The 1153433-nt window shown below is 42.2% G+C and overlaps 7 protein-coding genes and 4 long non-coding RNA genes across 34 annotated transcripts; 8 read left to right on the top strand and 3 right to left on the bottom strand.

The window, feature by feature from the left end:
• Window positions 1-92020: 92020 nt before the first annotated feature.
• RPS6KA3 (ribosomal protein S6 kinase A3) lies at window positions 92021-228935 on the top strand. Of its 2 annotated transcripts, none has more exons than XM_039540503.1 (22): window positions 92021-92324; window positions 106140-106196; window positions 143594-143710; window positions 148859-148940; window positions 153960-154040; window positions 155120-155199; window positions 163615-163721; window positions 173025-173062; window positions 173386-173528; window positions 183400-183470; window positions 192472-192560; window positions 192653-192717; window positions 192808-192910; window positions 193285-193409; window positions 196569-196691; window positions 203717-203806; window positions 213477-213635; window positions 215378-215539; window positions 215764-215840; window positions 219668-219785; window positions 221707-221847; window positions 223535-228935. In XM_039540503.1, the coding sequence occupies exons 1-22, from the start codon at window positions 92253-92255 to the stop codon at window positions 223655-223657; spliced, it is 2223 nt and encodes a 740-aa protein (XP_039396437.1). In that variant the 5' UTR covers window positions 92021-92252; the 3' UTR covers window positions 223658-228935. The 2 variants fall into 2 exon arrangements, with proteins under 2 accessions (XP_039396437.1, XP_039396428.1); XM_039540494.1 differs by having other exon boundaries at window positions 196566-196691.
• A 4077-nt stretch (window positions 228936-233012) lies between these two features.
• On the top strand, window positions 233013-254885 carry EIF1AX (eukaryotic translation initiation factor 1A X-linked). Its single transcript, XM_039531939.1, has 7 exons — window positions 233013-233272; window positions 235312-235395; window positions 238269-238372; window positions 250049-250099; window positions 251920-252001; window positions 252118-252209; window positions 253730-254885. Exons 1-7 carry the CDS (start codon window positions 233257-233259, stop codon window positions 253733-253735), a joined length of 435 nt encoding a protein of 144 aa, XP_039387873.1. The 5' UTR covers window positions 233013-233256; the 3' UTR covers window positions 253736-254885.
• An 18539-nt stretch (window positions 254886-273424) lies between these two features.
• MAP7D2 (MAP7 domain containing 2) lies at window positions 273425-418035 on the top strand. 8 transcript variants are annotated; one of them, XM_039531881.1, is made up of 18 exons: window positions 273425-273561; window positions 352098-352175; window positions 354746-354909; window positions 366221-366335; window positions 367151-367249; window positions 369180-369290; window positions 370784-370906; window positions 373503-373627; window positions 374650-374777; window positions 395449-395684; window positions 396725-396851; window positions 399193-399397; window positions 399856-399960; window positions 401733-401786; window positions 409928-410006; window positions 410766-410952; window positions 412774-413051; window positions 416341-418035. In XM_039531881.1, exons 1-17 carry the CDS (start codon window positions 273510-273512, stop codon window positions 413021-413023), a joined length of 2238 nt encoding a protein of 745 aa, XP_039387815.1. In that variant the 5' UTR covers window positions 273425-273509; the 3' UTR covers window positions 413024-413051; window positions 416341-418035. The 8 variants fall into 8 exon arrangements, with proteins under 8 accessions (XP_039387815.1, XP_039387810.1, XP_039387839.1 ...); XM_039531876.1 differs by having other exon boundaries at window positions 373479-373627; XM_039531905.1 differs by lacking the exon at window positions 370784-370906.
• Window positions 278370-308489, top strand: LOC120401745. Its single transcript, XR_005596697.1, has 3 exons — window positions 278370-278441; window positions 305053-305126; window positions 306238-308489. It is a non-coding gene; the product is annotated as an uncharacterized LOC120401745 (long non-coding RNA).
• A 10695-nt stretch (window positions 418036-428730) lies between the features above and the next one.
• Window positions 428731-480930, top strand: BCLAF3 (BCLAF1 and THRAP3 family member 3). 3 transcript variants are annotated; one of them, XM_039529068.1, is made up of 12 exons: window positions 428731-428905; window positions 444963-445042; window positions 448497-449075; window positions 449431-450096; window positions 452206-452384; window positions 453719-453833; window positions 454105-454168; window positions 457344-457462; window positions 461004-461118; window positions 468483-468578; window positions 472301-472370; window positions 474139-474255. In XM_039529068.1, the coding sequence occupies exons 2-11, from the start codon at window positions 444996-444998 to the stop codon at window positions 472340-472342; spliced, it is 2022 nt and encodes a 673-aa protein (XP_039385002.1). In that variant the 5' UTR covers window positions 428731-428905; window positions 444963-444995; the 3' UTR covers window positions 472343-472370; window positions 474139-474255. The 3 variants fall into 3 exon arrangements, with proteins under 3 accessions (XP_039385002.1, XP_039384997.1, XP_039384999.1); XM_039529063.1 differs by lacking the exon at window positions 472301-472370 and adding an exon at window positions 477932-480930 and having other exon boundaries at window positions 428738-428905; window positions 474139-474294; XM_039529065.1 differs by lacking the exons at window positions 428731-428905; window positions 472301-472370 and adding exons at window positions 439186-439210; window positions 477932-480930 and having other exon boundaries at window positions 474139-474294.
• Window positions 480931-488528: 7598 nt separating this feature from the next.
• SH3KBP1 (SH3 domain containing kinase binding protein 1) lies at window positions 488529-815468 on the top strand. Of its 12 annotated transcripts, XM_039529074.1 has the most exons (19): window positions 488529-488917; window positions 525796-525953; window positions 598296-598416; window positions 652256-652362; window positions 667245-667374; window positions 673199-673273; window positions 684391-684587; window positions 720342-720417; window positions 738074-738168; window positions 767760-767861; window positions 771153-771204; window positions 777298-777378; window positions 780554-780716; window positions 784984-785069; window positions 798114-798223; window positions 802341-802466; window positions 804260-804531; window positions 813632-813695; window positions 815303-815468. In XM_039529074.1, the coding sequence occupies exons 1-19, from the start codon at window positions 488914-488916 to the stop codon at window positions 815342-815344; spliced, it is 2061 nt and encodes a 686-aa protein (XP_039385008.1). In that variant the 5' UTR covers window positions 488529-488913; the 3' UTR covers window positions 815345-815468. The 12 variants fall into 12 exon arrangements, with proteins under 12 accessions (XP_039385008.1, XP_039385041.1, XP_039385066.1 ...); XM_039529107.1 differs by lacking the exon at window positions 525796-525953; XM_039529083.1 differs by lacking the exon at window positions 673199-673273 and having other exon boundaries at window positions 488676-488917.
• LOC120400533 lies at window positions 667713-673227 on the bottom strand. The gene is made up of 2 exons (XR_005595887.1): window positions 673123-673227; window positions 667713-668178 (listed from the first exon to the last, which is right to left on the bottom strand). It is a non-coding gene; the product is annotated as an uncharacterized LOC120400533 (long non-coding RNA).
• A 15393-nt stretch (window positions 815469-830861) lies between the features above and the next one.
• On the top strand, window positions 830862-991071 carry MAP3K15 (mitogen-activated protein kinase kinase kinase 15). Its single transcript, XM_039529058.1, is given in 31 exon segments — window positions 830862-831010; window positions 880280-880419; window positions 885260-885283; window positions 903207-903285; window positions 903288-903399; window positions 905698-905866; window positions 910696-910802; window positions 923065-923084; window positions 923087-923234; window positions 929740-929852; window positions 930956-931115; window positions 931813-931963; window positions 932309-932416; window positions 934066-934115; window positions 939509-939604; window positions 943098-943185; window positions 948120-948253; window positions 949213-949340; window positions 954553-954683; window positions 954977-955082; window positions 967106-967263; window positions 969138-969321; window positions 971657-971831; window positions 972567-972741; window positions 975391-975576; window positions 977585-977690; window positions 982280-982493; window positions 989080-989192; window positions 989487-989584; window positions 989681-989757; window positions 990427-991071. Coding segments are annotated over 30 exon segments (3615 nt in total). The 5' UTR covers window positions 830862-831010; window positions 880280-880296; the 3' UTR covers window positions 990509-991071.
• On the bottom strand, window positions 972214-978092 carry LOC120400531. The gene is made up of 3 exons (XR_005595885.1): window positions 978000-978092; window positions 972971-973116; window positions 972214-972411 (listed from the first exon to the last, which is right to left on the bottom strand). It is a non-coding gene; the product is annotated as an uncharacterized LOC120400531 (long non-coding RNA).
• Window positions 991072-991285: 214 nt separating the features above from the next.
• Window positions 991286-1016488, bottom strand: PDHA1 (pyruvate dehydrogenase E1 subunit alpha 1). Of its 2 annotated transcripts, XM_039529177.1 has the most exons (12): window positions 1016350-1016421; window positions 1010257-1010271; window positions 1007334-1007402; window positions 1003023-1003196; window positions 1001886-1002012; window positions 1000476-1000567; window positions 999968-1000060; window positions 997180-997335; window positions 996956-997027; window positions 995817-995884; window positions 993778-993886; window positions 991286-991792 (listed from the first exon to the last, which is right to left on the bottom strand). In XM_039529177.1, exons 1-12 carry the CDS (start codon window positions 1016419-1016421, stop codon window positions 991628-991630), a joined length of 1212 nt encoding a protein of 403 aa, XP_039385111.1. In that variant the 3' UTR covers window positions 991286-991627. The 2 variants fall into 2 exon arrangements, with proteins under 2 accessions (XP_039385111.1, XP_039385123.1); XM_039529189.1 differs by lacking the exon at window positions 1010257-1010271 and having other exon boundaries at window positions 1016350-1016488.
• A 36295-nt stretch (window positions 1016489-1052783) lies between these two features.
• On the top strand, window positions 1052784-1058598 carry LOC120396006. Of its 2 annotated transcripts, none has more exons than XR_005592919.1 (3): window positions 1052784-1053000; window positions 1056043-1056132; window positions 1058275-1058598. It is a non-coding gene; the product is annotated as an uncharacterized LOC120396006 (long non-coding RNA). The 2 variants fall into 2 exon arrangements; XR_005592920.1 differs by lacking the exon at window positions 1052784-1053000 and adding an exon at window positions 1053656-1053679.
• Window positions 1058599-1153433: the final 94835 nt, after the last annotated feature.

Raw genomic sequence — 1153433 nt, 5'->3', positions numbered from 1 at the left:
AAACCACTGAATCCAGGAAATCCAATCAGGAATAGCACAGTCATTCAATCTGCCAAAGAAATCAATTCTCTCCAGAAAGCAATTAGTTTTATAAAAATATTTCTGAATCATATATAAACTATATGCCATAACATTAAACATAGAAAGCCCTCTAACATTACATTTATGACCCAAAAAAACTGACTAAAGAAAATATATTAAATTAAAATATATCTTAACCTGGAATTTAAACCCAAACAAATCAACTAACTGGGTGAAGCAGAGAGGTAACTACTGAAAAGCTGGTGCTAGTTATGCTTTTATATAAAAATCTTACTTTTATGGTGAAAAACTGCAGATAAAACAGAACACAGAAGAGGATCCTTGTAAAAATATCCCTTGCAACAGAAAATGAGCTGATGCTTGCTTGGACCTTTCTTTGATACAACATTCATAAGGTAAATCCTGTTTGCTTGGGAGCACGCATTCACACTGGCTCACTCCTTCCATAATTCACATAGGAACTGATTTTTAAAGGTATTTAGGTGACAATAGGTGCTTAGTAACTCTCTGAGCATATCAACAAAATAATGGATATACAATAATCATGATATAATATATTTGGACTTTCCAAAGCCTTTAGCAGACTCCCTCATAAGAGGCTATTAATTAAGGCTGGTCCAAAAAAAATTAAAATTGTATGAAAAAAGTTTGACATTTCTAAGCTGTTTCGCAGGGTTTGGAACAGAATCATTTTTTGGATTTTCAAATATTTTTCCCAACTTTTTAAAATAAAAAATATTGTTGAAATGTTTCCATTATGGAAAACTGAGTTTTGGCTAAATGAAAATTTCAGTAACTATTGTGATAACAGTTTTGATAGCACCTTCGATAAAAATGTTAATGCAAAATTTCACCAGGGTTTTGGTTTTGTGGAAAATTGGTCCACCTTCTATGGGGAGAGGAGGCTGTACTGTTTGGATGTCCTCCACCTCAGTAGAAGGGGGATCAATTTCCTTGGGGACAGGCTGGATAGACTACTTAGGAGGGGGTGAAACTAATAACAAAAGAGGAGGGTAGAAAGAGGGAAGATATGAGCACTCAGCAGAAAATTGAGATTTGAGAACAAAATTAATCAAGGGAACAAAGGATATGAAGAGAAGCAATTCCTGAGTTGCCTATAAACCAGTGCTAGAACCCTGGGTAACAATCAAAAGGAAATGGAATTGGTTCATTTCTGAGCATAAATTCTATCTAGTTGGTATTACTGAAACCTGGTGGATGATTCACACAAATGGAGTGTTAAAATCAATGGTTATAATCTATTTAGGAAGGATAGAACAGGCAAAAAGGGAGGGGGAGTGGCACTGTGTGTCAACAATGGAATTTCCTATTTCCAAGTCACTTATAACTCAAAAGAAAATGATCTTAAATGTTTATGGACCAATGTCCTAACAAATAAAGCAAAAGATGAGTACTAGTTGGTATCTGCTACAGACCATCAAATCACACTAGGAAACAGGATAACCCCCTCCTTTAGCACCTATGTAACATGTAGCAAAAACACCTGTGCGATCATGGAAGACTTCAGTTTGAGTGACATATTCTGGAGGTCTTACGCTGCCTGTACTAAAACATCCTTAGAATTTCTAAATATTATAGATGACAATATCCTAACTGAAGAAGTGTGCAGCCAACACAGGGGAGCTCTTTATTAAACCTTGTCCTAAAGATAAAGAGGAATTGACCACAGATCTAAAAAACAATGGTAGCTTAGGTACAAGTGATCATGACTTGACCACATTTATAATATGCAACCGGAAGAAAGCCCAGACCAGTAATATATGTACTTGGTGCTTTAACAGGGTCAATTTCACAAAGCTGAAAACAATTATTAACCACATCAGTGGAGTAGAGGAATTGAATCAGAAAAATGTGAATGATAATTGGGAATCATTTAAGAACACCTTACTACATTCCCAAAAAGCCACAATTCCAGAACTGAAGAAGAAGGCTGTGCTGGTTAAAAAACTGACCTGGTTTAGAGGCAAAGTGAAGGTGTGTAAAAATATATATATATATATGTGTATATGTGTGTGTGTGTGTGTATATATAAAACAAATGGAGATATATATATATATATATGGAAGAAAGGGGAAGTGAATAGTAATGAATATAAATCAGAAGTAAGGAATTGTAGAAAATTGATAGGGAAAGCAAAGGGACAAAAGGCAAAATCTATGATCCAGCAGAGTTAATGACAATAAGAAGAAGGTTTTTTAATACATTAGGAACAAAAAGAATCCTGACAGTGGTAGAATTATCAATAATAATGCAGAAAAGACAGAAGTGTTCAATAAATATTTCTGTTCTGTATTTGGAAATAAAAACCAAAAGATATAGCCTCATCATATGTTGATGATAACACATGTTCCAATCCATTAGTATGTCTGGAGGCTGTTAAACAAAAGCTATGAAAGTTAGACACTTTTAAATCAGCAGGTCCAGATAACTTGCATCCAGGAATTTTTAAAGAGCTGGCTGAGAAGCTCACTACCATTAAAGTTGAGCAATGTGGAAGCTCCAGAAAACTGGAAGAAAGCTAATGTTGTACCAATTTCTAAAAAGGATAAATGGGATGTCATCCTGATATTGATCCCAGGCAAGATAATGGAGTAGCTGATACAGGATTCAATAAACAAAGAAATAAAGGAGAGTAATGTAATTAATGCAAATCAACATGTGTTCATGGAAAATGGAGTCCGTCAAATTAACTTGATTTTTTTTATGAGATTACAAGTTTGGTTGATAAAAGTAATAGTGTTGACTTGACATACTTAGACTTCTGTAAGTCATTTAACTTGGTACTGCACAACATTTTGATTTAAAAAACTAGCATGATATAAAAGTAATATGGCAGACATTAAATGAATTAAAAATTGGCTAACTGATATGTAACTGCAAAACAATGTAACTGTAAACAATGAATCATCATTGAGTGAGTGGGTTTAAAGTGTGGTCCTTAAGGGTCGGTTCTTGGCCCTATATCATTTAACATTTTTATCAATGACCTGGAAGAAAACATAAAATCATCACTGATAAAGTTTGAAGATGACACAAAAATTGGGGGAGTGTAAATAATGAAGAGGATAGGTCACTGATTCAGAGTGATCTGAATTGCTTGGTAAACTGGGAGCAAGCAGACAATATGCATTTTAATACATCTAAATGCAAAAGTTTATATCTAAGAAATCACAACATTGGGTATATTTACAGAATGGGGCACTCTATTGTGGGAAGCACTGACACTGAAAAATTATTTGGGGGTCATGGTGGACAATGGCAGATGCAATTCACTGTTGATGCATGCAAAGAAGCATAGGTTGCAAGGAATAATTTGTGCCACTCAGCCACCTTACTGGATTCTAAATTAATTGTAACCACTCAGAAAAAAACCTGGGTATTAATGTGAACAGCTCAATAAAACAATCTGTAGCATTGTTCAATACAGAAAATGTATGGATGTATAAGGAATGGAAAATAAATATGTATAATGGCATTATAATATTTTCACATCAATGGCATTTCCTCACCTTTTGTTCTGTGTTCAGATTTGATCACCCTAATTCAGAGATATAGCAAAGAGAGGAAGGGCCCAGAGATTACAAAAATGATTAGAGGCAAGGAAAAAGTTCCACATTAGGAGATATTGAAAAGATTGCGACTGCTTACTTTGCACAAGAGCTAAAGACGAGGGGACATAACAGAGGTATATGAAGTAAAGAATGGTATAAAAAGGGTAAATGGGCACTCCTCTGTTCACTTTTACATAATATAATTTTTCAACTTTTCAGTACAAAACAATTGTAACTTTTACCCACTCTATCTCTGGCCCTTTCACAAGCTTCTGTTCACAGCCCTTCCCATGCTCTTTCACCAGCTCCTTCTCAGCTGGGAACACCACCTCAGGTCTTGCCCAGTATACTCCTACTTCTTTCCCAGCAAGCCTCACTATCAGACCTATTGTTCCTTTCAGCCCTGAGAACTAAAATTTCCAGAATTCCTTTGTTCTGGGGTGGACCAGGAACAGGACCAGACTAGGCCAATAGCCTGCCTTGAATAGCCCAGTGACAAAAGACATTACAAACGTTGCATTCTTCTGATCTGACCACCACCTCATGCAGCTGAAGATCCCAGCTTTGCTTCTCTCCCATCTAATGAAGCAGCCAAGCTGCTTTCCAACAAAGATTTCCTAATCCTTTTTGGTTTTAGTTTGTTCCAGGAGAGCAAGCCGCCACCCAGCTGCAGGGCCCAGATGTCAATGAGTTGGTAAAACAACAGTGTGAGCAGTGGTGCATGGAAACTGGTTAAAGTCAGTAGCCATGACCACCTCACCACAAATGAGGAGGCAAGTGATGTAGGTGCTCCAACTATTAGAATCCCATACTTGTCTAACACCCAGTAGCTCACCCAAAAAGGACACACACACACACGCAAGGGTCACAAAATAAATAAAGAGCTTTACTCCCCATTTAGGTGGGATAATATAGAGGAATTCAATAAAGTAACAACAAACAACCAAATAATGCCTGATTCATAAGAGAGAACCTTTTATATTGGCAAGAATCCCAATGGGCCCCTGTGCACCTCTGCAGAATACTCAGTCCAAGACAAACTCCTTCACAGCCCTCTAGGGCTGAGGCCTCCCGCCAGTCCATTGAAAGCCCAAACCTCTTCAACTACTGCCAGGGGTGGCTCTAGACATTTTGCCGCCCCAAGCACGGAGGGTCCGCTGGTCCTGCGGCTTCAGCCTGTGGGAGGTCCGCCGAAGCCGCGGGACCAGCGGACCCTCCGCAGGCACGCCGCCGAAGGCACCCTGCCTGCCGCCCTCGTGACGACCGGCAGAGCGCCCCCCCGCGGCTTGCCGCCCCAGGCACACACTTGGAGCTCTGGTGCCTGGAGCCGCCCCTGACTATTGCTCAGCTTCCAGCCTTCCATTGCCAGGCAAAAGCAAGGAGCAAATAAAGACAACCAAGTTCCAGCAACCATTATCCTCTGCCAACATCCTCTTCCAAATTATTTGAAAGGCTGAGAAAACATTGTAGCAAGATATTTGATTCCTGCGATCACACTTACACACATAGCACTTGATGCATTGGATCCTACCAACATCCAACATATCCAATAAACCCTTATGCTTCAAGATGTATATCCCTTTAAAATTTCCTAGCCTATGTATAAATAGTGCTCACTCATATTCCCAGCTCCCTCCTCTTCGCCCTTCCTATCTCCAGCCTTCCTAGCATGTCAAATTCTTAGCAAGTTTCTGGGAGAAAGACAAAAATGTGTCTATATTTTAAAAAACGGGTTGATGAACCACACTCATGAATATTAGGAGCAGCAGTGACAGAAAGATGAGTTTGTCATGCTCGTAGGAGACTAATCAAACACAGTGAAGGTCTCTGATGAGCTGTAGAAAATGTCCCTACTATACAGTTACCAGCTGAGGACCTGTCACATTACAGGATGTAATCAATAAATCAAATGCCACTTGTGATTATCCTGCATGTCAAATCATAGTTCCCTTTCCAATGTCCAGAATGTTACAAAGTGCTTGTATGGGTTTTTGTTATTGTTGTTGTACCTTTCCATCTCCACAGATGCTATTTCAGAGGAGCTATTTTTCACCTATAGCAATTGTAAGAGAATTACAAATTAGCATTGTCTCCACCAAAAGAAGAGAATGGCATAAGGAAATCTCTCTTTTGTGTCTTAGAGACAGAACCTGTGCTGGCCTAGCTATCCTGCTATCCCTATGCCATCATAGCCCCCTAGTGTAGACACAGCGTAAGTCAACAGTTTTCTGTTCGTGCAGAAACACCACCTCCCCATACGATGTTAGCTGCATCAACAAAAACACTCTTCTATAAACACTGCTGCATCTACACTGGGGGTTTCATCAGCATAGCCATGCCAGCCAGGAGTGTTATTAAGAATTACGTGCCATATGCATGTCTAATATAATACCAGTTACACCAGGGATTAATTTGGCCCAATAATCATACTGATATGTAGTAGCTTCTTTTCTGGTTCAGTATAATGTCTGACAGCCTGTATAATGAGTTGCACAAAGTACTCAAGAGTCAGGATGGTTGCGAAGAAGACACTACAGTTTTGGAGCATGCATCCGACGTATTCACCCACGAAAGCTCATGCTCCAAAATGTCTGTTAGTCTATAAGGTGCCACAGGATTCTTTGCTGCTACTACAGTTTTATTAACTTGATGAGAACACATCTGAGCCAGACTGTCTCAGAGTTCTGGAAACATCAGTGATGAAATCTTGGCCCTCACTGAAGTCAATGGCAACACTCTTCCTTCAATGGAGCTAGGATTTTAACCCAGGTTTAGGCTGGTCATGTTCAGAGTCTTAAAAGAGATATCACCATAGCCACATCCACACTAGCATGGCATCATCTCATTACCACAGTCACGCCCTTACTAACATGATACTTGCTTGTTTATATTCATGAGATTTTTGAGGGGGTTGAGGGTTTTTTGTTCTTTTTAGATCTGATAAGAAATATTGCAGGCACAGTTTTTAACAAGACTTAGTACCTCTATCTCTGTGGTGTAAAATAATTCCAATCCCACAAGAAAGTGTGTTTTCTCTTTCAGCTCCCATCTCTCATTTAATGGCTTCACAAGGTAAATGGTTCGTGTATCTCAGAAGAGTGTTTCAGATGGCCTTTCAGTTTATTCTAGAGCTTTGTGCATCACAGTTATTACTCAGCCAATTCATTGTTAATGCTGAAGTGGAGACAAGGCTATAAAAGTAAAACATGCTTTGCAAATTGTATTTGATTATTGTTTTTGTACGTGAAACTGCTTGGATTGTGGGAACATTGACGGCCTCTAAAAGGGTAATTTAATTTCTGTAAGCTCAGCTGAAACGGCTGCTGTTTTTAGGCAGTTGCCAACTTCATTTTCCTGTAGCATACAGAAAACAAATTCTGTTCTCAATAATGAGCCAATTCCAATTAGGGTAATTACCATGGGATAATTGTAGAATATCTATGGGTAATTAGGGCTCCATTGTTTGTTTTTAACATACCAGGAGAGTAAATATTTTATGATAAAATAATGCATGAATCTGCAGTTACCACTTCATTTAATATTGTTACATCATTGTGTTCCTTTGCTGCTCTGAGTATATTTAAGATAAAATTAATAAATATTATCTCTGGTGCCACACTGGACTCTTTTCCCTGGCAGTAAATTGAGGTAAACAGATACTTCCAATGTTGTCATTTTCCTGGCGGACTCCCCTCTCATGGCAAATTTAAGTGCATTCATCAGGAAAAATGAGTCCAAAGAATACATCCGAATTTGAGCCTCTGAGCTTGATGATGAATCTAAATGCAAGGGTGAATGCAGTAGAGATACTAAAAATAGGCCTTTGGGCCAAGTTCTGCCTTTGCTGTGCAACTGCATTGGGATTGCACAGGTGTAACAGAGCACAGTATTTTGGCCCTTCATGTTCAGCATGAGATCACTTTTGGTGCTTTTCTCCAGACCATGGGTTTTGTCCCTGGCGTTGATGAGGTAGGAGCTGAACTTAGGGTGACCTGTCTTGTATTTTGTAGACTGTCCCTTATTTGGTGTCTAATATCCTACGATAAAGACTTGCTAAGAAGCAATGGATCAAAAAGGATATTGTCAAGCAACAATGTATAAATAATCATGAAAGCCTATGATTTGTACTAGGAATAAAGTGTTGTAGGATAGTATCCTTGGAAATAAGTTTGGTTCTGTATTTTGCATACAGTTGTCTTATATTTCCTAGCTGAACTGGAGCTGATTTAGTGACATCATGGAGAGAGAGAAAGAGAGAGAGAGAGAGAGAGAGAGAGAGAGAGAGAGAGTGTTGTTGGAGGGGATGCACAGACCTAGTTCAGAACTGTAAGGAGCAGTTTAGAAGATAAGGCAGGTCAGGAAGTCAGTAGAGGTGGTATGAAGTAAAAGAAAAATATGCAAATAAAAACTGTCTCCACGGTATTGACTTTAGACACAACACAAATAGGTAACCTAATATGCAAGAAAAAAACGATACCTAATTAATAGGGCCCAAACTGGTATTTAAGGGTACAAAATGAGTCAATATGTCCTAAAGCATATTCAAATGTGAGATTTGCACAAGCAATTTAATTAGGCACTTCTGAATTTTAGCTCTTATAGTCTCACTATACCAGACCAAAAAAAAACATCCTTTCAGCCCTCTCTCCAGGCAGAAAAGCCCAAAACCTCCTCTTCTCTCCGTCTCTTTTTCCACTGTGGTTTCTTTCACTGAAACCTCTTTCTTTCACTATACAAAGAGGAAACAAACCCACAAAATCCTCAATATCTAGTTTTATGTCAACATCCACCATTTTTTATCAACATTTGTTGGTAAAATGATCCCATTCCTCTCAACTGTGGACTAAACAAGTCAAGTTCTTCCAGTCTCCTCTCATAAGATAGGATCTCTATTTCTCTGATCATCCTAGTAGCTCTTCTCTGCACCTGTTCAAGAAAGATGAATTTAAACTGGAACATGGTGACCAGAATTGTACATAGTATTCCAAATTAGGTCTTACCAGTGCCTTTTGCAAAGGCATTAATAATTCTCTCTCTCTACTGGTAGTGCCTCTCCTGATACATTCTAAGATCACATTTGCTTTTTTCAAAGCCATGTGACATGGTCAATCAAGGGACGACTTAGTCCACCAAAATGAAGGCTTGGAGATGATATGATTGCGCTCTATAAATACATTAAAGGGGTAAATACCCTGGCTGGAAATTAGAAGGTTTCTAACCCTCAGAGGGTGAGGTTTTGGAACAGCCTCTCAACAGAAGTTATAGGGGCTTATGAAAGTGCTGAACAAATTTATGAGAGGGATTGCATGTTGTGAATGTGCTGGCAGTGGGCAGGACTGAGCAGCCTGGGGGATCTCTTCCAGTTCATGTCTTATGTTTCTAAAATTTCATACTTCAGGGCTTCAGCTGGTAACCTGCAGGCATCAGAAAAGGATTTTTCCCCCGATGTATTTTGGGGGAAGGGGTGTCTTCAGTCTCTGATGCATCAAAAGGTGGGACAGAGTAGGCCAGTGTTCTGAGGTAATATGAACATTCTCTCTCTCAGGTGAGTGGGTGGCTAGTTCTTGCTCACATGCTCACATGCTAACTGACTGCCATAATTGGGCCAGGAAAGAATTGGGGGCCAGGAAAGAATTTTCCCACAGGTCAGATTGGCAGTGACTTTGGTTGGGGTTTCCTCTGTACATGGAGTGTGGTTCACTTGCTGGGATCAGCTAGGTATATCTCACCTAATTCTCTACCACTCCAGCAGCCTCAAGCATTGGTGTTCACCAGTCCTTCCTATTATCTGCCTGTAGCACACAATAATCTTATCTCTTGGGGGCTGTAATACTTTGGTCTAATTTCAGTTGTTGGGTTTAGGTGTGCAGGTGGCTGAGTGGCGCTGGTAGCCTGTGATGTACTGGAGGTCAAACCAGATGACCTGGTGGTCCTTCTGGCTTTAAACTCTGATTTTCATTATGAAGTATCTACATACACTCCCCTTCAAGAAAGGGTCAAAGCTTCAGTGGACGTTTCAACCTATTATAATGGTGCTCTCCATCTAAGTTGGAGTCCAGACTTTACCTTCCTGGTATTTCTAAGTGGGATGGGGACAGGGGTGGGTGGAGAAATCCATGTTTGGAAATTAAACTTTGAAGCCATCTTTATACATCACACCAGATCAGTAAAGGTCACAAGCAAAGAAAACATTTCTCTTGCTGATCTTCCTTCATTTTCTTTTAGTCAGAGCAATACATAAGACATACTATTCTATTAGTTAAGTCCATAAGACATAAGTCAGCACTTAAATGTATAAGGGCTTTATAAAGCCGCGCACAAGCGACCAGGGGCTGCTAACAGGGAGTTTCGCAAGGGAGTTCTCCAGGTGAAGGAGGAGCTAATACAGCATCTGTGGGGTAAGTGACTGTCTGTAGTGTGTGTTTGTTTGTGTTTGGGGGTTACTTGCTGTGTGCTGAGCTTGTGTTTGTCAGTCTGTTTGTTTGTTTGGTTGGTTGTTTGAGGGACCGTGTGCTCTGGCTGGCAGTTGGAGGCAGGTTTGAAAGCTCGAAGCCTCTGGTAATTGGCTGAGCCTTAATCAGTGGGCGGGGCATTCACTCAGGCCAGGCCAGGGCTTTATAAAGCCGCGCACAAGCGACCAGGGAGCTTTGCGAACAGGGGCTGCTAACAGGGAGTTTCGCAAGGGAGTTCTCCAGGTGAAGGAGGAGCTAATACAGCATCTGTGGGGTAAGTGACTGTCTGTAGTGTGTGTTTGTTTGTGTTTGGGGGTTACTTGCTGTGTGCTGAGCTTGTGTTTGTCAGTCTGTTTGTTTGTTTGTTTGGTTGTTTGAGGGACCGTGTGCTCTGGCTGGCAGTTGGAGGCAGGTTTGAAAGCTCGAAGCCTCTGGTAATTGGCTGAGCCTTAATCAGTGGGCGGGGCATTCACTCAGGCCAGGCCAGGGCTTTATAAAGCCGCGCACAAGCGACCAGGGGCTGCTAACAGGGAGTTTCGCAAGGGAGTTTAGAAGGGGAGTGGGAAGGGAGTGGGAACCCCTCGCCGGCCATAACCCCTTCCCTGTAGCCCCCCCTAAAATCCTAAAACCTATAAACCAAACTACATTCCAAAACTACTTTCTGTAAACCAGCCTTTCACTAACTAGGAGACAATGCAGGCAGAAGCCCAGCAGCAGAGTGGGGGCTATCCAGTTTATTGCACTGAGTGTAGCATGTATGATTACCTGCCCTGTGGGCGGGTTGCGTATGTGTGCAGTCGGTGCAAGGAGCTCCTGGCCCTCAGAGACCATGTACAGACTTTGGAGGCCAGGGTGGCGGAACTGGAGGAGCTGAGAGAGGCAGAAAGGTATGTTGATGAGGCTTTCCGGGACACTGTAGAATTGTCCCACCTCCGCTTAGACAGCACCTGTGCTGTTGAGGAGGAAGAAGGGCCCAGGGAAGTAGAGCAGTCAATGGGAGCAGAGGGAAACCTTCCCGTAGTTGGGACCCTCCTTCCAGATGGTGCTGGGGTTGCCTCTCGCACTGAGGTTGCCTCTCCGGGGGAGGGAACTCCAGTTTCTAGGAAAAGGCAGGTGTTAGTAATGGGAGATGTGATTATTAGAAATGTAGATATCTGGGTCTGTGATGACTGGGAGAACCGTAGGGTGACATGCCTGCCTGGTGCGAAGGTTGCGGATCTCTCGAGGCATCTAGATAGACTTATGTGTAGTGCTGGGGGGAGCCGGTGGTCGTGGTACATGTAGGTACCAATGACATAGGGAAGGGTAGGAGAGATGTCCTGGAAGCCAAATTTAGGCTGCTAGGGAAGAGACTGAAATCCAGGACCTCTATGGTGGCATTTTCAGAAATGCTCCCAGTTCCACGCGCAGGGCCAGGTAGGCAGGCAGAGCTTCAGAGTCTCAATGCGTGGATGAGACGATGGTGTAGAGAGGAGGGGTTCACGTTCATTAGGAACTGGGGAAACTTCTGGGATGGGAGGAGCCTATACAGGAGAGATGGGCTCCACCTAAACCAAAGTGGAACCAGACTGCTGGCGCTAAACATTAAAAAGGTTGTAGAGCAGTTTTTAAACTAGGTGATGGGGGAAAGCCGACTGCTGCAGAGAAGCGTGTGGATCGGACACAGACTTCTCTTAGGGGAGAGTCTGATGATAGAGAATCTCCAGGTTATAGTCAGGAGCAGAGGAATGAGAAATATAATGTAAGGGCCGGATCAGATGATGAACAGTCACATAAAAAAGAATCTGGCACATCAGAAAAAGGCAGGCTAATAAACAGGGACAAGTTTTTAAAGTGCTTGTACACAAATGCCAGAAGTCTAAATAATAAGATGGGTGAACTAGAGTGCCTTGTGATAAAGGAGGATATTGATATAATAGGCATCACAGAAACCTGGTGGACTGAGAGCAATCAATGGGACACAATCATTCGGGTACAAAATATATCGGAAGGACAGAACAGGCCGTGCAGGGGGAGGAGTGGCACTATATGTTAAAGAAAGTGTAGATTCAAATGAAGTAAAAATCTTAAACGAATCCACAGGTTCCATAGAGTCTCTATGGATAGAAATTTCATGCTCTAGTAAAAATATAACATTAGGGATCTATTATCGACCACCTGACCAGGACAGTAATAGTGATGATGAAATGCTAAGGGAAATTAGAGAGGCTATCAAAATTAAGAACCCAATAATAGTGGGGGATTTCAATTATCCCCATATTGACTGGGAACATTTCACTTCAGGACGAAATGCAGAGATAAAATTTCTCGATACTTTAAATGACTGCTTCATGGAGCAGCTGGTACGGGAACCCACAAGGGCGGCGACTCTAGATTTAATCCTGAGCGGAGCGCAGGAGCTGGTCCAAGAGGTAACTATAGCAGGACCGCTTGGAAATAGTGACCATAATACAATAGCATTCAACATCCCTGTGGTGGGAAGAACATCCCAACTGCCCACCACTGTGGCCTTTAATTTCAAAAGGGGGAACTATACAAAAATGAGGGGTTAGTTAGACAAAAGTTAAAAGGTACATTGACTAAAGTGAAATCCCTGCAAGTTGCGTGGGCCCTTTTAAAGACACCATAATAGAGGCCCAACTTCAATGTATACCCCAAATTAAGAAAAACTGTAAAAGAACTAAAAAAGAGCCACCATGGCTTAACCACCATGTAAAAGAAGCAGTGAAAGATAAAAAGACTTCCTTTAAAAAGTGGAAGTCAAATCCTAGTGAGGCAAATAGAAAGGAGCACAAACGCTGCCAACTTAAGTGCAAGAGTGTAATAAGAAAAGCCAAAGAGGAGTTTGAAGAACGGCTAGCCAAAAACTCCAAAGGTAATAACAAAATGTTTTTTAAGTACATCAGAAGCAGGAAGCCTGCTAAACAACCAGTGGGGCCCCTTGATGATGAAAATACAAAAGGAGCGCTTAAAGATGATAAAGTCATTGCGGAGAAACTAAATGGATTCTTTGCCTCAGTCTTCACGGCTGAGGATGTTAGGGAGATTCCCAAACCTGAGCTGGCGTTTGTAGGTGACAAATCTGAGGAACTGTCACAGATTGAAGTATCAGTAGAGGAGGTTTTGGAATTAATTGATAAACTTAACATTAACAAGTCACGGGACCAGATGGCATTCACCCAAGAGTTCTGAAAGAACTCAAATGTGAAGTTATGGAACTATTAACTAAGGTTTGTAACCTGTCCTTTAAATCGGCTTCGTACCCAATGACTGGAAGTTAGCTAATGTAACGCCAATATTTAAAAAGGGCTCTAGGGGTGATCCCGGCAATTACAGACCGGTAAGTCTAACGTCGGTACCGGGCAAATTAGTTGAAACAATAGTAAAGAATAAAATTGTCAGACACATAGAAAAACATAAACTCTTGAGCAATAGTCAACATGGTTTCTGTAAAGGGAAATCGTGTCTTACTAATCTATTAGAGTTCTTTGAAGGGGTCAACAAACATGTGGACAAGGGGGATCCGTGGACATAGTGTACTTAGATTTCCAGAAAGCCTTTGACAAGGTCCTCACCAAAGGCTCTTACGTAAATTAAGCTGTCATGGGATAAAAGGAAAGGTCCTTTCATGGATTGAGAACTGGTTAAAGGACAGGGAACAAAGGGTAGGAATTAATGGTAAATTCTCAGAATGGAGAGGGGTAACTAGTGGTGTTCCCCAAGGGTCAGTCCTAGGACCAATCCTATTCAATTTATTCATAAATGATCTGGAGAAAGGGGTAAACAGTGAGGTGGCAAAGTTTGCAGATGATACTAAACTGCTCAAGATAGTTAAGACCAAAGCAGATTGTGAAGAACTTCAAAAAGATCTCACAAAACTAAGTGATTGGGCAACAAAATGGCAAATGAAATTTAATGTGGATAAATGTAAAGTAATGCACGTTGGAAAAAATAACCCCAACTATACATACAACATGATGGGGCTAATTTAGCTACAACGAGTCAGGAAAAGATCTTGGAGTTATCGTGATAGTTCTCTGAAGATGTCCACGCAGTGTGCAGAGGCGGTCAAAAAGCAAACAGGATGTTAGGAATCATTAAAAGGGGATAGAGAATAAGACTGAGAATATATTATTGCCCTTATATAAATCCATGGTACGCCCACATCTCGAATACTGTGTACAGATGTGGTCTCCTCACCTCAAAAAAAGATATTCTAGCACTAGAAAAGGTTCAGAAAAGAGCAACTAAAATGATTAGGGGTTTAGAGAAGGTCCCATATGAGGAAAGATTAAAGAGGCTAGGACTCTTCAGTTTGGAAAAGAGAAGACTAAGGGGGGACATGATAGAGGTATATAAAATCATGAGTGATGTTGAGAAAGTGGATAAGGAAAAGTTATTTACTTATTCACATAATATAAGAACTAGGGGTCACCAAATGAAATTAATAGGCAGCAGGTTTAAAACAAATAAAAGGAAGTTCTTCTTCACGCAGCGCACAGTCAACTTGTGGAACTCCTTACCTGAGGAGGTTGTGAAGGCTAGGACTATAACAATGTTTAAAAGGGGACTGGATAAATTCATGGTGGCTAAGTCCATAAATGGCTATTAGCCAGGATGGGTAAGAATGGTGTCCCTAGCCTCTGTTCGTCAGAGGATGGAGATGGATGGCAGGAGAGAGATCATTTGATCATTGCCTGTTAGGTTCACTCCCTCAGGGGCACCTGGCATTGGCCACTGTCGGTAGACAGATACTGGGCTAGATGGACCTTTGGTCTGACCCGGTACGGCCTTTCTTATGTTCTTATGTTCTTATGTTAATGATGCACTGTGGTCAGATGTTTGGCTGCATGTGTGTTCTTTCAGCGTGCTGTCCCAGCTCTGCGCAGATAGCGGAGATAGCAGACTTTGATTGAACTGACCAATAAATCCACAGACTCCATTTTCAGCAAAGGAACTTGGTCAGATTTATTGCCAACGAAGCACGGTATTGGTGCTCTATACTTGCTACAAGTACACTCAATGCATGCATGCCTGTGGCAATGGACCGGCTCAGTGAATGGTGGGACTTTCCATTCTCCCCTCAGCCAGACAAAGACTCTCCCTCTGAGATACATCTTTATACCCCAATACAAACAAGTTACATGCTTCCCCCGGACGTAGTTAGGTGCCACCCTCTGATATAGTTAGTTACTGCCCCCTCTGACGTAGCTAACCACCACCCATTACCTTGTACCTGTTGGTTCGATCAAAACATTTCAATCATGCTCTCATCCTGACCTCATCTTTAGGATGGGTAAGTGTGTTCCTTCTCTGGGGAATGTGCCTAGCACTACTTGGGAATGTGTGTTTCTGCAGTATCAACTCTGTTCTTACCAGATTCTGTGAGCAGGGCCTGCATCTAGCTCACAGCCTGATTTTGTTTTATATCAGCAAAGTTTTGACACTACTTTAGCCCAGGCCTCTAATACAAGAGCTTATGTTTCAGGCCCCCTGCCTACTACAGACACTATATGCAAAAGAAAACCCCTAAGAATTATATGGCCTTATTTTCAGAAGATTAGATAGTCTACAACACCCTTTGATTTCAGTGTGTTGCTTAGTGCCTGTTGAAATAACACCACACTCAGAGTATATCCTACACCAGAGGTTATTGTCACTCATAGCATTGGCTGTATTTATGCAAAGGATTTTCTTGTTTCCTTCCTCCCTCACTCCATTCCACTTTTGAGACCATCACAAGCATAAGTAATTCTTCTCTGTTGGTGGTATGGAAGCAGGGCCACATGTATTCCATGATTTTGTGCCCATGGAACTTGTCCCTTGTCACAGAATTTTTGAAGACAATGTTTCTAGCCCCTTTGGTTATGAAGAAATCTTCAAAAAAAATTTGAACCTGTTTAAATGATCCAATACTGTCTGCCTGAGTCTGCAGACATCCTGAAACAATAGCTCTGAAATGTGTGAACGGCCCCATTCATCTCAGTGGGCTGAGAATTCTGAAACCTCAAGGCAACAGTTTAGATGCCGACATTGTTAAATATTTCATAACTATTCATTTTAGCAGAAACTTCCTGCAAGTGTGTATATTGTACAATCCCAAACTGCCGCCTATGCTTCCCCTGGTGCCAAAAATCTCAAATGACTCACACCCAGCTGCCAAAACCTTCCTCCTGGGGACTTAAATTATTCAGTTAGGCCCTGTCAATGCAAACATCTAAAGCATATTGAAAAATGAAAATGTAGGGACATCAGGAATAAATTAAATCAAGATTTTTTTAGTATTATTTATAAGAGCGATGTGCTGTGGAGAGATGGGGACCAAGTCTGGCAATAAGCGTCAAGAATGATGCATCTCTAGGAACAAGGCTGGAGCAGAGAACAGAGTCACAGAGAATGCATGCCTCTTCCTCTCCAAAATGTAACTGAGGCCAATCACACTAGGCAGGACCAGCTCTAGGCACCAGCAATGCAAGCATGTGCTTGGGGCGGCACATTTCCAGGGGCGGCATTCCAGCCATCCTTTTTTGAGGGGGCAGCTGCACTCTCGGAGCTGCACCACTTAAATGGGGCGAGGATGCCGTGCCCCCAGCCGCAGCAGGAAGGGGAAGTCCCAGCCCCGGGATACTGAGCTGCCAGGGCCCAGCTGCTACCTGGGGAGGAGAGGGCATGTCCTGCCGGGAAGCCAGGGCTGCGCCGCTTCATCTGCACAGTGGCTGCTGCGCTGCCTTGTGCCACCCCTTATATCGGGGCTTCTCTGTGTGGCCAGGCGGGGGAGGGGGTAAAGCCCCTGCAAGCGCTGGGAGAAGGTGACATCACTCCCTCCGCTTCCAGCGTCGCCTGCGAGCCCCACCTGAGCTTGGGGTCAGGGCAGGCTCCAGGCACCAGCGAGGGAAGCAGGTGCCTGAGGCAGCCAATAGAAAGGGGCAGCACATCTGGGTCAGTGGCGGCAGCGCTTCAGCAGCAGCTCAATCAGCCTCCTTGAATCTTCGGCGGCAATTCCTTCACTCCCTGGCTTCCTCTTCAGCTGCAGCTCGATTGGGTTTTTTTCTTTTTTTTCGCCGCTTGGGGCAGCAAAAAAGCTGTAGCCAGCCCTGCTTGGGGCAGCAAATGTTTTGTTGGGGCAGCAAAAAACTTAGAGCTGGCCCTGACACTAGGACATATAAGCATAAGGAACTCAAAAGGCATTAGATGCAGTCTCTATTTGTTTCCTCATTAATTCCCACATCTTGAAGGAAACATGGTTATCTTGGACATCTAAAGCTATTTTCGAAATCAGCATTTCTTGTCTGTAAAGTGTAGCAAGTAATCTAGCTGTGTTGCGTTTTATTTTCAATGACAAGACAATTGAATAGAGGCATTAAATGCTTACAGCTTCATTTTGGAGAGTAAGATTAAGCAGAGTTACCTGGCATCCAATCTGTCCTTCATTTCCACTCCTCATTAAAATTTCAGCATTAGTTCACTTCCAAAAGTAAAGTCCTGCTTAAATATGCAAGAGATAAAACTAATAATCCTTAAAAGAAAATTTTAAACATGCTACCTGGAAGCCTATTCAATAAAGATAAATCCATCCAATCTAATCACATTTCACTTTCTTGAACTTGTCCTAATCTTCAACTGCCTAAATCAGCTCAGGAGAAAACCAGATCAATCCATGCAGTATCAGAGCAAACGAGAGTTATTTTTAGTTTGCACTTTGTGGCTAGAAGTCTAAGACCGCAGTTCACTCCAAGAAAGCACTTTGTTATATGGCATTGTGGAATCTCATCTCAATTGGGTTGTGACTTTAATCCGTCAATAGATCATATTTGATCAAGAATAGGAATAATAATGATAAAATTAAACTTCTGAAAAATACAAGCCATGCCTCTTTAAAACAATTGGTCTTAGAGTAACTCCTTAAATCCTTACACTAGACATGTAAAAGGAGGTTAATAGTAACCTAAAAAGAGATCTTCAAAACACAGGCAATCACCTTGCAGGTGGGGGAATAAGAAGGAAGGGGGTAAAGGAATAACAATTATATGGATACACTTTCAAAAGAACTTTAAGAAATAAATTGCACAAGGAATACAGGGGAAAGAGAACCCCAAATATTTATCCAAAGCAATGTAATCCTGAATCGATTTAGGAAACAGACTATAACCATTACATTAGAGATGGGCTGTTATAGCCCCTCAGAGGACATACCTGTAATAATACCTTTGGGGAAGAGGATCAAAATAACCTGAAATGTATAACATAGCAGTTGAGACATGGATACCAAAGAGAATTACATCTACCTGGAGACTGCAGTTTGTGGGCCTGATTGTTTCTTATTCCATCTCTGCACTCAGAGCAAGACTAGAGTAGGGATGAAGGGAGCAAAGATGGCTTTAAGGTGGATTTTCTTTAGTTTTAAAAGGTGGCTTAAAAAAAAAGAAAAAAGGATAAAAATAGCAAAAACAGAGCATGCAAAAAAAAACAAAAAAACACAACCCCACAACCAAAAGCAAATACCAAGCCCTACCTTCTGATTTAGTTTAAGTTTTATACCTTTCCAGTCCATGGAAAGCTAAGCAATCTGTTACAACAGTGCATTCTCATGTTTTCCTGCAGTTATATTACTCAAAGCAAACTTTGAGCTTAAGAATGCTGCAGTCACGATGCAGCTTCAGGATATGCCAACAAGAGTCCAGGTCTCCAAACTAAGTTCTCTTTTGCAACAAGTCCTCTTTAGCATGACTTTAGGCCTTGTTTTAGAGTCCAAGAATTACCATTCTTTATTCTACAGGTCTTAAACTTCATCCAACTTCTTTCCTTTGGAGAAGCCAGGTCTATCAGTCTAATTGTGACAACAGACAGTTGAGAGAGAACTGAATGAACGAGATATTGAGGCTGGCATATTTGGCAGAGTGATGCAGTAACAGAGGAGGACTTTATGCAAAAGGAGGTGAGAAATCCACTTTTCACACACACAATCTCTCTCTCTCATACACAAATTTCTGTATATATAGATATATCAGATACAGGGGTGGCTCCAGTCCCCAGCATGCCAATCGTGCTTATGCCGGCCACCGGGAGGGCGGCAGGCGGCTCTGGTGGACCTCCCGCAGGCGTCCCAGTGGACCGCAGGACCAGCGGATCCTCCGCAGGCACGCCTGCGGGAGGTCCACCAGAGCCGCCTGCCGCCCACCCGGCGACCGCCATAGCGCCCCCCGCGGCATGCCGCCGTGCTTGGGGCGGCGAAATGTCTAGAGCCGCCCCTGATTCAGATACTTGAGGAATAGCGTATTTTCTACACTTTCAATCGTTTGCACTGCTCCACTTGACTTACACATTCACATCTATTGTTTCTCAGAGGATTCTGGCTCAAATTCATAGCTGAGTTTGCCCAAACTGAAAGATAACTTTCCCTGGCTCTCCCAGCCCTCAAGTTTAATGCTCTGACTAGCTCATCAGTTTAAGTGAAACAGTTTCTGCTCCTTTAAACTACATCCTTTTAGCACCTGCCTATTTACTTAATCTTCTGGATTAAGAGCGTCACTTCATTAATTCACAATTACACATAAGAGGTTTCTGAAAGTGTTTGGGTAACTATTATAAGCATCATTTTAAAAATGGCTGTATTTGTCGAATTATATACTGTGCTGTCATAGACAACAGCACGATAAAGTCTTTTGCCTCCTCTCAAGGCAAATTTATAATAAAGCTAATTTCACAGGAGGTTACATATCTCTTGTGCTGTCTAGGGGAAACAACACAACCTGCAAGTAACTCCCTGCTTCAATTTGTTTACAACTCCAAGAGTCCTTTCAGATTTGCTCACAGAGTCAAGAATTTTGCTGCATCCCCTCTCCTCTTTTCTTACTCCTGCTCATTCTTGCCTTCTTGCCTGGCTGGTGAGAGAGCTACTCAGCAAAAACCTTGTCCTCCTATAACTTTCCCTCCCCGCAGTCAGGTGACCTCCCTGGCCATCCTCAAACTCCTATCAGGTGATTAGAGTTCCCACCAGGTGATTTGTTCCTTCATTTCCAGCCTAGCTGGGAGAACAGGTTTCCCCAGGCAATAGCCCACTGTTTGTCCAACAGTGCTTCCGCATGAATGGAAAGTCATCAAGGTTTAATGACCCTCCATTATTAGGTCTTGGCTTGCTACAAGCGTTTTTCCTGACACAACATGAGCTCAAATACGGAGGCCGTAGAGCCAATGTGAAGGCACAGGATCATTTTACTATCAAAATGGCCTTCACAAAACAATGTGGTGTTTACAGATTGATACAGATGCATGCAGACATCTACTAATCTGTCATACCATTGAAGTCAATGGAAAGACTCCCATTGATTTTAAAGAGGCCTTGGATCAAACTCTTCATGGGCAGGGTGGAGAGGGATGATAATATCTACACAATTTTACACTTCTCTAGTAGCTTCCATCAGAGGATCTCAATGTGATTTACAAGCATTTGTCCTTACAATTTGCCACTGTGAGGTAGGCAATTGCCCTCATTTTACAGATGAGGAAACTGAGAAATAGTAAAGATGTGGTCAAAACTTTCAAATGTAGGTGCCTAAAGTTAGGTATCCAAATCTAACTGTCCTGATTTTTCAGTTGTGTTGAGTGAGCATGCACAGCTTCCATTGACTATAATCAGCATTTTTGAGAATTAGGTTATTTAATATTTAAGGTTCCTTAATAAAGAGCCTAACTTTAGGCACTCGGGCCAAAATTTTCCAACTGAAGTGACCTGCCCAGGTTGCATAAATTCCATGGCAAAGCAAGGAGTGCACTGTCCTATGCTGTAACCACTGGGCCATCCTGCCCCTCGACTAGACTTCTGCAACTGTGGATTGAAGAGGATAAGCAGGAAGGAGAATGGGGGCAAAATAAATGAGGGCCTGAAGGAAGAAAATGTAATATGGAAAGTTCTCTTTGGAAAAGGGCAGCAGTAGCAGCAACATTTCTGAGGTTCATTATGCAAAAATCAGGGGCAGCTCCAGGCACCAGCGCAGCAAGCGAGTGCCTGGGGCGGCAAGCCACAGGAGGCAGCCTGCCGGTCACTGTGAGGGCGGCAGTCAGCAGCGGCACACCTGCGGGAGGTCTGCCGGTCCCATGGCTTCGGCAGCAATTCAGCGGCAGGTATGTCTAAGGCGCGGGACCGGCAGATCACCAGCAGAACCGCTGCCAAATCTGCGTGACTGGCGGACCTCCCGCAGAAACACCGCCGAAGGCCACCTGACTGCCATGTTTGGGGCGGCAAAAAACATAGAGCCGCCCCTGGCAAAAACTATTGGGGCAATAATACAATTATTGGTATCATGATTGCTTCTGCTACTGACATTAAATTGTCACATGTTCAATACTTCTCAGTGCTGCATCTAGAGTACTTTTGTTGTTCCAGGCTACTGTGAGACCCTATCTTTGCATTTCTGAACACGTCACAATGATCATTTTGATGGGGCCATCAATTTGAGAAGCAGTATCTATAATGAAGGTAAAGTGGTGATATAAAACATCCATCTGGTTTTTTAAATCTTCCACCTGCCAGGCTTTAAAACATCAGTTGTTGCAATTAAAGTACAAAATAGTCATCTGCTATTATAAAGGCCAGGTCAGGATGTGCCACCTGTTTAAATGGCACTGATACCTAGTACTGGATAGCTGACAGCACAGGGAGGGAAGAAGGAGACAGATATTGCTGTGTTTTTAATCTTCTTTTTGCATTAATTCCAAATTCATTTTGCACTCACTTCAGCTGTTCTTCCCCAATTCCCTGTATATGATTAAAGTAACCAGAGTCTGGCTGAAAAATTGATAATATTCACAGACAAAGACATTAATGTTTGAATTGAGAAACCTGATGGATTAAGCAAACGCTACCCAATTAAATGTTAAGGTTAACACTCAGTTCTCAACTCAAAGGCAAAAAAGGAACCACGGGGTTCTACAGTTGCCAGGACCTAGTGTTTTAACATATCATGCAAATGGTGCAGAGGCACTGGAAATAGCTCATTTTTATCCATTGATCTCAAATCATTGATCACTGCTTGTGTCGATTATGCATGCTGTCTTTTCGATATTAGCATGAATACCGAAGAGCTTAAATGGCAATTACTGTCAGATGAAAAGCATGTATCCCAGATGGTACGGAGCATTTCTTTTTCAATAGTAGAGCGCACACATAAATTTCTGCAAAATGTAGTTTGTCACATTTATGGCTTTCATATGAGTATTAAAAGCCCAGAGCAAAAAGGCACACAGACAATATTGGGCTGTGCACCAATCAGCTAATTGGTCTAGTCATTTGTCTTGGAAATATTATTTGTCGCTTGATGTCAGGCTCTTACAAAATATGAAAACCATACCATAGTGTGCTATAAAAAAATACAGTACTCTAGAGACATTTAATAGAACCTGAGAAATTAGCGATGAGCAAGACCTATTACCTCATCCTGTTCACCTCCCTATCAGTGAAAGATTGCTCCATACATTATTCATTTTAGATTACTGTCCAGTCTAGTTCAATATATCTTAAACAACAGGCTTTTGGAAAATGATTGCATAGACAAACAGATCTCTTTGTTAGGAAGTTTTCCCTGATATTTAGTTTAAATTTTCCTTTTCTTAATAGAATACTGTCATTCCTAGCTATACTCTATGTACTATCCAAAATAATGACTTTCCTTCTTTGGTATTTATACCTTTCAGGTATTTGTACACCCTCACAATGCTTCTCTTTACTTTACTTTTCTTTTATTTAGTATATATTTAGCCTTTTTAATCTCTTCATAATTAAATCTGTTCATCTCCCTGGTCATTTTAGTTGTACTTCCCTGAAATCCCTCTAATTTATATATCTTTCTAGCAATGACGTGCCCCAGCCCACAGCTCTGGCGGCCAGGCTGGGGCCGGCATTTAAAGGGCTCCTCCAGGTTCCCCGCCACGGCAGGAAGCCTGGAGGAGCCCTTTAAATTCCGCCTGCAGCTTTGGCATCCGGGTTGGGGCCGACATTTAAAGGGCCCAGAGCTCCACGGCAGCTGGAGCCTCGGGCCCTTTAGTTTGCCTCGGGGGCTACCAGCCACCTCTGCAGCTGGGAGTCCCCTGGGTAATTTAAAGGCCCTGGGACTCCCAGCCACAGCTAGTTCCCCAGGGCCTTTAAATCTTGAGGCCCCACCTCTTCCGGATGAGGCCACACACACACACACACACACCCTGCCAGGACTCCGGCCATACCGGTAAGTCCTGTGAGTTATTTTCACCCCTGACAAAAGGAGTGCAAAAGGCTACCATTTGTGTCAGAGTAGGCTACTTGAGGCACCATCAACCTACCAGAGCTTAGCTTTATAATGGGACTCTCATGTGAGGTACACAAGCAGGGTGGGAGATCTGCATTTGAGCTTGGCTACAAAAAAGTCACAGCAGGAGCAGGAACAGGGTACCTCCTTGCCTCATGCTGATCCTAATGGGAACCTTTGTCTTTTACTTTATCTCACGGACTATGACACGGCTGTTCACTTTTGCCATTACTTTTTATATTGGCCCTAGCAGCGGAGCTACTCTAAGCAAAACTGAGGTAAAATTATAAAATAAGGTCAAATAGCACATGCTTGCGAGTGATGCCATATTACGTTGTGCTAAGTTTTCTAATCTATCATTTAGTCAACAGAATACCTCAATTTCAAAAGTATAATTGTCACGCTGTCTAGAGTGGCTCACGACTGTGAGTGCGTACCTCCAGGCACACTGTCAAAAGCGGGGAAAACACCCCAAACTGGTGGTGTGGTCTATAATTAGATTTCACCAAGCCAGTAACAAATGTGAACACCTGGATCACGATAGCAGTCTTACCATGGAGTCACAGACAGTTCCATTAGACCAGCGGTGGGCAACCTGAGGCCCATCAGGATAATCCACTGGCAGGCTGCAGGCCAGTTTGTTTACATTGACCATCTGCAGGCATGGCCACCCACAGCTCCCAGTGGCCGTGGTTTGCTGTTCCCAGCCAATGGGAGCTGCGGGAAAGCAGCGTGGGCCACAGGGACATGCTGGCCGCCACGTCCCACAGCTCCCATTGGCCGAGAATGGTGAACCACGGCCACTGGGAGCTGCAGGCAGCCGTGTCTGCGGACAGTCAATGTAAACAGTCTTGCAGCCCGCCAGCAGCTTACCCTGACAGGCCTCGTGCAGCCCGCAGGCTGTAGGTTTCCCACCACTGCCTTAGACTCTCCAGCATATCTTGCCACCCACACAAACTGGATTTAGTGATAAATGGTCACTTCCATCAAAAATCACATGACATGCAGGTCACAAGAGACCAGTCACTTACCCCGGATCAACTAGTACCCTAGATCTTACACCTGTAGCCAGGGCCAGCTCCAGCTTTTTTGCTGCCTCAAGCAGCAAAGCAAAAAAAAAAAAAAAAGATAAAGCCACGATCGGTGGCACTTCGGCGGGAGCTCTACCGCGTTGCTTCATTCTTCAGTGGCAATTCGGCAGCAGGTCCTTCACTCTGAGAGGGACTGAGGGACCCACTGCTGAATTGCTGCCGAAGACCCAGCCGTGTGGCCCCCTTCCCAATGGCCGCCCGAAGCACCTGCTTCCTTCGCTGGTGCCTGGAGCCAGCACTGCATGCCAATCCTATAATAAATTAGCTAAAGATTTATTACTAGGAAAAAGGAATAAGAGAGTTATTTATAGGTTAAAGCAAACAAACCTATACACTCAAATGAGTTACCATCTAAATCCTAAAGAGTGACAAAGTTGTGGTGATCTGTCAATTCAAAGGGTCTTTCAGGGCAGACTTAGGAGGCAGCCCCTGGGGAATCTCTGGCTTCACTTTTGAGTCTCTGGCCCTTCAGAGTTCAAACAGCCAAAAAGATGGAAAATTTTCCTGTGTCTTTGTTTTGTTTCTTTCATTCAGTTTACAAGTCCACATGAGGAGCTTCCTTGCATGTAGCATTTCCCAGGTGCAATAAGGCTATTAACCAATGCTTTGTATTGCTGTGTTCCTTGATAGCCCATCTGATTTTGATAGTCCTTCTGGATGGGCGGAGGGGGGTGGAATAATTCCCAGGTCTGAGTTCACAAGTTCAAAGCAGGTTTCAGAGTAGCAGCCATGTTAGTCTGTATCTGCAAAAAGAACAGGAGTACTTGTGGCACCTTAGAGACTAACAAATGTATTTCAGCATGAGCTTTCGTGAGCTACAGCTCACTTCTTCGGATGAATAGAATGGAACACACAGACAGGAGATATTTATACAGACAGAGAACATGAAAAGGTGGAAGTATGCATACCAACAGGAAGAGTTGGTATGCATACCGCTGATTAGACTCTTCCTGTTGGTATGCATACTTCCACCTTTTCATGTTCTCTGTCTGTATAAATAGCTCCTGTCTGTGTGTTCCATTCTATGCATCCGAAGAAGTGAGCTGTAGCTCACGAAAGCTCATGCTGAAATAAACTTGTTAGTCTCTAAAGTTCAAAGCAAACATTTTCAAAGTTATAAAGTAAAACTTACGAATTTTCTTATAGCACAGAATACAGACATAATAAGTGAGATTAATGCATGTAGCAACTTACAAGCATTTCATAGATTCTAAATACTAAATATATTCTTATAGACTAATGCCTATTTTGATCAAAACTAACATACAGGTGAACTGCTCTGGTCCCTACCTATAAGTTTGTCAGTTCTTAGCTAATGCCTGCAGTGTGGGCAAGAGCTGACACCTGCCCTGCTAGCATCACAATCCCTCCTTCAATGACTGCTACTCAGGCAGTGCATCTAACTTCTTATGTGTCTCGCTCCTAAGAGCAATGACTGCGCTCAGAATTTTATCACATCACGCGGTAACAGATGTCTGCCTTATTGTAGTGAACAAGCCTATAAAACCATGCTTGAAACCTGAAATAACTGGCTCAGAGGCATCCTGCTTTGCCTTTGGTAGTATGAAACATCCACCTGACAATCACCCAGGGGAGATGTTGGAATAAGAAAACCATCAGTTAAATAAACCCAATCCATGACTTGCTCATCATTCCCTTTTGAACAGTCCATGTTTATGAACTGTTCAGATTATTAAACTGGGCAAGCTGGCAATCAAAAGCCTTAATACAGAGAGAGTTTATAACAAGCTGATTAGTCTGGGAACCTTTTCAGGGTAATTATGTGATATGTACAAAACCTTCAGGATTATCAGAGGGGAAGTACAATAAAATGAGGTTATTTTTGTCTAACATACTTTTGCTGGTTTCCTCAGTGACTTCACTACTTTCTAAAATCACGATTGCCTCATATGAGACACCTAAAACTTGTAGGATAGTATTTTTCCAAAATCTAGTTTAAACCATTTAAAAAGTAAATGGGAAGTGGTCAATATTTTCAGTTAAACCACGGAAAAGACGACCAATATTCCCTTGTGAATCCTTCAGCCAAACTCAGATTAGTACAGTTTTCAACACAACGGGTGAAACCCTGGCTGTGTTAACAGCAAAGCTCCCATTGACTTCAATAGAGCCAGCCTTTCACTCCCCTTGTTTTTATTTATAGCCAAGTTATTAAAAAGAGAATGGACTGGAGTTCTCAGATACTTCTGAGATGGGGTCCATAAAAAATCCTAAACAGGTAGACAAATAGGTGTAGTAATCAGTTGTAACAGTGAAAATATCTTAAAGTCATATCTGAGGACTCTGTCTTTGTAGAGGCTAACTAGTGAAATGATAAATGCTTTGGGGTTTATAGTACCTCCTTCTCCAAGATCTGTTTTATTACCCAAGTTATGGGGAAAAAATTCTCAAAGGAATGGATCGTTGGAGTGGATAAGGCTCAAAAGGTATAGACTGCTGTTGCTGAAGTGTGTTTAATAAGCACATTCTGATTGGAAAATGGCAGAATCCTTTACCACCAGCTCCTCAGAACTGGTTTTCAGGCATGAATGAATGAAATTGTTTCATTGAGAAAGTTATTCATATGCTCTTCTTAAATCTATGGAAGTATGATAATTGAATAATAGCTACATGATTTAGCCACTAAAAGCCCTTATCCAGTGAAGCACCTCAACCCATGTATAACTTTAAATGTTTGAATAGTCCCTTTGACTATACACAACCTATCAGAAAAAGTATGAGATGTGGGTAGCCAGTTTAAGTCTTATCCAAAAATTGTATTGCTTATCTTTACCAGGTTTTGGGAGACCAGTGGCTTTTAAGATGCGCCAGATTTTTGGCAGTCTTCCTTCATTGGTGACCCTTGTGAAGAATTGAGCCAGCCAAGAATGATAGCGTTGGCTGAGATGTTTCAGGAACTCTGGAAGGATGTTGTCATAGCCAGTAGTGGTGCCAGATTTGATGTTATACAGCACTCTGTCCAGCTCTGGGATTGTGAAAGGCTCAGGGCAAGCTCTGAATTTGTGCAGCCTGTGGAACACCCTCCACTTGCTCTGGACTCAACTCTTCACTTCTTTTTCCAGAAGTATCTTTCCCATGTGAAGTAGGTGAACTGGCTACTTGGTTAGCACTCACAGATGATTGGCTTGGTGTTGGTGGTTGCTTGGCTTCTCCAAGGCAACAAAGTAAGCTCCAGCATTTCCAGCTGGAATGAGTGAAGTCCAGGTTCTTGGTCTTTTCCTCCCATCTGGCTCAACAAGCCCAGTTCAAAGCTTTGATTAAGTGGTCGGCCATGTCCAGGTCACCAGTTGACTCATACTCATGCTGCAGACTACACACTCTGACATTCTCTGAGCTGGAGAAGACCCTGAGTGATAATGTTGCAAAGCTGGCCAACTACTGCAAGACATGGTGCCTTCAGCCTAGCACCAGCAACACAGTGTCTAGCACATTCCCCCTCCACCATGCCAATGCTAAGAGGGAATTAAACATCCTAATGAATGGCCAGAGACTGAAGCATGAAACATACCCAGTTTACTTAGGTGTGACCCTCAACAGAGCACTGACAAACAAAAGCCCCCTGAGCAAGATAGCACCGAAGGTCAAGACATGCAACTACCTTCTCAGCACACTGGAAAGTTCCTCATGGTGAGTGGATGCTTCCTCAGCCCTTCTCATCTCATACTCAGCAGCAGACTACTGTGCGCCAGTATGGAGTCAATTGGCACACACCAAATGTGTTGACATGCAACTCAACTCAACAAAGCACATCATCCAGGCTGACATCTTCCATGGCTTCCAGTTCTGAGCCACATTGCTTCCCCTTATAGCAGGAGGGAGATTGCAGCTGGCAAGCTGCTTGAGAAGGTACATGCCAACCCAAGCTTGACCTTGTTCAACAATCTTTTTAGCCCACTGTGGTCAGGGCTGGCACACCAGAATGTGACTGCAGATTCTCTGTGGCAGGTAAACTGATGCTTAACATCAACCACCAATCAGTTCCTTATCACAGACCCTACTGCTCGCCTGCCCAGCTTCAATCTGCTATGTCATCAGTGGGCCCTTCTTAACCGATTCCGGATTGGACAAGGCCTCTGTGCAGCCAAATAGCACCATTGGGGTCTTCAAGTCAATTCAAACTGCTGCTGCAGCACAGATCCAACAAAGATACACGTTGTCAGAGAGTGCCCGCTAACCAAATTCAGCAGTGGGCTCTGAGAACTCCACTTGGCTATTAAGACCACACTATTGCTTGGCTTGGCGAATATGCAAATACTAAATAAATAAACTGTTCATCTGCAACTGGTGTGCTCTTATTTGATTCTGTTTAAATTCCAGCTAGCTCTCTGCAATTCCAATGAAAAATATTTCCAATCTAACAGAGCACTTAAGCATGTGTGTAACTTTAAGCATGCGTAGCCTATTGACTTTTATGCAAAGCCAAACAAAATACTGGTAGATAACATTTCTCCTTCCAAACGAAATTTCCTGTTAACTTGATTGTTAGAAAAATAGGATAAAACTACCCTGAACTCTGGCAGAGCCTGGCAATTACTCTGTCCCGAGACAAAGCCATTGCCAGTAATAACTACTGCATAAATTCAGCTGATTAGGCAATCTCCTGACTCTCATTGAATGAGATCTGTGTTATGATGACCTAGAGAATGTGAAACAGACGTCAGGACAGAATCATTTAGTGGGAAAAGAAGCTGCCACATGGTCATTTACTGACATAAGTAACTGGGGACTCCATAGTGGAAAAGGTGCTTCATTCATCATGTTCCAGACCTGAGACTCTTGAACATACAGCTGATTCCTCTAAAGATGCTGTGGCACTGGCTAAAAGCTGAACGTCATGTTTCTGCTACATTACTCATCTTGGAGCAGAGTAAGTCCAAATAACTTGCACAATCTCTGTATATGTTTCAGAGTAGCAGCTGTGTTAGTCTGTATCCGCAAAAAGAACAGGAATATTTGTGGCACCTTAGAGACTAACAAATTTATTTCAGCATGAGCTTTCGTGAGCTGCAGCTCACTTCTTCGGATGCATAGAATGGAACACACAGACAGGAGATATTTATACATACAGAGAACATGAAAAGGTGGAAGTATGCATACCAACAGGAAGAGTCTAATCAATTGAGATGAGCTATCATCAGCAGGAGAAAAAAAACTTTTGAAGTGATAATTAAGATGACCCATAGAAGGTGTGAGGAGAACTTAACATAGGGAAATAGATTCAATTAGTGTAATGACCCAACCATTCCCAGTCTCTGTTTAGGCCTGAGTTAATTGTGTCTAATTTGCATATTAATTCAAGTTCAGCAGTCTCTCTTTGGAGTCTGTTTTTGAAGTTTTTTTGCTGCAAAATTGCCACCTTCAAGTCTGTCACTGAGGGGTTAGATAGGTTGAAGTGTTCTCCCACTGGTTTTTGAATGTTATGATTCCTGATGGCAGATTTGTGTCCATTTATTCTTTTGCGTAGTGACTGTCCGGTTTGGCCAATGTATATATTTTCTTGCTGGCTGCATCATACTATGTCATAGGGTGAAAACTTATTTAATCACCTCCCATTATCTTCCAGTATAGCATTTGCAGCCGACAACGTCCAGTTTCAGAGCTCAGCTGCTCCACATTCTGATCAAAATGACCCAAAACTCCTGATATAACAAATTTTTTTTTATAATCCATAACTTCCACAATTCTGTAGTTGCACTTGCACAGTGCCAACAATCCCTCTGATCTTCCTGCCGTACTCAAATGAAGTTTTCTTGCACCCTGTTACTGACAACTTTCCCTCTTATAGTTTGCAGTTTTGTTTTGCATTTTTAAACTCCTGCCATATTTCCCTAACACTTTGTGGCTCCCCACCCCCACCCTTGCTTTATGTGGATACATTTCTTTTCACTCCAGGGAGCTTCTCTCTCTCTTATTCCAGGGCCTGGGAGGCTTTGGAAATACACAGACTCCAGCAAAATAGATTGGTTTCACCAACCAGTTCCTCTTGCAACTAGAAAATTGGATCATTACACTGCAGTTTATTCTCTCTCTCTCTTTCTAAGCTGCACAATCTTTCTTTGGTTCTTTTCTCCCTTATGGCAGTGTCACGGTGGAGTGGTTGTCCCCATTACCACTGTATAAAGGTTCAGCCTTAACTATTGAAAAATACATGAGCTTTAAACCAACAACAACTCTTCTTTATTATGTTTCACTGCAGAGAAAACAGACCGAAATGGCTACTGTCATCCTATAACGTTTAAGATGGACTACTTATTCCCACACAAACTATCAATATGCAATAGAAGTGACATTGCATTTTTCTTGTTTTCCCTTTTCCCTTAATGTCTATGTCTGAATGAAGTGGTTCTAACACAACTCAACTTGATCATATATTACAGGAGACTGAGTGACATCTTCTGATTCTGAGATCTTTCTTTGAGAAAAAGCTCCATTTCCAGTAGGTTTTTTTTATTAAAACATATTTATTGTATAAGCAGTGCATTAAGTTAGTGCTGACAATCTCGTCTATCTTTGCTCTGGGTAGAGCACCATGCACCAGAATATCTTAGGGTATGTCTACACTACAAAATTAGGTTGATTTTATAGAAGTCAATTTTTAGAAATCGATTTTATACAGTCGATTGCATATGTCCACACTAAGCGCATTAAGTTGGCGGAGTGCATCCTCACTACCGTGGCTAGCATTGACTTACGGAGCAGTGCACAGTGGATAGCTATCCCACAGTCCCCTAAGTCTCCGCCGCCCACTGAAATTCTGGGTTAAGCTCCCAATACCTGATGGGGCAAAAACATTATTGCAGGTGATTTTGGGTACATGTTGTCAGTTGCCCCTCCCTCTGTGAAAGCAACAGCAGACAATTGTTTTGCACCAGAGTGATTAGAAGAGCACAGCAAGGTGTGCTGCACATCAGAGAGGCTTTGAAAACCAGTTTTATGACTGGCCAGGCTTTGATATGACAGTTGTGTGTGTTTCTCCTTGATGCAAACCCACCCCCCTGGTTGATTTTAATTCCTTGTAAGTCAACCACCCTCCCTCTTTGAAATCCCCAGACAGATTTTTGCCCCAGATCCTTAGGTGGCCCCTTTAATGATTGAACTCACAATGCTGGGTTTAGCAGGCCACTGCTCAAACCACTGAGCTATCCCTCTCCCCCACCCAAGGTTTCACAGTAGCAGCCATATTAGTCTGTATCCACAAAAAGAACAGGAGTACTTGTGGCACCTTAGAGACTAACAAATTTATTTGGGCATAAGCTTTTGTGGACTACAGCTCAGTTCTTCGAATGCATAGATGGAACACACAGAAATAAAGTAACTATTGTTTTGAAACCATGCATTCTTTCTTTATTAATTAAAAAAAAAAAGATAATGGACAAGGTAGCCCGGGTGGGGTGGGCGAGGAGGGAAGGACAAGTCCACATTGCCTATTGTAGCCCCCACTAAAAATCAAACTATTTGAATGACAGCCTTCTGTTGCTTGGGCCATCCTCTGCAGTGGAGTGGTTGGGTGCCCGGAGCTTCCCCCTCCTGCATTCTTGGGTGTCTGGGTGAGGAGGCTATGGAACTTGGGGAGGAGGGTAGGTGGTTATACAGTGGATGCGGCGGGAGTCTGTGCTCTTGTTGGCTTTCCTGCCGCTCCAACAGACGCTTCATCATGTCCGTTTGCTCTCCTATTAGCCTCAGCATCACATCCTGCCTCCGCTCTTCGCGCTAACTTAATTCTTTCCTGGCCTCTGCCACTGGATGCCTCCAAGCATTAAGCTGTGCCCTATCAGTGCAGGAGGACTGCATGAGCTCAGAAAACATGTCATTGCGAGTGCGGTTTTTTCGCCTTCTAATCTGTGATAACCTCAGGGACGGAGATGATAGGGGGAGCGTAGAAACATTCTATGCTCTATGATTCTGGGGGGACTGCATGGTCACCTGTGCTGCTGAGCTCGCCACGCTGACCAAACAGGAAATGAAATTCAAAAGTTCCCAGGGCTTTTTCTGTGTACCTGGCTAGTGCATTGGAGTTCAAAGTGCTGTCCAGAGCGGTCACAATGGAGCACTCTGGGATAGCTCCCGGAGGCCAATACCCTTGATTTGTGTCCGCACTACCCTAAATTCGACCCAGCAAAGTCAATTTTAGCTCTACTCCCCTCACCAGGGAGTTGTACAGAAGTCGATTTTAAGAGCCCTTTAGGTTGACAGAACAGGGTTGGTTGTGTGGACAAATTCATTTTTAAATCGATCTAACGCGGCTAAATTCGACCTAACCCTGTAGTGTAGACCAGACCTGAGAACCACAATTGTGTAGGATCTAACTGATCACCAGATGTCGGGTTGGGAAGGAAGTTTCCTCCAGCTCAGATTGGCAGGGACCTTGGGAGTTTTTCACCTTCCTCTGCAGTATGGGGCGTGGCTTGGCATAGCTGGGCATCTCTCACCTAATCATTTCCCTGCCATTGCAGGGAATTAGTGGCCATATGTGCTGGAACTAGGGGTGCTGCTGCACCTCCTAGCTTGAAGTGGTTTCCAACATATACAGAGTTTACAGTTTGGTTCAATGTCTCTCAGCACCCCCACTATAAAAATTGTTCCAGTGGCAGCTTGGTCTCTCCCATTCTTTCCCTGCAATACTCCATCTCATCTCCTGAGGACTAAACTGCTTTAATTCAACTGAAATATTTGGGCTTCAGATGAAAGTATCTGGGAGAAAATTAATGTCCAGTTGTGACAGGGTTGGGGGAAACCCTGTCCTGTGCGGGGCGTGTGCACCTGCCTTTTTTAGGGAAAAGGGGGGGGGGTGTACGTATCTTACGTCTACATCCCTCCCAGCCTGAGTCCATACACTCACCCTTTTCAGGAGGGCAGTATGGTCTAGTGGCTGGAGTCCATAAATTCACCCTTGTCACTGGGCAGGAAGGCCTAGGGGCCAGTGTCCATCAATCAGCCCCTTTTTGCAGGGCAGTAAGTCCTCTTGGCCCAAGTCAGTAATCTAGTCCCTCCTTGCAGAGCAGTAAGGCCCAGTGGCCAGAGTCAGGAAATCTGCCCCTTTTCGCAGGACAGTAAGGTCTGGCGGCCAATGTTGGACACAGGGGGAGAGGTTATGCCCCCCAGCAGGGGGGTCCGGGCCCTCCCTCTCCACCGGACCTCAGCCCAGAGCCCTGGTAATGGCCGTCGCGCAGGCCACTGAGTCAGTGGGGAAAGGCTCCTACCGAAACACACTGACTCAAGCCTTCGGCTCACTCACCAGTCCGCCGTTTGAGTCCCTTGGGCTGCTTCCTGCCATCGTCCCTGCTGCTGTGGTCTGGGCCTCCCTGTTACCTCTAGGTTCTCTGGTCTGCCCTTCCTCCGAACCCTGCGAGGCCTCCTGGGTTGCCTTAACATCCGCCTCGGCTGCAACATCTCCAGCTCCTAAGGTCGCGGACTTCTGCTGAGGCTTGGCTGGAGCAGGCAGCATATGTTCTTCCTCTATGGCAGTCAGCTCCAACTGAGCCAAGTTACTCCCCTTTATACTGGTACACCTGGAGCATGCTCGGTAGGGTAAAGGGGGTTCCTCAGCCCACCATGTAGGATTAACCCATTCCCATCCAGTGCAGGGCAAGTGCGCCCTGTTACACACCCTCCCCTTTAAGAGAGGAATGGGTGGGGGCTTGGTGTCTTTTTCCTCACCCTCCGGCCAAGAAAAGAAATCAGCACTGGTGTGCACCTTTCCTGGGCAGTGCATCACTTGGAAATCATAAGGCTATAGAGATAAGTACCATCGCATTATTCAGGGGTTGGTTTCTTTCATGTGGTGCAACCTGCGCAGGGGTGTATGTTCAGTAACCAGCCAGAATGTGTTCCCTAACAGGTAATACCTTAGAGAGTCTATGGCCCACTTGACAGCTAAGGCCTCTTTCTCTACTGTCAAGTACCAGGTTTCTCTAGGGAACAGTTTGACTCAAGTACAATATAGGATGTTTCCCTCTGGCATCTCCCTGAGACAGTATCTCCCTGATTCCTACCTCAGATGCATTGGTCTGCAGAATGAAGGGTTTCTGGAAGTTGAGATGGACCAAGACCAGCTCTTGGGTCATCTGTTCTTTTAAGGTCTGGAAGGCTGCCTCACATTCCCTAGACCACTGGACTTTCTAAGGTTGTGACTTCCTCATTAAGCCAGTCGAGGGGGCTGCCAAAGTCGCAAAATCTTTTACAAAACACCGGTAATATCCAGCTAGGCAGAGGAATTGCCATACCTGTCTCTTCGTTTATGGTGTGGGCCTGTCCTGTAGTGCCTGTACCTTGCCAACTAAGGGTCGTAGCTCTTTGCCCCCGACAATATAACCAAGGTAGGTTACTTTCTTTTGCCCAGAATGACATTTTATTGGACTGTCTGTGAGTCCCGCCTCCTTCAATGCATGGAGGATCTTAGAGAGATGTTGAAGGTGGTCTTCCCATCTGGTGCTGTACACAACAATGTCGTCAATGTAAGCACCAGCGTACCATCCATGCGATTGCAATATCCGGTCTATATATGGTGACCAGACAGCAAATGTGAAAAATCGGGACAGGGGGTGGGGAGTAATAGGAGTCTATATGAGAAAAAGACCCCAAAATCGGGACTGTCCCTATAAAATCAGGACATCTGGTCACCCTGGATCCATAAGTTGCTGGAAGGTGGCCGCTGCTCCATGTAACCCAAATGGCATGGTCACAAATTGGTATAGGCCAAAGGGGTTGGGAAGTCCATCTTCGGGCATAAGGTCGAGGTCAGAGGGGTCTGCCAATACCCCTTGGTGAGATCCAGAGTCAACAGGAACTTGGCCCCCCCAACCTCTCAAGGAGTTCATCAAACTATGGCATTGGGTATGCATCGAATTGAGATATATCATTCACTTTTCTAAAGTCGATACAAAACTGGATGAAGCCATTTAGTTTCGGAACTAGGACAATCGGGCTTTGCCACTCGCTATGGGATTCTTCTATCATGCTCATGTCTAACATGACCTCCAGTTCCTTCCGAATGGCCTCCCACATCTTCTTGGGCAGGGGCCAGTGGGGGGTTGCATACCTTCTGCCCTGGTACAGTGGCAATATGATGATTCATGATGGTCGTCCGTCCTGGCTGGGCTGACAAGACCTTTGGGTAAGACTGCAGGAGTCCTTGGAGTTGCTCTCTCTGGGTCAGGCTGAGTCCTATTCCTATCGCTACAGGCCCATCCTCAAAGGGTTCATCAGCCAGGGGTCCTAATTCTGGTTTGGGGGAGTAGGGAGTGATCAGTAACGTCTCCCTGCTCCTCCAGGCTTTTAGCAAATTGATGTGGTATGTGCATGTCTCACGGCACCGGCCTGGTAGCCTAATCTCATAATCAACTGGCCCGATCTGTCTTGTGACTTCAAAGGGGCCTTGCCACTTAGCCAATAGTTTGGATTCCGTTGAGGCCGCAGGGACGTGCTGGCCACGGTTTCCCGTAGCTCCCATTGGCCAGGAATGGCAAACCATGGCCACTGGGAGCTGTGGGGGGGGCTGTGGCTACAGACATTCAACCTAAACAAAATGTCTCGCGTCCCACCAGTGGATTACCCTGATGGGCCACATGCAAAAGGTTGCTGATCCCTGCTGTAGACAATGCTATGCTATACTTGCAGCCTTCAACCCTGGCATGCAATATCAAGGCTATATTACCTTCTTCTTAGTCTATTGTGAAACAGAACAAAACTGCTGTCCTTCCTCCCACTGTGAAAAGTCTGTTGGGATGCATCAGTTTAAAGGAAGCCAGCTAGAATGGACAATCATAAGGCATTTTTAGTAATTAAGCAGGATTAGAAAGTTTTTCATATTTTGGGAGACTGCAGCTGGCTTTATGTTAGAATGCAGATACTACATATATAACCAGGCAAGAGAGAATTTCTGGCATTTGCAAGTGCAACCTTTGGCAGCTATTATACATTCACAGTTCAATTCCCTATGTAAGTGTGTTAATTAAGTATGTCCGGGTATTGTTGGTGACTGAGTCAACAAGTCACTGTTCTTTAAGTTTTACAATAGCAACCATGAATGAAGAATGCACAGCTAAATGAAGGCATCATGAACCTGGGGTCTCAAACTCGGGGCTGTAGGTCTATAGAAGCAGCCACACTCAAATCCTTCATATAATAGCCTGCTGATGCTTGCTTACCTGGGACCCACAAAGCCCAGACACAATTTGAGGGTCTGCCCCTGAAGTCCTATTGGTGGAGTCCTGGAGAAGCTGATTGGCCCACTACCCTACTTAAGCCAGCAGCAGGAGTAAGAAGCTATGTGAATGACTGGTCTCTATCCTGTTCTTGAGTGTGTGCCTCGTGCTTCTGCTCCCCTGGTTTGATTTCCTAGTACCCTGACCTCGTGAGACTCCTGGCACCTGATTTGAGGTTCTGCTCTCCAATTTGTCCCTTGATTCTGACCCAGTTGACTCCTGTCTTGCAACCATGGACTCTGGCTCTGACTGCTAGGTCTGTCCACCCACCACCTAGCTGTAATAACTTGTTCTGACCAAAATTACCCTGAAGGGCTGAGCCTGCCAGAAGACGAATGAACCCAGATGCATCACTGCAGCCACTAGAAGCACTGGACTCACCCAAAGAGGGACTCCGGCAGGGGCAAGGCAGGGGCAAGGCAAGGCAAGGCACAGTGGCCTCCTATGCAGTGCACTTTCGCCACCTCACAGCAGATACAGAGTGGAACTACAGTTCCGATGGGGCTTATGGGAAATCAAAGACAAACTGGCCCACATAGAGACGCCAACGGGCCTAGACAATCTTGTGGACTCCACCATCTGCATAGATAGTCAGCTGCAAGAACAAAGACAGGAGAAAGGAAGTTGCCTGAAGGCTCACTTACCATGAACCATGACTCCAGCTTCTTTATTACCTGCTGAACCTAAGCAAGGCAATCTGGGTCATCAGTGACTGACACCTGAAGAAAAGAAACAATGCTATTAGTGCCACTTGTGCTTCTACTGTGGTGAACCTGGCCATGCCATCTTGACCTCCCAGTACTAAAGCTGAAGAGCTCAGGGAAACAAGCTGACCAAGGCCCATGGGGGGAACCACTCTGGACCTTGAAAGAAGATAGTTTCCTCATACTCTAGTCCTCACTGAGATGCACCCTCAGCCCCATCCCTGGGCTTCTCATTTACAGGTGTCTATGCAGCCGTTCATCCCAGGGGACCGCATACAGATTCCCCATCAATGGGCCCTTGTCAATTCAGGAGCAGTGGACAATTAATTGATGCAGCTATAGTTTGAGCCCTATAGATTCCCCTGCTATGCAAAACCATACATGACATGATCAAAAAATATTGATGGCTCCCCGCTGCCTTCAGGTCCTGTTGTGGAGGAGACTGCCCTCCAGGAGGCCAGGACACAGAGAAATAATACAATTAACTGTGATCCATTCCCTGCATTCTCTCCTGATCCTAGGCATCTCCTGGCTGACCCTGCTTGACATCCCTGTTCCCTGGCAAGAACAGAAAGTCATTTTTCCCATCAGAAGTCTCCTGACAGCATCATCAGGGACCAGTGAACATGCACCCAGAGACCGAAGAAGGCTCAAATAGGTGTAGTTGCCCGCATTGAAACACCCACTGGGGTAACTATAGAACTTTCCCCCAAGTACAGTGACTGCACTTATGTCGTCAAGAAGAATGGAGAAAATGTCCCCTCACATCGGCACTATGCCTGCCCCATAGAACTTCAGCTGGGGCAAAGATACCATTTGGATGGATATACGCAGTGTCAGAGTCTGAACTGGTGGCATTGCAAGAACATCTCCAAGAGCTCCTGGTGTGGGGGTTCATCCACAAATCAACTTCACCAGCTGGTGTGTGGGTCCTTTTCTTAAGAAAAAAGGAGGGCAGCCTCTGCCTCTGTGTCAATTACCAAGCCCTAAATCAGATAACAATCCGGAACCGTTACTGATCCCTGAGTTGGACCACATGGGGCTGCTTGCAGAGTAACAAAACTGGTTCTCTGGGGAGCTTACAATCTCATTTGTATCAGAGAGGGGGACGAATGGAAGATCACCTTTCAGACCTGTTACGGCCACTTCGAATATTTAGTTATGCCTTTTGGACTGACTAATGCCACAGAAATGTTCCAGCAGTTCATTAACAATGTGCTATGAAACGTACTGGACCAGTTTGTGGTAGCATCCTTAGATATTGTATTGATCTTCTCAGATGAACTGGACCAACACACCATTCACATCTGCACAGTCCTGGAAAGACTACAAGAATGCAGTCTCCATACTGAACTAGATGAGTGCGCATTTGATCAGACCTCAACTGAGTTTCTAGGTTTTATCCTGTCCCCAGAAGAAGTTAAGATGGATCTATTCAAGGTCCAGGCTGTCCATGTTTGGGCAACCCCGCACAATGTACGTAACCTACATTTTTTTAGGCTTTGAAAAATTCTACTGGAAATTCATTTCATATTTTTTTTAAACAAGTCAAGCCCTCACTGCCTTGTTCTGGAAAAACATCCAGTTCCATTGGTTGCCTGAGACTCAGCATGCATTTGATCAATCGATGCGTGCCTTCACCACTGCTCTATTATTTGCCCACCCCAACATGGCACAAGCTTTCATTGTAGAAACTGATGTCTCTAGCATGGTGATCAGGGCTGTCCTCTCCCAAAGACATAGACCAGTGCAAATACTGCCTCCCATTGCCTGCTACTCAAGGAAGCTTACACCTGCTGAGCAAAACTATGAGATCTTGGACAAGATTGATTATGAAGAGTGGTGACTATTTTGAAGGGCCTCAACATCCACTCCAAGTGTTTACAGATCACAAGAACCTGGAGTACCTCCACAGGGCTGAAGCCCTGAACCAAGAATAGCTCCAATAGGCCCTATTCTCCTCCCAGTTCAACTTTATCTTGACCTACCACCTGAGAACCAGGAACAGCCAGGCTGATGCCTTCTCCCAAAGATATGGCTCTGACCCAGGAGGCCGCAGTCTGGAACAAGCCCATATTCTCAAGTCCCATAATTTTCTTAATGTAACTTGCCCCCAAACCTGCTCACACTCATGCGCTCTGCCTCTGTATTTGGAATTCCGCCCTACAGCTGACAATGGTCAACTCGAGAACTGCACAACTCCCCTGGGGGGGTCATGGTTGTGAGGGACTGAATCTATGTTCCCCCAGGGCCTGCAAGGGTGGAATTTCTTCAACTGTGCCATGACTCCACCTTGGCAGGACATTTAAATCAAAATGAAACCCCATGATTAATGTCTTGTTTCCTCTGGTGGCCCTAAATGCATCCCATGATAAAAGAGCTTTGTAGCTTCCTGCCAGGTGGGTGCCCAAACCAAGCTCTCTCACCAGAAACCCTGTGGTCTCCTCCAGCTTCTGAACACCCCATCTCGGCCCCAGGAGGTCATTTCCTTGGCCTTTGCGGTGGAACTAACCGAAATCCAGTAGTTTCACAGCCATCCTGACAGTGGTAGATTGCTTTTCTATGATGGAGCTCATTTTATCACCTGCATAAGTTTATCCTCTGCTGAGGAAATTGCCCAGTTCTGGATAAACAAAGTATTCTGTCCTCATGATCTCATGAATGATATCACTTCTGACTGGGGACCACAGTTTACTACGCACTTCTGGCACGAGGTCCTACATTTATTAGAAGTCCATGTGCACATCTTCTCTGCCTACCATCCTCAGTCAGACGGCCAAATGGAAAGAATCAACCAGATCCTTGATCAATACTTACAGTGCTACATCAACCATCACCAGGATGATTGGTCTTCACTATTACCATATGCAGAGTTCTCATATAATAATGAAGACCATGCATCCATAGACCACAGCTCCTTCTTTACCACCCCTGATTTCACCTACATCTACCCACATTCTCCCTAACCCTTCTGCCTTTGACCTAGTACAACACATCCACCAGGCAAATCATGGTACCTGACTGATGGGGAAGAACATGGCTCAGAAGAATGCACTTGGGAGCTAATGGATAACATTCATGCTCTTGCCCTGGTTTGAGCCTTCCATGGTAACCACCCTGGACTCACATTGGCTAGAGAACACTTCTAGGAGAGGGGGACCTCATGAACCACAGGTCTTGAACCTGGGGCTGCAGGGTTTATAGGAATAGCCACACTCCAATCCTCCATCTGGCTGATGCTTGCTTCCCTGGGACCCACAAAGCTCAGCCCCAGTTTGAGGTGCCACCCCTGCAGTCCTATTGGAGTCCCGGAACAAGTGATTGGCCTGTTGGCCCTACTTAAGCCAGCAGGAACAGGAAGCTGTGCTAACAACTGGGCTCCATCCTATTCTGGACTTTGTGCCTTGTGCTTCCTGCTTCTCCGGCTTGATTTCCTGGCATGCTGATCCGCTGTGACTCCTGGTACCTGACTTGTGGCTCCTGACCTCCAATTTGTCTTCTACTTCTGACCTCCTGACTCCTGTCTTGAGACTGCAGATTGTGACTCTTACTACTAGGTCTGGCTGCCCACAACCCAGCCATGACAGGCAATTTGTTTTTAAATGGCCAAATTCATCCATGTTGTAACTTCACTGACATCAGAGGATGTAAAACAGGCATGACTTTGGCTCATTATGCCCAAGTATTTTCCATTATATTATGGGAACAGAGTGGAGAGGAAAGTTAAGTAGAACAATAAAAGGTCATGTTTAAAAATTAATATACCACATAATATGCTAAGACAAATGCTACAGGAAGAGGAAGGAGAGAGAGCTGAAATCTTAAAATAGTGTGTTTGACCACACTTCTCTGACATGTTTGCTGTAAACCAAATCTATCTAAAGAAGTCATCAGCAGCAAAGAGCATCTTCCAGCGGAAATGAGTTTAGCACAGCCTCTGAGGGCTTAGCCAAGAGTAATTTGTCTACTGGCTCAACTTATAGAGAACCTGGCTATGGACCCCCAACTTTCATTTGAGTCTCAGGTCAGTAATGTGTAGTAATGCATATACAGGTGTATTTTACTCCCATCTCCATAGGCACTGTGAGCCCTGGAGCCAGTGGAACTAGTACAGATCCTCTGGACATGTGAAGGGATACGATACCAGAACCCAATGAGTACAAATTGCTTATTCCAAGGGATTCCAATCACCTTCTTATATAGTACTAGAGTGAGTCATCTGCAATTTTGTGCATGAGAGCTATAATCCCAGCAATGGGAGTTTGCAAAAGGTATTTTAGCAAAATAGCAATAGCATTTTTCAAAATAGGAATGCACTGCTAACATCTGCACGCATGCGCATGCACACGCACACACACACACACAGGAGCACTTTAATCTCTGGAAGCAAAAAAGAGTCACATTCATAAATGCACTAATAATAAAGGGCTTTCCTGTCACGGGGAAGCTAAAGCACATTGCTTTAGAGATTAATTTTTTGTCTGAAAATCATTTAATAAATTATGTATGCAAAATCATTTGTTACCAAGGTGCCAGGGCCAGTTCAGACATTTGTTTATATAATGACCTGAGAACACAGTGATTTAGTATTGCAAACTGCACTCTGCCTTCCATGATTTCTTTTATAATTTCAAAAATAGCATGGCCTCAAGGATAAGGGATGCATCTAACATTGCATTAGGGCTTTTCACACAAAGCTGCAGTAAAACGTCATCATGTTTCCTTCAGCATTGGATGGACTCAATTGCTGCCCTGAAGCAAATATAAAATATTCTCCTGTATATTCCCCCCACTTGAGTTTCAAGTCATTTGGATTTTGAGAATGAGAAAAAAAATCACTGTCAAGGTATCTCGAAGAAAATGTTTTACCACCTCCACTTAACACATTGCTGGAGGCTCTATAGTTTTCATGGTGAACACAATTTAATGTCACCTCTTAGTCACATTTTGCAGTTTTAGAGTACAGAGTCAGAAATCTTTTGGGGTTAGAAGGTTGTGAGTTTGGGACATCAGTCCACATATCATGGAGACCATTGTTAAAATATTAGCCTCATAAATTAAGAACATACAGAAAAGCATTCCTTGGAAAAACAAAACTTTTCAGCCTCTGTTGCCAGTACAGTATTAACCAATGTAAGCAGAAACCTAAGTAATTTTGTAATGCTATTGTAGTTCCATCAGATTTTCTAGCTTTAGCCAAACCAAGGACGTAGGTACAGTTGGTTTAATTCACACCTGTAGGCACACTATGCATCCTCTTGCTCCCACAGAAGCATCCGTGGCAGCAGATAAGATGGCAGTAACACCACCCCTCTTCCTGTTTTGTTTGAGGAAGGCAGCTTTAAAAAGATTCTTGACACAGCTCTGGAGTATCCTGGCACTGCCTCCTGCCCATTTAGCCCTGCATACTTTTTAGGCTACCTCAGCCAGTTCCAAGGTCCAAGCTGCAGCCAGAGTTGCAGGTAGCTTCTACACTTTATTCCAGGGGCAGGCAAACTTTTTGTTCTGAGGGCCACATCGGGTTTCCAAAATTGTATGGAGGGCTGGTTAGGGGAGGCTGTGCCTTCCCAAACAGCCAGGCGTAGCCCGGCCCCCACCCCCTATCTGACCCCCCCTGCTTCTTGCTCTCTGACGGCCCCCCCAGGACTCCTTCCCCATCCAACCCCCCTGTTCCCTGTCCCTTGACGGCCCCCCCAGGACTCCTGCCCCATCCATCCCTCCCTGTCCCCTGATTGCCCCCGGACCTCCCACCCCTGACTGTCCCCCGCCATCCAATCCAACCCCTTCTCTCCTTCCTGACTTCCCCCAGGACCACTGCCCCCATTCAACCCCCTGTTCCCCACCCTCTGACCACCCCAACCCCTATCCACACCACCATGCCCTGACTACCACCCCAAACTCCCCTGCCCTCTATCCAACCCCCCCTGCTCCCTGCCCCCTTACCGCACTGCCTGGAGCACCAGTGGCTGGCGGCGCTACAGCCGCGCTGCCCAGAGCACCAGGACAAGCAGCCATGCCACCTGGCTGGAGCCAGCCACACCACCACGCAGCTCAGAGCCCCGGGTCAGGACCCGGTTCTGCAGCTGCGCTGCCCAGCAAGAGCTTGCAGCCCCGCCGCCCAGAGCATTGTGCCGGCGGCGCAGTGAGCTGAGGCTGCAGGGAAGGGGGAACAGTGGGGGAGATGCCAGGGGCTAGCCTCCCAGTCCAGGAGCTCAGAGGCCAGGAAGGAAGGTCCCGCAGGCTGTAGTTTGCCCACCTCTGCTTTATTCCCAATCTGGGAAGACCATCCACCACCAGATTGACTGGGTTTCACCGATGGGAATCAGGCTTATTGTGTGGTAGGTGAAACCATATTATCTTCTGGTGGTGCTTTGGAAAAGGCTGGAGGCTGTAGTGGAAAATCTAATAGACAATTAAGATCCTTCAGATGGCCTCTACTGGTTTCTATGGGAGGATCATCAGCACCAAGAACTAAATTTGCTGTTTTTTCTTTGTTACAAAACCTAGTTGCCATTTAAAATCAGAAAGAAACACTTTGAAAATGTTCAAAGGTTTCACCTGTGCAGAGGGAATGGGGAGTAGAGGATTGCACTTATGCACTCTGCACTGGAATTTAAAGGATTTATATATGCATTCTTCACTTTTTTCCCTCTTTTATCCCTTGTAATTATGATCATGCTACATAAAACCTCTGTCCAATGGAGGAATAAACAGCTTTCTTTGTAGCCATTTAATGTTAGTATATACAGGGCAGCCAGCAGAGGATGTTTTGACACCCAGTTCTTCCAGTATGAACTAGAGTCTGCTCCTAAACTCTGATCTTTAGCCTGACTACACGCCGCATTGCTTTAGGCTATCAATTATTGAACCAGTTTTAGTTTATTAATTTTTTTAAGGCTGCTGCCAGGGTTTTGCACTAATTGTCACCAGCTGTAGTTTAATAACTTCATATTTGGATCTGCGTGAACTTGGAAGCGGAGCAGGAGAAAAAACCCAGGATGAGCGAAGGGAAGCTCAATTATTTTTAAACTTGCTAAGGACTTGGCTACACAGGAGGTAGGGGGAGGGGAGTGTACTTTGCTCTAACTTGGGTTACTGTGCATTGAAGACCAGCCGGTGTACACCCAGCACCAACCACAAACCTTAAAGTGTTCTAACTGCCCATTTGCTGTGCAGTCTGTGTTTCACATAGTAAGTTTGCTGGGAATTGAGTTAGTGCGTCATTAGCGTGCATGCAATGCTGCCCGGCTCTACTTTGGCCGTCATCCAGCAGCTGTCCCTCACCGCCTTGCAGCCAGCTTTGACCAGTTTGTCTGTTTACCTAAGGGCCCTCATCTGTTCTGGGGTCAAGTTGCCCAGATGTCCCCTCCCCTGTTTATACAGTGGTGAGGCGCAGGATCGGTCCCTTTACCCCTAGATTTGAAGAGATGAGCATTACGGCGCTATTATTCCACAGCAGTACACCAGGCCTCATGCAGCGACTTGAACCCGTGCAGAGAGCTTTCACCTCCTCCCCCACTGGGGACAAGTGACAGCACAGCAAGCTCTTGCAGCCAGCCACCACAAATGACTGAGGACATCACTAAGTAGATGACCACAAAGGGGCACAGCCAGGAAGCTGCTCATTCTGCATCAAGAGCAAATAGCTCATGAAATATAGAGGGAGGCCAAGGAGAGTAAAAACACCTCTGGCAGTGCCCCATGACCTGTGCGTTTCATGAGGAGCTGGGCAGAATTTTGTCCAGGCACATAACTACAGAGCCCAGCACCCTTGTGTACAGAGGTCCCACTGTCACCACCGAGGAGACAGTGCCGCCCCTCCCAAAATGACTAGGATTCATTGAGGGAGGACAACAGTAACCACAATGAAGGTAGCTCCCTAAACAGCCAGGATCTCTTTGGGACTTAAAACTCTGAAGGTGGCCATGTAGGAAAGTGGCCCGATTCCCAGCCTGGGACACAGGATGAAGATTTTCTCCAGGGGAGCCCAGCACAGACATATCTTTACAGTTTACTGTCATTATGCTTTACCGCTGTGGTCAATTCTGTTTCAGCTGCCCAATGCCACTGCCATTTTGGGTGGATGTGAGCTAGGAGTCTTTGAGTCTCTAGCCCCACCTCCCTCATTCTACACTGTCCTCCCCTTCTTTCCTTCCCCCCACCCTCCTCACACACACAATTTTCAAAGTGGCAGATGGGTTCAGTTCAATTTCTAACTTGTGCCGCTGCCACCAATCATCAATGGTTTAGAAGCCCATGTCATGGAGGGTACATACCCATTTACTTATTTCTTTCCCCCTGCCTGCATATCTCCTCCCCAAAGAATGCCACCCCCTGAACCCTAGCTCCATGCTGAAAACAGCTCCCACGTGGTATACCCACAATCTCCCTCTCACCTCGAGCAGCAGGTTCAACTAATGAAACCTTGTAGTTGTGCAAAATTCAAAAGGTCACTGAAATAGTGGTTACCAAAAACAAAGGTCTGGATAGTTTTCACAGTTTACATTATGTATATGTAGAAACAGGCATTGCATACCCGTAACGATAAGCATAGGCGGCAGGTTTGTATAATTTTTGGTGGAGCCCAAAATGGTGGTGCCCCCCCGCTCCCGCCCTGTAAGCCGATATAAAATGAAGCTACAACGCGTCAGTGCCACAAGATTACAAGGGTCAATTAAAAGTGGAAAGTCAGAAGCAGCACTTGCCTACTTCAATATACAGTATTATATTTTGTTGCATCTGTTGTGATGAAGTGGGAATGTTCTTAATATTTTCTCTGAATACTGTGTGGGTGCCTCAGTTTCCCCTGCAAGATGCCAACTGAAGGTGTTGGGGACAAAGAGATCAGGTGGCCTCCTTGTCCAGAAGAGACACAGAGGCCAGAGGAGGGAGTGTCAGTTTGGAGCTGGCTGGGGAAATTGGGAGAGACCCAGAACTTGGTTCTGGGCTCCCCACCCCCCAAGATGGACCTGACAGAGGGGTTCTGTTTTCTGTACCAACAAGCTCTGTTTAAACTGTGTTCCCGTCATCTAATAAACCTTCTGTTTTACTGTCTGGCTGAGAGTCACATCTGACTGCAGAGTTGGGGTGCAGCGACCTCTGGTTGCCCCAGGACCAGCCTGGGCAGACTCACTTTGGAAAGTGCATGACGTGGAAGGGCATGCTGAATGCTCCGAGGTCAGACCCAGGAAGGTGTAAGCTTCTTGCCCTGGAGACAGTATGCTCCAAGAGGAGGCTCCCCAGAGTCCTGACTGGCTTTGTATGGAGATGTTCCAAAGCATCACAGCATCCCCTTCCACCGTGCACTTCCCAGAAGTCCGCACAGGCACTGACACTCCCTCCTCCGGCCTTTGTCTCTTTTCCAGGCATTAGGAGGCCACCTGATCTCTCTGTTCTCCAACACCTTCAGTTGGCACCATGCAGAAACTGATTTGGGAGAAATGAAGTAAAAGCTGCCCAAACCGAGCTTGAGCACTCCTCAATTTTGAGGTGTTCAAAACTGGAAGGCAGGTGCTGGGGTGGGAGAGGGCTGTGGGCTCCATGGGGGAGCATGGCAGCAACTGTCTGGAGCTGCATGGAGCCAGATACGCTGGTCTGAGTGGCACAGTGAGCGGTTTGGGGGTTGGAGAAGAGGTAGGGAGTTCCGGGGGGCAGTCAAGGGACAAGGAGCAGGGGGAGTTGGATGGGGCAGAGGTTCGAAGGGGCAGTCAGGGGACAGGCAGCAATTGGATAGGCATGGGAGTCTAAGAGGTTTATCAGGGGACAGGTAGGGGGTGCGGTCCTGGGGGGGGAAGTTGGGTGGGGTCTCAGGAGGGGGCAGTTGGGGACAAGGAGAAGGGAGGCTTAGATAGGGGCTGAGGTCCCAAGGGGCAGTTAGGGGCAGGGGTCTCGGGAGGGGGTACTTGGGGACCAGGGACCCGTGGGGCTTAGATAGGGGTGGAGGTTCTGGGGGCAGTTGGGGCAGGGGTCTGGGAGGGGGCAATCAGCGGACAGAGGCTGGGATTCAAAGGGCTCTGGGCTGCTGGCAGCCACGGGGAGCCCAGAGCCCTTTAAATCTCAGCCGCGGCTGGGAGTCAGAGGATTCTGGGCTGCCTGCACCCGCGGGGAGCACAGAGCTTTTAAAATCCCAGCCGCGGCCGGGAATCAGAGGGCTCTGGGCTTCCCGCTGCAGCAGGCAGCCCAGAGCCCTCTGATTCCGGCGGCTGGGATTTAAAGGCTCTGGGCTGCCTGCAACATGAGAGCCCAGAGCCTTTTAAATCGAGCGCGGCCGGGAATCAGAGGGCTCTGGGCTCCCGCGCGGGCAGCCCAGACCTTTTTAAATCCCAGCGCGGCCGGGAATCAGAGGGCTCTGGGCTTCCCGCTGCAGCAGGCAGCCCCGAGCCCTCCGATTCCCGGCCGCGGCTGGGCTTTAAAGGGCTCTGGGCTGCCTGCAACCGAGGAGCGCAGAGCCTTTTAAATCCCAGCCGCAGCCGGGAATCAGAGGGCTCTGGGCTTCCCGCTGCAGCGGGCAGCCCAGAGCCCTCTGATTCCCGGCCGCGGCTGGGATTTAAAGGGCTCTGGGCAGCCCTGGCGGCGGCGGCGGGGGGGCGCTCCAAGCAGGGGAGAAAAAACATTGGTGGGGCAGAGCCCCTGCTTGGGATTTATTCATGGGGCTAAAGCCCCAGAGCCCCATATAAGTCGGCGCCTATGACGATAAGGCTAGTGCACCTTGCTCTTGTATATAAACCCTTATTAGCATTGCATACATGGTTTCATACGGGAAAAGAAGTTTAGGTTAGTTTACCCCAACTCACACTAGGGATACATAGATAGAAGGATTACATTGCTGTACAGCTCTTAAGGCACATGGCTGAGGTATATGGACTTTTTGATAGAAAAAGACTGGAACCATTAAAGTTACAAAATCCAATCTATTTTTCTCTGCACTTTCTACTCGTCTGCAGCAGAGATCAAGCAGAATCTAAGGCTAAGAAACTGTTTGATTTTTAGTACAGAAATGCAGCAATACAGCAGCACAATCATTGCCCCCCACCCTCCACTGGGTTTATGACTCTCCGGCACTCATGCAGCACTTTTAGGGGCAAATAATCTCCGTGAATAACATCACAGCTTCTTTCTCTGTCGGCTTTTTGCCTGTTTGAATAAGCCCCTTCTCTGCCTCTTAGTCACCCGCCTCAGTGCATCATCATCAAGAGTTTAGACAGCCTATAGGGGACTACTATCCAGCTTGCACAATGCAGCTTGCATTGGCAAGACCCCCAAGGACAGAACCTCTGTCAACGGCTGAGCAACTGGACAATCTGAGGGGGAAGATGTTTGAAGTTTTCCTGACAGAACCAAACTAACCTCAAGCTGTGGAGACAGTTTTGCCGACAGACAAGGAGAAAGACAGCGTGGACCTGGCTTAGGAGAGTATTGCCGTGACCAGAGACATTGTGGAGAAAGACAGGGACATTCAAAGGTAGCTCCTAGAAGCAGCAAATAGCCAGAACACTGTGCTGGAGAGTATGCTGCTGCTAGGACAACAGGTGATGCAGCACCCCATTGGGACCCAGCCAAGTTCTGCAGTCCCTGGATAATACAGGTTACTGGGAAACCTGACAGATGTTCCCTGCTGTTGTCCCACAACCAAGGTCTCACAGGCCATTCCCACTCTCAGAAGCCCAGGGCAGTGAGAACAGCATTGCATGGGTCCCAAGCACTCCAAAAACAGTTTGTAGGGCTGGCAACCCTACCTGTATTCCCCGTCTATGGTCCAGCAACAGCACCCTCAGGTTTCCGAGTCCCCAGCCATCACCTCTTGTGGTCAGAGACACGTGTCTCTCCCTCCTGACCAAGGTTTTTCCAGGCTGGAGAGCTTCCTGCCTACACTGTGAATTCCCCAGCAACACAGACTGCCTCAGCAGGCCTGCTTTACTTTTCTCCTTAGATATGATAAATGGTGTAATTGCCACATTTAAGTTACCACACTGCTCTTTCTAAGCAAGCAAACCTATGGTAAAAGCATTACAGAGGAAACATTAAAACAATAAAAGAACCTACCTGCATGCTAATAAACTTACCAGCAATCACTCTAACTCCACTAAGAGCTCTGGCCAGTGAACAATCCTTCAGACCCCAGCAAGAGGGCCTTCTGTGGTTAAAAGTTCATAATCCCTTTTGTTCAGAACATAGAGGAGGTCCTGTCCACATGTTGGATCAGAAAGAAGGCCCTGAGTCATTTTAACTCAGGCTATTTAAGCAAAAGTCTTTTCTTTGACTGTTGGTCCCTGGATAATCCAGTTTGAACCAGTATATGACAGCCTCTCTCCAGGTGGTGGAATGTATCTGAAGGTGTTGCAACCTGAGTGAATTTGCCTAACCACAGTCCACTGCTCTTCTTTCCTGGAGGGTTGAGGTCTCCTTGCCTCATGGAATTACATATTATCCCTGGCCCACAATGATACATAAGCTTAATTCTGTAAGGTTTGTCCAGGATAATGCCATCAGTTAGAGGTGCTACTCCACACATGATGACAGGAACCATGGGACTGAGGGAGCAGAATCTCAGGACTTTTGGTGTTTGATCCCAAGTCCCAGAATTCCACTGGCTTCTACTAGGTATCCCGCAATGCACATCTAGAAGCATTCCAGCATGTACACATCTCAGCAGCTAAGCAAAGCACTACAGGATACTCACCAATAATAATGCCTCACACTTACTGCACACCAAGCCCCTGTCATGGGTATACAATGATGCAGATTGAAAAAGGAAATAGTTGTCCATATCACATGGGTGTCCGTGTCACTGAGGCTTACGTACTGTCCCCTCAGCCCCATTGTTTTCAACCTAGCCATGGAGACGCTCATTTGAATGATCTCCAACGGTCTAGGCGATTTTGACCTGTATGGCAACAGGGTGAATATCTTGGCCTATGCAGACGATCTGGTCTTGATTGCTGACAACCCTGAGAGACTCCAAAAAATGCTCAATGTCACCAGCCAAAATTGATCATTTTGGGAAAGCAGGTCTGCCACGTAGGCAGGGTTGGTGTGTCTATGCAAATATGGGCTGCTCCTGAAGTATTTTCATAATACTTTTATAATAGGCCCTAATAGAAATTGTTCAGAACTATTCCATTTTCCAGTTCATCACTAGATGTCAGGGGAGAGTTCATTCAGACCCTACTTAAAGTTCTGCTCTTGCTAACATTACCAGATTGAACTCCAGACAGAAAGGAATAGGTTCTTATTCTGCAAATAAGACAGAGTAGCATTTGATTTTGCTGGAAATAGATTACAAAATGGGTTAATCAGAAATCAAGGTCTGGGTCCACCAACATAGTTGTTGTTCAGTCAAAGCTGTGTCTCCAACATTGTGAAATACAAAATAGTCTTCATCCTTCAGTCACACTTCCTGGATCCACTTCCACAATATACTGCTCCAGCAGGTGCTGTCTAATTATCCCAAAGATACTGATACTTATATATATATGTGGATTTACTGCATCCATTTTTAAATAAATTCAGAAAACTGACAGCTGTAGCTGCAAACATTTTTCATATTTAAAATATTAGCAAGCTTGGACTGCAGAAGTTCACAATACACCTTGTTTTGTAATTACTTTTAAAAGCAATCTGTAAATTTTAGCTTTTATAATAGGCCCTAATAGAAATTGTTCAGAACTATTCCATTTTTCTGACCAGGTAAATCAATATCTTGGAGACTATTTCAAATCTTTTTGTATTTGCAGTGTTTAGGTATCATAGGTTTGTGAAAAACTAATTTTGTTCTTCCTGTTTTAAGTTATATCTTCTAACTCAAAAGATTACTCAAAAGTTATATCTTAACTGGAAATACTACTCTACAGCAAGAGGTTTCTAATTTGGTAACAAGGGGCAACTTGATTATCATTAAACAACTGCAAGTGAGTATTTTCAGTAAAACTAATGTACACTTTGATATATAAATGCAAACTGGATTGTTCTAGGATACTGCCAAACAGCCATAAACCCATATCTCCATCAGGGGAAATAATGCTAAGAGGGAAGAAAGCTAGAATTTCAGGCCATCTTGGATACTTCCACTCATATTACCATAGGGAGATCTACTCATACAAAAACCACATCACTTTTATAATAACAAATAACTTCACAAAACATTGAGAGCAATGTTTGCAACAGCTAATCATGCTTTCATGCTACAAGTATGTTTATGTGTGTTTCTTAAAAAATGCTATCAAATTATCATTATCTGTATCAATATTCAATTAAGGCTAGTGTGCAAGGGAAGAGAAATTTTGGAAATGACAAACTAAATGGGACTGGGAAATATTTTTTTACCGCTTCATACTTGGCTCTGTATTTGTCACAAATATGTCTTTTCACACCCTTAAAAGTAAAACTAGTGACCTGACATGAGCATGCTGTTAAACAAGAAAAGCAAGCTGCTTTTTTAAGATAAAGTAACTGTCAGTCTGAGGGTTTAGTGGCTATTGCATCACACTGCACTGGAAAAGTGTGGGTCAAGATTTTCACAGTAGTTAGACCCCAGACCCCCAAATTTACTTTGTCCAGGCATAGAATAAAAAAGAAGTACTTTCAATCTCTCACCAATGCTTGTTTCAGTACTTCCCCTTCTCCCTATAAAATCTGCTCTCTCCCTCAGGGCATCACACAATGATGGAGAATTCTGAAGAATACCAGTGAACTATGGCTTGATAGAAGGAAGAGCATGGTGAGGACAGGAGAATTCTACTATATCACTCCATAGTGATCCTCTTTAGAGCCCTGCAGACTACCAGTAATTGACCGTGAATGGGTTGACACCCTCCCCATCCTTTACCAGAGTGCACAGATTTTGAATTAGGGCTTGGCTACACTTGCAGATGTAGAGCGCTTTGAGTTAAACCAGCCTTCATAGAGCGCAGTAGAGAAAGCACTGCAATCTGTCCACACTGACAGCTGCAAGCACGCTAGCGTGGCCACATTAGCAGCTCTTGCAACGGCCACAGAGAGCAATGCATTGTGGTAGCTATCCCAGCATGCAAGTGGCTGCAATGTGCTTTTCAAATGGGGGGAGTGGAGTGTGACAGGGAGTGTATTGTGTGTATGTTGCGGGAAAGAGAGTGGGTTTTGGGGGGGGGCTGAGAGCATGTCAGCATGCTGTCTTTTAAGTTCAGACAGCAACAGACCTCCTCCCCCTGCCACTCTCTCTCACACACAGAATTCCACAGTAATGGTTGCTTTGTCTTGGAGCAGATAAGCATGCCGGCTGTCAGAAATGGAGCTTTCAAAGGGCATATAGGCCTGCAGTGATTCTAAAACAATGACAAGAGTGGCCACTTGACTTAAGGGGATTATGGGACGTTTCCAGAGGCTGATCAGAGCGCAGTAATGCAACACCTCATTCAAACTGATGCCCGGGCGTTTCAGCCAATGCGCACCAAGTGTTAATCTTCTCGCCAAGGTGGAATACCAGGAGCACTCTAGCCCTGGAGTCAGAGCACTCTACATGCCTTGCCAGTGTGGATGGGTAGTGAGCTAGGGCGCCATGGTCTGCTTTAATGCGCTCTAACTCGCAAGTGTAGCCAAGCCCTTAGTGTCCAAACTCACCTTCTTAGGCTTTATTGATAATTCAATAAACACAAAAGCCTAACGTTCCATCACTAGGGTTTCCTTCTTGGACTGCCTCTGTATTAGCTTCCTCTCCATTGAAAGCTACTCTCATTCCTTCATACCCAGAGCAGAGTTAGGCCATATCTACACTACAAACTTATGTCAACTCAAGTTATGTTGGCATACAGCCACCGCAGTGAGTACATCACTTGTTCACATGCATGCTTGGCTCCTTGTGTTAGCAGTGCATGTACTCACTAGGAGTGCTTATACCGACACAGAACACAGAGCACCCTGGGTAGGCACCCCACTGTGCAACTCACCACTGTCTTCTGGGAAATTTTGGCAATGCATGGTGGTGCTGAAATGAGTCGCACAATGGTGACTGGGAACATGGGGTCAACATCCCAGTTTGCAACTGTCTCCATCCAATAATGTTATCTGTATCTCATAATTTTTGCACCTTTTTTTCAAAATTCCACAAACCCTCCTCGCTGTCTGCCATTTCTGACAGAAGCATGGAACCTGCACAGCTCTGCACTGTTGCCATGAGTCTTGCAAGTATGGGATGCATGATCCTGGAGTATCTGTAGAGCCGCAAGAAGAGTCAGATGATCAGGGAATACAATGATTTCTTGGAGGACAGATTGCTGTGGGACATAGCGAGAACCAGTTTAAGGCTGTTGGCAGCAGTCATGGAGCAGCTGCAGACAGCTTCGCTTTGTTTCTGGGCCAGAGAAACAAGCACTGACTGATGGGCTTGCATAATAATACAGGTTTGGGATGACGAGCAGCAGCTGCAGAACTTTGAGATTCACAAGGCCACATTTCTGGATCTGTGTGCTGAACGTGCCCCAGCCCTCTAGCTCAGGGACACCAGGATGGGAGCTGCACTAAGAGTGGAGAAATAAGTGGCAATTGCATTGTGGAAACTTGTGACACCAGATTGCTACCAGTCAGTCAGAAATCAATTCAGAGTCAGGAAATCCACCATAGGGGCTGTTGTGATGCAAGTGTGGAGGACCATTAGTTGCCTTCTGCTACACAGGACTGTGACTCTTGGCGATGTGGAAGACACAGTGGATGGATTTGCAACAATGAGGTTTCCAAACTGTAGTGGAGTGATAGACAGCACACACATCCCTATTTTGTACCAGACTACCTTGCCACTGAGTACATCACCATAAAGAGCTACTTTTCTATAGTTGTGCAAGCATTGGTGGATCACCAGGGACGCTGCACCAACATCAATGTGGGCTGGTCCAGGAAAGTGCATGTCCCTCATATCTTTAAGAACACTGGACTGTTCAGAAATCTACAGCCTGGGACGTTCTTTCCCAGCCAGCAGATTACCACTGGGAATGCTGAAATGCCAAGAGTGATTTAGGGGGACCCAGCCTATTCCTGGCTCATGAAGCTGTACACTGGCCAACTCAACAGCACCAAGGAACAATTCAGCTACAAGCTCAGCAGGTGCAGAATGACAGTTGAATGTGCTTTTGGTCATTTGAAGGGTTGCTGATGTTGTTTACTTACATAATTGGATCTCAGTGAGGAAAATATCCCAGTGGTTTATAGCTGCCTGCTGTGTCCTGCATAATATCTGTGAAGTAAAAGGGGGAAAGTTTCCACCGGGGTGGAGGTGAAGCAGCTGTCTGATGAATTTGAACAGCCAAATACAAGGGCTATTGGAAGAGGTCAACACAGAGCTTTATGGCTCAGAGAGGCTTTAAAGACCATTTTAACAGTGAGCCAGAGCAGTGTGTGGTGGTGTAGTGGCTTTAACTGGCCCTCCTCTTTTGTGGCCTGATAGTAAACACGTGGCAATTGCTGTACAGTAGGAGTATAACACTGTCAATGCACCCATTCATTTTATTTGTGAATGATATTATGAGTTATGAGACACTATTTAGTAACAGGTCATTGGATGCTTTCAGAACTGCTGAGTGCTCAGCAGCATATGTTGTGTACTAATGTAATAGGGTGTGGTCCCCACACTAGGGCAGGATTCTGTAACAAAATCACTGTAAAAAATTGGCGATTTTAAAACAAATACATTAAACAACATAAAGCTTATGTTAAGAGAACAGAATATTTGAAGAGGAAAGAACATTCATGTCCATTTCAGCTACACATACACCAGCTGTGTCTTTCATAGGTCAGTGTATGTGAAGCTGTGATTGCTTTTAATGTCCCTGGGGTGGAGTGGTCGGGGTAGTGCAGCAACCCCTGATGCCACATGGAATATTGAGGAGGGGTGTAGGGCGGTCTCAGTATTGAGTTCTCAATGGGCTGCAGAGGGAGGCAAGCCTGGGACTGTTGAACCTGTAGGTCCATCTGAGTCTGCAGCATCTGTGTTTGCTGCATGAGAAGCCCCATTATGTCCCTCTCCTTTTCCTGCTGGGACTTCTAGGCCTCTCTCCTCTTCGTACTTTCCTTCTCCAGGCTGCTGCAGTGTTCATCCTCCAGGCTCACGGTCCAGTCCAGCACTGGCTTGCAGGATGTCTTGGAACACATCATCCCAAGTCCTCTTCTTTCCTCCTTATCTGGCTCAGGTATTCAGCAGGTGTAGGGGGGGACCCTGAAGGCTGCAGTGGCAACAGCTGAAGATAACGCACACAGAGGTACCATTGTTAGCTTATTCACTGCAGAATGAGAAACTGAAGATGCTGAACTCACTCCCGTTGCTCCCCACAAGTTTTAAGCACGACCTTCTCACTTCTGCTTGGGATTGCTTGTGCACGGCACCAGTCACAGCACCAGCCATGGTGAGTATTGAGTATGGCCCCCCCAGGGGGGAGGGGAAATGAGAAAGGAATTGCTCAGTTGTATGATTCTAGTAGTATAGGGCAAGTATAGGAATACTGGCACCGTTTTCCACGGGCGGTGGTGATTTTAGCTGATGTCTCATTCCTGAAGGTCACAAAGGCACAGACAGCACAGCTGCTGTTGGCATTGTGAAGCCACACAGGTCTGTATGCTGCTAGCCTGTGTACTGCAATGGGGCCTGCTGAAGTTATGGCTGAGTGGTGTGGGAAAATGTCCTACTATGGAGAAGAAATAAGGCAGCCCTCCCTAGGGACCAGGGGCAGAGAACTGCAGAGTGCCTCCATGAAAGTTTCATCAAGATCTCTCAGGAGGATTCAAGGGACATCCCTGTGTGTCCATAAACAAACTGCTCCACATAGGTTCCCCTGCCTAACTCGAGAGGGGAATGAAAAGCAGAGAGCAACTCTACCTCTCTTGGCTGTGCCACTGCCTCTTCTAGCACAAGTAAATTAATGAAAAGTCAAAAGGTGTGCCCTGATACTTTGGGGGGCCATCCCTGTAATTGAAAATTTATCCACACGCTTACCTGAGGTTCCTTCCCCTGTACTGGGCTTGCCTTTGTTCTACTGGTGGGACTGGCTAGACTGTGGTGGAGTCAAAAATAGGTCCTTGCTCACTGCGCAGATGGATCACCCATTTGCATCTCCCCCAGATTCCTCCTCCTCCACTGCCTCGTCCACCATCTCCTTTTCCTCGCTGTTCACTGCCGGGGGCTGTGACCTGGGCACCTCAGAGGTATCCACAGTGGTGTGGTGTGTCATGGCAGGGTCTCTGCCAAGTATGGCATGCAGCTCTTTGTAAAATCAGCAGGTCTGCAGCTTGTCACTGGATCAATTGTTGGCCTCCCGGTCATTCTGGTATGCCTGCCGCAGCTCGTTGGCTTTCACACAGCACTGCTGCTGGTCCCTTTCCTACCTCTTCTCCTGCAAGCAATCTGCTCACAGATGTTGACATTTCAACAGCTAGATCAGAGCTGTGCCTGCACAGCCTCTTTTCCTCACAGGCCCAGGAGGTCCAATCTCTCCTGTCTACTCCAGGCAGAAGCATGTCTGGAGTGTGTATCTGGCAACTGGGCAGTTGCACTCAACAATAGAGAGCTGCTAGGTGTGCTCACCAAGCTGGCCAATCAGGAAAAGGAATTTCAAAAATTCACAGGGCTTTAAAAGGGACAGCAGGGAGGGCTTCAGGCCTCCGGGACCCTGGGCAGTGGAGTTCACAGCAGTGACAACAGGGATGAGTGTGTGGCATTGTGCGACAGCTGCTGGAGGACAGTTAGAATCAACATAAGTAATGTAATGTTTACACACTCACTGTATCCACCTAAGTACATTGACTATGGCTCTACGCACTCGGGGAGCTGTTATTACTATGTCAGGGAATCGCTAACTGTCAGTAGTCCTTGCAAAGGGGCTTTGTTAGTACATCCTTTAGAACACATATGTAACCAGGAATTGATCTGGTACCTGTATTTAGGCACTGACTGTGTAACAGGAAGAAAGTCAACTCATGAAGAGTGTAGTGGGAGAAAGGAAGTGAATCTATGGCCAGACTCCAACAGCAAGATACTGCTGGAAGAATTCCCCCCTCCTACCCACTTTCTCTCTGCATTGCACTCTCTCTGTCTCTCTTATTTACACACACACACACACACACACACATATGGAGGAGCCAATTGATAAGTAAGGAGGTCTGGGGGCTTGCATGATGACAAATTATTCTCCAAAGCTGCGATATCATAGACAGAATAGCCACAGGTAACTAGTTTCATACTGCAAAGAATTTCCCAGCTGTGTAAAAGGGGTAAATATAATTTACTTATTAACCTATAATTAAGTTGTAGCCAATCTCCAGTTTTCAATAACTAAACATTGTGTACAGAGAGACAAGGTGGGTAAAGTAATACCTTTTACTGGACCAACTTCTTTCAGAAGAAGAGCTCTGTGTAAGCTGTCTCTCTCAGCAACAGAAGTTGGTCCAATAAAGCTATTACCTCACCCACGTTGTGTCTCTAATATTCTGGGACCAACAGTGCTACAACTACATGGCATAAACACAGGGTACTCATCTGGTTTCATCCTCTGCAAAAAATCAAAACCCAGTTTTTAGAATAAATAGTATAAAAAAAACCTGTAAAGTCTTTGGGATTTCATAGAGATTACACACTCTGCTTCCAAATATGTGCCATTCCCATTTTGATCACTTCACAGAAACTGGCTGAGTCACTGATGTGGCAATCTGGAGGGAAACTGAACCCTCTAGGCCATTGGGTCTGACACATCTGTGTGAATATGATGTATGGGCTTTGAGGGCTCTCAAAAGGGAGGAGTGCTAGGTTAGTGTTCCAGCAAAATAGGGAGCCTGCAGTCTGTCTTAACTGCTTGTAGTATGTGCAGAGAAGCAAAGTATTTTACAAGCCCTGATCAATAAAAATGTTGAGTAAGAGACAGATAATCTAGAATTTATAACAGGAAAGCTATGAAGACAATTAATACCCTTTGTTAGATTAAAAACTGACCCTGACAGCAGTACTCTGACAATACCCAGAAATTCTGTGATTAAGGCACTGATTGTTGGGCTTGATGTCTACAGGCACCAGCCCCCATTCTGAGTTGTCTGTTGGAAAACTGAAAATACGTTAAACTCGCTCCAAAAATCTAAGCTGCAAAACCATTTCCATTTTCCTCCTAAGGATATTTTTTATTTCTAACAATTGTATTGTGAGAGATAAGACAGACCTCTCAGATAATGATTTCACGCAATATATGTTATTTGCTATACAGATACTAACTCATAAGATCAAGACGACTATACACAGTTTATAACATGAAATCAGTCATTCTTGAAATTGCACGTCAGTCATTTCTCTGGATTCTTTGTGAGTCTTTACTAGTGAAAATGAAAAAAAAACATAGATCCTTGCAGAACAATTGTTAATTACTGCACCAAGTATCTGGTAAGATGAGTATTGTCAAATTGAAAGAAAATCCCTGTTCTTGAGAAGTTATATTGTATATTGAATACATAATACAAAACCACTGGCTCTGCACCGCTAGTCTGATATTCATTCTTTATCACACATGCAGACAAGAAGAGAAAGTTGTGAATCAGCAAGGAGAGAGAACAGGACAATGAAAATACCCATTAAAATACCACTCTCCAAGGGTATTCATTTGAAATCTCTTCAAACAACCTTTTCTACAATTCCTTGGAATAGGAGGATGAGAAAACAAAAGTAAGTGCTCCTTTCAGTTTTTCTTAATCAGTCCTACTTTTTTTCTCTCTCTGTCTACCATCCCTTAATCAAGAGGGATGAATGATAATAATACATAGACAGGGGTTTAAATAGGATGAGACTTCATGGAAAATATATCTGTAATAAAGGCTTTTTAATACTCTGGGGCCCTGTTCTTTAACAAAAATTGCTCATTGTGATCTAGTAATGACGAGTTATTAATATACCTGGGCATTTGTGGACCCAAGATAGCTGAGGCATAGCCTGACATGAGTAATTAAGGAGGAAGGCCTCATTTCTTGGTGGATAGAATTAGGGAGATAATCCAATCATTTGGCTAAAAAGACAGAATGTCTGAGTCAGCTACGATAAGAGGGAGAACACCCAGGGAACAATTTACTAACAATGGACAAGATAAGTTAGGAACTTAGAGATGAAGTAAAGAGTAGGTCAAGCGTGGACAATGAATGGACTGAGCACACTTCACAGGGAGTGGTACCTGCAAAGTAACCAAGCTAGTTCCAAAACGTGTGATGCAATGTAATGTGTAAATGTATATAAAGAAAAACAAGGTGAGCAAGATAATATCTTTTATTGAGCCAACCTCTGGTGGTGAGAGACACAAGCTTTTGAGCTACGCATACCTGAAGAAGAACTCTGTGTAGCTCGAAAGCTTGCCTCTCTCACCACCAGAAGCTGGCCAATAAAAGATATTACCTCAACTACCTTATCTCTCTAATATCCTGGTACTGACACAGCTACAATACTGCATATAAAGAAAAGGTTTTCTGTGTAACTTTGGATGTGTGGTATGCCCTATACTCACCCCATATGTTTGAGTCAGATCAACTGAGTGTAGCTTTGCTGTATGCCAAATAAAGGAACCTGACTGACAAAATCTGGAGTTGAACCGAGTGTTTTGGATCCCAAAGAACTGGATTAAGTGTTCTTCCAGAACTGGAAAATGATTAATGATCTGGAGGATGGCGTGGACTGCACCCTCAGCAAGTTTGCAGATGACACTAAACTGGGAGGAGACGTAGATACACTGGAGGGTAGGGATAGGATACAGAGGGACCTAGACAAATTGGATGATTGGGCCAAAAAAAAATCTGATAAGGTTCAACAAAGACAAGTGCAGAGTTCTGCACTTAAGACAGAAGAATCCCATACACTGCTACAGACAAGGGACCGAGTGGCTAGGCAGCAGTTCTGCAGAAAAGGACCTAAGGGTTACAGTGGACGAGAAGCTGGAAATGAGTCAACAGTGTGCTCTTGTTGCCAAGAAGGCTAATGGCATTTTAGGCTGTATAAGTAGGGGCATTGCCAGAAGATCAAGGGACGTGATCATTCCCTTCTATTTGGCATTGGTGAGGCCTCATCTGGAGTACTGTGTCCAGAAGGATGTGGAAAAATTGGAAAGAGTCCAGCAGAGGGCAATGAAAATGATTAGGGGGCTAGAGCACATGACTTATGAGGAGAGGCTGAGGGAGCTGGGATTTTTTAGTCTGCAGAAGAGAAGAATGAGGGTGGATTTGTTAGCTGCTTTCAACTACCTGAAAGGGGGTTCCAAAGAGGATGGATCTAGACTGTTATCAGTGGTACCAGATGACAGAACAAGGAGTAATGGTCTCAAGTTGCAGTGTGGGAGGTTTAGGTTGGATATTAGGAAAAACTTTTTCACTAGGAGGGTGATGAAGCACTGGAATGGGTTACCTAGGGAGGTGGTGGAATCTCCTTCCTTAGAGGTTTTTAAGGTCAGGCTTGACAAAGCCCTGGCTGGGAGATTTAGTTGGAGATTGATTCTGCTTTGAGCAGGGTGTTGGACTAGTTGATCTCCTGAGGGCCCTTCCAACCCTGATATTCTATGATTCTATGAATGTATTCTTGATAAACTAGGTGGAAAAGGTCTTGGAGGGAATCCCAACACACAGTTATCCATTACGGCAACTGATGGCACAAACAGGAATTATGCAGGCAAATATTCATGTACCTTGCATGCATGATTTTAAACGTCTGGGTTTATACATGCAAGCCCACGTCATGGCAGGGACACTCCATTTTAGTCACTGTCAGTATTGCTCTGTCAGGTAAGTCTGAGCACATTTAATGGGGAAAATCTGTTTGATTTCACTGAGTGCAGTACAATGCTCACCCTAGAGTTAATAAAGGATCTCAGCTTATCAAGAACATCTCTCACCTTTCAGAGAATATTGGAATTAAGTCATTCCGACAAATATTTCTAGATTCTCTAGTATCAGACATTTCATTTGAAATATGATAGTTCTAATGCTTCTTACCAGCTCCAGTATTCATAATGTGTATGCAGCTAAAAAACTCGAAACAATATTACAAAGTGAACCGTGAACTATCCCATTCATCTTAGAGTTAATGGGAGAGATGGGCCCTCATCAAAGTGTGGATCTAGGTCTAACTTCTACCAATGTTCAGGAACATCCATATTGCCATCCCTCTGCCAAATGGTACCAGTTGTTGGTGACTTGCAAGTTGATTTCCTGTTGGAGGAGAAATCAGTGGTGCAAATGTTGGGTATACTCATAGTTCTGCATGCTTATTTTATGCCACACATACCAGCTCTTGAGCAAAGGTTATCAGAACAGGATGCAGGCAGTCTCCTCTTCCAGGGATCTCAGCCCAAACACCAGTGCCCAATTCCCAAAAAGCAACTCTGCCTCAAGAACTGACTGGAGTTAGAGAGATTAAGGCAGAGAACAAAATCCCTAGCTGTTTGTCACAGCTCCCCGCCACAAAACTGTGACAGAGCATGACATTGCTTCCAAAACTCAGAACTCTCAGATTGAGAAAAACACTGCACAAGTTCTAACAGTGGCCTCTGATGACCACTCCACTACCATAATAATATACAAGGTTTGGCTTGAGCCTATTTTTTGTTCACTTGTGAGGTGTAAGCATCAGGGACAGCAATCCTCCACGTGCATTAAACACAGCTGGAATTCAGTTGACCGTTGGAAAGGTGGAATTCTTGCTTGGTGCCTATACTTCTGCACTCTAGATCTGACATGAAGAGAGGCATGTGTACTCTAGTCATGTCCTTCTTTCCCCTAACTCACAGGTGGATAAACGCCAGCAATAAAAATCCAATTTTTTAATTTAAATTCAATACAGGTTTATTTAGAATTTAATTTCAAACTGACAACTACATTAAGGCCTAAGCTTAGTCTATTAAAATGATTTAGATTGAACACAAATATTAAGCAGTACATGTTTGCTGCAAATTTTAAAAAAGTCAGTCCACTGAACTGTTGGAATTCACTGGCTAAGCACCTGAAATCAGAGTCTGTTAAATGGTAACCCACTCAACAGCAATAACTTCTTCTGCAGGTACTGAGAATATTTTCTGAAATTTCAGTTTATTTAACTTGTTCAGTTCACTGACTAGTTCATTCAGAATTAAGAAACTAACTGGAAGTTGAAAAATCAGGAAAGCTTGTTTTCTTTTTCCAATCCATAAAATAAAAACTAGGTGTGAGAGGATGAGATCTACTAGTTCTAAAATCTTGAAGGACCTAGTGACTGGAAACAATCAGTTCAATATAGATAACATTTCCTTTAATAAATCATTTAGGTTTAAAATATTAAACAAAACATTTTTGATAAAACTGCCTTAAATCTGCTGGATATGTAAAACCTTTATTTAGTACAAAAAATAAAATGCTGTTTGTGCATTTTTAATGATTGTATTTTCTATCCAAAGAGCTTGACACAACTCACATGTAAAAAGTTAATCTATTAAGAACATAATTCAACATTTTCTAACATGTAAAAGTTGAGTACGAATAAATGTATAGTAAGCTACATAATTGCTTTTATGTGTATAGATATAGTGTATCCTCTTGGTTTGCAAAAAAGCACCAAATTTAGTGTAAAGGCTATATTTAGTTACATCTTAACATGTTTTAATGATTATTAAACAATGAGAATCAACCTGACTTTAGAAAAATAGCTAAAAGCTACCAATGCAGAAGGAGATTAAAGTCAATTACTGAAATAAAGGTTTCCTGCTTGTTAATTTAAATTATTAACATTGGCAATTTAAAATCAAAGCATCATGCCCAATACTGAGGTAGAAGATGAAGCAGATTTATTTTATGCAGTTTCCAGGGCTGGTTCTGAGCAGGAACAATGGATTTAAATAGTTACAGTTAAAGGTACAGATCAAAAATTCAGGTCCAGGGATGAAGGAGAAAAGGACAAAACTGTACATCATATAGACACAAATATAAGTAGCATTTTACTCCCCCCCCCCCGCTCCATTCAGGCTCATGTGTCTTCTCTTAAACCTAACTGGGAGGCAGTTGATGAGTGACAAGTGCACTAGGACCTGCTCCCTCTTAAAAGGGCTAAGATCTTTCTGAAAACTACTTCATAGGGTGCAATGAGGTTACAATAACTGATGTTTGAAAAGCACTCTGATAGAAGATACTTTATAGGTGCAAAGTATGTATTATTGCTTCTGCTTACTATTATACTTCCCCTGGAATTTTAGTTTTTCTCCTATTCACTGTCTTTTCAAGGTACACAATTCTTTCTTACCTTTCAAACCTAAAACAGTAAGCCCCAAACTCTTTTACAGAGGGGTGTGTGTATAACATTACATACTACCAATAAAATAATAACATTAATTTTAAATTAGAACCACACATGGCTTTGGTTTTGCAAGACTGTGTCAGTAAGACTTGTTTTGTGAAATTAAACTAAACCAAGCCTAGAGATTCAGATCCCAAAATTTGGATAAGCAGGTCAACTTTTCGCCTATCCTTGGTTTTGTAAAATCTTTCTTCCAAAACAAACTCCAGAACCAAAACAATGGCTGTTTGGGATCTAGGATCTCAAATTCTCACTTTTCAGTTCAATGCCGCTGAAACCAAAGAAACCTCTAGGCTTCAAAATGATGGAATAGACTAAATTATCAGGAATACATACTTAAGATTTATTAAATGTTACCACTTCCCCAGCATATTTGTTTTCAACACTGTTATATTTACAGTCTGTTTGGCTGTAATATTATTAGAAACACCAACAAAGTATTACTTTTGAAAGTGAAACAAAATAACACTACAAATTGTAAGCCGGAAATTTCTAACTCCTGCTGAATGTTAATTGTTAAATAAGAAAAGCTTTTAGAAATCTACAAAAAGGGTTCTCTGGCTGATCATATACTATGTCAAATATGACACAAGGAATTACAAGGAATTAAAATGTTAAATCAGTAACACAGTCAATGACAGACTACACACTTATAACTAGCTTTAAAGATATGCATGTTAGAAAGACTGCAGTACTTTATCCTAAGGATTTGAAGAGGAAAATTAAAAATTACCTTTCCATAATTTATGTGAATCTAGATTTCCCACCATACCTATGGAGCTAAATCATAAGTTCCATATTTGGCTAGAGAAATCTTCTATACATTTTTCAAGAGCTTTATGCCCTTGCATTATTGAATAAATGTAGGTAAATGTGACAGGTTGTACACATTCTCCTGAGCCCCAAAGGAAACCCCAATAGACATGGTTCTTTCTATGTTAAGGCTATGTCTACATAACAAACCTTACAGCAGCACAGCTGTACCACCAGCATAATTAAACCACCCCCAACAAGCAGTGGCACTTATGTCAGAGGAAGAGCGTCTCCTGCTGACATAGTGCTGTCTGTCGTGTAACTTGTCAGTCAGAGGGGTGGGGGGGTTTCAGACCCCTGACCAACAAAAGTGCGAGTGCAGACATAGCCTAGTTTCACTGTGAAGAGAAAGTGTCACCAAATCTGACTATAGAGGTAAAGGCTTTCAGGGAACTGAGATGACCACTCGCTGTAAAGGAAGTTTAAACCCAATATGCAGATCTCTCCTTAGTCTAGGAAAGCTAAAAGAGAACAGCTATATCCTACTGAGACCTCAGTCAATTACTACAGATGCTGTAGTACTTACAAAGACAGGGGCAAGACTGTGGGACACTTATAAAGACAGGGCAAGTTTTCTCTCAAAATGGGGGTGGGATTCAGAACAGAGACACACACAAGTTCTCACCAGGAATATGGGTACCAGGAATACCAAATTAGGCAGCTCAGAAATTAAGCCACAAGATGTGTTTGTTCTGTTTAATTTTGATTAGTTGTGTAGTCAATGCACAGCCTTCTTGAGAAAAGAAGACTCAGGGGAGACCTAATAACAGTCTTCAAATATGTTAAGGGCTGTTACAAGGAGGACAGTAATCAGCTGTTCTCCATGTCAACTGAAGGTAGCACAAGAAGTAATTGGCTTTATCTGCAGCAAGGAAGATTTAGCTTAGGTATTAAGAAAAAAAACATTCTTATTATAAGGATAGTTGTGTACTGAAATAAGTTAATAAGGGAAGTTATAGAATCTCCACACTGGAGGTTTTTAAGAACAGGTTGGACAAACACCTGTCAGGGATTGTCTAGATTTACTTGGTCCTGCCTCAGCACTGGGGGATGGACTAGATGACCTCTCAAGGTCTCTTCCATCCCTACATTTCTGATTCTACACCTTCCCTTTTCCTATGACTGTGGCCTATAAACTTGAACATTTTAACTGTATAATATGTGCCTCACGGGATGTGGACATGGAGCAGAAGTTATTATTTCAAGGAGTATTAACTTCTGCATAAATATCTGCCTGATATTCTCTAGTTCCCCAAGGAAGTAAGCTTCAGTGATCAGCTACTTCCCAAATTTTCCCCAAGGACCCGAAAGGAGCCCCACCCCCACAGTGGGTATTTAGAGCCTTCCACAAGCTCCTGGGGGGAGCAGCATACCTCCAAAGTACTACCCTCCCTTCTTCAATTTTCGCCATATCTCTCTTTGTTTTGGCTCCCGTCTGCCTGAATAAGAGTGTATGTTGGGGAAGTGTGTGTGTTGGGGGAGAGTGAGTATGTCAGCAGGCTGTCTCTAAGTTCAGACAGCTCCTGGAAGCAATCAGTCCTAATGCAGGGGGACGGGGAGGTACACCCTGACATCAGCCCCCACCTCCTTCCCTGGCTCTGCACAGCACAGCAGTCACTTCCACCCCACCTGCCTCTGTGTTCTAGTGCAGAAGAGAGAAGCATTACACATTAATGATTTGCTTCTTGCTGCCAGAGCAGAGTAGCATGCTCAGCTGTCAAAACTTCCCAGAGCTTTGAAAGGGGAGGGGTGCATGCCTGCAGGGCAGCTGAGTTCAAAACCGTGAGCATGTTACATCGTCATGGCAGGCATTGTGGGATACTAGGGGAGGCCACTTATGGCAATATAATGAACAGCAGTGTCTACACTGACACTTTGTCGCTTTAAGTTTTCCACAAAAAGCTTTATGCCTCTCACTGAGGAGGTTTTATTTTCTCACTGAAACTGAAGAGTTTTGTCAGCAAAAGTGGCATTGCAGCATGTACACCTCCACTGTTTCATTGCCAAAAGCTGCCTTTTGGTAACAAAACTCTGCATTGTAGACAAGGCCTCAGTATTGCCATCTTATTCCTCCCTTCTTACATTATTCTTCTTGTTCCTTGCTGGTCCATGGCCCAAACCTTGCAAAACTTCACTGTTAGGACTATCAGACTATCTCTAATCTCCTAGCTGAGGCATTCAGGAAGCTATCATGACAGAATCACGTATTAAGGATAAAGAATATTTCTGAGGTAAGCATGCTGTAGAATTGTCAAGAGATTATCAGAAACAATGGCCATGAAAACATAGAAATTATCATACTGGATCAGACTTGGGGTCCATCTAGTCTGGTATCCTGTCTCTGACATTGGCCAGCACCTGATGCTTTAGAGGGAAGTGTTGGCAGATATGGGATAATCCGTCTCCTGTAATGTCTCATTCTGATCTCAAATAATAAGAGATTGATTTCACTTCTGAAGCATGATGTTTAATATGCTTCCAAAATGTTACTATTTAATTCTGGATTTATTGAATTTATATTTTACTTGGGTTTGTTTGTCTGTTTGTTTTTTTGTTTGTTTGTTTTTTCCAGAAAATAAGGTGTGAACAAAAAAAACTCAAAAAAACAGAAAAGTAAAGAGATGGGAAGTGAAGGAAAGAAAGGGAGCAGGGAGGGGAAAGGAGAGCAACATCTTGGTTGCATCTGAAGAAGTGGTTTTTTTACCCATGAAAGCTTACGCCCAAATAAATCTGTTAGTCTTTAAGGTGCCACCGGACACCTCGTTGTTTTTGTGGATACAGACTAACAAGGCTACCCCTCTGATATCTTGGTTTCCATCCACTAAGAATTAATCAAATATTTCTAAAAAGTCGACCAAATCTTTTCAAATTTGTCTGAGATCTCTCTTCTCCAAAACATTACCTGTTCTTTAGCTGCAGGTCAGCCATGTTGCTGTGCCAAGTGATAACTGGATATTTTTTATATCCATAGCTAATTCCAGTTCCTTTTTGAATTGTGATATAAACAAAACAAAGGCTGGGAGGAGTTATGTGTTCCTGTGACAAGTTAATAGCATATTTCCTGTACTGAAGAACTGTGGAGGGTTTTTGAAGTGTAACATTATGGTGCACAATAGTTAAAGTCGCATTTCTGTGTTCAGTTTTAACTTGAGCTTTATTTTGTAAAAATCTCCTTGAAATGGCAAAAGCCAAAAGATAAAACATAAACGTAAAACATTAAATGCTACTTGAATTTTGTGCTCTAATACAAACCCTTAACAGTGACCTCAACAGTTTAAGTCAAAATAAGTTCCCGAATGTGTGACATCAGATTTGCTGCTCTGTTGACATAAAAGCACATGAGGTCATTGTTAAGGTTTTGTGTTAGAGTGCAAGTTTGATGAAGTTGGGATCTGTAAAGTTTTTGGATATCTGTTGGAAATGAAAGTGAAAGCATTATGGTGTGCTGGAGAATGCTATCAACAGTGCTATAGACAATATGAAGGTGGAAAGAAATGCACAAGTCCCCTTCATTTCTTATTTTCCCACTTTTAAGATTTGGGGTGGATGGGGTTTGTCCTGATGCAGCTTTTACACTCACTAAACATAATTTTTGTTTGCTAATAAATGCTAGGTACTACTTAGTATTTCTATCTTTTCAGAACAGGTGGTTCCATCTAGCCAGGTTCTTACATTGAAACCCATGCCTTGTTTCTGAGCACAGCCAGAAGGAATATGGTTCTGATATCTACTGTGGCATATTATCTTCTAAATAGATTGACCCACTCATTCCAGCCTATAAAATTTCAAAGCCACACTTACATCAGTCAGTGAAACTCTAAATATCCTCGCCCAGCAGCAAAGGCATAGGATTAATTGAGCAATCTGAGTCAAGAATGGGGAGGGTGACAGAGGAGTCAAGTTCTTTAAAGAACTTCAGTGTTTTCCACTTCCTACCAGCATCACCTCAGTCTTGTCTAATGAGGTGAATGAGAGTTGCAGGTGCTCAGCATTTGTCCAGATTTGCCACTAAGTGAATGATGTAATATATTATAATAATGAAATTATTCTGTGTGTACAATGGTGAAGAAAAATTACATGATGCTGTGTATTTATCTGAAATTGAAGAAAAATTATATATTTGAAAGCTGGTATGTGATCACAGAGGTAGGCTGGTCATATGATTAAGACCCTGGATTAGCACTAAGGAGATCTACATTCAATTCCCATATGCCACAGATTTCCTCTGTGACTAAGTCATTTGATCTCCATGTGCCTCCATTCCTTATCTGTAAAATGGAGACAATAATCCATCCTTTCTCTGACCCTTTTCATCCATCTTGTAAGCTCCTTGTGGTAGGCACTATCTCTTACTATGTACAATTACAACACCTAGCACTTTGGACCCCAATCTCAGTTGGGGATTTTGGAACTAATGTAATACAAATAAAAATACTAATATGTAAGCAGTACAGTAAGGCATACCCACAAGGACAAGCAAGATTGCACGAGCAATTTAACTGTTTCCTGATTTAAGCACTTAACTATGTAGTTGCAGTGTTCTAGTAATCTAGGGTTTTTTTTTGTTTTTAATACAAAAGATAGGGATGGAGATGGGGTCTCCAGGATTTATCACCACCGCCAGCAACAAAAAAAAAAAACCCAAAAAAACAACAACCCATAACTGGAAATAGTATATTCCACAATTTGGAACTAAACCGCTACCCCGATATAATGCTGTCCTTGGGAGCCAAAACATCTTACTGCATTATAGGTGAAACCGCGTTATATCAAACTTGCTTTGATCCACCGGAGTGCGCAGCCCCTCCCCCCCGAGCACTGCTTTACCGCGTTATCCAAATTTGTGTTATATCGGGTCGCGTTATATCGGGATAGAGGTGTATTTGCTTAGCTGCCTCCAAACACTGCTGTCCTTGACCAAGTCTTCTCAGCTAACTCTGCAGACCCTTCTCCTCTTCCTTCAAGTTTTCCTAAAGCTCTCTAACTTACCCTGCCCCAGTGTAACTCTACTGGAGCATCTACGAAGAATGCAAAGGCGTTTCCTTCTAATTATATTAGAGATCAGACAGAGTCGAGCTAGATTGGGAGCTATGTCAGGTGTGCTATGCATATTTTGTTCTTGCAGAGCTGCTCTGCTCCTGTAAAATTCCCTGGTAATGGAAAGTAGCTCTGTTCCAGCACAAGGGACTCCACAGGAGATTACCTCAATGCATGGGAGGATCTTATTTTCCTTGAAATCTTGGATTCACAAGGGTAGATTGCAGCTATTCCATAGACTATGAAATTCACTCTACAGCTGAATTATTTTGGTACACATATGCAGTGTATTACTGTTTAGGGAAACATCTAGAGTAAGATCTTAGCATAATATATGCTGCACAGGCTCAGCAAATTATTTTAATAGGACTGTCAAACAATTTAAAAAATTAATCGTGATATTAAAAATATAGTGATTAATTGCAGTTTTAATGCACTGTTAAACAATACTAGAATGCCAGTTAGTGTGTGTGTGTGTGTGTGTGTGTGTGTGTGTGTGTGTGTGTGTGTGTGTGTGTGTGTGTGTGTGTGTGTGTGTGTGTGTGTGTGTGTGTGTGTGTGTGTGTGTGTGTGTGTGTGTGTGTGTGTGTGTGTGTGTGTGTGTGTGTTGGGAGGGGTACTCAGGAGTCTCAATGCTTTTTCAACCAGTGTGGGGAGGGATAGCTCAGTGGTTTGAGTATTAGCCTGTTAAACACAGGGGTGTGAGTTCAATCCTTGAAGGAGCCACTTAGGGATCTGGGGCAAAAATTGGTCCTGCTAGTGAAGGCAGGGGGCTGGACTTGATGACCTTTCAAAGTCCCTTCCAATTCTAGGAGATTGGTATATCTATTATTATTATAGTACCTGCTGTGGGCAGCACTCACTCCTGAGGCAGCAGCAGACAGGTTCCTGCTGTTCCTCAACCCCAGCTCTGCAATGGGTACACGGGCAGGGGAAAAGGAACACCCCAACATCAGTCCCCGGTGCCCCCGCTCTGTGCAGCTGACAGGAGGCAGGCTCCCAGTCCAGAGCAGGAAAGGAGGAGATGGGAGCAACAGAGGAGCATAGCGGTGGCAGGAGGGACACCCCTGTTCCAGAGGCATGCAGTAGCACACCCCTGAGCACAGAGCCATGGTGTGTGATTAATGCTCATTAAAAAATATAACATGTTAATTTGTTTTGAGTTAATCGTGTGTGTTAACTGCAATTAATAGATAGCCCTAATTATTATTTTTGGTTACAAATATTTGCACTGTAAAAAAGAAAAGTCGAAGCATGAAGGGGCATTCAAATGTGTTGCATATAAATACCTTGCAACACTGGCTACAATAGTGCCATGTGAACACCTGTTCTCACTTTCAGGAGACATTGTAAATAAGAAGCGGGCAGCATTAGCTCCCGTAAATGTAAACAAACTTGTTTATCTTGGTGATTGGCTGAACAAGATGCAGAACTGAGTGGACTTGTAGGCTCTAAAGTTTTACATTATTTTATTTTTGAGTGCAGTTATTGTAACAAAAAAATCTACATTTGTAAGTTGCACTTTCACAATAAAGAGATTGCACTACAGTACTTGTATGAGGTGAATTGAAAATTACTATTTCTTTTGTTTATCTTTTTTACAGTGCAAATATTGGTAAGAAAAAATAATATAAAGTGAGCACTGTACACTTTGTATCCTGTGTTGTAACTGAAATCAGTATATTTGAAAATGTGCAAAAACATCCAAAAATATTTATAACAAATTTAAATTGGAATTCTATTATTGTTTAGCAGTGCAATTAAAACTGTGATTAATTGTGACTAATTTTTTAATCTAGTTAATTTATTTTGCATTAATCACTTCAGTTAACTGCAATTAATTGACAGCCCTAATTTTCAAACATTCATAACTTGATCAAATCCACCAAGTTCTTTTGGAACAAGGCTTTTCACTGCTTCTTAGTGAAACCTATTTCCAAATGAAATGCAATTTTTTAAACCTCAACTGTTTAATCAGGAAACCTGTTTTTTAAAAAGTCATAGGAAAAACTGAAGTGGCAAAATATACTATTTTCCACTTTCCTTGGTCTCAAATACTGAACAACTTTTGCTCAAACTATATAAAAAAATTCACCTTCACGCAGAGATCCAACCTGTGCATATACCACTCTCTACTAGTTATTCTTGTCTGCATATTTAAAGGACTATAAAAAATACACTAGGAATCTCAGAACAGTAGCTTTGCCAATGGTGATGATTGCTGTATTTTTCTAACTTTACAGTTTGATGGTAATCTTTAGTTACTGCTGGAAATGCAGTAAAGACTTGCTGTCTTTCTTTCAACCTGGATTAAACCATCACTTTCCATTTTAATTAAAAAGTCTCTTTAAATATTATGTTGTCTCAGTCCTTTTGAGAAGAGGATATTAGATACCTTTTTTGCAAACAGCATCAGCTCATAAAATCAAAACAGCTCTGTAATTTTTATTCTATCATGGCCCATGTATCCATCTGGAGCAATTATGAGGATTATGATACTTGCAACATATTTAATTTTGGCGAGTCCTTGATTACATCCTTTGGCATGAATTCAGTCTCTGCTGAGACTTGGGGCCACACATTGTGAAAGACATTAAAATGAACTGATTCTGAGTTAAAAACAATAGCTATAATGCAGTCTCACATTTTTAGAGGAATGCAATTAGCACCAGTATTGATACATTGTCTTGAGGAGGAAGTTGAGTCCAGCTCCCTTTTGCTGCCTCTCATATCTTCTGCATTGTCAACAGGTAGAAAGCCCTTGAACTACAAGCTGCCCACCAAAACTTCCAAACTGGTGGCCTCCCGAATGGTCAGACACAGAAATGTGGAACACTGGAACTCTGATCACAGTCATTGTGCATTGGGAGAGCTCAGCATTTCTGGACAAATCACATCACTCATTTAATGGCCTGACTTGAGGTATCCATATATGAAAACTTTGCCTAGTGTCTTTTATTTCAGATACTATTTGGTTAGCAATGCAGGCACTACATCTCCTATGGATACTTCTCACGTAATCATACATACTTGCAGGAAAAAGATAATATTATTGTAAAGTATTTTGACAGTATGCATGTTTGTCCAATATGCGGTATTAAAAGTGGATATTATTATTTAGCTATTCCATCTGCTCCTCCAACCTTTATATATGGAGAGTCTAATGAGTGTGAATAATATACCTTTATAAAGATATGATATACTTACTCCAGTTGACAATCTAATCATCTGAACATTGCTAAATACAGTATTTTATAATATAATTGTAGACAACTTATTAAATCAAAATCTGGTTTTGATGTATTTGAAACATATCCATCTGTATAGGTGGCTGAAAAGATATTTCTTGCATATTGTTTAGTTTTTCTGTGTCATTCTGGTTTCTTTTGGGTACATTTCCTTTTTAGGTGAAATCTTCTTCAGTTTGCTTACTGACTTTGGTATCTGCCAGCAGTAGGAGTGAAGAGTGGTTTCTTTATTCCTTTTTATTTTTTTTTCCTTTGGGCCAAATCATGAAGTTATTAGTCAGTATTTGTTCAGTTCTCACTCAGGCGAAACTCCCATGGGCTTCAATAGGAGTTTTGCCTATGTAAAGCCCTCAGACTGGGCCCTTTGTTGGCATGCAGTACAAAATTGTCTATAAAAGTTACACCAAAGAGCCTTGTGAAGTTACCAGGAAACTTCATAGTGAATCACTGAAATGATTGAACTCTCTCCTAGCTTTATTCATCAGACCTGGCCTTTCAGCCTTTGGACTATGGATGTTATGCTTGTCTTTTCTATCCATCAGATTTAGCAAGCTCTAAAATAAAGTTTGTATTAATCCACACATAAAAGCAAGTATTTAATTCCCAATATTTACAAATGTGAAGAGTTGTTGTAGCCATCTTGGTCCCAAGATATGAGAGAAACAAGGTAGGTGAGGTAATATCTTTTATTGCACCAATTTCTGTTGGTGAAAGAGACAAGCTTTCCAGCTACACAGAGTTCTTCTACACAGGGACAGACCTGAAAAAAGAGCTCTGTATATCTCAAAAGCTCGTCTCTTTCACCAACCAAAGTTGGTCCAATAAAAGATATTACCTCACCCACCTTGTCAACCTGGAAAAGAAACATTTAAGTTTCAGACATTATTTTTTCCCTTTTGTTAGGCTCAATTTGTCCTCAATTACTGGAAATACAAATAAATGGTAAGTCTATTTCAAACACTGTTATCTCTACAAAATAGTGTATTTCTTGAAGAAAGATCATTTATACAGAGCATTTTACAGACAGGATTCCTGTGGAAAACTAGAAAATTTCTGTAATTTTATGAAAATTGTGTGACTCGGTTTACCCACTTACTCTTGTATTGCTACCTACTTTCACGGGTTTCTTTACCATTTTAACTCACTGTCCCAGACCGCTGTATTCTTGCATTTAACCTTCTTCAATGCAACATCAACCCTGATGACGCTTGGAAAGCCAAACTGAGTTCATAGGAAGTCACAAATAAACACCTTGTGAAAGACCCAATACGGAAGATCCCTGGCTTCGATCTCCCACGAAGCTCATGGGCAACCTTGAGCCACATGTGCACAAACCATGGCACATGAGGATACTTGCCACAAATGGAAAATTAAAGACTCTCCAGGGTGCAGCTGTGGTCACCCAGTACAGACCATGAAACATATAACAACTCAATGGCCGATTCACAAATACAAAGAAGGCATCACAGCAATACACTCTGCTACTCCAGATGCAATTATCTGGCTTTATCATCTGAATGTAAAATTATAATTGTTGCTCTACATTTACATCAGCCACATGAAGAAGAAGAGCTTAAAAATTGCAGGGGGCTGTGCACTGACCCTCCACATTTGGATGAACATCACCCTATGTGAACAGGAAATTAAAATTTTGGATTCAGTCCTGTTTCCATTGATATTTATTGGAGTTTTGCCAGTGGCTTCAACAGAAATAATATTGGGCCCATTGTTTAAAATAATTCATGCAGAATCTTCCTATATACCGTTTTTTTAAATGAAATGTTCTCGTTAATATTAGCAGTTTGTTTATCATAAGTTAGTCTACAATCAAAACTGATCTCACAAGGAGGAAGGGGCAATAAAAGAGCTAGTTAATATTGTAGTTACATCTATTTCCAGAATTTGTTGTTGTTTTTTCCTACATCAATACATAATCCTATCATTAGAAAAAGTGCCAAAGTCTGTCTAGAAAGGTTGAGAAAGAAAACAGTAATTCATTGAGGTCAATGGGAAGCTAGAAACATGTCAATAAGAATTTTTTCTGCATTGTCCTGCATCCAAACAAAAAAAGGTGAAAAAATAGTAACAGATGGCTCCCAATATAAATATTGGGGGGGAGAGCTTGTATTAAAAAAAACAAACAAGCTAAAGGCAGAAAATAAGATTAGATCTGTTACTTAATAACTTCTAAGGGTTGTGGGAAAATAAACTGAAACTAAAGCATTTGCTAATACTTAAACATCCTCAGGAAGACAACACAGCTGAAACAATTTGTACCATCTTTTATTTAACTTATTTATTTATTGTGTATATTTTTTCTTAGCTATAAATATTTAGAATTATTCACCTGCTTCATGTTTTCATCCCCTTTACATTTGGACTTTATGTGCAAAGCCACTTTGCTCATGAGAACTGATGGCCAATACATGGACAGATCCTTACTGGATGTATATTGGGATAAAACAGTGGACCCATGCTGATTTACCACCAGCTGAGGATCCAGCCCCAAGTATTTAAATAAGGAATGATAATGAAAAAGATTAGGTGTAATGAGGCATGTTTAAGAACTGCTTTTTATTAATCCAGTGTAAATTGGGATATTTATTTTTTAAGAATGGTATAAAATCTGTAATATAAATACCAAAAAAGTTATGTTTTCAGGGGAAATCCTGCCCCACCTTCATGGGCACACAGCACCCAAAAGGTGGTAAAACCAACATAGTTCTATGGAATAGGGAAGGGCAGGATGAAAAGGGCCTACATACTGGGGGTCAGCACACCCTCACCAGTACAGCTGTGCTCTGCAAGGCACCATCCACTGCAGCATGGAGGGGCGTAAGAGGGCAGGCCAGGGAAAAGAAAAGGTGGAACCAGGACATGGACAGTGGATCCACAGTAATATGATCTACCTAACACGCTGGCTGGCATGGCATGCCAGCTATAGCCCCTGCACAGGTGCTTATTATTTGTCTAGTGTAGGAGGGGGATATGCTGTTACCACAGAGCAATCCTGCAAGAAGCCCATATATTCAGTCTTTGTATAAGGGAGAGGATATGTCTCCAAGTATAGAGTTAATTCAAAGATCACTCGCTTGTTTTTTCCATAGTGAATATTGGCACCAATTAATAGTATGGATAAGTTAGATATTTAAAACAACCCCCGTATTCTGGTTAAATATATAAAATAAACATATTACTTTATTTTAAACCTAACAAGTAAGTCTGCAGTCAGATTCTGTTTCCTCAGCTGAAGAGAGAAAATGAATTAAGCGGACAGTACCCCTCTAATGGTGATGACATCACTGAAAATGAAATTATTTTCAGTCTCCGCCCTGGTGAGATCCTATTAGTATGCGACCAGCATGAAAGAGAGAACTCAACTATTTCTGATCTTTATCCGTTGATGCATTACTATGTCATACTGCTGCATTATTTCTTTGTATTTCATTGTAATGTTATGCATAAATATAACTCTTTAAAAGCTGGCTAGCTGAAGTAAGCACCTTCTGATTTTAAAAGGCAACAAAACACTGAGATGTAAAAATTGGACCAATTTCAGCTTTGGCATAAAGCAAATCCACTAAAGTCAATGGAGTTGCACCTGCTTGCAACAGGGAAGAATATCACCTGCTGGCCAAAATTTACAAAAGTAGCCTCTGATTAGGGGCCTTTCAGCCTTTGAGTGCCTCATTTTAGAGATCCAGGGTGCAGTACAGAATCTCATTTTATGTCTTTATGTCTGTAAAGAACCTCCCACACTCTTGGGAGGAAATGGAACTTAACAAAACACATAATGCTAAAATCCATGTCTTGAAGAGTTTACTGTCTGACTCCAGAAAAATACAATACCTGGGCAATAGTTAATGTGCAGAGACATTCTTAATGCAGATACAAGAAGTGTACATGAAATCCCTAGAGGGACTTGAAGGAGGAGCAGGTGTACTTGGAAAGTGGAAGGCTATGTCAAGTATAGGGGTGGCATGAAAGAAGACATGAAACTAGGAGAGGTAGAAGGAGACCAAGGGCGTAGTTCAGGAACAAGATGCACAAGGATATGGAGAACAAGAAAAGGTGAAGGATGAGATGGGAACAATAAAGTAGGCGTGGGTGCAGTTCTGCTGAGCCATGACAATGAACTTGAATAAAAAGCAGAAAGGAATGAAGGAGACATAGTCAGCAGAGAGAGGGGGGAGAGCTTAGCAGCTTTATTTTGGAAATGCTAAAGGTGTGATGAGAGAGAAGATACTGCTGTAGTCACAGCAAAGAATGAGTACAGCACGGACTACAGTTTAGCACAGGTAATTGCTGGAATTCTAGAGATGAAACCTAGGATGTTATATGATTTAAGAGACGTGGGTGGTTTCTTCAGCAGGAATAGAGAAGAGGGGAAAGAAGAGCGTTTAGGTAGAAGGAGAAAGAGCTACTTTTTGGACATGTGTTTGAAATGTGAGACAAACACGAGGTGATAATGGAAGACAGATGGAAATAAAGGAGATGGGGACACTATCATAGTTCAGGGCAACTGCACCTATATTCCCCGTCTGTGGTCCAGCAAGGGCATGCCCTGTAGGCTGCCAGCTCCCCAGTCATCACTTCTCTTGGGAGGAAACACGTCTCTCTCTCTCGTGACCAGGGTATTTCCAGGCTGCACAGCTCCCCGCCTACACTGTGAATTCCCCAGCAAAGTCAGGCTGCCTAAACAAACCCCTTTACTTTTCTCTCAGATATGGCAAACAGTGTAATTGCCTCAGCTGAATTAGCAAACAGCACTTTCTACACAAGCACATTTATTCTTAAGGTGAAAGCAATAAAGAGAAAAAATATTAAAGCAATAGAAGAACCTATACGCATGCTAATAAACTTACCAGAGATCACCATAGCTCCAACAAGGGCTCTGCCCAGTGAGCAGTCCTTCAAACGCCACCAAGGGGTTTTTCAGTGGTCACTAATTAATAATAGCTGTTAGCTCAGAACAAGCACATAAACTAGATCAAGTCCTTCTAAACCTTCCTCTTGAACAGAAGGTCCTGTCCATGTGTTGGATCAGAAAGAAGGCACTGAGTCAGGCTTAACTCAGGCTATTTAACCAAAAGTCCTTTTTTATCTTTTGGTTCCTGGACAATCCAGCTTGAATCTGTGTATGTGAGCCTCTCTCCAAGGGGTGGTAGCTCTATGGAGGTGTTACATCCTCAGTGAATTTGCTGAATCACCTCCTTCTTAGTTCCTGAAGGGCTGAGGTCCCCCTGCCCCATGGAATAGATGCAATCCCTGTCCCACAGTGTTACATAAACTGAATGTAATACGTTTTAACTTAATTCAATAAGGTTTGTCCAGGATATTGCAGGAAATTTCCCTATCTGACATAGGCATCATCTGCAAAGATGAGATAGGTGAACGCTTGGGGTCAAATGAGATTATGCAAGGACAGCATGTAGAGGGAGACCATGGAAGAGAAGAGTGCTAAGGAGAGAAACCTGGGAGACTCTGACAAAAGATAGAGAAACCCTGAAAAAATGTTGAAGTAATCAATGAGGTAAAAGGAGAATCAGGCCTATACAAAGCCATCAAAATGCCCACAGAGGAACAAATGTGGAGAAGGTAGTGATCATGTGTGTCAAAGACAGCAGATATATCATGCTTAATGAGGGTGCTAGCCTTGGCTTAAAAGAGATCATTAATGATTGGTTTCTCTCCTACTCATCTCCAATGTGGAATAGCCCATTGCAGAAGTCAACCCTTTATTTAAACACCTGGAAGTACAAGATACCCTCTTGGTCTTTGGCATATTTAAAATGGGGAGAAGTATCCTAAATTGGCCAGCCTTTGCAATATAGACATAAATCAGTGTTAAGAGAGGGGCCATGGACCACCTCTTTGTCCTGAAAAGCTATAAAAAAATTGAGCTGTAGTAATTAAAGAACCATTGCAAAAGACCTATTCAGCACCTGCAGGAGAGGGCCATGCTCGTGCAACATCTACACTCATTCGCCTGAGAGATGGCAGGTCCCTGTCTAAATTCCTTCTCTTCACCTGGCTGTAGGAACACTTGAACTGTGGTGTCCTGTATTCTGGATGAGTAAGCGAATCACTGGACTAAAGGCGGGTGCACTTTGAAGGGCTGTGGAAATCCTGCCCCAAGAGCAGGAGTTTGCCCAGGACTAAGCCCATCAGGAGAACTGGAGAGAGGCTGCACTTAGAGAGGCCCAGGGGATGAAGCAAGATTTGTAGACATTATCTGTTTGAAGGGCGCTGAGGAAACCAAGAGAGAGCTGGAGCCTGAACCCCTACATTCAGTAAAGATGGATTTGAGTCTGGAAGGGATGGAAGAGTTGTTGATTTTGTGAAGACTTAATAAATGAAACCATGGGGATAGGGCAAGAATGATTAAAACATCTGGGCATGTATGAATGGACTGCAGAACCAAGAAGAGGAGCTCAGGGGAATGATTTTAGTGTCATGGTATGGAGTGGCACACTCTGGGACTGCACTTGCAACAGTAATTAATTAAACTGGCCAGTCCATTACCATACTAATTTTCTTGTATATTATATCCCCAACCTGTTGTCTGTCTTTGTCTTTTATATCACAAGCTATCTAGTGCAAAGAATGTTTGTACGGTACCTAACATAATCGGGTCCCAATTCTGAATGGGACCTTTGAGTGCTATTATAATTCTTTTTAATAATAGGAAAAGAAACAATATGAAATTTTACAGTACTATGGTGCAGAATGTTAATACACTTCTCAATGTTTCTTCTTTTACTAAATTTGTGTGATAACTTGTGCTCAGTGTCTTTCTGCAGGCTTCCACATAACAAAATTGCCAAGAGGCTTCTTAAACTCTTTTTGGAAAAGAGAAAATATGATCAAGCTCCATCCCAAGGAAGCAAATTTCAACTATTCACATGTACAAAAAGAATAAAATGGGGGTATCTGTTGGAAACAGGTGTGCTCTAATGGACCTACATTTTATTGAGCTCCATATTTCCATTCAGGATAAAGAAACCACAGGCAGGATGTTTCTTGCTAGTTGTTTAACAGCAGATGAAATTTCAAATCAATAAATACCATATGGCTAGATCCATCATTGCATTACTCCAATTCTGTGCTTGTGTAATTCCATTTAAATGAATGGATTTACACTAATATAAAACAAAGTAATTCTCTGTTGAGTCTGGCACCATATTTTTTATTATGGTATGATGCTTTAGGAGTATTCTTAAGACTAACATTGCATTCTTCATACATTAATAGGGTCAGAACTGCAAAGAAAAGCCTACCATAAGAAATTATAGCAAAATAAATGTTTGTACAGCCTATTCTAGCTAGGTCTGTCCACATACCAGTTCAATTCTGTCACCCAGCTGTTTATAACTGTAGACAAACTCTTCAGCAAATGTCTATAGAGACTTTAATCTTATTTTGTAAATTACAGTTGTTTCACTTTTAGTGTAGTTATATAAATTATAACCCTACTTTTCAAAGCTGATACAAAACTTGCAGGAGCAGATCATCAGCAGGTATAAACTGTCATAGCTCTATTGATTTCAATGGAGCTACGATTGTTGACAACTGCTGAGGATCTGCCCCTCAACTCCAGTTTCTATTTATGTCCTTCATTTCAATAGTATCCGACAGCTTTCCAAACATTAATTTATTTATCCTTGCATCATCGCAATGAGGTCAGGATCTATTATTCCCATTTCATACATGCAAAACTGAGGCATGGAGAGCCTCATTCTCATTAACACTAAGGTCTCTTTTCTCTAGCAGCATAAATTTATGACCACTCTAAGGCCCCTCTATTTTACTCTCACTTTAAGGACTCTGTACACTGTTAGAGCAGTGTAAAGGGGGCTTTAGTGTAAATAAAAATCAAGCCAAGAGAGAATAAGTGACTTGTCCAAGATCAGAGAAAAATTATTCAGAGTCAGGAATTGAACCCAGGTGTCCTGATTTCCATGGAGGAGTACAGTCTCTGCCCCCAAACAATAAATCTAATAGCTTCTATTGTCTGTTTTCACTTCAGCTCTCTTGGCATTTTCTCACAGAACCAAATTTATGTCTGGGTTTCGTCCATATGCTGGTGAAAAATAATTTCTGTACACTTAAATTCTAGCAAGAGTTTCTTGACTGAGATAATGAAAATCATCAAGAGGTATCTAATTTGAATTCACCACAGAGCATTGCAGTTGCAATAGTTGAGTAACTAAAAAATCCATTTAGCATTGTTATAATTTATTTTACTTTCACGTTTTTTACTTATTAAGCAATAAGACTTGATGGAGTGTGAATTATGGTGCAATAATTCACACTAAGTGCAGTACTGTATGCCTTCTATGCAACTAGTGTGAGTTCCCATTTTGACGGTGCCCCTCATAAGGCTTTATGGAATATGCTTATGATTGTATATGTGATATAACTGGAATATACTTTAGGCTATATATGCCATGTAACATACCTATGTAAAGGTTATGATCTACTGAATGTATTCATCCTATTTCTATGCATGTATCATTTTTTGTATTCGAAGTTATGAATATTGGCTGTGTACTGGCTTGATTTTAACTAAACTAGCAGAGCATTTGGTCAGCTTTTTGAGAAAAGTGCAAATTAAGTGCCCAATCAAAAACCACTTAAGCCAACAATGAACTTGAAGATGCCAATCGACATCTGAGCCTTTCCAGGAATGTGGCTTGGCTGATAAAAATGGAGTCATGCATGGACATGTGTCTTGCCCATGTGACTCCAAAACTCCATCTTGGAGCTGGACTTTGCATAGGAGAGAGGAGGGGTCTCCACCTACCAGAGAAAGTCTATTTATGCCTGTCGGAGACCCCTCCATTTAGTCTTCCACCCCCAAGGATACTTGAAAGGAACTGGAACAAAGGACAGCAACTACAAGGGGTGGGAGTGATTGCTGGACCCAGACTAGCAGGAGACTAGTCTGTAAAAGGAAGCTTACTGGAACTGGTGAGGTTTTATTTGTATTCAGTTTGATAGACATAGATTTGCGTGTTCTATTTTATTTTACTTGGTAATTCACTTTGTTCTGTCTGTTACTACTTGGAACCACTTAAAGTAGTGGGAGGGAAGGATAGCTCAGTGGTTTGAGCATTGGCCTGCTAAACCTGGGGTTGTACATTCAGTCCTTAGGGGGCCATTTAGGGAACTGGGATAAAAAATCTGGGGATTGGTCCTACTTTGTGCAGGGAGTTGGACTAAATGACTTCCTGAGGTCCCTAATATTCTATGATTCTAAATCCTACTTTCTGTGTTTAATAAAATCACTTTTTACTTATTAATTAACCCAGAGTATGTATTAATATTGGGGGGGGCAAACAGCTGTGCATATCTCTTTATCAGGGCAAACAATTTATGAGTTTATCCCGTATAAGCTTTATACAGGGTAAAATGGATTTATTTAGGGTTTGGACCCCATTGGGAGTTGGGCATCTGAATGTTAAAGGCAGGAACACTTCTGTAAGTTGCTTTCAGTTAAGCCTGCAGCTGTTAGAGGACGTGGTTCAGACCCTGGGTCTGGATTTGCAGCAGGCTAGCAGGTCTGGCTCCAACCAGGCAGAGCACTGAAGTCCTAAGATACCAGGGCAGGAAAGCAGGGGCAGAAGTAGTCTTGGTGCATCAGTTGGCAGCCCCAAGGGGGTTTCTGTGATCCAACCCGTCACACCCATAATAAACATTGGAGAAGCTTGTTGTATTTTTTCTTTGTTTGTATTTAAAAATGTAGTATTTTTTAATACCATCCCAATAACCCAAAAATGTACCTATTGTACTAGCTTTCAGAGAGAAGTCAGCAGGGGTTTATAAATGCAGTAGTATGATCAGTGAGGCCAGGATTTCATCCTTGGTGAAGTCAACAGGAGTTTTGCCATTGACTTTAATGGGACTAGAATTTCACACCAGTCTCTGCTGCACCTCCAAAAAGGTGATGTTGGAACAACTCTAGCCAAGTCTCAATCTTGCAGGCATCCTTTTTATGCCTATAGGTATGCTTTTAAATGTTAAATTGTGTTATCTATGGTTGGTCTTCTAGCATTGGACACCACTAAAGTGTCAGTGCTGACTTAGATCCATTTGATACCACTGACCTCAAGATGTTTTTTATTTTTCTTATTCATCTGCAGGATTTCGTGGGAAAAGACAGGTGAGGCATCTAGTAGGTTAATTCCTTCCTGTTCAGAATCCCTGTCTTTTTGATAGGATGGCATTGTACAGACAAAGTGGTAAGTCAGCTTTATTATGGCTATGGTGCAGAACGGGCAACCTGCATAGTATTGCAATTAATGTCTCTCTTGCATGTAGTTAACCCTTCCAGAGTATTGCTGAATCAGTGCCACATACTATTTTCTGTTGAACACTTGTGAATGCTTCTGCATCAAAATAAAGTGTATGGGAGAGGAAGAAACAAGGTTGATAGCCACTTCAACCTAAATGATTGGTACTGATTGTTGTTGTTTCTGATAACTTGAGAAATCTTTTACAGTTGTAAGAAATAGCTGGGGAGAGGTGTGTGCAGATGAAACATATAATGCTATTGTGGAGTATGGAACCAGAGGACCAGCTCGACCACATGATGTAAGGTGACAGAGTCTAAAGTACAAGTACTGCACTTGTTCTGAGAGTGGTGGTGAGTAGTTTTCAACTGTTTATTGCTCTTGTACATGTTTTGTACATTAAATTCTTACTCTTTCCTTTTCTCTCTGGATTTACAGGTAATAGACAGAGGTGAGCAAGGTAATCATCTAGTTTTCCAGGACACAACTACCTGAAAATGCTACTATCTCTTCCTCTGCTTCACAAATTCTGAACAAAGTCCTTGTGGGCTAAGACCAGGTTAGGCTAGTCATTGTGGGTTAAGTCCTATGGAAGAGTGGGAATTCCCAGATATGTAGGGAAGGGAGGAAAGAGTGCAGTTCCTATGTAGCAGGAGAAAGTCTCTGTTCACCTGATCAACCAGAAAGAGGGATTATTTGGATATGAGTTAAGGTAAGGTTTTGCCAAGTTGAAAGGTGTCTGACAATCCTATTCCTGCCCGATTTCACCCTCACCCAATGGGAATTCTCCACATTGTGTATCTGACTTAGCTGTCATTTACACAAGTATAAATAAAGTATTCACATAAAGAAAAATGAATTACCCTGGGGTAAGTGAGAATAGACTGTAGCCCTAACAGGTATATATTTGAAGGGACTGGGGGAGGGAACATTTTTTCCCTTTGTGGGTTACCTGTGCTATATGCCTTGGAGATGGGGAGGGATTCTGCTGTGTGTTTTAGACATTTAAAGTCAGTGTGTATGTGAACTCTCTACTTATTCACAGCATCCCACCAGCTAGCCTGAAAAATCTTGAGACTGTAAAGTGATCTGGTTCTGGTCAGTTTACTAGGAAACATTCCTGATTACAAACCTAAGCCTAATGGCTGTCAAGAGCTACTGAATTATTTCTCTTTTTCCATTACCTTAGCCTGAGCTTGACAGCAATAGCTGTCCAGAGTAAATCTCTTCATAATGTAAATCTAGGGCTCTAGTCAGCCTCTGGTAGGGATTTAGTTGTGGACATTTGAGTCAAATTCTGATTCATTAACCAAAAAATAACCTGATTCTCCACTGCCTTACACCTTGTGCAGTCACTTGTGCAAAATATAATACAATATGGGTGAAAAATGCTATCAAATATGAATAAAAGCATTTTATACTCGCTCTTCCAAGGTGTAAATGGCCCCAGAATCTGTTACAAAAACAAAGATTATCTTTAGCACCCAAAGTGGTGGGGGTGGTAGGAATTGAGGCAGCGTGTGACATCCCCTCTTTTCTTACTACAAAAAGCTGGGAACACTTTCAGGTAACCTTTACTTGCTAGAAACAGTCAAACCACTAGTTAAATTATAATATACATGCAAAAGGTTGTTTAAAACAAACTTTTTATTTAAAAATAAAACTTACTGAATCTCATTTCTTTGGCTACTCTCCTTATTTTCCTTCTATATATTTTCTTCATTGTCCTTGCATTCCTCTAACTTTTCTCTACACTCCTCCCCTATTTGCCTCTCTTAGGGTATGTCTACACTACAACATTAGGTCAATTTTATTTAAGTCAACAATGAGCCTCCAATTTACGCAAGTCAATTTTGCATGTCCCCACTATGCTCATTGTGTCAGCGGTGTGCAATCCTCGCTAGCAGGGATTGCATCGACTCACAGAACGCTGCATTGTGGGTAGCTTTCTGTCAGTGCATGGGCCGAGTGGAATGTTGGGTTGGGCTTGCAATGCCTCATGAGACCAAAACATCTGGGAACATGGCATTAGCCTCCTCTGATGCACTTCCCTCCTTCCCTCCCTGAAATCAATGGCAAACAAACCAAGCCTTTTTTGCTGGAGATGCGGGCTCTGGGGTGGGCCCAGGGATGAAGGGTTTGGGGTGCAGGAGTGGGCTGTGAGCTAGGGGTGGAGCAGAGCGGTTCAGAGTATGGAGCGGGGCTCCAGGCTGAGGTAGGAGGTTGGGGTGTGAGAGGGGATACGAGCTCTGGGCAGGTTCCAAGGTGAGGCCAGAAAGGAGGGGTTCAGGGTGTGTGATGGGGCTCTGGGCTGGGGCAGGGATTGGGGGGGTAAGAGCTCCAGATTGGGGTGCGGGCTCTGGGGTAGGGCTGGAGATGGGGTGCAGGAGGGTGCTCCAGGCTGGGACTGAGGTGTTCAGAGGGGATGAGGGGGATTAGGGCTGGGGCAGGAGGTTGGGGAGCAGGAGGAGGTCAGGGGTGCAGGCTCTAGGCAGCGCTTACCTCAAGCAGCTCCTGGAAGCAGTGGCATGTCCCTGCTCCAGCTCCTACATGGAAGCATGGCCAGGTAGCTTTGCGTGCTGCCCTACCTGCAGACGCCAGCCCCGCAGCTCCCGGAAGCAGCAGTATGTCCCTCCCTCTGTCTCCTATGTGGAGGCGCAGCACTGGCCAGGCAACTCTGTGCGCTGTCCTGTCCTCAGGCACCGCCCCTGCAGCTCCCATTGGCTGCGGTTCCCAGCCAATGGGAGCTGCAGAGCTGGCGCTTGGGGTGGGGTCAGTGTGCATAGGCACCAGAGGGGGGACATGCCACTGTTTCTGGGAGCCGCACAGCACCATGGCACCCATGGAGCGAGGCAAGCCTGCAACCCCACTCCCCAGCAGGAGCTCAAGGATGCTATGGGATGACGAGCAGTGGCTGCAGAACTTTCAAATGCGCAAGGCCACTTTCATGGAACTGTGCAAAGAGCTTTCCCCAGCCCTGAAGTGCAGAAATACTAATATGACAGCTGTGGTGACAGCTGAGCAGTGAGGGGTGATAGCTCTGTGGAAGCTTGCAGTGCCAGACTGATACCGGTCAGTGGGGAATCAATTCGGACTGGGTAAATCTACCGTGGGATCTGCTGAGATCCAAGTTGCCAGGGCAATCAATAGACTTCTGCTAAGAAAAGCAGTGACTTGGGGCAACATGCAGTACATAGTGGATGGTTTTGCTGCGATGGGGTTCTCTAACTGCGGTGGGGCAATAGACAGGATGCATAACCCTATCTTGGCACCAGACCACCTTGCCAAAGAGTACATAAACCAAAAGGCATATTTCTCGATGGTGTTGCAAGCACTGGTGGATCACAGGGGCCGTTTTACCAACATCAACATGGGATGGTCGGGAAAGGTGCATGACTGCTCAGAAAGCTGCAAGTAGGAACTTTCTTTCCAGACTGCAAAATAACCATTAGTGATGTTGAAATGCAAATCGTGATCCTGGGAGACCCAGCCTACCCCTTGCTCCCATCGCTCAGAAGCCATACACAGGCAGCCTGGTCAGCAGTAAGGAGCAGTTCAACCATAGGCTGAGCAAGTGCAGAATGGTGGTGGAATGTGCCTTTGGACACTTAAAAGCCCGCTGGCATAGTTTGCTTACTAAGTTAGACCTCAGTGAAAGCAATATCCCCATTGTTGTTGCTGCATGCTGTGTGCTCCATAATACCTGTGAAACAAAGGAAGAAAAGTTTCTGATGGGGTGGGGGTTTGAGGCAAAGCACCTGGCAGCTAATTTTGAGCAGCCAGACACCAGGGCAATAAGAAGAGTACATCGAAGTGCACTGCATCTATGTGAGGCTTTGAAAACTAGTTTAATCAATGACCCACAGTAATATGACATTTATGTGTATTGTTCCTTACCAAACTGTCTCCTTCATTGCATGTACTCCCCTGTAAACTACACCCTCGCTAACCACAGTGTGCTGAATGAATAAAGAGCCTTTTCTCCTCAATCCACTTATTTTTATTATGCTCACAAACACTGAGAGACAGCAAAGAAAAGTAAGATAACCTGGGGCAAAAGGGCTGATAAAATGGGGGGGGGGGGAGGCAAGAGAGAAACAGTTGCACTCCAATAACAATCAAAGATGTGAGAATGGGCACTTTCTGGTCCTTGTACTCTCCTCTGGAGTTGAGTGCAAGGGATACTGGACTTCCCTCAGCTGATTCCCCCCACCCTTTCTGGTGGGGGGAATCAGCTGAGGGAAGTCCAGTATCCCTTGCACTGGATACTGCTTCAGTGCAGTATCCCTTTCTGCCTCTGTTACCCTCAGGAAAGTGATATCGCATATGGTTACCTAGGGGAAACAGGGACAGTTTTAAATGCTAGCCCTTAAACCGCAAGCAATTTGATAAGTAATCCGCCCCTGTTTGATGAATTCTGGGTCACAAAACTATGCTTTCCCGAGAGTGCCCTGGTTGTGGTTGGAAGGGATCACCCCGTATTGCAACCAGCATTTAAAGGAGTGAGGCAACGCTTCCTCTTCATCTCCCTTCCACCCCAACATGGTGCCGCTTTTGTACAATCAAACTATTTGCGGGGCTTTACGCTGGTGCCTGCCCTCAAGCACCATCCAGGTTGCTATAGGAAAGAGAACATAAGAACATAAGAACATAAGAAAGGCCGTACCGGGTCAGACCAAAGGTCCATCTAGCCCAGTATCTGTCTACCGACAGTGGCCAATGCCAGGTGCCCCTGAGGGAGTGAACCTAACAGGCAATGATCAAGTGATCTCTCTCCTGCCATCCATCTCCATCCTCTGACGAACAGAGGCTAGGGACACTATGAGGGCTATGCTGAGCGAGGTTGGAACCATTGATCCCAAAGATGTCTAACAAAAGTTGCATCACAAGACTTCTCACCTATGCCTCGTAGCCTTACTCACCATGGCTGTAGCAGCAAACCCACTCTTGCAGTAGACAGTGGTTCTGCTTACGTTGTGGCTTACAGGGAAGTGCATTGTTTCTTTTATGAAAAGATTTAACCTTGCACCAGACTGTCAATGCTACCCTTATGCTTTGTATTCTTTGCAGCTCAAACCTTGTCCGTAGGCACATCCTCCACACTGGGACAGAGACTTTCCCAGATTAGAAGGCGGAAAAAGAAGACTCAGGAGGACATATTCAGTGAGTTAATGCGTGCCTCTGAGAGTGACAAGACGGAGCTCAGCGCATGGAGGATTGCACAATAACCGCAAGGACAAAAGAGCATGCAGGGAGCATGAGCATGACATGCAGGATGAGATGGTGCAGATTCTGAGGGAGCAAACAGACATGTTGAGGCATCTGGTTGAGTTTCAAGAAAGGCAACTGGATGCTGGAGTCCTGCTGCAGCCTATGCTGAACCTGCTGCCATTGTCGCTAAGTTCCACATCCTCCTCTCCCAGATGTCATAGGATGCTGGACGGGGTGGGGGGAATCAGCTGAGGGAAGTCCGGTATCCCTTGCACTCAACTCCAGAGGAGAGTACAAGGACCAGAAAGTGCCCATTCTCACATCTTTGATTGTTATTGGAGTGCAACTGTTTCTCTCTTGCCTCTCCCCCCCCATTTTATCAGCCCTTTTGCCCCAGGTTATCTTACTTTTCTTTGCTGTCTCTCAGTGTTTGTGAGCATAATAAAAATAAGTGGATTGAGGAGAAAAGGCTCTTTATTCATTCAGCACACTGTGGTTATGCTGCAAGTGTCTGGGTACAGACCTGGTCCTTATGCTGCAATTCTGTGTGCCACAATGATGCCAGAAGAGTTAATACTGGAGTGGCACAGGAAAGTGTCCTACCGTGGTGGATGAAATAAGGCAGTCCTTCCCAGAAACCTCCTGCAAAAGATTGCAGAGTACCTCCAGGAGAGCTTCCTAGAGAGCTCCATGGAGGATTCCCAGGCCATCCCTAGGCACATAGACAGTCTTTTTCGGAGAGCACACTCTGTGTAGCTGGAGTGGCCACTGATAACCACTATCCCAATTTTCTTATTCAGATTTAACATTAAAAATAATAGCATGTAACCCCTACAGTTTGATTGAAAATGTGTACTCACCAGAGGTGCCTTCCCTGGCATCACGCTATGCCACCAACTGGTCCTGTGAGTGGATGGGCTCCAGAGTCAAAAAAAGTTCTTGGCTGTCAGGGAGAATGTATCATCTGCTTGCCTGCCATGCATTCTCCTCCTCCTCGTCAACAATGTCCTCCTTGTTGTTGCCTGAGGTCACCCAGGGTTCCTGGGAGGTATCCACAGAGCGTTTTGGGGCAGTGGTGGGGTCACCACCCAGAATCGCATGCAGTTCCTTATAGAAGCAGCTTGTCTGCGGCTCAGAACCAGAGTGACTGTTCACCTCCCTTGTCTTCTGGTACGCTTGCCGAAGCTCCTTTATTTTCAGGCGGCACTGCTGTGGGTCCCTGGTATAGCCCTTCTCCCCCATGCCCTGCACAATTTGGCATAGATGTTAGTGTTTCTTTTGCTGGTTGGGAGCTCTGCCTGAACAGACTCTTCTCCCCACACAGCAATAAGATCCACCACCTCCTGTGTGCTCCATGCTTGAACGCATTTGCGGCCTTGAACATCCATGATCAGCTGTGCTGATGAGCTCTCCACACCGATCAAACAGGAAATGAACATTCAAACGTTCCTGGGGTTTTAACAGGTGGGCGGCTGTTTCCTGTGTACCTGGCTGAAATACAGTGGAGTTGAAAGTCCTCGCCAGAGCAGTCACAGTGGGACACCTTCTGGAGGCTAATTCATTCAAATTATACAATGCAGTGTCTATACTATCCCAGAGTCGATGCGTGGATGTCGACTGAAGCACTATGCCTCTCACGGGGGTGGAGTGCAGAAGTCGACTTTATAAGCCCTTTACGTCAGTGGAAGGGACTCGATAGTGTAGATTCATACGTTATTAACTCGACTTAACATGGTATATGCTGCCCTAACTTTGTAGTGTAGTGTAGACCAGGCCTTAGTTTGTATCGTCTAAACCTCCAAGCTGTCTAAGGAGAGTTTAGAGAGACAAGGTGGGTCAGATAATATCTTTTATTGGACCAACTTCTGTTGGTGAGAGAGACAAGCTTTTGAGCCACACAGATGTGTTCTTTAGGAGAATTTGACGGTATAGATTTTCTATAATAGGACTTCTTGCACTATTTGCATAGCAACATTGAAAGTAGTGGTATAGAGCAGTGGTCCCCAAACTTTTTTGCTTGTGCTCCCTGCCCCTTATCTGGTCTGTGCTCCTCCAGGAGCTGTGGTGAGGAGCCAGGGCCAGGAGCAAGGAGTGGGATGTGGCCAGGAACTGGGAGTGGGGCCACGGTGGTGCCAGGAGCCGGAGCCGCAATCAGGAGTCCAAGGCCATGGTCAGGAGCAGAGCCGTGGCTGGTAGCGGGGCCACAGTCGGGACTGGGGCCAGAGCTGCAGCTGGGGCCGTGGCCAGAAGCGGGGCTGTAGATGGGCCCAGGGCCAGGAGAGGAGCTAGAGGCAAAGTGAGGCTGAGTGGCACTCCCACCCTGCCCCCTGTGGGGGCTGGCCTGGGCCATGCTGTACCCCCCCAAAACATTCCTCCATGTCCCCCTAGAGGGGTGCACCCCACAGTTTGGGGACCACTGGTGTAGAGCAAATGTAGCTGTCTTTACCACGAGGATATGTAAGCCACCAATGCTACTTCACCACAGGTGTTTTTGCCATGCCATCCAACCTAGGGTTAATAAAAATAGTGGTGACTGCTGTATGCTAGCACTTTCATTTTGCTAGCACCAGTGCTGGAGAAATTGTGCAAAGAGTCCAAGTGTAGACAAGGGGCACTACAGATGGTGGTGGACTTAACTTTGTTGTGAGAACCTTAACTCCACTTGTTGATCTAAAGACCTGACATCCAGGACAAATATTGACAGAAAAGCCTCAGTGCAGCTAGTAAGTTGATAAAAGCCTGACAAAAGCTTATAATGCCAGTGGTAAGAATATACAGATGCTTGCACATTGTCTGGTTTCTAAACTTTTGGCATACTACACTAGCCCAGATGGATATACTTTCTGTTACATATAATATTTAGGGTTAAAAATACAACATTAAGGTGGACAAGAAGAAAATCAGGAGATGAAAATACTTGGTTATGCTTAATTTAGTTCAGTTAATGTTGCTGTGACAGCCTTAACGTTTTGCATGTCCTCACTCTGAGTATTTTAATTTTGGACATTTATGCTGTATTAGCCCTCCTCTCTGCATTTCCCCTCCTAGGCTAAAATAACAGTATTAATAAATAACCCGCCTTGCAAGATCCTGTCCTTTTCCAGACCTCTCAATCCTGCCTCTGCCATTGGCTTCAGGAATGTCACAAGATGGAAGGCATTGGAGAATCAGGCTGAAGAGTTAAGATAAAATATCACCATAAAGACAGGATGGAGCATTACATTTTTTAATAAAGTATTAATAAAGACTCTTTCCCTAACCACCTTTTATATAAATCCCCCTGTGAGGCAGTGTTGTCTAGTGGCCAAGGCTCTGAACTGTAACCCAAAAGACCGTCCTTCTAATCTTGGCTCTGCTGTATGACTTCAGTCAAATCATTTCACCTCTCTGTGCCTCAGTTTCCCCTTCAATCTAAATGCCCAGCTGCTTTGTTCTCAAAGATTCCCAAAACCAGTGGCGGTGCTCAGCCCTCAGGCGGGAGCCGGGGCTGTGTAATTGGGAACTGTGGCCCCCCAATTCCCGTGGGTGAGGGCACCGAGTATTGCATGGAGCTAGGAACCGAACCTGAGGACGCGCTCGCCGCAGCGCCCCTGCTCGGCTACTGCCCCCACGCCGGCCCGGCCACACAACCTCCTGCACGCGCGCCCGGCTCCCCCGCCCCCAGCTACCTGCGGCTGCCGGGGATTGGCTGGCTCGGCCCCGCCCCCAGTTGCTGACGCGCGCCGCCTCGGTTTGACGGGCAGGTATGGCCCGGGCGCCATGTTGCGAGCGGAAGCGGGGAGTGAACGGCGCTGAGGCAGGGTAGCTCCGCCGGGCGGGAGACTGAGAGGAGACGGCGGCGGCGGCGGCGGCCAGAGCCGGGCAGGGCCCTTCGCTGGCCGGGGCGCCGCACCGCTACGCTCCCGCACTAGGGCTCCGCGCCCTGCCCTGGTCCTGGTCCCTCGCCCCGCGGGGGCGCCTGAAAGCGGAGCGCGGCGGCGGCGGCGCCGAGCCGGGACGATGCCGCTAGCGCAGCTGGCGGACCCCTGGCAGAAGATGGCTGTGGAGAGCGCGGCCGACAGCAGCACCGAGGTACGGGGGTCCCGCCGGGGGGGAGCGGAGCGGGGCAGGGAGACCCCCCCCGCCTCCTTCCACCGCGCTCCGGCAGCCCCAGCCCACGTTCCCCGGGGGGCGCCCTGCCCTTGAGAGGGGCCCCGGGGGGCAGCGAGCGCCAGGCGAGCCGAGGGGAAGCGGGGCTCGCGCGGCCCCCTGCCCCGCACTCCTGGGCCCGTGGGGAAGGGGCTGTAAGTAACCCCCGGCCTGCAGGACTACGGGCCGCCCCGGGCTGGGACGTGCTGTCCCGGGAGCCCCGCGTGGCCCCCCTCCCCCCACCAGGGTGGCTCTGTAACGATGGGCAGCGCGCTGGTCCCGGGGCTGGGCGAGCGAGGTGTCACGCAGCCCCCAAGTTTACGGGAAACTTCCCCTTGCGGTGTGCGCGGGTCGCTCGGCCGCGGGGGCTGCGGCGTGGGGAGCTGCCCGGTGACAATAGGTCAGGCGGAGGCCGGAGGGTGAGGGAGCCGCACGGGACTTTCCTCTCTCCCAGCAGCAACTGCTGCTGCTGCTGCTCGGGGCTATGCCCTGGTGTCTCGCTCCCTCCCTGGCCCGAGTGAGTCTCGGCTGCCTTGTCTGTAGTGACCGACCCCTACGCAGGGGGATCGGCCGGGACCCCACCACTTCCGGAGGAGGAGGGGGGTGTTGGCCTGCACCCTCTGGGAGGAGAATAACCTGCTTCTGCGCCGCTGAACGACTTGGCTGGTTTTGTTCCGTTCCGGTATCTGGTTACTGTCACCGCGAGTTCCCTCTTGCCGGAGTAGCCCAGCCTCCTCCAGACGCACTTCCCAGCCAGCGGACACAGAGTTGAGGGAAACTAGCTCCTAATAGGGCATCTCTGTAGAGCCGCATGACCCTGTGGCAGGCCAGGCAGGCGTATAAGAAGCCTGGCTTCACCTTACTTAATGTGTGTCCCCCACAACCTTGTTTTTTCCCCTCTCTTACTACTTTGCTGTTGGAAAAGGACCCTCACCCCTCCCATCCCAAAACGTCTTTATCTAAGCAGAGCTGGGTTGTGCCTGCAGTTCTTGCTGTTTCGCAAGCAGTTAGGATACCCGGGCTGCCTCATGTTGGTAACACTTGCTGTTGGGCCAGTTTTGGGGAACATCCATGCAATGCTGTGCAGTGTGGTTTCCTGCTGTTTGCAGTGAAGGGACAGTAGGATGTTGGTGTGGTATGACATCAGTGTCACAGTTCCATACGCATTTTTAGTTACTAGACTGAGTTGTTCCAAGTGCTGGTGAGGAGATTCAGATCCCTTTGTGTGGGGGTAGGGAAGATGATTGATTAGAGCTGTAGTCACTTCTAGTCACTTCCAGTTTTCATTAAATAAAGAACTGTGTGCTAATGTGGTTTGGACACCAGGTAATAAAGGCTTTCAAAGTTGTAATAACTTGAGAAACTTGCTTCCTGACCACCTGCCACTTAAAAGGAGACTGCAGATTAATTTGACCTCCAGTGAAGCAGTTCTGATATCGCAATCATTTAAAAATACCTACCATTCTTACAGTAGTTTTCTCACTAATCTTCAGAGTGGTAGTTCTAGGTGAAATAATTTTGGAAAGGAGAATAATTACTAAGAAGAGCAATTTAACACTTGTTCTAGGAGGACAAATATTTTTCCTTCCTGAGACTTATCCAGCATGACTGAATTTTTAACATCATGTGAACAGTATCACTTTAATTTCCTCTTCATGCTATGGATATTCTTTGTAATTAGGAAACATAGCAGCTAAATGCTCTGAATACTTTATAAGGAAGTCACCATACTAAATTCAAAAGGTGTTGCGTTGATGCATGTGTGTTACTAAATATGTAAGTTTCCATTATTCACTTGATTTCTCATTCTTCAAAATACTGTGTTTTGAGACTTTTAAAAAAAAATTTCAAAATGTATGCAGTCACTTCATAAAGAAAAGTTACGCACATAAACAAGGCTGTTCTGTGCTTACGTTATCATATGACATTTAAGTTATGTAGAAACACTACAAAAATATATAACTAAACCTACCTGAAGGGTTTACAGTGTAAAGTCCAATCCTAACAAATACTTATGCCCATGCTGTGCTTCACATATGGGTATAATCCCAAATTATTTCAGGTTTGCTTCTTAGATAGGACACAGATAATCATTGCTGCTTTGTTAGTGAATGTTCATACTGTACAGGTACCTCTGTTTTTTGGTTTATTTTAGTAAACATTTGTTTTGGAACAGACTTAGACTACTAAGTTACTACAGTAGAACCTCAGAGTTACAAACGGTTTGGGAATGGAGATTGTTCGTAACTCTGAACAAAGCGTTATGGTTCTTTCAAAAGTTTACAAGTGAACATTGACTTAATACAGCTTTGAAACTTTACTATGCAGAAGAAAAATGCTGTTTTTGACCATCTTAATTTAAATGTAACAAAGCATAGAAACAGTGTTTGTACCTTGTCAAATCTTTTTTTAAACTTTCCCTTTTTAGTAATAGTTTACGTTTAACACAGTACAGTACTGTATTTCTTTTTCTTTCTTTCTTTTTTTTTTGTGTCTCTGCTGCTGCCTGAATGCATACTTCCGGTTTCAAATGAAGTCTGTGGTTGGCGGGTCAGTTCATAACTCTGGTGGCTCTAACTCTGAGGTTCTACTGTATGAAGAAAAAATATAAATATTTGATTATTGAATTTATATTTTTAAAAAGAACCTAAGTGATGTAGGTGCCCAAAGCCTGTCAAAATTCGGTGGCAGTTAGGTGTCCAGCTTCCGTAAATTACTTTGGCCGGATCACAAAAGAAGAAAATAGAGTTGAATATAAAGGTTGTTTGCCTGAAAGCTGTCTCTTTCAAAATAGTCAGTTTTTAGATCAAGTACCTAAACAAATCGCTTAAATACTTAACCATATATTTAATTTACACGAGTTAGCCTTATTAGCAGCACTGCAATCTCTTGACTACAGTCACATCCCTATGGGAGGTCTCTGTGTCTTCATGGAGTCCTTTTATGACTTCTTCTCCATAGCTATACGTTGGCTGTCATCTGCAGCTTTTGTAAATCATGTACATTTACTATGTTTGCCATAGGTATTCACTAAGGACTTGTCCACACTGTGATGCTGCAGTGCAGACCATGAAGGTATGAACTGCAGAGTGCACCACAGTTTTACCATGTAACAGCCCCATGTGGATGCAACTGGTGTGAACTGAAAGGTATATAGTTTGCATTAACATAGTCCTCTTTCAAACAGTTAGATCGCAACACTTTGTGTTCTGCATTTCGTACATCTGTACTCCACACTGTGAGGCAGTATAGACGTAGCCTTACTACTTAATGCAGCCCTAAGGAAATCATAAGTTGTTGTAGCAAACCTTGTTTTTACTTCAAGTTATACCAATGTTGGGGGTTGATAGATATTTTTTCTGTGAGGGAAATGAAGTGCCAAGCAAACTGGTAAAAACATAAATCCATACAATTATTAAAGTTGAACAAGAGGGCATTTGATTCACTGTATGTTTCTACAGTACCCAAAAAAACAGAGAAATCCTGAATGAGCTCTTGGGGCATTAGTGTAATGTAAAGCATTTTGGACTAGTTTGTGTTAATGATGTTACATAAAAGAAAGTTATATTATATATAGTGCTTGAGGGAATATCCAAAGTGTAAATCAAGCTCTAGTAAAGCCAGTGGAACTATACTGATTTACATCAGCTTAGGTTCTTGCCCTACATCCTTAATCAGCATCTATGTCCCATGCTGAGCATATACTGTATGTTATGTAACCATGCACAAGACATGTTGGCTAAGAGTTTCAAATATTGGAGTCTTAATGTTAGGCTCCTAAATTTATATTTAAGCACCTGAACAAGCAGCCTGTTTTTTCAAAAGTGTTGCACTTCCATGGACTCCCATTAACATTGGGCAATGGGTTTGGGAGCCTAACTTTCAGCACTTAGTTTTGAAAGTCTTGCCCATCACTTTAGAGATTGTTTAAAAGCAAGATATTTTATACTCATTTTTTCACTTACCTGCTGAATCCAGGATTATCTTGTTCTTGTGGCAGTCAATGGGACATTACTACTATTTAAATGACTGGGATGAAGAGGAATGTCAGTGAATGATGTTGATGCATAAAAACATATCTAACAAGGGGCGGCATTGATACTTATGACCCCATTCTTGCTAATACTTACACACATGCATAACTTTTAAGTACATGAATAGTTGACCCAAAGTCGAAAGTTAAGTGAATGCATAAGTGTTGGCAAGATTGCACCTGTTCTTTGCCACCTGCAGTCATAATGTTCCAGTTGTGATTACTTCTGTACTTATTTTGTATATCAGCCCTTGGAATATGACATACTTCTGGGGAATAAGCCACAAGAACAAATAACACATTTGCAACAATCCTTTACATAATAAAAACAGTGAAGGAAGTACTGAAAACATAAGCAGGGTTGTCTAAACAGAATGTATCAATGGATATTGAAAGTTACTCAACTCTTTACCACCACTCCATTGTACGGAAGAATTTCATCACAAAAGAGTTCTTTATCACTTCTTCTAAAGTATTTATCTATTCTAATGCAATATTGCTTGGAGTTTGCTTACTTTTGTAATTTTATGACACATGAAATTTTTAGTGTAGTTTTATTATAATAAAGCATTCTCAACTGATTCTTATCCATAATATGTAATACACCTTGTATTTCAAAGACTGCTGTACAGGAGAGGCTCATGGATTTTCATGATTACATCAGTAAAACATGTCACATCCATGTGAATGACACATACGAAACCTGCCGTCCTTTTAGTACTTACTGCCAGTGATTTCATATTGGTAGCTCTAAACTTGTGAATGTTTTGCTGCCCTAGGGCGCAAGTAACATTTCTCATCACAGCTACGTACCTAAGAGACTAGAACTGGGATTCCATGCGGGAGTGGAAGGCAGATTGAATGGGGAACTGGGACTGGCTGGAAAAGGAGACTGTAACTGACTAAATGAGAAAGGAAATGGGATGAGGAGCTTTGGGTGGTGAAGAGACAGGAGGGGGGACAGAGACTAGTGAGAAGGGGTTGGGGGGGAAAACAGGCAGAATAATCTGTACCCACTATAGAACACTTCTCTCCAGAGCCGGGAATGGGACCCAGGACTCCTGAGTCTCACCATTCCCTCTACTGTCAGCACTTGTGTGAAGCCCACTGGCTTCCCTGCCACCACCCTCACCACACTGGATTGCATTTCTTAGTTCTTGTTTCAGTGTCCGAGATGAAAAATTATAGTCCTGAGATTTGCTGTATCCCTGGGCTAGTGACAAAATTATAATGTTCAACTGAGGAGTTAGTGACATATTTGCATACTGTGTAAAACTACAAACAATATACTACTGAAGTCTGAGAGTCTCTGCTTTCCAATAGTGTGCAGCATTATTTTTTGTTCTTAGTGGACTATAAAGCTACATTATTCTGATTGTTATCTCATATGGGCTAGGATGAATACATAGCTTTCCTAACAGTAGCTCTAGCAACAGTATCAATTACTGATATAATAAAAAGGATCGTTTCATTCTGCTCTTCCAGCTGCAGTAGAATGTACAGGGACAACAGTAGAGGTGCAATCCTCCTTTGCCAAGAATCTTACTCAGCAGCTTTTAAACGTGAAAAATTCTAAATACGCCACAGGCACCTTAAATGTCTCTTGAATAGAGCTTTTCTGAAGGATGATTCTTCATATCCTTCAAGCAGAGGATGAAAACCCTATGCCATTGAAACAAAAATATAGACACCAGTATTGATGGTTAGCACAGCAACGTGAATTCTCTGTTCATAAGGCTTTCAACATCTCAATATTCCATAGGTTCCAAGACCAGAGAGGACCAAAGTGATCACATTGTTTGTCTTCCTGTATAACACAAGCCTTAGAACTTCCCCAGAATAATTCCTAGGGTATATCTTTAAGAAAAACATCCAGTTTTGATTTAAACATTATCAGTGATGGGGAAGTTATTCCAGTGATTAGTTACCCTCACTGTTAAAAAATCTATCCCTTATTTCCGGTCTGAAGTTGTCTAGCTTCAGCTTCTAGCCATTGGATTGTTAAACCTTTCTCTGTTGGACTGAAGAGCTCATTATTACATATTTATTCCTCCTGTGTATGTACTTGTAGACTAAAACGACGCGGAGTCCTTGTGGCACCTTAGAGACTAACAAATTTATTTGGGCATAAGCTTTCGTGGGCTAAAACCCACTTCATCAGAGTGGAAAATACATTAGGCAGGTATAAATACACAGCACATTAAAAAATGGGAGTTGCCTTACCAAGTAAGGGGTCAGTGTTAACGAGCCAATTTAATTAAGGTGGAAGTGGCCGATTCTCAACAGTTGACAAGAAGGGGTGAATACCGAGGGAGGGAAAAATCACTTTTGTAGTGCTAATGAGGCCAATGCAATCAAGTTGGCCCATTTCAAACAGTTGACAAAGAAGGTCTGAGTATCAGCAGAGGGAAATTACTGTTTGTAGTGACCATCCACTCCCAGTCTTTATTCAGGCCTAATTTGATTGTGTCCAGTTTGCAAATTAATTCCAGTTCTGCAATTTCTCGTTGGAGTCTGTTTTTGATTTTTTGTTGTTGTTGTTGAAGAATTGCCACTTTTAAGTCTGTTACTGAGTGTCCAGGGAGATTGACGTGTTCTCAGACTGGTTTTTTAATGTTGTAATTCTTGATGTCTGATTTGTGTCCATTTATTTATTATTTTGCGTAGAGACTGTCCAGTTTGCCAATGTACATGGCAGAGGGGTATTGCTGGCACACAATGGCATAGACACCTCTACCCCAATATAACACTGTCCTCAGGAGCCAAAAAATCTTACCACGTTATAGGTGAAACAGCGTTATATCGAACTTGCTTTGATCAACTGGAGCGCACAGCCCCTCCCCCCCACTCCCAGAGCGCTGCTTTACTGCGTTATATCCGAATTCGTGCAGGTGAACGAGCCCCTGATGGTGTGGCTGATGTGGTTAGGTCCTATGATTTTGTCCCTCGAATAGATATGCGGACAGATTGGCAACAGGGTTTGTTGCAGGGATTGGTTCCTGGGTTAGTATTTTTGTTGTGTGGTGTGTAGTTGCTGGTGAGTATTTGCTTCAGGTTGAGGGGCTGTCCGTAAGCGAGGACTGGCCTGTCTCCCAAGGCCTGTGAGAGTGAGGGATCGTCCTTCAGGATAGGTTGTAGATCCTTGATCATGCGCTGGAGAGGTTTTAGTTGGGGGCTATAGGTGACGGCTAGGGACATTCCGTTACTTTCTTTGTTGAGCCCGTCCTGTAGTAGATGACTTCTGGGTACTCTTCTGGCTCTGTCAATCTGTTTCTTCACTTCACCAGGTGGGTATTGTAGTTTAAAGACTGTAATAAAGTCACTCCTTAAGCTTTTCTTTAAGATCAATAGATTGAGCTCCTTTAGTCGATCTCTATAAGGCATGTTTTCTAATCTTTTAATCATTCTCATGGTTCTTCTGTGAACACTGTCCAGTTTATCAGCATCCTTCTTAAATTATGGCTACAGAACTGGACACAGTATTCCAGCAGCAGTCGCACCAGTGCCAAATACAGAGATGAAATAACCTCTCTGCTCCTACTCAAGATTTCCCTATTTGTGGATCCCAGGATCACATTAGCTCTTCTGGCCTCAGTGTCGCACTGAGAGCTCATGTTCAGCTAATTATTCACTCCCCTCTGCCCCGCAATTCTTTTTCAGAGTCACTGCTGACTTAGTGACCTGTCCTCTTCATTATTTACCTTTCCCCCAATTTTTGTGTCATCTGCCAGCTTTATCAGTGATGTTATATTTTCTCTCGGGTAATTGATAAAAATATTAACTACGGCCAAGAACCAACCTCTGCAGGACCCCACTAAAAACACAGCCACTCGGTGACTCCCTGGTTACAGTTACATTTTTAGGCCAGTTAGCCAGCTTTTAGTCTCTTTAGTGTGTGCTGTTAATTTTATATTTTAGTTTTTTAAATCAAAATAAGGTAATAAAAAGACCATGCATTTCAGTCATTCTGTGTCCTAGCAGGTCAGCAAGGAGACCAACCTCTTCTTTGACCTATGTTCTCTTTCTCTAGGCGCTTGCACCAGATAGGCTTTGTGGAAACTGCAAACAAAGGTACAATATTTCCCATCAAGCCTGGTGTGAGGGATGAGCCTTACCTAGAAGTTCTTATTAACAAAAAGGCAATATGGTAATCCCTGCCCCTGAACATTTTTCTCTCTAGGTCAAACCTGTCTCTTGGCATCTTAATCTAGGCTGGCAGCATATACCATGGCTTGCTCATGCTCTGGCCAGGGAATGGAAGGAGGGAGAACATAGTTTAAAGGACTGAATTAGCAAATGACTATAATTATAATGAGAACATGACTAAAAGAGCCCCCCACTCATCTTGATTTTTAGGAGCTCTCCTTCTCAAGAACTGTAAATGATCAGCTTTTCAAAATCCATGCGATGGGCTGATCTTCTCAGGGGTGTCCTTTTATTCCTCACCCTTTTTCAGCTCTTCTGAGACACACTATTTTGATTTCCTGAGAAGAGAGCATCCCCAAAAAACTTTAAAGATCATGCTTGCCTCCTAGCACTTAATCCTTCACCTCTTCATACAAACAGTAAAAACCTCAGCAAAGAATGTCATTGAGTTTTAATCGGTTATTTAAACAGGTCAAGTTTTGCAGTATATGGGAAGCAGACACAGTCTCAGCAGTTTGTCCACAGAGGTTAATCAGATAATTCTGAAGATGCTCATTTCCTATGTTGGATACCCACCGTTGTAAGCCGTGTGCTTTGTCAGTTTACTTACTGCTGTTAATGTTTTTAAAAGCTTTACAATTGTGTGTGTTACTTTGCAATAATATGGTCCATAGAGACAACCCCCCCACACACACACACACAATTATTCATACTGCCTTTAAGTTTCTGTTTTCTAATAGATTATTGAATTGAATTGGGACAAAATACAACATGGTTTTACAAAAGGTAGATCGTGCCAAACCAACCCGATCTCCTTCTTTGAGAGGGTAACAGATTTTTTAGACAAAGGAAATGCAGTGGATCTAATTTACTTCGATTTCAGTAAGGCATTTGATACGGTTCCACATGGGGAATTATTAGCTAAATTGGAAAAGATGGGGCTCAATATGAAAATTGAAAGGTGGATAAGGAACTGGTTAAAGGGGAGACTACGATGGGTCGTACTGAAAGGTGAACTGTGAGGCTGGAGGGAGGTTACTAGTGGAGTTCCTCAGGGATCGGTTTTGAGACCAGTCTTACCGTATTTATCGGCGTATAACACGCACAGGCGTATAACACGCACCTTCATTTTTTTTTTAAAAAAAAAAAAAAAAAAAAAAAATTTCAAATAAAAAAAGACTTAAAGCAAAAATAGGGTAGCTCAGTTTTATTAAATATTTTTACAAAAGTTTACTCAGAAATCGCTACTATCTGGAAAACCAAGAAACTCTCATTCTTCTTCTTCCCCATCCAAAGCATTATATGCCATTTTTTTTTAAAGATTTGATAATAATATCTTCTTTAACTTTGGGAGGGGGGGCGGGCGGGCCGCGCCGGCGCGGAGGGGGGGGGGGCCGGGCCGGGGGGGGGGGGGGGGGGGGGGGGCGCGCCGGCCGCGCCCGGGAGGGGGGGGGGGGGGGCCGCCGGGAGGGGGGGGAGGGATCTCGGGGGGGGGGGGGGGAGGGGGGGGGGCCGGGCCGCGGGGCCGCTGGCGAGGGTGGGGCGGGGGGGGGGGGGGCGGGGGGGGGGCGGAGGGGCGGGGGGGGGGGGGGGGGGGGGGCGGGCCGGGGGGGGGGGGGGCGGGGCGCGGGGGGCCGGGCGGCGGGGGGGGGGGGGGGGGGCTGCGTCGGGGGGGGTGGGGTCCGGGACCGGGGGGGGGGGGGGCGGGCGGGGGCCGGGGGGGGGGGGGGGGGGGGCGGGGGGGGGGGGCCGGGGGGCCGGGGGGGGGGGGGGGGGCGGCTGTTGGGGGGGGGGGGCTCGGGGGGGGGGGCCCCGGGGGGGGGGGCCGGGGGGGGGGGGGGGGCCGGGGGCCGGGGGGGCGGGGCGGGCCGCGCGGCGGAGGGGGCGGGGGCGGGCCCGGCGGGCTCGGGCCGGCCGGGGGGAGGGCGGGGGGGCGGGGGGGGGGCAGGGGCGGCGGCCTGCGGGGGGGGGGGGCTCGCGGGGGGGGGGAGGGGGCGGGGGGGGGGCGGGGGGGGGGGGGGGGCTGGGGCGGGGGGGTGGGGGGCAGGGGCGCCCGCTGAGAGCGCGCGGACGCGCGCCCATTTTCTTTTTGGGCTATTTGAAGGGGAGAATAGCCTAATATAGATAATACGTATATATCATTTTACATCATTTGCCCCTATTTTCAGGGAAAATTCTATTTAATCTTTTTATTACTGACCTTGGCACAAAAAGTGGGAATGTGCTAATAAAGTTTGCGGATGATACGAAGCTGGGAGGTATTGCCAATACAAAGAAGGACCGGGGTATCATACAGGAAGATCTGGATGACCCTGTAAACTGGAGTAATAGGATGAAATTTTATAGTGAAAAGTGCAAGATTATGCATTTAGGGATTAATAACAAGAATTTTTGTTATAAACTGGGGAGACATCAGTTGGAAGTAACAGAGGAGGAGAAGGAACTCAGAGTATTGGTTGATCACAGGATGACTATGAGCCGCCAATGTGATATGGCTGTGAAAAAAGTTAATGCAGTCTTGGGGTGCATCAGGTGAGGTATTTCCTGTAGAGATAAGGCGGTGTTAGTACCATTATACAAGGCACTGGTGAGACCTCATCTGGAATATTGTGTGCAGTTCTGGTCTCCCATGTTTAAGAAGGATGAATTCAAACTGGAACAGGTACAGAGAAGGGCTACTAGGATGCTACGAGTTTTAAAACCTGTCTTATGAAAGGAGACTCAAAAAGCTTGGCTTGTTTAGCCTAACCAAAAGAAGGCTGAAGGGAGATATGATTGCTCTCTACAAATATATCAGAGGAATAAATACCAAGGAGGGAAAGAAATTATTTAAGCTCAGTACCAATGTGGACACAAGAACAAATGGATATAAACTGGCCATCAGGACGTTTAGACTTGAAATTAGACAAAGGTTTCTAACCATCAGAGGAATGAAGTTCTGGAACAGCCTTCCAAGGGGAGTAGTGGGGGCAAAAGACATATCAAGCGTTGTCTTGGAGCTAGATAAGTTTATGAAGGGGATGGTATGGTGGGATAGCCTAATTTTGGCAATTAATTGGTCTTTGACTATTAGCGGTAAATATGCCCAATGGTCTGTGATGGGATGTTAGATGTGGTGGGATCTGAGTTACTATAGAGAATTCTTTCCTGGGTATCTGTCTGGTGACTCTTGCCCACATGCTCAGGGTTTAGCTGATCACCATATTTGAGGTCGGGAAGGAATTTTCCTCCAGGGCAGATTGGCAGAGGCCCTGGGGTTTTTTTGCCTTCCTCTGCAGCATTGGGCATGGGTCACTTGCTGGAGGATTCTCTGCACCTTGAGGTCTTTAAACCATGATTTGAGGACTTCAGTAACTCAGACATAGGTTAGGGGTTTGATACAGGAGTGGGTGGGTGAGAGTCTGTGGGCTGCGTTATGCAGGAGGTCAGACTAGACTATCATAATGGTCCCTTCTGACCTTAAAGTCTGTGATTCTATGACTTGTAGATAATTATCAAGCAGTTTGATCAAATGAATATTAATTTAGCAGCAGAGTATCTCAGATAATTACCCCATATCATCTTGGTCAGATAATTGCTTAACATAACTGGAGAAGGGCTCCTAGGAAACAACAAATACACTGACATTCTCTGAATACATTGATGAAATCTGTGGGTATCTACCAGGTCTGCTGTACCCATTTCATAGAGTCCACACAGCTTCATGTTCTGACATTCCACATCCTTGCTGAGAACGGCATAAATCTAATCTGTTGTGTCTGTCTTTGAGCCAAAGTCATGTAGTGGGAAACTTAAGAGAATAGAGGGTCATCTGAGACTCAAAGACCCGTTATGTTTGGCATAATCAAATACTAGAATCCAGAAGGGAAACTTCATAAGAGGCAGATTGTCCTCACAACACACATTTCATCCAGAGTAATGCTTGAAAGAACTACTAAACAACTTGCTAGTTGAGGGAACATACGAATGGTCAGACCAAAGGTCCATCAAGCCCAATATCTTCTCTTCCGACCGTGGCCCATGCCATGTGGTTCAGAGGGAATGAACAAAACAGGTAATCATCAAGTGATCCATCCGCTGTTGCCCATTCCTAGCTTCTGGCAAACAGAGGCTAGGGACACAATTCCTGCCCATCCTGGCTAATAGCCATTGAAGGACCTATCCTGCATGAATTTATCTAGTTCTTTTTGGAACCCTGTTATAGTCTTGGCCTTCTGTTATAGCCTTTGCCTTCACAATATCCTTTGGCAAGGAGTACCCACAAATTGACACTGCATTGTGTGAAGAAATACTTCCTTTTGTTTGTTTTAAACCTACTGCCTATTAATTTTGTTTGGTGACCCCTAGTTCTTTTGTTATGAATAAAGGACTATATCTAATGGCCAGAAAAAGTTCTAGACAAATAAGGCAAAGGATCCATCAGTAAGTTTGGCATCATAATCCTAATGGTAAACTTAGCCCTGAAAAACAGAACAGTGAGAGCTGGAATTTCTAGTAGATGGCAGTCGGTGGATCCTGCTTGATAGCTTGTATCTTCTGCCTTTGAGTGGCATAGATGTCTGTCAAAGTTTGAAGCATTTCTCTAGCCCCGCTGTCATTTTCCCTTTTCAGAACCTTCTGGCAGCAGTGAAAGGAAAGGTCTCCTCAATTCCTTAACCCCCTCCAAAGTATCCTGGCAGCTGTGTGGCATTGGGGAAAGGAAGGGGATCTGCCACTTCATTCTTCACCTGTTTTTTTGTCTTTTGTTTTTGTTTTTTTTTTGCAGGGGGTATATTAGTTAGAAGGAAGAGGAGTTATCACACTTTAACTCCAATACCTGCTTCTGCTTTGGGCTTTCTCCAGCAGCATAAAATAACATGTTTTTGATGGTTTTGCAGCTGGTCAGAGAGTTCTGAACAACAGAATCATTTTTAGTTTCAATCTATTGCTGCTTCATAAGTAACAGAGACACTAGAGCTGTCTACAAGAGAACTGAAAATAATGAATCAACCCCTTTCTAACTATGTCCAGTGACCAAGATGAGCAGCAGTATAATGAAAACTGTGTTGCACTTAATATAAAGAGATAAATTGGTTGCATATGCTCTTGAAAGTGTGAAGTGTTAATAAGCAGGACCATGACCTTCAAGCCTGACCATAATTGTCCCATTAAAAAAAAAACACACATGAATTTATCCATTCCTGCTTGTGGCTTTTTATTACTACAATCTAAACTGCAACAATAATTGTTATTTTGTGGAATCTTTGACAGTGATGATAATGGTTTGATACATGTGGTTGGTCTTGGGAAAAGGAGTTTTATTTCTGCTGAATAACTCCCATTGTGGGACTCATTTGGACTAGTGGTATACTATATGAGGACTGAAGTTTGGGTGTTGCTCTGTGCTATCCACAATATGCTTACCTTTTGCAAGGGGGATCACCTTGTATCACACAGTTGAACTTTTCTGTGTTTTAGGGACTAACATACTCATAATGCTATAGTGATGGGAGTCATGTAAGCACCCAAACAAATGTTTTTCTACTTTTTAACTGAATTCAACCAGTTTAATAACTTGCTATTTGCTATGTTTATTGTAGAATGGGCAGCAAATTATGGATGAACCTATGGGAGAAGAAGAGATTAATCAGCAAAATGTAAGTAAAAGATTTCAAATGTAAGCATGTATAGCTTTATTTTGTGGTACATTGTTATAGGTCACTCAAAGACTAAGGGCTGGCTATAACTCTCATAGGTTAAGCCCTGTATTCATTAGACCTAAATTGTTTGTCATGGATCTATATTTTTGAGGAAAAGCTCTCTTCCTCGCTGACCCACTGGTTCAGTACAGTATCCCTTGTGTTTATTTCAGTACTTAATTCAGCTTTTTGTACAGTGCTCACAATATTTTTAGCGTGATGCAGGTTTCTCTGTGAAAGGCACAAAGTTGTATCTTGTAAAAGTCAGGGGAAAACCAGTTGCTCTGACAACTGGGAAGGGCACAGATGTGTCATTTGGTACTAGGTGGCTTTTGGTAATAGGGAAGGGATGCATTTCTTTCCCCCCCCTTTTTGGACAGAGGCAAAGGTGATGTTGACTTTAGAAAGGGAGATAGAATCCAGGAATTCACCTGTCACCCGAGAAATTCTGAAAACTATCCACCATACATTACTCATTATACCCAGCGTCAGTGAATCAAGCACAACAGCTGTTTTCTGCTAAAATGATTATCAGTGCAGTAGTTAAGAATGTTGATGGTGTCAGTAGGTTGCAGAGATTGACATTGAGCTAGTCGGCGCAGATTACAGCATCAGTTAATATCCAGATTGCGAACAAAAAATTCAAGTGATGGTCCACACAAATTCCACTGTTGATGTACATGTGCATGTGAGATCAGATTCTTTTTGGCTAGAAGTGACTATCAGGCCTTGTCTGCATTCTAAGTGCATTTGCAGCCCCACCTGGGGGCATAAAAGATAGAGCAGGCCCAGCCAACCCTCAGTTCTTACTGCCTTGGCTGTGAGATCAAACCATTGGCCATGTTCCCTTACCGTGTGCACCATGCCAATTAGGTTATCTTGGTTATTAGTTGTATTGGTATTAGTTAACATAATTAAGTTTCCTTTTGCCCATTGGCCTGTACAACCTTTTTATTTATTTAGCATATGTGCCCTTGTTGCCAAGAAGGCTAATGGCATTTTGGGTTGTATAAGTAGGGGCATTTCCAGCAGATCAAGGGATGTGATCATTCCCCTCTACTCAGCACTGGTGAGGCCTCATTTGGAGTACTGTGTCCAGTTTTGGGCCCCACACTACAAGAAGGATGTGGATAAATTGGAGAGAGTCCAGCGGAGGGCAACAAAAATGATTAGGGGGCTGGAGCACATGACTTATGAGGAAAGGCTGAGGGAACTGGGATTGTTTAGTCTGCAGAAGAGAAGAATGAGGGGGGATTTGATAGCTGCTTTCAACTACCTGAAAGGGGGTTCCAAAGAGGATGGATCTAGACTGTTCTCAGTGGTAGAAGATGACAGAACAAGGAGTAATGGTCTCAAGTTGCAGAGGGGGAGGTTTAGGTTGGATATTAGGAAAAACTTTTTCACTAGTAGGGTGGTGAAGAACTGGAATGGGTTACCTAGGGAGGTAGTGGAATCTCCTTCCTTAGAGGTTTTTAAGGTCAGGCTTGACAAAGCCCTGGCTGGGATGATTTAGTTGGGTTTGGTCCTGGTTTGAGCAGGGGGTTGGACTAGATGACCTCCTGAGGTCCCTTCCAACCCTGAGATTCTATGATTCTATGATTTAGACAATAAGTTTCTGTTAGCCTAGCCACCCTCTCCCTCCGTCATTCAGGGGCACTGGGATCATGGCAGAAGCCAAGAAACCAGGATTTAAGACATCTCTGATGTGACATTTCCTTACGCATCAAAAATGGTCACTCTTAATGCCTGATATGTTGTGGGGAAAGACACATTCTTGGATATTGTTCTGTGTGGTGGTCTTTCTCCAAGCCCACCCAGAGAACAAGGGCAATGAGGCTGAAACTTTTCCTCCTGGAGAAGTCAATGCAAGCTGCAAAGTAATGGAGATTTTTGGAGAGCCTCAACATGCAAGTTAGTTGGTCTGTCTGTGACCTGGTGAGCTGTGACACTCCCAAGCTTCTGGCCTGCTTCGTCTCAGAGGCCTCATTCATTTACCACTATGTCGGTATCAACATTTGTCAGAGGCAGAAAGGAGCACTGCTCCAAAGGCATGCTTATACTTAGGTTGCCTTCCATGGCATTTAGCAAGAGGCAGAAGAGTCACCTTGACTTGTGCAAACTCAGTGAAAGGTCTTAAGATTGAGAAGCCCCGTACATATACTCTGTTACTGACATTTAAAGTAGCTCACTCAGTACCCTCTTCATCTAAGGACAGTGCTGCCCCTGGTATCAGCCCCTCAGCACCAACCCCAGCACCAATGACCTTGGTACCTGGTGCCTTTGCACCAACTGCATCCTCAGCGTTAACTAACCTTGGTACTAACTAGCTTTACGGTACAGTAACTCCTCACTTAAAGTCATCCCAATTAACGTTGTTTTGTTCCTGATCAATTAGAGAACATGCTTGTTTAAAGTTGTGCAATGCTCCCTTATAAGGTTGTTTGGCAGCCACCTACTTTGTCCGCTGCTTGCAGAAAGAGCATCCCGTTGGAGCTAGCTGGTGGGGGTTTGGAACCAGGGTGGACTGGCAGCCCCCCATCACCTCTCCGTTCCCCTAAGTTCTCTATGTGGCAGTTGCCCAGCAGGCTATCAGTTGCCTGGCACTTCAGCTGTCCCTCTCCCCACTGCCATGAGCTTCTCCTGGGATCTTCCTGCTTGCTGTGCAAGGGATGGGAGGGGCAGGGAAGAGGGGTGCTAATGTCAGGGTGTCCCCCCCGCCCCTGAGCCCCACTCCTGCACCCCATCTCCACAGAGCGGGGGAGTGGGCCAGAACAGGACTCGGGACAGAGGGAGTTTGGTGACAGCAGCTGCTGGCTCAACTTGCTTATCTAATTAAAAAGGCAATGTACTTAGAGTGGGGTCAGTGTACTTAAAGGTCTCTCTCACACAAGGTGTGTGTCTCTGTCTCTCTCCGCCATGCTGTCTTGCCTTCCTCCATTCGTGCTGCCTTGTAGAGTGTGAGACTACATTAAGAACAATGTGTTAACCCTTGAGGGTTCAGCTGAGTGCTAGTTTATCATTTAGCAGTAAAGCATTTCCTGGTAAATATCCCACCCTCTGACTTCACCACCTCAACCAAGCTTCACAATCATTTCTGTGTACAGTATTAAATTGTTTAAAACTTATACTCTGTGTGTGTGTGTGTGTGTGTGTGTGTGTGTGTGTGTGTATGTATATATATATATATATATATATATATATATACATACACACGTTATCAGGGAGCATTTCGCCAGAGAAAATAACCTAACCCCCCAAATTACATTAATGCTTATGGGGAAATTGGATTTGCTTAATATGGTTTCACTTAAAGTAGCATTTTTCAGGAACGCAACTGCAATGTTAAACAAGGAGTTACTGTACCCAACGCATTTGTACCGACCACCTTGACACCAAAACAATATGCAGTACTGGGTGACGTCTCAGTAGACCTGGGCCTGACATCCCCTCTACTGGAGAGACTTAAATAAGTCAATAGTAAGCATCCTGCTGATTCAGATACCTATTCCTGAATTTTTTCCTTCCAACCATGGAAATAAATTAAACAAACAAGCTAAGACAAACAAGTTTGTTTACATTTATGGAAGATAACACTACCCGCTTCTTATTTACAATGTCACCTGAAAGTGAGAACAGGCGTTCACATGGCTTGGTGTAGCTGACGTTGCAAGGTATTTACATGCCAGCTATGCTAAACATTTGTATGTCCCTTCATGCATCAGCCACCATTCCAGAGCTTCCACGCTGATGACACTTGTTAAACAATGGGTTAATTAAATTTGTGACTGTACTCCTTGGGGAAGAATTGTATGTCTCCTGCTCTATGGTTTTACCCACATTCTGCCATATATTTCATGATAAAGAAATTGCACTTATATGAGGTGAATTGAAAAATACTATTTCTTTAGTTTATCTTTTTTACAGTGCAAATATTTGTAATAAAAAATAATATAAAGTGAGCACTGTACATTTTGTATTCTGTTTATAATTAAAATCAATATATTTGAAAATGTAGAAAACATCCAAAAATATTTCTAAAATGGTATTCTGTTATTGTCTAACAGCGCGATTAAAACTGAGATTAATCACAATTATTTTTTTAGTCTCATGATTAATTATGATTAATTTTTTTAATCATTTGACAACTTAAAATTAAGGCCATCTTTAGGTTTCATCTGAGAAATGGGGCAGTGTGACATATTCTTCATAGAGATATTGTTGTGATTTGAATATTGCATAACTAAGATGTTTTATGCAAGATGGGTCATGTGAGATCATTGGAAAGGTTACGATTTACTGAATGTGTCCCACTGAGCCTGCCCATTCCACCAGCCTGGGCTGCCTCACCATGTCCTGCTGTGCCAGGCCTTCAAGCCTCCTCTAGAGCACTCCGGTAGGGCCACACCTAGCTGCAAAAAGACACACACTAAGCAGGGCCGCCCAGAGGGGGGGGCAAAGGGGGCAATTTGCCCTGGGCTCCGCAGGGGCCCCCAAGAGAAGAGCGGAGGCTCCCGCCTCCGCCCCTCTCCTGGAGCCTCAGCGCATCAAGCGCCGAGACTCCGGCCGAGCCCCTGAGCCGCCCGATCCACGTGGTGAGCGGGCGGGGCTGGGAGCTCACGGGCCTGAGCCCCGTCCCGCTCAGAGCGCCGTGGGGAGGCGGGTAGCTGCCTCCGCTCGGCGTGAGCTCCCAGCCCCGCCCCTCACCACGCGGCTCTGAGCGGGACGGCGCTCAGGCCCTGCCGGCGACGCGCTCGGTAAGAGGCGAGGCCGAGAAGCCGGGCCGGGAGAAGCGGGACCCGCCGCCGCGTCGGCGCAGCCCGGTCTTGGTGGCGGGGGCCCCTTCTGTTCCGGGACCCGCCGCCGAAGTGCCCTGAAGGCCCGCGGCGGGGACCCCCCCCCGCCACCGAATTACCGCCGAAGACCGGGCGGGGTCCCGCTTCGGCGGTAATTCGGCGGCGGGGGGCTCCCGCCACGGGTCTTCGGGGCACTTTGGCGGCGGGTCCCGGAACGGAAGGGCCCCCCGCCGCAGAAGACCCCGGGCCCCCGGAATCCTCTGGGCGGCCCTGACACTAAGATGAGCTTGTGTGGGAAGACTCAGCTCAGGGATTTCCCAGCACTCAAGTGCACACTCCTTCTGGACTGCAAACTGAAAATTGCGTTGTCTTGTGCTACACAGAAAACTGTATAGCATAAGCTCAAGAAATTTGCTTCCTCCCTCAATGTGGAGGAAAATATGCACAGCTTTTTGCCCCCTCCCTCCCTTATGAATTGCACAAACTGGGTTTTAGAAAACCAAAAAGTTTTATTAACTACAAAGGATAGATTTTTAAGTGATTATAAGAGATAGAAAACAGATCAAAGTAGATTACTGAGCAAATAAAGCAAACACCCAAACTAAGCTTGATACACTAATGAAACTCTCCACAAGTAGTAATTTCTCACCCTAAATGTTGTTTTAAGTAGGTTGCAGAGATTCTTGAAGACAAACTTCTTTTGCTTGCAGTTTATAATTCTAAATATTCCTTTCACAGGCCAGGCACCTTCTAGCCTGGGTCCAGTTTTTCCCCAGTTCAGTCTTAGGTGTTTTTAACAGTCATCTTGGGCGGGGAATCAGTGAAGAACCAATCCTGATTAAATAACTCCCCAGCCTTAAATAGGATTTACATATGGCGGAAATCCGTTCTTTCCCAGTTTGATCCCCACCCACTACTAGTGGAAAAATACTAGCAGTCCAAGATGTTGTCAAGTATCAGGTGACATGATCTCATGACCCTGCAGTGTCAAAGCAGCATCCCAGGAAGCTTCTCAGGAAGGTGGGAGATTAGCATCTTCAAAGATCTATTTTTGTCCCTAATGGGTTATTGACAAACCAGCCAGACTGATTGCATTTTGTCTGGTGGATGTTCCCCAGGTGCAAACATTTTTGCAATTGATACATAGTCAATATTCCTAACTTCAGATAAAGAAATGATACATGCATACAAATAGGATAATCACTTTCAGTAAATTGTAACCTTTCCAAAAATATCTCATATGACCCATCTTGTATAAAATATACCTTAGTTTTGCCATATTCATATCATAACAATATCTCTATGAAGAATATGGGGTGTAGTGTCACAGGCAGTTCACACCTGTTATTATTTCAGGGTATCTGCAAACTCAGACATCACTACACCTTTTTACATTCTATTCCTATTTAGATTTTTTTTGTTTTGTTTTTTTTACCATTACCATAGATGAGTGGTTCTCAACCAGGGGTACACAGAGGTCTTCCAGCGGGTACATTAACTCACCTAGATATTTGCCTAGTTTTACAACAGGCCACATAAAAAGCACTAGAGAAGTCAGTACAAACTAAAATTTCATATAGACAAAATGAGAAGGTAAGCAATTTTTCAGTAATAATATGCTTGTGACACTTGTATTTTTATGTCTGATATTGTAAGTAGGAGCATATAAGTGAGGTGAAACTTGTGGTATACAAGAGAAATCAGATTCCTGAAAAGGATACAATAATCTGGAAAGGTTGAGAACCACTGCCATAGGTAACATAGCCAGTCCAAACTCATGATACTAAAACCTTTATACCATGCCATACCATACCTATCATATCTAGTTATATTTTTTTTACCATATGTCAGCAAATAATTTGGCTATTTAATTGAAGCATGGCATAATATAAAACAAATAGGTTGAAGTAAAAATTTTGAGGTATAAATACCAAACTAAGATCTTAGGTTTGCCCTAAAATGTTGTGTTATATAGTTTGTATATTGCTTAACAAAATAGATAAGAAAAAACAAGACTACTCAGCAAATATGGTGGTTCATACATGTTAAGAGCCCGGTACTATTTTGAGGGCAAATTCTTTACAATTTAAATCTAGTAAAAATCAAGATTTTTTTTCCAAAGGGTAGTTTTTTAAGAGGTAGTACACCTTGTTAGTCCTCTATAATATGGTAAATTTGGACGACAAATGTAGTTCAAGGCAACACACCTTTAGCATAACCAGGATGAATTGTGTTGATTTTTTTTACACTAAGGTTTATTTATCTTGTTCTTACAAAAATACAGTTGGTGGTACACCATGACATTGATCTAATTTCCTATTAGGAAGAATAGGAAAAGTTAGTTCTTCGACTTCTTGCCCCTAAAAGGGCTCCACTGTAGGATGTGAATGCATCCATGCACTCCTGATTGGAGATTTTAGTCATCAGTGTATGCAGGTCCATGCCTGCTTCCTGCACACCCTCATGCTCTGCCACCACTCCAATTCCTTCTCAACTGCCCTCTGCTCAAGAGTGGTGTCCAAGGCTAGCTTCTTGGCTGCTACCTTTTTTTTCTAGTATTTTATGTATTTTTGTCTTTATTGTTTTAGTTTCAAACCCTGCCAGACTTGCCACTGGCCTTTCTCCCTCAGCAAAGGGCATTCCAGTTGCCTTGAAGAGCCCTCCATCCCATCTAAGTGCAAGATATGTGCCAGCTTTAAGAGCAGATCTCACAAGATGAGGGAAGATAAGTTGAAGGAGTTTCCCCACCAATACATCTGTGAGCAAAATTCATGGAGCAGCTTTGAAAGGGAAGCACTCTAAAAGGGAAAAAGCCAATTTGCCAGATAGAGACGTGAAAAGAAAAAATCATCTCTGAGGCCAGGAAAAAAGGAGACCTTTGCATCCTAGTATGGGTACTGCTGAGGCTTCTGCAGGCCCTGGTACTGAGATGCTGGTATCCATCAGGAAGACTTCCAGTATACCCCACAATGAGAAGTCTTTTAGCAAATCAACCTGATCAGCCCCATCGTTGGTACCGGAAGCGAAGACCTCCAGACATAAGGACTCCTCTGGGAACAGGGACTTCTCTAAGAAGCCTTCTTCAGCCCATGCTCCGGAATTGCCTTCTTTAGGTTACAGGCACAAAAATGCCCTTGACCATGCTTCTGCACTGTCTTGGTACCGTCCTCAGCTTGAATACACATGGAGGGTACAGACCATACTTCCCCATCATCCTTGGTGCATTCCCAGATTCCCATGGACCTCTGTTTAGGTCCCCTGGTACAATCCACATTCCTCTCCCATGGGACACTCATGGCTGACTTCCCTCACATGACTTTCTACTGTGGGTGACCTGGTGCCCCCATTCTTGCTTCCTATCTAAGGTCTCCTCAGAAATCCATATAAATCAGGACATTTGATGACCAGTATTTTACCCCAAGCCTCATCCTTTGAGGGAAGAGCCTAGGCTCCATTCCCTGGTCTTAAGAAGGACCCTTGCATTCTGTTTCAAGAGAACTGGGCCTTTCAGGGCTTCCCCCAGACTCTTCATCTCCTTCACTGAGAGAATGACAAGACAGCTGACTTCTACTCAGACTTTCTAAGTGCATTTCAGTGTGTATTCAAGCTTGCTAAAAAGATTTTGAGGTGCATCTCCTTCCTAGAGTGACTGCACGTTACACCAGGGGCCAATCCATCTTGATAGTCCTACTTAAAGATGTATACATTATGGACATTTGCAGGGTTGTGACCTGGTACTCTGTTCACATATTCTTCAGTCACTGCTTCCAGGAGGCATATGGCCTTTGGTGACACTGTTCTCAGTTCTCTGCTGGATCTGCCTCCTCAGTACCTGCATCCAAATGAAGTTACTGCTTGGGGTTTTCTATGGTGGGGTGCCCAGAGGAACCATAACTCAAAGAAGTAAGAGAGGTTACTTACATGTATAGTAACTGAAGTTCTAGATGTTAGAGATGTTCTTAGAGATCTTTTGTCCATGTGGGTGCTCCAGCACCTACTCTCCTTCCCTTCTGCTGCGGAGTCTCTTTGGACTTCATAGTTGAGAAGGACCTGGAGAAATGGCTGGTCCTCCTCTTCCAGTATACCCTCGCACCAGAGCACAAGAGGGTGTAGGGTGCAGCCACGGACCTGTGGACACTACTGGCTAAAATCTCCAATCAAGAGTGCCTCAGCAACAGGCATTAGCACGTCCTATAGTGGAGCAGCCATAGGGTTTAAAACATCTAAAAACTCCAGTTACTGGACAGGTAAGTAATCCTTCTTTTTGGGGAAGACCAAGTATAGTTCTAGAATAGATGAGATCTGTAATAGCTCTCTAGGTGTACATATGTGTCAGACATATTAATGACAGGTATGAAAGTGAAGAAGTATTGCAGCAAATTTCATCTCACTGATGCATCCTAATATAATACTCCTATGAAAGGTAGCATCACTGGTTCTTTTTGTGCTTTTATTATCTTTTTAAGATGTGCAAACAGCTCCTCAGATTCTGGTAATAAATTTAGACTTTGAGCACAGCATGAAAAGTCAAATACTTGTATTAAAAAGCCTGTAAACCAGCAGATGGAAATCCTTACACCTCTGCTTAATTGTATCTTGCAGCTTTGGCTGTGTTCACCATACTTCATTGTAGGGACAGCTGTTGCACTGTCTCTTTCTGGCTAAACTAGGGCATTCATAAGGCCAGACTATCTCCTCACAAAGACTCTCAAAATCTGTGACGAAGTGGGAATGTTCTTAATGCTTTGTCTGAATACTATGTGTGTACCTCAGTTTCCCCTACGTTTATGGTGGGATACGAGAGTGTGATCATTGCAGAGACCCCTAGAGGGCAGGCGTGACTGATGATTGCCTGGGCACAGAGAATGGCCGACACTGTATCCTGGCAACTGATGGTGGGGCCCCCTCCTCTGCAAGAATTAGCCAGAAGTGTTGGAGAACAAAATGAGAGGTGCAGGCCAGGTGACTTGTTTGCCCGGAAAAGAGACGACGGAGGCGGGGCAGCAGGTCCTGATTGAGGCTGGCTGCGGGAAGCTAAGCAGTCTCCTGGTTTGGGACTCAGGGAGAGCTCTAGGGTCTGGTTTCCCCTCAAGGTGGACTTTGCTGAATGTTCCTGATTTCTGTGCTAACAAACTCTGTTCTACGCTATGATCCTGTTGACTAATAAACTCTCCTGTTGACTAATAAACTCTTCTGTATTACAACGCTGGCTGAGAGTCACTGCTGACTGCAAAGTTGGAGTTGATGGCCTCTTTGGTGTGTGTAAGTCTTTCCTAGGTGTCCCTTCCAGGTGGACTCACTGTGGGAAGCTCATGGTGTGAACTGGGTGCTGCTGAATGATCTGAGGTCAGATACAGGAAGCACTGAAGCCAAGGAGGCTTTTTGCCCTAGTGAGAGTGTGTCCTCAGGGCGGAGACACTACACTAGAGTCCTACTTGACTTCATTCAGAGCGGTTTCAGAGCATCGAGACTGTGACTCTGAGAGAAGATCATGCAATGCATCTTTGTGTTGTTAGTTGGTTGGTACTGAACATCAATGCTTGCTCCACCAGAACTCAAGCAACTTCTTCAGTCTGATTCGGATGTGCCAAATATTGGAGACCTGCAAGGCAACCATGTGGAGTAACTTACTGGCTTTTATAAAGCACTATTCCTTAGACATAGCTGTTAGGCCAGATTTCGGGAGAGTAGTTTTAAAAAAGTATTTTAAACCAGTTAAATAGGTAAACACTGCAAAATATTCTCTTTAAAGGATAAAGTTTGTGCATAAGTCAGCCAATTGCATTGGGTCATTAGATTCAAATAAATGAATACATGCAGCCCTATCCGTGGCCAGACCCCAGTGTTGTCTTCTGGATAGTGGTGGTACACAGACCTTTTCTGCAACATGTAGAGAGTGGACAGGGTCCAGTGCATGGCTGTGCAGCCCCTACGCAGCACTTACATGGTGCAGAGGGTCTTGCACATGGCCCTCCTCACCTGGGTGGATTTCCTTGTCCAACCCTTTGCATGCATAAGTGAATGAATATAAATAGTATAAGCACACTGCATTTCCTTGGAAAGGAAGCTAAAATATTGATTTACTATACCTTTAAAATACTCCTTAGTTGTCTGTTCAGACACAAACTCATATAAAATACAAATATCACATGATAAATTTAAATTAGTATTCCTGTTTGGCTTAACGGTTAGTATGTTGTTTAGCAACTTTATTTTTTGAGACAGATGCTCATGTTTTTTTGTGAGGGGGGAACCAGGAATAAATAACATCTTTACTTCTGCAACATCATTTTGCTATCAGTTTGCTTAGTAGGCTTCCTGTGCTGATCTCCACACTATTAGCTACATGAATACTATTGCCTTCCATTTTTTTCTTACTTTACCACCGGGGGTGGGGAGGGAAGGGGAAATCAGGCCTCGTTTTTCTAACAGTATCTGACTCGCCTGACAGGAAATTTTCTAATTGCCGGAACAGCTAGTAGCAGCAAGAACATTAGGGTTTGGTCTTCCCTGTTAAATTTACGATCACTCAGTCAGAAAATTTAAACATCATGGTTTCCTAGCCATGTTTAAGTTTCTGGCTCTACGTATTCGCTCTATTCGGGTAAGTTTGGTTTCTAATTTAAAAGAATTAAACAAAGGTTTTGCATTGTGCAAACTGTAATTAAACTGATAATTTTTAAGGTGGATTGTGATATTTACTGCTCTGTGAACTACATCTATGAATGAACTAACTCATAAACTTCTGATGTATTTAAATTCATTATTTTTGTATTCAGTTCATATATTTTTTAAAATGAAGTGGAAACATTTTCTGTTGAACTTATGTTCGGAGTAGCATTTCTTCGGGAATATTTTTGACTGTTAACTACATATTTTAAAATTTTCTGGATCAAATTCCAGATTTGTTTTAAACTTGATACTTAGTAGTTAGTTTTTTGTATTTGCAAAGTACTGTACAAATGCAGTTTAACATATCTTGAAATATAACTCAAAGAATTTTAGTTTATAAATTACATTAAATATCTGCCTTTTAAATATTAAGAAGCTAGTAGCCGATCGCTTATTAGGAAAAGTGACACTTTTTTGCTTGCATTATAGCTAAGATTTTAATAGATTATATGCCTAGCTCAACTTAAATGGTACCAATAACAGCAATTTTTAACTTTAACAAATTATACAATTTTGATATTCCTCTTTTTTACATGGTTTAAAGGAACCTTCTAGGCACACAATTGTTCCGTCCTACACAAAATTTTCTAGTCGTACAGAGATATGCAATATTCATATGTAAATACATACAGTAACATGGTGTTTATAATTTTATCATCTCTGAAGCTCAAAAATGAATTCATGTTCCTCCAATGAGTTAAGCATTTTTCAGTTTGAAGAATTGCTTGTGTGTCTTAGGATGCTGGTATTACTTTTTAAAATATGTTTTTAAAAATTAAAATGCAAAATTTCATAGAATTGATAAGCAGAAATTGGCCAAGATTGACTTGCTATTTTTTTTAGCAGCATTGCTATATATTTGAAGTTGAGGGTTTTGAAATGTTCCACAGAGGAATTTGTAATATGATTCATATGATTCATTTGACCAAGCCACTGTATATATACTGTTGCTCAGGCAGGATACATTTTAGTATACCTCTAAAATAGTTTTTTGTCAAATTAATAAAAATAGAAATTGTTTGTGTGTGGTGTCAGCAGCAGTAGACTCTAAATAAAATATTATTGCTCTGTCATTGGGTTGATATTCCCTCCCCTTTTTCTCTAAATTGATAGTTTTTATAGGTGGAAAACTTGGGGTACTGCACATGTTCAAGAATTTTTTTCTAACCGCACTGGCAGCTGAATTTCTCTCTTTGTAATAGAAAAATTGTTTAATGGCTTTCACTGAAAGTGCTCACAAAGAATGGGATCAAAATTTGTGAACTTTGCATTGAAATCACTAGGAAATGCAAGTTACACCCCGAGTGTTTTTTTCCCCCATGCTGACATCCACAGTCTAGTTAATGAGATAATTTCGTACTGTTTGATCAAAAGAAAAATATGTAGTTTTAAAATGTAATGTGGATTTTTTTATGAATAATACCTAGATTAACTAGATGATCATAGGAATTGTACAGTTTTACAACTGCTCCTGCAATTCTACTTCACCCTGAGCAGTGGGATTTCACCCTGCTGCTGTACCTGGGGAGCCTAGTTACCTCCTCCTTCTCCCTGCCCCAATCCCTGCCCCTGCACCTCAGTCAGAAAGTCTGGAGACCAAAGGAACTTTGAGGGAAGAAACATCTTTAGAGTTCATCTCTCCCAGTACTGCTGGAGCCAGATATGTTGACAAGCCAGATATGTTGACCAGAGGGCCTTATCTATATCCTCACCATTAAGCTGACATGGGTCAGGAGGAACTCTTGAGACTCTGCCACCTTCTCTGGCCTACAGCAATGTGAAAGGAGTGGGCAGAGTTCAGCCTAATAAGAAGGGTCCTCAATTTCTACTCTGCATAGGCCATTGAAACAGTAGCTAGGGCATGGAGCAAAGCGCCATGCTGGCTGGCGTAATATAAACACATAGACATAGCAGCCTGAAAGCCCAGCTTCTTCACTGATTTCAAATCAAAGCCAGAATAATGATTGTGAGAGGCTGGGAGGGGAAAGGAAACAGGATACCCAGAGAGAAGAATAAGAATATAAATAGAATTTGTTTCTTTGGCTACCAAATACACTGGTAGGTAAAAAAAAATTTTTTTTTAAAGCCCTCTGTTTGAAAGTGCGGAAAACTTTTCTTCTCTAAGGCAAAAATATAAAACCCTACCTGTGGTGTCATTTGGCATTGACTATACCTAATATTTTAAAAGCTTTACCTCCCTTTCTTTCCATATTTTTAAAGGGGATCAAACGTAGGATGTATTATTTAAACAAATATCTTCACTTATTGATTATTAAAGTTGAAGTAAATGTACACTCCTTTTTTTGATTCTCTTGGATACATGGGTGAAGGGGGGGGGCTATATAATACCTTTGACAGAACTGATATTCTGTCTGTTTTACTTCCATTTATGGTAAATTTCACTTTCAGCTTTTAAGGTCTACAGTGTTTACTGTGTTGGCATTTCAAACATGGTTTACTTCAGAAGCAGCTGTTTTTAATGAATTTATAGAAAAATTGTATGAACAGTTTGTAATTGTCAGTTTTATAAACTTTTTTTGTTCAGAATTCAAATTTTGGGCCAAAGTTCAGTTGACGATATCATTTTAAACTAGACAGACATTTTATACCATACTGTACCTCACTAACATTTTTCTAAAGCCTCAAGAAGCTGTGAAATGTTCTTAGGTTATTAAAATATTCTGAAAGGCAATATTTTTATATAAAGAAGTTTAGAGGGTTGTATGTAGTCTGAGTGCTATTTTAAAAACACACGTAACAGTGTTATCACATTATACACTATTTAATTTTGTTTTTAATGCGAAAAACATTTCTTAAACCCTGGCGCATCAGATACAAGATGACTGGTTTGCATTTTGTATATCTTTTTTGCTTTTATAAAGTTGTTTATGGGGATATTTTAGTTTTCTAGATAACACTGAAGTGATTTGTCCTGACATTCATAACAAGTTACAGAAAGTAAATGCATCTAGGAGACTTCCTGACTTAAGGGAGGGGAGGAAAGGGAAATTATGTATGAGTCAGGAGCTGTGCCAACATTGAGTCATCCTTTTAAAATCGCTTGATATCATCCTGTAGGATTACTGTCCTTAACAGTGGGGTACCAGAACATTATTATTCTTATGTAACTTCATTAACAGAAACTTTAAATGTACTGAATGATGTTTAAATTATTCCCTATATTATTACTTTTCTACTAGAAATTTCATATAGTATATTTTCAATATAGGTCACAGAACTTTGCTAGATGTAGTAATATTCAACTGAACTGTAATTGGTAAACACATTCAGGGGTTAAGATAAATAGGCAGAGGAAACTTCCAGCAGTGCTTGCAACAGGCTCAGGTAACTTCCCACAGTGCTTTCCTTTTCATTCATATCTTTTCTGTTGATGAATACTCAAAATCCATTTGCCCAGAGTGAGTAAAACTTTTCTCTATTACTTTTCACAGAATCTAAGCTTTCCTGTACAAAAACAGTTTCTATCCTTTATGACTGCCCAGATAACACTTCCAAACACAGACTCTAACCCTTCATGCTTGACTAACTGTAGCAATGTTACTTTAATAAAAAGAGAACGCTGACTGGGCGTGTCCAATAAGTACAGTGTACATTACAATCACAAACTGTTGCTCTCAGTGGCAGGAACTGTTAATAAGTGCTATGGGGGGGAAGGTAAGTTTTCAACTCTGTGGAAATAGTTTAACTCATATTTAGTTATGAAATAACTAGATTTTCATTTTAGAGCTGGTCATTTTATCTTTTGTTCTTATAGAAAGTTGACCGTTCTTATCAAATAATTTAATAGATGTTTGTAGATCTGACATCTTTTTGTTTTTGTTGGAAACCAAACCAGCAGAGGAGCTCAGTCTCAGTGTCTGGTTTCTGGTTCCTGTTTACATAGAAATGGATATTGGATCTGCAAAAATAAGGCAAGGATTCCCTAATTGTGATCCTGACACTTTAATTTAAAAACTAGCACTCTACAAAATAAATGTAGCCTGTATTAATTGGATTTAAAAAACCGTCTTTACTAACAGATTTCAGAATTCAGTATAATTTTAAATGGGGAATCATGCAATGGAAGAGATTCTAGTAAGAATTTAAGGCCAGAAGGGACCACCAGATCTTCTAGTCTGATCTCCTGCGTTTCACAGGCCACCAACATCACCCGTATAGTAAACCCACAGGGATCTATACTTGCCTCATTGATATTCAATATATTTATCAATGATCTGGAAGAAAACAATATTGTTGGTAACATTTGCAGATGACACAAATTAGTGGAGTGATAGCTGTCTTCAGTTTTAGAGAGCCATCTGATTCACACTGTAAGCTAGTTTTACTTTACTTTACTTTAACCTGAATTTTAATAGTTAAATACAAGGTTGTACATCTAGAAACAAAGAATGTAGGTCACACTGACAAGATGGGAGACTGTGTTTTGGAAAGCAGTGACTCAGAAAAGGACTTTTAGGTCGTGGTGGATAAGCCATCTAAACATGAGCACAGGGTGCAGTGGTTTAGAGAGCAAATGTGATTCTTGTATGCGTAAACAGGAAAATATTGGTTAGAAGTAGATTGGTGGTATTACTACTGTATACAGTATTAGTGAACCATTACTGGAATACTGTGTCTAGTTCTACTGTCAGCACTTCAAAAAAGATGCTGAAAATTGGAAAGGATTCAGAAAAGAGACACAAGAATAATTTAAAGTCTGGAAAACCTGCCTTACAATGAGACTAATGAGCAAAATCTATTTAGCTTATCAAAGAAACATTTAAGAAGTGATTGGATTCAAGTTTATAAGTACCTGCACGTGGAAAACATTTCAGATCGTAGATGGCACTTTAATGTAGCAGAAAGGGGCATAACAAGATCAGTTGAGGGAAGCAGAAGCTGGACAAATTTATACTAGAATTCAAGTGCCAGTTTTTAAGTGAGGATAAATAATGTTTGGAAAAACTTACCAAGGGGTGTGGTGGATTTGTCATCACTTTAATGTTTATATCAAGATTGGGTGTCTTTCTTAAATACATGCTTTAGCTTAACCAGAAGTAATGGGCTTGATTCAGGTATCACTTGGTGAAAATCTTTAGTCTGTTGCCAAAGATCAGACTAATTGATCACAAATGCCCTTTCTGGCATTACAATATTAATCTAATAGCTTTTTAAATGTCTGTTACCAACACCAGCTCACATCTCCAGCTTGGTCTTTCAACTTGTCCTTTGCGTTTGCCTATTGAGGTCTGATAGCAATATAACTCACTGGGATTGGCCACTTCTGTCTATTCACCTTGACCAAAAGTGGATTGGAGGGGAATATGTTCCAAAAACTCTTTAACATTCAACACCTTCCTTTAGCGGCTAGGGGGATCTCTCTTCTCCAGAGAGACCTGTGTGAAATTACAATAGTAATCACCTGTAATCTCAACAAAAACAAGTTGTATTTAAAACAGAGAAAGTAAAATTTAAAACAAAAGATAGTTTAACAGTTGATTTACACTTCTCTTAAGCTAAACTAGATAAAGGAATTTCTTCTGAGGTGCAGAGAGAAAAAGAATAGTGAATAACATCTCATTAAAACAGTTCTCTCCTCTGACCATTCTTTGGCCAGCCTGTCAGCAATATTTGCTGTTCACATACAAACTCTAGGGTATAATCCTGTGTTCAGAACTGGGTCAGCATGCAGGTTCAGATGTGCCTGTTATGGCCATCCATATCTCTCTTCTCTCGCCATAAAATATAAATTATTGACAGAATCTAGATCTTTTGTCATGGTCCCATATGATGCTTTTGAGGAAATAGGGTTAGCAGTCTAACAGTTGTTAGTAAGTATTCGGAGAGCAAAAACTGTCAGATCACTTTGTCTCCCAATTCAGACTTAACAGATTTTCCAGTAATGTGATACAACGTCTAAAGAATGCCCAGCCGCCAGTGAGTGCTGGGGGACGGTTCCCCATTGCCACCCAAGGCTGGGAGCCAGAGGAGCAGAGCGTAGTGGGCTGGGGCCAGGAGGTTCCCCCTCCCCCCGCAGAGGCCTGGGGCTCCATATAGCCCCCTGCGGGGATTGGGGGGGCTGCATAGGGCATCAAAATAGCTAGGGATGGCCCTGCACTAAACTCCACTAGAACCACCTATTCCTGGAATTCTTGAGAGTTCACTTCCATATCTGTGCAGGTGACAGACCAAGGGTGTCTCTCTCTTCTGGATTTTGAGGATTCTTTTAAAACTTTTTTAAATGGTAGTTTCTCTTATTAGAAATAAAATATTCAAAATATATTCCTAAATTGCATATCCTCAGGAATGTTGTCAACTCTGCTAGGATCCACTCTCCTCAATGGGAATTATGGTACTTGCGGTGCAGAGTACCTCATGTGCAGATGCTTCTCAGGCACAGTGGAGGGTATTCCTGAAAAGGGCTAGGTCCTTCCCTCACCTCTGAGGGAAAGGGTAGTAGCATTCCTAGATGCTGTGAGGGGAAAAGGTCCATGCTGAGCCCCTGGATTGGGCCCAAACTCCTTTTTACACTGGAGGCAGCAAGAGCAGTGATGTTTTTTCTACAAAGATGGTGTTGGAACCACCAGGAGCAGTGACAGTGGCCAGACCCACAAGAGCAGCAGGAGTTGCAGTGGTCAAGCTGCCAGGAGCCATGGCAACTATGATTAGAGCTCAGAACCAGCAGCTCCCACAGCACCTACCTCAGAGCCCAGGCCAGCAGTGCCAGATCAGCTGAATCTAGGTTTGGGGGGAGTGACCAGTCACCCCCCCTAACATTGCCAGTAGCCAGGGACACTCTCCCCTCTGTCATCGGAAGAACCCCCAGAGGTCCTGAAATAGCTGTACTTCAGCCTGGCCAATCAGGCTACTTATGTACCCATGGATATTCCCATTTCTCCCTAGCTGGCAGGAATCAGACATCCAGAATGGGTAGCAATAGGTTCCAGACTTCTCTATCCCTGAGAGGTTAGCTAAGAATATCTCCTGTTGGAGAGTTCTAATCATGATTCCCCTTAGCTTTCCAAGAAAAAATTGATTTGAAGGCGATAAGTTCAACTAAGAAGGCTCAAAGTGAAGGTGTAAAGTGTCTGAACATAAACCTGCCCCAGGTTGTTTTGCAGTTTAGATTATAATCTGATGGAATCTCTGCTGAGTGAAAAGAATTCTTCATCAAGGAAAAAATCCCAGGAAGAAAGGGAAAAGCAAAGCAAGTCTTTTGACTCTTCTCCTCTTTCCTCACCTGACTCCTTTCACAAAATAGTTCAAAAGTGCAAATAGGAGCCTAAATATAATAATGAAAAAGACATTCCTCTCTGGAGAATGATCAGACTTGCATCATGCACACTTAGAAGAAACTCTGGCTCCTCTCCCCCTCTTCCCCCCACACCTTTTTGAACGTTTGTTAGATAGTCGTGTCTGCTATAGAATGGTTCAGCAAGCTCAGAAAGCAGTGGATCAAGAAAAGTCTAAAAAAAGCCTCTTGGGAGTATTTCCCAGCTCAACACAAAATTCTGTTATCTTACTATCCTACCTTTTGAAGATGTGTTTAGGCCTGTATGAGTTTCCAAGTAAACCTACATTTCTCGACATACAGATCCAGAGATTCTACTCCATTCCTGGAAACCAAAAGAAACTTATCACCCTGCCAAAGGTGGCCATTCTTCTGTATCAAAGATGCAACGATTCCTTCTGATAGAATTTTTACCAAAAGTACAATAATTTGAATAATCTTTAGAAAGGATTTTTGGGCCTCTACCTCAGCCTTAAAGGTCCTCTGATGCTCTTTCCTGTTTGGACAAGTTATGGGCAGATTAACTGAAGCAGTCTGAAATCCACTCTGGACAAGATTTCTCTGGCAGCCTCTTTTTCATAGCAGACGTTTCTCTGGATACCCTCATTATGCAGCACAATCCATAGTCTTTAGTGTGGCTACAAAAATACATCTTTGTCTTGCTCTGTGGAAGGGGAACTTGCAGCCAAAGCATGTTATGATCTCTTCCAGATACTGAAGAGATAAATGCCTCAGACATGAATATTGTAGTAGCACAGTCGAAAGAGAAGGGAAAGAAGTTTCTTCCTTCAGATCAGTTCAACAAGAGCTAAATCCTCATTTCAGAAACATGAACTATACATGGTATGTCCCCACTGCAATGGTAAGCCCAAGGTTTATGGGACTTGAGGGAGATGACGCATGTTAGAGAAACCAGGGCTTGAGTGTCTACACTGATTGCTAACCCTATTTTAAGAATTCTCTAATCCAGGTGCGAACCTGGGACTCTGGTGTCTACACGCAGACCCGAGTCAAGCCAACCATATCCCACACTCCTTAGTGCCCTCCCAAAATGTGGCACCACTGTCAAAGGGCTAGAGTGGCCACATTTGGGGAGGGCACTAAGGAGTGTGGGATATGGTTGGCTTGACTTGGGTCTGTCTGCCGCAGTGTGGAAGCGAGAGCCCCAGGTTTGACCTGGGCTAGAAATTTCTTAACATAGGGTTAGCAATCAGTGTAGACACTCAAGCCCTGGGTTCTCTAACATGCATCAGCTGCCTCAAGTCCCACTAACCCTAGGCTTACATTGCTGTGTAGACGTACCCACAGAGGACGACATAGACTTCAGATAAGAAAACTGAAGTAGATTTTCTAATTCCAACAAATCCACAAACTCCAGCCTGGGTTCTTCTGGAAGGCCTATTGGCCAGAGGCCCACTGCTTGATGTTGGACTGTACCATATCCAAGAAGATTTATTTCCAGGGGAGGCTTGCGATATTTGCTCATTTGTGGGAGACAGTCTCCTCAAGCAAGTGAAAAGTGGAGACAACAAGAGAGGGTTATGCTATCAAGTTACTCAGAAACCCCAGGGACAAGTTTGTAATTTCAGCCAGGTCAAAACTCTGTCAGGCACCAGAAAGTGAAGGATGTAATGAATCATCTGCTTGATATTAGGGCTAAAGGGTTGGTGCTATCAAGGAGAGATTTTGCGTGTTTACTTTATATTCTTTGTAGTATAAGAGAATGAGGACTCAAAGCTTTTTTCCAAGCAATTAATGGATCAGGCCCCAACTTCATCCAAGACAAATTTTGATCATGAAGCACCACAATTGCCATTTTCATGACAATGGTAACCACAAAGCACAGGATGAAGCATTCTCTGTCAAGGGGATCCTGCTATGTCACAGTCTTCCAGAGGACATCAGGCAAATCCAGTGTCTGATCCACTGCAAAATCTTCCTCTTTGGGAAAGTCTGTCCACCATAAGTGACACTACATACAAACAGGGGCTTGGGACCAGAAAGACTATCAAACATCCCCTCCTTGCTTCAAAACACGCCCCCCCCCCCAAGAAAGAAAAAAACTATCCTATGCAAAGTTTTGATCCTGAAAAGGGAGAAGTACCAGAGTCTCTGGATTTTATTGTGGAAGACACTTACGCTATGGGATGGGCAGCAGTATTAAACCATAAGACGAGGGCAATTAACAAACCCCAGTAATACTAGTTGCCCCTTGCTATCCCTGAAGGCCATGATTCACAGGTTTGAGTCTTGCCATGATTCTCTTTGGTCAGGTAATGGTAAAACTGCAGCAGTAATTCCTCCTCAGGCAGCCAGTTTATAAAGAGATTTTTGAGCCAGAGCCTGATCCTTTACCCAAACCCAGAACTATTAAAATCAGTTAGCATGGAGGAAGGGACTGAGATACCCACATTGCTCAGAGATGGTGCTAGGCACTTTGGTAGCATAATGGAAACTCTCAGCCTACATGGAGTAACTTGGGCAAAATTCTGATTTTTGTGCTATGAGAGGCGATGATGAAAGAAGCCAAAATGACAGAAGCATTATAGTTAAATTATAGGGGGAAAAGTTCCCTGGCCTCTGCAAGTAGTCTCTCTTCAGAGGTGGTTGCTAAGGCAAGTTTTACTGTAATTCTAGTCTTCTGTTCTAATCCAAAATACCCAAAGGAGGTGGAATGGCACAGCCTGGATGTTAGGCAAGCAATTAAGATCTCCCTTCAGCTGACAATATTCTAGAACACTTTTTGTTGTGGTGGTAGGTTTTTTTTGGTTGGTTTGTTCAGTGAAAGGTCAGAAAGCATTGGTCTTCATAGCAAGGTGGATAAAAGCATGCAACACAGAGATGTATAAACAATCAGGTGTAGATCCACTACGCATTGTTACAGTCCACTCAGAGGATCAGCAGCTTGTTGGGTGGAGAAATTTTAAGGATCTCTTCATAGGAGCTCAAGGTATTTATGTGAGCCTCAGTCCATGCTTTCAAAAAGCACAGAGGATTGATATCAATATCCTTTTGTCCTCAGACATGGCTTTAGGGAGTAGGATATTGCAAAACACATTGCCTCCCCAATAATTAGGATTAGTTATATTTTTATTTAGTAGGTATCTTCCTCCCTCCCTCCCAAGGGATGCATACTGCTTTGTACGTTCCACAGTTCAGTACACAAAGAAGACATAAGAAGGGGAAACTGGGTCCGGCCTGTGTTTGTGTTACCCGCTATGTCCAGCAGTCAAAATCTGCATTCTGCATTCAGTAATCTTGACTCCCAAAGTTGAGTTGGCAAATTTCTTGAGTCCCAAAGGTTCTGTTTCAGTGACAAGCATTTCTTAAGCTAATAGTTTTATGCTCAGAATTCTAGTTAATTTTCAGAGCCAAAAAGTACTGATGGAGAATTCCGGGAAGGGATGGACAGTCCTAATCCCATCATACCGCCAAGTCTGTTGGTCAGGGAGAAGATGAATGCCCTAGATTTCAGACTGAGACATGGAGGATAAGAGAACATTCACAGGGAAGATCTAACTCCCCCTTTCCATACAGGGACTAGGACATTAAAAGATCTTTTTTGAAGCATCAGTTAAATGCTGCTCTTAATCAAAGTATGAAGCATCCTCCAGAGCACTGTTCAGCAATTCATTCTTTTTGCTACAGAACCACAAAAATTATAATTGGAAAACTTCTATTAGAAGTCTAGCCTAGCCATCTTTCCTCTCCTCCACCCCTTCCCTCCCCCCGGCAAATGTTGGGCTTGTTCTAACAGAAAGTTTTCAGATTAAGAAGAAAAGGCAGCGCAAATATTGTTCCTAGTGGGGTTAAGGGAGAAACTAACTTCTCTACAGATTTTTCTGTAATTTTCTGGAAGATAAATATCACAAATATGCTCACCACAACTGAATGTGATAGGTTCCTACTATTGGGGGTGGGGGAAGAGGGAGATTTCACCTAGGCGGAGCCAAGGAGGCAACAGAAAGTGTCTGGCCCAAGTGCGGACTCTAGCCTGTCATTTGCACTGGAGGAATGGATGGGTATTTATACTCTGTGCATACTGAAATGATCTCTTAGTCACCCATCAGCAGTGCCCACCCATGGGGTCAGAGTAGGAATGGGTTTTATGATCTGATGTGCGCTTGTGCTGGTTGCCTTTTTTCTTTTGGGCCTGGGAAGGAATTTTTCCCTCATTGGCAGATTAGCTGAGGCTGGGTGGGGTTTTTCACTTTCCTCACAGCAGGCCAGGGACATGGTAAGGAGGTTATGTCAAGATGCTGCAATTTATTAGATAGAAAGTTTGGCAGATGTCCGTTACAGAGGGTATAAGGAGTTAGAAATGGGTATAAGGAGAGGCTTCCCCTCCCTTCCCCCCCCCCCAAAAAGGAAAAAGCAGGGAGAGGGGCTCCTAATGTCTGGTGCAGCAAGGAGGCAGTTCCCCCTGACTTTACCAGTCCCCCTTAACTATCATATGAGGGGATAGTTGTGGGGTTCAAGTAGCAGGCTGTTTGGGACCAGGTTGGGAAGGGTGAGGACTGACAGCAGCCCTCCCAGTAGGTGGAAACACTTAAAGAGTGATGACCTGCACTGTACAATTTATTGTCAGGTATCCCCAGATTCATTAGGTGAATAAAGTTGTGGCTTTATTGAACCACGTTCTTTGCATCTTGTGTTCCTGTGTGGCCAGGACAAAAAGTAGTAGTAACTTTTTTAGAAAATATTTTTCAACCAGGAAAACCTCGTATAATGTGTAAATCTCTGAATAGTCTTCAAGAAATTGTTTTCCTAAACTCAGTAAAAATTGGAAAAATTATCAATTAAGAAAGTTTATTCTAAGTTCTTCAAGTGAATGCATGTGTGCATTCCACTCTTGGTGTGCACATGCCTCATGCACAGTCAGTGGAAATTTTTTCCTTGGTGTGGTACCTGTCGAGACAGCCTAAGTGTCCTCGGCTGCCATGTGCCACTGGCGTTGGTATAAAGAGCCCAGCTAAACCCAAGCCCCCTCAGTTCCTTCTTACTGCCAGTTACTGTCACTGGAACTGCTCACCTTGCTTTTGCAAGTACTCGCAGTGGAGTGTTTTTTATTGTAAATAATTTAGTGCTTATAATGTTATTAATGATGAGTTAGGTTTTACCCTGTCTGAGAGTTTCATTCAATTTCAGTTCCAAGGAATGCCTTGATCACTGGGATTCGAGCCCGGTGTTTCCTGCAATAAGGTTATGTCCATGAGCGACCTGCTCTCGAGTAACTTAAAGTCCCTTGGGGAAGCTCATATTTGAGAGCATTGCAAAATTTGCAGGGACTTTAAGCCTTGCACAAGGCTAAAGTTTTTCTACTCCTGGAGGTGGCATTAAGTCTTCCATTTGAGCCAGTTTGGTCAGACTCAGCACCAAGTGCCTGAGCATCAGGAAGGAGTGCGTTTCCTACCGTGCCGGAGTCCCAGTACCATTCACCTAAGAAAAGGCCTAAGAAGCAGACTGCCGAAAAGGCAAGATCCCTGGCACTGAAGTCTGGTAGGCATAGGATTAAGAATAGAGTGTGGTCTAAGTCTAAGCACTCCTCCGCTTTGGTACTACAGAAAATGGCATCATTGACTCTGCGTGTACGCAGGTTTTGATGAGTCCAGAGCCAAAAGGAGCTCCTCCCACATCCACCGACATTGTCTTGATACTCATCACACCAGAGGTACTTGCGGCTGCCAGGGAACTCTTGACCCTGTTGGTGCTGGTATCTCTGGCAGTACGAGAATGATGCTATTGGTGCCGGCAGGCACAGGACAACCAACAACCAGGACAAACGCTACAGCACTCAGTACTGTGCCAGCCTCGTGTACACCTGATGGCTGGCCTTTCAGTACTGTCAAAGGGAAAACCCATGGTGCTCGCTCTTCTGCGGGCCTCTGCAGCGCGGCACTGATCACTAGCACTGTCTGGAACTGTGCCTCCGTGGTAAGGAGGAGTCGTCATCTTCCTAATTGGAGGTCGGGTCCAACATTTCCCATCCTCGGAGACGTTCTCGCTTTTCCCTTTTTTCTCAGTGCTTGATCCTGTATTTACCACAGACTGTTGGGTGTTGAGCACTGGAGAAGTGAGATACACCCTTCAGATTATTTCTACCTCCCCTTCCCTCTCCAGGGACCCCTCTCATGAAGAACTTCTGGTGCAGGAGGTTCAAACTCTCCTTCACCTGGGTGCTAAAGAAGAGGTTCCACAGAATTTAAGAGGGAAGGGTTTCTGCTTCTGTTATTTTCTAACCCCAGAAGCAAAGGGAGGTCTCAGACCTATTCTAGACCTGCATCATCTTAACTATCTCAAAGAGATAAAGTTCTGTATGGTCAACCTGGCATCCAGCATTCCCTGTCTGGAGACTGGTATACTGCCCTTGATTTAAGAGACGCCTACCTTCATGTGTCAATATACCAAGGGCACAGAAACGTCTTTAGGTTTGTAGCGAAGCACTCACATTTCCAGTTAGTGGTGCTTCCTTTCAACTTCCCTGCAGCTCCTTGAATGTTTGCAAAATGTATAGCTAAGCAGATTTCCTGAGGAAACTAGGAGTGTAGGTCTACCCTTATCTGGATGACTGGCTAGTCAGGGGTCAATCCAAAGCCCAGGTTATATCCACCATTCGACTCATTCAGTCAGCATTCAAGGCCATAAGCTATAGATCAATGCAGGCTATCCTTTGCCCAGTATAGAGTTTATAGGGATTGTGTTGGACTCTGCCCAGGCCAGCGCATCCTTTCCAGTCAAGATTCCAATCTCTAATGACACACCTGAAGGTTCATCCAGTCAAAACAGCCCCAAACTGCATAAAGCTCCTAGGGCACATGGCTTCATGCACATATGTAGTACAACATGAGACTGCACTTGCTAAGCCATCTTCAGCTGGATGCTGTGCCCACGGTTCCTCCACGAGTTCTCATTTCCCTGAATTGGTAGTTGGACCCTCTCAATGTTTCATAGATTCTAGGACTGGAAGGGACCTCGAGACATCATCGGGTCCAGTTCCCTGCCCTCATGGCAGGACCAAATACTGTCTAGACCATCCCTGTTTGTGTAGTGTCCCCTTCATCTGCCCTCAGTGACTCTCGGCTATAGGGTGGGGACCTCATGCCTGTGAACTCAGGGTCTTTGGTTCTTTGAAGAAGCTCTCTTCATATCTACATCAGAATTTGGGACTATTCGTCTTGCCTGTCATGCTTTTCTTCCTCGTATGAGAGTGAGAAACCTGTTTGTTCTTACAGACAACATTGCAGCTATGTTTTACTTCAGTAGACAGGGAGGAGCTCACTCATACCTCCTTTGTTAGGAAGCAGCTGTGGGAATTTTGCATAGCCCATTCAATCAACCTTGAGGCCTCTCACCTTCCAGGGATGCAGAACAAGCCAGCAGACTGCCTGAGCAGGTCATTTTCGAGTCATCATGAGTAGTCTCTTCGCCCAGAGGTAGCCAGATGCATTTTCCAGCAGTGGAAGACTCCCCAAATAGACCCATTTGTAAATAAGTCAAACAGAAAATGTCACCAGTTCTGCCCACTTCAAGACCAGGGTCTGGAATCAATCACAGATGTCTTGTGCGACCCTGGGCAGAAAAGCTTTGCTACTCTTTTCCCTCAATCCCACTCCTACCCAGAGTGCTACTAAAAGTCAAGTGCCAGCCATGCTCAGGCTATATTAATAGCCCCAGCGTGGCCCTGCCAACACTGGTTCTCCACTGTACTAGACCTCTCAGTGGCATCTCCAATCTCATTCCTGCTGCAGCTGAATCTAGTCTCCCAAAACCAGAGTTGGCTGCTCCACCCGAACCTGTAGTCTCTTCATCTAATGGCCTGGAAGCTCCATGGCTAAATCTCAGAAAACAGGCTTACTTGGAAGAAGTAGTAAAAAGCTCTCCATCAGGGCTGCCTACCTGTCAAAATGGAAGCTGTTCTCTGTCTGAGCTTGTCAAACTGGAGTCTGTCTGCTGCACCCGAAACAACAGGGCTTAGCAATTTCCTCTATCAGGCTTCACTTGGCAACAATACCAGCTTTCCACCCTGACATGGATAACTAGTTTTTCTAATGACATGACAATCAGATTGTTTAAAGGCTTGGAAAGGTGGTACCCTCAACTAAGGGAACCCATTTGCCCTTGGGACCTGAACTTGGTCATATCCAAGCTTTAATGGGACCAACATTTGAGCCTTTAACAATGTGCTCCTTACTATGCATTTCCTGGAAGGTGGTTTTCCTAATTGCTATTACTTCTGCCAGAAGGGCCTCTGAACTGCGGGCCCTCACATCCGAACCACCATATACAATCTTCTTTAAAGATAAGATTTACTTAAAACCCAGATGAGGGTGTATCTCTATAGTAGTTTTCAAATTTTCATAACAATTGGTCAATTTACTTGTTTTTTGTTTTTTTTCCCCAAAACCACATGCAAATGTGGACAAGCAGTGGCTATACACATTGAATGTTAGGCTTTCTCATTCTACTTAGAACCAAACCATTTTGTTGGTCTGTCAGACTGATCGTGGCTCTAGCAAACAGTCTCCTCACAAAGAATTTTGTCTTGGATAATTTCTTGATCTGCGCTGGTTATGATCTGGCAGGCATTTCACCACAAGTCAAACTGACTGCTGACTCCACAAGATGGCAAGCATCCTCAACAGTATTACTAGTTCAGATCCCTATTCAGGATGTTTGTAAAGCAGCAACCCAGACATCAGTGCACACTTTCTCCTCCAATTACACCATCACCCAGTACTCTAAAGATGATGCCAAATTTGGTTGAGCTGTTCTACAGTCCATGTGCACAGGAACATCAGTTAATTAATTAACAATAGCTACATAAATCTGTAATTTAACCACCACACAATTTCTGGCAAGTCAAAACACAGGAAATGTACCTTTATGAAAAAAAGATGTTAAAGTCCTCATTTTTTCCAGTGCATTCAAGATCAATTCACAACGATTAAGCAAGTTTTTTTCCCCCTAAACAGCAAGATGTCAAATAAAACCATCAACAAGCTTGTAATTAATTAACTGATGTTCTAGTAAATTTTCTTGTGCCATCATTGTTCTAATTACATATGGAATATAAAAAAAAAATCAATGTCTACTCTTTTGCTTTGGTCTTACTAAGAATGTCACCAAATCAGGCAAGTTACTTTAACCAACAGAGATGCTTTCACTTACAAGACAGTTATATAAACATTAGAAATGCATGCAGCAGTTAATGTAGAAACTTAAAGCTTTACAGAATTCTTGAGAGGCAGCTTAGGATAAAATGGCAAGCTTTTACATAGGACATGTAGAATGGAAGAGTTCCAAAAAACCCATCTAGGTCTATTTTCAGTCCACCCATTTGCAGTGCTGTAATAAAACATGCAGTACAGTAAAAGTAATACGTCAGTCTGATTAATGATGCCTACACCCCACTATGATGTTACTGAATGTCTTGTGTTATGAATATACATTGTTCATCCTGATTTATTCATTAAATGTCACTTCAAAACAGCAGCACAGAAGGGCTGTTGAAAGGTTCATCAGAAAATCTTCAGGAGCCTTTTTTCTTTTTTTAAATTAGGGCAAATGAGCAGTTGAGTGCTTTGTTAGATTAATCTCTAGAATACGAAAAAAGGGTATTCAAACTGTTTACACATATACACTCAAATATTAATACCAAATTATATTATTGTTTTTCATCAACATAAACAAAATTACAATTTCATTGACTGATAAACTTATTGCATTTTCTGCAAACCTTTAATGCTTTGCCTAACAGAGAAGAGAAATTGTGAGTAACATTACTATTCTGTTGTACAGGTTGAACCTCTCTAGTCTGGCACTCTCTGGTCCGGCAACATTTGTGGTCTGGCATGATTTTATTTCATGTTTTTTATGCGTTATCAACTTATTTCCTTGTGTCAATACAGTAAAATTGGGTAGCAACGCTAACACTTTATTTTGAAGAGAGCCAGTAAGCCTTGGCTAGGCAGCATTGCAAGCATTGTTCTGTTTATTCGCCTTGGTGAGATTAAAATTAAAAAGAGACTCACTTGCTACAATATTGACCTCCCGAGGCAAAATCTGTGATTCAGCACCGGTCAAGTCCCAAGGGTGCTGGACTAGAGAGGTTCAACCTGTAATACGTATTGCTACAGTAGTTCATAGTTCAGGGGGAAAGTATACAAGCAAGCATCAAACAGTAACTAAGGTTAAGCCACCAGCTACTTTCCATATTCATTTAAGATATTAAATGAACAGAACTTCTAACTTCATTGCCATGCTATGTGACCCAAACCACGAATTAAAAGTAGGTAAATAAATCAAAATAGAAAAGAATATTCCTTAAAATCCAAAAATTACGCTGGAGGCAGGACTAGGATGTGGTTAATGGTTATTCTTGTTAATGTGAAATGTTGAACATCGTTAACTTCTTTTGAGCTCTTTTTCCCTTCCTTTCCTCCCCCACCTAGAATTTATGTAAAATTTCCATGATTGGTTTTTATAAACTTGTCATCAAAATATCTTTTTAAAAACGCTTATTTTGATAGAGCCTGAGGAATATTGTGACCACTTGTTTGTGTGCACAAGTGATTGTTAAAATGACATCAGATGGAATATCTAGCATTGTGGAAAGAGGAGGGATTACAGTATATTAAATTTGTTGCCACTCAAGGGCAACTATGTATCTTGCTTACTGTTGGTATTAAACTGTTCTGTTAGACAACATCAGCTTTACTGGGCTGATATTTTGAATGTTATAATAAAGCATGATGGACTCCAATGCATTTCCTTTAGTTTTATTTGTTCTCTCCAAGAAAACTAACATCTGAAATGTATGTACTGATCCTGTGACAAGATGATTACTGTCTAAATTACTAAAAATGTCTTAGGCAATGTGTGTCTCAGAGTTCCTCTAGGAAGACTAACTATGAATTTAGGCATATTAAAACGTTTTCAGTAACAGCATTCACAAAACCAAATTATTTTTAAACAAAACTGCTTCCTTATTAATCTGTTACATTAAGAGTCAGTAATTATCTAATTAGTTGTTTATCATAGATCCCGTTAATAAGGAATCCATAGAAAGAGACTATGTTGTGGATGTACATCTTTGTCACAAAGATTCCTTAAAATCTCAACCTGGGAAAATAAGTTTTGTACATAGAGTTGGCTTCTGTTTGCCAGAGCAAACTGTTCCTGATTTGAATTGGTGGCTTTAATTTGATTAGTTAGATAATACCTAAAATTCCCTGCTTGTTTATCTTAAAATCTAGTTGGAACGACCCTTCTGATGATGGAAAATTAGTTAAATTTGAGAAATTAATTTTATCAGTGCAAATTAATAATATAGCTACAGAAATATTGTATATTAACTGTAAGGAGATCATTAATACATTGACATAAAGATTGTACATGCCTACTAAGTCTTTACTGTAAACTACATCACAGGTGCCATGACTGAAAATTTTCTAGGGGGAGTTCATATGCGATGGTTCGTAAATTCAAAATGTCCAAATGATACAACTGCATAACTACTATAGTTACAGCTGGTTATAGGGTATTTTAGATGGATTGGTTGAAATAATGTACAGAAAGTTCTAGTGAACAAGGTTTTTCTAAATGATTTGAAACGTGGTCGAATTATGGGAAACTTCAATAAAAATGTACATGAAAACTGCTATTTTGAAGAACACTGAGAATTAAAAATGAGAATTAGGAAGAACCCGTGAGTCTGTATAAGCTACTCAAAACAAATACCTTCTCTGATCTTTCATTGTAAATTCAGATAATGTATATGAATAATGTATAATATAATACCAAACCTCAAGGCTCCTGCTTCTCTGGGATTTTTTCAGCCATATGAAAAGTGCTCAGACAGTTTGCTCTTCTCTTTCCATCTTCTAAAGGTCTGAAGTCAGTTCTCCCCGTTAATGGATTACCCAAGAGGTATGCCCAAAATAATACTATACGCATCTAAGTCTAGATATCTTAAAGCAATGCTTATTTGGCCTCAAATGTAAAATAAGCCCAAAATATATGTAAGAATGTATATAGTTTAACACTAGAATAGAAATACTACTAGATGCACACAATTTAGAATATTTCCAGCACTACAGCTGAATAAGGTATTTATTCTACAGCCTAAAAGCTGTGAGCTGGTATTCCCTTACCTCTTTCCAGTATGTTTTTGGCCCAGTTTGTGACCAGTTGCTCAAAAGAAAAATTAATCAGTCTTTTATTGGTGAATTTTGCATGTTTAATCATGTTTTTAAAAACATTTCCCCAGTCAATTTCACCCTTGTGAATCAATAAACAGTAAAATAAAAATGTTCCTCCTCTTGAACAAATTAACTTCCAGTATACCAGGTGTTTCATTCTTTGTTAGCTTTTTGTTTCTGTGCCACTGTTCTTGTTTAAGCACCGTGTTGTATTTGATACTGTGAAATATGAACACAGACGGAGTTGCTGCCCTGAGGAGTTTACAATCTTAAATTCTGATCCTGCAGAGACTTAAGCATGTTCTTGCTTTTCTGCTGCCTCTCAGATGTGACTCATGTTACAATAAACTCATTAGTGTTTCCATCACGCATTTGCTTTTAGTATACAAACTACTTCAAATTCTAGGATAATTGTGATAGCACACCATTTAAAAAAAAAAAGTATTGAATTCCCCTAGAGTTGTATAGTAAGGGAAATTTATATTTGGAAGCAGATTAAGCTAAATGGTCAGGAGTGTGGGGGGACCATGCTTAATCCCGGATAAGTATGTTCACAGAAGGAGTTAGTCCAGAAAAACTTTAGTGCTTTAAATTCACACCCTACCTTATTCTGGAATAATTTCCCAATGTAAATAAGCCCTAACCATCACACTGTGATACTGTTAAAGAAATTAATATTAATTCATTGTGTCATATTTTGTTTCCTTGTAAACTTTATTTAGTAACTGTGAATCTCGCTGTAGGGGGAGCTGGTAGCAACCACTATGTTTAAGTTGCCTAATGCCATTACAAAAAAAAAATGACCTTGTTTATGAAATCTTTAACACATCCATTGTTTGCAGCAGGCCTTTTGAGTTCAACATGGAGAAAGCACTGGGGGTAGGGCAGTGCCTGTTCTTTGTCTTGTGACATTAAGGCTTCGTTGAAATAAACTGTTGAAAATCTGTTCCTACTGTCCTTTTTAGGACTCCAGAAAACTTGTGCCAAAATGACTGAATCTGAATATTCTAAGGCTGGGCCGATGCCACTATTGCAGCAGAAGACGCTAGGAACAGTGGGAGCTGCCAGAGCAGCCATAGTGGGAGTGGAAAAAGTTGGGGGAGAGTTACAGGCTAGGCGTCCTCAAGACTTTGTGAAGAACTACTTCCTTGTATTTGTTTTAAATCTGCTGCCAATTAATTTCATTTGGTGGCCCCTAGTTCTTATATTATGGGAATAAGTAAATAACTTTTTCTTATCATCTTTCTCCACTCATGATTTTATATACCTCTATCATATCCCCCCTTAGTCTCCTCTTTTCCAAGCTGAAAAGTCCTTGCCTCTTTAATCTCTCCTCAGATGGGACCCGTTCCAAACCCCTAATCATTTTAGTTGCCCTTCTCTGAACCTTTTCTAATGCCAGTATATCTTTTTTGAGATGAGGAGACCACATCTGTATGCAGTATTCAAGATGTGGGCATACCATGGATTTATATAAGGGCAATAAGATATTCTCTATCTTATTCTCTATCCCTTTTTAAATTATTCCTAACATCCTGTTTGCTTATTTGACTGCCGCTGCACACTGCGTGGACATCTTCAGAGAACTGTCCATGATGACTCCAAGATCTTTTTCCGATTAATTGTAGCTAAATTAGCCCCCATCATATTGTATGTATAGTTGGGGTTATTTTTTTCCAATGTGCATTACTTTACATTTATCCACATTACATTTTATTTGCCATTTTGTTGCCCAGTCACTTAGTTTTGAGAGATCTTTTTGAAGTTCTTCACAATCTGCTTTGGTCTTAACGCAGGTTAGTCTCATCTGCAAACTTTGCCACCTAATTGTTTACCCGTTTCTCCAGATCATGTATGAATAAGTTGAATAGGATTGGTCCTAGGACTGCCCTGTGGGGAAAACCACTAGTTACCCCTCTGCATTCTGAAAATTTACCATTCATTCCTACCTTTGTTCCCTATCTTTTAACCAGTTCTCAATCCATGAAAGGATCTTTCCTCTTATCCCATGACAACTTAATTTACATAAGAGCCTTTGGTGAGGGACCTTGTCAAAGGCTTTCTGGAAATCTAAGTACACTGTGTCCACTGGATCCCCTTTGTCCACATGTTTGTTGACCCCCTTCAAAGAACTCTAATAGATTAGTAAAACATGATTTCCCTTTACAGAAACTGTTGACTTTTGCCCAACAATTTGTGTCTAACAATTTTATTCTTTACGATTGTTTCAACTAATTTGCCCGGTGCTGACATTAGACTTACTGGTCTGTAATTGCTGGGATCACCTTTAGAGCCCTTTTTAAATATTGGCGTTACATTAGCTATCTTCCAATCATTGGGCACAGAAGCTGATTTAAAGGACAGGTTACAAATCCTAGTTAATAGTTCCACAATTTCACATTTGAGTTCTTTCAGAACTCTTGGGTGAATGCCATCTGATCGCGGTGACTTGTTAATGTTAATTTTATCAATTAATTCCAAAAATCCTCCCATAGTGACACTTCAGTCTGTGACAGTTCCTCAGATTTGTCACCTACAAAAGCCTGCTCAGGTTTGGGAATCTCCCTAACATCCTTAACTGTGAAGACTGAAGCAAAGAATTCATTCAGTTTCTCCGCAATGACTTTATCGTCTTTAAGTGCTCCTTTTGTATCTTGATCGTCCAGGGGCCCCACTGGTTGTTTAGCAGGCTTCCTTCTTCTGATGTACTTAAAAACATTTTATTACCTTTTGAGTTTTTGGCTAGCCGTTCTTCAAACTCCTTTTTGGCTTTTCTTATTACATTTTTACACTTAATTTGTCAATGTTTATGCTCCTTTCTATAGGCATTTGAACTAGGATTTGACTTCCACTTTTTAAAAGATGCCTTTTTATCTCTCGCTGCTTCTTTTACATGATTGTTAAGCCACCGTGGCTCTTTTTTAGTTCTTTTACTGTGTTTTTTAATTTGGGGTATACATTTAAGTTGGGCCTCTATTATGGTGCTTTTGAAAAGTGTCCATGCAGCTTGCAGGGATTTCATTTTAGTCACTGAACCTTTAATTTCTGTTTAACTAACCCCCTCATTTTTGCATAGTTCCCCTTTTTTAAATTAAATGCCACAGTATTGGGCTGTTGAGATGTTCTTCCCACCACAGGGATGTTAAATGTTATTATATTATGATCACTATTTCCAAGTGGTCCTGTTATAGTTACCTCTTGGACCAGCTCCTGCGCTCCTCTCAGGACTAAATCAAGAGTTGCCTCTCCTCTTGCTGGTTCCTGTACCAGCTGCTCCAAGAAGCAGTCATTTAAAGTACAGAGAAAATTTGTCTCTGCATTTCATCCTGAGGTGACATGTACCCAGTCAATATGGGGATAATTGAAATCCCCCACTATTATTGAGTTCTTTATTTTGATAGCCTCTCTAATCTCCCTTAGCATTTCATCGTCACTATCACTGTCCTGGTCAGGTGGTGGTATATTCTTATTAGAGCATGGAATTACTATCTATAGAGATTCTGTGGAACATGTGGATTCATTTAAGATTTTTACTTCATTTCATTCTACATTTCCTTTCACATATAGCGCCACGTTTCTTCCTTCCACCACCACCCCCTCCGTCACGACCTGTTCTGTCCTTCCGATATATTTTGTACCCCGGAATGATTGTCCCCAATTGATTGTCCCCACTCCACCAGGTTTCTGTGATGCCTGTTGTATCAATATTCTCCTTTAACACGGGGCACTCTAGTTCACCCATCTTATTATTTAGACTTCTAGCTTTTATGTACAAGCACTTTAAAAACTTGTCACTGTTTATCTGCCCTTTTGTGATTTGTCAGATTCTTTATGTGAATGTTTCTAGTCTGATCTGGCCCATACTTTATCCTGTTCCATCCTTTCTTCCTGAGTAAAGCCTAGAGAATCCCTATCAATAGACTCTTCTCTAAGAGAAGTCTCCGTCCGATCCCCGTGCTCCGCTGCAGCGATTGGCTTTCCCCCATCTCTTATTGCTGAGCAAACTTTTTAATTTAAGTGCCAGCAGTCTGGATCCACTTTTGTTTAGGTGGAACACATCCTTCCTGTAGAGGCTCCCCCTATCCCAAATATTTCCCCAGTTCCTATGGTCTTCCCTCAGAGTTCCCCAGTGCCCAAACTATTTACTTGAGGTAAATGCAGAAGAGAAGATTTGCCTATAACGAAGATCAAATTCTAATTTGGAAAATATAAGATAGCATTGTGAATCAACAGAGGTCTTATCAGAAACGTGAAATATGTGATTTTCAAAAAAGGGGTTGATAGGGTTTTTTATTTTAATTACCATCAGTTGCAAGTAATCAATAAGAAATTGTTATAACTGATGAGCTTCCTTATTTAGGTCATTGTAATGTACTTCTGAAAGAAGGTTTAAAAAGACTTCAGATTTCCATCTTTAATAGTGTGATTATGTAAAATCCCTTTCAGGTTAATTATTTTAAAATAAAAATGTATGCAAGAGTAGTGCTGTTCTGGAAAGAGTACTACACTACTAGTGTATTTCAGGTATACAGCATACAACATTTTTGTAAGAGTATATCACACTGAAATACTGACTTAATTTTTTGATGATATTCCTGATGTGCAGGGGCATACTTGTTTATTTGGAAAGATGAGTTCAGCTTGATCGCATTTCTTAGTCTCTAGAAACATTCAAACTGGGCGCACTTTTAGACCTTATTTGCACAAGTTTATATATGCATATTTATAGCAGTTAAGTCTTGAACTAAGCTCTTTGGATTCTCCTCTGGCTATTGGATTTATTCTATGACTAGTAGGCAAAGTGGATAGACTTTGAAATCAAGATGATTTTTAAATCTCTGCACTTAATTGTGATTTAAATAAATAGCTAAAACTTTTATTTAAATTTAATATTTTAGTACTTTATTTCTTAGTGTCCTAATGAACAGTGTATTTTTGTTTGGTAGTTGAGCCAAAGCATGTTTATCTATTTGAAGCATTAAAAGTGTAATGCTAGACATCTACTGAGGTAATACTGCTATTTTAGAACATGCTTGCTTGACTTTGTTACCATGATAGAAATGAAGACCGTAAAAAATAGTTTAACATGGTTCCAGCAAAATTACTTTTTAACCCAGTGTTTAAAAGGCCATTGTCAGTGTGGTGATATGTTAAACCATATTTTACAATATCTTAGACATGAAAATGAGCAGCAGCTTCTGAGCAACAAGAAGATTGGGGGTTGTCATTAAATCTTTGTGCTCCTGACAAGAGCATCCTTGGATGTCTCCTGGTCCTGTGGGTGAATTTTTGGGCTGATCACACTATAGGGACGTTTGGAACAGAAAAGGCACTGGAAGCTATAAAAGAATGAGAAGCAGAAGAAAAAATGATAGATAAAAATGGGAGAGAATTTAAAAGCACCAAAAAAAAAATTTCAAAAGGAGGAGGACAGAATATATATACACACACAAACAGGAAAGGAACAATAAGTATGGTAACATTTAGACAGGAAAAGGAGGACAATTAGAAATAAAAAGTAGCAAAGTCTTCTACCAAATGACTTAAAATATTAAGTGTAAGTACATTGAAAGGAGGACCCTTTTCTCCTCTCTGTTCTCTCTAACTCCAAGCCCATTTTTGGCATTTAATTTTGTTAATCATGTAGGACCGAAGCCTGCAGTGTCAGCCATTTTGACTGAAATGGGTCATAGGATTGGGCCCCGTTGAAAAACTTGGATTGGGAGAAAGCAGCAACACACAGTAGTTAAATCCTCAACACATTTGTGCAAGATGAGGAAATACAGACATCCTGTGTGAGGACTATAAACTGTTATACAAACATTGTTTGGATTAAAAACTTACTCAAGGTTTTTTCCACTGCTTCTACTGCAGTGGTGATTGATGGAGGGAGGAGGTTACAAATCTATAGCTAAAATAGATATGTGCCAGCAAGCAGCAACCAAAGCTGCATATTTTGAGGAAAAAATGCATTTATAAAGTATCTGTGCATTGAAAACTGACCTCCAGTAATAACCTAACTTTGTGTTCATGTAATAATTCCTCAGTGTACCATCCTGCAATTCAAAAACTGGATGGCTGTTTACTTTTCATAAGTTTCTTAACTTTGGGGGAAAATTTGCACATTCTCTGCTTTTACAGATGACGCATTCTGTTCATTGTCCTGATTTCTATTATTTCTGCCCTTTTCATATACAAACTTAGAATTGCCCATAGAATTATGTAACATTACTGTTTCTACCAAAATCCACGAGGATTGGATTTAATTCTAGACTATTAATTGTTTTACCTGGTCAGTTTCAGTATCTCTGATATTTGTGAATAGATTTGTGATGTTTACAAAATATTTTGGAAGGCATGACATTAACCTACAGTTATTTCTTATGTTTTCCTTGCCAGGAAGAAGGCAATATCAAAGAGATTGCAATAACACATCATGTTAAGGAAGGACATGAGAAAGCAGACCCATCACAGTTTGAACTTCTTAAGGTTCTAGGACAGGGTTCTTTTGGAAAGGTATGTTGTACAGTTTTTTGTGGATGGGTTTTCAAAAGGGCAGTAAGAAGCCCTAGGATTGGACAGTAATAAGGGTGAAATATTTAGAGCAGTCAGATTTTTATATTCAAGCCGTAGTCCAGGTCAAGATTATGTTCTAAATTGGGCTTTACTAACAAAGCATTCAGGCTCTGGCAGACCCTTTTGAAACCAGTAAATCTGTTCCAAATTAAGTTATTCTGTAAACCTCATAAAGATTCCTTAATTCTCTCCTTGTGCAACTCTGGTATAAAAGTTTTCTGAAGTAATATATTCAGTATTAAGATGAAAGTTATTCATCCTGAATAGATCCATTCCATGTATGTTTACCACACTGTCATACCTGAAAGAAAGAACAGGTGGTAGGCAGAATGGCCATCAGTAAGGGAAAAAGTATTTCGCAATGTAGAATGGCTCTAGTTTTGTTCATGTGTTACAGAAAATAGGCTTTGGTTCTATACTATTGAATTAATAACACTGATATTTAGAGCTGTCAAGCAATAAAAAAATTAATCGCATGATTAATCAGTGTTAAACAATAATAGAATACCATTTATTTAAATATTTGGGGATGTTTTCTACATTTGAAAATATATTAATTTAATTTACAACACAGAATACAAAGTGTACAGTGCTCACTTTGTATTTATTTTTGATGACAAGTATTTGCACTGTAAAAAAAAGTTTTTCAATTCACCTAATACAAGTACTGTAGTGCAGTCTCTTTATCATGAAAGTTGAACTTACAAATGTAGAATTATGTACCAAAAAACCTGCATTCAAAAATAACAGTGTAAAATTGTAGAGCCTGCAAGTCCACTCAGTCCTACTGCTTGATCAGCCAATCGCTCAGCCAGAAAAGTTTGTTTCCATATGGAGGAGATAATGCCGCCTGCTTGTTTACAATGTCACCTGAAAGTAGGGTTTCCAGGTGTCCAGTTTCTGACCAGAATGCCTGGTCGAAAAGGGATCCTGGCAACTCCGGTCGGCACTGCTGGCCGGGCCATTAAAAGTATGGTCGCCGGTACTGTGGGGCTAAGGCAGGCTAGTCCCCACCTGTCTTGGCACTGTGCTGCGCCCCGGAAGTGGCCAGCAGGTCTGGCTCCTAGGTGGGGGGGGGCACTGTCTCCGCAAGCTGCCCCTGCCCTGAACAGTGGCTTTGCACTCCCGTTGGCCGGGTACTGCAGCCAATGGGAGCTGGGGTGGTGGTCCCTGCTGGTGAAAGCAGCATGTGGAGCCTCCTGGCTCCCCCCCCAGCCTAACAGCCGGACCTGCTGCTGGCCGCTTCCGAGGCGCAGCATGGTACCAGGACAGGCAGGAAGCCTGCCTTAGCCCCGCTGCACTGCTGACCAGGAGCCACCTGAGGTACGCCCACGGCCCAACCCTGAGCCCCAGCCCTGTACCCGTACCCCTGCCTCAACCCACAGCCCCCTCCCACACTCCAAATCCCTTGGTCCCACCGTCAAGCCTGGAGCCCTCTCCTGCTCCCCAAACCCTTCATCCCCAGCCCCACTGAAGAGCCCTCACCCTCACCCCAGAGTCCATGCCTCCTACCTCAACCTGCAGCCCCTTCCCACACTCAGAATCACTCATTTCTGGCCCCACCCCGGAGCCTGCACCCCCAGTTAGAGCGCTCACCCCCTCCTGCACCCCAACCCCCAGCCCAGTGAAAATGAGTGCAGGTAGGGGAGAGTGAGCCACCAAGGGAGGGGGACTGTAGCGAGTAGGGGTGGGGTGTCAGGGAAGGGACGGGGCTAGGGATGTTCTGTTTTGTGCTATTAGAAAGTTGGCAGTCCTATCTGAAAGTGAGAACAGACATTCTCATGGCACTGTGGTAGCCGGCATCACAATATATTTGTGTGCCAGATGTGCTAAAGATTCATATGTCCCTTCATGCTTCAACCACCATTCCAGGGAACATGCATCCATGCTCATGACAGGTTCTGCTTGATAACAGTCCAAAGCAGTGCAGATCAACGCATGTTCATGTTCATTATGTGAGTCAGATGCCAATAGTAGAAAGTTGATTTTCTTTTTTGGTGTTTTGGGTTCTGTAGTTTCCTCATTGGAGTGTTGCTCTTTTAAGACTTCTGAAAGCATGCTTCAGAAACCTCATTTTTCTCAGATTTCGGAAATTGGTACTTCAGGTTCTTAAACTTTGGGTCAAGTGCTGTAGCTATCTTTAGAAATCTCACACTGGTATCTTCTTTGCATTTTGTCAAATCTGCAGTGAAAGTGTTCTTAAAATAAACCATGTGCTGGGTCATCATCCAAGACTGCTATAACATGAAATATATGGCAGAATGTGGGTAAAACAGAGCAGGGGACATACTATTCTCCCCCAAGGAGTGCAGTCTCAAATTTAATTAACGCATTTTTTTGAAAAAGAATCATCAGCATGGAAGCATGTCCTCTGGAACAGTGGCCAAAGCATGAAGAGGCATACAAACATTTAGCATATCTGGAACGCAAGTACCTTGTAATGCTGACTACAGAAGTGCCATGCAAATGCCTGTTCTCACTTTCTGGTGATGTAAATAAGAGGGCAGCATTATCTCCTGTAAATGTAAGCAAACCTGTTTGTCTTAGCGATTGGCTGAACAAGAAGTAGGACTGAGTGGACTTGCAGGCACTGAAGATTTACATTTTCGTTTTTGAGTGCAGTTATGTAACAAAAAAAATCTACACTTATAAGTTTCACTTTCACAACAAAAAGATTGCATTACGGTACTTGTATGAGGTGAATTGGAAAATACTGTTTCGTTTATCATTTTTATGGTGCAGATATCTGTAATCATAAATAATATACACTTTGATTTCAATTACAACACAGAATACAATATATATGAAAATGTAGAAAAAATCCAAAATATTTAATACATTTCAATTGCATTCTGTTGCTTAACAGTGCGATTAAAACTGCGATTAATTGCAGGTTTTTTTAATCGTGATTAATTTTTTTAATCATGTGAGTTAACTGTGATTAATCGACAGCCCTGATGATATTCAGTAACCACACAGGGTTGTTTCTACCAAACAACCTCCATCAAAATTTGGACAAGACAGAACTGTTCCTTATCTTCAATTTACCTTGTAATTTTGATAGAACCACTTGCAATCTTATTCAATAATAATCTTAATGTTTGGGGCATTAAAACAGTTACCATCATAAGCAAGATCGCCTTGCTTGCAGATAACCTTTTCATGTACTTATTTCAGTGAGTGTGAAAGTGAATATTTAAAACTTTAACTGCATTAGGGAGATATGCAAGGCTCACAATCAAGTGAAAGAAGATTGAAATATATCATATGAGCCAACAGTACTTTCCAGTTCCTCCTTAGTATTAGAATCCAGATTAGGTACTGATCATAAACATAAACCAAGATTTTTTAACACCCTATTACACTTTAATTCTATACCAGTCCTGGATAAAATTCCTCATTGGAGAGAGATGAGGACATCTATCTATGCCTAACTGTCAAGTAAGGTGCAATACCTGTTCTTTCTAAGTATTTTTTTCCCATCTGTTCTCTAATTATTTAAGAAACACCACCAAAAAAAGTTAATTTATTTGAATAAATAGAAATGTTTTTGGCAATTTTGGCAGTAGCATTGCCATTCATCTGAATATGTAATTCCTTGGCTTAACAAGAAACAAACCCCAAAGGTACTTTCTGTCTGTAACCTGTTCCTTTGTTAAGGAATCCTACCCAAATTGTCATATGAAAATCTCTAAATTCGGGTACAGATGAGTAATCCAGGATAAAAAAAACAGTCTCAGAACCATTAACAGTTACCTTTAAGAACTCATGAAGGACGTGATTATGATATCTATCATTTCTAAAAGGCCTTGATGCCTGGGCAATTCTTAAATAGTAATAACTCATAATTTTGGGGCAATAACAACTACAAGAATCCGATTCTCATTAACACTAAGCCCTGTTTGTATTTCTCTGGCATCCACTGGCATCAAAAGAGGTCTTGGTGTACATGAGAGCTTGGCCCAAAATTATTACATATAATGTACTGTACTAAACAATAAAACTTGATTCACATAACAATTGTGTCACCTCTAACTGTCTCTAGTATCGTACCTCTATCAGGTCACTAGCACAAGCATGTGGGAGCACCCTCTGTTTTCAGATTTACCCTGAGTGGTACATAGCAAATACTAAATTATCACTTGGAAAATGACCTGTCTGCTATGTCTTTTCATAAGTGAACCAAAACACAAATATAAAACGGCTTGTGTATTTGGCTTTCCTTCTTACTAAACATAGAATTTGTCTACAGTGGAAATCAATACATCCCCTTCCATATCTGAATGGTTTAAGGATATTAAAAAGATAATCCCTCTCAAGAAATCCTATTATACTGCAAAAGGAAATGAGAAACACTTTAGTTGGGTCTGGAACTACTTTACTAATACATGTGACATTCAATCACAGTAAACTATAACGAGGTAGATGGGCACAATTGTCTTCTCACAATTTTCTGGTATATTTTTTAAAGCCCTTTACTATGGTTAATATATTGATTGCCTTTAATTACTTATGAACAGTTATTTGACTTGCTGTCATTATATATTTTTCCTCTCTGAATTAACTCTTCCACTCATCCCAACTCTATATAATGTCTGCAGCTTGTTTATAACCATTTTTGTTATGTCCCTGTTAATTCCTGTAAAATGTGACACTGCTTGAAGAGAAATATTTAAAAAAAAATTAACTGAAGAGAATGGTCAGAATGGTTAATTTGCTGTTTCATTTAACTGTTTTTTTAAATGCTTATTGGCTCTACTTTTCAGACACAACTAAATTCATCAATTAAGTTAAACCAGGATAAATTTGGCCCAAAATATTCTTTGTTTTTTAAATTCAAGTAAAATTGGGGGGAGGGGAAATGTGATAGGTAAACAGGGACATTTGTAATTAGGTACACAAGCTGTATAAACATGAACAAGCAAAGATAACTGTAAGTGGTTAGTACTAGAGTTGGGGAAGCCATTTGTTACAAATAAGAATTTTATTGAAAAAACTGTGAATCTATTAATAGAATTAGATACCAAAGTTTACTGATCTGATTTATATTTATCTCCTTTAAGAACGTTTTTAATATATTGAATACAGGTATTTCTTGTCAAAAAAATCTCAGGATCAGATGCAAGACAGCTTTATGCAATGAAGGTATTAAAAAAAGCCACACTGAAAGGTAAGTGATACTTTCCATAAACGGTTACTTTAATTAATGTACATATGTACCAAATCTTAATCTTTTGCAAACAAAAATATAAATACAGATACTGTTAAGTGTTCAACACAGATCTTTTAAGTACATGCTTAACTTCGATTCTAAACCATCAAATAGGACAAAAAGTAATGTTGTTGTATTATAAACACAAAACGATTAATGAATGAAAGCATCACGTTTGTAGAATTTAATTAGAACAGTTTTCTTTCTGTGATAGCTTCTGATCGACTTGTTTGTTGTCATCCTGTCAGAAACCCATGTCCACTAGATATGAAATTTCTAAACCTTTTACTACAAACTTCATTATAATGTAGTTCAGTAATCCTTGAAATACTTAGTATTAAAATCCATGTCCCTTATTGAAGCACTGCATAGGCATAATACATGTTTCATGAAGATAGCTGTGCTTTATCATTCCTTCTGGTTAGTTGATTTGATCCTGGGCATGTTAGTAGATACTTATTAAATGGCATATTTCTGTTCTCCAAAATGCTGTGTAACTTTGTGGATAAAGTTTCTTGCCTTTTGTTGAGAAGGTTAAGAGATCAAATTATGTTTAGTTTGTGATGTTGAAAAATCCATTGTTAAGACCTCTTTTATTATGATAGTCACAAAAACTGTACAACAACGAAATCCCCCAACTTTATAAAAAGCAAAGTTCAGGAATATAAATACATAATGAGGTTGTGCTTATATGTTTTGTAGAAAAGAGGAAGCTAATTGTATTCCCTCTTCCCTAATCACTCTCCATATACACACATAGTGACCCCTGGAAAAGGATAGGAGTCTTAACATTCTGTAGTCTTCCAGATACCATATTTTGTATTATTGAATCTCTACTTGCCACAGACCCACAGGATAGACTCCTATTCAGAGATCTTTTCCTTCTTCAAGAATCAATACACCTCAACAAGTATTTGCAGTGATACCAGGCAGCCTTTTCAGAACAGAATAGGGTTCCATAGTGGACTGGAATATAGCATCAGGAAATCCTTAAGTTAACATAAAGAAGCAGACATCAAGATACAGTTCATAGTGGCCAATGCCAGGGCTCCCTTGAACCAGGCCGCTGTAGGAACTATCTTGGTTTCCTGTCTCTGTCTCTTTGTCTTCATTCCAGGAGCGCGCTTTGTGTGTATCCCTGAGCCCAGTTCTTATCGATTCCTGTCACCTCCCTCCATTGCCTTCCTCCTGAGTTCATATGTGCTCCACCCACCCAAGCTGGGAGCCTCTCATTGATATGTCAGTTGTTCAGTCCTTGGGATTTCCCTTGTCTCTGTAGGGCCTTCCATTGATATGGGTTGGTCTCAGCCAGTAATAAATGACCTGGTCATATCACCCAAGAGAGTTACGTGACAAAACATCTCATGGCTCCTACTCTTTACAGTCACAGCATAGCAATACTAAGTACAGAGTGAAATTGAGGCACATATTGGAATCATAAATATATTATCAAAATTCCCACATCTGGTTCCATAGTTTGAGCTTAAAGCAGGAATTTAACTACTTTTTTTAATGTATGACGAATACAGCAAATCCTCTCCAAAAATATAGGACTTGCTCCAAAATAGAATGAATTTTCTGAGAATTTATAAGTACAGTATATACTCTATCTTAAGCCGGTTCGTTTATAAGTCGACCCCCCAAGATGGATAAGTTAAAAATGGAAATTTTTTATAACCCATTCATAAGCCGACACTATAATTCAGGGGTCAGCAAACTTTGGCTCCTGGGCCATCAGGTTAAGATGCTGGTGGGTCAAGATGGTTTGTTTACCTTGAGCGTCCGCAGGCAGAGGTAAACCTAAGTAAACAAAGTGTCCCGGTGCGCCAGCTGCTTACCCTGACGGGCCGGGACAGCAAATGGTGGGGAAATTTTTTGGTGAGGAGAAGCTGGGAGTCAGGAGAGTAACTCTGGTGATCACCACCCACATAACCCCACCCCTAGCCCAGGACCCCCACACTCTTCCCTTCCCTTCCCATCCCTTCCCACCTTATCTGCAGAGGGCCAGGGGAGGATGTCTCTGACCTGGCTGGAGCTGCTCCAACAGGCCGGGCAGTGCAGCCACAGCCTGCTTTGTGGGGTGGAGCTGAGCGGCACAGCTGCAGCCTGCCATCCCTGGAGCTGCATCTGCTTCGGAGGCTGCGGGGAGAGCAGCATGGCCCAAAGCGGAGAGACTCTGGCCCCACCTCCTCCCTTCTGTCTCTGCTGGCTGTATTGCCTCTCCTTGCTGGCTGTGTTTTGGGGGGGAGGGGCTGTGTCCCACCTCTCCCTCTCTATACCCGTTCATAAGCCAACCCTCTTCTCTGGTGCTTCCCTTTTTGACTAAAAAAAATTAGGCTTATGAACGAATATATATGTTAAATTATCTAATTAGCTTGCATTAAAATTATTTTTAAATGGTTCCTTTTTAAAAAAAAAAAAAATTAGGAGCCCAAATCACTAAATTTTTTCCTTAAATATCAGTAATGAAATGACAGACTAAGGCACCTGAACTGTCTTAAGTCTATCCTGTGGACACCATGAGGAAGAAAAATGAAAAAATCTAATGTTCCTAAAAATCAGAGTATCTTTTCTAACTGCAAGTACAATCTCTCCTCAGCTATCGTGGGGTAAACTGTCACTTTTCTATGGGAGCATGAACAAAACTTTGGTTAAAACAGTGAATTTAGGGTTTTTATCAAGAAAACTTCATGTTGAATAGTTATATCACCAATGGCCCAGATTTGGTGGTATTATTTATCTGGTCCCAAAGAAGAGAAAATGCCAAGGAAGAATTTGTTCTCCTTTTTGTTTTGAAGAGGAGCAGGTTACCTTCATCCCAGGCCAAAAGCATCTGAAACAGTTTGTTCCCAGAAAAAAATTAGAATGGCATATAACTACCGTTTAACAGCAGTCCATGACTGAGATATAAATTAAAGATTTGCTCTCTTGGGTCTTAAGCTTCAAGTGCAAGACTTTCAGATGTCTTAGGCAAACCAAAGATGAAGAATTTTTGAGAATGTTAACACCCTGTCCAGTGCATTTCTCCCCTGGTTGTGCCTCACCTGATACTGCATTTTCAGCTATGGCTGTCAGAGGAGTTCTCAACTGACTGCTCCTCTTTCAAGAGTTTGGCCATTAAAATTGATGTATTTGGGTGTTCCTAAATGATTATCTATATTTTGAATTTTTTATTTTATTTTTTGAGGGGATTGACAGGTTTTTTTGTGGTGTACAAGATGCTTTGCCTCCAGCAGCTTTGTCCTATTCTTTACATCCTTTTTTAGACATTGGTTTCCTCTCATTAAAAAGCACTTCCGTGATTTTTTTAAACTCCTGACTGGCTGTGGCCCTGAGTGGGGTAGTAAGTTGTATTCAGATGCTATATCACTGGGTCTTTTGGGATGTGAGCAATGAGTAACAGCCTTATCTCCATCAGTAGAACAGATGTTATGTCAAAAGCAGGAATTTTAATTGCAGCAGCACTGCAAAAATCATCAGGAAAAGGATCCAGTAGATTCTAGAGTGTGTTTTAAGACACTAGAAAGCACTGCCTGTGAGTAATAGGCATAGGCTAAAAACACTGCATTGTCCTCTGGGAAGTGAGGGGGATGCACATTGGGAGAGATCTTGTAGATCTCTTTAGGAGTTAAGATTCAGACCTTCATATATCTTGTAATTGCAGTGCCTCACAAGCATGAAGCATTGACACAGATGGGTCCTTGGCCTTCAGACATTGCCCAGAACTGACAGGAAAACCAAGATACTACACAAATGGGTTGCATTGATTTAACTAAACTCCCTTCCTAGACTGATTTAGTTAATCCAGTGCAATTTTGTATATAAACGAGACCTTTGATGCACCTTTAAACTTATGCTTTAAAGTACCAATAAAACAGTGTCTTCTGACCAAAGATGTTGCCTTGTTTTTGCCTCTCTCAACGTCTGAGGCTCTGAGGATTCCATGACCCAAAGAGCAAGGACTTGCTATAGAAGATGCCACAATACTCAGAATGTTGTGCTTGAACCTTAAGACTCAAGAATGTGATTCTGTTACAATTTATGTCTTAGGATAAGTAGTCACATGTAAATAAATTATTCTCTTCTGTGAAATTAATCCATTTTGAATACTAATTACAACAACTCAGTAATAACTTGTGTGTTTTGAGATTTAATGTCCCCTGCATTTAAACAAACGGTTGGTTTGCCTAAGACATATTAGATCGTTTCCATCTTGATTTCTTTCAGTACACTATTTTCTTAATCCAGAGTCAGAGGCAATAGTACCCTTTAAAGACTGCTTTCTACTTGCAGGCAGTTTACATGCTTTATCACCTCCTATCTATAGGAGAGAACCTTCAGGGAAATGCAGCTACAGTAGCCAGAATGCATTGTTATGCTACATTCCAACCTTTTAGTGTTTGGAGCATATTCAGGAGTAAACTGATAGCCTAGATTGATTGACATATGTGTTTTTAAGAGACTCAATGGTGCCATAGCATTGGATGGATATCTTTTGATTGTAGTTTGTAAAAATCCAAATAAAAATATTTTTGTTCAGCTTATATTGGTTTAAAGCTACTGCTATCGATATAGTTAAGTTTATTATAAGGTACACTTTGTACAGTAAACCTGCATTCACACCAGTGGGTTGTACCACTTTAACTCTGTTTCTAAACTGATATAGTACAAAAATATGTGCATATCAGAGTATAGTGCCGTTGGAGTTCTTGGTTACAGATTTTTAATTTTTTTTCTAGGTTTCAAGTAGCAACAGCTTGAGACTTGAGCAAGTGCCAGTTTTTAGTGAGATTTTCAGGAAACAATGTATTGTGAAGTAGGTTCTCCACACAGTCTCACAAATTTTTTTTTGCATGGATGTTATTGAATGGCATAGAGTTGTAATATTTAAAAATATACAAGGAGAAGTAAATTAGGGAAATGTAAGAGGGAATAGTCTGTTCTCAATATGAATTATAGTTTGTGTTCATGTTGTAGTTCGAGATCGGGTTCGGACAAAAATGGAACGTGACATCTTAGTGGAAGTTAATCATCCTTTTATTGTCAAGTTACATTATGGTGAGTTATAAAAGATGAAATATTATTTGCCTGTCACTGTGGTGGTGACAATTCAATTACCTTTGCAAAGAATCATAGAAATTAGAGTTGGTCATCTAAATCCCAATCCTGCAAAAATTTATTGCACATACTTAGCTTTACACACTTTGAATAGACACCCTAAAATCAGTTTTACTATTCTCAGTGCATAAAGTTAAGCACATGTTTAAGTCTTTGCAGAAACGGGGACTTCAGTCCATCCCTTTATAAAAGGAACGTATGTCAATTTAAATCTAGCTAGTATTTTTTTTAAAAAGATTTCAGTTTCTACACCTATCACACTTATGTCTTTTTAAAATATTTTCCATCCCTGATTGAGCTATAAAGACTAACGTGTACAGAAGTGTCTAGTCCCATTCCCATCAAAGTCAGTAGAAATACTCTTATTGATTTCACTGGCAACTCAGTTATTTAGAGGAAAGACTGAAAATGACTCTATTCAATATTCTTTTAACTGCACAGAGTAAACAAACTGCAAAAATAGAGAAAAATATATTTTCTGATCTTTCAGTTATAGCAATTTAAAGTTTTATTTGTAACAATAGTTGCTACAAAATGTTCAGACAGAAGTGATTTTTTTTGTTCTTAAGTTGATAGTGCCCCTTTAATATCATTCCCTACAGTGTATTCTTCAGTGTTTTGTCCAGTCCTGTTTCCATGTGATTACTGTACAATATAATATATCTCCATATTAGGTTGAATATCTCATAACACTAACATACATGATGTACGTTAAATGTATTAGCGTGCTCACTTAAATCTAACTGTTTTATTATCAAGATTTGAAAAAACCAAGTTATGTTTTCAGTGGCATAAAGTTTATTAGTGATCTGCCTTTATTTTTTTCTTCTGACATGACACTGATTTGTTTAAAGGTAGAATTTATTTAATTTTTTTAAGTGACTGTGTTTCAATCTAGGAGAGAGAGTGTCATTGTTTTGGTAATGGGAACAATGGTAAATTCTGGTTAACTTATTCTTCTGGTCGGTAAAAGTACGAATTAGCTGCTTATTGAAATTGTTTTTAATGGGTCTTTTCAGCTTTTCAAACAGAAGGAAAGCTATACCTTATTTTGGATTTTCTCAGGGGAGGAGACTTGTTTACACGCTTATCCAAAGAGGTAAACAATTTTTTCACATTAAACATATGGTTAAACATGGTCTTTCACTGTTCTGTGTTGGGCAGGTATATCAGGAGCGTTTACCTTCATGTCCTTAATTATTAAAAATGTGGTTTTCATTAAACAGATCTTAGAAATAAAAATATATTTCTATCTATGCTCTTCAGGAGGTTTTTGGTTTTTTTTTAAATTTTTGTTTGTTTAGCTTTGAAAGAGTACTGTCATAAGAATGTTGTTAATTTGTTACTCCCGAGATACACTCCAGCAATTAGATTTCCCATATTGCTCTTGTGCTTTCTCATATACCCCCACCAACCTGTTTAAATAACTTGCCTCAAAAGTATATAGAGCTATAGAAATATGCTTATACAGGGAGAATATCTATTAGTTGCAGTAGTTTGAGTGTATTTATTGACATCTATATTTATGCTAAATGGATCTGTATTATTATTAGCCCCCCTCCTGAAAGTGCTGAGCATTTTATAAAGTTGAGGTGAGCAAGATTTGTAATCCTTATCTTAAGCTTAAAAAAAAAAAAGCACACATTTTTAGCCCTTATAGTCATGAAGATAACTTTCCAAACATGCGCCAAATGTAACTGATGCAGTGGTGTCTGTCTGACTACACTGCAATCAAGAGGTGTGATTGCAGCTTGTATAGGTAACCTTCAGCAACGCAACTTCAACACTGATGAAGTTTGGAAAGCCAAATGGAGTTCACAGAAAGTCACAAATAAACACCTTATGAAATATCCAACACAGAAGATCCCTGGCTTTGATCTCTCATGAAGCTCATGGGCAACCCTAAATCGTATCTGCACAAACCATGGTAGATGCGGCTACTTGCTGCACAAATGGAAAATGCAGCTGTGGCCACCCAGAACACCATGGAACATATGACAAATTGATGCCCGATTCACAAATACGAAGGAGGCATCACAGCAGTACACTCAGCTACTCCAGACTCAATTATCTGGCTTAACCATCTAAATGTAAAATTATAATTGTTGCTCTACATTTACATCAGCCATATGAAGAATAATCTAGCTTTGATCTAGCTAGATCAGGGGTCGGCAACCTCTGGCACACGGCTCGCCAAGGGAAGCACCCTGGCAGGCCGGGCCAGTTTGTTTACCTGCCGCGTTGGCAGGTTCGGCAGACCACAGCTCCCATTGGCTGTGGTTTGCTGTCCCAGACCAATGCAGGAGGTGGGAAGCCATGGCCAGCACATCCCTCGCCTGCGCCGCTTCCCGCCACCGCCATTGGCCTGGGACAGCGAACCGCGGCCAGTGGGAGCCGCAATTGGCCGAACCTGTGGACACAGCAGGTAAACAAACTGGCCTGGCCCGCCAGAGGTTGCTGACCCCTGAGCTAGATCAATCTACGGGCTATCAACAACTATGCCCAGTACCCAGGATATATACTCAGGAGGCTAGCCCTTACTGCTTCCCATGCTGCCACAGCTACACAGCTGTTGCCAATTGTGTGCAGAAACATTGTTATATTTATACCACAATCCCAAATCATATTTCATGCCTTTCTGGTGGCCAAAAGTCCCAGTTGTACCTACCATCTGCCAAACGCTTCATCTATGAAAGAATCTACGACAGTGGTTCTCAACCAGAGGTCCAGGGCCCCCTGCGGGGCCGTGAGCAAGTTTCAGGGGGTCCGCCAAGCAGGGCCAGTGTTCAGCTTTCTGCCCTGGGCCCCAGAAAGCTTAAGTTACACTCCATGGGGCTGAAGCCTGGGGCCCTGAGCCTTGCCACTTGGGGCTGAAGCAGAAGCCTGAGCAACTTAGCTTCGTGGTGTCCCCTATGGCATGTGGCCCTGGGCAATTGCCCGGCTTGCTACCTCCTAATACTGGCCCTGGCTTTTATATGCAGAAAATGAGTTACTATGGCACAGGTGGGCCGTGAAGTTTTCATAGCGTGTTTGGGGGGCTTCAGAAAGAAAAAGTATTGTATTGGTCTACAATATAGCTCCTGCAAAGCTACACTCTGTTCAGCTTGCTCCACTTACTTGGGCCCTTGGCTATACACCTCTACCCCGATATAATGATGTCCTCGGGAGCCAAAAAAATCTTACGGCGTTATAGGTGAAACCGCGTTGTATCGAACTTGCTTTGATCTGCCGGAGTGCGCGGCCCCGCCCTCCCGGAGCACTGCTTTACCGCGTTATATCCAAATTCATGTTATATCAGGTCACGTTATATCGGGGGAGAGGTGTATTTGAAAACTTTGAGCCTCTCTTTTTCCTCAATTTACATGCTTCTTGCTGGCATCTCAGTATATCACCTTCCTGCTAGTGACTTTTCCATCTTCAGCCACTCCACAGATACGGAAATTCTAAGGGACTTGGTTAGTGTTTTCACTAGTATGGGAGCTGGCCCATTTGGGATTTAAATCTGTTTCCCACAAATGTGTTGTGTGTCAAGTGGATCAAGTTATTCATTGAGATGTCCCAGAGAGACTTAAGGCTAATTCCTGTAAGTTATTGATGTATCTGCCTAACTTAATTTGTAGTACTGCAACATGAAATTTTACTCGTGCTTTCATACAGCATTGTTCTTTTGATTTGCTATCTACCCCTTATATTGGGGAGTAGTTCTGTGATTATGTTTTATTAGATCTCAGTGTGCCTCTTTAGGATTGTATTGACTGTTAACAAACAGCATGAGCTTCTTGACATCCTGCATGCATCGTTACCCACCAGGGTTGCTTTGCCAGTCAATGACACCATTCTTCAACCTGTTTGACGTGTCTGGCACACCCCAGCCACTTGTGCACCCACTCTCAAGGGGACAGAGAAGAGGTATTGCGTGCAAGCTAAGGGGGTCTGAATTTCTGTTCTCTCTCATGCACCCCACCCAATTCTCTAGTGATACAAACAGCAACGGCATGAGTCAGGTAGCAGCACCCATGCTTCACCCCAACAGACAAGGAGGGCAAACAACCAGACCTTCTGGTGCACGAGGTGGTCTTGTCCATTAGCCTTCAATTTCGAATTTCCAATTACCAAGCGTTTTTAGCTAAATATGACTTTATCAACTACGGCAAGTTGGCGGACTTTGCAGACGAGCTTTCTCAGCAGGACTATGCCCGCTTCCAGGCTATCTTGGAGAAGGTTAAGTTTGTCATGAGGACTTTGCTCCAGTCCACGGTGGAAGCAGCAGATGCTGCTTCACACACAATGACCATGGGGGATCATCATGAGTAGGGACTCATGGGTGTATTCATCTGGTTTCCCCAGGGAAGTTCATAATGCTATAGAGGAACTTCCTTTCGATGAGTTTCATCTCTTCAATTAGAAGACCAACAATTCCCTCCAGTCCCTTAAGGATTCTAGAACCACTCTATGATCCGTAGGCATCTACATGCCAGCACCCAAGTGGAAGTTCTTCCATCCACCACCTGCACAGTAGTTCAGAGCTCCTCAGTTCTTCCATCAACAGCCTTACAAACCTCCTCACCAGCGGCAGAAGAATCAAAGATCCCATCCTTCAGGTCCATTGTCACAGTTTTCAACAGCACATGCATCACAGGTGATATTTCTATGCATCTAGAGAGCCATCAACCACCTTGCCTCTTATCATACACCCAATCCACCCCCTTTGGGGAGGTGTCTAGCACTCTCTTTACCAGCTTGGAGCATGATAAGTGGACAAGTGGGTCCTGGATGTCATTAGACATGGCTATACAGTCAATTTCACAACACTTCCTCATCCCCGCCCAATCCTGCCTCAGGGACCACTCTCACGACAGTATCCTCATCCTAGAGGTGGATTACCTACTGCAAGTGGAGTGATAATACCCATTACTCTGACCTATCAGGGTGCAGGATTTTACTCTACTTATTTCCTGATACCCAAGAAGAAAGGTGGATGGAGACCAGTCTTTGACCTCTGTCATCTCAGTTGGTTCATATGCGAACCGAAGTTTTGTATGGTCACCTGAGCAGCCATCATCCCTTCACTAGAAAAAAGCATGTAGTTTATGGCTCTCAATATGCAGGACACCTGTTTTCACATAGACATCCATCCAACCCACAGAAGGTTCTTAAGGTTTACGGTTGGCCTTCAGTGCTTCCAATAGAGGGTCTTACCGTTTGGATAAACCACTGCTCCACTGGTCTTTACCAAGGTTTTTTCTGTAGTAGCGGCCCACGTCAGGGGTCGTTATATTCCAATATCTCAACAACTGGCTCTTAGCAGCATGATCCAGGAAGAAGGCTTGATCCTCGACCTCCATGCTGCTCATACTCCTATTCTCCCAAGGGATGAGTGTAAACATCAAAAAATTGACTTTAGACCCCTAGAATTCATTGGGGCATTCATCTATGCGGTTTCAGCATGCACCTACCTACCAAGGGACGATTGCCAAAGTGGAACCAATTGCCACAGTGGTCACCAGTCCTCCTGTCTCAGTCAGGATTTGCCTTTTCCTCCTGAGCCACATGGCAACCTGAATGTATATCACCACCTTCAGTCGTCTACACCAGCTGTGGCTCCAGAAGGTCTGTTCTCCTGCACAAACCATGGTCGTCGTCCTGCTGACAGTTCCTTCCAATGTACTCTCCTCCCTCTGATGGTGGACAGATCTGGGTCAGGTCTGCACCTGGATACCCTTCCTTCCATTCCCCCCAGAAACGACAATCATCACAGATGCATCACTCGCCGGATGGGTGCCCACATGGGCGAGCACATGACACAGGAACTTGGACCAGTTGGGAATCCAAAATGCAGATCAACATTCTGGAGCTTTGAGCAGTATGGAGGGCGGGTCATGCATTTCTCCCATCATGTTCTCATTATGTCAGACAACACCACGACAATTTATTACATCAATAAACGGGGAGTATGCAGTCATGCAGAAGTGCTCCAGGTGTGGGATTGGTGCAGTGCCCACAAGGATCCTGTTATTGGCAGCCTGTCTTTCAGGGGCTCAAAATGTGATTGCAGATTCTCTCAGCAGGAAATTCATGACCAGCAATGAATGGGAGCTCCACACCATAGCCAGTGACTTTTTCAGTCTACAAGGGACAGGGATCTCTTTGCCACCCTCGCCAACAGCAAATACATCACGTACTGCTCCAAGGGAGTCTCAGCGCAATGCCCTTGTTACCTGCTGATCAGACCAGATCAGTTACACCTTTTCCCCAACTATCACTGCTGCTGCGTGTCCTCCACAAGATCCAGCAGGGAAGTGTCATGGTTATTCTGATAGTCTCATTCTGGCCTGGCCAGTTCTGGTTTCCCCACTTCTCTGCATGTCAGTGAATCCCCCACTTCTGCTGCCAGCTTTCCCAGAAGTGCACACGCAACATGACAGCAGGATCAGGCATCCCCATACGCAAACATTTCACCTCCCTAGTTTGTTTTTTGTATGGGCATTTTCACTAGATTGGGATTGTTTGTTGGTAGTTTGAGACATCCTCTCAAGTAGCAGAAAAGATTCCATGAGGTGTTCCTATTAGGCCAAGTGGAAGCTTTCCACCACCTGGGCCAGGCAGAGGGGTCTCGCCCCAGAGGACATACGTTCCCTTTCTGTTAGGCTACTTTCTGTCCCTGAAGACATCAGGGCTTGCACTCAATTCCAAGAAAGTTAACTCGTCTGTGGAAGGACGTTCTGTGTTTACTCTCCCATTGACTACCAGGTTTTGGAAAGGCCTCTTTAGAACTTATCCGCCCATTCAACCTATCACTCACCAATGGGACCTCAACTTCATCCTCTTGACATTAATGAAATCGCCCTTCGAATTTCTGGCTTCATGTTCCCTGTCTTTCCAGGCAGGTCACCTTCTTGGTAGCTATTACTTCCACAAGAAGGGTAGGAGAATTGGAGGCCATAATGGCTGACCCCCTTTTACCGTGTTCCCTAAGGACAAAGTTTCCCTGCCTCTGCACCCCAAGCGTCTATTAAAGGTGGTATCCCATTTTCATTTCAGTCAACCTATACGCTTATCTGCTTTCTTTCAAAAGCCTCAGGCCTTGGTAGAGGAGTGGCACTTTCACTCCCTCAATGTCCGCAGACCCTTGGCCTTCCACCTACAGAAGACAAGACCATTTAGGAAGTCCCCTAAACTGTTTATTGCTATAACTGAATGGATTAAAGGGCAGGCGATTTCCACACAGAGGATCTCGGAGTGTAATGCAACCTGAAACCCACTTAATCAGTTAGTCCTTGCAGTGAGGGCTCATTCCACAAGAGCACATGTATCAAAAACGGCTGCCCTGCATATGATGTACCACTTCTAGACATATGTAGGACAGCTACATTGAGTTCGGTACATACCTTCGCCTCCTTTTACACCTATTGCAAGACTCTGCAATGGGTGCTTCATTTGGCGCAGCTATCCATTCAACCATTCCATCATCTTTCATCATCTTCCTCGTATCCTCCACCTGCTTAGGTGGTACTTGTTAATCACCCTCTGTGGAATCCAATACGAACCATCACTCAAAGAAGGGGAGGTTACTTGCCTGTAATTGGAGGTTCTTCAAGATGTGTGGTCCCTATCTGCTTTCTAATCCCATCCACCTTCCCCTCTGCTGAGGATTTGTTCAGTTTGCGGTGGCAAAGGAACTGAGGGTACACTCTTTCTAGCCTTGAACGAAACTAGGAAGCAGAGCAAGTGCGCGTGCTCAGATGAATGGACACTACTGCTTTCAGATTCTTTGGCTCTTGTTGCAAAATGGCTGATGTTGGTATGGTGAGTCCTGCGCTTTTCTTGGCAGGGGGTCTAAGATGCCACCCTTTGCCTCTGCTCTTGGGGTGCTGAGGGCCCTGCTAGTGGCCCAGGAAGGTGGTAGAGGAGGGAAGCAGGGAAGGGGTCTGGGTTTGCTCCTCACTCTGAGCCCCAGCCCCTGTCAACCCCTCTGGATTTCTTAACTCTATCCAAGAGGGAAGACGATATCCTTGATCCTTGACGCTGGGGAAGGGAGTCTCCCTGCCCTGCTGAGGCAGGGTCTCCCTTCGGTTCTCTGGTCTTTTGGTTGTCAGCAACACACCTCCAAACTCCAGTCCTCTCTCCTTCCTTGCACCATCCTGTCTGCCTGAAGCAGGTTTTTTTTAATTAGGTTTGCATAAAGTGGGTCATAGGCGTGATCCCGCGTGGGTCAATCTGGCCTGATTCTATAGGATCGGTCTTCCCTTGGGGTACTTCCGCTCATACTGGTGGCCGTCTTTGGGTCTCCCTTTCTCTGGTCTTTCAGTTGTCAGCAACATGCCTCCAAATTCCAGTCCTCTCTCCTTCTTAGCAGTAGACATGATTATCCTACACATTTTGAGAACGGTTTGCTGCTGAAAGCATCCTGTGTCAACACAGGAGAGAGGTCATCATTTTATATAATCCAGTTTCTATTGTGCCCTCTACAGAAGATATTTATGAAGGCCCTGAATCAGCAAGTTACTTAAGCACATGCTTAACTTTGAGCAAGAGTAATTCCACAGCTGTCATTTAGATTAGTCACATGCTTAAAGCTAGCCAAGTGTTTTAGTGTGTTGAATTGTGGCCTTAGGATGTGGCTCAACTCTCATTAAATTAAAAAGAAAGACTCCATTGACATCAGAGGGAGTTAGATTGGACCATTATTAGACTTTTTTTTAAACACGATGTCCTTTAATTCTTCAGAAAATTGGTCAAACACTGCTGTCAGTCATCCATGTAAACCCATGGCCTGTTGCTTTTAGGGTAATGGCTGGGAGGCAGGGCTCAAAAGTGGACTTTGTAATTCCTCCTCCTAGGGCCAGTAGAGATGAGTGCACAGCTGATATGATGCCAGTAGTGTAGGGAAGGAATACACGTTGCACCTGCCTTCTGCTCCATTACATAATGTATGGGCATGTAATTTGGAGAGCCTATATCAGAGTTAGTCACATACTATTTATTGCATTAACTATTCTAAAAAGTTGCCATTTTTACATGAATAATTTATTTGACAGACCAGTTTCTCTGGTAACTGACCAGCTGTAGTCCACAGCACAAGCTATTAGAAAAGTGGAAAAAAATAGAGTACATAAATCCAAGAGTTCATACCCACTCCACATGCATATGCCAGCAATGTAAAAAAGACAACCCTTAAGAGACGTGATTGATTATACAGGAGACTTAGTCGCAGGGTGGGTGAGGTAATATCTTTAATTAGATCAACTTGTGTTGGTGAGAGAGACAAACAGTCGAGCTTACACAGAGCTTTTCTTCGGGTCACAGAGCTGTGTGTAAGTTCAAAAGCTTCCCTCTCACCAACAGAAGTTGGTCCAATGAAAGAGATTATCTCACCCACTTTGTCTCTAATATCCTGGGACCAGCATGGCTGCAACAACAATGCATATATACAAATGGCTCATTCAGTTGATGTTCTTGTGGTTTTCCACTAGCATGGAGGATTTTAAAAAAATCTCTTATTTTGCTTTTTCAGGTGATGTTCACAGAAGAAGATGTCAAATTCTACTTGGCTGAATTAGCACTTGCTTTAGACCATCTACATAGTCTTGGAATAATATACAGGGACCTAAAACCAGAGAAGTAAGAATCCACTGTAGTAAATGCAATGTATGAATTAGTTAATATTTTATATAGCAGTTCAACAGTGTAAAGCATTTCATAAATGCTAAGCATTATTATCATCTTTATAACTATTAGCCATTTAAAATTAGTGACTCTATAAGTTTACCAGTGAAAGTTGCTTTTAAAAAAAGTGTGATAGTGTTTCCAGTAGGAAAAAAAGCAACTGCCACAAGGTTAGTATGCCAGATATTGGACATATGTTGCCTTGTTGGGCACTCCCTGACAGCTGCACTTCTGTGAGAAGAGAAATATTGAAATATACATAACCCATGATTTCCAGGTACTTTAAAAAGCAGAATGGAGCATAGCATACTCTTGATCACACCGGCAATATGCAGAGGAACAGTGTCCTTGATTTGTTGTTGTGTGTCCATCAGATGTTTGTTTGATCGATATTGCAACCTTTATCGTATGAAACAGATTTTTTCAAAGAAGGGCTGAAGCTTAAAAAAAATGCATAGTACAAGATTTAAGGTTACATTTGAGCCTATATATTTTTACAAAACCCATTTGAAAACTAACTGTGGAAAAAATTGTCCATGTCTAGTTTTCAGTGTAAATTGCAGTGAGATGGAAAATGGAGTTCATGATTTAAAGCAATATTGTGAAGTCCAGTAGTTTAAAATAGAAATTTTGACCTATCTTAAACTGATTGAGTGACTCAATCCACAACTTAATGGGTTTCTGTTTGTCATCCTGAACCAGCATGAGTGACCACTGAAATTGTAAGGTTTTGGGATGCCAATTCAGATTTCCATCTCAATAACCCAGTCATCCTTGCCTCACTCAAAGATGAACACAAGTGACTCAATTCCTTCTCCTGTTTCCATATCTTTCGGGGGAGAGAGTGTGTTTGTGTGGTGGAGGTTAATACTAAAATAAAATGGAGGCAGCAAAGAGGAAAACGGTTGTTCCCCTTGGGAACTGCAGTCTGGATTCTCTGAGTCTTTTTGCTCTCAATGCTAGATTTTTGAGCTATCATCTGGAGAGGTGTCTAAATGGGAATAAAACTCTCATCAGTGCTTCATCTGACAGAAGGTTAATTCTGCCTCAAGGGCTTTAGGCCAGATAAGACGCAATTATGTTAAAAGTGTTACTACCTTGGGTGATCTTACCCTTATTCCTTGAGCTCTCTGTCTGATTTGCAAATGATTTTGTAACAGCCAGATCCCAGAATAATGTGCCTGCCCCTGTTTCTGTAAAGTGCAAGAAACCAGTTGCAGTTAAAATGTGTGTGGGGGGGGGCCATGGTTAAGACTCCTTCTCTTCAGTCATAAACCTACAGCTCCCACCTATAAGGTGGCTTTAGTTGTTAAAAGCCATATCGTCAGACCAAATCTAGAAACACGGTGCTGTATGTACCCATTCTCTGTGCTTTAAATCTTATCCCTCTAATTCTAGTGGGCTTGGATACAAATGACAGATTTCTCATGATGGGATGTGACTGCTTTATGAAGAGGTCCCAGATCAGACCCACTAATTTACGTTAGAAGACTAATCTGTTCTCTGTAGGAATAGTACAGAATTGCTGCACCTTATCCTCCTACCAAAGGAATGTCCTCCATATTAACTTTGAGAAAAGTGAGCTGGATAACATTATCCCACTTCATTCAGTGGTGTAAACATTGATTTATACCTGTTCTGTCCCAATATTCACTTTATCTTGCTAATACTTGCCAGCAGTATAAGCTCTCAACAGACAAAGCTTAATTCTGGGCCATTGTTCCCAAAGTTGATCTAGCATTTGTTTATTGTTCAGGAAGTAATTTTTTTCCTATCCTGAAAGATTCCTTGCAAAACCAAAGAGATGTATTTTTTTATTTTTTCTATCCACATCTGACTATTCCTTCTGCTTAGCTAGAGTCCTGGTTTCTATATCTTACTGAACGTAATACTCTTCCAGAGAACCCTCCCTTCAGAGTTCTTAGGATATGTCTGCACTACGGGATTATTCCGATTTTACAGAAACCGGTTTTTAAAAACAGATTGTATAAAGTCGAGTGCACGTGGCCAGACTAAGCACATTAATTCGGTGGTGTGCATCCATGTACTGAGGCTAGCGTCGATTTCCAGAGCATTGCACTGTGGGTAGTTATCCTGTAACTATCCCATAGTTCCCGCAGTCTCCCCCGCCCATTGGAATTCTGGGTTGAGATCCCAATGCATGATGGTGCAAAAACAGTGTCGCGGGTCATTCTGGGTAAACGTCGTCACTCAAGCCTTCCTCTGTGAAAGCAACGGCAGACAATCATTTCGCGCCCTTTTTCCCCTGGATTGCCCTTGCAGATACCATAGCATGGCAACCATGGAGCCTGTTTTGCCTTTTGTCACTGTCACTGTATGTGTACTGGATGCTGCTGATAGAGGCGGTACTGCACTGCTACACAGCAGCATTCATTTGCCTTTGCAAGGTAGCAGAGACGGTTACCATCCCTATTGCACCGTCTGCCATTGTAAATTGGCGATGAGATGATGGTTATCAGTCATTTTGCACCGTTTACATTTGGAAATTGGCGATGACGGTTATCAATCCTTTTGTACCGTCTACTGCTGTCATGGGTGCTCCTGGCTGGCCTCGCTGAGGTTGGCCAGGGGCACATGGACAAAAATGGGAATGAGTCCCCGGGTCATTCCCTTCTTTATGTTTTGTCTAAAAATAGTCAGTCCTGCCTAGAATATGGGGCAAGTATACTAGAGAACCAGAGAGCACAGCCGCTCCGTTTCAGAGCCCCAGAGATCCCGCAGAAATGATGAGCTGCATGCCATTCTAGGGAGTGCCCCTGCAACAACCCCACCTGTTGCTTCCCTCCTCCCCCAACCGTCCTGGGCTACTGTGGCAGTGTCTCCCCATTTGTGTGATGAAGTAATAAAGAATGCAGGAATAAAACACTGACTTTTTAGCGAGATAAAATGAGGGGGAGGCAGCCTCCAGCTGCTATGATAGTCCAGGCAGGACATTAAAGGGTGGGGGGGAGAGGAGCGCCGCCTCCCGCTGCTATGATGAGGACGGTTACCAAGCCTTTTGTACCATCTGCCGGGAATGACCAGGAGTCATTCCCATTTTTACCCAGGCGCTCCCGGCCGACCTCACCAAGGCCAGCCAGGAGCACTCACGGGATGATGACGGTTTTCCACCATTTCGTACCGTCTGCCATCAGGAAAGGAAGGGGAGGGGATGCTGCTGTTTAGCGCCGCAGCACCAGGTCTACCAGCAGCATGCAGTAGACATACGGTGACACTGAAAAAAGGCGAGAAACGATTTTTTTTCCCTTTTCTTTCACGGAGGGGAGGGGTAGTAAATTGACGAGATATACCCTGAACCACCCCAGACAATGTTTTTGACCCTTCAGGCATTGGGAGCTCAGCCAAGAATGGAAATGCTTTTCGGAGACTGCGGGGACTGTGGGATAGCTGGAGTCCTCAGTCCCCCCTCCATGAGCGTCCATTTGATTCTTTGGCTTTCCGTTACGCTTGTCACGCAGCACTGTGCTGAGTCCTTGCTGTGGCCTCTGTCTATCATAGCCTGGAGATTCTTTCAAATGCTTTGTCATTTCGTCTTCTGTAACGGAGCTCTGATAGAACAGTTTTGTCTCCCCATACAGCGATCAGATCCAGTATCTCCTGTATGGTCCATGCTGGAGCTCTTTTTGGATTTGGGACTGCACTGCCACCCATGCTGATCAGAGCTCCATGCTGGGCAAACAGGAAATGAAATTCAAAAGTTCGCGGGGCTTTTCCTGTCAACCTGGCCAGTGCATCTGAGTTCAGATCGCTTTCCAGAGCGGTCACAATGGTGCACTGTGGGATACCGCCCAGAGGCCAATACCGTCAAATTGCGGCCACACTAACCCTGATCTGACATGGCAATACCGATTTCAGCGCTACTCCCCTCGTCGGGGAGGAGTACAGAAATCGGTTTAAAGAGCCCTTTATATCGATATAAAGGGCTTCGTTGTGTGGACGGGTGCAGGGTTAATTCGGTTTAACGCTGCTAAATTCAGTTTAAACGCGTAGTGTAGACCAGGCCTTAGAATCATGTCCTACAAGTCTTGATATCTTCTAAATAATTCTGATACCTAAGAGGATTCCATCCATTTTCCCACCATAGCTGTTGGTGTCCTCATACTGGCTTCCTGAGCCTTCTAGCTAAGTCCTAGAGAAGGAGGGAACAATTCTGCTAAATATAGTTTTATGGCTCTTTCTTACTTCAGGGACAGACTTTCTGGGGAGTTTTTTAATCAGGTTCTTAAGGACTAAAAAAGAATAAGAACCATGTGCTTTCCGCTTAATAAAATTCTGAAGTCTCCATCTCTGACATAACTTCAGATTATGCTCTGTTTTCTATAAACTGATCAGAAGATAAAATTAATAATCCTGTAGCAGAAGAGGCATGACAGCAAGAGGTAGGGGACAGGAAGCCCAGTTCCCATTTCTCCAAGACCTATGACTGTGTGGAAAACCTGAAAACTCTACAGATTAGGAGTCACCCTTTTTATGTAAAGCACATATGGACAAGTGTCACAAGTGGTTAAGATAGCCATCTTCTTTGTGGATTACATGGGTATCCCTTCTCAGCATCTGTTACTTTGTTACACTTTTTCACTCCTGCTGGCAAGAGAGTCAGTAGTTCTAAAGACTGTTCAGCACCTTCTGGCAACAGGTGCCAAGACTTGTGCACTCACATAAGCAATGCTGGGTTAGTTATTCCATTTTTCACTGTGAGCAATGATTCCAAGGAAGGGTGGCATATTCTTAACCTCATATATAGTTCAAGATGGAATCCCACCCAGTCAGTGATCCTTACCATAGCCCTGAAAAACGCTCTGACTTCTATTGACATGCAGAATGTCTAGCTGTATATCTCCATTTCTTGAGACTTAATGGTACTTTAACTCTTCTGAAGTAAAAATGAATCTCCCATATTTTGCTCTCCACATCAGTCTTTCCTCTGTGCCGTAAGTCTTTAAGAAGCCATTGGTTGTAATGACAGCACACCTGTGGAAGCATAGACTAGCAGTTCATATCTACACAGATTTTGTCTAGACCAGGACATTTAAAGAATAAATATTTTCCTGCTTTTATTGAAAAGGTTAGCCTGCCTCCAGGTCCAATATCTGGACACATCTTGATAGAATCATCCTGTTAGAGGAAAGTCAAGCAAACTACCTGGGTTCAAATTTCCAATATTGTCTGCTTCTCCTGGGAATAGCTTGAGCTAGTTGGACCCTGTCTTGAAGTGATACTTTAGCCTCACTTCCACTTCTGGACTCTCAAGATTAAATCAGGAACAGCTGCAGTCAATCATACTTGGTCCCAGCCTAATTAGTAAGTACTCATCTTAAGGTCAGAGTTTAACGCTCCCATCTCCCTAAAAGGAACTTGCCTAGGCAAAAATTCTGGTGAGTGGTTTTGACCAGAGATGTGAATCTTTCCAGTTAGGAACATGTGGCTGGGGGGAGGGCAAGATAGAGGATGGTAGTCTTATTTTGGGGCCTCTAGTAAAATAACAAAATAATAAGTTGGTCTAATGGAAGTGGTCTCACTTAGAATCCAGCTCCATTAAATGTTTAAAAGATTAGAGCTTAGCGAAGTCTTTGTTTCCCCTCTGGGGAATTCTGCCAGGAAAGATCTCCTAGTCTAGACAGACAACTTCATTGTTGTAGTTTATTTGAATTAACAAACCAAGTGTTCCTGGAGTCCCTCCTGCTGTTTTACTGTACATAAAGAAATCCGGTGGCACTCGAAACCCATTGCTTTGCAGGAAATGTAAATCAGTTTGCAAGTGGCCTAAGCCAGGTATGATGTCCTTTTGAAGAGTATGGAATCTCTTCCTTTATATGTTCCAGGACATAGAGACTACATGGTGACTCCCATCCTTGTTCACATTCTTCAGGTTCGTTTAGACTTTCAGGTTGGACTTTCCATACATTTCATGAGGCAGCAAATCTTGGCCTTCACAGAATACCCATTTATTATGGGTTTGCAGCTCCTTACAAAAACTTCTTTCAGGTACAGCTATGGATTAAACCTCCCATTAGACCCTTTATTTTTAGCTGTCAGTTTAATCAGGGCTGGCAAACTCTCTGTAGTTGGCCACTCCAGCATATCAAATTCTATAAACTATGTTTCCTAAAGACAAGGTGGCTCTTCACTCTCTGCCCTTTTTTGTTTATAGGTGTCCTACCACTTTTCATCAAAATCAATTGGTGGTTCCCCCTCTTTTTCTGCCATTGTTATGGAGAATTGCCTTCATTCCCTGGATGTCAGGAGGGCCTTGAATTTCCATATCAGTAGGACCCAGGATTTGAGGGTCAGTGAATGCTTTTGTTTTTTGTGTAGGTTCTAAGAAGGGTCACAATGCTCATAGAAATGATTAGTCAGATGGATCAGAACGTGTTTCTGATGCATATATTTTACAAGAGCCCACCTGCAGACACATTCATTTAGAATGAATTCCTTATGGGATGCGTTCCCTTAGACACATTCAGGCAATGAGAGGGCAAAATTTGCATATGACACTCAATTATTGAAACAAATCCAAAGAAAACACTGCAGAACTTCAGAAGCTATGTGAATGGTCAACATGATGGCAAATTGAAATCAGTGTCAATAAATGCAAAATTAATGCACATAGCATGGAAAGCTTAGCACTACTTATATAACTTACTGGGTTCTAAATTAACAGTATCAATTGAAGAAAAAGTATCTGGTCATCTTTGCGGACAGCTCAGTGAAAACCTCTGCTCAATGAGGGTAATAAAACTGATAATTTTTCACACATGTAATTAGACTGTGGAACTTACTGCTTCAAGGTTAATTATGCAAGATTCAGAGGGATTGGATATTTATATGGATAACAAGAATATCCAGGGTTACAGTTAACGAAAAAAATTGAAGTAATTTAAAATTTCATGCTTCCTAGCACAAGCCAGTCTGTAACTATTAGGGGTTCAGATGAGACTTTGATAAGCACCAGTTTATCTCATATGTGTCTGCTGCAGGGCTTCTTGCACCTTCATGTGAGGCATCTGGTGCTGGCTACTGTCAGAGACAGTATACTAGCTTAGATGGCCAACGGGTCTGATTCAGTATGGTAGTTCCTATGCCTCTTAATGAAGAGAGAAAGTGTTGCTTTGGAAGAGGACTTCAAACTGGCAGTTTGGTTTCACATGTATGCCCTTACTATGCATTATAGAATTAGATATCTATCTACTCCGAGTGCTCCTTTTGGTAGCATTGTCTTTGACTTTGTTCTTGAAAAGTAATTCCTCCATGTGGAGATGGGATTGCTATAGACTAAGCTGGTTTACTCAAAGAATAGATACTTTTTCTTACCCAGAAATGGTTGTATTCTTATGAAACCAGCTCAGTCCACAATGACCAAACTTTCAGTGGAATTGTTTGTGTTCATTCTAAAACTAGTACCTGCCCCTTTTCTGAAAGGTATTGTGTTTAGGACAGTGTTATTTGCAGAATGCCACCTCATTTTGGCCTTTTTTGGTTTTACATACATGTTCCTTGTTGATTCTAATGGAGCTCTTCTTTAACCTGATAACTTGTGCTTTCACCAAGGCACGTGTCTTCTGTCCTATTTGTAACTACTCTAATTAGTGCTATGGCAGTGACTAGTAGTATGCTCAGGAGGAACTTGGGGACACATTATGTTCTAAATTCCTGCACTTTCCGTTGGTTGCTTATGTCTATACAACTATGATGTGAGTGAAAACTCGTTAAATTGTAAACTGAGCTGGTTTCATCAAACAAATACCATTTACTGGTAAGAACATTTTTCTAAGCTGGTGAGGAATGTCTTCCAGATACTTAAAAAATACCACACCCAGTCTGAGAAATAAATCACTTTTCAAAACCACCTTTTCTGTGGGATCTGTGATGGTTCCTACGTAGTTGGAGCATGTGCAAACAGGAAAGTGAATGAATTTTAAATGTTGTTAGTTTGTGATCCTTTTAAAATACAGAAGTGGGGAAAACTTGTTTGCCAAAAGTAAAAGGATAAAAAATATCAAGGAAGGGGAACTTTAGAGCTTTTAGGATAATAAAACTGTTTTTAAAAATTACTCCGTTCAATCTTGTTACCGTTTCCTTTTTAATAAATGTTTTAATAATTATAGCTAAAATATAAAAAATGAAATCAAACACTATACTTTCTAGAAATTGTTCATTGAATAAATGATATGTCCTTCGTAGATTTCCTGTTCTTGGGCTTCAGCCTTGGGCGTGTCTGTCTCAGAGTTAACTAGCAAAGGTCAAAATTATTTAGGAGTTTTGGTTGAGGTCCTCATTCCCACTCTATGAATTATTCTTTTAAATGTATACGGTCTCTTAATTCTGAGAGAGAGCCTGATCCTATAGCATGCTGAGCACTCTAAACTCTTTCTTTCAGTGGAGTTGAGGATGCTTAGCATCTGAAGGGAGGCACTCAGAAGAACATTACAAGATCAAGTCCAAAGAAAGCATAAAAGTAAATGGCAACACAGCACAGCTTTAAGTATAGGATTAAAAGGAACTTGACAGCATCCATTTAAAGTTGTTAGCACTTCCATTGAAACTCCAAAGATAGATAATACACCTGAAAAGCACTATATAAGAGCTATTTGTTATGTTAAAAATGCTTCAAAGAAACAGTGTTGGTCCTTAGAATATTCTATGTTGTGTATAAGTTTCCCTGCTCAGTGAGTATTGTGGATAGAAAATTCAGGATTAAAGAGCTGCCATGTGGGCTACTAGCAAATACCTTTCAATTACGTGGAATTCTTAAGAGACAGATTCTGTGTTCATTCACGTTCTTTACTAAGAAAGAATCAGAGGAGAAAAAAGTTGTCCACAGAAATCTTTAGCTATTTTATTATTGTGACTTTGTCTTTACAGATATATTTTTGTTAAGGGTTGAGACACAACTTCTAAATTTCTTGGCTTTTGTTAGGTTCTGATCCTGCAAACTGCCCAGCACAGACCCAAGAGTCTATCTGAGAAGAGCAGCTTGTAGAAATGGGGCCTTAGAAAACAACACACTGAATGCATGTTTTTTGTAACTTTATTAAAATAGATCCTTTTTCTATAACTGTAAATTCCGAAATTATTCTTCTAACCAGTAGTTTTATTAGATTTTCATTGTTACATGTCTCTATTTGTTGATGTTACTCTTTAAAGTTCTATTCTTATTTAAAGTTCTTTTGATTGTCAATACACTTTCTAAAACAAGGTTAAAAGATACTTTAAACTGCCCCTCCCCCTTTTTTTTAGTATACTTCTTGACGAAGAAGGACATATCAAATTGACAGGTAAGTAAAAAATAAATTCCAGTTTATTAAAAGTTTTTAATTCATAAGTTGTCTGAATGTTTGGTTTTTTTTAAAGGAATATAGTAAAATCTGAATTTTTTTTTCTTTTGCATTGCAAGTAATTTTGCAGAACAAATGGGGGTATTTAACATGGACTAAATGAAGTGGTATTATTTAAATAAGAAATCTGGTTTTAAAAAAAAAAAGTGATATGACCACTGTGACTTTTTTCATAGTTTTATAGCTTTTGTGTTAGTTATATTTGCATGCTTAGAAATTCTTAGCCAGTAGGAACATTTCATTTCAGATTGTATTTTTTCCAGATTTTGGCTTAAGCAAAGAGTCCATTGATCACGAAAAGAAAGCATATTCCTTCTGTGGGACAGTAGAATATATGGCACCAGAGGTAGTTAATCGACGAGGTCACACACAGAGTGCAGACTGGTGGTCTTTTGGTGTTTTAATGGTAGGTTTCTGGTGAATGGAAATCATAGCAAAAGGTGGGTTATGACTGGCTTAACCCAGTCACATGAAGTTATTAGTAATTAGCACTACTGTTCAGTTTGGATCAATGGCATGGACCAGATCTCATCACATCACAGATATCATTCCACCTCTTTTCTTTTGCTTGAATGGAATATTGTGTTCCTATGACTGTTCTTAACTGAGACTGATAGAAAAATGAAAGTGTTCAGAAAAGCTTGCTTCTTCTTCGAGTGATTGTTCGTATCCATTCCAGTTAGGTGTGCGCGCGCCGCATGCACGTTCGTCAGAAGACTTTTACCCTAGCAACGCTCAGTGGGTCGGCAGGGCGCCCCCTGGAGTGGCACCACCATGGCCCCGGATATATACCCCAGCCGACCCACCCACCCCTCAGTTCCTTCTTACCGCCCGTGTCGGTCGTTGGAACAGTGGAGCGCGGCATAGCTGACCTCCACTTCTCTAGCATTCTCAGTTTTTTCGTTCAGTATTGTGTATATAGTTGTAGATATATTTAGATAAGTGTAGTTAGTTGTTAGTAGTTCAGTTAGTTAGTGAGTTTAGTCGGGTTCGGGGCTTAGCCCCCTCCCCGCACCAGGACCGGAGCACATGCCCGGCTCCCCGGGTTTCAAGCCATGCTCGGCTTGCCACAGGCCGATGTCCACAGGAGATCCACACGACTCCTGTCTGAAGTGCCTCTACGAGTCGCACTTGACAGCTAAGTGCCCAATTTGCAAGTCGTTTAAGCCACGCACTAAAAAGGAGCGGGACATCAGACTTAAACAGCTCCTTATAGAGGCAGCTCTCACCCCTCCATCCTCGGCACTGAGTGCGGCTCAATCTGATTCCAGAAGCTCCTCCTCGGCACCGGGCCGCACCGGTATTCCTAAGCCCTCTCGGCACCGGACGTCGCCTGCTCTGAAGCCAGGCCTGAGGCGCTCGCTCTCGCCAAGAGCAAAGAAGGCTAAAGCCCCTGCCGCTCCGGCACCGCCCGATGCGCGGCACAAGGGCATGGCTCAGCTGCACCGCCCGGCGCCCGCTCCCGCCGCGGCACCTACTAAGCCGGCGCCGTCGACTCCGGTCCAGCAAGGGCTGTCAAGTCCGGCACCTGTGACCTCCCCGGCACCTGTCGTGGTTGAGCTCATCATACCCTCCACTCCGGAGGTATGCTCAGTGGCGAAGGACCTGATTGCGATGACAGAACCGGCACCGCCACCACCCCCAGCACCGCCGGTGAGGGTGATCCAGTCAATCGGAAAGCCGGCCCTGATTCGCCCAGCTTCTATCAGCGCCCCTGACCGGCACCGCTCCAGATCGCGGTCCCGCAGATGATCCAGGTCCTGGCACCGCTCTCGCTCTTCGCGCCGCTCGCAGTCCCGGCACCGCTCCGCTGCACGGCACCGGTCAGACTCGCGGCACCACTCCATATCCCGGTCGCCGATCTACTATTCTCGGCACCGTTCCAGGTCCCAGCACCACTCCCGTCACCGTTCACCTCAGAGCTGCTCACGGCGCCGCTATTCCAGATCCCGGTCAACCTCCCGGCACTGCTCTGGTCGAAGGTCCTGGTCTCGATCTCGGCACCGGGATGCTCCACAGCACTGATCCCCCGTACACAGGGGTACCAGATCTGTCGGGACTTCCACCCAGGGCTTCTCTGCTCCTCCATGGCCATCCAGGCATCCGTCGGCGGCATCCCACGCAGACAGCTATTACTCCCAGGACCGCGATGCGGATGTGCCCGAAGGTCTGTTTCAAGAAGCCCATCCCCAAGCGCAGGGTACTCAACAGTGGCCCTTTTGGACACCTTGGGCGTATCACCAGGCCCAGGGTGCTCCTTTAGTCCCCTCATGTGCTGCCTCATCGGAGCACCGGGCACCAGAGGCCACAGTTAGTCGCCCTCCACCAGTGGGCACAGACAACCAGTTGGCCCAACCGTCCGCGTCACCGACGCCACTTGAGCAGGAACCACCACAAGACCAGGAGGTGGTACAGGACCCCCTTGTTCCCGGTGTCTCGTCTTCTTCCTCGCCGGATGAGGCAGTGGCAGGCACTTCTTCCTTGAGCCTGCCTCCGATAGACCTAAAGGCTCACCAGGACCTCCTCAGGAGGGTCGCCCTGAATATAAATCTCCAGGTGGAGGAGGTTCCTGAGGTCGAGGATCCCGTTGTCAGCATTCTTTCAGCTGATGTACCCACTAGGGTGGCTTTGCCTTTTATTAAAACTATACAAGCCGATGCAGACACCTTGTGGCAGTCGCCGACCTCCATTCCGCCAACAGCAAAGAGGGTCGAGCGTAAGTACATCCCAGGGGTACGAGTACCTGTATATACATCCTCCTCCTTCCTCCCTGGTGGTCCAGTCCATTAATGAAAGGGAGCCCCATGGACAGCAAGCCCCGGCTACAAAATCCAAGGAGGCCAGGACGATGGACCTTCTGGGCTGAAAGGTGTACTCGGCGGGTGCCTTGCAGCTTCAGGTAGCGAATCAGCAAGCTTTGCTGAGTCGCTACAACTACAACACCTGGGCGGAGATGAGCAAGTTCCAGGAGTTGCTTCCCCAAGATTCCCGCCAGGAATTCGCAGCCTTCCTGGAGGAAGGGAAAAAGGTGGCCAGGACCTCCCTGCAGGCCTCCCTAGACACGGCGGACTCCGCAGCCAGAACCTTAGCGTCCGATATCACCATGGGGCGCATTTCCTGGCTGCAGGCTTCCAACCTTCCTCCGGAACTCCAATACACCATCCAGGACTTACCCTTTGATGGTAAAGGATTGTTCTCGGAGAAGACTGACCCTAGACTCCAGAGTTTAAAGGACAACAGGGTTATCATGCGAAATCTGGGCATGCATACCCCCGTGACCCAGCGTCGCACTTTCCACCCCCAGCCCTTCCGTCCTTACTCTGTGCCTAGGCAGAGACAGGATTTTGGCAGATGCCTAGGGCCCGGTGGACGTAGATGCTACTCAGGTCCACAAACGAGTCAAAGCCACGGCCCCTCCAAGCCACCGGCGGGTCCAAAGTCGTCCTTTTGAAGGTATGCCCGAGGACAGCATACCACTTCCCGTTCAGGATCCTTTCTCTCCCTTCTCCAACCGCCTCTCCTACTTTTTCCCTGTGTGGTCCCACCTGACTTTGGACATCTGGGTCCTGCGCATCGTGAGGCAAGGATACCACCTCCAATTTGCTTCAACCCCGCCTTACCACCCTCTCTCCCAGTCCCTCTTCAGGGACCCCTCTCATGAGCAATTCCTCTTACAAGAGGTCCATACGCTTCTCACCATCGGAGCGATAGAGGAGGTGCCAAAGGAGGAATGGGGCAAAGGATTTTACTCCCATTACTTCCTGATCCCCAAGTCAAAAGGCGGTCTCAGGCCTATCCTAGACCTACGGGGCCTCAACAAATTCCTGATAAAGTTGAAGTTCCGCATGGTCTCCCTGGGGACCATTATCCCGTCCTTGGATCCCGGAGACTGGTATGCTGCCCTCTACATGAAGGACGCTTACTTTCACATAGCCATTTTTCCTCCGCACAGGAGATACCTCCGCTTTGTAGCCGACCATCGGCATTTCCAATTTGCAGTCCTCCCCTTCAGCCTATCCACAGCCCCTCGCGTGTTCACAAAATGTATGGCAGTGGTCGCCGCCCACCTCCGTCGTCAAGGGCTTCACATGTACCCATACCTGGACGATTGGCTCATCAGGGGAGCCTCAGAGGAGCAAGTCAGACTGCATGTACGCTTGGCACGCAACCTATTTACACGTCTCGGCCTACTGCTCAACGTGGACAAATCCACCTTGGTCCCCACTCAGAGATTGGACTTTATAGGAGCTACCTTGGACTCCACTCTAGCCAAGGCCTGTCTGCCTCAGCCAAGATTCCTGGCGATGGCCGAGATCATTCGCAGTCTGCAGACCTTTCCCACGACCTCGGTCTGCACTTGCCTTGGTCTCCTAGGCCACATGGCGGCTTGTACGTATGTCACCAAATTCCCCAGGCTCCGCCTCCTCCCTCTTCAGACATGGCTCAATTCGGTGTACCGCCCGGGCAGGGACTTGATGGACACTTTAGTCCCCATCCCGCCGAGTACACTGTGCTCCCTCGACTGGTGGCTGAACCCCTCCATGGTGTGTGCGGGGTTGTTGTTCCACCCACCGCAGCCCACCCTGTCTCAGACGACAGATGCGTCATCCCTCGGCTGGGGAGCCCACCTCGGTCACCTTCGCACCCAAGGGCTGTGGTCATCAGAGGAGCTGTCCCTCCATATAAATGTCCAAGAGCTCAGAGCGGTTCGCCTCGCGTGCCATGCATTCCACAAACTACTCCACGGCCGTTGTGTCTCCGTGTTTACGGACAACACAACGGCCATGTATTACATAAACAAGCAGGGAGGGACCCGATCTTCCCCTCTTTGCCACGAGGCCATCAAACTATGGGAGTTTTGCATAGTCCATGCAATAGACCTAGTGGCGTCCTTTCTCCCGGGCATTTGGAACACTCTGGCGGATCGACTGAGCAGATCCTTCCTGTGTCACGAGTGGTCCATAAGACCGGACATTATCCATTCGATCTTCCGCAAGTGGGGCTTTCCCCAGGTGGACCTATTCGCGTCTCGCGCAAACAGGAAGTGCCAGGTGTTCTGCTCGTTCCAGGGTCATTCACCAGGTTCGATCTCGGACACATTTCTCATCCCGTGGAAGCACCAGCTGCTCTATGCCTTCTCTCTGTTTCCACTAGTGCACAGGGTCCTGTTAAAACTCTGACAGGACAGAGCTCATCTTATACTGATTGCTCCAGCGTGGCCCAGGCAACACTGGTACACCAGACTGCTCAGCCTCTCCGTAGCCACCCCAATCACCCTCCTGCTCTGCCCGGACCTTATAACGCAGGAGCACGGCAGTCTCCGTCACCCGGACCTTCCAGCCCTCCACCTCACGGCATGGCTCCTGCATGGTTAGACACCTCAGAGTTGTGCTGCTCCGCCCCTGTGCAGCATATTCTGCTCAGTAGTAGGAAACCTTCCACTTGGTCCACGTACTTGGCCAAATGGAAACGTTTCTCAGCCTGGTGTGCATCACAGACTCTTACTCCCTCGGAGGCCCCCATTGTAGTCATTCTGGACTACCTCTGGCACCTTAAACAGCAGGGCTTTGCCATATCTTCCCTGAGGGTTCACTTGGCTGCCATATCAGCTTTCCATCCTGGAGAGGGTGGTCACTCCGTGTTTTCTCACCCGATGGTCGCTAGATTTTGAAAAGGGCTGGAGCACCTCTACCCTCAAATTCGTCGCCCTGCCCCCACCTGGGACCTCAACCTAGTACTAAACAAGCTTATGGGTCCGCCCTTTGAGCCGCTGGCAACCTGCTCTCTGTTATATCTATCATGGAAGACAGTTTTTCTGGTGGCCATTACTTCGGCCCGGAGGGTCTTCGAGCTTCGAGCACTCACTGTAGACCCTCCTTACACTGTCTTTCATAAGGACAAAGTTCAATTGCGGCCACATCCCGCTTTTCTCCCTAAGGTGGTTTCGGCCTTCCATACTAATCAGGACATCTTCCTCCCGGTCTTCTTCCCCAAACCTCATTCTTCTCCATGGGAGCAGCGGTTACACTCCCTAGATGTCCGCAGGGCGCTTGCATTCTATATTGATCGCACAAGGCCCTTCCGTAAATCCCCCCCCAGCTTTTTGTGGCAGTGGCGGACCGTATGAAAGGCCTCCCCATCTCCACGCAGAGGATCTCCTCTTGGCTAACAGCGTGCATACGCACATGCTATGACTTAGCCCATGTCCCAGCGGGCCACCTCACTGCCCATTCTACCAGGGCTCAGGCTTCGTCAGCCACCTTCCTGGCCCACGTACCAATCCAGGAGATATGCCGTGCAGCGACCTGGTCATCGGTCCACACGTTTGCTTCGCGCTATGCTCTAGTCCAGCAATCTAGAGATGATGCGGCCTTTGGCTCGGCGGTTTTGCACTCCGCCACATCTCGCTCCGACCCCACCGCCTAGGTAAGGCTTGGGAATCACCTAACTGGAATGGATATGAGCAATCACTAGAAGAAGAAAAGACGGTTACTCGCCGTTGTAACTGTTCTTCGAGATGTGTTGCTCATATCCATTCCAAACCCACCCTCCTTCCTCACTGCCGGAGTAGCCGGCAAGAAGGAACTGAGGGGTGGGTGGGTCGGCTAGGGTATATATCCGGGGCCATGGTGGCGCCATTCCAGGGGGCGCTCAGCCGACCCACTGAGTGTTGCTAGGGTAAAAGTCTTCAGACGAACGTGGACGCGGCGCGCGCACACCTAACTGGAATGGATATGAGCAACACATCTCGAAGAACAACAGTTGCAACGGTGAGTAACCGTCTTTTTTCAAAAGGGAAAAATATTTTCCATATGGTTTCAAATTTTAAAACTTCAAAATTGAATCCAATCACAGAAAAAGTAGTTTTTAGAAGTAAAATTTTCTGATCACTTTTGACATCTCAGTTTCAAACTAACAGGGAATAATGGGCGCTGCTTTATTTGCAAGGAGACAGAATTTACAATTGCACTGAGTTGATTAGACTTTCATCTGTAAAAAAGTAAGTTCCATTAAAATGAAAATTTTTTACCAGACTGGGATTTTTTAAAATATTTATAACACATGCATGTATTTTTGAAAAGGAAAAAGGGATTATGTTTGAAATTTTAGGAATGCCAAATACAATGATTTTTAAAGTATAGAATTGTATGATTTTTTTAACATTAAGATCAAATGATGTTTTTAAAAATGAAAGATGTTTTATCTTTTGATGCTTCTGCAAGGAGACTCTTTATTATTTGATCTGAAAACACAACCTATTACCTTTTGAATGTGTAAAATGCTGTTGTGGTATGGAAAATGAATGTAAAAAAGGCACCTGATCACTGAAGAGATCTTACATTTGTGTTTTGTCAGAGTCATCTCGGCAGACTTGACTAACAAGAATACATTTTTACTACTACTTCTAGCACTGTGCAGCCCATACGCAGTGAGGGTGATCTGTATTCTTTTCTGGCTTTGGCATCAGAAAAATACTAAGATTCTGCAATCAGATTGTAGTTTAGTATTGATGGAAAATGAGCTAGAAAGAACATAACTGGGGTTTTAGATCCCAGATTGAGTTTGCAGAGCTGGTAACTAAAATAATAATAATAAAAAAAATCTTTTATGCTTGAACTGAATGTGTTAAAATTGGAAACCCTGAGCTGTCAATAAACATGACTGAATGTCATTTTTAGAGTCCAATTGTACTTTTCTTATAAATACTTTGTTGATTTGCAGGAGGGTGAATTTAGAAGTCTAACACTTAAAAAATTGACAAACTTCCATAGTATTTGAAATAAAGTGTATCTTTCCATAAAATATTTGTTTTTGTAGCCTGTATCTCTGAGGCCTTAGGTTAATTTATCTCAGAACATGAGCTATCCAAATGGATGTTCAGTTAATCTTACTTTGCTTATTTTGAGGAACTCAGTGCAAGAAGTCTTCATGGTTATTTCAGCCTCTGCCCAGTATAGTTAAAACTTGTTTGTTCAGTAGCTTCTTGTGATAAAACAGTTCTTACTAACCGGTTAATAAAACAAATTGCCCCTTAGTTCCTGCAGTCCCTTATGAAGATGGTAGGCCAGGCGTGCAGTACTTGGAATTCTACTTAAAACTATAGAGGAGACTGATGATCTCACCAATAACAGTAATTTTTCCCATCATGTCATTTCCTTCACCAGTGTGTGCTTGCCCACCCACACATCATGTTTATTTTTACTTTGCATCAGTTACAAGAAGCAGTGTGTGTGTGCATGCACTTGCATGTACATACCTACCAAACATAGTGTGTATGTGTGCTAGACACTGTAATTATCAAAATTTAACAGTTTAGGGTGGGATTTAACTGCTATGTTAAGTTGGCAGCATCTCATATCCCTGTATGTTTTATGAAATAATTTTTATAAAAAGCTAGCTATTTAGGCATGGGTTTTAAGAACGGCATGAGTGCTATTGTACTTGCATATTTTGTATCTGAGACTACTGCAATTGCATATGTAGTCAGGTTATTGTTCACTCAGAATTCCTGATTACAATTTCAAACTTTTGGGCCATAATGACAAATCAGGAATAGAAGATACTGTGTGTGCAATATGACTACATTAACATAGGTGTTCAAACCTGAACTTTATCATTTCATGACTTGGTGATTTTAAGTGACCAACCATAAAACATCATTAACATATTTTTAAATTAAATTCTCTAGGTTTTATGAAGCAAAAAACCTTGAAGGCATAAGCACTTGAACTGTCTTACAGTTACGTAAGCACCTAACACAACCTCACAACATCTGAAAGATTTAACCTTTTAAACTACCTTGAATATATAGGATGACTTAAACTGCCATACAGTGGAATAAGTGCTAAAACTGATGATTACATAATTTGACAAGTGTGCATTTACGAAAGTACTTAAGATACTTCAACTGCTTAAAGTGTACTTTTACTGTACTCTTAAAGGTGACAGTAAAAATGGCATTATGTGATACCATATTGTGTTGCAGGTCATATTTGTTCAGATTACAAATAAAAAGATATTTTTCTGACTGTTAACATCACAAGCTATATTCTTTTTATCTCATGAATCATCCACAGTAATAGAATGTCTGCCCTCAGTTATACCATGCAACTTTATTGCGTCCAATGAGTCTGCACAGGAGATGAAATTGGCCTGGCAATTGGAGATTAATAAACAATTATTTAAACAATTTATGAACCTGAATAGCAGGACACAGTTGGCTCTATAGTGCTTGCAAGAGTAAAAGGTAGTTAACTTTTTTTTTCAAAGCAGGTATGAACCTGAATACAGAGAGACCAGGTTTGTAGACTAAGAATGTGCCTCATTTATACAGACAAGGTGGGTGAGGCATTTTCTGTTATTGGACCAACTTCTGATGGTGAAAGAGACAAGCTCCACAGAGCTCTTCCTATCTTGTCTCTCTAATATCCTGGGACCAACACAGCTCCAATACTTCAAAGCTCTTTTATACAGTCACTTTCAGAATAGAACAGTATTTTAAAAGTGGTGGTTGCCCATTAAAAGGCATTGTAAAATGTGTGTGCATGTACAATACAGGTCTTCTAAGTGCAAGTCCTCATACATTCCCCCATACATATGCAATAACCACTTTTTAATTGTGAATAACTTCATTATCCAACTACTTTTTTTTTTCCCTAGTAAAGACAATTTACATTGTTTCACCATTATTTAGACATCTGGCAATATTTTTTTACCTGGGAAAACTGTATTTTTTGTCTCCTTGAAAAACTCCGATAACTTAAAAAAAACAGCGAGGAGTCCTTGTGGCACCTTAAAGACTAACAAATTTATTTGGGCATAAGCTTTCGTGGGCAAGCTTATGCCCAAATAAATTTGTTAGTCTCTAAGGTGCCACAAGGACTCCTTGTTGTTTTTGCTGATACAGACTAACACGGCTACCACTCTGAAACCTGTCAGATAACTAAAGTTATTTTACTCAAGCTCCCAAAGAAAGTTGTATTTAGGGGAAAAAACAAGCATAGAGAATTACAGCTGATGAAAAGGTGAATTTTTCATAAAGTTAGAAGTGTGTGAACACAGAGTCATATGATGGGAACTGTTTTGCAACCTGAAGTTCAGTAAGTGCTTCCAGATGTTTGCAATAATTAAAACTTGTAGCACAAGCAGTTGCTTTGCAAAGTCTTAATTGTTGATATTCATGACTTTTAAAAGATTATTCTGTTAACCTAATTTTTTATAAAACTACTTTTGTCCAAGTCTTTTAATGTAATTGATGCAAATTTTACTCTGTACAGTTTGAAATGCTCACGGGTACTCTACCTTTCCAAGGGAAAGACAGAAAAGAAACCATGACTATGATTCTCAAGTGAGTACACTCTTACTTATGTTTTCTACAGGGATGCCCTGTAGGCTGCAAATCTAATTTCTTCTCCCTCATTTTCCAAGGTATTGGTAAATCCTCACTCCCTATACCTATTCCACTTTATAAATTCCCTTTTCCACCCACCTAATTTGCCTGTTCCTCCAATCCTTTCCCTTACCAGTTGCAAATAATTTCATATCATCCTTTTAATCTAATATTTCCCTAATTTATAACAATATCTTCTTGAACTCCACCTTCTCCCCAATTTTGTGCCCATGATATTTCATTATCCTTTTCTGCCTTCCTCTTTATTGCACCCTACGCATTTCTGACATAACTCCATCTTTTAAAATAGTCTCCCTTATCTTTTCCTGTTTGTTCCCTTCTCCTCCCCCTGCTCCTTACACTACCTCCTTTGCCAACTTTGCTCTCCCCTGGTACCTTTCCCCCAGCTTTCCAAAATCTGCATCCACCTTTGACCCTCATGAACTTGCGCGATCTCTAACCTTTTGAGTCATCTTGCTGACAGTATCCTTGACTGTTTTCAATATGGGCTTTGGGTTTGCTTTAGCTATAGCATGGAAATTGCTTACCGTTGTGTAGTTAATCTTATTTCTGCTAACAAAGACTTGCTGTCTCTCCTTGATCTCAGTACAATCTTTGATATTGTGGAACTCTTCCCCTTCCAGACTCTGTCTTTACTTGTGAAGGAATCTCTAGTTTCTTCTTATCAGGGTTGCATTCCTACCTATCAAACTACTATTTCTGTTTCTCTTTAACTGTTCCGTGCTAAGACCCTTCCACTGGGAAGTCTCACAAGGCTCAGCTCTCGATCCCTCACTCTGTTTTCCCCCTTTTGTCATTTTATCTCTAACCTCAGTCTTAGCTACTTATCAGGGGTTGGCAGCCTTCTGCATGTGGCCCATTAGGGTTATCTGCTGACCCATGCCGCTTCACACAGCTCCCATTGGCCGGGAACGACAAACCACGGCCACTGGCAGCTGCGGGAAGCCATGCCTGCGGGCGGTCAACGTAAACAAAATGTCTCATGGCCCATCAGCGGATTACCCTGAAGGGCCACATGCCAAATGTTGCCAACCCCTGACTTACAAATTGATTCCAAATTGTATCATTAGAGAGCTTTAATGACTCCTCCCTGTCCATTGACAGGCTGTTTTGAAAAATTAAATTTATGGTTTCCTCTCAGATTCCTTCTGCTAAATATCTTTCAGACAAAGAGGTGCATCAGTAAACATAATCTATCTCTTTTCTTTCCCTGTCTGGCTCAGCTCTCCCATTTGCTTATTTTCTACATGCCATCCTTGGCCTTGAAGTTTCCTTTTCCTTCTGCATCTTACATTTGTAAATCTATTTATCAATTCCAGTTTATGCCATTGGCTGAAATCCCATGGGTGAAATCCTCATTCGTGTCATCTTCTGTTAATCTTAATTATTGCTAAATTCTAATGCTCCGAACTCCAGCAGTGCTGCCCACCTCATGTTACTCATGGGGGAATTCTGCACCACTGTGCAATGCAGAATTTGCACCGAAATTAATGTTTTTTGTGCAGAATTTCCTCCCCCTCCTGCCACCACAGAAATGGGCTGCAGAGCTGCTGGATACCGCAGAGCCCAGCTTGCAGGTAGATGCTGCTGCTGGGGGCAGGGAAGGGAGCTGGAGGCTACCAGGCAGCTGCAGTTCCCCGCACACCTTAAAGGAAGGAGGCGGTGTGCATGAAACTCCATATAAGCCCGGGACCCAACATCAGGCTGTTTCTCCCTCTGTATCCCTGAGCTCTGGGAGGGAGGGAGTGTGTGTGTCTGGGCTGGGGAGGGGTACCACAGCTGGATTCTGGGAGGTAGGGGGTGTGGGTATCTGGCTGGTGGGCCTGTAGCTGGGCTCTGGTGGGGAGGAGGTGCGTGCAAGTTGCCCTGCAGCTAGGCTCTGGGTGGAGAGGTGTGGATGTCTGGCCTGGCCCACCTGCTGGGCTCTGGGGGGTGGGGAGAGAGAAACAGGAACTGAGTTGTCTTAAGGGTTTCCTTAACTCTACTCCTCAAGGAATTTTTTGTCTGTATTGTTACAGACATCAGGCTGGTCTACACTAACGCTGTAGGTCAATCTAAGTCACACTAGTTCAGTTGCATAAGTTACGTAACAGAAGTTGACGTAACTTGGGTCGACTTATAGCGGTGTCTAAACCATGCTATTTTGATGGGAGACACTCTCCCGTCGACATAGGTTCCATCTTTTGGGGAGGTGGAGTGCAGACATCGTCAAGAAAGCACTCTCCCATTGACTTAGCACGTCTTTGCAGCAGTGTCAATTAAGTGGATCTGGCATCCATTGCAGTGGTGCCGACTTAGCTGGCAGTGTAGACTGACCATATATAGTTGCTGCTAGGTATTTTGAAATAAATTACCAAAATAACTGAAACTGGTGTGATTGTATAGTATTATTTTGACAAATAAAATATGCAGAATTTTGCAGAATTGTAAAATATTGTGCGCAGAGTTTTTAATTTTTTTATGAGAATTCCCCCAGGAGTATCGTGTACGAGAAGCACAAAACCATACATCAAGGCCAGCCTGAGACAGTTGCTTCCCCCATAAATCTCAGGAGTCAATTCAAATCTCCCACCTCATTTTTTAAAACTGGGTTTGTTTCTGCCTACCTCTCATACACCACATCTTTACATCCCTTACTCTGCTTATCCACATAGGATTTCTCTCTATCCTTCAGTGCTGCCTTTTTTCAGTTGGTGCAAGAGTCTTCTCTATACTCTGCCTGCCTATGTCTTTCTGGCTAATTGACTCTCCAACTATTTTCATATCTCATCTGAGCACACATCGTTTCTCCCTTGCCTATACTCTTATTCTTTTCATCTTCTAGATTTTAATTTCAACTTTGAAACTATATTGTTTAATTGAGATTATTGTACAAAAATGTGATTATAAAATAAAGAAATGTAGTACTGAACTGTCTCATGTCTCTCCTCCCAAATACTCTTAGAACCATTTACAATTGTGGGACTGGTGTACGAAACACATGTTCCACTGTGCACTGTTTGAGGCACATTACTTCACTACTACTCCTCTTCCCCTTAAATTCACACACAATGCACTCTTCCTACAGTGCACTTACATTTGCTTGGGTACTTTGCTTTCAAGACAGGACCAAGAAAGTTTTTTGTTTGTTTAAAATTGAGAAGTTTTGTCATTTGAAGGAATCATAGTTTGCAGTAATGAGATTAATTTTGTATGCAACTCTTTTCCTATCCAGTGCTTTTGTATAGGATTTGTCTCCACCTATTAGCAACTGGAGACAAGATTGCTGTCTCTCATGCAGCTGTATAACCTAGAAACTCTCCATTAACAGTAGTCATTTTTGCTTTCTGCTGTGTGCAGTGGCCAATTGAGGATTTACAGAAGGGTCCTGTGCCATAACAGAAAACAAGCAATGACAGTCCTAGTCGCTGCAATTTAAGGAAAGGGAGTTATGTCCTGCAACTACAGGCCCCTTAGTACAGTCGGATCCACTACTTCATCTGGTAGATGCAAAAACTCTGGAGTTTCAACTGGATTCTCTCTCTTTGTCCATTGAGCTACTTCTCCAGAAGGTCAGTGACACTTCTGCTTTTAGGCACAGATTTGGTTCTCTCAAAGCAGTCAGTCTCCCATCTTGACTTGCCATAGTTAGGGCTGGTCTACACTACTTAATTTAGGTCAACCTCCAGCCACCACAGTACTTCAGTTGGCTATTGCTGTCCACACTACCCTGCTTCTGTCGGTGGTGTGCTTGCACTGACTGAAGGAGGGGTGCTGACAGCCAAACAGGGTTCACAGCAGGAGCCCCACACCCACCCCAAGGTGACAGCTTGAGCTGTGAGCCTGGCATGGGCTCAAGGAGCCTACCAGCAGTGAAATTGAAATTCTTGTAAATTTCACAGCTGCCTGCACCTCAGAGCAGCAACCCAGGCTCACAGCTGGAGCCCTGAAATTGACAAGAATATCAATTTCACTGCATAGGCTCTGTGCTGTAAAATTGAGCCCCATGCCAGGCTCATAACTTGGGCTGCCACCCCAGGGTAGGGGGTTGGGGCTCCAGCTGTGAGCCCAGCACCAGGATCAGTTTCACAGCAGGGAGCCTACCAGCAGTGAAATTGACATTTTTGTCAATTTCACATCACCAGCTGCAAGCCCTGCTGCTGCTCTGAGCCAGACAGTTGTGAAATTGACAAGAATGACAGCCAACAGCTGAAGCAAGTAATGCAGCATCTATATAGACACTGCATTGCCCTAACTACACCAATGTAGGTGCTATGCCTCTCATGGAGATGGAGTCATGTTGATGTAGCAGACCACTTACTTCGGTGAAAGCAGCATTCTAGTGTAGACACTAACATAATTATGTTGACGTAAGCTGCCTTACGTTGACGTAATTCTGTAGTGTAGACCAAGCCTCACGTTCTAGTTTGAGGAGCTCTCTTGGATGATGATCTATTTAAAAAGTAATTTTTAATCTTTCAATATAATCCCAACACATCAGGTCTCCTGGTCTGTGGCCTGCAATAGCTCTCTTGTGCTACAAGTCCACATGGTTGTCCTTCAGCAGCCGTCAGGCAGCAGCACCCTGCTCTTTACTGTCTATCGCTCAACTGCTGTTCAGCCATGAATGGAAATATCTTGTAGGATGAGTGCAGTAAAAGGCACTGCATAGAAAATGCACATGCGAGGATGTTAACTACTAAAGGTTCATGATCACCAAAGGAGTAGCTGATGATCAAGCACCATCATCACCAGTTAACTGATCTTTTTCATAATGTGTACTACAATACTGAAGAGCCAATAGAGAAAGAAGAGATTTTCTCCAACTTCTCCTGTGCAGGAGGAGATGGGAAATTTGGTAACTTACTAAGGACCTGATTAATAGTGTGATATGAGGTAGTGGGGAGGTGGCACTCTCCTGCAAGTAGCTTGGCTGATGGCACCTCTCCCTCAGAATAGAGGGAAGTTGGATACCCTCTTGTAGTCTGTGTTGTGGATCCTTGTGGAAGTGTAGAGGAATGGAAGAAACTTTGGGATGTGATGGGGAGACAGGTTAAGGGGGGCGGGGAAGGAAATTGCATCTTTCTTCGTATAGACGCAGACGTGTATTTCAAGTAGGTGTTTGTGCACCCCGCCCGCCAGAGCCTTTTACCTAGTAGTATCCATAGAGGGGTGGCCCTCATTCCTTTAGCCCCTCCATTGGCTATATGAGACAGCACTGCCTCAAGCCCCCATTTCTCCCCCACCCCCCCCAGTTCCTTCTCACTGGCTGTCACCTAGAATCAGAGCTCTGTGTGGCTATCATTTCATAGCTTTGCACTTCGTCCTCTTAGCCTAGTTTTATTGTATATAGTCTAGTTAGTTAGTGTTAGAGTAAAAGTTTTAGACTATAGCGTAGCGGTAGTGCTCCCTGGTGACGCCCTCACCAGCGTTCAAGCATTGCCCTTCATATGAAGTGGCAATTCCTAACAGTGACCCTACAGGAGGTGCTTGCTCTGCCTTGGCAAAGTCCACCTTCAAGTGTGCTGTTCAATCTGTAGATTATTTAAAAAGATGACTCAGATGGCATGAGACCTTCCCCTCAAGCAGCACCTGCTTGAACAAGCCTGAAGCCTGACTCAGTACCAAGTCCTTTCTCAGGCCACAGATCGCCCTTCAGTTCGGAAAGTGCTACTGCCTTCCACTGCGGGTCAGGGGCCTTCAGCGTGCTGGAGTTTAAGGTCATCCACAATGCACGTCATGCCTTCCGGGACCGCAGCAGGCATTCAGTGGTTCACATACTCACCGACAATACCGCCATGGTGTACTATGTGAACAAACAAGGGAGAGCCCACTCCAGATCATTCTGCCTATAGGCAATCAACCTGTGCAATTCTGCATCAAAGAGGACATCACCCTGGTTGCTGTCCACTTACCAGGAGTCCAGAATCGCCTCACAGATCATGTCAGGTTTTTCTCCCCAAGCCACAAATGGTCCCTGAAGTTAGAGACCCCACATTGTGAAAATCATCCAAAGGACAGCTCCACAGTCAACCTCTTTGCGATGAGGGAAAATAGGAAGTGTCATCTATTCTGCTCTCGGAAGGGGCTCAGCTCAGGCTCCCTCTCTGACGCTTTCCTCTGCAACTGGCAGTTGACTCTGCTGTACGCATTCTCTCCTATCCTGATCATTCCCCATGTCATCACCAAGCTCAAGGCAGATTGAACCAGGCTTATCCTGATTGCCCTGACATGGCCAAAGCAGTGCTGGTTCTCGCCCTTTCAGTTCAGCCTCCCATGCTGCTGCTACTTCTCCTTCCTGACCTCACACATGACTGCGGCTGCACTCTGCATCCGGCGATCAGGTCCCTTCACCTTACGGAGTGGCTGCTGCATGACTGATCAAGGAGGAAGAGCACTGCTCCAGGCTGTCCAACAGGTCCTATTTAACAGTAAGAAGCCTTCCGCTAGAACGACCTACTTGGCAAATTAGAAGAGATTTTCTATGTGGTCCTTGGCCCGTGGGACCCATCCAGTGGAGACTTCTATCCAGGATATCTTGGATTACCTGCTACACCTTCAGGAATTTGACTTAGCACTCAGTTCTCTTAGAGTACACTTGGCAGCAATATTGGCATTTCATCCACCTATCCAAAGGAAATCAGCTTTCTCCAATGCAGTGGTGATGAGATTTCTGAAAGGAGTGCTCTCCCTGCATCCTCCAGTCCAAGAGCCAGTCCCCTTGTGGGACCTGAACACGGTCTTAGCAGCTCTAATGGGGACTCCATTCGAGCCCCTTGCTTCCTGACCACTGCCCTTCTTGTCTCATAAAACAGCATCCTTGATAGCCAGTACCTGTGCAAGGAGGGGGTGTGAGTTACAGGCCCTGATGGCTGGGCCTCCTTACAGTTCTCCAAGGACAAAGTTACACTCCGGCCACATCTGAAGCTTGTATCCAAGGTGGTCTCTCAGTTTCATTTGAACCAACGTGTGTACTTGCCTGTATTTTTCCCTAAGCCGCATTCCTCCCTGGAGGAACAACACCTCCATACGTTAGATGATAGACGCTGTCTAGCCCAGTGGTTCTCAACCTTTTTACCATTGTGGGACGCATCCAATGCTACCTGTATGGCCCTGAGAATGTCACATTGGCCGCAGCTCTGTGCTGATTGGGCCACAGGTTGAGAACCACTGGTCTAGCTTTTTTTGAACAGGACTGAACAGTTTCATGCTTCGTGTCGCCTGTTCCTATCATATGCGGACCTCATGAAGGGTCAAGCAGTCTCTGTGCAGACTATCTCTAGATGGATAACGTCTTGTATCAAGACTGCGTATGAGACAGTGTCGGCTACACCACTTCAGCAGATATGGGCACATTCAGTGAGAGCACAGGCAACGTTGGTGACATTCCTCAATGACATTTCCATATTGGACATTTGTAGGGTAGCCACATAGTCATCCGTACATACATTTACAGACAATTACGTGATCTCTGCTTCTTCCAGAGCAGATGTTAATGTCGGAAGAGCAGTCCTTACTCAGGTAACCTCCGAAACCCACCTACAGATGGAAGTACTGCTCGCTAGTCACCTACTTGGAATATACATCTGCATCTACTCAAAGAAAAGAAACTGTTACTTACTGTATCTGTGGTTCTTTGAGATGTGACGTAGACATGTATTCCATGACCCATCCTCAATCCCTTCTGTATCAGTCTTCCCCTGGATATTTGGTACAAAGGAACTGAGTGGGGTCTGGCAGCACTGCTTCATATAGCCAGGGGATGGGCTAAAGGCATGAGGTCCAAGCATGCCCCCTTACAGGTACTACTAGGCAAAAGTCTCTGGTGAGCAGGGCGCATACTCCCATATTTGGAATACACATCTGCATCACATCTCGAAGAACCATAGTTACAGTAGGTAACGGATCCCAGTCTCTTATACCATGCCCATCACCACAGTATCTAATGAAAAAGGAGGGTACAGATTGAGATATGATAGATGTGTGTGCACCATTAGATGGGGAGAAGAAAGGTAGTGTGAGGAGCTTGGGATACTGTGAGAAAATAGAAGTACAGAAAAGGCAAAACTAAAAACTCAGAAGGAGAACAAGAGATGCAAGAAATAAGTTGACTTGAAAAGGGGTAATAAATCCCCCCCACCCCCCAAAAAAATTCCCAGGTCTGTGTTGTGTCAGGAAAATTACTATAAGAGGTCTTGGGGGCAGTAAGGATGACTCTAAAATAGAGGGCTAAATACTATTTGTCTTCACATCTTTCCCTTTACTGTCACGTATTCTAGTTTTTCATTTTGAAAATAAGGCAGGACTTGACAAACTGGTGAAATGAGGGAAAAAGAATTAGACACGTACATGACAAAATGGTCTCTTTCCAAACTCTGATCATTGCGGGTATCAGGACATCCACTATTATACCAGATACTGCTTTTTCTTGCCACCTACTTGTTTGCCTCTTTGCCGGGAGGGGAGCATTCAGTGTTTTTCTAATGGTCTCAGGATATGTCCTACTTGTGTCTTCTAACTCAGCAGTTCCTGCCTGCAGTATTACATGGATATTTAAATTGCATCCCAAATTTTGGCCATTTTCTTAGATCAGAGTTCCTCCCAGGACTTCTTTTTCTTTTTGTCAAGGAGACTGGCTTACTTGCCACAGACTGGTAACAGTTAATTATAAAAAACAACTAATTGTAAGCCTTTTCATCAACACCTATTTTCCTTCCTACTACCTCGGCCTCTTATGTTCCTGGTCCAGTACTTGAAATATTACACTGCTGGAATAGGGAAGTTTGAGGTTATATGTCTACATGATTGACAGCACTTTATTTTGGTTCTGATGTCTGAAGCCAAATTATCAATGGTGTTAACTTGCCTGATGTGGTTAGAGTGAAGGACTAGAAAAAAGTAAATAGTTGATTCTTGCTTAAAAACATGTGTATGCTATTAATGTGTTTTTGTTGTATAGAGCCAAACTTGGAATGCCCCAATTTTTAAGTCCTGAAGCACAGAGTCTTCTCCGAATGCTCTTCAAACGAAACCCTGCAAACAGATTAGGTAAAATACTCAGACAAAAATAATTATTTCCGCTAGTAGTTCTTCACAGTAAATAAACTATTCACAGCGTTTTTCCCCTTTTTTAATAATAGGGGCAGGTCCAGATGGAGTTGAAGAAATTAAGAGGCATTTATTTTTCTCCACAATAGACTGGAATGTGAGTACTTTAGTAAAAGAGCTTCTTTATAAGGAAATTATAATTGTTATAATAATTTTTAATTCACTTTCACCACTGCCTTCTCTTTAGAAATTATACAGAAGAGAAATTCATCCACCGTTTAAACCTGCAACTGGCAGGCCAGAGGATACATTTTATTTTGATCCTGAATTTACAGCAAAAACACCGAAAGGTGAGAGAATAATTAACTGTAATTTAAGTATTCAAAAGTAGAAGAAACTTTCAGCCATTTTAATTTTCATAAATTGTCTTCTATCTGGTTAGCTTTGACTGACTACATTATATGAAAGATTTTATATAAGCCTGTAGGTGATATGAATGGCACTTCATTACTTGTGCATTTGTATATTGAGGATGCAAAAATACTTTATGTAATTAACAATCTCCAAACCGGTTTATAGTGTGAAATTATTTTCCAGTGTTAAAACTATGATTTTATGCTCATTTTATTCAGTGCATATTAGGAATACTGATTACTTACTGCTTTGGGATTTTTTGAATAAATTGGAAAGAAGTCTTCTTGAAGACATCTGTTCTGTTTTTCAGATTCACCTGGTATTCCACCTAGTGCTAATGCACATCAGCTTTTTCGGGGATTCAGTTTTGTTGCTATTGCATCAGATGATGAAAGCCAGGCAATGCAGACTGTTGGGGTTCATTCAATTGTTCAGGTGAGTGCAATTACTGAAGAATAAACATAATGAATGAAAACAAATTATTTAAAAATGAGTTGTCCTTTGCATAAAATAAGATGTAGCTTTATGTCATGCCTTTCATAAATGAGATACCAGAAAACATTTTATAATAATTAGACTGATATTAATAGTACTGTAAGACTGGGGTTTATCCTCTGTTGTTCTTTGTAAAGCGTCATGAAAACTTCATCAACTAAAGACAAGAAAAATACACCTCAAATTATTTTATCCAAAGAACAGCACCTCTGACAGTGCCGAACCTACTGCTTCTATACATTGAGTGTGATCAGGCATGGGTTTTGACCCCTGAAAAGCAAGCAATTTAGCATCTGAGCCATAATGACTGCTCAAATATCTGAATAATCCAGGCTTAACATTTTGAAAACGTTTTACATTTTCTTTATAAAGTCAATCTTTTTTTTTTTTTAAATTGCATGTAGATCATTTTCTTCTGTGTTATAGGATAAACGTTGGGTTCATACTATGCAGCAAAACCCTTCTGAAATATGACTTGAAACTAGAATGTAGAGATGGTTTGGATTGCCATTTATTTTAAATCCTGTCAATTATGAGTATAGAGATGATCCCTGCCCTTCCTCCCTCTGCGCGCGTGCGCGCACACACTCTCTTTAAAAAAAAAAAATAAAGAATTATGCCAGTCTAAAATACTTCTTGAACACTTTACATGTTGTCTGACAACTACCCTAGTGTGTCAGGGTGCACAGGAACTTTTGGTTTCCTAATAGAATTGGGAGAACAGATTAAACACAGACTCTCTCACATTAATGATTGTGACGTTTTTACTTCTGAAAGTAGTTAACTTGGCCTGTTAGCTGAAAAATGCTGTTTCTATATGCTCTGTTGTTGCTACGGCACATTTTTGAATAATTAAACTCTGGTTAGAGACATCATTCCATGATCTGGGGAAGGACGACATGAAGCTGGAGTTAGGGGAGAAGTATGCATCATGCTCCTTTTCTAAAATTTAGAATTTATAAGGTTAACGTGGGACTGTTATTTCATTGTTGGAGAGTGTGTGGAAAAAGGAGAGATATGAAGCAGTATGAGGTCCTGCGGCCAATAGTTATGGGGCCAACAGCATGGGAGAAATAGCAGATGTGTTTGTAGGAAAAGAAGACTAAGTGGGTATAAAAGAAAGTGACAGGCCCAAGTAGGATTTTTAAGTAAAAATTTTATTTCTACCACCTACTTCCATTAATTTTTTCTTCACATACGTTTGGAAAATATATTTAATTGCTGAAAACTTTTCATTTGTTTGTATAGAAAGTTAACATACTTCTGATACAAGATGATATCATGTATGCTGCTTTCATAGACAATTTGCAACCATCTGAGAGTTCTTTAAAGTGATTGATCAAAATGTGGACACTTCTTGTGTTCTCTGTCTAACTATATCTTTTTTACAACATCTAGAATGCTCATAAGTTTATTTGCGCACACTATATACTTCTGGTGTTTAGTGGAGAGGATTTGTGGATATTCATGTACCCATCGAATCATATTCATAGATTGCGGGGCCAGATCATCTAGTCTTACCTGCAAGGTTATATAATTTCCCCAAATAATTCCTAGTGCATACCTTTTTGAAAAACATCCAATCTTGATTTAAAAGTTGTCAGTGATGGAGAATCCACCATGACTGTTGGTAAATTGTTCCAATTTAGACAACGATTTGTTTATAACATGAATTTTAAACTGATAATGTCCCTTTAATTTATCAGTCTCAAGGGATTTGGATACAAGTATGAAAATCACCACATAAACTATAGCTACATTTGGTATTTGTGGTTGGCTCATACGTGGACAATGACTTGATTTTCATAAACCATCATTTCCTCAATTTGCTTCAGAAAAAACTTGTGGAATTTGCCCATATAAAGGGTGTACACTGTCAAGAAACTTAAACTGAAGAGAGTGGAATATGGATTGGAAGAGATTTTCTTCAAAGGGAAACTAAAGAGGGTTGAGGGGAGGAAAGAGAAGAAAACATTGATTATTTTCAGTAGCTGCAAATGTAATTTGTAAAGTTTAAAATCATTTTTAATTGGGATAAATTCAGAGGGGGCTGAGCAAATAGGAGCAGGCACTATACAAATTGTCATTGACTAGCTCCTGTGTATCCTCAACTGCTGTTGATTTTAGATGTGTTGTAACCACTTGCCAAATCCATTTGAGTCAGTTTTCTGGCAAATGCCAGCTTCACAGAAAACTTTATTTTTAAAGTCAATCTTAAAACCAGTTTGCTATCTTGGTGGGGTGAGGAGTTTAATAGAGTTGTGGCCATGTAGTCTCTTGGAGTTTATGCTGCTTATTGCCCTTCAGTCCTGAATCTCCGCCTACAGTTTTTCTGCAACTTTTGCTGTGCTCTCTTTTCTTTGCACAAACTTGCAGATGGAGTTCTCGGTACTGCTTCCTCTTCTTGTAAACATTTCTCAAAACTTCTCTGCTCCCTTTCCTCTGTACCCCTTCAACCACTTCCTCATTCTTATTTCCCTTTTGCATGTGTGCAGGATACCCAGATGGCTTCCTGCTAAAGTCAGGCATCCTTTGTATAAACTCTCCTATTGCTTCCCTGTATCAAAGTGCCATTTCCTTACCATGCAAAACAGGCTGACAGTCATTCTGCCTTTTATTCCCATACTCAGATGACACTTCTACTTCCATTCCTATTGATGCCTGCAATTCCCAGTGAATTTGATTGCATTCACTGTGTCTAAATTTCTCATACTGAGCACTGCATTTGGGAAAAAAAAATTACTTTATTTTACCATTCATATTTTGGCAAATGAGACCAGAAAAAATGGTATTTATTAAGATTAATGGGAAGACTTCTGATCTGTTGTCTGTTTCATATTATTTGTTTAAATTAATAGAGCAGGAATCCCAAATGTAGACTTGTCATAGAATGATATGCTATAAATGGATGGGATTTATATGATTTATAATATATTATTCAAACAGATGGTTATGGGATTTTGAAAAGATTTTGACCTAACAAGATTATCAATTAAAAATACTATAGGGAACAAATGTTTCTAGTTCCAATTGATTGTAGATGATGATGATGTATATTTTTAAAGTAATCATCAATTAATAATATTATTTTGGTAGCAGTTGCACAGGAACAGCATTCAGTTTACTGATGGATATGAAGTAAAAGAAGACATTGGGGTTGGTTCTTATTCTATCTGCAAGAGATGTATACATAAAGCTACAAATATGGAATATGCAGTTAAGGTAACCACTGTTAAAAAAAAACCCTCTTAATTGCTAACAAAATCATATTTTCAGAATTTACAGTCTCATAGGTCAATGTTTCCTTAAATGTAACTACCATAAACAAAATAGCAAATTGTTTTCTTCTTAAATGAATAGAAAAAATTGTGAATGCAAATGTCACATATTCATTAAATGTCATGTTTTGTTGCTATTTTATTTTTTTAAGTGTTCCCCATGAAACACCTATCTAACTCTATTATATGCATGCTTCTGGAAGAGAATATACGCCAAAGAGACTGCATTACTAAGCATTATTACTAAGCATTATATACAAAAATGACAATGATTAGATTAACTTAAATGTAATTGTTCCTTTTAGTTCCAAAGTAGATATATAGATGATCCCATAAATCCCTGTTCCTAGCTGTGCTGGTTGTGTAGATTAGTACCCTTGCCATTTTTTTTTTCTAGAGGGAACCTTAACTCTGGAAAACCTCAACTCTGCATTTCCTTGCTTTTTGTTAGCTTAACTCATTAATATTTTAACGTATATTTAAAAGCACTAAGGGAAGCTAAGTGAATCGGATCTAAATTTCAAAAATGTTACAATAATGAATAAAGGGCAATAAAATTTGCCTTGCCGATGAGGAAATCTGTGTAAATGGCAAAGCAGGAACAGAGTTTGGCAAATTTTTTAAAACTTTTTAAAAATCTCCGTTATATTTTGACGCAATTTACCTTTTAGAATTATAGAACCATTCAGACATATGGACAGAATTGTTCAGTTTGGTTTCACACTCATATAGTCTGATATACAGGCTACTCACAAGGAATCCTTGAATTCCAATGGAGGTATTTGTTTACTTGCCAGCAGTCTGGTTTTAGTCATAAACTAGATACATTTTCTGTAAAATATGACACAAGATGCATTTGTGGGGGGAAGTACGTAAACAAATTATCTTTCATAATTTGAATGCACTGAATCTGAAATAAATGATTACCAAGCTGAATTTTGAATATTTCACTTTCTAAATTAAGTTCAAAATTTAAGTAAAATTTGGGGAAAAAAATGTATTTTGTCTGTCGTTTTTATTCCAGTAAAAACAGCTACTATATTTCCAACTCATTGTTTAAAAAAACATAATTTAACAGTTCCTACGTGTGCTGACAGACTCCTTGCATTTAAAGGCCCCAGTGCAGCATTTCTGCTACAACAGCATTGTGATATGCACCCTTTGAAACATCCACTGGTAGCAATTTCTGCACAGCTGTCAAGGATTCGCTCCAGTGACATTAGCCTGAGTACCAGTTCTCCATTGTGTTTGGTCCAACCCATATTCTCTGGTGAGAGTAGTGGGATTGTTGCAGTTCGCCTGACTCCACTTGAAAGTGAGCTCTTTGGATGTTGCAGCGCAATGCATTGCTTGTTAGGGTCTATGCCTCTAGTGATTGACACTTGGAGAACAATATCACTGTGCCTTGTTGCAGCTCTCCCCATCAGATAAATTGTACATGTTGCAGATCAATTTTTCTGCTGAAATGATTGATTCATTTTGGGGATCGTCCTTCTCTCAGTTTCTTTGAAGTCCATGTTTTTCCATAGATACTGTCCAAGCAGTTTTCTTGCTGTGGCCAGCAATATGTCAGAACATGGAAGGAGAATATTGTTTCTATATCTGCTTGAGGAAACACAGGCAAAAGCTTCTCTTAAATAGTATGCACAGGAATGGTTTTTGAGTTTTTTTTGGTGTTCCAGCCTTCATCCACAACTTGCTGCAAAGCGTTTTGTCATCGTGTGCCACTAACAGACGTGTGGTTAGTGTTGTGTTGACGTGTGGTTGGAACCTTCCACAACCCAGTTACCTCTGTAGAACTCTTCAAGTACTTCCAGAGGGGGCTGGTTCATTTCTGCTAAGTACATAGATCCCCATCAATCATAATTTGTGTATTCATATTGGTGAAAGAATAGAAGCATTCTTTTGAAGGCATACAGATGAAGCTCCCAAATTCCATCTCATTGAGCTCTGGGGCAGAGTAGGAGGATACACACATACTACCACCCGTACTGCAAATTGGGATGGTTGTCCATGTTGCTCAGCACAAATGATAGCGTCTTGTCACAGAAACTTGCAGATGACAGAATAGACAGTAGGTTATTGTAATCTTCCTTAGCGTCCAATTTTGCAACATCCAGGAGCTTCTCTTTGAGTTTTTTATTGTGTTGCTATAGATAGCTCAGAAGTTGTGGTAATAAGAGTTGCCACACTGCCGTGTAGAGTGATGCAAAAGCCACTCATCTTGTAAGCATGAGTGGCTTTTGCATAATTTTTACCAGAAATTACATGCTCTGTCATTTGTCTACCTGAAATTCCATTTTCAGTCTACATGCTCAACAGTCCAGAATCCTGTGTATGCTGCCCCAACATTTTTAGGAAGTTCACTGATATATGTAGACGACCTAAGCATGTAATCAGGATATCTTTACATTCTGGTAAAGTCCATTTTAGGTCCATCAGAGCAGGGAAGAGTGCTTGATCAACATGTTTCTGTTGAAAATAATTAGGGCTGTCGATTAATCGCAATTAATTCACACAATTAACTAAAAAAAATTAATTGTGATTAATCGCACTGTTAAACAATATGCCAACTGAAATTTATTAAATATTTTGGATGTTTTTCTACATTTTCAAATATATCTATTTCAATTACAACACAGAATACAAAGTGTACAGTGCTCTCACTTTGTTGTTTTTATTAGAAATATTTGCACTGTAAAAATGATAAAAAATCATTTTTTTCAATTCACCTCATACAAGTACTGTAGTGCAATCTCTTTATCATGAAAGTGCAACTTACAGTTATAGGTTTTTTGTTACATAACTGCACTCAAAAACAAAACAATGTAAAACTTTAGAGCCTACAAGTCCACTCAGTCCTACTTCTTGTTCAGCCATTTGCTAAGAGAAATGTCTATTTACCTTCATGGGAGATAACACTGCCCACTTCTAATTACATCGTCACCTGAAAGTGAGAACAGGCATTCGCATGACACTGTTGTAGCAGGCATCACAAGAGATTTATGTGCCAGATACGCTTAAGATTCATATGCCTCTTCATTCTTCAGCCATCGTTCCAGAGGACATGCTTCCATGCCAATGACACTTGTTAAAAAACAATGCATTAATTAAATTTGTGACTGAACTCCTTGGGGGAGAATTGTATGTCTCCTGCTCTGTTTTACTTGCATTCTGCCATATATTTCATGTGCTGGGTCATCATCCGAGACTGCTATAACATGTTGTTTTAAGAACACTTTCACTGCAAATTTGACAAAATGCAAAGAAGATACCAATGTGAAATTTCTAAAGATAGCTACAGCACTCTACCCAAGGTTTAAGAATCTGAAGTGCCAAGTTCCAAAATCTGAGAGGGATGAGGTGTGGAGCATGCTTTCAGAAGTCTTAAAAGAGCAACACTCCAATGCAGAAACTACAGAACCCAAACCACCAAAAAAAAAAAATCAACTTTCTGCCGTTGGCATCTGACTCACAATGATGAAAATGAACATCCATTGGTCTACACTGCTTTGGATAGTTATCAAGTAGAACTCATCATTAACATGGACGCATGTCTCCTGGAATGGTGGTTGAAGCATGAAGGACATATGAATCCTACATTTGTAAGTTCACCTTTCATGATAGAGATTTCACTACAATACTTGTATTAGGTGAATTGAAAAATACGATTTCTTTTTTTACAGTAAAAATATTTGTAATCAAATAAAGTGAGCACTGTACACTTTGTATTCTGTGTTGTAATTGAAATCAATATATTTGAAAATGTAGAAAACATCCAAAATTATTTAATTAAATGGTATTCTATTATTGTGTAACAGCGCGATTAATCACAATTCATTTTTTTAATCGCTTGACAGCACTAAAAATATGTTACTTGTGCAGATTTTTTTTATCACAGTATTCAGTGTATCACCTTCATGAGCAGGGGACCAAATGATAGGCATGTAGCTGTATTCAGTTAATGGTGAGTTGTTGTTGTTGTGCTTTTCATTAAGACTTGGCCAGTCAGATTTTGTATTTTCAAATTGACATTTGTGGGAAAGTGCCATATCCCGCACTTGTGTTTTCAAATCTGACTGGCAGTCATTAAACCATCTGCCAGGACATCTTCATTGAATTTTGGTTCTGCTGTACCTTCTGTGATATTAGTAGGAAAGATATTTAATATCTCTCCTGTACTTTCTGTTTATTTTTTTAAGTTAACAATGGTAGCCATGTTCTTTTTTGTTTTTACTTATCTTAGAGTACAAAATTCAGCTTGGTAAACATCATTTTCAGATTCAGAACATTCAGATTATGAAAGAGAACATTTTACCAACTTTTCCCCAGAAATGCTTTGTTTCATTAATATCAATTTACCTGGGAATTTGGTCTACTCTATCAGGAGTAGATCTGACTTTTTGTGCTTGGGTTACCAGGTAGCTTTCCCTCTCCTGAATAGCTGGGACAGAGCAATGTTTGCACTACTGTTCCTTCTCCAAGCCCTTAGGGACTGTTGTTCAGACTGCCTCATCTCCTTCTCTGTTGATATTACTATCTGCTGCCTCTGTTGGAGCTCCTCTTCTCCAAGAAGTAGAGAGAAAGCATGAGGAAGGAAGGCAGCGGAGTGTGCAGGGGGAAAGAAGGATTCAGCTAGAAGCAATAACTTCAAAACCTCATGCAGGAAAGGGATAAGAGATAAAAAGGAGGAGGAGACATTGGGGTAAACCTCACAACTCAGGTGGAAGGGAGGAAAGGAAGTAGTGCATCATGAGGAGGAGCAGGCTTATCTTCTTCAGTGGCAAATGGCAAAACTGAACCCACCAGACATTCTCAATTATACCAAATGTGAGTAGCAAGTCATTAGGCTTCCCCCCCAAGAAGAAAAAAAGTAGGGGAAAACAGTGCTTGTTAAAGGAGGGATGGTTGGTGTAAGGCAATGTCATAGGTTTTGATAGATTCAAATAAGCATCTGATACTTAACTGAAAACACCAGGGGATTTCCCTTTTCTGGTTTCACATGTCTTGTATCTTCTTGTGCTGCACCTGGGGCTAGATCCACAAAAGAGTTTAGGTGCCTAAGTCCAACATGAAGGCATCACTGAGATCCTCAAAACTCCCACTCAGCTGCTGCCTAACTCTGTAGACACTTAGAGTCCCTAGGTGCCTAAATTTCCACTATTAAAGTCCCCTAGGTACTTAAATAACAGTGTAGATGGTGAGGAGCTGCTTAGGTGAATAGAGTACAGACACACCAGAACGCTAGGGTATATACCCTACACTCTCTCTACATCCCCCAGCAGTGCTTCCTATGTCTACTGGGTTTTTTTAGCAGTATAGTGTCCCTCTGCCTCCCTTTGGCAGAGCTTTTCCCTGTTGCAGCAAAAGTCTCTGATCATGGGGAGGCAGTAGAAAAAGGCTTTGGGAGCTCCCTGCTGCTGGAGTCTTTCCCTGCTGCAGCAAAAGGCTCTGGCAGCAGGGAGCTGTCAGAGTTTTCTCTGCTGCCTCCCCACAGCCAGAGTCTGTCTTTGCTGCAGTGAAAGGTTCCAGCAGTGGGGAGCTGCCGGAACCTTTCCTTACTGCAGCCTGCTGCTTCCCCCTGTTGGAACCTTTCACTGTTGCATGTAGTTATGCAATGCAATGTGGACACAGCCTGCTTTTCACTATCACATGTAGCTTCACATACCTTATGTGGTGCCACCACTGTAAACAAGGCCTACGTTTCTGCCAGGGTGCATGCACCAAGTCCTAGTATGATCCTCAAACTAGATGCTGCCCTTCTTTCTTACGTGTGGGGTTTAATCCAGTAGGCATGCTCAGATCAGGTTTAAACGCACAAAAAACAGGAGGTAGTGGTTGTGGTGGTGCCATCCTTATAACTTATAGCCCAGTGGTTAGGATGATACTCTGGAATGTGGGAGACATGGACACAAATCCGGCCTCTGCCTGAGATGGAGCAGGGATATGAACATGGGTCTCTCCCCTCCCATGAGAGTGCTCTAACCACTGAGCTATAGAACAACCCACTCACGTTTGGCTCAGTGTATATTCAGTTATTTGTATACAGTGGAAACTTAAAGCTTCAATAGAGAGACTGAGAGACCCCCTGCACCCCAAAATTCCCTAGAGCCCAGTGGATAGACTACTCTTGTAGGAGGGCGAAAACCCGAGTTCAGATCCCTTCTGTACATCAGGCAGAGAAATTTAACCTGGGTCTCCCACATCCTAGGTGAATGCCCTAACCACAGATCTAAAACTTATCAGGGGATAGGTGGGGCAGTACTACCACCTTCGCTGGTGTTTGTTGCAAGGAACAGCTTGGACACCTAACTAGGAGAAGGTGCATGGCTGAGAATCCCCCAACAGAGATAGGCACCTCCCTGCAGCCTGGAGTTAGGTGCCTAACTCACTTTGAGGGGTGAGCTTAGGACCTACCCTTCTCCTCAGCATTTTTATTGACTAACTTAGGTGGTTGCATACTCAACGTCCTGGCTTATGTGGATCCCGTTCTTAGGTGCCTGTCTTTCCTCATGAATTGTATAGGTAGTGTAGGTAGCTAACTCAGGGCTGTGGATCCCACTGGGTGACAGGGTGCCTAAAATTAAGTCCCTTTGTAGATCTAGCCCCAAGTGCCTAGTTGGAGACAACCATACTAAATCAGTCCAGGAATGTCCTCCATCCAGGATTCAGTAACACGTGCAAAGTCAGGGGCTTTATGCTTTATTAAGTGGATGGTTAAAGTATTATTTACTGCCATCTTCACATTAATGAGTGTGACCTGAAGAATCACCAGCATCCTATCCACCTGAAGAATTTTCCACATTCTTCCAAAAGATTTTTTCCTCTCTCAAGGAACCAAGTCTTGATTGTAGCCAACATCCCTGTAAACATTGGTGAGGAAGGTTGTGTATTTGTACAAATGAAAACATCTGTCTATCTTCAGTGTTTAGAAAATATTTATTCTTACAAACTTGCTTGGTCTTCTAGATTATTGACAAGAGCAAAAGAGATCCAACAGAGGAAATTGAAATCCTACTGCGCTATGGACAGCATCCAAATATTATTACCCTTAAAGATGTAAGTAGACACCAAAAGATTCATTCTTTGATTGGATATTATAAAAAATGTTTTCACTCTTCATTTTGTATCTATGTCAAAGAACAACATGCATGTTTTAGATGTATCTAAAAATAATCCTTTGTCTAATATAAAGAGTAAAATGGTACAATTTCAAATGTCTTAATATGCTTTTGCCAATATCCAATTTTAAACTAAAATAGGTAATTGTTAAAAATAGTCATTTTTATTTGAGGCACTCAACATAGTAGATAGTTTATTAATATACAATAAAATATTAATCACAATCTGAAATTGCTAGTTAAAAGAAAAATGTCACTGTATAATGTAAAAGAGACAAGATGAAGGGAAGGGATAGGAGGGAAAGTTAATAAAAGTCCAGTGGTCATTCAAAAACACTTCAGGGGTGTAGAAGTAATTAGGTGTTCTTCAAAGTGGGAAGAGATGAACTAGTATGGATTTATGCGGGAGTAGGTTCTGTTCCATCTAGGTTCTTATACCATGCCAGAGTATAGTGGCACACACATGGCCCAGTCCAACAGAGACATGACTGTCTGCCAACCTAAGGCACGATGGTGCGATCCCTAGATGATATTTAGTATTCGGTGTAAAGAATGTAGAGTGGGTATAATATCTTCACAGTTGCTTAAACCAGTGAACAGATTTGCTGTTATGGTCTGAACAATCTGCAAGCGATAAAGAAACCTTGCTGTAAGCCCATTGAAGAGGGAACTACAATAAGTGAGCCATGTGGTGACAAGGAAATGTACACAGGTGAACGGTAATTGGGATAAAATGCAACATGGTTTTACACAAGGTAGATCATGCAGGACCAACCAGATCTCCTTCTTTGAGAAGATAACTGATATTTTAGATGAAGGAAATGTAGTAGATCTAATCTACCTGGATTTCAGTAAGGCCTTTGTTCCAGTTCAGCACAGAGGAAAGTGGTTTTATTCAAGTATTTTCAGGGTCCAGGAAAGAATGGGGGATGTAGACAGCTATTAGATCTTAGATGTCTGAACAACTATGTGAAACAGCAGAAATTCAGCATGATGATCCTCACAGCTATAATCCCCCCTCATTTCTGCGGATTGGTTTGTGACTGTCAAGATGCCAATTTTCATGTTGCAGTTCACTGAGGTTTCTTCATTTTTGTAGTCAGCCACGGCCAGAAGGATATTCTCAGAGATCATGGTAGTCGTAGCTGACCACCGTCATTTAGAGATAATTGTCTTCCGTTACCTCAACGTTCGGTTGTTCAGGTCTTACCCGGGGTTCTTTCAACCCAAAGATCTTGGTAACTTTTACTCTGTGCGAGGTGATGTCAGGAAATAAATCAGGGGAGACATGGCCATCTGACCGATAGATGGCTGGCACAAACAGGACAACACGAGTGCTTTCACTTAAAGCTAAACTTTAGAGTCTCAAGCACTTACACACGTCCACAACAAGATTCGTAAAACACCCCCAACCCTTGATAATTACTAAAGCTGAGTGTGGTTTCGAGTGACACAGTGGCAGGCTTACGGTGGCCAAATCTTACATCTTGCAGTCCCCTCCGGCAGACTGATACAGAGGGAGAGTCCAAAAGAGTCCCCAAACGAGTCCAACTATCTCAAGCTTTTCCCTTTATTTATACATTAGTAATAGAATGACATGTCCCTTAAAGAAACCTTGTTAAGTAATGCATCCGACGAAGTGGGTATTCACCCATGAAAGCTCATGCTCCAATACGTCTGTTCGTCTAATAGGTGCCACAGGACTCTTTGCTGCTTTTACAGATCCAGACTAACACGGCTACCTCTCTACTTGTTAAGTAAGCAATTTCAAGGATCCAGCAAGAGGTTCCTTCTGATTGATTAACTAGGTGTGGGTTTTTCCAGAGTCTGCGGCCTTGAGACCCCAATAGACATTCCTGAGGGTACATCCTGCTCTTTTAAAATTCATGTATCAGCAACTTCAACACAATCCTTATCAGGAAGGGTGCGGGGTCAAGCTGCCCTTGCTGTGGCACCCAGAACCCCCTCCCCTCCTGCCTTGGTCAAGCTGAGATTGCTGAATGGCCAATTTACAGCTTGCTGACTAGGCCACCTTTAACAATAAGCCATAGTGGTTTTAGGCACTTTACTGGTTTGCCAAAGTCTCCCCCTACACAGGGGCCAATCTTATCCAGAGCTATGGTCAGCAATAGAAAGAATAATCTTGTTATTCCACAGACTAGCCCTCCAACTAAATCTTGAGAAGTGTGCTTTGACACCAGTGCTGCAGATAGATTTCATAGCAGCTTCTCTGGATGTGGTGACAGGCAGTGCTTACCTAACTACCAACAGATTTCTCACTCAAAAGACACTCATCTAAGGGATTCAGCTCAGCCCTGAAACCTCAGTAAGGAATGGTCTTCAGCTATTGGGGCATGTGTCATCATGTGTTGTAATTCAAAATGCCAGGTTACATCTTCAGTACCTTCAGTGATGACTCAGGATAGTCTATATATCAAATAAGCACAGTCTGAACAAACAGGTGTCTACCCAAGTGGCTTCTGCAGTCACTCAGCTGGTGAAAGGACCCTTCCAAGGACTGCAGGAGTCCAGTTTATTGAGAAGTCTCTTACCATCATGACAACATCAGATGCTTCCCCTTTCCGTTGGGGGGCACATTTGGGGCCTCAGTTCAGGCAAATGGTCATCCCAAGAACAGTTTCTCCATGTCAAACTTCTAGAAATGAGAGCAGCCAGCAATGCTTGCCTTCACTTCCTTTCTCTGAGCAGATCCGGTTCAGTCAAGATCATGACAGACAATATAGCCTGCATGTTTTATATCAGTTGTCAGGGAGGGGCATGTTTTTCCTTCACTCTGTGCCAAAATGATAAAACTCTGGAATTGGTGCATAGCCAGACAGGTAGTCTCTCAGCTTCTTACCTTCTAGTTGTTCAAAACACCATGTCCAACAACCTGCGCAGGCACTTCTCCCAAAATTACAAATGGGATCCAGACTCAGAAGCTCTCAACAACATATTCTTAACTTGGGGATTTCAGAGGTAGACCTTTTTGCAGCTACCGTTGACATAAAAGTGCAAGAAATTTTGCTCAAGCATGACCCTCAGTCACTGGGCGTGCCTTCCTCCTCTTGTGGACAAGAGGCCTTCTTTATGCATATCCACCAACACCATTACTTTTGAAAGTACTGAACAAAATCAAACAAGACAAGTCCCATGGTCATTTTAATTGCACCAAGATGAGTTTGGTATCCTTACCTCATTTGACTTGCTTCTCATCTACCAATGAGACTTCCAACCCATTACTGTCTGTTGTCTCAGCATGCTGGTCAGATGCTTCACCCCAATCTAGAAATTCTGAGACTTTAGGTGTGGTACACCACTTGTATACCCATCAGCAAGTGTCTCCCATTCACTCTCCTCTTTCCACCATCCTTGACTAACTGTTGGAATTAAAGACATCAGCTCTCACTATGAGTTCTGTCAAGGTTCACTTGGCGGCTATTACAGCCTTTCATTTGTCCAAGAAAGATTTTCAGTGTTTGCTCATCCCACAACCTCCAGTTTCTAAGGGGACTGATTAATCTTTTTCCACAGACTAGAGAATCTACTCCAATAAGAGACTTGTACTTGGTTCTTAATTGCTTTATGAAACACCCCTTTGAGCCATTAACTACATGTCCATTGCTTCATTTATCCATGAAAACAGCTTTCTTGGTGGCCATCACTTCCACCCACAGGGTTGGAGAACTGTGTGCTTTGATGGGAGACCTTCCTTTTACAGTGTTTCTCAAGGAAAAGGCATTGTTCTGACCACATCCCAAGTTTCTCCCTCAGGTGTCTTCTGAATTTCATATTAAGCAGACTATTCATCTTCCATTTTTTTCCCCCCCAAACAACATCAGAGTAGACAAGAAGCTGCCTTTTGTACCCTGTATGTCAGAAGGGCATTAGCTTTCAAACTGGACAAAACCAAACTGTTCTGAAAGTCTTCTAGACTCTTTTCAGTTGAGGACAGGTACAAAGGATGTGCATTCTCCACCCAAAGAGACTCAAGATGGATCTCGGGAATTATTATTGTATGTTATAACTTTGTTGACATTCAGCCTCCTTCTAGAGTAATAGTTCATTCTGCAATGGCACAGTTTACATCTATTGCATTAATCAAAGACATTCCAGTTACTGAAATTTGCAGCACTGCAACCTGGATCTCTGTATGTACTTCCTCCAACCATTATGTTCTGGTTCATGCCTATAAATCAGATGCTGCAATTGGCAATGCAATATGTGGATACTACTCGGGAATCACCTGAAGTGGAGCACCCACAGGGATATAGATGTGCATGTGCCCTGTGCCTTTGATGGGCGATTTTAGATATCATTCTGTTTGGCCCACAAATGCATGCTACACATCTTCGTTCTCTGTTCGGAGGACGTACAGGGCTGCGCAAGCAAACCGCTCTCAGTTCCTTCTCTACCACAAAGTCCCACAAAGGAAATTCTGAAGCAAGGGGGAAGGAGGACAGGTAGAAGAGCACACACAGGAACACATCTTGAACAACTTAAGTTACTGCACTAGGTCAATAACCTCTCTTCAAGTAGAGTGGGTGCTCCACTTCAGATCTCAAAGAACTCTGGTTACTGCACAATGTGAGTACTACTTCTCCCCATGAGGACCCTTAGGCACATTCAGCTTAACATTGAATTGACTCAAAATGAAATGTTTCAATGTATTACAACAAAACATTTCAGTTTTGGAATGCCAGAACAAAACATTTCAACATTTTCAAAAAAAAATTTCACATTTCTACTTTCAATCCAAATTTAGGATGAAAACAAATGTAGAAATATTAGAATTTCTGACAGGATGGAAATTCCAATTTTCACTCAGCCCTAGTTATGTTTCATCTTAAAGGTTGCTGCATTGGAATGATGGATAGTCAAGACACAGTTTTCCTTGCAATGCAGCTTCCTCAGATTTTGGGGGGGACCGTCTTCATTTTACAACACAATATACCCCTAACTCTGGGGAAAAAACCTTTCCAGCATTTTTCAGTGCAAACTACTTTCTGGAAATGGACCAAACTGTAAAGACGCTTGTGAATAATTCACAGCCAAATGTTGAAGGTTCATACCCAGTATTTGAAACACTGGTTACTTTTACCCTTCTCTACTGTTCACCAAACAAGAGCCTTTGAGACCCTGAAGGCCACTATCAGTATAGCCGAAGGAGGACATCCAAGCTAAGATTTGAAATACTGGTTACTCTTGCCATAAAATGTCCCCTTTTACCTGAACTAGTATGTGCCTACGCTGGAAGAAATCAGCATCAGTTTTAGATCTGTAAAATTTTATCATTTTAGTGTCCAGAATTATTTAATTTCTCTGATTTTACATTTTGTATAACATTAAATGTCTTAACCCAAAAGATGTTAAGATTAGTGTTTTTAGGTACTTTAATTAATTCATTCAGGAATTTACATTGAATTTTTTTTTTAACAATCCTTGCTCTCTCGGAGGAACTCAAATTTTGTAATTTGTGTTTTCAAAAAATCATGAGCCTTTTAAAAACTGGGCAATTAATGGCTAAATTAACCCTTATAGCTTTTTCTTCTGCATTTGGAAGCAACCTTATTGAAAAGCATGCTTTCTACAATATGAATTTTGTAAAATTGTATTATTGATAAAGCAGATAAGTGGGGGAAAAAACCAAAACTCCCTACCTAACTTTAACTACCCTGAAAGGTATAGAAATGTCACTTTTAAACGTTTGAGTAACTAAACTTCCTTCACTTTGAAAACCAAAATTTGCTATGTTTATTAGCCTATACTATAAAATATAATAAAGTGTAAAATATAATTGCCTTAGAGATTTTGAGAGGGGAAAAAAATAAAAATGACAAGAGTTCCTCTTGATTCATTCATTAGTTAAATACACAATTTTATTTTATTTTAGGACCAAGGGTACCTCTTCTAATTTAAAAGTGAAACAAAAGTAATTTCATCATTTTTGGCAGATACTATGGGGCAGATAATGCTAACATTTTGGAAATTTTATATTGAATCATAGGACTGGAAGGGACCTCAAGAGATCATCTAGTCCAATCACCTGCACTCATGGCAGGACTAAGTATTATCTAAACCAGTGGCGGGCAACCTGCGGCCCATCAGGGTAATCCATTGGTGGGCCACAAGACAGTTTATTTACACTGACTGTCCACAGGCACGGTCGCCTGCAGCTACCAGTGGCCGCGGGCCAGAGGTTGCCCACCACTGATTGAAACCATCCCTGACAAGCATTGGTCTAACCTGCTCTTAAAAACCTCCAATGATGGAGATTCCCTAGGCAATTTATTCCAGTGCTAAACCACCCTTACAGTTAGGAAGTTTTTACTAACGTTCAACCTAAACCTCCCTTGCTGCAATTTAAGGCCATTGCTTCTTGTTCTGTCCTCAGAGGTTAACAAGAACAATTTTTCTCCCTCCTCCTTGTAACAACCTTTTATGTACATGAAAACAATTATCATGCCCCTCCTCCCCACAGTCTTCTCTTTTCCAGACTTAAAAACCCCAATTTTTTCAATCTTCCCTCATAAGTCATGTTTTCTAGACCTTTAATAATTTTTGTTGCCCTTCTCTGGACTTTCTCCCATTTGTCCACATCTTTCTTGAAATGTGGGGCCCAGAACTGAACACAATACTCCAGTTAAGGCCTAATCAGCATGGAGTAGAGTGGAAGAATTTGTGATAAAGTTCCTCCTCTACCTTGGTGGGTCTTGCGCTTATTGGCAGATTTTGCTAGCCTCAGAGATCTTCCTGTGTTGGATCAGGAGTTGGGAGGTTTTGGGGGGAACCCAGGCCCGCCCTCTACCCCGGGTTCCAGCCCAGGGCCCTGTGGACTGCAGCTGTCTAGAGTGCCTTCTGGAACAGCTACACGACAGCTACAATTGCCTGGGCTACTTCCCCATGGCCTCCTCCCAACACCTTCTTTGTCCTCACCACAGGACCTTCCTCCTGATGTCTGTTAACGCTTGTACTTCTCAGTGCTCCAGCAGCATGTTCTCTCACTCCCAGCTCCTTATGCACACACCACTAACTGGAGTGAGAGCCTTTTTATACCAGGTGTCCTGATTAGCCTTAATTAATTCTAGTAACTTCCCAATTGGCTATAGGTGTCCTAATTAGCCTGCCTGCCTTAATTCTAGAAAGTTCCTAAGTGTTCTGGAATAGTCCTTGTTATCTTACCCAGGGAAAAGGGACCTGCTTAACCTGGAGCTAATGTATCTACCTTCGACCACTCTTTTGTAGCCATCTGGCCTGACCCTGTCACAAATTACATTGCGTGTCTTGAATACAACACTCCTGCTAATACATCCCGGAATGATGTTCACTTTTTTTGCAACAGTGTTACACTGTTGACTTATATTTAGCATGTGGTCCTCTGTGCCCTAGATCCCTTTCTGCAGTACTCCTTCCTAGACAGTCATTTCCCATTTTGTGTGTGTCCAAGTGAATGTTCCTTCCTAAGTGGAGTACTTTGCATTTGTCCTTATTGAATTTCATCCTATTTACTTAACACCATTTCTCCAGTTTTTCCAGATCATTTTGAATTATAATCCTATCTTCCAAAGCACTTGCAACCCCTCCCAGATTAGTATCCTCCGCAAACTTTACAAGTGTACTCAATGCCATTATCTAAATCATTGATGAAGATATTGAACCAAAACTGAACTGATCTCTGTGGGACCCCACTTGTTATGTCCTTCCAGCATGACTGTGAACCACTGATAACTACTCTCTAGGAACAGTTTTCCAACCAGTTATGCACTCACCTTAAAGTAGCTCCATCTAGGTTGTAATTCCCTATTTTGTTTGCGAAGGTCATGCAAGACAGTCATGCAAGACAGCTTTACTAAAGTCAAGATATACCATGTCCCCCCATCCACAAGGCTTGTTACCCTGTCAAAGAAAGCTATCAGGTTGGTTTGACACAATTTGTTCTTGACAAATCCATGCTGACTGTTACTTATCACCTTATTATCTTCTAGATGTTTGCAAATTGATTGTTTAATTATTTGCTCCATTATCTTTCCGGGTACAGAAGTTAAGCTGACTGGTCTGTAATTCCCTGGGTTGTTCTTATTTCCCTTTTTATAGATGGGCACTGTATTTGCCCTTTTCCAGTCTTCCATGACTTTGCAAAGATAATCGCTAATGGTTCAGATATCTCCTCAGTCAGCTCCTTGAGTATTCTAGGATGCATTTCATCAGGCCCTGCTGACTTGAAGACATCTAACTTGCCTAAGTAATGTTTAATTTGTTCTTTCCCTATTTTAGCCTCTGATCCTACCTCATTTTCACTGGCATTCACTATGTTAGTTGTCCAATCACCACCAACCTGCTTGGTGAAAACTGAAATAAAGAAGTCATTAAGCACCTCTGCCATTTCCACATTTTCTGTTACTGTTTTCCCCCACCTCACTGAGGGAATAATGAGGGAATGATTTCTCTAAAAGTACATTTCTGTATAAGAGCAGGAGGATCATTTAATGAAGGTTTCTTTAAAACAAAAGCCAAATTTTGAAGGAGATTGAAGTTAAAAGCCCAACGAAGTGCAATAAAAATGAAATGTGGTATTCAGATATTAATGCTTTCAAGGTGCTTCTATGCAGTTTATAAGCTGCAGTACCCCCAGCTGCTAAGATGGATAACTGGTCTGCTGTTTCACCAGAATAGAATGTAGATGTAGCCAAGCCGTCCCAGGATATTAGAGAGACGTGGTGGGTGAGGTAATATATTTTTATTGCACCAATGTCTGTTGGTGAAAGACACGAGCTAAAAGCCACACAGACTCAAGAGCTTGTCTTTCTCACAAACAGAAGATCCAATAAAAGATAATCACCCACCTTATCTCACCAAAATAGAAGCAGACCAAATGGACATAAGCAAAAACACTTAAACAATTTTTCATAGTGAAAAATACAGGATGTTGTCTTAATGGACTTCAATAAGCTTTTTAGAATAGTACATGTGTGCACAGTATCAAATTTTCCAAGAAATGGGATAGGAATTTATAAATGGACTTTGACACAATTAGCATTGTAACATTTAGAAATCAATAAAACCTAAGATTGTTTCATGCACTAACTGCAGTGTCCCCAAATTATTATATAAGATGAATTTTGAAAAGTTGTTCTACAGTGCCCTAAAACTGATGCTGAAATGGCTAATTTCTAACCATTGCTGAACTTTTTTTGTGGAATAGTTACTTCATTATGAAATTAGCTCTAATTCAGCCTTGACAATAGCAGTGTTAGCTTATTATCCCTACTTTACTGCATCCAGATCTGATAGTCATTTAGATATCAAAGTAGTAATCTGAGCACTCCTAAATTTTACTCACCTGTTCTTTGTTTTCAGACTTTTGCCTAGCAATTTATTGCATGTTATTCAGTTACTGTACTTATTGTTTAATGGATAAAGTTTTGTGCTCATTTTGCATTTTAAAATATTGTTCAAATAGGTTGGTTGGGGAGTGGCAGTAATTCCACAGGTTTTGTAATAAAAAGAATCCTTTTGGGTTATCTGCACTATATTGACATCCTTAGAGAAGGGTAATAGAAAAAACTTTTTTAAAGAAGTTTACATGCTAATTTATTTCATTTTTGTAGGTGTATGATGATGGAAAGTACGTATATGTGGTAACAGAACTTATGAAAGGAGGAGAACTGCTGGACAAAATTCTTAGGCAAAAGTTTTTCTCAGAACGAGAAGCTAGTGCTGTCCTGCTCACAATAACAAGAACTGTTGAGTACCTCCATGCACAAGGGGTAAGTATTCTACTTGAAGAAAACATTTAGAAATGCATTATCTAATATATACTGAAACACAATTTGAAAGGACAAACCCACAACTGATGCATTCTTCCATTGTGTAAAAATTAAACAAATGTTTCCTAGAAAATAACTATGCTGCACCAAACCTTTTCTCCAAAACTCTCAAACTCCGCATAGTTTCTGTAGCGGAAAGCTCATTTTGACAGACAAAGTAATTTAGAGGTGGGTAAGGTTGATGTGGTGATAGTCAAGAGTGAAAAATCTTTGTATTATAAAAGAAAGGAACCTGATGATTAAGGACAAAGATGGAGAGTGACATTGGGTGCCAGGGAGGCCATAAGACAGGAGGTAGTGATGTCACCAAAATGAGTGGAGGTATTGGATGAGGAAAACAGATGACACATCTGTATCTGTGATAGGGAGGAGGAGGAGGGGAAAAATAAGCTTTATAATTAACAACTCATTAATACATTCATTTGCTTGTCTGCCATGGCATCCCATTATGTATGATAACAGCCTTTGTGACAAATGTTGAAGTCATATTCCTAAATTTATATCTCAAGAAACAGTTGTCAATAATTCAGCCTACACAATCTTTATTTCTCCAAACACTATCGTTCTAGGAAATTTGGAGATTAATTTACTTGATGTTTATAAAGGAGTTGCACTCACCTCTCACAAGTGCCCCCCGGCCAAGCACGTGTGCCTGCACTCTTTCTCTACCTGTCTACGATGGCTCTTCGCTGACTCAGCCCTCCGGCCAAGTCACGCACTGTCTGTCTGTGAGATCAGAACAAAACAAACCCCTTTCAGGGTACAAGTCCAACAGGGGCCCCTCTCAGTGCCCTCTGTAATGTGTGTCTCAGTTTGTTCCTGCTCAGAACAGAGCAGTGCCCTAGGACTTCTTCCCTGGAGGCAATGTCTTCACCCTCTCAGGGCCTTTCTGGCCCCAGCTCTTCAGCTGGGCCACTATGGTTCAGTCCCCCTTCTGGGGTGCCTCAAACTCCAGGCCACTTTCCCAGTGGCTGGTGGGGTCGGGGAATCCCAGCCCAGGGACCCTATAGATAGCAGCTGTTCGCAATGTCCTTTAAATAAACTGCGTTGTTACTATAATTCCCTGGGCCACTTCCCCATGGCTCCCGCACATTCTTCACCCTTACCTCAAGGCCTTGTCCTTGTGCAGTCCCAGTAGCCAGCCTGGAGGACCATCCGCTTTCCTCCAGCTCTAGCAAAGACTGAACTCGCTTTGGCCCTGCAGCTCTTCTTATGCTGACTTGCTGGGCCTTAATTGTCTGTTTCCCACACAGCTGCTCTAGGCAACTTGGAGGACCTTTCTACCACCCTTTTCTGGGGTGGGGTGTGGCAGGGCCACAAGGCCTCCAGCAGGGGCCTCAGGGCCTAGTCCAATCCATCACAGTGTTCATCATCATCATCATCAACTCGTGTCAAACATCACTTTCATGCTCAGAGTGTCCAAATTTGAAAACTGGACCTATTGCATTGTTCTCAAAATTAACTCCTGTATTTCACCATTCTGACATTCTGGGTAGCCAAAAACAATGCATTATAGTGTACTGGAGTTGATATTAGAAATGTCACCTTCTTTTAATGGCCATTGCTAACTGCAAATTAAAAAGCAGTGAAGTAAGTGCTTATAATAAAGAACACTATCTTTTATATATATATATAATATATATATATATATTTTCTTTTTTTGTATTTGTGTTTTTATTTAGGTTGTTCATAGAGATCTGAAACCTAGCAACATTCTTTATGTTGATGAATCTGGTAACCCAGAATCAATTCGAATTTGTGATTTTGGCTTTGCAAAACAACTAAGAGCAGAAAATGGTCTTTTGATGACTCCATGTTACACAGCAAATTTTGTTGCTCCAGAGGTAAATATCAAGTTGTGGTTTACATGCCTTCAGATTATTTTAATAGGGTTTTTTTTTTCATTATTTAAACATTGTTTCTCCATTATTGCATAATTGTAAAATTATCAATGAATTTAGCTTTTGAAACGATAAACAGTTGAGATCTTTGAAGCAATATAACATTGGCACCAAAATCATAATAAAGTGTACTGTTTTCTGTAGAAATTTATATTTGCCTTTCACAGGTTTTAAAAAGGCAAGGCTATGATGCTGCTTGTGATATATGGAGTCTTGGTGTCCTGCTTTATACTATGCTCACTGGGTAAGTTTGCAGAAATTAAGTGGGGGTTTTTCTTTGCTTATATAAGTTTACTGTTCTCAAACAAAGTACTGATTGTGCTTAATCCTGCAAGATGCTAATATTCCTGGGAGCTGCTGGGTGCTGGTTTCAGTGGGAGTTGAGGGTACTCTGCACATAGTAGGATCAAGCTCTTAAGAGTCTGATATCTTAAATAAACTTCCTTATGAGTTTGCTTAACTGTTGTTAAATCTAGTCAAAGATTATATCAAATGTATGTTTTGTAGCCTTATGATTATTTAAGAATAGGAATAGACTCACATACACTGTTACTTTACATGAAGTGGAAACTTGTTCCTACCAAAAAAAGCTAGAAAGTACTATGCATATTGAAGAGAATATATGTGGTTAAAATTTACCAGTTGTGACCCAGTGTGCCTAGATCAGCCCTCACTGGAAATGCCAAGGTCAGGGCAGGCTGCAAAAGGGAGAGCAGATACTCCCAAGACTGGTGGGTAATACTCAAGTTAAATTCCCCAACCAGTCACAAATTGTGCTTCTGATCTCCCACAGTGGTTTTCAAGAAGCAAAAGAAGAAATCACACAGTCCCCTTTATTGTATTCCAGTTCTCTGGCTCCCAATCAGCACAGAGGTCCAGTACAGTGATAAGTTATTTTAAAAACTCTGCTCACATATACAAAGTGTTCTTCTGACCCCAAAGGGCCAGCCACGTTACCAGGTCAGAATAGGTTTGGATCTTACCCAAAATACCACACTGCCAGTCAATCCTTTAGTGTCTAAAACTAAAGGTTTATTAAAAAAGAAAGAACAAGAAGAGAGACGTTAAATGGTAAAGCAGTCACATACATACAAATATTCAAAGTTCATGTATTAGGTTCTTAGCAGTATTGCTGAGTTTGCTGGCTTAAGTCCCTTTGGAATACATCCACAGCTTGAATGGGTAATTCAGGCCTTTGTTCAGAACTTCAGTTTGTAGCAAAGTTCTTCCAGGATAAGAAGCAGGACTGAAGACAAAGTGGAGATGATGCATCTGCCCTTTATAGTCCTTTTGCCACATGCTGGGTACTTCCTTTGTTTCAAACACAAACTCATAGCAGATAGCACATGGCATTGAAAGGCCTTAGAGTTCTCTCCATAGGCATGCCCCTGCATGCCTTGCTGAGTCATAAGGTATAGTCCTTGGCCCTTTCAATGGATTCATTGTACAGTTGATGTCCCTTGATGGCCATCATGCAGGCCTAGCGCTGATGCCAGTCTGTCTGGGGGTGTCACCCAGAAACACAGCACAAGTTTTGAAATACATATATACCCTACATATTTATAACTCATAATACAAAGTGATACAAACATATGAACAAAATCATCATACTTGGCAAAGTATAACATTTTCGCAGATACCTCACACAGCATATCTGGCATGATTCATTGCAATTTTATAATATTGGTATCAACAATATCATAAAATGTCACCCATATTTCCTACAGCGTCACACCAGTGATGCTTTCAAGTTTACTCCTGGGAGAATTCGACATCACTGCGCATGTGCAGTTTTTTCCCCTGCAGATTTCTTTTCTTCCTCGCAGAAAAATGACTCTCTGACAGGGAAGCAAAGGGGAGCCACAAGAGCAGTCATGCGACCTTCCACAGCAGTATGTTTCGGGTGCCCAGGGCAGCCAGCAAAGAAGTAGATCACTGTGGGGCAGGGGCCGGGACTGGGGAAGCCCTGGCTGGTGGCTCCTACCTTGCGCCGGGATCAGGGACTAGTCCCAGCTCAGCTGGGGAGGACAGGACTTCCTCTTCCCCTACACGGCATCCAGGGTCAGGTCAGACCAACCCCTGGATTTCTACCCCAGCTGCAGGAAGCACCGCAAACTCTCCCACACACACTCGCTTCCTGCACCCATCGCTCCTCAGCTGCAGCGGCAAGGATCCCTGTACAGGGAGCTGCTCTCCAATCCACCCAACCCCTGTGCATCCAGACTCATCATAGCTTACCACGCCTCACTCTCACAGACTCAGAACCCCCACGTTGAGCCCTACTCCCCCTTCACCTGGACCACCCTGACGAGCCACCCAGATCCCCACCCCAACCAGCCGCACCTGGTTCCCTACCCCCACTGAGCCCCTCTCCCCCAGCATCTGGACCCCCATTAAGCTCCCCACACCCAGACCCCGTGCCAAGCTCTATTCCCCCCCATACCCAGATCCCCCTTGCTGAGGCCCAACCACCTTCACCTGAACCCCCCTGCAGAGTCCCATTACTGTTGCACCCAAAAAATCCCAGTAAGCCCCTGTGCATCCAGATCTCTTCCCCTCCCAATCCCCTGCCCCCAGATTGCCTCACATACAACCCTCTCAGCTCACACCTGGACGCCCCCCCTACATTGAACCCCTCCACACTTGGCTCCGGCCTTGCTGAGCCTGTCTGTCCACACCTGGTGCATATGGCATGGAGGGGCAGGGCCCTGGAGTGTTTCTGGGGCAGGCCCAATCCTTGCACTGTGTCAGGGTTAGGTGCAGCCTCACCGCTGAGTCAGTGTCCCAATGAGGTGGGGGCTGCACAGTGATCTCCCACCTCTGTTCAGCCAGTGCCCTGTGCTCCCCAATGCCATGATGGAGCCTCCACATTTATTTGACAAACACAATTTGCAGAATTTTTCAGAATTTGAAAATATGCACAGAATTTTTAATTTTTGGCGCAAAATGTCCTCAGGAGTAGAAGTTTGATTACTCAGAAGAATGAATCAGATCACTTCAAACAATAGTCAGAATGATATATGCAATACAAGTGATCTGCATAAAAGAATACATTAAGTACAAGTTCATCAAGCAATAATTCCAAATCTCAGCTTTGAAAAATACCACTTTAAACAGCCAACTTAACCTCTTACACCTGGCTTACAAGTTAGCCTCAAGATGCTTATAAAACTATTTATTTGGTTATTTACTGCCACAATTTTACAGTATTCCTGTTCATCTTAACCGCTTAACTAAGGCAAAGAAATCCACATGTATGAAAATTAGTTGTTATTCTCATTCTCAGTTATGTTTAGTGTACTTTGTTAGTTCAATAGCAAGGATGTGAATTGTTGAACAAGGTAAATCCTCTAGGGTTTAGTGACTTCTTTCTCAGCTAGCGTCAGGCAGCGGCAGCTCCAGGCACCAGCGCTCCAAGCATGTGCCTGGGGCGGCGCTGTGCCGGTCCCTGCGAGGGTGGCAGTCAGGCAGTCTTCGGCGGCATGCCTATGGGAGGTCCGCCAGTCCCGTGGATTCAGCGGCGGGTATGCTGAAGCCACGGGACCAGTAGACCTCCCGCAGGCAAGCCGCTGAAGCCGCGGGACCGGGGACCTCCTGCAAGCAAGCCGCCAAAGGCTGCCTGACTGCCATGCTTGGGGCGGCAAAAAAGCTAGAGCCGCCCCTGGCATCAGGCTGGGTATTTGTTCTTTCCAGGTCAGAGTCATCAAGTCCTCCGTTTTCAGAGTTCTTATACACAGATAGTCCTTTCATTCCACCAGCATGTACTGACTTTTGGACATAATAAGGATAGTCTGTGGAGCTGTGACTCAGAATTAGCCAACACTTAGACACTCTCTGTTACAGAAGGAATATAGTAAGAGAAGCAGGCCCTTCATCTCATTCTACATGTAGTTAATCTATAATTTATTATTTTGGGTGCTTTTGAAATCAGTTTTACTATAATTTTTGATGTTGGAGAGGGGTTGTTAATTATTATTTTGAAACCACTGGCAGCTGTGGTCAGACTTGAAATAAGGATTGGAGTCCAGCACGGAAAAGCTATTAATACTCTGAACTTGTTTGTTTGATTAGCTACACTCCTTTTGCAAATGGTCCTGATGATACCCCAGAGGAGATATTGGCACGAATAGGTAGTGGAAAGTTCTCTCTCACTGGTGGTTACTGGAATTCAGTTTCAGTTACAGCTAAGGCAAGTATATTTAATATTTTGTCTTTGTGCATGAGATGGATTTTAACAGATTCTGTAAAGGATTTTTTGTCCCAATAAAAATTGCTTATAATATTAGAGAACATGATTTTAATGAAGGTTGCAGATTTTTTAAAATTTACTGAGCCAATCCTTTGTATGAGTAGATATTCATTTGATAATTATGAACCCTTCATGTTTAAACAGTCAGTCATGTGTAGGAAGAAAAATAACCACGTTTAATACCACCACTTTTAATTCTGTGGGGCGTTGGAAAACCAAATCAGGATGCAGTAGTTATGGCCACATGTTCTTGGACGCCTCTCTTATGGGTCCATGAAGTGTCTGTGAAGGGAAGCCATAACTTGGCACTTATATATAATGTCCAAAAGCATTCGATAGCCTTTATCACCCTCTATCTAGTTATAATAAAGCTCTAATATGCTCAAAGAATTCAGATTATTTAAGCATTTTCCCCCTTCTTTGGCTAATGTCTTTAATTTGCTTTGTGCTTCCATATTTCTAAATACTCATAAGTATTTTCCCATGTTTTATGTTAAACAGCCTGACTGACACGTCTACCTTTTGTCCTGGACAAGATATAGAATCACATATCTCTTTATTCAGTGCCATCCCAACCAATTATACTGGGAGTCCCAAATGTGTCTAAAATCATTCAACTTTTAAGAAGTCTTTTTATTGTGGTCTTTATTTCAAACTCCACAACAGAGAGTTTGTTTTATAAGAAAATGTTTGCATGCTATTAAGTACTTTTGAATGTTTTTAGGCAGTTTAAGATTACGGTACTAAATGCATTTTTTCTCATAAGCAGTTGTCCCAGAATTAGAAGCTTTATAACTCTCCTTACACTTTATATGGGCCCTGGTCTACAGTACAGAGTCAAGTCGACATAAGGCAGCTTATGTCTACCTAATTATGTAAGTGTACACCCCAGCCAATGTAAGTGCCCTACTACACCGACATAATAACTCAAGCCTTATGCCTCTGATGGAGGTGATGCCTGTGTAGTTAGGGCAACACAGTGTCCGTGTTGACACTGAGGGTTACTTATGTTGGCTGTTGGTTGTCATTCTTATCAATTTCATGGCTCCTAATTGATAAGAAAGTTGTTCATAGCTTGTGCTGTCACCCCGGGGAAGGAGGGGGGGGCTCCAGCTAGAGCCCAGCTGGCCCCGTTCCCAGCTGGGCTGCTGCCTGGACTCCCCATTAAGAGTTGGGCTGCCCCAAGGTCCCAGCTCCCAGCAGGGCTGCTGTCCAGACTCCCCACACATAGCTGGGCTGCAGACCAGGCTCCTCGCTCCGAACCAAACTGCTCCCAGGGTCTCAGGTTCCATCCTGGTGGCTGCCCGGGGTCCCTGCTCCCAGCTAGCAGGGAGCCAAAGGCCTGGGAGGCAGCTGGGCTACCAGCAGGGAGCTGTGTGGAGCTAAGAGCCTGGGCTTTCTACCCCCACACTGCCTCTCTTATGTTGGTGGACGTACTCCTGATGTGGACACAGAAGCAGTGTGACAGAAGCAGGGCAGTGTGGAAATGAACCACCACAGTAATTACTGTGGTGGCTGTAAGTTGACCTAACATAGGTTGGCTTAAGTTTGTAGTGTAGACATGCCCTTAGAGTAAGATACTTCAGAATTGATCTATATAATTTCACTTGCATACTGCTCTTCACATGACTAGTTACTTTGTAAACTCTCCAATAGATCTTGGCATTTGTGGGCACAGAGTAATACTTCAACCACTTCCAGAGGATGGCCTGGAGATTTGTTTAAACTACTGATCACAACAAAATAATTCTTCAAATCTTGAATTTTAATCATGTTTAACATTATTAATGCTCTAAAAATAATCTGTACTGCCTTAAATGTTACTGTTCATCAGAATTAACTGTTTCTGTATTGTTGACAGGATCTGGTTTCAAAGATGCTTCATGTCGACCCACATCAAAGACTGACTGCTGCCCAGGTTCTTAGACACCCTTGGATAGTTGACAGTGACCAGTTGCCTCAGTACCAGCTAAACCGACAGGATGCTCCACATTTGGTGAAGGTAAATAAATGTGTGTGTTCAGCTCGTATGAATTGTAAACAAAAACAGTTACTTTGCATTTGCTCTAAGTACTAATCACAAACTTTTATGATTGTGTGTGAGTTCAGTAAACACAGTGCATTAAGCCATGTGAACTTTTGATTTACCTAATGTATAGGACTTCAAGTGAGTCCATCTGTGGAGAATAAATCTGCTCTGTTCACAAAGAGCAGTACACTGTAATCCCCATACTGTTTTACTTTTTGTGTTGAGACAGATTACAAGATAAAATGAGTTTATAAATAATGTTTTCTCTGGTGATTTAGACTGTTGACTCCTAGATTTTGAACTCTGATTTTAAAAAATAGTTCATCTGAGACTGTAAGTGATCTAGATGTTTACAATGGAGGAATCGTAATTATGGTTGCTAGTGTGATTTTAGTGGAGGGATTGTAAGTATAAAAATTGATAGTTTGGAGGTGAAATTGATTCTTTTTTACAAAATTTTCATTAAAAATAAAAAATGAAATGGAAACCTTATAGTAAAGGTTATATTGAATGGTGTATTATGTAACGATCAACACTTGATAGTCTCAAACACAAACCACTTTTGATACCAACTGATCTTTTTATTTTAATTTTAACCTGGATGGGTGAGATTGAAGATCCCCACACTCATTACCCCCACACACATACAAAGTCCCTCAAAGGCCTTTTCATGGTGAACCTCCCAACCACAGAAGAGGGCTCTTATATCTTAAGAGTTAATCAAATGACCCTTAGTCAACTATAAGAGACAGAGCTTCCAGCACTAAATGGCTTAGAAGCAAGGAACCAAGTTCAGATCCTAGCAATAGATTAGAATTTTCTAGCAATCTGTAAACTTAGTTTAGATGTATACACTTCATATTTATATAGACTAGTAGTGAAACATTTTTAAAGCAATTTTTAGTGAAAACAGAAATGGTTAGACAAACCATAAACAAGGACAATCCTCTAGTGCAGTGATTCTTAACCTGGGGTGCACGCACCCCCTGGGAGTGCAAGATGCCTTTTCTGGGGGTGCAAGACATGCCAGATTTTTTTAGAAGGTAAATCATCAAAAACATAAATTAAGCACAGGCACGTAAGTACAGCTACTTTGTTTGTTTAATCAAACCTATGTGTTTATTAATATTATACATTTTTTAACGATTACTGTAATATACAAACAAAAAATATATCTAGGTTTAAAGAAGTGACCTACTTCAACAATTTTTTATAAGGGGTGCGAGAACATATTTTGATTTTTGATAAGGGGTGCGAGGACATATTTTGAGAACCAAAGGAATGCAGGCTGCAGTAAAGGTTAAGAACCACTGCTCTAGTGGGATTTTACTCTCTGCACTTTGGGGATCTAGTTAAAGCACAACTTAATTTTGCAATATAACTGGCACCTGCTGATTTTTAAAAGTCATGTCAGTTGCCTTAAACAATTTTAACATAGTTGAGTTCTTCCTGTGCTGCAAAAAAAGAAACATGTAATCATGCTTTAAATAGCCAGAATAATACACTGGTAAATCAAGCCCATTGTTTTTAACCTACAGAAAACAGTTTGATTAGTAAAATCTCTAAATCATGTAATATTGTTATGATCTCTAGAATGTAGTAAAGTCACAATGTGTGGGTTTTTTTTGTTTTGTTTTACCTCTGCTTTCTAACTCTTTAGGGTGCCATGGCAGCCACATACTCTGCTTTGAACCGCAATCAGTCACCAGTTTTGGAGCCAGTAGGCCGTTCTACTCTTGCTCAGAGGAGAGGTATAAAAAAAATTACCTCAACAGCCCTGTGAAGTGACCTCAACCAGATACTTGGTACCATGGTATATAAGATGATAGCACAAATCATGGCGACAAGTAGCACATATCTGACAGATTCCTGCAAGCACACTCTGTCCCAGCTGGTACCCATAATGCTGCTGCTCTTATTGTTGCTACTGCTTTCATCTATTCTCCCTTTAAACTGTTGACGGCAAGTTTCTGACCTTTCTGGAGCTTTGGATGGAGTGAAAAGTGGAAACACAATGAAAATGAACATGTTCACTGATTGAATAAACTAGAAGAATTATGAATGCCAACTCTATCATAAAAATACACTGAATAAAGCACTCTGCACCATATAGCATTATTTTTATAAGAAATATTTCTCGTCCCCTAAAATATTCTTTGTTACATGTTGGGATGGACAGTTTATGTTAAGCACTTAGCTTAAACAATCTGTTTATATTAGCACTGTATACTTTGTGCCATCCAACATTTTGTATGTTTTTGTAAACAATTCATAAGCAGTACTTTTCTGTGCTGTTTTCTTTAATGTATACATGCCTTGGTTTATTTAGATTTTATTAATCATTTTGACAATTAACTCTGGTTAAACAGTTCACCTGGATTAATCAGTATTGTTGGACAGCTCTAAAACAGCCTTGACTGTTAAACAGCTATTGAATGTAATATTATGAATGTGTATTTTTCCTTGTTTGTCTTTTCTACATTTCCATGTTTTTGAAGTTGCATGTCTGTTATGAAAACCGGAGAGATGTTGTAGTATTAAAAATTTAAACAGTGGGTTTCTCACACATGTAATAGGTAACGCATCCATAACAAAAAGTAACTTGTTCCACATCACCCCCATCTCTTTTCCCTCACCAATTACAGGACTCAGGAATCGTTGCTAAATAGTTTTCCCTTTCAGGACAGTTGTTTCTTGCTTTTTCTCATAATTCATTTAATATTTTTACTTATTTTATTACTTTAGTTAAGAGCTGACAAATATTTTGTTCGGCCAGTGCTGGCATTAGAGAGTTAGAGAAGAAATGTAATGCTGACTCTAAAGCAAAAGACCATGTCCATTGATAAACAGACGCTTAACAAAAATGGATGTAAACTTTGTCTCTTGTGGTTAGAATATACTGGACTGATCAATTTCAATTTGTTCGTTCTTGTGACGCTCTCAGTTTACAGTCCAAAGCAGAGTCAGAATAGAACCATCCAGTACTTTTAACTGACATCTGAGGTTCTAACACCATAATTGGTCTCCTTGGGCCTTTCATCACCAGTCCAGGCACCTTTAAAATTGTACTGTCCAAGTCAAGTAAAACAAAATCACCCTTTTCATGTTCCTTGATGGCAATGGTCTTCCCACTTTTTCTTTTAATGTGAGTGTAAAAGGCTCTTGGTTTACTTTCTGAGGACACAAATCATAAAACGTGCTTGCTTTTATGTAGTCTGTGAGATTCACTGCAGATAGCTGATCTTGAGTGTGCACTGGAGCACATTAAAGTTTGGCTGATATCCCATTCTGCCAAAGAAAATGGTACATCAACTGACTACCTGTATCAAATACCCTTTACAGAAATATCCAAAGCTACTAAATATGGAGTTTAGGGCACATTTTCTGTGAACAATATTGTTTAAAAATCAAGAGATCAGCACAAATGGCAGTGTGATTCTTGGTTAATTAGTCTGTTCAGTTATTTTTCCAATAACTAATTTGTTAGTTTTTCTACAGTGAGAAGTTTTCAAAGAAATTTGTGGAAAGAGAGAGTGAAGTCCTTCATTAATGTCACACCACAGATTTCCTCCATCTGATTCATTGATCCATATGAACATGGAACGAAGACTCTCAGAAGTTTTTAGGTATTCCTTGGCAAACAGGAAAGCTTAGGTTTTTACAAGCTGCCTGGAACTTGACAGTTGAGCAATTAGCCACTGTTTTAAGTGTGAGGTAGGGATAAACATCATAGCTTTTCTGTTTAATGCTCTAAACTGAAGGAGGGAAGACATTCTGGTCTCCGTATACTCTTGTGGGGATCTCTGAAAGGAGAGTAGAAATAGAGGATTGGAAAAGGGAAGGGATTTTAATTGGAGAACAAACCGTTTAGCTTCCAGAATCAACTTGATCACTGGTGTTAAAATGCCAAACAGAGAATCACGCTGTCACATAGTCTCCTAATCAAAAGGTAGGACGGTGAGGGAATTATGTAGACTCCATGCTCCCTTTTAAAAAAAAAAAAAAAAAAAAGAGCAATTAGAGCTGAAAAGCTAGAGGCTTTGTATGTAGTTTGATGCTGTCTATGCTGATGTCCCTCAAAGGGTCTACAGAACAAGAAAGGCCCTTTACAAGTAAATAGTAATAATAACGGTTCCTTTATTAAACGTGCAAAGCAATCTGTCTTACTGCCCTCTGTGGAAGCTGATGTGTCTTATTTCTTAATACCTTGCCGTGGTGCTGATCTAAATTTGGCAAGGATGATGAAGAGTTAGGAACTTTCCAAGGCAAGATGCAGAACTCTAGCAGGGGCCTCAAGATTTACCCTTGGTCTCAGTGGGGCATGGTAATCCAAAGGAAATAGAGATTTTTTTAATGTTGCTTTGTATTATTAAAGAATAACTTTTTAACTAGAGGGTTCTTATTGATCACAAAAAGTCAAACAAGTGTCTTGAACATATTTGTCTCACTGCTACTATCCTCAACGTAATTAGCCATTTCCTCCTTACCTAATGTTCTACAATTGAGTGGTGGCTCTTTCATTCTGTTGAGAATTCTTCCTTTAGACAAGAAAAAATCTTTAATGCTGAAGAGGGGAAAAGCCATTTGCAGTATAGTCTTTCCTTTGAGACTGGCTGCAGCACCAGTGGTGTTAGCCTAACAACTGTTTGGTAATCTCACCCTTCAGCATGTCTCTCTTCAGGTCCATCAGTAACTATAAGTCAGGCTTGACAAAAATTAAGAAACCATGTCTCCTGGAAACTGTTTTTAATTTCTTCTTTTGAAGATTAAGGTTAAACATTAAGTCAAATCTAGCTGATAGATTTCATTTTAGAACAGTACTGCTGGAAAAATTACACGGTCTTTCAGTTCTTTTGCTTCAAGTCATAAAATGATCAGCAACTGAATTCAGGAAGGAATATCCCATATATACTTAATAAATAGGAGTGCTGGGGGGTTTTATGTCTTCCTCTGAAACATCTGGTGTTATAGTCAGTATAACAGAGCAGAAAGTCAATAGCTACTCAAATATGTTAATTTCTGTATTCCTGAAGTCTTTAATTTTACAGTTGCTTCATTTATTCTGCCTCTGTGTTCCCTCCCAAACTCAACCTAAAGATCAGAAACCTCATATCCAGCATGCGTCATATACGTTTCCATTATGGGCTACAAACACACTACCTTCATCATCACCCCAGACAGTGTCAGAAACTAACCTCAATCCATCAGTTTCACTGTACCCTCCTTGCCTTGTAAGAGGATGTATCTGTCTTGTGAGAGTATCTGTGTGCCTAATCCACCAAAGTTATGGCAATATCAAGACAAATTACGGTGGCAAAATTTGTTAGTCTTTTGGCAGTGCATGTACATTTTTAACAATTAGGTTTCAGAGGTTAGGTTTTGTATGGCAGTCTCTGTTTAAGCTAGAAATACTCCTCTACCTGGTTCTGTCTGAAAGTGGGACTCTGTGGAGGCATATTAACGAAAGCACAAACTGATGCTTCAATGTTTTTAAGGTACAAACTCACCTTTGTTCCTCCGTGCTTACTGGTCTTTGTAGTCAATATATCCAAGCAGAGACTATTAGGAAATGTGAATGTGATCAGTATGTTTCCTTTATACAGAGACTGCTCCCACATCTTACTGTGTATATGCACAAGCAAGCAAACCATACTGGGCTTTTAATTTCTTAAATAGCCCATCTCTCAGGCTTGATCTAGAGTAAGTTTTTAAGGTGTGCTATTAGATGGAGTTGTATAAAACAACCTAATTAACACCATAAAGACTAGTCAAGACAAAGTGATTGTATTTTAACACATCCTAAACTGGTCAACTCTAAAGTCTAGATCAAATATAGCTTTAAATCCTAGTTTAGACCAACTGTGTTTCTGTGGAGGAAATAAATTTTACAGGCAAATTAACCTAGTTTTATACATCTCTTTCTGGGATCCACATTTTTCTCCCCATTCATCTTTGGCATGTTTTTGTAACTGCAGTTACTTAGGAACTAAGGATGGGAAATTAACATAGAGACTGCAACTAAGCAGCAGAACTCCTTACTGCACAAGCTTGAAGGGTGTATGACCCACTGTGTAAATTTTCACTACTGCTTCTTTGTCTGCAAAGCATAGCAATTGACTCTAGAATACAGATTTATGGAAGAGGAAAAATGGAGAAGTGCAGATACAGGTGAATAGCCTATTTTTCAAATCAAAATTGCCAGTGGTGTGAGAGTACGTGAGAGCAGAGGGAGGGAGTAGCTACACTACTCAATTGGATCTATATCTAGCAACAGTGAAGATCTTTATTCATAATCACTACTAGTACTGAACAAAACTTGTAATGAATTTTTCAAATGAAGTATTTAAAACAATTTTTTAAGAGAAAAAGGCATAAGGAAATAGAATTTTGTTTTGTTTTTGTAAATGTAGTATACCAACTAAAGCTCTGCTTTTCTATTATTGGAAACAGGCTTCTAGATATGTCATTCCTTGGAAAGCATCAATGGTTAATGGATGAGTTTTCACTCATGAAAATAATGTAAATGATTAGCTTTATCTTGATACTCTTGACCTAATCAAAGGGAAGGTGTACTCATAAGGGATGTAATTATTTTGCAATCTAATGGGGTGGGGGGAATCTACTTAAAACAGTTTTTAAAAATGATGAAATCACAGATAATATTTTTCTACAATTCTATACAATCATACTTTATACTAGTTTCCTCCGCATGGCATGTAAGTGAGTCTAAGGTACAGTAGCAGGAATTCAACTGTATTGTACCTTTTGGCAGACAATTAAAATAGCATCTTTGAGATGCTTGGCACTGCTGTCATAGAATTGAATTGCTAGTAAAAGGGTTAAATAGTACTGAATACTTAAATGATTGTTTTATTCAGAGTATGATCTAGGAAATTTTCTAATCATACTATTAATGTGTAATCTAAACTGTTCCAGATGTAACCATGAACAGTCCTGGAAAGATATCATTGCTTGCATCCCTGTCAAGTGGCAGGTTTTGTAGTCTTCAAAGGAAATTGAAATTTATACAATGAATAAATTTTCAAACATATGAAAACAAATGTCTGTTTTATTGGGTTTGATTTTTCCAATCACGCTGCTAAAAAAAAACCAAAAAAAAAACACCTGCCGTGTGGTTCGTACCTCAAATGTAATTAACTTTGCTCCATAGAAAATATGCATTCCCAGCCAGAAATGACTTATTAAATTAATTTCTAAGCTAATGAGGAGTTTGTTTTTTCTGAGCTTAATATGCAGGTGGTGTTTTGTCAGTAAGACATTAAAGCTTTACGCCATTACTTTGTTGCATGTTTAATCATCTTGACCTTTATTACTATAGTCAACGGAGACCTGTTGAAAAAAATTAGGCCTACTATAAGTTCTCAATCACATTTAATTCTATTCAAAACTCTCTATATTTGTGAGGTGTCCAGACCAAAAGATGCTAATAATACTAAAATTTGGTGTCACTTAGTCTGTAATCCTGCAACTTCTTGCATGTGGACAAACTGCTGCAAATGTATAGAGCTCTATTGAACTATCTGGGGCTCTGTGCAGATGGATAGGAGTCATAAACTGTAGACTCCAAAGGGGCACGGACCTTGTCTTTTCATCTGCTATAAAGTGTCATATGTATATGTGGTGCTAAATAAATAATTAGGATTGCTGCATAAGTAAAAAAAAAAACAAACAAACAAACAAAAAACCCTATTTTGTCACACATTGAAATTAGATACGTTTGATAAACAAATACCGAGTCTTATTTATTTGCAATGAGCCTCTTGAAATTTGGAAAGCAAGACAAGTTTTGAAAATTAAAATATACATATTAGTGAGAAATGTAATAGGAAACATTCCACTGATCCAGTCAAATTCACTGTTTGCAAGTCAAATGGCATTGCAAACTGAAGTTGTGATTCTGAAATAATTGCATCATAATCTTCTTCAGGCTTGCAACACAGAAAAACAAGAATTGTTAGTCAACACAAGATATTAAATGTTTATATATTTTAGATAAAATAGCAGGAATAGCAATTATGATGAGTGATACATCTCTGAACAAAAGTATATTCCTCAATAGTCTTGTTAAATTCACCAAGAGGAGAATCCGAATAGGGCATCAAGATATTTCACCAAGCTACCAGAATCAACAGGAAGACAGTTTGCCTTTGCAACAGCTGGGAAAAATAGTGATTTCAGAGGGTAGGGGAATATTGTCTGTAAAATTTAAAATAAGTTATCTTGTGTGCATATGAACCCAGCCTGCACTTAACCAACATGAAAAATATAAATTGAATTTTAATTCTCTTTAATTTTCATATTTCTTTAAAACAACATAAAGGCTTAACATTCCTGACCAAAAATCTGTCATAACCTTCACTATGGCATTGTTACTATTCAATAGCCTGTAATTTTCTAAAAAGATAAGGTTTGTGAAAGATCCTGTATATATCACAAAATGACTTACATTTAGGGCAAGATTGAGACTTTCCTCAGCATGAGAAAGGAGTGGTGTGTAGTTTCACTGTCCCAGGAGTAGCCCAGGGACGGAACTGTAATTTTGAAAGGTACAATGATGTAAACTGCTTTAGCTTTTAATAACTTTATCTGTATATGCCTTTTAAAATACTCTATGCCAGTGTTCTCCTGCAGCCTCTTGCGACCCTGAGGATGGGGCCCTTTCTTTCCAGGTGTGAGGGCCACTTATGACTCACCTGGCTTGCTTAAATTCCCGAGAAGAGGAAGGGAAGAAAGATTGTAGAACAAATACAGAAGGAACTATAAAAAGAAATGAAAATACCTGAATTCCTGTGCTAAAGCTGGTCACAGATATTAAAGAATACTACAGGCTATTGTTCATGTGCATTATATAATCAGTGTGGTTTACAATTTTCAAAAATCTTAGATTCCCATGTGTAGCAGCCTTTTATTTATTTGTATCATTCTTATTTATTCATTTATCACGCAGCTCCATTACAATATTAAATTTCTTGAGACATAGAAAGTGATTGCTTAATTACAGTGTGTAATGTAACAGTAACATGCAAAAAGGGCAGTCAAAGGTAACCATTCAACCTGATCTTCCACATTTTCTTATTTTTTAATGTAACCATGCATCTTTAATATTCTTAATATAATTCTTTAAATGGTTAGATTATTTAGATTTTAGTGATGGTTTTTGCCACCAGAGAGAGACAGAAAAGATGATCCTAGAAGCAGTTAGTCAAAGATGATAAATCACATATCAAGAAATAGAGGAAGCAGGATGGGGAGAATGCAGATTAAATCCTGGTTGTAAGATTTCTCTGTGGGAGTGTCCTGGTGTTTAATAAAGGCTCTAACACCAAAGCTGTGTCAAAGGAAAAGCAAGGGAATCAGAAACAATTCTCAAAGGTTCCCATAGGACAGAAAGCATTTGATCTTGGGGAAGCAATTATCTTGGTCTTTGATTAGCTATGTATCTTCTGGGCATTTATTACAATGATTTGTATCAGGAAGGAGCAAATAAGGCCTTGGTATCTCTAACATGCCATAAATGTTTCTCACCAGATGCTTTTAAACCAATATCCAAGAAAATGAAATGACCCATTTAGTAGACCAAATGACCTGAATTCTAACTTATATTAAGATCTCTTTATACCACACTAGCAGTGTAAAGGAGCCTTTTCCTGACAATGTATCTAGTCTATCAATCAACTATCAATCTACTAGCTAAATGGAATGTAATAAATTAGGCCCCAATCCTTCAAAGACTTAAAACTTGTATGTAACTTAACTCATAGAAATCAAGGGGATTACACATTTGAAAAAAAGTTACCTGTAGGATCATGGATTTATATTTTAAACAGAAGTTTTGGTGATCCTAGCCTGAGAAAGATTTGATAGCAAGATTTTTAATATCTAATTCCCTATAGAAATACTATCCCTGCTTTCCCTCAGAGAGCCCCCCCCAAACTCCATACAGAGATCCCAATTATACAAGACAGTATTGGACCCCTCATCCCACATTCATAGAATATCAGGGTTGGAAGGGACCACAGAAGACCATCTAGTCCAATCCCCTGCTCAAAGCAGGACAAATCCCCAGTTTTTTTAACCCCCCCATTCCCTAAATGGTCCTCTCAAGGATTGAGCTCACAAACCCTGGGTTTAGCAGGCCAATGCTCAAACAACTGAGCTATCCCTCCAAGTGCTATATAGGGAAGGCCACAGTTTAGAGCTGAGTGCTAGGAGGCAGGAGCATATCTGTTTCATTGGGTGGATGGCCTGGATCTGCTGTCCTTTTTTCCATTTGCCACCCAGGGCCCTTTCCATTTTAGCATTGGATACTGCAGCTCACATAATTTTACTTGAAATATGAATTTTGGTCGTGCTGGGCAGTCATGATTACTGATCACAATGTGGTTAGCCCCCCAGGTATTTAAAAAGTATGTCAGGTTAGGGTTACCATACGTCCGGGTTTTCACATACATGACCTCATTTTTGGTCCACCAATCTCCATCTGGGCAAATTTTTAAAATATTAGGAACTGTCTGGGATTTTTCCTCTGTGGGGAGCTTACAGCTGGAGTCGCAGCCTCTCCATGCAGGGGATGACAACTGGAGTTGCAGCCTCCCTGCCACATACCCCCCCAGCTCCCCATCCTGCTCCTCTAACAGTGTCCTCTTTTGGGGAACCTGAAATATGGTTACTCTATGTCAGCACCCTCCCAAAAATAAGATTAGCTAAAAATCATGAGATGGTAACAAAATAATAAGTGGTAGATCGTTTGCCTTCTGGGTTTTGACTCTTTTAGGTACGTTGCTGGCTTCACACTTTCTAGCTTTCCACCCCAACCAGGAGGGCCAGACCCTTTTCTTTAAGGACAGGGCAGAAACTCACATTACAGTGGGACATTAAGAAAAACAGCAAATATCGGGACTCGCACAAGAAAATCCTGAGCGCCGGTGGACCCTGCGCAGCAGGCTGGGAACGGGGCTGTCACGTGCAAACACGCGCAGCTCGCCCCCTGCGCTCGTGTCTGGCTCTGCGTTCGGACCCTCTCTCAAGCTTCCATTCCCACACAAGTCGCCCCCACGCATGCGCATTTGGGACCGGGCGGGGCTTTGAGCAATGAAAGCCGCCGGCGGCCAGGGGGCGCTAGAGCGCGAGTCGGGACACACGCCGCCGACGCCGACGAGCGCTGCAGTCTCGGTTGTCTGTTGCGGTCGCTGTCGCAGCCGCGTAAGGACCTGCCTGTCGCGTGACTCTCCAATCCCAACGGCCGCCACGAGAGACGAGTCGCTGCCCGCGCGCCGCACGCAGGAACCCTCCGCCCGACCGGCAGCAGCAGCAGCGCGCGGACACCCGCCCCTCCCCCCGCAGTGAGGAGCGGCCGGCGCCATGCCCAAGAATAAAGGTGAGGCCTCCCCTCGCGCGCGGGCCCGGGGCCGCCGCCGCCGCTTCCCCTCCCTCAGGCCGGGCCTGGGCCGGAGCGGCCTGTGCTCGGGGCGGCGCCGGGAGCCTCTCCTCGCAGGGCAGGCCGGGAGCGGGGCCGGAGCTCCCTGGGCGGGGGGCGGCGGGCTCCCCTCGCCGCCTCACGCGGGGGATCCGGGCAGGGCGGTCACAGCCGCTGCGGCCTGGCCTGGCCTCCTGCCGCGTAGCCCCGGGTTACCGAGCCCGGCCTGAAGCACCGGCCCCGGGTCGCCGGCACCTTCCCCGCCGCACGCGCACCGGCCGGGACCCGGGTTCACTGGCCCGCGGCGACCTCGCTGGCTGACGCGGGGTCCCTCCCGCCGGGCTCCTGGCGGGCCCGTGGCCCGGTGTGCGTGACTGGGGCTGAATGAGCGACGGGTCTGGCAGGAAGGGCCCCGGGGGGTGCGGGGCGGGGGGATCCAGCTGAGTAGCGAAGAAAAAGACTCGTGTCGAGAGAGCGAGCCTCGGACTCCGGGAGTAAGTTTGTTCCACCCTCCCGTGTATGGCAAAACTCAGCCAGCATTTAAGCGTCAACTGTTGCTATGCCCCGGTCCCTAACAGTAGCAGATCTTCACAGGGGCACCACCAGCCACCGCTGTTCCCATATGTTAGAAACCTTAACAGGTCTTGTTAACATGTTTCCCTGTGCTGATGTGAAAGAGGAAAGGAGAGAGAGGAAGCAGTTTTTTGGAGGCAGGACTTACAAAAACTGCAAGCTGTTCTTGCTGATTTTTCAACAAGAAAAGGAATCCTGTTGCCAGAAGCTGGTTGAAATGCTGCTGTTTAAAAGGAAAGCATCAATTTGAAAATCACATGTCCATCTGGATATTTGCACCTCCTATTGCTACAGGAAAATCCCTAAAATTATTTTTCTTTAGTTTTTCAGTTGTCTGTTTGTTGAACTTTATCTTTTGTATACTGTAGTCACTTTCATGTTTTTGTTGAGAGTAGGTTACACTTTTCTGTCTTGTTTATTTGCATAATGACATCACTCACTGATTTGGGTTGGGGCGCTCACATGGATGCTTCCCCAGTCCCTGCAAGAACGTGTTCACCAGTAGCAGCACAACTGAAACTGAAGATTCATCGCACAGCCCCTTTGTAGTTTCTCTCTTTCCTGGACAGTCATGAAGGTTGATTAACTGAGGTCCACCAGAATGCAATCAATTGCATGTTCAGGGGTGATGGTGGTAAATGTTCTTTTGAAGGCTGCTGTTACCTAAATTTCAAAGTGAGTTTAAATAGTCGATAGTTAGCACTATATGATCTTTTAATTGATCCCTTGTTTGACAATGGTAAAATAAGAACAAAGATGAGGTAATTTGATAGTAAATATTGCTGAAATTGATCCAAAGAAACACAAAACACCTCCAGACTTTAAATAAAATAACAAGATGGCTTTAGCATACTATCATTGAGGTGAGATTGAGGGGTGGGTGGTGCTCTTGAGATGTGATTCAGTTTCTCCTACATGTTCTTTTGTGGTGTGTGGCTGAGGAATTTATACGCACATGAATTTCTTCTGTGTCTGTTTCATGTGGAATTTTTTTCTTGTATCCTAGCCCTGCCACTTCAGCTCAGAATTAGAAAGGGTTAAAGCAGAGATGAGATGATCAAACTGTCACTGAAGAGAATAGGTTTTTAAGTCTTTCTTGTAGCTTATGCTGGACTTCTAAGAGTCCAAAGGAATACTATTTTTCTCATCACATTTATTAGGAACATGAAAATTAAAATTTGTCTCTTGCAGTTTTGACTTTAGTCAGCCTCTTCATCCTTTTTGAAAGAAACTTGAAATCATCATGGTGTAGTGCTCTAAGAAGCAAGATCAGTTTTATCACTCACCTAGATATAGTGCTTTAAAGCTGCAGCAGTGAACTTAGATTTCCTTAGGTCTAACAAATTATTGCTATTTTATCTTTCCAGTACATGATTTTATATAGGTTTCTAAATTGCATATAGTGATTTATTTTATTTTCAATTTAGGTAAGGGAGGTAAAAACAGACGACGAGGTAAGAATGAGAATGAATCGGAGAAGAGAGAATTAGTGTTCAAGGAGGATGGACAAGGTGAGATTTTGAATTGTAATTCAGTCAAATATGGTAGCTACAATACTTTGAAGGTTCCTACACAAGGGATAATTGGGCTGTGTATAGGTTTAATTTGGATGTTTGAAAACTACAAAAGTACTTGATGTGATGGAATGGAGCATCTTCATCTTGGGAATATATTTAGCAAAAGGCAAATTGAATGGGAGTGAAGATCTAGCCACTTCACTTCCCATTTATTAATGTATGTAAGAAATAAGCTCAGTTCTTTGCTCCTCAAGCAGTTTGTGCTGCTGTGTGATAAAAAAGGTTATGTTAGTTCCTATGTGTAAATTGTTCCTAGTTTCTTTCTAGAGATCACCTCTGGCTCACTCAGTAATATCACTGTGCTATAGGGAGCAACATTCAACCATCTTCTGCCAGAGGCACCATGATGAATGACTGATAGGGAAACCCATGAGATCATGACTCGGTAGAGGAGAAGTGTAGTAAATTTTAAAATAGTGAGTATATCTGAGTGTTCACGTAGCAGTCAGATAGTTGGCTTGGTAACCAAATGAAATTAAGGCAATAGCTTGATGGCTAAAACACAAATTGACTTAAGAGTCTTGTGGCTCTTGTGATGCGCCTCCTTAATTTGCAACACTCATACGCTGTGATCTGTTCCATTGTCCCTGCTATTCTTTGTAGCTTTAAGAAGCAGTGGAATTAAACTGGTTTGTTTACTGGTGGATGGGAAACTTGGAAAACAAATGCTAGTGGGCCACTGTGAATCATGTCATTTTCATGCAGCTGCTTATGTAAACTATGAGCAGCGGCAGATGTAGGTCCTGAAGCTACACACAGGAGAAGAGGACCCAACTGCAGTCTGAGGGGAAGTAGTTGCAACCAGCTTTTAGCATTGTCCAAGAGACTGGAAGTGTAGTCAAGTAGCAGAGGACCTTCCTGCCCCCACCTCTCCATGGAGAAAGGAGTTAGCATAAGATCCTTCTCCCTTCCAACAAGCAGAGGTCCTGGGGGCTTTGCATTTCTCAGTTGAAGGCTAATATGTATGAAAGAAGAGCTTTTCAGTGTGATCTAGGGACAGCATCCTTTTAAGGACAGTAGGACCCCCTGAAGATGGGATTCAGAATACACCAAAAGAGGGGAGAAAATAAAATAATGCTGTGCTCTCCTGTCCCCAAATGATCTGCTTGTTTTTGTAATCTATCTGTAAAGGTGGAGGGGAGTGGTGATGGATCCACAAATTGTTATCATGTGTAAAATGAGCACACTTGATCAGGAAGTCAGAGATAATAAATGTAGGCACTTGTATATCTTTTAAAAATATTCTGGGGAAAAAATAAAGCATACATAAATGTAAGAGGGGTTCAGTATAGAAAACATGTAGTCACTTTAAATACCAACAGTAACATAAATTAGCCATAACCATGCTTTAAAAAGTCTTTAAGTGCATATCAATTCAAATTTGCATTTTTTCCAACAATAAAACTTTAACATTTATAATATCCATAACGTTGCAGTGATGAAAACAAAAAATCTTTGTAACGTTGTGATTTTTGGAGTATATCCACACTGAAAATATTGGTCAATGTGACAGGCAGTGGTCTCTCCACACTAGCAAGCTAACTGTTGCTTACAAAAAAAAATTGACATCACAGCAAAGGAATTTTGAGAAGGGATCTGAAAATGGAAAATGAGGCAGCTTTGTGGATGTTTATGTGGAACATCTCCCAAGCATGTGTGGCTACACAGGCTAAAGCATGAAGGTGCTTCTTTGAAAGGTGAACAAGTGGCAGTGAAGGCTAGCATAATGGACCAATCAGAAGTGAACATCAACAGCTTGATAATGAATCAGAGGTGTGAGGCAGAGTGGGGATTGACTGTGAAGAGCCTTGAAAGTGAATACTAGCTGCTCTTGCATTTGTCAAGACCCGAGAAAGCTATTAAAGTAATCAAGATTTTGCCAGAGCTACATTGTTTATAGCCCCATTGGCTGGGTGGGCTGCCGAACCTGTCTGTCGGCATTACACCCCGCTGTTTCCTTCCATATTCAGTGGAAGTGGGGCTGGGCTTGGCACAAGAGACCTCTTTTTAGTGGCAAGAATTTCTTCAGCACCCCTGCTGTTAGTGCCACCTGTGTTACCAGGGTGGCAATCATTGCCCTCCACTTGGGTACCATCAATCATCCTGGTACCGCTGCTGACTTTGGGGTCAGCACTGCTTCCAGCACAGGAAATGATAGAGGCATATTTGGCACTGCTAATATAGTTTCCACTGTCAGTGCCAGTTCCAAAATTCGTTCTGCGCTATGAATGAGTCAGACCAGTTGCTACCACCCTCAAGGCTGGCTCCACTTTCATCCCCTGAAGCCCAGGACTCCTTGGTATCCAGGTTAGGATCTTTTTCCTCTTGCTTTCCATCACCTGACCCACATTGAGGAGGTCGTTCAGGGGGCGCTGTGGGTATCAGGATTGGCACTCGTCTTGCAGTCAGGACCGGGGTGCCCCTGGCTGAAGCCTACTCACCCCAGTGTCCTACGAATACCAGTGGCCTCCATAGAATCCCTGAGATGCTTCTTGGTCACAGAGGTCCTACTCCTCATCCCATTCTAAGGCAAGATCACCCAGCAGGTCTGTGGCGGAGACTATCAGTCTGCCACAGGCCCAGGCACCATTGAACCTTCCCCTCGCAGAGCCTCCAGAGTATGCTTCTTGGGGCAAGGACTATCTTTTTGTTCTGTTTATAGCGTGCCTCGCAAAATGGGATCCTGGTACATGACTAGGGCTCTTGGTTCAACAGTAAAATAAATGCATCATTTTTTTTCTTGTAAAAATTCCTGTTGTCTGTTTTAAATTATGTAATTCATCAACATTTTGGACTCTCTCTTCCAGAATATGCTCAAGTGATCAAGATGTTGGGCAATGGAAGATTGGAGGCATTGTGTTTTGATGGTGTGAAGAGGTTATGTCATATCAGAGGGAAGCTAAGAAAAAAGGTGAGTCTAAATCGCTTACATGGAAAATAAATGAATACATACCAAGCAGTACAGGCAATCTTCTGAAAATTGGCATAGCTACATATATTCTAAAATAAAGGGACACTTTAAAAATTTCCTTAATTATGGTACTAGCAACTTTATTAAAACTGAAAGAATTTTAAAACTCATATTTAAGTTTTGTTCAGATAATTAGCTACGTGTACCTCTCTTGGCAAGGGCAATGAAGGAAGTTTAAATCTTGCCCACTAACTTTCAGGTTCTTGGGGATGCAGATGCAGATGTTTCAGGGGAAGTTTTGCTTGTTTAAAAACTGTCAGTTTTTTATTTTATGGAAACATTTCTGTTGGACTTGAGTTTTATAAAACCCTATACAAACTCTAAATTTTGGCTTGAATTTAAGGTTACAGGGTCAGAGTAAACTGATGGATAGCATGATGGTAATTAAAATTGAGGCTAGCTTACTGTAAAATCTTCATGCTTGCTTGGATAGACTTGCAAATTGCTGTTCCTCAAGGGGATAGGTTTAGTGGTCCAAATCTGAGGTAATTTAACAAGGGTTTGCAAGATACAGTCCCCCAGAAATCACATGTGCAACAGGACAAAGGCTCTGTTGCATACCTGATTGTTTTACAGGTAGCCTGGCGTCAGAATAACAGGAGTCGCTCAACCTGACATGCTGTGGCCACTTAAGCCAAGCAAACAGCATTGTCAGCTTTCTGACAACCTATGTTGTGCACATTAGTTGCTCTTTGTTTACATTCTGCAGGTACTCCATCTGGCAGGTTTGGCCTGAAACTTCTTGTTTAAATTGATATTTCCAAATACTCTAAAATCACATGCATACTCTGATTTTACTTCAGAAATATTGTCAAGTAAAATAGCTTTAATTAAATGAGGGGCAACTATCAACTCTAGTAAGCAGAAACATTAGTGATAGAATCATGCTCCTCATTCTTTCCTGAGCAGTGGAGCTGAGTGTGATCAAAGAATAGCAAGTAGCTACTATTCTCATCAGTGTCAGCATGGTCAACAGTGTTGCTGAATTTCAAGAAATGCACCCATAATAGACACACCCTATTCTGTGGCATATGGTCCACATTGACTAATGGGGAGCCAGGATGTTCTCATCAGAAAACACTATTTTAGGTTTATCATGAAAAATAAACCTAGAAAACCTCTCAATTTTCTACCATAATTCTTCCAGTCTAGACAAACCAAAGGTTCACACATACACCATTTTTAGCCTATTAACAATACAGAAAAAAAGGAAAAACAGTTAAAGTATTTGAAATGTAAAATATTGAGTAAGACTTTCATTTTAACACCATCCCTTGTTTGTTTTCTCTTTAGCTGTAGAGCCTTTAAAAGGAAAAACCCCACTTGTCAGTCTCTTAGATGGTCTCAAAGATAGTAATAACTATCCTTTTGGGGATAGATTTATGTGTAGTGCTGGGGAGGAGCTGGTGGTCGTGATACATGTAGGTACCAATGACATAGGGAAGGGTAGGAGAGATGTCCTAGAGGCCAAATTTAGGCTGCTAGGGAAGAGACTGAAATCCAGGACCTCTATGGTGGCATTCTCAGAAATGCTCCTAGTTCCATGCGCAGGGCCAGGTAGGCAGGCAGAGCTTCAGAGTCTCAATGTGTGGATGAGACGATGATGTAGAGAGGAGGGGTTTAGATTCATTAGGAACTGGGGAAACTTTTGGGATAGAGGGAGCCTATGCAGGAGAGATGGGCTCCACCTAAACCAAAGTGGAACCAGACTGCTGGCACTTAACATTAAAAAGGTTGCAGAGACGTTTTTAAACCTAGGAGATGGGAGAAAGCCGAATGCTGCAGAGGAGCATGTGGGTTGGACAGAGACTTCTCTTAGAGGAGAGTCTGTTGATAGAGAATCTCTAGGTTATAGTCAGGAGCGGAGGATGGAAGAGGATAATGTAAGGGCCAGATCAGACAAGAAACATTCACATAAAGAATCAAACATATCAGAAAAGGGCAGACAAACAAACAGTGACAAATGTTTAAAGTGCTTGTACCCAAATGCTAGAAGTCTCAATAATAAGATGGGTGAACTAGAGTGCCTCGCAATAAAGGAGGATATTGATATAATAGGCATCACAGAAACCTGGTGGACTGAGGACAATCTGTGGGACACAATCATTCCGGGGTACAAAATATATCGGAAGGATAGAACAGGTCGTGGGCGGGGAGTGGCTCTATATGTGAAAGAAAATGTAGAATCAAATGAAGTAAAAATCTTAAGTGAATCCACATGTTCCATAGAATCTCTATGGGTAGTAATTTCATGCTCTAATAAGAATATAACATTAGGGATCTATTATCGACCACCTGACCAGGACAGTGATAGTGATGATGAAATGCTAAGGGAAATTAGAGAGGCTATCAAAATTAAGAACTCAATGATAGTGGGGGATTTCAATTATCCTCATATTGACTGGGTATATGTCACCTCAGGACAAAATGCAGAGACAATATTTCTCAATACTTTAAATGACTGCTTCTTGGAGCAGCTGGTATGGGAACCCACAAGGGGAGAGGCAACTCTTGATTTAGTCCTGAGAGGAGCGCAGGAGCTGGTCCAAGAGGTAACTATTACAGGACCACTTGGAAATAGTGACCATAATATAACAACATTTAACATCCTTGTGGTGGGAGGAACATCTCAACAGCACAACACTGTGGCATTTAATTTAAAAAAGGGGAACTATGCAAAAATGAGGGGGTTAGTTAAACAGAAATTAAAAGATTCAGTGACTAAAGTGAAATCCCTGCAAGCTGCATGGACGCTTTTTAAAGACACCATAATAGAGGCCTAACTTAAATGTATACCCCAAATTAAGAAACACAGTAAAAGAACTAAAAAAGAGCCACCATGGCTTAACAGCCATGTAAAAGAAGCAGTGAGAGATAAAAAGGCATCTTTTAAAAAGCGGAAGTCGAATCCTAATGAGGTAAATAGAAAGGAGCATAAACACTGCCAAATTAAATGTAAAAATGTAATAAGAAAAGCTAAAGAGGAGTTTGAAGAACGGTTAGCCAAAAACTCAAAAGATAATAACAACATGTTTAAGTGCATCAGAAGCAGGAAGCTTGCTAAACAACCAGTGGGGCCCCTGGACGATCGAGATACAAAAGGAGCACTTAAAGACGATAAAGTCATTGCGGAGAAATTAAATGGATTCTTTGCTTCAGTCTTCACGGCTGAGGATGTTAGGGAGATTCCCAAACCTGAGCCGGCTTTTGTAGGTGATTTGAGGAACTGTCACAGATTGAAGGTGTCACTAGAGGAGGTTTTGGAATTAACTGATAAAATTAACATTGACAAGTCATCGGGACCGGATGGCATTCACCCAAGAGTTCTGAAATAATTCAAATGTGAAATTGCGGAACTGTTAACTGTGGTTTATAACCTGTCCTTTAAATTGGCTTCTGTACCCAATGACTGGAAGATAGCTAATGTAATGCCAATATTTAAAAAGGGCTCTAGAGATGATCCCGGCAATAACAGACCAATAAGTCTAACGTCAGTAGCGGGCAAATTAGTTGAAACAATAGTAAAGAATAAATTGTCAAGCACATAGAAGAACATAAATTGTTGGGCAAAAGTCAACATAGTTTCTGTAAAGGGAAATCGTGTCTTACTAATCTATTAGAGTTCTTTGAAGGGGTCAACAAACATGTGGACAAGGGGGATCCAGTGAATGTAGTGTACTTAGATTTCCAGAAAGTCTTTGATAAGGTCACTCACCAAAGGCTCTTATGTAAATTAAGTTGTCATGATATAAAAAGGAAGGTCCTTTCATGGATTGAGGACTGGTTAAAATACAGGGAACAAAGGGTAGGAATAAATGGTAAATTCTCAGAATGGAGAGGGGTAACTAGTGGTGTTCCCCAAGGGTCAGTCCTAGGACCAGTCCTATCCAACTTATTCATACATGATCTGGAGAAAGGGGTAAGCAGTGAGGTGGAAAAGTTTGCAGATGCTACTAAACTGCTCAAGATGGTTAAGACCAAAGCAGACTGTGAAGAACTTCAAAAAGATCTCACAAAATTAAGTGATTGGGCAACAAAATGGCAAATGAAATGTAATGAGGATAAATGTAAAGTAATGCACATTGGGGGAAGAATAACCCCAACTATACATACAATATGATGGGGAGCCAATTTAGCTACAACGAATCAGGAAAAAGATCTTGGAGTCGTCGTGGATAGTTCTCTGAAGATGTCCATGCAGTGTGCAGAGGCGGTCAAAAAAGCAAACAGGATGTTAGGCATCATTAAAAAGGGGATAGAGAATAAGACGGAGAATATCTTATTGCCCATATATAAATCCATGGTACGCCCACATCTTGAATACTGCATACAGATGTGGTCGTCTCATCTCAAAAAAGATATACTGGCATTAGAAAAGGTTCAGAGAAGGGCAACTAAAATGATTAGGGGTTTGGAACGGGTCCCATCTGAGGAGAGATTGCGAGGACTTTTCAGCTTGGAAAATAGGAGACTAAGGGGGGATGTGATAGAGGTATATAAAATTATGAGTGATGTAGAGAAAGTAGATAAGGAAAAGCTATTTACTTATTCCCATAATACAAGAACTAGGGGCCACCAAATGAAATTAATGGGTAGCAGGTTTAAAACAAATAAGGGGAAGTTCTTCACAGTTCTTCACACAGCGCACAGTCAACTTGTGGACAGGGCCGGCTCCAGACCCCAGCGCGACAAGCATGCGCGTGGGGCAGCCGTTGTCGGCAGAGGCGGCAGATTGGGCCAGCGGACCTGCCGCAGTCATGCCTGCGGGAGGTCCACTGGAGCCCCGGGACGACCGGACCTGCCGCAGGCATGACTGCGGATGGTTCGCTGGTCGCGCGGCTTGGCTGGACCTCCCGCAGACATGACTGCGGCAGCTCAACCGGAGCCGCCGAACCAGCCAACCGTCCACAGCTGCGGGAAGTCCAGCCGAGCTGCGCGACTAGCGGACCCTCACCAGTCAAGCCAGCGGGAGGTCCGCTGCTCCCGGGGCTCCGGGGCGTTTCCCGCACATGACTGCTTGGGGCAGCCGAATATGTAGAGCTGGCCCTGCTTGTGGAACTCCTTGCCTGAGGAGGTTGTGAAGGCTAGGACTATAACAGTGTTTAAAAGCGAACTGAATAAATTCATGGAGGTTAAGTCCATTAAGGGCTATTAGCCAGGATGGGTAAGGAATGGTGTCCCTAGCCTCTGTTTGTCAGAGGATGGAGATGGATGGCAGGAGAGAGATCACTTGATCATTACCTGTTAGTTTCACTCCCTCTGGGGCACCTGGCATTGGCCACTGTCGGCAGACAGGATACTGGGTAGATGGACCTTTGGTCTGACCGAGTACGGCCGTTCTTATGGAAAAAAGGATAAGTCAGTTAAGATGGGATAGAGATGCTGATGCTGCTGTTGAAGTTTAATCTCAGAAAGAAAAGTCCCCTAGTTCACAATCTTTGATGCTATCAAAGATGGTAGTAACTGTCATCCCAGGCAGTGCTTGGGATTCATCTGGAGCCTGTAGATATGGCAATATCATCTGGGTCCCTGCCCTTTTCCACCCCCCACCCCCCGCCTGTTCTAGTTAAGACACCTCTCAGGTTCAAGATGATGAAGGCCTGAGGTCCAATGAAACAGTGGGGATTGGCATCTGATTGGTGAAGCTTTCTCGAGTAGCCTTTATCTGTTCTTTGCGTCTGTTCTTTTGTTCCTTCATACTTTCCCAACAAATTTTTTTCTTTAAAGGACCCAAGAAGGGAGTGATGGGTATAATAGTGTAACCCAGGGATCAGCAACCTTTCAGAAGTGGTGTGCCAAGTTTTCATTTATTTACTCTAATTTAAGGTTTCGCATGCCCGTAATACATTTTGACGTTTTTAGACGGTCTACTTCTATAAGTCTATAATATATAACTAAACTATTGTATGTAAAGTAAATAAGGATTTTAAAATGTTTAAGAAGCTTCATTTAAAATTAAATTAAAATGCAGGGCCTCCCGGATGAGTGGCGAGGACCTGGGCAGTGTGAGTGCCACTGAAAATCACCTCGTGTGCCACAGGTTGCCTACACCTGTCTAACCTGTCACTATTTTGTCCACCAACTAGGCCTAATATTTGACATACCACCTTTGGCTCATTATCCTCTGGTATCATATCTCCTGTTTTTTAACAAGCATAACTTCAACACAGTCCTTGAATCCTATCAACATGGCCTTTTTGTTTAGACTAATTCAGCTATTCTGTTTCCCTTTCATACCTTTTCCCATCGTTTGTTGTTATAAATTATTGTAACCTCTTATAACCTTTTACATGCTACTTACAATTCAAGTAAATTTTTAGGCCCAACAGTACACACTGCCCTGTAATCTGAACTCTGAGTGATGCTCCAGCTTGACCCCACTAGCCATTATGGCACTGTGCTTCCAGATGATATGGAGCGATGTGGGTCCCCCAGTTTTGGGGTTAACTGCACTTTTGCCCTATCCTTGGTCTGCTTAAGGGACGTCCCTTTAGGACTCAGGCCTCTGTCACCTCTATAGGCAGGGACCTGCATTCCTCTCCCTCCCACCCAGGCTGGAATTCTTCTTTCCCTTCACTGTGTGTATCCCAGCAGGTCTAAACTTAGCTTAGCACCTGTAGTTTCTCTCTCTCTCTCTCTCCCTCAAGTGCTACAACAGTGAAGACGAGTCAGCCTTTACAAAGCAAAATACACTTATTTTTAAGACAAAAGTGTTAGAGAAAATATATCATAAAACATCTATACATGTGCTGGGTTTACCAGAAGTTACCCGTCTTCCACATGGTAAACCTGATAGGTTTCAACGTCTTTCAAATACTTTCAGCAGGGTTTACCCTCTTGGTTACAATCTATCAGTTGTCAGATAAAAAATGAGGGCTCCTCAGCCAGTTCAGGCTGGCCTTTGATACTTTTGGCTCATTCTTTGTCTCCAGGACTTCTTGAACCTGTTCTGAACCAGTATATGCTATTCACCCAAGGGGTGGTACTTCTCTGCAGTTTTCCTGTTCCAGGTCTACAGTAATTACCTCCCTCCCTCCCCATTTTAATTCTTAGAGGGAGCTGGATAACCTGTCAGTGTACAATTTCTGTCTCACAAAGATACAGTTAACATTTATAATGTTGGAACAATAGTCTCAAAGATATTGTATATATCAGTAACACCTGTCACAGTATGTATACAGTGTGCATGGGTACACTAGGATGAACTGTCAGACCATGTCCTCACTAAGGCCAAAGTTGTGTTCAGGTTGACCTTAGTGAACAGAAGCAGACTATGCCTGGCTTATACTCGACCACATCACCATCTCTTCACAATCCACCAGATGCACCTCTTCTCATAATCTAATCTGTGCCAGCTGCAAGTAATCCCTGAATCAGTCACTACAACTGTCACTAACATAGTGAAGAATAGTCGGAGTTCATGCTGGCAACTGAGAGTATAGTTAATAAAATGGCACACTCACCAGTCTTTCCTCTTGCCTGTTTATTATAGGGTCACATGGACTGTGAAACATACTTACAGTATATCCACAATGGTCCTAGTCATCTCTGGGTGGGGCATCTCTGTGTACCTTAACTCTGTATTTCCGGGTTTCTGAGGTTAAAGTTTAGGACCATGAAACATTCTGGGCAGGTCTAAGACACTTCTGGTCAACGCTGTCTCTGCATTAACAAAGAATTTGGCAGTGAATACAGCAGAGTTTTAGTGTTGATCAAATGAGAATGTTGTTTTGTAGTCTGAAACAAGGCCAGTTTAGTAAAATGCTGATTACCAACCAAGATGCTTATAAATAAAAGGCTTGAATCTCAGTTTAGCTCCATGTACACCCACTTTAAGGCCCCTTTTCACTGACAATGTGTGTGCAGTCTCCATAGCGTAACTGAGACCCAAGCCCAAAATCTCTGAAATTTTTCTTCATATAATTTGACAATCATATGAAGAAAGTAGTGCCACTTTCAGGCTGCTGATTTAAAGAAAACTTCTGTGGATTTTTTTTTAACAGTAGGTGAATTAGTAAAAATCCATACTGCATTTTAAATCAAGATATTTCTAGGCTAGGAAACACAATCAGAACTTCAGGTTATGTTCTCAATCAGGAGGGCGGGGGAAGGCTTGGAGTTGTGGTAACTTTCAGTTATGGAAAAAGGCATCCCAGCACAATCCACTCAGTTCATTGACACATTCTAGATATTAAAGTGTCTGTTTACTGACTGCTTTTGTAACTCCACTAATCTTAATCGTAGGACTGGAAGGGACCTCGAGAGGTCATTTAGTCCAGTCTCCTGCCCTCACGGCAGAACTAAATATTACTTAGACCATCTCTGACAGGTGTTTATCTAACCTGCTCTTAAAAATCTCCAATGATGGAGATTCCACAGCCTCCCTCGGCAATTTATTCCAGTGTTTAACCACCCTGGTAGTTATGTTGGATATTGGGGAAAACTTAAACTGCCCTTGCTGCAATTTAAACCTATTGCTTCTTATCCTATCCTCAGAGGTTAACGAGAACAATTTTTCTCTCTCTTCCTTGTAACAACCTTTTTATGTACTTGAAAACTGTTATCATGTCCCCTCTGTCTTTTCTTTTCCAGACTAAACAAACCCAATTTTTTCAGTCTTCCCTCATAGGTCATGTTTTCTAGACCTTAGAGCAATAAAAATAATTATTCTCAAATTTGTCCACATCTTTCCTGAAATGTGGCACCCAGAACAATACTCCAGTTGAGGCCTAATCAACGTGGCACAAGAATTACTTCTCATGTCTTGCTTACAACACTCCTGCTAATACATCCCCGAATGATGTTTGCCTTTTTTTGCAATGCTTTTACACTGTTGACTGACATTTAGCTTGTGATCCACTTTAACCCCTAGATCCCTTTCTGCGGTACTCCTTCGTGGGCAGTCATTTCCAATTATGTGTGTGCAACTGATTGTTCTGTTTTAAGTGGAATACTTTGCATTTGTCCTTGTTGAATTTCACCCTGTTTACTTCAGATCATTTCTCCAGTTTGTCCAGATCACTTTGAATTTTATTCCTATCCTCCAAAGCACTTGCAACCCCTCCCAGCTTTGTATGGTCCACAAACTTTATAAGTGTACTCTCAGTGCCATTATCTAAATCATTGATTAATATATTGAACAGAACTGATCCCTGCAGGACCTCACTTGTTATGCCCTTCCAGCTTGATTGTGAACCACTGATTACTCTTTAAGAATGGTTTTCCAACCAGTTATGCACTTACAGTAATGGTAACTTACGGATCCCCTGGTTGCCAGCCAGGCTTGCAGAGGAAAGTTAAGTACAGTAACCCCCCCTCCCCAAAAAGACTTTACACTAACAGGCAGGACATGTGATCAGTTGACTAAATTGTGTCTTTCATTTCATTCACACATCTAGATAAAGACATAAAATCCAGTTCCCTGAGTCTTTTTTATGGTGTATGCTCTGTTTGGGAAAAATCCATTTGAGCAAGGAGCCTAACAAGTCCTACCACACAGTGAAGTCTGTGTCTAATATCTGCCTCTGCAATAGATCTTATGAAGCTACCGTATTTTTCCATGTATAAGACGCCCCCATGTATAAGACTATACTTTTCTAACCTTAGCCTAAAAATTCAGGTTTTTGTTTTTCTCCCCTGCTTTGCTGCTCCGGCCATCCACCCCCAGGTTTTTGTTTGGTTTTCTTTTCCCTCCAGCGCTGCCTGCAGTGGCTGGTGTCCCTAATCCATCCGTGGCTGGAGCCCAGGAAGCGAGGCCGGGCAGTGGAGGAGGGCCGTGCATCCGGTAGGTGGGCTCCGGCGGCAGCCCTGCCCGGCTCCTGGCGGCCCGGCTCCCGCCTCCCGGTCGCCGCGACTCCTGCCGCCTCCCGGCTCCCCGCCCGGCCGCCCGGCTCCCCGGGCCCCCCGCGACCGCAGCTGGGAGGCCGAGCTGGGAGCCCGGAGCCGGGAGGCGGGAGCCGGAGGCCGCAGGCCCCGGCAGCCGGGGAGCCGGGCAGGCCGCCGCGAGACCAGCCGGGCGCACGGCCTCCTCCTTCCCGGCCCCCTACCTCCGCCCTCCTTCCTGGATTGTAAGCCTGAGCAGCAAAGTCGGGGGACAACTGCAGTGCGGCTGGAGGAAAAGAAAACCAAACAAAAACCTGGGGCATGGGGTCAGAGCAGCAAAGCAGGAGAAAAAAACAAAACCTCAATTTGGGGTTAGGCTAAGGATTTTATACATAGGGGCGTCTTATACATGGAAAAATATGGTAGTCTGCATCCCTGTCTGTGTAAGTGATAGGAGATGCACCTTTTTCACTGAGGGTTCTCTCCTTGTTATGGTACAAAAAAGCCTCCCATTCACACCATGAATTATAGCAGTGGTTCTCAACCATGTGTCCAAGGCCCCCAGGGGGGCTGTGAGCAGGTTTCGGGGGGCTGCCAAGCAGGGCCAGCATTAGACTCTCTGGGGCCCAGGGCAGAAAGCCAGCACCTTGCCACAAGGGGCTGAAGCCCAGGCCCTGAGCGCCGCCTTCTGAGGCTAAAGCCAAAGTCTGAGCAATATAGCTCTGCAGGGGCCCCTGCGGCATGAGGCCCTAGGCAATTGCCCTGCTTGGTACCCTGTAATGCCAGCCCTGGCTTTTATATGCAGAAAACCAATTGTTGTGATACAGGTGGGCTGTGGAGTTTTTATAGCATGTTGGGACAGGCCTCAGAAAGAAAAAGGTTGAGAACCTCTGCATTACAGGATGTCAGTAAATATTTAGGATTCCAATAAACTTAATTTCTAAATATTTATTTAATGCAATATCATATTTATACCAGTTACTACATTATTTATTTGAATTGCAGTAGTGCTTAGGGATCCCTGACTTGAAGCAGCTTACCATGCTAGGCATTGTACAAATGCTTAATGAATGGTCTCTGCCTCAAAGAGTTTAAATTTAAATCTAAATCTAAGTATAAGGAAAGACTCTATTTTTCTTTATTGCAGATCTCCAAAACAATGTAAACCATTGGACTAATGCACAGTGAATAATTCAACATATTTTTAACCTTCATTTATTTTAATGTGAATTCATGTTATCTTTGAAAAATGACCCGTTCATAGTATCTCTTTAATGAATAAAATAGTCCAACTTTGAGAAAACCACTTTAACATAGTCACTCAACAGAAACAGTCCAGGTTAGATTTCTTGCATTTTCTCTTCTGCTTGGCTTCTTCCTCTCATTCACTTCAGTGTGAAGTTTTACTTTTCTGCACACAGACCCTTTGTGGAACTTGGTCAATAAAATGGTTAGACTTCCTTTGGCCTACCCAAATTTAATGGCTTCGTAGCCATCCATAAGGCTGGAGACCTCTAAATCACTTGATTTGCTGCGGTGATGGAGTTCTGTAAATATGCTTGGTCAACTGTTACCCCCACCAACAGTAAGTTATGTAATGTAATATTGAAACCAAGTGTTAGGAAGTGGGGATGTCTTCTGTTTTCTTTTTTAGGAAAAATAGTGTCTGCAGTTTGTTTTAATATTTTAGTAGATCCAAGTATAGTGTTTGAACTTATTGTTGTTAAATTGCAGATGGACAAATGTGGATTTGTAGAGGTTTTTTAATAAATATTCCTTGTTTCTGACTTTCAGGTTTGGATAAATACATCGGATATTATATTGGTTGGCTTAAGAGACTACCAGGTAAATATTCTTCTTGATTTAGCACTTGTATGTGTTATAGTACATAGCATGGATTATGGCTTAAATGTCACTAAAAGTCTGCTAGAAAGCATTGTGCAAATAATTTGCTGTTTAACTGGCACTTACTATATGTTTAACTGTATCGTGTTAAATATGCTTCATATTTGATTATTTTTATATTTGTAATACGAGGCAAATATGGGTAAATGGATCAGTTTTCATCCAAATTGCCCCTTTAGACCATGTGTGTGCGGAAAATGCCCTATGGCATCAGAATGCCTCTGACTTTTACAGAAATGGCTGCTTGGTGAGCTGCTCCTGTGCATTTCACTGGCAAATGGAGCAAAGTAGGATGGTAGAATGCTAGCCGTCACAGTTCAGTGTAACTGCACCTGTATTTCTCCCTTTGTGGTCCAGCAAGGGCTGCCACTGTTAGGCTTCTGGCTGCTTTCCCTCACTCTCTTGGGTGGAGATCTGGCCCTCACTCCCCTGACTACAGTGTGATATTTCCAGCAAGCCAGACTGCCTAAACAGGCCCCAGAGTTTTGTTTTAAGTTCATAATAGCTTTAGCTCAAAACAAGTGCACACATGGATAGTCTTTCCTTTACACATCTTGAGCCTTTACTCTTCAGATTCTGGGAACAAGAACTCAGTAGACAACGGTCCCCTCAGGGTGTAGCTTCAAGAGGCTGGGCTTTTTCATAACCGGAGATGAGAACTTGCTTTCGCTTCCCCATGGAGATTCCCCAGGCAAACCACTGGACATTCTTTGGCCAAAAGTCCATTCTTGTGTGGCCAATTGTTCAATATAGTTCTTTGAAGTTCATAACACTTCCAGGGCTCACAATACAGGTCTGTCACATCTTACGCACATATTTCAGCTTTACGCGGTCAGCAAAAAAACAAAAACAATTTTAATACCGTACCTGTAGTGTGGGCGATTCTGCCTGCCATTACACTCAATGTAATTTTGACTATACATGATTTTCGCTTTGTGCTGATTGCAGAACATAACCCCAGCGTAAGATGCAACAGACCTATAATACATAACCTTTGCATTTGATACAAAGATGCTTAAATTTAATTCATTAAGGTTTGTCAAGGATATTGCAGAAAATTGCCATGTCTGTCACACCAGCCATTTCATTCAGATAAATGTATTCTTTGAGCCCTTTGCTGTTCGAAGAATCCTGCCTTAATCTGTCACTGAATCCAGAAACTACATTAGTTTTTTCTTTAAAATGTGTGGTTCTAATAGTTTCCTATAGTAACTATATGTTGAATTCAGTGAATGGCAATTATCAGATTTTTAATGGGCTGTTTTCATAATAAATATACATTCAGTGAGTGCAGTATGATACCGTCAATTATTGGAATGTGAATTTTGTTGCTAATGGAATTAGGAAGATAATTATATTTCTTCAAAATAGACTTTCAACAAATTAACAACCCATTAAGAAATATTTTATTACATAGCTTCATAGATAAAATTTAGACTGCTAATGCTAGCTAAAGCTTTAGCTTTGTGATATGACAGATGTAGATGTACCTTGAAAAAGACTAGTTTAGAATGATTAACAAAAATTGGACTTCAGGGAGGGAAAACTTATAATATTCTGTATAATAGGTTTACCTCTTTCACTTGTAGTGGCAAATTGAAGAATAGTTGAGAACTAAGGTTTTGTGGGTGATTTCAGGACATAAGAATTGAAAAAGATTCAACTGTCCATCTAGCAAACATCTTGCTAACCTATCATTTTTAGGAAGTGGAAACCTTTCTACAATGCTGACTAATGCTGTCAAATGTTCTCTTACTTAGGATAACAAGGCTGATGTCATTCTAAAATACAATGCAGATGAAGCCAGAAGTCTGAAGGCATATGGGGAACTTCCAGAACATGGTAAGAATCTTTCAAGATCAGATTGGAAGTCAGTAGACATGAATGTGGTCAGTAGCCCACAGTGAATTGTCAGTTTTTAATGTGTGCATTAACTTTTTTTTTAACTCTCTATTTAGCTAAAATCAATGAAACAGACACATTTGGTCCTGGTGATGATGATGAAATCCAGTTTGATGATATTGGAGATGATGATGAGGACATTGATGATGTAAGTAATAAGAATACTACATTTGGTTTCATATATTTGAAGCATCAACTCTTGATAATGTAGTAATGTATTTAGGTAGCATAATGTATTAAAGTTTTGAAGTCTTCAGCTGGGCTAGATATTATTTCTGAAAGGCTGTCCAGTGACTAAGTGAAATTGGTCAAAAATCCTGTTCTTTGGAGTTATGGCACTTCTTGCAGACCTCTGCATAGTCATAGATCAAAGATTAGTAGGATGTCATACAGTGAATATTGCTTCAGATTTTAATAACAGAATTTCATACCTGTCAAAGTTTGATCTTTAACATTGTTTATGGGAGCTAGAAATAAAGTATCACATTATGGTTGCAGGAATGTAGTCAACCTGAGCAGTCACTGTAGATTAATCAAGTTAATGTGACAATTTTAGAGCTCTAGTGCAGTGGTTCTCAAACTTTTTTCATTTGCGAAACCCTAAAATATTTCAAATGGAGATGGGGGACGCCTTTGGCAATCTTAGACGTAGTCAGCGGACCCCAGGATGAAAACCACTGCTCTAATGGACAAGTCACCCTCAAAATGAACAGTGTCTCAAAATCCCATCCTCTGATTCCTCGGGCGAATTCTGAAAACAGCGTGCCATATCTTATGAATGGGGGGAGGGATAGCTCAGTGGTTTGAGCATTGGCCTGCTAAACCCAGGGTTGTGAGTTCAATCCTTGAGGGGGCCACTTAGGGATCTGGGGCAAAAATTGGTCCTGCTAGTGAAGGCAGGGGGCTGGACTCAATGACCTTTCAAGGTCCCTTCCAGTTCTAGGAGATAGGTATATCTCCAATTATAAATAAATGAACATGGAATTTTAAGTGGGGGAAAATGTATTCTAACGTGCAGCGGAGACTGTTTATTAATCATTTATATAGTATAAGATGGGCACAATACTGTAAATTAGGTGTAGCAGGCAGAGAGCAAGATTTCTGCCCAAAGGATAAGAGGGCAGAATAAAACAGCATGAAGAAACACTGAAGTGTTAGCGTGCTTGCAGTTTCTTTTTAATCCAGTTAGACTCTGAGTAAAATGATCTCAAATTCAGTGTGAAAAAGTTCTGATTTGTATGCTGAAGCATCTTTGTAGTAGGGAGATTTAAACAGGAACCAGTTCATTTTGCCAGTGACTTCTTAAACTATATTTGTGTTTTGATTTGGATCTTTACCTCACAGCTCGGATTATTTTTCTTTTTACTTCTTCAGGAAAATCATAGCCCTGCCTTTTTGTATTTTACTGTTTACTCCTTGGGATGATTTTACATTGATCATTAACTTCCCTAGAGCAGATGAGTTGGGAGGGAGGGGGCAAATGATTACGTACTCATTAACAAAAAATGGAAACTGGGGGCAAAAAAAAAAATTGATTGTGAAATGAGTTGTGAATCTTCCGTTCTCTAAGATAAGAAGTTATTAAAATACATCTTAAAGATAGAATTGTTTGCTCACATGGTCAAAATTATCTTTCTCACTATGCTGTCTTTTTTTCCCCACTTACAGATCTAAATTGAGCTAAGAGGTTTACATTCCAACTTTTTTCCTCCAAGGATTATTCTACATTGATACATTGGGTAAAATCCCTTTCTTTTAAGAAGACTGAAACATCAGTAATGAGTGTAGCTTGTTACATGAAATGAGAATTTATTTTCAGTGTTTGTTTTAAAGTATTTATATTTCTTTAGAAACAGATAATGCTGGATTATCTTAAAGGCTAAATGAAATGCCACAACTATTTTGTCTTTTCACAAATTAAAGCTCTTACATCTGGATGGAAGTGAGACAGAGTAATATCTGCTGTAAAAGTCTGCATTTTTGCCTCTTATGCATTCATCACTACATTTCGAGTTAAACCTGTATTTTGAAATAAAATCGTTTACCCTGTAATTATCATGGATTTTGATTAAATACTCAGTTCAGATTAGTGTCCAATCATACTATGCAGTGTCTTTCTGTATACCCTTGCCTTGAAGTTAACTTGAAAAGATTTTGATAATCTAAAAGGAAGGCGGAAATCTGCATTCAGACTCCTAATGCATGGGTCTGCTTTTCATGTTTTAGTAGAATGCTGCTATTTTTATAATAGCTTTGATTATTAAGCACTCATTCTTTCAAAGATGTAAAGTTGCCACAATGGGAGAAAAGTAAATGTAAAAAGTAAGCAGCATCTCAAATTTGCAGTTGTTTAAAACTGTTACATATGTTTGAATAGCTTTTCCGTATTTGTAAATGCAGTATTATACTGTAGTTGCAGAAATTAAACACTGGGTGGCACCCAATTTAACAGACACATTGGTACCAAACATTTACAGTTTTTTATACTGAAACATGTATAAAATAGTTTTCCCTCAACAAAATAAATGACTAGCATTCTTGATGTGTTAAACATACGTAGAATATTTTTACATTATAGAAAGGTTATGTTAAAAGTAGAGTTTTATTTTAATCTTAAATTCCATACATTGTAAGGTATAACTTTGAAAAAGTTATGTAAACTTTGAATAACCGAATATAAATGAAAAATTAAATTGTCAAATTCTGCAAAATCTCTTTATCCAGAATTAACCAGTAAGACAAACTAATGGAAAGATTCTCCAGCTTCTGAATGGAAGAGTCATAGCTAAAAAGTTGAATAAAGACTAACATATTCCTGGAAATATTTTCATGTGCTAGCATTAGTTTGCGTGTCTTTTTAATGATGTATTTTGAGTTTAACAGTTGAAAGCAGAATGGGGCTCTGGAGAATTTAATTTTCATTCTGTGCTGTGTAAAATTTGGTTTTTGACATTTTGTATTCATTATATGGTCTGATAGGCGTGAAGTGACTATAGCTTTAAAAATGCGGATTGGTCTCATTGCTTTAAATAAGATTTTTTGGACACTGTTGAATATTCAAACTCCCTTAGAGCATGTAGCAAAAATGTAACTTTCTACCTTTTCTCCCCAGTGTACAGTAGGTTTCCATTTCCCTTGTGTGGAGTTGGGAGTCACTACAGGGACTGAACAATTTTCTTCAATATTCAGTATATTTGCAAAACTTATTTTATATATTTTGAATAATTTATAAAGCATTTTACAATCCTGCTGACTTTTGAGAAAAGAAAATATATTTGCATTACCCATGCACCCTTCCTGCTCTTTGTTTGCATTGGGTGTATTGACTTTTTTGTAGTCCTTTTATGCCTGAATTTCCAGCAATTCAGGATCTGATTTTTATTTTTTTCATAGAGCCTGTAGTGAGCAGGAATTCATAAACCATTTCCACCCCCTTCTCCTTTATCTTTTCCCATGAGTGCCCAAATGTTACCTTGAACACCTCCTAACATGGTTGAGCTCTTAAAATTTAGCTAGAGGCATGGCACAGAAAGCTTTTACATCATCGGTCCTGTCTTTGCTTGTGCTGTTTTTTCCTAATACCAACTACCTATGAATTGGCTGGGTGTCACAACAGATCAAATGTGGGCATTAACTTTAGAATGCTAGAACTATCCATTGGAGAAGATTCAGTGGTGATGACTAAATCATCTTGCCTGCCCACTTACTGAAGGGACTGCTGTTAGGGAACCTGTATGTTTTGTTCAGATTTGAATTTATCGTAATATATTGTGACTGGGAGGAACGAGCCAAATTCTATCTATACTGATTATCTTCATTTGTTGCTGGGAACTTCATTCATCATACAAAAGTCCACCAATCTATTACCATCTGTATTTCAGCTTGGGAGCAGAACTGGACCTGTCAGTCACTGGTAGCTGGTGAATGCCCTGCTCCCTGAAGTTCTACCTGTTCTTATGTGCACCCACAGTGGCAGATGGCATAGCCAGACCTCCCTGCTGCAGAGCTTTTCTGAGGGAAAATTCCCGACTTCCCTTCAAATTTTTGAGTAATGTTTTGGCTCAGCAAATTGGCTGTGTGATTCCTGTCCCTGTTTAGGGCTTCATTTTCATTTTAGGGAGATTATCCCCTCAGTTTTGTCTCTCCGTCTTATGCATTTGCAGTGTTTTGGTGCATTTTCAGAGACTGAGCAAGGCTGAGAAAAGGAGCATTGACAGTCTTAGGGCTGAGAAGTCATGACTCCTGTTTTGAGGTCTGTTAAGCCAAGTTGCAATAGTTGTCTTGTCTCATTAGAAGCTCATAAGGCATTCAGGCAAAAAGAAACAATTGCAAAGTTTTTCTATCTACACCAGGCAGTAAAATGTCTCTTCCACTCACCATGTCTGAGGCCTGTCCCTGCTACTGCTTTTAGGCACTATTAACTAAGAGAAGCAAATGCTTTTAACTTTACTGACATATGTCGTTACAGGTCCCGTCTATTAAAGAAATTAGTGTTTGTGCACAGTTGTTAAAAATCTGTTACAACCACATGAGTTCTTACGCACTTGCACTGGCCAGTAGAACCAGGACAACCGCATTAGTCATGCTTTCTGGTGCTTTTATCTCAAAGAGTGAGTTTATTTGTTAGCCGCATCTGCACCAATTAGCCAACTTGCATTAAAACCTCATTGTTTCTCAACAGAACTTCTTGCTGCAGTGAAGACAGTTAGGAAATCACAAGTTAGTCATTTCATTTTTGTCTAATGCATTGGAGTGTGATCCTGCTGCAGAACAGCAATTGAGTTCTTCACACTTATTGTCATGCCACATATCCAGCCATGAGAAACTCAGAAATTTCTGGGTGCACATTACATTGTTCATAGTGTTATAACTCTGTGCTGAGGGACAATTTTTCTGTCCACTGGGGATTGTGGCCTGAGAGATTCATGTTGTGGCAGGACACATGGGTGTGCTGTAAAGTATGAATCCTGCTTGCCCTCAGAACAGAACCAACAGCTGCTGGTGGTGGCTATGTTACTTTTAGTATGCTTCAGCTGTCAGTAAGAGATGGTGGCATGTGTTTCAGAGTTGGCTTTTTACCACAAGAAGACAGTGATGACTTGCTGTTAGAAGGAAGAGAAAAGGTCAGTGCCATTCAGAGATGGAGGCATGGACCAAGCTGATGCTGTCTTTCATGGCAGACTCTCCCCTATTCAGACTGCCACTTCTGGACCAGTACCACAAGCGTAGAGTGGTGGGACTATATCATAATGGAAATGTGGGGTGACCAGCAGTTGGCCCAGAACTTTTTTATGATTAAAGTAATGTTTATGGAGTAGTGAGAGAAGCTCACTCCTTGAATGCCACCATAACTTGCAGTTGAAAAAGGCAGTAACTGTCCAGAAATATGTTGCTATCACCTTGTGGAAACTGGCAGCCCTGGATTGTTACAGATCTGTGGTAATCTGTTCAGGGTTGGCAAATCAAAAGTTATCACAGTGGCCATGGAGATTTGCAAGACAATTATTGCTTTACTGCAACCCAGAGAGATTGAATTAGGAAGTGTCTCCAAAATAACTGGAGTTTAATTGAAGTGAGTATAGTATCTGGAAAGGATATTGCTATGCCATTTTGCAACCCTTGTGGTTCACCATGGCAGATTTGTAGACACCTACATACAATGAATGCCTGATGCCAGGGTATTTCAGTGGTATGAGCTATTTCAGCAGGCAAGTTTTATTCCATCCTTGTGACAGGCATCAAGGGGTTATCCATGCCAGCTGTGATTTTGGGCAAACCAGCCTACCCTCTGTTGCAATAGATGACTGTGATGACTTCTGATTTCCACCAAAGTGGCAGAAGACAATATAACTACACACTGAGCAAGTGCAGGATGGTGGTGAAATGTACTTTCAGCCAACTGATGCTGCTTACAGACTTGTTTGGACTGTAGCATGTATAATCCCATGTGATTATGATGTGCTTTACCATATATGGGGGGGGGATAGTTTGGGACAGAATGTTTGGGATGCTTACAAACATTCACTGTATGCTGATGGAGGGTCCATTATAGCAAAGGTGATATGGGGTGCTCTGTGGGGATAACAGGTTAATGCCACACCTTGGTCCAGAGGGTGAAATGAAATATTATCTTGTATTAAATAAATATAGTGGACTTGTCATTTGTGGGTGTGTACTGTTAGCCATTGTAATTCCAGACCTCAGTATGTGACCATAAAAAGCTTTATAGAAGGTAAACATATTTGGGCAGCTCAACTCTCATTACAACATTGAAAAGGTGTGCAAAACAAAACCAGACAAATCCACACCAGCAACAATTACCTGCAAAGATACCACAGTACAAAATATTCTAAGCATCAAAGAGCAAAATAAACTGAAAATGTCAATGTGCAGTGTAATATGTCATTAGGATATCTTTCTTTTCCCATATTGGAATAGGGGTGCTGTGCAGCAGATACCGTTGATGGAGCATGTTCCTGTAGCTTTTTGACTGATTTCCTCCCTATCCCTGCCCTCAGCTAGAGTTGGCCATAGGTTGGATGATGGTACCATAGAGATGAAGTGACAGGACTGGTCATAGGTGGTCTGGGGGGTTAGGCAGGAGAACTTGAGGCCAACTGGCTCATCCCTAAACGTCTCTGAGATATCCCTCTGAAACGTCATGTCTCACTCCCTCATCTCCCAGTCATAACAAAGATACTCCACCATCATATCCCTTTCATCTCTGGATTGCTTCTTCAATGCCAGGTCCTCCCTTTGCTTTGCCGCCTGCTCTAGGTCCACCTGCCAGTTCCTGAGCTTCATTTTATAGTGCTGGTCTGACAGCAGTCATTCCGCATCTCCAGCAGCAGGTCATCCCTTGGCCTTTGTCACTTGGCCCTCAGATTCTGCAGACAGGCTCACAGGCTTTGGCATCCTCCCTTCCCTCCTACATTTGAGACTGACTCAGAGGTTCCTGACAAAGAAAAGTCTGTGAGTGTCCTTGAGTCCTACTATAATTTTATACACTTTCTATGTAGCTGGAAATAACAAAAACAAACAAAAAAAATGCAACTTTTTATCTCTGCCATTTCTTTTGCTGCCTCGTGTGCCTGTTTAAAGCATGTTCTCAGGAAAAGAATAGTGTGCTTCCAAAAATTTCCACTTTAATAGGGAGGTGTTTTAAGAGGGAGGGGGGCAGCCAGACTTCGTGAAACAACAACATGGGTGATTATTTCAAACTTATTCCAGGCTGATGTGGTCATATTGGAGATGCCAGACTGGAGGAGAGAGCAGTTATTTCAGGCCTCAGAGCAGAGACCTTGTTATTCAAGGGAAATATTTCTGCACTTTTATACCAGATGAACTGAAAAACAATGATTTTTCAGTTCATTTGTGAATTACAGAGAAGGCAGAGGGAAGCTTACCTTGTCCAGAAATCTAGTAGCCCACTTGGAATTTTTATTGTGTGAAAAATTCTACTTTACTGTTTCTTACAAATGGACCAAAATAAGATCTGCAATTAACTGGCTGCTACACCAGTTGGAGGGTGATACCACATGCTGCCTTTAAGGACTGCTCAAGCAAGCTATATTTTTTTCAGGGCTATGGCTGCAATGCTTTTAGTCTTTTGAACACTTGCAATGCATTTCTATTAATAAATTGGTAATGTTATCAGCCACCGTAAACTCCTTTACAATTTTTTTTTTATTTCTAGCTTATTGAACAGTGTGGTGTGTTAGGAGGAAAGAAGAGAGAGTGGGAGATGGAGGTATGCAGGTAATGACACTGCATCCATCTGATGCAAGATTGGGATTAAAGGCTAAAACCCACTCCGATATTTCATAATATCCTTTATAACAATACATCTGTGTCCCTGTCTTACCCAGCTGAAATGCTGTGTTCTCTTCTGGTTTGTTAGCTGATTTAATTGACCTAGTAATAAAAACACTCAAAGCCACCGGAGCTTTGTCTATGCTAGGTTCTCCCACTGCTGGTAACATTGGATGATCTGATTGATGGAAACATGAACAGATTATTATTAATTAAATTATTTGTAGAGTGGGTGGGGACACCCCAATCTCCCTCTTTTCCTTCTTACTCGCCGTGGCCAGTCAGAGCTCCCTTGCATTCTTTTCAGAATACTTAGTTCTCTATCTTCCTTGTAGACAGCTGTTGTTTAGTACTCAATAGATAGGGTTTATTTTCTTTTTTTCTTTCAATTTTTAGTCAGTTCAGTGCTAGGCACCAGTGACATGCAGTGCTTGACAGACTTTAAGCACTGCCTATTGCCTGGGGTATCTGTCCCCTCCCCCCCCCCCACACACACACATACCCTGCCTTTTGTTCCTCAGCAAGGGTCGCATCAAGGAGAAATGCAGCATCTACCCTCCATCTCCCACAAGCTCTCTTCTTTCCTCTTAACAGATCACAATGTTCAATAAGCTAGAAAGAAAAAAAAATTGTAAAGGAGCTGATAAATTGTACAGTGGCTGATAACATTACCAATTTATTAATAGAAATAGAAAAAAAAGCAGATTACTAAAGACCACCATCTCAAAATAGTACCTCATGGAGCAGACAATGAGGCCCACCTCAGACCCAGAACCTTATGGCAAGTGCCCTGTCTCCTATGATTAGTATGTTAAAGTGGCTCCTGTTGTCTCTGACAGACCCCCAGATTCAGACTTCTTCACAGAGAAAGAGGGGTTGATCTTCCTCTCTGGGCCCTCCTAGGAAAAGGACCTGTAAAAGCCATTCAAAGTCGAAGAAGGACTCCTCTTCAAGAAAGGACATGGAACATCATCAGGACTCTTCAGGTACTCATGGTAGAGCTGGGTCATCAACCCATATTACCCCTGTACTGTGATGAAAAACTCCAGTACTGTCTGCTGGCACCAGTGGACACTATCTTGGCACCAGCTTTATCAGTACTGATGATCCTGCAAGTTTTTGAGGCAGCAAAGGATTTGCTGTGCCTTTCAGTCCTGGACTCTCCTGTGGTGCAGGAATCCATTTTGCTGATGGTGCCTCCCACTGGTCCAGGCCTGTTGCAGTCCTGGGCTTCTGCTCAGGGACTGTTAGTGGTAACAATACCCAGAACCGACTAAGAAATCTGGCAGAGATTTGGCCCTGGTACCACCATCGGCACCACTGTACACCATGCCAACTTCAGCTCAGTCCCCAGCCTCGGTACCAGTTGTATTACCTCTTGGCTCCTGCCGTCTTTATACTATGACATTCATTGGAAGGTTCCCTTTCTATGGGCTATTCTTCAGCACCAGCTGAGGGTTTTCTCAACACCGATGTATGATGACTGACCATCAATGTCTCGGGATGCTTCTGTAGTACCAACAAATTTGTACTGACCTCAGTATCTGTTCAATGGGCTATGGATAAGTTCAGTCACCCAATGACTCCAGCCTTGGCACCTCTGATGCCCACTATTTGGATGATTTCTTGCAATCCAGTTCAGAGTCCTCCATTACTTCACTGTCCCCTCCTAAGCACAGACGGTCTAGCAACTCCTCTAGGCTACCTCCAGAGGGAGAGCATTGGTACCCAGACTGGAGCCGACCAGATGGTAGAGACAGGTCATTGTAGCCTGGTACTTACCGGCTGCCCAGGCTTTATGCTCTTCCCCAGTGGCCTTTTTGGAATCCCTGGGTTGTTTCTCGATTTCCCCCAGGCACCACTCACAGACCCAGTTAAGTGGAAGGTCATTAGACTGTTTGGCAAAACAGCTTTTAGAGCCTCTTACATTGGAAACACATGGAGATACTGTTCCTCTTGAGCAGCCGGTGCTTCAAAAGCCTATTGTGAGAGAAGCCAGTTCTCCATCAGGAGGATCCTGTGGCTCCTGTGCAGTTGTCCTCCCCGACAACCTGACAACCAGACTCCCTGACAACCTGATACCAGACTCCTCTTCTCCAGTCCTAGAGAACTTTAAGTCTTATCAAGACCTGCTGAGGAGAATGGTGGTGGCTTTAGGCATACAAGTTGAGCTTGCTCAAGAGAATACTGACAAACATTTGGACAGTCTGCAGGCAGCTACCCTGGGACGGTGGCCCTCTTGATTAATTATTCTCTTCTACAGCCATCAGAGGCACTCTTTAAGTGCTAGGCTTTAAGGCACATGCCAGCCTCCTTAGCTCCTCCAGCTAAGTGCACAGACAAATGTTACATGCCAAAGCAGGGAGTTCAGTGCTTTTCATAGACGTAGCATCGTAGAACTGGAGGCAACCTCGAGAAGTCATCTAGACCAGCCTCCTGCACTCATGGCAGGACTAAGTATTATTTAGACCATCCCTGACAGGTGTTTGTCTAACCTGTTCTTAAAAATCTCCAATGACAGAGATTCCACAACCTCGCTAGGCAATTTATTCCACTGCTTAACCACCCTCACAGTTAGGAAGCTTTTCCTAATGTCCAACCTAAACCGCCCTTGCTGCAATTTAAGTCCATTGCTTCTTGTCCTATTTTATTCACATCCTGCCCCTAAATTCCCTGGTGGTTACCGTTGCTAAGGAAAGGTCACATCAAGGGAGATTTAAATCAGCCCCCAAAGAAAAAGAACCCAAGAGATTTGATCTGTTTGGGAGAAAGATTCATTCCACCTTCTCTTTCCAGATGCATATAGCTAACCAGCAGGCCCTGTTAGCCAAATATGATTTTGTAAACTGGGATGCAATGTCCACATTTACTGATAAACTTCCAGAAGATGCAAGGGATGAGTTCAAGACTTTCCTGATGGAAAGTCACATTGTAGCCAAGACATTTCTCCAGTCTGCGCTTGATGTGGTGGACGTTTCTTCTAGGGAGATGGCTTCTACAATAACAATGAGAGCCTCCTGGTTACAGAACTTCTATAGATCATCTGACATCCAGCAAACCATAGAGGACTTTACCTTTGATGGCCTGTTTTTGTTTTCCAACAAAACTGATGAGACTTTAAATTCATTAAAGACTCCTTCATTCATTAGTGGTCCCCCAGCTCCCAATAAGCATCAACTTAAAGCCCTACAACAACACTACTCTTAGTAGTATTACAGGCAGCCAGGACACTCATCTAAGCAGCATGCCTTTTCTAGGAGGAAGCATAAGCCACAAAGAAGGAGGTCCTCCAGTTCCAACTCAAATCAGCCACCTTGTCCCTAGTCAGCTATGGGGAAGCAGAATATTTGACGACTTTCTGGAGGTCAGTAATACAGTCATTAGCAGTCATCAGATTATCTTGCCACACACCATTTGGGGACAGATTGTCCCGCTTTCTCAATGCTTGGGAAGCCATACAACAGACAAATGGGTCCTAAGCACTGTGAGTCTGGGATATTCTATCCAATTCCTCTCCATCCCCTTTTCCCACCAACTTACTCGCATCCCTTTTCATAGACACAATCTTACATGTCAGTGTTCCTTAAAAAAGTTCAGACTCTACTCTCACTGCGAGCCATAGAACAAGTTCCCCTTCAACACCAGGGAAAGGGGTTTTACTCATGCTACTTTTCTGATCCCCAAGTCCAAAAAGGGTCTGAGACCTGTACTCAGTCTCCGAAATCTCAACAAGTTCATCAAGTATATAAGATTCTGCATGGTTTCCGTAGCTTCAATCCTTCCCTCTCTGGATTGTGACAACTGGTTTGCTATCCTCAATCTCCAGGACACCTACTTCCACGTGGTGCTGCCAAGTCGCAAGAAGTTTCTGAGATTCCTGGTGGCAGGTCAACCTTATCAGTACACATCCTCAGGTCTTTCAGTTCCCCGAGAGTCCAGCTGGCTGTGATCTTGGCTATCCACCCTCCCATTCAAGGACGATTGTTGTTGTTTTTTTTCTAACCTCACGCTTGCCTGATTTTTAGAAGTTATTGTCCAGCTTTCTTCTCCTGTAATGGACACGGTTCCACTCTATGTCCTTAATATGATATTGGCAGCCTTGACGGGTCTTCCAAGTTCCTTTGGCAACTTGTCCTTTGCCTCACTTGTTACAAAAGGAGATTTAGGTTAGATATTAGAAAAAAACTTAACTATCACAATAGTTAGTTAGATACTAGAATAGCTAATGAGAGGTTGTGAAATCCTTATCATTAGAGATTTATAAGAACAGATTAGACAAACAAATGTCAGATGATCTAGGTTTACGTGGTCCTGCCTCAGTCCAAGGTGGACTAGATGGCCTCTTTAGGTCCCTTCCAGACTTACATTGCCATGCTTCTATGAGAAGTTCCCCCCCACACCCCCTTCCTCCCCAATAAATGCTTTGGTTTGAAACTAACCACATTCCCCCCTCCCCAAATTTGGCCAATTGATTGAAATCAATTATTCACTCATCTCTAGTAACTATTGAAGTCAACTGGTTTGGCAGTTTACATCAGCTACAGATCTGTCCTTAAGTTAAATTCTGGCCCTACTGAAGTCAATGGCAAAACTAAAAATAATATTTAAAAAATGATCAGTTTAACATTTTTATAGCTATTCATTTGAGGCTTATCTACCATAGTTCAAGCATTATGCGCTGTGGAAACTATTGGTCTTATTTTACCTATCAGTATAGTCTGAAGCCCTTATTTACAAATTGGGCACAACAGGCTAGCTGCTACCTTGCTCTATCAGAGCTTTAATGACCGATATACATGTTTTTAGTTTGTATATGCTCAGTCACACATGATTCGTTAATTTGTTCAAGCTTATAAAAATGAAAGAATAAGGAAAACTGGAAAAGAAACTGATTACAAAGCAAATAAAATCATTTGCTATTTCAAATATTCTCTTTAAAAAAATGCAATTTCTATCCAGATGTTAGTGATGCTGTGACCTTTTAAAGAAATAAACAAGCAAACAAAAAATCAACTCAACAATGAAGATAATGTAACTGTTCAAGGATTTTTCACGTGTAAACAGAGACAATTTTTGAAATCCCTATTTCAAAGGGGAAAATACAAGTTTTGTGCTTTGTGCATGCAAACTTTAAAAATCATTAATCGTCACCTAACGGGGTACAGCTCCCTGAACAAATACTTACAGACCTATGATAACTGCATCTGCACAGAGCTACTAAATTGAATCAGGCCCTTGCCTGGTAATGACAATGTCCATTGAAGTCAGTAAGTCTTTTAATTGATTTTAGTGGAAGTTAGATCGAGTCAGTGATGTGAGCCTACAGAATATCACCATACAGAATATACACCATAGGTTAGAACTGAAACATCTAGTTCAACTGGTTGGATTAAGAAGTGACACTATGGGCCCAGTAATACAAAGGCTTAAACAAATGCTTAGATCTTTTCAGAATCAGGACCAAAGTACCTTCTATGTGCTTATCTAACCTTTCCTTTAATTCCCCTGGTTCTGTCATAGCTTCCTTATAATATAAATTGAGAAGCATTATTAAAGCAGATTTGTATGGCTGTGGCTGCACCCCACGCAGCCCATCTATCGTATATGCTCCAGGGGTTTGGACCAATGCAGGAATCCCTAATGTAGCCATGCCCTTTCTTCTTTATTTTTTAATGAAAGCTTAGATTCTTGAGCACAAGATGGCAGTTTAACAAGTCAAAACAAAATAAAACACCTGGCTCACTGAGCTACCCTGAGTCAGCCCAGTTTGCCATTTTTATGCATTCAGGAGTAACTCTTAACGCGTCAGGATATGGTGTTCAAAATCACAGAGAAATTCATATTTATTTATGTTGATGCAACTCATACCCAGGCATCTATCATACATGAACATAAGAATAGCCATACTGGGTCAAACCACTGGTCCATCTAGCTCAGTAACCTGTCTTCCAACAGTGCCAGAAGGTGCAGAGGGAACAGGGCAATTATTGAGCAACTGATCCCCTAACATCCAGTCCCAGCTTTTGGCAGTCAGAGATTTAAGGACATCCAGAGCATGGTGTTGCATCCCTAACCATCTTTGCTAATAGCCATTGATGGAACTATCCTCCATGAACTTACCTAATTTTGTTCTGAACCTAGTTATACTTATGACCTTCACAACATCCCCTGGCAACAAATTCCATAGATTGACTGTGTTGTATGAAGAAGTGCTTCCTTGTGTATGTATAAGTGGGAGAATGGTCCTGCTACTATGGGGAGCTTTCCTGGCTCATAAATTACCCAGTGAAATGGGCTAGCGAAAGGATCTGACCTCAAGGGCTCCCCTTCTGCTCCTCGTAACCCCAACAAGGCTGGGGCCAGGATTCCTGGGGGGGCTTGACCCCCAGCCTTGTCATGGACAGGGGGTATAGTTTATCCCCACTCCGGAGTACTCTCTTCACACCAGACACGTCCCTGGCCCACTGAACATTACATATAGTTCAAGCAAATACAATTTATTAAACAGCAATCAATTTTAAAAAATAAGGAAAAAATTGGAAAGGTTAAAGGAAAACACATAACCCCGCCCTGTGGCATGGGGCAGCCGTCTCTGGAATGTAAGGGAAGTTTGGTCTGTTCCTCACACGTCCCAGGCCTTGGCTGTGCTGCAGGGATGCTGCCGGTTACACACTTACTCTGGTGGTGGCCACATGCCTTCAGGCTCTATGTGGCAGGACCCCTCTTCCCAGCATCAGCCCACCCTCCTCCAGTTGGGGTTACAGTAAGTCTGGCCTGCAAGGCCTCTTGGCTGAGGGTGTCTCCCTGCACTGGGCCAGCTGCCCAGTGTCCCCCTTTGCTCTCCCCAGCTGCTCACACACCTGGCTCCGGACTGCTCCAGCTCCACTCTGCCTCAGCACTGATGCTGCTCTGCCTCCAGCCCCCTGGGCTGCTTCTCTGGCCTCTCTGGCTCAGGTTGCTGTAGTTCTCCTCCCAGCACAGGTCTGCTCTCTGGGCTGCTTCTCCGGTTCTCTCTGGCCAGCATGGCTCTGCTCCCCAGCTCAGCTCGGGCTCCTCCCTCCTTATCTCATCCCCACTCTGTTCCAGGCAATTCCAGCATCCAGGAAAGATGGGACCCTCCTCCTCTGGACTCCTGATCCCTCATTAGCCTGCCCGCCCTGTCAATCAGGCTGACCTGGAGCATTGACCTCTCACCCTTGCTCCAGGGACTGTCAGTATTAGGGTCCTGATTTCCCATCGACCCTTCCCCTTTCTTTCGGTACTGGGAGCTAGCTAATCAAAACACCCCTACTAAGTTTTAGTAAAGGGTCAACAGTCCCCTTACATATGTTTTAAATCTACTGCCTATTAATTTAATTGGGTGACCCCCCTGCTTGTGTTATATGATGGCATAAATAACACTTCTTTAATCACTTTCTCCATACCATTCATAATTGTATAGACCTCTATCGAAACCCTCCTTATTAATCTCGTCTAACCTCTAACTCAGTCTTTTTAATCTCTCCTCCATATATAATAATTTTATTGCCCTTCTCTGTATCTTTTCCAATGGTAATATCTTTTTTGAGATGGTACAACCAAGACTGCATGCAGTTTTCAAGGTGAGGGTTGTTCTGTGGATTTCTATAGTGCATTATGAGTTTCTTATTATCTATCCCTTTCCTAATGGTTGTTAGATTTTTGTCTGCTACTGCACATTAAGATGATTTCAGAGAACTATCCACGATGACTCCAAGATCTTTCCTCAGTGGTAACAGCTAATTTAGAATAGCTAATTTTGTATGTATGGTCGGGATTATGGGATTATGTTTTCCAAACTTTGCATTTATCAACATTACATTTCATCTGTCAGTTTGCTGCCCAGCCATCCAATTTAGTGAGATCACTTTAACTCTTCACAGTCAGTTTTGGACTTGACTATTGAATAATTCTGTATCACCTGTAAACTTTGCCACCTCACTATTGACCTCCTTTTCCAGGTCATCTCTGCATGTTGAACACCACAGATCCTTGGGGGTCCCCACTATTTACCTCTCCCCATTGTGAAAACTGACCTTTTATTCCTACCTTTTGTTTCCTAACTTTTAACCAGTTACTGATCCTCGAGGACCTTCCTCCTTATCTGGGACTGCTTAAATCCCTACCAATGCAGAAATCCCATGGATATTACATAATCAAAAAGGTGTGTCTCTGAATTTTTGATATAGATAAATACATTTTCTGATCTGGCCAATAAGATTAGGCAGTAAGAATGGATTTTTTTAACAAACATTAGGGAAAAACCTAGGTCAGGTGTAAGTCCACTGCTAGATGCAAATGGTAAAATTGTAAATAGTGATGTAGAAAAGGCAGAAATTTTCAAGAGATATTTCTGGTCTGTATTTGGAACACAGGAGGCTGTATCCATCCTATATGAAGTTGTGAATGGAGCAGAAAGATTAATATCTGTAACAAAGAAGAATGCAAGCCAGCATCTATTAAAATTAAATATTTTCAAACCAAAATAGGGCTGGGTAACTTATACTCAAGAGTGTAGAGATGAAGAACTCTTACCCACTAATGTTAATTTTTAACAAATCTTAGAAATCTGTGGAAATTCCCTGGGCTCCCAGCAGCAATTGACCTACTCTGCCCTGCACGTGGGTGGCACATGAATGCCCCCTTTGGGGAAGCTACCCCCCCTGCCCTTACCCCACATCTTCTCACCTGCCAGAGCCCCAAGTCCCCCCACCCCCTCACTGTGACCAGAGGAGCCCCAGCCAAACCATACCAACCCCTGGGCTGCCTGCTAGCCAGCCTTGAGCACCAGCCCAAGTGCCACCAGCCCAGCCCCCAGATCACTGGCCCAGCCCCAAAGCCACCAGCCAGCCACCCCCAAGCCACCTCCTGGCCTGAACCACCCCAGGCTGCCCCTGGCCCACCAGCTGGCCAAAGCAGCCAGCCAGCTGAGCCACAGTTTCAGGCTGCCAGCCTGAGCTGAGCCCATGGCAAGGCCACAGCCTGGGTTAGTGAAGATTTAGTCTCTCCTAACCTATGATATCGACTGCCCTGGCCCTGCAGCTCCTTTTTATTTGAGCCTGCTGGGCCCAGATTGGTTAATCCCTGCACCTCCTCCCTGATTGGCTGTGCTTCAGGCAGCCTCTCTGGGACATTCAGAGGACACACCTCCATTGCTCCTTCTAAGGCAGAGCATGATGAAGCCCTTCTGTGCCTGTGTGGGGCAGCCACCCCATAGCACGGCCAAAAGTCATTGGGCTAAATATAGGGATATCTAGATGAAACGTAATGACCTGTGTTACACAGGAGCTCAGACTAGATGATCTAATGGTCCCTTCCAGCCTTGAACTCTATGAAATCTATTAAACATACTGTTTGGTGAAAAGGTGCTCTTTTGTCTCTCAGGCATTCCCAGTGCACTAGTACAATTACCCAGAAACACTACAAACAACTCAATTTCCTTAAAGCAAGTATCAATGATTTCAGCAGTTGATGATGAGAAACCTAAAAAAAATGTTTCTGTGACTTGAGGGCAAACATTCCATGCTTCCTAGGGAGGATTTTTCTTTTTTACCTCTCCCAGCAAATGCTGAGGCTGTGTCACAGCCTGTTAAAGCATGAAAAACTAGGAGTGCTTTTGCCATTTCTTTGTCTAACCTCGTAGCAAAGAATCTTGAGTTTAATCCCAGAATCAAAAGTAATCCAAAACTCATTAAAATTCAATTTATGCACAACAATCACTGAAGCAAGACCTTGATCCTGCAGTGTGAGCCACAAAGGTATATCCTGTTATGCCTAAGATTGTTTATAATTTGAGTTATTTAATATAAGGGTTTGGGAGGGGTACATATATAGTAGAAAATAAGAAGGGGGGACAGGAGATGGAAGAGAAAGAAAGGTGATGTGTGTGGGAGAATTAGATGAATGTATAAAAAAGCTATTCACCATTAAAATATTAGTATGTGATAATGTAATCAAAGACTATCATAATACATACAAACAATGAGGCAAATTAAGGTTTCATAGGCAAACAATTCTGGCATTTCCTTACTTTTGAGTGCTTCTCTTTGCAGCCTTACTACTCTTGTAATTTAGGGAGTTTTGTTTCTTTTTAAAAACTTAGGGAATTACATTAAAAAACAAATATTGGAAAAACAAAAATTTCACCCCATGAAACCATGTTGTTGCTCAACTTGGTTATCACCAGGACTGGGATCTTTAGATCCAGAGCACAGCCCTCTACTGCCTTGAGTTAGCGGTGTAACTGGCAGTATTAGAGATCTCTTATCTTTTATGTAACCTGCCCAGGGGGGGAGGGCAGGAGGATGGCATGCATACTTTGCCAGTGGGTTTGACCGCTATTTGCTAGAATGAAAGGGAATATTGAGACTCGGCAATGATGGGATCAAGTCCAGGTTCTGTAAGAGAGCATTTTCTAGTGGTTACAAAACTTTCTGCTCCTGACCCCTTCATTTCTCCCCTCTTCTCAGCTCCTGTCCTTGTCATTCCACTGCTGATATTCTTCCCCAATTCCTGCCTGTCCCCTCCCTCAGCTCATGCCCAGTCCCTCCCTCCCCAACTCCTATCTTCCCTCTGACTCCTGTCTATGTTTTCCCCCACTCCTATCCTCCCTCTTCTCTGGCTCCTGCTCCGCCCTCTTTTCCTGTCCCCGTTTCCCACCTCTGAGCTCCTATTTCTAACTCTCTACATCACCAGGCTCCTATCCCCTGTGCTCTTGGCTCTGTTCCTTCTGCACCCAATCTCGCCCCTTCCCCACATTCCTTACACCTCAGGATCTGCATCATCTGTTTCTTCCTTCTGCACATTCTCTGCGCATCAGCAAGGAAAGCACTGAGGGCAAGTTCTGCTCAGCCCCTGAAGTGGTGGTCTAGGGCATGTTCAATGAGTCTGTACCTCATCCAGTGGGCAGGAAGGAGCCACGTGAGGGAATGAAGTATACCCAGTACAGATAGAATCTTTGGTGTATTTAGCTGCCAAACTCTAAAAAGTCTCTACTGAGTATGTGTGAACCATGATTATTTTTTTCCAGAAAGTTATAACTTGCAGTAGAGCTCCTTAGTGAAATGGTTGTAAGAATTTTGTTAACATGGGCAAAAATGCATTTTACCCTAAGCTCGTTCTTAGAACAGGATGAACCATTTTAGATGAAACATTCCAGAATAATTCAGGCTGAGGGAGATGCCCAGCATGGAAATTTTCAGCCCAAATGGTTTAACTTTGGCACAATTATCAGCAACTGAAAACAGCGTCCTTATAAGGGAAAGTGTTGGGCAACTTTAACTTATAGGCATTACTTCATGCACCATCTATAATTACTTGATAGGAAATCATAGTTCTATCTAGTAAAATTATTTTAATGATACATGTAAATCAAAACCCATTTGAATGTACTGACTTGAAAGAAAAATAGTTCACAAGCAAGTTCCAACAAAACAATTCACATGTAGCAAGAAACTGTAATTTATTTGAAGTAGCATTAATACTGAAATACGGAAAAAATTATGTTCCATATTGCCTTTTATTATCATGGGGTCAACTATATACTGGGAGGATAACTGCTGAGTACAAGTATAGTAGGACAGAGCAGGTGTAGGACTAAATTGTTAAAACTTCATTGCTTCTATGCAAAGAAAGATTTGCTCAATCCATCTGAAGAGTGCATGCCTTCCCATCACACAAATGGAGATATCTTACACTCTGTTAGTACTAAAGCAGTCAGAGTTTTTGCAGGAATTAGTTGAAACAGAGATATCAGAAGCAATGCAGATGTACCACCTGAGCTGTATAGCTTTCAGTCCTGTCCCTTGATCACAAACATACAGATACCCATGAGAGAATAGAAGTAGATTTCAGAAATCCAGAAAGCAATTTCCATAATTCTTTTTGGAGCCTGTCATTAGATGTATGAAGAAAACAATCATACTGTCCCAGCAGAGTAAACGTATTTGAGTAACCTTCTTCTCAACCCAAACAACAGAAAGAACCGTGTATTTAGAATATTGAGAAACATAACTATAGGATGACATGTTGTATCTTTTTCAAGATGTATTCCACACCGGAAAGCAGACAGCATGTCTAGGAGTTTAGGAAGGAGCTAATAATGAGAATTTGCCACTGGTTTATTCAAGGCACTGTGACCTCCAACAAGTCACTTAACCTTCTTTTGTTTCAATCTGCTCAGCTGGAAAAATGAGTTAAACCAGGACCTCCCTGAAAGCCAGATGCTACAGATAGTTTAGCTTCCCTCCCTGGATAAACTAATTACAAGAGCCTAATTATCAATGTATGAAATAATGTTACTCCACAAAACATACCTTTGCATGCAAAGCTATGACACAATGTGTGTCTTTATAATATATGAAAAAAATCAACAGGTTTGAAGCTTGATATCTCACATGTAGTGTTATTGTCTTTCCTTTTTAAATGCCAATGAGGTTTTTTTCATCATGCGTGTTTTAAATGACCACTGCCTGGTATTAGAATTCCTTTTTTGTGGAACTGCAATGGGTCTAAACTTTGAAACAAAAATTATATACAGAGAGTAACAAAGAATCAGTGAAAAGGGGAAGAAGATATAAACGTTTTCGTGCTACTTAAAACACTTTCGGGAGTCTCACTTGTTTTCTGGTCCTTTAAAACCTGCTTTTATCCGATATTTGTTTTATGTATTGATTTTGTATATAATTAGGGAACAAATTTTCACATTAACAGATCCACGCACATGGATCCAAATTCCAGGTGACACCTTTTCCAAGGAGCCTGTGCGAAGCAGTCAGAATGCACCTGAAACTTGACAATCATGATCTACCTCTCACTAATTGTCCATGGCACTAATGATTTCTTAAATAATCGTGTACCTGGATCCCCATGTTTTCTCCTCACTTGTCCCTAAATGTATCAGGCTCCAGCTGTTTTGTAAAGGGGGGGATCGTCCTCCGCGCCCCCGGAAGGATTATGCCTGAGGCGCTGAATCTGTACTGGTGAAGAAAGTTTTCCCGCTGCTCGGTTCAAGAATATTCGTGGAGTTAAACTTTGTACTACAATCTGTCAAGCCAGGGAAAGATCCGTTCAACCCCCCCGGGAACCAGAATACTTGAGAACAATGGGGAGGCCAAGGGTGTGAAGGCCGAGGTGACGGCGGGGGCTGCAGCAAAAGAGACTGGACTCCAGCAGCCCCGCCCGCCGCTTTGCACTTGCCCTTCACCCCCCCCCCCCGCCTAGGGGTGGCGGCTGGAGCTCGGGTGGCGGCGCAGCAGGCAGCGGCGGGGCCCGGCTAGCGCCCACCCGCCAGTCCAGTCGCTCCCCGGCGCTGGTGCCCGGGGCAGGGGGCGGGGGCGGGACGGGCCGCCACACGCCGGGAAGGAGGGAAACACCTGGAGGCGCCGGAGCCTCCGCCCCACCCGCTCTGCGCGCACCGGAGCAGCCGCCGCCGCCTCCCGCCCCGCTGGCAGCCCGCGCCGCCGCCGCCGCCGCCGCCGCCTCCGCCTCCCCTCCCCGCAGCGCGGCGTCAGGTGCCGCGGAGCGCCCAGCGCGCCTGTGCGGCGGCCACCCGGAGCGCAGCGGGGCCGCAGCCGGGAGCGGGAGCCGGAGCCGCGCTCGCCGCTGGCCGAGGCAGCCGATGGCGGAGCCGGGGGCTGCGCGTACCTCCCCCCCGCAGCCGCGGGCGCCAGGTGAGGGACAGGCCGGGGCGGGCCCGCCAGGTGCAGGGGCAGCGGGGCTGGCGGGACCCCCCTTCCCGCGGGGTAGCGGGACCCCCGCGGAGGCAGGAGCGGCCCCTCCAGCGGTGCCGGAGCAGCCCCGGGCACTGGGGGCCCAGCGGAGCCTCCTTCGCTAGCATGAAAGTGGGGCAGGTGCCCCAGTAACTCACGGGGGAGGGTTGCAAATAACCAGGCGGGGGGGGGGGGCTGTGTGTGAGCGGGTGCGGAGGCGGGGGCGCGCCAGGCCGCAGCAAAGGACCCCCCAGCTCCGGGGCGGGGGGCCCGGTGCTGGGGAGCGGCGCACGCTGGTGGGCAGTATCGCTTGCGGAGGGGAAGGGCGCGTAGTGCTCATCCCGGGGGTGATGGCTGGATGTGGGGAGCCTTCCGCCTCCAGGCACCGGGAAGAGAATTTGGAGAGGTCCCTCAATCCGAGGAGCACGAGGCCGGCTGTAAATAATGCCAGGGAAGGATTAGAAGGACCTGGGAATCCCTGCGTCTGTGGGAGAGAGGATCAGTAATAGCTACAGAAGAAAGCTGTTAATGCTGAATGGTTTGCTGTTCTCTGGGGATGTCAAACATGATTTGGTTCAACACTATCAGAAAGGGAGTATGTGTTGTATGAGAGTAAATCTGCACAGAGCTCTGCTACTATTAGGCTGGTATAGTGCAGATTCACATCCCTTTCCATGCTTATTTTCATTTTAAAACTATGTTTTCTTTGTGGTATAGTAAATATTTGCCATGAGGCAGTTTTTAGGTGGCTTTAAACCTGTTGGGTTGGTCTTGCATGACAGATGCATGTTAATTTCTTAACCACTAAATGTGTTGCCAGCGATGGAATGAGCTTTATTTTAGCCTAAAGTAGGGATCGAGGACAGAACATCTAAACACAATTCCTGCAGTGTCTGGGCCTGTCTATACTGGTAGGCCCAACCATAGAATAAACTGGTTATGCTGGTATTGAGCTTGAACAATTACTTTGGTTCTCAGTCCTATATAGGCACAACTTCTAAAGGGCTCTCCTTTCCTGCTTCATTCTAAATAACCATATTGTAAGCTTCTTGGGGCAAGGACTTTTTTTTTTGCTCTGTTTGTACAGCACCCAACACAATGGAGCTCTGATTCTAGTTGGGATCTCTGGGTGCTACCAAAATATAAATAATAATTACATTAGGACATATTAAAATGAAGTTATTTAGTTGGTAGAGTCAAGCATTTGAACATTAGGAAATACTAGAACTAAGGTTGCCTGTGAAACCTTATTCTTTCCCCTGCTTGTATGAGTGTGTGCATCATGATAGACACCTTAATGACCTGATTGCATGCTATTTTTTCCACATGACCTCTGCTTCAGTCAGTGCACAGGAGGGATAGTGCTCAGGGATTGAAGGAGCTATTCAATATATTTTTATCTACATTATCTAATATGTGACCCTTGTGCACCATATAAAACCATGTATTGAATACAGAATTATTAATTTATTCATGGTGCTCATCAACTGTAGTATGTGAGTACTTCACAAACACTAATAAGTTTATTTTCACAACTTCTTGGAGAGAGAGAGAGTATTGTTATCCCTGTTTTACAGATGAGGAAACTGAGACACAGAGAGTGACTTGCTTGAGGCTACACAGTGGCAGAATTAGAACCTGCAACATCAATTCCTGACTACTCCAGGTCACACTGCCTTACTGTGCTGAGCAGCCACAGCTCAGTTGCTCTTCACAGTGTTTAGCATTGCTGATCATCCAGCCCTTGGTATCTCAAGTTGGGCCCCTAGAAAATGAGAGAGAAACTAATAGTGACCATGTACCAAAATTCCACTTCAAGTAACTTGCCCAGCATCATGTAGGAAGTAGAGGGAGGGACGGAATTGATGTCTGTGTAAGTCACCTTTCTTAACCACAAGACCATGTTTTATCTTTTTTGTATTCCCTACTTTATTCTCTATGCTCCTACCAACTGCTAGAAAAACGAGGCAGTGCCCTATAGATAAATCTCATTGATCCAGTCTCTGTCCTGTCCTGTGGAAAAGATAGTATGTTACCGTGTGATCAGACTGTGTCACAATGAATCTGCACAAGAATGAAGGTTTCATGGGCAATTGTAATAACTGCTGATCATGCACTGTCAGGGTTTGAAACCTGAATTTTAAGCACTGCAACAGAGAGTGCTATTTCTTCAACTACAGGACTAAATATATTAATTGGTAGCAGAAGACTGTTACCCTATTTGAACCTTCCATTAAAAGAAGTTGCATAATACACTGAAAAATAGTGAGTTACATATGCATGAGTAGCCCCATTCTACAGACAGAATAGAAAGTAGAGATATGCAGTGTGACTGATTGGATGAGATTTGGGTCTGCTGTAGTGGAGAGCTGGGATATATTGCTAGTCCCAGTTTAATAATAATTGTGAAGAGTACACAATTACTAAAGCACTCAGCAACAGGGTTTAGAACTCATGCTCTTCTGGTACACATTATTATTATTTTAATTTATCTTCTCCTGGGGTTCTCATCCCACTGTGGGAGGTCTGTGGGTGGGGAGAATAATATCTGCCCATCTGTGATACCCCTAGAAGTGGGCAATAGGCCAATGGGACCATGTGTTCGGCCCAGGTGATCGTTGCAGCCCAGCCTGTATCTTCCCATCCCTTCCTCCGGTACTATAGCTGCTCTGTCAGCAACTCAGCAGAGTTTCTGTTCACAGAGATTTCCAGTGCAGTGTATGCTGCTATGGCAGTAGCTGTGGGATCCAAGCCTTAGAATGTTCATGGTGTTCTTGCATGCTGGCAAAATCACGTAGTAACAACACATGCCATGGTAGGGAAATAGGTATTTTCAACAGTTTGTATTCATCCACATCTGAGCAGAATTTCATGGTACTAATAAACCGTGCTTTCCTTCTGCAAATAATAAAGGTGATAGAGCTCAAGAAAGATGGCAATAATCTTTTATAATGGAAGGTGTTAGGTAAACTAAATATTGGGGTCACTGCCAGTTCTCCATCAAATAATAATTAATAATGATGAATAAATACCAAATGTCAAGCTTTTGAGTTCCAGATCTCTCATCTTCTGTTTCACTGCTCTGTGACGTGTACTTAGATCTGCCCTGGAAACCTAAGCAGAGCTCAGTATTTCTGGTTATTTTTCAGGGAAGTGGTTTTTAATTTCCTTGCAAAAAAGCTTGGTCAAAACTAAGAGGATTTAAGGAAAAGGTACAAATGGTGCCTAGTTAGTTAGAAAATATAAACATAGTGAAAATATAAGGAGCAAATTCTTACATATTTCTTCAGAATTTTTTTTGCTGCTGTGATGACAGCATTCACTCAGCTGACTTCTATAATATTTTTCAGTGTATAGCAAAGTATACTAATGTTGTTTTGTAATCTTTATTTTCTTTTATGTGAGACATTAATATTGTTTTCCCAAGGTGTTAATTTGTGTACCTGCTTTTATATGGTATAATTATTTCATAACCGTCAATTTTATTTCAGAATAATGTAATGCATTCTGTAGTTACATAAGAAATGTCTCAGAGGCTTTACTAGTTAAAATTATTTTTGTACTTTGATTATGATGAAGTGAGGAACAGTATCTTGCCTCTTTGAACTGCAAAAATGGAGGGAAAAAAGAAGAGTTGTTTCTTGAATGTAATAAGCTATAAAAATGTAGCAGCAACAAATCTGAACTTTAGGGTGTTAGAAAGCAGTCTTGATACCATATATAATATACATATTTCAGTCTGCATTATTGGGCTCTCATGTATGTATGTGGGAAATACATGAGGTTTAACTTAGATATTTGATATTCTCTTTTTTATGTTGACTGAAGGGGTTTACATGTATATCATGTAAATAAAACTATGTATACTGCCTGTTGAAATCTTAAGATTTTTATAGTAAACACTTTTTATTATGTATTAAAACAATTATAATTTTCTTAGTATTTTTTTTAACTTTAGGTTTATTTATAGCTTAACCTAGTAAAAGAGAAGTTTTGAATATCCTGTTCATACTCTTCAGTCAAGTACTAGCACCATATATCCAGTGCACTGAAAAGTAAGAATTTGAGTTTGGTGGCCAGATTATTCTTATTGACTGTTCATGTAATAAAGTATGTCTTTTTTTCCCTTATTCCTACCTGTGAATTCCTCCATTGTCAATATATTACATGGTTGGCAGTACTAGTTGGTTCTTTTGCTTTTGTCCACTATGGGTATATTGGCAGTCTCAGCGGCTATTAGCCAGTATTTTAATAGATTAGCAATTTTTAAATTAGTGCCTTTTTATTTTGATGAATATAGTAGCTATACTGGCTACACTCAAATCATTGGATCTCCCCATGTACAAGCTGGCTTCCATTAACTTCATTGCAGCACTGTCTGTGGAAGGAAAATCACAATCTCCTTCTGCTAGGACCAGACGCACAAGCTGTTACTAAACTTTCTGGCTCAAGCTGCTCTAAATTTAGGGGCATTCTCTGTAAGATTCTCAATGTCAGTCAGTCTTAATTGGAATATCCATACTCAATTTCTGTGCTTAAATAAAATAAAAAAAAATTGTCATGTATAAAAGTTTTAACTAAATGCATCTATTCAGGCACTATAAAAAAAAGACTAAGCAGACAAACACTATGTTTTGAAGTGTGAAAATATTACCTATGTCTTGGTACAACCATCTCTTGATCCACTCTGCCTTTTCCACCTTCCATCTCTAACTGGCTGTCACAATTTTTTCCAGACTATCAAATTAGAATTTCAGCAAATCTTTGGAATTCTCTGTTTGATCCAGGTTCTCCTTGATACAATTATATTTCACTTGATGTGAACAACACATTTTACCTAGGTCAGTACACCACGTTACTGTGATTTGAGTAGTACACATTAATACAGTGTGTTCCTTTGTTACACACCCAAGTTTAACTTTCATACAGCATGTTTCTCTCATATTGGCCCAAGCAAACTTCTAGTTTATTGTTTAATTGTTTACAGGAATACTAGTGTACATTAACAAAAGTTTCACTAATAAAACACCAATGTTCCTCTAGTACTGTTGTGAACTTGATCTAGTTATTATTTAACCCTTCTTATTCATTACCATTTACATTATTTTGTAATAATTTGATTTTCCCATAAGTGACCTGCATTTGAATCACAGATGACTAGATATTTACAGACTGTGTGAGGATTTTACCATTCAATGTATGTGTATATATGCATATATTTAGATATATGGCCCACAGTCTCTGTTTTTTCCATGCTCTAACTTCATAAACTACATGATTTTAAATTTGGAGCTATTATAGTATACTAGATAGTCTGCCACATTGTATGTGTTCAGTACCTGTTTTAGGGTCATTTAATGGGTTACTCACTAATTTAGTGACCTGTAATCTTAGCTGGAAAAACATTTACTTTACAGCAGAATAATATACCGTACTGAGTTTTTAGAGATACCTGTTATTGTAATTGATCTCCCTGATCAATGATGCTTGGGGGTGTGTGTGTGTGCCTGCACACCTGCCTCAGTGGGAGCTGATGTCAGATTGATCTTCCTACTAGGAAGTGGCTTATGACAGAGGAAATGCAGTTCACTGTTAGAATGAAATAGGCAGAGGCTTTCAAGGTTCTTATTGTTCTTTTACTTAAAATCTTATGTCTGACAGTTTCTGCCTCTCTCATTCAGATAATGAATTTCATTTTCTTTGTCTTGATTTCTGCCAATGGGCTGTCAAGATAGCAGTGTTCCCTGCTTGACAGACTTTTCAAATTAATATTGTAAAGATCTTAGTGTTGTATTTTGTGTGTAATTAGATAATGATTAAAATATTTCATATTAAATGGCAGGTTTGCTTTAAAATTGTTTTCTATTTGGTGTTCGTAGAGTATTTTTTGTTAAAGTGTATAAAATAAGATGTTCAGATCCTCGACTGTTCCATCTTTTTTTCCTCTTCATTCCCTCCCATTATTCATTATTTAAATTATTATTTAAATGATTTGTGTAATTATACTTTCATTCAACTCTTAATATTTTTCTCCCTTGGCTTGTCTGAATTCTTGTTAAATGTGAGAGCAAATAGACCACATCAAATTGCTGTATCTCAACTCTTGCTTACTGTGTGCCTAATTAGCATATGTTTCTGTGAATCTTAGTGCAACAATTCTCTTTGCCCAATTTAACGTCTAAAAAGTATTAGTTGTCATCATATATATCTGTTGTTCTTTGTTCAGCCTGCTATTGACCATGCTTGTAATAGCCATTTCAGAATAGTAACAACCAAACCTCTGCTTTCTCTAGATTTTCTATAGACCAGTGGTGTGCAAACTGGGGGGGCACCCCCTAGTGGGGAGTGCAAGAGGTTCTCTGGGGTGCTGTGAAGAAACTTCTGCCTTTTGCCCTTTAAAAAAACAAACATACAAATATCAGTGTTGCCAACCTTACTTCTGTGCTGCTGCTGGCAGCAGTGCTGCCTTCAGAGCTGGGCAGATGTAGAGCAGCGGCTGCTGGCTGGAGCGTTCATGTTATTTGCAGCACAAGACAATTCTTTTTTTAATCCCGCACCAGTCCCACCCTGCAATTCCCACTCCCACCTGCTCCCACATTGTCTATTGAATTTTTATTCCGCTCCCACTGTTATGGCAGCAGGCCCTCTTTGTTTCTATTGTGCTTTGTAACTCTAGTTTCTGACAAGGGATCCCAAATTGATAATGACTGGAAAAGATGTTCATTTTTAAAGGCTCTCATTTTCCAATGAGCAGTGTTTGGGGGAAGTGAGTAATATTTTTGGTAGCCTCTCTGCATGTGAAGGTGAATGAACTTTTAAATGTTTTAAGTCGCCCCATGGCTTCTCAGTATGCAAAGTTGTTTCTTCGGTTGCAAGTTATTTTCCTTGGTCTATCTTTTTCTCTGCCTGCTGTTTCTTTTGTATTGGTTTTGGTAATACTCTTAACCTTTCTGTTATAATATCAATCTACACAGCGAAAACTCACATATGTCTGATGAATGAACCCCTGTTACAAACTTCATTTCTTAATGTTTCTTTAATATTAAATTATTTTCCTCAATTCATGGATGAGTCAGCTTTATTGCCTTCCATTGTCAGAATTTAGGCATTCCAGTCTTTTGTAGGATTTAATTTCCCTGAAGATTTCTTTATCCCATAATGAGCTGAAATAGATTTTATCATATATTCAGTTCCAGATTTTTGTCATACCAGAAAATCCAGGAGATATTTTTCTCTCCCTGTACCAGAAATATTTTAATTTTGCCATTCATTTGTTCTCTCTGTTGTCATTTAATGAAAGTTCATTTTTATAGTTTATATCTAATGTCAAATCACTCCTGTCTGTGTTGTGGAGTGGACCAGTCCCCTTCTAACTTAATTGCATATGTTTCAGTTCTCTGTTGTAAAGTTGGCTTATCCGGCTACAGTGTCTTTCTAAGTGGGCTCTTCACTTCAGTAATGTTTGCCTTTACGTTCACTTTAGTGCTTCTGCTGCATTTCTCATATCCATTGACAGAAAGGTGATGTGGCACATAAAACATTCTTTAAGCAGCCATCTGAGACTCATAATGCTACTTGTCCCCTTTCTTGCTGTTTTAATACGTCTTCTCTTAATTGTTTTGTTTTTCCAAATTGTTAACATTAACTCCTTCCATTAGAGAAATAGGCAGTGTTAAAAAATGAATTATTTGAAGGGGTCAACAAACATGTAGACAAAGGGGATCCAGTGGACATGGTGTTCTTAGATTTCCAGAAAGCCTTTGACAAGGTCCGCCACCAAAGGCTCTTATGTAATTAAGTTGTCATGGGGTAAGAGGGAAGGGTCCTTTCATGGACTGAGAACTGGTTAAAAGATAGGGAACAAAGGGTAGGAATAAATGGTAAATTCTCAGAATGGAGAGGGGTAACAAGTGGTGTCCCCCAAGGGTCAGTCCTAGGACCAATCCTATTCAACTTATTCATAAATGATCTGGAGAAAGGGGTAAAAAGTGAGGTGGCAAAGTTTGCAAATGATATAACTTAGATAATTTTTTCACATCTAACTGCTCAAGATAGTTAAGAGCAAAGCAGGCTGTGAAGAACTTCAAAAAGATCTCGCAAAACTAAGTGATTGGGCAACAAAATAGCAAATGAAATTTAATGTGGATAACTGTAAAGTAATGCATATTGGGAAAAATAACCCCAACTTTACGTACAATACGATGAGGGCTAATTTAGCTACAACTAATCAGGAAAGAGCTCTTGGAGTCGTCATAAATAGTTCTCTGAAGACGTCCATGCAGTGTGCGGCGGCAGTCAAAAAAGCAAACAGAATGTTAGGCATCATTAAAAAGGGGATAGAGAATAAGACAGAGAATATCTTATTGCCCTTATATAAATCCATGGTACGTCCACATCTTGAATACTACATACAGGTGTGTGCTCCTCATCTCAAAAAAGATATACTGGCAATAGAGAAGGTTCATAGAAGGGCAACTAAAATGATTACGGGTTTGGAACGGGTCCCATAGGAGGAGAGATTAGAGGCGAGGACTTCTCAGCTTGGAAAAGAGGAGATGAAGGGAGGATATGATAGAGGTATATAAAATCATGAGTGATGTGAAGAAAGTGAATAAGGAAAAGTTATTTACTTGTTCCCACAATATAAGAACTAGGGGCCACCAAATGAAAGTAATAGGCAGCAGGTTTAAAACAAATAAAAGGAAGTAGTTCTTCACAGAGGGCACAGTCAACTTGTGGAACTCCTTGCCTGACGAGGTTCTGAAGGCTAGGACTATAACAGGATTTAAAAGAGAATTGGATAAATTCATAGCGATTAAGTCCATTAATGGCTATTAGCCAGGACGGGTAAGGAATGATGTCCCTAGCCTCTGTTTGTCAGAGGGTGGTGACGGACGGCAGGAGAGAGATCACTTGATCGTTACCTGTTAGGTTCACTCCCTCTGGGGCACCTGACATTGGCCACTGTTGGTAGACAAGCTACTGGGCTGGATGGACCTGTGGTCTGACCCAGTATGGCCATTCTTATGTTCTTATGTTATGTTCCTGCTTGGTTCAGCATGTGTGAGTGGTCAATTACTTGTCACACATTAAACAGAAACCAGAATGACTGTTCTTTATTTTAATAAAATGCTCTTTCTAGTATCTGTGGTTTGTAATTAATTCAGTTTATGTATGTCATAGAATGCTGGAATTTTTAATTGATCTTTGATCCACGAAGAAAGATACAGACTTATCATAAGGCTAAGCCAGCGTGCTCCAGGGTATTGACTAGAGAAAGAACTTTGAAGTGATCTTTCTTTTCAGTCAGTGAATGTGCTGCTCTTCTTTTTTAAGAGTAAATTGGGTTATAGTTTGAGGAAAGCTATAATCTAAGTAAACAGTCCTTGCTTATCTATCTAGAATTAAATGTTTTAAATGTAAGTTTATTTTATTGTAAGTAAAATAAGCCCTTAATTTGAAAAACCTTAATCACAGAAACAAAGATGCGTTCTTTATGTAGTTAAGCAGGCCATAGGGCACATCAGAAGATGGATCTTGCTCTTTGTCCCAAAAGAAAATAAATATAATCATCCATTAAATATCTTATCAGGGCATAAATAAACACTGCATTAATAGCATTTTTAATGCTTGATGTAATGATGCTTTTATTTTTGCAATACTTTCTGCATGGTACCATGACTGGATTTTAATAACAATAGTAATGCTTTCCATGTGTATATTTCTTTTGATGAAAGCACTACACAAACAAAAAAATTAAGCCTCTGTGAGGGAGGCAGGTATTCTGATTTCCCTGATGGAAGAAGCTGAATATTGCAATTGAGACTTAGTCAAGGTCACAAAGGAAATCTGAGGCAGAGCCTGAGTTTTATTCTCAGTCTCCTGATTCCCAGTCCTGTGTTTAAGCCACAAGACATCTTTCCCTGTATTCAAAACACTTTATCTCCTGTTAATATGTGCAAGCGTTTATGTTGTTCAACTTCAAACATTTTTTTAGTAAGAAACACAGCTAACTGCTGTGGCTATGATTAGGAATGGCAGTTATGGAACTGTCTAAAAGCCTGGTCCGAAGCACATTGAAATCTAAGGGCTTCCAAGGTAACGTTCCAGAATGTGGTTCTGTAATTTTTTTGAGGCTAGATTCTAGAACAAAGTCTGAGAAGGAATGAAGCAGTGGGAGATGGGACACAGATAGTGCATAATATAGGTTGTTTAGAGAGAGTGTTCTGTGGAGAGAGCAGAGTTGGAGAAATCACTGAATCCTACAGTCAGTGAATCCTTCTACAGTGTTGAGAAGCTGAAGACCTAGAAGAAAAGTCTGAGGCCTGGTCTGCATGGGGAATATGGATCGATCCAAGCTATGCAACTTCAGCTACGTGAATAACGTAGCTGAAGTCAACGTACTTAGACCTACCGTCCGCGGTGTCTTCACTGCGGTAAGTCGACTGCTGCCGCTCCCCCGTCAACTCCGCCTGCACCTCTCGCAGTGGTGGAGTACAGGAGTTGATGGGAGAGTGCTCAGGGATCGATTTATCGTGTCTAGACTAGACATGATAAATTGACCCCCCCACTGGATCAATCACAGCCTGCCAATACGGTGGGTAGTGTGGACATACCCTGAGAGAGACACCTGCATCGAGGCTCAAATAAACTGAGGTGCACTCATTTTTATAAGGTAGTGGGAACAGATCTTATTGTGTGCAGTTATTTTGACAGAATTAAGGTAAGTGCATTTTGGTATATCTGTTTGTTTTTCCAGTATATTGTTCCTGATCTGTTTTATGTAGTGTTCCTGAGTTTTACATATTATTCCTTATTTGGATACCACTGGTACTGAATGTACCTTGATTTTCCTGTAAGTTACATATTGATAAAAGGGTGTATAGAAGAAAATAAGTAGGCTGCCCCTGAATCATAGTGCATTTAAGCAAGCATAAGAGGGACCAGGGAGCAAGTGAAAAGGTGACTGACTTAAAATTACAAAAAAATTTGAAAAACATTTTTTTATTACTGTATTCAGCACTTCTGGAACAAATCCATGATGGGTAAATATTTTTCTTACACAGGAATTTGGTGTTCCCTTTTCTGTGCAGAGATTATTACTGTCCATAATTTTACATATTATTTTCCTTGTGTGGAGCTTATGGACAAAGTTGTTTAATCCTGACTTGAAATTTTTCTTGCTGCAGATACCATGTTTGTCATCCATGCGCAGATCAGGTGTTCAGGGCTTGAAAGTTTTACCTGACTTCTTTTTGCAAGGGTACTAATCCTACTGGTTTAAGTAAAGAACACCTATGCTGCCATGACCCCACAACCATGTATGTGCAACTTTCTTTGATCTACTGGGGAGCATGAAGATTTGTTGATTATGTAACCAACCTAAATAAATCAGTTCTTGGTCTGGCTGCTGCTCCTTCTCCTGTCTTCTTGAGCATGCAGGAGGCTCTAGCTCAGGGGTAGGCAACCTATGGCACACATGCCGAAGGCGGCACGCGAGCTGATTTTCATTGGCACTCACACTGCCCAGGTCCTGACCACCAGTCTGGGGGGCTCTGCATTTTAATTTAATTTGTAAATGAAGCTTCTTAAACATTTTTAAAAACCTTATTTACTTTACATACAACAACAGTTTAGTCATATATTATAGACTTATAAAAAGAGACCCTCTAAAAACGTTAAAATTTATCACTGGCACATGAAACCTTAAATCTGAGTGAATAAATGAAGATTTGGCACACCATTTCTGAAAGGTTGCCGACCTCTGCTCTAGCTTCTCATCTCCACATAGGTTTGCTGTTCCTTACTGCTACCTTCCCTCTGAAAGGAGCAACCCCTGGGAGACCACTTTGCTCCCTGGCCGCTCCTTCCTTCTGAGAAATGTATTGGCTTCAGTTACTCAGGCCAGCTCAACCCAACCACTTATCTGGTTGTCTTAGTTTGCCTCAAGACACACCTCACTTCATATCTAAGCACAAAACAAAATTGTGCAAAAGCAGGGGAGTCTAGGGCAACAGCTATCTTTTTTTTCTTCTGTTGCCTCAGAAGATAGGGGCATTTCTTACAAAGATTGCCTTTTAAAAGTAGTAAACTAACATGTAGGTTAACAGTATTGTTATAGTATTTGGGACAGCAAACAGAAGCCATAAACAGTAAAGCTATGTAAAGTTTTCATGTGTACTAGGTATTTGTAATGGAAGGTAAGTTGTGTTAATTTTAATGGACATGGTAAGTTAGTGAGCAGTTGGAAGACACTGGAAGTTTCCCCTAGCGCTTTCAAATAGAGTCAGCTTTGTTATCTTTAGAAATTTCCTAGAAGGGATAAAGTTAAGCAGTTTTGTTTAGTGAACAGTAATAGAAGAAAATTTGACTACAAAAATACATTTAAACCACTCGCTTCCCTTGTGGGAAGCAAGGGGTGACTGATGGGGAGAGATGTTGCGGAAGCAATGAATATCGCTCTCAGGGAGCGGGTAATGGATGTTAAGATGTGTGTTTGGTTGGCAAGAGTTATTACCAGTTTGAGAATTTCACTGACAAGCTCTGAAAAGACACTCCAGCCGGAGGAGAGTTGTGCTGCCGCAAGGCCTGTCAACAGCGGAGGAGGATTATACAAGAATAAATCGTGCCTTTAATAAAAGCACAACTTGGGCTTGATGAGAAGAGAGGGAGGAGGAGGAGTGCCTGCAGCCAAGAGCTTAGATGGTGAGTTCCTGAGTGAATTACTCAAATGGAAGAACCTGGCTTTTGGAGATTGAGTGAAAGCATGGCAGTTATGTGGAGCTGCAAGGCAAGGGGGTGTTATCCCCAAACCTTTAAAATCATGAGAACAGAGGCTTTTCAAAACATTAAATATATTTACAGTAATTTCTGCAAAATGTTAGGTAACTGCTGTCCTTATGATCACCGTATATTAGTCCTCAGGGAAACTTAAGTCAAGATTGACACAAACCATGAATCAAATAAACCAGAGAATGTAGTGAACTTTAAAAAAAAAAAATCAAATAACTGGAGCCTTCTTTCTTTTGACTTAGGAATTTTTAGATTAGTCTGTAAGAATGTGCTTCAGGTATACACAGACAAGAAGTTGGAATTTTCTCCAAGTATTTCTCTCTGCAACTGCCCATTCTCTTTGAGGAACTGCAAAGAGAATCGTGATAATTCTGTGGGGGCTACATAAATTGAAATATTAATCTGTACATGATGTTTCTTGTGCATCAGACATGCAATCTGAAAGGACACACAGATGCTGGTTTTGTTATTTAGAGATAGTCACCGATATCCAGGGTATTTGTTTTTCCTCCCTAAACCTCAGGTAATGTTTATTTTTAAATTTTGTTTTTTGTCCGACTAAGAGTAGAAGCTATCTGCCATTTACATATACTAGATTATGATTCTCCTGAGTAGCTTTCAGCTACTTTCATCAGATCTTAAGGGAAAGCAGGAGAGTCGAGATGGACTCTCTAACACTGAATGGTTCCTTTTTCTGCTAGACTCATAATGAGTCAGTTAAGAGTAACAGATTGGAGAATCCAAGATGCAGTTATTCTTACAGATAAATGTACAGGTAAAAATTTTTAACTTCTGGGCAAGTGGTATACGTCTGAAATGATATAGAGCAGATTCTCATAATCTGCTGTGATTTTTTTTTATATATGCAGCTACTGTGTCCTGCACTAAAAAAGGTACCACTCATCAGGGTGCAACAGCAGTGTGTCATCAATGTGTGGGAATGAACTGGATGAGCTGCACTACCCAGTGTGTGAATAAGAACTCTGCCTTCTTGGTCTCACAAGCATCCCAGTAGCAGTCATTTGTCGGTTGCCCCGTGAAGTCAGTAGCTTCAGCAACCTGTGAAAAATCTCAGAACAAAGAAGCACTCACTTCCTACGGAGTTTTGAACTCTTCCCCAATCATGTTTATCTGTGGCAGCTGAAGTTGGAGCTGAACTTTAAGTTCCCACAGAATTGTAGATGTAGGAGAGACTGTGTAGCTATCTCCATGCCACAGGTTTGCATTGGTCAGCACAGAGGGGAGCAGAGAGCCAAGACATGTAAACCAGTCCGGGGCCCCCGGGGGGGGGGCAGTGAGCAAGTTTCAGAAGGTCCACCAAGCAGGGCTGCCATTAGACTCGCTTGGGCGCTCGGCAGAAAGCTGAGGCCCCACCGCATGGGGCTGAAGCCTGAGGCCCTGATCCCCACCACCCAGGGCAGAAGCCAAAGCCTGAACAACTTAGCTTCATGGGGGCTCCTGTAGCATGGGGCCCCGGGCAATTGCCTGGCTTGCTATCCCCAATGCCGCCCCTGCCTTTTATATGCAGAAAACAGTTGTTGTGGCACAGCTGAGCCATGGAGTTTTTATAGCATGTTGTGGGGGCCTCAGCAAGAAAAAGGTTGAGAATCCCTGATGTGAACTAAGTCAAGTTCAAGTTTTAGAGTATGAATTTCACCTCTAACAGTGGCTTGTTTTCAGTACTTGCATGTCCAGTATCATATTGGAACAAATGACACACTCTTTAACACAAATAATGAAACCAAAATGTCTTTATTTGCTTTTATATGAACTTTTATATGAAAATGTCAAAACCCATTGTTTCCCAGGTAGCAGTGGTGCTCCATAGTGCTGCTTCCAATCTCTGGTTGATCAAGATTGTTTCCCTCCAATGCTCGCCATGTCATGGTTATCCTTCACTGGGTTATCTGGAATCTGACAGTTAAAATCAGTGGAGATGCTTCAGCTATGTGTTAGGCTAGAACTGTGTAGTAAATGGCATTGTGAGTAGAAGTCATCAGCTTATGGAACTTGCTTCCAAATAGGTGGCTTTCTGAGAAGGATGCTGTGCTTTGGGCTAAGGAGGCTTACATGTGAGATTTGGGTTTCACAAGGAAAATACGTCTGTCAGTCAGTAATTATGGGCAGTAATAGCAATGATGATTTGACCATGTTGTGTGAGTTGTAGAGCTTTTCAAATAACTTAAAACTACACTGATGTGCACTTTTTTGGAGGGGAGATAAGAAGGCGGGTCTGTGGTTGTGTATGTGGTGTGTTTTGTTTTTTAACAAGTACCTGTATGAATAAAGTAAAGGGAAATTAGGTCAAATTTGATCCAAAATGTAGGTTTTTAAAATATACTCTTTTTACCAAACCAACAAAATGTTTTCATGAAATTAAAAAAACAACAACTTTTAATTGAAAGAGCATCTGAAAGTGAGACTGACTAGAAAGCCAATGTGAAAATGATTAGGCTGCTTTCATTATCAAAGTTCAGTGGAATGTGAAGGAGTAAACACACAGCATGAATACTAAAAATAGTATTTTTTAAAAAAAAATATTAATTTAGAGCCCTTCTTGTAATAGGGTTAAGGATTGCTTACTTACATTTTTTTAAATAAACCAGTGTGGTGTAGTGCAGTGGTTCTCAAACTTTTTTTTTTTTTTTGCGGACCACTTGAAAATTGCTGAGAGTCTTGGCGGACCACTTAATGATCTTTCCAAATATTGTTTGTACCATTAGCTACCTACTGTAAAGCACTTTGGACAAAAGCACTATATATAAAAGCCTTAATAATAATTGGGTTTTTTTCTACAAATAAAATCTCACAACTCATATTTTAATATCAGTAGTCTTACCTTTTTAATTTGATGGATATGCCCTCTCTCCAGGCACCACTCAGGTGTGCACTTTAGAGGGAACTATCCACGGACCACCTGAATGGAGCTCTCGGACCACTGGAGGTCCACGGTCCACAGTTTGAGAACCTCGGTGTAGTGGACTGAGCATGATCCTGGAACTTCTGGGTTTTAGTCACAGCTCTGCTGTGGACTTACCATATATCCCTGAGTACTCTCCTGTTCTCCTCCACGTCTTCCCTATCCCAGTAGGGATGATATCTAACAAAGGTGTTTTGAAAAGTAGTATTTGTACAGTGTTTTGAAAATGTAAAGTGCAAAGTGTTAACTAAATCAGACTTTTAAAAATAGCTCATTTGGTGAAATTAACACACAGCTTGCCCACCTCAAAAGTTACCTTCTTGGGGCCAGGAGGAACATGGGCATCTGAATGGTGCTGGTGGAGTAGAGTGGGGAAAAATCTTGAGGGAAATAGTTTAATTCAGTACATCTTGTTACTGTTCTTTATAGGTGCAGGAGGAGCACTAATAGAGGTCTGTGACAAATTGGCAAAGAAGAAAACAAGGATATCTTGACATTGAATTTGTCAGTGAAAAATGATCTAGGGTCAAATTATGGCCCGACTTGATGACCAAACTTCCACCGACTTCACTCAGGACAGGATCTCACCCCTAGTATTTAGTTTATACCAAAATGGAGAAGTTTTCTGAGACATAGGTATTTCTTTAAGGTGTCTAGTTGTCATGTTTATGGTAACACGGAGAATATCATACTAGAACAGGGGTCGGCAACCTTTCAGAAGTGGTGTACCGAATCTTCATCTATTCACTCTAATTTAAGGTTTTGCGGGCCAGGAATACATTTTAACATTTTTAGAAGGTCTCTTTCTATAAGTATATAATATATAACTAAACTATTGTTGTATGTAAAGTAAATAAGGTTTTTTAAATGTTTAAGAGGCTTCATTTAAAATTAAATAAAATGCAGAGCCCCCTGGACCAGTGTGCAGGACTCAGGCAGTGTGAGTGACACTGAAAATCAGCTCGCGTGCTGCCTTTGGCACCCGTGCCATAGGTTGCCTACCCCTGTACTAGAAGCATCCAAATCTAAACTCTGCTGGGTTAACAATTCAGGATGTAGGAAGATGGTGTTTTGGGTGAAGCTGGTGTGGTGTGAATGTGGAACAAACAGCTGAGATAGGCTTGTCATTAGAATTTATCAACTGCAGAATTGGTATTCATACCCCTAAATCTGCTGTTGTACAAAATCAGGATCCACATGTTGGGAACAGAAGTAAAATTAAGCACATCCTTTAAACAAAACTTAAGAGACTTGGTTGTACATAATAGATGAAATTGAAAAAAGAGATCAGAATTGTTCGCCTTCACAGAATGATAGAAGTAAACATCACTGGGTTTAGAGAGCGATAGACAAATAGTGTATCAATTACAGATTGATATGTAAATATGGAACCAGAAATCCATGTTGTTCGTTTTTCTTTAATCACCTGGATAAATATTCTAGTGAATGTGGTTTTAAAAAAAAGAGGTGGTGGCTTGCTCCTGGTTAATGATCTTGGAAATAAATACTTTCTCTCTACGTAGTTCTATACTGTGTGGGGATGCATGCCTGAACTTCTACCATGGGTGTTGGTTAGAAATGATTTCATCCTACATGTAAATGGTGGCAGGTGTGTGTGTGGGAGAGGAATGCAGTTCAGTAAGGTTATTTTTGTACAGTCTCTGATCACGGTATATCCTTTGGTGTATGAAGTCCCCACTTTTAATCTCAGTGTAACTACCAGGATGCTTGGAGGGTAGTGGTGGGTTGGTCGAGATGCCTCAGCCTTTGACACTCTTGGTAGGGGAACACAGGCCTTCCCACTATATCCCAGCCCAAGGCCCTGTGTGAGTCAACCCCTGAACAGGGCAATTCCAAGCAGGAAGTCCAAAGCCACTGTCCTGGGCTACTTCCTACCAGATTCCCTTCATCTTGGGGCGTGGCCCCTGTAGTCCAATTTGCTGAGGTGGCTTGCCTCCCGTGGTGCCCTGTTGTGGATCTTGGATGGTGTCTGCTGCAGTCCCAGGCTCCTTCGCTGGGGCAGCTGTAAATTTGGTGACGCCAAACCCCACAATGTCTCTGGGCCACAGTCATCCAGTTATCTCAATTGCCAGAGGCTCTGAGGTCTCTTTCACAGTCTCCCTTGGCTGGGAGACAGAACATGCTGCCTGTTGGCTGCCTTATTTGGTAGACTAGCAATCCTTCCGGTCAGGTAGGGCAGTAGCTAACTCCTGCCTCTGCCAGTCAGCCCTGATCTGGGCCTGGCCCTCTCCCTTCTCCAGGCCTGGCATTGGCTGCAGGTATAACAGGGTGGGGATAGCTGGGCCCAAAGGTTCTCCTTAACCCCTGCAGTGCTGGTGGGTTGTTTCTCTGCTTCATTACAATCAGATAAATATTTTTAAAGGTATAACAGATAACACAAGGTCCAGTAAACATTGGTACATAGTGCATTTGTTGTTATAAGAGGTGTTCTGTATTTACTTACTCTAAAATGATTCTCAGTAAAGTGTAAGTTAAGGGTGAGTTGAAGCAAAAAGAATGGTTAGTGGGAGGCATCTACATTTTGTTGGAAGAGATTATAGGTGTGGTGGGAAATCTGGAAAATGGGATTAAGATTAAACAAAGGTCAGGTGTGTTGCACTAGCTTTGTTTCACTTGTTCTGTTTTCTTAACCATAGTCATTCTTCCTCTCTTTTCATTAAACTATGAAAACTTTGAGGCCTTCTTAGGTTTACTGTTTATCTTTTAAGGCTAACATACTACAAATCGGATCAGTTCAGCACTGCTTTGAACATTCAGCATGATCTTGAGAGTATGACACTTGGAAAACAAAGCTGGTGTGGTGTCGCTAGTGCGGCGTCATTGAGGTTGAGTGAACAGTTAAATGCTTTAATTAGAACGTCTTCTTGGCTGATAGAGAATCTTTTTTAAAATCAACCTTTACGTAATTTTATGTACTGAGAATGCACTAGCAGAAAATTTTGGTTTTGCAAAAAACATTTTTTTGTTGGAAATCATATTTTTAATCAGCCCCAGTTTGTATAAGGTCTGGCTTTGCTTGGCCAATTATCCTTGCCTCTCCTCTCTTATGTTCCATATCCCAATGTATGTCTTGTCACTATTAAGATTGTGAGCCATTTGAGGCTGGGGCTCTCTTTTTTATTTTGTTGTGCATCACTCAGCACAATGTTATCCTAAGCCTGATAGGAGTCTCCGGGTGTTTCTGCAATAAAAATAATAAGGCTCTGACACTGCATCCCATATTCTTCACAGTGATAATATTATGATATGATTATGACATAATCATAATGTATTTTATGGAAGATAATTCATCTGAGGTGTCATTGGATAGGTTATGGTTTGCTGAATATGATTATCCTAGTTGTATGCATGCATCATTTTTGTATTCAAAGTTATGAGCATTGACTATGTATCTGTATTTCAAAATGTAGTTACACCTGGGGAATTCCCACTAGACAAGATGCTTTCAGCCTAGATAGTGAGTGGTGAAGAGCCATTAGAGAGAACAATAAGCCTTAGGAGACGCTTATCTCCCACCTGGGGAGCCTTCCTGAGGATGCTGCAGACAGCCTCCGAGTAATGGCTGCTGTGACACTACAAGGACATGTAATCAGGTCACCTAGTTCTGGATTCCATCTTGGGATATCAGTATTTTTCCACTGACTCGCGTGGGAACCAAGCTTTGAAACAAAGGGTTCCTGCCATATGCAAAAAGCTATATAAGGCAGGGGAGTGACATCATCTGGGGTCTTCACTGACTCCCCACCCAAGAAGACTCATGGAAACAGCTAAGGAACAAAGACTGAACTAGGGGAAGTGATGGTCCCAGGCTAAAGGGATTTTTAGCCTGTGAATGGAACACCTGGGGATTCCAAGCTGTAAGCAAGTGCAGCTTGCACCTTATGAATCTGCAGCCTGCTTGTATCATCACTTAGGGTGAGAATTTGCTATTTATATCCAATCTGTTTTGTATATTAAGGTTAATTTGTGTTTTTGTGTACTTGCTAGGTAATTTGCTTTGCTCTGTATCCCTTATCACTTAAAATCTATCTTTTGTAGTTAATAAACTTGTTTTGCTTTATCTGAAACCAGTGTGTGGGAATCATAACTCAGGGGGAGAAAGCTGTGACATATTACTCTCCTCATTGAGGGAGGGGGCGAATTTTATGAGCTTACGCTGTACAGTTCCCTGTGCAGCACAAGATAATATAATTTTGCGTTTATACTCCAGAGGGGGTGTGTGCCTTAAGGACTGGGAGGTGCCCTAGCTGAAGCCTTCCCATGCAGAGAAGAGCTTGCCTGCGTGTACTGCAGCTGGATGTGTCTCTACCTGTATGTATGCTGGTGAAGGTGCAGGCTGAAGCCTGGAGGGCTTGGCATCTTGTCACATCAGTATAGTGTAAGAGCCCAGGCTGATGGTCAGGGGCCTCGGTACCCCAGGTCCAGGTGGCACCCTGGGGGTGGGGAAACCCATCATAAATGTACATTACTATTTTTGTCTTCTCTGTGTCCTTTGGAAAAAAGCACAATATAAAAAATAACATTTATCGTCCATGGGATTCCTATAAAACAATTAAAATTCCTAGCAACCATTCAGAGAATTACTCAGCTCTCTGTGCTGAGTCTGAACCAAGTATACCTAGACAGTCCCTGACAGATGTTTGTCCAACCTGTTCCTAAACACCTCCAGAGACTGAGATTCCACAATCTCCCTTGGATGCCTAATCCAATGCTTAAATATCCTTCTAGTTAGGTTTTCCTAATATCTAACCTAAACAGGGCCGCCTGGGGGGGAGGCAAGTGGGGCAATTTGCCCCAGGCCCCACAGGGGCCTCACGAGCCCTGGCCCGGCGGCGGTCCGGGTCTTCGGCGGCATTTCGGTGGCAGGGGGCCCTTCAGTGCTGCCGAAGACGCGGAGCGACTGAAGGGCCCCCCGCCGCTGAAATGCCGCCAAAGACCTGGACCACCGCCGGGTGAGTACAAGCGCTACAGCTCTCCTGCTTTGCCCCAGGCCCCCTGAATCCTCTGGGTGGCCCTGAACCTAAATCTCCCTTGCTGCAGATGAAGCCCATTACTTCTTGTCCTACCTTCAGTGGACATAGATCACAGTTGATCACAGTGCTCTTTATAACAACCCTCAACATATCTGAAGACTGTTATCAAGTGTCCCCCCCGCCCCCCCAGTCATCTTTTCTCAAGACTAAACATGTTCAATTTTTTTATCCTTTCCTCATAGTCAGGTTTTCTAAATCATTTCATTTTTGTTGCTTTCTTCTGAAACTCTCCAGTTTGTCCACATCTTTCTTAAAGTGTGGTGCCCGAAAATGGACACAGTGCTCCAGGTGAGGCCTCACCAGTGCCAAGTAGAGTGGGACAATTACCTCCTGTGTCTTACATACAACATTGCTGTTAATACACCCCAGAATTATATTAGCCTTTTTTTGGCAACTGTATCACATTGTTGCTCATATTCAATTTGTGATCCACTATAGCCCCCAGATCCTTTTCTGCAGTACTACTGCCTAGCCAGTTATTCCCCATCTTGTATTTGTGCATTTGATTTTTAACTTCTGAAGTGAAGTACTTTGCACTTGTCATTATTGAATTTCATCTTGTTGAATTCACACCAGTTCTCCAATTTGTCAGTCATTTTGAATTCTAATCCAGCCCTCTAAACTTTGATAGCAGCCCTTCCCAGCATGGTGTCACCTGCATATTTTATAAGCATACACTCCACTCCATTGTTCAGGTCATTAATGAAAATATTGAATAGTACTGGACCCAGGACACACTCTTGTGGGAACAAGTTAGATATGTCCTCCCAGTTTGACAGTGAACCATTTATAACGGCTCTTTGAGTACCCTCTTTCAACCAGCTATGCACCCACCTTGTAGTGATTTAATCTAGATCACATTTCCCTAGTTTGCTTATGAGAATGTCATGTGTGACCATGTCAAGAGCTTTACTGAAATCAAGATATATCCTGTCTATAGCTGTCTCCACCCCCCAATTCACTAGGCCAGAACCTATGAAAGAAGGGAGTTTGGCATGATTATTCTTGACCAATCCATGCTGGCTATTCGTTATTTTCTAGGTGCTTACAAACTGATTGTTTAATAATTTGGTCCAGTATCTTTCCAGGTATTGAAGCTAAGCAGACTGGTCTATAAATCCCCGGATCCTCTTTCTTTCCCTTTTTAAAGATAGGTATTATATTTGCCCTTCTGCAATCCTTTCGAATCTCACCTGTCTTCCATGAGGTCTCAAAGAGTTCTGAGATTTCTTCAGCTCGTTCCTTAAGTGCCCTAGGATGAATTTAATCAGGCCCTACTGACTTGAATACATCCAACTTCTCTAAATATTCTTTAAGCTGTTCTTTCCCTATTTTAGCTTGCATTCCTTCCTCCTTATTAATATTGATTGTGTTAAGTAACTGGTCACAATCAACCTTTTTAGTGAAGACTTAATCAATCTCTGTGCACATAAACTTTTTCTTTTTAGCAGACGCTAAAGTTTCATTGTTTGCATTTGGATGGTTTTGTACTCACTAATAAATTAACTCAAATAGTTACTTTGTTCCTATTTTTAAAATGTTTTTGTGGATTCATACTGACTAGCAGAGAAGCTTTCAGTTTGTCCTCTAGCCTGTGAGCTTGTTACATTGTGTGAGGTTATAGAACAATGCCAAGCACACAACAAAATGTCTGCTCCAAAGAGAAATACATAAAGTTCAAAATATCTATTGTTAATTTAGAAAACCGCCTATTCTCAATACGGAGGCACAGTAAATCAACTAAGGCAAACACTGGTTGAAATGAGCTTATTATCTCAGTGTTTATGTAGAATTGCATACAGGTCACTTTTCTGAGACTGTTAAGTCAACTACATGGTCTTCATTAAAGTATGAAATCTTTTAATAATAAATAAATAAAAATTCAACTCAGTAGTTTCTTTTTCTAGCTCAGACTTTCCTGTTTAGATCCACTGTATATAACTTTGTCATCCTTGACCCCAAATATTTTCTCTCTACATGTCTGCAAATCTGTAAGTTACCACTTCACAATGTTGAACCATCTCCTCTCACATTAACTTGTAGCAGGGCCGGTGCAACCATTTAGGCGACCTAGGCGGTCGCCTAGGGCACTAGGATTTTGGGGGCGCCATTTTCTTCGGCACCCCTGAAATTTGGCAGCAACCGCGGCGGCCGGATCTTCGGCCACCCCAGTCGCCACCGGCATTTAGGCGGAGGGAGCTGGGGCAGAGGAGCGCGGGGAGGGCCGCCTGAAGCAAGTAAGGGGGGGGCGGCATGCAGGGGAACTCCCCGCCCCAGCTCACCCGTGCTCCACCTCCACCCCGAGCACACCGTCACTGCTTCACTTCTCCCGCCTCCCAGGCTTGCGGCGCCAATCAGCGTAGGCGCCGCAAGCCTGGGAGGCGGGAGAAGTGAAGCAGCGACGGTGTGCTCGGGGTGGAGGTGGAGCAGGGGTGAGCTGGGCTGGGGAGGGTGCCTCAGGGCGGAGGGTGGGGGGTGGAGAGCTGCCGCAAGGGAGGCACCTCAGGGCGGAGGGGGGAGCTGCCGTGTGTGGGGGGGTGCACCTCAGGGCGGGGCTGTGGGGGGGGTGCAAGGTGGAAGTTTCGCCTAGGGCGCAAAACATCCTTGCAACCGCCCTGACTTGCAGTACCCTTCCCTGTAGTCTCACTGTGTCCCAGCTCTCTGAACATAGACAAATGCAACCAAATCACTCCCATCCTCAATTCCATTAGTTCCCTGTTCACTTCAAGAATCTGTAGATGTTTTCAGTGCTTCATCTACTCTGTGGTAAGCCTGACTTCAGATTTTCACAAGGCCCCCTTCTACTGTGAAGCAGTTTATTCATGAAGTCTCATGCTTATCCATCTGCTAGGTGGACTTGTTGGTTCACTTGCTTCAGATTTCTCTGTGATAGGTGAATTTAGCTTTAATATTTTTGGGGGGGCCGCAGGTCTGTTGGGTGGGAGAATGTGATCCTAGTCCAGTAACAGTTCTGTGAATGTTCATTTCTTACTTTGTGAGCACTTACCAAGAACAATACAGGAAAAGGGGGTTTCTCTCCTGTTTTGTCGCATGTTAGAAAGCAATCCTCTGCCCCTTCAGTAGAGAGGCACATTTTTACCTATTCTCCTAATGCACCCCTCCACCTTTTATGGACTACATTGGGATAGGCAAACTTTTTGGCCTGAGGGCCGCATCTGGGTATAGAAATTGTATGGCGGGCCATGATTGCTCATGAAATTGGGGGTTGGGGTGCGGAAGGGGGAGAGGACTCTGGCTGGGGATGCTGGCTCTGGGGTGAGGCCAGAAATGAGGAGTTCAGGGTGTGAGAGAGGGCTCTGGGCTGGGGCAGGGAGTTGGGGTGCAGGGGGGGTGAGGGCTCAAACTGGGGGTGCGGGCTCTGGGGTGGGGCTGGGGATGAGGGGATTGGGGTGCTGGAGGGTGTGCCAGGCTGGGGATGGGGTATTCGGAGGGCAGGAGTGGCATCGGGGCAAGGGCCTGGGGCACAGGGAGGTTGAGGGCTCCAGCTGGGGGTGCAGGCTCTGGGGTGGCTCTTGGGGTGTGGGCAGCATGTGGAGCCCCCTGGCTGCCCCTATACATAGGAGCCAAAGGTGGGACATGCTGCTGCTTCTGGGAGCCACGTGGAAAGCCCCCGACCCCATTCCCCGGTGGGAGCTCGAGGGCCAGATTAAAAGGTGTGATGGGCCAGATGTGGCCCGCGGGTCATAGTTTGCCCACCCCTGGGTTACACCATATTCCATATCAGTCGTTCTCAAACTTATTTGATCGTGTCCCCACCCTTCTTTGTGTCTGTAGTAGTTTATGCCACCCTCCCACCACACAAGTACATAAAAAAAATCAACATGCAACTCACTAAATATTAAGAACAGTAAGGCACTGATTCAAACACAGTCAATGATCCATTGTAATAAGAGCAATAACAAAACTGCAATTGTTTATGCTTATGATTAAATGATCATACGGCGTCTTACAAACGGATTAACGTACAGATGGCAATGACTTTGTGTAATGCTATGCAAGCTTACCAGAAATCCGTCAAAATGCACAGCGCCATCTGACGACTAGGTATGTCTGGAAGAATCAGTTTTGCTAGTTATTCATGGCAGTGCATAAAATGAGCACAGTAAGTAGTTTTTCCTAACACTTCTCATGTCCCCTTCCTCCCAAATACATTCTGTTTCCTCCTCTACCCCCAGTTTGAGAACCTCTGTTATATGTCATCACTGGGTGGTGAGAACTCCTCTTCCAATCCCTACTTTTGTGGGCTTTGTCTATACTGGGAAAATGCATCACATTAGAAAACATTAATACTGTGTTAAATGCAATTTTTCCCTTAATGTGGATAAGGTCATTAGCATTTAAAAACACATCGGCTTGTCATGGTTATCCTTAGTCCAGAGATGTATCCTTTAAAAGTCGGGCTTAATTTGTTCAAGTGTTGTAGTCGACTATTTCATAAGCCTAAGCATGCCCCTTTTTTTGGGTCTTTCAAATGATTTCTACTAACTACAAATGAAGAACGTGACAGCATCAAAGAGGTTGAATTTTCACCGTTAAGCAGTAGCACAGTGCTCAGAATACTTGTTCATCTTAAGGGACTTCATGCTTCCTAATGCATTACATTTTTAAAATGTTGTTGGCGTTCTCTCCTAACTTTTGTTCTAAAAAATAGAGAATTCAGAATTGCGTGCAAAACGACAAACTACTTTTAAGATATCCTACGTCCATTTGTGTGGCAAATAATTTGAAAAAGTCTGCTCCTTGTAAGCTGTTGGGTGAGGAGAGCCCAGTGTTTCAGGAGTACAAAAACAGAATAGAAGGTGCTTATTCTATTTTAGTAATTCTTTTACTGCAGCCAAATTTATTTATAAATACATGTATATTTCACACTATTTTGCTGCAGTGTGGGGGATGAAAATCTTCTGGATCCAGTCTTTTTTGTTTTAAACAGTTGTATTTTAAAGTATACATATGATACAGTGAAGAACCTGTTGAGTAAATAGCTAATCTGTATAAGGTGAATATATAGAGAGTACCCATTAGCTTGGCACCTGAGCATCAAATTGTCTCTTTAGAGTCACATACCTTTGTCCATAGAGCATACAGTAATAGATCCTGCTTTTCACCTCTCCCGTGGTTCTGGGAAGGGGCATGTGTGTGAGTGGTGTCAGTGATATAGAACAGGTTTTGAAGCATTAACACAGCTTTCATTATAGTGGTGGGCACTGTACTGGTAAACTGCAGTGTTACTTGGGGCAGGGCCTGTCTGCTCTACATCCTGACCCTGCAAGAGGTTCCGCATGGATGCACCTCTGCATCTGTGCAGAGCATCACTGACTACAATGTATATACAATGTATAGATCATTTGCAGGATTAGGGCATATGATTATATAGTGCCTACCACAAAGAAACATCAATCCTGAGTGGGGTCTCTGGATGCTCATGTGATATTAATAAAAGGCTCTTTTGCTACAATACTCTGGTATCTTGAATCCCAACTACATTTAAAGGCAGTTGGATTTATTATAATAATGTTTTACATAATTATTTTAAAATAAGTTTGACTCCCCAAGGAATGCTGCTATATTAGGTGGGGCTTGTTTTCTTTTCATAGGCGCTTGAGACAATGAAATAACATTGGATTCACTCTTTCTTGTCTGGATCTACATATTCCTAATGGAATAATTGGACAAGTCTCCACAATACAATTATCCTTCTTTTTGTTCTTGTGTACTTCAAGCAGCATTGCAGTAGTTAATAGTATTAATGGTTAACCACCATAATTAGGTTTATGAGTTAACATCCAGTAAAATAAATAGGTGTAGTTCACATCCTCTCAAACCTATTGTTTTGCACTGTCCGCAGACTCAGGGACTGAACATTTGAAGGTTTGCATCAAACATAAGGGCTGAAGAATTTTTAAAAGTGAGTTTATATTGTGAATAGCAAGAAAGCAACTATCAAAAGAAGTACCAGCTTGCTGAGTTACAGTGAGCTGGCCCAGCTCAACCCCTGCTTGGATCCTCAAGAAGTGATAGCAGCACTATTACCTGCCCCACCATAAAACTAACTGGATCTTTAGCTCGATTGATTACTTTAATTTCAGTTGCCTTAGGCATGAATTTTTCTTGTTACTATAATAAGGGACCCTAAATACTTGTTGTTAGGCAACCATTGTGTCACTGACTAAACGAGTTGCTTTCATGCAGAAGCACATGCAGCCAAATGATATGATTTTTCTACTGTAATTACTTATGAGGGATAAGACCATAATAATGCTTGCAGCAAAACTGACACGGTGCAAAAATTAGCACTGTCTCTATTAGCTCTGTGAAAACAAAATACCTATTATGCCTATCCTGCATGTAATTAATTGTCTACATGCCTACTCCATGCTGGGCACATTAAAAGACCAGCAGCTTCACTGAAGAAAAGAGATGCTGTATTCTGTATAAGAACAAAGGAATGGCCATACTGGCTCAGACCAATGGTCCATCCAGTATCCTGGCTTTCGACAGTGGCCAATGTCAGATGCTTCAAAGGGAATGAACAGAACAGGGCAATTAAGTGACCCATCTCCCGTCGTCCAGTCCCAGCATCTGGCAGTCAGAGGCTTAGGGACACCCAGAGCATACACACTGAGCGGATGTTTTCAGAGAGCTATCCACAGTGACTCCAAGATCTTTTTCTTGAGTGGTAACAGCTAATTTAGACCCCATCATTTTGTATGTATAGTTAGGATTATGTTTTCTAATGTGCATTACTTTGCATTTATCAGCATTGAATTTCATCTGCCATTTTGTTGCATTTTGTTGCAAGTTTTGTGACATCCCTTTGTAATGCTTTGCAGTCTGCTTTGGACTTAATCAAGATAATTAATTTAGTATCATCTTCAAATGGTACCACTGAACCTCTTTTTCCAGAACTTTTTATGAATAGGTTGAATAGCACTGCTCCCATGACAGATCCCTGGGGGAACACCACTATTTACCTCTCTCCAAACTGACCATTTATTCCTACTCTTTGTCCTGGTCTACACTGGGGAGGCGGGGAATCGATCTAAGATATGCAACTTCAGCTACGAGAATAGCGTAGCTGAAGTCGATGTATCTTAGATTGACTTAGAATCACTTACTTCGCATCCTTGCAGTGCAGGATCGATGGCCGCCGCTCCCATGTCAACTTTGCTTCTGCTTCTCACCAAGCTGGAGTTCAGCAGTCAGTGGGAGAGCAATCGGGGATCAATTTATCATGTTTACACTACATGTGATAAATCGATCCCCGATAGATCGATCGCTACCCACCAATCCGGCAGGTAAGTGTAGACGTGCCCTTTGTTTCCTATCTTGTAACCAGTTACTGATCCTATGAGAGGACCTTCCCATTTATCCACATGACTGTTTAGTTTGCTTAAGAGCCTTTGCTGAGGGACCATTTCAAAAGCTTTCTGAAAGTCCGAGTATGCTTTATCTACTGGATCACCCTTTTCCAGCTGTTTGACCCTCTCAAATAATTCTAACATACTGGTGATGCATGATTTCCTTTTACGAAAGCCTTGTTCACTCTTCCCCAACAAATTGGGTTAATCTGTGTGTCTGATAATTCTGTTCTTTACTATAGTTTCAACCAGTTTGCCCGGTACTGAAGGTAGACTTACTGGCCTGTAATTGCCAGGGTTGCCTCTGGAGCCTTTTTAAAAAATTGGTGTCACATTAGCTATCCTCCAGTCATCTGGTACAGAAGGTGATTTAAGTGATAGTTTACATACCTCTGTTAGTAGTTCTGCAATTTCATGAGAGTTCCTTCAGAACTCTTGGGTGGTGAATACCATCTGGTGACTTTTTATTGTTTAATTTATCAGTTTGTTCCAAAACCATCCCTACTGACACCTCAATCTGAGTCAGTTCCTCAGATTTGTCACGTAAAAAGAATGGCTTAGTGGTGGGAATCTCCTTCCACATCCTCTGCAGTGAAGATGGATGCAAAGAATTCACTTAGCTTCTCCGCAATGGCCTTATCTTCTTCGAGTGTTCCTTTTTCACCCTGAGTATAACTTTTCAGAGGGGTGCACTTTTACTATTGCAGAAAGAAGGAAACAGTAGTGAATGCATGTAGTCTTGTCCCTGAGTTGGACCCCTGTTGTTGTTGTGGTTTTTTTGTTCTTTTTTTTGGTTTGGGTGTTAACTTGGTTGTGGAGAAGCATCAAGTGTATAAAGCTGACCATTCTCCTTCTCATCACTTTCAAAGAGGCAGTCTAATAATATAAGGATTTTACTAGGAGCAACAGTGGCCACAGACTCAGATCTCTGAACTACTGATGTAATCTTCTTTCAGTCACTGAACCAGTAATAACACTTGGTCTGCTCATTGAATTCTCATTACTGACTGGGTAGGTTGTCGTGCCTAAGGCCTGGCTGTGGGGACTCTAACTGCTTGGCCCCTTCCTTTCCTGTTTCAATGGAAAGTTTTCTGAATCCTAAGCAAACCACCATCCACAAATCCCCAGTGTGGTTCTGAGGAGGATGTAGGGCACAAGTCTTATCATTTTAAAAAGTGAGGTATTGAAAAAATTAAGTACTTACTTGTGTTTTGTCTCTATAGCAGGGTGGCTACTTAATAGGTGGCAAACAGGTCTTTAAATTTTCCGAAACTGGGAGAGACTTAGGGCTCAAGAACAAGAACTCTGGGAAAGTAAAAATGACTTGTATGACAACTTGAGGGAAATAAGCTGTGTTTGAATCATGTAGATGTCCTGATGCTGCTAGGTTTTCCCAAAGCAGCTTTAACCCAGAAAGAAAAAATCCAAATTAACCTCTCTCAGTTATGTACATCTCACATTGGCAATAACTAGTCATGTGTTCATTATATGTTTTTTCAGTTTAATGAATTGTTTGAGATTCTTTCCTCAAGGATTTGTGAATCTTGCTATAAAAAGATACTGTACTTTTGTATAGGTTACAGTAGTGACTAATGTTCAAGGTATCCAGGGTGTTTGTGCATTTTCGTTAAGAGCAGCATGCTTAATCCAGGATAAATGTGCTATTAATATTGGATTGTATAAGTACAACAATTTAAGAGATTTTCTCTTCAGTGGATCTCTCTGGCAAAGCTTGGATGGGCAACCATCAGTTCCGTTAGTATAGCTGAAAAGCAGGCTCTAGTTCACATAGCTTAAAAATGTCACTATGGCAAATAAATGAATAATCAGTTTTTATCTTTCTGGCTATTACCACAAGATATGAATAGATTTAGTCATAATAAAAACAACACACAACACATCTCCTATGTATATAAACATTCTGGAACTGTGCAGAAAGACTAGATACTCATGTACTTCAATCCAGTACAGATAAAAATTCACACATATTAGTATAACTAGGGACTTGCCAACTTTCAAGGTCTCTTCTGTATAGACAAAGATTTCTTCACAGAAATCTCTTCCATTGGTATCTATTTCTTGTTAGCTATTGTCTGTATTAAGTCTAAGGACCATCCAAAGCATGTCTGACTATTTTTGGAATGGGCAATGTTTAAAGTTTGCTTTAATAAGGTTTTCATGCACTGGCATTGCTTTTTGAGTTTCCGGAGTTCAGACTTTTTTTGTTTAACTTTCACTTTGTTTTGGCGTGTCTCTTAAACTTTAACCAGCATTACACCAATATTGACATAACTTTGTAAAGTAATCATTTAATCAACATTTTCTTACTAAAAATCTTTCAGGTATCTCCATCTGCATATCATACTTAAGACAATATAACTTTTTTTTTGTTTTTAAATTTTAGTGTAATTTAGACAAACACACCGAGATGTTGGTTTCCAGCAGTGTAATATCAAGATATCATTGTATGTTCTTAGGTGCAGGAAACTGCCCTGGCATTTTAATCAATCTTGGATAAAGACCTAAAATATTCCTTAAAACTTTTATATGCTAAAGTTCCTCATAAAATAAATCAGTTAACTTCCATAGAACTTAGGAACAGTGTCAGTCTCTATTTCCGTAACTGAATAATAAACAAATATTGAAACTATTAGTGTTTGAGGAAGGACAGGGTGGCGCAAATAGAGAGTCATGCCATGCCTGTCTTCTTCACTACGTCTATTCAAAACAAGCAGAAAAATTGGGAGAGAGAAAAGGAGAGGAGTTAAGGAGAAAGTTGGGGCACTTGTCTATTTTTTTTTTTAAACCATCAAAGGTGGGGAGAACAAGATACGCCATAATGGCCTATATTCCACCCCCAATTTAAACACTGAATTTTGCATCAGTTTTTCATTTTGAATACAGAAAATATCACAATGCATGTATTTACATTTTTGGTACTGATTAAAATGTCAAAACTGTCCTTACTGCTTTCAAATGGTTCAAATAATCATTTTGTGTTAGACTGACTAACTTTGGGGCAAGAGATAATAGGCATGTTTTCCACAATGAAAGGAACAAAAAATGTATTTCAGAATGTAGTCCTAGTAGGCTTAAATTGAGATTTGTAAAGTAGATTACCATAATTTTTAAAGTTTAATTATAACACAATATACAAATTAATTTATTTGCACTGACTTGTTTCTGTTTCTGCAAGGAAAACTGCTTGTAGAGTAACAGTTAGCTGAGATCTTAGTTAATGTGCAGTTACCCTAGATGTGCTTGTTCTGAGTTCAAACAGAAGGAATAATTTTTAATAACCTTTCAGATAAAAGATTTCCAATTAACCAAAATGCCTGATGAATATTCTGGGTAACATGTCAGAAGATGCTGTCTTAAAAAGTAAGAAGTTATATTTTAATGAAAGGAATACGGTTATCTACTGCCCTAGCTTATTGATAAAAATAATTACCAGTGTATTTCAAGAGTATGTTTCTGGTAGTTTCCACACTGTGGAAACACACAAGAAGGCACAGATCTTGTCCCAAAGACCTTACTCTAAAAATTGGGTTCACTAAATCCATTAGGACCCAGGAAGAATGTTCTCCTTATATGGGATAGGATAAGAACATAACTGGAGACAGGACACACAGTATAGTTAAAAAGATTGATTGATTTATTTTGAATGAATGTGTTAATTACAGCTTTTTAAAATAGTGTCTCTGTTTATACTGTATGATGTCCAGGACAGTTAAAATGCTATGGGTTTTAATTTTATAAATCACAACTTTGCCCCTCAGTACTAGATTCACTTCCTTAGGCCAGGTGTACACTACAGATTTCTTTGAGCATAGCTCTGACAGTTAGGGGTATGGAGAAGGTGTGATCCCCAACAGAAATAGCTATGAGGGCAAAAGTCTCTAGTGTGGACGGAGTTAGACTGCAAAAGGGAGTAGGGGAGGGGTTTACTATGCCAGTGCAAAGCGCAGCTCTGCTGGTATAGCTTCAGCACGCTAGCAGCATTTTGCCAGATTGGTATACTGGTATTCTTATACTGACGAGGTGCTCCTAGTGTAGACCTAGCCTAAATTTTCTAGCTAGTAATCAGGATGTTTGGACTTACTTATTACAGCACCAAATTGTGATATCTACATATGTGTTATAAACAGGCTTGGCAGAATTATATTTTAATTTTTTAAATAGTTTTAATTTGATAATATCCAGGTTTATTTTGAAGCATTTTTTATTTTATTTAAATGTTCCTAGCTGTACAAATCTGTGGATTTTAAGCTCCCCCCCCCATTTTTATCAATTTAAATAGTCACTGTTGTGGGAAATTATGAGGGAGGAGTCTGACAATAATTGTTTAATGAGAGCACACATTGAGATTAAAAAATTTTAAGCTTTATAGCTGTTAAAACATAAATTGTCAACATCACATGTCCAAATATACAAATTAAATAGCCTTAGATCAAATTCTGAGTTTTCAATCAGCATTTTTCTTTCTTTGCAGATCTGTAAATTTCTGTTATCAATGGAAATATGTTTTTGCTAGTTTGTGTGTGTGGTGCAATCATCACTTATTGATCATCTAATCCTTCCAAATCTAGTTATACATAGTGGATAAGCACAGCTGTGTTTTACATTGTCTGAATCCATGCTGCAGCGCTGTCTTAACCTGAATGGTGGTTACATCTCTCAAGCAGGGAAAAGGAATTGGTACCCCATCTCTGAAGGGAAGAGGAGTGGGATGAGAATTCTCCACTTGACCATCACTCTTCTCTTCTCTACTTTCCCAATGTAAAGCATCATTCTCTATGGGTGAGGAACAGTGGCCTTTATTTTCCTTTCATGTCTTTGGGGGACCAGCTGTCCAGCCCCCAGCTGTCACCTGATCTCTTCAGTGGGCCATCTTTTCCAAGCCACAGAAAAAGCGTCTTTCCACAACAGCAAAACTTCAAATTTGGGATAAACTCTCTTGCCACTGCAGACTTGTGTGGGCTCCAAAGTAAAATCAACCTACCATCATCTCCCCATGGTGTATGGAGCTACCCTACAGCCAACAGCAAACTCTACACAAGGGAGTGGAATTGACACATGGAATTTCCCTAAGGAGAACCTTTGTAAAATACTACACTGTGTGTATGTGTGTGTGTCTTCTTTACACCATTCATTTTTTAAATAAAGAGGACAAATTATATAACCCTGGGAGAAAAGATTGAACAGAGGTATGTGGAAGCAGACAGTGCCAAATACACTGAAGCCCTATCCCAGGCAGAGATAGCTACTTCTGGTAAATACCAGTGGGTTCTCTCTCTTCCTTTACTGGTGTGAAACACTTTGGCAATGCTTAACTTATGATTGTATTAAAATTTAACTTTTACACTGGTTTTTATATGGCTGTTATGTAGTTCTGTACCATGGTTATAACCCTGCTTGGTGTCTCCGCAGGCAAGAACAAATCTTGTGATGACATTGTTGTGGCATTATTGTGTTGTAATGTGAGGCCCTGATATGGTCACTTTGGCTGCTTAGTCTCTAGATGTTAAGATGATGGACCCTGTAGAAAAACTTCAGATAACCTGATGACTGATGGTTTGGAATAGTGTTAGGTGTGGACACAATATTCAAAGTACTGTGCTGGAACTGTTCAGAATGAGTTCCAAACCAGTCCCAATGTATACAGTGGATTTACCCTGTTTATAGGGAACAAATTTGTGTAGGGCGGGAATAGATGATCATGGTATGTTCCATTTATCACTCTTGCTGGGGTTTGAGGAAACTGAAGCACATCATTACTCTTCACTGTGGCTTTTTGCCTTTCATCACGACACACTCACCATCTTGACTTGACCTGCATGTTTATTTAACTGTTGAATTAAAGCATCCATGATCAACAGAAAGTAGCCATGCTACATGTGCTAAATTGGACCATCTTTCTTGCCGCTTATTTTCTTGGCTGGAAGTCTACATCATTTTGTATATATCACACTCCTCAGGATTTATGTTGGCTTTGACAAAGATTGCTTTTGGCAACTAACTGGATAAGAAAATGCTGTTGATACAGAAAACCTGAAATCTGTTAAATGTCTCTGTGCTATCTTAGTAACTGATACACTGGTTGCTATCAGCATAAATGCACTCCTTCGCAATACATTTCCAAAGCAAAGTCGGATGTGTGCTTTTTCTTTTTTTTTTTCTTTTTTTTTTTTTGGGAGGGAGGCAGGGGGATTGTTCAGTGCTACTTTGTAGGCAAGACTTACTGCTCTTGTCAGTGGTCCAATGTTAAGTCCTTACTTTAAGTACCCGGAGAGGTTGTGTGCCCATGTGTGTATGCCAAAACACACCCTCTAAAACCAGTCATTCAGTGTTGGGAATAAGGGGTGGGAGATGTAGGGGGAAATATTTTTAAAGGGTCTGAAATGGTATATAACCTTGTTTTACACTAGCATCCCAAAAAGGGAAGGAAGGCAGAGTATATAAGAACACAATGGTACAATATCAGTTATACTAATTGATAGTGCTGTAAAATTTTAAAGTTCAATACTTGCATTTTTACTACCTGTCTTTCTCTTAGACAGGTTTATATACCGTAAACACTTTTTTCAATCTTAATAGACTTCTAATATACAAATCAATAAATCTTATTGTAAAAGAGCAGTGTCTAATTTATCATGCATCGTTGTGCATTTGAGGCATTAATGGACCACTAAAACGCAAACCTTCATGTCTTAATGTTACATTGATCTACCAAATTAAAATGAAGAGAGCTGAGCCAATCAATAAAATGTGATGTCTAATCAAATTTCTTACATTTGCTGTTCTGATGGCGGTTAGCATCTTCTCAACTGAATTCTCATTGCTCAGCAAGAAAAATAGGTTGTTACTATTTCAAGGCTAACTTTCAATGGCTAATATCTTTCCCTAAAAAGGCACATTTAGAGAAGTATCAGCTTAGTGTCCTTTTTTTTTTCAGCAGTTATTTTAGTATAACTCACTGTAGTGATAGTTCTATAAATGGCTGAGAGACCTCAGCTCTTTCTTCTTTAGGCTTCTGAGTTAAAAAGTTAATGGAAAAAGTGGATCTTTTACCAGTCAGTGACAGTTGGATGGCTTGATGAGGGTAGGGTGGCCAGTTGTAGAACAGTAGTGTAAACAACAAAAGTATGTGCCAACTGTCCTACTGCTCACACTGTGGCAGCTATATTTTATTGTTACCGCTCTAGCGCAGTTAGAAGTAGCATGGGAATGTGTCCTCAAGCTGGGAATCGCACTCTCTGCTTGAAATATGAATATACTCTCACAAAGGTTAAGGTAGTGTCTCCACAGATGATTGTCTAACACAATTCTGGGAGCAACACACTAGAAAAATGGTTAGGGTGATCATATTTCCCTATGCTGAATACGGGGCACCTGGTAAAATTACTCGTGTTCAAGCGAGTTTAACGGCAGTCAATCAGAACTATGCAGTACAAACGTTCAAATTAATATCAAGTTGACTGAGCCCCTGTTAAAAAGAAATACTACGTAGTTGGATTCATTTATTTACTTTCTTATGGCTTTAGGGTTCATACGGGGAGAGGTGACACACCCCCACACCCACACACCCCCACCCCTCCCACACACCGACCGACTGACCCTCTCTTCGTGGCACTCTCCGCCCTCTTTGCCTGGCTGGGCCCCTGGGAAGGACCCAGGAGTGGCGCCAGGGTTTTTGGCGCCATAGGCGCAGGGCCGGCTCTACCCATTTCACCGCCGGTCCCGTGGCTCCGGTGGACCTCCCGCAGGCGTGCCTGCGGAGGGTCCACCGGTCCCGCGGCTCCGGTGGACCTGCCGCAGGCACGCCTGCGGGAGGTCCACCGGAGCAGCCTGCCGCCCTCCCGGCAAAATGCTGCCCCCCCCCCCCCAAATCCTGGCGCCCTAGGCGACTGCCTAGGTCACCTAAATGGAAGCTCCGGCCCTGGAAGGACCCCACCACTCCTAGTACCTGGCACCGTGTCTTCCTGAGGCAACACATGGGGTGGGGGTATGCAGGGTCACATGCCCCCCCCCCCGCCCCAGATTTCTGCCAGGGTTCACACCAGAATGTGGCCAGCAGCAGCCTTTTGGCACTGTGTGAGAGGGACGGGACGGGAGCCCTTTCCAGCCACAAGGGAGGAAGGCGGGGGGAGGGGGAGGGATGACCTGGCCCATTTCTTTGCAGAGTTCATCTCTCCCCCTGCCCCCCTTGTGGCTGGAAGCAGCTTGTCTCTTCCTGCCTGCACAGTGTCGAAAGGCAACTAACACCTCCAGGCTGCTGCTGGCCACTGACGTAACCCAGCCGCCTCATGTCCCTCCCCCTCGCCCCCCCGGCTACAGAGCGGGCAGGAAGGGGTTAAGCCCTAAGATGCATTGTGCACCAGGGCCCAGGGAACCTGACTGTCGGGGTTCAGCAAACCCCGCCAGAGAGGTGGCTCAGCAGGGGAGGGTGCCTAGGGGACAGAGCATCCCTGGACTCTCTGGGGGCAAGACGTGTGGGTGGGTGTGTGAGAGAAGAGGGTGCTAAGTCCCTGCCCTTGGGGCTGCTGTGGAGCCTGCAGGTTTGGAGAGGCTTCCCCGTACGAGCACTGTGTGGGGTTTTGGCACACGCAGGGCTCGGCTCCTCCTGGCCAGCACCCCAGGCCAGAGGGTCCTGGGATTTCCTGGGGCACCAGCCTGACCAGAGTCAGTGGAAGAAGGAAGGAGCCTGCTGGCCAGGCTGTTGGCGAGCTGAGCGCTCCAACCAGGGGCTGGTTCTCCACACAGCACTGGGAGAAGGATGCACCCCGCTGTGGGAGTAGATGGAGGAGCAGCTGGGATGCGGGGGCGAAGGGGCAAAGCAGTGAGAGGACAGCGAGAGGGTGAGCATATAAAGGGCTGATGGGTGGGCAGCAGAGGCGACACATAGCCGGCTGCCATCTGGCACCTTCCCGCACTCACCAGCCACTGCAGCTCACAGTGTGCAGCCAGTATCAGCTAGAAATGGGATAGGTGGCGGGGCCCTGCTCGTCGAGAGCCCCCACGCAGTGTGGGCTGTGCTGACAGATCAGCAGGGGGAGCAGCCCAGCCCCTCATGCTGCATCTTTACCCCACAACGAGCCTTACACACTCACCCCCGTTATTGGCCACTGGACCCCCTCCACTCACGGCTAGCGAGCAGGGATCTGGCCCACAGAGGACCTGCCAGTACTGATTGGGGGGATTGAATCTCTACTACACATTTTGCATGGAAGCTCTCTTATTACCTCAACTGCACTATAGCATAATTTTGTATTTTGTTTGGGTAGGTCTGACTAGCATTGTAACTAGAGCTGTTAGAAAAACAGAAATTAGTTTTTCATTTAAAAAAATTGCCCATTTTCAGCTAAACATTTTGAAATCTGAAACTTTCCCAGCCAGTTCTAGTTACAACTGTGTTTCAGAACTCTGCTATGGTTGCCTTTTTTGAAACAGACTCCATCCTTGGTGTTGCCACAATGCTAGAGTTGTGCTAATACATTTTTGAGGGAAGGTTTCTCAGGTCTACAGTGGAATGTTTGGTCGGGAGGGGGTGTTGGGAAGGAGCAGAACACCCCCAGAATAGCCAATAGCCCAGTGGCTAGGGCACACACCTAGGAGGTGAGAGGCTCAGGTTAAAGTCTCTGGTGTGTATCAAGCAGAGCACTGGTACTCCTTGGTCCTTCCTATTCCCTGCCTGTGTTTAGTCTTCTGTGGGCTGTAATACTTCACTATCATTTTGGTTGTTGGATTTACTGTGCAGGTGTTGCTGGCCTGTGATATGCAGGAGATCAGACTAGATGATCTAGCGGGCTTCCTGGCCTTAAATTCTATGACTCTGTGGCCGGGCTGTTGGCTATTCTGGGGTGTGCACATGCACTCTTGAAACTTTTCACACACAACAAAGTTAGAAATATAGTGTTTTTGTTCCACATCAGAATGAAAACAAATGTCAAAACCTCTAAATTTTTTGTGAACTGGAATTTGTATTTTCCAGCCAGTCTTAGTCCAGAGATCTGTCTGGTGCAAAAATATCCTTTTATTTGCTAATATAAAAATCAAACGTCAAGAGATGTTTCAATTGCATTTTTTAAACTATCTGAAATTAGTGTGCCACTTTTTCTCCAAAGTAGCTGCCATTTGATTAAATCAAAATCAGCTACTGAACAGATTAATAGGACAATGTTCTGCACTGCTCAGTTCCTTTTTGATGTTTTCCTGTTTTGTCATTTTTTCTTTTTACCTTTTACTACCAAGGAATAAAGGTTTTGTTTTGTTTTGTTGCTTTATATCAATGACCTATTAATTATTCCTAAAGCCGTAAGTGTAAATGAGAGTGTAGATTGGGTTTTTTACTTTTACTGTGATTAAACAGAGTTCACTCGAAAGACTTTCTTACTGATCCTCCTCTGCCAGAATGCCATATTTAGCACTTAATTATAAGGTAGATTCTAAGCCTTATACAACTACACTAGTTCATAGATTACAAGGTAAAAGTGACTTAATCAGTGGAAAACTGTTCATTTCTGTGTGTAGAACAAATGAATACTTTTGATTTGTCTTGGAAATAATTCAATTAATCACAGTGGTTTTTTTTCTTTAGCAGTTTGCTACTGGGCAATATGTCTACAGAAATGCCAGAATGTGGCACATGGGGGTACTACTGAAGAATTTGCCAATATTGAGAAATATAACAGACCTGCTGTGATAAGCAATAATTTAAAAAAAAAGTTATTTGCAAAGCTCAGTTTATACAAAAGGAGACTTGTATGGCGTTAATCATTTTGTCAGATACATCCTTTGCAGGAGAATGTGGTATACTACTTGTCTTAGTAAGTGAATACCCTTGTAAAATATAAAGAACAGATATATGTAATTCTGTATCCTAAGGCGTTTGGATAGGACATAGTAAAGTGCATCTGTTATAATATGTGTGTTTGTAATACTGAAAATAATTAGTTTTACTGCTTGATTATTGGGAGGCCATTCAAGTATTTCGGTATTGCCAAAATATCCTTGTTAAAACAATTCCTTATAGTTTCATAACTGGGTTTGTATCACACCATTCATGTGAGTGTTATAAAGCAGTTAATAAGTTATCTATGCCTAAGTCATTTAACCATCACTGGATTACTGATCACCTCTGGATGGAATATGGTTACTGTTTAATAATGCACAGAATCAGTACATGGCAGTTTAGGACAGTGGTTTTCAACCTGTGGTCCACAGACCCTGGGGGTTGGCAGACTTTGTCTAAGGGGTCCACGAAAGGTGACTATGAAAATAAAGTTTCAGACCCCAGAAAAGACATTCAATTTTTCTGATCAATCAATAGTATGTGAAAATCCCCCCCTACAGGTCAAAACCCAGAAGTGTCGTCATTACCTGAGAAGCCCACAGTTAGTGCCCTTTCTGACGCTGCATCAAATGTCTTGCCGAGCACATGCAACGTTTATAGTTGAATTTTGTTCAGTCAGTTTTCAGTCTCTCAGACTTCTATGGTAGGGGTCCGCGGACCACAGGTTGAATTTCCGAAGGGGTCTGCACCACCATTTGAAATTTTGTAGGGGTCCGCAAATGAAAAAAGATTGATAACCAGTGGTCTAGGGAATACTGTATTCAGTTGAAACTTCAGTGGGAGTGATCTAGAGAGGCAAAATATAACTACCCAAACTGGAATTTGTCCAGGACACTGAGTCTAACCTCATCCCTCATGCAAAATATGCCATGGAATCTTTAATAACTAAAAGTAGTCGTGACCTATATTTTATGTCCCATTTCATAAACATTCCCTCCAGTAGAATAGCGAGTCTTAGCACAATACTTAAGGAGTCACCTTGATTAAATTGAGTGAATGTTATATGGGGCCAAGATAGTGTAACAGTGGGTGTAACACAAGTCCCTTTGACAGAGATCATCCATAACTTAGATGCTATTGCAAACCTATGTGGGTAAAAATACCATCTGATTTTAACATTTTTATTTAATATGATTTTATCATACTGCTGCAAACATAATGAAGGGGTTTTGGGGAAGGGCAGGGGTGATGTTCCCCTTTTGGCTACAGAGCAATTTCTAGAGCTGTACTCATCAGGCTAGTGATTTGAGCTTAGGCCTGGGAGATAGGTACTCTTGAGCACAGCTGCTGGGATTTGTTTGACTTTCCTTGGAAAATGCCAATTCATCAAAAACAAAACTTTTTGCAAGGAAAAGATTAATTTTGATGATTTTCTTATTTCGAAAACTTTTTAGAAAAAAGTTGCAAAATTATACATTTTTTAAAATTAATTGTTTTGATTTTCACCATTATTTAAAAAAACATGTTTCAGTTAACCTGAATTTTTTTTTTCTGTTGTTCACAAACATTTCGAGATTCCATCTTTTTTTGTAGAAGCAGCAAAGAATCCTGTGGCACCTTATAGACTAACATCTGTTAGTCTATAAGGTGCCACAGGATTCTTTGCTGCTTCTACAGAACCAGACTAACACGGCTACCCCTCTGATACTTGACATCTTTTTTTGGCCATTTGGGACATGGACATTTTTTGAAAATTTCAAAATTTTCACAAGATGAGAAAACAGTTTCCAGCCTAGCTCTGCTCCTGAGCTGTAATCCAAGTTCTGACCAGCTCCCTCTCGAAAATGCATAAAATCTGGTTTAATTTCTTTCTGAAAAATGGGAGATATCTACCTCAATGGAGTAGTGCAGATTTGGATACAAAAAAGATGAGTCCAAAGTATGTATTAATATTGTGGTTCAAGAACATTTTTCCGCATGAATATCATGACCATCTGAAGTATTTGATATAACTGCGTTATGTCAGCCTCCATCAGAACACACGTTTGTTGGAGTGGGAAGAAGAATAATTGCCAAGTGGAAATGGACACGATTTCTAGTAAAGGATTTGCCCTTTAAGAGGATATTACAGTGTAAAAAAGAAGACAAAATTATTTGAATATTACAGGGGTTGATTTTTGCATCTTTTTGTACATTGGTTTTTAAAATATAATTACCAACCAGCTTTTGACATTCAAAACCCACATTGTGTGCATATGGTAGCCAAATAAGGCTCTTTTTATTTATTTGCAGAATTGGCAGAGTTAACATTCCTACAAAGAAATTGCTGCAGTAAAAGCACAATTATGACAAGCCAGAAGGGAAAGAGGAAATGAAGAATGTGGGGGAAATTATTTTTTAGTTTTCATTTTAATAAGGAAATATACAATTAAAAATTGCATGTGTCACTTAAATCACCAAACCCTTTAGAGGCATATTATAGACACAAATTGAACTGATTACAAAGCTTGCTCAGTCATAAGCCTCCCAATATTATTGTGCAATATACAGTGTAGTTGTAGCCCTGTCAGTCCTAGGATGTCAGAGACACAAGGTGGGTGAGGTAATATCAAAGCGATCACTCTGTATTTGACCCATCAGTCCTCATCCTCAAAGGAAACCTGCATAAAGCTTTCAAAAGACAAGCCTGGGAGCTAAAATTCATTACTCTGCTAGACACTAAAAATCATGGACTGAACAGAGAGACTGGATTTATGGCTTGTTGCAACAAACTGTAAACCACTAACCCCCTCTTTTGGTCCTATGACTGTAGAGATGTTAATGGGCCACTCTACCTCAAATGCTCCCTTACAATATATGCTAATTACTTATGCTAAATGATCTGTTCCACCTTGCATTTTGTTGAGACCCTGGGAGTATCTTTCTTAGACCTGTTTCAGAGTGGTAGCCATGTTAGTCTGTATCAGCGAAAAGAACGAGGAGTACTTGTGGCACCTTAGAGACTAACACATTTATTAGAGACAGCTCTCCAACCTGAAGCAAATACTCACCAGCAACTACACTCCACACAACAAAAACATTAACCTAGGAACCTATCCTTGCAACAAAGCCTGTTGCCAACTCTGTGCACATATCTATTCAAGGGACACCATTATAGGACCTAATCACATCAGCCACACTATCAGAGGCTCGTTCACCTGCACATCTACCAATGTGATATATGCCATCATGTGCCAGCAATGCCCCTCTGCCATGTACATTGGCCAAACCGGACAGTCTGTATGCAAAAGAATAAATGGACACATCAGATGTCAAGAATTCAAAAACCAGTCGGGGAATACTTCAACCTCCCTGGTCACTCAATTACAGATCTAAAAGTCGCAATTCTCCAACAAAAAAAACTTCAAAAACAGACTCCAATGAGAAACTGCAAAATTGGAATTAATTTGCAAACTAGACACCATTAAATTAGGGTTGAATAAAGACTGGGAGTGGATGGGTCATTACACAAAGTAAAAACTATTTCTCCATGCTGTTTTTCCCCTAACGTTACTCACACCTTCTTGTCAACTGTTGGAAATGGGCCATCCTGATTATCACTACAAAAGTTTTTTTTTCTCCTGCTGATAATAGCCCACCTTAATTAATTACCCTTGTTACAGTTGATATGGCAACACCCATTTTTTTCATGCTCTGTGTGTGTGTGTGTGTGTGTGTGTGTGTATATATATATCTCTATATATTTTCCTACTGTATTTTCCACCGCATTCATCCGATGAATTGGGTTTTAGCCCACGAAAGCTTATGCCCAAATAAATTTGTTAGGCCTGGTCTACACTGGGCGGGGGGGGGGGCGGGGGGTCGAACTAAGGTACACAAGTTCAGCTACGCGAATAGCGTAGCTGAACTCGAACTACCTTAGTTCGAACTATTCACCCGTCCAGACGCTGTGGGATCGAAGTCCGCGGCTCCCCCGTCGACTCCGTCACCGCCGTTCACGGTGGTGGAGTTCCGGAGTCGACGGGAGCGCATTCGGAGTTCGATATATTGCGTCTAGATGAGACACGATATATCGAACTCCGAGAAGTCGAACGCTACCCGCCGACCCGGGCGGGTAAGTATAGACGTAGCCTTAGTCTCTAAGGTGCCACAAGTACTCGTTCTTTTTCCTAGACCTGAGGAAGAGCTCTTTGTAGCTTGAAAGTTTCTCTCTCTCTCTCACCAACAGAGGAAGGTCCAATAAAAGATATTACCTCACCCACTTTGTCGCTCTCACATTATTCTTTATGTTAGTTAATTGATAAATGACCATTTTTAGATTTGTTAAAGCGGTTAAACCAAAGTATCATTTTACTAACCAGAGATAAATGTAGTAGACTACTGACTTTTGATTCCTTTGCATTGATTTTTGTTGCCTTGTGATGGGATGGATTCCCCCTTCTGGGGTGCCACCTGATGTACTGGGATTTCATGAGCACCTCTTGCTCAACCAGCCGGGGTTCCCTCTCCCTGCTTTGCTGAATTAGGCTCTCTGGCGTCTGGCCTCTTGCAGCACACACAAACAGGGCCACACCCTGCTGCAGTCACAGACTGAAGCCAGCTCTGTGTGAGAGAACTCCCTCAGCACTCATGTGCACACCCCTTCTGGTGTGTACCATCTTGCATTGTATAGAAAAACCTGCACAGCACAAGCTCATAAAAATCCACCCTCGTCCTCAATATGAAGAGAGATATGCACGACTTCTTGCCCACCTCCCCGTTAGAAATTACATAAACTGGGTTTTATTATAAACAAGAAGTAAGTTTATTAACTACAAAAGATGAATTTAAGTGGTTCAAGGGATAGCAAACAGAACCCAGCAGATTACCTTAGTAAATAAATAAAAGCCGCAGACTGAGTTTTACACACTAGATAGGTAGGATACAAATTAAATTCTCACCCTGAGTGATAAACAGGCTGGCAGATTCTTACAGCACAAGTTGCCTTGGCTTTCCCAGGTTTTCTTATATAGGCCAAAGATCTTAGCCTGGGACTATCACTTCTCGCAGTTCAGTCTTTGTTCCTCAGGTGTTTTCAGGTGTGTTCTAGGGAGAGTGAGGCCCCCTCATGTTGTCATTGTCCCTCTTTTATATCTTCCCCCCCACTTTCTGGAAAGCGTTGGGTTTTTTTTTCTGAGACTTGTGTCAAACAGTTCCCATTGTGTAGAGCTATCTCTGAGAGGTATCTATTGCACACAGTTCCTGAGGGTAATCCTTATGCTTTTGTGCATTTCTTCAATAAGCCACTAACATTGTTTGGCCTCATCCAGTGTAGCACATCTGAAATATAGAGACACGGTCAATATTCACAGCTTCAGCTACAAAAATGATAGATGCATGCAAACTGGATAAACACATTCAGGAAATTATAACCTTTCCAATTATATTTTACAAGACCAATCTTGCATAAAGTCTATCATAGTTATACCGTATTCATATCATGAGCATATTTCCATAAAGAATATGTGGTGTAACATCACATGCCTTTTGCAGGATTATTTTATGAACTTCATATATAACTAGCATTACATACATGTTCTAATACTGTAAAACTGAAATACAGAGGAAGGTTTGGGTGCATGATTAAATTGGCTTCCCACAGGGAATGACTAAGGGGCAATTCTCTCTCTCGCTCGCTCATGCGCTCTCTCTCTCTGTAAGTGCCTTCTGTCAAAGCTGTATTATGTTCTATGCAAATAATTTTTGTTGTCGACTAATCTGCCATCTTCAGTTTCTGGTTGACCCGGCAATATTTTGATAGACTGTAGCCTCCATTCATTTCTCATCCTGCTTTCCACAGATAATAAAAAAAATATTTTATGATGAAATCTATCGCCTCCAACACTACAATTCCATTTCATATTGGCATTAACTCTAGTGTCATGGTACCAGGCAACTAAATTACTTTAGAAACTGTGGTTTGGGGCGTGGTCACTGCCTCTCTCTAAGCCTGAGAAGGTGGGTGGGTATTATCAGAAGTTGATCTAATAAATAGGGGTGGCTAAACTTACTGACGCTCTGAGCCGCATACAACATCCTTCAGAAGTTCGAGAGACTGGGCACACCAGCTGGAGCAGGGCTTCAGCCCTGTGGTGGGGCTATGGGCTTCTGCCCTGTGGGAAGGTGGACCTCAGGGCTTCAGCCCTGCAGGGTGCACTTGTTGGAGCTCCAGGAATGCAGGGCCGGGGGCTTGGGACTTCAGCCTGGCAGGGCATGCTTTCTGGGGCTTGGAGCTGCAGCCTGGCAGGGCATGCTTTCTGGGGCTTGGAGCTGCAGCCTGGCAGGGAACACCTGATGGGGCTTCAGCCCTACACCTGCTGATGCCCTGATCCTTGGCAGGCGTACCCTGTGGGGCTGAAGCCCCAAGATCCTCCGACCCTGCTGGGCAGAAGCCCCAAGCTCCCTCCCGGGCCTCCCCCCCCACCCCCAATTTGATAGATGGAGAATGGAGGAGATGTGAGTGGCTTTGCAAGCTGCACTTTAATTGTAAAAGAGCTGCAGTTTGGCCGCCCCTGAACCTCACTCACCTTGTGTCTCTAATATCCTGGGACTGACAAGGCTACGACATCATATCTCTAAGCTTCTCAGTTCTAATATTAGCTGTTTTATATTACATGCTGTGAAAACTGACACTAGTGTGATGTGGTGGTTATATCCCTTAACATGTTTAAACAGGACATTTTCATGTAACAATACAACTTAAACTGTCTTTTTTGCTAATCCGTATATCACCTCATTCAATAAATTTACCTTTGTCTCATTCAAATTGCTCGGAAGTTAATATGTACAAGAGTGGTTCCACTCTGAAAAGTGACACTAAAAATGCGATCATGGGGTTTTGCAACTGTTGTGCCTAGGGACTTCTAGATCGAACTTTCTCAATTTGACTATAATGGATGGATGTTTGTTTTTCTAATTGCCAGCCATGCTGTGAATGAGTCGAGTTCTCCTCTGGGACTTAACACAGCAAACACTCACTGGAATAGTATCCAAACTCTCAGAATTGATTGCTCTTAGGACATACAGGTGAATGAAACAGTAGAATGGATTTTAAGTGACAAGTTGCAACTTTGTTAATTTAGCAGTGGGTGGAGGTGGTGTACACACCTATCCATCTCCTGTATTTGGTCTGCAGAGACTTCAGGCTTCCCCTTCTCTGCCTACAATGGTATATAGCAGATCTGCGCCTGCTAGCTGCAAAGATCTCCAATGGCCAGTGATGGGACACTAGATGGGGAGGGCTCTGAGTTACTACAGAGAATTCTTTTCCAGTTGTCTGGCTGGTGGGTCTTCCCCACATGCTCAGGGTCTAACTGATGGGCGTATTTGGGGTTGCAAAGGAATTTCCCCCCGCCAGGTCAGATTGGTAGACACCTCCCCACCACTGGGGTTTTTTGCCTTCCTCTGCAGTATGGGGCATGGGTCACTTGCCGGTTTAAACTCACAGACGCCGGCTTCCTCCAGGCCCGGAGTGTGTGTGTGTGTGATCAACCCCCCTGCTCCACCCCAGCCCCTTCCCCCAAGCCTCCACCCCTGTTTCTTCCCTCCCAGGCCCAGGGGCGGCTCTAGACATTTCGCCGCCCCAAGCACGGTGGCATGCTGCGGGGGGCGCTCTGCCGGTCGCCGGTCCCGCGGCTCCGGTGGACCTCCCGCAGGCGTACCTGTGGAGGGGCCGCTGATCCTGCAGCTCCACCGAAGCCGCGAGACCAGCAGACCCTCCGCAGGCACTCCTGCGGGAGGTCCACCAGAGCCGCGGGACCAGCGGACCCTCCGCAGGCACGCCGCCGAAGCCTGCCTGCCTGCCTGCCGCCCTCCCGGCGACCGGCAGAGCGCCGCCCCAAGCACGCGCTTGGCGTGCTGGGGCCTGGAGCCGCCCTTGCCCAGGCCCCACCCCTGCCCTACCTCTTCCCGCCCCACTCCACCTCCATCCCGCCTCTTCCTGCCCAGTTCTGCCCCCTCTTCCGAGCGTGCCCTGTCCCCGCTCCTCCCACTCCCTCCTAGCACTTCCTGCATGCTGTGGAACAGCTGATCACTGTGGGCAGGAGGCTCTGGGAGGGAGAGGGAGAGCTGGCTGCCGATGGGTGCTATGCACCCACTAATTTTTTTCCATGGGTGTTCCAGCGGACGCCTATGTTTAAACGAATGTAAATAGTGTATTCTCTGTAACTTTAAATCATGGTTTGAGGACTACAGTAACTCAGCCAGAGGTTATGGGTCTATTACAGGAGGGGTGGGTGGGGCTCTGTGGCAATGTGCACAGGGGCGGCTCTAGGCACCAGCAAAACAAGCTGGTGCCTAGGGCGGCAAAATCTAGGGGGCGGCAAAAGGCTGGGGCCCCAGCTCATCCTGCCGCTGCGAGCCGAGGAGCGGCCCGTCCCCTGCTCCTCGGAGGGGGGGGAGGGGCCGCAGGCTGGGCCGGTGGACCTGCCGCAGTCATGCCTGCGGGAGGTCCACCGGAGCCCCGGGACGACTGGACCTGCCGCAGGCATGACTGCGGAGGGGGCGCTCGTCCCGCGGCTCGGCTGGACCTCCCGCAGGCATGACTGCGGCAGCTCAAGCGGAGCCGCCGGACCCGCGAACCGTCCGCAGCCGCAGGAGGTCCAGCCGAGCCACGCGGGACCAGCGGTCCCTCTGCAGTCATGCCCGCGGGAGGTCCGCTGCTCCCGCGGCTCCGGGGCGCCTCCCGCGCATGACTGCTTGGGGCGGCCAAAAAGGTAGAGCCGCCCCTGAATGTGCAGGAGGTTAAATTAGATGATCATGATGGTCCCTTCTGGCCTTAAAGTCTGAGTCTCAGAGGTGCACCCTGAGGTGGAATCTCCTAGCAGGAGATACACCTAGAAGGGGCCATGCCCTCTTCCCTTATGCCCCATAATAATTGGCCTATTGGAAACACATGGTCTCTTATGGTGACCAGTTCTCCATGGTCCCATTTCATAAGAGGGCATGCCAGGAGCACCAGCCACTGCCTTAGGGCCTGCTCCAGAGGATGCTCTCACAAAAGACTAAGTGCCTGCTGATGAGGAAGAAACAACACCTTCCCACAAATTCTCCTCATTACGAGAGGAGGCTGTTAAGCTGCCCCACCATTTTACACTGATGGTTTCAAGGCCTTTCAGGACCTTATGAAATGATTAGTGGAGGCCTTACTAATTCCATTGGAGGAGATACAGGAATCCCAACATTTCCTGATAGAAATCTGGCATACGTTTCCTCAGGGCAAAATCGCCTTGCCCAGCAACGATGTTCTGCTGGCCCAAGCCTGTACTGTATGGGAAACTCCAGATACTGTACCACTTATGTGTAAGTAGACTGATAAAAAAACCTATATCCCACCCAGATGCTCAGGAGTATTATTTTTTTTCCCCATTCTACACCCAACTCCCTAGTTGTCAAGGCTATTAATGAACAAAACAAGCAACATTGGTCTTGCTTAACACCATCTGACAAGGAACTGAAATGACTGCACCTTCTAGGCTGCAAGAGCTACTCCTCTGTGTCTTTGCAGTTCACAGTAGCTAATTAACAAGCCCTGATGGCAAAATATGATTTTACAAATTATTCAAATTGTTCATCTTTTATTGAACACCTGCCACAGGATCAGAAGGAATGATTTGAAGCCCTCATAACAGAAAGCCAAACAATTGCCAACATGTCTCTCCGGGCTTTGCTCGATGCTGCCAATGCAGCTCCATGTTCCATGGCTATGGCAGTAGTCATGCACCGAGCTTCTTGGTTTCAGTCTTCCAGCCTCCCCTGGGAGGTCCAATATATTGTCAAGGGCCTTCCTTTTGGTGGGCCCAAGTTGTTCAATGACGCTACAGCCAGGTCTCTTCCCTCTCTTAAAAACTCCCGGGAGCTGGTACAATCTCTGGGCACCTATACACCTGCAACAAGGAGAAAATACAGTAGATCATAGATAGCTTAATGGTCTCACCTAGTCCACTAGCAGCACATGAGACTGACTACACCCCCCTCCACCTCCCGGAAAAATCTCAGGTTCTCTAGGAGGGCCTTCCTCTAAAGCCCCAGCAGTCTTTACCAAAGGCCTCTGCGCTGTTGCAGCCCACCTTCGCCAGATGGGAATAATTGACTTTCCCTAGCTGGGAGATTGGTTCCTGAAAGGTTGCCGATTTCTCAAGGTACAGACAGAAACTACTGAGGTCCTATCTCTGTCCAGTCACTGGGACTCTTTCTTGACACAGAAGATCCTACCCTTCCACCTACTCCACACATGGACTTAATTGAGGCCACTCTGGACTCCTCCACTGCCAGACCATACTTGCTCAAGGATGGATTTTCTACAATGTCCAGCCTCATTTCAACAATACAACAGAATCTGCAAGCCACAACAATGATTCGCCTGCAAGTTCCGGGCCATATGGGAGCCTGTACATTTGTGACACCCTTAGCAAGACTACAGTCTTGGTGTCTTCAAGCCTGGCTGAGAACTATACCAACAAGCACAGTCTATCCAAGTGAGTGTCCATACCTCGGAGGGTCCTTGTTTCTCTAAATTGGTTGAAGGCTCCACAGAAGGTGTGCCTGGGGAAAGGCCAATGGTGCTGGGGAGCTCCGGCCTAGGAAAGCCCCAGGCTGCAGGCCTGGTAAGGCCTATTAGGTACTGGGTTGCAGGGGCAGCCCACGGGTAGCCAGAGGCAGCAGGTCCAAACCCCTTTGCCTGTGATGAGTGGCTGATGCTGCAGTCTGCCCCAGTGAACAGGGGCTAGATGGAGACGGGGAGTAGCCAAGACTGAGGCGAAGTGGGGATAGTGGGTGGGAGTTCCCCTGGGAGGGGGAGACCCAAAACTGTGGGGGTACTGCCAGGGGGCAGCACCTAGTTAAAGGGGCACTGGGGTCCTGGGAGGGACACGGAGGCCAGCAGTGGTAGCGGATCACCGGCCGACAGAGGGCGCTCCAGAGGGCTGGTGAGCTAATTCCCACGGACAATCAGCAGAAAGTGCCGCCGAGTGAGTCTGCGCCCGTTTACACGGATCATCACTACAGATGTCTCCCTGCTAGACTGGGGCACACACTTCCAGAACTTCACAGCTCAGGGCAAATGGATGTCTTGGAAGGCGATCCTCTATATCAATGTATTAGCTCAGAGTGGTTCATTATGCTTGCCAGCACTTCCTACTGCACATTGGAGCCACCCAATCAGAATGATGCCGGACAGAGGAGCAAAATCCCAAACCTTATGTACCGAATCCGTAAAAGTATGGACCTGGTGCATATCGTACTGCATACAGATCTCAGAGGTTTATCTACCAGGACTGAAGAACACAGTGGCAACTGCCTTAGCAGGCATTTCCTCATTGACCACTAATGGCAGCTGAATGATGTATGCTGAGGGTATATCTACACTATGAAATTAGATGGATTTAATATGTCGATTTTTAGAAATCGATTTGATACAGTCGATTGTGTGTGTCCCCACTTAAAACCATTAAGACCATTAAGTCGGCGAACTTTGTCCTCAGTACCGAGACTAGTGTTGACTTTTGGAGCATTGCACTGTGAGTAGCTATCACATGGTTCCTGCAGTCTCTGCTGCCCATTGGACTTCTGGGTTGAGCTCCCAATGCCTGATTGGGCAAAAACATTGTTGCGGGTGGTTCTGGGTACATGTCGTTAACCCCCTTCCCCCCCCCCGCCCCCGTGAAAGCAATGGGAAAAAATCATTTCTTGCCTTTTTTCCTGGGTTATCCGTGCAGACGACATACCACGGCAAGCATGGTTAGCCTGCTCAGCTCACTGTCACCGTACGTCTCCTGGATGCTGCTGGCAGACATGGTACCGCAGTGCTACGCAGCAGCAGCTCCTTGCCTTTGCAAGTTAGCAAAACCAGTTAGCAGCCGTATTGTACCGTCTGCTGCTGTCTCCTGGTTCCTCCTGGCCGGCCTCGGTGAGGTCGGTCGGGGGCGCCTGGGCTGACATGGGTGCTCCTGGCTGGCCTCGGTGTGGTCGATCGGGGGCGCCTGGACATAAATGGGAGTGATTCCAGGTCATTCCCTTCTTTAAGTTTCGTCTAATGGAATATCAGGCAAGCCTACCAAAGAACCAGAGAGGCAAACAGCCGCTCTGGGTCAGAGCCCCAGACATCCCGCTTCTATGATGAGCTGCATGCCATTCTAGGGGGTGCCCCTACAACTACCCCACCCCTGTGCTTCCCTCCTCCCCCACCCCTCCCGGGCTACCTTGGCAGTTATCCCCCCATTCGTGTGATAAATTCACGCATTCTTTATTAATTCGAAACAATGACTTTATTGCCTCTGCAAGCGGAGATCAAAGCAGGGAGGGGAGGGCGGTTGGCTTACAGGAAGTAGAGTGAACCAAGGGGGCGGGTTTTCATCAAGGAGAAACAAACAGAACTTTCACACCATAGCCTGGCCAGTCATGAAACTGGTTTTCAAAGCTTCTCTGATGGGCAGCGCTGCCTGCTGCGCTCTTCTAACTGCCCTGGTGTCTGGCTGTGCTTAATCGTTTCGTCTTTTAAAACGGAGTTCTGATAGTACAGATTCGTCTTCCCCATATAGCGATCAGATCCAGTACCTCCCATTCGGTCCATGCTGGACTCCATGGTCACCAGCGCTGATGAGTTCTGCATGGTCACCTGTGCTGATCAGCTCGCTACGCTGGCCAAACAGGAAATGAAATTCAAAAGTTTTGACAGGCTTTTCCTGTCTATCTGGCCAGTGCATCTGAGTTGAGAGTGCTGTCTGGAGCGGTCACAATGGAGCACTCTGGGATAGCTCCCGGAGGCCAATATTGTCTAATTGCATCCACACTATCCCAAATTCAACCCAGCAGGGTCGATTTCAGCACTAATCCCCTCATCGGAGAGGAGTACAGAAATTGATTTTAAGAGCCCTTTAAGACGACAAAAATGGCTTCATCGTGTGGACGGGTGCAGGGTTAAATCGATCTAACACTGCTAAATTCGACCTAAACTCATAGTGTAGACCAGGGCTCAGTGGAATTAGGGATATGGGGATTGGTCCGTCTTTGAGCAGGGGGTTGGACTAGATGACCTCCTGAGGTCCCTTCCATTCCTGATTTTCTAAGAGTCTATGACTTCTCTTGAATAAAGTCTGCTAGTAGGGCTAAATTAGGGTGACCAGATGTCCCAATTTTATAGGGACAGTCCTGTTTTTCGGTCTTTTTCTTATATAGGTTCCTATTACTCCCCCACTCCCACCCCCGGTCCCAATTTTTCACATTTGCTGTCTGGTCACCCTAGGCTAAATATTTTTAGTGTCTTGGTGATATAGACAAATGACAAATAATGATTGGGGTAAGATTGCCAACCTCAATTTCACTTCTGACCTCAGCAAGATGTTTATAATACAATTTGACTATTTTCAAGTGGTGACTTGGCTGAGTTGTATAACAATTAAAAAGACTAGTGGACCGCATTCTTGACCAAAATTAGTACTTTAAAGCATAGTGGAGTTCTGCTGATGAAAAGAGAGAGAACTCCTACAAGTATGTTCAGGGGCTGCGCATTTCCTAAAAAAACCTAAGCAATTGTAATGAAAGTTCTACATTCATCCTCAAGGCGTCTTGTTACGCCTCATTGCACTTTTTATTGACCTTGAGGTTTTGATGTATTTTGACAGAATACTTACTACGGTGCCTTAACTTTGTGGTAAACATAACTTAAACTGAAAGCTTAGTGACCTGCTGTACTCTAATTAGTTCTTTGATTTTTCTCTTGGAATGAGTATGGCAAAACTCTGAAAATAATGTGCATGTGTGCGCATATGTATACATACAGTTTAATCTGGGTCCCCTCCCCTTGCCTTCACGTTTGCTTTATCCTGTAGCTTAGAGAAATTTCTGTAAATGCACCAAAATCTTACCTGCAGGTAGAGTTTTCTTTTTTTGAGACATGAAAATAAGTGTTAGAGAGACAGTTCTCTCACGTACTATCTCTTGGGCTAGACAAATTTAACTTTGTTAATACTTAGTTGGTCTATAGATCAAGTGCTCATTATTAGATTGTCACCCTGCTTCTGCTAGTATTTTTGTAAATAAATGTGAAGGTTTGCAACAGAAACTCATGAAGAAGCCTTGAATAGGTTACAGGTTAACAAAGATTTAACTTTATTTTGCAATACATATAAGAACAGACTTTTTTTTTTATGAAAGCATCTCACGATCACATTCTTTTTCTTCAAATTCAGAATAGCCAGGGAAATACACAGAAATACATCAATTTAACAATTAAGTTATTTATTCAGAACACTGACCTGTATACTTCCAAAGTGTATCCAGATTATAGAATCATAGAAGATTAGGTTTGGAAGAGACCTCAAGAGGTCATTTAGCCCAGCCCCCTGCTCAAAGCAGGACCAACCCCAACTAAATCATCCCAGCCAGGGCTTTGTCAAGCTGGGCCTTAAAAACCTCTAAGGATGGAGAGTCCACCACCTCCCTAGGTAACCCATTCCAGTGTTTCACCACCCTCCTCGTGAAATAGTTTTTCCTAATAATCAACCTGAATGTTTTTATGCATCAACTCATTTGGATGTCGTTAGTTGTACTTAAAAGTAGCCTTTTCCAGGAATCACACTGGGCTCCCAGAAAGATAGTCACTTTGGTGTATCCTCTCACCTTGATTAAAAACGTTCTCTTTTAATTGGAGAGCAGCAGGACTTAAACACTATGGGTGAGATTCTGTGATGCATCTCTAAGAAGTGCAGCACAGAACGCACAGCCATTGGAGGGGCTAGGGCTGTTTATGGTGGCTTTGAGCCACCTTTGTCCCCCTCCCAATCTTGAGCTGCTCTGGGGACTGAAGTGGATTCCAGCATAATGGAGACAGCTATCTAAATTATGGCAACCTCCCTGTGCTGCTCCGTGTGCCCTGTTAAGCCTGCAGAAAAGACAAAGCAGGGGTGAGGAACTCGTCCTAGGAAGTCTATGTCTGACTTTACACACACAGATGCATACATCCTCTACATGACTGATTACAGCCACTGTGTTGTTCACATTAAAATATTAAACCAGAGAATAATATGACTATTAAAAGGAACCAATATGAAGATGGCATAAAATAAAAACAAAATATTGTACACCTTACATTTAGATCCGCCTCAGAGCTATCAAGAGAGTATAAAACATGGCTACAGACACAATTTGATTCTTATATCCTCACCTCTCAGCAGCTGGGTTCCCAGCACTTGCTGGAATCTCAGCAAGTCCTTGCAGGTGGAATTGCAGCCAGTGATGCTCTTTTCACTCAACGTTCCCTCAGAGTCAAGAGGTGGAATTCTCTCTTGCTTTCTCAACAAGGCTGTAAAACACTATTCACTTTGTTCCAGGCAAGATGGGTTGGATCCCATCATGTGTGTGTTTCAGAATACCTCTTTCTGGCTAGCTGATCATGCCAATACCAATTGTATTGTCTTTGAGATTTGTTCCATGAGAACCTACTAGAAATACCTTACCAAAGAGCCCCCTTTACAATACTAAAATTCAGTAGTCTAGTTCAAAACTTTCTATTTCTGTCTAATGTAATATATAGCTTATGACTTTGTGTGGAAAAAATGAAGTGGAACATATAAAAATTAATTGTTGCCCTAAGGGTTGTGAAGCAAGAAGTTTTCATTTGTGGAATGTGGTTTTGGTGCCTGTTGTAACTGTGGAGCGCAAGGCAGGAGTGCATTCACTCTTTTCTTGCCTCTTCCCCCTTCACTCTCTTTCTGTAGTATGTCACCTGGGAGAAGGATAAAATGGTCTCAGGTTTGACAGGATACTGACATCTTTCCATGTGCAGAACGCAACATCAAAGGATAAAGACAAAAGATGACTTATAGTCAGTATTTCTTTAACTTCGTGTCTGAAAGGTTGTATTGAAAAGAAAAATCAGTTTGATTCAGACTTTCTCTATATGTTTAATCAACCATGGTGGCTCTCTTACACTCACATACCTGAGTTCTCAAAGAATGTATAACCTAGGACACTTAACACTGAAAGCACTAGTCCTCCACTAGCTGAGCTGAAGGATAACTACTCCAGCTGTGGAAAAGGGGCAGGCTGAATAGTCTTTGGGGCATCTCCTAAAGAGACAGGGAGAAAAACACATGATCCCATGTGCTGGGCCAATGTAATTATTATTGTTTTATTTAAGTGCTCTTTAGATATGCAAGATTGGAAGGCCCCTGCTCTGTCTAAGGACAGATAGGAAAGTAGACACAGGTATGGGGAAGGGGAATGACAAATACTAGTTAACTAAAGTCACTGTAGACATCACAACAGAAGTGGGTCTTTAAAGTGGATCTAGAAAGGGTAGAGTCTTCAATGAGCTCATGGAGGTCCTTTTTGCAGAGGGGGCACGTGGAAGAAAGCACTGAGGCAATTATTGATGTGGACTTAAAAGTCAAGCTTTGAGAAGTGGCCTCTAATTGTGGGCAGCTAAAATTGTATTCCCAGAATTAGAGGTGGGGTTGAATTCATTTTGAATTGGCCAAAAAGATAATTAAGGAACTACAGTTGGCACTGGTGCTATTGTTGCTATACTTATAACATATGCTGTTTATAATATATGTAGTAGTGTAGCTTTCAAGAAAAACGGGGTGAACAAACTGAAGGCATTAATGGAGAAACATCCCTAACAATGAAAGGGGCTGACGTGCACAGCCCTAGAAAAATTTGTATCCTTTTTTTCCACTGGTCTACAAACATCTCTTGCTTTCCCTTAGTAAGTCAGTGGGAAATACTGTTTGTTCAAATAAGGTACAGTAAAAAGAACAAGTTAAACCTGTCTCCTAGTCACAGTTGGATTCACAGCTGGATAAATTTTGCTTTTTTCTGGATCTGTCAGATTTGCTTTTATCCTCCAGTCATTGCTTATGGGAACAGCTGATGAGGAGAAAAGACTTTCCACATCTGGCAACCAACAGATGCTTCTGTCTGAAGTCATGAGCTATTCCACTGATGTAGCAGATGAGAGCAGAGCAAACTGGAACTTGTTTCAGCTTGCCATTGACAGGAGCATGCCATGCCAGTTAAGGTCAGTCAGTATCTGACTGCTTATTTGTAGACCATTAGGTTACATCAAGAGAAGCTTGCAGTAGAGACTAGTCTGTATTCCTGTGACTTACATTAAACAATCCACATGCACCTGGATTGCATACAGAAGAGAAAATAAAACCCCTGACATCCTCCCTCCCAAAAAAGTTAAATACTTCAGTCACCACTGACTTAAGTCAATTTATAATTAGGCTTGGCAGAATTTTTTTAATTGATTTTTATCTGTCGCAATTATAAAAAAAAGTTTATTTTTAAGATTTTTTTTTTAAGATTTGTATTTGTTTTAAATGTTCACAGTTGCGCAAAATTATGAGGGGTAGACAATAAATTAATTACCTCGAAATTGTGATTCAAAAAGTTAAAGCTTTATAAAACTGTTAAAGCAGAAGTTGTCAATATCACACATAAAAATATACAAAGTAGATATCCTTAAATCAACTAGAAGCAGCAAAGAATCCTGTGGCACCTTATAGACTAACAGATGTTTTGCAGCATGAGCTTTCGTGGGTGAATACCCACTTCTTCGGATGCAAGCCGAAGAAGTGGGTATTCACCCACGAAAGCTCATGCTGCAAAACATCTGTTAGTCTATAAGGTGCCACAGGATTCTTTGCTGCTTCTACAGAACCAGACTAACACGGCTACCCCTCTGATACTTAAATCAACTAATCATTTAATATTCATTCACTACTCCATTTGTAACCAGCCTAATTCAAAATTCTAAATCACTGGATTTTGACTCTAATAAGTTCTCAAACAATATTTTTCTTTCTTTTCCTTTCTTTAGATTTTGATTATTATAGATGGAAATATATTTTTGTCAGTTTTGAGTGGAAGGAAATCAAATGTTTATAGACATTTGCTGATAAAAATATAATCCTTCCCAGCCAATTTATAATGATGATGGAGAGTGAGGGTTGGAGAGTGAAGAGGCTATTGAAAAATAAGCTACCTCAATTGTCATCTGTTGTTATCTAGGAAGGACTAAAACAAAGGACAGGAGTATCATGCCCTAGGAACTGTAGATCTATTGGAAGGAGTGGGAATTTTTGGAGGAGTTCTTGGAGCCCAAACTCATTATCCTGGTTCTCCAACTTCAGTTTCTGCCCCATTATTATTCATAATCCAGAGCAAGTTGCTGTTTTGACTCAAGAGCACAAGTAAAGCGATTTAAAAATATATATATAATTGTATTAAACTGAGCACAAAACAAAAAATGTAAGAGGTTTTACAGCAATATCCCTGCATGTATGTGCAGTAATTTGTTCAAGGTCAGTGTTGCATTTTAAGAAATGCCACCGGTGATCTGCTCATTCACCATGTCAACACGTTTCCCAGAAAGAGTCATTTTGTTATAGATACAGACTGTTTTAAACATTTTTTGGGTTTTGGAGTGCAAAAACTGGAGCTTCATGTTTTAAAAAAGTAATGTTTAATGACTGAGAAACTAGATAGAAAAACCTGGAGTTGCATTTTTACTAAAGGTCCAGAATGTAGCATTCTGCAGAAGATGGTTTCCAATCAAGCAGTAGTTTTTGTGAAATAAATCTTCTCTATATTTGTGAACTAGTGTTAAAAGGACAATGTCAACTTGAAATTGAGTAATTTTTTTTAAAAATGAGTTGAAAGGAGTTCCCCAGGCAACTTTTGTAGTCTTACAGTCACACTTTCTTATTTTTTTAAAATTAGTTTTCTGTCTCAGATGCTCTGTGAAAGAACCATGCAAACAAATGAGGAAACTCTGGAACTTACGCCTTCTTTCCCCAGCTGTCCAAAGGTGCTGTCAAAATGCATAAATAAATAATGACAGTGGTAGTGGAAATATTTTTCTACGTCCTTCAGTTATAATAATCTTATGTGCTCTATGAAATAAAAGGTTTTAAAACAGAAACTTCACAACATAATTGTTTTTAAGTACATCATGTCCCTTTGAACTGTATCATGGGTATCATCAGTTTGCTATAACATGAAATAAAATTAACTTTGACTTCCACAGCCGGTCACCTCTTTGTGAAGAAATCCAGAAATTCTAAAAGTCACAAGGTTACACAGAAATTGTAGGTCACAGCACTACTGGAATAAGGAGGGACCCAGTCCTGTAGTTAACTCTATGTGACCAGTTTCCCATTTGACTTCAGTGGGGTTTTGCAAGGTGTGGAACAAGTTGCAGGATCAGGGTGTAACCTTTATCTGTTAAGCATAGACGATTAATACTTCAGATGCAGTTTTTACTGTGCAGTCTACTCTAAATACATGTACAAGTCTAAAAAAAAATTGTGTTGGGTTTTTTGTTTGCATTTCAAATCTCATATCTCAATAGTTTAAACTAGTAGGCCAAGTTAATACTTTAATGTTGTCAGTCAGTCTCCTAGACCAACTTTTAAAATAAATAAGTATACTCTTGGTGTTGTGCTAATAGAGAGATGGTGTATTAAAACAAACAAAAAACAAACAAACAAAAAAACCCCACCCTATTCTTTTCCATCTCACTGAGTACAGATTCTGTCAGTGTGCACAAAATGAGCTGAAAGTGGAGTGGGGATTTAAACTTGACATCTACGTTTAATGTAGCTTTGTGAGAGAAGAAAGTTCTAGATTGGAAGCTCTTTGAGTCTGGGACCGTCTCTTTGTTACGTTTGTACAGGGCCTAGCTCAATGGGGCCCTAATCCATGACTGGTGCTCCTAGGCACTACCAGAATACAAGTAAGATACAATAATAAAAATATTGCAGATCTTTTCCTGTTCTTCCCCCGCTTTCCTCAGAAAATATCCAAAGAAACAAAAGACCTATCATCTTATAAATTGTGAAAAAGCACTTCTAAGCTTGGGTGTTAGAGAACAGTAAAGAGCACTCTTGTTTTAATTAACGGAGATATGTTATGTAGTTCTGTTATCATTTTCATGAGGAAATAACATGCAAATTTTTCAGTGCCAACCTCTATTCAGTATAATGGAATAAATGCAGCCAGATACCCCCTTAATGTTTTTTGGTTATGGTTTGCTAGAAAGCTGGATGGGAGTTGTTTTTTTAAGGCCTCTATGCAACAGGGTACCTACGAATGTGCTTAGTCCCATTGACTTCAGTGAGGTTAGTCCACAGTAGCGTTTAATTTCTGAATGGGGGTGAGGGACTACACACAAATGAGAAAGTTAGTTAAACAGAAATAAAAGATATAGCGCCAAAAGTGAAATGGCTGCAAGCTGCATGGAAACCTTTTAAAGACACCATAATAGAGGCTCAATTTAAATTTATACCCCAAATTAAAAAACATAGTAAGAGGACCAAAAAAGAGCCCCCGGGGCTAAACAACAAAGTAAAAGAAGCAGTGAGAGGCAAAACGGCATCCTTTAAAAAATGGAAGTTAAATCCTATTGAGGAAAATAGAAAGGAGCATAAACTCTGGCAAGTGAAGTGTAAAAATATAATTAAGAAAGCCAAAAAAGAATATGAAGAACAGCTAGTTAAAGACTCAAAAAGTAACAGCAATTTTTTAAAAGTACATCAGAAGCATTTTTAAAATACCACTCATGGTTCCAATTTAGACAATCCGTAGGGCTTGTCTACACATTAACTAGAACAGGATGAACTAAACTGGTTTTAATTCTCACCTTTAAGTATTTAAAGGTAAATCGGTGTGTGAACACTTTTATTTTGGGTTGCGTCCCTCTTAATCTGAAATAAGTGTCCACATACAGACTAACCCAGAAATAACTAAAACTGTGAATTACAATTGAATTAGTTCATTTTATTCCAGTTTGTGTGTAAACAAACACTTAGACTTTAAGAAATCTGGGTATATTTTCCCCAGGATTTTTTTAAAAAGTGTGTGTGTGTGTGTGTGTACATGTACAGAAATTATCACCTTGTGGTGTGTCCAGAAAATTAAGAATGAAATCATTTTATAAGCTTTCTCTGTAAGGGATGATTCAGTAATATCTAGAGTGAGTGTAGACTGCTTTTGCCACCAGCAGAAAATCATCCTAACTTTTCCTTTAATGTGATGGCAAAATTTTAAAAAGGGCTCCAGCGTACTGAAATCTTAGACCATAGCTTGTCAATCTAGTGGTGGCATGAAAACTCTCTAGGTGGAGGAGAAACATTCAGATTAAGAGGCTGCCAGTACTTTAGAGGCATCATGCTAAGCCCTTGATTACAAAGAAACCTAGTTCTTTAGTCAAAAAAAAAAAGACAGAACATTTGACTTTCTGAGTAGCCCTCTGAATAAGTATAGGCCCTGGTCAGTTTGTTAAATTACAATATCAAAAGCAATTATGTAAGGAAAATAGACAAGTATGTTGTTGGTTTTTTGTAAAGTAGTATAAATAAAATGAAGTATTCTGCACATCCAGTTGCATATCAATACTGTGTCCACATGGGGGCTGCAAAAGACTGCAGAATTCACTGGCATTAGAGATTCTACTAAGGCTGTTGTTAGTTGGACCATAAGAGCAGCTGTGTGATTTCCTTGACCTTCCCTGCCTCCCACATATTTTAGCTACCTCCCTAGGAGTATGTTGTAGTAAAGAATATGGTAGAACAAGTGAAGAGGACTCTTATTCCCCTTTCTCCTTCTTCCCTTCCCAGAATGTGGATGCAAGGTGCTTGCACTGTGTTCAGCACTACATGCTGGCAGAGCCAATTAATCCTGATAGCAAGCAGTTTTTGACACCTAACTGTGGAGTTACAGTTTCTAGCATAAAGGTCAAAACTCAGAAGTCTCAGTAAATGGGGCACCAATGCTTGGGACCTCTACATGCTACTGTAATATTAATAAACAACAGTAAAATGTAATAGATGGTTTGATTTTTATAAAACCTGACTATTTTAAATCCAAATATATTTAGAGTACGTTTAATATGAAGAAATTAACTCTAAGTTATATAGTAAAACTGTGCTGCTGCTGCTTGTTTCAAATAATAATGAACGTAAGTCCAGATATAAAAATAAATTGATCTTCACTGCAGATATCAAATCCCTACTATATTCAAGTGCATGTTCTAAGAGGGCTTTTAGTGAGACCCAGGCTGAAGTCAAGAGATGGAGAAGCAAATCAGTGTGATTATAGGTACTCCACCAGGTTGCCTGGACAAAGTAACTATATTTACAGATTTTTTTTTTATGAAGTTGACCTTCTGTGAGACTTTTTCTTCATAGGCCATGGCACAAGGCAAACTGGAGCAGACTAAACAGAAGGTCTGCTGCATGCCTTCCTTCACATCCTTCAAATGTGTTGTTCTGTTTGTATTGTGGTAGGGACCACAGGGTTGGGGTTCCTCTGTGCTAAGTACTGCTTGGCCACATAAAAGAGCTTCCAATCTAAGGCCCCAGTTCTGCAGAGATTTACATACTTGATTAACTTATGTGGGGCGAGAAGCCCAACTGAAGTAAATGGAATTACACACAGTCCATAAAATTAAGAAGGTGCATATATCTTTGCAGGATCAGTGTCTAATTCAAGACAAGTGCAACGAGTGAGTGTAACAGACAATAAGAGGGAGTTTTAAGTGGAGGAGGGACAAGGATAGCAATAACACGTGGTTCTATAGACTGTGTGCTCTGCTTGATGGTTCTGAGTAATTTTTAAAGTTTTTTTATTTTAAAATAGGTATATCTCCATATGTTATATATATCTCATAGAACTGGAAGGGACCTTGAAGGTCATCCAGTCTGCTCCCCTGCCTTCACTAGCAGGACCAAGTACTGTTTTTGCCTCAGATCCCTAAATGGCCCCCTCAAGGATTGAACTCACAACCCTGGGTTTAGCAGGCCAATGCTCAAACTACTGAGCTCTCCGTAGGGTGACCAGATGTCCTGATTTTATAGGGACAGTCCCGATTTTTGGGTCTTTTTCTTATATAGGCTTCTATTACCCCCCCATCCCCGTCCCGATTTTTCACACTTGCTGTCTGGTCACCCTAGCTATCCCCCCCCCCATAATAAAAAAAATTAATAAATATAAAAAAGATTAATAAATATAAATCAGCAGTCCTGTATCCTAGCAATCCCAGCTGGCCTTTAGCTAAATTGGCTGCTTATTTTAGAAAAGTAAAGCATTACTTAGAAGCAGTGATTATTCTAGTCCTCTGAAGCAATTGATTTTTTTCCCCCTTCCTGAAAGATGTTGACTTGGGCTGACCTCCATTCATCTTGTTTTAAAAGATGGATGTGCCCCAAGAGACTGTATGAGCAAGTAGAAATCATGCACTTAACTTTTTTGGTATTTCATTTGCTTAGGGAGAATATGAAGGTGCAACTTTCCTGAGTTGAGGGAGCAATACTCTATTCTCAAAATACTGTCTGTGCACAACTTTCTCCCACTGGCCTGGAGCAGCGATCCGCGGCCAGTGGGAGCCGCGATCGGCCGGACCTGCGGACGGGACAGGTAAACACACCGTCCCGGCCCACCAGGGGCTTTCCCTACACAAGTGGCGACCCCTGTTTGAGAAACCCTGATCTAATTTCAAGACTAAACTGGCTGGTGGCCAATTTGTATCCATTTGTTCTTGTGCCAGTGTTGATCCTTAACTTAAATAACTGTCTCTCTCCCTGGTGTTTATCCCTCTGATGTATTTATTGAGAGCAATCATATCTCCCTCAGCCTTCATTTTGTTAGACTAAACAAGTGAAGCTTTTGTAAGTCTCCTCTTATCATCCTAGAAGCCTTTCTTTGCACTTATTCCAGTTTGAATTCATCTTTCTTAAACAATGGAGACCAGAATTGCACACAGTATTCCAAATGAGGTCTTACTGTATCTTGCATAATGGTAATAACACTTCCCTATCTCTATTGGAAATATCTTGCCTGATGCATCCTGGGATTGCATTAGCCTTTTTCATAGTCACATCATATTGGTGGATCATAGTCCTCCTGTAATAGACCAGTACATGTAAGCTTTTCTCTTCTGTCTCCTCCAATTGATAAGTCCCAGCTTATAGCAAAAATTCTTGTCATTAGTACCTAAGTGTATGACCATACACTTTGCACTATTAAATTTCATCCCATTTCTATTAGTCCAGTTTTCCAGGTCATCCATTTTGTATGATATTTTGCTCCTCCTCCATATTAGCAATACCTCCCAACTTTGTGACATCTGCAGTTTTATTAGCACATGCCCACACTTTGTGTCAAGGTTATTAATGAAAATGTTAAATAAAATTGGTCCCAAAATCTTGAGAAATTCCACTAGTAATCTCCCTCCAGCCTGACAATTCACCTTTCAGTATGAGCTGTTGTGGTTTCCCCTTTCCTTCTGTTGTCTGTAGAGTTCTTCTTAGTATTTTTATCTTCAGGAAAGCTCTTTCTTTCCTAAGGCTTCATGTCATAGCACCCTGAGAAACAAGGAACTACTGAAACCAAAGGAATTTATAGTCTTTTCTGTTAATTTTTAAGATGACAATTCTGAATTCCTTTCTTATAAGAAAACCTAATATTTGTCTTATTATATAGCTAAGTTTGTTATCTTTGCAAGTAAATATTTTGACCAGTTTGGCAATAGTACTGAGGTATTCGTATAAGAGTTAATGGTGAAAATGTGTGTTCACATATTACTGATTGTAGGAATGTTGTATAAAATTGCTAACTTTAAATTGTTAATTTGATATTTGATAATACAAGCTTTTTTATTTTTTTGCTCATTTTATTAATGTTTTGAAGTTATTTAGGACAGGTTAGAATAGCCAGAATATTTTAATTATTGTGAATTAGGATTATGCTTTTATAATGAGCCTGGAAGTTGTTTAAAAGTAGAATAAAATTGGGGGAAATCTTCATCTCTTCTCATTGTAAGAAGAAAGAAGACGAAAGCTTTAACTTCAAAATTAAGTAGAATTCTGGAAGATAATCACCAAATTACCTCATCCTGTTGTTGAATGGTTCAAGAAGAAGTAGTCACAGAAAATTGAGCCAAAAGACTTTTAAAACAATTCGGTTAGAATATATTTTAATTAACAGTGCTAAAAAAGTAATTAAAGAAGTCCAAAATAAAAGAGTTTGAAACTGTTGAAGAGGTGAACTTATCTAAAGCTTGGTTGCCATCTGTTGGATGAATAGAAAACATGAAATGACATTTTGACTTGTTCAGTTGATGAATTTATTAACTGCAGACAAATCTGAGTATGTCCCAAAATTTTAAACTGCCCAATGGGATGATGTTAGAATGAGCGATTGATCCCTTTTCAGAATTGGGCCAACTCTTCCATACAGCTGAATGGAAGGATGTTGCATAAAAAGTTTTGCAAAATCCAAGTTAGTTGTTCTCTCCACCTAAGAGAGTCCACTGATTCTCTTCATTGAGAGATCTAGTCCAAAGGTCCAGAAGTCCTGAATACAGAAGTATCCTGATCTCAACTCAGATGAGCGTATCCTATTTATGCAAGAAGTATGCAGTGATTCTGCTCTCCCAAGAGATAGTTTCTTTTAATTGCAAGTTTTTTACAGACAAGAACCTGAGTTTTGGAACTTCAAAAGTCCAAAGTTCTAAATATAATTAGGACATACAATTTTAGTCTCAAAATCTGGGAACTTTGGTAAATATTTCTAAGTTAATTTACTTCATAGAATCATAGAATTCAAGATCAGAAGGGACCATTATGATCATCTAGTCTGACCTCCTGCAAGATGCAGGCCACATAAGCCGATCCACCCACTCCTTAGCAAGCGACCCCTGCCCCATGCTTCGGAGGAAGACGAAAAACCTCCAGGGCCAGTGCCAATCTTCCCTGGAGGAAAATTCCTTCCCGACCCCAAATATGGTGGTCAGCTGAACCCCGAGCATGCGGGCAAGACTCTCCAGCCAAACCCTCTGGAAAAGGTTATATCATACCATTGACCCATTGTACTATTTACCAGTGTGGCACTTAATTGACCTATTGACTAAGCCCGTTATCCTATCATACCATCCCCTCCATAAACTTATCTAGCTTAATCTTAAAGTCATGGAGGTCCTTCGCCCCCACTGTTTCCCTCGGTAGGCTGTTCCAGTATTGCACTCCCCTGATGGTTAGAAACCTTCATCTAATTTCAAGCCTGAATTTCCTGACTGACAATTTATATCCGTTTGTCCTCGTGTCCACATTAGCACTGAGCTGAAATAATTCCTCTCCTTCCCTGGTATTTATCCCTCTGATATATTTAAAGAGTGTAATCATATCTCCTCTTATCCTTCTTTTGGTTAAGGAAAACAAACCGAGCTCCTCAAGTCTCCTTTCATACGAAAGGCCTTCCATTCCTCGGATCATTCTAGTGGCCCTTCTTTGTACCCGTTCCAGTTTGAATTCATCCTTCTTAAACATGGGAGACCAAAACTGCACACAATACTCCAAATGAGGTCTCACCAACGCCTTATATAACGGGACTAGCACCTCCTTATCCCTACTAGAAATACCTCGCCTAATGCAACCCAAGACCGCATTAGCTTTTTTAACGGCCACATCACATTGCCTACTCATAGTCATCCTACGATCAACCAGGACTCCTAGGTCCTTCTCCTCCTCCGTTACTTCCAACTGGTGCGTCCCCAGCTTATAACTAAAGTTCTTGTTAGACATCCCTAAATGCATAACCTTACACTTCTCACTATTGAATTTCATCCTGTTACTAATACTCCAGTTTACAAGGTCATCTAAATCTCCCTGGAGAATATCCCGATCCTCTTCCGAATTGGCAATACCCCCCAACTTGGTGTCATCCGCAAACTTTATCAGCCCACTCCTACTCTTGGTTCCCAGATCAGCAATAAATAGATTGAATAAAATCGGACCCAAAACCGAGCCTTGAGGAACTCCACTGGTAACCCCCCTCCAACCAGACAGTTCCCCTTCAATACTACCCTCTGCAGTCTATCCTTTAACCAGCTCCTTATCCACCTCTGGATTTTCATTTCGATCCCCATCTTTTCCAATTTAACCAGTAATTCTTCATGCGGTACCGTATCAAACGCCTTACTGAAATCCAGATATATTAGATCCACCGCATTTCCCTTGTCTAAAAATCTGTTACTTTCTCAAAGAAGGAGATCAGGTTGGTTTGGCACGATCTACCTTCGTAAATCCATGCTGTAATCTATCCCAGTTGCCATCGGCCTCATGCTCGGAACCACTCTCTTTTAAGATTTTTCCATGACTTTGCATACTACAGATGTTAGACTAACAGGCCTATAGTTCCCGGGTCACTTTTTTCCCCTTCTTGAATATAGGAACTACATTAGCTAATCTCCAGTCAGTCGGTACAATCCCGAATTTAGTGATTTATTAAAGATTATCGCTAACTGGCTAGCACAAAACCTCGCCAATTCACTGAATATTCTAGGATGAAGATTATCCGGGCCCCCCGATTTACTTCCGTTAAGCTGTTCAAGTTTGGCTTCTACCTCAGATACCGTAATGTCTACCCCCATATCTTCATTCCCATCAGTCCCTCTATCACTATTCCTTAGCCCTTCATTAGCCTCATTAAAGACCTAGGCAAAGTATTCGTTCAGATATTGTGCCATTCCAAGATTATCCCTAATCTCCACTCCGTTTAAAGTTTTAAGCGGTCCCACTTCTTCTTTCTTGGTTTTCTTCCTATTTATATGGCTAAAAAACCGTTTGCTATTGGTTTTAATCCCCTTCGCTAGGTCCATCTCCACTCGTCGCTTTGCCTTTCTCACAGCTTCCCTGCACCCTCTGACCTCAATAAGGTAGGTTTCCTTGCTGATCCCTCCTATTTTCCACTCCTGGTACACTTTCTGCTTTTTCTTAATGACCCCTCTAAGACGCTTGCTCATCCAGCTCGGTCTAAAACTGCTACCTATGAGCCGTTTCCCCCTTCTCGGGATACATGCCTCTGACAACGCCTGCAACTTCAACCTGAAGTAACCCCAGGCGTCATCTGCCCTTAGATCCCTAAATATGTTAGCCCAGTCCACTTCCCTAACTAGTCGCCTTAATTTAGTAAAGTTAGCCCTTTTGAAATCGTACACCCTAGTCTCAGATGCTCTATTGATTATCCTCCCATTTATTTGGAAACGAATTAGCTCATGATCACTCGAGCCAAGGTTGTCCCCTACAACAATTTCCTCAACAAGGTCCTTGTTACTCACCAAAATCAAATCTAAAATGGCATCCCCCCTCGTCGGTTCAGCAACCACTTGATGAAGGAATTCATTAGCTATCACGTCTAGGAAAAGCTGAGCCCTATTATTATTACTAGCATTTGTTTCCCAATCTATATCCGGGAAGTTAAAGTCCCCCATGATCAAGCAGTTCCTATTAGTGTTTACCTCCTTAAAAACATTAAAGAGCTCTCTATCCGTCTCCAAGCTAGATCCTGGCGGTCTATAGCACACCCCAATCACTATCCCGGGTGAGGCTCTGGTAGTTTTCTTCCCCAATGTGACCATTGCCCAAACAGACTCTGTATTATCCATTGCATTGCTAGTTATCTCATTACATTTCACCTCATTATTGATATACAGTGCTACTCCCCCACCTTTACCTTTGCATCGGTCTTTCCTAAACAGCACATACCCTTCCATACCTGTACTCCAGTCATGGCTACCGTTCCACCATGTTTCGGTTATTCCTACGATATCCGGTTTCAATTCCCGGACCAGGAGCTCCAGTTCCTCCATTTTGTTACCTAAGCTTCTCACATTGGTGAACAAACATCCTAATTTTTCCTGTTGGGCTCCTCTCACTCTTTTCACCCAACTCGGTAGGGACATGGTACTTCCAGTATGACTTATAGATCTAGTATCCGTCCCCCCCTCTTCCTTACATATAACTGCCCCCCTCTGGCTATATCTGTTGTTATCTTGTTGTCCTCACTCCCAATGTATACATTTGGCGTGGAGAGCACCAGGACCTCTCCCGACCGTCTCCCCCCATATACTTCCTTGCATATGTCTAAGATGTGTTTAATTACAGAGATGGCACCCTAAATTCTGGTTTAAATTAGAGGTAAGGGCTCTTCCCAAGATAAATGTGGGAGGGTTGTTTACCTTCAAATGCTCCTAACATTTAGGACCTCATTTCTCCTGGATAAGCATCCCTTTTATGGCCTATTCATAGCTAATAGGGTTCTGTTTAACACAACATAAGAGCCTTCTTTTGTGAATTTCTGTGCAGCTTGTTAAGAGATGGATTAACATTTCTTTTAGGATTAAACATAATTGGAGACCTTTGTGGGGTTACATTTTATTTCCAGTTAAGTTCACGTATTGGCTAAGAATCAGAGCTTCATTGTGGGAATTAAGCAGAGAGAGAGAGAGGGACGGCGTGGACTGCCCTTTTAGATATTGGAATATGGTGAGGTGTCAAAAGGGAACCATTTTATACTTATTAAGTTTGCTGATCACCAAACTCCTAGTGCATTGCAAATGCCCTGAAAATCTTTTTGATAAAGGACATTTGGCCAGTGGTTCAGGATGTCTCATATGTAAAGCTTAAGTAAATATAACTTGAATTTAAAAAAAAAAATCAGTACAATAACATTATGTAAATATGGCATGCTATCAAAATGGATGCTGAAATATAGTCACCACTTCTTGACTATCCACATTAACATAATCCTCTTTATGACAAATAAAATACTGTGATTCTTATGTGTTTGGAACTACAGCTGTCTGAAACTTATTCAAAATATTTTTTACAAAAACTTTTTTTTGGTCAAAATAGTATTTTTTGTGGAAAATATTGATGAAATTTTTGAATTATTTATTTTGAAAAAAATTTTTTTTTCAGCCATTCAAGTAAAGACTGGACTGGACAATTTTTTAAATTGTTTGAAAGCCCAAAATGTTTCTGATCTTGGGTTTTCAGTTTAATGAAAAACCTGGGAAAGAAGTATAGGAAAAAGTTTAACAGTTATTTTGTCAATATTTTTCATGGAAAATTTAGGGGGGGGAAATCATGACCATCTCTACTTGACACATTGTTACTTAACTCTTGCAAGATTTTCGGCAATATACCAGAGTTTGAAAAACTATTTTCTTTTAGCTGACCCGGGACTATGGTCAGTGTTGTACCAAAATACAAAATTCACAGATACTTTCCTTATGACAGTCTATAGTATGTCTTTTATTCCTAACCCGTCTGTTTCTGAAGTGTTGAATCTTGTGAATATAAATTTGTATGTCATGGTTTCTTGGCACATCTTGTAAGATGCTGAGTATTGTTATGGCGGGAGTCACCGCTTGGCAAAGTTATGCATAATCCTACAAGTTCTTTTTCTTAGATTGCAATACAGTTTTTCGTCTTTGAAGAAATGGTGTATTATTATTTTTACTGTGCAGTACTACTTGGACAGAAGCTATGGAAGAGAGCAGAGAGTTTGCTCTCTGCTTTATTCTCTATATTTGGAGACAATTCTTGGGACAGAGTAACTTCCTGGAACTGGACTTTGATGTGTGGGCTGAGATTTCTGGAAGAGTGGATTGCTTGTGTGTTGTGGGTAACTACCTGTCTACCATCACTTGTGTATGTGCGTGTAAATAAAGCAAATTATGTTTAGGATATGCACTGAGTCCACATCCCAGATTTTCTCTTACATTGGGAAGCCAATCTACAAGGGCCCAGATATCTACTGTCTCCTGACAGAGGGACAGTACTTGTGTCAGAAACAGAAGGCTAGTGTCAGAAGAAGTGGCAACATTATGTTAAGTTTAGAAACTTACTCTACATATCAGTTGACGTGGTTTAATTTCTACTTATTGAACAGCATTGCCCAATAAATGGTAGTTTATCCTCCCAAAAACTACAAAAAGCAGGCAGAGAATGTGTTCTGACATTCAGTTTTATCATACAATAATTTATGTTGAAAGGACCTCCAGAGCCATCTAGTCCATCAAACTGAATTGTAGCCATGATTAAGATAAGTGTGCATGTGCTCTTGTGAATATTTATCTCAAATGAATGTAAAAGTATTGAAAAAAGTATTCAATATTTGTTGATGTATTACTGCTGCTGGAGTACTGACATTTTAACTGATTTCTAGAGTCCTAGTACGACCCTTTTCTGCAGAGGTGGTTGTGTCCTGGAATTTTATACAAGGCCTTCTCCACTTCAGATCCCTTGTTGAGGGACCAGTGGTTTGGCAATAAAAATCCTTTTGGACTGAAGCTTAGTATACAAGTTTTCAGTCCTGGAGTGCAGTTTTTCGTGCTTCAAATTGTGCAAAACTATTGCTCTGTCATCTGCTGGTATTTCATTATGTGAAATAAATAGATGCCATTTTTTAAAATGGGAGATTAATGATGTTGTGATTCATAAACATGCACTTAATTTATCTGACGCACATCATTTGCAATCTGCTTTTTAGAATATTTAAATTTGTACTATTGATCATATTCTTAGTAAATTAACTGTAAACCTCCATGGCTACTACTACCTTTACACTGTATTCTATATTCTGTGTCCTTGCTCTGTATGCTTATTTTGACCTGCAATAAAAAATCATTACCAAATAATCAGTTATTACACAAGAGAAATAGCTAGATCAGCTTTGGAAAAAAAATTTGCCTACTCAATTAGGGCAAGAAACTTCTGACAGACAAGTTAAATATTAATTGCACACAAAAAACCCCATGTTAAAATACTGTTGTTAGGGTTGCAAAGTCAGGCACTCAAATGTTAGGGCATTTCCCCTCAAAGGAGGGCAAATTAAGGTTGACTGTGCAACCTTAATTTGCCCTCCTTGTGTGTATGCATTATGATAGTCTTTACATGATCACATATTATTTTTTCCATAGGACCTCTGGCTTATTGAGTGCACAGAAAGGATCTGCTCTAGGGATGAATCTGGGTTGTGTAATGCAGGAGGCTGTTGTCCATAGGATTCCTGCCTCATTTGTTGCAGAGGTTGGAATGTGTGTAGTGAATGAGGCAGGGGATTGCAGAAAGAGAAAGGAGGAGCTCATAGTTCAAGCAGTGGAATGCCACCGTGGAGAACTGGATTCTATCCCTGCCTCTGCCACCGAGTTCCTATGTAATGCATCATGCTGGGCAAGTCACTGAAACCAGCATTTTCACAGGTGGCCATTGTGTGTTCCTCATTTTCTGGTTGTCCATCTTGAGATACTTAGCACTTCTGCAGTTCAGAGCCCAAGGAGACTCAGTTGCAACAGAGGTCAACAAGAACTCTACTCTGACTATATAAAGTGCTGTAAAATGCTAAGTATTCTGAACAATGAGGCCGTATATAGAACACTCAAAATCAATAGACAGTTTTGACCTTAATCTTTGTGTTTTAGTTCCCCATTTGTAAAATACCACCTCCTCACTTCACAAGTATTCACAAGAGTATTTTAATAATAAATTAATGTTTGTGCATCACTTAGAAACTATTGTGATGAGCACCCTGTAATTTTTTATTTATATGTTCCCAATTAGTATCTTAAAACTAAGGAATAAAACCAATCTGAATTCTTTTAACGTTTGAGCTTCCAGGGCGGTTGCAGATAATTTAATTTAGTGGAGGACTGTGACTGGCACAAGGAATGTTAAAATTAAAGACTTTATTTAATATAAAATAGTGAAGCAAACAGGCATTACATTATAACCATACACTGCATTCATACTCACTTCCTAATATGAAATGGTGCATTTAGAGGTGATCAGTTCCTTAATGGGTATAATTCTTCCTCTGCCTTGATGGTGGATGGCCATACCTAATCTAAAATTAGTGTGCTACCATTTTATAATCTACTATAATAATGCCCCTTAATTAAAATTAAATCCACCTTTTACCATAAATACATATCCACTGCCATAATTAAATATTTTCTACTTTCTCATTGGCTATTTAACATTAAACATCATCTTAATTAACATTGACATAAATGCCATACCAATCACTATCAATATAGGTAAGATTTTCCAAAACATTAACATTTTATGTGGAATACTTGTGAAAACCAGTTAGGACCAAAACATGTTTACAGCATAACCTGGGGTTATGCCCTAACTAATCTCCAACTTGCTTCTGAATTGTCTTACTTCACTTTACTCATATTTTACGAGGCCTCACTTGGGTATTGTCCAGCCTATTTTTAGAAAATAGATTTTTGGGCCTACTAACATTTCAACACATTTCTATATAAATATGAGCAAGCATCATTTCCATAGGCCCATGAGGAAATTAATAATTTTCTCTTCAGAGCAGGTTTTGAACTATGTGTAGTAGTTAAGGCCTGGGGCCACTCATTGGACAATTAGGGAAAAAGAAAATACTGAACAGCTGCTTAGCAAGTGAGCACCATCTATTCTGTGTATTGAGTAAGGCAGGAGTTCTGTGGAAAAATAGTATGTTATAATGTGGAAAAAATAGTCTGTTATAACTGTCTCATAATTCATATGCACACAAGTGCCAATTTAAGGTTGAAGAGGCAACCTTAATTTTGGCGATTCCTAACTTTTGAGCTCCACAGCCTTCGTAATGTTCTTTGAACATAATTTTTTGTGGGTAATTTCCTAATTTTATAAAAATTAAACCGAAAAAATAGAAATTCCATCATGTGACACCATACTGACATCCATATGGGTCATCAGCAGGGCTGGAAACTTTAGATCCATCCCACAGACCTCTGCTACTTGAGCTAATGAAGTAACTGATAACAGTTACTTTATGTGGACCAGCACAGCAGGGAGATGAGATACTTTTTGCCAGAAGGTTTCATAGATATTTGCTGATAGCAGAGGAATTGAGAGACTCTGGAATCTTGGGTTCCATTCCAGGGTGTGGAGGGAAACAGTCTATAATGGCCACAGAGTCTTCTGCCCCTCCCCCTCCATCTTGTCCCTGTCCCAATCCCAGTCTCCACTCCTTAGGCTTCTTATCCCCATCTCGTTTAGCCAGTTTGAGTCTCCCTTTCCAGTTACCGACTTGCAGCTCCTCATCTGATTTCTCTCCCACCCATTGGCCTCCAGTGCACACACCCCTTCCAGCTCCCCACCCAGGGCCGGCTCCAGGCACCAGCGCAGCAAACTGGTGCTTGGGGTGGCCCATGGAAGGGGGCGGCAATTCAGCGGCTGGTCTCTCAGTCCCTCTCGGAGGGAAGGACCGGCCACCGCCAAATTGCCGATGAAGAATGAAGCAGCGTGGTAGAGCAGCCGATGAAGTGCTGTCGATCGCGGCTTTTTTTTTTTCTCTTCGCCACTTGGGGCGGCAAAAAAGCTGGAGCCGGCCCTGTCCCCATCCCCATGGGTTCCTCATTCCCGTGGTCTCATCCAGTCTGTTTCATATCCCCATAACCACCTTCCTGCTCCTTGTCTTAATCTCTTTGCCAGCAACTCCTTGTTCTCTCCTTGCACCCTTGAAAGTGGGGAAGAAACATGGGGCAGCAGTAACAACCAGATATTTTAGTGTAGACTAGCTGCACAAACCCTAAATGTCATAAGCCACTCAGTAGCAGTAATTTCAACTAGCTCGCTGCATGGCTGTTTACAGATTTTCACTTGGAGAATTTTGGTAAATTTTCTTGATGGCCTTGCCAGGCTGATTTTTAAACTTCCATAGTGCATATTATACATTCTTGTATGCCACCATCTAGGCAGGACTCTCACTCCTGGTCACCACCTGCTTTTCTCAGAGGAGCTGAGTCCCAGGAGTGAGACCCCAGCAAGCTACCACTTCCAGAGAAGCAGAATTACAAGCTAATTCTCCCTTTTTAATATTTGAATGAAACTCATACTTCTGTTCCCTTATATACCTTGCTCTGTTCCGTTGTCCTTTGCTCTTTAGACAACATATGTGATATGAGGAAACCACACTGGCACAACAGGGGGTCCAAATAAACTAATCACTAACTATAAATACAACATGTAAGATCTAGCTACCTGTATACACTGCTGCTCTGGCAGGGTTGTGGTGGCTTCTGAAAACCTAGAAGAAAGTGAAGGCCATTACCTTGGAATAAGAAGCAAATATGCGTTGAGTCAATGTCTGAAGGCTACCTAAGAACATGAGTCAGAAGGAGCCTTTTAACAGTCTGTTTGATCAAAGGGCCTCTGGTTAATTGTTGGTGTGTAAATGGAGAGAATGTAGTTACACCTCAGATGGATGATTTACATTGTATTTTGTATTGTTTTGTGAAAGGTCTGTCTGTTAATTGACACTTTCTAGGGGACTTGGTCCTGTAGCAGTTTTACTACGCTGGCTGGCTCTGTGCATGGCATATCCATAGACAGCCTCTAAAGGGTGTCAGAGTAGCAGCCGGGTTAGTCTGTATCAGCAAAAAGAACATTGGGAGTGAGAACAACAAGATAACAACAGATATAGCCAGAGGGGGACGGTTAGGTGTAAGAAAGAGGGGGGGGACGGATACTAGATCTACAGGTCATACTGGTAGTACTGTGTCCCTACTGAGTTGGGTGAAAAGAGTGAGAGGAGCCCAACAGCAAAAATTAGGATGTTTGTTCACCAATGCGAGAAGCTTAGCTCCTGGTCTGAGAATTGAAACCGGATATCGTGGAATAATAACAACAATGGGGGTGGAGTAGCCATGACTGAGTACTTGGTATGGAAGGGTATGTGCTGTTTAATATCAATAATGAGGTGAAATGTAATGAAATAACTAGCAATGCAATGGATAATACGGAGTCTGTCTGGGCAATGGTCACATTGGGGAAGAAAACTACCAGAGCCTCACCCGGGATAGTGATTGGGGTGTGCTATAGACCACCGGGATCTAGCTTGGAGACAGATAGAGAGCTCTTTAATGTTTTTAAGGAGGTAAATACTAATAGGAACTGCTTGATCATGGGGGACTTTAACTTCCCGGATATAGATTGGGAAACAAATGCTAGTAATAATAATAGGGCTCAGCTTTTCCTAGACGTGATAGCTGATGAATTCCTTCATCAAGTGGTTGCTGAACCGACGAGGGGGGATGCCATTTTAGATCTGGTTTTGGTGAGTAACGAGGACCTTGTTGAGGAAATAGTTGTAGGGGACAACCTTGGCTCGAATGATCATGAGCTAATTCATATCAAAATAAATGAGAGGATAATCAATATTGCATCTGAGACTAGGGTTTACGATTTCAAAAGGGCTAACTTTACTAAATTAAGGCGACTAGTTAGGGAAGTGGACTGGACTAACATATTTAGGGATCTAAAGGCAGATGACGCCTGGGGTTACTTCAGGTTGAAGTTGCAGGAGTTGTCAGAGGCATGTATCCCGAGAAAGGGAAAACGGCTCGTAGGTAGCAGTTTTAGACCGAGCTGGATGAGCAAGCGTCTTAGAGGGTCATAAAAAACAGAAAGCGGATCAGCAAAGAAACCTACCTTATTGAGGTCAGAGGGTGTAGGGAAGCAGTGAGAAAGGCAAAGCGATGGTGGAGATGGACCTAGCGAAGGGATTAAAACCAATAGCAAAAGGTTTTTAGCCATATAAATAGGAAGAAAACCAAGAAGGAAGAAGTGGGACCGCTTAAACTTTGAAGCAGTGGAGATTAGGATAATCTTGGAATGGCACAATATCTGAACGAATATTTTGCCTCGGTCTTTAATGAGGCTAATGAAGGGCTAAGGACTAGTGATAGAGGGACTGATGGGAATGAAGATATGGGGGTAGACATTACGGTATCTGAGGTAGAAGCCAAACTTGAACAGCTTAACGAGTAAAAATCGGGTCGGATAATCTTCATCCTAGAATATTAAGGGAATTGGCGAGGATATTGCTAGCCCGTTTAGCGATGATTTTTAATAAATCTCTAAATTCGGGGATTACCCGTTGGAGATTAGCTAATGTAGTTCCTATATTCAAGAAGGGGAAAAAAAGTGACCCGGGTAACTACAGGCCTGTTAGTTTAACATCTGTAGTATGGAAAATCATGGAAAAAATTTTAAAAGAGAGAGTGGTTACGGAGCATGAGGCCGATGGCAACTGAGATTACAGCATGGATTTACGAAGGTAGATCGTTGCAAACCAACCTGATCTCCTTCTTTGAGAAAGTAACAGATTTTTAGACAAGGGAAAAGCGTGGATCTAATATATCTGGATTTCAGTAAGGCGTTTGATACGGTTGCCGCAGAGGAATTACTGGTTAAATTGGAAAAGATGGGGATCGAAATGAAAATCCAGAGGTGGATAAGGAGCTGGTTAAAGGAGACTGCAGAGGGTAGTATTGAAGGGGAACTGTCGGGTTGGAGGTTACCAGTGGAGTTCCTCAAGGTTCGGTTTTTGGTCCGATTTTATTCAATCTATTTATTGCTGACCTGGGAACCAAGAGTAGGAGTGGGCTGATAAAGTTTGCGGATGACACCAAGTTGGGAGGTATTGCCAATTCGGAAAAGGATCGATATCCTCCAGGGAGATTTGGATGACCTTGTAAACTGGAGTATTAGTAACAGGATGAAATTCAATAGTGAGAAGTGTAAGGTTATGCATTTAGGGATGACTAACAAGAATTTTAGTTATAAGCTAGGGGCGCACAGTGTTGAAAGTAACGAGGAGGAGAAGGACCTAGGAGTCCTGGTTGATCGTAGGATGACTATGAGTAGGCAATGTGATGTGGCCGTTAAAAGCTAATGCGGTCTTGGGATGCATTAGGCGAGGTATTTCTAGTAGGGATAAGGAGGTGCTAGTCCCGTTATATAAGGCATTGGTGAGACCTCATTTGGAGTATTGTGTGCAGTTTTGGTCTCCCATGTTTAAGAAGGATGAATTCAAACTGGAACGGGTACAAAGAAGGGCCACTAGAATGATCCGAGGAATGGAAGGCCTGTCGTATGAAAGGAGACTTGAGGAGCTCAGTTTGTTTTCCTTAACCAAAAGAAGGATAAGAGGAGATATGATTGCACTCTTTAAATATATCAGAGGGATAAATACCAGGGAAGGAGAGGAATTATTTCAGCTCAGTGCTAATGTGGACACGAGGACAAACGGATATAAATTGTCAGTCAGGAAATTTAGGCTTGAAATTAGACGAAGGTTTCTAACCATCAGGGGAGTGCAATACTGGAACAGCCTACCGAGGGAAACAGTGGGGACGAAGGACCTCCATGACTTTAAGATTAAGCTAGATAAGTTTATGGAGGAGATGGTATGATAGGATAATGGGCTTAGTCAATAGGTCAATTAAGTGCCACACTGGTAAATAGTACAATGGGTCAATGATATGATATTCTTAACCTTTTTCCAGAGGGTATGGCTGGAGAGTCTTGCCCGCATGCTCGGGGTTCAGCTGACCGCCATATTTGGGGTCGGGAAGGAATTTTCCTCCAGGGTAGATTGGCAGTGGCCCTGGAGGTGTTTCGCCTTCCGCCGCAGCATGGGGGGGGGGGGTCAAAGGAGGAAGGTGGATGGATCGCGGTGTGGCCTGCATCTTGCAGGAGGTCAGACTAGATGATCATAATGGTCCCTTCTGATCTTGAATTCTATGATTCTATGAACAGGAGTACTTGTGGCACCTTAGATACTAATAAATTTATTTGAGCGTAAGAAGTGGGCTGTAGCCCACGAAAGCTTATGCTCAAATAAATTTGTTAGTCTCTAAGGTGCCACAAGTACTCTTGTTCGTTTTTCTAAAGGATGTGGCTTCTTACAGATGGAAAGTTCAGAAGCCAACTGAGAGGAAGATGAAAAGTGTGTTTCCTGACTGAGGGGTTAGAGGGGGCATGTTTCAGAGGTGGGGAGAGAAATTGTTTGTACCAGTTGCAGGAAGGGAGCTGCCTCTGTAGCCTCCTGCAGTAATAATTGCATATGGTTCTGTTGTGCAAATGTTATTCCAGGGATTTGGTATGGCTGTGCTTAACCTGCTAATAAGGAGACCACAGGATCACGTAACAGCTTTTTTTGCCTTCTAGTATAACTGTCTTTGATGCTGGCTCCCTTTAATGTCCACAACATTACTAAAACATTGAAAGTCTCACATACGATCACGTGTGTCTTGTGAGGAATGGCAACTTATTGTGCCTTATTGTTATACTGAAATACCCCAACCCTAGCCAAGGATTTGAAAACAAGCTTGTTAATGATATTGAATATTTAGCAATAAAAACGTTTGGGTATTTTTAAAGTAAACTAAAAGTACGCACAGAAGAGAAGCGCCAAAAAAAGGATAGGTATTTAGAAATTTGGTGACCCTTCCTAGTGTAATCAGCAGAGAAAGGATTCCCAACCAGCAAGTCAGAATTTGTAGCCAGGTTCTTTGAATATTAACCTTATCCTGAACAAGTGATGTACAACGGGTAGTGTATTAATGTTTTATTGTAACTTTGCCTTCACAAAGGTTTTAAAAAACCACCGCCTACAAAAGCCTGATCTTTCACTTTTCTGCAGTGTAAAGGATGCAGGCTTGGGTATTTACAGTGATTAACTTTACCTTGAATTCCACAGTACATAGCAAGGAATTATTTAAAAAAAAAAATCCCTGATACAATGCAATAACCCATGAGAGTATGGTGTAATTTTTAAAAAAAGAAATGCACTAGTTCTTTGGCTCTTTTGGACTCTTCTTGACTTTTATCATTTAAAATTCCTTTTTTCCCATCTGGTTTTAGTGGTGGATGGATTTCTGAAAACTGATGAAAGGCAAAGATTAGCAAAAGAAAGAAGAGAAGAAAGAGAAAAATACCTAGGTAAGTTGACCTCTTCATTTTTTTGAAAGCTATATGTGAGTTTTAGTGGGGCTTAAATTATTGAAAAGAAAATAATCATGTTGTTCCTCTTCTGAATTTTAAAAGTTATATTTCAGTCTACTTTTGTTTTTCTGTCATCTTGAAATGGTTTAAATTGCTGAAGAATTTTAGCAGAATCTAATTCACTTTCAAACAGAGAACCTAATCTTCTAGGACTCTTTCAATTGATTTCAGTGTACAGCACTTCACATTCTACAATTAATCATCAGTTATCTTCAATAAATGTGCTATTGAATATTATGACATGAATATATGTGTGAAATGCTGACTTTTTGGAAGCTGATGTATATGATTCTGTCAAAAAGTCAAGCCTTGAACGATATTTACAATGAAAGATTGATTGGCTGCGGCATTGTGATTTTAGCCTCTGAGAGTTAACAACTTTAAAATTAAAGTGGAGTTAGTGAGAGTGGCATAAACTAGTTATTTCCTTTGCCTTGCTGTCACATGAATTAAAGTTTACAAATTCATTTTTAGTCATGGGTGGCAAAAATTATTTTCAGACTCATTGGTGTTGTTTCTGATGCTTTAAAGAACAACTTAAACAACTTTCCACTGCTTGCATCCGAAGAAGTGGGTATTCACCCACGAAAGCTCATGCTGCAAAACATCTGTTAGTCTATAAGGTGCCACAGGATTCTTTGCTGCTTCTACAGAACCAGACTAACACGGCTACCCCTCTGATACTTAAACCTCATGGGAAATGTTGAGTGTGTGCACACATGTGTGTAGAATATTTCTGAATAATTCTTTCTACCTCATTATTATAGGCAGGGCAGGTTGCCCAACACTTCCCATTAAGACATCCTGCTTTCAGTTGCTTATAACTTTCCCAAACTTTAAACATTTGGACTGAAATTTGCCATGACAGGTATTTTTGGAAGATTTCACCAAAATGATTCAGTTGTTTCCAAGAACGAGACTAGAGAAAATGTTGTTTTGCTCATGTCAAAAATCTCTGGCTACCTTTCCTTTGAAAAGCTGCAGTGCCCCCATTTTTTGGAGTAGAGACTTGAAATTTGGCAGGGGTGTGGCCTTTATGTGACTTTTATACTGCAATTAGACACCCGCAGCTGACCCTTGCCAGCTGACTCAGGCTCACTGGGGGCTCAAGCTAAAAGGACTGTTTAATTACAATGTAGAGGTTCCAGCTCAGGCTGAAGCCTGAACTCTGGGACCCTCCCACCTTGCAGGGTCCAAAAGCCTGCGCCCCAGCCTGAGCCAGAACATTTACACTGCAATTAAAAAGCCCCTTAGCTAGAGCCCCTTAGCCCAAGTCAGCTGGCATGGGCCAGCCAGGCATGTCTAATTGCAGTGTAGACATGGCTATTGTCATGGATGTGCCCTTTCCTGTCCTTGTGAAAAGGTGCCAGAATCTGGCCAAGTTCTAAGCCTTTGAAGAATCGCAGTTTGAATGTGCTCAATAGAGACATCTTAGGTTTTTAGTTGGTGAATTCCCCAAAGATTCTGTATGCACTGAGCAAACTGCAGCCTGGGTCTCAACAGGGCGTTCTCTGCAATAGTAGCACTGGGCTGCTAGAGGCCGTGCCACTGCCAGATGTGGGCACCTGAAATAAGAAGAGGGAGACTCTCTCTACAATGGGCACTTGAAGCCTGGGATCAGTGTGGGAGAGAAAGCGGCCTGATTTGAGTGCAGAGAGAATGAGAACCAGGATTGGGGGGCAGGAAGGGGGAAGTAGATTGGAATAAGGAGTCTGTGAGGGGAGGGGAGACTACAACTATGGGCTGACAGGGGTGAGAGAGGAGACTGGGAGCAAGAGCCAGATGAGACTGGGAATGGGATCTGGAGAGGTAAATGGGGAGGGGATGGGCAGATTGAGGAGCCAAGTGTGGAGACTGGGACTAGTGGGTAGGGAGATTGGGAATGAGAACCAATGGGGCGGGGAAAGGAGGGGAGACATATCAGATAAGGGTGCAGGGGGGGAGCTGAGATTACTGGGGCCAAGAAACTAGAGAAGGAGCCGGAACAGGAGGGTTTTGCAGCTATTTAAATTCTTTCTTTAAAGAAGATCCCACCAAAGAAGAGAAAATGGAACAATCAGCCTTTGTAGTTCTAAAACCCACATTTGGCCCTCTTCATCTACATGCGACTCCCTTTAAAAGCCACAGGAGGCATGTTTGTGCAGGGAAAGAATTTAGCCATAAAGCTATGAAGCAACTCGTAATGTACACAGATACAGATCGCTTGTTAGTCGGATTATGTTGTTTATGGAAGAAAAGGAGCATCTGCCAGTTTGCAAAAAAAAAAAAAAAAGGGTCTCCTCATTACTTATTATACTAATTAGATTATTGCTTTTTTTTTCTTTTTTCTTTTACCTGCATAGTGTATTTTTATGCATTGTGCTGTTGATTTTGTTTTACCAATGTGTCCTGTATATTTGCATTTGGTATACTTTTGCTCTTTGCTTCCCATTTTGTCATACTGGTAAATGACTTTATAGATGGGGAAAAATCAAATCAAGTTAAGTGAGTATTTTTATTTATTTAAGCTGCCAGAGAGCGGCAGATTTTGGAGAAGGAGAGAAGAGCAAAACTTCAGTATGAAAAGCAAATTGAAGAACGATGGAGAAAACTGGAGGAACAGAGACAGAGAGAGGAGCAAAAGAGAGCAGCCGTTGAAGAGAAGAGGAAACAGAAGCTCAGAGAAGAAGAGGTGAGGTATACTGCTATGGCATATATAGTACAGCCATCACAGGTAGTGTGACTGTTGTGTAGGGATGGTTATGCTTTGCCGTGAGCTATCCAATGATTATGGCACTGGGGCTCAACCTTTGTGGCAGTAAGGACCATGTGCCTAAACTTTTACATAGGATTTCAGAGAGCTGCACAAAGTTTGTTTTTATATGTATCTGTGTGTGTTGTGTATGTTTTATTGAGCACTTTGAATGGTATACAGGACTTCGCAAACTGCACAGAGACAAAATGCTCTGTGGCCTGCAGGGGAGGGAATACCTGTGGGGAAATTGTACTGCATCTCTGAAACTTGATCATTTATGACACCATTAATATCTCCTGTTTTTTTTTTGTTGTTGTTGTTATTTTTGGGGGGGGGGATTAGTAAACAACTCATCTGCAAATTGTGCATATATTACTCCTGGGGGATTTCTGTGCCAAAAAATTTAAATTCTGCACACACTATTTTAAAATTCTTTAAAATTCTGCATATTTTGTCAAAATAACACAGTATAATCACACCAGTTTCAATTACTTTGGTAATTTATTTCAAAATACCTGTCAGCAAATATGTCTGTAACAATACAGATAACAAAAAAGATTCAGGAAATATTTTTTAACAAATAGATTAGTTACTAGGCACATTAATACAGAACTCTGAGTAATAATTCATTTAAATTACAATATAGAACCATATTTCCCACTCCCCTCAGAAGCCATGCAAAGGTTTTGGGGAGTCTTGGGTAATGGAGGACCTTAGGCAGAGAGAAGTAATTGCTGGGAAGGAGCCTGGGTGTGAACTTGGTGGGTTGTTGGGTGTGGGTGGGAGAAGTATGGAACATTTATTGTATGGGATTGTTAGGGAGCTTCCACTTGCAGACCCTGGCTGACCTCTAGCCTCTCTCATTCTGTTATGTACATCTGCCCCTGTCCCCATGTGTCCCTGTACCCCCACTTCCATTCAGCCCCTGCCCCAGTCTATCCCTCTCAACTAGCCCTTCTGAACCCCAGTCTGTGACCCCCCCCCCCAGCAGCCCTATGTGCCCCACGCTATCCCTCCCCCCATATCCCATGCCTCCTGACCTGGCCCCGAGGGCAGGGTGGTGTGAGGTGAGCAGGGTGCTGTGAGGAAAGCAGCTTCTTTTCTTCCCTTTCTGCGGCTGGGGATGCTGCCACCCGGGAGCAGCTGCCACCCGGGAGCAGCTGCTCTTTGTTCTGGTGCCACGGCAGCCACTGGTGGGTGAAAGGCATAACTGCAGGACTTTTCCAGCAGAATGTATTTTCTGCAGAGAAAAAAAAATCTTCATGGCACATGAAGTCTGTGGATGCGCAGTGACACAGAATTTCCCCAAGAATAATTATTGTAATATGAATATTATGTATTGATGTCCTACTTTATCCTTGAAGTGGCGCCACACATTATGCAGGGCAGACTGGAGTCTGGCCGCTTCCAGAGACTGGATACTAGATGAGATGGAACTTGGATCTAATCCCATTCCTGTGGGCATGTCTAAACTACAGACTTAAGTCAAAATTTGTGAAGTCGACTTACAGCCACCACAATAATTACTGCAGTGGCTGATATCCACACTACCCTCCTTCTGTCAGTGGTGCTCATCCTCACCAGGAGCACTTCCAGTGGTGGAAGAGGAGCTGTGGGAGGGGTTGAGAGCCAGGGCTCTCAGCTCCGCTCACCTTCCCATTGCCTTCCGGGAATGGGTGCCAGCCGCCTGTGCTTCTCGCCTCTCCATTCACCACTGAGAGTGGGGGCAGCTGCCCAGGCTTCTCGCCTCCCTGAGTGGGGAGACGGGCGGACATGAACAGCCCAGTGGGGAGCCTGGAAGGTGTAGTCCGGCAGGAAGCCCGGGGCAACTGGGCTTTAGTTGCCTGGCTTTCTTGTCAATTTCAGGGCTGAAATTTACAAGACAGTCAACAGCCAGTGCAATTAAAGCAGGGTCTGCACAGACATTGCATCGCCATAACTACACTGACATAAGCCCTACGCCTCCTGTGGCGATGAAGTTATGATGTCGGTGTAGTAAGGCACTTATGTCAGTGTGACAAAACTGTAGTGTGTACTGACATAATTGGGTCGACATAAGTTGCCTTACGTCAACCTAACTCTGTACTGTAGACCAGGCCTATGTTTGGTCACTGCAGTGTTTTGATATATTCAGTTTCATAGTAGAAAGTCTGTTTATAAATACAAATACTTCCAAAGAAAATAGCACAAATAGAAGCTTTCTTACATAACTCTGGATATACACCTCTACCTTGATATAACGCTGTCCTTGGGAGCCAAAAAAATCTTACCGTGTTATAGGTGAAACCATGTTATATTGAACTTGTTTTGATCCACCGGAGTGCGTAGCCCTGCCCCCCCCCGGAGCACTGCTTTACCACATTATATCCAAATTCGTGTTATATCGGGTGGCATTATATCGAGGTAGCGGTGTATGTCACTTGTTCTCAGACATTTATAGAACTTCAGTAAATTTTCTTTGTGGAGGTTTGCTCTCTTTGTGTTCAGGTGAACATGGCTCTGCAAACCACTGGAACATTTCTTTTCCTAAATCTCTGTGCCACTGATTTAATTTAATCTTGAACCTGCTTGATCCATTTGCCCTTTAGGATAATTCATACATATTTTTGAGCATTTCTTGGAAATCTGGAAAGCAATGGAATGCCCTTTCCCAAACCTTCCTATGTAAATCTTTCAGAGGCAGACAAATGCCTCCTTTCCTCCCTGATCCCCTGCCACCTGCAAGAAAAGTCACCTGTTGTTCCATTCCTCTGGCAGCTGCAGACATGTCCCTTTGCTTCCCACTGAAATGTAATATTTTTAAGCACTTCAAAAATATTTTTGCAGCCATTCACTCAATCAGCAGAATACAGGCAAAGATTTTCATAGCCTGTTTGCTGGATTTTTAGATACACAGCTCACCATAAAATTAATCAGTGTTGTGTGTCTACATCACCTAGTTGACCTTGAAAATCTGAACCACAGTCTTTACTGACCCATGCAACACAGTCGCAGCCATGCAGTGTTAGCTGCAGAATGATCTTTCCACAAGCTTCCTTGTAGTTTACTGCTATCCACATAAGTTTTCTACTTATCCTACCCATCCCACATGCATCTTGCTCCTCCATAGAGAGAGACTAGCTGGGAAGCGTGGGTTTCTCTATCTCGTAATTTCAGTCAAAACCCAAATGTTAGCTGGATGTTTCTGCTGAAATAACTAGGGCTTTCAATAATGCATGAGTTAATGTAGCATTCCAAGAGTCATTTTTTTAAAAATAGCCAGGACGAGAGGGAAGAGTCAGAAAATGCAAGGTTCTTTTTTCATTTCCTCTTTACATTGTCCACTGAAAGATAGAGGATTTTATACATATAAATACATATTACCTTTTCCTAGCATATCCCAAAACAAAACCAGAAAGTCTCAATGGAACATATGTAAATAATCTAGGCCAACTGAAAATACCAATCTTTAGAATAAAAGGGATAAAGTATTCTAAAAGGCTTGTGTGTGCACTTGCATATGCACGCTCTCTGCCAGGGTCAATTAGTACTCAGTTTGTTTTTCTGTTGTGGTGGACAGTGGCCTAATTTCTGATGTAGCTCTCTAAATGCAGTGTGTACATGTGTGTATCTGTGCACTTATGGACAGGCCGGCGACATAGGAGACAAGCATGAAAGGAGACTGCTTTAAAACTCTTAATTTGATTTGTGTTTTTTTCATTGCTAAAGAAGCAACAGATTTCTGATAAATTATGTAGTAACAATTCAGGCAAACCTATAAAATAATATTTTATGCAGTGTCAGTGCACTCAAGTATCAAAAAGATGAACATAGAAATGAGTAAAAACAGAAACTGGAAACCAGAGTCCCTTAAAATAGGGACTTGCATAATGGCAACAATCAAAAAGTTTCAGAGTTAGCACTCCATCACAATAAAATGGGGTATATTCACTTCTCGGAAGAACCTTTGCAGTGGACCACTGCAGTTCCGCCCTATGAGGAAGGTTTTAACAAACCATAAAGGGATAGAGACTTAAAATACAGTGTGAAAGTTCCAATTCTGCTGAAAACAAATGGCCACAAGCTTGTCCTGCACTTCCAGGATTTCACTTTAACACTTAAGTTCACTGCTATTATCATGCTGCTGTTAATCACAGTAAGGTTCCTCTTACTATTATTATGTGTTCACACGTGAGTAAAGGTTTGACAGCTTGGGCCTTAGTATACACTAGCACTGCTACTGCATCTTAAGATTAAGAATTAAAAGTTTTTTGAAAAGACAGAGGGGATGAAAAAAGATGTCATGGGAAGATGATGACTTTGCTAGAATAGTTGACTTCTAGAGAGCCTTGATAACCTTCCCTATGACCAAAACACCTTTGCAAAAGAGAGAAAATATCATCTTGTATCAAAATGATTTACTCCCATTTCTCTTCTTTCAGTCTATGTACATTTTGCCCCAACTTTAACTTTAAAAGAGAAAACAAAATCTGGTCTCTCCTACTTTAACTGTGACATCTTGTTTCTATGATCTGGTTCTCTGTGTGCTTTACTGTCCGTGGAAATGATTTGCTTCATTTAAAAAAAAAATTATGGTCTTATACTATAGTTGTTTTGTCGGCCCGAGCGGAAAATGTTTTTGGTTCACTCCTGCCCCGCCTGAGTGGCAGAACAAAAAAATACAGAACATTTGGCTAGCTAATCAGCGGAGCAAAAAGTAAACAAAACTGAGTGGCACAGCAGTCTGGCACCCTCTGGAAGTTGGAATCCAGGGCAGCCATCCTGCTTGCCTGCCAATGTGTCATATGACTCATCTTAAGAATTACTCCTGTTTTACCTTTATAATGAGCAGCAACAGACCTCTATCTCCTTATGAAATTACTTCATTGGCATAACAATACTTTCCCCAAAGATGTGTTAAACTAATTGGACACAGCTGGAAATGCATATCAGTGATCCATCTGAAAAAAAAACAAAACAGGCAAGTATAAGAACATAAGAATGGCTATACTGGGTCAGACCAATGGTCCATCTAGCCCAGTAACTTGTCTTCTGATGGTGGCCAGTGCCAGATGCTTCAGAGGGAATTAACAGAAAAGGGCATTTAGCAGTGATCCATCCTCTGTCCAGTTCCAGCACCTGGCAGTCAGAGGCTTAGGGACACTCAGAGCATAGGGTTACATCCCTGACCATCTAATAGCCATAGTTGGACATATCCTCCATGAACTTATCTAATTCTTTTCTGAGCCCAGTTATACTTTCATTCTTCAGAACATGCCCTGGCAATGAGATCCACAGGGTGACTGTGCATTGTGTGAAGTACTTCCTTATGTTTGTTTTAAACCTGCTGTCTGTTAATTTAAATGGGTGACCCTTGGTTCTTGTGTTATGTGAGTTTTTGTGTTTTGTTAAGTGTCTGCACCATCACAGACCTTTCTGTAACCATCCTCTCATGATGTTCAAAGAGAGAAGTGGTTCCACATGCATGCCACTTGTAAATGTGTGCGCGCACGCGCACACACACACACAAAACATCTTCAGAAAATATACTGGGAAGAGTGCTGCATACTGTGATGGAATAAGCCATGAGAATCTGGGCAGAAAATATTTGTTGTTGTTGAATCTGTAGAACTTTATTTTTATTTTTATTTTGTTTTTAAAGAAGAATGGCTCTCCACAATCTGTATTAGGCTTATTCCTTTCATAGAGCTGAGAATCCTTTGCTCAGCTATTTTGTACTTACATGTACTTTTGAAGATGAGTAGATGGTGAAAGTACCACATATTCTGATTTCTCTTCTTCCTTGTTCCCTGTGCAAAGGCAGATAGGGTGGTTTGTGTATTTTTAAGGGAATCGATAGTAAAAGTGGAGTGGCTACAGCAAGGCCCTCTCTGAGGTGATGATTAGCCACATTGCAGAATGGAGTGAAAGTGGGTGTGTTTCCACTTTTTATCATTATTTAGGAGCATTTCCTCAGATAAGAACTGTGTGAATGTGACAAGTAGAAACTGAATTTTTACTTTAACATAACCCTCTCCTTATTAGCTATTCCTTTTTTCCTAGAGGTTCCAGATGGCACCATTTTTATCTCCATATTTATTTTAAAATTGTCCAATAGCATTGGATTAAAAACCTCTGTCATTTCAAGGAAGAATGCACTCTCTTGTCCAGAAAAGTTTAAAGTGCGGTTTTTATTAGTGTATAGCCAGTGGTTTTGGGAAGTTTGTTCCTCATACTTTACTATAATGCAGGTCTGTCTCCACTCCTACCCCAAAGCACTTCTGAGATTGGAGTGCTTTAGTAGGTCTTTTAACATATTCTAAATGTATCTATTTTTAGATGTAATATCTTCTGCTCCTCTCACATTTTTGTTAATAAAGGAATGTGAACACCTGTCAAAATGTCTGACGTTGGATTACATTCTAACTTGGATTGACTGTGTCAAGCATATTTGGTGCTCTTTCTCATATTTTTCTACACTGCCCATTCATACATCATTTTGGGATTAAAATGTCAGATTATATTTTTAAAAAAGACAAAATTAACATTGAATCTACCACTGTATTCAGGTTTAAAAAAACAAGTACTGCAAAATAGGTACATACACAAAACCCAGCTCCCAGCTTCAAGACATCTTGGTAATAGCTGTTGTAAAAATCATTCTGCATCATTGGAAGGATTTCTGTCAGTTAAATATTCATTATGGGGTAAATTTCATACTTTTGAAATTTACATTTGGGAAGGGTATGTGTTTAAAAAAAATAGATTGGAAATATTCATGAATGTTTGGGGACTCCAGTTAATTACTTTTTGATAATAAGCGTTGTAATTCATTTGTGTGTAACTTAATCCAATATATAAACACACACAAAAAGTTATTGTCAAGCAGTTAAATTATTACACATGCAACTTACCTGAAACAAACTCACAAAAGTAAGGAAATAAAGTTAAGCAACTGATCAGTTCATACCCTCTTCTCCTCCAACTGCAAACATGCCCATTATCATTGCTATAACTATCATATACCACAGACCATGCACTGCAACCTTAACTCTGCCCTTCCTGTGCCCTTCTGCACACCTGTTCACCAGATATTTTTCCCTATCAGTACGAATGTCTGGAGTACAAATTGGTTGTATTAAACAAGGATAGTTTGGTAAAGGGTTGTGTGCAGAAGGGCAGTTAGAAGGATTGGTGAAGGCCAGCATCAAAATTTTTGTGATTTTTTTACAATGCACATTTTTTCCCTTTAAAAGAAAAAAAAATCTTTCCCTCATTGCTGTGCAAAAGACCCACACAAATAAAAGTTGAAAGTGACTGGGTGGTGGTATTTAGAAATAGTGCAACTAACTATATACACGGTTTTGATTTTTTTTAAATCCTTTTTTCATTTTGTTTACTATAGAAGAACAGAATTAGTTAGCTAGTTGTTTGTAACAGTAGGTACAAAAATTTCAGACTGGAGCATGACTTTTTAAAGCTGTCCTTTTAACAAATTCCTTTTTGTTTATACCCATGATATTTGTAAAATAACCTCCAGTTTGAATGAGAAAAGAAATTGGATTCTTTTGCCTTTTGTGTGTATTATATTTTGTATAGATGAAAGGGAAGTTCATGATCAACTTACTTGCGTTCTCAGTGCTAATGCTTTTTTAAAAAGAGGTAATTTTGTGTGGTCCAAATGGTTCTTTTTTTTAGACTGAAGAAACATGGGTTGATGGCTATAAGGGTTTTTGGAAAGCAGAAATAAATGTTATATTTTTTTTGTATGAACAGTAGGTGGCTCTTTTCAGGTTTTCATAGTTTGCTTATTCTTGATTTAACCTTCATGTGAAGTTCATGGAATACTATACGATTGTTTTTGATGGCTCAACATATCAGTAGTACAGCAGTTACCTTCACAATAGCTATTACAGATTCCAGATGGGAAGCTGGCACAGTGTATGAAATGTCTTTCAAGGAGTTAGGGTCTGTGTAACAAAGGCAGCAAATTTTGTGTTGCTGATGGAGAAATGCATTTGTATCCTACTGTTTAGCTATTCCTGGGCAAATAATTTGGTTGTAGCAGTACTAAATCCAAATGTTGTTTTTGCTAACCCTGAATTTTTATAGGCTAACAGCTGGGTTTTTTTGGTTTTTGCTTTAAGTATGTGATATTTTGCTAGTTTAAAATGTTAATGTATATGTTTGTTAATTTTGTGAGGGTTTAATATTCAAGTGTTCTGTGATTCTTTGACGAAAGGCACTACATAAATGAAAATATGTATTTCCAAAGAAAATATACAGAAAATCCTTTTCTCTTTGTAGTTTCATACTATACAATTTAAGATATCAAATTCTAAATGTGGGTAACGTGAGTTTTCAAATACCTATGAAAAAACCCACAATTTTTCCTTTAGACTATTTCATTTTGTGCTTTATTTTGTTCATATAACAGTGTTTTTAGTTATTTTAAATGCCATCATTGTGTTATCTGACCTACAAAACAGAGGATGACATGATCTTTGCCCCATGGAATATTAAAGTTATAAACAGACAAAACAAATACACATTGCCTCTTATAACCAGTTGACATTTTAATATATAGTATCACTTTTTTTTTAAATAAGTGTGTTATAATACTTATTAGCTATGATAAGGTTGGTAGGTTTTGCGGAAGTGTGTTTAAAGAGGGATATGAGAGAAAAGAGTGTTTTGCATAACACTGGTGGGATGACATTTCAGAGGCAAGGAGGATAACTGGAATGAGTGGGAGGAGACTATAAAGAGATGGGTGAGGAAAGAGGGAGAGGAGAAACTAAAGGAGTAGTTGGAGAGGGAGAGGAAGAGGAAGAACCTATAGATCAGAATCCAGGAGTAGGAAGTGGCCTGCTGCTGAAATCAGTGGATAGATCATGGAGGAGGATGGGGTGGAGACGTTTACACTTGACCAGAAATAGGACATGCTCTTTATCTTAATACGCAGCACTGAGATGGTTTATAGTAAAACTAAGCATACGTTTATTGATAAAGAATGTAGACTTAAGTGATACTAAGCAAGAGTAATAGAGACAAATGGTTACAAATAAAACAGAAACATGTTTCCTAGTGACTAAAACTTAATTTTAACAAGTTACAATCTTTGCCTAAGCTTTCTCAAACTCAAACTACCAGCATCTCTCACCCTTCAGGCCAGAGGATCCAGCGTTCACAGAATCAGAGGGTGCTGTTCCCTTTGTCCCCTAAGTGACGGATAGCCAGGATGTTTGCTCCCATTTTATTCCCCAAAGACCATTGACTTTGCCTCAAGAGCCATGAAGACCTTCTGAGGGTTCAGACTCTGGGGAGTCCCCTAGTATGCTCACCATGCTCTTGCATCACCTGTTAACTTGATTACTTTGTTTACCTTATATGTAAATGTACTTTCATTGTCCTTTGCCTGTAATCAAGCTAGGCAGACTGTTAAATCCACATTCCTTTGTCTAGGGCAGGCTTGTTATCCACTCTACTTAGTATGCTTGATCTAAACATATTTCCAGCACACCTAGCTAACTCTTCACATGCTAAATCACACAATAATATTAATATCTAGTGTGTTACCAGTTTACGTATGATACCTTACAAGATGCCATTTGGGTAAGTATTATGAGAAGTCCTTGTGAACATGCTCAGTAGAAGCCAAACAGCAAATTGGGGGGTGGAGGGAAAGGGAGGACATGACCCTGTATGCCCCTTATGCATTGCCTCTGGAGACCAGTGTTCTCTGCCAAAGTGAAAGAGGTTAATGATAAAAGGATGTTTAGTAGATTGGAGGTAACACAAGGATTTTGAGATTGGGTTGGATTTTAACTGGGATGAATAAGGAAGATAATGTGGTGATCAGGGACAGAAAATGTAAAGCATAAGAATCCAGTGTCTCGTGAAAAATAGAGTGACTGATGAGGTGAGTAGAGGAACTGAGGTAAAAAACGAATGAATGAATGTTGGGTAAGAAAGTGAGAGGCTGCACAGCTGGACTGATCTTCAGCATGGAGGCTGAAGTGGCCAAGGATGATGGAGGGCAGTTTGGAGGAGAGGAAGAAGGACCAGGAATGTGGGAGGCAATAGATGCAAAAAATAAGCAGAGGGCAAAGAACAAGATGATGCCCATTTTGAAGGAAAAAAAAGAGTAAGAAAGTAAAAGGCCAGTGTCAACATCTTGACCAATAAAGCACAAAGAGAGTGTGCACTGCACGGGGAAGATGGTAACAGGCATGGATGGAGGAGTCAGGTTTCAGTTAGGGCCAGGAGGTGGAGGTAATGGAAAGATCATGCATAAACAGTTGAAAGTTTAAAGGTGGGGCAAGATTTCCAGAGGGACCAAAGGGAAAAAAAAATAAAAAAAATACACCAGGCAGAGGGAAAGGGGCGGGGGGGGGGGGTATGTGGGCGTAAGGGACGGGGAAGCAAGTTGTTCAGAGCAAGAAGTAGTAAATATGTGTTTAAAAAGTAAAAGCAGCAAAGAGTCCAGTGGCACCTTATAGACTAACAGACGTTTTGGAGCATGAGCTTTCGTGGGTGCTTGCATCCGAAGAAGTGGGTATTCACCCACGAAAGCTCATGCTTCAAAACGTCTGTTAGTCTATAAGATGCCACAGGACTCTTTGCTCCTTTTACAGATCCAGACTAACACGGCTACCCCTCTGGTGTTTAAAAAGGTGTATCTAAATTGAATGGTCTATGCAACTCAGATTAGGATAAAGACAATCTTAAATGTCTAATCTGTAGAAGGTGTTTTGGGGGAAGAAGGGATTTAAAAAATAAATAAATGTTATCCTGCAAATGCAGCCTGCTTCAGGTTTGAAATGATCATTTATCTGTGCAGCTAGGAGGAGCCACTGGCATTGCAGCAATCTAGCTTTAATATACTGAAGGAGAAAAGCCTGATGCCTGCTTAGACAAGAAGGAGTTAATGCTTGTCAAGCATTATTCTTATACAAATTAAGTCCAGAGCACAGCAGCAGACTCACCAGCAGGAACAGATGCTAGGCAGTGATGCAACCTGTGGTGTTTACTTAGGCCTCTGTAGTGACCTCAGTGGATTGCAAACAAAAGATACTCCTCTCTGGAGGTAGGTAGACATACTGGTACCTTCTGTATTCAGTCGTTTTTCTTTTGTTGATAGCATGATTACAGGAACCTATTATGTGTGGTGACAAATGACGTTTATTTTTTAGTTTTGATCAGAAAGCCCAGGTGAACTGAATTAGATTTTATTTCTCTCTCTTCATTTTTGCAACAATTTAACCAGGAACGTTTAGAAGCCATGATGCGTCGTTCACTAGAACGTAGTCAGCAGCTGGAACAGAAACAGAAGCGATGGTCATGGGGAGGAGCACTGGCTGCAGGCTCAGGAGGGAGAGATGGTGAGTGAAACAAACTGCCTGCATTGCAGATCCTGAAGTGCAAAATGCATGAGATTAAAGATAGGAAGAAGGTACCTGTTTATAGTTACTGTGATGTTGTGAGGGCTGTTGATATGTAGCATGAATAAATGCTTTGTAATAGTTTATCAGGTTTCCTGTCTATGGTATCTCCTGGGAAGAAAGGTCACTCCTAAGTTTGTGAAAGCAGATTATTTAATAGAGTAATCAGAAACTGTTTTGGGGATCACAGCAAATGCTAAAATGCAATTTTAACCCCCCCCCAACACATTTAGCTTGCTACGTATTCACAAAGGAACTGAGTGCTGCCCAAACCTTTGTGGAAAACAATCTATTTTTGTCACTTCTAAAAGCTCACAGGGATTTCTAGATGATTATGCAGCATTCACAGTTGAAAATGGATTTTTCCACATACTTTTTTGTTGTTGTTGCTCTTTTTGATTTGGTTTCATAATCGACATGAATTGCTTTTATGTTTCAAGAAGGTATTCATCTCTCTTCTGTTTATATCATTTAAATTCACTGGGTTTCCAAATGGACTGGTTTATTAAAAAACAAAAATAAAAAAACCCTCTGCTCAGATGATGAAATATGACTGCTGCTCTCTTCTGAACTAAATGTAAATATATTTTTCTGTCCATGTTAAAGCAAAAAACATTGAGCTTTATTTCACAATACAAGCATCACTTATGCTTCTAGAAAGCAACCTCTTTAATTTTCTAGTATAGCTTATACATTTTTTTTAACCTATTCGGTAATTTTTCACCTCTCTTTGCTCTGATTTTTCTGCTGTATAGGTGAATCAGAAAATACCCCACCCCCTCTCCTAGGTTTAGCTGCCAACACCCTTCCTCCAGACCCTGTGACCTCTACTGCTGCTGCTGATTCCTACAATGGTATTTCAGAGAATCACAGTACCATAGTGTCTCGTTTATAACTGTTCTAATCACTTTAAACCATCCACTGATCTTGTCCTTCCTAACCACTGTTTTTCTTATTATTTCAGTCTGCTACTCTACACTGTTACCATTAAAGATATGGAACAAATGTCTTTTTTCTTTTTCTTTTGTCATAGTGAAGCAATGCATGCCTAGCATTCCAGCACAATGGAGACATTTCATAATTTTTTCACTAACTGTGGCCTTGAATAACTCAATAAATTCATGTCTTTGTCAAATTTGTGGGCACAGATATGTTTTTGTAGTTTTGTGTGTGATATCATTTGAGTAGCTTGTTCAAGAGAGACTTGATGGGGCAGAGGTTCTATTTTAAAAACATTTCAATTATACAATAAGAGTAAATATGTTATGGAGATAGCATGTCACCCCTCATGTATCTATTCCTTCCAGCCCCACCCTCTACATCCACAATATGTTAAAAATTAGTAAGCATCGTTGTTTTAGTATGCTGAAGTCTTTTGAACATTGTAATAATGATTACAAATTCTGATTCTGAGTTTGTCCTTTGACAACTTTATTGAATTTTATATTATATGTTAGATGAGAATATTAATTTCAGAGGACTTTGAAATAGATCTTGCATGTCTATACCAGGGATGAATCGTACATTGTGGGGTTTTGGGGTTTTTTTGGTGGTGTTTGTTTTTTCCTTCAGCTGCAAATATATATGACATATTTTGGAAATCTAGCACAGCCAATCTACTCAAGAGCTTTTTTTTCAAAGGTGGGCACAATGGTTATGCCTGCAAAATGCATGAGTAACTGATGTACTGCAAACACATGTATGTAAACTGCAAGACTCTTACTTTTGTGCAGACATGGGTAAATGTTCACACAAAACAGTATTAATGTACAAATAAGTGATTTGCAGGTTTGCATGCATTTTCTGGAAGCAATCATTGTACCTACCTTTTAAAAATGTGAACATAAGGAATTTTATTGCTTGCTATAGCAGATAGGGCTGAATCTTGCAGTTGTCACTTAGGCAAGACTTCCACTGATGTAAGTGGGAGTCATAGTTGAGCAAGGACTGTAGAATTTATAACATGAATGTGAGTTACTAGCTGAAACTTCTTTGTTGTTGTAGGAAGAAACAAAATTTAAAACATAAACAACCCCCCTGAAGCCATCCAGTATGCTTGTAGGTTCTGACCATTACATAACGAACAACACGTCGTAGTTCACCACTACAATAATTGGGCATAAGTGATTCCATCATCATATTGAACTTATGAGTACATAGGAATAGTTATCAAGTCAAAATTTACTTTATCAAACAGTATTGTAACAGAAATAAAAACAAATGTAAACAGTTGGGCCAAAACCAAGTTATTGTTTTGAAAGTTCTCATGCGCAAGATGGTGAAGAGGTAAATGATGCTATCATACATCCTATAAATGCAAAAATTAGTGTTGAATATCTTGAATTTTGCATTAGAATAGTATTTTGGAGGAGCTGATATACATCTCACCTCCGCCAGACTGAAGCTGAGAGATGTCAGGGAAGAGTTCAAATTTGTTATGTTCGTGAGGCCTATGTATTTTCTTCTTGCACAAGTATTGCATTTCTTTCCTTGATACAATTTCATTCATTTGGATTTAGGATGAAGTCACTTGCTCCTGGCATTGTATTACACAGGGTATTGTAAAATTGAAATGTTAAGATCACAAGTAGAAAAATTGTATCGCAAACTGTATCTTATAAAATGCTGGTATCTACAGCAGTTGGAATAGGATTATCTGGTCTACATTATTCATTGCCCCCAGATGAATGACAAAGGTCCATGAGTAAAAAATGAGAGGTTTAGTTTTGGAAGCGTTCAACACTGTAGTATGAATATAAATATCTTTAATGCGTCTCTCTGCAGCATGTGACAAACTATCAGCTTCTACAATGAATCTGCCAAAGCAAATGGAGTCACCAATCAGTAAGCGTCTCTCCTCCTCCACAGCGGCAATAACATATTCCCCTGACAGAGGCAAGTGAATATGCTGCTCATTGTCTCTTATCAGCATAAACTCTCCTATGTTTAAAGCACACCCTCTTGTCCATAGATCTGTTTGTAACTCGAGTTCTTTACAATAACCAATTCTAACATTATTGGGGTGGTGAGTTAAATATATTAGTAAAAGATCTTAAATACATGAAATAGCTTTATAGCCAACCCAGGATAATGCTGCCATGTTAGAGACCCCAGGATGTATGTGACTAAATGTTGCACGGTAGATATAAGTCTTTGCCATAGAGGACAAAGTATACCTTCATGTAACCATTTTGGGTGGCCAGTTATCTGCATTACTGTGGTTGAATATTGGTGAGGAATGGCAGGGCAGTGAAAACGCTGGATGAATTAAAGAAAGGATGCAAATTAGGGGTTTTTTTGAGATGTGATCGTTCACACTGTGATGTATTATGCTTCTGCACCTTAAGTAAATACGAGGTTTATTTAAACAGTAAAACACAGCAAGAATTCATACTGGTTGTATTTCATCTTGTGATGCACTAAGAAACAGGGCAGAGCACAAAATGTAATTGCAGTAATCCTCCAGAAATGCATTGAATGTGATGCTTTAGCCATATTAAGAAACTATAATTAAAAAATGAACGCAGGTGTGTATTTACTGGGTGTTATTGACAAAAGTTTGTCATTGTTGTGAGCCAGCTGGAAGTTGTCACTTGTGTCAAGATTTCTAGAGTCCTTTTTAATTTGACTTAAAGGCCTGATTCATGAGAGGCGCTGCAGATGATGAGCACTCTGCAAGATTAGGCCCATTAGAAGATTATAACTGTACAGTAAATACTGGAGGATTTGTCCCTCTGTGAATTGTTTCTTTTAGAACAAATGACAAATATTTTGACAGAAACAAGAAGCAACAGTAAACATACTTCATTTTAAATTCATTTTAGAGTTGCTTAATAAATATAAATGTAGAACTTGGAGGTTATGGTAATGGGTGACTTTATAAATGCAGGTAATAGGAATTTGTTTATAAGCATATGTAGTCATATCTCATATTTATGAGGAGGAAAGGCGTAAGGATGTATTGTATAAATAAGGTTTGTACCACAGAGAGACTGTGCATTTTAAATGACTCCCAGTGTACTTAGCACACAAACCAGAAACTGCTCTGTCATTGGGGAAAAAAGCAAACCCTTTTCATGCTGAGTCATGAAAGCAACCATTTTGCAGAACCGCAGTTTCTTCTGTATAAAAAACAAGTTTAATCTACTGTATTTATTATACAGGTTGGAAGATAATTTTAGGTGGCTTAAATTGATGAAGAAACCAGAAACCTCCTTCAGAGGAGCATTAACTTCTTTAATAGCATTTTTAAATCACAGACATAACAGGTTTTCTCTTGTTCATTTCATTTGATCATTTCACTGGTTTTATTTAAGTTATTTAAAACAAATTTTTTTTTTAGTTTTTGCTTTTAAAATTTATTTGTTTTATTTGCTCCCATCCTTCAGCTCACCGCATGCACCTTAGTCCAGTGGAAAACTTTATTGTTTCTCGACTGCTGACTCCCACACAGTCTTCTTTAGCCAGAAGCAGAAGTACATTAATGCTTTCTGAGCAATACAATGATTCAGGTAAAAATGAAAATTGTGCCCTTTGAAAATGTTAAGGTCTGTGTTTAGCTGCACTTGAAAAATTGCGTAGAGCTATTATCTGTTATTTTTTAATATAATTTTACTTCCATTTTGGGTAGTAACGTCTCAAAAGCATGGAAATATTTACATGTCTACTATTTTGTCCTTTTCAGTTCTTACCTTTATTGATAAGGCAATTTGGTGACAGGGTCTTGAATGAGCTAACTGAATAAAATCAACAGGAAATTCCAAACCAGCGTAGAATAATTATGAGGTAGCTCAACTTTTGGACCTTTCCTACAAGGTGACCCATGTATTAGAGCAAAAGAGTGTACATTAATGTAGTGCTCTTTATCCTCAACACCCAAATCATTTCCAAAATACAAGTTAGCATTTTAAACATGTAATTTCATCCATAATTGCTTTATTGGGGCTGCACTTATTTATTATGGAATCATTTTTGTCTTTTTAAAGGAACAGATCATAAAAGTGGTAAGTTCTTGGATATACTTAGAAATAAACTAGAAGCACAGAGTGGAGAATATCAGTTTTTCTAGTGATAAAAATATATATTATTATATATATTATTTTTATAGACATTTTAAGAGAGTGATGGTAATTAGTGCTTCTTTTCTGTATATTATAGATTATAATAGATTTATAATCTCTGCCAACACAAAACCAAATTTAGCAGCAGCCTTACTGACTTTATACACATGAGTAATCTGACTGACTTCATTGGGGCTACTCACATGAGTACATATTTGCAGAATCAGGACCAAAAGTAGGAAAAGTTTTTTTGTGCACTTTTTTTTAAATAGACTTTCTGCAAAGGAAAATATTCACTTTTCAGGACAAAATTGTGATAAGGTACAGCATCTATGTCATCTGTTATCCCCATATTACGTGACTCAAATCTACTCATGTTCTATATGTTACCTCCTTAATAAAAGGATGCCCAAAGGTATATTACAAAGCAAAAAGATGTTCTCTTTTTCCCCTCCACTTTTTCTTTATTCTATATAAAGGTAGACTCATTAAAAGATTCTCAGTTTTTTGTTTCTACATGAAAAATATTGTACTTTAGAAGTTATGATATAGAACACTTTAGCCATGAGAGAATTCCTGATTTACTGTTCACAAAGCAGCTGTCTAAAGGAAAGCCGACTCAGAATGTCAGTGTACTCTGCTCTAAATTAAAGGAGAGCTACTAAGACAAAATAAAAGTATGTTGCTTTTACTTCACACAACCACAGAAGGTAGGACTGGAAGGGACCTAAGCAGGTCATCTAGTCCAGTTCCCTGCACTGAGGCAAGACTAAATCTTGAATGGGCTCTTCATGATTTATATAGAGGACATCAAACGTAGGGAAAAATTGTTCTTTGTTTTGCTTTTTCTCACATTCTTCCAGTTAATATTGTTTTTTTCACATGTGTGAAAGATGCCCAACATACTGCCAAAGCAATATGAGCAAAACGTAGACTATCCTCTTTTCACAAACCTTTGTTCAAATTGCAAGTTTAAAAAAAAAAAAAGACAACGGGGGCGGGGAGGAAGCGCTATGATTCTGGTCATTATGCACATAACCAGTGAACTTTTAAATTCAAGGTTATGTGTAGTAACAATAACTTTGCATTTAATATGTGCACAGTAACAATAATTGTGCACTTAGTAATAATAACCATGCACTTAATATGTCTCAGACAAGCTTTTTTTTAGGACATATGGGTACAGCTTTTAAAAGCACCTATTTGATCTCGGTTACTGAGGTCTTGTCTGTGCTTGAAGCACTACAGCCGCACAGCTACTGCACTGCTGTAGTGCTTCAGTATAGACACTCACTACTGCGATGGGAGGGGTTCTCCCATTGGCGTAGCTAACCCACCTCCCAGAGAGCAGTAGTTAGGTTGACAGATAGAGACCTAGCACTGTCTACACCAGAGGTTCTCAGACTTTTGTATTGGTGACCCCTTTCACAAAGCAAGCCTCTGAGGGTGACCCCCCCTTATATATTAAAAACACCTTTTTATATATTTAACACCATTATAAATGCTGGAGGTGAAGCGGGGTTTGGGGTGGAGGCTGACAGCTCACGACCCCCCCATGTAATAACCTCGTGACCACCTTAGGGGTCCTGACCCCCAGTTTGAGACCCCCTGGTCTACACTGACACAACTATGGCTATCCTATTATTCTTTTTTTATGCGTGTTTAATAAAGGAGTTCAGCACTCTTCAGAAGAGGGGGGAAATCACAAAATCTGTATTTATAAAGTTATTCATAATTTGTCTGGGTAAAAGAGATACTGTAGTGCTCAGCTATTTGATAGTCTTTTTAAAAATGCACTTGGTTTTATGTTAATGCTTTTAGTGAAGCATTTTTGGTAAATGAGACAATTCTGCACGTATGCAAAAGGCATGGATTTAATGTGATTTAAATATCCATTTAAATAAACCTTTAAAAATGTTGTTTGCCATGTTTAATGTTATAACATAGTTGTGCTGTTTTTTCCTCTCCCCTGCTTCCTCTGTCTGTTCCCCTTTGCTCTTGCTATTGTACTATAACTCTTTAGTATTCCATATCTGTCCTCGTGTAGCACCAGCTAGTCCTCTTAAATCTCCCTACAAGCCTTCCCCCACCCGAAGTGCAGAAAGGAAGAAGGCAGCATCACCTTCCACTTCTGATGCCATGAAAGGGGCAACTGCAGCTGAAGTTACACAGGTGGGTTTGGAGCACGTTTTGATTGCGTTCCTGGACAAAGTTATGTTGCTTTAGTTGCTGTGTTTCATTATTGTATAATATACCTTTTTTTTTTTTAAAGAACAGAAAGCAGAAAAACGTTCACATCCATTTGTTGGTTCTATTCACCTGCCAATCAGCAGGTTTTTAATATCTTCCTGGAAGGCAGTGTAGCCTCTATTAACCAGCATTAGTGGAAATGACACTTCTGTATTCAGGGAATCTACATTTCTGGCAGTGAAACATGTTTTCTGGACGTGCTACGTCTTGTGAAACCAATACTTCTGGGAATGGGTTTACAGCTGCATGGCAAATGGGATGTCACCACAGTTGAGAGTGTTTGACTAGAAATAAAGCCACCCTACTAGTGAATTGTCAAATTTTCCTCATGCTCTGGTAGCTTGTCTAATGCATTGGCAGCATCACTAATTTATACCTGTCAAGTTTCACTTCTTTCTGTATATATAATTTTAAGTGAAATTTATTCAAGATTTTTACTATTGACAACTGTACATTTTCTATAGAGGCATGGAAACTTAACTTAGCCTGCATGTGCCTAGTCACTGCCTAGCATCTGAGAACAAAAGCTCAAATTTTCTGCCAAATCCCTTGACAGTGCCATATCTCTTGTAATAATTGATAGAAAGAACATATCTGTGGAGTTGTGGAAGTCAGTAGGATTTAGATGCTTTTGAAAATTCTACTCAATGCTTTCCGGGCTCCAACGGGGCAGTGCCCTTCTGTACCACTCCATTAATATTTGTTTATGGCCTGAAAGGTATTTTTGCAGCAGCATATACTGTGTGTGCAAGACATAAAAATGTATATTCAGTATTGAAAAAGATCTTGCAGTCCAATTGTATGCTGGGATTTAGAAAACTTCCATTTTATGTGAATGTTATGCAAATCTGTTTATATGTCCTTCTGTTAATACAGATAGTTTATCATCGAAGCATTGCTTTTAATTACAAGCTAAACAAAAACACACACATTTCTTTTTCTAGACTGAAAAGATAAAGAGAGAGAAGCGACCCACAACACCTGTTTCATCATCTGGCCTGGGATCCCCTCTGAGAAGATCTGATTCTCCTGCAAGCATGTCTAAAAGATCTGCATCACCTGCACCACCGAAGTATGAATATTTTCTCATTGCTTCAGTACTTTTTGAGAATGTCCCTATTGTTATAGGAAAACCATTAACTGCTCAGGGGCTTCCTTAGAAATTTTGATTAAAATCCAGATTAATTTAAGTTCTAATTTTTTATATTATTGTGTTAATGGCTCTCTGATAATATTTCTCTTCATCTGTCTTAGTCCCACTCATGAACTGATTGGTGTTAGCCTTTCATTTGGTAGCTTATATTAAATCTGGTTGTGTTAGCCTGGCTTTAGTTATGTAGCATAGAAATGTTTGTTTGTTTGTTTGGGGGAGCAGGGGAGGTTAAAGCCATCCTTCTCTATCTAAGAAGAAAGAAATTGGCAAGAGTCAGGGCTGCCCAGAGGGGGGGCAAGTGGGGCAATTTGTCCCAGGTCCCGGGCCCCACAGGGGCCTCCATGAGAGTTTTTTGGGCCCCCTGGAGCGGGGTCCTTCACTTGCTCCGGGGGCCCCGGAAAACTTTCGAAGGGCCTGGGCCCCCAGAGCTTCTTCCGCTCCGGGTCTTTGGTGGCAATTCGGTGGCGGGGGGTCCTTCCCTCCGGGACCCGCCACCAAAGTGCCCTAAAGACCCGCGGCAGGGGGTCCTTCTGCAATGGGACCCACCGCCGAAGTACCCTAAAGACTCGCGGCGGGGGGTCCTTCTGCTCCGGGACCCGCCGCCGAAGTGCCCCGAAGACCCGCGACGGGGGGTCCTTCCATCCCGGGACCCGCCGCCGAAGTGCCAGGTCTTCAGTGGCCATTCAGCAGCGGGGGCCCCCTGCCGCCGAAGACCCCAGGCTCCCTGAATCCTCTGGGTGGCCCTGGCAAGAGTACAAACACTAAATATTAGTCTAACTCCTTTTTTAATACATTTAAAGTTGCAGTTTCTATTGCTGACCATGGTAGTCCAGTCCACAAACAAATGTATTACCCTCCATCTAAAGAAATTTATCTTTAACATCCTTATAGCTTCATCCTTTCTTTCTTTAGTTCAGTGTACTATTGGGTTTGAGCTGATTACTGCCTATAACAGTTTTGTGTTATGCATTTTCTCTGTGCCCCTTGGAACATTCATATCTCAGTCTCATCCATCTATGATGTGATCTCCTTTTTCTAATTAGCACAAAGGTTTTTAACCTTGCCACATGCTGATGCCCCATGAGTCCAGTTTGACACATTCCCATCATCTTTAACAACAACAACAAACAACCCAACCCTACCCTCCCTCTCTTTCAAACTTTTTGTGTGTGGCCTCTTGACAGAAGAGAGTTTTGTGCATGTAAGTTTCGTGTTAGTCAGACAAAATAGTGTAGGGATTTCATGGAGACGTTTCGAAAAGCAGTCTAGCCTTTGACACTATGGCTGTGTCTCTGCTACGAGCTGGGGTGGAATTACACCTGCTCGTGTACACACATTCGTGCTAACTCTCATGGAGCTAACAGACGTGTAACCAGGGTAGCACCAATAGCAGGAGCGGAGGCACAGTTGAACCAGGCCGAGTACAAATCCTCCTGAGACTCATACTCAGTATGGCTCAGTTCTGCCTCCACTTCCGCGACTGATGCTACCATGTACCATGGCTGCCTTGCTGTTTACACTCATGAGTTAGTGCAAGTATGTATACATAAGCAAAGGAATCACACCCCTGCCTTGTAGTGTCGACATAGCCTGAATTGAGACACATCTTCTGTCTTCCAGAAGACCCCTCATACTCAGCCACAACACATTCCTAATTCATGTTTCCATCCTGGGTCACAATCAAATGTCATATATTAAGTATACAGTAAAGACTTGTATGTTCCAAATGTTGGAGTTACATGAATTTGGACTGAGACAAATTCATGTAACATTGAAGAATGAAATGGCAGCTCTGCAGAGCCCAATTTTTTAAGCATCATTTTATACCGTTCAGGGAAAATTTCTGCTCAGTGTGTGATGGCAGTCAAAAATGTAAACAAAAATTAGTTGATTGGATATAAAATAAGTCCAAAATATTATTAAAATGATGGCATTTCTTAAATGTGATGGTATTCCTTAACAGTTCAATCATCCTATCTCAAAGATATACAAGAAATAGAGGAGGTTCAGGAATGGGAGAGTAGCGACATGGAAACAGTTCTGGATGAGTAGACAATGAAAATGTTTAGTTTAGAGAGATGATAAATAAGAAGGGACATGATGGAGAGATACAAACTAATGAATGGTACAGAGCAGGAGAACAGTAGTACCTGATTTACCTTTTCTCATATCATGGAACAAGGGGCCATTCAATGAAATTGAAAGACAACCAACTTATAACTGATAAAGGAAATGCTTTATTTTTCAATGCCTTTAACCTATTAAACTAGTTTGCATAAAAGATTGAGGCCAAGAACTTAGAATTTTTAAAAAATAGACACTTTTATATAAATAATGAGAACATCCACAATTACATTTGGACAAAGATCTAGTGAAATGATTAAAAGAAAGGAGCTTGTTCCACTAAAAGGGCCAAGAATATTCCTGGGGGCATTCTGCGCCAAAAAACTAAAAAGTCTGCACACAATATTGTAAAATAACACCACATAATCATGCCAGTTTCAATAATTTGGTAATTTATTTCAAAATACCTGTCATCAAGTATGTCTGTAACAATACAGAGAGAGACACAAATTCCCCCAGGAGTAGAGAGTTAAAGAAACCCCTATGACAGGGGTAGGCAACCTATGGCACGCATGCTGAAGGTGGCAAGCGAGGTGATTTTCAGTGGCTCCGGGTCCTGGCCACCGGTCCAGGGGGCTCTGCATTTTAATTTAATTTTAAATGAAGCTTCTTAAACATTTTAAAAACCTTATTTACTTTCCATACAACGCTAGTTTAGTTATATATTATAGACTTATAGAAAGAGACCTTCTAAAAACGTTAAAATATATTACTTGCACGCGAAACTAGAGTGAACAAAAGGAAGACTTGGCAAACCACTTCTGAAAGGTTGCTGACCCCTGCCCTATAACAACCCAGTTCCTGTTTCTCCGCGCGCGCGCACACACACACAGCCCAGCTAGGAGGCCAGACACCCACAACCCCTCCCCCCCCAGAGCCCATCCATAATCCCCCTTACCCCCAGTAATATTCATAGATTCATATTGATAGATTCATAGACATAAGGTCAGAAGGGACCATTATGGTCATCTAGTCTGACCTCCTGCACAATGCAGACCACAGAATCTCACCCATCCACTCCTGTAACAAACCCCTAACCTATGTCTGAGTTATTGAAGTCCTCAAATCGTGGTTTAAAGACCTCAAGGTGCAGAGAATCCTCCAGCAAGTGACCCATGCCTCATACTGCAGAGGAAGGCGAAAAACTTCCAGGGCCTCTGCCAATCTTCCCTGGAGGAGAATTCCTTCCCAACCCCAAATATGGCGATCAGTTAAACCCTGAGCATGTGGGCAAGACTCACCAGCCAGCACCCTGGAAAGAATTCTCTGTAGTAACTCAGATCCCACCCCATCTAACATCCCATCACAGACCATTGGGCATATTTACCTGCTAATAATCAAAGATCAATTAATTGCCAAAATTAGGCTATTCCATTATACCATCCCCTCCATAAACTTATCAGCCTTAGTCTTGAAGCCAGATATGTCTTTTGCTCCCACTACTCCCCTTGGAAGGCTGTTCCAGAACTTCACTCCTCTAATAGTTAGAAACCTTCGTTTAATTTCAAGTTTAAACTTCCTAGTGTCCAGTTTATATCCATTTGTTCTTGTGTCCACATTGGTACTAAGCTTAAATAATTCCTCTCCCTCCCTGATATTTATCCCTCTGATATATTTATAAAGAGCCATCATATCCTCCCTCAGCCTTCTTTTGGTTAGGCTAAACAAGCCAAGCACTTTGAGTCTCCTTTCATAAGATAGGTTTTCCATTCCTCGGATCATCCTAGTAGCCCTTCTTTGTACCTGTTCCAGTTTGAATTCATCCTTCTTAAACATGGGAGATCAGAACTGCACAAATATTCCAGATGAGGTCTCATCAGTGCTGTGTATAACGATACTAACACCTACTTATCTTTACTGGAAATACCTCGCCTGATGCATCCTAAAACCGCGTTAGCTTTTTTAATGGCCATATCACATTGGCGGCTTATAGTCATCCTGTGATCAATCAATACTCCAAGGTCCTTCTCCTCCTCTGTTACTTCCAACTGATGTGTCCCCAATTTATAACCAAAATTCTTGTTATTAATCCCTAAATGCATGATCTTGCACTTTTCACTATTAAATTTCATCCTGTTACTATTACTCCAGTTTACAAAGTGATCCAGATCTTCCTGTATGGTATCCTGGTCCTTCTCTGTGTTAGCAATACCTCCCAGCTTTGTGTCATCCGCAAACTTTATTAGCACATTCCCACTTTTTGTGCCAAGGTCAGTAATAAAAAGATTAAATAAGATTGGTCCCAAAACTGATCCCTGAGGAACTCCTCTAACTTCCAGCCTAACAGTTCACCTTTCAGTATGACCTGTTGTAGTCTCCCCTTTAACCAGTTCCTTATCCACCTTTCAATTTCCATATTGATCCTCATCTTTTCCAATTTAACTAATAATTCCCCATGTGGAACCGTATCAAATGCCTTACTGAAATCGAGGTAAATTAGATCCACTGGGTTTCGTTTGTCTAAAAAAATCTGTTACCTTCTCAAAGAAGGAGATCAGGTTGGTTTGGCACGATCTATCTTTTGTAAAAATATGTTGTATTTTGTCCCAATTATCATTGACCTCAATGTCCTTAACTACTTTCTCCTTCAAATTTTTTTCCAAGACCACTTTTTTTTCCCCTTTCTTAAAAATAGGAGCTATGTTAGCAATTCTCCAGTCATAAGGTACAACCCCTGAGTTTACCGATTCATTAAAAATTCTTGCTAATGGGCTTGCAATTTCATGTGCCAGTTCCTTTAATATTCTTGGATGAAGAATATTCTGGGCCCTCCGATTTCGTCCCACTAAGATGTTTGAGTTTGGCTTCTACCTCGGATGTGGTAATATCTACCTCCATATCCTCATTCCCATTTGTCACCCTACCATTATCCCTAAGCTCTTCATTAAAGACTGAGGCAAAGTATTTGTTTAGATATTGGGCCATGCCTAGATTATCCTTAATCTCCAGTCCATCCTCAGTGTTTAGCGGTCCCACTTCTTCTTTCTTTGTTTTCTTCTTATTTATATGACTATAGAACCTTTTACTATTGGTTTTAATTCCCTTTGCAAGGTCCAACTCTACGTGGCTTTTGGCCTTTCTCACTTTATCCCTACATGTTCTGACCTCAATAAGGTAGCTTTCCTTGCTAATCCCTCCCATCTTCCACTTCTTGTAGGCTTTCTGCTTTTTTCTAATCACCTCTCTGAGATGCTTGTTCATCCAGCTTGGTCTACAACTCCTGCCTATGAATTTTTTCCCCTTTCTTGGGATGCAGGCTTCTGATAGTTTCTGCAACTTTGACTTGAAGTAATTCCAGGCCTCCTCTGCCTTTGGATCCCCAAGTTCTTCAGTCCAATCCACTTCCCTAACTAATTTCCTTAATTCTTTAAAGTTAGCCCTTTTGAAATAAAAAATGCTAGTCCCAGATCCATTTTTGTTGATCCTTCCATTTAGTTTGAACTGAATTAGCTCATGATCACTTGAACCAAGATTGTCCCCTACAACCATTTCTTCTATGAGGTCCTCACTACTTACCAAAACCAAATCTAAAATGGCATCCCCTCTTGTTGGTTCTTCAACTACTTGGTGAAGGAATCCATCAGCTATCGCATCCAGAAAAATCTGAGCCCTATTATTACTAGCACTTGTTCTCCAGTCTATATCTGGGAAGTTAAAGTCTCCCATGATCACACAATTCCTATTAGTGTTTACTTCATTAAAAACATTAAAGAGGTCTCTATCCATATCCAAATCAGATCCCGGCGGTCTGTAGCACACTCAGGGGAGGATCTAGTAGCTTTCTTTCCCAATGTGATTTTTGCCCAGACAGACTCTGTCTTATCCATTCCATCACTTCTTATTTCTTTACAGTTTACCTCATCATTGATATACAGTGCTACTCCACCACCTTTGCCTTTATTTCTGTCTTTCCTAACAGCACATAGTCTTCAATACCTGTACTCCAGTCATGACTACTATTCCACCATGTTTCTGTTATCCCTATAATATCTGGTTTCACTTCCTGCACCAGTAGCTCTAGTTCCTCCATTTTGTTACCTAGGCTCCTCGCATTAGTGTACAAACATTTTAATTTTTGCCGTTTGGCTTCACTGACATTCTTTACCCTGCACCACCACCCCCAGAGCCCAGCCACGGGGCCCTCCCTTGCCCAGATACCCGCATCCCCTCCCCAGAGCCCAGCCGTGCCCCCACTCATCCCAGACACCTTCCCCTGCTCCAGAGCCCAGGGCAGGGCTGGCTTTACCATGAGGCGAACTGAGGCAGCTGCGTCAGGTGCCAGACTGGGGGGGGGGGGGCACCACTAGGACCCAGAGCGTCTGCTGCTGGTGCATATGTATTCTCTCTGCTCTAGATGCACAGAGATGGTGGAGTGCTGTGCTGGAGGAAGGAGGGCACAAGAGACATAACAGGCAGGCATAGGGTGTACAGACAGCAAATGTGAAAAATTGGGATGGAGGTGAAGGGTAATAGGAGCCGACATAAGAGAGAGAGACCCAAAAATCGGGACTGTCCGTATAAAATTGGAACATCTGGTCACCCTAGGCAGGCAAGAGAAAAGGTGAGAGGGAATAACAGAAAGCAGCAGGAGCTTCAGGGAGAGAGAGGAGCCTCTTATGTACCTCTCTAGCACCTCCGGGAGCCTGGACTGATTAACACCAGCTTCTCAGGGAGCTTTCTGTTTCCTGCTTCTTCCCTGAACCCACTTGAGGAGAACTGGCAGTCAACTGAAGTAGTAGGAGCCAGTTAGGCCCTTAAGACGCTGATATCTTCCCTCACTCAGGCCCTGCTACCTGCCTGCTTATTTGTCCCCTTCAATTGAGTGTTGAGAGACACGAAAGCTGTCACAGAACAGCAGTCACGAGTGAAAGAAGAAAACGCCCCTTTGGGGCAGCATTCAAAAAAAGCAAGCAAGCAAAGGAAGCTTTTCTATCTAAGCAGGAAAAAGGTCTCCTGAGATACATAGACACAAATGTTCATGATGAGCCTTCCAGCCCCAATGAGGATGTGAGTGGTGAGGAGATGCCTGATCTTCCAGTTAGTCAGAGTGCAGGTGACCTGGCAGCTACTGCAGCATCCAGATCTCCATCTCAGATGGATGTAACCATGCACATTTCTGAAGAAAAGTGTAGGTCAGAGAAGAGTGTGGTGGAAGTGCAAGAATCAGCTGCTGCTGAGTTTTGTTCCTTAAGTCTAGATGCTCCAGGACTGTGGACTCACTTGAGCAGTAGCCTGAGGGACTTCCTGTACTTCATGGGCCACAGCAAGTGAAAAACTTCATATTCCCCAAAGACAATGAAAATAGAAGTTTCCATCCAACACATTACTGGCATGAAATCCCCAATGGTGACAAAGTGGAGAGGCCATGGCTTATGTACTCAAAAACTCAGAATGCTGCAGTCTAATGTTCCAGTCTAATGTTCCAGCCACATTGGGTTCTACAGGAACAAAGGACTGGAAAAATCTGGCTAGAAATCTAGCATGCCACGAGAAGGCAGCATATCACCAGAGACCATTCCATAGGTGGAAAGAGCTTGAGATGAGACTAAGGTTAAAAGCCACCATAGATGATCAGCATCAAGAGAAGATTGCATCAGAGTCTCTTTACTGGCAAAATGTTCTGAAAAGCCTCATTGCCATTGTGAGAATGCTTGCTACCCAAAACCTAGCACTGTGTGTCACTTCAGATCAGCTGTATGTGCCAAACAATGGAAACTTCCTTTAAATTGTGGAGCTGATGGCTGAGTTTGATGCTGTATTCCAGAAGCATCTAAGAAGAGTCACCATCCAAGAAATGTACACACACCACTACCTTGTAAAACAATTCAAAATGAGATCATACAGTTACTGGCAACAAAAGTCAGAAGATTGTGGCAGATCTGAAGTCAGCAAGATATTACTCTGTTATTCTGGACTGCACACCTGACATCAGCCATACGGAAAAAATGACTTTAATGGTGCATTTTGTAACAACAACAGAACCTAGTGAAAATGTCCCTGCAATGGTGACTGTCAAGGAGCATTTTCTAGAATTTATTGACATTGATGATACTACAGGAGCTGGTATGACAAATGTGCTTCTTAAAAAGCTGGAAGATACGGGAATTGCGATATGACATGAGAGGTCGGGGCTACAATAATGGTGCCAACATGAGAGGAAAGAACAGAGGAGTGCAGACACGGATCCGAGAGTTAAACCCTCAAGTTCTTTTTGTCCCATGTAGTTCTCATTGAACTGGGTGGTCAGTGATGCAGCATCAGCTTCTAGTGAGGCTGCTGAATTTTTTAATGTAATGCAAAGCATCTATGTATTTTTCTCCGCGTCAACTCATCGATGGCAAATTTTGAAGCAACATCAGGGAACATCCTCTCTGACACTGAAACCACTGAGTGCTACACGATGGGAAAGTCAAGTGGCGGCGATAAAGCCTATCAAACACCAAATTGGGAAGATAGGTGATGCCATAGTTGCCATTATGGAGGATAATGCTATGACAGGAACTGTTCGTGAGAGAACAGTGGCAGAGGGAAATGGAATCACCAGAAACATACATAACTTCAAATTTCTGTGTGGCTTAGTGTTGTGGCATGACATACAGTTTGAAATAAATGTTGCAAGCAAGAGACTCCAAGGTGTTGACTTTGATATATCTGGAGCAATGGAACAACTGGACAAAGCAAAGTCATACCTACAGTCTTAGTGGTCAGTTGAGGGATTTCAAAACTTTCTGAAGAGTGCACAGAAGTTGGCAGAGGAACTTCACACTGAAGCTATTTTCCCACCCATTCAAGAATACAAGAGTCACCAAAGAAGATGACATTTTGATTACAAGGCATGGGATAATCCCATAAGAGACCCCAAACAACAATTCAAAGTTGAATTCTTTAACCAGGTGCTAGATTGTGTAATACAGTCAGTTGAAGAACGTTTCATGCAGCTCAAGGAACACAGCAGTATATTTGGGATGTTGTACGATATTCCAAAACTCCTCACTATACCTGAAGAAGCCCTACACCAGCAATTACACATGATGATATGTGCGATATTGATGCAAATGATTTAGGTGATGAACTGAAAGCCCTTTCAAGATGCATTTCAGCAGGATCAACTCCAAAGGCTGTTCTGGAATAAGATGACCACCCTCTTTCCAAATGCTTTTGTTACTCTGTGCATACTTCTGACACTTCCTGTAACAGTTGCCAGTGAAGAACGCAGCTTCTCCAAGCTGAAGTAAATAAAAACACATCTACGCTCCACAATGACACAGGAGAGGCTGGTCGGCCTTGCAACCATCTCAGTAGAGCATGAGCTGGCCCAGACTGTGGACCTTCAGGAAGCAGTTTAAATCTTTGCAACCAAGGCGGCATGAAAAGCACCACTTTGATTATTCAAACAGATAAAAATGCCAGTGTTTACTATGCAGACAAAAAAAGTTACATTTCCTGTTCAGGTGTTTGAAAGTTAAGTGTTACTTAAAATTTTTGAACAAGGCATTTTAAGTTGTTCTCCTTTATTGGGGTAGGTAGCAGAAAAGTACCATGAGAGGAGTAGAACAGGAAGAATGCAGAATTGAGACCTTTCAAAGTTTTGGCTCAAATGAGGGGGCATGGGGACATCATTTGAGCTCCCTGCCCCAGGTGCCAAAATGTTGTGGGCTGGCCCTGGCCTAGGAATCCAGAGGAAGAAACAGCTTGATGCTGAGTCCTAGGCTTGCATGGAGTTTCCTGCGCACCACTCTTTCCTTCCATCAGGGTATCCGGGGAACTGCAGCTGCCGGGAACCCTCTCGCTCCCTCTCCTGCCCCCAGCAATGCCTTTTATGTAAGAGCTGGACTCTGCAGCCCATTTCTGTGGGGGAAAGGAAATTCTGTGTGCATGTTAATTTCTTCAAAATTCTGCATTGCACAGTGGCACAGAATTCCCCCAGGAGTACAAGAAGGATGGAAAGAGTGATAATATGATGAGGCAAAATGGGGAATAAAGGAGATACCAAAAGAACACTAATTAGAAGACAAGAGGAAGTATACAAAGTTGTGTGAAATTACAGATGAGTCAGGAAGTGGCATGAAGCACAGAAAAGTTTAGAACGATAAAAGATAATCTTAACTTAATATGGAAGTCTGTTAATGGGCAGGGAAGTTGACAGAGTAGAATAGCTGGGCAAAAACAAGGAATTCTTTTTAATTTCTCACTTGCCAGTGGATATTGATTATTTTAAGTGTTTATCACCTTCAAGATACTTCTCCAATAGGGAAAAATTGCATCCAGGCTTTTGAGAAAATATTACAAATTATGAACCGTGAAAAGCAGACATGTTAATGCTAAAGAATAGTATGTCTGACAGCATCCTTTCAAAAAGAAAACCTGAAAGTGTGGCAGTCTCTTGGGTTTGAACTAAAGCGGATGTAAAACAAACAGGATGTCTGAGCTGTTCATTTCTGATTTAATATCAGCCTTCTAATCTACAGCATGGTCTTCCAATTCATGAGCTATTGTGAATCAGGCTTTTAAAGCAACACATCGTTCTCTTCCCTACTCCCTTTAGATAAAATTGGATGTGACCGCTGACTGGCACACACTGAGAGATCTAGATTTTTTTTTATTTTTTTGTTCTTGTGTATTTTGAAGCCTTATGAATCTTCTGGTGCAGCAGGACATATGTCTCACCTGTCCTTGCTTCAGCTAAAAAAAATCCTCAGAACTCCTCCTGTGGAGTTTCCTACACATTCTTCTGCCATACGGGGGTCATCTTTTCCCCCTCAGAAGTGGCAGGTGTTGACCCACAAAATCCAGTGAAACCTCAGAACCTTTGGAGGGCTCGTGCCCCTGTGTTGGTGTTTGCCCTTGCTCTGCTTCTTCTGGTGCCATGTCAGTACAGCGACAGCAAGAGTTATGCTGACAGGGGCTCTCCGCCAGCTGCCCCCAGAACACTGCCAAAGGAAGGTTTGTCAGAGCAGGGAGGAAAGGTGAGTATGTTAATTAGTCTATCAGAAAAATTCCATGCTGTAGATGGGAGGAGAATGCCTCTTCCACAGCTATCCCTGCTTCATATATTTACATTCAGGTAACTTACTGTGTTACCAATTCCTCCTGGGGTTTATTTGTCATTGATAAAGAATCCTTTTCTGTATCATTTTCTTGTCTCTCTCAGACTGATTCTGTGAGTCATAGAGTACCTTAAGCTTCCATCTTCTTTCTAGGATTGCATTCCCTGTTTCTAGTTCACACAACCCCTCCCCCCCAAAAAAAACCCACTACCACCACCAAACCATCAGGAAAGAAAGTGTATGGACCACACCAACGATTCCTTTATATATATAATATATATATATATATATATATATATATATATATATATCTATATATCTATATATATTTCTAATAGTCCTATTTTTTATCCACACATTTGTAGAGCCCTGCAAATCCACAGATATCTGGTTTGTATCCGCAGAGCATTTTTGCGGATCGCGGCTCAGATGCAGATACAAATTTTGTATCTGTGTAAGACTCTGCATCACACGCTCACCTGAATGGAGCAGCTGTCACCCAGCCCTCAGGCTCCAGCTTGGCTCTCTGAATCACAGAGCAGCCAGCTGCAATATGTGGCAGTGTGGGAGGAGTTGTCCAAGAAGGGAATGAGCGAAATGCCTTTTTGGAAGAGGTGTGGTTGTACTTTAAATTAGTGGGCAGCAACTGCAGGCCTTGTGAGGAGAGTAGTTGTTGCCACTGTCTATCCCAGCCTGGTCTGCGTGCGTTAGAGCCACTGCAGCTGCATAGGGGTGTCCGAGCCTCCCACGAGAGGGCGGTGCTGCATATGAGTGCCCAGGATTGTAGCTTTCCCGCCCAGAGTGGGGAAGGAGGTACAACGTGGGCGGCAGGGCAGGAGGTCTCTCAGGAGAAGTGGAGGGCAGTTGGGGAGTGGATGCTTGGCATACCCCTGCATAGTGACCTGTGAAGCTATTAGTAGATCCCTGCAAATCTGCAGTGATCCGCAGACAATTTTTGCAGATCAGATGCGGATACAAATTTTTGTATCCACTCAGGGCTCTACACATTTGGGTTCAGCCTTTCAGTAAAGAGCAAAAAGAAGAGGAGAAACTTGCTTCAAATAATGACCCCTGCTGGCATCTTGGAATAGAGGAATGCTAGAAGTGTCAATTTATGATGTTCTTAAATGCAAAGAGAAAACCATCGAATCAAAGCAATGTTCCTTTTTATATATTTCTGACTGGCACCTAATGTGGGATTTGAAAACTTCAGAATACAGATTCTTATTGCTGATACACATTTTGTTTAACAGCTGTTCCTCTGTCACTGTGCAATATTGTCATTTTTACAGTGAAGTTATAGGTTTTATTTCTGGCTTTTAGCAAATATCAAAACAAGTAAACCACTGTTCTCTTTTCCTCTCATCAGACAACCACAAAATAAAATGTAGAGAGATTTATTACTCAAGTTACCGTTTTAACTCATGTTTTGGCTCCAGTGTAGTATGGCTGTGCAGTTCTTCTGTCATAGTCCTCAAAGTAGATCAAGAGATTTAATTGCTCATTACTAAGTTCCTTCTTTAATATAAACCTGTCGTCATCCCTTAATCAGAATATAATTACTGTTTTGGTAATGCTAAAAGTGATGACTCAACCTTAGTTATATGACTGTTTCTTCTCCTGTCACAACAACTAAAACAGATTTGCCAGAAATGTGTTGTGAAATGGAAAAGGCGATCCAAGAAACTGAGGTAGAAGGTGAATGCAATCTGACTGGGGAATAATGTCCTCTGTGCAAAGGAAAAGTATAGACTCAGGCATGGCTATCAGTTTTTATTTACAAATTTTATTTTATTAAATAAAAAATAGAGGGATGGTTTTAGCTTTAACATTGAACATTAACACACACGCACACATACATATGAAAGCTAAAAGGGTTTCTCTATGTAGCTGTTATACTTTATTTATTTTGTGCCATAGGTGTGCATGATATTTTACATGTGACTAAAACAAGGTCATTTCTCCAAGTAGTTTACATTCTAACTGAAATGAAATTTGGACACACACAGATAGAAGGGGAGTGCAGAGACACAGCAAAGAACAAAAAGGGAAAGTTCTGTCAGTAGACTCTGCTTGGAGAGTGGACTGTGAAAGAAGTTGTTTGGATACACAATTTCCCCCCACACCAGCCCTGTCTAGAATAGGGGCATATCTTTTAAAGAAACCTAAGTCCCATTTTGAAAAATGACTTTCCATGAAAATTAGGCTCCGAAGTTCCTACATCACTACTGAAAATAGAACTTGGATACTGTTATAAAGTTCCTCCGCTACCTTGGTGGGTCCTGCGCTTATTGGCAGATTTGCACACCTCAGTGATCTTCCCCTCTGGTGGAACCCACAGTCTGGGTCAACGCCTCCTGTGTCTGATCAGGAGTTGGGAGGTTTGGGGGGAACCCGGGCCCGCCCTCTACTCCGGGTTCCAGCCCATGGCCCTGTGGATTTCAGCTGTCTATAGTGCCTCCTGTAACAGCTGCATGACAGCTACAACTCCCTGGGCTACTTCCCCATGGCCTCCTCCAAACACCTTCTTTATCCTCATCACAGGACCTTCCTCCTGGTACTCCTTAGTCCTCCAGCAGCACACCCTCTCATTCTCAGCTCCTTGCGCCTCTTGCTCCCAGCTCCTCCCCCCCCCCCCCCCCACAAACTGAAGTGAACTCCTTTTTAAACCCAGGTTCCATGATTAGCCTTCCTTGATTGGCTGCAGGTGATCTAATCAGCCTGTCTGCCTTAATTGGTTCTAGCAGGTTCCTGATTACTCTAGTGCAGCCTCTGCTCTGGTCACTCAGGGAACAGAAAACTACTCATCCAGTGACCAGTATATTTGCCCTCTACCAGACTCCTGTACCCCACTGATCTGGGTCTGTCACAATACCTAGATTACGTAAAAAGAATGAGGAGTACTTGTGGCACCTTAGAGACTAACAAATGTATTTGAACATAAGCTTTCGTGGGCTAAAACCCACTTCATCGGATGCATGCAGTGGAAGATACAGTAGGAAAATATATATACACAGAAAACATGAAAAAATGAGTGTTGCCATACCAACTGTAACACGGGTAATTAATTAAGGTGAGCTATTATCAGCAGAAGAAAAAAAAACCTTTTGTAGTGATAATCAGGATGGCCCATTTCCAACCGTTGACAAGAAGGTGTGAGTAACAGTAGGGGGGAAAAATTAGCATAGGAAAACAGTTTTACTTTGTGTAATGACCCATCCACTCCCAGTCTTTATTCAAGCCTAATTTAATGGTGTCTAGTTTGCAAATTAATTCCAATTCTGCAGTTTCTCATTGGAGACTTTGTAAATGTTACCCTGAGAAAATAGGTCATGTCTGAAAACGTTAGATAACCTGGTTTTAAACAAGGACTTTGCACCTAGTATAAACACAGTTTAAAAGTGTGTTAGCTGGTTGTGGTCGAGCATGGGCTCCTCACTAGGGTCAACCATGATCAGCTGACACATTTTTAAACTATGTCTATGCTAGGTGCAAAGTTCAGGTTTAAAAAAAGTTAGCTCACATGTTACTAAATGTGAATTATTTTCCTATTGTAGACATACCCTTAGAACAGTGGTTCCCAAACTTTAACAACTCGCGAACCCCTTTCACTAAAATGTCAAGTCTCGTGAACCCCCTCCTAAAAATGAATATTTCCATGGATTTTCTCCCTTGCCTCAGCATAAATTAAAAGCATTGATCTTGGACATATAAAATTTGTTTTTATGACATGCTTATTACACACTATTTATTAATTATTATTTATCATTACAGTATTTTTATTACGTTATGAAAAGGGCAACACTCTTCCAGGATGTCACTTCTGTAGCTTGTATCACTTTTGATTAAGCCTGTTATAAGACAAGACTCCTATCAGAGGTGCTAATAGAAAAAAGAGGTGCGGGGGCAAAGCCCCCATGCACCCCAGGGTCTGGGGGGGCACTGCCAGAAAAGTGGGGAGCCTACGGGGGCCACCAGAAAAAAAAGGGCAGGGACCCACGGGGAGGCGCACTGACGTGGCGGCGGCACGTGACCCTCATCGCCCCCCCATACTGGCACCTCTGGCTCCTATGTTTCATCAAGGAGTATCTGATGTGAAACAGCATGAAGGTATTTAAGAAACCAACTCAAAGAGTTCCTCCTACACAAGCTTTCAGGTCTTGAGCAGTCCAAGCAAACAATGCACGTTACAACAAAGCTTAAACTTGTTCTTCATAATAATTTAAAAAAACCAGTAGCAGACGATTTACTTTTAAAAGCAGCAAAACACATCCATCTCCCTTTCTATTTCGTAAAAGGAGTCTTGAAGTTTAAATCTCCTCAGTGTGATAGATATGCTTGCTTTGATCTGCTTAGCTCTTCGAAGTCCCCAAAGCTCCAGGCTGCTGGCCCGTGCTGCCCGGGGTCTCTATAGACAGTTCTGTCCGCCATTAGGGAATTTTTTCCTGAGAACCCCCTGTAACATTTCATGAACCCCCAGGGATTCACGAACCCCAGTTTGGGAACCACTGCCTTAGAACAATTGAATTCCTGTTGTGTGCTATTCTGAAACATCTCACAGAAGCTGTGTTTGAAGAAGAGATTCAAATGATAGGCAGGAGTAGGGTTATACAGCACCATAAAGAAGTTAGGAGGTGGAAGGGAAGCTGAAGGAAAGCCAGTGCAGGAATTCCAAAAGGCACATGACACTGCTAAAGTAGCAGAACCCATGACTTTTTCAGCGTTTGGATAGGCTGGAGCAGAATGCCATGAAGGGGAGGTTGTAGTAGTCAAAGTGGTAGATGACCTTGTCTATGCTTGGCTTTCTTTTGTCACTGCTAAAGGAGTACTTAGTTTACTTAACAGCCTTTTCAATTAGAATGAAGAGGAGCATTTTATAGGTATTAAAATCATTATTTTATAGGTATTATAAATCAAACTGCAGGATTAATTATCAGGCAATATGTGGAGGGGGAAGAGATTGGAGTCGCATGACACCAAGATTGCAATACTGGAGAGTGTGGCGAAAATAGTACAATTATTTACAGTGGAAAAGGAAGAGTCTGGGAGGGGAAGTCCAATTGCATTCATATATAATTACTCACTGAGAAATAAATTTTCAAAGAGACTTCAATGTGTGTGCAGTCACTTGTGCGTGCAAAAGACAAATTTGTTCATAAAAAATTGGGTAGGTTCTGGTTTTGCATGCAAAAATTTGGGCCCAGGGTTTTAAATGCAAATTTGTATGAACAGAACCATAGTACTTAGAAACTTTGTCATTTCATTCTGTTTGTATGTAGTAGATTGCAGATTTTGCAAGACTGCATAGCCCTGCACACCATTCTGCAATGCCAAGTTCTTGTGCACATTTCCTTTGTTTGTCAAATGAATGGCTCGGTAGGATAGGTCGGAAGGAGAGATGGCAACGTGCATATCTTTTAATTGCTGCTTCTTATGGTGGGGTTCACTTAGGGTTAACTGTAAATTCCTCACCTATTTCTGGATGCATTTTCTAAATATAGTAATTGTAAATATACAATAGTAATCCAACAGAGAGTCTTGAAGGTAAAATTGCCTAATTTCAAATTTACTTTGTATTTATGGAGTTGATCAGGAGAACCTTAAAGGTTGAGTCAGGCAAAAATTTATATGGAGTGTTTATTTCTCTTCATTAGATAATAAGTAGAGTCTTCAAAGATGTTTGATAGTTTACTTCTAAAGTAAAGCAAAGGTTACAAAAAAGGACTTTGCTCTTTGTAACTTTCTATCAACTTGCCAAGTCTTTCAATAAGACAATCCTTCCTTGACTAATTAAACTAAGAGACTTGAGAGGGAACAGAATTGAGAAGTAGAAAAGCACAAGCTAATGCTCCCATGCTCACCTGTTCCAAGAACAGGAGACTGTGCCCACAGATCCTAGCAGTGGATGTGCACGAGGAGGCACTGTCTGCACAGGCTTCCCATTTCCTCTGATCCCCGGAGAATCCTCCCCATGCCTTCGGCCTTCTGACTCCATGAGTTTGTAGGAGAGGAGGGGCCAATAAGTCTCTTCTAGATTCTCTTTCTTACTCCATCCTTCCCCAGACATGTTTCTACAGACAGACTAGAGGAGATGCCATGCTTTGACCAGCAGAAAATTTTTCCTATATACTAACGGGCTAGTTGAGAAGATAGAGAAATCTGTCCCTCCTCATATTGAAAAGTTAGTCTAACCTAGTGATGTCTGTTGAATTCTTTGCTATGTTCAAGATGATGATGCAAAATCTGGACTGTAATTTGTATAGGAGGGGTAGGCGTGGTATTCCGAAACTGCATTGTACTGATCTTCCCAGAGCTTTAACTAGTTAAGCAAGTTATTTCCACGTATCAATGTTGCCTGCCTCTCTCTCTCTCAAAAAGAAAAACAACTCTTGTATTCTGAGGGTCCAGTATTCCCTTAAGTATGAGTAATCCATACAGGGGAATAGAAACTCAGTGAGAACAGTTTCCTTCTGAGCCTTTCTTTGGGGGCTCAGGGCTGTCCATCCCCAAATGCATGGATCTTGGGGAATCTGAGACACCCCTGGGGCATTGGCATAATGGCTTTTTGTCTCCACACTGCTGTATTGCCTCAGCACTGCTGTCCAGTCTCCCTGCAGCTCCTCTCCTTCCCTGGATCGCACAGCTCCAGACTAGCTAATTTGGGTCTGAGAGTGGCCTGTTCAAAATGACAATAACGCAACTAATTGTGCAAAACAATGTGAGGGAAAGAAACTTTTCCTGGTGATCAGTTTATGACCTGAAACATGAAGATGATAACCCCTAAAACCTTCTATCTTGGCTAGTGCAGTTCAAGATCCTATTCTTATAGTAGTGTCTGCCGGTCACCTCAAGCTGCAGATACATTTGCATAAAGGTTTCCATTTAACCCATTTATTTTCAGTCATTCATAACTCGTTGAAATTTGCTATGTGTGGTAGCGCCCTGAGGTTTCTAAGGTTATAGAAAACATTATACTATGGTACAGAAAATTGTATATTATATTACGTTATGTGAAAAATTTGATTATGTAATTAAAATTTTATCATAATTGCATAGCCTCAAGGGTTCAAAGTTAAGATTATATATATATAATCTTAACTTTGAACCCTTGAGGCTATGCAATTATGATAAAATTTTAATTACATAATCAAATTTTATGTATTTATATATAAAATGCAAATATATATAAAATGCTCTCTTAATATAGATATTTTTAATATTTTTAATATGGAGTTAATGTAATTCATATTTTTTAAAGATAAACCATTTGCGTCAGTATTCTAAGGCAGAAAATTGCACAGGAATTTTGCATCCGAAGAAGTGGGTATTCACCCACGAAAGCTCATGCTGCAAAACGTCTGTTAGTCTATAAGGTGCCACAGGATTCTTTGTTGCTTTTACAGATCCAGACTACACGGCTACCCCTCTGATACTTGACAGGAATTTTTGTCAACTTTACAAGTATTTAAAGTATTGAAGCTATATAAATAACAAATAGTTTCCTCTTACCCATTTCTGTTTCCTCTGTTAATCTCTGTTCTTTAATATGTGCATATTTTAAGGACATAGCATAAAAAGCACACCTTGGACAGAGTGTTATGATGATAAGCTATCTATGGATCTACAGCATGCGCTTACCCAAAATACTTTATCAGCACCATTGCTACTGCTTACACAGTGCAACAAAAAAAGTTTGAATACCTGAGTTTTCAGTGTCCAGTTTATCATAGGTATGATGCTGATCAAAGCACTTAATGAGTGATCTGGATCAAACCTGGTCTACTCCATGTAAATCTTTAGACATGCAATAAGTGGTCTTGCTTTACCTTAATGTACAGTTATTTTTTCAAAAAATAAGATACTATTGAAAAGATACAATGGGTGTTGAGGCAGACATCTAATCATATTAGCGCATATAATTTAGCCAAAACTTTGCTCTTGAATTTTCTGGAAAATTATTGTTTTCTGGCTTTGTAAACACTAAGATGGACCATTATGTGCACTCAGGTTATATATGGGCAAATACCCAGATTTGATATGAAATTGCAATTGAGGAAAAGTCAGTATTTTGGCTAGGGCATGACACTATGTGACTTTCCTACTGTGTACTAGGTGTGTTCTTAGCCCTGTAAATCAGAACTTTCTGCAAGCAAACTTGAATACTCACAGAGAGTCCTCTAGTACCTCTGTGTTTGAGCGGTTCCAGTGTATTTGTAGCAAAGGAAGGATTCCATTACTTCAGCCTATGGGCAGGGCCGGATTAACTTCTTGTGGGCCCGGCGCCAAATGTATTTGTGGGCCCCTCTGGGGAATGATTGTAAAAGGGGTTGGGGGCAAAAGCACAGTGGGGCAGGAGCTAGAGTTGGTCCCTGGAGCAAGGGAGGGGTCAGGGGTAAACTGCAAGTATAGCAGGGTTGGGGAGGGGGTAAACAGGATCCCCCGCCCACACATAGCAGGTACCTACCTGGTTCTAGCCCATTCTTTTCATCTCTCTCTGCACTGAGCTGCCCCTCCTCCCGCAGCAGCAGGACAGGTTCTCTTCCAGCTAGGGTGACCAGACAGCAAGTGTGAAAAATCGGGACGGGGTGGGGGGTAATAGGTGCCTATATAAGAAAAAACCCCAAATATCGGGACTGTCCCCTGCCAGCAAACAGCTAATCGGCGGCAGGGAGAGGGGTAGCAAGCTGGGGAAAGAGGCGGGGAAGGAGCTTGGCTGCCGGCAGAGCCTGCCCTGCTTCAGCAGGAGCCCTAGGAGCCGGCAGCATCAAGCTTCTGCCCCCGCGGGGGTGGGGGGGAGAAGAGCGGTCGGGCCAGGCCGGGGCCCCTTTGGACCATGGGCCCCATGGTAAATGGCGCCAAGGTAAATCCGGTACTGCCTTAGGGGCAAAGCTCCATAAGTACACCGCTTCCCTGTCTATACCATGGAAGTTGACATACAGACATAGTAGTTGTCTTAACGTCATACAAGTGGCATCAGCACTTAAATGCTATGGCAACAGCTGACTTAATAATGGGATGGATGGATAAAAACAAAATAATGCATTTCGCTTAAACACAGGCCTCTGCTACATGATTTAAACAAGGAGCTCCACTGGTTCAGCCAGTAGAGGAGCTGATAACCACACAACCCAGGTCTGACATTCCATCTCCTAAAGGGTAGTGATGTGGGTGGGGTGGGGGATGTACATATGTATATATAATAAATTCAAGCCAGTAAGTTAATACTCTTCTAGATATATAAACACACTCTCCCTATCACTAGCATTTCATTTCTTTGATAGTCTGAGATACTGTGTCAAAACCTACAAGAAAGGAGTAGCAAATATCTGTTAAGATAGAACTTCATACTAAATCACATACAATTTATGGTGTGTGTGACTTTTCTCTCCCTCTCTTCCACCCCCCGACCCCAACCCCAGGACAGTTACAAAGACGTATCCACAGTCTCCTAAAAATGTTAAACAATATCCTGCATCTCCTGTGAAGCACCGTGTCACCTCTAATCTCAGCCAGGAGACTCCTAAAAAGAAAGCAGACAAGGAGAAAGAGAACACCACTAGCCCCAAACCCCAGCTATCTTCCACTGAGGAGATTGTGGGCCAAGCAGTTGCTGAGAAACATGTGCCTTCTGCAGGAAAGACTGAAAGCAGTGAAGGTGAGTTTTGCGGCAAGGATATATCTAAAGCCGCTGCAGGTACACAATGCTTTTAAACAAGGGCATTTCTTTCTTTTCCTAAAGCTACTTGTAAATCTGAAGTTTGCAGTATCTATTGAAATCACTAGTTATATAATTTCCATTGTGGTGATGTGGATAAATTCTTAATTAAAAAAATGCAACATGAGGTAGCCAAACTGAGGATTCCCATCAATGCATCTCATGGACCAAGGTTTTCAAAAATAAGAGCCTGAAGTTCTGAAGTTAGTCATTTTCATCAATGGAAGCAGAAGGATGCATGGTTTTGAAAATCAAGTCACTTATTTAGATGCCTAACTGTGGACTTAGGAGCCTAGGCATAGGCTTCTTTTTTTTAAATCTTGCCAGTTTTGGATTAAAACTTTTTTTTCTTTGCTATCCTCTTTGTATCAAAATGATCAGTTAAAAACCCCTTATTTTTTCCATTTTTGTTTTTCATTCTAACAAGGTGCTTCAGCTTTAGCTGTACTAATCATTTGAAGTCAACAGTCCTTAGAAAAATGAGCTCCTTGAATACTCCTTACACTTAAGCCGAGTTTTCAGAACTTAAGGTTATTCTGTCTGGTACTTTCCTGAAGTGCTGGGCTCTGTCTGAGCAGGATCAGGGTCCATTTAGCTAGACAGTAGATGCCACTTGAAAATATTGTCTACTTCTTTCTTTTAAGATGCAGCTAAATCTCTACAGCAGTTGTGATCTAAAATACTTCATCACACAATGACGTTATTTTTATATTAATCTTATTTCTATGGCTGTGTCAGCTGCTTTAAAGTGCTTGGTACTTTATAGACAGACACAAAATAAAGACCCTGCCCTAAGAAGTTTCCAGTGCATGAGGGATGTAAAAAAGTACTGGTGAGGTGGATAAGGGGGATGGGAAACAGTAGGCTACTGTGAAAAGATAACGTGCTTATTGAATACATGTTACAAAGTATATATATGTATGTGCTGTGCTTCCTTTTTTCATTTCCTGACTAATATTCTAATCACAATGCTCCACCAGGGAAGCTCACAGCAGGAACTACTGATGCAGAAGAAGCTACAAAAATTCTGGCAGAGAAAAGACGGCAGGCTCGTCTGCAGAAAGAACAAGAAGAACAGGAGAGACAGGAGAGAGAAGAGCAGGAAAGGTACTTGCTGTCATTAAAAAAACCAAAAAGAAAATAGTGGTGGTAGTCATTAGCACCCAGAAATCTAAGGTCAGTGGTCCATTATAAAAAAAGTACTGTACAAATGTAATGCTGACAGACCCTGGTCATCAGTGGACGAGATCGAACCTGGGACCCTTGGAGCTTAGTGCATGAGCCTCTACTTAATGAGCTGGAAGCCAGCTGTCTCAGAGCTAAGGCTATAGAGCAGAGTCAGTCTCTCTCTCTTCTCCTCCTCCCCGCAAGATGGCACAGAACATCACACCCAGGAGGTGTGTGGGTTACACAAACACATAATAATAGAGAGAATCCCTAAGAGTAGATTTATTATGGGAGCTCAGAACTTTTGAAAATCAAGCCAGCTACTCAGGAGCCTAAGCTTAGACCCTCATGTTTTTAAAAATTTAACTCAAATAACTAATTACTCAAGTATTTTTATATCGAGTGTAATAGAAATGTGTGTTTTTATTCCTGTAGAAGGCCGGAGGCTTCTCACTCTTTCCCCACTTTGCGCTCCCACACATCTAAAGTGTCTATCTTTCTGTCCCTGGAGGACTGAATGGAATTTAATTCAGAGCTTGTCATTGCTCCTTTACAGTTGATAGAAGGAGTCACTGTCACATATCACAGTGCAGTACTAGATCCTTTCCCTCACCTTGCTTTCCCTGTGGCTAAGGGAATATGAAGATACTGCAGTGCTCTCAGCTCATTCTAGCCTGAATTGATTTATTTATTTACAGATCAACTACCATGCAGTCTGCTCCTACCTCCTGCTTCCTTACTGAGCTGTTAAGCACCCCGTGGTCCCTAGGCTGCCAGGCTAAAATTGCACTGGGGACAGAAAGCTCCATGGACAGCCAGGTAGCCCAAGGACCATGAGAGGCTTAGCACTGCATGGAAGGGTTAGCTCCCAACTGTCCTGACCTCCTTAAGGTCTTAGGCGTACAGATGCAAAGTAGTGTGCAGTCTCTCCTGTTAAGTGTGTCAAGCTTTATGTGTGTAAAATTTGAAATGCTGAGGCTCTAAACTTGGCTGTTGTTTTTTTTAAGTATGAAACTTTAAGCAATTCAAAAGATAGGAGTTTTACCCTTACTTCCACGTGCTCTGTGGAGCTAATAGACATGAGTTTCTGTACTCTTGACCCCCTTAACTCTCTGTGTCATGAGGTATTGTTTCTGGACACATGCACTCATGAATTGAGCAGGGCACACAAGTGAATTAAAACAGAGACAGGGGTGGGTTTAAGCAGCAGGCCACAACTTTATTGACTTAACACTGGGGAAGGGCATTATGTGTGTCCCACCCACCTGGTCTCTCTCATACCACACATTTAGTTGCAGGTCTCACATCATGTAATCAATAACTGAGGAGAGAACCTGCTCAGCCTACCCCTACGACATAGCCCACTTCTGAATCTCACCCTCTGCCCCCCGAGGGGATTAGACGATACCAAAGGTTTGGTCTGCAAAGATTTTAGGTCTCCCCCTTTCCCAGAGATACAAGGGCCACCAGCAAAATCCCAGTTTTCTCTTACTTCAGGAAGCCGGCTCTTTTAGACTTTTGCCACACTGGACACCAGCAGCAAATTGTGACAAACTACCAGTTCCTATAAATTGCTAATATTAAAATTCCAAACCCTATTTCTTTTAATCTAACTCCATGATGCTGTGAGGAGGGTGAAAAGATTGAACCACTGGGCCTCAGTCAGTTTGGCCCAATGGGAAAAATTCTTTCCTGATCCCAAAATGGGACCTGTCAGACCCACAGCTTTGTAAACACAGAGCTTAACAAGCTTATGAAGGAGGCATTATCAGATATGTGCTTTCCCTTCCTTCTGGGACTGTCTCTCACTATTTTCACCCAGGGAGGGCATTTGCATGTTCAAAAATAACTTCATTCCTCAGATGGACTGGAGTGAGGTGAAATTATCATAAGGCAAAAGTGGGAATAAGGGTCCTTTTTAACTACTCAAAGCTTGAAAAATGTTAGTTCTACATACTGTAGTTGAAGTTACAAACACATTTCTTGTTCTGTCCCACTTTAGTCACATCAGTGTTCAAAGGGAAATGTTATTCCTGCAAAACATTAGATGGGGTGAAAATAAAGCTTAGAATGGAAGCCTGGTTGCAACTTGAATTATGGAGTTGTGGCCAATCCCTCCATTGTGTCAAAGCCCATTCCATACAAATGTATGCAGAAGCATATATTCGCAGCCAAAATACATTCTGTACATCAGTGCATGCACTCTGTGCGCCTTTGAGTTCTGTGTTAAACAAAGTGCAACATGTGCTGCATTTTTAAATGTGCTGCTGTGTTTTTGAAGGCTAGAGAGAGAGGAGCTGAAAAGAAAGGCAGAAGAAGAAAGAATTCGCCTAGAAGAAGAAGCTCATAAGAGAGAGGAGGAAAGAAGGCGTGAAGAGGAAGAGGCTAGGAGAAAAGCAGAAGAGGATGCCAGAAGGAGAGCTGAGGAAGAAAAAATGCTAAAGGAAAAGCAAGAAAAAGAACTGCAGGCCAAGCTTGAAAAACAGGTATAGTACAAGATATCTCTTGCAAGAACTCCTGTTAAAAGAGCAGAAATCTAAAATACAATCTGCCTACAGGCAATGGACCTGATTTTCAGATGTTGAATCACTGGAAACTTGGTGTGCTTTATTTATGAACGTTATAAAAAACTACGAGTGTGGAAAAGTTGTTGAAGAGCACTTAACTTAGAGTCCATTGCTTCTTAGATCAAGTGGAAAGCAGAGGGACACTGCAGTGAAGATAAAATGTAATCTAGATAAAATGTAATCTTCAGTGATCCCTTTTAAAATGGGACATGCAGTCTAATGAAATTGAAAACTCTTACTCTTTCTCTTTTGTAAGATGCTTGCTGACAGAGTTAGGCCAATAATACATACCTGGCAGGCTATGCAAGATTTTATAGAATCTGATAATTTGTCTAAAATAAATAACAGCTCTACCTTAGCTTACACATTTTAATTAGAGAGAAGAAGCTGAAGCAAAGGCCCGAGAGGCAGCTGAACACATGCGGCTGGAAAGGGAACAAATCATGCAGCAGATTGAGCAAGAAAGACTGGAGAGAAAGAAGGTAGGTGTTCATCTCCAATTTAAAAGAACTAATACCTTTGTTATTTTAAATACATAAATCCAGAAACCTGCCCAAAAATATCCAAAACAAATATTCAGTTGAGTAGGCAGAGTTCAAGGGTGGTTTTTTTTTTTTTTGTTTTTTTTTGGTAAACCTAATCCATATTAGCTAGTTTCTAACCTGGAGAAACATGTACTTCAGAGTTTGTAACAAACTTATTCGTTGTTTTATTATTATTTTTAATTCATAATTATTAAGGCGGTTCCTAGGGTCCCACTGAGAATGTGGCCCCATGTTCTAGGCACTGTACAAACACCGTATTGAACTGTCCCTGCCCTGAGGAGCTTACAATTTAAATGGACAAGACAAAGAGTAGGAGAAGAGGGTATAACATACAAGCAGAGTGATGGTTCCCACTTAAACTTATAAGACACAAAAAATTAAAAACAATAATAGGGGTGTGTTTACTTTAAATAAATATGCAGTTTTTAATTGAGAAAGTGTATTCTGCAGAAAAAAATAGTATGTTATCTAGTTGGAAAAAGCATTCTCCTCCCACCCTACTCTGAGGGGATGGAGAAGCAACAGCAGAGCCACTCTATGGCCACTACTGCAGTTGTTTCCCTCAAGAAGGGAAATGGCTGGTGGTTCTATGTAACTCCATACCCGCACCCTGCAAAGCATCCACTTAGTGCGTAGTCACACTGCATGCCTGTAGGTGGCGGGACAGAATTTCCCCCAGATTTGTAGAAATCTTTGTCTTTAGCTTAGTTAAGAGATGCCTGGAAAGTTGTTATAAAAGCCTTCCCTTTTGTGTGTTTTCTTCCAGTTTCATTCCACATTATTAGTCTTGGAGGGTGGAGGGGTTTAACTTTAGTAGGGTCAACCACTTGTACATTGGAACACAAGAACTAGAAGTGATGTCTTTAAATCTAAAATAGTTTACTTTAAGTATATAACTCATAATGCATTTGATGAATTAACAAGCAGAAAAGAAGGATTTTACAGCTGTATCTGACACATTTCTAACAGGAGTAACTTCACATGTTTTATTCCCCTCCGCCCATCCCTCAATAAACAAAATTGGTACAACTATATAAAAGTGTTTAATTTTAAATAGCAAATGGATTGCAATTCTAGAGGACTGCTGCTGACTTTGTGGTCTGAAGATGCAGTAGTTGGTGACTTGAGCAATTAGTGTTCAGCTGACAAACTTTCTGTTCAGGAAGTTGGCACAGGGGGCTCATAATCACAAACCTTTTTATTTATTTTTTATCTACTAATTTGCACCTGGTGAGAAATTCAGTTTGTTGGAATTGTGATTGCAAAGAGAGCTCCCTTCTCCTCTTCCCCTCTTCTTCTCTGGGTACATCTACACTGCAATTAAAAACCCACGGCACCAAGTCTCAGAACCTGGATGAATTGACTTGGGCTCACAGGGCTTGAGCTGCAGGTTGGAGCTCATCCTCTGAGACCCACCCCACTGGGCTCCTGCCTGAGCTCAAACATCTACACTGCCATTTTTAGCCCTGTAAATCCAATTCAGCTGACCCAACCAGCCACAGCCATGCTGCGGGTCTTTTATTGCAGTGTAGATGTACCTTCCGTCTTCTTCCTTTCTAGTGAGGGCAGAGGCAAAGATAAGTTTGTGACACCCGAGTTAAATCAACCTTCCCTGCTGCCCATTACCAATCCCATGAGCCCTCTATCCCAAATTCATAGTATGTCTGCCTTGTAACCTTCTGATGTGATTGATTTACATTGCTTTCTAGCGAATAGATGAAATAATGAAGAGAACAAGAAAGAGTGAAACACCAGAAGTAAAGGTATGGAACAGAGTGCCTCCCACACACACATACACACCCTGCTCCCAGGATATTTCCCCAGTGGGTGTGGGTGGCAGGGAGGGGGAGGGACACTGTAGGATTGCTCCCTGGAGAATAAATGCTTTGACTAGAAATGCTCTATTCTTATTTTTCTGTTAGATTTTAAGAATTAAGAGTGACTATAGTTGTGGCAGCACCATGAGGTCAGTACTACTCTCCTAGGCAGTGGAGGGGGTGAGCCATATATATTGTTCATAACTGTAGTGCTGAGAACTGGTATCTTTAGGCAAAAGTCACATGCAATGCACCGCCTACATTTTGATGATGTTGAATTAATCGGTCATAGAGCTCTTGTGCGCCTCCATGTTAATTCTGATCACGGGGCGGGATTAACAGCAGAGCAGAGGTGCCTGATGATGCACCAAAACTCAATGGACAGAGGTAAAGTGTTTGACTCTCACTTCAGACTTTTACTTCATAACATTTTCTTTTAGGGAAGCTGTTTCTTTATTTAGCCTAGGAGGCTCTAGTTTTCTTTAAAAAGACAAACCCAAAAAAATCCTCTCTCCCTTCTACATTTCTCTAAAAGCTACCAGACATTAGGCATATCAGGGGAGGCTTTGTCTGGCCAGGGGGAAGAAATGGGGGTTGTGCCTCCTTTAAAGGGTCCCCTCCTTTGGGTTGAGGGGGCAGAAGGGGGACCTCACTTGAGCCAGGGAAGGACTGGAAATGGCACAGGTGGGCCACTAATCCATGGATGCCTTGGGGAGGGAGGTTTTTTAGTGAAATCCCTCACCAGTAAGGAGTTGTGCCACGATCTGCCCAGGGACCCTGTGTACCTGCCAGCATGCCCTGACTATCTGTGGTAAGCAGCCCTGGTTTAGCAACTCTGACTCCAACTGCCTGCTTGTTTCACCACAGCCACACACTGGTTTCCAGCAGCCTTGGTTATTGCTAGCCAAGTGACCCCAACACACCCCCAGACCCCAATTTCTCCAAAACTGTCTGCCCTGAAGTGTCCTGCCGTCTCCTGGAACACTCAGAGAAATAATTTAGTTCATTCGCTCCTTCAAAGTGACAAAAGCAAATTAGTGCTTTTTATCTTAATTTGGGTAAATACACCCTTCCCTTCAAACATACCACTGAGTTGTTGGGGTTTTTTTGTAAAAATAAAACATGTGTATTAACAAAAGGGTGTAGGTTAAATGATACCAAGTAGAAGGAATAAAGATAGAAAGGGTTACAGACAAAAGTAAAAATACACTTTCTAGTGGCTAAGACTTAACTCAAAATCTACAGCCTTTGTTTGTTGTAGATTTCTTACCAATCTTTATTTCCGGCCATGCCTGACTTTCTCTCTGTCAGGACCTTCCACGGAAGTACAAGGGGCTGGTTTCCCTTGTCTTCCTAGGTGACAGATCTTTGCCTAAGCAGGTTTCTCACTTATATTCAGTTCCCAGAAACTTCAACCCCCTTGGTTAAAGGACCCATCTTTGTCATCTTGCAAAAGTTCTAGCCCCTTGTGTCTGCCTAGTGATGGATGCCATGATGGCTTCTTCCTCTTGCCTTCTATTATCTTCCCAAACTCACTCTTTTGTCCCCAGACCCAGGATTACGTCATGCTGTTCTTCTCTTCCTGTGGACTTCCCGTCCCCCTGCTGATTCGTATGTAAATGGAGCTTCCATTATTTTTGGTCACACCTCGCTTAATGTCATTGGAGACAGATAGATAGCTGACTTCTCTCCTGTCTGGGAGAAACCTGTTTTTTCCTGCTTTTGGTTACAGACTTTAAAGCATAATGTCCTTAAGTATCCATATTTTCTAATAGAGTGTTAATACATACATTTCACAATGATCTTAATTACCAGGGTGTCATGAGCTTTCAGAAAAGACAACTTCCTCTGTACACTTTGCTAATACAGTAATATTGTGTACAATCAGTTGATTCTGTTACTTACCATTTGAAGTTCAGATCCATCCAGGGGCTATCTCCCCCACATGCTTTGTTGGTGCCTTTTTTTAATCTTTTATGTAAATGTGCCTTCATTGTCTCTGCCTGATTACCAGGTGGGTCAGACAAACAAATGCACATTCTTTTGTCTACAGCAATCAGTGCCTATGCATTGCTTGCCAAACACATTTTTGAGAACATAATTCTAGCACATATCCATAACTCTTTTACACACTCCCAGGGCCACCCAGAGGGGGGAGCAAGTGGGGCAATTTGCCCCATGCCCCGGGCTCCGCAGGGGTCCCCACGAGAATGGCCGAGGCTCCCGCCCCGGCCTGACCCCGGCTCCCCCCTCACCCGGAGCCTCAGTGCATCCAGGAGCGTCCCTGAACGGCTGCGCAGTGGGGCTCCGGCGGGGCTCCTGAGCTCCTCCCTGCTCAGAGCCACGTGGTAAGGGGGCGGGGCAGTGAGCTCCAGCGGGGCCTGAGTTTGCAGCCCCGCCCCCTTACCACGCGGCTCAGGCCCCGCCGGAGCCCTGTTGCACCGCTGTTCAGGGACACTCCTGGATACAGTGCGCTGAGGCTCCGGGTGAGGGGGGAGCCAGGGGTAAGGGGTCAGGGGGGGTTGGATAAGTGGCAGGGAGTCCTGGAGACAGTTCAGGGGACAGGGAGGGGCAGAGGTTGGGGTGGTGGTCAGGGGACAGGGAATGGGGGGGTTGGATTGTGGGCATTCTGGGGATCTGTCAGGACTCAGCGGGGGGGGGGTGGATAGGGTCGGGGCAGTCAGGGGACAGGGAGCAGGAGTGGGGTCCCAGGGTGGTGGTTAGGGGATGGGGTCTCTGGAGGACGGTGAGGGGACAAGGAGCAGGATGGGTCAGGGATTCTGAAGGGGGCGGGCAGTCGGGGGGCAGGAAGTGGGTGGGGGTCGGATAGGGGGCAGGGCCAGGCTGTTTGGGAGGCACAGCCTTCCCTACCCTAAAGCTCATTCAGCAGTTTGAGGTTTGCAGAAGAGCCAAGCTGTTAGCTTTTCCATTAGGGACACCATCCCTTTCACTTCTCAAATGCCAAGTTATAGTCTATATTTAATTTCAGTGCCATACGGAGATTCATGTCAGGGGAGGGTAGCTTCATTTAAAATTAGCCACTGGGGGAGGATCAAATGAGAAGAGCAATATTCTACACCACCTACCTCCTTCCCAACCCTACTAAGGGAGACCCCCCCCCCTGCATTCCCTGAGGCTTCAGAGGGGTTAATTCAGTGGTTCTCAAACTTTTGTACTGGTGACCCCTTTCACATAGCAAACCTCTGAGTGCGACCCCCCCCCCTTATAAATTGAAAACACTTTTTTTATATTTAACACTATTATAAATGCTGGAGGCAAAGCGGGGTTTGAGGTGGAGGCTGACAGCTCATGACCCCCAGTAATAACCTCGTGACCCCCTGACAGGTCCCGACCCCCTTTTGAGAATCCCTAGGTTAATTTAATTTTAGCACCCTGTGTCCATTCACATGCATGTGCTATTTTGAGCATTTCAATTTTCACAACATAGGCTCATCCCAGATTCTGGAACAAGCTCAAATGCTCAGTTTGTGAAGTATGTACATAAGCTATACCAGGGGTAGGTAACCTATGGCACACATGCCAAAGGTGGCACGCAAGCTGATTTTCAGTGGCACTCACACTGCCCGGGTCCTGGCCACTGGTCCGGGGGGCTCTGCATTTTAATTTAATTTTAAATGAAGCTTCTTAAACATTTTAAAAACCTTATTTACTTTACATACAATAATAGTTTAGTTATATATTATAGACATATAGAAAGAGACCTTCTAAAAACTTTAAAATGTATTACTGGCATGCGGAACCTTAAATTAGAGTGAATAAATTAAGACTTGGCACACCACTTCTGAAAGGTTGCCGACCCCTGAGCTATACTAAAGACAAACCCACAGTAACCATCTCCAGTTTGTGAGGGACCCCATGGAGCCAGTCTCTAGGAAACAGATAAATGCATGGAGGTTAAGTCAATTAATGACTATTAGCCAGGATGGGTAAGGAATGGTGTCCCTAGCCTCTGTTTGTCAGAGGGTGGAGATGGATGGCAGGAGAGAGATCACTTGATCATTACCTGTTAGGTTCACTCCCTCTGGGGCACTTGGCATTGGCCACTGTCAGTAGACAGGATTCTGGGCTGGATGGACCTTTGGTCTGACCCAGTATGGCCATTCTTATGTTCTAAGCTAAATGAGCCCAAAGTTATGGAGACAGATATGAGTCAAGGAAGCCAGCAGAGTATCAGAAACCTGGAAAAATCTCTGACTGGATGGGCTCAGGCATTTGGTCACAAGCTGAGGTGGTTCAAAAGTTTTGGATTTTTTAAGCGGAATTTTTTTCTTGTTTCTTTAAACAATCAAACACAGCAAGCAGCAAATATTTGGCCACACACTTCTGAAACCCCAAACCATATTCAGGTTTTGGCAGACTAATTTCAGCTTTTCAATTAAAAAAAACACAACAAATTTTGAAGGAAAGCAGACGTTCATGATTTTTTTTCTGCTTTTTAAAAACCCCTAGATTTCGATCCAAAAAAAGTTTTGACGGAAAATATTTGTCCAACCCTTTTAATGTGCTTTAGTGCCTTTTAGCACTAGCTGATGCTGAGAACCAGTGATACCTTGTCAAGAAGTTTTCTCAAAACTGGGTTTGTGCCGAGATGCGGAAGGTTTATTTTTCCCAGGGTCGCCTGTGGTGGGGGAGCAAGTGGGGCAATTTGCCCTGGGCCCCGCAGGGGCCCCCACGAGAATATAGTATTGTATAGTATTGCAATTTTTTTTATGGAAGGGGCCCCTGAAATTGCTTTGCCCCAGGCCCCCTGAATCCTCTGGGTGGCCCTGCACACTCCATGCATACATCATGCAAGAATATTAATGAGTTACCAGTGACTAGTTTTCAAATGATCTATTACATGCCACTTTTTGGGTATATGTCATGACAACAGTGTATGAAGTGTAGTGAGTATGTCAGGCCTGACGAGTTGCTGACACAGAGTAGTGAACCACCAGTGGGCCTCTGTGTCACAAAGGTATTTATTAGGGCTGTCGATTAATCACAGTTAACCCATGTGATTAACTCAAAAAATTAATAGTGATTAACAAATTAATTGTGATTAATTGCCGTTATAATTGCACTGTTAAACAATAGAATACCAACTGAAATTTATTAAATATTTTGGATGTTTTTCTGCATTTTCAAATATATTGATTTCAGTTACAACAAAGGATGCAAAATATACAGTGCTCACTTTATATTATTTTTCTTACAAATATTTGCACTGTAAAAATGATAAAAGAAATAGTATTTTTCACTTCACCTACTACAAGTACCATAGTGCAATCTTTTTATCGTGAAAGTGCAACTTACACATGTAGATTTTTTTTTAGCTACATAACTGCAATAAAAAAAAAAAACAATGTAAAACTTTAGAGCCTACAAGTCCACTTAGGCCTGCTTCTTGGTCAGCGAATTGCTAAGAGAAACAAGTTTGTTTACATCTATGGAAGATAGTGCTGCCCACTTCTTATTTGCAATGTCACCAGAAAGTGAGAACAAACATTTGTGTGGCACTTTTGTAGCTTGTATGCCCCTTCATGCTTTGTCCACCATTCCAGAGGACATGCTTCCATGCTGATGATGCTCGTTAAAAAAAAATGCATTAATTAAATTAGTGACTAAACTCCTTGGGAGAGAATTGTATGTCTCCTGTTCCTGCTCTGTAGCTGATGCTGAGAACCAGTGATACCTTGTAAAGAAGTTTTCTCAAAACTGGGTTTGTGCCGAGATGCGGAAGGTTTATTTTTCCCAGGGCCGCCTGTGGTGGGGGAGCAAGTGGGGCAATTTGCCCTGGGCCCCGCAGGGGCCCCCACGAGAATATAGTATTGTATAGTATTGCAATTTTTTTTATGGAAGGGGCCCCTGAAATTGCTTTGCCCCAGGCCCCCTGAATCCTCTGGGTGGCCCTGCACACTCCATGCATACATCATGCAAGAATATTAATGAGTTACCAGTGACTAGTTTTCAAATGATCTATTACATGCCACTTTTTGGGTATATGTCATGACAACAGTGTATGAAGTGTAGTGAGTATGTCAGGCCTGACGAGTTGCTGACACAGAGTAGTGAACCACCAGTGGGCCTCTGTGTCACAAAGGTATTTGTCATATACCTGCATTCTGTCATATATTTCATGTTATAGCAGTCTTGGATGATGACCCAGCATGTTGTTCATTTTAAGAACACTTTCACTGCAGATATGACAAAACACAGGGAAGGTACCAGAGAAATCCATAGAGATTTTTAAGGATAGCTACAGCACTTGACCCAAGGTTTAAGAGTCTGAAGTGCCTTCCAAAATCTGAGAGGGATGAGCTGTGGAGCATGCTTTCAGAAGTCTTAAAAGAGCAACACTCCGATGCAGAAACTACAAAACCTGAACCACCAAAAAAGAAAATCAACCTTCTGCTGGTGGCATCTTACTCACATGATGAAAATAAACATGCATTGGTCTGCATTGCTTTGGATTGGATGATTGGATTGGATGATGAGCAGAACCCATCATCAGCATGGACGCATGATCCTCTGGAATGATGGTTGAAACATGAAAGGACATGTGAATCTTTAGCACATCTGGCACGTAAATATCTTGCAACGCTAGCTACAACAGTGAACACCTGTTCTCACTTTCAGACGACATTGTAAACAAGAAGTGGGCAGCTTTATTTTCTGCAAATGTAAACAAACTTGTTTGTCTGAGCGATTGGCTGAACAGGAAGTAGGACTGAGTGGACTTGTAGGCTCTTAAGTTTTACATTGTTTTGTTTCTGAGTGCAGTTATGTAACACAAAATCCTCTTTCACGATAGAGATTGCACTACCGTACATGTATTAAGTGAATTGAAAAATATGAGTTCTTTTATTTTTACAGTGCAAATATTTATAATAAAAAATAAATATGAAGTGAGCACTGTACACTTTGTATTCTCTGTTGTAATTGAAATCAATATATTTGAAAATGTGGGAAACATTCAAAAATATTTATATAAATTATTATTATTGTTTAACAGTGCGATTAATTGCGATTAATTTTTTTAATCACTTGACAGCCCTAGTATTTATATTTCATTCCCAAGGACAGTAGCTCCCACCCATGGATCATAGTAAGACTGGGTTTTATTGTCTGTGGTGGACACTACACCAGCTGCTTTGCTGGGGCCTGGGAAGGAATTTCTCTCACTGCCAGAGTGACTGAGATGGAGTGGGGGTTTTCTGCAGCTCAGGGACCTGGTGGGGCAGGTCAGGAACAAAGGTTCATGTTGTCTCAGCTTAGTAGGTATCCAGTGGAGTTACTGATTGCATGGAGGATCTGGTTCCCTGATGAACCAATTGGAAGTGGATATATGGGAAAGGCATCTCCTGGGGAAATGGGACTCCTACCATCTGGCATAGCAGGGAGACAACCTCATACCCCCACCCATTCTTAACCTTCATATGAGAGGAGGGCAGTGAGGACCCAGCAATGAGCTGGGGCCAGGCAGGAAGTCCAGAGGGCTGTTGGCAGCCCTCACAAATAGGGGGAATTATTAAGGAAAGAATGACCAGCACCATACAATCCTTGCCAGGTATTTCCAAAATGCGTTAATAAAATTGTGGCCTAATTTAAAGTACATCTCTTGCATCTTGTCTTTCTTCAGCCTCCATTCTCCCAGCCATGCAGGATTTCCCCATCCATCTCAGTCAACTTTCTGACCCCCTTCTGGCACTGTCCTATCCCGTCCACTCCCCTACCACCATTCACTTGAGCCTCTGCTCTTCCCTTTATGTCTTCCTTGCACACCTCGTGCCTCTGCATCCCAAAGAGGGAAATGAGGATAATTTCACAAGACCATGTGTACTCTGAGTAACTACTCTGGCAGTGTAGGGAATACTTCTACAATAGATGCATCCTAACGATAAAATTCTGTGTTTTGTAGTTTTTGCTTTATGTGCTTGAATGTACTGTAACTGAGAAAAAGCATTCTAGGAACAATTGTTTATTAACCAGCAGAGTTTTTTTTTTTTTAAAGGTTCTGAGTCCAGTCAGTTCCCTGAATCTTAGGGCCTTGCATCTAATGCAGTTAAAACATTATTTGGTTACAGAAGGAAGAACCCAAACTGGAGATACCATCACCTTTGACTGTGGAAAAGCAACCAAAAACTCTTGTTCTCAGTCAAACAGGTAAAAGCCCTTCATTTTTGTTTAGAGCAATATTCAGTCTTGATAACTTGAAAACAAAAATCCATAACCTCAGATAGTGCTGTATGATCACAGATGCTGTGTTTTCATTCAGAAAAGGGACAAATACATTTAAGTGTAAATATGTTAAACATAAGAAAATAGAACATCTTTGGTTTACCAAAGCATGGTAAATGTAGAAGCAGGAGGCAGCTATCCTGATGGGCAATATTCTACTCCACAGCATGTCCCAGGTAGCATTTATATAAAGTTATTCTAGCCTGCAGATTTCTGTTTGTTCATTGTAATCTAGTTCCTGTTTTGTAGCTTCTCTAGAAATATTCTCCCCTACAGCCAAGCTTGACATGCTTTTTAAACATTGTTTTAAAATACAGTCCCTTTTGCATTTAATTTGGTTTGCTAACAGCATATATATATATATATATATATATATATATATATATATATATATATATATATATATATATATATATATATAGATATATAAAAATGATGAATGAAAAATGGGTATATAGTGAAGTGTGACTATTCCGTATTTTTTCCCCTTCTCTAGGGCTTCTCTGTGCATGTTGTAAAAGATAATATATTATCTTGTTTCTTTTTCAAACTGTCCTACAATAGCAGGGTGATTGACAAGATAATATGATGGGTCACTTTCATCTCTAATTTCTGTGACTCAAATAATTTTATGATTTTTAAATATAAACACTGCTATTGCTTCCTAATGAGGTTCTTTTATAGAAATCAATGGACTGACAGCCTGCCAGGAGAGTAAAGGCTTAGGATGTGTTGCTGATGAAACACTTTCTCGAGATATATTTTCTAATGGACTTAAGTCAGTTACGGGGCTTATTCAGCTGGATGCCATTGATGGGAAATCTAACAGCATGGATGATTCAACAGATGAGGTTCAGTCTATGGATGTGAGGTACACGTCACATGAAACACATAACTTTTAAGTAACTGTTCAGAAAACCAAAACCAACCCACCAAGACATATGCAGTTCTCTCATTTCATTTGTTAATCTATCTCTCTGCACAGCCCAACCCCAAATATGGACTCCTATGTAACTACTCTTTGTATGTTCTGACTAGTAGTGTGCTCTCAAGAAGTAAATGCACTTTCAGATTGAAGGATAATTACAATCTCTTATCTCACTCTCATATCCTGCAAAATAATTAAGCTCTTCCATAGTTCTCACTTGCTAAGTGCACACAAACGTGCCCAAACATTTTGGATTGTCCATAGAGTTCACATGCTGTATTGCTGTGAAAATGGGTATTCAAATATCAGATTGTGTTTTGTACCAGAACAATAAAGCAGTAGCATATAAGTCATTGTGTTGTACAAATAATGCTGCAGGTTACAGTTTCAACATTCACATTTTCAATTATTTTAATCTTAAGTCTTTTAATTCATGTCAATATAACAAATATTTGGCAACAAGTAAACAATATGAAGTAAGCAAGTAAACAAGCATTATGGGATCTTGGGTGAAAGACTCTTATTGTACAGTGTGTGCAACAAGGAAATTGAAATTTTAAGATTGCTCAGAACCATAGTTCTGAATTCCTTGATTTTAGTAAAATCTCATATGTAATATTGCATTAATGTAGGTTTTTTTAATCAATGGGCCAGATTAAGCCCTGATGCAACTCTAATTACTTCAGTAATTATACAGTGGATCCATTTATCACAATGTTCATTTAATTTTTAGTTATAACGTTATGGGGGAATGAACACTATATTTAAGGTTATAAATATATTATATATCTATGCCAAACATTGATATATAAATGTCTACAATCTTTGCTTACTTTCTCCAGTTTCTTTAACAAATAGTCAAAAGGGCATGGGTAGATTTCAAATGCAATTTTAATAAAAGATGGTTCTTGTTAAAATCTTGGTATAATCTTTAGACATAACATAACATGAAAAAGCTGAAAATTAAATGAACCTAACGTCATCACAAATGGATGCATTGCATAACTATTGAAGTAATTAGAGTTGCAATAGGGCCAAATTTGACCCATTGATTAAAAAACCTACATTAATGCCATATTAAATATGAGATTTTACTAAAATAAAGGAATTCAGAACTGTAGTTCCCAGCAACCGTAGAATTTAAATTCCCTTGTTGTGCTGCATTTAGTTTGTTCTGTAAAAGTTAGCTTTTTAAATTTCACATGGTTTCACAATTTTCACATGGTCTAATATATCTTTGAAATCTGTACTGTGCAAAATTAACAATTTGAGACCATGATCCTGCAAAGATTTATCCACAAGCTTAACTGAAATTTATGCATTGAAGCCAGTGTGACTACTTGCTGTTCATGGAGTATGTGTGTAAACCTTTGCAGAATTAGTAAGATGCAATTAAAAATGGTAAATATAAGGTACCTGAGGGCGCAGGGAGTGGAATATTCAGCCTTTTTTAACCTCTGGGTCACCAGTTGGAATCCAGCCTCTCTGAAATGAGTTTGTAATCTCAGTCCAGTTCCTACTGGACTGTGTCGATGCCATGCAGCCACCATCAAGGCCAACGTTTAAGGAGTATGAAGACAGAATTACTTTCTCTCCTCTATAAGTTGGCTCCCTTGTGTATGAGTTGGGCACATAATGCTGAGGCATGTTGTATCTGTTCTGAGGATAAATAGAACAGCTTTCAGGGCTGTCATAAACCTTTTCATGAACACTAAGAGCTTACAAGACTTTTATTCTGCTTTTTCCTTTCTGTCTTTCATACAGCCCTGTTTCAAAAGAAGAACTTATATCTATCCCAGAATTTTCACCCATGAATGAACTCATTCCCGGTGTTTCTATGGACCAAAATGGAACAAGTAATTCCAAGGCTCTTGAAGATCTCTTGGATTTCACAGGACAGGCCACTTACTCCAAGATATCCAGTGAAAACATTAGTCTGGATGATTGTAACAAAAACTTGATTGATGGATTTAACAGTCCTGGGCAGGAGAATACACTTAACTCCATCTGTTGACAACCCCACGACTGTTGTACAGATGAAGGTACAATATTGTGAGAAATATCTAAGATCTGACAAGTTATTGGGAGTGTAGATAGCACACTTTTTAGATTAATATGCTGCTCGCACTACTGGATGTTGAGAGTTAGGCTCCTGGACATTTAAATTTGGCATAATCTTCCGATAGTAGACTAAATAGGAATGTAAGAATTGGCATCGTGGAAAAGAGGAATGGTCCACTTAGTCCTGAATCCTGTCTTAGTGTGCAGTCTGTGTTAAACAGTGTACCTCAGAGCAAGGTATAAACCTTCAGAGTGCTCCGATGTATAACAAAGCAGAACTCTCCAGATCTTAACTGTAACTCTAAGGTATGAGAAGTGATGGTCCTTGTAATTTTACCCTAGCTAGTATACTAGGGTAACAGATGCTATTCTTACTCTTCTTTTAAAACAATATTCTGATCCTTTTCTGATATGTGCTAAACTTTTTGTCTGAATACCCTGCAGCCAACACTTTCACAGATTAATTAAATGTAACATAAAAAGCTTTTACTGTTATCAGTTCTAAATTCTCTTCTAATTTCCTCTTATTCTTGTATTATGGGGAAGGGTAAATAGGAGTAAATGTTCAGCCTTCTCTACATTTTTAGTCTTTTTTTATACCCCTATCATACTACTTACTCTTCCCCTTTCAAATGAAATAATCCTAGTCTTCCTGAAATCTACTAAAATATAATTCCCCAATCACTTAAGTGTTCCTTTATCTGAACACTTCTACTCCATTTTTTGAGATCAAGTGACACAAGAGAAACCTTGTGAACCCTTGGAATATAGGTTAATCTCCAGCTGTTGAACATCTTGGGGAAAGAGCATTTTCCTAGGTTTTAGAGCAACTTGTTCGCCACCTGTGTCAAATTCAAACTACTTTTCCTATCCTTCAAGGACTTGCAGAACTTCACTCCCTTTTACCTTTCAATTCACCATTCCTTTCATCATCTCTTCTTGCTCCCTCTGCTGTGCCCAAGCAGAACAGCTAACTGTTTGCTTCATGTTGTGCTCCTCCCTCCTAATTTTGTCGTCTTCTTTTCATATAGCCTCCATTGTATGCTTGGGAGCCTCTGTCCTTACCCATTTTGTCATACATCCCCCCTCTCTACCTTCAAGGTTTCCTTACGACACAGCCTGTTCCAAAAGGCCTATTAACTTTAGAGCTCTCTGCAGTTTAATTATTAACTAGTCAGATGAATGAGAATCCTCAGTACAAAGTACAAAAATGTGAAAGGAAAAGATGTAAAAATATAACAAAGGAAAATAAACCCCAAATAGATAATCGGAAAAGTGTGGAACTTGCAAGATTTGTCTCATCCTCAACGTTTGCTCACCTTGCTCTTTGAGTTTCCCCATTCATCTTCCTGCAGTTTCCTTTCAGTCACTGCTTGGATTGCAACTTTCTTGGTGTAGGTTTTTTGTCTTCATACTAGTCTGTAAAGCACCTTGCACATTCTTGGTACTCTATAGATCATAAATAGGTAAGGACGGCATCACGGAGGAAAGGGGAAGCTTGTTCGGCTGTTGGAAAGATGGATCACACCAGTATGCTTTCCTATCGTAAGTTTTTACTGGCCCCACTTTGTCCCTGATGGGAACCCCTGTCATGCCCTACCTCTCCCTGCTCCTGGTTTCCAACCACAGCCAGGAGGAGTGGGGAGCTAGCTCATGTCCAGCTAGGAGTGGAATCCAGATTGGTTCCATGCTGGCAGTTGAGCCATCAATGCAGGAACTCATTGCATAGTTCAGAACTAAAGATGTAAATTGTGTGTCTGGCAGAGGACAGTATCTTTATTTTGTGAATTATACAGACAGTAGTCAGTATTTGATGTTAGGGGGCTTATTCCTTCACCCTCTCACTTCCCTGGTCCTTCTCACATGAACAGAGAGCAACAATACCCGAAGTCCAAAGGCACAAACAATTGGATGTTTATTGGGGTGAACTTCCAGCAAGCATGATTCCAGTTTTCTTCCTCAGTGTCCCCCTTCCCTGCTCTGACACCACAGAGCCTTGCCTGTGTCCCTGTTCCTGTTCCCATCCCCTGTTCTCATTCCCCCTTTAGCAAAACATGATCCCAATTCCCCCATCCCCAGTCCCTGTTCCCATTTTCCCCCCACCCTTCCTGATTGCAGACTATATAGTAAAACCTGAGTTTTGCTTAGCTATACCTTAACCAATCATCTTACTGAAATTTAACTAACCAATCCTAACATACTGTAACATGGTTATTTAACCAATTATACCCCACCACCTTAATTGGCTTACACCCAACAAAATTAATTATACAGCAGACAGAAACAATCAGAGAACCAGACAGAGACCATGCAAATAAACATACAAAACAATACAGAAGTGAGGATTTCACAACTACATCTATACAGACATAAGGGTTTTCCAGCTGTGTCTATTGATAAGTGAGTTCTTGCCAGACAGGATGCTATCAAACTAAGTTTCCTTTTACATCTTCTAGGCTCTTCTCTTTCTCTGGAGGTGATAGGAATATCAGGACAGGATTGTATTCCTAACAGCCCAATAGCACCTTATTTCAATGTGACTAGTTTGGAATGTGAGGATGTGACCATACACTTCCCAGCTTATGGCTGCCTTTGCTGCTTAGCCGAAGAACCAGGCCTCAGATAGTCACAGTAAAAGAAGGCCATTACAGAGACAGTGATTTTGATTCTCTCTTTTATACCTCTATAACTAGCTAAGTGATAAAAATACACCTAAATTCTTAAAGTATAGGCCTTTGCAGACAGGCCTGAATATCTATATCCTAACACTTAATACAATGTTTAAGACTTTTTGTTGATCTGCACTGGTACCCAAATCAGTTACATTAATGCAATTGAAGCTACCTGTTTAACTTAAACATTTTAATGAAACTCAGGGTATAATGAAAAATATAGATGTGTATTCTCTTTTCTTTAAAGAGCTATGCAACCTTCCCTATTAGTTATGATAGTCCTTAATTATATCTCATTTCAATTTAATCACAAAGAACAGTTAAAAGCAGGACCAGTTAAGTATGCAGCAATGTGGAATGTGGTAGTGATTGCCATTTATTATGGTTGAGTACTGTAGCTGTACGCAGCATTGTACAGACAGTTAAGTAACAGGCCTTTTCCTGGAAAGTCTGCAAGCTAAGTGACATACAGTATGATATACTGATAGTCTTAACATTACGTGTAGCATTGTACTTTATTGCAAGAGAATCAGTTCAGTTATAAAAATTGGAGCTATTTTACTTACATAAACTGTTTGGGTGTGTTTTTAATTGACAGAGGAAGTATTTATGGAGGATATACGTCCTGTCATGCTGCGGGCAGTAAAATATGAGCTTGTCATCTGAAAGAGCTTCTGCAGTCTTTGAACACTGGATTTCACATAATCAGAGCTGAATATAACTTTGTCTTCCCAAGTGGTATGTTGAATAACTGGCTGTTCTTGGTAGACGCCAGGAATCTATAGCCTTGATTGGTTTCAGGGAAGATTCATTGTGCTTTAGAATTTTGGCTTCAGCTGCTAATAAAGGTCTTACTACTTTTTTTTTTTTAATTTAAATTTCATCTGAATACTTCACTGTGATTTTTACCCTGTGCATTTTATTTTAAAATCATTCTTCCTTCGGTTTTATCATACAAGTACTCGATGTCATTTTCTTGTAAATACTATGAGGTTTGCCCACAGTGCGTTGAAATTAAATAATGTACTGTACTTTAGCTCTGTGCCTATTTTTTTAAATGGGGAACAATACTGAAGAGTTCTCGGCAACTCTTTTTTGCAGGTGTATAATTGCAAAACTAGAATTGAGGAAGCATGAAAACAAATAATTATTCAACTGCTGGAATCAAAGGAGCCTCCGTACAGACTATGGAGGGTTAGATTTATCCCCCTGCTACAATGCATCACACATGACTATTTTGTCTTTTTTTTTTTAAGTCAATAGTGACAAAGCAGTTTGTTAATACAGTACTAATAAAGCCTTGGGTTGACTCTCGCTGAAATCTTTAAAACTCCCTTGATATAACACTTGTAAACAATGTAGGCATAATACCCATTACAGTTCTTTAATATGTATTCCATAACTGCAGTAGTTCTAAGCAAGTATGTCATGGGGTTCAGATAAATGTTGAGTTAACTATTTGAGATCAATTATTAATACCAGCAGGCTTTCATTCATGTAGACAACTATTTTGTGTCTATTTTGTGACAGACTCAACAAAAAATATAATCAGCGGTAAAACAATATACAGATATTGCAACGGAAATACTAAGTCTATGAGACACTGTCTCTCTCTCACATAATATTTTCACCTATATAACAATATACTCCTTAGTACTCAACAAACATCTATATGGGAAAATTCATATCAAGAATGTAAAATGTAGACATTATGTGCCATACGATGTATTTGGTTAGTTTTATTTCTTTTGGTGAACTATGGTAACTTTTATCCTATATTCTGTGCTGCCTGGAGGACATTTTTGTCCAAATCTTTTAAAAACGTCACTACAATTCTGTTTGGAGACTAACAAAAAAGTAGAAACTTTTATATGTAGAGAAGTTTACAGTGTAGCTTGGTCTCAATTGTAACCATGTTCTTCTGCTTTTAAAGCCAGCAACTGTTTAAAGGTTGAAGTAGCCAATGAACCTGTGTGTGAGTATATAAAGAAAACATGCCTATAACAATCGTTCTTTTTATGTTGGTGTATTTCAGAAAAATACCTTTCTAGTGACTGTTCAGTAAGCTGTAGCATGGTATCGTGTCTTCCAAATTAGTCCTACAGTTGTTTCCTAAATAATAAAGAACCAAAACAAACTAATCATGTTTGTTTTGCTTGATATATTGTGTTTGGCAGATGTCACCTGAGATGTTATATTTTATTATGGTGTCGTTGTATAACCTGTAGATTACCTCACTTGCATGACATGTATAGCATGTATAAGAGTGAAATACATTTTCATTTGAGTCTGACTTGTTTCCTAGCTTTTTTTCCCCCTCCAAATAATCATGGCAAAACTACTTAAAAATGGGGGGGGGGGCAGTTTGATTTGTGGTGGTTTTCTCAGCAAGGCTTAATACTAAATTAAGGGATAGTCCCTTAGCTTCTCAAAATACTTATCTTTTTACCTTTTGTTTTCAATCTGATGTGGTGATTTGCTTCTATAGGCTGCTCTGTTCTCTTACTAGTCTTCTCTCAGGTGCATGAACTGTGAATTAGCCACATTACAAAGCAGCCTAAAATATAAACTGCTCCTTAGACTAAAGCCAAAGATCTTTTTAGAAAGAGATCAGCTTGTTCAATGTAATGACTAACAGTCCATTGAACTCTTGGGGAGGAGCAGTCTGCAAACATTTGTTTTAAATAAAAGTAAAATAAAACAAAATAATTTTAATGCAAAATATCAAATATATGTCTGATACATTTTAGAATGTACTAATACGTTACCTCTGTCATCCAAGATATTTCTTTCTATCATAGTGTTTCAACACATGCTCATTTGAGTTCTATGGTACACTGGGTCCTGTATGTGATTTCTCAATACAGTTGCATCCTAAGATGATAGGAGGAGACACAGATAGGTGTACATATAAATAACTTCAGATCCTTTTCTTACTGACTTCCAAAGATTTTCTCAGCAGGATTTGGCTGAATATCTGGGGTTACTGATCTTGTAGAAAATAGAATGTGTCGGGGATGGGGCCTTAATTCATGTTCTTACTCTTTGTACTGGTATTCATATTTGCTGCTGTGGTTCAGAACTATGCAATGGACTTTCTTTGTATAGGACAGTGGTCCTGGAACTACAGTCTGTGCACCACAGGTGGTCCTCCAAGTTCTTTCTAGAGTTCTACAGAATTAAACCATTTGAGAACCATTCAGTAGAGAAGTGGATGAAAGTGATCTTTGTTATGAAGTGATCCACAGAATGGAATTGTTGGAGAACCACTGAAATAAGCCTGTTTCTTTGTGTTAGATGAAATCATACACTACATTGCTAAGGTGAAACTATAGAAAAGTATTTACACTACTGGACTAGAGCAAAATTACTATAAGGTGGGTACACAACTAGTTGAAAGATGGTACTCAGAGTAGTTGTCAGTGGTTCACTATCAAATTGGGAGGGCATAGATAGTGGGGTCCCCCAGGGGTCAGTCCTGGGTGTGGTACTATTTAACTTTCATTAATGACCTGAATTACCAAGTGGAGAGTGTGCTTACACAATTTGCAGATGACACCAAACTGGGAGGGATTACAAGCACTTTGGAGGACAGGGTTAGAATTCAAAATGACCTTGATGAATTGGAGAACTGGTCTGAATTCAGTAAAGACAAATGCAAAGTACTTCACTTGGGAAGGACAAATGCACAACTACAAAAGGGGAATAACTAGCTAGGTGGTAGTACTGCTGAAAAGGATCTGAGGGTTATAATGGATCACAAATTTAGTTTGAGTCAACAATGCGATGCAGCTGATTTTCATTAGTACACAGTCCTTTATCATCTGTATAAGCTCTCGTGTCTGAAAATTAGAGAGTACTACTGCTCACTCTGCTAATCATCAATTATCTATTTTGTCTATTAAGAAAGTATTTTATGGGAAAGAATTTAAATTTGAAAGCAGGGAGTAAAGAGGGAAAGGGTTTTAAGCTTTTTTTTAAAAAAATCTAAAATGCAAGCTAACAATGTCTTGTCCTTCAGAAGAGTTTTATTACACTTGTTTTCCACTCTGTTTCCTCATTTTGCACAGACGGAAGTACTGAAATATGGTGAGAAGTTCTTACAGTATATTTGATCATTGAAAACCAAGTAAATAGTGTAAACTTGTTTCCCAACCAATGGTTTGGATGAGTATCTGAACCCTGCAACATGCAGGATCAAAATGACCTAGAAGCCAGGGTCTCATGGTTCACAATTAGACATGCAGCCTGTCTGAAATCCAGCCTGAGTGTGTGTTAGAGAGATGCTAGCTCAGCCTGAGAGGAAATTAGAAAAGTAGAAGACTGCAGTAATGAGTGACATGATTTACATAGTCCTTGAACTGAGAATGTTTTATTTCTTTATTTTGGCAAGCAATCACATGAGCTGTATATTTCAGCCATACGTGCGCAGGTTAAGAAGAGTCACTGAAGTTAATGGGAGTTGAGAGTGCTCAGCACTTCACAGGATTGGACCCCCAAATATCCAGAAATATCTAATTATAGAAGAATTTTCATGGGTGTGAGATGAGATCATAAACTGGAAAATTATTCTCATACTATTATTTCCTGTATTTTTCTGAGAATGACAGCCACATATTTACCAAATACTACATATGAGCAGTACTTGTTAATCCCATGGAAAGACAGAGTGCAGGCCAGTGGCTGGCAATGTTAGGGCAATGCAGGCATAATACAATACTGAACTTTCAAAAATTCAGGTGTCCCTTATGTCATCACAATAACTTTTCTCTTAAAATAAAGGCAAAACTATTCTATTGTGGTCTAAAACCTCTTTTTTTACCTAACATGGCAACATCCCCAAAAAGAAAATTATTAGCATCTTTCATAAATATGGAGAATTATGAACATAACTGACCATCCTCAATTCCCTGGAGAAGTGGATTGACCAGGGGATTAGAAATGACATCCAGTGTTACAGGGTTTAACTCTAGTGACTTCTCTAAGGTCACTCCTAATTTACACTGGTGTGAGTTCAGAATCAAGACCAGAGTTTTCACCTCTACATTACCATTCCCAAGACAGTCAGCCCTCATGACTAAAAATCCTCACGGATGTCTTGTGAAATTAGGTTGCTCTTAGTCCAATTTTTAGTTGAAGGCAATTTGTACCACAGCTGTCAAATCAAAAATTGAATGCGCACAGAGACTGAATAATCCTCTCACCTCTAGAGATGGTGCATCCAGATCAGAATTGCTATGGCCATATGGAGAAGTTTGCTCTGCTGTGGTCCATGCTTTTCTCACTCTGTTAATAAATAGAGGACTTCTAGGGTGTATCAAAGCACTAAACATTCCCACACAATTTAGGAAATAAGTAATAGCTTATTTGCCTGTTTCATCTTCCTTGACCCAAACCTCCAATTTTTCTTTACTAACCATAATCCTGGTGATATCCTGAACACTGAACTTCTTCTCTTTCTCAGTGTCCTAGATCAGTAAGTCTACCTATTGCCATCTCAGATATACTATTGCATCACCTCTACTTAATTATTTGTATTATGGTAACACTCAGTGCCTCCAATCAAAATCAGGTCTCTGTTTTGCTAGTTGCTATACAAACACACAAGATCCTGCATTGAGGATTTTTATAATTTAATGTAAAACAAGATACAACAAATGGGTTTAACAAATAATTGGAAGAAATGGAGGACGGGGTAACAATGTCACTAAGGTGGTTCATAGACTGTGCAAACTTAATATTGAGTCATTAATATTAAAAATCATAATATATACATAAATATCGGTAATCCCTTCTAACCATCTACCTATCAATGTCTTTTGAAATCCAAAGTCATACTTTCATTTTCTCATGCCACCACTTCATTACAACTTCTTTCACTGTAGAATATTGTTATACCAATATAATAAAAACCAGCAGGATCTTATTAAGAGGGATAAGGCAAAGATGCCACATTTATTGTAAATATAATAGTAAAGCAAAAGATAAAAGCAAACAACGTTGTTTTACTACTTATTTCTATCACTACTTATTCCTTATACACACACACACACACACACACATATATATATAAATATATATATATATATAAATATATATATATATTCATTCACACAATCATTCATTCAGGTTCTGTATAGGTGTTATAGTTACCAGCCTAGACATTGCTCATGCCAAGTTACTGGCCAGGTATCTTGGTCATGAGGATGGAGCCGAGTCTGTGTCAGATGCACCTGATGCTCCTGGAGGCTGGCAGCAGAACCATAGACTCAAAGTCCTTAGTCTTCAGAGTCCAGTTTTATAGGAATTTATTCCTATGTCAATCCATGAGAGTTGATTCATTCTGCTGTTGCTAAATCAATCAGCAGGTGGCTGGCTCCATGTTGTCAGATGTTTGTTTTTCCTTCCTTTGAGGTGGTGGGGTGGATTCCAGTTTGCCCTCCGGGGGTCATCTGGTTGATCCCACTTGATACCTTCTTCAGCCAACACTGAATTCCTCAGGCTGGTAACTCCCTAACCATTCATTCATTATTTTAAACTAGGTACTCATTCACATACATTCTCTATCTTAATCACATCTATTTCACTGTCTCTTTACCTTTTGGGGTGTTACCAATTTATGTGAGACTCCCTGTCTTTTAACATTCAAAAATAAAGTGAGATGAAAACTTACAGAGGGTGGGGGGTCTCTATCTATATACTATAACAGCTACTGTTTTGGCTTACTTAGAGTTAATTAATGTTTAACAAGTTTTATACAAAGTATTTCTTTGAGCAGGCTTCACACAGACACAGCTGGTGGCTTGCAGGTTAGAGGCTAAATCTTGAGAATCACATTTACTTCTAATATAAACCTTCAGTTATAAAGTATCAATTAACAATAAATCATTTCTAACAATAAATCATTTTTCATATAAACCATGTGTAATATAAACCTTTTTTAATATCCCTACAATATCCAAATTCTAGTTCTTCCTGCTTGCATATGCAAGGAAATGCAAACACATCACTCCATCATTAAATAACCTCACTGGCATCCTATTTATTACTTCTTCAAAATTGCTTGTTTAAAAAAAAATTTTTTTAATTCTCTTTTGGTGATCAAGTTTGTACTCCATACCTATTCATACACTAAGTACCTCCACTAGTTTACAGCTAAAGTTATTAAGCTACATCTTACAAATTATACACCAGTCAGTACAGCTAGAGGCAATGGATTTGTTTTATGTGTTGCTACAGGGAAGTCATGATGACCTTATAAATATCCAGGCATCATTATGTCATAAAAAGGAGGCTTGAATCCTATTTTATTTGACCAACCAGGAGAATTAGATGAGTTGTTAGATTCAGAATAAGACTCTCTTTAAAGAATAATTTGCTGATGCTAAGTGAGCTGAGTAATGCAGTCAGTCATCCTGTTCAGGTTTAATTGTTAAATCCCATTTCTTTTTCCATATTTATATGTTACTAATTTGACCAGAGTTTCACTCAAATATCAAAGCTACACAATGTGATTTTAATAAGGAGGATCCTAATTACCTCAATTAACTGAGGAAATGTTGGCTACTGCTTGGAGCACATAATCAGGAGAGGATCACAGGTATGCAAACTGATTATTGAGCTAGTTACTTAACCTTTTTCTGGGCCAAAGTCATCCCTGGTCTGGGTGAGGTGTAACTCACCTGAAGTCAATGTAGATGTAACAAGTTACCCTGAGGTCTGATCGAGCTTCAGGCCTAAGTTTCTGTAAATTGGGGGAAAATAGCTGACCTACATCTTGTAGGTGTTTGTGATGCTTAGCTAATTTGTTTCCACAGCACTATATAAATACTCTATATTACTATAGACTATCTATAAATGCTTTCTGTACAGTATGTATACAGCACTCTCCTTTAATAAAGGGAAACAAAACTTGTGGTTTATTTGGTTAAAGTATTTCTGTATAAAAGGGAGAAAAATACTTGGATCTCTGAAGAGGGGCGTGTGTGAGGGAGAAATGATGATCGAAGTTCAGGCTATTACTGAAAGCAGAGTCCAAAATTGTTACTATAAAAGCATATTTAAAATCAGGCTAAAAAAAAGGTAAAGCACCCACTAAACATTTCTCTTGAAGTTTGCCTCATCCACTTCTTTATGGTTCCTTTGACAGCTCTCTTAGACTTTCTCCTCCCTTGCAGACTCTCTCTCCAGAGGGTCTCCTGCAGCAGGTTTGAAGGCAGCATTCTTTTTCCTCTGAAACATCTCTTGCACTAGGGCTGGGTCAAGACTAGTAAAAATCAGGGGCAGCTCTATGTTTTTTGCCACCCCAAGCACGGCAGGCAGGCGTCCTTCGGTGGCGCACCTGCGGGAGGTCCGCTGGTGCTGCGCCATCGGTGTCCCCACCGCCGAATTGCTGCTGAAGCCATGGGGCCGGCAGACCTCCTGCAGGCACGCTGCTGAAAGCTGCCTGCCTGCCACCCTCACAGCGACCAGCAGGCCCCCCACGGCTTGCCACCCCAGGCACGCACTTGCTGTGCTGGTGCCTGGAGCCGCCTCGGGTAAAAACGAATTGTATATGATAACAAAACTAGCAGTCTTGTTACAATAGGCTTGGAACTTGGTTAACCAGGACCACCTCAGTACTCAAAATAGCAGTACTCAAAACCAGGTGTTTTGATCTGTGTTGTCAAAAAAAAAAAAAAAAACCAGTCAAACCAGTTAACTTTCACTAGTGCAGAGTAAGCCTGTGGTGCTCAGCTTGCCTCTACCTAGTCCTGAAAGGGGTTGAGCAGCTTCCACTGAAATATTTTGTCCACTGTTCTACAATTAGCTTGGCATGGCCTTTGGCACAACTTTTTGTGTGTAAAAGCGATTTATATGGACAGTTACGTTGCCATATGTTTACTTGTGTGATCTTTTATTTTTGAATTCCAGTTTACTTGCATTTGTAATCTATAAGTGTTTAGCCACATAGACACAGTTAATGGGTCCACAAAACAAATTTTTCATTCAAGTGGAATATGAAAGCTACACTAACTACTTTTAATTGGAAAGACAAATCACTTAAAAATAATAAATTGTCCTAAATATAATGTGTAATCATCAAATGAGCCATGTCCAATAAGGCCCATAGAGAAACCAGTCACAGTTCACAGGTATGGAGATAATGACCAGTGAGATTATTGATAAAAGCTGTTTTGAAATATAAATATAATTTTACTAAGTAAATATTTAGTTTTCCTTTAAAAAACTATGGTCCCAATTCTGGAAACACTTATGCACATGCTTAATATTAACCACATATATAATAACTGTTTGCAGACTGAAACCTGTATTGCTAGAGGAGGATTCAGAAGTAAAGAAGTTTATATTGCTACATTATTTCAGGTTATGTAATATCAAAGCTTATGTACAAAATGGGTTTTCTGTATTCATTCTGAAGCAATTTGCAATTTAAAGTGGGACGCTCTATCTGCCCATTTTCAAGTATCAGAATGTTGTCAGCCACACTATTGGTCTGAATATCCCTGTGTGCTTTATAAAGCCCTTGTTTTGTCATGGTAAATATATGAACCTGCCAACTGGAGAAATGAATAACAGAAAAAGTGAGATGTTTTCTTACTCTACCAGGTCGACCTTCCTTTTCTTGATTATGAAGATACTCCTCTTCGTGCAGTGATAGTGACTGTTCTATGTGGTTTAAAAGCGTAGTAAATTTTAAATATATATCATCAGGTTGAGCCCTTTGGAGTTCAGGACTTTCCACTAGTTCACCTTTCCTGGTAAAGATGTGTGGATTAATATGGCTGGCTCTGGGAGAGTTGTTGCCCCATCAGGGGAATTGGAGGGAGTGAGCTAATGCCTTGCCAGATTGGGGGAGGAGGATTGTTGCCCAACAGGGTGGGGGGGTTGGGGACATTATTGCCCAGCCAGTAGGGGGTACCTCCTCTTCCTGGAGGGCGGACAGGGGAGAGGAGGGTTGACTGGTTGTTCATTCCTGCCCCTTCACTTCCCAGGCACAGGGCCCAGCATGGCCCACCCACAGGGAGAAGCTTGCTGCTCTGGGGCCAGTATAATGTTACAAACAGCTACAATCACAAATTTATACATCAGTTGCTGACTTCCATGGGTATGCTTTTTTGTTGCAATGTCACAATTTGCTGTCTTTGCCTTTCACCATTCTCTTGGTCTGAGGGTAGCATGTTGTAATGGTTGGGTGCACTCCCCTCACAATTTGCTACCATTGTGAAATTTCTATTTTAAATTTGGACACAACTAAATAAAATATTTTTGTAATTTAGAGAAGCATTTTACAGAGTTAAACCACAGGGCTATTGTATGTAAAACCCTGCAGGAAGGTATTGTTTTTTTTTTTATTAAGCTCTTCCCATTATAGATCAGAAACTGTATGGCCTATAGGAAGGTTTAATGTACACAAAACACTGATACTTGTGTAAAGCATTGTAAACAGCATTTGAAATACTTATGAATACATTTTAAACACAACTCATTAGGCAGAAAATTTACCATTGTTCCTTATACAGACTCCCCACCCCCTTCATTGTCACTATTACACTTATTGATCAAGTTTTCAAAACAAGATTTACACAATATGCTTTGGCACAAACATATGAGCATATTGCCTTCTGCTCTTAGTGCAGAGACATTTTCTCAGGTCTCCTCACTGCTAAAACCGAAGTGCCTCGTCCTCAGTGTGCGTGTGTGTCGGGGGGGGAGGTTAACCTCAGAGTAGCTCTTGCACCTTAGGTATCCGAAGAAACAACAAAAATAATCTTTTTTTAGCCATGAGAAAAAGGCCTAAGGGCTAGATTCACAAAGGGGCGTAGGGCTTGTCTATGCTTAAAACAGTGCAGCTGTAGCACTTCAGTGAAGACAGTACCTACACCAGTGGGAGGGGTTCACCCATCAATGTAGGATCAGTGGTGCTAAACCAGGAGTACGCATACCCCTGGGGGTACGCAGACGTCTTCCAGGGACTACCTCAGCTCATCTAGATATTTCCCTAGTTGTACAACAGGCCACATAAAAAGCACTAGTGAAGTCAGTACAAACTAAAATTTCATACAATGCCTTTATACTGCTCTATGTGCTGTACACTGAAATACAAGTACAATATTTATACTCCAATTGATTTATAATTATATGGTAAAAATGAGAAAGTAAGCATTTTTTCAATAATAGTGTGCTGTGACACTTTTGTATTTTTATGTCTGATTTTGTAAGCAAATAGTTTTTAAGTGAGGTGAACGTTGGGGTATGCAAGACAAATCAGACTTCTGAAAGGTGTACAGTCGTCAGGAAAGGTTGAGAGCCCCTGATTGTAGGTAATCCACTTCCCTGAGAGGAAGAAGTTAGGTGGATGGGAGAGACATTTGTTTTGTGGACACATTGAGAAGCAGAGGTTACTCGCTCTGTGCAGTATTGGTATTTCTTTGAGATCTGTGTCCTTGTGGATGCTATGCTACCCACCCTCCTTCCCCTCATCTTCGGGGTTTCTTCTGATACAGTCAGAGTCGTCCCTAGGGGACAGCGAATTGGGGCAACCACTTTGGGGCGGGTTCGTGCCGCATGGGTGGTAGATGAACTGCTGTCTAGGGGAGGCTACCCCCAGCCCTGCCCCTTCTACCTAAGGAAGAACATGTGCTCTGCAGCACCAGGAGAGCGCATGGTGGTGCCGCTACAGTCTCCCCAGCCCTGGGAAGGTGGGCGGTGTGGCCCCCTGGAATCCACTGGCCTGGCTGAAGTGGGGTCTTGGGGTGGGGGCAGAGTGTGGGTGGGGCCACACCTGGCAGTTTGGGGGGGTACTACCTCTCCTATCCACCTCCGCTGTGGTCAGTCCAGGAAGTGACATCACTTCCACCCTGGGCTCCACACACCCCCTAGGGACAACCCTGTATATAGTAATAAGTGACACAGTACACAAGTATGCCAGTGGGGGGGGGGGGGGGTGTGCGCTGAACAGACACTGCTAATGAAAATCTCCAACTAAGGGCACCCAGAATGGAGTACCCAGAGGGGGATACACCTTGAAGAGCTACAGTTATTGAATAGGGTAAGTAGCCTCTTCTTTGAGTAGTGTCCTTCTGGGTGCTCTACGCTGGGTGAGGAGGGGGCTTTGGAATAGAGTCTGGCACAGAAGAGAGAACGGCATTGCCGACTGCACCATCAGACCTGGTGGCATCAACCAAGGCACAGGCTCTAGAAAGTAGGAACTGAAGACCAGGTAGCAGCCCTGCAGCTTTAGACCAGAATTTTAAACACATTTAAACATATTTAGGCAATTATTGGGATTTTCAAAAGCATCGAGGTGCTTTCGCCCTTTACAAATCTGGACTGGGGTGAATATTTGGGAACCACGTTCTACACACCCGTGGTGACGTGCAATAGCACTGTGGTGTTGGATGGGGGGGACAGACAAACAATCACAAACCCTTGACAAGGCAATCCCCGTTGGTGGAGCAAAGGAACTGAACAAGTTTTAACACCAAACCAGGACAACAGGCAGCCTGAAAGCCACATGATCCCAACGACTAAACTGGGGTATTGAAAAAGAACAAAACTGTAGAATTAGAAGCAAATGTTGCCATACGCCAAGGGCTCCCCGGGGCCGGGGCAGGCGCTGAGAGGAGCCGCTGCAGACACGGGACCGGGAGTCTCTATACTCGCGTCTGGCCATTAGCGAGCCCTGGGGGTAGAGGAGCCGGGTCTGGGCGCTGGGACCGGCCTGGGAAGCGGGGTCTGAGATGGGACAAAAAGCCCCCCCGCCCTGTTTTTGCAGCCGCTGCAGCCCCCCCGCGCTCTGGGGTCCCCATTACCCCCCGCTCCCGGCCGGCCCAGCCGCGCCCAGACCCCGCCCCCAACCGCGGCTCCTTTCCCCGCCCCCCCAGTATTGCCCCTGGGCCCCGCCCCCTGTGCGGTCAGGCCCCGCCCCCTGCACAGACTCCGCCCACCCCCGCCAGCCCGGCGCGCGGGCAGGGGCCTGGCAGCGGCTTCAGCGGGCGGCACGGAGCCTGCTCGGTCCCTAGGCGCATGCGCCCCGCCAGCCGAGCCGAGCCGAGCCGCCGCCGCCGCCGCCTGTTGGAAGGGGGCCGCGGTTTGTCACGTTACGCCGGGGCCCAGCTCTCTGCGCGGCGGGCCCCGAAGCGGCGCTGGGGCGGCCCAGGGTGAGTGTCCCCGCGCGCCGGGCCGGGCCGGGCCGGGCCGGGCCTCCCGCTGGCGGGGCAGGAGGTGGGTGTGTCCCCGCCGGGCCTCGCTCCCCATGGCGGGGCGGGGGCACCTGCTGCGGCCGGGCCCGGGGCTCGCTGGGGGCGGGGCCCGGCGTGACTCGGGGCGGGCGCGGGGCCTGCTCGGCTGCCTGCAGCCCGGGGGCGAGCTCCGAGCGCAGCCTCAGCTGGGGGCAGCGCCGGGGGGCAAACCAGAGCCTCCCCCCCCGGCAGTGCCCCGCGCGGCCTGGGGCCTGGGCTGGCTGCGCCTCCAGTTCTCCCACTGCCGCCCGCTCCCCTCCCCTCCCCCGGCGGGCACAAAACTCATCCGACCGACCGACACAGGTGCCTGATCGCTGCTAACCCCTTCCCGTCTGCGGCCCCTTCCCCACCAGCCAGGCTGCTAGCCTGCCTTCAGGTCACGGGCCAGCGCTAGGGACAGACAAATGCTTCCCGCTTGATACTTCATGTGCAACCTTGTCCGCTCGTCGTGTAGTAAAACCAAATAAAATATTTATTGGTATGGCAAACTGCATGAGATTAAAATACCAATCAAGCCAACAGCCTCCTCCCCCCCCACCCAAAACAAAAAAAAAACCCGTCCCTCTATTCTAAACTGCTCTGTAAATCTGGAGAGGAGCGGAGTTGTAGACTCTGCGAAGGGTCAATAGAGATTTGGGCTGTGCTAATCTGGAGAAACTCATACTATGGTGATAGGTGCAAGTCCCCCTAAAATAGATGATCTCCTGTATACAGTATGATTTGACCAGGTTTGTTAGGGTTAAGGCGCGTGCAGGACAATAATTATGAGGTTACTCATATTTCTTGATCGTTTCATTACATTCATTTTTTTCTATGAACTCTGCTGCATCACCTATACAGAACTGAGTTTATTGCTATTATTTTGCTTTGAACTGAACAAGATATGTCAAGACCCTCCCTGCTCCAAGAAATTTAAGATTTTTGAACACACAAACTTGCACAGCTTAACTGAAGGTGTGTATTAGAGCTGCCAAGTGGTTAAACAAATTCATTGGGTGATTAAACAATAGAATACCATTTATTTTAAATATTTTTGGATGTTTACTACATTTTCAAATATGTTAATTTCAGTTACAACACAGAATACAAAGTGTACAGTGCTCACTTTATATTTATGTTTTAGCAAATATTTGCACAGTAAAAAACAAAGTATTTTTCAATTCACCTCATACAAGTACTGTAGTTCAATCTCTATCATGAAAGTTGAACTTACAGATATAGAATTATGTTTTAAAAAAAACTGCATTAAAAATAAAATGTACAATTTTAGAGCCTACAAGTTCACTCAGTCCCATTTCTTGGTCAGCCAATCACTCAGATAAACAAGATTGGTCACAATTTGCAGGAGATAATGCAGCCTGCTTCACGTTTACAGAGTCACCTGAAAGCGAGAACAGGCGTTCTCATGGCACTGTTGTTGCTGGCATTGCAAGATATTTACGTGCCAGATGCGCTAAAGATTCATATGTCCCTTCATGCTTCAACCATCATTCCAGAAGACATGCTTCCATGCTGATGATGGGTTCTGCTTGATAACAGTCCAAAGCAGTGTGGACTGACGCATATTCATTTTCATCATCTGAGTCAGATGCCACCAGCAGAAGATTGATATTCTTTTTTGGTGGTTCGGGTACTGTAGTTTCTGCATCAGAGCGTTGCTCTTTTAAGGCGTCTGAAAGCATGCTCCACACCTCGTCCCTCTCAGATTTTGGAAGGCACTTCAGATTCTTAAACTTTGTGTTGAGTGCTGTAGCTATTTTTAGAACTCTCACATTGGTACCTTCTTTGTGTTTTGTCAAATCTGCAGTGAAAGTGTTCTTAAAATGAACCTGTGCTTGGTCATCATCCAAGACTGCAGTAACATGAAATATATGCAGAATGGGGGTAAAACAGAGCAGGAGACACACAATTTTCCCCCCCAAGGAGTACAGTCACAAATTTTAATTAACGCGTTATTTTTTTTGACAAGCATCATCAGAATGGAAGCATGTCCTCTGGAATGGTGGCCAAAGCATGGAAGGGGCATACAAATGTTTAGCATATCTGGCATGTAAATACCTTGCAACGTGGGCAACAAATGTGCCATGTGAATGCATGTTCTCACTTTCTGGTGACATAAATAAGAAGCAGGCAACAGTATCTCCCCTCAATGTAAACAAACTTGTTTGTCTTAGCAATTGGCAGAATAAGACATAGGGCTGAGTGGACTTGTATGATCTAAAGTTTTACACTTTTATTTTTGAGTGCAGTTATGTAACCAAAAAAAATCTGCATTTGTAAGTTACATTTTCACGATAAAGAGATTGCACTTCGGTACTTGTATGAGGTGAATTGAAGAATACTATTTATTTTGTTTATAATTTTTACAGTGCATGTATCTGTAATAAAAAATATAAAGTGAGCGTGTGCACTTTGTATTCTGTGTTGTAATTGAAATCAATATTGAAAATGTAGGAAAAACATCGAAAATATTTAATAAATTTCAATTGGTGTTCTATTAAGTGTAATTGCTCCTCCACATCTGCCTCCAGCAAAATAACTCTGGTATTATTGCCACTACTTTAGTGTGTATAATTAATTTTTAAATTGCGATTAATTTTTTTGAGTTAATTGCGTGAGTTAACTGCGATTAATTGACAGCCCTAATTTATATTCATTTCATTAAACAGGTGCAAGTTTTGTGTGTAGGGACTGGTATTTTGGCTTCAGAGTTTTGTTTCTGTTTAGGGTCATTTTACAGGATTAAACGAAATCAGTACAGACATCTACACAAACTTGCACCAGTTTAAACTGAAAGTAAATATACAAAAAATAGTTGAAGTGGTACAAGCTTTTGTGTAGACAAGCCCTTACACCTAAGTCCTTTTATAGAATAGCATAGCTTTATCTAGACGAACATCTTTTTGCCTAGCATAGGTAAGGGGTAACACTTCTAAAAGCACCAAAGTAAGTTAGGAGGCTAAGCGCCATTTTCAAAAGTGACTTAGGCCATGTCCACACTACAGAATTCTGTCTATGTAACTTACGTTGGCATACAGCCACCACAGTTATTAACTGGCTTGTGTATGTGCACATGGCTCCTTGTGTTGGTGGTGCACGTCCTCACCAGGAGTGTTTGTATTGATTCTATTGTCAGTAATCAACTTAGTGTCTACACCGGCGGTGCATCAACCTAATTATATCGATTGTGACTCTAGGCAGCTCAGGGAGGTGCTGTCACTAAATTGGTGTGAAGAGGCACTTATGTTGGTGGGAGCCAAAAGCGAAGACACTTCCACAGCTAGGTTGACACAAGGCAGCTTATGTCAACCTAACCCTGTAGTGTAGACCAGGCCTTAGGCTCCTGAAAATCACTGAGAAAATGGGGTGTGTGCTCCTTAGTCACATTGGAGCTCTTGGAAAATTTGACCCAAGTCCTAAAAAGAGAGAGAAGTGAGACAAGAAGTGATGGGAGAACTAGAGAAGGGAGTCCCTATCATAATTAGTTATTTTATTTATTTCTTACCTTTGTAGGTCTCTGTTCTTTCTTGAGTCTTGTGGGAGGAGGTTTGCGTAGTGCATTGGGAATGGAAGGCTGTTCCATACATAAGGGACAGCATAGAAGAAGAGGAAAAATGTCAGTGGGAAAAGCATACAGAGGAGATCAGAGGCTGGGGCAAAGTTGAGGAGTGGGGATGCTGGTAGGCAAGGATCAGAAGTTTAATTTTGATATTCAGTTGTTGCTGAACAATACATTTTTGACATCTTAAAAGTTCTAATTGGATTTTCTAGAATAGTTTTAAAATATTTTCTTTTGCAAGTGCTAGTATGGGAAGAGATCAGTCAAAAGTAATTCATTTAGTTTGAGACACAACCTCGTAGTCCTGATAAACAACTCTTTCCTAAATAGTGTCTGTGCTATACTGTGTCTCCTCCACATCTGCCTCCAGCAAAATAACTCTGGTATTATTGCCACTACTTTAGTGTGTATAATCAAGTCAACTTTCTTCATGCCTGTGATAAACTGAAGCAGGATTCATTTTGGTCCAGACTTTGCTAGAAAAAAAACAACGGTCAACCGACATGCATTTTGAATGGGGACCACCCCCCACGTAGCTCTGTCTTGCAATATGAAGGAGATCTTTGTCCTTGGATTATTCTAAAGCAAGGTGGTGACATAGTTAAAACAGGTTGGATCCTATCTATATTACAGATGGAACCATATTTTAATCATCTCAGGGGAAGGGGAAAGTATAGTAAATAAATTCTCCAGGATGACTGATTTTGTATTGTAGATGGGCAACATAGTTAAAATGGCTGGAAGGGACCTCGAAATAATCTACTCCAGCCTCCTGGGCTGAGACAAGACCAAATAAACCTAGACCATCCCTGGCAAGTGTTTGTCTAACCTAAAAATCTCCATGAACTGGGATTTCGTAACTTACCTTGGAAGCCTGTTCCAGTACTTAGTTATCTTTATAGTTAGAAAGTTTTTTCTCGTATCTAATCTAAATCTCCTTTGCTTCAGATTAAGCTAATTGCTACTTGTCCTGCTGTCAGTGGACATGGATAATAATTGGTCACCTTCCTCTTTATAATAGCCCTAGAAGCCTTTGAAGACTGTTATAAGGCCCCCGCTCTTAGTCTTTTCACAAAATTAAACATGTCCAATTGTTTTAACCTTTCCTCATAGGATAGTTTTCTAAATCTTTTATCATTTTTGTTGCTCTCCTCTGGACTCTGTCCAATTTGTTCATCTCTTTCTTAAACCAGGGTGCCTAAAACTGGATAACAGTACTCCAGCTGAGGTCTTACCAGTGCAGTAATTTAACAGTGGGTTTGATATTTCTTCTTTATGATAAATAAATTGGAACAATTACCTCCTGTGTCTTGCATACATATGACACTCCTGTTAATACACCCTGGAATATTTGCCTTTTTCGCAACTACATGACATTGTTGAATCATTCACTTTGTTATTCACTCTAACCCCCCATATCTCTTTAGCAGTACTGTTGTCTAGCCAGTTATTCCCCATTTTGTAGTTGTGCATTTGATTTTCTCTTGCTATGTGTAGTACTTTTCACTTGTCTTTATTGAATTTCATCTTGTTGAATTCAGATGCGTTCTCCTATTTGTCAGAATGGTTTGAATTCTAATCCTGTCCTCCAAAGTGATAGAAATCCCTTCCAACTTGATGTAATCTGCAAATTTTATAAGCATACATTTCACTCATTGGGTCATTAATGAAAATATTAACTTGTACCAGACCCAGGACAGACCCCATTAGCTAGCCCTCCCAGTTTGACAGTGAACCATTTATAACTACTCTGTGAATACAGCCTTTCAACCAGTTTTGCATCCACCTCATAGTAACTTCCTCTAGAGCAGTGGTTTTCAAACTAGGGCTGCCACTTGTTCAGGAAAAGCTCCTGGCGGGCCAGGCCAGTTTGTTTATCTGCAATGTCCGCAGGTTCGGCCAATTGCGTCTCCCAGTGGCTGCGGTTCGCTGCTTCAGGCCAATGGGGGCTGCAGGAAGGGCGGCCAGCAAGTTCCTTGGCCCATGCCGTTTCCTGCAGCCCCTGTTGGCCTGGAACGGCAAACCACGGCCAGTGGGAGCCACAATCAGTCGAACCTGTGGATGTGGCAGGTAAACAAACCTTTCCCTGAACAAGCGGCGGCTCTAGTTTGAGAACCACTGCTCTAGAGCACATTTCCCTAGTTTGCCTATGATGATGTCATGTGGGACTGTGTCAGAAGTCTTATTTAAATCAAGATGTATTCCATCTACTACTCTCCCCCTCAACCAGTAGGCTGTAACCCTCTTAAAGAAGGAAATTAGGTTGGTTTGGCATGATTTGTCTTTGGGAAATCCATGCTGTCTATTCCTTATAACCCTGTTATCCTATAGGTGCTTACAAATTGATTGTTTAATAATTTGTTCCAGTATCTTTCCAGGTATCAAAGTTAGGCTGACTGGTCTATAATTCCTGGGATCCTCTTCCCCCTTTTAAAAGATTGGCAAAGGACAAACATAAGTACCCATCCTCCATGAGTTCTTGAAGGTAATTCCTAATGATTCAGAGATTGTTTTAGCTAGTTCCTTGGGTGAACTTCATTAGGTCCTGCTGACTTGAATACATTTAAATTAACTAAATATTCCTTAACTTGTTTCTTCTCTATTCTGGCTTGAGTTCCTTCCCCCTTGTTGTTAGTATTAATTGTGTTAAGCATCTGGTCACAATCTTTTTAATGAAGGCTGAAGCAAAATAGGTGTTAAACAGCTCAGCCTTCTTAGTCTTCTGTTATTAGCTATCCTTCCCTGTTAGGTACTGGACCTACACTTTCCTTCATCTTTTTCTTGCTCCTCAAATACTTACAGAATCTCTTCTTATTGCCTTTTTTAATCCCTTGTTGGGTGTAACTCGTTTTATGCCTTAGACTTTCTCCTTTTTTGTCCCTACATGCTTGTGCAATTTTTTGTACTTGTCCTTAGCATTTTGTCCATGTTTCTACACTTTGTAGGATTCCGTTAGATTTTCAGGTTATTAAAAGAGCTCTTGGTGCAGTTCACTGGCAGCATTCACATACAACATCACTGAAAGTCCTTTTTAGTGTTTTTTGAAAATGATCTGAAGAAAATTTAGTTTCCTGTCATTTTTTGTTGATTAAAAACAGTTATCTATGTTAGGTTTTATATTGTGTTGTGTAGCATTCAGGTGTTACAGAACTCTGGAGAAGATTGTGTTGAGATTGTACCCATGACTTTTTTCTTGTCCATGACACTAACCTGCAAAACGGGGAGACAGGGTAGAAGAGGAGCTTTAACTCAGTTTTGTTTCTCTGAGATGAAGGGGTAGTATCTTTCTCTAGTTTGTTTGAAATTCATGTTTTATCTCCCCTGGAAGATACTCTAGGAGACTGGGGAGCTATTGAAATCAGGAAATTGCGAGACACTGAATGAAAGATGAGTATTTGACAGTCTGAGGGCTTAATGTGGCTTGGGAATGGCTCTCAATTCCCACAAAGTTCAAGCTTTCATTATGTGGCCACATGGTCCGTTATGGCATGGTGCAATGTAGCAGTGGATCTGTCTCTGTTTCCCTCCTGGCTTTTTGCTGCTCCACTCAGCGTCCAACACCTTCTAGGTTGAGGTGATTTTAGCCCTCTGGCTCTGTCACACAAAAGTTTCTCCCCTTTTAGGGTACTCAAAGTCCAAAATCAACATAAAGAAATGTAAGTTTCCCCTTACCTCAAGGAGAGCCTGGTAGCAGTAGTCTTCCTCAGTTCTTGGCCCCAGCCAGTCTTCTCTCCCACAGTGAGCGCTCAAGGTGTGCTCTCTCACACTCAGGGAACCAATCAGTTGTCTCTCTCTCCCCTTTTAGCTCTTTCCTCAAGGCCTGACATCTGCTTTAGATGTCTTGAAGTGGGGTTGATTGGGCCTCCAGTAGCCCATTAACTCTTACCTGACTTGTGTGATGGGTTGTATGAACTTCACACATGATTTAAAAAAAAAAAAAAGTCATTACAGTAGTGAGAAAAACCTCCTGAATATGAACTGACGATACATTGTTGTCCTCCTGAGTTTGCGGACTGCCTAGAATTTTAAGAGATAACTGCCTCACATCATCTTTGAAGTGTACTTACTAGGATTTCTCTGGTGCTCCTCATGGAAATGTCTAGATAATGTTTGTGGTTGATATTATAAAGGGTAGACTTGGAAAAGGCCTTCTAGATCTGTGGTGTATAACCTATGGTCTTAGTGCTTCCTCCACAAAAAACTCCATTTATCTTGGGTTTAACATATATAATCATTATGTACGTTATTTTTCACCCATTGGTTCTTATAAGTTTCCACTGCATTCTTTTTTGCTGCAAACATGATGCTCCACTGGCCTAGGTGATGTCACTAACTGGGTGAGTTTTCATGGAAGTCTGCTAAAATTGTAGCAGATGCCCAGTAAACTAACTCAGATAAGACATTTCTGCTGCTTATATTTACTAAAGATCATCATGATCATGTTCCCATTATACCTCTGTTGTTTAGGGCAACAACGAAGCTCGTCCACTCCTGTCTGTTCCTGGAAAGTCTTTTAATGGTTCACCAGCTATGCCCCAGGTTTTTCGGCTCGGCTTTCACAGCTCTTTGCCATGTTGTTTTTGGGCGGTTCATTTTCACTTGCCTTCGGGTGTCCATCTTATTGCCACTCTCGTGATGGAATCAGTTTCCATCCGAAGCACATGGCCAATCCATCTCCAACGCCTCCTGGCAATGATGGTGCTCATGTCCTCTTGGCAGCACTGTGTAAACAGGTCTTGGTTTGAGATTGTCCTGGGCCAAAAGATGGGGAGGATTTTTCTGAGGCAGATTGTATGGAATGAAGATAGTTTGAACATGTCATCCTTTCTCATTCCCCAGCATTCTGCACTGTAATGCTGAAAGTACGCTGCTCTGATAAATCTTGAGTTTGGTTTTGGTTTTGTATGTTGATGATTTCCAGACTCTATTTGAGCTCCTGAGGGTGGTCCTGACTTTATTGATTTTGTTCTGGATGTCCTGGCTTGTTCCACTGTCCTGGCTGATGGTGCTGCCCACGTATGTCAATGTTTCTACATTAATGAGAACATAATCCTCTATACCTACTGGTGATGATGAGGCAATATTAAAGGTCATGATATCTGTCTTATTGTGGTTGATTTTCAGTCCAATTTGCAGTTGATTTTCAGTCCAATTTGCTGGCTGAATGCGTAGAGTTCAGTTGTTTTTTCTTGTACACTTCTACCCCAATATAACTCTGTCCTCAGGAGCCAAAAAATCTTACCGCGTTGTAGGTGAAACCGTGTTATATTGAACTTGCTTTGATCCGCCGGAATGCACAGCCCTACCCCACTCGGGTCACTGCTTTACCACGTTATATCCAAATTCATGTTGTATCAGGTCGCGTTATATCGGGGTAGAGGTGTATATGGTGTTGGGTATCTGATAGGAGAGCGAGGTCATCTGCAAAGTACAGGTCTTCAAGGGATGGGAAGGGTGTCCATTTAATGCCTGTTGGCATGCCTTCTGTTGTACGCTGCATTACTAAAGATGTTCCCACAAATTCAAACATTGTAGAAAATTCTTTTAAATTTGTTGTAACAAACCCATTGATGCTCTTCACTTTTTTTTCTTCAGCATGGTAAAGTTTATAAATCCTATAGTAGGTCTTCATCCTGCTTCCATCTTTGGGTGGAACTCGGGCATGTGGGACAGTTTGTGTGCAATTTATGATTTCTGTATGATATTATGAACTCTGTATGTTTATGCCTGGGTGGTGATCGTTACTGTTTGCATCATACTGCTTGTGGCAAGAAAAGCTGATTAGGCCTTGTCCTAGGCTAGAGGGAACCTTGTGACTGTCAGACCACCAGAAGCCAAAGGAAGCTGGTTGCAGGAGTCAAAGCAGACTCCATGATTCAGAAGAGAAGCTTGAGCTGGAGGAGTGAGGTCCAGGAGAGAGGGCCTGGAAGCCTGAAATGTTATATACCAAATGACAAAGAATGCTCAAGAGTGGTGAGGAAACTGAGGCAGGGAATTGTATACAGATGTTTCTTATTTTGCACCAATCAGGGCATCTCATGTTTTCTAAAATAAAGCAGCGTTGATAAAAATTTGTGACTTTTTGAAAAACTTAAACAACAAATAAAAAAATCAGTTAAATTATATTTTTTTCTTTTTAAAAAATAAATCCGTTTAACATTAATCTGAATTTAATGCAAAATACATTAAGGCCTACATTTACTGTAATCTCTGAAAGCATTTAAATAAATATTTTGAATGCATGAGCCTCTATGAAAAACGAAGTTAAAGGCTGCTGTTCTGTATAAAGAAAAAAAATTGGGAAAAATATCTAACTTTTGAAGTCAAGCATTATGAATATGGACCAATATATCAGCCTAAGTAATTTAAGAAACTGTTTCATTTTTGAGAGACTTAGGTGAGATTAGGAATTTAAGATCCAGTTACTTTTGTTTGGCATATTTAAAATTTTCCCAGGCTGACCTGAAATCAGTCTGTTTAACTGACTACAGTTAACCCCCCTGTTTAATAAAATGTTTAGTTGTGTAAGTGTGAAACATGTTTTGTTAAGAGAGATTTATGTATCTAAAACAATTAAGGGTGTTTCGTTTAGTAAAAACAAACTTTATATGCTGTTTTGTGTGTTTAAATTCCAGTTGCCATCCCAATACAGCTTTCCACAAACCGTGAGCGAAAAGTTAATTATCTAGTAAATAAGCAATATATCATTCATCATTTTCTAACAAACTAAAAATGTATAATAAATAAGAATCTGAAAATATTAAGCTATATTATTGCTTAAATAAATGTATATAGGGTACCCTTCTAGATAGCAAAAGATGTACCAAATCTAGTGTAAAGGCTCTGTTTAGTTGTAAATCAACATGTTTTAATGGTTATATTAACTGATGAAAATGCACCTTCTTTAGAAAATTAACTGAAGTACAAATTGAAAAGTTGATTAAAATCAGTTATGTAAATCAAGGCTTTCCCCATGGTGATTTAAATCAGTGGTTTTCAAACTGTGGGTTGCGACCCAGCACTGGGTCGTGGAATGGAAGGCACTGGGTCACAGTGGCTCTGGTCAGCACCGCCGACTGGGTCATAACAAGTCCCGTTGGTGGTGCTGCCCAGCTAAGGCAGGCTAGTCCCTACTTGTTTTGACACCGTGCTGCGCCCCAGAAGCAGCCAGGAGCAGGTCCGGCTCCTAGGTGGGTGGCCCACGGGGCTCCGCACACTTCCCCCCCTCCCTGAGCACCGGGGTTCCTGGCCAGTGGGAGCGGAGGGGGTGGGGCAGTGCCTGGGAGAGAGAGAGACACATGGAGGTGCTTTTGCGCCTCCACCTAGGAGCTGGACATGCTCCTGGCCACTTCTGGGGCACTGTGTGGTCCGCGGTGCCAGGACAGGCAGGAAGCCTACCTTAGCACTCCCGCTGCCTGAAGTAAGCCTGCGCCCTAATCCCTAGCCCTGAGCCCCCCCAAACCCAGAGCCCCTTCCTGCGCCCCAAACCCCTCATCCCCAGCCCCATCCCAGAGCCTGCGCTCCCAGCCCACAGCCCTGACGCACTCCTGCACCCCAATCCCAGGCCCCAGCCCTGGTTCCCCCCTAAACCTGGAGCCCCCTCCTGCACCCCAAATGCCTCATCCCCCCCCCCATTCCACAGCCCTCACCCTCTGCCCCAGCCCTGAGCCCCAACCCCTCATCCTCAGCGCCGTTGTGTCGTGGGCATCAACAATTTATTTCAACTGGGTTGCCAGAAAAAAAGTTTGAAAACCACTGAATTTTAAATCATTCCACCCTGCTGTAAACTGATTGGTTTAGAAATTCTTCTGCAAATTCTTGTTTATCTGCTTCAACTATCACGTCACTGAAGAATTAAACTATACACCTGAGTACCCATTAGGTACTCCCATTAGCGTGGAGTTCTGGAAAGTGTGTACTTAAGTGGCGGGGCGTGCGTGTTCTGCACTGGTCTTGGGGTTAGGGCAGCTGGACCAAGAAGGGGTACCAGACAAGAGTCTGTTCCCCGGGGAGTGAGCCTAGAGGCCAAAGAAAGAGCTCCCTCAGAGCCAGAGGAGCTTAAAAGCATATGGATTCAATCTCAGCAGCCTGGTGAGCCTCCAAAAAGGGGCAGCTACACCAGGTCTGTGAAAGCTTGTTAATCCCTGGCTCATGGATATACCTCATCTGTTGAAAAGTCTGCCAGTTTTGTCCTGCCACCTCGTTTATGAGTAGGACAGGACAGATGTCTGTGCTGCAAGTCTTAGGATCTAAAACTTTTCTACTAAAAATGAATTTGGGGGCAGTTGAGCTTTAATGTGTCTGGATCTGTGTCAAATGGTTTGCCTGTCTTCTGGGGTTGAGCCTCTGAATTCTTGGCTTCTCTCTCTTGCTGAGTACCCCTCTGATACTCTCTTGCTGAGGCACTGCAGTAGTGCATGCTCTGGTATGCCCCTCGTAGCCTGCTAGATATTTGTTTGGCAGGTGGTCAAATGAGAAACCTTCAATTCCTAAACCTCTTTCCAGGTAATGCATGGATTGTGAGCTCTACTGGTTTTATGGCTGGGGAAATGCCCCTTCCTTTCTTTCTCCCCATCTCCTGCCTAGCCCACAAACGAATCATTCAGACTGCCTTGTTAACAAGGCTAGACAAAAGCCAGGCTGGAGAGGCTATCAAGATGGCAATAAGGGACCATTGTGCCCGTCTCCACAGAATACCCAATAGTCCACATATTTCATGGCCTGTTTACAAAGGCCTTAACTAGCTGCTGTTTTTCTAGTTAGACTTATCTATGTAAGTTTTTTCCATTCAAGGTATATAAGGGTGAAGGTTGCTTTTCCTGGGGGCAGCTCCAGTTCCCTCTTCCATCAGCCAGATGACCACAGTTCCTATTGGTTATTCCTGAGTCTGGCCATGCTGGACAAAAATTCCCATAAAGGAGTCAGGAATCTGTGAACATACCCTCCTCCCAAGACTTGGGGATCAAGACAAGGGGATCAAAGAAGCAGCAGCCCTTTGGAGCAGACAAAAGGATTAAAATAATTGGTCAACCAAAGCTGGTCCAATAAAACAGTGGTCTCCAAAGTGGGGTGCGTGCACCCCACAGGGTTCGCAAGAGGATCCTTTGGGGGTGCGCGGCAGGAGGAGCGCCACCGGAGCAGCGCTGCTTTGGCAGTTCAGGGGGATTTTTTTTTTTTTTTTTTGCTTCGGCAGTTTGGGCAGGAGTCTGAGCGGCTTTTTTGTTTGTTTGTTTTTGCTTGGCGTGCAAAAATGGTAGAGCCGTCCCTGCGGCGCGGCAGGGGGTGCATGCGCAAAATTTTTTTACTGATAGGGGTGCGCAATCAAAAAAGTTTGGAGACCACTGCAATAAAAGATAGTACCTCACCCACCCTTTCTCTCTCAAATCCAGACACCCATCCCATTAGCTCTGCAGGAATTTCCTTAGCTCTGTGTTGTATATTGGAATCTCTGTCTGATTCAGACAGGGTAAAAGTGCAGGAGCCCAATCCTTGCTGCCTCCCCCAAAGAATGCACATGGGAGGAGGGGAGGGAAATCAAAATAACACTGACCATTTTAAGCTCAGTCAGAAGAGTCTGAAAGGGCAGTTGCTGAGAAAAGCTGCCAAGGGGGCTCAGACTCCTCTTCCTGAGAGGAAGGTCAGTTCTTGGAATTGAAACTCGAGGGACAAGAAAAAGGAAATATAGGATGGGTTCCATCAGGAATACTGCAAGACTATTCTAAGGAGGTTTATTTCTGCATAAGACCCTTGCTTATGGCAAGTCTTCCATTTTGTAAACAAAAAACAACAACCCACTCCCTCCCAAAAAACAAAGAAACAGACAGCAAAATGTCCAGAAGATATTTTTCCTCAGCTTCAAAATTAGTTCCTTATATCCCATTAAATGGTGTCCAGATTATGTCAGAACAGGAGGGCCCTGCAATACCCTAAGCTCTGTGGTACAATGGACCTCATTGGATCTCTAATTCAAAGCTTGTGGATTTGTAACCCACTATAGTTGCCAGTAGACAGGCAAGTGAATTAATCTGTAAGGAAGATCTATGAGGCAGATTCAGCAACTCAAAAGGCCTCCGCAGAATCCACCTGCTTGGCTCAAATAATCCTGACATAGACAGAATTGCTGTCTAGTTTCCTCCCAAAACTAATCAGTCTCATGTTTGCTTGGCATTCTCCGCCAGACCACTGCCCCCCCCCAACTTTAGTACCCAAAGAAAATAGATGTGTTGAATAAGCACAAATAAATATTATTCTTGCTTTCCATATTATAATTTAATTTTAATGCTTTTTTAGCAGGGAGGGAGCTAGATGACTTAGTAATTTTTTCATATATTTCCATGTTTTTAGGTAACTAGTACTCTGGGTCATTGTCCACATACCCTTGGAAAATAAGCTATGAGAAATTCTTTAATAAATTATCAATTTTTTTAACCATAATTTTCTGAATCTCACAGTCAGGAACTCAGATTACTTGACTTGGGTAAGTTTTAATGTCCTATAATAAGCCATTTCTTTCCATGAGGCAAAAGGAGTGTCTGAGCTGGAAATTATAATAGTACCATTTATCCCTGGGCAAAAACAAGTACATGCTATCAGTCTTTCCCACGCTTCCAACATGACTGCATTGCTGATCTGGCTGAGAAGGCTTTTTCTTAGGTTTGACTTAACCACGTACATTCCACTTTTAGTTTGATTGTATTGTAATATCATGGAGTTCTGCCAGGCTTTGAGATGGCTAGGGATGAACATTATTGTCTCTTTAGCATTACTACTTATTTTCAGTGGAGAGTAATTCGAGATGCTGCTTCTTTAGATGATGCACTTTTTAAAATTAAGAATGAAATACAGGTTTTTGGTGAAGTACACAAACTATTGTGCTTTTTCTGGATGGGCAGAGTTGGTGATTGGGAAGGAAAACAACTGAATCCTTGCAAAGATAATTGAACTTTCTCTTCTTTGAAAGTATGGATCAGTTAAGGAAGCACCATTTCCAACATGTTCACTAGCCAAGATTTTAAAGATTTTCATTGCATTGCATCAAGTGGGAAATTACTTATGGCCCTATTGTGATACCATTGATGTCAGCAGGATTGTTTTTGGAATAAGATGCTACTCAGTGTGAGTGAAAATGTTGCAATCTGGCCTATAATTTTCAAATAAACATTGAATGTAACCATTTGTCTATAATAAGTATCTGCAATTTTAATAGTGTGGCTCTCATGCACGTGATTTCAGCATTGATGATCAAAATTACTTTAAATCTGGAGCTCTTATGAAGCACTCAGTACAAATGCCTTTGGGTGTGTGTTACCATCTCTGCTCCATTACAAGGTTTTTGCCAGCTTTTTGCCTTTTGGCAGCACTCCTTCATTTTACGCCACATGGAAGGATTCACCAAAGGTTAATACTCAGATATTTGATTTTTACAGAAAATAACACATATAAAGTAGTAAAGCATAGTTCTAGTAAGAACTTCAGTTTATTGCAAACTGGTGTATGGATAGGTTATGGCCCATCTCAATGAGAAAACACTGGTTTTGATAAACAGAGAACTGAATCCAGGTATTAGGGGTGGTTCTCTGGAGGTCCTCTCCAGTTGCAGCAACTCACCACTACTACTACTACTACAGGTCTCCTTCTCCATCACCACCATGTTTTATTGTATTCTTCCAGCAGGCCATAGCTTGTAGCGTTGTTCACATATATTTACAGTCCTTAGCCAGTTTCCCCACTTGCTTCTAGGGAAGGGAACAGTACTAGCAGCATCTAGTCCTGTGTACTTCAGGATCCCTCGCCCCTGGACTTTCTTCCTGTCAGTTTATATAATCCCACCTCCTGGGGTTGCTTCCTCTTCAATTAGCCCTTGAGCTGAAGGTCTACTCAGTTAATTGACTCCCTCTATCAACTACCTGTCTTCCAGTGAGGTCCCAATTAATATATACTGATGGGTGCTAAAGTGACAGGGTGCTGAGTTAGCTCCTGACTTATCACACCCTGTTGCTCTAGGTTTTTAAAAGGTTACCCACTATCATAATATCTGAATGCTTGTGGTCTTCATAAGGGCTATTCAGTATGTCCTATTTCTCAGTTGCAATTAATAGAATGATTTGTTAAGATCTAATAGCTATTCCTGCAGTTGAAATTGTATTTATCATCATCTGTGTGTTTTTAAATATATGTCTTAAATCAAGTTATAAAAACCTGAATATAGAAATAGCAAGTCACCACTGGGAAAGGCTCTGTCACAAATGGATTAAAAGTGAATATAAGGGAATTTAATCACTTTTTACCTTTTAAAAAAAAACCTGAACAACATTTTAAATACAAATCTTGTAAAATAAATAAAAACTGTCTAGGCCTCCTATTGATAGCTGTATTACAGCTCTCTAAACAGACTAATAATTCATATTTTTATTATAGCTTCAAGAAACTAATTGACACACACATCAAAAGATGGCTAGATCTAGATCTAGATCAAGATCACCAAGGTGGAAACACAGGTAAATGCTTAACTTTTATTATAGTTTATATAAAGCTGTCAAGCAATTAAAAAAATTAATAGCGATTAATCGCACTGTTAATAATAGAATACTATTTATTTAAATATTTTTGGAAGTTTTCTACATTTTAAAATATATTAATTTAAATACAATACAGAATACAAAGTGTACAGTGCTCACTTTATATTTATTTTTGATTACAAGTATTTGCACTGTAAAAAAACAAAAGAAATAGTATTTTTCGATTCACCTAATACAAGTACTGAAGTGCAATCTCTCTATCATGTAAGTTGAACTTACAAATGTAGAATTATATACATAAAATCCCTGCATTCAAAAATAAAACAATATAAAAATTTAGAGCTTGCAAGTCCACTCAGTCCTACTTCTTGTTCAGCCAGTTGCTCAGACAAACAAGTTTGTTTACATTTGCAGGAGATAATTCTGCCTGCTTCTTGTTTACTATGTCACCTGAAAGTGAGAACAGGCATTTGCATGACACTTTTGTAGCTGGCATTGCAAGGTATTTACGTGCCAGATGCGCTAAAGATTCATATATCCATTCATGCTTCAAACACCATTCCAGGGGACATGCTTCCATGCTGATGACGGGTTCTGCTCAATAACAATCCAAAGCAGTGCAGACTGACGCATGTTTATTTTCATTATCTGAGTTAGATGCCACCAGCAGAAGGTTGATTTTCTTTTTTGGTGGTTCGGATTCTGTAGTTTCTGCATCAGAGTGTCACTCTTTTAACACTTCTGAAAGTATGCTCGACACCTTGTCCCTCTCAGATTTTGGAAGGCACTTCAGATTCTTAAATCTTGTGTTGAGTGCTGTAGCTGTCATTAGCAATCTCACATTGGTAACTTCTTTGCGATTTGTCAAATCTGCAGTGAAAGTGTTCTTAAAATGCCAACATGTGCTTCGTCATCATCTGAGATTGCTATGACGTGAAATATATGGCAGAATGCAAGTAAAACAGAGCAGGGGACATACAATTCTCTCCCAAGGAGTTCAGTCACAAATTTAATTCATGCATTATTTTTTTAACGAGTGTCATCAGCATGTCCTCTGGAATGGTGGCCGAAGCATGAAGGGGCATACAAATGTTTAGCATATCTGGCACATAAATACCTTGCAATGCCGGCTACAAAAGTGCCATGCAAATGCCTGTTCTCACTTTCTGGTGACATTGTAAACAAGAAGTGGGCAGAATTATCTCCTGAAAATGTAAACAAACTTGTTTGTCTTAGCGATTCGCTGAACAAGAAGTAGGACTGAGTGTACTTTGTTTTGTTTTTAAGTGCAGTTATGTAACAATAAAAGAATCTACGTTTGTAAGTTGCACTTTCACGACATTGAGATTGCGCTACAGTACTTGTATGAGGTGAACTGAGAAATACTATTTCTTTTATTACTTTTACAGTCCATATAGTTGCAATAAAAAATAATATACACTTTGATTTCAATTACAACACAGAATACAATATATGAAAATGTAGAAAAACTTCCAAAATATTTAATAAATTTCAGTTGGTATTCTATTGTTTAACAGTGCAATTAAAAACTGTGATTAATTGCGATTAATTTTTTGAGTTACTCGCATGAGTTAACTGTGATTAATCGACAGCTTTAGTTTATATTTGTTTTCAGGACATAGCTTTATATACGAGTTTATAAAACAGCCTGTATCTTCTAGGATAGAAGAACAAAAAGATATTAAGACTAAAATATATTTCAAAGAAAACATATTTATTTTATAAAATACTAATTTTATGTATTGCAAGTTTTGTATTTATGTATTGCAAGTTTTCAAAAGTAAATTGTTTCTGTGAGTTCTTACTTGCATGAAATTTGAGCCAGATAGAAAGTGGTAATCGGTTTTAAGTATCATTAAGCCTGCAAGAAGGAGTTCGTGCATGAATGGCACCAGTTTAATTTGAGACAGCTTTTAAATTCCACTTCCATTTTTAAAAAAAGTAAAACAAACTGGTTAACAATTAAGTGAAGTGGTTTGTTGGGTAGGCTGGATGAAGCCTTTCCCTGCTGAGTAGAGGGAGAGGGGTGCCTGCTATCAATTTTGGCAGAGTGTCAAAACAGCCACTACCTTTCTATTTGGCCCCAATAGGTGTGAACATACTTTTCAAAGGTGATGGTGGTGTCCTGAGTCTGCAGACAGCTTTTTTAGAATTGAGCTAGCAATCTGCAATGAATTTTGCATTTGCTAAGGAAAAATCCACAAGAAGATACTGATTTTTCTTGGAATTTACTGAAGGTTTTTTAAGGGTTCTCTAAATCTGTGGATTGATTGCAGAATTTGTTGTAAATATTCAGGAACTGATTAGTTTAAATACAAGATGCTTTGGTCTGGGATTGCCTCCTGATTCTCACTGGTGGTTCCTACTGTGTTGTTCTTTTGGAATGGCCTCTGACTAGTAGGTGTCTGGCAGTTTAAAAAAAAACAAAACAAAAAAAACTGCATAGCTGGCCTCCAGCATTTTTGAAAATCAGATGAGCATATTTTATCCCACATGCTTTCATCACAGATTGAGGTACACATGGAGGAGTATTTATTTTAATGTGGACGTGTCACTTGAATTTGTGATGGGACACTGTTCATTTGAATAATTAGTTTTGCATATGAAAGTGCAATCAAACTTGTTTTTGTTTTTTTAAAAATGAACATGTGGAAGCACCATTTAACATATTCGGGTATATACTTACTAGCAAAAACATTAATATTTATATGCAAGAAGACAGAGATTAGAACTGGTTTATATTTCTTGACTTATAAAAACTTGTCCTAGTGGCAAATGTGGTTTTGACAGAATCAGAATTTTCTGCAGGAAAAGGCTAATTTCAATAACATTTTTTATTTTGTTCAAAAGGAAATTTTGAAATTAAACATAGTGCTTCAAAGTGACATTTCTAAAAACAATTTTTTTCCCAGTTTTTGGAAACTGACATTTTGTCTCCATTTTTTTGGTTTTTGAATGTTTGGGGTTCACCCATTCTCCACTGCTTACTACCCTCCAGGCCTTTTTGTTTCCACTGGAAAAAATTGTGAAATGGTAAACAAGTGTGAAAGTGCTTTCTACATTTGCTTACTGTTTTCCAACATTTTCCAGTATAATCAAAATGAAAAAAAAATTGTTTTGAAATGAAAATTCTTGTGGAAAACCTGAAATTTTTCAGTTAAAAAAAACTGGGTATTTTCCCGTGTAATTTTTCATTAAGGGAAAAATCAGGTTTTTATATCAGCTCTAGCTGAGATACAATTGCTTTGGACTTTATAATGTTGAATACTTTGGCTTGTTTAAATTATGAACCATAACATTGCAGCAATACTGCGTAAGTTATTTTTGCACTGAATATATTTTTGTTTTAACAACAAATTTGTATGTGTTTTTTTTGTAACACTTAAAATGGAATAATTTTTTTCTTATGTAGGTCCTTATCACCTGCATTTAGGAGCCCAGAACACCAGAGACAAAGACATGCTCATATTAATTATGACTGTGAATATAAGGGATTTAGGAAGGACCTAAAGAAACCTATGTCTTGGAGAGTGGAAGATGGGAAATACGGACAAAGCAATTCTAGATTTGCACCACATGGGAATCTCCACCACAGAATTTATGAACATAGATCATCTTCGCCAAATGTAAAAAGAACTCCTTTAGAGGATACATATAGTCATAAACCCTATAGAACACATTCATCAGAAAGGGGTGAAGGCAACAGGAGATATCAATTTCCACCCAAATACTCAGAAGTATCCTACAAAGAACACGATCAGCCTTTTTACTCACACAAAATGCAAGAAAGATATATGCCTGAGGACTTCAGAGTCACCGGAGATGAAAAAGGAATGAAACCTTTTCATAGACCATTAGGGGCTTCATGTAAATTTGAAAGAAAATGGCATGAAGATGAAATGAGGCACCAGAAGTTTCAGGAAGACAAATATGGTCAATCGCTCCGAAGAGCTTCTGAAGAATTTACGACAAGGAGCTCTTTGCAGAAGAGGTATAGGAATAAAATAATTAAACCTGGGTAATGTGGTGTAAAGCCTCAAGTGAAAGTCTATTTTCGTTATAGTTGAAGATTTCCACCTTGAAAGGCATTTATCAATTTGTAGTTTAATTGTGGGCAACTGGTGGTAGAGAAGTATTTATCTTTTTAAGTAAATCATGTACATAGCTAGAGTATAAAAGGATAATATTTTCCTTTTAAGTGCCCCTGCACTTCTGTACTCTGGCTTGAGGGATTTTGGGTTAACTTGCCACGCATTCTGCATATAAGGCCGTGCTATCCAACATTCTGCACATAAATTCTCACTTTCTTCTCTAGTGCAAGTGTAAATTGCTTTATGTCAACACAGGTATCCTGAAGATCGTGATTACAGAGAACATGGGCACACATCTAAAAGGGCTAAAGAAATTGAGAGATATGACGATGGAGAAATAGCAAGAAATCACAAATGGAAGCAAGATCGTTCTTTTCCACCCTACCAAAAAAAGGAGGAGCAAAGAAACATTGGTCCCCAAGCTCATCGGTCTGCTGAAAGGGAGTACACAAAGAGTTCTGTTACGAAGATAGCATATGACTATAATTACAAACATCATAGACACCTAGATGGGACAAAATCTTTTTCTGATGATAGAGCTCAGAAGTATGTAAAGCAGGAAGACCAAAAATATAATTCTCCTAAGGGTGCTCTGAATAGCAAAGAGTTAGATTATTGTAGTGGTGGAAGAGTAAGACAGACTGAAGAAGGGCATAATGAAGTGCCCATTAAATATAGTTCAGAGAAGGGCTGCAATGCATGTGCCAACTCTTACAAAAATGATGTTGATCTGAGACCCTTTAATAACACAAAGAAGGAAAGAGTAAGGAATGAAGGGGATTTCAGAAAAAAAATAGATTCTTCTAATAGCCATCATGACACAAGTCATACAGTTTCAGATGTGAAAATGTCAGATGTCACTCCTAGGAAGGAGCTGCTCACAATCAAAGTGGATATGAAGAAAATGATGAACAAGTACAGGTATTTTTTTTCTTACCTGTTCATGCTTCCTTTCTTGTTTAGTTGTGACTATTAGAGAAACCAAAGATTCTTAAGGTGGTAACTAGGGCAAAATAAGGTGGATCCTTAGTATAAAAATGCTAACTTGCTAACTCTGATGAGTTACTGTTTGTTTCTCTGAAAAGAAAATAGTACCTGATTATAAGGATGTGGCAGGGAGAAAAAAAATATGCTTTTTTTTCCTTTCCTCTCACTGAGATGCATTTATCTACCTAGGATTTTTTTTAACCAGGTAGAAATCTGGTTTTGTCCTTTCTTCTGGAATGACCATTTAGGATGGGATTTTAATTGACTTCCACTGGTACTTGGGTATCTAACTCCATCAGGCTCCTTTGAAAATTACTGCCTTAAAATGTATATAATCTCAAACACCTGAGATCTCAAATCCAGTAAAACTATAGAACAAAATGGTACATTCATGGGCTGTACAATTCAAGTATGTTGAAAGAGGTGTTGCTGGAACAAACTAAATTAAACAGCAGCATGTTACCTGGGCCTGATGGTATTTCTGCAACAGTTCTGCATGAGCTTGAGAGTGAAGTCACTAGCAGCTAACAAAAATATGGCATTATCGTAATCAACCATTATGCCAGAGGACTGGAAATGGCAAATGTTGTACCTATGTTAAATAGGTGTTTGATTGTAATTTCTATGATCATCCCTATCAGACCTACTTAAGTACCAGTAAATTAGTAGAAATTGCAATATAAATACCTAGATGAAAATTACATGGACGGACAAGCCAGTATGACTTCTTGAGAAGAAATCATGCTTCAGTATACTAGAATTATTCTAACATATTAACATGATGGTGAATAAAGGAGAGATGGTTTATATAATTTTGGGCTGGAAAACCTTGACAGTCCTTTACAAGAAGCTATTTTGAGGGGGTGGGATAGGGGAACTAGGTAGTTACCGTCCGAGAGGTAAAGTACTATGCTGAATTATAACTTGCCTGAGAGACAGAAAACTATCCATTTGCAGCATGGCAAAAGATTAGCAACTGCGTGTCATAAGATTCTCTACTAAGACTAGTGTTTATTATTATATTAATAAACTGTAGAAGAGGCTGAACAGTTAAGTGGCAAAATCTTGGGGATGACCAGATTTAATCAAGAAAGAGTTAGTGGGATTAAAAAAAGAATTGGATAACTTCATAAGGTAGGAGAAAGATTTTTTATAAGGGAGGCAAACAGTCATACCTCATGGCAGAAGCCAACTTCTGACAAATGTTAGGAAGAAACTTCCCTTGCGGAGACTGCACTGGATGAGCCATGGGTCTTATCTGGTATAGCAGTTCTTATGTTCGTGATGTATTTTCTGAAAGTGAACAATAAACCAATGTTCTAGATGTCTGAGTGGTATTTCATTACATTGATAAACTACCTCAGTCTAAGAAATAGCAAAACAATACAGTCAATTAGAAACTCCTTATATATCAAGGGAACTACTCCCACAGTATTTTTCCCTCCCAATCAAAGTTTCTTTTGTATATTTTTCTGCCTGAAATCAGTAATAAAATGTGGAGTTAGGGAGACTAGAGAGAACACTGTACTAACTGAAGAGAGGCCAATATGAAAGACTATAGAGTGCTGTACCACTAGGGAGGCTGAGAGACAGTGGCACCTGTGCTTGGGCTGCTGTTCCTGTTTTCTTGAGTGGCAATATACATGACGTGATTCTTCTCCATTTCACTGATTCCCACAACGATCCGAAAAACAGTACTGAAGAACCTGGCCATGTCTGGCTAATTTCACTCTGTTTATGTTTGGAAAAGCCACCCACAGCAGAGATGGAAATTTATTTCAGTATACTAGAATACTGAATCCTAGTATCCTAACTCATGTATAGTCGCTGTGCTAGCCTCTCCTTCATCCCTCATTCAGTCTTCTCCTTCATGATCTGTGTTCCTTGTGTAGTGTTTGATTTAAAATGTGAAAAGGGCTTTAGTTTGTTTCCACCTTTCCCTAAGATGAAATTGTCTCTTGATCTACTCCTTTATTTTAATTTTTTGTTAATATTTCAGTATCTCTTAAAGTTACTAAATAAATTTATGCAAATGTATTCTAGGACTGGTTCTAGCCATACTATGGAGCGGCAGATGTCACATGATCTGGTTGCTGTTGGCAGGAAAAATGAAAATTTTCATCCAGTGTTTGAACACATGGAATCTGTAACACAAAATGTCGAGAACAATCCATCAAAAGAATTTACTCAGGAAATCATAACAATTATCCATCAAGTTAAAGGTGATTATAATTTATGCTTGAACATATAAACTAGGGATGTGGTTAATTAAAATGTTTTGGTATCTACCAAAATACTCTCTATTTGAATACAAATAGAACAAGACAAGTAAAGCCTTGTGCAGATTTCTGAGCAGTATGTGCGGTGGCTGTGGCCTTGTGCATGTTTGACAAGGAATGCTGATGTGAAGTCTAGAGTAGAGGAAGTCTGGTGTGCTGCTAAGGGTTCAGGAAGGGTTTGCTAGAGGAGCAATCAAATTAAGCTGCTTGTCAAGGAAGAGTTGAGGTTCTCTCCTGAGTGAATGTGGATAAGGGATACACAGAGGGCTTGGCAGCCTGGAGAAGGTGGTAGGATATTGGGGCTCTTGATTGTTAAAGGTGGGGCTAGAAATTGACTGCTGGGACAAAAATAGTCTCTTAATTGATGGCCTCACTTGGTTACATAGTTTTTATATTAAGTAAAAATGGTCTTGATTTGCATTTCATTTACATCCAAAACAAATACAAAGCTAGGGCCTCAATTCTATGTGGTAATCCATATGCATAAACTATTGCACCAAGGTAGAGTGCTGTTGACCTCAGTGGGACACCCATATGCATCCCATCTTGCAGTACCAGGGCTTATGTGTTGCAGTGGAAAGATACTGGTGCCTCTTATATAACTTTTCTTGGGAGGAAAGGAGTGAGATAAGATAAACTTTGTTTTATTCAAAATTTACTATAAGCAATTTACATTTGCTGCTCCTTATTAATTTGTTGTAGTGCTACTTCTATGAAATGCTGATTGACAGCCCATAGGTACCAGTATTTAAAATACTATATTAACAGAGATGTTAAACCCTTACATCTCTTTATGTTGAGATTAATTTCATTGAAAAATGAAATGATTAAATACATTGTTGCTAATATATGGGGGGGAGGGATAGCTCAGCGGTTTGAGCATTGGCCTGCTAAACCCAGGTTGTGAGTTCAGCCCTAGAGGGGGCCACTTAGGGATCTGGGGCAAAATCAGTACTTGGTCCTGCTAGTGAAGGCAGGGGGCTGGACTTGACCTTTCAGAGTCTCTTCCAGTTCTATCAGATAGGTATATCTCCATATATAGAGATATATTTTTTATAAATATTAAAGTACTAGGATGTCTGCTTTAATAAGTATGCAGTTTGTTAAAGTACTAATCTTTCAGTAGTGAGAGTTAGCATTGGATTTCAAGTGGAATTTATTTTGATTTAATGTCAGCGTTCAGCGTTATTTTGTACAGTTAATATTTTAATAGTATGGTTGTGCAATTGCAATTCAAATGATAAAGTAATATTTTTGCATTTAATATATCTTCACAGCAAATTATTTTACTTCTTCTGACCTAACTCTAAATGAACGCTTCTCAAAAATTCAAGATAAACCAGTTGTAAATTTAAATGAAGTTAAAATATATTCAGATCCAGAAATTCACAGGTAAAGCATCAACTTTATGCTATTATTTATATTGATTAAGCTATTCAATTGTTTCCATTATATTATACGTGCAGCTAAATGTGAAATATGAAATGAATGGAATATTTCTTTCAACATCTTTTAGTGGACTATAAATTGCATAGCATGCAACTGTGTAGTATAATTGTTTTTAAAATGGCCATAACAATCACATTTAGTTTAAAGTGATCATTCTCTTCCATGTTTAAATGTGGCATACTCATTCTTATATCATTTCGGCTTATTACTTCAGGAGAATTGATATATCTTTGGCAGAACTTCAGAATAAACTAGCTATGCCATGTGAATCTGGACAGGTATGTTAATTTTTTGTTTTTTTATGGGGGGAGAATAAGTTACAATGACAATCTGTTAGCACTTCTGTTATCCTTTTTTCATGCTCTTGTAACTCGTCCATAACATTCCCGTTAGTATACAAATCCTGAACCACCAAGCAATTTTAAGATCATTTTAATTTTTTTTCCACATTTTGTTTGCACATAGATTTAGAAACTGAATCTTGACAGTCCAGGTGTCGTGTATTTCCCTGCCCATTCAATAAGCAGGCAAATGTGTTCTGTGCTAACTGAAGTTTTTGAGTACTCATGCTATGCTTTGTGAACCCAGAACCATTTGGAAGCAGTTTAAATATTGAGCTGATGCCAGTTAACCCATGGATCCAGTGTTCAACCTGGGGTTATAAAAGGTGTTAACCTCCTTCCCCTCCTGCTAAACTAAATAGTTGTCCTGAGTACTTCTCTTTTTGTAGGCACAAGCAGCCTCAGCACTATTTACCTCAAACCAACAGAATTGTCAATGTACTTTAATTTAATGATTAGAGTTGTATTTACATATTGTTTAAAAAATGTTAGGATCTAGTTAATGTGGATCCAGAAAAGCACCCAGGCTTCAAGCACTGCATTTCACACTAGGTGCTTAAAGTGTTTGGGAAAAGGGCACCTACTTGAGGATACTTGGCTGGTGTTCTCTGATATCAGAACAAGATGCAAATAAGAAAAGTGGGACTAGGCCTTTCCATGTGGCACGCTATCTGAGGCTTTGGATCAACCAGTCAAAAGTACTTCAGTCTTTCTCCAAAGAGGAAAGACAAATAATTGGTTATAGCAGCCTGTTCAGAGTCCCATTGTCCTCTATTCTCTGTTAAGAAACAACATGCTGAGATATCAAGACAATTTTGATGTAGTTGTTTCAAAGAAACGTTCAAGAGGTATGCCCTTTTTGCCACGCTCAGGACTGTATGGAGAAGCATTGCCTTTAAAGGTCTAATCCCCCAGTTCACCAGCATGTTAACTTCTGTATGTTGAGCTAGGTTCTTAGTAGGCTTATGGTTGCTCCTTTTGAATGTTGGGGAACTTCTCTACCTTTTCTTTCCAGAAAAGTTGTCTTCCTGGTGGCTGAATAAAATCCAGACTTTAATGATGGACCCTTCTTGTTTAGTATTTTCCAAAGAGAAAGCAGTGCAGCATCCTTAGTTAATATTTCTGGGTAAAGTGTAGTATCTGAGCATCATCTAAAACGGGTAGGCAACCTATGGCGCGCATGCTGAAGGCGGCATGCAAGCTGATTTTCAGCGGCACTCACACTGCCTGGGTCCTGGCCATTGGTTCGGGCAACTCTGCATTTTAATTTAATTTTAAATGAAGCTTCTTAAGCATTTTAAAAACCTTATTTACTTTACATACAACAATAGTTTAGTTATATATTATAGACTTATAGAAAAAGACCTTCTAAAAACGTTAAAATGTATTACTGGAACACGAAACCTTAAATTAGAGTGAATAAATGAAGACTCGGCACACCACTTCTGAAAGGTTGCCGACCCCGATCTAAAATAAAACATATATATCTATATATTCTGCTCAGAGCTTCATACCATGCTGAGGAAGGCTAGCTGAATAAATTAGATATGAAAACAGACCTTTGAAAATTAAGGAATTTTAGAAGTAATCTTATTTGAGGACTTTGGTAACAAGACCAAAGGAGACGAGATCTCCATCTAGAGCAGTGGTTCTCAAACTTTTGTACTGGTGACCCCTTTCACATAGCAAGCCTCTGAGTGCGACCTCCCCCCCCCATAAATTAAAAACACTTTTTTATATATTTAACCCCATTATAAATGCTGGATGCAAAGTGGGGTTTGGAGTGGAAGCTGACAGCTTGCGACCCTCCATGTAATAACCTTGTGGCCCCCTGGGGAGTCCCGACCCCCAGTTTGAGAACCCCTGATCTAGAGATTATCCAGATGGTTAAAGTAATGTATCTGGGTGTCACAGTTACTGGGTGAAGTTTAAGCCCCTTTAGTCCTTCTCAAGTACCCCCTAGGTGGCAGACCTGTCTTCTTGCACCTCACTCTGTGTGGAACCATGTACTTCAACTACTCTGGAACTGGGTCTATGGCTGTCAGCTCCCCTGTTTCCCACCTGTGTTAATGTGGCAGGCCCAGCTTGGTTTGGCACCTGTCACCACTTTCACTCAGGGGTCCTTTGACCACTGAGGTAGCTATAGTGACTCCAAAACAGCTTTTTTCAAAACACAGCCCCCATTTTTTATTCATTCAGTAATGGTACAGAGCAAAGGATAAACATAATAAAAATCTACACGCATATTTCTCTTTACCTAACCCCTAACTGCAGTCTTTCACATGTTTCAGCCAGCCCATTTATCTCCATTTCTGGGTTATGAGAAGCCAACTGCCACTACTTCAGTTTCTGCATTTCTGACTCTCCTTGCTAGCTTGTCAGCTCTCATTGGCTCCTGGGGCAGACCCTCTTGGCCATTGTAAATGCCATTGTAAATGCAGAGTCTCATGTGCCATATTAATTCAACACAGATATTTCCCACTTCATTACACCAGGCCTGAAAGAGTTCCAGCACCAAGAGGGACTCGGAGCCCTTTCTAACAGAGGAGCCACCTTCCCAGTCTGTCATTAATGTACCTTTCTTTGTAAGGATTCCACTTGGAATTCCACTCATAGCTTAGTTTATTCAGTACTTTTTTTCTCCACTCCATAGCCAAATAGGATGCTCATTTCAAGAGGTCTTTTAATTAAGTATTCTGCCCTCTTCCTGCTTGCTAATCTACTACAATGCAAATTTACAGAGGTAACTACATGAAGGAGAATGGCAGCCTAAGTATCAGTAACTGAGTTCTGTGAATATTTTGCCTCTTCAGCTGTACACTGACCCTTCTTCCCTGTTACTTTGAGATCTTGTAATTAGTAAAATGAAGCAGAGAGGATCAGCAGATAGCTGCAGAGCTGAGTTCTTTATAACCAAGGTTTGGACTTTGTATCCATGGGACAGTGTGCATGCCAGCCTCCTACACGCCCTCAGATGGTTACACTTCTTTAAAATGGTTTTGCAAGCACAAGACAAGCCACATCACCTACTGTGTGGATCAAGTTACCTGCCTTTAAATTGATTTTATATATCCAATATTATTTCAGTAAAATTTCCCTTCCTATTACTTAGACTGTTGTGAGAGTTCTAGAAGATCCAAATGATCTACGGCATGATATAGAGAGGAGGAGAAAAGAGAGGCTGCAGAATGAAGATGAGAGAGTGTTTCACATAGACAGTGTAATTCAAAGGTAATCTACTGTTAGTGAATACATCTGTATACCTGAGTCTGTAGGGTCATCAGAAATTTTTTGCATCTGTTTTTAAGGTTGGTCCTTGAATTTTGAGTCTCAAAATCAAATTCCATTGAAATCCACTATAAACACACCCAGACTTTATTCTATAGTAACAAAGAACAGCCTTGAAAGAGAGAATCCTTTAACTTTTATAAAGGTGAACTGCAATGTGAAAATCAAAATTAAGCTTTAAGTGTCAAATGTTCCACTGGCCAGGCTGTGGGAAGGAGGAAGGAATTAATTGTTCTGTGCAACCATTGCTATTTGTGATGTCCCTGTCTGGGATACCTTCAGTGAAGCAGGAAGTTCCAAGAGTATTTTAGAGATTTCTTTTTCAAAAGATTTAGTTACAGTTTATTATTGCACAGAGTGCCTCCCACTGCTTGATTAGTGGGGACATTCAGCACAGAAATGTCTGCTTAACTCAATTTTACTGCTGTATATACTCGATTATAAGTCAGTTTATTTATAAGCCGATCCCCCCCGCCCCCCAAGATGAATAAGTAAAAATGAAAATTTTTTTATAACCCATTCATAATCTGACCCTATAATTCAGGGGTCAGCAAACTTTGGTTCCCAGGCCATCAAGATAAGCCGCTGGTGGGCCGAGATGGTTTGTTTACCTCAAGCGTCCGAAGGCACGGCTGTAAACCTAAGTAAACAAAGTGTCCCGGTGCGCCAGCTGCTTACCCTGATGGGCCGGGACAGCAACTGGTAGGGAAGTGTTTTTTGGGGGGAGAATCTGGGGGTCAGGGAAGAAACCCCTGTGACCACCCTCCACATGACCCCACCCCTAGCCTGGGACCCCTACGCTCTCCCCATCTCATCCCTTCCCACCTTATCTGGGGAGGGCCAGGGGAGAATGTCTCTGGCCTGGTTGGAGCTGCTCCGGCAGGCTGGGCGGAGTGGCCGGAGCATGTTCCAGTGGGCTGGGCTGGGCAGCACAGCCACAGCATGCTCAGGCAGGCCAGGTGGTGCAGCCACAGCCTGCTCTGGGGGGCGGGGCTGAGCGGCACAGCTGCAGCCTAGCAGCCCTGGAGCTGCAGCTGCTTCTGAGGCTGTGGGGAGAGCAGCATGGCCAGAAGGGGAGAGACTCTGGCCCCGCCTCTTCCCTTCTGCCTCTGCTGGCTGTGTTGCCTCTCCTTGCTCCCTGTGTTGGGGGGAGGGGCTGTGTCCCACCTCTCCCTCTCTATACCCGTTCATAAGCCGACCCCCTTCTCTGGTGCTTCCCTTTTTTACTAAAAACAATTCAGCTTATGAATGAGTATATGGTTACTGGTTAACCTTAAAAGATTAATCGGAATATACAGAGATGACTTCTTTGTACAGAAAAGAATAATTGTGGAGGAAACTGTCAAATTGTAATGAAATATGGCTTGATTTGATGATATCTCATAACATGCCAGTGCATATTTATTTTAAATACAAAGTCTATTACATAGTAAGTTGCAATACCTGCTGATTAGAAAACTAATTTGTGGCTTGGACTGGGTGCAGACTTAAGAAGGGGAGAAGGAACTAATTTCCTTTCCTTTGTCAGTTTGTAACATCGTCATCATGTTTTCCTTTAAAAAAAAAAAAGTGACGAGAACTTTCATGGAAGATCATACAGAATATATTATGTAAGTGACTAGCTTGATTCACTGCTATTCAACTCTCATCCAGTATACCTCAGAGTGTCCTTGGAATTCATTTTATAACTATATATTTTCAAACAATAGAGATTTACATTTAAATGCTTTTAGACCATACTATAAATTCTTATTTAAAAGTAGATGCTAAGCAACTTGAACAGACAAATGGAAGTGGTCAGTTGTATAGTCCCAAAGCTAAATCTTGACTTGTAGTGGCTGCTTCTTTTTATGGTGAATCTTTTCTTAGGTAGATGTTGACACTACTGTATTTGTGGTATACTAAATAAGAGAGAGTGAGTGGTATGGCCTGTTCAGGAAGGAGACCTAAGGGTATATCAGTAAGCATTCTTTTGTGTACTGCATAATGTCTGTTTTAATTTAGAGCTTTAAAAATTACAAATTTTGTATGGTTTTATTTAGAAGACTGGGTGCTTACACGAATGAACTATTTTCTTTCTGTCAGGAGAGAATATAAAAGGCATATTAAAGCAGCATTCCAGGTTTTATGCATTTGAAACTGCTAACCATAAACCCCAGTCTTACGTTTCAGGCAGTTATTCTTCAGCTTTATATTTAAACCTTATATAAGACACCAATGTACAATTGTGAAATATTCAAAAGTTGTAGGAAAAAATAAAATTTTGTGCGAGACCTAGAGAAGAAATGTAGTTTTTCTTCTTGTTCTTTGCAGCTTTGCTGCTATTGGTGCCATGTAACGCCAAGGATTCTTCATCATTCGTGCAGTTTTTCTTCATATCCTGCACTTTCATAGGTTAATAGTTCTTTAGCCTAGAAGGAATCATTTGATTGTCTAATCTGACATGCATAACATTGGTCAAAACCAGATTTTTAAAATTCCACCTTCAAAATTTGTTCTTGTCTCTTCATCCAGGGTGCTAAGAGTATGTTGTATTCAGCAATGGTTTTTAGCCACGGGTATGGGGCCCAGTGGGGGGCCACAAACAGATTTCAGGGGGTCCGCCAAAATAAACCAGAGAGCAGGGCCGGTGTTAGACTCACTGGGGCCTGGGGCTAAAGCCCGAGCCGCACAGTCCTGGGCTGAAGCCAAAGCTTGAGCAACTTAGCTTTGCGGGCCCCCTGTGGCGTGGGGCCCCAGGCAGTTGCCCTGCTTGCTACCCCCTAATGCCAGCTGGGGCTTTTAATCTACTGGATATGCAGAAAAAGAGTTGTTGTAGAACAGGCGGGAGAGCTCTCTCCCATTGGCATCGAGCATCTTCACCAGATGTGCTGCAGCAGCACAGCTGCATCAGTGCTGTACTGTGTGGGCAGGCCCTTACATGCTTTTGAAAATCCTATCAGTGGTACATAAATAGAGGCTGGATGTCACACTGTGTACTGAATGTGGTATGAGGAATAGAACTTGTGATCTTTAGCTCCAAAAATGCAGACTTCTGCCATTTAAAATAATAGAACTCTCCATTTTATAAGAACACTAAGACATAGAGCTTTGTTGGACAGCCACACTAGGCTGAGACAAGTTCAAGCTGTAAAATAATTAAAAGTAGGTCTAACATATTCCAGCCAGCAGAGGGCAGGGATAGTCAAGCACATGCATCATTGAATCATTTGTACAAAGATTTTCAGTTGTATGATGAGGATTTAAAGAAAGCACTGAGAATCACTAGCTTGTCTGTTTATTAATCTGTGTACCAGAATGCAATGATAATTTCATTTAACTTTTGTTTCGACAGTGAAAATGGACCACTAGTAATTTGTCAATTAATGTGCCAGTTTAAATTATGTACAAGTATTAAAAAATATGTTAAACTTTTAAAATAGCTTATTTTTAAAATATTGCTGGCTTAGTTTTCATTCCTTTTTCATTTTCTGTATCCAATCAGGAATGAGCACAATGGTAGCTTTTCAAAATTACAGAACTCTCAAATTGATGGATTCCAAAAACCTATAAGATTCCTAAAACCACCTTTCAGGAAATTTATTAGGAAACCTCACATGGTAAGTTGAAGTGAAATAGATCCCTTTCTGTGTCTTTCTCTTCTGTTTCCTTTATACTCAGATTTAAAATTGTGCTGTGTTGGCTGGGCTGACGTGAATTTTAAGTCTCCTGATCCCTTGTCACGTTAAGATTCAAAAGATGATTTGTTACATCATAAGATTTACCTGTGTTAAATTACATCTGAATAGTACTAAAGTTTACTGGTCATGGGTAAACTCTGCTGCATATGAACTTTTTCAAATGTTACAACTGTTACATAGTATACAAAAAGGTATTGGCTTGCATGAATCTTGACATTCTGATTTAAAATCTTGATTTTTCTGCCTCTTGATACCTATTACCACTCCTAAGCAACTTGTATGGGCTTTTTATTTCCCTAGCATGGAGATGGTTATTGGGAATCGGAACACTGTTTGATTTAGACTTGGAACTATTTACAGTGGAGTCAGAACGTTTTTAGGATAGTCAGGAAATGGGGAGATGAGTTTCTAACACAGGATAATGAGAGCAGGTCATTGTAATTCTGGGTGCTGAATGACTTTGCAATTTCAATAGATCATGGGGAGCTATTAAATTAAAACTTGTATTGATTGCAGCCTGTATTCAAGACATTTGGTGATGCACTATATGTTCCCTTACTTCATAAAATACTCCCACCTAAAGCACAGATCAAAGGGTTTATTACTGAATGACTCATCTGAAGTTTTGGATGAAAAACACAGGAACAGAGAGCCAGCCCACACACTCCAGTGGCTGACCAAAGGACAAAGTGCACATCTTGCTTAAATTAAGTACCCTCCTCTGCAGAGAGATTACATTTTAGTTACTAGAAATATTCTAGGAAATGCATAAGAAAAAAATTCAGAGAATAGAAATAATTGGACAGACTTAAAATTCATGTAGTGAAAAAGCTCATGTTACTCTAGATTTTTAATTCACCAAATTTAGATGGGGCCTTTACTAACACCGCCATGAGTCTTTTTTAAATAAAATGTGTATATTAAACTGGGCAAAATGATTACCGCGAGTCCAATGCTGACCTGCAATAATTAGAAATAAATGCATGTTCCCTCTGGACAGTTTCTCTACAAATAAATTTAGTCTGTTTTCAAGTGTTTACTAAGGACTGGTCTACACTGGGAACTTGCATCAGTATAGCTATGTCTCTTAGGGGTGTGAAAGATCCAAACCCCTGAGTTATCCCTGGTGTAGATTACACTAGGTATATAGAAGAATTCTTCTGTCAGCCTAGCTACCTCCTCTCAGAGAGGTGGATTAACTATACCAGTGGGAGAACTTCTCCTGTCAGCATAAGTAGTGTCTACATTGAAGTGCCCCAGGGGTGCAGCTGCAGCCGTGCCACTATAACTGTTTGAGTATTGAAATACCCTCAGATAAATGAGTGACTGTAAGTTAACAGAGTTAGAGCAGCAAAGGCATGCAGAGAAACTTTTGTTGAAATAAGTACAGTGTAAATTAGAACTAAAGCCTCAACTTCTGAGTTTTCAAGGGACTGTTTTGGTGCATACAGAATAAATAAAAGAAACTAGATAGGAGACATGTAATTTGTGGTCTTTCTTATTTAATGTCTTGACACATCTAGTCAATATTTTAATGTCAAACTTCCATGGGTTTATCAAACTTTTCCTTAGTCTACCAAAGTTTGTTTTTATTATCCACAATTAGTTCACCAACACTGAAATGCAGTTGCTTTGGGGATGTAATGTGGCAACTCTCTAACAGCTCTGACAATGCTACAGAACAGTTTAGGACAGGACATGAATAATACTTCATTCAGAACTAAAATTGAAATTATGCATTTGAAACTGTGAGAGCCCAGCTTAGCGGTTAACAGACTCAATGCAAATCAGAAGGGAGTTGGTTCAAAGTGGGAACTGAGTTAATGCATTGTGTCTACCAAGGGTGCAGTGAAAACTTTAGCCTGACATTTAACAGGAAACTGCAAACAAGGGAGTTCTTGGACAGCAGAAAATGCCTTTGCCTTGACACTTACAAGTTCCAGTAATGAAGAGTTGCTGAGTAAGAAGCAAGAGCAGCTCTGAAAGAACAGCTACTGAATAATGCAGGGCATCCTGAAGGAGAGAGAGCCAGCCATGTGCTAGGCAGTTTGAAGACAGGATTCTTGCCTCAGAGTTGACAATGAATATATCAGCAAAAATTAGAATGAGTTAGTGCTGGCCAAATGTTTTAAAGAGATTAAAAGGGCTTTTAGGGATAGCACTAGAACATTTTTTATCAGTCTTTATTAGTCAGAGCTCCCAGTTCTGACAGATTAGCAGATGAGCATCCTTTTTAGTCCTTGTCTTGCCCTGGCACACTTGTGCTTCCTTTCTCCATCCATCTTCTCTCTTCTTCTATATGTTTTTTTGCCTTTTTAAAAATGTTTCTTTTCATTTTGCTCCCTCTTACTATTTCCCCACTCACTGTATACTGCTAAGATAGCCATTCATGGGGTGTATCAGTGTGGCTGGGTGGCAGATATTCTTGTAGCTGAGCCGAGTGCCAGGGGAGAAGAACTTTGCCTGATAAGCTGTAGCTTAAGCCTTATCTCTGTAAAAGTGAGCATCAATCACAGAATTACAGGCTGCAGCAGGAGCAGGGAGGCAAGATTGTTTTCAAGGAGCCACCTGTAGCTTTAGCTTAAGAGTAATTTTGCAGTGTGCTTTAAGGTAGATCCAGAGCCATATAACTTTCTCAGCATCCACTGCTCTTTGGCCTTGATCCCCTAGAGTAGTTTGGCATCTCTTGGGTTGGAAAGCACTGCAGTAGAGAAGAGTGAAAGCAGCTATTTAAAGAACTTGAATGAAAATAAAGATCCAAAATAGCTATAATATTAAACTTCTTTTCAAAAAGATCTGCCTTCAAGAAAACCTGAGAAGCTTACACAAATAGAAAGTGAGACAATGTTATACAAGTTCTTGACAAAAAGCAAGTAAGGAAATAAAGTACATTAAATATGAATACAAAGATCATCCAGTCTGCATAATATACATTCTGTGCTCTTAAGGGAATTTGTAAAACTCATGAATGATATATTTCTGAAATGTCATGAAAACTGGATATGTGCCAGATCATTAGAAAAAAAGCAAAGGTAGTATTGGTCTTCAAAATGAATAGTGATCCTAGCAATTAATTTACTATCAATTCTATCTCTAGTAAAATATAGAGGAAATGTTAAGAAAAAATCACTAAGTATCAAGAGAACAACAAAATCATGGGCAGTAACCAGCATAGAAATGGATCCACTATCCACTGCATTGCTAATTTATCAAGTCATTCAAAAAGTATGCAAAGGGAATTTGGAAGATTAATATTTGAATCTTAGTAAAGCATTAGTAACTCACAGAATCCTGCTACCAGAACAAATTCATGTGGTCTTGGATATGAATATTGTTGCATGGATTCAAAATTGGGGGCAGGACCATTTTAAAAAAAAAGACAATATTAAATAGCGTGTCAGATTTGAAGGAGATATTTTGTGGAATCCCACAAATGTTGATTCAGTTCAGGTCCAGTCTAACCAAATATCTTCATAAATGATCTAGAACTGAGCATATGTTAATGACACTAATAAAAAGTTGTGCTTGGTGAATGGGCAGTTGCAAATAGCCACAAGGGAAGAAGAGATAATAGGTAAATAATATGATAATGAAGTGACCTAGAGAGATTAAAAAGAGAGAAAATAATTCAGTGAGATTCAGCTTGGAAAAATGCATGTAGATATATAGACAGGAAATACAGATATGGGAGGGAGAAACATGAAATGTTGAGAGTTTGTGAGAGTTTGTGAAAAGTAAATTAAACATGATATATTGCACTATGGGAGTAAAATAGGCCCGTATCTTTGAGCTGTGTAACTTGAGATCATGTTATGGAATAATAAGTTCCCACCAAAGGTCATAGTGGAGGTGTATGTGTGCTGGGTGCAGTGATTGTATTTTACTCCTGCTCTGCCCACAGTCATAAAATGGGTTTATAGCCTGAATTTAATCTAAAAATGTAAAAGGTGCTAAAAATTTGTGAAAACAAATTAATCCTAAAATTGTGTCATGTGTCCCATGTAATAAGAAACTAAACCTTTAAATAAATAAATCCCAAACTGCAACAGATAAATTACATCCAGATTAATCTTTGTAGTTGGCTCAATTTTGGTGCTGATTAAGGAATTCATCCTGGATTCTGTGGAAGAACTGTAGCAGTTTAGCATAATATCAGCAAAATCATAAAATTTAGGGGAACAAGTGGAATGAACGTCTGGCTAACCTTTATGTTTGGTGTGTCCCAACATGCAGTCATAAGGCGCATGCTTTTTAAATGACAAAACGCAATCGTAACCACTCTCCTTTTAAGTGTATTCATTTTTGTTGACATGTAACTATACAGTGAGAAGATTGTACCAGAGGGGCAGGTTTCCAAGGGCAAGCATGACTAGTAGGCAAGGCTCTATGAATAGCACTTTTAAAAGAATATTTAAATAAGGACAGAAATAAATCCTTGAAATTATTTAAAATTATATTTTAAATTAGATTGGACATCCAGTTTTTATGGTGTTGTGTGGATATTTCTGCTTAATTTTTGTTTATTTGGTATTTAAAATACTCTATGGTTAAATCATGCTTGTCTGGCTCTATGATTAAATGGTTGGTTCAGGTGCATCGTATACAGACATTAAAGAAGCAACTGATATTTGAAAGATTTAAATCTGAGTGGCAGGTCATACCGGATATTAAGATCCTGCATGACATGAAACCTGACAGTATGTTGTGTTTTTATATATAAAAATAATAAAATGATTGTCCTTGATACAACTGAAATACTACTAGAAAGTTGATGTAAACTCAATTTTGTTGCCATAATTTGACTATTGTTGTTAAATGGACAATATCTGGTAGTTTGGGTCCAAAATTTAACATAGTTGCCATACTAGATCAGATATGTGGACCATTTAGTCCAGTATAGTGTCTCATGACAGTAGCCCCACACTGTAGTTTCAGAGGAAGGTGCAAGAAACCTTATAGGAGGTAGGTGCAAGGTAATCTTTCCTCCATGAAGGTTTCATGCTAATACCTAATAGTTACAGGTTGGTTTAAACCATGAAACATAATGTTTTATCTCCCTTCCAATACTCTTTTTGTTAGCATTAATAACGAGAACTCTAGATATTCTAGTTATCCAAGTAAATGTCCAGACTCTCTTTGAATCTTTGTAAGTCTTGGCTTCAATGAGTTCCACGCTCAAATTACGTATTTTGGTACAAACAAACAAAATGCTGACACCTTTTGATTTCATTAAATACCCCTATATTCTTGTATTATGAGACAGGAAGAACAGAAGCTCCTGATGTATCTTCTCTATGCCACTCATTATTTTATATACTATTATCATGTTGCCTTTTATTAATCTCCTTTCTAAGGAAAACAGTCCCATTCTCTTCAGTCTCTCTCCATAAGATTTTTTCCATGCCCTCAATCATTTTTGTCGTCTTCTGAGCCCCTTCTAATTCTGTAATAATATCTTTTGAGATGGGGTAACCAGTGAACACAATATTGCAGATGAGGCTGTACCATTCTAATATTTTCCAAAGTATTCCCTATCCCATTCCTTATGCATCCTTGTTTGCTCAATATGCAGCTGCAGGGTCATCACAGGGATGTCCAGGTCCCTTTCCTGAGTTGGCACAGTTAATTTAGAAACCTATCAGGTGTAGGAGTAGCTTAAATTTACCCCTTCAGTGTCGGGGAAGGGGTTTGAATGGGGGCAGGGAAGGGGTGGGAAGAGGTGGGGCAGAGGCGAGGCTTCATGGAAGGGGTGGAGTAGGGGCGGGGCCGAGGTCAGCAGGAGGGAGGTGTCAGTAGTGCGGCCCTCGGGCCAATGTACTAGTCCTCATGTGGCCCTCGTGATCATTTGAGTTTGAGACCCCTTGGCTAGATGGACCTTAGGTCTGACCCAGTATGGCCATTCTTATATCATAGCACACTATTACTGAAAAATTGCTTGCTTTTCCATTTTAACCATATAATTATAAAATAAATCAATTGGCATATAAATATTGTATTTATCGTTCAGTGTGCAGTATTAACAAGTCATTGTTTTTATGAAATTTTAGTTTGTACTGACTTTGCCAGTGCTTTTTATCTAACCGGTTGTAAAACTAGACAAATATATACATATGTTGATGTATTCCTAGGAGGACCTCTGTATACCCCCTATAACTGTTTCAAAGATCAAAAAAATATTTCTCTTTGAAGAAAATAGTAGTCCCAACAAATTCAAAACTTTTTAAAGTATTAATGATTTATCATTAAAAGAAGTATTATAAAAAAAGTTGAATTTTCAGTTGATAAAAGAAGAACTTAGCATCATTTAAGCTCTGCCTACATGAAACAATTTCTATAACACTTTTATATTTGTATTTATATTTTACATGCATCTGGAAGATAGATTTATATATGAAAATGACATAATACATGTCATATATGTTAAAAAATGCACCAGCTCCTGGCAGCTGTGCTTGAAACTATGGGAAAAGGGTCACAACGCACAGGTAAAGCAGCGGTGGGAAGGAGTGCTGCGTATGGAGGCACTGCACTGTTTTACATAACTAAGGCTGCTTAATGCACACACACTCAACAGTTGTAGTTACAAACAGTTCCAACAACACTTAGTTGTGTCACTTGCTTCTGAAATGGTGCATGTTTCTAGGGTAGATGAGCCTCTCATATTGATACATGCCACACTCAAGAAAGGATGAAGAGTAGTCATCCTTATGAACAAATCTAACACAGTTCTTAAGGTGCTGTTCAGTGCGTGGGTATTACAGTAATGAGTATGCTAGAAATACATATGGCTGCTCTAGTGTCCTAATGTCTGACTGGTAATGAGTCTGAAAAAAAAATAGTAGTCTCATTTGCCAGCCAGGGATCACCAAAGATCTGGTTGCGTCACTCCTGTTCCTCTTCTCTCCCCCGCCCCCACATGTTCCCCCTCAAAGAGGGGTTGGTATAGGAGGCTGCTATTCTGGGTCTGTTCCAGCTGATGGCTCTCTGCCCCACACCAAGGTAATCCTCGGTTGCAAAGATCTGGCTGCTTTACAGTCCACAGGGGCCATACTCTGGAGTGGTGCCCTATGTCTTTTCAGCTGTGGGAACTGAAATAAGTATCTGTAACTTGGACTCCAGTTTAATGGGGAACACACTGCTGCAATTTCACTGACTTAATCCATCACAGTTATAATCTTAGGCCAAAAAAGTACAGTACAAATTCGCTTCATGTAAAAATTGTACGTTTCATTGCAATGATTGTTTTTAACATTGTTAAACTACTATCTGTGCCATTTTTCTAGAATACTTATTATGCTGCAAAAACAAATGACATCTTTACTCACAGACCATTTGGAGGACACCTGGAAAATCCAAGACCCTTCAGAAGACCCTTTAAGGTATTGTTTGACTCTTGCCAAGTGTATGTGTTGCATAAGGTTTCATTTCAGGCTGTGGTGTTGTGATTTAGGCATGTTGCCCTAAACAGACATGTTAGTGGTGAGTTTTTCAAAAATGGTCAGCATTGGCTGAACTTTGTTCCCATTGAAACAGTGGGGGGTTGCCTTGACTTCAGTAGGAAGGGAGTTGTATCAGAACTGAATGTTTGAAAATTCCACTCCTTTCCCTCCCCCTTCCCCTCCCCCCAGACCCTCCTGTAACAGCTGGAGTACTATCATATTTTGAAAGACTAAGTTACTAGAATTTGGACTCTCCCAGGTAGGTAAGAGAGCTGACTTTCTCAGGGTGTAATTTTAAATAACATTAAGGGAGAGGGCAAACAGAATTGCAAAACAGTAAGGTTGAAAGGAGAATTGGGCAAGGAAGGAGGGAGTGGCAAGATCATGGGACTAGTGTTGGACAATAGAAGAGAAAAAATCTTAAAGCAAATTTTAGAATCAAAATTGCAGAAAAAATGGGAGATTACTAAAACATCTGGCCAATAGATAGACTTGGAAAGACATTAGGGTTTTAATCAGTAAATGTTGGTAAACATTGATTTCACCATATGCACACAAACCACCAAAAATATTTCTATCCATAATAATAGACATTCACAGATAGGCAAAGTAAGACACATGCTGCTTCAGAACTTGATTTAAGGATACTTACTTTGTATTTTTTGACATATGATGTTGACAATTTTGTGTTTCAACAGTTATAAAGCTTTAACTTTTTGAATCACCATCTACTGTCATTAAATATCTGTTTCCTGACCTGCTCCATAACTTCCCACAACTGTGAAAATTTAAATATCTAATTGGGGGGGGGGGGAAAGCTTAAATAAACATTACTATCAGTCAACATTTATTTAAAAAAAAAACAACAAATCAAATTCTGTCAAATCTGCCTATGAGGAAACACCTTACATGAATATATTCATTCTTAATTTCATTATTTTGTTTATATACTGTTCCAGTAAATTTTTTTGAAATTAATCCTGGTGGAATGTTGTAGTTGTCATAATGCTACATGAGAAATTCAGAGTATTTTCCATGTTTAAGAGAAAACATCCTTTTTAGTTGCACTTCTACTGCATTTTTTTGCATTTTTCATGTAAAATTACCTTAAATCTATATGAAGACTCCCAAACAGTAATCCTTTTATGTTTTATATTTTCTCATTATTCTATCTGATAAGTATTGCTTTTAGGTTTTGTTTACAGGAACTAGGGTAGCCAGAGGGCAAGTGTGAAAAATCGGGATGGGGGTAGAGGGTAATAGGTGCCTATATTAAAAAAAAAGCCCCCAAAATCGGGACATCTGGTCACCCTAACAGAAACCCTAAGATGTAAGAGCGTCAGCAAAATCACCCAATTCTGGGGTACTGCAGAGGCTTCCCAATGTGTCTTGACTGTAAAAGGCACCCTGGGGTCAAAATCAATTAAATGTAAAACAAAGATTACTTGTATCTCTTCCTTCCTGTTGTGAGTGGCATGCTGTGCATGGCACCAATTAAGTCCATTCAAAATGGGGAAACGCTGATCAAATCTGGGTCAACCTCTTCTAGTTTTTCATTTAAAAGTGGCCTTGGTATAAGGCAGTTAGGTCACTGACTCATAGTCCAGAATATCCCTTTTTTCCATGAGCCACATGAATGGTGGAGATGTGATCACTGTTAATCCACCTCTTCCACAAAACACATTTCAGATAAGCCACCGAATAATGCTTGATATTTTACAAGGTTGCTGCGAGGATTTTTTAAAAAAAAAAAAACTTGTGTAAGGTAGGTATGCATTATCCTCATTTTACAGCTAGGGAAATTGAGATAGAATTATTATGACCAAGTATATACAGGTAGTTGGCATCAAAGCCTAAATTCAAATTTCAGACTTCCCGATTCTTAACTATACTTAAAATAATGGAGCCCTTAGATAGAACTGACTTTCAGGCTCTCCCATCCTGGCTAGTGGTGTCTTGCTCTGTAGCCTATTACTAAATGCACTTAGCCAACCAGTCCCCCCAGATTAAAAGAAAAACAAACTTTCATCAAGATAAAGTTCATAGTGTTATAACATTAGTCTTTTTTTTTAGGTATTACTTTAGTTAACAGGTTAAAGTCATCTTACACTAAAATTACATTACATAGAATATTGTTTTGGGATCCTTTGGTGTACACCTTACCATAATGGCACCTGTGTCAGCACCTCCCGTCTATTATCAGCACAGGGGAAGTAGATAGTTCTGTTATATCAGGCTGATCCCTGTCTGCCATATCAACCCTTTGGTCTGTTGGCACTTGATGTAACTTAAAGCAGCCTGAAGTCTGGCTTAATTCATGTCAACTTGGAATTCTGTGTAGGATTGGGGGAATGTAAAGGTGAGATTTAAGCCACTGTTGCATTCATGCACGCAACTTGTGCTGTCCACCCCTGTGCTCCAGCCAATAATATCTTCTCTTGTGCTTCAGTATAACTACGGGTAAACAGCATATGCAGCAGCACTATGTTTTGCATGTGTGAAAAGCAAATGGATTATGGCTGGTATGGGAAAAATGATATTGATTTATTGACTTAAAATTCCTAATCTAAAATTCAACTTGTTTTTTGCATTGAATTTTCTCTTGTATTGCATATAATTTTTTTCTTATGTTGTTGAAAGTGGATTGCATTCAGTATACCTGAGATGGTAGTTTGACTGCTTTCTAATGTTATATCTTTATCAACCAAAAGACTTTGGCAAATCTCTTTCCCTTGTGTATGAAACAAGTTCTGTTGAGTCACTAAACAGAAGTATTTTGTTCAGAATACTTCAAAACTGGTTGTCTGTGGTGTGTTAACTTCTATATGAAAAGAACAACACACTCTAGAGGAGCCGTTTTATAAAGGGACACCCAACGTTTTTAGGTTTAAAAAGCTCTTCCTTTTACTCAGTGATTCACAATGCACCCAAGGGATGAGGGCAATCAGTAAACCCACTTGGTATGTTTATCATTTAAATAAAATATTATCCTGGAATTCTGATGATTTCATTAACTATTCATGTTCTACAGTCATGGTTGTAGGGTGGGATAGCTTAGATGTTTATATTTTGTATATAGTCTCTGCTTTTAAAAATAAAATATTTTGACAAGCAATGTTACTTCATTTTTAAGTGATGGTTTCGGAAACAAACAATGTTAGCAATCCTTGTAAAATAGTTTTACATTGATTATTAAATGAAATTCAGAACCTTAGATTGTTTCATGTTTCAAACTGAAACATTTTAAGATTTTCCAAATAACTTGGAGCAATGGAGTAATTTTGTAGCAGAATCTGTTTAAATTGCATAAATTTGTCTTTGAAGAATATTAGTAATTTGGAGTAAACTACACTTTAGTTTTGTGGAATTTGATACTGAACATAGCGGTAGGTAGGATCTAAACACATTACTATCTATCTTCGGTATTTCTAATGTGTCTACCATCACAGTGCCTTGTTGCCAAATATATAATTACGCTTCTGGTTAGGTTTATCTACAATTGATTATAATCTTCATCAGTGTTGTCGTCTTGGGTTTTTTTTCTCCACTTTTGTTTGGGTCAAATGATTGCCTTAGTTCAAACGTAGAACCTATGACAGCAGCAGCTCCACTCCCATTCCTTCCTCTTACTCTGTCTATCCATTATTTGCTTATTTCCATAGAGAGAGACATGCAGGGGGATAGCCTTGGAACCATCTTCCTAACCACTCCTGCTAGGATGAAGACCAGAAGGTGTGGAAGGAGAGGGAAGCTCAGTAGCTTTCTCCCAAGCTGGAAACAGTAGTGATGGCTGCTGGAAAGCCTTGGGGCCTCCTCTCATGGTAGGAGGCAGATGCCTCCTGGTGGAAGAACTCCCCTGCTCAATGCAAGATGCCTGCCAATTGGGGCACAGGCTGCCCATTCACATAGTTTAGGGGGAATCTTGGTTTTTACCTTGCCAAGGTTCACAGGCTTAATTTAGAATTTTAAAAACATTTCAGTTTCCCCTATTGTGGCAATATCTTTGCATAAAGGATGGTGTATTGTATTGTATCCTGAGAACAGTCAGGTTTGGACTCACTCTGATCTCCTGTGAGAAGTTGAGCATTTGGCAGCTGTCTGCCAAGAATTCCGTGCCTCCAACTCCAGTAAGCTTCACCATGGTCACTGACGTGTTCATCTTTCCTGGTAAATGCAGCTTTCTCAGTATATCATGGATGGCTACAGTGTCTTTGAAATAGAAAAAGGCTTCTAGGAGTTGGTATAAATGAGCTGCTCCCTTGTGTAAGCCTTTTTTAGCTGCACATTGCAAGTTTACTGAAAAACTGGTACAAAATATATTGCATATGTGAAGCACGTGATTCCCCACCCCCCAACTCTGTCAGATTGATACCAAATGTTACCAGAACACTCAAAAGCACTTTTCAGTGAGGGCTATTTTCATGACAAATTTCAGCTTTTTTCTTCTAGCAGTTAAAGTTGTTCATGAAAGGTTACAAGACTTCTACATGGGGAAGGTGTCTGCTCTCCGTCTTGCATTTCCCTTGTATTCAAAAGCAGATTTAACAATTTTTTATTAAAACTCCTTAAAAAAACCCAACCTTCTGGCAAGACCAAGTTTGAAAACTTCAAACAAAATGTTCAAAAACAATCTGAGAAACTATAATAAATGAGGTTGGAATTTTTTATATTAATAATCTTATACTGCACCCTTTTGTGTGGTATCTGAGTGCCTGAGAATGGAAAACTTAACACAAACTTAATTATAGTGGACATTGCTGCTCCCACTACATATGTTGTCTGTCCACTCTAGTATTTATAGTGCCATTGACTTCATCTTCACCACCACCTTCATTGGCTTTCACCCTCAGTTCTACTTCAGGTGAGTTTACAGTAGCCCAATATAGAGGTGAAGGAAGCATAGCTCTGTGGCTAGGTGTTCTTCCGATGGTTTTAAAGACTGAAGTAATTCTAGGTAAATTTGATATCTTACATTCAACATATGAACCAGAGACAGCTCTTGGATGCAATCCTGCCTCCTGTGAAGTCAGTGGGTTGCCACTGAGTTAATCAGGCCAGGATTTTACTCTTAAAGTTTACTTATTAGCACAGCTATTTATATAGAGAGATACTCACACACAACCCAAAAAGGAGCTTGTATCTCCCCTTCCACTTCATTTATTGCCCAAATTATACAACCTCTTCAGTGCTCATAATTTTGATATCAGAACCTGTTCTATGAAGATTACTTGAGCTACTTTGGACTGTTGCCCAATATGTGCCACACTGCAGTTCTGTGATATGAACAGTGAGTAGGGGTCTGGGAAGAATTAAATAGGAGGCAAAGAAGAGGCATATGCATTTATAAATGAATAACACTTCAGTACTGTAAGTTTTTGTGTGTGTATAATTGTGTAATTGTAACTTTAAAATAGTTGAATACAATAAAATACAAAAGGCCTTTTTGACCAGAGTTCCGAAATTCGATCATTTTGTCCATTTTTTCTTTTTCCCTCTACAGAACAACTTTACAGATGGTCGATTGCAACACAGTTATAAATCAGGCTTAGTACAGAAGGGTTTATATATTCAGGCTAAGTACCAGCGGCTACGTTCTGCTGGTGTAAGGGGATTTACCACTTATAAATTCAGAGAAGGATTTTTGAGGAAAGAAAAGGTGAGTTGGATTAAAATTAATTTTCCCTAAACTTTTTTTGATTATATAAAATGTGAGTATCCAAATGATTCACTCCTATTTCAGAATCCACTTGGAGTTGTTTGTCTAGATTGTATGGATATTCTTTGGAGTACTAAATTGACATTCTTTTCCTCCTCCCCCTACTCCAAGAAACTTGGTGTAACTGAGGGCAGGTCTACATTATGGGGGTAAGTTGACCTAAGTTACGCAACTCCAGCCACGTGAATGACGTAGCTGGAGTCTACATATCTCTTAGGTCGACTTATTGCAGTGTCTACACCATACTGGGTCGATGGGAGAAGCTCTCCTGTTGACTTACCCTATGCTTCTCATTCTGGTGAAGTACTGGAGTTGATGGGAGAGCGATCTGCGATCGATTATAGCGGGCCTTCACTAGACCCGCTAAATCGACCCCCCCGGTGGATTGATCACTCCAGCATCGATCCACGGTAAGTGTAGACATACCCTGAGACTTTTGTCAGCTATGGCCTCTGACATTACCTCTCTTCTGAAGTTTCAGTTTGGGCAATCCTTTCTGCAGCTTAACTAAGCTGATTTTCTATCTATAAGTGGGGAAACTGGTCAAAGACTGTTTTGTGTGTCCTTTCAAACAATTGGTTAACTAAATTCTGTTGTCTGAATATGTGCTCTTTTTCAGTACATTACCTAAGGATCCAAGCCAGATATTCACCTTATAAACCATCTAATTCATACATGTTGGAGTGCTATATTTACAATGCATGTTCACGTTTACATCCATAGTTGCACTGAGATATATTACAGGCAATCCTTGTGCATAAAAGGCAGACTGAACCCCCACCCCCACTGCTAGAAGCTGGGACTGGATGATGTGGTGAATCACTCAAAAAATTGCCCTGTTCTGTTCACTATCTCTGATGCATCTGGCACCAGCCACTGTTGGAAGACAGGATACAGGGCTAGATGGACCATTGGTCTGACCCAGTATGGCCGTTCTTATGTCCTTAAATTGGGTATCTAAAATATTTTCCTGATTGTTTATAAGCTTGCTTAATTGTGCAACTTCTGTTTTTAAAATACTCTGCAAAGTCGTGCTACAGCAGTAGTAATTCATGAAGAATTTTTGGGGTACCCTGAACTGGTAGGATCTCCCATCAGTATTAGTGTAACATTGACAGGGCACAGTCTAACACAGTTAGGAGTATCCATGTTGTAATAACTTCGTAGGGTGCGCAGGACAACACTGTTTAAGCACCTGATGAAGTATCATGTTACAGTTTATAGAATCATGTCAGGAGTCATGAGTATTGTAAGGCTCAGTAACAAATAGGGTACCTCAATATTATTATAGCATCCTAAAGTCCTTATTTGAATTGTCTCAGCATAATCTAAAATTTATCTTCCTTTCTTGTTTTATAACCATGGTGTCTAATCCATATTACAAATTGTTAAACATGCCAGACATGTTTTTGGCATGGTTAGACTAGTGATGTAGATAAAGTCTGAGAACGCTGTAAAGGCCGTATACTATTACTCTGAGGGAACAGGGCGTGCTTCTCACATCACTAAACAATGACAGTCCTGACCATTCCTTTCTAAGACCTCTGATAAATACCCATGCTTGCTAGATGGAAAAAGAAAATGACTGAAAGATCAATTTTCAGACTACAGAATCATTTGGAATTATAAACTTGTATTATAATACAAATGTACAATTGCTTCACTATAATCAGCAAACAGATGTCACTGCCATGTAAATTTCCTATTGCTATTTTATAATTCGATACTAGAAATTCTTGTTTAAAATTCATTAAAATAATCTTAAAATCTGGCTGCCAAAGATTACAGCATGAATTGTTGATCAGTATAATTAGGCTTTGTTAAAATATTAATTTTATAACCAATAAAGAAATCTAATACCTCCTAGTTAAAGTAAAATAAATCCTGTATTAAAATGTATGATGCAGCCTTTTTTCCAGTGTGCAACTAGCAGTTTAGAAAGCCTCATCATGGCAACATGTTCTTACATTTCAGTAATTCATGTATTTCTGCCCATGTAGTAAACTTGTTAAATAGTTGATATTTGTTAAAATGGGTTACAACTGGTATGATTTATATGGATTCTTTAAAAAGCGCTAATCTGTCGTGTTTCTTGCTGAAAGTTGATTTTTTTCAAAAGAATTGAATGCCCCCACTTAAATTATACTTTGATGTTCAAAGTAAGCAATTTAATTTTTTTAATCTAAACTATTTTTCCAAAATTTTCTATGTGAAACAGAATTCCCAGTCACATTTTATAATAAATAACTTTAATAAACAGTTTGTTTTCAAGTTAAGAAGTTACTTAAAAGATAAGCACATTAGAGATTGTTATAAACATGTATGAACCCTTTATAAACTACAATTGTGCTATTAATATAAAGGATAATCAAATTCTGTGTCAGCAAAAACTCATTTTAAATATTAATCTACACATTCAAAATTATAAAATGACTGTTTATTCACCATGCTAGTCACAAAGTATTTTCAGTACATAGTGTGTTAACAAACTTTGATTTGCTAGAATAGGTTCTTTGCAGGTTTTAAGAGTGCTTCTTTCTAATTAGTGTATTAAAACTGCTGCTGTTGCATGACCCATGTGCCTTCTAAGGTGTAAACTGCAAACTCCCTCCCTGCACTGGTATGCAGTTATTCACATAAGTGGTCCAACTGATATTAATGGAGTTTCTTGAGTAACTTCTCATCAATATGATGAAGGGGTTCACAACACAGTTGCCAACTTTCACGCGATAAATAAGCACCTGACTTTCACAATAAGCCAAAAATCAAGCTAATCCCATTTCAAAACAAGCCAATCGCCAATCCCTAAGAACTCCAAAACTCTGTGACTAGATCCCCCTGGCGTGCAGTCTGGGACTGTGGTGGGCCCGCTCTGCACCCGTCTCTCCCCCCCCCCCCCCCGCCCCTGCATGCCGGGAGCCAATAAAAAAAAAAGTAACAAGCAACAAGCCAAAAACTACCCAACAATCAACTCACAAGCCAATTAAGCCAAAAACAAGCCCAATTTCTGTTTTTTTGTTTTGTTCCCCACCCCCCCCCCATGGGATTAGCATGTCTGCTTCACAACCTAGCTATGCGTGAATAAAAGAACAGATTTAAGTGTTTGTACTCTAATGTACTAGTATTTTTTCTGCTCCCAAAGTTTGACTGTTTAGTATATATTTACATTATTTGGCAAGAATTTTCAAACTTGGTAAGCACTTAAAGGTAAATAAGTTCCCTGCTTTTCAGAGATGCTGAGCTTCTGCTGACTTTGGAAAAGTTGGCATACATTGTATGATTTACTTTAGCCTTGCAAAATTGACATGAAAATATACCAGTCCAGGCACAATTCATACTCACCTACTCTTTGCTATAATACTAAATGACTAAAAAACCCTACAGTATTACTTGTTTAAAATATTTTGTCCTTGGCAAGTAAAATTTTGCAAAGCTGATTACTTATTCTTTATAGCAGCATGGCTGCTTTAGTAAGAAGTCTTGTGCATTATTGCATACCATATAGTGAAAATTAAAATAATAAAAATATGAGCCAATAGAGGTTGTTCTAGAAGTAACAATTTTTTCCTCTTAATAGGAACAGTCAGGCATTGCCACAGAAACCTGAACTGTGATAAGTGGAGACATACAATAACACGGCAAGGGAGCATCGGTTTGTTTTTTGACAACTTTGTCAGGAATTAAAATGGGAGAAATGAACTAACACTGTAACTGTCTCGATAAAATAACTGTTTTTTCAGTAGTAGCATGCTGCAGAACTTTTTTACGGTTTTAATAATTGCTTTTAAATTACAGTATTCAATTGAAAAGTTTAATATGGTACCTTTGGTTCTTTTTGCAAACAAGTCCCAAAAAAGAAAAATTGAAGGGAGTCTTATTTATTGAATACTTTTTCTCTAAGCATGATTTTTATGAATAGAACTTGAGTTGTTATACACAAAGGTTTATATGTTGAAAAGTTTATTGCTTACATAATAAAAAAAAAAGGGAAAAAAGTGCCTGAATTGTTCAGTGATAGAATATTAGCTCAGGACTCTCCAAACAATGATTTCTTAGGTTGTGCAATAGAGTTTACAGCTCTTTTGAGTCATTTCCCTAGAACAATCTTTTGTATTTATTTTTGCCTTATATTTAGTTGGGTTTTTGACTTAAATATATATATAAATTTGTAAATAAATTGTTAGAAAAATTGTAACAATTTCCAACATTTTCTAAAAATGTGTAATAATGGGTAGGTATGTCATCTGTTACATAGCAGTAACTTATAACTGCACTGAGATGCTTGGGTTAGTTAGAGGACTGGTTGACCTGTATGCAGAACTATTTTGGCTCATCACTTTTTTCCATATATATCATTTCTTGATTAAGCAACACATTGTCTTATCTTCTGCTACAAGTAACTTAGGGACTTACTTGATTCTAAAAGTGGGCTTAAAGATATGTAAAAAATTAGATAAGAGGAGCATATTCTCTAACAAAACTGTTTATAACAAACTATTTAAGGCAAAAAGCTTGTAATTTTTTTATTAAAATCCCAATCATTCTCCATAGTTTATCACCCCTCAATATCGTTATGCTTTATGAAAAAATCAAGCAGGCTGATGTACATAATATAATGCTCAGGCCTAAGCAATACTGTATTGTGTTCATTTCCCATTTATAGTTTGAGCCTTAATGTAGATATGATGGGGTTGTTTGTGTTAAAGATTTGTTTCAGACTTCTTAATACAAGTACGCTAAAGGTATATAACAAGTAACTTTTCCAGGGAAAACTTTCTAATTAATTTTAAGAAGAAAGTTATTGTCATCCAATCTTGCGCATTTTAGTAATCTCCAACGTGATAGTAGCCATAAAAGTACACATTAGAATCTCATTTATGGAATGTATTCAGAAAACTGGCACATTCAATAGGCATGTGAAAATACAAAGGAAAACACTCAATTTTCGGGAAGATCAAGCTGTAAACAATATATACTGCATGATTTTCCAGAGTACCGTTAATAATAGGAGTATTTGACTTATTGAAACTCCTAAGCCGTGGTTCAAGGGACTATAAAATTTTAATACACTAAAATCTGCCTAAAAGCTTTGACATACACTTTGATACACAGTTTAGTCCTCGTGTAGGATAATATTCAGTACTTACTAGTATAACTGTGATTCAACCACAGAGAGACATGTTGTCGTCTGTGAATGTTTCCAAAAGCTAAGTACAGGACTTAGGTGGTAATGTAAATACACTGCTCTGTTCAAAAATTAAACTAGTTTTTTCAGGAACTTACGGTGTGCATAAGCCAAACAGAAAGCTGTGTTAGAAGAAAGGTTTTCTTTTTCAAACCAATACAACTAACAATGTACAGGTAGCAGTAAATATTTTAAATATTAGACTGCATAAAGTGACCCTGTCCAAATCTAGGCCCAATTTGTGCTCAAACTGTCCAACAGGAATGCTGCTTCTGAATGTGGAGAAATATCTTTAAACAACCATACACACAATAGAACGTAAACTGTTGAAGCTGCATTGCTTTATGGGGCAATACACTGTTGTACTATTTCTGAAACATTTTCATTGTTTTCACAAAAGTCCTGCAGAAGAATTACATTTTGAGCCAAGTAGGAAAAAATGGGTACATGAGACAACTCCTCCATATCTGATAAGGGAATTTGATACCATTGTGTGGGACTATATAGTATTGGTGTAGTCAGAGATCAAAGTTAATAATTTTATGCAAAAATTCCAACATTAGAAGTATAAATGACTTCCCCAACTGACTAGTATGTTTTGCTGATTCTACATATGACACTGGGTAGCTTTAATTTCTTTTGTACTTCAGTTATATCTTGTTCTGTGCACGGTTTTAAGACTGATGACCACTGATGGTAACACATTGCAAATGGCACATATTTTAGACTGTAGCCATTGTAATTTTATAAACTTTTCTAATGGGGGGTGTCAAACACTACTCATTCAGTCATTTGTACTTTGACATGCTTTTCTTAAGAGCTCACCACTTGAACAAATTATTTTTTACTAATAATTTAGCAATGCTAATTCAAGATTCCTCGACTGCATTAATTTAATAAATTGGGTGTATAGCTATTTTAGCTTACAGGAATTTACTTGAATTTGAGGTCTTTTTAAAACAGCCTGAGTTACTACTACATGCTGTTATCCAGCATGATATCTACATTGAAGAGCAGCTGCTGTCCTGCTAATTGGGGGAATGTTGTAGAGATGACTCCCTCCACATTGTGCAAAGACTTCATTACATATTGTGTGATAGCGTATCTTTATACACAAATGTACACACACACAATTGGCTCACTTAGCACTGCACACTTAACTGATTTCTGTGTTAGATGAATACTATACAGTGATGTACCTGCTGAGAATAATAGACTGAAATACCAAAAGGCAGCCCAGAAATAGAGGAAGGTGGAAGGAGGAAGTTAGTGAGAGTTATAAGAAAAATGAGATCATAACATTATTCTGTGCCTTTCTGTAATGTACTGCATTAAGGAAAATAACCTCTTGCTGTACAAAAACAAAATGTCATTTTCAAAATCAGTTTGATGGAAATGTGGGCAGGAGACATTTGTGGATTACAATAGCCACTTTGTTTCACTATGCAAGTAATTCTCAGCCTCCATATTGTAGCTTAACTAAAAGGAGGCATAGGTATGTCCTTTTATTGGCAAAGCCAATTGACACTAGTATTGTGAAGTGTTAGCTGTTGAATATGTAATTATGTCTGACAGCCATTCTTTTTAGTTTTCTTTTTAAAATTTGTCTAGATCTTTATTGTTAAATTGCTTTCAGTCATCTCGAAATGACTGTACTAGAATGATGCTTGTCATATTCCCAATAGCATTTTATAAATTTTATAAATTGAAATGTTTAAATTATTCTTCACCACTATCCAAAAATGCAGTGGTTTAATACGATCAAAGTTCCATTTTTAAGTGTGTAATTGCTTTGACATATACATCTGACATTGCATGGCTAGAACTCTAATTTAATCTTTTGGGGGTTTTTTGCTTTGATGATCAGACTCAAAGTTAAGAAAATTGTGGGAGTTACTGGAAAACTAGAGAGCTAACACACTAGTAGAGCTCTGCCTTACCCTCTTTGGTTTGCTTAATTTTTAACAACTTTTTCAAAATTCAACAATTTACCTTAGGACTTGGTTATATCCAGGTTTTGAGACAAGAAGACTACCTCAGTGCAGATGACTGATTTCTTTGGGGATTCACCTGAAGGCCCAGTCTGGACACTAACTCACTATACCTAGGTGCCATCCTCTCTTCCACGGCATCTGGATGAAACACATTCAGCTTCCGGTGTCTGAGCTTAGAGTTGCACAGATAATCAAAAGGTTGAAGGTCTGTGAAACTTGATAGAAAAGGAAGGCTTTTCAGTCCATGGAAAAATGCATCTCCATCTTGACTCAGACATGATGGACAGAGTGAGAGGGGCTTCAGTGAAGTGATTAAGATACTGGTGGTAAGTGATAAGGAAGACTTGGAAAATACACTTGTCTTTTCCGTATTCACCTCAGAGGACGGAAAGAGCATACAATCCTTACTAAACTTTGCTTTACCTGCTGGAAGAATCTGCTTTCCCAAGGTCTTTAGAAACAGGACACACAGTTTGCCTCTGTTTAAACTGTTGTTAGTGCCACCCTTGCCAAGTTGTCTATATTTCTTGGTTAAAGGGAAAATCTTAAAATTTGTACACCACCTAGTGCAGCAAAAATCTGCAAAAACTTAGTGCCTAGATATATGCACAGATCTCTTGCCTATGACATGACTTTATTCCACTGGTGCAGGTTAGGAAGATACTTGGTGCTTCAGCATCCCTGCAAAGAAAAGTACCATAAATATAATTTTAAAATAGCAACTGCAAGAACTATGAATGCTTACCTACACCCCTCTAACTCTTCATTAGACTTCCAGGAGTCAGTTAAATGTTGACCACTGTCCTATCTCAGTCTTGGCTAAGAGAAAAATTCAGTGATAAGGAGTTGACATAACTACTCTTATAACAAAGTCCTTAGCCTGTTTCTTGAGTAAATACTTAGGCATGTGATTTAGCACAGCCTTGTGCCTTCCTACGGCTCCCTTCTTATGACCCTTTGACCGCACTCCTGTCCCTGTTCTTTTATTAGTTGTCCCCCGCAATTAGTGGGTTTCTGAGGCCCTGTGGAACCTCCCCTTAGGCTGGGGGGGGGGATCCGTTAGCATGGGGCAGGCTTCGCCCGCCCCGTTTCCCGGAAACCCAATAGATACTTTCTTCATATACTTCCCCCCCACACACACACTATACTAGCTGTTGCTCTGAATCTTGTCTGAGTCATTTAAATCTCATAGTCTTGAAATGTTGGTGTAATATTCTGTAAATAATTTAGTTGCTAATCTTATTTTGTGACTGGTTTCTTTTTCTCGTGACTGTTTTTATTCTAGTTAATGAGTTTGATGAAGGGCCCTCCCAGTGAGTTGCTGATTAAGTAAACAGTCCTTGGAACAACAAAAGCTTCTTTCCTTTGTTTAGATATTATCAACAATTTTCCATCCAGCAGGGATGTGGCTAGCTGTACATTGTTAAGAAATACATTTAAAGTAGATCCCATCTATACTGCAGCTCCTCTCCATTAAACCTTTTAAAGTGTTTTTTTTAAGTTTAACATGATTGTTTCTGCTGGTGTGGATGGGGAATAGTATTTTTTTTAAATCTTCACTATTAAGAGTAAAACTGTCTTAAGTGTGACTTAGTCTCCCAATTCACTATAATTACCCTATGTTTAATAGTTTCCTGATCAACAACCTATATATTGACATTCAAGTATGCTTATGTTTGACTATGTACAGATACAATGTTCCTACAAACTCTAAATAGATGTTTTAACAAATTTAATTTTTTAGAGTTGCAAATTGTTTTAATGAGTTGTTTTAGCAGGAGGAATTGATATCATGTGTAGTTATTGAAGTAGTGTCCAGTTTTCCTTAGAAAAAATTCTGCTAGATTCTTTCTGCAAAAATGTAGTCCATAAAAATATTTGTGTACTACATTGCTTTTTTCACCTCAAGGCTTCATCCATTGCTCTTTTGTGAATGTAAAGCTTTAATCTATTTATAATTTTGGGTATGTTTCCTTTCTGGCGAATAGAATCAATACTACCCCCTATTTAACATTTCTTGTCTTTATAGTGCCCATAAATGTTCTTGAATTCTTAGAATGATAATGTTTGTGTATTATGATGATGGATACAGTAGAAAACTCTAGGATAGGTTCTGAATATATCACTTATTCCATTCAAAAGATGTAGTTCCGTATCCTTTGTGTAGAAAATCCTTATTTGTACACCACATATGGGGAGGGCGTGCATTTGCCATGCGTGTGTGTGTGTGTACATTTCTGCTGAATGTTTAAAACTGCTGTAACAAACTCAAGCCCATCTATGCTAGTTTACACAAGTCACTACAGTTTTTAAAACCTCGATTTTTAACAAAATGGAAAGTAGTGTAATAAGTGACCTTAGAATCTAGGGATAGGGCTGAAGGCTAGACTATTTTCAATTGCAGTCAGAAAGTCACTAACTTTCTATATTACTTTTGTCCTCTATAGCATCTTTAGGCTTAACAGAATCCTATATAAGTTCAGATTTGCAGCGTTCCAATTTCTAAAATGTAAGAAATCATCTTGAGAAATGTGAGTACTCTGCATTCCAGTAGTCTGACAAGGGTGTGTGTGTGTGTGTGTGTGTGTGTTTTGAGACACCATCCTTCTACATAACACTAAAATGTAAAAAAGTAACACTGCCCAGAGTTTAGGCTCTGAAAGGCCCTTAAGAGGCATGTCTATTCTCTCTCTTGAAACTCAGAAGTCAAAAATTTAATGTTTGCCTTTTTCTAACCAGTTGCCAAGAAAGTTCATTCTTTCCCTAAAATTGCAAAGATCCAAATTAATATTTGTGAATCACAGTCTTCTATTTATGATCCCCATTAGACTCTAATAATCATCCTTGAAGGGATGGAACAGTGAAGCAAAGCTCGGATCTGGAGTAGACTTTTTTAATGATGCGTTTAGTGTAATAGAGGCAAATAGATCGCTTCCATTCCTCAGGCCCAATTTTAGATCTGAAAGTTGTCTGGGATTTTCAAAAATGCCTAAGTGACTGAAGAGTACAAGTCACCCTAAAAATCAACAAGAACAATTGTGCTTTTGAAAATTGCATCCTACATATGGCTGAGCTTTTGTTTCCTGAGAAATACATCAGTCAAAAAATCATTTTCATCTAAAATAATCACATTCCATACATCAGGGAAATTTTGTGCATTTTAACAAATACTTTCATTTTTCTAAGCAAACACTGTAGTTGTGAAGATTAATTTTCTTTTCCAAATACTTTTTTATTTTTTAAACATATCTTTATCTCTAATTTATTATTCAAGAATATATTTATTAAGTGTATCATTCTTTTGGCAAAATAAAGGGCTATTTTGGGATATTATGATACCATCTTGAGGCCTTAACCATATCGGGTCCTTCTTGTAATAGGCACTGCATGAACATACAAGTAATGATGCTTCCTGCCACAAAGAGCTTACATTATAGAAAAATGAGGTTTTTTCACCTTCCATAATGGGAGTGTATTATCTTCATGCTTTAATTCTTGGGAAACTGGCTAATTCAAATTCAGTAATTATTTTAGAGTGATTTTCTTCGAGTAGGACAGAAGTTGCTAGTGTGTGCTGTGACAGAAGGCAAGAGGTTTTCTGATTCTGAGAGCCTAGTTGGGAATTGTACACAGGAGTAAGCCAGTTTGTGAAAACTGGAAGACACTGTGGCATCTATCTCCCTGCCAGCCCTCATCTACACTACAGCCAGGATCGATGCTCTCATATCGATCCACCAGCGGTCGATTTAGCAGGTTTAGTGAAGACCCGCCAAATCAACAGCAGATTGCTCTCCAGTCGACGACCCCTGTACTCTACCCTTGACGAAAAGAGTAATGTAAGTCGACGGGAGAGTTTCTCCTGTTGACCCCCCCCCACACACACACAGTGTAGACCCCGTGGTAACGCGACCTAAGGTATGTCGACTCCAGCTATGTGAATAACGTAGCTGGAGTTGCGTAGCATAGGTTGACTCACCGCGGTAGTGTAGACATAGCCGAATAAATCAGGTATATCAATTACTCCAGTACACCTTAAGCTCCTTAGAACCACAACCGGAGCAATTAACATTCTACAATGGAATCATCCTCATTCTTATCAAAACTAGTTCCATCGATTCTACATATAGATTGGCACATTATTTACTTATGATCTTGGACTCTTCTTAAATGGAGGCAGATGTATCAGAATAGACAATTGCTGAAATTGTAGTGCTGGAAAGGTATTTCCACACTTTCTGGTAATCCCACAGATTTAAAGAATATAGGAAAGCCATTATAAAAGGAGTGTTTGGTTATTTTAAAAAGACCTTAAACCTCAATTCATATTGTGGAAATGTGATGAATTTAGTACATGAGACAGATGTAAACTGGACCTTGTGCAGACTTTGTATGGTTGCATTTGTAAGTAAAGAGCCAGGCTGTGATGTGTTAGAGAATCGTCCACTTCCTGACTGTGGAAGAATGGCTACAAGAAATTTTCCAGTGCCATTGCCTGGGGTGAACAGTGAAACAATAGAATATGTTTGTTTGCATCTCTACTCTGCTTTTGATGGAACTACGTTAATGGACAAGTTTGGCTTGATTCTTCTTTTCAGTACATTTCTATTCTGTCCCTATTGAGTGTTGGATTTGTTTTACTCTTTTCCTTACAGATACGTTTAATAAAAACAAAGAAATCATTTAACATTATAAGCCATTCTGTGCACTTTTTTCTTTTTCTGGACATGTAATTTTTTTTTTCAAAAATAAAATTCCAGTACTTTAAACTAGAGAAGAAATACAGTCAAGTCTAAGCTGGTTCAGTTTAAACTGTTTGAGCATATGGAATCACTCTCCTACAAACATTGCTTTATAGCCGAACAAAAGCTAGTTCTAATAGACATACTGTATTACTAAAAAAAAATAAACCTAGGTACACCTCTACCTCGATATAACGCTGTCCTTGGGAGCCAAAAAGCTTACCGTGTTATAGGTGAAACCATGTTATATTGAACTTGCTTTGATCCACCGAAGTGTGCAGCTCTCTCTCCCGCCCCCCGAGCACTGCTTTACAGTGTTATATCCAAATTAATGTTATATCGGGTGGCGTTATATCGAAGTAGCGGTGTATTTATAAAGCACACTGTGTGCATGGCATCGACAGCTGAAATCATGCCTCTTGCCCTGTGGAGTTTACGTTCTGAGATCATCTAATTTTCTACAATAAAAAACTTTATCCAAGTCCTGATTTCAAAAATATAGATTCTGATGGCCAAATAAATTGCATCAAAGCATTTTTTCTACTTATAAGCAATTCTGCCTCCACTGAGGAGTTTTTATAATTTCTGCTTTTTCAGTACCTGAGAGCTATTTTTCAAACAGGAAAGAATATGCTCCACATGTTAAATCCATATCATTGTGGCTGCTAGCATTTTTCCATCTTCAGAGCTAAATTAATGCTACGGAGAGTTAAAGAAATAGTCTACAGCAGCCTTGGGCAGTTAAAGCTGCTCCGTGGTACAAATCTCTCTTTAGATTACATTTCCTACACCTTATCTTTTAAAGTTGATTATGTAGTTCGTAGTTGTTTTCCCTCTCAGTGGGAGTCTACTTCAGTTGATATGTATAGCTCTTCCAAAGACCCTTGAACTTCCACATACACACCAACTGCAGAAAAACACCAGTTACCAAATAGGTAGTGAAGCTCAGACGGGCCACTTGGCCTCTTTCTGTCCAAACATGTTACTGTTCTTGAAATAGCACAATAAATCATTTTGATATTGTTTCATTGTGTCAATGTCATAAGTGTTCATTGTCTTAAAATGTAGACTTCAAATCCTTATACATTAGTTGAAAGTAGGAACAATCAATCACTCTACATGAAAGGTTTTTTTAATTTAAATCTCTCATTTCTGGTATCACCTACCCTTCTCTACTCTGTCAGTTACAGCAGCTTTGATGCCTTGTCTTCTCATTAATGTCTGTCTCTTTTTTTCCATAGCAACAAGATGGGTGAGGTAGTATCTTTTATTGGACTAACTTATATTGGTGAGAGAGACAAGCTTTTGAGCTCTACAGCGCTCAGGTCTTTTTTTTCTTTTCTTTTTCTTCCATGCCACTTTACTCCAGGTGGAATAGCCTTACTTAGGTGGTCTATACAGCCATTCTCATTTAAATCTGTATTGAAGACCTGTTTCTACCTGGTCACCAAGAATAGAGTGCATAGACCCCCTAACAACTCCTGGACCATACAGGGCTACAATTAGCCCCTCTCCTAAGAGCCTTTGGAAGTACTCACCTAGAGCAACAACTCTAGAAGAGATGCAGCAGGCCTCAGCGAGCCAGCGGTGGGGCGGCGTTGGCCATGAAATGTAGAACTGGCAAGTGGGTTTCATTACAAACAAAAGTCAGACCAGGCTTCTCAAAAGAGGTGCTGGGGCTGGGCTGCTCCGCCACGTTGTACTGATGGACTGGAGGTTTCAGCTGAACATAGAGCTTTGAGGGCGGGGGAGGTGTTTGAACTTCAGGTGTCAGAAGTTGTTCGGGGTGGGTGGGTGGCACCTCCACTCCCCCACGGGGTTGTGCGTGTTGTTTACAGCCCACCCGGCCGTTTTCGCTGCCACCCCCGAAACTCTCAGCCCTGTGGTGGTGGGTTTGTTAGCAACAGAGTCGATCTGCCACTATTCACAGGGCCGAAAGCTGCTCCCTCCTCCCGTCCTTCCAGATGCCCCTACGGGGGGGGAGGAGCATCCCTAGGCGGACCCCGGGAGCTGAGGTTCCCCCACGCCTGCGCCTCTCGCCTCTGCCTCCGTAGGTCCACCAGCCCCTCCTCGCCTGCCCCCTCCGCCGCTGCGGCGGGCGGGCAGCGCGGGGCGGGCCGGGCCGGGCCGGGGCGGTGCAGCCGGGCTGCGGCGCGCTCTCGCGACACTTCCCGCCGAGCGGAGCCGCTGATTGCGGCGGCGGCGGCAGCGCCCAGCGTGGCGGCGCCTGGGGCGGGGGGATCCAGCTCCGGCTTCACACTTGCCCCGCTGCACACGCGGAGCCCAAGGCGGGGAGTCGCCGCCCATCAGCAACCGCCCGCCGAGCCTGGCTGGCCCCGGTGCAGGCAGCAGCGGGGACCTGGGTCCTTTGCAGAAGCTGCGCCTCCCCCCACCCCCCCGTCCTGTTTCTGCGGTTTGGATGCGGATGAGAGCGGAGGAGCCGCTAGCGAGCAGCAGCACCACGCAGCCCGGCTGCAGCGGGCGCTGAGAGGGCGGGCGCCTGCCTCAGTCAGCAGCCGCCGCTTCGCTCGGCTCCCACCCCGGACCAGTGGCTCTAACTCGCTCCCGTCCCCGCGGCTTGTCCACCCGTCTCAAACTTTCAGCCTGTCCCCGCTGCCGGGCAGAGCCCGGCTCCACATCCATGGGTGAGTGTGAGCTCGGCGTGCTGCGCGGGGAGCTCGGGGTGCGTCCCCTTGTCGCAGGACGAGCCCGGGGCTGGGTGGTTGGCCAGCGTGGGGCAGAGATCGGGAGGCTGCTGTCCCCCCCCCCCCCCCCCCCGTGGCTCCCGGGCTCGCTGATTGTTTCCCCGGTGAGGCGGAGTGAAAGGGTGACGGTGGCTGTGCAGCCCAGGGGCTGGGGCGGCGAGGAGAGGGGAAGGGAAGGGGGGACCCATCCCCTTGGGGCGGATGGGGATTGCAAGCTGGGTTGACACGTTTGCGATTTCCCCTGCTAATCAGCTGGCTTGTGTTTGCTGCGGGAGCCGCTGTTGTGCTGCCGGCGAGGCGGTGAAATGCAGGCTCGAGAGGCTGAAGTGTGAGGGAGAGCAGACCCGGGGGGCCTTAGACGCGCAGGCTGCACTTTTCCTGCCGAGGTGCTCGAGCTGATGAGCGCAGCGGCTGCTGCCTTCTTGCGAGACAGGAAATCTGAGAGGCCTGCTCCAGGTTTGACATGTCTCGGGTGGGGGCCGCTCCGGCGGGTGCCAGGCGCTGCTTTCGCTGCCCCACGTTGCAGCCCCGGAGCGGAGAGCCGCGCAGCCCCGTCAGGCTGTTACCAGGGTCGGTTCTGCAGCCCGCTGCGCGCTCGCCCTCCGCAGCCTGCCTCGTTAACCCTCCGGGCAGCTCGCGCTGCAGGGGCGGCTCGCCTGGATTTTGGGAAGAGGCGGCGTCTGGTTTGCGAGTCCTAGTGCATCCAGCCAGGCGCACATTGTCTGGGAAGGAGACAGGCGCACGGCTGGCGTGGGGTGGGCTCAGTCCCTGGGTAGGGTGACCAGATGTCCCATTTTTATAGGAACAGTCTGGGATTTTTGGGTCTTTTTCTTATATAGGCTCCTATTACCCCCCACCCCGTCCCGATTTTTCACACTTGCTGTCTGGTCACCCAATCCCTGGGGCTAGCGAGGAGCGCGGCAGCTGGTGGAAGGCGAGACTTATTCATGCTGCTCAGATTGTAGGTGTTAGGAAGAGCCTCCCCCGGGTGGGGGTTGTTTGGAGGTTCCCTTGCTGTGCCTGTAGAGCCTGGGGGTGAATTGTCCTATTATGCTGAGCATGGAGCTGAAGAGGCGGGGATGACAGCAGTGCCAGGCTCTGGCTGGCTTAGAGGCGCACGCATGGGCCAAGCCTTCTCGCTCCTGTTGCATCCATCCAGTCTGTTTAGCGCTCTGTGTATGAGAGTGTCACACACAGACATGTTTGTAGATTGGGAGGAATACCTGAAAGAAGGCAACAAAGGAGAACTCGTGCTATGGTGTTTTATAAAAGCAGCAAAGAGTCCTGTGGCACCTTATAGACTAACAGACGTTTTGGAGCCTGAGCTTTCGTGGGTGAATACCCACTTCTTCACATGCATCCGACAAAGTGGGTATTCACCCACAAAAGCTCATGCTCCAAAATATCTGTTAGTCTATGAGGTGCCACAGGACTCTTTGCTGCTTTTACAGATCCAGACTAACACGGCTACCCCTCTGATACATGGTGTTTTATAGACTCTCCGTGTGTGCGCACAAACTCTTGCATGTGTGGGTGGGCTAGGATCAGCGGTTTTAACTAGGCTTGGGGAAGTGGCTAAGTGTACTTTAAAAGCTAGTTTTTAAGTTTTCTCTCATATACTGCCACCCCATTTTGTGGACAGTGAAGGCAAAGAGCAGATAGGATGGTGTCAACATCGGCTCTCCTTTTGAGGTGTCTGTATCCTGTCAAAAAAAAAAAAACAGGAGTACTTGTGGCACCTTAAAGACTAACAAATTATTTTAGCATGAGCTTTCGTGAGCTGCAGCTCACTTCTTCGGATGCATAGAATGGAACACACAGACAGGGGATATTTATACATACAGAGAACATGAAAAGGTGGAAGTATGCATACCAACAGGCAGAGTCTAATCAATTGAGATGAGCTATCGTTAGCAGGAGGAAAAAAACTTTTTGAAGTGATAATTAAGATGGCCCATAGAAGGTGTGAGGAGAACTTAACATAGGGAAATAGATTCAATTGGTGTAATGACCCAACCATTCCCAGTCTTTGTTTAAGCCACAGTTAATAGTATCTAGTTTGCATATTAATTCAAGTTCAGCAGTTTCTCTTTGGAGTCTGTTTTTGAAGTTTTTTGTTGCAAAATTGCCACCTTCAAGTCTGTCACTGAGTGGTTAGAGAGGTTGAAGTGTTCTCCCACTGGTTTTTGAATGTTATGATTCCTGATGTCAGATTTGTGTCCATTTATTCTTTTGCGTAGAGACTGTCCGGTTTGGCCAATGTACATGGCAGAGGGGCATTGCTGGCACATGATGGCATATATCACATTGGTAACTATGTTAAGTTCTCCTCACACCTTCTATGGGCCATCTTAATTATCACTTCAAAAAGTTTTTTTTCCTCCTGCTAACGATAGCTCATCTCAATTGATTAGACTCTGCCTGTTGGTATGCATACTTCCACCTTTTCATGTTCTCTGTATGTATAAATATCCCCTGTCTGTGTGTTCCATTCTATGCATCCGAAGAAGTGAGCTGCAGCTCACGAAAGCTCATGCTAAAATAATTTGTTAGTCTTTAAGGTGCCACAAGTACTCCTGTTTTTTTTGCGGATACAGACTAACATGGCTGCTACTCTGAAACCTGTATCCTGTCAATTACAGTAAGTAGATATAGTGGCTTACATGTGCAGGCATAACCCAGTTTTCTGTATCTATAGTGACATTTGGTAATTTGTTTGAAAATCAACAAATCGCAACTGCTACTTGATACTTATGTAAGTATATGCTACATATACTTATGTATACGAAAATATACGTAACTACTATAATGCACAAAGATACGCAAGATTAAGCACCATCTTTTTGCTGTTGAACTTTAGTTAGTCCTACAGTCCAAAATGAAGTGCATTCAGTCGTGGGAACAGATTCAGTTGCTTTGATCTGAGTTCAGTTGCTGGTTGACAGTAGGCCAACATCCCAGAACACCTCACTTCATTGGTGCATTTTAGAAGACTATGTAAGATTAGATCATTGCTGTTAATGTTCACAGAGTGATCATCTCCATTTCTGTATTCAGCGGTAAAGAGTTGCACTCCCCAATCTGCAATATGACTTTAATATGGTGCTGTAATTGAGATTTTTTTTTTTTTAAAGAATGGATAAGCAGAGCTGCATCTTGGGTGTAATGTCAATCCCTGCAATGTAACAAATGAATCTGGATAAATATAATGTAACAAGAAATTAAGCACACTTAAAAAAAATTAGATGGCTGTAATCAAATCCCATCCTTCAGGGCTTCAGCCAGCCATATGCAGGGGCCAGGGAGAGTTTCCATCCCTATCCCCCATGTAGAATTGATGTATTCCTCTGAAGCATTAGAGACTGGCCAGGGAGGAAGCCAGGACACCCAATGGGGTTGATCAGTGCTCTGAGGAGATACACCAGCCAGGCATCGATAAGAGGATTCTCTGTATCTTGCTCACATGCTCAGGGTCTTACTGATTTCCCATCCCCAAATCTGGCAGGAATTTTTCTCCAGGTCAGATGGGCAGAAAGGTTTGGGTTTTTTGGCCTTCCTCTGCAATATGGGATGTGGCTCGCCTGCTGGGCTCATCTGGGAATATCTTGGAAACCTTTGTTTTCTTTCTGTTCTTATTCAGTTTTTCAGTATAGTCTTTGCCATGTCTCTATTATGACAAAAAGTTAACTGCCACCGGACACTACTATCACTGTTGCTTAGACCCCAGTGTTTTACTCAGCCACTTGTCAAAAAAGGTATGTGTCGCTCATATCTGAGTCTGAGACCAAGCTGCGATGAATAAGGATAAGCTCTTTCTCTGATGTAAGGTACAAAGGTTCAAATATTTGGCCTTCCCTTTTTGTGCATGCCCACGCAGGAGGTTAAAAGAAGTGATAAGGCAACATGAAGTAACTTTCCTTTAAGCCATAGATTGTGATCTACAAGCCAGTCTGAAATTAAGGGAAACTGTTTTTCTGATGAGTTTTCTGCCCCTCCATGATGGTTTGTTCATACATTTGTTTCTACCTGTGCGTGCTCTCTCATATCTCATTTTGGTCATTCATATTACTAATAGTTCCTTTCTGAAGTCACAACTCATTCAGACTTTTCTTTTTGGCCAGGGGGAAGAGGGTTGGAGGTATTTTGCAGTTCTGTTAATATCTTTACTTTTAATTTTGAGTACCACTTAAAAAACAAAAACAGAAACAAACTATATAGGGAAGCACAGATATTGACAGATAGAATGAAGGTGAATTTTTTATGTATTTGTCACAGATTCAAGATGAAAATGTGAGTTTTAAAAATGAACTTGACAATTTAAAGATTTTCTACATATACAAAAGAATAGGTTAGCTCCATCCTTCAGAAGATGGCTTTGCACTTAGTGAAAATGTAGATATGGTAGAACCGCAGAGTTACGAACATCTCGGGAATGGACGTTGTTCGTAACTCTGAAATGTTGATAACTGAACAAAATGCTATGGTGGTTCTTTCAAAAGTTTATGACTGAACATTGACTTAATACACCTTTAAAACTTTACTATGCAGAAGAAAAATGCTGCTTTTAATCATCTTCATTTAAATAAGACAATTACAGAAACAGTTTCCTTACCTTGTCAAATCTTATTTTTAAACTTCCCTTTATTTTTTCAGTAGTTTACATTTAACACAGTACTGTACTATATTTTCTTTTTTTTTTTTTTGGTCTCTGCTGTTGCCTGATTGTGTACTTCCGGTTCCAAACGAGGTGTGTGGTTGACTGGTCAGTTTGTAACTCTGTTTGTAACTCTGAAGTTCTACTGTATCTATATATGAATACATTAAATCCTAGGCTGTGACTCTTGTCTGTCAGTTATTAAAAACAAACCTGAGTCTGACACTTTTTTCTGTGTTTTGAAAATCTGTGTATGTTAGACATCATCTTACATCCGTCTCTAATCTGTCCCAGGCTGGGCTCCTTATTGTATGTATATGCTCCATTAAAGAAAACAACCCCCCCCAACACTTCCCTTGCACACATTAAAAGAATGTTACGGTCATGAAGTGAAGTGCTGAAAAGTTAGGAAATGACACAATTAAGGTTCTTCAAGTGATAGTATATGTCCATTCCACTTTAGGTATTTGCTCACTCACTGCACCGAAGCTATGGAAAAAAAATCTCTGTCAGTACCCCTCCGGGTGGTGTATGCACTCTCCACATGATCATGCTGATAGCCAATAGTATGAGGGAGTGGGGCTGCCCTCAACCCTCCCTCAGTTCCTTCTCCCCACCTGTGGTAGGTAGATAGAGCCTTTATCTAAAAAAAATGTAAATAATTAGATTAGTAGTTAGTGTTAGTTTACATGTATTGTTTTTATATTTGTTTATTTTTGCATATTTGGATTTAATAGTGTCATCGACACCAAGTATTGGGGCATGCCCAAGTTCCGAAGGTTTAAGTATTGTCTGGCTGTAATAAGTCTGTGCCAGTCAGGGACCCTCAAGCCTGTTGTTTAAAGTGTTTGGAAGGGGGCACGTTTGAGAGAAGTGTCTGATCTCCAGGGGGTTCAAGACTAGGACCAAGAAATCTTGAGAGGTGAGGCTTTGACACCTGTTGATGGAAGCAGCTTTACGTCCTTCCTCAGAACCCAGCCACTCAGTATAGGGAGCTATGGACTTAACTTCATCTAAGAGTACTCCTCTGGAAATTGTGCTCGTGTGCTCTCTTTCCCCCTCCCTCCCCCCATTGGAGGGAGTCAGAAAGGAGGCATCATTCTTCGAGTGTTTGCTCACGTCCATTCCATATTAGGTGTGTGTGCTCGCCACATGCACCAGTGCTGGAAGCTTTTCCCCTCAGTGGTAGCTGCAGGGCAGGGGTGGGCAAACTATGGCCCGTGGGCTGGATCCGGGCTGTGAGCCGTTTTAAGCTAGCCAGGGCGCTGGGTCAAGGGCTGGACCACGCGGCTTGGCCCCGCTCCAGCCGCGGCGCAGGGTCAGGGCCACACCACACAGCTCCCGGAAGCCGCGGCATGGTCCTGCTCTGGCTCTTACGCGCTATAATGGCCCCCTCTGGTGCTCCAATGGGAGCTGCAGCAGGATGCCTGCGGATGGGGCAGTGTGCAGAGCCACCTGGCCACGCCTCCGCATAGGAGCCAGAGAAGGGACATGCCTGCGCCCCCAGAGCCTCTCCCCAGGCCCTAACCCCCTGCCCCAGCCTTGATCCCCCTCACTCTCCAAACCCCTCGATCCCAGCCCAGTCCACCCTCCTGTACCCCAAACCTCTCATCCCCAGCCCCACTCCAGAGCCCGCAGCCCCAACCAGAACCTGCACACTTCCCGCGCCCCTGCCCCAGCCCTGATCCCCCTCCCACTCTCTGAACCCCTCGGTCTCAGCCCAGAGCACCCTGCTAAACCCCAAACTCCCCAGCCCCACCTCAGAGCTTGCATCCCCAACCAGAGCCCTCACCCCCTCAACACACCCCAACCCCAATTTTATGAGCATGCCCCGGTCCCCGGACTTTAAGCCCTGCGATTGCTGCAAAAAAACCCAGTGTCCATCAGCGAGCCGCATAACAGTTGTCTAAGGTGTCTGGGAGAGTCGCATATAAGCGACAAGTGCTGTATGTACAAGTCCTTCAAACCTCAGACTAAGAAGGAGAGACACCTCCATCTCAAAGTGCTCCTAATGGAGCCAGCTCTAACTCTGGCACCAGAGCAATTGAGGTCCGACTCTGCCCTGAGCACCACAGCATTGGTGCGAAGTGCCCCACCGGCACCGTCGACGGACCGGCACTGACCCCCCATCCCCAGCACCTGCCAAGTGGTGCAAAAGAAGACCGGGGGAGGATGATCTTTTACATCCTGCAAGGGGAAGGAGAGTGCAGGAGGGGAGCCAAGGCCTGAAGAGGGTGGCTCGGTACCTCCAACCGGGAGTACCCTGCGTCTGAGGCATTGGTGAACACCATAAAACATTTGTCAAAGTCTGGGTTTACCAGCACCAGGCCCTTGACCGGATCTTCCTTCAGCGTGCAGAGAGCCCTCTGGCACTGCCTGGTCCAGATCACCTTGTCTGGCCTACCCTTATCATATAGCTCAGTGATGGGGGCTGACAGGGAGCTAAAGTGGGGCAGAAACCTCCGGTAGTGCCCAACCATCCCAATAAAGGCCTGGATCTGTTTCTTAGTCTGGGGAGTTGGCCAATTTCTGATTACCTCCACCTTGGCTGGTTCTGGCTTTAAGCAACCGCTCCCCACCTTGTGGCCCAAGTACTGCACCTCTGCCATCCCCACCTTGCACTTCCCAGCATTTATAGTCTAGTCTTGCCTCCCAGAGGTGACCCTGCCCCCTCTTCACCTGGGACACATGTTCCTCCAGAGTCTGGCTAAAGAGACACACATCATCAATATATGCTAGGGGTAAAATTCTCCATACCCCCTCAGTAACTGATTCACCAAATGCTGGCGGGTGACCGGTGCCTCCTTGGGGCTGAAAGGTAGGACCAGGAATTCATATAGCCCCAAAGGGGTGACAAAAGCAAGTTTTAACCTGACATCTGGATCCACAGGCATGTGCCAGTAGCCTTTGGTGAGATCCTTGGTAGTGAAGTATCAAGTCCCCCTCCCTCCAACTTGTCTAGGATCTCATCAGGCCTAGGCATGGGGCAGGCACCAGACATGATGATGGCATTGAGCTTCCGATAGTCCACACAGAATCGGATCCACCCATCTTTCTTGGGGACCAGCACCACGGGTGAGGCTCAGTGGCTGGTGGATGGCTGGATCACCCGTAAAGCCAGCATATCTCTGACCTCTCTCTCCAGGGCCTGGGCTGTTTTCCCACTGACTCTGAATGGGGGATACCTAATAAGATGGGTGGCTCCTGTCCCCACGCAGTGAACAGACAAAGTAGTGAGCCCAGGCCACCTGGAGAACAGCTGCTGGTAGGAACGCAGCACTGCTTTGATCCCTGCCTGTTGGGCAGGGATTAGCTGGGCAGAGAAGAGAATTGATTCCAGCCAGAGGCCAGCTCCTGTCTCAGGGAAGAGATCCACTAGAGGATCATCCCTCTTCTCCTCCCACTGCCCACACTCAGCCAGTACCAGCCTCTCCCTGTCCCAGTACGGATTTATCATGTTGACATGGTACTCTCGGTGGCTCAGGTTGGACAGTTCCACCACATATTTCACCCCATTTAGCTGTGTGATGACCTTAAAGGCTCCTCTGATGTGCAGATGTCTCAAGACTGCTTTCCCTTTGTCCCGGGCCTTCCCCACTGTCTGGCAGGGGTCCCAGGACCTGCAGTACTGCTGGATGTTATCAAAGACTGGGCCAGTAGAAGTTTTGTAGCAGCTTCTGCCTGGGACACAGGATTCCCTGGTGTCCCGAGAAAGGCACATCACAGGCCAGGTACAGTAGCCTGCGGCAGTACTTCTTGGGGACCACTAGCTATCTTCTGATCCTCCATAGTTCCACTTCCCCTGGGGAAGCCCATTCCCAGTACAGGAATCTCTTCTCCCACAGGAATCTTTCCCAGAAACCTTCCCCAAGGTGGCCAGCAAGTTCCCTCATCTTCTGTAAGGAGGGGTCCTTCTGCAGCTTGGTCTGGAATTCAGCGACTGGAGAGGGGAATGAAACCAGTTCCCTCTCGCTGCCTGTGGTCACAGCCCCCCAGACTAGAATGCTGGGATATGGGCTCTTTTGATGAAAAGCCACCATCTTCATCTTGGTCACCCTCTGACCAGGCATCTCTGTCACCAGCAGCGCTCTTTTAGCTGCTTCTCCCTTCCCTGCTGCCTCCTGCACCTCTGGACAAGGCAGCCCCACACTCAGCCGGAGTCTCCGATCCCCCACTGGCTCAGCTTCGCCCCTGTTGTCCCAGTGAGGGCAAGCAGTGAGCCTACTGCTTTGGTCACATCATCTTCAGAGCCAGTGTGAGCCACCCCCGCCTCCCCCCCCCCCCCCCCGGTGAGCAGGGGGCAAGGAGCATCTCTCTGTCCCACTCAGCTCCAGGGGTCTAGATACAGTCAGTCAGTCAGGACAACTGAGCTTAGCAACTCCTCCTCCCTGTCAACCAGGACATTTGCATTTACACTGACCACTTCAGTCTTAGCCGATTGGTTCCCTGGATTCAAACTTGAATCCTTGGCTGTTACAGGAGCAGGGCCTGGATCCTGTCCCAAAGAGACACAGTCGTCCCCCCATCATCCACGTCAAAGCTGATATCTTGGAGAGCCCCAACTACTAACCAGCCCGACCCCATCTGCACAGGGATCTGAGCCATAGGCAGGGCAAGTGACTTCATCCCTCGGACCTTCACCCAGGTCTCTCAGCCCTGCAGCATCTGGTGAGGCTGCACCACCCGGAGCCTGACAACAGTTCTCTCTTTCCCAGGATCTCACCACCCCAGGAATGTATCTGCATTGTCCACCACCTTCATTCCCACTAGAGGTCCGAGGAGCCTGAGCCCAGGAGAGTACACACAGACATATATGCTGGGGCCAGGAGTGGGAGCCAGTCTGCCACCCCGCCCATCTGGCTAAACAGCTCTGGCCTTGGGACCCAGAAAGGGGGCTAGACACCGGAGCCTTTCTGCAGGGTCAGCCAGGTTCCAATTGCCCTTCTTCCAAAAGGCCGTGAGATAGGTATCTACATCTCCTCCCTCCTTAACCTGGGGCAGTAATTTAGTGTCGAAGTTCCCTGCAGAATTGGCAACCCATGGTCCATCTCCATTCAGCCCTGGACGGGTCCCCAGCCTCTTAGCCATCCCAGTTCATGCTGCCACTGTCCCTCCTGCTGTTCTGCCTCATGCCTTCCTTGTCTCTCATGGTCCTCTGACTCCTTCAATCTCAGTTCCAGTTCCATCCGTCTCAGATCAGATCCACTGGTGGGGAACCTAGTAGAGACCCCTTGCTGGTTGGGAACGCTGGTCTCGGGGATGCCCGCCTGCTCCCAGACTCATGGCCCCAAGTGGGTCAGGAACCAGTTCTTTAGAGCAATTGTCCTCTTCCAACTGAGAAATTAGCTGCGCCTCAGTGAGCTTTCCAGTGAGCAGCCCTTTCCCTTTTCATAGCTCCACAATGTGCTTCTTAAGGAGATGGTTATAGGTAAGGCTTAGTTTTAGTCACTGGTATTTTTACTAAAAAGTCACAGACAGATCACAGCCCACAAACAAAAATTCACGGGTGTGTGACCTGTCCATGACTTTTACTAAAAATACCTACTGTGACTAAAACTTGGGTGGGGGTGTTCTGGGGGGGGGCAGTCTGGGCACCCCGCGGGTATGGGGGGAGGGGGTCGAAGTGACCCGGGACCCCTTCTGGTGCTGAGGGAGAGCTGGTGCTGAGGGTGTGCAGCTGGGACTCCAGCTAATGCTGGGGGAGAAGGGGGCCAGGCCGCAGCATGTGGCTGGGACTCCTGCTGATGCTGGGGTAGAGGGGGGTTGGCAGGGCTCCCTACCCAGCTCTGCATCCCTGCAGCTCCTAGGCCACAAGTGCTGACTGCTACAGCGCCCATTGGCCGGGAACCACAGCCAATGGGAACTGCCGGGGCGGGGCCTATGGGCACTGGCAGTGCGGAGACCCTCTCTGCTGCCTAGGAGCTGCAGGGGGGCTGCCCCCCCAGCTGCTGCCCCTAGCCCATAGCCCCCTCCTGTACACCCAAACTGCTGCTGCTGCGGAGGTCACGGAAAGTCACGGAATCCATGACAGACTCACAGCCTTAGTTATAGGCCATCTCTTCGCTGTTCCCAAGTTGTCACAGACTCACAGGCCTGTAGTCTCTCAGCTCCCCAAAGTCCCTGGGAGGAATTCCCTTCAGTGTGGCAGCCCTTCTCGGGGGTCACAATCTCTCCCAGGCTTTAAGCTGTAGGCTGCTCTGTGTCCTGGAACTGCACCTCACTCAGCCTTCAGCACACCTGGCTCTCGCTAATCCCCCTTTGTTTTACTGCTCCCCAGTCACTTACTGCAGGACAGTCACTCTGTCCACAGGGTGCAGTTGGTACCACCCCTGCCACCAGTTGTCATGGAGTCACAGGGCTAATGCTCATAGGCGCCAACTCCATGGGTGCTCCGGGTCTGGAGCACCCATGGGGAAAAATTAGTGGGTGCTCTGTACCCACCAGCAGCCAAGTTTCCCACCTGCCCCCCGCCTCACCTCCTTCTCCGCTTCCTCCCAGCACACTGTGTCTCCGCTCCTCCAAACAGCTGTAGCAAGCTCTGGGAGGGAAGGGGGAGGAACTGGAACGTGGCACGCTCAGGGGAGGAGGCAGGGGAAGAGGCAGGGCCGGGGCAGGAATTTGGGGAAGGAGTCGAATGGGGCAAGGAGGGGATGGAGTTGGGGTGGGGTCTTTGGGGAAGGGGGTGGAATAGGGGCGGGAGGGGGTTGGGTAGGGGTGGAGTTGGGGTGGGGCCGGGGCAGAGGGGGGGGGTCAAGCACCCACCAGCGCCAGAAGAAATTGGCGCCTATGGTAATACTCTGGAAATGCTCCGAGTGAAGCCAATCAGGACTCTGGTTTAACCTCCTCTCTTGGAGCTGTTGCCTTGGCAAGAAGCCTACATGACTTTGGTCTTCCTGGGTCTGACCTCGGAGCATTCAGCACCCTTGTTCTCACCGTGCACTTCCCGCAACAAGTCTGCCTGGATGGGATGAAATCAAAGAGCCATGCCTCTCAGCCAGCGTGTGAAACAGAAGTGTTTATTATTTGACAGGAACACAGAGTAGAACACAGCTTGCTAGCACAGAAATTAGGAACATTCAGTAAAGTCCATCTTTGGGGGAGGGGAGCCCAGATCCAGAGCTTTGGGCTTCCCCCTGGGCCTCAAGGCAGCTGAGACTGGCTTGCTTCTAGCTCCCTGTCCTGCCCTGTCCTGTTGCTCCTCCTCTGGTCTTCTGTCTCGCTTCCTAGGCAAAGTGTCACCTGGTTGCATCCCCCTCCTGGTTCTCAGGTTATGAAGGGCATCATTGCTTATGTGCAGGCAGCTGGAGCTGCCTCACTTGCCCTTGAGGTTCTCAGAAAAAGTCACACATCCTTATTCCCACCACCTAAGCACTGATGTAATGCAGGAAACTGTGGTACACAGAGTATTCATGCAAAACAGTAAGACCCACATAGGCTCACATACAACATAAGGAGGAAGACCGGACTTTGTCACAGTCCTATTAATGGGAAGTGTGAGCAACCTTAACTACCTCCCCCACCTATAATATTTTTATATTAAAATCTCCCATAACATTTTTTACTGCTTTGTCCGCTTCCTAATTTCTAGTACTGTTTTCTTCTTATCTAGAGCCCTGTCTTGCTTCCATTGAAGTCATTGTGAGATTAGCTGTTGGTAAGTCCAGGTGAACTAGAGCTGTTCAAAAACATATTTCTAGTTGTTTGGTACATTGCATTTGGTACACCACTCGTGAACTCTTTTCACTGCATGTGACATTTTCATAAATTATTTTAAGCATGGTGATGTATTAAAGGTTAAGTTCATAGAAGTATTACACAAAAGCTGCAAAATAACTCACTTCTCTTTCCTCCCAGAAGTCAGGAAATTACAAACCTCCTCACAAAAACCTGTTCCAGGTTGTGTGCCATCAGATTATATTTTAAACTATACAAGACATACCTAGGAATTCTGAAATTAAGATATATAATTGTGCATTTTTAGCTAATCGTTTGGGACCACATACTTATTATTTTGAGAATGATTTCTAATTGCACAACTTTTTTTAATGTCAGGATATACCCTCCATGAGTATCGCTTCGCTTCTCCCTTTCTGCCTCCCTCCCTCACTGTTACCATAGGGTTGTGTATTAACTGTTGTTTCAAAGTCAGTAAGTGAGAAAGAAGAGGGTAATTTGCAGATGTGCTGGGGTAAAACAACTGCATTCTTACTGGTCTATATGCTTGACAAAGATGCATAGCTGTGAAATCATGGTGTGGTGGTTACTGTTCCATTTAGACCTTCCAGACATCATGAGGTGTCCTTCTCTTTTCAGAATGGGAAGAAAAATTATGCCATAATTAAAATGGTTTTTCCCCTTTTTGCCAGCAATAAACAGCCTTCTCTTACTACCTCTTATTACCAGTGGTGAGCATATACTTCTTCCTATACTGTTCATGAAGTGTAAGATTTCTGATAACAATTATTGTTTTAGAAGGCATTTAAACATTGTTCAAATTACTTATTTTGTAATAGTTATTTCCTGATTATTATGAAGAAGCTTTTTGACAAATATCTGAGTTAAGCAAGGTAGCATTTCTAACAGGTGTGTGCCAGAATTCATATAGCAGATCATCATTGACCTTGTGGCTAATACATTGACTCTGACTGCCACTACTTAATGGGGGCCATGTGTAGGGAGGGGAAAGGAGGAGTTACAGTTGTATATAATAAGCAGCAGAACTTTCATTTCTCAGATGTTAAGGTGCATTTGTGTCCTGTTGGGTGTGGGGAGGGAGGGAGAAATTAGAGATAATTTCTATTGTTCTTATGGCAGTTTTTAGATCACTGTTTACTATATCATGGGTTTTTATAGAGATCCTATCACTGTGTCTAAAATTAGAGTACAAAAGTCTGAACCAAGAAAAGGTATTTTGGGGGGAACATGAAAGCAGGCTTTGTGCATTCCGTACTGTGAATGTTCTATTAAAAAACCCAAAATGTCCTAGTTAAAAAAAAAAAAAAGGCAGTACTGTGGGGGGAATCAGATAATTGCTTCAACTTGTGTGAAAGTAATTGGTGAATGTCTGCTTCATATCCAGTGAGAAAAAGTTAAAGGCTTTAAATCTGTGAATGTGTGAGAGAGAATATACAATATTGCAGTTTGGTAGTCATGAATTTTATTAATAAATACAGTTTGTGTTCTCTTTCCTCCCTGTGAATGATAACAGATGGGGATCTGTAAAAATTGAAGTCTTGGGGAATTCAAGTAGCAGTAGCTACATAAAGTCTGTAAGGCAAAAAAAAAAATTGGTGTGTCAACTTTTCTTCCCTTCAAATCTGAGTTTGACTAGGTAAAAAAAATGCCCATGATGATGAAATAAGATGACTGTGTATTTCTGACAAATAGTTTGTAAAGCAGTTCCTTTTCCACTGTGTCACTTAGAATTGTACTTCTGTTAATATCTGTTTTATGATGAGGAAATATCTAGGACTATTGATCAGAAATCACTGCTGTGCTAAAATTCCTTTCTCTATGTACAGGGAAGACATAAAATAGAAAACTGCTATTTCATTTGAGAAATTATTCCTGGTCTCCACTTATCTAGAATCTCAGTGTAGAAAACTGCATTTTGAGCTCTTCCCTTGAATTTTACTAGAAACATTTCAAATAAGAGAGCAAATGTTGGCATTCTTTTCTTTCTCTTTTTTTGTTGTCTCCTTCTCATGCTGTCCTCCAGTGTGCACCAAATTTACTTCTGGTGGAGTGGTTTCAACGTTAGTTGCAATGTAGCTGCGTCCAATTAGATTAGTCCTAGTATGTGTTGGATAAGCGACTCCTTTGGAGCTGGTTCCTTTATTATTCCATGTAGAGAGATGTCAGTGGGAACTGGTTGCATGGTTTGCAAGTCAGGGCAGAATTAGGACCGTAGATATATAATCAGCTTGTAGAGGTGACAAAATTCATGTCTAGTTACTGTGGTGGTTCGCTATGATAGATGGAGCTTACACTTAGTGGTTTTTTTGTTTGTTTGTTTGTCCTCTTTTTACTTAGAGTTCAGGAAATCTTGTTTACTAGTTTGTATGATGTTTCTTAGCCACCAATGAAATAGTAGTATCTCAAAAGAATAAACCTGTACTTTTATTCACTGAAGGCGTTTGTAGTGAGCAGTGCATAGGACTTGTATTTTATTTACCGTAAAAAAAATCCAAATGAAAACTTCTACTGAACTTTTCATTCTAGTAATTCTTTATTTTATACTGTATCCAGTTGCTAATGGCAGCATTATTCATTTTGCATGCTTTACTCTATTTCCATATAGACAAACTTGTAAAATATTCAGCTGAGGTTAACAAAAGAATTAGACTATAAATACACACACAGTTCAAAATCTTCTCCTCTTTTTGAACTAAATATACAGTGCAAAACCAACTTCCTGTGATTGCATAAACCTTCAACTCCAGTTTGAGTCTAATGTGTAATCTAGTATGCAATTGCTGCTTCTGCTTTGCCACTGGCTAGGATCATTTAACACACTGATAACTTGACTGGATTTTTATCCATTAGGGACTTCTACAGTGGGGATTATTATTTATACTCCGGGCCTTGGAAAGAATTAAACCACTGGCTCGTGGTAAACCCTTTGTCTTTTCATTTAATTTCTGTAAGTATTTTCCTTCTCATTTCCATTAGTCCTTTCTGTGGTGTTCATATTAGCTCTTAGTGAGTTGCTGGGACTTTAGCCCCTGTGGATGAAACAGCATAATGGAAATAGACTTTATAGAAATCTTAATTATTATTTATTAAATGGGTTTCATCCTGAGGTTTTAAAGTAACTTTATCAAGATGAAAACTTTAAAAGATAGGCTGTTTGACTTGTGCCCTAGTTTCTAAATATAAAAATTACTAAATTGTTATGCAGGGAGAATGGTGACATCTGGTCATAAGATATTCACATTTATGTTTAATTTTGCTGGTGGATGAATGTTAAGTGGGTGGTTGTTGCTATGGTCTTTTCAATCAGTTGTTTTATAGGATTTTTTTTGCCAAACTTTCTGTAAATTGGTGACATAATCTCAAGATAAGGCTGACAAGGCCATGCCAGCTTCCTCAAAAGTGCTCTGGTATTCTCTCTTTTTAATTTATTTGTGAGGGAAGAAATAGTCTCTGTGGTATGCAAACACCGAATATTTTAAAAGCTGTTGGCATAAGCAGGACTTTTCCAAATGGACATAAGCTAAGGATGATCTAATCTTAACCTGATCGGATCAAGTTGCATGGCTCCAAGGTAAACCTCACACCTGATTTGTCTGAATGCCTTGGAGGGAGGCGAAGCTTGCAAACCATAAGAAGCCTCCCTGTTTGGTCTATAAGCTACCAGGGGAGGGGTGGAGGACCATTTGAGAACCTCTGACACTCCTCATGGTGGGGAGAGAAAGTCATGATATCAACAACCAGCCCACTTCAGCCTTTGACTAGTCTCTCCCTGCACCCAAAGGAGGCCTTCTAGTGAGAAGCTCTGAACCAACAGTATCACTGTCTGGCGCCTTGAATGCAGTTCTAGCTTGTACTCCATGAGAGTCCAGAAGACAATGAGAGTTGAAGAGTTTGTGAACCTGTTATCTTAATTTTTTTCCCCCTTGTCTGTTTGTCTTTTGTTTTTATTATCTGGGAGGTGTCTCAGCCCCTTTTATTCCCTAATTGTAAGGTATGAAAACATGGCTGTCAAGAGTACCTGTACAGACTGCACGGGAAAGAAAGTTTCCCCAGGTTTAAGCAGCCCTACACATAGTCTCTGAAATGTACTCATTAAAATGTGTTTGTTTAAGAGTCCTAAGAAACTGAAAGCTGTGTTAGCTGTAAACTGCCAAACAAAAGTTATTAAGCTTATCGTTGTTCCTTTAAAAAAAAAAAAAAAAAAAGCCTTAATCTGTTTCCCTCTCTGAGGGGAGGGAAGGGACATGGAGTGAGGAAAGGATTAACCACCACACAAGAATTTATTGAAATATGTGGAAGAAGCTTTATAATTAGCTCTGAGTTTGTGGTTATGATATTAGATAATAATTTGGATTCAGTATCAAACCAGCCAACTTATAGATTCGATTGACTTGAGTAGAGTTCTTTAGCTGGAATTCATCACCAAATGGACAGCCATCTTCTTAGATCCCGTCTTAGAATTTATAAAGATCAGTTATTTGTTGCATTGATTTTACAGGGTTTAACTCATTTTATGATGTAATTCTAATAGATTAACCTGTTGATTTGACTTTGATTTCATAGTTGTATTGCTTTCATTCTGAGTTCAGTATTACAAGCAGTAGCGGTGATATGTTTCTCGATTTTATTTTTGTTTAATGGATTTAATAAAATGTATTCAAAATAAAGTGTCACATTTCTTTCATTAAGCAATGTGGGTCCAGAGTCCTTGAGAACTTGGGTGGATATTAGCTGGTCAATGTAAGTCTCACTAGCTTTCCCCAATTAGTCTCTGATTCTCATACCCTTCCATTCAGCTATAGAAGAGATTTAATCTGGTGTTTGTATTATGATCTGATATATATGTCCAACTGAAGGTCTAATATGGGAGAGAACTACCCTTCACTTCCTCTTCCTTGTTTGTGTTTGATGAGGTTGCAGGGTTGACACATTATGGCCTTTGCATGATGAAAGAGCATACCTTGGACATAGCTTTCTATATTGCAGGTGAGGGAATAGTTCTTATTTGTGCAACAGAAAGCCAATGAATCAAAAATCAGGATGAGAGAAACACAGTTGCTGCTGCCTCTTGTGTTAAAGCCCTTTAAGTTTAGTCTGCTTACAGTAGACTGCAGTGGTTTGCTTCCTCTCCTGCTTTGAAGAAAGATCTGCTATCAAACAGGAGAAGTCTTCAGTACCATGAAATAGCAGGGATCACACTCTTGCACCTACAGTTGACTATATTAAACTATTGTAAATAGTTAGGGTTGACATACTTTTGTCGGTTTTACTTTGCCTGGCCACTTAGATCAACTTGAAAATTCTTTGTTCTCTTGTTGTCTCATGCATGTCAGAATTGTTCAGATGGATTCATTGTTAACATGCCATATATTTTTGTAAAGACTGCAAGTTTTTAATGTGAAGTAGCCATAAACAGGACTTCCTGTTAATCTGATAATTGAGATTTTGGCTAAAGTCCATGGAAAATTGGGATAAATGGCTTGCAGAGATGCCAGCTAGAGAATCGTGGACTGCCATCTGGTACTTTCTGAGGCTGCTGATTCCAGGCAGTTCCTAGGCAGAGGTGAGACTTTTAGCATTTTGTTCTTCAGCATATTATAGCTTTGCTACTTTATGGAGGGAATAAAGCTTTACTAAAACAAGCTTGGATAGACGGTTCTCCTTGTTACCATGGCCTGTTCCCCTGACACAAGCAACAGTTTTTCACCCTTGGCTTCCTGTATGAATGTCTGCACACCTTCTTCCCTTGGGGAGTCACTCCTCGTTTTCCCCCTCTCTTCCTTAAACACACAGATGCCTTCCTTCCTCTCCTGGGTAGCCAATCCTCACTTTCTCCTTCTCAGACACCTCTGAGTGTGCTCCCTTAGTCCTTCTCCATATCCTCTGTCTCTTTAAGCTCACCCTTCCTTCCATCCCCCTTTCATCTTTCTCCATCATTCCATCTCTCCTATTTTAGCCTCAGAAGTCTCCCTCCGATAGCACCTGTACGATCCAATTGTGACTCCCTAGTATTGGGTGCACAGGAACCTGCTCTAGAGGAGTTATCAGCCTGTTTTCCAGGTCTCTGAAGACACATGGTACAGGATTCAGCAACTGTATGGGTATGTCTTCACTACGGGATTATTCCGATTTTATATAAACCGGTTTTGTAAAACAGATTGTTTAAAATCGAGTGCACGCAGCCACACTAAGCACATTAATTCGGTGGTGTGCGTCCATGTACCAAGGCTAGTGTTGATTTCCGGAGCGTTGCACTGTGGGTAGCTATCCCGTAGCTATCCCATAGTTCCCGCAGTCTCCTCTGCCCATTGGAATTCTGGGTTGAGATCCCAATGCAAAAACAGTGTCGCGGGTGATTCTGGGTAAATGTCGTCACTCAATCCTTCCTCCGGGAAAGCAACGGCAGACAATCATTTTGCGCCCTTTTTCCCTGGATTGCTGTGGCAGACGCCATAGCATGGCAATCATGGAGCCCGTTTTGCCTTTTGTCACTGTCACCGTATGTGTACTGGATGCTGCTGACAGACGTGGTACTGCACTGCTACACAGCAGCATTCATTTGCCTTTGCAAGATAGCAGAGATGGTTACCAGTCATATTGTACCATCTACCATGCCATTGTAAATTGGCGATGAGATGACGGTTATCAGTCGTTCTGTACCATCTGCTGCTATCATGGGTGCTCCTGGCTGGCCTCGCTGAGGTTGGCCGGGGGCGCATAGGCAAAAAGGGGAATGACCCCCTGGGTCATTCCCTTCCTATGTTTTGTCTAAAAATAGTCAGTCCTGCCTAGAATATGGGGCAAGTGTACTAGAGAACCAGAGAGCACAGCCGCTCTGTGTCAGAGACCCTGAGATCCCGCAGAAATGATGAGCTGCATGCCATTCTAGGGGGTGCCCCTGCAACAACCCCACCTGTTGCTTCCCTGTCGCCAACCCTCCTGGGCTACTGTGGCAGTGTCCCCCCATTTGTGTGATGAAGTAATAAAGAATGCAGGAATAAGAAACACTGACTTTTTAGTGAGATAAAATGAGGGGGAGGAAGCCTCCAGCTGGTATGATCGTTCAGGCAGGACATTAAAGGGTAGGGGGGGAGAGGAGACCATCCTTCCGCTGCTATGATAGTTCAGCCAGTACAGAATCTTTTCTTTAGACATGACGGGGGTGGGGGCGACTGATAGAGCTCAGCCCCCAGTTGCTATGATGAGGACAGTTACCAGCCATTCTGTACCATCTGCTGGGAATGACCAGGAGTCATTCCTATTTTTACCCAGGTGCCCCCGGCCGACCTCACCGAGGCCAGCCAGGAGCACTCATGGGCTGATGACGAGGACGGATACCAGTCCTACTGCACTGTACCGTCTGCCACCAAGGAGAGGAGAGGAAAGGATGCTGCTGTTTAACGCTCCAGCACCCCATCTACCAGCAGCATGCAGTAGACATAGGGTGACATTGAAAAAAGGAGAGAAACGATTTTTTTCCCTTTTGGGGGTGGGGGGAAGGGTGTAAATTGACGACATACACCCTGAAACACCCGGGAAAATGTTTTTGACCCTTCAGGCACTTGGAGCCCAGCCAAGAATGCAAATGCTTTTCGGAGACTGCAGGGACTGTGGGATAGCTGGAGTCCTCAGTACCCCCTCCCTCCCTCCATGAGCGTCCATTTGATTCTTTGGCTTTCCGTTACGCTTCTCACACAGCACTGTGCTGAGTCCCTGCTGTGGCCTCTGTCTGGAGATTTTTTCAAATGCTTTGGCATTTCGTCTTCTGTAACGGAACTGTGATAGAACAGATTTGCCTCCCCATACAGCGATCAGATCCAGTATCTCCCATACGGTCCATGCTGGAGCTCTTTTTGGATTTGGGACTGCGTCGCCACCCGTGCTGATCACAGCTCTCCACGCTGGGCAAACAGGAAACGAAATTCAAAAGTTCGCGGGGCTTTTCCTGTCTACCTGGCCAGTGCATCCGAGTTCAGATTGCTGTCCAGAGCGGTCACAATGGTGCACTGTGGGATACCGCCCGGAGGCCAATACTGTCGATTTGCGGCCACACTAACCCTAATCCGATATGGTAATACGGATTTCAGCGCTACTCCTCTTGTCGGGGAGGAGTACAGAAACCGGTTTAAAGAGCCCTTTATATCGATATAAAGGGCCTCGTTGTGTGGACGGGTGCAGCGTTAAATCGGTTTAACGCTGCTAAAATCGGTTTAAACGCGTAGTGTAGACCAGGCCTATATGTCTGAACCACTATTGCTATGCAATCAGAGATTGTGAGAGGAGTACTTTGTAGCCTCAGTTGGCTTGTTCCTTGGCATTATTCTGATAGTTTCTGCAACTTAAAATTAAAGTAATTCCAAGCCTCCTCCACATTCAGATCCTTCAATTCTTCAGTCCAGTCCACTTTCCTAACTAATTCCCTTTAATTTTTTTAAAGTTTGCTCATTTGAAATCAAGTACCCTAATTGCAGATCTGTTTTTGTTTATCCTTCCATTTAGTTTAAACTGAATTGGCTCATGATCACTCAAACCAAAGTTGTCCTCTACAACTCTCTCTCATATGAGGTCCGTGGTATTCACCAATACTAAATCTAAAATCTCTTGTTGGTTCAATGACTGTCTGGTGAAGAAATCTGTCAGCTATCACATCCAGGAATAGCTAGGCCCAACCGTTATTAGTAGTACTTGTCCTCCAATCTATATCTGGGAAATTGACATCTTCCATAATCACACAATTCCAAGTAGTATTTATTTCATTAACAATATAAAACAAGTCTCTCCATACCCAGGTGGGGTCCAGGGGGTCTGTAACATATCCCAAGCACTAACCCAGTGGAGCATCTGCTAACTTTCTTCCCCAAAGAGATTTTGACCTAACAGATTCTGTTGTATCCATTCTGTCACTTCTAATTTCTTTACAGTCTACCACACCTTTACCTTTATTTCTGTTTTTCCTGAACAGCACATACCTTTCAATACCTGTACTCCAGTCATCACTACTATGCCACCATGTTTCTGGTATCACTGTAATATCTGGTTTCACTTCCTGGATTAATAGGTCTAGTTCTTCCATTTTATTAACTAGGCTTTTGATATTGGTTGTTACTTAGTTGTTTCTACTTGGCTTTGCCCAGTTTCCTTGCTCAATTGGTATAGTCATTCTACTGCCAGTGTTGCCTGCCTGTTAATGCCATTGGTATGGGCATTATCTTTTTCCTCTTGATGTTCATTCTCCTACCCTCGGTTGTTCCTTTCTCTATTCCTGTAGCTTCTTCCTTGATTTTCCTCATGCTCCATATTAGAATTGGGTTTGGAGATTATGTGAGCATCTTCTGACTGGCTCTCTGGAGTTCCTAGTTTAAAGTTTTTTGTTTTTTTTTTTAAATCAGTTGTACCAATCTCCATCCCAGAAGTTTTTCTCTCTCTATTCATGTGGAGTCCTCCCATGAGAACAGTTCTCTATCCATGAATGCCTCCCAAGGGTCGAACATCCCAAAGCCCTCCTTATAGCACCACTGCCTGAGCCATCTATTGATCATCATAATCTTGTCTCATCTTTCGGTCTCTACCTGTCACTACTGGAGGAATCCCACTGAAGATCCTCTGAGCCTCCCGCAGCTTCCACATCCATTCATCTTTATTGTCTCCTCTGTTCCTTGGGTTGCTGCAACTGCTGCCTTTGTAACTGTCATAGCCTTCTTACCTAAGCTCCTATCAAGGATGGATGGACGGGGGGAGACACACACACTCTCTCTCCCCTCTTTTTCAACTGTTTTTTTTTGTCTCCTGTGCCATTGCTTTTGTTGTTCAAAGGATAATTTTTCCTAGCTTTGCAGTAAGGTCTTTAGATTTGACATCTGACCTCAATGCTAGGGGGAATCGATCTCCATCCACACAAATTTTTGTTATAATATTGAAAGTACAGTTCACACAAAGTGCTAAAAAAAGACACTAAAATTAGAACCATTGGATAGTTACAATAGACTAATATTGCTAAACAGTGTCTACTTTCAAGGTATAAACTTTCTTAATTTGGGGTTGGTTTTTTTTTGTTTTCTTCTCTTCATGAGCTGGTGTATTTCTGCTTTTAGCAAAAAATTATGATGATGATGCCTTGAATAACACTGCAACTCTCTTGCTCCTCAAAAAATCTATCTAAAGGAAAAGCAAATTTTTTGTGTGTAGCTTATGTCCTTCAATAACTTCAGGTTGTCAGGGTGGGAGTTGGACAGCACATATGTAGTGTTCCTAGCAGGTTATATATGAATACATCTATTTCAGGTTACATTAGAGTTATTTAGTTTAATCTTTGCACTTAAGGGTTAGTTATGAACTATTTCATGTTCAGAATTGTTTTCAGTTCTAGCTATGCAGATATTCCTCTTCAGGTGCTAGCAAAATTTTAAAACTCCAGCATTGGAATCCTGGTTCTATTGAAGTCAATGAGAGAACTATTGACTTCACTGGGGCCATGATTTTACCCTTAGGTGAATATTTCCTTTTGCAACTGGTCTGTCTTCTCCTGCTTCCTCTGCGCAATTAGTTGAATGTGGTAATACATCTGAGGAAAAATGATGTTTAAAAGAAAAAAACTTTATAAAGGTTCTTGAAGGCTTGGAGAGGTTCAGAATAAGTGGCTATATAACTCACTGCAGAGTTACAGGTTAATGCACACTGGGTCAACTGAAATATTTCTCATATAAAATATGAATTACGAAGTATGGCAAGCTGGCTTATGGAGGCAGTAAAGCTTGAAGCACCTGCTGTATTTGGAAGATGCACTTCAATTTGTTTTGCTGATGAATCAAAAATCAAGCTCTGTCACCGGCAGCAGCCTGGTCCTAGATGTCGGTGCACTAGACAGAAGGGCCACTTACTGGAGCAGCTGTTTTCCCCCGGGGGAAAGGATGAATTAACTCATGGAACGCAGGCATTGTTCAGACTGCCAGCCAGATGAATGTTAGAGTGAGGGTGTGTGTCTCTAAAGAGTTAAGGGATTTGGCATGGCAAATCTGGCAAATGCTGTTAGATCTAATGTGGACTAAAAAGAAGCCTATAGCAATATGGTTCTAACTGCTACAGGTTAGAACTACTGTGACTTTCTCCTGTTTCCTAGCTTATTCTTAAAATTTTGCATTGACCAGTCTGGTGGTCACATGCTATTGCACATATTGTCTTTAATTTTGTATTGATATGTCTGTGAGAAATGCAATGGTCTGATGGTGAAAAAAACTACTGTGATAAACAATGTTATCTTGTTGAATGGACTTTTTAATAAATGTTAAGTGCATGTGTCTGAAACTTTGTTTACTGTGGGAGCCTCGAGAGATACTTCACAGTCACAGCACATGGAGTTTCCTGTATGTTTAAACTAATTTGCATAATCTTCCTTATTTGCATAATTGGAAATCCTAGACCTGTATGATGGATTATGATTGTAATATATCTGAGTACAATCCTGGAATCGTAAAATATTCTACCTATCCTGCAAGGAATTTCTTGCTCTGCAGGGCCAATTCCACTAAGTAATGTTGTGTTCCTGTTTAAAAAAATGAAAACAACAATACCTAACACTCTCCAAAACAAAAAACATCCCTCTCCCTACCCCAAGAAAACCAAAACCATCTCTATTCCTTTCCTATTAGAAAGGTAGAATTGTATACATTCAGACAGTCTTCAGCTAGGGCTCATATATAATATGAGGGACACACTCTAGGCATTCTGTATACAAAAGCACAGGAGCATTTATTGCTTCAGTAAAAGCTGAACTTGGTTATCTGTCAGAGCCATTTGGGCCAAAATTATCTTTCTGGGCCAGTCACTGGGAAGGGGGGACAATTACAAGCACTTGAGCAACTCTGATTGAAGACAGTAGGAGGCAGTGTGCATGCACACCACCCGCTTCCTACAGTTCTCCTTTTGGTGGTGCATGCTTTCACTGCGGAGGGTGGTGTGTGCGAGAGAGAGAGAGAGAATACTACACAAAATCCTTCTGACGTATCTTGGATATACAAAGAGTAAAGATTATAGGAACGGCCACACTGGGTCTGACTTATGGTCCATCTAGCCCAGTATTCTGTCTCTGACAGTGGACAGTGCCTGATGCTTCTTGCAGTCATTCCCTGCTTAGGGACACCCAGAGCAGGGGGTTGCCTCTCTGACCGTCTTCGCTAATAGCTGTTGATGGATCTGTCCTCTAGGAACTCCTCATTCTTTTTTGAACCCAGTTATACTTTTGGCCTTCACAACATCCCCTGACAGCGAGTTCCAAAGGTTGGAAGAACTACTTCCTTGTGTTGTTTTAAACCTACTGTCTATTTATTTCATCGAGTGATCTTTAGTTCTAGTGTTATGTGAAGGGTAAATAAGTGCTTATTCACTTTATCCACACAGTTCATGATTTTGTAGATCTCTACCATATCCCCCCTTACTCATCTCTTTTCCAAGATGAACGGTCCCAGTCTTCTAAATCTCTCATATGTAAGATGTTCCATACCCCTAATCATTTTTATTGCCTTTTTCTGTACTTTTTCCAATTCTAATATGTCTTGTTTGAGATAGGACGACCAGAACTGCACTCAGTATTCCAGGTGTTGGGCATGCCATGGATTTATATAGTGACATTATGATATTTTCTGTTTTAATGTCTGTCCTTTTCCTAATGATTCCTAACATTGTTAGCTTTTTTTAAATTGCTGCTGCACATCGAGCTGATGATTTCAGAGAACTATCCACCATGACTCCAAGATCTTGAGTGGTAACAGCTAATTTAGGCCCCATCATTTTTTATGTCTAGTTGGAATTATATCTTCCACTGTGCATTACTTTCCATTTATTAGCATTGAATTTCATCTGTCATTTTGTTGCCCAGCCACCCAGTTTTGTGAGATCCCTTTGTAACTCTTCACAATTTGCTTAGGACTTCACTGTCTTGAGTAATTTTGTATTGTCTGCACGTTTTGCCACCTCACTGCTCACCCCCTTTTCCAGATCATTCATAAGTTTGTTGAACAGCACAGGTCCCAGTAGAGATCCTTGAGGGACCCCACTATTTACTTCTTTCCATAGTGAACACTGACCATTTAATTACTAATCCTGTTTCCTATCTTTTAACCACTTACTGACCCATGACTGCTTAAGAGCCCTTTGGTGAGGGACCTAATCAAAAGCTTTCTGAAAGTCAAAGTACACTGTATTGACTGGATCATCCAAGTCCACATGCTTGTTGACTCCTGGAGAGAATTCTCATAGATTGGTGAAATATGATTTTCTTTTACAAAAGCCATGTTGGCTCTTCCTCAACATATCATGTTCTTCTATGTGTCTGTCAGTTGTTTTCTTTACTATAGTTTTAATAATTTGCCTGGTATGAACTTAGGTTTACAGGTGTTTAATTGCCAGGATCGCCTCTGGAGTCTCTCTTAAAAATCAGTGTGTGATGGAATCCCTTGTGTACAACTTGGGACTTCTGTGCCTCCTTAACTCTCCAGCCTGGGCGCTCTCTCACAATGCTATGCCAGTGACAAACAGCAACATCCCTCCAGGCCCAGTGATCATTCATCTATCAGCATGTGGAGACTAACTCAGCTAATCTGCATGAATGCTCTCTAAGCCACTCATGAATACAGAGAGGCAATAGCAAATCAACCCAGCCTTACACCCCAGAAATATACCGTCTGACACTGCTCAAGACTCCTTTGGATAGTGCAAGCTCATTAATTAATTCACCACTCCAACAAAGGTTGGTGGACGTGCAGCAGCCCTTGTTATCCTGAGCTAGGATTCCCCAAGAATTTCAGCCGAAACCACACTGTTTTAGGTAAAATTTATCAATAAAGCTTTAAAATTCAGACATGTGGTGTGCCTCGTCATCTCCTCCCCAAAAAGATCCTGTGGTCCCAGCCTGATCAACTGTGAGCCCAGGCAGATTGATAATGAAAATCTGTCACACGGCTCCCTGTATAGGGATCCCTCCCCCTGCAGCTGAGGAGTGATGGGTGCAGTAAATAGGGTGGGAGTTTGCAGAGATTCCTGCAGCTAAGGGAGAAATCTGGGGGTGGGTCTGACCCGGCCCCAGATGCCATGCATGGAAAGAAGTCGTCCCATCCTCCCCAGCCCAGCTGGGATTAGCAGCTGAGCCTGGTGCGGGGTAGGAGCCACCAGCCGGGTCTTCCCCAGTCCTGCCCCTAGCCTCACAGTGATTTATCTCTCTGCCAGCTGCCCTAGGCACCCGAAACATGCTGCTGGGGAGAGTCGAATGACCTCCCTTGTGGCTTCCCTGTCAGAAAGTCAGTTTTCTGCGAGGGAGCAAAGAAATCTGCGGGGGAAATATTTTCTGCACATGCGCAGTGGTGCAGAATTTCCCCATGAGTAATGGTAGTAAGCACTGCGTGCCTGGTAGTAAGAGTTTGTATGACTGGGCCTTATTTATATTTATTTCCAGTCCTTTGATTTTTTTTTTTTTTAAGCTCACTGAAATGTTCCTTTTGCACACTCTAAAACAGTGGCTCTCAACCTTTCCACACTACTGTACCCCTTTCAGGAGTCTGATTTGTCACAGTACCCCCAAGTTTCACCTCACTTAAAAGCTACTTGTTTACAAAAATCTCTCTCTCACACACACACACACACACACACACACACAAAAAGGGTCACAGCACATTATTACTGAAAAATTGTTTTTCTCATTTTTACCATATAATTTATAAAATAAATTAATTGGAATATAAATATTGTACTGGCATTTCAGTGTATAATATATAGAGCAATATAAACAAGTCATTGTCTGTATGAAATTTTAGTTTGTACTGACTTTGCTAGTGCTTTTTACATAGTTGCCTAGTTTTACAACAGGCTATCTAGATGACTTGAGGTACCCCCGGAAGACCCCTGCATACCCCCAGGGGTATGTGTACCCCTGGTTGAGAACCACTGCTCTAGAACTACCATGTGGCAAAAGGCCTTTCCATTGGTGCCACATAAGATCTAAAAAAATACAGCATTCCAAGATGCTGAGTTTAGAACCCATCATATTTAAAAAAAAAAAAAAGTGGGCTTTTTATTTTTCTAAGACTGGTGCAAAGCTCAACTCTTTTTGTTCTGTATTCACCCCATCCCATCACCCTCCTTCACACATCATTCTCTCCTTCCCTATTGCCCATTACCATTTAATCATTATTCATCTTCACTACAATTATTTGGTAAGAGTTCTGCTGTAGCCTGTTGGGTACTGTAGTCCATGGGTGGGAGTGGCTCCTCCTTCTCCGGGTTTGTGGGCGGCCAATCTGCCTCACTACGTCTCTGGCGGTCGCCTGACATGGGGAATCAGCGGGGTGACAGGAGATGTGGGCTCAGGCCTATGAACAGGGTTGAACAATAAACACAGTTACAGAGCCCCAGCCCTGGTTAGGCTGGGCAGCAAACCCAGTTAGCCCAGGCCCTGGATCAGGGCAGGGCAGTAGAGGGTCTGAGGGCTCAGGCCTGCACTCAGGCTGAGCAGCAAACAGTCGGGCCTCCTTGCTCTGGTGGAGGGCTGACAAGCACAGGCTTCTTGCCTAAGCGAGGGGGAGACTGCCACCCACAGATTGGGGTGGTGGGGATGCAGGCCCACCTACTCCACTGCATCCCAGCCCAGGTCCCTAGCACTGGTGGAGTGGTCTGCCACTGGGTCAGCGGGGATCCTGAATGCAACATGCGGACTTGCTCTGTAGAGGGTCGTCAGGGAAGAAGGCCTCTGTCAGGGCTTGCAGCTTCTCTGTGCTTGGGTCCGTAAATGGCCCTGGCAGTCCTGGCCAGTCCTCAGCTCCCTCGGGGTCTGCAGCAGTCTCCCAGCTTGGGAACTAACAGGAGGTGTCTGGCTCCTCTGGTGGCTGCCTCCTCACTGAGTTCTCCGGCATGCCTTTTATACTTTCAGTCCCGCCCACTGACTTCTGGCAGGAGGGTTGAGCGTGGCATGGCTCTGCCCATCAGGGTTCAATTAAGGTCTCCTCCCCCTCTGGGTCTGTGGGCAGCCAATCCGCCTCCCTACAGGTACTATAAATAATTATTTAGAGTTGTTGTCTGTCTTGTTGCTTTCCTATTTGTGGTCAGTGACTTCTATAGCCATCTTCCAAAACTCATGATTTAGGCTGTCATGCAGGTTGATCTCTCTGAAGTCTGCCAATATCCATCCACGTACCAAGTCTTGTGTAGGTTTCCCTCATAGTCATCTTTCGTCATAGGTGCGGGAACTGCAGCTCCTGCCACAACTCCTGACTTGAAGTGCTTTCCATTATATACAGCGTTTAAACTTTGGTTCAGTGGCTCTCAGCAACCCCACCATACAAATTGTTCCAGCACCCCTGTCTTCTGTCCACAGTCATTGCAAGAGCCATCCTACTGACAAAGCTCTCTGATCTCCACTGAATGTGTCCACACCAGCATAGCTTAGCTTCTTTCAACTTGTCTTGAATTGGAGCAACGCACACTAGCCCCCTTATAATCTCATTTTATTTCCTGTCATGGAATCCAACCATTTGACCATCTCAACATGTTTATTTCCATTATGGAGAGCATGCTGATCTCCTTTTTGTGGATGGTCATGCCTGCGTTCAGTATGTTAAGATGGATCGAATTACATCTTTATACACTCTACCTTTAAACTTTATTGGCATTTTTTGTAATAGAGAAATGGGGTCAGCTTTTGCCATTGAGACCATGCAGCTTTAGTACAATGCCAGGCATCACTCAGGAGTGTACCATTGTCAGCAACCATTGATCCTGGGTATTTAAATTCTTTCACTCTTACAAGCAGAGAGCTTAGGACATCCTTTATGGTGAGTCCTCCTCCCTCAATTATCAGAGCCTCAGTTTTACCAATATTCACTCTAAGCCCAGCCCACCCAAAACTATCTTGTCACTGTTTAAAGTTGGTTTCCAGGGGCTCACAATATTCTGCATAGATCTCTAAGTCATCAGCAAACAGCAGTTCCAAGGCATCTCCCTTCATATACTCTCACTTATCATATGTATGAGCACTGTAAACAAAAAGGGGGCTCAATGCTGACCTCTGGCACAGGCCAATGTTTATTGGAAGTTCTCTATTGTAGCCCCATTTAGTTTTGACTGTGATAGTGATTCTGTCATACATATCCTGGATAAGATGGGCATAACCTTCTGTCACACTTCTCTGTTGCAAACTCCACCAACTAGTTCTCTTGGTACGTGATCATATGCTGTCTTCTCCAGGTCCATAATAACCATAAGCAGTTGCTGTTTTCTCTTAACTTCTTTTCCATGAAGATTTGTAGTACAACTATAACATCAGCTGTGCTCCTTCCCTGCATGAAGCCATACTGACCCTTCCAAACTTTAACCATTCCAGGCAAATGCTTTTCAGTAATCTTCTTCCATACCACCACGTGACATCAGCTTAACTGGGTGATCATTAGCATGCAGTGTAATATCCCCTTTATGTTTAAAATATTTATTTACAGTATTTTTTTTTTAAATTCATGTTCATAAACCACTAAAAATTGCTGAAAGCAAGTTCTATTTTTTTTTTAAATTCACCTCTGGATTAGGACCTTATCAACAAGTTTCAATGCAGATTGAATTTTTATGGCCAGATTGAAAACCACGTATAAATTGTATTTATTATAAAGTGTTGACAGACTTTTAACTACTGTGCAACTGCATAAATAAAGTTTCTGTTTATAACCATGCTATAATAGAAATATTGTGTACCAAAAATACATATTCAAGGACATTGATTTTTAAATAATTGAGCAGTCCATGATAACTAGTAAAAATTACTTAATATTTTAAAAATACTAATCCTGTAAGAATCATTGTGTCCTCTTACTGAGATTTATAGATAATGTTACATGAGAAGCAGAATGGTGAAAATTGCAATTATTTCTGCTCCAAATTTTTAGTTCCATGCTAATAATTTCACTGTTGTGATTAGTTACAAAAATACAAATTACAGCTAATTGTTTTTTCCTGCATTTATGTAACCCAAATGTTATTTTTAAGTTTTAGTTTGAGATTTTGAAAGCCATTATTGTCCCTCTTCTGATTTTCTGGTTATATTGTACAGCATATGTGTTTATCAATTTACATGATACCTACGTGATGCACAAATTGAACTTTAAATTTCCTGCTTGTCATAAGGAAACTCCTAAACCTTTCGATTGCCACATTAACTGTACGCTCTAGTTTCAGGTGACAATAATTGTGGTGTGAGAAATCATGTTGGAACAGAAGGTTGTATGACCATATGGCTTCTGTTACTTCAGTGGAATACTGCCAAAGACTTTAATAACACTTCCCTTGTGCCTAGACACTTCAGATGTCTCCAGAAAGTTGGTGATCTTAATTAACATAGTTCTTGCTACATAGTAACAATCTGATCTTCTTGATAAGACACAGTGGTGTGGGTTAAGATAGCATTAACTCTGATTGTCATCGCTTCTCTGAATTTTTGTCATGTTGTTAAAGTACCTTTTACTCTAACTAGGTCTTTTGAGGGGGGATTTGTTTCTGTTCAATAATGGCAATAAATAGTGACAGGAACTGTAAGTAGCCATAACCAATGAGGGAAAATTGTTGTGTAATTATCAACAAAAGTCTGTTTTCTCAAGTTCCTGTAAATATCTGTAGGGGTGTGTGTGTGTGTGTGTGTGTGTGTGATGGCAATAATTTAATCAACCCCGTCTTCTTCTGTCACTCCACATTCTTCAGCTAACTGTATCTTAAATTTATGTGAAAGACTCCTGGTGTATATAATAGGCATTTAAAATTTTTTGTTTCATAAACCCAAAGTAGTAAATAAAAAAACAAAAACAAAAACCTCTGTCCTTGACAGGGTAGAAATAAATAGTAATTTCCTCTCTGCTGAAACTCACACCTTCTTGTCAACTGTTGGAATTGGACAACTCCACCTTGATTGCATTGGCCTCGTTAGCACTCCAAAAGTAATCAGCTGTTGAGAATAGGCCATTTCCACTTTAATTGAATTGGCCTCATTAGCACTGACCCCCTACTTGGTAAGGCAACTCCCATCTTTTCATATATATACTGCTTACTGAATTTTTCACTCCATGCATCTGATGAAGTGGGTTTTAGCCCACGAAAGCTTATGCCCAAATAAATTTGTTAGTCTCTAAGGTGCCACAAGGACTCCTCGTTGTTTTTGCTGATACAGACCAACATGGCTACCATTCTGAAACCTGAATTCACTGTGTCAGTCTCTAACAGGGATGTTGATAATTGGTTTTGATTCTGTCTCATGGGATTTTTGTTACAATTTGGATTGACGGTTTTATAATGTCATGCATAGCTGATCATGTTGGCATAGGAACGAACATTCAGTTTTCAGATCAAAATAGCTTGAATTGCTTTGGTGCTGGATTTCGTCTCCTCGCGTCAGTGAAGGAATGCTAAGGAGAGTGTGCATTGCATCTTGGAGAAAAAAAATGGTTATAACTTGTCAGGGTTAGAGATACCTGTTTGACATTATTGGGGCATCACGTACGTTGTTTTGAAGTAAAAGTTGCTGAAAAGTTAAGTAGTCCAGGGATCTAGGGCCAGATCCTGTACTCCCTGTGTCACTGAGAGTTTTCCTCTTGCCTTCAGTGGGAGCAGGTGTAGGCCATTTAATACGTAAGCAGAGTTTACAAGTGAAATTATTTTGATCTCATTGTCCATGAGATGCTTTTCTCCTCTCCTAAACCACAGTGCAATTTAGGATGCAAGCTTCTGTTCCAGAGAGATCTAGCATAGGAGATCTCCACTTGAAATCAATGAAAGTTAGGCACCTAAATACCTGTGAAGATCTAGGCCAAAATTCATTTCTCTCCCCCCCCCCCCCCCAAATTGGCAGAATGTATTATTCAAAACATGTTTTGAAATATGGATGTGCAAACCCTTTAGTATGCTTTTAAAAATGAATTTGATTTAATAACTGAAACTCAGTCCTATAAATTATAAAGAACCGTTAGGCTTTTATGTGCTATTTTTGATACATGGGGGCCTTGGGTGTCTTTTTTTCAAAATTGTATTTTTCATTAGTTTGTCACAATGATTTTCACATTCCTTAGATTTACCCTATTCGCCACCCGCCCCCCACCCCCGGAGCTATGGATATCTTAGCTTTTTTTGAAAAATGCATAGAATTATCCAGCTTCTGTGAAATTTCTCCCTTGCTGTGCCAGCTGCTGTTTTGTATACCATCATCAGGTCACACACGTTTAGGAAATAATTTTGGAGTTTCCTGATAGGATGCAGAATTTAAGAAGTATCAGTGAGTGAGAAGTTTCCTGGGGAAAGAGCACATACATCTGTGTTTAATTTAACTTCCGTTTCAAAGAATTGTTCCTAGCACTTACGGTTGCAAAGATATATGTAGCAGTTCCAGTTCCTCTGCAGCAGCAGCTTATAGCTTCCCCAAGCAGCTGCAAAGTCCAATTAACAGCAGTATGGTCAATTTTACTGGTGCTATTCAGAATAAAATGAAGTCATATCAATTTTACTCCTGCCTTCAAAGAGGAAAATGCATTGCCTGGACCGAAGTCTGAAAAAATTATTTAAGGCCTACAATAATGACTTGCCTCAGTGCTTAAACCCTGAAGCTGCCTGAGTTCTAGCGATCTCGCCAGGGCTGCAGCATGGATATGCTTCCCAACTAACCGACCACTCAGCCCACTACAAGGGGATATGTGCATCTATGAACAATATGGAAAATTAATAGGGTCCTTAGTTAGGTGTCTGATTCAAGCTCTGACTGAAAGTAAATTTCTTATAAGAAGTGGTATTGGACTTCATCTCACATATGCTACAGGTCTTGCTATTCGTTTTACAGGCAGTGGGCCCCTTGTGGCCTCAGCTGTGTATTGTTGGTCTCTGTTTGTACATGTTTCTTCTGTTTTGTGGTCCCCATACAAGGGCCAGAGGTTCTCACCAGCAGATCTTTCTTTCCGGATCCCTGAAAAGGTGCCCTGACTGATAAATTGCCTATCTTAATGGTTCTCCTGGAAGGCTAGCAATGGCATTCTCATAATCTGTGGTCTCACGGGTGGACCAAAGCTAGCAACCAAATGTAAACTATCCATTGAACAGAACTGTCCTTTAGACTTTAGCTTCCAATGCAGAATGAACATTATTTGTGTTTGACAAATTCACCATTATGCATTAAAATGGTTTCTTCCATCTCTAGCTTCTTTAAGATGCCCATGATCTCACTTGCGGGTATTTTGGATTCATTATGATTAAGGCTGTTTTAGTCGTGAGTATTTTTTGGTAAAAGTCATGGACAGGTAACAGGCAGTAAACAAAAATTCAGGGCCTGTGACCTGTCCATGACTTTTACTAAAAATACCAGTGAATAAAACTTGAGGGGGGGAGCTGCCTGGAGGAGGGGTGTGTGTGGCAGCACACACTCCGCTGGTGCTGATGGAGAGGGTTGGGACTGGCAGGCTCCCTAGCTGGCTCCGCCTGCCCCCCCCCCCCCGCAGCAGAATTTGGTTGTGGGAGGGGCCAGGATGTTGGGGCACCTGATGGGGTGAGGTGGGCTCTGAGCGGCGGGCTCTGAGCGGCGCTTACCTGGGGGCTGCCTGAAAGCACTGACATCCCCCTGGCTAAGGTCCTAGGCAGAGGAGTGGCCTCCGCCTGCAGGCACTGCCCCCGCAGGTCCCATTTGCCGTTGTTCTCAGAGCCCGCTTCACCTCGTCTGGTGCCCCAACCCCCTTTCCTCTCACACAGCCAAACTCTGCGGGGCAGGGTCCTGAGACTGCCCTGCGCCTGGCACAGGGGCCGCCTGAGCCAGGCGCAACGGCTGCCGCAGAAGTCACTAAGGTCAGGAAAGTCACAGAATCTGTGACCTCTGTGACAAACTCGCAGCCTTAATTATGATGCCAAATGGTGGTTGTGATGTCTAAGTCTTGGTAGGACTAGAAATCTTTAATTATCTAATGTGAGATGAGACTGTAGTATGTTTTGATGAAAGGTCACCAGTCCATTCAGAAGTTCAAGATGTGTTGTGGCCTTTAGCCCTTGGCCAAAAGCAATCATGCTCTTCTAGCTATAGCTAAGTGATATCTCTGTCTGCGTTGCCCAAGAAACAAGAAAATATGTGTATACATATGTGTGTGTGACTTCTTTGTGATGGGAGGAATAACAATACTCTGACCAACCTAGTTCAATATAATGTACTATCCCTTTATAGGTTAGGTGGAATGTTATTGGGATTGTCTTACTATCTGTGGTGGTGTCACGGTCTTGTGTGGGCCAGTGGGGTTTCGCTTGCCTTCATTTTACTACTGTACATTGATATTTAACTCAAGATGTCCACTTGGGCTTTAAATTTCATAATCTAACACTTCTTCGCTGGTCCAGTTACAATAAAGTGTGATCAGAGTGTGGCCTCTGACCAAGGTGGGTTTCTTGGGTTAAGACTGGAGACATTCTTCATCCCCGTTCCAACTTCACCCAGAACTGGCTCCTGGAAGAAGCAGCCAGTAACAGGGTGGTGGTGCCCCCTGCTGGGTCTTGATTGAATTCTGCCTGCTCATCACCCATCTTGATGGTGGAGGACAGTTCTTGTTGGTTCTGCCAGCAGCTGATCCTGAATGGTCTCTCTAAGCAGCTCCTGAAAGAATGAACACACTCCTCTTTTTCTCCAAAAGGCCATCTGAGGGTGATGGTGTCAAGGTGGCAGGGCCTCCAGCAGGGGGCAACAACACCCTGTCCCAGGTTTAATAGTATATGCTCCTTTAGCTGTGCCAGCTGCCGTGATTCCCTGAGAGTGCACTCTCATGATGTCTTACGTGACACATCTGCACAGAAAGGAGATGAATGTGGGTATTTCAACCTCTTAAAGGGTAAATGTTCTACAGAATGTCTTTAGGGCATGATTTCCCATCACAGGAGATGGGGCTTTCTAAATGTGGCTATTCTGGAGATTTTGGCATCCACTCTTCTTTTGGTAGCTGCTGGGAGAGCTTCTAGAGATAAGAATACAGTAATGTTGGTTAGGAGGGTTGTTTCAGGGGTGAAAATAAGTGAGAACAGCACCTGGGGGAAAATGTTCTACTGCGCCGCAAACAAACTAACAAAAATTTTGCTTTACCATTGAGCATCATCTTCATAGTAGCAGAAAAGTTATTAATTCCTTCTGCACAGCTTGCCTCTGATATTGGCTTCTTTTTAAAAAAAAATTTTTTTTGCCACAGTAAGTAAAATACAAAGTATTTAGAAAAAAGATTTTCCATTCCCTACTAGAGAAATGTATCGGAGTGATGCAAGGGGCTATAACAAGAAGTAATGGAACGAAATAAACAAAAGTAAAACTGAGGCCAATAATCAGAGAAACTTCCTGATGGTGATATCTGTTAGATTTAGATTTCTCTCTTGAGGGAAGTGATGAAAGCTCTATGGCTGAGATTTTTAAAATTTGACTTGACAGAGCACCAGGAAATTTACTGAGGATCTCAATTCCACACTGACAGAGGAAGAGCTCGGTGATATGGTACAGGGGTGGGGGGAGAAACTTTACCCATTTCTAATAGAGCTTATTCCTGCCATTATGAATTCCCTAGGTCCTTCCAGTGAGAGATCTAGATATACACAATATTGATACAGATATTTATAATATTATATGAGGGAATCTGAGGGGTTTGGTTTATGGGGCTTTTATTCTTCTGGGAAGAGAATAAGGCATACTACCTGGCATGATGAAATACTGGTAGAGGAGCAGCAACAAGTTTGTGTTTGATAGTTGACATTTGGAGCAATAGTAATATTTGAATTTCACATCCTCTGATGCATAATCATTTTGCAAGTGAACATCAATTTTTCCTCCTCAGTGAAATCCTAAGAGAGTATATGTATATAGCAAAGCTTTTCCAGGCTGAGCTCTGCATTTCTGAATACATCATGCTTATAGAAAGATTGTTATAGTGAAATTTAGCATCGTGCAGAAATTTTAATAAATGATTCTGGGGGTAGCAATGATGTGTCTGGCAAACTGAGTAAGTGGCTATGGTTTTGAATGGTATGGATTTGAATACCATTTCAGAATGGTACTGAAATAAAGCAAGTATTTGTAAAGTAACAAGGAGAAAAACCATAATCTTTTCCCAGAAGTAGATGCCAGTTTGTAATGTTTACATCTGAATGGATACTGCTGCAGCGACACAAATGGAGTTTTTTTTTTAATTAAAAGATAAATAAATATAAAATAAACAGAAACAAATTGCTGTCTGTCAACCAGTTATAAAGGGCTTCTCAAAGGATCTCCCCCCACCAGCCCTTGTCCCTAATATGTTGCTGTTGTATGAAGTCTTCAAGGTTAATCTGATGCTATTCCTGTTGCTGAGCAGCTGTTACCGGGTTGGTTGGTTTTTCTTTTTATCTCTGAAGCCATGAAAACTTTAATCAGCCTGACTGAAAATAAATAACTCTCTGTAACATGTGGCTGTTTCTTTTTTAGTGGAGGCGATAGTGGAATTTGACTACAAGGCTCAACATGATGATGAGCTGACAATCACAGTAGGTGACATAATCACCAATATCAAGAAAGAGACTGGAGGCTGGTGGGAAGGACAGCTCAAAGGCAGAAGAGGTTTGTTCCCTGACAACTTTGTAAGAGTGAGTACAAAGTGAAACAGTTCTTGTGTATTGTACTTACTAGCTTGTACTGTTGTTTGATGGAAAAGCAGTCTTTTTAAATCATGCTGCGATTTGTATTTTTTTGAATCATGTTGCTTTACAAAGTAGAGAATGCATTTCTGTGGATATCTAGTGTAGTTATGATATCATTAAAATTAAAGATAAATAGACACACTTTTTCCCTGCTCTGCAGCGGTTATTGCAACCCCGTGGTCTGAAAACAAAATTAACATTTAGGACAAAGCTGTCCTCCAAAACTCAGTTCCTTGTATGACTCATGCTGTTTGTAATATCTTCTCTCTCATATACAGTGTATCTATTTATAGATAGCTAGAGTGCATTATGGTGTGATGTAAAGGCTTTATCACAGGGGAGGACAAACTACGACCCGTGGGCCGGATCCCGCCCATCAGGGCTTTCAATCCGGCCTGCGGGATTGCCAGCCACGGGGCTAAAGTAGGCGTAACTTGTTATTGGGAGCTGTGTTCAAAATGATCACTACTTTTGTTTGGTGCTAGTTATGGAAGGTTTTCATAGTTTAGCTATGGGAGGAGTAGTAGCATGGGCATTGAGTCTGTGATTACATGGATTGGGTGGCCACGAAACCTATGACAGGATTGCTGGTGGCCGCTCTGACAATTTTTCCTAAAATACTTAATTAACTTTAGGAAAAACAAATAAATATGCACATATATATGTCCAAATCATTGTAATTTATTTACATAGGATTTTTTTTCCAGACTCAATAATAAAATAATGTACAGTTGTGTCTATTCTTTACTGGACCTAAACAGACTAGAAACACACATAAGGTGCTTTGCATGTTCTTGTCTTGTTCTTCTTTTTTTTTTTTCTTGTCTTTTTTTGCTTTTTTTGGTTGCTTTTTTTAAAAGACATGCTAGTTACTAAGTCTGCTGTGGAAAAATGATGTTAACAAACATACAAATATCACTTTTCACAGCAGACTTACTCAACCCTGGCAAGACCTGGATGGGGAGATGGATATGGAGGCAGCAGGGGCCAGGGGCATTGGAGGGTGACTTGGGGCAGAGCCTGCCACTGTACAGCAGGGGAACGGAGCCTGAAGCCGGAGTCTGCTACCCATAATAATAGTTGGAGATATACCTATCTCCTAGAACTGGAAGGGACACTGAAAGGTCATTGAGTCCAGCCCCCTGCCTTCACTAGCAGGACCAGTTTTTGCCCCAGATCCCTAAGTGGCCCCCTCAAGGATTGAACTCACAACCCTGGGTTTAGCAGGCTAATGCCCAAACCACTGAGTTATCCCTCCCCCCTGACCCCACCAGCTCTGTGAAGGTGGGGAACTCACTGGCTGCCTGCTCCTCCAGCTTTTGTGTCTCCAGAGGTGGGCAGAGTCCAACCACTGCTGGTGGCCCTACGGGAGGGAGCTGCAGCTTTGCCACCCCCCATGACCACGCAGGAGGCTGTGGCCGCATGCAGCCAGCATGCTGCATATGAGAAATGCTGGTCTAGGGCAAGAGGAGGATGAGCAGTTCTGGTTATTACATTTTAGACAAGTCCTGAGGTAGATAAACGTGTAGATTGGGTTGGAGGGATAAAATATGGATTATGGTGGAAAATGTGCACTTCCTATAATTGGTTTGCTGCTTAATAAGGTTACAAGAGCATCCCAGGCTCATCAGGAACTTGCCTAAGCCCCCAAGTTTTAGATGTATGTAATCAAAGTTGCTTAATTCATAAAAATTAACTAGTAATTGTGGATTCCAGAAGTGCCATTGGAAGAGAGAAGGATGATTCGGGGTGTAAAGAGAATGAAATATATTAAATCATTGTTTGGGAGAGAGTGGTGAAGGAAATTAAAAACTGAATATGGGGTAAAGCCAGTGGCAGTGGGAGAGAGTAAGAGTCAGTGGCACTGGAAGTACTTTTTGAAGTACCTGTAACCAGAATGAAGTTTTCATCTCCACAGAGTGAGAGACAAGAAAAGACTAAAAATGCAGATTACAAGAGAATATTCTAATGAAGAGACGGAGAATAGAAAGATAGATGTGAGAAAGAAAGGGGAAAGGAAAGCGGGTGACAGTGTGTATATTTACAGCTTCAGTAGCCTTAATCAAGAGACTTTCACTGTGAAGCTACAGGAAGGGTACTTCCTGCTCTTGAATCTGCAAACCAAATGTACTTAAAACATGCAAAACAGCTATCAAAAACAAATGCTATAAGTTTTATAGGGAGAGTAGAGGCGCATATTTGTCATAAATGACCTTCTGTTCAATGGAGCAACTATACAGGTACTTAAGATATTGTTTTCCCTCTTCTATGTTTCTTTGTCTATTGTCAAGATGTATATCTGGTCTACTGAAAGATGATGTGGGAAAAGTTTGTCTAAATATGTGAAAATACATTAGCTGTTCCTCATTCAAGACCTAATTTCAGATTCTGCTGTCAACTCACTTCTGTTACTATAAACAATGATTCATTAAACTGATTTTTAAATCATAGTTAAGAAATATCTCTTATCCTTTTATGATTCTTGCCTCTCAAATTTGGCAGGTAGAGAGGTATAAATCGAAATAAGGAGAGTTTTCCCCTCTCTATATCTGCCCTTAGCACCCCATATCCTTCAGATACAGATTTTTTTTTTAAGGAGGTACAGGAAAAGAAGAGGATGAGAATTCTGTGGCAAGGGAAGTTGATTTAACTTCTGTTTTTAATCTGTAAAATGTTCGTTGTTGTATGTTTGTGCTGAGTCTGCAAAAGGTGAAATGTGTGTGGACACTGATCTTCTGGGTAATACAGGCAATGTGTGCTACATTTGTTCCTCTTTTTCTTTTGGTGTTGAGAAATGTCATTCGGAAGCAGAAAAACATTGAATTCCTAGTCAAACCAGGCTTTCAATGTAACAAACTGTACTTAAAAATACAGGGGCAGCTGAGACAGTTAGATTTTGCTGATAGCAAGTGGAGATGCAGAAAGCAGGAAACTGTGGTGAAAACCCATGCTTGCTGGTTTTAATTTACAAAGGCAACTATGTGTGTGATCTAGTGGTGCAGCACTGGTAAATTGTATGCTACACTAGACTTGACTTGCAAGTACTGTTAGCAGACTTGTATCTGGTTTGCAAATAAAGGGTCTACAAGTGCAACTGGAGTTGTGTAAAGTTGCTGTATAAAGCCAGGTTTTTAGAATCAGTGAAACAGAGGGCAGAAACTATGCATAACTGTACTGTTGCCTGAGGTCAGAAGAGCTGCCAAGCTCCATTGACTCCCTCTTTGTATTAAAGCAGAAAATAAGCCTCCTAAATACTGCAAATCAGTTGAATTTCAAAGATGATGTTGTGTATGCTAAATAGCAGATGTGAAATGGAACCTTAAAGTACTTAGGTTCAAGTGCCAGGAGACCAGAAGAGGTTACTTGGACACCTGTGTCTGCTTGTTTGTTAGCCACCAAATTTTCTCTTCCCTTTTTCTGCCTTTTATTAAACTTTTTACAAATCTTAAACAAACAGCCAGAGACTTATAGGGGTTCACTGGAGAGGTGCTGGGCATGTCGGTGTCGCTTATAACTATAAAGCTCCCACAGACCCTATCAGCTGGAGAGGAGAGAGAATGTATTATTTTCTTCCCGCATAACCCCAGAGCATCCCAATAGTTTGTACTCACTCTGTTATCTTTGCCCCAGTCTTCTGGCTGCTGCTCAGTGGTGGACAGGTTCCTTTTCACTCCTCCAGCGTCCCCTCTCCCAACCCCGCAGCCTCCCATAAAGTTTCTCGTATCTGCCTCTGATATTGTGCTCTTGACTTTACTTGATTCTTGTTGATTTTATTGCTGCCCACAAAGTTCTGAATAAGGGTAGTGAAACTGACTGTGACCTTGTTAATTTTGCTCAGTAATTGCTTCTGAAAGCTATGGCATCTCCAGAGGGGCGGAAGTTATCTGCAGACTGAGGAATACAACAGTGTCCACACTTGGAAGGTTGTCTGCTTAATTGGCCAGTGGAGCCCTTCAAGTCCTTTTGTATATTTGGTGGAGTGTTACCATTAAATTGCTGTATTCTGATAAGATTTCTAAGATTAAAAAAAAACCCTCATTAAATATAGATTCATTCTTGAGAGGCAGTGGGCTACAATGCCTCTTAATTGCCACTTAGTTCCTGGAAATAAAAGTCAATAGCCCTGCTCCTTGATGTCTCGAGGAAAAATCATTAAGCTCGTTACCTTAGGGCAATGGTTCCCAAACTGTGGAGCATGCCCCCTCCCCGTGGGGTACAGAGGAACGTTTGTGGGGGGGGGGCTGGGCCAACCCCCATGGGCGGTGGGGAGGGAGCTCCGCTCTGCTCTGCCCCCAGCTCCACTCGGCCCCCAGCCCACATGCAGCCCCACAGCTCCACTCCATTCCCTGCTCCTGTTCCAACCCAGCTCTGCCCTCTCTGCCCCCAGCCCCACCTCCCTAAGAGGAGGTGCAACAGGAAAAAGTTTGGGCACCACTGCCTTAGGGTCAAGTGCAAAAGAACTAAATGGGCAAAAATGCTTCAATTTTTGACATAAAATATGAAAATATCTGTCTTGTATTTCCCTCCCACCCCCTTCTTAATAGCAAGGCGGACATCATAAAAGGAAAGCTTTAATACTTTGTTGGCTTATAAGTGCAGTTTTTTTAAATGTATGCTTAAATTATAAAAGGGATATATGTACAATGTCATATCTACAGTTCAGTACATCTATTGTAGTTTGTTTCATAGTTTTGCATATTGTGATAAGTTATTTGTAAAGATTAGTATTTTGAAGAAGTGGCTTATTAGTTTGTCAGTGACTTATTGGCAGCATCACAACAGAATACTAACTTAATTTACGGATGATACTTAAATGTATTCATTTTTAATGTTTCCTATTGGTTCCTAAGTATCTTTATCACATATGTTATACATTAAATAATTGATTATACAGTACTAATACCATCACTACATTGGTTTGTTGAGGAGACAGTTCAATGTATAAAATGGAAATTAGTCTACCAAGCAGTCTTTTTTTTTAATTATCCTTTGCTTTCTCTTGTTTTGTTTTGTTTTTCCTGAAGAAAACAAGTTCCATTTTGAAGCATATAGTTGATTATATAAAGGAATAAAACTACATTTGTTGTTAGAATTTGCAATAGAGGATTCTAAACATATTTTTTTATCCAGTAAGAGTGAAACTAAGAATTTGTTTTGTGTTTCACTGCTTGAGGCTCTAAGCCAGAGGCAGAGGAAAGGAGAGGAAGAACTCAATTAGCAGGAAATTAGAGCAGAATTCACCATTTTGGGGTAAGTTTTCAATATAGTGGTATCTTATTCTCATGCTCCTGTGCCAGAAGGCCTTTGTCACAACTTCCTTTGGACAGTGTCTTCTATCTGAACTGTGCATTGTGCAAGTGGATTGAATTTGTGTGACCAATGTATTTGGAGGATACTCTCTTGTGCTAGTATTCATCACAGCATGAGCTACTGATTGGCAGGAGTATAGGTGGTGACTCTCTCCTAATGCAATCTTGAAAGGTTGGGAGGCGGTGCCTTTATCACTGTGGAGCTGTGACTTCGTAATTCTCTTCCTTTCGATATATATGTCTGAGTACATTTCTGGCTTCCTTCCAGGCTCCAAATATTTCCACTTTAACTTGTTTATGTGTGGGTGGATAGGTTGATTATTTATGTGTTTTGAGTTAGGGATCTTTTATACTAGGTCCTGCATTTGTTTTACTATTAAACCATGTTGCCATGAGAAATTCTTGTTCTTCAGGTAAATTATTTAAGGTGCTTGGAAGCATTCAGGTACAAATGCCTTATTTAAAAAAAAAAAAAAAAAAAAAAAAAAACCAAACTTTTTTTTTTTTGGGAGAGAGGTAGTACAGCAGACCAGTGTCTGTCTGTCTCTCTCTCTCTTTTTTTTCTTTTTTTTTTTTTTTTTTTTTTTTGTAACTCTAACTCTCTGAGAATTGAGTAAGTATAAAAAGTAAAAAAACTAGTAAAAATGGAACTAGGAAAGGAAAAAAAGTGTTTCTTGACATCACATTCACTCCCTGACTTTGCTCCTTTGGATTGTAATTTTTATTAGTTTTTTTTTGTTTTTTTTAAGTTTAAGGTAAGTGAGTAAGTGAAGGAATGGGTGGAACCATGGAACCACTACATCTGTAAGGCTCTAACTGATATTCTTTTTTGATGTTAAAAAAAATTAGATATATTTTATAGTCTTTTTCCCGCTTTGTTTTGCCCCCATTTGTTGAGAGTGGAATATGATTGCATATGATATGATATATATGTATAAAGTATAAACTCAAAACAGTTACTTTACTACACCTACAAACTCAACTCCAAGTACACTGTCCATCACCATAGTGTGCCACTTCAGTGCATCTATAATCTAATCTAATTATAATAATTAATAATTCTCTCTCATATCACATAACAACACACAGTACAATAGGAAATTTTAGACCAATAGACAACAACAGAAAAGACATAAAAAAGAAAATAGGAACATTGAATTTTAATAATTTATGCAAATAATTGCCTATACTCTGAGTAGCTGTTGTTGCATCTGATTTTGTGGTGATGAATAGACAATGGCATAAATTGCATAGGGAGATCGTTAACATGTATGTATGAAAATTGAGGTTTGTTTTTTAAGTCTTCTTTCCTGTGAACCCAAATAACAATGTTGTGTCAAGACATAAGACCCAGAAAGAAAGACTAGCGACAAATCTTGTAGTCAAAGGAAAAGCATCCAATCCACTTTAATTGTTCAAGATGAATGAAATGCAGAAATAAGCAAACAGTATAAGTGGTGAAAAATAACTAGCAGTTTTAGAATGTTTAGTTTCAAATTAAATAAAAATTAAAAGTGAAGGTCACTTTTTAAAAACGTGGGGTTAAAATTTAGGTCACCTAAAGGCGTTTGCGATAATATTTTATAGAGTCATAGACTTTAAGGTCAGAAGGGACCAATATGATCGTCTAGTCTGACCTCCTGCACAACGCATGCTGCAAAATGTTGTTCGTTCTAGTTTGGGGGTGAGAGAATCCTTAAATTTAATATTGAGAATTGCATTTGACTAACTTGTCTTCATGTAAATACGTATTTTAAGTGTTGTATTGCCTGTCTAGAATCTAGTGGGAAGCAGTTGAGAAGTATGTGTTGGAGACTGTATTGTTTACAGGGTCCCCCCCCCCATCTCTCCTTTTCACCCTGCTGATGGCTGACTACATACATATACTAGAGCTTCACGGGTATCTTTGTAGCATAATTATTATAAGGCAGGGCGTATTAGAGCTATTTAGATTCATGATCCACATATGTCATTCTCTTGGGAGGTGAAGGGGAGAAGGGAAAGTACATTTCTCTTGAAGTCCTCATAATTTGGGCTTTTATAGTTAAGCAAAATACATAATATTTTACTGCTACATAATACCAATCCTTTGAGGCCTTCAATATCTTTTTTTTTTCTTTTAAACTTTCAAGTGAATTTGGTGCTTTTGAAAGACACTGGATTAACATCCCTGGAGACAAGTGCTCTAGTAATCCCCAGAAAAGACAAGGAATGCTGCCACAGTATTCCAACTGGATGTTGGCTGGTCGTCATGGCTATTCATTTTTTTTTTAAGGGGCTGCCAGTTGGAGTGCCAATTACTGCCATTTGTTATGATAGTGGTTGGTTTTTTCCCCTTTTTAAATAACATGGACACCTCCCACCAGGAGCTGGACTGAGACCAAACTTTCACATTGAGAACAAATGGTAATGAATTTCTGCTACCACTGACTTGAACTGGGGATGTAGTGGTAGAGTCAAGGCTATCCCTAAGCATGTATCAAGCATGTGAATCCGTGATCCCATTCTTTACAGTGACCTGATTCTCAGCTACCTGGCTCAGCATGCAATTGTGACCCAGTGCACCTTGAAAGACTAACTTGGGAATCCAGTTCTCCATGACCGTACAACAGAGGTAGTCAGTAGGCAGACCACAAGTCAAATCGGGACCGCCAGATGCTTTTTAATGGACCCTGAAATCTTTAATCTTTTTTTTTTTTACTTACTGTTATCATCTTTTTTAAAACATTTTCTCTGGAGTCTGGACCTTGACTATACCTTGATGAAGAAATTTGGACCTTGATAAAAAATAATTGATTATCCCCGCTGTACAACAAGAGATTTGATCAAAACCCCCTACTAGCAGAACCTTTCCCCTTTGAACCTACAGTGACAAATGCCATCATTCCCTAGTGTTGCAGAGTGTGGGTCAGCATGAGCCATCCCACTGCATGGCAACATAACTACCCCAGCCTCTGTTTCCTTCCTGAGCCAAACTTACTTGCACTCAGGTATTTAAAATAACATTCTCCCTCTGGTAGTCTGATTATCATACAGTAACCCAAAGTAAACATAAAGTTTCGTTGGCCTTCCCAGGCTCCAACTATTCCTCCCTCTTTCTAGGGATAGTAGCACTTATACCCTTGGTGCAGGGTTCTCCATAGCCTTCCTTCTAGGGGGTGCATGTACTAGCCTCATGATTATTTTGAAGTCCTGCCCTTGATGGGATCAGCCTATTCCCTGCACGTCTATCCCACTGTGTGAACAGGCAGCCCATCCTGTAGAAGCCTCATCTTTGGGCTACCGTCATGTGACCTGCAGTCATCTGATTCAGTCTCAGGCCAGAGCTTAGGGCTTTAACCTCTTGGGATGTGTCTACACTGCAATTAAACACCTATGGTTGGCCCATGCCAGCTGACTTGGTCTCGCGGGACTTGGGCTATGGGGCTGTTTAACTGTGGTGTAGATGTTCAGTCTTGGGCTGCAGCAGGAGCAAGGAAGCAGACATTACCAAATATACAGCACAGAGTAATTGTATTGTCTCAAACCTGTGTTTTACCAAAAGAAGTTTTAAAATGTACTGTATGTAACATCCATGTAATATGATATTGCAGTTTATGGTTGTACAAATAGGGAAAATGTCAATCCAGAACATATGCAAATTGCATTTTAGGCATTTGTCAATGTATATTTTGTAGAATAAATCCCTTTAAACATTGTAAAATAAGCACAAGAAAGATTGTTAAAGAACTCTATTTGTGTGTCTGCTTGTAACTGTGATGTTGGATTCATTGGCAGTCATGTTTACTCAAACTGTGTCACTGTAGGTGAGAAGTGGTGATGCTTTAAACTTATTCCCTGCTTATCTGTCAAGTAGGCTAATAGAGGGACAAGACATCTACACGGAGCACATCACCGGCCACCACCAATACCAGGAGTGAGCGGGCGTGGCTTCGTGCACCCACAGGGGGGAGGAGACTTGTGAACCCCCCCTGCTGGACTCTATTCCCTGAGCCCTAAACCCACCGAACCGAACTCCACCATGTGAGGGTCGTCCCATCCCCATTATCCAGCCCGCTTATTCATGCCCACGACTGTCTGTAACCTGTTTGTATGAGTGATGTACCCCCACTGCCTCCTGACTGTATCTTGATCCCACCCACTGTACACCCCACATTGGGGACATGACAGACTGTATATGGTATATGCTGTCCAATACCAAAACGCTAATATCCCCCTACAACCTGTATGTTACCCCCAATGAGACAATAATTGACGCTTCAAACACTTTGTATCGTTTATCTTAAAATATTCTCTAATAATCTTTTTTGGACCAGCTTCTATTGGTAAGAGAGACAAGCTTTTGAGGTACACAGAGCTCTTCTTCAGGTCTGGGAAAGGTACTCAGTGCCACAGCTAAATAAAAGGACCTAGAACAGATTGTTTAGCATAAGTAGTTAACACACATTGTAAGAGACCATTCAGAGTGAAGTGGCCTGTTAGCATCTCTGCAGTAGTAGGATAAAAAAAGACCAAAATCTGAGTGTATTTAGTTTAGCAAGCTAATGGCAAAACTTGTAACCTATTATTTTATAAAGGCATTTCTAAAACCAGCATTACCATAAAAAGAGCTAAAATGCTCTCTTTAATAGATAGCTTTGGTGAAATCTAGATGGAAAAAATGATTACGTGTAGTAAAAAACCACTGTGCTAATAATAATCTTGCAACAGGAATGTCTAAAGTTCAACCACACAAAACCAGTGTGTATGTCTCCATGTAAATTTATTCATCAGCATAATTTTTCCTGTTTCACTTTTTCTTTGCTTTTTGCGGGTTTTAGTTTTGAAACTTTAGCTGAATTCCATTGTTGTTCTATTTATGCTTATGTCTGGCAATTTAAGAAGATTGAGGCATAACAAATGTGCAGCCATAAGATCATTTAAATGTAGAGAGTGTTTTCTGCATTTTCTCTTAGTATTGCAGATATGTATTTAAGTAAAAGCTCTTTGTGGCCCACCCATCTTTTTTTATGCGATTATGCGATAAAATCAGAGCTCTCTTATACCTCTTTCTTTTGTGTGTGGATCTTTGACTCCATGGAAGTTGCACTCATGGAGTGAGAGTATGTTAAGGTCTGTAATCCTGTATTTGACATCATAATAAATTCTCATGAAATGATTGTCACAAATTCAGGATTAAGTAGAGAAAAAGAAAATTTTGTACATTTACAAATATTTTTGTAATGAAACAATAACAAGGAAAACTATGACAAATACATCTCTATCCTGATATAACGCGACCCGATATAACATGAATTCTGATATAATGCAGTAAAGCAGTGCTCCAGGGGGGCGGGGCTGCGCACTCCGGTGGATCAAAGCAAGTTCAATATAATGTGGTTTCACCTATAATGCGGTAAGATTTGTTGGCTCCTGAGGACAGCATTATATCGAGGTAGAGGTGTACTTGAAAGGCGATAGGATTTGTTTTGTTCTGATGTAAATGAAAGTTATTTCCTTTGTGAAGTTGTTCTTTATGGAGCAAAAGTATTCATATTAAATGTATTTAAAACCTCCCTAGCTGCATGTTTAGGGCCTGCTCCTGTAAACACTTCTGCAGAAGAATGACTTCCCCGTTCAGATAGTCCCAGTGAAGTCATTGGGATAATTATGTGAGTAAAGTTACTGACATGCATAAGTGCTGGCAAGGTTGAGGCTGTCTTTAACCACTCTACTGAAGATATTAGAGTCTAATTATTATGAGAGACAGGATAGGTGAGGTAATCTTTTATTGGACCAGCTTCTGTTGGTGGATGGTACAAGCTTTCAAGCTACACAGAGCTTTTCTTCAGAACTGGGAAGGGTAATCAAAGAGTCTGAGCTAAATACAAGTTGGGACAGATAATTAGGCATAAGGGATAATGCTTGGTGTAGGTAGCCACTTGAAATGGAGGGGAGTGAAGGTTATGCAAAAGGAGCTTGAAGTGGGCCACTATGGGTATGTCTATACAGCAAAATAAATCTTGCAGCTGGCTTGTGCCAGCCAACTCCACTCACAGGGATCAGGCTGCAGGACTATTTCATTACAGTGTAAACATCCAGACATCCCAGAACTCAGCTCCAGTCCCAGACTGGATGTCTACACAGCAATGAAACAGCCTTGTGAGACCGAATCAGCTGGCACGGGCCAACTGTGGGTGTCTAGTTGCTGTGTAGATATATCCTAAGGGTTAGCAGGCTGGGGTGTGTGTGTGTGTGTGTGACACCAAGTGCTGTTGTGAGTCATGAAATCAGTGTCCCTGTTGAGTCCATTATTTTTGGTGTCTAGCAGCATTATGAATCTGAGTTGACATTATTATTATTATGATTGCATGTGTGTGTAATTATATATATAAAAATCATATTCATTTTTAGTTTTTCCAAATGACTTTTCTTTACTTCATAGTTCTTGCTGTTTTGGGGTTTTTTGTTGTTTTTGTCCGCTATTGTTTCTGTCCGCTGTTTGTCATTCAAATCAAGAGAGAGTTTTTTGTTTTGCAGATCACTTAACCAGGAGATTCTAGTGACTCCCTGGAGCTACTGCAGTCCATCAGATTATTTAAGTTACGTGAGAATGCATGCATGCACACATGCATGTGTTTCTCTGAGAAGTAACAAGAGATTTTGCAGAAATTCAGGGGAAGGAATGGATTGCAAATAAACACAAAATAAAAGACTTTTAAAAAAAATAAGAAATTTAATCTACATTTTGAACAATATATTTGTGTCACTTTTTAAAATGGCTAATGCAAGTTAAGATATCCACTTTTTAACTTAAACTGGCCTGATTTTTCTTTTCAGAATCCTTAGAGGGGAAAAATACATTCCCTGACTCAATTTTTGAATGCAGACTTTTTGCCTGAAGCATATATTTACAGCTGAGCTTTAAAAATCCCAGAAACTAGAGATTTATAATAGAGCAGCCAGTAAGACCGACACCATCCCAATCTTGGTGACACTTGCAGTGGAACTTCAAAATGTAGACATCCCTTTCACTGCTTCTGGGATTTTTTCTTTTTACTACCACAGTACTGTGCATTCAGATATTTAAAAATCTTAAATTGTTGCTCATTCTTTTAGAGTGGGGTGCACTAGCTCTCCTGTAGTTATGGTTCAGTTGTTTACATTAGAGAGCCTTTACTTTTTTTCAGTGTTTTTTACTTTCATATCAAGCAAACTAGACACACAAACTGTTATCTTGGATGCAGAACTGTTTTTGTGATTAATTTTTTATTAGGGTTTGAAATTGTTTGTTTGTTAGTAACCTTTCCTCCTTCTCCCAATACGATGTTTTCTGTTGCAGCATTTCCGCTCTCCTGTGTTGAGCTCTGTGTAAAAATCAATGATATTTAGACTAGTTATGTTAGGGAAGTTTTATTTAATGCATCTAGTGGAGACTTCTGAGTCTCCCTTTGGAGCCTGTCCTCCTTTAAACATGAATGATCACTCCAGCCAATGAATGATGCAAGCTGTCATGGTTCCTGTATTTGGAGAGCTGAAAATTGAGATGGAAATTGAAAGCTTCAAGCTTTGCGATGCAGCACTGAAACCACTGTTTTGTACTGAATGCTGACAAACATACTCTTGTTTTGTGACGCATATATAGCAATAATAGCTCACTATAGATCATTCATTCACTATATAGATCATTCACCATCAGTAACCTCCCTCCCGCAACCCTACTGATACTATAACATTGGCACTGCATAATATAGCAATCCATCTTTCTACTTCTTGTGTGTCATGGGTCTGATCTTGCCTTCTTTGAAGGCAATGGAAAGACTTCCATGGGCCTGGGAGCAGGCTGTGTAAGTCTAGGTCTATCTTTTTCATACTTTAACATCTGTTGCATGTATTTATTTATTTTTATTTTATTTTATTTTATTTATTTTTGAACAATGTTAGGTGCAGCTTTTTCACAATAACTGTAATTTATAAACTAGTAACTGATGTTTTGGCAGGACGTGCAATTACCGGTGCTGTGAAAGGAGTGTACCCAAAGTATCTAGAGTAAAGAAGCTGTTAGAAGCCTATATTCTCAGAGTGCTGTGCTGTTTAATGCTGATCTCAGTTGTACATAAGTAATATCTGCAGGAACGTTCAGTACATAATACCTAGAAAAACCTTCACAGTTTTGATATCCTTACAGCATACATAAACGGAGTTAGGGATAGAGTAGCAGGTTTAACTCTGAAATCGGAATCTTGCATGTGTATAAGTTACAACATCAAAACATGATTTAATCATACTTTGGGCATTATGAATGAACAGTCTAGGATTGCCTAATCTCCCGGAGGCTACTGAAACCAATCCGGGAGATTTTAGGCCGCTAAAATTCTAGCGGCACAGCGGGGCTAAGGCAGGCTCCGTGCGGCTCTCAGAAGCGACCAGTATGTCCAGCTCATAGGCACAGGGGTGGCCAAGGGGTATCTGCGCACTGTCCCTGTCTGGATGCTGACTCCGCAGCTCCCATTGGCTGGGAACCGCGGCCAGTGGGAGCTGTGTGGGTGGTGCCTGCATGCAGGGGCACTGTGCAAAGCTGCCTGACCGTCCCTGAGCCTAGGAGCTGGACATGCGGTTGCTTCTGGGAGCCACCCCAGGTAAGCGTTGACCAGCGGGAGCCTGCACCTCTATCCCCATCCTGCACCCAAACTCTCTTCCAGAGCCCACACCCCTCTGCACCTCAACCCCCAGGCTCAGCCTGGAGCCCCTTTCCACACTCTGAACCCCTCGGCCCCACCTCCCAGTCCAGAGCCTGCACCTCCTCCCACACCCCAACTCCCTGCCCCAGTCTTGAGAAAGTGAGTGAGGGTGAGGGAGAGCGAGTGATGGGGAGGGGGGAATGGAGTGAATGGGGGCATGGTCTTGGAGAAGGGGTGGGGCAGGGGTGTGGCCTCGGGCAGGGACAGGATGAAGGTGTTTGGGTTTGTGCGATTAGATAGTTGGCAACCCTAGAACAGTCAGCACTGGGCTCCCCTGGAATGTACCATATGTAATTCAAAATATAACTGTCCTTAATGTTACAATAAAGGTCTTTAAGCAACAAATCGTAGAGGTTAGTAATTTCAACTAATTGAGTTTATATGGTTTTTGGAATTAAATTCAAGTGAATTTATCAAAAAAGTGAGCTTTTCCCTTTTTGTGTTAATTATTTGGAGATCATCAATACCCTGTGATTTAAACATATATGTTTCTCAGGTATTCACTAGTATAATAAACCAGTGAGATTTACTGCAAAAATATCATGTAGGATGTTACAACAACATATTTGGGAGGGGGGCGTTTATGGGCATTATGGATGCAAGGAACAAAACTGTCAGTAACAATACATTCTCCCTTCATCTCTCTCAGAATTTCATCTAAAAATAATAATTTGAACTCATCTAGCATCCTTGGAAAGTGGATTCTTCTTTTTTTTTCCTTCCCTCTCTCCAAAGAACCTGCAGTTATAGAGAGCATACTGTGTGTGCCTTTTAAAGATCTAAGTTAGGCTTAACTGGACTTGGAAATAGTTCCATGCCTACTTTCCTTCTGTCTGATGTAAATTCTACACCTTTTGAAGATGGGATAGAGGTTCAAGATTTGTTTTGTGTGTGTGGAAACAAGATAAGAATCGATATCCAGGAGATTACATTTTCAAATATAAGGGTAGAGGTACTTTGACTGTGACAGATATCCAAGATACTTGTGACATGGTGTCCAGATCTGGACATAATTGTGTGCTATAGAGCAGTGGTTCTCAACCAGGGGTTCACAGTTCCCTAGGGGGCTGAGAGCAGATTTCTGGGGGGGTGGGAAGGGTGCCAAAATAAACCAGGCTTCAGCCCTGGGTGGCGGGGATGGGGAGGGAGTGCTACCTCCAACCTCTGACTCACCTCAGCGGGCCACCCAACCTGTGGGTCAGCACCAGCAACAAGTTTCATACTGAGCAAGTAAAAAAAAATATTATCCAGTTTTTTATTTTTGTACCTATATTATCCTTTTTTAATATTATATATGTGTGTGTGCATATTTAGCTGTATAACTATCAATTTAATGCAGCTTGTAATGTATTGGATATGCAGAAAAACAGTTGTGGCACAGGTGGGCCATGGAGTTTTTATAGCATGTGAAGGGAGGGGAGGATCAGAAAGAAGAAGGTTGAGAACCCCTGCCATAGTGCTAACTCTGTTTTTAAATTCAGCCATCAACAGGCGTGATAAGATGGAAGGGAACTGATTTAGTTTCTTATGTTTGGGGGGGTTTTTTTTGTTTTTTTGGGGTTTTTTTTTTTATGTGAAATGGCTACAAAGAATGTGAGGCCATAGTAAATAATAGGGAAAGCTGTATAAAAATGAACCTACTTTAAGATAGCTCAGTTGTATGGGCTTTCACAGGAAATGTAGCTAGAGCACCAAATGGCAAAGTTTTTAAAATATCAGCAAAACAGTTTGTTGCATTGCAGAAACCGTAGCTGTGCTAGCACTAGCAGAGGTTATGTACAAGGGTGCACTTGGCCCGTTGCTCCTCTCTGCTAAGTGCAGTTTTGTACACCATAAAGGAAAAACTGAGTATACGCTCCATCTTGAATTATGGTAGACTCCTCTGTGTAAGGGTAAGGATCAGACCAAGACTTGGAACTAGGGATAGGAGGGTAGGGGACAGAGGAAGGGAACAGGAAGCAAGTAGGAGAGGACAGATGAAGTAAAGGGGTGCAGGAGATTAACAAGAGTGTAATGTAGTAAACAGTTATTTTAGTCAGTAAAGTGAGCAGATGAAACTGTGAATATATGAAACAAACATAATTTGTTTAGTTTCTTTCTGATCATAACCACATATAAGTTTGGCTTGTTTTTTTTTTTCTGGCTTTTTTCAGTAGTTTGCATACCTGGCTTCCAACTCAAAGCATAATGTTGTGTCCCCCTTTGCGATTCCCCCCCACCCACCCCCCGCAAAAAAAACACCCCCAAAAAACCCAACAACAACAAAAAAAACCCAACACATTTTTATAACCAATAAGGGAAGGGATAGGGTTGGATAGTATTGTGAGGCTATATGACTTGTTGAAACATTTGTATGGACCCAATAAAATTACAGGTTTTCACCCATCTTTTTGTTGTACTCTTCTCTGTATCTCATATTGTGGCTTATGAGAAGATAAATAGTTTCCTCTATATAAAACTCAGTGGCTGGCCACTACACTGTTAGCTTCTAAGGCAGTGATAATGAGACCTCAGTGGTTCGGGAGCCAAATTAACGATCAACATTACCCAAAAGAGCCACAGAAGTATGAATTCATTGTTTCATTCATTTACTATAGTACTATATATAGATAGATAGAAGCATGACAGGGGAAATATTTAGTTTTAATACACTAGAACCTCAGAGTTACGAACACCAGAGTTACGAACTGACCGGTCAACCACACACCTCATTTGGAACTGGAAGTACACAAGCAGGCAGCAGCAGAGACCAGAAAAGAGGGGGAGGAGGGGAAGAGAAGAGGCAAGTACAGTACTGTGTTAAATGTGAACTACTAACAAACAAACAAAAAAAGGGGGGGGGGGTTAAAAAAATTTGACAGGGTAGGGAAACTGTTCCTGTGTTTGTTTCATTTAAATTAAGATGGTTAAAAGCGGCATTTTTCTTCTGCAAAGTAAAATTTCAAAGCAGTATTAAGTCAATGTTCAGTTATAAACTTTTGAAAGAACAACCATAACGTTTTGTTCAGAGTTATGAATAACCTCCATTTCCAAGCTGTTCGTAACTGAGGTTCGTGTGTGTGTGTGTGTGTGAGAGAGAGAGAGAGAGAGAAAATAAAATATAATTCTCACAGCAAAATGACTGACCAAGTATTATTTAATCAACTACAGTTGGATAATAACATTTAAAAAGCATCCTCGTTTGTTAATAAGTTAGATTGGTTAATAATTAAATCGCAGTGTTTTAATATCGTGCTGCAAATAGCCATGAGAGACGCATTAAAGAGCCACTTGTGGCTCGCAAGCCTCATTCTGAGTATCACTGCTGTAAGGGTACAGATCGCGTCCTTTTCCTTCTTATTTCCAAAGGTAGTGTTACCTCTGCAGCTTTTGTAATCTTTCCAATGATCATGTCTCAGGAGTAGTCTTAGAACCTCAGTAATGGTAGTATAAATGGCCTCAGATCTCTTTCCTTTTGTTTTTTTTAACTTTTTATTGTAAATATTACAAGAACATATCTGCTTTCCTTTTATTTTCAGCAACAGCTAAATCTAAATGAGGATGGCACTATACCTATATAATAATAAAACTGATATCAAACCATATGCTAGAGGTATGTCTGTGTTATTTATTTTGAAATACGGTTGTTGTTTCCCATTTCTTTTCAAACTGGTCTGAGTTCTGTGTTTATCTTGCTGAGATTTGCTCCATTATAAGGTTTACACTGATCAAGCTGAGCCAGGCGGTCCTTTATGGTCCTCCTGGATATTTCCCTGCCATCAGGATTGCTTGTTTGTTATTAGTTACTAGATTAATATTTTATTCTTTTCTCCAAAACAACTTGTATACATCAATGTATATGTTTCTATTTGTGGGGCTGGATCTGTCAGCATGTATATCATCTGCATACTGCAGCATGAACAGGATGCAGGCTGCCATGAGTTTTATTAATTAAAAACACATACGGAAATGAGCAAGTGCTGAGCCCCCTATTTTATTTAACTATATACATTCTGTTTGCTGCTTCTCCTGGGGCTTGTGTAGAACATTTCAGTTCCTTTAAATAGCATCCCTTTACAGTCACCGCAGAGCCATCTTTTCTCCACAGCCTTCTCTCTTCTGCTGCTAAATATAGCCTCCTCTTATGAGACCCTTTTTCCTTGCAGCCAGAAAATTCCCAAACTGTAACCACAGGAGAAAAGGTTTAATAATTCAAAGAAAAATGTCTGAGTGAAAGGAGAAAAAAAATATAGGCATAAAAATTGCAATAGGTGTAGGGTTTTAAATGCCTTTGTAGAGTGATTGGAATAATTTGGCTGCCAAATTAATCAGACACAGGCTCCTCTTTTGTCATTTACTTAGAGCTGTGCTAAGATACATCCCTTTTGTGAACAGGGCCTTTCCAGATTAGAACATGTGAGCAGTTTACTCTACATTCAAGTAAAATTATTTTTCAGTAACCAAAATCTAATGCCTCCCCACCCTCTGAAATTGTAGGAAGTAAAAATGCAGGTACATTAGGTTGGATCACAATGTATTATTTTTTAAACTACTTTTTAAAGTTCCCTAAAATCAATCTTGTATGTGTTCAAACATTTACCAGCCAAATTCTTCCCTTTTGATATCCAGCCCTTATTGATTATCATGGGAGCCACACATGCACATGTGAGAGTACAAATGGACCTTAAATTGAGTGAGGTTTGGCAGAGAAGGGAGTCGAGGTACTGTTGGTGTCATGTTGGAAATGAAAGGTTGATTTGAGGACTTTGGAGTCAGATGAGTTTGTGGTCACATCAGAAACCTAGGGTGCTGTCACAAGGAATGAATGAAAGTTTTTGAGTCAGGAAGGATCAGAGTTAGGGCAATGTGGGCCAGGAGGAAGACTAATTAGTAGCAAGTAGATCAGTTCTGGATAGGTACAACTGCAGGCAGCCGTTGAAGCAGGCAGAAACTGAGGAAGAGGTTGAAACAGTCAACAGCACGTGCTGTTAGAATTGTACTGTGGTGATACTGAAGGCTGAATTTGAGAAGACGGAGGTTGAAAGGTAATAGAAAGAAGAGACTGGAGATCCAGGACAGAATCCTGCGGGGCAACATGGTAGAGAGATCTGTTAGCCAGGGATTGTGTATTGCCAATCCCCAAAAAAGGAGTGGTGTAACGAAGACAGCAATGTGGGGAAATAAAGTTCGGCTATAGTGCACCTCTTCTGTGCTTCCGACTTATGTTTAATCACTGCCCAGTTATCACCCTGGTTAACTTGAAAGGCTGCAGTGGCTTTCTTCTTGGACCCCAAAACTGTAGCTTTAAACCATCACTACTCCATCTGTGTTACAAATGATAGGAGTTAAACCAGGATAGCAAGGTGACTGAAACTTCAGGAAACTGTGTCAGGAGATGAAGTGTGAAGTCAAGGAGCAGAACACTGAGGTCAGGAACGATGACTGCGTCCTCGTCAGACACAGTCCAGTAGGAGCCTGTTGTATATTGTTCATATGAAGGCTGACATGGGTAGAAGAGAGAGAGTGGATTTGAGGGGAAAAAATTGGGACAAATTCATCCCTCTGTGAGAAGAGAGAGTGTAATTTTTTTTTAAATATGCCATTGATTTATCCTGATTTTTCTCTTCACAGGTTGCAGTCGATGGCAGAACTGTAACCAATTCCTGTCTGACTTTGTTTGAATTTATTTACTTAGCTTTCATAGTCTTACTACTTGCAAAGATGGAATAATTAATGTTTGTTCCGTAGCTTCTTTTATTACTTGTGCTTTGTAATATCAGCATTATGGATCTAATCCAAAGTTCCTTGAAGCAAAGGGAATGAGTCCCATTGGATTGTGCCCTAGAGTACCAATAATAAGATGTAATTTCCTCATTCTGTGTTTTCTATTTTTGAAATTTTTAGTGACATTTGTTTGTTCCTCCTTCTCCCCTCCCCCCTTCTCTAAATTGTGTCTCATGCTCTGCTGCTGCAGGCAGCATAACAAACTGGACCAGTGTTCTGAATCAGTGTAACATACCTGTTTCTGTGAGCTTGCATTTGAATAAAATGGCATTCCTGCACAAATTATCATTGTTTAGGGACACACATACTTCAGACCTCTGGATCAAAGTTGTTTGTAACATTATGGACCAACATTGTTCTTGTGCTGTATTAAAATCAAGAATGGAAACCTTGTTTTTGGCTTTTGTTTAGCTAGGGAAAGCTGAGCATCTCTCGTCATCCAGATTCCCCATGGTTGGCACCAATGTTTTGCTTTTCACCCTTCCCCCTCCATATACACCCATAAAGCCTAGTGTTCATAATAATAATAATAATTTTGGATAAGGAGTGCTGGAAATGGCTCCCTCTAAAGCCCATTAGTGCTGCTTGTCATTCAAACTGATGCATCTCTGCTGAACCACACGCAATACACTGCCTCCTTGCCATAGGCTAACTGTGCTGCTTCTTCAGAGCTCTGCAGGTCTAGGAGCAAAGGACTGAGCTACAGTGTACTAACTGCGTTTTAACAATGTCCTCTAACTCTTCTTCTGGTGGAAAACCTTACTCTGTCATTTTGTTATAAAGTGAATGCATGACTTTTTAGATGGTTAATGGTTTAATGTACTTCCCTTCTGAAAAGGATAATGCAGTCCTCTCAGCAAAATAGATTTGAACATGCAAGAGGGGTGTGTGTGCGCACGTATACATGTGCGTGCAAGTGATTGCTGAAATGGCTGCTGTATTCATCTCTATGCCACCAGTATTTAAGTGCTGTTTTGTAAAGTGTTTTGGGATACATTGAGTATAAAAGATGCTGTTTAAAAAGAAATATTATTCTGGAGTGTAACATTTCTAGTGCAGATGGCAGGAAGCAGTTTCATTCTCTGTGAACTTGGAACATTTGAACACTATTCGCATAAACTCAGGCTTGACATGGCGCATGGAAAAATAAAAGCTAGTTGCCTGATCTGAGAATAACACGTTTAGCAGAAGCAGAAATGCATGTAAGGACTGAATATGATGCTGGTTGGGTTTGAGAATATTTTTACCGTAAGAGATAAACAAGCTATTGCATGCTGTCATTCATGTGTGACTATTACATGGTTCAGCCATGTTTTAAAATCCTTTGCATGCTCATGTGTACGTTATGTGCAGAGGACTTACTGTATCGTCCCTTGGAGTTTATAGGGGGCCGGCCAGAGCTCTGTAAATGATAAGCAAAATTTATTTTACTCTCTGTAAAGAAATTACAGCAGTTTGTGTTGTTGCTAGTTAGGAAGAGATTCTCTTGGTGGAAATCTTTGTCACTGGTTGAAGGGAACATGTATTTGTTTCTGCATTGTGACTGCAGAAATAGTGGAAGGAAATGTAGACCACCTTTGCCTTCCTGCCAGCCCTTCAGCAGCAGGTGCGGAAAGAAAATCTGACTGCTGAACTCTTTAGTGAGAAGATGGCTGCTAAAAATATGCAAAACTGATGGGAGTGAAGTAGGGAGGGAAGAGTGAGACATGGCTGTAGTTTCAGTCAAATATGCCCTAGTTTAATTATTTTTGTATTTAGTCCACTGAAATGGGAAGTAGAGATAATAGACCAGATGACTTCTCCATTTAGAAGACCTCAGTATAAAGTGATGAAAGACAGTAATTCAGGCAATGGTAAAACTCACAGAATATAGAATTTGCTGTACAGAATTATCATGAAGACACGTTCAGCAGGGGATCCTTACCAAGTACCTCAGAAGAAGTTAAATCTCCCATCCCATAAGACACGTCAGCAATTGGTGTAAATATATAAATCGTGTATAAAAAGAAGGAGGAATTCCTTTCTGCTCACTGTGATGATGATAGCTTACTTGCTGGAACTTGAGTTACCTTTATCTTTTTATCTAAGAAACTGTCTGGTGTGGATTAATTTTAAACATTTGGTCTGTGGTTCCTTTCTCTCTCTCTCTCTCTCGTGATTATTTTAGCTTAAGTAGCCAGATGTACTGTTTTTTGTTTTTTTTTTAATTTAAGATAAATTTGGTCAGTCAGTCATTCCAGAAGATTAGAAACCACTGCCTGAAGACACTGGGTGAGGTAGTGGGTCATATTGTTGTCAAAGGAGAGAACAGATGTTTGAGGGGAGAGGAGGCGGAGAAGATGCCCTGCTGCGTTTCACTTCCTTCCCAGAAAACAACTTACTATGAGTAGAGGGAACAAGGGCCTGTTGGGGGAATGTGAGCGTAGGAATGCTTGTAGGGTCTTTTGCTGGAGGAGGAGTTGGTAAGGAGGGTCAAATGACTTGTGTGGAAGGATCTTTTCCAAATGGTTCAGTTGTAACTTGTTGATGCTTATTCAGATCTGATGTATTAGCCTTTTGCGGTTTGCCTATCATCATTAATAGCTGTATGTACTGTCTAGCCCTGTGGTGTCCAACGTTTTCCCCATGACAGTCGTATCTATTTACTAAGGGGCACTGGGTGTTGGGGTGCATATGTGGACCCCAGTATGCCTATTATGGCCACGGGCACTTTAAAACTGAGAACTGTAGTTGCAGGGCATCTGACAAGTCGCCAGCATATGATCTAATGGAAACCAGGTATGAAGTTTCCTACCCTTAGGGCAAGGGCAGCAGACCAGAGAGACTGTGTTTCTGTTCAGAGTAGATACTTAGTTTAAAAGTCACTGACCACAACTCGGGGAGTGCATTTTCAATCCATAATTAGACACACATTTTCTCTTCAATACAATTGCCTTTGAGAGCCACATGTTAGAGCTTTAAAGGACTGGGAGACAACTGGCGTCTAGCTTTTCACTGAATTCCTTGGATAAAGCTTGCATGGGATTGGCAATGGGACGTAGGATTGACGAAGATGGAGCCCTCCCTCACTTAATCAAACTGCTTGCAGACTGCTCTGTTTTGTTTTTTTTCAAGATGGAAGTATGGGGAATTATTTAATATTATGGCAGCATTTTGAGATCCCAGTGAGGATCAGAACCTCATTGTATCTTACCCTATACAAACATGAGCAAACACACATTTCCTGCCCTAAAAGCTTATGATCTAAGATGGTCCGGAATATTCTGACTCTCTTCCCCTACTTCACCCTTTTGTTAGGAGAAACAGAAACATTTTTTACTTCTTTTCTCCCAAAATGTAAATCAAACATGAATAAGCATATTTCAATTTATAAAAAAAGAAAATCAGTAAAAAGATGCTAAAAGATTTTTGGGGTGTGAAGAGGCAAAGGTAGGTAAGGAAAACACAGAAACAAACACAGTGCTTTATACCTGTTGGCCTGTTTGGACTGCCAGTACCATACCATAACTTAATTGTTTAATGACAAGAGGAGAGAGGAAATAAAGCAGGAAGATATAGAAGAGTGATCTGGCAGTTGTATGTAAAACAGGCTCCTAAAAGTACTCAATCTGATATCTAAGCTTATTATGTATCTATATTTGGGACGGTTTCTCTTCATGTGGGATAAAATTCATTTTAAGAAATGCATTTTCAGTGTTTTGTGGCCTAATCACTTCATACAGCAAAGGCAAACATAACAATTTAAGATTCCCAAGTACCTTATCAAAATGGTCATATGCATCGATGATTGGTATGCATGACTTACCTCAGCAAGCCCTCTGGAACCACTATGATTTTCAGCTAATTAATATAGTTCCTTCAAGAGAGAGGTCTTCCACTCTTAGCTATTTTGACAATCACTGGAAAATATACTTTGCCCTCTGTTTTACCTTAAGGAAATGGTGCAAAACTTAGGCCTGGATCCTGCAACTGACTTTGTGTGGGCGGATCTGAGAGATATGGGGGCTCCGGGTGGAGATGTATAGAGTTAATTACAGGCTTGTGGCTGGGCTGATCAGAACTGTGAATTTGTAGAGGCTTTGTGCTCCTATGCATGAGAGAAGATTACATCAGTAACAGTGAACATCCCTTTCCCCCTTCACTTCTTTTATTACTAAAGTATTGGTGGTTTTTAAAATGTAAAGTCATCATGGCCTTTTAAAAACTTTTACACCAAGTTCAAGAGTAAACATCTTTTTAGATACTGTAAAAGCAGCAGAGAGTCTTGTGGCACCTTATAGACTAACAGATGTTTTGGAGCATGAGCTTTCGTGGGTGAATACCCACTTTGTCGGATGCATGACATCATTGACATGCATCCGACGAAGTGGGTATTCACCCACGAAAGCTCATGCTCCAAAATGTCTGTTAGTCTATAAGGTGCCACAAGAGACTCTGCTGCTTTTACAGATTCAGACTAACACGGCTACCCCTCTGATACTTTTTAGATACTGTAGTTAGTATGAAAACACAATAATTTTTACTGTATTTTATTTAGTGTCCTTAGATCTTTAAGGCTAGACTGTTAGCCTTACTCCTTGAGTAATCCCACTGATTTCTCTACCTGTATAAGGTTCTACCCCACTTTTTTTTTTAATAAAAGCTGAAGAATGAGTTTGTCTGTGCAGTGAAGGCTAACCTGTTTGTTTTCCCAGAAGGTCCAAAGAGATCTGTTTTGATCATTTTGATTTATAGGAATTGTAACTTTGGGTCAGCACACCTGAAACCAGGTCTAAGGGCTCACTCTATGCTGGCATGGCCCTTTTCTATCATCTCTATGGATTGAGACTACAGTCCCTCCCAAGCTTCTTTCTTATAACCTTGGGAATTTCTGAACTAATTAACCTAATCTGGGCAAATTAGTTGAAACAATAGTAAAGAATAAAATTGTCAGACACATAGAAGAACATAAATTGTTGGGCAAGAGTCAACATGGTTTCTGTAAGGGGAAATCATGTCTTATTAATCTATTAGAGTTCTTTGAAGGAGTCAACAAACATGTGGACAAGGGGGATCCAGTGGATATAGTGTACTTAGATTTCCAGAAAGCCTTTGACAAGGTCCCTATCCAAAGGCTCTTATGTAAATTAAGTTGTCATGGAATAAGAGGGAAGATCCTCATGGATTGAGAACTGGTTAAAAGACAGGGAACAAAGGGTAGGAATAAATGGTAAATTCTCAGACTGGAGAGCGGTACCTAGTGGTGTTCCCCAAGGGTCAGTCCTAGGACCAATCCTATTAACTTATTCATAAATGATCTGGAAAAAGGGGTATACAGTGAGGTGGCAAAGTTTGCAGAGGATAATAAACTGCTCAAGATAGTTAAGACCAAAGCAGACTGTGAAGAACTTAAAAAAGATCTCACAAAACTAAATGATTGGGCAAAAAAATGGCAAAGGAAATGTAATGTGGATAAATGTAAAGTAATGCACATTGGAAATAATAATCCCAACTATACATGCAATATGATGGCGGGGCTAATTTAACTACAACTAATCAGGAAAGAGATCTTGGAGTCATCGTGGATAGTTCTCTGAAGACATCGACACAGTGTGCAGCTGCAGTCAAAAAAGCAAACAGGATGTTAGGAATCATTAAAAAAGGGATAGAGAATAAGACAGAGAATATCTTATTCCCCTTATATAAATCCATGGTACACATCTTGAATACTGCATACAGATGTGGTCTCCTCATCTTAAAAAAGATATACTGGCATTAGAAAAAGTTCAGAGAAGGGCGACTAAAATTATTAGGGGTTTGGAACGGGTCCCATATGAGGAGAGATTAGAGGCGAGGACTTTTCAGCTTGCAAAAGAGGAGACTAAGGGGGGATATGATAGAGGTATATAAAATCATGAGTGATGTGGAGAAAGTGAACAAGGAAAAGTTATTTACTTGTTCCCATAACAGAAGAACTAGGGTCCACCAAATGAAAGTAATGGGCAGCAGATTTAAAAGAAATAAAAAAGTTCTTCACACAGCTCAGTCAACCTGTGGAACTCGTTGCCTGAGGAGGTTGTGAAGGCTAGGACTATAACAGGGTTTAAAAGAGAACTGGATAAATTCATAGAGGTTAAGTCCATTAATGGCCATTAGCCAGGATGGGTAAGGAATGGTGTCCCTAGCCTTTGTTTGTCAGGGGGTGGAGATGGATGGCCGGAGAGAGATCACTTGATCATTACCTGTTAGGTTCACTCCCTCTGGGACACCTGGCATTGGTCACTGTCAGTAGACAGGATACTGGCCTGGATGGACCTTTGGTGTGACGCAGTATGGCCATTCTTATGTTCTTATGTTTTTAATTCCTTCCATGAAAGGAAAGATTCCCAGGATGTTCAGTCAATCTTCCAGGTAATTATCAGAGGAAATTTAACCAACGTGATTTAACATATAGGGTGCTAAATGGCATACTCTTGTCTTCCTCAGACACTGCCTCTCTTCTCTTGTCATGATTCAAAGCAATTACGATTAACTAAGGCTTTGGCTACACTTGCACTTCAAAGCGCTGCCGTGGCAGCGCTTTGAAGCGCTGCGTGTAGTCAAAACGCCAGCGCTGGGAGAGAGCTCTCCCAGCGCTGTCCGTACTCCACCTCCCTGTGGGGAATAACGTACAGCGCTGGGAGCCGCGCTCCCAGTGCTGGGGCTTTGACCACACTGGTGCTTTGCAGCGCCGCAATTTGCAGCGCTGGAGAGGGTGTGTTTTCACACCCTGCTGCAGCGCTGCAAATTTGCAAGTGTAGCCAAGGCCTTAGGTTACTCAGGTTGGCCCAACCCTGAGTATAAAAGAGAGGGAGATGCTTGTGGAATATGAGAGTTCCTTGGCTCTATAACTGCCTTTCCTTGGTCTGCCAGAGGCTAAAGTTGATGACATTGAAAACGTTCTGCAAGACCAGAAAGTGGCGGTAGTGATTGTGGTATTGACAGTGTTGTGGAGTTGATGATGGCTCGGTGTGACCTTTGTTAGTGGTATGCTATTTTTATAGATGTTGCTGTTCACAAAGGTTTTTAAGTCTGGTTAGAATTAAAAATAATCAAAATATTATTGACTGTTTCTTGTGACCCATGATTATTCAATGTTGCTCAGTCTTTTCATTTCCTCCTCCTCTTCTGCTCTAGAGAAACTGCTCCGCAGAGTAACTGAAACTTTGGGGACTGTTTACAGTTAGTTTACTCAGTCTGGGTCATAGTCACCTTTAAACACAGTACAGATTTGAGTCAAACGTTATTGTAAGAAAATTAAAACTTGATCTTACATTTACCACAGAAACGGTGGAATGACCTTTGACTGTTAAGGCAAAAAGTCATGTGCATTCGTTATAACACATGAAATAATTGTATCAAGGCATAACATCTGCAGTCAAAATTACGGTATTTTTGCATGTTTTTTTAACTTTACTATAAAAAGTTTGCATCTTAAACTGAACACTGCAATAGGGTTAGTGAGATCTGATAATTAATCTAGTGTAAGTACCTGATACAAGCTTACTTTCAAGTGAAGCATGAGTTGAGTGCAGGAATCAGTGGATGGTTCTGGTGCTGACAGGAAAAACATTTTCTGAAAATGGGTACACGGTTCTCAAACTCGTGTTTTTCTGCTGAACCTAAGCTTTTTAAAAGGGAGAAAACAACCATGGATTTAATATATTCTTTTTCTTCTATATTTTGGATGCAGCACATATGAATGAATTAATTTCACTATGTGGTAGTGCTGACTATCTCATAATACATACTTGCACTTCCTCTCTCTGTCTTTTCAGAGGGACTCTGTTTTAAATATCTGAATGCCAGAGTGGAGCTGGCTTTGTTATGGTTGTAATAAAACTTCTTTTCTTGAAAACTGAACCAAAAATGCAAAGACACAGCTGAGAAGTATTGACCTGAAAAAAAATATTGAGGATGTTTCAGTCAAACTCTAACATTTTAGAGCAGACCATTTTAGAGAAAAGAGAGGGAACAACTAACAAATCCTATCTCCGTTGCCTTGGAGCTGTTAGTAACTGGGTTTCGTGGTGCATTTTGAAGGATCTCTTCATATTCTCATTGTATTTTGGCTAGATTTTAGGCAATCTGAGATGCTAAATACATCATGACACTGAGGTCCCTGTGGCACCTCTGACCGTACCCCCAGCTGTCCCCAAAAGGCACAGGGCCAGCAGCAGCAGGGAGGGCCCGCCAGTACATAACCTGGCTAAAGAGGTGTATCTGTGTGGGTGGGGCAGGCCTACTGCACTGTTCTCCTGCCACATTCAAATCCTCTGTTGGTAGGGTTTTGGCAGGCTCTCCAGAGCAGGGAGTCTTGACATTAATACCTCACTGAGATGGATGGGCTAAATCCCACCTCTTGGAGCTATTGTTTCAGAGTGACTGCAGGCGCAGGCAGACATGGCTGCATTGAAAATGTGACCCCCATTTAACCAAACTTTTCAACCATGAGTAGGGTGACCAGACAGCAAGTATGAAAAATCGGGACAGAGGGTGGGGGGTAATAGGGGCCTGTATAAGAAAAAGCCCCAAATATTGGGACTGTCCCTATAAAATTGGGACATCTGGTCACCTTAACCATGAGGACTAGAATCTTTCTTTTTATTTTTTTTCAATGAAAGCTGAGTTTGGGACCCTAGGCATAGGCCCAGAGTGTCTGTGCTTTAATCCAGTCCTGACTTGAACAACTGGTTGGTTTAGCAGAAATAGATTTTCAAAACTTTGATTTTGTGCTTTACAGAAGATATATATGCTTGTCTAGAACAATCTAAGTCAAGGATGGGCCAAGGAGATCAGGCAGGAGGAATGGATTGGAATTTTTACTCTTGTTAAATTAATACAATAAATACTTAATTTGTGGGTGGGGAGGTCCTTTTTGGACAAGAATCCTTTAAATTAACTTCATTATGATACCTCCATTCATAAAACAAACTGCCACATGAACTTAATTAAGGAATGGCCTTGTGCATTTTAACAAGAAGTTTGCCAACAGCTATTGCATAGACCTTTGCTTGGAACCATGTGATTTAACCATTTGTATGTATTTGTTCTGCACAAAACAACATGTTAATTCATCTCAAAGCAGACAGTTCAGAAATCAGTGAAACATTTATTCATGGCTAATTTCTTCACCATTTCACTTTAAGATGGAGTCTCTTAACTCTGGAGCTACGTTGCTGAACACGTCCAGTCATGGTGCATTGCACCAACTTGGCTCCAGAGAGAGAAGATTAATGGTAGATACATCACACATCAGTTCTGGGATGAAACCGGGGACCCACTGAAGTCAATGACAAAACTCCCACTGACTTCACTGGGATTAGGATTTCAGCCCTGATGTTTGAGTCGATCTACAGAAAATGTGAATAGAATGGTGATTAAACTGCAGTATAAAGAAAATACATAGGAGATTTAAGTTTGGGTCTCAGGATAAATTTGGGGTTTTTAACATTTTAGTCTACAGCAAACATTGTTTAAAATAAATATATTTATTGCTGGAGTCATATAGGTAATACTGCTTTTCTTCATAAATGATATAGTTATTTCTCTCTCTCACCCACCCACCCACCCCACTGCGTTAAAAGAAGTGCGAAGTCAAGTACTCTGAAGTTAGGAAATGGCCTAATTAAGGTTGCCTATGCATTATGATACAATCTTTAATTACACGATGACTCTCTCTTTTTTCCACAGGAGCCCTGCCTCAGTCAGTGCATGGAATGGACAGTTAATGAACAGCTATTCAATATTTTGTTTTCCCCTTGTTGTTCCGTATGTGGCCTCATTCCTTTTGTACCGCACACTAGTCAAACCCCACTCTCTGAATATAGAATTATTAATTGCCTCATAGACTTTTCTGTGGTGCTCATCACTATTGTATCTGAGTGCCTCACAAACAATTAATTTATTTTCATAACTGCTCTGTGGTGAGAGGATTATCTCCAATTTACAGAGGGGAACTGAGGTACGGTGCAGTTAAGGTAGAAAATATTCACTAATTTTGGGTGTCTAGTATGAGACACCTAGAATCTGATGCACTGATGCAGTTTTTACTTGTGTGGTTGTAACACCGACAGACCCTGGTTGTTGGTGGGCAGAATCAAACCTGGGACCTGCATGAACCTCTACTGCATGAGCTAAAAGCCATCTGGTTGTTAGCTAAGGCTGTAGAGTAGACTCATTTTATCTCTCTCTCTCTCTAAGTGGTCTCGGTGTCACTAGATGGGACAGAACACCACACCCAGAAGGTGTGTGGGTTACATGGTCACATACTAGGTTTCACACAGGACCCCTGCCTCATTCCTGCCTTATCTCCCTTGCTAGACTCCTCATCCAATCACAGTCTGTCTCTTCCCTCCTCTCTCACCCCTTCTGCCAAATCCCTTCCCCAGCCCTTTGTGCCAGTGCTTCTTGCCCAGCCAGTCCCAGTTCTGCCCCTGCAACCAGCTCCTTGTCAGACTTGTCTCCCTTCCCTTGTCCCCTTCTTCCTCACTCACTGGTTCATAGTCCCAGACCTAGTCTTTGTCCAGCCAGTCCAAGTCTCCTTGCTCCTTGTACTCTTTGTCGGATCTCAGTATACTGTGCCACCCAGCCAGCTGACTCCGAGCACCAACTATCCCCATCACTGGTTCCCAGTCCCATTCTCCAAGTCCAATAGTCCCAATTTGCTCTTCCCTCCTCTCCAGTCCCAGTCTTCCCAGATTCCTTCTCCAAATCTACTCTTCTCTATCCCCCAGTCTGACTTTTGTTCCCTCTGTATTAAAATCAGATGGCATCCTTAGCACACTTCCTGATCACCAGTAGTGGGGCATTCAGAGTACAGGAGAGCCAGGCTTCCTGCTCTCTCCTTCAGTGCCTGGCTGGAAGCAGCCATTAAAGAGAGAGTCTGGGTAAGGCCATAGCTTGGGGCTGGAGGAAGCATATACATTTGCTCTGTGGGGATGGTGTATGCATCATGTAGGAGCTGTGAGAGGCTTGAGATTGCTTAGTGAGGATGGACTTTTCAGAGACTTTAACTGCTATATTCTAAGGGTATGTCTACACTACAAAATTAGGTTGATTTTTATAGAAATTGATCTTTAGAAATCGATTTTATACAGTCAATTGTGTACGTTCCCCACTAAGTGCATTAAGTCGGCGGAGTGTGTCCTCAGTACTGTGGCTAGCGGTGCACTGTGGTACCTATCCCACAGTTCCTGCAGTCTCCGCTGCCCATTGGAATTCTGGGTTAAGCTCCCAGTGCCCGATGGGGCAAAAACATAGTTGCAAGTGGTTTTGGGTACATGTTGTCAATCTGCCCTCTCTCCATGAAAGCAATGGCAGACAATTGTTTCGCACCTTTTTTCCTGGGTTACCCGTGCAGACGCCGTAGCACGGCAAGCATGGAGCCCGCTCAGCTCACTGCTGCTGTTGTGAGCATTGTAAACACCTCGCACATTATCCTGCAGTATGTGCAGAACCTGGCTAAGAGACACCAGCAGGAGGACGATTGTGAGGAGGACATGGACACACACGTTCCTGAAAGCACAGGCTGTTGCAATTGGGACATCATGGCGGCAGTGGGGCTGGTTGATACAGTAGAACGCTGATTCTGGGCCTGGCAAACAAGCACAGACTAGTGGGACTGCAGAGTGTTGCAAGTATGGGATGATTCCCAGTGGCTGTGAAACTTTCGCATGCGTAAGGCCACTTTCCTTGAACTTTGTGAGTTGCTTTCCCCCGCCCTGAAGAGCAGGAATACCAAGAAGAGAGCTACCCTGACAGCTGAGAAGCAAATGGCGATAGCCCTGTGGAAGCTTGCAATGCCTGACTGCTACTGGTCAGTCGGGAATCAATTTGGAGTGGGGACTGCTGTGATCCAAGTAGCCAATGCAATCACTGAAGTTCTGTAGTGACTCTGGGAACTCTGGGCTGTTCGCGCAACTGCAAGAAGGGACTTACTTCCCAGACCGGAAAATTACCATTGGGGGTGTTGAAATGCAAATAGTTATCCTTGGGGACCCAGCCTACCCCTTACTCCCATGGCTCATGAAGCCATACACAGGCAGCTTCACTAGCTTGAACAGTAGTAAGGAGTAGTTAAACTATAGGTGGAGCAAGTGCAGAATGGTGGTAGAATGTGCCTTTGGAAGTTTAAAAGCTTGCTGGCGCTATTTGCTGACTAGGTTAGACCTCAGTGCAACCAACATTCCCATTGTTATTGCTGCTTGCTGTGTGCTCCATAATATCTGTGAGAGTAAAGGGGAGACGTTTATGGTTAAGGTCGCATTTGGCCTTTTATACTGAATGCCTGCCGGTATGGTGACACATCACACATGGCTGGGCAACAGAATTTGGTTTCCAGGCAGCCATGGTAAGCCAAAGGTTACGCAGGTTTGGTTTCTAACGCCTTCATAACATGTGGGAATGGTTTCAATCTGCAGTGCCCTCCTCTCCCACAGCAATCAATGCTGGTTGGGTTTCACGTTTAAAGGGAGGGGCTGTGGTTTTCAGGGTCCTTTTACTGTTCCCTTACAAAAATTCCCCTATTTCAACCAGGTGACCATGAAAGATATCACTCTCCGAGGCTAACACAGGAAGATATAGATTGAATGTTGCTTGAATGCTACCAAAACCCCGGACCATTCGCTGCCATGCTTTGTGCTGCCATGATTCCAGACTACTTGCTAGTGGCTTGGCGTGGTAAAGTGTCCCACCATGGAGGATGAAATAAGGCAGCCCTCCCCAGAAACCTTCTGCAAAGGCTTTCAGAGTACCTCCAGGAGAGCTCCATGGAGATGTCCCTGGAGGATTCCCACTCCATCCCCAGACACGTTAACAGACTTTTCCAGTAGCTGTACTGGCCGCGAATGCATCCCAAGTCTTCAGGGCAAATCAAACATTAAACACCATTGCTTTTAAACCCTGTAATGTAGTTACAGATGTGCACTCACCCGAGGTGCCTTCTCCAGCTTCAGGGTCGGGGATCCTGCCGTGTGGGGAGCCCCAAACCCTTTAAATCCCCCCGCAGCTCTGGCAGCCAGGCTGGAGCCGGGATTTAAAGGGCACGGAGCTCCCGCCGCTGCCGGGAGCCACAGCCCTTTAAATCACCGCCCGAGCCCGGCTGCCGGAGCTGTGGCGGGGATTTAAAGGGCACGGAGCTCCACAGTGGCTGGAGCCCTGGGCCCTTTAATTTGCCCCTGAACCCTGGGGGCTCCCAGCCATCTCTGCAGCTGGGAGCCCTGGGGTGATTTAAAGGCCCTGGGGCTCCCAGCTGGTGCCCCAGGGCCTTTAAATCTTGAGAGGTCCCGCCTCTTTTGGATGAGGCCACACCCCCTCAGGACTCCGGCAGTACTGGTAAGTCCTGTAAGTTATTTCACCACTGCTCCAGGGTGATGAAAAGGTCCTGGCTGCCAGGGAGAACTGATTCACCGCTTGCCTGCTGCGCATTCGCTGCCTCCTCCTTCTTCTCCTCTTCCTCATCCACATGAGACTCCCCCACCCTTGGAGGTGTCCACAGACAGTGGTGGGGTCCCCTCCCCCAGAATGCCATGCAGCTGATCATAGAAGCAGCATGTATGGAGCTCTGACCCGGAGTGACCATTTACCTCCTTTGTCTTTTGGTAGGCTTGCCTGACCTCCTTAACTTACATGCGGCACTGCTGTGTGTCCTTGTTGTAGCCTCTGTCCACCATGCCCTGTGCAATTTTGGCATCTATATTAGCATTTCTTCTTTTTGATCGGAGTTCAGCCTGCACAGATTCTTCTCTCATACAGCAATCAGATCCAGTGTCTCCCTTTCGGTCCATGCTGGAGCTCGTTTGCGATTCTGGGGGGACTGCATGGTCACCTGTGCTGCTGAGCTCACCACGCTGACCAAACAGGAAATGAAATTCGAAATTTCCCTGGGGCTTTTCCTGTGTACCTGGCTAGTGCATCGGAGTTCAAAGCGCAGTCCAGACTGGTCACATTGTAGCACTCTGGGATAGCTCCTAGAGGCCAATACCATCGAATTGCATCTGCCCTACCCCAAAGTTGATCGAGCAAGGTCGATTTTAGCACTACTCCCCTTGCTGGGGAGGAGTACAGAAGTTGATTTTAAGAGCCCTTTAGGTCGACGGAACGGGGTTGGTTGTGTAGATGCATTCATTTTAAAATCGACCTAACATGGCTAAATTCAACCTAACCCTGTAGTGTAGACCAGGGCTAAGAAGTGTCTACTTGTGAGCATGTGAGAACTGTGATTTTTTTTTCCCCCCAAAAGGCTTGTAACTTGACCATATTTGGGAAGATTTTATGGGTATGGCAAAAGGCACATTCCTGACATAAAGTCCCACCCCCTGCCAAATTTCAGGTTGCTGCTCTCATTCATGGGAGAACTAGAGCTGTTCAGAGAAAAGTTCACCAGATTTTTTTAACATGGACAAAACATACTTTTCCTTACCTTTTGTTCCTAGACACAGTATAATTCTTTTGACTGAAGTTTTCCAAAATAATTCAGTCTGAAGCCGACGCTCTGCATATAGGTTTTCAGCCCAAACAATTAAAGTTTGTCAAAGTTAAGCAACTGAATTCTGGGTCTTTATAAGAAGTGATGTCAGGCAAACTTAATAGCAGCGTTACCAGCCTCACCTATTATAAACTGATCAAAAAGTTGCCTCTAAAGGAACAAAAAGAGGTCAAATTTGTCCTGACGTTTAGGTTTTATAAAATACAAGTTTTTGCAAAATCTAATTAAGACCAATGGAAATGTAAGACAAGTATTAATTGATAAGAATATTTCCATGATATATGTTTAATTCTGAGTTTTCTTGTTTTATTTAAAACATCCCCCCCCATGTTTGTGAGCCAAAAACTGCTGCTTTGTGTTACTGCATGACCAATAAAGTGAAATAATATGAACGGAAGTAAAAGTGAGTAATTGTCATTGTCTGACAAAAGTGCAAAATATAAATAGTGAAAAGTAAATTAGTTTTTGAAGTGTTTTAGCAATCTAATTCCCTGTCCATACAACAAATTTATCTGAGTTTGTAACCAGTTATAAAATCTAAATATGAATGATTTTGTGTTCAAGTTCAACATGGCTTATATTCAGTTAGTAACCAGTGGCAGTGATCTTGGCAGTCTGGGCTGACATATGGTGGTTTTCCTGTAATCAGTTCAGAGCACTGTTTTACTGGAGCATGGAAAGAACCCACAGATTTGCATAAGCAGTTGGGTTGGCCCTCCTGCCTCATAGTTCTCTGTACAATAAGACATCCCCATGTGCTTTGCCACATATGTGTCAGGTGCTGTTCTATGTGAATGTGTGTCCTGTTGAGGCACTGTGGGATAACTACCCAAAATTTGCTAGAATGCACTGAACCAAACATGGTTGGGTAGCAGAAGAGATATGGACATGTAAATACAGTTGTGATTGCAGATCAGCTGATGTGTGGAAACAAACTGAACAGTGTTACTTGTAACTGGTAAAGGAGGGAATGCTTCTAATCACTTACAAAATCACTGTGGACACAATCTAAAGGGCTGTTTGTAACACATACATATATTTAACATGAAAAAGTCCTTTTGATATCTTATGTTCATGTTTACATTGCTCATTTTGTTCCCCTGAATTTGGTGAAACATCATTATCTAAAAATGTTGTACTGCTTTGACACTGATCCCTGTTTATGCTGTATTTTAGCAGGCTTTCCCCCATTTGTAGAGGATCATTTGTATATTACATCAATGGGTCTTGTTTGGATTTAGCAATCCAGCACAGTACGGGACAGACTTTAAGTACTGGATTACATTGTGCAAGAAGAAAAGGGAATTGTGAAATAGCAAAATATCTTTTCTAATTAAAACTAGTGCAAAGAATCTCTTGATGTTTCAAATTGGTTTAATATTGACTTAGAAATATTATATTTTAGATAGCTCAGTGCTGGCCAGAGATAAAGCATATCTACCTTTTTAAAAATCTCTGAATCTTAGTGGTCTAGGAATCACTGGAAAATATGTTACTAACATGATTACCATAACTGCAATACTAAGATGATTGGTATTTATTTCTTAGTGCAAATATTTTTAAATTGATATATGTTTCTGTGATACTGTGTGTAATCTCCATATTTGTTGTATGGACAGCAGTAGAAGGGGAGAAAATGAAACAAAAGTTTTTCTGGGTTTTTAAAGTACGGTATCCTTATTAAATTAGATGAATCAAGTCAGTTCTCAAAAGTAATTGTGTTGTATTAACACTTTAAAAAAATCTGCAATGACATAGTGCTGAAAAATCTATTTCCATCACCACTCATCACCATTTCCCCTTGGAGCAGAAGTAGATGCACACACAGACATTTGGGCATCACATAAGAACGGCCATACTGGGTCAGACCAATGGTCCATTTAGCCCAATATCCTGTCTTCTGACAGTAGTCAGTTCCAGATGCTTCAGAGGGAATGAACAGAATAGGGCAATGATCAGTAGGTCCATCCTCTATCATCCACTCTCAGCTTCTGGTAGTCAGAAGCGTAGACACCCAGACCGTATGGTTGCATCCCTGACCATTTTGGCTAATAGCCATTGATGGACCTCTCCTACATAACTTATCTACTTCTTTTTTGAACTCAGTTACACTTTTATATGGTCGTAATGAGTGCAGGAGACATCACTTAGAAGACATCATGGCCAGCCCTCAGTGTGACCCTAAACCTTGAGGGATGGAAAAAAGGGATGTGTGGATCATTTTCATTTTCCTCTGAAAGCATATTTTGACCACCCACTTTAACCGATCTGCTACCTTGCATAACAATAGAGAGGTCTTGAATTGTTTCTTAATTCAAGCGATGGCTGGCACCTTTGATTAGACTGTAAGCTCCTGATGAAAGGCAATGTGGGTCCATTAAAATGGAGTGTGAAATTTGATTTAAAAGCTAAAAAGCAGTCAGTTTGGTCTGCTTTGTGTGTGTGTGGAGAGGAGACTTCAGTGTCCCATGTGACTGAAAAATCACCATGAATCACCATAATAAATTGCTTTATGTTAGTTTCATAACCTGTGGTTTCTCTGTCATTGCATATGGTTGTTAGACATTATTATTTCTATGCTTTTACAGAGAATACGTTTGTCACCTTTGCATAGGCGTGTGTGGAGGTGGGCTGATGATGTAAGCATACAAGGTACCACAAAAGCCCATGAGCTAGAAAAACACAATTCAAAGAATGCTAGTGTGGAGAGGTTACTTTAGGTGCCAGACCACATGGGTATTATCTATAAAACATCAAGTAACAAACAAGGGTGAAAATAGAAACACTTTGATTCTATAGGAGATCTTGTGTTACTTTTTTAACTTGCAGGAAAACTAAAGCAGATGTATGTGTCTTCAATGCTGTACAGAACATGCTTAAACTGATCTGAGCTAGGATGGGCATGTTTTGTACACAATGCTGTTTTGTAGTGGCTCATACAGTATTTCCCCCCTCCTCCCCTGAGCCAAGCAGGGGGCCCAGCCACCCACACCCCTCCCCCCCCGGCCAGATATTTGCGTGCACCCCCTACCTCCCACTCCCCCCCCCCCAGAGCCCAGCTGCTGGGCACCCATCCAGCCCAGACACTCACACCCCCTTCCTGCCAGAGCCCAGGATCCAGATGGAGAAACCGCCTGATGCTGGATCCCAGGCTTGTAGGAAGTTTCCAGCAGGCTGCCTCCTTCCTTCCTTCAGGGCTTGTTCTGATGAGGTGTGAGGAGGACTGTACTACCATACCATACTACAGAGCCGTGCAGAGTGCAAGGCTGTGCTGTACATGATTGTCACCTGTGTTTGTGTGTATTTTATTATAATGAAACACCGGGTTCAGACTCTAAATGTTTTTAGCATAGATATGGAAGCACATAAATGATGCAGGAAAAACAATTATCAGTACCCAAAGGCAGTGCCCTAACAAGGGTGAGGCGAGTGAGGCACTTGCCTCGGGCGCGCAAAGCGGAGGGGCGCAGCTCTATCACGACTGGCAACGCTTTGGCGGCAGCTCTACCGCCGCCGTTTCTTCAGCAGCAGTTTGGCGGCAGGTCCCTGAGTCTCTCTCGGAGGGAAGGACCTGCCGCCGAATTGCCGCTGCTGCTTCGTTCATTGTTTGGCGGCAATTCGGCGGCGGGTCCTGAGAGGGACTCAGGGACCCGCCGCCGAAGAATGGAAGAAGCGGCTACGGCAATTCGGCGGCAGGTCCTTCCCTCTGACAGGGACTCAGGGATCTGCTGCCAAGTTGTTGCCGAAGAGCCTGGAGCCGGCCCTTGCTTCAGACGCAAAATTTCCTTGTTACGGCTCTGCCGAGAGGAGTGAGTAGTGATTTCAAGGAGATATGACAGGGTTTTTTTGAATGCTCCTAAGCTCCTAACACTTGACCTCTCATTTCTTCTTGTAACCATAACAGAGCATTGGGGAAGATTTTTGAGCCACTTTTGGAGATGTCTTGTGATTTCATGATCAGATCAGCTTGTAGCCCACTGTCACACTATCTTGCGTGTTTTCAGGATCTGGCTTTTAGATTGAATCAACAGTTGGAGGAAGAAGGTGGAGTAGTAAAGGCTTTGAATTTATGTAGCAAAAGTAAATGAGCATTAATGTTGGCCCATATGAAGAAAGGCCATGACTCCACATGCTGAGACCCCCTAGTGTTCCTTCTGGGGCAAAAATAATGTGTGAGAGCGACTTGGCGCAAGGAACATATATACACTACAATGCATGAACCACACTCACTAATCGCAGGCATTGGAATGCCTTCTCCATGGCTCCGACTGCGGAGGACCAACAGTGTGTGAATGCCCCATGTTTTGAGAGACAGAGGGTGTAAATGTTGTATCCTGTAGTTATCCCTTCTGTTTTACTATGGACTTCTGGTTACAGGGATATGCGACGGTCCATGTGTAGGGACAACCTATTGAACTGAACAGTTGTATACTCCTGGAGAAGGGATGAGATGGTAGTGGAGTAGTAATGGGGAATATCTTCCCAGGATATCAAGTTATCCAAAACAAAGTGCTTTAAAAATATTTATAGAAAAGAATCTGAGTTCTCAACATGTTACTGAGGCATTGAATTTCCCCCAAGGTAATGCATCTTAAATTGTCTAATTCTGAAATAGTGTAGAAATGCATCAATGATTTTGGAGTCTGCTAGTCTCTGTATAGTATTTCTGAAAATAATTAAAAAGAAGGGGAGGCCTGACTGAGAGAGCCCAGTGTTACCATGAAACTCCGACAAGCCTCATGATGGATGAAAAGTGAGCAGACCTGTCAAAGCATTGACAAGATGATAATGAACAGCAGCTGTGCTGAAGTGCATTATTCTTTATGCCCTTTTAATTAATCAATATTCTTTAGATTGTCACTAGGTATTTCTAAATGATCATGCCTTGAAAATGACAGAAGCATCTTGAACTGTTTCCTTTATTTCTCTCCCTTTCACCCGTACTTAGTTTGACCTATCTCTTCCTGTCTAAAGCATTTTTTTTAGAGAAATGCTGTCTGGATTATGAAACTCAAGTAATTACCAGACACTGCCCTCGGTGGCTCACTTATTCCAAATGAAGCCTCTTAATCCTATTATATTTTTGGGAAGCAACTGGAGGCTAAATACTGGAATGTATCTTAAAAAAATCCTGAAAAGAAACGTTGGACCAGACCCTTGGCCTCATTTTGGCCCCCTTTGCCATGATCTGGTGATATAAAGGGACTGCAAAGTTAGTACATAATGGGGTTGTATCTGGGTGGTGTAAAATTGGCATAGCCAGCTTTCTGTTCCACCCTCTCCTGGCCCTGTCTGACATAAAGCATGCCTGGGTAGGGGTGGCTGGATCACTGCTCCTCTCTGGCTGCTCCTAGCCAGTGTAATGGCTCCTTGGACTGAACTGACCCTAAGCAGCCTTAGGTGATATAAAGCTATTTTTGCCCACCTGCCTTCTCAGGGCCTCTCTGAGTGCAGCTCAGCTGATTTGATCCCTTTATACAGTAAAGTGCTGTGCTAACCAGCACTTTGCCAACCAGCAAGCTCTAGAAATTGGCATTTCTGATTTCCATTAAAAGTCTGGTTGGTGCAGGGCCGACAGGCTCCCTACCTGGCTCCGTGCGCCTCCATGGAATGGCGACATGTCCCTGCTGCTCCTAGGTAGAGGAATGGCCAGGGGGACTCCGTGTGCTGCCCCCACCCTGAGCACTGCTCCGCGGCTCTCATTGGCCAGGGGCGACACCTGTGGGCAGAGGCAGTGCCCAGAGCCGCCTGGCCGCACCTCCGCCTAGGAACAGCAGGGACATGTTGCCGCCCGGGGAGCCACCCGAGGTGAGTGCCACCCGGATCTGGCACAGTGAAACCCCTCCTGCGCCCCAACGGCCTGCCCAGAGCCCCCTCCTGCACCCAAACTCCCTCCTCCATTAGTAAGTACAACTCCTAGTTAACTGGAATTTTTGACTAACCGGCATCCCCCATTCTCCCAACATGCCAGATAACAAAGCTTTTACTGTATTTTGTGTCCTCGTAAACAAATATGAGCCCTTCTTGTGCTGATCTTTTTGAAGAAAAACAAGCATGCCTGTGATGGAGACTAATAGAGTTTTGTCTCTTCTGGGTGAATTATGAGGAAAATTCTTCATTGTTTGGTATACGATACACAGCTATTTCTTCCTGGTTAGTCGGTGGGTATTTAGAACACTGGTGGAGTAACCCTGGTTCATCAGTCACTACATCTCAGCATCCAGGCCACCAAAGACTGATTCTGCACTCACTACAACTTTTCACTGTCTTTGTAACCAGTTAGCTGCATGGTTGGTTCTAAATGTAGTTTATGTTCGCACACCATGGGGTTAAAACTTTTAATAACTATGGCACTTAGAAGTGTTTGACCCCTGGCCTGTTACCAATTCAGCGTTCTGTTTAAGTTGTATGGTTGGATCCCATAATTGAGTCTGTGTAGCAATTTGATTGGCTTTTCTTCCTCCCAGCTCTCTGTGCAGTAGGACAGCCTAAAGTTCATTTCCCCATGTGCCCTGGTGATTCTGTGTTCATGTTTTACAGGCACTCTGTTCCCTAATGAGGCCTGATGGAATAGCTACACAGGAATTCTCGACATTCACAGATATCAACATGGCATGGATGTATACATGGTTGTAAAGTTAGAAAAGCTGTTGCATGGACACAGCCTGGCCTTCAATACTCATAACAATACTCATAACAATGGAGGCGGGATAGCTCAGTGGTCTGAGCATTGGCCTGCTAAACACAGGGTTGAGAGTTCAATCCTTGAGGGGGCCATTTAGGAATTTGAGCCAAAAATCTGGGGATTGGTCCTGTTTTGATCAGGGGGTTGGACTACATGACCTCCTGAGGTCCCTTCCAACCCTATGATTCTATGAACTTGACTTTGATGGGTGGTACAGACCCATCAGGATTAAGAGATAGTCTCTTGGGGGATGGTTTCTTCAGACCAACAGTTTCACAGATAATGTGAGGTGGCATCTGCCATGAGAAGGGAGATGGGTAAGCTTGGACCTGGAGGAATCCCCTCAGGATCTCAATTTTGCTAGAACTGTGACTGCTAGTTTTGGACTTGATGCTATTCTGACTATGGAAGCACTTCAGATCTCTGCTTCTGGTGCCTCTGCTGTTCTTCAGGAGAGGGTGTGGTAGAATTGGTAACTCTGCTCCCTTAATTTAGATGAAAATTAAGTTATAAATTAACCTTCTGTACTGCCTTGCCTTTTTTGCTTACTAACAGCCTTCATTAAAGTTTAACAAATCTTAAAAGAGAAAAAACCCTCTGTTCTGCTTCCTTCTGCTTCGTTAAATTGGGATTCTCAGATGAATTGGCTGCTACAGGTCACTCAAAAGTCTCTGCTTCCAAAATTGCCAGTTAAAAGTGGTTGGGAGAGGGTAAATTTCTTGTCTAAGGAGGTGTATTTTTAAAACCTGAGCAACTGTAGTACAAACCAAAATCACAGTACAAGTTGAGTATCAGAGGGGTAGCCGTGTTAGTCTGGATCTGTAAAAGCAGCAAAGAGTCCTGTGGCACCTTATAGACTAACAGATGTTTTAGAGCATGAGCATGTCGACATGCATCCGACGAAGTGGGTATTCACCCATGAAAGCTCATGCTCCAAAACGTCTGTTAGTCTATAAGGTGCCACAGGACTCTTTGCTGCTAGTACAAGTTGACTGATGCAACCGATGTAGCTGTGAGGAAAGAAGCATGTAATGTTGTGTGTGCATTTGACTACATTATGCATTCATCAGTGAGTTAATAGGTAGACTGTATCAGACAATATTAACAACATGAACATCTATAATCCTTCCATTTTTACATTTCATTCCAATAGCTGATGACAAACACTAATTATAATCAGAGGGGTAGCCGTGTTAGTCTGGATCTGTAAAAAGCAACAAAGAGTCCTGTGACACCTTATAGACTAACAGAAGTCTGATTGAGGGCTTGGCTACACTGGAGAGTTGCAGCGCTGGTGGAGGCTTTACAGCGCTGCAACTTAGTCACCGTCCACACTTGCAAGGCACATACAGCGCTGCATCTGCCTGGCTGCAGCGCTGGCTGTACTCCTGCTCTGCCTGGGATATAAGGATTGCAGCGCTGGTGATGCAGTGCTGCTCCGCAAGTGTGGCCACCAAAAGCGCTGTGGCCTCCGAGGTATTGGCCTCCGAGGTATTCGGAGGTATCCCAGAATGCCTGTTCAGCCACTCTGCTGTTTTGTTGTAAACTCCGGGCTCCTGGAGCTGCTTATCTAAAAAAACAAACACAGCTCTTGTTTGCTCCAGCAGAGGCAGGCAGGGGGTTTCTTTTGGAATGTTCACAGCTAGTGTTTGCTTGAGGAGAGAAGCAACACGGTGGGGGGGGGGAGAGGGGAGTCCGTTTTGGAGCAGCTGCTTATCTGGTCTGAAGGCTATTTGCATTTAGTGAATGAGAGAGGGGTGGGGGAAGGGGTCCAAACTTTAAAAATGATTGAAGGTTGGTGCTGTGTATCTTTCAGTCCTTAGAACTTGCAAGGCAGGGAGCTCACACGGTGTCAGCTCCAAAAATCCACTCTCTCTGTCTCCCCCACGCTCCCTGTCACACTCCACCCCACCCCCCTCTTTTGAAAAGCACATTGCAGCCACTTGAATGCTGGGATAGCTGCCCATAATGCACCACTCCCAACAGCGCTGCAAATGCTGCAAATGTGGTCACACTGCAGCGCTGGTAGCTGTCAGTGTGGCCACACTCCAGCGCTTTCCCTACACAGCTGTACGAAGACAGCTGTAACTCCCAGCGCTGCACATCTGCAAGTGTAGCCAAGCCCGAAGTGGGTATTCACCCACAGAAGCTTATGCTCCAGTACTTGGTGCCACAGGACTCTTTGTCGCTTTTTACTAACTATAATTAGTAGGTACTGTATTTCAAATCTGTTGAAAACAGTGACATTACTTTCATTGAAGGGGAAGATGCTATAAAAACTTGTTAATTTAATCATACAACTTAGAAATTTGAAAATATAGAATGTACTGGTTTGCTTGCAACAATCTAACTAGATGGGCTTTGTGTGGCTGTCACATACTTCGCAAATTACATGCTGAAGTAAACAATGCATGAAAATAGGTATAATAAAATTGATATAGGCGGGGGGGGAGGGAAATAGTACAATTACAGAATTTTTATGGCTTAGAGCAACAAATGAGTCATGTAGTAACAGTGGCTAGGTAAGCCCAGTTCTCCGTCTCTAGGTCACAGGAGAGATGTGGTTAGTGGACGTAGCCATAATGAATAGAGGGGAAAATTTGATAGCACTAGGATATATATGGCCAGTTCACTGGTGGTCTGTGGTTCTCACTGTACTAATTCATTGAATTTTTGCACACTCAGTTGTGGAGTGTCATTTATAGAAATTTACTTTGCATCACACACAGGTTAAGCTTTGTGTATCTTACTAATAGTATAACATTTTGCTTATGCTAATACTGCATACTGCTAACATAATGGAAAAGTGTAATTTTTCTCTCACTTATCCATCATACCATTCAGAGGTTACTCTTAAGAATTGTATGTCCATGTCTGCATGGTCTTTGAAGCTGATTATTTTTACCAGATAATGTAGACACCAACATTAATTAGCTAGTTATCTGAGTTCTTGGTTTTGTAATCTTTGATGAAGATGGACTTCCTGCGATTTCCATATATTTCATTATAGAGAGTGCATACTGAGGCAGAGACAGAACAGCTCCCAAATTAATTTCTTTAGTGAACACCCTGTCAAACAAAAAATGTTTATAATACAGTTGTAACCTCTTTTAGGTGTTCTGCTACTGTTGCTCCCAGACCCAGTCTCTTCCTAGAGCTTCACTGCATTCACACTTCCTGTGTGTCTAGATACCCAGACTAAAGCTTCCAGTAGCCTTTTAAATGGCAGGTATTTTGGTCCCCAAATGTGCCAATTTAATGAGATTGCAAATCCTGCATAAAGTCATGGGTTTCTGGAAAAATTCTGTGGTGTCTACCTAACCCTAGGACAACTCAATTTGTTCTGACAGCCTGTGCTGTTAGTGACACAGAATTCCTAAACTTGCTTTCCCCAGCAATGGTAACCATAGTACTCTTCACTCTAGTCTCTATTGACAGTATTAGGGTGTGGCTTCAAGTTCCTTCCAAATGCTGCAATGCCAAAATGCATCAGACTGAGTCGTCCTTATCCAGTGCTTTTGTGCTGCTTCTATGCAGTCTTGGTCTTCACCATTATGGAATATGTGTAACAGGCTATGGTGCTCTGACAGTTTAGACTGCCGCTTGGTAGGCTTTCTGACTTGTCTTTTGGTCCCCTCTCATCTCATAACAGGACTTGGAACTGGACTGATGTTGGTCTGATTATTCATTGCCACCCTCTCTCAGGTCCAGTTAATGATTTACTATGTCAGAATAATATTTTTTTCCCGGCCCTCATCTGAGATACTATTTGTTATGGAACTGGCAGATGTCTGTGGCAGACTGTTTCCCTTTTTCTTTTGGGCATACCACATATAACTTGAAGGTGTGCTTGTTTATGGATTGAGCTGGCACAGGTATGTCTACTCAAGGAGGGGGTGTAATTCCCATCTAGAAGTGTAGACATGCCAATGCTTGAGGCTAGCCCATGCCGTAGGCTGTGCTGCCACGGCTATGCTATTGTTACTCAAGCAAGCTTTGATCTAAAATAAATCAAAGCTACCTTGGGTACGCTCACAGGTGCTGCAATCACACCTCTTGTTTGCAGTGTAGACATAACCTAAGTGTACAAAATAGCTATCAAAATATTGTCCTAAAAAAACCAGTATTTGAACTTTATTATAGCATCTATAGAGCAAATACAGGCAGCTTCTTGAATACTTGCAGAGAGTTCCTCTAAAGAGCCTGGAGTAGAGCTGTCTCACATCACCATTCATTTACAGATTTATATAATTCCACCCTGTTTTCTTTGTTATTTAATTCAGTTTATAAGACACTTAATTGCAAACTGCAATACTAAATAAAAACCCACTTTGTGTCTTTCAAGAACCACCCATGCCCTACATTAACTTGTCTTTGTTTTCCTCAGATACACATGGGCATTCTAATCCAGCATAATATACATTTCCATACATATTTGTTTAGAATTTCTACTTCTATTCCTGTGTGGAAAGATGCTTGTGTGTGTACAGAATTGATATTTGCTTTCATTTAGTTATTCAGGCTTCCTGATGGATAAGCTAAACCTCAAGATATTTTATTTTGAGATCAAGATCCTAGTCCCAAATCCCTGCATTGTCCAAGAAATACTGGGCCTAAATACTACTCCTTTGAAGAGTATAAGCATGGTTTTTCATATGACCGTAGCTCTACACTTGTTCTGGTGGCTATTTTCAAGCATACATGGATGTGAAGTTTCTGTGATATTTAATCACAAAATACCACTTTCAATGATAAACTGTTTAAACTTGGTTTTAGCAAGATTGCAGTCACATACTTTTACTCACCCACTGCATTTCCTTCATATTTTAATGCATTTGCACTAAAGTTGTCTATTTTTCCTTTCCCTGTGGAATGGTCCATAATTTACAAAACTGTTTGGCTTGATTTCCCACATAACACGTATACATAAGCTTATATGCAGTATAGCTGCAGCCATGTTCCCATGTCTCAGGATATTAGTGACGAGGCAGGTGAGGTAATCTCTTTGTTGAAGAGCTGTGTGTGACTCGAAAGGTTATCTCTCACCAGCAGAAATTGGTCCAGTAAAACACATTACCTCACATTACCTTGTGTCTCTATACATACGTTTGGCAGAATTAAATATTTTTATAACAGATATTGATTTATTTTTATGCAATTCTTAGATTTTTTTTTAATTAATAGATTCCACGGCCAGCAGGGTCCATTGTGATAATTTAGTCTGACCTTCTGTATAACATAGGCCACAGACCTTCCCCAAGATAATTCCTAAAACAAATTTTTGGTTGCATGAAATCATGGGTGGTAAGCACTCTTTAAAGATATTTATCTATTTAAATGTTAACAACTGTGGGAAATTAATAGGGGGTGTCATACAATAACTGTTTAATGACAGTAGATGTTGCATATCAAAAAGTTAAAGCTTTATAAGTGATAAAACACAAATTGTCAACATCGCATGTCAAAATATACAAAATAATTTTCCTCAAATCAAACTCTAAGTTCTTAAGCAGCATTTTCTTACTTTACCTATTTGTAAATTTCAACTATAATTGATGGAAGTATTTCTTCATTGGGGGGTGTGTGTGTGTGTGGGTGTGTGTGCACGTGCATATGGTGAAATCAATGTTTACTGACATTTGCTGATAAAAATCTAATTCTTCCAAGCTAACTTATAACTATTGAGGAGAGTGAGTGTTGGAGAGTGAAAAGGCTATTAAAAAGTATGATATATCAACTGTTGCTATCTAGGAAGGACTTAGAACAGCAATACCATGCTTTTTATAGACTATGCCGAACAGTGATTTATACTCAGCAATTATCAGAGGGACTAGCCAAAACTTTTTTTTTTTTTAAATCAAGTATGCAGTTCAATATATTAAAAAAAAAAATTTGAAATCTGTCACTGTGTAATACACCTCTACCCCGATATAACGCTGTCCTCGGGAGCCAAAAAATCTTACCGCGTTATAGGTGAAACCGCGTTATATCGAACTTGCAGAGTGCTGCTTTACCGTGTTATGTCCGAATTCATGTTATATCGGGTCACGTTATGTCGGGGTAGAGGTGTAATTAAGTTATTTAAACAGCCTTATGTGAGGCTTTTCAATCCTGTCCCTCAGTATGCCTGCTGGATGTGTATCTTTGGATGTGTAAATTACTATTGTATCTGAAAATGATCCTGAGACCAAGCTAAAGTAAGTTTATCTGAGTCATGGAACCCTAATTTCAGAATTCATTCCATTTGCCCAGAGTTTTTCCTTGGGATAGTTACACTGCTCTTATACCCATTACTGTTCTGAAACAATAGGTAAATATTCAAGTCTTTCTCTATACAGTGAGCTGTGCTCACATACTCCAGTGCAAATCAGGAATAATGCTACTGAAATCAGTGGCGTTATTCCTAATTTACAACAGTGTAAATTAGACCAAAAATTGACTCACTACGTCTAAAGAATATGTACATACCAGAATTACACACTATTTCAAGAATTCTTTCTATTTATGAGTTAAATAGTTAGTGACCATCAATTTGACAACTATCATGAAATTGACTTTGAAGGACCTTCTTAGTAACTTCTAGGAAAGCACATTTTCATCTGTGATACCAACAATGATATCCAGTGGCTAGGTAAACCAGTTCTTGACAAGAACACCCCATGGATAGTCCATAATAATAAACTAGTTATGGGCTTGTAGGGGTTGTTTTGTTTTGTAGTGAAAGGAGCTGCACAGGTTGAGTAGCTCCTTAATTCCAAGTGAGCACTGCATATGTTCCTTAGGTCTTTCATAGGAAAAACACACTGAATCTGCTCTGCTGGACAAATGAGAATATCCTGTTTACTTCAAAGAAACAAACCTAGAAGTGTATTTATGTGATTCTTAGGATAAACCCCCCAAATACTAGGAAAGGTCAGTTTTGCCGCTATGCATGCCAGCACCTTTTACTAGTATAGTACTGTGTTGTCGCCATCTTTATAACCATTGGTGCTGGGATATGTATTTAGTGGTGGAACCCAGGAATGGATGTATTAAAACCACATCACCAAAGAAATCAAACCACTCCTTCTTTCCATCAACACAGTGTACTGAGTGTCAATAGAAAATAAACTCCATGTGTTTGTGATTTAGGTTAGAAATCTATGTATTGAAGATATTTCTACAAAATGTGTAGGTGGTTGATCTTTTTACTGAAGGTTTCTGGTCACAAATAGATTGAAATTAAAAACTACATTGGAGCCAGCTCAGCAGTTCATGTTCAATCAACAAATTGGAATCAGATGTAAAAGTTTGCTTGCTTCTCCATAACAGGGATAGGTGCCCTTTATATTGTTTAATAGGAACTCCTCTGCTGGTGCTGGATGCCCGGCCTCGAGAGAGCTACATCAGCTCTGCTAGGTTTGATGGCTAACCATCGCAGTGAGGAAGGTTTGGTAAAAGTGAAAAGAAAGGGAGAAGATTCTGAAGTGCTTAGTGGTGTGCTGACCAAGCAAGAAATACATTATACTGAGATGTGTCACTAGTCACTGTCAAATACAGTATGTGACCATTTATTTACACAGTCTGATATGACAATTCCACACTGACTTCACAGTTCAGTGTGGCATTTCAAAGAAGTGTCCTCTTGCAGTTATGAAAACTCCTAGGGAGCAAAAGAGTTGGACTTCTTTTTTTTTTAACCAGTTCCAAGGAAACATATATGCACTGAAGTTCTTCCACCCCGATGGATAGGTTATAGACCGGATGAGGTGGTAGATTGGAATGAGCCTGTAAAAACTGTGACCCCCATTTAATGTTTGTACCCACCTTAAAGCCACAGAGCACACTTCATTTTTCCCTTGTTTTTAGGGACACCTAATAAGCTAATGTTTGGAACAGCCAGTGGAAGGAAACATCTAAAGGAGAAAGCTACGCCCTGCAGCTCCTGAAAGGCAACAGGTGGCTTACACAGTGGCCTCAGACTTCTCTCAAGCCATGGAATAGTAAAAGCAACATTATAACACAGCCTTCCTACACAATAAACTATATATTTATAGCCAGTAAAAGGTGAAAGGAAAAGAAAAAAATTAATGGGATGGGAGGGAAAGCACTTCCCACATGGAGTGTAGCTGCAGGAGGGGCTAGCCACTGTGAGTACGTGCCTAGCATCTCGGCTCAGTGCATACTCGGGGCAGGTAGCTCCTCCTGCCACTCTCACTGCCATGGCTACACTCTCTGGTTTTTAGTGGGCTAACTTGATTAGAGCTAGTGTACTGCTATGACTGTGCTGCCATTGCTACTCTATCTAGCTTTGATATATCTACATGTGCTTCAGTCACACCTCCTGATGGTAGCAGGCACACTTAGTTTAGGGGTCTGGCTAGAACACAACAGTGAGATAAGGTTTATTTAGCCTAGGAAAGTGAATGGTGCTTTAAAATGTGTTAGGTAATGAGTTAATCAACATAAACACCACTTAGCACAGAGTCATTTCCAAAAAGGAGCTAGCTGCTCCTTCTCAAGCATGGAAAAGAGTTGTAGGTCTAGAAAATTGACCCCAATCAGTAACATATTTGAACGAGCTACTCATTTTCCCAATCTAGATCAGCTCCTAGTGGACATCGGTGCTGTAGCAGAGGGGTTCATATGCTCTAGCAGCGTCCTCTTGAGTCTGACCATACCATTAGTCTGTTCACTCCCTGGTCTGTCTTCCAACAGCAATGGATGATAAACCAGCTTTTTCCCTGTTCTCTCTGAGGTCATTGGCTCTCCACAGTGGGCTAGTGTTGAAAGCTATGTCTATAGCAGAAAGTTGTACTGCTTTAACTGTACCATCTAGTTAAAGTGGCACAGACCCCCTAGTGTGGAGTCTGTATAACGATGCTTATACTGTTTCAGCCATTCCCACATGGCAATGGGAATATCAGTATTGATATGTCACCTTTTTACAGGTATAACCAACTCCACCCTAGAGGGTTGTGCCACATTTTACAAGACTGGTAGATGGAGGGAACAGAACGGTATATGTTGTTGGTGTCCAGAAGAAAAGAGACTGGACATTCAAGTCTTAACAAAACGGGGTGTGTAAATTGCTAGCCTGAATTGGGACAGAGCAGAGCTTGTGGCACGCAGAGCAGAGCGCTTTTGTTGCCAGCAGCTGGGGAGGGTTTCTTCTGGTGGGCACAGACAAGGCTCCTTTCTGCTGTGAGAAGGTGGTAGCAAACCCCAGTGAACCCTGAAAAGTGTCACACCATATCCACCACTTCCAAGGCCAAATTCAACGATTGAGTAAGCGGGTACAACTCACATCAATGTAACTAGGTCTTGCACTCATTCAAGATATGGTTGAGTTTGTTCCCCAGTGAATATGAATGTTACAGTCATTTGCAAATCTATTGAATGCCTAATTGGTGTAAATTACACCACTTATACCTATGTCTCAAGTTGCAGAGGGAGAGGTTTAGGTTGGACATTAGGAAAAACTTTTTCACTAGTAGGGTGGTGAAGAACTGGAATGGGTTACCTAGGGAGGTGGTGGAATCTCCTTCCTTAGAGGTTTTTAAGGTCAGGCTTGACAAAGCCCTGGCTGGGATGATTTAGTTGAGTTTGGTCCTGCTCTGAGCAGGGGGTTGGACTAGATGACCTCCTGAGGTCCCTTCCAACCCTGAGATCCTGAGATTCTATGATTCTATGATCCTGTGACCAAATTTATAAGAATGGTTTCTGTCCGTATTGAATCTGACCTCTATTTCTTAAAGAATGTTCCCTTAGCTCTCTGATATCATCAGCTGACTATATTCATGTAGTTAGTTCCTCCAAGCTTGACAATTTTTCTTTCTCCTCCCCACCATTCTACACGTGTGGGAATGACTTGTAATCTCTCTGAGAAGTAGTCCATTTGGAATGGCTGTGTTGAGTAAGTGGTAATGTCTGGCTGATAACTGTCCTTGCAGAAGGGTAAGAAACAATATCCCAAGCAGAAGAGAGAGTCTTGTGGACTGTAGCAGCCAGTGGCTTAGCTTTCTGTAAGATTCAGGTGCAGCTGTAGTTTCTCCTCCTTGCGGGTTGGGTAGTAATTAGAAAAACTCCACCCCTTCTAGGAAAGCAAAAGTTCAAGGGAAGCGCAAAGCTAAAGCCAAAAAGTCTCCTCTCTCTTCCCCTGCCCCCAGCCCCAAGTCTTCCCTGGATCCCAAGGCTTCTCACTGTGTGCCCAACTGCCACATTGATATGGTAGAGAGGTGAAAGGAGCATGTGTCCTCCCTCTCTCAGAAGCTCAGGGCCTTGGATCCCTGAGGAAGCAGGTGCCCAATTCAGTCCTCACATCAACTCTGCTGCTCTGCTCAAAGTCCCTTTTTTTCATCCCTCTTCAAATTTCTTGTCAATCCCATGGATTCAACTCCTCCTCAAACTGCCTGCCATCTAGGTCCATCCATCAAGAGACCACAGCAGCTGCGCTCTGCATTCATGCTTTCTCTCATCTGTGCTTGGGTGTGTCTCTTACCGAGAAAAAGGATCTGTTGTTTGTCTTCACCATTTCCCAGTATATTGAGGGCAAGCGCCTATCAGTCCTGAGAACAACAGGCCTTGTCAATACCAGTGTTTAAAGTTTAGCATGTGTTAGCTGACACACAACATGTTTAAAAGCCTAAGGTAGACAAGGTGCGTGTGAAGCTGCTTAAGTCAAAACCAACACCATGGATCGCAAATGGTAGGAACTCTGTTGGAGTGCTAGCCAGCTTTTGTTGAAAGAAACACAATTTTTAAACTGAGAACACTAGGAAATACTGTTAGCATTCTTTTAGTAGGTTTGTAGATATGGCACATTCAGGTGTTTTAAACCCCAGCATCTATACCACTTCAGTTTTTATAACTGCTGATGTGCTCTTAAGTGCCCATCTTTACAAGCACGAGATTTTTTTTTTTAATTTACATGTACTGTAGCGACAGCTGGCAGCTTGAAGTTCAGACTTCAAAGCAATACCAAGCATGAGTTGTAGATCAAAGTGGCCGTTACAGACAGAGATTTAGTGGCTTATTTTAACTTTCTGCATTCCGGTAGCCATTTTGGACTCCTACTTTGATTTGATTAGAATTGATCAAATCAAGAAAAACTGTAATCGGATATTCAAATAATTTAGCCAGACAATTCTGGCTAACACTGGAGAGAGAGGGGAGATAGTTTTGTACTATGTATTGATTACATAGTAAAGAGTCAGTCACAGGTATATGTTGCAGTTTGCTTGTATGATGTGATTTAGTGGCCTTTATTATTGTTTGTCAATAGCAACCCTTTCTTTTCTCCATTATTCCTCAGTTATCTCAGGATGACTGTTTGTGGCTAATTTCCAAGGTCCAAATATATCCTTCCTTCCAATTAATATTAATTTAGTACATGACTAGACCTATTGAATTCAGTGGGACAACCTATGGATATGGGTTAGAGAACCGCTGTGCTGTGCTTCCAAGTTCTCCTACACTTGATCCATACCACAAAGGAGAGGATACTTCCTTCTGTTATGAGAGAGATTGCCCCCTACCCTCAGAGATGCATGTATTTATATAAATCATTCCAGCCTTTTTTGTAGCGTGACTACTCTCTGTATTCTTGTTACTTTTAATATATATTTTAAGTAGACAACTGTACTTTTAGGATAGAATGTTCTAGCAGGAGGAAAACTGATCTCGACATGCAGAAGTTAGTCCAATAAAAGATATTACCTCACGTACCCATTCATTTTTCCTGTTGTTCTGAGAGCTTCACAAATTGACATTTAGCAGAATGAAGGCCCAGTTCTTCAGCTACTTCACATACAATTATTCGAGGCTCCGTACTTAAGGTTGCATTTAAATTTTCACTATAAGCTTTTATTGACCTACATTCAGACGAATGGATGAGCTTTTCTTCTGATTCTGGATAGCCCAGCTAGTTTTTGTTAAATGTGCAGCTTTACCTACTATTCATTAAAAGCCCATAACGAAACTTCAGGCTGAGTAATGCAGGCAACTTTGTGGCTCCAGGAACCTTGATTTTTCTACTTACTAACACTGAGCCAGTAGAATCAGTCAATGAGTACTGTATTAAAGCAATTTCAACAGGGCAGTACAGTAACTCCAGGAGTTCCCTTATCCTTATTAAAGGACTTGGACTCTGTATGATCAAACAGCACCGTTGCACCATCCCTTCTGCCTATTTTCCATCCTCAACCCCTATCCTTAAATCCTCCCCTCTGTTCCGTCTGTACAAGGTTGTGGCAAGGTGCTATCCCAGAGCACGTCCCCCTCATGATACGGCATGGCCCTGTAGGCACACTGCCCTCAGTTCCCTCTTGCTTCTCCAAAATCACTTGTTCACAGCCCAGAGCACATAAAGTAATATTTCACCTTGCTGGGCTCCAGTTTATTAAGTCTTCATAAAAATCCAGTCTGCTTTGGCCCATCAGACCCAAACCTTGCCCCCTGATTAAGAGATTCCATAGCCTGCCTTCCTGAGGCTGTGCACTGCTTCCCCGTGGGTTAAGGGATTCCACAGACCCCTTTTGTGGGGCAATGTAGTGGTTCAAACTGGCTTCCCTCAGGCCAGGTTCCAGCCCTGTTTTACAGAGACTCTCTCCCAGAGTCCACTAACTGCTGGGTTTTTATCCTATTCGGGAGATAGTTCCCTGATTAATACCTACCTCCCATTCCTCAGCTTGTCTGCTGCTCTCTTAAGGGGCATGTTATGGAACAGGGTTGGCTGGTCCCGAGACCCACTACTCCTTAAAGGGGCCGGACCATCTTGTTACGAAGAGGTTACTGACATTGTCAAAGAAGCAATTAACAAGATTCTCCATGATCTTGTACTTCCCCCTCCCTAAATGCACTCTTGTGGTTCTAATGCCAGTGATTTCCATTCAGACTGGCATTGCACCAGTAGACAATGTCACACTGGAGGACCTACAGAGTTTAGCCTTTCTTGAAACAAGTCTTATCCAAATGGCGGTGGTTATGCATGTGCAACATTGACAGCACTTCTTGTGTGTGGATATGAGATCTGTGCTGGTGGACCATGTAATGGTTAGCACACTACATTTCTCTAGCGCAGGCAAGGCTTAAGTAGGTCCTCTTGTTTGAAGTTTAAAACAAAACACTTTTTTTGAGGGTGGGGGGGAGACACAACTTGTCTCAGAAGACTTTTAAAAACAAGAAATTTACCTTGCTGTGATATCCTTCGATGTTTATGCCAAGTTTCATACTGGTGTTGTAAGAGAGAGTGCTGAATAAGTATAGGATTGCGAAACTGGGGTGAGAAATTTCCATGTGACACATTACTTCAAAGGTAACATGCCAGTCTCATTTGTAAACATTGAATAATTCTGGATCTTGACCTCCTTCTCCTCCTCCTCAGTCTGAGATGTGTGGGTTTCTTCCTACAAATACTGAAGGCAGATCTGACAGGCTCTGGGGCATGGCCACACCCCTTCTAGTCTTATGCCTCATTCTCTGCAAGTTTGCAGCAGGAGTGAGCAAGATCTTTCTTCCCACTCACTCTTCTCCCTTCAGAGACTATAAAACATAAAGGGTGTGCTTCTGAACAGATCAACCCACTGGTCTTCTATCTGCCTGGTCCCCTTTCCCCAACCATGGCAGAGTGGAGCAAGCTTAAGGACACAAGACGCTCCATCTGTGACTAAACCTCAGAAAGGACAGGGAGTTCAGCCATCTCTCTTCCTGGAGAGAGGGACTCAGAGGCTGGAAGGATTATTGTTGCATTACTGCATTACTCCATGTCTGTCAAGACTTCTCTGAGACGCCTCCTTGAAGGGTAAGTGTTTTCTACTCTTGGGACTCGTCATTGATCAAGAGCTCTTCAGGGTTAAGTCCAAGACTTCCTATGAATCCCCCGGCCTACATCCAAAGAGAAATGCTCCATGATCCCACACCAGTTCCTTATGTGGATAATTAGAAACCTTGCCAGTGACTCAGAAGCTTTTCTGACTACTTTATTTCCAAAGAAGATGAGCTCTTTTCCGGGATGTATTCTCGAATGTCAGTTATATATGGGATGATGAGCATTAGGGGTTAGGGACTTCAGCTATAGGCTGAGACCCAAAAGGGCATATTAGATTCGATTTATAAAAAAAAAAAAAAAAAAGTACGCAAACAAACATTCCTCTAAAAAAAAAAAAAGTACGTTTCCTTGCATCTGGTATGTGCAGAAAGAGGTGCAGATGAAATGTCTTGGATTGGAAGAGAGAGGAAGTGGGAAACAAATTTTCTGTTATGACATAAAAAAGAACTTTATTGTTTGTGGAACCGGATTTTTCCGAGGTGCTTGAGCACCTGCAACTTCTATTAACTTCCTGCTGGGGTTGTGGGTGCTCAGCACTTCTGAAAATCAGGGCTGTAACATCAATTTCTATGAAATTGGCGGGTGGTTGCCAGCAATATTTATGAAAAGACCTTTAGGACTAGACTGTCAGACTGCAGAAGGAATAGTGTTAAATTCTAATCTCTGATTTACAAGTCTGGCAGCACACCCTGCTCACATGGAGTGTGATTTGAATAATGATGTGCCTACTCCTAATCTCATTAACCCTGATTTAATCCAGGATCTTATTGCATTAATGCTTGCTAACTTTAATAGGGCTGGTGATGCAAACAAACATTCCTCTAATTATCTTTCTAGGAAGATATTTTCATGACACTTTTTTTTTTCTTTTTCTTTTCTTTTTTTTTTTTGAGGGTAAAAATGCAACTTTTCTGAGAAGACTCCTTAAAACACAGGGAACTGGATTTTGCCCTTATCTGCATCTTGCAATCAATGGGATTTCAGTTTGTTTTATGTTTTGGTAGATACAGTGGACTTTCCTTTGTTGTCTTCATAATCAAAGGCTGTAAAGGCTTGGATTATTGGGTTAATAGAGTGACGTACATTTGAAGGCAGCTCTGTCAAGGAACAATAAGCTTTTACCAATATATGTAATTTGTGGCATAAAAAGGCTTAGGCAAGGCTTTGTGCTCTGATATAAAAAAGAATCATGTGAGTAGAGATTGGGAATTTGTGTATATTTTTCTGGACTGGAGAGGGAAATGAATGTTTGGGCTGTCACTGTGGCATTTTTTAAAACAGTGGCTGAAATAAAAACTTCAGTATTTCAAAGTTGAAGTGTTTTTGTTTTGCATAGGGATTTTACTTTTTTTCCCCCCTCACCAAAGATCATTTGGAGAAGAAAAATCCTTTCACCAATAAATAAATAAATTTAAAAAATCTTTCTCATGATTCTAAACTGACGACTCAAGGCACTGGATGACTCCATTAATGCTCTCATTAGAAAATCCTGCTGTAAAATCCTGGTGTGTGTGAGGATTCTGCACAGAGAATTTGTGCTTCTTGTTGCTCGCTGAACCTGCATGTGTCATAGGCAATGCTGTATGCTTTAATACATTACACTTTACCATAATATCTGCAATTTCTTATTTCTAAGAATGTTATTTTTCTAGATCAGTTTACCTACTTCAGATTGTGTGATTGTGAAAAGAGGGAGGAAGAACAATGCAGCCTTTTAAATTAATGATTTCAAGAAGCATCTTGCATATCAGCAAGAGAGCATTTGCTATGCTCTCAGCAGAAATATTTATACTAGACTAAATATAAGAACTGACTCTTTTGGCTGATCTTTTATTCATGTCTCAAAAAAGCAATATCTTGTGTGTGAACGAAGCACAATTATACACCTATTCTTATAAACTCATAATTCAGTTTTTCTCTGTATAAAGAACAGTCTTGTACTTTCTAATTAGGTACTGCTGATTTAACTCTTCTGAAGGAAAATGGGGCCTCCAGTGCACAATTGTTTCTATGCAGGAGCTTGAATAGAGATGCAGAAATAGCACAAATGGGGTCTGTTTCCTTTCTTTCTGCTATGATAGGGCAGAGAGCTGGCTGGTCCAGGATGGAACTTTCAGTGCCCCTCCACAGCTGTCACAATCAGGGCAGGGTGTATGTGGGGGTGTGGTTGTTGTCAGACCCAATGGGTCACTGAAACTGTATAGAGCCTTCTCTGTGTTGCTGTGATCACGGTGAGAGAGTGAGTACTTCGACTCAGTGGCAGTTGAAAGCCTCACAATCTCTCCAGTGCCATGAAGGTTATGGGAGGGGGAGAGGCAGGGGCTTCTCTACTGCTGTTAAGCTATTTGGTGACAGGAGAGCTGGTTGCAATCAGCCTCCCCAAGATAATTCTTGCTGCAGCAAAGCTTGGTGCCATTCCACTGTCTGTGTGTTAAATGGAACAAATCCTTGGCTGAGGATTAAAAACTAGGAATGAGTACTGGAGGGAATATTGCTGGGCACTAGCAGGCCACTCTGCTGTAGTGCAAAGTACATCACTCATTTTAGTTTCTACTTCATCTCCAGCCTACTCAAACCCTTTGCAATCTCACTGTTTGTGCCTTTGTAAGATACTAGTTTCAGTCTCATGACTTTGCATTTCTGAAATTTTTCTATAAATCTACATCAAGACCAAACTTGTCTTCATTTTTAGTGCCTTTCATGGTCTATCCTTTTGCTACCGGTCATCTGTAATGCACTATGAGACGTTGACTCCCAGCTCTACTCTGCCAACAATGTCCACCTTCATCGCCTATTTGTTAAATTGACAAAGAAGCACCTTTCTGCTTTTTCCCATGTTGCCTCTTACACAAGGGAGGCTTTTCCTGTAAACATCCACAAACGTGGGTGGCAGGTATAATAGGCCGGGGAATGCTGTGCCTCCCCAAACAGCCTGGTGTGGCCCCGCCCACGCTCTGCCCTCAGTCTCCCTCCTGCGATTCCAGGCGCTCTTCCGTGGCCCAGGCTGGGGCTGGGGCTGGGGCAGGGGCAGGCCAGCCTGCCACCAGGACTCGAGGTGGCTGGCGCCAGGGCCACATTGCCCACCCAGCACTCAGGGGCTGGGGGCGCTACTGCCACGCCACCCGGTGCTCCAGGTCTGGGGGTTGCCCAGGCGGCCTAGGGCTGGGGCCACGGCGGGGGTGCTTTGGGCTCCTGAGGGGGAGGAGGGCAGAAGGGAAGGGGAGGGGCTGGGGGCTAGACTCCCCCAAAGGCTGGTTCACCAGCCTCCCATGTCCACAGTATCCTCTGTCACATCCCTCCTTAAAACTCGCCTTTTCCATGATGCCTAGAAAAACTTCACAAGGGTTAGGCAGCTGGTATTTTGTGACCACTGCTTTCATCCTGACCAGTTTTGTGTCATTGTTTTGCTGTGTTTCCCCTGTTTATCTGTATTCATCTGTTGTGATTTTTTTCTTACATCTAGATTGTAAGGTCCTCAGGGCAGGATGTGTCATTTTATGTGTTATACAGTGCCTAGCACTGTGGGACCCTGCTGTATGACTGGGACCCCTAGGCACTATCATAATGGAAATAAAGAATAATAATAAATAAAGGGACCTGCAACAGAATAGCAGAGCTGAACTTGCCCACTCCTTTGAATTGGGTGAGGATTGGCTCCAGAACTGCACCTTGTGACTTGGACTCATCTCTTTAGTTAAATACATACATTACACATTGTTTCTGTTTTTTTTCCCATTTGTTGTTGTACTTCTCATTTTGAGTCTTGACAGGGCACACATTTTAAAGATCTTTAGCATGTATTTGAATGTCGTAATCTATCTGTCTTGTAAAGTGGCTCATCAACGTCATATCCAAGCTCCCTCCAGAGAACCTAAATCTCAACAGGTAAATGGTCTGGGTGTGTTTTGTTTTTTTTCCCACCCTACTTCCTCTAAGGCAGTTGGAGATGTTTGTTTGTTTATTTCCTTCCTCTCTGTCTCTGTTGCTCGCCTCTTCCCCTTCTCTCTCTCCCCCTCCCCCCCTTCACCTTTCTTCTCTTCTTGGCTGTTTTTAGTTGCAGCTAATGATCTAAATTGAAGAAGTTCATTGAGTAGTTTTCTCTGAACTGAAGCGTTGAGAGCTATTTTTATTTCCTGGAGCAGGAACCACTACTGAAAAGCAACACGCGGGTTGGGGGGAGTCTATCATGCTTCTTTAAAATAGAGTTGAAGGGTTACTTAGGATCTATGGAGTTCATTATTATATCTATGAAGTTTATTATTATATTGTAAATATCTACAGTAATTTAGCTTTCTAAATATACAAGGCACTTTACGTACATAGAAACAAAGTTCCTATTCTGAAGAGCTTTATGATGAGACCAGCGTATACAAGATGCAACACAACACAGCTGTTTCAGAAAAGGGGAAATTGGGGCTTATTGATTAGGAGGGATTGCTTGAAGATGTGAGATTTAAGGAGACGTAAAACATTCGATAGGTGCAAAGCCGAGAGTGGGAAATCAAGAGAGCAAGAAAAAGAAATTGAGAGGTAGGCAGAGTAAGATTTATGTAGGGCCTTGGAGAGGAAGGTGAGGTGCTTGAATTTGATGTAGAAACCGCCATTGGGGTTCAAACCTCGGCAGTATGTGATGTAGTCAGAGTTCTTCAGTACCTGGGTCCATGGGAAGGTTTGAGTAGGGAATGTTTAATACATGCAGGAGTCTACAGCAATGGTTCAGCAACCTTTATTCACTATAAAATATGCCAGCTATTGGAGTTTATTTCCTCTTATTCTTTCATGCCAGCTGCCATTTTATTCAATATGTAATCACTTTGACAGGAAGATACAATACAGAAATGTCCTATACTTGCACTAAATCTAAATAGTTTATATTAATGTCTGACATGGATTTGTTCCAGAGGCCTATGCATTTCCACACAACTCATTACTGCTTCTCAAGTACTTAAGAAGTATGTACCTGTTTATTAAATAAAGAACTACAGTAAATTTCTTACTTAATGTTATTTTAATTTGACAAAAAACAAGGTAGCTCAGGGTTAATCAGTTGTTTTACCATTTACATAAGCAAACTCATTTATGCCAAGATATTGCAGTGATTTTAGGTCAACACATGATAGGTTATAAAATATCTATTAGGAGTAATGGAGTAAGTTATAGATGACAAACCTTCCAACTTTACCAAGGCCATCAGTCGAACAACAGTTGTAGAGCTTCACACACATCTGTGCAACCAAGAAGACAGTGCTGTCAACAAATGATGGATGGGGTCCAGTATTTTCTTGAGTTCAAGCAGAAAGAGAGTTCCCTGTAAAAAGAAGCATCCTAGGGCCCTGATCCTGTGCATGTTTAACTTTAAATGTTGTGAGCGTTCCCATTGAAAACAATGGAGCTACTCTCAGAAGGGAAGGTTCAGCGTGTGCATAATTCTTTGCAGGATTAGGGCCTCCATTAGGTGGAGATCATGTGAGCCGCTGAAATAGTCTGTGTGCTGGACTCTGAAAGCAACATGCACACATCAGAGAGGTCAGTGAGATGTTTAGAAGGTTGTGGTTTAGAAATAAGTCAATAGCCAAAAAGGACTGCTGGAGTCTGGAGTTACCTGCTGAAGTTTTGACTACTAGAAGTCCTAGCCTAGAGGAAACCAGGAGGCTGATAAGTTGTTGTATCCCCCTCTAGTGACTGGTGTACATAAAAGCCTACTGCTATTAGGACTAGCTAATGGAGTTCCTCCTTTATCTTTGTGCTTTTGGTGGCTGGTCCCTAGTTCTGTCCCTTCTGACAATGCCTTGTGATTGGTTGTTATATGTATGTTTAATAATGTAGAATAAATATAAAATTAGATAATTAAAGTTAGCTTATGTTTGGTTGAAGAAATATGTTGTAAAGAAAGGCCCTAACTAGCAAATAAAAGATAGGACTTGAGAATAATGAGTTATAAGGCCAGAAGGAATGGAGTAGGGAGAATGTCGGGTTCAAGGAATAACTAATGAAATAAGGTATAGTTTCTAAAAAGAAGGCTTCTGACTGATAGGGGTGATTGCAGATGGTTTTAAATAAGGCAAAGTGAATTTGAATTAGAAGGCGCCACCCCACATACCAGTTCTATATTAAAAATTAGGGCCCATGTGAACCCCAGTGCAGTGGGAAAACTGTTTGATCAGCAAGAAGTAGGGGAGAAGATAGGGTTTATTGCTAAGGCTGCGAGTTTCTCATGAAAGTCACGGATTCTGTGACTTTCTGTAACTTCTGCAGCGGCCAGTGTGCCTGGCTCAGGGGCAGCTCAGGCAGCCCCTGTGGCAGTTGCACCGGCTGTTGCCCGCTGCTGGGGCAGTCCCGGGCCATCGCCCACCAACCCCATCATTAGCAGAGTTTGGGTATGGGAGGGGACAGGGGTTGGGGCATGGGACGGGGTGAGGCGCTATGTGCGGCGCTTACCTTGGGGGGCTCCCTGGAAGCTGCAACATCCCCCTCCCTCAGCTCCTAGGCAGAGGCATGGCCAGGCAGCTCTGCATGCTGCCTCCGCTTGCAGGCACCGCTCCCGCAGCTCCCATTTGCCAGGGTTCCCAGCCAATGGGAGCTGCAAAGCCAGTGCTCTGGGCGGAGGCAGCCCGCAGAGCTGTCTGGCCACACTTCCCCCTAGGAGCTGAGTGAGGGGGATGTTGCCACTTCTGGGGAGTCCCCCAGGTAAGTGCTGCCCAGCGCCCACCTCACCCTGTCCCATGCCCCAACCCCTGCCCTCTCCCACACCCAAACTCTGCTGCTGTTGCTGCTGGGGTGGGGGAGAGGGGCATCGTGGAGCCAGATAGGGAGCCTGCCAGCCCTGCCCACGCCCCTCCAGCACCAGCGGGGGTCCTGGGCTGCCCCCCCTCCAGGCACCAGCATGGGTCCTGGGCCACGCACCGCCTGCCCCCTCCTCAAGCACGCGTGGCATCCCCAGGCAGCCGCTCCCAAGTTTTAGTCAGGGGTATATAGTACAAGTCATGGACAGGTCCTGGGCCGTGAATTTTTGTTTACTGCCTGTGACTTTTACTAAAAATACCCATGACGAAAACGGGGCCTTATTTATTGCTAATACTAATTTATTGCCTGACTGAGTTGGAGCTGATCAATATGGTTCCAAGCACCCATGGGTTTGACCCTTTTGTAAGTATCTTGATGAAATGTTTATAAATGTTTTGTTGTTGTTGTTTGTATGTAGAAAATTGTATAATATTTAGGCTTCTAGGGGTGTTTAGAGCAATTGTATAAGTACCATTCGGCCTTTGGATTTAATAAAGAAATTTATGGTTAAATTAGTGTTGTGATAATACCGTAAATAATAATAATCTCAACACATAAAGGAGAAACAAAGTCCAGTTAATCTTGAATGATTTTGTGGAGCGTGGACAGCAGAGGCCAATGGGTTTCTGTATATCCCTGATTTACTTCACCTTTATATCCTTGCCCTTGAGCCCTGCATGTCCCTTTTAAATGCAGCCATCATCTTTCTAACTGGTTAACGTGCTCATTGGTGCTAAAGGTGCTAAAGGTCTTCAGTTGACAGGGGTGTTGACGTTGACTAGTACAAGAGACTTGCAGCAGAAATACTGTGAAGTTTGATGTAAAAAGATGTTTTAAATCATGCTTTGTTTTAAATTGTAGATAACAGTTGGCGGAAATAATGATAGAAGTTGTCTCTTTTAAAATATACACTATAGGTTTAGGAGTAAGAGAGACAGCAGAAGCGTTGTAGAAGCCTCGTAGTTACATTCTTCATATCAGAGGGGTTAAGATGTTTCCATTATCCTATTCTGATAATTAGAATGTGTTGTATGCAATCCTCTAGGCTTCTGATTCTGTATTCTTATTACTATTACCATATTTGGCTTCAAGCAATGTGCAGGCAGGCAGTAGGTTTTTGAGTTGTAAAATGTCTCATTACTTAAGTTGCCTCTCTTTTTTACTGTTTGGGGTTTTTTGTTTGTTTGTTTGTTTTCAAAAGCTTTGTGACTGCATATAGACTAATTCGATTAACTCCCTTCCTCACAGAATATAAAGCATCAGTTTTCCTTTTTCAAGCCTTGGATACATTATCTTGTTCTGTGACAATAATTTGCACATACATTTGCATAGCTTCCTACAGCTTTGAGAAATGAAAATGACCTACAGTCTGGAACCTTTCATCTTCTAATTAGCACAGAACAGCTTTTTGTATTGCAATGGTTGCTGTGGAAACCTTGCAGCAATTTACTCAATTGTTTTTAGTCCGTTTACACAGTGAGGATTGTAAATGCATTGTTGGAAGAATCCGTTGAGTAAGTTCTTGAAATGTTCATTTAATAAAAATGGCAGAAGTTCCCTCTAGTGAGGGTAAAATGGTAAACTAATAAAGTGAAGTAGTATTATGAGTAATCACAAAAATAGTACTGAGACCCCTCGCCCATTAGTGCTAGACTTTTTAAACATGCAATTTAAAAAATAATTAATACCGCTGGGGTGACTTTAGAATTTTGTGTCTAATACCTCTGAGCAGATTTTCTCAAGGTCTTGATGGTGATGTACTTCTTTCCCCCCCGACTAGTATTAGCTGTAACTATGGTGACAGAACTGATCTGAGCACTTCCTTTGCATTAGAGGAAATATTTTGATAGCGGGACTATATGGAGACACAGTAGTTAGACTGTTGCCTTCAAGGGCAGTGAATGAGCAGATTCTGAAAGCAAAGCCATATATATACACACACATACAAATAGAAAAAAAATAGGTTTGCCAAAGGCTTTTTTTTCTTTGCAAATTAGCAACCCCACTATTTAATACTGCTTGCAGAATTTGCTAATTATAGGCAGACTGGGTAAATGTTATCAGTATCCAGGAGAACCTCAGAGTTAGGAACTGACCAGTCAACCACACACCTCATTTAGAACTGGAAGCAGCAAGAAACCAAAAAAAAAAAAATACAATACCATGTACAGCAAATACAGTACCATGTTAAATATAAACTACTAAGAAAAGGGAACGTTAAAAAAAAAAAGATTTGATGAGGTAAGGAAACTGTTTCTGTACTTGTTTCATTTAAATTAAGATGATTAAAAGCAGCATTTTTCTTTTGCATAATAAAGTTTCAAAGCTGTATTAAGTCAATGTTCAGTTGTAAACTCTTGAAAGAACAACCATAACATTTTGTTCAGAGTTACAAACATTTCAGGGTTACGAACAACCTCCATTCCCCAGATGTTTGTAACTCTGAGATTCTACTGTAATTAATCATTCTTACAAGATTAAGAAAAGATGAAAGACTGCATTCAAGAAGGGTTGGTTTGGTTGGTTGGTTGGTTTTTTTGCTTAAATCCTCTTACATGTTGACACACCTGTCAAATAGGATAGTCTTGAAGCTTTATATACTAACTTTTGGTTTTTTTATATGGGTAGGGTGACCATACAGCCCGTTTTGGCCAAGACAGTCCCTTTTTTAAGCCCTGACCCAGCTGTCCTGACTTTTTGGAAAAAGGGCATTTGTCATGTGACAAATGTCCACTTTTGTCAAAAAAGTTGGGTGTGGTGCAGAGGAACTTGCAGGGGGTGAGCAGAGATGCCAGCCCTGTGCAGGGGGGAAGTTGGGCTGAGGGGGGTGGGGGGGGATGGGGAAAGAAGGGTTCCAGGGCGTGGGGGGCTGGCAGGGTTTCAGTGACCAGCAACAGCCTCGAGCAGGGGGCTGGCAGGGTTTGAGTGATCAGTGACAGTCGGGGGGGAGCGCTCAGGCGAGCAGCTGGGGCCAGCCCTGCATAGAGGGGGCCTCGGGCCAGCCCTGCGTGGTGTCCTGTTTTCCCTTTGGGAAATATAGTCACCCTATGGGAATGGTAGCCCACTATAATGAAGGTGGAGATTAACTTGCTGTTTAACAGCCAATTTTTCAGTGTTCTAAAATCCACGGGCTTACTGGTGGTGTCTTGAAAATTGCTTTGACTCATGGAGGTCTGGGATAGGATTAAGGGTTCAAATTTGGGAGTCATTCAGGCAAGGGATTTCTTAGCTACAGACCCCTTAAAATTGTCATCAAAAAGTGATCATTCATGTAATTATTTTAGCACATACCTGCAGTTCAAACTATGGCTCGGATTTGCCCCATACCAATATCACCCTCTAAGTTTTTATCCTGAATCCACTGCCTCTTTGGTGAAGCAATATTTTAAAAGTTATTTAGGATAAAAATGAATCTCCGGTGTGACTTGATCCAAACTGATGAACCAGAGAAAGTCATTTGTACATGCTCAGTTTGACTGGAGCTTTGTTGTAAGCCAGGGTGTTTGCAGCCAGCCTGGCATCAGAGTAACTGGGTGACTCAGGATAATATGGTGAGGTAATTGAATCCAAGCAGTACTCAGGTACTGTGAGTATGAGTCCTGCTCTCCATAGCTTGCTGAGAATGTGTGTTGTGGACATTACTCCCTGCTGACTTTCTAAAAGGGCTTCTTTTGGAAGCTTTGCCCTGAGATTAAGCTGCTGATTTAAGAGCTGATAGTTCAAGTGCTCTAAACCCCACATGCATACGCCAGGTTGTTTTGAAAAGTGCTGTGTCTCATCGGTGCCTAGGGCAGAGTTTTGTGGTGCTAGTTTGGGGTCATTTGGTTCATGTGTTCCTTAGATCAGCGAATCTCAAACTGTGGGTTGGGACCCTAAAGTAGTTCGTGACCCTGTTTTAATGGGGTCACCAGGCCTGGCTTAGACTTGCTGGAGCCCAGGGCCGAAGCCTGAGCCCCACCATGCAGGGCCGATGCCTGAGGGCCCACTGCCTGGGGCTGAAGCCCTTGGTCCCCCACCGCCACCTGGGGTGATGCGGCTTGGGCGGGCTCAGGCTTCGGTCCTCCCTCCTGGGGTCATGTAGTAATTTTGCTGTCAAAAGGGGGTTGCGGTGCAAGGAAGTTTGAGAACCACTGCCTTAGATAAAGCTGCCCACCAATACAGACTGTTTCTAATGTTCAAATTGCTCTAAATCCTACATGCATAGGGAGATTGTCTTGAAAATTATGTCCCAGTGGGGTCTGAGTTAGAGTTTTTGGTGGAAGTATGGAGTCATTTGGTTAAAGGGATCCAAAGATACAGCCCCACTATAATGAGCTGCTCATGACATTTTCAAATTTTAGATATTTTCCTAGCTCTGCCCCCCAAAATTTGTAACACTGACTCTTATGAAATGTATAGCATGGGACTGCCCTTGTGATTAGCTATTGAGTGGTACCAACGACTGGTTTAGAAATACTACAAAAGCTATTTCACTCTGAAAGCTTTTGCACCTCTACTTACAGACAACTGACATCTGAGATTTCATTTCTTCAGAAACTCCTTGGTGATGAACATTCATTGAGTAATGTACTTACATAATAGCTTAAAGGAACAAGTGGTGTCCTTTCTACACAAGGGCTATGAGTTTGAAGCCTCTCCTTTTGAGAGTTCTACATTCTGTGCATGTTAGTTCTCCCAGCATGGCTTTTCCTCATTATCTGGGGCACTGTGGGGCTCCTTGCGAAAGTGTGAGTGGGGTGTGCACTTTTGAAAAAAGTTCAGGACTCCACAAATGCAGCTCAGTGGCATCTACCCATCTTCCCCAGTCCTGCCGAGGGACAGTTTGATGGGCAGCACTATGTCGGCCTGGATGCTGGTGTAGACCCGGGATAGTATGGAAAGGGCTAGTTGCCATGTTGAAAATGGTACTAGGTAGCCAGTGCAAGAGACCCAGACAGGAGAAATTGGTTCTCTTGGAATAGGCTCGCTGAACTCCTGTGGGGTGTTCCCAAGCATGATGGACCAGGTCTGCATCCTAACATTTAATGCATGGTCCAGTATTTTGAAGTTATAATATGGTAAAGTATCTGGTCTTTTCCAGCTCTTCCTCCTCCCACCAGAAAACCTCACTATGAAGGGTCCTTCCTCAAGAAACCGTACTTTCTGGATTACAATGGATTTCTTGGTTTCTATGCCTCCCACATCTTAAACTCTTCTGTTCCTGAAGTTTACAAGGTGCACACAGGGAGCTCTTCAAAGACAGCAAGGGAGTTAGGCACCTGGCTGCCATTGACTTTCATTGAGAGGTCGTGTCTAACTCCCCTTGCTGTCTTTGAAAACCTCTTCTCAGGCCACAGTGATGGGTACCAGTATACATTTAAGATAGCTAGGAATGCCAGAAATGGTCCCTTGCGCTCCACTAGGAAAGATATGTTAAAAGTGGGGTTTAATGTTTTAAAAACTGAAGATTTCTCCATTCCCAGACCTGCCATTCCTTCTCATGCACAGGCTCGTGCTCTATGCCTATGCTGAAGAGTGATCTCTGGGATGAGCGTGTGGTGTACAGATATGATTCTAAATGTTATGGTTTGAGCAATGGTGTAGCTAGTTCCTGCTTTTGGAACAGTTGCAATTGTCTCATAGCTCAATGATCCAGGACAGACATTTTCAATGCGCTCTTCATTATGAGCCAGAGTAGACTATGATAACCATGCAAACTAGAACTTCTTGGCCAGAGTTTGATGCCTCTGTCTGCATTATTTTATCACAAGCATCAATGCAATTATTTGAGACAGACTGCCAAGTTGTAGGGTAAGAGCCTCATCCCCACTCCAGCCCTCTTACACCAGGTAAAAGGGCTGGAGCGGATACAGGGGGTCCTACAACCCTGGTTCCAGCAGGGGGAGAATTTCCTTAGTATTGACATTGTGGAGGACAGCTGTAAGGCTGCTCTCTGAGGACTCCCATAAGCCCTGACAAAGGGACAGGACTGAGGGAAGAAGCAGCATGTTAGGGGTGAAGCAGGAGTGCTGCATAGATTTCGGGAAGCAATGCAGCCCATTAAGGCTGTCATAATTTACAAAGGCCCTTAGGTCTGTCTGTTATGCCAAGAACTAATCCAACCCCTGGATGCAGCAGTCCAGGATAAAGAGGGTGCATAGGTGGCTCAAAGTCACCATCGCCTCCCCTCCTCCTAGGCTGCATGTTCTGTGCTGAGTCTCTTAGATGTGCAGCAGAGAATCTCAGCCCAGTGTATTTCTGAATTTTGGGTCTTACTTTTAAGCCTTTTTGGAAAGTTTTTAGAAATAATTGTCTTGTACCTTCACTGTTCTCCAGTTCCATTTTAGAGATTTTCCTACATTTTCTATGTTCAGTCTCTGGGTAATCTGCAACTCCATCCAAGCAGGACTGGGACTCTAATTTCATGTTGTTGTTTGCATATAGTATGTAAAAAAGGCTTGAGGAGCAGAAGTAACATGGGATGCTGAACCAAGTCCAGTGAGGTGAGGAGGAGAGAAAGCAAACTAGAAAGCCAGTGTGGGTCTCTTGTCTAGGTTAATGAAAAAGAATAGAGTGAAAGAAAGAGTGGGCTGATACACTATAGTTAGGGGAAGAATTAAGAAACATTTAATTACACCAAGGTCTGTAAGGTTAGATCTGGTATGGCCAGTGTTGACCATTCGAGATGGATTTGATAGAAATAGAGAGACTGGACAGTTGGCACGACTACCAGGAGCAATGCAGAGAGGTGAGGTTGCAAACTGTGGCCTCAATTCTGCAGATTTATGTGCATAACTTTGAGTTCGGTAGCATTGATCATGTGCTTAAAGGTTAAGCATCTGCATCGGTTTCTCAAGATCAAGGCCTTAGGCCGGGGGAAATTCAAGGGTTATTTTATGACACTCAAGGCCATAAAGCAGATTGCCAGACAGCAAGAAGGATCACTAGTCTGATGAAATTTGGAGTGCAAGCTGGCAGGTTGGTATGGTAGTTGATAAGGGAAAAGCCTCTTAGGAGGGTTAATGAGAGATTTGCTCTAGGAAGCTGGAGAATGATTGATTTTCTTCTGGAAAGTGTCTGAAATAGATGTAATCTGGAAGCATTCAACTTTCAGAATAAGAGACTTCTTTCTCTTACGTTCTGGACATCGTTGCTGGAGTCCTTAGAATCACAGACTCAAGAAGTAGTGAATATATTATTGGTATGAGACATGAAAATGCCATTTTTATTCATGTGATGCCAAGAAAACAGTTTTAAAAAATATATGTATAGTGTGTGAGAGAATGCCATTCATCTCTTCCATAGTCCCTTTTCCATTAGTTTGACTCAATAAAACTTTATGGAAGACGCCCTATCAGCTATGATATCTGTTGTCTCCTGGAGATCTCCACAAGCATTTCAAGGATTCGGAGCCAGCTGTGGCTTGCCCTAACCAGGGCCGGCTCTACATATTCGGCCGCCCCAAGCAGTCATGCGCAGGAGATGCCCCGGAGCCCCGGGAGCAGTGGACCTTCCGCTGGCTTGACTGGTGAGGGTCCGCTAGTCGCGCGGCTCGGCTGGACCTCCCGCAGCTGCGGACGGTTGGCTGGTCCGGCGGCTCCGGTTAAGCTGCCGCAGTCATGCCTGCGGCAGGTCCAGCCGAGCCGCGGGACCAGCGAACCGTCTGCAGTCATGCCTGCGGGACGTCCGGTCGTCCCGGGGCTCCGGTGGACCTCCCACAGGCGTGACTGCGGCAGGTCCGCCGGCCCAATCTGCCGCCCCTGAGGACAACTGCCGCCCCACGCGCGTGCTTGCCGCGCTGGGGTCTGGAGCCGGCCCTGGCCCTAACGTGGTTAATCAAGACCAGCCTCTTGTGGTACAGGACCCTGCATAAATCAGAATTTGGTGCCCCCTGACATCAGTAGGAGTTTGGGGGAGAGACAACCACCCCCAATCTTAATTAGCTGTGGGGTGATAGCTATTAAAATCTACAGATAGTGGAGTGGGATGGGGTGGAGTCTTAGACAAAGGCTAATATGAACAATGAAAGGGAGAAGAGCCCGGCCCATGAGGTCCAGGGGAAATGCTGGTGAGAGTTCCAGCCCCCACTCCAACCTACAGGTGATGGGCATGAGGATGCCGCCATCCTTGTTCTCTGGAAGTGGGATGGGGCTGCATCTTTGTCAGCCTCTGAGTAGGAGACGTTTGATAAGTTTATTGCCTCCCCAGACTTTTTTGGAAAGCTCCTAACTCCTTCCACCTGGATCTGATAGTTGGCCCAGCCCATCAAGATCAGCTGGGTGTGTGTTTGAGGGGTAGGTAGCTAATCCCTCACTGGTGAGGTAGAGCCGAATTCCCTTTAAAATCCAGCTTGTGGCACACTCTTTCCTCCGGCTCCCCGTGTTTGGTAAATTGAACAGTGGTGCTTTTGGGAAAAGCTGTAAACTGGAGCAGAAGCACTAGAGTTGTGTCTACAGACTCTGGAAGGCTGCACTTCGCTCATTCACATCAGAAGGCTTGCTTTTTAGAGCTGTGAATTTAATTTTTTGTATTGAAAATCATATTCTGCAGAAATTGCTGGCTTATTACTTTTCCCATGAGACATATTCAACAAGGAAAAAGTGTCCTATTTGCCACTGGTAACTGTAGAAGTTAATTTTCTGGCTCTTGTTAGTTGAACGTTGAGTTTCATATTGACATGAGGTTTTGAAAAATCCACTTGGCAATGTGCATAGGAAACTACCTCTGGCAATAAGGCAGGATCTCTGAGGTAATGCTTGAAGAAGACTAAAGTTTTGACATACCAGCTCCTTCCACTTAAATTGTCAGTATCCATTTGATATTCTGGCAAACAGTCTGTCACTTAGAGTAGCAAACTGAGTTTGGGAACTCCAGACTTTTTAGAATGAACAAGTTCATTCTTTCCTTCCATTTTAAGATATTAAAAATATACTCTTGTAACAATCCATGTACTGGACTAGTCTATTTTTAAAAACTATTGTTACCTTTTTAAATGCATGCATCATTTTTGGCGTATACTTTCTGGATCATGCATACTAAGCATAGGGATATGATGCTATGCACTGCTTGGGAAGCTCAATCACAGACATGTTCACTCCTTAAAGGTGCAGCATTATACAACTTCCAATTTCTGACATCTGTGCATTAATTGCATCCTACGTGAATGCATTTTGGAGAAGTGGCAGACAGCTCAGGTTCATACAAATAATAACACAATGCTTGGTTAAGCAGTACTGTTTGGGTGGCTACCTTTAATAAAAACCTTTAGAAAAATATCAAGAGGATTCACAATATTACTGCTGAGACATTTCAGGGTCTGAAATTGTAGAAATAAAATGTAAGTTTAGATGTTTGTTAGAATTTAGAACAAAAAAGTTAAAGATGAGTGAGTCAGAGGGTGGGGCTCTAGCCTGGAATTTAGGAGACCCAGGTTCAATTTTCTCCTCCATTACAGACTTCCTGTGCGATTTCAGACGGATGTAGTGAAGATTGTTAAAGATTATGTGGTGTTCAGATATTACAGTGATGAGGCCAAATAAGAACTGAGAGTAGGTTGTATTTTAAGGTCTGCATGAAAGGTTTGTGAAATGGTGCTCCTGCATATGTTCTGTAAATATTTGTTTAATGAGAATTAACTGTGAACTATTGGGAAAACCTTTCCCTTTGGCTCAGTGATGAGGGAGGGAGTGAGCGGTATGATGAAAGTTCACTCCACTGTTTTTCCCCCATCCACTGCTAAAGAGACGGTCTTCTTAAAAGGTAGTCAGTTGCAAAATATGTTATCAGTAGTAGCTGATACATGCCCTGGGTGCCCCTTACAATATTTATAGTGCTAGTCAGATTTTCCTATTTAAAAAAAATGTTTTCATATCCCCTTCTTGTGTTGAAATGCCTACAGAAACAACACGACAAACTGACTTGACTTAACTGTCTTTACAAGGGTAACCAGTCACCATGTAGCTGACTCTGTGCTACGTTGTCAAATGCACAAGTATTCATGTTAGAACAATGGTGAAAAATATTTTTCAGTAATCGTTCTGCTATAGTAATTTTAGGTGTTGCTGGTAAAATAGAAGGCAGACATTTTACAGACAAAAATGTGATTAAATTGGTGAGATTAACCCTTTTAAAACACTGATTGGGGAAAATTTTGATAATCTATTAGCCTGAATATTGCTTGGTTTTCATTATGGCATTATCACGTATAAATATGTCTAGGAGTTGGGGAAGAAATATTATTTATTACATTGTGGCTGTACACACATTGGGTATATACTATAGCAGTTTGAATTGAAATATTCTTCTTGTGAGAAGGGAGAGGCAGTTTAAAGATTTTATCTGACACAATCTTGAGTTCCCCACTGGGTGGTTTTTTTTAAATTAACTTCAATTAAACAAAAGTGTTTGGAAGCCATTTAAATATGATAGATAGATATTAAATATGATAGTTCAAAAATGTGTCAAGTTGTTCCATGTACTGGAGTGCCAATAGCCTGTCACTGCCATAACTGTACAATGGTAAAAGTGTAACACTCTGCTTTCTGCAGAGAAGAGTAAGAATAACCCAAATTATTGTGAAATATAAAAACACATGGGTGAGTCTAGCTGTCAGACTTTGAGCCTTTGGGACTTATCACAGTTCACATCTATGACTTTTTCCGGTACTGGACACTTGAGACTTAAGAGTATTCTGTGAGACATCTTTTAAGCTGTCTTTCCGTTTTCCTCCCATACAGGAAATAAAGAAGGACATGAAGAAAGAAAGTATTGCCAACAAACCACCAGAGAAGCCGATGGATGAAGTTTCCAATGGAAGCCCTTTACTGTTTTCTGAGACAATTAGAACCACCAGAAAAGGTACAGTATATCAAAGTATAGACTTTGGTTAAACTGGTGTGCTTTGTTCACAAAAAATTAAAATAACGGAATGTAAGCTTTCATTGTTTTTAGTGTTAAAGCACAGCATGTATACAGTTGTGAAAGGCTACCAATAATGTTGGGAAGATAACAAAAATCTTTCCTTGATTGGCATACAGATGTATTCAGTATGTCAATTTCCATTTTCGTTTCCATTTACAAAAGCACAGCTGCTTTCCTTCTAAAGAGATCTTGTCTAGATTTATTTTAATTAAGAAAAGCTACATGGGTGGATTACTAAAGCTTATCAGACTGACAGCTAGAAGCATATCTAGTGCTCCCGTGCAATGCTGTTAGCAAACTTCAGTCCTGAATGTATCTTTTTTCCCCCCATTCTTTCCCAAACAGAAGCTGTTTTGAGACAGTGTGATTTTTTAAATTTTTTTTAAGGATACTAAAAAGGATGCTAGGAGATGGGTAGAGTAGCAGAGATCACTCTTCTCTCGCCCCCCACTCCAGCACCCCAGAAGCTTTGGTGGAAAGAGAAGAAAATAGAAAGTTGTTTTCTCTCTTCCAGTAGCTAGAAGGATATAGCTTCAAATTAATGAAACACTGCCTAAACCAAATCTAATATGAAAGATGTAGCTATCAAATGGTGTGAAAGATAGCATCTTCCTCCTCCTCCCAAGATCTGGGGATGGCAGCAGGGCTTCTTAACAGGGTGGTGGTGTCCCACTTTATATCCAACTCTGTATAGCAGAAGGCTGATGAATTTTTCAAATGCTGCCTCCTTCCCACAGCTATCCCCTCTGCTCCTGGACAGACAGGGTCCTTGTCTACTATGCAGCTCTTCTAACTCATGCTCTCACTCTGTTTCAGTACAAAGTTGAGGGTTTAGAGGAGGAACTGGGTGGAGACAGCTCAGACGTAACTAAGAGAATGTTGCTGCCACTGCCAATCTCCTCTTTCTCTGGGCAGCAGATTACCAAGAGAATCTTGTTAGAGGGAGGGGAGCTAAGCAGACAGTTGTTGCAACACGCAAATGTGAAGAAGAGCCCACTAAGAAATGCATGAGGAGGGTTACATTGATTTGGGATGGGGAAAGAACGGAAATATTTTATTAGAAAAGGTGGGTGAGGTGATATCTTATATTGGACCAACTTCTGTTGGTGAAAAGGACAAGCTTTTGAGCTTACACGGAGCACTTCTTCAGGTCTTGGTGGTGTGGCATTAGATATATATTACAGGCGTTTTTTACTAGTTTAATTTATTTTGTCTTTGAGCAACTAGGTGCCAGGGATGTTTTTTAAGCCCTGCTCTATGCTGCCACAGGCCTGTAGCCCTTAAAAGGCAAGCCCCCCTGTTGCAGTCTACATATTTGAGAGAGAATACATTTCTAAGTGAAAAAGAGTTTTTTTTCTTTTTTTGGCTACAGTATTATGCCTTATGGTTTCTTCAGAGCCCCGCATTGTAATGGAGGGGGTGTTTTTTGTAATGAAACAATGAAGTGCCTCTTATAAAGGTTTGTACTTAATTAAATAATCAGTTAGTCTAACTCAGTGGTTCTCAACCAGGGGTATGCATATCCCTGTGGGTACGCAGAGTTCTTCTGGGGGGGTACATCAACTCATCTAGATACTTGCCTAGTTTTACAACAGGCTACATGAAAAGCACTCATGAAGTCAGTACAAATTAAAATTTCATACAATTACTTGTTTATACTGCTCTATATATTATACAGTGAAATGTATGTACAATATTTCTATTCCAGTTGATTTATTTTATAATTATATGGTAGTAATGAGAAAGTAAGCAGTTTTTCAGTAATAGTGTGCTGTGACACTTCTGTATTTTTATGTTTGATTTTGTAAGCAAGTAGTTTTTAAGTGAAGTGAAACTTGGGGGTATGCAAGACAAATCAGACTCCTGAATGGGGTACGGTAGTCTGGAAACGTTGAGAGCCACTGGTCTAACTCCTTCAGATTGCAGTCGTGATCTAGGAATGCTTCAGGTCTGCCAAATGCCTCCCAATAGTAGCCTGCCCATATTACTAATTGTCTTTAGCTGCTTAAAGGGGGTAGCCGTTTTGTTACAGGATTGTTTGTTGGAAATCACCTCTAGTGATTTGTTTGGCTCACAACTGAATAGAACAAGAAGAATGAGAGGGCCTGGTTGCAGGGACTGCAGTCCTGATTTTTTTTTTTTACTTCATTTTGCTTTTCCGGCTGAATATTCTTGATAGCTTTAATATGTTTCCTTCTGGCTACCATAGATAGCCCACAGAGACACTGTACTAGAACTGATTGGTTTGATGGAAGTAATTTAGGGAAACATGTCGGGTGTAATTTTAAGTATATCCTTTAGGGGTGAATTAGTAATTCTAGGGATTTCCTTTTCTGCATGATTTACAGAGTATGATCTAGGGCTTGGTGCTCCTAAATAAGGAGTAATAGGATCTGTTCTCAAGTCAGCTACAGAAATGCTATGTGACTTTGTTCAAATTACTGAAAAATTTGGGCCTAAGAGTTTGAAAGTGATTAGTGATTTTGAGTGCCCAATTCTAAGCACTGTAATGTGCGTTGATTTCCAACAGGTCTGAGTGCCTTCAACGCACTTTAATTTGCCTCAAGTTGGACATCAAAAATCACAAATCACTTTTGAAAATTTAGGCCTCTGTGTCTCAGTTTTCACATCTGCAAAATAGGAGTCGTACCTGCCAAATAAAGGTGTTGAAGCATCGTAATCATATACTGCAAGTAAATACATTTGTTCACCTAAATTACAAGTAATACTGTAACATATTTTTATTTAGTTAAAAAAATACAAAACTACTTTATTTTTTTAAGTTCTCTTGAAAGGATCAGAATTTAAATATTGGCCTAATGCACAGAACTGCTTTAATCTTTTAGATAAAAGTTCTGTGATGGAGTCCAAAATTTTCTGCACCTCCACATATGATGAATAACGTCTAAAGCCATGTAATGAAAGAATGTTAAGATCCGAGGGAGAGATTCTGTGCTGTACCTGTGAGAGGCTCAGTACAGAATTCTAAGCTCAGTGACTGGGGGGCAGGGAACAGGGCTAAGTCAGCTCTGTGCCTTCTCAGACCTGGGCTGCTCCGAGGGCTGTAGCATTCCCTGGTGTAACACAGGCAGTTTTGGGCCTCTGTCTACGTTGTTTCAGAGTAGCAGCCGTGTTAGTCTGTATCCGCAAAAAGAACAGGAGTACTTGTGGCACCTTAGAGACTAACAAATTTATTTGAGCATAAGCTTTCGTGGGCTACAGCCCACTTCATCGGATGCATGCAGTGGAAAATACAGTAGGAAGATATATACAATGGATTGTTTCATGTTCTCTGTTTATATATATCTTCCTACTGTATTTTCCACTGCATGCATCCGATGAAGTGGGCTGAGGCCCACGAAAGCTTATGCTCAAATAAATTTGTTAGTCTCTAAGGTGCCACAAGTTCGCCTGTTCTTTTTGTCTAAGTTGTGGCCACAGCACTGCCTGGCGTATATTAAGACCCCTGAGCTATATTAAAAGCTACAGCACTGCCAGGAACCACTGCAGCCAGAGGCAGTGTTTTTTGTTTGTTTGTTTTGTTTTCTTTGTTTTTTTGGAGGGGGGGAGGAGGGACGCGGGGTCATGTGTTCCCCTCCTAGATTTCTGCCTTCCATTTGGCAACAGCTTTGGCTCGGGCCAGCTGTCTGGCATTGCTGGCTCGAGCCACCTGGGGTCACCATTTCCCCCCCCCCCCAATGTTTCTCCGCACCCCCCTGGGGGCATGCCCCACAGTTTGAAAACCTCTGTTCTCAATCTAGAGGTGACGCATGGGGCAGTTACGTGCCCCCACCCCCGAACCTTTAAATTGTGCCCCCCCCAATTATCAACAGTTACACGTTGCCTCTGCAGCAGTATGTGCTGCAGCCGTGGCCCTGGTGCACATGCTACCCCAGACCTTGAGAAGGCAGTCAGGCAGTCAGGGGACAGGGAGCGGGGCGAGTTGGGTAGGGGGTGGGGTCCTGGGGGTGGCAGTTAGGGTGGAGGGTCTCGGGAGGGAGTTGTCAGGGGACATTTGGGTTGCGGGTTCTGAGGGGGGCAGTTGGGGGCAGGACATGGGTGGGGGTCGGATGGGGGGGGACAGGCTGTTTTGGGAGGCACAGCCTTCCCTACCCAGCCCCCGATACAATTTTGCAACCCCGATGTGCAGGGCCGGCTTTAGGAAGTGCGGTGCCCGATTCGAACAGTTTCGACGGGGCCCCGGCAGGGATGACTTTAAAAAAAAAAACCACTTAAAAAAACATGCGGGGCTTGTACTCACCAGGCGGCGCTCCGAGTCTTCAGCGGCACTTCGGTGGCAGGTCCTTCACTTGCTCTGGGTCAGTGCCGCCGAAGACCCGGAGCGAGTGAAGGACCCGCCGCCGAAGTGCCGCTGAAGACCAGTTAAAGAACTGGTTGTTAAGATTTTGGCAGCTCATTACTGCATGTGTCAGTATCTTTATGCCTGCATCTGTAACTTTCACTCCATGCATCTGAAGAAGTGAGTTTTTTACCCATGAAAACTTATGTCCAAATAAATCTGTTAGTCTTAACTTGCCACCAGACTCCTTGTTTTTTTAAACTAGCACTCGTGCTTCTTCCAATTAAGATTTATTTTTTTCAGTTACATTCCTGTCACATTAAAATTTACTTCAAAAAGCCCACCAGTGCACTTGTTTTTTAAGAATGTATGTTATTTTTTTTAATGGGTGCTTTGCTGTAGCATTACATAGCTAATGACATGTAATGAGCTATTTTGGCTGTATGTGAGATGCATTGTTCTTATGGTGTTCATTGTGTGGTTTGACTTGAGTCAATCCATCCTGTAATATGGTGGAGGAAATTATTTAGACTTGTCCTAATAGATCAGAAGGAAATTGAGTTCAGTGTCTGTGAGCTTTACTCCTCAAAGGAATGACATTTAGAAGTTGAAATGGGAATAAACATAAGAGGAAGTGACATGTTGGACTAGCATTTTGAGAACACAAGACCATGAAGTGTAGAATAGCATTGTAGATAATGCTTTTGTTCCTTTGTGTTGTCAATCTCTTGATGCTCCTAGGTAGCATAACATAAAATTAAACTTGAAAGTATGCTGTATTACCTAGTTCTCATATAGTTGTATGTTTTGATCAAGGGAGAACTTGATTGCATTGTGAATCTGCTTTTTGAATGGTTTTTACTACAACTGTACTCTCTCTCTCTCTCTCTCCAAACTGTTCTAAACAAAACGTAATAATTAACTTCAAATCATGAAAGGCTAACTGTTTGGAAGCAGTGTCCAATGCTGTTGTTATAATGCCACATATTTTGTGCTGTTGTATGATCTGTCACCATTTCCACTAAAACACCTTATTTTCAGAAACTGATATAGGCTTTAAAAACATTCTTCCAGCTGAAGTATGACATCCATGGCATGAGCCTGTCAGTGCATTTATTATGATTATTTTTCTTACACAACTCAAAACATTTTAATTCCTCTGGTTAAAACCTATTGAAGACACAAAGAATAAAAAGTTAAATTAATGGTGGTTGGTGGGGGCGTTTTCACTCCTGTAACTTATTTTTGATATTATATAAACTAGCTGACTGTCGATAATGTGTAAGCTAGAGAATTCTGGGGAGGATAGAATTACTGGGTATATAGACTCTCATTGTTCTGATTCTGGTAATTCATAGGCACAGTGACTTGAGTAAGAGTGACCCCAAATGTTTATTCCTCTTGTGCACTGACATGACGCCCTATTGGTTCCTTTTATTATTTAAATTTTTCATTGTTTTATCAATCATCTTTCAAAAAATTCATTCCTCCTGTGACACACTTCTGTGTATGCCCTTTCATTGGCACGATACCCAGGGCCTGGAAAGGTGTGTAGTTTTTGCTAAATTGTACAGTTATGAGTGAAGACCTTTTTTAAAGACCTGTTCCATGTATCTTATGGAAATCTCGTTGCTTTCTACTAGTACTATAATGGTAATGATATTGGAGTGAAGATTTAGATAGGGCTTCCGTTAAACCTCTCTCTGCAGTGCCTTCTGGTTTTTGTTGAACATTTTTTGCTTGTTGCATTGGGTGTGATGGTGTCCATACAAGAGTCTCGAAGGCACTAATTTATTTAGCTTCACAGCGCACCGATAGGATAGCTAAGTGTGATAAAGGAATGACACACAGAATAATGGTAATTATTTTTTATTTCCTGGCTCCAGACACTTGACATAGGTCAGGGTTCCAAAAGATGATTATACGCTGTCATATCACAGGGGTGGTTATTCACTGACTCCAGTGGCGACTTTATTTTTTACATATGTGGAAAGTGAAATGGAGAGATTAAGTGACTTGACCAAGGTCTGCTGAAAGTCTGTCAAAGTCAGCAATAGGACCCAAATCTCTTGATTCCACGGCCCTTGCTTTAACTACTTTATCATCTTTTTCTCTCTTAAAAAAAATCCATTAAAATGTTGTAGAGTTTGTGCAGACCAGGACATGTTCACTTAAAGCTGTTAACTTTTGAGGAAGCAACTTCACATTGGTGTAGCACTTATAATGAAAAGTTAAGAGGAACTTGACAGCTATTTTGCAGAAGAGAAAGTGGCTCTCTCAGGAGTAGCAGAAAAAGTAAAGGGACGACATAAACTTTGTCTAGTCAGTTTTAAACAAAAAGTTTATTAATTGCCCCAAATTGCCCTGAAAATTTTTTCTACAGTTACATTTTCATACTGTTGTAAATGAATTTTCTCCAATTTCATTATATGAAAAACTCACAGAAACAGAAATGGAAAAAACCCTGACTCTGTAGAGGAAATAGTGAAACTGACTATACAAAGTGTTGTCAAATGCACAAAGGAAGCAAAACAGGAAAAAAAAAAAAAAACAACCCAAGAACTGTTACTGCATTTTTGTCTAATTTCTTCGTTATGATCTTAAGTAGTAGGTAAACAATTTTCAGACAAGTTTTATTTTTTAAACTTTACTGTGTTCCTTCAGAGAAAATAAACTACAGGATTATTAAATCAAGAGAGAGAGATGGATGTCATGTATTATAGATAAGGCTAAGATTTGTCACGATTATTTTTAGTAAATGGAGCCTGTGACTTTTACTAAAAATAACTGTACAAGCTGGGGCCGAGGCTCACAGCCCCAGCTGCATCCCCCACCACAGGGCAGGGGCGCATGGCCCCAGCGGCGGCCCCCACTGTGGGGCTATGTGGGGAGCATAGCCCCGGCTCCAGCCCCTGCCACGGCTCCAGCTGCTGACAGCTGAAGCTGAAGAAGTCATGGAGGTCCGGTAAAGTCACAGAATCCATGACTGCCGTGACCTCTGTGACGAAATCGTAGCCTTAATTATAGAGAATCTTCATAATGACTACAGGTAACCAGATTGATATGAAAGACCATTTGTGAATCGAAAGAAGAGAGGGGAGCAGAAACACAGGCAGAGGTCGATGACCTGCACCAATAAGTCAGTGGTTCAACCTCAATCCCCTTAACATCTGATATCTGGGAGAAGAGCCAGCAAACAGGTTGGATCAACCCCACTGATATACTGTAGTCTAGCACTGGCAGCAGGTTTCAGAAAACTGAGTTTTGTCTGAGGATTCAGGTGTGTTTTGTAGCTGCTGTGGCAGGAGACCAGAACAGTGAAAGCCATCAGTGCATGCAGGCATGAAAGCAACAGTGCATGCAGGCATGAAAGCAGCAGTGCATGCTGTTTTGGGGCAGCTGTACAGCCATGCAGAGCAGAGGAAGCAGACCTGAAAGCAATCACCTGTGAGATAAGCAGCTCAGCAGTTGCATGGAGGAAAAGGGGACAAGGAAAAGAGAAGAGGAGGAGCCAGTAGGCCAGATGAGGTTGCCACAGTCCCATGCATGGAGATGAGAGGGAAGGCCGAGAGCATTGTGAAAGCTCCAGGCAGGGTCATGGGGAAAGCTAGCAAAAGCAACCCAGAAGCCTGGGGTGGAAGAAGTAATGCTCTGGCTGCTGGGGAAGGACTAAAAGGAGGGCTAGTAAGAACAGGTTAATTAAGGGACCTCAGGGTAGAGAAGTGGCCAGGTGGTGAACAAGAGGGAGCTGTGCAACAGGAATTCAGGAGCTGGGTTGATCTGATGGGAGGCCTGCCCCTCTTCTTCAAATAGGGCAGCACTGGCCAGATACTTGGTATGTCTATACTCCAATCACACGGGTGTGATTGCAGTTGATCTAGCTTTAATCTAGCTATCGCAGGTACCAGTGCAGTGAATCTGTGCCAACGTGGGTACTTACTCAGACGGTTAGACCATGCTGAACTCCCGTGCTCCCACTGGCCTTTGATACTCTCACTAGCTAGATTAAAGCTAATTCAGCTGCAGTCCCACCATGTGATTGCAGTGTAGACATGAGAGCAGTGAAGGAGCAGCCACCAGCTGCAGCACACAGTCTAGCATCACATAGTCTAGCATGAAAACAGAAATGAGCCTGGGGCCAGGGGCAACGGGAATTAGGCTGTGGGAGGAGTCACACAAAAGTGCTGGCTGTGACATGCCCAAGCAGAAATACTGTGAGGAAGGTGGGTAACTTGTCTGTTACTCCTAGGTAAAAAGAGATACGGTGGGGTGAGGTAATATCTTTTATTGGACGAACTTCAGGTCACCAGAAGAAGAGCTCTGTGTAAGCTCCAAAGCTTGTGTCTCTCACCAACAGAAGTTGGTCCAATAAAAGATATTGTCCCTCACCCACCTTGTCTCTCTGATATCCTGGAACCGGCACGGCTTCAACAACGCTGCAAACAACCCATAGGTAGAGCAGTGAAGTGACAGACTTGGGACTACCAGTGCTGGGGCAAATGTAGGGAGGACCTCTCAATGAGACCAGTGGCAGCTCCAACGCTTGAACAAGGAAGCTGGTGAACAGGAGTTCTGTGAGGAGTTCTCCAGGGGAAGGAGAGGAGACTTAAGTGATGCTTGGGGTGACTTTCTGTTAGTTTGTTTGTGCTTGCTTGCCTGAAGATTATAGCATGGTCTGTTTTTGGGGCTGTGTGCTAAGCCAATTGGCCAGCTAGGGTAGACTGGGCTAGGCTGAGTGCTTATTGATGAGCTTCTAGCTTGCTATTCCTTGATCCATAACTCTTTTAGGATCCCTTGACAAGGGGATGGGGCTGTCTCAGGGGAACAGGGGTTTAAGAAGCCAGCTCTGTAAGATACCAGAGGAGCTAACGAACAGGGGAGTTTAGTGAGGGAGTGAGAGAGGCATTCCTTCCAGGGCAGCTCAGGAGCACAGGGAGCCTCATGAAAGATTGAACTACCAAGATAAAGGGAGTTTGGGTGCAGTGAGATTTCAGCTGCAGGGGGAGGAGGTCGTGGGACTGTAACCTAAGTATTAGAAGGGTTCCAGAGAAGCCCCCTAGAAAATAAAGTGATGGGGGAGGGGAGATAGAGAGGGGGAAAAAGCCCTGATACACCTAACAAACATACTCTAAACTTAGGCCAACAACATGTGCCACCTTCCCCCATCCCCTCAAAAAACCAACCCTACAAAAGTAAAAAGAATGCAGGCAGGGTGGGGGCTGTCCAGTTTCTTGCCCTGAGTGCAGCATGTCAGATTACCTGCCTTGTGGGGAGGTGGCATGTGTGCGCATGCCCCTCAGCAACACAGAATGGGCTCTTGAGGCCAGAGTGGCTGAACTGGAGGAGCTAAGGGAGACACAGAGGGTCACAGAGTGATACCACCCCCAGTTTGACAATCTCTGTGCTGTAGAAGATGATAAAAGTCTTGGGGAAGGAGAACATCAAGCTGGAGCAGAGGGAAACAGTTCCATAGTTAGGACCTTCCTTCCATACGATGTCATGGTGTCCTCTCACACTGAGGATACTCCTCCAGGGGAGGAAACCCAGTTACTAGAAGGATCCAGATAATAGTAATGGGTAATTCAATTATTAGAAATACAGATAGTTGGGTTTGTGATGAGAGAACAACATGCTAAATTGCCTGCCATGTGCGAAGATTGCAGATCTCATGAGATAGCTAGACGGACTTAAGTGCAGTGCTGGGGAGAAGCTGGGGGTTGTGGTACATGTAGGTACCAATGACAGAGAAAAGTAGGACAACGGTCCTGGAGGCCAAATTTAGGCTGCTGGATAAGAGAGTAAAGTCCAGGACTTCGATGGTAGCATTCTCTGCAATGTTCCAGGCAGAGCTGCGGGATCTCACCTCGTGGATGAGATGATGGTGTAGGCAGGAAAGTTTTTGGTTTATTAAGAACTGGGGCACCTTTTGGGAGAGAAGGAGGCTTTACAGGAAGGATGGACTGCACCTAAACCAAAATGGAACTAGATTGCTGGCATGTAAAATTTAAGAGGTTGTAGATTTTTTTCAAGCTAAGGGCTGGGAGAAAGCTGACCGGTGCGGAGGTGCACAAAGTTCGGGTGGAGACATCTCTTAGGGATGAATTTCTTAAAGGGAGAACTCTATATCGTAATAAAGAGGATAGGAAAGAAGTTGGTAAAGTACAGGTAGGAGCTGGTGAGGGAACAGTCAAATGTAAAAGAGTCCCATTGCAATATAATATTTGAAGGCAAGCAACTGAATATTGACAAAATGTAAGTGCTTTTATACAAATGCTAAAAGTCCAAATACTAAGATGGGTGAACTTGAGTGGCTGGTATTAAATGAGACACTAAAATATAATTGGCATTGTGGAAACTTCGTAGAATGAGGCTATTCAATGGGACACGGTAATACCAGGGCAGGAGCGGCGCCAGGGTTTGGCATCCTAGGCAGAATTCAGGGGGGGGCGGCATTTTGTGCGCTCCCCATGGGGTGCGCAGGAGCTTCTGGTTCTGCACCTGTTGCGCCGCCGAAGAAGAACCCTCCGCCAAAATGCCGCAGGCGACAGCGGCAGTCATTGAGCTGCTCAATTGCCTGCTGCTGTTTTCCGTGGCATGTAGGCAGAAAGTCCTTCTTCGGCAGCACGACGGGAGCGGAACCGGAAGCTCCCGTGTGCCCCATGGGGAGCGCACGAAATGCCGCTCCCCAAATCCTGGTGCCCTAGGCGACCGCCTAAGGTCGCCTAATGGAAGCACCGGCCCTGGACCAGGGTACAAAATAGATAGGAGTGACACAGTAGCTTGCGCTGGTGCGGGAGTGGCACTATATGTGAAAGAAATCAGAGTCAAATGAAGTAAAAATCTTAAATGAATCAAACTGTACCATAGAATCTCTATAGATAGAAATTCCATGCTTGAACAATAAGAGTATAATGGTAGGAATATACTGCCAATCACCTGACCAGGATGATGACGGTGATTGTGAAATGCTCAGAGAGATTAGTGAGTCTATAAAGGCAGAAAGTGCAATAATGATGGGGGAGTTCAACTATCTTCATATTAAGAACATAAGAACGGCCATACTGGGTCAGACCAAAGGTCCATCTAGCCCAATATCCTGTCTTCTGACAGTGGCCAATGCCAGATATTGACTGGGAACATGTCACCTCACAAAGGGATGGAGAGAGATACCATTTCTAGATACCATAAATTACTGCTTCTTGAAGCAGCTTTTCCTGGAACCCACAAAAGGGAGCACACAATCTTATCCAAGAGGTGAATATAACTCAACTACTAGGTAATAGCAACCATAACATAATTAAATTTAACATCCATGTAGAGGGAGAAATACAAAAGAAATTCACCTCAGTGGCATTTACTTCAAAAAGGAGAACTATACAAAAATGAGGAAGCTAGCTAAATGGAAATTAAAAGGAACAGTCACAAGGTGAAATGCCTGCAACCTGCATGTAAACACTAATAGAGGCTCAAAGTAAATGTATACCCCAAATAAAAAGGCAGTAAGAGGACAAAAATATGTCGTCATAGTAAAACAGCAGAGTGAAAAAGGTGATTAGAGGCAAAAAGACATCTTTTAAAAATTTGAAGTCACATCTTAGTGAGGAAAATAGAAAGGAACGTAAACTCTGACAAGACAAGTGTAAAGGTATAAAAAGGCAGGCCAAGAAATAATTTGAAGAGCAGCTAGATAAAGACACAAAAACTAACAGCAAACATTTATTAAGTACATCAGAAGCAGAAAGCCTGCCAAATAGTTGGTGTGGCCAATGGATGATCAAGGTGCTAAAAGAGCACTCAAGAAAGACAAAATTATTGTGGAGAAGCTAAATGAATTCTTTGCATGAGTCTTCACTGCAGAAGACCTGGGCTGGAGCTGTTCTTTTTAGATGACAAATCTGAGGATCTGCCTCAGATTGAAGTGTCAACAGAGAGGTTTTGGAACAAATTCATAAATTAAACAATAATAAGTCACCAGGACCATATGGTATTCACCCAAGAGTTCTGAAGGAACGCAAATATGAAATTGAAGAGCTACTAACTGTGGTATGTAACCTATCACTTAAATCAACCTCTGTACCAGATGACTGGAGGGCGGCTTATGAAATGCTGATTTTTAAAAAAGGATTCAAGAGGCGATCCTGGCAATTACAGCAAGCCCAACTATACATACAAAATGATGAGGTTTAAATTAGCTGTTACCAATCCTTCTTGAATAACACACAACTCCTATGGTCTTGGATAGTTCTCTGAAAACATCTGCTCAATGTGGAAAGGCCGTCAAAAAAGCTAACGATATTAGGAACCTTTAGGAAAGGGATAGATAATAAAACAGAAAATATCTTAATGCCACTATATAAATCCATGGTACACCTACACCTCAATTACTGCATGCAGTCCTCATTCCCGCAGTTTAAAAAAAAAAAAGGTACAGAGAGAGGCAACAAAAATTATTAGGGGTCTGGAACAGCTTCCATACAAGGAGAGATTAAAAGGCCTGGGACTGTTCAGCTTAGAAAAGAGATGACTAATGGGGGATTTGATAGAGATCTATAAAATCTTGAATGGTATGGAGAAAGTGAATAGGTAAGTGTTGTTTATCCCTATATATAGCACAGGAACTAGGGGTCACCTGGTGAAATTAATAGGCATCAGGTTTAAAACAAACATATGGAATCACTCAACATATGGAAACCACTCAACACACAGTGGAACTCATTGCCAGGATATGTTGTGGAGAACAAAAGTATAACTGGATTGAAAAAAGAATTAGCTACATTCCTGGAGGACGGGTCAAGCTAAGATGATCAGGAATGCAACCCTATGCTCCTTGTGTCCCTAAACCTCCAAATGCCAGAAACTCGGACTGGATGATAAGGGATGGCTCACTTGAAATTGCCCCGTTTTGTTCATTCTTTCTGAATCATGTGGCACTGGTCGCTGTTAGAGACAGGATACTGGGCTAGATGGACCATTGGTCTGACCCAGTATGTTCGTTCTTATGACCTAAACACTTGGTCTGTGGGACCTATTGACCTAAAACTTCTTATATTTGATGCATGTAAAACTTTAAGGGCCTGATCCAAACCCATTGAGGTAAATGAAAGACTCCTGCTGACTTCATTGTGCTCTGGATCAGGCCCTGAGTATTTAATTTTCCATACTGGTAAAAGCTTTTTGTCCCTTTCCCTCCCTTATCCCCATATCCCACCCTGCTGTAGTTCACTCTACACCACACACACCACCTTTGGTTTAGCGAAGAATGTAGGAGGGAAGCACCACCTTAGTGGTGTTCATAAGATTTGTTGGCGCAGGGCTCCAATTCTGTGGTCCTTCTATATCAATCCCATTAAACTTCTGACATTCATTTAAAAAAAAATCTGGGAAATTCATAAACAAAACAGTTAATTAAAAAGAGTTGAGGCTAAAAGTGTGTTTTCATTGAAGTCCATCTAACACCAACAAAAAACTACACTTTTTCACAAATATTTTACAACTTATAAACACACTAATGTTTAAAAAGTCTGGAAATAAAAAAAGGGGAATTTAGCTATTTGCCCAACTGCTAGTGCTTTTTTTTTTAAATTCTACCCAATTTACACTGCACAACTAACTATCTTTGCCTCTAAAAATCTGTCCAAGCTGTATGGAAAAACAAGGTGAAGATAACATTCCTGGGAAATTATTGGCAATAGATCCCTTGAGTAGGAAACCGGATTTTCATTATCTCTTAGTCATTTACTATTTTGACCTTAACTACTTTGCATAGAAATTATTTATGACAAATGTGGAAAATAGATTTATGGAATTTAGTAGAATTTTAAGTATCAGAGGGGTAGCCATGTTAGTCTGGATCTGTAAAATTAGCAAAGAGTCCCGTGGCACCTTTATAGACTAACAGACGTATTGGAGCATGAGCTTTCATGGGTGAATACCCACTTCGTTGGATGCATGTAGTGGAAATTTCCAGGGGCAGGTATATATATGTGCAAGCCAGAAGCAGGCGAGAGAGAACGAGGTTAGTTCAATCAGGGAGGATGAGGCCCTCTTCTAGCAGTTGAGGTGTGAAAACCGAGGGAGGAGAAACTGCTTTTGTAGTTGGCAAGCCATTCAGAGTCTTTGTTTAATCCTGAGCTGAAGGTGTCAAATTTGCAGATGAACTGAAGCTCAGCAGTTTCTCTTTGAAGTCTGGTCCTGAAGTTTTTTTGCTGCATTTAGAATTTTAAAAGATGATATTTTAAAAGACAGTGACTGGCTGTTTTGAAGGCATGAAAACCCGTAGAGCAGGGGTCGGCAACCTGTGGCACAAATGCCAAAGGCAGCACGCGAGCCAATTTTTACTGGCATGCTACTGCCAGCCAAAGTCCCAGCTGCCGGCCCCGCCCAGCCCACTGCCAGCATGGTGAATGGAACCCCTGGCCGGTAGCAGGCTGAGCAGGGCCGGCGGCCAGGAGCCGGCGGATGGAACCCTAGACCAGCTGCCGGGCTGAGCCGCTCAGCCCAATGCTGTGCTGGGGTTCTGTCCTCCGGCCCCGCTCAGCCTGCTGACGGTCTGGGATACCAGTTGCTGGCCCCACTCACCTCGCTCTGGTCTGGTGTTCCAGCCACCCGGCCCCCTGCCAGCCGGGGTCCGGGCCTCTGGCCCTGCTCAGCCCTCCTGCTAGCCTGGGGTACCGGCAGACAGCCCAGGGCTCTGCTCCTGGCCTGGTCCCAGCGCTCTGCAGCCCTTATAAAAAATTACACTACAATTAGCTTAAAAACTTGAAAACGTAAAAACGTTGTCTATTACAGTAATCATTAAAACATGTATAATGTTAATAAATACATAGGTTTGATTAAACAAAGTAGTTCTACTTATGTGCCTGTGCTTAATTTGTGTTTTTGATGATTTACCTTCTAAAAAAATCTCGCATGCGTGCACCCCAGGTTAAGAACCTGATAAGATCTGCATTTTAATTAAATTTTAAATGAAGCTTCTTAAGCATTTAAAAAACCTTGTTTACTTTACATACAACAGTAGTTTAGTTATATAATATAGACTTAGAGAGAGAGACCTTCTAACAACGTTGGAATGTATTAAATTAGAGTGATTAAATGAAGACTCGGCACAGCACTTCTGAAAGTTTGCCGACCCCTGCAGTAGAGGCTGGTGTGCTTTATTTTTACGGCTCTGAGCTATGCTGGGAGAGGTGCAGAAACTTAAACATTGTGATGCAACTGTGGAACTGATCAGGGAACTAGAGATGAGGCAAATATTTAAAATCAATATTTGACTGATTGTGTAGAACACTATATTGCCGTGCTCTGGGGTTGTGCCACTATGGTGCACCAGAATGCATTGTTCTTGGGAACAAATGCAAAACTCTCCAGAGTTTTCAGAAGCTTGATCCAGTCTGGAATATCATTATTGCTTGAGGGTTTAGAGGAGTTTGGTATAGCAGTGACCACTTCTTATTTCCCTTGCTGTCCTCATTGTGAAGGTGTTATTTGGTAGTGTTCACTTCTCAGGTATTCAGTAGTCTTCTTTATCTGTTTTAGTACTTGACAAAGTAGCAGTAGTTCAAATATTGGTCTGAAGAATTGCATGTGTAAATGGTGAGGTCAGCTTTGGGCCCTCTTGCAATGAGAAGATGCAATTATTGTCATCTTGGCCTTGTGGCCTTTTGGAGTTCCTAAATCAGAGTATTATGGTAGATAAAACCCCTTTTGGTGTTGGATTTAAACCAGTCTTTGGGGGGATGAGGGGGAAGACAAATTTGGCTTCTTAGGTTGATATGTGCCATATACTTTTATGAACTGATAATTGTTCAGGAAAAACTTTTTTTTCTTTCCAGACTCTTCCAGAAAAACCTACTGTAAAATTCATTTCACAATGAGAAAGCTTTCATTTCATTTTCCAAATCAAACATATTTAAAGTATAAAGCCTGGTCCTGCCTACATCTGCAGAGTCTTAGTGGAGTAGTTATTTGTCCTACATAACCACAGAGGGGAATAAGAGGGCATGAGGTAACTCCATACTCCCTTGTGTAGGCCACCCACATTGTGATTCAAAGTGCAAGACGGAAGTGCAGCCTTTGCATGACTGCTACTAGGCAGGCAGGGGCAGGAAATGGGAAGAGCTTTGACTCTGTCATCCCTGATATGTTGGCCAGCACAGCTGAGTGGCCCCAAGGTGGAGAGTAATCAACTCTTAGTAAAAGCTGGCATGGATTAAGATTATTCTCTTCTCCTTCTTCCCCTCTCCAGCAAGGGATGAACCAGGATTAAAGTGTGGTCTATTTGCTGTCCCGTGCTTGGCGCAAATTACAAAGTGACAATCCAGCTGTATATTTGGACTTGAGTGCTTATAGGGGTATGTCTACACAGTGAAGAAAAACACATGGTTGGCCTATGCCAACCAACTCGGATTCGCAGGGCTCAGGCTGCAGGGCTGTTTCATTGCTATGTAGACTTGTGGGTTTAAGTTGGAGCCAGGGCTCTGCAATCCTGTGGGATGGGAAGGTCCCAGAGCTTTGGCTCCAATCTGACTCCAGAAGTCTACATAGCAATGAAACAGGCCTGCACTCGGAACCACGTGAGCCCAGGTCGGCTGGCACAGGCCAGCTGCAGGTTTTTCTTCTCTGTGTAGACACACCCAATGTGTAGACATGCCCAAAGCATACCCTAGTTGCTTTTTCCTACATGTGCCTTTGCAACGGCATTCTTTGATGACTTCTCTTTGCCTCTTGTAGAACCATAATTGCACAGTAATGTGCAGATCTAAGTAAAAGTTTCACCTGCTTGTACAGTGACACCAATTATTTAATTTAAAATCTCTGAGCATTTATAATTCCTCTTCTGCCAATCCTTTCTTAGTCCATCTTTGTCAAAATACAAGTAAGAACAGAAACAGGGAAGCTAAACTTCATGAGCTTCTCTCTGCTGATGTCAAGAATGAAAATCAGTGAAGAGCAACTCTATATCTGGGGAATTTTTGTTTGATATTGAAGGCACTTTTTTTTCCCTCCAGTTGGTTCAGTTACTTCAAATAGAAATCTTATCCGTTAACAAATGAGAGGGGGCTCAGAGTGCTGAGGAAGGGGTGTTTTCAGCTTTCAGGAAATGCCAATCCTTACATTGTTCAACTGAGATATTTGCTGGCTGATTACGTGATGTTTACTACAAAGGGAGCTCAGTTCAGCCTTTCTAGATGGAGGATGGTTGTGCTATCATAAGATCTGTGAACAAGTAAGGGTGACAAAAGTTTGAGTGGAAGCAGAGTTTCTACCCAGGCTCTGTGCTATCGAGGTCTTGGATTCAGCTCATTCTCAGCTCCTCGTTCTGTTAGGTTGCATCAGAGCAAGCTGTATGGTATTTTAGAAATCTAGCACTAATTAGAAAAAATGCATTGTGTTTAAGAGTTGTCATCAAAGTTTTTCTTTATTTATTTCTATTCCATTAACTCCTTAAGACCCCAATCAGATAGAATCCCTATTTTCCTACAGGCTGTACAAAGATATGAACAGACAATTCCTGTCTTGAAGAGTTTACAGTCTAATTTTGGACAAGGCACAAGAACTGAGCTAATCAACAATAGGAGGATGAGGAGTAATTGTAATATGATTATGCAGTAATGCAGTCTAACAATATCCCAAATGAATTTTTTGGATTTAAAACAGCCATTGCTCATTACTTTTTTTAAATGCATTTTATGTGCTTTTGTTAGAGGGTGTGCTCTGGGGAACGGAAAGAAGAAAAAAAGGAGGAAAAGGGTGTAGACAGGAAGGAGAGGAGGGAGTTGGGAGAGGATGGAGGGTACAGGGTCAACAGGATGAGGGCACAGTGAAAAAGAAGTAGTAGATACCAGTAAATGTCAGCAATAGAGTCCATTAACTGAAGCTGAAGGAGTGAAAAGGTCAAAGAAGATCTATTATACTGTGTTGTCAGAATTTCTGAAAGGTGCCTTCCCCTCTTGCTGCTGCTGTTCTTCTGGAGCCTCGGGGGTGCGGGTGTTGGAGGATCTGTTGAGAGCCTGGCAGTGGGACAGAGACCATTGGGGGGGGGGGGTCACCAACATCAAGTGTTGAAATTTTCAGCATGGGTTTAAGAAAAATAAAAGCTCATTGTTTTTGTTTCTCCTCATGTCACTGCTGAAATTAATTTTTAGTACTTAATATTCCATGTAACCACTCAGCTGTTAGCATGTGATACAGCATTTCTCTTTAGTGTCAACATTCCAGTGGAACTTTGACACTTCCACAGGGTATTTCAGATTCATTAAGCAGGTGCATGTTGCATGCTAGTTAACACTGACGCAATTGAATTTTTAAACACCCATCACGATGATATAAAATGTATTCCTCTGATACATCTGCTCATCGTGAGGTACTCATATGCACACACCCTCTCTTCATTTCTCTCTTCCTTCTATGTTAAATATGACCCATGGAAAAAATAGTACTTTTTTATAATTTGATATGTAAACAGAGAAAAAACTGTGAATTTCAATAAATAGTCTTTCATTGAGTAGTTTGTGGGATGCCTTTAAAATACAAAAGAGGATAGTGTGAAGATACACCTGGAGAGCTATTCAGTAATGCTAGATAGATAACAGAAACCAATATTTTTGCTGGAAGTACTTAAGCAAAACTGAAAGAAAGCGGCTACTAAATGAATTACCTCAACCACTAATGACAAAACAAAAGGCTAGAAAGGAATTTGTAGAAAGGAAGAAGAAGAGGGGATAAATACAAGCCCACAAATTGGGAGAGATGAGCACAAGTAAAAGAACGCCTTTAGCTAATGTATATGCAAAACCATACAAGATTGATGACACCTTTTCTAACTTGATAATTCCTGTATCAATCAGATTCAACAGCTACATGGTCAAGGGGAAAGAGGACAGATAATAAATGATTCATTCAATGTTTTTCTCCTGTCAACATGAGATAATGACAGTTACTGAAGGCCTGAATTAACAGAAAATACTGAGAGAAGATGTAGCGATATTTTATAGAGTTCTGTTGAGTGCTAAAATAAAAAAGTTAACAGAACATTTAACCTATCTGCTCTCAAACGCTAAAAGAGATACTTGCACAGAGGAATGGCTTTTCCTCTCTGAGCAAACTGCCTAGTATCTCACTTTTGTTTTATGAAGGAAGGCAGCTCTTCTCTATGTATTCACACTATAAGCGGGTTTTGTTTGTCATGACTCAGCTGCTACTTAGTCTGGATTTCAGGCAAGTTAGCTCTTCACTGGAAACACCATATGCAAAAGTACAGCTGGTCATCTAGTCGTGCTCTACAGTAAATATGGTGCTGTTCACAGTTTTTTGTTTTTTTAATTTGGGATGAGGAGAGAGAATATTAAAGAACATTTGTCTTTTTAACTATGAGAGCTTTCAGAGCTAATTCAAAACAACTCCTGGGCCAGATCCTTGGCTTCTGTGAATATATGTCACTCCATTGAGCTATAATGGAGCTATCACAGTTTACAGCAGCCCAAGAGCTGGTCCAATATATAGGGCAGCCCCAAGTTTTTTGCCACCCCAAGTAAAAAAAGTTATGTGCCCCCGCCCTGGGGGGAGAAGCGGAGCGGCGGCGCGCTCGAGGGAGAAGGCGGAGTTGAGCTGAGGGGGGGAGTGGTTCCTCTGCCGCCCCCCCCGGTTACTTCCTGCGGCACCCCCACCGCCGCAGCTCATCTCCGCTCCGCCTGCTTCCCTGAGCACGCCGCTGCCGCTCTGCTTCTCCCTCCTCCCTCCCAGGCTTGCCGCAAAACAGCTGATTCGTGTGGCAAGTCTGGGAGGGAGGGGGGAGAAGCAGAGCGGTGGCGCACTCGGGGGAGCAGGCGGCAGTAGAGCGGGGGGGGGTTCCTCTTCTCCCCCCCCCCGGGTTATTTCCTGCGGCCCTCCCCGCGCCCCCCACCGCTGCAGCTCAGCTCTGCTCAGGGCTGGCTCCCGGCTTTTTGTGTCCCAAGCAAAAAAAAAACAAAAGGAGCTGGAGGTGCCGCCCCTTGGAAAGTGCCCCCCAAGCACATGCTTGGAGTGCTGGTGCCTAGAGCTGGCCCTGCCAATATATTTGGCTCCCCAGTGATTGCTTGCAGAAGCCATTCAACAAGCTTGAATTGCAAATACCAAGGAACACTCTGTAAACAAAGACTAGTTATAACAATAAAATCTTTTATGTACAAAAAGTGTGACTGCATAGTCTGTAGGTTTCTATATTAATAGTGCTCTCCATTTAAAGAATTGAAAATGGAAAAATGCATGACGAGTAATTATTCTCCCTCACATCAGAGAGAGAATGTTTATTAATACATTTAAAAATACAGTTAACCTCCCCCCCAAGAAGTGGTTGGCGTTTGATATTTTAGTGAGAATTTATGATTCACGTGGGTGTCTGTGTTAACTAGAGTGAAAAGTGGTAGACTGACAGTTCTGAAGGCTCACATTATTATGTATCCATAAAACAAGGTACCACGGTAGCACAAGCAATGTGAATTTCCCTACATTGCCTCACCAGTGTGCCCACCACCCTAACTTGGGTGGGAGTAGGGGCTCTTAGAAGCAGCCCAGACTTCATCTGCTTCCACGAGACTGACAGTTCTGGTGATAGTTTTTAGCCCGATTCAGTAAAACACATGCTTAAGTCCTCTTTATTTTAGATGTAGTTTGACATGGGCACTTGTGCATTACAAATTGACGTGAAAGAGCACTCACTGCTTTCAGAGTAGCCACCTGAGAGCCATCCCTCCCCGGCTGAGAGTGGTGGGCACATTGGTGAGGCAGCGTAGGAAATTCACGCCGCTTGTGCTGCTGTGGTAACTTGTGGGTAGTACCTCATCAGATGATGAGTTTTGATCATTTGGGCCAGTAGCACAGTGGTAAAAGGCTCTATATTGCCATTGACCAATTCCTTAGCTACCTAACAGCCACCATTCATGATCTGATCTTTCTGTTCTGACAGGGATGATTTGGGTTGGAGACTTGGTACAGGTCCCAGCTCTGTTACTGACAACTTCTGGGTTTGAAATCTTTCTGAATATCACAGCATAATTAAACAAACATGGTAGATAATTTTCAGGCAGATAAGAAATGTAGCTCAGAGGCGAAACTATGATTTTTTTAATTATTATTTACATAAATTTTTTTTCTGGAAATAAATTATGAGACAATGAAATACTGATATTCTATGTGCAGTCACATCTATCTTCCAAGGCAAAGACTAGTGAAAATTACTTAAAGCCTGAAATATATTTTTATTAATTTCCCTTTGTGGCAGGCAGATATGAAATCTATTATGTGGAATATTTAATTTAAAATGCAGACTGTGCTGGAGCTAGATTTGCTTATTTATCTGGATGTGGATGGGGTTTTTATTTCCTCATAATTTTGTTGAGCTGTTACCGAACTCTTGTACTCTTCGATTTTTCCATGATCCAAGCAACACAAATTCTAACACAAACATGAAATTTTTAGTAGTTATCAGCTACTAGATATTGTGAAGTTATTTATAGGAGTCATAAACTAAATACCATACAAAGCACAGGATGATAGTATATTATATATTTATATGAACTGTATTTATAATATAGTATTTACTTCATCAGTTTAGACTGTATATCTTACTACAGTTCTCTAACAATCTATACAACTTATTTTAAAACATCACAAAAATTAACAATGTAAAAAAAAAAAGTACTAAAACAACATTGCAGCTCACTAAAATCCTCCCTACGTACCCCACTTCCTCAGAAGAATCCAGGTCCTTGTAACATGCCTGAAATATCAACAAACTCTGGGTCTTTCAGACCACAGAAGGGAGCAAATTCTAGTCTAAAAAGCCATCCACTTAATATGTCCTTCCCCATATATACAAACATTGGCTGCTTCTTCTAGTGATTGCTCATGTGTATTCCACAATAGGTGTGTGTGCTCGCCATGTGCACCGGTGTCGGAAGTTTTTCCCCTAGCAGTATCGTAGGAGTGCCCCTAGCAACCCCTGGAGTGGTGCCTCCATGGCACGGTATAAGGGGCACTACATGCTCCCCCCACCCTCAGTTCCTTCTTTCTGCCAGTGAAGGTGCTTCGGAACTGCTCTGCTCCAGCTTTGCTGCAGCTCTTCCTCAGAACTCTCTTTCGTTCAGTGTATAATACCTGTAGTTTAGTTTAGTTTTAAGTTGTGCGCCGCTTGTAAGTGACCGATGTCAGTGAGTGATCCGCACACAGACTGTTTATACTGAAACCCATCTCAGCGATTGCTGCAAGATTTGCAAGTTGTTCAAGCCTTGGACCGAGAGAGAGAGAGACATTAGGTTCTGGGCCATCCTGATGGAGTCGGCGTTAACCCCGACTCCAGCGCGCCCTATGAGTCGGCACTGGGTACCATGGTGTCAGTGTGCGGCGACCTCCCGGCACCATCTACCATTTAGCACTGCTCCCCGCCCATGGGGCATGCCAAGAAGGCTAAGAGGAGGCCTTCTAGACTGCGGCACTGGAGCAAGACTGGGGGAGAGGCTAGACCCATGTTGGGCAGTCCTCGGTCCCTATTGACCTCTAGGCCTCCAACTCAGGTCAAGCGGAGTAGCCCGGCCCATTCCGAGCAGGCTTCCCCAGATGTCCAGATGCCCTCCAAGCCAGAGGCCCTGCAAGCGGCCTGGGACGTTATGTCCATGACGGTACCAAGAGCACCGCTAATGTTGGCCTCGCAGTCCAGAGGCAAGCTGCCACTGGGATCTCCGCAGTGACCCCCAACTCAGTACCAGTCACAGTCGAGGGAATGTTCCCGATGCTGTTCACCACTCAGCGACCATCCTGTGTGTAGTTCACGCAGGTTGCCATCGACCCCCACCAGGTTGTCTGGCTCGGTTCCAACTGATAGAGACTCCAGTGGAGCGGACACCGACAGGACAGAGGCAAACAACACTGAAGGCCCTCGTCTCAGAGGGGCTATCCTAGCCAGTCGTGACATGAATGTCGACACCGTTCCCGTTCCTCGGCTTACTCCAGGATCGTGCCATGGCACCGCTCCCACAGCCCTGGGCGTCGATTGCCAGCGCCTCGCCATCGTGGAGCCGCCTGCTGGAGCCGATCGTGGAGCAGCTGCTACCAGCGGTACTGTTCCTTCACGTCGGGATCATGGTCTCGTGGTCAGCACTGCTCTTGGCGCCGCCACTCTTCCCGGTCCAGGACAGCGGCAGGTCGTGCGTCAGCCTGGCCTCCCTTCATAGTCAGGCCAAACAGCTTGCTCTGCCGGTGCCACAGCAGATGCAGTGGAACTGGGCTCCGGGGCCGGCACAGTGGTACCAGTGGGCACCATAGCCTCCGACGGGAGCTTGCTCGGTGGCCAGAGCTTCGGAATGGCCGTCGGCCTCCCTCTCCCAGCCTCCAAGGAAGGAGTCAGTGGAAAGTGCATCTTCTGCACCATGCCCAGAGAGCGAACAGGTGGTGGATCCTCCGGTGCCTGTGGACACGCAAAGTACCGCGTCTGCCTCCTCATCCTCCCCTGATGAGGCAATTACAGCCCCTCCTTCCTCCATCCCATAGGAGGACTCTAAAGCCTTCCAGGAACTATTGAAAAGGGTAGTGTCAAAGCCTTTAGACAGAGGAGATGGAGGAGCCCTCGGACTCCCTCTTCAACATCCTGTCCGCCTTGGTGCCGGGCAGGGTGGCCTTGCCACTCCATGAAGGGGTGGCGAAAATTTCAAACGCCTTGTGGCAAATCCCGGCCTCATTGTACTGTATCTCTGAGAGTGGAATGCAAGTATTTTGTGCCTGCCAAGGGACATGAATACCTATACACACACCCTGCTCCTAACTCCCTGGTGGTCGAAGTAGGTCAACCACAGGGAGCGGCAGGGTCAACCAGTCCCCACTCCAAAAAATAAAGATTCAAGGAGGCTGGATTCATTTGGGAGAAAAATTTATTCATCCTTGAGCTTCCAGTTATGGGTGGCGAACCATCAGGCTCTCCTGGGCTGGTATGAGTTCAATCTGTGGGGCTCTCTGCCCAAGTTCGAGGACTCCCTGTCACGCTCCTGGAGGAAGGAGTTCAAAGCTCTGGTGGAGGAGGGTACAGCAGCTGCCAGGGCAATCCTGCAGGCAGCATTGGATGCAGCGGACACGGCTGCGTGGTCCATGGCCTCTGCAGTGTCTGTGAGGAGGCCGTCGTGGCGCCTGCTGTCTGGGCTGTCCAGTGAGGTGCAGAACTCCTTGCAGAACTCCTGTTTGACAGCAAGGCTCTGTTTGCAGAACAGACAGACATAAAACTGCATGGCCTGAAAGACTCCCGCACTACACTTAAGACTCTTGGCCTCTATGTTCCAGCTCTGGCTCGACCTAAGTTTAAGCCGCAGCAGGCTCCCACCCAGACCACCCACTCTAAATACAAGCCCCCTTATAAAAAGTCACGGGACTATAAGAAACGCCTGCAGAGGCAGTCTCGCTCTGCCCCCCAGCCTGGGTCTTCCAAGGGCAAACAGGCAGGGAAACAGCAGTTTTGACGGGATGCCCGGAGGCGACCTACCAGTTCACATCAGAGATCCACCCACAATAAAGCTTCCCTTCTCCAACTGGTTGTGTGCTTTTCTCCTGGCGTGGTCGTGGCTGACCACAGACTGCTGGGTCCTCAGCACCATCTCCCGGGGCTACACCCACCAATTTACCTCTGCCCCGCCCAACCACCCTCTGCACCATCCCTCCTGGGGTACCCCTCTCACAAGATCCTGCTCGAGCAGGAGATGGGGCGGCTTCTTGGTCTAGGAGTGGTGGAAACAGTGCCAGTGGAGTTCAAACGCAAGAGGTACTACTCCCACTATTTCCTTATCTCAAAGGCCAAAGAGGGGCTCAGGCCCATCCTGGACCTGCGAAACCTGAACCAGTACATGGTGAAGCTCATGTTCTGCATGGTCTCCCTGGCCTCCATCATTCCCTCCCTGGATCCCGGGGACTGGTACACCGCCCTCAATCTGCAGGATGCGTACTTCCACATCCATATATTCGAGGGGCACAGGCGCTGTCTCCATTTCACGGTTGGACAGGAACACTACCAATTTATGGTCTTCTGGTTTGGCCTGTCCACTGCCCCCAGGGTATTTACAAAGTGTAGGTCTGTGGTGGCAGCCTACCTCAGGCGCCATGGGGTCCAGATCTCCCCCTATCTGGACGACTGGCTGGTCAAGGGCAGCTCCCGGTCGCAGGTGTGGGATCATGTGGCGCTCCTTCTGTCCACATGCTCCACTCCGGGCCTGTTGGTAAATGACACCAACTCCACATTAGTCCTGGTACAACGTATAGAGTTTATCGGGGCAGTCCTGGCCTCCACGTCGGCCAGAGTCTCCCTCCCATCGGACAGGTTCAAGTCTCTGAAAGGGCTCATCAACACAGTCACAAGGTTTCCAGTGACAACAGCCAGAATGTGTCTCCAGCTTTTGGGTCACATGTTGGTATGCACATATGTGGTTCGCCACACCAGACTCATGATGAGGCCCCTCCACCTCTGGTTGGCCTCGGTGTTCTCCCAGGCCAGAGACAGGATGGACAAGGTCCTCACTGTGCTCGAACCGGTGATCGCCTCCCTATGATGGTGGTCCTCCCCTGGGAACATGCTCCATGGGGTCCCATTCAGAGGCAGGCCCCTGTTGATGGAACTGGTGTCCGACGCATCAGACCTGGGGTGGGGAGCCAGTGTGGGAGACGTTCAGACCCAAGGTCTGTGGTCTGCACAGGACCTGGCACTCCACATAAAGGTCAAGGAGCTCAGGGTAGTACGGCTGGCGTTCGTGGCCTTCCGCTCGCACCCGGATTGCAGGGCGGTCAAGATTCTCACTGACAACACGGCCTCAATGTTTTACATCAACATGCAAGGCAGGGCCTGATCCTCTGCCATCTGCCTGGAAGCCCTCAAGCCCACGACATTTGCCTACAGGCCCACTACCTACCAGATGCCCAGAAATTGTGTGCGGATCACTTGAGCAGGGACTTCTCCTCTCAGCATGAGTGGTCTCTTCACCCAGAGGTGATGCACAGACTTTTCCAAGAGTGGGGTGCTCCCCAGTTGGACCTGTTCATGGCTTAGCGCTATCTCCGATGCATTCCTTCTGTCCTGGTCAGGCCAGTTTCTCTATACCTTCCCTCCCATTCCCGCTGATTGGCAAGGTCCTGGAAAAGATAAAGACGGACAGGGCCCGGGTCCTCCTTATTGCCCTAGCGTGGCCCAGGCAGCTTTGGTACAGGCACCTCACGAGCCTGGCGGTCGCCCGGCTATGGTCATTACTGTTCCCCCCTGGACCTGGTCTCCCAGGACCAGGGCCGCCTCCTCCACCCCAACCTAGCGACACTCCACCTCACGGGGTGGCTGCTCAACGGTTAGGTTGGGAGGAAAGGATGTGCTTGGAAGGGGTTCAGAGTATCCTCTTGGAAAGCAGGCAACCCTACACGCATTGAGCCTACTTGACAAGGTGGTCTCAGTTTTCCCGATGGGCGGCTGAGCGGGGCATTTCTCCTGTGGCTGCCCCGATCCACCTCATTTTGGACTACCTCCTCCACCTTAGAGCCCAGGGCCTGGCGCCCTCATCCGTCAAGGTGCACTTGGCGGCTATATCGGTCTTCCATCCGCCAGTGCAGGGGCACACGGTATTCTCCCATGCCATGACTGGCCAATTCCTTAAGGGATTGGATCGTCTCTTCCCGTACTTTAGGCCTGCAGTAGGACCTGAACTTGGTGCTGGCCCGGCTGACGGGTCCTCCGTTTGAGCTGCTAGATACATGCTCCTGGTTGCACCTCTGGGAGAAGGTAGCCTTCCTGGTACCTGTACTGGGGGAGCGCTGCTGTGACCCCTAGAGTAGCACCTCTATACCACGCTATAAAGGGAGCTGTGCACTTCCCCCACCCTCAGTTCCTTCTTGCCGCCAGAGAGGGAATTGTTGGAACTTTGTGCTCCAGATCTGCTGCAGCCTTTCTACTCGACCTTAGTGGTACCGTTCCTGGAATTGTTTCTTCAGTTGTTAGAATGGGCTCAGGGCATGCCCCAGGCTTCAAGTTGTGCGACTCCTGTCACTATTCTATGCCTAGGAGTGTCCCGCACGCTGAGTGTCTTCGCTGCCTGGGTGAGACTCACATCAGTGAACGTTGTAAGATCTACAGGTCATTCAAGCCGCAGACCAAGAAGGAGAGAGACATTAGACTCCATGCTCTCCTGATGGAATCGGCGTTGGCCCCAACTTGGGCACCCCGGGCGGACTCGGCACCTGCTGCTGCATCGTCGGTGCATAGCAAGGTTCCCTCTACTAGGAGGCACCGCTCCCCCTCCAAGAAACAGGGAAAGGGCCCTGCCTCACAGCAGCGCTGAGACAAGGAAAGAGGGGATGCTGGACCCACATCGGGCAGCCCGTGATCCCCCCTGGGCTCAAGGCCTCTGACTCGTGTTGAGTGGAGCAGCCCAGCGCCATCCACATGCACATCTCCGCTGGTATGGATGGTGTCGACCCAGGAGGCGATGCAGGCAGCCGGTCCCAGGCGTGCAGCTGGTGACGGCCCCACGGTCTCAGGACAAGCCCCCGTTGGGTGCCCATCAGACCTCTCCTGCGGGTCACAGTTCCCGCTCCGAGGGCCGCTCCCCGCACCGTTCGGCACACCCTCCCTCGACACCGACCAGGCCATCCAGGTCACCACCCGCATGGGAGTCTCGGGGACCCTCTACGCCGCCTGACAGCGAGCACAGGCATCGAGAGAGGCTCCGGAAACGTTTCCCTTCACGACGTGGCTACCTTTTATATCCGCTTCTACTTAGCCTAGTAAATTTGGCAGCTAGAAGGTAGACTTCTCCCTCCCCTCTCCCCAATTACTTACCCACACACCCCTCCTAGACTCTTCTTGCCAGTTAGAGAAGAGGATGACTCTGTTACATCCCCATTTCTCTCCCCCATTTCCAATCTAGTGTGGGGTAATGTGGGGAGTGTCTCTCTTCTATTCTACTTCCTACCCTGTGAATAATCTTAGGGGTTGCCTTTGCTCAAAGTTTTTCAAGTTAGGGTATGGCTACACTTGAGAGTTGCAGCGCTGGGAGTACACCTGTGTAGGGAAAGCGCTGGTGTGTGGCCACACTCACAGCTACCAGCGCTGCAGTGTGGCCACATTTGCAGCATTTGCAGCGCTGTTGGGAGTGATGCATTATGGGCAGCTATCCCAGCGTTCAAGTGGCAGCAACGTGTTTTTCAAAAGAGGGGAGTGGGGTGGAGTGTGACAGGGACCGGGGGAGAGAGAGAGAGTGGATTTTTGGAGCCGACACTGTGTATCAGCTCCCTGCCTTGCAAAATCAGAAAAATTTCCCAACCCCTTACTCTTAACTGCAAACAGCCTGCGGACCAGATAAGCAGCTGCTCCAACGGACTCCCTTTCTCTGCCCCGCCCGTGCTGTTTCTATCCTCAAGCAAACACTCATCCCCCTGCCTGCCTCATTCACAGCAAGGTAGTGGGTTATCTCAATTGATTGTTCACAGTCAGTTACAGATTGATCACAGCAAACAAGAGCTGTGTTTGTTTTTTAGATAAGCAGCTCCCGGAGCCCCGAGTTCACAACAAAACAATGAGAGGCATCATAGCAAAACAAAGAGAGTAATTTAGTTAAAAGCATTCTGGGATATCTCCTAATACCCTGGAGGCCAATAACAGCACTGGTGTGTGGCCACACTTGACGAGCAGCGCTGCATCACCAGCGCTGCACTTGTTATACCCCAAGCAGACCAGGTGTACAGCCAGCGCTGCAGGCAGGGAGTTGCAGCGCTGGATGTGCCTTGCAGGTGTGGACAGTTACTAAGTTGCAGCGCTGTAAAGCCTCCACCAGCGCTGCAACTCTCCAGTGTAGCCAAGCCCTTAGTTGCAGAGTAGAATTCACATGGTTGGTATAGGTCTCACTGCTGCCCAAAGGATTCTGACTAGCAGAATGAAAACGGCAATAGAGTCCTGTAGCGTTCCATAGCAACAGTAGCAGGAAACAGTTTACAGACTAACTTTTCACGTTTAGAAGTGTTTCCTTAAAACTGTAGGATTGAAAGTCGAGATGGAATCTTCCTTTCTTGTGTACTATCTCACCAGTAATTAAGCTTCTGCAGCCCCAACTATGCTCTTATTTACACACATGCAACCCTATTTATATATATAATATATATATATAAAAATCATAAATTTATAGATATAAAATGTTGGGGTCTAAATTAGCTGTTATCACTCAAGAAAGAGATCTTGGAGTCATTGTGGATAGTTCTCTGAAAACAAACATCCACTGAATGTGCAGCGGCAGTCAAAAAAGCGAACAGGAAGTTGGGAATCATTAAGAAAGGGATAGATAAGAAGACAGAAAATATTATATTTCCTCCATATAGATACGTGGTATGCCCACATCTTGAATACTGCGTGCAGCTGTAGTTGCCCCATCTGAAAAAAAGGTATATTAGGGTACGTCCATACTACCCGCCCGGGTTGGCGGGTAGTGATCGACTTCTCGGAGTTCGATATATTGCGTCTCACCTAGACGCGATATATCGAACTCCGAACGCGCTCCTGTCGACTCCAGAACTCCACCACCGCGAACGGCGGTGGCGGAGTCGACAGGGGAGCCGTGGACTTCGATCCCGCGCCGTCAGGACGGGTAAGTAGTTCGAACTAAGGTAGTTCGATAGCGTAGCTGAACTTGCGTACCTTAGTTCGAACCTCCCCCTCCCCCCAGTGTAGACCAGGCCTTAGAATTGGAAGAGGTTCAGAAAAGGGCAATAAAAGTAATTAGGGTTATGGAACGGCTGCCATATGAGGAGAGATTAATAAGACTGGGACTTTTCAGCTTGGAAAAGAGATGACGGGGAGAGGTAGTGGGGCGATATGATAGAGGTCTATAAAATCATGACTGGTGTGGAGAAAGTATATAAGGAAGTATTATTTACTCCTTGTAATACAAGAAAGAGGGGTCAGCAAATGAAATTAATAGGCAGCAAATTTAAAACAAACAAAAAGGAGGTATTTTTTCACACAACACACAATTAGACTGTGGAACTCCTTGCCAGAGGATGATGTGAAGGCCGAGACTACAACAGGGTTCAAAAAGAACTAGAGAAGTTCATGGAGGATAGGTCCCATTAATGGCTATTAGCCAGGATGGACAGGGATGGTGTCTCTAGTCTCTGTTTGCCAGAAGCCGGGAATGGGTGACAGGAGATGGATCACTTGATGATTACCTGTTCTGTTCATTCCCTCTGGGGCAGCTGGCATTGGCCACTGTTGGAAGACAGGATACTGGGCTAGATGACCTTTGGTCTGACCCAGTATGGCCGTTCTTATGTTGTTGGGTTTCTGTGGAGTGCAAAGGTGTATGTGAGGATATAGCTGGAAGATAATGAAGTTGTACAGGTACAAGTCTGAGCACGTAATTTGGACTGAAGAAGCTTTATTACAATTAATGATGCCCAAGAAAGGAAAACCAGCTCGACTCTCAGAGCCCAAGTTGAATGTGTGTGGAAGGCAGTTAGAAAAAACACTGGTTTATTGGTAAAACGGAATAAATTTGGCATGACGTAATTGAGGTACAATATAAAAAATGACAATGTAAGGGTCCATGTTGAGTCATTTTTCAGAGTAGAATTTCATTTTAAATTCTGCTTAAATTGATGGCGGTCTCCCCCTAATCTGTTCACCAAAGAAAATTTGCTACTCATCCTAGACAAGTAGGTTGAAAAATCTGTGTGTAATTCCCACTAGCACTAATGGGACTGATAGCTACACAAACAGATCCCTCACGTGTTGATGGGGAAATAGACCCTTAAATGTATTCAGCAGTTTTGCTTTTTGAGACAGCTATAGTCTTGTTTCCAAGGGGAAGCAAAGGTCCAAGACAGAAATAAAAGAATCTAACCATACACATTTTGACTATTTTGATGAGACACATTTTGATTACTTTGTTTGTCTGTTTCATAGCCTTGTGACAAGGATGAGAATAACATCACCAAAATGGTGTAGCTAATATTTGTGTTAATTGAGTTGTTAACTGCCCTCCTTATCCCTTGGGTCACTGATTGTAATAGCCCTGTTTGTCAACCAGCACTTCAGTTCTGCTGAACTGAACACCCCTCCACACCTGTTATAAATGCCAAAGGGCTCATTTGTATGATGGCAGCAACAAGGAAAACCACAGTCCAATCTAGCAGAATGTATCTATAGCATTCTGAGCCCCAGAAGGCTCTGCATTCCAGCTCCCCAGAGCCCAAAGAGAAGTCTGATGCAGAGCTGCCTTAGAGGAAAGAAGACTCTTTACTCCACTCCCTATCGGTATTATTCTGGGAATGAGGATACAGTTGAAACTCTAGGCCTTTAATTTTTTTCTGAAAGGCTGCTAGCAGCCAGGTGGGGCTAGGTATCTTGCTCATTGGTGAGATTAGTCACCCTATATGATAATCAGACTGCTTCCAGGGAGGAAGAGGTTGTGGAATACTTAATACAGCATTCGACATCCACCAAATGTGTGAGGCTTCCTCTTGGAGTAGACCACCAGCTTACCAGCTCCTTAGCCTCTGATGCTCAGAGCTTCAGTGGACCAGCAGCAACAAGAGTAACTAGTTTGTTTGTATTATCAGATTTATTTAACACTTTCCATGACGCATGTTCCCAATGCACTGCACAGTCAGCTAACCACCAAATAACAAAGCACTACATAAAATGCCCTTTCATAAAGCAGGTTACGTTTGGATTATAGCAATTTTGCAATAGGTAAAAAATAACAAACCTTAACACAGGCAGAACAATTGAGGGTTCCTCCTGGTGAGTTTTCCCTTTAGGAGCAGGAAGATGGTTAGTTGTATAAACTAGCATGCTGGGCTAATGTATGTCACTGGATCGATAAGTCATATTAGCAAGGCTCTGGTTAGAGAGAGCTTTTGGAAATGTCATGGTTTAATTGCCATCTAACACATGTATGTGTGTGTGGCCTATTTAAGTTGCCAGCTGAGGAGTGACTTGTCTCTGTATATAATAGACTAAGACAGAGTAACCTATTTTTTGGTCCTTTTGGGTGAGGGATGTTTTGTGATTTCACATGTTTTAGTTAATATATCAATAAAAGCTTTATGTTAAGAGTTCTGAGTTTAGAGCTATTTAATAAGTTAGAATGAATATATGAATTAGGGCTGTCAATCACAGTTAACTCACACAATTAACTAAAAAAAATCATGATTAATCACACTGTTAATAGAATACCAATTGAAATTTATTAAATATGTTGGATGTTTTTTCTACGTTTTCAAATATATTGATTTAAATTACAACACAGAATACAAAGTTTACAGTGCTTGCTTTATATTTATTTTTATTACAAATATTTACACTGTAAAAATGATAAACAAAATAGTATTTTTCAATTGACCTCATACAAGTACTGTAGTGCAATCTCTTCATTGTGAAAGTGCAACTTACAAATGTAGATTTTGTTGTTGTTGTTTGTTGTTTGTTTTATAGTTGCACTCAAAATCAATGTAAAATTGTAGAACCTACAGGTCCACTCAGTCCTACTTCTTGTTCAGGCAATCACTAAGACATTTACAGGAGATAATATTCCTGCTTCCTATTTCCAATGTCACCTGAAAGTGAGAACAGGTGTTTGCATGGCACTTTTATAGCCGGCATTGCAAGATATTTACATAAACATTCGTATGGCCCTTTGTGCTTCGGCCAACATTCCAGAGGACATGCTTCCATGCTGATGATGCTCATTTAAAAAAAAGATGTGTTAATTAAATTTGTGATTGAACTCCTTGCGGGAGAATTGTATGTGTCCTGCTTTGTGTTTTACCTGCATTCTGCCATATATTTCATGTTTTAGCGGTCTCGGATGATGACCCAGCACATGTTCGTTTTAAGAACACTTTCACTGAACAAAGAAGGTATCAATGTGAGATTTCTAAAGATAGCTACAGCACTCAACCCAATGTTTAAGAATCTAAAGTGCCTTCCAATATCCGAGAGGGACGAGGTGTGGCACATGCTTTCAGAGTCTTAAAAGAGCAACACTCCTATGCAGAAACTACAGAACCCAAACCACCATAAAAGAAAATCAACCTTCTGCTGGTGGCATATGATTCAGATGATGAAAATGAACATGTGTTGCTCCGCACTGCTTTGGATCGTTATCGAACAGAACCCGTCATCAGCATGGACGCATGTCCTCTAGAATGGTGGGCAAAGCTTGAAGAGACATATGAATCTTGCAACGCCACTACAACAATGCCATGCAAATACCTGTTCTCATTTTCAGGTGACCTTGTAAACAAGAAGCGGGCAGTATTATCTCCCGCAAGTGTAAACAAACTAGTTTGAGCTATTGGCTGAACAAAAAGTAGGAATGAGTGGATTTGCATTTTTCTCCCGCGCTTGAGGCAGTGGTTTAATTCATGTTGCTGGTTGAACTGAAAATTAACATCCTGATGAGTTGGCAGGATAGGCTTATTTGAAATTAATGTATCAAGGGGAAATTGTAATAGAGAAAAGGAACCAAAAGTGGTTATGCAAAGCTTAAATGGCAGTTTCATGACAGAATTCCAGTATTGGCGGCCAACAGCAATGGTTGAGAAACCAAAATTGGTCAGTACAGCTGTTAACACCTATGCCCCCCAGACAATAAATAAATACTTCTGAATTGTTCTGCTCAGTTAAATTAAGCAACTCCAGAGGTTATTCTGCAATGCAATAAACTGATAGTTTGTTGTTTACTAAATTGCAAAAATGTTAACGTCACACTTTCCTCTGTGATCCAAACAAGCTTATTCATAAGAGACAGTACAGTACCCTTTATGCAGAAATCTGGAAGATGGCATCACGGTTATTGGAAGATAGCATTGAAACAGAAAAAGCTGAATGTTACTGGGTGGAACATCTGTCTGCTTTGCAAATTGTTTCGTCTCTGTTAATATATCTTGCAAAACATTGACATTCATAGGTACATTCATTTCTGTAAATTATGTACTGATATGTGAAACGAGTAGGCAAGATACAGGTGTTAACATTTATTTTTAACTTAATTACTAAAATCTGCATAGAGGTTAATTTAATGTGTTTCACTGTTTTATTATTTTATCTACCTTGAAAAGGGGCTTTGCAAGCATTTTGATAAACTGATGATTAAAAGGTAGCTTTCAGTTTAATTTCAGCTTCACTATCTATATCTCACATCCACTGGAATCCTCCTGAAACAAACAACAAAACAGTAATAATCAGCAGACAGAAGTCACTGTGCCTCCTCCAGCAACACTACAATACAGTATCAGAGGGGTAGCCGTCTTAGTCTGGATCTGTAAAAGCAGCAAAGAGTCCTGTGGCACCTCATTCTGAACTACAATACATGGATTTCTTTTTCTTCTGTGATAGAAAACCAAAGCATAAAACCCAACCACCCTCACTGTAGTAACACTATTATAAGCTGTAGCAGTGTATTTAGGATCTTTGCTGTTGTGCTGGTCATAGCCTATATTAATCACCAGCTTCTCGAGGCTGACACAGTAAGTTTATTCAGTGTTTTTTAAAAACACCGTGCCTGGCTCAATTGCTAATCTTTTTTGTACTCTTGGATTTTGTTAAATGAACTTCAAATTTGTCACAATTCCCATTCCCCCTCTTTCCCCTCACCCAGAAGCACAGTAGCTTAATGACTACTTAGCTTTGTTTCTTCTCGTTACTGAAACCACCACAGAGATTATGAATTGGAATTTGTGTATACCTTGTTGCTATTTCAGGGAATTAGGTGGTATTGCCAGGCAACTGTTAACAGAAGGTATTGTTTTGTGATTAATGACCACAGCAGACATTCTGAAGTGAAAGAAATCTCTGGTTTTTTCAAGGCTACCTAATGCATCCTGCTCTTCAGAGTAGATTTAAATGGCTTTGATTACATCATTGATTTTAATCATTTTTTTATTCTTAAAAAAAACCCTCATTTTCACAAGATGGTATATGACAGCAAAAACATCTGATGTATATGCTACTGCCACTGTTGGTTAACCAAAATATTTCCAAGTTAATAATCAGTTAACTTTGTTAAACTACATTTATTAATAATCTTCATTTTGCCAACATGGGACTATTTCACATTATGTATTATGTATTCATCAAAATGTATTTTCATCAGAGTTAAATTAAACCAGGAAAACCAGCATGATCAAAAATGTCTCTATTAAAAATAAAGATATGTTAAACTTATTGATGCATAATCAAATTGATATGGGAGAGTGAAAGCATGTTTCACATTATAAATGATTGAGTAAATAAAAGGGATAAAATTTAGTGAATTTTGTTAGGATTCTATTTGGACTTCACTGGGAACACTTTGAATGATTCAGCTCTGGTCATTAATTTGTGGCTGGGATGGCTATCAATTAGTAAGTGTTGAGGTGGTAGCAATATCCACTTCTTCAAGAGTAGGATTAGGCAAGCCCCTCTGTCCGATACAGAGACAAAACCAGATGTGGTTTTGTCCAGTATCACACAGGCATAGGCAGGCCCGTGTCATTCTCAGAAGTACCAGAATGTCCAGTATTTTGGGAATGCATGAGTGGTCACCCTAAGTAAGATACCTTCCCTGATTTTGGTACTTGTACTGAGACTGTGGGCACAAAAATGAGATGGAGCGTATGCTTGCTGTTTATAGTTTAACTGTAGGTGTGTCTGCCATGTTTCTTGAAGTTTTATACAAACTGAATTTGAAAGAATTATACAATATATATGGCTCTCCCTTAATTTGTTGCTGACAGTCTTCTGTACCCTCAGATGGTCTCCTGCAATTCTCTTTAGTCCTATGTTTACAATTTAGGCTATGTGATTATTTCATGTATTTTATCATGATTTTCCATCAGGATTTAGAGGTGGTTGATCCAGCAACATGAAGGTTCAGTTCAGATCAATTTCTAAAGAATTTCTCTGATCACTTCCCTATTCAGCTTCCAGCTCCTTTCTTTACCCCCAGAGGCATAGTTCCCCACCTCTGAAGATCACATCCTTCTGCAGCAGTTTCTAGTTCAAATCCTAGGTCATCTTACACATGCTTCATCCTCATCTCGTGGCAGCAATTGCACGTTAAAACCCAGAAACTCCTCTGCTGAGTCATGCTGCTGCATTTCCATTCATTCTGAGGCTATCTGGTATTTATACATGAGGGAGCTCTTCTAAGCCCACTAAGCCAGGAAGTCTCAGAGCACAGGGAAGAATGAGTGAATGCCATCATCTTTGCAGGATGCTGTGCTGGGGGTCCCACTGCTCAGCTACAACTCACAGTGGAGTGGATAATGGGATACATGATGGGAAGCAGTATGTTCTAGAAAACAGAACACTGGATAGGGACCTGGGCTCTGTTCCCAGCTCTGCCATGGCTTGCTGGGTGACCTTGGGTAAGTCACTTTACCTGTCTATGTTTCAGTTTCTCCATCTGTAAAATATCAGAGAGGTAGCCGTGTTAGTCTGGATCTGTAAAAGCAGCAGAGAGTCCTGTGGCACCTTATAGACTAACAGACTGCAGGACTCTTTGCAGCATCTGTAAAATGGGAATCCTAGAATATCAGGGTTGGAAGGGACCTCAGGAGGTCATCTAGTCCAGCCCCCTGCTCAAAGCAGGACCAATCCCCAGACAGATTTTTGCCCCAGATCCCTAAATGGCCCCCTCAAGGATTGAACTCACAACCCTGGGTTTAGCAGGCCCGTGATCAAACCACTGACCTCTCTCTACCCCCCAAATGATGAAACTGACTCTGTAAAGCGCTTTAGGATCAACTGATGAAGAAGGCCAGATAAGAGCTAGGTATTTATTTATTTATTCATTTGTTCATTCTCTTTTGGGAGCAGGTGAGAGAACAGGCTGCCTGGCAGAAGACCTTTACTGGGGCAAGTGTGCTGTGGCGGGATCTTGGTGAACACTTCCTGAATCTCAGCAAAGATTAGGTTGGGAAACAAGTGAAAGTGGTCCCAGTTTGTCCAGTCCTGTCAGGATAGAGTAGTTCCTTTCAATAGTATTAAAAAATCTTTCAGAATGTTTCACTCTTCTTGTTCATGCCTGTAGCTGATACAGAGTGTTCATTTACAGTTTAAATTCCAAAATAGTCAGGCAGCACTAAAGATAAAGTTCTGGTAGTAGTGTTAATTTTGCAGATTATTTTTGAATCTGCACCTGGTTAAATGTGTGGCTTGGTACAGTATATTACTCTTTCTGTCGTATCACATGGACATAAATATATATAAATAATACCCCTGTCACCTGCAGCGGCTTGGAGCTCCAGGGACTGCCAGAGGCAGCCGGTGTACCCCGCAGCTCCCAGCCCCCGCGGGCGGCACGGAACCCTGCAGCTCGAGCGCCCCATAGGCTGAAATCACGGAGGTTGCTGGAAGTCACCGATTCCATGACTTCCGCGATCTCCATGACTAAATCGTAGCTGTAATGATCAGTACTTCACTGATATCAGTTGTCTGTCAATTACACAACTCTGGGTCCTGTTGTACTTAAACATTATTATTGGATCATTGTGTTCATGTTACTCTACTGTAATCACTGCTGACATGCAGCCTTGATATAACCACATTGATACACATTTCTGGAAAATAGAAAAAAAAATTGAACTGTATGATCTGAGCAATGATTTTTGTCTGGGGACTCATGTGAGAATTTAATGGAATAACACAAGTATTTCTGCCAGGCTTCCAAGATCCTCACAGCTTTGACCAAATAAATCTTGGTCATAAAATTCACAGTAGCAGCCAGCTGAGTCAGCTCAGAAGTCTAACTGTGGTGTCTAGTAAGAGAAAATATACTCTTTAGTAATGGAACATTAGCACATACCTAGTAAAATATTGCATAACCGCAGTGGCATAGTGTATAATGGATTAAACATGTTTGAGAGTCCTGCAATGTTCATAATTCAGCTGCAAACATACAAACAGGGCACTTGACACAGCAGAGCTAAAAGGTGCACTTAAAAATTAGCTTCAAAACAAAGCAGCCTTTTACTGCTCCTTTTTAGTGGAAAAGCGAGAGTTTCAAAGATTCATCGATTTATTTAAGGGGGTGGGTGAATGTTACTTTTTATATTAGAAATATCAGCTCTCAACTTGCATCTGTTTTCTGCTGGATCAGGAACACATCAGAGATTTTATTTCTTCTGCCCTGAGTATCAACCACCCTTCCAACAGAGTGATTAAGAGAATTAGAGCTCAGGTTTCAACATCCCAGCTGCGATGTCACAATTCAATTCCTATGAATATTGCCAAAGTCCTCCAGGATAAAAGGGAAATCAGGACCTGATATTTCTGTTTTTGTTTGTTTAAATTGGAGATGAACATTAAATCCTGGTTCTGATGTAGCCAATGGCAAAACTCTCATTCACTTAAATAGGGCCAGGATTTCACCTGGGGACTTTAAATGCCATATTAAATAAATCTTACAAGATCTCTAAGGGTACCATCTAGTTTTTCTTATCCCTTCCCTTTTAATTAGAAAACTTCAACTTCACAAAAGCACCCAAAATAATTATTCACTTTAAAAAAAATTGCTTTAAATTTAGTCAGCAGCTAACCTGAATTTCTTAAAATCTAAATTAACAAATACGAAAACATGCTAAAATGAAAATACTTGGTGCTATAATTGCCCCAGCCAATGGCCAAAAATGATGAAATCTAAAACTCCATAGGTATCATGAAACACAGTAAAATACAAAGATTGCTAAAAGCATAGAACAATAAGTACCTTCCCCTGTTGTATAATAGCTTTAAAAAACTGCAAACTAAACTTAAGTTTTTAAAGTTGGTTTCCAGTATAATCACAATAAAGAACAGCTTGTTTAGCCAGAGTTAGCAGCAGATTGAACCGTTTCCTCATAGATACAGGTTTAGCTTCTGAAAAAGGGAAGTGAGAAGTGCAACGTAATATGATTAAAAAAAAAAAAGTGGAAGACCAGAATTCTGAGCTTCAACATGCAAAGTTTCCTCAGAATTGTCCTGTCAGAAGGGATCAGCTTTGCGGGTCACATTTAGAAGGGGGTTTTCTATTTTATGTCCCCCTTTCAGATAGGCTCCCTGGACCTCAGTTTCCCCTATGTGATTTGTCCAAGTCCAGACAACAAGACAAAGACAGAAAGAGGAATAAAGCCCAGTGGCCTGGTAGGAGCTGCTAGGTGATCAGCACTTTTGAAAATCTGGCCACTTATTTAGGTGCCTAAGGATGGATTTAGAAGAACTTTAGACTCTTATTACTGAAAATCTTGGCACAAGTCTTCTAGATTCTTTGCTCCAGCCCTTGCAGTCTAGCAGTCTTTGTACATCTCAGGCTGCTGAGAGAGGCTGGCAATACTTTTTTAAAAAAGAAAACCAGGAAAAATTATAGATTGCAGAGATACCTGTACATTCCTGAAACACCAGCCCCAATTACAAAATTGTACATGGTTTGTGGGTTTTCTTATGGTGGAATTATGATGATTAATTCTTTAAAAGATGTAAACAGTCACTCCATGATCCCAGGTTACAGAATTTCTGTACTGAATGTAACTTTACCATGTTATAGGCTGTTGTACTGCCCAGGATGTCTTGAATAGGTGATGAAAAATTAAGATTTGCAATGTATAACATACTGAAACAATATATATATACTGTATATTAATTTAAATTATAATTAGTTTGTATTAATGAGATTAACAGCCCGAATCTCATTTACAGTGACAGTGCAGTGTGAACGGGCTTTGGTGTAAATGATAATCAGGCCCATGGAAATTAATTTAAAACTATGTCTCAGGAGATACATTTTAAATAATCTCATTTGGATTTAAATACTCTGATTTGTTTTAAATAATTGATTTGTGTTCACTGTACTGCTAGCTCACATTTCAATTTCTCCAAAACTAGATGTTTTGGATCTATTGCTGCTCTCTGACTGTGGTATGTCTGTCAACAGTATTAGTTTGACCTCTTTTTAATTGTTGGCTCAGCTTTCAGTGACACTTGACAACCATTAAACATGACTTTTTGTTGTTGTATGCAGTGTAGTTGTAGCTGTGTTGGTCCTAGCATATTAGAGAGACAAGGTTGGTGAGGTAATAGCAATATGGGACCAGCTTCTGTTGGTGAGAGAGATGAGCTTTTGAGCTTACACTGAGTTGTGACACTGAATACTGTGACGGGTTGGGTCATGGAAACCCCCTTGGGACTGCCACCTGATGTACTGAGACTACCTCTGAGCCCATTTTCCCTGACAGCTTGGGACTTCAGTACCCTGTCTTGTTGAGCCAGACATGCTAGCCTGCTACAAACACAGACCCAGGTCTGAACCACATCCCCCAAAAGCTGCAAACTTAACTGAAAACAGCTTAAGAAGTGCACCTATCTCTAGCACCCAGATACCCAGTTCCCAATGGGATCCAAAATGCAAATAAATCCATTTACTCCGTATAAAGCTTATACAGAGTAAACTCATAAATTGTTCGCCCTCTATAACACTGATAGAGAGAGATGCACAGCTGTTTGCCCCCCCCCCGGAATTAATTACTTACTCTGGCTCAATTAATAAGCAAAACGTGATTTTATTAAATATAAAAAGTAGGATTTAAGTGGTTCCAAGTAATAACAAACAGAACAAAGTGAATTACCAAACAAAATAAAACAAAAACACACAAGTCTAAGCCTAATATAGTAAGAAACTGAATACAGATACGTCTCACCCTCAGAGATGTTCCAATAAGCTTCTTTCACAGACTAGACTCCTTTCTAGTCTGGGACCAATCCTTTCCCCGTGTACAGTCCTTGTTCCAGCTCAGGTGGTATCTAGGGAATTTCTCATGACTGCAGACCCCTTTGTTCTGTTCCACCCCCTTATATATCTTTTGCACAAGGTGGGAATCCTTTGTCCCTCTCTGGTTTCTTACCCTTCCTCCTAAATGGAAGAGCCCCAGGTTAAAGATGGATTCCAGTTCAGGTGACATGAACACGTATTATTGTAAGACTTCATTACCCACTCTCCAGGACACACGTATACAGGAAGACTTACAAGTAAACAGAGCCATTTACAACCAATTGTCCTGGTTAACGGGGGCATTCAAGATTCCAAGCCACCATTAATGGCCCACACTTTGCATAACTATAATAGGACCTCAGAGTTATTTTATATTCCTAGTTTCAGATACAAGAATGATACATACATACAAATAGGATGAACACACTCAGATTCTAAGCTTTTTAATGATACCTTACAAGAGACCTTTTGCCTGGAGCATATTCCAGTTACATTATATTCACACTCATTAGCATATTTTCATAAAATCATATGGAGTGCAACGTCACAAGTACATTTCTCTGACCTGAAGAAGAGCTTTGTGTTGTTCGAAAGCTTCTCTCTCACCAACAGAAGTTGGCCCAATAAAAGATATTAGCTCACCCAGCTTGTTTTTGTTGTTGTCTCCTTTTCATATTAATTGTTAACTCCAATACTTTGTTCAAGTAGTTTTAAAATTCTATCATGGGATTTCCTGCTCACCTGTGTATTTCACATAGAAGATTAAATTATTCACATGGAAGAATGTCTTTCTGTTGGTGGTGGAAAGGTTCTTCCAAGTCTCTAAATATGGGTCCACAGAGATGTCAAGGCTGTCCTTAAGAGTGGGATTTACAGCCCAAAGAGTGAGATTCAAGGCCCAAGAGTGAGACTTTCCAAGTGGTGTGATAGGCCATTGCTTAAAACAGTGAGTCTCATCTTTGGTCCTTGGCGACATCCAGTAGTTCAGGTTTTTAATCCAACCAGCACTTAATAGTTTGTTTTAAAATGTACACTGCTTAATATTGCATATGAAATACTTAAATATCCTAATTCATATTAAAGAATAGAATTCTATAAGCAATGCAAACTCAGTGGATTTTAATAAAAACAATTATTTGCTGGATGGAATAAAAGCCTCGATGGTCGGAGATACCTGAGGACCAGAGTTAACAACCCCATCATTTAGGCAAACGTTCTGTGGACAGAACAAGACAAATATTCAAAAATAAACTTTTTATAAAAGCCTAACCCCAAACCCCTTGTTATATCAATAGGGCCGCCCGGGGGGGGGGGGCAAGAGGGGCAATTTGCCCCAGGCCCCGCAGGGGCCCCCAGGAGAGTTTTCGGGGCACCTGGACCGGGGTCCTTTACTCGCTCCTGGGGCCCCGGAAAACTCTCGCGGGGCCCGGGCCCCCGGAGCTTCTTCCGCTCTGGGTCTTTGCCGGCGGGGAGTCCTTCCACTCCGGGGCGGAAGGACCCCCCCGCCGGCGAATTACCGCCGAAGCGGGACCCGCTGCCGAAGTTCAGCCGGGTTTTTGGTGGTAATTCGGCGGTGGGGGGCCCTTCCGTTCTGGGACCCGCCGCCGAAGTGCCCCGAAGACCTGCAGCGGGGACCCTCCGCCGCCGAATTACTGCCGAAGACCCGGCTGCACTTCGGCAACGGGTCCCGCTTCCACGGTAATTCGGCGGCTGGGGGCCCCCGCTGCGGGTCTTCGGGGCATTTCGGCGGCGGGTCCCCGAGCGGAAGGACCCCCCGCCGCCGACTTACCGCCAAAGCGGAGGCCCCCCCGCCGCTGAAGACCCCAGACCCCCGGAATCCTCTGGGCGGCCCTGTTTATTAATAGAACAGTATGTTTATTTTGCATATCACCTTGTCATAGTGATCATCCATTTGAAAAAAAGTTTACAGAACAAATATTCGGTTTGTATATTATTGCTCATATTGCATTTATAGCAAACTAAAATAATCAGATTCCAAAATAAATGCAAAATAAATAAACTAATTAAAATAACACACAACAAAACAATACATCAAATTAATGTAAAATAAATAAATTGAATTTAATTAATTTGAAGCTAACAAAATACAGATAAAGGAGTCAGATTCCACATTTCTTTGATTTCACATTTTATTCATGTGTTTTGTTATATTGTCATGTGACTCCTTTGCGGTTTTTCTTTTGGTGGCGCAAACTTGAAACATGGCTCAGGATTTGCCTGATTCACTTGAATAAAAGGGGAAAATGTCCCTTCTAGTCCAGAAGACCAGTAGGGATTGTGACATTAAGTTATGCCCACACAGTGTCCATCCTGTATACACAGTGAGGGATATCTGATTTCTTCGTCAACTGAAAATCAACAAACCCCTCTTGCAGCTTCTCTATTTCAGGTGAGATTGAACAAGTGCTGGTATCTTCCAACAATGTGCTCAGCCTGTTCAAAAGTGCAGTTTTCCCTAATATCAAATTCACAAAAGCTGCCATCTTTAACATTTCATCCTTCAAATGAAGCTTCTCATGTGCACACTTGGCTTCACTAGAATAGAATGCTCTAGTTCAGGGGTGGGCAAACTTTTTGGCCGGAGGGCCACATCAGAGTTGCAAAACTGTATGGAGGGCCGGATAGGGAAGGCTGTGCCTCCCCAAACCGCCTGGCCCCGCCCCCTATCTGCCCCCTCCCACTTCCCGTCACCTGACTGCCCCCTCCCGGGACCCCCTACCCCCCGGAAGCCCCTCCATCTACCTCCCCCCGCTCTCTGTCCCCTGACTGCCCCAACCCCTATCCACACCCCTTCCCCCTGACAGGCCCCCCTTGACCCCCTGCTCCTTATCCAACCCCCCGCTCCCCTTACTATGAAGCTCAGAGCAGCAGGAGCTCACAGCCCCACCGCCCAGCTGGAGCAAGCCACACCGCCATGTGGGCTGCAGGGGAGGGGCTGGGGGCTAGCCTCCCTGACCGGGAGCTCAAGGGTCGGGCAGGACGATCCCATGGGCTGGATGTGGCCCGCGGGCTGTAGTTTGCCCACCTCTGCTCTTGCTGCACAGAAGAACTTCCGTTTTGCAAGAGGACTAATATCCTCTTGCAATCGATTCCAACTTTCCATACACCCTATTTTGTGACCAAACCTACAAATGCTGTTTGTCATCTCTTTCAACACCTGAATAAAAACATTTTAAATCTTTAAATCTGTTCTCAAAATGAGCGAGATAATTTTAGGAATGTATGTGAGATTGAGATAGCATGTTAATGAGCGAGTCTCACACCCAGTGAGTGAGACTTGACATGTCTGGGTCCAATCTTGTTCCCTTTGAAATCCATGGCAAGCTCCCCTTCCTTTGATCTCAATGCGGGATGGGGGGGGGGAGAGAGGGAGTGTTTCTATTGACATCTATGCGCTTTAGATCAAGATCCATATATGTGTATTGATTTAAATTACTGATTTTAATCAGCAAACAGGAAACCTTGATCATTGATTTTAATCTTGTTTTGCATTTGTACTTTTTTTTTTCCAGGAAATAAGTTGATTCTTATTGGTTGGTAACCATTAAAACATGTTGATTTGCAACTAAATATAGCCTCTATACTACATTTGGTCTCTCTCTGTCTCTCTCTCTGTCTCTTCCCCCCCCCCCCCCCCTAACCAGGAGGATTTTTATTATTATTTATTTTTTTTGCTAACCAAGAGGATACACTATGTCTATACACATTTATGTAAACAATTATTCAGATTCTTAATTTTTACATTTCTTATTATGTTTGAAAATAGTGAAGGATGCATTTCATATTTACTAGATGATTAATTTTTTACTTAGAGAGACCAGATGGGGAGGTGACTTCTTTTGTTGGACCAACTTCTGTTGGTGAGAGAGACAAGCTTTTCACTTGGGATATGTGTCCAGCTCTGTTGAACAGAGATTAAAATGTAATTAAAATGCACAAAAAACAGCATTTAATGTTTCTGAAATTAGTTAAATAAAACTCCCTTATGTGCTGGATACGTAAGAAAAAAGTTTATCAAAACGTATTTTGCCTTTAAAACTATCAGTTATTTAACAAATTACTTATTATATGTAAGTTAGCAAATTGAACTGGTTGTTTCTGGTCATTATACCCTTCAGGATTTTAGAACTAGTAGATCTCATCCTTGCATACCTGATTTTTATTCAGAGATTGAAAGGAAAAAACAAGCTTTTCTGCTTTTTCAGCTCCCAATTGGTTTATTAACTTTGTATTGAACTAGTCATTGACTGAACTAGTTGAATAAACTGAAATAAAGAAAATATTCTGTCTGCACTTGCAGAAGAGGCTACTGATGTCATAAGCTGCTTTAGCATTTCAACAAACCCTGTTTCCAGGTGCTTATCCAGTGACTTCTAGCGGCTCAGTGATTTGACTTTCTTTAAAACTTGGTTGCAAAGATGAACTGCTTAATATTATTTTTTAAACTAATTTAGATTATTCTAATAGACTATAGTAAATTTTGGCTTTCATATTAAGTTGTCATAATTTCAGTTTTAATTTTAAATAGGTTTATTTTAATTTTTAAAAAACCCTGTAATTAATTCAATTGAAATATAATCCAATTTTTTTATTTTTAAAAATAATCTCTTTCTATTCATATTGGCTCCATATGAAAAAGCTAAGTAAAACTGACTTTTCTCTTCAATATGCCATGATTTTAATGAAAAATTGGTTTAATAAGTAGTGAATACTGTTTAGTTAAATCCAGTACAGTTCAGTTTAATTTTGTAAAGTGTCATTCATGTTACTTGTTCACAACGTACAGCAGTTAAAATAATGGAATGCTTGAGCATGCTGGGCACAGTCCATTTTGTAGGATATTATGAGAATAGGCAACATCTCTAGTGGCTTTGTGTGCCAAGTTATAAACATCATTGTGCACATTATTTTAATTAGCGATGGTTAAATGTTCATATTTCTGCTTCCTGTCCTAGACCCTAGCTATAAACTCTGAATTTTATTAAACATTACTGATAGGTATCCTAATAAATAGATTTGCATTTGTGTTAAGGTTTACTATGACATGCCCATTTGCTTATAAATTCAGAGGGGAGAATTGTATTGAGAATATTAAAATTATGTTGTTAAGCACCCTGCTCTACAAATGCCAACCTTGGTTGTGTTCCCTTGTGCATATGCGTTATGATATAGACTTTAATTATGTGATCTACTACTATTTTTAAAATACAATATATCATCTGTTTTTCTACCAGTTTAGCTGCAAGTGTATCATCTTGCTATACTTTTATATTTTTGAATAGTTACACTACGGTAATTTCATTGTTACCGTGGTCCAGTATATTTTATTTGCTTACATATTTTATATATTAATATTTATTATTTGTATTACTGTAGCACCTAGGGGCTAGATCTAAGGGGGACTTAGGTGTTTTAGCGCCTAACTTTTAGATACCCTGTTGCATAGTGGAATTCACAACCCCAAATTAGGCACCTAAGCTCCCCATACAAAGCACAGGGTGAGTCAGGCGTCTAAAAAGGGGATTCACAGAAGCTAGCATGCTGAAGGAGGGGATGTTTAAGCCAGTCAATGGGAAATGTTGTGGAGAGGTGTGTAGCCTCTGCTTCCTTCAAAGGACATTTTTAAATTAGCAGGTCTGGATGAGATACATCCAAGAGTTTGAAAAGAACTGGTGGAGGAGCTCTCGGGACCATTAATGTTGATTTTCAGTAAGTCTTGGAACACTGGGGAAGTTCCAGAAGAATGGAGGAAAGCTAATGTTAGTGTATTGTATTGTAATGTAGTTAATGTATTTTAAAAGGGTAGATAGAATGACTTGAGTAATTATAGGCCTGACAGTTTGACATTGATCCCAGGCAAGTTGATGGAGCAGCTAATACAAGACTCAATTAATAAAAAAATTAAAGGGGAGGATGATATAATTAATGCAAATCAACATGGGTTTATGGAAAATAGATCCTGTCAAACTAACTTGATAGCTTTCTTGGATTAGAGTGCAAGTTTGGTTGAGAAATTTAATAGCATTGATGTAATATACCCAGGCATTTGACTTGATACTGCATGACATTTCGATTTAAAAAAAACCAAAAAACTAGAAAGATATAAAACTGACATGGCACACATTAAATGGTTTAAAATCTGGCTTACTGATAGATCTCAAAATGTAATTGTAAATGGGGAATCATCGAACGGGTGTATTTCTATTTAAGTCAGATTTTTTTGATAAAATGCTTTTCAAGGAAAAAACTTGTCTAAAGATCGTTTTAATTAGCTCAAAGATATCTCATCATGGAATAGGGATTATAAATTCTAATTCTATAGTATGAGACAATATATTCATGCAATGTTTAAGAAAAGTTTTGTAAATGAGTTCCAATAGTTCATGGATTAGGGACCCAATTTTATGTATAGATTATTTAGGTTACTCTTTCTTTCTACTCCATGGGACTCAGTGCTCAGTTTAGAAGATACCATCAGAGATGCTTAGTTTTGCAGTTCTCAAACTGTGGATTTGTGTCTCCAGAGGTAACATGCTTGTTAACAACAAAAATGCTTTTAAATAAATAATATATAGAGGTGAGAAATAACAGACCTCAACTCTATTGTCCTGCAAATTTGTGTACACAGAGTCAATCCCTTACCTCTCTCTAAAAGTGCAAAGTTTCGAAAAGTTCAATGAGTAGAAGATTGTTGGGGGCGGAATAGATCTGGACAAGGAGAAGACGTCTGGAGATAAATGTGAGAAGCGAGGGACATATGCTTGTTTTGTTAAAATATTATATGTTTGCTGTTGAAGAAAAAAATCTAGAATACTTAACATTGTTGTTTTAGTTAAATAAAACAATTTAAATGTCTGTCTGGTGATGTTCTCCTTCTAATACAGCATGGCAAGAAAATCCCCCAAATATTAATGATTAACCTGTTGAATTGGAGTCAGTTCACCTCCCAATGACTTCATAAATATCTGCTTCAATTACCTTTGGTAAATGAAATAACCAAACAATCATTCATTTTCTGATATAGCTGTAAAACTCATTTGAAAAGTTTTCAAAATAAATCACTGTTTAAAAATGTATAGTGTGTACCTTCTAAAAATGAAACCTACATCTATCTGAGTTGTGAAGAATACAGTATGTATTAAGGTTATAACAATCAACAAGAATGCACTTTTATGTAGAAAACCACAATTAAATCGAGTCTTCCTGACTAGTGATTTAAATCATGATTTAAATCAATTTGATTAAAATCAAATCCACCCTAATTTCAAACCATGGGCAGTTTGATTCATGTGCTGTTCAAAAATTCCAGTACTTTTAAAATGAGAAAGGTGCATCGTTCACCTCCTCCTTTCCACCTGCACTCAGAACTGGCTGAACTGTTTATGCCCAAACTTAAAAACAAAAGTGGGAAATTTCCATCCAAATGGTGAAATTTTCATCAAATTGAAGGACCAAAAATGGGATTAGAATGGAAACTATATGCAACTTTAATTGCTGCAATTGTTGCAGCTACTACTGTGATCATAATTTTAGTAAGAAAATGGTTTAAAATTTAACTGCACATTGACTAGCCAAGTACAGTACATTTTAATTTCACAGTGTGTCTTTAATACATCTCACAACACACAGCAGTTACAGCAATAATTTCAGTACAAGTTTAATAGTAGGTGGGAATATTGGTGAGAGGTGGTGGGGCAGGGCAGACAAAGCCTCAAGACTGATATTTTATCTTTACTGTCTGTAAGCCATCCCAGGTGATAGTCATGATTCCTGAACATGCTGTGTTGAGAAACGTTGTGTACTAATTAGACAGAAACAAAAAACTCAGGCGAGTGACTGGCATGGGAATTATACAAAAATATCTCTATCTTTGCTAACAACTCCTGTATGTGTGCTGCTTGTTGACTCTGAACTCTCTTTGAATCAGCTCTGTTTTCACAGTGACCTAGTAGTACCAGTTGGGTTCTGCTTGAACTACCCATGTTGCTTCATCACACCATATAAAACAGAACAACCCTTCTGCTGTATATAGTTCTTAGCGCTGCTAGTATGCTGTCCTCAAGGATTCTAAACCTGTACATAAGCAATTAGCTGTTCGTGGGGCCTGGCTGTTTACTTGTGTCCCCTTGTTGAAACCAAAAGAGAGAACTGCTGCTTCTGTTAACAATTGCATTAGAAGAAAGAGAAGAACTGAGTGATACTCTGTATCTCACCTAGGGTGACCAGACAGCAACTATGAAAAATTGGGACATGGGTGTGGGGGTAATAGGAGCCTAGATAAGAAAAAGACCCAAAAATTGGGACTGTCCCTATAAAATCGGGACATCTGGTCATCCTAGTCTCACCTTCTGTTCCTCGCTGTTCTCCATTTAGATACTTCTTTAGAGAGAGATCCAGGGAGAGAAAGAAGTGAGAGAACCAGGAGACTAATTTGAGGAACTTTGAACAGTTGGGTATATTGAATGCTGTGGGTTGATCTTTCTTGTCTGGTATCATGCTGCTTTCATGTCTTAATGTACTCTGTAACTGCTGTGAACATGTCTGAGAGTGGAACTGTAAGTTCATGATCCCCATAGTTGTTATACTTCGCACTTCTGTAAAGTTTTTTTGGGATCTGAGAGTTTTACAAATATTAAGTTAAGCTCACAATACACGAGGGAGGAAGGAAAAATACAATTTCCCCTATTTACAAATGGAGAAACTGAGGTACAAAGATCTTATGGAACTTAGCCAAAGCCACACAGTAATTAAGTGGTAGAGCAGAGAAGAGAACACACATCTCTTGGCTCCTTGTTCTGTGCTTTCTTCACTAGGTGTTTATTCCTACATTTTAAAATGTAGGACATTTTTCACTGGTAAGATTTCTCCCCCACCAGGGCCGGCTCCAGACCCCAGCGCGCCAAGCGCGGCTTGAGGCGGCATTTTGCCGGCAGGGCGGCAGCTGGCTCCGGCGGACCTTCCGCAGTCATGCCTGCAGGAGGTCCACCGGAGCCGCGGCTTTGGAGGACCTCCCGCAGGCATGACTGCGGAGGGTTTGCTGGTCCTGCAGCTCGGGTGGACCTCCCGCAGACGTGCCTGCGGAAGCTCCACCGGAGCCGCGGGACCAGCGGAACTTCCACAGGCATGCCTGCAAGAGGTCCCCCGGAGCCGCGGGACCGGCACCGCCAGAGCGCGCCCCGCGGTGCGCCGCCCTGCTTGGGGCGGCGGGATTCCTAGAACCGCCCCTGCTCCCCACCCACGGTTTTCTTGGATTCTCCATGTGCCTAATGCTCCGCTGTCAATGGAGCTGAAGTCAATGGAGTTGCACTCATTTTATTTTTAACTTTTCTGGTTTTGCTGTGACATGAAGTGGATTTCTAAGCATTTGCCTCTTGTCTCTTTTCCCCACCTTTCTCACAAGAGCAGGATTAAGAAAATAGCAGTAGAGAGGACAGTATGTTGGATGGATGCGGTTTATAGCTCTATGTTTATTATACATTGTCCCTCTTGCATTGTAGAGTGGCCCCACTGCACGCTCATTGAAGCTACGTTGGATGGATAATTACTGAAGCCGCTAGGAATTCTTCTAAACATATACAGTATATCTTTCCTCCTTCACCCCATGACTTTTGTATAATCTTTTTTTCCTGCTGGACTGCAGCATTGAAGGAGCTGCCTTTCACTTGTCCTACTCTTGTACCAAGACTTGCATTACATTATTAGAGGACTTCTCATGTTGTTCTCTTGCTCTTTGAGCAAGTCCTGATAGACCTTAAGATAAACATTAAGGACCCTAAGTATACTTTTACCTTAGCACCTAGGAGCCCCCAGTCATGGACCAGGATCCCATTCTGCTAGGTGCTGTACAAACACACAACCAAACGACAGTCCCAGTTCCAAAGAGATTACAATAAAGTGATTACATCTTTATGGTAGTAAGAAATTTTGAAACAAAACGTCATACTGAAAAATCCAAATGTTTAATTTTATTTGATGTGAAATGTTTTATTAGTTTTTTCAGATTTTATTAGTTTTCTTTCCCCCAACTGAAACAATTAGATGAAATTGGCACAAATTTGCATTTCCCCCAAAAATAAGTTGTGTGTGAAAAATTTTGACCAGCTCTGTTCTTGGGAATAAAATAAGACCAGTTGAACCTTTCTAAAACTGGATAGCTTGCACGAGGAGTACATGTGCACACTGAGTGCGAGTGAGCTGCTGACCTAGTAAATGCTGATCAGAGGAGATAGTGTAAGAGGAGAGACTGGATGTGTAGTTGAGAGGAAGGCCTTTTCTACAACTCCAGTAGCTAAACTTCCAAATTTAGAAAACATCTGAAGGATTCCTGGCGTTTGTAAGTGTACCTTGATTTGAGGCTTAATGTCTTCATGTTCCTTTTACATACATATTAATCTTTCTGTTTTATACAAGTCGATTCATGTTGAAGAGCCAGGGAAGACACACTTTTATAGCAATCACACAAAAAGATCATAAGTAAATATGCAAAAAAAAAAAAAAGAGAGAGAGATTCACATGGTTTTATCAGTAGTATTCAGTGCTGTATCGATTTCTTATTCTCTTAGGCCGTGTCTACACTATTGGCTAAATCAGCACCGCTTCAGTTGATTCAGTGGTGTCAATTTAGCAGGTTTGGTGAAGACACGCTAAGTTGATGGGAGAGTGCTCTCCCATTGACATCTGTACTCCACCTCCCTGAGTGCTCTCCCTTGTAGGCACTGCTGTAAGTTGACCTAAGTTACGTCAACTTCAGTTACGTAACTTATGTAACTGAACTAGCGTAACTTAGATCAACTTACAGCGTTAGTGTAGACTAGCCCTTAGAAATGTCAAAATCATTTATCCTTGAGTCACCCAATATTGATTATAAAATACCATGGCAACTGACGTACTTCAGTCTGTCAAATCAGTCAACAGTTACCACTTCATAAGTGCTGATATTCATATAATGAGGATGTTTATCTTTAGAAAAAGTCTGTTTTTTATTTGCAGCCTCTAACTTTTGCACAGTCCTGAAGGCATTCTATGCAGAGTGTATTTATTAGGATACAGCCCAGAAATCACCCTAGTGAAATCATCAATGTCACACAATACTTTTCATTAGTGTACGTGAAGAAAAATAAACTGACATTTTTATGAAAGAACTGAGATAGGTCAACTGCATTAAAATATATTTATTTTTTAAAAATTCAAATAGTCATCTGCTGTTTATACTATACCTCAGAGACAAGGGAAACTTTCTCCTAAAGCCTGGGATGGGAAAATTTAAAAGCTAAGTCAAGGTGAAGGTAAAATTGCCTTTCAAATTTTGTCTGCATGGGACTATCCCCCGGCTCTTTTTTTTTTTTTTTTTTTTTTAAAGACCAGCTTTCCAAACTGAAAAAAAGAGAATCAGCAGTGATATGACTTTTCTCATTCATTTGTCCTAAAGAGCATTTCTAGTACTGTCAATGAGTATTTTTGTAGAGTAAACATCATGCTGACTGCATGACTTTTTTTGAAATGGAAGTCTAGGGGCATTTGGACCATAATTATGAAGACACACCTGATTTGTGTGTGTGCGCATTTGAGGAGATTTAATATTCCAGGTTATAAGTAAACAAATTACGCATGAAGTGAAGAAATGTATTGACAGTTTTTTCATATGGCATATGGTATGGTTCCTGCATTGCAAGGCATCTGAACAAGAAATTTCCTTATTTATGACAGAGGGAGCTGTATTTTAATTGGTTTCTATCACTCTACCATCCATGTCTACCAACATGCAAAATGCTGTTACTTTTCTTTGTTTTGGTAAGTGGTTCTTTAACCAGAAGAGGGTGAGTAGGATGTTTCAGTAGTTAAATTACAGAAAGTTTTCTCTTTCCCTCTCAGTTCCACAACAAAGTCCAAATATAGCTGTTTCAGTTTTGGAATATTGCTTGCTAAACAATCTTCCCATTTACCTGGCTGCATTTAAATCAACATCCTAAATTTAGATTAGTGCGCAAGTATGCCATTTAAAAATATATATCTACAGAAGCAGGGGCGGCTCTAGGTATTTTGTCGCCCCAAGCACTGCAGGCAGGCTGCCCTCGGCGGCTTGCCTGCGGGAGGTCTCCGGTCCCGTGGATTCGGCGGCACACCTGCGGAAGGTCCGCCAAAGCTGTGGGACCAGTGGACCCTCCACAGCCATTCCGCCGAAGGCAACCTGCCTGCCACCCTTGCAGTGACCAGCAGAGTGCCCCCCACGGCTTGCCACCCCAAGCACGCGCTTGGTGTGCTGGTGCCTGGAGCTGTACAGAAGATGACCCTATTCTTGCACTGACATTTTAAAAAGAGAGAGAGAGCAAGCAGCAGCAGTTATAGTAGTAGAAGAAAGACCGTTTATTCTTACCTGAATATCCCATTGTGTCAATTCAGATCAAAAGACAAGAGTAGCTGGAAGGAATAATATGCTCTATGGTCCTCTGAAAAATTCTGAATATTGGTCTATTTTGTAAATCGATCCTAGGCACATTTATTAGGGATTGCAAACATTCAAAAAGTTTTTAATAGTGCTCATTTATAGCACTGCAATGCTGCTTAACCTTCAGTGCTGTCCCATGGAGTATGTTCAGGGGCATAGTGTAGCTGAGTTGCTTGTTCAGGAAGCCTCATATTATTTAAATTTTCATCTAAATGTTTTGCTCTGTTCTTTCATCTCCATCTCCAGGGGAGAGAAATAGGAGGAGAAGATGTCAGGTGGCTTTCAGTTACATGCCTCAGAATGAAGATGAGCTGGAGTTAAAAGTTGGTGACATCATTGAAGTGATGGGAGAAGTAAGTAACTTTTATGTACTGTGTCGGTACACAGTCTTCATTTGCTTTGTACACGCTAACCTTTCAGAGGGTAATATGTTTTAAAACAATTCAAAAGAGTTTTTTTACTGTTCTTTTGTTTGTGTTATGTCAGTTTAGATTTTTTGCCCCTTATGATTCTGTTGTAATTTGATCAGCTTCAAAGCTTTACCTGCTGGAATATGTGCATACTCCACACCAAGTGGCATTTGAACACAGATCAGTTTTTAAGATTGGGCACCATTTAGATACTTAGAACCAAAAGCTTAGAACCTGCAAGTGGTTCTGCACACGCAGATCTGCTTGTCGGATCTATTCTATAGTGTTCCGTCAATACACCTTCTGATCTTGCACCATTGAAGCTGTTAGAAGTTATCCTCTTGATTTAAATATCAGGACTGGGAACTAAAATACTAACCTGGAATCTTTGGAATGAATCAGGATATGCTCAAAGTCATTTAATTTTATTTATTGAGCATTAAAATAATCTATCTAAGGATTCAGTTTGATGAAAAGTCCAGTAAAAGGCAGGTTTTCAGCTGCCATGATTTATTTCCAGGGATTTTTTTCAGTGACTGAGCAGCTAACAAATCAGCATTTGTTATTCTGCTGAGGATATGGCCAGTTTTATTTCTCTTTTATCCGTCACTTAAATAACCAACAATCCATTTCTTTAAAAAAAAAAAAAAAAAGTTCATTGCAATCTGGTCAGGTCTCTGTTGCCTGTAAAAAGACTAAACTTGACATATCCAAATGTGAAGGGCTTAGTAATCACTGTTCCTTCTTTACCCTGAGTGCACATACTGCACATTGTCCTTCCTAGAACCAGACACCTCATGGCACCTAACTAACCTTATTTTGGCTGTGAGCAGAATTGTAATGTAGGATGTCAAGATTATAAGATATTGGCTAGGACATTTGGATGACACTATTCACCCAACATTCTAATGAGTTCTAAGACTGAATTTCAGCTCTCCTTGCTGTGCAATTTGAAACATATTAGACCTTACATGAACATAGAAAACCTTCCTTGAATTGCCGCACTTAAAACTCGATAAATCTGTCTTTGAAGAACAAGGTGATGGAATAAAAAGCCCTCCCAACATAATCTAAATAGGCCATCCATGAGGAAGAACTATCACCCTCCAATGAATTGTATAAGTAACTAATTTAATTGGGAACCCTCTAAAGTTCAGCCAACAAATGTATCTCTTGTTTCTTTTCATGCACATTTTAATAACTCCCTTTTTCTGTAATCAGTACAGTTTTTCAAATCCAAATGAGATTGAAAATGTTCGTTACATGTGGAAGTTGTAGACATATGAAAATGAAACATTCCACTCCCTCATCCTCCACCCCATACACACCCATGCTCATAGTTAAGGGAATGTTTTTCAGAAGTAGGAGTTTACATAATATTTAAAATATGTTCAATTAGTAATACATCTGGCATGGAATTAATAATTCTGGCTTGATTGGGGCTGCTGAAGGGAGTCTGAGTGTCTTGCAGATTCTCTGCTCTAGGAAAATGTATTAACTAAGGCAAGGTTCTATTGGGCAGACCTGGGGGAAGCACTGCTGGGATTACTTTTACTGCTGCACTGAAAAGGTTTGCCAATGGCTAGCATGTGCTGTTGACCATAACACCTATGGCAGCTGGCTAGAGAATAAGGAGGCCAGAAGTAGATGAGCTGTTGCCCCTTCCTAATACTCACTTGTGTCCTAGGGAAATATCCTACATTATCATTTGCCCAAATGTAGGATCTTCCTTACTCACTCCTTGCTGCATTAGTGCAACACAGGGTGTTAGCCTTCCAACTGGGTTGATGGAAGAAAAAATTTATTCTGCAAAATCAAAATTCTTAAGATCACAGTGAGTATAACCACAGGGCATTTATTATAACCAGGGTTGTTTTTTAGAATGGTGATGTGGAATAGATTGTGTTCTATTCTTGTCCCACTACCCTTCTGATTCCTATGAAAGTACAGCAGGCTTTTCACCATTTCACAGGAACTTTATCTGCCACAGAAAGCTGCATCAGTAATTTACTGCTTGTCTTTTTGCATGTCAATGTTACTGTGTACAAAGGCATAGCACTGCAGTGTGAACCATGGCACTTCTGACATCCCATAAATACCACTTTACTTAGAATAATGCATCTCTAAGCTATGAATGCCTAACCTGTGGAATTAAGAATATAAGCATCTTAGTTGTGCAAACCAGAAACATATTTCTGTAAAGTTTTACTTTGATGTACCATAACATGTGCATTCAAACGATGAATGCACAAACCTATTATATGAATCATGCTTTGCAAAAAGTTCATTAATATTTAGTAGCACCAGCACAAAATTTACTTGCTCAGTCTAGACCATTGTGATTGAAAATGAAAACCTGAATTATAGTTTATTTGCTTGTTTAAAAAATATTTATCCTGTGTAAATTTTGCAAGGTTAGGTCATACAGCTATCCTGACTTAGTCCCAGTCCTCCCCTCACCCACCAAATCTTTTTTTATTCACAAGTATGAGGTATGACGCCATGCCTGTGAATTTTAGGCCTTGTCTACACAATAAAGTTGCACTAATTTAACTAAGGGCTAGTCTACACTGGTAACATTTTATTGCTCAGATTAAAAAATTCTTATAACCATTTTATTGAGAAGCTTTGGTGCAAGAGCTTAAAATTTGGCCGTAGTGTCAGGGATGCGCCTTTTGCTGGTCCTAACAGAATTCATCCACATGTGATAAAGTTATAAACCTTTGAATACCTTCTGTCTGTATAGGGTGACCAGATAGCAAGTGTGAAAAATTGGGACAGGGGGTGGGGGGTAATAGGTGCTTATATAAGGAAAAAGCCCCCCAAATCTGGACTGTCCCTATAAAATTGGGACATCTGGTCACCCTATGTCTGTACCAAGCATGCTGAATGTAAGAGATATAGGGGCTGAGCAGGGCTCTACCAAGTTGCTTTGGGCCACTGAGGTATTGGGTACCAGAACTGAGAGCAGGGAGACGGTCTCTTTTGTGCTCTCAATGCTCCCCCTCTGCTGTCACACAGTTTGCGAGGATAAAGAGGAAGCAACCTGCCTTAAATGCAAAGTAGTAAGAAATGATGTGGGAAGAGAATGTCACAAGGTGGGGAAAGAAGCTCATAGTTGGAAGTGGGTTTGATAGGCGCAGACAGGGACAGGTGCTATTGGGGCAAAAGGGTCTATCAGCACTAAAGCACATACTCTCCACCAGAACCTGAAATTGAACCCAGTAGTCCTGTGCCTCTACAGTCATCTGTTGTCAGTAAATAGCTGTTAAACCCAAAGGCAAAGTGTCTGATTCACCCTTATGTGGCTGGTCCACAGAGAGGATAACAATATTACTGCTATGAGATACTCTGTTAGCTCAAGTGGTAGAGAACTCTGCTATGGATCTAAGGGTCTGAACCTGCAGATGGCCCAAGTTGAGGGGCAGTACTGTTTCAGATGATGAAATTTCTGTTTTTAATTTTTTTTTAATTGAGTAATTACAATGTTAAAAGCATACATTAAAAGAACATTAAGGTTGCAAATTTAAGCACTAAAAGTAGGAAATGCCACATTAAGGTTACTTGTGCAATCTTAATTCAGGCCCCTTGTGCACATGTAGTGACATTGGCCTTTAGTTACATGTTCACATACAGTTTTTTCCACAAGATCCCCTGCCTTACTCTGTGCACAGGATGGGACTGTGTTTTGGATTGAAGCTTGTAGGTTTGTAGTTACTCCTGAGAGAATTCTGCACCACTGTGCAATGCAGAATTTCATTTTTTTCTGCAGAATAGGTGCTGCAGAGCTGCTGTTCGCCACTAGGGGCTGCTGGACCCAGCAAAGCCCTGATCCCTAGCTTGCAAATACAGGACACTGCCGAGGAGGGGTGTGTGTGTGTGTGTGCACGGAGCTGGAGGGCTCCCAGCAGCTGCAGTTCCTGGAACACCCTGAAGAAAGAAGGCAGCATTCAGGAAAAACTGTACAAACCTAGGACCGATCATCAGGCTGTTTCTCTCTCTGGATCCCTGGGCTCTGGGAGTGTAGGGGGATGTGGGTGTCTGGGATAAGGGTCCCTGCGGCTGGGCTCAGGGGGTGTAGGAGGATGCAGGTGTCCGAGGAGGGGAGGCTGCGCCCTGGGTTCTGGAGGCCAGAGGTGTGGGTGTCTTGAGACCAAAGGGGGAGAGCTTTCCCCCAAGATGTGCCCAGCTAGCACGTGTAACACACCCAGACTGAGGCACCCAACTAAAACATAACAGAGAAACAGGAACTGGGTTGTCATAGGGGTTTCTTTAACTTGCTGCTGCTGGGGGAATCTTTTGTTGTCTGTATTGTTACAGACATAGTTGCTGACAGGTATTTTGAAATAAATTACCAAAATAATTGAAACTGGTGTGATTATATAGCGTTATTTTGACAAATAAAACATGCAGAATTTTGTAGAATTTTAAAATATTGTAACTCCTCACTTAGTCATCCCGTTGTTTCGTTGCTGATCAATTAGGGAACATACTCATTTAAAGTTGTGCAATGCTCCACTCTTGCGTTGTTTGGCTGCCTGCTTTCTCCACAGCTGGCAGCCTCCCTATGGCCCCCTCCCCCCCCCAGTGCTTCCCACCCACCCGCAGATGCTGCGGATCAGCGCCTTCTCCTCCTCTCCCCGCCTCCTGCCCACGGCAAACAGCTGGCTTGCGGCATTTTGGAGACAGGAGGGAGGGGGGAGGAGCGAGGACTCGGCATGCCTCCCCCCTCCCTCCCCTGTCTCCCGAACGCAGCAAGCCAGCTGATTGCCGCTTGCAGGAGGGAGAGGGAGCCTGCGAGCTGAGTCCTTGCTTCTGCCCCCTCCCTCCTGCCTGGGGCAATCAGCTGGCTTGAGGCATTTTGGAAGCAGGAGGAAGGTGGAAGAAGCGAGGACTCGGCGCGCAGGCTCCACCTCCCTCCCCTGCCTCCTGAACTTGCCATACAGGAGGAGTGAAGACTCAGCACGCCTCCCCCCTCCCTCCCCTACGCGGCAATCAGCTGGCTTGCGGCGTTTAGAAGGGAGGGGAGAGGGAGGAGGAGCCAGGACACAGCAAGCGAAGTAAAGGGGGAGGAGGTGAGGGAGAAGAGGCGGGTCAAGGGTGGGAGCTTGGGGGAAGGAGTAGAGTGAATGGGCTGAACGTTGAACCCCCCATCTCTGGTGCTTGCAGAGTAGAGGAAGCTGCCCTGGAACCTAACCCCCAATTTACATTAATTCTTATGGGGAAATTAGATTTACTTAACATCGTTTCACTTAAAGTCACATTTTTCAGGAATATAACTACAACATTAAGTGAGGAGTTATTGTACTGTATGCAGACTTTTTTAAATTTTTTGGCACAGAATTTCCCCAGGAGTATGTAGTGAAGAAACTTGTCTATAGGACCGCAGAGTTCCTGTGTGATACTAGTCAAGTCACTTAACCAGACTTTTCACACTTGAACGCTAATTGTGTGTTCCTCATTTTCTGAGTGGCCAGTGTGAGACACCTGGGGCCAGATTTGCATAAATGCTGACTATTCACAGCTGGAAATGAGGTGGATTAGACCTGTGCATTGAACATATAAAGTTCTATTAAAATGCTACGTACTCTGAAAAACCAGGCCTTTGATGTCTTAAATTGGGCTTGCAAAAGTAGTGGATGCTTTTGACTGTTTCGGCCTTAATCTCTGTGCTTCAGTTCCCCGGTTGTAAAATGGGGATATAAATATAATATATATAATCTATGAGTGCTGTGGAGCTAATAAATTCAAAAATGTTGACAGACACACAGAGAGAGTATGAGAGTTTCAGGTATGTTACGTGTTAGTCTGTGTCAGCAAAAAGAACAAGTACTTGTGGCACCTAACTAACAAATTTATTTTTTTTTGAGCATAAAGCTTTAAGCCAGCACAGCCATCATAATGCATATAACATAACATACAGTATAAGATAAGATATATACATACATGAAAAGGAAGTACCCATAAGAAGAGTAAAAAGGCTAATTAATTAAATTAGAGAGAGCAGGGAAAGAGGAGAGAAAAAAATAGAGAAGATGGCCCATTTTGGGACAGTTGACACAAAGTGGATACTTTCTTATGCAGATACATAATGCAAAATGTGTAATGTTCCCCAGTCTCATCCCAGTCTGTCAGTGACTGTTCAATCAATCATATCTATATCTGAACATCAGGAATCATAAGTACCCAAAGCACCATAGCAGCACAGCAGCCAGCTACTAGGCTCTTTTTTACACATTGTGGCTGCATCTTATGGCCATGATGGCATTGGCATGCCTCAGTCCCCACAGCCAGTGCCCCCTGCCCACCCGCTTCCTCGCCGCCAGCGGCTGCATTCAGCGGCTCGGCACCGCCGTGAGCTCGGCCACCCGGTTGAGCTACCATTCCCACTGCCGCTCGTAGTTCTGGCGCCGGTCATACTCACAGCGCTGCTCCGGCTCCTGTCCCCGATCCTGTTCCAGCGCCATTCTGCCAGCCGGTCATCGTCGAAGAGCAGATCACGGAGTCGATGCCATTTCCAATGCCGGTCAACATCTCAGCACCAATCCAGGTCCTGGCGCCACTCCCCAGCTTCATGGCACAGTTCCCTGTCGCCTTGTCGATGTGCACCGGCGCAGATCCTCTTGGCGCTGCCGTGGCCTTCACACTCCGCTTCTCGCTCTTCGGGATTGGAAGCAGGGTTGCAATTTTCGGACCGTCGCCGTTCAAACCATAGCCGCCTGGAGACAGGGACGGGGTCTTGGCAGGCATATTGCAGGGATCCACTCAGGGGCCCACTCAATTGCCATTCTGGGTGCCATGGGTGTACCATGAGGCCCAAGGTGCTTCATCTGGGGCTTTCTGATCAGCCCCGTCCGAGCCGCAAGTGCCAGAGGCTACTGTCAGTTGGCCTGCCCGGGGGGCATAGAGGCTGTGGCGACTTCTCTACCTGCCACAGGACCTCCCCCAATTCCTGGGACAGTCCCTGAGGTTGGGGACACAGAGCAGCAGGTCCCGGCACTGCAGGGGCCCTGGACGACCCTCTCCCACCCGCGGCCTCTTCTTCCTTCTCACCCGACAAGGTGGTGGCAGGTACTGCGGTCTCCAGTCCCCCTTCAATAGACCTCCAGGACCTCCTGCACAGGGTGGCATGAAACATGAACCTGCAGGCGGAGGAGGTGGTGGAGTTGGAGGACCCCGTGGTGAACATCCTGACTCCGGAAGCCACGTCAAGGGTGGCCCTGCCCCTTATCCGGACCATCCAAAATAACACCACGACGATCCGGCAGACCCCTGTGTCCACCCCCCTGACAGCCAAGGGGGTGGAGCGGAAGTACTTTGACCCCTCAAAGGGGTATGATTATCTGTTCACCCGCAGTCCTGTTTGCTTGTGGTTGCCTCTGTGAACGAAAAGGAATAGCATGGCCAGCAGGCTCCAGCGCCCAAATCAAAGGACGCCAAGCACCTTGATTTGTTGGGATGCAAAGTATATTCCACGGGGGCCTTCAAGTCAGGAGCGCTGTGTCGTTACAATTTTAACTCCTGGAACTCCTTGCTGAAGTTTAAGGAGCTGATGCCTCCTGAGTCCAGGGAGGGATTTGGGGCTTTGGTTAATGAGGGCAAAACAGTGGCACGGACCTCTTTGCAGGCCTCGCTGGACGCTGCGGACTCGGCCGCACGTACTTTGTCCTCGGGGATCGTGATGAGGCGTACCTCCAGCCTGCCCCCGGAGCTTCAGCAGACACTGCAGGACCTCCCCTTTGACGGAGAGGGCCTGTTCTCGGAAAAGACTGACTCAAGGTTACATAGCCTTAAGGACTCAAGGGCAACAATGAAGTCCCTGGGCAAGCACACACCGGCTACTCAGCAGAAACCCTGCAAGCCTCAGCAGCCACAGCAGCGCTCGTATCCTCCTCGGCTGAGCAGGATTTCTATAGGCGGCAGGGGTATAATGGCAGGAGGAAGCCCTCCAGCCCCCCATCAGGACAAGGCCAGGGCCCAACCAAACCTTAGTCAGGTTCAAAACAGGCTTTTTGAAGGGACGCTGGAGGACGCCATACAGGACCTCATTCAGGAGCCTACCCCCCCGTTCTTGAATCATTTATCCCATTTTTACCATGCTTGGTCTCAAATAACCACAGACCTCTGGGTCCTCCACACAGTGGAAGTGGGATACTCTCTCTAATTTTCTTCCTTCACACCCTCCTTCCCTGTCCCTCTTCAGGGACCCTTCTCGTGAGCAACTCCTTATTCAGGAGGTTCAGGTGCTCCTCGCCATGGGGATGATCAAGGAGGTTCCGAGGGAACTATGGGGCAGGGGGTTTTACTCCCAATATTTCCTAATCCCCAAGGCAAAGGGGGGGCTTCGGCCCATTCTGGACCTGCGCGGACTCAACGAGTTCATGGTAAAGTTGATGTTCCACATGGTCTCCTTGGGCACTGTTATACCTTCCCTGGATCCTGGAGACTGGTTCGCTGCCCTCGACATGAAGGATGCGTATTTCCACATAGCAATTCATCTGGCGCACAGACGCTTCCTCCACTTTGTGGTCAACCGTGAACACTACCAGTTCACGGCTCTTCCCTTTGGACTCTCCACAGCCCCCTGAGCGTTCACCAAATGTATGTCGATCGTGGTTGCCTTCCTTCGACGACGGTGGGTGCAAGTGAACCGTTACCTCGACGAATGGCTAATCCGGGGAGGCACCAGAGAACAGGTGCAGACCTACCTCTGCTTGGTCACGGACACATTTCTTCGGCTGGGCCTCCTCCTCAACATGGCAAAATCAACCCTGGAATTGACCCAGAGAATAGAATTCATTGGGGGCAGTTCTGAACTCCATCCAGGTGCGAGCCCTCCTGCTGAATGCTTGTTTCCAAGCTATTGTGGGCCTCGTCCGGAGCCTTCAGAGCTTCCCAACCTCATCGGCAAGAAGTTTCCTGAGTCTTCTCGGCCACATGGCTTCCTGTACGTACGTGACCAGGCACTCCAGACTTCCACTCTGTTGCAAACCTGGCTCACATCAGTCTATCGCCCAGGTCAAAACAGCCTGAACTTAGTGGTCACCGTCCTGGAGCGGGTCCTGGCCTCCCTCCAGTGGTGGCTAGATCCCTGGGTGGTATGTGAGGGAGTCCCCTTTCACAATCCACAGCCTTCCTTGTCCCTGGTCACTGATGCGTTGGCCCTAGGGTGGGGCGCCCACTTCGGAGACCTTCAGACTCCGGGCCTGTGGCCCCCATCTGCGCACTCCCTTCATATCAACATTTGGGAGCTGAAGGTGTGCCTTGCCTGTCAGGCTTTCCAGGAGAAGCTACAATGTTGTTGTGTGGCGGTCCTCACAGACAAAACCATGACATTCTACATCAGTGTTTCCCAAACTGGGGATGCCACTTGTTTAGGGAAAGCCCCTGGCGGGCTGTGCCAGTTTGTGTACCTGCCAGGTCCGCAGGTTAGGTCAATCGCGGCTCCCAGTGGCCGCAGTTCGCTGCTCCAGTCCAATGGGAGCTGCTGGAAGTAGTGGCCAGTACGTCCCTCGGCCCTTGTTGGTCTTTGAGATGTGTTGCTCATATACATTCCAAACCTGTCCCCCCTTCGCCTCTGTCAGAGTAGCTGACAAGAAGGAACTGAGGAGGCGCCGGGTCGCTTGGGGTATATATCGAGCACCATGAGGTGCCATTCCAGGGGGCTCCACAGCTGACCTGCTGGGTGTTGTTAGGGTAAAACTTTCCGACAGCCATGCACGCGGCGTGTGCACGCCTAATTGGAATGGATATGAGCAACACATCTCAAAAATGCTTCTACTACTTGTGGCTCCTTTCCTGGGACATACACAAAGTCAGTGGCCAGCATGCATGTTGTGTTCTGCACGCTGTACAGCTCTGATTCAATCACTTTGAATCCAGTCACCTGCCAGCAGTTATCCAGACACACTTTTGACTTTACCAGATTTGGCTAATGTTAGCATGTGACGCCAACATACTACCATTCCAAAACTTCCCCAGACCCATGTGCTTTCATATGTCCAGCCATCTCCTGAAACATTGAGAAGAAGATGATGATCCATTTGCTCCTTTAAGGAGACAAAACCCACCACACAGCACTGCTGGTTTAGATTAACAGTAAGACGAGTTAATTAACAAAAGGAAAAAACGGTTACTCAGCAGTATGCATTGTCTTGCCACAGCATATCTCTTGTCTCATGGAGTCATCACGGTTTTTCCTTCACCCTCGAGGAATGCTTGGATACACTATTCCCAGCTGAGTTGGAGCTACCTCTTACTTTTTCTTTGACTTGAGAAAATCTTGCTGGTGCCATAGAAAAGATGATTATGAGTGGGCTGTCTGTCTCTTTGTGTCCCCAACCATTGAAAAGAGACTTGTTTGGAAAAGAGAATCATATTAAAAATCAAGGTGTCAATTCCAGTCAAAGCCCTTTCCATGGAAAGACATGTATTGGATGTGGCTGTATGGTGGTTTTTTCCCCCCCAGTTGTATGCTTTATTTTGTATGCATCTTTGCTTATTTCATGAAGGCCTCCTGCCCACACAGTTTGATTCTTTAGTTCCTTCTTAGCACTTCTTCTTTAGAATGCAGCAACATGGTACATTTGCTTGCAGATTTAGAGACACTGATCATATTATTCCATCTGGAATACTTTACCTAGGCAGATGTCGCTGTTGATTTTTAAAATGCTGAATGATGTAGGCCCTGGCAGTATTTTAGAACTCCCTTTTGTGCCTCTTTGTGTTTAATCACGCGCTCTCTCTCTCTCTGATTGTCTAGGTACTTAGCCTCCATCTAAATAATATCTGAGCATCTTTCAGTATTTAGAAATGTAAATAACAATAATAGTTCCTCTTTTACTGCTTTCCAGAATTTCATCTTCTGGGATACTTCATCAGTTCCTGTCTTGTAACAGTGCAAACATTACATTTTGACTTATTTTCATTTGTATGTGGAATACATTCCATACCCGTGCTTTCTCCAACAACCCTCCTATCACTGGGCTAGATACACTTATCTGCCTCAAATGGTGCTTCACTCTACGAGTAATCTCAGTGAAAGCTGTGGTACCAGAGTCTGCCCCATGGTGCTTTTCTGTGAAAGTCTCGTTTTGCTGTAGTGGTTTTCAAAAACTAAAATTGTATATGCCACTTCCTTGGAGGAACCTCATAAGCAATGTTCCCTCTAATATTTTACATCCATGTGCGGAATTAATTTTGTTATGTGCACCAATATGGAGGTGATGTGTGGCAGGGGTGGGGCTGAGGGATTTGGAGCGTGGGAGGGGGCTCAGGGCTGGGACAGAGGGCTGGGGTGCGGGGGCTGAGGCCTCTGCCTGGGGTGCAGGCTCTGGAGTGGGGCTGCAGATGAGGTGTTTGGGGTATGGGAAGAGGCTCAGGGCTGGGCAGAGGGTTGTGGGGTGAGGGCTCTGGCTGGGAATGCGGGCTCTGGGGTGAGGCCGGGGATGAGGGGCTTGGGGTTCAGGCTGCCCTGGGGCTGTGGTGGGGAGAGAGGACTCACTCCAGCCCTCTCTCTCCGCAGCAGCTCGGGGCCGGAGGAGAGCATTCCTGCCTGCATGGCCCTTGGTAGCCACGCAGCTTAGGTGTGGATTCTGCAGAAATGGTTTTCCACAGCCACCCAATAAGATATGAGACACAGGATAACCAATCATAATATATTTTAGGTGGAGGAGGGACTGAGTGTAGCTCCCTCACTGTTGGGCCCATCTCCCCTGCACACACAACATTGGTTGGTGATGTGTTCTGTAAAAATGGCTGAACAGGAACGTACCTCCCATAAATATATGAAGTAGGCTAACGAAATATCTCCATTCACCCTCATGTATGTTGTTATACTTAAAATGTAGTGTGACAGCAGTAGTGACAGCATGTGGGGCTTGGCAAAATGAAGACACCCTTTGCCTTCCCAGAAGGTTGCCAGAAGATTTAACCAATGGGGGAGGGGAGACAGGCTGAACCAAAAACAGTATCTACAGTATTGTCAATAGGAGATGGATTAATTCAAGAACCTTTCCTCTACTACAGGAACCCTGATTTCTGTTCTGTGGGTGAGGTAAAAAAAGAAGAGGATGATTTTTGCAGTGCATGAATGCTAGGCAAGAATTAGGACCCAGGTGCATACATCCTGAAAGCACTTAGCTACAGTAACAGATTTTACTGAATGCTTGTACCTTCTGATAGGCTACACACATGAATAATGCATTTCCGTTTGCAAGCTTTTATTGGCTAAGAATTATCACATCATTTCAAACCATATGGCACAGGGTTGTCCCCATTCTGGGCTACTAAATCCCGGAGACAGTTTTATATGTAGTTTTCTGTACAAAATAATCTCTAACTAGTGTGTTTAAAGTTGATAAAAATGTGCATGCGCACACATACGCACACCTATGTTGTACAATGCTGTTATTGAACAAAATATTTATTAAAACATGGAGCTCCCGAGTATCCTTTGTGAAGGTTAGATAAATGTCTATCAGGGATGGTCTAGACAGTATTTGGTCCTGTCATGAGGGCAGGATACTGGACTTGATGACCTCTTGAGGTCCCTTCCAGTCCTAGAGTCTATGAATCTATGAATGAAAAAAACCCATCACTTTGCATAGTGTTTTGGGAAGATTCTACTTTTGGCTCTAGTCTCTTGCTCACTGGGCAGACACTGGAAATATCATGCAGTAGTTGTCAGTAAGCATTGCAGATGATTTAAGTGTGAATAATGATGAGGTGTGTGTGTGTACATGGTACTGATATTCATTTATTAGAAAACAGTGTTACGCAACAGGAAAAATACAGAAAAAATTACTTTGGAGGGCTGTCAGTGGATAATATTGTTTGGTCTGGTTTTGTTTTTATAGCACACAGGAGTGTGCTTGTGAGTTGGGACCTAAAGGTCTGCATAATTCCATTGTGCTTCATCTTTTGGTCATCAGTTAGTCAGACTTCAGTAACTGTTAGGGTACCATGGGTAATGAATAAAGGTTCAGTTTTGATCAATAATGTCTTCTGTGAATAATATAGTATTATAAGTCGAAATATTTTATATATGAGTAGAATTAAAAGGTGAACCTAAGGACTTTAACCCTATAATTTTCCTCTTTGAAAATTATTATATGAAAGGTCTGGCTTTTGAAAATACTATTGTTTATTTTTCTCTCTGTTTTTCCCAGCCTTTTTAGTTTGACCAGAGAAAACAAAAACAAACAAGTATTATTTTTCTAGGACATATGAAAACACTGGCTGAAATCCTAGCCCCACTGAAGGCAATGGGAGTTTTGCCACTGACTTTCAGTGGGGCCATTGTTTCACCCAGAATGTCTTGTTTCTTCTTCTCTCTAAGGCAGCAGTTAGCTAACAGCCATTATTCCTAGAGATGTGCTTGACCTCATTGATGTTACTGATGCATGAACAAGGTGTTTTGGCATGGTAAGGTACTGAAGTTGTTAAATGAAAACAGCCGTATTGATTTGCCACTTCATTCAAAATTTAAGGCAAAAAATCAGCCTAAAAGGACAAGAATTTGTATGAGAAGCAGGAGGGGAAAAAAACCCTAAAGTAAAAATAACGTGGTAAATGTACTTTATAGTAATATATCAAAAGGAAGTACACACACACAAATAAATCACAGTATATGTCTGGGTTTTAAGATTCAGCTACTTCATCTATAGGTTGAGAAAATATTTGCCATAAGTTGTTGCTGGCATCCTGGATCTGTTCTTAATAAATGATTTACAGTGTAAGAACTTGAGACTTTTACAAATATTTGATATGTAGCTGAGTTCTTAGCAAATAACTGAAACTGTTTTAATTTTTTGTTTCTAAAAAATTAGTAAACAGAAACAGCCACAACTTGCAAAGAAGTTGGAATCTGGTTTTCATAATTTTTTTTTTTTGGCAGAAAGGAGATGGGTCAAACCACATTAGAGACTGATATTTCACAGACTGAAGCTGTCCTCTCCTGTCACTTTTTTGTGGATGGGCAGTGTCTGATGGATGGAAGATATTAATCTGTCAAAGATATGCTTATGTGATGCAGAGAATAAATCATTCCCTGCTGTCATGTTATAACCTAAAGGCATTTGGTATGTAGGGACTGTCACTTCCTAGTATGATGCTCCCATTCCATATTGGATAGGTTACACATGAGGGAATGAATCATTTTTAGGTGATGTATTTATTTTCTGTGGGAATTATATTAGGAAGTTGCTTGCTTCTTTTGCTTCCGTTATTATTTATTTCTGTAGGTCCTGTTGACTCTTTTGGAATCTAACACACATTAGTACTGTTCTTCATATTCTCTCCGTCTTTGCAGTTTCCTTAACTTTTACATAATACGCGGTGTCATGTCATGCAGTGGAAACCTAAAGAAGTTGCTTGTGAAGATACGGAATTTCTCAGTTAGTGTTCTTTTTCACATCCTATTATGAACAGGGGTGTGGTGTTACTGCGCACAGTTAATGAGCTGTTGTATTTTAACGGCTGCATTTCCTTGGTGGTTGAACTAATTCTTACAAGTGTGAAGTGTACTTGGCGCGCTGTAATTGTGAAGTATTGCTCAGTCATTTTATTTAATGGCTTGTCCACCCCCACGATTGAACAAATAAAAAAACTGCAGACATGCACAGATAATATACATCCATCTCATGCATATAAAAAGATGGATACCACATGCAAAGTGCATCCCATATTTGTAATGTGTACAAACAGCTCAAAATCAGTGTTCTTTTCACATTTGTTCTTCATACAATTTGTATTTTAAAACATTTAAATAAAAAAGTGTTGTATATATTAACACCCCTTTTTGTTCTGTTTCTGTCTTGGTCCAGGTGGAGGAGGGCTGGTGGGAAGGAATTCTCCATGGAAAGACTGGCATGTTTCCTTCCAACTTCATAAAGGAACTTTCTGTTGATTCTGAGGATGTGGAAATTGCACAGGAGGAACAACTAATAAAGCCAAGTAAGGAACAAAGTGTTATCAGTTCAATCTATTTTTCCTCTTCTTGTTTATTGACTTACTGGTATGCTGGGGTTGTCTTACCTCTTGCTTGGAAGAGTTTCAGAATGCCTTGTTCTAAAGCTGGTGCCAGGAAAAGGTTGGTTGGCTGATGCTATAAGGGTATTAGCACCTTCCCCTTAATTATAGCATTTTGCATTAAAGACCAATCAAGCTACAACTGTGAAGGGCCCAGGAAATGATGCCATTTTATAACTTTAGGGCTTCTATTTCATAATGAAAATACACTACCATTTTGTCCTTACATGCAGTAGTTGAACAAAATTACCAAAACACCTATACAATGGTTTTACTTATTTATTTTAGCAGGGGGCTAGGAGTGCCAGGCCTTATGAGTCCTCCTGGGTATTTAAGGATTCATAATTATTGGTGTGGGACATGCGGCACTTTCTCCCTCCAGGTGCTGAGCATGCTACTTCCACATCCATCATTCCCAATCCCTGCTAGCCAAAGGAACAAAAGGGCCAGAACTAGGACTCAGATTTGGTTCTCCCACTGCACCATCCGCTCACCTGGATTTTCAATACTGCTGCAGGTGAAAAGCATGTTTGGTAACTAAGTTTGCAGTAGTGTCAGCTTGGTAGTGGATTCTCCCAATTTGTAACTTTTTCCTTGATGTAAAGAGAAGAATATCCTGAGTCATAAATCTGCTCCTGTATGAAATGGATACTCCTCTGTCTTGCTGCGTTTCAGTTTCTTCAAGTAAATATTCTTGGTACTTTCTCCAAATTCTGTGGTCACTAGATCCTGTATTTTAAAAATATTCCAACTTTATTTGCATATTTTAGCATAAGTGCACATTTACCTGATAAGTTGCTCCCTGCCAGGCATTTTGTTATTTGCAGCATTTTTAATATTTGGTCATGCGGTGTTCTTTTGAGACCTTTACAGGAGTTAGGCACAACTGGATGAAGTGTGATGCTTTTGTGGGACTATGCCAAACTCTTAAACTTGCCAAACTTGAACAAAATCTTTTTATAATACATTTATGGATGAGAGGTGAAAATCCAGTTCACCTCTACCCTGATATAACGCGACCCGATATAACACAAATTCGGATATAACGCGGTAAAGCAGTGCTCCCGGGGGGTGGGGCTGCGCACTCCAGCAGATCAAAGCAAGTTTGATATAATGCGGTTTCACCTATAACGCAGTAAGATTTTTTGGCTCTCGAGGGCAGCGTTATATCGGGGTAGAGGTGTAGTTCTGAATTTTTTAAATTGAAAATGTCTTAATGCAACATTTGTTTGGTTTTTAACCGTAGAAAATATTTATTGTCTTTATTCTATACCACAGAAATAAGGTTGTTTAAAAAAACAACCCCTAGTGTAGTGTTTGGAAGAGGGTTTTTCTAATTTCTTATAAGCACAGATATTAGTGACCTACTCTATATGCTTGGGGTTGGTATGATCTTCGTAGAGAATGCTGCTTCAGTCTCAAATTAAACTGCTTTAAAAATGTTCAGCAATTCAGAGAGGTGCAGGGGGGGAATTAATATCCAGGAGTAATATTGAAGTTGCATGTTCCAGTATGTAGGCAGGCTACACTTTGAAATTACTACTTGCAATTATAATGTTTTCAGTATAAATGCAATGAAGTTTGATAGAATTAATCCCAATTTGTCGATAACATTTCACAAGTTAATTCATATACACTTCCATTTGGAATCTGTATTTTATCTCCTAGATTTTACACTGATGGGTACTTTATAAAAATGTTTATAGGTAGGTAGATTTACAGGATAGGCCCCCCTTTTCCTGTAGGAGAAGAAAAACATTCCTTTTCTTTGCTAATGTTTCATTTTAAGCCTTAAGTGCTCACTTGTTATGGTAAGTGTCCCAGAAATGGCTTTAAACAGATTTGACAAAGGAAAGTAAGTGTAAAATATTTATATCCTTTCAGTTCTGTCCATAATGACAGAGGTAGCCAATTTAGTTAAGTAATCAGATTGTTCCCTTGGGCCTCTTCACTTGATAAAACCCTACAAATTATAAAATTCATGTTAAAGGGACATCATCAACATAAAAATTACATGTGTCTGAAATCACTTGTACCTTCTGTCCTAAGTAATACCTAAGATTACTTTATCTGAAAGAGAGTGAGAGAATACTGTTTTTTTTCATTTTGTGTAAATTGAATATTTGAACATGCTCAGTAGCTAGCCAGTTTCACTGTTGTTTATGTGGGTGTTTCAGACAGCAGCAAAATAGTTTTAAAATGGAAAAATATTATGAAGCCACAAATAGAGGCAAAGGGAATACAGGGCGCAGCTCTAATCCCTGTAATTATTTTTTAGAAATTGACAATTTCCAAGTTAATTTTATCCCTTTAGGGGCTGGATCCTGTACCATTGAAATCACTGGGAGTTTTGTTCTCCATTTTAATGAGTCCAGGATTGGGACCACATGGAAGTCATGCATATACATTCCTCCAAGGGAGCTAAGGAGTGACCTGAGTTCTTTCTGGACTGTCTCTTGTAATGGTTACAGCTGTTACCTCATAAATGCATGGCCATTTATAAGGTTTTATCAGGTACCTCAATATGTATATTAAAAATCTATACATTAGATAGGCATTAGGCACACACATTAGTGGGAAAATGCCACTTAAAATATCCATATTTACTATTTTTTCAGAAGGAAGAGTTGTGGATCAAGCAAATATAAATCATCAGGAGACAGTATGTGACTTAACTTAGGGATCTAATTTCAGGCTTCCAACTCAGCTCCTTGCTTGGAGGAAGACTAGGGATGTTCGTGCTGCAGTTTCTTGAGGGATGGTAGGATCGTGTCGGACTACAACATCTCTCGGCTTTGTAGCAGCTTGACTACACTGCAACATAGAGTGTACTACAGGTGTGAATTGCAAAGTGCACCAAAATGTTGCCATTTAACTGCCCTGTGTGGACACTACTGGCACAAACTAAAATGTATCTCGTTTGCATGAATGCAGTTGTATTTGGAAGAGGACTGTGTTAATGCTAACTAAGTACTTTATCGTTCATTCCAGCAGCATCCACACAGCACAGTTATATCGCAACACTATGGTGTGCTCTGCCATTCAGACCGCTGTAGTCCACGCTGTGGTGCAGTGCAGACATGGCCTAGGAGTAGCACTGATTGAGATGGACGATATCTAGCGATTGTAACACAGGACTCAGAGTCAGAGCTTAGATGTTTACTGTGGATGACAGGCTTGTATCCCAATCATGCAATCAAGTCTGTGTGGCCTTGGAGGTCAGTGGGGATCTGCACAGACTCAGATATGCCCATGAAGATCCAGTTGCAGAATTGGGGAATTATAATGTAATTTGGGGCAGTGACTTAACTCTGCTTCCACACCTGAAAAATGGGTATAATAATACTCATCCACTTTTATAGGTCTTTTATGCGGTTTGGTTAATCAAGGTTTGTAAAGCAGTTTGGGATCCTCAGGTGAAATGGACTGTAGAAATGCAAAATATTATCATTATTTGGTTTTTAATAAGTCTTATTTACTGTCTCTGGAGAGAGCATTGTCCAGTGCCATACGTCAGACAGACAGGGGCTGTGCTCAAGGCTCTCAGAGTGGAGAAAGTGCAGAGGGAATAAGGTATGTCCTTGGTGCTCCAAGAGAGGTTCTGATGAAATACCACCCCCTCCCTTCTATGTAAGAAAATAAAATATAAATTACGGGAATTTGGGGGCATCTCTTTTTATTTATGCGGTGTCCCTTTTTTAGGACAATCAAATGTTTTGTAGTAGTTTAGAGAAGTGACTTGGATTGAGGAATCCAGAGTCCTTTTCCCACCACTGCTACAACTGAGTGACCTTAAAAAAGTTACTTAGACTAAATTTTTAAAAAGTGGCTTCTGTTCTTGGATACTCTATTTGAAACTCACTTGGGCCCAGTTTTTCAGAGGGGCTGAGAAACTGTAATTCCCAATGAGTTCTGGGTACCTTGACATTTTGGAAAGTAAGGGCCTTGCAAGATCAGAGATCATTTAAAAAATGTTTGGCCCACCTGTAAAATGGCTGTAATTTCCTTCCTCCTCAAAGATGCATTACAGACTTCATTAAGGCTTGATTTTCATACTCATGCTCACATTGAGTAGAGTAACTCCTTATTTTTCCATGAGGCCTACTGATTTCAAAGTGGTGGTGTCTGTTGGTAGTAGATAACATCCACAAGTTGGGTATGCTAGATTTCTCAGATGTCTTAACATTTGTTTATTTGGTTTTAGGATATTCTGAAATGCCACAGCTTCTCATTACAGCTTAACAAAAAATCCGGAAAATTGTCATGTATAATGAAACTGAATATTATACCCTAATGAATCAAAGTCATATCTTAAGGGGGTGATATCACAGTCATTTTAATATGCCTGTGGCAATATCACAGCATTTAAAGACTACTGGATATATCTTGCTATCTCTTTTTTTGTGTGTGTAAGTTAAGATTTGACTAGGTCTTATTTAATATATTGGATATTTAAAAACATATTAGCCATGGTCGCTAAGAAATCATGAGTACCAGTACTAAGATTGATGTTAGACTCTGCAGCTAATGATTTAGTTAGGCAATGTAATACATCTTAACTTCTTTAAATTTCAGCTGTCTCTTCACTGTCATGTAGCCAAACATTTCTTTCTCTGCTTTCTTAACAGCGGAGTGAATGTTATAATAGCTTTCACTTAAAGGTGATCTGCAAATGGGGGAGGGGAGGAAGGGCTTTGTGCCTTTTTTGTTGTTGCTTGCTTATGTAGATAGATGGCGATGGATGTTTTCATTGGTATACTTTTTTTCTGCCAGTCTATTACAGTATATATACAGTTCTAACTGTTTTTTTTCCCTAGAAGATGTTTTGGATTACTGGAGAACTGGTAGGACTATGAAAGAATGATATGCAATTAAATCTGTATTAGCTAACATGTTAGCTGTCTCACTGTAAACAAAAAAACAAAACCACAAACAAACAAAACCCTACTTTTTTTGTTGTTGTTCCTTTTTTGAGGGCAGTAAAGGCATAGCCTTAATCAACTGAAATGGGAAGCAGTCTTTGTTCAGACTGTTTAAAGCTCTTTAGGTTTTGTTTGTTTTTTTTGTTAATATCTATTTAGCTGAATAAACCACTGGGTTAAAAAAGTGTCTTTAAGGGTCAACATGTCATCCCTTTAGTTAAGAACTGGTAAAGTTCATAATAAATATCTGAAACCTTCAATAAGTCCCTCAGCAAAACATGTTGTTGATATTTCTAATGGTATTTCAGTGACCTGCCAGTGAAGTGTGTCTATATCAGGGACATGGACTAGCATAAGTAAGATATTGATAGAATTTCCCTACTATAGACAGGGCTTAGGGCAAAAAACAAACAAGAAAAAATGTTTGAAAAGTCTTTTCAGGCTGTCTTTAAATCTCAGATAGAGCCAAAAAAGGACACACACATTTTTTCTGTTCGGCCACACATGTAAAATAAAACTTTATGGGCCAAATTTTCTCTCATTTGGCCATTAGAGATTATGGGAAACAATACATTATATAACTCAACCAAGGTGGCTTTAGCAAAATCAAGAGAGATTTCCCTATCTGACATACAGCAGTGAGAACATTTTTAACTTCATGTACAGTCAGTGCAGCTAATGGTCTCATTTTGCTAATAGAACTCTTAAAATGTTAGTAATTGAAAGTACAGATTAAAAACTCTTCCTCTACCTTCTTTTACCATCATTCGATCTCTCCTTCCCCTCTTCTGTTTCCTCTTTCCTTCTTTTCTTTCATTTGCTGTCAGGAAAGTCTGCCTTTCATGGGACAGTTCTGTACAGAGTGGCACAAGCAAAGATTGACAGCTACAGACGCTATAACAGTGAGTGTATTTAAAATTCAAGAGGCAATTTTAAAGATGAAGTCTTACTCCTCAATATATGTTTGATTCATCTACACTTGTAAAGTGTGTCACCATTACTCACTTATGGCTGCACTACCTGTAGGTGTGTCTGTGAGCTAACTCTTATTTGCTGCTGACAAATGCCATAATCGTAGTGTAATGAGAAAGTATTCTCATTCTCTCTGTGCATGTATGTGTATATATATCTATACAGTGTATGTGAGCACGCAACAAGCTGTCAGTTGTGTTGGTTTTAGGTCATAGTGTGGAGTGGGATGCAAAGCCTTTGGTCTGATGATTTCAGCCGCGTGAGACTTGTAGGTTTCTGGAGTGTAACCACACTCTCTGAAGTGTGTTGTTGCTTTTACTTATAAGAAACTTGCATGCAACGATTGTTGAACATATAAAATATATTTTTCTTTAAAGAAAAAAGTGTAAAGGAATTTTAAAAAGAAAACCCTGCATTCTTTAAAAATAAAATAAATTACATGTGATTGTGCACCCATCTTCCTGTCCATGATAGCAATTACTGGCAGCATTATGGCTCTATATACTGTACCATTAAGGAAGAGGGTAAAATATCTGTCAGTCTAGGCCAGTTTCTAAGCACCAGTCTGCTCATTTAATGTTCAGGCCTTTTGCTCCTCTATCCTGGAAGCATGGTGTGCATGTTTCATTCCACAATGCTTTCCTAATCTTCCTCCTTTCTTTTTCTCCTCCCACTGCAACTCTAGCTCTCAGAATAAGGCAGAAAATATGAAGATGAAAGTCAGAGACAAAGATGGGCAGAGAAGAGAGGAGGAAAGGAAGACAGAAATCCTCTGCTCCTCACAAACTGCTCTCTCATGCAGAACTCTAGCAGCCAGAGATCAAGAATCACCACGGCAACCCCCTCCGCTTGTCCACTGTCACTCTCTGACTATAGGGAAACAAGTGGTCAGTAGTTCTGCTCTATGCAGAGGTCTCATGTTTATCTTGACATGTGCGTCCCTCCAATGCAGCTGTCTGCTCAGGACAATGCTCCCTGGTCTTCATCCTTCCCCACCCTTACTTTGCCCATCCACATAGCTGTGGGTTGCTGCTCTCCCACCTCCCAGAGACTTTGGCCTCTGTCAGTCAACACTCCCTCTTACACTCTGAGTCTGCTGGAGCAGTAGTCCCCTGCTCTGCTGCCTCTCATCCACCACAGTTTGTTTTTTAGTGACTGGAGCTTTAACCATTCCCCCTTCTTCCTGGATCAGTGCAGCTGCTGCTGCTCAGCTCCCAAAAGAGGGTGCTGTCCCCTCAGCAGTGGCTTCATGGGCTGTCCTTTTGCAGGCATTCGTTTCTTTTTGTGGCTCCTCTTTCCCATTCATGTTTCAAAAATGCTCTCAGCCCAGCTGGAGCAGTCCACTTGGTCTGTGGTTCCTCTGCCTTCTTCCTTGGTGGCCCCTTCTCTGGTACTTAGTTGTGAGGCCTTCTGTATTCTTTCAGATTCTTCCCATGCAACTTCCTATCTCTGTGATGCTGCTTTTGACAATGCTAGACTTACAGGCAGATCCATGGCCTCTGTGGCTGTCCGTGTGTGGATTTGAAGCTAGAAAGCTGAGAAGAGGTTCCTAGAAATAAGCCTCTTTGGGCAGGTTTAAGACAAGGCAAGAATCTGGTCTCCCAAGTGCTTTCAGAGATGTCCTCTTGTGATTCGGTGCCCAAAGTGGGTATTTCATCACTCTTCCTCCTATTTCTCTAAGCAGCTCATCTTGCAGACAAGACTCTTTCTCTATACACCTCTACCTCGATATAACGCTGTCCTCGGGAGCCAAAAGATCTTACCGCGTTATAGGTGAAACCGCATTATATCGAACTTGCTTTGATCCACAAGAGTGTGCAGCCCCACCCCCCCAGAGCACTGCTTTACCACGCTATATTGGAATTTGTGTTCTATCGGCTCACGTTATATTGAGATAGAGGTGTACTGACTTTTACTTTCTCTCTTCCAGAGCGGCCGTACTGAGGCTTTGCTAAACCTGCCTCCTCTCATATCCTACCCAGTGGCTTTTGGTTTTAGACAAAGTGTTCTTTTGATTCTTCAGGTGCTCATTCCTCCATTTCAAATCCTTTGGACATGTCCACAAAGATATTTTCATTTAAGAAAGCCTATTTAATTGTAGTCATGATAGCCCGCAGAATGAAAGATTTGAGTTTTATTATTATTTTTCTCCTGTTCCTGAAATCTTACTTGAAAATAGGACAGTTCTTTGACTTCTCCATGAGTTAATTTCAAAAGCAAATTTGCATGTATATATTAAGGAACTCACTATTCTTCTTAAAGCGTGTCTTGATTGCCCACTTTCACAGCAGGGGAAACTTCACTCCCAGGCCTTCAAGCAGGCTCAGAAGTTTTTACCTCTCCATTGTATTCAAGGTTTTATGAAAATCAAGAGTTGCTCATTGTGTTTTGAAAGTCATAATAAAAGGGGGACATCAATATACTGGATTAAAAATTGTTTTCTGTTAGCCTATGACCAGGCTAAATTACCATGTTCTAAAATTGTTAAATGCCATTCAGCTAGGGTGCAGCAGCACTTTTTGAGCACCAAGGACTGAGACACTGCCTCTGAAATTTGTAAGATCATCCCTTTACATTTATGTTCAGCATTATCCTTGGACCTCTCCTCATCTGCTGACGTTACTTTTTGGCCATTAGGTATGGCCAGCTCCACTATATAGTAAGCCCAACTCTAGCATGCTGGGGAAATTGCTGCTGCTGGGTAGGATGGTTGAAGGAGGATATACGACAATGGAAAATTACTCACCAGTAATTTTGTATATCGCCGTCCTCTCTTCTCCCATCCTACGTTCCTCCTCTGCCTCCTCAGAGAATACTACTTGGAATTGTTTTATTTTTACCATCTTAATTTCTCCCTCTCTCTCTTTTCCTTTCTTTTCCTCTGGAAGCACCGTAACTGAAGGAAGTGGGCAGATGATTGGCATGTATTTAATGCCTTGATGGACAGATATTTTCCCTTGATAGGTGGAGCCATAATGCTGTCAGTAATAGCTGTTTAGTGTGACGGAAGAAGACAGGATTTGCTACAAACAGAATTAACAGCGAGTAATTTTTCTTTTGTGCTTTCTACTCTTCCTCCAGTTTACACATTTTTTTTTCCTTTAAAAAATATTTTCTAGTCCTTGAGTAACTGTTGCTGGTCAGAGTTCAAAGAAAGCAATACATGATTCATTACCTATTTGTAATATGAATACTGTTGAAATATCTCATCATATTAACAAAGTTAATGCACACAATTTTTAAAAAATCATGAATTTTAGCAAATTTAAGGAGAGATTTAACCTTTTCCATTTCTCTCCAATGTCTCTTAACTTGATGACAGTATTTGCTTACTAAAAAGAAAATATAACTAATACACAGATGCTACAACGTAAAGTAACATTTGAGGAAACAACAGTGCTAAAATTTCATGGGGCACAATTTTCCTGAATAAGAATTAGCATACTGAGAAATATTGCCTGGAAAACAAATGTGCAGATGGAGAGAGGGAAAAAAAACAGTGGTGGAGAGGGAGAAATGCATAAAAAATCCTTCCAAAGATTCAAGAACCCACCCGCAGAATGTTTTATCAGGCTCATAATAGACCATTTTTTATGTCTGTCAGGAAGAAATACTGTTTGATTGTGGTTGTTACAGGTCCCTTCATGTAGTGTAAGCAATGTGTTTCTGCACCCACTCAGAACAAAGGGGATGAATATAATTCAGAAATCAAGAAGGCAGCAGACAGAAGCACAGTAAAACCAGTCTAAAATGAAATTGTGAGAATACTCTGTGACCGTTTATGAGAAATGGAAAAAAGCCACCAGCTTCTATATTGATGGCTTGAAATTCATGTTAAAGAGAATTCAGAGTTGTGCTCACACTGCACGTCTAATGCATGCTGCTCCATGGTGCAGGAAACTACTCCCCTTTACCCTGCATGATTTCTTGCTAAGGCATAAAGAATTCGGGGCTGCTTGTCACATAGCAAGAATCATTGTGCTAAGGAAAATGAACATGCCGAAAGGAAATGACAATGTTTGGATTACAAAATTACATCTCCTGAAGGAATATATCTGATGATAATAAATAAATGAATGAGTAATGCAGAGGATAGACTGTGTTTGCAATTTGTATGTACTGTATACTTCAGCAGAAGCATTTTTAATTACTATTTTGCTCTGGTTATAAAGCATGTGTTTGTTTTTCACAATGTGCATTTATAATCATAACATTGTTCTGAACCAATATTTTAAATCAAAGTTTCATATAAACTGCTTTTCCTGTTTTTTTAATTCTACTGAGAGGTAGCATGAACCTATCATCAGGGAAACACAGGATATTCACAGAAAACAAGGCCAGAGCTGAGTGCTGGGTGCACAAAAAATAAAATAATAAAAAAAACCCATGGTGGGCTGTGTGTGTGTGTGTGTGTATGTGCACGCTGCGTGCCTGCTCTCTCCTGCTTGCCAGTCAGACGGAAGGAAGGACCCTTCCTGCTTCACTTCTTGACAAGATAATTATCTGGCTGTCACCCTGGAACCACCCATCCCATGAAAATTCACCAGCCAAGAGTTCCACAATCCCATGCTACCAATCTCTGCTAGAGGGGAAGAGTATACTTCTCCCCTCTCTTCCTTTCTTCCTTAAAAGTCAATGGGGGTGAGAAAGAAGCTCCATTTACACAGTTCTCCCCTTTATCCCATTAAACACATATGACAGCATTTCTCTCTGGATGCCAGACCAAATTAGGAAAAACTCTTAGCTATCTCAGGTGTTTGTCTCTGAACATCTGACCCTTATACCACTCCGTCTGGTAAAGCTTAGAGGGCACTGGGGAAGCAGGGCAGAAACATTCTGCCACAGTTACATTTGGGGATTTTGCCAATACCATGAAATAAAGAGTAGCAATACAGAACAAAGAATAAAAATGAAATTGCTAAACAATACATTAAAAGAGAATTTTCTTTCATTCATCATTCATGCCCGTGAGCTTGAAAATGCTTTTTCTTTTTGGCCTTTTCACTTATTTACATTTAGAAACAATTATTTTTCCTGTGTTTTGAATAGAGTTAAAACAAAAATAAACAGCTGTGATAAAATTAACATTTTGAGCTTACACAACCCATTATCAAGTCTGAATAGATCTTTGTGTTCCAGAATCCTGGACTGATGGCAGCACAACTCTGGGAATATTGTTTGTTAGTGAATTAAATCTGGTGGTCTTTCTAATCCCCATTTGTGCTAATCTCAAATCCACTATAGTTTGGCACAATTTGGAGAGTTTGCTCTAGGGAGACTTCAGACAAACAGCAAGAGTGTTATAGGTCAAGTCTTGAAATGCCTTGACACAGCTGTGGTTTTCTGAGAGAGAATTAGATCTGAGCTGCCTCTAGAGATAGTGTTGTTAAACTCTTACCTGCATGAGTATTAAATTGTTTAACACATTTATAGTGTAAATGAAATAAATAGCAGACAATACTAGGGCTGTGAACAGGTTTATACCATTTTATGTATGTCTGCAGTCCCCTACTTTCTCATAGATAGTAGAAAAAGATTTGGGAAATTTAACTTCTTGCTGCTGTTCTTCTCCCAGCTTCAACAGGTTAATGTTAATAGTGGGCAGAACCAGAGCTATTAGTCGCTGTCAGAAGGGGAATGCCCTGCCTCCTGGCACTCTCTTCAATTTTTTAGCCAGCCCTCCCTGCAGCAGAGCTTTTCTGAGGAAAATGCCAAACTTTATTTCCAATTTTTAGACTAACAATTCCATTCCATAATGTGTTTGTCTAATTCCCAGCTGTGTCCCAAGGCTACATTTGATTTGGGGGAGATTGTCCCCTTAGTTCTGCTTCCCCTTCTGAGGCATTGGCAGCAGCTGGTGCACCTATGGGCTTCAGGGATAGAGCCAGGCAAAGAAAAATCAGAAGCAAAAAGAAAGGCCTGTGTCTCCCGCTCCTCCCTTATTGACAATACAGTATTTATTTTCCCTGGTGGTCAGGGACTCGGTGTTTCTAACTGGGGGAGATTTTTACCTGTGGCCACATAGTAATCAGAAAATTCGACTGACAATCCTGACTCCGGACACACATTATAGAAGGGAGTACAAATCATATGGCAACATGAAGCAATCCATGAAGTACAACAGGAAAGAATACTTTTTTGTCAGGCAGCTAGAACAAGAGTAGGGTCTGTAGTTGCTCTCCATTGCCCTAGAGCTATCTGAAGGTCTCCCAATCAGCTCTTTCCAGAGATAGACCCCTGAGTAGTGCCAGGTTCTCTCAGTTTTGAAGCAGCAGAGTTACCTGTAGCTTTGATCAAATATAGTCACTGGACAGTGTCCATGGGAGTACCCTGGGAAGCTCTTAATATAGGTTTGTCTTCAAAGCATTCCCATTTAACCATCCTTAGACAATTCTTATGATTTGCAGATGAATGGCAGCCTTTTATTTTTTCCCAATTTCAGTCATTACCATTTGATGTTATATGTGCTCCCAGTGTGTCTCTCCAGCGTTATGGTAGAAATAATATTGGCTTTAGGGAAGAAGGAAATTCACTTCTCTCTTCCCAGACAATTTTTCAGCTCTGGATGCTGTTCAGAGAAAAGCTGAGTGACACGGTTCCTGGAGGATCTTGTTTTTGGGACAAACACATTGTGCTTGGAAAGTCAATAACAGACCTGGGATGAGAAGGAATGCTATCAGATACAGGGGTCTCATCTCAGAAAAGTGTTACAGAAGATGAAGATTGCCCTTAATGGAAAACAAGTGGTGTCACAGAAACAAAAATCCAATTTTTATCTGAGCCTATTGGGAATTCTGATCTCATACACAGGCATGTTCAATGAGTTCGTATGATACCTGTATCCAGTAATTCTGGGTACTGCCACTGCATCTTACCCTATCTTATCCATTTGCAAAGATCTAGCTCCAATTCTGTGTTATCTGCTCTCACTGCTAGTGAATTTAGAGAATCAGATTAATTTTATTATTTTTAAGGGACCTTCCTAATTCAGTTCAGGGAATGGGTACCAGAAAAAGAGGGTACAGCATCCACCAGCTGGAACATTATAATTAATTGAGGTCTCAGAGTATGGCTTCTTCCATGAATAACGGACCTGTTCTAGTGACGACAGTCAGTGTGTCCACTAGGGTTTTCATAATGACTAGCAAGAACACATTCAGCCCTACCCCAGAGAGAAATTTGCTTGTTCTTGGCAGAACAAAGTTTCCTGTCTCTAGGTGCACTCCCCACCAAAGGGGAGATGAACACCAAGATTTCCGTGGCAGAAGTTGGATTATCAGAGTGGCTCTGTCACAGGGTGGCTGGCCCCTTTAAATGAAGCAGGTCCAGCTCCCCTGTGCTAGAACAGGTGCTCCCGGTTGGTCAGTTAATGCGGGGCAGCATCATCTGGGGCTGTGAAGAGCCAGACTGTCAGTAAGGGAAGAGGAGCAACAGGAAGTTTCCTGGGTTTGGTTTCTACAGTGCCAAGAGGGAAGGCAATGGGAACCAACAGGGGTGGGAGGGAGAGGGGAGGACGGCTTCCAGGGAGAAAGCTGGGAGGCAGTGCTCTGTGAAAAGAGCAAGGAAGAATCCTGCAGTAGGCCCTGAAGCAGGAAAGATTGAAAGGCAAAGGGGAAGCCCCCTAGGTGCTATAATCCAGGGTGCACCAATGAACTGTTTTTGTTTTGCCTATGTTTGGAACATAAAACTGTGCCTGGAAAGAGACTCTAGGTATGGCAGTGGGTCCTTCAAGGTCTGGGGACAAACCAGCACCGTACCAGTTTCTAAACCCAAGAATATCTCACACATCATCAGTCAGTTTGGTCAGCTGGTGATCAACCGCTTTGCACCTGGAAACAGTAAATAAAGTGCCTCTCTGTGTCTGGATGCACGGGAGGAGGTGGTGAGTGATGTCACGCAAAGTCCTTGCTATGCTCTCTTGCCTTTTCCACAGCTTCCCAGGACAATAGAGAAGATAAGAACAGTACTGATACTGTTTATGCCTTTCTGGCTGAAGAGAGTTTGGCTCTCCATGTTGATTAACCTAGCAGTGGATTTTTGGAGGTGTCCTTCTCACAAAGGATGTTTGCTGTTGCAAGACCAGTCCTCCATCTGACCAGACAGCTGCAAAATGAATAGTTGGAGGGAAGTGATTTTTGCTCCCATGGACCTCAAGCGAGAGAAGTCAGCAAATAAAACTTACTCTGCGATATGGTGCAAAGCTTAACTATCATGTTAAATCAGTAAAACATAACCTCGAGTTCCTCCTGGAGGACCTTAATATGGGAATATGAGTGTCCCACAAACAGGTCAGGTCTCTATAGTGTTAGCAGCATGTTCAAAAAAAGGAAACTTTGTATATATCCCAACATTTAAAATTTCCTTAAGGCATCAACCTTATTCCAACCTCACGAAGTCATAGAGCATAACCTTGTAACCTCATCCTGCTCCTTATCTCACTACCCAAATGGAACCTCTGCAGCAAGTGTCACCATATTTCCTATCTATTAGAGCAGGCCTCCCAATGGCTACTATCACCAATCAGATGAGGGTTTTTTAATTTGAAATTTGGGACTTTCTATGAGACCCAGTATTGTACTTAAATTTCAGCGCAGTAGTCCTCACAATTGTCATAGCATTCATTCCTTAAGTAAACTCAAAAAATAGCCCTGCTTTAGTTATGCGTCACCATCCAGTCCTTAGGAGAACTGGCAATCTCAGGGCAGAATAGTCATATCTCCTGTAATAAGATGTGTTAGTCTGCCATTCATTCACCATATTAGTTATCCAGTGTCAGCTAATGCCATTCCCTTTGTTTTGGAAGAAGTCTTCTCTGTGCCCTGGTATCCAGGGGAAGATGGAGGAGATATATAATCTACTTGGTTTTGGAAGTCTATATTTAAGAGATGATCCTGCTTCCAATCCTGGAGGCACCCTACTATGAAAACCCATTTTAATTAGCACTAAGAAAAATGGGGAAATGTATCCATGCTTACCTGAAAAATTCCTTTCTTTAAGTAATAAGGTCCACATATCCAGCTGCCCTGAAGACAAACGATCATTCAGAATAGAGATGGAAATAGACATCCAAGGCTTTGGGTTTATTGTCGTTAGGTAGAATTTATCATGATCTGCATTAGAATACTTTGTTGTGTTTTTCCTCATGGTTTATTTAACATGATCTGTAATTTAGGAAAGTAGATTTGAGTTATCCTGGCTGTGGATGTTTCCTCAATTGGAGAGAACTTCAAGAGGCAGAGCATTCTAGTCTATTCTCTGTTGGGTTTTATACCACGCTCATCACCCTAGTAGCTGAGTGTCCTCCAGTAGTGCAATTAGCAATGTGATTACACAGCTGTGACATGTTTGTTCTCTTATTCTCTCCCCAAAGTGTGTGCAGTGGAGTGTCTAGGTTTGGTAAGGTATTTTTTTTAATATCAGTGTACCTGTTGCTATGTGTTTGTCAGAGAAGGCAAGGTGAGCATTTGGAGTGGAAAGTGGTGATGTTTGTGATGGTCCTTAATTCCTGGGAGAGATCACTCCACAGTCTCAGAACATCCCTGGAGAATGTTCTGTCTCCCACACAGACGAGCTTTACTCTTATTGTTGAGAGTTCTGTTGTGCCAGAGGAGTGTAGTTGTCAAGCACTCTTCACCCTAGAGCTTTATAGATGATCTTTTAGATCCCCTGAGCTCAGGCCAGGAAGTGATTTGAAGATGAAAACTGTGACCTTGAACTTGATTAAAAATTCAAAGGGAAACCAGTGGAGAGAGTGGAGGCCGGGTTTGATATGTTCATGGTAGCCTGTGTTGCAGAGGAGATGTGCTACAGCATTCTGCGCCAGTGGATTTTCCTAAGTGCTGAAGGCTTCCTGCCCAAGTATATCACATTGCTGTAGTCCATCTGACAGGTGACAAAGGCCAGGTGTTGATCCACCAGGATGGGATGGAGTTTCCTAGCAAAGCAGCGATGGAGAGCATTACATGCAGATGCTACTATGTGAGAGCTCAGTGTTAGCGAGGAATCCAAGTGTACTCCTAAACTACGGACTGAATTGACCAATTGTGGTGTATCTTCTACCAATGGAAACTGCACTGAAGCTCCAAGCTCTTCAGAATACTCTCCTCTGCGCACCAGCATCATCGCTGTCTTGCTCAGGTTCAGCTTCAGACAGCTCTTTATCCAAGAGCTGCTTTCATCCAAGTACTGGGCTGTCTTGATGGTAGTGGTGTGGTTGTGTGTGGGGAAGGATAGATAGTGCGGTGTGTCATCTGCATATGCTGACACTTCCCTACTGACAGTTCTAAGTTCTGCCCTTGAACTACAAGCAGACTGAAATTAAAATACTTATTGTAATAGAACTGTGGACCTTATTATTTGAATAAAGGAAATTTTCAGGTAAGCCTGGATTTTCCTGTTCATTGAGAGTAGTAAAGCAAATTGGAATGTCAATTTTGATTTATTATATTCCTAGAGGAGGGTGTGCATGTGTGCTTTTCTTACAAGGCTGTCTAATCTACAGAGAGATGTAATTCTTCAGCAGGGATAATATTATGCCACTTATTTGATTGCAAATTTGTTTAAACAGCTTTTAGCTTTATATTTTCCCTTTAGGTAATGTATCTTTAGATACTAATTGCAAAATTGGCTTGACGTGAGTCATACAGATTTAAAGTACAGTATATCTGGTCTGACTCCTGAATTTTAAGTGCCATAAGTATGATAGCTGAACTAGAACTGAAATTAATTCTAATTTCTTGGACTCTCTTTTGAGTGATCTGTGTCTAGGGAAGAAGGCTATTTTGATGTATAACAGTGGCCTTCTTTAGGGATAATGTTTTGAGTGTGTGTGTGCTTTGTGGTTTGAGAGAAGTTCTAAGAGGTATGGGAAAATGATGAAATAAAAAAAACCTAGACTGAGTACTTGGCACAAAGAAAGGACATCCACTTTACCTATGATTTGGGGGTGGGGGAAGCTGCTATTTGCTTTGACCACCGTTTTGTGTTTTTAAAATATTGTCAAGCTCCATATCTAATGTTTCTTTCCCCCCTCCCCCTTTTCTGGCAGGTTTAAGAGATGCTACAGGCTCTGAGAGTGATGGTGGTGACTCAAGCAGCACAAAATCAGAAGGAGCCAATGGAGCAGCAGCAATCCAACCCAAAAAGGTCAAGGGGATTGGTTTTGGAGATATCTTCAAAGACAAACCAATAAAGCTACGACCAAGGTCAATAGAAGTAGAAAATGACTTTCCACCAGTAGAAAAGGTACATATTGTAACTTAATTCTGTCATGGTTGTTATCCCCAAAGTACTCAACTTTATGATAAGGTAGAACTGACAGCTTTATGGTTTCTTTCCTATTCCTTACTTTGACTGACTCCTTTTGTCCTCTGTTGTGCCAAGTGCAGGAAAATAGATTCCTATGAAGTTGGTAATAACCCATCTACTTAATTGCCTGGAAGAATGTTATTTCAGTGAAGGTTTTATTCCTGTGCTCACACCTCCACCCACTGGTCTTTGTTCTAAATAACTACCAGCGCAGGGAACAAGACTTCAGAGTCTGTATTAGTACTGTGGTTACCCGTATGACACCACAAATAATAATAATGCCCAGTTCTTATGTAAAGTAACATGGCTGCATAAAATAACTGTACTATCAGGGTGCCAAAAAGGAAACGTCAGAAAGTACCTACAGAATTTAACTTTTAACTTCATGCTTTGGATATTCATTTAAAAAAATGCATTGGGCAAACTTTTTATAGGTGACCTGTAGAGGATGCAAATTGTTTTATGCTGTTCTTTTGTTTGTGTGACATATAAAGAAGATCCCAATTAACACTTTGAAGGGGAAACTCTTTGTTAAAGATTCAAACACCTTCACCCTTTCAGTTGAGCCCTCAGAGAGGTCCCTTCATTCTCTGGTCTCCAAGGAGAACCAGAGAGACAAGAAGAAAAGACTTAATATTTCTAATAAGCAGTGGGGAGTGAAGCTTTTTAGCTTTTTTTCATGCCTTCTGTATATAATGAAGTATGTACCACAGTGAAAAAGGCACAAAATCCTTTCCCTCACCTTTATAAGCAATTATATTTATCTAATGTGTATGGATAATCTGATAAGTGAGGCTTGGTTTTGATAGACTTATGCATGCTTGGAATTCTGCTTATCTTTGGTAAAATTCAAATTAGGTTCTTCTGCAATGTAAACATTTATATGTGCTGTTTTAAAATGTTGAAAGAGGTTGTTACTACCATCAGAATGGGATAATGAAAGGTTGGGGTTTTTTTCTTTTTAAGTTGATAGTGATAGCTGCTTTGGACTGGATTCATGTAGGCCCCAATTCAAGAAAGAATCTCTCTTTAGAAAAACACTTGTAGTCAGTAGGATTTAAGCTTCTGTTAAGTGTAGCATGTAGTTAAGTGCTGTCCTGGTCTGGGACCATAAACTTTTCCTATTACATTAGAAAATGTGTATTTTTAGTAGTTCATTTCCAGCAGGTATATAGATAAAGAAAACAAATATAGTGCATGCAGAAACAATGAGGCATGAACCGATGAAGTGGGTTCTAGCCCACGAAAGCTTATGTCCAAATAAATTTGTTAGTCTCTAAGGTGCCACAAGGACTCCTCGTTGTTTTTGCTGATACAGACTAACACGGCTACCACTTTGAGTGCATGCAGATATTCTGATGAGCTAGATGCACAGTCAGTATTTGCATGTTAAATAGTGTTGATTTATAATCAGGGGCGGCTCTAGGTATTTTGCCGCCCCAAGCACAGCAGGCAGGCTGCCTTTGGCGGCTTGCCTGCAGGAGGTCCCCGGTCCCGCGGATTCGGCGGCATGCCTGCGGGAGGTCCACCGAAGCCTCAGGACGAGCAGACCCTCCGCAGGCATGCTGCCGAAGGCAACCTGCCTGCTGCCCTCACGGCGACCGGCAAAGCACCCCCAGTGGCTTGCCGCCCCAAGCACGCGCTTGGCGTGCTGATGCCTGGAGCCGTCTCTGTTTATAATTACTATATACACATTCACCTGTGAATGATGCACATATGGACCTTAACCAGAACTGTAGAGGTATTCAATATTCAATTATCCACATCTGATTCAGATGTCTTGGAATTGACAAACTGCAGTGCTCTGCAAATACCATATGATTAGGCTTGGGAGAATTCTATTTTTATCAGTGAATGTTGGTAAACTTTGATTTCCATGCACACACAAACCAACAAAAAAGTATTTCCATCAATGATAATTGAAATGTAGAGATAGGTAAAGTAAAAAAAAAAAATGCTGCTTGAGAACTTTTTATTTAAGGATATTTACTTGGCATATTTTGACATATGGCATTGACTGTTTTAATGGTTATAAAGCTTTTTTTATTTCAGTGTCTACGGTCACTAAATAATTGTCTGACACCCCATCCCGCAATGTTCCACCACTGATAAAATTTAAAAATAATAAGCTTAAAAATAAATTTTGATATTATCCTATTATATTTAAAAAATTTAATTCTGCCAAGCCTACATATGATAGTTTTCTGTAAAGATACAGACATTTTTGGTAAATGGGCTCTGTATAAAATAGGATATAGACCTGTTCACCTTTTAGTCACTCATCTAATATGGTCAAATTTGAGGTGTCCATCTGGTAGATATTAAATGGCTTTTGTGAAATAAGAGACGGTCTTAGTCCACTTTTTACTGGGCAGGAAGTATCATTATCCCTATTTTGCAGATGGGGAACTGAAAAGTGATTTGTCTAAGGTCAGACAGGAGGTCTGTGACATAGCCAGGAATTTTATCCAAAATCCTTAGAGTCTTAGACTGGTGTCTTAATTACAAGACCATCCTTCTTCTGTATTCAGATTTTCCTTAACAAATATTTTAATGGGATGTGATTACATCATATTTGCAGTTAGAATACTTTATTTCCTGTATTTAGTAACTTCTCAGGCTGCAAGTAGGAAATGCTTGCATAACACTTACCATACGCACCTAACATTTAACAGCTAAAGCAGTGGTTCTCGGGAGGCCTTCGGGGGTGGGGGAGGAGACATCAACTCATCGAGATAGTTGCCTAGTTTTACAAGAGGCTGCATAAAAAGCACTAGTGAAGTCACTACAAACTAAAATTTCATACAGACAATGACTGGTTTATACTGCTCTGTATACAACACACTGAAATGTAAGTACAATATATATATTAAAATTAATGTATTTTATAATTACATGGTAAAATGGGAAACTAAGCAATTTTTTCAATAATAGGGTGCTGGGACACTTTTATATTTTTTGTCTGATTTTGTAAGCAAGTAGTTTTTAAGTGAGGTGAAACATGGGCATACGCAAGACAAATCAGACTCCAGAAAGGGGTATAGAAGATTAGAAAGGTTGAGAGCCACTGAGCTTAGAGAGCCACTCAATCAAATAGAGTCTAAGAATGGCACAAAATAATCAATAAAAGATATTACCTCACCCACCTTCTCTTCCTCCCTCCTCTTCCATCTCCACTCCCATCTTCCTCAAGAGCTCATGCTGGCTGTTGGGAGGAAGAGGAACTCCATTTTTGCTTGTTGTGGAGGGAGGGAATACCAGTTGTTCCTGTTTCTTTATTCTTCTGTGTAATAAAGGGTAACTGAACAGCAGTATAGGAGTTGCCGAGTTTGCTCAGTGCTCCCTGTGCTGCACAATATATTAGGTAGATGGTCCTGTGACTGACATTCTTGTGCATCTCTTCTTGAGATCCAACTAAACTGAGTGGATCACTAATCCATCACCTATGCAGTGAGAGCTGCATGTAGGACCATAAAGAGCAATGTATAGAGAATCGCTGTTTTAAAGAACTTATACGTTTTGGTTGGCAGGAAGGCTGCTTGGTTTTTAGTTCCTTTAAAACTTTTGTATTTATTAAGTTTCTTCTTAAACACCATTATTTCTGATAGTTCACCCTGATCATCTCAAATGGGGAGTGTCTCCACTCATCTCTTTTGTGAAGACAGAAGGAAAGGGAAAATTCACTTCACATAAGTTGCTCTTTACCCCTTTGTCACCCTTCTCCCCGCTGCACTTTTCCAGGTCTGACATTAGACTTAAAAGCAGTTACAGAGTTGAACGCTAAAAATAGTTAGAACTAAAGCTCAAAATAAGGGACATGAGAACAATAGTAGCATATAGCATTTTATAGCCTAGAAACATGATTCTGTAGCCACTCCATGCATGAAACGCCCACATCATGAGATCCCTTGCTTTTGTACCTCTGTAGCTCTTCTGACACCAAAGCACTCATTCTGGTCCATTTCTTTACCATTCCTTGCCTCCTCATCTCTAATCTACCCATGAGATAATTGTTTGAATATAAAACTTCCATTTTAAGTGATGAACATTATCCATTGGTGCTTCAGTGGTGAAGTGTTAACAATGTAAGATTAATTTTTTTTGCAAAAATATCATTTGGAAATTATGAACAGTACTTTGAAATTGTAAAGTGTAACACACAAAATTCTCAAGAATATTATTTATCTTTTTTGGTATAAACAATTTACAGCAATAAAAGCTAATTAATGACACCAGGTCTTCATGAGATAGGTAAAACACAGCTAGCTCTCAGATGAAAGACAGTTTAGATCTATGCCTTTTACTAGGATTCTGAAACCATAATCTCATACAGGAAAACAGGTACAAAGGGAATGGAGCAGGAAATGGAAAATTGAGTTTAATAGAGAGGAACAAATTTGATAACCTACACTGGCACTGAGTCTCTGCTGAACCGCTGTTGAAGAGTGATGCATCAGTGAGCAGTGTCTCTTCTCATCTTCCATATTCCTTCCCCCATCCCCAAACATATCTGTGATATCACAATTTCACTCTTTGGATTGATAAATGTTCAAGCTACTCTGATAAAAAGGGAATAACCCAGCTGTCAGTGAAATGGCTTTGCCCTGGGTTTTAACAGAGAACATGTAGGTGTATCCGTTGCATTTTTAAAAAATGAGTCTACCACACAACAGTGCTCTGTCACTGAAGATGGTTATTTTTAAAAACTGTTATTGCAGTACAGACTACATAAATATAGGATGTTTTAACATTGCCTATACCACCGTGCCTTGCACATACCAAAGTGAAGGAAAGCATTGTCCATATGAAGGAAATGCAGTTATAATATACATAACGACCACAGTTGATTTTAGATTCCTTTTGCTTACTTGAGTTACTTAAAAACTGCATAGAGATCTAGTGGTGAAAAGACTATATAACAGCTAGTGATGTCAGTAGCAATACTGTGGAGAGTCTGGTTTTGATTCCTGGTTGGGAGCCATGGACTTCTGCTGTGGTGGTGTACCCTGAAAAACAAAATCTATGAAATCTCAAAATATTTCGGCCTGGAAAACAAAAAAGTAGAACCATTTGGGGATGGATCACTTCCAAGAAACCACCATACTTTATTTAGGCAAAAGTGAAGCTGATTTCCATATTGCTGAGTTTCAGAGATTTTCTGTGGGGACATGAACTAATGTGATAGTGAATTTCTAGAAGGGAGCAGCTGCTCTACTTCTCTCCATTCCCCAGCGGTTTCAACTCCAGTACAATGAACATGCTTTGATAAATACCAGGGCTCCTTGGTATGTATCTAAACTGTAGAATGAGTTTACTTTCTATCTGATGAGCTCCCAGATAACTGGCTGACAGTGTGATACAACACAACATGTAAAATAGCAGCAAAACCTAATTTAAATAAATCCTAATAACTAATATCGTGATCATAAGCCAAGTTGGTTCTTGAGACTTTGTCTACATCAAAGAAACAATTGTATTTTTTTTTTCCTAGCAAGATCCTAGGGTGGTTTACCTGATCATTGCAGATAAGGATGAACTGTTACAACTTTGTAAAATCCTCCATTTGAAACTCAGTGCTTTCAAAGGCTTGTTTTAGCACTTGTGATAATTCATAGACCATATTGTGAAATTTCTAGGATGCAGATTTACTTGAAATGAGTTTTTCTTTTCTGCTTCTATTTTGTTTGCTTTTGTTTGAGAATCTAACCTCAGTGCTGGTGATCCTTAATTATATGTTGGAACTTTTGTTTGGGAGAGAGGGGGTTGGTAGCCTTTTTAAAGCTCAGGAAGGTTTTAATGAGCAGACATTTGATACTATTTGCATACATGAACATGGGAAGTTAAGATAGCAAATAGCTTGGCACAAATAATAAAATAACAAGTCTAATTCAGCATTGATGTTGTATATGTAACCTTCATATTCATTAGGTATTAAGGAGATTTCTGATTAAATAATTGTTTCATGTTACATAAAGCAAACTGAACTGCATCAAGCAACGGGAATGACAGTTTGTACAGTCATAATTTTCTATCAATTTGAATTAATTTAGTTTTTTTCTGAATCTGTAAATTTGGCTTTTTTAAAAATATCTTTAGCAGAGGATTTTAAAAAATACAATTATTGTGTTTTATATAATTAAAATGCGTTTTAGGCTTTTTAAAAAAAGAACCCCAACTTTATATTCTGTGAAACTGAAAAGGATATATTTCATTATGACTTTAAAAGAATTTGTTCAGTGGAAGTTTGAAATTAACATCTTCTTCAGGAAGTGGTTTTGATGACTCAGGTTGCATACTGCCATCTGAGCCATTACTAAACCTGTTCCACAGCGTGGTGCTAGGGTGGTTACTGTGCTTATAGAGATGCTGTCAAAGAGTCAGATGGTTTGTCTCCCACATGAGAGGTAAAACCAATCTCGTGATCATTTCTGGTCGTTAAAAAATACCGTGGCACATTTCCCAGCAGTAGGTACGTCTGCTTGGCTGTCCTGACTAGATAATTCATGATCTTCTTTCAGAATTCCTGTTCTTATTTGTTAAGGTATTTTGCTTCATGTCCTTATGCCTAAATTTTGTTGTATTGGTATTGATGGTTCTGTTAGAATGGCTGCTACATTTTACCATCGGAGAGAGTTGATTTTTAATACTGGATGTATAGAACGTGTAAGTCTGTATATATATGCACATGTCTATTTGGGATTTTGCAGAATGTGTTGAAGCTTGGTCAACACACTGCATAGCTCAAATAAAAGTGAGAGAGGTATGGCCTCCTCCGATTTATTCTTCAGTATCCGTATTATCATTTTCCATTTCCAGTCATTCTTATACATTTGCATGAATGTCTTTGTAGGGGACATGGAAGTGTTAAGATTTTATACTTTTGTTGTGGAAGAGAGGATTCATGGTGATATTGCAGCTTTTAAAAAAAGTAATAAATCACATGGAATTTTAGCTCCTAGTTTTTGAATTGGTGAATATTGGGTAGTTGGAATGTGACAAAGACCAAAATCATTTTTCAGTTGAATTATATGATTTATATGTTAAAAGATTTTCTGCCTGAGCTGTTTAAAAATTTTTTTTGCATTTTACTGCTTATGTTGCCTTTTCTGGCTGTCATATACATGAAGCCAGTGAAACTGAGTTTTCTGTCTGGAAAGGCAGAAACCTCTATCCCAAAGTAAGTAAAACTACGAAAAGTTCCAGGCTTCCTGTGAAATAAACAAATGCAAGCTTTGTTTTCCTCAAAGCTCAGAGGGCCCTAAATGTGACTCAGTTTTAGGCTTGGTCTTTTAGACTTGTAAGTTTTGCTGTTACAAGGAAGTGGGAGAACTCCAATTCTCTTCTTGGACACTTAACTGTAGAAAGGCAGCTTTACTTCACAATGGGAGAGGAGGTATTTCTTTTTAAACAAGCTTTTTGTTGTTGTTTTTAACCATCTTATACTGTATTGTAACTTATACTTTGCAGAGTACCGATGTTTGGTAGGAGGGCTCTTTGGTTCTTTTCATAGTGGACAAAAATTGTATATATGAAAATAAACTATTTTGTATTAGTCAGGATCTTGAGCAGATGGGAACTCCAGCTCTGTTAAAGAGGAACATATTAAAATAAGGGATTACTATGTGAAGACATAGTCTGTCCTGGAACTGTTTTGTTGTAATTTTTTCCCCTTCGGTCAGTTTGGCCATTAAACTTACACAGATGTTTTCAATTTTTATACTACTTGTTTTCTAGTCTTTTACTCTAAAGAATAATGTAACTTGGCAGTTCACATAAGCAGTAACTGTTACACCATCTCTCTAGGAGGTGTAGCCATTTCAAGTGTTTGCTTACTAAACAAAAATCCACTTTTTTTCTCCAAAATAATTTAGTATGATTAAAGTTCCTCTTCCTTGGTAGAAAAAGAAAGAGCGTCCTAGTGTTTCATTTTCTGTGAGGTGACATTTGGAGTTTGCTCTATGAATGGGAAAAACTAAAATTAGTAATTTCTTGATGTTGTCACACCTTTTTTCACCAAAGTAATGAAATCTAAACAGCAATCATTACTTCATGTAATTGCAAGGAGAATTTGTGTCAATTGGTGGTGCATGTTATGAAATTATCTAGCACATTGAAAAGAGAAACACTAAATAAATGATTTGATATTTTGTTTTGGGTTTTTTTACAAATAGTTTTTTGTGTGCTTGTTTGTTAGATATAGAGCTCTAAATTCATGCATTTAAAAGCAGAAGTCTGTGAGTTCATGAAATGAAGCTACAAGGTTCCTTGAATAGACTTTTAAGCTTACAATATGCCATGTGTCTCTGCTTTTCCTGCCTTAAAAAAAAAAAGCAGGGGGGGGGAAGAGAACAGGGCTATATAATAGCCAGACAGTCTACAGGATGAAATGTCTAGTCTGATTTAACTGTTTGTTGACAAAATAAATTTAACAAGATTTTGACACAAAAATACTTGCTTTTTAAAAAATATCCTAAAATACAATCTTACAGATTAGAGCTACTAAGCACTTTGTAAAAATCCCTTAAAAATTATTGGGGAAGAGAGGAGTGGACTGTAAACTGCTGGCCTGAGGAAGGCCTTCGAGCAATGCTGCTCAATTGGCAATTCCTAGATCTGTATAGACTGCTGTCTGCTGTGTTCTGGCTGTTCTGATACTTACCGCACTCTGGCCACCCAAACAGATATCAGCAAAGCTTCATACACAGAGCTGACTTTTCCCTTTAAAGCTGTCTCTCTGCGAAAGGTGCTTGCTGTAGAGGAAAACTAAGATCACACGATCCTAGTCATTTTCCATTTGTATTCCACATTCCAGAGCGCCATGCAGAGCGAAACAGATAAGTTCCAGTCAGTTTCCTTGTTCATGCTGTGCCAAAGAACTTTATCCTTGAAAGGGTTGGTAAGGGAAATGGACGAGATTGCTAATCAATTTTCCCTTGCAGTTCTTCGTTATATTATTTGCTACTAATACTTTGCTGCCCGGTAAAGAATTTTTTTAATACAAAAACCTCCAAAGAAAAAAGCATAAAGGTATAAAACTAAGCAGGATGGACAAAAGGGCAGAAAAAAATGGTAAAAGGTCACAGAACAGGGAAAGAGGATGGAGGAAGAAGGAACAAAAAGAAGGAAAAGAAAAATGTCACATAAAGTAAGAAGGAAACAAAATGGAGGGTGGTGGAAATTCCTTTATTGCCCTGATTACAATAAAACTTACTTTCCAAATGTTCAATCTTACCAGCTTTCTTGGTTGTTGGATTTCGGGGTTTTTGGGGGTGGGGCGAATGTGTTTGCTGGAGGGTTGAATATGTCTGAAGGGCATTCCACAGGTCCTCCTTTCAGGCAGGTATGGGGGAGGAGAAGGTGTTTGTGACCGGATCTGAGGCAGTAGTAACTGTCCATCACTGTTGCAGAAGGGACTATGAGTTAGGATAGCGGAACAGTTTCTTTATCAGTTAACTTTTGAGAATATTATCGAACTGTTTTTTTTTAATCAGTCCTGGCATTATAACTTTACTACAGAAGAACTAAGTATTCTCATTTGCATTAATATGATCAGGAAAATCTGTAATATTACTATCTTTTGTCACTGGCTATAACTTACCATAAGCATAAAAAGAAAGGAACACAGGGAAGATAAAAGAAACCCAACAGAAGATGGCAAAAGGCAGTGTTATCTGGTGGATTACCAGAACTAAGAACCGGGAGTCAGGAAACATGGGTTTTATTCCTGCTTCTGTCCTGAGTTGCTCTGTTGCATCTATAAAATGGGGATGTTTCCCTACCTCGCAGGACTGTCATGTGAATAAAAACCATTAGTGACTGAGTTGCTCTGATACTGTGGTGACTAGGGCTATGTAAGTACCTTTACAGGTTTGCAGATAGAAGTGCCTACCTCTGAGGTATCAAGAAGCTCCTGATGCAAAGAAAGAGCACACCACTATTGGGGTGGGGAGAGGGATATAGGCATGGCATTGGAAAAAATGTATTGTGTCTCCACTGAGGGAAAGAATACAGATTGTTTTTAAAAATATGAAAATGCTGCTTGTACCAGATGATGCGGGAAAAAAAGGAAAATGAATGGATGGCAGGATAGACATAGAATAAATGCCATTTTACAAAATGTTACACAGAAAATATATATAATAAGAAAATGTTGTAGATTGTGAGACAATTCTGAATTGTTTGTTGTGCAGACTAGCCATAATTATTCTTCTATCAGTGAACATAACTTTGTTGATACAGTGAATGAACCAAGGGATCATAGCTATCTTTAAGCAGCAGCATCCCTTGTTCCTTTCGGGGTTGCACACATTATTGAGGCTGGAATGGTGGGCAAGGAGCCACAACAGCAAAGACTCTGAACCTGCTTGATTCCTAACAGCTGCAGAGACAGGCTTAGAAGAGTGTAACAGCCCCATTGGTTGCTAATTGCTACAAAAGGGGAGGTTTCATAAAAGCAGTTTTCTGTGCTGGATGGTGCAATCTGGAGCATGCTAGTTGCTGACAGTGTTTCTCATGAGAGAGCACAGAAGGATTTCCACCACGATATGTAGATTGACTATAGAATCCTCCTCAAATGACAGAAAACTGATTGTGAACTGTTTTGTTTTTTTAACTGCAGCCCACAAATGGTGGAATTTCTAATGAGTGATACTGGGAGAAATGATCCCTTCATTTGCACGAGCCATAGTCAGTAGAAGTTATGATTAAAAATAAATAAAGGGAGGAGGGGGAGTGAATGATGTCTGCTACAAGAATATTTACCTTACTTTTCATCAGTGTTCTTGCCAGAAACCTGACCTTCCATTGTGAATCTCCAGTTGAGAGAGAAAGCAAGTGACTGTATTCACTCAAATATTGTTCACATACCTCATTTAGCTGTTATTTTTTGTTCCTTTGAGATAAGGTAGTTAGGAGCATGGTGCATAGATTCAGTTCTGCGTTTGTTCTTTTTATTTCATTTGCTAAGCTTTTTACTCATCTGTGATTCCAATATGCCTTGCTCCATTTGTTTACGCAATTTCTACTTAGCTAAACTGTTGCTCTCAACTCCCTGCATTTACTTTGTCACTGATACACTAATCCCAGTGAAATCTCTTGGGAGGAAAGATTTTTAGCTCATTAACAAAAGTGATAACTGAGGGTCTAGCAGCATCAAATGTCAAAATTTCAGATTTTATAGAGTCATACATTTTTAAGACCAAAAGGGACTATTGTGATTGTCTAATCTCACCTCCTGCACAACACAGACCATAGGACTTCCCTGAATTAATTTGTGTTTCAGGTCCAATAGTTGTGCTTGAACTACAGCAGTGGTCCCCAACCTTTTTCGTCTGGCGGGTGCCAGACGAAGGACCGTGGCGGTGGTCGAGCATCCGCCGAAATTTGGCGGCAACGCCTCTGGATGACGTCGCTTGTCGGCGGCAAGCAGCAGCATCCAGAGGCGTCGCCGCCGAAATGCCACCGAATTTCGGTGGCATTTCAGCGGATGCTCGACCGCTGGCCAGGACGCGGGCGCATTTGGCACCATGTTGGGGACCCCTGAACTAGAGCGTGTCTTTTAGAAAAACATTCAGTCTGAAATTAAAAATTTCCAGTGATAATGAAGCCACCACAATACTTGATAAGTTGTTCCAATGATTAATTACACTTACTGTTATAAATTTGCACCTTAGTTTTAGTCTGAATTTTTTCAGCTTCTTATACTTTTATTTGGTAGATTGAAGATCCCTCTATTATCAAATTTCTGTTCCCCAAGGCCATGGGCAGTCTGGTCTAGTGGTGGGAGCAAGAATCTGGCCTATCCATTAGAACAGAGCCAAAGGGTTAACCAGAGTTGCAGTCAGAAGGCATAGTGGAGGGTCAGAACTGGGAGTCAGAAATCAGGAAGAAGCTGGGGGCTGAGGCAGAGCAGGTAAAGGTTGGGGCTGGGGCTGGAGCTGGAGCAGGAACAGATGCACACTGGGGCTGAAGCAAGACTAGAGACAGCAGAGGTAGGGACAGGACTAGGTACAGCTGCAGGCTAGAAATGCATTGAGCAGCCACTGGACTGTTGTGGCTACTTATCTTATGTAACAGCCTGCTGACTCCCTCAACCAATCAGATGGCACACTCAGACAGCTGAGCTCATTAAGCTGCCAGGAGACTGGCTCTGCTGCAGGCTAGATCCTGTCAGTACTGGCACCTCCCCTTCAAGGGCACCTACTAGAGTCCGTGGGACCAGGTTTCAGGGGGTGTTTCTGATGGAAGACATGTACAAGTTGTGGAACACCAATGTTTTCTTCTGGTTTCCATGATTGCTCTTCCAGTCCATAGCCCTCCCACTCCACCAGATAATAAGAGTTTTTGCCTCAAACTCATGTGACGTCTAGGAGTTCCCAGACCTCATTGCCTCTTGACCCTGGACATCTATGGGAGGTGGTGGTAAAGCTGAGTGGTTGGGAAAGTGATTATCTGTGTGAGGTTTCAAACAGGAAGTATGGAAAACTGGGTGGACTTTCAAGGAGTCCAGCAACTGGAGCCTAAATGCTACAGGGTCTTTACTGATAGTGAGTGTGTATAATTTTGTTTGTGTAAAATAAAATAACTAAAAAAAGTTAATTATTACAGGTTTAACACTTTAGAGGAAATAAACCAAGGATGATTTTGGGCCAAATGTTCTAAATGTTGAAACTTCTTAAATCTATACCTCTTTTGTCTATAGCAGTTAAAAGTTTGGAAATATTCCCTTTCAGAATATTAGTCAAAGAACTGATTAGTTCAGGGGTTTGCTATTAGGGTATGGAGTCTTACACCTTTAGCTCTCTGTTGCCCACGTAGCTAAGGACGTGGAAGTCATCCATAGAATGTTTCTTCTTTTGACCAAAATGAAAGGAGCTGATGGTCTCAGTCCAGTTCCTGTAGATAAGCATCCACTTCTTTCCTAAAACTGCCATGATTGTGAAGAATGGCAGCTTTTATGAAGTCAGTGACTGAATGGTCTTGGGACATTGAAATAATGTCTCCCCAACCTAAAAGTAGCTCCCCCGGGTCCGACCAGGTTTGAGGCATGTTAGGAAGGGCAAATGGAAAATATACTAATGGCCTACAGGTCAGTTTTTCAGCACTGAATGGGATTGCAGTGGTTTGCTCATATTAATGTGAAAAAGAGTTACAGTGCTCAGAGAATAATGCGCTCCTTTGTTGTGCTATGATTTGATGTTTTTTCCTGTTCTATTCCTTTTCTCTTTATTTCTATTTTGTTTATTTTATTTGTCTCACCCTTATATAATGGAAAAGCTACTAGTTATTTTGTTTGCATGTTTTTTGATTTTGTGTTTTTTTTTCCAGCCTAATTCTTCACAGCGTCTTTGTTTTATCGCGTCTTCCCACTTCTTATTACATTGTCTTGCCCTTTGCTGCTTCCCCTTCTTTATTGTGTGCTTTAGGCAGCATTGCCAAGCCCAAACATTGAAAAATCGTGAGTCAGAACCCACAAAATCATGAGATTGGCTTTAAAATCAAGGGATTTTGTTAAAAAATTAATGGGTTCTTTTTATTTGCCTTTTGCTTTCTGGGTCTTTAGTGTATGCTCACATTGCATTTTCAGACTTTTTCTCTGCAACCACAAGAGCTAGAAACATCTTTTTTTTTTTTTAATGGAAGCTGAGTGATCACTCAGTTCCTGGATTTGAGTCTTTAAGTAAAACATTAAATATTGCAAAAAGAACAGGAGTACTTGTGGCACTTTGGAGACTAACAAATTTATTTGAGCATAAGCTTTCGTGGGCTACAGCCCACTTCATCGGATGTAGCCCACGAAAGCTTATGCTCAAATAAATTTGTTAATCTTTAAGGTGCCACAAGTACTCCTGATCTTTTTGCGGATACAGACTAACACGGCTGCTACTCTGAAACCTATCAAATACTGTGAGACTAACAATAAAATCATGAGAGTTGGCAACACTGTCATGTTATTCCCCCGCCCCCTCACCCCCGCCCCACCACAGAGCACTGCTAGTACTTTCCTTTCACACTGTAGCTCACCAGGAGCACACAATGGAACAGTGCAGTGTGGGAGAGTTACATAAAGGAAGGAACAAAAGATGACTCTTGCATTGTCATAATACCAGTACGTTTTAAGTTGTATGTTAAGTGCAGTACTGGTTGGTAAAATGCATGCGCTGTTTACTTTTCATATACTGTAAATAACAATCAATGACTGTCTGCGTACACAGAATACTACAGGATGTTACATTTGTGCATTTAAAATTATAGAAAAAATGGAATGATACTGGATTACCTGACAGTCTGTAATCATGCCATTGAGTGTGTTATAAAGCATACCCACAACAGAGTAGAACGAAGGCTGAACATGCAATCTGAATTCAGGCATTTCCTACCTTTTTAATGCTTCTGTGAAACCACACAGTATTACTAGTTTAAATTACTGTATTTGTAAATAACATAGTAAAGTGGCTAATAGGTAATTAATCTCATGAAACTAGCCAAGGTTTTCTTTCAGTAAACAAATGGACAAATACATATTTGAACTCCTGCTTCTAAAAGTGCTGATGTCTCTCTACGCCTTCTATTTTATTTTAAAGGAACTCTTCTGTTGTTTTAAATCTTCATTTAGCAACAGCAAATAAAAATATGAAAAAATAATAAATACAGAATTGTCAAGCTGCCTGCATAGTAGACCAACTCAGCCATATTATATTTTTGTACCCTCTCCCATTTTCATTGTTTGTTATCATTTGTAGCATTGTCTACAAGCAGATTGGTGCTGGGCTTGTCATTTTTGTCTTTAAAGTGTCATGTACACACAGCACTATATAAATAACTCTTCTTCCACCAAGATAAGTGCTTTTTGTTATTTTAAATTGTCTTTTCAAGTACCTTTTTACATCTCTGAAATCTTTCTCTTTATCCAGCTAGCTCAAGAGTGATTTTCACATGAAGCATCAATAACCCTTGTGACAAAGTTCCTCCTCTACCTTGGTGGGTCCTGTGCTTATTGGCAGATTTGCTCACCTCAGTGATCTTCTCCACAGTCTGGGTCAACTCCTCCTGTGTTTGATCAGGAGTTGGGAGGTTTGGGGGGAACCCGGGCCCGCCCTCTACTCCGGGTTCCAGCCCAGGGCCCTGTGGATTGCAGCTGTCTATAGTGCCTCCTGTAACAGCTGCATGACAGCTACAACTCCCTGGGCTACTTCCCCAGGGTCTCCTCCAAACACTTTCTTTATCCTCACCACAGGACCTTCCTCCTGGTGTCTGATAACGCTTGTACTCCTTAGTCCTCCAGCAGCACACCCTCTCACTCTCAGCTCCTTACTCCTCTTGCTCCCAGCTCCTCACATGCACTTCCTCTCCTCTGGCCTGACTGGAGTGAGCTCCTTTTTAAACCCAAGTGCCCTGATCAGCCTGCCTTGATTGGCTGCAGGTGATCTAATCAGCTTGTCTGCCTTAATTGGTTCTAGCAGATTCCTGATTACTCTAGTGCAGCCCCTGCTCTGATCACTCAGGGAACAGAAAACTACTCATCCAGTGACCAGTATATTTGCCCTCTACCAGACTCCTGTACCCCACTGGTCTGGGTCTGTCACACCCTTTTCTCAAAAACGTCAAGAGATAAAGCAATTTTGAAAAATAACTTTTAATCTTTGAAAGCACATCTGCCTATTCGTTCAGTATTCAGAGCACTGGCTATTAGCCTTAAGTGTGTTTATACAGTTTACCTGATGAAAGACGGCAGTTTATCTTTTTTCACTGAAAGAGAAAACAATGCTTAGATGTGACCCTGATGAACAAACAACTGACACTGCCCAGAAATGGAAAACCCCAACAAAATCCTGCTTTGTTCTAAAAGTCACCTAATCTGGAGCTCTCTGCACTGCTTATTATTTTTTGCTTTTCTGCTCACTCGTCTGCTTGGATTCAGATGTGAAAAGCATCTGTGTGTGTCAAATACAAGGAAATATAAGTTGCTCTGACATCTAGCACTTTATTTCTACAGCACTGAATGGACTGAAGGTGATCTGATATGATCACAACCTGTTTAACACAATTTTAAATGAGACTTGTAGATCTGTGATAGTTTCTCTAGTTGTGGAATAATCTAGTTTGAAATTATTTTCAACTGCTTATAGTAGTCTCTGAAAATAACTTCTGTCCTGAAATTTTTCATGTGTTTCAATTTCTAAGTTGAATTTTAATTACGTTAAAAGAATTCTGTTTATGCGTATCTTGACATTTGTAGATATTTTGGGTGTACATGCTTATATTTTAAAATTGTTTAAATATTATACAGAATTTAGTCTTTAGTGAAGTTAAGGAGATTTGACATGCTTGAAGAAATTTGGTTTAGAACTAACAAAGATACTATTGCTTAAAATATCATTCTATAATGTGGTTGCTAGTATGCTGTTTGTGTATGTAATCCTGGTGGTTGAGAAGTTTTGCTCAATTACCGTATTTTCCGCACTATAAGGCGCACCGGATTATAAGGCGCAGTCTTCTCAATTACTATTTCTGTAAAACATACATATATAACGCGGCATAATTAAGGCGCATGCTAAACATACGGCATACAAAGAAAGGTAAAACGTCGTACCGTGCGTGTTACGTACGTTCTCTTTCTCTTTTTATATCTGCAGCAGCGCACGTAGTACGATACGCCGTCCCTGTGTCCAAAAAATGAAAAAGTCCAGTCAATCAAGCAAAGCGCAAAAAAACGCACAACGCTTTTTTTTTTTTTTTTTTTTGGAGTATAATAACATAAAGCGCTTATTATAAGACGCACGCCTTTTTTTTTCTTTTTTTTTGGAAAAAAAAGTGGAAAATACGGTACTTCAGTATAGCTAAGATTTCATCCTAAAAGGCTTTTCATATTTGTGAATTTATTAAATTTCCCCAGAGAAGGAAGTATCAAGATATCAGTGTTCCATTTATTTGCCATGCAATCTGAAAACAATGTTTTTAACCTAGCAGAGAAATGATGTAGCAACGTAACAGTAATTCATAACCTGCATACAGTTGTTATGTTTATACAGCTCCTAATTTGATGCAAGAACAAACAGCAATTTAACAGGAAAATTCAATGCAATCTATTGGATTGTGTGGTATTGGAATATTTTCAGATTCTGCAATTCTGCAGATAATTTGGTTTGCCTGCCTGCAAAGGGATGGCGACATGTAGTTCAAAAATATTTGTGATTGGTTTTCACTCTGCACTGGGTGAAATATCTTCCTAGAAATTAAAAAGTAAAACTTCAAGTATGTGTGAGTGTAGATCTCACTGTAAGTTCATGCAAGATTTTTTTTTATATAGTAGTGTCTGTCTGGGCCACACATGCATTTTGTGCCTCCTCATGCTCCCATGGTAGGGCATAAAGAATGGCACAGCTGCAGTCCTCCCTCAATACCTTATTACCACCCATGGCCAGAGAACAGAGCCTGGCGAGTGTCCAAGCCACTAGTTCTTAGTTTTAGCTAAACCGTCTCAAAAATCTTCTACAAACCTTCATTGCTCTTCTCATTCTTCCACATATGACCACTGTAATCTATATCTACTCATCTGAATGGTTTGACACCTCCTAGATGGACTCCCCATTACAGGGCTACTTAACATGACAGACTCAAAACCCAAGGGCTTCAAGACCTGTCTGTCCTGTGATGGATTAACTTCCCTAAAAGATGGGCACAGCAAATGTCTCTTAAAGGTAATAAAGGTAATAATTGGAGATATACCAATCTCCTAGAACTGGAAGGGACCTCGAAAGGTCATTGAGTCCAGCCCCCTACCACTAGCACAGGATTTTTTTTTTTTCCCCTATAAGTGGCCTCCTCAAGGATTGAACTCACAACCCTGGGTTTAGCAGGCCAATGCTCAAACCACTGAGCTATCCCTCCCCCCTCTTCTGTTTAAGAGAGTCATATATATTGAGTAGATGTTCGGTGTGCCCATCATTCTCTGCTAGGACATGTGAAATGTCTTGAAACTCCATCTCCTGGAGCAATCCATGGAAGTCTCATCAGACCCTGAGGAGATGGGCTCCAGAGTTCTGCTAGCAGTTAGGTTGCTGGATGAGGCCAGTTTATCTAGCAGACAAGCAGTGCTGAACACTGGCACTGAGAAAAGACCTGGCACTAGCTCTGATGTCCCAGACACTGAAGCTGATCTGGCATCATCAACACTGAAGCCAGCACCAATGACTCTGGTACCGAAGTTTGGCACTGAGAGGGGGTGCTCACAACACAGAAGCTGAGAGTCCAGGCAGAGATCAGTGTCCTCCCATAAGGACAGACCACATAAAGCCTCTAGAGATAAAACATCAAGCCTCATGTGGCATCAAGGACTGGTGATAATGAGCAGCCCACAACACTGAGACAGACTCCTCTGGCACCAATACTGTCTCCAGTGATGTACTTCCCATTGCAATGCCTACATACCTGGGAGATCAGTACTGGTACCAATATAGACCCCAGTAGCGAGATCACTATGTACATTGGTGGTGCCCCTAAAGGAAGTGTATTCCGCCACACCGTCACCAAGGCAAATGTTGTTCTCATCTTCGAACAGAGAAACCTCTCCTCTGAGGTTAGGTGGACACTGAAGAGAGACCTGCAGCTTTCCCTACAGGGCTCAGCCACCAGTGTCCCATAAGGACTGGCCACTGATCTGGCCAATACCAAACAGATAAGCCACATTCCTATTGTAAGCCACTCTGGGCCTATTTGTAGAACTGTGGTCCACTATCTCAGGTATAGAGAAGCCCGGTCTCCACCGAACTCCTCACCTGCATCTTTGGCCAGATCACCTATGCCCGAGCACAAGGAAGAACCAGATTTAGGGACAGAGCAACAACAGCATCTCACCATCAAAGAAACCAAAGGAACTCTTTGTCATTGAATGAAGCAGTGTACTCAGCATTGGTACTGGCACCGGATGACTTTGTCTTTCCAGGAGATCCTTGAGGATTGCTGAGACTCTGGAGATAGAGATCTCTGTTAGATCAGAGAAATCCTGCAAGCTGTTTGACATCTTGTCAGTTTCTGGTCCAGCCAGGATCACTTCCCCAAGGACATACTTGAAGGCTTGATCTACTTGTGAGAAAAATGTTCTTCTCTGCCTCCTTACAACTATGCATGGCTAAGTGCTAGGTCTTACTGGCCAAGTGTGACTTTCTAAACTGGGACAAAGCAATGCCTTTCCTCTTGAAGCTGGGCAGAGGTGTAGATGGAGGAAGCCATTCAGATGAACAGGGGAGACAACTATATAGAAAGTCAGGAATTTTAATCCACTCTGCTGAGAAACTTTTCCTTCCTTTTTTAAGGACTTTTTTTTTAAATGTGAGAATTAAACTTCCCCCTGTCTGAAGTGCCACTGTACTGACCCTTCAGTTACTGTTAATTCTGTTCTTTCAGCAGAGCTCATGTAGAGAGTCAGGAAGACCCCATGGTAGTAAAACTAAGTGTTGCTGGCATGGAAGACAGTTCACAAAGAGCTGAGTTCGGTTTCACAGGAATAACTTATTCTAGTCACTTCTCCATTGTTAAATGTATCCCACTTTGTCAGAGAAATTTACTTCTGGAGGACTTTATTGAAAATTTAAATGTGAAATGTAAAAGTTCAGATTTGAAGTTTAAAAGACGTTAAGATTTGTGTCCCTTTAAGATGTAAGTAGAAGAAGTATTCCCCATCACCACAAAAAAAAGCAAAACAAAAAAACCCTGTTTAGTTGACAAGAAGCTTGTTTATGCTCCTGTTCATTCAACATCTGGAAGAAATTGGTAACTATTTCTGTTTGCTTCTTTTTTGTAGTTGAGAGCCTCCCTCTTAAGTTGCCTATCAGAGGAGATTTTTCTATTATTATTTTTTCATTTTCTTAGTTTTTAAAATAAACACAAAAGAACAAAGACCTACTTTTCTCTTATGATAGTAATGGCCTTGGATTTGTGCCTTGAGCAAAAAATTAATTCTTTCATCACATGTAAACAAGAATTCAAAAATAGTAGCTGAAGGGGAAAGGGAAAGCAATGGTCAAAGAATCTTTGCATTCTTTTCCCCCTGCCTCGGTCAGTGGAATTTTCTGAACTTCTGAGAGCACTCTGAGATAGTGTGACTAGCCTCTTTCTCTTCTTTGCAGGCCCTTGTCACAATCACCAATGTCTGAATGAGACAAGATTATTCTCAAAGGGCACATCTTCACTGGCAATGTTAAAGCGCTACGGCAGCAGCACTTTAACGTGCCTGTGTAGACGCGGCAGAGTGCTCGGAGAGAGCTCTCCCAGCACTATTAAAAAAAAATCACCTCCATGAGGGGAATAGCTACCAGCGCTGAGAGCGCAGCTACAGTGGCACTTTACAGCGCTGAAACTTGCAGTGCTCAGAGGGATGTTTTTTCACACCCCTGCACTAGAAAGTTGCAGTGCTGTAAAGTGTCAGCGTAGACAAGCCCAAAGTCTGTTAATATAAATTCTAAATGGAAGACAGTGGTATACACTACAGTACAGTGCTAGGCTCTTAAACCGGTGCATCAGTTCTGTATTTCCTTAATAGGGTATGTCTACACTACGGAATTACTCCGATTTTACAGAATTTGATTTTTGGCAACAGATTGTATAAAGTCGAGTGTTTGCATCCACACTAAGCACATTAATCGGTGGTGTGCGTCCATAGTGCTGAGGCTAGCGTCGACTTCCGGAGCATTGCACTGTGGGTAACTATCCCATAGATCCCGCAGTTCTCTGCCCATTGGAATTCTGGGTTGAAATCCCAATGCCTGATGGGGCAAAAAAACATTGTTGCGGGTGTTTCTGGGTACATGTCATGCCTCCCACCTTTCCCTCCTTCCCTCTCTCCCTCCCTCCGTGAAAGTAACCGCAGACAATTGTTTCACGCCTTTTTTCCTGGGATACCTGTGCAGATGCCATACCATGGCAAGCATGGAGCCCGCTCAGCTCACCATCACCGTATGTCTCCTGGGTGCTGGCAGAGTTGGGACTGCATTGCTACACAGTAGCAGCTCATTGCCTTTTGGCAGCACACGGTGTATTACGGCTGGTAGCCATCATCATTGTACTCCTGGAAAGGCTTTTGGAGTACCTCCAGGAGAGCTTCATGGAGATGTCCCTGGAGTAAATCCCCCATCCCGCGTTCTTTGGTGTCTGGGTGAGGAGGCTATGGAACTTGGGGATGGGGGAAGGCAGTTAAACAGGGGCTGCAGCAGCACTCTGTGATCCTGCTGCCATTCCTGAAGCTCCACCAGACACCGGAGCATGTCCGTTTGATCCCGCAGTAGCCCCAGCGTTGCATCCTGCCTCCTCTGATCTTCCTGCCGCCACCTCTCATCTCGATCGTCCCTCATGTTCATTCCTACTGTCCTAACAGTCATTGGCCATTTTCCTGTACTGTGATACTGTGTCCACTCATTCAGATCAGGTCTTTCATTGCGAGTCGACTGCATGATCTCAGAGAACATTTCATCGTACGTCCATTTTTTTTCACCACCTTCTCTGAGATAGCCTTTGGGATGGAGGAGGGAGGCTTGAAAAAATTGCAGCTGTGGGAGGGAAAAAAGGGAGAGAAGTATTTAAAAAGATAAATTTTACAGAACAATGGGTATACTCTTTCACGGTGAATAACACTATTCACATTACATAGGACGTGATTTCGGTACAAGGTCGCATTTTGCATCTTTTATATTGAGTGCCTGCGGCTTTGGTGTTAGAGATCACAGACACAGGGCCGGGCAACAGAATTCGGCTTGCAGGCGGTCATGGTAAGCCATAGTCTTTTGGCTTCTGCAACCTTCATAAAAGCAGCGTGTTAACATGCAGCAGCAAAAATCAAAGTAAACCCCCACCATCCAGTTCTCTAGGATGATCGCTTTTTCCCTCCCCACACCGTGTGGCTGGTTCTCCCCAGAAACCTTCTGCAAGGGCTGTACCTCCAGGAGAGCTTCATGGAGATGTCCTTGGAGGATTTCCGCTCCATCCCCAGACACGTTAACAGACTTTTCCAGTAGTTGTACTGGCAGTGAATGCATCCCAAGTCCTCAAGGCAAATTAATCATCAAAAAACACTTGCTTTTAAACCATGTATTATATATACAAAGATGCACTCACCAGAGGCCCCTTCTACCGCTTCATGGTCCAGAATACCGCCTTGGGAGGGTTGGGAGTGTATTTCAGTCACGGTGAGAAATAGATCCTGGCTGTTGGGGAGAATGGAGTGCTGTGTGCTCTCCTCAAGGGCGTTCTCCTCATCCTCCTCATCTTCCCTGTCCGCAGAATCCTCAGGCATGGCTGAGAGTACCCCCTCTTCAGAATCCACGGTCAAGGGTGGGGTAGTGGTGGCGGGCTCCCGTAGAATTGCATGCAGCTCAGCATAGAAGTGGCATGTCTGTGGCTCTGCCCTGGAGCGTCCATTTGATTCTTTGGTTTTCTGGTACACTTGTCTGAGCTCCTTAACTTTCACACGGCACTGTATTGAGTCTCTGTTGTGGCCTCTCTCCATTGTGCACTTGGAGATTTTTTCAAATGTTTTGCCATTTCGTCTTTTGGAACATAGTTCTGATAGCACAGAATCGTCTCCCCATACAGCGATCAAATCCAGTACCTCCCGTATGGTCCATGCTGGAGCTCTTTTTCGATTCTTGGACTGCACGGTTACTTGTGCTGATGAGCTCTGCATGGTCACCTGTGCTGATGAGCTCGACTGGCCAAACAGGAAATGAGATTCAAAAGTTTGTGGGGCTTTTCCTGTACACCTGGCCAGTGCATCTGAGTTGAAAGTGCTGACAAAACGGTCACAATGGTGCACTGTGGGATAGCTCCTGGAGGCCAATACCGTTGAATTGCATCCACAGTAACCATAATTCAAACCTGCGATATCAATTTCAGCGCTAATCCCCTCGTCAGGGAGGAATACAGAAATCGATTTTAAGAGCCCTTTATGTCGAAGGAAATGGCTTTGTTGTGTGGATGGGTGCAGGGTTAATTCGATTTAACGCTGCTAAATTCGATATACACACGTAGTGTAGACCATAGAGTCCTGCTATTCTGAAATAAATGTCCACACAGGGTCTTAAACAGGTAAATTTCCAAGTGTAGACAATCCCTTAAATTGATGCCAGGAGAAGCCTCCCTATGTTAATACATAGGTGTTAAGGGGGAATTGTATTCCTTTAACTGTTGTGCTGGAGTATAACAGAGCTTTCAGTCCTGACCTGATTAGATCACAAGTGAGAGCTTGACTTTGCTTAGCATCCAGAATCACAAAATCACCACACCATTTGAGTTGCAAATTGTTTATAACATTGAACTTGTGCCTCATCTTGATTCTTTATGATCTTTATGATCTCTAAAGAAGATCTAAAATATTTTTTTTTAAAATCTTGATCAATTTTTCCCTCAAACCCCAATCTTTTCTGGTTGTGCTGAAGGTCTTGTTGAAGAGTTCAGGCCACGTTTATTGTGGCACTTTATTTGAAGGAATGTGGGTGTGGAATCTTTAACAAAGGCAGCTTCTGTATTGCTAACTCGCATTATTTTATCATGAGTTTTGTAATATTAAGTGTTTAGCTCCTGGAGTCATGTGACTATTTGATAATCTCACATTTTCATTAAAAATAAAGTAAGTTTATGGCCCTCATAGTTCTGAAATAAAGCTTGAAAATGTGACCTGAGTGTATCCTAATGGTTCCAAAACCAGAAAGCAAACAAACAAACAAAAAAACAAACAAAATCAACCCCCACACCGAATGCATTATTTTAAAAATATCTCTTGATTTAAGATAATCTGACAATTTTTGTTTGCCTGACAGATGCTTTTTCAATGCGTAGGATTGGCAATACTACAACCTTTATCCAAAATGTTATTCATAGAAGTAATACAGGAGTTTAAAAAAAGTTTTCCTTTCTCAGTTGCTCAGCTTTCCCCATATTGATTTTTGTGATGTCGATATTTCACTAGTTCTCCAGTCATCACTGAATGTTCCAGGCAGACAAGCCCTCATTTTTAATGTAAAATACAAGTAGATTAATACAAACAAAAATCTTTCACGCTTTCTGTATAATCATTAAGAAGAAAAACTGGGCGCAAGTCCAATTTTTCTCCCTTTTGCATGTCACCTTTAAGAAAGGCTCAGGTGTTGCAGGTGACGACTGAAGGGCCTTAACGGAGCAATGTGATGGAAACTTGCATGTTGTCTGCCCATGCTATGCTTGGCTTTATCCTATGTTGTCCATCACTCTTCTGGATATCACCCCGATTCCAAATGATATAGAGGGAAAGAGAGCATTATTTATCACACAATGGCTTCAAGAGAGGCAACTTGCCATCTGTACAGTGTTATGGCAACTTTTACTTCGATAACTGGGAAAAGCATGGACTGCAGTGATAGGGCTATGCAGTGTATGTGACTTCACAGTGCCATTGAAACCCATTGTATTAATTACTGCCTGTTATTTTAATGCTAGGCATTGGCTTCGTGAAACCAAGCATTAATGCCTGCAGGTTGCTGCTAAAACTGTGACATCTCTTAATATCTGTACAGCAAAGTTTGGCCAGTATTATTATTTTGATTGGCTGTTTTTGTGCAGGAAAGGTTTCCTTCCCCTTTCATCTTTAGGATCCACTTGCTTGTAGCCATAAGATATGGTGAATTTGTGTTTCTCAGCTACATAATCCAACTATTGTTACCCCATAGGACTGGCAAGATCAAGATACTCTTGTTTTGGTGATGTATTCTGGTGTCTCTTGAGAGGCAGCCTAGGCTGAGAGGCAGGAGATCTGGGTTCTCTCCCTGTGTCCACAACAAATTCCCTTTCTGTTCTTAGACAAGTCACTTTGTGTCTCGGTTTCCCCATCTGTTAAGTAGAAATATTATCATCTACCTGGTTCAGAGGGATGATGATTCTTCATTAATGATTGCCTAGTGCTCTGAGATCCATCCTCATAAAAATGTTAGTATTTAGGTTGTGGTGAATTTGGGAGATGAATAAACAAAAATGAAAGCAAATATTTAATATTCATACTAACTATTATTGTATGTCAGCATTTTGCTGTGTGAATCATTGTGTCTGAAATAGCTTAAAGATTGTATGTAATGTTTTTCTCTCCAGCAGGAAGTGGTTTCTTCATTACAGTATAGTAAGGAAAAAGTGAGGGAGGGTGAGAAATTGTATCAAGATCTTGCCAAGCAAAGTCAGAAGTGTTTGTTGTTGATCCTGTGGAGAACTAGGAAATATCTATATTATTTTTATGAATATTGTGCTTGCCTCTCCGTATTTATTCATGGTGGATTTCTTGCTATGGAGTTAGATCAAAAGGGGTTGTTATGGAAAACAAGCAGAAAAGGATAAATAGTAGCCTAGAGAAGAAGGATCCCAGCAAACAGTCAAACACAATAGCCAGATTTATAGCTATGAAGAAGCTTCTCCTCAGACTTAACCCTGGTTACATAGCAGTTTTCGTGAGAACCTGGAGATCAAAAGGCACTGATCAGTTAAAAGATCTTCCCTTCAGAAAGAGAGGTTGGAAGTTATCAGCTGCTGCAGGCTGACACAGACTGATTGAGAGTCTGGGGTCTGCAGCAAAATAGGTTGTAACTTGGGAGCCAAGAGAACAGGATGGCGCAAAGCTTAAGTAATGCCTGCTTAGGGGCTTGAGAGTTATGCCTATGGCCCTACCAAAGCCACGGCCGTGAAAAATGCATCACGGACAGTGAAATCTGGTCTCCCAACATGAAATCTGGTCTTTTGTGTGGGGCTCCTCATCCAAAAGGGAGTTGCAGGAGGTCACAAGGTTATTTTAGGGAGGTCAAGGGTATTGCCACCCTTACTTCTGCGCTGACTTCAGAGCTGGGTGGCTGGAGAGCGGTGGCTGTTGGCCAGGTGCCCAGCTCTGAAGGTAGCATCCCACCAGCAGTAATACAGAAGAGTGGCAATACCATACCATGTCATCCTTACTTCTGCACTGCTGCCTTCAGAGCTGGGTGGCCAGACAATGGTATCATGGTATCAATAAGTTATCATGCCACCCTTACTTCTGTGCTGCTGCTGGCGGATTGCTGCCTTCAGAACTGGACTCCTGGCAAGCAGCTGTCGCTCTCCAGCTGCTCAGCTCTGAAGGCAGCGCCACTGCCAGCAGCAGTGCAGAAGTAATGGTAGCAGTACCACAACCTCCAATAACCTTTCAACCCTCCCACAACTCCTTTGTAGGTCAGGACCCCTACAATTACAACACCATGGAATTTCAGATTTAAATAGCTGAAATCATGAAGTTTATGATTTTCTAAAACATATGACCATGAAATTGACCGAAGTTGAATTTGGCAGGGCCCTAGTTATGCCAAACAAAAGTATGCCAGTATATGCATAGATCTGTCTTATTTTAAACCCATTCCCTGGAGTGCTGTGCACCTTTTGGCAATATAAATCAGACTTGATTTTGAAAAAGCTGGTGGGCATAACAGCCATCCTTCCATTCAGGCTAAATTAAGGATCAGTTAAATGCATCTTTGTTTAGTAATAGCTGAAACAAGAGAGGCCACTGCCCAAAACATAGACCCTCATGGCAAGACCGAGCAGAAGTTATGCCATGCTGACTGAGGGGTTTCTTTAGGACTGATGCAGCAAATGCAGGGGGAAAGGCATTGATTGGTGGAGGTGTCTCTGCGTTTGTGAGAAGGAGGAAAATACACCAGAGTAGCAGGAGAAAAAAAGGACTCAGTCAGAACAAGCCCTGGGAGCAGGGCCCTGAGAAAAGCTGAGAGAGAGCTTTGGGGATAAGTGCTGACTGGAAAGGGGCAACTCTGAGCAAAGACACTGTCTTTCATTGTTTGATGCCTGCTGTGTTTAGGGAAACTGGACTTTATGCATTCCTTATATGTAAACAGGATTGCATCAAAAATGCCTAACTCCATCATCAGTCTCTCTTCGTAATGGAAACAACCCACAACATCCTGAATTTGACTTACCACTGAGGTCATAAAGGGATAACCATACTATTGCTGTCCACAGGCTCCCAAAGGGAAACTCTTGCAGGTGCCAAGTCCATTGGGCCTGCTAGATATTATGGTTGGCAAGTGTGGGGAGGGGGAAGGGTGTAACCCTGAGATGTAGTTGAAGAGGCTCAACTTAAATGTATACCCCAAATTAAAAAACACAGAGAACCAAAGAAGTGCCACCGTGACTAAACAACAAAGTAAAAGAAGCAGTGAGAGGCAAAACGGCATCCTTTAAAAAGTGGAAGTTAAATCCTAATGAGGAAAATAGAAAAGCGCATAAACTCTGGTAAATGAAGTGTAAAAATATAATTAGGAAGGCCAAAAAATAATGTGAAGAACAGCTAGCCTCCTTTTACTGAGCCAGGTGGGCTCCCTTCAGCTGAGTGAGTCCTTGTTCGCAAGGGATTTTACCTCAGGGACTCATCACACTGCAGGGGAGGAGAGGCTGGTGCAGGGAGGCTGAGCTCACCAGGCCCATGTTCTCTATGGGGTGCCCCTGAAGCAAGTGGCCGGCTAGAGGCAATGGGGCACGACACAGGGGAAACTGGTCCAGGGAGTGAGGGGCCGGCCAGGAACAATAGGGCCCGGGCTGGCTGGGATGCCGATACGTCCTGTTTTGGCCAGGACAGGGCCCTTTTTCAGCTCTGTCCTGGCCATCCCTACTTTTTCGCCAAACCTGGGCATTTGTCCTGGCTGCAAGGCAGAGCAGAGTAGAGAGAGGTGGCTGCTGAAGGCAGCAATGCCCGCCAGCAGGAAACTGGAGAAACTTGCTGCTGGCAGGTAGTGCTGGCCTCAGAGCTGACCCCTGGGTGGTGCAGAGATTGGAGGAGGACGGGATCAGCCTCAGCCGGGGGAGGCGTGGAGCTGGGGGGAGGAGGGGATTAGTCCCAGCTGCAGGCGGCACAGGGCTGGGGGTGGGGATTGAGCCCCAGCTGCAGGCGGCATGGGGCTCAGGGATCAGCCCCAGCTGCGGACATCACAAGGCTGGGAGAGGGAGACCCCACCCTGGGCAGTGCGGAGCTCGGGGGGTGGGGGGCAGCCCCAGATGTGGCTGGCATGGGGTGGGGTGGGTTAGCCCCAGCCCTGGGAGGCATGGGAAGGGCAACTTGGGTGAGCCCTTCAAGTGGGGGAGCGGCGGTTCCAGCAATCCCCTGGCTGTCCCTGTTTTTACTTTAAAAATGCGGGGATGAGAACTACCTAACATTCTGTAGCCTCATCTCTTCCCTCCCTCCGGTGGCAGCTTGTGTTACTGTGCCTGACCAGACAGGTTCTCTGGAGCAGCTCATGCTGCCGTCCCGCCCAGAGGGTTTGCGATTAACATGCATTAAAAATTAATGCATTAATTTTGCTGTGCATTAATCTCACAAATTAATGGCAGTTAGTAATAAGTTAGTAATAAGTAATAAGTTAGCCCTAGTAATAAGTCACCAGGACCAGATGGTATTCACTCAAGAATTCTGAAGGAACTCATGTGAAATTGCAGGACTACTAACTGTTGTCTGTAACCTATCATTTAAGTCAACTTCTGTACCAAATGACTGGAGGATAGCTAACATGACGTGATTTTTTTAAAAGGACTCCAGAGCTGATTCTGACACAGGCTGGTAAGCCTGACTTCGGTGTCGGGCAAACTGGTGGTAACTATACTAAAGAACAAAATTGTCAGACACACAGATGAACATAATCTGTTGGGGAAGAGTCAACATGGTTTTTGTAAAGGGAAATCATGCCTCACCAATCTACTAGAATTCTTTGAGGAGGCCAACAAGCACGTGGACAAGGGGGATTCAGTGGATTTAGTGTACTTAGATTTTCAGAAAGCCTTTGACAAGGTCCCTCACCAAAGGCTCTTAAGCAAAACAAGCTGCCATAGGATAAGAGGGAAGGTCCTCTCATGGATTGGTAACTGGTTAAAAGATAGGAAACAAAAGGTAGAAATAAATGGTCAGTTTTCAGAATGGAGAGAGGTAAATAGTGGTATCCCCAAGGGGTTTGTACTGTGCCCAGTCCTATTTAACATATTCATAAATGGTCTGGAAAAAAGGGGTAAACAGTAAGGTGGCAAAATTTGCATATGATACAAAACTACGCAAGATAGTTAAGTCCCAGGCAGACTGCTAATAGCTACAAAAGGTTTTCTCAAAACTGGGTTACTGGGCAACAAAATGGCAGATAAAATTCAATGTAGATAAATGCAAAGTAATGCACATTGGAAAACATAATCCCAACTATACATATAAAACGATGGGGTATAAATTAGCTGTTACCACTCAAGAAAGAGATCTTGGAGTCATTGTGGATAGTTCTCTGAAAACATTCACTCAAAGCAGTCAAAAAAGCTAACAATGTTGGGAATCATTCAGAAAGGGATAGATAAGAAGACAGAAAATATCATATTGCCTCTATATAAATCCATGGTACGCTCACATCTTGAATACTGATGTGGTCGCCCCATTGCAAAAAAAGATATATTAGAATTGGAAAAGGTACAAAATAGGGCAACAAAAATGAAAAGGGGTATGGAATGGCAGCCATATGAGGAGAGATTAAGACTGGGACTTTTCAGCTTGGAAAAGAGATGACTAAGGGGGGGATATGATAGACATCTATAAAATCATGACTGGTGTGGAGAAAGTAAATAAGGAAGTGTTATTTACCCCTTCTCATAACACAAGAACTAAGGACCACCAAATGAAATTAATAGGCAGCAGGTTGAAAACAAACAAAAGGAAGTATTTCTTCATGCAACGCATACTCAACCTGTGGAACTCTGCCAGAGAATGTTATGATGGCCAAGACTATAAACATGGTTCAAAAAAGAACTAGATAAATTCATGGAGGATAGGTCCATCAATGACTATGGATGCCAGGATGGGCAGGGATGGTGACCCTAGCCTCTGTTTGCCAGAAGCTGGGAATGGGCGACAGGGGATGGATCACTTGATGATTACCTGTTCTGTTCATTCCCTCTGGGGCATCTGGCATTGGCCGCTATCGGAAGACAGGATACTGGGCTAGATGGACCTTTGGTCTGACCCAGTATGGCCGTTCTTATAAGTGGTTGGATTACGGGGGCCAGCCTGAAAGAGAAATGGAGGCTTGGGACTGCCACTTGAAAGAGGTGAACTCGGGAGACTGGAGAAGAGTCTCAGATGGGGCAGCTTACCCAGGGAGCATGACAGCTCCCACACTTAGTAAAATGCCTAACTCTCCTATTTAGAGGTGAAAGAGAGTGTGGTAGAGTATGTTGGTCTTTGGAGTTGAGCAGGGGAGAAACTATCTGGACCAAAAGCATCCTTTGTGAGCTGGTCCCCAGAAAGAAAACACATCCTGACAGGGATGTGTCCAGGATCAGCAGGAATTAGAAAGTTGGATTTGCTTAGTCCTTGTTACCTGCCAATGACCTTGGGAAGTACTTGACTTGCTGACTTCCCCTAGGAAGGGACCTAGGATGACATAAAGACAAATCAGAAAGCCGACAGCAGGAACTCTGGCCCAGGTTGGGGCGGAATTTATATATCTTCTGGACTTCCTTTCTTTCCTTTCACTTACTACAGATTAGTAACTGTGAAAGAAACACCTACTGTGGGATTCTTCTTAGAGATGTCCTTGGTTGGCTGTATGTTTTAATCTTCTGAAAACGTAATAAACAGTCAGAGTGTTGACTGTGTTGGAATAGAGAGGATTCTGTCTCTCAAACAGTGGAGGAAAGTGTCCTTATATCTATTTTTAAGTTAACAGTTCAAGCTTTATTGGTTTTCAGAATAAAAAGAAATGGAGATATTATGTATCAAACTATACTCAAAAGGCTTTCAATAAAAAGAGAGATATTAGTATGTACAAATTGTGTAAAGTTTCCTGAGTACCTTTCACTGGAGGACTAGAGGCATAAGTGGAAAGTACCTGTGCTGCCAGGGCACGCCCATCTAAAGCCAAATTTATGTAATTTACATTGTTATATATTCACTTCCTCTCCTAGTAAATCAACTGGACCTCCCGTCCCCATCACCAATTAGATATTTTCCTTGCCCTTCAAAAACTTCATTTGTAACATTCCCTAATTCTGACACCCACACCCACCCACCCAATAAATTCTGGATTCATCCTCTCCTTGTTGTTGAGTTCTGGGACCTCCCTACTGTTCCCCAAATAAATGAGTTTTGGGGATCACAGATCGTGTTGCAGGGCATCCTGTCCTCCAAGCAATTCTTCTCCATGTATACTACTCTGTTCCTTTCCCCCGCTCCCCTAAAACACCGGGCGAGCAGTTTCTCATTTTCTCTCTTTTTAAGAAAAAGTTGCCTGGGCTCGGCTTCTGTCCTCCCCTTCTGCAAAAGAGTAGTGTCTTGTGCCACTCTGCTCTCCTACCTCCTGTCTTGAGCAAAGAACAAGTGGCCAGGGGCTGCTGTGTTTCCTGCTGACCTTCCAGTAAAGCAGCCAATGGTGTTTGGGCCATTCTTTTTCCTTCCTTTCTCCCTTCCCTCCAGGGAAGGACTCTCACCAGTCCAACCCACCCCACAAGTCTGGAATGCACTAGCTTCATCTTGTGTTCAGTTAGTTAATGTTTGTTGTTGTCTGTTGTTTCTAGTACATACATTTTTCCATGAACTAAATTAAAAAGAAACTCCCCTCCCCTTCCTCCCTCCTCCATCGATCAGCTGTTCAGTGGCATGCAGAAGGCGCTGTGGGGGAGCAGAGGGGGCAGAAAGAGGCAGGGGGAGGGGGCAGAACAGGGCAGGAAGAGGCGGAGCAGGGGCGGGAAGAGGCAGGGCGGTGGCTTGAGGAAGGAGGTGGTGGCTTGGGGAAAGGGGCAGAGAGGGGGAAATCACAGAGTCAGCGCCTCTGATTTAAAGCATGTGCTCCAATATAGCTCCAACCTGTTTTGATCCAGAACCATAGATGAGATGGGAATATATACTGTTCCAAGTTTGTGGGGAGGTATGTAGCCACTCTTGACCCCACTTGCCTCTCCAACTACCACTCCATCCCCTTTCTCTCTTTAATTTTTCAGCCCATTGAAGGCATTGTCTACTATTGATGTCTGCTGTCTGCAAACTTGACACCATCAAATTAGGCCTCAGTAAAGACTAGGAGTGGCTGGGTCACTACAAAAAATAAATTTCCCTCAGTTGATACTCGCATTTTCTTGTCAACTGCTGGGAATGGGCCACATCCACTTGATTGAATTGGGCTCGTTAACACTGAGTTAGGCTACTCCCATCTTTTCATGTGCTATATATTTATACCTGCTACTTTATTTTCCACTCCATGCATCTGATGAAGTGGGTTATATCCTACGATAGCTTATGCCCAAATAAATGTGTTAGTCTCTAAGGTACCACAAGGACTCCTCGTTGTTTCTACTCCCATCTTCTGCCTTGAACTGCACTGAGACTGCTCTTGACAAAGTCTCTAATGAACTTGTCCTGGCCAAATCTCAGAACTAGCAGTCCCTCCTCATTCTGCTTGGCCTCTCAGCCGCCTTCCTCACAGGCAACAATGCTCCTCTTCTTGAAATGTTTTCCTCCCTTGGCTTTTGTCACTGTCCTCTCCTGGTTCCGATCCTACCTGTCTAATTGATCCTTCAGTGTATCCTTTGGCGAATCCACCTCATCCTTCCATGGGGGTTCCACAAGGCTCTGTCCTTGGCCCCCTTCTCTTCTCCTTCTTCACCTTATGACTGAATAATCCACAAACAAATTCAATTACCGACTCTGTGCTGGTGACTGACAGATCTACTTCTCTACTCCAGACCTAAAATCTCAACCTGTCTCTCTGACATCTCCTCATGAATGGCTAGCTATCAGCTCTAGTACAACACAGCCAAATTCAGCTTTTAATTCCCTCCGCCATGCCCAAGTCCTCCCCATCACTTCCTTTCTCAGCCACTGTGTAGACAGTACCACCATCCTGCTTGGCACCCAGGCCAGTAACCTGGGCATCACCTTCAACTTAGACCTCTCTATTTTCTTGTATCCAGGTTATGTCTAAATCTTGCAAATCCTTTCTGCATAACATCTCTAAGATACGGCTTTTCCTATCCATCCATACAGATAAAACTCTCATCCAGTCTATCATCATTTTGGTTACTGCAATATCCTTTTCTCTGGCCTTGAGAAATGCAGTTTTGTCTCATTAATATCCATTCAGAATGTTTCTACAAAGATCATTTTCCTAGCCTGCCACTTCAGCAATATCAACCCTTTCCTTGAGTCCCCGCTCTATTGCGTCAAACACAAGCTCGTTTGTCTTTACTTCAAAGACCCTTCATGGCCTATCACCCCCCCCCCCCCCCGCCCCAACTAGCATCTCTCATGCAGTGTCAAAATGTTAACTCCTGGCTCCGATCAGCCCAGGATGCCAGCCTCCGTTGCCCCACTTGTTAAATTTTCAAACAAGCACCTTTGTGTTTTCTCCCATGCGGCCCTTCATGTGTGAGAGGAGCTCTCCTTAAACATCCACAAACGACCTCATTAGCCTCCTTCAAATCCCTCCTCAAAACTCTCTATAAGGCCTATGAAAAATGATTAAGCTGGTGGTACACTAATATCACTGTCTGCCTTGCTAACCAATATTGTCTGGTTTTACTTTTACTTCCTCATCTGTCTACATCCATGTGTTGTGTCTTGTCTTGTAGTTAGACTGAAAGTTCTTTGGGGAAGAGACTGTCTTTTTGTTCTGTGTTTGTGCAGCACCTACCACAGTGGTTCTCAACCTGCAGCCCAATTAGCACACAGCCGTGGCCCTGCTATGCGCTAAAAAAAATTGCAAAGCTTGCTGCTCCTCTAGTCTGGCAGGGCGTGGGGCCGGCTGATGGGGAGATGGCGGCAGGCAACCCTGCTGGAGCACTTTTGCCAGCAGCGAAGGCTAAGCAGCCCCCTGTGGCAGGGGAAGAACTGAGCAGTCCAATGCAGGGGGCCCTGCCAGGCAAGTGGGACCGGAGGGAGCTCAGCCTGTTCAGGCCCCACTCCTGCTCCAGCATGGCTATTCGCACTGCTCCTCAGGGGCCAGAGCGATCCCTGGCTGTGCTGCCAGCTCAGCCCGGCAAACACAGTCATCTCCCAGCAGGGTCGGTGAGTGTGGCTGGGGGGCAGGGTGCGGGAGAGTGGGTCTCAGGGTGGTGTAGGGGGGTTCTGAGAAGTGAGGGTATGTGGGACGCTGGGCAGTGAGGGGCTTGTGGGGGGTGCTGGGCAGCATAGGCACAGGAACTAGAGGGTTGGCGGGGTCCTACAGCACCCTTAGGTTTTATGCAGAGCTCTGCTGCTGGCCCCGCGTCCGGGTCCCCGGCTCTGCTCCTGGCCCCGCTCTGTGGTGAGGTATCTCAGCAGGGTGTGTGTGCTGGGCATATGGATCTGTGGGGAGTCTTAGCAGGGGTCATAGGGGTTTGAGGGGGGTGTTTCTGGGCAGGGGAGCGCTGGGCATAGGGAGTCGGGAGGCAGGGAGTCAGTGTGGCGCATGGCACGGGTCTTCCCCCAAAGGGAAGGGGCACTCTGGCAGCACAGGGCTGGCCAGGCCAGTGTGTGTCTGGCACAGTGTTTCTCAACCTGTGGCCCACAGTGGTAAATAGGTTGAGAACCACTGACCTAGCATAGTGGGGTTCTGGCCCATGACTGGGGGCTCCTAGGTGCCGTGGTTATACAAACAATAAAAGTAGCCAGATCCTTGACCACAGATATTACCAAGCTTTCCAGGGGCATAATTTTGTTGTGGGTTAGAATAATATATTTACAAAATTAAAATTAAAAAATGGACATATACAAAGATCACTGTCAGGGCATGTCTACACTTACCTCCGGAGTGATCGATCCAGTGGGGGTCGATTTATCGTGTCTAGTGAAGACACGATATATCAACTGCTGAGCACTCTCCCGTTGACTCTGGTACTCCACCAGAGTGAGAAACTTAGGCGGAGTCAACGGGGGAGCGTCAGCAGTCAACTTATCACAGTGAAGACACCACGGTAAGTAGATCTAAGTACGTTGACTTCAGCTATGTTATTCACATAGCTGAAGTTACTTAACTTAGATCGATCTCCCCACAGTGTAGACCAGGCCTCAGTGAAGAAAAATGATGGTTGTGCAGTGTGTGCATACTGTTCTTTCAGCTTAGCTGTCTAATACTAATGATACATTATCTAGTTCACCAAGCAGTATAATAATGTATGTACTTAAAATGACAAAAGGGGACACTGTCAACTTAAAAAGCACATTTATGTCTGAAATGTATTTACCTCCTATTGTTACTTGTTACACCTAATACTATTGTGATAGAAGGAAATTTGAGGAATTTTTTTCGTTTTTTTCCCCACATTGTTTCTTCGTTTGGCAGCACTTTATAATGGTCAGTTTCCCTGTGTAATCCATTTACCCATCTTGTTTCTGTGGGTCTTTCATACAGCAACATTGAAGAGGAAAGTATTTTTAAAAACAGGAAAATGTGACTGTAAAATCACACAAAAATTGGCAGAGGCATTTAGGGTAGGAGTACTACTTAGAAATCTTTTTACCTTTTTCTTTTTTCTCCCCACTTTGCCCCCTGCAAACTGACTAGATTTCAAGTTGTCCCTTTAATGTAATTCTTCTCCCCCTCCCCCCCTCTTTTTTTTTTTTTTTTTTTTTTGCTCGTGATTTCTGCACTGTTGCTAAAGCTTTAACTGGGAAAATAAAGATTTTAAAGAGGAATAATTTATTTATTTCAGACTGTTGGGAAGAAATTACCTCCAGCTACTGCAGCTCAAGAGCCAACGAAAATAGAAATGGACAGCAGAACCAAGAGTAGGTCTCTCTGTTTGTTTTTCCTCATTTGCACTCAGAGCTATTGAGCCTTTTGGGAAGTGTTGAATATTTTTTTCTTAGGTTTTGGTTTGAGCAATTTTCTGTATGTCTGAAAAATAATAAAAGCAAAGATATATACAAATATATTCAGCATGGAGCTTTTGAGTTGGCAATGTTTAGACAAGCCACTTTGTTTCTAAGAAGCTTTTGAATTGTTTTTGCCCTGATAATTTTACCCCCAACTCTCTGCCACCAAAAATAAAATAAAATTACATCATTCACCCTCAGGCTGAAAGCACTTATAGATGAATCAGATTTGAATGTGATCCAGCTTCAAACTGCAATTTATAGGTGTGTCGTAGACAATGCCCTAATAGTAACACCCTTCCTATTTTTGTTTTTTGTGTTTAGTTGTAAACAGTTCCATCCGGTGGTAGAGTTTATGTAAGAAACAAAAAATCCAAGAAAGTATGAGCGTCTTAGTGTGTATAAATCATAGGTACCTAAAAAAAGGATAAAAGTAATAATTAAGCTTCCTAGGAAGATCATTGCTTTGTCCGATGGAGACATATTTAACTATCATACAAGGCAAATCAAACACAAACGGCTCATGCTTTAGTCTCGTTATTTTTTTGATAAAAATTATAATTAAATGTGTTGGGACCTAAGGGGAGGTAGACAGAACTAAGAGGGAAAATAAAGCCTGAATGAGCAAAGAAATTGATTAGAAAGTGAAACTTCGTATTTCTAGGTCAAAATTCTCCTCTCTGATCTACCCTTGAGGCTCTTTATTACACATTCTCCATTTATTCCCTTGATCCCAACAGAGATCTCCACAGCTGATAAGAAATCTGTAATGTAGAATGGATAGGAGAATATGGCTCATAGAAATTAGAGCTGGAAAAGACCGTGCAGTACAGCATTATTAGTCAATTATTTTTCAGTTTTAAATGAACCAAAAAATGATTTTTCCACTGCTTCCCTTTTGGAGCCTGGTCCATAACCTGAAGAGATCTCCCTGTTAGGAAATTGTTCCTAATTTGTAGATTATATTTTCTTATGTCTTATTTCATGTAATGACTCGTTTATATCACTTGAACTGCCAACACAATTTCTCTCCCTCTTGAAGTTTCTACCTTTCAGATTCTTATGGGTAGTTAATACTGTGACGGGTTTCCCCCGCAGTGCTTCCTGGGACTGGAATACCACTGAGTCCCCTGACCCACCAGCCTGGGCTCCGTCGCACACTGTATTGCTATGACAAGCTGCAAAGCCCTCCAGCCTACACTTTCACCAGCCTTCATATAGGTAGGGCCACACCAAGATGCAGTTACATGCAGACTCTCTGTCCAGCTTCTGCAATGAGCCAACAATGGAAAGGCTACAGCTAAGGCAACTCCCAACTCCAGGCATGCAGCCCCTCTGGAGAATAAGCCCAAAATTATACTGTCTTGCTCTGCACAGGGAACTGTACAGTGTAAGCTCAGAAAGTTCACCCCAGAGGAATATGCCTTTGCCCTTGAGCTAAGATTCCCACACACTTCACTCCAACTCACTGGTTTAGATAAAGCAAAAACAAGTTTACTAACTACAAAAGATAGATGCTAAGTGATTATAAGTGATAGTAAACAGATGGAAGCAGATTACCAAGCAAGTAAACACAATCTAAGCTTAATATACTAAATTGATGGGATATGAATTCGCAAATTCTCACTCTAAAAGATGATACAAGCAGGCTACAGATTCTTAAGGGGAAAGCTGCACTTGTTTTACAGCTTTTGGAATCCCCAGGAGTTTCATTCGAAGGCTAGAAATCCCTTTAGCCTGGGTCCAGCACTTCCCCCAGTTCAGTCTTTGTTCCTCAGGTGTTTCCAGGAGTCGTCTTGTGTGGGGAGTGAAGAACACCAGATGATGTCACTTTCTGCCTTATATAGTTTTTGCATATGGTGCGAACCCTTTGTTTCAAAGCTTGGTTCTCAAGCCAGTCTGTGGAAAAATACCGACATCCAAGGAGTCCAGCATCATGTAATCTGAGCACATGTCATTGTAGGGTCATAGCAGCTATAACTCACAGGCTGTTTGGAGTGTTCTCAGGAAGGCTCATCACCAGGTGGTAAATAAGCTTCTCCTAAGGCATATTTTTTTTCCTAATGGCCCATTGCCCTGAATAGGCCCTTCCCAACCCACTGTCTAGACTGAAAGCATCTTGTCTAGTGGGTGTTACCCAGGTCTAACTACATTTGAAATATAGATATATAGTCAATATTCATAACTTCAGATACAAAAATGATATATGCATACAAATTGGATACTCATATTCAGCAAATCATAACTTTTCCACTGACACCTCAAATGGTGTATCTTGCATAAAATAAATCATAATTATATCATAATCATATCATAATATCATTATGAAGAATATGTGGTGCAGTGTCACAAACATTTTCTCCCAAACTTTAGTAATCATTTAGCCAGTCTATCTACATTTAATTTCTTATAGTTTTTTCATTGTGTTGCTTTCCTGACCTCTTTCTAAATGTGCTGACACCCTGACATTTAATGCATGTCTGGTCTTCTGAATGTACAGAGGTGGTGAAAGTTAGTTGTCGGATGTAAGCTGATAAGAAAATCATGTTAAGTAACAAAATAGGGTGCCGTGCACCAGCTTGCCATTATTTTAGCCTGCAAACTGGGTATAGTTTGTACACTGAGGAGGAAGCGGAAGAAAGGGAGTTGTAGAAGGAAAAAGGGCTGGAGCTGACCAGGAAGAGACCATACAAGAAAGCAGCTAAAAACCTATTAACATTCATGTAATATGAAGCAGTCCTCCTACTTTAATATACACCTGAGTGGACTTTCCCAACACTCTTGGGTTTCAAGCTTCCCCTGGGGTAAGCAGGTGCAATTCCGAATCAAAGGCAATAGGAGAGTGGCACCCTCTTATACTAGGATTAACCTTAGTCCCTAGTTGAATGGTGCTGCTTGCACTTCCCTGGAATATTCCTTTGACACGCTGATTTTTTTTGCCAGAAACATCCTCTCTTTCTTTTGCATCCCTCTTTCACCCCCTCTGTGTGCAAAAACTAAATTTTTTATGTGTGCCCAAAACTGATGGGATGAGCGGGTTCTTGCACAATATCAGAATGGAATAAGTTGCACAGCATTCCCATTTACACCCAGATTTTTGACCCCACACAGAACCTCTGAATTTTCCCCAAACTTTGTTGAATTAGGACATTTTATCCATGCTGGAATCTAGAGGCTCCATTTGAATCTTTATAGAGTCTGCTCTTGCTTGGGAGACAGGGGACTGAGGCATGCATGTAGACTCATTGACTTTCAGGCCAGAAGGGACCATTGTGATCATCTAGTCTGACCTCCTGTACATCTCAGGCCACAGAAGCTCACCCACACACTCCTGTAATAGACCCCTAACCTCTGGCTGAGTTTCTGAAGTCTTTCAATCTTGATTTAAAGACTTCAAGTGACAGGTAATCCACCATTTACTCCAGTTCAAACCAGCAAGTGACCCACGCTGTAGAGAGCAAAAAAACACCCCTGGGCTCTGCCAGTCTGACCTGGAAGAAAATTCCTAGGGATCAATTAGACCTTGAGCATGGAGGCAAGACCCTCCAGCCAGACACCCAAGAAAGAATTCATTATAGTAACTCAGAGCCCTTTCCATCTATTGCCCCATCTCTGGCTGTTGGATATACTTGCTACTAGCAATCAAAGATGGGCCACAAGCCATGGTAGACAATCTCATCATACCATCCCCTCCATAAACTTACCTAGCTGAGTCTTGGAAACCAGGTAGGTGTTTTGCCCCTTTGAAGGCTGTTCATGGTGAAACCTTCACCTACTTTCAAGCCTAAGCTTGTTGATGGACAGTTTATATCCTTTTTCTTTTGCCCACACTGACCCTTAACTTAAATAACTCCTCTCCCTCTGTTGTTTATCCCTCTGCTGTATTTACAGAAAGCAACCATATTTCCCCTTAGCCTTCAGTTGTTTAGGCTAAACAAGCCAAGTTCCTTAACTCTCCTCTCTTAAGGTGGGTTCTCCTTTTTTCTGATTATTCTAGTATCCCTTCTCTGCACCCGTTTCAGTTTGAATTCATTTTTCTTAAACATGGGAAACAAAAATTACATACCGTATTCCAGATAAGGTCTCACCAGTGCCTTTTATAATGGCAATAACACTTCCCTATCTCTACTAGAAATACCTCACCTGATGCATCCTAGGACTGCATTAGCCTTTTTCATAGCCACGTCACATTGGTGGCTCATAGTCATCCTGTGCTCAACCAGTATACCGAGGTTTTTCTCCTCCTCTCCCTTCCAACTGATAAATCCCCAGTTTATAGTAAAAATTCTCGTTGTTAGTCCCTAATTGCATGACTTTGCGCTATTTAATTTCATCCCATTTCTATTAGTCCAGTTCTCAAGGTCATCCAGATCTTCTTGTGTGATACAGTAAAATGTGCCTTAGTGACCACTTCTGAAGAGAGACCACCTATCACAAGTAACTACCTGCAGAGGCCACAGAATGTTTTTCCCCATAATTTAACTGTGAAGACCGATCACCTGTCATCTGCAACTAGCAACCATATTTTCTTATTCCATCCATAAAAACAAACCTGTAGGACACATGATCTTCCTTACTTCTGTGCTGCTGCTTGCGGGTACCTGGCCAGCAGCCACTGCTCTCTGGTTGCCCAGCTCTAAAGGCAGCAAACCTTTGAAGAGAGACCATCACTTACAAGCGACCACTTTTGCTAACTTCCATGAGTGGTTGCTCTTGGCAAGTTTTACTGTATTCCGGTCCTCCTCAGTATTGGCAATACCTCCCAACTTTGTGTCATCCTCAGCTTTTATCAGCACATTCCTGCTTTTTGTGCCAAGGTCATTAATGAAAATGTTAAATAAGATTGGTCCCAAGACTGATCTATGTGGAATTCCACTAGTACCTCCTTCCAGTCTGACAGTTCACCTTTCAGCATTACCTGCTGTAGGCTCCTGTTAACCAGTTCCTTACCCACCTTTCAACTCTTGTATTAATCTCCATCTTCTCTAATTTAACTAATAATTTCCCATGTGGAACCATATCAGATGTTTTACTGAAATCCAGGTAGGTTAGATTTACTGCATTTCCTTTGTCTAGAAAACTGGTCATCTTTTCAGAGAAAGAGATAAGGTTGGTCTGGCACAATCTACATTTTGTAAAACCATATTGTACTTTATCCCAATTACCGTTTACCTCTATGTCCTTAACAATTTTTAACAAGATTTTAAAAAAATATCCAATATTATATGAGAGAAATGTTTTTGTAATAATAAACTTCATCTGTAATAGTCGGACCATAGGTATATGATCCAATGGTTCTCCATGTTAAGAAAGCTATTCCAAAAGAATTGTTCTATGATATTCTGGGTATTCTCTTATGTTCTACATCTGGTGCCTCTTTTACTTTATTACAATGCATCCAGAATTTCCCACAGTACCTAGATTGTATAACTTCCTGAATAAGTCTCAGTTTAGAAAGCTGTATAAACTAATTTTATAGTCCTATAGCATTTATGGATCAGTGTGAATACCTACTATTTGCATGCCTAAATAATAATCTCATGTTTATGCCATTGTTTCCATTCTACTAGGTATAAGTAAAAATAGAAACAGCTGAACAGTTCTCATGGGTACTTTTAAGGTTTCGGAAGTTGTATTAGACAGGAGAATTTTCTGTGTTTTTTGAGAAGCTGCCACAAGAAAGCTGGATTACCCATAAATCCAAAAAGTCTCCAGTCCCAGGCTGTTACTAAATGTTCTTTAAGAGTGCTAGGTACCAGCATTCATCTACTCCATCTTGGAGTTTAGCTTAATTTCTCTTTCCTCTTTGCTGTGTTTTCAATACAACACCTAGTACAATGGGACCCCAGTCCTAACTGAAGCCTATAGGTGCTAAACACAACAGACACTGCCACTCACTTGCAAAGGGGTAGCGTAAGGCACAATCCACTGATCAAGCTCCAAACTGAGAGAGGTCTCTGGGATTTACGATTTGGATCCTAATATGCTCACTGCCACAGGGTGCTTAGAGGGGATGGAATGATGAGACTGCCTACAGTGTCGTGTATCGGATCTGCAACTGCTAGAAGCAAATATCTCCAATGGCCAGTGATGGGATACTAGATGGGGAGGGCTCTGTGTTACTACAGAGAATTCTTTCCCAGGTGTCTGGCTGGTGGGTCTTGACCACATGCTCAGGGTCTAACCGATCACCATATTTTGGGTCAGGAAGGAATTTTACCCTGGGTCTGATTGGCAGAGACTGGGGGGTGGGGAGGTTCACATTCCTGTGCAACATGCGGCACAGGTCTCCTGCAGATTTAAAGTAGTGTAAATTGTGGATTCTCTGTAACTTGAAGTCTTAAATCATGAGTTCAGGACTTCAGTAACTCAGCCAGAGGTTAGAGGTCTACGGAAGTGGTTGGGTGAGGTTTTGTGGCCTGCAGTATTCAGGAGGTCAGACTAACTAGGTGATCGTGATGGTCCCTTCTGACCTTAAAGTCCCCCAGGGGTCTATACTGGGATCAGTACTGTTCAACATATTCATAAATGATCTGGAAAAAGGGGTAAACAGTGAAGTGGCAAAATTTGCAGATGATACAAAAGTACGCAAGATAGTTAAGTCCAAAGTAAACTGGGCAACAAAAATGGCAGATGAAATTCAGTATTGATAAATGCAGAGTAATGCACATTGGAAAACATAATCCCAACTATACAAATAAAATGATGGGTCTAACTTAGCTGTTATCACTCAAGAAAGAGATCTTGGAGTCATTCTAGATAGTTCTCTGAAAATATCAATGTTGGAAATCATTGGGAAAGGAATTGATAATAAGACAGAAAATATATTACCTCTATATAAATCCATGGTACTCCCACATCTCGAATACTGCATGTAGATCTGATCGCCTCATCTCAAAAAATATATTTTGGAATTGGAAAAAGTACAGAAAAGGGCAACAAAAAATGACGGGGGTATGAAACAGCTTCCATATGAGGAGAGATTAAGAAGACTGTAACTTTTCATTATGAAAAAGAGATAACTAAGGGGGATATGATAGACATCTATAAAATCATGACTGGTGTGGAGAGAGTAAATAAGGAAGAGGGGAAAGGATAGCTCAGTGGTTTGAGCATTGGCCTGCTAAACCCGGGGTTGTGAGTTCAATCCTTGAGGGGACCAGTTAGGGATCTGGGCCAAAAATCTGTCTGGGGATTGGTCCTTTGAGCAGGGGCTTGGACTAGATGATCTCCTGAGGTCCCTTCCAACCCTGATATTCTATGATTCTAAGTATTATTTACTCCTTCTCATAACACAAGAACTAGGGGTCACCAAATGAAATTAAACAGCAGGTTTAAAACAAACAAGGAAGGATTTCTTCACACAATGCATAGTGAAACTGTGGAATTCTTTGCCAGAGGGTGTTGTGAAGGTCAAGACTATAACAGGGTTTTAAAAAGAACTGGATATAAATGTCTATAAGCCAGGATGGGTAAGGATGCAAAACTATACTCTGAAGCATCCCTAATCTATGTCAGAAGCTGGAAATGGGCAGGGATGGATCACTTGATGATTACCTGTTCTGTTCATTCTCTCTGAAGCACCTGGCATTGGCCACTGTCGCAAGATGGACCATTAATCTGACCCAGTATAGCCATTCTTATGAGTCTATGAGTACGTTGCTGGCCTGCAGAGCGGCAGGAAGATTGGCGTGCCACCACAGAACCGTCCTTTCCTTGGCTAACGTTGATGCTTCTTGCTCTCAGTTGCATAGCATCAGCTGCAGTGTGAGACTGCATGCTGGTTGTAGCCCACAAACAGAGAATGGGGAGCAGCTTCACTTCCCTTCTACCCTCTCTGCCCAACTGAGTGAGCCCCCCTGTCTCTTTATTGGCCTATCATTCCACAAGAGGAGTACCCAGTGCCGAGTAATATTTGGTTCTCTGTTCTCCCCACATCCAATTCAAGAGCCCTCTCTTTGTTGTGATTCTAGTGACATGAGGAAAAAGGGGGTGCAGCAGGTAGTAGCCAATCCAGCAGGCGTGCAACTAAACTCTGTGCCTTCTGGTCCCTTTGCTCATTTAACCATGCAGACAACACAGAGGGCTTCTACCAGTCTATGGCAGCCAAAAAGAGTAAGGATCTAAGTATGGGTACAGTAGAAGGGACCCTTTGAACCCTGAAAGGGATAATATGGGAAGAAAAAGGGGTCCTCTGGCTTTCAGAGAGATAAAAGGACAGGAGGAAGGGTCCTCAGGGATCTGAGAGACAAGGAGGAGGAAGCACTTCAGAGCTGGAGAACCATCAGAGTGAAAGAAGGGCCCTCAAACACTGGGGAGAGAAAGAGATGGGACCTCGGGGCTCCAAGGGCAAAGAGGAGGTGAAAGAGCCTGTAGAGCTTGAGGGGGCAGAATATGTGAGAGAGTCCTCGGGGTATAGGGAGGCAGCAGAAAAAGAAGGCAAGGGGAATGTCATTGAAGGTTTATCATGAGTTTATAGGAGTGATTTTTGTAGGGGAAGACTGATAGATCATGTGCTGTGTTGGGTTTTTGTGGGGGTAATGCTGATAATGGGTGTTCATATATTTTATATGCTTTTGGTATAGAATACGTTGTGGGGAGGTGTGTGTTTGTTGTGGGTTGGAGTTGCTTTTGGTGGGAGGGGCGCTAGCCTGTAGTGATAAGGTTGTGTTTTAGGAAATATGTATCCATTATTATAAGTATATGAGATTGGATTCTGAAAATCTGTACACCAGAACACTGCTAATTAACTGGGAGAACTATTGCAAATGATTGAACTTGCCAATAAATGCAATAGAAAAATATGGATAATGTAGCACAAAATGCATTGTAATTTACTTTCAGGTACTTCATGGTGTTTCATAATGTGTATAAATGTATTATATTTTGTAAAAGTAACAAATTTTTATAATGGACTTTTTTATAATGCTGTGTCTGATATTCCTGAGTAGTAGGCAGAAGATACCTCTTGGTACAAATTATAAAATGTAAAGATTAGTTGATCTGGATTAGAGCGGTTCTAATTTATTCAAGGTTGTTACGTTTTCTTTGTTTCTACGGTGGTGAGGCAGTGTTCTGATGTTCTCCGTATACATGGTGAAATTCTGTGGAAAGATCTATTTGGGTAATCCAGTTTTTGATCATGACTCTAATGATCTCTATAGATATTGAGCAGTAAAACTAATTTCTTCTGTACCTTGGATTTGAGTTTGAGTTGTGTTGTGTGTTTGTTTGTCTTTGCAACAGAGTTGAAGTCTTATCTCATTTAATTGTGTGCGTGGTCTTTTGTGCTCTAGCATCTCTTACTCCATTTATAGAAACATGTGATATCAGTAATAGGATTAATCTCACTTAATTTTAGGCTTCTTCTTTCAGACTGTGTTGTAGTTTTGATTTATCTATCCAAACTCCATTAGCGTGTGCACCCAACTCAGTTGGTATGTGAATTTAGACTCCCTGTGGAGAGCTAAATAACTGGATAGTGTTTTTTAATCAATTTTCAAGTAAGCTGAAGTACAAATCTAGCATAGTGCTTGTGCTGTGTCAGACTGAGGTAAGTTTATTGCAGTGTATCACACTAGTTGTCTAACAAGGAAGAAGCAGGATCAGACTTAAAAAGAGGATTATGCCTCCACTTGGACTGAGGGGGAATGCAAGCTCCATAGTCATGGACCTTCCCTGGAGAATTGCCCTATTTTGGCCTCTAGATGTATGCATCTGTGGACTGTCTGCTTGAATGCCACATCTGATCTTTAGAGTCTGGTAAGAAAACAAGGAGAAAGTTGGTCTTTAAAGATAAATGGGACTCCAAACAATAAAGGGCTTTATACATAATACTTCGAATTGCCACTGGAAATACATTTCAAGCCAGTGCAATCTGTGGTGTGTGAAAGAAATATGACCCATGCACCAACCTAGGTAATTAGGCATCCACATTCTGCACTAGTTGCAGTTTCCAAGTTATCCTTAATTTTAGAACTTGCTTGCCCGCTTCTTTCAGTAAAGCTGGGCTTTTTTCCTGAGTGCCAAACATCTCAAATAGATCAAGGAGCTGTGTTCAGGACTTTCGAACAGATTCTGGGGCATGGAGGGGGAGTAGCTGGAGTGAGCTGCATTCTAGCTCCCCTCCTGGAGTATTGTTCCTTGGAGACCATAGCCAGTTTACACAACTTAAAGCAGCCCCTGGACTGCTGTAACCTGTACTGGGGCTCAGGCTGTGGGAGAGAATCAGAGAGCTGTTAGTTCTCTCATATCTTTTCCCACTGTCCTGAGTGATGGTGTGGAAGTGGGGAGCCATGTTTTACTCCATGTTTTTTTCTGGGATTAGGCACAGCCAGTTGAGCTCCTGTTCTATTCTCCTTGGGACTCCCACAGCCTGGTGGGGAAGATGGCAATGGAGCAGCCAGAACCCAGGGCCGCCCAGAGGATTCAGGGGGCCTGGGGCAAAGTGGGGGAGCTGCGGCGCTTGTACTCACCTGGCGGCGGTCCGGGTCTTCGGCGGCGGGGGGCCCTTCAGTTGTTCTGCATCTTTGGCAGCACTGAAGCCCCCCCCCCCCCCAAATGCCGCCAAAGACCTGGACCGCCGTCGGGCCAGGGCTTATGGGGCCCCTGTGGGACCCGGGGCAAATTGCCCTACTCCTCCTCCCCCGCCCCCCGCGAGCAGCCCTGCAAGAACCATTCTCCTCCATCCCTGGAGATGCAGCAAATGGCCATTGAGGGAGCTCCTGAGCCGCTGCAGCAGATAAGGTACAGCAGCTGCTCAGGGCATTTCTGAGTCACATCAGAGCTGCTTTTGGGACTGCACCAGGAGTGATAAGAAGAAGCTCAAGAGAGGATTCCCTTCTATTGCCTCTCCATAGTAAAAGGCCAGGTTAAAACACTTCATTTTAAAAATCACAGGGTGTGGCCTAGGGAATGGACTTTAAATTAGTCAAATACATTTTTTTCTTTTTAACACAGACTCCCTCAAGAGTTTTGTTGATGAAAACAATGTAGTGGTTTTAAACAATGACACCCCAACTCAATTTAATGCACAGATGGTAATCTTTCTTGCTCAGTCCTGGAAATTATAACAGCAGATATTGCAAATAGACACAACTGGGAAACGCATAAGGAAGAAGGAATGGGGAGTGATCATGTCCCCATACATATTACTTTTCAAGGGCAAGGTAAGGTTGAATGTAATGGAAGATTACCCACCTGGAATTTTAAGAAAGCTTTATGTGAATGATGACAGAGAATGTCAGTGAGAATATAGTAAAAGGATTAATAGCAGCAGCTACTCTAGCCATACCTAAGATATTGACGTACCCCAGAACAAAAACTTACTTTCATGGTGGAGTGAGAAGTGCAAAATGGCAGTTAAATAAAGGAATAAAGCCTATAAAAAAGCAAAAATTGCAATTAACAGTGAAGATCTAATGAAGTGTAAAAGAAGTAAGGCAACAGCACAAAGACTTATTAAAAAAAACCCCAAAGAGCGTGTGAAGAAGTACTGTGGGCAGATAAATAAAGATACCAAGACATCAGAAATGTACTGGCAAATTAGAAGAATTAATGGAATTCAGACCAAGAGGAGTCACATTCCAGGCCTTATTAGGACTGACAAAATAGTCAGATGTTCTGATAATGAGAAAGCAGAAGTTTTATTCGAAGCTTTTCGAGGGATGAGTAATGATGAAAATCAAAGGGGAGTTTTCTACAAGAATAAAATACAATTCATTGAAGAGAATCATGAACAGTGTAGTTGGTATCTTTATCTTTATTTACTGAACGAATGGTTTTGTATGTGGGAACTTGAGAAAGCTATTGATATCAGCAAGAATACATCCCTATGTAAAGATAATATATGCAACATAGTGTTTAAATATCTCTTTGAAAGCAGTTTGAGGGTTCTCTTGTAGTTATATATCTGTCATGGCCTGGTCATGGGAGGCCAGACCTAGGAGAGACAGAGTCCGCAATACACCAGAGTCAAGAGTTGGCTGGGTCAGCATATCAGGAGGTCAGAAGCAGAAGACAAACTAGAGGTCAGAACCACGACTTGAGAACCAGAGTCAGGCCAGATCAGGATACTAGAGGGTCAGAGGCAGGAGAATAACTGGAGGTTAGGAACCACAAGTCAGGTGCCAAGAGTCAAGCGTGGTATGGATTCCAGGAAATCAAGCCACAGACCAGGAAACACAAGGCATACAGTCCAGAACAGGGTGGAGCTTCCTGTTCCTCCTGCTGCCAGTGAACCAGTCAGCTGCTCTGGGATTCCACCAGTTGGATTTCAGGGGTGGAGCCTCACACTGGGGCAGGGTTTGGCGGGTCCCAGGTAAGCCATTGTCAGCAGGCTGCCAGGTGGAGGATTGGAGTGTCGCTGCTCCCAGGAATCCTTCAGGCCTGGGTTCAAGAGCTGTGGGTCATGACAATAATACTATATGGGGAAAAGTAGTGATAAGAATAGAAGAGAAATGTGCAGTAGTTCCAGTGCAAAAACCAGGCAAACAGTCAAAAACATACAAATGCAGAAACCAGGCAAACTCTACAGAAGTGGTGCCTGTAGACCTATTGCCCTTACACCTGCCTGGATAAAAAGGATGGAGAGAATGATGGATGAAAGATTGGCTGCCTATTTGGAAAACAGTGGCATTGTAGATGAGGTGCAGAGTGGTTTTTGGAGAAAAAGATGCACCATTGATCAAATTGTTAAATTAGAAACTGTATGGGTCACAAAGGTTTTGTTATAGCTATCTTCATAGATATTGAAAAGTTTTATGACATGCTGTGGAAGGAAGCTTGTTGCACAAAATAGGCGCACAAGGGATAAGGGGAAGAATATATGGGTGGATTAGAGAATTTTTGAGTTAAAAAACCAGGCAGGTCAGAGTTGGGAAAATTATGTCAAATATACCGTATGTAAAGTTAAAAATGATACACCACGAGGAAGTGTTATCAGCCTGACTGTCTTTAATATTATAATAAATGATCTCCCAACATGAATAAGTGCCAGAGTAGATGTCACTTTATTTGCAGATGATTGTGCTCTGTGGGTTAGGAGCAGGAATACCGAAGTAGGATAAAAAGAGAATCAACAAAGCGTTACAAAAGACCTCTGACTGGGGAAATGCATGAGGTTTCAAGTTCTCCGTCACTAAAATCAAAGTATTAGTCTTTATGATACGGAAAGTTTTATAAAGGAATGTCAACTGTATTGGTATGGAGAACAAATAGACATAGGTAAAAGATTTTAATTTCTAGGGGTAATATTTAATCATAAATTACTTTGGAAAGATCATATAGACTGTGTTAAAGATAAACATACAGGAAGTAGTAACCTGCTTATTAGTTTGGCTGGGACTGCTTGGGGGGCAAATAAGAAAATACTGTTGATACTTTACAGAGCTTTAATTGACCCAGTTATTGGCTATGGCTGCCAAGCTTTTGGGTCAGCATCAAAACCAGAACTTAAAATATTAGATTTAATATAAGCACTGGCACTGCAAGTTGTATGCAGTTCATTTATTACTACACTCATATACACACTACAGATAGCTTCTAGTGAAATGCCAGTTACACTACAAATGAAATTACTGGACCTAACTTTCTGGGCCAAAAGTTAATGGGAATTGCATTGAGGAAAATACCAAACAAATATACGAGGAATGTTGAAAATTTGATAGGTGAATGATAGCCTATGATGATAGAAATCCACATGATTGAGTTAAAGTGTGGAAACAGAAGTTGAAAGGCAAGGAAAAGCTAAACAAAGTCAAAACTATTAGTCATGGGAAAATTAGTTATAGATGGAAAGTTGCATGTCCAAATGCAGATTTAGATTTATTTTATAAATTTAAGCATAAAAAAGAGACAGTAGGTAATAAAAATGAAGTGTACCAGTATATAAATGAAAAGTAGTGTGTTTTTTTTCAAATATATATGGATGGATCCAAAAAAGAAAAAACAGGAAGAGTAGGGGCAGCATATTGTATATCAGAAGTTGGCATTAGTACATCTAACAGAACATCTGATTTTTATAGCTGTCATGACAGCCAAACTAGTAATAATGCTAGCATTAAATCAGATCTGGGGTGTACTCCCAGCAGGAGTGGTCATTCTTTTTTTTTTTTTTTTTTTTAACTCAGTCTGAGATCTTATGATGATAAAAAAAGGTGTTTCGGTATGTAGAAGTGATTTAATCAATGAAATTATATTTCTAATGAAAGTTACTACAGATGGGGATGTGTGTAGCATTAGCTTGGATCCCAGAGCATATTGGGATTACAGGGAATGAAAAGGTGGACAATGAAATGAAAGGACTGGCATAGAAATACCCTTGAGTAAACAGAAATCTAAAAGCCTAGTACAGAAAAACCTAAAAAAGAAATGGCAAAAATTTGGGATTAATGAAGAACATGGAAGAAGATTTTTTTAATTGTGCCATACAGCTGAGGATAACAACATACATCAGAGCCTGAGTAGAAAAAGTGAAATAATTTAGTGTAGAGTACTAACCAGCCATTGTGGCTTAAACAAAATTATTTTTTTAATAAATAGACACAAAGATGGACTTTATGTGTACTCCGTAAGGTGGAAGAAACAATTGATCCCCTTTTATGGGTATGTACGGGCTTTGATAAAGACAGGGAAAAGCTTTCTGAGGAACTCAAATATCTTGAGGTAACAAAAGTTACATTGTGTTACATTGTGTTATTAGAAAGGCGTTTTACCTGAAGACACAGGGTAGAGTGAGAGAATATAAACTGCTAAGTATTTAGGAAATAGAATTGGTGGTAGTTATAGATTATTCAGTCAAGTCTGCTTCACCATTTAAAAAAAAAAAAAAAAGGGATGACGACTCCCTCGGTGGCCACAGTTAAGAGTGCAGAGGCCCATAATTGGAGCCCACTGCAAAAGAGATTGAGTTTGTTAATTTTCAGGAGGAATTTTAAGGCCTGTCTATTCACTCAGTCTGTTTCCTGAGGAATGTGAATTGAGAAAGAAGGGTTATTTCTCCATTGGGGGGGGGGGGGTTAGGATTCAAGTTTTTTATTGTAACTTTATATAATTTGAAAGAGTAAACATAACAATATCATTTTAAAGCATTAAGTAAGAACTGAAAATCATCAAATTGCATGTCTTTCTCTTCCCCTCTCCCCCCAGTATTTCTTTGCCAAAATTTGCATGTGCATATGTTTGAGAGAGAGTCTTATTTTAAAAACGTACCTTTACATTACGTCAAAGAGAAATTTCAAGGCATTTGGTGGAACTTAAGAAGAGTGCTGCAGGTTTGTGTGCCTTGTATACTAGTCCGCAGTGTGACGCTGATGAAGAAGGGGTACAAAACTGGCAGCTGGGAGTACTAAATATAGGGGCTATACAAACATTTTCTTTTTGGTTCAGCGGGATAGTTTGGCTTGTGTCTATTTTGTTATTGTCTACAGCTGTCATTTGTCAGATTTCTACTGGCAGCCATTGTTTTCACCGCTCATTTACTGTTGATCTCATTTTTTTAAAAAAAGTCAATTCCATTGAGGTCTCTAGGAGGTAGTTTTTCAGTGTAAATACCCAGTGTATTGTCACCTCTTCGTTGGCAACCAGCGTAATAGGCTGAAAAAGCAACATCCCATTACATTTCATGGGCTTGAGTCTGACCTTGATTGTTGACATGTCTCAGAAAATTTTATTTTTGTATACATATATGCTGTGTGTCTGAGATTAGAATCTGTCCCTTTCTTTTAGTCTGTCTAAACATGATTGCTGGAAGTAAGCACATTTTAATCCTGTTGTTATATTGGGTTCAGATGATTATGGAAGTCTTAATGTGATGAAGAAAAGTAGAATATTACCTCATTTTGTTAATATGATTTTATATGTTTGACCTATTGAGCCTGGTGACTATTTATTTTTGCTTCTACTAAACAGTTATCCTTTCCAGAGGTTTGAAAGTTGATTCATCTTTTTTATGCAGTCACCCATATGACTACACGCTCATAAGGGTTACGAACACCTAGGTATATTGCCCTTTTCTGTGAGCCCTTCTCTGAGAGCACTGGGGTTTTAATTCTAACGTAATACTTTCTTTCTACTGATTCACCGTAGACTGCTGTGCATTGTTTCCTACCTGATAATGAGAACGTAACATCCAGTTAATTCATGGAGGACTAATGTATTCACCTGAGAATGCAAAGTCTCCTGAGTCTCATTCAAAAAGGAAAATCACTTCCTCCAACAGCCCCTCCCAACATTCCATTCTGTGTCATAAAAATGAATCATTAAGGTCCTGCCTAATAACAAGAGGCTTTACACAAGATGCAGCACACACTTTTTTGCAATACAGCCTTAAATTGGTACCAGCTCTGTATATATTTATTGCATCTGTTATTTGTCAAAATCTTTCTTTGTGGTGTGTAGATTCTGTAAAGACAAAATTATGATGATGATAGCCCACATGCAAATGAAATGATGAGAACATAGTGGATTTTATCAGTCTCTGTCTCCTTGCAGTTCACTTGCTCCACAACCAGCTGTTCTAGATCAGTGCACGTAAGCCTTCCACCCCCCATATCTCCGCTACCGTGCCTGCTCCCTCCTACAGTGATATGAGGTCAAGCACCCCAGAGGAACTGCTCAATATGTTGAGCTGGAGTAACTTCCTTGCTTGACCCCAGAGAAAAGATGGAGAGGTACAAGACTCAACTTACAGACTGGTAGTTAGCCACTCACATCCCCCGTCAACCTAACTGTGGGTCTCAGGTTCTCCCATGTTGAATCCTTGGAGACTGTTCTTTTGTTCTGAGCAACTAATACATACATAATAGTACTTGGAAATTGTTATTGAAGGATGTTCTCTATTTCTGGAAAGTAGCAGGAGGATCAGCCTCTTCCTCCTTGGCTCTTGTCATCAGAGGATCTTTCTAGAAGGTTGCTCATCCTCCTTTCCTGATCATTATTTCTTCAGAGGAGGAAAGAGGCTACAAACAGATGGTTCATGTACTAGTTTTCCTGGCTGGCAAGAAGAGAGCCATGAGCCAGAGAGATCTTTATAGACAGTGAAGAAAGAAAGGAGGAAAAAAACTTTATAGTAATGTTGGAAAACATCCATTAATAATGTATATACAAGGAAATATTTATGAATCATCTTTCCATTTTATTTTTTATTATTTTGAGTCACCAGATTAGAAATATCTATTGTCTTGCTTGGCAGGAGGCTAAATGGACTATCTGGCCTCCTAAGTCTTTTCCATCTCTAATTTCTGTGAGCCTTTGGAAAGAAATACAGAAGCGTTGATGGGAATAACAAACGCTTACATTTATTTTGATGGAAATGGTTCATGACATGTGGTTACAAAACTTTTTTTTTTCTTCCTAGCTGATAAATGCAGGAATTGTCAATACAGAACTTCTGAATATTTCATGCAATTTCTGAAGGTCTACAATCTACAGAGAAACAAATAGCAAAAAGATAAAACAATATTTTATATAGACACTTACAAAGTATAACGTGATTATATTTATAGTGAAATAGCTGGATAAAAAATGTTATAAGATTATCGTTTATTGAATTGCACATTTTTCCTTTCAGTCAAGGAGTATTGCAAAGTAATATTTCCGTATGAAGCACAGAATGAAGATGAACTAACAATCAAAGAAGGGGATATCGTCATACTTATCAATAAGGTAAAGGCAACATTTTCCTTTCATAAACCAGAATACAGCTTTCAAAATATATATATAAATTTGCATGCTGGGCACCTAACTCCCTTTTGTACCTTTGAAAATCTCCCTCTGAGCTCTTAAAACTATAGCGTTTCGTTAAAACAGGATAAAATAGGTGTCAGACCTTTTTTTTCCTTTTGCTTCAGAGTCTTATCTTGATAAGATTAAGCAAAGCACAGAGTCTGTGTTTTTATGAGTTTACAAGTGTGACTGGAGTCCCAGGGAAGCCAACTGAGGTCACTCAACTAGGGTGAACTGCAAAGAATGGGGCAGGCAATCCCCAAAGCTGGTGGATATTCAAATACTTAGATTGACCAAACCAGCACAAAACAGCTTCTGTAATAACTCACTGGTTACCCAGAAGCCAACAACACAGTTCCTTTAAAACAACCCAAACTTAAGCCTCCACCCAAGGCAAATATGATGAGGATTACGGAAAACCGTATTCATTGTATAAAAAAGTTCTACCAATCCCAAAGGATCTGACAGATTACCCTGTAGGTTAATGGATATTTCAGATTTTACCCAAATACACACTTACAGCCAATTCTTATTAACTAAACTAAAATTTATTTAAAAAGGAGAGAGAGAGAGAGGGTATTGGTTAAAAGATCAGTATACATACAGACATGAGTACAATTCTTGAGATTCAGATTCATAGCAGAGATGGTGGGATTTGTAGTTGCAAAGAGTTCTTTCAGAATTAGCTCATCGGTTATAGTCCAATGTTTGTATTCGGGGTGATTCCAGATTGGGATTCTGGAGATCTAAACCTTTCGACTCAAGCTTCCCCTGCATGAAACATTAAGCAGGTCTGAGAAAAAGGATCAGGACTCAGGCCCTTTTTTATACAGTTTCAGGCCTTTTTTTTGACAGGTTGGAGTCCTTCAGTGAACAATAAGCAATCACCAGTAATTAGTTTCCCAAATTAACACAAGGCAATTTATCCATTAGGCAGTCTATCACAAATTTCAAAGACACATGTAGACACTTAGATTAATCTTGGGTGCAATAATGTAAGTGTTAATATTTCCTTTTGATCTCTGAATCAGTAGCTATAGTGACAGACAGGAACTGTCTGTTTACATGACTAACATCTTAACAAGATATGAGTACACACATACAATTAGTATCACCTGTAATTTCTAACAATATAGGTTTGTATTTCAAAGTTCTAGCCAATCTACCATAGAATGGCCCTAATTTACCATATATTGATTTCAATTACAACACAGAATACAAACTGTATAGTGCTCACTTTATATTTATTTTTTATTACAAATATTTGCACTGTAAAAAGCAAAAGAAATGGTATTTTTCAATTCACCTCATACACATATTGTAGTGCAATCTCTATCGTGAAAGTTGAATTTAGAAATGTAGATTTATGTACAAAAAATAACCGCATTGAAAAATAAAACTGTAAAACTTTAGAGCCTACAAGTCCACTCAGTCCTACTTCAGGCAATCACTCAGACAAACAAACTTGGCTACAGTTTGCAGGAGATAATGGTGCCTGCTTCTTGTTTACAGTGTCACCTGAAAGTGAGAACAGGTGCTTGCATGGCACTGTTGTAGCCCGCATCACAAGATATTTATGTGCCAGATGTGCTAAAGATTCATATGTCCCTTCATGCTTCAACCAACGTTCCATAGGACGTGGATCATGCTGATCATGGGTTCTGCTCGATAAATGAGCCAAAGCAGAGCGGACTGATGCATGTTCATTTTCATCATCTGAGTCAGATGCCACCAGCAGAAGGTTGATTTTCTTTTTTGGTGGTTTGGGTTCTGTAGTTTCTGCATCAGAGTGTTGCTCTTTTAAGGCATCTGAAAGCATGCTCCACACCTTGTCCTTCTCAGGTTTTGGAAGGCACTTCCGATTCTTAAACCTTGGGTCGAGTGCTGTAGCTATTTTTAGAAATCTACATTGATATCTTTGTGTTTTGTCAAATCTGCTATAAAAGTGTTCTTAAAACAAACATGTGCTGGGTCATCATCCGAGATTGCTCTACTGTGAAATATATGGCAGAATGCAGGTAAAACAAAGCCCAAGACATACAGTTCTCCCCCAAGGAGTTCAGTCACAAATTTAATTAATGCATTATTTTTTAATGAGCATCATCAGCATGGAAGCATGTCCTCTGGAATGGTGGCCAAAGCATGAAGGGGCATACAAATGTTTAGCATATCTGGCACACAAATACCTTGCAATGCCGGCTACAAAAGTGCCATACGAACACCTGTTCTCACTTTTAGGTGACACTGTAAATAAGAAGAGGGCAGCATTATCTCCTGTAAATGTAAACAAACTTGTTTGTCTTAGTGATTGGCTGAACAAGAAGTAGGACTGAGTGGACTTGTAAGCTCTAAAGTTTTATATTGTTTTGCTTTTGAGAGCAATAACGTTACCAAAAAAATCTACATTTGTAAATTGCACTTTCATGATAGAGATTGCACTACAGTACTTGTATGGGATGAATTGAAACATACTATTTCTTTTGTTTATTTTTACATTGCAGATATTTGTAATAAAATATGAAGAGAGCACTGTACACATCGTATTCTGTGTTGTAATAGAAATCAATATATTTGAAAATGTAGAAAAAACATCTGAAAATATTTAATAAATTTCAATTGGTATTCTATTGTTTAACAATGTGATTAATCACAATTAATTTTTTTGAGTTAATCGCATGAGTTAACACCGATTAATTGACAGCCCTATTCTGAATATAAATATATTTAATGAGTCAGTATACATATTGAAAGAAAACCAAATCCAGTGTCTCAAAACTGAATGCTCATTTGTCTCTGTCCTTTCTCTGTTGCTAACATATTTAATATTTATCCAGCTTTCATGGTGTTAATTTTCCAGCAGGTTGTATAACAGCTTATGGTGGGGAGCCTAAACAGATAATGGATAGGATAGGTGAGCAGCTAATACACAGTTAATTTAACAGGTATAAATAAGTAGGACATGTAAAATATGCTCAAGTTACTCCTCAAGTGTGGCTGTGGAAGTTTCTGACAGGCATCATGACACTGACCCGAATGTGAAGAGGATGAGGACTTTGCAGATTGTGCCCTCACTTAAGCAGGAAAAAAACCCATAGGGAAAGCATTAAAACACTAGAGATAATCTAAACCTTCACTGACATGCATGCTGTGGTGCCTACTTGCCAAAAGCACGTGTGGAGTTTCACTTCAGTGGATTGCAACTTTTCAGCTATCTTTTTATTTCCTTCTTCCCCTTTAGTCTCTGTCAAAATAAGGAAAACCTATTGTTTTGCAAAACAAATTCAGTCCTGTTATCCTTTTGTTCCACTAGTATACATAGTCTTTCCTGATGGATGCACAGAGATATTGCAAGCATTTTTATGCTGGAGATGCATCTTGCATGCTGTGTAGGGAATTGATTTCTAAGTGTAGGGTGAATCTGAAATAGGTTGAGCATGTTTTCTTCTGAGGAGTCTGGTGGCACGACTACCCCTCTGATACTTTTCTTTTTAGATTTATCAGAATGTTTGGTACATAAGAAATAAAATAATCTCATTAGTTTGTCTACTAACCAATAGCAGAATTGGAGTACTATAATGGTTTCCAAATTACTTACTTATAGTTGCTAACAAAGATGAACGTGCATACTTGGATGAAAAAATAAACATAAATCTTGCTAATTTTGGATCTCTTTATTTTTCCTTTTAAAAATTTAATTTGAAATTAATAAGTTGTTCATGCAAAGGAGCTGTTTTCTCCCAATATTCCTCTTCATCCTGCTTGAAAATCCATTGTGACATCAGTCATACCTTCAAACTGAAGTCATGGTCTATCCCTTTTATTCACCTATCAACCAAAGCAATACAATGTCCTACTAGTTTATCCCATTGTGATCATTTGGAGTGGAACGGAGATGTTATTCATGAATACATTTTTTGAAGGCCATAATTGTTTACACTTTGCTTAATGAACTTTTCTTCTTTAGAATGTTTTTGCAATAAAATAAAGTAAATATTTATTCAGATAATAAAATGTTAATTGAAGTTAGTAAATGTTAATTGGGGAAAATGAAATTTGTTTTGTTCCATGTTGACTAAAGGTAGTAAACACGAGTCACCGCTGTATTTGAAAGACCACTTTTTCTGGAATTTGATTCTTTATTGTTCCATTAGTTTTATAACTTTTGGTTTTTTAAAATCAATTTAATATCCCTATTTAGTATCTGTTAGTGCATCTGGCCTTCACTGAAACTATTTCTGACTGGATAGAGGTTTTCACGGAGGTCATTTTTAAAGATTTTCCGTTACCAAATAGAAGTTGCTTTAAATGTTGTGTGTGTACTCTTTACTTTGTTGACCAAGCCTTTGTTTGAACTCCAGTGCGGTGTCTGATCTCCAAGCAAGGACAGCGGAGTCTTACTCCCAATATTTCTTCTAGATAGATTCATCTTTATGTAAAACCAGAGATAGCTGCAGCTGTACTATTGAGCCAGAACTACTGGATTTCCTTGTATATAGTAGTAGTAATATCTTTAGGGTTAGGTAAGTGTTAGTTTAGTGTTAGCTAAAGTAGTTGGCTGCCCTGTGCGATGCCCTCGGCAGGAGTCCAGCATTGTCCATTGTGGAGGGGGTCACCCCAACAGCAACTAAGGCACCAGGTGTTTGTTGTGCAAGGGACACATTAAAGAGAGGTGCTCCATCTGCAAGAAATTCACAGAGAGAACCCCAGTGGCAAGAGGCTTGCCATTGAAGCAGCACCTTCTGGAACAGGCCATGAAGCATGCTTTGGCATGGAGGTCCTCCTCTGATCAGCAGTTGCCTTCGGATCTGGCAAGCGATGCATCTCCGCATTCAGGCTCTGGCGTTTCCCCCAAAGGACAAGGGGCCATTCACCCTCCTCTATTGTGGCAAGGAAAAGGTCCCATAGAATGAACCAGAACCATTCTAGGGCTTGCAGAGACTTCTCCTGCATTTCTAAGAGGAGTAATGACCAACACCATACTCCTTCTGGCATGTAGAATGGAACAGGTCTGTCGAACCGCTGCCTGGTACCATGCCGAGAGCAGCAGGAGCCCATACCGTTGATTCTGGTTCTGGCCATGGGGTGTCTGTTGAGTCAGGTATCGACAATATCAGCAGCAGTGCCAACTATCTCCATGCCGAAGGCATACTTGGTAGCATCAGACCTGGTTTGCCTCAGTCCTGGACTCCCCACTGGTTCAGGGGTTCTTCAGATCATCTAGCATCTACCAGATCATCCTCCACTGTGTCCTTGGTGCCTTCTGGCTGTGTTGCAGAGCATCTACCCTGTAGCTCATGCTACCTGGGCCACAGACTGTGGAGTTGAGGCCAGGCCCAGCATCGAAGGCCCCTTCGATACTGGGACATCCTTCGGCACTGTTGTTTTCTTGGTGGCAGATGCCATCTCAAATGCAGTACCGGCCTTGGCGCCGATGCCTCCCCAGTACCAAGTGAGAGTGTCTCTTACTCAGTGCAATTCTCCACTGCTCTCTGACACCAGTGCCGCCTCCTTATTGTGCTTCAGATAACTCTGTTTGTTTGCCACATTGATGCTGGCTCCCCCTTTGTCACCACAGGACGTCTGGGATTCTTCAAGATCCAGATCAGGATCGTCCTCACCTCCTCACCAGATAAGTGCCAGGGATCGCCCTCAGATCACTATCAGTATTGAGATTGGCATCTGTCCTGCAGTAGGAACAGAGGTTCTCGGCCCAGGGCCTACTAGATACCAATTCTTATTTGTATGCCCAGTGGCCTCCTTGGAAATCCTGGGATGCTTCTTGGTCTCTGAGGTCCCGCTCTTCTATTTCCTCCAGAAGAAGATCACCAGTCCCGTCATTGACTCTTGTGATCGCTGAATCTCTTCCTTCTGGTCCTACAGGACACTTCCAACCAGATCCTGTGGTACAAGAGCAGGATCCATTGTTGATGCTGCAAACTACCTCGTCCTCCCCAAGTGTGCTGGAATCATCCTCTCTGTTGGTGATCAGAACCTCCTGCCACCTTGGGTATCCTCCAAGGTGCATAAACTCCTGGATGTTTTCCAACCATCAGCTCCAGGGAGAGTTGGCCTACCAATAAATGAGTCTCTCCTGGATCCTGCAAAGGCCCTCTGAAATACCCCAGCTTCATTGCCCTCTATGGCAAAACATTCAGAGAAACTATACTTCATTTCCACACCAGGGTTTGAGGGTTTCTATTCCCACCTAGCCCCCAACTCCCTGGTGGTGATAGCAGCAAACGACAGAGCTCAGCAAGGCAGGAATAAATCTATTCCCAAAGACAAAGAGTCAAAGAGGATGATTTTGATGGGGAGAAAGATTTATACCTCATCTTCCCTGGAGAAGTGCATCGCAAACCAGCAGGCATTGCTCTCCAGATATGACTTTGTTAACAGGGCAGCCGGGTCTGAGTTCATGGACAAGTTCCACCCTCAATCCCCTCTGCATTGGAGTCTGCACTTCTGATGTTTGGTGCAAAGTAACTGAAGGCTGTGTCTCCCTGACCACCTATATGGCCAGAGGAGGGGCTATGGCTCCAGAGCATGAGTGCTAGGCAAAGTTTTCTGGCTCCGGTGAGGCATACCCACATAAAATACATGTCTTCATCGCATCTCACAGAACAACAGTTACAGTCAGATAACCTTTTTTTTCCCCCAGCAGCTTCTACCATGCTGAACCAATGGAAACCTTGCCATCCCATTACAAAGCCTCTCCAAGCTCTCAGTATTGATCTAGAAGTACCTTGTCTGTAGGTTCTGCTTTCCATGATTGAGCACATAAGAGGTGAACATGCTGACCCTCTCCAGTTGTCTAGACCCAAGTGGCCTACACAGGTGGTTTTGTAGAGAGAGACTTGAAGAATGGATTGAGTTTTCTCTCTAGCAACAGACTACAATAAAACAACAAGTTTAAGGAACAGGCACTTTTTCAATATTCTGTGCACTTTCTGCTTTTATCTCTATAGTGAAATCACTAAAAAAATAAAAAAAATAAAATGACCTAATTCACAGTACACCAAGTATCTCACTACAGATTGGCAACCTCTTCTTGCATAAAGTCAATTGTACTTGAACATTTTCAGGAGTTTCTAACTCAAAGAACTGTCGGTTCATATTTTACTTAGGAGAGAATATTGGCAAAAATATGGACGGAAATGTCAAAGTGACAAGGAGAGAACGAAGAAAGGAGGAGTTAGGACAGAATTTCTAATGAAAAAAATTGTTACAGCACACTGGGTGCCTTTTAAAAACATAAGGTCTCTCCCTTGTTAAATTAGTTACAGGAATCTATTTTTCAAGATTCTCATACAACTTCCTGATGTAGAAAGTGAATTAGTGAAATGTTTGTTCAGGATTTTGGCAGGCTTCATTTGCTTTTTCAGACCATGTCAAAGTTTTCCTCCACTGAATTTATATCCTGATTGCAGTCTTATCTTTACCTTTCACCTCTTCAACAATAACAAAAATCATACCTTTAAAAAAAAACAACAGGAGTACTTGTGGAACTCCTGTTCTTTTTGCGGATACAGACTAACACAGCTGCTACTCTGAAACCATACCTTTTTAGTAACTTAATTGGATTCTGAAATGGTATCTGTTCAGGAGATAGATCCTCTTTTATACTGAAAGAGAACACATTTCTCCAAAAATATCACATTTTAAAGACATGGTGTGATTTGTTGGAATACCTGCAATACAGCTACTAAGTGTGTGTCCCCCCCCATCAATCTAGTGCTAATGAAGAACAGAGTTATAATTTTCATAGCTCTTGGGACATTTTCCTTTAATACTTATAAATGTGAAAAAGATAAGATCACTTAATTTGAGGCAGGCAAGTATAATGATTTAATAGCAGAGAAAATATGTATTCCAAATATTATTTCAACAAAATAACTATACTACCCAACTTTCAACAGTTCCACCAAGGAGCCTTTTTGTTCACAAGAACTACTAAGTGAACTCTAGTATATATCATCTCTAACAAATATTTTCCCCTATGATAGACTACATAAGACTCTGGGGATGTCCGAGGTTTATAGAAAATAAACTGTTTAAGAAAGGACAACCTAACAGCTATGCAGCCCATTTGATGAGAGATTCTTTTTGCAAGGATGCAGGGCCGGCTCTACTGTTTTCGCCGCCCCAAGCAGCGCACCGAATTGCTGTCGTGGATGGCAGGGGCAGTCTGTGCGCCATTAGGGCAGCACGTGCGTTTCTCGCGGTGGCGGCGGCAATTCGGCGGCAGCTTCTGTCTTCAGTCAGAAGACAGAAGCTGCACCACCGCGGACAGCTGAACATAGAAGCTGCCGCCGAATTGCCGCTGCCACGGAAACGCGCGTGCCGCCCAAATGGCGCACGGACTGCTCCCGCCGTCTGCGGCGGCAATTTGGCGCGCTGCTTGGGGGCAAAAACACACGGGTTGCCGCCCCTTGCAGATTGCTGCCCAAGCACCAGCTTGGAATGCTGGTGGCTGGAGCCGGCCCTGCAAGGATGCAAAGGATTTAATTTCTCCACATCAATCTACAGAGCTCCAAGCAATAAAGAACATGTGATCAAGTATTCCGCATCATTATTTTGAAAAATGAAAGACAACATCATAGTTTAATTATACAAACATACAAGGAAGAATGAAATTGAGAATCAAGAGCACATCATCTCTGACTCTCCTAGAGATTCCAAGACCTGACAACAGATGGGTGTCCTGCAACTTTCCCTTTCAAAACCTCTGATCTGCTCATTCTTGTCCAGGAGGTAGTGGACCAGAGGGCCTTCCTGTAGCTGTGAGACTTCTAAGAAGAACTGGATTAGGTGTGAGTTGTGGAGGAAGCAGGTACTCTCATGGATGTGCAAGGCTGCTACAGGAACAAAATGGGGAATTGCTGTTGTACCAGCATCTTGCCAGTTAACTGAGGCCAGGAGAGGCATAGGAGGGAACAGGAAAAAGATGGTGTGCTGGAGAGAGAGAGAGGGTGATACTTGATATTGCCAGTGGATCTCATCACACTGAGCATGCAACCAGATCACGGAGTTTTACAGGTGGAAAATTTTTCCTCCTAATTTTTAAGATCAGTCTGATTTTTTTTATTGACATTTTGTGGGCTGTCCATAAACTTACAGATGTTTGACACCCCAGAATGATTGAGACATTGACACATTAAATAAAATAGTATAAGCCAACCAGTGGATAATAGACTATGGTTTCAGTCTCAAGAAGTTATAAGAACTGTCTTTAAGAACTACTTTTTATCTCCCTATTGATTTCCAGAATTCTCAACTTCCTGAAAAAGTTCACACTGATAAGCACATAATGAAGTCATACTAAGTATACCTGATTGGCCGGGAAGACACTGGTTTCCATAGCAGAAAAAATAATATAGTAATTAAAGGGTTCTTTCTTTTTCTTTTGAAAGAAAGAGTTCCCTTTCCAGACAGTCTGTCTAGTAATTCAACTTTTTTCTTTCTCTGACAGATATAGCTGATGAGGGACACTTCTTATTTAATAAAAAAAAGTTTGTCTGATATAGCAGTTTAAGAAAATTCAAGTCAACCAGAAAAAAACCAAAACCTAATTTATTATAGTAAATAAACTACTTTCAATTTTCTCTTAAAGTAGCCACTACCAAAATGGCTTTTTGCAATAAATGTTCACTCACAAATGCCATCATTCTGGGTTTCAATAATTTGAGCATGTGCAACAGCAGTAAGGTGAGCGAGCATCAAACATCACCACATTTCATGCAAGAATTCAAGAACCGTAGTCTTTAAAGAATAGCATTAGTCCTCTTTCTGAGTTCTAAAGGCCCTTACAAGTTTTCCTTTAGGGCTTTATGAGTATTCCCATTGTGAAAAAAAAGACCTTAAAAGAACTTCATGAATCCTTTTAAATTCTCTCTTCAGAAAGCTATAAAATAATTCTGTAGACCTTGGATGAGACCTTATCTTTCTGCATATGATAGATAATTTTATTGTGAATTAAACTTCTGATGATCTCGGAGAAAATAAGTCTGCTTATAGCTAAGCGCTTCATTTTGTATTCACTCAGATAAGGGCAAAATCCTGTAGCCTAAGGATTGACAGATTTGAACCAGAAGGAACAGAAAGTGCTTGCATTGTGCCATATCTGAACTTTCAGTACCTTGTATGATGGTGATTTTAGGTGTTTGTAGAATCAGGCCCTTAGAAAATGTTCCTCTGTGGCAAATATTTGAGGCAGAATCCTAGTTATTCTATAAAAGAAGCATGATTGCTTAACCACAGTACCTTATAAATTATCTAAAATAGATGATATACTTGGGAAAAAAGGGATGAGCTCATAGAATAGGTTCATTTTCTAAAATACATTAATTTACTGAGAGGAAAAATAAACTGTTAGTAACTGTCTATCAATTGTCTCCTCTTCCTTTCAGTTGTTGTGGTGATTATACTTGCCCTAGATTTTTTTTTCACTTGGATTATTTCCATATCTTGTGACTTTCCATTGACTGGCTTGACTAAAAATAAAGCACCAAACTAGGTCTTCCTTGAGATGGGGGCTGATGAAATATTCATGTAACCTAATGCATCTCAAGTTGTACTGCAGCGATCAGAAGTGTTAGTGAAATAGTCATTTTCTGAATGACGCACTTGAGTAAATGTTTGACTGAATTAATTACAGGTGATGAAATAGGTGACACTTCCTTTTCTTACTTGCCAACATATGTATAAAAGTTGTTTATTAAACATTCACTAAAATTAAGTTCATGAATCTTTGACTCCTTTCTCCTTGTTCTCATCCTCCTGTTCCCATCCTACTAAGTTAGGCTTCCATTGACTCTAGTGTATTACAGGGCTAGACCAGTGTCTTGCAATTAAAAGATCATATTGTTGTTGGAAAGATAAGAATGTGAATATTGGCGAATGGAAGCGCAGGCCACAGCTGTAAGTGTGAGGTGACAAGTTGTCTCATACATACAGTGATTACTATTTGCTTCTTTTAATACTGGCTGTTAAGGTTTATTTGCTAAGCTAAAAACTAAACTAAAATTATGCAGTGATAACTCACTTATTTTAAAATTTTAAAATAAAAAAGGAAAAAGATCAGAAGTCCCTGCACAGCACAGCCTGTTGAAATGTCTAACCGCATGGCATGCAGTAACTATTGATTAGTATGCAAAACTTTTCCATTTCACTGAATGTCATCCTTCCCTTTATGCTGGTCTGTTTGTGTCATCCACCATTGCATCTTGTCACCATAAATCCAAGACAGTAAGATCTTTAGACTAGGGAGTCCATTTTTATTTCACATTTGCACAGCAGCTAGCACAGTGAAGTCCTGATCCCTAGGTACTACTATGGTATAAATAAAAACAGAGTTAAATAATCCTACAGATGTGTTCTAATAGACCCATTCTAGGTTTTGTAATAGATTATTTTTCATATAAAAATATTGTTGATGCACACGTGTGTTGTATAGGCCCAACAGAAAGAGAAAATATAGGTGTTATCAGAACCACCTCAGGTTTGTTGTCTATTCTGGTTTTATTTAGAATATGGACACTAATTGTGCAGGTTCTATGAGTTGAGTTGCATCTATTTCCCTGTAAGTCTGTTTTCTGCTGAGTGAACATTGCAAGTGAATCTCTAGAAAAAATTGTTTTGTTCAGTGAACATGATCATTTTTGCAGCATGTGCAGTATTTCATCAAAGCATGTCAAATTTGCTACCGATCTGATTTAAATTCATAGTTTAAGGCCAGGAGGGACAGTTAGCTCCATCTAGTCTGATTTCCTGCTATCACATTTCACTCAGTTACCTCTGTACTGAGCCCAGTAACTTGTGTTTGACTAAAGCCTATCTTTCAGAAAGGCATCCAGTCTTGATTTCAAGACATCAGGAGATGAAGAATACACCATTTCCCTTGGTAATTTGTTCCAATGGTTAATCACTCTCACCATTTAAAAAACGTCATGCTGTATTTCTAAATTCAGTTTGTGTAGCTTCAGCTTCCAGTCATTGGTTCTTATTATGTCTTTTTTCGTTAGATTAAAGAGCCTGTCTGTACCTGTATTTTCTCCTCATGAGGGTAATTATATACTGCAGTGGTTCCCAAACTGGGATTCGCAAAATGTTACAGGAGGTTCTTGGGAAAAAAATTCCCTAATGGTGGACAGAGCTGTCCCTAGGGACCCCGGGCAGCACGGGGCCAGCAGCCCGGAGCCCCTGGACATCCAAGAGTTAAGCAGATCAAAGCAAGCATAGCTATCACACTGAGGAGATTTAAACTTCAAGATGCCTTATAAGAAATAGAAAGGGAGGTGGATATTTTTTGCTGTTTTTAAAATTAAATAGACAGCTAGTATTGTTTTTTAAATTATTATGAAGAACAAGTTTAAGCTTTGTTGTAACGTGCGCTGTTTGCTTGGACTGCTCAAGGCCTGAATGCTTGTGTAGGAGGAACTCTTTGAGTTGGCTTCTTAAATACCTTATTCAAAATGATACAAGCTATGAAAGTGTGATCTTGGAAGAGTGTTGCTGTTTTCATAATCTAATAAAAATACTGTAATGATAAATAGTGTGTAATAAGCATGTCATAAAAACAAATTTTATATTTCCAAGATCACTGCTTTTATAATTTATACTCAGGTAAAAGAGAAAATCCCTGGAAATATTCATTTTTAGGAGGGGGTTCGCGAGACTTGACATTTTAGTGAAAGGGGTTCATAAGTTGTTAAAGTTTGGGAACCACTGATATACTGTAATCAAATCACCCCCGACTATTCTTTTTGACAAGCTTAGCAGATTGAGCGCTTTAAGTTTCTCACTGTAAGGCATTTTCTCCAGCCCTCAAATCATTCTTTGTGGCTCTTTTTTGCACCCTCTCCAGTTTTTCAACATCCTTTTTCAACATCCAGTTTTTCAACATCCATCCGACGAAGTGGGTATTCACCCACAAAAGCTCATGCTCCAATACGTCTGTTAGTCTATAAGGTGCCACAGGACTCTTGCTGCTTTTAGTGATTTTGAGTTTATTGGCCCTTGTGTTGTATCTTCTGTAATTTAAATAAAGCCAATGCTGTGGAGAGGGTCTTGGACTAGATGATTGTGAGATCTTTCTTCTACCTTTCCAGCTGGTGAGTTTCCCAGTTGGTTTAGGCTCTTGCTAATTTTTAACTGAGATTGTATTTAAGAATCCTAGATTACCTACTGAATTAGATTAATTGTAGCTCCTCTTCTGTAAAGAACTTTAACAACTAGATGTACATTGCCTCAAGAAGTTCTCAATCCCACTAACTACGTGTTCTGATTAATGATGGTTGATCCCTTTGAATGTGAGTCTCGGAGACCACAGGATGGGTGCAGTATAAAAATCTGGATGGATATTTTTCTTAAATATTTTATATAGTTGCACAAGTATTTATTAAAATTCTAGAATCAAATATTTTATAATACAGTTGTATATTGTACTTTCTAAATTTAAAATACAGATCCAATTATGAGGATAAAATTCTCTACACCTGGCTTCAGAAGTATTCTGTGAATTGTGGGGAAAAAATTCTCCTAAATATCCTGGGCCAGATCTTCAGCAAGTATAAATCCACATAGCTCTCTATTGACTTCACTGACACCCTGTAGAGGTTCAGACTCACCCCTGCAGCGCCTCCTGCTGGTGACTTCTGGGAATTAGCTCATTCCAGCTCCAGAGCGCCCTCCACAGGCTGGTGATCCGCTGCTTCTTGGCCCCCGTGTCCCTCCCAGGACCTGGTGCCCTATTAGCTGGGGTGCTGCCCCCTGGCAGTAACCCCTTTCAGGGTCTCCCCTCCCTGGGAAACCTCTACCCACTATCCCCACCTCACCTCAGTATCAGGCTACTGCCAGTCATCATCTAACCCCCGTGTCCTGGGGCAGACTGCAGTATCAGCCTACTCATCACTGGCAAGGTTGGGTTTGGACCTGCTGCCTTTGCCTACACTTGGGCTGCCCTCTGCAACCCCCAGTACCTGTTGGCCTTCTGCTAGGCTGCAGCCTGGGGCTTTCCAGGCTGGAGCTCCCCAGCTCCTCTGCCTTTTCCCAGCCCTGCTCTACTCAAGTACCCTGTCTCTAGCTCTCTGCAGCCAGGCCTTTCCCCCTCTATAGGCAGAGAGAGACCAAGACGGCTTCAGCCCAGCAGTCCCTTTATAGGGCCAGCTGAGTCCATCTGGGGCGTGGCCACAGCTGCAGCTGTTTCCCCACTCAGCCTGGGCTGTTCTCCCAACCTGCCAGCCCTCTCCCAGGGCTGGTTCCAACCCTGTCAGGGCTGGAGCGGGTCACTACCCCACTACACACCCATTTACATTAGTTGAGGATCTGGCGCTACATTATTTGTCTAAGTCCATTTTACATTTTTCAAAATTATTATTTATTTGTGTTAGAGCATCTGTGAGCCCTAGTCACGGACCAGGATCGCTTTGTGTTAGGCACTGTACAAACAGAGAACAAAGAGACAGTTCCTGCCCAAAGAGCTTACATTCTTGCACAATTATTATTATTTCTGCGTCTTTAACATTTGTTTTCATTGAAAATTCTCACTGCCTACCCATTGAAAGGTAGCCATTGACTTAACAAATTAATTAACGAATAAAAGTTTCCTTTCATATTCTCAAGTATCAGAGGGGTAGCCGTGTTAGTCTGGTTCTGTAGAAGCAGCAAAGAATCCTGTGGCACCTGTTAGTCTATAAGGTGCCACAGGATTCTTTGCTGCTTTCATATTCTGTATATATACTTCATATCCTATACATATATTTTTGTACCAGTGCTAGGGGCTGTGTTTAAAAATGGTGCTACCTGTTTTATAGGTCTGCTCCTGCTCTTTGTAGTCAGGACTTTTGGCCTTGATTCAGCAATCAATACATATTTATGTATGAAGCAGTGACTTCACTTGGGCTCTGTGTGTATGCAGGGAATTGCAGGTTCAGCGTTTTGCTTGTGATTTGACTCTCTTATTATGTCTTCAATCCCCAAATGAAGAGGTCTTTTAAAAATATACACTTACTGATAATTCCTGGAAAAGTGTTAACACACTTGTCCTAAGGCTAAAATTTTCAAAACTCAAATTTGGTGGTTTTGCTTTTGTAAATTATGGGATTGGCTCTCAATTGTGGGGGGAAATGCAAGAGCGAGACTTAAAATTATGGTAGTAATAATTTAATGTGTAGCTTCCAGATGCAGATGACACATGAAAGCTCTCTGTACTAAAAATGTCAGACACATTCATGACTCTTCCTAATAAGGTGGTTTTACAAGTTCAGTGTCTTTCTTGATGTATCTACAAAAGCAGACGGAAAACAGACATTTGTAACATACAGTTTTCAAGAGCAGGAAAATATTTTGTGAGAGCCCTTCTGCAGGGAATGAGACACTGTGTTGAAGATTTCTATCATTTCTTTCAGAATCTCTAGGTTCCTACTATTCAGGGATTTTATTTTTCAAAAGACTCCACTGTTTTACTATGTCTCACTGCATAAGTAGTTTGAGTCGTTTATATTTTTCACTGTGTAATTTAGCTTGCTAATTATCTGGATGTTTTTATGTGTAATTCAATTTATTTATAAAATCTTAGGTTTAAAAAAAGTCTTATAGGGTACATTTTTCCAAAAAATGCTAACAGTATAAGAAAGTTCATCTATTTGCATGGGCAAAAAGCCCCTTTATTGGAGTATTCAGAAAACTCACTTGACCATATAAAACCGCAGCATGTGTGCGCACGTTCAGCAGCTACATTTTCAAAGGAGCTGCTGTGTTCCACTGGTCTCAACAGTGCTCTCTAGAACAGTTATAACTCTCCATTTGCCAGTCCCTCTATGCCAGGCAACTTTTGGGAAAATCCTAACAAGCACAAGCAGTTGATGTCTTAACTATAGCCTCGCTAGGATGTGATATAAACCCAGGCCAGTTGGGAACAGCAGAGTAGTCCTGTTGGTATCCAAGGAGTGGGTGGGCCCCACAGTCGCAGGAAATCCTGTCGGCCAACCTCCTCTCCCTGGTTTTGTAGATGGCCATTTTGGCCAGAGCTAGGAGGAGATTGACAAGGAGGTCCTGTGACTTTGTGGGGCCACGGATGGGGAGTGCATAGATGAACAAGTGAGGGGAAAAGTGCAACCAAAAAAGTAATAATATATCCAAGAGGAGCTGGAATAGGGGCTGCAACCTGGCACACTCTAGGTAAACGTGTGCCATGGTCTCCCTCACGCCGCAGAAGGGGCAGGTGTCCGGGACGGGGATAAACTGCGCCAAGTACACACTTGTGCTCACGGCCTAGTGAAGGAGACGCCAACTGGTATCCCCAGCGGGCCTTGGAACCAGGGTGGAGTATAGGCTGGCCCACCTTAGTAAAAGGGAGATATACTGACTACTGGATAAGCAATTTTCTGTTCCCTGAGTGACTAGAGCAGGGGCTGCTCCAGGCTAATGAGAACACCTCACTCTGATTAACCTGCTAAGAGTCAGGTGAAGCTGTTAAGCACCTGACTCTAATTAAGCCCCTCTGATGCTATAAAAGGGCTCACTCCAGTCAGGCCAAAGGGAGCCAGAGGGGAGGAAGTGTGTGTGAGGAGGGAGAAACTGGGAGCAAGAGGTGTGCAAGAAGCTGAGGGTGAGTAGGCAAACTGCTGGAGGACTGAGCAGTACAAGCATTATCAGACATCAGGAGGAACGTCCGGTAGTGAGGACAAATAAGGTGTTGGGAGGAGGCCCTGGGGAAGTAGCCCAGGGAGTTGTAGCTGTCACACAGCTGTTCCAGGAGACACTCTAGACAGCTGCAGTCCACCGGGTCCTGGGCTGGAACCCGGAGTAGAGGGTGGGCCTGGGTTCCCCCCAAACCTCCCAACTCCTGATCAAACACAGGAGGAATTGACCTGGACTGTGGCTTCTACCAGAGGGGAAGGTCTCTGGGCTGTTTCCCAACCCACAGGGTGAATCTGTGAAGCGAGCACATCTGCCAATAAGCGCAGGACCCACCAAGGTAGAGGAGGAACTTTGTCACAGATGTAATTATACATTTAAAAGGTCACTATACACATTTACCAGAAATATAAGAGCCATGCTGAGTAAAAGAGCAATCTTTGTAACTTGCTGTATGCATCTGCAGTGATAGGATATTGCTATAGCTTTACATACATATTACTCCTAGGGGGATTCTGCGTGACTGCACACCCGCAAAACCCCATCCCCGAATTCCTGTGCTTCTGTGCAGAAAACAGGAGGGAAGCCGCGCCAGGAGCGAGAGGGAAACGAGGGCAACAATGTGTGCAGTTTGAAGGGGGATTGCTCCCTCCAAACAGAGGTGAGGCATGGGGGGCACATGGGGTTATGTGCCACTACCCGCCTCATTCCTGCAAGCACAGTGCTGCCCAGCTGAAGGAGGCTGTGTATGGGCTCCTGTTACTCTACATTTGAACACCACTTCCTGGATCCTAGTGCCAGTCAGGCTCCCTTCTGTGTGCTGGGAGCCTTCCTGTTTTCTATGCAACAGTGAGTGCCCTTGATGGGGCGGGTGAAGGGTTGAGGGGAAGAGTCAGTGGTGAAGGAAGAAGTGGTGGAATAGGGCAGGTGGAGGAGAATGTGTGAGTGAGTGATGGGGGGGCTGGAGAAGAAAAGGGAATAGGGGAATCACGGGGGGAAGTGGCATCCTGGCACATGGCATCCCCTCAGCAGCAGCTGGGGCTCATTAAGCAGGCCCATTGACCCCCTCACCCTGACAAGCCCCACCCCCTTAAACCTGGATCCCTCCGACAAGCCCCCCACACAGACTCCCACCCCACTGATTCCTAACCAGCTGCACCTGGACCCTCATACCATCAAGACCCACTCCTCCAACACCTGGACTCCCCCAATGAGCCCCCAGAGCCTCCTTGCTGAGTCCCAACCATCTTCACATGGATCCCCTGCAGAGTCCCATTGCCCCTGAACCCCACAATGAGCCCCTGTGCATCCAGATCTCCCAGTGAGCTGCCTGCACCCAGATTGCCCCACACAGAAACCTCGCAGCCCACACCTGGATCCCCCCACACTAAGCTCTTCCACACTTGGATCCTGCCTTGCTGAGCCTGCCCACCCACACCTGGTGCACATGATGCAGGGGGGCAGGGCCCTGGGGTGTTTCTGGGGCAGGCCCAGCTCTTACACTGTGTCAGGGTCAGGTGCAGCCTCACTGCTGAGTCCCTGGATTGGGGGAGGTGGGGGCTTTAGGGGGATCCCCTACCTCAATGCAGCCAGTGGCCTGTGCTCCCCACTGCTGTGCTGGAACCACATTTATTTATTGACAAATAAAATATGCAGAATTTTAAAATATTGTGTGCAGAATTTTTAATTTTTGGTGCATAATTTTTAGTGTTTTGGTGCAGAATTCCCTCAGGAGTAATACATACATATATGAAGGGGAGAGAATAAATATAATGGCAGTGTAACTTGTTTGGGGGTCCCTAACTATGTCTCCCCTGTACTTATGCATTACAAGTAGAAGTCCTGCCCTTGCTCTGGTAGTTCTGTAAATCACTAGTGGAGGGGAGACCCAAGAGCAGCAGCACCTGCCTGAAGTTCATAGGCTGCTTCCTGTTCCAGCTGTAATACCCTCTCAAGCATCCAACTGGCATGGAGAAGGCAGCAAAAAAGACTACTGCAACTTAAAGTAAATGGAAAATGTGATTGGGAGTAAGTGGAACATGTGGAAGAACAGAGCTAAAGTGGGAAGCTGACAGATGGTAGAGCTGCTTCTGCTCTTCTCCCAGCAGCCCTTTGATCTGCCCCTGAGAGGGAACTCTGTATTGCTAATCCCAAATGTTCAAAATAATAAATCAGGCCCCAAAAAGTCAGGAGTGGCTTAATAACAGTAATATAAAAATAATAAATTTGGGATTCCTTTTGTTTGATTTCTGGTTTTTGAGCTTTAAGGCTACATTTGGTTTGTGTTTTTAACCTTTTTTCGACAGCTATGAGGACTAGAAACTTACTTTTTTTTTTTTAATGGAAACATGTATCTAGGGGCTCAGGCATTAATTAAAATATAAAATACCTTCATGAGACCCTCAATAAAAATCACAAGAATTGGCAACATGGGAACCTCCACTGGCTCTTCTTCCCAACCCTGTGAGAAAAGGATACTGGCCACCTCCCGAGTGTATGGGGGAAAGGACAGCAGGGGTTCTCTCCCAGATGCTGGAAGGGGTGCAGAAGTGGCTACCATAACTACTGCAATCTCTCTAGGGATAACAGAAAGGAGGGAGATCGGTGTTTGCACAGCTTCATTGCTAGCTGGACATCCCCTTCCCCGCCTCAGCCCAGTTGCTCTTGACCCTCCTACACCACCTCAGGTTTTCTATTCTGTTGGTGAAGCCATAGTACTCGGCCCTCCATTACCAGATGCGGGCTGCCAGAGATCCCCCAGGACCAGACAGCTGATGCCATTGGAAGTAGCAGCTGCTTGTCTTCAGGCATATGCTGCTGCCTTCAGTACTTCTGCTACTAGCCCCTCACCCTGCTCCCGAAGCAGGACACTCGGTGGTGGGGCTTCTGGATGCAGATGAAAAGGGAAACAAAGGGCTAAATTACTACTGCTTGTTATTAAGGGGATCAAGAATGGTCATTTACACAGCATGACCCTGCTTTTTTCAAGTGATTTTAAGAAAAAAAAATAGAGTAGAGCAGCACTTGTAATATGACCTAGTTTGGCCTACCTCTTATATCATATTTTATTAAAAAAACAAAACCTTGTATATTGTGACTTCTTATGAATTAGGGAAATAGGAAAACCTGAAAGTAGATTTCCATTAACACAGAAAACGGTGGTTGCCTTGCTGACCCTTTTAGCTGGGTCAGAGTCTAGTGTGCCTCTCAGCCATAGAAGCACTTATGGGCTAATAATAAATCCCTTTGTGTCATCTAAACATAATTTGCGTAAGTATTGCTTTATACAAAATAAAAACTAACTTTGGTAGAATATGAAATTATTTTTGCCTCAGATTGAAATTAGCAGGACTGTAAACGTGATAATTTCAATGAGGGAGATTTCAGGTCTCAATCATGTTGTAAAATCCTACAGTGCAAGAAGAGTATGTTAGAACCTACCTTAAAATTAATTCCAAGTGAGTGAGACTTGGTAGGTCAGTGTAACACGATGGATTTGAAGTTACTAAACCATTAGCATGTTTACTTTCAAACTGTTGCATGGGTTTTAGCTAAGAAACTCATGTTTAAATTGGGGGGGCGGGGGGGTTGTCATGGCAAAATCCCCAAATGCTTTGGAAACTGACTTTTTCTTTACTGGAAGAAAAAAAGCCCCCAAAGCCCACATAATATGAGTGTCATACAAATATACCAAAATTTGAATTCAGCTTTTCCAAACAATGATTCACATAGGGTTTGTTGGTGATTAGGGCTAAGGCTAAGCTTGCCAACCGTGTCCCAGCATTCATCCACCCTACAGATAGTGTGTAGTAAGTAGTGTTTGTGGTACTACAGTGTGCCGAGGAGCTCCTGCAAGGTCTTTATCTTTTTTGCATGTTCCTGATTCTGCAGTCTACTGGACCTGGCTGCCACCAAGGGAAAAAACACAGACAAACCCAAGCCTGTGTGGGCACCAATGAGAATTCATTCTGACCATAGATAGGATACATAAATGCACGTATTCATGTAAACTTCTGTTCTGTAAGTTCTACATAAAAATTACCATCCACTGTAGAGCAGCCACTACAATTTGGATCACCAATTCACACAAAATGGTTCCTAGATGTATCTGTCACCATTTTCAATCTCGTACTCTACACCACATATTTATACACACTAGTGCAGAAATACTTACAAAATAATTTATGAAAACCACCCAGCCCTGTATTATCATCCAAAGACATGAATGTATAACCATTTAAATGTGGTCAGGGTGAAGTCCAGCATTGGTTATGTGGAATACTGGTGGAGATACATGGACTGTGAATGGTGGAAGGGAGGTAGCTGAGGAAAACTGATAGAATGTAAGATCTATCTATCTAACCAGCTTCCATACTCTGGAGGATTGATTTTTATAAAGGTTGTTTAGATTATAGTAAGTGTCCAAGTGCAGTACTGTAGCACTGTCACTTTGAATAAGGAGCCCTATTGAATACACATTTTGAAGTTGCAGTTTAACCATAGACTGTAAAAGGAAAAGCACAGTAGCACATAACCATAGCTGAAATCTGTCATAATACAAAGGGCTTCAAAACAATTTACATATCAGTAGAAGAGGATGACAGAACAGAATGGACAAATGTTTTAAACTTGGATGCTTAAAATTCGGCACATATATCCTTATTAGGCATCTCCATAAAATTAACTTTTACATAAAAGTAGCCTGATTTTCAGAGGTTCTGAATGCACACACCTCCCATGTAGCAGGCTGAGTAAAACTCGCATACTCTTTCATCATAGTCCTTCAGTTTTAAAGGGGTTTCTCTTGCAATTACAGAAGCTATCCTGTAAGTAAACCAACATATAACGAAGTGGGTATTCACCCATGAAAGCTCATGCTCCAACACATCTGTTAGTCTATAAGGTGCCACAGGACTCTTTGTCACTTTCAACATATAAATGGTTAAGAGTCATTACTGTGCTGCCTGAGGGAGGTAGTTTCTAGCACCTCCTTGCTGCAGGAGGAGGGTTACCCTTTGAGTTTATAAACACACATTTCCCCAGAAGAATCCTGTTTACATTCCTAAGCAAACTGCATTTAAAGAAAAGTCCCCTTTTGGCCTATATCCAAGCACACTTTTTTACCAAACAGTCTTCTCGTTAGTTCATACAGAACACCTGTCCCTTCCCTGTTGACAGACTGCCAGCAATGGCACAATGCTAGCACATCTGTTGCTGGACTAAATCCACTTCAGCACTGCAACTTCTAACTGGGACTTCCTGTCCTCTGGTGAAAGTGAATAGTGGGTTCACAAGAGGAGGAAGGAGGCGTTAGGGGTTAAATAAGAGATTTGCTGGCCAGACAAAAGCTGAGAGCATAAAGCAATAAAGGTTAGAAAGGTGTGCTATTCCCTTCTCTACTGTACCTACCCAAAAAGACAATTCCCCCATTGAAAACCTCAAGGAAAGATAATAAAGGGCAGTTTTCCCACCTTTCCCCCACTACCACCGTCTCTTGGGAGTGCTCATGTCAGGGCAATTCCCAAAACATAACATTAACAAAGGATAGAGGAAAACAAACATTTCCTCTGTCCTCTTTTATTAAACATAAAAATCCCTAAGAGCTTTCTCAGGTGTGACACATTTCCCTTGCCTCTCTTCCCTACTTGTACTAAAGGGAATAACTTTTGTCACAGGTGTTACGTTAAAGCTGAATGTACAAAACAGGTTGGTTTTTCACAGAGACTATGGCAGTGAAGCTGCCTTAGCTTGTGTCAATGAATCATAACTAAGAACTGCCTTCTTTTAGTTGGCAAGACCACCATGGAGGAATTCAATTAGCCAAAGTCCGTTCTCTTGCTCTTTAGAGCAGGCTTCATAGAATACCATTGTTTGCTGGCCAAGCAAAGCAAGATCTAAGGCTCAATTTGATGGCATTTTGTCTGTCTGTTATGCATATTGATTTTGTGCAAAGGAACCCTGAGAGGAGGGGTGCTGCAAGCAGAGGACTTTCTCTACTACCCCCTACTGCTGACTACACATATCACACGCAGCAATGTAAAACTGCCTGGGGAGATTTTCTGTAGCTTGGACTCTAACAGAAATAAGTGTCTTACAGAGAGGAGTTGGGGGTGGGAGAGCACAGTATGTGGGGCCATAGGGGAAATGGAGGCTTGATGAGTACAGGGAAGAGTGGTGGTGGAATGGGGCAGTGGAGGTAAAGAGAAAAAGAAGCAGGGACTCAGAGAGGGCAGGGGTGGGGGGAGTGGAGATCCAGAGGTGACTCAGAAGGAGGAAGTGGACTTGGCAATGATGGGGTGTGTGGTCGTGATGAGGGAAGCGGGTATCTAGTAGGGGAACTGGGTGGGTGAATGGGGAAGATGGGACCTGGGGGTAGGGGGGGCGAGGGAAATAAAGAATAGTGGTATGGGAGAGACACAGCCCTGGCACAGGGTGGTGAGGGGAATAGAGGACAGGCACAGCCCCGGGGTGGGGTGGGGGGTAGTGGGGGAGCTGCAGGGAGTCCCTGAAACAGAGGGGGATGGGAGGGTGGTACACAAGGTGCTTGGAGGGATGCAAGGAGCCTCTGGAATGTGCAATAAGCTTGGCCTACAGAAGCTACAAAGTTTGTGTCTTCCCCCTTCTTTGTAATTTTAAGAAAAAATTCAGCAGTTTTGTAATCTATTTAAGAATGTGCTAGTCCAGCAGCCCACCGTCTGAGAGACCAAGTACTATACTATAATGACGTCTTAGCCCAGAAGGACAAAATATAACTTCATAGGTTTTTTAGCTTTTATAAGCCAAGACAGAGTTTGACAAGGCCCCAGTTGGGAGCTGCTGAAAAGTGACCTTATATTGTAGTCTTATATTGTAAACAGTGCCTATGTTTCCTTCACCTTGGCAGGTGGTATCAGATATCTGGTGCTCCAAATACAAGTTTCCTTTGCTTACATGCTAACAGATCTTGTGCTCCTTTTATTTTCTCTTTCAAGTCTTGAACGCCTTGTGTACTTGATAAATTTTATCTTGTCTCTTTTGCTCACTGTAAGCTCCAGTTTCAGAATTGAGACTTTTGTCTTCTTTTTCTGCCCTCCTACAAAAATGTCTGTTTTCTCGAGATGGTTCCCTTTTAGAATTTTTTTTGCAGCTGGGTGTGTCTCATTTCTGATTACATGAGGGGATGTCCTTACTCCCATTTCCCCTGGACATTGCTGATGTCAAGAAAGGGATCGTTCTTTAGTGTCTGCCAGAATGTACGCTTACAATTACTGGCAAAATTCTTAGGCATCCTGGGGAATAGTAGGTGTCCGATTATTCTGGTATATGCTGTTTCTTGCACTTGCTATTTCTCTGACACTAAATGTTTTTTCCTGTTTACATTTTTTTTTAAGATAAATTCCTTAAAAATCCCAGGTCATATTGACATTTTATCTGATATCCCAGGTGAGCTTTTTTTTTTTTGTCTTATAGGGTATGTCTGCACAATAGCTGGGAGGTATAATTCTTAACTTGGGTAGACATACATGCAATAGGTCTGCTCAAGCCCCGTGGGCTAAAAATAGCAGTGCAGCCATGGAGGCTAGGAGGAGCAGCCCGAGTACATGCCCGGGGGTTAGGTGGTATTTACTGTTTTTTTCATCCAAGCTTCTCCTTTACTATAGAAGAACTTTGCTAACAAATTATTTTATTTCGTCTAATAATACTTTACTGTGGTCCAGTGATGAGGGTACTAGACTGGAGAGTCTGAGAATTTAGACTGCGAATTGGCTTCTTCCACTGGCCTGCTTTGTGACCTTGGGCCCATCCCTTCTTCTCTGTCTCCATTTTCCCACCTGTTAAGTGGAGATGATTCTTTCCTCTGTAAATTGATTTGCGATCTCTGGATAAAAAGCTCTTTATATGAAAGCATATGAATCAGCCATGTCCTTTATCTTAGGTTTTATTGCTTCGTTAATTTTGCTAGGAGTGTATTTAAAAATCTGTTCACCTTAAAATAATGTGAAACACAAATTCCTTAGTGTATTACAAAAAACTCCTCCAGTTTTTCTTTTTAAAGGGAGAAAAAGTTAAACATCCTCTTTACTTTTCACTGTACTGTTTAAGTTTTATGTTTCTCTCAGCCTGGACGATGAAAAGAGCAGTCAAAATTTTTTGTTTTACCACATAGTTTCTATAAGTCATTTTATCACATACTCAGGTTCTTATGCACAAGCATAATACTGCAATGTGTTGGTTACAAACGCTGCGGGGGAAAATATACTTTTGTTTTATAAAAGGTTTCCACTGGAAGCTTTAAAAGAAATTAATTAAAACAGTTCTGTTGGTCTTTAGCTTTTGTTAAAGCTAATTTTTACAAAAGCTAAATTTTGGTTCAAACTGTTCCTGACAATGCTTCTTAAAGCTCTGAATTAAACACTCCTGTTCTTATCGAACACATGTTCCCCCTTATCTTGTATTTTCATGGTGGACTGCAAGGTGACGTCCTAGATGATGTACACCCATTCTCCAAACTTAGCTTTCTTTTTGATGAAGTCTCCCCATCCTTTCTGCTCAGCAACAGAGAAGGACCTTCTTGCATATAAGATAGAGAATGGAAAAATTAGAGAGGCTGTCTGAAGATTTGCTTAATGTGTGAAAAATCCTGTGTGGTGATTGGCTGCATGAGCCAGATTGGCAGGTTGTGGGGGTTGGGAGACACCATCTGTTCTGGATTAATGAACATGATACATAACAAGTCTGTTCATGAAAATGAGTAAACTTAGAAGCATCAAAGATGAAATTTAAGTGGAGTATATGAAGTGAGAAAATGGGAAGAGGATTTTCCCGGCCATAGGGGATAACTAAAACCTTGACCTAAAAAAAATACATCCGATAAAGTGTGTGTAATCATCAGGAATATTAGCTAGAGCTAAATAGTGCCATTGTTCTGTGCACAGACCTTTCACCTCTGGAGAACTCCATTCAGAACTAAATTAGGTCATAAATATTTTGGCAATTTAGTACCAAAAGGATATCACATTAGAAAACCACCACAAAATATAGCATCATTCAGTACACTGAATACTAGTCTCTGCTGAAGTAGACATCACCCAGGAGTAGGACAGTTACTGCACCTCAAGAATGAGGCATGTGTAAAAATGCCTGCCTATATTTTAAATCTTTCACTGAGCATATAACTCTCGCAGTTTGTTTTATTTAAAGTCATCAGTTAGCCAAGGATCAGCCCAAATTACTAAGCCAAAAAGAGAAATCTGTTCAAAGATGTAAATGTAGTGCTGAAAAATGAAGGCATTATGACTGCAACCCACAATGCTAAAATAGGAGGGAAAGTTGGGAGGGGGGAGAAAAAATAAACGGATCACTAAGAGATAAGAGGAAAGGAATAGAGGAGGAAAGTAGAGTGGAAGAGTTGTTCAATTGCCTGTTTTTAGATCATGGACACAGTAAATCAGTGAATTATGGTTAAAAACAAAAATAAAAGAAAGGGGGACCAGATATGGCTCTGATCCAACAATGAATAAATTACTATCCAAGGTACCATGCCATTTAACTAGTTCTCCTGAGATGAAATAAGGTAAATAAGCGGAATAGAAAATGGACAGGCAGCAAAAATGTTCACGGTCTTCTTTCCTTTTAATACTCATTTGATTTCTCTCATTTAATCCCTTCCTGCTACACACACATTATAACTTCTAGAAAAATGCAACAGAGAGAAACAGATGCAAAGTAATGTAATACTGAGCAAGATTTTTTTCAAGTTTTTCATAGTGTAGACTTCGTCTTATTGAACAGAGAGACTGTTCTGCAGACACTGCTTCTCTCACTTGCACTCATCTCACATCTCTATGGCAACTAAAGCAATTGCTTACCTGGAAAAGCAATCTTAAGCCCATGCAACCTTAATTTGGCTCCCCCATGTGTCTGCATTATAATACCATCTTTAATTACCATGATCACCTGCTATTTTTTCCACAGGACCCCTGCTTCATTCATTGTGCAATTTGGACAGTGCTTACTGAATGAGCGGCTATTCTATATATTTTTATCTTCATAGTTCCATGTGTGGCCCCACGCCTTATTTACTGCACACTATTCAAACCCTGCGCTGAATACAGAATTACTCACTTCCTCATGAGCTTTTTTTTAGTGGTTATTGCTATAGTATCTGAGTGCTTCACAGACAATTAATTTATCCTCATAGTACCTCTGTGAGGTGAGGGGGTGGTACAGGTCTCTCACATCTTAGGTGGGGGTTCCGTTCCACAGTTATCGTGTAAAGCGAAAACCGCGTATAGTCAGAACGCCAAGCCCTTTAAATCCCGCCTGCAGCTCCGGCCGGCGGGGGGGGCATTTAAAGGGCTCCGCCAGGCTTCCCGCCATGGTGGGGAGCCTGGTGGAGCCCTTTAAATGGCTCTCCCCGTCCCGCCGCCGGAGCTGCGGGCGGGATTTAAAGGGCTCCGCCAGGCTTCCCTCCGCAGCAGGGAGCTCGGTGGAGCCCTTTAAATTCCCCCCCCCCCCGTCCCGCCGCCGGAGCTGCAGGTGGGATTTAAAGGGCTCCGCCAGGCTTCCCGCCCTGGTGGGGAGCCCGGAAGAGTCCTTTAAATCTCGCCCGCAGCTCCGGCAGCAGGATGGGGGGGCAGGCATTTAAAGGGCCCGAAGCTCCACGGTGGCTGGAGCCTCAGGCCCTTTAATTTGCCCCAGGGGCTACCAGCCACCTCTGCAGCTGGAAGCCCCCTGAGTGATTTAAAGGCCCTGGGACTACCAGCCACAGCTGGTGCCCCAGGACCTTTAAATCTTGAGGCCACGCCCCCTCCAGGACTCCAGGCCTTTCAGCGTAAAGCTGAAATCACGCATGTTAGATGCGCGTAAGTTGCGAGAGACCTATACTGTCTCCAGTTTACAGATGAGGAAATGAGGCAGTGAGATTAAAGGCCAAAAGTTTCCACTAATTTTGGGTGCCCAATTTGAGAAACCTAGAACCTGATTTTCCCCAGTGTTTAGCATTATCTAGCATTATATGTTCAAAGCCACACCTCCCAGTGATTTCATTTGCAGCTGTGAGTGCTCAGCTCTTCTGTAAATCAGCCCCCAGAGTTCTCATGTCTGGCACCCAGAAAATGAGGAACACTATTAGTGGCCAGCTGTGAACATGTTAGTTTAAATGACTTGCCCAGTATCACATGGAAACTCTGTGGCTGATGCAAGGACACAACCTTAATCATAAGACCATCCTCTCTCTTCCTGCAGTCCCTTGTCTCACTGATTACACACCTCCAGCTTCTGTGACAAATGAGGCAGGGTCCTACAGACAGCAGCTTAACTCACTACATGACATTGATTCATTCCCTGAGGACCATGCATGCTGTGAAAAAAGTAGTATGTGGTTATGTAATTAAAGACCTTAATGTTCTATTAAGGTAGGTTTTTTTAAATGTCATTTCCCACTTTAAAAAAACTCTATCATGTGGAATCACACTGACTCTCAACTTGGGTCAGCAACAGGGTTCGGACCTATACATCCATCTGATAGGCCTCTCTCACTTAAGTTAACAGTAACTGCTAGCAGAAGTAGACTATTATTTTTTATGTGGACCAGGCACTAGACAGGGATGAGACACTTTGCCAGTGGTCTTCACAGTCCTGTGTTGGATTATTCTCACTGCAGACAGACTCTTCAGAGAATTTACCTCCAAACTCTTAACAGGTGTCTACTGAGCATGTGTGAACTGTGAATTTTCACAGGTTTTAATGTGGGCAAATGTGGTTGAATATTCACAGGGCCAGCAAAAGGAGGGCAACCCCTTGCCAAATGTCAAGCCCTTGCTCCAAGACATGGGAGCGGTAGAGGTTCTCCATCCAATGGCTGTAATAAATTTTTCAGTATGAGCAAAACAACATATTTCCCCAATGTCATTTTTTAAATGACTGAACCATTTTAGTGGAAACTTTCAAATAAAATCCAGCTTGAGGCAGACACCCAGTATGGAAAATTTCAGTCTGAACCGTTTCGTCTGGCGAAGCTATAAGCAGCTGATCAACAGCGTCTGCCATCACTGGTTATAATAATAATAATAATAAGAGAATTAATAATAAATAATAATGAAAAGCCTTGTTAAGTTATCATGTTTTTTTCAATTTCAGTATTATGGTTCATTACCAAAATACCTAATTCTCTTTTTTTATTTAGAATTAGCCTGTGCCTCCAGCCTGTCATCGAATAATGTCATAACTCAATGTTTTTGTTGTCACCACCTTAGTAGAATTGTTTAGTAGGAAAGTAGGAAAGTATGCACACTAGTTTGTGCTATTCACAGAATGCTGCAGATGATGGTGATGCCTTAAAGAAGTTTCTGGGTAGATGTAAACATACTGCTAATCAATGATTGGTGATAATAAAGAATGAATCAGCATATAACAGTTCAAATGGACTTGTGATCAAATGTAATAATTGTAAAAGTTATTAGTGTGTCAAGGTCTCTTTGAAGAGGTTTTACATTTCAGAGCCTTAGTATTAAAATAAAGGAGTCTTATTAATGCTTGGAATGCATTCTAAAATGTATTTGTTTAATAAAATCATTTTATTTTACTAAAATGTAATCAGAGAGAAGTAATATCATACCTGCCAAAAGGCCTATATGGTTTAATGGATTAAATGGTAACATTTCGCTTTAAGCCCAGCCAATCTTGATTAAGCATTTACATTTATTGTTCTTTCCTCCTTATTCCACATCACAACATGAACCAGGGTGATTATTGTAGCTTTCATTTAGGAGAGTGTTCTGCATACCTGAAACTCTAGAAAATTGTCCTGCTGTGGTGAAAAGGCAGAAGGTTATGGCAAACTGCCTTACAACCCATAAATCTGTACAGCATACGTGCACGTTTAATTTTTGAAATTTTATTTTAATGTATTGTAGGATTGCATTGATGCAGGCTGGTGGGAAGGAGAACTCAATGGCAGGCGTGGAGTGTTTCCAGATAACTTTGTCAAGCTTCTTCCCTCTGATTTTGAAAAAGAGGTAAGTGTAATTATTTCCTTCTGGTTTGCTTTATCATATAGGATAAAAGTTGAGATGAAATTCTGCTCTGGATTTCTATGATTCATACAAGACAAGTTACACTTGCACAAAATTAAACAAAAATGGTTAGGGAAAGTAGCATTGCTGGATAACAGCAGCAGCATCTGGGATTGGATTGTTCGTAGCTTGAGGCCATATTGTGTAATTTTTTGGAAGGTATTTTGCTAGCCCATAAAACCAGTCATCCAAACTCTACTACCTTGTTTTTAAAGCCCTCTGTGCCACATTCTCAGTTTATCTGAGGCAGAATGACTGGAGATCATGGTGTAATTTGCTCAGTTTTTATGGTGTAATGATGATCAGAATCATTAACATGTCTACAGTATGTGTGATACAGTATGAAACATTAGTCTACCAACTGCTTTTAGACAGATGTCATTTTGTCTTGCCAGCAGCCATAATTTAAAGCACTCTTCCAGAAAGAAAAGGGTGAAATTCTAGCATGTGTTTGAAAAAAGAAAGCTAAGCTTGTTTAATGACATATATGCTTGAGCTCTGTCCGAATCCATTATTTTTTTTTTTACTGTGAGTAAATTCTTTTGCCTGTTTTAAAATAGGCAAGGTTATTTATTTCCTTAACACCATTTAGAAATCCTAACACACTTTCTGAGAGAACTTGGTAGATTCCTCTTCTCTAAAGAGACTACCTCATTTTCAGGAAACTCCTCTGTCATCAGGGTGATACTGTGAGCTTGTAATCAGGCTCTTCATTTATAGTTCAGAGTGATTATTATGTAAGCCATCAGTGATAAATTCAAGACTCAGAGACACTCTTTCTCAAGGACTGACGGTAAAATTGGATGCCAGATTAAATAACTTGGAAACCTTGATAAAGAAATCACAAAACAACTCTCAGAAGCTAGCATAACTATTGAAGATGAAAGTGGAATTTATTGCTCTTGTGAGAGCAGCAAAAACTCTTTCACAGAGTAAAATGTCATTCCACATCAGAGTGGAGAGCCTGGAAAAGAACATGAGGCCTGGTAATGAAAAGAAAGTGATTTCTAGAAGAGGCAGAGACCCTTGAAAAAAATATGCAAGGGAGTGGGGAAAGAGGTATGGGGAAGAGGGAGTGGGGGAATGGGGAAGAGGGAGTAGTGAATGGAGGGAGGGAGTGGGGAAAGGGGTGGTGTGTGGGGAGAGGCAGTGGGGCAGGGAGGTGGGGTGGGGGGAAGAGAATGGGAATGGGGAGAGGAGGAGCACAGGGCAGGGACCTAGGGCGAGGCAGCTGGGGGGGGGGCAAAAGTTATTTGTGCCCAGGGCCCCAGTAAATCTTAATCCACCTCTGTTGGCACAGACTTCCAAACTTGAGCGCTTCTGTCTTGTCCCTTTCAACCAGTCCCTGTGCCACTCCTGTTTCTTTCCCATCCTTGGCTCCTGCCCTAGTTCCAGACTCCTTTTCTAATACATTTTCAGTCCGAGTCTCCACTGCTCAGGCTTCTCATCCCAGTCTCAGACTCCTTGCCCAGCAAGTCCTGGTCTCCCCTCCTGGCTCAGGGCCAAGTCCCAGTCTGCTCCCTGCCCTAACTTGCAGTCCCACTCTCCTTTCCAGCCAGTCCCTGTTTCCTCTTCTCAGCTATTTGTCTGATCTGTTTCCTCCCATCACCCTCCTGACACTAGCCCCTAGTCACAAGCTCCATCCTCAGGCTCTTCAGCCAAGCTTGGACTCAGCCAACCCCTCCCCCGTTCCTGGCAGTGAAAGCACAGGAGAGGCAGGCTCCCTGCTCTCAGCTCCAGTGTCCAGCCTCACCCTGGCCCAGAACAGCCACTATAGGGAAAGGCTTTGAACCCCCTTAGCCTTGGGCTGGAACATGCTCAGTCACTCTGTGGGGATGGTGCATCTGCCATCCAGTCACATGTGAGAGGTGTGAGGGGCTAGACCATACTCAGTGAGAATGGAGTCTTCAGAGACTGTAGCTATTTAGCCCTAGTAAATCTTTACTGAGCACATGTGAACTGTAATTTTTATTTCAAAGGCTTGTAACTTGGCTAAATTTGGAAAAAAAATTGTTGAACTTTCCCCCCAAAAAAATTCAGCCTGAGGCAGACACCCAACAAGGAAAATTTCAGCCAAAAGGATTAAATTTTGGAAAGTTATAAGCAACTGAAAACACAGGCTTATAATGAGTAGTATCAGGCAAACTTAGTAAGCAGTGCTACCAGCCCCACCTATAATAAAGGGTGTCCTGATCAATGTTCCTCAGTCAAGAAGGTAGTGGCTTTTATGTGGGGCCATTAGGTTGCAAGTGATTAAGCGGAATAATAGTCATCCTGAGGAATGAGGAATAGCACATAGAGAGAGAGAGAGAGTGTGTGTGTGTTTTATATCTATCTATCTATAACCTCTCTAATAAAAACATATATAATACACACACACACACACGTTTTTTATTAGAAGAGTTTTAACTCAATAGCTTTGACCTTTTATTTTAAGTGTGGGAGTTAAATTAGTGTGTCATATGCCCCGTTTGATTTTGCATTCACTCCAAGGCATTTACAGCATCTGTCAGTATGGTGTGCACACACGCACAAAAGGAAAAACCACCGGCAGCTAATCTACATAATAGAGAAGAAAAACAGATCTGGAACCAATTCAGTGATCGTATTTGTGAAACATGTAAAGTGTTGCAGTCCTCTTAGGAAGGATGGTGACAGCAGAGAAAATAAAAGTAAATGATGAATAATAGGCTGTTGATGTGAATAATTAGCTTCATTTCATCAAGCATGGGAAGTCTTAATAACTGTGCTTGAAGATGTTCTTCACAAATGGGATAACAACCATATATTGGCAAATGGCAAAATGTAACCTCTAGAGTATTTCTTGTGTTCTGCATTTATGCTTCAAACTTAGTGTAAGAAACATATTTCAGCTCCTGCATTGCCTACACATTTTTCAAAATGGCTTTGGATATTTACAAAATTAAATCTTAATTGCAAAGGCAACTTCAGTGTACAAAAGGCCATTGTTTTCAGTGATTGTAAGCCACTTAACGCTGAGCTTTTATCTAAAAGACATTTCAGGTATAAAAATAGTAAAGTGGCATATTGTTTCTCAATTACATTTTCTTTCTTGAAAATCTTTTAATTGAATTTAGTACTTGTGAAATGTGTGATTGACAGGCCTGGAATCTGAAGACCTGTAATTGTCATTGTAAAGTATTATTACATCAAATCTTTCTATGAGTTCAAGTGTTTACAAGCAATCTCTTTTCTGCTTTTCCTTGATTTTAGAGACCTAAGAAACCACCACCTCCGTCAGCTCCTGTCACCAAACAAGGGTCAGGTAAGGTGTTGTTGCTCTTATATAATATACATCAGTGAAACACATTCCATACAGAACACGTGTATTTTTAAATTTGTATGGATGCCATCAGTATCAAAGCCAATATACAGGAAGAGTCTCAATCACTAACAGTAGATTGGATACAAGATGCAAAAGATTACACAACCATGAAAGTTTGCGATCTGCTTTCTGAATAGATTGTGAGTGAACTGAAAGAGGACACATGCCAATTCTTATTTGAAAATAATACATTAGAAGATTTATTTTAAATATTATGGTTCATTTCAAACAGTTTATACTAAACATGAAACTTTTGTTCTTGGAATTTAAATCAAATTGTGTTGGTGCGTAAAGTTAAGCACATGCATACATTTTTACAAGGTCAGTGTCATAATGTTAGGGAATATAAACTGTAGTAGGAAAGTTTATTAACCTTTCACCTGTAAGCCCGATCTACACTAGAGATACATGGCCTTCTTCCTGTCTATTTGCAACTTAGGCCTCACTCCTGAAACTGGATCTGCATGTATGCAGGGGTCCAAATGTGTGGATCCAGTTGCAGGATCAATCCCATAGTTTCAGTTTCTTGTTTATCCACATTTTACAGGTAGGCTTAAGTACACTATTAACCATGGATGGAATCATGTTGAAACTGATTTAGGGGACAACCTGTGTTGTAACCAAGTTCCCTGGTATGTCTGCATTTTTACAATGGCTAGATCCAAAACCATACTACTGCAGCTGAACTGGAGTTAACTATAGTTAACACAAATATGATTTACCTGCCCAGTGTAGATTAGGCATCACTATGTTTAAACATGTGGGTTTAAACATGTTTTTAAAACTCTTATCCCTGCTGTGAAGAATGAGGAAGATATCTGGATTATTTTTTATGAATATTATATGTACTTCACTTTACCTGGTTGATGATATTCTGTCTGACTACACAGAGTTAAATCAAAGGAGGCTGTTAGGGAGAACAAGCAAGAATTACATATTCATATTATTCTCTGGGTAAGCAAACTGTGTTTAAACCATATTAGAATGAACCATGATCAAACCCAGTTAATCAAAACCAGTTTTACCTCTGTAGATAAGACCTTAGGGTAAAAATGTTATAAGTGACTACGTTTCAGTGGCACATACGCAACTGGAGGTACGTCTAGACTACCCGCCGGATCAGTAGCGTTCACTGTATCAAGGATTGATTTATTGCGTCTCATCTGGACGCGATAAATCGATCCGCTAATCGATGCCCGTACTGCACCTCGGCCAGGTAAGTCGAACTAAGATACTTCGACTTCAGCTACGCAAATAGTATAGCTGAAGTTGCGTATCTTAGTTCGAACCCCCCTGCTAGTGTAGCCCAGGCATAAGTTTCTTAAAGTGCTTTTGAAAATTTTAGCCTTAAAGACAGAATTCAAGTTGTGTTTAGGTCATAATAACAACTCAGAATGAATGGGATGGTCTCAAAAGCCTTGTCTGCACTAATGTTTTCCCCCTAAAATTTCCCAGTTTTTGTCACAGTGGTTCAGGCACTAGTGAGGACAAAGGACTTTAATCACTGTTTTCTATTCCCCACCTCTTGGTTAAAAATCCAATGGTTTCTCTGCAATCACACTCCCACCGTTATTTAACACCATTGGGAAATTTTAGCCAGTCTAGTCAGGGTTTTCTACCTATTGTTATCTGTTACAAGTTTATGTTTCAGTTCACATGTGTATCTGATTATGAATCAAGGGACTATAATTTAAATTTAACTCAATCAAGCAGTTGTTTCTATTTCTTTAATCATGCCAATAGTTCACTTCTTTGTCTTGAGACACTTAAAAAGAGATTTAATTTTAAGATTCTTTGTTATTCAGATGATCTACCTGAATCATTGCTCAGTATAACTTTGCCATCTAGTGGTGGTTGCAGTGTTAAAAAAAATCAGCCATGCTTTATCCACTAATGAAATTATAATCAAGGCTATGTTTTTGAAAAATCCTTTAAAAGATTACATTGCTGTTTATATCACTGCTTCAGGTTTCCCTTTCGTAAAATGGGGAGAATAATAATTTTAGCCTGTATATAGCCCTTTGCACACTCAAAGTATGAGCTACTTAGTCCTCACAATAGCCCTGCAAGATAGGTAGATATTATGCGCTCCTTTTCAAAGTGAAAATTGAGGCACAGGGAAATTAAATGACTTGCTCAAGGCCATTAGAGTTGGGGGCAAAAGCCAAAGATGAAAACTCAGGTGTTTCAGGTTCCTAGTTCCAAACCCAGTCTACTGACTGGACAATGCTATGTATGCACAAGAAGTCTGTGAATGTTTAGGTACTGTCTGTACGACACTTTAAGGCTGAAGAATGCTGTACTTGTTGTTATGAATGAATATCTCCTGCCACCAACTACAGTGTGAAATCACTGGTACTATATTTTACCAGTCTTAGCATGAGGCTGATTCTGCTATTGATGGTTTTGAATACCTGGTAAGATATGATATGAAAAATTAGATCCAGAACTATCAGTTGCATGCTAAATAATTAAAAATCAATATATTCTTTTACTGAGCTAAAATAGAAAAATAGCACATGATAGAAGCATAAATAACACGAGAATCCAGGGAACTACAAACTTGTCAGCCTCACCTCAGTGCCTGGAAAAATCATGGAGCAGAGCCTCAAGGAATCCATTTTGAAGCACTTAGAGGAGAGGAAGGTGATCAGGAACAGTCAGCATGGATTCACCAAGGATAAGTCGTGCCTGACCAACTTGATTGCCTTCTATGATGATATAACTGGCTCTGTGGATATGGGGAAAGCGGTGGACTTGATATATCTTGATTTTAGCAAAGCTTTTGATATGGTCTCCCACAGTATTCTTGCCAGCAAGATAAAAATGTATGGATTGGATGAATGGACTATAAGGTGGATAGAAAGCTGGCTAGATCATCGGGCTCAACCGGTAGTGATCAACAGCTCAATGTCTAGTTGGCAGCCGGTGTCAAGCGGAGTACCCCAGGGGTCGGTCCTGGGACCAGTTTTGTTCCACATCTTCATTAATGATCTAGATGATGGGATGGATTGCACTCTCAGCAAGTTCGCGGATGACGCTAAGTTGTGGGGAGAGGTAGATACGTTGGAGGGTAGTGATAGGGTCCAGAGTGACCCAGACAAATTAGAAGGTTGGGGCAAAAGAAATCTGATGAGTTTCAACAAGGACAAGTACAGTCCAGCACTTAAGATGGAAGAATCCCATGCACTGCTACAGGCTGGGGGCCAACTGGCTAAGTGGCAGTTCTGCATAAAAGGACCTGGGGATTACAGTAGATGAGAAGTTGGATATGAGTCAGCAGTGTGCCCTTGTTGCCAAGAAGGCTAACAGCATATTGGGCTGCATTAGTAGGAGCATTGCCAGCAGATCGAGGAAAGTGATTATTCCCCTCTATTCGGCACTGATGAGGCCACATCTGGAGTATTGCATCCAGTTTTGGGCCCCCCACTACAAAAAGGATGTGGACAAATTGGAGAGAGTCTAGTGGAGGGCAACAAAAATTACCAAGGGGGCTGGGGCACATGACTTATGAGGAGAAGCTGAGGGAACTGGGCTTATTTAGTCTGCAGAAGAGAAGAGTGAGGTGGGATTTGATAGCAGCCTTCAACTGCCTGAAGGGGGGTTCCAAAGAGGATGGAGCTAGGATGTTCTCAGTGGTGGCAGATGACAGAACAAGGAACAGTGATCTCAAGTTGCAGTGGAGGAGGTCTAAGTTGGATATTAGGAAAAACTGTTTCAGTAGGAGGGTGGTGAAGCACTGGAATGGGTTACCTAGGAGGTGGTGGAATTTCCATCCTTAGAGGTTTTTAAGGCCTGGCTTGACAAAGCCCTGGCTGGGATGATTTAGTTGGGGATTGGCCCTGCTTCGAGCAGGCGGTTGGACTAGATGACCTCCTGAGGTTCCTTCCAACTCTAATTCTTCTATGATTCTATGTTTAGAATTAGCCTTTGTCTATATTACAAATCAAAGCCTGGTTCTACTTTGTACTGTAGTATAATTGGGACCTTAACTATATCCCCAAACTGGGCTTGAGATGAGACTGTGTGGTAATCATGCTTCGAAACCTTGGCCAGCTGCAACCCACATCGTAGCTGAATGCACACACACGCGTACATATGTACATATGTTTAAAGTCCTGTGTCGCTACTTAAGTTTCTCAGGATATTCGACTTGTATAACCCATGAGTTTAGAGTGACTGTAATTGGGAGGCTAGCAGTAGTGTCTTCTTCTATGTGGTATAAAATGGTGATGTGTGTGTATGTCAGTTCAATAATACTTATCGGCATGATAAGCTATACAAGTGTTGCCTGTCTGATAGAGCAGTTACAGAGAAACAATGGCCAGTAATCACCACTAATGAGGGGCCATTACCATTGATGAGTAGTGAGTGTTAGGGACCAGCTGCAAGTATTGTACTGCCATATTCAGAAAATGTAAATGTGCTTGAGTGCTGCATAACACACAGTGAAACAGACTGAACAAAATAGTGTTATGTAGCCCTTTTAAACTCTGCTAAGCTAAAATGGTTGTAACACCTTGTAGTTGGCTAGTGGAATGAAGCCAAAATCTGTTATAATAATTCTTATAAATAGAGCCCTACCAAATTCACGTGAAAAATGCGTCACAAACCGTGAAATCTGGTCTCCCCTTTGAAATCTAGTCTTTTGTGTTCTTTTACCCTATACTACACAGATTTCATGGGGGAGACCAGCATTTCTCATACCGAGGGTCCTGACCAGGGCCGGCTCCAGGCACCAGCTTAGCAAGCAGGTGCTTGGGGCGGCCACTCCGGAGAGGGGTGGTACGTCCAGCTATTCGGCGGCAATTCAGCGGAGGGTCCCTCACTCCCAGTCGGAGTGAAGGACCTCCCGCTGAATTGCCGCAGATCGCGATCGCGGCTTTTTTTTTTTCGGCTGCTTGGGGCGGCAAAACCCGTGGAGTTGGCCCTGGTCCTGACCCAAAAAGGGGTTGTGGGGGGGTTGCAAGGTTATTGTAGAGGGGTCGTGGTATTGCCGCCTTTACTTCTGCACTGCCTTCAGAGCTCGGTGGCCGGAGAGCAGCAGCTGCTGGCCAAGGGCCCAGCTCTGAAGGCAGTGCAGAAGTAAAGATGGCAATACCATGATCCCCCTACAATAACCTTGCAACCCTCCCTCCCCACCACCACCACCACCACCCACCCACACACACACACACACACACACCACCCTCTTTTCGGTCAGGACTTCTCCAGTTATAACATTGTGGAATTTCAGATTTAAATATCTGAAACCATGAAATTTATTATTTTTAAAATCATATGACCATGAAATTGACCAAAATGGAACATGAATTTGGTCGGGCCCCACTTATAAAATTTGTCTAGGACTAGAACTAAATCTTGTCTACACCAGGAAAATTCTGCTAAAACTTGCCACTATTGGTTCATCTCCTTTCTGATAGCAACAGTGGGGTGGCTATTGTAGGCAAGATGCTGGTGGTCACCATTATTTTGAACACTGTGTGGCATAGACTTGCCCTGAGCAGCTATAGGCAAGGCATTATTTTAAAATGCCAGCAACCACCCAGAGCACTGTCTTTGCTTGTGCTCCTACCATTGCTAACATTTGTGGAAATGAACTGCTGGGAATAAGAATAAAAAACTTGGGTAAAAAAAATCTGTTGGGTAGTATATATACCCCCTTTATATGTTTTATATTTTTGAGTCTAACAATGATACAGAATTAAAGGATTGTAAAATTTAATTTTCTGACTCCCTGATATTTGGAATGGAACAATTGTGTGCTCATTTTGCAAGTGCCTGCTCTCCTGAGATGTATTGGAAGTCATGTACCTTGGCTGCAAAGACTACACAGTCATGACATTTTGCATGTGTTTGTGACGTAAATAATTTTAATTGAAAATGGGCTAATTTTTAATTTAAGCGTGAAAATTTCAAAATTGGGTAATCAAAAAATCAAAATAAAGAGGGGAAAATTTAAATGTATATCTTTTGCTTGGTTTGTTTGCAGATATCCTTTTGCAGAATCATGAATTTTCCTTTCTTTGACAGGTACCACAGACAGAAAACATGAAATCAAAAAGGTACCTCCTGAAAGGCCAGAATGTCTTCCTAATCGAACAGAGGAGAAAGGTATGAAATGTGCTTCTATGTCTGCTGTTTGCAGAATGATGAATAGAGGAGGTTGATTCAAGTTTTCATTTTCCAGTCAGTAGATAGATTTAATTAAGTGTGTTCTGTGGATGTTTACTTCCAACTCTGATACATATGTGATTACATTAATTTTGCAAGGATCCTATCATTGTTTCTGGGGTAATTTCTGGGACAAGGATAAGGGAATCATATTGGGTTTAGTAGATATTGCATTGTATCTATTGCAGTGATATTATGCAACTGTTTATAGATTTGCACCTATAGTATCTTACATTGGACTTTGGCTAGGAGACTTGACTTTTTTTAGATTTCCATGGCCATTTCTAGAATTACTATACAGGCCATGGAATGTATTTAATTCCTTGTGGCCTCTGTGGCATATTTTAGGTGAAGTAGCCAGATGCTGAATGTCACAAATGGAACACAAGCGGAAAAACCACACTCCGGAGAGAAATAAGTTACACCGACATAAGCGTTGGTGTGGGCAGGGCTTCTCCCACCGACTTAGCTACCACCATTCGTTGGGGGTGGATTAATTATGTCAACAAGAGAGCTCTCTCTCCCATTGGCGTAGACTGGATCACTAGAGTTTTTACAGCAGTGCAGCTACAGCAGTAAGCTCTCTAGTGTAGACATGGTCTATTTTAACCATGTTATGTTACTTTCTAGACCTTCTTTGAGTAGACTTAGATGACAGAATGGTTAAAACACTGAAGGTCCATCTACACTGGTGCTCCTCCTGTTGCTACCACTGGTGAAGATCCAACGGTGGGAAACTTTAAGACACAGGCTGGGTGTAGAATTCACTCACCTCAGATAGCTGTCTTAGCTCATCTCGACTTACTTTTTAAAAAATTTATCAGAACACTATTTTTTCAGAGAGTGTTAAGTTTTAATGACACTATCACTTGGCTTCTTAAATACTTTATCTCTTTTTATACTGATTGTTTGGTTTTCCTTGCGTTCTCTCTGAAATGGTTTATGTAGCCCCCTGTGTATTGTTATTAACATAAAGAGGGCTCTTGATACAAAAGACAGCACAGCTAAAGTCTTAATGCCATTTTACACATATATCTAAAAATGTACTTCAGTTTTGGTGTAATTATGTCACATCAGAATCATTAGGATGACAACCTTACTGTACAAGCTTTGTAGTATGTAATAACCCTATTAGCTCTCCATACTGTATTAATAACATGGCAAACGGTACAGGCCATAGAAAAGAGAGGGGTGGGAGTGAAAATAAGAGCTACCTTGTACATCCTAACAATGATACAGTATGTTTTTCCATTTCAGTTTTGAGTTATACAGTCAAGTATAAAAACAATGAGAATTACAAGATATTACACTACCAAAAAATAAATATCTATAGCTTGGCTAGTCAATGAATAAGAGGAGAATAGGAACTATCTCTAGGTTCTACGGAACACCAAAAAAAGAGGAGGATTTGGTAGTGTGTTGCAAGAATATAACCAGGGGCAGGATCTTCTTTTTTGTTATGTGTTTGTACAATATCTTGACTAACACAATGGGGTTTTGGTCCATGAGTGGGGCTCCTGCTTGTCACCACAGTGCAAATAGTAAAAAATAATAATTAATAATAACAACAGGAGCAAATAGAATTAAAATTATGAGATCTTCTAGATTATGGAAGACTGAATCATGTAAAAGTAGACTGGATAAAGTATATTTTGTAGTGAACAATAGGTCCCTGCCGGGTGAGCAAGATGACCTAATATGATCTTTTGTCTTGGATTATGCTCTCTATATTAATTTTTCTATACACGAGTTGACTAATGATATGCCATAACTTACTCTAATGGCTGACACTATCCTTAACCTAAACCGCTAGCCTATTCAAATATGCCTATGAAATACAATGGTTTATAATATTTTCCATCACTTAGACAACACAGCAATAAATTGGTCTCCAGGGCTTGAATGAGTTGAAATCAGACCTTTGAACACATTTTTGTGTTGCCAATTTTTTTTCCTGCTAGTATTATCAACAAAGATAAATTGCCAAGGGCTGTTTTTGTGGTCCATGATTTCTTCTAACCTAGTATCCTAAAACCTATGAAGAGGTGGCCTGGCTCTATGTAATATTCTTAAGTGTATGCCATAGGGATTCCTGTGTATAGTCACAACATACTGTAGACCATCTTGTCACTGATGGGTTTGGTATATTATGAGAGACAAGGGGTGAGAGTTTTGCCACTGACTTCAGTGGAGCCAAGGTTTCATCCAAGTAATCTACAGTGGTAAAAGTGTTTAGCTACATTTTACAATATGCATTTACAGCATATTTTATAATGGGACTATTCAAGCAGTTTGTATGTGCTCTATATACATCCTAGCAATAGCAGGCATTGGCATGTTAAAGACTGTAGAATTTCCTATGAAAAGTAATGAGTTTAAGCATAAACTAACTACTTTTGAAACTTGGAATCCCAAATATAAGCCCATTTTTGAGAGGTACTTACTTCCTGTGGTTCCAATTGCCCAAATTTAAAAAAAAAATCAGGCCACTTCTATTTAGATGCCTAAATATGAATCTGGGTGTCTAAATGTTGGCCCCCAAGTTGTTATACTTTGACCCTAGTATCTTAAGCTGATTAGTTTTTCATTTAAGTATATTTGTATTAAATTCCTGCAGAATACATTTTTAAAAGAACATTTTTGCATGTTTCAGCTGAGCATTAAGAACACACAAAATTATCCTTATTTTTGTGCTCTTCTAACTTAAGTATTATCTCTCAGAGTAAATATTAGTATGAAAGTGAGCTTGGGGAAAATGTTTCTGTATGATGTGTAATTCTCTTGTCTTCTTATTTTAATAGTTATTTAGATAATCAATAAGTTTTTTAATGATTAAAATCAGAAATTACACTCAGATTCAGACACTGTCTACACATTAGCCAAGAGCAGGTTTAATGCAAATTCAAACTATTGAAATGTGTTTAGCGCAAAATTGGTATAAACATTTTATTCTCAGAAAAGAGTGAAGTAAGGCAGAACAGTGACGAATGCAGACTTATTTCTTAGATGTGGTTTAACTAACATTCATAGCTTCTGTACATTGTAAATCAATATGTGCCAGAGAATTCCACTTAATAAGATCTTCGTTCTTTTTTGGGGGGAAATTGATTTAAAGAAAGACCAGAAAGAGAGCAAAAACTGGTAGATTTGCACAAGCCTTCAGTCCCTGCTATACCTCCGAAGAAACCTCGACCACCAAAAACGAACTCTCTGAACAAACCTGGTACATTGCCCCCAAGACGACCTGAAAGACCAGCTGTGCCTCTGACGCATACAAGGTATTGTTAAAAGCTGCACATTCATAGAGTTTAGGTGTTCTATTGATGTTACTATTCATTTCCAATTCTAACTTCCTTTGGTTAGATACTGTATCATCACTCTGTCACACTGGTTTTACCTAGTCTAGCGCTTTTGGTTTTATTGTAACTCACTTGAATTGATTGTCAATTAGACACTTTAAGATGTTTATTCCTGCTGTAAAGTTTGTGGAGTGTCTATATTAGCATGTACAATCAAGTTAGTTAACTCAAGTTAATTGGCACTCTGTTAACTCAAGTTACAAGACCAACAACTTTAGATTAGTTCTGGCCACTGCGTGGCCCTGTCTACCCTCCTGGATAGTTAAATATAATAGTGAGTAATATTAGCTAGTGTGCTCCCCTTTTAAACACTGTAGTGCCTAGAACGGGGCTAATTTGATTTCAGTCCATTTTCCCTGGCTATTGTAGTCCAAGTCTAAGCATGTTGCAAACTGGGTTACAAAATGTGTTTTGATTACACAATGACATACTCAAGGTACTATTCTAGAATGCTGCTTGAAAAATAATTTTTGGCCTCCATCAGTGGCTATCCAACATCCTTTGCAAGCATTGATTAAGTTTTGCTACACACTGGAGTATAATTGACTCCATTTTACAAGTGGGGGAACAGAGGATGGTGAAGTTAAATGACTTGCTCATGATCACACAATGTCCGTGACACAACGTAGATGTCCTGACTCTCAGTCCTTCACTTTAACTTTAGGTGATCATATACTACCTTGATAAGGGCAGGTTAAGAACCTGAATAGAATAGGACCCATAGATCATGCTTCCCTTCATTTGTCTAATAATAGCCTATAAAAGGACACTCTTTATTGAAATCTAGTCAATTAAAAAAATAATTTAAGATGCTACACCTGCCCTTGACCTCTGCCAGGTTATGAAGTCTTACTGAAGTGTCTCTCTCTCCCCACCTGACTACACATGGGAGGTGCTTGAACATAACACTAAAGAAAATAAATAATAAATACATACAATCTCATGTTTCTATGATTAAGAATGTTTTTGTTTCTCCATTAGCTGTCTGAAAGACCTACAGAAGGGTAAACAGTGAAACTAGCTTCAAAGTGCTGTCCGGTACATACTGTAACACAGAAGAGAGAGAAATATGTAATCCTCTAATCTCTTATGGGAGTAGGTGTTACATGTAACAGTAATTGTTTTTTTAAAAGTACAGAAAAATGTGTTTAAGTTGATATTGCCCCTTTAAATGCCACAATTGCTAACTGTTTACCACTCATTATTTTATCAGCTAATTTAAACTAATTGGTTATCCAGGGTCACTTTTGTATCCTGTTATGCCTATTTGTAAGGACATTTTATAGGAATAAGGCTACACATTCATATGATCAAATCTATAAAATAGCCTTTTAATTATTTGGATAATTCAGAAACTTGGAAAATTAAGGTAAAAATGGTGTTTTTGTTAAATGTAGCTTGCAGGATTTGGTTGGTTATTTCTTTTTACAATCATTTCAGTTTAATAAGCTAATAAATATTTTGAAAGTACCTTCTGGTTTCTTATACTGAGATCTGTAAGACTCAGGCCAATTAGACAATTTAAAAAAAATTGAACTCCTACAGAAACTTTGCAGATTCTAAGGGAAAAACCCTGTGGATTTTAACAAAATTCCCCTTAGATTTCTGTTGCTGATGGTTAGCAACGGCATCCTTATTCTAGTGTGTTCAAGAATTTTACATCTCATGGGTTTCAGTGGGATGTTTTTATATTTTGTGATAAAAATCAGTTTCTTCAGTTCAATAAATAATTTTCTTTTGGAGCCTGGGTAGGGCTTCAAGGACTGTGGGTTAGGTACCAAGAACGCCCTGCAACAAGTTTGGATGTGGGGCAAAGCTGCAACTGACCTGTCCCAGACATAATGGCTTATTTGGGCATGCTGCACTATTGGTAATTACACCCGTTACCTGTAGTTCAGTTGTCTAGTGTAGACAAGGCACATACTATCTGTTCAGATGACTCTTTTGAAACCAGGGTTTTACCCTGTTTTTCTGAGATACATTCATCTGAAGCAATATTTTCACTTTCATCTATTGGAGATGAAGTGCATTACAAAGGACTGGCATTGCTCTTTGAAGGAATAGCAGAAGGCTATACAAATGGCAAAAGGTTGGTGCCAGCAATTGAACATTTAAGGTATGAGCAACTTGGGGTGCTGGAGATGTGGCAGCACTTCCTGGACTTGAAGCAGTAATAACCAGATACATGGTTTACACTTTCCGCACCTCCACTATAAAAATTGTCCTAGCACCCCTGTGAACAACCCTATAATAAACTTGTATGTGTATGTGATGGACAAATTCTGTTCATTGGGAACATTTTTAAGATATGAAGTCTTGAAGGACATTTAGCATTCCTTAAGACAGGTGTGTTAAGTATCCTTTAAGAATCCAACATCAAGGTCAGCCTCAGTATCCTTCAGTCTTAAAATCGTAATAGTTTACAACCCCAACCCAAACAGCATTCATCCCTTTCTCAGAACACTTCCAATTAGCATTCTTTCTTCACCATTAAATACACCTGGGCAAAGAGGTCCAGGGGAGGTACAATGAAGACAGTTTTTTGGATTACCACCAGGACACTGTTACTTTGTTATACATTTCTTCCAGTGATTAAAAAAAGAGAGAGAATTTTATTGATCAAGTAGATCATTCTGAACATCTTCATTTATCATCAGCCTTTTACTAATCCAGTGTGACAGGAATGTCTTAATTTCTCCTGCTTCCTCACCTACAGGGACGTCCTGACAACTTAATATTTCATAATATGATCTTGTTTTCTAGATCATCAACTAGGTTTTTTTGTCTTTTTACATTCTTAAGTATTCTCTTCAACCTACAATAGTGTTATCTGTATGTATCCATTTTTTTGTAATTTCTTCCAGTTTTCAACAAAACTTTCCAGACTTCTTATCCGTTACAGAATTTTTAGTCTGAACAGTTCTAATAGCTAATGCCATGTGCATGCTTATAAATCTGGCATCCTTCACTAAATCCAAACCATCCTTTGCCAGATTGCACCACTAGAAACAGACAGGTGGTATCTGCTAGTGAAAAGTAAGGAGCAAAATGCTAAGTCTTTAGAAGATCATGCTTTATTTCTAATTTATTAATAGCTACTACTGCTATTTTAAGAAACACTAAATATCTAAGTCATTAGTTGCAGGGACAGTTATATATTTGGCACATTTTGCCCAGCGTGCAAAGACGTGCACAATAACACTATATAGATAATACTATTTATGTATGTATGGTGACAATTATTGTGGGAATTATACAATATTGTGAGGCTGGCCATGAAATGAGATAAATATTTCATGACTATAATACAGATTTTTATTCCATTAAGTGAACTGAAGCGTCTTGAAATCTCATAGTAAATTTTCACAAGGATGTTGTGTGGGGGACCTGTGCAGTTTAACCATGTGCTCCTACCGCTGATCCCATTTTATTCTGTCTGAGTGGTCATATTGCTTCGATAAACTTAACCAGTATGTGGTATGTGAGCTTTTGCATGGAAGGAAAACAGGGTTACTCACTGAATCACTGTTGCTGTTAAAAATTTCAGCCCCCTCCCTATATAAAGTATCACCCTTCCTCTGTCATTTTTCTATGGGGAAGAAATTTTCACTCTACAGTTCCTGGGTTGAGAGACATCCTTGAAACCACAGAAAGGGATTTCATACCCTAATGATGAGTAATATGTACAGAAATCTTCTTTTTTTAGTCAGAAGCACTTACCATGGTGAGGAAACTGCTTCAATGAACAGAACAGAGCACTGCTGGATCCCATTATCCCAGCTTGACATTTTTTCTCTTCATCCAGTTATTTGCAGATTTCTGGTTCACCTATCCATAATATCTAAGCACCAATTATTAATTGTAAGCAACTAAGAATAAGCTGTTGAAGGGTAGCCCTTTGCCCTTAGATTTCCTTCATGTTGAGATGCTGTGAACATTTGAGGAATAATTTAGGACTCTACTGTGTCTAAAATAGCTTTTTGACAGGTGTTAAAGAGAAATGAGATAAGGTTAATCCATGCAGTATGTCTGCTTACTAGAGATGGCTCTCTGTGACAGGTTGCTATAACTCAGTGCTACACAGGAGGAACACGTCCCCCCTCTTTTTATTAATTGCAAGCTGGCAATTTATTGTTACCCACAGACAAACTCTAATAAATGTCTCCTCTTCTTTTTCTCACTGTAGGAATGATAGTACAAAAGTAGAGTTAGTGAGCAGTACGGTATCCGGAATCTTGGAGAAGGACTCCTCAGAAAGAAGCAGTGACATTGGTAAGTTGCCGTGTTTTTGTTGTTCCTCTAACAAAGTTATGGTGTAGATATCTGCATTTTAGTGGTACTTGCTGTGTTCCAGAAAGCAGTTAATGAGTTCATAGTGAATTTTAAATGCAAGGTTAATCACACATTCCTTGCATAAACTTTTTTTAAAGAGAACACAGAAATATGAAACTTAGATTTTTTGGCATGGGAAATTGATTTTATTGTTAAAAGCCTGAAAAAAATGGCTAGGCCAAATGAATAATTGTACTATGTTTTGGTAAGCTGAAGATTAATGCATATTATATGTTTGTAATGTGTTAAAGGTTTACATTTGTGGTTACCAATAATCTTTACATTTCAATTACAAAGGAAATAGAGACTGCTTTAAAAAAATAAATGTTGCTAAAAAAGTATTAAAAGAAGTGTCTGTTCCAATTTTAAAATGAACATAAACTCGACTGCAGTTAAGATGATAATCAATAACCCTAAAACACATACAGTTGAAGCACTGAGTCACCTTGAAGAGGAGTAAAGTTAAAGATTGGATTGTTTTTCTTTTTTTTTTTTTCCATTGCTAAGTTTGAAATCCATAAGAGATGTTTGTTGCATGGGATGTTGTTGTAACTGAGGCATTGAAAGTGAGGTATTCTGACTCTTGTTTATTTCTGAAAGCAAACCCAGGGACAGAGTCATTTGTATGTGGAAGTATTCCAATGACATCTGCTCTAGTCACTCAATTTAGTAACAACTGTGCAGCAGCAGGCATGTTTTTGTAAGAGGCAGAATCTTTGTACTCTGAATGTAAGCATTACTAGAACTCATTGGTAGCATATAAAGTTAATTTGATGTTTTGCTTTTTTCATAGAACACATTAATATTAACACATTTTGGTAGAATATACTTTCAGCAACCAGTCTGCCTTTTCTCCAGACTTGAAAGGAAAACTTTTATATATAATTTAAAATATAAAAAGTGAACACAAATAATTTTTCTTAGTTTTATGAAGATGACCTTGATTATTGCTCTCAGTATTCATGTATCAGCTTTTTGAATTTGTTGCTGCCAGTGTGGTCTATGATAGCAAGCTTGTTCTAAAGGAATAAACAGTATATATATATTTTTATTTTTAAATGAAGGTGAACATAGCACAGGGATTGGCAACCTTTGGCACGCAGCCTGTCAGGGAAATCTGCTGGCAGGCCGGGAAGGTTTGTTGACCCGCAGCTTCCACAGATTCGGCCTATCGCAGCTCCCACTGGCCGCGGTTCGCTGTTCCAGGCCAATGGGGGCTTTGGGAATCAGTGTGGGCAGAGGGATATGCTGGCTGCTGCTTCCCACAGCCCCCATTGGTCTGGAACAGCAAACCACGGCCAGTGGGAGCTGCGATAGGCCAAACCTGCAGACACTGCAGGTAAACAAACCGTCCCAGCCCACCAGCAGATTTCCCTGACAGGCCGTGTGCCAAAGGTTGCCAATCCCTGATGTAGCAAAACACATTGCAATTAAATTGCATGAACTGTTTTACAAGTATACATTATGATGTTTTCTGATTAATATTATGTTAAAGCCAACAGTAAAATGTGGAAATGCAATCAGTTTCAACATTTAATATTACTAACTTTTATTATTTAGTTCAAAGCCTGTAGGCCTCTGTGTACTAGAAGGGAAAAATGCTGTGCCACCAAATAGCATATAATGGTGTGATACAAGTATGCTAGCACTGTTAACAAGGAGTGTGATGTGATAAAAGCACAGATTTTAAAAAATGGTATCATGAGATAACTAGTAAATGTTGTTTAAGAACAATTCCTGTTCTCTTCCTGAACCATTACAGACTTTTATTTGTTGAGGTGGGACTAGTAGGGAGAACAGAAGCAAATACAAAGATCACCCAGTGACACTGCACACAAAAATAAACAAATCACATTTGCAAAACATTGCATAAGGTTTTAGCCACTGAGCTGCTAGTAACTTTAATGGAAAGAACTAACTGAGTCTAAGGATAGACTAATGTGAATACTTAAATAAATTTATTGGATAAAGTAAAGTATACTTAGATAAGTACAACCCGATAGGGTCAAACGAGCATGACACCTACAAGACATGTCTTTCTAGCCCTTTAGAGTTCATATTAAAAAGTATTAACTTGGGAATGAAAGGTGACCCAGCGATCATAATTTACTTGGATTTTCAAAAAGCTATTGATCAAGGAAATAAAAAACCACCTCATAGAGGGCAAAGTTCTGTGATGGATTAAAACTTTGTAGGCTAAAATGAGTTGCAGTGAATGACTGCTCCCTACGCTGGAGAGGGATTACCTGCTCAGGGTTTAATATGGATCAGTGTTATTTTATAGATTAATAATCATTCATGAGAGGAAGGGACAGTAAATTGGTGAGATTTTGTTGATAATAAATTGTTAGTAAAAATGTTAGAGAATTGAGAGATGGATTTAAAAGCACTGACTGGTTGGGCAGCACGCAGTCAGAGTGAATTAAATTGGGATACATGTAGGGTAGTGAACATTGCCCAAACTGCCTTAACTTTATAATACAGTAAAACCTGCCAAGAGCGACCACTCATCAGCGTTAGCAAAAGTGGTCACTTGTAAGAGGTGGTCTCTCTTCAAAGGTTTACACACAAGAGAGCAGGAGCGTTCTGCGGCCTCTGCAAGTAGTTGCATTGACAGGTGGTCTGTCTTCAGAGGTGGTCACTAAGGCAGGATTTATATGCTGATGAGCTCTGAGGGGAGAGGACAGCCCCCAGCTGCTTCCTTTTCCCCTTTTGCTTCAAATAAAGTGGGAAGGAGGTGGATCTAAATACCATCATCTTCTCAGCACAGACCCACGGTAGGGCTCAGTACTGTAGAAAGCATGCAAGCAGAGGCAGTAGCTCTTGTAGGAGTAGTCTTTGAAGAAGAGGGAACCTAAGTGGCCGTTCTAACAGCTCTTGCATACCCATTTCACTGTAACCTTGGTCACTGGGTTACTTTCCATTTCTATGATAGCCTAAACAGAGCTGTTCTGGGGCACTGAGAACGCCCTGCAGGAGGAGGAGGAGGAGGAGGAGCACTGCAGTAGCCAATCATATATGGCCTACCTTGGTTTAAGGATGCTACTAAGTGCTAGTGCACAGGGTGGTGCTTCAGCACGGTCCTGGCCCCCTGGCACTGGGAATTTTGAAACCTTTCTAATCTGCACTGGGGGCACTCCCACTCTCAGTAAGGTTCTGCTATACTCCATGTCAGACAGGTGTTGAGTATTAGCACACAAATTATAACTGAGTTGCCATTGCTTGAGCTTCACTAGATTGATACTGTACAGTCAGTTAATGTATGTCAGAAAGTTAATTTTAAATAGATGCCAAAGAGCAAAGGGGCTCGTTTTCACTAGCAAATTGTATTGAGTTGGAAGTTAACCTTGAAAAGTTAGCTAAGTTGATGCTGACCACAACTTTGCAGTCTGTATAGTCAGGGACACATCACGTTCTACATGGAGTTAGATGGTCATGGATAAACCCTAGGCTCATTTGGGTTTATCCATTACCTGTCTTGTCCCTCTCTACACAGACTGAAAAGTTGTGGTCAGGATCATCTTAACAGGACTCCTCAGGGTCATATTCCAACTTGATGTAATTTGCTAGTGAAAACAAGCCCCCAAGGTATGCAAAATAAATTGCTTATCTACAGTCATAATGAAGTGTGAGATACTAGTTAATGGAATATGTTTGATTTTATGGCTGTCTCTTTAATTCAGTTCAGTAAAGTGGAGGATTGGTTTTTACAGCTATTGCCACCTCGCTTACAAAATATAATATTTTAGTTAGTTACAGTAAGGAACATGAAAAACAAACCATTCGTCTTTCCTCCTCACTACTTGTTTTTTTTTTCCTCCCTCTCCCTCCTCCCATTTTTAGTGATGCCTTTCTTTTCCTTTCCACTCATATTTATCAAGCTTTTCCCATTTACATCTCTTTACCATGGGTAACTCTTCTTCACTTGATGAGGGTAAGGCTTTTTTCCATCTCTTTTCTATCCTGATATTTACCTTCGCTAAGAATTAATAGCATGCATTCTGTGGAACTACTGTTGTGCATTTTGGTGATACATATTTTCTAATTGCAAATGGGTAGATAGTGGACTGTGATGGAAAATATTGCACTATAATATTGCAACAGAAACAATCATTTCTTATAAACCCTCTCTATGGAATTTGATTGGGTTATCTGATATATATATGTTTTATGCATACACTATCAATCAACACCTGGTTTCTGTTTATCAGGTCTTTATATTCAAATGGTGCCATCATAAAGTATAACACATACATTTCATTGTGGCATCATTGCATATTACACAATAGAAGGACCATTTAGTAACATCTTTGAACTATTATCGCGTCTGAAGTAGAATATATAAAGTGAGGTTGTCAAAAACACTCATTGACTTTCAGTAGACTCATGTACCTAAGTCACTAAGGGTTTGCCTGCATGGGAAATATTTCCAGTTATACCAGTATAATGTATATAATTTCATCTGTGGATACTCTTATTCCAAAATAAAAGTGGCCTGCTTCATCTGAGCTTAAACCAATTCCAAACCAACATAAGCTAAAGCAGAAAAAGGCACTCTTATATCGTGTTACAGACCTCCTGGGGCTTGGACTCTGTCTGTTCCCCTTCTTGGAAGTGGGACACTATGGTCCAGCCACCCTGGTCTTCCAACAGTTCCCAGGAGCTCAAGCACACCCTTTTCCCAGAGCTCAATCCTCATGGGCATTCTAGTTTATAATTTAACCCTTGATTGTCTTAGGCCAGGTCTACACTACAGACTTATACCCATATAACTAAGTTGCTCAGGGGTGTGAAATATCCACACCGCTGAGCAACATAGTCATACCAACCTAACTCCCTGCATAAACAGCACTACGTTGGTGGGAGAGCTTCTTCCATTGACACAGCTACCCGCTCTTGGGGAGGTGGATTAACTACACCAGTGGAAGAGCTCTCTTCTGTTGGCGTAGAGCCTCTTCATTACAGCACTACAGCAATGCAGCTGCATCAGTGCAGCTGCGCCAATTCAGCGTGATAAGTGTAGGTTTGCCCTTGACTTTGGATTTCTAAATCATTCACTCTTTACTTTACACAGCACAAGAGATATATACAGGTCAATGCAAACTAAGATACCCTGTGGGCAATTCTGTGCATCAATTTCCTCGGTACTCTTAAGCATTCTTAGAGATTTGGTCAGTGTTTTTTCAGAGTTTCACGTCCCCTCTCCTGGACCTCACTCGTTCTGCTCAAGCTTCTCTTCTGAAATCAGAGACTCCTTCCACTCCTGCCCAAGCTCCCTTTGCATTTCTCACCCTACCACTCTCTGTGGTTTTTAAAGCCAGCGCTAATATCTTGGTTCTTTGCTCTTATTTTCCTTCCATTCTGCACATAAGGTGGAAAGAACTAGTTTTTCACCTCGGTTGGAACAACCCCATTGTTCTGTTAGGGTAGGTATTCAGTTGTTGATGGTCCTCAATGATTGTCCCATTCAGAAGCAGACACCCTGGCACCAGTCCCCCTCTCCTTACCACAAGAAATATGATGCAAGAATACAGCAAAGTCAGCCATATGGGCATAAACATACAGAGGGGCCATAGCATCAAACAGAATTCACACAGTGTACATAGACAGGTCTCCCAAACCACCACAACTGGAATAAGAGTGTCACCAGGGGAAGTTATACTGGTATAACTATAGTGGTTTAAATTCACACCTTGTATATATGGCAAAGGACCAGTACAAGGTAAGGCATTTTTTCTTAAAAATTCCACCCATAGTTCCTAGATCCTGGATCAATAAACATCAGTCTACTAGCTCTCAAAAATATGATCTATTTTATAATCATGATAATTTTTGAGGGCTAGTAGATTGACAAAATAAAACTGTTAGCAGATTTGGTAATTTAAAGGATAAAGCTCTAATTCTGAAAGTCTTATGGATTTGAACTATGTCATTTAAACTGTAGTCTGCCAGTAAATACTGTTAAAATATATAGAGCAGAATCACACAATAATCCACACAAAATAGTAGTCTCTGTACCTCCCAGCAAATAATGGACTGCACGTAAACAGTATTGCCAACCCCAAATGTTCAAAAATCATGAGTCACGCTCACCAAAAATCATGAGATTGGCTTTAAAATCCATGAGATTATTTACAAATGATACATTTGGTTGGGTTTTTTTAATATGCCTTCTGCTTTTTGAGCCTTCACTGGGAGTCACATTTTGACGCCTTCTCCACAGCAACAAGGGCTAGAAACTTGCTTTTACTTTAAGAATGAAGGCTAAAATAATCACAAATCCACTTGACTCCAGGAGCTGGGGCTTTAAGGAAAACCATCATTATCATGATACTCATGACAAAATCATGAGAGTTGGCAACACTGCGCACAGTTCATGCATGCATCTAAGAGAACACAATCTGTTTCAATGTTTATCCTGTCTTTTTATACCCTTTGCTCTGTAGGATATTAGCTATCTCTAATATTACTAACAAAAGACACCTAAGTACTCATTGATTGCTGTTGAAAAATGTAGCACTGGCATGAGATTTATTGAGAGATATTCTATAAGGTAACATAAGAAACTCTTTTTTCAGAGGTATGGGGAGATCTGATCTTGAAATATAATAAATCAGTAGTTCTCAAATTATGGTCTGAGGAACACCTGCTAGCGAGTGATGGAGAGCTGACTGGCACATGCTGCCAGCTCTTCTCCTTTTTTCCCACATGCTAAATTGCATTAAGACAGTTAAAAATACACTTATAAGCTGTTTTCCTCATAATGAATATCTAGTTGCCACAGTGCTGATATACGTTCATAAATGGGAGGGGAGATGATCAGTGTGATTGTGGAAGGGAGGGGAAGTGGCAATGAAATGATTTCCCTCATAAGATATGGTTCACACTATGTAAAAAGTTAGAGAACCCTTGAAGAAAGAGTTATGAAACAGGTAGGTAGTCCTGTGTTTAAATCCCAGGTAAGCCATTAGCTCATTTTGTGACTTCAGGCAAATAACTAAACCCCTTTGTTCCTTGGCAATCTGTAAAACTTGGAAAAAGTACTTCACTGAATACCAGATGCTGAGGGCAAAATGAGAGTTATAATGAAAAGAGAAATCCGCCTTCGGTTGGCATCCCCCAAGACAATGCTATACATATTCATTCTAACGAAGTTATACGAAGCAGCCAGAATTAATAGAATTGCGTGGTGCATTAAGCTGTAATACTTATGTTAGCTAACTGAGGATTACCCATAACCATAGCTTTAAATTGTAAATATTGTAAGCAGGGAGATAATAGCCCATGAAATAATTCATTAACTCCCTAGCCATACAGAGCAAGGAAAATGTGGTAAAACAGAAATGTAAACCACTCTCCATGTGTGTCCAGTTGTCTAAAAGCAACATACCCATTTCTTCTAGCTTAGCTCAGTTTTCTTGACCTCTAAATACTTGCTCTGCATCTTTAAAAGTAAAAACTTGATGAAAGCACTGACCCAGAGCTTTGCAGGGTACCATACGGCAACTTTCAGCATTCAGTTTTCAGTTATCCAGGATTCAAGATAAAATCTGAAAAGAGCTATTTACTTTAGAAAATAAAGTCATCTAATTACTGTCTAATGGAGCCTTTTGTATCCAAATCCTTTGTACCAAAAGCAAGAGACTGAGTTGGCAGAAGTCTCACATACAATCCATGTTATTCTAAATGCAGTAGATTTAGAAACAGGAATCCTTCCTGATAAAATTGAATGAATCAGATCTGAACTGGAGTTCAAATGGAGTCAGTTTGCATTTTTTCCAATATGGATCAGTGTCTGCTACTCTGACGCATGCTAAGAAACCAATGCGGGACTCCTTTCCAGAGCAAGTACTACTCAGGATGAGTAAAGGGTTGGATAATCTGGCCTGTTGTATAGAAATACATAGATAATAATCTTAGTTTTCTCAGAGTCCTCAACAATACTTTGGTTCTTTATTTTTTTAAATTAAACTGTATTTACTGTATTTGCATTAACTAACATACAACAGATTTCATTAATCTCTATCTCATCCACCATATATGGACTTTTCATGTTTATTTTCTTTCAAGATTTCAGTATTCATGATACTATAAAAATATGGATTCTACTATCGATCACTTGTCATTATTAATTTTCAAGGTGAAATCACTTTGCCTGTTTCTTCCAAAGCACCAAAGAGCTGAATCCAAAAGAAGAAGAAAAACAAAAAAACAAAAAAAACTTATGAAACAAGCTTAAAACCCTCACCTATTTCTTGTCAACTCAGCAATTGTAAAATTGCTTAATGACTTTTTTTTTTTCACCTGGATCTGTTTTGAAAACAATAACATTTTTACATGCACACACTCCTTAGAAAATATTGTAATGGGAAAACTACTATTGATTTCCATGCCAATTTACCTGAGAATATTTCTTGCACAGCTGAGTGTTTTTTTCATTCTAACCAACTATGCTAGGACAGCAAGCAGAACACTTTAAAGAAGATTGTGCTGCATTAGTACACTGCCACAGGGTGGCTGGCCCTGTAAATGAAACAGGGCTGGTGTCAGAGCAGGTGCTCCCAGTTTGGCCAATTAAGAGAGTGGGGAAGCACCTCGGGCTTTAAAGGGTCAGGGAGAAAGTGGGGGAGGGGGAGTTGAGACCCAGTTTGAGAGAGACCTGGAAGTTAGGAGACTGGAGGCATTGTATTGGGAAAGCTGTAGAGAGCAGAGGGCTCTCTGCAGGCCCTCCCTGGTGAGAGGGAGGGATTATCAGAAAGCCAGTGGTGGGGCTGGCCTGCTTCAAGAGCTAGTGCCAGCTGGCTGAAAAGGGCTGAAGTCAGGAGTCGGTGCGGTGGCTAGTTGGTCACTCTGCCAGAGCCTGAGCCAGGACTCTGAAAGGGCTAGGGAGCCAGTGGAGGTGCTAGCTTGCTCACCTTCATGAGGCAGAAAGCCATGGCCAGAGAGAAGGTGGGAAAGACCTGAAGGCTGAGAGCAGGAGACGGCTGTGTGAGGCCTATTAGCTCTCTGAGCCAGAAAGCTGCAGGTGGAGGGCAATGGAGGGTTGAAGGTTGTGAGTGACCCGTGGTGAGGGACACCAGAACCACACCAGAGAGCTGGGGTGGGACACTAGGGCTCTACTTAATATTGTGTCTGGACTATGGATGTAGGACTGGGTGTTTTGACTTATTTTGTTATGGTTTATGTTCCCGGGGCTTTCTTTTATCATCAGTTAACCCCACAAGGGCCAACTGTACTCAAAAAGACTGTTTAGACTATTTCTGAGGAATTTGAGGGAGGGAAACTGAGGCAGGTGCATGTGTCATGCTACAGCCTGCTGCAGGAGGGCACTCCAGGCGGGCCTGCTTTATCACATACACTAAGGGACTATTCTGTTCTGGTCTTTCTTCCTGTGTCTCACTGAGTCTAATGCATTACTATCCTCAGTAGTGAAACATTAATGTTGGTGCAGTTATTTATCTTTATAATAGTTATTAGCGAGTTTTCAGTTAAGGAATTTGAAGATTTCATCTGAGTCTTAAGTGAAGCGTACTGCCCTGATCTTGGTTGGTGTCAGACTAGAGAAGGGAGGGGCTTCTTGTGAGAAGAATTTGATTGTTTGCTTCCACGAGCTGCTGAATAGCCTGCAGCCCAATTAGCAAGACTTTGGATACAGTCACTGCTTCCTTTTTCTGTTATGGCATCCCACGTTTCCCAGAACCAGGGAGGTGTACTGTACTCTGAGGTAAAACCCCCAAATATAATCTTCCTTAGCTATCTATAAATTCTGTTTTATAATCACATGCCTGCATTAGCATTTAATGCTGTCATTTCTGCACACCCCTATATAATGTGTGTACAATATATATCTCGTAAAGAGGAAACCTAGCTAAGAACATTGGGGAAAAAACACTGTAGCATTATATTTCATTGGCAAGAATAATCAGAAAAATAAGCCGTGTAAATAAGAAATTGACCCTAACTGTACAGCATTTCTACACTGTGCATTCATACACCAACTCTGCTACCACTGAGACCTGGCTTTAGTTTGAGCAACTGAAGTCTTTGTTTTTCTTGTACCAATTTAATCAATTATTAATATAATTTGTTCTCTCTGTGTGTGAATAGTACTTTAGGGTCTGACTCTGAAGTGCTGATCACCTTGGAAAGGGAAGGATTTGAAAGAGATACAAAAAGTCTAAATAAGAAGATCAAAAAAAGGGCAACGGAGTTCTATAAATGAGTTTGCTATTTAGACTTGTACAAGTAAGGGTCCTTCTCTTTGGGCTCTGACTTATACTTTAATAGGATTTTATTTATAGTGTCAGTTGGGTTTTTGCAATCTCACCAGTTTGGCAACATATAAGAGAAGTTAAATCTTTCCACCCTGTGCTCTCTTCTGTATTTCTCTGTTATAGTCTGTATTTCTTATATAGGTTGTTTTGAACTATTTTTCTAGAGACCAGCTGTAGATTCAGAAACCTGAAAAACTGGGCTATTGCTAAAACCCTTCCATCTATTTCTTGTTAATAGAACCTTTTCACAGAACAAAACTATTATATTATTATGGACAAAACTATTATAAAGCCCATCCAATTTTCTTAATAGTCTTTTTCATTCAGATGCTCACAGCTCTTACTGACTTCAGTGATAACCTCGTTATCTCTAGCTTGCTTCTTGCTTGCATATATAAACCTGCCCCTGGAAATTTCCACCACTTGCATCTGAAGAAGTGGGTATTCACCCACGAAAGCTCATGCTGCAGAACGTCTGTTAGTCTATAAGGTGCCACAGGATTCTTTGTTGACTTCAGTGACACATTCATTCAGTTGCTGAATTTGACCCATATGTTTTTACATTAAAATGAACGAAATGTGAATGTTTGATTACTCTGATCAAATCTAGAAACATACATCTGATAATAATTCATGAGTAGGATCAGCAATACTACACTTAAAAAATGGAGAGAGCTGACTTCATCAAATGTAATCCTTTTATATACTAACCAGCACTAATGTCCTCCTTTTTCATTGGTTGCTTTCCATCCTACTCCAATTACCTGTAGTATGAAATTATCTTTTATAAGAAAAAAGGAGAGAACAGTGGCGTTTTGGACAAAAGTCACAAGACAGAGAACAGTGAAGCTGTCGGTGTGTTTTCTTGGTTCAGTGGTGGAAGAGATGGGAGTCAAGAGGGTCAGAATTTACCTTTATTCCCCATCTTTAAAACTTAGGGCAGTGTTGTAAATAGTGGTTAAAACAAATGTCATGGGTTTTAATTCAAGTTGGGCAACTCATTAACTGTGTGATCTTAGGCAAGTCATTTAACCTCATCATCCCTTATTCACTTCAGCTGGAAAACTGGATAGAAGTGGGGGATTACTGAAAATCAGATGGCACATTTGAACTAAGATTTCCAGAGAAAATAAATTACACCCAAACAAAAAGCAGCACTAGCAGGCAAAGGATAGGTTTCAGATATATGTTGGCTGGCTGGACTTTTAAAGTTTAATCCATGCTCTTCCACAGTGGCCCATTGCATCACCTGACCTTTGCAAAGATGAACTTGTAACTTTAGACTGTCCGATCCTGAGTGGCAGAATGTGTAACATGCCACAGTGGCAAGGCTAAGATGTAGGTTAGAAGAACCATCAAAAGATGCACTAAAGGCATATTCATTAGAGGACGGGCAGTTATTTGTTGTGTGTAGAAAGAGTTATTCCTAAAATGTTGTAAAATTCAGAGGTGAATAACCTTTAGACCATAAGAGGGTTATTGAAAGTAGTGTACATACCTTCCTTAGGGATTCTGCAGGATATTAGTGCCTCAGAGATACACAGTTTAAAATCTAGATCCCATTTAACTCCCAGCCACCAAATCCTCTAAGTACCTGAAATCAGTTTGGCTCTCCTACTTAATGTGCTACAGTTTATCCATATAATGGGTCTTTATTTTCTATTACCTGTCACTTTAAGGAGATTACCCTTGTGTATTCTATCAACATAGCTTGATCTGCAGAAGATTAATTGCTCCTTTTACCAGGTCTGAATAAAGTCCCATTTAACTCTTTGGTATATATATTTTATGAAGGATTTGTAGCTTTTGGTTCGCAGCCAATGCATTTTTTTAATCAAGCTTATTCTTGAATCACATATTCCAGTAATTTGATAAAACAGGGGGACCGGAGGGGTGATATATCTATCTCATACACAAATGCAGTAGAATATCTTAAGTTGAGGTGGCTGAAACAATATTTGTTTATGAAACAAAACAGATGAATGATATTGAATCAGATGATTCAAATATGTTCAAGAGCAGTAATATTCCTTCAGATGTCATATCCCTTCAGTACTAGCATGTGGCTGGATTCAGTAAACACTCCATCAATATGTTTCATGTCACATAAAGCCAAGCCAGGTTCCTATTCTTTGAATCTACTTACCCTGGGCCCTGTAGAGTTTTAGGAGTCTACTGAGGTGTTTTCTTTTCATTGTTATAATAGGTGTCAGTTAGTGATCATTATCAAATGCTGTAGTGCAAGTCTATAATTGGTGATACAAACGTTGGAAGAATGTGCATACTATTTTCTGCCTCAAATTATTCATAGAAAAATAATTAGCCGCTCTAGCAGTAACAAGGTAATTTTGCAGCTGCATTTTCTGTTTCACATGAGTGAGCCAGAGTTTTGTCCTTCAGCTTTAATTGCACTGCTAGGCAAAAAAGGCTCCTATACTCTTTCCATGCCTGATTATAACTGAGCCAAAAGAACAAGCGTGCATGACAGAAGTTACAAGTACCTACATTTCAGCTGCCCTAGATTTTTTTTTAGTTACACAGGGGCAGCTAAATTATAAAAAAATAAAAGAAGCAACATGATGTAATGGGGACTTAATTTCTTTGAGATTTACCAAAGGCAGGAATTTTGTTTTGCCTTTAATATAAGTTTGTATTGTTTCTCTTAGAGAATGATTCTCAGAATTGACTCAATGTAATCTTTGTTTTTAAGATCTGGAAGGTTTTGACTCTGTAGTACCAGTTGCTGAGAAGCTCAATCATCCAACTACAACCAGACCAAAAGCTACTGGCAGACGACCTCCATCCCAGTCACTCACATCTGTATGTTCATTTTTTCTTCCTTTTTTTTTCAAATTACTTTCTGAATTTTTTTTTCTTGGTAAGTATCCGTGTTATTCAATCCTTTCATTTATGCTTGGGCAGCTGCATCACACATACGAATGAGGTGCTGGAGGTGCCTCTCAGGGAGCCCCTTTTTAAGAGTATGCCATAATTTTGAATATACGTTTAAGAACATTCCCTGTCTAAGAAAGAGTTTCACCCACTCTCTGGATACTGCTAGATCATCCCCACCAAGCGTGAGTGGGGCTCATAAAAATACTTCTTAAAAGTTTTTGGAATAGACCAGATTCCACTTTAGCTGTCAAGTACTTTTTAAAAGTTTCTCCAAGGACAATATTCCTCGGTCTTTTTAGGGGGTTTTCAAAACTGCCCCACTGTCAAATTATACAAGTTGAATTCTGTGCTATATTGGCAATAAACACATTATGTTTTTACAGGAACAAAGTATCAACATTTCTAGCAAAGTGAACTTAATGTGCTGTTTCTTTGCCAAATGGTATTGCCTTCTTTCTTGATTGTTATGATTACAAAAAGCATTTTTATTTAAATGGTAAATCAAATAAATATACTGAAGTCCCTCACCCTTCCTCTTTGCAAACATATGCATCCCTGGAAAATGGAGATTTTTCACAGACTAAGGGGAATGTCTTTGTATAAGCCTCTTGTTAAGGTATGGCCTACTCATAACTGACACACACACTCTATATATGTTGCTGTAATAACATGCCAGTTGCAGTTTTTCTGCATATTAAGTCATACTTTTCAATTTTATTATCCAGGCACCTGTAAGATGTTTGCATGTTTTTTCTCTCATACTTTTCTGCCTCTTCTATAAGAGCTGTTATTCTTGACTCATAGTTACTGTGAGAAACTCAAATTTCATCTTTTTTTTTTCCCACAAGAAAGAAATAGAAAGGGGCAATTGACATAAAACTCCATGTCTTATACATCACTTGCACATCAACTATGACTTTTAGGAAACTCTTGTTCAACAAGTTACACCCAATAAACAGTTTGTCTCAGATGAAGGAATCTAAATGACCTGTTGGTTGTGCCCGGGGTCACTATTTAATAGATCTGAAAACCCAAAAGACACTTCCTGACATCTCCAGATACTAAACATGTGACTGGTATAGGTCACAGCCAGATAAGTTCAGGAGCAACAACAATTAAAGAAAATGAAGAAATGAAAATTAAAGACAGGAAAAGATGGAATTGAAGGGATTGAAGAAGGGGAAAGGAAGAATTTCAGTAGCTACACATGAATTGTTTCCAGTTATAATATAATAATGTAATGTATAATAATGTAATGTAATGATTTCCTAATAACAGGCCTTCCCTCACTTATCATGTACCCATGCAAGTACTCACAATGATAAAAAGACAACCTATCCACTATTCATACATCCTGTTCAATTCTGTTACCAAGCAACCCACTAGCTGCAGTTAGCTCTAAATAATGTATTTGTGTTTACTTTCATCCAACAACCAATGACCCAAAGGACCCAGATGTGTATCAGGGCCAGATTAATTTTGATAGGGGTCCAGGTCTGTTATAGTTTTGGGAGTCCCTCTTTGCATATTCAGTTTCTTTCCGTCATTGTTTTACCACCACCTCTGTCCAATGCCAAAGAATCAGTTGTTAAATTACCTTGGTTATTTCAGTTTTCTTTTTTTACCATATGTGATATGGTAAAGCTGAATTAAAGTTAAAATGAACAAAACCATTTTAATTTGGGGCCATCACTAGTAGTAAGGCTTTAATTACCTAATTACCTATAGCAATGATATTCAGTTACATTGTCTGATGAGCCAGATAAGGCAAAGTCCAAATCTTGGTGGGCCAAAGGGCTCTTCAGGTGTTTGCTCTCTAGTGAAACTGCCACTGGCCAGGGCTCACAACCTTTCAAGAGTGGTGTGCCCAATTGTATTTACTAATCTCAAAATAAAAGGTTGAGTGAGCCAGTAGGCAACAGTGCAACAAAATCTTTCAAGCAAATAATTATTTAGATTCACTGTAATGCTATTAACACAGCATGCTATTTATATTAATTCTATTGAAACTGTGAAATTTAAATTAAACTCACTAGGAATGAAGGAACATCTAACTTTCTTTTCCTTATTGTCTGAATTTTGACACTTGCACTATCTTTTTTTAAACTTCTGTGCAGCATGTAATCACATGAAAGTATGTCAATTACTTACTCAGATGTTGTATAACTAACTATCTGAGTAAGCTCCTGATTAAAAGTGTACCACTGTAAGTAGAAATGTATCAGCGGATTGTAGCTCTAATGTGTTTAAATGTAAATGAAAAGTTTCTACATTAAATACATGCCATGACCGTCAATAGAGGGAAAATAAACTGAAGTGCATCTGCACAGAACCCATCAGTTCTGCCACCTAGTGACCTGAAGAAGAGCTCTGTGTCAGCTCCAAACCTTGTCTCTCTCACCCATAGAAGTTGGTCCAATAAAAGATTTGCCTTACTCACAGTCTCTCTCTAATATCCTGGGACTAACACAGCTACAACATACATCTAGTGCCCCCATCAATACTGCCCTCTAGCACCCCCCGTCGGCTGTGCCTCCTCCCCAGCCTCACCTCTGCTCCTACTGGGCCGTCTACTGCCCAACTCCCTATCAGTTCTGCCCTCTAGCACCAACCCCGTCAGCTGTGCCTCCTCCCCAGCCTCACCTCTGCTCTTACTGGGGTTCTTCATCCCCCTTTTCCAGGCCAGAGAGGGCTGCAGCAGAGTCCCCTCTCCCCCTTCCCAGCAGGGTTCTTCACCTCCCTCCCTCTTCCCTGGTCAGGAGTTACAGGGTCAGAGAGGGAGGAACAGAAAAGCCATCCCTGCTTGGGAGTGGGGGCTGGGGGTGCAGTGGAAGAGCGAGTGGAGCTGCCCAATGCTGCAGAGCTCTTTATGTTTCTTCCTCTCCTCCTGTGAGCAAGGGCATCCCTCCCTTCCTGTGAGAATAGGCCAGGTTCCTGAGAGGAGAGGGTGCGGGGGGTCTGCTGAGCTGCTCTGATTGGCTGCTGCTTTCCAGGAAGTGTGAAGGAACATGACTGCCAATTGAAGATGCTATAAATGATATATCAATATCTAGCTCTATAATTTTGCTGCCTCTATAGGCCCTGCATTTATCCAGCCCTTAATGTATGAAGACATAGTCCAGACTACAAGCTCCACATAATAGATCTCCCTTTCATCTGTTAAAATACCATTGAGAGGGAGTAAAGCTATCTTTTTCAAACTTCTCTGAATCTGTTACATAGCTCAAATTGTGCCCAGCTTCCTGGTGTGTGACCAATATCATTTTGCTATTTTAAAAAAAACCAAAAGATTTGATAATGCACAAATGCTCAATCTTTTGTATAATTTTCATTTTTTGTTTTTGCATGTCGGGATGTCTAAATGAGAGTGTGCTATGGCTAACACTAATGTCTCATGTTCATATGCTGGAAAAATAAAGTGAAGGGAAGGTGAATGGCTTATCGTGGAAATAAAAGAGAACAAAAACGGAAGGTTACATTACTTAAAATAAATCTAAGAGCCAGTTTGTGGTTGACTCTGTGCAAGACGCAAAGTGTGCGAGGTCAGGGGGCAAAGGATGCGATGGATTTTCCCCTCTTCGTTCTCCTACACAGAAGCGAGACACAACATGGCTTTGGAATGCAGGTGTTGTGTACAGATAGCAGCACTAACCTCTCCAAAAGTAGTAGAGTGAGGCCTGCACCTGACCGAGCCAAATGCACCCTCTCCCAGTGTGGTGGAACAGCAGCATACACACCTTATTAACCTCAGGGAAATTCTGCCTCATTAAACAAAAATTCTTCTGGGGGGCAGGAAGGCGCTGTGCACCCTCTTCTCAACAAAGAGTGCCCCTAAATTGCAATATAGCCATTACGCATTTCTCATTTCAATACTGATTTTTTCATTTGCCACCCTTTAAAACAAGGTATTAATTAAAACAGAACCTTCCTTTTGAATTATAAGTTGTCTTGTATAACTTTTGATATTATTTGCTATGTAATTTTCTTCTTTTAAAAGTAGTCTAGAATGAAAATATCTGGTTTTACTGTTTTGCCTATCTAGTCCTCCCTTTCAAGTCCTGATTTCTTTGACTCACCAAGCCCTGAAGAGGAAAAGGAAGAACATGTGTCCATTATACATAAAGCAACTGAAGTGTCAAAGAAAACAAAGACTGTTACAATATCACAAGTAAGTTAATCAGACTGTTTTGATTACTCTGCATCTGCTAACTTATCCTCATGTACATGCATTGTCATCTCAGTAACTGAGCACCTCAGGGTAGTTAGTTTTAAAAAATACATATACTGTAATACTTAAGGATTGTCCTACAGTGAAACACAAGATGTAGGCCTAGTCTACGCTAGAAAAGGTTTGCCCTTACAGCTAAGTATAGCTAGATGGACAAATCCTCCCACTGTAGACACCTTTTATACTGGCAAAAAAGTGTGTCCCCCAATATATCTTATATCAACTCCCTGAGCAAAATAAGCTGTACTAGCAACACTTTTGTCGGTATTACTGCATCTATTCTAGCGCTTTTGCTAGTATAAAAAGGTTGCTAAAATCATATCCCTAAGCAACATTACTATACCACAAAAGTTTCTAGTGTAGACCTGGCCTTAATAATTAAAGATCTGAGTTCTATTTGAAGTTAGAAAAGTTACTAAATCTCTCTTCACTTCATTTTCCTTTCTGCTTACATATTAGACGTGTTGTCTATATGTGTAACATTTTATCTTTGCTTTGAGAGCCTCAGAGGAAAAATCTTATAGAAATACAATGTATTATTTATGATTATTAAATATTGACCTCAATCAAGGTTTCATCAACGCAAATGACCCTATTATCTGCCTCAGCTATGGTACTCCAGTCAGTCAAAAGCCCAACCAAAGAGGTAAATCTGGCACCATGTCCTTTAGACTGTCAAACTCTGGCAATTGCTGACTCATTGGAAACCAGTTCCAGAGGTTATGAATCCCTATTGGGAATAGCTTATGGATATCTAGAACTCAAGAGCAAAAGCCATCAAACCACTAGAATTAAATCTGAAAGGGAGAAGAGGATGAGATAATTGAGTTCCAAACCATTTATGATTTTAAATATTGGTACCAAAACTTTAAATGGTACTGGGTGGGTGAACAGTCGTTAGTGTAGAACATGTCATATTGATAATATATTGTCACTGTAATCTAGAGAAAATGGAACCATGTTAATAATGAATATAGACATCTGTATTTACTGCTCTAAACTATCTTACTGTTCTAGCTAAACTTCACAAGGGAGCTGTGGAGGACTATTGTCAAGGTTTTAGGCACCAAATTTCATTTAACTTAAACATTTGTTTTGTTCTGATTCTAGTTCTCTGGATCCTAAATGTATGAAGCACACTTCTAGAGGAAAAAAACAAAAACCCTAGCATGGTCTGGTGGATATCAAACTGGGAGTCAGGAGACATGGGTTCTATTACCTCTACCACCTTTTGAGACACGTTGTGCCTGTACTTCTGTTTCCTCTTCCACTCTTTGTCTTATCTGCCAAGGGCTTGTCCACATGTAGTTTTTGTACCCCTTTCACTAAATCGGTTTAGAAACAGACATATATAGTTTATTCCTGTAAAAATTATGTAGAAGCACTTTTAAACTGTTGAAACCTGCCCACAACAGGGATTGTACCACTCTAAATATATCAATATAAAATCACACCCCTATCTGAAATAAATTGGTATAAAATTTTTGTGTAGGCCAGCCCTCAGTCAATGATGGGCTGGGCTGAGGGTCCCTGGCAGGCTCAAGCTTAATATTGTGAGTGTTCAAAAAGACAGATTTGAGTAACAGTGGAGTATCATATCCATTGTGCCATATTCAAGCATGTAAAGGTTCCAACCAAACCCATCAGCACGACGGCAGGAGAGTAAAATATACCTAATACTGAGATGTGCTTCCAATTCAGGCAACTTAATATTCATTGTTTTTTATTGACAGGTGTCTGATAATAAAACTTCATTGCCTCCAAAACCAGGGGGTTTGACTAGTGGGAGTAATATACAAGCATCATTATCCTCCTCATCCTCACCTGCACTTCATTCAGTTACTGTGGGAACAACAGGCCATAGGTCAAATTCCCCGTCTTTGTTCAGTACTGAAGGAAAGCCAAAGACTGAGCTCTCAAGCCAAGGTCCGGCAGCCTTGGAGGAGCTGAGGATACAAGTTAAGGAGCTAAGAACTATCGTTGAGACAATGAAAGACCAGCAAAAGTAAGCATTAGAAACCACACCATCCATTCGAAGCATCTTTACTGTGCTTCGTACCAATCTTTTCCATATAATATGTGTTTGTGTGTGAAATTCCTTTGATCTTTTTGTCAGACAAAAAGATTTCATGAAGACAAATAGATGTTGAGAAAAAAAATAAAACACTGATACAGTCAATCTGATAGTTTGTAATAGCTTCTCTGGAGCTATGTTGTTTTATCATATAAGTACATGTTTACCTGGACTTTTTAAAAAGCTGAACTGTAGAGGTTAAGGATAGAGGTTATACTGTCTAATATATCAGTGGCCATTTAAAGGACTCAAATATGTTGATCTGAAAGCTGAGAAGCATTTCTAGTGGGCTTTTATACAAAAATTCTTCAGTAGTTGTTAAATTGTTAATACAATTGCCCGGAAAGCTGCTCCTCCAAATGATTGTGTCACAAGTGACGGGATTTGAGAGGGTCTGGAGCCCATCTAACCATGATGTGAGACACTCCAGCCCCCATGAAGTTCAGCCCTGCCATAAGCCAGCAGAGCCTCTCCATCCTGCTTGCAGTGTTCTCACAGGAGGGGAGGGAGGTGGAGGGGGAGGGAGCAAAGAGCACAGCAGCCCAGCATGGCTCCATTCCTTCTGCCCCACTTGCCAGCATGGTGCCTCTGCTCCTCACTGCAGCACCTGGGCAGGAAAGGGGCAGAGAGAAGTGAAGAGTCTGTGGGAAAGGGGAGATGAGAAGGGATGCTGCTGTATACCCCCAGGCCTGGGAAAGGGGAGTGAAGACCCCAGGAGGAGCAGTGGTGTGGCTGGGGGGGAGGCTGAAATGTGGGAATGGGGACTGATGGAAGCGGGGGCACTGAACTGATGGTGCGGGCTAGGGTGTGCTGCTGGGTTTAAGGAAGTGGAGAAGTCCCGGGAAGGAAGAACAATTAAAATAAAAATGATTTTTTTTAGCTATTTGGACAATTATGAGATTTTTTAAAATAATTTATTGTAACTACAGGATAATGTATATAGTTACACAGTTAGCGAAATTACACAAAGAAAGAATGGTCTAAAATTATTTGTTAAATACTTTGAATGTGAATGAATTATTTAAAAAATAATGCTTAGGGATTATAAGTATCATTATTGCACTGAAATACAGAAAGCTCTAAAAGATGGTTGATGTTGTAAACATATTCATGTAGCTAGAGATCTTTGCAGCTCACATAAATCTATATTGAAAAATAATTGGAAAACTTGATCCATAGTGAGAGTGCTTTGTGTTCTTCTTCGAGAGGTGTCCCTATGGGTGCTCCACTGTAGGTGTCAGTGCGCCCAGTGCCATTGTTCGGAGATTTTTACAGCAGTACCCATATCGGCCACACATGCACAGAGCCTGCCTCACATACCAGTCTTGTCTTAATAGTGTGCATGCGCAGCCGAACTCTACAGTCCCTGGACGGAGTCGGACCTACAGCAGACTCATTAAAACTTTTTCTCTTACCCATTCTACATCCTTTTCCCCCTTAGTTTAGCACTCTAGTTACTAGATAAATTCATCCCTTTAAAAAAAAAAAACCAATTTATTCCAACCTTGTTTCTCTCAGCCTCCAGCCGACGCTAATATGCCTGGGCTCCCCAGGATTTAAGCGATGAATTACGTGCAGGGACGCCATCCCTATCTCGGATGGTGACTCCCAGTGTATAAAATGCCTGGGGGAGTCCCACATTCCTCAAAAATGTTCCAAATTAAAATCCAGGGCACGTAAAGACAGAGAACTCCAAATGAAAATGATTCTTATGCAGAAGTCACTCGTACCTGCTTCTGACCCATGTACGGGCTCCTCAGTGAACCACAGCCCTCCCACCTCCAAAAAGGACAAAAAAAGAAAACACCTGCCTCCCTCACCCAGAAGGCAAAAATTGGAAGCAAAAAGATCGCTGAGGAGATCTATTTCTTCTATGCAGACCTTCCTTTGATGCACCAGTTCCCCTGGCATCGCACTAATTCCGCCTCTGGCTGCGTCGACAGTGCAAGCTCCCGGTGCCGAGGCTTCAAGTTGCCTGCCTCTCTTATGGCACTGTCCAGCACTGCAATGGATACGATGCCAGCACAGATGACCTTGCCGGAACAGACATCGGCTGCGCTTTCCTCCACGGCATCTCCAACCTCAGCACATGCATTGAGCACTATGGTGCAGAGAACATCGGTGCTGAATGACCCTACAGTGCTGCAGGCGCTCCTAATGGAGGGTTTATCTCACACAGGCTCTCCGGCACTGCAGTTCATTCATTCACCGGACCTATAGGTGTCACCTAACCTACAGTCATCACTACTTGACAACTATTTTTCTCCGGACATTCGCATGCAGTCTAGACAGCTGTCTCTGGCTGTATCTCACTTTTCTAGTGATGAGGAAGCCATAGTGCAGGGAGACTTTTCACCCTACCAGTTCTCCCAGTCACAGAGCCAAATCACCACTGGTCACAGAAAATCTAGGTCTTTGTTCATCAAAGACCTCCCTCCCTGGTATACAAACCCGTGGATGGCACCATCTATGCCCTTCCTCGGTCAGTGGCAATACTGAGGTCCATGGGCACCATATAAGTGATTCCACTATGATCGCCAAGATGCCAAAAATAGAAACAATGCCACTTTGCCACCACCAGTGCATACAACTACAAATGAGACAAAACAACAAGCTGTTAATCCACACTTCAATGAACACGCTACACATGCTTCCCCAACCCTTGTGGAACCCGTATCCACGCAGGATGAAGCTATACTGCCTCCCCCACCAACACTGTTGGATGATTTCTTAAAATTTCAAGACCTCTTCAAAAGAGTCGCCAACGAGTTGAGAATTAATCTGGAGGAAGTTTCTGAAAACCAACATGAGTTGACTGACATCCTGCAACCTTCCTCCACATCCAGGATTGCCTTACTTATAAATCCAGCCATTATGGATCCTGCCAAAACCATATGACAGACACCAGTTACTAGCACATCTACCTGTAAGCGAGCTGACGGGAAATATTGTATTCCTTCCAAAGGGTCTGAGTTCCTTTTTACTCACCCAGCACCAAACTCATTGGTAGTAGAGGCAGATAACCAAAAGAACAAACACCAGTTCCCAGGTCTACCCCAACTGATAAAGACAGTAAAAGGCTGGACTTGCTTGGTCGTAAAGTGTATGCTTTGCCCACATTACAATTCCAGATTTCTAATTATGCAGCCGTTCTGGCAAAATATGACCAAAAACCCATCAGTTTAAAGCCATAGTCTCTGAGGGACAAATTGTCTCCTGTACCACAGTAGAAGCTGCGCTTGATGTTGCTAATACAGCTGCAAGGTCCACTGCTACAGCAGTCATGATGCGTTGAGCTTCATGGTTTTCATTGTCTTCTTTTCCTCGCAAGGTTCAGAATACCATCGAAAATCTCCCTTTTGATGATGAAAAACTATTTGCCATAACACCAACAATGTGCTTCACTCCAGGAAGGACTCGAGAGCAACATTACAGTCTCTCGGTATCCAAACCCTTGCAAATAGGAGGAGACAATATAGATACCAACCTTATCAACATCCATGCCACCCAACGTATACCCAACAAAATCATAGATCATATGAACAACAACATCAGTGACCAAGATATCAGTGTCACTGCACCAATTCATCGGCTCCATGTCAACCCTCTCCCACTAATAAGCAAACTTGAAGGTGTGATTGAGGGTATAGAATACATCATCCCTACTTCAGTTCCCATTCCCTTTCTGTCTCCCCCCGCCATACCCTGTCCCTTTTCAGGGACCCCTCTCACAACAACTGTTCCACCAAGAGGTGCATCACCTCCTCTAATTAGGAGCAGTAGAATCAGCGCCTGACCAACACAGAGGAAAAGGGTTCTATTCCCATTACTTTTTAACACAAAAGAGAACTGGGGGATGGCGACCCATTCTTGACCTCAGATGCCTCAATAAATTCGTTAAATACATTTTTTTTTTAAATGGTGACTCTTGCAACCATAATTCCAGCACTGGAGCAGGGAGATTGGGTTTCAGCCCTCGACCCATAGGATGCTTATGTTCCTGTGGCCATACATCCTGCTCACAGATGTTTTATTCACTTCGTTCTGGGCTCACAACACTACCAGTACAGGATCCTACCTTTTGGCCTCTAGACAGTGCCTCATGTCTTTTCCAAACTCCTCGCAGTCATAACAGCTCATCTCAGAAGTCAGGGAATCATAATTTTTACTTACCGCGACAACTGCCTTTTCAAAGCCAGGACCCTCCAAGAAGCCATTCAGTCCAATGTTTCCATGCTCTTGGCCTGCAAATGTACAAAGAAAATCTTAACTCACTCCCACCCAACAACTGAAGTTCATAGGAGCACATTTCGACTCACGCAAAAGAATAGCATCTCTCCCACTCCACCTTTTTCATACCATCAACCTTTTCGTTCCCAAGCTGTGCAACAGTCCACAAGTGGCTGCACGAGCTTGCCTACAACTCCGAGGCCACATAGCCTCTTCCTTTGGTAGTCAGGAATGCTCACCTCTTCATGAGGTGTTTCCAAAGCTGGATTCCACTGTCTACAGACAAATGTCCATGGTCTGAACAAACTTTTATATGTACCTCCCAGAATCAAGGACTGCCTCCACTGGTGGACATTGCCTCACAAACTTTGCTCTGGGATCCCCTTTCTACAGGAAATCCTGTTGGTTGTCATAACTACAGGCGCATCCCCTACAGGATAGGGAGTACACGTGCCCCAATATACTGCCATGGGGCTTTCGTCTCCTGCCGAGACGTCCCTTCACATCAACATGTAGAACTCTGAGCGATACATTGCCTTCATATTCTATGTAAACAGGCAAGGGGGAGGGGCAATCCCACTCCCTTTGTACAGAAGCAATGAAACAATGGAACTGGTGTCTCAGACACAGTGTCTGAATATCATTTGCATACTTACCTGGCTCTCTCAATACCACTGCGACAACTTCAGCAGAAGATTTCTCATAGACCACAAATGGGAAGTAAATGAGGATATAGTACTAGACATTTTCCACACATGGGGATACCCAGCTACAAATCTTTTCACAACTGCAGCAAACAAGAAATGCCCAAGACTTTGTTCCAGAGCGGGACTAAGCAAACACTCCTCGGGGGATGCTTTCATGTTCCCATGGAACACTGACCTAATGTATGCATTTCCCCGATACCACTCATACACAAATTATTGATAAAAATATTAACAGACCAAGCCAGGGTAATAATGGTAGCCCCATATGGCCCAGACAGGCATGGTCCCCTTTCCTTACCAAGATGTCGTTTTCCGCACCCATCCCACTACCCTCCGCCCGACTCTCTTGTCCCAACAACATGATCTACTACTCTACCCCAATTTAATCATGTTTCACCTCAAGGTTTGGCTCCTTCATGGCTCTGTCATGCCAAGCGAACTTGCTCGGAGCAGGTCTGAAATGTACTCCTTCATAGCACAACAAATTCTACATGCACCACCTGCCTTCATAACTGGATAAGATTTACACACTGGTGGGCTGTCACAAAAAACGCTCCTTTTTTCTGCGCCTCTTCCGCTAATCCTCAACTATCGGTTAGAGATTAAACTCTCTGGACTCTCCCTGAGTCCCATCAAAGTCCACTTGGCCGCAGTTACAATGTTCCATGATGCCATCGATGATAGGATTATCTTTGCTCACCCCATTACTAAGCGATTCCTTACGGGACCCATACCCTATACCCAGACATCAAACTGCCTAATCCACCTTGGGACCTTCCCTTAGTCTTAACATGCCTAACCCAAAAACCATTTGAACCATTAGCCACATGTTCCCTCCTACATCTCTCTGTGAAAACTGCATTTCTGGTAGCAATTGCCTCTGCGAGACGCACAGGAGAAATTGCAGCACTCATGGCAGATCCGCCATACACCATATTTTTTAAGGACAAAGTCACCCTATGCTTACTCCCTGAAATTCTACCAAAGGTGCACTCATCTTTCCACATCAATGAGCCTATATATCTCCCTACCTTTTCCAAAACCACATGCAAATTCCTTTCAATCTATGATGCATGCTTTGGACATGCGCAGAACTTTGTTGTTCTACTTCGACAGGACTAAAACCTTTAGGTGTTCCGACAGGCTATTCATCCCCATTGCAGAACGCTCTAAGGGCTCATTTATCTCTAATCACAGACTTTCCAACTGGATCACAAGTTGCATTTGTCTCTGTTATCAACTACAGAACGTGACTTCTCCTACTTTTATCAGGACTCACTCCACCAGATCCTCAGTGGCCTTTCTACATAACGTCCCCCTTAAGGACATTTCCAGAGCTGCCATTTGGACTTTTGAAAATACGTTTGCAAAATATTGTGCTCTTACACAGGACCCATCACCGATACGCATGTGGGCAGAGCTGTTCTATCTACTGTATTCCTTCCAGATCCGAAGTCCCTACCTCCTTGAGAGATACTGCTTTTTAGTCACCTACAGTGGTGCACCCACAGGGACACCTCTTGAGGAAGAAGAAGTTACTCACCTGTGCAGTAACTGACATTCTTTGAAATGAGTGTCCCTGTGGATGCAACACTCCCCACTCTCCTCCCCTCTACTTCAGAGCTGGGGCGGCCTCCGTTGTAGAGAAGGAACTGAGGAGTTTGGCCGCACATGCACACTATTAAGACAAGACTGGTATGTGAGGCAGGCTCTGTGCATGCACAGCCGATACGGGTACTGCTATAAAAATCTCTGAACAATGGTGCAGGGGTGCACCAACACCTACAGTGGAGCACCCACAGGGACACTCATCTCAAAGAACATCAGTTAGTGCACAGATGAGTAACCTCCTCTTTCTTGGATGTTCATTATTCATTTTCCACCTCCATTTTACAGGCCTTGTATGTTTTGAAATACGTGTGAATTAGATTTTTCATCATATTTTATATTTATCACATATCAGAGGGGTAGCCGTGTTAGTCTGGATCTGTAAAAGCAGCAAAGAATCCTGTGGCACCTTATAGACTGACAGACGTTTTGCAGCATGAGCTTTCGTGGGTGAATACCCACTTCTTCGGATGCAATCTTAGTCTATAAGATTAGACTAAGTCTATAAGGTGCCACAGGATTCTTTGCTGCTATATTTATCACATTATAGTGCTCTCCACTGAGTACATATATTATACCTGTGTACAATAAATTAACATAAGTACTCTCCCTCTTTCCCACCAGCCTGGGAGTCTTCCCTCTCTCCGTTTTTGAAGGGATACTTTTGAAGGGGTATCCATCCTAATAAAGAGATACCATTAACAGAGGCCACTTAGGACTAGCCTAAATAAAACAAATATTTAACCATTTTGCATCTTCTCCATTCTAATTCTCATTACATTTGTGTACCGCCAGCATCTCCATTTGAGCAGCCAGGGAGAAGCATGTATGCATTAAAGTTGACTTTTCAACCTGAAATTTTCATACACACATTACCAGAAGAGTAGAGGGAGGTAAAAAGTCAAAAGACGGACTAAAAAAAACATGGTCTGATGATATTTTATAAATTTCATTACTTTTTTAGGAACTGGCTCATGGTTTTTGATCTCATGAGTCTGGCAATACTGTAACTGAATTGTGATTAATAATGAGTTGAAAACTCTCCTGTTATTATTCTGAGTCTTACATTTATTTTTATTCTGGGGCAGGGGGGAGATATTGGGAGAGTTTAAACTGTTCAAATCTCAGAAGCTGGGATTTTCTCATTATTTTTGCCCTTCCTGAATATCACTGATATCTTCCATTGTTCCCAGTGGGAATGAAGCCAGGGTGCCCACAGAAAAGATGTCTGCAATGTGTGGCCAGGCCAAAAATGGTAAAGGGATAGGGTAATGTAGAGGTTTGGGGAAGAGGATTGTAGGAGTACCGTTAAAGACACTGTAGTGGCAGAGGAATGTGACAAAATAAAGAAGGCGACTGTAGGGGAATATAAGAACACTGGGGAGGGCTGTCAAGTAGGGGTTGTCGAGGTGAATGTGGCCCAGTTTGGGCCAGCTGACACCTATTCCCAACCTGCCTTGCATAGCCACTGGCCCCACAAGCCCTCTGGCCTGACATTCCAACAGGAGCTGCCTCCAGCTACTGGTTTCTGGCTTGGGGGACAAGGCAGTAAAGAGGAGTGTGACAAGATTTATTACATGCATTGTTGCTGTAGCATGTTGGTCCCACCTTATATTTAGCTGTGACATTCTGAGTACCTTTCCCAGACCTGAAGAAAAGCTCTGTATAAGCTTGAAAACTTGTCTCTCTCACCAACAGAAGTTGGTTCAATAAAAGATATTACCTCACCTGCCTTATCTCTCTAAGATTTATTATGTTCAGAGCACAGGCCTGGGGCAGAGGAGAGGATCTCTTTTTGGGAAAGATATAGTGAAACTTCCTCCTCCAAATAATCACATCCTGGTCTTACCTGTCAGAGGTCAGAAACCATTTCTTTTTCCTTCATTACATCCCCTGGACAACAGGCCGTTTTTTGGTGACCTACACTTGGGAATTATCTAACTTTCTAAGTTAAGATGCAGTTTAAATAGTGCTGTATTAAACAGCTTTAAAACAGTTTAAATGTGTGATCACTTATGTTACCAGTTTCTATAACCTACCAACGGACTAATCCAAATTTCCTATTGTCGTATACAAAAAATGTCATTGGGGACTGACTCAGTGGTGATGTTACTGGCCAGAGCAAATTTTGGTGGCAAGAGTACTAAACCTGTAAACACAGGACTTTTATTACAATGGAAAACCTTATTCCTTAGCAGTACTAGGTTTTGGGGTTTTTGTTTTGTTAGCTATAAACAGTCCTATTTTTGTAAGTTGAACAAAAATGATCAGCTGCTACACAGCTTTTTTCCAAAAGCATAAATGAAGTCACTTCTGTCTATTATGTGTTTTAAATGAAACTAATGCAAAATATTTTAAGGATATAAATACTTTGATAAATCATTATTGAGAAAATACAGTAACTGGTTTGGTGGAAATGGTTCAGAGATAATTACCTTTACTTTAATAATATGAACCTTTGCAATTTTTTCATTCTTTTTTTATAGAAAAGAGATTAAACAGTTGTTGTCTGAATTGGATGAAGAAAAAAAGATCCGTCTACGATTACAGGTACTTGAATCTTATGTGGTTGGAGACAACTTTACAGGGATACTGGCAGGTCAAATTTAGCCTCAAACTTAGGGCAAACAAGCACTTATAAAACTTAAGATAAATATATTTGAATTTCTTTTTATATTAACAGAATGTATGTATATAAACAAATATATATTCCTCTTGCAGTGTTTGCAATCTATATGCTGTTGCATTGTGTTATTGCATGAAAATATGAAAATTATCTGGAATCTGAATAGCCTATTTTTTATTGTCTAAGCTGAAGGAAATACAAAAAAGTAAACAGTTTAGCTAGTGAAAAGTGAAATCTGTTTTTAAAATTCTTAGTTTTAATCATCTAATTTGTTCATAAAGTAGACGAGATAATTTATGTTTTAAAATGTGATTTACAGTCTGCCACTGACTTTTTAAATACGAATTGGTCTTATTTTATTTGAAAAGTTAATTTCAGCTAACAAGATTCTGCTGTTTCTCTTTCACACAATCTGATAGTTCTAAAAAAGTATAATTTAAAAAATATATATATTATTTCCATTAAGAGACCAGGTTCCGTTTCTTTAACATTGAATATGACCTTACTTGGAGTCATCCTATTGAATCAGCCACTTGAGCAGTACTTGACACCGGCAACATGAGTAAATGTAGTAGAACTGAGCCATTATTTGGGCCATCAAATATACAGTTTCATATAGAAAGTGACTTTGAAACTGCTTTTCATGGTTTGGGGATTGACATACTTGTCATTAACCAGGTTTTAACATTAATTTGATATTTTAACTTTTATTTTGTGGCATATGTTCACTGTATAGTTTTTATACTCATGATGGAAAATCAAAACATGATTTCAATGGGCTGCTCTTACTTAATAACATACTGTCCAACACGAGTAATATAGCAGAATTGGGACCTTCTGAATATTTCTTCTGCATAGGCAGATCTGTGAGAGGCCATCATTTTTAATAATTAACAACCAATTCAGTGAAGGTTAATAAACCTCTTATAGAAATTCTTGTATTGGCCTAGCAATCAGTACCATTCAGAGTTCTGGATTCCAGTTCTTCAGGACAGAGCTAAGTCTGGTCTAAATACAGAGCTGTTCTGATCTAACTAAAGGTGTGATTTTTTTATAACAATTTTATAACTTTTGTGTGTGGACATCCTTATATCAGTTTAACCTTGCTTATATTGGTTGAGCTTGCTAGCTGAACTGATATTATCAGTTTTAAATAGATATGAGAATCCACACGCACACAAGTTGCAGTGATTTACCTAAACCAGCGTAAGCTCTGTGTGAAGAGAAGTCTTTAGGCTTGGAGTGCTGCTCCACTCAGTGGAGAAGACTCTGAGTAAGTTTGTGACATGTTCCAGTGACTATCTTTGCCTGGCTCTGGAAGAAGGGAGCCATCTCCAGTTCTCATTAGCAGGAATGAGAGTCACCTGGATGCATGAGGCTTTTGCTGCTAGGAATAATAAGGGGATAACAGAGTTTCCTCTACTTTCAAGCCCCCCCTCCCCCCCGAGATAAGATGCAACTGAATTTGCTGCTGGCACCATGCTTGAATTTGACTCACCAATAAACCACCTAATGAGATTTTTCTTTGCAGATGGAAGTTAACGACATAAAGAAAATTCTTCAATCAAAATGAATACTTGATAGGTGGAATGTTACATTATTCATCATGACTGAGACTCAAATTTATGCCCCAGCCAAAATAACTTTGTGCCAAATGATTTAAGAATTGCCTCAATATCCCTTTGTTTGAAGGATTAGCACAAGAGTTTTTGATAGCACAACACAAATTCCAATGAAGAAAAAATTCTACGGGATGCAGTTGCTGTATAGCACTGGTTGTGACTGAAATTGATCTTATTGTGCTAAAGTCTCTACTTCAAGATCACAAATGAAATGAAAACTCAGGCAGTTTAGTCCATAGTGGTACTATTTTGATGATATTTTTCCATAAATAAAATGTATTTCAGATTATCCGTTTACAAGCTTTATGATTTTGACTTTTTTTTAAATTGTCTTTTGTCACAGGTTCCTAAAATATTTGTACTGCATATAGCCAGGAATGAATGTTGATGTTTGGGGGGCGGGGGTATTATTTTGCTTCAGGTAGAACAGCCTACTTTTTGTGTTATGTTTTGAATTCTATTACATATGCAATTTTATGTCCAAAAATAATCTACAAGATAAATTTGTTTGTGTAGAATGGCATATTTAAAAAAAAAAAGAAAATCTTGTCTTTACAATGATTTGTGCCTTCTTTTTGCCACCCACTGATTGGAACTGGTTGCAAACCAGATCTCAATAATGTAGCTGCCATGACGACACCGGTCACTTAGGTCCACTAGAGGTCACTCTTCCAATGTATAGCTGCTCAGTCAACATAGCCAAATGTGTGCTAAAACAGCATAAGGTTGGAGCAGCTTTGTCTTACCAGCAGGGGCGGCTCTAGGCACCAGCGGGCCAAGCGCCCGCTTGGGGCGGCATCCTGGGGAGGGCGTCATTTGGCTCCGGCATGCCTGCGGCGGGTCCCATCTTCCCGCGGCTCCGGTTGAGCTCCCGCAGGCATGACTGCGGCAGGTCCGCTCGTCCCGGGCTCCGGTGGACCTGCCGCAGGCATGCCGGCGGGAGCTCCACCGGAGCCAAATGCCGCCCTCCCCAGGATGCCGGAGCCGCGGGAAGAGGGGATCCGCCGCGGGACTGGGGAAGGGCGGCGCAGCGCTCCGCGCTGCTTGGGGCAGCCTACTTTGTAGAGCCGCCCCTGCTTACCAGCTGTGGTTTTTTAGCTTTCCTGTTTAATAGGACTCTCATTCAGCTAGAAAATTCCTCTCTGCTTGATTTTCATTAGAAAAGTTAAACACCTGCCTCCGTCCCCATTTTTGCACACTTTGAGTGAACAGAATATGCATTACTAAAGCAAAAATAAATAAAATTAACTAAATATCATCAGTTAAAAGGTTGTATTATTTCATACACAAGGTTCTCTTTGTTGTGTGATGTTGTTTAACTTGCTATTTATGTGATGTCATTTGCCACATTCTGTTGTAAGCTTTCTAACATAGATGAAATAGAAGGATTTCTTAATAATACGTTTTAGCAGCTGTGCTTTCTTTCCTGGTTTTATGGAAATCAAGTTTTGTGTGTGTGTGTGTGTGTGTGTGTGCATGCGCGCGCTTGTTTGTTTGTTTGTTTGTAATGGAGCTTTTCAGCCTTTGAAAGTAACCTATTTCCTTCCTGTTAGTGCAATCAGAAAACAAAGTATTATAAGACTGCTCTGGCTTCATATTTAAATGGCAGCAGATTTCATTTAGCCTGTGAAATGTTTTTAATATGTTTCTCAAATGCCCACTATGTCTGTTTATTGAGTTTATCTGAATCAGCTAAATATGGATATTTTTGCACAGCTTGTGGAATGAGTGATTGATAATGCTAGTATTAGGAAGTGATAAAATTGCACAAAGGATCTATTATTCATCATATTGAGTTATATTAATTGATACCACCCTGGAGTTCCTGCATCACAGTTTACTATTCTTCCTGCTAAAGGGTGGATGGGACTTATTTCTTAATCTGTCAGTGCCATTCATAAACAGCTGGAGGGGTTCTCATTTGGTTATATGGAGAATTATTTTAAATATGTTTAAGCACACACAAACATCCCAGTATACAAATGTGTTACCTGAAGGATTCTCAGCTGGGTGTTCTGTATGGCAATACAGAACATTATCACTGGGTCAATTTCCTTCGCTTGTGCTTTTTATGTAATGAAGGGGTCTGAGATTTCAACTTTTGTTAGTGAAAATTACAAGCTTTGATTTAAATTACAGTGTATTCTCATTTGTAACTGGAACAAAAGCACTAATTACATATTTTGTTACTGAGATGCTTTTATTTAATGTTTTTAAAGAACTGCATTGAGATTTTTTAAAATAAAATTTATAGTCTCATCATGGTTTTCCAGCAATAAAGATCTTTAGGTTATTAATTTCTGTATCTTTTATGAGCCAAATAACAGTTTGGAGAGAATAGGAGGACATAGATGTAGCCTGTAAGGATTCTGCTGGGGTTCTGAACTGTGTATATTTGAAACATGTATACAGAATTAAACAGTTTCATAATGCAGGAGATTCCTAACTTCACCCCTGGGGAAAAAAAGCTATGGTGCCAGTGATAAATTAAAGTATTGTTTCCTGGACTGGACCTTGAAATGTAAGAGGCAACTCTGAAAAGTTGCTTTTGTAAAAACCTGTCTGAACTCAGCATGGACTTTCCCAAAATTAGAGTTCATCTATTTTTTTCTCCTATTAAAATGGTAACTTGTCATTTTACAAGGCTATACTTAGGAGTCTGACATATCGTGCTTTGTTAAAGAAGATAAAATGAGATTTTGTGAAAATATTTTGTTCAAAACTTTATTGTTCTGGGAGGAAGATTTCTGGGGAAAACAAGTTGTTATTCTTCTTTCTGCATTTCATTATAATAACAACATTTTTTACAAAGGACATGAAATCCCCCTTGTAAAAAATGAATGATTCAGTAAGACCTGTGGATATTAACCGCTTGGAGAAAGGTTCATTTTTATATTCAAGGAAAAACAGAAAATGCTGGGGAGCTACAAAGTCATTTTGAAATGAAAATGATTAAATGTGTTTGAAGAGTCATGTAAAATTACTTTTCATTAACATGCACACACATACACAAACACTCTGGTGGCAAACATGCAATTTGGTGATTGTTTTCTTTCATGTGGAAATTGCTGTAAAGCATCACGTTTATGCCTTTGAGTTATTAGTAGTAGTTCAATTCCTTTTTCCTTCTATAATCACTTGTATCTGGGCCACCATGATACGTATAATTTGATTCATTGATGTTTTGCCTGTTTTGTGTACGATAATGCTTTATATAATTCAGTGAAAGAAATTTATACCTCAGGTAGCAAACTCATAATAAACAGAGCCCCACCATTTACAGATAACTTTAACAAATGCATTTTGTTAAATCTGTTGGGTTCATTTTGTATTTATGCAACTGGTAGGAAATACTGAAAATCCTTCAAAATGATACTTTAAAAAAAAATCAACACTGAAAGGACCTAGTTTCCACTATGTGTGTGACCATAATTGCTGTTAACATTACTAGAAGAATAAATGTTAAATGAAAATAGAACCCATAATATAAAAAGTATTCAAAGCAGGGATTAAATTCTAGCAGTGAAATTTCATTTTTTGGTCAGACATTTTAATCATGTTCCATTTATAAATAAGTTATAAATCAACTGTGAGTCCAACAGGTCACTTATTGCCATCTAGAACACTTTCAATACATGTGCTTAAAACAATCTAAAATGCACACTGCTCACATCTGTAAAATGCTTGTAACATCTAGACATTATAAACTATTTATGAATGTTACCTTAATATAAAGTGTAAACCATCTTTCTATATCCATCAGTATTTAAATTTATACCACTGCAAGAAAGATAATAGGTATGGGCAAGGAAAAACCTGCAGGCATGGATGAATGTGCAGACATATTACTCCATAGCTATTTTAGTCTATCTTAAATCTATTGTGTGTTGTTCTTTTACATTAAAGTTCCAGTAAAGATATTGAAATGTTTAGCCTCTCTGAAAGGGAAGTTTGCCTTTCAAGTGAACTAGTCCCCTCTGCAGCCTTGTCACGTTTGGAAGCAGACAGACTGATATAATACTACTGTGCTAAGGCCCTGGTGTTACAAGTTCTTCTGTGGTGAGCCCATTGCATTCAATGGCAGCTGGGGGCAGGGGTCAAGGGGAGCAGCTTGTGGGATCAGGGCTTATGTGATCTATAAGCATCTACTGTTTGTTTTGATTGTGTTGAAGTGTTGCACTGTGTCAGCAGTGTTGCCAACTCTTGTGATTTCAGCCTGCCTAATGCAATTTTGGCCCCTGCTGAAGTCTCTCTCTCTCTCCCTTTGAGAGGCTCCAGTCCTGCTGGGAGGGAGGGGGCAGGGGGAATAATAATAATAAATAATAAAAAAAAAAATAATTGGAGATATACCTATCTCCTAAAACTGGAAGGTCATTGAGTCCAGCCCCCTGCCTTCACTAGCAGGACCAAGTACTGATTTTTGCTCCAGATCCCTAAGTGGCTCCCTCATGGATTAAACTCTCAACCCTGGGTTTAGCAGGCCAATGCTCAAACCACTGAGCTATCCCTTCCCAACTGATTACCTTTGCTTCCCCCATTTCCTACCTCCTAGGAAAGAGCAGCCAATCAGGGCTGCTACAGGAAGTAGGCTGAGTTCCCCCCCCCCCCCCCCCAGGAACCAGGAGGAGGTTTTTCGTAGGGGTGGGAGGAGAGGAAGCAGTAAGTAATGTTCTCACAGGAAGGGAATGGGGAGCAGAAAGAGCACAGCAGTTGAGGGCAGTTCTTCTCCCTCCACTTCTCTCACTCTATCCCTGCAGCATAGGTCTGGTGAGGAGTGAGTGGGGATAAATGTTGGAGAAATTGTGGTGAAAGATTTTATGCATATAAACTAGACATGTCCTGTCATGGAATAATGCATGTTGCTGGGCAAACGACTGAGGTGGGGAGAAATGGGGAGGGTTGAGAGCTGTCAATGCTGCAGCTACCACACTGGAGGTAGGCATAGGGATTCAAAAAATCAAGACATTAAAAACACAATATAATCAACAAGAAAACATCTCATGAATTGGGGGGGGGGGGTGAGAGCGACTCTCAATTGTTGGAGTTAGCAATACTCCATGGGAACTGTAACTTACCATTGTTCAGAGAGGAGAAGGTCAGACCACTTAAGAGATTGTTTTATACCCAAAATAACACTTGCCGTTTAGAACTCAAAGTGTATGGAATAACCATATTCAACTTCAGTTACTGGTATCTGAAGGTACTAATGAGAAATCAGCTTTTGCCTGGGACCAGTGGCATGAATCACAAACTGAACTAGCCTGAGCATTGGAGACTTAACTCTAAGCTGCTGCCTTTTCGTCCATTTCCTTCCGGCAGTCAATCCCCTTCACCTTTCCAAGCTCAGAGAATGACTAATTGATGACAATTAATGCTGGTGAATATCAAAAGGTTGAAAGTAGTATCCAGTTCCAGAGCCTCCACAGAACATCTGTCACCCCCGCTAGAGTCTAGATCTTTACTACCTGCTGTTAGCTTCTACAGTGGGGGAAAGGGTGGGAGGCCCAATGGTTTTTTGGGCTCTTCAAAGGGAAGCTGGTAGCAAGATGTGGCATACTGAGATTCCCCAACACCGTGATGAGCCATACAGTGTAACAAACCTGTATGTTTAAAGTGAGAGAGAAAGCAGCAGGACCCAGCAGAGGAGTGTCTGAGTTCTGCAGTTACAGAGCCAAGACCCTGGAAAAACTTGATGGGAAGAGGAGGCTTGCTGGGTTGTCCTTTCAAGTTCCTAAGAGAAAGTGGAAAAGTGGGCCACTCAGCTGTCCCCTTGTGACAGGATGGTCTATCTCCTTAAGGGAGTCTGGAGTTTTTGGCCTTTTCTCTTTTCAGATTCATTAAACTTTCCTGTTTTGGGTTGTTTGTGCGCATGAGACTGGGATTAGGGTGACCAGATATCCCCAAATATTAGGCTTTTTCTTATATAGGCACCTATTTCCCCCCACCCCTTGTCTGAATTTTTCACACTTTCTATCTGGTCACTCTAAGTGGGATAGAAGTGTAGCATCAAAGGTCATAACACAGCAGCTATCTGTGTGTCTTTCTATCTTTTCCAGAAAACCAGAGGGAAAACATTAGCCAAATACACAAGCTTGTGTGAAAATTACTATTGAGTAGCCCAACCACAATCCTAAATAGAAAAGCCACATTATTGAAACTGCTGGAGGACAGATGAAGTGGGTTAGTAAATGGGACCCTGAGGAATGGGAAACACTATATAAAAATCCAGAAACCTCAGCGAAAATATCCAACACTCTCTAATGGCAGGACATGTCTAGTATATATGCATAAAATCTTTCACCACAATTTCTCTAACATTTATCCCCATTCAATCTCTATGTATATTTTAATCTGACTGGTGAGAGGTACCACTGAGATGGTATTTTAAAAAAAATTCTTTTGTTGTGCTACGGACTGATGTTTCTGGTCCTATTTTCCAAATCAACCCCTAGTTCTCTGGGCTAATTTGTCTATCCAGGTCGTTTTCCAAGTGTGTCAGATATGGCCATTTTTTTTTAGGAAAGTTGTCTGCAAAGATTGATATAAATTAGTTTCCTAATAGCTGTAACATTGTAATAACATTGTATTATAACAATATAATTTATATATTGTTTCCTAACTGACGAGAAGCTATTGAGTGTAACTTGTTTTATTGTCTTTATGCACTATGAATATACCCAGTCTCCATTGCTGATTTCTAGCTCCACTGGGAAGGCCTGGCATCAGCTGCTGCTGCTCAGTAGGGGAGCAATACTGGGTCAGAAGAAGGAGCAACAATATATTAAGTAAAATAAAAGGACACGTTGCTACCTGCTTTAAAGGAACATCATCAACAAACTGAACTGGGCTTAAATTGCAAAATGTGGAACTTGAAAACACAACACTTGATTAGAAAAATAGGCCAAAGGCTGCTTCTAGGAAGAATTAATGTACTAAAGAAAAAAAAATGTTCTTGTTTCATCACACACAAAGCCTGCTACTGTGTGTGATGTAACACACACATATATAAACACACACACACTTCAAAGGAAGAGTATAGGCCAAGAAAGACTTCACTTCAACCACACAAATTAAAACAGTAATTAATAAATGATTAATAGATCAAGGTTAGCAAAATGTGTGTGCCACTAGGCCTCATTTTATCCTTACCTAGAGTAAACAAGGTTCTGACCCTCCCATGGCTGGCTATCTTGCCTTAGGGCCACTTTATGCAAGCAGTACAGTGTAAAGAGGCCATAGCACAGTCAACACCAGGGCTACTATTGTCAGTTTACCTGGTGCCAGAAGAATTTAATATTTATTCCTAAACTGAATGTTTTGTAACATAAAATAAGTAATCTTGCCCTCTAAAAATGCTACATACCTACCACAATAGCTCTAGAAGACAGTTTCACAATAAATTTAGGAGACTTCTGAGAAGACAAAGTAGATTTTAAAAAGTGAATTTTTGCTATCTTGCATTAGATCCGTAATGAAAACTATTTAACGAAATATTGGTAAACATAGTTAAAGGGAAAAAGTGATTTGCACAAGAAATAGGATTACTGCAGCGGAAAAAAGTGGTGTATGTGCTAACTTAGTTGGGGGAAAGTTATTATGGGTCTCTTGCTTAAAAAAGGTAAAAGGAGAATAGAAAATAACTTAGTCATAAATGACCTTCATTTGTGCAGCTTTGAGACTTGAAATCAACTCCTGCTATGCCATCACTAAACAAAATCTGTTGGTAGGTAACGAAGAATGCAAGAAAGCAGAAATAATGAACAGTGAATTTTTGTTTCTAAAAGTTATGCCAGAATGCTACATTTTTAATTTTACATGGCAATCAGATGAGGGATCAAGCTTGCAGAAATACAGTCTGTCCAGTACAAATCTAGGAAAGGTATTATGTAACTTCCCCCTGGTTGCTTCTATTTGTTAACAACTTCAGTCAGTTGGATTTTTTTTTAGGACCTTCCGTATTCAGTTAAGTATTAAGCCACTGGGCCATTATAGTCCTGAGCATTTTTTTAAATGTTAGCTAAGAAATAGTTGGCACATGCTAAGAGGGAAACCGGTACTCCTGCCTCGTTCATTGCCAACTAGATGGCATCTGGATTGGAACATCCTTTTTTAAAATTGAAGTCAGCTCAGTTTAGGCTGGTGACATCTTAAAGTGAATAAATAGAAACTGACACAGATACACTCAAAACCCCTTACTGCATCAGATAATGATCGTACTCTAGTCAGCCCAAAACAAGGTAGGCAAAGCTTATGTTAAATAAAGCCCACCAGGTCATTTTGGTTTTGGTACAACACAGAAAGACAAATTAGACACCTTGAAACATTATAAAAAGGTTTCAGAATACAATGCATTATTGGAGACTTCTGTAGGGTCACTGTCTAGAATCAATCCGTCTTTTTGTACTCCCTCGTTTGCCTGTTTTGTTAACTTGACTAATGTGTATTTAATTTTTTCATTACTAACAATACTATCCTCCCCCTGCTTACATATTATATTGAAGCTGAACAGTTGAATGGGTAAAAAAAAAATTGGAATATTTAGCTGTGTGCATTAAAATTTGGGTAGCTGCCCACATATAGGAGCAAGAAAACTGGCTGAACCAGGCTAAAGTATTTATCTATTCTGTACCTACAAGTCCAAACCAACCTCTTAAATTAAATGTCAATTACCTGCTCAATGTGGTTCTGTTTGGGAGAAATACTGTAGTTTTAATGATAAAAGTGGTCATCTTTTCAAAATGCATGAGCTCATATCTACATTGGAATGGCAACTTTAAACGCTGCACTCACTTCTTCCTTTACTGGAGCTCTCAACATTTATCAAGACTGAGCAGGTTGCAATCAGGGAGGAAAAGATCCCAGGTATCTAGTCTGTTCGCTGTGCTCAGCATTATCTTCAGCAGGCTGCAGTGAGCCAGGGCAGGGCCTAGGACTCAGCCCAGCTGCTTTCACTTCTCTGTAGATCTCCAAAGCACCCCCGCCCCATCCCTCCCCACCAATCTCTCTTCCTCACACACCCACTTAAGCAAGTGTGGACTTGGCTTCCCATGTGCCCAGGGGAATGTTGGCAGGGCCCAAGTTCCCTTTGTGAAGCCAAAGATACAGAATGGCTTGGGCTGAGTTTTGTGGAGGGAAGAATCGCTGCTGCTCTGCTTACAAGAGATGAGGGGAAGGAGCTACTTATGTGACAGTTGTAATGTTGCAAAGTGCTACCATCACATTTTGCTACCTGAAGCAGTTCCTGACCCATGGGTGTTCTTTGCTGCTTTGTCATAATTTACTACCTCTATCTTTCCCCATTCTCTTGTCCAGAGGTAGCAAACTGTGATAGATGTGAGCACACCTGTCACAATTTGCTAATTCCCCAGCTCCTGATCTGGGGGTAGCAAGTTGTAATGGGCCTGGGTGGCCACTTGAGGATTTGGGCTCGTTCTCTGGGACGGCGGCAGGGTGGAGGGGGACCGAGCAACTCTGGGCAAGTCTGCCCAAGGGCCAGGGATGCCTCCTGCACTTCTGAGGGCTCTAGGTTCCCTGTGGAGGAAGCTGGGGGGAGCTGGACACTTGCTATCCTGGCCTGCCAGTTGCAGAATCTCCAGTCACAAATTGCTATCATTGTGAAATCTCTATTTTAAACTTGGACACAAATAAAGAAAAGTATTTTTCTAATTTGGAAAAGCATTCTACAGAATTAAACTGCTGGGTTATTGTATGTAAAACCCTGTATGAAGATGTTGTTTTTCTTTATTAGTCTCTTTCCATTATAGATCAGAAACTGTACAGTAAACAAACATTTAATGTACACAAAACACTGAAACTAGTGCAAACCACAGTAAACCATATTTGAAATATGATTAATTCATTTTAAATGCAAACTAGTTGGCAGAAAAATCTACCATGGCTCCTTATACAGACTCCCCCTCCTCATGGGCTCACGTATTGATCACATTTTCAAAACAAAATTTGCACATCAGTCCTTTGGCATAATGAGCATTTTCCTTCTCTTATTCCAGAGATATTTTCTCAGGTCTTTCCCTCACTTTTTTTTAAAACTCAGAATAGCTTCTGCACCTTAGTTACCCCAAGCATAGGCATAGCTTGACTTGCGTGGGGTGAGGGGGCAGTAAATTCTGCACCTGCCTGAGGCTTGCAGTTTGGGGGGTGAGGGGAGCAATGCTCCCTGCCTCTCCTCAAACTACACCCATGACCCCAACTTAAACAAAACATAACACAAATTTTGTTTTTTAGCAGTGAAGAAAAGGCCTAAGGGCTAGAGTCACAAAGGGCATTCCTCTGGTCAGTATCACAATGACCAGCTATTAGTGACCAAGAAAGTCACAAGAACACCATCTGTGCTTCACAATCTTGAGTTAGGTGCCTAAGCTTCCTATACAGTGAATGGAGAGAGAGAGAGGTGGCTCAGAGTGAAATCCACAAAAACCAGCATGCTAGGCAGGGAACTGCCCAAGACAGCCAATGGAAGATTGCCAACCAGAGGTGTGTGTGCTAAGACCCACTTCCTCAGAGGTCTGTGCCTATGTTCCCAGCGCAGCAGGCCCCCAGCTCTGCCCAGAGATCCATGAATGGGAACCCCACTCCTGGAATCAGGCAGCTAAATTGTTTCTCCAGCAAATGAGCTAGGCAGGTGTCTAACTCCCACAGAACAGCCAGAGGAGGTGGTACCCACCTTGTAACGTCTATTGCAGTAGTCAGAGCACTCAGCTGGGATGGGGGAGACTCCTGGTCAGATCCTCTCTTCCCCTCTGCCTGAGAGGGGAATTGAACCGGAGTCTTCTACATCACAGCTGAGTGCGCTAACCACTGTAATAGAAGTTATAAGGTAGCTCATGATCCAGCTCATTGTCCTCCAGTGAGATCCACTTATTGGCTCAGGCACCACTCACAAGATATGCACTGCCTCCTTCCCCCATCTTCCCTGGTTTGCGAATTGCTCTAAGCCTTAGGTGTGATATAGGCACTCAGATGTCTAGAATAAGGCAGCAGTGCACATGCTCAAGGCAGAAAATTAGGTACCTAAGGAACTTTTACCCTGAAAATGTAGGTGCCTAAAGTGATGTCATCAGGCTTTGAGTGATGTCATCAGGCTTTGATGTAACAGCATCATGCTGCGTCAGGGCATCCTGGTGCCATGATGTAATGTCCCATTGGGTCAAAATGTCATCATGCCGAGATGTGATGTCATCGCGCTGTATTATAACAGCATCACCTGGTCTCAAAACACCACTGACACAGGCCACGGTGCCATGTCAACACATCATCACGGCCATGTACGGTTGCCAATTGTGGTTGGACATATTAATCACATGACATCATAGTTAATTAAAGATAAATCTTTATATCCTGGAGACTCCAATGGGGGCCACTTAGGGATCTGGGGCAAAAATTGGTCCTGCTAGTGAAGGCAGGGGACTGGACTCGATGACCTTTCAAGGTCCCTTCCAGTTCTAGGAGATTGGTATATCTCCAATTATTACCTTATTACCTTTATTTGGCAAGAGTCTGGGAATTGAGGTAGAGCCTTAAATTGGGATGTAGACACCTAAACCTTTATGAATCTAGCCCTAAGTCTCTATAAAGAGGAACAAAGAGGACCAGGGAATTATAGACCGTTCAGCCTAACTTTGATACCCGGAAAGATGCTGGAACAAATTATTAAACAATTAATTTTTAAGCATGTAGAGGATAATTGGGTTCTCAGGGATAGCCAGCATGGATATGTCAAGAACAAATCATGCAAAACCAACCTAATTTCCTTTGAATCTACTGCTTCTACCTAGTGGATAAGGGGAGAAGCAGTAGATGTGCTATATTTTGATTTTAGTAAGGCTTTTAACACAGTCCCACATAACAGTCACATAAGCAAATTAAGGAAATATGGTCTGGTTGAAGGACTATATTCAAAGAGTAGTTATGAATGCTTCACTGTCAAACTGGGAGGACATATCTAGTGGGGTCCTAAAAAGGCCAGTCCTGGGTCCATATTTTCATTAATGACTTGGCTAAGGGAATGGAGAATATGCTTATAAAATGTGCAGATGACACCCCAGCTGGGAGGGGCTGCAAGGGCTTTGAAGGGCAGGATTAGAATTCAAAATGATCTTGACAAACGAGGAAATCGTCTGAAATAAATAGGATAAAATTCATTAAGGACAAATACAAAGTACTACATTTAGGAAGGAAAAATCAGTTGCCCAAATACAAAATGGGAAATGACTGACTATAATGCAGAAAAGGATCTGGAGGTTACAGTGAAACACAAACTAAATATGAGTCAACAATGTAATACTGTTGCAAAAAAAGCAAAAATAATTCTGGTATGTAGTAGCAGAAGTGTTGTAAGCAAGACCCAAGAAGTAATTCTTCCACTCTTCTAGGCATTGATAAGGCCTCTACAGGAGGTACAATGTTCAGTTCTGGGCACCACACTTTGGGAAAGATGTGGACATTTTAGAGAAAGTCCAGAGGGGAGCAACAAAAATGATTAAAGGTCTAGAAAACCTGACAATGCAAGGAAAGATTGAAAAATTAGGATTTGTTTAGTGTGGAGGAGAGAAGGTGTGGGGGGTAGGATAATATTCTTCAAGTACATAAAAGATTGTTTTAAAGAGGAGGGTGATAAATTGTTCTCCTTATCCACTGAGGACAGGACAAGAAGTAATGAACTTAAATTGCAGCAAGGGATATTTAGATTAGATCTTAGGCAAAACTTCCTGTCAGGGTGGTTAAGCACTGGAACAAATTACCCAGGGAGGCTGTGGAATCTCTGTCATTAGATGTTTTTTAAGAACAGGTCCGTTAGACAAACACCTGTCAGAGATGGCCTAGATAATATTTAGTCCTGCCTCAGTGTCAGGGACTAGACTAAATGACCTATCAGGTTCCTTCCAGTCCTACATTTCTCCAAGTGCTCCATTACTTCACTCCTCCTCTCTGGACTTAAAAAAAATCAAATGGAGGATACACTTGAACTGTACAAAATTTAAAAAAATGTCCAACAGAGGTAAAAAGGGTGCTGATTAATAGAGTGTTAGGGAAGGACTCCTGTAATCTTCTATGGTTGCCCAGACTGACAATGTCTAAACTAAGGTCAACTTTACTTCTGAACGAGAGTGTGCACACGGGGGTTTAAGGTGCTGGAATGTATGTGTTGAAACTTCACATCTTTAGTGTTCCACCATATAGACATGCCCTTAGTAAGGGAAAGGCATAAGGGAAATTGGGAGGAAAGCCTCCATTAATTCCTTTAGTTTAAAATGCATTAACTGGTTTTCCATGGCACCCACACAAATAGGGGGGCTGTAGGCACGCAGACACACATACCTCTGATGATGAAGGAGCAGTGTTAGGCACACAATCAGTATCAGAGCTGTAAAGCTCTGAATGATAATGCTTAATGTAACATCTGAGTCAGCATTACAGTCTGTGTCCTTAGCATTAAGAAAATGTGTGTGTTTTATTGTGGGACAACTAGCGTGCATTAGCTATCTCCCTGAGAAAACAGTGGAGATGTTTATTTTGTCAAAAGAGAACCAATTCAAAGGAGTGACAGGATAATTCATTTTAAAAAATCCTCGATTTTGGCAGTGCAAAACTGTAAACCTATCAGAATTAAAAACATCACTGAAATGTATCATAACAAAATATGTAGCATACAGAAAAAGCTATGAAATTAAAATATTCAACTAGTAGCATAAACAACTCAGTAGAAAAAAATCAACGCTTATGTAAGCAACTAACGAAGTAATAGAAGCACTTCAGTGCTTGCAAGATGGGAAATTACAGAAATAAGTTTTCAATGCGAGAGAGAACAGCAAAAGTATGAAGCTATTATGCCCTAAAGGCTCAGAAACAAAAAGGCAAATTAAAAGAACCCCAAATGTATTTATTTATTTTAATGTCATGACTTTCGGATGTAAATCTCATGATGTCTGAACACTTGTTGCCAACCTATCTCTGGGTTGTATGCCTATATTAGGTAAAATCTACAGTAGAAGTTTACCTTCAGAAGGATTTAATACCAAGACAATATAGTGTCCTTTGGGACAGATTTTTAAAAGTATTAGGCAACTAGTGGGATTTTCAAAAGCATCTAGGTGGTTACACCCTTTAAAAATCTGGCCTGTGGTGAATATTTAGGAACCAAGTTCTACACACAAGTGGCAACATGTGAAATACCACTGTGGCATTGAATAGAGCAGAAACCACTTGCCAAAAGCAAGCCCCATTGGTAGATCAAGGAAACTTAAAAAGTTTTGACACCAAACCAGGAAATCAGCCAGCCTTAACGTCACGTGATCCCAAAGAAAAAAACTTGTGTATTAAAAAAATGAAAAAAAAGAGCAAAACTGTAGGATTAGAAACAAATGTTGCCATACACGCAGGAAGCGCTACACGGGGCTGTGATTGCTTAAGCTCTTCCAACTCTTAATAGTTTCAGAGATGATTTGCTATTAAAATGTCAGTTAAATGGCACACGCCGCCCAGCTGCACAAGAGTGAGGCAGGGAAATGCTGAAGTGCTCCGGGTAATGACAATAACACGTGACGGGGTAAATCATTTCAGGGAGCGAAGCTGCGTTGCCGCGGGCTCCCCGGGGCCGGGGCCGGGGCCGGCGCTGAGAGGAGCCGCTGGGGCACGTCGGGGAACCGCTCGGAGGCGCTGCGGACACGGGACCGGGAGTCTCTAAACTCGCGTCTGGCCATTAGCGAGCCGGGGCGGGGGCATGTGAGATGTTGCCCCGAGTCGCGGCTCCGCACGCGGGGGAGGAGCCTGGTCTGGGCGCTGGGACCGGCCCGGAGTTCGCGGCACCGCCCTGGGAGCTGAGATGGGGCGAAAAGCCCCCCAGCCTGTTCCTGCAGCCACTGCAGCGCCCCGCCCCCTGCTCTGGGGTCCCCGGGCGGCTTCTCCGCTGCTCCCCCGGCCCGGCAGCGCCCAGACCCCGCTCCCAACCGCGGCGCCTCCCCCCGGCTCTAGTACTGCCCCGGGCCCCGCCCCCGCGCCCAGCTGTTTGCCCCCACCCCGGGTGCGGAGCTGCAGACGCCGCCTGGGAGGAGCCGCCGGGAGCCGACTTCTCCCCAGCGCGGGCAGCGGGTCCCTGTCCCCGGCGCCGCAGCTCCGGCCCCGCGTGGCTGACGCCGGAGCTCCGCGGCCGGGCGGCGGCCGCTCTGCGGAGAAGTTTCCCCAACTCCTGCCCCGCGCCCGGGCTGAGCGCCCCGTCCCCGGGCCAGGCGGCAGCGCCCCATGTAGCGCGGGGCCCCGGCCGGCGGGCGGGCGCCATGGAGGGCAGCGGGGCGCCGCGGCGGAGCAGCCGCATTTCCTCAGCGGGGAAGCGGAGCAGCAGCCCGGGGCCGAGGCGGGCGCCGAGGCGGCGGGGCCGGGAGCGGAGGGCAGCGCCCCGGCCCCGCGGCAGCGCTCCCTGCGGGCCGTGTACGTGCTGAACGACAGCCCGAAAGCAGGGGCCGGGGCGCGGAGCCCGGAGGCCGGGGCGCTGCAGTGCCTGGTGCGAGCCTGCGAGGCGCAGGGGGCCCAGCTCACCACCGTCAACTTCGGGGAGCTGGACTTCGGGGAGACGGCGGTGCTGGACGCCTTCTACGACGCAGGTGAGCGGGCGGGGAGCGCAGCCGGGTGGCGGGGCAGCGCTGGGCACAGGCGGGGCTACCCCCCCCCCCGATAGTAACCCCCTTATTTCCACACGCCAATACAGAGCCAGCGCCAGCGGTGCTCAGACACCTTCGATAAGAAGGGGGGGGGGAGATGATCAGTAGGTCCAGCAATGGCTACTAGCCAAGCTCCCCCGGGCTGCAAACCCCTGCTGCGGTGTCCCGAGCCTCAGTTTCCCCAGAAGCTGGGAATGGGCGCCAGGGGCTGGATTGCTGCACCATTGCCGGTTCTGTTCGTTCCCTCTGAAACATCAAGCGTTGGCCCCGTTGGAAGCCGGGCCAGACTGGGCTAGATGGACCCTTGATCTGCCCCGGTATGGCCATTCTTGTGTAAATAAATCGGATTCCTTTTGCCGCCAACCCCAGACCTGCGTGGGGCCCTAAGCAGTTTCTTAGTTTGCTTATGCCTAGTGCCTCCCCTAGTTCTAGGTTTTGTCCCCCTCTCCTCTGATGTTGGGGATTGGTGACTGGAGTGTTTGGCTCCAGGGTTTTGATTCAGACTCTGCTCTGCTTAGTCTTCATCTTGCTGGCTCCCTGGGGACTGTGTGGGCAGTAGAAGATGGTGATCCCCATGCATCCCTTGAAATAAGAAGAGGGGCAGGAACAGAGCCTGCCCCAGGGGTGTGTGTGAAAACATGACAACCCATGCCAGGCAGAGGAGCTGCTGTTGGTAGCTCTAGCACATTTTAAAAGAAGTGGGAGAGATGGAAGGATGAGGGGAGGGGCACTTGGAAGGGAGTGGGGTGAGCATGGTAATATCCTTACCTTATGTGGAGGGGAGTAAGAGTTTTCGCCCCAGAATGCCTTTGACAATGAGAACAAAAGAAACTGCCTCCACCCCCACCCCCGTGGGAGCTCTTGCATTTCCTCTATACTAGGGGTTCTCAGACCTTTTCATTGTGCAAATCTTTTAGAGAGATTGTCTTATGGACAGCTCCCTTCTGATAATCTTGCAGACCACCTTACCCACTCCCCACCTTTTGTGATTCCTAATATCCTTGTGGCAGCTATTGCTTCCATGGCAAAGTGATGTTAGCCCAACGTTTAATGTACTATAGTTGCATTTTAATGAGATTTAGTAGCTGGAAGGAGGAGGAAATCTGACTAACCAGCTCTCCGGAAAGTACAAGTGCTCCATGAACCACTATCTGGGAACATCTTCTGTTGCACTGGCACTGGATTGGAGGACTGAGGGCATTTGGTAATGGGACATAAAACCTGTCTTTAGGTCACTTAAGGGGGTTAGGCACTTGAGTTTCATTGAAATTCAGGGGATTTGGACATCTAACCCCTCTTTTAGGCTCCTTTTTTATACCCTAGCCATAGTGTTTTAAGGGATTAAATATGATGATCTGGTTTAGCCTTCATTTTCTAGGACCATCGATCCAACACTGCACAAAGAAACTGAATTTTACATTAAAAACAAAAAATTATAAAATGCTGTGTTGAAAAGCCTGTTGTCACTCTGGAAACAATCTCCCAGAAGTCCCTTCTTTCTCTCGAGGTGGCGGGGGGGGGGGAAGCCCCGGAAAACTCTTGCGGGTCCTTCCGCTCCAGAACCTGCCGCTGAAGTGTCCCGAAGACCTGCGGCGGGGGGTCCTTCCGCCCCGGAACCTGCCGCTGAAGTGCCGGGTCTTCGGCAGCAATTTGGTGGTGGTGGGCCCCCTGAATCCTCTGGGTGGCCCTGCAAGGAAGACTGGATTTTAGAGGGGCACAAGTGAATTTAAATTTTCAAGAGCTTACTTAGCAGTTGCTGAATTTGTGAATCCATAACATGATTTAAAAACAATTATTGTAGTTATTTTATTTAATAATTGCTTTAAATTTACTTTTCATTTTCTCTTGCTTTACATTACCTACTTCTGAGAGCTCCCATCCTTCTGGTTCCAATCGAATGGTGCTGATATTCCAGTTGGAAGTAGCCAGTACTACTGTTCTTTAAAAGGGCAAAGATATTACTCTTCAATGATTTATGGCATCCTAGTCCATTAATGGTCTAAATTAAGAAGGCCATCATGCCAGTGAGGTGCGAATGGGCCTGTACCTCCTCTAACCCTATTAAAAATTCTAATAACTATTGTGTTTCCTTCAATTCATATTCACCCACTCAGTTTATTTTTGGTATCTTTGTTTTCATGACAATGTACCGCAGGGAGTTGAAGAACTGCAAACTGATGCTGTATCTCCTATCTTATGATTTTTATTATAAATAAAATATGCAGTGATGTGTATAAGCCATCAAATATTCATTTTCAGAATAACAAGCAGAGAAGGCAATGGGCACAAAAAGAAGGTAGAGAATTTTCTGAAAGATGGGTGGGGAGTTTTCCTTGGGTGTGTTGGAAAGACCTCCTTCATTATGGTATAGAATAGAGCATGATCCTCTCAAATGCTGAGCCATATGAGAGAGTAACCTACAGGGCAATAGGGCCAGTTATGACGTTTGGAAAGCTTGCTCTTGATTATTTGGAATGCTCAAATCTAGTTTAAAATATATTAATTATGACATGTACAAAACATTGAGCACCTTTCTAGTTCTCCCCGGTCTATCCTTTTCTCTTCTTTTTTGCCCTTTTGAGAGTTACAGTTCAACCTTCAAACTACCACTAAAGTATTTTCTACACTATTTACTCCATATCCTCTCTTAAAGGAGGGGGATGGGGAATCTGTAATCATATCTGTTGTCTGTATGTCATTTAATTGTTATCTTATTAATAAAAGTTAGAAACCAAAAGGAATTAAGCTTCCACATAGTAACCTGAGTAAAATAAAGTATTGTTATTCAAATAGCAGCATGGATGTACATGGGACTTCAAAGACAAAATAATCATATCTGCTTTTAGTGTTCTGCATTCTAATTTATTCCATTAGGTCAGGAATAATGTATTCTCATATTGCACATAATTTGTTGGTTTCCAACTTCCTTTGTTTATGCCCTCTTTCCCATGTACTTTCACTCTTTCAGTCTTTCTGCTCTCCCTACTCAGTTCTTTGATCCTCTGCATTTCTGAGCTATCCCAAGAAGCAGATAACCTCATTCTTTAAAAATAAAAGTTAATGGCTACCTGCCTTTCACATGACTCATCAGGGGACTTAAAGAATGGGCAGCGCTGCCTCCTGAAATACCCTAGTTACTTAAATGCACCCTCTCCCAGAACTCCACCCAAAGGTGTGAAGCTTCTGCTTAAGGTTCAACTCTCTCAGGGGCATTCAGCAGCTGTGAAGCATATAACAGCCTCTGTGCAAAGTGTGTAATACATTAATGCTTGCATTGTCTCTGTCTGGTGTGCACCTGCTACAAGCCCTCTCAGCAGTGGTGGATCCACATACATATGGGCGCTCATGATACAACTTATGTTTTTCATAATACAACTTCACAATATCAACCAGAATTTGTAAATTGCACAACCACATTCCCAATTCATCAGACCTTGTTCCTGGAGAAAATGGACCTGAGGTGAGTGGGTCCCTGACTGAAGGAAAGGGGGTCTTTGCAATCCCAGTGTGGAGTCCCCTAATTTGCTTTTGGGGGCAGGAAGGACATTGGGACTGGGTTTGGCCCAATATGAAGTAGACTTTAGAATAAGCGCATATATCTGAGACCTTCTGATCCAAAGACTTGTGTGTTAAGGCTTGAACTTTCACAATTACACAGTAAAACAAGGTTCACAATATTGCAGCTGAGCTCTCACTTCACTTGGTTCTTGTATCTCACTGACTGGTGACGCCTTACCCCTTATATGCCCACAAGGGCATGGCTGACAACATTTTAGGAGGTTCGAGGAAAATGTAGTTCTCAGAAAATCTGGAAGGTTCCATGAGATCCTACAAAGTTCCAGATCATTCTAGGAGGTTAGTGAAAAATGAATACACGTATGGAATACCTGAAACTTTTACTTTCTACTTTCCTTTTTGTCATTAACAGCAAAAATAGCACCCTGAGCCTGTAGCTCCCCGAGCCCGGCATCCCAGCAGTCGCCTGGGTCACCTGCCCTTAAATCCGGCCCTGGTCATATGATATGTCTTGGTCTCCATCACACATCCATTTTAATGAGGAGATATAATTGCGCTTTATTCTAATGAGATCAGGTGGCATCAGATTTACAGCGTGCAGAATTTTCTAATAAATAAGCATATGTTTGTTTACTCAGCAGCCATTGGAGTAGGTAATCTTGCCAATTTTCATCTTTGAAAAATGACTAAAGCAAATATCTAGTTTTCATATACTAACCATGTTTATCTCCAGTGTGTAACCTGAAAGATATTTTCTGCATCTTAACTCATACATGTTCTATGTAATACCTTCTCTAATGTCAAATGCAGGAAGATAGGGACAGGATTTGGATGTGAGTGTAATTCAACAGAAGTAAGGTGTGATGCTCTGTACCTTAATCAGTAAGTGCTGAAGATGGTTGAAGCAGATAAAAAGTGTACCTTGATTTCATTATGGAGAAACACTCCAGTATACTACTACTACTACTACTATTGAATCAAATAACTCAAGAAATGACAGTAGGTGAGAAGAGATATCTCAGCACTCTGTTCTTTGCCCTGTTACCATTTCTCAGTCAAGATGAATGTTTATTTTTAAGAAGCTCTTGATCCAAGTTGTTAGAGCAAGGCTCTGGTACTGGATAGGTTTTATGGACCTCAAAAATAAAATGTATAACAGATAAGAGTCAGAAAATAACTTTAGAATTACTGTAAATATCATATGAATTTGAGCTGCATATTTTGAAAATATTTTTTGTGTATGTGCATAGCAGTATATATGGCTGTAAATCAGGATAGCTCCATTGAAGTCAACCAGCTGAGGATCTGTCCCATATTATTTATAGATTGAAGCAGCAAAATCTTTTTGTTTTTTTTAATGTGAATGTGTTCATCTGCAAAATATTAAAATCTAAAATATTTTGAAGATTTCTTTATCAGAGTCCATTTTCAAGACATACAGCATAGCAGATTTAGGGCTTGGCTACACTTACAATTTGCAGCGCTGGGAGTTACAGCGCTGGTCATGCAGCTGTGTAAGGCCAGCGCTGGAGTGTGGCCACACTGACAGCTACCAGCGCTGCAGTGTGGCCACACTTGCAGCACTTTCCAGCGCTGTATTGAGAGGTGCATTGTGGGCAGCTATCCCACAGAGCACCTCGTCCCATTTTGGCGCTGAGTATTGTGGGAAGGGGAAGGAAGTGTGCGGGTCATTCCGCTTCCTGTTTGCCAGCGCCCCGTGGTGCATCGCTTCACATCCCAGCATTCACTCTTTCCGGCAGCGTTTGGCGCCATTGTGAGTGTCTTTCTGTTACTCTCTGTGTGAATCGCGATTTCTGTGGCAAATGGAGCCCGATCTGCTGAGGACTCTGCTGATGAATGTCACCAGCACAACACGTTTGGCAGTCGAGCTATTCCTTCAGCTCCAAAGTGACAGTGAGGAGTCCGACGATGATATCAATATGGATTTGCCTGCCGCGTGACACTACAGTGCTTGTGGCATTCACGGAAATGCTCAGCACCGTTGAACGCCGCTTTTGGGCTCGGGAAACAAGCACTGAGTGGTGGGATCACATCGTCATGGAAGTGGCTGCAGAACTTTCGTATGAGAAAAGCCACTTTCATGGGACTGTGTGCTGAGCTCGCCCCCACTCTGCGGCGCAAGGACACAAGATTGAGAGCTGCCCTGACGGTGGAAAAGCGGGTGGCTATTGCAATCTGGAAGATGGCAAATCCAGACAGCTACCGGTCGGTCGGGAACCAGTTTGGTGTGGGAAAGTCGACCGTGGGAATCGTTTTGATGCAAGTTTGCAAGGCAATTAATCGCATCCTGCTAAGAAAGACCGTGACTCTGGGGAGCGTGCAGGACATTGTGGATGGCTTTGCACAAATGGGTTCCCCTAACTGTGGAGGGGCGATAGATGGGACGCATATTCCTATTCTGCCCCCCCCCCCACCTGGCATCAGAGTACGTTAATCGTAAGGGGTATTTCTCTATGGTTCTCCAGGCGCTTGTGGATCACCGCGGGCGTTTCATTGACATTTACACAGGCTGGCCTGGAAAGGTGCATGATGCACGCATCTTTCGGAACAGTGGCCTGTTCAGGAAGATGCAGGCAGGGACTTTTTTCCAGACAGGAAGATCACAGTAGGGGATGTCGAAATGCCCACTGTGATCCTTGGAGACCCCGCGTACCCGTTACTGCCTTGGCTCATGACACCCTATACAGGGAAGCTTGACAGGAGCAAGGACCGGTTCAACTACAGGCTGAGCCGGTGCAGAATGACTGTGGAGTGTGCTTTTGGGCGTTTAAAAGCTCGCTGGAGATGTTTGTATGGGAAGCTAGACTTGGGGAAAGCAGCATCCCCGGTTATAAGCGCTTGCTGTACCCTCCATAATATTTGTGAAGGGAAGGGTGAAACATTCAGTGAGGCATGGACCACCGAGGTTCAAGTCCTGGAGGCTGAATATGCACAGCCAGAGAGCAGGGCTAATAGAGAGGCCCAGCACAGGGCTACAAGGATTAGGGATGCCTTGAGGGAAGAATTTGAGGCTGAAAGCCAACAGTAATGTTTGCTGCCTTGCATGGGAGTGAATTGCACTGCTTACACTGTTATTCTATTATCCATAATAATAATATGATTTGCAGTGCCTCTTTCTTTACTGGGCTAAGGTATCTTTCACTATCTGCTATAATAAAGACTGTTTTCAAAGCCAAGAATTGTTTTATTGAAAAGAAAAAAACTTCCTTGACAGACAGACAGACACACAACATTTCATGAACACAAGAGGGCAGGGGTGTGGGTTGGTGAATTGTACAGTCACAAGTTTGCATATGCCCTGTCTGGATTGTTGTTTAATGAATCCTGCACTTCAGGGTTCATATACTGCATGGTGATGGGGGTTGAATGCAGAGGGTAAGGGTGGTGGTAGGTATCAGGGCTGGTTGGGGAACGTACAGGTGTTGGAGGCAGCTGGTGGTGGTAAGAACCTGGATGCTGGGGAAAGGTGGTTTGAGCTGACATTGGGGCACAAGGCACAAAGGACGGGGCGGGTGGGGGAGTAGCACGGTAGTGCTCTGCTTGCATGGAAACGAGTGACTCTATAGACTCCGCTTGGCGCTCCAGGATGCTTAGCAGCCGCTCCGTGCTTTTCCTCTTGGCCACTGCATTTCTCTTGTGGTCCTGCTTTCTTTCTCTCGCCACTCCTTCAATTCTTTTCTCTCGGTAGCAGAGTGATGAAGAACAGTTTTCAGCATGTCCTCTTTGCTCTTTCGGGGATTTTTTCTCAAATTTTGAAGCCTCTGTGATGTTGAACATCTGGGCAGTCCAGTAGTCAAGGTCACTGTAGAAACAGAAATGACAACATTTAACACGGGCAGCATTGTATCCACTATCTCCAGACATGAATTGTTACACTGAGGGAGTTCTCACTTGCAAGTTCTCACTTGCATTCTTTATCCCAGAAGGAAAACACAACAGAAGCCACGAAATGGTGAGTGAGGAGTGTTTACTTATATAGGGAGAAGAGGGGCTTGAGTGATAGAGGAGCTGGTTGCTTGGGTAATCTGGAGTGCTAGAGGGGTTGAGTGAAGATGCAGATGCAGGGGTGATCTTATCTCCTATCTCTTCACTAAAGAGTCTCCCAACATTTTCACAGGACTTAATCCTGGAAGATGTTTCCTACTGCAGTCACTAGGGAACAGCGGGGGGCTCTTTTAGAGCAATGTGGATTCCGCCCGGGACCCTATGCGGCGTGCCTGTGTTCAGAAATGGTCCCCCCCCCCACTGGCAGAAGAGTGGCGCGGACGCGTCACCATCACTGGGACAAGGGACACAGTGGCTCTGCCTATAAACCTGCGCAGGCATATTGCCCACGCTCTGGATGAAGCTTTTGCTGAGATAACTGAAGCAGATTACCGCGACGTGATAGACCACATCAACGGGCTATTCCACATCTAGACGCTGGCATGCATGCATCCATAACCCCCCTTCCTCTCCAGAAACATTTCACCCAGAAAATAAAAGCCGCTTACCGGTAAACCGCTCCTCTGCTTGTCCTTCTGCAACTGCTGGCTGCTGCGATTGGGTACTTTCCTCCTGGCTTGAGAAGAGCTCCTGGCTGCATGCCTCCAGGGAATCTGCGGTTTCTTCTCTCATCCCAGGAGCTTCACTCGCGGTTTCCTCTCTCTCCCCCCCCCTCCCCCGCCGCCTCCTCCGCCTCCTCCTCCTGTCCCCCAGCCTGCTCAGAAGTGTCCATCGTTATCCTGGGATTGGCAGTGGGGTCACCCCCAAGTATATCATCCATCTCCCTGTAAAAACGGCAGGTCGTGGGAGCAGCTCCGGATCGTCGATTGCCCTCTCGGGCTTTGTAATAGGCACTCCGCAGCTCTTTAACTTTCACCCTGCATTGTAGTGCGTCCCGATCATGGCTCCGATCCAGCATGGCCCTTGATATCTGCTCAAAGATATCGTAATTCCTACGGCCGGAGCGCAGCTGTGCCTGAACAGATGCCTCACCCCAAACACTGATGAGGTCCTGCAATTCACCAGTGCTCCATGCTGGGGCTCGTTTGCCGCGTGGAGGCATGGTTACCTGTAACCTGTAACTGATTAACTGATTGCACTCCACACCTGGCTGCAGCAAACAGGAAGGAGATTTTTAAATTTCCCGGGGCATTTAAAGGGCGGGTCACCTGAGGCAAGAGCAGTAGAGTGCAAACTGATGTGCAGAGTGGCTGAACAGGAATTCTGGGATAGCTCCTTATTCCCTGGAGGACAGGTAAAGCGCTGGTGAGTGTCCACACCTGCTGAGCAGCGCTGGATCACCAGCGCTGCACTCCTTATACCCCTGCCGGGATGGGTTTTCAGCCAGCGCTGCAACCAGGGAGTTGCAGCGCTGGTTGTGCCCTGCAAGTGTGGACGGGGTGTTGTTGCAGCGCTGGAAAGCCTCCACCAGCGCTGCAACTTGTAAGTGTAGCCAAGCCCTTAGATTAAATCTCAGGAAAAACTTCCTAACTGTAAGAACAGTCGGACAATGGAGCAGACTGCCTAGAAAGGTTGTGGAAGCTTCTTCACTGGAGATTTTCAAAAGGATATTGGATAGCCATGTGCCTTGGCTGCTTAGACCCAAGAAATCCTGCATCTTGGCAGGGGGTTAGATTAGATCACCCTTGTCATGCCTTCTAACTTTATGATTCTGTGTATGTGACTAAGGGTTGGTAAATGTTTCTGAATGTGCATTCGATGACACAAGTGTGGCTGCTGAGTTAAGCCTAAAGAGGATTAGAAAGTGTTACTGGGATACCGAAGAATACTTCTAACAATAATCTATTTTAGAGGAAAGTCCTGATTCTATCCTTAGATCGTTGCCATGAAAGCCTGAAAAATGGAGTATATCCCCGTTATAAGGGCTGTCAGCAACCTCTGTTCAGCCTGGTGCATGTGGGCAAAAAGGAGATCAATTCGTATCCCAGAGGGACTGCTGAGCAGCCTCATGCTGCCCCACTGTTGCCAGTGAAGTGAAAACCTAGCAGGTCCACCCAGGGATCTGGGGTGGAGCAGAATATGACATGAATGAAAATATTGCTAATACTGTATGCAGTGGTGGTGTAGCCACGTCAGTCCCAGGATATCAGATAGACAAGGTGGAGGAGGTAATATCTTTTATTGGACCAATTTCTGATGGTGAGAGAGACAAGTTTTTGGGCTGCATAGAGCTCTTCTTCAGCTATGTGTAGCTCAAAAGCTTGTCTTTCTCACCAACAGAATAAAATAAAAGATAAATAAAATATATTACCTCACCCACCTTGTCTCTGTATCACTACTATTGTTGAGACTGAATGGGTGATTATATGAGTAAATGTTCCCTACCCACGCTTCTCACTGTTGCTGTTTGGATGAAAAAGTTGGATCATACACTGGAGAAAAATAAGTCATGGTAAGCACTTTGGCTACATCCACTCATAAATATCTCCAGTAAAAAGTGTCATATCCTAGGCCCAGATGCTTAGAGGCATGGTCTACCCAGGAATGAGTAGAATGTATGTTAACAGTCTCAAGGCTTTGACTGCTTAGATGCAGAGAAATATTTGTTCTTTGGGGATCTCAGATTAGCATTTTAAAGGGACAATCAACTGAAATCATGTTCCTGCCTGAAAATTTTGTGACCTGTTATAAGTGCAAGTAACATGTCTATAGCTGAAAGAGATTAGAGGAAAAATTGTTTATTTTTTAAAAATGGTTTGTTTACTTTGTACAATTGATGGAATTAATGATTTTATTTTTTCCCCTTTCCCATTTATAAACCAAAGGAACAGGAGAACAGATATATGTATGTGCTTAAGACCTAAAGCAGGGGTCAGCAACCTGCGGCACGTGTGCCAAAGGCAGCAGGCAAGCTGATTTTTAGTGGCATTCTGTTCCAGCCACCAGTCCAGTGCCAGCCGGGGTCCTGGCCACCGGCCCTGCTAAGCCCGCTGCCAGCCTGGGATACCAGCCGCCGGCCCCGCTCCGCTTGCTGCACTGTTATTTACTTTACATGCAACAATAGTTTAGTTATATAATATAGACTTATAGAGAGAGACCTTCTAGAAATGTTAAAATGTGTTACTGGCACGTGAAACCTTAAATTACAGTGAATAAATGAAGACTCGGCACAGCACTTCTGAAAGGTTGCCGACCCCTGACCTAGAGTGTCAAACTCATGCTTTGCAGAAGGCAAAATCCCAAAGATCTCCATTCATGACTTTTTTTTTTCTCGTTCTGGCCATCTGTTATTAAGGATTTGTCTAAGATAGCAGTTTATAAAAACTTGGAGTGTAGATAGTAAGGTCTTGATAAGTCTTCAAGTTTCAGTGCCATATAGTAAGAGAGATTTTACGATGATGTTCAATATTTGAAGTTTAGTTTTGGAGGGCAAAGTTTCTGTTTCTCTAGATTGGCTTTCGGGTTGCCAGCATGTCTGGCTTTTGCTTTTCTGGCTGTAATGTCTTAGTCAGTTCCATGTGTTTTTCTTATGATGCTGCCAAAATTTGTGAACTGTCAGACCTGTTCTGTGTTAATCCCAGAAAGCATTTTTGGTGTTCTTTCTTTTGTTGATTCTCATGGCTTTAGTTTTGTCCATGTAGACTTTTCAGTCCCACCAATAGTTCATAGTCCTGGAGGGAATTTGTTTTAACTTGCAAAGCTCTGTGCATATGTGACAGCAGGTTGATGTCATCTGCAAAGTCTTCTACCGTCTGTGTGAAAGTTCATTGTTATACCCCTTGGTTGTTACTGAAGTTGTGGTGTGGCAAAGTTGCTGCCCCAACACAGCCCCTCGTGGCTGGATGTGGTGATGCAGCATCTTCTGCCTCCGTTTCCACAAACTTTTTGGTCTACTCTTGCCATAGGAGTGTCCTGACCTCCTGCCAGACCACTTCTGTAGAGTCCTGCTCCTTCCAGGGCTATGGAGTCCTTTACCAAAGTTCAAAAGTTTGTAAACCAAACCTTCAGCCTAGCTGGGCTCAGCTGGCAGCCATCTCATCGCAAGTGTGCCTCTGCTGCTCCATACTGTTAATCCTGTATAACCACAATCAACCCAAGAGACTTGCACACTCTTCCTCTTGCTTTGGAGTTCAGGCAGGCTACGCTCCTCAGGGCACATGCCTCCACTCAGGCTTCCAGGTTACACCTGGAATTCCCTGTCTGTTCAGCTTTCTTTCAGGCTGCTTCACAGAGAGAGAGAGGGACCTCTCTACATTTTCTCCTCTAGGTCTCCTCCCTTCATCTGGGCTCACTCAACTCTTTATGGCACCAAACCCTACTGTCCCCCAGCTGGGCTTTATTTCTAATTTCTAATTGGGCAGGTTAACTGGCTTTTCAGGTCCATATTCGTCCTTCCCTGCCCATATTAACCCTTTCCCAGGTTGTGTGGGGTGAGGGAGGGAGGCATACAATTCTGCTTGCCTGCACTATGCCTGTCTGGTCAGTGAATTAAAGAGAGCACTTAAGCTCTTAGGTCAGGCCTGCACAACATGCGGCCCACGGAGCCTCACTGTGCGGCCCGCCGGGGGATTCTAAATCCCCCACTCACGGCGCTCTGCGGGAAGTCCAGAGCCCTTTGAATCCCAGCCGCGGCCAGGAACCAAAGGGCTCTGGGCTGCCTGCAGGAGCAGGGAGCCCAGAGCTTTTAAATCTCAGCCAGGGCCGGGATTCAAAGGGCTCTGCGCTGTCCACAGGGGCAGGGAGACCAGAGCCCTTTAAATCCCAGCCGCGGCCGGGAGTCAGAGGGCTCTGGGCTGCCTGCAGCCGCGGGGAGCCCAGAGCCCTTTAAATCCCAGCCGCGGCCGGGAGTCAGAGGGCTCTGGGCTGCCTGCAGCCGCGGGGAGCCCAGAGCCCTTTAAATCCCGTCCGCGGCTGGGATTTAAAGGGCTCAGGGCTCCCGCGCTGCCAGCAGCCCAGAGCCCTTTGAATCCCAGCCCTGGCCGCTGATTGCCCCCTCCCCAGACCCCTGCCCCAACTGCCCTTGGGACCGCAGCCCCTATCTAAGCCTCCCTTCTCCTTGTCCCTAACTGCCCCCTCCTGAGACCCCACCCAACTTCCCCAGAACCCCACCCCTTACTTGTCCCCTGATAAACCTCCTGGACTCCCATGCCTATCCAATCACTGCCTGTCCCCTAACTGCCCCTCCAAACCTCTGCCCCATCCCACCCCGCTGCTCCCTGTCCCTTGACTGCCCCCGAACCTCCTACCCTTCTCCAACCCCCAAACCGCTTACTGTGCCACTCAGACCAGCGTGTCTGGCTCCTGCAGCTCCAGATAGTTGCTGCCATGCTCCCCCATGGAGCCCACAGCCCTCTCCCACTCCCAGCACCTGCCTTCCAGATTTGAACACCTCAAAATTCAGAAGTGCTCAAGCTCGGTTTGGGCAGCTTTTACTTTGTTTCTCCCAAATCAAATATACTGATCCACTGTAACTTGCTGTAGAAAAAGTAGGATAAAATTGAGCACGAAATGCTTATTAGGACTGGAATTGCTACTTTCAACAGCCATTGCCTTTTTGTTTGTTTAAGGAAGACAGTGATATTGCATTGGCAAATTCCCTATAGAAAGAAAGAGTGGAACAAAAGAATAATAAAGGCACCTCAACTTTTCCTCATTTATGGAGGACAGTCTTATAATATGCATCCAGATATCCTCCAATCACACAAGCTGAAAATTGTTCCACTTTACTGCAGCTCTGTAACCATATGGGAACCAATCCTGTCTATGTTTTGTGCACATCCAAAATTCCGGCTGAATGACCCGCCCTGGGAGTGAGTTACCAGTGACCCAGGGCTGGGGCGGCAGGAGGTGTGGGGGGCACTGGTGGGGGGGAGCCCAGGGCTGTGGCAGCAGCAGGGTGGAGGGAGGGCACTGGTGGGGAGGAAAGGAGGAAGCCCAGTGCTGGGGTGGCAGGGTGTGTGTGTGGGTGGGGGGAGAGCCCAGGACTGGGGCAGCAGGAGGGTACGGGGGGAGCCCAGGGCTGGGAAGGGGGACAGCCAAATTTTTTTTTGCTTGGGGCAGCAAAAAACCTAGAACCCGGCCCTGCCCCGGACCCTTTAATTTGACCCTGAGGGCTCCCAGTCACCTCTTTAGCTGGGAGCCCCTTGTTGATTTAAAATAAAGTATCACCTCCCCACCCCCAACCTTCCTTTTTGGCCCACAGCTGTTTTGGTGGGGCGGCGCTGGGGAAGGAGGGTTTGTTTCTGCAGGGCTGGGCGGCCCTGGGGCGGGGTGTTTCCTCGGGCTGGGAGGTTTCGGCCCTCAGCTGTTTTCTTTGGAGGAATGTGGCCCTCGCAGCTTTACGAGTTGTGCAGGCCTGTCTTAGGTCCTTTACTTTTGCAGACACACATACTTTACATTATATTTTGTAAATTATTTTGAATATTCCTGTTTGAGATTTAACAGTTCAGCCATAAAACCTTGGAAATCTGACTTCATGTTCTGTTTTATTGCATTTCAACGTGGTCAGAGATGTCAGATGGAGCCCTTGGAAGTAAAGTGCCAACAGTGTCTGTGGCCAGTGCCTAATGATGTTACAAGCTAATTTTAGTGTTATCAACTCTCATAATTTTAACATTTCGCAATATTTGGTGGTTTTTCTTAAAGCCCCACCTTCTGGCGTCATGTGGCTTGCCCTCATAGTTGTGGAGAAAACTTGAAAAATTGACCAAAATGTAAATGCTCAGAAACCAGAAAACCAGTAAATAGAACCAAATTTTATTAATTAAAAAAAAAACAAAACCTCACTGTTGTTAAGCTAATGTCATGGTTTTTGAATGCTTGAGGTTAGCAATACTTGGATTGCAGTCCATAGCACAGTTTTGCAAATTAATCAGAAATATGGAGGAGGGGGAGAAACATTTCTCCAACTGCAAAATGGGGACAATAGCAGGGCATGAAACTAGCTATTCTAGTTTCACATTCAGCAATTTTATAACAAATAAGAATCTTCGTTTACCCTCCTCCCCCCATTTTGTGGACTCAGGTTGTAGAAAAGTTGACCTTGTAATTTCAGTCAAAAACAATATAAATTGAAAATGCAACTAAAGCTGAGAGCTTCTGTTGCTTTCGAGTGCTCATGTAATAAGAATTCATAACCTCAAACGGTAGCAAAAGTTCTTTCCATGCATAAAACCATACTTGGAGTGGTTAAGTGCAGCACATAATGTTCCAACGTAAAACAGTGCTTTTGTTTGAATAAAATGTAAGTAGTTAAAAAAAGAATGACCTTCCACAAAAATAATCCAACCAGTAAACAAAATTATTTTTCTACATTCACTGCCTGTTTTTCCTTGAGGGACTCCAGGGTCACATTTGAAAAACGTCAATAGTGAGCTTCATGTTCATTGCATTTAGAAAACCTTTTTTATTTTATTTTGTATGGCTTGAAAATAGAGCCATTAAACAGGAAAATCTTGGGGGAAACTTTCTTGACACTGTCTTTAGGAACAAAATCATAACGCCAACTTCAGAATCTGAGAATAATGGAACATACACAACACATGGCATTTTTCATACGCTCTTATCTGCAGAGTTCCTTGACATCACTGGAAGGCCTCCATAAATTTCCATGACTCTCCCCCCACACACCAAAAAAAAAAAAAAAAAAACCCTCAAAGTAATTTGTCATGCTCACTGAGAATTACTGCAACAGGTCTTTCCTTTGCTGCCATTCTTGCTTCCCATGAACCTTTCATAAACTAGCCCATATGGTCCAACATGTATTGTGAAATGGACAAAAATCATATTGCAGGCACTTGATTCATATCAACAAATGGTGGATTTGAGGCAATTAGTGAAATTTTGATCAACAACGAAGTCATAGAGTTTTACAGATACAGTGTATGGTAATGTGTCTGAGGTAAGTCTCAAGTCCTGTACCTAAAATGTTTGCATATTTGCAAGTTAAAAGATGAAAGTTTCCATACTAAATGTTGACTTTTCCTCCTACAAAACTGATGAACATAGGAGGAAACCATAGTAACTAGTTTCATGCATTGCTTTGTCATGATACACTTCTCCCCATGTAATACACTGAAAATAAAAAACAAAATGCTTCATAAACGTTACCACACTTAGGAATCATAGAATCATAGAAGAGTAGGGTTGGAAGGGACCTCAGGAGATCATCTAGTCCAACCCCCTGCTTAAATACTGATTTAACTCACGTTTTCCAAATCGAGAAACTTGAGGTAAAGAGCTTGTGACACGGTACATACAGCTAAGTAGGCATATACATACAGCTGTAAGCCCATGGAACAATTTCAGTCATAACTCTGAAGAAAAGGTATATATTACAGGTATCATCTAAGGTTGATTTGAAGCAGTTTTGAACCCTTTCACTAGGATTTGTATCTTATTTGTCCCTGACTTTTACATCAAATTATTGGAGAGACGGTCCAGATGCTGTGCAGCAATATATTTGTTTCCCTCCTACCTGTGTTAACCAAAGCATGGTTATGCTCACTTAGCTATAATTCTGCTGCTGCTAGTGACAGGGAGTGCTCAGAAGCTCGAGGAATTTTGCTCAGATCATTACCCAACATTTTGGAGCCTTATTTCAAATGTGCAAAATCTCTCAACAGGCTCTTTCATAAGACTCTCGTACTTGCTGCTTCTAATAGCGTCAGCAGTACTGAGAGAAAAACCTTTCTTCAGTGGTAATATTTCACTGCTTCCAAGCCTGACCAGAACAAAGAGTTACAGAAACATGTGAAAATTAGAGGCAGGGGGGATTAATACAGGGGAAAAGTTTATCTGATCTTGGTTCAAGTTTTGGGTGATGGCTTAGGTCTGCACTTACCTTATCCAAACTCTTTTCTCCCATCTTACTAGTACTATGAGTTAGCATTACTAACATTTGGTAGTTAGCACAGTTAAACTTATAGTGAATCCAAGTGTGTTTATTCATAGTACTCATGAATTCAGTCAGTTTCCCTCAGACAGAAGTCATGGATGTAGGATTGGGCTAATTCAAAGAATTAATCATATGGCATCTGGGTTAATACAGAGAATTATCTGCCATTTGTAAATTAACTTACAAGGTGTTTGTGAAAACTACCTTGTCGTCCCAGACATGGCAGTTGAGAAAATACTTAGGAATCCTGTTTTTTTTGGAATGTCATGTTTGTCTTGCCTGCAAAGAGAGTGACAGGATGAAATGGGTGTTCGGAATTTGTAAATGAAAATAGGGTTACAGGATTATACCATGTGTGTCACTTTCGAATAGTGCCAGACCAGTCAGCTCTACTGCTCTAATCTAAGTTGAAAATTAAAATCTGCCGTAGAAAAGCTAATGTTTACAGTGGTATTGCTTCCTGGCACCAGGTTTCCTTGCTGAGCAGAATTGCTATGTGCATTGTTGTATAATGGGCCAACTGTCCACTTCAGCTACTGGCCGCTTCTCTGTTGGTGTGCTTGGAAGTCTGTGTGTCTGAATTATGTTTCAGGTGTTCTTTTTTTATCTAAATGGATATTTTACATTCATTAAATCTTTTAAAGCAAATTTGAGAAAAGGGTGTAATTATTAAGCTGAAAGCCAAACATTACATCTGCTGTTTTTACTAGTTTTATTCATCCTCCAAAGATACTGACATTATCAGTCTTACTTAGTCAAGTGGAGAAGATGCAAAGTGTATTTGTGTGAAGCAGAACGGAAAGAAACTTAAAAATGGCTAACAGCCAGAGTTCTTTTCTGTTTAATGTCAAAAAGTGCATCTGACCAAAAGTAAGTGTAGAAATTGAAAATTACATTTTTTTGATGCTTAATGTGATGACTGAATTTCTATGGAAAATAAGGATGTCACAAATCAGCATGGGTTTATGGAAGGTATATTGAGTTAGTTTAACAGGATCTTTTTGTTTTGATATTACAGATTTGGTTGATAAAGGTAATAATGTTGATATAATATACTTATACTTTTGTAAGGCATTTGACTTGGTACTGCATGACATTTTGATTAAAAAACTAAAATGATATAAAATCAACATGGCTCACAGTAAACGGATTAAAAGCTGGCTAACAGGTTCAATGTATTTGTAAACGGAATCATCGTGTAGCAGGGATGTTTATAGTTGGGTGCCTCAAGTTGGTTCTGAGCTCTGTGCTATTTAACATTATTATTAATTACGTGGAAGAAAACATAAAATCATCACTGATAAAGTTTGCAGATTACGCAAAACTTGGGAGGAGTGATAAATAAAGAAGCAGGCAGGTCACTGATATTTGGATCACTTGGCAACTGGGTGCAAGAAAACAATATGCATTTTAATACGGCTACATGTAAATGTGTACATCTAGGAACAAAGACTGCAGGCTATACTTACAGAATGGAGGACTCTATCTTGGGAACTAGAGACTCTGAAAAAGATTTGGGGGTAGGCTCCCAGTGCAACACTGTGGCCAAAGGGCTAATGTGATTGTGATGCTTCCCGGGAGTGCCCAGAATTATGAGGTAGCTCACTACCCCCTGCCCTTAGCATGAAAAAGTCTAGTCCATGCCTACCGTGGGTCAGCTCCCCGATTCCACCAGCCACAGGCAACAGAAGCACTCCCATGTAGGCCTACACAGACCCTGTTGTCTTCCCACAGGTTAGTGATAGGCACACTGCAACCCTTGAGCCCCACAAGTGTCTCCCTGGAGTGTCCAGCCCCTGATCCACTGGACACTCACAGATTTGCTGCTTCCAGAGAAACAGTACAGAAACCCCAGCTTGCCACCTCAGATCACCACTCTGCTTAACAAACACCACTTAGATATATTTATAGAGAAATGCCGTATAAAGTTTATTTAGCAAAGAACAGAGATTCCAATGACAGCAAGAAGCAGCTTTGGAAACAAATGGTCACACGCAGAATAAAATCATAGCACACATTCTAGAGTCTAGACTTAATTTACAAGATACTCTCATGTCTAATAAAGAATTGCTTGCTAGCACTTTACTGTCAGGTTTGCTATTACCCCCCTTCTGCGAGACACAACACGGTGTCAGCTTGCTTCCCCAGTAAAGGATCCAAGTACCTTTTCCTATATCAGGACAGTCCTTTGTTCTTTTTCATAAACAAGAGACCCTAGCTGACCTTTTTTTTCCTCCTGTGCTTTCCCTCTCGTCAATTTTGAAATCTTTGGATTAGCATCAGGCTAAGTATGTACATAGATCTCCATTGTGAACAGGGGCGGCTTCAGGCACCAGCGCAGCAAGCGTGTGCCTGGGGTGGCAAGCCCCGGGGGAGCAGCCTGCCGGTCGCTGTGAGGGCGGCAGTCAGGCAGCCTTCAGTGGTGTTTCTGTGGGAAGCCCACCGGTCCCGCAGCTTTGGTGGCAATTCGGCGGGACCAGCAGCTCACCTGCAGAACCACCGCCGAATCCGCGTGACTGGCGGACCTCCCGCAGGAACACCGCTGAAGGCTGCCTGACTGCCATGCTTGGGGCGGCAAAAAACATAGAGCCGCCCCTGATTTTGAAGCAGAATAATGCACAATACACCTATGAAAAGACTGAAAGATTAACATCTGTTACATCCTGCCTGAAAGGAACCTGTCCGAGGCATGTTGTCTTCTCCAAGACCTTAAGAACATAATTTTCAGTATAGATACATAACTTAAATATTATTCTTATATACATTTCGCAATGATTGTGATGACCAGTGGGCTACTAGCCTTGGTAGATACCTTACTTGTCACTCTTTAGTGAACTAATAAGCATATATCTGACACAGAGGATCCCTGTAAACCTGTAGCATCCTCTGCCATATGACATCAAGAGAGGTCTGGGTCACAGTGGTTCTCGGGTGTATAAATGAGAATCTAGGACAAGGATCGGTAATCTTTGGCACACGGCCTGCCAGCTGGGCTGGTTTGTTTACCTGCTGCGTCCGCAGGTTTGGCCGATCACGGCTCCCACTGGCCGTGGTTTACTGCTGCAGGCCAATGGGGGCAGCAGGAAGTGGCAGCCAGTAAGTCCCTCGGCCCGCGCCACTTCCCGCCGCCCCCATTGGCCTGGAACGGCGAACCACAGCCAGTGGGAGCCACGATTGGCTGACCCTTCGGACGCGGCAGGTAAACAAACTGGTCTGGCCCACCAGGGAGCTTACCCTGGCAGGCTGTGTGCCAAAGGTTGCCACTCCCTGACCTAGGATTTGACACTGGTGTGACTGTTGCTGTAATACTATGTGTTTGGCTACACTTGCATTTCAAAGCGCTGCCGCGGCAGCGCTCCCGCGGCAGCGCTTTGAAGCGCTAAGTGTAGTCAAAGCCCCAGCGCTGGGAGAAAACTCTCCCCGCGCGGTCCGCACTCCCGCTCCCTGTGGGGAATACCGGACAGCGCTGGGAGCCGCGCGCCCAGCGCTGGGGCTTTGACTACACTGGCGCTTTGTAGCGCCGCAATTTGCAGCGCTGCAGAGGGTGTGTTTTCACACCCTGCTGCAGCGCTGCAAATTTGCAAGTGTAGCCAAGCCCTTAGTCCCTTTCTGGTATCCATAATACAAGAAGGCTATTGATAAACGGGAGAGGGTGCAAAGCCACAAGAATGATTAAAGGATTAGAAAACCTGTCTTACAGTGATAGACTACTAGATAGGAAACCCAATTAATTTAGCTTAACTAAGAGGAGGTTAAGGGGTGACTAGATTACAGTCTGAGTGCCTACCTGCGGAACAAATATCTGATGATGGGCTTTTCAGTCTAGCAGAGAAAGGTATAACATGATCCAGTGGCTGAAAGTTGAATCTTGACAAATTCTGGCTAGAAATAAAGTGTAAATTTTTAACAGTGGGAGTAATTAATTATTGGGATGATTTACCAAGCTTCATGGTGAATTCTCCATTGCTGACAATTTTAAAATCAAGATTGGATGTTTTTTCTAAAAGAGATGCTGTAGGAATGATTCTGGGGGAGTTCTATGATCTGTGTTATACAGGAGGTCAGACTAGATGATCACAATGGTCCCTTCTTGTGTTGGAATCTGTGAATTATTGGGAGGTCATGATTTTTGGTTTTGCAAAACCAGGGGAGGCATTTAATTTTGGGGCATGATTTGTACGTACAGGAATGTGGAATGTTTTATTGTTCAAGTTAAATGAAATAATAACCACATCTGAGTTACTCTTAGAAGAAGAATACACACCAAACAGTCAACTTTGTGGGGGGGTTTTGCAACTAGTGATGACAGAACTTTCAAAAGGTTTGGTGATTGAGTTTGATTTGGATAAGGGCTCAAAACGTAGGGAGCTGACCCCAATCTTTTCTGCGCTATCTGAACTTGAAGGAGATACAGTAGTCTGGAAGGGTTGAGAGCCACTGCCTTAGTTAGCCCCGAACCATCCACTCTCTCACACCAGTTCATTAGGTCAGCATGGTTCACAGATGCGCTATGGCAGATGATGGATGCAGGTAGGAAGTTAGAATGTCAGTGGCTCAAAAACCACTCTGAATCCCTCTGTCAGCAGCACAAACATCACTTGCAGCCGAACTCTGCCATGGCAACAGAGGAGGCAAAATGAGCCTCCTAATCCTTCACGATGAACACGGCAGAATCATGCCCAGCAGAACTGTTTTACCTAGAGAATCGGCTAATCAACCCAGACTGCATAACCCAGATGCTAACCACTGTAAAGAGCTGTTGGCACACTGCACTGATAAAATCAACAGATTACTTATGGAGATACCTGGGAAAGAAAATTCCACCCCAACCACATTGTATTATCCGCCCCACCACCTCTGACTGAGCTTGGCCCCATCACACATAAAGATGCTCAAGAAGCTGTGAAAAATATTAGAGCCACAACCTCTGAAACAGAACCTCTCCACACCTGGTAGGTAAAATCCAGAGAACAACTATGGCTGCTACTAATGGGAATATCAATGCCTCCTCCAGAGGAGCTGAACCTAGACTGATTGATTGTTTCTCTCAGCTAACGCACCCAGGCCTCCTTGGGAAAAACAGAATGGGTCAATCAATCCTTAAGAAGCCAACACTTGAACTACAGCTGAACCTACACTGATTGTTTCTCTCAGCTAACGCACCCAGGCTCCTAATTCCCTGAAGACTCCAGCAGGCACAGTCTTAAACCCTGGATTCATTAGCTGAATCAGCTGAGGGCAATGAGCAGGGTTTGAGTTCAGCTGTGGGTCCCTGAGAGAAGCACAGCTACTGTCCTCCTTGGGAAAAACAGAATGGGTCAGTCAATCCTCAAGAAGCCAACACTTGACCCTGATAATATTTGCAACTGCCATCTTCAAGCTCCAATTTCTGGGCAAAATAATTGAGAAGGATAGTAACCATCCAACTCCAACGCATGACATCAGCCAGTATCCTGGATTTGTCACAATCAGGGCACAGCAGGGATAGCTCTAGTGGCGCTGAAAGATTTCTCATGGCCTTGGATACAGGTAAGATCTCCATGTCATACTGCTGGACCTCTCTGCAGCCTTTGACACAGTTAACTGCAGGGATCCATGCTATTCCCACTTCTCTTCAATAGCTACATGAGACCACTGGCGGAGATAGTGAGCTGCTATGGGTTCAACTGCCTACATTATGCTGATGGCATTCAGCTGTATTCTTCATTCTCAAATGATGCATCCTCCACCACTGCTAAAAGACTAGCAGGCCTAAAAGCCGAACTCAGACCCTAAGTCCAAAATGATGCTGATCAGAAACAGGAAGTGCTTCAAAGAGCTGGCCAAGACATTGGCTCTGCCTTCCTTTAAAGGCATCCAGCCCCCATTTGTTAAAGTGGTGTGAAGTGCCAGGGTCCTGTCTGACTCTTCAGTGAGCTTGGCTGACCAGGTAGCATCACTTTCCAAAAATGCCTCTTCACTTCCAGCCCACTGGGAAACTTAATCTCTTCCTCCCAAGGACCTAGCTACGATCATCCATCAGACTGGATTACTGAAACTCATTATATCTGAAGCTGAATGCAAAGATAATGCACAGGCTCTAGCTGGTACAGAATGTGATTGCCTGCCTTTTCCATTGCCCAAGGCACTGTAAGGATATCAGGACTGTACTCTAAGTCTCTTCACTGGCTTCTAGTCAGCTTCAGGTGTCATTTTCAGGCCTTGGTCCTAATTTTCAAAGCAATTAATGAACTGGACTCTAGCTATGTAAGACTTGCACTCTATGAATCACTGTGACAACTGCGCTCCTCAGAGACAAAGCAGACAACAAAGTATGTGAGAGCTGGGTACAAAACATTTTCTCAAGAGAGGATCTGGCTATGGAGCACTCTTCCAGAGGAGATCAGGTGAATCCAGTGACCATCTTCAGGAAACTTTGCAAACTCTTCCTTTTTGAGAAAGCTCTTCCTCTGCAAGAGGCACCGTTTCACAATTCAAACACCCGTCTTATTTCTAACCTCTCTCAAGCAGAGTTCTGACTGTTAAAGGAGAAGTACTGGAGATTGGATGAAAGACACTAGAGACTTTCAGAGTGGTAGCCGTGTTAGTCTGTATCAGCAAAAAGAATGAGGAGTATACATACTAAAACTATTTCCCCATGCTAATTTCCTCCCCTACTGTTACTTACACCTTTTTGTCAACTGTTTGAAATGGGCCATCCTTTTTATCACTACAAAAGTTTTTTTTTCTCCTGCTGATAATAGCTCACCTTAATTGATTAGTCTTTTTAGAGTTGGTATAGCAACCCCCATCTTTTCATGTTCTGTGTGTGTGTGTGTGTATGTATATATGTATAATCTTCCTACTGTATTTTCCTCTCCATGCATCTGATGAAGTGAGTTTTAGCCCACGAAAGCTTATGCCCAAATAAATTTGTTAGTCTCTAAGGTGCCACAAGTACTCTTGTTCTTTTTACTAGAAACTTTGTAGTTACTATTGATTTTATATGGAAGGCACTCAGATACTATGATGATGAGCAGCAGTATAAAACACTAAGATAGCACTTCCTGGGAGGAATGCAGATGAGTTTGATAAACAAAACATCACAAAGCAACAATTTAAAAACATAGTTTAGAATAATTCTGGTCACAGATGCCAATACCTAAGAATTTTTTTCCTTTCAAAGAAGAACCTGTAACTTCCAAGATTCTGAACTATTATTGTTAAAATTAACCCAAAAGAAATAACATAATTTTTTAAGGGAGAGGAAAGAGTATAAGGAGGCAAATAATCTTAAAGTTAGATATCGTTGTGGTCTGACAATGTGTTATGGTATGTAAACTGTGATGCTGACAGACCAGATGCTAGCTCATGTCCAGGCCCATAGGCCTCACTGAACACTGACAAATGTACAGCTGGAAACCGGACTGGGTCACCTGTGTGTTAGTATTAAATTTATAAAAATGTGTTTGAGTTTAGATGTCATGAAATGCTTGTGAATTGCTGCATGCATTAATCTCACTTATGATATCTGTTCCCTATGTTTTTAAAGTAATATTTAAGTGTTTGCTCTGTAACTATAAAAGTGTTCGCTCTAAAACTGTAAACCCCCACAGTCATCTGAGAAGCATTACCAAATGTGAAATACTTATGACAAGTCATCTCCTCTCCAACAAAAGAAGGCCCGTAACCCCCAGACAAGCCATTATGGAACATCAGTGGACAAAATACTTTGTTGATTACTGCTCCCACACCCATGAAGAAGACACAAGCACTTGTCCCCTCAACTTGAACTCTGGGAGGAAAAGACTAAAAATCCTTGTCAAGAAGAAATTGTTATCTCTATGCTGCTTGGACTCTGAGGGGCCAAGATGTCTAAACAAGAGTTCTTTAGTTCCTTGCATATTACAGCAACTTTTATTACCTTTTGGAACCTAAAACTGTAGCTCGTTTGTGTATGTATATTTACCTGTTTTAACTTTTGTAAATCACTCTAATTTCTTTTTCCTAGTTAATAAATCTTTAGTTAGTTGTTATAGGATTGGCTATAAGTGTTGTTGACTTTGGTGAGAGATCTAGTGTGCGATTGACCTGGGGTAAGTGACTTGTCCATTGAGTCTGGGGGCAACCTGAATATTGTTGTGATTTTTGGTATAAGGGACCATCTATCACAAAGGGGAGCTTGCCTTGGTGGCAGGGTAGATTAGAGTACCCAAGAGGACTGTCTGTGACTCCATATTAAGGCTGTTACAGGGCTTGAGGAGTTCACACTTGATACTGAGTTGGTGAAATCTAAGTATAGAACACACAACCAATTTGGGGTTTGTGCCCTGGTTTGTAACAGCCTGCCCTGAGGTTGGTATTCATGTTCATGAGCCACTCCAGACAACTTGACATAAACATTTATTTCCAGTATCAGGAGGTAGCCGTGTTAGTCTGTATCCACAAAACAACAAGGAGTCAGTGCCACCTTAAAGACCAACAGATTTATTTGGGCATAAGCTTTGTGGGTAAAAACCTCACTTCTTCCAATGCATGGAGTGAAAATTACAAATGCAGGCATTATGTAATGACACATGAAGACAAGGGAGTTACCTCACAAGTGGAGAACCAGTGTTGACAGTGTTATTTATTATTTATTTAGTTAGTTGACAGTGTTATTTATTTCCAGTGTTATATCAGGAGATGGAGCATGTGGTTAAAGAGGTTTTAATCATCGTACTGGGAGTTGGGAAGTCCAGAGTATTAATTCTGACCGGGTTTCCTTTGTGACCTTGAACAACCCACTTGTTTGCTTCGCTTTCCCTTCTGCAGAATAGCAGTAATACCTACTGCACTCATAGTGCTGTTGTAGATACTGTTTGTAACCTGCTTTGAAAATTAAAAATGCTACAGAAGTTCTAAATATTACTGATCATTAAGTACTTGGAGACAAACTTTCCTTGTTCTGTAGGAGCCAGAGGAATTTGTGTGTTTATAATGTTGCTTGGTGGAGTGTAAGGTTTACTGCAACAATATGTGGCAGGTCCGCAAGCTTCCAAAGAGCCTATGCTATGGAGATAAATATAAATCAACAAATTGAAAATACATCTATTCAGCATCCAGATGAGGATGGGACCAGGGATTCTGTATTGTTATTTGATCCTGAGTCTCTTAGCTCAGTGTGTGTGGAAGCTTTGGAACTAGGTACACTTTAGGACACATACTATTGTTGATATAGAAATATAAATAAATTAAGGAGAATATGCACAGTGTGTAACTTAATTTGTGTGTGTCTCCTTTGTATGTGACAGAATCTGTGTGTCACGGTGTCACAGCTGTGAGTGCCAATCTCAGGTCAGACTGTTAGAAAACAGGGCAGACACCCCAAACTGGTAGCATATTCTATTGTTAGATTTCACCAAACCAGTAACAGGTATGCACTCCTGGATCACTATATTAGTCTTACCATGGAGCCACAGACAGTCCCCCTTAGGGTCTCCAGCCCCTACTTTACCACCCAGACAGATTGGCCTTTATGATGAAAGGTTATTAAAAACAAAGTTCACCACACATTAGGTCACTCCCAACCTCTAGGGGCCAGTCACTTACCCTAGGTCAGTGTATACTCTTGATCTCACCTAAAATAACACTGTAGCCAATTTTCTCTAATAAACTAACTACAGATTTATTAGCTAAGAAAAAGAAATGAGTGTTATTGAGAGGTTAAAGCAGGTAAAATACATTTTAGGTGAATCTTAAGTTTGTAGTCCAAACTATGTCAGAGATGTAGTGTCTGCTGGTTCTCCAGAAGTGTCTCAGTTACCCCAAATGGCTTTGGGAACCTCTGTCCACTTGCTCAGAATTCCACCCTGTCAGAATTCATCAGTCCAGAGATGCAGAGTCGCTCCCAGAGTTCCTTCTTATATTTGAAAACAGTTTGGCAAGTGTTCTCAGCACAGCATGGGCTCTTGCTTTGTTGACTACCTGCAGACAAAGTTTGTGGATTTCCCATTGCTGCATGCAAAGACCCATGCTTTGAGGTTAATGTTTCATCATTTACAGTTCTGAGGCTCCAATCCTGTTTAATGGGCAATTTAGAGATAATGCATTTAGATACAGCCATTCAGACAATCTTTCATTAAGTATCAGGGAGTTTTACATATCAAGTGAACTCACATCTAAACGCTAATACATTTGTTTGATCTAGGGTTAACTAAGTACAAGGAAATACATAATGTAATGGGGTAGCAATCAACAGGTTTATAGGTAAGTGAAAACAATGTCATTAACATTTAATTAATTTTCATGAATTTAGAGCAAATGTAATTACCAGGGCATATGCCTTGTAAATGTAATGTGAGAACATCCCCCTTTGTTCTATTCAACAAGTGAATTGACTTGAACACCTATGACCTTTTAGCATTTCTTTAATATACACACATCAGTGAATTGCCCTATTGGTCTAGCCTGAGCTGGCAATCTGTTACAGCATCACACCTTTGATTTTAATTTATAGAGAGAATTGTAATTTGATGGGAAAGAAAGGGGTTGATTGTGCTTGGTTTGTGCTGCTTAATTCTGTGTCTGTTAAGGACAGAAGCCTGAAGAAGTAGGTCATTTTATGTTTGACTGTATGAATATGGGGGTTTTGTTTCAATGTGTTTTAAAATATATTTGAAAAAAACATTGAAATAATTCATATTAAATACAAGTAAATATCTAATTTTCTAGTGAAAAATTCAAAATTTGGAAATATTTTGCAGTCTTTTCTTGCAATATCATATTGTGTTCACTTTCATGTTATCAATTTGCATTTTAGTGGGTGGAAAATACTGATCAACCTTACTATATTTTTTTTCAAATGTTTTTCTTAAACCATGATGGCCAGTGTCTGACCTATGGAAATGTGCAGCCTTGGCTGACTTCTGTTGCTACCCAGCCAAGGTATTCAACATTCAATGATGAGTGACCATGAAGAGGTTTGGTCTGGATAATTATCCAGAAATTCAAAGCTGATTTAAACCTTTTTTGTCTAGAAATACATCTGGATGTATTACTGCAGGAATGGAGGGGAAAACAGCCCTTTTCATATAACTTTAAGTACATTTTAGTAAAAAAATACCCCATGAACAACCTTTTTTAAGGTACTTCACCATTTTCCACTACAAGTGGTGACCCAGCATAGGAAGTGCAGAGCATTGGGAAAATTAAATAAATAAAGTTAACCTGTTTCAAATGGCAAGAAATGTTCAGGGTTGGTTCAGCTTTGGTTCCGTTCAAATGAGTTCACCCAGCCCTAGTTTACACGGCAATAGAAATATTCTTATATGACCCTTGGCACATCTACTACTGTAGTCGGCAAGTGTGCAATGTTTGTTTCCAATTTATTTCTGTTGTGCCCATGAGCTAATCCCGCTAAAGACAGGAGACAGATTCAGCAGAATTAATAGGTTCTTACTGCAAAAAGAATTTAGGAAATAAGGTTATATGTATTCAAAGGACAGGAAAAGTAAAACGTCAACAGTTGTGCTCTAGGCATCGATTTGTAATGCCATGCAATGCCACGTCCGTATGCCAAAAATTTATAGTTGTGTAGTACATGCAGTATGTCAGTAGGAGGCAAGTTATCTAACAAATGTAGTTATATGTTCATGAATCGTTTAAGAGATCCTGGCTTCTGACTATATATTCATTGTTGCTAAGTATTTGTTTGATAGTTTGGATGAACACCTTTTGAACCCATAGATCGCTTGTTGACTATTCAATTCAACTATTCACTGTTCATTAACTTCAGTGTGTGATTAGCCAGCTAACCCATATGCTACCTGTTCTCCCTGTTGGATTACTGAAACGTCTTCAACCAAAGAATAACAGATGATAAAAAGTGAATGACTCTTCCTGTTTGCCTGCATCAAAGAAGAGCTACTCCCCTAATGCTCGTTTGCGCAGATGTTTGTCAATAACAAAAATGGTCACAAATGTGGTTGAATCAAATATCTATTAGAATTTGTGGGTGCTACTTTTGTAGTATTCAGGCAGCTCTAGGCAAGGATTGAACAAGCATGGAGGCTGGATTACTTTTGGTCTTTTTAAAAATAGGATTCTGGTGTGTGGTTATGTGCATGATGGGGAAGCCTATTGCCAGTGGTGTAACCTGTTCTGTAGATGGAGGACTACGTTTGCTAAGTCTGTGACCTTTCATGAATTCTAAACCGGGCATAATCATGATGGACGGTAGGAAGGAATGGTTTAGGCAGGATATTAGGAAGAGCTTTTTTCTTTCAGTGCTTTCTTGGATTTGTCCCAAATCACCTTGAAAATAAGGAGCCCTAATTTTCAAGATGCTAAGGACCCTTGGTTCCCTTTTACTTTAATGGGAATTTGAGTACCCTAGCACTTCTGAAAATAGGTCCTAAAGACCTGAAAAACTATTACTATATTCCTTTTTTTAATAGCTGATACGCTCAAGAGGTGATATCCTAGCTCTGATGAAGCCAAGGGCAAAACTCCTGTTTGGTGAAATCCTGAATCCATTTAAACTAAGACATTTTCAAGATAATGAAGTAGGCATAGCCATTGGATACAAGGTCCAGAATAATTTATCAGTAGCTGGCAGGATGAATAAAAATAAATGATTTAAAAAAAACTTAAAAAAATGGATTTTTTTAAATTGGATTTTTTTGATAAAATGCTTTTTGAGGAAATAACCTATCTAAAGATAGTTTTAATTAAGATACATTATAGCTCAAAGATATCTCATAATGTAATAGGGATTATAAATTCTAATTCTATAGTATGAGACAATATATTCATTTAATGTTTAAGAAAAGTTTTGTAAATGAGTTCCAATAGTTCTTAGATTAGGGACCCAATCTTATGTGGTTCCAGGGGCTTCTCTATAGATTATTATGTATTTGAGTCACTGCTGTATGTACTCACCAGGAATGCTTGTCTTGATGCAAAGTGAGGTGCACCAGTGGTAGGTATCCCAGTGTCCTGTGCGATGCCCTGTGGTGCAATGCCTTTTTGGAAATTTTCACAATGTCTTGTGAGGTAGAAATGACTTGCCTGGGGTCTCGGAGAGCTAGGAGTCAAGTTCCCAGCATGCAACTTTTTCCATCCCATTATGTCATCCGTATCCCATAATTTCTGCATTTAAAAAAAAATCCCAGAAACCCACAAGGCACTTTTTTGTGTCTGCCACCTCTGGCAGAAGCATGGAGTCTGCAGAGCTCTGCACTATTCTCATGAACCTAGCAAAAATATGACCCCCGATTCTCCTGCATTTGCCAACCTGCAGAAAGTACTGCAACAATGGGGGGGGCACGATTTCTTGGGGGACAGTTTGCTGAGGGACACAGTGAAAGGCAATTTAAGGTGGTTGGTGGTGTTCATGGAGCATAGCACAGCTGCAGATGGTGGAGCCCCACTTCTGGGCACAAGAGACAAGCTCTGACTGGTGGGATCACATCATAATGCAGGTTTGGAATGAGAGGCAGTAGCTGCAGAACTTCTGGATGCGAAAGGCCACATTCCTGGATCTGTGCGCCAAGCTCACCCCAACCCTCCAGCACAGGGACATCAGAACGAGAGCTGCACTGGCAGTGGAGAAGCAGTGGCAATCACATTGTGGAAACTTGCCACACTGGATTATTACTGGTCAGTGAGAAGTCATTTTGGAGTTGGGAAATCCACTGTGGAGCCAATTGTTATGCAAACATTTAGGGCCATTAATCATCTCTTGTTACATATGACTGTGACTCTTGGCAATGTGCAGGACATAGTGGATGGATTTGCAGCAGTGGGGGTTCCTGAACTGCAGTGAGGCAATAGACAAAATGGGCTGGTGCCAAAATAGGGATATGCCTATCTTGCTGCAGAGTACATCAGCAGAAAAGACTACTTTTCTATGATTGTGCAAGTGTTGTTGGATCACTGGGTACACTTCACCAATACATATGTGGGATGGTCAAAGAAGATGCATGATGCTCGCATCTTTCAGCATACAGGACTGTTCAGTAAGTTGCAGGCAGGGACATTCTTTCTCAATGAGCAGATTACGATTGGTGATATTGAAATGCCAATAATGAATCTGGGGAACTGAGCCTACCTCTTTTCCCCTGGCTCCTGAAGCTATACACTAGCCACATCGACAGCACCAACAAAAGATTCAGCTACCAGCTCAGCAGGTGCAGAGTGACTGTTGGATGTGCCTTTGATAGATTGAAGGGATGCTGGCGGTATTTACTCATTAGATTGGATCTCAGTGAGGAAAATATCTCAATGGTGATAGGTGCCTGCTGTGTCCTGCAAAATATCTGTGAGGCAAAGGAGGAAACGCTCTACCCAGGGTAGAGGGCTGCAGTGGAGCAGCTATCGGCTGACTTTGAACAATTGCTATGCATTCCGCAAAATGTGTTGTGAACTAATAAAGACAATTTTATTCTCCAAAAATAGAAATTTGAGTGGCAAAAACAGTGCCAAAAAACAACGTGCAAAAAACCACAGGTAATGTAATACAAACTTTTAACACAAATTAACAGAGTAGAACTATACAATTGGAAAGGTACACTTCAGTGCACAAATGTAATCCAGTATGGCTACACATACCTCATTTGTGGTTTTCATAGGTTGGTGTATGTGAAGCTGTGGTTTTCCTTGCCAGCTCCTGGCATGGAGTGGCAGGGGTAACAATGCAGCCATGATGCCACATGGTGTGTTGGGGGATCGTAGGGAGCTGCAACCATGGAGTTCTCTTAAGTGTTGCAAAAGATGAGGAGTCTGGGATTTTTGGACCTGTAACTCAACCAGGGTCTGCAGAATTTGGGTTTGCAGCCTGAGAAGACCCATTATGTCCTCTACCTCACCTTTTCCTTCTGGGACGACTCCTGTCTGCTCTTTGCTTCTCCAGGCTGTCTACTGTATTCACCATCCAGGCCCTCTGTTCATGTTCTGCTGCAGCACTGACTTGCAGTATCTCGGTGAACACGTCCTCCCTAATCCGCTTCTTTCTCCTCTTCATCAGGGTCAGGCATTCTGCAGGGCTGCGGGGGCACCTCTCAAGGCTGTAACAGAAGCTGCTGATAAAAATAGATAGGTGTATCATTGAATTTACAGTCCCATTGGGAAGATGTTTCAAAACGCTCATCCTTATTCCCATAAACGCTTTTAATAAGACATGCTTATTTACACTTCGTCTTTCGAGCATCTGTGCACAGCACCGATCTCCAACCCTAGCCTTGAGGAGTTCGGGGGGCTCGGGAGAAAGGATTTTTGATAGCACAAAACAGTAAAATTTCAGTCCCTATTCCATGGGTACAAGTATAGGAAAATGGCACTGAATGCTGGCACAATTTTCCACAGGTAGTGGTGATTTTAGCTGATATCTTACACCTGAGGATCACAAAGGCATAGCTGGGTTCTGGCATCCCAAAGCTGCCTATGCCTGTATGCTGCCAACCTGTTTACTGCAGTGGTGCCAGCTGAAGTCACAGAGTGGTAGGGGAATGTGCCCTACCATGGAGGAAGAAATAGGACAGGCATCCCTAGAAACCTTTGCAATATCTCATGAGGATACAAGGGACATCCATATGTTTATAAGCAAAATGCTCCACATGCTCCCTTGCCTAAACAGACGGGAATGAAAAGCACGTGCCAACTCTCTCTTTTGGTTGAACCGCTACCTCTTCTCATATGAGTAGAACACTAAGACGTTGATACCTGTGTCTTGTTAAGTTGGAGTGGGCTGGGCAATACCTTTTCTATTTAAACATTGTTAGGAAAAATGCACACACAGGCTTACCCGAGGTCCCTTCCACTTCATCAGGCTCATCCATACTTGCTTAGACTTTGGAGTCTCCAACAGGTCCTGTCTTGCAGTATGGCTGGAGGACCTGCCATGTCTCCTTCTCCTTTCTGTTCATGGCAGAGGTCTCCTTTGAGGTATCTATGGTGGTCTGTGGAGTCCTGGTGAGGTCCCTGCAAAGTATGGCTCATTGTGAAAGCAGCAGATCTGTGGCTCAGAATCAGATCTATTGTTGGCCTTCCTGGCCTTGTGGTGTGCCTGGTGAACTTCCTTCATCTTCATGCGGAACTGCTGCTGATGCCTGGCTGTACCCCTTTGCCTGCATCCCCTGGGCAATCTGTTGGTAGCTCTCAGTGTTTCTGTACTGAGTCTGTGGCTGTGCTTGCACAGCCTCTTCTTCTCCCCAGAGGCACAGGAGATCCAGTACCTTCTCCCTGTGCCAGTTAGGAGTGTGTTTTAGTGTGTGGCGCTGGCACACAACAAAGGAGAGCTGTTAGGTATGCTCGCCAAGGTGCGCGATCAGGAAAAGGCATTTCAAAATCATTCATGTGCTTAAAAGAGGTTGGCGGCTTCTAGTCTCCGTGACTCCTAAGCAATGGAGTTTACAATTGTGACCAGAGTGGTCACTGTTGCAGAGAATGGGGCATTGTGGGACAGCTGCTGGAAGACTGTTACGGTGGACACAGGTCATGCAGTGTCTACATTCACACTGGGACGACTTCAATAGATTGACCATGGCTCTAGTCTGCGCCATTCGGGGAGGTGATTTTGTTGTGTTGCTGGACCAGGGTGCTTATGTCGGCTGGAGACAAATGCACAAATAGGTGGATTCAAGGCAACTTATGTTGACCTAACTTTGTAGTGTAGATCAGGCCTCAGGGTTAAGGGAGACTGGAATTGGGGGTTGGTATAAGTTATTTCCAGGCACCAGCAAAGCTAACAGGGCTTGTGTGGGTGAATTGCAGAATTCCACCCCAAGAGAGGTGAGGGCCTGAGGCCTGATGTCTATGGGAGTGCAGGAAGAGATAATGGTGCAATTAGCTTGGTAATGGTGACAGTAAGGACAACTCTTTTGTACCTTGACCTTTCATACTGCTTGTTAGGGTGTATCTCTACACTGGAGCTGGAAGGTATAATTTGCAGCTTGGGTAGACACACCAGCGCTAGCTTGATGAGAGCTAGCACACTAAAAATAGAAGTGTAGCTATGGTGGGAGGTGCTACCTGCCCCAAGTACATGCCTAGCTTCCAGATGGGATTGTATGAGGGTGGCTAGCCCATCCCACTGCTTGTGCCACCACAGCTTCATTTCTGTTTTTAGTGCAATTGCTATGATTGAGCTAGTGCAGGTATGTCTCCCCAAACCAGAAATTACACCACCAGTTCTAGTGTAGACGTATCCTGCTGTGTCAGTCAAGAGGCTACTTTGTTTTCTTTGACATTTTAAAAGACATGGGATTGAACATTTGAGAGGGGTATCTGGGTGGGATTCCCCATATGATTCTGAAAACTACAGATGAAATCTGTGACCCAGCAACCCAGTATGAATTCCATTGACTTTTATGGAATTTTACCACTTACAGCAGATCTGAATTAGGTCCTATAACTTCTTTGGAAGTTTCATTTGATTAAGAACTGAAGGATTGGGCCCTTAGACTAGGAAGTGTAATACTTTGACTCCCTTTTTTAGAGACTAGAATGTAAACTAGGATTCTCATGGGGTTTAAGGAAGTTGGATGCCCAGCTTCCTTTGAGACGCCATTGGAGTTATGTGCCTAACTTCCTTAGGCACTTTAGAAAATCCCAGTCTATGACATTTGAGTCTGTGCATTGGAGTCAAGATGCTTCTTCCACATTGCCAGGGCATCAGCAGGGAGAGCACTGAGATGACAACTCCCTGATCTCTGCTCCGGTGCCTGGTGGCACCTGTCAGGTGGGAGGTGCAATGGCAGGGAACCTTAGCCCTTGACTGAAGCATGCTAGGTTCAGATGGAATCTTTGAAGAATTTAGCTGTCAAACTGGCATGCTCTAAGTGGCCTTTACTGCAGATGTGAAAACAGCAATTTTAACTTGGCCAAATTTGAGCAGGACAGCAAAAGTCACATCTTGACACCAGTGTGACCCCTCTGCCAAATTTAAAGTTAGACCTACTTACTAAAACTGGCATACGATTTTTTTAACATGGACAAAATATATTTTTCCCTAACCTCATTCTCAGAAGTAGCTGAATTATTTTTAATGGAACTTTGAGGGAATGAAAGTGCAGGAGAGGGGGTCAGCCTGAGGCAGACACCCAGCATGGAAAATTTCAGCCTAAAGCATTCGTTTGGCAAAGTTATAAGCAACTGAAAACAGGGTCTTATTATGGAAAGTGATAGCCTTGCCTACATGCAGTGTTGTTGTAGTCATGTCGGTCCTAGGGTATTAGAGAAACGAAGTGGGTGAGGTAATACCTTTTATTGGACCAACTTCTGTTGGTGAGAGAGACAAGCTTTCCAGCGACACAGAGCTCTTCTTCAGGTCTGGGAAACTAACTCAGGCCATATCTACACTAGCGAGCTTACACTGGCACGTCTATCGGTGTAACTAAGGCTCTCCCACTGGGGCCAAAAGAGATAATAAAGTAATATTTGGTATCCTGTATAGTGTAGCAGTGTAAGAAATCTTATCATGAGGATCAATTGCTTTTCCCTTTTTCTTTTCCCCAAGTTGCAGAATAAAAAATAGGCTGGAAATCTTTCACTTCTTTTTAGTGACTCATAGAACAAAAAAGCGTGTTTAGTAGGTTACAGATTGTTGTAATAAACCGTAAATCCAGCATCTTTATTAAGGCTATGATTTTAATGTCTAGCAAAATTATGAATTTAAGCTTCCAAGCTCAGCTTTTGAAGGTGTGCAGATTTCATTTGAGGACAGGGTCTGAGAGGTCAGATATGGAATGATTGTTTTGTAAAAAATGTCCACCCACCGGTTTTTGTCTTATTTTTCAGTGTGAGTTCATTTGAGAGCATAGTGATTGTCTGGTTTCGCCCACATAGCTGCTGTTGGGGCATTTAGAGCACTGGATGAGATACACAACATGTGTGTCATGTGTAGCACTCTTGAATCTTACAGATGTATTGTGAGGGGTATTTACCATTTAGCAGTGGAGGTTTTGCATCTGTTGTTGTGGCAGGGTCTGGTACCACTTTAAGTTGATGTGTCCTGGTCTGTGGGAAGCTTGCTTCTGATCATGAGTTTGGCAAGGTTGGGGGGTTGTTTGAAGGCCAGGAGAAGGGATTCAGAAAAGATTTCTTTGAGGATGCAGTCCCCATCGAGTATGGGTTATAATTGTTTAATGATACTCCATGTGGGATGATAGGTGACAAATAGGGGGGTGTGGTCAGAGGATTTTTGTTTTCCATATTGAAGTAGTTTCTCTCAGGGTATTTGAATGGCCCTTTCTATAATGCAATCTACTTCTCTGGTGAAGGCAATTTTAAGTGTGTTAAGGTGTGTATCCCAGATTTTCTCCTTGGAGCATATTCTGTGGTATCTGATTGGCTGGCTGTAGATAACAGATTTCTTGGTGTGTTTAGGGTGGTTACTGGATTTGTGAAGGTAAGTGTGGTGATCTCTGGCTTTCTTCTGTATAGTTGTGGTTTTCCCCCCTGTTTTGTCCTATAACTGCAGTGGTTAACGGGCCACTTCATCTTAAATGGTCTCTTACAATATGTGTTAACTACTTATGCTAAACAATTTGTTCTAGCTTGTATTTAGCTGTGACACTGTGAATACCTTTCCTAGACCTAAAGAAGAGCTCTCTCTAAGCTTGAAAGCTTGTCTTTCACCAGCGGAAGTTGGTCCAATAAAACAGTGACTCTCAATATTTCCAGACTATTGTTCCCCTTTCAGGAGTTTGATTTGTCTTGCATTCCCCCAAGTTACACCTCACTTAAAAAGTACTTGCTTACAAAATCAGACTTAAAAATACAGAAGTGTCACAGCATACTATTATTGAAAAATTGCTTATTTTGTCATTTTTTACCATGTCATTATAAAATCAACTGGAATATAAATATTGTACTGTACTAACATTTCAGTGTATAGAATATAGAGCAGTATAAACAAGTTATTGCCTGTATGAACTTTTAGTTTGTACTGACTTCGCTAGTGCTTTTTATGTAGCCTGTTATAAAACTAATAAAAAAATAATCTAGATCAGTTGATGTAATAAACACTGGGTCATTATAAAACCTAATTTCCTCCATACTAATTTTCCCCTACTGTTACTCGCACCTTCTTGTCAACTTTTTGAAATGGGCCACTCTCATTACCACTTCAAAAGTGATTTTTCCTCCCTTGGTATCCTACTGTTAATTGAATTGTCTCGTTAGACTGACCTCCCACTTGGTAAGGCAACTCCCATCTTTTCATGTGCTGTGTATTTATACCTGCTACTGTATTTTCCACTCCATGCATCTGATGAAGTAGGTTATAGCCCACAAAAGCTTATGCCCAAATAAATTTGTTAGTCTCTAAGGTGCCACAAGGACTCCTCGTTGTTTTTGCTGATACAGACTGACACTGCTACCACTCTGAACCCTAGGGGTACGTGTACCCCTGGTTGAAAACACTGCAATAAAAGATATCAGAGGGATAGCTGTGTTAGTCTGGATCTCTAAAAAGCGACAAAGAGTCCTGTGGCACTTTATAGACTAACAGATGTATTGGAGCATAAGCTTTCTTGGGTGAATACCCGCTTCATCAGATGCATGCAGTGGAAAATACAGTGACAGGTATAAATACACAGCACATGAAAAAGTGGGAGTTGCCTTACCAAATGGGAGGTCAGTCTAACGAGACAATTCAATTAACATATGACTAAGTGGATATTCGCCCACGAAAGCTTATGCTCCAATACGGCTGTTAGTCTATAAGGTGCCACAGGACTCTTTGTCGCTTTTTCAAATAGAAGATATTACTTCATTCACTTTGTCTCTAATATTCTGGAACAAACACGGCTATAACACTGCAAATTTCTTTTGAATAGGGACTTAAGTGACATTTATTTCTTTCATTATTCAAATAACAATACCTCTCTCTATCTTTAGATATTTGAAAGACAGCTTAAAGCTATTCTGAATATATTATAGATTGTCATCCACAGGTTAGCTACATTACTTTGTGTATTTGGGGGGGCGGTGTTCTTTGTTTCCTTTTTTGTAAGGATACACAGCTTGTTGATATTTTGCCATGTTCCATTCAAGCACATTAGAGCAAAATATTTGCCTAATCCAGTCATTATTTGAATCTGTTTACACAGCTATCCCAAGACAGGAGCACAGATAAATCATCTGCACCTGGAAACATCTGAACTGTTTGGGGTTTTTTTGTAAAAAAAAATTTTTTGAGTGAGTGGGCAGAAATATATCTTCATTTAATGGTAAATTTGATGTTTTTTCTTAAAACCCCAGCTCCTGGAATCAAGAGATTTCAGGAGAATCTCAACCTTTATTTTAAAAAAATAAACAGTTTCTAGCTTCAATAGTGGTATAGAAGAGCTTTAAAACCTGAAGCAAACCCATCCTAATGACTCGTAAACCAAAGCAAATAAAAAGAATCCAACATTTAATGTTTAAAAAATCATGTTTTTTTTTAAACACTAGGGGTTGGCAGTGCTCATAACCTATTTTGTCATCTCTTTAGTTAGAATTAAATATAATTTCTTGGGTAATAATTTTTGAAGCAAAATAATGATGTTGGTCTCAAAATATTCGACTTTGTATGTTAGTTCTTAAATGTGCCATGCAGTCTTTTAGTCATTGAAGCTGAAAAATAAAGTCTGTCCAATTTTTCCTGTGAGACATAATAAATGAAAGAAGAGTGTGACAAATATGCAGTAGTTCTATTTTTAATATGTGTTCTGTGTACTAGAAGATGGATTGTAGCTGTGTTTGGGCACAGTTGTAACTCAACACCATGCTGCTGGTATATATTTAGTAGTTATACTATTTGGGTCTAACTGTAGCCCTGTGCTGGAGTTCAGTGTATTTATTTATTTGTATAGTGTACACTATATATTCACAGAGTTATAGAAATTAGAGAAGGAAAAGACCTGTCAATTTTGTCAGTCTATTGTTTTGCTTGTGTATTATTTTATTAGGCACCTAAAAAAGTGGCTTGATTTTTCAAAGGTGTTGAGCTACAATAGCTTCTGTTGACTTAAGAGAGATTTGTGGGTGCTTAGTAATTCTGAAGCCAATCAATCAGGCTAGCCAGGCACTGAAGGCAATGACACCATAAAGCATCCCAGGAGCATACTCCATTGCAAAATGTTTACAGATAACAACTGAACTGATGAATGGTGCCACTTCCGATTAAAAGTCTGCAATGTAAAATCAATAAAGTAATTTTCTTTATTTCTCATGATCCCTAGCTGAATTAAAGTAAAGTACTTTTTAGGCTACATGTCTGATTAGCTCCACCAGGGACGTGCATTATTTACCATGTAAGAGCTCCCTTATTGACTACACTATAGTTATGCATGTCTTTTGATGATTACAGACTGAATTACTGTAATATGCTTTCCTTGAGGCTACATTTCATCACTTGTACAAATTTCATTTAATCACTGGTACAAAATGTGGCCATTCGTGAATTTACAGGCTTGATCCTGCTCGCATTGAAATGAATGGGTGCTAACAACTCCTAGATTTGTGTCTAGTGACAAGATGTTCTCAGCTACAGGATAGAGGAAGGCCTTGTAGTGGTGCTTCTGAGCCATGCTATCATGAAAGACTGAAGTGCAGCTCCCAGTTAAAGTGTTTGACAGATTCCGTTATGAAAATTGTATTTCTTAGGGCCAGATAATGATAGGTTGGTGGGAAAGTAGTTGACTTTTTTAAATATAGACACATGCACTCCACAAACTAAAGTCAGGCTTGATCTACACTAGGAATTTACATCAGTATAACTTAAGTTGTGTGAGCAACTTAATGTAGTTATACTGACCTAACCTCCCACTGTAGACAGCATTATGTTGATGGAAGGGCTTCTCCTGTCAACATAGCTGCCACCTCTCAGAGAGGTGGATTACCTACACCGATGGGAGGAGTTCTCCTGTCGGCATAGGCAGTGTCTTCAGTAAGAGCTACAGTGGTGCAGCTGCGCCATTGCAGTGCTGTAAGTCTAGACAAGCCCTCCATCTCTGATCTTGGCTTGAGCTCATAGTTGTCTCTGAAAGATGTGGAAAGGAAAGAGTAATGTGGTGGGAGGAACAGAAGAACATCTAGCATCTTTCCCTCAACACATACTGATGTTAACTGGAACTGACTGGTATGTTCTATGTATTTACAGAAATGTATGGGTAATCCATTTAGGGGAATAATGTTACAACTCTTTATAATACTATCTTTTATTATTGTCTCCATTAAAGGAGACTACCTTATTAACTCATTCCATTGTACTACTTTTTGAGGACTTATGAATCTTTTCATTGTAACTATCATAATTTTTCTATTTGTTCAAAATGCTTATTTTATAATATCTTGGACTGGTTGAATGTAACTTTTAGTGTTATAGTAGGTTTGATGTAGTGCAAGTATGACCAGTGTCGTCAGAATATATTTTCCAGGAAAATAATTTATAATATTCTAAAATTTTCTCTTAATTTAAAGCACTAGAAAAAAATTATTAACTTAAAAATGTAGTAGCATATTAGTTTTTTTAATTGCTATATAGATAACTTTAGGATTTACTCTCTTTTTTAAAAGAAATTTTAAAACAAAAGTGGAAAATAGGTAAGTGAAAAGATTACTTAGATTAGTTACACAGAAATTTATTAAAGCATTTTATACTGCCACCTATCTTTTTAATAACTGAAAGCTTTCCACATAACATCAAATAGCAACACTGAAGTCTCTAGTGGAATTCATGGGAGAAATGTCACACACGTTCTTGTGATCAAAACAAAACTCTCATTGGGGCATGGCTGTCATGTTTAAAATATTTCATTAATTTCCTTTTTTGTTTGTTTGTTTTGGTAGGGGCTTATAGTTAGAAGGCGTGTCAAGTGATGTGAGTGTTGTTCTTGTGATGGAAAGGCTTTTCTAAAGAGGCAAGTTCTTCTTTGCTCATATCCATTCCATGTTAGATGTGCATGCACCGTTGCCGGAGATTTTTCCCTTAGTGATATTCAATGGCCCAGCTCTAGCGTCCTCTGGAGGTGCACACTCATGTGCCGGTATAAGGGGCACTGCTGGGCACACATGCTCTGAGTTCCTTCTTGCCTTGGCAAGGTTTTCATCCCAGTGGTTTTTGAATTCTAACTCTTTGTTCTTCCTTACCATAGTTTAGTGTATATAGCTTCTGTAATTAGTATTAGTGTGCATGATTAGTATAAATAGATAGTTTCTGTTGTCGAGGGACTCCTCCACCCCAGGGGCTGGACATGCCTCAGTTCCGGGGCTTCAAATCTTATGCCTCCTGTGGCAAACCCTTGCCTGTGAGTGACCTGCATTCCAGCTGTTTGAAGTGCCTGGGGGAAACTCATGTGAAGGACAAGTGCCAGATCTGTTGGGACTTCAGACCCCGGACTAAAAAAGACAGAGACATTAGGCTGAACCATCCAACTCAAGCCTAGGCGGTCAGGTAGACTTGAGCTTTGGTTGTTAGCCAGTGTCCCCACCAGAGCCTCAGTATCCACACAGCTATTTTTAACATGCTAGTTCAAGTCGTGCTAGCATGAATCTGTGTACCCAGGTTGGGAGGCTCACTCCCAGTTGCAGTGTAGACGTACCCTTGATGACCTGGGAAGTGAGAGACTGGAACTGAAGATCAAACTCCATTTTCCATCACTGGGGTTGGTGAGAGAGCATTGCTTTTCCAGCCAAATATTTGATTGTTTTGATTGCAATTTGTGAGAACAGCTCACCCTCAAACTGTTTTGAAGTACTGTGTAGATTATTTTACAAATTAATTCATTTTAATATTTTATACAAACATGTAGTAACCTTCTTTTTTTAACTTATTGAGACTATGATCAAGTCCTAAACAATTAGTCCATTGGCCTCAAGGTAGGCCAACGCTGCATGCTTTTGCTACACCACATGACTAAAATTCATACGGAAGACGTATATCACAAAACAAAATATGATTGCCTTGTTTGTTGTATTTGACTCATTGTATGTGATTTGATTCTAATTTGACAGGTTAGGAGTAACTCAGTGAAATGATCAGTTACGTAGTATGGTATTGCTAAACTAAAGCATTCAAAAATCAGGAATCAGGCCCCAAACAATCACCACATTGGCCTAAAAATCTTGATTAAAAAAAATACATTTTAGGTTATTATTTGGCTTTTAGGCTTTTGATCCCTTAGCAGGGTGGATTGATTTTAATCATGATTAAAATCAGCAAGTAGGAAACCTTGATTTAAATAATAGATTTTTAAATGTGTTTTGTGTTTGTATTTTTCAGTTATTTTCCTAAAGCCAGGTTGATTTTCATTGCTTGGTAACCATTAAAACATGTTGATTTGCAACTAAATATAGCCTTTACATTAAATGTAGTAATTATTTTTGCTAACCAGGAGGTTACATCATATCTAAGGCTAAGATTTTATCATGGTTATTTTTAATAAAGTTATGAACAGGTCACGGGCAATAAACAAAAATTCACAGAGTCCGTGACCTGTCCATGACTTTACTAAAAATAACTGGGGGGCAGGGCAGGGTAGGGGCAAGGAATGGAGTCCCATGGGGGGATGGGGAGATTGGGGAGATTGACAGGCCATGTCCTGATGCCATGGGGGGGTGGGGCACAGCCCTGACTTCAGTGGCTGCAGTAAGGGGAACAGCCATGAGGGGCACACAGCTTCCACTCCAGAGCTGGCCTAGCTGCGGGACAGAGGTGTGCGGCCCCGATTGCAGCCCCCACCAAGCCCCAGCCACAGCAGGGGCTGGGGTGGGGGAAGAAGGGGCACATAGCCCTGGGAAACCGCAAGGGGTGCACAGCTCCGGCTGCAGCCCCTGCCAAGCCTGGGGCGCTGCATGGTCTGACTTTTTTAACCCTTCGCAGCAAATATGCACCACTCAGGGCCGGCTCCAGGCACCAGCTAAGGAAGCAGGTGCTTGGGGCGGCATTCCGGTTGCTACTGGGCGGCACGTCCGGGTCTTCGGCGGCGGCAGGTCCCTCAGTCCCTGTCGGAATGAAGAACCTGCTGCTGAATTGCCGCCGAAGAGTGGAGTGGCACAATTGCATTGCCGCACCTTTTTTTTTTTTTTTTTTGCCTGGAATCAGCCCTGGCACCACTTGATGTTATTTTTGTATTTAATTTAAATGATGTACTACATTGTTAAGAGCGACAAAGAGTCCTGTGGCACCTTACAGACAAACAGATGTATTGGACCATAAGCTTTCATGGATGAATACTCACTTCATCACCCACAAAAGCTTATGCTCCGATACGTCTGTTGGTCTATAGGTGCCACAGGACTCTTTCGCTTTTTACAGATCCAGACTAACACGGCTACCCCTCTGATACTAGATTGTTAAACTTAGGTCTTAATGTAGATTGTCAATTTCAAAATTTTTTGAAATAGGTTTATTTAAAAAAACCCAACAAACCTGTGTTTAATTTAAGTTTTTAAAAAATCTGATTTTTCTTTTAAATTGATGTTTATCCATCCTGTCATTTAGCATATACTCAGGTCACATTTTCAATCTTATTTTTCTACAACCATGGGGAGTAGAATCTTACTTAAAAAAAAAAAAAGCTGAGATTCTCATGAAATAACATGACTCCAAGAGCCGGGGATTTAAGAAAAGCACCAAATATTGTGAGATTTGCAACACAATCATGAGAATTGGCACTACTGTTGGTGGTCAGAATCAGATTTAAGGTATATAATTATAAGTACTAGTTATGCATGGGGATAACAACTATACAGAAAACTAGTGCCTTAGCTGCAGTTATTATCATTACTTGTAATTGTCACCTGTGCTACATCTCTCCCAAAACTCAAGGTAATGGGAAGGCAGGAACCAGGAGCTGGCATGGCTGGAGCATTGTGCTCTGGCAATGTCCAGTTGGCAGGTTGTCCTTTTGGAATTGTTGAAGCCAGGATGTAGTCTCTGCATTTCAGGTATTGCCAGACTTGTTTCATTAAGGGAATTTCAATACTTTTTGCTAAAAAGAGAGGCCATAATAGGTCAAAAAATTAGTGAGATTATCAGCATCAAACAGTGGTTTATTGAGAATAGATGTTAACAGTTGCTTCTGTAAGAGATACATCACCTCTTCCTGTTCTGAAAAGAGATTTGACAGTTTCCTCCAATGGACTTAATGCCCCGTCATTCATTTGCACTAGCTATGGAGGACATGGATCCAAATTGCAAATAATAAATTTTTATCCCTGAAGTAAATGAAAATTCCCCAGAGTGCAGAATAGTTGAATCCACAGCTCCATCCAAAGTCTTGCACACCATAGACCTACTCAATTATGTCTTGTCCTCAAGTGGGAGAATTATTGAAGGTCCTATGGTACCAGCGTGACTACCCTGCTTGTTTTCAGACTAGCATAGGCGCATTTGGCTGGTAGGGTAAATGCTGCACATCTGTGGGCTATTTTGCAGTGGCAATTTCTCTTCCTTTACTACTTTCCTCTTTCTTAGAAATATAGAAACTTGATGTGAAAGCTCTTGATTTTATTTTAGATTCCACTAATAGTGCCATGAATCATAACACAGTCACATAAAGATTTATAGGGTAAGCCAGTTCCCACTCAGGTCACTTATAATTTCATGAAATTATATGTTGCTGTAGGATGTGTTTAGGGTGGAGAATTAAACTCCATCATTTAAACTTGTATATTAATGTATTCCATGCAGCGTCATACAGTAACTTCAAATTCTTTTCTTCATCAAAGGCAATGTTCTCCTTCTTGTTTCAGTTGTCCCAGTTCTTTATCTCTGGCCTATCCAGTCTCTAAGATGTGCTGGTATGGAACTGTAATATAACAAACTGTACATACAATGCTCTATAATAACACAAAGACCTAATTAGAGCTAAAGTATTGTACAATTTATTAATAGTGATGAATTACCTTAATGCAATATAAACTATATGTGTACATACAATAGTTGTCACAATGAAGAAAAGTTTTAAAATGTATTTCCACTCTCCTTTTAAGAAAGAGCTGAAATCCACTCTGAAATTTTCTAGTCACAGAAATCATTTTCAGAAAGAAAACTATTTCCTCTCTAACCATAATATAACGGGGCAGCTAAAAATATCTTTTATACTTCAGAAGAAATGAGAAAGCACGGATGTGTCGGGGTGGATTCTTTGAACGTAATGAAGGTGATTGCTGCTGCTCGAGAAACAAACGCCATCTGAGTAGCATTGCTTCTAAAATAGAACATTTTGGTGTGTCTGCTGTCATTTTAATTAAGTGACCCTCCCCTCCCCACACAGTGAATACACTGTGTATATCTTTTTGTAGTATGTTTTGAAAATCTTTCAGCGGAACTGTAAATGTGCAATTTTATATCCTCTGTATCAAGTTCGTTAAGGAAACATAGGTCAGGCAGTACTTGAATCTTTGAGAACTTTATTATTAACAGTTATTAGATAACCTTTATGAGGTGCCTTTGTGGGTTTTTTTGTATGAGAGGGTCTCTAAGATACAGTCCGCCCTCTTTAATAGACCCTGACAATGTCACCATTAATTTACCAGTGTCAGGAACTCAGCTGCCTCTGGGCTTGGTCGTCTAGCAATCCAATGAGCTTGGGTGAGCCAAGTAAACCTTCACTAAGTGACGCAGAAAAGCCAACAGCTTACGACCTGTAGCAGCAGCAGCACTGTGACTGCTCAGTGCATTCCATGCCCACAGCTCTGCCAAACCTGCTTCCTGTCTGGCCCTTGTTTTGACCTTTGCCTGCTCTGCTCCAGCCAGAGTACCTGCCTGCCTCTGACTGCCCCCACGATTCTAACTCCTGGCTCTGACCACTGTCTTGTCTTCTGACCATGCCTCTTGTTCTGCCCTCTGACTCTGCTCCGATCACTAGGTTGCACCGCCCACAGCGTAGTGTGTGACGGTGGGAACTCTTGCTCCAGGTCTTGAAGCACACGCCTATGATACAGGAGGCTGAACCTAAGTTTGAACAGAGAGACCATGGTAGCACATTTGGTGGACAAACTGTTCTGCCATGGAGGATATGAGCCAGATAAGAACTGCAGATGCATTTGATCTCTACTTGTATATCATCATGTCACTAGAACTGTGAGATGTCCCTCTGGATCTCAGGACAGCTGTAAGTAAGGTAATCCTTGCTTTTTTGCAACAATGCTAGATCTTCAATTCAAGTGCAAGGTCCTTTGTCACTCTAAGGAGATCTGCAGGGTTATGAATTTTAGCATTACTGTAGGGTGGGATGTGGCAGTTGGGGTGAGTGTACTTTTGGAGGTGCTGGGGTAACCATCAGCAAAGTTTAGTGAGCCACCCACAAAGCTACATGCAGCAAAAAGATGACTGTGCCCTTGTCAGTAATGGGATAACAAAATTCATTAAAAGCCAGTATAGGTGACCATTGACACTCATTGGTATCAGTAGCAGCAACACCAGTCACTTGGCAAGAGCCTCTGGGCTTCCCTCCTTCCTCAACAAAGGAAGAGAACTGAGATTTAACCACATCATGTTGGGTATTTGTTGCTGCCATGTTTTGCCCCCAACCTTTTACTACTAGTTCTGTGACCCACTAGACTCAAAAGCCACACTTCTGTCCTGAATTAACACAGCTAGTGCATAAATAAAGCTTTCCTTTCCATTCCCAGTCCCTCAGTGTACCCTTGGAGAGGATGCTTAGAGTGCTCCAGGGAATGGGATGTCTCCTAGCTGTTCTAGTCTGGATCCTAACCATGTCAAGAAGCCAGTCCTGAAGTTTCTTTCTGTTTCACCATTAGTAACTCTGCTTTCAGTTTCCTCCTTGGCTCCCACTCTTCTTCTATATTGTGCCCATTCAGTTCCAGGGGCTCTTTGTATTTCTCTGTCATGGCTGCCATGAGATCATCTGAAGTCAAGGGACCAACACTAAAAACAATTATTTTAAAAAGGAGTGGGGTGGGGAAATCCTGTTCTCCTTTCTGCCTTTTCTTCTGATGCTGCTGTCACTGTCCTGTTAATTTTGTTCTCCTTAGTAATTCTCCTTTATTCTCTCTTCTCCTACACAAAAAAGTCATTAACTTAGAGTTAAGGTTCCCAAGTGTATTTTTTCACACCAGTGCAAACACTAAAAGAGCAAAGGAATTGAAGTAATGCGAGATTCATGCTCAGTGCCGTACCATCAGGATGCTCAGCTATACTTCTACTCTAGTATGCACCTTTAAAACCAAATGAAAAAGATGGGGTAATGTTTTCAGTTGGCAGGATGAAGAAGAATTTCAAATGAAATGACAACCAGGAAATGCAGAAATAACGCAGAAAATATTTGCATATGATTCTGATCTTGCACCAGTTCTACACCAGTTCAACTTTTGATCAGAACCTAATGTCCCATTATACTACTAGAGTGGCAGAAAAGGACCTTAAACCTGCCCAAATGGACAGTTAAGGATCCCATGCCTAAGCTGTGCTGATTGAGTCCATAGCTATCAGTGAAATAACTCCTGATTTTCACCAGTCTAAGTGAGATGAGAATCAGGCCCTTTAACTTTCTGTGGTATTCTGTGGTATTGGTGCTCTATGTTTAAAGCACCCAATTGGAGAGAACCAGGAATACTTGTGCATAGTAGAACCCAACTCTGAATCTCTTTACTCTTTTGTTAAGCTAGCTTGTGTTATTATTAGGGCCCTACCAAATTCACAGTCCATTTTGGTCAATTTCACGGTTCTAGGACTTTAAAAATGGTAAATTTCATGATTTCAGCTATTTAAATATGAAATTTCATGGTGGTGTAATTGTAAGGATACTGACCCAAAAAGGAGTTGGGGGTGGTGGTCTGCAAGGTTATTGTAGAGGTGTTGTTATGATACTGTTATTTACTTCTGTGCTGCTGCTGGTGGCAGCACTGCCTTCAGCACTCTCACACTGGAGAGTGAAGGCAGAGCCGCTATCAGCAGCAGCACAGAAGTAAGGGTAGCATGGTATGGTGTGCCGCCCAGCTCTGAAATCAGCATAGAAGTAAGGGCAGCAATAGTGTGACCAACCTTGTGACCTCCCTGCGACTCCCTTTTGGGTCAGGACCCCCAGTTTGAGAAATGCTGGTCTCCCCATGAAATCTATATAGTATAGGCTAAAAGTATATAAAAGACCAGATTTCACAGTCCGTGATGTGTTTTTCATTACTGTGAATTTGGTAGGGCCCTAGTTATTGTTTTTAACATGGCTTAATTGATTACATTTAACATATATAATTATGTGTTCAGTTTACTCGCTAGAAATCTCTTTGGAAAAGCAACCCTGTTTTTGGAGCTGGGAGAAAGAAGCTCTTTTAAATGATGTTTAAAAATATTGTGAAAATTTCTTTTCACACTGAACAAAAAAAACTTCTCTGCCTATTGAAAATAGTCATAATGAATATACAGGGATGAATAATGTCTGCCTGAAAGGCAGGTGTTTGCCTCTGCTTTTATTTTCAAATTATCAGTTTAATGGATTAAATTATGTTCTGCTGCTTCATACATCACCATCTAACATGCAGGCAAAGAAAATAAATTTCAGTTATTTGCTTGGTGATGCATTATGAATTTGAAAAATACAACTTTGTTTCAATAAATTATATTATGGTTCATCAACAATGCATATTGCTAAATGCAGTATCTATGTCCTACTTGCACACATTGTCTAAATTCTCTCATCAAGAAAGTGATTTTGATTTCACAGCATTATGTTTCCACAAAAACAATTTACACGGGCACAAAACCCACGTCTCGAGTTTTTAGACTTGTTTTTCTGAATGTTAGTATGCAGATCCATAATCAAATTCTCTAAATTTCCCTTCGTTATATACCACTTACATTTCTTAAATGTGGTGCTGAATTATTATAAGGAAAAAAATGTAGATTTTAATGTGTATTTAAAGCACGGTGTACTCTACATCTAGTCCTATTGGTTTCTATAGGTATGTCTGTACTGCAGCCGGGAGGTGTAATTCCCAGCTCGGGTAGATGTACACATGCTAGGTGTGCTCGAGCTGTGTGCTAAAAATAGCAGCATGGCCACAGTGGGATGGACAGCAGTTCAGGCGAGCCACCTGGAGTGCATACCTAAGATCTCAGATGGGATTATACTCTGATGGCCAGCCTGAGCTGCCACCCATGCCACTGCAGTCACACAGCTAGTTTTAGCTGACTAGCTCAAGCACAGCTAGTGTGTGTTCGTCTACCTGAGTTGGGAATTATGCCTCCCAGCTGCAGTACAGACATATAGCCTGTGACATTCTGATATTGAATTCTTCAGCAAACTGGGAACTCTGTGGAAGCTTTGAGAGGACCAGTGGAATTGGTGGGAAAGTACACCAAGATGTGGCTGAGAGGCACCCAGTCTGGTTTGGGTTGTGGGGACAGAGGATTCCTCTCCTACAGCCCCCATGATTTTTTGAAGGAAGTGAACAACTAAGGAATGATGAAAGGGGTTGGTCTCAGGAGGTGCCTCAGTGTCTTGGTACATGATTTGGGTCACTTGTGCATTAGTATGAATTGGCTACTGACCTGGTGGCTGGCTGGTGTGGTTTGCCAAAGCGGGCCCTTGAGATCTCTTGCTATAATGGAATAGGGGTAGGCAAATCGGACTTGTTTTCCCTCAGATACAGCATTCTCCTTTCTGGCAATAGTAGTAACTGATGATGATAACATTTTAGCCATTTGTTACTTTATTTACTGCGCGGTATGTGTCTGTCTCTTCCCAGACTGATGGGAAAACTTATTTTTAAATAGACCAAAATGCCATATTGAATGTATGGATTTTGTCTGTTGCCCAAATTTAATTCCATTTTTTTTAAATTTTAAATTCTGTAAAATAAGAATCAGCTTGGAAATGAGTTTTGGTTTTGTTTTTAGCTGTTTTCCCCCCCACCCCTTGTTACAGATGTTGCAGTAGTGGATATGAGTGATGTTTCCAGACAGCCATCACTCTTCTACCACCTTGGAGTGCGTGAAAGCTTTGACATGGCCAATAATGTTATACTCTACCATGATACCGATGCTGACACTGCGCTGTCACTTAAGGTAAGGTCTTCACTTCAAAATCCATTTTAATACAGATGTTGCAAGTGTAGAATCTCATCCTGCAAACACTTGTGCATCTTGGAAGCTTTACCCCTGTGCGTTGACTACTTAACAAAATGGGAGTATTTGTGTTTCTAAAATGACATGCAGGCATGTTTATAGGCCTATAATATGGTAATTGTTTTTCTTCAAACTGCTAGACATGGAAACAAGTGTGTAGTTCTGATTTTCATTAGCTCAGTCACAAGTAAGGTTTGTTTCTTTCTCTTGACTATTGTAAGTATGCTGTAAAAAGATTTTAGGATTTTTGTTTAATAATGACACATTTCATTTGATTTAGGCCCATATTTGAACATACTTTTATTATTAGTCAGCGTACTCATCTCCATTACTATAGGTTTGCTTTGTAGTTTCTAGAGCCTGAGTGGGTGAAACTGTATGCGCACACACACTCAAAAATTCATCTGCTGTTGCTGTGGGGTGAAGATAAGAAATATGTCATCACAAAAGCTTTTTATAAGCTTGTCATTTAATTTTATATTAGGGCAGGATCGGCAGCCTTTCAGAAGCAGTGTGCAGTCTTTATTTATTCACTCTAATTTAAGGTTTTGCATGCCAGTAATACATTTTAACACTTTTAGACGGTCTCTTTCTATAAGTCTATAATATATAACTAAACTATTGTTGTATGTAAAGTAAAAAAGGCTTTTAAAATTTTAAGAAGCTTCATTTAAAATTAAATTAAAATGCAGAGCCCCCCCAGACTGGTGGCCAGGACCTGGGCAGTGTGAGTGCCACTGAAAGTCAGCTTGCATGCCGCCTTCAGCACCTGTGCCATAAGTTGCCTACCCCTGTATTAGGGCAATAAATGTTATTACACTGTAAGCACTCTGGCTAGCCATGGGCAGACTGCCCTGGACACAAATCATAACTCACGGGTACGTCTGTCCGTTTTAGCAGAATAGAGGCAGACATCCTCTTCTGTGCAGCAGATTATCCCTACCTTCATATTCCGACCTTCACATCCTGTAGTCTCTTTGCTGTCCCCACTGCTAAAACCTTTGTCGCAGAGTCATAGAGTTTAAGACCAGAAGAGACGACTAGACCATCTACTCTGACTTTCTGTATGTCATGGGCCACCAACCCCACCCAGCATGCACACATTAAACCCAACAATGGAAATGAGACCAAAGTAAATGAGATCGAAAGAAGACTGGACTAATATTTGCCACAGGCAGAGAATTGGAGGGTCCAAGTTGCACTTGTGCTCAAGGCTGTGGTAATGGCAGGGAAACGATTACTTGAGAGCGATTCAGATAATCCTGGCCAGTGACGTGCATCCATGTGCTGCAGAACAATGAGGAAAAAAACCCAATATCACTGCAAATCTGATCGGGGAAATTCCTTCTGAATCCACATATGGTGATCAGTTAGGCCCTGAGCATGCCAGCAAGAACAACCAGCCAGCCAAGCATCTGAGAAAGAGAATGCTCGATGCCATATCAGAGCCCTGGCCCTCCGTCCCCAGTGTCCCATCTCCAGCCTTCGCCATCCCTCATGATTCAGAGGAAGGAGATTTAAAAAAATCTCCCAGAATACATTGGAGTGGGGAAGGGAAATCCCTTCCTGACCCTTACCAGTGGTTGGCTGAAACCCTGAAGCATGGACATTAGAAACATAAGACACAAACTACAGTGAGCCCCAGCGCTGTTGAGCCCTGCCCCCCACCATCACAAGCAACCTCCATTTTACAATTGCACTCATGAATTTGCCCAGCTCTCTCTGAAAACTAATTAAGTTGTTTGCCCTGACAACTCCTATTGGGAGACTGTCCCAGAACCTTACCCATCGCATGGTTAGAAACCGTCTGCTAATTTCCAGCCTGAATTTTTTCATGGCCAGTTTATATCTATTCTTGTTCCAACATTGTCCTTTTTATCTTAAATGGCTCTTTGTTCTCCCTGATATTTACCCCCCTATAGATACTTCTGTATCTACAGAGAGCATTCATAACCCCCTCTCAACCTTTTTTTTTTTGAGAGACTAAACAAACCAAGCTCTTCCAGTGTCCTGTGATAAGATAGGCCCTCCATTCTCCTGATCTTCCTAATAGCTTTTCTCTGCACCTGTTCTAGTTTAAACTCAACTTTCTTGAATTGTGGTATGTAAATCAGCTTCTGTAACAGATGACTGGAGGCTAGCTAATGTGACTCCAATTTTTTAAAAAGACTCCAGAGGCAATCCTGGAAATTACAGGCTAGTATGCCTAACTTCAGTACCAGGAAAATTTCTTGAAACTACTATAAAGAACATTACCGGACACAAATGAATACACTTTGTTGAGGAAGAGTCAGCATGGCTTTTGTAAAGGGAAATCATGTCTCACCAATCTGTTAGAATTCTTTGAGGGGATCAACAAACGTGGACAAAGGTGATCTAGTGAATATAGTGTTCTGGGATTTTCAGAAAGCCTTTAACAAGGTCTCTCACCAAAGGCTCTTAAGCAAAGTAAGGGATAAAAGGGAAGGTTCTCTCATGAATCTGTAACTGATTAAAAGACAGGAAACAAGAGGTAGGAAGAGGTCAGTTTTCAGAATGGAGAGATAAATAGCAGTGTCCCCCAGGGGTCTGTACTGGGACTAGTGCTGTTCAACATATTCCTAAATGATCTGGAAAAAGGGGTAAACAGTGAGGTGGCAAAATTTGCAGATGATACAAAACTACTCAAGATAGTTAAGTCCAAAGTAGACTGAAAAGAGTTACAAAGGGATCTCACAAAACTGGATGACTGGGCAACAAAATGGCAGATGAAATTAAGTGTTGATAAATGCAAAGTAATGCACATTGGAAAAATTAATCCCAACTATACAAATAAAATGATGGGACTAAAGTAGCTATTACCACACAAGAAAGAGATCTTGGAGTCATTGTGGAGAGTTCTCTGAAATCATCCATTCTATGTGCAGAGGCAGTCAAAAAGCTAACAATGTTAGGAATCATTAGGAAAAGGATAGATAATAAGACAGAAAATATCATAAATCCATGGCATGCCCACATCTTGAATACTGCATGCAGTTCTGGTCACTCCATCTCAAATAAGTTATATTAGAAAAGATACAGAGTAGGGCAACCAAAATGATTAGAGGTATGGAACGGCTGCCATAGGAGGAGAGATCAATAAGACTGGGACTCGTCAGCTTGGAAAAGAGATGACTAAGGAGGGGATATGATAGAGGTCTATAAAATCATGACTGGTGAGGAGACAGTAAATAAGGAAGTGTTTACTCCTTCACATAACACAGAAACCTAATTAAATTAATAGGCAGCAGGTTTAAAACAAAGAAAAGGATGTATTGCTTCACACAACACTGTCAACCTGTCTCATTGCTAGGGAATGTTGTGAAGGACAAAAATATAACTGGGTTCAAAAAAGACATAGGCCAGGTCTGCACTACATACATACTTCAGGATAACTACGTTACTCACAGGTGTGAAAATCCATATCCCGAGCAATGTAGTTCTACCAACTTTAATCCCTGATGTAGACAGAGCCAACATAGCTACCGCCTCTTGTGGAGATGGAGTTATTAAGCCAGCGTGAAAGCTCTCTCCCATTGGCTTAGAGTGTCTTCACCAGCAGCACTGCAGCAGTGCAGCTGCACTGATGCAAGTTTGTAGTGTAGACCTGCCCTCAGATAAGTTCATGGAGGGCAGGTCCATCAATGGCTGTTAGCCAAGATGATCAGGGATGCAACCCCATGCTCTGGGGGTCCGAAGTCTCTAACTGCCAGAAGCTGAGACTGGATGACAGGGGATGGTTCTCTTAATAATTGCCCTGTTCTCCTCATTCTCTCTGAAGCATTTGGCATTGGCCACTGTCAGAAGACAGGATCATGGCCTTAGATGGACCATTGGACTGACCCATTATGGCTTCTTATGGTGACCAGAATTGTATACAATACTCCAGATCATGTCTTATCAATGCCTTGTATGATGCCTTTTACTTCCATGCCTTGGTCTTCTCCTGTCTTGATTATTATAACCTCCTCTTCACCTGCTCTGCTTTTCACTTTTTCCCACTCCACTGCTGTGCAAAAAGCCATTGCTAAATTCTGCTTATTGTCATAACATTCTAACCGTGTTGAGCACCGAACATGAGGTTCTTCATTATTTTTGTCTCTTTTCAAATCAAATTCTGTCTCATTGTCCTCTTCTCCTCCTAACTCAGACTCAGAACCTTTCCCAGTCCTTCTTTCATCTTTTTTTCTACACTCTCAAGCCATCTTGTATTCTCCTTCCACTTGTCCATTGAGCATGCTTTTCCTTTCCTTACGGTCTCTCCTTGAAAACAACTTCCTTTAGAGAGCCTTCCTTGGTTCTCCTCCTCCCTCATTTGAAATGATATGCTATTTCTTGTGTATCTTAGGCCTGGTCTACACTGGGGGCGGGTCGATCTAAGTTACGCAACTTAGTCGACGTACTTAGATTGACTTACTGTGGTTGTGGTATCTTCTTAGTCGACAGCTGCCACTCCCCCGTCGACTCTGCCTGCGTCTCTCCCGGCGGTGGAGTACAGGAGTTGATGGGAGAGTGCTCGGGGGTCGATTTATTGCATCTAGACTAGAAGCGATAAATCGATACCTGCTGGATCGATCGCTGCCCGCCGATCCGGCGGGTAGTGTCAACATACCCTTAGTTTGTACCTTTACTGAGGCAGGAAATATGACTTACTCAGTCTGTAAAGCAACATGCACACTGATAGGGCTATGCAAATTATTTTTATTGAAAATAATAATCCAGACAAATGTTCCTAAACTTTTCCTTGATCTTTGTTTTCCAGGACATGGTATCTCAGAAAAACACAGTAAGTATTAAATCCTGATTTTTTTTAACATAATGTGAAGATGCCACAAATGATTTAATTTGAAGTGACTAACATGAAAATACTCCTCAATATTGCATAAGTGGGTTTGCCAAGTCATGCAGTAGTTGCTATAATGTAATCAAGAAGGCTACTTTGTTTAGATGCAGGGTAAATTACTGTAAATCATGCTGACTTCCTCTCCAAAGCATGTTGTTGGTGACATTTTCAGAAATTAGTTTGTCTTTGTGACTGTTGGGAAGATGTACAAAATAGATTTTATTTGACTACATGACCCTGAGGTCTGGTGAAAAATCTTGAGAGAGATTTTAACTATTATTATATATTGTAGATGGACAACCAAGACTGCACATTTAAGAAGTTTTGTGGGGGGTGCACGCTAGGGTGCATTTTAAATTCCAGGAAACACAGAGAGAGATTCATGGTTCTGACAAAAGACTTGTGGGTGCAAAAGCTTGGTTCTCAAAACAAAGTTATTAGTATTACATTTTCTTAATATCAACTAAAACTAAACAGACCAGGAAACCAGTCCAGTATAAAACATATTTTTGGATGTTTTATTTCTATTGCATTATATATATATATATATATATATATATATATATATATATATATATACACACACTCATATTAAAGGATGATTTAGCTCCTTCAGCAGTTACATAGCTTATTATATTTCAGATCATTAAAAGTGGCCATTCCCAATTTAATACTGTACTTTCTAAAGTTGAGAACTGACTTAATTTGTACAAAGCTGAAACCTTGCTTTATCACTTTTTGTTTCCATTTGCACATACACCTAAAACTTGTATTCTATTTTGCATCTACAGAGCAAGAATAAAGACATGAACTTGTTATTTTGTTGTTTGAAAACAAGCAGTTTTAAAACTTTAATTGGAGTTACAGGTTAAATTTGGTAACTTTAACACACTGTGTAGATAAAAAGGCTGCTGTGTAGACCAATATATGGCTAGATTAGACTAAGTAAACATGAGTAAGGGATGTAAGGCCCTCAACCCATTTGCTTGGCCTGCCTGGTAAGGCCCATTTTAGCTCCAGATGTGGTATGGAGTATGCCCACCACTATCTCTGAATATGCTCCCTGCAAACAAGAGTAAGGGGTATGGGTGGTGGAACCTTGCTTCTGAACCCCACCTACCCTCTAGCTGGTCTAAGTAGCTGGCTAGGCGCTAGGAGGAGAAATAAACTGACTTCTTCCAGAGCTACACTCTCTGCATCCCTACCAAAAGCAAGAGAGGAGCAGAGGAAATGTGATTGAGTCACAGTTTCTTCTAGGGGTTGCTCTTGGGATGAAGCAGTTATGTGCTGCCCCTTCATTTAGGACTGATCACAAAAGCACCATCCAGCCTGTAGTAACTCCTGACACCTTTTACTAAAGTGTTTACTGGCATTTTTTTTTTTTTTTTTTGGTAAAATGCCATCAGATATAGTTAGTAGTTTTAAGTTCAAAGCATGTATTCTTGACTACTTTTTTGGGGGCGGGGGCAGGGAATATGGCTTGGTTGAAATTTGATGATAGATTATATTTAAATTTATATCCTTAATTTGTTATCTCTGATCAGTTTTATCTGAGATTACTGTGGCAATGTTGTTAAATAACAAACTAATTACACTAATAGATCAAAGTTTTATAACTAAGCTGAAATTACGGTCTCTGTGCATAAACAAGAGTCTGTTTTTTTCCCCTTCCAGAAGTAACTGCATGCTGTAGACAAGACTGTGTTTTGTCACTGTTACAATATTCTACCAATGCTTCATTTGAAGCTTTTGGATAAGGAGGGTCACTTCACTTCTTGGATAATTACAGTGTCAGTGTAAATGTAAATCAGATGAAGTGAACTGCTAATTAACCCTTTAGGTTTAAATGGCAAATATTTACATTAGAATTAATGCTGATGCTGTGGTGTTTGTTTTTTGTTTTTGTTTTTGTTTTCTGGTTTAATTGTTCTCCATTGGGGAAATCCCAACACAAATTGGCTGTGCTTTCTGTCCGGCAGTAGAGATAAGTAGGGGATAGACTACTTCCCATCCCTGCCCTGAGCCATGGAGAATCCGCAGAGCTGCTACTGCAGTCTTAAGGCAGTAGTGATGCCTGCGATCCCTTATGCTTTGTTGGGGGAAGAGAGCAACTGAAACTGTCCCTAGCTACATCATCCCTTTTTCCTGGCAGTGCAAAAGCAGTCCCCTGAGTGGTGTACACTAGGTGCAGAGCCACTGTGCAGAATCCTTGCCCTTAAGGACTTAATATTTTAGTGTTGCCCTTTATTCTGGAAATCTCAAATCCCATAAAAAGGGCAAAGAAAATCACAGTGTAGAACAGTAGTTGAAACACATAAATATGTAAACTAGATGTCAAATGTTTCCTTTGCAGTGATTGTTTCTTCATTCTAAATAAATAAGTAAACCTAGAAAAATGATTAATGTTTTCCCTTTAAGGAAAATGTAAATCATTATACTAATTCCACTTCAGGGAAAGAGGGAGTAGAGAGAAAGTTGAACGTAAACGGAGAATGCTACATTGCAAACAGTCCAGCAGTTCATTTGGGACTTGGTCTGGGTCCATAGCTGAAACGTGAAAACCACAGAGCAGCTCTGTAAGGCTGTGATATAAGATTGCAACATAGATTTAATAACTGATTTGAAAAGTGTAAGGGTGGGAAAACTGGGGGATGTAGTTTCCAACATCAGTAATGAAATATTTTGAGATTTGGATAAGAGTCTGTTCTATTTGACTTTGCCCAAAGCAAGCAATTAAAATTCTGTGCTGCTAATTTACTGCCCCACTGAGATGTTTAAAGCATGCAATCTACAATTCGGAGCTCAGTTCCCAAGACAGAATTGCCCTAGCGTGTAACTAAAGGTCAAAATTCTCTATGTCCCTTCCATTAGGTGGTTCTTTTTGTGTGGACCTGATTGTAGCCTTAAAGGCAGTCAGCTGCTTATTTCACTCAGAGATGGTGTAGCTCTGCTGTTTCTGTCAGTCGTTATTTATAAAATAAATCACAAATTTCCAGCCTTGTGGAACAGTCTCATCTTCATCTCTCTGTTACCATGAAGCAATGAAGGTTTGGGAGCTGGCTTGAGGATATATTCTTGGACTTGTAGAGAGTGTGTATGGGGATAATGTATTTTATCCTTAGAGGGAAAGGATAAACTTGTGTGTTTTATTAGGCTTCCTAACATCTCTTCTCCAAATCACAACTGGTGGATTGTAGGAGTGCAACTTCAGAAAAACATGAAAACCAGAGCTGGTCAAAACCTTGACTTTTCACAAAAAAAAATTTGTAACAAATTTGTCATTTTTTGGGGACGAAGAATCAAAAGTCAGAAAATTTCTACTAGATTTAATGAAAACTAAGGCACAGGATCTAGAAAACACAAGACATAGGAAGAAGTGGGATTAAGCCATTTTTAAAGATTTCTAGACTCAAAGGGCAGATGGACGGTGCTTTCCAGAATAGTTCTGGCCCTGACTGCCCATCCTTCATGATATATATAAATAAAATGTCAGGGTGGTTAAGCAATGGTACAAATTGCCTAGGAGGTTGTGGAATCTCCATCACTATTGGTTTTAAAGACAGGTTAGACAAACACCTGTCATGAATGGTCTAGTTATTACTTAGTCCTTCCTTGAGTGTCGGGGACTGCACTACATGACTTGTTGAGGTCCCTTCCAGTTGTACATGTCTATGATTCTATGATAGTGGGACGATTTGGTTTATTTGAATGTGGGTAGTGAGGGGTGGTGAGTTAGGTACAGCTCACCCTGGAAAGCAATCACAAAATCATAGATGTGCCCGACTGGAAGGGATCTTGAGAGGTCATCAAATCAAGCTCCCTGTGCTGAGGCAGGACTAAATAAGCCTATACCATCCCTGACAGGTGTTTGTCCAACTTGTTATTAAAAATCTCCAGTGATGGGGATTCCACAATCTCCTTTGGAAGCCTATGCCAGAGTTTAACTCCCCTTATAATTAGAAAGTTTTTCTTAATATCTAATCTAAATCTCTCTTCCTGCAGATTAAACCCATTATTTCTTGTTCTACCTTTAGTGGACATGGAGAACAATTGATCATTGTCCTCTTTATAACAGCCTTTAACATATTTGTGATTGGGTCCCTTCTCGGTCTTCTGTTCTCAAAACTAAACATGCCCAGTTTTTTTATCCTTTCCTCATAGGTCAGGTTTTCTAAACCTTCTATAATTTTTGTTTCTTTCTTCTGGACTCTTTTTCCAATTTGTCCACATCTTTCCTGAAGTGTGGTGCCCAGAATTGAACACAATTCTCCAATTCAGGCCTCACCATGTAGACAGGGACAATCACTTCCAGTCAGGGGTGAAAGTAACTTAAGGGACTTACTGGTACGCAGGGTGACCGGGGTCCTGAGCAAGGTTGTGGGGCGGCTCTAGGCCCCTGGAAGGGGCAGGGCTTTGGGCAGAAGGGGCAGGGCTGAGGCCAGGCTCTGGTGGCAATTTAAAGGGCCTGGGGCTCTGGTTGCTGGAGCAGTAGCGGAGGCTGGGAGCCCTGGGCCCTTTAAATCATTGCTGGAGCCCTGTGGCAGCGGCAGCAGCCGGGAGCTCCGGGGCTCTGGCGGCGATTTAAAGGGCCAGGGGCTCTGGCCATGGCCAGGAACCCCAGACGCTTTTAAATTGCCAGGCCCTGGGGAAGCTGCCCCTTTGCCGCCCCCCCTCCCCCATCAGTGGCCCTGCCAGTACGGTTGGTTTTGTACCAGCTCTTACCGGTGAATACATCCCAGAATGATATTAGCCTTTTTTGCAACTGCATCACATTAACTCACATTCAGTTTGTTATCCAATATAAACAACAGCTTATTTTCAATAGTACTACTGCTTAGCCAGTTATTTCCCATTTTATAGTTGTGTATTTGATTTTTTTTCCTTCCTAAGCTGTAGTACTTTGCACTTATCTTTATTAAATTTCATTTTGTTGATATCAGACCAATTCTCTAATTTGTGAAAGTCATTTTGAATTCTAATCCTGTCCTCTAAAGTGCTTGCAACCCTTCCAACTTGGTGTCATCCACACATTTTTATAAGCATACTCTCTATTCCATTATCCAAGTCATTAATGAAAATATTGAACAGTACCAGACCCAGGACTGACTCCTGCAGGACCCTACTAGATACACGTTTCCGGTTTGACACTGAACCATTGATAACTACTCTGTGAGTGTGATCTTTCTAACAGATGTGCTCCCACTTTATAGTAATTTCATCTAGACTGCATTTTGCTAGTTCTCTTATGAGAATGTCATTTGGGACTGTGTCAGAAGCCTTACTAAAATCAAGATATAGCATGTCTACAGCTTCCTCCATCCAGTAGGCTAGTTACTCTGTTGAAGATAGAAATTAAGTCAGTTTGGCTTGACAAATCCATACCGCTATTCCTTATAGTCGTATTAACCTCTAGAAGCTTACAAATCGCTAATAACAAGGACAAAAATAGAACATGGAGATAATAGAAGGGAAATAGTTAAACTGATTTTCCCTTAAATTGGTGGTTTTCTAATGATTTAGAATTAACAATCTGATTGTAATACTCTGTATATATTAAATATGAAAATGTTAATGCAAGTTAAGGATATATATTTAACCCTAAGGAGTTCTAGAAATGCAAAAGGTAAAGTTTTAATAGGCACACACTAATTTACCTCCAACAATATATGTTGTTGTATGTAGTTAATTACAGTGTTCATGTAATAATCTAACTAGTGATTGTATATAAGACTTCCTGAAAGCATGTCAGCGATAAAACAAGAACATATGCTGGCAAACTTGTCTCTGTAGTATTGTAGTTATACTATAATTCCTGCAAACTTCTTTGAGTTTAAAGATTATATATAAACTTGCTGTATGTGTGTTTTCATCTTCTGTTGTATCTCTTTCTAATAATTTCTCTCTTCATGTGTCCTGAGTCTGTCTGTCTCTTTTTTTTTTATAATTTGAATACTACCATATTCTTTATTATCCATGCTGTTCCATTTCAAATTTGAGCTGGCTGCAGTTGCCAACCACAAAGCTTTTCTTCAGGTCCAAGTGCCTCCTGAGTACCACAGTGGTTATGTGATAGGCAAAGTATGTATTACTTTCTATTCTGCTTTCTGGCTGAATAAAAGTAATTTTAGAATTATTTTATTACTGTGCCTTTCCAATTGTATTTACTTAAGGATATTTTAAAAATAATACTGGGCTGGTTCTTATTTTTCAGGTAACTGTTATCTTGGAATAGATGTTATTTTGAAATTATATCCTGTAGCCTAGGGATACATTGTGGTTTTTTTTAAAGAGAAAGCCAAACCCTGCATTTTCAAAAAATATATTTACATTCAGACTTTTAAGATGAAGTACTGCATATAAAGTACTATAATTTTGCTGGGAAATCAGTCACACGCAACAGTTTTCTGTGGTGTCCTGTCCATCATATTTTTCTGTGGTGTTGAAAATTATCTTGATCCTTAAGACAACTGATTAATTTAACTCCCAAGCGTGTTCAGATAGGCAACGTGTTTAGAAGCATCCAAATTCGTCTAATGAATTTGGTTTGTTCTTTGTTGTCCAATTGCATGGGTTAAACCATATTGAGAGAGTCTTTACATGTTATCTTAAATACTCTAAGACCTGTCTACACGGGGAACTGCATAGCTCTAGCAGCATAATTCTACCACCATAACTATGCCAGTATAACACCCCATGTGGATACTCTGATTTCAAAATAAAAGTAATTTAAGGTATGGGGTGGTAGTATAATTACACTTTTTTGGAGGTATATGTACAAGTTTGCTACTCACTGGTGTTATCCTCACCTAGCTCCAAGGACCCATTGTGCCTAGCACAGTACAAACATGTAGTAAAAGAGGTTTGCTTTCCCTAAGAGCTTACAATCCTAGTTTAAGACAAGTCATGACAGATTGGTGAAACATACAAATGAGAGGAGGGAGAATGGGATAACAGTAATATAAGCATTTTTTTTCATAGCCTAGCTGTGTGCACAATTTGTAGATGTAGAATTTTTTTTTTTAAATAATGGTGATATATAAGCAGATCAGTAGCCGTAGTCTTAAATTGCAGCCTGTCTAACCACTATCAGCCAATAATATGCTATAGGCATCACAGTAAAAGTAGGGCAATCAGAGGCCCTATGCACACCAGGACCTCAACCTCAGGAGCAACAAGGGTTCCCTCCCTCCCTGGAGAAACAGAGTTGAGAGAAGAGGCCCCTCCAGTACTTACACCCTGGCTGTTATGGTATCCGAGTGGGTGGATGGATCAGGACTGCTGCATTCCTCTCCTCCTGCCACATTGAGTCCTCTCCTAGGATGGTGTCGGCACCTCTTCCCTCCCCTCCCCAAGATCATGAGGTCTTGGAGATAACAGCCAAGTTAGGTGTTAAAACCTCTCTGAGCTATTGGTCCAGCCTTACTGCAGACTTATGGGGTCATCACTGCATTAGTTATACTCAGGTCTTGTGTTCAAGCTTCCCCTCACTAGAAGGGCTAGAAACTTCTTAGTTCAGTTTTCAACAAAAGCTGAGATTCTGGTGTAAGTACATGACTTCAGGAGCTGATGCCCTGAAGCATGGACCTAATGTTCCTATGCTTCACCCGGTGCTGAACAGAAGTGAGTATGAAGGAGGTTAAGTCGTGGTCTTGCAGGTGTTTTGTGGGACAGTGATTTACACATAAGTAGGGTTCTACCAAATTCATGGCCATAAAAAAAGCATCATGGACCATGAAATTTGGTCTCTTCCTGTGAAATCTGGTCTTTTGTGTGTTTTTACTATACTATGCAGATTTCACAGGGAAAACAGTGTTTCTTAAATTGGGGGTCCTGACCCAAAAAGAAGTTGCATAGGGGTCGTGGTGTTGCCACCCTTACTTCTGCATGGCCTTCAGAGCTGGGCAGCTAGAGAGCAGTGGCTGTTGGCTGGGCACCCAGCTCTGAAGGCAAAGCCCCAGCAGCAGTGCAGAAGTAAGGGTGGCAGTACCATACCATCCGGACTTCTATGCTGCTGGTGGTGGTGGCTCTGCCTTCAGAGCTGGGCTCCCTGCCAGCAGGTGCTGCTCTCTGGCTGCTCAGCTCTAATGGCAGCGCTGCTACCAACAGCAGTGCAGAAGTAAGGGTAGTATCAAGAACTTCCTACAATAACCATGCAACCCCCCCCCACAACTCCTTTTTGGGTCAGGACCCCTACAATTACAACTGTGAAATTTAAGATTTAAATAGCTGAAATCATGAAATGTAGTATTTTAAAATCCTATGATTGTGAAATTGACCAAAATGGACCATGAATTTGGAAATAGGGCCCTACACATAAGGAATGATATGGAAGAAGGGGTGAAGCTTCTTGTGGGAGAAATAGACAAGCAGATGGCTGAGACTTTTATCATTGGCCGAGCAAAGGGGAAGGCTGATAAGATAATAGAGAGGGATAGGTAGGATGGAACTGAACTGTGAAAGACCTTGAAGACAATCTTGTATTTGTTGCAGTGGATAAGGAGGGGAGGGACCGAAAAAGGCCAGGAAGATTGTCTTAGGAATAGCATTTTGAACAGACTTCAAATTCTGCAAGTTTTTGATCAGAAAAGAAACCCAGAACTGAATCTTGCCTTGAGTTTGAAATGACTTTTCACTCTCTTCCATATCAGGCTATATGCTTAATGTTAGAGGTGTTTTAGAGGAAGTCTTTTTATAATAATAGATGATATCTTCCCCCTCGACTCCAAAAACTGTAAATAAAATGGTTCTCTGTTACCATCTCTTTTGATCACTGATTCCTGCAAGGTGCTGTTCTGGTGCGCATGGCCTAAATTGATGAATGGGTACGAGGCAGCTAGCTCATGCTGTACTTGGAAAAAATTGAAAGTGTTGCTTGTTGGGTGGGGGAAGGCTTTTGTAAGATCTTGTTTATTTGGAAATTGCCATGTTTGTTGATGACTGTGGATTGATAGGCCCTTCATGTGAGGACTCTTCATTTTTTACTGAGAGCTGAACGTGGAAACCCATGTTTCATTGATGGTCAGATATCCACCTGCCTCCCTCCAAAATCTTTTGAAGTTGTGACCTTTTCTTCTGGAGCTAGACCTTGCCACTGTAATCTGTGTCTTTGTCATCTATAAAGACAATTTTTTAAATTTCAGTAATTTTTTGTTATGGTATTAGTATTAACAACGGGCTCTATTGAGGGCTACCTTTGAAAACCACTTATAATTTGTAACTCTTGCAGAATGCAGTAGCATAGATTCATTAAGTCCTGTAATATGCACTGGCCGTCTGTTAACCAGTGAATGTGCTTCAAATACTTTTGTTTGATTTTGAAAACCTTAAATGATAGAGGACTAGTTCAGTGGGGAGGGAAGGGGACATGTTTTCATCTTGATTCCTTTATGTCAGTGGTCCCCAACCTTTTTCATCTGGCGGGCACCAGACGAAGGACCGTGGCGGCGGTCGAGCATTTGCCGAAATGCTGCCGAAATTCGGCGGCATTTCGGCTGCAACGCCTCTGGATGACATCGCTTGTCGGTGTCAAGCGGCGCCATCCAGAGGCATCGCCGCCAAAATGCCACTGAATTTTGGCGGCATTTCGTGGATGCTCGAAGCCGCCAGGACGCGGGCGCATTTAGATGCCCCTGCGGGCACCACATTGGGGACCCCTGCTTTATGTCAATAGAGATTTGTTGGTTTGGAATTACTGACTGTCCCAAGGAACGTATTTGAGAAGATGGGAGGGAGGGTCAATGTTGTTGAGGTCTTGTAGCTTTGGAAGGGCCTTAATCCTTAACCTATTGGTCATTTTTTCACTGGAAAAAAAGAAGTTAAAAGCCTAGTGAAGGCAAGGCTGGCAACTGTGACTTTAACACTAGTGAGCCTCTACTGTTAAACCCCAGGTTCCCTGTAGACTTTGACTTGACCTGTTAACTCATGTGATCATAGGTGCTGGAACTCCTGGCTTGAAGTGGTTTCCATCATGCACAGGGTTTACAGTTTGGTTCAATGCCTCTCAGCACCACCACTATACACATTGTTCCAATGCCCCTGCAGGAGATGGCTGCCTAGTCCCCATTAAGATTTTAATTCCAGTTAGCTAACTTGAGTGAGTTAGTTAATAACACACCTTTTTGTTCTTCAGTGAAGATATACCCACATTATGCCAAAACATAGCAATGGCATCCTTCCAGGAAAAGATTGTTAAACTTATTATTGTTTAGAGGTGGGATTTTAGGGTTCATTTCACTGATGATTCTGATATAGCCTTCTTGAGCTGAGTTGTCTTTGTTTAGATTGTTTTTAGTTATATTCTGGTAGGCCACCTACATACCTCAATTGAAATAATTTTTTTAAAATTTCCATCATGTTTTAAAGTGCTATGAAAAATAGATGTATAAATACTAAGAATTATTTCTTAAATCAGTGTATAAGTGCCAAAAAATTATTTCCTTATAGTATACTTACACTGTAACTGACTAATAATTCTGTACTTATTCCTTAACAACTTCATTTTAAGTTCTTAAAATGTATTGTTTCTAACTGCAAATACTTATTTTGCTTGTATTTTAGATTGGAAATATTTCAAACTAATTCAGATAGCTAATAACTTTAGACTATCCAAATGTTGCTATACAGTCTTGTGCAGGTATTCATTTTATTTATCTTGCACAAGTAGAGCTATAAGTTTAGCAGGCAGATACTGGTCCTGTTTGAATCACTGAGTAACAGCACTTGCATTTGCTGCACATGTGGCAAAAAAGTTAAATTGACTAGACTGTTTCCTTTAGATTTTTACACAGTACTCTCACTGATGCCAACAGGCGTTCCAGTTGATGGAACAATCATAGAATATGGCTCCAGGATCAGCTCTTACACTAGCGAGCACTTACTTATGAATGGCAGTGAAGAGTTCACCTGCACGAATAAAATCGATATATCATAGGGCTGAAAAGATTATTGGAATCATCTAGTTCATGGACCCTTGCTTTCTCTCCTTCTACTTTCTTACTGAGTGTTTTCTTGAATACCTCTCATGATAGTGCTTCCCCTACTAGCTCGGTAGTTGAAATTCCTGATTGCTCCAACGGCTAAGAAATTTCTTTCCTAATGTCCAATTTGTATTTATTTTCTCATTTAATTTTAGGCCACTACAGCTTATTTTGCAATACATTTAAATAGGAATTAAATCTCAAAAATATTTTGCACAATAAAGCTATTACATCATTCTGTTCCTTGCTCTTCCTAAAACATCTTGCCGCTCTTCACTTCCTCTCTACTAAACAACTTCTGCATTTCACTGACTAGTAAAATGATAATTATCTGCTGCATAGAGGGCAATTTCCTGCTCACATAATTCTATTGAAATCCAAGGACCTTTCCTGTGATGAAAGTGAGGACATTAGGCCCATAGAGGAAAAATTCCCATTGACTTCAATGGGCTTTGATCAGTCCTATAGCTTATAAAGTGGCACGGGGTCATTTGCAGTAAAGGGGCTATGTAATGTAAAACATTCAACATCATTGTGCTTCTGGTAGCAATAATGAGAGTAATCAGCATTTAAATCTTTCCTGATTTGATGTCACTAACTTAGGTTCCAATCCTGCAACTGACTCCATGCAAGTGGACCCCTGCGCTCATGCATCTAGTTACAGGATCAGGTACTGTCTGTCAAGGTGGAATGTTTCTCTTAGGACGGTCATATAAGCATATGACCTGAGTTTGAGTCTGGATTTTTTAATATATACCCTATAGAAACAAAATAAAGTCAAACTATTGTAGTTCCTCAAATCACCACTTTGAATACGGTAGCATGTGTGTGCCATGCGTATCACCTGTACTTAGTAACGCTTTTCAGTATTAACCGAGGTGTCCTGGTAAATCGCTGCCACCTGCTCACAGCAGGAGCAAGCCTCGCCTCTGCCCACCACCCTCCCCTTGGCAACACAAGTGCTCCAATCCAGGCTCCATAAACCCCACTCTTTCCCAATGCAGGCTAGCAATTTACACGCACCACTTTACTACATTCAAGTGCACAGTTTCTGTCTTGTGGACACCTCAGTTTACATGGATCTGCTGCCTCCATGGAAGCAGTGTATCTCAATTCATCGGTTTCACCTCAGTTCAACACTCTTTTAGGACAAGGTGTCTATACGTATTTATAGTAAAACAAATTTAAGTTTATTTAACAGAGCTTGAGAGAAAGATGCAAAATAAAAGTAAAAGGGTTTGGAAACATAATGTTACAAGTAAAAGAAAAACAAACTGCAATCTATAGCCTATACTTATTAACAAGTTACCTTCCTAGGCAGGAAAGCATTTCTCATCCAATGGTCCATCCTTGCAGCACTTGTCCAGTCCAGAAAGCTGGGATCCACTGCTCATGAGATGCTCCCACTGGACAGTGGCTCTCCCATAATGAATAACACCTTTGCCCTTTCTTCTTCCCCTATACAGTTACAGACTGTTGTATGTTAGCCCAAGGAGGTCCCCTAACCAGAGACTTTTCTTAGGGGTTCTTTTGTCTTGGTAAACACTCAGGCCTGCATCTGGTCCAGACAGTAAATCCAGGGCCTGGGTTGGCTCCACTGATGGCCCTTGTTCTCATTGTTGATTGAGTCAGGTCTGAGGCTCCTCCATCTCAAGTGGCAAGTTTCTCTTTCAACCATTTTGGAATACAATAGCCTACATGTTTCAAACTCTAAAATGGTTTCCCATACAAACACCTCGCAATAATCATGACATTCAGCTAGTTCTTAGCGCTCAGCAGATACCAACCATGACCCCCTTCAGTGAAATATTGAGAAGACGGTCAGACACAGGGGTAATATACCTCCCTGGGCATGTCTGTGTCACACTTACCCCTTAGCTCCAACTGAGTTTGGGTATGTAGCAGGGCACTGCAGAGCCTCTCTTTGCTTCTGCCCCTGCTGTGCTGACAAAGTCACTTGGAGACCCTGGTGTCATTTATTTACAGGTTAGGCTCCTACCATCTTTTCACCATACACAGCTTGGGTTCTAGAGTCTTCACCGAGGAAGGAGGAGCTATCACTCTGCTTCCACTCCCTCCCTCGTCCCTCCCAGGCTAATTGGGCAGCTGTCTTCCATTCACCAATTAGGGGCAGGTTTTCTCTAGCCAGCTCCAATTTATTTCCCTTCATGGGAGTTGGCATGACAGAGGGCTGAGTCAGCAGTTCTTCCCTTTGGGAGGCTGTGAACAGTGACCAGGCAGTTTCTTAAATGAAAGTATTGTTTAATTTTGACAGTAGGGACAAAGCATTTAGAGGCCAAGATATTAAAACAACAGTCTATACACGTCTATCTTTCTAACCCCAGATGATAGCCTCGGTAGGCCTAACTTTTCAGACCCCATAATGGGTGCCTCTGTCTATTGCTCACAAACACCTATTCCTTCTCTTGAGAGAGAGACCTTTAAAACCCTGCTCTACTCCTTTGTTCTTCTGTATTCCTGAGGTTTTGGCCCTTCTGGTCAAAACTAATTTTCCAGGCTAGTTGGGCAGGAGGTAAACTCTTCAAGGCTGAGAGTTTGGACATTGTCACTTAGCAACCCTCAAGAGTTTGCTGAGGAATGGCTTATCTTCAGCCATTCTTTTCACAATCTTTTTTTCTTACAGCCTCCTGTTAAACTAAACCAATATATTAATACAGTAAACGCTATGCGATAACCAGATCAACATATACTATTCATAAATTATTAGAGAGCAGCTCCAATTCTGTCATAATGATCTAAGCCAATCACAAATTTTGCGCGCCTGGCTGATGATTTATTAACACTTGGGGTTGGCAATACTACATAAGTTGCTTAAGAGGTCATCGGCTGCCCATTCCTCACCTAGAATATCAGTAATTTCTTTGTGACATTACAATAATTTTCCACAGTGGCTAATTTTGATGAGTCAGAGGGTTTTCTTTAGATGAGGAATAGGTAACTAGAGCAGAGACCTCCTAAGAAATAAAGATGTTGTTTTCAGACATCTGTGGTTCATAATAAAAACAATATAAAGAAAGTAGAGACACAGAATTGTTTCTAAGTAGTGAAGATTCGATGGAATCTTTTAGAAATTTCAGTCCACATATTGTACTCATGGGATGTTTGGATTTTATTTAGTGCATGCATATGTTAAATAGAAAAGAGAGGAGTCAGGAAACTGTTGATCACTAGCCATGAGGTAGTCCAGAAATACTAGGGTTTGATGGGTATCCCCTACATACTAAGGTTACTTCTGCCAGGAGGTAGCCTACCTCTTTTTGTATAACACTGATGGCTTACGTTGGCAGCTGATGATGTGGCTGTGCATCACAAACTTACGGGGCTAAATTTTCAGATGAAGTCCCACTGCTTGCACCTCTAGAACTCTTCACATAAGGTAATGTGTTTAAATACAGATAGGCCTTAATTTCTGCATTAAAATAGGTGCTTCTGCATTGTGGATGAAAATTTGTGGAAAAATATGTGGGGTGCAAAAATCCAAGAGGAGGTAGGGGACATGAATAAAATGGTTAAATGTTGTCCAAACAGGTGTATTGCACTATTCCACACAGGTAACTTTGAGAAACATCTCTGAAGGCTGGTTGTGAAATTTAAAGTTTTCCTTCTCCCAGCAAATTACTACAGTTTTCATTACTGTTACAAATTGTAGCCATAAGAAAATTATATGGACTATCAAAGCTGATCTTCATCTTCTCCCCCAGAACTAACAGCTCATGGATTGTTTGAAATTTAAAACCAAAATTCATACACAAGGAAAATTATTGACCTAAAGTGTTTGTCTTTAGTGGTTTGAGGGGCGGGGGCAGACTTGCTTTCTCATGAGGTCACTATGTTCCAGGCCAAAGACAACCTTAAAAATAATAATAGAAAAAAGCAAAACTAATTTTTTGCAACATGTGCACTGAGCAACTTGACATGCTAGTTGCTTGAGTTGAGCTTGATTTAAGTAATTAGTTTTGGGGAGGCGGGTGGTAGAAAATAAAGACAGCAGTGGGACCGATGATCACAGTGTTAGAAATAAAAACAGGAGTACTTGTGGCACCTTAAAGACTAACAAATTTATTTAAGCATGAGCTTTCATGAGCTACAGCTCACTTCTTCGGATGCATAGAATGGAACACACAGACGGGATATTTATACATACAGAGAACATGAAAAGGTGGAAGTATGCATACCAACAGGCAGAGTCTAATCAACTGAGATGAGCTATCGTTAGCAGGAGGAAAAAAACTTTTTGAAGTGATAATTAAGATGGCCCATAGAAGGTGTGAGGAGAACTTAACATAGGGAAATAGATTCAATTGGTGTAATGACCCAACCATTCCCAGTCTTTGTTTAACCCACAGTTAATAGTATCTAGTTTGCATATTAATTCAAGTTCAGCAGTTTCTCTTTGGAGTCTGTTTTTGAAGTTTTTTTGTTGCAAAATTGCCACCTTCAAGTCTGTCACTGAGTGGTTAGAGAGGTTGAAGTGTTCTCCCACTGGTTTTTGAATGTTATGATTCCTGATGTCAGATTTGTGTCCATTTATTCTTTTGCGTAGAGACTGTCCGGTTTGGCCAATGTACATGGCAGAGGGGCATTGCTGGCACATGATGGCATATAATACGTTGGTAGATGTGCAGGTGTATGAGCCCCTGATGACGTGTCTGATGTGATTAGGTCCTATGATGGTGTCACTTGAATGGATATGTGGACAGAGCTGGCATCGGGCTTTGTTGCAAGGATAGGTTCCTGGGTTAGTGTTTATGTTGTATGGTGCAGTTGCTGGTGAGTATTTGCTTCAGGTTGGGAGGCTGTCTATAAGCGAGGACTGGCTTGTCTCCCAAGATCTGTGAGAGTGAGGGATCATCTCTAAGGATAGGTTGTAAATCTTTGATGATGCGCTGGAGAGGTTTTAGTTGAGGGCTGTAGGTGATGGCTAGTGGTGTTCTGTTGTTTTCTTTTTTAGGCCTGTCCTGTAGTAGGTGGCTTCTGGGTACTCTTCTGGCTCTGTCAATCTGTTTTTTTACTTCAGCAGGTGGGTATTGTAGGTTTAAGAATGCTTGATAGAGATCTTGTAGGTGTTTATCTCTGTCTGAGGGATTGGAAATGTGAATGCTGTACTGTGTGGTGACATTTAGCTCAAGTACAGTCAATAGGAATGTGGTATTATTTTTATTAGAAATGATGGATCTTTTATAGTTCGGAATCATCATGAACTCAAATAGAGGGGCAAAAGAGTCACTGTGCCTCAGTTACTTTCCTTTCTCTGCCTTTAGGGTAACCACATGCCTGAAATGAGGGTTTCAAATGAAAAATCTCCCCTTCTAGTGACTGGTTTATTGGCATGCAACAAAATCTGTTCAGCTCTCCACTTTTGTATCAGGGCTTCTTAGTCCTTCTGGTCTTTCTGCCAGTCCATGGAGCAGTCCACACAAGGTCTTTCCCAGTCTGTGGCACCTCTCAGACTCAGCTGAGAGCACTGCTTTATATAGCCCTGCCTGGCAGCCACATGTCTTTCTAAATGCATCTGCACTGATTGTAAACATCTGTGGCCCTTCTGCGGGGTGGGCCGGGAAGGCAGCACAGGGGTTAACCCTATTCCCTGCTGGACTGGGGAATGAGATCTGCGCAGCTGGTCACAAACAGCAACAGTTTTCCTAATTCATTTCTCTTCATGTCTAGTGCCTGATTCCTTCACCCTTAGTAATGTCTATATTCCTCCCATACGAAAGGAGTCCTGCTGAAGTTAATTTTGCCAACACTTTTATTCTCTGCAAGTCTCACAATATTTGATAGTGTTTTTAAAGCCACAGCTTGTGGGGTCATGAATCTCAGCTCCCCTATTTTTTATTTTTTTAAAGTAAGTTTTCAGCCTTCATGGTTGCAGGGGATACATAGGTTGCAAATATGAACCCTGAAGTCTCAGAAACCAGAAATGTTTAATTTTTATTTAAAACTTCCTGATTTTGGAGGGCCTGAGTCATAATTTTTGAATGCTTGGGGTTGGCAATACTGAGCTGGGCCTCTCATTCTGGAATGCAATAAGGTCTCTGGATCTTAAAATACTAATTATGGTCCTCTTGCCATTGTTACTTCCATCTCCCCTTTTCTCCCCTCCCCTCCTCTACAGAGAGCCTTCTACCTGCTTCCTCCAACAGTAACTAATCCCTTATTCTTCTTTGACTACAGTGACAGCTTCCCAGCAACTGCTTCCTGCTGTAGTGCCTTCTCAATACGGGCCAGATCAAAAACCCAACAAAGTGTTTATATATGAAATGTGTCTTTTCAGTTATAAGAATGCTACTGCCAGTCCCCTTTTATTATGTTGTCATTGGACTGATCTACTGAATAACAGAGACAATATCGTGACAGCTGTCACCCTACACAATTTGTCATACTCACATTCAGAATATTTAATTAAAAATTTCAGTTAAATAAAAATAACTAAGGTAATTTAAAAATTAGTTGTATTATTTAAATTCTAAAGCTCTGGTGACAGCACCATGACATCCTGAGGGCTGCTGCTTTTTAAACAAACAAAAATTTATACTGTACAGTAAACTTGGATGTTTTTTAAAAAATCTGGATTTCCAATTAAGCATATATTTACATAAAGACTTAATTCTTCCATCAAGAAAGCAACTCCTATTGAAGTCAATAGGAGCCGTGGTCCTTTTGGCATGCCTGAAAATCAGGCCCAAAGTGTCTCAAGTTGAACATCCAAAAGTGGAGGCATGCAAAATTAGTGAACACTTGTGCAAACCTAGCTGCCCATTATTTGCTCTTAAGGAATTAATCAGAAGATTCAGAATGAGATCACTCCATCCAATTTGAGTGTGCAGTGCTTCCATTTGCTATCTGAATGTGTTTGCTTTTCCTTCTAGGCTTCCAGTGGGAATTACTATTTTATTCCATACATTGTAACACCCGGTGCTGATTATTTTTGCTGTGAAAGTGATGCCTATGGAGGGCCTCTGAGTACATGCAGCCTAACTGGGACAACATCCTGGGACCACTCTGTGTCCCACTGATGGACAGGTTTATCTGTCTTCTGAAGGACATTCACGTTACATCATGGTAATTTTGCCACCTTTACACTTCCTGCTTGTGGATATTTTTTCCTACTCTGCAAGGGGTTTCAGAATCCCCACCAAAGTTCAGTGTGCTTAACCCTGTTTCAAAATAAATACCTTAATTTAATCTAAACTATATTTCTGTCATGAAGCTGTTGTAGTAAACTAACTATTTTATGACAGCAGTGGATTGCATTTACTATCCAAAATATCGCCAGCAGAGTCAGAACTGGATACAGCCCTTGGAGAAAAGAGGGTATAGAAACTAAGTGTGCATACAATATGGTATTAACTGTGGTCACACAGACTAGTGTCTGAGTGGAACCTTTTAACAGTTGAATTGCATAGTAATTGTAGAATGCTGCTCTGGGCCTCAGCTGTCCCATGGTGACTCCTGTTTACTGACACATCTTGATACCCCTTTGTTTAGTAGGCACTGCCCATTGTACCTCTTCTGCACTTTTCACATTCCCTTCCTCAGTCAAAATGGAGGAGCAAAATAATAATTTTATAATCAGTTACTTTTAAATTAATGTAAGCTCGTTAGGGGCAGAGACCATCTTGTTGTTCTATGTTTGTTCACAGCCTTGCATAATTGGGTCTCTGCCCCTAACGAGCTTACAGTCTATTTCAATGTTGCTGAACTGCAGCTATATTGTTGAACAGAGTTGCCTTCATTCAGTGTTATCAGTGGAGCTCAGGTTTAAGTTGGTGCATTTTTGTTTGCCTCAGCTGCTATGAGGCACTCAGTTCCTACAAGTATCAGAGGGGTAGCCGTGTTAGTCTGGATCTGTAAAAGCAACAAATAATCCTGTGGAAACTTATAGACTAACAGATTTTGCGCATGAGCTGTGGGTGAATACCCAGGGTATTCACCCACGAAAGCTCATGCTGCAAAACCCAGGGTATTCACCCACGAAAGCTCATGCTGCAAAACGTCTGTTAGTCTATAAGGTGCCACAGGATTCTTTGTTGCTTTTTGAGTTCCTACAGTGTCTTTGTGTTGTATTTTTACATTAATTTAAAAGTAACTGATTATAAAATTATTATTTTGCTCCTCTATTTTTTTATCCTGCCATTTACAGGCGTATTAATATGAAGGAGGGGCAGTAAAGATTAGGGTAATGTGATGCAATCAATAAAGCTTTTGTTTATGTGGTGCCTTTTATATAAATTCTCTCCTAAAAAGCTTTAAAGAGTTAACTGTACAGTTATAGAGTTAGTAAGAGTGGTGGCAGAGAGATGTGAAGATATACAGTAGAGGCAAGTGACAAAAGATAAGTTTTAATGAGACACATAGTCTAAGCCACTTTTGAAAATGGAACTGGGTCTTCTAGGTGACTTAGGGTAAAATTTTCAAATCACCTATGTGCGATCTTATTAATGAAAGAAGAACTGATTAACATAAACCTGGAAACAGTGCACGAGAACTAGGAGTGATAGTGTGCAACAAATTAGACATGAGTTTGCAGTGACAGTAAAATAAATAAAATGAAAAAGCCTTCCATTGGCCATTTCTTCAGACCCTCACTGCATTATCTCATGAGAGTACCTTGCAAGTGATATATGCTGTGGATATTAGTATCACAGTATTAGTGGATATTAAGAGAGAGCTTAATTTCCTCTTCTGCATTTAGGATTTAGGATCTGAGCACTTGCAACTCCTTTTGGACAAGAAAAGCAGTTATATGTGCTCAGTACCTGTCAGGATCTGGCTATTAATGACTAAGCCCTGGGCTTAGTAAATGCTCGCTACAAGTTACGTTTCAAATAGACTGCATCTTTTTTTTTTTTAACCTCCCTACATTGCAATATAAACTGATTTTTAGTGAAAAAAAGACCTGACTGTTGTTACTGTGGCTTTTGCATGCCTCCCGTGTAATAGTATGCATTATGTTCACTAAGTGAACTACAGCTAATCAGATAATGGATGGCTCTGGTTGGTTTATTTAATAAGAGCTGCTAGTGTCCATTAGATACAAAGATGAGGGATTTTGTTTTATATTACTGTAGTCTCTTTGTTTAGCATGACATTTTCTGCTTTCTTAAGGATAAATGTGTAGATTAATGTGTTTATTTTGAGCACTGTTCCTCTCCTTTACTAGGTCTGGTAAATAATTTTAAAAATTAGAACTTGTAATTTAATAATGTCTCATATAAAATATTTCTTAGAAGTGTAAACTGAAAGGAATAGTTAACTTAAACCTCATTCCGATAAACAAATATTAGTGCTGTTTTAATGTTGTAACCAAACCTCCATTTAGAAAATTCTAACACTTTATCTCCATTTTTATTTCTTTAGTGCATATTGCAAGGAAACACTGTTGAATGATATTAGAAAAGCTAGAGACAAGTATCAAGGAGATGAACTAGCAAAGGAGCTGGCCAGGATTAAGCTCCGTATGGATAATACTGAAGTCCTGACTTCTGACATTGTCATAAACCTGCTTCTTTCTTATCGAGATATCCAGGTATATTATTGATGTGAAAGTAAGGAAGATTCTCTTTTCGAGTGGGTTTTACTCTTGTTTATTATTATTCTTGTTTATTGCCTGTTTATTTGATAGCTTCTTGAATTTGGACCACTGTATTATTTTAGTTTCAAGTTAAATCTGGCTATATTGTGGTTTTAAAGTAGATTACTTCTTTTTCTTTTTCATCTATGAAAAAAGAAGTGTATTTGGTTTTTAATTTTTAAATCCAAACTTTAAGCCTTTGGAAACTAAGAAAAAGAATTTGTTGTGATTTCAACATTTGCTACAAGAGTCCAGGTTTACTATGTTTCAGAATTGGTATAAAAAGGAATATTGTGTTTGTTTTAAAAACCCTACTCTCCACCCTCCCCATCCCTTCCACCTCCCTCCCTCACCCCAAAAACAACCTTTGGATTTTTAATAACACTCTTGTTTTGGTCAAACAGGGCCTCTCTTATAATACTTATGAACTGTCCATCTTTGTGACTGACATTCCTCTTAAGACTTAGAAATATAGGATTTGTTCTTCTGATATTTAGCACTTTTGTTTCTTGCGTCCCTCTCTCAGAATACATCTACTCGGCAAATGAAGATGTGATTGCAGTGCATTGGCATACCCACTCTTATCTTTAATCTAGCTGGCATGGGTACAATGGTAGTGAGGAAGTGGTGGCACAGGCTTTGGCACCCCATTACAAGCCCGCTGGGTTGCTGACCCATGTCAGGGTCTGTGACCCCATGATTGTTGCCCGCACTACCTACATTAAAGTTAGCATAGTTAGGCCTACCCAGGCTGCAATAATTCCTCTTCTCCCACCCCTCCCCATTGTGGTGGGTGCTTTAAATTCTCATGGCCATCAACACCAGATGAGATCCCCTTCCTATGATAGAACTGAATGATTTTATTGAACAGATACCCAAGCTGCATCGCGACCAATTTAAGGCCATCATTCAGGAGGGTCAGCTAGTAGCAAAGACAACGCTACAATCTGCCCTCGATACAGCTGACACTCTGGCCAGCTGCATCTTGATTGTGGTGGTGATGCAGTGTGCCTCTTGGCTCCATCTGTTGGGCTTCCTGAAGGAAGTACAGTCAACCGTTGAAGGTCTTCCCTTTGAGGGCACTAAGCTCTTAGTGGAAAAGACCGATGCCTCTCTTCGCACCTTGAAGGATTTTCAGGCCACTCTCCAATTGCTGAGAATCTACACGCCAGGACAGAAGAAAAAATTTAGTCTGCAGCCCATCACAAGCCATGCACTTCCCAATACTCAGCTCAATGTTACTACAAGACCCTGAGAAAAAAACCTAAATTTTCAAGACATAAACCATCTGGCCCACAATCTTCCTCATCCAAGCCATCCACATCCAAACATCCATTTTGACATGTTGGTCAAGGTGCCATTAGACCATTCCCCATAACTGCTACCCACCCATTGGCCACTGACTCTCAGTGTTCTGCGGCACCTGGGAGCGCATAATACCAGACTTATGGGTACTCTATCCATTTTACTTTCCTGCCCCCTCCACAATACCCATCCCCATTTTTCTTCAGGTACGCTTCTCACAAGAGTTTGCTACAACAAGAGGTAGATCATCTCCTCCAGTTAGGAACCATAGAATCAGTACCTCAACATCTTTGAGGCAAAGAGTTCTACTCTTACTTCCTAATACCCAAGAGGAAGGGAGGTTGGAGACCAATACTAGACCTCAGAGCTCTCAACAAGTTTGTCAAGGCTCAAAAATTCAAGATGATCACTTAAGCAACTATCATTTCAGTGTTGGAACAGGGAGACTGTTTTTCAGCCCTTGACCTTCAAAACACCTACTTTTATATCTAACTCCTACCAACACACAGATAATTTCTCAGATTCATTCTGGGACAAGACCACTACCACTTCAGAGTACTCCTCTTCGGGCTATCATTGGCCCCAAGAGTATTTTTCAAGGTTCTCTCAGTGGTGGCTGTCCACTTACGCTCCCAAGAGGCCATGATTTACTCTTTTCTGGACGATTGCCTCCTCAGAGTCCTGTCTCTCCAAGAGCTCACCAAGTCACCAGAGCTGCAAAGCATTTGTTTACAGAACTGGGCCCACAGATCAACGCCCAGAAATCAACCCTCACTCCAGTGCAGTGCCTGGAATTCATAGGTGTTGACCTCGACTCGTTACAGGCCAGAGCTCTCCTACCTCAACACAGATTCCTCTCTCTGGCGACACACATAGAGACTGTTTAAAACAGGCCACAAATATCAGCCAGACACTGCCTACAGCTCTTGGGGCACATGGCAGCGGGCACAGCAGTGATACCATACACCAAGCTTCACATGCGGTGCCTTCTGATGTGTTTCAGCTTGGTTTACAGACCAAACAGGGACAGACTAGACAAACCCTGGTCAATACCCACCAGGGTCAAAATCTTCCTAGACTGGTGGAAAGACCCAACCAACATTTGCAAAAGGATCCCCTTCTCGCACCTCTGCCCATCATTGCTTCTCACCACCGATGCATCACTCATACAGGGGGAGCTATCTAAATGGCCTTACAACGCAAGGCAAATGGTCACCCATGGAGATCTCCCTTCACATCAATCTCCTCAAGCTAAGGGCGGTCAGGAATGGCTGTGCTCACTTTCTCCCACTGATCAAAGTATCACACACGAGAGTCCTAACGGACAGCGTAGCCTGCATGTTCTACATAAATCAACAAGGGGGAGCCCGATCACCCTCCCTTTGCACAGAAGTGATGAGACTATGGTGTACCTCTCGTGACGTCACACTGTCAGCAATCTACCTCCCAGGCACACACAGCTCGATAGCAGACAGTCTTGGTTGCAAATTCCCACGTGGCCGTGAGTGGGAACTAGACCCAGTAGTGCTTCACGATCTATTCAGGTGAGCACGGACTTGTTCGCCACTTACCTGAACAAGAAATGTCCACGCTACTGTTCCAGAGCAGGGATAAGACAACTCTCCTTAGGTGATGCTTTCCTCCTCCCCGCGATGGAGACCTTCTTTACGCCTTTCCTCCTTTTCCTCTACTATCAAAGGTCCTGCTGAAAATAAAGAGATGTCATTCTGATTGCTCTTACGTGGCCAAGACAGACCTGGTTTCCTTACCTGTCACAGCTCATGACACATCCACCAATCTCTCTTCCAGTCATTCTGAACCTCCTCTCGCAGAATAGAGGATATACCCTACATCCCAACCTGGCGATTCTTCACCTCAAGGCATGGCTCCTTCTTGTTTCAAACACGTAGAAAGCTCCTATTTGATAGAGGTGCAAGAGATATTATTACACAGCAGAAAGTCCTCAGCACAACAGACTTACCTGTAAAAATGGTCTAGGTTTCAGATTTGGTATATTTGCCAACAAATCTCCCCGACATCTATGACTCTTCCACCTATCTTAGACTATGCACTGGCCATAAAGGATTGGGGTGCTCTCTATGCTCTCTGAGTCTAGCTAGTGGCTATACCAGCCCTTCCACCATCCAGCAGAGTGGTACTCGGTGCTGTCACACCTGACCACCAAAAGATTCCTCAAGGGTATAGTTAACCTCTTTCCACAACCTCGGCTTCCTACGCCTGCATGGGACTTAAACCTGGTACTAGGCCTCCCTTCGAACCTATGGCCACCTGTTTGCTTACGTAGCTCTCAATGAAAACAGCATTCCTTTTAGTAATTACTTCGGCCAGGAGACTAGGGGAAATAGTGGCTCTGATGGCATATTCCCCCCACCCCTTCACAATATTCTTTCAGGACAAGGTTACACTCAGGCCACATCTGAAATTCATTCCAAACCATTCTGTTTCACATGAACCAATTGATTCATCTTCCAACGTTCTATTCCAAGCCTCACCGAGACAAGAGCGAGGCTATATTACACACACTAAATATCAGGAGAGCCCATGCCTTCTACCTGGACAGGACAAAGGCCTTCAGAGACTCCCCCCAGGCTTTTCCTGTCCATTGCGGAAAGATCCAAGGGTTCAGCAATATCAGCCCAAAGACTTTCCAAGATGGTCTCAGAGTGTATCAGACAATATGACCCTCTAGATACTGTTCGCACACGCTCCACAAGGTCTGTCTCCTTATCCCTCATCTTCTTCAAGAATGTGCCTGTCTCAGAGATCTGCAAAGTGGCGACATGGGTGTCAATCCACTCCTTTGCAGAACATTATGCGATCACTGGGGACTCTGCCTCCCATGCCATCTTCGGCTCCACAGTGCTGACGTTGACCCTGAAGTCCCAACCCTGCACTGGGATACTGCTCAGGAGTCACCTACAGTGACACGTAGGGACCCTACTCGAAGAAGAAGTTACTCACCTTGTGCAGTAACGATGGTTCTTTGAGATGTATGTCACTATGGGAGCTCCACAACCCACCCTCTGACCCTCTCCTTTGGAGTTCTTGTCAATGACTCTTTAGTAGAGAAGGAACTGAGGGGGGTTAACCTGCGCGTGCTGACTAGCCTTGTGACGGGGCCCAAGAAGAGACAGCACATGTGTGGGCCTAAAGGACACTGCTACCGAAGTTCTCCCATCAGTAGCATAGGGATGTAAGCACACCTACCATGGAGCACCCACAGGGACACGCATCTTGAAGAACCATTGTTACTGCACAAGGTGAGTAACTTCTTCTTGTGCACAACTACCTCGCCTGTTAGTGAATGTGAGCTGTCCTTGTCCACACTGACCAGTAATTATTACTGTAACTAAATTGATTTACATTTCCAAGTGAAGAGCCTGATCCAGCTGGGAGTTTGATCAAATGATCTGGCTTAGTGATATTTTCTGTGATTGTATTTTTTTTATTGATATCAGGACTATAATGCTATGGTGAAGCTGGTGGAAACACTGGAAATGCTGCCTACCTGCGATCTGGCTGATCAGCACAACATTAAATTTCATTATGCATTTGCATTGAATCGGTAAGGATAAATGCTACGTTTTCTGCATTCTCTATAGGTGTGTATATGTATATGCACACATTTAAAATGTATGTGCATATACTTGCATGTGTGTGTGCATGCATGTACATCTCTACCCAGATATAACGCTGTCCTGGGGAGCCAAAAAATCATACTGCGTTATAGGTGAAACCGTGTTATATCGAACTTGCTTTGATCTGCTGGAGTGTGCAGCCCTGCCCCCCAGAGTGCTGCTTTACTGCATTGTATCCAAATTCATGTTGTATCGGGTCGCGTTATATCGGGGTAGAGGTGTATGTGCAACATCTTTCTCACTCACACCCACACCACTGGGGATACTATTCATGAAATAAATTACTTTGTTTGCAATAACCATGTGTTAATCCATTTGTGCCAGGACAGCTATTAACATTTGAAATCCTTTCAAACAGCCCCAATTTGGTAAAAGAATAGCCTGCCCACAAGACTGGATAAAAGACCTGATTCAAAGCCCATTGAAGTCAATGGGAAAACTCCCATTGACTATAGTGGGCTTTGGATCAGGCCCAAATTCCTTAAATGTTTGAGTTCTTGCTTACCCATATTTCCTTTTTGCTAAATTGCTTTTAGTTAAAGGTAATTTTATTAAAGTAATCAGTGACAAGTGGTAGCTGAACCATACATTGTATCTCCGATTGAGGGAAGAAAAGCCCATTTGAGCCTGCCTGCTTTCATCCACTCAACCTCTCCTGAAGCGACAAAGATAAATGTTCTGTTTTCTCCCTGTATTCCTCTAGGCAGGTCTTTCCATAGCACTTCTCTACAATGGCTACTGCATTTTAAAATTATAGTAAGAAAGCTTTTAGCTTGTTTCTGTGGAAAATAGGTCTTGTCAAACAAGCCTGATTTTGCTCTTTGATGAGATTACAAGTTTGGTTGATAATAAAGTAACTAAATAATAAAGTATAAATGTAATGTACTTAGATTATTGTAAGGCATTTGACTTAGTACAGCACAACATTCTTAAAAATTTCCCAGAATGCAACCTTTTGGCTGAAATTTTCCATTTTTGGTGCCCGCCTCACTGTACTTTTATGTATATGTGAGAGTTTCAGCAAAAGGGATTCAGGCTTTCTGAGAATGAAGCTTATCAAAATTGTCTCCCTCTCTCCCCCTTTATTGACTTGGGAATTTGATGTAGAAAATGCATCTTTTTGAAGATATTGATGGAGTTAGAGTTCTGTAAAAGACACATGCAAAATAATCTGCACCTGTTCTCCTCATCAACATATGCTGCATTGAGTTACCAGTCTGCTTGAGTATAGTATTCTAATGTTCTTTTGGAAATACTTAGGAAATGTATTATGGTAAATAGTTTCCTAGAAATGAACAACTAATTTTCCAACAGTGAGAACACAAAAAGTACTCTCTCCTGTTTATAGATTTTTTGTCCAATCAAAGAGTAATATTTTTAAATTACTTCCCTTCAGCAATTTTCAAAATGTATTTGCTACTTGATGCATTGTTTTGGACTTGAAAATATTTTTAGATCAGGTCTATTCATATATCTGGTCATCCTAAAAACGTAATTGTTAACTACTTTTTCTACAGACTGCTTGTGCTATTAACTTTCTGTTTTTATTATTCCTGTTTTATTGAAGTTTGTTAGTATTCACAAGAATACAAAATGATAAAGTTATACCTAAGATATTGATTCTTGCCTTGAAAAACAGGGTAAAGATTACCCAGAATCTACAATAAAGTGCAGCAGTAACAACATGCATCATAAGTAATAACAGAATAACTGATTGTAGGAACCCGAGTATACTAAATGTCAGACACTGCTGAATCTAATAATTAATATTTCACATCAATTATACCACAGTTCTAATCATAATCAGCAGAAAATCTTATTCATTAATTTCCTCTTGTTCTGCTTTAATTAAGTTATTGTTGGCAGTTAATTTCATTTAGTCTTTTCAGTTAGATGGTTGGGCTGTGCTACAAAGAGCTAGAGATATGGCACTCAAATGGTAGGAAATCATTTCTGGGGGCATGGACTCTCCAAATTAGGTGGAGACAGGACAGAGAATTGCATACACATTTATGGCACTATTCTAAATAATAGATTATGATAATTCCTCAAGTGTAGGTCCTGCGGTAGGATAGTTATCTGTCACACTGGTCTCAACTGGGGACTCAGCTTTGGAGCATAGAACACATATTATCAGGGACTCTTCTCTTTGCTTCATCTTATTTAATGTAAGGTCAGTGGCTAATAAAATTTCTAACTACTATGATGTAATTGTAAGGATGATGTATAACTGAGGATCTGTGGAGCAGTTTGTCATGTTTGCATCTGTTTTCAAATGTAGATGTTCCCTCGCTTCAATCAGTGAGCGATTCCTGGGTGAGAAATAGCTGGGGTGTACAGCTTGTACTGTGGCACTTTGTCTGGGTTGGCACTGGAGTTGCCTAGACCTATTGTACACCGGATCCTTGCTAGAACGTGGGATTTGGGATCCATGCGCGGTACCATGTTAACGCGGGGACTGCGTTAAAATAAATTGCAATTAAAGTAATTAAATTTGGGATCCTTGGCCGCGACCACATTATATGCGATTCGCGCTATATAGACACGCGTTCTAGCGAGGGTCCGGTGCATTATGTGACTATGTGGACATGGCTTCACGGCTGACTCAGCATTTCATGACAATCATGGGTCTGTCCCAAGTGATTTCAGGCTCTAGGAATAGAAGTAGGCATGCTCTGGACCTTAGTATAGTTTTGCGTTTGAGGAGGGTGAAGATTATATTTTGTAATACTCCTGGTGTTTGAGCTCTGGGCTCACCTTTAAACAAATAATGTCCTCTGCCTATGCCTCCAGAGAACCCCTCCTGTTACTGTAGAGTGCTGCCTTAGTGTTTTATATGTAGACATAGCCTAGACTGGGCTGGAGGAATGACTGGGGCCGTGAGCAGGCAGACCAGGACTGGCTGGACAAGGAAACTGGGACTGGGAAATGGGAGGAGGGTGAACTGATATCAGATTGGGTGTGGTGGGGGAGAAGAATGGGACTGGGTGGGTAAAGAGACTGGGACTGAGAATCAGTGGGGCCGGGGACAGGAGATGAGAGTTGAAGGGAGACAGATCTGATGAGGAGACAAGTCTGGGCATAGAACTGGGACTGGCTGAGTGAAGAGAATGCAACAGAGAGCTGGAGGGAGATGGGGACACTGAGACTGGATGAGAAGCCCAGGAAGGGAGACTGTGATAGGTAATTTGGGTGAGGGTTGGGTAGGGAGGGGGTTATCTAGAGGCTAAGGTAGAGATTCAACTTGCCTGTAATTAGATAGCTTAATGCTAAGAGAATAATTAAATGGCACATTAGACTGGCTCTTTGTTGTTTTACTTACTGCAGTAGTTTGTCTGAATATTAATAAAGTCTAAATTTTCACTATCAGCTAGAATTTTAACGTTATGGCTGTCCATAGGTGATTTAGAGTTTAGTCACATCAACTAAAAATGATTTAATTAATATTTTGAAGAGGTCCTTGTAGACTAAACCAAGACAGTCCAAATATTGCTCAAGTGGTGGCTGCATTCGCCGCTTTCCCAGCACCCAAGGGCTACATCTGATTTTTTCATAAAACAGAGCAGACTATAGCTACCTTAAAGCCGAATTCAGCCCTCACATAAGACCTAGGGTGGAGATATTACAGCTCCTGCTATTCAAAATTCTGGCGTGTGTGATTTCTTTGTAGCCCCCAACCAGTTCCATCTTAAAAAAAAAAAAAAAAAAAAGGTAATAATTGGAGATATACCAATCTCCTAGAACTGGAAGGGACCTCGAAAGGTCATCGAGTCCAGCCCCCTGCCTTCACTAGCAGGACCAATTTTTGCCCCAGATCCCTAAGTGGCCTCCTCAAGGATTGAGCTCACAACCCTGGGTTTAGCAGGCCAATGCTCAAACCACTGAGCTATCCCTCCCAAGGGATCATATTAAAGATGAGGGAGAATGCAATCATCACTGGTTATTAACAATGAACTAGCATACAAAGAGCAAGCTATTAGCAAGTGAGGGAATAACATTGTGCAAGGGAGTCATTAGTAAATAACTAGTTATTACTGGTAATGAAAGCCATAGGAAATTATTCTCCTTGAAAAGGAATAAGTGTTTTAAAATGTACTTCTTCTGTAAAAATGGCATCATGGGGGTATGTGGTTTATTATTTGTCAGTGACGTGCATCTGACGTTTCAGAATTTCAAGAAAAAATGTTCTTTCCTAACTAGAGCCCTGCAAGTTCAACCTACAATCTGAAAGTCAAGCTGAGTTCTCATCACCTTGTGCATTATCACCAGTATTAAGGGATCTGCAGGCCAAATTATGCCCTTTTTGACACATATATAATGTCATTAGCCTTCAGTGGGATCAGTATTGTGTCTTTAATGAAAAAGTATGTGGAATACCACTAAATTATCTGCTGTAAATTATTCTAGGCCTATTTCTTGCTGTAGATTTTAATATACTTGGTTATACTTTGGATTATCCATCTGTATTTATAAACCGTGCAAATCTGATATGGAGTAACTGAGATGCAATAAATATTGTAATGCTGTGATGCCATTTTTTCAGCAGTCATCAGACCTCATCCTCATTTTAAGACTGCTTTGATATGCATATTGATTATTTTTTATTAGCGCAAGTAAGTGTTCCAGAATGTATTAAGTCAGAGTAAACAGTAAGTGCTGCTTTTGAATGCTAATTACTTTATGAATGGTTGTATTTATACAGTATTTATTATGGATTAGGCTGCCTCATGTTCTCATTACTCTGCAATACGACACTGAGGTCACGTTTATAATGATAACATGCATAGTAAACTGTTTGACAGCTGTTTGAAGGCTGAAATAATCAGTCAGAACAAAATACTGGCTTGAATGGATGCCATGAAAACCTGGTCAACCTAACTGCCAGCCTTGATATGTGGGGGAAAAAAATATGTTGCCTCCTTCCACTGATATTCAATATATCTTGTCTAACAACCAAAATGGTAGGTAGTAATTCCAATCTGATGGGGGTAGCAAAGATGGAGAAAATATTTTATGTCCTGTATGAGCAGACAAATAGAGACAAAATTAAATTAAAGATGAAACCAAAGCCCCCTGCCCTGAGCAACTTTTATTTTGGTTGAATTAGGGCCCTTCTATAATCCAGTCTCTCTTCCAGACTACACTGTATTCTATCTACCTGCCTAATCATGGTGCAAACAGAAGGCATACAGGGCAAAATATCAACAAAGGTCCAGACCAAAACTGGTAACATCACTCTTGTTTACAAAGTGGCAAATGCTTCCGCTGGCCTAATCCCAGACAGCCAAATCCTGGCCCCACTGAAGTTAACGACAAGACTCTTGTTGACTTCAGTGGGGTAAGAATGTGGCTCACGGTGTGAAGCTCTGACTTGTTAATCATGCTAGTGTTCCAACGGGGATGAAACCAGACTGGAAATGATCAAGGAGGCTGTTTTTGGAGATATGGAGAGAGTGATGACAGCACAGTTACTGGAAATAAAGACTACAGGGAAGGGTTTATGTGAAGAGTGAAGGGCATAAAAGAAAAATAGTAGTGTATACTTAGTGGTTTGCATGTTGCTGTAGTGCAGAGGACAGGGGGGTAGATGAGAGGGATTGGGCATGAAGATGATACGTTGGGTGGGTTTCGAGCGGCTGAAGGGAAAGGGAATTGAGGGGTAAAGTTGTAAGAGGATCATATTCTTGTGGATGCTGATGATCCTTAATGGGAAAAAAACCAGCAAATTACTTGTAAGTTTAGAGGTATGAGAGTCGCTGGTGCCATTAGCAATTATGAGTATGTAAAATGAGCTCTTAATATTCCACATCCATTAATCATCAAAAAAGTGTAGTAGATCATTTGACGTGCATAGGTGTGAGAGAGAGAAGATGAATGCATTCCTGTGCATCACTGAGACTTATTCCTGCCAGCTGTATTTGTTCCCCCATGGAAACAAGAAAGCATAACTCAGTAGTACATAAAATACCTATGGATTTCTAAATGCAGGCAAAAATCCCTCTAATCTGAGTTGCCAAATTACAAAACAGTACAGTGTATTTGGGGGAGAAAATCCTTTTATTACTTAGTATTAGAAAGTTTTCAAAACTTATCCTGGCTTTTTAAAGAAGTCCTATTGATTCAACAGTTTATAGGTGTGTATTTGACAGAACATTTGATGTGGTAAATAGGAACCATTTATAGAGAACACTGTGAGAGAGCACTGTCATTTTGATTCTAGCCAGAAGTGGTGATCACTAAATAGGAGAGTATGAACATAGCCTAAGAAGGGTATGAAATTAAGAGTTGAAAAAATAAGTGGTTTAGAAGACCTAAAGGCACTGAAATGACTGTATTTTGGTTCCATTGTCCTCCAAGTAGCTAATCCATTCCAAAGAGCAAGTTGCTGATACTCCTGTGTTTCACGAACCTCCCCTTGGCTGCTTTCCCTCAACAATTCTAATAATAGCTTGGATGAGAATAGACAGAAGTCAAAAAAGAGGAGCAAAGTAAGGCAATTAAGTAGGAAGAGTTGGAAGCAATGGAGAGAGAGAGAGTTCAAGCACCCTTCCCCACCCAACCCCCTTGTACCATCAATAATAAAGTGGTGGAGAAAAGTCCTTTTGACTATGACTTTCTATACTATGACCTAAGCATGTGATTCCCAGTTTGCATACACATACTTGTGCTAGCTCACTTTGATCTAGCATGAGTTATAGAAGTAGTGTAGCTGCAGTAGCATGGACAGTGGCAACACACCACTGATTGCAGGCAGGTTGGTACTAGGCACAACCTGTGCTACTGCAGCTCTGCTACTACAGGTATTTATATTTGTGATAGCTCAGTGAAAGCTAGTGAGAGTATGTGTATGCGAGCTGGGAATCATACTCCTGGCCCATAGTATAGATGTAGCCTGTGTATATACTAACGTTATCTTGTCAACACTCAGTTACCACCATGCTGAACACATTATAAATACCTAGATAGATATTATAAACACCATCCAAAAGCTTTCAAAGTATGTCACAGTTAAATTAAAGAGACACTTCTCACCCCAAAACGCTTCCAAATATATGGATCATATCTGTAAATACATTGAATAGTCCGTTGGCTGCAATGGGAAGACTTGAGGAGCAGGTCATTACTCATCATGAATAATAGTCTCTGAATCTGGCCCTAAATTAAAACAGGATGCAATGAACAAAGAGTCTGGGACTGTAGAATGATTGAGGGCAAGGGATACGACAGTGAAGTTATACAGTAACTTACGTTTGCTCTGTGCATGACTTGACTGGTCTTTCATATATAATGTGTGTGTTTATATGCACTTTAAAATGTAATGTAGCTTGATTGTGAACTAAAACAAACGTGTGTGTTTGTAGTTGGTGTGTGGTGCTGCGGTGATAGAAGTGAGAGAGCCAGTTAAGGAGAAGGGGATTGCTTGGCAGGATATGGAGATATGGGAGTTGAAGAGGGTATTGGGAATGGGGAAGTGGGAGGAAAGCTTAAGAGTAAGTCTCAGAAGGTGATGGTGTAGCAGACAGACAGGTAAAATAACTTGTTGACAAGTGAATTAAACAAGCAGCAACAGTGTGAGTGGTTTCTGACAATACGAGGGTGTCTGGTGATAGTGATGAGCTTAGGGTGACCAGATATCCCAATTTTATAGGGACAGTCCTGATTTTTGGGTCTTTTTCTTATATAGGCTCCTATTACCCCCAATCCCCGTCCCAATTTTTCACATTTGCTGTCTGGTCACCCTAGATGAGCTGGATAGAGTGCAGCAGGGCTGATGTTGCAGAAGTGCATGGAGGCTGTAAAGGTGTATTGCTGTTGTGGAAGCTTCCTGGGGAGGGGTGGAGCATGCTGCTGAAATCCAATGTTTCCACTGGCTCAGTTCATCCCTGCATTCCCTCTTGCTATGACTGCTGGAGCTAGAGTTGAAGCTGCCTATAAGTCCCTAGCTGGAGTTACTGTGCTCTGGCTACCTCCCACTGGCATGTGGCCCTTGAGAATTGTTGCAAGGTGGCACAAGTAAAAGTTGTTCCCAGTCTGGTCTAACCTCTGCCATGGCTGGAGTGGGGCAGGATGGTCTTATTTGACTGTCTATTATGATAATGGTGCATGAGGAAGGTCAGCTGTACTGTATGCTGGCTTTTCTGTAAGCTAGATCACTTAATTGATAAGCGACTGGCATATAGATGCCCTGACACATGTTTTAAGTAAGAGCATTGCAAGCAACATGATTGTGGAGATGAAAATAGCAGTTACTTGCAAACACTTATGTACCTGCTTAGCTATAAGGCCCATTGACTTCAGTAGTCCTGTTTGTGTATATAAAGTTATGCATGAATGCAAGTGTTTGCAGGATGAAGGCCTGAATGACAGCGATCAATACACATGTACATTTGCTGACCCATTCCTGCAGACTGGCCAAGATAGTTCATTTAGTTTTACACTCAGAGGATTGCAAAGTTTTTTTTTTGTTTTATGTGATGGAAATTTTTATGAAATCAACATTAATGTCTAAAATAACCTTATTTGTTTCTGTATTAGTACAAGCAGGAAAACATTTTTAAAAAAAAATATTGTGATCTAGTTTTCTGCCAAAAACTTTCTTTGGAGTTATGGGAATGATCTTCGTCCCCTTGAGCTGTGATTGCTGATAGAAAAACCCTACTCAATGCAACTTGTTTATATGCATTATTTTAAATGATCAGGAATACATCTTACCTTTTATTGCACTGTTACACAAGAGGGTAGAAGATAGGGAGCAGCGGCAGTTATCCTAATTCAAACAGCCAAGAGTATGGTAGGAAGTACACTTGATTAACATGCATGAACTTGATCCATTGAAAAGGAGGGCTTTTTAGTCCCCAAATTAACTAGCACATATGCTGCTAGCAGCAGCAGGTGTGTTTCGTAGCAGGTTGGCAAAGTAGCAGTAAAATACACAGAATGCATTGTGACGTCCGGTTATCTGGAATTTTGCTTCTGCCAGTAGGATTTCTTAGGCATGCTTACCTTGGTCAATTCATCCTTGCTGTGCTGACTTACTCATACCAGGAAAATATTTCATGCTTTCTGTTAGCTCTGCTGGGACATTATAGTGTAATGTACTTTAACTTTGCCACTCTTCCTTCTGCTGTTAGGACTCTGAATGAAAAACATGTTAATACAATTGATGATGGGGCAAGGACAGTGTTAAACAGAATTACCATTTAAAAAAACAAAAACAAATTAAGCTGATTCAGTTGCTCTATTGACAGCACTGGAGCCTGAAATATACATTTAGACTTTGTCAGGCGTTTGGTTACCATAGTGATGAACATGAAATAAATAGGAGTCCTCTTATCTATGGAGTAGGTATAACAGTGTCATGCCAAGTGTCAGACGTTATCCCACCTGCGTATCTCCATGCTGAGTTGGAGAAGCTACCTGTAGGCCTTAAGAGAGTGGTTCAGTTTTTCATCCCATTCATACCTTGGCTTCTCAGCTGAGATTGCCTTACAGAGTGATAGTTAATTCCCAAGACTGGTGGTAACGTAGGTGCTTACCCCATAGAAACTGGACTCATTTCACATAGGCCACATATAACTATCCTATGGTAATAACTTTGTCACTATTGACCTTGCACCTAGTGTACACTGGGCACATACTGGGATTTAATATCTCTTTAACTGCCTAAATGAGCTATTAGGTGCCAAAAATCAGATGTTCAGGTGACTAAGTATGGGCATCCATGTTTGAAAATTTGGTCTAGGTAAATATAGTTAAGATGAGTTGCTTGATGCCATGCGTGATAATGTCTCATATTAATTTAAATCCACAATTAATTGATCTAAAAAAGATTTAAATGCACTGTTCTAAATTCTATTAAAAGTGCCTTCCCTCCCCTACAAGGGAACTGAATAATTCATGGGATTCTTAATGAGATGTGGAAGCTTTTGCCCATTAGAATCTGGAGTACATATTGCATTAATATTGATATTATTTATATTGAGCCTGATCCTTTGAAGACAAAGGGAGTCTTTCTGTTGAGTTGAATGGGCATTGGATCAAGCCCATGGTGCCCCAAAAGTGTTCGGTGCTACGTAGTGATAGAAAACTATTACCAGCTGTTCATTAGCCTATCCCAGGGATCGACAACCTTTGGCACGTGGCTCACCAGGGTAATGGGTGCTGGGAAGTGGCGGCCAGCACATCCCTCGGCCTGCGCCGCTTCCTGCAGCCCCCATTGGCCTGGAGCAGCGAACCGCGTCCAGTGGGAGCTGTGATCGGCCGAACCTGCGGACACAGCAGGTAAACAAACCGGCCTGGCCCGCCAGGGTGCTTACCCTGGCGAGCCGCGTGCCAAAGATTGCTGATCCCTGGCCTATCTTAAGCAAAACTATCCTTGTGTCATACTATGTATTGTATTATAGATGGCTTTTTCTTTAAATTTGTGCTTTTGCACAGACAATTTATAAACGTGGCTTAATGGTACGAACCTACACCAGCTATCTGAAAGTACTGTAAGTTATATGCTGGTTGTGTGATGCCTTTAAAAGCAAATGTAGTAGACATTATTGTGTCAGCGATGTCTTAAGCACATCCCTAAATTCCAATATGTGCTAATTATGGGACCTCAAAGGAACCTGTTTTAAGACCAAATATTGTCTTTGGCTATGCATGCACAACTTTCATTGTATTTATGTAAAAAGGGTAGAATTTGGCCAACATTCCTTAGAGAATCTGATTAATGTAGAACAGGTTTAGTGAGAGAATGTGACACAGAGGACATTGGACTTGTCCTTTCCTCTTTTTAATTTGTTACCTCTATAAAGGTCCAAAAAGTCCTTTACCTTTCATTTGGATCTCATTAGAAATGGTCAGGAAGAACTTTAATTCAGAATTTAATCTGAAGAAACAATGCACTCTTTTAAAACTCTCTGGTACTTGCTACTGTACAATTTACATAATGCCTCTGGCATCACAGGCAGTACAAAATGTAGAGAACTAGTGACAAATATGTATAGCAATATTGCACTTTTATCCTGCACTTCTCACGCATAGAACATGTTTTACTGTAGGTATGTTCTATAGGCCCTGGTCTATCTGCTGGTTACCCAAGTGACTGAGCAGCTATACCAGAGATTAAATCCTTTCAGTGGAAAAAAATTCTAAAATTACCAGAAGCAGCTATCTGCCCTTGGCATTGCTGACAAAGCAAGCATATACGTTCTTAAGCATAAGTTTGTTTCTGTATACCTAGATACTAGGGATCAGGAAACCATAAGCAGATCTGAAAATGGGTTGGTAAATAGTTTGAATCCTAGTTATTAGCAAAATGCTGGTAAGTGGATTTTAAGCTCTAAAACCGTGCTTGCTTTTCACTTGCAAATGCATTTTTTTTCTGTTCACACTGATGTGCCTTTTTGATGTAATAGTGAGAGTGAGTTTTAAATTTATTGAAAACGACGAGGTAAATCTAGGTTTATTTAGCCAGGAATTCTGAAGTTATGTTAACAAAAATGTTAAGAGCATATAATATTTTACTAGCTTGATTTTTGTGACTATGACTGTTACATGTTTTTAATTAGAAGCTCATTACAGTTGTTAATTTTAGATCTTTTACACTTTTTATTTCTTACATACAGATTAATCAAGGAATAAAAGTAGTTCACTTCAATACTATTTCCCTCAATATCCGTTTCCCCAAAGACTTCATGTTGATCTCTCTTGTCTTGCTGGACAAAGAGAGATCAACCTGGCTTTCCCCCACAGCCAGTCAATATCACCACAGGACAGGCTGGTACTGGTCACTTCCGAATTATGGGTCCATGCCTGTAAACACTATTGGGCATCGTGCAGTGAGGAGTCCCATTGACTACCATGGGAATACGACTGTTACCCTGTAGCAAGTGTTGTGGGGACTGAGCCTCATGTGAAGTGCTTGTTTCCCCTTCACAGCATGCCCAACACCTGTCTGTTCATGGATGGAAGAACCAGGTGAGAGATGGAGAATTTTTAATATACCTGAATAGTCTGAACTTTATTCAGTTCTTAGATTTAACAAGTAGTTCCCCTATGACAGTAGAGTTTTATTTATGCCAACCAATACACAATTACATTTCAGTGGAATGATAGCAAAAACTAAATCTATTGTGCATCTCAGACTTGCTGTTTTGGATTTGAACTCATTCGTATCATTTTCTGCATTGATTTTAGAAGGAACAATACGGGCGACAGAGGAAGGCATTACAAGTGATGCTTCAAGTCCTGCAGACCTGTGATCACCCTGCTCCAGATATGTTCTGCCTGTGTGGGAGAATCTACAAGGACATATTCCTTGATTCCGACTGTAAAGATACCAGTAGCCGAGATATTGCCATTGAATGGTAACAGAAAAAGCAAACCCATTTGAAAATGCTGTTAAACTTTTACATCTGGCTTTGAAAAAACAGCAGAATTTATCTAAACAAGACTGTGCCGAATTATAAGACTAAACTCCAAGATCTTTACTTCCACACAGTGTTTATTTAAGCAAACTCCTATTGAAGTAAAATTTGCACTTGGTTTAGTCAGAATTGAGAAAACTTTGAGTAAGGATCTCCATTTTGGCCAACTGTATCTTAGTGTTTTTTTGTTTTTTGTTTGTTTTGTTTTAAGGCAAACAAATTCCTGGTCTCTTACTCTTCTCTATGTATTGGTATGGGTTGGGAATGCTGTACAAACAGCGAATTCAGGGTGAAATTCACCTCCGTGCAGAGACACCACAGAAGACCTAGTGCTATTTACATCTCACTTAAACCCCACTTTGAGGGTTTAAGTGAGATGCAGGTAGCGTGTAGGCCTCATGCTGGTCTTCTGCACAGGGAGGAATTCTATCCTCAGTCCCAGGAGGGGGTGCTGAGAAAGGAGATGTCTCATGTTGCTCAATAGCAAGTTGTCCAGTGAGTTTAAGGAGCCGCATTGATAAACTTCATAATAAAGTCACGGCACAGACATGTGTATACACAGATCTCTCTCTCTCTCTGTGTGTGTGTGTGTGTGTGTGTGTGTGCGTGTGTGTGTGTGTATGTATATATATATAAGCCACATACTGTACAGTAATTATTCAAACTTCTGCTGATTGCAGTAATGTTAATGGTGTATTTTCTGGATTGTTACTGTAAAATATTTTTTTTTCAAAGGGGATGTCTCAAGCAGTGTGTGCAGGGAATAATGAACCCCCAGGATGTAAATGGGTCTCTCCTGAAATTAAATAAATGCATAAAAACTGTTGGCCCTAGATAATTTAGCCACGTTCATGGGAGTTTTGCTACTAAGGAACAAGATTTGGGGCATAGAGACATAAAGTACAGAATATGTGCAACTCTCAGCCCCTTTTGTAAAATTCTCACTAAGAAAGAACATCTTGCTGCATTTTCCTTGAATATTCCTATATCACCAATGGAATAAAATGACATTCTGTTGCATTAAATGTTAATTTTTTTAAATAACTAACTCAGATTTTCCTTCATCCAAATCCTGCAAATTGATGGGACACAAAATTGTATGCAGGTCCTCTGCTCTCCTCTCTTCTTTGACAACAGGTTAAATCAGTGGCTCTCAACCTTTCCAGACGACTGTACCCCTTTTAGGAGTCTGATTTGTCTCGCGTACCCCCAAGTTTCACTTCACTTAAAAACTACTTGCTTACAAAATCAGACATAAAAATACAAAAGTGTGACAGCACACTATTACTGAAAAATTGCTTACTTTCTCATTTTTACTATATAGTTATAAAATAAATCAATTGGAATATAAATTTTGTACTTACATTTCAGTGTATAATATATAGAGCAGTATAAACAAGTTATTGTCTGTATGAAGCTTAGGCCTGGTCTACACTAGGACTTTAATTCGAATTTATCAGCGTTAATTCGAACTAACCGCTCAACCGTCCACACCAGGAAGCCATTTAATTCGAACTAGAGGGCTCTTTAGTTCGAATTTGGTACTCCACCCCGGCAGGTGGAGTAACGCTAAATTCGCACTTGCTAGCTCGAATTAGGCTTGGTGTGGATGCTAATCGAACTTAGCAGCTCCGGGAGCTATCCCACAGTGCACCACTCTGTTGACGCTCTGGACAGCAGTCCGAGCTTGGATTCTCTGGCCAGCCACACAGGAAATGACCCGCGAAAATTTGAATTCATTTTCCTGTCTGGGCGGTTTGAATCTGACGTTCTGGTTGCACATCGGGGCGAGCTCCGCAGCACCTGCAACGATGCAGAGCTCTCCAGCAGAGGAGTCCGGGCAATCCCAGACTAGAAAGAGGTCCCCAGCATGGACTGACCGGGAAGTCCAGGATCTGATCGCTGTGTGGGGCGAGGAGTCTGTGCTCTCGGAGCTGCGCTCCAACAAGCGGAACGCGAAGACCTTCGAGAAGGTCTCTAAAGCCATGAAAGACAAAGGATACAGACGGGATGCGATGCAGTGCCGCGTGAAAGTGAAGGACCTAAGACAAGGGTATCAAAAAGTCAGAGCGGCAAACGGACGCTCCGGAGCCCAGCCCCAGACATGCCGCTTCTACGAGGCACTGCATGCCATTCTAGGTGGGTCTGCCACCAGTGCCCCACCAGTGACGGTGGACTCCGAGGACGGAATAGTGTACCGGGACAGTTCCCCCTCCCTGTTCGCCGATGGGGAAGATGAGGAAGGGTCTTTAGAGGACGGCGCAGGCGACATGGAACCCACTCCCGCTTTCCCTGACAGCCAGGATCTCTTCATCACCCTCACAGAGATCCCCTACCAACCCTCCCCGCCCGTTAACCAGGACTCGGAATCAGGGGAAGGATCAGGCGGTAAGTGCAACACACGTATAAACATTTATTTTTTATAACATTGTTATAGAAAAAATAGAAACAGTATTTACAAAATTCTAAATATTAAACTATAATATATATTAAATTATATGAAGAGAAGGTCCACACAAATGGACTTTAAGAAATTCTAAATATTTACAAATTAAAACATTCTAAATATTAAACTATAATATATATTAAACTATATAAAGAGAAGGTCCACACAAATGGGGATAGAAAAATAGTCCTCTAGCGACATTTCTACGAAGGTGTCATTCAGTTCCTCGCAAAGCCTCCGCATGAGGTTCGTCGGAAGAGGTCGCTTGTTGGGCGCTCCGTGGAAGCAGACTCTTCCACGCCAGGACATCCGAATATAGAGTGGAACCATCGCCTCTACTAGCATTGCTGCATATGGTCCTGGTCTGTGCAGTGCGTCCCGTAACATGCGGTCTTTCTGGGCACGAGTGACCCGCCTCAGGGTGATCTCGGTCTGCAAATACTGCATCTAAGTAGGGCAATTAGTGTAGTGTTACTATTGTTAATGGTTTACAATTAGGTTGCATAACAATGACCCTCGCCTAACAGCCACGTGCGAGAGTCCACAGAGAACAAGCATGCATTGATCGTTCCCGTGCGCTGGCGGGAGGGGCTGCTAAAGGCTTATCCTTTCTGCTTTGCACATTGCCTTTAGCAGGAGAGCACAGCTAACCAGTAACTGATAAGCAGTATGTACTGTAAGGCTTACCAGGACTTTGTGCAAGAGGGATGCAGCTATCTTTCTCGCTTGTGCGCTCTCCAGTGCAATGGCGCCGCCAATGAGAGCGTATTCCGAAATCTCGGACTAGTTCTGAGATCTCCTGAGACTTGGTTCCCTCTTTGGTCTTGTTAACTGAAACTGACTAGACTGTGTTTACTGTTGGCAAACATGTATGTGTTCAAGGAAATCACCTACTTTTTCACATCACACAGCTTCGGCTCCTTCCCGGACTGCCCCGCCATCCCCCTCGCAGAGGCTGGCTCGGATTAGACGCCGAAAGAAAAAGACAAGGGACGACATGTTCCAGGAACTGATGGCCAGCTCCAGAGCGGAGGCGGCAGAGCAGAGACAGTCGAGGGAGAGCCTGTGTCAGCAGCATCGCACACACCTGGAACGGGAGGATAGGTGGCGGCAGGAAGACCAGCAGGCGACTCAAACGCTGCTTGGTCTAATGAGGGAGCAAACGGAGACGCTCCGGCGCCTTGTAGATGTTCTGCAAGACCGCAGTCAGGAGGAGAGAGCCCCCCTGCAGTGCATCTGCAACCGCCCTCCAACGCCAAGAAGTCCTGTCCCCCCCTCACCCAAAGTGACAAGACGGAGGGGCGGTAGGGGCCGTGAGAACTGTCCCTGCACCGCAGCACACCGATAATGTTAGAGACAACTGTCGCGCTGTAAATTTGTACAAGCTCTTTCTTTACAGCATCAACCAGTCCCAACTCCAAGTTCAAACCCCACTGTGTATTACATTATTAAAAGCGTTTTGGTGTTAATGAGGGTTTCCCTCACGTTTATGTTGTCAGAAGACTTTCTGTGGTTCTGGGGGGAATTGTAATGGCACTGCATAGCCCACAGTGCCATGCTACAGACTTGGCTGCAGGGTCAACTGCAGGGCACACACAGACTGCAGTCACTAGGCACCAGGGACAGTCTGTGTGGTGTATGCTGCCCCGGTTCTTTCCTTTATGTTTATGCTTGTTCAGGGTCCTGGTGCCTTACATCCGCGAATGTAAAGGCAGGCTTCCTTCACATGCATTTGGACCGTAGTCACGATCCTCCCGGTGCCACGAGCCCCAAAGAGACCTCATCCAGGGGCAGATACTCACCCTTCCCCACACCCCTCCCCTTCCAACGCCCAAACCCACAGCCGTCATGGTAACCCCTATCCAAGGACAGCACCCTCGCCCCTTCCTGCAAACCCACCCATCAGTGCACACCTTAACCAGCACAGAATGCTTCCATGTTTCAACGAATAAACAGAAATGCAAAGTCAACGAAAGATTTATTATTAATTACTAAAACATGTCCTTAGTTTTAAAACGTCCTTGGGAAGTGGGGAAAACTTGGTTTATGATCAGGCTCTCTTAAAATCAAGTGGACAGTCACAGGTTACCCTGCTCTGCGAGGAAACTCGCTTTCAAAGCCTCCTGATGCATATCGCTTCCGCTGGGATATTCTCTCAGCACGGGTGTCTGGCTGATCGTAAACAGCAGCCAGGCGATTTGCCTCAACCTCCCAAGCGGCCAAAAGGTCTCGCCCTTGCTCTCACAGAGATTGTGGAGCACACAGCAAGCAGCAATAACTACGGGATATTCTTTTCGCTGATGTCCGAGCGAGTCAGTAAGGTCCGCCATCTCCCTTGAGACGTCCGAGCACACTCCACCACCATTCTGCACTTGCTCAGCCGGTAGTTGAAGAGTTCCTTTTCAGTGTCCAAGGCGCCTGTATAGGGCTTCATGAGCCAGGGCATTAGCGGGTAGGCCGGGTCCCCGAGGATCACTGTAGGCATCTGCACATCCCCAACCGTTATTTTGTGGTCCGGGAAGAAAGTGCCTGCCTGGAGGCGTCTAAACAGACCAGAGTTCCTGAACACACGCGCATCATGAACCTTGCCCGCCCACCCGACGTTGATGTTGGTAAAACGTCCCCTATGGTCCACCACAGCTTGCAGCACCATTGAAAAGTAGCCCTTTCGGTTAATGTACTCGCTGGCCTGGTGGGCTGGTGCCAGGATAGGGATGTGAGTCCCATCTATAGCCCCACCGCAGTTTGGGAATCCCATCGCGGCGAAGCCATCTATGATGGCCTGGACATTTCCGACAGTCACTACCTTTGAGAGCAGTTGCTCAACGATTGCGTGGGCTACTTGAATGACAGCAATCCCCACGGTAGATTTGCCCACGCCAAAGTGGTTCGCTACTGACCGGTAGCTGTCTGGCGTGGCAAGTTTCCAGAGGGCTATGGCCACTCGCTTCTGCACAGTCAGGGCTGCTCGCATCCTTGTGTCCTGGCGCTTCAGGGCAGGGGACAGCAAGTCACACAGTTCAAGGAAAGTGCCCCACGCATCCTGAAGTTTCGCAGCCACTCTGTGTCATCCCAGACCTGCAGCACTATGCGGTCCCACCAGTCTGTGCTTGTTTCCCGGGCCCAGAATCGCCGTTCCACACCATGAACTTGACCCATTGCCACCATGATCTCCACTGCCCGGCGTACCCTGCTTTGTGAGAGGTCTGCGCCACTCTCCTCACCGTGCTGCGGAGCCTCCTCGCCGGTTTCTCAGCATCTGACTGTGGAAGAGGTGGGCGATAATGTGCGAGGAGTTGACAACGGCCATAAGTGCAGCGATGATCGCAGCGGGCTCCATGCTCGCAGTGCTGTGGCGTCCACGCTGTAACCGACCAGAGAAGGGCGCGAACAGATTTCCCGCCGGCGCTTTCAAGGAAGACAGGGAGGGCGGGATTGACGGTTCAATGACGACATTTTTCCCCCAGCATGCATTGGGGAAATCCACAATTCAAATGGGCAGCGGGAGTGCGGGAACTGTGGGATAGGTTCCCACAGTGCACCGCTTCCAAAGTCGAAGCTGGCCCCGTGAATGTGGACTAAGAAGTTCGAATTTGTGTATTTAGTATGGATACACAAATTCGACTTATTAAGGTCGAATCCACAAATTCGACTTAAGTAGATTCGAAATAGTCCTGTAGTGTAGACAAGCCCTTAGTTTGTACTGACTTCGCTGGTGCTTTTTATCTAGCTTGTTGTAAAACTAGGCAACTATCTAGATGAGTTGATGTACCCCCTGGAAGACCTTTGTGTACCCCTGGTTGAGACCCACTGGGTTAATGCATGGTCTCTAAAGCATTCCCTTTTCAAGGTGGTGGTGGTACAAAGTAATGAACATGTTACATGGTCCCTAAAAATACTTTCTTCCCAGGGGGCGATGAGCCCCTTTTTTCACAACTGTGCTGTGTTTTGTGTTTAAGGCACAGTAAGATGTGAGCTCTAGACTCTTTGTCTCTGCAGGTACCGCAAAGGATTTGAGCTCCAGTCAAGTCTGTATTCTGGAATTAACCTTGCAATTTTGCTGATTGTGGCAGGACAGCAGTTTGAAACCTCTATGGAACTAAGAAAAATAGGTAAACAAACAAGAAGTTTGTGTTCTCTTTTTAATAAAGAACAATTGAATTTTATTTTGCTGAGATGGGTCTGAGGTCTATTCATCATTGCCCCATGGTCCCTTTATGCCAGCTACATCAGCATAAAAGGGGCCACAGAAGGAGCATAAATCTGTTCCAGGGAACAGACCCCAGATATGTGTGACCCCTACAATTGCTGCAGAGACAGCTCTGTGCCACCTCTTCAGGAGCCCTGGGAACAGGTGGGGGAATTAGAGCACACAGCAGAGGTGGAGGGAGGTGGTGTAGGCTGGACCTGTGGCCCAACTGTTCTGCACCACTGCAGTGGTTCAGAGTTGCCATTGCAACAAAGGTGTGAATTAAGGGGCATTGAGGGCCACTACAGACACTGAATCAGGGAGACCATCCCCCCACCCCCTTTGTATCAGTGCAGAGATTAATCTGGCTCAAAATTTGGTTTAGCCCATTACAGCATTAGGAGCCAGTTGCCCAACTCAGATTCCAATTTCCCCAAAGTTCAAGAGCTTGATTGAAACCCATCCCTGAGATAGATAGATTTATAAAGTAAAACTGTTGTATTATAGATTCAGTTACATTATAAAAAGGTAATAGCCAAAAATCAAAGTTCTACATTTGGAATCGGATCCTCAGCTGCACCAGAGCAGCCCTCCCCGCAGCAAAGGAGGCCAGGGGGATGCAAAAGTGTCTTTTTAACCACTTTACACCTCAATCCTGGGGCCAGTCTGCACCAGCCCCTGACCTAGGGACTGTTCCAGCAGGTGGGGATCTCTGGGACATAGGGACACCTAGGTACATCCCCTACACTGGGAGCCAGTGTAAGAGCTCCTACAGTGGCCCTTCACAAAATAAATCCTTCCCTGGCCAGCTGAGCCATGTCTAAGGCTGCGTTTTGTCACCACAGCTGTACAAAGTAACCTTAATGGGGTCAAGCACCTGGCCCATAATCTCCAGGTAGGAGTAAATACTCCCCATTCTTTCATTAATGACAATTCCATCTCTGAATGATCATTGTTACAGTGATAGCAAAATATGCAAAAATTTCATTTAAAATAGAAGCATTTTTTCAATGTGGAATTTTCCAGGTGTGCGGCTGAACAGTTTGTTGGGAAGAAAGGGAAGCTTGGAAAAAATGAATAATTACTGGGACGTGGGACAGTTTTTCAGTGTGAGCATGCTGGCCAGTGACATTGGTAAGGCAGTGCAAGCAGCGGAGAAACTGTTTAAACTGAAGCCTCCAGTTTGGTAAGTAGTGTGTGTTCTCATTAAATGCACATAAAGTCTCAGTCAAAAGAGCTACCTTTTGGGATTTTTATAACTAGACTGGACAAAATACTAGAAAATGTCCAGTAGGGAACAATCCTACACAGACAATTGGATGAACCAGATGACTTAATACATTTCTAAATCTCAAATTTTTGCAACTCTGATTTGAACTTGATTCTTTATTGTGGTTTTTTTTTCTGGTAGAAAATAAAATTATCCATCAGACTGATAGAGCTGGTTTTAGATTCCCCTGAAATGTGTATGTTAAGGGGAGGAGGATGGTGGAGATGACTCAGACTGAAGTAGAATTCTCTTCTAAGTATTGATATGTGCAACCCATTCTGCCCCCCCATGTGATCAGTCCATTGGCATCACTACATAGGGATCCATTTAACCATGTACTTCTCAAATCAGTTGTGCATAAAAGCACACTATAGATTCATGTCTAAGCTTGATATCAGGCCTATAAATTTGTAAAATCAGCACAGTCATATGTAAATGACAGTATCTTGTAGACTACATTTAATTTTGTTTTAAATTACATTTGAGCTACTAACTTATTAAAAAGCTTTGGGAGGGGAGGGGATTCTGAGTCAGTCTCAGAGTCTCTCTCTCGCTCTCTCTCGCTCTCTCCCTCCCCCTCCTCCCTCCCCTTGATTGACTGTATATGTTCTAGGTACTTGAGGTCATTAGTCCAGAACCTGTTGTTAATTCAGCGTTTCAAGAAACTCATCATCGAGCATTCTCCCAGACAAGAGAGACTGAACTTCTGGTTAGATATCATTTTTGAGGCAACGAAAGAAACAACTAATGGACTGAGATTTCCAGTAAGATGCCCAAATAGGTTTTGTAACATATAAATCCTAATTTCCCCAGATCTTATTGAATGGCATTAACCAAAAGCTAGCATATTTTCAATCTCCCTTCTTCTACGTAGTCATTTGACCAACCTAAAAACATCTGATGCCCTCTCCAAAGTACAGTAACAAATATACCATAAAAATATTGTTTTATTGTAAATAGGAAAAAAACCATGGATTTTGTAAAACAAAAAAATATGTATGTAATGTTTGGTTTGAGATTGCTTATTATCCTATATCACTATCCTTCTTGAGATCTTATGGTATAGTTGCTGTTACATTTCACTAAACAGAACTCTGTTTTTTTTTTAGGTTTTAGTGATAGAACCAACTAAGGTCTATCAGCCTGCATATGTGTCAATCAACAACGAAGCAGAAGAGAGCACTGTCTCTCTGTGGCATGTCTCACCCACTGAAGTGGTAAGACAAATGGCAAACACATTTCACATGGCTAATGATGCTTTGTACTTGTATGGCTCCTTTTTCACCTATGGATTTTGAAGCACTTTAGAAACACTTTAAACTTTTCTACATCCCTGTGACGCAGGACAATTAATATCTCCATTTTACACATGGGGAAACTGAGGTACTATAGAGAAGGTGAAATGACTTGCAGATCTGGGATTATTCAGTGGCTGATCTCAGATAAGAATTCAGGTCTTTGTTGCTCCCAGTCCTGAGCTCATTTCACTAGAACATGCTCTATCAAAGTCTTCCATGCATCTGATGAAGTGGGTTATAGCCCACGAAAGCTTATGCCCAAATAAATTTGTTAGTCTCTAAGGTGCCACAAGGACTCCTCGTTGTTTTTGCTGACTAACAGACTAACATGGCTACGCCTCTGAAAACCTTTTGGGTAGCGTGATTGATTCTGTTATCCTCTTTAATTTTTGTTTTTTTACATTAGCACATGTGATTTTACAGAGATACAATTCAGAGCTAACCTACATTGATTATTAGTTATTATTGATAAAGCACCATAATGGCATTGTTGAAATTGTAAAGGTTTTCCAAACGTTGGGAGCAGCATGAAAGAAGATATCAGGTTGTGAGCCAGTGAAGGACAAAGTCAAGAGACAAACTTTGTTGGAATATGGGGTTATGAGAGAGGGTGTAGGAGGAAATTTATAAAGAGATGGGATGCAGACAGGTATGGAGTTGTCCAAACCTTTGACAGTGAGAAGTAACTTGAATTTGATGAGAAAGGAGAATAGAAAGCCCAGAATGATCAAGAAGGGGGAGATACTGTTGGAAAGGCGTGAGAGGAGGACAGCTTTTGCAGCCTCCATGAGTGACATCTGGAAAAGAGGTATGGTAGCCAAAGAGGTTATGATAACCAAAGTAAGAGATGACCAAATAATGGAACAAGGTTTTAAATGTTTGTGAATCCCTGAAATCTAATCTGACCTGGTGTGGTAGGGTTGTGCACTACTCCCAATACAGGCCACAGCATATATGACACAATTTTACCTTACAAAGTAGATTCCTTGTTGACTGCCCTAACCTATGTTAGCTGACAACAGTAACCAAGATACCATCCACTTGCTGGGGACAGCTGGAGGGCAGTACTTATGGTCATAATCTGTCCATTTCCCTCTCTGCCTTCAATTATATCTGTGCCAGAGCTTCCTGGGGGAGTGAATTCATAGGAGCCAATTACGCTAGCGCTCTGTCTGCTGAAAACGGGAGAGTTCTATTCCTAAAGGAGAAGAGCAGGGCAGTGGATCTGCCCTATGTGTATTTTTTCATGTGAAAGGATTGCTTAATCAGTCCAAAGATGTACTGTTTGGTAAATTACACTTCAAGCTTCAACTTTGCTTTTGAAACTGAATTTTACACTAGAAAATATGTATCTTAATTCACTGTGATATTTTTAAAATTGCTTTTCCTCAAGTGAGTAAAGCTAGCATTGAATATACATCCTATATCTACCCAAATCTATTCATCCTTTCAAATAAAAATATGGAGATGTGGCTAGTCTTGCCAAGATCCTATGTATTGTATGACTTTGCTTTCAAATAACAAGCTGAGACTAGCCTTTGGTTGACTTAGATCTTTGTTCCTTACAGAAACAGATTCATGAATGGAATTTTACAGCTTCCTCCATTAGGGGAATAAGGTTGGTATGTTTGAAAACAACTAATTACGGTTTCACATTTAATGTTTCACTTATGTCAAATGATCATGCCTTACAATTTGAGATAATGAACTCTGCTTTTCATTTCCTGTTAAATCTTTCTTCTACTTAAACCGCTTCAGAACATTGTAATAGGGAAGAGTCTGTCTTTCCTTAAGTCGGTGGTTCTCAAACTTTTGTACTGGTGAACCCTTTTAAATAACAAGCCTCTGAGTGCGACACCCTCACCCCCTTTTTATATATTTAACACCATTATAAATGCTAGAAGCAAAGTGGGGTTGGGGGTGGAGGCTCACAGCTCGCGACCCCCATGTAATAACCTCACGATCCCCTGAGGGGTCCCCAGTTTGAGAACCCCTGCCTTAAGTCAAGCAGAGCAGTGAGCTTCTGCTCTAAAGAGTCCGACCTAAAATGTCAAGACTTCTATTTTGAACTGTATTTACAATTTTTATATTCAGCTAAGCTGGGGTTGCCAAACTTTTTGACATCATGACCCCATTTTAACTAATTATTTCCTCCCAGGACCCCAGACAGCCTGGAGGATGCCATTTTGTCCTAGAATATGATGTCCTCTGCACAGAGTGACCTTGTATGTATGGTGCATGTGAAGTCATGTGTAGAGCAAAATGGCCTTCTCCAGGCATCATGACCTGGCACACACTGTACATGTGAGCAAAATGGCATCCTCCTCACACTAGGGATTGCCACAACCCCATTTGCTGATAGTGTGACCCCGTTTGGGAACCATTGAGCTAAACCCACCCTCAATTGGTGCAATCACACTTTTAGTTCCATGTCACTGGAAGCTAGATTTACAGGAAATAAATTGTAGTTTCTTTTCCATGGTTGACACTTTTGTATTTAAAAACAAGGATGAGAGAGGGCTGGAAGAGGCTAGCTGAAGACATCTCTTACATTAGGAGACATCTATAGAGAAATCTTCAGGCTGCAAGAAAAGTACAAGGTCTCAGACTAGAGTTGCCAACTGTCTAATCTCACAAACCCCAACACCCTTACCCTACCCGGCCTCTTCTTTGAGGCCCCACCCTGCTCACTCCATCCCCCCTCCCTCTGTCGCTCACTTTCCGCCACCCTCACTCACTTTCGCTGGTCTGGAGGGGATACGGGCTCTGGCCTGGGTCCAATGGGTTTGGGGGGATGTGGGGCTCCATGCTGTCCCTGGGGCAGGGGTTTGGAGTGCAGGAGTGGGTGTGGGGTCTGGGAGGGGGCTCAGGGCTGGGGCATGGGATTGCGATTTGTGAGGGTGCAGGCTCTGGGAGGGCTGGGGTGCAGGAGGGGCCCTGGCATGGGGCCGGGGGTGGGATGCCGGCGGGGGTGAGGGGTGCAGGCTCCGGCAGGGTGGCGCTTACCTTAGATGGCTCCCAGTTGGCGACACAGCGCAGCTAAGGCAGGCTCCCTGCTTGCCTGCCCTGGCCCCACACTGCTCCCAGAAGCAGCTGGCATGTCCCTCTCGCCCCTGGGGGTGGGCAGATGGCTCTGCACGCTGCCTCCACTCACAGGCACCACCGCCGCGGTTCCCAGCCAATGGGAGCTGCGGAGTTGGCGCTTGGGATGAGGGCAGCACGCGGAGACCCTTGCCTTCCTCCCCCTCAAGAGGCTGCAGGGATGTGCAGGCCGCTTCCAGGAGTGGCACAGGGCCAGGGCAGGCAGGGAGTCTGCCTTAGCCCCGCTGTGCCACCAGACTTTTAGCAGCCTAAAATCTCCCGGTTTGGCTTCAGTAGCCTCTGGGAGATAAAGCCCGACACTGAGAGACTCCCAGTGAAACAGGGAGGGTTGGCAACCCTATCTCAGACCCAGATAGATGAGGTATATAAAAAAATACCTCAGATCACATCAGCAAAGGTGATTACCCATTCTACGTGTAGGAGCTTCTGAGAGAAGTGAACCAATGGGTAACTTCTCTTCTCTTCCTGGACTTTCTTGATCAAGAAACAATTAATTATATTGTCCAAAAGCTTCTTCCCTCAGTTTGACAAAGGATTAAATTAAACTGAACTCTAAATATAATTTCGCCAGATAATAGTAAAAAGTCAGCCCTGTTTTCTAAAACTTAATTAATTTTTTTTAACAAAGCTCAGTTGTAGTTTCTTAGGCCATGAATTAGTTTAGTTAGCATAAAACATCAGTCCAATAAAGAAGATACATTACAACAAAGAGCTCTGAACTCAAAATCCTGGAAGCATTACAAATAACCTACCCATGTAATTGAGCACTTGAAGATATAACATAAAAAATTAAAGAATTTCATATTTCCTCTCAAGTATAAGTAATGACCTCAGAACAGTACCCCTTTGATTAAATAAAAATAATACTACCTTTCTTGGTTCATTAACCAAGCAATAAAATAATATAACCAGATTCTTCTGATCAGAAGCTACACTGATTAAAGTCCCCAAATGAGAGGAAGCACAGAGATGAAATAGATGGGAATTCTGTAGTGGCTCTGGGGAAATAATCTTACCCACTAAGACTGCTGTGCATCCATTGCTACAGCTGCACACTCCTGTGGGTCATGGCCCCTTCTCCACCCAGCTCTGTTGCAGAACAATGGTTGAGGGAACCACTTGGCCTTCTCACGCCTTTCCTAGTCTGTCCTTGCTCTGCCTCCCTCCCCCACCCCAAGTGCAGGTGCTGGGAGCATGGGTGCTGGAACTAGGGGTGCTGCTGTACCCGCTGGCTTGACGTGGTTGCCATTATATAGAGGGTTTACAGTTTGGTTAAATGGCTCTCAGCACCCCCACTATAAAAATTGTTCCAGCACCCTTGCTGGGAGCCTTCACAGAGTTGTTGTCCCCTTGCTGTAAGGGTCTGGAGCCTGGGTCTGCTGGTCCCTAAGCAACTGCTGCTTCCACATTGCCACCAGACAGCTCTGTCAGAGCAGCAGTTGACAGGCTGTGAACGTAGTGGGCCCAACAGTACTGGATATGCTACCCACAAAGGATCTGATTGGCAGTGCTCCCAGAGTCCCTGATTGGTCCAGGTGCACTACTTAAGCTTGGAGGGAGCACCAGGAACAGGAAGTTGACTATGCAAATAGGCGAATCCTCAGCTAGCTTCTATCACAGGCCTTGCTCTTAGTTACTGCTCTGATCCCTGGCTTTAGTTCCTGGCTTCTGACTCTGTCTCTGACCCTCAGCCTTGACTCCTGGCTTCCAACCCTGGCTCTAATCCTCCGTGCTGGTTCCGGTCTTCCAGTTACAGCTCTTACCTTTGGTTCTGTTCCTGACTCTTGACTCCAGCTCTACCCACTAGGCATGGTCACCCAGGCCCCAAGTGTAGCACTTGCACTCAAATCCTGCCTACCTGACCTTCAGTACTGCAGAACCACCACTAGTCCTTCTGCACCTGTGCAACTGAGATAGGTGCAGCCAGGATTTTCCCTTTGTTGCACTGGAGAAATGTTAGGTTATTTTTGGTCCCAACAAGTTTCCAAGACCAATGAAATGATTATTGTTGCTGGTGTGCACCGTTACCAGATAAGGTGCTACTTTTCTAAAACACACATTACTTACTTTACAATGGGCTTAGTTTGCATTATTAATAATTGCTTAGCATGGTAACTTTACTTAAATAGTGACAATTAATTTGCTTTGGCTCCTTTCTTAATCATTTCTGCGGACTCTAAAACCCTTGGAAGTAAAGTTTTATGTGATTGAATTAGGTATGATTTCTTTTAACGTTTGTATTTGTTGATTTTGAGTTATTTTGACCTCTTCATGCTTTTGAAACTCTCACCAGTTATTTAATATAGAATAGTACTTGTAATCTTAATTCACACTTTTGTCAAATGTAATTGTTCTTTATGGTAGCCAGTTAATCTTAAATTCCTGAGGCATTCCTATATAGTTTGTTATATTTAGTAAACTGAAAATCATATGCATGGATATTGACTTGTTTCACCTGTGTATAACCTTTGAAAATTCACATTGTTTTTTATTGTAGTTTAGTCAGATAGATTAATCTGCCTCATACATTTCTACACCGGAGATTGCTTCATCAAAGCCAAGTGATGCAGTGACATTTGAAATGGAGAGTTTTATTGTGTGTTTTGTAAAGTAATAGAGCTGGCTGCAAAAAATGAGGGTTTCCTCCCATGTTACATTTCCAGAGTGGAATTATTACTAAATATAACTTCTATTAAAATTATACAAAATGTTTTTTGTTTTGGCCGAATTCTTTCTATGTATTTTAGAATGTTGGCACTGTTGTTACCCTTAAATGTTACAGCAACCCAAAATATTGAGCATTCAATTAATTCATGTTCTCAAATGAACAATGCCTTTACAAAACAAGGCACCTCATACACATAAGTAAAGTGCTAATAAACAATTATTGAATGGGGGAAAAATAGCATTTAGAGTGAATTTTGCTTGGGATCATAAAGACCATGAAAATTTCCAAATGCAGCTGAACTGCAGAGGTTCTCTTACAAAGTGGACACACAAAAGACCTCTTCAAACTCTACACTTAGTTGAACAGGGCTTCATGACAGTTCTGTGCAGTCTAGTGTGGAGGGAGAGCTTGGTGGCTGCTCAGGGAAGGGAGGAAGGGGTTGCAGGAGTTTGCAGTTATGCAGATCCTATGACTATGAACTCCTGTATGGGGGATGGAAAATGTTTAGCAATTCAGAAGCGATTCCAATCCAAAAGCTAGTAGTAGCTATGATGGGATGGTAGGACTTCTGTGTGCATTGTGCATGGACTGAAGGTGGATTCCATTTCTCCCAGTTCCTGCAAAGTTCTTCAGCACGCAGCCCATTTATTTGGGTTCTGTGCAGGGGTGATCAAAGAGGCACTTTTTCAACAAAGGGCCTGGCCTCAATGGCAGATGTTGTTGCGCATTAATCTGGTTTTTAAAGGGTTCTAAGAAGCTTACACACTAATGTATGTTGCCATTATTTCCTTTTTAAGGTTTATTGCAAATGTAACCGAAGTATAAACTAAATTCGTTAACATAAACAAAGACAGCCCTGGAATCCAAATAGATGTTAAATCAGTTCAGTTTCCACACAAGGGCAGTCAAATACTAGGAAATCATATGAGTCTACTAAGAAAGGTTTAAAAAAAACGAAAAACATCTGGGATGAGGTTTGCCCTGTCAAAGTCAACATTAGTTTTGCCATTGACTTAAATGTGGCCAGGATTTCACCCTCAATAATAGGTGACACAAGACATTTTATATGTAAGGAGAACAATTACAGCGATTCTTGCATTTGTGAGAGAATTAACTGTGTCCTTGAGAAAAGAAAAGTTGTCTGAAATTGAATAATTCCTAAGATATTACTGCTTCCTCCTCCTCCGTGCTGTCTAATATGAACATATAGAGTAAAACTTTTTTTGATGGAAATTTTACAGCATATCCAAGTTTGACGAACGATGTTGTTTTCTTTATGTCCATGACAACTCTGATGACTTTCAAATCTACTTTTCCACAGAGGACCAGTGTAGTAGGTGAGTTGATTTTACCACTAATAAAACTTCTCTGGTATGTGACTGTTAAGGGTGTTGGAGCCTTCCCAAAAGTGGGGGAGTTGGGGGCCCCTGCCCCTCCCCTGGCCAAGCCAGAAGCTGGAGCAGGGCTGGGGAGCCCACTGTCCCCCTCACCTGGGTTGGAGTGTAGCCGAAATCATCCCCCTGCCCATGTCCCCATTACCCAGGCCTCCCGCCTAGGGCAGGTGGAGGGACCCAGGCTCTCCCTGACCCAGCTCCAGCCAGGGGGCAGGGCCACGGAGCCACAGCCCGGCCATGATAAGAGCTGTACGGGCAGCTGTAGAGAGCTTCAGTGGGCCCTCCACCTGCCGCAGTATGGGAGGCCCACCAAGAGAAGCCCCCGGCCCATGTCTTCCCCATCCCCCAGCCAGAGCTGGGTCGGGGAGCGCCACGCGGGCAGCTGTGGTGAGCTGGCCTGGAGTCGCGGACCCTCCACCTGCCCTGGGCTGGGCAGGGAGCCCAGGGGCAGGGACATGGGCCTGGGGGCTGCTTTAGGCTCCCCCGCACCATGGGCAGGTGGAGGGTCTGCACAGTCCCCACAACTGCCCAGGCTCCCCAGCCGGGCTCCACACTGGCCTGGCCATGGAGCTGGGGCTTGGGAGAAGAGTAGGGGAAGGGAACAGGGTCCACCCTGGTGAAAAGTGGACCAGTCAGACGTGTCCACATTCAAAAACTGGGAGGGCCATGGCCTCCCTGCTCCCCTCCCTCATCACCGGTGACTGGTATATAGCACTTAGTAGAGGACAAAAACGGACAGTTTTTCAGATAAGAAATAAAAGTTCATTTGTGCATTTATCATCTTGAAACTTTTTTTCTTATTAAGAAACTGTGGGCTGAATTCAGAGATGATATATAAGATGATATGAGCTAGATCCCATTACACTCAGACTCCCTACACCTACTTTGCAATATTTAAGGCAGTCTCTGTTGGTACAACTTGCATGTAAACAAGCTTGAACCAGGACCGCCCAGAGGATACAGGGGGCCTGGGGCAGGGCCAGGTCTTCAGCGGCAATTCAACAGTGGGTCCCTCGCGGAGAGAAGGACCCGCCGCCGAATTGCCACCGAAGAATGAAGCGGCGGCAGTAGAGCAGCCTAAGTGCCGCTGATCGCAGCTTTTTTTTCCCCCCTTGCCGCTTGCGGTGCTTGTACTCACCGGGTGACACTCCGAGGCTTCTGCAGCAGTTCAGCGGTGGGTCCTTCACTCACTTCGAGTCTTCAGCTGCACTGAAGGACCCGCTGCCGAAGACCCGGAACAAGGGAAGGGGCCGCTGCCGAAGTGCCGCCAAAACCTGGAGGGGCTGGGGGGGCCCCTGTGGGGCCGGGGGCAAATTGCCCCACTGGCCCCCCCCCCCCCCCCGGGCGGCCCTGGCTTGAACTAAGGTATAAGTTAAAGTAGCCCCCATACTACTTTAACCTACACTTTCTTCTAGCTCGTTGGCATGTAAATTACACTTACTTGGACTTCCTTAAACCCTGCAAAGTGGTGGGTAAGTAGGTTTAAAGAAGTATAATGGAAAGTCTAACTTACTACCTCGCATGTAACCCTTCTGAAGTTTGCCATGGGTATCTGAATATTCTCTGCAGATAGAGTATATCAAATCTAGATAATAAGTACAGTAGTTGAAATTCTGGTGGAAGACATACTAGGAGAGTATTTGGTCTATAACTCTCCTGGGATTGGAATTTGACTGGTGACATCAGTGGAGTTTCTATCAGCAGTGAATTCAGCTCTGTTTGTCTTAATATGTCTAATGTTTTTTTCCTCTTTTGGGCTGTGATCTGTGTTTAGTGTTTATATAAAATGGGGAACACACAACAATATGTTAAACATTATTAAGGTTGTAAAGTCAAGCTCTCAAAAGTTAGCAAATGCCAGAATTAGGGTTGTTTGTGTAACCTTAAATCTGGCCCCTCATGTATATGCATTATAATACAGTCTTTAATTACATGGTCATGTGATATTTTTTCCACAGGACCCCTGGCTCTCTCAGTGCAGAGGCTGCATCTGCTCTGGGGTGAATGAGAGTGTGTAGTGAAGTAGGTGTGTAGGACCCCTGCCTTATTTGTTTGCAGGAGTCGGAAAATGTGCAGTGAACAAGGCAGGGGATTGTCAGAAGAGAAGGTCAATGGGATCTGTGTTTTGAACTTATAAAGTGATGCTAAGTACAGTACTCTCAAAAATTGGGTCCAAATTAGGCACCCAAAATTAGTGCAAAATTTTGACCTTAATCTCTCTCTGCCTTAAATGACATAACAACTGTACTGGGTCAGACCAACCATCCATCTAGCCCAGGATCCTGTCTTATGACAGTGGCTATTTCCAGGTGCTTCAGAGGGAATGCACAGAATAGGGTAATTATGTAGTGATCCATCCCCTGCCATCCAGTCCCAGCATCTGGCAGTCAGAGACCTAGGGACACCCAGAGCATGGAGTTGCATCTCTGACCATCTTGGCTAATGGCCAATAATAGACCTGTCCTCCATGAACGTATCTAATTCTTTTTTTAACCCAATTCCACTCTTGGCCTTCACAGCTGGCAATGAGTTCCACAGATTGACTGTGTGTTGTGTAAAGAAGTACTTCCTATTGTTTGTTTTTTGCTTCCCTGGCGATACCCTCTCACCTGAGAGATATTGTGAAGATAAATTACTAAATGGTTGTATAGCACTCAAGCACTAAAGTAATGAATGCCATAGAAAAAACATGCAGAAATTAGCATTTCTTTCTTCAGAGCAGAGTTTGAATAGTTTGCAGTAAATAAGGCATGGGCCACACATGGAACAATGAAGCTAAAACAAAATATTGCATAACTGCTAATTAAATGAGCACCATTCATTCTGTGTTCTTAGGGAGACAGGAGTCCTGTGGAGAAAATAGTATGTGATCATTTAATTAAGGACTGCAACATAAGGCAGCCAAATTAAAGTTGCACCAGGCCACAATGCTATTCACTCAATTTTGGCCCTGCGCCCTGCCTGAGTTTCATAGGCTGCTCAACACTTTCTAAAAGTCAGCCCTTACCAAGGTGTATCAGATTGTGCACCCAAAAATTGAGGCACTGAATATCTCTAGCCACTTTTAAGTATCTTGGTTTTCATGTTTCTGTAATTGCATTTATAAAGATTGGCCACACTAAGGCTAGTTTACAGATTTTATCTGACTAAAACATTGTAGTTAGAAGAATTACAATAAAAAACCCTAAACAAATCCTTGGGTACACTGCAGCTGATTAAACCACTTCGTAGATAAGCAGGCTTTTATTTTTCAATGTATGTTTGATATCTTTCCTCAGATAAACTATAGTAAATGTAAAGATGGAAAGATAATGAAGGAACCCTATTACAGTTTGTTAGTAAATTTATTGCTTTGCACTTGGCTTACAACATTTTAGCTAATCTTTTACAGCGAGGGCATTCTCTTTGCTGATTGTTTGATACTTACTGCTTGCAGATTCTGTGGCTTGGTTAAGGAGATTTTGACTGATGCCGTGGGCAGTGCTTTGGAATTAGAAGGAGAGATTGATGGGGACACACTGGAAGTAAGTCATGTTTATGGGTAAAATAGCTGAAAACCCTAAACCATTTTTCCTTTTCCATTTTTTCTCTCATATGAATTTGTCTGAGAAACAAGGATAAGGAAATAACATTTAAATCCTTCAAAATATATAGAACATTGCAATACTCCTGTAACTCTTTATATAAAACAGTTAACTTTCTTGTGGGGGAAAAATACAGGTTTGTATGTAACATAGTGAGCCAGCTACTACAGTGGCTGGGGTCATACAAGTACATGAGAATGTGAGTTATTGATCTTGAAAATTATTGCACATGTGATGGATAGTTGAGAATCACCTGATCCTGGGTGGAGTTGGTTAGATAATGATAGCAGGTGTTGCATACTTCCCAAGGAAAACCTCTTTAGAAATTGCCATGTAGTTTTTCTAACCAGTTCCATGATGTTGCCATCTCTTTGGATAAATTAAATTGATAGGCTCTTTCGGTGGTGATTCAATACCAGACTCTTGGTAATGTGAACACTGTTTTTTTTCATCCAGAAAGTTCGGAATTGTCAGTTTTGAGGGTGCGCACTGCATTCTGTTGTTTTATTGCAATTGGGAAAGCATTGCTAAAAGATTGATGTCATTTTTATCTATGGGCAGGTAAAAGTAAATCCAGCTGCTGTTTTTAAAAAATACTTACTCTTTGTAGTTCACCTGAACCTAAGTTCTTTCTGCCCCTGTTTATCCCATCAAAAACCATTGCCAAATGGGCACTCCCCGGGAGCAATTTACTTACCTTTAGGATGCGACTAGGTCTTCATGATAATGAATCTCCTGTAGGAGTTGAAACTTCAAGCAGGAATTGGAGGAGGGAAGAGTTGTTCAAGATTGGGTATTAGCTGAAAGACAAGGTTCCACAACCAAGTCTGAGAGTTCTGGCCACAGAATTCTCTCATCCCGCCAATGTAAAGTGCATCAGTTGAGAGAGTCTATGAAGGCTCAGCTAAATAGTTCATATCTGTGGCCTCAGGATTTACTGTAGAGAAAATAGGATCCAGGAAGCAGTATTTTGCTTGATCAGAGATATAGTTATATCTGGGGCAATGGGTTTTACATTGCATATTTGTGTACTTAGCTAACAACAGGAACACTTCCTAACAATACAGTGTATTTGATTGAGGAATAGTCTCTCAAAGGAAGTAAGTTCACCATAGCTTGAGCCTTTTAAAAACAGAACTGAGCTAAATGCTTGAGGATACATTGTAGGGAATAATCATGTATTGATAGGTTCCATTTGTAAAAATGGTGGCCTAATGATATTTTTATATATATATATTGCATCTTTAAATTGCATGATTCTATAAGCAACCTGCATTTTTTCACATGTATTAAATTAAGTTTACTCTATTATGCAACAAGAGGCAAAGTAGAAATCAAAGTATGGAAGGGAAAGGCAGAACTCTATCCATACAGGACAGCTATTTGGTTTGAAAGCGCCTAAGTAGATTTGTCTATATGGGAGAAGGGTTTTTTTGGGTTGGGGTTTTTGTTTGTTTTTTTTTTTTCACTGTTATAACTTGCACATTGGAACTTTGGTTGATTTGACATTACAATCCCTTTAAAAAAAAAATAGTTTTTAGCCAGAAACAACTGGTTCATAAATGAGATCAGACATGTTATATCACTCCACAGTTATAGGTTATGGAGTCTTTTCACTTAAAGAGGGACTATCATGCTGTCTGGAGTGGCTCATGACCATGAGTGCCAACCTCAGGGCAGATTGTCAAGAAGCAGGGCAGAAACCCTAAACTGGTTGTATGTTCTATTGTTAGATTTCACCAACCCAGTAACAAATGTGAATTCCCAAAGCACTATAATAGATGTACCATGTAGTCACAGACAGTCTATCTTACCATCAAGCAAGTTGAATTTAGGGATAGTTGGTTGCTATACACGAAAGATTGCAAAATATTCAGGTTGCTTCCAGTCCCAAAAGACCAGTCACTTACCCCAGGTCAGTTTGTACCTTAGATCTGTCACCAAAGACAATGCTTGTAGCCAATCCAGTAATAAACTAACTAAAGATCTATTAACTAGGGGAAAAACAGTGAGAGAGTTATTACAAGGTTAAAGCAGGCAAATGTGTATACACAAATGAGGTAGTCTATAGCTTTAAAAGGTGACAGAATTGTAGTAATATGTCACCTCTGTTTCATAGCTCCAGTCCTGTGAGAGTCCAAACAGAAACGAGATGAAAAATTTTCTTGTCAGTTATTTTTATTTTCTTCTTCTCCTCAAATTCAAGTGCTTTTGCACTTTTACACTTAGCCTCTTCATGAGTATGAAAGGGCAGTTAACAAAGTCTTTGTTTTGTGATGTCTCACAATGGCCCGTTTAGTTTTGACAGGCCTTCTTGATGGTTGGGAGATGATCCCTCCTGATTGAGTTCACAGTTTCAGAGCAAACATTTTTTACAGTCATAAATCAAAAACTTAAATATTATCATATAGCATGTGATAAAGATATAATAAGTGAGACTAATGCATGCAGCAACCTACAAGCATTTCATAGAGTCTAAACACTAAATATGTTAAAAGTCCAATACCCATCTGAACTGTACTAACACACAGGTTTAACAGACTGGTTTCCAGAAATGAATTTTTCAGTGCTCAGCTGACGCCTTAAACCATGGCAAGGGCTCACACCCAGTCTGCCAACGTCGCAGTGACAACATGAAAAATGCTAGGTGACATGTTCTTGATGGACTTGACGAGAAAACCTCACCTGGAAACCATACATGGTATTAAGGGGAAAAGAAACTTTGGAAGGAAAAAGAAAACCTGTGATCTTTCAGTTTTCAGTCAAAACTCTTGTGATTAAGAGTATCATCTGGGTAAAGGGCTACGTGATAGGGACAATGGTAGCATTTGAAAATGATTGTAACTTGGAGTAAAAGCTGCTGTTAACAAGGATTTAGATTTAGAACTAGAGCCAATTTTGGGATTCTTTGAACCAAGTGGGATTTACTTATATTACCTTTTGTGCACATCTGTAAATTAATACTGAGGAAGTTTCTATCACTGGAAAAGTTGTTACTGAATCCCAAATAGGCCTGGGAACACCAGACGGTGTGCCTTGGCCAAGGTCTTAGGAGGAACACCTGCTTGTTCATAACTGCAGTTGAATCACTCACCAAGGAGGCTCAGTAGTTGATCATGTGCACAGATTTTCTGCAGTGGCAAACGGGTATGGATTTATTGTCCACCTAAAGAAAACAGAATGGAAACATACCAAATTGCATCAGGTACACAGTCTGCTAAACCTATTGTCAAGCACTGAATTACACATCTCAACAGACTTCACATATCCTGGGAAGCATGCTAGGGAACATGGACTCCTTCTCTAGGCTGAGAAGAATTACCTTAGGACTCGTCTGTTGCATAGCTGCACCCTGACCTCAAACTCTGTCATGCAGCTGTATCATGCCATAACTATGAAACCAGGGTGTGCTACTGCCAAAGAACTTGACAAGTTTTACGTGTGACACTTTGGTCAATTGTGCATGTCACATAACAGGATAATGTTGGAACTTTGAAGAGCTAAAACATGGAAAAGGAAACTATATTAAGGCTACATTAATCCAAGTACAGATCCACTGAGTAGGTGTTGGGGTTAAACAACAACAGAACTCCTTAGCATGTTCTGTACAGTGATACGAAGATGGGGATCATTTTGTAAATGAACAGAGAATTTTGAAGGCATATTGAGACAGCAGCAACTTAACTCAGGATATGCTCGACGAAGACAGATCTCGAGGTTGCATTCAGTTCCACTGCATGACATGGACATATTTGACATTGCAGAAAAAATGGTATCATGAGACAAGTGTCTATTAATTACAGCAGTAAAAAAAATAAAAAATGATGTTACCCAGGTAGGGAATTCATATAGACACAGCATGTGGAGCCTGAAGTCTCACAGATTGGGCATAAACAGCCATTTGGATTTGGGAAGGAACAAGGGGAAGTCTACATGCTCCAGTCGTTCATCTTGGAAATTATAAAGCTACACACCTCTTTAAAAAAAAAATCTGTTTTCTGTTTGTGTAAAAGCTTTCAAAATTTCCTACGCTAATTCCTCACACTCAAATTTGTTTATGAATCAAGACTGCACTGTTTAACCCATCTCTCATAATAGAAGTTCATTTAGTGCCTGTGAATTTGCTTCATGCATCAATAGGCCTTTTGTCTGCAGAGATCTTTGCAACACGAGTTCTCTACAATGAGGTCACAGTAGTGGACCAGATCCTCAGATGGTGTAAACCATTGTAGTACCATTGAAGTCAGTCACCTGCACCGATTTATACTAGCTGAGGATATGACCCAGTATGTTCCAACAGAAATGTATACAACTACTTAGTTTTGTATTTTTAATTTCATTTCAGAAGATCAGCTTTAGGGCTGTCAATTAATCTCAGTTAACTCAAGCGATTAATTCAAAACAAATTAACTTGATTAAAAATTAATTGCAATTAATTACATTTTTAATTGCACTGTTAAAAAGAAATAATGGAATACCAATTAAAATTTATTATAGATATTTTTGGATGTTTTCTACATTTTCAAATATACTGATTTCAATTACAACACCGAATACAAAGTGTACAGTGCTCACTTTGTTATTGTTTTTTATTATAAATATTTGCACTGTTTGGGCCCAATCCTGTATTCCATATTCAGGTAAAATTCCCTTTGAGTAAATCTATTTAGCAATTATGTATCTGGACTCCTGTTAGGGAAAGCCACATTTTATAAAGCAAAAAGTAAATAATGACCAGTGAGTTTTTAAAAATTATGTACGTATGTATAGACCAATATATATTTCATCATTCTTACTAAAACTTATTTGCAATCTGAAAGGTGGCTGCAGTTGTAACTATTTGTGTACCATTACGTATACCTTTCTGCTTTCAGTATGAATATGACTATGATGAGAATGGCGATAGAGTGATATTAGGGAAAGGTACTTATGGAATAGTTTATGCTGGAAGAGATCTTAGCAATCAAGTTCGAATAGCCATCAAGGAAATCCCTGAGAAGGACAGCAGGTGAGTCTTGGGCCCTGTCTACACTACAGGGGAAAGCTATGCAATTTGAGTTACGTGAATAGCGTAACTCAGGTCAACGTAGCTTAGATCTACTTACTGCGGGGTCCACACTACGTGATGTCGATGAAAGACACTCTCCCGTCAACTCCCCTTACTCTTCTTGATCGATGGAGTATAGGAATCAACAGGAGAGTGATCTGCGGTCAATTTAGCGAGTCTTCACTAGACCCCCTAAATTGATCACCGATGCATCGATCACCACATGTCAATCCCCCAGTAAGTGTAGACAAGCCCTCAGTGTAGTAATAAACCTGCATCACCAATGAGAAATGCAGTTTGTTGCTAAGACTTTTTTCCTTCTAAAATGGATTTATGTATAATGGTTTGTAGTATAATATTCCAATGCATGATCATTGAATTAATCTATATAAAATATGGCTTTAATAATTCTGTTTAGGGGCAACTTTAATGTCTTCCTCTTTTCCCAGTACTATCAAACCACCAAAAATATGTGCTAATTTGATAAAATCCTTTGTGGGGATCAGGATTTTTTAATTGTTTGAATAAAGAGTCTGACATTATTTCCTGGAATATTTTAGATAAGAAACAGTTTGTTTTACATGTAGCAATCCAATCATATTTTTATCCTTTTTTGAGAAAGGGTTTTAAACCATTTGAATATGTCAAACATAGAGCTGGAAAATGCTAGGAAGAGATGCATGTGCATCTCTATCTTTGTCGGAAGCTTTTCTTGCACTCCATTGCTTTATGTTTTCTGAAAAGCCAGCCAGTCAAGCTGCATTTTGAGTTTAGTGACTAGAAGGTTTTTGGGGACTTGGATGAAACCACTAAACTCATTTTATTTGTAAACCAGGATTTAAAACTAGGTCTCTAAAGATGTTAGTCCAGTATATTTGCATAAATCTTCAACTGATCCTCAATTTACTACTTCTTGATAGGTATTCTCAGCCACTGCATGAAGAGATCGCGCTGCATAAATATCTAAAGCATCGGAACATTGTCCAGTACCTTGGTTCTGTTTCTGAAGATGGATACATTAAGATCTTTATGGAGCAGGTGCCAGGAGGTTTGTATCATTCTGGACTGGGATTTTCAAAGGCACCTAAGGGTATTAGGAATCTAACTCCTGGAAACAGTCAATAGGAGTGGGGCACTTAAATGTTTTAGGAACTTCACTAAATCCCAGAACTAATGCATTGCTACACTGTAGGTGTCCTTCCTGTTGAGAAGTTAATTGCAAGTGGCATTTTTCTGTTTATAAGCAGATTCTCTGTATGTGAAGAATAGATATGAAGTGGTACAGTTCTCGAGATCCTGTGAAATCCCTTTCTATAATAATTACACCCACACAAACTATGTTAAAATAATATTAGTAAGGTTAAAAAGTAGAGCACTCAGAAATTAAGAAATGCTAGAAGTAAGGTTGTTTCCCCTTTGGCCCAAGCAGTTAGCCAGTGTTCGGGGCATTGCTGTTAGGAGGAGGACTTGATGATACGAGTCAGTTATTTCTTTAGTTCAATCCTAATGTACTCTAATTCCAGTTTCCCTGAACAAAGTAGAGACAAATAACAGGAGGCAGTTTCCTTACTCATAATTTCCAAGTCCAACCCCTCCACTTGATTCTGTGCCTCAGCGAGCTTTGTCTCTCTGCCACATCTTAGGATCTTGCTCATGACTCTTCTCTCTGTCTTCTGGCTTTCTCCCTTTGGCTTTCTGCCTCTCATGCACACATTGTTCATCAAACAATAATCTAGCTCCTGTGTGTGCGGCCAAGGAACCCTCAGATCATATGGCTTAGCTTCTGATCCGATTTTGGCATGAGGCTTCTGTTGTTTCCAGCTATCTCATTACATAAAGAGGCTCCTTTTATTTAGACTGAAAAAAGAGTGCTCACTGCATCCGTTGGTTTTAACTGTCTGGGGGTATTTTTTCTTCATAAGACCACTGCCTCATTCAGTGAACAGAATGGACATTGCCCACTTATTGAACAGCTGTTCAATATTTGTTATATCCTCACTGCACACAATTGCTCTGAAGACAGAATTATTAATTTAATCACGGGCTTTTCTATGGCACTCATCACTATAGTATCTGAGTACATCACAAATGTTAATGAATTTGTTTTCACAATGCCTCAGTAAGATAACGGATTATTATTATACCCATTTTACAGATAGGAACTTAATGGCACAGAGAGATTAAGGTAAAAAATGTAAACTAATGTTGGATGCCCAGTTTGAGACAGTTGGGACCTGATTTTTCAGAATACTTAGCATTAGTTAGCACTCCGTATGTTCAAAGCACGGCTCCTATTGACATCAGTTGCTACTATGAGTGCTCGGCATTTCTGTAAATCAGACCCTCAAGTAGGGCACCCAAAAATGAGGAAAACACAATTAATGACCACTCATGAAAAGTTTGGGTTAAATGTCTTGCCTAGCATCACATAAAGAACTCTGTGGCACAGGCAGGGATAGAATCCAGTTCTCCAGGGCATCATTCAGCTTCCTTAACCACAAGATCATCCTTTCTCTTCCTGCAATCACCTGCTTCATTTACTACATGCCTTCCAAATTCTGCAACAAATGAGATGGGGTCCTGTAGACTACAGCTTCTTTCACTACACAACCCTGATTCATCCCCAGAGCAGGTCCAGCTTGTGCACTGAATGAGGCAGGGATCCTGGGGGGGAAATATTATGGTAATTAAAGACTGTATTATAATGCATGCACACACGGGGACCACCTTAATTCTGGCATTTCCTAACTTTTGTGTGTTTAATAATAATGCTTTTTTTTTCTGCGTGTATAATTGCCTAGGTTTTTAAAAATGGAAACTGAAAAAACAGAAGTTCCATCTGTGGCATCCTATTGATACCCACATAGTTCATTAGTATGGCTCTAACTTTTAGAAGAGAGGCTGAGGGAACTGGGCTTATTTAGTCTGCAGAAGAGAAGAGTTGGGGGGGATTTGATAGCAGCTTTCAACTACCTGAAGGGGGATTCCAAAGAGGATGGAGTTCGGCTGTTCTCAGTGGTGGCAGATGACAGAACAGGGAGCAATGGTCTCAAGTTGCAATGGGGGAGGTCTAGGTTGGATATTAGGAAAAATTACTTCACTAGGAGGGTGGTGAAGCACTGGAATGGGTTACCTAGGGAGGTGGTGGAATCTCCTTCCTTAGAGGTTTTTAAGGTCTGGCTTGACAAAGCCCTGGCTGGGATGATTTAGTTGGTGTTGGACTAGACGACCTCCTGAGGTCTCTTCCAACCCTAATCTTCCATGATTCTATTATCCACCACACAGTCCTCTGCCAATTGAGCTAACAGTAACTGATAGCAGTAGTAGGTTGTCATGCTCTCTGTGGACCAGCACTAGAGGGGAATGAGACACACACTTTGCCTGGACCCAGCGTGGCCCACAGCAGCTCAGAGCTACAATTGCAGGGGAAGTCGTGTTCAATCCTGGGCAGGAACATGCTCAGTGCAAATGAAATGTTATGGGATTTTAACCACTAAATTCACCAAATTCTCTATTGAGCATGGATGAATTGCAGTTTTGTTTTCCAAAGGCTGATAAAGGCTGGTGTCAAATTTGGATTAGATTTTCAGACAGATGTCAAGAAGTACAGGCCTGACACAGAGGTCACCTCCTGCCAAATTTAAAATTCCTGTCCCAAACTGCCAGAAATTTTAAACATGGGTAAAACAAGATAATTTCCTAAGCCCTATTCTCTGAAATGGCTGAACTATTTACTGAATTTTTTCAAAAAACATTCAGCCTGAGGCAGGCACCCAGCATGGTAAATTCATCCAAAATAGTTAAAGTTTGGCGAAAGTTATAAGCAATTGAAAACAGGGTCTTCTAATGGGAAGGGGAGCAGTGGGGGCAAAATACCTAAATGATTTCAAGACTGAGCTTGATAAGTTTTTGGAGGGGCTGGTATGATGAGACTGCCTACAATGGCATGTAGCTGATCTGCGACTTCTAGCAGCAAATATCTCCAATGGCTGGTGATGGGACATTAGATGGAGAGGGCTCTGCGTTACTTCAGAGAATTCTTTCCCAGGTGTCTGGCTGGTGGGTCTTAGGGTCTAACTGGCTGCCATATTTGGGTCAGGAAGGAATTTTCCCCTGGGTCAGATTAGTAGAGACTCTGGGTTTTTGCCTTCCTCTGCAGCATGGGATCGCGTGCAGATTTAAACAAATGTAAATGGTGGAGTATCTGTAACTTGAAGTTTTTAACCATGATTTGAGGACTTCAATAACTCAGCCAGAGGTTAGGGGTCTCTTACAGGAGTGGGTGGGTGAGGTTCTGTTGCCTGCAATGTGGAGGAGGTCAGACTTAGGTGATCACAATGGTGTCTTCTGACCTTACAGTCTATGAGTCTAAGTGACAGGTAACCTTTTTAATAGCTGGTGGGATTAGCCTCCTCACCCCATAATAATTCCCAGACAAAAGCTTTGTTTAAGTATATATCAATAATTTGAGGGTAAAAATCCTTACTAGTAGTTCACCAAAGCTATTAAAGAGGCAGGAAAATCAAAGTTAAGGTTAAACCTCCAAGACACAGACTCAAAAAAGGTAATTCAGAGTGCATTTTAAAAATACATTTGGGAGGCACGAGACGATAATCCTGCATCCATTTCACTCCCTTCTTCAGGTTCCCACTGCCTCCTGACCGTAATGTGCTTGCTTCCCAACACTGCAACACACATGCACCGACTTTCTGATTTCCCCGTGGGTGCTCCACCCCTGCTTTGCCCCAGGCCTCACCCCCAGTCCAACCCTTCCCCTAAGGCTCCACCCTCTGTCTACCTCGTCCCACCCCCGCTTCACCCCTTCCCATTCTGCCACGGAGTGTGCCCCACCCTCGCTCTGCCTCTCCCTGCCCCTGCATCCCCTTCCCCCGCCCCAGTACCTCCTGTCCACCACTGAACAGCTGAGCCCACACTATTTTTTTCGTGGGCGCTCCAGCCCCAGAGCACCCATGGAGTCAGCCTCCGTGCTGCCCTGCTAACATAATGGCACATGCTTGTGCTAAATTCATCCCAGCATCTCCAGTCACTGTCCTGCCCCTGGACAGTACCAGCTGCTGTTGCTTACCAGGTGCTTTATTCTGTCCATGCACTCCTCCTCCCATATATGTTGTAGTGCACTCTGAATAGCTGCTGGAGACAGGACACGACTGCACTAACACTTACATTTCTTCACCACCAGCTGTCCTTAAAGGGACAGCTATTTAGAAAACCTGTGGTTCAATACTGTCAGGAAACTTCCAACTCAGAAAGCTGTTGGCATGGATTGAAAACTCCCTCAACTACCTTTGCTAGAACTTAAGTAGAGCCCGATGTAAATTCTGTGTCTGACTTGTCATAAGCAGAAACTGTTGCAGAAAATGCTGCTATGTGAACCAAGAACTTGGTCTGTTTAAAAAGATTAAATCTGGTTCACTATCTCCACTAAGTAGGAGAAATAACAGCAACCCATCTTCCAATCTGAGTGTAGGAGGCCTCCATCCCCTGGTTTCTTTCTGGAACATTCTTTCCTCTACCTCCATCTATTCCCAAGGATAAAGGCTATTTTAAATCAAAGGGAGGTGGGTTTAGACTGTTTTGCTGTCAGAGTAGATCACCTTCTCTTAACTTACATAGTTTTCATATTTCACGTGACACACTGTGACATTCACCCAAGTCCACGCTGCTTTTCATTAAGTGCCAGAGTGTGGCTGACCCTAACGTGCACACCTAAAGGCTTAAAGGGGAGTGAGACCAGTTCTACCCTGGCGTACAGCTTCCTCACATCATGGTTTAAGGCATGGGTTGAGCATTAGTTACTTTCTGCCCCTTTCAATCTGCCCCTTCCTGGTGTAGATGGGTTGGAAATGGGTAGACACTTCGCTCTGCCATTCCACCAGGGCCAGTGCTTCCATTTAGGTGACCTAGGCAGTCACCTAGGGCGCCAGGATTTGGAGGGGGGGGCGGCATTTTGCCGGGAGGGTCGCAGGCGGCTCCGGTGGACCTCCCGCAGGCGGCCCTGAGCCTAGGGCGCCAAAAACCCTGGCGCCGCTCCTGCATTCCACTGATGTGCCAGCTAATGGAGCTGAGCTGGCATGAAGAGGGAAATAACCTGCATCCAGGCAAAGACTGCAATAAATCACTTCTGCCCTGGAGGAAGTGGGTGACCAGAAAAGTCTTGGGCTTATCCTGGAGTGCTGACCTCCAAAAGTTGACCTTGTGACTATGCTATCCTAACATGTTTTCCTCTTTATCTAACTCAGGAAGCCTCTCTGCTCTTCTAAGATCAAAATGGGGCCCAATGAAAGAACCCACAATAAAATTTTACACCAAGCAGATTCTGGAAGGGCTTAAATATCTCCATGAGAACCTGATTGTACACAGAGATATAAAGGTGAATTTTCTCCAAGTATTGTATTTTGTACAGTAGAGGCAAGTGTATGTGGGGTGTGTGTGTGTGGGGGGGGGGATTAATTTCAGTACCTCTTGCAGCATAATTAATTTTGTTATGAACAGAAGTAGTACTTTTGGTAGGAAGGAACTTTTAAAAAACAACAACAAAACACCACCACTGCGCCTGGCAGTTTCCTTTGTAAAAAGTATTATCTTTGTTATCAATCTTTCTGGAATCTTGTTGTCAGCATGCTGGAATCTGTTTACATCTATCTGTCTCTTTCTTGTCTCCAGGGAGATAATGTTCTGGTGAACACATATAGTGGAGTGGTAAAAATTTCTGATTTTGGGACTTCCAAGCGGCTCGCAGGTATCAATCCATGTACGGAGACATTTACAGGTAAGAGTAACCGAACACATTTCTGAACAGTCTCCTCTTTGGTGGTGGTGGTTTGATGCTGTAGTTAGCATTCTTATTTAGGATTCAGTTTTGGGTTGCTCACAGATCCAGAGTGCCTGTTGAAGCCACCAAGAGCTTTTGGTCAGCAAAGAAAGACGGGACTTCTGCTTTGAAGAAAACAAAGAAAGTAGATTGGTGTAGGTCACATGTAAGGATAGGCTTTTTTTCTTCTTCTTAAGGAGCCTATTTAAACCTTATAATTTAAAATCTTAGACCAAAAATGTCTGTGAAAAGTTTTATTGCAAAACTTTAAACTCCACCACCTCACAAAATACCACAAACTGCACCATACGAATCAGTGAGAACCTAATTTTGATTGACAAAGCTTTCAAAACTTTTTTTTTTTTGGTAGCCGGATCCTCTGAAGATGTTTTTCCTATAGTCAGTTAAGTGTGCTGTGTGTGTTTAAACAATAAAATAGTGTTGTGCTAATAACAAATAGTTAAAATGTGAACTAAAGTTGGGCCTACATAATTTTATGTATGTCATCCTTTGTAAGAAAACCAGAGGAATTACATGACCACTGCCAGAGTGAGATGACGGAAAAGGTATTTTATCACCCTTTAGAAGCTGGAGGCCATTTTCTGTCTTCACCATCTATGACCAATCACAATGTCTATGTAACTTTTTCCAAACTTAAAAAGATTGCTGCCATTTTGCAGGCCAGTAGATAATCTGCACTGTGATTTTTAGGAAATAGATGATAATTCTAAGGATGAGAAAATATTATCCTTCCTGTTTTTTGCTGTTCAGACTGAGCAAAACAATTGAGTAATTACGTAAGCATATTTTTCTTTTCCTGACTAGCTTCTTTGTTACACAGCAAGTTTTCCTTCCCCCTTGACTTTGCAAGCTTTTACTTCCTTTCCTGTGTAAGAGTTCTTTTTGCTTTATGCAAATCAGAATCTGGCTAAAACCAACCAGCCTTTTATTTCCAAACAATGTGAGCTCTTTTTTTATTGACCATAACGAACAATGGGTCAGCCAGTTTGTCTGTGTTTTATAATTAACTTCTCAAACTAAAGTATTCAACATAAAGACTCATGTCTAATTTATTTCATGTTAAAATACAATTTAGGAAAGTATGCATTCATGAATTACCAAATGAATAAAACAAAATTTTAAAACAAAATTTACTAGTTTTAGTTAAATATTGAAAGAGAAATTGAATCTGTAGAAATAAAGACCAGTAGTACTTCATGTAAAAATTGAAGTACGTGAAAGAAAAGTTGTAATCACTTTAGTATCTTTGGGGACCATATGGTATTAAGTTTATGAATGGTTTATGTATCACTTTGGGCCAGTGATTGTATGAAACTCTGGGGAGGGAGAGAGCCAAAAACAGTGAGGGGGTGATTAAAGTAAATCACTTAGGTTGTAAACGCCTCTCGAGAGGTACCGCCCCCAGAAAGGCTTATATATACTGGTTGGAGATGAGTTTTCCAGACGCCAACAGACTAAGAAAGGGCTTTTGGTATAAAAAGGCTGAGTTGAGCCTTTTTTGATTCAGCAAATGGACAGGACCTTCTCCCCAACCAGTGTGGAGGGGTTGGAATGATTTTGGCTTACTAGGGCCCCGTAAGACTGAAGATTGACCTCTGATGAGTTTTAACATGCATATAGGAACTTCTGTTGACTTTTATGCATTTTCTCTGTAATGCTTTTACCTTAAAGATAAATGTATTTTTCTTTGTGAAGGCTGGTTGGTAACTTGTAGACACTGTCATAGCCCCTGGAGAAAGGTTAATGACAGGTACTGGACCCCAGTCAGACTAACTGCAAGCCTAAGCCCCTGGTCTGGAGGGACAGAGATGTGAGTCTCTGCCCCAGAGAGGTGACAGCTGGGAACCTGAAACCTTTAAAAAAATGATAAATTTAACAGTAATAAGTCACCAGGACCAGATCCTCCCACAGATTAGTAACTGGTTAAAAAACAAGAAACCAAGGGTAGGAATAAATGGTAATTTTTCAGAAGGGAAAGAGGTAAATAGTGGTGTCCCTTAGGAATCTCTATGGTGACTGGTGCTGTTCAACATATTCATAAATTATTTTGAAAAAGGGAAAACAGTGAGGTGGCAAAAATTACAGATGATACAAAATAACTCAAGATAGTTAAGTCCAAAGCAGACTGTAAAGTTACAGAGGGATGGCGGATGAAATTCAATGTTAAATGCAAAGTAACGCACATTGAAAAACATAATCCTAAGTATACAAACGAAAGGATGGAGGTCTAAATTAGCTGTTACCACTCAAGAAAGAGATCTTTCTGTTATCTTGCATAGTTCTTTGAAATCATCTGCTCAATGTGCAGAGGCAATCAAAAATGCTAACAGAATGCTAGGAACCATTAGGAAAGGGATAGAAAATAAGACAGTAAATATAATGCCACTAGATAACGCCATGGTATGTCCACATCTTGAATTCTGCAAGCAGTTCTGGTTACCTCATCTCAAAAAAGATATATTAGAAATGGAAAAGGTATAGAGAAAGGCAACAAAAATTATTAAGGATATGGAACAGCTTCCATATGAGGAGAGATTAAAAAGACTGGGACTGTCCAGCTTGGAAAAGAGATGATTAAGGGGGGATGTGATAAAGGTATGTAAAATCATGAATGGTGTGGAGAAAGTGAATAAGGAAGTGTTATTTATCTCTTCACATAACACAGTAACCTGGGGTCACTCAATGAAATTAGTGACAGAGTCCTGTGGCACCTTATAGACTAACAGACGTATTGGAGCATGAGCTTTCGTGCGTGAATACCCACTTCGTCAGAGGCATGTAGTGGAAATTTCCAGGGGCAGGTATATATATGCAGGCAAGAATTAGTCTAGAGATAATGAGGTTAGTTCAATCAGAGAGGATGCGACCCTCTTCTAGCAATTGAGGTGTGAACACCAAGGGGGAAGAAACTGCTTTTGTACTTGGCTAGCCATTCACAGTCTTTGTTTAATGCTGAGCTGATGGTGTCAAATTTGCAAGTGAACTGAAGTTCAGCAGTTTCTCTTTGGAGTCGTCCTGAAGTTTTTTTGCTGCAGGATGGCTACCTTTAAATCTGCTATTGTGTATCCAGGGAGTTTGAAGTGTTCTCCTACATTCCTAATATCTGACTTGTTTCCATTTAGCAATGAAATTAGTAGGGAGCAGGTTTAAAGCAAGCAAAAGGAAGTACTTCTTTATGCAACACAGAGTCAACCTGTGGAACTCATTGCCAGGGGATGTTGTGAAGGCCAAAATTATACCTGTATTCAAAAAAGAATAAGATAAGTTCATGGTGGATAGGTCCATCACTGGCTATTAGCCAAGATGGTTGGGGTACAACCCTGTGCTCTGGGTGTCCTGAAACCTCGGACTGGCAGATGCTGGTACTGGACGACAGAGATCACTTGATAATTTCCCTATTCTGTTCATTCCCTTTGAAGCATCTGGCATTGGCCACTGTTGGAAGACAGGATATTGGGCTAGAAGGACCATTGGTCTGTCCCAGTATCTCATTCTTATGTTCTTAGGTAAGTGGGTGCCCTTGAAGAAGACCAGGATCAGGGTCAAAGGCGCAGTTAACCCTGAAATGGTGACAGTTTCAACAAATATACTTTCTCTTGCAATAAAGACCAGTTCTATTTGATTTAAAAACTGAAGTATTTCAAAGAAAAAATCTCATCACTTAACATTTTAAAAATGGCAAAGTAAAATTAAAGGGCAAGTTATAGTCATAGCATTTGTAAAATTAATCAATCTTGATTCCTAGCAAAATGCTGCACTTAAGTGAAATTAAAATATTATTTGTCAGTTTACATAGATTTGAGAGAGTCATTTCACGTATTCCAAAATGGGCCATCTCTTTAGCTCACAGACATGAAAACATGAAATACAAAAAACAGAGTACATTTTGGGGTAGAGTTTGGTTAAATCATTTCTTTAAGAAATTTCACCATAGTTTTCCAAATAAATTATTCAATATATGCTTTTTTATTATCCAGCTGCATAAACTATGTGAATAAATAACAAAAAAATATATATAATTTTCATTAAATATTTGAAATAGAATACTTGCAATTGTTATTTGCAAGTATTTGAGCAGTTCTATGCCGTTTGTATAAAATAATGAGAACGGAACAGCATGCTGCACATGGTAACCATATGAAATAGACGTATTTTAATACCATCCTAAAGGAACTACCAAATGACAGCATAAGAATAGTTGCCATATTGTGACAAGAGCAGGTAAAAATTTCATCTTGTTTCTGCATTCATCCCCTCCTACATTTTTTTTCAGTGCTTTGTGTGGATATATTTTACCTACGTGTAACTGTAGTAGTCTCCACTGGATATGCCCATACTAACACAGGCTAGTCTCCCTCAATTTGTCTTCAACTGGAACAAATCTACATTAGGCCGGCCCATTGCATTCTTGTTTTATTTCCTGTCATGGAGTCTCGAACTGTTTGATCATCTCAGCATGTTCATTTCCATGGTGGAGAGCATGCTGATTTTCTTTCTTATGGCTGGCCAAGTCACTGATCTGTTAAGTTCCATCAAATTACAGTTGTATACACTCTACCTTTTTATTGGCATCTTTTTGTCACAGAGAACTGGAGTCAGCTCCCGCCATTTGTACCCACCCAACTTCAGTACGATGCCAGGCTTCACTCGGGGGCATCACTGTCAGCAACCATTGATCCTAGGAATTTAAATACTTCTGCTCTTCTAAGTTCACTGCCAGTGATATACTTCATGTTGAGTCCTCCTCCCTCATAGCCTCGGTCCTACCAACGTTCACTCTGTGTAACCTCTTCAGAACTATGTTGCCACTGTTCAAAGTTGGCTTGCAGGGGCTCACAGTCTTCCACATGTAGCACTAAGTGAACAGCGTGTTCCAAGGTGGCTCCCTTCATGTAGTCTCACTTATTGCATTTATGACAATCACAAATAAAAAGGGGCTAAACACTGACCCATGATGCAGACCAATCTTTATTGGAAGTTCTCTACTGTAGTCCCATTTAATTTTGACTATGGTAGTCACTCCATCATACATATCTTGGATAAGAGGAACGTATCCTTCTGGCACACCTCTCCATCGCAAACTCCACCAAACTAATTCTCTTGGAACATGACCCTACGCCTTCTCTGGGTCCACAAAGACCATACCTAGTTGCCATCTCTCTTCTCTGAACTTTTCCATGAGGATTCATGGTGCAAATATGGCATCAATGGTGTTCCTTCCCAGCACAAATCCATACGGACCCTTCCAAATTTCAACCATTCCATGCAGATGCTTTTCAGTAATCCTTTCCAATAACTTTCATAGCATGTGACTTCAACTTAATTGGACTATAATTAGTACGCAGTGTTAAATATCTCCTTTATGTTTCAAAATAGGTACCACAAAGCTTTTCATCCGGCATTTTTCTCTTTCTTACTTCTTCTGGCCCAGGTGCTTTCTCCTTTTTCATTTTCCCAAGTGCCTCTGCGACCTCTTCCTCTGGTATGCAATCTGTCATGCTCATGTTCAGCTTACATGTTCTTAATTCCGCCATTGGGTTCTCCTCATTCATCACACTTTCAAAATAATCACTCCATACTTCGTTGATTGATTCACCATTTGTTTGCAAAATGCCATATGCATTTCTAATGTAAGCAAACTTGCATCCTTTTCATCGTTTTCTCTCTTGCCTTGGCAAGTCTACAGATGGTCTTATCTCCCTCCTGTCTTCCTAGTCAGTTATTTAGCTCATCACAGGCCATACTTTTAGCTGTTGCAACACTTCTTCTAGCCTCATTTGTGCCTCCCCATACACCGTCTTATCATCACTGAAACCCACTGGCCTGCCATTTTTTGAAGATTGTCCTTTTTCTCCCCTCAACAGATTCTCTAACTTGAGGATTTCATCACCAAGTCTTCCTTCTTATCCTTTTCAACACTGGTTTCATCTCTCCTAGGACGACTTGTGCCATTTTCAGCAAAGCTGACCTTAGTTTGAACCAGTTGTCCTCCATGCACTCCTGTGTGTAGTCAGGAAGTCTATGCATTTCTCCTTGTATGAAGTTTTTTTCATTACCATCTGTTTTCACCAGTTAGGCCTCTCCAGTGCCAAGGGGTTCAGATACTTCTGAGGCTCTGCATTCTAGTCCATAAGGATAAGTCTATGCTGTCTCACAGTGCACTCACCCCGTTTACCTTATAATTGATTATGTGTGATCTATCTCTGGTTAGTATTGAAAAGAAATTGATTTGGGACTGGTGTTCTCCACTGGTATAAAATATGAGATGGGTTTCCCTCTTTTGAAAGTGTGTGTTTGCGGTCATCAAGCCCAGTGCCAGACAAGTCTGTAGGACCATTTTTTCCCCCTCAGAGTTTCTGGTCCCAATGCCGTGCCCAACATGGACACCTTCATATCCAGTCTTCTCAGTTCTAGTGTGTACATATAAATCTACTCCTATAATGATCTTCTTGTTGGATGGTATATCTTCAGTAAGGTAAAACTCCTCATAAAAAAACTTTACCTTTTGATCTTCTCCTAGCTGTTGGTGCATTCCAACCTGCTATAGAGATAGTTACCGCCTCCCAACACAGTTTAAGACTCATCAGTTGGTCCAATGGTCTGGTAAGCTCTGTCACATGCCTCTGCAGGGTTTCATCAAGAATAACTCCAACAGCATTTCAGGAGGTTGAACTCTCTGAGTAATAGATTTTGTGACTCCTCATCACTCTCTTGTCTCTGCAGCCTTTCTGTTTGGTCTCTTGTACACATGCCATATTTACTCTTCTCTTCTTTAAGAACTCACATAGCTCGAAACTTATTCCAGTCGGCATTCCTACCCCAACTTGCATGTCTCAGTTTACTCATTGACTTTTTAAATTTTATCAACCCTTGCTCAGTTACTACAGTCAGGCACAGCTGATGTATGTCACTTGTGGGGAACATCTTTGCCTTCTGGGATACACTTTTTGACAAATATAGCAATTTCCTACAATATCATTGAAAGACCTTGGTGTATTACGTTTCGTATTATTGTGAGATGGGGTTGTGTGTAACCTCTCGGGGGGGATGATAGATGTGAGACCTGGGAGTTCAAAAGACTATTGAAAATGAGACACTTTTGGGACAATAAGTGTTAAGTAGATTTCCTGGGGAATTTCTAGGGAGAGGTTAATGCAAATTCCCTAGCTCTGGCTATGCAAAAATCTAGACTTTCGAAGAGGGTGAGGAGAGGGTGACTGACTGCTGGTTACCTGTTACAGAAGGCCAAGATCAAAGGGCCGAGCTGTATAAAGAAATGACTGATCTGTCCAGCCTTGGTTCTGGTTTTGGATCCAAGATGGATGAACTTGTAACCACAGGGAAAACCCAGATTTGGGTTTTGAAGACCTGAAACCTATCAGAGCCCTAGATTGGAGTTGTGGGTGACCACTTGTAAGCTTTTTAGCAGGCATGTTGGTTATTTTATTGCCTTAATATGCTTTCTCTGTAATATTTTTACCTTTAGAATTAATATGTGTACTCTGTGATAACTTACTACTGCAGCAATACACTGGTTGTAGCCTTTGGAGAAAAAAGCAAAGTGCAGGTGCTGGCCTTTTGGGGCAGGCTGGCTGGGGATATCACAGTGTAAGGCAAGGAGCTGTGCAGCCTTAATGTACCTAGTCAGGAGAGGTGACGGCTGGGAACAGGAAGGTTGAAGTGGGTGTCCATTGTGGACCATGGAGTGGGACTAGAGGTGCAGTTGTGCTGAAACTGTGACACACTTGACATGAATGTCAGTTTAATGAGCATATCTATGGAGTGACATTTACCGGTCAGCTGTCAAAACCTTTGCTTTGAAACCGGACTTTTCCTTCTCCTAGGTGAGCTGCCTTCTGAGGCTTGTCAGCCTTAGCAGACATCTCACCTAGGAGAAAGAACACTCCGGTTTCAAACCAAAGGTCCTGGCCCAGCAAGACTGATTTTAAGGCAGTCTTTGTTCACCTTGATGTTGTCATCATGGGGCCTAAGTGGCATTTTATGGACATAACTGATACTGTGCCACTAGCTACCCCATCACATCCTGCTGAGAGATGTCACCAGATGGTCTGCGACTGCTTACTGATTATTTGCAGCTGCCCTGCATATCTGCAGGATGTTGCCCTATCTGCCATCTGGGGGTGCATGTGGTGGGAGTTGGCCATTCCTACGCAAGTTTTATCAGATTCCTAAAAAGAAATATCCTTGTTGGCTACATTATTTTTTAATGGCAACTTTTCCATATGTTTTTTATGGAAAAGAGTCCAAGGAAGCAATTCACTTGCAGAAATATTATGAAATCTGTGTTGTATTGCAAACTGTGTATAAATTATAAGCTGTCACTTTAAATCGTAAAGGCTTTCCTGATTCTGCTAGCAGGCTAGGATTGTGCAATCTGGGTCTTTCAGCACTCAATATACAAAGAGCCAGCCTAGAGCCCAGTGAATTGTACCCTTTTGGCTTTGGAAGCAGCCTGCTTTCTCTTTTTGGTTTTTGTATGTTAAGGTTCTGGATTTTTAAGTAAGAGCGTTATTGCAACCTTCCAGAGAGAGTATATTATGTTTTTCTCTAACTTCTCTGTTTGTAATCTGTGAACCTAACAAAATCCTTCAAGCACCCAAGTGCATGTGTAGAGTTGTTCTACTGCTAATGGAGAGTTATTTATGTACTGACTGAAAATCCATTAAACTTTAAAGAGCAACTTTACAGTATAAAAGAGGGTACAAAGTGCATTTGACTTGATGTCCTAGTAAAGATCACAGTAACTGTTCCAGACTAACTTGCTGCATGTTTTACTACTTTCTTCGATGTTTGTTTCAACAATATTACAATCTTTACCCTTGGTCTTGTAATCAGATATGCACAAACAGATTGATGGCCATGGGACTCTGTACAGGCATGTAGATCTGTCCATGCAGATCAGATTGCAAGATCCAGGCCTTCTTTTGTTAACAGGTAGAGTTGTAAACACTTGTGTTTTAGCACTGCAATTCAGTATTCCAAGAATAACCATTTTTGTGTTATTCTTGAATTGATTGCTTGCCGATTTTGTTGCAACACGAGTCAGCTATGAAATGCAAAACCTTAGTGCTATCTAAAACCAAAAACCCATATACAAACTACATTTTATATTAAAATATTTTAGCTTTTGCAATCAGCATATAATTGAATTTCATTTAAAAATGTTGTGACTTTCAAAAATGTTGATTTACATTTCCCAAGGTTTTAGTTTTTCACCCTTTTCTTATTATGTTGTTACTTTACTTGTGACTGCCCGCCACTAGCACAACTCTGATGTGTGTTGTTTAGGCATTTGTTTCTAGTGGTATTATGAGACTATTATGTTTTAAATTATTTATGTTTTTTCCACCTATAAACAAACTGATGTTTTGGTTAAGTATAACTTCTGGAATATATAATTGTTACAAAAATCTCTGAGGTGGGCAGCTATTTGAGTATGGTAAGTAAGCTGCTAATGCCTGTTTTGTTTTGTTTTTTAATTATTGGTATTATATAATTTTGTAAACCTATTTCTTAACTAAGTAATCCAAATTAATTTATTAACATTCCAGGCAGAGCCTTTTCACTATTGTCACTAGCGTCTCTTTTAGCCCAGAGGAAATTGTATAATACGTGTGTTCCTCTTTCATTAGAGTTCATAGATCTCTTCATAATGTTTTGTACATGTAATATTTACAGGTCTGTTAAGCCTGTTTCTTACTCAATAACTTTTGATTATTTAAAGTTACTAAGACCCCTCCCTTAGTTCTGCTTCCTCAATTTATTTCTGCTTGAGCAGCCAACTACACTTACGAAGTTAGTTGTGAAGTTAAGGAAGTTTAGCTTTCAGACTTATTTTTCCTTGAAGCAATGAGAATGTGCCTATACTGTATTACAGACCTAGGAACTGAAAAGGACACTCTTCCATAGTGGCAGAGAAAACATGCCCCACCCTAAAAAAAATCTTTCTTTGCATTAATTTATATCTGATAACAGAAACGTTCTTTAAAGTGTATGAAACTACGTCTTATCATCATCAGTAATTGTGGATTGTCAAACACACTTTGCAGCCCAGCCCAGTCCCCCCACATGGATGGAACTCAGTCCATTATGATTGGATCCAACTGCTGAATCCCATGTGCTTCCTAAGCGCCCTGGTCTCAGGTGCAGAACCTGTGTCTGACCCTCCTTGGGCAGCAGGACCTTTCAGTTGGCTGCCTAGACCCTAGAACCAGCTTCACAGCCCTCCCAAGCACCCAGTTGCTTAGACATGTTTCCCCTGGCTGTCCAAGCTCTGATTTCCTAATTAATCCCCTTAGCGACAATGTGGCAGAAAAGCAATGAATACGGGCTTAGCAAAGGAATTTCTTAACCACAGTTACATTTACTCTTAACAAAGCACAACAGAGTTACAGATCCATGGAAAACAACAAATCCCTAAACATAACTCCCTGGTCTGATCTCGCCCCATCTAAAAGCTCTAGTTCTGGTCAGCATCCTTTGGCAAGGCAAGACCCCTTCTCCCCCCCCCGCCCCCAGCTTTCTCCCTCTCTCCAGCACAGGCTTCTGGCATCTGGTGTTGGATGGTCCCCTTCTTCAGAGAAGCAGCCTCCATAAGTAAAGTCTCCTGTGTTTAGTCAGATGGTCAGGCTGAGAAATTGCATGCTCTCCTAGCTAGGTTTCTGTGTATGAAGTCCATTCAAAGTCACAGGTCCTGCTAGTAGAAACCCCATTGCTTCAGCATGGAAGAGTCATTCAGTGTTAATGGCCCTTGATGGCTCTCTCATTATTAGCCTCTTCAATGTGCAGGGCCGGCTCCAGGTTTTCTGCTGCCCCAAGCGGCAAAAAAAAAAAAAAAAAAAAAAGGCCGCGGCAGCGCAATCGTAGTTCGGCGGCAGGTCCTTCACTCTCTCTCTTCCTCTTCGGCGGCAGCTCAAAGAGGAAGAGAGGGACTTGCTGCCGAATTCCTGCCGAAGACCCGGACATGCCACACCTTGGTATTGGCCGCCCCAAGCACCTGCTTCTTTGGCTGGTGCCTGGAGCCGGCCCTGTCAAGGTGTCCCACCCTCTAACATGAGCACACAGTATCTGCAAGACATTTCCTTTATCAAGATTTCATCACCACCTGAATGTCTGAACCCTCCATAGAAATTACAATACAGACCAAAGGTCACAGTGAAGGTTACAATCACTGGTATTCTCAAAACAAATGGGAATCCCCAAAAATGTGGAGTTCACAATTTGACCCAGATATTCACCCTGTTTGTCTCACATTTCTGCCACTTGCCTCCACGAGGTTGTTTCTTTTGCTTTCTGTTAGTCCGGCCCTGATATTTCATTTGTAATGTAGGACACTTTTCCTCTTTCTCCAAGCCTTATCTCTTTCCCAGATCTCATCTCTCTAGCCCTACCTCTTTCCATCTCGCTCCCTCTTCAAAATCTCTCATTCAGCTCCTGATCCTCTCCTACGAGGCCTGACCCTCTCTCCATGGACTAGCTCACTTCGCTATTGCTGATGTTCGCCTGCTCTGTGTTCCCGCCAGAGGTGGTGAATACAGCAAAAAAAGGTATTCCCTCAAAGAAAACCCATCAACTAGTTGGCTGCTCTCTGCAGCCCTTTTTATTCACATATCTTTCCAATTCGTCATTCTCAGAAATGGAGGTAGGTTTAGCTTAAATAAGGCAAGGGAGAACTTTCAGATTGTACGGTAAATATATTTTCTCCCATTTGAAGTCCTTCATGTGAGGGGAAGAACTAAGAGTTTGTATAGAAAAGACATGGGAAAATACAATCTTATGACTCAGTGTTGGAGGTGGAGTTTGACTTAGAGGGCTCATCTTTCAGTCATACAAGCCGCATTTGAAGTGACAACCTGCAAGGGGTTTAATGATATGGTGTATCTATTTGATAAGAAAAACAAATATATGACTTGTGTTCTTCCTTTTTTGTCTTGATTCAGGAACTTTGCAGTATATGGCTCCAGAGATTATAGATAAGGGGCCTCGAGGATATGGTGCACCAGCTGATATCTGGTCACTGGGTTGTACTATCATTGAAATGGCAACAGGAAAGCCTCCGTTTCATGAGCTGGGGGAGCCACAAGCAGCAATGTTTAAAGTAAGAGTTGTTTTATTTGCTGGACAGTTTGTGAAACTTGAAGTAGTACCTGTTAATTAAATTTTCATATAGTTACTATTTACAAGTTAAATATTCTGGGCAATTTAATCTACACTGACATTGTAATCACCTCTGCACAGGGTCAAGGTCCAAACTGTGATTTCCTTATGCATGTGAATGATCCCATTTGCTTCAAGATGCATCACTGAGGGAAGTGCTGTGTTCATGGTGCTTTACAAATCAAATAGAAATGGTCCCTCAGACAGGTTAACTGAAGTGCAGAGAGACCAGGTGGCCTGTTGTCACATAGTGAGTAGTAGCAGAGCTTAGAACAGCTATATGCCTATGGATTTGCTGCTTGGAATCTTACACTGCACAGGAAATATGACGTCTGGCTTTTAAAGGCATTGTTTTGGATGCGCATGGAGACATAGCTTGTAAGTGGTTAATGCACTGGCATTTTATACCCTGCACTACAATTCAAATACAGGCTCTACTGTTCAGCATTTTGGCTTCAGCCTGCATTGCGAGTAGACCATACTGGATCTCACAAAGCTAAACTGCTATTGTAAATGTATAATAGTGCCACAGTGCATTAGTACAGTTATCTAATGTGATTATTCAGACAACTCTTTATTTTAGCAAGCTGCTGCCACTTGTTTAACCACTTAGCTACTAGCTGCCTTGTGGCCAGCATTATTTCCAGGCTCCTGCTACTTGTTCTCCAGAGTCTATTTTACATAAATATTTCAAGGATGAAAAGAATAATTTTGCCAGATTTGTACAGCATGTGCAGAATGAGTGGCACAACTCTGTCTTAAAGAGTACGCCTACACTGCAAAGAAAACCCCCTGCAGCAACGAGTCTTGGAGCTTGGGTCAGCTACTCCGGTCTCATGCTGTGGGGCTAAAAATAGCAGTGTGGACATTCAAACTCAGGCTTCAGACCTGTCAAGGGGGTTAAGGCTCAAGCTCAGGGATCTACCATCACTTGAACGTCCGCACTGCTGTTTTTAGCCCTGCTCGAGACTCTCTGCTGTGGGTTGCTTGGTTTGTGTGCGTTGTAGACATACCCAAAAATAGTGCTGTAAAATCAGCCCTGGGGATTAAAAATGGGTAGCTCATGCTGATGCACCAGAGGACAATATCAAGTTATTTTCCAGTAATGTTTTGAAATAAATAAATTTCTGTCCAATCACATTATCCAAGTGTGGGATTACGTTAACCCTTTGAACATTGTGTAATTTCCAGTTGGCTGCCATTGAAGGGCTAAGAAAGACACGGGTCTCAGCATTGGGTATAATGAGTGCATCTGGCAGCCGGAGACTGGGTGTTCACGCTTGTGCTAAGAGTGAGCACTAGGCAAAGCAGGACAGGTCTGGGCACCAGACAGAGGGAATGGGCTATGAAGCGACTCAGCTTTAGGGCTGGAAGTTGGTTTTGGTGTTTGGGGAGAAGTGTCCTGAGCGGGCTCAGCAACTGGGAGGGAGGCGCTGGCTGGCATATGGAATAGAAGGGCTTGGTGGCTAATAGGGAGAATAGTGTCTGGAGCACTTTTGGTGGGTCTGGTCAGACCCAGGGGTTGCACAAGGCTTAGATAGTTGGATATGTCCATTTCTTGACATAACCACTTAGGATACACATCTGCAGAGTTAAACATTTGCAGTAGAAATACAGCCAGATCCCATACTGGCGTAAATGGAGCCCCGTTGATGTTCCACTGACTTCAGTGGACTTCTGCATTGCAGCTGTCAAACCCTTCACTTGCCGTCAATGGAACTATGCCGGTTTACACCAAGCGAGGAGCTAGCTAGTGGCCCTTTTGCAGCTATTTGTTTGAGGCCATATAATTTTCTGTCCATATTTTACTTACAGGTTGGGATGTTTAAAATTCATCCTGAAATCCCAGAATCACTGTCTGCTGAAGCAAAGGCCTTTATTTTGCTCTGCTTTGAACCTGATCCGAATAAGCGTGTCACAGCATCTGATTTACTCAAAGACCTCTTCTTAAAACAGGTGAACAAGGGCAAGAAAAACAGAATTGCATTCAAGCCTTTAGGTAAGGAATTATCAGCCAACTACAAGTCAATATTATTAAGTGTTATGTAAAAAGATTTGAATCATTAGCCAATTCCTCTCTGTTATTCAGGATGTTGAACATACCAAGAAATCAACTAGCGTTAAACTGTAGAAAGTACCTTGTAGTTTATATTTGTATCTTGTTTTGGCTTGTTAAAATCTCCCCACTGGCCAAATGTGTAAACCATTTATAATAAAATAAAAGTTCATTCGGCCAAGATTTTTGCAAGTTACTTAAATTTTTCGGTGCCCACCAAGAGTCACCTCAAAGAGGTATGATTTTCAGAAGATTGGTGCTCAGCACTTTCTGAAAATCAGGTCCCTTTTAAGGTGTGTCAGGTTAGGAACCCAAATTTTAAGATACCCAAAAGCACTAATCAGTTTTGAAAATCTTGGCCAAGCATCTTGATGTTTTGTGTTCAATTTATACGTATTGGACAGGATTTTCAAACATTGGTGCTGTCACTGTGCCTCAGTGAGTCTGGAGAGTCAGAGCAGGAAAAAGGCAACATGGAAATATTTCAGGGGTCTGTCAACTGCTTAGAATTTTACTATTCCAAACAAATCTCACAGCACAGTTTGTGGAAAATTAATGGCACAAGATGGAGTCCAGGGCCATATGAGTATGTCATATGTCCTTACATGGCTTGATGACTCCAAGAGGTAGCCATTGGCCCCTTGGAGATGGCAATGTCAGCAGGACGAGCCATCTGGGCAGAATGAGTTTCTTCTATGGCCCATTGTAGGAGTGAAGTGTCCTTAATGGGCAGCCAAGCTTGAAAAGTCCCTTCACAGTGTGTTGGCTAGACTGATGTAAACTAGCTTGTGGGTGTTACCTCAGGAACAAACACAATGGTGAAACCAGTACATAACCAATATTCATAACTTCAGATACAAAAATGATGCATGTTTTAGAGTAGTAGCCATGTTAGTCTGTATCAGCAAAAAGAACGAGGAGTACTTGTGGCACCTTAGAGACTAACAAATTTATTTAAATAAATTTAAATTAAATTTAAATATGCTTAAATAAATTTGTTAGTCTCTAAGGTGCCACAAGTACTCCTAAAAATGATACATGCATATAAACAGGATAATCATCTTTAGCAAATCATAACTTTTCCATTGACACCTTACATGATATATTTTGTACAAGTTTTGTTGCAATTGTCTAACAGTGGCAATATTCATGATAAACATGGTCATATTCCAATCATACAGCATCACAAGTGCCTAATGTGGAGTATCAATATTTTGGCACCTAGTGGCCTAATTTTCCAGTTACTGATGTTTCTACTGAAAATCTGGCCGCTTTGTTAGCAGGATAAATAGTGAGCCTGAACTTTGACCTACTGAAGAGCCCCATTCGTATCTGTACAAATATCACAGAATGCAAACTGGAAAAGTTATTTTCTTCCTCAGCTCACCTGTTCTCATCCTCCTACCAACCCCACCCCGGGAAAGGTCTGCAGGTGCCTTCTTCCCACATTAGGAACTGCTCCAGGCCAAGCAACCTTGCTTCCTTTCTTTTCGCTGCAAGTGGCGGTTCCTTGGCTGACCAATATTGGGTGGCCCCAGCTCTCCCTCATAAGACCACAGGCAACTTTCTGATGTGGCAAGTGGAGGTGGGCCTACCCAGTAAACATAGGACTGTGAAGAGCCACAAGTTGACATGTTTTTATTTTGGTGGCAATTTAAACTCCTATTTGAAGAGTAACTGTGTCCTAATGACTATGCCAGAATTTTACACCCAACCCTCCCTTCCAAAATATCAACCGTTTGCGATGGTGGAGACAAACACCCAGAAATTTGCCTCCCAGCCTAAATATGTACCCCCAGCCTGCCGCACCTCTCCTGCATTGTACTCTAGTAAATAGGCCTATAGGGAAGTAGTGGGCACCCAACGACTCATTTATTTTGTTCTCCCTTCTGGATGAAATGGGAGGGATTGTAGGAGGCTTCTTGGCTTGTCCTGAAGGAGATAACTGAAGGCAGGGGATGCAAGAGAGGCAGATAGCTAGGAGGCCAATGAGAGATCAAATCTTGGTCCCATAGTCGTGGCCTTGGAGGGGTAATTGGATGCACCTGGTGTTAGTATGTCATAGGAGGAAAATATTAATTAGCTAAAAATGCCAATTCTTTATATTCACAATGACCAAACATGCAGAATTACTTCTAAGTACCTTGCCAAATAAGGGCTTTATAGCATTCAGTGTGTTGGAGTTCTGTGGTTTTAAAAGCACTGCCCTCTCTCACAGTTGTGTGATATGCTCTATTTAATGATGGGTGTGGTTTGCTTGTTTGCTGTCCCTTGCTAGATTATAATCGTAGTACGTCCCTCCCACTGCCAGTCTATGGGGAACAGGCTGGTAGTAGCAGCAGTGAACATGGCTCTGTCTCGCCAGATTCAGATGTACAGCATGATATGTTCTTTGAAAAGACAAAGCGATCTGTTTCAGAGAACCCAGCGAAGCATCCCATTTCCCACTTAAGGTAAAGCTGTCTAATTGCTTCTGGCACAGCCTCCACAAAGCTTATGCAGGTTAGAGTCGCATGACATTTTATCCAAGGCAATTTGTGCATGTAATGAATAGATAACCAGATGTGTTCAATAATTAAATCTGTTGATTAATCAAAATGTCAATTGATTTAAATATTGATTATATTTAACTGATTCATGGAGATCTCCCCCAAATGTCTCCAAGTATTATGCTGGTTTATACCAGCAGATAAAGCCTGGGGCCTAAGGGGGCTCCATAGTCTTTCTGTTGATTTCAGCAGGATTTGGTTCAGGCCCTTGAACAGTAATTGCAAGAAGCCTGGGAAGAGAATAGTTTCCTGATCAGAGGAGAACATGAAACATCTCACCTTCAGATACATTTGTTGCAACGTGTGCTCAGAATGAAATTCATTGTTATGCTCATTCTGCGTTATTTTCACTTCTTGTTATTGATTGACTTGGTGCACAAACAGGGCCAGACTAAGCTGAAGTAAACTGGTGTCGTTCCATTGACTTCAGGGGAGTTAGATGAATTATACCAGCTGAGGATCTGAACTGTCTTTAGTAATGATTCTGAAATGAAAATTGCAGTGACAATGAAATAAGATGAGATTAGTACTAATTATTATTTATTTATCTATGTAAATATCCCTACCCACTCCCGACTGTGATTTGTTATTTCTAATGCTTAGTTGTGTTTTCTACATTTTCTCTTGTCTCTGATCCAGTGTTCCTGATGAGAATTCTGCCTTAGAGGATCGGAGTGCTTCTCCTTCCCTTGAGGATAGAGATTCTGGTCTCTTTCTGCTAAGGAAGGACAGTGAACGCCGGGCAATTCTCTATAAAATTCTTAAAGAGGAACAAAATAAAGTTGCTTCAAACTTACAGGAGTGTCTCGCACAGGTAATATTTTAATACTTCTTTTTGTGTTTAAAAAGGAAAATTAAAAATCCAGTAGTATGTAGTATTCCTCTTTTTATGACAGATGAGAGAGGGTACTTGTAGATTTTACCATTCACAGCAACTCACAGTCGCATCTGATTTTTTTAACTTTCTGTTCCTTTATTGTCTTCCTACTGGAAGAAGTTTCTGTAATGGAATGCTAAGCTGTATTACAGCATGTGTCACATACCTTACTTCAGTGTGTAACAGCTATAGGTCACAGTGCATTTAAGGATCTTCTAGAGTGCACCTCTCTTGTACTCTCTCTGTGATGGAAACTCTGTAGCCAGTCCATATCTGGTACAGGACCCTGACTTGCTAGTAGCAGTCTGAAACCTATTATGTACAAGGAGTACATGACATGGTGTCAGAAGTGATTTCCATGACAATTACTTTATCCATTTAAATACAAGAGGAACTTAGGCAGGCAGAATTTAATTATCCAAACTGGAAACTGGCCAGGAAACTGGGGGTTATGACCTTACTTGTATGAGAAGCGCAAAGGACGGTATACATTGTACTGGAGTGTTGGTTCAGTGTTCAACCAAAGGGAAGAGCACCACCTTTTGAATCATCAACATATAAACCCCAGCTAACCAAGTGTATAGGGAAGTACTTGAACAACCAAAGGTAAAAATGTCTTTCTCTCAGGGGGAAAACCTTCCTGAATAGCCAGGCTGTGTGAGCTGGTGATCTCTGCAGGTGTAGGAGGAAAAGAGTCCGTTCCTTGGGCCACACTGAGTATATCTACACTGCAAATACAAACCCGCAGCTGGCCTGTGCCAGCTGCCTTGGGGAAAGGGCCTTGGTCTGAGGGGGATCCCAGAGCTCAGGCTGCAGCCTGAGACCAAACATCTACACTGCAATTAAACAGCCCCTTAGCCCAAACTTGAGTCAGCTGGCATGGGCCAGCTGCAGGTTTTTAATTGCAGTGTAGACCTACCCATTGTGAATGGGAAGTCACTGTGTTGTGCCCCTGCTCAATGAAGAACACTAGCTGTACAGGTAGTTCCACCTTCACCTCCCCCTCCTCACATTCCCTCCCCACATTTCTGGCTTGCAGAGCAAAAAAGCCTGGAGCCAGCCCTAAGTGTGCTGAGTCAAGGAGGGTTCCAAGAGAACTGCAACAGTCCGGTTGTGTTTGAGGACTTCCACACCTACAGAGATAGGGGCAGGAATTTTCTTTTAGTGGGGAAATTCTCCAGTAATATGAGAGCTTGTGTGGTTGCAGAAGTGTAAATTAATTAGAGCTGGATAAAAAACCAAACCAATTCTGATTTTAAAAAAATTATAGACATTTTTGGGGCTTTTTTGGGTTATTTTCAAGTTAAATTTTTGCTGAAAATGCTCTGAATATGTTGAAGAGCTCCTAACATAATCAGCAAGTGGGTTCTTTACATACTTACTGTATTCTGTATCAGTGCAATTAATCTGCAAGCAAGAGAACAGAAGTAAAATTGTCATAATCAGATAGATATGAAAATGTATGTTTGTTTCTCGTGTGCGTTTTTGACGTCTCTAAACCTCTCCCACCCAGAAATGATGGTGAATTAATTGGTTTAAAGTTCTCCTTTCTATTGGATCCTGAAAGTGCATGGCATGTTTGAAAACTACCATCTTCATTTCACTGGTCAATGCAGCTCTTCTTATTCATCTACATTTTCTCTGATACAAAACAATCTAAATTCTATTAGAGAAGCACAGAGTGAGTCCAGGTAAAATGCTGAGTGGTGTCATGCCAGTGCACTGCATCCTTTCTAGAGAGGGTGCAGTGCCCAGGCCTCCTCTATAGTACTAAACATAGTTGACATGAGAACAGTGACTTGGTCAGACATGTTGAGCCAAGTTCAGCCCTAATGTAAGCAGGTGGAACTCTATTGCACTGTGGCTGAATTTAGCTCATTATCTGTATCCTGCCTTAACAGCCAACTTAATCATGCAGTACAATATTGACTGGTGCAGTTGCAGTGAATTGGTAGAATTACATGAGAAGCCTATTGGAATAGAAACAAAGCAAAAATATATTTTAGGGCTTAAAATAATCAGTGCCAGTGACTGCTTCTGACACAGTGATTTTCATGCTATGAGTTACGACAAATTCTTTCTGTATTTAACAAACTTATTAGGTCTTTAATTTGTCACAAGAAGTCACTAACTGTAAATTCTACACTAGTTACACATCTACTAACATGATAAACTGAGAGAATCCATATTGTGACTGGACTTTCATGTGTTTGTCATCCTCTCTATTTACATACAGAGAAGCAAATATAAAGGGCACTGACTAAACAGTCAAGTATCCACACTCTTCATTTCAAGGACAGTCATTGCAGCCCTTGGTTTTGTTTTCACAAAGTAAATATTAAGTTACAATAAATATAATTCTTAAGGTTTGACAAGGGCAGAGAATAAATACAAGTTTAGTAGGACTTGCAGATGTGTGATTAAATTTCTGTCACTTTTGTGTGGTTGTGTGAGAAACAGCCACATCAAATATAAACTGTAACCCTGTAATGTTAGCATTGCTAAATCATTAGGTTCATAAGTACAGGGGATTTATTGTTTCCTTGTGTGAGTCTTGATATCGTGCACTGAATACCTTTTCTCCAGAATTCTGAAGAACTGCAACTTTCAGTCACCCACATCAAGCAGATAATTGGGATTTTAAGGGACTTCATACGCTCTCCCGAACACAGAGTGATGGCATCCACTATATCCAAGCTGAAAGTGGATTTGGACTTTGACAGCACTTCCATCAATCAGATTCACCTGGTGCTGTTTGGATTTCAGGATGCAGTAAGTCCTCCATTTGTCTAGAAGCAGAAGGGAGTGGCATTCCACTCTGATAAACCAAATCCCTGTACTTCTTTTCCTATTCCCAGGGCCTTCCTGGCTGAACCCCTGCTACTTCCCTCTGCTTTCCCTGCTCCCCATCCCTGCTTATTCCCCTCCGCACAGCCATTCACTCCTATAGCTCCTCTTGGCCCTTCTGCGTGATGTGTCAGGAACTGGTGGGATATGTTGGGTAAGTGAGAGAGGTGACTGGGATGTGATGAGCTGGGAGGTGAGAAGCGATGTGTGCTCGATGCTATTGAGGGTCAGGGGAAAAGGTCTGTTTGGAGAAGACCTGGTTAGCACAGAACACAGCTGTATGGACAAGCTAGGGCTAGGGCTTCTGTGCTGAGTCATCAATGCTAAATGGTCTCTCTTGATGCAGCAGTCATTGCTACCTGGCATACTGAGCACTATGCAGAGCTCTAGGTGCATAGAAGTCTCAGTGCAGAAACACCTGGGCTCCCCAAGCACTATTGCCTGGTGCATGAGTGAGCCGAGGCCATTGGTGCTTGAAGGGCTCTCCCCATACTATGTCTTGGCACCCTGTGGGTGATCCCAGGATCCTTGCACACAAGCCTCATCCCAGCAGGCACCTGATACATCACTAGTGACCCCCCACTAGGGCCCTACTCATCCCAGCTCGCTGTTGCTGCCCCATCCTCACTTATACAGCAGCACCCTGTTTATCCGATCTAATTGGGACTGGACTGGATAATCAGAAATTCAGATAATCCAGAGAATGGGAACGTTCGAGGCTGCAGCGCCATCTGGTGGCCACAGGAGAGATCACCTGCTTCTGGACCTGTGTGCGTTGGTTATTTGGTTAACTCGGAGAGCTGGATAATGGAAGGTCAGATAAATGGGGCTCTGCTGAACTCCAGTATCTCCCTACAATCCCATCTTTTTTGTTGTCCTGTGCCATGATAATTGTATCAGGCCATGTAGTTCAGGAATGAATTTGGCAACTGTGACAGGCTTTTGTAAGGGCTTGATCCAAGATGTCAAATCCGAAGAGCATCACTTTCCCTACGATCTCTCCTGTCCCAGAGGCCACTCCCATACATCCCACTGCCCCCCATTGTCCTGTTTTTGTGTGTTTTTTTCGTTTTTCTTTTTTTTCCCCAAAATATCAAAAGGTTTATATTTTTGCTAGTCTGTGGGCGGGGAGACAGCTTAGAGCCAGATCCTTCAGCACCTCCATGTACAGAATTTCTACTGGCTTCAGTGGGAGCTGGTGCTGCACATGTAGAGACAACAGCAGCATTGTGCTGTTATCAGTGAACAACTTCCTTGGGATGCCAATAAGGTTGGTTGACTCCTCCAGACAGAGGATCCTTTGACGTATACATTCCATGTAATTATTTTTATTTTATTTTTATTTTATTTAAATACATGACTGCTTGGCTCCACTATCTCACATGGAAGCCCATTCACCAATTTTGCTGTAAAAAATTCTTCAAATTCTTCTTATGCACTGAGTATATACCCTTTGTGCCCTGGTTCTTGTTTTATCACATCTCCTGTTAATCCTCTTCTGTCAAGGATAAATAAGGTTTTTTTGTCAGTATCCCTTCATCTGTGAACCCCTCCATTGCATTTCTCAGTCTAGTTATTCTAAGCTAAATTGAAGAGAGTTCAAGAAACTCATGTTATATATATGTAGTGTATCCTTAGTCTTGCATAATTTTAATTTTATTTAGTATGGCTGCAATGCTGAGATATCTTAGTCGCTGCTTAGAGCACTGCATTTTATTAGCATATGGGAGATTTGGAAGTTGTTGTTCATGAGCTGGTGAAGTCTGAACTCAGCAGCTAATAATTTTAGTCTCAAGAGGAAAGGATTGTGCTGACTTATTCTATACAGATTCCCATTAATTTACAGAGCTTTATCTGAATCTTTACAAAACAAAGTTTTGTCTGTGGTGACTAGGTCCTTCACTGATGCTTTTGCTTATTTCTATACTTGTAGGTGAACAAAGTATTAAGGAATCATTTAATTAGGCCTCATTGGATGTTTGCAATGGATAACATAATTCGCCGTGCAGTCCAAGCAGCAGTAACTATTCTTATTCCAGGTAAATCAAAACACATCAGTACTAGTTTCTAAATGAAACACTTCCAAAATGCATCATAAATGGTTTCACGTTCTTTTCAGCTGATTGATCCATCTCATTTCTGAAGTTTGTGAGTAGGGGGGAAATATGGGCTTGAGTGATTTCTCTTCAGCTGGGGCAGGACGGTGCTGTGGACAGGGACAACATTTTTTTCAAATAACCAATGAACTAGACCGCACAGAGTAAAATGGATTTACTCCTTTATATCTGGTAGTTTTATAACTGGGGAAACCTAATTCTAAAGGCTTTTGGAATTAGGCCATAATTTACTCTTAAACTGATGGGGAAGTGCTTCATTGGATGGTCTCCGTGTGTATTCCATTTGAGGTGCACCTGCACTCCATACCCCTGAGACTGGAAGACTTTTCATTTTAGTGTCCGTTGGTCTGTGCCTGTGGCCTTCTTCTCCTGGTGCCTCAACCGACGGTATAAGGGCCGGTGCAGACCAACTGCCTCTCTAGTTCCATTCTATCACCTGTGGGCTGAGACGGGGTCCTCCATTGTCCACAGCTTTAGCTAGTGTTCTTTGTTTATGTGTAAAAAGTTGTAAATGGTTTGTTATTATATAAGTTCCTCCAGAGCTAGTTAGTTTTAGGAGCCATTGTGTGAGGGTACCGCTGCACTTCACACAGCCATGTAGGGGATTCCTAGCATGTCCAAGATGCCAGGCTTCAAGATCTCTATGGTTTTGCCCCGGGCCTTCCTGATCAGCAACAACCACAACACTTGTCTGTATTGCCTCAGGGAATCACACTTGGAGGGGACGTGAAAGATCTGTCAGTCCTTCCCTCACTCGACCCACCAATCCTGAGAGTTCTGACTTCAAACATTGCTGATGGATCGCTCAGGAAGGCCACAGTCCAACCATGGCCCATCAGACCTCACGTACACTGGGCAGAGGCACCGAGAAGCAGTCTTAGAGCATGTTTGTGTCCACACTGGGAACAGAAGTAAGGACTCTAGCAAACAGGACAGACATGAGAAGGGTAAGAGTAAACACTCTCACAAGATGTATGTGAGAAATCCCCCTCTAAGGAGAGGACTTCTTCGCCAATGCACTCTATGTTGAGTGACACTCTGCACCCCAGTACAGGTGTGTCAGGAGGACCAAAGGAGCACAGTACCAGCTCCATGGCCCCGAGAGGCAAAAGTGCCCCGAGACCATCAACCACTGAAGGAGCAGAACCGTTCTGTGTACCAACGAGCGAAAGGAGTGAATGGACAACTCCTACACAAATGCTGACTTGCATGGAGAAGGATTCATTGGTACTGAGAACCACTGTCTGCTCAAAACTGGCACTGCCAGTGACACCAAGAGACAGAAGCCCACTAGCATCAGTGATCAGATATGCTATTCTGGAGGATCTTACAGCCTGCAGACCCAGAATCACTGACTCTGTCCTCACACCATTGTTTCGTCACTCATTGGTACCATCTACCAGTGGAAGCATAGTAAGACCATCACTGGTTCTAACAGCCCTGCCCATGGACACAGAGGCCTTGTGCTCCTCCAACAATCCTGGGATCATTGGAGAGAGCTTACCAGTCTTATCAAGACAGGAAGTCAGCTCCAGCAGAGACTCTAAAATCTCATGGGCACCTTCTCACTCCCACAGGACCTGGCTTGGGACCAGTAATACCCTTCTCCCTGGAGACCACCCCATTATCCCTATGAACTCTCTCAATGGCTTTATTGGGGTCCCAGGGAACCCTATATGGGACATACTGAATACAGACAGACAAGAATGCAAGTTGAGGCATGTACCCCTGCATTGGGAAGAACCCCAACCCACTCAGGAATGCTCTGAGGAAGAGAAACAAGAGAAGCTCAACAAGGCAGAGCAACTAGCCACTGTGGGGATATAATTGTTCTCACTAGATGAGGCAGTCACACCAGCCTCACCGCTTCATGGCTATAGGCAATTTCAAGATCTCCTACGGAGAACTGCAGACATGCTTCATATCCCCCTGGAAGAAGCATAGGCTATCCCTCATAAATTACTTGGATATCCTTCAAAGTTCAGATCTTAGTAAGGTGGCACTGCCAATCAATGAGGCTATATTAGGGACTAGCCAAGATGGTCTGGCATATTCCAGCCATCTGTATTCCCACTCTGAAAAAAACATAGAAATATTTTATACCATCTAAAGCAGCAGAATACTTATTCTTGCATCCCACTCTGAACTTCTAGTGGTACAAGCTGTCACTGAAAGGAACAAGCAATATCAACCCAGATCTACACCCACAATAAGGAGGCCAAATGTCTAGACTTCTTTGGGAGAAAGAACTTCCCTTCCACAAGTTTACAGTTCTGCATAGCAAACTATTAGGCTTTAATGACAAAGTATGAGTTTATAAATTATAATCCGTTCTCTAAATTTGTCAACAGGCTGCCTCAAGAACACAGACTTGAATTCCATACGATCATAAAAGAAGGTAAATTGCCCTCCAAGCTTTGGTAGAGGCAGCAAATACAGCCTCCCACTCAATGGCACCATCTGTAGTCATGAGATGGGCTTTGTGACTCCAATCCTCCAGATTTCCAAAAGAAGCCCAATCAACCTTGGAAGATCTGCCCTTCAAGGGAAATAACCTACTCATTGAGAAGACGGACTAACCATTATATACCCTTAAGGACTCAAGCGACATTCCCTTCGCTGATATTTGGATGGATGATGAACTGAGAGCATGCTTGGAGATTGTACAGTCCATCCTCAGCAATAACAGAAAATGCTAAGCAGCAAAATGGAAGAAATTCTCCTTATGGCATCAATTTCAAGACTCCCTACAATTATGACCGACCGACCTCTTCCTGAAAATATCAGAGTTCTCTAGTGCACTTGGTGCCCATTAGTGCCTTTCATCCTCCAATGGACAAATACTCAGTCTTCACCCACCTGACTATAGTCAGGTCTCTGAAGGGACTTGTCAGATCCTTTCCCCCAGTACTGAAATCTACTCTGACATGGGACCTCAATCTAGTCCAGTCAGCATTAACAAATTCTCCCTTCGAACCTTTAGCCTCATGTTCCGTCACTCCTCTGTCTATGAAGGTTGCCTATCTGGTTGGCCACCTCAGCCAGAAGAGTAGGTGAGCTGAGGGCCCTTGCGGTTGACCCACCTTATATGTCCTTCCATAAGGATAAAGTTTCCCTGAGGTTACATTCTAAATTTAATCCAAAAGTAATCTCATAATTCCATCTGACTCAGGTCATCTACTTACCTGTCTTCTATCCAGAGCCCCATGCCACCAGAGAGGACAGTGTCCATTGAGTCTTGACCTTTTACCTACAGATTTCCTTTTACTTTCAGGAAATCTCCTAAACTATTTGTCTCCTTTGCTTCTCCCCTCATACATTTGGTGATCTCCTCACAGAGACTTCCTAAATGGATTATGGGCTGCATCGCTGTGAGTTGATAGAAACCGCTTCCCCACAACATGTGAGAGCATGCCTGACCAGGGTCCAGTGTACATCTGTAACTTCATGTAGAGATGGCCCTCTTCTAGAGATCTGCAGAGCAGCAGCATGGGGCTCTGTGCATACCTTTTGAGACACTTTGCCCTGGTACAAGCTTCTACAGATGTATCCTTCAGTCTGTGATACAGCAGGGTTCCTCACACCCTCCTCCTCAATGGGTACAGCTTGTGAGTCGCCTCGAACGGAATACACATAGGGACCATCATTCAAAGAAGAAAGTCTGGTTGCTTACCTTGTACAGCAACTGGAGTTCTTTGAGATGTGTCCCTGTGTGTATTCCACTGCCCACCTCTGCTTCAGATCCTTCTCCTGAGGTTATTTGCTGTGGATAAGGAACTGGAGTGGCAGTCAGTCCACATCACCCCTTGTACCCTTGGTTTGGAGCAGAAGGAGAAGGGTGAAGGCATGAGCCAATGGACACTGCTAGTGAAAATTTTCCAGTCTCAGGCATGTGGATCACATGTGCAGTTCAGAAGGAAAACAGATAGGAACAGAACATCTTGAAGAATGCCAGTTAGTGCACAAAGTAAGTAACCAGACTTTTCTGGAATTCTTCTTCCTCTAAAAGCAACTCTGTTCCCCCATTATGTAAACAGAATCCTGAGTCTTTACTGCCTGTCCATGCTATTTATTACTTCTGCTACATCACCAGTGCACCTGTGATTTTATAGACAAGTAAGATTGTGAACGCCATACAAACAGGGACCTATCCACGCTTGAATGCACTAATACTGCCATTGCTGTTGTTTGGAAATGGTGCCACAAAGTCTGTGGTTCCATTAATGTAAGAGACTAATGCTATCATGTGTTAATATTTGCCAATGTTACATTTCACTCCTAGCTACTGGTATCTCCCTTATTAAACACCGTAGGAAAGTACATACCATGTGGAAAACATCAGGATAAAATCTCATCACTATTTTACTCAGCTTTTTTCAGTTAAAGAGGAAATATGCCACCCATAAGATGTCCAGAAAAAGTGTTGCTTTCCTGTGGTTTTCCCACATTAACTGCCCCCCAAAAAGCACGGGTATGTGGTATTAAATTGACTTCTTCATTGATTTGTGCAGAGCTTCAAGCTCACTTTGAGCCAGCTTCAGAGACTGAAGGAGTGGAAAGAGATGCCGATGAAGTAGAAGATGATTGCCTCCCAGTGGAACAAAATGGAAATGAGGAGCCAGTTGTCACATCTGGAGTGAGCACACTCAGTTCTGTGGTGTCACATGAATCACAGCAGCAACATCTTAATCTTCAGCTAGCCAAACTTAAACAAGAGACAAACAGGTAACTTCTCTTGTAGAACTATGCTTTTTTTTCATGTGGTCTTCAGAAAACCTTCAAGAATAAACAACACACTCAAAAAAGAATGTTTATTCATAGGCATATGTTCATCCAACCACAGTATCCTCTAGTCAAAGTAGAATTTGCACTTCACCTCGTGGTCTCAGAAAGGTACTCAGCAATATATATATATATATATATATATATATATGCACTTGTATAACTTTCACCAAATCTTACCACACAGCTTAGGATCTTTCAATTCACAGAAAGTACACTGAAAAAATGTTGGCTTCCCACTAAGCATTGACACACTCTTTTTATTTGTAAGGGTCTCAAGTAAGGGTGCCAAACACTGGATATTAAATATAAGCACAGGATTCCCAGTGTGAGCTGAACTTCAGTTTTCTCACCACTGTTGTGGAGTAGTGGCAACTAAAATGAGAAGTTCTCATTCACCAGGTGTCTAAATTTCATGTCAGAAAATTCCAGACAATTATTGGTCTAAGAACTCAGGATGTAATGCCCAGTGCTGGAGACACAATCTGCATTAGACCACTCAGAAGGTTTTATATATTCCTATACAGTAGGATTCACATCAGCCCCTTCGCCCCAGTAATGAAAAATCTGGAGTTCTTGTCAATAGATGATATTGTAAAAGCTGCAGCTCTGTCAACACAGGCTTAATATGGGACTACACAGTAAAATAAGGAATGCACTGATTTGTTGAATTACTAAAACTTTAGGATCTCTGGGCACCATCATGATAAAAATAATCAGTCAGGACTGGGGCCTTGTAGGGTAGGTGCTGTGCAAACATAAAGGGAAGACAGTCCTTCATGGCGGAGAAAACTCAATATTGATGTAAAAATTCTTATTAATGAAAGAACGGTTCTTTACCCCATTATAACTATGGTTTTGTACAGTAAAGCGCTGTGGTTCTTTAAGATGTGTAGTCCATGTTTGTTCCACTTCAGGTGTAGCGGTAGATTGGACTCTTTGAGGAGCAACGTCCAGTGAGGCCATGCATGTGTCCTCTGGTGCTTCGTAACGGAGTGTATAAAGAATTGGGACAGCTGCCCCTGCTTTCCAGTTGCTTCGCTAATGCTGAATCCAGTGGGGGCAAGGCTTGTACAGTAGCTGGGAAAGAGGGTGGGCCATGCAATGCATGCAGACAACACATTCTGAGGAATCAGTTTTTGTAGGATAAGTAACCTTTCTTCTTCGAGTGATTGCCCGCATGGATATCACTGCCAGTGCCTCTCCAGGACTTGAGTTACTGCTTGAGGCAGACGCTCTGAGTTTACTGGAATAATGACTGCAGGACAGCTCTGCTGAAATGAGTGTCAGAGCTGGAGCTGTCCACCAGCAAACAGTGTGGGGTGACAGTGTGAACTGAATTCCAGGTAGCTACGCTGAAGGTTTCGATGATTAGGATGCCTTTCAGGGAAGTTGCAGAAGCTGCCCAAGCTCTGATGGAATGGGTGCAAATGTACCCTACTGCGCCTCAATGTACCACCACATAGCATGCCCTAATGCAGTCAGAGACCCATTTTGACAGTTTTTAGGTGGAGATAGGTTAACCCCGCCTCGTTCTGTGAGAAAATGATAGGAACATTCTTAAATGACTGTTCTGTCCAGATAATACTGTGACACCTTGAAGCATCAGGAACACTAGCCACATGGCTCTCAATTCCAGGATATTTAAGTGAATATTGGCCTCCTGGGGGCAGCAGAGGCATTGGGTCTGATGGCCTAGATGCAGTCCCCATTCTACTATGGACAAGTCTGGCACTAGTGTTGTGCTGGAGAGAGGTGTGGAGCAGGACACTGCTGGAGACATGTAGAGGGTCTTTCAACCAATCATATGAGAGGACCCCTTGGGGAAGTGTGACCTCTGTACAGCGTGTCATGACCTTTAACATGACACACTGTACAGAGATGTAAACATTACACGTGTTCTGTATCTCAGCCCCTGGCAGGCAGAAGAAACTGGAGTGCAGTTAAAGCCATCCTCTGGGAACAGGGACCACAGGGGCATCCTCCCAGCACACAGCCCCTAGTACCCCTCTCCCTGCACCCTGAGCTACCCCCCTGCCTGCAGCCTGAGCTACCGCCCTGCCCAACACAGCCCCAGCCACCCCCTGCCCCCCCAGCTCCCACCTGCCAGCACACAGCCCCGAGTACCCCTCTCCCTGCACTCTGAGCTACCCCCCTGCTTGTAGCCTGAGCTACCCCGCTTCCTGCACACAGCCCCTAGCTACCCTCAGCCTGCACCGAGCTACCGTCCTGCCCACACACAGCCCCAGCCACCCCCTGCACCCTGAGCCAGCACACAGCCCCAGTACACCTCTCTCTGCAACTTGAGCTACCATCCTGCCAGTACACAGCCCCTAGCTACCCCCCTGCCAGCACCCTGAGCTACCGCCCTGCCCAAACACAGCCCCTGCCACCCCCCCACACCCTGAGCTACCACCCTGCCAGGGGATTATTTCAAGCATCTTTGCATGCAGGGCAGGGAAACTCTGGCAAACTGTGTCACATGGCATGAGAGGCATATCAAACAGGTTGTGGGCCGATGCTGTCAGCTGAGATGGATGCTGGTTGACAAGGTTGTGAAAGCGAGAAAGCTGTGCCAGGGCAGATAGGCCTTTGCCAGTAAGGTGTCCAGTACAGCCCCCATGAATTCTATGCTGACAGGGATGAAAGTAGACTTTGGTCTGTTGAGGCTGAGGCATGCTGTGGCAAATCATTCACATGCAGCGATGACTGACCTCAAAGCAGCCAATCCGGGGTCGACTTTAATTCCATGCCCTCTCAGATGTGTAGCCAGGCATTCGGTCATGAGGCCAAAGGTAGTGAGCCTTTGGCAATAAGACTTCCCCATTAGAAACCTGACATCTTTTCTGCGAGCCAGGTAGGCTGCACCATGACTGTTGGTCTTGCAAGCCAAGAGCTTGTCCTGAGGAGCCAGCATGGGGATTATGCACACTAGGGTTACCATCCTGAACTTGAATCAATGGATGAACTTGAGTTGTCAGAGGTTGAGGTGCCATCCCCCTTTCTTTTTTGGGAGCAGAGAAATAATGAGCCTAAACTAACTATAACCAGCTAGAAGATAAATGACATAGTGTAGGAGTTCTCAACCTTTTTCTGACCCCCCCCCCCCCCAGATGTGCTATAAAAATGCCAGGGGCTTTGGGCATAGGTATAGTTTGACTTCTAATTAGGCCGGGGGATGAGGGGGCAGAGCCAGCAGGATGTGAGCCACCTCTGCATGGTGGGGGTCCAGGGAACGAGTGCCACCTCCACCCCCTGACTCACCTCAACAGGCCACCTGGCTGTCTGGGTGGGGGGGGGAGTGCAACCAAAAATTATAACTCCAAAGTGGGTGGCTTAGCTCAAAATGTTTGAAAACAGCATAGGGTGCAGAGAGCGGGTGGCTATGAGTGCAGGGTGGGGGGCAGCTAGGGGCTGTGCGCAGGCAGGGCAGTTGCTCGGGGTGAAGGAAGAGGGGTGGCTAGGGGCTGCATGCGGGCGGAGGGTTAGCTCAGGGTGTAGGGAGGTGGTAGGGCTGTGTGCTGGGCGAACTCCCCTGCAGTCCCTGTTCGTGGAGGGCCTTGCCAGCCATGGCGCTGGGTCTGGGATGGGGGTGGTGCAGCGCTTACCGGCTGCCTCTGTGGGAGCAAAGGGGGCTGGGAGCAGCTTCAAGCTGGGGCATCAGCAGGAGAGGAAGGAACACTACAGTTGCTGCTAACTGCGCCATGACACCAGCTAGAGAAGCAGCTGCCACGCATGGCCTGGCTCCGGCTTCCTGCCTCCGACGTAGCCAAGGGGTGGGGAGAAGAGATTGTTGGGGGAGTGGGGAGGTGTGGAGCTGCCGTGCTTTTGCCTTGCAGTTTTTTTGGGAGTGTGCAGTTACGGCTACCTTGCCCTTTATGAGTGCCAGAGGGCATGCAGGGCACAGGCTTGGTGCCAGCAGACACTGCTATTCAAAACTATTCCAGTCTCTTGTCTATGAGGTGCATGCACATTAGAAGTGGAATGCATGTGGACAGTCACTCAATAAGTACTTGAGCTGTTGGGTGATTACAAACTTGCCTTCGCCTTGACTGAATTTTAAGAAAGCCCTAGAACGTCTGATTTGTCCACAGCACAGACTCCTAGGGTGTACAAAAAAATAATCATAAAATAACCCCCACCCCCTATCAAAACTTCCACGTATATTTATACAGCCTCTGAAATACAGCTTTTATCATTTCAGTCTTTAACTTTTCATATTTTTCTTATGCTGTTATGAAATGTATATATAATGCAGTAGTTTGATTTGTTCTTTGTATACAATATTTAGTAAGCGGTTTTTAAATTGCAAGTTGAACATGTACTGCAAATTGTCAATCTTAAATCTAAGGACCATTTTGATCAAAAGGGCCAGTAGACCAGCAAAACTGTTTGTTCAAAGACCCAGTGCAGCTCTCTCGTATGTGAGACAAGGCTGAGTTTTGTCTAAAGCAAAAGACTTTTTGTAGGAATATTCAGGGCTGCACTGTTATCAGGAGCCATACATATGGGCCTTCTCACCCATGAAAACACCTTTGTTTTAAAACCCCAACAAATACTTAGTGATGATTAAGCACCTTATGTATGTGCAAATGTTGTGTGAATAGATTTTATAGCTAGATCATTTGATACTTTAACTGGTTACTAAAGTAAGAAGTCACTTTAGTAGAGAATTATTTATATTAATGTGTGGAACTAGTCATCTGGCACTGCTTGGGCAAATTACTTACCAAGAGTCACTTCTCCAGTGCCTTCTTGAATGGCTATTTAATTTTCAGGACGGTGAAGTTTAAAAAGACTATTGAGCTGTAAGACCTTTACATATGACAAAAGGGTATTTGGACCCATTTGCAGTAGAATCTCAATTATTAAACCCCCCAAAGGAATTCAAGGGATATGTTAAAAAAAAAAAAAAGTTTCAACTGTGTTAGAAAGTTCTCAGAGCATCTTTAAAGTCAATATAGTCAATGAATGGAAGAAAAATTACCACCCTGATGCACAGACAGTAGCAGAGTGCATATTCAGGAGCTGAAGATGTTGCTATAGCCAATCCATGAAGGCACTGAGTCAGTGAAAGGATGACAGCAGCTAATTTTTTAATCCACTCAAAGAGGGATGTTTTCCTCCTTCAGTAAAACTATGGAAAGAATATAAAATCTTGCTGTGCTGAGCAACCAGTAGCCCTATGCTCATGTGTGTCAACCTCAGCAGGCAACTCTCAGAAGCACACTCCCCACACTCAGCCTGTTTGACACTTCTGCAAGCTATCAATTGGACAGCTAACAAAAAAGAAGCCACAGAACAGCATTCAGATGCAGCAACCTTCCAGTTCAGCATGAGTGAGATGCAATTTGCCAAAGAATTTAAATTTTTCCTGCAGTGACTTTCAGAATATTGGACTGCAGTTGTAATTTAGGGTATTAACAGCTTCTCTTGTTAAAAACAAGATTGTTATGCATTCCTACAGAGCCATAAACTTTGGCAAACAGCAAAAAACTGGGATTTACTTTGGGTTTAAGATTCTGGATTATTTTGTCTGTCTCAGGACAGCTCCGTGAATGGCTTCTTTTGAGTAACTGATTTAAATACTGTCTTTGCATAAGACTTAGCCTCTGATCACTTACCTTTGGTATATCATCATAAAACAATTTATAGATGCGCAAACAGGATTCACTCTTAAAGTTCGTTTGCCCTTCTAGAAGCTGTTTTACATTGAGGCTGGACTCAATACTAATTCGGGGAATAATGTACTTTGGTCTTAATTTAGCAAGAGAAGAACTCCCCTATGAGAGGCAGGCCCACTCTTAAAGGTGTAATCTTGTTTATTCTCCATATATGAAAAGACTGTAACTGAAGTAACAGTTATTGCTTGACTATTTAGTTTTAATTTTATTAGTAAAGTCAATAATTGTGATTTTGCTTGTTTATAATTTTGGTGTCCCCTAAGGCCTAGCAAAAAGCCCCATGAGATTAAAATAGTGGGAGGACCATTGCTGCTTTGGCACATCATTAAAATTTGTCCTAGCCTTTCTTGTTTCTCTAAACTATAAATTTTAGTAATATTGGAGAAAAAATTATTTGACACTTGTCAACCTGAAACATCCTTTTCCACTCACACTCTGCACTGAAGAGCTTACGAAACATTTGTTAGACAGGATAAATCTCTCAAAGCCACTTTTATCCTAGTTTTCAGAGACTCTAAATGTCAAACCAAAATTACTTAATTAGTTAAAAGGAAAACAGTTCCTAGAATATTTGACTACAGTTACTCTATTTGTATGGTTACAGGAAAGGATTTCAACTCTGGGTTAGGAATTAGACTGGATTTTGTTTGGCTGTTTGTGTAGGAGAAAGTACTCATTTGGAAGGAGAATTAACTCAGAAATGTGTACATATAGCTCTTGGGTAAATACTGGTATTTAACATCTCTTATTTTTTTAAAGTACTCAAGATATTCTTTGGGATATTTAATACAAATACAGATTTTATTCTCAACTTCACTGTCTCTGGCTTTGGTCATGTTTGACAGACTTTTGGAAGTCTTGATTCAGAAGGAGAGAGAGTATCAAACCCTCTTACAGCAAACTCTAGAGCAGAAAACCCAAGAGTTTCACCTGCTTCAGTTACAGTCCAAGCCTGCAGGTAGGAGGGGTTTTATTTCTATTGATAGCTATGCACTCAGTTCCAAATGCTTACCAAAACCTCTGTTTGAATCAGCTTATTAAATGGGACTTGCTAAATAATTTTGCATTATTGTATTTTTGGGCTTGGAATAGTCTAAGAGGAAATCTGTGGTCCACAAAACATAGGTTACCCTCTATGTGAGGAAAGCATCAGGTTGCTGCGGCTAACTATTTTTGCCCTAGAAAATACCGATACAGCTGTACAATTCTACATGTCATTGACCTGTCAACCTACATATTTAAATTATTACAGAATTTCGAAGGCCTCCAGGAGCTGCTGTACAGAATGTAGACCTGGAGCTCCTAGACTGGTTAAGACAACAAGGAGCTGACTCCGATGCCATTGAGAGGGTAAAAAAACAAAAATTAACACTCTGTTTTATGTTATTTCATTGAAACCAAACTAGTATTAACAATACTTAATTTAGGAACAACTCTGTCTTTCAGTTTACTGAAGAGGATTACACACTAAATGATGTCCTTAATGATATCACTAAGGATGACTTGAGATACCTTAGACTACGGTAAGGCAATATTTGAATACTGCCAGAAATGTTTGCCAAAGTACCTGCTTGCCATTCTATTGGTCTTAACATAAAGATGTCAAGGATCACTGTAGTGGTCCTTATCAAAAAATGAGTTTAATTTTCTATTAAATAAGCTCTCACAGCTTCATTGCACAAAGGGTTCTTGCTATTATAGTAAACTTGAAAGAATATTTAAACATGTAGGTGTTAAGACCTATGGTGCAAGGGACATTTACATGCAGGATCACTGGGGCAAGTTAACATTAAGTGTGTGGCATCCTAAGTGAAGTTTTCTTTACATAGTCTTCCTTTCTTTGACATGAGGGCCATTATGGGTGGCTTGTCTATGTTGTCATTCTAGAAAGTTCACATTGATTGAATTCCTTACTAGCTGAGGAAGAGTAAATTTTTGGTAATTATGCACAAACTATTTACAGCCTGCGATATATTTAGTGATAGATGAAAATTATTATCCCCAGCGTGCTTTGGCCAGCTGTCCCCACTATCACTACTTGGAATTTCCTGTTCCCTAGGAGAGAGCACACACAGGCACTTAAAATTCTCCAACCCTTTCCAAGAGTGTAATTATTATTGGCATAATGTTTTGGAATTTTAAATATAGTTTCTAATTCAATGTTGTTCCCTATTTTCATTTCATCTTTATAGTGGTGGTCTTCTCTGCAGAATTTGGAATGCAATATTAAACCACAGAAAAATGGCCAATAAGCCCTCAGAAACCAACAGTTAATTCTTTCTCACCGTTGTGGTGCAGAAAACACATTCCAAGTAATCCTTAAATTATAAGATTGTTGTATATTTGTTCTGCAATTTTGCACAGCTAAGTGGCCTTTTTATCAATGTAACTTCAAAATGTAATGCACAGTGGACATAAGCACAGCTTTCTTTAAGAGGGTGTTTGTGATTTTTTGCCCATTAGATACTAGATGTTGAAACTGTAAGACCCCTCGCTAATCTTGCACTTAATTTTTACAAATAATTTGTATTATTTATGTAATGCATCTGTCAATGTAAATACAAACTGCAGCTGAAGAAAACAGCTTACTGTTTTTAATAAAGCACATGCCGTATACCTAGAGCAGTCTATTTGTTGAATAGTCTTGCATTTAAAATGCATTCTAACTTTAGATACATTAGATTTTTTAGAATGTGTTGTACAGTTCTGCTATCATGTGCACTGATTAACAAGTATCAGCCAAATGTATATAAGATGGGGAAATGTATGTGCTTACAAGGGCACCTAGAACTTCTGGATAATTTTTTTATATTAAATATTGAAATGTTTGCTCTCTGCGACTAGAGTTTCATTTCCTTAATCAGCAAAATCATAAACACTGATTTGTATAGTATTAGTCCCATCTTCAAATTCTATAAACTTCTGCATTCCAAAGTAAATCCTTATTTCTCTCTACAACTCATTGAAAGAGTTGGGGCCTGACATCTGTGAAAAAAAATGGTATGAGGAGCCTCTGATCTCATACCCAAAGCAAACAGGCACAGTAGACCATTTCAGTGTGACACTTAATATATTTATATACTGTACAGAACATGATTTTTATTCAAAACATTTAGAGGAGTAACTTGCATAAGTAAAGCAATCCAAAACAACCCACTGAAGCAAATTTATAGCAATTTAAATAACCATTGCTTTAGCTTAATTCAGCTCCTTATCCATGGGTTTGTGCATTTTTCTACATAATGTTTAGCTGTCCTTGGCTGAAAGCAATTTTTACTCTTCCAAACAAACCTACCTTAAATATGAACAGTTTGTTCTTACAATGAATACAAAATTTAATCCCCCCCAAGAAGGCCATAATGTAACAGGCTGCTGGAGTAAATTGCATTCAGTTTAGCCAACAGACTTGTATTTGATCCACTGACTGGGGCCACGTACTTCAAAGGGTGGCTCATTTTTGTAGATATGGTTGCATAATTCTTCTAATGATGGTTCTGGATCAGTGGTAGCAAACTGAGCCGCCTCCTCAATTTCCTTCCTTACTTCCACATCAATCTCCTAAAACACAGAAGACAAGTGAGGCTGTGACAGTCTTAAAACCAATGTTGGTCTGTTCGTATAAAAAGGGGGTGGCAGATGGACCAGTTACTGCCCATTGCTGGATTTCCTCCTTTCAGCAACTAATGCAGAGTGAGATAGGGGTTACATAAGAAGATCCACAGTCAGGCAAACTTCTAGTGACATTCAATAGGAAGTACATTTGCCTGACTAAGAACTGCAAGATTTGGTCATAGTGCAAACATGGGAGCTTCAAGTGCCTAATAGGCTAAAATTAAACTTCAAGCCCAAAGGTCACTTGTCATTCCATAGGGATCATGATCACGCTATCCCCTTCCATTACAGCTGCTGACTGCCAGACACATGTGGCAAGATCTTTTGCAAACTTTACCTGTTAGTTAAGCATACAAAACACTCGCAGGGAATAATAAGCCATTTCCTGAGGGATTAGTGAACTCTGGCAACTAACTCCTCCCCACAGCACCAAATGACTATACTGCAGTCATTAACCCCAGTTAGTTTATTAATTCTCAGTGTCCTGCATATGATTAAAAAGTAATAGAAGTCTAACTTTTCTCTAGAATTACCACTAATTATGTTCCAGTGACTTGTTTAGTATGACTATTAGTAAAGTCACAAGATGAGCTTGACAGAATTTATATTTTTAAGTGCACTGTACAAGATCAATGATTAAGCTCCCCCCAATTTAAATTTTCAGAGTTGTTGAAAATTATGGGGGGGGGGGGTCCAGACAATTATTTAATGACAACTTTTTGAATCTGAATGTCTATATCATATCAAAATATATAAAGTAAATATCCCTAAATAAGTTAATTCTTAAGCAGAATTTTTCTTACTTTGCCTTTCTGTAAACGTCAATGGAAATATTTTTTTTTCCATGGCTTTGTGTGTGGTTAAATAGATGGTTATCAACATTTAATCCTTCCAGGCCTATTTAAAGGATGCAAATTAAAAACAAAACTCCCTCATCATGAAATTTATAATGCACCAATGGAACACCTCAGAGTTGGCATATGCTCACATTCTAAAGGCTGAGATTGGACCAGAATAAGGAAAGAGCTCTTATACATAAATTGCCTTCAGAAGGTAAAATGAAAGTGTGTATATCTGGCTGATCCCATTTACTTTTACATGGAAGCACTATGATCAAATAGTGTGGCATTCCATTGTTACAATTTTGCATGTCAGTTTCTAAAACAAATAGTTCAGTTTCCAATAAAGAACAGAACTTTAAGTGCTTCTATTTTGTAGACTCAAACCTACACACAACTTAAAGGAAAAGAGCTACAGCTGTAATTAATAACATGCATATTCTACATTTCCTCTTTTTAACTGGCCTGTGCCTCTTGCCAAATTTGTTTAGCCAATTCAAAGAAGAAAAATCTTATCTCGATAAACAGCAGAAACTGAAAAGAAGTGCAGAAAGAGTTTAACACGGCTGTAGCATAATCTTTGAGACACTTGGGTAGAGATGTTTTAGAGGATTTTCTTGGACCTGCCACCACCAAACTGAAAGGGAATGGGGATGACAGCTTTGGAGTTAATCCCTAGTAGCAGTGATTTATCCTTGGGGCTTTCAAAATAGCCTAATTAAAAAAAAATTGTTTTTAAATGCACCAAGTAGTAGGTCTTTTAAAATACAATTCCCAGGTGACAAAAACTCCTCCCCTCCAAAAGCTGTCACTCAAAAGTTTGCAAGGAGAAATACTGCCCTAAATTCTGTTGTTCAGAAACGTGTAACCTCACTTGCATTCAGTTTTGTCTCTGTTAGTTAAAGTTATTAGACTCCTTTTGTTTAAATAGGAAAACAATGAATATTTTCATTAGTCCCTTATCATTTCTCACCAATAGCACTTTTATGCAGGCTGGGGGGGGGGGGGGAACTATTGGCAGCACCATCACAGGGCTCTTTCACGCCTTCACAGATTATCACCAAGAGTAGTCTGAAAAATATCACTTAATACCTTCAATTCCTCGACACTAGAAAGACTGTTGTTAAGAATTCTGTCCTTCAGCAGAGTAATAGGGTCACTTTTGCTTCTGACTTCTTGAATTTCTTCCCTGGTACGATAGCTATGGGAGTCAAGGAAAGACATGCATTATATAAGTTCCACACACTACCACCCAGACATATGAGTTGTGATTACCCATTGACACACAGCAAGAATTTTAATGACAGTTAATTTGCCACTGAAATAAGGTGAAAAAAGTAGTTATTGGTGTGAAGGCTAATACAATGATTGCATTGGGAGATCTGGATCCAACTCCCATTCTGCTAGACTTTGTGTGACTGGGCAAGTGACTTACTCTCTAAAATGGATATTTCTCTATCTCACAAGGGATGTGTTAATGAATTAATCTCTGTCAGATGATGGGGAATTTAAGCTTGGAGAGAATATACTTGTATTTGTAAGACAAGTGCCTACATTAGGCAGTGCCTAAAGTTAGAAATTAAAGCTCTCTCATGTCCTATTCACTAGAGGACTGCTCCCTACAGTATCATCTCTCCTCTAGGTTTAAGGCTTCTACTTATAGGCTTCCATTACTTCCCTTTTCAAGTTAAACAGAACTTTCTGAAAATTCAGACTTACTGCTCAGTTTGTTTGGAAAAAATTTTCCAACTGTCTTCACTGGCCCCCTAAACTGGGTTCAGAGTCTTTCCTTTTCTCACATAACCAGCAAAAACAATCCGCAGGAAAACTAATCCTCCACTGATACACATGCAACTCCATTATTTTCAAGTTATGCTCTCTGAGGGCTGGTCTACACTACCGCGGTAAATCAACTTAACTTACGCAACTTCAGTTACGAAGTTGACATAGTTAGATCCACTACCACAGTGGCTACACTGTGCTGTGTCAATGAGAGAGCGTCTCCCATCCACTTCCCTTACGCTTCTCAGGGAGGTGGAGTATATAAATTGATGGGAGAGTGCTCTCCCATCGATTTAGCATGTCTTCACCAGACCCACTAAATCGACGCTGCATCAATTGCAGCAGTGCCAATCTACCAGTAAGTGTAGACATGCCCTTAGATCACACAGGTGTAACTTGTTAGAACTCAGAAAAAAAAAATCTTAAAGATGAAGCACAAGGAGGAACAGAATCCTGCTCTTATACTCAGCTGTGAATCAAAAAATTGTTTGATCACTGAAGAAATTGACAGCCAGCCTTCAGGGACTAAAATCAAATATAATCACACACAAATAGAATGAATGGTGTAACAGGACCACCTCCTCCTAGAAATTCTCATCACCTGACCTCGTTTTCCAGCAGCTAGAAAATATCCTTCCTGAAATACAGAATCCACATGGAAACTCTAGCACAGTGATCAGTCCCCAATGTGTTTAAAAACACTTGGCATAGAGCTCGTGCGCTAAGGGTGACAACTACACAAAATACTAAAATGGAATTTTTCATTCCAAATTAAAATACCGTTACTTTAACTTCTCTACCAAAGGACAATCAACACCTTCATTGAAAGCATGCACCAGAGAGGTTTAAAAGCAAGCTGTTTTTCAGTTAAAGCTTACATAAATAGTGGGAAAAGGAATTTGTTGGTGCAGAATAAACACGATCTTACTGAATGTAAAATCTTTGAAAAAGCTCTCTAACATTGGGACTTATGCCATTTTGAAGTATTATGAGTCAAAGCAACTGAGAGAGATATTAAGTTAGACATTACTGTGATGTGTGCAATATAAACCTATTAAGAGATACAGTATAGCATTGGTGATGTGTTATTAGGCAAGGGGATATGAGTGGTCAAATTGATTCTCATAAGCAAGATTTCAATCTTAATTTTTTTTACATGCCTAAAGGTGGATTTCAGCAAGGTATCCACATTTCTAAATTTTTGTCCGTGGCATGACTTTGTTTGATACTGAGTGTGCAGGTACAGAGAGAGAAAGAGGGAAACATTACTACCATCTTATCTACCACTCACTAGGCCTTGTGTGTAGATTACCCAATAGAGTAAGTTCACACAATCCTTTTTACTGTACCTTATTCCGGGGTCACTCATACTGTGTCCATGATAACGATAGGTCTGTAACTCCATCACTATAGGACCCTGAAAAAATAAATAGTTTATGGTTGTTTTCATAAACCTAAAGAGCAACAATAGCATATACTACAGATCCAGGAATTACTCACTCGCCTCAGCTCTCATTTTGTGTTTGAATGAGACAACACCAATGCTCGCCTAAACCACCTTTCCAAGCTCAGTCTTTCCATTACACATGATCTCTTGCAACATGGACAAGAAATATGTCATTATCCTGAAACTATTCCTAGATGGGTATCAAGAAGAACCTTGGATATATGTTTTGTGAAGGCAATTGAATAACTTCCCTTGGCAGCTTGTTCTCATGTATTTAAACAGCATAGCTCCACAGTGTCAGATGTCAGTCCATCATTATTCAGCTAGTTTCAGTTGCATAAAATTGTCCTTCCCTTTCAAGACTGTAATAGAGTTGACCTTGCTCTACCAGTACTGATTAGGTCTCTATGCCAGAACACTTTTAGTGTCAAAAATAGTATTAAAAAATAAATTCATCCACTTCATAAGTGGTTCTAAAGTTGTAAATGAAGTGGAACAACCACTCCAATACAGAAGATCTGCATTGTCATTTTATATCATGTCTGAGTTAATGCAAATTACTGTATATGCCTTCTTTTTACAGTTTTACTCTTCCTACATGACCTCAAAGATTTACTTCAGCTATTTTATATTTGTTGCAAATACAGCAGGATGGTTACTCTTTCCCCCACCCTTTAATTGGTAAATAAAACGTTTAAAGCATACTCAGAAATCCTCTCAGCAGAAGACATAAAATGGATGAAAATACATGCTTTTCAGTTTTAATATGATCTTTTTACTTAAGTCAATACATTTTGGTAAAAGGTATTTAGACAATCCATTTCTGTAAAACTGATAGAGAAAAATTTGGTGAAATAAATATTATATAAATAAATGTTTGATACTGAAACTTTCCTTAATTGAGAAAAAGAGATACAAAGAGAATTTCAAAAATAATTTAACTGCAGAGTATTGGGTTGGTATGAGATTTTGTATGTGAGAACAATATAGCACAAAATAATTACCTTATCTCTGGTAAAGGACTGATATTGAGTAACTTACTTTTCCAGATCTACAGTGTTCAGCTGCAAACTTTGTTGCCTCTCTCACACAGAGAATATCCATACCATCCACCTGTTAACAGAAAAGCTTTTTAATTAGAGCAGAGCGGAACAGACTTCAGAGGGTGAACATCAATTTAAGTATTCCCATAGATTCAGTATGAATTCAAGATCTCTAATCATCTGCTCCATTATAAATACAGAAAAGATGGAAACTGTTCTCACTCTTATTCCTGGAATGTAGTCTCCTCTTTTGTAGTAGTCAGTGCTGGCTGCAGCTCTCTCTACTGAAGTACCCATTCCATACCTGTTGTTCTCACAGATGAAAATGCATGGCAGCTTCCACAAGGCTGCCATATTATATGTTTCAAATATCTGACCCTGGAAGAAAAACAGTAACATGTAAGTTGGATTCTTTAAATTTTAAGTATCAAGGTCTACAGGGGTTCTTTCACTTCCACCAAAGGTCTGGCTAGTATTTGACTCTGATAGTGAACTCAAATTCTGAGTCAGTTCAGTCTTGAAAGAAGAAAATCATAGGGTTGAAGATCTACTTTTCATCTTAACCTGTATGTAATAAAATACTCTCCAATTAAAAAGTATTATCCTTAACCCCTAGATAGCAACATTCAGGATAAACTGGTGCACCAAGGAGTTCACAACACGAAAATATTTTCAACAGAAAATTTGAAAATTACATTAATAAAAGCAATGTTGGACTACACATGTAACATGCTACAGTTCTACTTCAGTTAAATAAAGAAAGTTCCAACAACACTGTTGTATCAACTACTCTATGCAAGTAGAGGTCACGGAAAAGGTCATCACTTGAGAATTCTATTTGCTAGTGGAAACTGGGATGGCTTCCATAGCTGTGGGGAGGGGAGAGGAGATTTAAAGCACAGATTGTTGTAGAAGTTGCTATAGTTAAGTTTCTAGCCCTTATTGGTAAAAGAACCTTCTCCTGGGGGAATTCTGCACCACTGCGCATGCACAGAATGTCTGTTACCCTGTAGATTTCTTTGCTTCCCCACAGAAAAATGACTTTCAGCTGGGGAAGCAAAGGGAAGCCACAAGAGCAGTATGTTTTGGGTGCCCAGGGCAGCCAGCAGAGAGATAAATCACTGTGGGGCAAGGGGTGGGGCTGGGGAAGACCTGGCTGGTGGCTCCTACCCTGTGACAAGGGACACGGGACTTCCCCTGAATGGCATCTGGGGCTGTATCAGACCCAATCCCAGATTTCTCTCCCAGCTGTAGGAAGCTCTGGAAACTCCTCCCTCAGCCCACTTCCTGCACCTCAGCCCACTTCCTGCTCCTCAGCTGCAGAGGGAGGGATCACTGTACAGGGAACTGCTCCCCCAACTGCCCACCCCGGGCATCCTCATACTCAGACCCTCCCGCTGGGCCTCACTTAGGGTGACCAGATGTCCCAATTTTATAGAGACAGTCCCACTTTTGGGGGATTTTTCTTATATAGGCACCTATTACCCCCCACCTCCTGTCCCGGTTTTTCACACTTGCTGTCTGGTCATCCTAGCCTCACTTCCCCCCCTGCACCCGGACCACTTCAACTAGCCACCCACACCCAGATCCCCACCCTACCGAGCCCCCACCATCTTCACCTGGACCCCCCTGCAGAGTCCCATTATTGTTGCACCCAGAACCCAACAAGCCCCTGTGCATCCAGATCCCCCCCACCCAGATCTCCCACTAAGCCGCCTGCACCCAGACTGCCCCACACCGAACCCTCTCAACCCACACCTGGATCCCCTCACACTAAGCCCCTCCACACTTGGATCCTGCGTTGTTGAGCCTGCCTGACCACACCTGGTGCACCTGGCATGGAGGGGCAGGGCTCTGGAGTGTTTCTGGGGCAGGCCCGGTCCTTGCGCAGTGTCAGGGTTGGGTGCAGCCTCACCACTGAGTCTGTGTCCTTGGGGGGAGCTGCCCAGTGATCTCCCACCTCCATGCAGCCAGTGGCCTGTGCTCCCCAATGCCATGATGGAGCCTCCACATTTGACAAATAATGTTTGCAGAATTTTAAACACTTTACACAGAATTTTTAATATTTTGGCGCAGAATGCTGTCAGTAGTAAATAACCTTTCATATGAGAATCAAATATAAGCTGATGAGGTGCTTTTCCCCACCCCAGGTCTTCAGAAAGACAGGTTTATTGTGTCTGCTACTGCTCATGGATTTTTCCAAGCACCAACAGAGCAAAGTCAGAATGAAATTAACACCACTAGTCAGTTTGTGCTGCACTTGAGAACTCTGGACAGCAGAGAAACTCAAGAATCACGTCAATGTCATGCGTCTCCTACTTAGGAAAGGCATGAGCAACAGCAGAGGCAGGCACTGAAAGCTGTTCACAGGGCAGGTCCAGAGTATGCAAAGACATCTCCCCACAGCACTTGCAGGCTGAGACAGGGCTAGAATAGTGAAGACCTGGCCCCACTCCCTCACAACTTCCTGGAGGGGAAGAGAGCTCCAAATGCGGGGAGTGGTGGGGAATATGGTGCTTCAACATTATAAGAAGGCACCGACTAGCAATAAGTTTAAGTGAAAGATGTGCTCCCAAGCATATTCGAGACCATGGTAGGAATTCCAGGATCCTTTGCACTTCTGGTATGTGAAGAACCACTAGGGTGAAGACTTCCACCACCACCACCCCTTCTCTTGTCTTTCAGATCTACCTTTGGAAAGCAAGCCTAATCCCCTAATTTATAAGCTTTCCAAACTTAAATTTTCCAAGCTCTAAAATATTTTTATAATTCGATCAGTGTGAATGCCTAAAGTATGTAGAGTGATTAGACAGAGCAGCAGCCTGATAGTGACCAAAAGTTATCTATATGACACAAGTCTGGCTCTTAGCCACATTATAAAACCCTCCCTTCATCACAACTGCCAAGCTTACTGACTTCTACATACAAGTCACAAAGTGACTGAAACGAATGTCAATAGGGCATACATAGGACAACTTTTACTATACACATTTAAATCAAGAAAGCTTACTTGATTGGCAGCACCATCTCCATATAAAGTCAGACAGATCTCATCTTTGCCAAAGTACTTACAGGCCAAGGCAATCCCAGCTCCAAGAGGAACCTACAGTGAATTATAAAACAGATATAACAAGTCAAACATTTGGAGCAACTTTTGGAATAGTTGGAGACACACAGCTGTGAACTATAAAAATTAACTTTTGTAAATGTATGCAATTAATAATGAAAAGTATAGCTACAAAGGCTGTTAACTCATTTCCATAAGACTTGATTCCTGTTACAATCTAAACTCTAGTTTTCACATAACATTAAATAATATCAATAGTTTAATCTCTGTTAGATTAAACTATATGTTTTGATTTGTAAAGAATTAAGTGGAAACCAATTAGACTATGGTCACGTATAGCAATGATTGCTGTAGGCAGGCCCATAGCAAGAAAGGTGATGTTGGCACAGAATCTAAGTGAGATTTAATTTGATTTTCAAATGCTAGACATTTGCATACTGTATCATAGTACCTGAGCACCAACAATGCCATTGCCACCATAGAAGTTCTGGGCATACAAGTGCATTGATCCTCCTTTTCCCTTAGCACATCCTCCTTTTCGACCTGAAAGGTGTAGGCATATAATGAAAAGAGGTTACATTTTAAGTATCTGACAGGACACAACAGGGAGCTACAAACAGATGGAGAACAGAAGAAAACAGTGCAACAATTACAACTAGCATCAAAGTAAACATGAAATGAGATTAGTGAGAGAAATGAAAACAAACATCTACTGGAAGAGTCCCATCATTCTATAACATCTTAGTATTTTCTAACAAGGAAGTAGATCCTACTTGTGTTCAGACAACCCCACCCACCCCATCCAAATACCTCTGATACATGCTGTAAGCTACAGCAGAGAAACACTGTTAGTCACAACTTTGGGTAAATATGGTTCCTGGGAGAAAGGTTCTAACCTGGGTTTTCCTGACCATTCTAATCGATCACCTCAGCTTCACTGTAGCAATTACCATAACAAGAGTACCCTCGTGTAACCAGGTCATCCCTGACACAATTCAGTTGTGCATTACAGGTGAAGCCATGCTGTGCTACAACTCCAGTAAAGACCCAGACAGTAGTTCAGCTCAAGGTCAGAACCATCCAAACTACAAAACTGGAGGGTGTCAAGCCCTATCATGAATAAATAAGATCCACCAAAAGCATAGTTTAGATGGGACCTATAGCACAAATAATAATAAAGCTACTGTAGCAAGACATGCTTCTAGATAATGCTCATGTAGACAGAGTCTATGATATCAAGCAAAGCTTTCAGAAGTGGTGTAAACTGAAAGGAATAGCATTTTGTATTACTCCAAGTCATGAGAAGTATCTGAGTATTAAAGTTACCTTGTAACTTTATTGTGAGGCATCAGGAGAGGTCACAGAATACTGATGATTTACTTTGCCATATTATTGTGTGACATCCCATGTCCCAATTTATTTAGTATGTCATAGTCAGTTTAGATCAGCGATACTCAGACCTCAGTGGTTCAGGAACCACATTAACGATCAACATTACCCAAAAGAGCCACAGCAGTGTAAATTCACGGTTTCATTTACTATAGTACTATATATATTTAAACAGTATGACAGGAAATATTTAGTTTTTTATATATATTATTCTCACAGCAAAATGACTAAGTATTATTATTTTATCAACTACAATTGTTTAATAACATAGTAAAAGCATCTTGACTGGTTAATAATTAAATCACACAGTATTTTAATATCATGTGCTGCAAAGAGCTGTAGGAGACACATTAAAGAGCCACTTGCGGCTCGCGAGCCTCAGTCTGAGTAGCACTGGTTTAGATGTTATCTGGAAATTCTGATGCAAGCTAAGTACAGCAGTGCCTGAATCCCCATTTTATTCAAGATGAACCTGTAAGCTCAGCAAGGATCTCTCGGACAGAAGTTCCGCGTGTGTAGGCATAGCCATGCGCCCGGTATGCTGTTATCAAGTGATCTGTTGGTTTTATGGCAGCTTCGAGTCCAACACAGCACGCTTCCTGTTGTAAAGGAAAAATAAGTCTGACAACAGAGGACAAAACATGAGACTCCTCTAGCCAGCTCTTGAGGCTGAGGGCCAAGGTCCCCATCCATACTTAGAAGATCTGTAGCAATGGAGGGCAGCAGGTACAGTTGACTGCCCTGCACCTCAAAGGAGACATATGCTTGACATATGGGGCTGGAGCTAGGTCCTTTGAGAGTCACTGGACTACAACAGTCTGCAGCTCCAAAATAATCAAAACCAGCATAGGAGGAAATTGATGATTAGGTCAAGGAAGGTGAGAAACTAGGAAAGCTTACGGACCACTGTCACTGCCTGTGTGTTCAACCACTTAAGCACCGCTCTTCCGATGCTCACCATGACTGACCTTTCCATTCCCCATGACCAGCGAGCTGGGGAGACAAGTATCACCAGCCCTCTCACAGAAGAGGGGATTTTGCACCACACACCCAAAAAGGGGGGAAAAAGGACAGGCAGCAAAAACTAGGCCACAGACATCCCTAAAGTTCTTTCCCTGCTGACAGATACTATTTTAGAGGCCAAAGATCTTTTGCCCCAGCCTTCCCAAAGGACATCTGGGAAGCTTGATATGGAGGAAGCAGGCAACCCCAGCCCTGCCTACACCTCCAGATTAGCTGTAATCAGAACATTGCAGATGCTGGTTCCCTGTGCCCATCTTCGGCAGCTTCCTGCTTTCTCCCTTGCTGCTGTTGCCCCGAGGAAGCTCAGGCAGATCTTCTTCCTACCTCATTAGCTGGGGCACATATGATCTAAAGTGGGTTTTCTGTTTGTCTTTTTAAAGAAGGAAAAAATAGACCAAGTTTTGGTTTATACATATATTGAAAGAGAACGGGTGTCTGTGATCCAAGCTATGCTTTAAGACTAAGATATTTACCATTGATATATGCTTCTAAACTTAGCTCCCTCTTCATTCAAACCCCTACATTAAATAATGCAACACACAAAGAATCCACCCTTTTTTATGAACTCTCTGGACCTGTCACTCACCTGACCATCATATAAGTGGCAGAAGCCACGAATAATCTTCTGTTTATACAGTTGGTCTGACTTCAGTTCCATGCGCCGAATTGTCTGCATAGTCTTGTAGTAACGGAGTCCCTCCTCCCGAGTCAGCACTGCTGTGACAGGAGGGCCCTCTTCCAGACGATGGAGATCGCATTTCTAAAGACACAGTCAAGGAGGTATTTCAATAAGGTACATGTTCCTGTTTGCCATCTCAGCACTAAAAATCCAATATTTTAATTTATGAGGTTCAAGTTCCAGATAGTTATTGAACAGTAAAACCTGAATATTTATGACTAAACCAGTGGTTCTCAAACTTTTCCAGACTACTTTACCCATTTCAGGAATCTGATTTGTCTTGCGTATCCCCAAGTTTCACTTAACGTAAAATCTATTTGCTTACAAACTCAGACATAAAAATACAAAAGTGTCACAGCACACTATTACTGAAAAATTACTTACTTTCTCATTACTACCATGTAATTATAAAATAAATCAACTGGAATATAAATATTGTACTTGCATGAGCAGTATAAACAAGTCATTGTCTGTATGAAATTTAGTTTGTACTAACTTCACTAGTGCTTTTTATGTAGCCTGTTGTAAAATTAAGCAAATATCTAGATGAGTTGAGCTGAAGCTCTGGGGTGGGGCCGGTGATGAGGTGTTTGGGAGGGGGCTCAGGGCTGGGGCAGACAGTTGAGGTGTGGGCTCTGGGGTGGGGCTGTGAATGAGGGTTTTGGGTGCAGGCTGCCCCAGGGCAGCAGCAGGAGAAGAGGACTCCCCCTAACCATCTCCCCGCCTGCAGCAGCTCCGGGGCCGGGGGAGAAGTGCCTCTCCTCGCCGGCAGCCCTGCACAACCCAACTTGCTCCCTTCCCTGTCCAGCCCCTACCTCTCCAGGCTCCTGTGGCTGTGTGCCTGCAAGGCCCTTTATAGCCAGCTGCGTGGCCACGCAGCTTAGAGGGAACTTAGATACCCAGTCCTTTAGTAGGGCTATTCCTTTTCAGAGGATGGCAGCATTTTGCACCCCACAGCTATTATAGCAGTTTCATCTCCAATGCCAATCCACTGACACCAGTGGGCTTACACCAGGAAGAAGCTGACCCAACTATTCTATCAGCAGACTCAGGAAGACAGCACTGCTTCACAAGTCACATTCCAAAGACAATCTAATCTAAAAACCATAATGGCTAGCAACACAGATGTGACACTCTGTACCTCAAAGTAGCACCCTGGAACCGCCATATTCACCACTGTGATATTATGATGTTTTTTACAAAGTATGCCTTGAGAGATATCATTTTGTAAGTTTAGGATTTAGAATGCATGTTTCTATTTTTATTTCTTAAGGTAACTATCTCCTTTATGCCTACCACTTATAATCACTTAAAATCTATCTTTCTGTTAATGTTTTACCCTTACCAGTGAGTTTGTCTAAAGTGCTTGGGAAATCTGCTCAGGTCACAAAGGCTAGTGCACGTTCACTTTCCTATGAAGAAGTGGTGAACTAAATAATGAACTTACGGTGTTCACGCTTCTGACCAGTGCAAGATGGTACAGTTCTGGGGTGCAAGGCTGTGAAGGATTGGCTGGAGCCTCTCTATTGATGGTTCCTGAGTGGCTGGGAGATCATTCATGTAACTGAGTTGGGTGTGTCCCTGCCTGTGGATGGCTGTGTAAGTGCAGTGCCTGTCAGAGGCTTGTAGCTTGACATCAGCAACACAGTGTAGGAGGCGAGCCAGGCTGGTGGGTTTGAGGGCTCAGTGGTCCCACAGTCCAGGTTGCACCCCGGGGACCCCATCACAATAGGACCAGGTCTTATTCTATACACCAGCACATAGAGAGCCTTTTGTACAGGATCTCCCTTTGCCTGCTAAAAGGGACACCACCTTTGCAACATACTGCACTCCCTCACCCTTATACCATGCAGGAAGATTCTGTGTGGTTCTTCTCCCACCAGTCTGGATGAGTGGGAAGTGGGTACTTCCCAAAACCAGAACAGGAAGTGAGCATAAATTATCGCAGATGGAGTCTGATGTAACTGAAACTGTTTTCCCTCTCTGTGCTCCAGAACAACCTCTTCTTCCTGGGGTAGCTAGTGGCATAGGGAACATATTCTCCAGGGGCTGCAGCAAGTCAAACAATTACAGAGGATGCCCCACTCCTTCTTGCATGTTCCCCAGAATCCACAGAGACCTGAGGGAAAAGGTGCATGTTGGGAAATGGAACCCATGGCTTCTGCTATGGTGTGACATTTTGGGGTCCACCCAGACCAGGCTACTGCCTGCCCTTTGGATGCCTTGGTGCTGTGCAGCCATGGTTCAGATCTCCGACACCAGCAGCCAGCCCACAAGCATAAGGTTTCACCCTAGCTCTCACCATCCCAATTACTCTTTGCAGGGTGATGCCAGCCCTTCCAGACCCAAGTCTCCCTAAATATGTCCATCCCAAGTTCTTAACTACCAGATACTTGGATTTTTCACATCTGAGCCGTCAGCCCTGAAGACATGAACCCAGTCCCCCAGATACCAGTTTATTTTGGAACACACGCTCCACACAGTTTGCACAACAGAGACCTGCTTGGTATGAAAATAAACAGACAACCACAGGCTTTGCACTTTCCTATTGGATAAAATCCCTTTTCTAATAGGAGTTACATATTGCCTTAAAAGTTTCCCAGCTTACCCCCTAATTATAAGGGGGATCCAGTATTCACAGGTGCCGGCTTCCTCCTTGCCCCGGCTTTGCCCGACCCTCACTCCACCCCTTTCCCCAAGGCCCCACCCCCAGCCTCCTCTTTCCGCCCTGGCTCTGCTGGAACAGCTGACTGTGGCAGGCAGAAGGCACTGGGAGGGAGGGAGAGGAGTTGATCAGCGGGCGGAGTGGGGAGGGGGAAGAGACGGCGCTGGCTGCTGGTGGGTGCTAAGCAGCCGCTTTTTTTCCCCCGTGGATGCTCCAGCCCTGGAGCACCCACCGAGTTGGTGCTTATGCCAGTATTCACTGATAGCATCCTGCCTTGAGACTGTCTCCCAAGTTCTGGATGCTCTTCAATTCAAACCACTTCCATTTTAAAATGGTTTGCCTTCCTCCCCCCCCCCCCACTTCAATCGCTACTCACAATAGATATTCAGAGTGGGGAAAACTCCCTCCTTTCTTAGTTTCCAAAGACTGATTTTCTTTTCAGTTTCAAGCCATTTCCCTTTGCTTTGATGGTTCCTCAGTGTTATTTCTTGGACCTGACAATGGCTACATGTTTGAAGCTAGTAGCTGGGGAGGTAGTTCCTCTCTGCCTGATTGCTTCACCACCCTGGTGTGAGGTGATGCTGAAGTTGCACCACAGTATCTACCACAATTTTCTATATATATTCACTGTATAAACTGTATACATCTCATAATGACTGAGACTAATGACTAAAACCACCCGTTCTCTCCTTGGGGTATCTGGACCCTGATTGTCACACATGGGGAGCAGCAAATACCATTCCTCTGATAGAAGGCTGTCAGGGAAAACCAAATAGGAGAGAATGACCGAGCCCCTTAAGAGAACTCACTGATTTCAAACTTTAGATTCTGTCGACACTGATAGGGCCAGAGATGAACAATGGTATTGTGTACTACTAAAGGCCCGGTCAATCCAATACGCACTGGCATGCTGGGTATAACAACAGGAGACCTTCATCCTCACAAGTCCGTGCAGATGCTTAGTGCTTGTCTCAAGGGCTATTTAAGCTAAAGGACAAAGCTGGCACAACAATAAACGGGTATAAACTAGCCATGAATATAGACTGGAAATTAGAAGGTTTCTAGCCATCAGAGTAGTAAGGTTGGAACTGCATTCCAATAGGATTAGTGGGGGTAAACAGCCTCCCTAATTTTAAGATAGACCTTGATGTGTTTATGATCAGGATTATATGTAAGGGTTGCCTGAACATCAGGGGACTGGGCTCCAGGACTCAGGAGGTCCCTTCCAGTCCTAAATTCACAATATTTCAGGTTTTTCATCTCAATAATTTATGCTATTTTTTGTTTTTTAGTTACCTCAGAATCTTACATTAGCATTTCAAATATCCCAAACAGCAACAATTTTTACTCTTGCCTCGTAACTTGACTTTTTTTCATGCACTGAGGGAATATCAGTTGTGAACTCCTGCCAGGTGCCGATAGATATAGAAATGTTTGGTTCTGAACATTCAGAAATTATGTCTTTTCTTAGAGAGAAATCCACAGTAGTAATATCTATAACAATACTTCTATTTAATGCTAATTCTCAAAAATGAAATATTCAACTTCCTTACCTTAATATCAAATGTAGCCTCACTTGCAAAGTCTGCATAGTTACGAGATGCCACCACCACACGGGAAACCTAAAAAAAAGCAATACATGTTATTTAAATTTAGAAGTCAACAACAATCCCAAGGAAAAACGAACATTTCCTCAGTCATTTAAATACTCAGTCACCATTATATGTAGCAATTATGTTTATCTTCCCATAGTACTAGAGAGTAGTTTGGATTTTAACTTGTACCCTCCCCCAGATATTAGACCTCCGTTTCTAACTTGATTTTTAGAGGTTTTTTAAACAGAAGATTGGGTGCCATCTTAAGCTCACAATCGTGATCAATAACTAAGTAATAAGGGAAGCATAAGGATTCTGAACAGTTCTTAAGATCCTGCAAGAATCAACAGCATCAAATCAAAGGGCAGCTGTCTTTTCTGTATGAAATTTACCCTGCGAGAACACAGCTTGAGTGGGACATAGGCTTTGTCCTGGCCCTCTGCATAGGGGTGAATTTCACCTGTATTAGAATAGCAAGAAAAATACTAGTTTTCTGAAATTTAGGCTGCTCTAATCATTTCAAGTTAACAGCTACCCTAGACCGGTACCCATGACTTGGCAGGATTTAAAATTATTCACTTCTAGAGACAACCCAGACCCACTTTAGAAAGGTATTGACAGGAGCAGATAGTTGAGGAACAAAGAATAGCATAGATTGAGCCGGAAAAGCATAGTCATATCTTGGAAACAATGTGAAAATATAAGGGCAAGGGACCTAAGACACAGAAAGCTTCAAGAAGGAAATGTAGCAGAACAGGCAGCACATTTTAAAATAAAGTGTGCATGGATTAGGGGGCTATTCCACACTCAACACTCCTTTGTAACTGTCATAAATGATGGTTTTGTTGCAATGTAATGTAGCTGACCCCCCCCCCCCCCACACACACACACACACACTACAGAAATTAGGATTATCCATCCATCCAATCACCGTCTATACAGCATAGTGAATACAATATTTTACCTCTGGTTCCAAAAGCTCAAGCTGCTATATAAAAGAGCAATTCCAATAACTCATTCAGCCAAGCTGCTGACATATATGGTCACATGAAAGGGTCATATAGCACATCATGTAGTTCACCTCCCATACCACATTGACAGGATTTTTTTCAATTTTACTTTAAAAAAAAATCCTTAAAAGATGGAGGTCACTCTAGTCTGTTGTGACTGTGATCCTACAAGTTATCTTGGCAGTTTATTCTATTGTTTAACTGATTTTATCATCCTAATGTTTTTCCTAATATGAGCAGGTTAAGACATTCTAATCCAGGAGTGGGAAAACAGACATGCCGGTACATAATACTGCATGTACATTTTTGGAATAAGAGTCCATGGGGTATGTCTACACTACAGAAATACACAGTAGCAGCACCATGGGGTAGAGACTTCCTACATCAACATAAAGCGTTTTCAATCAATGTAGTTAATCCACTTCTCTGAGAGGTGGTAGCTACGCTGATGGAAGAATCCTTCCATTCACCTCACCACATCTACACCCCGGGTTAGGCCGACCTAATTGTGGTGCTCAGGGTGCAAAATTTTTCATATTTAAAAATAAAGTAGCAATTAATTACCAGAAACCAGAGTGAACTGCAGTCTAAGCCTGGTCTACTTAAAACTTAGGCCAGGGGTAGGCAACCTGTGGCACGCGAGCTGATTTTCAGTGGCACTCGCACTGCTCAGGTCCTGACCACCAGTCTGGGGTGCTCTGCATTTTAATTTAATTTTAAATGAAGTTTCTTAAACATTTTAAAAACCTTATTTACTTTATAATATATAACTAAACTATTGTTGTATGTAGACTTATAGAAAGATTTTCTAAAAACATTAAAATGTATTACTGGCATGAAACCTTAAATCAGAGTGAATAAATGAAGATTCGGCACAGCACTTCTGAAAGGTTGCCGACCCCTGACTTAGGCTGACCTAGCTACATTGCTCAGGACTGTGAAAAATGTATACACACCCAAAATTTTATATTATATATACATAAATGTATGTCTATACACAAATACTACATTGTTATATATATTGTCTCTCTCAAGCACATTATATTTCAACATACTACAAAGTTACTACCCGTCTACAGAATATCAGCAAGCTAAATATGATCCCATTTCTTCCTCCTCTATCCATAGCCCACCACTTTTCATCCACATTCACCAAAATTTGACATACCATGCACAATCCACATTACATGACTGAATTCACTGGTACCATCACTACATTTAAAAGGACTTCTTTACACTCTTCATTACTTATTCTTTAAAATCTTGTGGGAAGAGGCTGCACTTTCATTCTGTTTTGATTTACATTTGGGTCCCCCCCCAATGTTTTGAATGGAGCAGATGACATATACAATTATTTTTCTTTAGTAACAATTCAAGTTTGCCTGAGGGTTGGTAAACAGCTCTCCATGATAATTAATATCAGTAACCAGGGATTTGGGATACTTATTGTTAGTTTGTTGCTTGGCATCAACTTACAGAAAAACAGAACTATTTTCATACTTAACAAGAAATATTGTTCTGTTTTACTTTCCCAAAAATTGAGTACAAATTTAAAAACTAAAAACAAATAACTCTCCACTTTTAGACTCTGAAGAACTTTCTCAGACTATAAACATTTTGAAGCAACCTAAAAACCCCAATATCCTTTTGACCCTTCTTTAATGCAACAGATTAAAAGAAAAAACAACTAAGATTAATGATATTCAAGAAAAATTCTGAAAATTAGACTAAATTAGTAAAATGTAGCAATACTTACAGTGCTCTCTAACCATTTTATATGTGAAGTTAGCAAGTTTGTAAAGCAGATTATGTATGTATATAATTTTAACTGGCTAAAAGCAAACCTTTACAGAAGTGATGATGTGCCTTACCTCACTAACAGCTCCCTAAAGTAGCAGCAATTGGAGGAAACAAAAGAAAGAAGAGTCAACAGCTGTAATAAAGCAATTCAGGGAAAAAATAATCAACAAACTAGCAAAATAAAAGACAGTACTGTCATTTCTCTTGCTTATGGATGTACTTTAAGCCTCATGGTTTGAATCTTCCCCACTCTGGACTTCATGAAGTCATTTAACACCTGTGCACATGGAGTGCAAAGTCGATGTAAAACATTACCTTATGAAGTGCATGTAAGTGCTACTCTTGATTGGCAGTATGTTAACTCTGACTTTGCACGAGTGTAAGTAACAAAATTCAGGGAAAAGAATCAAACCCAAAATTTTCAAACCTGGAAGCCTAAAATTGGGTTTCTAAATCTATATTAAGATATCTCAATAGAACTAGCTTGGGCACTCAAATGTGCAACACTCCAGAAAGCCCAGGCCATTTCTAATTGGGTGCCTCAATTTAGATCAGGGATCGGCAACCGTTAGCATGCGGCTCGCCAGGGTAAGCCCCCTGGTGGGCCAGGCCCATTTGTTTACCTGCCGTGTCCGCAGGTTCGGCCAATTGCGGCTCCCACTGGCCACAGTTCGCCACTCCAGACCAATGGGAGCTGCAGGAAGCGGCACGGGCAGAGGGATGTGCTGGCCACTGAACCGCGGCCAGTGGGAGCCGCAATGGGCCAAACCTGTGGATGCGGCAGGTAAAGAAACTGGCCCGGCCCTCAAGGGGCTTTCCCCGGCAAGCTGCGTGCCAAAGGTTGCCTATCCCTGACGTAGATTCAGGAGCTAGCTATCAGCACCTGGATTTTATGACTTAAAGATCACAGGTGGCAAATAAAATGCATCAGAGGGGACAGATTCAGAGAAAGATTACCTCCAGAAAGGGCAGTCTGCTACTTCCAGTTACAAAAATGACAAATAGCCCTTTAATTTATTAGAGTCCCTGTTGTTCAGGGAAGAATCCTGAAGTTTCCTTCTATACGGACTATAATTCTGAAAGTAAATGCCAATAAATATAGTCTCATAATATTAAGTGTCCTGAAATGTATTTAATATTTCAGTTCTTGATTAAAATGATCTTCACAAAAGCAGTGACAACATGTATTGTCAAGAACTAATGCCAGCAGTATAGGACACCATAAGAGTTAAAAGCCTGGTTCTCGCCTGCTTTAATACTGAGTGCATAATCTGAAGGGAAAAAAAGGTTTGTTTACAGATTTACTTTACAGATTCTCCTACAGGCATTTTTCCTCTCAATAGAGGCTCCCTCCCCTTCTGCAGAGTTCCTGATTTCTGCAAGAGAGCTTTCCTCCCTTCCTGAGGTAGCACTCTGCCATTGTACTGTCAGTCTATAAAGCTATAATTTATAAAGGGTTTGGGGGTTTGTTTTTTGAGTTTTCTCAAAATGAAATTTACTAGAAATCAATTTTTAAACTGCTTCATAGAGCTTACATTTAATACATTTTATTTTGCTGTAAGCACACTGAACATAAAGTGGAGCAACAGGCAAAAAAAACCCAAACATAAGATTAGTGGGGTATACAATACACAATGAAAGGAGAATGGGGGGGGGGAGGGAACCCATAAGAATTGGGCTGCAGAGACACTGAGTGAGTGGAAAAGGAAAGGCAATTGACAATTGAAAGAATTCTCTCTGCTTCTACTCATGCCCTCATTCCATAATCTTGGAAGTTGGTGATTGGTGAATCAGCCTGGCATGTTTAAAAAGCAGAAACAAAACTCATTGGTCCAGGCTGCAGACCAAGCAGGAGCACAAACCTGATTCAGAAAAATCTACCATTTTAGTGTAGTGCTCCAAAGTGTGTTTTGTGCTTTCCAGACACGTAATAAGACAGGTAATAAGACAATGTAGTGTGGAATAAGGAGGAGGGAGTAATAGCTCACTAAGCTCATTTGTCCCTGTTATATTCCTACCCAGCCCTCAAACTTGCCAATTTTCATTTATAAAATGTCTCTATTACTATTCTCCTCAGAATGTTGCCCACTCATCCACTGTGCCTACTGGATGACCTTAGGCAAGTCACTTCACCTCTATGTCTCAGTTTCCCTCTTCTGTAAAATGAGGATAACTATATTTCTCTCTTTTGTAAAGTGCTTTGAGATCTTTGGATAAAAAATACTATATTAGAACTAGGTATTAGTAACCACCTTTACTTTCTATTTTTAACCCATTAAATCCTCATCTTTGTCAAAGTAACTCCTACCCATGACAATCCCCCTCTCATCCCATGTCCTCTCTCCATACAGCAGGCCTGATTCTGGTTTGCCTTCACTGGTTAACCAGAAGTAACTCTGCTAAAGTCAAAGTTACAAAGATATAAAACTAGTGTAGAAAAGATGAAAGTCGGACCCATTAATTCTCTTAGCCTCTCTTCCAAAATCTTCTCCAAATTAGCCCCTACCACGCAAGAGTGAGCAAGTCACTCTATCGGTCTCAGGGCTTGTCTACACTTACCATGCTGCAGCTGCACTGACGTACCGCTTAGTGAAGACATTACCTACACCAACATGAGTGCTTTTTATTAACTGGCGTAGGTACTCCACCTCTCCAAGTAGCTGTGTCAACGGGAGAAGCCCTCCTATCAACATAGTGCTGTCTACACCAGAAGTTAGGTCGGTACAACTATGTCACTCAGGGGTGTGGAAAATGCATACTCCTGAGCGACGCAGTTATACCAGCATAAGTTCCTAGTGTAGACCGAGCCTCAGAGGTCTGTACTGAGTGGAAAGCACTCTGCTGCACAAGCTGGCTTTGCCAGCCTTTTTCCATCTGGTGTCAGATCCATGCGCAAGAAGTCACTGGGGAAGCTCTTTTCCCATGTGATATTGAGGAGGGTCAGTATCACACCGAGAACAGAGCCAAAAGTCATTCTCCTCACTGATTAGTTTCAACACCACAAAGTTGGTGGGTTGTGTCTCACTCACTCACTGGGGGGTCTCTTGTCTATATGGAAATGAGTTGCGAAAGAAGGGTTGGGATCAAAACTTATAACATTAAGATGTAAGATCATATAAAACTTCATTAAACAAAGCAATTTCACTGAGTGTGGGACATCTTTTCCTTAAAATAATCTGAAATTTCAACAGCCCAGTACAAGATTAAGAAATTGTCTGACTATATGCTTCCTGAGACATACAAATTTCACACTCAAAATACAAAAACAAACAACAAACCCCAAAACTAACAGTCTTCATAATCATGTTAGTACACTTGAAGTGGGATCACTTCTTAGATCATATGAACAGAAGAAATGTGGGAAATCTTAATTTAGAGAACATCCTTATCTGTTTCAAATCGTAATCCAGCTTCGAATGAATCTCTTTAGCTCACCCAGTAACTATTTTTAAAAGCTTTCTTTCCAAAAGCATACTAAGAGAATTTGACCACATATGCTATCATATCACTTATTTGCACAAGTATTAGACACTGAGTTACACAGCCTAAGAACAGAGCACAAGACGAAAAAATCCTGTAAATTTTCACAGTAGTAGTTCAATAATGTCTTCTGTGATTCACTCCCTTTATGTGGTGTCAACACTTCAAAAGTTATTTTTAAAAGTTCATCACCAAAATGAAATCTAATCAATTTTAAAAAAGGTTGGTCTCCTCCACAATTTTTCTGAGTTTACACACACAACTGACTACACATGAGAAACACAAACTTCCTTTGTATAAAATTATGTCCAATGTACAAAGTAGACAAACTGAAAAATAAGAATTTTATTCTCTGGTCTTTAGTAACCTTAGGATGACACATTCCAGAATAGTAGGTAAGATACATATATACATACAGTCCTACCACTGTATGTATATATTGACAGTATCTGTAAATTAGCATTTTTGTTAGCATTTTGAACTTTCCCTCTCAACCACCTATCCTCACTTTAATCCTTATGGTTAGCTATTTTTTTTTTAATCACTAAAAACAACTGAAGAGAGTGAAGAGGGAATTTTACACTAGATTACTGTGGGCTGACCCCAGACCCAGGATCACTGAGATTAGCAGTCAGGAAAAGATTAAGTCCCCTTTTCCGTCCCAAAATATTTACCTTTCATTAACCCATTCAGTATTGAACTGCTCTGCATATTACCCTGCTGATGTTTTAAATTGATATTCTATTTAAACTCATACATTCTTGTTCCATTAAGTACATCCGGCAAAAGATGCACTAAAGACAATTGAAGTCTTAGGGCTAGTCTACACTGGCTTGTGGGGTTGCAGCACAGCACTGGGAGGGAGCTCTTCCCAGCGCTCTTAAAAACAAACAAACAAAAAAAAACCCACCTCCACGATGGGCGTAGCTCTCAGCACTGGTGCACTGTCTACACGGGCACTTTATAGCGCTGAAACTTGCTGCGCTCAGGGGGGTGTTTTTTCATCCCCCTGAGCGAGAAAGTTGCAGCATTGTAAATTGCCAGTGTAGACAAGCCCTTAAGAAGCTCAAGCTACTCCCTGCCCTCCTTAACCCTTTCAGTGCCTCAAGATCACTCCCACTTTTGTTCCTTACTTCCCTTCACTATCAAGAGTTCACAAGCTGGGTGAAGGAAAGGTTGGATTGACCTAAATAGGTTAGGACAAAGCACTCTGCAAATCCTGTCAAAAAACAAACAAAAATTTTTTCATTCAACTATAGGAAGTTACTAAACAGTGTCAAACAGCACACCCTTCCAGCTCCTAGTGAGCCCAAACCAAAAAAGACCGTTGCTCTGCCACTAGAACACTGGACCAGCTCCTACTATCTGGTTTTAATAGCATTTCATGTGATAATATTCATATCACTGCAAGTTTATACTGCACTTTACAAACCTGTATTGACATATTGTGCCCTGAGCTATTTACATGACAAGCTGTTACAAGGAAAGGCTTGGGGACTGATATTGATATTGAAAAGGTAAAAAGGATCTCTGGAAGTGAGTTTTGAAGAAAGATCTAAGGAGGAAACAAGATTTGGCCGATGAAAAGAGGGAGACTATGCCAAACGTACCAGCAGCATGATGGGATGTGTGTAACAAAATAATTGGGAAGAACATACAGAAACTGACAGAATGAGGACAGTTTGCAATGCTCAAGAAGAATAAGTGGTGATCGTAGGGAGAATTCATGAAGCAATCAGAAAAAGAGCATTAAGCAAGAGTCTGACAGTGCATCTGCACTTAAAACGCTACAGCGGCACAACTGCACTGCTGTAGTGCTTCAGTGTAGACACTACCCACACCAACAGAAGAGATTCTCCCACCAGTGTAGGTAATCCACCTCCCTGAGAGGCAATGGCTAGATCAGTGGAAGAAGTCATCCTTCAACCTAGCACTCAGCTAGTGTAACACAGTACCCATTTACACCCACTGATGATCTGACCTGAATTAGGAAGCAAGACAAAAAGTGATGCAGCAAGGGCTAACAGAAACAGGCAGGTAATGGCAGGTGACCTCAAGGAGATATGTTCAACTTGTAGTGAATCTAAATAAACCAAAGCCGTGCTCCAACTTACTATGTGTATCTGTGTACATGCATGAAGGGTAATTGTGCCTGGACCTGCAAGAGAGAGCCCCCGGGGAGGGGGGACGGGGGAACATCTCTGCTGGCTTCAACACTCTGATTTGATAAAAGAGAAGCTCCCTGTAGCAGCTTGTACCCAGACACTGCCCTCAGGAGGGCCCCTTTCTGGGCCAGGGATCCCCCTTTAACTAATAGAAGGCAGAGACTGAATCACGCCGTTCTTCGCGTTCTCATTTTAAACGTCTTTAAAACGCGCAGTGACTCCGGAGTGCGAGTGACATCAGCCCCCCGGTTTCAGCAGCGGGCGGGCCCGCCCGTCGTGCGGGGAGTTTAGTTTTATTTGTAGCAAGACACCCGGGGGCACCTCGGGGCGGCTCCACGGCCCCGCTCCCGGGGCCCTGCCCGGCGCACGGGCCCAGTTTGCTCCGGCCGCACTCACAGCCGCGCTCCGCTACCGCCCCGCCCCGGGGGGGCCCCGCGGCCGGGCCCGCCCCGCTCCCGCTCCCGCCCAAACGCGGCTCGATCGCGCCGCTCCCCGGGCAGCGACGCCCCCGCCCCTCACCGGTCTCGCGGCGGCGGCGGCGGCCGGGCCCTGCAGCACGCGGGACAGCGCGGCCAGCAGCATCTTGCGCATGAGGGGCGGCTGCGCCTGGCACGAGCGGCCTCCTGCCCTCGAGTCTCCTTCAGCGAGGGCCACGCCCTCCCCCGCCGCTGGGCCGACCCTGAGCGGCCCGGAGTGACGGCGGCGGCGCTGCGTTCCAGCCCGCGCGGCGGCCGACCGACGCCTTTCCCTGAGTGTCCGCGCGCTGCACGCGCCCAGCTGGGTCCGCGCCTCTCCCCCGCCCGCGCGCCCGCTCCCCCGGCCCTGAGCGGGTGGGAGGCGGGGGGAGGGGACGCCGCGTGCCGGGGGGAATTGAGAGTAGAGCGTTATTAGCCCCAGCGCGGTGCAGTAAGTGCGCAGCGCCTGCGTCCGGCTCCGCGTCCTGGGCGCGCACGTGCGGAGCTCTGCAGCAGGGAACGGGGGCGTGAGGTGAAATGTGCGTTTCTAGCCCTGGTTGCTGGAAACGTGAGTCCTCAATCGTCAGACATGGGAGAAGTCCCACTTAAAAACATCAACCTGTATTGTTTTCATGTGCTTTTTTAAGATCTCAGGTTCGGGCGGAGGGCTTGGTGCATGATCTTTTCATGCTCGTGGTTAGCAGTGTTGCACTGCAGCAGGGAATTGCAAAGGAGAGTTAGGAAGGCAGAATGTAACGATCTGAATGGGAGTCTAGCCAGCAAACCACTCAGACTAGATCTGACTGAAAAAAAAATTGAATTTTTTTAACAAAAGGATATATTTTTAAACAAATTATGAAAAATATTTCTGTTTTTCCACCTACTCTAGATAATTTCTCTTTTGACTGTCAGCAACTAGACTATCCAATATGGCTGATATCTATAATACAGGGTTAAATAGTAATATTAATTTTTGATTAGTGTTGACAATTAAATATGCACAAGAGGGAAGGTACTGTACATCTGGGTTCAGGCTTGAGTTATGAGGGATTACAGGTATCGGTTACAAGGATCACGAGATACATACATATCACATAACCAACATAGACCCAGATTGGGGTGCAGGAGTTTTTAAAGTGTCAGTGGATAAGTGGGCTCGGGTGCGCCACCCATGGAATGTATTAAGAGTCCAAGTCAGTATCAGTGTAGCGAATAAGTACGTGGGTGGGGTGTGTCCCTTGGTTCGTGAGGGAAGGCAGTGGGTTATTTCCCTGGTTGGCGGTCTCGATTACTCAACCTGGTATTGACGGTGTCCTGTGATGTGTTCCGTATAGATGTCTCTGGACCACTGATGGTGTTGGACACCATGAGCTGTCTCATGAGCCAGGCGTAGCGTTGACTGACGCCACACGCTTTCAGTACTGGCTCATTGTGGGGGTCCCACGAGCCCAGGGCTCCCACGATCAGGGCATATATTGGACCTTGTAGCCCTGGGCTCTCAGGGTGTCGGCCAGTGGGGTGTACTTCAACGCTTTCCGTGCTTAGGCCTCGTGGAAGGCCAGTGACCTGTTTTCAAATGGCACCATGACGTCTACCATGAGGACCTTCTTTTCTGCGTCTGTCACGACGATGTCGGGTCACAGTTGGCTGTCTGTCCCTGAGATGGCGTAGTCGACGGTGATCTTCCCCAGGGACAGCGGGATGCCTTTCACCAGCCGGTTATGGATGGCATTGTGGCGGTGCAGCCAGGCTCCAGAGTGCTGTTTGCATCCACACAGGACATGGGGCAGGGTCTCGTTGTCATAGCCGCACTTCCTGAAGCACTTGTCCTGGTTGCCATGGTGGATGGCTCCGTTGAGGGGAACGCAGTTGAGTTGGGCCCGGTGGATGAACCACCAGTCGGTAAAAGCAACAAAGAATCCGGTGGCACCTTATAGACTAACAGATGTTTTGCAGCATGAGCTTTCGTGGGTGAATACCCACTTCTTCACCCACGAAAGCTCATGCTGCAAAACGTCTGTTAGTCTATAAGGTGCCACCGGATTCTTTGTTGCTTTTACAGATCCAGACTAACACGGCTACCCCTCTTGATACTTGACACCAGTCGGTGAACCTGGTGAAACTGCCCCCGGGGAGGAAGTGGTTGTTGGTGTCCCACTTGCTGGACACGTTGAACACCTTGCCCTGGTCTGGCTTCCACTTGAGGTTCTTGGCATAGTGGCAGCAGATGGTGTCTTTCAGGGTCCTTTCCAGCATCATTCTGGCAGTCGGGATGATGATGGCGTGGTCCAGGGTCTTTATGTGTGGCACCAGTATTCCCAGCTCCCGGCGCACCTCACACCACTTCCAGCGGTAGCCGATCCTCTTTTCTAGGTGTCTCAAGGTGCTGCGGGCACGGGACCAGAGAGAGGACAGGTCTCCCCCCTCTCTCCCGAACTCAGCCTCCAGGGAGCCGCTGAAGTAAGTGGCGACGTCCTGCTCAGAGGGGGCCCTAGCAATGTGTTTCCTGACCATGTCCCATACGGCGTCCTCACCATCGGGGCCGGGCATGTCAGGAGGTAGAAGGCATAGGTCACTGCCACATCACATAGGTCACTCATCCAAGGTACGTTGGCGCCGCACTGCCTGTGGGAAATGTAGATGATGTCGGTGCTGACCTGAGGAAGGTAGAGCCATTTCCTCACCAACTGCCTGATGGTGCTGTTGGCCTTGTTCAGGGGCACCTTGGCTACGGCCGATGCCCTGAGGACAACGTAGATGCAGGGGATCAGGAAGATATTAAGGGCGTTAATCTTTTGCCAGGGGCGAGCAGGGAGGAGTCAATTTGGGCCACATCCCGCAGGATCTCCATGATGGTGTCTTGGGGGGTCTGTCAGACGCAGACTCCTGTGGGTGAGCCCAGGTGTTGGTATACCTCTCCCTCCTCGAGGGAGGCCATGGGCTCACCCTGAATCAGGAACCATGATGCCCGGACCAGAGCCCTGGCCCTGGAGGGAGGTGCATTTTGGGGGGTTGAAGCGGAGGCCCATCCACTCGGTGGCTTGGCTGGCGATGTCAAGCAATTGCTGGAGGCTTTCCGAGCTGTCAGCGACCAGGGCCAGATCATCCGCATAAGCCAGGATGCTGATTCTCTTGCCGTGCAGGTTGAAGCCAGTCGGGCCGCTGGAGATGGCTTGGATGAGCGGTTCCATGGCCAGGTTGAATATGATGGGGCTGAGGCAGCCCTGTTTCATGCTGCAGCGGATGGGGATAGCGTCCGTCTCTCCATCTGTGGCGTGGATAGTTGTTGCTGACTCAAAGAGCCCGAGGCGGAGCAACAGTGGGGGTTCGTTGCCCGGTGTGCGTCGCACTAATTATCACACCAGGGTGGAGAAGCAAAACCAGGTTTATTTAAGCCCAAATAGGTGCCAGGGAGAAAAGCATTCTCAAATCCTGCACACCGATACAAGCGGTTTTCCTCTCTTTATACAGAACTTCAGCTATGCATTCCCATTACCCCCACACTCCTCCTCTCCCCCCATACCCCCACACTCCTCCTCTCCCCCCACCTTTCATTCCCATGCAGCAAATACACTTTGCAATAGCAATCACATGAAGCAGTTAAGTCATACTTGGCAAAAAACCACCTTAGCTCGTTAGCAACTTTTCTGTGATCAGTTATCTGTACTTTCCCACCGTGGGGGCTACGTTCTCATGCATATAACTTTAATTACAGCACCTGCTTTCCGCCTATCTTATTTAATATTGGCTACATCTAGTATCAAGCAACCTTACCACTGCAGTAATTAGCACATAACACAAAAGGTTACAAAAGTTTAGTAAGGCTAACAAAAGCACTTCACATAAAGGTACTTTGGGTCACATAGGCCCAAAGTCACAACTTTGGTTTACTCAGGCCTAGTGGCACCAACATAGTGGTGGTGCAGTCTTTGTAGAGGTCCCAGAGGATCTGGATGAAGGTTTCTGGCATCCCGAACTCTCTCAGGGTGGAAAAGATGTGATGGTGGGGTATGGAGTCAAAGGCGTTGGTCAGGTCAAGCCATGCTACGGCGCAGTGCCTCCTGGACCTCCTGGCCTCCTGGATGGCTGTCTGAAGAAGGAAGTTGTGCTCATAGCATCCCTCGCAGGACATGAAGCCCTTCTGCGCTGAGCTGACGCCAACCCCGCACACTGACCAGGCATTGAATCTGTTTCCCCATGTTAAGTATCCTCACAGCTTCTTGTCAAACTGTCTTCAATGGGCCATCTTGATTATCACTACAAAAGCTTTTTTTCTCCTGCAGTCAACAGTTCATCTTAATTAATTAGCCTCTTAGAGTTGGTAGGGCAACTCCCACCTTTTCATGTTCTCTGTATGTATAACGATCTCCTCACTATATGTTCCATTCTGTGCATCCAATGAAGTAGGCTGTAGCCCACGAAAGCTTATGCTCAAATAAATTCGTTAGTCTCTAAGGTGCCACAACTACTCCTGTTCTTTTTACTGACAGTCCGTGATCCTTGTTGCGAGGCAGCTGGCATACAACTTGTAGATGGTGGAGCAGAGGAGATGGGCCTTCAGTTGCCGGGTCGTCTCATTTGCCTTTTTTGTGGATGAGCACAGTCATGTATTTTTTCCAGGAGCGGGGAGCACAGTGGAACTGCTTGCATTTGTTGAAGATGGCGGCAAGCAGCTAGGGTCTTGCTTCTTCAGCAGGTGGTAGCGGATGCCATCTTTTCCAGGGGCGGGGTTTTTGGTCCTCGTCAACCTCGCCAGAACCTCCTGCAGAGAAAAATCTTGCTCCAGGTCCTCCGTGAGGTTGATCCAGGGTAGCGGGAGAAGGCACTCTGGGCGTCACATGTCAGTCTGGGCCTCGCGATCAAACACATCCTTGAAGTAGGAGTAGAGCCTCTCGGGCTGGATGGCGCAGTAGGAGGAGATCCCATCGAGGATCTCCCTCATGGCTTTTGGGCGGTTCGTCCTGTATAGTTTGTGAATAAGGGATGCAGCCACTGGATCGTAGCCGCGGCCGGCATCCCCTCTCCTGCCTTCTCTGGCAGTCTTGTTATGGCTCAGCGCGGGGAATCTGCGAGTGGTCTGTGCGCTCTCCTGGGAGTCCCTCCTTCCAGCTGTGATTTCTGCAGAGAGTTCTGCGGTGAGTCTGTCCATCAAGGTGTCAAAGTTTTTGAAGTTGTCAGCCTTTGACAGCTCCTCCATCCAGGCAGATTGCCACATCACTTAGTCTCTGTGTGTGCATGTCTGTGTGGCTCAGTAAACTTAGGCAAAAGGACACAGAATCTTCTTTAGTGTTGTTGCTGTATTAATTAGGGTTCATCTGTTTTAGCTCGAGATAGTGAGGTATATTGGAGTCAGACACGTGAACTGCAAAGTTTGTGGCATGACAATATGCTATTTTGTCATAGAATCATAGGGTTCAAAGGGACTGCAAGGGCCATCTAATCTAACGTCGTATCAAAATACAGGATTTGTTGTGTCTAAACCATCCAAGACAGGTGGCTATCCAGCCTCCTTTTGAAAACCTCCAGTGAAGGTGGTTTCACAACTTCCCTAGGCAGTCTGTTCCATTGTCAGAACTTTTCTTACAATTAGGATGTTTTTCCTGAGATTTAAACTAAACCTGCTATGCTGTAGTTTGAACCCATTACCAGGGCCGTCCCTAGCTATTCTGAGGCCCTATGCAGCCCCCTCGTGGTGGGGAAGAGTGGGGGGTCCCAGGCAGGGCCATCCTTAGGATTTATGGTGCCCTAGGCAGGATTATTAAACTGGTGCCCCTGTGCCTGTCTTGCTTTTAGCAACACAAACATAAGCTTACACTACTGGAAAACTTGCCACATGCATGTTATTAAAACCAGTTTAACTTAATGAAGCACACTGTAATGCTGATGGACTAGCACTAAAGAAGTAGCACTATAAAAAAAATTCTGATTTGACAGACTGATGCAAATAATGTAATTTTTTTAATTTGTCAAAATTTTATTGGAAATTTATATGAAGAGGTATTGAAACAAGGATTTGTTTTTAATTAAAAGCAATCTTTCTGGCTTTTTTGACTGCAAAATCAGTAATAATGTAATCATATGACAAAGACAAAGTGATGTCTTGTTTGATTGCAAGAATAGTAAGACCAGTCAAGTGTTCCTGATTCCTTGTAGAGTGGAGATAGTTTTTAATGAGCTTTAGTTTTGAGAAACTCTGTTCTCCTGATGCTACTGTTACAGGAATTGTCAGTAGAATACGAGTGGCAATGTACACATTAGGATATATGTCAACAAGTTTGCTGGTATGAGTAAACTGTACATTGTCCATTATTGATTTTGCATGTGGCAACATTGATGACAGTGTACTCAATTCTTCGTACAGTTCAAGTCCATTTAAATCAAAACGATCGCCGTGCTTCAGGAGGCTCTCTAGGTCAGGGGTCCACAACGCGGTGCCTGCAGGTGCCATGGCGCCCGCAGGGGCCTCTCAGTGCACCTGCGTACTGGCTGGCGGACAAGCATCCGCCGAAATGCCGTCAAAATTCGGCGGCATTTTGGCGGCGACGCCTTTGGATGATGCCGCTTGCCGCCGATAAGCAGCGTTGCCGCTGAAATGCCGCCGAATTTCAGCGGATGCTCATCCACTGCCACGGTAAAAGGTTGAGGACCACTGCTCTAGGTTCTTGCACTTTGTCATTAGTTGCTCTTGTTTTCCTATTTCATTGAATTTAGTCCTGCTCAGCACGCTACCAGCTAAGTGAATGGAACCCCAGGACGACAGCGGGTTGAGTGGCTCAGCCAGGGTATCAGCCACTAGCCTGCTCAGCCCGCTGCCAGCCTGGGGTTCCTTGGGGGTCCCCAGGCCAGCAGTGGGTGCTGAGTGGGGCCGGCGGCCGGGACCCCGGGTGGCAATGGGGCAGCAGCCAGAACCCCAGAGCAGCAGCGGGCTGAGCCGCTGCGTGCCATTGAAAATCAGCTCGCGTGCCACCTTTGGCATGTGTGCCGTAGGTTGCTGACCCCTGCTCTATACATTAGTAAGGAGATGAGCATATTACAGTTTTTTGGAGGGCTCTATTTAGCAGTAACAGGGCTATAGGAAAGTCAGTCAACATTTTTTGTTTCTCTGATGAAAACTGGCCCACTCCCTTCCCCATACCAAACTTGTCACCAATAATTGTCAACAACTTAATTTTCTGTTTTTGGCTAAGATAAAAAAAATTTAAAAAATTGAAATTTAATTCAGGACTGTTAGCAAGCTCTTTTGGCAAACAAAGTTGTTAAATGACAATCTAAATGGCAACTCAGTACTGCTTTCATGCTTGGCTCACTCCCCAGCCTGCTGGTCCAACAGCTGCAGTAGAGGAGGAGATAGGTGGAAAACTGCAGGACCCCAAAATCCACCTCTTGGGGTGCAGAGTGGCAACAGCAGCAGCAAACCCTCATCTCCGATCACACGCCAGTGGGCACCACCACCAGCCCAACGACCAGGGTGAAGTTAGCACAGCATCTGATCTCAGGGACGGGGCACCCATGGAGCCACAGCAGCTCATCCTGCCCTGTGCAGCTCCCCCTGGATGAGATGGATCACTGCCAGCCCGGGGGAGAGACGTGCTCCCCAGCTAGGGTGACCAGATCCAGATGTCCTAATTTTTTAGGGCCAGTCCCAATATTTGGGCCTTTTTCTTATATATAGGTACCAATTACCCCCACCTAGGGTGACCAGACAGCAAATGTGAAAAATCGGGATGGGGGTAAAGGGGAATAGGAGCCTATATAAGAGAGAGACCCAAAAATCGGGACATCTGGTCACCCTACATGTGAGTTCCTTCCCCCACCCCTTCCCAGAGACCCCAGCAGCCAATTCCCTCCCTCAGACTGTGCTGCATTCAGCTCTCTGTAGGACCCAGCAGCCCTGCTCTTACATGCTCCACTGCTTCCCATCTGTCCGGGCTCACAGCAGAGCGGTGCCCCCAGACCTAGTGGTGCTCTAGGCGGCTGCCTGATCTGCCTATGGCTAAGGACGGCCCTGGTCCTAGCAGGGGCGGCTCTAGGAATTTGGCCACCCCAAGCAGGGCGGCACGCCGCAGGGGGCGCGCTGCCGGTCCCGCGGCTCCGGGGGACCTCTTGCAGACGTGCCTGCGGAGGGTGCGCTGGGAGGGCGGCAGGCGGCTTTGGCGGACCTTCCGCAGTCATGCTTGTGGGAGGTCCGCGGGTCCCGCGGCTCCGGGGGACCTCGGTCAGGCGTGCCTGCGGAAGGTCCGCCAGAGCCGCCTGCCGCCCTGTCGGCAAAATGCCACCCCAAGCGTGCGCTTGGTCCGCTGGGGTCTGGAGCCGGCCCTGGGTCCCAGGCCTCTGTGGGGGGAACTGGTGGGGCTGGCCCCAGGCCTCTGGGGGTATGGGGGGGTGAGGAGCAGGCCCCAGGCCTCCCTGGGGGGGGCGAGGCTGGCTTGGGGGGCAGGGGGGAACCACCCCCCAGCACTCACCAGCAGCACAGCTGGGGCCAGATCGCTGCATTCCTGCCGCCGATGAGTGCAGCCCAGGCCCTGCTGCAGAGCTCAGGGGAGTGGAGGTGGGGCTGGGCAGGGCCAGAGCAGAGGCGGGGGCCCTGTGGAAGAGCCGGAGCAGGGGCTGGAGCAGCATGCTGCACAGGGCTCCAGGAAATTTGGTGCCTCAAATTTCCTGGTGCCCTACGCAGCTGCGTACTTTCCGTATGGGTAAGTACTGCCCATGACCTCTTGTACTGCCTTCTGTGGCAAGAGAGAATGACTTTTCTCCATCTTTTATATGGCAGCCTGTCATAAACAGTTAGTTAAGGGATAAGGTCTCTTTTACCTGTAAAGGGTTAACAAGCAGTACCTGATGAACACCTGACCAGAGGACCAATCAGGGACAAGATAATTTCAAATCTCTGTGGAGGGAAGGTTTTTTTGTGTGTTCTTGTTTTGAGTTGAGTCTCTCTTTGGAGCTAAGGGAGTCCAGACATCTTAATCAAGTCCTCCCAGGTTTCTGCAGTATTTTTCATCTATTCAGTTTAGTGAGTATTAGAAAGGCGTACTAGTATTATAAGTTTATTTCTACATTTGCAATTGTGTGTTTTGCTGAAGGAATCTCTTTATTTCTATTGCTGTTACTTTGCTTTTACTGAGAAAGAAATGGGGAGAGGGAATTCTCTCCAGGTTTATAGGTTAGACTCTGTGTATTGTTCCATCCTGGTATTACAGAGATAGTGTACTTTCTTTTTGTTCTTTTAATAAACTCTTTTCTTTTTAGGACTTGATTGATTCTTCTCTTGGTTGCATTTTCAAGGGAAGGGGAGGGGGAGGTGAGTCCCTCTTTGTGTTGAGTCAAGGATTTGACTTGGTGTGTAATCTCTCCGGAGCAGGCTGAAGAGAGGGAAAGGGTGGGGAGGGGAACTGGCTGTTTCTCTCTCTCTCTGGTGAGATTCAAGGGGTTTGAATCTGGGTTCCCCAGGGGAAGTTTGGGGGACAGGCAGTGTGTTACCCACTTTAAACTTAACTGGTGGCAGCAGAACTGGATCTAGACTAAGATTAGTTTAGAGGAGCCCATGCAGGTCCCCATCTTGGAACCTCTCAAGTGGGGGAGAAGACCTATGACACAGCCTTTCAAGTATTTCCCCCTTAATCTCCTCTTTTCCAAACTAAACATAGCTAGTTCCTTCAGCCTTTGCACATATGGCTTGCATTCTATCCCTTTGATCATCTTTGTTGCTTGTTGCTGGATCCTTTCCAGTTTCTCCACATCCTTTCTATATGTTGATGACCAAAATTGGACACAGTACTTCAGCTGAGGCCTAACAAGTGCCAAGTAGAGTGGTACTATCACTTCCCGTGACACGCATGCCTCTGTTAATGCAACTTAAAATCACATTTACCTTTTTTGCAACAGCATTGCATTGCTGATTCATGCTGAGGTTTTGATCCACCACAACTGCCAGATGCTTCTCAGCCATGCTGCTGCCAAGTCAGTTTTCCCCCATTCTGTATTTGTGCATTTGGTTTTCCTTCCTTGAGTGTAACACCTTACATTTGTTTTTGTGGCATTTCATTTTGTTGCCAGTAGCTCAGTTCTCCAATTTATCAAGATCCCTCTGAATTTTAGCTCTATCCTCCAAAGTCTTGGCACCCTCCCCCGTTAGCTTTGTGTCATCTGCAAATTTGATCAGTATGCTCTCTATTCCTATATCCAGGTCATTAATAAAGATGTTAAGCAATAAGATCCCTATGGAAATCCACTTGAGACCTCCCTCCAATCTGACATAATTCCATTAACAGTTACTCTTTGTTTGCTGTTTGTTTAACCAATTATGTATCCACGTAATGGTAGTTCCGCCAAGCCTGCATTTCTCCAACTTATTTATCAGAATATCATGTGGAACTGTTGCTGAAGTCCAAGTGTATTATGTCCACCACATTCCCACTATCCACCAAACCAGTTACCCTGTCTAATAAGGAAATCAAGTTGGTTTGGCATACTTTGTTCTTGGTAAATCCATGCTGGTTGTTAGTGATTTACCCCTTCATCCTCCAGGTATTCACAAATTGAATGTTTTATACATTGCTCTAATAGCTTCCCAGGTATCACAGTCAGGCTGACTCGGCTGTAGTTCCCCAGTTTCGCCTTTTCCCCCTTTTTTAAAAGATGGGCACTGTTAACCCTTCTCCAGTCTTCCGACACCTCTCCTGTCATCCAGGAGTTTGCAAATGTTATTGCTAGTGGCTCTGAGATTTCTTCAGTGTCAAGAGCAACTCTATGATACAACCTCCAGCCTGACTTAAATTTAGGACTCTTTAATATCCTGCAGAATGCAGGTGAGACTACTGAAAATCTGCAATGTCCTGAACATTTCAAGAAGTAGAAACCCTAAGTCTGTGAATGTAGCAGTTACCATGGTATCATCTCTCCTGCTCAAATAGAAAATGTCAGGATTAGTTAAAAAAATATAAATAAATCGGGGCCATTGCTCTTCCCCACTCGCATTCAAAAAATCAGATTACTTTTCATAATTATATTTTTATAAAGTGACATATTGTGAATATTTTAACAATCATGGAAATGCAATGTGTTTCTGACTGGAAAGGGACCCATTTTATATCTCTTGAAAAATAATAAAGCAGAACTCTAAATCATTTCTGTGTTTTCTTTAAAAACTTGTTCATTCTGTTTTATTTTTATTAATACATTCTCACCATTTAAAACTGAAAAGCACGTCATTTTGAAAATTCTGAAGTAATTTGAATGCCACAGAAATTAATACAGAAAACTAACCCTTGAATGAAGTAAATGATCAAAAGGAGGATATAATACAATGAACAGTAGAAAATGCCAGGAGAAAATAACCCCCTTGCTGAAAGCAACAGTTTTATATAACTTCTCATAATTAAGCAATAACATATTTAGAATTTGACTTTATAATTTTGATGCATAATATTTTAAGCATTTTTATTGTTTTTATTTAAATTTTCATAGTTGCAGGAAATTATGTGAGGTGTCAGATAATAGGGTTAGCAGTCAATAATTATTTAATGACAGTAGATTTTGAGATTCAAGAAGTTTAAGCTTTATAGCCATTAAAACACAAATTGCCAACATCACATGTCAAAATTTACAAATTAAATAGCATTAAATAAAACTGCAATAAGTTCTCAAGCAGCAGCATTCCTATTTTGCCTATCTGTAAATTTCAATTTAGATTAATGGAAATATTTTGTGTGTGTGTGTGTGTGTGTGATGAAATTGACGTTTATTGATAAAAATCTAGTCTTTCCATGCCTATATGCAATGGATGAATGATCTTAGGGACTTTTCACAGTTGCTAAAACAGTCAAATCTCAATTATCTGAACCTCAGATATCCAGAGTCTGAATATTGTCTATAAGGTTTGACTTCAGCACATAAAAATGACTTTCCCCAATTAATCAGACCTATGATTATCTAAAGACTTAGATGCTCCCAGAGCTTTTGTATAACTGAGGTTGTACTATATAGCTTACACGTTTGAGTTAAAACAACTGGAAACCTTTCAAGGTCAAAGACCATATAACAGATTAAAAAAGCATAGCATTGTAACAAAAATGCCACAAGGTGACACTGTGGCATAAGGAATAGAGAAAAGCTACCTCCCCCTCTTTCAGATACTGACATCAAGTAGATATTGGGAGTCACAGTAGTGACTCAATTTATGTTAGAAGAAAATCTCTGTATGTTGCTTGGTTACTTGGAAAAGCAATATTAGGACAATATTGAGATGAGATGAAAATAAAATTGTTTCAATGCTAAAGGCGGGGCTGCTTGGTATACTTCCCTGTTTCATATCTAGGCTATTTATTTCCTGTCCCTGAGTGCAAGAATTTATTGTTTTAGTCCGAAAGTCTCAATATTGTCTCAGCGCCCACTGCTTTAATCTTCCCCAATTATTTGCAGTTTAGTTTTGTCTCCCATGTTTCTGCTACGCATTTGGTTTTAGTGTCATTTACAAATTTGATCACAGTTGTTACAGTATTTATAATAGTGGAACCCACAACAAAGAAAGACAGGAAACAGCTGTACATGGTAAAAAGTTTTTGGAGCTCCTACAAGAGTCCTGAGTGGCTCCACAGTGAAGAGGAAGTGTCGTTTCTTAAAGACTGGGGGATATGTCATCACCAGTGTGACAAAAGGAGCTCCGTGCACTGCCAGACATCTGTGCTCCACTGACCTCAGTTTAAGACCCATTGCACTAAACCAGGGGTGGGCAAACTTTTTGGCCCGAGGGCTACATCTGGGTGGGGAAATTGCATGCAAGGCCATGAATGTAGGCTGGGGCAGGGGGGTGGGGTGCAGGAGGGAGTGCAGGGTGTGGGTGCGGGAGGGGGTTTAGGGCAAAGCGTTGGGGTGCAGGAGGGGTGCATGGTGTATGAGGGGGCTCAGGACAGGGGGTTAGGGTGGAGGAGGGGGTACGGAGTGCAGAAGGAGGCTCGGCAGGGGGGTTGGTGCGGGAGGGGTGCGGCAGGGGGGTTGGAAAGTGGGAGGGTGTGAGGTGCGACAGGGGGCTCAGGGCAGAGGGTTGGGGACTCAGGGCAGGGTGTTGGGATGCAGGAGGGGTTGGGGTGCGGGCTCTGGCCCGGCGCTGCTTACCTGGAGTGGCTCTGGGGTGGCAGCGGCACGCAGCAGGGCTAAGATAGTCTGCCCGCCTGCCCTGGCCCCGCGCCGCTCCCGGCACCACCTCCCTGCGGCCCCTGTGGGAATGGGGAACCTGCGGCCGTGGTTCCCCATTCCCGGCCAAGGGGAGCTGCGGAAGGCAGTGCCTGCAGGTGAGGGCAGTGCACGGAGCCCTCTGCCCCCCGGGGCAGCAGGGACATGGTGCTGGCCGCTTCCAGGAGTGGCATGGGGCTCGCGGCGCCACAGGGGTGGCAATCCTGCAAGTTGGATCTAAAGCCCTGATGGGCCGGATCCGGCTGGCAGGCCGCAGTTTGCCCACCTCTGCACTAAACCATGTTATCTCTCAATACTGTTAGTGGGTCTGATTTGCCATGGGGTTACTCTAGTGTAGTGAAACATGCTGTGCTGGCAAACCACACACGTGTTTATTACATTTACTCCTGGCTTAAGGTAAAGCAATGCTCAGGTTATTGATTAAGCATAGACTAGGCAATAGCGCACGTAGCCTCTCTAATAGCTCACGTAGTCTCTTCACCATTCATGATATATTGCACAAAGGGAGATGGCTGTGGGGGAACCAATCAATATGTTACAAGTAACTATGATCTCATGCTCTTTGATCTAATTACTAATAAAAACCCAGCTCAAGAGAGCTCGGGACGCCTGCTTAACAAACCTCTTGACTCCGCGTCTCCTTGATCCCAACATCTGGTGACCCCGACGTGATTCACCGGATCCCGAGGACCCCTGCTCATCCGACTGGAATAGTCTAGGTGCACCCGCTGGAAACAGCCACTCGTGAGTATGGGGAGCGATTTATCAGTGCCACAAAAGGCTCATGCTAAGGAATTATTTAAGCTCATTGAGGGGAGCGGTTGCCCAGCGGTTACGCTGCGGCATGTAGAGGATTTTGTTAAGGAAATAGAATGTCAATGCCCCTGGTATCCCGAAGAGGGGTCCCTGCAGCAAGAAGATTGGCAAAAGATAGGAACACAGCTCTTTGAGAAACCGAGAGCAGCAGTACAGCACCTGCTCATGTGGCAGCGCTGTACTGAGGCAGTGGGAAAACTGGGGCCACAGGCGTCTCTCACTGCCGCCCCGCTTCTCGCGCTGACGACACCGCCTCCGTACCCGCGGGTGCTACCACCAGCGCCTGCGGTGTCGGATACGGGGCAGCGGCCCTCGGATCCCCCCGTTGATAAAGGAACTGATCAGCCTTGTTTCCGGGAATCGTGGGGCTGCGTCCGGCGGCGGTTGCGTTGGCGCGTGAGACGGGGAATTGAATTTGGAGGAAGAACATCAGTGGGAGGGGAGTTGCCCATGCTAATGCCTATAGCGGCAGGAGTCGATGCACAGGGCGATGCCGACACACAGTGGACGGCGCTACCGTATACAGTACTGAGGGAAGTGAGAAAAGCTATCACGGAGACAGGCATTAGGTCTAATTTCGTGGCAGGCATCTTAGAAGGAATTGGAAATGGCTACATTATGGCTCCACAAGATTGGAAAGACTTATTTCGAATGGTGCTGACCCCCGCCCAGTATATGGTGTGGGACAGTGAGTTTAGGTTAGCTGCTGTGGGATACTCAACCCCAGCTGCCACGCCTGACCAGATTTATGGAGCAGGCCAATTTAGCACTATAGAGGGACAGTTGGAGTTAGACCCAGATGCATGTATTCGCATTACTAAACTTAGTGTTATGAGAGCTTTCAGAAGGGTTCCCGTAAGTGGGAAACCGACTAGGTCTTTCACAGCCACCCGGCAGCAGCCTACAGAGCCGTATCCGCAGTTCATAGATAGGCTCAAGGAAGCAGTACATCGGCAGGTCGATAACGAGGAGGCACAGACAGAGCTTTTACAGCGACTGGCCTATGAGCAAGCTAATGCTGATTGCAAGAAGGTACTGCAATCTATAATACATCGCCCCTCGTACACTTTAGCGGACATGATTCAGGCTTGCGCGGATGTCGGTAGTCAAACCCACGCTATGGCTCTTTTGGCAGGGGCTATAAGACAAGGTAATAAACCAGCAGGAAATTGTTTTAATTGCAAAAAACCGGGACACTTTAAAAGCCAGTGTAGGGCACCCGGAGGGGGAGCACATAAAGGAAGGCCCCAGGAAGGGGGTAGGCCCTCCAAAAAATGTCCTAAATGCAACAAGGGGTATCATTGGGCAAATCAATGTCGATCAGGACTAGGGCAGGGAAACCAGTGAACGGGCCCTCCCCGGGCCCCGGAAAAACAACGGGGGCGGAAGAATTGATTAGAGCACAACCGGCAACGACCGGCAGTGCTGGAATAGACTTGTATAATCAAGAAGAAAAATCCTCATTCTTACCGGGGGAAGTTCTTTTAATGCCTACTCAACTAAAAGGGCCCCTTCCTGAAGGGACGGTGGGCATTATACTCCCTCGGTCATCAGCAAGTAAACAAGGAATTATGGTAGTTCCAGGAGTGATTGATGCTGATTATCAGGGAAAAATATATGTTCAGTATTGGAGTCACCTGCCTTTTACTTTAAGACAAGGGGACTCCTGGGCACAACTGATACTGTTGCCATATGAGCTCCCTGGAGAAAAATCACAGGTAACACATACAGGAGGCTTTGGATCAACCCGTACTGAAGGCGACAGCGACTCTTCCTTTCACCCACAGGTGGCGGCGTTGGTACACCGAATATCCCTGCACAAACCTCAACGTAAGTATAACCTCCAAGGTAAGTGGCTGACCGGTTTGTTGGACACAGGGGCGGATGTTTCTGTCATAGCTGAAAAGGATTGGGAACCTAAATGGCCCTCTGAGATAGCCCCTGCGGTATTCGGGGTAGGAGGAAGCCAAGCATCTAAAAAGAGCTCTCAATGGTTACCGGTAAAATCCCAGGAACAAGGCCCCATAATAGCATATATTCAACCCTGCATATTGCCTTTACAGTTTAACATTTGGGGAAGAGATTTGTTAGAACAGATAGGGGCAAAACTGGTTTTGGAAGATGAGTAAGCCTCAGGCTCTTCCATTACAGTGGAAAACTGATAAACCAGTCTGGGTAGAACAATGGCCATTACCTAAAGACAAATTAGAAGCTTTGCAGCAATTAGTTGAGCAACAATTAAAAGATGGACACATTGAGCATACTACAAGCCTGCATAATACTCCTGTTTTTGTAATTAAGAAAAAATCAGGAAAATGGAGGCTCCTTCACGATTTGAGGGAAATTAATAAAATACTAGAACCTATGGGCCCCCTGCAGTGTGGCCTCCCCAATCCAAATTTAATCCCTTATGACTACCAGGTAGCAATAATTGATTTAAAGGATTGTTTCTTTACAATACCGTTACAGGAAAAGGATAGAAAGTATTTTGCATTCACAGTGCCAGTCCTGAACAACGCCCAACCCACAACACGTTATCATTGGAAAGTGTTACCCCAGGGCATGTTAAATAGCCCTACCATGTGTCAGTATTTTGTAAATACTGCTCTTCAGCCTTTCAGAAATAAGTTCAAAAAGCTACTTGTATACCATTATATGGATGATATCTTAATAGCCGGTAGGCCCCTACCCACCACATGGAAAAGTGAGTTAACTGATATCTTATGTCAATCGGGTCTGGTAGTAGCCCCGGAAAAAATACAGGAAGCCGAACCTTTTCAATATTTAGGTCATAAAATGCTTGCAGCATACTCCATGCCCATACTTCCAAAACTTACCTTGCCAAAAAAATTAACATATGTAGTACTTCAGCAAATTCTGGGATCCATAAATTGGATAAGACCGTATTACAAGATTCCCACATCTATGCTAACTCCACTGTTTAATGCCCTAAAATTAGGAAAGCAACCGGGAGACATAATATCACTAACAAACGAACAACAGGAGGTAGTGCATAAGGTCAACGAAGCCATGGCAGACAGATGGGTAGATAGAGCAGTACCTGACGTGCCCCCGTCCTTAATCATTCTTGGGGACACTAAGCAATTCATGGGGGCATTACTTCAACATACAAGTGAGAGAGAATTTATCCTCGAGTGGATGTATTTACCACACACACAAAAACACACTCGTCCCATTGTCTGGAATGTTTGCTCAATTAATCACTAAAGGACGCAATCGAGCACTAAACTTGTTTGCCATGGATTTAGTAAACATTATTATCCCCATCCCCATCGCCACCTGGGAAGTTGCATGTATGCACTCGGAGGAGGTGCAAATAGCCCTAGCCAATTATGTTGGGTCCCTCACTTACCATACTCCCAAGGATCCTCGTCTCCAAGTTGCTCAGCATATTCCACTGAAAGTATTTTACTTGGTATCTCCCGTTCCCATACAAGAAGCTCTTACCATTTTCACCGATGGTGGCCCCTCTAGAGGGGTGGTCGCTTGGAAGAAAAATGACCAGTGGAAATCCCAGTTTACCTTACCGCAACGCTCTCCTCAGCGTGCGGAGCTAGCTGCATTAATTCTTGCCTTTAACACATTTTTTGATCAACCGGTTAACCTCATAACAGACAGTTTGTATGCTGCAGATGTTGTTAGTAATATTGCTTCTAGTTGTGTTACTGCATCTTTGGATAATAATTTGCTTGGTTTATTTCTTTCCCTACAACTGATATTACGGCACCGACGACATCTATTTTTTATTGCACATGTTAGAAGTCATCAGCCTTTCCCCGGAGAAATCTCGCAAGGCAATGCCTATGCTGATAACACCTTAAAGGCTTTCCCCTGCTCTCCTATGGAAAGTCACTCCTTACATCACCAAAATGCTAGGGCATTGGCCAAGCAATTTTCCATACCGCTATCTGATGCAAAAGCGGTTATTCAGCAGTGCCCTGAGTGTACTGGAAACCTCGCAGGACCCGCTATCGGGGTAAATCCTCGGGGGCTAGGTGCAAACCAATTGTGGCAAATGGACGTCACTCGGTTCCCACCATTAGCTCCCTGGTCCTATTTGCATGTAGTCATAGACACTTATTCTGGATATATATGGGCAACGCCACAAAAAGGGGAAAAGGCGAAACATGTCTGTAATCACCTCATTCGTTCCTTTGCAGTGATGGGAAAGCCATCAGCTTTAAAAACTGACAACGGCCCAGCCTATTGCTCTTCAGCGATGGCAGCGTTCTGCACGCGATGGGGAATCACGCATACCTTTGGCATCCCATACAATTCCCAAGGACAAGCCATTGTAGAACGAGCTAATCGCACATTAAAAACTGCTCTCCTGCGGCAAAAACAAAAAGGGGGAATTGTCCCCGGCAGCCTGACAGAAAAGGAAGAATGGCTGGCTCAAGTACTGTTTACACTCAATCATTTAAATCTATTACCTTTCAATTCTCAATTTTTCACCAGGGCACAACGGCATTATCAGACGACCGAAGTTCTTCCTGCTCCAAAGGTAACCTATCGTCAGCTACCTGGCCCGGAGTGGAGTGGACCTGTGCCACTAATCACCTGGGGGCGCGGTTACGCAGCTGTATCAACACCAAGCGGCCCGCTCTGGGTACCTGCACGATACGTTCGACCATACAAGGATGGCGTGGCATCAGGGACTGAGCAACCCCATCCCTGACTTCAACATACACTTATATGATGAACAAGCACATGTTTGCATATGTTATTGTTATAGCTGCAGGATTAATAGTTTGTTGCTGCATATTACAGTGTATTCCTTCACTTATTAGCCTATTTGTCCACGGCTGCCCTTGGCAACGACTTAATACAAAACAGAGCATTCATTATGCCTGCAAATTGCTTAAAAACAAAAAGGGGGAGATGTAGTGAAACATGCTGTGCTGGCAAACCACACACGTGTTTATTACATTTACTCCTGGCTTAAGGTAAAGCAATGCTCAGGTTATTGATTAAGCATAGACTAGGCAATAGCGCACGTAGCCTCTCTAATAGCTCACGTAGTCTCTTCACCATTCATGATATATTGCACAAAGGGAGATGGCTGTGGGGGAACCAATCAATATGTTACAAGTAACTATGATCTCATGCTCTTTGATCTAATTACTAATAAAAACCCAGCTCAAGAGAGCTCGGGACGCCTGCTTAACAAACCTCTTGACTCCGCGTCTCCTTGATCCCAACACTCTAGTTTTATGCTGATATAACTTCATGGTGTTTTTCTCCCTTTTTCTCTGTAAAACATACACAAAACGATGTGAGATTGTGTTAAGGTTTTGTTGAGGTTTGTGTTAAGATTGCAAAATCAAAACTGCAAAGGTCAAAATTGACCCCTCATTAAGGTGACCAGACAGCAAATGTGAAAAATTGGGATGGGGGTTGGGGGATAATAGGAAACTATATAAGAAAAAGACCCAAAAATCAAGACTGTCCCTATAAAATCAGGATATCTGGTCACCCTACCCCTCATGAGTATACATTGTGATAAAATCTTTCCCTACACAGGAAGTTTATGGCAGAGCCCAGTCCAGTGCCACAAACATAAAAGAACATCCTTTCTCTTCTTGCTACCATGAGGAAGGGTCTTGTTCAACATATAGCATATGATCAAGTAGTTAGAGACTGCATTATAATGCATACACATAAAGGGGCCAAATTAAGTTTTGTGCAAGTTCCCCTAGGGTCCCTTTACAGCTTGCAGGTTCCACAGGATCTTATGTAACTGAATAATACTTTAACATTTTTTTAAAAACCTAAGGGCTAGATTGTGATCTGCCCTTGTGACGGTGCAAGTGCCACCTCAGGAGTAGTCATAATTGCAATCTAGGCCAGTAGAGCTCAGGGGCTGTTCATTTCCTGTTCTCCCAGAGGCAAACATCACCCCAAATTGGCCTTTAACAAACCAAAATGTTGGGGTTTTTTTGTTTTGAAATGACTTTTGCTTTTGAATAATACAAAATTAAAAGAGGTCAAAATCAAAATTAAGTATTTCAATTTTGTCAAAACAAATAGTTCAACTGACCCCCTCCACCCCTGTCCACCAATTTGTTTTTTAATTTTCCTTTGTGGAGAATTTCAAAATGTTCTGGTTTTGTTCCAATTTGGAACAAAGCCAAATTCAAAATCTCATAATCCTTTGCAAAATGGAACTTGCATCCTCTGAACAGCTCTAGTGGTGGGTGTGGGCTTAGTTTTTGGTAAATGTTATCCTACACCTCTATTGTTGCTCTCATAAATAGGTGGTTATATATTATTTTTGGCCTAGAGATTTAGGAGAAGCTTCTTGACCATATCACTTGATTAAATTTGGATTTAAAATCTCTGCTCAGTTCAGTACTTGAAATGATACCCAAGAAAGCTATCAGTAAAATCCCAAACAGCTGCCAATGTACAAAAGCATATTTCACATAATTTATTGTTGTTGCTGTATAGCTCCCACCGGGTTTTCCAGTGGTCTGTGAGCATCGATAGTCTTTCCCCGCAGAGCCTGTCCTATTTACAACAGTGACTTCAGGACAAAAAGTTGCCCACAAAGCCTGCTGAATGGAGCCTTGGCTTTGTCTCCAGTTGTCATACCAACAAGAACTCACCTGTCAGAAAGCAGCTGATGGAGAAAGGAAAAGGTCATATGTGGACCCAGGGGCGGCTCTACAAAGTAGGCTGCCCCAAGCAGCGCGGAGCGCTGCGCCGCCCTTCCCCAGTCCCGCGGCGGGTCCCCTCTTCCCGCGGCTCCGGCATCCTGGGGAGGGCGGCATTTGGCTCCGGTGGAGCTCCCGCCGGCATGCCTGCGGCAGGTCCACCGGAGCCCGGGACGAGCGGACCTGCCGCAGTCATGCCTGCGGGAGCTCAACCGGAGCCGCGGGAAGACGGGACCCGCCGCAGGCAGGACGGCGGCAGGTCCGCTCGTCCCGGGCTCCGGTGGAGCTCCCGCCGGCATGCCTGCGGGAGCTCCACCGGGGCCAAATGCCGCCCTCCCCAGGATGCCGCCCCAAGCGGGCGCTTGGCCCGCTGGTGCCTAGAGCCGCCCCTGTGTGGACCTTCACCCAGCTTGATAATATAAACATTTATAATACTAGTTTTCATATTATGGGCCTATTCCAAAACCCATTTAGTCAATGGAAAGTCTTTTGGATCAGGCCCATTATGCACTAGTTTTCAAATATATAAATAAATATAGATATTTATGGTCATGCCTATGTGAGTATATAGTAGTTTTTACATAATATATACAAGTCAGCAAAAGACATTGGTGTGTGTAACACTCCTACCTTTGAAGTGTGAAAGACATGAATTACATTGGGTATATTGGCTCATTGTACTTAAACATTTAGTTCCATATGCTGTGATTCGTCACCACCTTGCATTTAAAAAAAATACTCTGTTTTTGACTGTTGACAAACTAATTTCTTTCTTTTCTTTTTTTTAAGTCTTAGTTTCTGTGCCATTAGCTTGTCTCTTTAGCCTCACTGGCTTTAGTTGGTCTTGGGCAATGGATCTGTTTTATAAAGATTATGCCTGTGATTTTTTTGTTTTTTGTTTTTTGCAGTGTGATACTATGTCTCTTGACTTTGCTTTTTCCTCCAGCATCTGTCTCCTATTTCATGTGACAAGCAATCCTCTTCTACGTCCTTCCTATCCTCTCTCGCCAGCTAGACTCCAATAGTCTTGCTACGGTGCCATGTAAAGTATCTCAGGGTCAGTTCCCAATTATAAACCCTATTATTAACTAATTTGCTTTAAATGACATTGGGTGGAACTTTTCACATTTGGTCATTTAGATGACTTTGTTCTCTAATACAAAACATTATTTACATTGGTCAATTACTTTTGATTAACAAATTGGGTAAATAAAACAACCTTGCAAAATGGCCCATTCATCCACATGCCCATTTTGGTGAGGGCGGGAGATAGGTATGTGGGAGGCAGGATGAGCAGGGAAAATTCTTGGTCTATATTCTTCCACTGCAGGGCAACAGTAATTCCCAATGCAGCTAAAGGGAGTTTCTCTTATCCTGCTGGAGAATTGGGCTCATTAGTATTTTCCATCACAACTTTACAGCGAGGGTGGGTGAGCAGATTGTGCATCTGGCCTAGTAAATTTCCATGATTAATTTGCAAGGCTGAAATAAAGAAACTTATTTAGATTTTCAGGGTTATTGGGTTTTCTTTCTAATCTCTAGGTCATAAACAAATGAACTTCTAAAAATAAAATGTTTTAAGCTGTTATTAGTTGCAGAGCACAGTCCTTTTTGATATTCAGCTAAATCAATGCTTTGAAAGAATCCAGAGATTTATGTTTGAAAAATACTTAACTAAGCCCATTGCAGAGCACTTTATGATTGTACATCAATTTCCAGTACTACATTTCATCCAGAAAGTATTAGTATGTCATTCCTCAATGATTGTTAATGGTAATCTGTGAGGAATAGCTATTATTGAGATCAGGGATATAAACAGAATTATTTTTACTTAATGGTCCACTCAGGAAGGTTACAGGACATTATGAAATAGATGAAGACACGATCTTAATTTTCAGATGTTTTTTTATGGGATCCTTGTAGTGCAAACACCTTTAATTAAAAAAACTAATAAGGTAATGCAGCAAGTGAAAACATGAAGAAATGGTGGGAAAAGTTTCTTAAACGTGAGCCAGCTGGCTGAATTGGATCAGTTAAGGGTTGTGCTGATTTCCAATGTGAATTTTTGATGGCTTTTTTTGGAGAAGTTTATGCTGAAGAGCAATTCTGAAAACATGAGCAAGGGAGATTTGAGCCCCCATCAGATTTCCTGTTATGTATCAAAATTGGGGTTGAAGAGTTGAAGGGTGATTATCAATTTTCTTCCTATTGTCTTAACTCATGGGAAAGATTTTACATTGAGCTTATCATTTGATTAGTAATTATATATATATTTGTAGGGGTGGCATGATATATGGTGTATTGCCACTCTTATTTCTGTGCTGCTGCTGCTGCTGCTGCTGGTGCTGCCTTCAGAGCTGGGCGCCTAGCCAGCAGCCGCTGCTCTCTGGCCACTCAGCTCTGACAGCAAAAAAACAGAGAACAGCAAAATTACAAGAAATTTGTCACATTGTCACAAATTTGATTTGGGAAAAAAATTTCAACTTCAAAATTCTATACCGAAAAACAGATCTTTCTGTACATCATAAAAGAAGCCACTTCCTACTAGAGCTTGTCTCTTATATCTGCTCTATCCGGCTGGTTTAATATAATGCCATGAGAAAGGATAAAGACAGACTTATTTTACCCATTTTGTTTTTGCATTTGTAATTTTTTTTTAAAAAGTAGGTGGTAAATAATCTAAAACAGAAGTACATGCTTTCACACATTCCAGTAAAATAGGCTAGACACTGCATCATCTACTACAGGAATTTCCACTATCTATAGCTGTGGAATTGGAGTCTCAAAAGATTAAGGATTAAAAAACATATTCATAGATTCATAGATTCTAGGACTGGAAGGGACCTCGAGAGGTCATTGAGTCCAGTCCCCTGCCCTCATGGCAGGACCAAATACTGTCTAGACAATAACCAGTCAGAATATAGAACACAAAGCGTTTGCTCCTCCAGGCTTCTGTTCTTATAACTGTATAACTTAGCAACCACTTCGCAACTTCTATGTTACCTAAGAAATAAAAAGCAAAAATAAAAATATATAAGCAAGTGCAAAAAAGGGTATACATTTTGGACTTGGACATACACTGTATGCTATTAAACAGTCTTTACAAAAATAATAATTTGAACAGGCTAATCAATATTGCAAAAATTTATTTTAGTGCTTATTCTGAAGAAATTATCTTTATTAGGAATTAATTTGTAGAGAAATTCCTCCTGTGTAAATCCATGCATTCTAGCTTTAACAAAATTACACATCTGCAATGTGTGTTGCAGAATCGGCAAGAAAATATGCTTTATCTCCCACAACACGTGCTATATATAACCAACAGGAGTCTGCCATTTGTGATTTCACTTCAGGATACAAGGACTGTATGGTAGAACATAGAATCGTTCTTTATTCTTCATGGTGGCAAAACATTTAAATGTTTGCAGACAAATCAGCACAAATATAGTGCTGCTCCAAAACTCTGAACTACAGCAGGAGCTGGGGACACTTTTTGGCCTAGTAAAACCTTCATGAGTGCAATGGCATTAAGTGTATGAGTAAGGGCTACGTATAGAGTAAAGGTTTCAGGATCAAATCTTTGGCTCCTGCTGACAGGTTTCTGCATGCTTCCAAGAATAAAATAAGGGAAGGAAAGAACCCAGGCAGATGGAGGGGGAGATAGGCCCATCTTGTGCTAGTGCAGAGAAGCTGAGAGATAGTAGTCACTGATAAAATTGAATGTGATTTCAGGCACCTAGTCAGAGAAATAAATCTGAAATTGTTTGTAAAATACACAAGAATAACAATAATGATGAATAACGCCTTCTCCCCAACCCCTTCACCTAACCCTGCACTTCCCGCCTGCACCCCTAATCCCTGCACCCCCTTTGCCCCTTACCCCTGTACTATGCCCCTTCTCCTCAACCCCCTCTTGCGCCCTTTCTCCCAAAGTGTTTGTGCACCCCCTTCTCCCCTAATCCTTCCTGCACACCTTCTCCCTTAACCCTGCACTCCCCCCTTTGCCCCTAACCTCTGCACCCCCCTTCTGCACCCCTAACCCCTGTACTCCCCTCCTGTGTCCCCTTCTCCCCAGCCCCTCCTGCACTCCTTCTCCCCTAGCCCTGCACTCAGTCAGATATTAAAAAAACAATTTTAACAGTTTTATTCAAAATTATATTTAGCTGAAGAGGACATGAGTAAAGATGCCCTAGATAACTTTTTTAGTGGCTTGTCTCTGCCACAGATCTCTGACTCAGAAGGAACTTTTTGATGTTCCTCTAGAAATTGCGGAACTGACTCAGTGTATAAAGGAAATGAAGGTCAGAAAGACTCCCAGTGCAGATGGGTTCTCAACTGAATATTGCAGAAAGTTCTCTGGAACTTTAACACCTAGATTATTGAATATGGTCAATGAGCCCAGGAATGAGCAAATTCTCCTGCCTACTCTAAAATAAGCTGTAATTTCAGGTATTCCTAAAACCTTAGACTATGTAGCAATTACAGGCCAATTTCTTCAATCAATTGTGATGCTAAGATTTTAGCTAAAGCTTTTGCTATTTGATTGGGCAAGTTTTCTCATGTATGATACACATAAATCAGGTAGGCTTCCTTAATTACAGACATGGCTTAAATGCTTTATGTCAACTGATTGATAGTATTGCCACTTCGAGAGATTCTAAAAACCACTAGCTGTCATTTCTTTAGATTGCAAAAGGTCTTTGATTGCATAGCCTGGGACTATCCTTTTCAGTTGTTAGCAAAATTTGAATTTGGTAACCTATTTATTGCTTGGATTAAGCTTTTGTACACTTCCAGGGTAGTTACCAATGGTATTATTTCCACCCCATTTCCATTCAGAGAGGTACAAGGCAGAACTTCCCCCTTTCTCCTCTTCTGTTTGTTTTAGCTCTAGAATCTTTAGTCGTTGCCATTCAAGCAAATCAACATGTTCAGTGTATCAGGGCAGGTAAAACAGAGCACAAAATTATGCTTTGTGTGGATGATGTTCTAGTACTTTTAGTTAACTGAAGTTACCATTCCTAAGGATATAAAATTAATTGGGGTAAATCAAAAATCTTAGGCATTAATAAATATGCCCACAAAGACCTTGTCTCAATGGCAATCTTCTGATATGAAATATTTAGGAATAATGATTCCCAAAAATATTCTGGACATCACTAAAATAAATATAGAGCCAATTATTATGCAAGTGGCTAATGATTTGGAGATGGAGTTCATTAACCCTCAGTTTGTGGGGTACAATTTATATACTGAAAATGAATGGCTTTCCCAGCATTTCATATGTCCGGAGGGGTCTTCCTACTTATAATCCTCAAACTTATTTTAAGAAATTCAATAATATTTTCAGGAGATTCGTTTGGGGCACAAGTAAGAAACCTAGATTGGCTCTGAACAAACTACAGCTCCCCCTATCTCTGAGAGGATTTCGTTTTCCCAACTTGGAAAATGATCATATCTCCTTTTTGTTGATTCAGGCATGACTAGATATGACTACACAGACCCCACCTTGGGTTCAGGTTGAACGAGGATTTGAGAGTTGCTTGGAATAGAGATTTGGATACTCATCTAACTCCAAAACAATGGAATAGAATTGTATCTAAAGTTAAAAAAAAGCAACTATAGACCTGAGGCTACAGTTTATTCACCAAAAGACACTTTTTTGAATATACTAGTCCCCACATGGGCTACTTGTCATGTGCCTGATACATTTCCCACAGTGGTCAGCATTTAACTCCATTAGTGCTACATCAGCTCATATCTTTTGGAGGTGCCCCGTTATCAAGAATTTCTGGGATGAGGTGCACCACAGGACCAATTTGATATTGGATGCTATGTTGGAACCTTCCCCCTTAAATTTCATTCTGAGATATATTCCTGATATCTGGAGATTAACGGGTAACAAGGCAGCTTGGTTCCAATGTGCAGATTTGGTTGCTAAAAAATTAATCCTGCAAAAATGGAAAAGTCAATCCCCACCAAATATTGATACCTGGCTCAGTGATTTGGCTGACCTTGCAGCTAACCAACTACCGGCATTCCACAGAAAAAGAATGCCCAAAAAATTCAAAGCAATTTGGGCTGACTTTTTAGAGGTCTATGATTAACATGGACCCTGAAGATAGTAACCTAATACTCTTTATTCACTTTGAATCTGGTATGTTGGTATATTTGTTGTATTTGGAAAAATTAATTAAAAATATAAATATGAAAAAGAAAAATATGGTGCATCAAACTTGTTTGCATGGTTCCAAGGCAGGGGTGAGATTGGTGGTGCAGTCACATAATTTGAGGATGGGATCCATACTGGTATTCCTTAAAGACTGCTTTAATCTGCCACTGATTATTAATTAATTTCAGGTGCTAAATCCTTCAGGAACAATCTTGAATCCACATAATTGCCCTAATTCTGCATTTGGCCTCCAATATAGCTGAAAGATTTATAAAAAATTAGATTGCAAGGCAGCTCCCAATTGGACATACATCTAAGGAAATTCAAGAGCATAAATTATTCCAGGAAGGATCTGGAATAAATTACAGAACAAATTGCCTCCAGATCCTCCTTTTTTCCAGACAGTAGAATAGGAATAACTTATTCATTCACCTATTTTTGGCCACACCATGACCCTTTTTGGAGACTGGCCGTCATGACTGGAAAGGACATGAGGATAGGAGGACACATTTTGCAGGAGAAGAGAATAATATTGGTCAGACAAAATGTTTGGAATGAAGAATGCTGTCAAACCCTCAAAAGCACATTTAATCTGAGAGTGATGCAGTAGTCATTAATTTTGCAATGTCATTGAATGGGGGTTACTGTCACCCACTGAAGATTTACCACTTAGGTCACTACTGTTCCAGTTCAGAATTTTGTACTGTGCCTATTTCTTACTATATGTAAATGCTAGATGATAAAATGATAAAAATGAAGGGACCTTGAGCCATCATCTAGTCCAGTCCCCAGCACTGAGTCTGAGGCAGAATGACCTAGACCAGAGGGTTTCAAACTTTTTTTCTGGTGACCCAGTTGAAGGAAATTTTTGATGCCCGCAGCCCAACGGCGCTGGGGATGAGGGGTTTGAGGTGTGGAAGGGGCTCAGGGCTGGGCTGGGGGTGGGGGTGCTGGGGTGTGGGCTGCAGGGTGGGGCCAGGAATGAGGGGTTCAGGATGTGGGAGGAGGCTCATGGCTGGGGTAGGAGGTTAGGGTGTGAGAGGGGGTCAGAGCTCTGGGCTGGGGGTGCAGGCTCTGGGGTGGGGCATGTGACGAACTGTTTGGGGTGCAGGAGGGAGCTCTGGGTTTGGGGAGGCTCAGGGCTGGGGCAGGGGATTGGGGTACAGGAGTGAGTCAGGGCTTTGGGCTGGGGGTGCAGACTTTGAGGTGGGGCTGGGGATGAGGAGTTTGGGGTGCAGGAAGGGGCTCTGGGTTTGAGGGGGCTCAGGGCTGGGGCAGGGGATTGCGTCATGAGGTTGGGGCATGGGAGGGGGTCAGGGCTTTGGGCTGGGGGTGCAGGCTCTGGGGTGGGGCTGGGAATGAGTGGTTTGGGTGCAGGAAGGGGCTCTTGGTTTGGGGGAGGCTCAGGGATGGGGCAGGGGATTGGGGCATGGGGTTACCTTGGGTGGCTCCTGGTCAGCAACGCAGCGGGGGTGCTAAGGCAGACTTCCTGCCCTTCCTGCACTGCAGGCCATGCTGTGCCTCGGAAGCGGCCAGCAGCAGGTTCCGGCTCCTAGACAGAGGCACACAAGCAGCTCTGCATGGCTCTCGCCTGCAGGCACCGTCCCCCCAGCACCGGCCAATGGGAGTGCGGAGCCAGTGCTCGGGGTGGGAGCAGTGCGTGGAGCCCCGTGACCCCCCCCCCCACCTAGGAGCTGGACCTGCTGCTGGCCACTTCCGGGGCACAGCACGGTGTCAGAACAGGAAGGGACTACCTGCCTTAGCCGGGCAGCACCACCGATGGGACTTTTAATGGCCCGGTCGGCGGTGCTGACCAGAGCTGCCACAACCCGGTGCCTTACATTCCGCAACCCAGTACTGGGTCACAACCCACAGTTTGAAAACCACTGATCTAGACCAGGCCTGATAAGTGTTTGTCTAACTTGTTCTTAAAAATCTCCAGTGACAGGTGTTCCACAACCTCCTTGGAAGCCTATCTCCTTATAGTTAGAAAGTTTTTCCTAATATCTAACCTAAATCTCTCTTGCTGCAGAAGAAGCCCACTACTCCTTGTCCTACCTTCAGTGGACATAGAGAACAACTGATCACTGTCCTTTTTATAACAGCCCTTAACATATTTGAAGTCTATCAGGTCCCCCACCCCCATGTCTTCTTTTCTCAAGACTAAACATGCCCATTTTTAAAAATCTTTTCTCAGAGGTCAGGTTTTCTAAACCTTTTATAATTTTTGTTGTTTTCCTCTGGACTTTCTCCAATTTGTCCACATCTTTCTTAAAGTGTGATGCCCAGAACTGGACACAGTGCTCCAGCTGAGGCCTCACCAGGGCTAAGGAGAATGGAACAATTACTTCATGTGTCATATATATGACATTCTTGTTAATACATCGCAGAATAATATTTGCCTTTTTGCACTGCATCACATTGTCAGTTCATATTCAGTTTGTAATTCAATATAATCCCCAGATCCATGTCTGCAATACTACTGCCTTGTCAGTTATTCCCCATTTTGCATTTGTGCTTTTGATTTTTCCTTCCTAAGTGTAATACTTTGCACTTGTCTTTATTGAATTTCATCTGGTTGATTTCAGCTCAATTCTCCAATTTGTCAAAGTCATTTTGAATTCTAATCCTGTTCTCCAGAGTGCTTGCAACCCCTTCCAGTTTGGTGTCATCCGCAAATTTTATAAACTTATTCTCCATCACATTATCCAAACCATTAATGAAACTGTTGAATAGTACCAGACTCAGGACAGACCCCTGCAGAACACCATTAAAAATGTGCTCCCAGCTTGGCAGCAAAACTCAAAATACTGTAAATATAAAGTATTAAAGTACGCTGACAACATTCTGTTTTTTCCCTCAAGCACTTCAATTGGCTAATGGTATATAATTCCTACAAACAAACTAAGGACCCAGTCCTGTCTTTGCATGCACAAAATTTCCATTGTTGTCAATGGGAGATTTATGCACATAAGAACTGATGGATCAGGGTCTAAAATAGGGACTCAGAAGTTTTCTTCAAAGCATCTGTAGACAGACCTTTCAATGGGTTCTTAATACATTTGAACTTTTGCAGTTGCTAAACTGAATTGTATTACTACCAAGAGTAAAGTAAATATGTGTGTGCTTGTTCCTGCAACCCTCAGTCATGTGGGTTGTCCTTACACAGAGAGTCTCTGTCTCTCAAGCCTATAGAGCAATGGCATCAATGGGACTAATCACATAAGCAAGGATTACTCAGTTATGTAAAGACTGCAGATTAGGAGACATATTTTGGGTTGCATGGAGCACTAGAGCTTGAGTTATAGTGAAAATGAATCTTGAGATGATCCCAATTTTCAGAAGGACAATTAAAAACACCAAGCAAAAACATTAAGCCTGATCTTCCTCTCACACCTATTTTATACCAATGCAACTCCACTGATTTAAAAAGCATTACACCTAATTTTCAATGGTGTTATGGAGCAGAATGGGGTCATATGAGATTACATGCTAGGGACACCACTTAAATTTCATTGCATCAGTTCACCAGCTATGGTAACTTGAACATAGATAGCCTGTATTGACATTGACTAAAAGAGAAGATGTACATTTTACAAAAATCCAAATGTTAATCTCTGATATTTATCACCATGTATAAGTAAAAAAAATCAACTGCCATGCTGTGGATTCAGAGCAATGCTTACCAAACACTTAGGATTAGACACTCTTCAATGGTGTATAAAGTCAGCAGCCAGGTCTCATTTGTGTATTTGTACTACTCTGGTGAGGACATGGTTAAAATATAGAAGCAGCATGTTTTTTAAAGTACAATCTTCATCTTTTCATATTTTACATTACTACAGATATTTGTTAAAATTCTTTTTATGAAAGAAAAAATGGAAGTAAGAAGCAGAAAAAGAAATTTTGGCCTCCTCTATCAGTTACTTTTGTTTCTTCTTTCCAAGTTCCCATAAAACAATCAAAAACCACAACAGCTCTTTAACAACAATGCTCCAGATGACTTTGAGAAGGTTTTTCCCCTTCTATCTGGCTAAAGTCAAAGCAGAACAAACATTTCAGGTGATCTTTAAAATCATATTAAAAACCCCAACTATATGCTTGCTGACCAAGCCAAATGCTACATAGGGATGAAATATACAGAACAGCTTGGCTTGGCTTGGTCAGCAAACAGATGGTAAAGTTGTTTTTTTATTATTAAAAAATCTCAGTGTGCCTGCTCTGCTTCATCTCCAGCCAGTGATGGAAAATAAATCAATGGGAAGTCTATGCTAAGGATGGTGCACAGCTCCTCGGACTTTCTACATAATAATTAAATTATTTTAATGAAGTGCCTAGTCTCTAGGATCAAAGCCAGAAGTGTCCACTTGCATCATTCCGGGAATCTTCACCTGTCAAACTGCAGGATAGAGACTCCTGGAGTGCATCTTGACCAGGTGCTGGTTTTGTTCTCTGGAAAAACAAAGTGTCAAATGATTTTTTTTTTAAACTCACCTTTTGGCATTATTTATTCCTTAAACCAGTATTTTATAAAGCAGGGTTACTCTACATAGTTTAACTTAAGAAAGAGACTACAGTCAGTCTGTGCTTCATTCATAGAATCATAGAAATGTTGCACTGGAAGAGACCATGAGAAATCATCAAGTCCAGCCCCCTGCTGAGGCAGAACCAGGTATACCTAGACCATCCCTGCCAGGTGTTTGTCCAACTTGTTCTTAAAACCTTTAGTGACAGCGATTCCACAACCTCCTTGGAAGCCTATTCCAATGCTTAACTATCCTTATGGTTAGAAAGTTTTTCCTAATATCTAACCTAAATCTCCCTTGCTGCAGATTAAGCCCATTACTTCTTGTTCCAACCTTCAGTGGACATGGAGAACAATTGATCACTGTCCTCATTATAAAAGCCCTTAATATCTGAAGACTGTTATCAGGTGCCCCCTCAGTCTTCTTTTCACAAGACTAAACATGCCCCATTTTTTTAACCTTTCCTCATAGGTCAGATTTTCTAAACCTTTTATCATTTTCATTGCTCTCCTCGGTACTCTCTCCAATTTGTCCACATGCAGGGCTAGAAAACAAGGAAAAGGAATATATCTGACTCACAGCGATTTAGTCAGACTACCTTTATACTTTGTTTTTTAAACTCAAGACTAATCTCACTAATTCTCAAAAAACAAACAAACAGACAAACAAAAAACAAACCAACCAGGCTTCAAATGCACATTTTAAAAAACTCTCTAGGTGTGTGCAGCTGATAAGGAGTAAATATAATGGAACCCACTTACGGTAAACTCATATAGACTGACACTTGCTTTGGCTCTGATTCTGCAAACACTTATGCATGTGCTTAACATTATCGCTGTGAGTAGTCCCATTGAAATCAATGGGACTGCTCATAGTAGTAAAACATAAGTGTAAGTGATTGCAGGAACTGGGCCTTTATGGGCCTTTTAAATCAGGATTGAATTTTTTTCTAACAGATGCTCTAAGAATTATTTAGAGGAAGTTCTAGAGTCTGTGTTATACAGGACATCAGACTAGATCACAATGGTCACTTCTGGCTTTGGAATCTGTGAATCTAGGAAGTATAGAAAAAAGGCCCTTCATCGTTTTGGTGGATTGCAATGTGTAAAGTTACAAACCTGGTTGACGTGAACCTTCATGTACCATAAGGTCTAATCCTGCAAGGTGTTGAGCTTCCTCAACTCCTGTTAAAGTCAAAGGGAATTGAGGGTACTCCTGTGAGTTGTTCAGTACTCTGGCAGAGTCCAATTCTAAAGTTCAACTCAGAAACAACAGGAAACACTTTAGAAAGAAAACCCTCTATTGGGAAAAAGGCCTGACTCTTTATCTTACAAGAGCCAGCACAAAATAAGGTGTTAAAAAAAAAAAAGCCCTCAGTTCTGTGGCCTACTTATTCCTAATAATATGAAGAACACAATAAGCCATAGATATATTTTAGAGTTCCCTTCCAGTTCACACAAATAAAGAGACTAATGGTTCCCCTGGTGGTGTGTGACACATCCTGCTGGCCCTGAGAAAACAGCAAGTGATACAGATTATAGCAGAGCGCCACCTCAATAACACAGAGCCCATCTTCCACTTACTTCACTGTCTCTTCAGAGGATACTGTGCCACATTGGAAATCTCAGGCCCAGATTTTTAAAGGTAGTTAGGTGTTGCTGCACTCAGCACTAAAATACCTAACTGATTAAGGAGCCTAAATCTCATTTTCTAAAGCACTTAAATCAGTGGAATTTAGGCTCCTAAGTACCTACATAACCTTTGAAAATGAGATTTAAGGTATGTCTTAACTATGAAATTAGGTCGAATTTATAGAAGTTGGTTTTTTAGAAATCGTTTTTATACAGTCGATTGTGTGTGTTCCCACACAAAACGCTCTAAGTGCATTAAGTCGGCAGACTGCGTCCACAGTACCGAGGCTAGTGTCAACTTCCGGAGCGTTGCACTGTGGGTAGCTATCCCACAGTTCTCGAAGTCGCCGCTGCCCATTGAAATTCTGGGTTGAGATCCCAATGTCTGATGGGGCATAAACAGTGTCGTGGGTGGTTCTGGGTACCAGTCGTCAGGCCCCCCTCTACCTCCCTCCCTCCGTGAAAGCAACGGCAGACAATTGTTTCATGCCTTTTTTCCTGGGTTACCTGAGCAGATGCCATACCACGGCAAGCATGGAGCCCACTCAGCTCACTGTCACCGTACGTCTCCTGGGTGCTGGCAGACGTGGGACTGCATTGCTACACAGCAGCAGCTCATTGCCTTTTGGCAGCAGACAGTGCATTACAATTGGTAGCTATCGTTGCCGTACTCCTGGGTGCTCTTTTAGCCGACCTCGGTGAGGTTGGTCAGGGGTGCCTGGGCAGACATGAGAGTGACTCAGCCAGGTCATTCCCATCTTCTGCCAAGCACCCAGGAGATGACGATGGCTAGCAGTCATACTGCACCGTCTTCTGGCGAGCAGCCAGGAGATGTCGATGCCTAGCAATCGTAATGCAGCATCTTCTGCCGAGCACCCAGGAGATGATGATGGCTTGCAGTCATACTGCACCATCTGCTGCCAGCCTAAGATGTAAAAGATAGATGGAGTGGATCAAAACAAGAAATTGACCCGATTTGTTTTGTGACATCAACGGCCTGCTAGACCCAGGGTTTTGAGTTCAATCCTTGAGGGGGCCATTCTGTGTGACAGTTGTTTGTGTTTCTCCTTGATGCAAAGCCACCCCTTTTGTTGATTTTAATTCCCTGTAAGCCATGTTGTCAGTCGCCCCTCCCTCCGTCAGAGCAACGGCTGACAATTGTTTCACGCAAAACCAGGCGAGGAGGCGATTGCAGCGCAGTGACGAGAGGGACATGGTCATAGACTTCTCACAAAGTATGGGCCGGGCAATGTGCCCCAGCAATGTCCACATCATGCTGATGAGCTCTGCATGAGCTCTGCAAACACACTGGCCAAACAGGAAATGAAATTAGAAAGTTTGCGGGCCTTTTCCTATCTACCTGGCCAGTGCATCTGAGTTGAGAGCGCTGTCCAGAGCGGTCACAATGGAACACTCTGGGATATCCCCCGGAGGCCAATACCATCGAATTGCATCCACACTACCCCAAATTCACCCTGGCAAGGCTGATTTCAGCGCTAATCCCCTCATCGGAGGTGGAGTAAAGAAATCGATTTAAAGAGCCCTTTAAGTCGAAAAAAAGGGCTTCGTTGTGTGGACGGGTCCAGGGTTAAATCGAGGTAACGCTGCTAAATTTGACCTAAAGTCGTAGTGTAGACCAGACCTATGTTAGGTGTTGCAATGCTGAGTGAAGGGAACAATCAATGTTAAACATAAGCAAAGTTTGTGAGGTGGATGGCCCCCCCCCCCAGGGTCAATATGCCAAGAGCATTCCATTCTCACACAGAATGAACACTGCCATAAGCTACTCTGAGACGTACCTCCATGCTGTTGAGGGCCCGGGGTGATGGGGCTCAGGCTTTGGCCCTGGGCCCCAGCAAGTCTAAGCCAGCTCTGGCAACCCCATTAAAATGGGGTTGTGACCCACTTTGGGGTCCCAGCCCACAGTTTGAGAACCGCTGGGCTAGATGATATAAAGGTCCCTTCTGGCCTTAAAATATTCCCATCTTTGAAATTTATAGGCCTGATCCTGCAATTCACATGTGTATTTTTGTTGATTTTAATGGGCTTACTGGTGTGTATAAAGGTTTCAGGATTAATTCCTAAATTAACTTGCTTTTTTTCTTCTCCCCTCTCTACAGCCTACCATTTGTTGTAACAGAAAAGAACAACTCGGTGCATTATTTAGGTTACTAAGGAATTGTTTTACCTTAAAACTTCCTTGAGAGTCATACCTTAGTGAGGAAGACCATACAGGTTCACTTGGAAAAGCCTGTTAAAGTAAATTGATTGCTGTTCGCCCATTAGTAGTGGGGTGAAAATAAGGTTTAGAGCTTCCAAGATTTATAGCATTATATTTGGCAATTTAATTGTTTTGATCTGAAAAAGAGACTGGTCGGGAACTTTGCATATTTATGGACCAATTTATTTCTCACTGTGGTATTTCTCATTTGACTTTTCTTAAGCCTTCACTGGGTTTTAAGAGCTAGAGAGGAAGTATATTTTGCCATCTGGTTTTATTTTTGAGAATTTATGGCTCATAATCTTATGGCTTCATAAACCAATTATGAAGGATAATTTGAGGGAAAGTAACATTAAATCCTATCTCTAACAGCAATTCAAAGTCATAGTCTGATTTAAATTATGTATAGTATAAACACATTTCATTTGGTGTGACAAACTTGCCAGGTTACTAATTTGTGGAAAGCATAGTATAAGCTCTAGATTTATATTTAAAGTAAAGAACGTTAACTGCCTGTGTACCTGCAAAGTTCATACACAAGATTTTTCATAGATCAGAAGCCAGATCAATTTGGTCAGATGAAATCATAGGCTTGATTACACATGCAGCAGCATAATTTCATTGTCTTCACTAGAGTTACTCCAGACTGACACCATTTTAATAAGAGCAGAATCAGGGCCCTTATATTTTCATAGTGTACATTATCCAATTATAATTTTGAATTTCTACTCTCCTGGGAAATAATGGGCTGCCTTCAATGTGACAGTTACAGGACTCAATCCTGCAATACAAAGCAACCTCAGCTCCCATTTCCTCAGTTTTCATTGCCACAGTCACATTGAATCCAACAGGAGCTGAAGGACACAGATCCTCAAAGGTATTTAGGTGCCTAACTTTCATTGAAATCAATGGGAGTTAGGTGCTTAGATATCTTTGAGGATCTGGGCCCAGGTGTGTTGGACCATACAGGAGCCTGACTACTGATCCATCCAAACAAAGTTTAACTTGTGTACTGATAATTTTACATATGTGGAGGACTGAGAAACCTGATTCTGAACCATTTCTTATTTCCACTCTGACCAGAGCACATCAGCTTAGAATTTATTTCCATAACAGTGTGCTTCCTTTGCAGCAAAGGCATTGACTCATTCTAAGGAATGTATTCCATTACAGCTGTGCTGGCTTGTACTATAACTTTATGTAGAACCAGTTAGTTGCCATGGTGACTGTCCAACAAACAAACAAAAAATCAGGAACTCTTTCAGGACTGGTCGGAGTACTCTTAATGAGAACATATAGCTTAAGGCTACTTGTGTTTGGCTTTTTAAGGAAGGGTCAGCCCCTTCTATAAACATAATATCTCCCTAAGGCCATCCACGTTCATTTCAAAGAAATCCTGGCTGGCTATATTTTATATAGTTCTGAGAGATAGATACAAAAATGTAAACTAAAACCATTACTCCATTTCCAACTGGTCTGAAGTAAGTGTAACTGAACAACAAAGTGGACCAGATACACCCTTGATGTAACTCCCAGGTTTGAATCTGAGCTAGTATGGCTAGAATAGTTGTCATTTGGTATTTAGATCAGTAGAATGCCTTTATATGATCCTTTGGTTACTCTAATGCTCCAGACAGGTGAGAAGGAAAGCAAAGTTGTCATGGACAGTTCTTAAGACAAGTATGATTTATTAGTAATAACACACACACACACACACACACACACACACACACACACACACACACTGCTTTAAAACCTCACAAAAAACAAAAGGCCAGGTGATCCTTTCTGTAGTTGTTTTTGCCACTTAAATATTTTATTCACCTTGAGAAGGTTACAGTGTAGAGGAGAACGTTTGAAAAATTGGTAATTTCTCCTTTGTCATGAGAAAATACTCAAAAACACCCCATAGTCAGCTCTGAACTTGCTTTTATCTCACACTGCCGCCTTAGACCTCTCATCATCCCACAGGTGCCCACCACATGAGTAACTAATAATGTGACTGATAGGATGCAGGGTTACTATTAGGTCCCTGGTGAATGAGGCATCTCAGCTTGCCACTCTGGTTTCACAGATGCTCTAGTGAAGAACTATAAATTAGCTGCTTAGGCGCTAGAGGGGCTGAATGGCTTAGGAAGCTGGAACTCCCCATGTAGGGATGTAAGTCTAGGTTGACTTCCAAACTGGGGAGTTTTTTGTGTTCATTTTTTCCTTATGTTAACTGTTTTTATTTTCTTGCTGTGACATTATTCCACTGGGGAAGAGACCTTGCTGAAAGGAACTGTTATTGTTTATGCTGTCATTTCACCATTTTATAATGACTGTAAAGAGTATAGTAACAGTTGTGCCTGTTGTGCAGTCATTTGGAGAGAGAGCAAGGGGTCTCGCTTGCTCTCTCTGCATTATATAGCAGATGGATATATATATGGTTAAAAATAACTGTAAAAAGCAGTGATTTTAGTATAACATAGTCACTATGTTGTCTATGAAAGTACCAACTTCAGAAACTACTTCATGAAAACTTAATGGATTTCTTTAAACTGAAAAAGCTCAGTTTAAAACGATGCAATTTCACAGTTTTATGTAGACATTTTTGCATAGGCCTAGATTTGGACTTGTGTGCACAAATTGCATTTTTGTACACCTGCCCAAGTCAATATCTTTTTTGGCTGAAACTTGGCCATGTTAAATGGCGCATGCAAAAATGTATTTGGTTTTATTTGATTCTCTAGTGGTCTCATATAGCAGCATCATTTGAATTAAAAATGAAATACAAAATTGAATAATATAAGAAATGCAGTAGCCCCTTTGTTATTTATTCTCATCTGAAATTTATTTAAGCCTTTCAAAGTGCTGCAGATCTTTGCTACTGATGCTGCATAATCCTATCACAGAAATTCTCAGGGGACATCAGCCAGTCAGGAGCCGTTGGGGCTTTTGGCACCTGGGAAGACAGTTTAGGATTGTGGGATAAGCACATAGGCTGGTAGCTTCTGGTAACATGATCAGAAGTGAATTAGTTAAGAGTACAGTTTACCCCTTTAAAATTAATTGTTTCAGGCTGTCTGAAGACTCATGAAGGCAATGCTGCATCATTTTACACTCCGTTTATATTTTTGAGGTTATTTTCATAATCGTATTTTCTACCTGCCTAGTTGTCATGGGGATTTATGTAGCCACTCCTCACTGTAGTATCTGAGCACATTCCACTTAGAATTAATAGCAGTAGTGAAGCTTCTGGTGGGGACTTTGAAGGAAAGGAGAGATTATTCATCTTGTGCAGTAACTGGAGTTTTTTGAGATGTCTCCTGTGGATGTTCCACTTCAGGTGCGCCTGTGCCTTTGATTGGAGCTTTTTGGTAGCAGTGTCCATTCAGCCCACACATGTGCCCCACACATCCTTGTGCCCCACACTGAGGTTATGTGGGCTGTGCAGGCAAACTCTCCTCGGTTCCTTTTCAACCACAAAGTCCCAAATGGGAGACTCCAGAGCAGTCAGGAAGGAGGGTGGGTAGCAGAGCACTCACAGGGACACCCCTCTGAAAGAACTTCAGTTACTGCACAAGGTGAGTAAACTCTCCTTCTTTGAGTAGTGTCTCTGTGGGTGCTCCAGTTCAAGTAACTCCTGAGCAGTACCCGTCTAAGGAGGTGGGAGGTTCGGAGCAGAGTCAATATAAAAGAGAGAACTGTATTGCCTACAGCAGCATCTGATCCAGCCACAGGAACCAGTGCATAATGCTTAGAAAAAGTATGAACAGAGGACCAAGTTTCCACTCTGCAGATCTTTGCAACTGGTATAACTGTTAGTAAAGCTATAGAAATAGCTAGTGCTCTGATGGAATGTGCAATCACCCTCAAAGAGGGCTGAACATGAGTTTGGTCATAACAGATCTTAATACAACTGGAGATCTACTTTGACATTCTCTGTTTTGAAATTGCTGAGCCCTTGCTTCTGTCCTCAATGGACACAAATAATCTAGCAGATCTTCTAAATGGTTTGGTCTTCCCTAGATAAAAGGCTAATGCCCTCCTGACATTTAGGCTATAGAATATGACTTCTTGAGTAGTTCAATGTAGTTTTTTGGGAAAAAACAGAAGATGAATGTATGAAATTCTGAGGACATCTTAGGTATCTTGGATGGGCCCATAGCATTACTTTCTCTCTGGTGAATACTGGAAATGGGGGGGGGGGGTGTCTGCCATTGAAGTCCCCAATTCTCCAACCCTTTGGGCAGAAGTGATAGCTACCAGGGAGTGTGTCTTCACAGATAAGTCTAATAAAGAACATGTAGCAAGTGGTTCAAAGGATGTTTCATAAGGCAATTAAAGACTAGGTGGAGGTTCCAGCTAGGAGTAGGATCTCTGATTTGTGGGGAGAGATTTGACAAACCTCTCAGGAATTGTGTTGTGGTAGGGTGTGCAAAGAGTGAAAAATCCCCTGTGGGTGTGTGAAAAGTTGTTATTGCCACTAATTGTACCCTAATGGCATTCATAGAAAGACCTGATGTTTTTGGTTCCAACAGGTAATCCAGTATGCTGGGAACAGAATAGGAGAGTGAGTTGGCAAAAGCTGATGACTGTTACACCAAAGATAATCTTTTCCACTTCTGGAGGTAAGTAAATCTTGTGGAGTCTTTTCTATTATTTAATACAATGTGTTGTTGAATAGGATACCTCTTTTCTCAAGAACTATCAAGGAACCATGCTTGAAGCCTCAGAATCTGTGGGTTGGGGTGAAGTGTTTGACCAGTATCTTGAGTCAGTAGGCAAGGACTGAACAGAAGCTGCCATGGAGGGTGACAGGTGAGTCTGATTAGACAGGGATACCAAACTTGTCTTGGATATGACACTGGCTAATCTTGTTTGATCTGGCTGAGAACCTTTAACATTAACAGTGTCAGTGGCTACACATAGAGAAGCCCCTTCAACCATGAGATTAGAAAATGTATTCTAGGGATTGGGGATTGAGACCCTCTCTGGAACAAGACCTGATGCATTTAGTGTGGCAAGCATAATGTCCTCTGGGAATCCACAAGCTAGAACTATCATGTAGAGGACTTGCGAGTCCAGTTTCCATTAGTAATTTAGAAAGAAATATCTGCTGAGGCCATTTGCCATGGTGGATTGAATACTGGGGAGGTAAGTCACTGAGATAACTATCTGAATGGCTGTGCACCAATTCCAGAGCTTTATCGCCTTGGGACTCAGAGTTGGGGAATATGCCCCTCCCTGACAGTTGACATAATGCATGTACGCCCCATTGTCTATCATTATCTTTTTTTGACTTGGGTCTGATTAGAGGTAGAAAGTATAGGCAAGAATTTCTGACTGCTCTCAGTTCCAAAAGATTGATGTGGAGAAGCTTTTCTGGTAGTGACCATTTGCCTGCACTATGTGAAGTCCCAGATGTGTCCTCTATCCAATAGCAAAGCGTCTGATGTTATTATGGTAGGGGTATTCTGCAAGAACAGAACAGTTGCGCACTTCTTGGTCAGCTCCTTCCAACAGCTGAGTGACTGGTGAACCCACTGGGGGACAGACAGCAGCCTAGGCTGCGTGGCTGCTTGGTTTGTAAACTGTTTGAAGCCACCCCTGTAGACATCTGAGATGTATATGTTTCACTACAATGAAACAAGATGACAGGTGCCCCAGCAATTGAAGGCAGTTTCTTACTGTTACCTGAAGACTGCCCTGAATCTTTGAGGTGAGTCATTAGTGCAAGAAATCTGCTGGAAGGGAGGTATGCTCTGCCTGTCATTGCATCCAGCGAAGCTCCTATGAAGTCTAGATGCTGTATTGGAGCCAAAACTGACTTTTTGAGGTTGATTTGAAGTCCTAGGCTGTGAAACAGAGAATATGTTACCTTTACTACCACCAACACTTCCTGATACAATCTGCCCTGATCAACCAATTGTCCAGATACAGGAAAACAATTATACCCAGATAACGTAGGTGGGCAGCAACTACTACCAGCATCTTTGAGAACACCTCGGGGCAGAAGATACTCTAAAAGAGAGCACCCTGTATTGGTAGTGCTAGTTGTTGATTAGAAAACAAAGAAACCTCTTGTGTGAAGGGTGAATAGTGATATGAAAATGTGTATCTTGTAGATCGAGAGTTGCAAACCAATCTCTTAAATCTAATAAAGGAATTATTGCTGGAAGGGTCTCCTTCCTGAATTTCTACTGTTTTCCATATCTGTTTGGAGACCTGAGGTCTAAAATTGGACTCCACCCTCCATTCTTTTTGGGGATCAGGAAGTACTTTCTCTGCACTGTGCTAGAACTCGTTCTATTGCTCCTAAGCATAGACGTGTGGTAACTTTTTGTGCCAGCAATTGATTGTGAGAAGGGTCCCTGAAGAGCGATGGGGAGGGAGAGTGGATAGGAGAGATGGATTTAAAATGGATAGTGTAATCTGACGTTACAGCCTCCAAAACCATTTTGTCCAATGTTCTATTCTCTCAGGCTGCCTGAAAATGGGAGAGGCGACATCTGAATGCAACATCCTACCCCACTCCCTCCAGCTGTAAACCACTGTCAATTGGATGGTTGAGATTCTCAAACACACCATCAGAACTGTTGCTTGGAGGATATAGGTGTCTGAGAAGATATAGTTGTAGGGGAAGCAGGTTTTTGTCTTAGAATATTTTAGTCTCTTGGCCAAGAACTCAAATGGTCTATGATAAGTAAAATATGGGGTGGGGCATGCTCTTTGTGCCATCTGAGACCCACTAAATCTCCTCTTATTTACAGGAGTATAAATCCCTAAGGATAACAGCATGGCTTTCAAGTCCTTTAAAGTGTGGAGAGATGTATCCACTGAGTACACAAAGAGCTTGTGACTGTCAAAGGGGAGGTCTTCAACAGTACGCCGGACTTCTCTGGTGAAGCCTGAAAGCTGCAGCTAAGACACTCTTCTCATGACCACTGCAGTGGATATAGACCATGTTACCATATCAGCAGCATCCAAGGAGGCCTGGAGCAATGTCTTTGCCAATAGCTGACCCTCTAGTACCATGGCCTTAAATTGTTCATGACATTCCTCTGACAAGTGCTCAATAAATGAATTAAATTTGTTGTAATTCAAACAGTTGTATTTGGCCATGAGCACCTGATAGGCTGCTATTCTGAACTGAAGTGTGGCTGAAGAATAAGATTTGTGACCAAAAAGATCTAGTCTCTTGTGGTCCTTAGTGTAGAGGGTGGACTTTGACCTATGTTTTCTGCCTTGGTTATTAATGGCCTCTACTAGTAGGCAATTCAGAGCTGGGTGAGACATTAGAAACTCTGATTCCCTGGCTGGGACATATTTGTTTTAATCCACCCTTTTGCAGGTAGGCAGTGCACTAGCCAGGGTTTGCCAAACAGTCTTAGCAAGTTCCATAAGAGCTTCATTGACATCTATGAGGATCACTATTCCAGTCAAAATGTGCAAAATATCTAGGAGTTTATGGTGGAACTCCTGTACATCTTCTGAGGTAATCTGAAGCCTGTCCACAATTCACTTAATCGGTTCTGGAAACTGCCTGCAGGCATCTGCCACAGAAGGAAGTGGAGGCATCACAGCTTCATCAGGCTATGAGGAGAAAATATTGGTATGAGGAGTCACCTCCTTATCCACCAAGTGTCCAAGGGTGAATATGGTACTTTAGATGATAGAAGGGTCGGTGACTAAGAGTCTTGATGCTGACAAACCTACACAGAGGAGACTTTGGCTCCAAAGATACTAGCAGGTCCTTAGGGTACCTAAATTCTGGCGGTACCAATGATGGGATCGAGTCAGAACCTGTAGAGAATGGCTTTGGTACTGATGCAGCTAGTACTGAATGTTTGGCATAGGAATTGGTTGACTCCAGTTCCATTGGTACATAGATAGCAGAGATGTCTTTGGTGCCATTGACTTTTGTGTTACTGATACCGAGTGCTGTTCGGGGATGGGCTTAGAACTTTTTTCACCAGTGTCTCTGCCACTCTGGGTATTGGTACCCAAGCTTGGTACCAAGTCTGTCATAGATGACTGACTATCCTTCACCGTTGTGGAACTGGGATCATTTGGAGCCTGCATGGAACCCCCCCTAGGGACCTGAGGTCTTCATAGTCATCTTCTGTGTCGGTGACTGAGATTTTCTTGGAAATTTACTCCTTACCTCCTTCTGCTTAGAAGCAGATGTTGAGGCTCCCTCTACAGATGTGCTCAGTGCAGGTACTGTCTATCTCTCTAGCGGTCTCCGGTGACCAAGATCTTGATGTGGATGGGGCACTAATGGTACTGGGGGTCGGGGAGCTCAGCCCCTGGATCTGAAGCTGGTCATAAAGCTTGCTTCATCATCATCAAGCTTGAACTTGATTTCTCCATTTTTCAGGATCTACCCTTGAAGGAAACGCAGAGATTGCACTTACTGCGGATATGTCTCCTCCAAACAGTGGAGGCACTCGGGAATCTCTGTTACTGATGGGAATTGCCTCATGACTGGAAAGGCACTTTTTGAATCCCAGGGAGCCCAGCGTTCCTGAGTAATATCTCAAAAAATGCCCCCTAGTAGGGGAAAACTCTAATTACTATCTAACCATGTCTAGTGATGGTTTTTTCTATTTTATTTTTAGGAAAAGAAAAAAGAGAACTATACCCACTATACGGTAACTAACTATATGCTAACTAAGTACTTATAGACTATTATAACAAACATATGGTAGACTCCATCTCCTTCCAAAGGTAGAACTGAAGGTGGTTTGCCAACACCACCCCATATAGTTTTGGTGTGGGGCAGGAGGGTGTGTGGGATGCATGTGCAGGCTGAAAGGGCACTGCTACTAAAACTCTCCAATCGGAGGCGAAGGGCTCAGGTGCACCTGAAATGGAGCAGCCACAGAGACCCTATTCGAAGAAGTTTCAGTTCTTGAGAACAATTCTGAATCAAGGAGTGAGCAAACTGTTATATTCTTTCGCTGAAGAATCAGCAGAGCTCTGGCTGTGTCTCAAAAGAATAGTCTTTGCAATGCAAGTCACTGGTTTTGACCTACAATACAAAGACCTGTGTGATTGGGACCTGTGTCTCTCCTGGCGTGGCCCCATGACAATAGAGACCAGCTGAGGTGCTTGAGCTGACAGTTCTCCAGTTTGAATGAGAGTGTGCTGGTTATGCTACATTTTCAGTAGTGGGGATCCCTCTACCGAGGGAGCTCACTTCTCCTCTTAGGCCTGGTCTACACTAGGACTTTAATTTGAATTTACCAGCATTAATTCGAATTAACCACGCACCCGTCTACACCAGGAAGCCATTTAATTCGACCTAGAGGGCTCTTTAGTTCGAATTCGGTACTCCACCCCGACGAGGGGAGTAGCGCTAAATTCGACATGGCTATGTCGAATTAGGCTAGGTGTGGATGCAAATCGAACTTAGTAGCTCCGGGAGCTATCCCACAGTGCACCACTGTGTTGACGCTCTGGACAGCAGTCCGAGCTCAGATGTTCTGATCAGCCATACAGGAAAAGTCCCGGGAAAATTTGAATTCCTTTTCCTGTCTGGCCAGTTTGAATCTCATTTCCTGGTTGGACATCGGGGTGAGCTCAGCAGCACTGGCAGCGATGCAGAGCTCTCCAGCAGAGGAGTCCAGGCAATCTCAGAGTAGAAAGAGGGCCCCAGCATGGACTGACCGGGAAGTCTTGGATCTGATCGCTGTGTGGGGCGATGAGTTCAGGCTTTGAGCTGCGCTCCAAAAAACGGAATGCAAAGACCTACGAGAAGGTCTCCAAAGCCATGGCACTCAGAGGATACAGCTGGGATGCAACGCAGTGCCGCTTGAAAATCAAGGACCTGAGAAAAGGCTACCAAAAAATCAAAGCGGCAAACGGACGCTCCGGAGCCCAGCCCCAGACATGCCGCTTCTACAAGGCACTGCATGCCATTCTCGGTGGGTCTGCCACCACTGCCCCACCAGTGACCGTGGACTCTGAGGATGGGATAGTGTCGACGGGCAGTTTCTCGGCGATGTTCACCGATGGGGAAGATGAGGAAGGGTTTGTGGAGAACGAGGCAGGCGACAGCGCTTACAATACTGCTTTCCCCGACAGCCAGGATCTCTTCATCAGCCTCACAGAGATCCCCTACCAACCCTCCCCGGCCGTTAACCCGGACTCTGAATCAGGGGAAGGATCAGTTGGTAAGTGCTATAAACATGTAAACATTTATTTTTTAAAAAACAGGAATAAAAACTATATGAAAAGAAGGTCAATACATATAGGGATCGAACAGAAATCCTCTTGGGACAGTTCCACGAAGCTCTCGTAGAGGTACTCGAAAAGCCTCCGCAGGAGGTTCCTGGGGAGAGGTGCCTTATTGGGTGCTCCGTGGAAGCACAATCTTCCGCGCCAGGCCATCCTGAGGTACAGTGGGAGCATTGCCTCGACCAGCATGGCAGCATAGGGCCCTGGTCTGTGCAGGGATTCACGCAGCATGCGCTGTCTGTCTCTCCTAGTGACCCGCCTCAGGGTGATCTCGCTTGGCGACTGCTGCATCTAATTAGGGGAATTACTGTAATGTTACTATTGTGAATGCTTGATTTTTCCTTTGCATAACAATGACCGTCGTTTAACAGCCACGTGGTGGAGGCTGCAGAGGAAAAGCATACAGGGATCTTTCCCGGGGACAGCCACGAGGGGCTGGAACAGGGTCAGACTTTATGCTTTCCAGATTGCCTGCAGCAGGAGGGCACTGCTATCCATTAACTGTTAAGCAGCCTAAAGTTTACGGCTTACCAGGCCTGGCTGCTACACGGATTCTGCTGTCCTGCCCCGCTTGTCCGATCTCCAGTGCAAGACCCCAGGCAATGAAAGCGAATGCCGAAAATTCGAACTTGTCCTGAGAGCACATGAGATTAGGTGCCCTGTATGGTCTTGTTCACAGAAACTGAGTAGACTGTGTTCAGTGTTCGCAAACATGTATCTTTGCAAGGAAATCACTTCCTTTTTCCCATCACACAGCTGCGGCTCTTTCCCGAACTGCCCGGCATCCCTCACAGAGGCTGGCGCACATTAGGCGGTGAAAGAAAAAGACTCGGGACGAGATGTTCGCTGAACTGATGGCCTGCTCCAGAGCCGAGGCGGCCCAGCAGAGCCAGTGGAGGGAGACCCTCTCTCAGCAGCAGCGCTCACACAGCGAATGGGAGGACAGGTGGCGGCAGGAAGACCAGCAGGCGACTCAAACGCTGCTTGGACTAATGAGGGAGCAAACGGACATGCTCCGGCGCCTTGTGGATGTTCTGCAGGACCGCAGGCAGGAGCAGAGAGCCCCCCTGAACTGTATCTGCAACCGCCCTCCCCCGCCACAAAGTCCTGTCCCCCCCTCACCCAAAATCACAAGAAGGAGGGGTGCTAGGGGCCGTGAAAACTGTCACTCCACCCCAGCAGAACGCTCATGTACCAAACAGCTCTCATTCCCTAAAGTATGAGAATTGCTTCCCTTCCTGGCTCACCCAATCCCAGTTTCATCCCCCAACTGTGTAGTTGAGTATTAAAAATAGTTTGCTGTTCATTACTGTTTCCATCATGTTTCTTTGCAGAAGACTTTGTGTGAAGGGGAGATAGGGGTTTGTTAATTGCATAGGACAGCCACCATTACCAGGGTACAGACATGGGGGCAGGATCAACAGCAGGTCACACACAGAGTGCAGTCACTAGGCACCCGGGTCACTCTGGGAGGTGTCTGCTGCCCCAGGTCAGTCTGGGAGGTGTATGCTGCCCCAGGGTCCAAGCGCCTGGCATCCACAAATGGCAAGGCAGGCTGCCCTTACCATGCCCTTCCACCCTAGCCATGAACCTCTCCGATGCCCTGAGCCCCAGCCAGAGCCATCATCCCCCTACACCTACTCACCCTTCCCACACACCCCTCACCCCTTCCTGCAAACCCACCCCTTCCTGCACACCCTCCTGTAACTGTCCTCCCCCCAGAGACCGCTGTAGGAGCAGGAGCCTGTCAGTCCTCGAGTGTAGAAGTGGTCTGTACATCACTGCACACTGTACCCACCACAGTCTGCGTCCCTGTTTGAACCCTTTAACGCGAATTCGTTAGTAAAGAAAACTTTGTTAATTAAAAATGTTCCAATAACTTTATTTTTAAACGTCTGTTGGAAGGGGGGAAACCTGGTGAACGGGGTATGTAACCGCTGAAAAAAGTCAATAGTAACTGAAACAGTGGCAGGTTCAGCTTCTCTGTAAAGAGACTGGACAGTCATAGGTTACCCTGCTCTCTGAGGAACCTAGCTTTCAAAGCCTCCCGGATGCACAGCGCTTCCCGCTGGGCTCTTCTAATTGCACGGGTGTCTGGCTGAGCATAATCAGCAGCCAGGTGATTTGCCTCAACCTCCCATCCCGCCATAAAGGTCTCCCCCTTGCTCTCACAGAGATTGTGGAGCACACAGCAAGCTGCAATAACAATGGGGATATTGGTTTCGCTGAGATCCGAGCGAGTCAGTAAGCTCCTCCATCTCCCCTTGAGACGTCCGAAAGCACACTCCACCACCATTCTGCACTTGCTCAGCCGGTAGTTGAAGAGCTCCTTGTCACTGTCCAGGGCGCCTGTATAGGGCTTCATGAGCCAGAGCATTAGCGGGTAGGCTGGGTCCCCGAGGATCACTGTAGGCATCTCCACATCCCCAACACTTATTTTGTGGTCCAGGAAGAAACTACCTTCCTGCAGGCATCTAAACAGACCAGAGTTCCTGAAAACACGTGCGTCATGAACCTTGCCCGGCCACCCGACGTAGATGTTGGTAAAACGTCCCCTATGGTCCACCAGAGCTTGCAGCACCATTGAAAAGTAGCCCTTTCGGTTAATGTACTCGCTGGCCTGGTGGGCTGGTGCCAGGATAGGGATGTGAGTCCCATCTATAGCCCCACCGCAGTTTGGGAATCCCATCACGGCGAAGCCAGCTATGATGACCTGGACATTTCCGAGAGTCACTACCTTTGAGAGCAGTTGCTCAACGATTGCGTGGGCTACTTGCATCACAGCAACCCCCACGGTAGATTTGCCCACGCCAAAGTGGTTCGCTACTGACCGGTAGCTGTCTGGCGTTGCAAGTTTCCAGAGGGCTATGGCCACTCGCTTCTGAACAGTCAGGGCTGCTCGCATCCGGGTGTCCTGGCGCTTCAGGGCAGGGGCCAGCAAGTCACACAGTTCAAGGAAAGTGCCCTTACGCATCCTGAAGTTTCGCAGCCACTGTGATTCATCCCAGACCTGCAGCACTATGCGGTCCCACCAGTCCATGCTTGTTTCCCGGGCCCAGAATCGCCGTCCCATAGCATGAACGTGACCCATTGCCACCATGATCTCCGCGTCGCGGGGTCCCGTGCTTTCTGAGAGGTCTGTGCCACTCTGACACTTCATGTCCTCACCGCGCTGCCGTTGCCTCCTCGCCCGATTTCTCAGCAGCTGACTGTGGAAGAGGTGGATGATAAGGTGCGAGGAGTTGACAACGGCCATAAGTGCAGCGATGATCGCAGCTGGCTCCATGCTCGCAGTGCTGTGGCGTCCGCACTGTCACTGACCAGAAAAGTGCGGTAACAGATTTCCCGCCGGCGCTTTCAAGGAGAGAGGGCGGGAGTGACGGTTGAATGACTACAGTTACCCAAAACCACCCTCGACACATTTTCCCCCCAGCAGGCATTGGGGGCTCTACCCAGCATTCCAATGGGAAGCGGGGACTGCGGGAACTGTGGGATAGCTGCCCAGAATGCACCGCTTCCAATGTCGACGCTTGCCCCGTTAGTGTGGACTCACAAAGTCGAATTAGTGTCCTTAGTGTGGATACACAAATTCGAATTCATAAGGTCGAATCCACAAATTCGACCTAAGTTAAATCGAACTACTCTTGTAGTGTAGACATACCCTTAGTCCACAGGACCTGAGCCTGTTGAACTTCAGGGCATTCTGAGAAGGTTTTCTGTTCTCCAGGTTTTCAAGGAGAGGGTATGGTTTAAAATGGATCCAATAGCATGCATGTAAATGAGGGGGAAGTTAGTAACTGCCAATCATCGCAGATGGAAGAATTTAGTTTATTAGTTCTTTCTTATACGTTTGTTTTTACTGTCTCTTTGATTTCGTTTAGCACCCTTCTTTGATACTAGGCATTTATTAAGATAAACAATTAATCCAAAAATGTAAAACATATAATACATTTAATGGACTGCCCATGTCAATAACAGTGCTCCCCTCAATAACATTAACCCATAAACCCTCGTAAACCAACCAACAATCTCCTTACTGAACCAATCTTCTCCTTTTCTTGCAAATGCCAGTGAAAAAATATGGACTTTGTGGCATGCTTGGAAGGTGCCCAAACTAAAATTTAGGTACATTTTAAAAATTGAAAACAGAATCATCTGCATATACATCTTGCCCAGTATCATTTAGGCTTTGCTGCCTTCCCCCTCCAGTCCCCAGGAAATTAAATCTGAACTTGCCTTGAATCTGAATTCTTCAGGTTTTGCCTACTAACATAGTTCTGTTTTATAGATTATTCATTTTGTTCTTGTCTTTATGAAACAAAGTGAAGTCTGAAATTTTCCTGGACTGCTCTAATCTTGAAATAGCTCTACTGAAAGATTTAGTGTGGTTCAGGGACAAATTAAATATATAGCAGAGTCAGCTAAAGCTGTGTTAACATTTTCTGCATGTCTAAAACAACATTTTAAGCACCTGCACTTTTGCCTAAGTTAACTGGACAGATCCCATTTGTAACCTGAGTATGAAAAAGCGAATTCTTCTGGATACTCTAGGGTATTCTGCTGCACCTCAAGAAAAGGTTTTCCTAGCCATTTCCAAAGCGAATTCTGGGAAACATAGTGGTGTGCTTAAGATGGGGGTGGGGGAGGGGGAAGTCCTGTTACTTTAGATTTTGTATAAAGCATTCAACTACCTGAAATATATTATATTCAGCATAGGACATCCCTGTCATTGGTGGTTCCAGTTTCCTGGTGCTTATAACAGTATTGCCAACCCCAAGAGATTAAAAAAATCATGGGACTGGCCCAAAAATCATGACATTGAAAAATGAGACTATATTGTGGGGGTTTTTGGTCTGTCTTTTTACATTTGAACTCCCTCTGCCCACCCACAGTGTGTGTGTGTGAGAGAGAATTAGTGTTGCCCATTCTTCCAAATTGATCAGATCAGGCTATTTTATCTACTGCTGCAGTAGCTCTCACCTCCATTTCTGCACATCCCCTGCTCAGCCATTAGTCTTGTTCCCCCGTCCCAAACTCAGTTCAGCGCTGCCCCTCTCCCCCCACCCCCCAGTTTAGTCTTCTCAGTCTCACTTTTCCCAGACCTGGGGATGCTGCAGCAGATTCCATTGTCCTCCTTCCCAGACGGGGAGGGCAGTTCCAAGGGCTTTTCACTTCCCTCTCTCCCTTCCCAAGCTGAGTGCTGCAGGGAGGGAGGGGGGAGAAGCAGAGGCATTGTCCTGTCTGTGTTTCTCACAGAAGTGGTGGAGGAAGAATAATGGAGGCTGTAACAGGGCGGTACTCACCCCGGCCGCACCTCCTGCTGGTCGGTCCCGGAATGTCCCTCGGTCCGGCCCTGGAGCGCCCTCGGCAGGCTGGTGACCCGCCTGTTCTCTGGCCCCGGCGTCCCTCCCTGGACCCGGTGCCCGCTATCTATAATTGGGTCTCCCCCTCCCAGGGGAACCCCACGCTACTATCCCCGCCTTGCCTCAGTAGTGGCTACTGTCAGTCATTGTCTAGCCCCACACCCTGGGGCAGACTGCAGTATCAGCCCACTCATCACAGGCAAAGGGGGTTTGGACCTGCTGCTTCGTCCTACCCCTAGGTTGCCCTCTGCAACCCCTCAATACCTGTGGCCGTTTGCTAGGCCGCAGCCTGGGGCTTTCCTGGCTGGAGCCTCCCCAGCTCCTCAGCCTGTTCCCCAGCCCTGCTTCACTCAGGTATCTAGTCTCAGCCTCTAAGCAGCCAGGCCCATCTCTCTCTGGAGGCAGAGAGAGACTCTCTGGGCTCTGGCTTCTCTGCTTCTTATAAGCCCCAGGGCTTCAGTTTGGGGCGTGGCCTCCAGCTGCAGCCACTTTCCCAATCAGCCCAGCTCTGTCAGGCCACTTTTAATGCCTCTTCGGGCAGGAGCAGGATCCACCCTGCTACAGAGGCACACTGAGCTGTTGGGCTCTCTGCTCCCTCCTCTTTTCTCTCCTCATGTGAGAATGGCGAGTTGGGGAGAGAAAGCCTGACAGCTTCTGCAGGACCAAACTTCACAAGGGGGCTGGAGCTTCTCCCATCATCACAAGAGGAGCTCCAACCACATCCGAAATCCTATCACTCATGAGAAAAATGGCAAGAGTTGGCAAGACTGATATTGGGCTAGGTTGCTTCCTGCCTCTGCTTACCCACAGCAGGGTAAGAGAATGCAAGGAGACTCCCTGGCTACTTACACCATTCCTCCACCCCTGCAACATTCAAGCATAGTTGCAGTCCTTGTGCTCACCTAAAGTGCAAAGATTATGTGGCAGTGGTGGTGCTAGCCAAGCCACCCTTAAGGGGAGTACGGAAAAAGGAGGAACATGGCCCTTATACCCCCTCTGAACTGGTCTGCAGAGATGGCTGGCCATCAAAAGGAGCAGTTGTTGCACCTTTTTAAGGTGTGCCATGGCAACCACACTCCCACTACATTGCGGGGAGCTCTGGAAAATATTGTGCCCTTGACGTACAATTTCTTTTGGGCAGGACAATACCGAGAGCACACAATCGAGACCTTTATATTTATTGATATGTAACCTTAAATCAATGCTGGTATTAAATGCTCAGCAGTAATCCTCTTGATGATCTTCAGTAGAAACAATGTACATACCTGAAAATGCTATGCAGAATGACTAATACCAGGGCTCAGGACAACAAAGAACCCCCTACCACTGTAGATTAACACCCATCTTTTCCTCAAAGCATACCAGAGTTAAACCACCTGAGTAACAAATGCTGTCACACCTCTATTAAAAACATCTCTCAATGCTCTTGCATAGAGCCAGCTCATCCAGGGCATTGTTTGTCTGAACTGTTTTGTTTATTTAAATGTTAAGTTTCATGGCTCTCCCTTTCAGTTTTGCATAGTACATTCTTACAGTTTAATCACAGATTAGATAGACAAAGGGCCTAGGCCTGTGAGAGGTTATCCATAGGAAATCCCTATCTGGTCAAGCCCACAGTGACCATCTAATTTTGAATACATCTAGTTCAGGGTACATCTACACTGCAATAAAAAAACCATGGTACTGGTCTCAAAACCCGGGTCAATTGACTCAGGCTCTCAGGGCTTGGGCTGTGGGGATAAAAATAAAAGTGTAGATGTTTGGGCTCAGGCTGGATACTGGGCTCCATCCAAGTACCGGGTTTACAATGGTGCCAATGGCACTGGCCCATGCTCAGAAGGGGTCCCGGTGCCTGGTCTATGCCCCCCCCCACTCCGCTTACGTTCTGCTCCGAGTCCTTGTTCCTCCTTGGCCTTCTCCCCCTGAGGCCTTGCGCCTATCCACCCCCTCCTTGCCTTGTCCCCTTCTCTCCCACCCTCTGCTTGCTCCTCTCTGCCCCCTCCCCCCGAGCGAGTGGTGGGCAGGGCCTTGGGGAAGAGGCTGAGTGGAGGTGGGGCCTTGGGACGGAGGGCAGGTGGAGCTGTGGGGCGGGGCTTTGGGGTGGAATATGGGTAGAGTGGGAGGTTAATCTGGCCCTGCTCCAGCCCATGCTCAGAAGGGGTCCCGGTGCCTGGTCTATGCCCCCCCCCACTCCGCTTACGTTCTGCTCCGAGTCCTTGTTCCTCCTTGGCCTTCTCCCCCTGAGGCCTTGCGCCTATCCACCCCCTCCTTGCCTTGTCCCCTTCTCTCCCACCCTCTGCTTGCTCCTCTCTGCCCCCTCCCCCCGAGCGAGTGGTGGACAGGGCCTTGGGGAAGAGGCTGAGTGGAGGTGGGGCCTTGGGACGGAGGGCAGGTGGAGCTGTGGGGCGGGGCTTTGGGGTGGAATATGGGTAGAGTGGGAGGTTAATCTGGCCCTGCTCCAGCCCAAGCCCGAACATCCACACCGCTATTTTTAGCCCCCAGTCCAAACCCCGTGAGCCTGAGTCAGGGCAGCCGGGGTTTTACTGAAGGGAAGATGTACCCTCAGTCTCGAAGCCTGGGCTTCTCTATTCTTTCTCATCTTGATCTCTATAATATTGATTGTCACACTGTCTCAGTCACTCAGCCTCACTCCATCTGTCCTTCATCCTCCCATCGTCCCTTTCCTCCCTGTTCTCCCTGCCCTGTTTGCTTCATCCTTCTCCTTTCAAAGTCTTTTCTCCCTTTGTCTTTTGGTCCTCTTCTAACAAACCCCCACCGCTACTCTACAAATTGTGGCACCAATATGACGTTTGCAGAGCACCTCCTTGCGCTTGTATGTTCTCTTTCGCACCCTTTGTCTGTCTTGTCTATTTAGACTGTAAGCTCTTTGGGGCAGGGACTGTCTTCTACTCTCTGTTTCTACAGTGCCTAGCACAACGGGGCTATTTTCTCGCTCAATCCCAAGGCATTATTGCAATAATTACAACACCACAAATAGAAATACTCCTGAATCAACAGATACATGTAATTTTCAGTGCTGTTTAGACTAGGGGTTCTCAGCCTTTTTTCTTTCTGAGGCCCCCCCAACGTGGTATAAAAACTCCACAGCCCACCGGTGCCACAACTGTTTTTTCTACATAGCTGTATTAAATTATAGAGTTACGCACACACACATTTATAATATAAAAAAGAAAAGGATGATATAGCTATAAAAATAAAAAACGGACTATTTTTATTTTACTTACTCAGTGTGACACTTGTGGGTGGCCCACTGAGGTGAGTCAGGGGTGGAGGTAATGCTGCTTCCCTGAGCCCTGTCGCCCGGGGCTGAAGCCCCAACCCGAGTCCTGTTGCCTGGGACTGAAGCCTGAAGCCGAATCCCATCGCCTGGGGCTGAAGCCCAAGACCTGTCACTCAGGGCTGAAGCCCAATTTATTTTGACAGATCCCTGAACCCACTCATGGCCGGCTGGTTGAAAACTGCTGGTGTAGGATGTGGTTTAACTTTGTTGTTTAATTGCTACAAAAATGACCACATTGTACTAATACAAGCCAGTTTAGGCATCTGTTCAGCTGGTCACTGGGAAAATATAAGAAAAAGTTGGGGACAACATAATATTGTAAATTTGCTCTGAAATATAATATAATTTCCTTTGAAAATGACAAACTCAGTGGGTGCTGTCTTACATGTAGTCGCAGGATGGAGTAAACTCTGTCTGTAGCCAGAAATGAACTAGAAGGGACTCACCTTAGCCAAGTAAGCCTGACAAACCCAGGATAGTGAGTTTAACAACTTAGCTGGGCTGTCCTTTTCAGTTAAAAGTTTTTACCTTATTCACTTGAACTAAAAGGACAGAAACATCTGTATGCTACAGACTTTGCTTTATCCACACAACTTGGCTGTTCTACAATTTTCTCTATCCAGCTAAAACTATTTGATACCAAAATACAATCAGATATCATCAGTTAACAGAGCAATTGCTACTTTTAAAAATTGCATTGGATGGTTACCAGTTAATTCTGGGTTTGGATATTATCCTCTATTTATATCAGAAACAGATTTTTTTTCTTTTTCTGAAAAGAAAAACACTGGTATTACTCAGCCAGGATATTTTGATTTTTTTATAAGGGCATTTTTGTGGGCCAAGTGGTTTGTATGTTGTGGCAAAAAAGTGTAATGAAAAAGGTGTTTGAGATTCAACAAAAGCCAAATCAAAGATGCCTCAATATAGACTGCAAGCATCAATTCAATGTCAAATTAAGGTGTAAGTTGCCTAAGAGGTCTTGTATTAACATAATAATTATTGAACTTATTGATCACTATTCAAAATGTTTTGGAATCAAATGTTGTAAATTGTTGTGTGTGCAGTTATATAACAAATCACTAGAGAGGTCCTACTCTCACTTGTATATTATCCTTTTGACAGGTTAGAATATAAATGCATGACGGCATGTTGGTAGAATTTAGTGCATTCCACATTTTGCTAATGACTTCCTGTATGGGCATACTCACTGTATGGCTCATGCACTTAGAACTAGGAATAAGCACGAACTCAACTTGCAAATTCTGATTAAGAAGCAGATATCTTGATAGCCTTTGCAATGTAGATGACTTGGGGGTCAAATTAATCAATGGTATAGTTACACCAAATTCAATAGGATTTCACCAGAGTTTAGCCTGGCCCACTGTGTCTGTGTTATCTGGCAATATGTATCTCTAGTACTTCCTTTACCAGCCAGTCTGATCTTGCCTTGAGGTCTCATGTGACAACCAGTCTGCCTGCTAAAAAAGTAATAAGTCTTGTAGAACTGGTATATTATAACCTATTTTTTGCCTCACAAGGAAAAGAAATATACACATGCAGAAACTAGAGGGAGATTTTCACTCTGGAGTAAATTTGACAAGAGAACATTTATAAGTGTAACTGTTCTGCCAGGTGGAGCTGGCAGCAACCAGGGCCGAGTTCACTATGTAGCGGTTCCTTTTCAACAATAGAACCCAGAAGTGGCTCGAGGTCCAACCCAGTAATCTGGGAAAATTACATACCACCCTGGGTGCCTTTAAGAGGCAATACTTCTCCACTCACAAGCACAGAGTCTGAGTCTAGAAAAGAAACTTTTAATGAAAGGAGGGAAGTCCCCTGAGATTAATTAGGGAAAATGCCACAAGCAGGATTCATAATCATAAAACTGTGAGCAGGACACCCACCCCAGAGTGTGTGGTGCAGTGTCTTCTGCCTCATGTTCTTGAGCTCTACAACCAAAAGTTCCTTTTCTGTGCCACTCTCTGCTCCCTCACCGTACCCCACTTACAGTGGTTGGCCTTGGTCAGTGAGGACCGAGGCTTCAGAGGTGCATCTGTGTGAGTTCACCTCCCACCCAGGGAAGAAGGTACCTTGCTTGCTCAGCCCTCTGAGCACTTTGTCTGTCTGGCTGTCCTGCCAGCCACTGTTCCTACCCGCTGGCCACTGTGCCAGCCACAGTTCCCCTCTGCTGGCTGTCTTGCCAGTTGCTTGTTCCACTCTGCTCACTGCTTCGCCAGCCACTCATGCTGGTCACCTTCTGCCACCTGCCTCTCTGCTGTAACCTCCGCAGGTCAGTCTCTTTAGTTCTACCCAGGTCTTAGTGATTTTCAGCTCTTAGGCTGGGCAGAATCACTCTCCCACCACAAATGATTGTCAGCTCTTTTGTGCACTTAAAATAACGAAAAGCTCCTAATGGAGCCTATTTAGTTCTATCTTTACCAGATCAGAGGCCCTTAGGGAGAATCCACACCTCCTGACTAGGACACCTGTTCCCACCTCTCTTACTTTCACAGGTGTCTGGCATTTGAGCCCCTGGCTCAATGACCCCCTCATTTGTGACAAGTTAAGCATAGTTCTGTTCCCCTTTACTCATACAATAAAGACAATAATGTTGATAACAACATTTCACTACCCCTGTGTTCAGTACTAAAGTGATTTGTAACCCAACACCAGCCAAAGTTGATCACTTTGAGCACTTAAATCGTCCCAGTTAACGTTGTTTCATTGTTATGTTGCTGATCAATTAGGGAACATGCGCATTTAAAGTTGTGCAATGCTCCCTTCTAATGTCCTTTGGCAGCCACCTGCTTTGTCTTCCGCTTGCAGAAAGAGCAGCCCGTTGCAGCTAGCTAGTGGGGGCTTGGAACCAGGGTGGACCAGCAACTCCCCAGTCAGCTCCCCATATCAGCTCCCCGCTTTCCTAAGTTCCCTGTGCAGCAGCTGCCCAGCAGGCTAGCAATTACAGCTGTGCCTCCCGCCACTGCCATGTGCTGCTCCTGCCCTCTGCCTTGGAGCTGCTCCCTGAGACTCCTGTTTGCTGTGCGGGTGGAAGGGAAGGAAGAGGGGGGGCTAATGTTAGGGTGTCCCCCTCCCTCCACTCCTGCACCCCAGTTACCTCATCTTCCATAGATCAGGGGACACACACCAGGGCTCAGGACAGAGGGAGCTTGCAGCAGCTGCGGTCTCAGCAAGCTGATCTAATTAACAAGGCAGTGTACTTAAAGGGAAAATGCCCATATCTCCCTCCATTCCTGCTGCCTTGTAGAGTGAGAGAGTTAATTCTTGAGGGCTCAGCCAATTGCTAGTTCATCATTTAGCAGTAAGGGAAATATCCCACCCTCTGACTCCTCCACCTCAACCAAGCTTCATAATCATCATCACTGTGTACCAGTATTAAATTGTTTGTTTAAAACTTATAGTGTGTGTGTGTATATATATATATACCTGGAACCTAACCCCCTCATTTACATTAATTCTTATGGCAAAATTGGATTCGCTTAACATCACTTCACTTAAAGTTGCATTTTTTCAGGAACATAACTACAACGTTAAGTGAGGAGTTACTGTACTGCTCTATCTGCTGGATATCTAGGCAGAGTAGGTGTATTCATATTAATTCAGTTTGCCCCTGAAGTCTCTCCCCCTCCCAGCTGTCAGGGGACAACTCATTCAGACCCTACTTACATAGGCAATATTATTACCAACTCCATGTGTTTAGAAACCAAGTATCAGACCCCGAAAATCAGGAAACTAGCTTAACAGTTTATGATTTTTAAAAACAATAATACAGTGGGGTTCTTTTTATTTGTCTTTTGGTTTGAGCCTTTATGGTATACTTGGGTAACATTTTCAAGCTTTTCTCTGCCACCATGATGGCTAGAAGATTTTTTTTCTTTAAATGAGAGCTGAGATTCTCATAAAATCAAAGGGCTCCAGGAACTGGGGCTTTAAGAAAAACACCAGCTATTGCAAAACTTGCAATAATATTGTGAGTGTTGGCAACACTCAGGAACATTTTCGGTACATTATTCTTCTGCATTCCCTCAGCTTTTATTTCAGATATATATGTTTTAGTAAGCAGCCTCTATCAGCCTCTCATTCATAATATTGCACAGAAGTGCCTCATAAATGGTGTTTATGACAGCAGTCTGTTGCTATAGGAATGGCTGATGTCACAAATTTAACATGATTTCAATGAAGTCTCAAATCTGAAAAGATGGTATAAAAAGAGCAAGCTATTTAGATCATAAATCACATTGATAACATTTGTAAACATGCTAAAACAAAGTTATGAAAAAACAAGTGTAAATGGAATTATTTTTAAGTCTTCTTCAAAGTTTCCCCACTATGGACAGTTAGCTTTAAAGGAATATTATCCGCTCAGATTTACTATTTTAAAATATTTAGACTCTCTGTCCCAGGAGCATCAGTCTACCTATGTTTTCTTTAGCTTTGCTCCCAAACATGCTTTAGCTGGCAAGTAAAGATGCCGGGCTAGGCTATTTGAAAGACTCTTGCAAATGTTAGCCTAGGAATGCATAAGCACAAGAGGCATGAGGCACTGAAACACCATTTAGGAAAACACCAAGCTAGATGGCTATCACACACAGGGATTCCTCCAGAACAGTCACAGGAGGAGCACCTCCTGGAGAAGTCATGGAGAATAAAGAGACATTCAAGACTGAAGCAAGCAAGCATGGCTGCTCCCTCCTCCCCAAAATCTTGCATGTAACAGCCCACTTTCCCAAATGTCAGGCCTCTGTCCCCACCCAAAGCATCCTGTGTGTCACAGAGGGATTGGCCACCCCCTGTAGGCATCTTTTCAGGGACTTTGGGGGGATTGGGTGAAGAGAGAAATTTGCTGGTATCCTGGTGTTTTTAAAGGAAGATGATGATTGCTGTGGGGTTGGAGGAAAGTTGGGATAGTATGCTGCAAATAGAACTAAATAAAAAACAAAAACATGCAGGAAATCCTTTAAAAAAAGATTTTACAGTGGTATCATGAAACAGTCCAGTATATTATTTACATACATTCAGTTCTCTAATAGTTAGAGTTGGATTCTGTCACCTTACTCTGAGTATTAACTTACTTCCCAGAGAGCCTGAGGCTCTGCATGGAGCAAGGTACCACTCAACATGAGTAGTGATAGCAAAATCTCACCCAGAGATTGGAGCAGTTGTTGTACTCATGTCCCGTTTCTACTGAGTGAATGGGGAAGAGTGCAAGTGGCTTCCATAGCAACTCAGGAGCTTGATGATGGCACCATGCTGAGGCATATGATCAGGAAGCACCAGGCTGTGTCAGTAGTCATTCCCACCTCTACAGGAAAAAGAAGATGAAAACATGTAAAATTGGAGAATTACAAGCCCCATTTGAAGGCAAGTTGTACTTTGAGGTTTCTAGGTCTAATTATTAAGTTAATGAAGGATAACAATTAAAAATATTATTCTTAAATTGATAATGTCCCTTTAAATATATTTAATCTGATGCCTACCAAATGGTCACCATTAAAAATAAGTGACCATTTGCCAGCTATTCATAAAATAGGAAATAACTGCGGGATCTCTGTGGTAAGTCTTGACTTTAATGGTAGCCACTCTAAACATTAACCAAATTCAAGAGGAAAACTGCATAGTCTGTTGGTTAACTGGGAAGTAAAAAATGCTTTTCTTTGAAGAACTAGAGTATAGTAAGTCTCTCTTCTCAATTTTTTGGACTGCTGGCTGAACTTGTCAGCTTGTCCACTATATGGTCTGAGGGGCGCCACTTTATGTATCGAAGAGGCAAAACAGAAGCTGATAGCATGACAGTATCATAGAATCATAGAATCTCAGGGTTGGAAGGGACCTCAGGAGGTCATCTAGTCCAACCCCCTGACCAAAGCAGGGCCAGTACACAATACAGTTTCAGTACACAAGTCCATGAGCATATTATCCACCCATTTAACTGACATCTCATAGCAACATATCCAAACATATCTTAATAGAACAATAGGGCTTTGTCACATTGGGAGGAAAAAAGACTTTTCATGATGTATTCCACTCCTTTTACTAAGACAAACAGACGCTTACCCAGCACCTTCAGATCTCCGTATTACCTAGAACCCACTCTTGTCTGTAATCTTCAATATTTCCAGGGTGGATAAAAATCCATGATTTAAAATAAAAAAATACAGATTTTTTTACTTAAATTGGATTTTTTTGATTTTGTCATTTAAATTATAGTAAGTTTTTCTTTTTAAAAATAAACCTGTTTAAAGTGAAATCTGAACTTAATACAAAAATGTGTTAAGGCCTAAATTTATTATACTCTCTTAAAACAAAAATAAATATGCTGAGTCCAGGAGCCTCTATCAAAAACTTTGAGTTAAAGGCTGCTTTTCTATATAAGGAAAGAATTGGGGGTGTAATCTAACTTTTGAGGTCAAGCTTTATAACTATCGCACAATAGGTCAGATGGTGTATTAAGGGGTTTTGTTTAATAAAAATAAATTGTATATGCTGTTTTGTGTATTTAATTAAATTCCAGTTACCATCCTAAAGCAGCTTGATACAAATTATGAGCAAAAAGTTAATTGTATAGTAAATAAGCAATATATTATTCACCATTTTCTAACATACAAAAATGTACAATTTGTTAATAAGAATCTAAAAATATTAAGCTACATAATTGTTTAACAAATGTATACAATTATAGCATTTCCCACCTCAGGTAGCAAAAAGATATACCAAATCTGGCATAAAAGCTCTATTTAATTGTAAATCAACATGTTTTAATGGTTATATCACCAATGAGAATGCACCTTTCATTAGAAAATTAAGTACAAATGGAAAAGTTGATTAAAATTGATGATTCCAGTTAAGGCTTTCCACTTGGTTATTTAAAAATCATGCTTTAAATCAATCCACCCTGAATATTACTATTGTATTACTAACAAGTTGTATTTGTTAATAATACAAATTTTATAAGCAGTGAGTGAACACATAACACTTTAAACACATAACTTCCTGAGTGAACACATAACACTTTAAATGCCATATCTAAATATCTAATCGCCCACCATCTATTTCTTGCTCCTAAATCTATCAAGGAGAAGTTTTTCTCTGCACACATGCTACTATATGTTTTACATAAGTAAGGCTGATGTTCAGTTGTTACTGATTCAGTTAAAATTGCAAATGGTGAGTACATCTGAAGTTGCCTGTAGACATTTCTAAAGCGCTTATCATCATAGCATCTAGGTGCTGGAATGGGAAAACTTGCTCAGTTAACTTATCCCCACAAAAACATTTATCGTCCAGAACTCAGATTCATATCTCAGTTATGTGAAACTCAGTATTTTTATTTCAGCTGAGATCAGAAGCAGTAGCAGTAGTGCTTAAACACAACAAGGAAAGCTGTGCTTGTGGTGTTTGTAGTCAGGTCAGGACTACTGGAAATCTCATAAGAGCCTATTCTCACGGAACTTCCAATCCAATTTTATAGACCTAAGTGTTTTGGATAATTCTGATTAGAGCTCGTTGACCAGTTAAAAATATTATAAATAAAAGCACCACTACAATTCATAGATTCATATAATTATTCACAAATATTTGTACAGCTGCCACATATTGTTGAAAACGTTTATGAATCTGGAAAGTTTTCATAATATTTAGCATGAAGATTAATTGGCTGAAGATTTCAATCAGAAATGCTTTATTTTTACTGTTCTCCTGTTTGAAATGTTTCAGGCCAAGCAGAAACAATGCAATAATTACCTCTTCACAACAGAAAATAGTTAATAATCAAGGCAAATTGCAAAGAACTCAGTCTCAAAATTATTTGTCCAAACTATAAATCAAAAACATATGAACACATTATTGCCCAAATTAAATCAGGATCAGTTCACAAAAAATTTACTCTCCAAAAGGGATGCTAAGTTAAGAATGATATATTTTATAACAACTAGGTCACTCAGCTCTGATCCTGGTAACCCTCTAAACCAGGGTGTCGGCAACCTTTCAGAAGTGCTGTGCCGAGTCTTCATTTATTCACTCTAATTTAAGGTTTCGCGTGCCAGTAATACATTTTAATGTTTTTAGAAGGTCTCTTTCTATAAGTCTATAATATATAACTAAACTATTGTTGTAAGTAAAGTAAATAAGTTTTTTAAAATGTTTAAGAAGCTTCATTTAAAATTAAATTAAAATGCAGAGCCCCCTGGACCGGTGGCCAGGACCCGGGCAGTGTGAGTGACACTGAAAATCAGCTCACATGCTGCCTTTGGCATGCGTGCCATAGGTTGCCTACCCCTGTTCTAAACCAAGAGTCTGAGGTCTAAATCTTGAAGTCCTTATTCAGGGACAGAGTCTGATCTTTTTTTCATGTTGAGTAATACCATACTCCACAAATAGTTTAACTTAGTTCTGTGGGACTACTCATTGAGTAAGGTGCTACTCAACAAAAGGCAATCAGAATCTGTCCCTCAGTTTAGACCTTATTCTGACAAACTTCCATGAACTTCATCCAGAACTTTGCCGATGACTAGTTTAAACCAGAACAAATTCTTCTTGTATATACTCAGTCATTGCTCTCTGGCTTCAACTTGTTCCTCTTCCAGATCCTCAGCTGGTGTAAATTAGCATTGATGGAGCTATGCCAATTTACACCATAACATACAACCCTCTCAAATCCTTCATATATTGTGTAGCATCTTCCCTGCTAAGGCGGAAATCATCATCATTTGAGGACACACTGTGATTCCTACTAGTTACTCCCTAGCTCAGGGTCAGGATTTTAATTTTTCCTCTATCAAACTCAGGACAAACCCTGTCCTACATAGCCTCTTCTCTGTCAGAAAGTAGAAAGCTCCAGCTCCAAGTAATGAAATTGTTGGTGTTAGCCAGCTAATACTCATGTTTCCTTTACAGCTCTGGATCAACCAAAAGTGATATTTGTTTTCTTTTGCTACTAAAGGGGAAATATCATTGCACTGCACAGAGAATGTCTACTTTCCTCCATGATCTTGATCACTGTATTAATAATTTTTGCTGTAGTACATCTTGCTGCAGGGACTTCCAGCCAGCCTCAGATTCTGCTTCATCTTGCTATCCACGCCAACTGCCAAATGCTAAATTTTTTGTCTGGCCAGCGAGTTGCTCTGTGAGTTCCATTGCTGCTACTTCTGCTCTTCACACGTTAGAACACGGGTTAGTCAGTTAAGGAGGGCTGTGGTTACACGTTGTTTCTTTGTGTCTGGCTGCAGCTAGATGTTAACCAATAAACCGCCATCAGAGGCTTGTATCAGAGGTGAATGCTGTGTTGACCCCTCACCTTTTGGTATTCATTGCTTGAGCATCAACTTGTCTCTTGCCTGTTTCCCATGTGCAGCCACTGTAAGGGAAAACAAGACTCCAACTCTGGAAGAGGATGGAGTAGAGGCTTGGTCTCTGACCTTGCCTCCCACTTCATTTGGTTGTTTGTTTTTCTAAATATAAAATTAATTACCATCAGCATGTACTTAGGGCCTGATTCAGAGCCCTTTGAAGTCAATGGGAGTTTTTTCACTGACTTCAAAAGGGCTTTGGATCATTGGTAGAATATACCAATTAATTATTAAGCCATTATTACTGGGTAATTATTACTTGTAATGTGTACTAGACTATTACTGTAGACAAGTTGGCTTAAGTATTCTACAGAGCGTAGGCTGACTACTGGGGAACAAGGATTTATTTCTTTAATCCTTATGTGTTTTTCTATTATACATTTCTGTTTTAATAATTTTGTGTAATTATCCTCCTGTTTTTCTACACACATATATATTTAGAGTGTGCCTTTGCTACGGCCTGTCCTCTGCACCACAGGGCATGATATTAGGTATATAGTTATTTTTACCGAATATTTTGGGATAGAAAGGATTTTTTGGATTGGTTTTAATATCGTGTTTGTATATCAGTTCTCTACATTTGCATGCATGTGCTTAGCAATTAAGGCCAGACTGTGCCACTTGGGGGTGGTATGGAGCTGCACTCCCCAAGGGGAGCTCCAGAAGGCACTGTGCTATGGCGGTGGAGGGCACACAGTGCGCTTCCTTTCACAGCTGGCTGGTGTGGAGTGAGGTTATGTCTATGGCCCTTCTCCTCCCTGCCCCAGTATGGCCCTATTTGGAGTGACTAGTGCCCCACAGGGTGCTGGCAGGAGTAATCCCTGTGTTCAGGAGAGAACCCGGGCCACAGTAGTGTCTGGCTCTTGTTTATAGGGTGTGCAAAGGGGGAAGGGCTGGCCTGTGATTTTCTAAGGGGCCTAAGGTTATTAGGTGCCAACTGCCATTTGCTTTCAATGGGAGTTGGTCACCTAAATCCCTTATTTCTTTGGAAATCCCATCCAAGGTCGTGGCACTGATTCTCTCCACCCTGACTTCTGCACCCACAAGAAGTCCAAGCACAATATAAAAAATAATTCAAAAATAGTTTTTACGAAGTGTGGAAATTAAGCAAAGGGGAATTTAGTCTGAAGAGCAGGAAAAAATTCATAACCCTGAATTTGATTATGGAATAGTCTCCCAAAGGAAATAGTGGAAGCCTAACTGCTTGAGTAATTTAAAACAAGACTGGACAAAGCATTCATTAATAATATACTGCAGGGAAAAATCCTGCACTGGAGCTGGAGCTGGAGTAAATGACCTAATAGGTCTTTTCCAGTTCTTGTTTCTATGATTGCATGATTTATTACTGCAGAAGAATGTAAATTCAGAGACGAGTTAACAATGGTTATTAACGATGTTTGGTTTACTTCCTCCCATCTTCATACTGCAGACTCACGTACACCCATATTGTAGTTATGTCAATGAAGATTGCCATTTGGTAGAGGAAAGACATGTTCAGAGAAAATAAGAATTCCGCATTTGCACTTAACCTTTTACATGGGAGAATATGATTACTGCATAAAAACACATTAATTTACCATGCCAAATATTTTTCCTAAAAGCCAACAGAAGAAATTGGAAAAAAAAAATCATAGGAGAAGATTGTTCTAAACGTGATATGAGGAAGCTCCTTTGTGGGACCCTGAGGATAAAGATTCATCAAAATAAATAACAGAAGCTGATACTAGAGAGCTTAAAGAATTTGGCAGCTAAAATACCTGTGATAAAAATTGTTGATGCTGCATTGCAGGAAAGCTCAAGCTCTAATGTTCAAATCTATCTTGGGCCACATTAAAATGAAAGCCAGAATATGACAGAATAAAATAAAGCACTTAAATACATTGACTGAATTACTGCTTTTAGAATGCACCGATTCTTAGAAACAGCAGTAGACTGTGGACCAGCTGTATTGTGAGGCACTATTTAAATACACTAAAGCCCAGATCCACAAAAGGACTAAGAATCATAATGAACAGGATTAAATCATAGTAATGCCAAACATCATTGTTTGGGAAATGTCCAGTTTCTGGAAATGGTCCTGTTAGGCTGGTTCTGACAGGGCTTTTTCCATCATTCTAAATGCTCTATTCTTGCTAGTAATGTGTAAACCTCAAAAGGTTCAGATCAGAGAGCAAGCTGAAAGAAAAAACTGAAAAACCTGTGTCTGTGAAGATCGTTAAACTCTGAAAAAACTGGGGTCAAAATCCAGGACCCATCTCTAGTTCAAGGGTTTAGTTTGGATAAGTCAAACAGCCATGAAATGCTTATCCAACTTTCTAGAACCCTAGTGCTTTGTAGATTTTGTACCACCAGCTCTCTTCAAATACTTGGAGGCCAAGGGCCAATACATTTAATTACTTTCCAAGCTCTCTCCCATTTGCATCAACAGTCAAAGACTTTTCCCAATACTTTTCCTCCACATTAATGAGTTTTGGCCTGCGGCACTGGATACATTCCAGGTACAAATAGTCTAAAACAGTCCATTCTAATATCTGGGTTACCACATGGAAAAGTTACCTCAACCCTTCAGTTATCGCTGCACCATAAATCTCTAATAGAGCTTTAGGCTAGGTGAGATCTGCATTCATTAACATCTGAAAATTGGCTGAATATTTTTTCTACCAAATATGCCTTGGGTCTCTACACCCAGTCAGTCATGTCTTAAAACATTTGCAGGTAAAGGACCCAAAAAACAAATGTGATACACAGGCAAAATATTAGCTATGTTCTATGATGGTAAATTTGAATATGCTTTTATTGCTATATTTAACTTTTTTAAAATTTCTTTTCCATACTGGTGAAGATTAACTGGTAGACTATTAACCCCTATGAGAAGAGATGTGGTATAATTTTTTGTAGAGTGATTGTTCTCTCTTTCCTTCTACACTGAGAAATTCACTTTTTTTACTTTTCTCATTTCCAGATTATGTTCTCCCCTTTATTTCGTTCCTTCTACTAGCTTTCGCTATGTTATTACTGGAATTAATACCATAAATTGATGAATACGAGCTATTCACTCACTAAAGCCATCACTCTGTACCAGTCACCAACAGTCACAATTTCCACAGCGAGGAGCTTCATAAAATAAAAGGAAAATATCCCCAACCTCCTACCATGCCAAGAGTCTGTAGGTCACGGTTCCCTGCAACCCTGCTAAGATGTTTTAACAGTATTACTTGCCAAGGACCAGCTACTTGGCGAGTTCCTTGAGAAAAATAAAGCTGTTGGTGGTACAAACAGACAGCTTGGAATGTTGTTGCTCTTATTTCCCAGTTATCTCTTATTTTTTCCCATATCCACCCACCAATGTCATTACAATTCTAACCATTTTTTTAAAGCCGCACTGTACAAAATAGTTTGGATAGTCATGCTGTAAGCCCAATTCAAAGCCCAGTGAGATGTCAGTGGAAGCCTTTCAATTAACTTCAATGGTTGGATCAGGCTCTATCACAGGGATTGGCAACCTTTGGCATGCGGCCTGTCAGAGAAATCCACTGTGGGCCGGGACGGTTTGTTTACTTGCAGCATCTGCATGTTCGGCCAATCGCAGATCCCATTGGCCGCAGTTCACTGTTCCAGGGCAATGGGGGCTATGGGAAGTGGCGCAGGCCTGGAACAGCGAACCGTGGCCAGTGGGAGCTGTGATCAGCCGAACCTGCGGACGCTGCAGGTAAACAAACTGTCACAGCCCACCAGTGGATTTCCCTGATGGGCCACATGCCAAAGGTTGCCGATTCCTGCTCTATCATTTTCATGGATCGCATTTTTACCCCAACACTTCCATTTAGCTTCATCTGGAAAAATTTTTAGTTGAAGAACTACACCAAATCTGTGGGACACATAAAACCAGTCACAGTAGATGATTAAAGGTAGGTTAGTTTAATAGGGTGATTAAATGTGGTAAGATTTCTTGGGTGGAACTAAAAATGTTATCTATGTTGTGGGTGAGGTAATTCAGGGGTAATCAATTATTTTTTATCAAGGTCCAAATTTCTTGGTCAAGGTATAGTCAAGGTCCAGACTCCAGATAAACATTTTTTCACACCTCAATAGCAATAATGATAATAAGTAAATAGAAAGATTTTGCAGTCCATTCAAAAGCATTTGGTGGTCTGGATTTGGACTGTGGTTCGCCTACTGACTACCGCTGAGGTAATGTCTTTTATTGGACCAACTTCTGTTGATGAGAGAGACAAGATTTTGAGCTTACACAGAGCTCTGCTTGAAAAAAGAACTCGAAAGCTTGTCTCTTTCACCAGCAGAATTTGGTCCAATACAAAATATTATCACCCACCTTGTCTCTCTAATATCCTGGGACCAACACAGCTAAAACAGCACTGCATATTATCTATACTGTAATGGGCACTGATAATTTCTGCTACAGTTTACATTCCTAGATATCAAGGTTAGAAGAGACCATTGTAATCTAGTCTGACCTTCTGTATAACACAGGCCATAGAACTTCCCCCAAATAATTCCTAGAGCATATATTTTAGAAAAGTGTACAATCTCGATTTAAAAATGGTTAGTGATGGAGAATCCACTACAACCCTAGGCAAATTGTTCCAATGGTTAATTACCCACACTTAAAATTGTACACCTTATTTCCAGTCCGAATTTGTTTAGCTTCAACTTCCTGCCTGTGGACTGTGTTATATCTTTCTCTACTAGCATGAACTCTGCTATAGTTAAAGTTGCAAAACAATCTCCATTAAAAACTGCCTGTAGGTGACCTTTTTTTGGAAGTATGAGCAAAATCCCTTCAGCTGCTTTTGAGTTAGGTGATAGTGACAAGTCATGGGTTTTCTTTTTTTAAAAAAATCCCTGTTTTTCAATAGGGCTACAGCTGAAGTTTGATGTTTTAATGGCTGAATTCTGAAAATTGGCAGGGATATATTCCTCACGGAGGAGGATATACTTTGCTTGGTTTCAGGAAAAACAGTTTAAAATAAAAATTACAAGTGATTGAAAACTCCCCTTCAAGCATGCTGCTAAGATTTTTAGCAGATCTTAATGAAGCCCAACCTTTATTGCTATCACAGATCACATTCTCCCAGCCTGGCCTGATTAAGGCCAGGGGAGAGAGAGACACTGCTGCTACCAGCCAGGCCTCTGCTAGCATAGTTATTATGAGGGAAGTGTTGATTGTCTAATGGGAACACACACAACAAAATCCTCACCTCCCCACAACACAAACACACACAAAAAAAGGACAGATGAAAATTGGAGACATGAAAAGAAATCATGAATCCACTATATTAGAGTCTCTGTAATTTTTCCTGCATTCTGCAAAATTCTAACTTCTCATTTTTTTAAATAAAATTAATTATCTATAGTTTGAGCTATCATCACAATGTAAACAGACCTGCTGCAATTATCTCTCTTATATATGTGGGGCAAACTATGTGACAAAACAAGGAAATTAAATGCAAAAACCATATTGATATGTTTTTAAGGCTGTCCCATTCAAATCACAAAGGCAGGAAATGCAATAGCTATAATTTCCGCAGTAAATTAGCTCACCTAGACTATATCTGTTTACCATACCTATTTTTTTGTTGGTTAAATGTGTAACTTAATTTTGGCTTGATGGTGCCTCCCTCTGTGTGGGTATAAGGAGCCTTCCCTTGCACAGAAGCTGGGCACAATGCAAGAATCCAGTTGTGCAATCAGTGTGCAGGTGCTTAATTTTATGTACATGACCAATCCAGCTGACAACTGGTTGCAGAAGCAGAGCCTAGCCCTTTTATTCAGGGGAAAAGACAGGCTGCTCTGGGATAGCACCTGCAGCAATGACGGTTTCTCAAAAAGAGGTATAGAGGAAAGAGAGTGGGGCTGGGGTAGAATTGGCCAATCACAGAGGGCTAGGTGCATGCTACACTTCTTTATAGGGTATAGTAGCAGCAGCATTGACAGCCCTCGCAATTTTGTTGCAAGTCTTGCAATATGTACTGATTTCAGAGTGGTAGCCGTGTTAGTCTGTATTAGCAAAAACAATGAGGAGTCCTTTTGGCACCTTAGAGACTAGCAAATTTATTTGGGCATAAGCTTTGGTGGGCTAAAACCCACTTCATCAGATGCACCTGATGAAGTGGGTTTTAGCCCATGAAAGCTTATGCCCAAATAAATTTGTCAGTCTCTAAGGTGCCACAAGGACTCCTTGTTGTTTTTACCAATATGTACTGTTTTTCTTAATGCCCAAGTTTCTGGAGTCAAGCATCTTAGCTTTCATTTAAAAAAAAATTCTAATTCTCATGGTTGTAGAGAAAAGCCTGAAAATGTGAATTAAATGTGCCTTGAGTAACCAGACACCAAAAAGCCATATAAACAATACTCACAATTGAGTGCTTTTAAAAATCTCATAATGTTTAAGCTAATCTCATGATTTTGGAGGGTTTGACATGTGTTTTGTGTGCTTGAGGTTGGCAATACAGTTGCACTGACTGCACTCATCCTGCAGTCTAGGAACCATCTGCATAACGTGTCAGGGAGCTCCTCCCTTCACAGAGAGAAAACATCTTAAACCCCACAATTCATCCCTTACTCTTTGTTGTTTATGTAATGTCATAAAATACTATATACTGTGGGGGACGTGTAATGCGGATCAGTTAATGTTGGTATGGGAACTTTAAATTTTTGTCTTCCTAGGTTTTTGTTATTTTAATTGCATGACCTTAATGTTATATTAACATAGTCCCTTGAATGTACTTAGATTTGAAAGCTAGAAAAGCATAAGTGACAGTTATATTGTGGGGGCGTTGGAAAGAGAGGAGTTGGAGCCGAATTCTCTAAGTGATGTTTTCTTGGTGTAACCAAGGCCAATAAAGTATTTCTCCAAGTGTTATACAGTGATTAAACTTTCCAACAATACAGAGTGGATCTGTTCTCACTTGGAGTATGATCACATTTCTGGAGTTTCCAAGGGATTTTAAGCGAACACTGGAAATAGAAATCCCTCTTCCACTTCTTTCATCATTTCCTAAATGAGATGAAAAATGTTTCCGAGTTTCTTTCACTGCACTTAATTTAGGAGTATGACAAGTCCACTTATTTTTCAGATTGGCTAGCTGAAAGAAAGTACCAGCCCTGACATTTACTCAGATACCAGATAAGACACATTACTTAATGTTTGAAAAAGGAAAAAGATGTCAGATTTATTTCAGCAGCCTATTTAAAGGTAAATAATTAAGACTGGCTCCAGGCACCAGCTTAGCAAGCAGGTGCTTGGGGTGGCCACTCTGGAGAGGGGCTGCATGTCCAGGTATTCAGCGGCAATTTGGCGGAGGGCCCCTTGCTCACGCTCGGAGCGAAGGACCTCCCGCTGAATTGCCGCAGGTCGCTTGGCTGCTTAGGGTGGCAAAAACCCTGGAGCCAGCCCTGTTAAGACTACACTACATAACAGTTCTTTCTTCTTCGAGTGATTGCTCCAATGCATTCCAGTTAGGTGTGCGCGCCGCGCGTGCACGGCATCTCGGAACTTTTTTCCCTAGCAACCCCGGCGGGCCGGCTGTCGCCCCCTGGAGTGGCGCCGCCATGGCGCTAAATATATACCCCAGCCGGCCCGTCCGCTCCTCAGTTCCTTCTTACCGCCCGTGACGGCCAGTTGGAACTGTGGAGTGCTCTCTGTCCTCCACAACCCTAGCTCTCGCTACTTTTCCTTGTACATAGTTTGTTTAGTGTTAGTATAGTTAGTTCAATAGTTAGTTAGTTAGTGATTTAGGTAAGGATAAGGGGGGTAGTTCCTCCCTTTCCTTCCCCGGTGCGGGCTCATGCCCAAGGCACCGGGCTTTAAGCCCTGCGCAGCGTGCCAGAGGCCTATGCCGGTTGGTGATCCCCACGGCTCTTGCCTCCGTTGCCTGGGCGAAGGACACCGCACGGACAAGTGCGCTATCTGCTCGGCTTTCAAGCCGCGGACCCGTAAGGAGCGAGACATTCGCCTCAAACAGCTCCTTATGGAGGCGTCCCTCCAACCCCCGGCACCGCCCGCGCCGGCACCGAGGGCTTCATCGGTGCAGAGTGCACCCGCGGCACCGAGCCGTTCCGGCACCGCGGCCCCGGTGCCTAAGCCGGCGACCAAGAAGACCCGGCGCCGCTCGCTTTCGCCTTCAGACAGTCAGCAGCTGGCGAAAGCAGTGGCAAAAGCCCGCACGGAGGACGCCGCGAGTGGCTGCGCCGCGGCGTAAGGCGTGCCCTGGGCCTCGACTCCGCACCGCAAGTGCCGCCGAGTCCGCATCGCCGCGCCCCGGCACCGACCGTGGTGGAGCCAAGGCTGCCAACGCCGGAGACGTTCTCCTCGGCGTGAGCTGATCCAGCTCATAGAGGCACCGAGCCTCCAGCCCCCGGCACCGCCGGTGCGGGCTGTTACATCAGTGGGGAAACCGGCCAGAATGACACGGCCGCCCTCTCTGGACGAACGGCACGGAAGGCGCTCCCGGTCCCGATCCCGGTCCCGCCGCAGGTCGCCGTCCCGTCGTTCGGGATCTCGACGCCGCTCCTCATCTCGGCACCGAGCACCATCCCGACGCCGCTCCTCATCCCGCCACCGGGCACCATCCCGTCGCCGGTCTGAGTCCCGGTACCGTTCTCAATCTCGGTACCGGTCGTACTCCCGGCACCGGTCCAGATCCAGGTCGCCGTACCGACGGTACCGCCGGAGATCTCCATCCCGGCACCGTTCACGACACCGCGACTCGCGAAGTCCTTCCCGGCACCGCAGATCCCGGTCCCGGTCGAGCTCCCGGCGCCGGTCGAGCTCCCGGCACCGTGGTGGCCGACGGTCGCGATCGCCGTCCAGCCGGCGCTACTCTTATCGACCCTCGGCTCCGTCGGCGGAGGGACTCCCGTCCTCAGCGGGTCAATCCCTCGGCGCCTCGGCACCGCCTTGGCCATCCCGCCCAGCGTCGGTGGCCTCCGGTGCAGACGATGCCGCCCATCAGTTGCCGACCCCGCAAGGACTCCATCACGAGCAGTGGGGCTACTGGGTCCCCTGGGCACACCATGAGGCACAGGGCACCCCCTTTCCTTTGCGGGATGGGACCGCCGGGACCAGAGTCCCCGAGGCGACAGTTAGCCGACCGCCTCCCTCTCCTCCGCACGAGCCCCCCGCTCCTACGGACCGCCAATCCGCCACTCCGCACGACAAAGCGGAGGTCCAGCCACCAGCCCCGGTGCCAGAACCAATCGGGCAGGGCGTCTCTTCATCGTCCTCGCCGGACGAGGCGGTGGCAGGTGCTGTGGCCAACGAGCCCCCGCCCATTGACCTTCGGGCCTTCCAGGAACTGCTTCGCCGCGTGGCGGCGGCCATGGGTCTTCCCGTGGCGGAGGTCCAAGAGGATGAGGACCCGATCACCAATGTGGTGGGCGCGGACACTCCCGTCCGAGTGGCATTGCCCTTTGTGCGGACAATTCAAAAAAATGCCACTACGCTCTGGCAGACCCCCGCTTCTCTTCAGCCTACAGCACGCGGGGTCGAGCGTAAGTACTTAGCCCCCCCGACTGGCTATGAGTACCTCTACTCCCACCCTACTCCGGACTCCCTGGTCGTTCAATCCGTTAACGACCGTGAGAGACACGGCCAACCTGCCCCAGCGCCCAAATCCAAGGACGCCCGCCGCATGGACCTGCTCGGCCGTAAGGTCTACTCCGCAGGGGGCTTACAAATGCGGATTGCGAACATTATGGTCCTTCTCGCCAGGTACGTCTTTGACATCCTGACGTCCCTGGCGAAATTCACGGAGCTCCTGCCATCAACATCTCGTCAGGAGTTCTCGGCCTTGTTGGAGGAGGGAAAGAGGTCCTCCAGATCCTCTATCACGGCTGCCCTCGACGCCGCGGACTCCGGGGCTCGGACCTTGGCATCTGGCGTGACGATGAGGCGCATCTCCTGGCTGCAATCCTCCACCCTGCCGCCGGAGGTGCAGTATACTCTCCAGGACCTCCCGTTCGACACCCAGGGTCTGTTTTCCGAAAAGACGGATTCTCGGATCCAGACCCTGAAGGACGGTCGACGCCATCCGTGCGCCGAATGCACACGCCGGCGACACAACGCAGACCCTTCCGCCGCAACCTCCCGCTACCAACAGCGCTATCGGCCGTATGCTAGCCGGGCGATCGGCCCAGAACCGCCGCCTGGCCGGGCAATCGGCGGAACCAGGGGCAAGCCTCGTCCAAGGCTCCCCAGGGGGCCAAGTCCGCTTTTTGATGGGACGCTCGAGGACGGCCCATCTCTCTCCCTACCGGATCCTTCCCCATTATTTTACAACCGCCTTTCCCATTTCTTTTCGGCGTGGTCCCATTTGACATCGGACAGCTGGGTGTTGCAAACAGTCCAGTCGGGATACCGCCTTCAATTTGTTTCGCCCCCGCCTTCCCACCCACCCTCCCTGTCCCTCTTCAGGGACCCCTCTCACGAGCAAGTCCTCTTGCAAGAGGTCCAGACTCTGTTGAGCGTGGGTGCCATAGAAGCAGTGCCTCAAGACAGGCGGGGCAGGGGATTCTACTCCCGTTATTTCCTTATCCCCAAAGCGAAAGGCGGGCTACGTCCTATCCTGGACCTTCGCGAGCTGAACAAGTTCCTGCTCAAGCCCAAGTTTCGCATGGTCACCTTGGGGACCATCATTCCTCCCTGGATCCGGGAGATTGGTTTGCCGCCTCGACATGAAGGACGCTTACTTCCATGTCGCCATCTATCCTCCTCATCGACGTTACCTCCGATTTGTGCTCGCAACGCCCACTACCAGTTTGCGGTGTTGCCATTCGGTCTCCACCGCACCGAGGGTCTTTACCAAATGCATGGCGGTGGTCGCCGCAGCCCTCCGCCGTCGTCAGATCCACGTGTATCCGTATCTGGACGACTGGCTGGTTCGCGGACAATCTCGACAACTAGTGATGGGCCAGGTGGCAGAGATCCGGTCCCTCTTCAGGCGGCTCGGCCTCCTCATCAACGTCGAGAAGTCCACTTTGATCCCTTCTCAGCGCGTGGAGTTCATCGGAGCGGTCCTCGACTCCACCATAGCCCGGGCCTGTCTCCCTCGCGCCCGCCATCAAACGATGGTCACCCTCATCATGGACCTAGTCACCTTCCCGACCACGACGGTGCGCTCCTGCCTCCGCCTCCTGGGCCACATGGCGGCTTGCACGTATGTGATCACAGACGTGCGCGGCTCCACCTCCGCCTGTTCCAGTCCTGGCTGGCGTCGGTGTACGGCCACATCGAGACCCGCCGAGATGGTGGTGACGGTCTCCAGAGTGACCTCGAGTCCCTCCGATGGTGGCTCGACCCGAGATCGTGTGTGCCGATCCCGTTCCACCCTCCGCGCCCGTCCGCCACGCTCACCACGGACGCCTCGGCACTCGGTTGGGGGGCCCACCTGGGCGATCTCCACACCCAAGGCCTCTGGTCGACCCAGGAGCTCGCCCTGCATATCAATGTCCGCGAGCTGCGAGCGATCCGTCTAGCCTGCCAAACTTTCTGCCCCCATCTGCAAGGCCGATGTGTGACAGTATTCACGGACAATACGACAGCAATGTTCTACGTGAACAAGCAGGGCGGAGCGCGCTCTTCCCCCCTCTGCAGGGAGGCGATGCTTCTGTGGGACTTCTGCGTGACCCACTCCATTCACCTACAAGCGTCCTTTCTTCCGGGAGTGCAGAACACGCTGGCCGACCGGCTCAGCAGGTCGTTCCTCTCACACGAGTGGTCCCTCCGTCCAGATGTCGCCCACACAATCTTCCGGAGGTGGGGGTTTCCCCAGATAGACCTATTCGCCTCCAGGGAGAACAGGAAGTGCCACCGGTTTTGTTCATTCCAGGGTCGCTCGCCAGGCTCCCTGTCCGACGCCTTTCTCTACCCCTGGACGGATCGCCTCCTCTATGCCTTCCCTCCAGTTCCGCTCGTGCACCGAGTGCTCCTGAAGCTTCGGAGAGACAGAGCCCACGTCATTCTCATAGCGCCGGCCTGGCCGAGGCAGCACTGGTACACCCTGCTGCTCGAGCTCTCCGTTCGGGAACCCATCCCCCTCCCGTTGTGGCCGGACCTCATCACCCAGGACTTCGGCAGACTCCGCCATCCGAACCTGCAGTCCCTCCATCTTACAGCTTGGTACCTGAGTGGTTGACCCACGCAGAGAGGGGCTGCTCCGCGGCAGTTCAGCAGGTCCTCCTGGAAAGCCGCAAGCCTTCCACGCGCTCCACTTACCTCGCGAAGTGGAAGAGGTTCGCGCTTTGGTGCGATCAGCGTTCTCTGAATCCATTCGTGGTTCCGGTACCTACCATCCTCGACTACCTGTGGTACCTTAAGGAGCAAGGTCTTGCAGTCTCCTCATTGAAGGTTCACCTCGCGGCAGTGTCCGCCTTTCGTCCATCGCTGGAAGGTCGGTCCATCTTCTCCAACCAGATGGTTTCCCGCTTCCTTAAAGGCTTGGACCGCTTGTACCCGCTGGTGCGGCGTCCTGCCCCGACCTGGGATTTGAACCTCGTCCTGGCCAAACTGATGGGTCCCCCCTTCGAGCCCTTGGCCACGTGTTCGCTACTCTACCTCTCCTGAAAGACAGCTTTCCTCGTCGCCATCACATCCGCGAGACGAGTTTCGGAGCTTCGAGCGCTAACGGTGGGCCCACCTTACACCGTCTTCCATGCAGACAAGGTACAGCTTCGGCCACATCCGGCCTTCCTCCCTAAGGTGGTATCGGCCTTCCACCTCAACCAGGAGATCTTCCTCCCGGTCTTCTTCCCGAAGCCGCATGCCTCGCCTCGGGAACAACAGCTTCACACCCTGGACGTCCGCAGGGCGCTTGCCTTTTACATCGAGCGAACGAAGCCTTTCCGGCGTTCGACCCAGTTGTTTGTCGCCGTCGCCGACCGCATGAAGGGTGAGCCGGTCTCCTCCCAGAGAATTTCGTCCTGGGTGACTGCATGTATTCGGACCTGTTACGAGCTTGCTCGCGTGCCGCCATGCCGCCTCACCGCTCACTCGACAAGGGCGCACGCCTCATCGGTTGCCTTCCTGGCCAACGTTCCGATCCAGGACATCTGTCGAGCGGCCACCTGGTCTTCAGTCCACACCTTCGCCTCCCACTACGCGTTGGTGCAGCAGTCTAGAGACGATGCAGCCTTCGGCTCTGCGGTATTACACTCCGCCACGTCTCACTCCGACCCCACCGCCTAAGGTAAGGCTTGGGAATCACCTAACTGGAATGCATTGGAGCAATCACTCGAAGAAGAAAAGACGGTTACTCACCTGTAGTAACTGGTGTTCTTCGAGATGTGTTGCTCCAATCCATTCCAGACCCGCCCTCCTTCCCCACTGTCGGAGTAGCCGGCAAGAAGGAACTGAGGAGCGGACGGGCCGGCTGGGGTATATATTTAGCGCCATAGCGGCGCCACTCCAGGGGGCGCCAGCCGGCCCGCCGGGGTTGCTAGGGAAAAAAGTTCCGAGATGCCGTGCACGCGCGGCGCGCACACCTAACTGGAATGGATTGGAGCAACACATCTCGAAGAACACCAGTTACTACAGGTGAGTAACCGTCTTTTATATTCAGCAGCACATTGCCTGCATTTCATAGGAAGACCCCAGTCCTACAATTGATAGCTTGCAGGTGGACTGATGCTCCTACATAGAGCTCTGTTGACTTTTGTTTTCGATAATCTGTGATAGCAGAAAAATGCTGTTTGCACACTGAAACATGTGAATCAAATATTAGTTTGTAAAATAAGTGCTCAATGTGTTAGAAAAAGAGAAGGGCTGAAGTCCTGGCCCCATCAAACTCAATGAGAGTTTTGCCATTGACTTCAGTGGAGCCAGGATTTCACCCAAGATCTCCCAAGTGTTGATTATATCTTCAGCACTGGTTTTCTTTACAGGTTGCTGGATTAGTACAGTATTTCTTTGCCCTCTACTTTTATGAAATCAGACTCTCCAGTTCTCACATTCTTTATATGTATATATTTTTCCCAGTTTCAGATTTATAATTTTTTACAGTTCCCCAGCATGCACCAAAAAGTGTGCTATTCTATGCAAGGTGTTGGATTGTTAGACTAGATGCAGGAATCATTTGGATGAAATTCTGTGTCCTGTGTTATACAGAAGGTCAGCCTAGACCAGGGGTCGGCAACCTTTCAGAAGTGGTGTGCCGAGTCTTCATTTATTCACTCCAATTTAAGGTTTCGCGTGCCGGTAATACATTTTAACGTTTTTAGAAGGTCTCTTTCTATAAGTCTATAATATATAACTAAACTATTGTTGTATGTAAAGTAAATAAGGTTTTTAAAATGGCCAGGACCTCGGCAGTTTGAGTGCCACTGAAAATCAGCTCGCGTGCCCCTTTGGCATGCGTGCCATAGGTTGCCTACCCATGGCCTAGATGATGACAATGATCCCTACTAGCTTTAAAATCTAGGAATCTATAAATGTGATAAATTCTCACATTATAGATAAGATGACTAGTTGCATGACTCAAAGAATTACCATTGTAATTTCAGACATTATACAATGGATGGGACATTAACATTGGGTCTGGAGGGGGAATAAGGACTAGAGCTTCCTGAAAGTTGGAATTTCTGTTCTACAGAAAATTCTGAAGTTCTTAAAATAAATGTGCTCCATTTCAGAATGAAAAGCACACACTTTGAAATTTCCTGTGGAAGGGAAATTTGAAAAAAAAATTGTTTAGGAACTTTTAAAATGTAATTGACCCTGAGACCCCAACCTTGGAGGCTCCCATCTCAGCTCTGCAGTAGGAAGCCTAGAAGCTGTGAGAGCACTCAAAGTTTCCAGGCTCCTGACTCTGTGGTAGACCCTGGAGCTGCTGATTGTGGAAGCTCTGGGGTCCCCACTCCAAGGCAGTCCTCATGGCAGTGCTACCCTAGAGCCACAGACCCTGGAAGACATGGGGTCCCTAGCAGTCCACCAGGCCAAGCTGTCAGAGCATCAGGCAGGTTTTTGTTGAAAACCTGTCTGTGATTCAGTGGAAGCTTTATGAAACAGATACCTGGCCACAAAATATTTAGGTTTAATTGGATGAGCATTTTCTGATAACGTGTTTCATTGTAAAATTCTTGACTAACTCTAATATGGACAGGATTTGCAGCACTAACATTAGGTGGCTACAGTTACAGTAGCAGTTAGCAAAGTTACAGTTGAATTTGTCTTAATATGTAGCCACATGGATTGTGTAGTACAGTAATCCAATCGCATGACCATGGCAAAGTTCTCTTCCACATGACGAATGTGGAGTATCCAGACAAAGCACTGACTCTATAAATAGGAAGGTTACAAACATCAGGGTCTTATTCTACTGGGTTGGACTCCCAAACTGAAAAACTTCTATATTATATTGCACTTCTTTTTCAATCAAGCATTCTATCCACAAAACATCAAGATGAGGTAAAAATATCCATTGTCCTTGATCCTACACACCTCACACATTTGTTAAACTTTACAAACATGAGCCATTCTATTGAATTCAATGGGACTATTTACATCAGTAAAGTTTAGCACAAGTGTAAGTGTTTTCAGGTTTGGAGCATTGGTGTCTATTAGTGAACAATGATCAATTACAACACATGGTAAATTGGGCATGACGCATCACAACACCAACAGACTATCACCTTTTAAAAAAAATGCTATCTGAGTTGTGCTGAATACACACTATTATGGATCCATGTACAAATATAATGTGAATGGGGTAATCCTCTCATATCTAAGTTAATAGCAGTAGAAGCAGGGGGTTAGGGCAAATGATGCTACTTTAAAGCAATGTTTAGAAATGCTTCATTTTAAAATATAAAAATACACGCACATAAAGGAAGCACTTTACCATTGATTTTATGTGTCCAAACAGAGGATGTGATATTGTAAAACAGTCATGAGCTGGGCATCTGGATTTGCTGTGCTACATTCCTGGAATTTCCATTTAAAATTTCTAGAAATAAATATCCTCTCCCTCTCCTTCAAATCCCTTCTCAACACCTGCTTTTTTCCACAGCCTCTGAAAGAACTGTTCCACAAATCTTTGTACCTAAGACTCCAGCAGGAATGTGGTAATAGGCGAAGAAATGTGCAGCACACATAATGTGTGACACTTGGCAAGTTTACACTTCAAAAAATGTACCTATAGCATTTTGTAAGCAATCATTACTTTTTTTATTTTCCATTCAGATCTTTCAGTGTCCCTGCTCAGATTAAAGCACATTCTCTCCTCTTTCAAACACAGAGCCGTCAAATTAAATTTCAAAAAGGACACATTCATTCAGATAATTCCAAAGGAAATAATATAGGGGATTTTTCTAGGTCCAACATTATTGTAATGTGTTAAATCTAGCACTAAAAATGCAGACTCTGGTAGCTAATGTTTTCATCACTGATAATCATGGGGTAATTCCAGACTAGATATTGTACCTACAGCCATGTGATGTGCCTATGTTCACTCTCAAACTACAAAGGCAGACTTCTGGTCTTCAGAAGAAAACTAATTTTCTGAATTGAGAGTATAAGGATACAGTTAGACCCCACTCTCCTTGGCGGCCTGCAGAAATAATTGGACCCAAACATAAAGATATATGCTGGAATAACAGACACAATACAGGCAGAGCGGGCAACGAGCAATCTTTGGGTAAAGAAATGAAAGCTTGACAAGACAAAGCAAACTTATAGACAAAGCAAACACATTATAGGTGCAGCTAGTACCACTGCCTTAGTTAGGGCTGGCTGACACTTCACTATAAGACCCTATTTACAGTTGCTCATAACTTTGCCAAAGTTAAACTTTTTGTGCTGAAATTTGCCAAGCTGGGTGTCTGCCTCACACTGTTATTTGGGGTTGGGGGAGGGGGAAGGGCGTGCAAGAAGATTTAAGCTAAAATGCCTCAGTGATTTCCAAGAATGTGTTTAGAGAAACTCGAACATGTTTTGTCCATATTAAAAAATTCTTACAACCAATTTGTTGAGAAGCTGTAGTGTCCCCCGTGCTTTGGAGGAAGGGCTTGAAATTTGGCAATCACTCTGGTGTCATGTCAGGGTTGTGTCTTTTGTTATTCCTGTGACAATTCATGGAAATTTGGCCACGTTATGAGTGTCTGAAAAATCTGTGTGCACATGCTCAGTAGAGACATCTTAAAGTTTGGCAGCTAAATTCTCCAAAGATTCCATCTGTAGCGAGCCTGCTCCATCCCTTCAGAACTCCTGCCTGTGACTGTACTGCACACGGGCCATTCTCACAAAGCAACTGAATATGCTGTATTCCAGGGCTGCAGGGACTGAACAGGCTTTCCTAGCAGTTGGTTATCCCAATCACCAGGGAGGCTGTTTCACCTGAGCTCTCAATAGTCACCCAGCTGGACCCCCTAGCAGTACGAAAGAAGAGGAGGAAGCAGCCAGAGTACAGCAGAGGGGTGAGTAGAAGAAGAAACAAGAGGGCCCAGGGGCATGAGCCAAGCCTAAGAATCTACATTCCTCTACTGTCAGCAGATAGTTTTGAAACCCACTGGTAGGGTATGTGTCTCAACCCCTTCTAGTAGTTGCACCTCATAAGAGATAACAGCCTACTATAGCTACCAGTAGTAGTTCTGTTAGCCCAAGTGGTAAAGGTCTGTGCTGTGGATCTAAAGATCTGAACCCTGCTGATGACCTAAACTGGGGGATCAATGTGGTTCCCCATGATAATATTTCTGGTTTTTCTCATTTTTTTTAATTTGGAAACTACATCCAGAACACTATGATTAAAGGACATTAAGATTACAAATTCAAGTGCTCAAATTTTGGGAAATGCCAGAATTAAGGTTACCCACACTTAACTCAGCCTCTGTTTATGTATCCATTACGATGCAGTCTTTAATTATATGATCCACGTGTATTTTTTTCCATGGGATGCTTTTCCAGGGAACCCTCAATTGACAGGAATTCTACATACATTTGCATCGGAGTAGATTTGTACACGTTATGAGGCTTTGGATATGAGCAGGGGATCTGTGCTAATATATCCTTTAGAGGTGTCTGGAGGACAATGATTCCATTTTGAGTGACATTTGGTGTCAAAATGTTCTTTTTCAGATGAAAATTGAGCCTTTGGATTTAGGAAGATTTTAGTAAGTAAGTGACTCATGTGCTATAGCCTGGTAGTTAGGGCACTGGCCTAGCACATGGGAACCAAGGTTCAAGTTTCTATGCTGGCTGACTCAGAGTTTGAGTTTGTCAAGCCAGATCACCCTGAGGTTTTTGTTGAAACTGATATGTCTCCACTAAAAGTTTCTGCTTTGTTGAAATGAACTAGCCAGGGGCGGCTCTACAAATCACGCTGCCCCAAGCAGCGCGGAGCGCTGCGCCGCCCTTCCCCGGTCCCGCGGCGGGTCCCCTCTTCCCGGGACCAGCGGACCTGCCGCAGTCATGCCTGCGGGAGCTCAACCGGAGCCGCGGGAAGACGGGACCCGCCGCAGTCATGCCTGCGGCAGATCCGCTCGTTCCGGGCTCCGGTGGACCTGCCGCAGGCATGCCGGCGGGAGCTCCACCGGAGCCAAATGCCGCCCCCCGGGAAACAGCCGCCCCAAGAGCCTGCTTGGTGCGCTGGGGTCTAGAGCCGCCCCTGGAACTAGCTCTATTCTTTATGCATTGAAGTCCCTGGAAAGAACCGGGGGTATTTTGTAGAATAAATAAATTTCATTTTGTTTTTTAAATAATTATTTTATAACAAGTTCAAATTATTTTAGGTGCTTTTAAACTATCCCTTTGGGGTGTTCAATAGTACTGAAACACTTATAACATGCTGCTAAGTGTGAATGCCCTGTAATAAAAGTTGCTGTGTCCCATTTTATGACCAAGAGATGTTCTTTATTTAATTAGACAATCTGGTTTTTTGAGGAAACAATTTTCTCTTTGACCGGATGTTCCGCCTCGTCAATGTTTAGAGTAAATACAGTGCCAAAGCTTACATCAGAGGCACCTGTTTGCATTAGGAAACTTTTGGTAAAATATAAATGGGCCAGCACAGGCTTGTTCAACAGAGCCATGTCAAGCTGATGAAGGCAATTTAGAATGCTTGAGACAATATAATTTCATGGTTGTTACTCTTGATTTTGGGTTGAAATTAGCATGGATAGTAGTTTCTTGCTTTAAGGGTAGCTTGCTTGTTTTGCATTGGAGTCGATTTGTACAGGCTTTGGATATGAGCAGTGGATCTGTGCTGAGGGTAGCATAATTGTTTTTTGAGGTAGGTATTCAATCACACAACTGTATTGTGCTTACATGCCTTTTGTATCGCCTTTTATCAGATATGCTAAAAGTCTTCTGTTTCAGTAGACTCCCTTTAGCTAGACCAGGGGTAGGCAACCTATGGCATGGGTGCCAAAGGCGGCACACGAGCTGATTTTCAGTGGCACTCACACTGCCCGGGTCCTGGCCACTGATCCGGGAGGCTCTGCATTTTAATTCAATTTTAAATGAAGCTTCTTAAACATTTAAAAAACTTTATTTACTTTACATACAACAATAGTTTAGTTATATATTATAGATTTATAGAAAGAGACCTTCTAAAAACGTTAAAATGTATTACCGGCACGTGAAAACTTAAATCAGAGTGAATAAATGAAGACTCGGCACACCACTTCTGAAAGGCTGCCGACCCCTGAGCTAGACTAATAGTCATCTCCTACATTGTGGAATCTTTCTGGTAGAAAGACTGAACATGGCTGAGAGATATACAACTGTAGATTAGTTTATATTATATGGAAATTCTCTCACACACAAAAAACTTCATTAAGATGCATTTAAGTTACTGATATATATTATCAGCCGTAAGGCCAAAGAAACCTTTCTAGACCAGTGGTTCCCAAACTTGTTCCGCCGCTTGTGCAGGGAAAGCCCCTGGTGGGCCGGGCCGGTTTGTTTACCTGCTGCATCCACAGGTTCGGCCGATCGCGGCTCCCAGTGGCTGCGGTTCACTGCTCCGGGCCAATGGGGGCTGTGGGAAACGGTGTGGGCCAAGGGACATACTGGCCGCCGCTTCCCGCCATCTCATTGGCCTGGAGCAGTGAACCACAGCCACTGGGACCCGCTATCGGCCGAACCTGTAGACGCTGCAGGTACACAAACTGGCCTGGCCCACCAGGGGTTTTCCCTACACAAGCAGCAGAACAAGTTTGGGAACCACTGCTCTAGACTGCTATAGTTTTAAAAACCAACAACAAAATTAGGCATTCAATCTCAGAAAAATAAGAGTTTAGGTTAAACTTTAAAGAAATCTAAACATTTGAAAATATGGAAATGCACAGTTAAAACACCCAAACAATCCAGAACCTATCCCTGTAGTAATACTAATCTCCAAATGTTCTTTTATTTTCTTTTCATATTCAGGGCCTGATCCTGAATACCCTTACTTATACAATAATGGTTTGCAGAATCAAATTTCTACTTTGTCAGATGTGCTATATTTGGACCAAGTACATTTACTGAAGGGTTTTTTAAGAAGTTACAGACTATGGCGCAAATTCTGAGTTAATCTCAGTGCAGTTTAAGGGTAGGGAGCAAGTTCTGCATTCCATGGATTCTGGAGATTTCCTTTGTGGCTTCTCAGGTTTTGGAGCTGGCTTGCAATCATTCTGGTCCCAGTGTAAACTAGAACAATTTACACCACATTGTAATGGCCTCCAAGTAGCTGAGAACAGGCAGAGTGCAGTGGTGTTCGGTCATATTCCTCTCTCCCAGCTATGCAGGTAATCTGTAGGATTGCAGAAATAAGTATGGATCAACATCTCTGGAATTTAAATAATGGTGCTTCTGCAAAGATATTAAGATCTGCTATGGTGTTGTAGTTAGGCCTTAGCAACTTATGCCACTTGAGCCAAATAACTTCCCCTGTGGCAGAAAGATCCATCTTATATTCCTGATGTTTTTTATCTTCATATCCAGTTTAAAAAAAAAAACATTTTGATTGCTTTTCTTATTGGACTATGTAAAGATTTTTTTCTCTAAAGGAGAAACACCTTTGTCTACTAGATTCTTCTGCTGTATCTTTTATAAGTTGCAAGTTAGCCTTTTATAATACCTCCTATAAAAATATTTCTTAGTACTAATTCAGATTCATTACTTTTATCACTTACTTCAGGCATACTGTACCCAATTTTTCACCATAAATGCAGGATTTTTCAGTTTACACCTAGAAAAAGTACACATTTAACAAGATTTTTTTATAACAAATATCTGCTATGGTTTCACAATACCACTTTACATTTTCAAGTAAGAGTCATATGAAAACTGAACAGTGTATATTATTCGTGGGGATCGAAAAAATTCTTTGTATTTATTCAGAAAGACTTTGAGCCGAGGTAAGTTATTAAATCATCGTACTTACTGTGGTGTTTATGAGTACGGTGTTGTTCAAAAAATCACTATTAACATTGAAGGATGCATGATATTTCCTGATGCAGGCCAATTTTTGGGCAATGTTGGTTGGTTTTTCAAAAGTAATAATCCTATGGCAGGCTCTGGTTTTATTTTACAGAGCAGAATCTTTTTCATTTTTCCTACTTACATGTGTAGTCTGGGAGGTTATCATAATTACTATTTGAATGACTAAAACTATGGGGAAAATTGAAATGTCTTACTACACTAAATTCTGGAAAAAGGCTTAGAAAATATTTCTCCTGGATCCCCATTCTCTGATTCCATTCATTGCCCTCTTTCCTGTGGTTTTCCATGCAGGAGTTATTACATGTTCAGGATAGATTTTCAGCCAATCACACTTCTATACTCAAAGTTCCAGAGCTTCTCTGGAAAGTTGGTCTCATGAGAACATTAGAAGCTGTTTCCTTCTAGTTCTTGTAAATGTATATTTAGTTAAATAAAGATTAAAACACTATTTTTTCCATCATTTCTTTTGTATTCCACTTGGAGCTGTGAAAATGTATTCCAGACAAGTATCATTATAAGGTTATTTTAGGAGGAAGTCTTGGTTTAAGTCCAGTAACTGAAGTGAGACCCATCAGAGCACTGCAAATTTGTATGCTTCTAATGTTCTTCTGATTTATGTTCTGATTCTGTTGCTGACTCACCTTCTTTCCAGTGTTAAATTTGCAACATTTAGTCTAACTCTCTCTGGGCTTTCTGAAGTCCCTATCGTTGTACTATCTAAGCTCTGTTTCAACAACAGGAACAAAAAAAATCAGAACTTATACAGTAAAACTTTTATAGCACCTCTCAAGGATCTCAAAGTACTTTACAAATATTAATTAAGCCTCAAAACATCCATATGTAGTAACTACATATTAGTAAATTGTCTTTTCATAGATGGAGAAACTGAGGATATGTCTACACCACAAAATTAGGTCAAATTTATTTAAGTTGACATTTAGCCTCTGATTTTATGAAGTTGATACTGCATGTCCCCTCTATGCACATTCCGTTGGCGGAGCGCATCCTCACAACATCGACTCATGGGGCAATACACTGTGAGCAGCTATCCCACAGTTCCTGCTGCTGATTGGAATTCTGGGTTAGGCTCCCAATGCCTGTTGGGACAAAAACATTTTCACAAGTTGTTTTGAGTACATGTCGTCAGCCTTCCATGATGCACTTGTCTCCTCCCTCCCTGCCTCCCTCCATCCCTGAAAGCAACGGCAAACAATCATTTTCGCATCTAAGCCCAGGTTACCTGTACAGATGCCATAGCATGGCAAGCATGGACCCTGCTCAGCTGTACACTGTTGTTGTGAGTGTCCCAAACACCTCGCGCAGCATACTGCGGGATTTGCAGAGCCTAGCCAGGAGCCGCACCGCAGAAGAATGTGATGCCATGAAAATAGCCGTGTTGGAAGCCATGGAATGGAGCAATTCATACATGGTGGCAGTGGCAGCTGAGCTTGTTAACATGGTGGAATGCCTCTTCTGGGCCCGAAACAAAAACTGACTGGTGGGTCTGCATAGCTATGCAGGTATGGGATGAGGAGCAGTGGCTGCATAACTTTCGAATGTGTAAGGCCACTTTCCTGGAACTTTATGAATTGCTTTTTCCCAGCCCTGAAGCTCAGAAATACCAAAATGAGACCAGCTCTGACAGTTGAGAAGTGAGCGGCAATAACCCTGTGGAAGCTTGCAACGCCAGATTGCTACCAGTCAGTCTGGAATCAGTTTGGAGTGGGTAAATCTACCGTTGGGACTGCTGTGATCCAAGTAGCCAGGGCAATCAGTTCACTTCTGCTAAGAAGGGTAGTGACTCTGGGATATGTGTAGGACATAGTGGATGGCTTTGCCGCGATAGGGTGATAGACGGAACACATATCCCTATCTTGGCACCAGACCACCTTGCCAAAGAGTACATAAACTGCGAGGGGTACTTCTCAATGGTGTTGCAAGCACTAGTGGATCACAAGGACCGTTTCACCGATATCAATGTGGGATGGTCGGGAAAGGTACATGACGCGCGCATCTTTAGGAACTCTGGTCTCTTCAGAATGTTGCACGAAGGAACTTTCTTCCCAGACTGGAAAATTACCATTGGTGATGTTGAAATGCCAATAGTTATCCTTGAAGACCCAGCCTACCCCTTGCTCCCATGGCTCATGAAGCTGTACACAGGCAGCCTTGACAGCAGTAAGAAGCAGTTCAACTATAGGCTGAGCAAGTGAAGAATGGTGGTAGAATGTGTCTTTGGACATTTAAAAGGGCACTGGCACGTTTTACTCACTACGTTAGACCTCAGTGAAAGCAATAATCCCATTGTTGGTGCTTGCTGTGTGCTCCATAATATCTGTGAAAATAAAGTTTCTGGCAGGGAGGGAGGTTGAGGCAGATCACCTGGCTGCTAATTATGAGCAACCAGACACCAGGGCAATAAGAAGAGCACATTGAGGCATACTGCGTCTCTGAGAGGCTTTGAAAACCAGTTTCATGAATGACCCAACCCTGATGTGACAGTTCTGTGTGTTGTTCCTTACCAAGCTGCCCCCTTTTTTGCATGTACTGCCCTGTAAACTAAACTCCCACCAACCACAGTGTGCACAGTGAATAAAGAGCCTCTTGTTTTCAATCCATGCATTTTTATTATGCTAACAAACACTGATCAGAGACAGCAATGAATAGCAAAGATAACCCAGATCTAAGGGCCTGATAACACAGGGGATGGGGTGGGGGAGGGCAAGGATACACAGCTTATTACAATTGCACTGTCTAGCAATCAGAGCTGTGTGAATGAGAGCCTTCTGCTCCATGAACCATCCCCTGGAGTTGAGTTCAAGGGATAACAGAGCTTCTACCCCTTGCCCCCGGCATTCTAGGACATCTGGGAGATGAGGATATGGAGCTTGGTGAGAAGCACAGCCAGTTCATCATTGGGTGCAGCAGGACTCTAAGGTCTAGCTGCCTTTCCTGCACCTCAACCAGACGCCTGAACATGTCTGTTTGCTTCCCCATAAGCTGCAACATCTTCTCTTGCATGTTACGCTCTTGTTCCCTGCATGCTTTCCTGACCTCTTGGTCAGTGCGCATGGTCTCCAACCGTGTAAGCCTCCATGTATTCAGCTGGGCCCTTCCAGTCTTGGAGGAATGCATCAAATCACAGTACATGCAGGGGCGGCTCCAGGCCCCAGCACGCCAAGCGCGTGACTGGGGCGGCAAGCCACGGGGGGCACTCTGCCGGCGCCGCAAGGGTGGCAGGCAGGTTGCCTTCGGCGGCATGCCTGCGGAGGGTCCGCTGGTCCCACGGCTCCGGTGGACCTCCCACAGGTGTGCCGCCGAATCCACGGGATTGGGGACCGCCCACAGGCGTGCCGCCAAAGGCAGCCTGGCTGCCATGCTTGGGGTGGCAAAATACCTAGAGTCGCCCCTGAGTATGTGTCTTCCCTGGTCTGCTTTTTTCTCCTTCTAATCTGGGACAGCCGTTGTGCTGGTGTGGAGGAAGCACCCACAGACAAGGTTGCAGCTGCAAGAAACGCCCCCCCTCCGCCCCCACAAGGGTAGTCTTACAGAAAATACATTGTTGAAAACAGAAGGTTAACTCTTGCAATGAATGAAACACTTCACAGCCGTAAATACATTCCCTGAGGTACACGGACACATTTTGTCTTTTAAAAGAAGTGCTTACCAGTAAGGTACAACACACGGCAGAGAGCTGGGCAGCAGATTTCAGTTTGCGGGCAGGCATGGTAAGCATGCAAAAAAGGGTAGGAGGTGTCAAGGCCACCCGGGGACATTTTTTGGTGGGGAAACTCTTAGCACATAAACAGGCTTTTCCAGGGAGCACCCTTTGCATAGCTGGACTGAACACCACTGTATCCCAATTGTTTACTTCAGATTAAACATCAACTGCAATTGCATTGAACCCCTGTAGTGTGATTACAAGTGTGCACTCACCAGAGGTGCCTTTTCTGCCATCACAGTCCTGCAACAATAGATCCTGGGTGGGGATTGGCTCCAGAGTTAGGAAAAGGTCCTGGCTATCGGGAAGAATGGATCCTCCGCTTGCCTGCTGCGCATTTTCCTCTTCTTCCTCATCAACAATGTCCTCCTTGTTGTTGCCCGAGGCAGCCTGGGGCCCCTGGGAGCAGGGCCGGCTCCAGGCACCAGCATTCCAAGCTGGTGCTTGGGGCAGCAATCTGCAGGGGGCAGCAGTCCCTGTTGTTTTGCCCCCAAGCAGCACACCGAATTGCCGCTGCGGGCGGTGGGGGCAGTCTGTGCGCCCTTAGGGCGGCTCGCGCGTTTCCGCGGTGGCGGCAATTCGGCGGCTGTGTCTCTGTTTAGCTGTACGCGGCGGCTTCAGCTAAACATAGAAGCTGCCGCCGAATTGCCACTGCTGCGGAAACGCGCCTGCCACCCTAAGGGCACACGGACTGCCCCCCGCGGCGGCAATTCGGTGTGCTGCTTGGGGCGGCGAAAACCGTAGAGCCGGCCCTGCCTGGGAGGTATCCACAGAGAGTGTTGGAGTACTGGTGGGGTCCCTGCCTAGAATCTCATGCAGCTGCTCATAGAAGCAGCATGTCTGTCTCTCAGAACCAGAGCGACTGTTCACCTCGTCTTCTGGTACGTTTGCTGAAGCTCCTTTATTTTCACACGGCACTGCTGTGTGTCCCTGGTGTAGCCTTTGTCCCCCATGCCCTGTGTGATTTGGGCATAGATGTCAGCCTTTGTTTTGCTGGTTCGGAGCTCTGTCTGCACAGACTCTTCTCCCCACACAGTAATAAGATCCAGTGTCTCCTGTATGCTCCACACTGGAGAGCATTTGTGGACCTGGGCAGGTATGGTCAGCTGTGGTGGAGAGCTCTCCAAGGTGATCAAACAGGAAATGAAATCCAAAACTTCTCAGGGCTTTTCCTGTGTACCTGGCTGAAGTGCAGTGGAGTTGAAAGTGCTGTCCAGAGCGGTCACATTGGAGCAATCCCATCAAATTACACAGTGTTGTGTCTACACTACCCCTAATTCGACCCAGGAAGGTCGACTCTAGCGCTATTCCTCTCACCGAGGTGGAGTACAGACGTCAATTTTACAAGCCCTTTAGGTCGGCGGAAGGGGCTTGTTAGTGTAGACACACACATTATAAATTCGACCTAATGTGACATATGTCAACCTTATGCCATAGTGTAGACCAGGCCTGAGAGATAGAACTGTTAACTCACTTGCCCAAGGACCAAGGTTGTAGAGCAAGTCACCAGCAGTACTAGAAGTGTGGAACCAGGACTATCACAGGCAGGGCTGGTGACACTTACCCCTGTAAAACCCTGTTTATGGTTGCACATAACTATGCCAAACTGTAACTGTTTGGGCTGAAATTTGACATGCCAGTTGCCTGCCCTGGGCTGGTTTTTGTTTATGTTTTTGTTTTGTTTTAATTCCAGCCAAATCTGTTTAGCCATTTCGGAGAACAAGAGCGGCCTTCTCAAAGCTGTTGCGACTCCTGACACAGTGCTCAGGATCAACCTTGCTTCCTGATGCAGTTTGCAGCTCCACCGTCTCTTTCCTGGGCTACCAGTGTCCTTTCAAACTGTTCTATCACTGGTAACATGCCCTGCACCTATGGCTCTACTCTTAGCCCTGGTTCAGTGTAGGGCCAGTAGACCCCAGCACACTCCCCAAATTTATAATGGAAAATCACAGATCGCATGTGCTCAATTTTAGCAGCTAAAATCTCTGAGGATTTCATCCTCAGTGAGCATGCTTGAGTCTCTCACAGCTCCTAGTGCTGACTAGCCTATGTATCCCCATCCCCACAGGGCAACGGTATGAGCCGTCTCCTCACAGCTCCTGTGAGTGACTGGACTGAGCATGCACCATCCCTACACAGCAACTGAGCATGCTGCAGCCCAGGACTTTCTCTGAAATTCCTTCTCCCAGATTCTCTGGGCCAGGGTGCTGTTGGATACTGGAACTGAGAGCAGGGAGCCTGTCTCTCCTCTGGTGTCTGTGACCCTCCTTCTGTCCACCAGACAGGGGAGAGGAGGAAGCTGCCCAAATCAAATGCAGGGGGGACAAAAGCTGGACCTGGGGTAAAGAAGGGGATAGATTAGGACAAGAAGTCTAGTGAGACTGGGACTGGAGGGGGAGAGAGTTGGAGGTAAGAGACTGGGAGTGGCTGGTAAGGAGATGGGGAGTTGGTGGGTGTGTATGACGGACATGGCAATTTTCTGCAATAGCCTTGACAAACCTTATTGAATAAAGTTTAAGTATTGTTGGGGTCCATTGTACTAAATGCAAAGGTTATATATTATTGTGGCCAGGATTGAATGTGATCTCTCCAGATGTGATATGAAACTTGGGAAGTGTTATGAACTTCAAAAGGACTGTACTGAACAATGTGCCAGACAAGAATGGACTTTTGGGACAAACAGAGTCAAGTGGTTTGCCTGGTGAATCTCTAGGGGGAAGTGAATGCAAATGCCACCCCTCAAGTTATATCCACCCCACCTCCCCAAGCCTTTTGAAACTATGCCTTGAGGAGATGACCATTCTCTGCTGACTGTCTGCTCCTGGACTCTCAAAATCAAATGCCCAAGCTATATAAAGGGAAGAGTCAACTATTCATGGGTGTGCTAGTTCTGAGCTAAGGCAGTTATGAACTTGCAACCACAGATATACCCCTTGGTGGGGTCTGAAGGACTGACTCCTGCCAGAACCCTCGTTGAAGCTGGGGGTGATCTCTGGTAAGCTTTTTAGCATGCATGTATTGTCCTTTATTGTTTGTAACGTGTTTTCTGTGTAATGCTGTCACCTTAAGAATAAACACGCTTACTTAGAAAGAACTGTGTGACGGCTGGGAATTCACACTGTCATAGACCCCACACATGTTGCTACCACATATGCCACAATTCAGGGCAACTGCGCCTGCATTGCCCCTGTGTGGTTCCTTGAGAATACGCTCGGCTCTTGGCTCTTCAGCCATCCTTCTCTTGGGTAGAGCAGTGTGTCTCTCTCCCTCCATACAAGGATTTTTCCAGGTTACACAGTTCCCTGCCTATACTGTGATAACCCCAGCAAGCCAGACTACCTAAAGAGGCCAGCACCCATGCTTTGCTTTCTCTTTGAAGGCTATGAACAGCTGTGTCCAGTTTTAGGCACCACACTTTAAGAAAGATGGACAAATTGGAGAGAGTCCAGAGGACAGCAACAAAATGATAAAAGGTTTAGAGAACCTGACCCATGAGGAAATGTTACTAAAATTGGGCATGTTTAGTCCTGAGAAAAGAAGACTGAGGGGGACCCTGATAACAAAAACATTCAGATCAGAGCAAATGTATATAAAAGCCTGTTCCAAAGTCCACTGAAGTTAATGGAAAGACTCAAATTACTTCAAAGGGCTTTTGGATCATGCCCTAGTTGCTTTGTTACTTTTAGTGCAATGCATTTGTTTGTATCAAACAATCCAATTAAAGTATTTCCTGTGACTCACTGAAAAGTAAACAAGTGTTTTAATGCAATCACCATGTTGGTTTTATGGCAGCAATCTAACACCAGTCCAATGTACAGGCAGTGTTACACAAAGCAGTAAAATATTGTAAGCCACTGATATGTTAATATGGGAATGATAATTAAAACACCACTAGCAAGAAATCAATCCCTGGGGATTGGTCCATGTAAAAAGAGTGTTCAATTAAAGATTATTTAACTTGCAGTATGAATTGATTTGTGAAACTCTGCTCTCTACAATTAGCTATATAATTTAATTACTGAGCTCCTGTATTTATTTTCTTTTGTCATAGAAAATATTATTTAGTGTGGTAATTTATAGATGAGTAAATGCACTGAGATATAATTAATTACCATAGTTACTTTACTATCTGACTATTATTGAAAATAGAATCTTTTGAAGACAAAAGTACTCGCATCCACATTTCATAAACTTTAGTAAGGAACATGGGGAAAGAAAATATATAAAATCCCAAATAAAGAAAAAAGTCCAGAATTCCTTTTCAAACTAACATAAAAAGGGAACCAAGACTGGTGTTGATTTCTCTGGCTAACTAAAATTTAAAACAGATTGAAATAATTTTCTATTGCAATGTAGTCGTTACACACAAGTAACTACACAACGTGTCAGATTACTTGTCCCTCCTATTATATATATATAAACCAGGACTATCCAGTGCCATCTAATCCAGATTGTGTTTTATACTGGGAACAAAATTGTCTTTTGCCTAAACAATAACAGTTCACCTGAGGATCTTAAAATGTAGAAGGATTTTAAATCAACTGAAAGCTCTTCCTCTGCTTGCTAATTCAAGTGAAACATGATCCATTCTAAAAACCTAGAATAATGTCAAGGTCACTGCCGATAGCTTGGCTAAGCAATAAAAAGGGACACAGGAACAGGCTAATGGTATAAGGACATTAAAAATTAAAAAGGAGCTATTGATTTAAAGGTGCTATCTCAAAGGCTAAGTAGCACTAGCTATTGACCAAATGGTGGATCGTATATTTCTGACAATGTGTGCACCAACCTATTAGTGTTTATCAGGCTTTTCCAGTTGCCTTGTAAATGTTACCTATTCTGCATTTTATCTGGACAGTTTGCATGTAGTTTTTAAAAACATAATAAATAAAGCAAATGGGCATTCCAACCTTTTCACAACTCATTACAAACACTCATTTGAGCTTCTATATTTAGAAAAAAATTAGGAAAGGTAGTAAATAACAGAGATTATTTTAGGGACATTGCCGGCCTCATGAAAAGGTTTTGCACTGTGGCACAAATCTCTCCGAGCACTAAACTCATGTATCTTGACTGAACATTTGGATGATGGAGCAGGGGAATTCTCCCTGGAAGATGAAATATTCTTTTCATTATGTATGGAGGTTGGGGCTGCAGAGATATGACCAGAGAACTGGTGAAACGGTGAATGCTCTGGCCTGGCCTCTTCCCTAGGCATCACCAGCCCTGTCCCCAAACAACCTTTGTGCTCTCTGCAGAGTTGGCCTATGCACTGTACAAAGGGTGCATATCTCTTGTCTGGTTCTCTAAAATCTTGCTCTCATCTTGTGCAAGAGAACTACACTGCCAAGAATATTTCCACATGACCAGAGGAGGGGTAGGATTTGTCCCTAGGTGTTCAAATTTTAAATGTAGGCATTACCTACAGTGCAGGTCGCCAAAACGTGCAACTATTCCATAGGTGCAACTTTCACTGTATACTTGCCATTAAATCTCCAGACACCCTCCTTTGTGGTAGTTACTGTAAGGAGAATGTTACATGCTTGAAGTGCATGCTGCCACTGGACCTGCTACCTCATGAGCCCCAGTTCCCACCCTGTCTCTCCCCTTGCTCTGAGTGGGGAGCAAATTACTTGACTCTCTTTTGGAGTGCAACATACTCCCCCTGTGCATTAGGGGCAGCCATTTCAACTCCTCCCTGCCAACTTGCTCAGAGGGGGAATATTGTGTGAGCAACCATTGGCTGCCCCTTTGTGTCTAGAGCCCCCATCTGAGCGGCCCTCACTTGGCTATGCAAAGAAAGTAGTTATGGGGCCTTACACTCCTGCACAGGCAAGGAATATCTAGGGAAAATCTAGATCACTACGTTTATGCCTTGGGAGAATCAAACACCAACAGAAACTAATGATGGATTGAGCAAACTCAAGTCAAGGAGTATCTCAGAAAAAAATTGTTCTTATTTACCACTGTGTAAATCCAGAGTAACTTCATCAGCTTCAGTGGAGTTCCTCCAAAATTATACCAGTGAAGTGAGACAGAAAACCAGCCCAGCTGTTCAATGGAACATTATTACCTTGCAGAGCTGATCTCAGCACCCAGAAGAACAACACTTTTCATTTGTATTAAAATGAATGTTTAGGTTATAGGGAATCTCGTCACATCCCTTTGGGATGGCTGAATTCTGAGACTGTGTACTTTTATAATTAAATTCAGGTAGAGCTGTTTGTCTAAGGATCAACTTTCAAATAGTATAATGAGTGATGTTTATGTTGCCATGAATGCAGGTGGTTCTCTTTCCCTAGAGGATCTGCACAACCTTAGCATATGTATTGTATGTGGCTCTGTAGAGGGTGCACAACCGCCTAGTGGTCAGGCGAGGGTTGACCTGTCACCTCTCTGTTGAAACACAGTCCTCAGTGCCCCATCCCAAGGGTTTCCAGTCCTCCCTGTTAGCACAGGGCGTTGCGGGTGGGGGACTGGGCCCCTCAAACAGCCAAAGTCTTTTCCAGCGACACTCTCACATAGGTGAAAGCTCTTGTTGTAACGTCCTCTTGGAGTAGGTAAGGGAGCCCTGGCCCAACCCTCTCCACCAGGATCCAGTGCAGGGGTGGGCAGCTCCAATCAGCACCTTGAGATGCTAATCAGCTGCCAGTGGGACCTCTTCTGACCCCAGCCTCCTTTAGCTTCCCAGAGTAAATCACTTCAGTCTAGTCTCTGACCTGCACATGCCGTCACTGGCCTCTCCTTGGAATGTTTGTACAGGTCTGTGCTGTCAGTCCCAGGCAATGAGCTTCTGGGCAGTGCTTTCCCCACAGAGCAGCCATCTGTTGCCTTCTGCTGCCCACCCTCCCCAAACTGCTCTGCACTCCTTTGTAAAGCCCTGCCTCCAGCTTGTGCAGGCTTTGCAGTGTGTGTCCGGGCAGGGATACCTAAGCCCAGTGCTGTTCCTTGCTCTCCAGTCTGGGGTTTGTGTACACCATGACAGGCTCAAAAAAGATTACATTGTAACCTTGTGAACATCAAATCCTGGGATTAGAGGTATAGTTACGTCAGTGATCATGGGGCTAGGATTACCTGAAATTTATGGTACAACAGGATTGGACCTGGAGGCCATTCAGATAAAGATTGACGCTACCTACTGTCTTCCCCCACCCCTCAGTTCAGGAGCTTTTGGGTACAATTCACTCTATATCTGAGGTTAGATTGAAGTGTGTGGTGGTGCTTCAAAGTGCCCTAAACAGTCCCTTCCTTATCCTACAATCTCTTATAGACTATCATCAGCATTAACTGAAACATATTCCTGTTTGTGCTAGATAATCTGAAAAACTCTATGTCTTACCCCAGACAATCTTTGCTAACGTTATCACGCATCCTTATTCTTAGCAATTAAACCAGAAATATCAAAAGGGCTTATTTCTATCAAGATAAATCCTGTTTTATAACTAGAGCTTACCCATAAAGTAATGGCTTTCGATTCATATTGTGGAAATACAGATATTACACCCAAAGCCACAGACACTGATTGCTAAAGAGGGTGATGATGCCCTCCATGGCTAAGGAGCAGCCCAGGCTCGGGTTGCGTCACTCATTGGCTAAATGGTAAAGGCAATCATTTTCAGCATTACTGATCCTTTCGTCTTCATGAATAGAAAATACATCCAGAAAAAATGAGTGCGCACTGATGGAAACAGAACTGCCAGAAAGGGAGGAGAAATTGAAATCTCTTTTTGTTTTCTGCCTACCATATTATACTGATTGACAGTGAGCCTCGGCCTTCTGCAGCCCAATTTCATCCATGACTGTTAGGTTCATTCTGCAGACCAGTAGGAAGGACCTTATGAGCCACTAATGATCCATGCACCCTACCCTGCGAATCACTGCCGCACGAGGGACAAACAGGTCAGAATCCTCATCTCATGATATGCAACAAAAGCCTACTCCAGTAAAGTGTTGAAAAATAATTTTCTTCCTGTTTAATAAAGGTCAAGCATATACTCTTTATATTGTAATGGCTGACATGCACGTCTAAGTTTTACCCCTCTCATTCACATGTAACTGTAAACTAGGGCTGTCAAGCGATTAAAAAATTAATCGTGATTAATCACAAAATTAAAAAATAATCTGTATTAATCACTGTTTTAATTGTACTGTTAAGCAATAATAGAATACAATTTATCTAAATATTTTTGGATGTTTTCTACATTTTCAAATATATTGATTTCAATTACAGAATACAAAGTGTACAGTGCTCAGTTTATATTTATTTCTGATTATAAATATTTGCACTGTAAAAAAAATAGTATTTTTCAATTAATCTAATACAAGTACTGTTAGTGCAATCTCTTTATCGTGAAAGTTAAATTTACAAATGTAGAATTATGTACAAAAATTATGTGCGAGATGAGCTAAAGATTGATATGTCCCTTCATACTTCAACCACCATTCCAGACTGCATGTGTCCATGCTGATGACGGGTTCTGCTCGATAATGATCCAAAGCAGTGCAGACCAATGCATGTTCATTTTCATCCTCTGAGTCAGATGCCACCAGCAGAAAGTTGATTTTCTTTTTTGGTGATTCGGGTTCTGTAGTTTTTATATCGGAGTGTTGCTCTTTTAAGACTTCTGAAAGCATGGTCCACACCTCATCCCTCTCAGATTTTGGAAAGGACTTTGGATTCTTAAACCTTGGGTTGAGTGCTGTAGCCATCTTTAGAAATCTCACATTGGTACCTTCTTTGTGTTTTATCAAATCTGCAGTGAAAGTGAACAACATGTGCTGACTCATCATCCAAGACTACTATAACAGAGCCGGAGACATACAATTCTCCCCCAAAGAGTTCAGTCATATATTTAATTAATGCATAATTTTTTTAATGAGCGTCATCATCATGGAAGCATGTCTTCTGGAATCATGGCCAAAGCATGAAGGGGCATACAAATATTTAGCATATCTGGCATGCAAATGCCTTGCAATGCCGGCTACAAAAGTCCCATGCAAACACCTGTTCTCACTTTCTGGTGACATTGTAAATAAGAAGTGGACAGCATTATCTCCCATAAATGTAAACAAACGTGTTTGTCTTAGCGATTGGCTGAACAAGAAGAAGGACTGAATGGACTTGTAGGATCTAAAGTTTTGCATTGTTTTGTTTTTGAGTTATGTAACAAAAAAAATCTACATTTGTAAGTTGCAGTTTCACAATAAAAAGATTGCACTACATTACTTGTATGAGGTGAATTGAAAAATACTGTTTCTTTTATCATTTTTACAGTGCAAATACCTGTAGTCAAAAATAATATAAAGTAAGCACTGTACACTTTGTATTGTATTGTATTGTATACTGTGTTGTAATTGAAATCAATATATTTGAAAATGTAGAAAAACATCCAAAAATATGTAATAAATTTCAATTTGTATTCTATTGTTAACAGTGCAATTAAAACTGCGATTAATCACTATTAATTTTTTTAATTGTGATTCATTTTTTTGAGTTAATCACATGAGTTAACTGTGATTAATCTACAGCCCTACTGTAAACCAAACAATAACAATATAACACAGGTTCACATACGTGTCTCCAGAAATGGGTCCTCACAAAGATAAATTCTTTTGGATACTAGCTCTACGAAAACACTGAAGCAGCCTGATAATATACAGTAGAATGTGCGTAGGCAGGGAACAGGTTTTTCTTCTGACATTAAACAAAAGCTTTACCTTCCTGCATAATTTTTGCATGCCTCTGGCACCCAGATAGAAAAAAACTGCAGATTGTATGGATTTGCCATCCAAGAACCTCAATAATTCTCCAGGAATGTATAGCTTACAATCAGACATTCTTGCTACATTTATAATTCGATGATGATTATGATAAAAAAAATTGAGAAATACAGAGTTCTGCTTTTTGTGAGTTTGAAACTGCGAATGTCCTTTGTATTGTGTGAAATTGACCTAGGTACAAAATGCCAGCACAAGGACCTCTGTACCACTTAAATGGGAGCATCATACCCCTGAGGTCATTCTGCGAGAAATAAAAATTATGTGCCAAAAATTCAAATTCTGGGCACACTATTTTAAAATTCTGCAAATGTTATTTGTCAAATAAATCTGGAGACTCTAGCGTGGCATTGGGGAGCACAGGCCACTGACTGTACAGAGATGGGAGATCACTGTGCAGCTCCCCCTTGGGACACGAATTCAGTGATGAGGCTGCACCCAACCCTGACACAGTGCAAGAACCGGGCCTTCCCCAGAAACACTCCAGGGCCCTGCCCCTCCATGCCATATGCACCAGGTGTGGGCAGGCAGGCTCAGCAAGGCAGGATCCAAGTGTGGGGGGATCCAGGTGTGGGTTGAGAGGGTTCTGTGTGGGGCAATCTGGGTGTGGGCAGCTCAGTGGGGATCCGAGTGCGGGAATCTGGATGCACAGGGGCTTCTTGGGGGTTCTGGGTGCAATGATAATGGGACTCTTCAGGGGGGTCCAGGTGAAGGAAATCGGGGCTCAGCATGGGGGGTGGGTCTGGGTGTGGGAGGCTCAGCGGGGGGTCCAGATGCTGGGGGAGTGTGGCTCAGTTGGGGTGGGGATCCAGGTGAAGCTGGCTGGGGCTTGGTAGGGTGGGAATCCAGTTGTGAGTGGCTTGTCGGGTGGTCCAGGTGCAGGGGGAATGGAGCTTGTCAGCGGCGGGGGCTGAGGGTGGGGGGTGAGGCTCGGCAGGAGGGTCTGGGTAGGAGAGGGTCTGGATGCATAGGAGTTGGGTGAATGGGGGAGCAGCTCCCTGTCCTGTCATCCCTCCCCCTGCAACTGAAGAGCAATAGGTGCAGGAAGCATGGGGGGCAAGGGGAAGAGAAAGAGTTTGCAAAGCTTCCTATAGTCAGGGGAGAAATCTGGGGGTGGGTCTGACACGGCCTCAGATGCCGTGCACAGGAAGAGGAAGTCCCATCCTCCCCAGCCCAGCCGGGACTAGCATCTGAGCCTAGTGCAGGGTAGGAGTAACAGCCGGCTCTTCCTCAGTCTCGCGCCCTGCCTCACAGTGATTTACCTCTCTGCCACCTGCCCTGGGCATCCGAAACATACCGCTGAGGAGAATCTCATGACCACTCTTGTGGCTTCCCTTTGCTTCCCCATCAGAAAGTCATTTTTCTGCATGGAAGCAAAGAAATCTGTGGGGGACATAAATGCGCAATTGTGCAGAATTCCCCCAGGAGTAGCATAAGTAGGTCATAAGGAGTGCACAAATCTGGCACTGGCCCACCGCACAGGGATGAATTTCATCCTATATGGAAGGGTAGGATATCACTCATTGCCTTTCAGAAAGTTCTTGTGTGTCTACATCTCAAAATGGGGGCACATTTAAAGAAAAAGATGCTGACAAGTTAGCAAAGAACAATACCAAAATGGTTTTGGGCCCAATCCTGTACACACTTAGACACAAGAGTAATCTTATTTACAAGAGCATTGCTACTGCATTCAGTGACATTACTCATGTGCATAAAGATAAGCATGTATTTAAGTGTTTTTAGGATCAGGGCCCTAGTTTGTAACCTCTCTAGAATAAGGACTTTTTTCCTGTGTGTTTGTATAGTGCTTAGCACAATGTGCCCTAATCCAGATTGGAATCATTCTGTGCTACTGAAACACAAAATAAATGGAATTCACTTAGGGAATAAAGATAAATACCATGTGCTGATATAAATAAAATGTACACAGGACTGGACAAAGCACTGGAGAATATATTGTGGGAAATAATTCTGCATTGGCAGTGGGGACCGACTGGATTACCTAGCATGTCTTTTTTTACTCTCTTAAATCGGTTATTGTGAGTCAGCTGTGGCGTTACCCTACAACTCTACACAGTGATTTGAGCCTTACCTAGTTACTAATTATAGCTCTAAAATAATTATTTTAGTTTTGTTTTTAACTTCAGTCTTTTTTGGATCTGTCTGTACTGGATAACGTGACAGCAGAACGCTAATAACTCACAAGCAGCAATGTGCTAAATTCATTTGTACAGCCCCACCTTTGCCTTTGCTCTCTACGTGCCCAGCCTATGCATGGAGGCTGCTGTCAGAAGGTAAGTGATGATGGATCTCCTTAAGAATGAGACAAAAGGAGGTTTGGGGTGTGTATGCTGCAAGTACATAGATACTTTTCTGTTCTCATTTCAGCCACACCTTCTAGACTAACTTCTAAAACAGAGATTTCGTTGATGGGCGGAGCAGAGGTGGGTTGTGTTTTTTTGTTTTTTTAAATGCTAAGGCCTCCATTCAGAAAGTCACTAAAGCATTTGTTTTAATTGATCTCTATACCGCACATCATTGGATCTTTCCTCTTGCGTTCACTGTCACATGCAGCTACTGTGCTTGTGATGATAGTTGCACAAGCATAGCTAGGGCCAAATCTCAATGTGAATATTTGGTATTTATTCAGGCAAAATATCACTGAAGTCAATGGCATTTTGCTTTCATAAGAACCAAGGAATGCAGGATTTGGACCTCTATTTGGATAAAAAGGATCACATCACTTATCTTCAAATATGTTCGTTTAAATAGCAATTGTTGTCTTCTTTTACAGAATTGTAGTTTCATACACAAAGCCACATAAGGCACAGTGCTGCTACATAGTCTCACTCAAAGAAACCTTAGACATTTTTTAGTAAAAGGTTCAGTGCAGTATAAAGATTAAAGGACCTGGTCGTGCCTACTGCAGGGAAATCTGCATACAGGCCCAGAGATGCTGCCAATGTCTGACAGGTCACGCCATCAGGGATGGGAGAGGATTTGCTTACAGAGCAGGCAAAGGATATGGCCCACTGATCTCAATACATCTGTCTCGGTCTGGGGCATTGGTACAGTCTAGGCCCAGTAACAATTTTTGGGCCTGCACATCCCTCATGGCAAAATGGCTCCTTCAAGAAATGTGCTTCCATTGCTTCCACTTCTGCCCCTGCCCCTAATTTCTCTCTCAAAGAAGCACAGGAACTCACATAAGCTCACAAGTAATGCAGTCGAGGTCAGCATTGCACAGGGAAACCTCTGCCAAAGACAGGTGTCATTGGGGTGAAAGGACAATTGAACTCTTACCTGTACGGGGCCAACTCCGCCCCCCCCAGAAGAGGCGCGGCCTTGGGCGGGAGGGGCGGGGCTGGGGGTCAGTGTCCCCCAGCCAGCCCAGCTGCGCTGCCTGGCCCATGCTGCCCGGGGCTCCAGCAGCAATTTAAAAGGCCTGTGGCTCCGCGGTAGCAGCAGTGGCAGCCGGAGCCCCAGACCTTTTTAAATCGCCAGCCCCAGGCCAGCTGCTCCTTTCCCCCCCCCCCATTGGTGTCCTGGTGGGGACAAAAGGGGCAACGTCAGCTGTAGGGGCCAGTACTGGCAGCCACTTTTTACTGGTACACTGTACCAGCCCATACCGGCCTGTACTGCCTTATTTTCACCCCGGGTGTCATCTCCTTTAGGCACTAATTCATGCGCTCAAGGTCTGATGAAAAACTTCCCTGTGAAACTTTTTTTTGGGGGCAGACAGAAAATTGGGTGTTTGAATAAACACATTTTGGCAGATAGTGTTTGCTTTCCTGGAGATCTTTCTAATTTTTGTTGGAAACCTGAAATCATGAAAAAAAATTGGCCAAAAACTGAAATATTTTCAGTTTCCAGCTGTTTTGGCTGAAAATGTTTGGGTTTCAGATTTTTTGACCAAGAGTGGCTTTTGTTGGTCAGAGGAAGGATTCTGTCGAGTGAAGGGGGATAATTTTTCTATACACGCTCACTAAAAAGCATTTAGCCTTTTTGCAAACATTTATCAGTTTTCCAACCCTCAGTGGGATTCTTGAGAGGACACAGCCTAGCCCAAAGTAATTTAGTTAATCATTGATAATCCCTCTGTGTAACAGTTTCAAATCATATGACTGTGTAAATAATAGATTGAACTAGTAATGTAGGGGAAGAATTTATTAAGTAAATATTTAGTCACTAGCATATTGATGGCATACGTATTATGTAGAACAAATAGAGCTATGTACAAAATGCCATTTCCTTGCCATGGAAAAGAATTGGTAATACCATTAAAAGATGCTGATTTTACTGAACAAAAGAGTAACTATGGATTTTTCATGTCATTTCAGCTAATAGACAAACATTGGTCCATTAGGGAATATTTTATGTGCTGTCTTTGTTTACTCTATGATTGATTAATGTTTAAATTAATCTTACGGAATTACCATAGAAAAGAATAGACATAAGATTTTAAATGAATCTCAACGTGATTAATTAAATGTGTGTTTTAAAAAATGATTCTGAAAAGAAAAGTCCAATTTTAGAGGAATGGTTCAAAAATATGGGAGGTTGATGTTATGGAAATATTAACACCAATGATATACCCAGCAGAATAAGCAGAAATAAGCAGAGGACAAATAGGTACCAAAGGTACATCCGCACTGCAGCTGGTAGACAGATTTGCTCTAGCAAGGCCCAAGCAGGCATGTTAAAAATAGCGGTGTGGACGTTGCAGCTCTTGTTGAATCTAGGGCTGGCCACCCAAGCTCAGACCCAGGGGATCTGATGGGCTTGAGTGTCCGAGTTGCTACCTAAGCTGCAACATCCGCACAGTTATTTTTAGCATGCTAGCTCAAGCCTGGCTTGTGCGAGTCTGTCTACCCAGTGTGCAAAAACAACAACAAAAATCAGCAAAGCCATCCAGTTTTTTTGAATATAACATTTGATAGACATGCCTAGTCTTTTAAATATATGTAATCAGAGATTTCACTCAGTTCAATAAAATCACTAGAAACCACGTCATAGGTGTAATGATGCTCTCTGTAATATCATAACACCCTATTAAATAGGAACATCTGATGACTATATTCCTGTATAATGTCTCTTTAAACAAAAGCTCACAGTTGTAATGATTATTTCTGATCTTTACAGGGCAAGGATTGGTAAACCTGTTAATACTTGCTAAAAAAATAAATAGTGGATTCTGAAAGCATTTACATTTGGTTTGCACTTGGTTTCAAGGGCACTTTATATTGGTCTGTTTCCCACTAGATGCAGTTCCCCATATAGAATTCATGTGTGTTCTAAGATTTAAAATGTTTTGTGCGGTTGTTATGTCAACTAGCCTTGCACTGATCTCATTTCATATTTATAGTTAATAATTTAACCACAGATTTCACATTATCTGCAGGTCCTTGGGAAAAACAGAACAGTAAGAAGCTGATGTTAACCCCTGCACACACAATAATTTCCATGGAATTATGAAATTGTCGTTATGTAATCAGCATGAGCAAGACACTGCGGCGAAACTGGGAACACCCAAACTGGCCATGCATATTCTAATGAAGGAGACACAGAGTATTGGTAGTGATGTGTTATAAAGCACTCATATACTTTCATTTAAAAATAATAAATATATGACTCTTTTAAGCCATTTCCTCTTCCAGTAGTTATAATGGAATGTAACTTTAGATGCTCTGTTCCACAAGCAGGTGTCATCTCTTACAGAAGATGTGTGCACATGTTCAGTTGGTACCATGTGAGGTTGTTTTAAAAATGTCGTATGGGTGGTTTATTCATGATTTGCTATTCTTCGTCCATTATTCTCCTGTTTAAAATGTGTTGGTTGTTCAGTAAGAAAGTTGGGACAATATCACGAGATAGAAGAGACTAATCATATACACTGAACAGCCAATAGTCAAACATTTCCTAAAAAAAGCCCCATGGTTGAAATTTGTTTGCATCAACTATTGGGCACGTATTTAGCAATAACAAATGTTTGTAGACATTAGGATCAGTTTGTGAATTAACCATAAACGGAAAAAAGGCTTATTTGCAACCAATAATTCAACTAGACTAACAATGATAGCTAGCTGCAAGGGTTGAGAATATATAAATAACCTTCGGATATCATCACTCAGGGCTTTGTCTTCACTGCAACTCAATTTACTGAATTTGAGCTAGTCTAGCTCCCAATGAGAGCAGCCACTCTGCCAAACAATACCACACAGAGCGATTGGATTAGCAGCACAGAGTGTTGGGATTAGCAGTTGATGAGTTGTGCTAATTCTGTAGCTGCAACAGCACTGTATTGTTAGCTTCAGCGTCAGCAGCACTTGAGCTTTACCCCATACCTCTGAGTTCCATCTCACTTGAGCTAGAGATCTGTGTATATGAACAGGAGTTGGGTGGGGGTAACACTTGAGGTATTCCTTAGCGAATACTGCATTCAGATGAGGCCAGGAGACTTGGAAGAAACAGATCTACTTAGACATCTTTAAAGAGTACAAAATGTGTAAATGGTCTTTGAACGCTCCTTCACCCAATATTTAATTATGCATACCTGCAACTCACAGGCAGAACAGTAGAGAAGAGGTAATTATTTTCCTTCAGATTGTTATCTGGATATAAATGTTAATGGGCTATTAGCATCACAGGCTCAAGGATATTTGTAGATAGGAAGGATTGGATTTCCTGTAATATCTCTTCTCGATATTGCTGAACTTAAGTGCTCTCTTGAAGGGGACAAATTGGAGGAATTCATTTATATTGCCTCTCAGTGAGCCATACTGTGCCATAATTGCCTGAACAGATGGACAGAGATAAGACAGATAAATCCACTTTTAAATAGAGCTCCCCAATCGGATAAATGGAGACCTCTGCTTAAAAATGAATGGCATGCTAGGATCAATAACTTCAGCATCAAGCTTACTTAATTTATAAATAAAAATTTTAAAAAATGTTCTTTCTTTACCTTCAAAGGTCAGACTGGGAGATGAATGTCCTAGTGGGATCTTTTTGGCTTGCACAACATCAATAGACATAAGGATTCTGTAACTGAAATATATTTGACAACTCTGTTGACATTAAGGTTAACTGGGCAGAAAGTCTGGTCCAATATACATATTGTTTCCCTCCTACTTTATTTTTTAAAAAAATACTATGGATAAATGTATGTAAACACCATTCCTGATGCTTAGTCCTCACTCAAAGTATTAGGCCCAAGTCATGACTTTCATGTTGAACAGCAAGCCAGAAAAGAATCCTGCTCACTCTTCTACAGCTGTATTGGCCCTGTAGTGCTAACAGGATTATAGTGTTAATAACTTAGGCCTGGTCTACACTAAGGGGGGGGGGTGTCGAACTAAGGTACGGAAGTTCAGCTACGCGAATAGCGTAGCTGAACTTGAACTACCTTAGTTCGAAGTACTCACCCGTCCAGACGCCGCGGGATCGAAGTCCGCGGCTCCCCCGTCGACTCCGCCACCGTTCGCGGTGGTGGAGTTCCGGAGTCGACGGGTGCGTGTTCGGAGTTCGAACTATCGCGTCTAGATTAGACGCGATAGTTCAAACTCCGAGAAGTCGAACGCTACCCGTTGACCCGGCCGGTAAGTATGGACTTACCCTTAGATTTGAAAGTAATGTAAGCAGGTCTAACTTAGGAAAAATACAAGGAAGAGATCTTTGGAGAAGATAAAAATTGTATCTACAGCAATTATTGTTATATTTACCAATAGTTACCATGCTGTGATATCAGAGGTACCAGAGTTTTTTCTTACTTTAGATGAGATTCTGATAACATTACTCATATTGAATAGTACTTTATTCCGCAAGCAGCCCCATCAGTTTCAATGGGACTTCTGGAGGAGTAAAGTTAATACCCAATGTGTTCAAGAGTATCAGAAGAACCTGGTCCATTTTCATCTCTCACATTCCATGGTCTGGCAACATGTTGACTTTTTAATTGCTATCACAGTAGTCATTTTCCTAACCATAGCAATATTTTAACTTCCTTACAGGCTGTTCTTTAGGAGTTGGAGACTTCTTTTGAACTTACACTAGGAAATTTTAGAATCCTGTGTCAAACCTTTTTATTTGAAATGATTATTGTTGCTGATTTACCTGTAACAAATCTATCAATGTATCAATGCCAAGCTTATTATCATGGTTTATATAACAGATCTTTGGTTCACCTATACATAACACTTTAAAGCATCTTAGAAATGTCCTGCCAACTAGCTTGCTTAACTAAGTAAATATTTTGGTGCTTTATTATATGTTTGTTTCCCTAGATAAATATTTGTATTAATTTTGGGGATCTGGTCATTTTAAAAAAAGTATAGCTTGTTTTTGTTTGGTTGGTTTTTATTGAAGAGAATCAGAAATAAAAATACATTGAGTTTCTTCACTGAAGAATTCTAAATGGGGTTAGGAAAGCCTGGACACTAGAAAAACAAAACCCACACCTCCAAAACAGGCTCCAAGTTTGATCCTGCAAAGCTCTGAGCACTTTGACCCTGATCCAATAAGCACATGAGCACATTTTAATTTTTAAGCTGGTTAGTGTTTCCATTGACTTTAACGGAATTACTCACATGCTCAAGTGCTTTGCTGAATTGGAATAAGTATTCAACACCTCGAATTGTGCTCTAAATCCTGATTTAGCTAGAAGAACTGTAAAAGTCTAATATATTTGAACAAGATCATAGAATTGTAGAAATACAGAACTGGAAGGGACTTCAATAGGTCATCTAGTCCAGTTCTTTGCACTGAGGCAGGACAAAATATTATCTACACCTTCCTTGACAGGTGTTTGCCTAACCTGTTGTCATAGGTTTCACCCCCACTTAGAGCTGTTGGGTTCCAAAATGGGGACCTGCATTGGTTTCCCTAAACTAAAATCCTAGTTTAGATCTGGTAAAAGCTGCCACCACCCAATAATATACGTGTATTGGGACACAGTCCTTCCCCAAACTTCCCCTGGGGAACACAGATTCAGTCTCCCTGAATCTCTACACACAGGGAAGCAGCCCACTTCCCCCCTCCCTCTCTCCTAGCCACTCTGGAGAGATTCACACCGATTCAACCCTGTGAATCAACCTCAGGAGGAACTCACTCTTCCCCCCTCCCCTTCCCTTGAATCTCCACAAGAGAAGGAATTAACCAAGTCCAAAGAAAAGAATTTATTAAAGAAAGAAAAAAGTACACTATCTCTGTATTACCAAGATGCAAAAATACAGGGTCTAAACTTATCAATCTCTGGAGAGAATCCCCCCTCCTTTCTTTCTCAGTAAAAGTAATAACAGTACAGAATTAAAGAAATTCTATAGCAAAACACAGAATTGCAAATACAGAAATAAAAGTATAAGAATACTAGTTCCTTGCTAATACTCACTAGCTTGAATAGAAGAATTTATTGCAGAAACCTGGGAGGACTTGATTAAGATGTCTGGACTCTCTTAACTCCCAAGAGAGACTCTCTAAAAAAACAAAAGAACAGAAAAAAACTTCCCTCCACAGGGATTTGAAAATATCTTGTCCCTGATTGGTCCTCTGGTCAGGTGTCCACAGGTACTGCTTGTTAACCCTTTAAAGGTAGAAAAAAAAACCTTAACCCTTAACTAACTGTTTATGACACGCCCCCCAAATCGCCAACAGTGGGAACCACTGGCGGTGATTTCCTCCTAGAACTGGAAAATAAACAGATTACTGAAACACATGCAGTATTACATATACTACTAAGCATGTAAACAATGAGATTTGTTACATTTCAAGAACACTTTTTAACCACTTGATTTTGGGAAACTTTCACAAGAGAGTGCATCAGCAACTTTGTTGGAAGCTCCTGAAATGTGTTGAATTTCAAAATCAAAGTCTTGGAGAGCTAAACTCCATCGGAGAAGTTTTTTGTTGTTTCCCTTGTTAGTATGAAGCCACTTTAGCGCAGCATGGTCAGTTTGTAGCTGGAACCGCCGTCCCCAAATGTATGGGCGTAGCTTTTCCAGGGCATACACAATGGCGTAACATTCTTTTTCAGTGATGGACCAGCGGCTTTCCCTCTCAGACAGTTTCTTGCTGAGAAACACGACAGGATGGAAGTTGTGATCCGGTCCTTCCTGCATTAGAACTGCTCCTACCCCACGTTCAGATGCATCGGTGGTTACTAGGAAGGGTTTGTCAAAGTCCGGGGCCCTTAACACAGGGTCAGACATGAGCGTCGCCTTAAGCTGGGTAAAGGCTTTCTGACACACATCAGTCCACTTAAGTGCATTTGGCTGGGTTTTTCTGGTCAGATCAGTTAGTGGGGCAGCGATTTGGCTGTAGTGTGGTACAAATCGCCTGTAATATCCGGCCAAGCCTAAGAAGGATTGGACCTGTTTCTTTGACCGTGGGACAGGCCACTGTTGGATAGCCTCCACCTTGGCCTGTAGGGGGTTTATGGTTCCTCGACCCACCTGGTGCAGGTGTCCACAGGTACTGCTTGTTAACCCTTTACAGGTGGAAAAAAACCTTAACCCTTAACTAACTGTTTATGACACCTGTTCTTAAAAACCTCCAGTGATGAAGATTCAACAATTTCCCTAGGTAATTTGTTCCAGTGCTTAACTACCCTTACAGTTGAGGAAAAAATTCCTAATGTCTAACCTAAATCTCCCGGGGGGGAGGCAAGTGGGGCAATTTGCCCCAGGCCCCGGGCCCCGCAGGGTCCCCATGAGACCTGGTCCAGCGGCGGTCTGGGTCTTCAGCGGCATTTCGGTGCCGAGGGGCCCTTCAGTGCTGCTGAAGACGCGGAGCAACTGAAGGGCCCCCCACTGCCAAAATGCCGCCGAAGACCCGGACTGCCACCGGGTGAGTACAAGCGCCGCAGCTCCCCTGCTTTGCCCCAGGCCCCCTGAATACTCTGGGCGGTCCTGAATTTAAACCCATGCTGCAATTTAAGCCCATTCCTTCTTGTCCTATCCTCAATGGTTAAGGAGAACAATTTATCACCTTCCTCTTTATAACAATCTTTTGCACACTTGAAGACTATCATATCCCTCCTCAATATTCTCTTCTCCAGACTAAACAAACCCATTTTTTCAATCTTTCCTCATAGGTCATGTTTTCTAGACCTTCAATCATTTTGTTTGTCTCCTCTGGACTTTCTCCAGTTTGTCCACATCTTTCCTGAAGTGCAGTATCCAGAACTGGACACAATTCTCCAGTTGAGGCCTTTTCAGCATGGAGTAGAGTGGAAGAATTACTTCTTGTGTTTTGCTTATAACACCCCTGCTAATACATCCCAGAATGGTGTTTGGTTTTTTTGCAACAGTGTTGACTCATAGCTAGCTTGTGATCAATTATAACCCCCGGATCCTTTTCTGCAGTACTCCCTCATTCCTAGGCAGTCATTTCCCCATTTTGTATTTGTGTGCATGATTGATTATTCCTCTAAGTGGAGTACTTTGCATTTGTCCTTGTTGAGTTTCATCCTCTATAATTCAGACAATTTTTTCATCTTGCCAAGATCATTTTGAATTATAATCCTGTCTTCCAAGTGTGATAAACTCAGGACAGACAGTTGCAAGAGGGGGGGGGGGTAGGAGTCAGTCCCAGAGGGTTAAAAGGCCCTCCTCCTTATCAACTGAGAGACAACTACAGGTCAATCAGGTTCAGCTGAGAAAGGGTTACCAAGGTAGCAAATTAGAATCAGCTGAGGGGGAGCTACCTGAAGGTAATTAGGACCAGGTGATTCCAACTTGGGGCTGCCTGAGACCTTTTTAAACCCCTTCCTGGGAGGAAGGAGGGAGGGAAGCAGGGAGCAGGGAGCAGGGAGCGGGAGCGGGAGCGGGAGCAGGAGCAGGAGCAGCAAGCCTCCCCAGGAGGAGCAGTAGTACGCTCTCCCACAAGGCAGGAAAAAGACTTACTTTAAATAAGGCTGGTGGGAAGACAGGGAACAGACTTCCCCTGAGTCCTAAGGGGGACTTCAATTACCCAAGCCTGTCTCCCTAGGGCTAAAAACAGCAGAGGCTGGGGAGACTGAGAAGGTACTTTGCCACACAAGACCCAGGAATCTGTCCTGAGTCCAGTTTTATTCAATATCTTCATAAATGAGTTGGATAATGGCATACAGAGTTTGCAGATGATTCCAACCTGGGAGAGACTGCAAGTTCCTCTCCTAGGTTGGAATCATCCGCAAACTCTGTATGCCATTATCCAACTCATTTATGAAGATATTGAACAAAACCGGACTCAAAACAGATTTCTGTGGAATCTCGCTTGATATACCCTTCCAGCTCAATTGTGACCCACTCATAACTATGGTTTTCCAGCCAGTTGTGCAGCAACTTAGAGTAGGTTCATCTCTAGGCTATATTTCTCTAGTTTATTTATGAGACGGTCACATGAGACAGTAAGATGCAGCTGTTCAGTTTGTACAGACCTGCCCTGCCTCTCCCAAATGTATGTGATTTACCCAGATATTGGAATGGGTCTGAGGCCAAGATTTTTAAAGGTATTTAGGCATTGCTACATTCAATGAGACTAAATCTCACTTTCAAAGGGATTTAGGCATTCAACTGTTGATGGGATTTTGGCTCCTAAATACCTAAATCCCATTTGAAAATGAGATTTAGGCTCTTAAATCTGTTAGGCTTTGCAATGCTGAGTGCAGCAATGCCTAAATACCTTTAAAATACGGGCTTGAATGCTTCCCTCCCAGCTGTTACATATGGATGCTGATCACGTATCAGATTGAGTATAATTAACTGAAAATGTGTCTAATTATGAAAGCAATCATTTTTGTTTTGCATTTTTACAGCACCTAGTGCAATGTCATCCTGATCCACCACTATGGCTCCTAAATGTTACCATAATATAAATAGTAAATAATACAAATGTTCAATATTAGGTTGCTGTCCTTTTTATTCTTTCCCCAAAACCTAGATATCTTGAAACACTAGCTTACATTATAGATCAGTGGTGGGCAACCTGTGGACAGTCAGGATAATCCGCTGGCAGTCCATGAGACAGTTTGTTTACATTGACCATCTGCAGGCACAGCCGCCCGCAACTCCCAGTGGCCGCGGTTCACCGTTCCCAGCCAATGGGAGCTGCGGGAAGTGGCGGCCAGCATGTCCCTGCAGCCCGTGCTGCTTTCCTGCAGCTCCCATTGGCCAAGAACGGTGAACTGCGGCCACTGGGAGCTGCGGGCGGCTGTACCTGCGGATGATCAATGTAAACAAACTGTCTCAGCCCACCAGGGGATTACCCTGACGGGTTGTGTGCAGCCGCGGGTTGCCCACCACTGTCATAGATTAACATTCTTTCAAGCACTTTTAAACAACAAAACCATTTTTAAAGTAGTCAAATGGGGAAAAAGTAGAAAGCACACATTTTTTTTTGGTGTATGTTTCATGATATAAAAGGGACACATTTTTTTAACATGTTTTCAAAACAACAACAACAACAACAAAACTCACCTCACTCCAGGGATAACAGTTTCCCTGCCAAATTTTACAGCTTAGTAATAAACACCTGAAAGTAAAGAACTAGAATGGAAATGCTGACACTACTGAAACTTATAGTGTCATAGCCTGTGCTGTTATAATACCTAGTGTGCATCTTTCTAAAAGAAATAAACTCCTGAAGATTATGAAAGTAAACATAAAATATATATTGGCTGGAAAACTTTTTAGAGTAAGTTTGCCACGTTGATACCAGGGCCCAAATCTTCAGCTGATGTAAATCGGAATAGCTCCATTGAAGTCAATGGATGTGTGCTTATTTAAATCAGCTGAGGATCTGTTCCAAGAAATCTGAACAACAAGAACCAAAGTTGGTACCATATGTTGATTGAAAATGTAAATATGATTAACCATTATAATTTATAAGACCCCCATAAAATAGACTTCCCCTCATACAGCCTGTGACAAGGTGTATCTACCCCATACTGGCCAAGCTAAGATTGACCACACAATGTGGGCTGAAGAGGCCACACCCCCTTAACCAGCTGGGCATGCTCCAACTGGAGATAGGATACAAAAGGGAGCAGCTCAGCTGAGTTGGGGCTGACTGAGGAGGAAAGCATATGCACGCTGCAGCTTCTGCCAGGGAGTTTGTAGCCTGATCTATAAATTAAATTATATTGTTTACTTATCAGCAAAGGGTCTTGTGGCACCTTATAGACTAACAGACGTTTTGGATCATGAGCTTTCGTGGGTGAATACCCACTTCGTCGGATGCATGTCATGGTATTCACCCACGAAAGCTCATGCTCCAAAACATCTGTTAGTCTATAAAGTGCCACAAGACTCTTTGCTGCTTTTACAGATCCAGACTAACATGGCTACCCCTCTGATTGTTTACTTATGAATCCCCAATCATCACTTTGAGGGTTGACAGGTTCTTGTCCCAAGATCAGGCCCAGTATTATTCAAATTATGATATAGTTGGGAACCCCTGTGCACAGTTGTAACACTATACACTATACACACTATAGAAACTCTTCTATATTTACAACTAGTTTATCAATATATTTAGCACAGTCGCAAACACTCAACTCAGTAAGGTAGATAGAGATACTACAGAATATACATCTGCACATCCATATACTCACACCATCTCCTGTAGAACAACCTGAAATATTAGCCATTATCTTCCTCATCACCATCACCTTCCCCTTTATCACCAGTGGCCATCATTCTGGTACCTCTCAAGGGCTACATCTCCTTCCCCTACCGCCCTTAGGCTGGGATGCAACTTTTATAATATGTTACACTTATGCCACTATGTTTGATGCATATTCAGTAGGGGATTTTCCCCTTTTCTTTATGTACTAATTTGGTGTGTCCTTCTCCTATAAGTTAGTATAGCAATGATCTCAACTTATTATCATATAAGTCAATTCGTTACCATGGCTCCCTTGTGGTTAGATATCTGCGGATGTAGTTCATGTTCCTGTTACATACATCAGTTCATTGCCATGACACTCTTGTGGTTGGATCATGTATCTGTGGTCAGCAATTCCCCTTAAACACTATTTTCAGCTCCCCAATACTTGGGGTTTCCTTTGTGCTGTTTATCTGCTCAAAGTTCACAGGCCTCAAGCCTTTTGCTAACTTTGCTAATGTCTTACAGGACACAGGCCTGTAGGTTCCTTGCATTACTGCCGAATATAATGGAAAGCAGTGAATATGACAGAGGCAAGCTAGCCTTTTGGGCTACTAGTTGCTGGAGTTCTGGACAGTGGAGGCTGAACAGGCTGAATTGATGGTGAACCCCCCAGCCAACTCTGGGGATGGAGGGCTGCCACCTCCAGAGGAACTGATGGAGCAGGAAACAAGGGTAGGAAGTGGCCCAGGGAATGTGACTATTGGACCGGGAAACTAAATCTAAGTCAAGGATTACTGGTTTCCCAGGGCCCTGTGTCAGGACCTGGTGGAGTAGGATGGGCCCAGGTCCCCCTATCCTGACCTGCACCTACTGCTGGGTGCAGGCACTGCCCATGAGGTCGGGCACAACTGCCCAGAGGGCAGCTTTAAGGACTTGGGCTGTAAGGCTGTGCTACCTAGAAGCTAGGGAAGCCCTATTGACTCTAGCCATTAGAGCCTGTTGCCATGCAGACAGGTGACAGTCCTAGTGACTTTTGCCACCGGAGCTGCTGGTTCCCAATTTTTGTTTTCCTTGACCCAACATCCCATGATGGGGTGTATCTAACTCTGACACAGCCTGCCAACTTTTTTATGTTGGCTGACTCTTTTTATTTAAGATTTTTGATATACACAGAGTATTAAATGCAGAGGTGTGGACCACAAAACGTCAGATTCTAGCATACCAGGGTACATCTTGATCAAAATGGACTCTTGAGTTGCTAACAAGGAGAGGAGTCCTTTGCTGGCTTCTTCAATGACATGAGTGCAATATGCCATACATTGCTTTAACTCCTATTACTTTCTTTGGAACCATGACAGAGCTCAAGCTCAACAGAGGAGTTATATGATAGTTAGGAGTTATGCGCAGTGTGAAATTTTTAGAAAAGATTGTTTAGGACTGTATGATTTTTCAGATTATCTAGAAGTTAGTTTCAGGAAAAGAGAGTCAGTGCATTTAGATTGTAGGGTAACTAAGGTATTGTTTAAGGTACCATGAAACACCATCACTACTCTTAAATCTAGCTCTAGATACAGTGTTAATTAGTGGTTGCTTGCAGAACATGAACTTTTGCTCCAAGTTCATTCTAGGGTTGTTGGGTTTTTTTTTTGTTTTTTTTAAAACACACTGGCCACATTCGTAAGATGCCTTTGACATGGTTTACCTTGGGGGTCTTTTAAAAATGCTTAGTGGTTTTATTCATTACTGTGTTCACCTGATTTGGGCAGCTAACAGGCTTGGTTAGTATGTTTTATAGCTAGCTAATGTGTATATGCAGTTGAACAATTAGATTAATTATGGAATCCTATAATGCCCTTTTATAGGATGGATGTTCTTAATAATTGTTTATACACCAGCTTAAATCCCAAATAATCCAAAAGTGCTTTGCAGACAGTAGCCAAAATTTCCAAAGGTAGTTGCCTAAAAATTAGCACAAAAATCTATATTTAGGCACCTAAAATTAAATAGTCTAATTACTGATGAGACAGTGCTGTTCTCATTGATGTCAATGGCAGCTGCATGTATTTAGCATATCAAATGGACATTTTCTTTTAGGTGCCTAAATAGGGCTTTACATGCCCTGCTTTAGGCACTGAAGCTCGAAAAGTGCTCTGTGTGTACTAAGATCACTTCACCTCTCATGGGTGGGGGGAATGCACTGGGAGTTATACTATACTTTTTTAGAAGATGAAATGAAGAATGGCTTACCTAATTGAAGAGACAAGAGGAATGTCAGTAAGTATCATGGAGTCAGTTGATTTGTAGTTTTTGCCTCTGCTAAGCTGATAATCAGTTCTGCTGTATCATTTGCAGCACTCTTTCTATAATTTGATTGTCAACGTGTTGCTATTCTGCTTGGCTAATGTATACAACTGGTGGTCACAGCTACCTGAGATCCGCATCTTTAGTAAAGTGAGGCAACTAGTGCAATTGGTAGCACACTTTCCCTTGTCAGTTTTGTTCATGGAAGTTTTGTTATTATTACAATATGTTGATAACTGCCAAGACTTTGAATTTAACTTCTGAACAAGCAACAGATATTGCATCTGTGGTTAGGTCATTATTCTGGAACTTTTTTTTTAAAAAAAAGCCTGATTTACACAGTTGCTCAAGAAAAATCAGATAACTTTACATACTATCCTGAAGTTATACTATTAACAAAAAAAATATTAGAAGATATCTTGGCATCATCAGTTATCACTGAGCCAAGATGATGTAATAAACTGGAATAAAACTAATTTATGATTCACAAAGGTCCCAAGTTAGTTTCACAATTATCCTGCAACTATTAAAAAGAAAACAGTGAAAGTTCATGTGTTGAAAAATACTCATTAGAAAGAAGTTGGAGGATCAGACGTTAAGGATCAAAAATATAGACCAGATCTTCATCTGGTGTAAACTGACATAGCTCCATTAATTTCATCTGAGCTGAGGATCTGGCCTTATTACTAGAGTTCTAGCTGTGTACAGCTTTGTATTGCAATTTCATATCCATTTTATTTTTTGTAAGTTGTCATTGCAGTGCTACGCAAAAAATATATTAAGGGCCAGATTGTACCCTGGCTGAACGGCTGTAAAGGGGTGCAAAGGATAGAAGACCCCAGTCCAGCCTTTCTGGGTCTGGGCAGGGATGGATTTAGGGGCAGACAACCCAGGCGACTGCCTGGGGTGTTGGGATTGGGAGCGGTGCTGGGCTTGCAGATTTAGAGATCTCAGTGTGCAAATGTATCATCTTATATGACAGAGATAAGTCATGCATGCAAACTGTGCATCAAACGTTTTGAAATGGGCGACAAATACAATAAAAAATAAGATATTCCAAATATTAACAAATGGTGTGGGGGTAGGGTGCCAAAGATGCTCCTCGCCTGGGGCACCATTTGGTCTGGGGCTGGCCCTGGGCCTGGGGAGGACATAAGAGGTGATACTGTGCACATGCTTCTCCCTGCTACTTGCAAGCAGATGTGCAAGGATAGATGAGGAGGGACTGGAGTCTTGGCTCTACACCCATTACAATGACCAGTGAAACTAGCACAGGGAAGGGGGTTTAGTAATCTGTTTACTGACGTTAAAGTCCAGATTACTACCCTCTGGAGCTAGGGGGCAACATTCAGAGAGCAAAAATTCCTTCACTTAGACAGGGCATATGGATAACTGCAATCTGCTTTCAAGGAAGAATTTGCATTTTACATCATAATGTTGATTCTTAAATTGAAACATTGAAAATCAATGTCTGTTTTTTAAGCACTTGTCATATACAAATTGGATCACTGAAAATAAAGGGCCAGATTGTGGCTCGTCATCCTCTGCATGCTCTGAGTATCCATGTTATTTAGTGTAGTATTAGAAAACTCAGCTGTTAAGTGCTTTGGTACTTAGAAAAGCTACAGGAAAACCATCAATTTGGTACTACACAACTTATAATACAGTCCATAGGCCAGAAGGGACCAATGTGACCATCTAGTTTGGCTGCCTATATAACACAAACCGTAGAACTTCCCCAAAATAATTCCTAGAACGTATCTTTTAGAAAACCACCCAATCTTGATTTAAAAATTGTCAGTGATGGAGAATCCACCATGACCTTTGGTAAATTGTTTCCATAGTTAATTACTCACTGTTAAAAATGTATACTTTATTTCCAGTCTGAATTTGTCTAGCTTCAACGTCAAGCCATTGGATCGTGTTCTAACTTTCTCTGCTAGATTGAAGAGCTCATTAAATATTTATTCCCCATGTAGGTACAGTAGAACCTCAGAGTTATGAACACCAAAGTTATGAACTGACCAGTCAACTACACACCTCATTTGGAACCAGAAGTATGCAATCAATAGCAGCAGAGAAATTAAAGCAAATACAATACAGTACATTAAATGTAAACTACTAAAAAATAAAGGGAAAGTTTTTAAAAGAAGATTGGACAAGGTAAGGAAACTGTTTCTGTACTATTTTGTTTTAAATTAAGATGTTAAAAGCAGCATTTTTCTTCTGCATAATAAAGTTTCAAAGTCAATGTTCAATTGTAAACTTTTGAAAGAACAACCATAACATTTTGTTCACAGTTATGAACATTTCAATCTCCTTTGGGTTTGTAACTCTGAGATTCTACTGTGCTTATAGTCTGTAATTAAGTCACCTCTTAACCTTCTCTTTGTTAAACTACATAGATTGATAGACTCAAGGAGCTCACTATAAGACATGTTTTCTGATCCTTTAATCATTCTCCTGGCTCTTCTCTGAACCCTGCATCTCTTCAGGAGCAATTGTCCTGTACGGCTCAGTTGACTTTTCTTACATCTAGGCATAGCCTCTTCTCTTGCTGGAGCCTGTCAGGATTTAGTCACTCTTCTCTCTTTCCCTCTTGCATTCTGAAGGAATTCAATCTATTTGCTGTTCAGTAGGTTTATTGGAAACTGACTGTTCTTCCTGGCTCAGCTCCACTCGTTTGCAATTACTCAGTTGCTCTTGTTCAGTACACCCTCTCCCCCCGGCCCCAGGAGTTTCCAAACAAAGCATATTTATAAACCCCCAGGAATCGTTTAATCAAGAATTAAATATTTACTGTTTTCCTGTTCATTGCTAACCATAGCTCAGATTTCTCACTCCACTTCTCTAAAGTGAAATGAGCCAAAACCTGTGGACCAGGACCGGGGACGTGCAGAAGAGAGGGAGAAAGTTCTAGAGCATGGTCTCCTATACTTCCAACTTCAAAGCAGCCTTTCTGTGGAAGTTTCAGGCATAGGATGGAGAAATCTAGATTTAATGGGTTGGAAAAAGGCAGGGTGTGAGGGAAAAGGACATTCTCTGTAGCATCATTCTCCTCAAATTCACTGAGGAAACCAGGGCATGATAATACTGACTGAATCATTAGTATTTTGCACGGGTTCCACCTCCAACTGTGAACCTCACCACTGAGGCCGTGTGTAGGTTCATTGGCAGCATACAGCAGCATCCTTTATGAGCCACAGCCTTCATGGTCACAACCAGCATCTGTCAGGAGAAATGCTGCTAGAAGAGAATGCAGGAGGTTGGGAGAAGCCGAAGGCAGAGCAAAGGCAAAGATTTCATACAAATGGCCCTGACCTCTGGCAGATTCCCAAAGATCAAGGGGGTTCTATGGATGAAATCTCTACCATTATCTTGTTTCTGGGGGAGAAGGGTGCAGAGGAGAGAACACATTGAGACTGCTTTTACACTAGTGTAATTCCATTGACTCCCGTGGAGATACTTCAGAGTTATATTAGTGTGGGGAGAGAATCAGGCCCCAATTGTCTCACCAAACCCCTACAATTTAAGGAACCGTTTTATCTCTGTTTTACAGATAGTGAGAGTGGAGCTTTCCAAAGGCCACCGTGCAAGTAAATGGCAGGGCCAAGAATAGAATTTATGAGTCTCAGCTTTCATGTACCTGCTCCGACCATTAAATACCCTGCAAATATTGTACCCTGGGCTCGTAGTGTCTCTAAATATGTGGAACCACAATAAAATGTATAGTGATGCTGAAGTCAGTGGAGCTGTGCCAGACCTATACTTTCAGCATGTGATGTTAATATATGGCTAAATTCTACCCTCTGTTTCACCAGTGCCACTCATCTCATTTCAGTTTATTTACCTAACTCATGGAGGTGTGAGTCTTAATTAGTATCTTGCACATTGCTATATTATGCTGATTAAATTTATGCTGTAGCTTTAATTGCATTGCCTCCAGGCTTCTTGTGTAAGCACATTAGCCCCACGTACCTCTAGGTCAAAACTGAAAAGGGAGAATCTTGGTTTTAGACTTTGATTAACAAAGACACAGGAGCAACATTTTTCTCCTTTTCAAATATAAAATGTGGACTAACATACACTGAATGTCATTCTGAGGAAAGTTGATCAGATAGTCACAAATATTTGCTTGACTACAAATTTCAGATTTGCAGTGGCAGCATTCATACCCTTCGTGTTTACTTTCCATAAATATTCTAGTGAACAATGTCAATGGAAAAAGAATTTTTAAGTGAATTCACTAAAAGCAAATTTCAGTCATGAAATTCTAATATTTGCTCTGGAAACCTGATATTAAGAGTTATGTTCATCTATTCATGGAACAGAAACAGTCCTCAGTCACCACTCAGATATCTCAATGACCTTCCCATGAATCATCATGACAATTATCATTGACTAATTAAAAATAATATAGTTCTGAGTAACAATTTGTTTGCAGATAAGGATAAAATCTGACAAATTATTTAGTAAAAATGATTCACTCAGCACTACTTCTGAGTTGTGAGGCAAATATGTACTCAACATGAATGACCATTTTTTTTAAACCAAAATTATTCAATACATTTGTGTATATTTTACATTTCAGAAAAGGCTGATATTTTTCTATTCCAACAAATACTTTAAATGGCTAAATAATTAAAAACAAAGCAGAGAGTTTAATGATCCTATAGATTATGCACATACCATACATATTTACATATACGTATCTCCAGTATAATCACACATATAGTGAACAATGCATACAGCTTACACAACAGGAGTGATTAACATCTCATGCATGTGTAAATCAGGAGGAACGTCAATGAAGTCAGTGCAGTTACACTAGTGTAAAGATGGAGTGAGACCAGAATCAGGGTGTTGAAGTATAAACTGTACAATATAAATACATGTATTTTGAGAAAGATATTAGACCTCCTTATGATTTGGTCAACTGTTAATGAAAAAATATCTACACACACAGTTTAAAAGTTTTATTTCTTTACTAAATGTTACAATGTCAGAAAGTAAGTTGGAAGCAAAATCCAGGAAGCAAGTTCCTGTATTTTTGCACTATAATTACTTTTCCTGTTGCTAAGTTTACTAAATCTTAAGACTGGAGCTTTTGACTTTTTTGTTTCCAGCTATCAAGTGTGAAAATAAACTCTAATTATTCAGAAGTTCTTAAACTTGAAAGTTTAGTTTGGTCACTCTAATCATATAACAATAGTATAAGGAAAGGAGCTGAAACATCTGCTACCGGGATTAGCAGAGTTACCAGGACCTAAAAAAACCTCTTCTATTATGCTGTCACTAATCCAGTTACTATATTCAAGTTCCTTTAGACTTCAATGGATATCTAATGTCTTTGAACTTCAATTATATTTCTAAGAGAACTCTAGAAACCAAGTACAAGTAAAAGAAACCACATGCATGAGCAAACTTAAAAAAGACTGATTGAACTAGAGAACAGTACCCCAGAGATTAAAGTAAAAGGGTCATGCATGCTTGCTGGTTTTATGAAAAAAACAAACAAATTTTTTTTGGTTTTGAATAAAAATAAAAGGTGATTTTTGTTGACAAAAATGCAACAATTTTGTTTTGAAGAACTGGTTTCACAGCAAAACAACAAAGTTTAGGTGTAAAAATTATGACTTTCACCTAGGACAAGGTGGGAAAATATGATTAATTCTAGTGTACAATTTCACAGTCATCGTCAGGTGTCTAATCCTGTTCTGAATATTAACATACCAATTTTCTCAAAAATATCCCATGGCTTTTGTTTTTTCCTAAGCAGTATGGCAGTCCTCTATGCCCTGGTCAGGGTTTCTCTCTCAGGAAAACAAGTATTCTTCTTCTTTACAACAGTTTTACATTGAAGTCAGTGGAGCTACACCAACGGACTTTTGACTTACATTGGCCTAAGGAGAAGAATTGAACCATAAGAGTTCCAGGTTGCATATATTATTGAGCACATAACAGTAGCTGCTTTCTTTACAATCCCTTCCTTAATCATTTCTTTGTAAATTTTTTGGGGCACCTTTGGTCAAGTTCTTCCTTCACACTGGCACAACCTTACTGATTGCAATAGGGGTTCACTGGCATAAGTGAAGGAAATGTGCAAGGCACTAATCACTACATTTTTGAAGCATTGTGAAGAGTTTAAGTTGTGTCCCTCACTAAAGTCAGTATCAGTTGTATGCAATTAAAACCCATACCATACTTTTTGAAAATTTAGGGATTCCAGAAATTACTTTGTCAAAATAAAATGTGTTAGGAGAAAATTGAAATTAAAATATTAATATGAATACATTGAAAGTCAGAACCCTTAAAGATATGGCCGTATTAAATTACTATTTTTAAAACCAAACATTAATTTAACATGACTGGTTATTTTGAACTGGAAGCACATTTCCTGAGCAACATCTCTGCATACTTTACAGAAAATAAAGAAACCACAGTGAACAAAGAAACCACAACTAATGCACAGAAGTTTTAACAAGAGTTATGACAATTTTTCTAATTTTGTATTTTTCCAATTTTATCCTACATAAAACAATACTCATTAAGGTATGAATGCTGCATAGAAAAATTTGACAAAAGATGACTAAGATTATGCAGTAAGAGTTTACAAATATGATTCTCCTGAAGTTAATCACAGGAGAAAGTAAGGTGGCTCTTGTGCTACTGGAGGGGGACTTCTGACATAGGGCAAGATTCAGCTATGTCACATCAAGGACAGTATAGGTAACCTATGGAAAACCAGAAGGAAGAAGAGGCAGGGTGTGGTGATGTCAGAACACAGCTACTAAACATAAAAGCTTTGATTCTATTGTCATTCCCTGCAAATCCCCATGCTCAGATTTATTTCTATCACTTTAATGACAACCCACTTGTATCTTGTCTTAAGATAGGAAGGCCACATCCATCTCTTCTTTTTGCAGTTTAAATCACTATCCTAGGAGCCTCACGTCATGCCCAGCAGAACCATTCCTAGTTGTGTGTGTTCCAGGTGGCAGCTGACATGGTGACCGAACTAGTCACCAGCACTGGTTGGCACTGCAGTGTTTCAGATACACACTGCGTTAGCAATTTGCCCCATCTCACTACTCCTGAGGAGCGGGTCATAGGTATTGTGCTGTGCTAGGCACAATCAACAGTCACCTTTCCTGCTTACCCATAACGTTAGTCTATATCAGTGGTCCCCAACCATTTTGTGGCCAGTAGCACATTCATGTTTTCAGAAGAGTGTGGCAGGCGCCAACAATTTTTCAAGGCTTATTTTGTATTTGTACATTAAATAATACAAAACACATCATATTTAATATTACATAATATATGAATCCAGAGACAAGCCGGAGAGAAGCGGTGAGGACAGAGAACACCGGCGCCCGCAGCCCCGGAGTACTCTGTCTCCAGCAGGTGTGGGGCCCTGGCTTCTCTCCCCTGCTGGGCACTTGGTGGGTCCCGTACCTGCCGGGAACAGAGAACACCGGTGCCCGCAGCCCCGGAGTTTTCTGTCCCTGGCAGGCGCGGGGCTGCGGCTTCTCTCTGGCTTAAGCCACGGCCCCGCACCTGCCTGGGACTGAGAACACCAGCGCCCGCAGCCTGCAGCCCCGGAGTTCTCTGTCCCCGGCAGGCGTGGGGTCACAGCTTCTCTCCCCTGCTGGGCACTAGGCGGGCGCACATAAATGCCCCGGCGGGTGCCATGGTGCCCACGGGCACCGCGTTGGGGACCACTGGTCTATATCTTTCCAAAGAAGGAGGACTGTACAACACTTCTCTTAGAAGCTAACCATACTGTTCCTTACCCAGCCTGAGGAGTAGATGCTGAATACTCTCAGCTCTGCTGGTATGTGAGTGAGAGACCCAGACTGAAAATCAAACCTGGGTCACCTGAATGGTGGTAAAGCATCTGATCATAACAAAGATGGTGTATACCTGGTAGGATTTAACCTGTAATCAGTGCAGTAATCAAAGAAGAGGGTGATTTAGTGAAAACATTTTGTGATGCAGAAGTGCTTAGAAGAATTCTGTACAAATTGGAACGTTCAAAGAGATCTCTCTGTGTTTATGAAGAGACACGCCGTGTACTAATCTAGACTTGCAGTGCATGTATCACAACCTGAATGTCAGAATGAGATAGTAGAGAAAATTGAAGAGATTCCTGTAGCTGCCCCACTCCAGCAGAACAGGGGTTAAAAGCAGCCCTGGAGAGGGCTGTGGCTAGGATAAAAGCAGTGAGAGCAGCTGAAGGAGTAGCTGACCACAGATGTGGCCAGCTCAATTAGGGCCCAGCTGGTCCTGATAAGAGGGCTGGGGGCCAGGAGTTGGAAGAGTCTCACTCTAGCCCTGGAGTGCGAAGGGTTGGCTGCCTCGGAGCAGGGTACCTGAAGTGGAGCAGTGCTGGGAAAGGGCAAAGGGAGCTGAGGCGCTCCAGCCTGGTAAACCCCAGGCTGCAGGCCTTGTTGAAGGCCTATGAAAGGTACTGGGGCTGCAGAGGGGCAGCCCAGGGATAGGCAAAGGCAGCAGGTCCTACCCCCTTGCTGGTGATGAGTGGGCAGTATAGACTGCAGTCTGCCCCAGAGAAAGGGGGCTAGATGATGACTGATAGTAGCCACTGAAGCAAGGTGGGCTTAGAGAGTTGGGGGTTCCCCTGGGAGGGGAGACACAGAGCATGGGGTACTGCTGGGGCAGAACCCTAGGGTAAAGGGCACTGGGGTCTGGGAGGGACATGGGGGTGAGGGGGCTGAGGCAGGTGAGACACTTACTGGCAGAGGTCACTCTAAGCTGGAAAAGAGCTAATTCCCAGATGACCAGCAGGAAGTGCCATGCCAGTGAGTGTTTGACCTGTTACATTATCCTGAACACTAAATAGATGTACTGTTCCAAGGGCAGGGCTGGGAAGCTTCTTAGGCAGCAGGCATCCAAGAAGGCCTGGTTTCAGCAGGCAGTTTCCCAGATACTGGCTGGAAGTCTGGCCTTGCCAAGGATCACCTGCCATCCCTGGAAGAGTTGCAGTGGCTGGACCTCTCTGGACCCTTGAATCCAGGGAAGGATCTTACTCAAATACAGGCAAGATGTCTAATACCAGGAGGCAGAGACTGGAACTGCCAGAGGGTGCTCCTTAGCATCTCACGATCTGGACCTGCTGATACCAGGGAGAGGGGAAAAATCAAGCAAGGGCTCAATCAAAACACCATGTTCACCTGCAAGGGGGCATGCTGGGTCAGCCTGGAATGATGACATCTACCCAGGACTGAAATGGTAGGCAGTTATCCTCAGTTTTGCTGTAGGTGTGAAAATGTTCACTTAGCTTTACCCAAGACTTTCTTTTTTGCTAGTGCCAAAGCTCAGGCAGATGTTTTTAATCATCTATCCATGATCACTTCCAAACTTTGTCTCGCTCAGGTTCAGAGCTGGATGTCACATAATTTTGAAATATAATACCTCCAAGCCTAAATTGATGCTGGTTAAAGAACTAAGTTCTTAGAGCTATGCCCTCTTTTGCAATATCCAGATTGAGAGACATACAATTAATTATGCTAGTAAAGTGAAATTCACACTTTGGTGGAAGTCCTATACACTATTTATTTACCTATTTTGAGAGCTGAAGTAGTGCTTAAATGGTTTATATTCCTCAAAGTTTTCACACAAACATCTTTTTCTCTTACAGTGAGAGTGGCAAATTTCCTTATCAATGTTGTCTTGGAGTAATTCATGATTTTGCAATTTTTCACTGCAAACAGCTATGCTAACCAGCAAAATAAAAGATGGCTTTGCTGTGCATACATCCTGCACATTATCAGAACTAAGAAACTCAAACTGGGACACTCATAGTCCAAATATAGCAACTCCACCAAGTCAGGCAAAAGGAATTCTTTCTTTTCATAAGCTAGTAGGAATCAGCTAATGTTGGTTTCTGCATATCTAACTGTTGTAGCCTTGTAAACTGTTCGCTAGTAATGCTGTAGTTGTAAAATTCAATGGCCTATGACAGAACACCTGTGAAGATAATGTTCAAAACATGACCCATAAAAATTCTTCTCATCTTTGAAAGGATGCCCCACAGATGCACTATGAAGCATTTCTTCTGCATGCAGTAACACAAACAAGTCCTTTGTAAATATGTAACTGCAATGTTTTCACCACAGTGCAGGAGTTACAACACTAAGCTGGGACTCAATTTAAAAAAATTTTTTTACGAGACCTACATTTTAAATAAGCTTATTTGGGAGCAATATGTGTGGTGTAAGCAATTATGAACTATTATCTTTGTTTTCTCTGTACTGAATCTGACTGTACTGACAGTAATTGTTCAGTGTTGCTGCAGCCAGATAAGTAAAATGCACCTTCTGAGCTCTCATAAAGATTTTACTTTTATTCTTTCTTCTTGTTTCAGTGCTTCAGAAATAAAGGTAATTTGAACTGAAAGCATATGGTTGCTCTATTATTCCATACTCAAAAACAACAATATTATCTTTTTGTACTGTATAGAATAGTCTGGCCATTGCACTATGGGAAGGATATTGCTAAGAATGGAAAGATGCTGTGGAAGACAAACAAAGGCTATTTTGCAAATGGATGTGCTGGTGTGGAAACTTACCCTCAATGTAGTGGCCCTCTGACTTCAGTTAATGTGTTTGTTAGCATAAGGGTTACATTAGCTTATCTACTTGCAGACTGAGTTGGAAAGTGAAGTCCATTTAAGCAATGTTCCTTTCAAGCTGATTATGGGGAGTAAATCAATGACAGAATTCATGATCTTCCAACAGGTAGCCAATCAAATTATAGCTGTTCATATGAACAGCAATATTGGAAGTGGGAGAAAGTGGTGGTGGAACTGGGTGTGTTAGGAGTGGTTGGGAAAAAGTATACAGCAAGCTATGCAATCAAGCCACGGGAGCTAGCAATGTTTCAGTAGTAGGACAGGTGTGCAGAAGAGAATCAGTGGAGCTACTCCCATTTACACCGGAGGAGGATCTGGACTGGACAGTGGTATACAATGAGTTTTTGAGAAACAATTCTAGTAGCAGAGCAATGAAGTCTGGAAGAGGAAAAGTCAAAGCCAAAAATACACAAAATGTAATGAGAATTATAAAAATGTTTTATTAAACAGTCATTTCTACTGGAAAAAGATATGCTTCTATAAAAGAATATTTCACGAAAAATCTAGAATTGTTTAAAGATGTCCCAAAGTATTTTAGGTAATAGACACAATGGAAAAAAATTAAATGTTGGTTTCCTGGCATTTGAGGTATGATCCTTTTCTTTTTTCAATCTCAACCAGCAAGTATTAGGTACTTTTAAAAAATCAAATACATATTCAATAAATATTTAGAACTGCAAACTATTTGGGCAGAAACAGGGATTCCACACCTGGATTTTCATAATTTATCATTCAGCTAGACCATTTTTGGTAGCTTTAAATTGTCAATCATCATGAATTCTGCGTAGGACATTGGTCAGCTGACAGCTAATGTGCAGCACTGAGGTTTATTAAAATTCCTGTGGTTCACTTAGTCAAAGAGCTTTCTGGCATCACAGAAAATGACACATTATGACTTTCAGTTAGGACCACCATCACTTCAAAACTTTAAATAATAAATGTACACAAAAAAAGGTTGAAAAATTATCTTTAGATAGAAAATAATAAACAAAATATTTTTATACCAGAAACTAACTGTTTTTCTTCACCAGATAATAGGTATCTCACTGGCAATCTTGATCCCTCGCACTCTAACACTGCTAGCAATATCTCATGTCAATGGGGGGGCTCACACACAGCACAAGGTCCGCATCCACTTATATTTAGGGGCACCAGAGCATTGCTGGAAACTAGGCTGACTTCAAAGTTCTACAATATGCTCTCCAGCCATACACAGCCTCACTGAACAAAACCTGCTCAGGAAGCAACCAATCTCCATTTTGAAGAGCGTTTATTTGTTAAATCTATATTAAATTATATGGAAAGCTTGATCTTTCTTTCATACTAGCTCTCTCATAATGTAGCAAGGTGGGGGAGGGATAGCTCAGTGGTTTGAGCATTAGCCCACTAAACCTAGGGTTGCTAGTTCAATCCTTGAGGGGGCTGTTTTTGGGGATTAGTCCTGCTTTGAGCAGGGGGTTGGACTAGATGATCTCTTGAGGTCCCTTCCAACCCTAATAATCTATGAATACTGCTAATAGGCTCTGCTTCTCTCCTTTTCCTCCCTCACAGACCCCACAACTGGCACCAGAGAGTGCATAGGAAGCTGCAAATTCTCTGAGCTGCAAAAACTCACAGACCCTTATTCTTCTCTCCCTTACTCTTGTGTAAATAAGGAGTAATTTCATGGGAATCAGTGGATTCACACTTATCGGTGGTAAGTAAAAGCATACCGTAATTACATCCACAATACACAACAGCTGATCTAGGCCCACTCTCCTTACTTCCAGACCACTCAAAGACTGCAAAAGGGATGGGGATGAAGAGGAAATTGTCCACGGGATCAAAGTTGCAGGGCATAGTTGATCTGTTACAGCTGCAGCTGGAAATTCCCCTGACACTACTACAAAGCAGGGGCAGCTCCAGGCCCCAGCATGCCAAGCGTGTGCTTGGGGTGGCATGCCGCAGGGGGCGCTCTGCCGGCGCCGCAGGGGCGGCAGGCAGGGTGCCTTCGGCGGCATGCCTGTGGAGGGTCCGATGGTCCCGCGGCTCCACCGAAGCCGCGGGACCAGCAGACCCTCCGCAGGCACGCCTGCGGGAGGTCCACCGGAGCCGCGGGACCGGCCGAGCATCCCCCGCGGCATGACACTGTGCTTGGGGCGGTGAAATGTCTAGAGCCGCCCCTGCTACAAAGTTGTAAGATTTCTTTAGTTTGCTCTCAAGCGACACTGGCAGCCACTTATCCCAGCTAATGGACTGCTGAGAGGATTGGGGAATAAAAGGATCCTAAGAGAACATAAGTTGCTGCAGCATGTCAAGCTATCATATATATCCAGATATCCCAGATAAATATTCTAAGGAGATCCTCAGAACAACTCAGCATACTCTCAGAGAAATGTCATCTGCAGCTCTTCCATTCCACTCAAAAGATTGCATAGAGCCAGGAACTCCTCCAGAGTACTTCCATCCCCTCAAAAGGACCATTTGGAGAATTAGGGGCCTAAACAATCATCTTGGATCAGTCGGGAGCCAAATGTGGCTGGATGAAAGCTTCACAATGAAGAAAGAAAGGTCACTTAGGAGTAACTGTGGGTCTTAAAGTAGGTTTTGTTTATAAATATATACTTCTGGGTACGCATACACCCTTGGCACCACTCTGAAAAGCTGTGAGCATTAGGGTCAGCTGCATGGTCCTATATGGGGCTGAATGTTTGATGCTAGGCTACATAAGAACCCTGATTTCCTCAAATCCTTCTCTTACTTAACATTCCAGAGTGAGGATTGAAAAAGTGGGAATGGAGAATGGGATGTGTGGATCTATACAACTTCCTCAAAGAACCACAGTTACTGGTAAGTAACCTTTCTTTCTCCTTCAAGTACTTTCTTTATATTATCTCCACTTTTGAGAGATTAACTAATACTAACTCTCAAAGGTATCAGTTAAATAAAGACTGCAGACTGATTGCTTCCCTGGTTGGAAATCAGTTTTAGCTGCCAAGTCAAATAAGTAGTGCTGTGAAAAGATATGAATAGAATGCTAACCTTGTATATCTCTGTAACAGAGACATTTCTGGAATGTGTAGATGCTGGCTTGAACCTCATGGAATGGGTTCTAAGACCTCCAGGGGATGGGAATGCAGCAAGGTCTGAACCACTTTCATTGTTTTTGAGCAGAGATTGTCTTCCTCCTTGGCTTTATCTCAATAAATGGGTTCAATGCATCTTAACTAGTACCTAACAGCTCTTTTTGCATCTAAACTAAGAATCTTAGACTCCATTGCTAAAATACAGATACAGATAAGAGAATAGATTTGTTTAGATTGAATCTCTTTGACTGCTTTAGTAATGAGTCGAGGATGTGGGCTTTTAACCTCCTTATCCTCATGGGACACTATACAAAGAGGGTCAACAATTGGAGCTTGGATTTCACTGACTGTCATTCCTTATTAGGCGTGCAGTCTTCACAGATTGATGGCATAATAAACAATCTCAGAAAAGTTCAGACAGGGAGTATATTAACTTGGTAAAAACTAAATTCAAGTCCCCAAAAGATTATGGTTCACCTGTGGAAAGACTGTCCTTTTCCTCCTCTGCAGCTCTTGATAGTCTACTTCATTGCAAATAAGTCTATCTGAGGTATTCCCCACATGGTAGAAATTGCTTTACTCACTGTGTCCTTCAGTGATCATCCATGCTGGAAACTGCAATACCTGTCTATTATCTTCCAAAACATTGTCCTTCCTTGGAAGATGGACAACTAAAGATTTGCTAAAAAGAAGGTCAACCACTTCCAAAACTTAATCGTTTCCTGCCTCACAAGATTGGACAGCATCCCACTCTGCCAACCAATGCAATAAATGCAAGGGTTGAATTGGAAAAACAATAGTAGTGGTAAGTCTTAAACTCCTCCCACAAACAGAGCTCCACCCATCTGAGACATTATTCACAGTAAATCTTCATAATATGATTGTACCCCTCTTTTCTCTTTGCCCACCATTGTCTACCTCTTCAATATCACAGCAGGTTAGCACATAATTTGTTTGAAGGATGTTGTGAAGCACCGCAGCAATAGAGCTCAATAGGGGCAGCCTCTATCCCAGTCTCTTCCCACAGGGACAGAGAGAATTTTGGTGCTTCCAGATGGACCAGATATTCCAAAGGGATTGTGGGTGGAGCCATGGCACCCCTTTCATACTCTCAGGAAGAATGAAATAGGCACAATGGAGAGCACGCTTTATACACTGAAAAAGTACCCACCACTGAACACATATGTGCCTGCCAGGACTCTGCAACCCACATATGTCTAAGAACTGCCAATGATGTAATGACCTCTATGGCCTGGCTCCCCAGCATGATTTATCTAAATGTTATGATAAATCCCTAGATATGAGATATGCACAAATATTTTACTGAAGCCATTGTTGTCAGTTTGTTGGCATTTTTGGAACTTAAAAATGGAAATTGTTTTGTTAAATTTAGTAAAAAACAAAGCAACAACCTCCTCCTGCCCCCCCACCCCTCTCACACATGTTCCCCTGGATGAGAAGCTGCATGCTAACATCCACCCTGAGTGGATTTTTATGGACAAGTTACAAGTCCTTGAAAATACATTTGTATAATGGAAATATAAGTGCTGATAGAATTTTAAAGAGAATTAATGCCCTAAGTAGGGACTTGAAAGATTTTACAATGCTTCCAAGGTGCTGTCTTCAAGGCTGCTTTTCCATGGCAGCTCTTCTTTTTAGCTTTCTTCAGTTTTAATTTGCACCTTGCTTTGGGTGATAGCCTTTTACTACCTCAGCAGTTGTACAGTTTTAGGAGCATTGCAATCTGCCTGGCAGAGAACAGATAAACACACATTCATTTTGGGATGATGGGGAATTTAGCGGGTTTTAACTCCTTAGGTTACCTTCCCAAAGACAGTGTCTAAGGATCAAACTCCATAGGACAGAGCACATCTGTACAGCAGCTTGCGTATTGGCAGGTTGGTCATCCAACAGAGCGGGACAACTGTGTTGCCAGATGCAAACAAACATCCTCTGTATAGAAAGTTTAAAGCCGTTTTGCCGAAGACAAATAGCACTGAAGATTTCACTTTTGAAATCCCAGTATTCTGAGAAACAGCATCTCACTCTTTATCCCACTGTGGTAGCTGCATTTAGCTGGGGTTCAACCTCATTATGGGTCTGAACAACTGATGCCTCAGAGGACACTTGTCTATGGAATTTAATAGTGTCAACTGTTAGAATGAACCAAAATCTTGCGACTTTAAGAACACCATGCAAGACTCATTTCTCTGAACAAGACTTCTCCTAAAATCTAGTGAAATGTATTTCCTTGGCAACTTGGTACTTAGATACATATTATATCTAGGTGGCTTCTTGCTATCTTTTATCTGTTGCACAGAGGATGTGATCTCTGTTAGTTTTTCTTGAGGAAACTGATACAGTGATATACTTCTAAAAGCAGTTCCTTCCCCTGAGTGCTGGATTTTGCATTTGTATCTCTGTGTCAACTGACACATAAAAATCACACATAGACAGACGAAAGTTCCTTTTTTTCTTGACTACATATTTAAGGAAGCTCCTTTGCATTGTTGATTTCACCTAATACTTGGCAAATATTGTGCTCATGAAATGTACTCATATATGCCAGCTTCTGGTATTAATTGGGATAAACTCTGACTTTTAGGTAAACCTGTCCCCATACAGCAATCTTTGAGCACTGAAGCATTAGGTGTCTTTTACAGGATACCAGTGTCCTGGACAGGCAAGTTTCCTCTAGTTACTCAAATCAATTCTTGTTCAACTTTTTGGTGCTCAATATGCATGTTTCTAAGATCAGACTTGATCTTCTCTGAATGCGTTTAACTTCTGTCAACTTCAGTAGGAGTTACACACTCATACTTATACAAGAATGGATCCTTTATGGTGTGCATTCCCATAACTCCAGTTAGCAGGGCTAAAATAAAAACTTCTTGTCTCCTTAGTTGTAATCTTCGAGAGTCACCATCAACTAAAAATCACACTTTTGTCTGATTTTTTTTACCTAGTATCACTGTAAGTAAAACCTAAGATTATTATAATTTTCTCTATTTTAATTTGTTATATGTATGCATTTGACAGTGCTTTGTGTCTTGCCAATTTTACTGCTTTTTCTAATAGTCATTTGCAGTGTTGTAGCCATATTGGTCCCAGGATATGGGAGAGACAAGGTAGGTGAGGTAATATCTTTTATTGGACCAACTTCTGTTGGTGGAGAGTTCAAGCTTTTGAACTATAGAGAGTTCTTCTTCAGGTCTGGGGAAAGAAGCAGAGTGTCTGAGCTAAATACAATTGGGACACATTGTTAAGCAGAAGGAGGTAATGCATGTTGGAGGAGGTCACTTGAAATGAAGTGGACAATTGGTGATTAGATTATTATGTGAACAAGTTATAGTCAGTCCATTGGCTGTGTTGTTTACATTGTCAGGAGGACTATGGGGCAGATATATTACCTGAAATTATGTATAATTTTAATTAGCTATTTTTTAAGAAAACTGATTCCTTTAACTTTTAGATATGGCGGTTTTTAAGTAGATAAAGAGTCGGGTGGCACAATAGATTATTTTTTCAGATTTTTATATTTGTTACAGCAGGGCTGTTGCAAGCAGTGATTACACTGCCTTGAAACAGAACCACTTGGAGGAGCTAGCTTGTTATATCAACTACACCACTTCTAAGGCCATGTCTACACTTACTGGGAATCGACACTGCTGTGATGGATGCAGAGGGGGTCGATTTCTTGTGTCTAGCAATGACCCCTAAATCAATGGCAGAGCCACTCTGCAGTCAACTCTGGTACTCCACCGGAACGAGAGCAGTAACCTAAGTCGACGGGAGAGCATTTCCTGTCAACCCAGCACAGTGTAGACACCGCAATAGGTTGACCTAAGTTACGTCGACTCCAGCTATGTTATTCACGCAGCTGGAGTAGCTTAACTTGGGTCGGCTTACCACGGTAGTGTAGACAAGACCTAAGACGTGAGCATTCAGCATAGAATCATAGAATATCAGGGTTGGAAGGGCTCACAGGAGCTCATCTAGTCCAACCCCCTGCTCAAAGCAGGACCAATCCCCAACTAAATCATCCCAGCCATGGCTTTGTCAAGCCTGACCTTAAAAACCTCTAAGGAAGGAGATTCCACCACCTCCCTAGGTAACCCATTCCACTGCTTCACCACCCTCCAGTGAAAAAGTTTTTCCTAATTGAAGGACATAAATCCACACCGTGTAGAGGTCGAGCATAGGAGTTTATTACATACAGCACTGGCAGAGTATCACCTTGCTTATTAGGCTCAGAGACACTGTCAATCAATTGATTACAATGGAATATATAGATTATATGGGTGGGGGAAAGTGATGGGGTAGGCAGTTCCACACCCCAGGATAGGTTTTGCAGCAAGACAAGATAGCACAGTAGCCAATGGTTAACAGGTTACAAAATGTCTCCACCCATGGTCTCAAGTTAGCAAGTTAACATTTAATTAATACTTTGATAAAATGTTGTTAGTATAAAATATATATGTTGAATTCTGATTTGGGGTCCATAGGAATGGAGCAACTCCTTTGATTGTCCAACAGGTACATTCCTAGAGGTTAAAGCAAAGAAACAGTGAAAGCATATGGCAATAAAGATTGTCTTTGTGTCTTAAGGCAGACATTGGTCCCTTGGAAGGGGAGGTGGGAGGATGCCATATCTTATACTGATATGTGCCAACTTTTCATAAACTCAAGGTTGGATCTGGGGGAAAAACGTCTCCCTACAGAAGAAACTAACACAATAGGAACAGGGATTCTTTGTTCAATTTGCAACTCTGAATAAGACACAGTTATTTAGTTCTTAGCTCCAACACCTGGCAATTTGCTGACTAGTCTTATTTTAGCAAAACAAGAGTATCTGTTTACCCCAGCTTTCTCTTAGCTGCTAGGCCTTTGGTCTCTTGACCAAACTCTGGACTTTGGGTCTGGAAAAGAGCTGGAACAATCCATATATCAGGTTGTTATATAAAACGCACATGGATTTTAACCCTTCACTAATATCCAACCTAAACCTCCCCACTGCAACTTGAGACCATTACTCCTTGTTCTGTCATTTGCTACCACTGAGAACAGTCTAGATCCATCCTCTTTGGAACCCCCTTTCAGGTAGTTGAAAGCAACTATCAAATCCACCCTCATTCTTCTCTTCTGCAGACTAAACAATCCCAGTTCCCTCAGCCTCTCCTCGTAAATCATGTGCTCCAGCCCCCTAATCATTTTTGTTGCCTTCCGCTGGATTCTTCCCAATTTTTCCACATCCTTCTTGTAGCGTGGGGCCCAAAACTGGACACAGTACTCCAGATGAGGACTCATCAATGCCGAATAGAGGGGAATGATCACGTCCCTCGATCTGCTGGCAATGCTCCAACGTATACAGCCCAAAATGCCATTAGCCTTCTTGTCAAGAAGGGCACACTGTTGACTCATATCCAGCTTCTCGTCCACTGTAACTCCTAGGTCCTTTTCTGCAGAACTGCTGACTAGGCACTCAGTCCCTAGTCTGTAGCAGTTCATGGGATTCTTCCATCCTAAGTGCAGGACTGCACTTGTCCTTGTTGAACCTCCTCAGATTTATTTTGGCCCAATCCTCTAATTTGTCTAGATCCCTCTGTATCCTATCCCTATCCTCCAACGTATCTACCACTCCTCCCAGTTTAGTGTCATCAGCAAACTTGCTGAGGATGCAATCCACACCATCCTCCAGATCATTAATGAGCATATACCTCAACAATTAAATGAGAAACAGAGACCTCATTCACATTAGACAATTGCTTTTTCTATTTTTCATTTCCTGAGGCTTGTATTTCATTGCTGGACTCTCACATTTGAATGCACTGGTTACAAATGTGAGATGAATGCTGTAATTTGATAAATCATAGAAACTTTGTCTGGTTAGGAAATATAAAAAAGAGACAATTTTTTTAAAGAAATGCAGTTTAAAAAGCAACTCAAGACTTGTGAAAATACATGGTGTGAAATCTTGGCCTCACTGACGTTAATGAGTGTTTTGCCATTGACTTTACTGGAGCCAGGATTTCAGTCATGGTGGTTATAAGTGCAATTTTATTTTCAGAGCATTGGTGAGAAATAAAAATGCTTGGAATATTGTCACATACTTGAAATCCAACATCTCTCTACTAGGAGAATATGTAAACTTCATAATAATAATACCAGTCTGATATGGATGTCACCCTGCTCAAACTTGTGGTCTTGTAATCTGCTGTTTGGGAGGAGGAGTTTTCTGAAGGTCCTCAGGCTCTAGGACTTAGCAGTTTTATTCTGCATATTATTATTGTGATAATGAAGAAAAGATATGCTGTGACCATATGTTGCTTTCATCCTTTGGAGTATCACTTATTAAGCATGAATGTAGCCCATTCCAAATTGGTTCATAAAGGCCCATGAGTGGCATGGCAAATCAAAGGTGGGTACACACTGGTTGGGTCCATTATAAGAGACTGGTGTCTGATGTCAACTACAGACCATTCTTCATGCCACATCAACATCGTAGAGAAATCTGGCATAAGTTAGCAGCCCTCAGACTGCTCTGATTTATGTGGGGGATTGCCCTTTGCACTTGTGTAAATGACTATACAAAGTAAAACTTGTGATGCTAGCAGACCAGGTGCCTGCTCTTGCCAAGACTTTAGGCCTCAGCTGAGCAATGACAAATTCATTACTGGAAACCAGTCTGTTTCACCTGTGTGTTAGTATGGTTAAGATGTGTTTAGGCTTTACAAAATGCTTTAACCTTACTTATAATATCTTTATGTAACTATAGCACCCTGGTGGCCAAGAAGGAGTCTGCTTTGCAGGCAGCTCTGGCCAAGAAAAGACACAAGCAGGAATGAATCAGGAAAACTTTCTTCCACCCCAGATGCACCTGTTCTAAACCCCCAGAGTAAAGACACACACACACTGGAATAGTACAATGAATATCATCATCATCATATTCTTATTACACATCGGGCGTTTAGGGCAGCGATGAAGCTCCTCCACTCCTATTTGTTTCTGGCAAGTCTTTCAATGGTTCTCCAGCTGTGCCCCAGGTTTTCAGCTCAGCTTCCACAGATCTTTGCCATGTTGTTTTTTGGGCAGCCTTGTTTTCGCTTGCCTTCAGGTGTCCATCTTATTGCTACTCTGGTGATGGAATCAGTTTCCATCCAAAGCACATGACTGATCCATCTCCAACACCTCCTGGCAATGATGGTGCTCAGATCCTCTTGGCTGCACTGTGTCAATAGATTGTAAGTTGTATGGACTGAAGACAATTTGGATATGTCATACTTTCTCATTCCCCAGCATTCTGCACTATAAAGTAGTGTTGAAAGTACATATCTCTGATAAATCTTGAGTTTGGTTTTGGTGTTGTATTTTGATGATTTCCAGACTGTATGTAAGCTCCTGAAGGTGTTCCTGGCTTTATTGATTCTGTTCCAGATGTCCTGGCTTGTTCCACCATCCTGGCTGATGGTGCTGCCCAAGTATGTCAATGTTTCTACATTGTCGAGAACATAATCCTCTATCCCTACTGGTGATGGTGAGGCAATATTAAAGGTCATGATATCTGTCTTATTGCGGTTGATTTTCAGTCCAATTTTCTGGCTGAATATGTTGAGTCGATTGTTTTTTCTTGTATATGGTGTTGGGTATGTGATAGGAGAGCGACATCTGTGAAGTCCAGGTCTTCAAGGGATGAGAAGAGTGTCCGTTTAATGCCTCATGGCATGTCTTCTGTTGTACGCTGCATTACCCAGTCAATGGCAATGTTGAAGAGGATTGCAGACATGACACACCCCGACGTACTCCTGTTTTGACTTCAAAACTGAGCTCATTGTGATCAACAATGCATGTAAAGTTGAAATAGAAGCTTTTGATGACATTGATTATATGGAAAGGAATTCCATATGCCTGCAGAATGTACCATAGGCTGGTCCTCTGAATGCTATCAAAAATCTTCTCAAAGTCTATGAAATTTATGTAGAATTGCCATTGCCATTGTAAGCACTGTTCTATTATGTTTCATAGAGTGAAGATCTGGTCTGTGCAGCCATGCCCTTTCTGAAAACCAGCTTGCTCTTTTCTGAGTATGCCATCAACTACCTCTGATATCATGGGGCTATGATC

Source organism: Mauremys reevesii, linkage group 1, assembly GCF_016161935.1.
Source record: "Mauremys reevesii isolate NIE-2019 linkage group 1, ASM1616193v1, whole genome shotgun sequence".
NCBI lineage: Eukaryota > Metazoa > Chordata > Testudines > Geoemydidae > Mauremys > Mauremys reevesii.
Note: the sequence above shows the minus strand (reverse complement) of the source record. Positions and strands in the feature narration are given on the sequence as shown.

Bases quoted from the DNA above. Each gene is read 5' to 3' on its own strand.
- BCLAF3 (XM_039529063.1), top strand. From the start codon at position 444,996: ATGGCTAGATCTAGATCTAGATCAAGATCACCAAGGTGGAAACACAG. The intron at 453,834-454,104 runs GTAAAGCATCAA...TTATTACTTCAG, and splicing joins TCAGATCCAGAAATTCACAG to GAGAATTGATATATCTTTGG. The intron at 468,579-474,138 runs GTATTGTTTGAC...TTCCCTCTACAG, and splicing joins CCTTCAGAAGACCCTTTAAG to AACAACTTTACAGATGGTCG.
- PDHA1 (XM_039529177.1), bottom strand. From the start codon at position 1,016,421: ATGCGCAAGATGCTGCTGGCCGCGCTGTCCCGCGTGCTGCAGGGCCCG. The intron at 1,000,061-1,000,475 runs GTACTATGATAC...AATTCACTGTAG, and splicing joins ATGGCATTGTTGGTGCTCAG to GTTCCTCTTGGAGCTGGGAT. The intron at 997,028-997,179 runs GTGAGAACAGTT...TTCTGTTAACAG, and splicing joins ACTACATTCCAGGAATAAGA to GTGGATGGTATGGATATTCT.
- MAP7D2 (XM_039531876.1), top strand. From the start codon at position 273,510: ATGGCGGAGCCGGGGGCTGCGCGTACCTCCCCCCCGCAGCCGCGGGCG. The intron at 373,628-374,649 runs GTGGGTTTGGAG...TTCTTTTTCTAG, and splicing joins CTGCAGCTGAAGTTACACAG to ACTGAAAAGATAAAGAGAGA. The intron at 399,398-399,855 runs GTATAGTACAAG...CATTTTAATTAG, and splicing joins AGGCCAAGCTTGAAAAACAG to AGAGAAGAAGCTGAAGCAAA.
- RPS6KA3 (XM_039540494.1), top strand. From the start codon at position 92,253: ATGCCGCTAGCGCAGCTGGCGGACCCCTGGCAGAAGATGGCTGTGGAG. The intron at 219,786-221,706 runs GCAAGTATATTT...TATTGTTGACAG, and splicing joins CAGTTTCAGTTACAGCTAAG to GATCTGGTTTCAAAGATGCT. The intron at 221,848-223,534 runs GTAAATAAATGT...CTAACTCTTTAG, and splicing joins ATGCTCCACATTTGGTGAAG to GGTGCCATGGCAGCCACATA.
- SH3KBP1 (XM_039529074.1), top strand. The intron at 673,274-684,390 runs GTGAGTGTATTT...CTTTTCTGGCAG, and splicing joins CAGCTACAGACGCTATAACA to GTTTAAGAGATGCTACAGGC. The intron at 738,169-767,759 runs GTAAAGGCAACA...AATGTATTGTAG, and splicing joins TCGTCATACTTATCAATAAG to GATTGCATTGATGCAGGCTG.
- EIF1AX (XM_039531939.1), top strand. The intron at 238,373-250,048 runs GTGAGTCTAAAT...TCTGACTTTCAG, and splicing joins GAGGGAAGCTAAGAAAAAAG to GTTTGGATAAATACATCGGA. The intron at 250,100-251,919 runs GTAAATATTCTT...TCTCTTACTTAG, and splicing joins TTGGCTTAAGAGACTACCAG to GATAACAAGGCTGATGTCAT.